Source organism: Siniperca chuatsi, linkage group LG13 (genome assembly GCF_020085105.1).
Source record: "Siniperca chuatsi isolate FFG_IHB_CAS linkage group LG13, ASM2008510v1, whole genome shotgun sequence".
Classification (NCBI taxonomy): Eukaryota; Metazoa; Chordata; class Actinopteri; order Centrarchiformes; family Sinipercidae; genus Siniperca; species Siniperca chuatsi.
In genome coordinates, this window is record NC_058054.1 from 12,072,892 (window position 1) to 13,226,324 (window position 1,153,433).

Consider the following 1,153,433-nt stretch of genomic DNA (forward strand, 5'->3'; position numbering starts at 1 on the left):
TTGGCACCTTTAAAGCTCATTAATTAACACGTCATATCTTGTTTGTTTAATCCATACAAAAACCGAAGTGTAAAAACAACAGGTTGTGATTTTACGTGGGGTTATGTGTCGGACTATTTCTTGGCTAGTTGTATTGACTTCTTGGAGTCTTGTCATCACATTAAGGTTGCCAGGCAACCAGCAAGACTCCAGGAAGTCCCGCTGTAAAGTGTAATTTTTACACTTCAGTTTTTGTATCATATCGTTTTGTAACAAGATATATCTTGTTAATAAGATAGCTTTAAAGAAGCTAATAGGTAGATTTTGCTACCTTCAGACAGAGCCAGGCTAGCTTTTCCCCCCTGCTTCCAGTCTTTATGCTAAGCTAAGCTTCATATTTACCTTACAAACATCAGAGTGGTATTGATCTGGTATTGATCTAACTCTCAGCAAGAAAGCAAATAAGTGTATTTCCCAAAATATTGAACTATTTGTTTAACATTAAGATTGTTCGCGTAATATGTAATCATGGCACATTTGGGATAACGGTTGGATTATAGTGTCTTGATCTGGACTCCCCATTAGTAAAACAGGCATGAACATAAAACTTCTTGCTGGCTATCCAGTTTCCTCCTCGTTGTCCACCAACTGCGACATGATGTTGATAGGATTTTTAATGGTCTTCCTGTGTCTCATAGTCTGCCTCCATGAATCATGCCCACTTCAGTAGGCTCTCCGGACAGTGAGGTGTCATTTCATAATAAATAACATGCGCACTGGTGGGGGGGCGGATGATAAGTGGACAGAGAGAATCATCATTTACTCTGCTGGGGAAAACAAATACATGTGGTAGTTAGATAAACTTCAAACAGGGGGACAGACATCCTGAGACCAGAGGGCTGCTTTGCGTGTCTCTTCGGACCGGAGAGGAAAGAGAGATTTGGCTGTGTTTAGAAAGCAGAAGTCCCTCCTGATAAGATATATTTAAGATGTCTAAACAGAGATAAAGGTATTTATTGTGTTTTGCTGCTTTGAATGATGCAGTTTTGTTTAGTGTCTTTTCAAAATCACTGTAGCAGTTCAAATATTTATCATGCTAAATTTACAATAATTTTCATTTTTAAATATTTGTGTTTCCCCCCATTTAGAGGGTTTGGTTATGATATCTGTCACATAAAACAGGAAAGATGTTCTTTGAGATTTTTGATTTGGTATAGTGTGGCAATGTAAATACCATGTTGTTGCTGATGTCATTTCTGTTGTTGCTAGAAAGCAGTCATATTTTTTTGACTAAATACACTCAGTTGCCAGTTTATTAGGTATACCTAGCTAAAACTATTGCAGTATAATATATCAGTCCTGCAATACATCCTTACATGCTGCTGAACTGTATTACATTATACAGGTGTTTCTGTTATTTAGCCTACCCTCATCAATATGGGGGAAGACAAAATAATAGAAACACCTGTCAGTATAATGTGATACAGTTCAACAGGAACACAAACTACAGTACAGTCTCCAAAATGAAATGTCAAATCAACACCTCTCTAAAACAGATTCAACAAAAACTGAATATTATAACCTTCATGAAGGTAGGATTTATTGCAGGAGTGTTGTATTAGCCTGCATTAGTTTTAGCTAGGTGCAATAAACTGGCAACTGTGTGTATATCCACTGATTTACACAGTCTTCGAATGCACTTAGATACACATGCATGAACAGTTGACAGGAAGTAATTTTAGATAAACTGTAAAGTTGAAAATATTAAATGAAATTAAATACTTTAATTTGAGTTTGACTTCTCACTGTCACTTTCATCAGTATACCACTGTATGAATATGATGCGTTTTCTATCCACACAGTTTACTATGGAATCCTAAATTTGTTTTCAGGATGTATTAAAAAATATATTTAAAAAAAATTCAGACAGTAAAGTAATTACATGACATAAAATACGAAAGAGAGGTTTATGAAAACGTGGGTAAACCAGTAAGTCTGTTAATGATGTGTGCTGCATTTAAATGTTCAACATCATCAAAATTTTGAAAAAGTAAAAAAAAAAAAAAAAGCTAGAATATAGTGGTCTCCTAACTTTATTAGACCAAAGAGACAGTGTTTCTTTGGTATGGTCTTCATCTGACCTGATGCTCTCAGCTTGTTCCTTTACTGAATCCGTTATCTTGCACCTGGCCTAAACATAATATTTGATGTGTCACAACTATCAAAATAAAACTAAATGCATAAGATGTTAATGATGATTTTTAATGAGGGCATGAAGAGTACAGCATTCAGTTTGAGTAAAATCAGCATTCTGATACATCTTCATTGACAACGAATAGGAAACGATTAAGATGGTGACTGTGACTTTTTCTTCTCATTTAGATGTAGATTTGAGCTCATTTGCTGGTCAAATTGGAAACAAATGATGAGTCCAGAAATGTGTTCACCTGTTCAGTGCCAATGAAGCAGCTGCAAGTTGTAAATCTTGCTTTATATACGATTTAATGATTGGTGTTGAGGTCTTAAGCAAGTTATTGACTATCCCAGGCCAGAGCATTATATGTAATTCATTGTAAGTGGTATTCCCTACATAATGAGGGGAAAATTTGAAAATGTTTCCCTTGTATTTGACCTCATCAGCCAGACGGCATTCAGAGAACTAAACAAACAATTAATTGGCAAAACAAACACACAAACATGTTGATGGACAGGCCTTACACAGTCCCTCTTCAGCTGCCTGTTCTGTGTTTTCACTTTAGGTCACCTTTTACCTCCTGCTGCACCACCTTTCCCTGTGTATCTGGCTCAAGGTCTCTCGTGGCCCTCCTCCACCCTCACAGGGCCCACAGCCTACATGTGTGGCACCCGTCAAGCTAACACCAACAGATAGCATCATTGCAATCCTGACAGAACGACAGACTGTGAGTGATGGTTTCCCTTGTGTAAAAATTGGCCCACGGAGAATGAGAGAGCTTGAGCAGAGACACACAGAAAGGGGAGTTTCCCAGGGTTTTCTCCAAGGGACTGCATGTTTGTCTGGTACCTGCACGGTTAAAACAAAACATAAATACATCTCTTAGTTATATTTAGGCTTTTCAATGACCTCCACACATGGAAATGGAGCCACCATAGTAACATGATAAACATCATGCCTGCCATTAGATGGAATAAAGCAAATAAAGTGAGTCACTGATTCTCATTTTTCATTCCTCTATCCATCCTGCATCAGCAACATATACGCTAAAGAAAACAAGTGGGCAAGAAAGCAATGGGTGGGTTTGTGCTTCAGTTTCAACCTTGGCTTTGCTCTCATAAAAAATTGGTGGGGGAAAATGTGAGCTGTGGACGGTCACGCCCAGTCAGCGTCAGGTGAGTCATTTTATGTGGCAGTTCAGGTTGCACTCAGTCCAAACCGCCCGCGTTTTCTTGTGGCCAGCACAGGTCAAATGCTGGTTGCGGGAGAGAAGGGAAAAAACGAGGTAGACTTAATTCATCCTCGCCTCTGACAGGTGTTTTTATGTCTTTGTTTTTTCTAGTTTACCTAAATAATTCTTTGCTGGACAGGAGGTGAGTCCCTGGTGGCACTCCCAGATGACTGCATCTGTCACTGTGAGGCTTTCAAGGCCTCTTCACCTTATTATTTAGACAACCTGCTGAAATGTTATTTTGAGAGAAAATGAGGTAGATCGAAATCATGTCCCATTATTCCTCTCATACCAGTGCAGTTAGAGACAGTACATAATCGGTTTTGACTGTTCACCTTCATTGCAACTTTCATAGACGTGACTCTGCAGATTTGACTGTTTTTCTAGTAGATTAAGGGGCAAAATCATTTTCTATTTTGTAACTAGATAAGCTAGGGTGAAGCAAACAATCAGTATAAATTAAAAGAATTTCAGCCATTACAAAACTTTTTTTCCGCTGATCTAAAAGAAAATCATCATGTGGGCCTTATGTTAAAAAGATTAGGAGTCCACAGCCATGCTAGCAGCTCTGTGAGGCTGTAAGCAGAGTAATGGAGTTAATTGCTAACATGAGCATGCTAACATGCTCACAATAACAATGTTAACACGGCGACGTTTATGAGATATAATGTTTACCATGTTCACTATCTCAGTTTATTGTGTTAGCATGCTAACATTTGATAATTAGCACTGAATATAAAGTGCAGCTGAGGCTCATGGGAATGTAATTACTTTTGCATACATAGTACAAACATTAATATCTGTCAAATTTCATGGCAAGCCATCCAATGCTTGTTTTCACTCAAAACCACAAATGTCAACCTTTGGCGGAAAAGTTTTATGCTAATCCATCCAGTAGATGTCAGAAGATATTTCACTGGGCACGTGAAAACTTTGACCTGCTGGTGGCGGTAGAGGGTTAGTGGACTTCATTACCTGGGGAGCAAAACATTTTTAGCAATCCAAAGTGGTGGCCAACATTTCTATGCTGCTGGCTAAAAAAATTGATTATAACAAATAGTATCCCTGTAAGTAACCTTTGACTGACCAATTAGCTTCCAGCAGTGTGAAAACCTCAGTGTTTAAATTTCCCACAACTTTTAAAGGGGGAAATACGTAATGTCTCACAATAAGTAGTGGAACCAATTTTCATGCAGTGAAAATGCATGCAAATGGTTTTGCTGCTGCTTAAAACCAGGTGACGACCATCAGAGAAGAAACGGCTAGGAGAAGGGTTGTGTTTTTTATTTGAAAGCGACATTTATAAAAGTCTTTGTTTTAGAATCTAGGGGTTGACCTGTGATGTGCCTCCCCCCTTCTTACCCTCTCCAGTCACATTTAAGCCTTTAATCAAACGGACATCTGGATTGCATTGTGTGTTGCAGGGAGAGGGGCCTAATTGCTGTTAAGCAGACCACGCGATGATGTCACTTTTCATTAATAATGATGCTGCCCATAGCAGTCGCATTTATCTTCCTGTCTAACGATACAGAGACCACAGGCTGAGGACATGACAGTGACCGTGGATGCTTGACTGGCCAGCTGAGAAAACAAGCAGACGCTGCGTGACAGCTCCTCAGTCCGATTGACTCTAGAAACACAACAATGAAACCAGGAGAGGGCTACTTAAAGAAGACAATACCTAAATGACCACTAACTGCACATGTAATGAGAAGATATACTCAATGGTCATTAAGTCACATGACATTTAACTAACAACCGTATCACCAGGACTGATGGTCTGCAAAATGGGGAAGAAAATTTAACTGTAGCCTGACGGGCAATTTCAATTAACTGATTTAACTGTCATAACTTATTTCTCACATATTCTCATATTCTCAGTCCCATAATTTCAATTTATTTTCATCCTTCATCCTTCCTCCTGTCATGCTCTTGCCGGAGTGGTCAACAGCAGTGTTTCGACCAAAAAAGCCCCTCCACTGATGTCAACTGGCATGTTGTGGTGAATTCTTTAATGATTTTCTTTGAAACCAATTATTGCACAATTCGTTGACAGCAGAAATAAAGTGTAAATCAGTGAGATGCTTGTTTTTCTTGAATTTGAAGACACATTTGGCGATTTCTTTGGTATTTTGTTACATTTTAGAGTTCACATTACAATAGTGTTGCCAGTGCTTTGATGTGACTACAAGCAATCAAATACAGAGCTGATTTATGGTGGCATTTCCGTACCAAGACAAGCAAAAGGGAAAATCGCGCACACAGGTATAAAATACAATAGCAGCTCTTCCTCATAATGAGTGATGTTACAAATGTGGAATAAAAGTTCACGTCTTCATGTGAACACGAACTGGACGACCCAGCAAAAGTTCATTCCTGACACACAACTACTCTGTGAACTCTCCGAGCCTTTTCTCTGCACTCAAGTTTCGTTTAGTTTTGACAGTCAGGGGTGGGCTCAGTTTTAGCCCATTGTGTCCATAAATTTAATCTGTTACTGTTAAGTCTACGCCCTTTTCCAAAACTGTGTTATGACTGGTTTATATGCTGTGCAACAGCGTCAATGCAGATTAAAAGCAAAATGAAGAAGAGGGGGGTAGAAGGAGGCCTTTTTCTCTACTATAAAAAGTTCTGCTATGGTAGAGGAGTGCCTCTTCAGATCCTGTCAACACACTTAACTGCACAGTCTTCCTTTTTTTCAGTCTCTCAGCAAATTCTTACTTTAAATTGATTTTATTTGTATGGAAAGACAACACATTTTTACTTTAACAATCTCAACTTCATATCATAACTATCATTAGTGTGCACTCTCTCTAATAAAATAAAATCAACTCATTTGTAGTGATGTGTGGCAGCACCTGTTGCTCTGCCAGCCTCACTTCAAAAAGCAGAATAATAATGAACATTTTCTGTTAACCACTTATTTCTGTCAGGAGATACAGACTGAAAGTCAGTGAAAAAATGTCACACACACAAAGTCTGCAATCCATCTGATATGCATTTCTGTATGATGTGGGAGAAAACTGGAGCACCAAGAGAAAACTCATGCTCACAAGGGATGTCTTTCTTGCCAGCAGAAAATTATAATCATGATATACTAATCATACATTGGAACATGGCTAATTATTTTTTACCATTTTTTCAGCCTGATCAGAAACACTACAGACACCAATCACTTTACTAACAATACTGCCTTACAAAATGACTGACCGTGATGACTTGGCGAACAATAATAAATCACTAACACGTTATAGATTTTTGTGAGAACGCTACATTTGGAAGATGTCGAGCACATTTACTGATGTTTTCACTACAACCAGAACACATTAGTGCATATGGATAAAAGAAAGTAGTCTGGAGATGCAATGAGGAGCAAATGTACAAAATTGTGTGCTGAAAATCTTTTACATGACCTTCAAATTAGTCATCTGAGAAATTACACTGAAGAAAATGTGTTTGCTTTATGTCCAGCTGAAAGTTGGTTTGATTAATTAATTGATGTGTGTCAGATATGCATGGAAGCCTTGTAAACAAGTAAAAATCATCATCATTTCTCAATTAGATATTAGTAAAGTTCCAACAAGAATAGTCTCCCATTCATATAATAAGCAATGGAGGGCAAAAGTAGAGTAGGGAGATTTGACTTTCACTGTTTCTTTGGGTCTCTTTAAAAACACTTCATAGTTAACTAAACTAACTAAAGTTGTTATTAGAGATGAAAGGGACCTTATAGCCCCTCTCTATCGTGAGAAAAATATTCAGGTCTTGTGTTTGAGTTCATTGTTTGAGTCTTGTGAACCAGCTCAACGTTCAAAACAAAAGGAAAGAGATCACACATGTAGCTTTGATGACTAAAAAATATTTTCATCAAAATTAACAAAAAAAGCAATTTTACATAAATACAATGGGATAGTGTAGAAGTTGTGTCTAGTGTTGTATGTTCATATTACCAGGTGATTTACCTAAATTTATATTTCCCTTAAGGTTTTCTCTGTGTCTTGGTACAACAATGTGTGCTGAACTACTCCAAAAAGAGCTAACTATACCGATTGTAACACACATTCAAATAACTATTTGGAAATACAGTGTTTAGCCTTTTTGGAGATGGTAAAATGTTAAATTACCCACATTTTTTGATAATTTTCCCTTTTAGTTTGCAGTCCATTGTTTTCCAAACTGAAATCAGTTCTACAGTTATTGGGTTATTGTTTTTTTTAAGTGTTTACAACTGGAGAAATAATTTCTTCTTGAGAAATAAGTATATGAGTATAGCACATATTTAAGTATAACCATATGTTGTATTGTATTTCAGTTTGTCTGGATAACTGTAGAGTGTAATTGAAAACAGCAGGGGACCTCATGTTGGGTGCTTTTAATTTAATATCAGCTGATGGTTGGTAACAATGGAAAAACTTAATCTTAACTAAATTAAATATGTCAAATGTTTTTAGTGTTAAAACAGTTCCTGGAATAAAGTGATAGTGTAATGCATTATTTCTGAAGTTAAATAAAGAAGCTATTTTTAGCACATTCACATTGTTGAATGACCACATTTAAACATAAAACACATGTAAAATGCTTTTATTTTTAAGCGATGCCTTAAATCTTAGCTATTTAAAATGTCTTAAAACACAGGAAGGTAAGATTATTGATTATTGATTCATGAATTTTGCATTGTACATTTCACATCAATGAGAAGAAGAACACAAGTCTCTATATTTGGACATCTTTTCAGCATTTTAAGACATTCCTCTGCCATCTGCTTTTGATAGTCATTAAATTCTGTTTCCACTCTAAATTATGTCTTGCTGTTTTGAACTGTCTTTTGTGAGACTTGAAAGCTATGCAAATGAAAGCTCAAAAGGATCGTTTTATTTAAAAAATGTGAATCTGCAGCTGGGACGTTCCTTTGTAATCCTGACATGAAACACTGGGTAGATACAAAGCCAGATTTTATATTTTTTTTAATCTATTTTTAATTTTCACTTTTTCACAAAATTCCTGTTTTTTTCTTATTTATGTCAAAGCCAAAATAACTGGAGAGAGTGACATCTTTCTAAACCAATTTGCTTGTGAACAATGAAGCTTCAACTCTTCAAGGGTTCAACAGAGCATGGACTATATCCAAAATGACTTGGGGTACAAACAAGAATTCCCTGCTTCAAAGTTTGCGCTAACATTAATGAGGGAATAGTGTTTTGCTGATTATGCTGCTTATCCAAATGAGGAGTGGGACCTTTCAAAAGAGGAAGCCGTTTATATGTGCAGGGACAGCAGAGCTGGTCTGGAGAGCCTCACTGGGCTTCTCTTATCATGAAAAACTTGAGGAGATTCAGTGCACAATGGCACTCATTTGATCTCGATGGGGCAGTGGACTGTCTACTGTCAACTACTGACCCTATCAGTTTTATATATCCAGAGTATTTCACCATTCCAATGTGATAAATTGGACAATTATTATTTTGCAATTGCACACTTGGGCCTAACTATGAAAATGACAGGCAGATTCAAGCTGGAGGAATCACTTGGCTTGCTGTGGAGAAGTTGTCAATAATAGCATGAAAGGTTTTCACCCCATGACTAGCAGAGAATATTTCCATGAAATATTCTCCAGATTCAGAATAAAAAACCACATGCCTGTTCTGTCCCCAAGCAACAGCATGCTATGATCATACGCAGGCTTTCTGTCAGTGTAGAAATCATCATTACTGCAACTGCAACTTCTAAAAAAAGATGAAAGACATCTGGACCGGCGAGGTGGCCTTTAGCAGGTCTGTTGCGCCATTGCGTGCTATCTACTCCATCTTCTAAAACCTCAAGGTGAAGAGGATGAACAAAAACACATGTGACCTGGGAGTGATTTCACACTGCAGAGCCGGGTCAGGTCATTCTCCATCGTCCTTTGTTTCAGGATGGGTCTTTGAACCCAGGGGCCAGAAGCCTGCTAACTCCATCATAAACACAACATGAATCTTTCAAGCCATTCTGGTATGTGGCCAAACTATTTCAATAGCTAATACACTCCGATTTGTAATGTTAGAAGATGTTACTATAACCCACAATGCTGTAAATCAACTCACCTGTAACCCAAAAATGTTAGTGGATTTTAGTGTAATTCAGAAAACTAAAATCGAAAAAAAATAAATGCATAAAAAACGGTAGATGCGCATGCTTTAGCCCATTTACTACAAATAACATACTTTGTGTCACAGCCAACCATTTTACAAACCCTGCTGCCATGTTTTAGATTTTTGAATGTCTTTTTCCCCACCTTTCAGGCAGCCAATAGTTTCTTTTCATTTTTTCCTCTCAATCTTTACTGTGATAGTTTACACAACTGCTGACACAATTTAATGGAAAGTACTGCGGGAAACCTTCCAACATGGCCTACCTTCCATCTAACATGCCCGCAACCTGAATGCCTAACCCTGCATGTTGCAAGTCTGACATGAGGATGTTTCTGTCTATCTTTCATGAGTGTATTCTGTTCCCCCTGGTAGGGGGAACAGGTTTGACTCACCCACAGTCATGGGACTGGAGGGCTTTGTCACTTAATCGTAAACATGTCATTTTGGGGCACTTGCTGAAACAACTGATTCTGAGTCGTTCTTCTTGGGACGACAGTCTCCATTTGGTTGCAGACATCATTTTTCACTTGGATGCTTTCCACTGAGGTATAGAGATTAATTCAGTTTTGTACGTCCCAATCTCATCCTACTACTAAACATCTCCAGCGTTGCGCTCTTGTTGTTTCTCAGCTGTGTTTCATCAGTAGCTAATTACCAGTCAGTCCCATCCCCCAATGTGTGACATCAGTTCTGACCCTCAAATCTCTTTATAGAGATATAAAACTTGCAAAACCAGTGGTATGGTTCTTTAAAGACCCTGCACACCTACAGAAGTGTTTTCAATTATTCTGGTTGATTAGACCTCGGCTCAGGTTGAAGTTGGGCAGAGCTATATGCTGGGAATTGACTTTCTACCCTAACAGGTGCAACTAACGGGAGAATCGGGGAGATGTCATTCAAACAGTCTGTACAAACCAACCCAGTCCTGAAATGTCCAATCCACCAAAAGTGAAAACACCTGTGCGGTAGGACCATATTTATATTATCCCCATATATTTATGATTTTACAAAAACAAAATGCCTTTTTACCTTTTATAAAAGAGATTTTGAAACATTTTCTAGCATTAACTGCTATAGTAGCAGTGTTCATTCTGAGAGTTTTGAGTTTATTTTCAATTAATCTACTAATTGCTTAGACTATAAAATATCTAAACATATGGAAAAATGCCTACTGCATGTTTACAAACCCCTAAGGTTTCATCTTTCATTTTCTTATTTGTGTCAATGACAGTTAAAAAAAAAAAGCCAAAGGGGTTCGGTTTGTAATGATATGGAAAAGAGAGAAGCTCCAAATCTTCACAAAGGACAAGCAGAAACCTACAAATGTTTGTCATTTTCATTTAAAAAATAACTTAAGCACCTACAAGAAACCCTAATGTGTTTAGGAAAAGGGTGATTTGAGACTTCATATCTCTATTGCTGTCCTCCAGCATCACTGATATTGCTTGCTTTCGTCCACTGTGTGTCATTGTGTTATCTCTGTTGAGCCCTTCCCTTCCAGCTGGTTGGCAGTAGCGAGTTGGTAATTTTTTGATGAAAGACATCCAATTAAGAGGAAACATGTAGGTCCTGATGTTAACGTTGGGGGCCTAACAACGCTGGTGGTCATGGAGGCCTGCTATATGGCAGATTGTCATGGTGTGGGAAGTCGACATAACCCTTTCACACATGGCCGTGGCTCAATATTAATTCCATTAATGGCCTTTGCACAAAGTCTTTCGTATGTTGTTTTAATAGGGGAGCAGTGCTGACGTAAGGAGGGAGCAGTGTTCTGACTGCTCAGAAGGGAGGGGAGACCAAAAGGTTTCCATTGTCTCAAATGAAGTTGGCAGTGAGAGTGGTTTACTTGGATTCTCCCTGCATGGTGTAATTTGTGAGTATTATATTGATAACCTGCATTCGGCTTCACTTGTGTGTTTGTCTGTACTCTGCTGTAATAAGAAATGATGCCATATGTAACTGAGGCCAAAGGGAATAAGATTTCAGCCAGACGGTTAAGTGAATCACCAACTGTGTTGCATGTGAAGTGTACATTTGCGTGACTTGTTGTTTATTGCCCACATTCAGCTTCGTGACTGTCTTCCATATTTGTGCCAAGTCTGAGGCCACATTCTTAAATCTCTCCAGTTTGTTGGTAGAGAAAGTGGCTCGTTTTCTCCAATGGATAATTCTGGTCCATTTCACATCCATTATATGTTCTGGGACATATATGTTATTTAAATACATTACTTTCCCAGTGTGTGGCATAAAGGATTAGAAATCTTGCCCAGTAGATTTGATTTCTGCCAGGTTTTGGATTCTTTGGTAACAATGTCCTTTTTCTTTCATTTATATTCTCATTTTTATGAAAATTACCTAATTGGTTATGTCTGACATTTTTTAGATGTGAAGCCCCTATCTCTGCTTAAAACTCAATGGAAAACGCACAGATACAGTAAGTTTTCTCTTTGCTGACTTTTTGGAAATTTGCTTTAAATCTGCTCAACATTTGGGAATACACCTTCTAAACCAGGATCAACAATCTTAAATAACAGTCAATCTAACTTTGATGTGAAGGCAACATGAGAAGAGAGGTGAAGCTATAATCAGCACTCACATGATTGGTTGAGCACTGATCATATGATTGTGTGATTGCACCTGAGGAAGGTGTGTAGGGATGCATGCAAGACTTGTTGCTCTGACAACAGCTGCAGATAATGTTTTAGCCTTGAAAAATCAAAACTTGTGTAAAATCATCAACAATCAAATTAAACTAACTTAGCTTAGACATTGGCCCTGTTCTCTGTACATGGATAAATGTGTTGATTATTATGAAACATGCTTGATATTTTCATTATAACTTTACTAAATTGATGAACTTAAACATATGCATCTTTTGCTAATAAAAGTATAGCTTACTAGTAAATTAAAGATACATGTAGCTTTTATCAAAATATCCTAATATTACTGTACCTTTTCAGGTCGATCAGATGCACAGCAGAAACTAGTTATGAAATGTCTGTAAAGTCTGATAACTGTGTGCCTGCAGCCGAACTTCACATGTTGAAGCTGAGAAGCAGCTGTGAACCCACATGTACCACTGAAAGCCTTGTTCAGATCTGTCAGATGTAACATTCACTTCACTAGAGAGCAAGGCACGAGTGAAAGAAAATGAAGGAGATGTAATAAATCAAAGAGCAGCTTTAACTGAATGAAAAGGGATCTGTCATTACAGTTATTACCCTTCACTTCAGTGATTCAGAAATATAATTGCTGAGTGAGTGGTTGGCTGAAAAACATTTAGAAGTACCAAAAAGTATACTAGTACCACAGGACTGACTGGAGGTAAACCCTTTTTAATCGACTCTATTCTCACTGTTTTTTACGTTTTCTTTTATAGGTACTCCAGAAGAAAAGGTGTGCATTTCTACTGCATCATACAGATTATATATTTTATATTTCAGTCATATTTTTTCCTAATCTTTTAAAATGAAACTGAAGAATTTCCTTGGGGTTCTCAGGGGGATGTGCAGGCCTCACTTGCACTCTTGTGGATCCATGTGTTGTATTTGGCACGCTGGCTGAGCACGTAAATGTGTTTGGCAGATCCATAGTGTAGTTTTGTGACTCATTCACAAGTGTTACATGTTAGGTCTGAAGAGGCAAACTCAGCTGGTTTACAATTTGTCAAAGGTGCCCCTGCCAATAGGTCCTTTTTAATTTTATGGCAGTGCCAATCAAATTTATGGGAGGGACCTCTGAACACTTCTGTGAACTTATAAGGGTCAGGCCTTAAAAATGTAGTGTCTTAAAATTTGATGACATGTATATCTTTCCTAAGAGGATTGTACTATTTGCTTCACTCACCGCTCTCAAGGGAGGAAGTGGGGCCACATGCCAAAACTAATATCTTAATTATCAATATTGCCTGTTTATGTTTTTTTTCCATTTTTCCTGTTTTTGCAGTGATGCACAGTATCTGCAAACTATTGGACACTAAATAAAATTTAAAACAATGGAGTTAAAAGTAGAGGTGCACAAATACTATCTGTAGCTGCACTGGTATCAGTGGTGATACAGCTGCTAAGGCTACTCGTACTTCACATCAGGAAATACACTTTCCTTTTTAGCCAAGGTGGCAGCATGGTTCGGTCGGACTGAAATATCTCAACTATTGGATGGATTGCCGTGAAATTTTGTTCAGACATTCATGATCCCAAGATGATGAATCCTTATAATGAACCCCTGACTTTTCCACCACCATGAGGTTCACAGTTTTGGTTTTGAGTGAAATGTCTCTACAACTATTTCGGATTGCCATGAAATTTTGGTACACACATTCATGTCCCCCTCAGGATGAACTGTAATAACTTTGGTGATCTCCTAAATTTTCCTCTAGCTCCACCGCCAGGTCAAATTTATTACTTTTCCAACAATCGGTTTATGAACAAATACCTGCAAAACTAATGACTTTCCATCTGTACTTTGCTACACAAAGATGGTGACCACAGTAAACATTATACCTTCTAAACATTACCATGTTAAGATTGTCATTGTGACCATGTTAGTATGCTGATGTAAGCATTTTGCTCAAAGCACTGCTGTGTCTAAGTACAGCCTAACAGAGTCGCTAGCATGTCTGTACACTCTTACGGCTTTTTCAGGTCGGTAGGATGTCGTTCCCACCACAAACAAACCACTGCGGAATGTTATATCTCTCAATTTTAATAGTTTTTTACCAGTAAACCTCACAGGCTGCTTCAAAGTTTTGTGTCTTTTATCAAAAGATAATAACTTTACATATTTTTTTTAACTCAAGTCAAAACTAACAAAAGTTACTCGTTGAGAGACACATCTCCTTGCAGGCTGAGAAATGAGCATGTTTTTGGCTCTGCCAAGGAACTTACTGTGACACATCAGGTTTGACCTATTCCAAAGCCAAGCAGCTTTCTAACATTTGGAGCTGAGGGACTGCAGCGTGCATCAGCACACGATTGTTAACAGCATCAGCATGTTTCAGACGACAGTGTCTCTAGGACTGGGAGGAGGTGTTCAGACAGCAACAATTAGAGTCCCATCTTGAAGAGTGATCATCATTTCAGTGCCACTTTTATATACTTTCCCACAGCCTGTCCCTTGCCCACTGGGACTGCCGATGCTATCTACTGCCAAGTGTTTACCTAAAATGTTAAAAGGAAAAACATTAAGTAAAAATTTTAATCATGTTCACCACATGAAATAAAAATATATGTGACTGCATTAAATTGAAGCTGTCATGTGTCATCTGTAAAATATTAGGTTGACTGTTTGGGTTGTGCAGATTTATAGGAGAACGTTAGATGCCACACAAGTCCATATTATCTACAAACTGATACAAGTGGAGCTAATCCAAACACTGACCCACCCTGTGATTGAATATAATTACAGATGGCCTTCCCGACATCTCATTTACTAAAGCGGAGTTTGCGTCAGATTTTAACTAAGTAGTAATAAAAAAGAGAAGTTAGAAAAGTTGTTTATCATTTATCCATTTGATTGGAGCTACTGAATGACCTAACTCTTTTTTTGTTTTTGTTTTGTTTTTTTAGGGATCACTATTTTTTGTCAAACCCAGACTGACCACGATTTCGAGGTAAGGTTGGGTTCAGCTCAGATCAAGAGGTCACATCCTTCAGTATTTGTCAAGTTGATATACTGCTGGCAGCATAATTGAAAGGCAGGAGGCTGTCGGGCTGGCGGCACAAGCACTTTACAGAGTATTGTTTTCTTTGGGCGCATGGTGAATCTTGAACTGCATATTTTTCTTTTTCCTGTATGGATTTCACATTTGCATGGAAAAATCTTTCTTGTGTGTTTGGATTTCCATTGTGTGGACAACATAAAGGGCTCTGAGATGGGATGTGGGAAAAGGGAGTGTGCAGTTTGCCTAAGTGCATGTTGTTATGTCTATTTGACAGCCTTGGTCAGTGGCTGATGTCAGTACATACACAAAGTTAACGGCCATCCTCTTTCCTACTCTTAAATTCACTGAGGGAAACCAGTGAAAGGCTGCTACTGCAGATATCCCACAATATAAAAATGTGGAACACATCCAGTGCATACAATGTTCAATCATTATGCTAAGCCTGGAGCACTTTAAACAACCGAAAAATTAAACACTTGTGGTTGCAATGATATAAAATAAATTTGAAAGCTTCAAATTGATCAAGAATCTCTGTAATGTGGATTGTAAACGTGTTTGCCCTTTAATTTAAAAATAAGGGCTGATTTTCGTATTTCAGTGGTTCCTTAAACACTATTTTGAAAGGAAGTATCTCAGTCATATGATTTGTCCTGACAAATTGTGGTCATGGACCAATTGGGCAAATAATCACTGTATAACTTTCACAGAAGTATTTTTTTTAAAATTGGAAATGGATGTCTGCTCAAAATGTATCCGATTTTATCCTCAGTGCTAATTATTTGTATAAACCTCAGCTTTTCCCATGACTACTCTTTTCTCTAGTGCAGCAGACACTGAATCGAATGTGGATATTGGCATTAATTTAAAATAAAAATATATATACTTTTTTTTAACATGCACATGTCTTCCTCAGTCATCTCTGTCTTGGCTCTGCCCTGCTATGGCTGACCCTCATGGAAGAAAGAGAGCCTTGCTGCTTCAGCTGAGCACAAAAAGTACCTGAGCATTTTGTCACCTCATCAAATCTGCATCATGACCTTAGGTAAAGCATTTGACAAATGCAGGGTGTTGTCTCCAGATTAAACTTCCTAAGAAACTGGCACACTTACTTTCCCCATTCTTCTCTGGGTTCCCCTCTTTATTGCTTTTTCCGGCTTCTTTCCTTGTTGTACAAATGTCCTGAGTATGAGGTGTTTAATAAGTGTGCACATTTCCTGTGTAAGAGGAAATAATAAATCCCAACTCACTATTTCAATAAACAAAATGTACTACTATCCCTCAACAGCTAATGAGAGAAAAGTGTGTTTGGCACATGCATGTAACAATGATATGCCAGGTGCTGCTATTCTGTTATTGAGGCTGTCTGGCAAAGACGGTTTCTTGGCATAAACCAAGGCAGTCATAATTTTGCTTGACACTTAGCAACTGAGCGTGAGAGTTGGTTTTTTTTCTGGGTTATAATAGGAACTGACCTTGTGGTCATAAGTATGGAGTCATTGACTAAATATTGGAGCATGAGGTAAAGAAATGTCGAGCTTGAAGCAAATGACATCAGTCCGATTGTTCCTGCTCATCTCTGTACACCGTAACTCATATATGTCAAGCTACCTGCAGCCAGCTTTGCAGGCCTGGATCAAGGTAAAAGTCAACCCTGACGACATCAAAAGTATGAGGCTGTTGGCATGAAGGATTGAAATACCTTTCACATCCCTGTGACTGATGTCACCTCCAGAGGGCTAAATAAAGCCATCCTGGGTCTTGTTACACATGCAAGTTATCTGAGTGATTAAACTTTCTACAGCTCACAAAAGTGAGATGGACTTCACTAGACAGGTTTCAATATGGATATTGCGACAGACTAACTTATCATTACTTTGTTGTGCGTACTGAAAATGCAGTGGTCGGCAAAGTACTTCGACTCTTTACTTGCAATACCACACTGTTAAAAGACTCTATTACTGTGGTCCTGCATTCAAAATTATCCTTAAGGTACAAAAATATTAGCAACAAAATGTTATTAAATTATTAATTATTAAGTAAAAGTACTTATAATGCAAAATGACCCCTTTCAGAGTGTTCTATTATTGTATTATATATTATTGGATTATAATAATAATATTATACTGTACAGTAACTTTCTACCAATGAAGGTTATTAAGCCATTCAGTCATCAGGTGTGAGTCACAAGAAATTGACAAATTCAAAACTCCCCCAGTTTTCTTTGTTCTTGCCCTTCTGCATAGGGAGGTCAATGTGCAGAGTCAGCAACAGGGGATTAAGTGTCATCCTCAAGGACTCTGCAGCAGGGTGGATGTTTGCCAAAACCAGGGCTTGAACCTGGCTTCTCCAGTTAAAGGGCAGCTGTCTCCCTCCTAACCGCAGTAACTCTGGCAGCAGCGGTGTCACCGCCAACATGGGATGGAAAGAGAGCTGAAGAGCTGACCCAAGTGCAAAAGACAATAGAAAATATGACATGGGAACGTCTCAACTCTCTGGTTCTCCAACACTGAACACCACGAGTCAGACCAGTGAGGGAATCCCCAGTTCCAACTTAGGGGCCTTCGTTTTGTTGAGGGAACTGCCCCTCATCCTGTCTTTCCTTCCTGTCCTCCGGGTGACCATGGCCAGGGATCCCCACACTTCTTGAAAGTGGAAAATGTTGGTCCTGTGTCATTTGTCTAGACAATGACTGACAGTCTCTCCGCATACTCTAAAGCTGTGAGGGAAAAGGAATTCCATGAGGGAAAGCAGACACGGGGAGCTCTGTTACAAGTTGGAACCAAATTGGGGAGACGTGGTCACTTTAGCTCACTTTTGAGGCACTGATTCCTTCAAACATCTTAGTCGAAAATCTGAATTAATTGATGATTAGTATGCTTGAAATTAACTAGCTTGTATGACACTTGTTCGGCCACATCTAAAGGAAAAAGTGTTTATTATACCAGTTCCAAATGGCCACACTTGAAACCAGGCTGAAAAGCCTGGCATCATAGCCTCCTCCTGCGTTTCACTGCCTTCCTGATCTCTCTCCAAGAGCCCTGTCTCTTTTACATGTCTTTGTAATCTTGATGAGATGAATCATACAAATGGCGATAACAGCGCACACTTTCGGACAGTCTCTCCTCAAATGCATTTATAGTGTTGCACTTGGTTTTATGTACAAAAAATGACGGAAGTAGTCATGCGAAGAATGAAAAAACAGAGAAAGAAGTTCAAACCCTGCCTTACTCTCACACCTGTGCACACCTGGCCAATCGCTGCGGGAAGTGGGCGAGATTGTCGGATTGTCTGTTCCGGAAAGTAGGCAACCCCTCTTGATTCCGACGTCAGAAAGGGGTTTTTAGATGCTAGTAGACGATCCAGCACACTCTTTTGTCATCTCCTTAGTGAATCTTGTTGATAGAAAATACAGTCTTCTGACCCAATGGTGTGTTCTTTGTGTTTTCTTCTCGCCTATCTGACTAAACTCCTTTTTAGCCCTGTACTCAGGATTTTACTTTATCTGGAAAGTTATTCCTCCAATCTCCTTATCATCTATTTGCATTGGACTCCACTGCTGTCTGTAGATATTGGCCTAATAAAAACAGCTTTCATCATACCAGGGGGTCAGTTGAATGGTCAGGTCATAGGGGTGGACACAAACATCCCACCCCTAAAACCTAATTCTCCTGCTGCTTCTCTTCCAAGACCCGTACAAATCCCACACCCAGCAGCCTCCCACAGTCCTAAAATGCGTGCTGCAGGAGCACAAAAAAGGAACAAGAGCTGCCTGACCAGTGGGGCTCTTTCTTTTGTTTAATCGAGATTGGCATTCTTTCTCCCAGCCTGGGCCTGCTCTGTACTACAAGGGTGCAGCTCCAGTGGCTTAGGCCACTGGTGGCACCTGTCTCCTCTTCAGCGCCAGGCCGGGGAGACTGCCCTGCCTTGATCCCCACGCTAATTATTTTCAAAGCAGCCGGGATTTATATCACACTCATGCAGGCGCCAGTGGCGCTACAGCTCCCCCAGGAAGCAGCTTTTCTGGCTTTTCTCTCTTGCTTGGTGGGCAGAGATTGTTACCATGGACATGAGCGGCACCACAAAAGCATCTGGCCAGCTGGTTGGATTTGGATGTTTTCCAGATTCAGATTGCTTCAGTACATGTACAAATGGTCTCAACATTCGTTCCTCAGCAACTCAACAAGGTTATTCAGTAACAGAAATAATGTCTCCTTCTCAGAGAAATGGACATGTGTGTTCACCAGGTATGCACTTACCATGGGAGGAGCTACACTGGAATATTTGTGGAACATATTGCAGTACAAACTACAACAGAGACTGACCTCATTCATCCTTAATGTTACCAAGAGCAAGTCAGTGGGATCATGAAAAAAGTTTCATACAAGCTTACTGATCAGGCACTTTTTAGCAGTCACAATATCAGATTTTCACTACATGATTAATGTGCCCAAAAAAATACATGACAACGATATTATCACAGTATCTATAGACAATTAGGGGGAAGAAATGAATGCTATCAATCAAATTCATCTTCTTTTTTCCGTTTTATGGCAGGTGGCAACCAGCATTAAGGTACAGTACTATGACAAAGCAAGAACGGAAAGAAACGGAAATGATTTAAGAGGCGTTGGATTATCATATACTGTATGTATTGTTAACATGATATCAATATTTCATTTTTAAATATCATGGTTGTAAATATTGGTATATCGTGACACCCCTAGCACTTCTAAAAACTGGCTCTATTATACAGATTGGTAGAATCTGCTTGACAGCTCTGCTTATATTAGATTGAGCGAAAAAGTTTTTCTTCTTGACCATGGAAACAGTAGTAGAAAATCTTAACTTAAGGTCCACTTACTTTTTCCAGAGCTTTGAACTGCATCTCACAGATTTCCTCAGCGGATGGAGCAAACAACATATAGTTTTTGGAAAAAGCTTCTCTGTCTCTCTTCCAAGCAGACATTGTGGCAGATGTACAGCTAATCAACACTTACAGAAACATTATGGCTCTATATAAAACAAAGCAAGCTAAGTGTCTTGAAGTAATAAAGACATTTTAACCAAATCACGACATTTTTATGATTTTTAGAGGTTTACCACATGAACTCGTAAAGAGCAGCACCTAGCTGTTAAAGAGTGTCCTCTAATGGCACTATAAGTTCTAATTAACATCTGTCTCCACAAAAAAGGTGTTAAAAGAAAAGGTTTAGAAGCAGACAAAATAAAGTGTGATTATAGTAAAGGGATGAGCAACATGTCCTTGTATGAAATCAAAGCAGTTTCCATTTTCTTGGCAGGTGCCCAGATTTTTCCCAAGTTGACGCCACATTCAGGATGTAAAGCCTGCCCATTTTTAAATAGGTGAAACATTATGGTTCAGCAGATTGTAAAACACACAGGAACTTGAACTGTGACCTATTTCGTACAGTAGCCTATTCTCTCCTCTCTTTGTTTTGTGCAGAAGTCAATCTGGATCATTAATTTTACAGGCTCCCTGGGGCTTGCTGCATTCTTTGATGTTTTCTGATACACAGCACTTAACATTCCACTTTTCGTACTTCTCGTCACTCTCAGGCATGGCCTGACTGAAAACTAAGTTATATCCCATGTAACACACACTTATCTAAATGCAGAGGAAAGTAAGGTAAAGGCATGCGTTCTTGGCTCTTTGCCATTCTTCAGTACACCGCTGAGATAAGGTCTCCATTTGATGAAGTTGCTCGAGGTACGAGGCCAACTTCGTGGGATCAGTGAATTCTTGACTTGGGCAGCACACATGCAGCCACACCTACAGAATATAATGGACCAATTGATACCGGTTCAGTTTAATGGGACAAGGAATCCCCTCTTTGTTCTGTGACAAATGTGGAAGATATATCCTTGTTCATTTGTCCCAACGTTGGTTATGTACCGTTATGTCCCTTCACAGCACCCAACATTTGGGAGGACCGATTGTGCGGTTAAGTTTGTATTCCACTCAAAAGGGGAAAGGCTAAGCTAGGCTAACTAGCCTCTAATCGGAAAGTTAAAGCTATTTGGCCTAGCTTGCTAACATTAGCACTGATTCCCACTGGACGTAACTTTTTTTGTTCATGTTACTAAGGCATTGGCAGCTCCTGTATACTCAGTGCTGTGTTTGTCACACATTATACCAAAGATAGGAATCTAGCTGCATTAGCTGTCTCTCTTTCATAGGACCAGTTGCGGTGATAGCAAATGACCTGTCAAAACTCACAGCAACAAGAAGTCCTGTTACAATTTTGATCAAATAACTACAAGTAATAAACACCAAAAATATAAAGGCTACTGATTTCTCAGCAAAAATGGTTTGGTTTTCATTTCAGTTTAGACTTTAAAGCAAAACTGTACCAGTTTGCTATTGGAACATGACTGTGAAAAGTATGGCGATAAAGATCCAGCTATTTCTGCTTAATCTTGTTTCTCTCTCCTTAGCCATTGTTATGAAATGTTTACACTTCACAATCTGGCAGGTCCATAAAGAAATGTTTGCCTCTAATTGACCAACTGGCAGGGGTGCTGTTGCTCCTTATTGCCTACAGGTAAAAGCCTTAAGGTTATTCACTCTACATCCCAAAGGAATCCTAGAAACAACAAACCACCATGTTTGACCTTTGCAGAGACTCTTGTAGCAACAGGCTCCTCTTACAACTCATATCAGCTTCCATTGAAGTACAAACAAAGGCTCAGTAATAGTAACCAAATAGACAAGCTGAGCAGAGGTCTGGCACAGGTGGGGGAACATTATGAACGTGAGGCAGATCTAGACTACATTTATACACTTATAAACAAAAACAATAAATAACAGTTTTTAAGTGGGTTTCTATGCTCAGTATTTGTGGACAAGCGGTCTGGTAGCAGCACCAGTTTGATCATTTTCATCAAAAAAAAAAACATTTTTCTTTAAATTTTGTGGGTAAAAACTGATCAACAGAAGTTCACATTTGACATCAAAAGTCATAATTTTCCAGCTTACATCCACAGTGACACTGGACAGGATGGTACTGCCAGGGGAGTAGCCCATTACAAGTGATTTTATAAATATTTAGGCTTAGCCACATTAAGCTGATTTGGGTACTTTACTCTGCTGGTCTGCCGTGAACACTTGAGTCTAAATCTGCTTAATTTGTACTGTGCCACTCCGCACGAGTTTTGCATTCTCTTGAGATAATATAAATGCCTGATTTTGCAGTTAGGTCACCATGCATTTCTTTATATTTAATATGCAATTCATGGATGCAGTGAGTCTTTTTACTTAGTCGCTGATGGCTGTTTCTTAGAATTTGATCTGGTGTTTTTTGGAGGCTCTGAGTACAAAGAAGGCTCCCAACATCAGCTGGGAAAGTCTGAGCAGATCTGCGATAATTGATTCGGGAAGCCAAAGAAATCCTGGCAGTTGTGAGTTATGGGTAAGTAAGTATCCAATACCAGGTTATTGTGGCGAGACAGTGGGGATGTTGTGGTCAAGGGCTAGGCTAAACTCTGGGTGATGGGTAGTGATACCTGTGGTGGACTGAAAGAAACAATTACTGGAAGATTAAAAAGGGTTTCAAGAAAAAACATGAGGATTATAAAGGGATGAAATAGAGATGTTTGTTTTTCCACTAAATGATTCACTGTATTTTAGATGTTAGACATTTTTGTGGAGCTCAATCGAAAAAGGGGATGCAGACAAAAAGACTGTGGTTCGTATATTCCCCGGTCTCAAGGTGCTGGCTCTGACCACACTGCAAAGAAAGGGAATTTGATGCTGTTATAAGATTAACCCCAATGGGTGTGTTTCATACCAAGTACAGGAAAATTTGTAAGAAAAAAAAATCTAATAATCTATTTCAACAAGACTAGTCTACAGCCATGCTAGAGCCTCTTTGAGGCTGTACTTAGGTGCAGCACTGCTTTGAGCTTGTTAAGCAGGTATAATGTTTACCATCTTCACCATCTTAGTTTAGCATGTTAGCATGCTAACATTTGCTAATTAGCACCAAACACAAACTACAGCTGAGGCTGATGGGGAATGTTTTTGTTTTGCAGGTATTTGATCATAAACCAAAGTATGATGATCATAGCACTATATAGAAAACTTGTTACAATTCATCCTGATGGGGCAAATTTCAAAATCCATCCAATTGCTGTTGATATTTCAGTCCGAACCGAAGTGGTGGACCGCCCGGCTGACCGACCAACATTGCCATTGCTATACTAGAGCCACGCCACTGGTATAGCTAAAACATTACTTTGGAATTAAATATTGCGTGTTTATATTTCTGCGAAAAAGGCACCCAAAATATTTACAGTGATAACCATCGAAAGCCCCTCCTTTTCTGTGCATCAGCGCCGCAATTCGATCTGTGGAGAGCCTGTTACCCTCACTAGCCTCTCCCTCACTGAATCTACTATCTTGGGCAAAATTCTTAACACAGCCACCGAAGAGCCAATGACAAGCTGGTCACACAAGTATTATGTTTTATGTTTTCCCCATTGCTGTCTAATGTTTCACATTGAGGTTGGGACCATCAAGCAAACTACAGCTTACAAAAGAATGGGCCCATTGATTCCCAGAGGAATAATTTTAGTGGAGGGAGTATTTAGCACAGGCCCAGCTAGAAAGAGCTATTAGCTGCTTCTCCAGCTCTGTGATCCATGACTGGAGAGGCTCAGTGTGAGGAGAGAAAGAGGACCCTCGCCTGGCACCACATCCACACTCATTTCACCCCGCACAGGCAGTGTGCTGAAGTCATGTTTCATGGTCTCATCTCAGCCATAAAAACACGCCAATATGATTTCCTTTTCACACTTTTTATCTGAAGCCTAAAACAAACAATGCATCTAATTTCCAACAACATCATTTTACAGCAATTTTATCTCTTGATAGAACAAAAGAAAAAAAACCCCACTGGAAATGGTCTGTTGCATCTGAACAGCAAACTGACAGATATAATATAAACAATGTCACTGTGCAGGAAAACCATTGCATTTGTTTCTGTGTAACGTCTTAGTCCAGTCAGGACTCTCTAAGATTGGGCCTGAATTCCTATTTCTCAGGAGTAACCAAAGTGGGCCATCATTACCTCCTCCAAACTCCCCCTTTTCCCATTTCAGCACCACACTGAGCTAAGATATCAGCTAACACATTATCCTCTTAGCCCTGGAGACTGATAGCCAGTGAGGGCCTTGAGCCAGGAGCAGCCATACAGGTCAGGGAATAAAGGCGTCACATTTATAGCAACAGTAAATTTAACACAGATCAGATCAGGTATTGCTCAGTTATTGATCTATTGACCAGTTCTAATGCACACAAATTGCACATTTAATTTTATCTTTTTGCAATAACTTTTGTAAAAAATCAGATGTGAGAAATGTGTTTTTCCTGCAGTCATACATAAATGCCTCTTACACTGAGCATAAAATCTTATCAACTTTTGTATTCAATAATTCTTGATATAGGTATATAAAAAGCAGCAAATATTAGCAGTGGGACTATAAAATCAAAGCAGATATATAATTTGTCATTGCAAGTTGTTGCTTTTTCAGCAGTCAACTCTTGACAAAAAGAACAAATTACCCCACCCTGCCCATTGTAAGGCTACACTAACACTACAGTTACCATTAGTATGAGACAGTAATTTCAAACCATTATCTCCATATCACAGAACATCAGGTGACATTATCCTGTCTGTGTTGCCCACCATGACTGACTTTTTCAAGAACATTTGATTGTATTTCTTGGCTCATACTGCTCTATGTCAACACAGGAAGCCAAACCCACCAGGTTTTTATGATTAAGTGGACCAAGTCAGAAGGTTTTTATTCCAGACTTCTTGCCAAGCCATTTTATATCACTTCAACAAGCCAAAAACCAAACTTATGAAATTACATTAATAGCTGTCAATGTAAGAGAAACAAAAGTCCATAATAGCTGAGAGATTTTTTACAAGCAAATCTGGCATTCCTTAGGCACCATGTTTTTCATCAGAGCTCGGAGGCATTTTATGTAATAGCTCAAGCCCTAAAAGTGAGATGTCATGCAGCTAAAAACATTACAGCAGCCCCACATGCTGGCAGTGGCCCAAGATGCACCTGCACTTTCAATTACTCAGCGAGTGTACTTCTCTCTGCTAGTCTAGACACCAAACACCTGCTGCACATTAATCTGTAATGGTCTCTGCTGCCGGATATTCCCGGTTAACAAGACAACATCTGATTGCCACACCTTTCCATCCTGCCCAGCAGGGCCACGCTCCTCGGTCTGTTCTGCAGAGACCAGCATGCTCAGCTTCACTTATAACCAACTGATACCTGTCACCGAGTGTGTGGTTTGGGGCTCGACGGGGAAAGCCAGGAAGGTGGCAGACTCGCTTCACATTTTTGGCAGGGGCATCGTCAACTTGGATGAAATTGAACACCTCCATACTGCTTCACTGGAAGGTTACCCTCTTCACCAGCCGCACAGTGACATCATTATTCCCTGTAGTCACAACTCAGAGCTCCCTACAAGTTAAAAGTAATCACAGTTTGAACTGCATGCTCACATTTTAATGACCTCCAATTTTTAAATACCACTAAACTCAGCATGCATTCTTCTTTTGCAGATATACCACATATTAGCCACCCAAATGTTCTGGTAAGTCAACTGGAACTGAATACTCAGTCTTAAAAGGTGTTTTAATATGAAAAAAGGTCTTTTAAAAACAGTACCGTAACATGCTTTTCAATAAAATACTAGTTTCAGTTTCTTTTTGTTTCAGCTTTATTTTAAAGCCCTGAAAGTTCTGCAGGAACACAAAGTAAGAACTACTTCACTGCTTTTAAGAACAACAAACTACTCAAGAAAGGAAAGCTTTCAGTAGACAGCTGTGCACGCTTACAGAGTCAACACATTACTAATACCAGTGTACTGGTGGCAGGTTTGTACGTTAAACGCAAATGTCAGAGGTCATTTTACAGAAAACACACCTGTTTTATAATTAATTGTATTTTTTGGCTGGACCAACAGGTGGTGCAGTACAGTAATAGCTTGCAGCATCAGCACAATGTTTAATACGTTTTCAAAATTGGCAGACAGTATATTATTTTGTTAAATGTGAACACGTTTCACTCCCCAGAATCTCACCTGTTATGTCTGAGAGATTGCACTGACATCTGGATAAACCAAAGAATAATGAAGCACCCCTTTGGCCAGTAACTATTGTGATTTTGAAAATGCAAAAATGTATTGCCAAGATGCAATCATCATTGATTAATCAACATTTGCTAAATTCTACTTTTTAAAATGTGAATATTTGCTGCTTTTCTTTGTTTTTTTATCATTGTAAATAGAATATCTTTGGGTTTTGGGCTTTGGGTCCGGCAAAACAAGCTGCATCTGAAGATATCTTATCAGAGACACTGATCAGGGTCCAAAATTATGAACAAAAAGAGAAATCCACTGAGAGAGGCTGATCCATACACTCCAGCTGCAGGTTCATTATGGTGGACCAGCAGAGCAGAATGCTTGTTGAACTGAGGCCTCAATCAATTCAGAAACATGTGAATTTGTGAACCCTATCACCAGACAAGTACATCAATAATGGACAGTTCTGCAAAAGCCTGACTCTAGTCTCCTGCACTAAAGTCTGATGCACTACACGCCCATCCACACCCTTAACTCTCCACTTCATTAGAGAAAGAGTACACTACTTTCTGCATTGAATGTTGGCAGTGGACGTAAATCGGTAGGTGCAAAATCGTCCAAGGATTACTGGGCTGAAATTTGCTGTTGCCGGGTGAGTTTCTCGACCTGAGGTCACTGTGATCTGAGCCTGCAAGGTGCACTCATCTACCCTGGCAAGGAATGGAGTACACACTGACAGCTGCAGCGCCGTGTTGAGTAAAGTGAACGTAAGGAAACACAGAGAGAAGGAGACAGTTGCTCAACCTGTCGACAGCCTCTCCATAATTCAATAAGTCAAGGTGGAGGACCATTCCTGCGAGGCTACAGCAGCTCCGTAAATAGCTGTCTAGCATGATGAGTGTTTTTTTTCCATGGTAATCTTGCTTGTCTCTCTCAACAAGCCTGCTAACATAATTGAAAACAAGGACGTGAAAAAAGTTTCACTGACACAAGGAATGTTTCTTTGTCTGGACGGTTACGCTTTCACTGTCCTGTTTTAACATGTTCCAAGAATCTCTGAACCTGTGTACAGGTCATCATGTTCAACAATGCACCCCTTGTTCCATTATTTTTTATATAAAATTATCCATCACTGTTTTCATGCACAATGACAATGTTTCTTATGTTTACATTTCCAGGGAAATACTGTTCTGTCAGTGTGCTACAAAGGAAAACGTTTATTTAAGGTTTTTGGTCTTGATTGTGGTGTTTGTGAAATTTGTCTTATCAATAAGTCAGCTTAAAATGCTTATATACTGCCAATGTATGCCAAAAATTTGTCTGTATTAAAAAAATTAAAAATTTGCAAAAACATATCACAAAGAGTAGTGTAGACAGTAGTTAAAGGCTTTTTGACAAATCTACTGCAGTCTGTTGCTTCAATTTCCTCTTCAAATTCCCCTTTTTCTCAAAGAAAAGCGGTATTTCAACTTTCCCACCATCTCCTCTCAATATATCTGCCCCACTCCAATTGTGACTTAAGTCTCTGTTGGACCGTGGCCAGCGTGTTAACTCCACCTAAATCAATGGATTAACAATTTAGCCCAACCCCACCACACACACACACACACACACACACCACCACCACCAACACTAATCTCAGGGAGCTGACCTCAGCCAACAAATGACCAAATTCACACAAAATGGAGACCCGCCCCCACCATCAATGTGGTCTTTCCTTTCTTCTGTCCTTATGAGAGGCTCCTATTGAAGCAGCCAGCCACACTTGTTGAGATCGTGGTGACAGATCCTCAAGTACCTCTCTGTTAAACGAAACCCCACTATCCTTTGGGATTTGATTAAGTTGGCAAATGCTTGTCACAAAACCAGTAAGGGTGGGAATCCAGCTAAAGCAAACTATCTTGCATTTATAGACAGGATTAATATCTCCTTAGTTCATATTCCCACACCAAATCACCAAATCAAGTCGTTGGTGTTGTAACGGTAGAAGTGGTGAGTGAATGAATGAGTTGCCTTTCCGTATTCCTTGCGACTTTAGCCTATTTGTGTTACACTCTCTTAATTTATGGGCAATAGCAATGGTTTCACTGCCTCCAGTTAGCAGGCAGCGCTGGTTGTGACCCATGAGGTCAGCGTTACTGTTGAACCTCTGCCATAGCGTCTGCTACAGTCAAGTGGGCAATGTGCAGCTGTGCAGGGCCGGGGGCTGGAGGACCACTCACACACACCATGTTGTCACACTGTTTGTCATTCCACATGTCAGTCATTCCGAGTTCTCCCAAGCCAACATGAACACATTTTAGTGAGAGGATGCAGGAGGAAAAGTACTGCCTCTTCCTGTGTTAGCCTCAATGTTTCCCATATTTTAAAGCTTTCCCATGCTGTCCAGTGAGAATATGTTAGAGGTACCATTCATGACAGTTAGTACATGTATGAGCCTTTATTTAGGTTAGGTATTTTTTATGAGCGTAGATAATGCCACACCAAGATTGCATGTTTTAATACATTTCCAAGGCAATGGGATTCCAAGAATGTGACGTGTGACTCAAACAGATTTTCTAATTGTTCATTTAGGAGTTACAGAGTACCAAGGCAACATGTATAGGCTCATCGTAGCTAACATGCAACTTCTCAAAAATCTCGATGATACGTCGGAGAAACCACTTGGAGACCACGATAACTGATTTGAGATTTCTTGTGTTTTCTGGGTAACGCTTAAATCCACGCATCTGTAATTCCCTAAACATTTCCTAGGTAGTTTCCTTGAAATAACTGTAATTTGGTAATAATTACAGGGGAAAGATTTGACTGAACTGCTTCATATAAACCCAACTAAATAGACATTCATTACTGGAAACATTTTTGCATGTTCAGCTGCCCTAATGTGCTCTGAGTTAAAGACTCTAGATTACCTTTGCAATTCATTGTAATAAATTTATTTTACAAAAGTTTATAAACTGAACACAGTCTCTATTTACTCTGTAATTTTCCAGTCCCAAATTACGTAGTTCTTTCATAGTTTCAAACTTCCTTGAAAATTATTAGATAAATTACAGACCTGTAAAATAAAGTGTTACTGCTTTCTGCCTGCATGTTTCTGATGGTAGAGATTGTTAATGGAGAATAAAACAAGTATTCAACAAGTATGTTGAAAAAAGGCTCAGAAATGTTCTCCTTTTCATTAACACAAAATATATTTTGTGATCCAGAAAAATGGATCACAAAACTATCATTTTTTTTCATTAGAAATGATAGTTGCTGTCTACCACAAAGAGAATGAAACACGATTACTTTGGCTATTAATGAATGCAAGGCAATAGTCTCCAGTTTAGTAGCATTAGCAAGGCAAACTTGTGCATTGTATAACACAAAGTGGCTGAAAGAATGAAAACACAGTACCTTCGGGGTATATAAGCATGATAATGTATAACAATATATAAATATAATTCATCTTGTGTTGCAGCAGTGCTATCAATGGGCAAAATTTGACGCTGAACTAGAGGCATCGACAGTGGGGCAATCATACATTGACACAAAGGTATAGATCCAGCATTAGGAATAAATATTGGTAACATATCCTGTAACAAATCCTGTTTTTGAGAACAAATCTTCCCTTATGTCACAACATTCTACTGCCTTTGATACCTAAGCAACAGGCTTATTGTCCCTCTTATGGACTACACAACCCCAGGTCTTATGTTGGGTGCTCAGTGTTTGTGCCTTCTGCAGCATCACTCATCCATCCTTTTTCCTCCCATCTCATCTCATTCTACATTCTCCGGGTCAGAGGCGCCTAGTCTAGCCGCGGTGCCATGTATCCTAATCACATAAGCACACGGGCTAATCCGTAGGACAGCTGGGGAATCTTTACTGCACAATTGAAGCATGAGCTGGACAGCAGCTTCATGGCCCATCTTTGTTAACCTCCTCACTTTCATCAGCCTGCCATTGTAACCCCCCTCCCACCAACACACACACACACAGTCACCACAGCTACAACTAATTTCCCCACCATCACCCCACACACAGGCACAAATGAATGGTCGTAGGTGAGCGCAGCTGCTGATAGAAACTTCCAGGTCCTCCTCGATTCACAGTTGTACAACTTTCCCTTATGTGCTTATATAACATCAACATTTTGGGAGAAAACAAAACCCAAAATTTGTCCCAGTAGTTAATATTTCATACATGCCTGATGCACAAAACAGGTGGTGACCTGGTTGAAGCAAATTTCTCCTTCACAATTGTAAATGGCTGTTCTACTCTGACATTTAATGCTGAGTAGTTATGGTATTGAATATCCATTCAGTGATCTCCAAAGTACTTACTGTCCAGGTAAATTGATGGACTGAGGAATATATGTCCATCGCATACATCCTACTGGTGATACATCAGAACACTCTCTTGTCTGGGACATCTACCATGATGAACTGTTTTCCTCCAAACAGTCTCTGCTAGAGCAGTTAGAGCATCCATCTCCTCAGAGATTCTGATGAATAATGGAGTAATAGGAGGAATTTCCTCAAGAATAAAATGTCTCTAACCCTGCACCTCTCCTGGCAAGCGCTCCAATTCTCCTGGTGCAATTGCAAGTGCAGTAGGCTTGCCAAAAACCCAGGCATCCACACAGATCTATGTTTATCCCATCCCCCTAGAAACCCAGCTATGGGGTCTCTGGGGCTTTCCCCACTCTCCAAGTATGTTTGCCAATGAAAGAAACACATGCTCCATTATTATTTATAGAATAAGTTGTTTGTTTATTATTCTATTTTTCCAGAAGGAGAATGTCAACTCAGGTCCACTCAGATTTTGTACAATTTATGGGCTGTATTGAATTCTTCATTTGGACTTGGGTAGGAGTGCAGTGTATTATAACAGAAGGAGGGGTATTTGAAAAATGAGCTTTGTCATGTGAAGCTGACATTTTTATGATTGTGAGCAAGTGTTGAAAACCTCCTGAGCCAGTTATCATCATTATCCATCGCATCTTGTGAGGAGGCCTCGGCCATGGTCAATGGGCCGTCTCCCTAGTCGAGGAAAAAAAAAGTGCAGAGACCTCCAGTACGAAGCAGCTCACTTCCAGTAAAAAAAACTAATAGTTTTTACAGTGCATGTATCACAAGACATATTCAAGATGTATTACACTTGAATGCTCTTCCTGGTGTTTAATCATTTGAGCAGCCTGTCCTGTAATCTTAACTAAAGTGATTATTGAGTTAATATTGTTGTTGCCGAAGTAGTATATAAATGAAATGTGTCTCTGTGTCACTAACAGCACTATAAACCTTTTTCACTCAACTTGACTGACAGTCTGCATGCTGATTCAGACAAAGTTTTCCTTGTCTGAACAGCAGATTCTCACCAGCAGATATATACAATACACTAAGTATTTTTCCTAGATGCACTGCATTTTTTTAATTTGCTCCTGTTTAGAGAGATGCTGAGCTCACTGTTTTTCCAGGCATGAGGGACCAGCGGGAGCTTTGACAGGTACTTAACAACAATCAAAAACAGTTATAAACAGGGTAAGCTATTGGGCAGGGCGCAGGAAGGAGGCGAGGAAGGCACATACCCTTCAGACCCCTATCACACTTTCCAGAGAGGAACTCGCTTTTTCCCAACACGCTGAAAAAAATCATAAATCTGTGAGTTCCACAGACCTGCGGGCATGAGCTAAGCTGTTTTCATAGTGCTCAGCACATATGTTTCACCCAATGAGTCTGTCTTTGAGCAGCTAATGCTTGGCTTCTCATTAATTACCTTAAGTCTTACGTTTTTGTTGAAACCTTTGTCAAATTCCATTGTTTTGACATCACTGAATTAAAGTGACACTATGTAACTTTTGAAGGAAAAAAATACACATTCTTCTTCATGAAAATGAAAAGTTTGAACTCACAACCAATACAACGCACCCTTGCTCAGGTCAGCAGGGGTTTTGCTGCTACAGCCTTTCTTGGTCTGGTGTGACCAGTACCTTACGGTGAGATGATCAATATTAGCTTATATTAGCAAACTTTACATCTTTACATATTGCTGTGCAACTGACATTACTGAGTCACTTTGTTAGCTTCTTTTCTTGTGCTGCTTCTGAAAACCATCAGGGCCTTTAAATCTATTGCTTACTATAAACAATGGGCTCTTACATGAACACAAAATTTTCACATGAGAGATTTCTGTAATTTGTGTTTTTCTTTGTGCTCTTGTCACTGGTTTGTAGTGGGAGGGGCACAGTCAGAAAATGGTGATGTCATGTATTTCTGTGCACCAATCAGAGTTGAGGAACATTTAGTAAGGGTAGGTAGTGTCGGACTATTTCTTGGCCGGGCACAGTGACTTCCTGGAGTCTTGTCATCACTGTGAGGTTGCCAGGCTAGCTGTTTCCAGTCTTTGTGCTAAGCTAAGCTAACCGCCTGTTGTTGGTCTCTTCATATTTATCAGACAGACATGAGAGTGGTATCGATCTTCTCTTTGTACTCTGAGCGAGAAAGCAAATAAGCGTATTTCCCAAAATGTTCAACAATTCTTTTAAAAGCCATTTCAATTGTCTTTTTTTGCCACTAGTTTCTGTATTACTGTCTCTTGGCTATAGATTTAATGCCATGAAGTCTGCATCTACTTACTAGACCACAATCATCACTCCTCAGTAAATCCTCCACAATGCAGCACACATACATCCTGTGCAGTGGGGTGATGCTGGAATAACAAATCCTCTGCCACTTTCAGCAGTTCAACAATTATCTCACTATCCACTCTTTCTGCTTGACAGCCATATGCATGTCCAAGCAGACCAGAAGGATGAGAGTGGGAATGGACGGTAGTCAGGAGGAGGTGAGGGGCAAAGCTTGCTTGATTTTTTTTTTCTACCTTTTTTTCAGTATGTGCTTTAGTTGCACCCACTTCCTTCATGGTAACAGCTGTCAAAACATTGTCGGATTACAGCACACCACAAAGTTACAGCTCATATTAGAGCCTGGTACAGGGCAGGAAGTTAGGAGGAGTCCAGCAAGCGGGGTACATTAAAGCCTCTCAGTTTCTCAGAGCAAAGCAGCTAGGACCCAGGGGAGGAATAGCTAACACCAAGAGGGTGCTGCTCCTGCACTGCTAATTTAGGTACACGTGTCACGGATATCATGGGCTTTTCCACTGATGTTTTAGGTATTAGAAAAGATACACTCCATAACTGTGTATTGTTTTCACAACCGGACGTGAAGTTCCTATTCCCAGCATGGGATCACAAAGCCCCTTTTCTCTTGGATTAGTCGAGCTTCAGCGCTTGTATGATGAGGCCACAAGATATTGCAAGATTGTTGAGAGAGAAAACTCCCTGAAATCTCCACTCATCTGCTGAGGGAATAGAGCTTGTCGAAATAACATCAATTCAACAGGGTAATTCTCCAGCACATATGTATGTACGAACACTGTAAACCCAAAACAGAAATGTTTATATCTTGCACTAATGAGTTTCATAGCAAATTTGTTTGACATTGAAGTAAAAACATCATTGCCATGGTACTGCGCAGTGTAATATGACGGAGGCCTTGATAATCAGTTTACACTAAATCAATATAAAATGTCATAGCAAAGTGAGGGTGAACCTGCATGAAACTGTGAAAATCCAACGTCTGTATCAGATTCCCATAAACACTTAACCTCAACAATGATTTACTGATTACATAGAAGGAAGGCTTACTTGCTCCAGTCTCTATTCTTCTATTAAAAAGGTGGACCTCAGGTATTTTCCCAGCCAGTCCAGGGATTTGAACAGGAGACTTTCTGGTCAATTCCCATCCCATTTGCTGCTGTAGCAAAGGGGAAAACCCCTAAAAGACTGTTTTTTGGATTTTTTTTTTTAGTTGGAGGCCAAAATTGTCATAGATCAGCCACATCATTCCCCTTATCCTCGTGTGCTGTTGTGTTTCCCCCCCTCCCTGTGTTCCTTGTCAGTCCCCTGTCTGTCTCTCTGCATGTGTGTGTGTGTGTATGTAATGGCTTGGGCGGGGCACTCTGGTCTCCCTCCTGCTGCTGATCACTGGCACACCTGATGCTCATCATCCAATCAAGCCTCCCAGTTTATCCACCCGACTCTTCGATTCATTCATCGCCAGATCGTCTCAGTACAACACTGTAGTACTTCGCTATGGCCAAATACTGACCTCGTTCAAGATTCAAGTTTGCTCATTTTTTTTCCAGTTTGACTCTGCCTGTCTTTGCTCCAACTCCAGTGCCTGCCGGTGATCTCAGGCAGTGTTTAACTACCAGAATCTCTTCAATCTTCAGTCAAGCTGCCTTCACCTCCCTGCCCGCCGCACTACTCGAGCCACATCCAACACACTCAGCTTACCGCCTTCGTCATCTGAGTCCTGCCAGTGAGCCACGAGCCTCAGCGGAAGTCCGGCCACCGGCTCCAGCGTCGTCCACCTGCCTCACCCACTCTGGAGCTTTCACCTACCCGAGATCCACTATCTCTGTGTACAATAAAATTGTCTGAACTAACTCCACTGCTCTCTCTGTCCTGCTTTTGGCTCCTTTTTAGATCGTAATTACAATACAAATATATGAATGATATCCAGTCCACAAAGGTTTATGTTCTGTACAATCCATTTTAAGTGTTTGACAAAACAATCTCAACTCAAGGTCTGCTTACTTGTTTGTTCTGGAGCTTTCGACTACATCACTTTTAAGTCAACATGAATGAGAGGTCCCAGAGGTACTCATGGAAATAATATGTATGTTTCCATGGCAACTGGGCAAACTAAATCTCCTAGTGAGGACCGTGTGGTACTCAGTAAGAGGACCTTGAGTTGAGTTGGTGTTTCCATTGCCTGTCAAGAATGAACTGTCAAGAAGTTTGATTTGCTACCACTAGCAGGAAATGATGAGAAAGTTATGAAAAATGCTCATCACATTTCCTAGAGCCAAATGAAACATTTGTATTTGTATTGTTTAATTTGTCTGATTAACAGCCCAAACCCTAATAGTATAAAATTTATAAAGATATAAAACAGACAAAAGTAGCAAACCCTTACATTTGAGAAGCGGGATGCAGTTTGATAAATTATTTAAACAATTATTAAATTCTAAAAATTGTTGTCCATTAATTTTTGTCAATCAACTAACCGATTAATCAACTGGGTTCACCACCTGTCAGTGTGCTATTCCAAGTAATTTTAAAAATCCTGTTATATATAAAATACTATTATTTCAGGATTATCATATCATAATGAATTACTTTAGGGCAATTAAACTAAATGTCACTAAAGAATGAAACCACACATGAAATAATTTAAAAATTCATTTATTATTTCAGATTTTTTTCGCCTTTGTTAAACAAAGATGTTAAATAACTTAAATACATTCTTACCAGTCATTTGTGATCTGTTTATACCTACAAGCTATACACATGAGGTAGAGGAAAATAATTTAGGGTTCCCATAAGACATGAATAAGTGACCATGGACAAAGCTTTGTTGGTGTAGTATCATCACAAAGGGCAATACATGGTTAGTGTGTTTTATATTTGTTTTACAAGCACAGCACAAATCCTAACAAAAAGTACATGTACATGTAAAGTGATCCAAAGGTGAGTATAAACCCGTCCATACTGATGCAATCATGAGTTTATACTGCATCATATGGTGATAACCAGCATTACAAAGTCTTTTCACAAAATAGTTGATTATACAAACAGATCAAATCCTATAAAAAAATATTGTTGATGACTGTGATTTTGTTTTAATACTCTCAAAAACGTGCCATGATGGTGCGCATGAATAAAAGACAGCTAAACGTGAGTTGATTCTAAATTTGTTAGGATTTGTTAGTGCTTAGATAACAGCAAATGATGAGATATGAAATGAAATATGTTTAAAGTATACACTGCTTCTCGAAGCCTCCACCCCAATAAGGAACAAACACCCAAAAGAAAAACAGAGTAAAAAATACAGGATATAAAATCAATTTAGACTTTGACGTTATTTACACTAAAAACATGCTCATAATATATTTAAAAATAATTTATCTTTTATTTTTTTCTACAAAACAGAATTTTGTACATGATCCACTGACAACTAAACAGTGCAGAGTTTTGGATTTGAGAATGTGGACGACTGTGACGTCTAAAAACCGACTGGTTGCTGCATCATGCTTCTCTTTCTCGGGAGAAATTTTTAGGCCTATGTACAATCTATAAACAAACAAACATGCACTCGGTGTGCATTTGGTATTCCTGTCATGCCTATTGTGAATCCGTTCAATAGTAGAGAACCTCAGTGTGTTTGGACCGAGGAGTGTGTGTGGAGAACGCACACACCAAAAGCTGTGGGAAGCAGGCATTTATGCTTCGAGTCTCAGCATAGCTATTATGGTTTCCATGTAGCGTGCAAAGTTCTATGTATATGTTTTGACCAGTCTTTATTTGGCATGGCTTCTCATATCAAAATGCTTGGAATTCATCTCCTCAGGACAAATAACCCATGCAAGGCTCTCTTCCTAAAGCATGATATTGTTGTCCAGAACGGTGGTTTAATTTCGAATATTGTGATAATCGTCTTTAAAGACTAAACCGTCTGTTAAAGGTAAAAGCCATTTTTAAGGATGTTTGGCATGGTGCTGTATCGCTGATTATAATCTATAACCGTCTTGTTACAGCAGCTGTGCGCTGCTTCCACAAATGTCTCACCCTAACGTTTCTTATTGCTACCAATTTCTGTTTCAGTTGCTTGTGAGAGTTAAACATGTGCCTCACTTTTGTCTCTATACCACAGGAGAAGAAACCTTTGCTATTTACAATTTAAAAAAAAAGGTTCTGCACTGCACTGTATCCATAAATACAGATCTTAGAATACTTTAAAAGGACTTTTGGGCTTCAGTGCGTGAATGTCACTATAATACAAAGCTGGGTCCCTCACTCAGTAGTTAATTCACACCCATCTAAAACAAGGCATATTATATAGTATATAACAAGGTTCTCAGAAGCTAAGTGCTGAGAATACAATGAAATATTATTGTCTGCATTCTTTGTGTGTACAAAGGCATTTCTTATAAAATTAAACCTTTGATTTCATGGTTATATCTTAAAGCAATAGTTTGACATTTTTGGAAATATGTTTATTCACTGTTTTGCCGAGCGTTAGATGAGAACATGGATACCATTCTAATATCTGTCTGGTAAATATGAAACTACAGCCGGCAGCAGGTTAGCTTAGCTTAGTATAAAGACTGGAAACGGGGGGGAACAGCTACCTGGCTTCATTCGAAGGTAAGAGAATCCGCCTAGCAGCACCTCACTGATTAACATGTTATATCTTGTTTGTTCAATCCGTACAAAAACTGAAGTGTAAAAACGAGACAAGATATAACATGCTTGTTAGTGAGCTTTAGAGGTGCTGATAGGCTGATTTTGATAACCTCTGATAGAGCCAGGTTTGCCCCCGGTTTCCAGCATTTATGCTAAACTATGCTAACTGGCTGCTAGCTGTAGCCTTATATTTACCAGACAGACATTGGAGTGGTATCAATCATCTAACTCTCTGCAAGAAAGTAAATAAGAGTATTTCCCCAAAACATTAAACTATTCCTTTAAACTGTCACTGTAGTTGCATGACAGGGTTCAGTATGTTGCATTGTGTTAATTGTGTCACTTTGTGCCAAGAAACAATATGAAAAAGCAAATTAACTCATGTATTATAACAACTTCACTGACTTCTGAATGAAGACAGCAGATTTGCAAAACCCCAATGTTTGCATTTAGACATCAATTTGCAGAACATTACACAAATATTAGTCTTACAAAATATATTTATATTAGCTATGAAACTTATGCATTCATCTTCACTTGAGCAACTCTGCAGACACGTCAAGTTAGATTACCGTCTCAGTTGGCCCATACTGTTTGGACTGACTGACACAGGTCCCACTATACGTGCTGCATGTCTACATGTGTTGAATATGGCTCAATCAAATTGTGGCAGCTGAAGAGGAAAGAAGGCTGTGAAATGGTAGGGGTCTACATTCCTCCATTTCTCCACAGTTTTCTTTACAACTTCAAAGCATTAAAGGAAAAAAAAGGAAAAAAAACCTAATAAGTAGATTTAAGCTCTGCAGAGCTCCACAATTTCTGATCTGAGTCACATATGGATCGTTTGCAGGTCAAGTGATCACCTGTTGCAATGATGATGGCTGTAATAACAAGGCCACTGTCATCTCCAACTTGGACAATTTCACTCCTATTTCATCCAAATAGTTATAGTGGTTTAAGTTATTCCCTGAACACTGGTTCGCTCAAGGCCGAGAATAGCCTAAACTGACTGGTTTAGTTATTTTCTGTTAATGCATTTACTAACAGCTTCATATTATATTATTACAAAAAAGAAAAAAAATAGATCTTTTTTACTCCCTGTGTAGGAGTAGTCCCAAAGGATCTATAAATTATCCACAGCAAGACGACTGACACAAGTGTGCTGCTTTCCAAAGGGCCTTGTCGACATGAATCAAGAAGAAAAATGAGTGAGAGCACACAAACAACAAAACATTTGTGTGGTTAGTGGTTTGTTTTAACATAGTTAGATAAGTGGCTTGTATAATATCATTACAATATAACTGAATTTATTTACATACATATGCAAACACACAATGTGTGTGAGTGTAAATATGTGCGTGTAGAGTAAATCTTACACCCTGTCTTTGTTTTCTTTTTAGCAGTCTCTGAATATGGTTTTCATTGCCATAAAAGTCGTCACGAACCCCCTCCCCCCTCACTATCTATCACGTAGCTCACAGACAAACACACACATGTAAAGATTGACAAACACATACACACACGCGCCATTCTTCTTTGGGCAAGGCCCCAGAAACCAGTCTGTTGGTGTTACTGTCCTTGTCTTGGATCCTCATTAACCAGATGCTAATTTCTGTTTTCTTGTGAAAAGATGCAATTGATTTTTTTTTTTTTTTTTTTTTTTTTTTTTTTTTTTTTAAATGGGAAAATAAAAGCTTCTCTCTTCAAGGCAAAACCGTGATAAAAAAGCTTGAGATGTTGACCCAGTTGTCTGAGAAGGTTTTTTTCATCTGCAAACCCCAGACATGGGGGGCCACAGGAGCTCTGAAACCCAACCCACAGAAATCCCTCAAAGTGCTTATTGCTTCTCCATCGGCTCGCTCCTCTTTCATTTGCAGAACACTGTTCCGACAGTGGAAGCAAAACTTTATTTGAGAACAAAACAACCATTCCTCTTCAACACAACCATCTTTCACTTGCTCCACTGATCGTAGGGGCTGACAGGTGACTGGTTTACCCTTTGCAGGTATAGACCTCTTCTCTCTGTGTGCACTGCTTGCATTCGACATAGCAGCACCAGCGCACCTGGCACTGGCAGGGCCGGGTCACCTCCCTACTTTGAGTGTTATGGCCTCGCCCGCAGCAGATAGCGTCGCAGTTCTTGTCCTTGTAGCACTTGCGGGCTGCTGTGCCCGACGAGTACTTGCTGGGTCTACAGAAACTGGGTGAGTCCTCGATGTGGAGCAAGTCCATAGTGCGAGGGATCTGATCGTTCAGGCCAGGCAGGGGCTGCTGCTGCTGGCTCCGGCCTGTGGAGATCTCTCCCTCCCCAGTGGCCTCATTGGTGGAGCTGCCGACCTTGATGGAGGTCTCATAGCGCTGCTTCAGCTGCTTGCCGATCTCGTGGAAGGGCAGGAGCTGCCTCCAGCAGGTTTGGACGGTGCAGGAGCCGGAGACGCCGTGGCATTTGCAAGTGGTCTCTACTCCGGCCTTGATTACCTGGTTCAGAGACAATGAAATACTGTTAACTGCTATGAAACATTAAAAGGAATGTAATGAAAGCTATGTAATTTAATGAGTCTTTGTTTAGTAAGCAGTATTTCAAAGACCCAAATTACCCAAATATGCTCACAATTAGACAATTAGGGTGGAGTGCAGTGGTTTGGGAGGAATGTAAAGTCACAGTGGAAAATTATTACATCCACTGCTCTTTCTGATATCATAATAAAATGGGGGGGGGCTTCACTTATTGCATGTGAACTATGATAAACATAATTCTGAAGAAGAACACTAAAACACTGTCTAAGCCTTCGTATAAAAGAGCAAAAGAACATTAGTTGGTGGGAGGATGGATTTATGTTCTGATAAACACGGATGACATTTTGATTAAACTCAATAACTGTTATTATGAGAAGTGAGGGTTTTACTGTAAATGTGTTTTCTGAGCAATTGATCAACCCAATCTTCTAGTGTGGTAATAATAATAACAATAATAATAAGGTAATAAGTCATGCAAACAGTTGGAAAGAGAAAGAATAGTAAATCAAGTCTTTCTTATATAAAATCATACATAATTGCAAGTGAAACATAGAGATCGTCAGCAAAAATGACCACAACACGTTATTTTAACACTACCTGACTTCTTGGCGGTCAGCCAAAGTTCACTTCAGCATCAACCACAATGTCAAAAGCAGTGTGTTTGCGAAAATCAATGACAATAACACATTGTCTTAGATGGGGTTTGGATAGCATCTACAATTCTTTTCTCAGACTGTGAAAGAGATTGGGGAACAGGAAGTGCATATTCATCACACCAGGAGGTCAAGAAAATTTGATAGGTCAGCTTTTAAAATGTCGGGGGGATGCAGAGGCTAGCACATTCCAGTTTGGTCCTCCGTGTGGGAATTCATCCTGGACGAATGTGGTGTACCTCACTACATGTGCAAATCACAAAAAAGAGCAAAAACAATGTTGTAAATCTTTTATCACAAATAAAATCTCCTGAGAGATTGGATTTTGGAGAGCAAAGCTGAAAAGGAAGAGCCTGCATTGATCTTTTGGGAGAGTTTTGTGTCTGCTAACATTTGGGAAGTGTGCCTCTGCTATAATTCATTTTGAAACCAAAATGAAAATGGCTACAATGTGAGAAAAGCCGAGTAAAACCAACAGATTCCAGACCTTTAGTTTGCTTTGGCTTGACAGATTAAGACCATTCCCTCTTTTTTATTTTACTATTAAAAACACTTCCAAGATGAAAAACCCATATTTGCTCACCACAAACAATTGCTGTATTGTGCCAGAGCGTAATGAGAGTCGTTGCCTATCTAATCTGGGAGAGAAAACCAAATATTGACTAATGAGCACTTTCAGATTTCACTAAATTTACAGTGGCAATTACTTTAATCAGTTTAGGTTTTTTATTTTCCAGGTTTCTTGGAGATGCTTGAAACTCTACGCTATTTTTTCAGTGATTTCACTCTCCCAGGATGCCCCATGTATAACTCTATTAACGTCATTCTCTTGTGGTCATATTAAATTCTTCTTTGGTCATTTTAACCATTTATTTGGACAGTGTGTTTTGTCTTGGACAGCATTCATTTACCAGCACTGTAGTGTTTAAACTCCAGCATTACAAAAGCAAAACCAAAGATATGGTAGTACAGAATATCCAGGATAAGGCACACAATGAATTGGCACTTCATGTTGCTGTTTGTCTATGTAATTGCACAGAACTCAGACTGTATTATACTATCACAGTTTTCCCACCATTTAACTTATTCAAAGAGCAATTAGCCAACATTTCTGTTTAAATACTGTCTGTGACTCCAAATGAACTATGACCCCATTCAAACTGTTTTCTTGATGAGTGTGTCCTGGTCGGTCTCATGTGTGCATTATAACTCAAACTCAGTTTGTTTTTTGCTTTCAAATTGTTGAAATTATTACTTTAATAAAAGGCAAATTAATATGACAGTTTGAAATATACTGCTATGAAAATATTGTGTAGATAACTTTTTTCTTTCCTTTGAATGTAACTCCCTAAAATGTTTCTAACATCACCGAGTCACTAAGTCATGGTTAAAAGTTTTAGAACTAATAAAATACTGCTGCTGTCAAAGTCACCAACAAGCTATGATAATCAATTACGGAGTGAATGGAAAATTAAATGAGACCTTGAAGGTGCTTTCCAGCAATTAAGTATTGTACGTCCATGAAGTTTTGTTACTCACAAGAGACAGAACGGTCAAAATCAATGCAGCAGAGGCCGAGATATTCTGACTTTTCGTCCTTAGTACAGGTCAAGCTCCAAAACACTGAATCCTACACTTCCCGATAGCACCTTGTGCTTTCTGCCTGGTAAACATTCCACATTATTCAAACTTACCCAAACCAGTTTGTAACGCAGGCGTTCTATTAAAAGTTTCTAATCTCCAAGCTGAAATTACTTGAACAAGCATTAATTGATTTGCTTAGATGCTTATGTATACATCCAGCAGACTTGTAGCAATATTAGCATTTATTTTGAGTTGTGTATCTGATGAATGTAAGTCCAATATTCACTCTTCTTTTAGCTCTGTTTTTGTCTCCAATAACTACTGAGGTAAATACTTGGCTCTTTGTTGCTAACTTTGTATCTCTGCCATTTGCTGCTGAGCAGATAGCATGCAGTGGGTTTTTAGTGCTTTTTCACTGAAAACAGCTGCCTGTTGTGGCTGGAAAAACACTGATGACAGCAGTGTCAGTTCTGGCCAGGCAAACCACAGCAATGAGCTAAAAGATGCTAAAACGCTCCGTAGAGCTGAGGGGAACTGCAGTGTTTGCTGATAATTCTCTGTGGTTTTGTGATTACAAAACCATCATCATCTTTTGATCCTGGACACTTACCTTCATGCCCACATTTGTGTTGTGCATGTCCACGCGTGCGCGTAAGTCTTTGTTGGAACGTTTGCCCAGGAAGTCCTTGACAAACTTGTTGGCGTATTTGAGGTTGTCTCCGCAGCCTCCCCACTGCCACGCCTTGCGGTTTTCCAGGTCCGGGGCCTCGTCACACGTGCAGCGCTCCATGCGTCCTGCGCTGCAAGCTTTGGCCATTGCATGGGTCAGGCCCGCCGAGGAGATGGCATACAAGAAGGATGTCTCTTTAAATCCTGGAAAAGCACATTGGAAAGTGACAAATTAGAGGCAGTAAAATAGAGCAAGTTCAAAAGAAATTTGTGCTTGCTATCCAGTGCTCTTTAAATTCTATTTTTCACTTTCTATTCTAAGCACAGGGGAGTAAAATGCACAGATGTTTCAGTTGCCTTCCTCAGTCTGCAATATTGGAGACATGCCAGGTTTGTTTTTAGACTTCAAAAAGAAAAAGGAAAGCCCATACCTCTCTTTAGTATGTTGGCTCGGTGGCGCCCCTCTAAGGTGCAGTTCCACCTCTCAAAGCGGAATTGATACTGGCATTCTAGGGCGCTCATGGTGATGGCCTCTCTCAGGGTCTCCGCCACGCCCGGGTCTCGTCTGCACATCCTGCGCTGCTTCTTTTCCAGTTTGAGCCGGTCGCACAGCTTGTAGTGGGCCCTGCCCACGTTCTCCTCTGGTAGAGAGTTCAGTGGCAGGATAGACAATGGTTCATTACCTGTCAACCTAGAGGGAAAGATCACAGACACACTCAGGTCAGTTAAAAATGTGCACAGAGTGTGAGTGGATACATCTTGATAAAGGTTCCAATAAAGCACAGGATGCTGACCTTCCTGGATAAACAATACGAAGTGCAAAGATATACTACATAAACAGCACAGGAAGCACAGCTGGGGCATATAATGCTCAAAAGTTTGGTTAATGTTCAAATGAATTCAGCTGTTCAGTGGTTAATGTTCAGGGGAATTCAACATTTGCTGGAGATTGAGATCAACCTCCAGCACAGGCGTGTCTGTGTATAGAGCAAATTCTCTGCAGAGGTGGAAGAGTTCTTTCTTTTCATAAGACGTTCCTGACACTGTTTTGTCCCTGTTTTAGACCTCACACACTAATCAAGTCACAGCACCAGCAGCTCACCATCCTACAGTTTTGAGAATTTCAGATTGAGATTATATTATGTATAAATTATAAAGCATTCAGCTAGTATGGGGGCATATTTTAAACTATGGCCTGCAGTGACAGTCACACCACATGCATGTGAAATTGTAGCCAGCGGATACTTGGTTTAATATTTATATCATATCCTGAGGGGGGGGTGTCACTCACAGCAGCGTTGTATAGATTTAAACATGATCACACAGCAGGATTTACACTCATTATAGAATCCCCATAACAAAAGTCCAGTATTCAGGATCTTAAGGCTGCAACCCATTTGAAATATAACAAGCAGAAGTATCAGTTCTAAACATGGTATGGAGAACATGTGGTAGACTTGCACTCCTTTCGTCAGTTTATTTAAGGGAAGCGTATATAAAAATGCACAAAGAAGGGACTGCCACATAGCTGGCAAAACCGATGACCAGCGTTCTGAGGTTTTGATGGGGAAAGCAGAGCATTACTTTCATAAACACACACAGGGGACATGACTGTCAGCCTGTGACCATTTTGGTCACAAAAACTGACAGGACTGGCACTGTAGTTGTTCATTATGTGGAATTTCTGGCCTCCTTTACACCCTTAAAGTGAAACTGAAGAATAAATGGATTTACAGAACTCACAAAAGCACAAGTCTGCAGACCAACGTGCCTTTGCAGATGGACTTGGGACATTTAAAAGGACACTTTTGTCCATGGATTGACACTCACCTAATGCTGAGTTGATAAAATGCGGGAATCCTACTTCTTGCTTTCACTGTAGAATTAAGTGTTCATTTTTCATCTTTGTAAAAAGTGAGCAAAAACAAGGATTAAAGCACCCAGTTTTGCAAATGAATGTCTCGACAGATACAGACAGAACATCTGACAAACAGACGTGGGATTACTGTGGGATTATTGTAGTTTAAAAAGGAGGGCTGGGTCATGTACTTGAAATCTATATCACCAATAATTATTACATTTATTTTTGACATTGACATATACAGTATATCTTATGGATGTTTGTTACATTGAACTTAATGGTAAACATCATTTCAAATCTTTTTATGTCAATGTTTACAACCATTCTGCCTTTTATCATCAATTTAGACAAACAAAATATGCATTAAGATATCACAGCATTATTAAATCAACAATCATGAATTGTTGTCCATCCCTTCTTGCGTGAAAAAGTGCACATACAGCCAAATAAAAGAAGTCCAACTAGAAGACTGTGAAGAGTAACCACAGCAAATGGGAAAACTGCCACGTAGTTGGATTTAGCCAAGCAGTGTAATAGAAATGATTCCACAATATTTTTGTAAAAGGTGCAGAGCACCTGCTGGATGTCCACACCAGTTTAGTTAATGTACCCAAAGTGCTGATCGGTGATCTCCATTACTTACATTTTTGACTTCATGACTGTTTTTCAGAGAAGATTCTGTCACCACTCATATTCACTTCAGGCTCTAGCAGAAGGTCACAGTAGTTCTTCAACAAGAGATTTGTTTTATTAAGTCCAATAACTGACTGAAATGTTTCCCCTTGAGTCCTCAGTTTCATACCAATGGACTTAATAGTTCACATATGCCATACAATATTGTCTTTACAGTGCATTCACAGCCTGGTTAAAAATCAGAGCAGTCAATTCAAAGAGGCATCAGGATTTGCTTTCAGATTGGGTCATATGGTTTCCTTTTTACAAAGCATGTTTGCCTTTCCTTAACTTGTCTGACAGCTATGAATTTTCAAATGGAAACCTGGCAAGCTGGGTCTTGACAGAGATTACTCTCCCAACACACTTAGAGAGTAAAAAAATGTATGGTTTGAGGCGTAAAGAGCGAGGCATACGCAACGCATGAGGACTGTATCTCTCTGTGAATAACTGACATTTTCCTCTTATTTGTTTCATGCTTGGTTAAAATACACCGTGCTAACAATGCCATGGAAACATATTCAAAGTGCCAAAACAAACAATTCCAGCCGACCCAGTATGTCACATGTGACTGACAACCGTTCCACAACATTTCTATGGCAAGCAAGCAGTCAGGGATTTAATGATGGCGCCACGTGGAGTACCTGCCTAAGTCTATTTGGAACACCAGTGGGGAATTAAAAATCATGTAAATTCAAGATATATCTTAAATTCACTCTCCACCAGGAAGCAGTTTACTACTGCATATGTCTGCAATGTAAAAAGCAAGAATATATTGATTGAAATTTTACTATATATAGCTTAGCAACAAATGGTCTTAATTTACTCAATACCACCAACATGACGTGCACATTCCTCAGTAAGACATGCATAGTAACACGTATCAGCGTCATATCTCAGCCTACATGCCTGCCAAAACAAGAGACCATTAGAGCGACAGGCCTCAACTGTCTGTGTGACGTCCGCCTGTCTGAGACAAAAAGACGGTCTGAGCAGAGATGGAAGGAGGCCAAAGATGACATGACACTGATCTCAGCGCTACTGTCTCTGCGGCTTTTTTACACAAAGGCATATTTCTAGCTAGTTACAAAGACAGCCCAGGGGCAAAGTGTGGAGGGGAGAGATTTGAGAGCGGAGAAACACTTCACATCTCCAGAGAAGAAACTTCTGGCCAGGGCTCGCTCTTGTGCATGTTTCCACTCTGTGGCAGACCAGAAAATAGTCAAAGAGTATCACAGATGTACATGGATTCCATTTATTCTGACTTTGTAAAATACCTACTATCTATAAGTGGATCCACTTTTTTATATTTAAAAGATTAAAAGCAGAGTTGATATCAATGAATCCTCTTTATTAATTTTGCTGGAAATTAAAGACAATATTTTCACTGGATCCAGGACCGTGACCCCTGCTGTCACACAAAAAGGGTCACACATTCCAATATGGTGATCTGCAAAAAAAAAAAAATATCACTCTGCTGTTTTGCTGAAGAATGAACTCATTCAACTCACTTAGAGAAAAGGAGAATTGGAAAAGAGTGCAGTGGTTGAATCACAAAAATCATTACAAATCTGAACTTGAAATCTTCGGTCAAACGGAAATCATTGTGTTTTCCCATAACGATGACCACTTTTATGAGGGAAATGGAAAAACACATCCACACGTCACCCCCTGTAAACTCAATGAACCTCAGTTATTCTATAAAATATGCGGTTCCACTTTCTAATAAGGGACACTTTATAAAGAGTTTATTAAAAAAAATGTAACTAATGGCTTTATTAATGGTTAATAAATCATTTACTGAAGCTTTTATAGATTAATAAGAACAACTTTTTCAATTGCCAAACTGTGAAAAATCCCTTCAACTCATTGAACCCTATCACCACTTTCCTTTCCCAAAAGGGTTGCATTGGATGTGGACCAAAATCCATTTATTAACAACTTATTAGGCATTAATAAATGGATTGCCAACATTTTAGGGCTGGATCAAATGATTATATTTTCATTCATCGATTAATCTGCAGATAATTATATATTAATCGATTGTTTGTTATGAAATGTCAGGAAACAAACAAAAATGCCCATAGTTTATGGTGACGTCTTGAATTATGTTTTGTTCAAAGAATCCAAAGATAGTCGATTTATTGATGTATAAGACAAAGAAAAACTGTACATTTTCGCATTTTAAAGATGTAAAAGCAGATTTTGTGCATTCTAGCTTGAAAAAGGGTTTAAACGATTAATCTTTATTTTTTTTATTGTTGCCCATTCATTTTCTGTCGGCCGATTATTTGATTAAACAACTAATCTTTTCAGCTGTACAGCACCATTAGTACCAACTACAAAGGATCATCTTTCACAACCTGACAACCCAAATCTAATCTAATAACTGATCTAGAAAGCATTAATGAATAATAACCATTAATAAAGCCATTAGTTACAACATTTAAGCCCTTTATAAAGGGTGCCTTATTAGCAGGTAGTGCAAATGTAGGCTACAGTTGCTTATCTTAAAAAGGTAAACATAGTTAAAGAGTAAGTGAAGTTCATTTACACAGTATGTCCGCCACACTGAATTAGAAAGTACGAACATGTAACTCTGCGTTTTCACATCATGGACCATTTTCTGTAGGTGTTTTTCTTTGAGGTGTTGTTTGAGGTGTTGGCACAGCAACACCAATTACACGTGGAATATAACACCAACATATAAAACTCATTATTATCCTACGTGAGGTGGGATTCTTGATGATGTTTGCTCAGCTTTGCGTTTTCCGTTCACACTTGCCTCTACACACTGCACTCGCAGACATCACTGACCCAGTCTCAAGCTGTGCCTCCTCCACTGTCTTTCACTTAGTAACACTGGAGTTTATTTAGTCCTTTCTCTCTACCTGTCCGCACTTCCTATTGCCCATGACATTTGCTTTATATACATTTTCCAATATACCAGGTTCAGTGAAAATGGTTCATTTCACACCACGGAGACTCAGAGTTGATCCCTCGAGGAAATCATTGACTAGCACTAAACTTCACCATCATCACTCTCTCTCTTGCTTTACATTACAGTCCTGGAAGGGACCCTCAGCTCGTAATTCTGCTTGTTCTTCACTGGTTTGGTATGTAAACAGTTAAGGAAGTGTAATAATACCTAAATTCTTAGACAGTGTAAAACATATTATTGCTCTTACTTTAACCTTCTTGGCCTAATTAAAGTACCTCCTCCGTGTATACGGTACAAACATACAGCTTTGTAACTGCTGGTGTTATTCATATACTTACACAACCATATATAAACAAAAGCAGCTCAGTTCATGTGGTATAGATTAATCTCAGGAGTCTAAAAGGAGTCCAGACAGCAAACTTTACAAATATTAGATCTAGTGCTGAAACAATTCGTGGAACAATCGATTAATCACTAGTTCCAGCTTTTAAAATGTAAGGATTTGCAGCTATTCTCTGTTTTATATTATTTATAAAGCAAGTATTGGGGCTTTGGACTCTTGGTTGGACAAAAAAGCAATGTGAAGATGTCACCTTGGCCTCTGGGAATTTGTGAGGGTATTTTTTATCTATTTTCTGACATTTTATAAACATCCCCTAACCTAAAAAATAATCAACAGATTAATTGGTAAGAAAAATAATCATTAGTCACAGATGGAGCATCAAACAGGATGATATATCATCCTGTTGTAGCTTATCACAGATATATTAGTGCAAGAAGCAGACAAGAAACTGAAGTACAGAAGTGCCAAAGATATGTCTGAGGTAATTTAGTTCATAATTTCTTTTAAAAAAACAAGTTCATGGAATCCTTTTTAAAAATGTTTCTTAATGTTATGCCTTAAAAAATGATTATTGGCTGATAAATGTTTGTTTGTTTTTTACTTTCAACTCTCCAGTATCGGTTGGGCTTAGTTGCTGCCCTTTTTATTTGTTTTTTTACCTATCACATAGATTTTTGCAACTTCTGCAGGGGACATTCACGTTTTAGCAACACGTAATATTACCAATACCTACAACAATGTCACAATCAATACTTCATTGTTTCCAAAGGAAAGGCTCTCTTTGGTGTTTCAACTGTTGAACAAAATCTTTGTAAACTTTTGAAAATGCTACAACAAGTTACCAAAGCCAATATATTTCTGGCACAGTGGGGTTTTTTTTTACATTTGGAGATAAGAATGAAATCAGCAAAGCAGCAAAGTGTGTTTTGGCGATTTTCAGCAACTGTCTGTTTATCATCTCCACTCCACAAGACTAACAGGTGCTGGCTAAGTTTGTACATATAGTTACCATGTGCGTGTGTGTGTGCATGTGTGCGTGTGTGTGTGCACGCGTGCATGTGCACATAGATATGGGCTCTTACTACCTTAAATCAACACCTACAGGAGTCAGTCGTGGCTGAACGCGCCCAGGCAGAAAAAGCACAAAAGCCACAGTTTCTCCATCAGCCTGAACTTGCAGGTTGTGTGGTCTGGTGTCTCCTAGATCACAACTAACCCCCCTCCTCCTTCTTTTTCCCTCTTTTCCAAACTTCCCCTATTCCCACTGGTCAATTACTCTATATGAATGCCAATCATTCCACCCAGCTGTTGGCTCAAAACAAAGCCCCCTCTAGACAAAACCACCGCTGTCTACGAACATAACCTACACTAGACAATGACAGACATGAACATTTGTCCTGGAACAGTTCAAGTGTCATGAAGACAAACTACCGTGCTCACCTAGGATTCATCTGTATATATTTTTAAAAATTAAACGTTGAGTTTTTGTAGGAAATTAAACTCGCCAGTGCTGATCTCCTTTTCTCTCTTTCACTTTTTCCTCCTGCTTTCGCAGTGTTTAAAATGCTCCCTTTGGGGGGGGGAAAAAGTGTGTGCTTTTCTCAGAAATGTTGGATGAACTTCAGACCACCCTGCCCAAGTCCCATCTGGTGTATCACAGCCCGGGCCATGCCAGAGGTTGTAGGAATGTGAGTGTGTGGTGTTTTCCCTCTGGCCCACTCTAACTACGGCTGACAATGTGCTCCACAGCTTAAACTTGAATAATTGAAGAAACCATGAATCAGTGTCGAATGACTCTCTGGTACAGGGATTCTCCAGACTATTGTCCACTTCCAAGAAGTTTATAAGAGAAGAAATCCTGCACTGAACTCAGACATTTTCTCCCCGACAGCCATACTGATACCGTTCATTCCCTGAGTCATTAAAACCAGAAATAGGGGAAAGAGTAAACGATTATGTATGAGGGGGTAAAGTTACTGTTCAACCTAATTTTTTAATCCACAGCCGTGAATGTGAGCGCTGGTAGCTGAGCAGCAGGACTACAGGACCTGGGTTGGGGAATGGGAGTGTGGGGCATGGTAAGAGGTTTAACTGCTATGTGAGAACTCAAGGCTTCTAAGGTCAGCAGCTCAGTTATAGTCACTGTGTGACTGGCACAGATTGGGCGCGTAGCAGTGTCCGCATGACTCCCCTGTTCTAGCCTACACCATGGCACAGAGCAGCCCTGTACCAGCGCACCGACGCACCAAACACGTTCAGGCACACATACTGTACTCGGCTCTCACCGATTCGCACATGCTGACACAAGACCCAGACTGTGGTGGTTTGGTGAGAGAGCAAAACAGTTTGACAATAAACTTGGTACAATTCTATAAAGCAGATATTTAAAATTGTGCAGAGACTGGAAATGTCAGGTTTGTTCAGTCCTGTTACGCTAGGCAAAAGCACTTCTGTGAATAAACCGAGCATGCAAAGTCAAACCGCAAAATCCAAAACAAAACAGTAGCTGTTTTGAATCACTCATGCCTCAGTAACTGCAAGTGGCTGAGTTCATTAACGGTTATTTACCCTTACTGCTGAAAGATTAGTTTTTTTCCTGAAAGGCCTACAGAACACAAATGCAAAAACTGAAAATGCGGCATGTTATTGTTTTTAATCTGCTGTGAAATATTAAAGCTCAATCACTTGTTGTGACAGTAATTTCAAAGACGGAAAGTGTTGTTAATTTGCTTCACTTGACAAATATTCCTCAGTAGCATGACTTTCTGTGCACGTACACACATCATTTATCGCCTACAGTGAAAAAGGTGGACTTATGATTAAAGCAGCAGTAACCAGTTAAAAAGTCATACAAAAGAGCCATTTTCAACTTGAAACAAAAACTCCTTCAGGGTTAATTGCAGCGGAGAACGTCTGCCATGCCAAGGCCCATTCATGTCAGTATACATCTGACTGTGTCCATTCTCAAACTATTGCGCAGGCTTTATGGATAAATATGCATTTTGGGGCAAACCTTAGTCTATGTAAAAACACCCATTTGGCAAACACACACATTTGAGTGGAGCACCGGAGTGCATGTCAGGTCAGGCTTCTATAAGATTGTGTTTTGCAAGATGATCGTCCTGATTAAGTGCAGTTAAAGTCTAACTCTACAGTTTTGCAGGTAGGTCAACTTTCTTTCATCCTTTATGAAATTATAAATCTTTGCAAACAGGTGCATGGGATTAAAAAACAAGATTTTATGTTGGCTGGAGCAAAAAGACAAGTTTTAAATAGTGAAAATTGACCCAAAAAATGTTAGACATGAGAAATGCATGGTTATTCTCAAGAAGACCAAAGCCTTAAGTGAGGGTTTGTCAATCTACTAATCTTGGCACACGTGAAGTGCCATGTCTCTTCTATCCCCACAAACCAGGCAGAGAAAATGCTTGTGGTCAAGGATGGAAAACACAGGACATAGTGGTCGCACTAACTAGCATCATCTCATCAATGCCTGACCACTAAAAGTATCTTGAGTCTATATTAGTTTTCCTGTTTTGCAAATTGCCCATGTCTCCAGCTCCATCTGCAAAGATCATCATACGTGCACAGTTTTACCAACAAGAGTTTCCTTCAACGGGAGTTTCCTTCCCATATCTTCTGACTATGCACCAATGAAGTGCACAGCTGACTGGCGGGACAGTCCTTTTAAAAATCAAATATATCTTAGCTGCGGTCTCTCCAGCATGCTGATGACACCAGCACTGTGTCCTTAGGATGTGAGCAGGCCAAACACATTTTAAAAGCCTTACCAAACCATGTAATCTTCAGAAATATTCAGAAAAAACATGTTATTGTACAGTGTGAGCCCCATAACAACCCACTACAGACACCACTGAAACCTTCATAACAAAAGGTCTGCAGTCGCTGCAATTTTTGATGACTCAACCTGTAAAATAAACAGTAACACTGTGCATTACTTAGTTTAGAGAAGACATGATATTCTGTGCAGAGAGGTGAATTTTTGCTCTGTAGTTGAAGTTGAAAGACACTTTGTACATTTCATGCAGGTTGACCACAGCTAAGCATATGTAGAACTATTTTCCTTTCCTAAATTATTTTTACACAGACTTGGCTGCCTTTACATTTGATGTTTTCACATTTCATTTCTCACTCTCCTACAATTACACAAAAAGGTTACAAAGTGCTGTTTGAGGACCATCCTGCACTCTCAGAAGGCGCTGCACCACCCTGTGGCATCCATGGGCATAGCAGGCCTTTCCACAGGGATGTTATAGAGCAGAGCACTCAAAGCAGAGCACGGCTCAGCTCAAATCCAGATGTATCAAACAGAAATATAAAGAAAACAAAGCTCTCTCTTTTCAGATGCCATGCGGTCTGTTATCTAAACCTCCAGGTTTGCATGATCTCACGATGCTACAGAGTCAAAGCACCAGTGCTGAGAGAATCCTATCTGCTTGGCTCACAGTAAAGTGATACCCTTTGAGGTGTGGCTATAGCCACAGGATATCCTATGAAGTTGGGAAATCCCTCTATCAACGGTGCTCCCCGCCCTGCTGCACGTCAGGGGCTAATCAGTCCTTAAGGCCTGGTAATGAGATGCCCGCCACCACTGTCTGCCAGGCAACGCCAGCCTGAGCCCACACTAACTCTGCTGCTCCTAATGAGTGGTAATCACCCAGCAACTCCCCACAAACCACTGCAAGGATGCCGGCACGCACAAGAGGCAAGCAAACCAGCAGACGGGAGGGGAGAAAGAGCAGGGAACCAAAGGAAATGTTTACATGGAGCAGTTTAAAAAATAACTTGTAACATTTCTCTGCTGTGCTAAATAAATGAGGGTCCTTTAAACTTTAAAATGCGCTGCTGTTTGATACACACCAGGAACTAATTCAGAACAGTGATAAAAACCTTTTACAGCTGCAAACTGAAAAAAAACAACAACAACAAAAAAAAACACTCCTCCTCAGTAAATTTACACACATCCCATTTGTTATCCTGTTGTTTTTGGCATACTGCCTCACTTAATGGAGCGCTGAAAACAATGATACCATCTGAAAGGGCATCAGCTCTGCTTCAGGAACAAACTGATGATAGAGTGTTTAAGGATATTGCAGTCATTAAATAGCAAGCAATAGCAACCACTATATTTGCTTCTTCCGGATGCTGTGGTGCCTCTGTGATTGGTAAATCCCGGTTGCATGACTGTGGGCAGCCTTCCTGTATATGTCGCACATGAACTAAATAAAAAACAAACTCTTGACTCAGTGTTAGGACTCGCATTCAGCATAGTTTATAAGACCACAGAATGATATGCCTTTTACCAAAACTCACATTTAAACCAACAGAGTCGTCTCAGAGAGCACTATGAGCACTGACAGGGTCAACTGAGCAAACAAATCACTTCCTTCTCTGACAGTTTATACAATATCTCATCAAGGTGCTGTAACCTATTAAGTAACGAAAGTTCAGCGACCATCTCCGATTCAAACTTTAATGATAACGGATTTAGCAGAACCAGCACCTGCCACAACAGGCTGAGGGAAAGAAAATGAGTGCTCACATTCTTGTGGCAAAGGATGACAATTTAAGCGGGTGCTTGACTACGCCAGGAATCCCACCCCACCCTCGGCTGCGCAGACTACGGGCAGGAGAGATTGTGTTTATGTTACACTTACGCTCCACCGCACTCTGGAAATTGGGTATGCAACATTGACCCTCTATTTTGAGTAAATCAGTACTCAAGAGGCCCTAGGATGCCTCATGCTCATGGAATATTTATTTGAACAGGTTTGTGTTAGTATGTTCCACAGTCAAAGCCGAGCAGGACTGTGCTGGAGTGTCACCGGTGTCGAGTTTCTGGGAAGTTGGCCACGGGGCAGTCACATTTTGTATCTGTGTCACCTGTGCAGGCTCTTTCAGTATGTTTCATGTTCCTCAGCTGCAGGGCTAAATCATTCATTGACGCTCATTCATATTCCCTCCTCACCGAGCCGTGGAATAATAAATCTGGAGTATCGTAATACCACATGTCTCTCTGCACTACACAGGCCACAGATAGAGAACAGACTGACAGAGGGAACTGAAAACAAGTGTTAACTTTATAAGTAAATATGCATTACCATTAGGACCATTAAGGCTGATGTGAGTGCCAATTTGGCATGTCAACCTTAATACATACTGCCTGCCAGGGGCGACACTGCTACAGGGAGGGAGACAGAAACAGAGAGCGGGATTACATTTGTCCTTCTAATGCAACATTAGAGCTGAAACCAAAGACAGAGACAGAGAAAGTACTTGATGCGTGCATGAGCATTACAGATGATGACGTTTTCCTGAGAAAGCCTGAGATATTTCCATCATACAGAGTTACTGCAGGTGCCATACAGCATGTTGGCATCACTCAGATGAGTGCCAACACTTTGGTGCAACACCCAAGAGAACAACATTTCACAGAGACGTGAAAAAATGTGTAAATAACAACAATCAGGTTTATTCAGACAGTTTGACATCTAGAAAATTATTCAGTACTCCCAGAATTGCTGTTCCTTTTATACTTTTCCCGCTGTTTTTTAACTTTTCATGAGATTTTTATGCCAATATACCCTATTAAGGATAGCCTAGGAGAAGGTTAAACCCACTTCAACAGGTCGACAGGTCTAGCAGACCAGCCTAACGGGCCCTTAGGGGACACTTCCTGTGCTCGCTTGCATGTTCACAACAGTTCCCAGATCACCTAACACTCCTGGATCCTGCACAACACCCGTACCTACCATAAATGTGACAGTTTCATCACTCCACAGTCTACAGCCATTTGTCATGTGTGCATCTGCAATGTTTTCAGCACTAACAACACATCAACACAGATATTTGCAGATACTACGGAAAAAGCACCTGCTTCTGTTTAATATGAGATGCCACCTTGACAGTTTTTAAGAAAGGTACATTTTGTTCTGTCAATCTCCAAAGATCATGTGTCACATTTAATGATTTTTTGGGATAAAAACTCTTCAGTTCCAGGTGAAACATGGCTGCTCTCCCACCTGACATGCTGACCTCATTTAAATGACCTTGGCTTCCCTGCAGGGTAAATTCTGTCACTAAGACAGAAAAGAAAACTAAGAGTGCAGTTCATGTGAGCAGACAAACCAGAGTTTGGTGCATTAGTAGCCACTCTGAAGTGGAGGTCATAGTGGGCTACACCTAAAATCCAAGGCGTTCCCTGGGTATGACTTACTTTGAAATATACACCCTTTTTCTTTTTCTAAATTAAACATTATTGTGTATATGACATGATTTATGAAACGCAAAATTTTTAAGATTGATTTCCTAACACGTGTTCCAAGTGTTTTTAAAGTTGATGAAGGCAGCAGAAGAAAAAAAAACCCTGCCAGAGTAGTGTGATGTTTATGCTGGATGGGGGAATTTTCTGTGCAAGCTGAGCAGACGTTTCGGCCACCAGTTCAGTCAGTCAGATTGCTTTATTGTTACCAGCTGTTGAGTCTGAGGCATATACACTCACCTTTCGCTCCGCTCGCTGTTTTCAGAGTCGACTAAGGATATGATTTTACAAGTGTTTCAGCAAAATAATCACTCGACCACTACCTGCCATTCAAACGTGCCAGGGGTTACTTTACAGTGGGCGCTGGCTCAATTGTCAGGGAAAGAATGGGGTGAACTCTCCCCGGCCAACATTACTGCGAGGCTGCGTGCATCTACCTATAATAGATGCTGTGTTTATGGGCCCGTTGCCTGCTAAGATACTCATTGAGCCTTCTTGTCACAAAAAATGTAATTGTCAGCAGCTTCAGTGAGGCCAAATCATTTGCAGGCAACCTGTGGCAGCCACCAGCTGTGAGGCCGCTGTGCGCTGCGCAACCGCCTCCAAATGACACCTCACTGACCCGCAGATATTAATGCAATCAAAACACAATCAAAATGAATGATTGATTTTGTTGCAGACTCGCTGAATACACTTGTGTTAAATTAAGTTTTAAGTGAGTTAAAAGAGGAAACAAAAGTTGTTAGGATACCTGCTTTGTATTTCAGGAGCCAATCAAATCAATGAAAGCAGCAGCATGGACACACTGTATGTCTGTCAGTCCTTACCCGAAATATGCTGTGGTTGGTCCAGGCAAGTTGAGAAGATACATTATAACTGTGAACGATAACCATCCCAGGAGTAGGTGTCCATCCAGCATTTTGCTGCGGCTCCAGGGCAGATCATTTCGTTTCTCCTGAGTAGCTGTGTAAAATCCCTTGTTGAACGTTCAACACTTCTTATACAGAGAGGAGCTGCGCTGCGCTCCTCCCATCAGCAGAGAGAGAGAGAGGAGAGAGCGAGAGCGAGAGAGGAATATGGCATTACATACAGAGGGCTGAACTGATTCACAATTCACTCTCAGGTTTCATGCAGATAAATCTTCTCAGTTGTCTTAATTCATGATTGGCATGACAGTTTCTCCTCTGTGGGCGTTTTAAGCACCATGCCGCCAATGTTTGTGCAGACTGAGGTCAGTCTGAGCTGGCCTGTATATGATAAAATACTTGTTTACCTTCCTTCAGTGACAGTTTATTTCCAGAATGGAAAACCCTAAATTTGTATAATCCAGCACAAGCAGGATAATACAGTAATACTAGTCCATATACTGCCCTGTCTGGAAGAGTATCAGGTCCATATTGGCTAAATAAAGATGTTGTAGCTACACTTTGCGTTTTAAAATAGTTCATGGTGGAAAGTAGCTGAGTATGTTTATTCCACCATTGTTCTCAAGTACTCAAGGATTGCACTTTAGTACAGTTTTGACATACATGACAAAACAATCTCAACACAAGGGAAACTCCATCTACTGAGGAAGATTGTGTGATACAATTGAAAGCTCCAGAACAGATACTGGAGCAAACACAAGTGAACTTATGTTGAGATTGTTTTGTCAACTACTGTTTCCAAGGTCAAGAACAAACTTTCAATCTCAAGTTTTGACACATTTAGTTGGTTATTGAGTAGGCTATTATGCTTTATACTTCTACTTCACAAACTTTCAGAGGCAAATATTGTACTTTTTACTCTACTACATTTATCTGACAGCTGGAGTTACTAGCTACTTTGCAGATAAAGAGGAAATATATGATGGGCTTGTAAAACATGATGCATTTACTCAGGGCTATTTTGCTGAAAACAAGTACTTTTACTTTTGATACTTCAAGTGCATTCTGCTGAAATAGCTATGCTGGTTTTTTACTCAAGTAAGTCAGATTTAAATGCAGAATTTGTACTTGTAATGGAGTATTTTTATATTGTAGCATTGCTATTTTTACCTAAGTAAATGATCTTAATACCTTTTCCACCACCACTGAATTGTATGGAAAGGTTTACTCACTGGCTCAAAATGTTTTCCTAGACTTTGCAGTATAAACTAGTTCACTCACATGCCCTATATATCGTCATGTATGGGTTGATTGATCATATACTGCTGAAAAGGCTCCCTGTTTAGTAGGTTTTTGGTTAAAGATTGTCTGTTGAAGTTAAATATCAGTCTGGTCTTGCCTCATGCGAGACACAGTGATCAGTTCTCCTAAACCACATGCGCTGAGGTGAGTTCATCCGCAGTTCACAATTAAGAAAGCAAATTTGTCCACAACTATAACTGTAGGCGATTTCACAAGAGCTGAAGTAGAAACCTTTAATCACTTTAGAAAATATCATATTGAGCACCATAAATCAATTGGCAAACTATCAATCATTCAGACAAGTAATCTGAACCCTTTGGCAGGCCTGCTCTTGAAAAATATTTACTCTTCCTACGCATTTGATTGCATAAGATTTGGAGATTACCAAAACGTTTAGTTATTGTCACAGAAAACCTTCTCTAACATGCAAACACCATTGATTCACTTGTATTTGAAAGTTACAAATTTGTAAAATACATACATGAACATTTATTTGATTCAACAATGGATTTGTTCACAAATAAAGTTAATTAATGGACTAAGGTTAATATTATTTGTTTTTCCATTTGATATGTATTATTTCAAAACAGACTTAATAGATGGTTAAATGACAGTAATTCCCAGGAACATTTCACTGGCATGACAGCAATATTTACAGGTTTAATCTCATGCATGACAGCCATAATGAGTAAGAAGCAGTATTATAGATTTGTTGACTAAATTAACCTCTTGATTTGTAAATAATATCCACAGAGTGTTTGCCAGCTGAGAAGGTCTTTAGTCAGGGACAACCCTACTTAACTCCTGTGTAAACACCTTTCAGTGGCTCAGCTACCACCTGACATCTTTTGTGTCCACACACACCTTGATTTCTGGCACGTAAAGAGAGAGAGGTTTCTGAACTTGGGAAGGGTCCAGGTTTTTTCAGCTACACCTGGGGAGCTCTCCTGCCAGGATTCGGATGAAGTCTTTTCATTCCCAATCTCAAACAATATCCGGCCCGTTCACCGCAGATCACAAACAGTCACAGATGGGCCAAGTGGCTTCACAGAGCCAAGTTTCCACTTACTGTGTGTAAACAAAATAGCACCTCAAATTAGAGATTAAAGTGAGCAAGCTTGATAATACCATGTTTCACATGATATTGGATCTCTCATGATCACCAGTTATTCAGCTTTTGCATGGTGTGTTATTTAAGTATGAGTGAACGTGACAGGTTGACTTGCTGCATTGTGGGAGGCTGTTATAAAGCAAAAGTTTGACATTTAGGCAAATATGCTAATTCACTTTCTGGCAGACAGTAAAAAGAGAAGATTGATACCACAGTGTCGTCTGGCCGTTGAATATAAGGCTACAGCCAACAGCTAGTTAGCTTAGCATAACAAACAGCTAGTCTGGCTCTGTCAAATGGTAACAAAATCCACCAGCTCTAAAGCTCACTAATTAACACATTATATATAATTTGTTTAATCGGTACAAAAAGTGTAAAAACTTCATCTTGAGGTTTTTGACGGGAAGTTATGTGTGGGACAATTTTTTGGCCAGGCACAGTGACTGCCTGAAGTCTTGTCGCCACAGTGAGGTTGCTTGTACAGATTAAACAAATGACATATAACATGTTAATTAGTGAGCTTTAGAGGTGCTGGTAGGCGGATTTTGTTATCTTCAAACAGAGCCAGGCTAGCTGTTTACCCCTGTTTCGCAGTCTTTGTGCTAATCTAAGCTAACCGGCTACTGGCTGTAGCTTCATTTTAACAGATTTGAGAGTGGTATCTATCTTCTCATCTAACTCTTCACTCTCACGCGAATAAGCATATTACCCAAAAAGTCAAACTATTCCTTTATAATTTCAAATTTAAACAAAATTCTAGTGAACTGTTTTAACACACGATAATAGATACATACTAAGCAGTCACAGCTAAGGTTGTAAATCTTGTGAATTTGCTGTGTGCATGATTTCACTTTCAACTCATGCTCAATATAATTTGAGAATTCACACAGGTGAGCACAGGAAAGCACAGGAATGCACATTTTTTTTATATTATAAGCTTGTCAGTCATTCCTAAAGGGCAGTTATTCAAAAGCCAATAGGCCCCCAGTAAGGGCTTGCTTCTTAATAACACCTGGTTTTAAGGAGATCAGCGGGAGGGTTTGTCAGTACATGACAAGAATGGACACTAATCCCAAGCAATACCCACTGGTCCTGCATGTCTCTTGAGTGGGATAATTGATTCCCACACCCTTCTTAAAACACACTCGCCCCCTCTTCTCAGACCCGGCAACCAAGAAAACTGAGCTTGTTTCATTCTGGTGTCGAGGGAACATGGCCATGAGGACAAAAGCGTGTGGGTTTTTTTACCAGGGCTCCTATGAGGGTTGAACTGAGGGCTGTCATAAGTGTTGTAGGTGGTAGCAGAAATTTGTTTGGTAATGGACACTAATCTCTTTGGGCTGTCAGGAAAATTTTCCCTCTCTGCTTTTGGAGATACTACCTTACCCTGCTCTACCATTTTCTGCCTTTCTGATTCTCCTTCGGAAGCTAACATGCATATATAAATGAACAAAATGCATTTTAGATGGGAATATTATAGATCCGTCTGAAAATACTCATATCAGATATCCATGAGAAAGTCACCCTTAAGTAACAGTGTAGAAAAGTCAACTTTTTATTCAGCTCCAAGTGTGACTAGAATACTCAATTCAGATTAGAGTGTTAGCCTGCAGTGTTACATTTCTTTGCAATTACAATGAGGTTCCTCTGGGCATTGTGGTTAGTCTGTGCACTGACTATTCAAATGAGATGGAATGTGCTATGAGATGTTGATGGAGTTTGAGGTGTTTCTTTGAAAGTAACAATCTCCTAAAATGCATTCAAAACATTTCAATGTACAGTATATATTTTTGACAAACACTGTATGCAAGGCATCTGCTGCATGTTCATGTAAATTAGACAAACAAAGAGATCTAGAAAGATGTAGATAGTTAATATAATGGACAGAATGTCACATAATGACAGATTGTATCTCGTAGAATGTTATGCAACATGCAGAGTTAACATAAAATATGGTATTGTATTCTACATAAAAAAGTAATTTTGAGTAAAGAATAGATTCGTCCACCCTCTCCTCAGAGTCTTATGTATTAGCCTTGGTCTGACCTTGTCTTGATATCACATCCCTGGAGAGGAATGTAAATCGTATCCGTCCAATCCCAACCCAGTTACCACCAAACTCCTCTTTCTCACCACCCCTACTCCGCTGCAGGGCCACATGATCTTTTCCATGTACCAGACATAATTTGTGGCTTAGGTTTGGAGGCTGACGGTGCGTCTGCGCCGCTCTGCTGTTTCAGGCGTCGGGTGCACCATGTGCAGCAGTTCTCAGGATTCAGGAAAAGTCGGTCCTCAGGGGCTGGAGAGGTAGCTGTTGTTTTTGAAACCTCATTTAAAGCACTGTCAACCTCCTGTGCTGGTTTGATTGCATCCCAGAGAGAAAACAAATCAGATATTGCTAATGAAGACATTTTAAAGGACGTATAAGGGAGAGCAAGGAGCAAAAAAGTTTTCACAATTCCCAACAAAATAAAGTAAATTAATTAAGAAAAGATACCACTAAAAAGGTGTCTCAAAGCTTAAAAGATTTCGAAATTCTTGCTTAATACTGTCTTCCAGATTTACCTTGTGTGCAGAAACCAAAACAGTAGCTGCAGTTTAAGGAAGGAACACCTTACTATCAAAAAACACCATAGTGGAACTTAATCCCGGTGCTTCATTTGTGGCATGTAACCTATGGTCCATGCACATTTTCTAGTGAAGTGTTATGACACACTTGAGCCAAATTGTATGTGTGCATGTGGCAGCTTGTCCATTCTTGAAAGTGTTTAAGTAGGCACATCAAAGCTGCTGCTGCTGTGTAACTGTGGGAGGAAGCATGGAATACATTTAATGCAAGGTAAAATGGTTATTTGTAGTAAAAATGAGCTTCCAAAAGCAAACACTTAACTTTAGTTTGGTGTGACGTTAGAGAAATTATCTTTCCAAAGGCATCTTTTAATTTATTTTATTAACATTTTTATCTCATTGTCGGCCGACAGCTTTGTTCATTCGAGCATTAATTACATTTCCTGTCTTGCAAACAATGACATTAATATCTGCCATTAATATCAAACCACAGTCTACTAGGTTTTTTTATTGCCAAAGCCGCATGATACGATCCACTCTTTGGTTTCCCAGCAACCTGTGAAACACCCTGTTTGAATGGTGTTTACAGAATCGCAATTTTCTATTTGCCCTTGAACAAGCACGGCCATTCATCCAGGTTCACTTCGTCTCACTGGAGAAAGCATCTACAATGACAACACAGTCTCAACAGTAAAAGTAGTGACATGTGAAGAGTTCAAGCCAGGAAAGTACAGGTTGCTGTATGAAGACAGACGATATGGTAGATGTATAGTGAATGGGTCGTGCTCTTGACCAGCAGGTGGTGTTGATGGAATGGTATGATCTGCTTTACTTAGCGTTAATGAAACAAGACAGAGTCCAGCTGAGCAGCTGCAGTCGGTGCAGCCTCCCTCTCAGCTGATTGCGACCTGGGATGACCCGAGAAAAAGTGTCATTGTGTGGAAAAGACCAGAGAAGAGACTGAAGAAACGTGGAGAAATGGATCCTTGCACGCTCTCTCTCTCAGAAGTTGATATAAAACACTGCACCCTGATATGACACATAGGGCTGTTCATGTAATTAAAGCTGTGTTGTCTCTTCTTGTTTTCTGGCTTCATCCCGCTTGCTTAATGTGTGACCTCAGCATTAACACACTATCTCTCTGAGGAAAATCCTTGTGACCAAAGGCTCCCACAACAGACTGTTTAAGACTTCAATTACAGACAAAATGAGACTTAACAGGCTACACATGCAGACAGACAGAGGGATTTTAGGCCTTCAGGTGCATCTATTTGCTTCTCATGGCCGACTCCTTTTAAATTAAAGTATTAAAACCAAACAAGACATCTGTTTTATTGCTTTTAGATATTACTGCAGCGTTTGATACAGTTGACCACTTGTCACTGGGTAGGTAATCTGTACAGTTTTAGATGTGTTTTATTTTTCTGAAAGTACAGTTGTGTGTGGCTAGAGGGAACTGTAAATCCTCCAATACCCATTTCACTCATGGAGTGCCGCAAGGATCAGTCCTCGGCCCTTTACTATTCTCCACCTACATGCTACCTTTTGGTCAAATATTTCAAAAGCATAATTTCTATATTCATGCAGATAATTCTCAGATCTACTTATCTTTTGATTTGAATTATCTCATAACTTCTTTCACTAAAACTCTGATAAATAAGGAGTTATAAAAGGAGGAGGAGAAAAGTCCAGGCCTGGCACTCAATCAAGATCCTCACGTTTCGGGTTCTTGTCTTTAAACATTAAGCCTCATTGCAGAAGTCACATTGATACCACGCTTAATTTTTCTCTCTTAATCTTTTTTATCTGCAAGGCACTTGGAAATGGAAATTTATGCTTTTGTTGCATCCGGATAACATTACTGCAACTCTCGATATCAATCAGTAGAATCTATCCAAGCTTCAACTGGTGTTTTTATGGTGGTGCTAGAGTGCTATCTAACACACCAGTCTAAAATCTCAAATGGGTTGAGATCTGGTGACTGTGAAGGCAATAGCATATGATTCACACATTTTAATAATTCATTAAACCTCAATGACTCCCCATGCGCTGTATGGAAGCATCTGCATTTGTTATGTTTCTCCACTTGTTTATTCCGATTTTTCATTAAATTTGGTATCTATCCTCATGCTCAGCTAACATACAGAACAATAAATGACATGTGTAGGTGTGTTCCGATCTCAAAAGCAACAAATTTGACCTCAGAGACTACGAAAACAGTTTACATTAAGATTTGGAAGTTGACTTCTCTTATCTGAAGCCTTTTTACACCCTGAATCGCCAAGAGGCGAGCAGGCGAGATAGGGACGTCAACGCCTGTGGTAATGCCCATCCTGAAGATAAAGTCAAAGCAGAGGCAGACCCTTTGCTTTGTTTCCCATGTCTGGAGACCAACAGAGAAGAACAAGGGAAAGTGATGAGTTGTTTCCAGGTGTGAGCTCGTGGGGTGTGTCACATCTTATTGAGGCACAAATCTCCTCCCTTTCCCTTGAAAGGGTTGTAACTCAAACAGAATTACACGAAAAAGAGTCGTTTACAAGTCCTGTTGGTCTGCTTTTAGTCATTTTCTCTCTGTCTATTACTGAACATCTGAGTTTGTTTTTGATGATTATCTACAGGGAAAAGGAGCCTTTAGGAACACAACAGAACAGATTCAATTGGACAGTGAATTCTGAGAGATGTCAACTTAGGTTGTCACAATGCTTAGCCTATATTTGTTTTAGTTTTCTTTCATGTTTGCTTGAACTAAACAACATCATAAACTGATCAAACTTTAAAATTTTCTTCACCAGGTCACTTTATAGATAATTATAATGTCTATGAGACATACTAAGACTGCCACTCAAAACCTCCTAAATATAAAAGTAATTTTACAATATTGGACTGCTATATGTGTATTTCTGGTCTATTACTGTTTGTATCTGTATTACATTTGTTTCTTGTATGTATATTCATTCATTGTGTTTCTATTGTATTTTATCTTATTTATTAAATGTTACTCTATTTTAATTTATTTCATTTTCATTGTTTTTAAATGTTGTTCTAATGCATTATCTTGTTTGAATTGCCTCTGTGTTTGAAAGGTGCTATACGAATAACCTTGCTTTGCCTTACAAGTTGTAAAAAATATACATTATGAATAATGGACCATATGTGCTTCCAGTTGAGATTTCTTTCTATTTTAAAGCTCAGCAGTGACAATAGATATTGTAATTCCATTACAATGCTGACATCTAGTGGTGCTGTCACATTTGTACACAACAAAGATCTTAAATTGGGATGTGCAGAAGCCGTGGTTTAATCAAATCTGTGTATGTTGCGTCTTATTAAAATACTTGAATGCACAAATGAGCATTAACAGCTTCATGGCACATCAGGAAAATATTCATGGAAAACTCAGTGAAGTAATGAGAGTAATGTGATTGGTTCAATATTTTCGCATTGCATGATGTTAGTGTAGCTGTGTTATGTCAAACAGAGGGAGTCTGACTGAGGCCCATGATGCAGAGCAATGACAAGACTCACTTGTCGGACATGACTCGCGGTTAACGGCACTTTGCAAAATGACATCATCATCACAGTGAGGTCACCATGGGCACACAGAGGTGCCATGATGTCCTTCTGTTTGCTCGGGGGGGGGGAGCTGAATGGATGGACTGCAGAGACAGAGCTGTTGTGGGAAACATGTTGATGGAGATGAAATTAACATAAAGCAGTTTACAGTTTGCTGATTAGATCATTTTGGAAAACTGTATTCACTGTGTAACCACTTTATATAAAATAACTTGATTGATTTTTATGGTATGTAGAAGTTAAACACGTTTTACACCCATTTTAGCACTTATTAAATCTCTTTAGCTATATGATCTACATTCAGTTGCCATAAGCTGAACAGGCATCACATTTTTCTCATGCATTTAACACCCTCGCTGACTTGGCTTCTGTGCCGGTGCTGACAGCTACTGGGGAGAAAAAAAGGTCCAGTTCATAGCTGCTCTAACTTCCAGATTTCCCCCTCTGCAGCTGCCCAAACCCTCCGGCTCCTCCTCCTCCAGCTATTAACTGTATGTATGGAAGTTTGGTCATTTAGAGACAATGTCTGAATATGTCAATATTACAGAACAAATATTTACTTGATGATGATAAGGATTATTATTATGGCTAAACTTTGAATCTTTAATCGCACAGACTAATAATTACCTTAAGTTTTATTAATTCTGGTGTAATTTTTTTAAGTACTGTATATAAAGAAAGAAACATAACAGAATGAAAATGTTCCCACCCTTTTTTTATGAAAATGTGCTCTTTCACTTATGTTTTACTTATGTGGTACTTTATTTATACTTTGTGCCCCCCTCTTTGTTTTTGTGTTCTTATTTTATTGGTGTGGCTTATTTTACTTTGGTTAACTACTATATGTACCCAGATTTGTTTTATGTTCTGTTTGCTTTGTTACCTGTTCTTCATTGATTTACTCTAACATGTTGTCTTGTGTTGCATTTGTTTATATATTGGAAAATATAATAAAAAACTTGAATTACAAAAAGATTATGATTATTATTAGTAGTCATGGTGAAATTGTTAATAGTAGTAGTAGTAGAAGTAGCAGCAGCAGTCGTCAGTGTAGTAACAGAAGTCATTGTCAACTTCTTGAATTTTTTATGATTGCAATTATGTATATATATACTACTACTATTATGGACTTGTACTTGTAATATTATCAAAAGCCATTCATGATGACATCCTTGTGGATGTGACCAGTGGTGAAAGAAATGTTCAGGTCTTACACTTCAGTAAAAATAGCAATACCACAATGTAAAAATACTCCATTATTGGATTTAAAATTTCACTAAAGTAAAAGCATGCAAGTGTTATCACCAAAATGTACTTAAAGTATCAAAAGTAAAAGTACTCATTATGAAGCAAAATTGCACCTGCCAGAGTTATATTATTAGATATTTTCATATATTGGATCATTATTATTGATGCATAAACCTGTAAGCAGCATTTTAATGTTGTAGCTGATCTAATTTTAACTACTTTATATAATGGTGGGCAATTGAATCTGCAACAATGCATCATATCTTATAACATGATCAGAGGTTTTCTATGTAAAAGTTGCAAAGTATAGCTGTTAAATAAATGTAGTCGAGCAAAAAGTCAAATATTTCCTTGTGAAATGTGGTGAAATTGAAGTGTAAAGTAGCAGAATGTGGAAATACGTATAAGTAATAAGTAAATTACTTAAAGTACTTCAAAATTGTACCTAAGTACAGTACTTGAGTAAATGTACTTAGTTACTTTCCACCACTGGATGTGAAAAGTAGTGATTTTATGTGGCATGCTTCAGTCTGGTTTATCACTGTAATATGAGCAGACTTTGACTTTGCCACGGTTGCAGTGCGCAACACTCTCCACTAGATGGCGCTAACATCTTGCCTTCCCTCTGCCTCCAGAGACCTTAAGACGTGTACCATGTTTCCCTCCTCCAGGCGAGTCATTAAAGTTTATAGCATATGAACACTTTTTGGAAGTTGCAGAACAATGACCTGTTTGACTGGATAAATGTTGTATGACTGAACGACGAGTCAATGGAAAGAATCAGGGATAATTATGTATCCGCACATCAAACACCGCAGAGAGAGTTGATACATTTCCCTGCAGTTTGGAGATTGTAAAATAGGCACTGTAAAAGGTAAATAAACATCTTTGTATTCCCTTAGTCTATTTTGTGATTATACATCTAGATGAAGATGTCCAAATTAGCTCCGGTCAAGAGGTCAAGAAAACCTAAACTCAAAAGCTCACGGAAAAGTTCAATAAAACAAAGTATTTGAATAAAAAAATTGTATCTAATTCGATTCTGGTTTTAATATTAGCTACAGAAATTGGTTACAGCTGTCAAACAAATAGGCCTACACAGTCCACCATTTGGCTAATTGCGAGAGCTGTTTGTTATTAACTATTAAACGAATCCATGTCTTGCTGCTAAATGCTTCTGCTGACTGTCTTAAACAGCAATATGAGAAAAAACTGTCAATCCCCCGACTGTTTTTGCTGCCTTTGGTTATTTCATAGCCCACAAAACAACACTTGTTGACTACAAATTGTGAAAATAACAGTGAAAATGTGTTTCCAAAAAAGGGCGACAGTTCAACTGAATCAACTGACTAATTCCTTGCGTTAAATTTAGAAACGGTCTTTTTGTTCCCTCTACACAACCCTGTTAGTCACTGATGTTGCACAACCAGGACTTTTTTTTTAAATCATCAGGTAAGCATCAGTGCCTCTAAATGGAGAGACCGATCAGCTATCAACAGCCACTTGACATTGAGAAAGGGAAACAGACAGTCTGCCATTTAAACTCAGTGGTGCGGCCAATTTTATCGAATATTTTCGTTGGAATAAGCAGTCTGGCAGCTTATCATGCGGGCAGCTTTAAAGTTAGGCTCTCAAAGCTGTGAACACAGCACAGTTAGCCTATAACAGTGCATGAAGTAATAGCATTTGAGAAAACAACTTTTCCTTCCTTAATTAATGCTCAAAATACACCTAAATACACCTGATCACAAGAACATTAACATCACTGTTTTTTAGCCATTTTACAAACCCAGAGCATAATTTAAAAGAACATACAGTGTAGTGACTGTATTTTAGGTTTTATTTCACATAGCCTATTAAAGAATAAATAAATGCAATAGTTGGCCAAATCATTTGGGATTTCTTTGGAAAACTCTAATGGCAATTTAGTTTTATTCAGTTCATTGTGAATCCATCAGTCCATAGGAAAAACCTCTCAACTTTTAATTTTACATTCATGGCAAACAGGCACAAATAAAGGACTGGATACCTTAATAATGGTCTCAAGCAATTCACACATATTTATTTCTGCATTTTAGAAGCTTCAAGCCAGGGAGTGAAATCCGGACAGGTTGTTATAGCTACGCAATCCACAGGGGTTCCGATGTCTATTTAAAACCCCTCAGACCCTCCCTCTCTCCTTTAAACAACATTATATATCACACACACTGCATGCTAATGCGACCAATTCTCAATGAGCACTATAACACATCTTAAAATTAGCTCATTCTGGTGTCTGAGTTCAAACTGCCTGACAAGGCAACAGAGGGAACATATCATCAGAATTCCCCCTTTGGCAATACCTGCTGATTGGGTCCTAAAAAAAGCAAGCAGCTTTTAACTTTTAATATTTGGCTCCCGAGGTCTGCCACGAGTAGTCGCGAAAGATAGATTCTCCTTCAGTTTTTGTTTTTGGAGGATAGAAATAAAAATCGATCAGTGCAGAATCTCTTGGGGGGGTTTTGTTTGTTTGTTTTTTGCTCTTCACTTAAAATCTCAGTGCGCGTATGAGCGCGCATATAGACTTTCTACTGGATAAGTTTTGCGAAACTTTAAGGATGATATACCAAGGATGTTTCCTGTTGCTCTGTGGGGTTGCGCATGTCATGGCAAGTTATCCCATCTGGTGGTAAGTTTTATTTTCATTACATCCCGAACAAATGGCGACATATGTTTTTAAACTGTTGAGAAGTGGGCCTATCCGCAGATCCGCTTCTGTGTCAGTTTGAGTGGTTGTAGTTCTAATTTCGTTTCTGACAGCAGCGGAACATTTAGGTGCACTGATGGTAAAGTTGTTTCAGCTTGATTTTAAGACGTTTGACATTAGTGTTAACTACCTGAGGTGCAAAGGATGACGAGTGTAATTCAAGAAAAAAAAACGATGACGCTTTTAATTGGAAAACTATAGCAGAGAACAGACCTGTAGAAACCAAAACTAACTGCCGAGAAAACTTTTCTACATGAATTTGATGTTTATTTTTAATGCTGTGGACCCCGACATTTGCAGCATGAACGATGCAATTTGGCTGAGAGCAATTTTCATATTCAGACTGTAGCAGGTGCAAAGTTTGTGTGCTTGCAAGTGTGTGTGTGTGTTTATATGTGCGCGCGTCCACTCGTGTGCGTGCGTATGGGGGGTCAAAGTGGCACAGAACAAGTCTGAAATCTTGTCCAGGGTCTAGCCTTAATGCTTTGGATGCTTAAACAAACTGATAATCTGATAATACACACTGTATATGCATAGTCTATTCTTTATGAAATTTATATTATCTATGTTAATGTTATGAGAATAATCAGTTCAAGCCTGAAATAGAATCGTTTAGTTTTTCTTATCAGACTAGGGCTTCTTTCACATTTAACTAAATATAACAGAAGGCTTAATAACCAAATTCAGCACAGTTTGATGTGTGGTAGCAGCAATGATCCTGCAATGATATCATAGATATCCCAGTCCACCACTGATTGCTTTCCATCTGTTTCTTCACTTTCCAAATGTCCTCAAAAATCAAAAACATCACAAATCCCTTTGAGGACTGCAGCATTTAACATTCACTACACTGACAATAACTGATGTCTTTCTTCTATTTTCTTTCTCTCTTTAATCACACAAGACTGCAGAGCATGCACTAATGAGATTGTAAATTAATGGTGCAGTAGCCTAATTATAGCCTACCTCATATTTAAGAAACCTAGGAGTGTTGTTTATTAGCACTATTTTTTCACATTATATTTTTTGGATAAATGGGGCTGTCTCATCTTCTGGAGAATCTCTTGTCTGGTTTCAAAATGTTCATGCTTGATCCACCAGCTACACATATTAATCACAAATGTCTTTTTAGCACTAAACAAACAATTTATGTCTATTTTATAATAAATAATTTCATATTTGGGGTTGCTTAGATATTGGGTGGGTACCCTAATCTACTTCCCTTAATGGGTCCCCTGGTGGTAATACCGATGAGAAACTAATTACACGCACAGCTGGAAGGAAATCCTGATATAACAGTGGACCCTCTGGACCGAGAGGTAGAAAAAAAACAGACCCAAATCAGTGCACTGGTTCTAAAAGTTAGTGCATGCAGTCAAAATGGATGCTTTACCAACTTATTTGATGTTAAGTGTATACCTTTTATAAACAGCATGTGTTTTATCATCTAATATGAGCATGTTTTGAACTTTTTTGTTAGTGCCATGTTTTAGCTCTGCTGATTGACACACTCATGCACAATGGCGAGGAAAGGCCTTGAATTTCAATCACCATAAGAGCTTTTCATTTCTTTTTTGTGGAGCCAGTTATGAATGACACAATGAAAGGCAGGTTTCCATTCTGTCCTAACCACTGCAGCAAGTCAAGAACTAACTTCTGTGTTTATTATTTGATTTCGGAGGGTGGGTTGGGTCTTTGATTGAAGAGTGTAACTACAGAAGCAAAAGAGTGGCAAGTAAACATAACGGGAGCAAGTTTTCTGCATCACTCCTACCAATACAAATATCTTTGACTGCAGAAGTAGCACATGAAGTCACCTTGAGTTGAACATTCTTGACATAATACTGTTTTTTTTTCTTGCAAGACTGCTGATGTATTTTTTGTTTCATGGCAACTCATCCCAAGTCAAATAACGTGGTTCCTTTTGGATGGCGCTCAATACGCCTGCATTGTCTCTCCGTTTTCAAACGGCATGTCAGTTATCTAAGAGCTATCGCTTCTGTGAAAAGCAACCTGTGATGTTTTGCTGACAGACTGAACTTGGCTTCAGATGGCCATCGGAGCTGCACCACACTCCTCTGTGCCACAGTAGTCTCTGGAGATAGGGATATGCACTAAGACAGGTTCATGTCTGTCTCTTCTCGACCTGCCATGACATAGCCTGGCTGCACCCGCCACTCCACCACCCCCTTCCCTAGTCCACCCCACCTTAGAAGATAAATACCTGGAGGTGAAAGCTTGCCGCACATTCCTTTTCCCAAACATATTCTCTTGATGTCAAAGTCGGCTCCAAGGCCCCAGGGCCCACGAGTAAAGTGGTAATTCTAAGGTACCCTGCTTGGGCTTGCTGAAATATGCATTAAACCTGTGCTGGATACACTTAGATGAGAGGGGAAAGTCTGTACTGAGGCAAAAATTTAATGTGATATATGTTTTGCTTAAGTATTTATTTGTAACAGTTTTCACTTAAGTGTTTTTTTGACAACATAAACCTTAACAGCATTACTAAACCTCTGTTTCTTTATCAATTATACTGAACATCAGTGTGTTTGGAGGGCAGCTAGTGTGAGGAGGATACATGAAAGCAAGAGCACTCACTAGATGCTTTAAATCCACCACACCAGCATATACAGTATGTTTAAATATTTATTAGAGTTGGTATCCAACAACACTGTTTTTTATGCAATAGCTCCTTAAAAATCATAAATCATCCCTGGTGGAACATGCCCTGCCTCCTCTCTTAGGCCATTTCCTAACACAGGAAGAGGTGGCATGGATTACTCAGTCCCACTGAGACAGACACAGAGACGCGCATGAGTGGAGCAACCTAAGCACATGGACTCATGATGGTTTTGTGTGACACGGTTCAGGAAGATGACCTGGCAGAAATGCATGCAAAAGGACCCTCACAGGTGTAGTCCTGATGAGTACCAAGAGAAAACTCCTGTGTTTCTGGAATAACAAATAAAATGATAAATCCAGAGGTTTTCAGCTGTTATTCCTGCCTTGATAAGAGCTAATCTGACCTTTATTCTGCACTGTTTCCTGCTGTTGAGATACATTTGGTGCTCATTCACTAATGTAAAAATCTTTTTCAATGATGTTTGATGAAAATTCAATGGAAACCTCAGAGACACCACATTTTTTCTCTGCAAAGGAAAAGAAAGCAGAGGAGGTCCAAGACCGGACTGACAGGAGACTACTACTTATAAAAAAAATGTAGGCCTGCAGCACTTGAATGATGAATTGTTGTACATGGTTTTCTTTGCGTTTCAGCTCTGTTTGTTGTGCGTGTTAGAGGCAAACCAAAAGTCTGAACCAGTTTGGGATGTGGACTCAGGTTTCTGCTGGGAATGATGTGCTTCAGGGTATTCGGACTGACAAGGGCCAAAGAGAGGTCAGCTTGTAATAGGAGTGCCCTTGTTTACTGATGGATGTTTGTGCAGACAAACTGCAGACAAATGTGATTTCCTCTGGGGGTCATTTTCAACTTGCCATTGCTCGCTTACTGGATGTCTCATTTATGATTAACTCGAGCGGTCTAGTCTGTAGAAATTAGGCGAGAAATTCTGTTAAAACCAGTGTGACACATGACGCTGACATTTGCTTGCGGGGAATAACAGTGGTTCACTCACCAGGTCATCTGATGACTTACACACACCTTGACACCTGACAGACAACATTAAAGTGTAATATCGAAAATGAAATCAGCCTTTAAATTTCAAAATGCCACTGAGGTATTCAAGGTCAACATGTTTGTTGCAATCAGAAGTCGTCAGCCAGCGGTCATTCGGCTGAGGAGATCTTTTCTTTTGCTGTGAGAAAGCAGCCTGAGGCCAGTGTTGGGAGTTTTGGTAATCTTGTTGTGATCAGCGATTAGTTGGTGAACAACAGTGAACAGGTCAACAGATAGTGAGCTAACTAAGCAGCAAAATACTGCACACCTGCTCTGGCTCTGCCTTTGTGCAAAAGCCACAATAACTGTTATCAAGCCCATATCACTCAAGGGAGGATCAGCCGATTACTGCTGCCAGTGTTCGGTCTTTAATAGACAGTTGACATGAAATGAAGACCTGTCTGGCTTGCCAACAAGCTACTTTGTAGCGACTCTGTAGAGCATTTGCCAAAGATAAGATAAGAGACTCTGCTATTAAATAATCATGTAGTCAAAATATTGATTTAGGTGACATTTCAATAAAAACAGAACAGCTCAGGTCAGCAGGTCATGTAGTTGTAGAAAAAAATTACAATAATGCTCACACAACATTTATATATGTCCTTTAATAAAGAGCTTAACATGCAAATCAAACACTTTATCCAAACACAGTACAGCAAAATGTTTCTTAAAATTGGCTAAATTACATGCTACACAATGATACAATGGATATCCCATTTCTATGATTACTAGTTACTAAAAGTTCTAATTGAGAGGACACAGAAAATAAAGACAGAAAGACAGAGAGAAAGCAGTAAAGGGAGCGAGACAGAGAGATGTAATCAGTGAACCAAGTTTGCACTTGTTGTATCCCAGAATACCTTCCTCAAAGGAAAAGGGGGGGTTGGGTTCTGTGTTACACTTAATACACTCTCTGAAGTTTCAATGTAGGGTTTGCACTCTTATTACCCTAAGCTGAAGGCCTGTTAAGTGTGCGGACAGTTAATAACAAGGTGTAGTTTTCCAAGTTGTCAGCTTAAGGTCTATGAAGACCTCTAGATGCATTGTGGACTTTCATCCACAGAAACATTGCCTGATTCTGTGGTAGCAGGGCTGCAATTTCAATAGACACAAAGGCCAGGTGTCTGCCGAGAGGGTAGTTGAAGGGATAAAGGATGGACGCCTAATGGTAGCATCTGGTACAACAAATAAACACACACAATCAAACACACTCAGACATAAAATTAGTCTCCCACTTGAGTGATCTTAAATCAGTAGATAAAGTCAAAGGCAGATAAGATACAATCATGAAAATGCACTGACAATGTGACTTCCTCTCTCCTTGTAGGTCACTAGCAGTGGGCCACCAGTACTCATCACTGGGAACTCAACCTATCCTCTGTGGCAGCATCCCGGGTCTGGTGCCCAAGCAGCTGCGTTTCTGCCGGAACTACGTGGAAATCATGCCCAGTGTGGCTGAGGGGGTGAAGATTGGCATCCAGGAGTGCCAGCACCAGTTCAGAGGCAGACGCTGGAACTGCACCACAGTCAATGACAATCTGGCCATTTTTGGGCCAGTGTTAGATAAAGGTAATGTTACACAGCAAACAAATTCATGTAGATTTTAATAAGATGTGCAGTGTGCTCTCTTGAAAATCATCATAGTGCACATATGCTACTATTTCTTCATGCAAAGAACCTGCCAGTGTACATCAAGCACAGGTCGACAATATTTGCGTTTCAATTCCCCCTGGTGTTTTAATTTGGCACCATCCCTGTTTACTTGGCTCATTTGTGATTTACAGAAGACAAAGCTATCACCCGAATTCACCTTTTCCAAACCTTTCACCAGCTTTTGAAAGATCAGACAAAACCAGTGACTTGGTAGCATTTGCAGTAGTGCTACTTGTCCATGAACAGTCCAGAGTTCAACTATCAAAGTAAAGGTCTGTCAAAAATCTATATTACCAGAAAAAATATGACAAACATGACAGCAACACATATATTCTACAGAAAAAAACTAATTAATAGACCTAGTTTCATCATAAAGATTAGCATTGGAAGGAAAGTATAATGCTTTTAGTGACTGTATGTAACATTGCACCTACATTACTTTGACTTTGGTGATGCTAGCTGACCCGACTGCCACCAAATTATGCTTCTATGTTTCTGGACGTAATACCCTCTCCTAAGTTCTTAGAAGTTCTTAGTTCTTCAAACCACCTGCAAAAAGACTAGAATTGAAAAAAATGAAAGTGACTTATTGTATCTCTATGCTGATTAACTCTTCCATTTTCAGTTCTACATTTGCTCCGTCTTATATTTGCATTAGAAAAGCCGCAGACCCTGTGTGCATCATTCATTATGCTCATTCAAATCCTTGTTTAAATAGACTTTAGACTGAACAAGCTCTGAGCAGCCTATATGCATGAAAAAATGTACACAATTAAGACGAGTGAGTTCTGTCTTGTTGGAGTTTTCTTTAGGAGGGAATCCCCTGGGATTGTTCTGCTGTATAGTCCTCTGAAGTGCCTTACACAATGCTGTAAACTGAGTCCTGGCGTTTTCCAAAATACATTTAACCCATTAGATTCTGTGATGATGTATTATGACTTTCAGGCGTATGTCAATTCTGGTCTAATCATGGGCTCAGACTGCAGAAATCCCCTCTGTACAATACACAATTTAAAAAAAAACAAACACAAAAAACACAAAACCAAGAAAGAAAATCATTTATAAATCCATATTTCACTGTATTCAGGAGTTGTTTACTTTGTTTAAGGTGGAGATAATCTGAGTAGCTGGTTATCTTAGCACATACCCCCATAAAACCACAAACTTTTATACTTCGGAAGCTGCTGGCTGTAGCTTCATGTTTAATTCATAGAAATGAGAGTGGTATCGATAAACTCATCTAACTCCTGGCAAGAAAGCAAATGTTGCATTGCTTTAATGCTTTCAGATGCTTTTTATAATATGGTGTTCCAGGATGCTTTTTGTGTGTTATTCTTGCGAACGCCAAAATTAGTTACAGGCTGAGAATGAGTGCAAAACATAGGGGTTGAGGGTCGGGGACCTAGTTTACAGAACATTGATGCAAACACAGGGGGTTGGAGGTTAGTCAGGGCAATTGCTTTTAATAAACTCCTGAGCCAGTTGATAGAAGAGGCTTGAGCTCAAGAAGGTGGCTAACGATAGGGGTTCTCCATCTGAGCCCTATTGTGGTGCAAAATGCCACCACATCTCTCCCATTGCCTCCCTTCCCAGGCCTAAATTGCAGGGGTACTGAGTGGAAAGAGGAGGCAGCTACTGGGCTTTAGTGAATCATTTTGATTGGATTAAGGTCACTGAGGCCCTTAATAATGTGAGAGGTCAAAGTGGCTGGATTAAGTGCCTTTGTCAGAGGCCAAGAGAGTGACTCAGGGGCTCACAGGCCTTTGATAGGGCTTAGTAGGAGAGGGCTTCCATTTCATTGGATTTGATTGATGCTGGTGTTTGTCTGTGCAACAGGGACATTGTCCTCACTGGTGTCTGTTTGTCTGCGATTCAGACTGTTGTGTGTCGGTTTCCTCCTGCCTTTTTAGGGGCCGAAGTTGAAAGGAAGAGTGGGCGCCTTTATATGCTTCAGAGGCTTAGTTCCTATCAGTTAGCCCATTACTGCCCATGTACTCCTCACCTTCACCGAGGACATTAGAAGTTTGTTTTACAGAGGCGGATTAAGCAGAGAACTAGAATAATGAAAGACATGGATCATTAAGGAGAAAAGGCAATTCTGTGAATTGAGTTGAGACCACAGCTAAAAGAATAGAAGACTGAATGGAAAGCATTTTACAGTTTCTGCTTGTGGAAAAATGCTTACACAACCTCCTTTCAAATTAATATGCATAAACATGCCAAATGTGATCATACATTGGCATGACCACACACAAACATTCATCCATCTAAATGCACCCTGTCACGCATACTCATACCCAACCTCATGTGCCAAAACATAAAAGAGTTAAGCTACTCCTGCCTTTAAAATGGACAATGGACTATGTGCATGATCTCTCTCCCTTACACATGGCTTGATCCTCTCTCTGTTTCTCTCTCACTCCACACCCCAAATCACGAGCCCTACCTCTAGGCTATGTCTGCGTCAGCACTCATTAATTTACATTAACTAAAGTGTCAAAACATGCACTGCAGGAATCTGCCTGTGATGAAAGGTAATAGAAAGCTGCGCAGGTGTTCTTAGTCAGCAGAGCTGATCCCAGAGCTGTTTCGGCATTCTTGGTATTTACAGAACACCTACCTACTATATGGGTATAATCATGCTCCAGTTTATGAGTCATATGATAGAATTAGTGAGGGCAACTTTGCTACAGAAAGTGGGCACTCACAATTTTGCAGGTTTTACCACCCACACAGGTATAGACATGCACCGTCACTATTCTACTTGAAACTATTAAATTCAAATGTGGTTTGTAGGAAACTATTACGTAATATGACACTATTACGTAATATGTAATGTGCATGTGGAAGGGACTGCAAGGTTTCATACTGTTGTAGTTCTGACCTATCCAACCTTCATTCCCTGTAGTTACCTCTGCTTTGCCCAAACTCTGTATACCAGGAAATCCAGCTAATAAATTAACCAAAGTCATTAAGTCCCATCTAAACTAACTGGGAAAAGGTCAGGGGATGTGGGTTACGACCTATGACCTGAGAATGAGAAAGTGTAACTATTTAGGATGAGCTAAGAGGTCTCTGCTTTTCATGAGACGTATGTCTCTCCATGCTGGGGGAGGGAAGCTAGCGCACCAGTATATCATTAACTCTGGGCAAGAAAGAAAGAAGGGGTGTGGTAAATGGAGTTGATGGGGGGACCTTAGCCCCACTCCCTGCTGAGCACTGCTCAGAGCACAATATCTTCGCAACCATGAGATTAAGCAGGAGAAAAAGTGCTTTTCCCCATTCACACGCCCTTAGATTGTTTTATTAAACCATTTGAATAGGGATTTCCCCGTCTGCCGACAAGCGGGGTCCAGCCAATGCATAGTTCTCTGTTGCTATGACTTAACTTGGTCCCCACTAATCACTGGCCAGGGCAAATTTCATATAAAATATCTGGGGCCATTGTAGGACTAACACAGCGTGACAGTGGCAGCACAATAGGGGATTCAACCCCCCAGCAGGTTGTAGGGACCACTTGGCCTGCCAGGGTCTGGCAAAGTTTGGTGGAGGAGCATTGTCGGAGTAAAAGCGTCCTGAAGTACCATAAATTGGTTGTAAAACCAAGAAAAGCTGAGCAACTAATGTAAGAGCTGGTGTTTCCAGGTGGAGTAAATGCTGTTACAGGTGTATACAGCCCCAGAATCTTATATGAAACACCAAGCATGATACATAAGTAATAGTTTGATTATACAGAGACTCCCCTCATAAACCACCTGTGTTCTGTATTTGCACGTTAAACATTTTTAGTGAGTGGTTAGAATAAAAACAACAGATTTCATCAATTAAAAAGTATAGGTTTGCAGCTTAATGTCAATAAGAGTTTAAAAGCTTTATGGACAGTAGCATAAATCCTTGATATAGATATTTATATGCTTGAATGCAGTTAACCTGTTTTATGTATGTATCAACACCAGTCTTTGTATTATCTATAAAATGATCATGTAATGTATATAACTACATATTGTTATGGGCAGTTCATATTCCCTGTATTTTTGGAAATCAAGGCACTTTATTAAAGAGTGTGGGGATGTCACAAGAAGTCTGCGACCTTAGAGACCTACTTTCTTTTTCTAGGTTAGCCCGTCCACTCACACAAAGAGACACAAGGACTTATTTCATATGCTCTGATCCTTATCCTTTGCTCATTTTATCCCAAGATAATCCCCTTTTCCTCTCCCATTTTAACACCCCCTTATGCTCTGCAGCGTCATTGCCAGTCATTCATAAGGTTACATTTCCAAAGGAGTTCCCCAGGGTTCCTTTTTAGGTCCACATTTCTTCACACGTTTCATAAATAAAGATCAACATTGATGCTCTAAATAAAATTATCTTTCTATGCTTTTGATACAGTCTTGTATAGCAGAGAAGTATCTAACTAGATTGACACCCAAATCTTGGTTCAAATGGTTCAAATTAGTTTTATATGCAGGGAGAAGCTTTCAGCCAATATGACATTTTGTTACAGAATCCCTTATCAGCACCTTAAATGGAATCCATTTTATATATACCTTGACATTTTACATTGATGTAGGAATGTAGGGCTAACACCTCGGACATACACTTCAACTCATTCGCAACTCAAAATAAAAAACATGAAACTCATATGTTGTCGGTTTTAGATGATGCATGGTGATATGTAATTAATCACTGATCCTCATGCTGTGATTTACATTTTATAGTCTTCAGCTAGCTGGACTGCAAAAAATAATACAATATTCAAGTGAAATGATCTGAGGTGGATGCAGTAAGCGGGACTCGAGGAAGGAGAGCAGAGGTTCAGATGTATTGTGAACATTAGTAACCTTGTGTGCATACAATAGTAGGATGAAGTGGGTGGTGGAGGATGCCAGTAGACCTTTTCTCTTGCATCATTGTTTCTAATGCCCTTTAGTCCTCAAACTTGTTGGAACCTGCTATAAGAGAGGAGCACCTACTCCCTTTAGCTTTATACTCCTCCCTAATTTCTTTTCTTTCTTTCCCTCTTTCATTCTTTTTCTTTAGACATAAGCATGCACTGCCTCTTCTATCTCATCCACACACACATGCACACACACACAATCCCAAATTTCACTATTGATCTTTAACTCTCTCTGTCCATTTCTTTACTCTCTGTTTGTTCATTTCATATTTACACCTGGTGTTTCCACTTTCTTTATCTTGTTCAGTCTCTGTCTCTTTTCTTGTGATTGCGCAAGACCATACAAGTACGTATATTCAAGGCAAACTCCCTGTCATAATGAATTCTATTAAAGCAGCGAATGCTGAAGCAAACAATGTCTCCCCTTCTGTGACGGTGAAGTGTTGTTTGGGATTGCATATCTGGACACTACAGTCCCATCTCCATGTTGTGTCTATGATTTGTCCCCGCAGTGTGAGGCCATTTCCTAACCTTTCAAAAGCTTAATTGAGTCTCTTAATTATAGGCCTGTCAGGCCCGTCTCTTCCTCTCATCTCTTTGGAAGATCCTGATCCCTCTGAGTCATCCGTTAGTTATGTCAGACAGAGACATAGAGGCCTTACTGGCCTTATTCAGAGACAGGACGATTGATGTCTTGTCTGAATGAACCCACACAGTGGTACACCTTGGTAGAGTCCACCTAAACACATGTAGCCAACAATAGTAATAGACTAGTATGTATAGTTTGTTTGATGTTGTCTTGTTGACTTGGGTTGAGAAATATTTGCTTATGCAATGATACAAGACCAAACACAAGCAGATATCCATATTACCGGTGGTGACCTACATTCTCTAGCAATTATAGCTACAACTTTTCTATAAATTGAATCCTGAAAATAATCATTAGCATCGGGAATTCATTACTCATGTGACAATCCATAAATATTAAATTCTGCAGAGGTGTTTCTCTGCAGGATATTGCCTCCGAGTATTTTTCCAATGCTCTATGTCTTACAGATATCTGAACTTCTCGTTCCAGCCACTCGAGAGTCAGCATTTGTTCATGCTATTGCCTCGGCGGGAGTGGCATTTGCAGTGACCCGTGCCTGCGCTGAGGGTTCAGCCACCATCTGCGGATGTGACACACGCCACAAGGGCCCCCCTGGTGAGGGATGGAAGTGGGGTGGCTGCAGCGAGGATGTGGAGTTTGGGAGCATGGTGTCCCGGGAGTTTGCTGACGCGAGGGAGAATCGCCCTGATGCACGCTCAGCCATGAACCGCCATAACAATGAGGCAGGAAGAATGGTGAGTTTTTTAAAAGCTCTTCTTGCTGATTGTGTTGTAGCAGTTTTTCTACTTTCAGATGTTTGATTAACACATTGATTTTTTTATCCTTAGTCCCTCAACGACAACATGTTCCTGAAGTGTAAGTGCCATGGGCTCTCAGGCAGCTGCGAGGTCAAGACGTGCTGGTGGTCTCAGCCTGACTTCCGGGTTATTGGTGACTACATGAAGGATAAGTATGACAGCGCATCGGAGATGGTGGTGGAGAAACATAAGGAGTCCCGCGGATGGGTGGAGACCCTGAGACCCAAGTACAACTACTTCAAACCCCCCACAGAGCGCGACCTGGTTTATTATGAAAGCTCACCCAATTTCTGTGACCCCAATCCCGAAACCGGCTCCTTTGGCACCCGTGATCGCATCTGCAACCTGACGTCCCATGGCATAGATGGGTGCGACCTCCTCTGCTGTGGCAGAGGTCATAACACCAGGACTGAGAAGAGAAAGGAGAAGTGTCACTGTATTTTCCACTGGTGCTGCTATGTCAGCTGTCAGGAGTGTGTTAGAGTTTATGATGTGCACACCTGCAAATAAAGAAGTCTGGATCTTGTCTTTTCTCACCAAAATTTAAAGACTTCAGTAGGCAGAAGAAACACAGCAACTTATCTACAAGACACGAGAGTCTGTGAAGCTGCATGACCTGTCCCTAGACTCCAGCAGCAGACACAACAGCCATGTCTTTTAAGCTGTGATGCTAAAAAGAGCCAGTCTCTGCCTTAATCAACTGAAACGGTTGAGTAGATGTTGGCATCACAAACTATCATCCGTATGAACCGTGATTATGGTGATGATGACAACAATGTTGATATCTCTAGTGATGACGAAAGAGTTTTCATGTACTGACGTAGGAAAGGAGAACTGTTAATTGACAAACACCATATTGGTGATTTTTTTTTTCTGTGTTTCCAAGTAGTTACTTTTTTTGAGAATAGTACAGCACTGCCAATGCTTTCAAGTCTATGGGGCAAACAATGAAAATGTCACATTTACTTCCATGTTTAATCATCACTTGTTTTTGCAACAAAAAGTGACAACATTTATGAGCAATTTACAAGATCAGACACTCAACAGCATGCATTCTCCTCCTCAACATTATAAGTATGTATGTGTATATCTGAAAACTAACATTATCGTTGCGTGAATGAGTTTTTTATATAGTGTTAATATGTTACTGATGTTTGGGTAAGAATGCACTTGCACCTGAGTGAATGTAGTTATTATGCTGCATAATTTATTATGCTATGTGTTTACATATTCTCAAATTCTTAAGCTAACAAGTTAATATCTGCTTTAAATGATTAATTTTATCTTGAGAGTAGACACGAGCCACATCAACTTAACATCAGGCAAAACAAGAATATACACGGTCTGCACATTTCCTGAAACACCTGAAAACACTGGAAGCTTTTTCTTAAGAGTAACAATGCTTTGAACAACATTGAGAGTTATGACCAAAGACAAGAAAAGAAACCTCCCTGTAAGTCTGCGGTGGTAAGCAAGCTGTAAATGAATCTAAAAGGTCAGCACTTGTGTCTCGTTGAGAAATATGAAGCATGTTCTCCTTGTTTTTATCAGTATTAGTAATGTCTCATGTGACTGGGTATGGGGAAAACTGTTATTTATAAAAGGGATAGTCCCACTATATTTTTGTTTCATTTACACACATGTAATATTCTTTTATTTTGATATTTGATTACATAGAGGCAAATTCTGTACTCCCTGGTAAAATAAAACACAACTGGCAAACAAACCACAAACTAAGCTGTATCATATAAGCTCTGTATAATGCAGTATAATTTGCAGTTGTTGTAAAATGATGACCAAAACCTGTGCATGTGATGATTTTCAGCTGTGGCTTCTTGTTCCCCAAACTAAACAAGCAGCATCACTGAAACTATCAATACTTCCCTTATTTTAATGCTGCTAAGTAAAGATAATATTTGTGTGTGTCTGTGTATGTGTGCGTGTGTTTAGGTCCTTACATACAGTACGTCTTTATCTATTTGTTTGTATATGTATATTCTTGCATGTATTGATTCTTTCTGTGAAAGAAATCTATTATATGTAGTTTGGAAAAAAATGTGAAGTTTTGACTAATTCTTGCATACAGTAATTCCCATTTTAACCAAATAGACCAAAATAGAGTTTATGTTATTATAGTTGCCTATGGTTTTGTAGTCATGCTAAACATCAGGGCAAACATGATTCACGTTGCTCTCCCTTAATTTGAGAAGACATTTTTAAAAGTATTTATTTATTTGGAAAGTGAAAAACTACTGAAAGCTGAGACATGATGTCTAAACAAGTAACACAATGTTTATGAAAAAATGTGCATGCCATTTCACTGATAGCCTCAACTATGGAGATGTGTAAAGTCACTGATGAATTATTGTTTACAGCCTATGTAATGCTATGTCTCAGGCATGTATAGTTCTCAGATTTTAATCAAAATTGCCCACCCATGATTACTTTTCATCCTGACTGAAATTATTAATGAACAGCCATAACAAGTTTCGCATTTTAAGTCATCTTAATTAACTACACAGCAACCATTATCCATACAAGATCTGTTATCTTGCATTTATTACTGTACACTTTATATGTGATTGATTGCTTGTGTGGACAATTTGCTTATGTTCTAATTTTTCTTTAAATCCAAAGTTTTGTACAAACTAGGTTTTTTTTTGCGTTTTTATGAATTTCTAAAATTGTATGTTTTTTTATAATTATTTATTTCATTCTATGTACATATTAGTAAGTAAAAGTATATATTTGCAGAAATACATTTTTTTAAAACAGTGTTGTGACTTGTAAACACTGTAGCCTTTTTACCTCATCTCTGTTTTTCACTGACTGCACACAGGTATCGTTCGTCCTACTGCCTGTAGTAGATTTCTAAAGTTAACTCTGTAACACCAAAATAAAGCAACATAAACAACCAAACTGTTGTTCTACATTCTTACATGTAATAAATTATTTTGTTGATTTTTGTTAATCATGAGTGCCAAGAAATAAGTACATCGTACTTAATATGTACAAAGATGAATCGATGGCCAGTGCCCATTGACCCCTGACCTCTGGGGGCTGACCTGATGGAAGGCTCCTGGACACAGGCACTAATATCAGACATAAAATACGTGTGTATAAATGTAGCACTTGAATCTGAAGATGATAGGACAATGTAAAATAACCAGACATTTCACAATAACCACCAGATGCCTTGGCCAATGAATAGTTTGTATTAATGGATAAAAGAAAAAGACACATACAAGACAGTTAGAACAGCCATGATTGGAAAGTCACACCAATCACCAATCACTGGTGGAAGAAGTATTCAGATCTTTTACTTTAGTAAAAGTAGCAATACCATACAGTTAAAATACTACACTACAAGAAAAGGTAATGCATTCAAAACCATACTTAAGTAAAAGTATGTAAGTATTATTAGTAAAATTTACTTAAAGTATCAAAAGTTAAAGTACTCATTCTGCAGAAAAATGGTCCCTGTCAGTGTTTTACTATCATGTATGATGTTTTTGGATTAATATTATTGCTCTATTAATGTATATGTTGCATCTTACTGCTGTAGATGTTTAAGGTTATGCTGCTTTACATATTGTTGGGTACTTTAATCTACAGCAATACTTCATATTCTATAAGATAATCAAATCAGCTTTGGAAGGGTGTAAAGTAATGGTAACAGGTTGTGTTGATGGAGATCCCAAAGACAATTTGTCCAGGAGCACCCTAATTGGTATAGTAATTGTAGCAATAAGTAATAATAGTAGTAGTGTTGGGGTATGAATGTTTTGATGTTCACAAGTCATGCAATGTCCTGTAAACATGTGTGCAAACGTTTTCATCATTTGTTGCAGAGCTCAGGCATGAGAGATATATAATTTGCTTTTATTGCATCTTTAATGTAGACAACATAATTTCACATCACAATAATGCAACTTCAAAAATGTATATTTTGATTACCACAATCTCTTTCCACATCCAGTAAGAAAGTAAGAAATATGTAATTTTGTGTTACATTTTACTGATTTAAATGATGTTGAATTAAGGGGCATGTAATGGTGTATTTACATTCAGCTGATGGAAACAGGAGGCCAACCTCAAAATATACCTCATCAAAATAAAATATCTGTGTCACAATATTACTGTTTGTAAACAGAAGCATTAAGACTGCTCTACTAACAGGTCATCAAACCCTTTTCAGTGACAATCATGCTTGTAAGCTTGTAGTTGGCACAGAGGATACAACCATGCAGTTACCATGTTAAATAACTAAGGGCCACTGAATTAGCTGCAAGACTGCCTGATCTGCAGGTGGTACCTCATTATAAGGACACTATTGCAACCTACCATAGATAACACTGATGCCATCCATTGATTTCTTAAACACAATATGAAAACTCTTATCACAGTCACACACTTATAATATGGACAAGCTGTCAGTCATGAAGACTAATAGATTTAGTTCAAATTGCCCAAACATGGGCTATGGATTTGTCATAGGACGAAAGAAGAAGAAAATAAAGCTGGACTAATAATTTGATTCTTTTGATAGACTGCAGAAGCCAGCTGTGCTTTTTGGAGAAACAATAATAACAGGAAAAAAATCTCAGTGATGAGAGTTTAGAAATAGATGGAGCTTTGTTGAAGAGAAAGACCTGATCTCATGATAGATTAGGGGTTGGATGTGAATAGAGCCCACCGGTGCACCGGCTCAGCCGCTGGACCCCTGATAGTCTTTGAGTCCTGCAACAATGTCACCACCAGAGGCCAGGTCTCACTGCTATCTAACCCCATTATCTCACAGAAAGATTGATACACACCCCCTCCTGAGTGGATGCACCACAAAAAGTGATACCCTTCCGTTCTCATTCATGTGGATTCATTAGTCTGCCCACCCCCACATCAAACTATACTTTAAGCCGTCTTTCACAGTTTGTCCTACGACTAAAACTCATTACTTGGGTGTACTTATTTTCCCAGACATTCATAAAAATGCTATGGCATTTAAACCCTGCCTCATGATGGGAAATGACTAAAGACTTGTTGAAGACTCTGTTGTGTATGAACTCCTGGGAGCCAGCCAGGTTCAGGTTTGGTTTAGTGACTGGGAGACTGTCGGTGGCTCATTCCACACCTCAACCTTTGACACGTTTCACACCATTTGAATGGGAAAAAACAAGTACAAAACATGAAACAGATCACAGGATGGACAGAAACTCCAGCCCTGCAGCAACACTGTCTTTTGGCTGAAGGAAATGGCCCTTCCCTTCACCCAGACCCACCTAGCAGCTTTGTCACCCAAGTGAGATGAACATTGTTAGCAGATAGTTGCCAGAAGAGGCTATGGCGGCCCCAGTGAGAGAGATGGCATCCTGACTGTGAGAACTTCGACGCGACCAGACTGCAAGAGGCACCACCCAATAACCATATAAATGGGAGACAATGGGCCCTAATTGCAATCAGTGTCCTCTTTTTATTTTGTGTCCTGAGTTTCACCCTGACATTCACAAGAGACCACTGCATGCATTTCAATAAAGCCATGTTGTTGTGGGGCAGATCGGAGCGACATATATACAGTGGAGTGGTGCAAAGCCCACACTCCAATGACATGATGCAAATACTCCCACAGGAGTCACACTTTGGTTACAGCCAGCTTCTGTTTCGCTCTTCCTGAGGCCTTTTGATGTTCAGTCAAACATAAAAATCACTGATGACAAACGCGCAGGCTAGGATGATTTTTAATACCTAATATCTTTAATTTGATGTTTTATCTGCTTGCAAAAGTTTGAAAAGCTTTTTGAGTTGTAATGACAAAATATGATGTATCAGAGAGACTCAGCTGCTCTAATGCTCAACACTTCAACATGAGATGTGTTTGAGCACAGAAGTGTAGCTTTAAAGAATGTGATTCTCAAAGCTCTTCTTGTTTATAGGTCAAGCACACCAAAGGTGATGGGCCAAAACTGAGCTACAGAGGGGAGTGCAGTGTGTGGGCATTTCATTATGTAACTGACTTTGAAGCCAGTCTTTTGATGTCTGTGTGTTCTTCTGTCTGAAATTAGATCACTCCCTTGGATTCAGTACATGTCTTTAACACATTTAACACATCAGAACCTTCCAGATTGGAAGATTATTAAAAGTAAAATGATTTTTGTCGCATGAATATTGCATGAAAAAAATACTCGGTATACTGCCACAGTCTAATTTGAGAAACATGTGATTACTGTTTTTGACTCCCAAATTAAAATATTACTAATCCCCCTCAGAATGACATTATTTTGAAAGTTTTTATATGGCCTGTAAGTGATAATATTTCTCACTTCTATTTTCTAAATAAATAGATCCTGACAGCACCCACACCTTCATCCAACACTTCAGCCACTAAATTCTAACTTAAGATTCACCAATGTGTTGTTTATCACACAATATTAATCACGTTTTTACCACTTTCGGATAAACATTAGACACAGTAGACAGACAAAATAATCTTCTACAAATAACTCTATGCACTGATACAAAAGAACCCTTTCTCTAATGGCTGTGTTGAAACATCTTAACATCTGTAGCAATCATGGCATTATGTTTTCTCTTTTACAGCCAGGGAGGGGAACGTGTGAAGTATGTCACCTGCCTTGAATGAGGATGATGGGTTATCTGCAAGATTTCTAAAGAGGACAGCCATCATCAGAAGAGATGTGACACCTGTAAAGCAGCCTTATCCCCTTTTGAAGTGCCTGTTTGTATTGTTGAAGCCAACAAAGGAATTTTGCCACCTCTGTACTTACAAGAGAATATTAGTCAAACTGGGGCGATAACAAGGAGGGAAGGGGGTTTGATATGGGAAACATATTAATGCACTACACAGTCTACAGGTGTGTGTTTGCACATACATGTGTGCGCATTTGAGTACCACACTGACTGCTCTGACTGCTTCAGTTTAAGGAAGAAATGTGAGTTTTTCAGGGGAGCCCTCTGTGTACAGGTATGCTGCTGTAAGATGTGGTCTGGTAGTGGTGGTGGTGGGGTGCCGGGCCTGGAGGTTGACAAGGGGTCATCCTAAAGATCAATGTGGGCTGGGGTCGTAGTGGGGAGAAGGAGGCAGACATGATCACTCATTAGTCACCTTTTCACCTCTCTGTAGCTCAAAGCTGTTCAGCAGGTAGGATGAGCATGTATGCATTTCCAGAAGCAGTTTCAGTCAATTTCACTAATATTCATTTGCTCTTTCTCTCATCTCTCTGGATTATAGATAGGGATACAGATATCATATTTATAGTACGCCCAGAATATTCATGAGAAGACTATTTATTCGCTTGTGGAAAAAGTGAATCCTAATATTGTTTGTTGTTATTGGGAATTATATAGCTTTACAATTATTACGTGTGTCTCGTTTTACACAATTATACGTTTACAAGTAAGTTTCAGTTGCCTATGGACAGGGCCTGCCAGAGACTTTTTAGGGCCCTGGGGCTACATCCACACTACTGTATTTTTGTTTTAAAATGCATGAGTTTTGCTACATTTACACCTAGCGTCCAAACTACTTTCGAGCCCCGAAAACAGATAAGTTTGGAAATGGTACAAGCCCCGGTTTTGTTGGGTTTGGGTTGCGTTCATGCAAAAACTGAGACTTTTTAAAACGATGACCCAGACACCCATGTTCGCTTCTTGATTGGGTCTTGTGAGTCACCACGTGTCCTTCCCTGATTCGTCACACCCCTTTCACGTGTCACTTTTCTGGAAGAAAACAAACAAAGACATCAACCAGTTGCTCATTCAACACGGATAATGAATTGCAGGCGCTGCTGACCTTGTTGTCTATGCTTTGTCGTCGGTCCAAGCAAAGAAATCTCTGGTCTTACTTTTCACCATTGCTGTTCTTCGTTCGCAGTATTTACTATAACTGAACATCCACCAGCAGAATAGACAGTCTGCTTCCTGTTTAAACTGGCCTGTGCATGCCCAGTGCACGTGAATATATGCTTTTTCAGGCATGTTAGTATGGACAGAGATTATTTCTGAAATGGGGCTTAAACCCTCGTCTGGACGGAGATTGTAAGATAGTAAGAATGTAGTAATGTGGATGTAGCTTAGGTGAGATTTCGCTATGTGGGCCCCTCCACATCTTAACTAGATTTGAAGTGCAGCCATAACTGTATGACATCTGCTCAAACTGAAAGTTTTTGGCGTTGAGCCTGTGCAGCTTGCAACTACATATAGTTCTACAGTGAAGTAATCAATGAAAATGCAGGCTGAAAATCATTACTAAGCATGTACATTCCAACCCAAAAGTAGAGCTTTCCAGAGTGGACAAAATTTAAAAAGCAGGTTTTGTGTTGCAGTGTGAATAAAGAAAACTGAAATTTCCAAAAAATGCTTTTGTATGATTGTCAACTCATCAACCATGTAAGCTATTCTGTCATCTTGTTAACCCTTTACAAACATGGCAAAAGTATTTCTGTTTAGCAGCAATGGAAATTTCTCTGAGAAAATAAAATTTTATGTGTAAGCCACAATATACTGTAGGTATTGTAATTTTGACTCTATTTAGGTATGTATGCATACTTGTATTTGTATATGTGTATTTATCCTGTAAGTGAAGCACTTTGTAACTGTGTGTTTTAAAAAATGCTATATAAATAAAAATTATTATTATTATGAAGTATAAAATAGTGATATGACCGATGGTTTCAATGCAGTCAGGAAACAGTCAACCTCAGTTAATAGGTAGCATTTATGAATGTCAGTGAAACAAGTATAATTCACTGTGTACAAGTATACAATGAATTTTATACTTGTACAGTCATCTGCCATCAAAAGAGAATATAAAAGTGGTAAAACACGTCTGACCATTTTTTGATTGCCAGGTCATTTCAGTGTAAATGTCAAACATTTTCAAATTAGTCAAAAAATGGTAAATGTCATTTTAAGTCAGCCAATCAGTTACATGTACTAATAATTCATAATAACCCATTTAAAACGTATTATTGCAATTATCATGTAAGCAATTAATACCAATAAAAAACAACAAATACCCACACCCTCAATTTTCCTATTCTATTTCTATTTCCTATTTCATTTATTACATAATGGAATTATTTGACTTTTGTTAACATAATTGCTGTCGACATCTTTCGATTCAGTTTCTGAATTTGTTTGTTTGAGAAAAGACCACCATGGCTAGCAGAGGTGGAAAACACAAAACTTGTGAAACAGCTTTCTTGTTACAACTAACACTGCAAGTAACACAACCTGTGTGTAAATTGATTAACACAAAAAACAATAAATATCCACAAACACCCTCAATTTTCCTGTTCTATTCCTATTTCCTATTTGGTCTCCATGCATCTCTCCATATAGTAGCTCAACTAGCAAACAACTCATGTAAATTTGGGAGCCTGGAGAGAGAATTTGGTTTAATGCAAACCATACTGGGAAATGCTTTAATCAAATATTACCTTAATCTATGTATTCACAGACTTGTATTTATTGTCAAATGTATCCACCTTTTTTTTTAAAGTTCTATTCTCGGTGATCGAAAACATCAGCTTGGTGAGGATGGAAGGCCAAAATGAAGGGAGAAAAAAAAAGATGCATGTCCAAATTCATCCGCATTATTGTGGACATGTCCTAAGTGAGTGAGATTGGGTATATCAATTACAAGGTGGCTAGCAGGGGAGAGGAGTGGGGTTATCATTAGCAGGGACTGGCGCTGGCCTCTGGTAGTTCCAGTAATTACCTCACAAAGGGTGGTGCTTGCCTTCCCACTGCTTTTCCCACACTGCACTCCAGGCTCAGAATTCCAATCGGCCCCAGACCCGCAATCTCCTTGGTTTTAGACAGCAAATTACTGACAAGTCCCATTCTTCAGAGCACTGTAATTGCTTTTTAGTGCTGTTTTTATTGAGGCAACCCCAACCCCCTTGCCCTTCCCTCAATAAAGCTAAGTCAGGGAAGGGGCGAAGGGTTAATATAGATAACATTAGTTCCTAATTGGAAGGTCTCGAACCTCAGGAAAGTTTCATACAAGTCCTGTCATTTTTTTTTAAATATTTGTATTTTCTTTTGAAATTTCTAGTTAATTAGTTCCACATTCATTATAAAGGTACGTGCAAACTCTGCAATAATGCTTCTGAGTGTGTGTGTCTGCACCAGAGAAATTATATCATTAAGGCTCTTCACATCCCATACAAAGAGAGGCACTGAGCATCTTGGCTACTCTACGACTTAAATCACTTCATGTTGTCTTTCCCACCCCTGCGCATTACTCTCTCAATCTATTACTTTGTGGAAATCATTAGTCTCCATGTCAATACAAGCTCAGAGCAGAGAAAACATCTCATTATGGGATCCGTAGCATTCTTGGCTCTGTCAAGCTGTTCTTCCTTTCTTCAATATAGTTACTTTCCTTTCACTGAGAGGACAAATTCTCAACGTTCCAATGCCGGACAACCAAACAGTTGCCATTTGAAATGAGAAAAAGAGAAAGAATGGAAAATGGCTGAGGGATTAGAGGATCTAAACAGGATAAAGGGATGGGAGATTCTTGGTGTGATCTAGTTTAGTTTGAAAGATGTAGGGTATTAACAAGGATTTGAGACTTCATTGTGCCATTATTTCCATCCTGTGCAGTTTCAGCTAAATTGTTTGCAGTTTTGTGGCCCTTACAAGTACATAGTTCTTTACATCTTTACATGCAAGTGTAAAAACTATATTTAAAAGACATACTATGCTAATTATCCCTTTATTCAGATTTATAACCATTTCCGGAATGTATGTTTCCATGTAACATCACATGCAACTGGCATTATCCATTCACCTTGCAGCCTTTTCAGGTATGGATCCCCAAAAAAATGTATAATAGCTCTAAAGCAAATACAAAGACATCATGAAAATATAAGTATCATAAAGAGGAAAAATACAGAATGCAAAGATTAGTTAAATATGGTTTAAATGCTGAAAAGTGATCTACATTTCTCCTGTTTTCTGTCTATGCATGGAACGTGACTACATCCGGACTTTATTGGCGGAGCAGCCCTAGGGCTACAACCTGCAATTGACTCGGATAGCAACCTGTCAATCTGAGCATGTTGACACCTCTGACCCTGTCAGGGGTGTCAAATAGCTTGTCAGAGGCCTTCAATAAAGTACAATGACAAGCCCTCTAATGCATTACCACACGAGTTCCAGCCAGAAATGAGAGGCTGTAGCCTTTCCAGCCTCAAGGCAGACAGGTGCGCCGTCGAGCAGCGCACACACCAAACACACACACACACAAAGAAGGCCTCCCTATCAAAACAATGACCAATAAAACTGTAGGATGGACATTTTTGGAATGAACCAAACATCACGATATTAAAGAGGAACAATTATCTATTATCAAAATGATCATTGTGTTTTTTGGCCTGTGGTGCACACACTTGAATGCAATGATCAAAATGCTTCCAAATTCATTATTCAATCACTTAAGGATTATCTCTGAGGGGCTTACATAACCAAGAAAGATCAGTTGTCAGTAGCAATAAAAAACACCCTACCTGGACCACCTTGGAAGCATGTTAGGCCTGTCACCATGAAGCCTCTCTAAAGGGCCCACAGGGCCACTTACAATCAACTTGTCAATGTCACGGATGCCTGAATGTTGGAGAAATAAGATGAGACCGAGTTACAAATCATTTGGCATCAACGTGACAAGTGAAAAATCCCAAATGCCAAATCTGGACACCTACCTGGTTTTGATGCCATAGGTTTTGGTTGGTGCTGGTTGTCCTCAAGGCCCTGCTTCGACATGCTGTGCATTCCAACCAATTATCTACCCCAAGGTGCAACAGGTTCACACTTTAATCTTTGATGCCTCCTCCAATAGGATATAGCTGGATTTAAAACAACCCTTAAAAACCTGTATACATAGCAAACATGAATCAACTTCAAACCAACCCACTGAGGGAAACAAAAAGGTCTTTCAAAGAAATACCTTTATCCCTTACTATTGTTTCATCTTGCAATAGCACGTCATAGCCCATGTGGATGCTTGAAGCAAGTTTCAAAGAGAGAGCAGCAGACGTAGCCTCAAATATTACACAAGTCAAAACGTCCTTTGAGTAAATAGAAGGTGGTGAAATGTCCTGTTAAATGTAGGTCATTTAAAGGGTGCTGAGAATTTGAAGAAATGGACCATGGTAACCTCACGTCCGACCAAGTCATCCTTTACCAGGAAATCCAGTTTCCTGGCATGGACGTCGTGTTCCATGTGTTCACCTTGCCAGTATACCCACATCCTGCAAGCCAGCAATTCCCATTCTTAATACACTCCAGCTCTCTCAAGCCAGAGGCCCCCATATTCTTTCTGAGGAAGTGCGTCCTTGAAGAGCTTGTCTCAACCATCTGTCACGGATGTCCCAGGAGATCTCACATCGACACAAATGGCTCCCACATAGAGCAGTTGTCATTAGAGGAGTGGAAGGGTCCCATCGGAAATGAAAACCAATATTTGAATTACATCATATGAACAGAAGCTCACTTCAGAGCACTTGTGTTGCAGTTAAAGATCATTTGTAGCATTTCGGATGAAGAAATTTGTATTGCACAAGTAGGTTTGGGGAAAAATCTGATCAATGTAAAAAAAAGGCATGCAGCATCTTTAATTTTCTTGTTGCCCAAACTTGTGGTTTGATATGCATTTCATACGCTTCATTGCCATTCAACTAAAATCACCTCATTATCTCTGTTTCCATAAACTGTGTTGTCAAAATACATTAGAACAATTTTCATGCGGTAATGACTCAATATGGAATCGAACATTTCCACATGTACCCGGGGTGGAGTGCAAAATGTTATGTAAATCCCCTTAACGACCTTTTCAGGCTGCCGACAATCACCATACTAAGGTGATTGGCAGCCGACACTGGTGCACATTTATCCTTTGCCCCAGCCTGTCTCTCTGTCTGTAGCGCCCCCTACTGTGAGAGGCGTGGGGTAGGGTGCCCAGTGGCACTTGTTGCCAATAGATAAAGCCAGCATGGATCCTCTCATGGCAACGATGCTGGTCGTTGTAATAATGTTCGGTTTGTTTCCTGCTTCACACCTCCTTTGGGACTTTGCCCGACCTATAATCCAGTACATGAGACGCAGAGGGAGGCATCCCATGCCTGTCCATCCGAGCTCCAGCCCTTCTTAGCCCAAACCAGCTCCTTTGTACGATTCACACAGCAGTCTATTGGTTGCCCGTGGGCCATTTCATGATGTGCGTCTATTATCAGGATTATTATGATGATTGAAGTTTTCTAACATGATGTGAAGGCTCACAAAACTGTAGATAACACTTCTCTCTTATGCATACACACTTGTGCGTACAACACACATTCTCTCCCTCTGTATCTGTCACACACACACACACACACACACACACACACACACACACACACACACACACACCAGATCAGCGTTCCCAAGCCCCTTATTTTTTTATCCTTGCTAGGCCTCATCTCAGAGGGGAGTAAGGCCCCTACTGAGATCCTTACCCACTTCCTACTGCAAAGCCTGTTTGGCTCCTTGGCAGCCCTCCTCCATTCACAAACTGCAGACGAGCATCACTCTCTGCCTCATCAGCCATAAATTTGATTTGGGCATGACTGACTCAGCAACTTGGATAACGCCTCTCAGGTGATGATGTAGTCCATATACATTGCCCAAAAATATACCCAAAGCATATTTTTCTTGTAGAACTTACTTCTTTAAAAATCTCCGGAGACCTACTGTGGCTGTCCTTTCTGGGGCCGTGGCCCCCAGGTGGGGATAGGTGTTCATGGACACATTTGACACAAATAAAGAAGGGATTAAAACAGAGTGCACATGTGTGTCTGTGTGTGCGCATGTTTGTGCATGTGTGGGAGAAAGTTGGTAGCGTGTACACAAGTGGGGCCATCAGAATTTGTGTGTTTGTGTGTGTGTGCTTTTGAGGGGGTGTGCGTGCGATATATACACCCCCTACTGTCCTATTTCTAGTCCTCTGTCCACACATCACAGCTGTCAGTATCTAGTGAGATATGAAGCCGAAAAGGAGAAGGGAGGAAGGAGGAGAGCCCTTAAAATGGATATTACCGCTGTGTTTGCCTGTGGAGCATGGAAAGGTGGATTTAGCACTACCTCTAGGATCTTTACTGTACCGTCGGCTCACCACATGGTACGTTGTAAATGCATATTATGATCATGTTAATACAATAAAAAGTCTGCTTTTTTAAGTTTTAGTAAAAATCCTCAATCCACAATAAAAAAGAGATATGTTGGAGATATTCTTGAATTTTGAGTTTGATTATCCAGTTGTTCACTGAGCATTATTTCTGTCTCATATATCTCATTTAGAATTCAAAATGTACATCTCAGAAGGCAACAATGACAATTCATCTACAGAGGTTTTCAGCCTGCAGGTATAATATTCCAGCAAAGGGATTATCTCAGCGTCCAGATATGTGAATTGGCTACAGCAGAAGATACATCAGTTATAAATTATGATTTTGAAAGGTTTCATTACTCGTGTTTACCCTGATCTCTGTTATCACACCTCAACACCTGCACCTGCTCTGACTGTGTGCAAAGAGGAGAATGGGGGGGGTTGACTTTTGTTTTTTCCCAGCTGCATGGAGGATCACCAAATCAAACAACAGCTTATAATTACAGTTTATTTCTTGTCTTATTAAACTGTCTCTTTTTAAGCCCATTTTTGTGGTCTGAGTTGTAGTATTTTGCACTGTGGAATTACAGAACAGTTCAAGCCCTTGTTCTTTGCTATTTATGCTTTTTCTGTTGCAATTTAAGTAGTGTGGTGGTTCATATTGGTCCAGCTGATATTGTTAGAACCTAAAAGGAAAGTTACTCAAATAAAAGTAAAGATACTGAACAGTTCCAATGTTGAGCGACAGGTGAAACGACGAGTTTTGCTCTCATAACCTTGTTTTTTTTCTTGGCATGGCATTAGATATAACTATTTTAGAAAATGTATTTGCTTTAGATAATCAGAATTATAGTACATTGGGGAGGGTGAAATTATTTGTTATGCAAATGTGACTTTCCAAACTTGTCAGTACTGCACAAAGTTTGGCAAACATCTAATTTACTAAATACTAACCACAAGTAGAGACAGTCTGTACGTGCTGGTCTTCATTCTTTAAAAGAAAGAGACATCCACAATGCAAGTTCAGATGTTGTAAAGTGCGGATGTACACCTCCTATACACATAGATATCACTGTGTTCTCTAAAATGCGACATTTTCTATAACTGAGAAACTGTCTTGTCTTCAGAATTACTGTCACGTGATTTTTATTATTTTGAACTGGTTTTGAAAAGGTTAGACAACCCACAGGTTTGCAGAGCTTCCTTATGTCAAAGAAAAGCATGTCATTTGTTGAAGTCAAACCATGACACTCACCAAAACTGGCACGTGTCATAGATTTGTGTTTTTGCCTGAAAACATCTGACCTTTAATGACACTTTTGGTTCATTTAGAGATTGAATTGTTTTTAGAGATTGTCACATAGCTGCATGTTTTCTAAAAGTGAAACAATACGTATTAGTATAAGTTTTGGCAATGTGCTCTATAAAACCTACTTCCCTAATTGTTTGAACAATGTTCTTTGGGTTCAAACAATATCTGCAAAAGAAATAGAAGATAAAGCTGAGGGTTTTGTTACAGTAAATCGGGATTTGAAACATTTCTATTTTTGATTGTAACACTGATTGAACATCATTCATATTGAAAACTGACTGAATTAAGTGTGTGAATCTACAAGAATCTAAACAATTGCTACTCAGTAAACACCTTCCACACACATAAAAAAGACAGCAGTGTCTGTTTAAATATGCTGAAAGCGATCTCTCAGGCATTTGGCAGGGAAAAACCACAAATTATGGTTGCAGAGTGAGACAGCATTATGAGCCTTCACTGTGTGGTCCATCACCAACTATAGACCCCTCTCCCCTCCTGCTGTTCTCTCCTGCCCTTCTCCCCTCCTGCTGCCCCCTCTGCTGGGGGTAGCAGGCATAGTTGACCCTGGTAAAAATTCAACTGGCCCAACAATAAGGTGGTTAGACCTTACCTTAATGGCCTGGTCGTGGATGAAAAGGAAGTGGAAGTTGCAGAGTTTGAAAACAAACACTAGATTTATATCACAGTCTGTCTACTTTAAGTTCATCACATGCAGTCAAACTAGAACTATTTCCAACTGGCATGCTCAAGTATTTCAGAAATCACGTTGGGTAACTTATATTGCTTATGTTGATAATTTAAATGACACTATTGTGTACTCATAAGATGCAGCTGAAAGCTCTGGGATAAATCCAGTAATTTGCCAGAATTTGCCAAACTACCGATCCCAAGGTCAAGAATTTACCTTTAAACTCAACATGCCTTCATGAGTTCAGAACACATTTATAAACTGTGAATGATTTGTACATGTGTATAAACAATAAATCCTTTATAACACACCGTAAGGATTTGATTATGTGTGTAATATATATCATTGAATATGATTACAGCTAAGTTATACTGTGTTATTAATCATTCATTAACTGTGTATACACCAGTTACAGATGCAAAGATAAGTTATAATTGTTGAAAAATACATTAATAAACACCAAAAACGTCCTTCTGTGTACAAATACATTCTGTGTGTGTGTTTAAAATTATAATTTATTTATAAATGCAAAATAGGGAGGTTAAAGTAAGTCAATTAACCGATATGTAATAGACTATCAGTTGTGCATGTAATTCTCCCCTCAGCCACATGGGGCGACATCTCCCAGCCTGATGAACACGGAAGTGTTGCTGTAACGGAACCTCTGACGTGTCAAATTGTCGCCATTTTCCTGAGGAAGGAAACGCCTCGAAGAAGGAAGGAAACATATCAACTGTTAACGTAAGTGTGTAAGGGCGACTTTAACGAAGCCAATTTATTGTTGTTGCTATTGCTGAATGTAGTCGTAACAAATACCATGCGTTTGCAAGCAAAGTCGTCTTTGTGACAGCGGTTACGATAGCCTGGACGCCGAGAGAAAAACAGTGACTTGCTTTGTCAGAGCTAACTTTACGATTAACTAGGTAATTTATCTGAATTGACTAATTTGACTTTCTCCTGGTATTTCCTTATTTTCTAACACGTGTCCACATATTCTGTATTAAATTGGGTTGTAAAAAATGCAGTAACAATCTTAGCATAGTGGAAAGTAGTTGTCAATAAATTGTCGGACGATTATTAGCTTTACACTTTGCCAAGCTAATGTTAACGTTGTTGTTTACGTAAAGCTAAGTTAGGTTAGTCGGGCAACTTGGCATTGCAAACTGAATGTCAAAATACACCAGTGAGCTACCTTGGGTCTTAAATTGCGAAAATGCTGGGATCTAGTCTAACTTGCAAAGAACAATATATTTACTAGTACACGGTGCCTGGTAACGTTAGTTATTATAAAAGCTAGCCCCATTTTTGACCTCATCACTACGCACGTTACAGCCTGATTTGGTCACAATCAAATCAAATTCAAATGTATTTTCATGATCTTTCTCAAACGCGTTACTTTGTATGAAAATAAAAAAAACTATTGGAAAGAAATACCAATATTTACCAGTTTGAGCAAGGAGATGTTATATTTCCGGCTACAATCTTTGTTTGGATTAGGAAAAGAGAATTTGAGAAACGGGTTAAGAAGTTATTGTTTTTTGATCCAGATGGTTAGAAGAGTCTTTGAGAATACTTGTTTTTTAACAGATGCTTAGCTCTGTTACTGGAATGTAATGTTAATACATTAGAGGCACAAGTGACAAAAAAAATGTTTAAATCCATTATTTCCACAGACTTGACATAAGTTCTAGCAAAGAAGGAGAGCAAAGCGACAAAGGCTGTGGAAATATTGGATTTAAACTGGTTTCACCCTGGGCAAACACTCTATCACAGATGCAGAACTGTGACATAAAACCTTTAATACCTTTTGTAGACCCAGCCCACCGCTAGATAACAGGTAGAAAACAGTTTTCAAATCTTCCCCTGAGCTTTGCGTAGGGAGCTTTATGTGACCTAACCAAGGAGTAATGCTGATGTCACAGATGGGGCAAACTAAAGGTAGGCTGCACTGATGGGTGGCATTAGGTGGTAGACAGTTGACATTTTTATTGGATGGAGAAATAAAATTTTGCTAACGCCTTAGAGACAATTCACTCAGCTGGCATGTAAATTAGTCATTTGTGGTAATATGTCAGCTTACAGAAACACCAAGTGGGGTTTCTCGGGGATTGCAACTAATGATTATATTAATTTCGATCCATCTGCCGATCATGGATTTAATAATTTGGTCTACAAAGTGTCTGAAAATTGTCAAGCCAAGATAATGTCTTCAGATAGCTTGTTTTGTGTGACCACCTGGCAAAAACCCAGAGAGATATCAGTTTTTAAGACAAACATAAGCAGTGAATCCTCCCATTTGAGAAGCTGGAAATCTAAATTGTTGCAGATTAATTTTCTGTCCATTGACTAATTGACTAATCGACTAATTGTTTCAGCTCTACTCCAAATCTTTGATTATTTGCCACATGCTTATTCAATGCCACCCTGATTTCAACAATTGTTCTGTTGTTTCTCCTCAAGTTTTTTTTTTTGGTAAAGTAGGTTCCCATCACCAGCCTCGATGGGGAATATGTTCGCACAGCTCTTTAAAATGTTCGGGAAGAAAGAGATGAGGATTCTCATGGTGGGTCTGGATGCTGCTGGAAAGACGACTATTTTGTACAAGCTCAAACTTGGAGAGATTGTGACTACCATTCCCACAATAGGTAAGTCAAACATTGTAAAATCATGGTGTTTTATGTGTCACACATAATACTTGTCTAAGAAGCCTGTTTACATGTGTTGTGTACCTGTGTTACTGTTAAATTAGAACTTTTAAGTTTGGTTTTAATGTGATTGATTGTTTTTTTCCCTTCAGGTTTTAATGTAGAGACAGTAGAGTACAAGAGCATCAGTTTCACGGTATGGGATGTCGGTGGACAAGACAAAATTCGACCGCTATGGCGACATTACTTCCAGAACACACAAGGTACGGTCAGTTATGTGACTGACTTTTGTTGGCTTTCAATTAGTGACTTTGTAATGGGCTTTTTTATTATTTTTTTTAGTCACAACATTTCCACTGCTTTGTCTTTACATATCGCACACACACACACACACACACTCATTTGTTCCCCTCTTGCTCTTGTTCCAGGTCTCATCTTTGTTGTTGACAGCAACGACAGAGAGCGAATTACGGAGGCTCGTGAAGAGCTCTTGAGAATGTTGGCAGAGGAGGAGCTGCGTGATGCCGTACTATTAGTGTTTGCCAACAAACAAGTAAGTAATGCTTATAAAAACTGACGTAAGCAGGTGTATATCATGAACAGTTTCTCGTTGTATTCACGGGGTTGACTTCTAATGTTTAGTCACTGTTTATTGTTTGTAGGACCTTCCAAACGCTATGAATGCAGCAGAACTCACAGACAAGATGGATCTTCACTCCCTTCGCAACAGACACTGGTACATCCAGGCAACCTGTGCCACCACCGGGGATGGCCTTTATGAAGGACTGGATTGGTTGTCTAGTCAGCTCAAGAACCATTAATAATCACCTACTATCTACAACTAATCAGCTCCACCCAATCTCTGACCTTGCTCTCTACTATTAAGGTGTTGCAAAAGTTACCTTGTCCAAATAGAAAAGGACTGGAAGCAGCCCTCACTTTAGCTGTTATTATCACAAACGTACAGGCCAGTGGTGGGGGCGATCTATTCTTGTAAAGCTGTTGGTTTCGTATTTTATTTTATGTAACTGTAAATATATTTGGTAATGGGGCAGCTTATTGCACTCTCACAAATCCTACCGTGGTTATTTCTCTTTCTGGCTGTTGGGCAGCCATTTGTGCATTGAATAAGAAAAGGGAGGTGAGGAATAAAAAATTTACCAGCACATGTTGGCCCCAGGACCTCAGTGCAGTCTGATGACTTGTTATTAGCTGGTCACAGTGATCCATGAGGGGCTTTTAATTTTCAAAAAACTGAATTAAACACTGATGCACTACTTGCAGCTACTATGGTAACTTTAACCAGTGACTACATGTGCCAGCCCCCCAAATTACCATTTAGTAAACACTGGCACTGACTATTTGTACTCTGTACTGACATTATTACTTTGTCCAAGTTGAGACCCCCTGTCTGTGAGCACTTACCAGCCTTTGTTATACACTATGTTGGCTTGAATTGATACATGCTGCAATAATCTCACATCTACCTGCTTCATGAAAATCTATTGAGTCAGCACTGGATTTTTGTATTTCTGAGTCTCAGGTTTATCATGTGCTGCCTTTGCAATATACTTGTTAGCAAAACTAACTGCATGATGTGGTCTGTTGGTCTTTAAAGATGTGCATATTTACTGAGTGTTAACATCATTAGGCTGCACAGGAACTATTACCCCACTGAGTACTTATTTTAACAGCCCTATACTGTAACTTGTTGTGTGTACTGTTAGGTAATTGTAACTAAAGGAGTGGCACACTACAATGGCCCCACTGTCTTCACTAAAGGCTCTAGCAGTCATACCTTTTTTTATTCAGTTATTAAAATACAGAAAATGGGTTGTGATGGCAATACAAAATCAGTTTCGGCTACATGTTTAACGTGGTGCCAGTATTTCTTCCTTTGCAGCACATTGTCCTTGGGGTAAACAGGAAGCCAAACATAATGCCTTCTTATCCAGAACACATGTTGCCTTTTATTTTCAATCTTCTTTTCTAAAAGGTGTGGGTGTTACTTTACTGCTTTGAAGATGTCTCTGGGGGGTTCATTAAAAATATTTTTTTGATTTATAACTGAAACTAAATATTTGAAAACTATGTTAATCTCTTGAGTTTGTTTTTTTTATGTAAAGCTTTTGTTTTGTGAGGAAAAAGCACTATAATTAAAGTGACTGGATGAAAAAATGTTTCTGCAACTGATTTTGATCCTCTCTCACTCTGCAATAAACTTGCTGAATTTTAAGGTGTGGAATTTAGCTTTTCTCCCTACTTGGTAATATTTTGTCATTTTCCTTTGAAAATTTGCATCTTTGCTACTAAAACATATACACACTTAATCTTACTATCTTTGAATATACCATAGTGCTGAGATGATTAGTCAGTCAGTGGGTTGACAGAAAATTAATCAACAACTTTGATGTTTCACTCATTTATGAAGCAATAATGGCAAACATTCTGTTTCTAGCTTGTCAGTTGTGCTACTTTGCTGTTGTGTACAACAAGAAAAAAAAACAGCAATTGGAAGATGTCACTTTGGACTTTGGGAACTTGTGATAGGCAGTTTTCACAATTATCTGACATTTTATTGACAGAACAATTAATCAAAAATAGGTTAATTGATAATTAAACATAACCCCCCCCCACCCCCACACTAAAATTTAACAACAAACCCCAAGACTGGTGTCATAGCAACCTGTCACCCTTTGACCCATGGAGAAATGTGATGCCCCAAGGTGGTGTAAACCACCCAATGTTTGGGTTAAAGCAGTAATGTGGAGAGCACACCCTGTTTCACATTGTGTAGGGTGGCAATCTAGGACAGCATTCTTGCAGGTTGATTAGGCTGCTATGGTTAATGCAGCCAAGCCTATAAAACATGGCAGGAGAGTATGGTGGCGGTGGAAGGGGAGGGAGTTCGAGTCTCAGGTCCCTCATAGGGCTGCTTTGTGTGGCCTCCTCTCCTGCTGCTCCATCAGCTTCGTTTGTGTGTGGCGGTCTAACGGTACTCGGTCATATAAAAAGGACCAGCCTGGTTTTTTGCACTCTTCTTTATGAATGCCTTGCTCTTTTTTAGTGCACCCCCCCAGGTGCCAGCCAGCAGAATACCCTTTCAGACCAATTCAAGGCAAATGCAAACACTACACTCTATTACGACCAGTGGAGAGCATTCCAATGGTATCGCCTGAACCTAGAACGGTGCAGGATTAAGGAGCGCTGGCGTGATTGAGAAAAGAAAAGGACCAGAGCTGCTGAGTAGAGCAAGAGGCACAGTGGGATGCAGATGTGCAAGGGCGAAAAATGCATCAAGGAGCATCTTGGAAGATTTTCTAGAAAAACATTAAAAGAAACTCGCTTGATTCTTCTCACGTGTATGCTTACTTTAGAGATAGCTGCAAAGTCCTATGTTTAAATAAATATGTTCTCTTTAATGATAGAAACATTAATGTTGCCCAAATAATAAGGGCCAGACACAGAATAAAAGATCATTGTTTGATTTGCAAAATATTTTATCCAGCATAGTATTTTAACTAATGAGATAAAAACAAATGACAGTACAGAAAATGTGATATTTGGTGGTTTAATCACATAAAATGTGTTAAAAAACTAACTTCTTGTCAACCAAAACCCAAAATAACACAAATGACACCAGTGTCTTATGACCAACTGACCAACTTATTGGGTGAGAAGTTAAAACACAAGGCCAAAGCCTGTTAGTCAGACACAACGACCCGTCTCCGTCCACAGTCCGTTTGGCTGTTCAGGGTAAATGAGGTCTTCTGCTGTAGAGCGTTCTGTCAGCGCTATGTGTCTTTGAATGGGGCGCATTAGTCGTCCGAGTCTGTGTCGTGGCGCCGCCTGTGGCTTTGTGTGGCACCAGCAGGGGCCGTCTTGTGGCTGACAGGGTTACGGGGGACAGGAGACCCCCCATCAGAGGAGTCTGTGTCATGCCGCTGCTGTCGATGATGGGGGTAGGAGGGCTGTCGCTCGGCCTTTGCTCCCCCCCTTGAATGGCTGTCATGGGGTCTGGCTCCACTCTGACTATGGTATGATGGATTATGATGATGGTGGTCCTTTCTCTGCCTAAAGAGTGATAGGAAATAAACAATCCGTGATTGGTTTGTGGCGGATCAGGTAAGATGTTGTGAAGCTGGGGAAAAAGAAGCTGCCAGATGAGCGTTATAGTGACATCTACAAAAAACACCCCATGGCAGCTTTAAGTCAGTATAACTGGCTATAGTGCAGACAAATTTCTGTATAATTAGCAACTTATAGCATGAAATCTGTACACTGCCATCCATATGTTGGTTTACAGTACGATTCCTCTCTCACCAGCACAAACTGTTAAAGCACATAAATTACATTATTCAATCTGGTGTGTGTCCCCCGTCATACACACCTGATTTACAGGATATAGGAGGTCTTGTGATACATGCACCCCAAATTTATAAAGGTAATGCTTCAAGATGCTGTGTGTAGGACAGTGCCGCCCTCTAGTGCTGACAGAGGAAAGCTTTTGTTTCATAGCAAGTCTGTAAGTTTGCTAATTTGGCCAGAATACAGGAGGTGGACACAGTAACATGAACAAATGCGCAATATACTTAAATAAAATACAAAAACAACATCACTTATTAATGCAACCTTTGTGAAGCCTGTAATAATTAAATTTGGTTTGGAGATAGAGGTGTTCTTCCAAATACATAACAACATGGGGTTTTTAAAGCCATACTTTATAGTGTTCCTGTTATTTTGTCCACACTCAGGCGACACAGCTAATGACCATAAGATCTCTATAGAGAAATGAACCAACCTTTTTCTGTTGTCATCTGACCCCGAGGAGGATGAGTCTCTTCTTTGCCTTTTCTTCTTTTTTTCCTTCTTCTTTTTCTCCTTTTTGTTCTTTTTTTCTTTCTTTTTCTTTTTGCTCTCGTGCCTACAGAGTTAAAAATACAAAAGTAGCAAAGATAATTATTACTGAAATAAACATGGGAAACTGGATATGGGGCAACATTTTGTCCAGCAGAACTAAGTGTTTTATGTTCATACAGGTGCTCACAAAGTTATTTTATGTGGTAACAAATACAATGCATACTCACTGTTCCACATCCCCTTTTTCCACACTCTTTGTTGTTGAGGTTTCTGGACAACCCTCTGTTTTGTGGTGCTGTAAAGAAAGCATTTCTTTAATAACTGTATCAAGTTGTAGATCCAATGAAATAAACTCTCACTCAAACTCTCAAGTCTCTTCACTACCTGCAAAAGATATTCAAAAATGCTTGTTTTTCAGTCCATCAAACTGCTTTGCGCTTACATTATAAACATCTGCATCTTCAAACATTCAGTGACATTTATCAGTGAGGGAAAAACAAACAAACAAAAAACTTACTGTAAAAACTGGCAAGCCTATTTTAGCTGCCTCCTTTTCCTTTTGGGAGAGCACCATTTTCCTTGACCCTGCACTGTAGATGGAAACACTCAACAAACACTTTACAATCACAGTGCATTAAAATAAAACGCTCTCTTGCCACCACCTAATTGTCAAGAGGAACATTTGAATGAGTTTTAACATAACAAAAATATAACATCGTGAAAGGCAGAGACAAATAGACATTTTTCCAACCCATATGTTGTTTGCTTTAAAACAAACAATAATATTTTCAAGATAATCTTACAAACATTAAAAAGTAGGACCTTAATGAACTGAAACCCCCAAAAGTGGTGGACATTTAAATTTATGAAATGCTGTATTTACATATAAAGAGGATATTCAAAATATGAAGACAAATGCCCAGAAATACTTGACATTATGTCGGTGAATACTTCTGAACACTTGTTAATGTTAGCATGTTGCGATTTGTGATTGGGACTTTCCATGTAGATTTCTGCATATTCTCACGTGTAAATTATGCGTACAATCAGTACAGTACACATACTGTCCTTTTAAATTTGCTAATTCATTCATTTTATTTAGTTTCTTTGTATATTAGGCTGTTTTATCCCAAAGTTGACAAAGTTCTCAAGAAAAAAAATCACCTGGAGCTTCCCAAGCCTGAGACACGGTCCACATTTCTCTCTTCACCATCAACCTCTTCCCTCCTGCAAACATCTGCAAGGTCCTGGTATTAAAATTGGGACAATTCAAAATCATTCAACCTTTTTAATGAAGGAAAGTTCTTTAAAAATGTTTACAAGCTTTTGAGTGAAAGCAAGACCAAACAAAGTGACTTACCTCTTTGGTCAGGCCAGTTGGTTGCCTCTTCATATTCTTGTGCCCTCTAGATGGAGAATGGAAAAGATAAATTGGCTGATATTTGTTGGCCCACACTTGCGTTTGTCTACCATTTATTTTACAGGAAGTTATACGTACAGGGCAGCCATCAGTGCCTCATGCTCTGCAGCCTTGACAGCAGCAAGTTCGTCCTCTTTGGACAAAGCTGAGCTGCCTTTTTTGTCTCTTGCATACCATGTTAGATCTTTGCCTTTCTGCCATCGTCCTACTGGTGCCATCAAAGAGTTCCCTGCAAACAAGACATAAGAATTTAGATCAGTTGAGAAAGATGCGTTATTACCTGCTACTTCTACTGTACAGCTCAGTTTTACAGACACTGCTGTAACGGTAATGTAATCCTGAGACAACCCCTGGAGGTGATCTATAGACAGTGAATAAAGGTACAAATTGTAAAGTGTTATAATAGCACCCATGGGGATTTTTATAAGACTTAAGGTGTGTAGATTTTAATAGCACATTGGGATGGACACTTTCTGATTCAGATATATGCCCTACATTCAGTAAAACTCGTGGATGCTGTACCCCAAACAAAATTTATTTGAGCTCACAATCAGTCCAATTACAGTGTCAATGGAGCAACTCCAAAGGAGATCACCCAACTGCTTAAATCACTTAAAATCTTGAAGCTTAAGATGATGTAAGTTAGGGCTGCAATAAACAATCATTTTCATTATCAATTAATCTGCCAATTCTTTTCTGGATTCAGTGATTACATTCATTCAGTCATTTTGGCTATAAGAAATCAAAAAACAGTGAAAAATGCCCATAACAATTTCCTCTGCCCAAGGTGGTGTCTGTCATCCAATGTCTTGTTTTGTCCAAAATACAGTCCACAACCCCAAAATAGTCAACAAATTCTCACATCTGACCATACCAGATATTTGACATTTTGGCTTGAAAAATGATTGACTAATCATTGCTGCTCTATAATGATGTTGGTCCATCCAAACTCACTGGAACAGCACAAATTAAATTCTGTTGTGATGTAGACTTTTCCATTTGATGTAACACATGAATGAATTAGAAAATTTGCAAAGATATTTCACTTTGGAAGCACATACACATTTTGGGTCGCATCCCCTCCCAGTCACGTGTTAACCATACTTTTTTTTTTTTTAACTCTGCTACTGACAGACAGTATCAAATATGTTGACAGTAAGCCTTTTGATGTACCCATATCATGTGTTTGCGCGAGTTCATTTCCCAAATATAAAGACATGTGCTTAACAAGTTGGGTACTCTTATCTTGTCCTTTTATGCTACAGTTGTGGTGGGTGCTACGTAGTTATTGTTTGGCATGTTGACAGCGGTGTGGGCTCAGATAACGGAGTTTCTGCTCAGAGAGAGGGAGCAAAAAAAAAACTGGGACCTGCTGTTTGTAGAGTGGAAACAAAACTAACACCGAGCGACTACACCAGCCCAGACACTGTAACAAGGGACTCTACAACAAGAGGTATGAAAAAGCAGCAGGTGTAGTACTGACGCCATGGTGTGTAGTTTAACTTTGATTTGTTGGTAGGAAGTTAGCAGACAGCTATTAGCAATGTCTCTGGTTAGCGCTGATAGCGAACTGGGCTGGCGATTTTTTTGGACTTACCGAGATAATTTTCTCTGTGTTTATCGCCTTTCACGTCATCCCAGTTGAACTGGTCCTGGCCTCCTCGGACTCCTCCAGATCTCGAGGAACCAAACATTTTTGTCACTTACTTTGAAGACCTGGAGCGTGTTTACAATTACCTCAATCAACCGACTTTAGCCACATTAGCACACGAGCAGCGCGATTGATCAGGCCTTCAGCATTCACTCATCCGGGGAGTTTTGCGTTAAGTTTAACTTCCCTGTCTTGATCGAAACAACGTGATTCCAGGTGGTAGTGTTTACGTTGACCACTGAAACTAATCCGGTAACTAATTTTGCCAGTTATTTCCAGAAAGAACTGCAGAGCGCAAGATGAATAAGTTAGGTAAAACAGCATTCAAATCAAGCTAGGCTATGCTATGTTTTATACAGTCTATGTATATAGCTAACGTTACTCTGCGGCCTAAAAACAAAGCTACAGTAGTAAGAGTGCCTGTCCGTGCGCATATGTGTCCCCCGTCAAGGAAGCAACTGCAGCTACCAGTAAGTTACATACACATATTTAAATGGCTGCCTTTGTATCGTCTATTATCTTGTGCTAATGTTAAAAAAACTTTCTGTGTTTTGTCCCGCGCATTTTCGACGCTCGCGAACGTAACGTGTTAATGTTTTGGCCCGCAGTGATGACGTAGGCAGCACACTTTTCTATAATTTCTCTCACCACAAAAAAAAAGAAAAAGGAGCAGAAGAGGGAGGAAAGCGTCCGGAGACGGACCCACAATCTTGAACTAACGTAACTCCCGATGTACATGAGACATTTTTCCAGGCTATTTTCAGGTAGGAAGCAGGATATTTGTCTCCCTCGTATTATATTTGAATTGTCTGCCATATCACTGTAGCTAATACTGCCATTCATTCCCTTTAGTGTGATAGGAGTCAGATTGTTTCTGCTGCTTTGTTGCAGGGGAAGATGGTTATATGTTCGCTGAGCAGGATTAAGTTTAGCTGATGCAACGTTACCTGAAGTTTAATCGTTAGTGTGATTGCTGTCTTGTATACTTCTCCTGACTTCTGTGCAATAGTTTTAATTCTACCAAGAATTATTGATAAGCCAAATCGGGAGCGATCGGTGTTAACTGTTATACTTTGAGTTATTAAGTTTTAAAAACAATCCCATAAACATCCGTTGTATTTATATATCAGCCATTGTATATAAAGTACAAACTCGATTGATATTTCAAAATGCTCAGTGTTGCCCACTGATCAAATGTACATATGCTCATTATGTTGAGTTATATATACCTTAGCCTAATGCTGAGGTGTTTTTAAAGCCCTCATTCACTCCTGCATCTTTAACTCAGGTACTACTTATTTTTAAGGTCAATTAGTTTACGCATTCATCGATTATAAAGTTACCCAAAAATCCTACAGATCATCTTGAGGAAATACTTCTCCAGTTTGTATTGAGCATCCTAAAAACATTTATTCAGCGTTTCCATGCATATAACAACATTTTATTGCTCTAACAATGAGTCAAAGTGCACTTTGCAATGCCTGAGTTAGTTGTTTTTAATCTGTTAGATAATTCTGGCACAAGATTGTAAACACATGTGACACTCAATCTGTAATAATAAACCATGGAAAGTGCTACTCTGCAGTTTCTGTATGCTGTATTTGAATTGACAAACTATAAAATGGGTTGGAATGAAGAGATCACAGCATTAGATTGAATAAGGATGAGAACAGGTTAAACATGTGCCCACATAATCACCAAATCACATCTTCTTCAGGGTAAACTGACCTAACCACACTGCTGTTTTGACATTACATACTGTATGTTGTTCTTTGTAGGGCTGCAACAAGTGATTATTTTCATTACTGATTTTTCTATGAAGCAATAAGTCATTTTGTTTTTAAAATTGCTTATTTTGTCCAACCAACAGTTCAAAACCCAAAGATATTCAATATACTATCATATTAGACAAAGACAGGCATTACATTTCTCACATTTGAGAAGCACTAATTGGTTAATCAAATTGTTTCAGCTCTCATACTGAACATATTAGCAGTCTGCATCCGACTACTGAGACCTGATAAATTTCACACGATCACGTGAATTTTGCCTCAGGCAAATATCAATCACATGGGGTTTAGTGCACATGGTTAAGCTTCCAATCAGTGTCAGCCTGTGCTGATTGTAAACTCACGTCTCTCATTTCCAGTCACGCACCTCTACAGTGCATCCGGAAAGTATTCACAGCGCTTCACTTTTCCCACATTTTATGTTACAGCCTTATTCCAAAATGGATTAAAGTCATTATTTTCCTAAAAATTCTACAAAAATACCCCATAATGACAATGTGAAAGAAGTTAGTTTGAAATCTTTGCAAATGTATTAAAAATAAAAACCTAAAAAAATCACATGTACATAAGTATTCACAGCCTTTGCCATGACACTCAAAACTGAGCTCAGGTGCATCCTGTTTCCACTGATCGTACTTGAGATGTTTCTATAACTTGATCGGAGTCGACCTGTGGTAAATTCAGTTGATTGGACATGATTTGGAAAGGCACACACCTGTCTATATAAGGTCCCACAGTTAACAGTGCATGTCACAGCACAAACCAAGCCATGAAGTCCAAGGAATTGTCTGCAGACCTCCGAGACAGGATTGTATCGAGGCACAGGCCTGGGGAAGTGTACAGAAAAATTTCTGCAGCATTGAAGGTCCCAATGAGTACAGTGGCCTCCATCATCCGTAAATGGAAGGAGTTTGGAATCACCAGGACTCTTCCTAGAACTGGCTGCCTGGCTGAACTGAGCGATCGGGAGAGAAGGGCCTTAGTCTGGGAGGTGACAGGACAGGACAACAACCCAAAGCCAAGATAACAAAGGAGTGGCTACAGGACAACTCTGTGAATGTCCTTGAGTGGCCCAGCCAGAGCCCAGACTTGAACCCGATTGAACATCTCTGGAGCGATCTGAAAATGGCTGTGCACCAACGCTCCCCATCCAACCTGATGGAGCTTGAGAGGTCCTGCAAAGAAGAATTGGAGAAAATGCCCAAAAATAGGTGTGCCAAGCTTGTAGCATCATATTCAAAAAGACTTGAGGCTGTAATTAGTGCTTCAACAAAGTATTGAGCAAAGGCTGTGAATACTTATGTACATGTGAATTTTTTTCCCCTGTTTTTTATATTTTAATTACATTTGCAAAGATTTTAAACAAGTTTTTCACGTTGTCATTATGGGTTATTGTTTGTAGAATATTGTGGAAAGTAATGACTTTAATCCATTTTGGAATAAGGCTGCAACGTAACAAAATGTGGAAAAAGCGCTGTGAATACTTTCCGGATGTACTGTATGTCAGTTTCTCACTGGGGCTGCAACTAACAACTCTTTTCATTATAAGTTTATCCATTTATTTGTAATAATTTGTTGTCTGTAAAATGTCAGAAATTATGATAAATAGCCATCGATTGGTCAAAGTGATTCATTAAAATAGCATTTTTAGTCTGACTGGCAGCAGCAGAACCATAGTACTGATAAAATTATAGAAAACATTAGGAAATGGGAAAACAAAACTCTTTACATTTGCAAAGTTGTAACTTTATGAATGACAATACTAAAAATCTGAATCGATTTGATTTAGTTAATGAATCAGTTGTTGCAGTACTGATTATCATTGTGTAGGAGGCCATCTTTAAATATTGGCAATAAATCTATCAACAAGCAAACTTTTATAAGGCTTTTTGTTATGTTTTGTTTACTAATGATTAAAGTAGGTTTAGTAAAGAATTAGCCCTCCATATGACAATCACAGGCATTCAAAAATGTTGTTTCTAGAGCTGAAACAAGTCATCGATCGTCAGGAAATTAATCAGCAACAATTTTGATAATCAGTTAATTGTTGAGGTCATTTATCAAGCAAAAATGCTGACGATTAGCTACTTTTGTGTTCTATATCACTGTAAACTGTAAATTCTTTGGGTTTGGGCCTGGTTTTGGCCAGATGGAAAAAAGCAACATGAAGAGGCCCTCTTGGACTCTGGGAAAGTGTGGACATTTGTCTATTATTGTCTTATTATTTTCTGATGTTTTATAGGCTAAACAATAATCAATAATGAAAATAATTTGTTGCACCCCTAATTGTTTCCATATGGCTGATGCAAATTGTCCAAATAGAATCATGGATAACTTTTGAAAATCCTGTGGTGGAGGGTTGGAATTTTGGGGATTATACCCAAATGAATACCGAAAAATGTTGAGGCTTCTTCACACTTCTGAAAAAGGGACTCATGCACCTTTAATGAGCCATGTTGCTGTTTACTGGAAACATTCAAGAGGCGATGGAGAATGCCTCTTGTCATTTGCACCTGCAAAGACACCCTCGCTGCATCTGGTTTGCCTGGAGACAAGCAGGCTCATAATGCTCTGATTTTATTCTTGGCTATAAAAAGATCTCAGAGGCTTGCCAAAGTCCAGCACAATTTACTTTTGTTTTTAAAGATGGATTAGGCTAATATATATATGTATATATATTTTTTATTTGTAATTTGGTGGATGTCATCATGTCATATGGAATACCTCATTTTTGGACTAATTGCCAACCTGTCTGATACCCGACATCGATGTAAGTAATAGGCCTATAACCAATAATCATGATGATTGATATTGGCTTTACATTGTAGTTCTTTTAGCAGCTCTGTATCACAGCTACAGCTGGTTTCCTATTGCTAATATCTGTTTGGAAGATTCTCACAGTTGTTACTGAACTTCGACCAGCACACAATCACGCCCTCCGTGTTCAGTTGAATTTCATTTCTGATCGAGCTCTGTGCGTATTAAGGAACACCACAGGCATTACTTTATTCTTTACTTACCTAAAAAATGCTAATGAAAGAAACACTGTGTTGAATATATCACAGTACAGAGTAGGTAAGATGTTGAAGTAGCTAGTTTACAAAGATGTATACTACAAGTACTATGGATCGGATTGCTGCATAACTTTTTTTCGTTGTCGTTTACTTGATTATTAGCCCATCTTGTATTTCTTAGCTGCTCTGTTCTTTTCCTGTCATCACAAGTCGAGTAGGGCTCTCCAATTAGTGAGTAAGACAGACCGCACCATGGTTACCTCACGGCTTGCCAACCAGTTGATTGGCTCTGCTCTTGTGGGTGATGTTTTGGTCCCATCATTTGGTTCACCTTTGAGTACCGCCAGCTTATCATTTTATTGTGTTTATCCCGCCAGAGTGAGGCATGTCTATTTTAACCCGCTGTAACGTTGAGAAATCTCTTCTTTTTAAAGCCATATGTTTAGTGCACAGACAGATTTGGTCATAATGACTCATGCCACGCGAATCCAGTGGATATGTGTCATCCCTCCAGTCTCACCCACTTGTTTCCAATACTGAACGCTCCTTTCCACCTCTCCTTTAGCTATGGCTGGACCCAGGCCTGTGGTTCTTAGCGGCCCGTCCGGGGCAGGGAAGAGCACTCTGCTGAAGAAGCTCATGAAAGAATATGACAGCGTCTTTGGCTTCAGCGTCTCCCGTAAGCATGCCACTCTATGCCAAAACATTTCACATTTAGTTTTGGTGGATGGATATATACATGTGTACTTAATGTCACTCATACAAGCAAATGCAGTTTTTTCAATTCAAATAGGGCTGCAACTTATGATTATTTAGTTATTTAAGTTATTCAAGGTACAATGACATAAAACAGAGAAAAGCAGCAAATTTACTGTAAATGATTAGTCAATTAATTGATTAGTTGATCGACAGAAAATTAATCGGCAACTATTTTAATAATTGTTTCATGCAAAAAATACCAAACTTTCTCTGGTTCCAGCTTCTTATATGTGAGGATTTGCTGCTTTTCTTTGTCTTATGTAATAGTAAACTGAATGTTTTTACATTTTGGACTGCTAGTTGCAAAACAAAAAACAAGCGTTTCAAAGACAAAACTTTAGACTTTAGGAAATTGTGATCGTAAAAAAAAAAAAGATTGTTTTTTATCACTATTTTTAAAATGTTATAGTTCAAACGATTAATCAATTAATCAAAAATAAATAAATAAGAGGGAGATTAATCAACAAAGAAAATAATCATTAGTTCCAGCCCCAAATAGATTATGAAAATTCTTGCAGACCGATTGCTCTAGTTTCAAATAAAGTACAGACTATGACATAAATGTCTTAACATCCCTCAGATACAACAAGAAATCCTCGACCTGGAGAAGAGAACGGCAAAGGTACGGCATGTTCCTCCTCTTTCATGACCACTGTAAGAGTCAATTACATTTTTTGAGTCAGCAAAATGATCTGTATTCTGTATGTCTCCTTTTTCTGGTTTCAGATTACCATTATGTCACACGGGAGGTGATGCAGATGGGGATTGACAAAGGCGATTTCATTGAGAACGCAGAGTTTTCTGGGAACATGTACGGGACGAGTAAAGCTGCTGTGCAAGACGTCCAGGCCAAGAACCTCATCTGTATACTTGACATTGACATGCAGGGTGTGAGGAACATCAAAAAAACTGACCTGAGGCCCATCTACATCTCTATCCAGCCGCCATCCATGGCAGTCCTGGTAAGCACAGAAGGAAATGCACTTAATTTAATTATACACTGCACACTGCCAGAGAGGAGTTCCTGGGTGTTTGACTCTGAGGTAATTTGTCATACAGGTTTTGGATGATCTGAATATCTCTGAATACCTTCTCTACATTTTAAGCCCTTTGTTGATTTTGTATTGTTTCAGGAAAAACGTTTAAGAGACAGAAAAACCGAGTCAGAGGAGAGCCTCCAGAAGCGTTTACGTGCAGCCGAGATTGAAATGGAGTTTAGTAAGTATTTGTTTGTTCGGAAAAATGTAACTACATAAACTTTAAAAACACGACTCGGAACAAAATTATATCTCCTTCTAGGTAAAGAACCTGGTGTATTTGATGCCGTAATCGTCAATGATAATTTGGAGGATGCTTATGGGCAGTTAAAACATGCTCTTCTGGAGGTGAGTTACTAGTGCAGAACACAGTCATTAGATAATCAACACACATTAAAACACTGTTTTAATGCTTTGAATTCAGATTCAGTTAAAGCGAGACTGTGACTTTTTAAAGAATAATAACAATCTTCCTCTTACAAATGGAAAGTTGAATTGACCGTTTGCTAAACCCCTCCCCCAAACAACAATTGTCCAATCATAGCTTAGCAACCGTAACTAGGCACAGCAGGCCTGACAAGCTTTGGATATGGGTGTGCATGGGACTCTGCTTAGAGCTACATGTCATTTAAAGAGTTTGGAGGGTCAAGAATTTTTTTTATTTAGCCTTTCCAAAGCCAAAAACAAAAGTGTAAGGAATGGACTAAACATTGTGTTTTTCTGCGTTAATGTAAGCTGCAAATGTTAGCATGGCTGGCTAACTTGCTTACTAGCTACCTACTGTAGTAACCCAGCGTTAATTCCAAGTGGTTAAAAGTTAGCATATCATTAGCTTACTACATTATTTTGTGGGGTTACAGGTTTATACGTTAGATGAAGCCCCACTCACAACTAGCACATGGATGATACTATATCAGAGTTTACATTAGCAGCTCTGTCCTGTTCTTTATTGGATTTGGGGGAGTTTACACTCCAGCCAGACTTGCTATCAGAGTTACTAGCCAAGCATTAACATTACGTTTGCCAAACACACTGGTGAGTCCTCATCCCAAAAGCCTTTTCTCTTGGAACGTCTACAACTGAAACTGAAAGTAATTTCTGTCTTGATTGTCCAAGAATGTAAATATTCAAACTGGGATAAGTTAGAATGAAATAGCTAATAGTCAGATCTTATATTTTCCTTATTATACTTATAATACTAGAGCTAACTAGCTCTATGTGGCAATACAAGAACAATGCTGTTTCCTTATTTCCATTAGTGATGTAACGTTCGCGAACGATCCGATCCTTTTTCAACGGCTCTTTAGTACAAACAAAGGGAACTGAGTTGTATTTGGTGAGAGCCGTTCTTTTACGTGAACTGTGTACCAGTAACATTACCACTCTAGTTACAAACTGCCTTCGACTCACAGCACGATAGTGGGTCCACTTGATTACTATCCTGGCATATGCTGGTGTTGCATCAGCTGAGCGGGGCTAATATTAAGTGTTCAAGGCAAGGCAACTTTATTTACATAACACATTTCATACAGATGGTAAACTCTAGGGTAAAAAGTAGTTAATTCACTGAGAAAGCAGAGGGACATGGCGTCACCTTGTCTAATGTTTACAGTGCAGATCATTGACATTAGGTCTGGCAATACTAATTTAGTAATTTAGTGCTGATAAACCTAGTCCACACATGCAAAAAGAAATTATATTGGTGGGATGTCTGTCTCAATCTGATCCAAATCCTACCCTATCATTATTCAAGTGATTATTTCACAGATAAACCTAGTAACCCCCACTCCCTTAAAGGGGGGGAAAAAGAAAAAGAACGATGAGTCAAAAACGGCTCTAGGAAAGGAACAGAGCCGTAACATCCAGCTCCCTTCAAAAAGCCGTAATTCCCATCACTAATTTCCATGTCTTCTATGTTTATCGTAAACTGGTGAGGATAGTGTTGCTTTAGCACTAGTTGTATATGAAGGATTCTTGTTTTGGCCAGAGTATTGAGCTTTTCAAACAACTCATGGAATTAGTGTTAGCTTAAATAGCTAGTTAGCTACAGCTGGTAAAATTGACGCCAGTAAAAGTGAGAGGCCTGCTTTTGTCCACTTTTGTCTGAAATCAAGTACCAATTTTTTTCAAAATTGACTATGATTCTGAGTGGTAACCAGTAGCTTATGGTGGCTAATAAGCTAACTTGAGAGGGTTGTCATTGGTTACTAATGTTAGTCAGTTTGTATGAATCCTCTACGTGCTCCTGCTACACTTCATTTTAGCATGTCACAGATAAACACGATGTCTTCAAAGCAACAGACTGAAGAGGAAATGAAGGCAAATTCCCACCTTGTGGTCACTGTTCAGGAAAAGATACATAGTCTGGCTTTAAATTTCTTAATTCGTTGTTGTATATTTGTCTGTATTTCCTGGCCAGCATTACCTACCTGTATTGGAGCATTTTAAAATATTTATTTTCCTTTTTCTAGGAAATTAATATGGTCAAGAAAATCAACATGTCTTCGTAGGAGACCGCAGCGTACTGACAGCTTTTTAGTCCCATCCAGCCACTCCTCACAAAACCACAGACCTTCATTGCAGTTGTGAACATTCCCTCAGATGGTGGTCTGTGAAGCTCAAACATCCCTTAGTCTATACACAAATGCATACAGTAGGTTTTACATGGTGTTTAGAAGTAGTTCTTACCAAATGATATATTACATACTGTAAAGTGGAACTTTTTTTACTGACAGGAAGCGCTTTCCATATTTTTATTTTTATTTGTATGAAGACAAAATACTCCGATGATGCTTACTTGATATGTGACTGGCATGGTATGCAGGATGCTCTGTTGGACAGGGTTTACTGAACACAGATATACAGCTTGCAGCTTTGTCCTCTTCACCAACCAATGTGGCTTTGAATATAGCTTTTGTTTGGGGTTATAACAGAACAATTGTACTGTTTTATTTGTATATCATTTTGCAGCTTTACATGTACCATAAAATGACATTCAGTGGACTGTTTTGATTCCTAACTAAAGGTTTTTAACTTTGCAGGACAATTAAATGGCATGTTTATCTTTTTATATTATATTGCTTAGAGTTAAGCACACAAATCTCCTTTTTACTTGAAAACAGAGAATATTTATGACCCATCTGTAATTTGGTATGTTTATTTTTTCACATAACAATCAAAAATTTTCAGTTTTAAAGATTCCACTGAAATACAGTAATTATATGTTACATCATACTCATCATACATATTGAGATGCATGCAGTCCTTTGGTTTGCCATTTAACACTTAACCAGCTCTTATAATAATGTGCTTGTTGTGGAAAAATGTATTCCTTAAGTCTATTAAACGTCCAGCAGTAAAACTATGTTGTGTTACACTAAAACACTGGAAGAAGAATGTATGTGTGCTATAAATAAGAATTGTGAAAGAAACTGGCCATAGTTATTTGCAGTACATTTATTTAATTCAGACGTAACGCTGACTACTCAAACATCTTTCCAAAAACTAAACATGTACAGTACAAGCAATTACAATCTGGTAGTGCTTTAATATTAATACATAACATGATCCTTGTAACTGACTGAAATACCTTTTTTAAAAACAACACAAACACCACAAATCTTTAAGGGGGCAGATACTGTATTCTAGTGACTTTTTTAAATAGCATTGAGAAAGTAGTAAATTCTGTGAGCTCACGTCCTTTGCATAAACATCTGCTTGCAATCAAATACGACATTACAGATCTGGTTACTCTGGATGAACACATCTGCTTTGGAAAAGCAAATACATGCAGTCACTCATCTAAATATCTAACACTTGCATATCAATATCCCTGTGATATCCTGTGTATTCACAAAAATGTCTAAAAAGCTGAGTATAACATTCAGTTCACAATTAATGGTAGAAACATGTTTCACAATAATAAATGATGTAAATGCAGTCAAATATAGAGATCTGATGTGAAACAGGTTCACCAACAAAATTATTTGCTTGTAGAAATGTCATATTTTTTATAAGCTGCTCACCAATAAATCGTTCACAAACAACCAACGTAGTAGAGAACTTCTGCCAAACTGGCTATAATTTGACCACACATCTTTGATTAAACTTGAACAGCCCTTGGAGCATAATGGTCACCAAAGTTCTGTTGTTAATTTTACATAATCGGTCTTGCATATTTAAATGAACTGATAGTAATACTGAAGTAGAAACATGTGGACATGACCTCATTAATAGTCATTAACTCCAACATTTGCTGCTTCAGGAATCCAAGGCACTGCAAAAGTGCAAAAGGCAACATTTCTTGAAAATACAAAAGTAAAACCGAAAATACAATATACCTATATACTGTATAACTATTTGTTTATGTATATAGCAAGAGTCAACACTAATGATAATGCCTGGAACAGTTAATATTAGTAGCTTCCTGTTCTCTTAAAGGTATGTATAAGTGAAACGTGATGTTTTGTTTTTGGGGTTTTTTTGTTTGTTTTTTTTTTTTTACAAAATTCAGCTCAACAGTCGATGAAATTGTTCATCAGTAAAATGTCAAACCTTAATTTCTTGTTTTCTGTCCACTGTGTATATTGTACAACACATACTGAATATGTCATAAAGCAGTTGTAACCAAGCAGTTCTGACTTACAGTGACATAGTTATACCTACATTTTCCAACTCGCCTCGTCTAAAGAGACCATCTGACTAACCACTTGTCAAGAAAAAGACTTAGAGCCTATTTTCTGATGGGCAGCTTCAAAATGGAATGGTTTGTCAAATGCAGTAAATATACTTCAGGTTAGGATATGTCTTATTCATCATGTAAGTAGAAATGTCCCCATTTAAGACTAAGAGGGTTTGTGGTACCAAATTGCTACTACTGGTTCTGATACAGGTTATCACTGATTTGAAGAGTGACTGGGTTGCCCACTGATGTGTAGCCGTAGGTCTGAGTTGACACTTTGGTTTTAAAGCTCTGCTGCCCACCCTCAACCCTCTGCACCTCTGAGCAGTATGAAGGCTTCACTTCCAGCTTTGCGTGGCTCACTTGTATGGGGACGTGCCTTTCCGTCCTGGACCGGGCTCCACTGGCTTGAGGGACAGCAGATGAGAAAAGGCTGCTGGAGAGATGCTCCCTGAAGCGACCGAAGAAGCTGCTCCTCTGCCTCGGGACCACGACAGGCCGCCCCACGTTGAGGAGCACTGGCTGTCCCACTGTGGACCCACCGATCTCCCTCTGGAGCACTGAGATCTCACAGGGCTTTTCTGCAGCAGGGTTGTGGGTGTTGGAGGAGCCGTAGGTCTCTCCTTCTTCTGGGATGTAGTCCTCCAAGTCTTCGAGGGTCAGGACATGGCCTCCTTGTGTCAGAATCTGATGCTCCTGCTTTCCAAACGAGTTATGATCATTATCTTCATCATCGGGTTCAAAGATGACAGTTTGTTGATCATCCAGGTCCTCGCTGTCCTCTCCAGCTGGAGTGAGGACAGATGAGAGCTCATGTGGCTCTCCGGTGATTCCAGAGACAGAATCAGAGGTAACATTACCCTCCTCTTCTTCCCAGGAGAGTGGCTGGCTGCTGACGTCTCCCTGCAGCTGGGCCTGGGCCTGCTCCACCAGCTTGTTGTTGGAATTGTTAGAATTTGGGTTTTCCAGTGGAGACCTTTTGGGTCTGGAGGGAGTGGCTGCACGATCAGACCCTGCTGGTGAGATGCCTCTCCTCCTGGGCAGCCTGGGGGATTTATTGACCTTATACTCGATGACCTCCTCTACCTCAACCCACCTGGGCTTGCTCTCCATGGCCCTGGCTTCAGCCCGCTCAGGTTCAGTAACATAGAGGGTTGGGATGGTGGTCTTTCTTGGAGCGGGCATCCTCCTCGGCCTCGCTGTAGGGGGCTCTGGGGTGGAGGTCTCCGAGCGGGGGGCTCCTGCAACAGTCAAACCAGGGGACCTGTGTCTCCTCATACGTGGATTCTTCACCACAGTGGTTATAGTCTCCTCACTGGCATGAAGAGAAAGAGACAACACAGACATTATTAGACAAAATACTAGACTGCATGCAGTTTTCACACTGATGACTGAAGCTGGTGGGCTTACACCCTCACTCATGAGCCAGTACAAGTGACACTGAGCTTTGTAACTAAATAGGAAAAGCTGACTCCCCGAAAACTAGAAAGGAAAGTCTGATGTCAAGTCAGCACTTGCTGCCATAAGCTTCTCTGCACTGTTGTGTGTTGCTACAGTAACAAGTATTGGATTCAAATATAAATGCTGTGTGAACAGCTGCAATAATAAAATTGCCGGTTAAAGAAGACAGCACCATGGTGAAGACAGCCCATCCTTTCTTCATCCTTGTGACAGAATCCTTGGCACTCAGGCTTTAAATAATACACAACAAAGCATACATGGGGCCACAGAGAGAGACACACACACATACAAAAGTGCTCCAAATTGCCTTTAAGTCCATTTCATCTTCTACACAGCAAGGCCAAACATTCAGTGTATCTGAAACTGTCTCACAGTTAGATAGGAAGCTTTTTCTTATAGTCTAAGTAACATGTCTTACCAAAATAATAAGGACATGTAATGCACAGAGGAACTGTTTAGAAGATGATCAATCAGGCAACATGCTTCAGGCACAAGGATAACTTTAGCCTGTTCACACTTACATGATGATGGTTTTCTTTGGTATTCTAGTCTCCTGCTCAGTAACTACGGGGGAAGCAGAATGAAGGACATTTAATAGACAAAATACGAGAATTAGTCTTAAAGCTAGAGTTGAAAAAATATCCCATCTAGAGTATAAGACCTGCATTAAAAGCATTATTATTCAGAACCCCCAAAAATTCTAGTTTTTAGAGAGAGGACAAAGTCAGTGTTCCTACCTTCAATAGTGATGGCCTGCTCACCAGTGCGAGCCACAGCAGAGGGTGGAACTAAATCAGCAGCACACTTGGCACTGCCCAGACGGTTGGACAACTGGCGGAGGCAGGGAATATATTTTTAGAGTCTTAAAGATGACTTATTGTTGCTAATTGATATCAACTGAGTTAAGAGTCAGCTCCTAGGTACAAACACAATTATAAGGCCATTGAGAGAGATTGATTGGTTGGTTATTCTGCACAGAACATTTTCCCTCCTCTACATATTAGTTTAAATAACACTATAATAAAGTTTGTTATTAAAGTATGATATTTATTTTATTGTCGACCAACCTCACACTCATAGTGTCCCAGGTCTCTCTCTGTCAGGTTTTTTATTACCAAGACCAGAACCCCACTACGGAGCTCGCTGTAGGTCTGATACTTTTCCTGGTCAGTCAGCAGTCTGCCATCCTTGAACCACCTTGACCATAAACAGGGACACACGGCCAGAGAAGAGAAGAGGAGGTTAACGCACAGGGCAACGGAAGTTTCAAAGGACCTCCTGAATTGAATTAGAATGTTCTGCAAATTTCATTGATGTGTGCATACCTGATCTTGGGGCTGGGGGCGCTCTGTATGATGCAGGTGAACTGAGCGTCCTCACCGGCAACAAATGTAGCATTCTTTATTTTATTCACAAAACGAGGAGGCACTACAAGAAATATGTCAAAATATAATACATGTTTAAACACTAGAGAGGTTAGTCATGAGAATACTGTGCTGGAGTGTTCTCTGAAACAGCTGAATAAAACACTCCCATGTCTAATTGTTAACAGAATAAACTGGCTTCACAAAAATCTATTACTTAATTCCAAAACATCTTCAGGTAGGCTATCAGGTATTTTAGGACACTATCACACTGTATGCCACTTACCCTGAACAGTGATCTTGCCAAGAGTGCTGGCATTTCCAGCTGGGCTTGTGGCAAAGCACATGTACTGGCCAGAATCACCCGCTGTCATGTTATCCAAGATCAGTGTGCAGGAACCATCAGGGTCCTCAATGATGATGTGATGAGGATCTGCCTCCACAGTACGTCCATCTACATCCAACAAATAAACCAATGCATTGATGAAACATTGGGCCTCAGAAACTGTATAAAGAAGTTAGCCTGTCACTCAGTGGTTAAGGGCATGCGCCATTACTCCCCATTATTCTATATACTGTCTATCTATAAAACATGGTGCAAATGGCGTACCCTTGTACCAAGTGACTGCAGGTTTGGGTACTCCAGTGGCTTTGCAGGCAAGCTTAACAGTCTGTCCCAGCTCTGCTGTGCAGTTTGCCAGAATTTCATCAAAATCAGGAGGACCTGTACAAGGAGATTAATCATGAAAGGTTATGTTTGAAAGTAGGAGAATATTAAAATACACTGAGTGATAACAGAGAGAATAAGATAAAGAAAAAAGTTAGACTGTGTCTGTGTGTGTGTGTGTTCCACTCACTCCATGCAGGCATGCTGTATCGTTGCTGCAGTTCTCTGAGGTCTCTCAGCCACGAGTTCTTGATGGTAACAGTTCGGGCCTGCAAGGTGTATTTCCTCACAGAGTCCTCGCGTTCATGCCAGATCTCAAAGGCACGGTCATCACCTTCCACTGTCTCATTCACATCAATGTTATTCAGCTGCAACAGGATGAAGAATGCAGAAAACACAGTTTAGGCTGCTAATCAGGACAGATAGACAGTAAAGAAGAAAGAAAAAAAGTGATTATATTACCTTCATCATGTTCTTAAAGACATATGCTTGTGTATCAGTGTTGCTGTCTCTCTTGGGTTTGCAGATTATACAGTAGTTCTTAAACAGGAAGACGTGGCGGTGATGACCTCTAGAGGACGTCCGAATTCCTGGAGCCCCTTCCCACACTTGGAAGGGTCCCTGGTTTTAAAAAAAATCCACATACATAAACAATCAAACACAGTCACGCATCTAATAACTGTACAAATCAGGAGTGCCACAATAACGCCATCTACCTGTCTAATTGGCTCTCCTAATACTTCCAGTGTGGCAGGATAGTTCTCGATCATGGAGACATGATGGGTATTCTCAGAGCGCTGAGGGAGAGCAGACACCATGGCATACGCTTCTTCCAGTAGGCAGCAGTTCTGGCCATTTCTTGCCTTGTTTCGAATGAGCTCCTGAAAATGTTGGGGAAGAGATTTCAATAAATCTGCGGTGATAGTGATACAGATCTTAAACCGAATGCAAGTGCAAGTGATGTATTCTTGACCCTCACAAGAGTTTATGCATATTGTGTATCAAAGCTGTCACCTTGAGGATGGCCTTGTACTTCTGAATCCTCTCCAGTGGTTGTTGGAGGCAGGCGTTGATGCTGCGTACAGGGGGATCTGCAGGGTCTGCGCTGGCTTGCTCTTTCTCAGTGTACTCCTACGATGTAATGAAAGAAAGATTTTTAAATTCTAATGATTATACTGATGCAGGGTCCCTTCACAGTCAAGCCTAAAAAAATATTTACAAGGTAGCAAATACAAGTATATAGAGAAGTAAGTTACCAAAGAAATGACAGCTTTAACTAGGCTGGCAAAACAAGTTACTTGCACACTATATAACCCACAGTACAGCAATAACAGCTCTGTTGTTACCTTGAAGAAGCGGTGGATGGTCTTGTCACTGACAGCAGATTCTGCCTGACCCTGACCAACAAGATACTGGAGGTACTTCTCAAAGCCCTCCTTGTTTTTCAGGAAACACATGGCTACATCATCGTCTGTGTCACAGTCGTTCAGCTTTGGGAGGAAAGCCCTAAAAACAATGATTGTGGGGAAATTAATGCATTGAAAATCTTACTGTAAATCCTACTGTACTTTATTACATTTTTCAAAAAAAGGAGAATGTTCTCCAGGTATGGAATACAGATGTTTTTTACTTTCTTTTTTCAAATGACAAGTCATCAAGCGGTGAGCTCACTTGCTATGGAAGGACTTGATATCATCAATGTTCCTGAATATGGCGTCCTTCTGGCTGCTGACATCAGGTGGTGCATCAGGGCTGTCTGCATGCTTCAGGTGATGGGAGGTAAAGAAGTCTACCTCTTTTACAAACTCCGATTCACTATTTATCAGGTCTTGGATCAGTTGGCTAGGGACATGAAATAATAGTTGTTTATGATACGTCCTTTAGTTCCAGTATTTGCTTAGTGGGTGTAGATACTTTACTTACAATAATTTCCTCTTGTATTCACCCTCAGACACCTCCTCTACACTTGTCTCTGGGAGGTCACCCGTATCAGCAGAGAGCTAAAAGAATACATATTTTACTATTACTTATACAATATGCAAAGGCCTCAAGAGAATTAATTTAAAGTGTAGATGTTATGTTGGTAGATCAGTGGCTATAGTTTTAAGACGTACTTTGAGTTTCTTGTCCAGGTAGGCAGGTGAGACCCAGCCTTGGCGGGATGGTGTAGTTTTGGTGGGTTTGGTCCGGACTAACCATTTGAGTGGATGAGCTGAGTCCAAAACCTCAACATACTGTCCAACCTTTAGAGGGATGGATTCTTTGCTTGCCATGGTGGGGTTGTAGTCAGCCGTTGCCACATAGATGTCAAACATCTGTAATAAAAACAAAAAAACAAAAAAAACAACACATATATATATAAATATATATATATATATACTTTGACTTTTAAAAGCTTACACTTTTTCCTTAATTTTCCAAATTCTAAGTTGCATACAAATACTAGCATTAGATCTCCAGCCCAAAGACCAGACAGGATAGGTATGAGCTTGTTGTGTGCAGTTAACTAATGTCAGGTTATTGCAGGTCAAATTTTAAAACTGTTATGTATCACTTTCATTTGGAGTTTTTTATACCTTTATTTATCCAGAGTAGAGAACAAATGTTTTATTTCAGGAATTGATCTGTTATAGAGTCAATTTTATGTTACTTTTTGAGGCTGTAGTTTGTAGTGTTTTGGGTGGCATTATATTGTAACTTGTTTCTAATTGCTTCCATTTATGTTAATTAGATACAGCCTTAAAGGATAGGTTCACATTTTTTCATTTCCATATGAACATTGAAACAGGTTTTGCTTGGTGTAATCATTGATTGATGGGACGCTTCCTAATGCATTTCCAATGTAAGATGGGGAGCAAAATCTACAGTCCTCGTTCTGTGCAAAAATGTATTCTAATACAATATTAATACGAGGCTTCAGCAGTCCGAGTTAACCAGATTAAAGATGTCTTCCAATTTTACACTCTTTTTAGTACCAAATTCCCCTCTTTGTGTTAGTATCCTTCCACCACAGTTCAGCACAGAAAAACTGTCTGGGGAAACACAAAGAGGGAATTTCATAATTAAAGTACTGAAACTTTGAACTAGCTTCATATAAACACTCGTATAATATATTTTTACACAGAACGAGGACTGTGCATTTTGTCCCCCATCACTTACATCGGAGGTCCATTAGGGAGGGATCTCTTAATGGCCAGTGTGAACAAGATGATTGATTACACCAAGCAAAAACTGTTTCATTGAACATATATGGGAATGTGAATATTGTTTTAAGACAGACTTGAAAAAATGTGACTCTATCCTTAAAGTGTACCATAAAACTGAGTCAACATACAAAAAACTAAAGAGGTTGTCTCAACAAAAACGTAACACTGCAGGGATATTGTATTATATTGCATTATAATGTGCAGGTGGTATATCTCACCTCTCCCCTGGCATCGCCCTCATCAGACTCAGAGGAGGAGTCAGCAATGAGGGAGGGAGGACGAGAGCGACCATGATGAGGTGATGGAGAAGGAGTCTTGGTCTCATCATCACTGTCAACACCTGGTACGCGTAATGAAGCTGGGGCATCAAGGACAGAGGGAAGCAATCAAAGGAAGACAGGTCAGTTGTGCAAAGAACAAGAGCATGTACCATTAATATAATCTATCTATCTTTTAAACTTAGTTTGTCACTGTTATGTACCATAAAAACTTGATGTTATGGCAAAGGAAGGGATTATCATACTGTACTTTGCTTGAGATGAAAAGAAACTGTTTTTTTGGCTTGAATTTGGTAGTAATTATTAGTACCCACTCCACTCAGTTTGTCAGAGCTTGGCTGTCACATTTCAAGCCATAACTGACTCTCTGCTGGCATCTACTGGTGCATATTTAGTTGGTAATGTTCCTCAAAACATGTAAATCATTACCCCTTTATATCATTTTAGATTTGACTTCAAAATAATTACATATTTTTTGAAATAAAGAAAGAATCCACAACAAGCATTTCATTCTAAATGCTTTGCTATGACTGTGTTAGTATTTTGACAACATGCAAAAAAAAGCTACAGTACAGATAACACTTTTTATCTGTGAGCATGTATTGCAGCTATAAGTTGGTGAGACTTCATTGTCATTTCAAAATCATTTGAAATCCATTTTGAAAACACAGGATTGATGATGCATAAGGAGGTATAAAGGGGCACAGACAGCATGAAACGGGAAAGTTTTAACAATTATCTACCTGCTCTCCTACCTGTATGTAAAAGGAAATGTAAGTCAAAATTGTTTCCACAAGTCATCTGCTGAGCCATATAATGCTACAAAAATATCTCAATGGAAAAATGTATATTAATTGTGAAGCTGATGCACTTGGGATACATACTGGTAGTTTTGGGCCAAGATTTCATCCACTGGAGCACGTCATGATTCTGTAAACTGTCTGAATAACAAATTCATGATTGGATGAGCATGTAATTGCTGGGTTGCTAAACTGATGGTTGTAAAGGTGGTAAAGAAATGATGTCTGTATGAAGCAATGAGAGGTGTTAAGTCATATACTCATGGATAAAGCCAAATATGCTGAAAAACAAGATGAGAAGAGCAGGAAAAGAACACTCCTTTGTCAAGTTTGGTATCAACCTCAAATCTATTTGAAAGTGAATTTTCATTCAAGAATTGAAGAGCTAAAGCATTCAGATCAAACAACACGTTCACAATTCTTGAATAATCAGAATGAAGTCACTGAATTCAACCAAACCTGACAGGCATGTAACAAAACACTTAACAGAAGCACTTTATCCAGCATGTGTGGATTATTTGTATACATTTAGCCTTTAGCATTAGCAAATAGCAAAACCATTCATGGCAGCTTGCACATTTCAAAATGCAGTATCAGAAAATTACTACTCAGTCTATTTAAGTAAAGGGATAGGCAACCTTCAAATTTTTATTCCGACCACAGATAACACTGGGTGTTTTAAGAGATAGGGTCTCCCTCTGGGTGAAGGTGTCCACAACATTTAAATCACCTACAATATCGTAGAAAAGGTTTCAGTCGTAGTCATCTGGACACTGTTTTCAGAATCAAGACGTTTCGGCTCCCATCCGGAAGTCATTCTCAATTGTGAAAGAATTGGACGGGAACTGGAAATTTAAGATAATCTGAGTTACATAAACCCTGCCCTCAGGAGGGAATCTGCCTGAGTATCTGTTAATAGCTAGTTTCACCTGAAACTGACCTGATAGTTTCAAGATGGCCCAGTGATCAGTAATCAGGCCTATTGTTCTCTGGCTGCATCTGCTTCATCACTGTTAAGTGCCTGATTAGCATGTGATAGGCGTGACCAAGGTGATAATACACTCTGATAGACTTTGGGCAGATTAAATCTCAGACCACCATTTCTGTTCAAAGAGGGGTTCTCTTTCTTCACAAAAATGGCTTCCTTGACGCCCCGTTCAAACCAACTCTTCTCTCTACTAAGAATCTTCACCTCGCTGTCTTCAAATGTGTGGTTTGTAGCTTTTAAATGCAAATGCACGGCGCTCTGTAATCCCGAGTTAGCGTGTCGTCTGTGCTGATAAAGTCTTTTGTGAAGTGGCTGTTTGGTTTCGCCTATGTACCGTTCTTTGCAGTTTTCCTCACTGCACTGAATGGAGTAGACAACATTGCTCTGTTTTTGTGTGGGTAACTTGTCCTTAGGGTGAACGAGTTTCTGTCTTAAAGTGTTGCCTGGTTTAAAGAAGACAGGAACATTGTGCTGTCTAAAGATCCTTTGTAGTTTTTCAGACAGTCCAGATACATAAGGAATGGAGACACCGTTCCTTCTCGGTTCAGTTACACTTTTGTCCTGTTTTTGGCTCTTTTAACTTTGTTGATAGCCCAAGTAGGATAACCACAGGCTGAGAGTGCATTCTGGACATGCCTTTCCTCTTTCTTCTTACCCTCTGAGCCTGTGGGCACTTCTTTGGCTCTGTGTTGTAATGTCCGGATTACACCCAGCTTGTGCTGTAGTGGATGGTGTGAGTCAAAGAGCAGGTATTGATCCGTATGTGTTGGTTTCCTGTACACTTCTATCTGGAGCTTTCCGTCCTCTCCTCTGAGAGTAGAACAATCAAGAAAGGCCAAGCGGTTCTCTTTTGCATCCTCACGCGTGAACTTGATGTTGGGGTCCACCGTATTGATATGCTCTGAGAACGCTTCCAAGTCTTGTTTCTTGACAGTGTCCAGATGACTACGACTGAAACCTTTTCTACGATAGAACACTCCTGGATGAATGAGGGACTACACCACCTACAATATGTTATCTGGTCACAGATAGCTTGCTGTATGTATCATGGCGACATAATTAAGCATTTCACACTGAATAAAACAATCTGTGGTTCACTGTCATCCCATCTTAACACCAGGGGTACCCAGTGCTGGATATTAGTTGTACATGCAGGTTGAGTGTTTGCCGGTTACAGACAGCCAAGTCCCACAGCTAGCTAGCTTCCTAGCTAGCCTCTGGAGATGAAACATCTTCCTGTGTTTTTTTGTCTATATTCTAAGCTAAATGGGACGTCTACTAAAGTACTGGATACTAAATTTGAACACCTAATCAATGTAACCAAGCTAAAATTATTTATTCAACAACATATGCCATTAGTTCAAGCCATTGGCTCGCTGTCAAAGCTTCATGGGGACTGCAGTCAGATTCTCACAAAATCCTTGCTTTATCTTGGTTTAAACCAGACTAGAAACACTTAAAATTGAATCAACTGTTTAGGTTACCTCAAGTCAGGCTTTTCACTGTAAATCCCGCTTCTTTTTTTTTAGCTTCCTTTCTAACATTGCTCAGTATTTCAGGTAGAAAGTTCATAACATACACTTACCTTGCGTAATCTTTGCTGATACCATTTCAGTGATCTGGGAGGTGAGTTTCATGAGGAATTCCTCTGTACCTACTTCACCTAGGTAGGGTATTTTACCCTCTTTAGGTACACATAAAGAGGAAATAACACCATAAATATTGTAATATTTACGACTACAAATAACTTATGTTACTATAAATAACAGATAATATTACTATAAATAATATATACCAGGGTATAAGGTGATATGTCTCACCTTTTCCTCTGCTAGCCTCCTCCTCTGGAGGACTAACTGTAATCCCAAGAACCCTGAGGAGAATTAAATGTTAATTTTATTTTTTTTATGTGCAATGTCATTCTGAATCCCAAACTTCAAAGAAAAACTTACTCTGAGGCTTTGGTCTCTTTCTTTGGTTGTGGTGCTAGGGAAAAGGGGGAGAAACACATATATACAATTGCAGTCAAACATGGGAGACAAACTAAGGTGGTAAGAGGTTTGCACTCCACTGTCTTCTAGTTTATGAATATACTCAATATAAAGGTCAATATAATTTTTATATAGTTCCTAGATGAATTTGCTTTCCTTACTGTCATCAACCTCAAGGTGGGCAGTGCAGATGGACTGTCCTGCCCTATTTGTTGCAATACAGGTGTAGGCGCCAGTGTATTCTGTGCCCACATCCATCAAAATGAGGCTGTGTTGGCGCCCTGAGCTTGCTATTTTGTATCCCTTGGTATCGGGCTTGATCCACAGCACATCTTCCATTGATTCCTCCTTTAGCCAGGAGACCATAGGAGTGGGAGACCCTGAAAAAGTAAAGGGTAGTATTGAGAATTCTTAACACAAGATGAAAGAAACTTTTTGGATTTCTCCAGATTACTAGTAGGTGTTTAAGGATGTTAAAACAATCACACAGTAAAGTAAACAAACCTTCTACTTTGACAGATAGAGTGATGCTGGCCCCTTGTTTCACCTTCCTGTTGCTGAACCTTTCAAGGAAGCGGGGTGGCACCAGGGGCTCTTTGGGGTCTGTGAAAATATAGTGTAAAACAAAAGCACAGTCACTTATAATATATTATTATACTGTATCTACTAAAGTAATTTTTTTAGGATAAATGTCAAATTACCTCTTTTATCTTGTGGCATAATCTCACCTGGATCTGTTGCAAAATAGAGTTGTTACTTTATCTGTAAACATCTTAACTGCAATTTTTAAGATCAAAGTAATTTAAAATATAGTATCTCATGCTCCTTTTGCGTAGGCAATTATTCAGGCATTTGCATACATACTCAGAACTATCAGTCGGGCGGAGGAGTAAGCAGAACCAGCTACATTGCTGATGTAAGCAGAGTACTCCCCCATATCTTCTCTCTTCACCCCCAGGATCTCCAAGCCATGAACATCTCTCTCTACGAGCAACAGAGTCCTTTCTGAAGGTCGCAGAGGGTGGCCATCTTTGAACCAGTATACTCTGGGTTTGGGGAAGCCTGGAAGACAATAGGTTTTTCAGAATTAACATTCTTTAGTCATAGGTAATTGTCTGTGAGTTGACTTTATTTGGCTGCCTCAGATTAACTATTAATATTGGTTAATAAACTTACCCTTTACTTTGAGCTGCATTTTAGCAATAGGTGAACCTGGACTGACATGGACATCATGAAGCTCCTCCACAATTTGTGGTAGTTGATCATCTTCAGCTACAGACTCAAATGTCTCGGTTTCCCTGCACGAGGAGAGTATTAACAGTACACCTCAAGAATTCAGTATTTATTAATATTATAAAATATATTTCTCAATATATTTTTAAACACCATAAAACACTTCACAGTAAGTTCACCTGGACATGTAGCCCTTGGCACTGACATAAGAGGATGTCTCAGTGGCATCAGCAGCAGTGTCATAATCTGAGCTGCAAGACACTGTTGGAAAAGATTGATGTACAGCATTTTAGAGTGATCAGTTAAATCAGGGACAATGTGTGTGTCAACGTGTACATGTGATTGTGTCATTTTGCTAGCCTTGTGAGAACCAGTTTGAGTTTTAGACTATGTCTACTCTAAGCCATCTAATTTTTACACCAGCGTTTCCAGGTCGCTTTTGTAACGAGCTCCCAATTTTTGGACATTTTGCCAAAGTCATTTTGACCACTAAACATGCTAGATCAGGAATAAGACTTTTGTTTCAGATTAAGAAGTTGGCTGGGATAAAGTTTAAGATGGTTAAATAGTTAAAGTAAAATGCAGATGTTGGATACTCTTAAACTGTTATACAACATCAGGTGTGTTCAATCCACTCAATTAGTTATTTTGTTGGAAAGGTAATATTTTTGTAGTTCTACTTTCTGTAAAATCATTGCTTCAGCTTCAGTTATTAATTTCATACATTTCCCAAAATGTTTTTGAACAACTCGAAAAGAATGTGCCTCAGCTTAATTTACTGCATAAGGATGTTGGTTTCATGTGTAGCGGTAGAGAGCGAAAGATGTGACAATGGTAAAAGCAAGAGAGTGAGATTTGCCATAAAAACAAGAGATGCACCCCTTAATCAAAACACATAATCTACATATTGTGTGTTGAACTATTGAGAATACTGCTGCAGTTTATGGAAAAATTGCTTTATTTTAATATGGATTTTTCTTGTATTATTGCTAAATATAGATAAAAAAATGGTGAATCTAAATGACTAACAACACAACCCTAATATTTCTACTGTATATGCTATAGCTCTGGAAATATCTCAAGATGTCAAACTCATATGATCATAAGATGTCATATTGTGTACATTTGGCCAGTTTTCCACAAACAAAAGAAAACTGCACCACCGAACAAAAATACTGACAAATAAATACACACAGATACATATAGAGACATTGCCAACAGCTGTTTTTAACAATCTTTTGGGGCTTGCCTTCACTCAGAAGAAATGTAGTTGAGTAATTACTCAAGCCAAGGTACACACAAGTATTTGTAAAACAAGCGTGTGTGTGTGTGTGTGTGTGCATGTAATGTATTAACTCACTGTCAACCCTGAGTTCAGCCTTAGTGGCTGTGATGCCGCTGCTGTTTTCAGCTGTGCAACGATAGACACCCATGTCAGTGGGCAGTACAGTGGTAATGATGAGTTGGTGGCAACCCTCCTGGTCTTCATTGATCATGTAATGGTCATTCTCCTCCAGCAATTTGCCATCCTTATACCAACGAACGGTGGGAGGGGGCTTGCCAATCACAACACAGTCAAAGCTGACTGGATAACCGTCTGGAACATCCTGACTTTGTAGCTCTGTCAAGAAGACTGGGGCAGCTGGGTAATAAGAGCAAATATCAGAAAGTTAAGAATGACCACATAAAATATCTGAATCAGAGAGATATATACATATATTATATATTTGAGTTTAGTAACAAGAACAATAGTAAGCACACAACAGGACAGAAAACTGAATATGGAAAACCTGGGACTTACACATCACATTTGGTATATTACCTTTATTTTGCAGATAAGCATTCTTCAACAACTAAAGGATGTGCATATGTGTTTAAGTAGTAAACTAGCAAATTAGCAAAAATAGCAAATTAATGTAAGTAGAACAACATGTTAATTGTTCAGATGTTGTTGTCCTCCTTTGTAAAATAAAGAAGACTTTTGCAAAAGAATACATGATATTGTCACAATATTGATGATTTTAAAAGTCTATTTATGATTTAGAAACTGTTTAAACATTTGTATAATGATCCTAACAGCCATTCTCATATCTTTCTTACCCGGGGCTCCAGCCATCAATGCAGGAGGCTTTCTATCTTGTGTGGGGGTCTGTGTACCATCTTGCGTGTAGCCCATCTTTCTAATTCGCAGCTCCACTTTGAGAGGCCCTGCCTCCAGGATGGTGGTCTCCACAGGAACCCCATGGATTGTAAACATCTCCTGGAACCTCTTTGAGGCAACCTCAGCCTCTACCCATGAGTCAAAGCGAATGTAGATGTAACTGTCATCCTCCCGGTAAGAGTGGGGATCTGGGGGACACAGGTCGCCTTCATCTGCGCTGACAAATGGTTCTTCCTCAACATCTGGTGGGAGACGTGTGCGTAACAGGCGCCGGAGACGTCTGCTTGCCTGCCTAAGTGAGTCATCCATCTCACTACCTGAGGAGCTCTCAGCCTCGCTGTCGGCACTGTAGCCCACGGTCAGTGGCCGTCGCCCAGATGATTCTCTCACCGTTCCTACTGTGACCTTACCACTGTGAGAAGAGACTCCAAACTTGTTGGTGACCTCACAAGTGTAAACCCCAGTATCCTTTGTGGTGATGGCAGTGATAACCAGTGAGCAAGTACCATCATTGTAGATATCAATATGGTGGTGCTTGCCATCCACCAGTGGTTCTCCATCCTTCAGCCACTGCACCTTATCAGGTTTACCTTCTGCCACACATTCTAGATGTATGGTGCCAGAAGGTTCTTTGGTCTGGTCTTTGAAGGTCTCTTTAAAGACAGGGCGCATGTCTTTGCGGGCTTTGTAGCCCTTGAAGGCAGCTTGAATCTTAATGGCAGCCTCTCTGAGCTCAGGCTCATCCTCTTTACTGATCTCCACGATGTTAGTCTCCTCTGTAGACACCTGTTTTTCATCTGTCTGCTGAATTGTGATTGTTTTCACTTCGGTCTGCTGCACTGTTCTCTGTTCTGCCATCTGGAAATGTGCAAAGAACCTGTCAGTGGTCAGGGTCTCTGCCTCATTGCTGGCTGTGACAGTAGATTTGCTGCTCTTCTTCAGGTAGGACACAAGCGTTGAACCCCCAGAAACAGACTCATCCTCAGAGCTGGTGTACAAGTTAGACTCTGTCTGCTTCTTAGACACAATGGCCTGCTCCGTCTCTCCTGATTTTATTTGCACTTTCTCTGACGCCTTCAGCTCCTTCTGTCCTGATTTATTTTGACCACCTTTACCGTCCTCCTCAGGCTGTTCAGAGATAGAGTCCAGGGTGGGTTCTCGACTCATGCGCCGTTTCTTGGCCAATTCTTCCCACAGCTCATGGACATCACCTTCTTCAGCAGCTTCTGGAGGCAGACTGGGCTGCCCCAGTATCTGAGTCTCTACCTGTTTTGCCTCTATCCCTATAACCACAATGGAGTTTTCAATGTTACTATGTTGTTTAGTTACTTTCACACAGCACAAAACCTTTTTAACTGATGCTATTAAAACTGTATTGCAACTTAGCATGATGGACATTCCTAAATGGTTCAAATATAGTTTGAGACAGATACGTGTGCAGAGAGAGGTGTATAACCAAAGAAGAATTGACAGGATGAATACGAAACACCTACACACCAAACAAAGTCTTACCTGGACAAATTAGTGGCTGCATGGGTGCCTCTGTGTAACAATGAGAAAACAAACCCACAAATCATATAGCAGTTTAAAAAACTTCTAAATGTTTTTACGCTGCTATTATCATATAATTTGGTAGAACACTGCAAATTTGTAAAGCTGGTATATATGACAACTAAATAAATGTTTTATTTTAGTTCAATAATAGCACAACAATATATTATAAGGCCAAACAGTACCAAGTACTTTCTAAAGGGTTTTGATCTCATATCTCCATCTCGTGTAAAAAACAGTTGTTTACTGAGCAATAATAAGCAAAATGCCCCGGCATGAACTAAACCACATATCCACTCACCGAGCTGCACAGTCTGAGGCAACTCAACAGGCTCTCCAGTCCCAGCTCTGTTGATGGCTGCCACTCTAAACCTGTAGCCACTCCCTGGGATGAGATTTTCAACTACAAACTCTGTGTTGCACACAGGTTCAGAATGACATGGAAGCCAGAGGGCACTGTCTACTAGCCGCATCTCCACTCTGTAGCCCAGAATGGGACTCCCTCCATCGTGTAGTGGAGTGAACCAAGAGAGGGTGACAGACTGTTCAGTCTTACTGAGGACCTCCGGATCCTCTGAAGGATCAGGTACAGCTGTTGGGATGGAAAGAAGCAGGAGTATGCTTTTATGAACAATAATGAATAACTACACAGATTACAATATTGTTGTATCTGTCATACTCTGTTTTCTATAGTATCAATACTATCTCTTCATCCTTACATGTAGAGTTGCAGGTGGAGAGGTAGAGAACCATGGTTAAATGTGTATCCTTCTGATTTTCTCTAAGTAGAACTTTTAACATTTGAAATATAAAAACCAAATTCTTAAAAATAAAGATACAAAAAAGTGAAAGATTAGAAACACTTTTTTATCAAACACTTACTAATGATGGTGAGCTTGGCCAAAGAGAGAGCATCTCTAGCAGCAAACGTAATTTCCTGCTGTGGCAAAAGAGGTGCCTGTCTCAGGACAAGGTGATAAGAACAGCCATCAGCCCTCATTGCCCAGAGGTCACTGGACTTGATCTCAACTCCATTAGCATACCAGGCTACTTCTGCCACAGGGACAGGCTCAGTGAGCTCAACACAAAACTCAACCTTCTCTCCCACTGCAGCCACCTTGTCCTCAAGACCCTTCACAATGTCCAGCTGCCAGCCTTATAAGAGAAAATCCACAGAATGAAATGTAAAACTTTGTCATTTAAAGTTTATTATATAAGAATGCATAATTAAGGCAAGATAATGCTATGACTACAACTTCAAAGTCGTGTGGTGTTCATTTAGATGACTCACCTTTGACAGAGAGTTTGGCAGATGTGGATGCTGTGCCAGCTCTGAAGCTCACTGTGCAACTATCTTTGATACGCAACTCTTTCAGCAGGAGCAGATGACGACGACCATTCTCAAATGACACAATCTCAGCATTAGGGGATTCCTTCACTGGTTTCCCATCAAGAAGCCAGCAGCAATCTTTGCTCTCAGGACGAGAGAGGGCACACTCAAACAGTGCTTCACCTCCATCAAAGGTTTCTACATTCTCCAGGCCCTGGACAATGTCAATGGATTTGACTGTAGACAACAAATGGAAAATGAAGAAAGAAAGAAAGCACAATCAAAAATGATTTTAAGAAGACTGCAATGTTCAAGAAGTCAAATAATTTTGGGATTTGTCAACAAAGGGCATCAACTTTGTGATGATCAGAAACTGATCAGTTTAATTGGCCACATAACTGTGAGATATGAGGGAGCAGAGGAGACTCCCTAAAGGTTGGTGCTCTTTCCATGTGGAGGGAAGCTCACCTTCCACATGAAGTGAAGCAACCACGCAGGTCCCCTCTGCCTCACAGGAGTATGTGCCCCTGTCCTCAGCGGACACATGGCTAATGTACAAGCGAGCCACATTCCAGTCCTGCTCCACTACCACCCTTCGGCCATCAGGCTGCAATGGCTGCCCGTCTTTCTTCCACTGAGCCTTGACCGGCCTTGAGTACTGGCAGATGAACTCAGCTGGTTGGTTTTCGACCACCCGAAGGTCCTCCATCTCGCTCACCACTTCAACTGTGGGATCTGAGGTTGGGGTCAGGGGTCATAGGGTCAGGGCTTGGCCCTTAGATATAAGAATAAGTGCAGGACATGCCGAATGACATATGGGCTTTATAACCCCCAAAATCATGTTAAAGTGATGTTCATATGTGAGTGATATTATTATGCTTTTATGGATTGTCCAGTACAAATTGTATGTGCCATGGTACAATATCTTAAAGTTTATGTCCACTTCAACCACTGTATTCCTATGTGAGCTCTCAAAATGAATAGGGGGTCAAAAAGCCCAACCGTCAGGGTTCAGGGTAATGGTCACAAACAAGGGCCAAGAAGTGCTGGCAGCTGATCAGAGAGGAGGGGGTGATAAGTGGATAGAAATGAAAAACTCATAAGGTAGGTGTAGGGGGGTTGGAGGTTTTAGTGCTTGAAGGTTAGGGGTAGGGCTTGGTGGGATGGGACAGTGGAGGTCAATGGAACGTAAGTATTCAACAGCAGCCGGCCTGCATGGATGGGTGGAGCAGCACTTTCCTAACACAGCATTCCTGTTGTCACCATTCAGTGGTTCACTAACTCTGTACAATAAAACTTGGATGAAACCTTAACATCACCAAAACCAAGCCTACTACTGTATGTTATCCACCGAATCCAATCATCAAATTTGTATTATTCATCATTTACATTACCAAGGGACACAAACACTTAGGGCTGCACATTTAACCACATAATAATCACGATCATGCTTTTGGCTCCTACCATTAAACTTGGTACAGGTACCAATTGACAATTCAAGAGTGCATGGTCTGAACCAACAACTCAAAGGGATCCCAAATCACAGATGTATGTTTCCAGCATGTTGTGATTAACTAATCTCTTCTTCCCAAACACAGTGGTGGCTGCAGGCAAGGACACTTTCACTGCATAGTCAAAGGGGATTCACTCAAAATGTTTTATTATCTCTTTTTAACAGATGTTTCCAATAGCAATCATAACATTTATCAGTATTCAGTGCATCTTTGAAATGCAGCTGACAACATGCAAATGCTGATGATATGCCAGTGATGTAACTGTCACAATCATTCACTGGCACAGTCATTCACAATCCATAACTGCACCTCCAATCGGCAACACTTTTAAGAAAAAACTTGGCCAAATGGAGCCACTGATGGTAACAAATGGTATCAAGTCAGTTTTGGTGCAGTGTGTCTCCCCATTTATTTTTGGCAGATTCTGTTTTGGATGGAAAGGCAGAGGGAACTCTGAATGGGTTGCGACATGGGATCTGTTTACAGAGACAAATACTATATAGAGAAAACAACAAATGCCCTCAGACACAAGACAACAGTTGAAGATTGAGTGAGTGTTTATGTAACAAAGTTTTATAGCCAGCAATGTAATAGTATGTAAGATTTGCCACCAGCAGTAGCAGATACTTGCCAGTTACAAAAGTGCAGCCATGGTTGGTGAGTGGTTGATGTGTATTTTAAGGGTACATTTGTAAAAACACCTACAATGCTTGCTAATAGTCACTGATTGTAGCTGGGCAATGTTACGGCACGTGGTGAGTAGACATCCATTCACGCTAGAGTCGCCAATTAACCTAACCTGCATGTCTGCGTGGACCCACAGGCCCAGGGTGAACACACAAAGTCCACACAGAAAGGTTTGAACCCAGAACCTTCTTGCTGTGCTTACCACTGCACCACCGAGCCACCCGTGAGTAGACATATTAAAATCAATCTTCTTCTTCTTTTTATGTCCAACTATATTTAGATTTTAAAGAAGGCATCCTGATTGCATGTCACATCTTATTTTGATGATAAGATTTGTACAATTAGAGCAAGCTTTACAATGCAACAGTAGAGGCAGCTTTAAAAAGTTCAAGAGCTATAAAACTAGTTTGTTTACAAAGATGAATAGTAAATAAATAATCGTGATCTCAAAAATGAGATACATAATCGTGATTATCATTGATTTATCATTTCAGCAGCCCAACATACGGCACATAGGAAGGATTCAGAGAAAATACAAAAGAGGAGCAGAAATAAAATGAGCCTAGTTACTAAAATTAATTGCTGATAAAAAAATTCAGATGTTTAGATGTTTATCTACCCAACTCTAATAAAACTTTGCTGTGGTGCTGCACCCAGTTGTATGTTTTGGTTGTATCAAAGCATACAGCATGGAACGCTCTATTGCCATTATTATTATTATTGATGAAATGAGAAAAAATGCTGCTCATGCATGATGAAGCACTGAAATGTAAAAGTATCCACTGTTAATCTATTCATGAACGTCAACCTTTTTATGGAACCCTGCAGACATCATAATTCATGGTGTATTTACTCATATTCTTCAAGACGAATTGCACCAAATTTAATTTGGTTAATGGCAATCATTAAGTAGAAAACAGGAAATTTGGTACATTTTAGTCTCCTGAGCCTACTATTTAATTCAAACTCATGATAAATATTGCCATTAGTTAAATTATACATTGTAGTGACAATAACATTGGATTTAAAATAAGCCACAAGTATTGTGTTTGTAAGATCTGAAATGTAGAATTTAAATTCTGCAGGGTCTAAAAGACTGAGATACTGCTTATCTCTCTACTGATTATCTTTATAACGTGATACCTTTGACTAAGAGCTTGGCTGTTGATGTTAAACTGCCAGCTTTGAACGTGACAGTGCCAGAGTCATCTGTGGCCAGGTTCTTTAAGGTGAGGGTGTGGATGTGGCCCTGGCTCAGCCCTATCTTGCTAAAGGGGCTGTTCTCCAGCAAGGTGCCATCCAGCCACCACTGCACCTTGCCAGGTGCCCTACCAGACAGCTGGCAAGAGAAGGCTGCCCATTCCCCAACAAAGACGTCGGTGGTCTTAAGACCACACACAATGAAGACTTCTTTCACTGTTGAGTGAAAAATACACATATGCATATACTGAGCCTCTAACATACTCATTATCAGCATTATATCAACTCGACAGAGCAACATATCATACAAGACAGACGGAAAATGACACCATGCAACATCACAGTTTACAAAGACGTAGGCCAGTCCTAAAAAGAAACCTACTATTCTATTTGTAAGAATAAATTGTCGAATACAGTCAGAATTAAACTAATCAGCCTTAAGTAAACTCGAGGAGAGACGCAACAGTTTTAAGATAGGCTAAAGTATTAAGATAGGCTACCTTGCACTGCCAAAGAAGCTGTAGTGAGCTGGTCTCCTGCGTCACAGGTGTAGTAGCCACTGTCTTCAGGCTCCAGGTTCCGTATACAGAGCTCTTGAATGCACCCTTCCTGCCTCATCTCATACTTCTTACCAGGCTGTAGGATCATGCCTCCTTTCCTCCACTCAACACGAAGACCTGGCTTGGACAGTTCACAGTGCAAGGTAATATCATCACCCTCTATGGCGTCCTGGTTCTTGAGCTCTTTGTGGAAGACCACTGGGGCACCTGGTGAGAATTTAAAATGGGAAAGTTTGGCATCAGATGTTGAGATGGAAAGCTTGGCATCATATAGTTGAGATGACAAGACAAACATCTCTGAGGGACTTTAGACAAAAGTTTTGCTGAAACACATTGATGGATGTCAGACTGGGTGTGTAGTTGAAGGATGTGGAAGTTCAAGAATATGTCAGCTGTTCATTTCAATCCTATCTTGGTCCACATTCTTGAATCTGATCAACAGGAAAGAGACTTTTGGGATTTTTTTAGAGGTGGCATCATTCTTTACCTTTCACATTCAAGGTGACGTCACACTGTGCATCTCCAGTGTCACAGGTGTACGTTCCTGAGTCGTCAGGCCCCAGGTTGTGGATATGAAGCTGGTGGGATGCTCCATTGTTCCTCAGGTCATACTTGAGACCTGCTTGGATGGCCACATCGTTTCTGATCCAGGTGACAGTGGCCTTGGGGTCAGAGATGGTGCAGGCCAGAGTGACAGTTTCACCCTCTAATGCCACAGTGTTGTGTGGCTTCTCTAGTATTAGCACTGTAAATATGGGAAACCCGAAACTAGATTTAATGATGGTAGCATTTATATGCAGTCTTTTCCTTTTCTTTACGGCCTTGGCATAAATCATTTCAAAGCTATAAACATAAACACATGCATGCATGCAATGACTATTATATGCTATCACAAATTTTACAGCATAGTGAATAAAGATCTGACAATTTCATCAGAAATATAACTAGTGTTTATATAAATTACAAAGAAACTAAGCTATAAACTGTAACATTTGATAAATTAAGTATTGAAAACAATCCATCGTCGAGAAACATTTACCATTGAAAGTGTTAAGTAGTTACAAAATGTGTGTTAACATTTTGATAGCATTTCTTTTTAGAGCAAACACTAAATGCAAAGAATGGAAAACACATAAAAGGATGGTGAAGATGACGATGCCAGCAGATTTCCATTTGCCAAGACAAAGCTGTTTGGTTGTCGATGGAGATGGATGTGAGGAGTAAAAATATCTAGTGACCATGTCATCTCCTTTACCTTTGGGTTTCTCCTCCACCAGTAGACAGGCCACACTCTTCTCTTCTCCCACTACGAAGACAACATCCCCTGATTCATCTGTGGTTACCATCTTCAGGACCAAACGGTGCACTCTGCCCTGGCTGCTCATTTGATTCAGATCATTATTTTGGAGGAGGTTGTCTCCAAGCCACCATTCCCCGTTTGTCACACCTGAGTGTGACAACTCGACCTCAAAGACGGCATCCTGCCCAGTGGTCACAGTAATATCGCAGAGTTCTCGGATGATGCGCACATGCTCTGAGGGTGAATGGGATGGTGGGAGGTCAGTGATCAGATCTTAGGAAAGCTTCCAGAAGGCATCAGTAAGAGGGTGTATCCATGACCAAGAATCTAATTGTAATACTCAATACTCAAGTTACATAGTTAAGTTTACTACTTCATGCCTCAAGTTTGATCTAAGGATCATGGATGAAGTCCATTCTGGCATGCACCATTCTAATGACAACTAATAGGCAATCATCAGTAGTACTAGATTTTACAGAAAATACTAAACTAAACTATACCATACTACAAAATGAACAAACCTTCATTAAAACCCATTCACTAAATCTGTAATTTGATGACTCACAATACATATCAAGGAAAAAATAGTAGAATAAAAAAGTGTAGCCAACATCAGATAATTTAGTAAAACTCAAACTACATGCCGACTAAGACATCACACTTCTAACTCAAGGACTGTGAAATCCGAAAGAGATAGATGCTGAGAAGATATGATCCAGTACTTGTTAATGGGATGGAGGAATGTAAAAATGAACTTCAGGAAGGATGAAGACAAGAGGACACTAGATACATAGATGAGATGAAGCTGTGCTCTGTTACCTTTCACAGTTAGGGAAGCAGTACTTCTCTTGTCCCCTGTATCACAGGTATATTCTCCACTATCCTTCACATTCAGCTTGTGTATGACCAGGATGTGAGTGGTAGCTCTCTGCTCCATACTGTACTTCTCCCCATGGGTGAGCACAGTTGAGCCCTTCAGCCAGGTCACCTTGCAGTCAGGGCTGGATGTCTCGCAGGACAGGGTGGCCTTGTCTCCTTCTGTGGCCTCTTGACTTTCCAGCTCCTTGTTGAATAATACAGGTGCAGCTGCCAGAAAGACCATTAATTAGGATGAATGATTTAAAAATGTTCTTGGGTAAACACGGCCACCACAAAACACACTGTACTCATAAGCAACATTATTTATACTCACAATTTTACCAATTCCATACCATCAAGATGCTTAAAACAGGGCATGAAAAGAACTGTTAAGTCACAGGTTTATCTACAGTTTCACTTATTTCAAAGTTTGAGATAAAACACGGATGGACTGAATCAGAAAAAAACAGCAATCAAATGAATCAAGTCATATGTTTGTGGACAAATGATTTGGCTGTTTAAAAATACTATGGAATATGGTCAATCGTTAAATAGCTGTGCTGTATATAATGTTTTGTGTTGAATGTCTTGAACATCGAAAGAATAAAAATACTTTTGTTTATTTTTTGTGGCGGGTTTTTTTCCCCCTTTTTAGAGAGAGGAAAATATAAAGGTGACAGGAAATGAGGGGAGAGAGATGAGGGATGACATGCAGCAAAGGTTCTCAAGGTTCTCAGGACTCAACTTTCGGATGTTGAGACTATCTGTCAGCGTATTAAACCACTAGGCCAATGGGACACCACAAAAAAACAGAATTTCAGTTACCGACTAACACTCAGTGATTAAATCAATCACTGAGTGAATTTTTGATGTTGTGCGTCAAGTTTTTCAAATAACATAAAGTGTACAGTAAAAAAACAAGAAAATGTACAGTGCAGAAAACTTGCTGTAAATAAGAATTACAAGGAAATATATTGATCAACGTGACCAATATGTATACGTTGAATACTAAATTGAAAAGTAAAAGGGAAATGTTGTTAGTTCAAGTTCAATAGAAAGAGGAGTGAACATGCATATACTGTAGAAATATGACGGAATATGCAGTTAAGTGCAGATTTTATAAAAATTAATGGATAGCAAGTCAGCATAAAGTGGAAAGAAAGTTAAATTAAAAGGGAGCCTCAGGAATCACAAGCATCCATGTTTTGGGATGCTTTCAAAGAACTTTTTGAAAAGATATATGGAAGGTGTCCCACAAGGAAGACGATATAGACAAATTAACAGAAGTATTCATTCTCGTCTCAGGAAATAAAATGCATAATATTTCCCTTACCTCTGACTGTCAGAGAAGCAGTGGAAGTGTGGTTACCCACTGTGAAAGTGACAGTTCCTGAGTCAGCTCTTGTGACGCCTCTGAGTGTGAGGCTGTGTACCCGGCCCTCGGTCTTGAACAGGTTCATTTCATTATTCTGTAGTGGGACGTCCTGGAGTTTCCACTGGACCAGAGGTGCCTCCTCATGAGAAACCAGACATTCAAAGTGGACATCTTCACCCTCGTATACAACGCAGCTCTCCAAGAATTTCAGTATGTTAACCTCGACCTCTGTTTGACAAATACATTTCAGCAGAATAGTCACATATTTGTTGTCTGAAGTGAGCGTGTGCTTGACAAAGATATAGTTCAAGTCGTGCAGATTGTGATCAGTGTGATTAAATATATAAAGATTTCTGCTGAGTTGTTATTGTGAGTACCAAGTGAAGAAAAATAGTATAGGGTGTGTTAATATTTGTGAAGAGAAACCAGAGACAGGCTCAAAGGATGAGATGAGATCAGTGATCAAGCTCAACAGAAAAGTGTTTGTGTGAATAACTACAAGTGCTTTGACAACAGTGAACTGCAAAGGAAGAACACACGGGGGATGAGAAATAATACTTGAACATTTAAATGCAGTCAAGAAGACAGCAAACAGGTTCTCCAGGTGAAAGGTTGATGCACTTCATGCTCAAGTGTTGGAGTGATGTAGGACACGCAGAAAGACGTGACTCCGGATGGGTGCATGAAAAGGACAGTCTTAAATAGACAGCTCCTACCCTGCACAGTGAGGACAGCAGAAGTCCTCTGACTGCCTGTATCACAGGAGTATTCTCCTGAGTCAGCTCCCTGCAGTTTACAGATGACAATCTCGACTATGGTTCCTTCCTGTTTCAGGTGATACTTGCTGCTTGATGCCAGCACCCTGTCACCACGCCTCCAGACCACACTGGCTCCCGGTTTTGTAATCTCACAGCGAAGACTAGCGCTCTCCCCTGCCTGTCTTTCAAGGTTCTGCAGCTGGGTTTTGAAAAGGACAGGCTGGGCTGCAGGGGAGGAAATGAGGAGAAAAAATTAAAAACAACTGAGAGAAAGCTGGCACAATTTATAGCCCACCACACACAAAAACTGCTGTCTTAAGTCAAAAAGTAAGTAGCAGGGGTGGAAGTGAGTCATACATATCAAAGTCTCTTAATCTCACATCTTAATCCATCAATCCTGGCAAATCCCAAATTTAATTGTTCTTCACTGATCACAGTCAATGGTAGTTTAAGCATATCTAAAATGCCAGAAAAGAGAAGACTCTCCTGTGTTTATGGTTTTTATCACACACTAATGTTACACAATAATGTATAAAAACTAAAATTAAATAAAAGCTTTTTTCATACTATTACTACAGAAATAACTTTTATTCAATGTGCAATATTTGCAGAATTTATTTTATTTATTTACAGTAAAAAAAAAAAAAAGTATTTTAGACAAGCAAGTCTTCAGTCTCAATTCATTTGCAACTCAAGTATCTCCACTACTAACAACAGGTTTTAGCAAGCGTACCCTTCACAGCTAGTTGTGCAGTGCTTTGACGGTCACCAGTGTCACATGTGTACCTCCCAGAATCCTCTGGGTCTACATCATGGATTACTAGCATAGCCAGGTGTCCTGTTTGTCTAATTTCATACTTGGCACAAGGACAAAGACCAAGTTCTCCTTTCCTCCACTCCAAAGGAGCACCAGGTTTAGAAAGCTCACAGTGCAGCGTTACACTGTCCCCCTCATCAGCTGTTTGGCTTTCCAGCTCTTTTGTGAAAATAACTGGGGCAGCTGGTGAATGAAAAGAAATAACCAGATTTTCATCTACAGTACAAGGTCAAGAATGGCAATGAAGAAATACAGTGTGATATAAGAGTGGATTAAAAGATGAAATGAAAGACTTGATGGCAGATGGACTCCATCCTACCATTTACTATAAGAGAGGCTGAGCTTATTGTGTCCTCTGAACAGCATGAGTAGCTTCCTGTGTCCCCAGGTCTCAAATCGAAGATCTGTAGCTCATAACTGAATCCTGTTTGTTTCATTTGGTACTTTTCTCCACAAGCCAGGACTTGAGTTTCCTTCTTCCACTCGACAGGGAGTCCAGGTTTAGAAAGCTCACAGTGCAGAGTGACACTACTTCCCTCCTCAGCCTCCTGGCTCTCCAGGTCTCGAATGAATATGACTGGAAGAACTGCGGATTGAATCAATTAGATAAGGTGTTGATTTGTATTGTTGTAACTGGATTTCAAATTAGATACCAGATAAAGACTACAGTATGCTGTGTAAAAAAGATGTTATTTTTTAACTTACCAGACTGAGCATAAGATTTTTTATAAAAGTAAAAACAAAAATAGAAAATAAAACAAAAAAATGGCTACTTTAATACACACACACACACACACACACACACACACACACAACGACACTGATGCACAACCAATGATCCCCACTCCCATTCAAAACAGGGGGCCAGCTACACATTTATCAAGTCTGACAAACATAGCTCTTAATTAATCTGGAGACAACAACAATCCAGAATAAAACAAGTCTGGTATTCACAAGTGAATACGAAGTGAGCAACAACAAGCCAGACTGATTACATGGCATACAAAACATAACAAAACTGAGGGGAATAAACAATATGCAGGTGCCACAAAACTTCTACCTGGTCCTTTCACTTTGGTATCCAGCTTTGTAGGCTCTGCTGCCTTTTGAATCTCTGCTGGTTTAATTAATTTAATCAGACCTTAGATATCTGATATAATAAGCGCAGAACAGCACAGATGCAAGAATAATAATGGCATTTAAGATGAATAAAGCAACAAAGGATGTTGCTGAACTGATAAATTACACAAAAAACACCAACAATAATGAAATCAACAGTGAGGATTGACTGACTCCAACTAAATGCAACTGCCAACATGCAATTTCCAACTCATCAGTAAACAAGAACAAATGAGACTATTGACAAAACCCTCAAGACACAAGGATGTTACGTCACAGCATAACAGTCTGGATGTGTAGCAAATGCTACAAAAACAACTGAATACAAGCAGAATCCCATTTACATTTGTGTTGTTAGAGTTTCTTTACAACACTACCACATACCTTCAACTCTCTTCTTGGATTCCTGCTTCTCAGGTTCAACTTTGGAGGTCACTGCTGAAGCTGGTGACTTCTCTGCTGTAATTGAAGTTATTTGTAGACATATAATGAAGGTTTTATTTCAACTTACATAAACTGGAAATCTTCACCAACCGAATGAGCAAAACAACAAATCAACAGCAATGTGCCACACAAGTTTTAGAGCCACAATGTCCAAGACAACACACTACCGTCTACACTTGATTTCCATTTGTGTGAAACTGACAGTGGCAAAAACTCTTCACTTAATTTTTCAGATGATACATATTTTCATGCAATGTGCAGCGAAAAAAGCTGTATCTTAAAAAACGTACAGACAGTGGCATGACCAAGAGCTTGTCCAACAAAGACAATAGTAGCACAGTAGCAAATGGCAACCAACACCACTACATGGATGAGTACATTTCTGATAAAAAATAGTGTTGTATATAGCTAGGTAATGTAGAACCTAATGTAAAGTAGGTAAGTTCATACCTTCTACCACTTTTTTTGAATCCTCAGAGTGTACTGTCACATCTGCTAGAGCATTTGGTGGCCTCACTGCTGTGATAAAACATTTAAGCCTGATTGCACCTGAAACATGGCATCTACAGAGTCAGCAGCCACAAATCTCATTTTTACAGTCTATTAATCCACTGAGCATTTGCTGAATACACATGCTATATTTTAGCAATGTATTACATAATTATACAATTCACTTTCATCTCTCACATTGTTGAAGTTAAAATGGATAATGTCATCAATAACTCCAATCACTGACCTATGAATGGAGCTTTTAAAAGAAGTAAACATTTATGAACCACACAGCACACCAAATACAGACTGAAGCCTAAGCACAGGGTCACAAGCCACAATATACAGTACGTCTCACAAACCAACATGTCTTGAGTAACATGACCACTGTTGACAATTATCTAATGTATAATGATAATAGCTGCTTGCAAATCTCTTATTTGCTACAGTCTTTCAATCATGTCACTTTCACCAAAAACCACAAGAAGCAGAAACATTTAACAAAAGGAAACACAAGGAATTGCTGTGCGCTAACAACATCACATAACAGCTATTGCCAGACATAAATACAACATCCAGTATAATTCAATATTCTATACATCTCTCCCTATATTCATATTGTAACATTGTGTTAACCCAACCTTAAAAACTCATTTAACATTAAATGATGTTTTGTCTATTGCCCACCCCTTACAGTAGCACAAACAAGCTACAGCCTAACACATAACATGCTTGAGAAACATCAGTAGAGATAAAACACCTGCAATTGGCAATGCATGGGATGTGGCAGGAGACAATAAAGAAGCACAAGGCCAATAAAGAGCTAAAATCTTTGCATACCTTCTATTGGCTCTTTGGTCACCTGCCTCTGTGCATCTTGTTTTGCAGCTATTCCAGCAGCAGTCTTTTCAACTGGGATACAACACAACATTAACCTCATACTCAGTAAAGCACACATACATACAGTACATCCAGTCCACTGTTGCCTGTTTACAACTTGAAATACTGACAAATGTCCATATGTTAGATTCAATATGTTGATGTCCATACATTAAGTGTCAAAACGTGGGTAAGCAATATCTGTGACAAAGGAAAGCAATCAAAATCAATAAAGCTACAAGCAAAAACAATTAAAGCCGCTATCTCCTCTCACAAATCATTATCAATAATCTAACACACAGCAAAAATCCAACAAAGTACTGCCATAAAGTGCCATAAACATATACCATGAAAATGTTCGACATTCCATGCAAAACTAGAGTAACCAAAGCATTCAAACAACTGGGCAAAATACAGTATTTGCCACAAAATGGACTTGACAGAACAGCAACACACATGAGGGCTAACAAGAAAACAGAAGCCACTATCTTTATATATTTTACACATTCAACAGGCAACATAACCTACTGCACAGTAAATCCACACCGAGCTGTCGACTCCCTCCATATTTTCCAGTTCTTCTTAAAACAAATGACAACCATGCTTACAGTATTGAAAGATGTCACAGCATCCGACAAATGCCATGCAAACATGGGTCTCATTACCTTCACCTCCCACTTTGAGCTCTCGTGAATCTCTCTGAATCTCCTGTTTGAGGAGCTGCTGTTTAGGAGTCTGTCCAGTAGTTAGCAGTGTCACAGCTATGAAATGGAACACAACATTGGACCCGCAATTTGAAATTGCCTTAGGATAGCACAAGCTACATGTAATAACAGCTGATGGGAACAAAGACAGGTCTCCATACCAATAAGTCAGCCTCCATGCAACAAAGTTGAAAAGGTGATTTTTTTCTAAAATAGCACAAACCCCAAAATGACACAGATCATGACATTTGACAGGTGAATTAAAAAGCCACATTTACCAGCAGGCAGATGAAATAGCGCAAAAATATAAAGGTGGGGTAAAACCATATTTAGCCTTAAAGCAATTCCTTCTTGAAGCAACAAGACACAATTTAAGCCAATTCACGACCCAACAAGTTTCTGTCTGATAACACCAGTCAGCAGCCAAGACATGGAGTGAAGTACTGAGTAGCTTAATGTGTGTTTCTCACTTTTGGCTTCCATTTAACAAAGTGATGCATTGCCCACACTGACTAATTACAAATGCGCATGGGCTAAATAACCGAGCAAAGCTAAGAATTTTCAGAGAATTACCGTCTACTCTCTCATTTATCTCTTGCCTCTTGTGCTTGTCTTTAGCAGCTATGAACGGAGCTTCAGGCATCTTGGCTGAAATGGAAATATGATATGGAGATAAAAATATGTATAAAGTACAATGGCAGCAACCACTGACATTGTACTTTATCCACTGTACTTTATGCAGTATAAAAATGCCATAAATTCAAAGACCTTCAGTCTTGTCCAGCTGACAACAGGTACCATTCTCAAACCATCAACATGCTACCAGCACAACTGGCACTAATACAAGGGTTCTTATTTCTTTCTATTTTTTGAATGAGCTGGTTATGCTACATATACTGCAATACAACACTGAGGGAAAAGACCCACATAAAAACTGCAAAACACAATCCTGCTATAAGACAAAAGCAACATTTGACACAGCAGAGGCACACAAAACTGCAACCTAATGTGGTAAACTAGAAAGAAATAACGCCGCAAGAATTCATTTATCATACCATATATAGGCCAAAAGGTACAGGCCCAATTTAAGGGCAGGCTGCACATGGCAACACAAAGGCCATTATCAAGATGGACAGAGGACATAAAGCTGAAAGTCAAGCCACCACATTGCCATCTTCCTTCCATACCTTCCATTGTTTCTTTGGTCTCCTGCCTCTTAGATTCCAGTTTAGTAGTTGAAGGAGGAGCTGACAGCTTCACAGCTGAGAGGAAACAATCTGAATTCAGAATGTTGTAACATACTTGATCATCTACAGTACTTCACCATAATAACTGAAAGCTAAATATCACTGGAAAAAATGGCTTGTAAACTTGTAAATTAAAACAATTTCAGGAATCAGCAAGCATAAGCAACAGTTGATAACTACAATACGACATGAACAAAGATCAGTTCGCTTGTCTGGTCAAATAGACAACAACAGCTTATGGACCAGCATACCAATGGTCAACACTACCACCACAAAAGAGCAGCAACAAGCAAGATCTGCTAAAATGACAAACTGTGTGGTGCTTTTTTATGTTTTGTAATCTCAAATGCACAGTTAAAAAAAAAGAAAAAGTGAAAGAAGTGATGAAAAATCCTCTAAAGATAAGATCAAAATTCAAACCCTATATCACAGCACAGAGCACACTGCAGAAAAGCAATCCAGGCAGAGACATCCAACCTATTGATCCACCACATTAACTGTGAAGGAAGAATCCGATTAATCTGATGTTAAACACCCACAAAGAATGCTGACATTTTATGAGCCAGCAAACAGAAACAAGACAACAAAAAACAGAGACAGGGACAGAAATTTCATAGCAAAAGTAAATGCTTCAATACAAAGACAAAATCAAAGTGTAATACAAATATTCCTCCTCCTATCAATTCAATATACATTTATAAAGTAGTCTATGATTAAATGTGAACAATAAATCTCCTGCAGTGACAAAGATAAAAAAATGTAAACCACCATAAAATGTATTTTTCTAAATTACAAAGATATGTCTTAATACACTTTAGAGGTATAAATCACAAATCCTCCTCCTACCCTGGATCTTGAGGCTGGCTGTGGTCTTCTGGTCTCCACACACACAGCTGTAGTCTCCGCTGTCTTCTGGCAACACTTTGTTGATCAGGAGTTCACTCACAGAGGCCTTCTGCTTCATCTGGTACTTTTCTCCAGACTTCAGGACCTGTGTTCCCTTCCTCCACTCCACTGGGACTCCAGGTTTAGAGAGCTCACAGTGCAGAGTAACGTTGGCTCCCTCCTCAGCCTCCTGGCTCTCCAGCTTCTGTTTGAAGGTCACTGGTTGGGCTGAGCATTTATTAGTCGGTTAGTAACCAGTGGCATGCCATAAAAAGAACACTGTGAAGTTGCAATCCACAATGACATGCAGATTCTAAAACAAAAATGTCAAAATATGTACATAAAAAGTTGCTCTAAACAATTTTTTAAAAACCTTACACCAACCGACTATTTGAAAATCCTCCTCCTACCCTTAATGTTGAGGCTGGCTGTGGTCTTCTGGTCTCCACACACACAGCTGTAGTCTCCGCTGTCTTCTGGCAACACTTTGTTGATCAGGAGTTCACTCACAGAGGCCTTCTGCTTCATCTGGTACTTTTCTCCAGACTTCAGGACCTGTGTTCCCTTCTTCCACTCCACTGGGACTCCAGGTTTAGAGAGCTCACAGTGCAGAGTAACGTTGGCTCCCTCCTCAGCCTCCTGGCTCTCCAGCTTCTGTTTGAAGGTCACTGGTTGGGCTGAGCATTTATTAGTTGGTTAGTAACCAGTGGCATGCCATGATATAAAATATATAAATACATATAAAACAAACAAAAGACAAACACAGAACACAAAACACAAAGACTGACAATTTGCAATCCATGATGACGTGCAGAATCCAAAACAAACATGTCTAAATATGTACATATAAAAGCTTTTCTATAAATCTTTTTTAATGTCACTTAGACTGATTCTTTGAAAATCCTCCTCCTACCCTGGATCTTGAGGCTGGCTGTGGTCTTCTGGTCTCCACACACACAGCTGTAGTCTCCGCTGTCTTCTGGCAACACTTTGTTGATCAGGAGTTCATTCACAGAGGCCTTCTGCTTCATCTGGTACTTTTCTCCAGACTTCAGGACCTGTGTTCCCTTCCTCCACTCCACTGGGACTCCAGGTTTAGAGAGCTCACAGTGCAGAGTAACGTTGGCTCCCTCCTCAGCCTCCTGGCTCTCCAGCTTCTGTTTGAAGGTTGGTGGCAATGCTGTACAACCAAGTTTTCATTATTTGTCAAAATCAGGTGAAATAAATAGTTTAACAAAAGGTTTTAACAAAACACTACGAAGGCAACATAAGTGGATCTCCTTTGGGAAATGCATAAACATAAACACATAAAACGTTCCCAAAACTTCGCCGAAAAAGACTTCATGAATCCATACCCTTGACTTTCACAGTTGCAGATGTCTTCTGGTCTCCACACACACAAGAATACTCTCCACTATCTTCAACCTTCAAATTCTTAATCTGAAGCTCACAAGAGGTCTCCTCCAGCTTCATCTCATACTTCTCTCCAGCTCTGAGAATTTCAGAGCCTTTCTTCCACTGAACATCGGCTACAGATTTTGATAACTTGCAGCAAAGTGTCACAGTCTCATCTTGCTGTATCTCCTGGTTGGTGAGCTTCTCTTTAAAACTGGCGGGCAGGGCTAAAATAAAATGAACAATGACTTGATTATTTAAAACAGGGTGTTGCATTTTGTTGGCTTGTGATGGAGGATGGAAGATGATGTGTGAGTTGTTGTACGCCAGTCATCCAGTGTTAGCCTTTGGAACCCAAAAATGATTCCAACAGTTGGGCTGGTGTTCCTTTTGATGAAGGTTTCGCTACAACAACTTTATCTAAAAACAAAAACTAACTCTCTCATTACGATAGTACAGAATTAAATCCTTTTTGAAATGAACAAAGGATTACCAACAAAGGAAACATTTGTTTATGCAGTGCACAGTCCTTGCATAACAAGACAATGCATTTGGGAGGAGGTCAACTTTGAAACATTTGCACATGCTGATGAATTTCATTCACAATTTGTGGATGTGCAAACAGTCTTTCAATCACACAAACCCCAAGACAAAGAGCCAAACAAAAGAGAAAAGCAGATCCTCACAATGCAAAATACTGAAAATTTCTTTTAGGAAAATACAGAAGATTTAGTAACAATTCTTTCCTTTAATCCTTTAAAGCAAAACCAAACCAGTCAACACGGCATTCATCTCACTGACTTCAAAAACCTTTCAAAATACATTAACAGTGAATTGTCTCAGGTTAATCCTCCAAAATATTCAGTTTCAGATGTCAGATAGTGAGGACCCATTCTACTAATGTAGGAATGTTAACACATTTTCTTTAAACAGGATAAAAATAGCTTTCAGCAGCTAAGTAATAATTATTTACCAGTAATTATCATCGTCCACACTACACCCTTATTTGTGTCTTCCAAAGGTAAGACATACAGGACATTTAAGATTAAAATAACTCTTCAAACAGAATCCATAAAGATAATCAGCTAAAGACAAAAACGTAGCCCAAACTTGTATACATACATACTTAAGATCTTACCATTGACTGTCACCTTTGCCATGCTCTTGGCAGTGCCCACGTCACAAGTGTAGATATCAGTGTCTTTCTCCTCCAGGTGTTTGATGGTGAGAGTTAAGACCCCCTCCTTCTGGGACATCTCATATCGACCTCCAGCCTTGAGCTCTGTGTGACCTTTAAGCCATATTACAGTGGATGGAGTTTGTGCAGTCTCACATTGCAAGGTCACGGAGCTCTTCTCCTCTGTTTGGCTGTCCCTCAGCGCTTTAGTGAATTTATGGATTGGCTCTGTAAAAAGAAAATAACCTTGTTACAATTTTGGCACAGTATGAAAATTGTAGGATTAATCTATGGTTTCAGAAAATAAGATCTTCAACTGGTTCTGTTTTTAAGAAAGCTATTGATTAGCTTTTTACCACAAATAGGTCTCTTAAATGCTCTTACGCTGTCAAAGATGCAGTAAGATGGAAGTAGATAAATATGTAATCTTCAGTCTTACCCTTGATTTCCAGCTTGGCTTTGGTGGTTGCACCTCCAACAACTTCACAGCTGTACTCTCCAGAGTCTTGAGCAGAGACATTATGAATGGTCAGCTTCATGACCTTATCCTCTTGGCTAATGTCAAACTTCTGGCTCTTTTTGATGACTTTGCCTTCCTTGGCCCACTTTACAGTGGATCTAGCCTGTGTTACCTCACAGGTAAATACAGCATCTTCCCCTTGAACAGCACTGACAGTCTGTAGTCCTCTCGACACAGAGGATGCTTTGCCTGCAACAAGGGATGATAACATGTTTATTTTAATACCTTAATATTTATTACTTAGTCTAGGCCTCGTAAAAATAGATATATAGCTTACCTTCAACTGTTAATGTTGTTTTGGAGCTCAGGTCTTTAATGTTGAAGACCACCTCTCCGGCATCAGCAGGAGCAACATCCTTGATGGTTAGCATGTACTTGCGTCCTTTACTGGTGACTTTGAAGCGGCCTCCATTTGTAATAGTTTGACCATTAAGAGTCCAGGAACACTCGTCTGTGCTCTCACGAGATAAGATGCACTCAAAGCTACATGTCTCGCCCTCATTCACCTCAGCTGACTTCAGCCATTTGGTAATTCCAATGCCAATCTCTAAATTTGGAACAGAGAGCATAAGTTGGTGACGATGCTAAACAATACCATATGTATGAAGGCTAACACTGTAAAACAGCATTTCTCAAACAACAGTACCAACCTCTTACAGTGATCTTTGCTTTAGAAACCTCAGTGCCAAGATCACAAGTATACTGTCCAGCATCTTCTTTGGTGACATCCTTGATGATCAGTCCCAAAGACTTGCCTGTGTGAAGGAGCTCATACTTTGGTCCAGCCTTCAAGACTTTACCTTCTTTTCTCCATGTGGGAGAAACCCTGGGCTTGGATGCCTCACACGCCAGAGTTATCATGCCTTTCTCCTCTCCAATGACATCATCTAGAGACTTGAGGAACACAGCACGCTTCTCTGGAGGGGAATTAAGAAAATAAAGAATGACAGAAGGTATATATTATGTTCTCATTTGTTCTCTTTATAGTGGACTGGGGTAAGCCACATAAGCCAGATTTCCATCCAAATGTAGTACACTACTGATATACGGATATTAGGAGTTGGTTCACCGAGATAAGCAGTATGTGGCGCTAGTGCTCCAGTCAGGTGCCATTATACCATTGTAGAAGAAGAGGGCGCAAAGAGATGACGTAGTTAAATGAGCGCCAGTCAAACCCCAATGGCATTTATGTTTGTTTCATGTATTAATTTGAGGAACACAGATTGAAAATGTGCATAAAAACAGTTGGATGGAAATCCACCTCATGACAGCATTTATAAAGAACTGATTTTCAGAGCAAATGCCAATACAATTTCAAAGTATGGTAGGGGAGAAATGTGACTCGTGACCAAATGCTTCAATCAGAGTATGTAGCCGCAACGTCTGATTTCCATAACCTTAACCTGATATTCAGATCAGATTGATATACAGTAATTATTTTTGTGTGCTTGTAAACAGTGCGTGACAGTTCTTACCTTTGACCTTAAGTGTCACAGACTCTTTCACCTTGCGGACTTGTAAGGTGATAGTCCCCCCATCCTGAGGTGCCAAGTTCTTCAGTGTGAGCTTGTGAACCTTCCCTTCATGAGTGATGGTGTTGACTTCATTAGTGAAGAGCACCTTGTCATTCAGAAGCCATTGTACCTCTTCATCTGCATAGTTAATCTCACATGTGAACACTGCATCGTTGTCTTCATCAACCTCTGTGTCAGCCATGTGCTTGGTGATCTTGATTTCACGCACTGGACAGAAGAAACAACAGTTTTAGTTTGAAGACCACTTTAGTCCTAAACCATTATAAAACAGCTGCTTTATGGGATGGTTTTAATAAGAAAATGCACACTTGCTGTATTTTATGTGGTATTCAAAGGTTCATACTGTACCTTCAACAGTAAGTGAGCCTTTGGTCTCAGCAGGTCCAGACTGACAGCAGTACTCTCCACTGTCTTCCTCAGTCAACCTTTGAATGGTAAGTTGAGCCCTTGTAGCATCTTGCTTAATGTTATACTTGTCTGATGCTGCCAGAGGTACCTGACCTTTGAACCAATTAACTTCTTTGGGTGAGGCAGAGAATTTGCAGGTGAGAATGGCTGAGCTTTTCTCTTTCGCCTTCACATTTTTGATGGGCTCTGTAATCTCAAGAGGACGCTCTAAATGTGAGGAACAGTATGTGATTAGACTCAAATGAATGATGCTTGATATATTTACCTACAACAGTTTCAAAGTACATAAAATATTGTGGCCAACTGCTGCATAAACATGTTCAACACCTTTACCTTTGACTGTGAGCTGGGCTAAAGATTTGCTCTTCCCAGCTGTGAACTGCACAGGTCCTGTCATCGATGCTTTGGTCTTTTTGAAAGTGAGACGGTGCATAGTGCCCTCTTTCTCCATTTCAGCATCAGCGCTCTCCTGCACAGCAACTCCATTCAGAGTCCATATAGGAGGTTTCACCAGTTCCATACTGATTTCAACTTCAAAAACAGCTGCAAAGGGTTCTGTCACTTCAACTGAACTAAGCTCCCGCACTATGCTGATGGACTGCTCTGGAGGGGTCATGAAGAGAATGATTTAGTTAGAAGTCAATGATGTGATTCCATACAAGTAAGTGGTTTACAGTAAAGGTCCATACCAATGGTTTAGCCTTTTATAAAACCAAAATCAAATTGCAAATATACTTTACATTTTTACCAAATGCTGCACTAGTTCAGAAATCAAAAAATGGCATCCAATATTTTGCTTGCGCTATAATTCATCATGAGACAGAGACAGTAAATCATCTTGTACTAACTTAAACCTTAAGTAATGCACGTGTGAGCACCTTTGTTTTTTGTCATTACAGAGGATAGGAAACAAATTTTAAAAAGTCGTAGTATCTATGGTAAAATGTTCAGTAGTAAGCATACAGTATAGCATGACCAACACCGGACTTTTGAGGCCGATACCGATATTTTGGAATCTGGTAAAACTATAACAGCAGATAGTAATTTTTTAAAACATAAACACATAATGTAAACAAATAATCTTAATACGGATCCCTTAGATTTGTTCTTTTTTTTTGTTGAAAAATAAATTGTCAGCACTGACAATGTTGGACAAACTATGTAATGGAAACACTGTTTCTAAATTGCTTCAAACCTAGTTTGGCATTGTTACTTGTCAGCCAACATATACACCGATTTATAGCTCTACTATACAGACTGTGCGGTTAACTGTGTTTTAGGTATTAGGTATTCTTTTGGGAGCTACAGCTAAATCAAACAGTTTATCTTAATATTATCTGCAACTAATATGATAATTTACTATTTGTAATATGTGGTCGAAATGATACAATTGACTTGAAATAAGCAAAAACAACACATCATATAAATTAAATAGACAAGTATATCACAATTACTGTACATGCCATGCAAATTAATGGCCAATGTAAATCCTATGCACGGATTTTTTTTTGTCTTATCTTAAAGCCTCTATACACTTGTGGTACACTCAAACAGGTGTTTTCACCTATTTTGGCTGATTGGACATTTCACTCTGTGTCCCCCCTGCGTGTTTTGTTGCACTTGCTAGCGCAGGAATACAGTACACAGTTTGACTTGGTAGGAAAAGCACAGGTGTTACTAATAAAATTAATGATAGCTCCCGATATATTCAAGTGTCCCTGTAAGCAATGACAATGTGGCAGTGAGCCAGCGTGCACAATGCCGGGACCCCTGAAACCAAATCAGCTAAATGGAATTCAGCCATCATTAAATGTATTATTTACATGTATACTTTTTCTACTGTGACATGTCCAAATGTTTTCTGTGAAAAAGGCCTTTTCTTTGTCCATACTACTGTAATGACCTCACGTATTTCACACCAAACCACCATTTCACCCTGAGCAGAGGTCTACTCGATCAGAATGACTGAAAACACCTGCGTGTGTTACTTCACCTGCAGTGGTAATACAGTTTGGTTAATTTCTTTCTTGCACAATTAATTTGAAATACCAATTAGTATGTTAATTCATTTAGGTCAGGCTTGTTCCAAAATGAAATAAATCAACACAATGTTCCTATATTTCCCATTAGTACAATACTTAATCATTTTAGACAGTGAAATAGATAGATTGATACATGTAGATAGATAAATAGATAGACAGACATAGTTATATAGACATATACCTCATTGACTACGAGTCTGATGGCTTGTTTGTGAAAATACTTTGAGTATGTACATGTATTTATACAGTCATATACATAAATATCCTACAATTGATAAACCTGACACTAAGCTTACAGTCAACCTTTGTCATCTTCCATCATGTTACCTTCCACAAGTAGTTTACAGGAAGTCTTGTCATCAGTGGCATCACAGGTATATGTGTCTTCGTCCCCGGACTCCACATCGTTAATGGTGAGTTTTCGGTACACATCTTCACTTTTGATCTCGTACTTCTTGCCAGGTTTGATTTCCGTCTTGTTCTTGTACCACTTCACCTTTGCACTGGCACGTGACACTTGGCATTCAAGATGGCCACGATGCTTATACATCGCTATCTTATCCCTGAGTCTCTTCACAAACTTGACAGGCAGCTCTACAGTAACAATAACACTGAATCAATGAAAAGTATCATGTATGGCACAAAGGAAGATTAAAGGCTATTAATGCCAAGGCCTTGCCAAAGCCCTTGCCTAAGCGCACTAAAAGACAGGCAATGTTCATAATTAAAGTATGTTATAGCCAAAGCAAATGGGGCTAATATGTAATGGAACATTAATGCTTTTTATGTCAGTTCCAACATTTTTTGCAAAACCTAAAGCAGATAGAAAGAATCTTGTAATGACACTAAATTAAATAGGAATTACTGTGTGCCAGTCATTTTTGTTTATATATCAGTTGCTGTTTGATTGCAAACAGCAAGATACTAACATAATATCATAACAAGAAAATATATGCATGTTAATGCAACTTAGAGCAACTTATGGTCAACTGATAGCAAAGTATGCTATCTAATCTGTCACAGAATCCGTCACTACTCATCCGTCATACTCCTGGAGATTTCCAATCATCAAAGGCCCCCGAAATGTCCAAAATTGCTGGACCAATGACGCCTTCTCTAAAGACCATTGCAGAGACCTACATTCTATCAAGAAAGAAAGCTATGACAAAACCCCTTGAAAGTAATCCTAAACCTCAGCTAGTTGCGTTTCCTATGCCATCAGGTCTCAATGAGGCATAACAATACATACATGCAAGTTGCAATTGGATTTTCTATCTCACCAATATTGTCAGAATGATGCACTGTTTTACTCTTTTAGCAAGACAACATTTCATCTAACTTTAGTGTGACCTTTTACATTTGGCTCACTAAACCAGTTGAAATGTTGAGGTCATCTTATAAAATGATCCAGGAATTTTTAGTTTGAATGCAAACATAAAGATTGTTTATCATTGAGAAGAAAATAAGGTTTAAAATGTGCAGAGGTATTTAATTATTTGCAACTTTCTAACAGTTTTTGTCACAATGAATAGAAATAATCAATTTGAAACCACATCTGAACATTGTTACATAATGGTTAGCTAATCCATGCAACAATATACAGTATATGATGTTATGTGATTTCAGCACATGACACAGACTTGTTTACCTTTCACTTTAAGTTTTGCAGTTGAAGAGGCCTTCTCAGCTGTGAATTTAATCTCACCCATTTCTTCTGGGGTAACAGACTTAAACAGCAGTACATAGGTTCTGCCTGGAATAAGAAATAGACAGCTTGTAGTAATAAAATCTCATCATTAGTGATAATCATTATTCAGGTAAATCCTGCATCAATATACAGGTAGTTGAATCACATTGGTTTACTAATTTCTTGAGACCTTACCCTCTTGTCTCATCTTGATGTTGTCACCAACTTTGAGTTTGATACTTCCTTTGTACCACTGGTAGTCCACTTCATCGTGTGAGATTTCACAGACGAATGCAGCACTCTCCTTCTCCATCACCTCTACATCCTCCAGCTTCTTAACAATCTTAACATCTCTGGCTGCAGGGAAAATATTTTTAAGATGTTTCCATATGCTGGAAATTCTACTGTACCCTAAATAATAATAATAACCTGACTGATTTGTGTGCTTCATGACATGACTCATAATTACCATGAACAGTAAGCTTGGCAGAGGTGTTATCATCTGTAGTGCGACAGATGTAAGTGCCTGCATCTTCAGGGGTGCACTTGTTGATGACCAAAGTGCGCTTTCGACCCAAGGAATGGATGCCAAAGTTCTTCCCTGGTTTCAGTTCCACATCATTCTGCAGATTAATCAGTTTTTCAGAATGTTACATATGTACTTTACATTTTTTAAATCTTATTATTTCACTCTGCAGACAGTAATTCCAATTATATAATAGAAATAATTTCTCACCTTGAACCATTTAACATCTGCATTTGTTCTGGACACTTCACATTCAAAAGTAGCCTTCTCCTTCTCAGGAACACTGATATCCATAATGGGCTTGGAGATCATAGCAGGAGGTTCTGTAGAATCAACACATGTTGGTCAAATATGTGACTAGACTATGATGCATGTGGCAGAATGGGTGCTGTACAACAATAGAGGTTTGGTCGGCCAAGACCTTAGCGACCGGAAGCAGCCCTTACCTGTGACAATCAGTTTGCCAGAGATATGTACTCCCTCTGCTTGGAAGGCAATAGTTCCTGCATCTTCCCTCTTGAGATTGGACAACGTTAAGGCATGCTTCTTTCCCAGAGCTGTGATACGGCAGTTCGCCCCTGGCTTTAACTTGGCCCCATCCCTGGTCCAGGAGCCTTCAACATCAGCCTGGCTGAGTTCTACCTCAAGAGTTACTGTCTCTGTCTCATGCGCCTTGGTTTCTGTTAGGCCCTTTATTACCTGGATCTTCTTCACTAAAGGGAGGAAGTGTTAACATGTTATCAAGGTTTCTTTGCTTGTAACTCAAAATTTATATCCAAACACACATTACTGGAGAATGACATTCTCTTTTTAGGGTTCAGACATGTACTTAAATACTGTGTATTGTGACTGTGGCTAAGTCTTACTCTCCACATTGAGTTTGGCCTGGGTTTTGTCATCCAGAGTTTCACAGGAGTAGATGCCCCGGTCAGCATAAGTCACACTCTTGAAGACCAGAGCCTGCTTAGCGCCGTCTACCCGAATCTCCAGGTTTCCTGCAGGCTGCAGCACTACGCTGTTCTTCATCCACCTCACTTCATCTGATGGCTTACTGAGCTCCACCTCCAGCTTCACTTCACTCTGCTCCTCCACTGTCAGGTTTTCTAGCTTTTTCTTAAAAGTCACAGGCTCATCTATTTGGAGCACAAAGAAATGTCAAAGTTAATGAGGAAATTACATTACTTAACATAATTAAAACAGATATTTGAATGAGAAATGCATATTCTTACGTTGCACTTGCAGGGTAGCTTTGCAGCTTTTGCCTTCTGCGTCGACACTAATCTCTCCGGCATCTTTTTGGGTGACAGAGGTAATGGTGAGTGAGTGACTGCTGCCACCATGCTCAATCTTATACTTCAGCCCAGCAGTGATGGGTATACTGTTGTGGAACCATTTAACGTTGACGTCCACTGGGCTGACAGCACACTTGAAAATGGCATCTTTACCCTCCATTGCAGCCACATTGTTCAGTTTGGTGGTCAGCCTCACTAGTCTGGGTGCTGAAAGGAATGAGTCACATCAAATGATTGATATGAAGGAAAAAGTGTTTACCCTGAAACTGATTCTTTTAGTTTAATTAAATGATTAATTACCCTTTGAGGAGACTTTAGCAGAGGTCTTGACATTTCTACATTCACAGCTGTATTCTCCTTCATCTTCTTTAGTCATGCCAGTCACAGTGAGAACTCGCTTAGCACCATCTGTCTTGACACAGTACCTTCCTCCAGGTTTAATCTCACGACTATCATGCTGCCAGACAACATCCCCTGAGGCTTGATTTAGTTCACACACCAGGCTAAGTGTACCTCCCAACTCCACTGTAGCAGGTTTCAAAGGGACAACAAACTTTAAAGCTGAATCTGAAATGAAAGAGTTGGACATCAAAACAAAATCTGGCATCTGAAGAGGTTTATACAGCAATTATCAAAATAATTCTATGACCTGCCTTTAACTTGAACTTTGAACTCCAGTTTGTCATCAGCAGTTTGACAGGAGTATGATCCACTGTCTTTGGATTCAGTGGATTTTACTATCATGGTATGAGAAAGGCCATCTTTTTTCATTTCATACTTGCTGCCCTCCTTGAGTTCCACACCATCTCTAAACCACTTCACACTACCACTCTCTGTGGTAAGCTCAGTGGTCAAAACAATGTTTTCACTTGCTTGAACAATACATGTATCCTTGACAGCCTTCTTCTGAAACTTGACAGCTGCATCTAAAGAGAAGTAAGAGTTTCTTTTCAGGGCTTTGTGCAGAGAATTATCAATCTTGTGGCAAAATAAATTTTATTTGAAATATATTTCACCTATCAGCTGCAGCTTAAATACCAGCTTCTCAGTCCCAGCCTCACATGTGTACTCTCCAGCATCTCTCTTCTCCATTTTTTCTATCACCAGCTCACGACTCTTGCCCTTTGTCTCCATGTGGACTGCTTTGCTGGAAGTCAGCAGCTTGCCATCCTTGTACCATTTCACCTCTGTCTTGGAATCAGACACCTCACAGCTCAGGGTGGCTTTCTGTGAGAGAGTAGCTTTCACCTCCTTCTGTACAGACTCCTTGTTAGAGAAGCCAGCTGGGGCTTCTGCAGACCAAATGAAAAATTTGATGTAAACAAATTACATCATACCAGTCAACCCAAAATGTATGGACACAGCCAAAACCTTTCAGCCACAATGAACAGACTCAATGACTGAATGCAAACAAGAGGAACATAATAAAAAAAAAATCAACACACAATGCTACAAAACAACAAGACAAATTCAATTCACATTTGCATAGATCTCAGAAATACTAGCGACATCTTATTCCTCCTACCTGCCACCTGTATCTTAAAAGCCAACTTCTCAGTCCCAGCCTCACAGATGTACTCTCCAGCATCCCTCTTCTCCACGCTGTCGATCACCAGCTGGCGACTCTTGCCTTTCGACTCTGCATGGATTGTCTTGCTGGAAGTCAGCAGCTTGCCATCCTTGTACCATTTCACCTCTGTCTTGGTATCAGCTACCTCACAGCTCAGAGTGGCTTTCTGGGAGAGAGTGGCTTTCACCTCCTTCTGGACTGACTCCTTGTTGGAGAAGGCTGACTTGAGTTGGATCTCTACAAAAGTAATAATGAAGAATGTCATGGCAACACACCCCCTTGATTTTAATACAACTCATTAAAACATTGTGAAACTACTGTTTCAGTACAATACAAGCCAAAATATGACCAAGAAAATTGCTTATAACATCGACACATCAACGAGGATGAAATAAAGTGGACAAATGTGCAGCCAAGAGCAGCAAACCGTATTGTGTAGCTACATAAATAAAACAAAACAAAAAAATCAACGAACAACGCAAATATTTGTGATATCAACATACTACAACATTCAACATTCAACCCGGAACAGCAGTTAAGAAAAGCAAAAACTTCAAATCCTCCACAGCAGACAGACATTTAATCTTAAACAAAAAACACACAAATCACATACTGTATACTATTCCCTTTGATTCCTCATACCTGTCACCTGGACTTTAAATGCCAATTTTTCAGGTCCGACTTCACAGATATACTCTCCAGCATCTTTCTTCTCTACGCTGTCGATCACCAGTTGACGAATTTTGCCCTTTGATTCCATGTGGACTGCTCTGCTGGTGGTCAGCAGCTTGCCATCCTTGTACCATTTCACCTCTGTCTTGTTATCAACTACCTCACAGCTCAGAGTGGCTTTCTGGGAGAGAGTGGCTTTCACTTCCCTCTGTACAGACTCTTTGTTGAGGAAAGCGGATTTAGCCTGGACTTCTGTAGAAGCAACTGTAAAGGAGTGTGGTGGCAGTAAAATTACCCATACAAAAAAGGACTTGACTCTACAACACAGACGCCGCTTTAGATTTACTGGACAAACACAAACCTCACAGATGCAGTGCACAGAGCAATAAGCTCTATTAAAGCACATCAAATTGAGGAAGACACAACCTTGTACTTTGCAAAGTGAAAGCAAATTGGGCATCTGCAATTCCGCAGAGAGGTACAGTGAAATTAATACATCAAAAACAGTTCATTCAGAATGAAAAAGACCAGATCTATGACCAGAAACTGACAAACAACAGAGCCACAAGACACCAGAGCTGCCTTAGTAAACAAATGCTACAAGAAATCAAAGCATGAAGCTCAGTAGTGCATACAACAGACCTAAATATTTGCATAATTTCAATTGTCATCTGATAACATGAGACTCCAAATCAATATTGGACTATAGATGTTTAAGGAAAGCATGCCAAATATCTCACAACTGAAGCAACCAACAATACAGCCAAAATTCATTGTGACATTTACAATCACAAATCAGAGGAGACCATAGACACAAATAGTAAACACAAAATATCCACCAGTTTCACACAGTAAATGTCTTTTTTTATCTTTTTATATTAAAAAGCTAGCTAAGATATAGTATATACTTAGTATATTAACTTGAGAGTAAAATATTGTTGTTTTTCAAATTTTTTAATTCTCTGTGTTTATTAATCAAACAGTTGTTTCTAAGCATTATGTAATCAGAATTAGCAACAAGCTTTCATGTTTATTACAATGCAATTACCATTGTATGAGACAGTCATTAAAACTAGGTTTTGACTAAAATTCATCTACAGTAGGCTTTATGATTTACATGCTATGTCCTCAAAATAGTTTTTTACAGGGTATACCAACAAGTAACATCAACAGGTAAGATTTAATAATCTCAATTTGGTATTTATTAAGCATACTGCATTTTCCTTACCTTCCACGTGTATTTTAAAGACCAACTTCTCAGTCCCAGCCTCACAGATGTACTCTCCAGCATCCCTCTTCTCCACACTGTCAATCACCAGTTGGCGACTCTTGCCTTTCGACTCTGCATGGATTGTCTTGCTGGAAGTCAGCAGCTTGCCATCTTTGTACCATTTCACCTCTGTCTTGGTATCAGCTACCTCACAGCTCAGAGTGGCTTTCTGGGAGAGAGTGGCTTTCACCTCCTTCTGGACTGACTCCTTGTTAGTGAATGCAGGCTGGACCTGTGCGTCTGTGGAGGAGACCATAATGTGGATGACAAAACCTTTTCCCTGTCCATTGTATGTTACATGTTAACACCTGCATCAGTCAACAGAAATACTATAAGACTGTTCAGTCCTTGTCCCTACCTGCCACCTGGAGTTTGAAGGCCAACTTCTCAGTCCCAGCCTCACAGATGTACTCTCCAGTATCTCTCTTCTCCACACTATCGATCACCAGCTGGCGACTTTTACCCTTTGACTCTGCATGTATTGTCTTGCTGGTGGTCAGCAGCTTGCCATCCTTGTACCATTTCACCTCTGTCTTGGAATCAGAAACCTCCCAGCTCAGAGTGGCTTTCTGGGAGAGAGTAGCTTTCACCTCCTTCTGGACTGACTCCTTCTTGAAGGCTGACTGGGCCTCTGAAGGAGGAGGCATGGCAGGGAAAATATCAAATGCTAGTCATTCAGAGCTTACTAATAAGCACCCAATAAGTAATATTATTATTTTGAAAATCCACCCTCCCTTACCTGCCACCTGTATCTTAAAAGCCAACTTCTCAGTCCCAGCCTCACAGATGTACTCTCCAGCATCCCTCTTCTCCACGCTGTCGATCACCAGCTGGCGACTCTTGCCTTTCGACTCTGCATGGATTGTCTTGCTGGAAGTCAGCAGCTTGCCATCCTTGTACCATTTCACCTCTGTCTTGGTATCAGCTACCTCACAGCTCAGAGTGGCTTTCTGGGAGAGCGTGGCTTTCACCTCCTTCTGGACTGACTCCTTGTTAGTGAATGCAGGCTGGACCTGTGCGTCTGTGGAGGAGACCATGAATGTAGATGGCAGAAACTTTTTCTCTGTCCATTGTATGTTACATGTTAACACCTGTATCGGTCAACAGAAATACTGTAATCCTGTTCAGTCCTTGTCCCTACCTGCCACATGGAGTTTGAAGGCCAACTTCTCAGTCCCAGCCTCACAGATGTACTCTCCAGCATCCCTCTTCTCCACGCTGTCGATCACCAGCTGGCGACTCTTGCCTTTCGACTCTGCATGGATTGTCTTGCTGGAAGTCAGCAGCTTGCCATCCTTGTACCATTTCACCTCTGTCTTGGTATCAGCTACCTCACAGCTCAGAGTGGCTTTCTGGGAGAGAGTAGCTTTCACCTCCTTCTGGACTGACTCCTTATTGAAGAATGCTGACTGGGCCTCTGAGGCTAACGTCAATGAGAAATACAGTGTTGTTATGAGCACTATGTAAGGTCACCAATGACTAAAACATATTAGAGACATCTAATTGACACATTCTTCAGGGGACCTGTATCACAAATTAATAATTTACTCTTCCGGGCAAACCTCATCAAGTCCTGTTTGGGACATTTAAAATCACAAAATTGGTACTACAGTACAGCCTATAAATGTAATGTACAAAGATGGTTAAATGTGTAGCAACTAACCTTCTCCAAACCCTTAACTCAAATTATATTCATACAGTAGCTCACAGACACATAGACAGAATTTATATTAATTGTACAAACTGAAAATATTTGTTAAATTCTATATATCAATACATTTATTGAGCAGTCCTACCTGACACAAATATTTGGAAGACCAGCTTATCCCCTCCTGCTTCACATGTATACTCTCCAGCATCGCTCTTCTCCACCTTTTCAATCACCAGCTGACGAGTACTGCCTTTTGCCTCTGAGTATATCGTCCTACTGGGTACCAACAACTTGCCGTCTTTATACCATTTCACCTCTGTCTTGCTATCCGAAACACTGCAGCTAAGAGTGGCTTTCTGGGAGAGAGTAGCTTTCACCTCCTTCTGGACCGACTCCTTGTTGGTGAAGGCAGCAACGGCTTGAGTTTCTGAGAAAGAAATAAGGTTAAAAAAATGTACATCTGTGATGTGTAGTCAAGACGTTGAATAGTACTACAAAAGCATCATACAGTCCTACCTTTTATCTTGACCTGGAATGTGATTTTGTCTGCTGCTGTCTCACAGGAGTAATGTCCTTCGTCACTTTTCTTGGCATTCTTGATGATGAGCTTCCTTTGAGTCCCTTTGGAGATGATGGTAACTCTTTGGTCCTCAGTGATCTCCACTTGATCTTTTCTCCACACAACAGCCGCGCTGGCAGGAGATACCTCACAGCTCAGCTCAAGATCTCCTTTAAGGGACGATGACAAGCCCATTGGACCTCTGGCTTTATTCAGAAACTTGGCAGGTTCATCTTAGAGAAAAAGAGATGAAAATTGAGTTATGAGTTTTTAATTGATTATGTCTATTATTTTGTTTTCATACAAATAAATATCTGAGTTACCGAATTAGAGAGTAATACACGTAAAATCATTAATTGAAATCCCTTTGAAATGTATATCTTTATGTTTGTTATGAGTATGAAGAGCATGAGTTGGGGTAGCAGAGTAACGCTGGAGCTGACTACATGATGACAAATAGCTCTTTCCTCTTTTTGATGGCTCATAAGCATATGCTAGCAGCCATCAGACCAGGTCACATTTCAGTATATCACATGATCTGAGACAAACTGTCTACATTATGTTGTCTTGAGGCAGTCCTTGTTGCACACACTGAGCCCAGTTCCCATTACGAAATCATTGTTGCACCGAGCAGAGTATATTCGTGATACTTAAAAAGAAACAGTCCATGCTAGACAGATTGTTGACTTTGCTCTGTGATTAGGTTAAACTGTAAAACTGTAGTTAATAGCAATGATTTTGATGAGCGTACCTTTAAGGGTGAGTTGCAGGGACATTCTGTCATCAGCTAAAAGACACTCGTAGATGCCCACATCTTCCTCTGTAACATTGTGTACCATCAGGATCCTCTTGCGGTCGATGATTACATATTCATACTTCTTTCCCATTTTCACCTCCCGCCCATTCCTCATCCAAACCACCTGAAGAAACAAACACAGAACAGATTGCCAAAATAGACACTATAAAGTAAAAGCTAGGGTTAAAAGAGTACTTGTATGTTCTACTTAAGTAGAACTACTTTTACTCTAGTAGTATTATTAGTATTAGAATCAGAATCAGTATCAGAAATACTTTATTGATCCCCGAGGGGAAATTCTTTTGCTACAGCAGCTCACTATCACATCAGTGCACACAGGAATAGAAGTACTAAGCAAAAAAATATATAATACACTATAATACAGGTCAGAAAATAAATTAAGTACCAAGTGGGTATAAGTATAAAATAAAATAAGTGTGAAGTGCAAAGTGGGTTTACCGGTTGATGATAATAATATGGTATAAAGTAATAGTGCATGAAGTGCATATTACCAAGTAGGAGTACTTGTGTTGACTACTGAGTACTCAAATACAAAAGTGTCTCCTTTGAAGACTATTTTGGGTAACAAGAAATAGAAACTGTATTAATTTCCATATGAATATTCCCCATCAACTTCAACTATATCAACTCAATCCAAAGTAGTGACCATCTCTCCTTTCTCAAAGATTGTCTTACAATGGAAAAGAGGGTCATAGCTAACTTAAATGGAATATCCTTCTGATATCATTTTGCATTTCTAAAGGTAGTTGAGTACAACACGTCATCAAAAAGCAACATTTTTGATTTTAGAGTAGACTCAAAATAGCACAGGAAAAAAATTTCAGAAATTATAGCACTTGTACATTTTCCATCCCTTCACACTTGTAAAGTTAAAGGCACATTAAAAGAATCTGTGAAAACTAACAGTAAAGCTAGAAATTATATATGATCCCATCACAAACCTGTGCATCATAATCCGACACCTCAGCAGTCAGCTGAGCAGTGGCTTGGGCGCTACAGGTCATCACCTCCTGCAGATCTGACTTGTTAGTAAACCTAACAGGAGGAACTAAAAATACAGTTTTCAGGTAAGAAGGCATTATTGACTTGCTTCTAACGAAAAATTATAGTAAATATCAATGGCCTTCAATTAAAAACAAGGCTAAGAAAGAATCTACAAAGTTTTAATACAGAAAAGCAAATGTACTACAATATATTAATATGATATAGAGCATTTTCTTTTAAATGGTTATGAGTGCATACCCTTCACAGATAGGATGCAAGTGCTTTGCGAGCCTCCACCCACAAACTTGACTTCAGCTCCGTTCATTTCCATAGTCACGACGCGGATGAGCAGAGTGTGTGTGTTCTTGGACCTGGTGATGAGGTAGTCAGCTCCACTGCGCAGGAGGCGGCCATTTAGAGACCAGAAGCCAGAACAAACAGCAGACAGCTCGACAGAGATAGAGAACTCCTCACCAGTGATTGCAGTGCTGTTCATCAGGCCTTTCCTGATTTCAGCAATTGGTTCTGGAGACAACAGGCAAACCAGACATGAGAAAATAACACTTGAATGCATACAACATTCAACAGCACATAGCCATGACTGACAAATGTCATAGAGACGTCAGTCTTACCTAGGTAGAAGCTTCCAGGCACCTCCAGGTAGGGACTCTGGCCAAAGTCATTCATAGCAGAGATACGGAATTGGTAGCTGGCTTCTTCTGTGAAATTGCAGATAGCAATCTCTGTTGAAACAATGTTTTCTCCAGCATTGCACCTCTGCCATGTCTGAGTGCCAACCTTCCTCCTCTCCACAATGTAGCCCTTGATGGGCACAGGGCGATCGCTATCAGGAGGAGACCACTGAATGGTGATGGATGAGTCAGTCTTGTTCTGCACCACAGCATTGACTGGGGGATCGGGAGGATGCTTCCTTGCAGCTAGAGCAGAAAGAGTGATGATTGTGCTGTTTATATGATAAGATGAGTATTGAGTGATTGTATTGAGTGGTTTTACTTTCATAGTTGGCGATCATTCTTGTCAGTTATGATAATATTTTGTTTACCAGCTTAATTACTGTGATGCTGTATTTAGTCGTGAGGACTCTGCTTAATGTATCTGTACAATGAAGTATGCTGGGCATCATAGAAGTACACAATCAGATCAGGTTTTAAACAAGTCCACTTTAACCCATTTTTGTAAATTGAAGGGAGACAAACCCAAGGAACCCCAAAGCCATACAGCATAAGTTAAAAAGCCTGTGTTAGAACATGCCTAGAGGCCTATCCATTTTAAAACACAAGAATAAGCTGTACCTATCCTGAAGAGCACCTATGTTTTATGACACTGTTTCATCACTTATATGGAGTATTATTCACACCTAAAATGTCCATTGTAATTGTCCATGTTGTTTTGAAAACTCATATATCAAAATGCTGATTTTCATTCCACTATTAGATTTAATAAATGTTGCTGTTTGGCAACCAAAGTAAAACAACCAATCTTTGTAGTAGTGTTTGTAATCGCAAGGTTATTTCAGAGTTAAGTCATCCTCACCAGTGACAGAGAATCGAGTGGACGTCTTGCAGTCTCCAGCCACAAAGGCCACTTCTCCTGAGTCTTCTGCCTGGCAATCTCTAATTGTGAGTGTGTACTGTCTGAGCATGCAGGCAATAGAAATACGGGAATCTTCCTTTAGCTTCTCGCCATTGCGGGTCCAGTAGGCATCCGGGCAGGGATGCTCCAGCTCCACACAGAAGATGACAGTGTCACTGACAGGAACTATTGTCCTCCGTGGAAGCTTCTTAGTAATGTTGCCTGGGATTCGAGAGGAAGTAGACGTTACATAAAGAAACACATTCAGTAGCATAGTAGACACGCTGAAAAAGATTCCAAGGACCAGGTATGCAGTGGATTCAGTCTTTAGCAGCATTTTAAGAAGGTCACATTAATTAATCTTGATAATAGCATTGCAATGCTTGCACATAATATTTAACAAGAAATAAAGACAGAAAAATAGTCTCAACCATACCCAGGACGGTGAGCTCAGCTACAGTGCGACTGCCCTCTTTCATCTCACAGATATAAACACCATCATCGTTGGTGGTAACATTGTGTATGGTAAGACAACGCAGGGTGCCTTCCTGCTCCATGCAATATTTGATACTTTGCTCCAGCCGCGTTTCCTCCATGAACCAGTTGGCCTGGGTGGCACTAAGAGGCACCTCACACATCAGTCTGGCTGACGTTTTCTCCTGTACCTCCACGTCCTGCAGCTTCCTCCTGAATGGCACCTTCGGCTCTGACACAATGGAAAATAACAGAATCTTCAGGTTACACAACCTTATTGATGGTTTTGCATATGTCAGTCTATCCACTACAAATCGCAGCATATACTTTAGTATACTGTCAACCATTTCAGTGACTTAGTTGTAATTCAGGCTAGTGCAATATTAAAATCAAGTTAGAGAAACTTGCTTGAGAGATAATCCATTACATTGAACAGTGTCATTTTTTGTGTGGTGTGTTTAAGGAAACCCAAGATTTGAGACTTGGCTATTCAAGAACATTTTCAATAGTCAAAAGCTCTAAACTGACATTATTCTTTTCATTACGTGTTTGCATATCCTTTAGATTGCATTTCTGAAAATATAATATATATAATAATATAGCAAATAAATAAAAAGTCAACTGTGAAACCTTGGTTGTTGAAGCCAAGGTGGGAAATCAATCAAGAACTTTCAGCATGCTCTAGGGAATACTTGTAACTTAAGTATGATAATTTCTAAAGTTAATGAGCTAAAATACGCAAAATACTGTGTGCTCAATACCTGTTAAAATAATGTCAAATGTGAAAATCGTTTATATTTAAATGACTTGGTTTAATGTGAACTAAAGGTTTAAATATGTTTACTACATGCTCTATTTCAATGGAGTTTGCGGAGTACATCTTGTACGTTTCCCCTACTTCTCGGTTTACATACTGCGCCCTGCTCAAATCAGGGTTACAGTTTCAAACTGTATCCATATCCATACTTTGGAGTTGAGCCAACAGTTTTAACTTTAGGAATCAAGTGTTGAAACATGTTGAACTCCACTTTGAGTTATGGGTGAAGTCCACTGGGTTCAGTAAATCACTCAAAGTATCTACGTACAATAAATGTAATATTTACATTACAATATTTAAATGTCATGTACCTTCTAATGGACAAGTGAGCTGTTTTAGCTTGACAGTTGAATATTTTTAACAGTTATTTATTTTGTTTGCTTTGATAGGTTATCTTACCAGGAATGTGACCGACTTCCCTTTCTGCCAGGACCCCTCATTTCATTTCTAAATGATGTATAATAATCCAACATAATGTTGTTAAATTAAAGGTTAAACAAAATACAGTGTTTTTGTCTATTTTGTTGAAAATTAATAGTCAACTTTTTCTCCTATGTCCATTGTTATTGTACCGGTATCAGAAGTGACAGACAATTCAGTGCCTGTAATTGTGTGCTGTATTTGTTGTTTCCATTACTATTTCTTTTCTATTTATTGTATTTTGTCTTTTTATGCAGTGCTGTATTTTGTGTAGCTATTGGAAAATTGATAAATTATATATTTTCCATTGCAAACTTTCCCTTTAAATCCAGCAAATTAACAAACTGCAAGGTAAACATCAGAAGTATCCATTTTCCTGGTACAGGATTAAACAGATTAAACAGGTACATCAGTCAGTGGCACAGCCCTCATTATCGTACTGAACGGAGATTAACAACCGACATAAATCTACAACTGTACAATTTCATCCCTTGGGACAATTTCTTCCTAAGGGAAGTCACACTTGCAGTGGTGCCAATGTGCTCCTGTAAGTGAGTGCCCATCTTAGCAACTGTGAACTACCCATCACCAGCAGAAAATAGATGCAACACAACACCCTCCTTCAGAGGATGAGCCAGAATTCAACCTTGTTGTGAAAAGCCACACACATATTGAGAGGTTTAAATGAGGCTTTGGTATAGTGATATGAACAACACTTACAGTTGTGCAGTTGCCAAAAATGAGTTTATCCTACATAGCTTATTGCTCTGTGCCATATTCCTCCATTTTTATTGCTATTAAAACACATAAATGAGCCACTCTGCTACACTGGGTGACTTGTTCCTTCATTGCGATGAACATAGGCACTGTAGTTTATTTTGAGTAAATTACACATACACCATCCTGGTGTTAAAAATACTCCCTACAGCACCAAATGTGTATTAATTTGCAGCTCAAAATAGTCCCCACCAATAGACTATTTACTCCTGTTTGAGTAATGTTTGCTAAAAACTACAGTGCCCAGCTGTTAAATTACTTGCCTGTACAGTTTATATTTGTGAGCCATTTTTGTACTAGGTGTGGTTTGAGATGGTGGGTGAGCACTTATGTGTATATCCTTGTTGATGTTAATATATTGATTGTTTTGTGTTGTTGTATTGTTTCATTTATTTTCATGTTTTGTGGCTGAGGAAAAACGAGATGGTGCATCTCAAGGGGTTTATCCTCAATTTTGAAATAAATACACTTTTTAAGATGTCTTCAGTGGGAACCAATTGGCTTGGGATCTTGGGGCTGCATGCCACAGACATGGTAGACAGGTTGGAAAGTATTAAGAGAAAGACTTATATATTGTTGTTTATCATGGTATTTGTTAATATTAAAAAATGCTGTAAATGTCGGTCTAGAGTGAAAGTCTCTATGATGTTATATGTGCTGACAGATGATGCATATAATTCATGAACATGTCTCTAATGACAGCTTATTGTAGAGAATTCTCTTAAATGTGTAAATAAAATGTATCACTATTCTGTATGTAGCATTTTATTAAGACATGACCATCTTACCTTTGACTGTTACCAACACAGCACTGTAGGTCTGCCCAGCCATATTGGTTGCATTGCAGGTGTAAAGACCATTATCACTCTGCTTGCAGTACAGGATCTTGAGGATGAAGTTCTCAGCTTGGTCCTCATAAATGACATGCCTGCGGCCCTCGCTGATGTTTGTTCCATCCTTCCTCCAGATAATGTGGGGTTTAGGGTGACCCGTCACAAAGCAGCTGAGTTTGGCATGTTTGCCTTCAGTTACTGTACAGGTACGGGTGAACACACCTTTGGGCAGCTTTGCCAGCACGGATGCCCTCAGCTCATGTTCCAGACTCAGGGAACTCAAACCATCTCTGATGTGGGCTGTGGAGGAGGAAGAAACAGAGGAGCTACTTTCTTCACTGTGATAGATAGAGATGTCCTTCTTCATTTCCTCTTTGCGTTTTTGTAGGTGAGAAAGGAGGGAGGTGTTCTTGTCTGTAGCCAGGTGGCGGGAATCTTGGGCATCGACAACAAGAGCTGCTGCAGCGTGTGCACGGCCAACAGTGTTCTGGGACCTGCAGGTGTAGGTGCCGCTGTCCAGGTTACGCACACTTTGGATCTTTAAAGTGCTGCTGTCACTGTCGGAAACAATCTTGATACGGTTAGTCTCCCCCAAGTAGCGGCCATCTTTCTCCCAATCAAAGTTGGCTTCAGGGTAAGCTGCGACCCGGCAGTGGAAAACAACATCGGCTCCCAAACCTACACGTGTAGAGGTAGGCTTAACCATGAAAACAGGGGCCCTCTGAGCCATCTCTGTTGGCAGGGCTACTTTGAGGGTTACGGCAGCATAAGCTTCCCCAACACTGTTTTTGGCTCGGCACATGTACTGGCCACTGTCCTCCAGTGTTATGTCATAGATGGTCAGGCGGTACACATCTTCATCCTCCACGGTCTTGAAGCGTCCCCCAGATGTCAGCTTCAGCTTGTCCTTTTCCCAGGTGATCAGTGGGGTTGGGCTGCCCACGATAGTGCAGCTCAGTGTGGCATCCTTGCCTACACACACCGAGAATGCCTTTGGGCGGGTGAGAAACCTGGGGACTCCTCCAAACAAGTTTTGATCCATTGTTTGTTCCTGTAATCAAAGAAAAGGTGAATATTACAATACAGAACCAGGCAGGGGCTCGCAAGAAATTATATGCAACACTGAACAGGATATGTCACATTTGTTTAAGTTCTTCTAATTATTTTCATAGCTGGCAAAACAGCAGGAAGTAGTTTGACATAGTTTGCTATTAGCTACCAAACACCAGAATCATTGTTCAGTTACTAATTTTGGTACAATTATGAATAATGGATAAAATTGCAGTTTTATAATTCAATTTAATAAATGTTTAGGAAAAACAAATACAATTTCTTCTAAACTGTAACAAATTATATTACACATTTTGTATTTTCATACAAAGGTTGTGTCACTTCTTTAAATAAATGAATAAAGTCATTTTTATTTTACTTTCTGACCACAAATTAAATGACAAAAAACCCCTGTCAAATGCACCCAAACCATTGTAAGATGTGGCAGTTTAAGTGTACTCTATAAATATATTATGCTATGAAAATAGCCATAAATCCACAGTTCAGATTGGCATATTTATGGCTGGCAGTTACGGTAAGTGTCAGTCAACATACACCCTGTCCTGGCCCTGCAGACATTCATCAACACAAAGACTTTACTTCATGCCATGCAGCCTATTCAATAAGAAGGTAGTTTAATGACACAACAACAAATGAATTCCCCTGTAACAAGGTCAAATACAGCAGATATGTGCCTTTCAAAGAGTGACATTTGCCAGCTTTGTCACCTCTGTCGCTTGAACTGCCTGTCCCAAAAATAACCTCAGCTGTCAGACCCCGTCTCTGTCCATTGCCATTTGTAGAAGCGAAAGGGACATCAGCTGTTTGATAAAGCTCCCACTTCAGAAACATACTTCATATCTCTCAGTGTCCGTTTTCTATATGCTAACTAAAACGTCTTAAAAAATATGTTGGACTTCAATTACTAATAACTGCGAAAACTGGAGCACAAAAGTTTCTAATTAGTTAAATGACATAACGTTAGCCTAACCGAAACTGGAAGTTGTAGTTAGCTCGGTTAGCTAACGTTAACTCAAAGCAGCAATTGTAACTGTTGTGTGAAAGTTTAGTATTTAGTTACTCACACACATTTAAATTGAAATTCACTGGAAAAACTGCTATAACTTCGGTCAAGTTCTCGGTATAATTATTAACGTAACATTTGGTATTAATGCTATTATCGTTTATTAGCCTAACATTAGTTTTTCACCTTGGGTCTTCAGCCACTCAGGTAAAACGGGCGCTGAATCATGTGGGCTAAAACGTCAGTTGGCCGTCAAGATTTCCGGATGATAGCCTACTCCAATATCAGTGTTTAGAAATCCCACCCAAAAAAGTCTTCTTTGTGCTCAAATATCCCTGAAATGGTTGTAAATCCAGGATGGTGGAACATCCCCCAGTCTCCTGCGGTGGGCGGTTGACTAGACGTATTTTTTCTTTCTTCTCCGGTACCTCATGATGCCAGATAGCTGACGTGCCTATTTTGGCGCAGCCTCCTTTCCAAAATAGACTTGTCATTTACTGTGGAGATAGGAGAAAGCCTGTTGGTGAGGTCGGGAAGGAGCCTCTGTCGGGCTGCACACTACAACTGCTGCAGTCAAAACGTATACAACTCATAACACTGACTTTTACTACCAAAGTGGCTTACACCTGCAGAGTGGTAGCTTTCAGTAGCGACACTTTTATGTGTAACAGGTCATAAATAAGTCCAATTTAATTAGCATACTAAATCCTATAATCATGCGCCAGTTAACCAGCTTTTCTTAATTCCATTGTGGTTGCTTTTCTTCTGCTTTAGCCTAAGTAATATTTTGAGAATGTTCCCCAGATCCCATAAAGAAAGTCTGTAAAATGTAAATCTATAAAATATAACAGTCTAAATACTGTTCCATGGTCTTCTCCACACAATAAAACACAGGGGAGATATTGAATTCTTTATTTTTTACATTAGGCCTACATTCATTTGGCAAAGTGCATTCCAGCTATGTAGGAGCAAGAGCTAGATATCATCCAAAACTGGGAGTGTATCCCTTTTTAAACAAATTGCTTAGAGATGGGGGACTGGCAAGGGCTGGTGAGATGTAGCCTGAAAAGGTGAGTTTATTTATTTATTTATTGGCCTAAAAGTAGTCAAATTTAAATATAAATATTAAACAAATGTAAAAATACTGAATTTAGCCTGCAAAATACCCACCATGTCTTTGTTTCAATTGAAATATGCCATCTTCCCCGAGGTACCTAAAAAACTTCTAAATTCCAAGGAAAAAACACAGTTTTTGGACATGACCCTAAATGTAAGCTACAGCCCTGCTTTTGGCTTATTAGACATCTTATTCAGGTCAGCCTAAAATATAGGATTTTAGAGTTTCAATTCTATACATGTCACAATGTATTAATTGATTTATATTTTGTATTAATAATCCGAATCTGTAAAGTAACTAGCAACTAATGTTGTCAAATAAAAGTAGTGGAGTGAAAAGTACAATATTGGCTTCCAAAATATAGTGGAGTAGAAGTATAAAGTAGCATAAAATTGAAATACTCAAGTAAAGTACAAGTACCTCAAAATTGCACTTAAGTACAGTACTTGAGTAACATGTACTTAATTACAGTCCACCACTGCAAACAAGCATATTTCCCAAAAATGTCAGTGTGTTCCTTTAAACCTTATTTATTGTCTTTTGCTGTTGTTTCACTAGGACCTTACCAGTACGCAGTGTTAGACAATCTGCCATAATTTCACTCTTTTTCTAAACAACAATGCATCATTTGCAAGTCTATGGTCAGGCCTGTTGACTCTTTTGACTGTTTGATCACTGCTCAGTATGCTTCTTCAGTGTCATTCTGTCCATTTTCTGAGTAACTTTACCTCTCTTGTGGACAGTATCTTCTGAGTAATACTAGAAAACTCCTGTTATCCATGTGTATGTGTACAGTAGGTGCCTATATTTCGATTGAATGTAAATGTGATTGAGGTAAGCTGAGAGATTGTATTCCACAACCATCACATTGACAGCTGCTTTACCCAGCTGGTCGGGTCTATTGTTAAATTATGACTTCATATTGTACAAAAGCCTCAAATATAGTAATGCCTTAAATGTATCACCCATGACATCTTCACAGTGATGAAAACTCTTAGCAATCATTCAGCATGACATAGCAATCCTTAGATACCACGGTATTTGTGTGCCACTTTCTATTATGCTCTACTTTATCGCAGATTTAGAGACATAATTATATTTCTTAAATCAAATGCTTATAGTGTCTAGAAACACAGGGTAGCAAGTCATACCTCTTTCTTCCCTATTCTTTGGCTCCCATGGTATTTTCTTGGTCTTCCAGTGTGGGCTTTCCCCCAGTGCCAATGACTGACAGCAGCAGGTCGCCTGGACCCTGATTTAAACTCCCCGAAACTCTAGCAGACGGTAATCCACTGTTGCTGCTTGACTCTGCCTCATCCTGTTCTTGCTAGGCTTTGGTCTGTCTCTGCCCCACATTCATCCAAACCCTATTAGATCACTAATGTGTAATATGTGGGAAAAATAAAAGAATGTTTTATATAAACCTAAAAAAACTTACCTCCAATTGTTTTCCTCCTCCTCCTTTGCTCTTTCTGTAGTCTACATTTCTTGTTGCCCAATCAGTGCATCAAATCACATCATGGATGGTATTTCCACAACCTTTGGTAATCGTCCAAAAGTCACTGTGCTCACAATATAGCAGAGGGCAGTAGACAGGCACTTAGTACCTGGCTATCTATCTATCTATCTATCTATATATATGTCTATATATTTATGAGCATCTATAGAGTGGGATGAATTCCCAAGTAAAACATTTCTTTGTGATGAGACAACTTTTTCAAAATTGTTGCAATGTATACTCTAATATCTGACCTACATGGCCTTCTACCTGACCTCTTAGCCATTTCAAGAATAAGGTCATGGTTGTATCATGTTCACAGCCAAAACACATGGGTGTTACCTCAAAAGAACATTTACATAGCAGATGACAAGTGAGACAAATGTCAGTTGCAAGGACCGATAGCCAAGAATGAACAGCAGATAGCATTTATGTCCCTAAAATGTTCAATGGGGACTTGAACAATGATAACAAACAACTAGATTTAAAAAAAAAAGAGAGACAAAATGGTGCGTCACAAAATAGAAGCATATGGTGTTTATTTACGGTGTGGATAGTATTTACAGAGTACCAAATAGGACAACAGATGTAACACAGGTCAATGAGGTGCCACTGCAAAAAAACATGAAACAAAAGTCACCCTAACTATTCTAACCCACAAAATGAAACCAAACAAAAATATCTAACTAACCTACAAAAATGACTTTTTTATATTATATTAATATTATGGGGGGGGGGGTTAGGATACCTCAAGATTTACAGTTCCCTTGCACCAGCAATTAACTCTTATTAAAAGCAGTCTAAGCAAAGTACAAAGCAAATGTCCTTATGTGTGGTGTTCATACCAATGATTAGACAACAGGGTTTCAATTGAGCCAATGAGTGTTTATTGTGGTATGCACAGTGGAGGTGGCTCTAAACTGTCAGAGGAATCAGATGTATATAGTATCTGATTATGTGTCCTGAATAGATCTGCATCAAGCCTGTGTGCAACATTGAATAAAGTCGTCCTTTTTGAAGATTTGTGCCAGTGAGCTCTTATTTAACCTCAAGGAAGGTGAAGTGGAATAATAGTTCAAAAGCCCAAAACCTGCTGATTATGATTATATTAGACACATATAAATCAGATGAACATATAAAATATTTGTTATATCTGTTAGATGTTCGTCATTAGTTACATAGTTATTTTGTTGGGTTTTTTTTTCCAGCAGTGGTTGATTGTCTTGTCTATATTGTCACGTTGTCCGCGTTACACCTTCATTGCACCTTGCATTGCTGTCTACCATAGTGGAGTTTTTTTTATACTACCACTAGGAGTCGCCAAAATCCGACATTTTCATTTCCCACACAAAGTATCCTTGGATTTATTTAGTCACTGTACAGAGTTGGATGTCCTCTGTACAGGGACCATTTTAGGACATCTCTGACTCAGCTTGTCAAGCTCTACTTCATCAGATGCACTTAGGCTCATTAGATTTTTGGCTTAAAGTATGCCAACACTGGTTAGATATATAGTTGGCATGTTAACATAGTAACAGCATCTGACATGTTAACAAATACTGGATGTTAGATGGAAAGCCAAGAGTTGACCAATCCCATTATTCATGAATGAAAAACCATGAATGTCTGTAGAAAATGTCATGGCAATCATTCCAACAGTTATCAAGACACTTCACTCTGGAACAAAATGTTGGCATTTGAGCCATGCTAAATAAACACCATGCTGTAATATAAAAGGCTACCTCTTCAGTTCAGAAAGACAAAAGCAGCAGTGCCCCGACATCAGTGTCAGACATGTCCAAGACTTGTAGAGAAAATGTTTCACATTGTAATCTCACAAGTTGACACAACAAACTAGCAACAGCAATATAAAACAGAGAGAAAAATTAAAATATATTTTTATTTCAAATAAACATCACAACCACACATGAAATGATTAAATACACTCAAAATAAGATTTATTTGCCTCTCTACTCACTCACAGAAAACAACACATGTATTGTAAAGCTATGCCGAAAACAACTTCTTTTGGCATGTTTCATTTTTCAGCTAGAGTTTCTTAATTTACAGAACAAAACAAAACAGACAAACCTATGTAACAAAAAATATCTTAAAACATATTCAACATTCCAGGATGAAAACTTAGCACCTTGTTCCAGTCACTGTGATTCTTAGACTGGTGTATAGTGGATAAGAAACCATAGTACGGTGAGGTTGGCCATGATGACAGTGCCACTTACAAGGCAAGCTCCTGCTTCTTTAGGATATTGAGGACAGTGCAAATTTAGACACCATGATAAGAAGTGTGCTGTCAGATGCAACAGACTGACGCAAGATCAGTTTGCAACTCATCTTACAAGCCACATCCACATCTTCACTACATACTTGATGCTATACACAATGACTTGCCAAAAGAAATACTGTATATAGTATGTGCTGCTAAATCTGTGAAAGTAAATCCAATGTTTTACATGAAATTGATTCAATAAAGAGCAAATAGTAATCCTTAATACTAAGGCACTGTTTAAAATAAAATGACAGACATAACAGTGAGGTGTAAATGTGGAGACTGTCAAAAGAAATCAACTCTGTGCACAAAGCTGAGCTCCAGTGTCTCTACAATAATAAACTTGCTGCACAAATGGACAGTGACCACAATACCCATGTAAGCATATTTAACAGTGTGACAGAAACACACATCATCCCCTACAGGGCAAACCTTTACTGACCAGAGGTAAGACCGACCTCATGTGATTGGCCACAGTGTTTCCGGGTGGTCTGCTGTGGACAATGACGATACAATACGTGCTGATGCTTTGCTTATATACAAACAATGAGAAGAGGTCATTCAAGATGGAGACTGACTCAGTGTCCCTTCTGAGTACTGTCCTGTCTAAAACGTAACTGTTGCAAGTACTGTATATATGCACACATAAAAAAAAGGTTTATTTTCTGTCAGTGCAAAATTCGGCGTTCATGTTAACATAATGACACAGGTGTCAAAACGCATTCCTTCCACAGACACACTGTGTAATAGTTTCAAAACATACGAGAGGGTAAAGACACATTTGTACCCTCTGAAGTCTTGCAGTCGAGGAGGATGAGATCTATATTACTGTGATCTGTGATGCAATATAAAATGGGTAGAAAGATATTTTGCCCGCTGCATCAACACGCAGATTTAGTCTCAGTTTACTTAAAGTGTAAATCACATTCAACGTCATGCAGCTGGCAATGTTATCTTTGCATTAATAAAACCTTTTCATTAGATTTTCAAAATCAAAAATTGTTTTTTTAAAACTATTTTTAGTAGTGTGTGTGTGGCACATGCCATTTCATTTATTAACAAGATTATAAGCTTTTGTGAAAGTAAATTATTTGACAAAATCTAAAAAATGTTTTCAAATAAATAATACACATATATCAATTAAATATCTGGGAGACAGGTAATAAATAAACCTAAAGCTAACAAATGATGCTGAATGTGGAAAGGCTTTTTTTCTTTACTTTAAAAGTATAAAGCCAATACTGAGAGGAACTGCTGTCCTAAAATCTTCAAACCTAAAGCTACAGAAGCAACAGCGCACACTCTGAAATCAGCCCTTATGATGACGTTCCATCCATTATGTTAATGTACACAACAAAGATTTGTAAAAGCAATACCACCCTGTTTTGTTCTATAAAACAATTTTTTAAAAAATGAATCCCCACCATTTCTGGGACATTGATGCTTGACTCAAAACATCTGCTGGGCAAGTAATAAGAACAGATAATGAAACAGATTCCATTTACACCTGCCATTAAAATCTAAATGCAGTTAAAAGATGCACCTGTACACTGTAAATAAACCTTTATGTACTGTATATATTTTTACAAGAGTAAATACACTGCAGAGGTATTGATTGGAATATTAGTTTTTCTTCACCACCACTGAGGTAATATGGAAAACTAGGATTTAAATACATATGCTTTTATATGGGTGTTAAGGCATAAAGCTGATTTTATGTCCAGCTTAAATATACTTAAAAGACATCTTATATCTGCATCAGATTTTGACGCCAAGTGTATTTGGGGCCCATGATTTCAGCTCTGTTTTTGAGGAAAAGTAATGTCTTAATACATAATCTGTGGAAATATTAATACTGAATAAAATCTGTATTTAGGACCACTAAACACAGACAGCAGCATCAAAGCATGTGTATGTCTGGATTAAAGACATGTTTTGTCAAACCCAAATAGGGCTTTTGCCAGGTACACATGGTGTTTTAGTGGTACAGCTACTGTACAGTCAGCTCTGTATCATCAATACTTGGTATCTTTCAAGGATTAGATTTGGTAGTAAAAATGTGGACTTTAAAAGGATCAGTAAGACGAAAAAGTGTATTTACAAATCACCAGGGTCAAACAACTTGAAATATTGTATTAATTTTTTCAGGTGATCAAAATTGTTCAGGCAGCTATGATACTGTTTGCAGCCTTTGTAGCACAGATCAAGACACCACTCTGTGAGAAACTTCTTAGACTCACGTTGTAAAACTTTGTGATGCACAAATACATGAACTGTGCACACACAGGCTCAGCAGAAGTCACGACGAGCCTTTTGCTTCCACAATAAAATTGGCCACACTCACCATCACACAGTGATCCTATGAATACACTACTTATATTGTCTCTCTCTCACTTTACACGCAGTTTGTCTGTACAAGTTTGTGACAAAATCAGGTTAAAACGGACGGAAGACATATGGTTTCCCTGATGCCATAGTCTGCCTGATGTGACAGGATGAGGCGTGGAGGTGCGGAGAAAGTGGTTATTCAATGAGCCCCTCCTACAACAAACGCTGAATGGTGTCTGAAAGGTCCATGCTAAATTCTCCATGAAGATCATCTAAGGCCACAATGTTCATAGAAGAAAGTAAAATGTAAACACTATAAAAAAAATTAAAGAAAGAGAGAGAGAGGAGAAATTATCATGGCGATGTATCCCTTGTAGGATAAAAGGCCATTTGTTGTTAGGTTCAACAAACAAGTATGTCACAGGATACAGAACCACAAAGCATAGATCGTAGATCATAGTGTCATTTTACAGAGTTTAAAAGAGAGCATATACCTTATGACATAAGGCACTTCAACAACTACTCCCAGTGCCCTGTTTTGGAGTAGATCCACTGTTAATCTCCTGATCATCTTCATCCTCCTCTTCCTCCTCCTCTTGCCAGCCACCAAGGTGGACAGGGGTGGGCATTGAAATACTGGTACCAAGGCCACTATGTGCCTGGAAACCTGATAAGAGTGTTGATACAAGGTCAGTCTTTCTAAGGCATAGTCCATTTCAATCTTATCCCACCTCTGATTTTAAACACTGCAGATCTAATGGTCAGTGTTTTACACCTTTCACTGAGATTACTTTTTGTAATATGTTTACAAAGGCAGGTCATCTGGCAAATTTACATACTGGTCCATGCTTAGTATACAGTATAAACCCTTAAAATATTATGTTATGCATTATTTAGTGAACAAAACGGAATATACTTGAAGGAGCATACCAGTGTTTTGGCATGTTATAACCCATTTACTAGAAATCATGTACATATACTTTACATTTTTCGAAGCATGCTGTAACGTTTTAAACTTTCATATTGTGTTTTTTCACCTTTTTGCCAGCCACTGGTCTCCATTCATTCGACTATAATTGAAAATTAACTTGGGGAGACTTGAAACTTGTAACAAGTCGCAATGAGCTTCATATTTGCAGTTACGTTATGCCAAGTTGTCAGTGCAGGTTTGGTTTCTGTACTGCATTACCATGTAGTATAATGTAAGTTTTTACAAATATTATAGACATAATTGTTTCTAAAATCTATTCTAATTGAAACTAAAGTCCTTTCAGGCTCTGCTCCTGTAGTTGTTGATCTGACGGGAGTGTGTAATTACGTGCTACATATTCAGGTCATAACCATGATTTCAGCACTACAAGCAATCTTTTTCACATTTCACATTACACAGAGTAATTTGATATCAAAAATATTTATAAATGCTGAGGCTGCAAGGTTCTTCAAAATCAATACGTTCATTTACCAGCATTTGTGTGCAGATCTCTCATTGGGACTGTGTTCTGCCACTGCCCCGAAGTTCTCTGTGGGTGGGAGCTCTGCTGGTGGAGCTGAAGAGACAAGCAGTCGTCAATGTACAGCAGAACAGAGCACTAGACTAGTGGTTGACAAGAGATACTGAAAATGTAGACTTGAAAGAGGATGTTTTGATACGTCTGGTCACCATTGGAATCCTTTGTAACCGACTGAATTCAAGCTGACAGCAGCCACTGTGCTCCATGAGGGACCAAACTACAAACATTTTAAGCACTTTTAAGACATTTTCAACACTCAAAAGATCACTTAAAATCACTTTAAACTCAAAGCACACAACAGAGAAAAGGAGGATAGATAAATTAATGGCAACTGTAGTGCATGGTCAGGAAATTACCTCATGCAGGTAGATGGCATGGAGACTCATCTCTGCTGATGCAAACTCTGTGTGCAGTGTATTGCTCTGGATGCGAGAGTCGCTGTTAGACATACTGAAAAAGAAACATGTTAACCAAACCTGATAATGAGCATTTGGATTTATTTATCAATTTCTAATAGCTACAGTATGTAAATAATGCAGTAGAAAATGTTATGTGTAATAACTACCTGTCAATGATGGTGCGATCGCTGCGGTACATGGTGCTCTCGGGGTGGACGGATGAGTGTAGGAGGCCATGTGAGCGGCCGCGGCTGGGATGTGCGAGCTGGGAGGTGGACAAAGAGGCCAGGACACTGGCAGCAGCAGAAGCAGCGGTGCTTGGTGGGATGAAGCGATGGTCTCGCCCTTGTAGTCCCGACGCAGTTAGAATGGGGTGGGCCAGGACACTGGCCAACAGATTATCAGGCTGGAAACAACAACATACATCAATACAGCACCACTAAGTAAGTAACATTACATTGGAATAGAAAATAAAATAAAAGTGACACTATAATTTTTTGGGGGTAAATACCTGGTATTTAAATATCCTGTGGTAATTAATATTTATTAACATTTCCGCTGTTGTTAAAAATGTATTACTGTTTCTTACTTCAGCCAACTGTCTAAATACATCTTCCAATATACAGCATTTGTGTGGTACATGGCATTTGTGTTGTCTTACCCCAGTGCCAGACTCGTTGGACTGCAGTGAGGTGCACAGAGGAGCCTCAGAGAGCAGCAGCTGGGTGGAGGGGCCGCCCTGTGCATCGTGTTGCACCTTTTCCTTTAGATGGCTGATAAAGATGGAGCTCTCCTGAGGCGGCTGCCAGCGTGGGTTCTTAATGGTGAAATGCATAAGAGACAACTCTGTCTTGCCATTTTCAGCCTGTTGGTATATGGAGGCCTCCGTCTGGCCCTCTGACATCCACTGTAAAAACATTTAAAGATATATATCAATTCAAGCAACATCACAACATTAAATTACATATTCACTAAGACCTTTGCTCATTGCGAGTCATACTCCAGTTTTGATAAAAGCTAATGAACTGACAGTCTTGAATCCTATGTAACAGAAGGAGCTAATCGTACTGTTGGGTTTCCATGCCGTCTGATGTCCATCTGTGCAAAGGAACAGATGTCTCCGACTCCGACCACCTCCACAGTGAAGTTCCTGAAGAAGTCAATGATCTCTAGAGACTTATTCCTCAGGAGGAAGATGAGAATGAAGGGTGTGACAATAGGACTGAGCAACTCCTCCAAGATGAACACCTGATTTGGACAGTGACAACAGTGATTACACGTTCTCAATTTCTAAATATACTCATATTCTACACATAGTCAAATGTAGATCAACGTTCCCAAAAATGCCTCAATATATCCAGTGATTGTACTATTAGACTGCATCCAGTCTGACAAAGTCTGATCATTGACCAGGTGCTACATTAAAAACTTCATCAATCACAACAAAAACTCATCCATAACTTTAGTTTGACTTTGACAAATGTGTTCCTGTCCACTGAGTTTCTCCATTCCTCACCGCTTTGTACTGGAACAACTGCGCCACCTCGTCACGGGTCTCGCTCTTGTTAGCATTGCCCCTCCAGTGGTCTGGCATGTAGTGAATGTGTGCCAGCATGCACTGGAGCAGCTGTTCTGGACACCACACCATATGCTCATCTGGGATGAAGGACCTGGTGTAGGACAGGTACAAAATACGTACATTTTTCAGCAATACTACTATAGCTGCACATAAGAGATAAATAAGGAAAACAGGATAGTTTTGCACAGTATCATTTGATTTTTGACTGAAAGCATGTGATTAGGGGACAAGATGGCCTTAAAAATTTCCCATATTCATAAGTAAGTGGACATGTTTCCTTTACAATTCACTTCCCCCCACAACTTGAAATAAGCTTCTGCACACCAATAAAATGCAACTAAAATGAATTACTCAAATTGAATAAACAAAATAAAAACAATTGCAAATCATAATCTATTATAGCATACAATTGTCTGTAGAACATGCTATAAACAGCAATTAAGTAACAATTAAAAAGTACAGACAACTTCCTTAAGTTTAACACCTACTGATAGCGATCCTGGAGTGGCCCCAGGAAAAAGCCTGGCTCTGAAAACTCACCTGGTGATAGTAATAACCAGGCCCAGCACAGTGATAGCGGTCAGAATGTGCTGCACTGTCAGAACATCCTCATCATAGACTGTCAGTGCAATGAGCACAGCCAACACTGAGCCTGAGAAGAAGGCAATGTTCTTAGCCAGCACAGTCAGCAGTGGTGACGTAAAAGAGTTCATGTATTTGGAAGTGGGTTTATAGCCACGGCCTAAACGCCCATGCAGCTCATGGTCCAGCTCATTGAAGTGTCGCAGGTATAAACGACCATATAGGGACCAGCGTCGTGCACCCAGGCTTCCAGGTTCTCTGCGGATCACTTCGGTGTAGCTGAAGAAAGCGTAGAGCACCTGCCACACCAGGATGAAGGGACACAGCAGCAAGTTGGCCAAACCCATCAGCAGGATGACTCTACTAAGCTGCTGTGCAAGCTCTAGGCGGTTTCCACTCCGCTTGTACTTTGGGTGCAGGTTCCACTTATTCTGAAACAGAGAGCCAGGACCCCAGAAGAGGATAAGCTCAAAGTTGTACTTGAGGCCCTGGGTGAGGAACACCACATTGCCCAGCAGAGGGAGCTGCAGCTGCACTGGCAGCAGTGATTTGTTTATCATGGCCACCATGTAGTTCTTGAATCGCAGGATGCGGTGATAGATGTCAAGTTCTGTCAACTCTTTCTTGTGTATGCACATTTGCTGCTCTCGTTGCAGGCTGATGAGCCGGTCCTGGACTTCCTGCCATGTGAAGTTGCATAGTTCATCCTGGGACAAGGAGGAAAGGAGCACAGAGTAAACTGACTAATACTACAGAGCCAAAGCATGACAACACGACTCATCATTTTGAGTATGGTTATCTTCATGTTACCTTTTTATAATCATAAGCACAAGACATTTGTCACAAGATTGATTTGGATGACTTTTTGCTGTAGCATGTAATGATAAGGTCTCCAGGTATAGCACTTACCATTCTGATCTTCAGTGCTTTAATGTAGAACTGCCTGATCTCCCAGTAGCTAAGAACATTGCAAAAGACTTTAACAAGTCGATAGATCCAGAAGATGGCTGCCATGATGAGAAGGAATATAATCCAGCTATTCTCTTGAATGCTGAATAGAAACAGAAGTCAATTTTCAGACATGGCTGGCTTTATGTATCTGTTAAAGTAATGGCTTTTTGTCATTCAGACATGGGTGACTATGTAAATGTTAGTTACAGCTGTATTCAAACATGTAAGGACATTTACAGAAAGAGCCACAATGCTCATGCGATATTTGGAAGGGGATGGAAAGATAGCAAACAAAAAAAGGGGGAGGCTAATTTTAAATCTGGGATTCAGAATTTCTGTTAAATGACAAACACCCATAGTGGGTATTGAGGCACACATGACACCCCCTCTCCTTTTATGACATTGTAAATTGACCCTTTATTCAGTATTTAACATGATAAACAGATGAGCGAATGAGCAACAGTTGCTCTCAGTGTATGTTGTTTTAACCCATTAAACTGACACTAAACTCCTGTTTACAGGTCGTGGGTGAGGCAGCCGTTCTAAAAGGAATCTTCCGAGTATTACGTGTCAAAACACAGAACATGTTGGACATTAATTACCCATACTTATAAACATACATTAGCCAATATTAGTGCAATCAGATATAATAAACAAATATTTGAATGTTTTCAGGACAAGCATCTGGCTTTAAAAGGGAAATCAGAGAGGGGCTATGAGGAGGACAGAGGAGGACAAACTGTGGGACAAACTGTTCCCAAATTAGAATTCCAAGTGGTTGTACGTCATGGACTTTGATATAAATGACTTTTGAGCCACTGTCAGAATCAGGAACAAATTGATGACAGGCCTTTTAGACTAGCTGGAGAAAACAAGCAGAGGCTAGGCTACAACTTAGGAAAAAAATATGACAACATTGGGGGGGTGTCCTGTCCCTTGCAGCCAGCAAGTAAGGTGTCATGTGGTTTTCAGCTTGCTGGCCCAGCCGAGTTGTCAGTATTTCGGCTGGTCAGTTTTACCACGCCATAGCTATCAATTACATTGCCCTGTTCCCTAAAGCCAGACTGAACACAGTACACAAATATCTTCCTCCAAGTAACCATCAGTTGGAGGAATGTTGCAACTCGAAGCGACCAATCTCAAGTTGAAATAAACAACGAAACTGAGAAAGAAATACATTTCATAGAACGAGAGGTCCCTTGTACTACAAATCAAACATAAAAATAACATACCAATCTGATTAAACCTTGTGCTTTTTGACAGAACAGTTTTTTTTTAACAAATCAGACCTTGAATGCTACCTTATAATCTGCTATTACCACTGGCATTAAGACTTTCCCCCCCACAAAAATAACTTTAATTTGGCAGATGTCTTCAAAAGGATAGTGCACAATAGAAAATATAAAATTTGTGTCATATTGTCATATTTTGGATGTGTGTTAAAGTTGCATCTTTTGGGATAACAGTTTAAGAATAAAAAAAGCAGCGGATACTCAGGTCAGCTAATAACTGAGTGTTTCTGGTCTCATATGATGGATTAATGTGTGATAAAACATAAAAAGACTGCTTCTGCTTAAATCACTGCTTGCTGACAGTTAATAAAAGAGCTTGAAGAGTCATTGCCTACCATTACAAATACAAGAGAGTTCTCATGATTTTCTGGGGTAAATAAAGAAACCCACAGGGTACAGCTAAATAGGCTACTGTTCCATACTCCTTCCCTGTGAATGTGACTGTATCTTGGTCAGAAAGTCTGATTACAATTGTATTAAGCCAGACAAATTAAATCCCTCTGAAGGCCTGTCTCTAAAAGCACTCGAATAATATTGTAGACCAGTCTGCTTGAGAACAAAGCATCTAATCAAACTTGCTGGAATGAGAGGACAGGCACATCACTTTATGTGACTGTATAGCCGCTTCGATTAATTCCCCTTGACTTTTACACTCATTTTGCCATAGGAAAAACACACTAAAGCTCTCCATAATACTGTATTAAACATGATTACCTCTGAGTACACTGCTGGCTAGGTAGGATGGCATCTAGAAGTGTGACCTTGTTCCTGTCCAAGGGGTTCTGGCCTGGCCCGGTGTGGTTGACCGCTCGATTGGCAAACAGGACATCGTACTCCACACAGTTGACAAGGAACGTCGTGAATGTGACAACAAACAATAACTGACTGTTAGGATGAGATGAAAAAAAGAGATTAGGCATCATACTTAATGACAGTAAACACAAGAACATAAATAACAATGACAAAAGAGATTAATACTGGTATATAGTATTGAGATAAGTGACTATATTTAATTTCTAACCATGAAGCCAGACTGTGCACTCAGCATATACTGAGGAGTGATTAATGTAGAATAATGTGGTTAAGACAGATCAATTGCAGTTCCCTTATTAAATAGGACATGTTTGTTTTAGGCTGCTGTTATGTGGACTGATTTTGTCCAGCTTATGAATAAGCCAACTGTGGCCAGATTCAGACAAACACCAGACCAAGACCCAATAATAGAGACGGCCTGCTGGTACGGTAGCGGCAGGACTGGAAAATAAACAATATGTTGCACTGACACATTGGCCTGGTGATTGAGGCTAACATAATAGGTTATACCAGGAGAAATGTTGAAATACTAAATAAGTGACAATAATGATAATAATAATAATAATAATAATAATAATAATAATAAAGTAAATAGTAAATAAAGCAGTAATCAAAATTTCTGTGTTTAGTGAGGGGAAGTTATTTCACATGAGATTCAAGTACAACTGCTGTTGAAATCATCTGGCTGAACTTGTTCATGCTGAAGCCTGAGGCACAGTAAACTGTTAAAACAACAAAAAGTGACAGTGACATAAATGAGGCCCAGGTCTTACTGAAAACAAGCACCCTGTTGGAACTCCAAACTCAACCTAATGCTTTTAATTACAAACACATTACTATATCTCATGATGTTTTCTAGGCATCTGAAATCAGTATTTTGTACTTACACAAGTTCAAAGAACTCTGACAACATCATACAAGCAAAGCCATTCCTTTGATGAAAATGATAGATGTGGACAGGCTGGTTAAAGAAAATCTGAAATAACATTAACTGGAAAAATTAAACAAGACCTTATACTTGGCAAGTCAGTTAGAGTACCTTGATTAAGCACAAACAATCTTCAGGACTACACATGATATCACAAATATATTAATCACCAAATTAAAAGCTCCCTTGAAAATGTACTTTCCCATTGATCACTGCAGTAACACTGTAAAAGTATATGGCAGTCAATAAGTAAACATTGTGCAATTCAACAAATTCTAAATATGACTACTGACAAACATCTTAATGAGTCTGTGTCAGCATGGCATGATGTCACTGACATATGCAATGACAGTGCACTTTGGGAGAACTACACTGTAATTTAAAAGGATATTCTTGTGAAGAAGTTATCCAGGTTCTTGATATGGTGCCATGAGTCTGTAACATAAATGAAAGCATTAGATAGCTAGAAACCCTAAAGAACTTTGACCTAGTGTGCATAATTTATTTCAGTCTATTTATTATTAGGTACAAGACTTTCCATGTACAGTCAGTCAGTTATATTAAAGACTATTTATACTTTAGTCGTAATAATATGTTTACCTTTCAGGCCTTCAGGCACATGCACCAGTAAATCCTCCTCCCCTGGTGGTGAGTCCTCCTCAAAATCCTCAATTCTCTGATACTCCTGGTAAGCTTCAAAGTTGGCCATTGTGCTTCACATTCTTAAGGTCACTGCCAACGGACGAGCTACTTGTAGTAAACACCGTTCGAAACGAATGCAGTCTCGCAACCTCAGTACATTTTGTAGCTAGTTAGCTTCTCAGCAGCTCAAGCAGTGTAACTAAGGGTAACGTTAGCTACAGCTAACACTAGCTTGCTAACTTGCTAGTCTGGCGGAAAACGCGTTTGTAACCCTACACTACCATGGTAACATGTATAATAAACTGGGTAGCAATTAAGAATTAAGTACACGAATCTTCGGCAGATTAACTAATGAGTGTTAGCTACCTTCATATAAGATTACAACCTAACTCAACTGTCTGGTGGCTGGTTAGCCTGTGAATGATTCAGCCTCTCCTGTAGTCCGGGTGACACGGTTTGTTTTGTTCCCGACTTGGTCCGTCCATCTGCTGATCTAGATCGTCTTTGCTTAAGAGTCCAATCTTAACCTGAGCTTGTTTAACACAGACAGCTATGTATTAATCACGACACGGTGGTCTTCAGTCTGTCCCGAGGTCCGTTAGTTTGGTTTCCAAAAACATACCAGCCTGTGCGTGTCCACTGTTTTTGTCTTTCACAAACAAATGTCAACAAAACGTCATTGACGTCACTTCAGGTTTAACCCGACGTCATTTCCGGGATCATCTGTAGTTTTCCCGAGTTTTCCCAAAGAAAGTTCGTTTTTTGTCGTGTTTTTGTTTACAAATGTTGCACAAAAAATGCTTAAAATTCGTCAGTCTGTTGCGTGCTGTGAAATAAACCAGCACTCTAATGTCACAAACCAATATTCACAGTAAAGATGTTGTCCTCTATAACCACAGAAATGCACTCTGGGTCAGAGTCAACATGGCAGCCTGCAGGTTGCTTGTGGATTACTGTAGAGCTTAACGATTATATTCTTGTTATCACTGAAAATAAGCATAAAACATGTTTCAGTTATTCTGTTGTAGATCAAGCATTACTGCTTCAGTGCGGTCATTGTCGTTATACCCGCGATGCCATAAAACGGCAGACATAGGGAAACTTTCACGGTAGGGTAATGTGACCGGTACTTACTTTAGCTAATGACAGCCGACCTGTAGTTACTATATAAGCCATCTGTTAGTTAATCAGCCCTGACAAGCGTGACCTACTTTTATTTTGTAGATAGTACATCTTGACTTAGCTGTTTCCTCTAGTGTTCAGTTATGGATAGATAGGTACAGTGGAATGTATATGTGTTAGTAATCAGAAACAGATGATTAATCAAGTAGTCGATCGACAGAAAATGAACAACAATTTTCATGCTTAAGTTGATTAGTCTTTTCAACTGTAAAAAACCCCAAAACATTTAAAATAAAATAATGTTTCTTCAGGTCCAGAGTGTAAAACTGACAAAACATCAGACATTTAGTGAATTTTGATAATTAATCGTTTAAGTCGTTTCCAGCCTCTCATATGTGAGGATTTACTTTCTAATATTTTCTTTCACATCCAGGTGGTATACATCTCCAGGATCTAATGCATACGGCTCCTCACAGCAGCCTGGAAATGCTGTCAGTCGTATTTGGAGCCTCGCTCAGGGAGCTGTCCGCCAATCCACCACCCGAACATCCACACCCCCAGGAGTGGCTCTGAAGTTCATCCTGGGACCAGCACTACTCACTGTCTCTGCGCGACTGTTTTGCCATGTAGCTTACTGTGAGGCAGATGGGAATAACAACATCCCGGTGGAAGTTGTAGCCAAAAACCCTGTGCCTGAGTTCAAATGGCACATCCTGTGGGAATTTGTCAAACCTCAACTGTTTGCTCTCATCGGTGCTGTTGTGGTAAGCTTGCAATCTTTTCACTTGAATGTAAAGTCAGTGTTTCGACAATAAACTATGATGCGACATATGCGTAAGATAGTGACATTGTCACTTATGCTGATAAACTAAATTGCATATTTTTCTTTTCAGCTTGCTTTTGGTGCAGCTATCTTGAATATCCAAATCCCCTTATTGCTCGGGGATCTGGTGAATGTTGTGGCACGTTACTTGAGAGATCAGACTAGGAATTATGTCCAAGAGATAAGAGGTCCTGCACTGAAATTACTTGGACTGTATGGTATCCAAGTAAGTACACAAGTCATGAACATGAAGTGAACATGTGCAGTATTACTGTACATTCATTTCTGCCATTGTTTTTCTGCTGTCAAATGGAGATATACTTCTGATATAACTATGATTACCCGGTCAGGTGTTTCATTCGCACAAGGAGTCTTGGGCTAATCATACCATTTAAAATATAAAATTGTAATATAGGGGATAATAACTGGACATTTATTTCTCTGTTAATTAACTGAGAAGAAATGCAGGGGGTGGATGCAATAAAAGCAACACCTGGACAATATAATGTTTTCCAATTCAACAGCTCAGAAATAACTACCACCTTTTATGAAGCTTGTTATACTATATTTTTATTGAAACTATGTCAGAGAAGTGTTGTTCAACTTTACGATACCATCACTTTTGAGGCTGTAGTTAGTTTGTTGTTGAATTGGATTACATTATAAAGTGTTACTGCGGTTAACAATAATTCTGCCCGTGGAGTTGTGGCTTGCAGATCTCGTTGTTTGAGAAAGTTCATTTTTCTGTGATGCTTATTACCATAACATGTCTGCATGTTGTGGACCACTCACTTTCATTCTGAAAAAAATGTGCGTGAGAACTAAACGCAGCTGTTTTCTGGAAAATGGTCTGTTGCACTGGTCATTAATCACCTCCTTTGTGCAGGGCCTGCTGACGAGTGGCTACATCATCCTGCTTTCAAGGGTGGGGGAGAGAGTGGCAGCAGACATGAGGAAGACCCTTTTCGCATCCTTACTGAGGTACATATTCCCCAATGTTAGAGCAAAATAATTCAGGGATACACTACAAGCAATGGTCACCAGACAGGGTGCTGATTTTATGCTAATAGCCCACTCGTGGTTGGACTACATCTGTAGTCAAACAAGCATTTTTTTTGTCTCAGGCAAGATGTGGCATTCTTTGATGCTAATAAAACTGGGCAGCTGGTGAATCGTTTGACTGCTGATATTCAGGAGTTCAAGTCATCCTTTAAATTGGTCATCTCTCAGGTATGAAGTGCTTGATTTGTGTTAATAATAAAAAAAGTAACATGCTAATTAATATGTTATATAGTTTTAGTCTTTTAATTCCTATTTTTTGCATATTTGCAGGGTCTGAGGAGTATTACACAGACGGTTGGATGCTTCGTCTCTCTCTATGTCATCTCCCCCAAACTCACAGGTTTGACGGTAGTTGTCCTCCCCTGTCTAGTGGGAGCAGGGGCTCTCTTTGGCTCAGTCCTCCGCAAACTATCCCGTTTGGCTCAAGAACAGGTGATACTGAATTAAGTATTATCATTTTGCTCAGAATCTTTGTTAGGACTGCACAATGTCTTGTTTCATTGCCATGTCACACGAGGCTGCAATATCAGAACAGCCAAAATTCAAAAAGCCGTAGATATGAGCAAGAAAACACACCTTTTATACGACTGGCAGACATACTGTACCTCCTCCTCTCTTAACACAAAATAGATCTGTTCTCACTGCTGCCCACAAATGTTAAGATGCCAAGTTTCTTTGCAACTTCTTCTTGACTCCTACTCTGTGTCATGACTTAACTTTGTTTGTGTTTAATTTAAGGTGGCAAAAGCAACAGGAGTGGCAGATGAGGCACTTGGCAATGTGCGGACAGTGAAAGCTTTTGCGATGGAGGAGCGGGAGCTCCAGTAAGTGAGAGTATATTTTGTTGTAGCCATAGTACTTGTAGAGATGCGGTATACCGTAGCAGAGATAATGTGTTTAAATTTCCAGAATATTTTTTTTCTGCAGGTTATATGCATATGAAGTTGACAAATCAAGTGAAATGAATGAAAATCTTGGTGCTGGAATAGCAGTTTTCCAAGGACTGTCAAACATTGCCCTGAACTGTAAGTGTATTTTACAGTTAACTGATAAACACAGTGTTGAGCAGATTTGTACTGTGTCTCACGATATATCCAGTATAGTAATGTTTTTGTGTTGTGTGCTGTAAATACAGGCATTGTCCTTGGAACTATATTTGCTGGAGGGACTTTAATTTCTACCAATGAAATGTCCCCTGGAGACCTCATGTCTTTCCTGGTTGCTTCCCAGACTGTTCAGAGGTAAAAGACACAACTTGCTCCAAAATGATTGCTCTTTATTACCATTTACAATTAAATGTATCAGTTTAAATGTAGCTGATGTATCTCCTGTATTCTCTTTATGCTCAGGTCATTGGCCAGTATCTCTATCCTTTTTGGACAGGTGAGTAAAAATGATATATGTGAGTAGAGCATGTGTTATTTGAGTGACACACAGATTTAAAATGCAGCATTATATTATGTGCACATGTGTATGAATCTGAAATATTATTTAGGCAGAAAACAAGCCAATCTCTAACATTCGCGACAGATGGTGAGAGGAATAAGCTCTGGGGCCCGGGTTTTTGAATACTTATCTTTGAAGCCGACCATTCCAATGTCTGGAGGAGGACGCATCCCGTACCATTCTCTGACAGGAAGAGTGGATTTTATGAACATTTCATTCAGGTTGGAACCTCACCTTAAATCAAAACAAAAGTAGATTTCAAGACAATTCTAGACGTTAACTGAACATAAATATCAGAGGATACTATATTGATTTCTTTTTTGTATATTTATAGCTATCCAACAAGACCTGGCCATCAGATCTTGAAGAAGTTCAACTTAACGCTGCCACCTTGTAAAACTGTTGCCATTGTTGGAGAATCTGGAGGAGGTAATTTCTTAGTTAATGATTCTGATTGTAAATGTGTGACATGTAAACAATGTGATAGCGAGCCTATAAATGATTAATCCAATACATTTTAGGAAAGTCCACTGTGGCGTCCTTGCTGGAGCGTTTCTATGACCCGACCGGCGGTGTAATCATGCTGGATGGGCTCGACATTCGAACACTTGATCTGTCCTGGCTCAGGGGGCAAGTCATTGGATTTATCAATCAGGTAAAGATTGTTCATTAATGCATCCCAATTTTTTAAAGTACAGATATGAAGAATTAGTCAGTTTAATAAAACTATTAGTTCTAAACATTTGTGACTGTCCAGTTTTCACTGTATCCTCCACCCTGTATCTTCGCAGGAGCCAGTTTTGTTCGGATCATCTATCATGGAGAACATCCGCTTTGGGATGCCTGAGGCCACAGATGCGGAGGTCATTAATGCAGCCAAGCAAGCCAATGCTCACCGCTTCATTACAGGTTTCCCAGACGGCTATAACACTGTGGTTGGTATGTGCTCTCGTTTAGGCATTTACTAACGTTCAAATTTGTGTGCCATTTAAATACTAAGCTCTCCATTTCTAAACCCAGGTGAGCGTGGTGTGACGTTATCAGGTGGCCAGAAACAGCGCATTGCTATCGCCCGCGCCTTGATCAAGAACCCCAGCATCCTGGTGCTGGATGAAGCCACCAGCGCCTTGGATGCAGAATCCGAGCGAGTGGTGCAGGAGGCTCTGGACAGGGCCACAAGGGGTCGCACTGTGCTTATCATTGCCCACCGGCTGAGCACCATTCAAGGGGCTGACCTCATCTGTGTCATGAGCAATGGCCGCATTGTGGAGGTGAGGCAGTAGAGTATTCAGAGAAATGGAGGTGCTTTTATCTCTGGTTAAAGGTCTTGGCTAATTTACTAGACTACCTTGTAAGTTCAAAGAAGCACTGAAAAGAATTTAGTTCATACAGGTATATTGCTTGCTTTCATCTCAGTGTACGTACTGTGTAATATAACTTTTAATTATATCTAACAGCTTCCTCTTTTCTTTTAAGGCTGGGACTCACTTGGAACTGCTGGGCAAAGGAGGACTTTACTCTGATCTGATCCGCAGGCAAAGAGCTGAGGGGCAGAAATGAACGTACCAAACTGTAGATCTACAGTGAGTCTACAATGAGTAATGGAATTTCACTTTAATGAAATTCATTCAATTCATTCAAGTTTTACCTGAACAGATAAATTATGTGAAACATGTAGTGTAAATCTACCAGCTCTCTGTCTAGTTTTATGACAAACTCTCACATTTATGTATGTAAATGTATAAGTGGACCAATTGGATCAACCTGTGATGAACAAACTACACTACTGTAAATTATCTAACTAAATGGGACTTTCATAACACTGTTTTCTCTTATCCTGTATAGAATGATAAATCATAATGTAGAAAAATAATTAAACTTTGTTTTAATGAGAGTATACTGTATTTTTCCTTTTTTTATGGATCATAACACACTGAACTTCCATGTTTTGTCACAAATACAAGGTTGAAGAAACTAAACACTGAACCTAAATATGAGCATCACATGCTTTGTGGATAGTGTCATTTCTTGTAGTGGTTCTACAGGTACAATCTTCTAGCTCGCTGGGGGATGAAGAAAGCAGAAATGGAATTTCCACTCTGTGCTTCAGTTGCTCCACACAATCATTCATTCTCTTTAGATACCTGGGGAGGAGCTGCCATTTTGGCAGCAATATTACCCTCCTTATACAGGTAATATCTGTTAACCGTCATTTATAGCTGGTGTCTACCTCTGTATATATGATAAATACACTATCATACAGCCTGACAGCTGTCTAGTAGAATCCAATCACAGTTTGAGATTAGATTACAAACGATCAATTTAAGTAAGGGAAGCACATTTTAGCCTACAGAGTGTACATCCTGCACAGCTGCTGACTACTTTGACTACAGTATGTGGGTCAAGTTGAAGAGTCTGAGAATATGGTACTTGGATATGAATAGTGTGAACTAGTTTACCCTCTGTATACAGTTCTTTTTCAACCAAAGTCATAAAATGTCTTTAAAGAACAGACAATTGCATATGCTGCTCAGATGTTGCTGCATCCAGCAATGTTTTGGGATCTTTGGTCTGGGATTCAAGTGTGTTGCAATTCATCTTTTGGCCTCTAGATGACCAACAAGACAAGCTTTGGTGCAGTGCAGAACGACCAGGAGCAGGAAGTGCAGATAGCTTTAAGCTAACGCTAGCTATCATAACATTATTAACCCCAATTTGGGGTTTTAATCAGTCATTGATTTGCTAGCTTGATCAAGGCTGGTTTCACTGGCCAAACATGCAGAAATATGAAAAGCTGGAAAAAATCGGAGAGGGTAAGTTTCATGCGCTTATGAAGTTAATATTAGCTAGCCTGGTTTGCTAAACTAGCATTCATGTAACGTTAGTTGCAGTGCTAGCTAACGTTAGCTAGTTACATTGTGAGCTTCGTGCCGGCGTTAACTAATTCTCTAATTAACTGTATACAAAGCGGTGTGTACAATTTTTACTTACACTAGTACATGTTAGTGACAAGATCTGTCAGAAGATTTCTGCCTGCCAGCTTTTACGATACTAACGATAGCTAGGTAGCTAGCTAATGTTATGACCTCTTAACGTTGCTATGCCATTCATCAATACGATACCTGTGATTTAACGTATTGTTATCCATCCGAAGGTACGTATGGGACAGTTTTCAAGGCTAAAAACAGAGAAACCCACGAAATTGTGGCTTTGAAAAGGGTCAGGTTGGACGACGACGACGAGGTATGTTTTCAGAAAAACATAATTTTCACTATTTGCTAGCCAGCTGTTAGCAGGCTAGTGCTAATCAAGCTGGGTGTCATTTCTTTCAGGGGGTGCCAAGTTCTGCTCTGAGAGAAATCTGCCTTCTGAAGGAACTAAAGCATAAAAACATTGTCAGGTCAGTCTGCTGCTGGTTCACTGTCTGAGTTAAAATACCAAGCAGTTTGCATTTCACCCTGATGTCAACAAACATAAACGTAAAGCTGTTCTCTCTTCTCCAGACTACATGATGTATTGCACAGTGACAAGAAGTTAACCTTGGTTTTTGAATATTGTGATCAGGTGAGATAGTCATCCCAAACCTACAATAAGTTTTAAGGTGCACCTTCTAAGGCTAACGTGTGCCTCTTATCATCTGCAGGATTTGAAGAAGTATTTTGACAGCTGCAATGGGGATCTAGATCCTGAAACTGTGAAGGTAAGAGATAAACATCCTGGATAACCCACAGTTTAACCAAGGGCAGCATGACTGCTTGAAGACATACTGTATAGATAGCTTGGTTTTGTATGTTGGAATTAACTGCTTAAAGATTGTTTTGTCTCTAAATGCAGTCTTTCTCTCTGTCTGATGCAGTCATTCATGTACCAGCTGCTGAAAGGCCTTGCTTTCTGTCACAGTCGAAACGTTCTTCATAGAGATCTGAAGCCACAGAATCTCCTCATAAACCGAGTGAGTACTTAGGTGCATTTGGACTTTGACTTGCAGGCTGGTAAATATTCATTACTGTATGATGTAAATCATTTGGCTCAGTATATTATTTCTATAACGTTGAAACCAAGAGGAAGGCAAACTAAAACAAACTATGCAAACTTGAAATCGGTAACAGTATGTGTGAAATGTATAGCTAAATCTGATGCACTGTAGAGTTTAGTAGTCTGATTTAATATCACCTGGTAAGATTTGGTAACTTGTGTCTCTGTCTGCAGAATGGGGAGTTGAAGCTGGCTGACTTTGGGTTGGCTCGAGCCTTTGGTATTCCCGTGAGGTGTTACTCAGCAGAGGTAGGCTGTATTTCATTAACACAGCAGGTGCTATTAACTGACTTTTCCATCTGAAAATGTATAACCTGCGTGAAATTGCATTGATTTTTGGCACGTTCGATATCTATAGAGAAACCAAGTCAGAGACTGATTTCTGAACACAGGGATTTTAAATCAGGTGCTAAGTATAAATATGAAGAGATTTGTGCTCTTTAATCCAGGCTTTTATAGAAGTTGTATTACGTCTGTGTAGCCAAGGTCCCAAATCTCGTGGTAAAAAATATATTCCTAGTGTTAAAACAACAATAATCTCATCAATAAATTAAAAGTTTTCAAGCTATGTTTTAGGGCTGGATGACATGGCCTAAAAATCCATATCTCAGTATAGAAAGTAATATCAAAATATGGCACAGAAGTAACATCTAACTAGCAACAACAATGGCAGATGTGTGGCCTCCACAATGTTCAACAATTGTTTTAGGCTATTCAAATGCACTTATTTGTGCTCTTCTTATTTGTGTGAACAGCTGATGGCTTCAGGTCCTGAAGTTAAGCCGTTAAAGTAATGATGGGAGAGAGAGGAACACACAGCAGCAAGTGGTTTTAAGTGATGTTTGATTTTTTTTGTTGTTGCTGATGCTATCAAAGAAATGACAGGCAAGTCTCAGATAGGCTTAGTGGTTTTGGCTGGCTGACCTAAGGGCCCGGCGAGCCTGATCTCATGAGGGCGCACTTGACCCAGGGTGACGCTACTGATCTTAAAATGTAATAAACAGAAAACCTAGGGAGGAACAGAGTCTGAAGCATTGAGAATTTGAAGTAAGGTCATTTTATTTCAGAAAATGTATTACCCTGAGACTCTTAGCACTGTTTCAGCAAGAAGGAATGAATGATTCTACAGTTATTTCACACTACATGGATATACTATATACCGTATGTAGTACATACAGCATAAATTAAATACAGTGACATTCTTATGACAGTATGGGGATTGTGTTTAATTTATCAACATTATTGCCAGCCAAGTCAAATCCCTAAAAATCAGTGGTTCAGAGTGGTTCCCCACACTTATTTTAAAATTCTACTCCATACAACCATTCACCCAGATTAATGAAAAATCTCCCACAACCCACAGGTGGGTGGCAGCTTTGAAACACAGTGCAAGGCATTAGAACACGCTCAATTTATGTCATCTTTGTACATCACTTTTTTGAACATTGAAAATAAAAAATTATTTCTGCAAATGGTCGTGACTCTATGTGACGTTTTCAAATTACTTAGCAGCTTAAAGCACATCTATGTCATTCCGGTTAGAGGATCCGCAAATTTGACATTTTTTTCTGTAAAAATTACTTATGAAAAGTTAATAGAGATTCTGTAGCAGGTGGTCACATCATTTACATCTGTACTGAATTTAAAATTTAAACTTTTCAAGCGGAAACATAAGCACTTCTAACTGCTTTCAGTCAGCCCACACATTCTCTCTGGGAAATGTAGCTTTTCTATAGTTTCATTTTATTCTTTTTACTCAGTGCACTTCACCAAACACATTTTAATATAACCTGGAAAATGTATATAAAACACTTGACACTTGACAAAGCAGCAGTTTGTTAAAATGTCAAGAAGGTGTAATGGAAACCAGATGGCTGATGTAAGGTGACTGTTTAGCATTAGTGACAGCGCTGCCAAATCCATTTCTTTGTGAAATCAGTGTCAGTACAAAATAACACCCAGGCCAGAGAACAGTCATTACGCTGAATGCCTGAAACTGTTGTGTTATCACCAGTTTGGCTGTGATAATTGGTCTAATTCTTACATTTTACTCCGTGATTTGTACATAGGTGGTGACATTGTGGTACCGGCCTCCAGATGTGCTATTTGGTGCTAAACTTTATTCTACCTCAATCGACATGTGGTCTGCTGGATGCATATTTGCAGGTTTGTTTGTGATGACATAAATGAGGGTATAAGTTACTCTATTCTTGTCTTTCTAACATTGTTCTGATACCTAGTGTGACATCGGATACTGTTAAAACTAATAATAAAAATCATACCTCATCCATTTAAGTATAGGGCACTTTAAATCACTACAATGGTTAAACATTGCTAACAGGGTTCAGTATCTTGCAAGCCATCTGTATAAATGCCTTAATATCCAGGCACCAGGCTATTTACAGGTGTTTGAGTGTAGTAGAGAACAGCATAGGTATAAAACTAGATATAGTCATAATTCAGAGATAAGGTACTTTTGGAGCTAAATCATTTCCATATGTGGAGGTAGAATGTGGAACAGTTTACCAGGTGATGTGAGATATTTGAAATGCATTGTATTTTTTAAAAGCAGGTGTAAAACCTGCTTATTCTTAATGAAATGGAAAGAGGAGAGATGAGTGAATGTATATAATAGTTTATTAAAAATGTACAACTTGTGTTATGGGGCAGACCGTGACCACTTTGGAAATAAGTTATTTTAGCTTTTAGTGTTTTTATCCTGTCATGCATAACACTTTGTTTTATATTATGTTTATAGATTGTTTTGTGTTTCTGCGTGTCTGTTTTATGTTGGATTGAATCTGTGGGTTTTTGTTTGTTTATTTTTTGGTGAATATGTGGAAAAGTGTGTTCTATGTAGGCTGTTTTATGACAGAATAAAACTAAACCATACATAAAATGTTAATCGTGTTTCATTTTGATTCCATGTCTCATTCAGAGCTGGCTAATGCTGGAAGGCCTTTATTCCCCGGGAACGATGTGGACGACCAGTTGAAAAGAATCTTCAGATATCTTTTTTGACGTCATTCGTAGGCATAGACAACACGGGTCTTCTGCTTATACAGTTAGGTATGTGGGACTCTGAGACCACAGAGGTTTGTTGAAGCAGAACTATTGATCTACTATGTGATCAATGATTTACAAACAGTAAGTCTTGGTTGGACACACCTCTCTGGTGCACAAAGTTTTTCTTTAACCACTTGGTACATTGTTGGGAACGCCAACTGAAGAACAGTGGCAGACAATGACGAAACTTCCCGATTACAAGGTAAATTACTGATGTCATTTATTGTGTTAGACCCACAGTGGATGGAGTATGCACCATGTGTTACAGATTTTCTCCTATTTACTGCTTCTCTTTCTCCCTGCAGCCATATCCCATGTATCCAGCCACCACCTCACTGGTGAATGTGGTCCCCAAACTAAGTAGCACAGGACGGGATCTACTCCAGGTACTTTCACGTTCAACTTGCCTTTTAATCTTTCAGAAATATCGGTCTTCGGTAATGTTTGGCTTTCTAGATACGCATGCACCCACTCATGTATTCAATTATCAAAACAAAGTTTTACATCTGTGGTCAATAAAAATGTTTCGTTTTTATAATTGTTTGTGCACACAGTTCAGTAACTTCGGCTAAAATGACCTACTGAACGAGTTGTTGCTGATATACAGTTTTGCTTGCATGAAATTTGATCTTGCTGTTCACTTATTAAAATGTTTCCTTTGATCTCACCCAGAACCTGTTGAAATGTAATCCTGTCCAGAGGATCTCTGCAGAAGAGGCCTTGCAGCACCCTTACTTTGCCGATTTCTGCCCACCCTAAACGCTAAATTGCCCCTCGCTGACGCACAGCCGCCAGAATCAATCGTATGTCACCCTGTTGGGTCATTAGGACCAGTCCCAACAAGGCAAATCTGTCACCGGTTATCAAACACTCCCCTGCTTTAATTCTGCTGTGCCTCTGTGTGGAACAAAGTCCTAGTAGCTCTGCAAGGTTTTAGGTTCTTTTAAGTTGCAAGCCTGTTTAATTTGGTACATATTTGCCTCCCAGTTAATTAGCACTAACGTGGGAGGGTGCATTATGTGTTGCATTGAATATATTTTAAACCTGTGGAAATGGTTGTTAACGAGAAGCCCCTCTGCTCCAAAAGTTTGAAATTAACATGTGCTGTTTATTTTTGACTTTTAAATAGCTGATTATGAATGAAAAAAGGCCCTTTTGAATCTGTGGTGATCTCATTTGGTGAATTCAGTAGGAATACCTAAAATTCAAAGTGCTAGCGCACACTGCATCAGTTACGCAAATAGCCTTTCACATTATGGTTTCTGTTCCTATTGTAATGTGTTTTGCAAAGCAGTTTTGCCAATTTGCTTCCATTAATAAAAGTCTTAACTTTGGTGCAGACTGTAGCCCGACCGATACAGGAGTTTTGATGCTAATACCAATGTTGATAATTGAGAGTTTAGAAACTGTGATAATGATATATGGGCCGATGATATATTTTTTTTCCATAAACAGAAAGCAAAAACAAACATTTTTGATGAGGATCACTTCAATTTGATTATTAAAGAATTGTGATTGAGATGTGTGGACAGACTATGTTCATAGTGACACTATTTCTAAATGATCTCAAACATATCTTTATTTCTGTACTGCAGGTGGTTGTTATTTATTAGCCGCAATATATGCCGGTACTGATACATCTGTGATAAGTTAATATATGCCAACATATTGACTCTAGTGGAGACCACAGATTCCTGGGGCAGCTAATGCTACAAAGTTGCCATTTCAAAGCTAAATTAAATTGATTGATTTGTCAGTTTTAGAATCACAAGCGAGTGATTTATTTAAACATTGTAAAGGCTTGAGTCATTGTTTCTTTCTTTTTTTGTAGGATTGTATGTTATTTTTTTACACTTTATTTTAAAAGTCTATAATTTCCAAATAATGTCCTAGGAATATAGATCTACTGTATGTAATTTGGTACTAATTATTGGTACTAATTTCTTTCTTTCTTTGAAAGAACTGCTCTTGAGTAAATATTCATACATTATTCACTTATTAATGTAAACTTCATTCTCCATATATATCAAATTGTCTAATTTTGTCTGTACACAAATTTGAAAATTTAACATGTTCACCTGAGTAAAAGACTCAAGGTGACACTAGCTATTAATTAGAAATGATTAGTCTGAAATGTACCAATTGAACACTGTCTCTATTTTCACTGTCATTAGTACCAAATTACATACTTCTTTCCTAGAAACAATTACAGACCCGTAAAATACACTTATTTGTTTTTGTTTACATTTAGACCAGAACAAACTACAGACTTGGTATATCAGATTTATCACAAACCAACAGTATGACTCTTTGTCCCACTTAACTATTACAAGATTGTATAATAGCATGGGAAGCTAATTTATAATTTTCTTTTTCTCAGGCTTTTTATTTCCCCTTTTCTTTTGTGCACTTTGTAACAGACAGTTTTATTATATATATATATATATATATATAGTGTGTGTGTGTTAATGACTAGTGGACCATTAGTGACACATAACGTTTCTTTGACATCTTTATTGTACTAATGTCTTTAGCTTTTCTGAAATGCTTTTGTAATAGTTAAATTAGAGATGAAAACAAATCCAGATAATCCACTGATAATCAGTATTTTCATATGACTGTTTTGCACCATTAGCTGTTTCAATTTTGGTTACTTATTTTATTAACATGGTCAACAGCTTACAGTGTTATTTTACTCCAGATTGTTACAGTGCTACTTATCCCATAAAAGCCTACATAATGAGTTGTGTTTGAAGTAGCTGTGTTAGTAGGGAAGGGATTTATTTTCATTTTGCTGATGTGAGACGAGATAATGGATGCATGTATTTATTAATGATGGAATGTCTGCTCATGTTTTTGCATTTGGTTAAATGTAGAACATCTTAATTTGGTACAGAAACTCTCCTTTTAGAATCATTTAGTGATACTTAGATCTATTGCATTTAGCAGGCTCTTTTTAGGATTTAAAATGTTTGAAGGTTGTGTGTGTGTGTGTGGATTAAGTTATAATGAGAAAACAAAAGCATTTGCTCTCAGTATTCACTATCCTGTGATGGCAGGACATTTCAGACAAACTGCTGTAGAGTTTCTTTATGCATCTTAAAATGTAATTTTGAATAAGAGTGGATTTTGCACTTTGCTAGTATCTTTGCTTTTGTTTGTTGAACTTGGGACAGATGTTGTCAGTGATTCTTTTTGTGTATATTTCAGCCAATATGACTCAGTATTCAGTAAAGTGGACATAGACACATGTTTGCTTTTGACATTGAGAGTGCATTCTTGACCTTGGGAACAAAACTGTCTCACCACAAGGTCCATTTAGTAGCTGTTCTGGACCTTTTGATCAGATCACATGATCTTCCTCATCAGATGGATATTTTGCCTAGCTGTCATGGTTGTTTTTCAGTTTTGTAGCACTGGCTTAAAAATTAAGATTGAAAAGGAATTCTTGACTTTGGAAACGGTAGTTGACAAAATAATATCACCACTGGGTAAACTAAATCTGCTGAGAAAGATTGTATGATAAGATTGAAAGCTCCAGAACAGCTACTAAATAGAGTTTGTGGTGAGATTTTATTTGTCAACGTTTGCTTTTCTTTTCAAAATTATTTACACAGCTTGCTCATTCATAAGTCACCTTGACTATTTTAGCATTTTGGCAACATCTTAATTCGATCTATATTGTTGTGTGACAACAGTGTTTTAAATAGTAAAAAAAAAAATAATACAGTAGACTGGATCTCACCCTCTTTTTGACTTAATTCAGCTTCAGTGTACACCAGGCTAGGCTGCTGGGTTTGATTAAACTAGGTGTCAAGTTTGTCAATCCCTTGAAAACTTGGTTTCAAATATGACATTTTTCTCAATAACATAACAATTTATAAATAAGCAACAGTCAGTTAAAGTTTTGGAATAAACATTAGGTATTATGAGGTTTAACAGTCAGAATCTCAGGACTGAAGTAAACAACTAAATTAGATTCTTATTCAAATGTTGCAAAATTCTGATTGGTGCTGTGGAATTCTCTGACATCACCTTTTTCCAGCTGAGCCCCGCCCACCTCTAACCAATGAGAAGAGCTCACTCAAACACAAATACAGAAATCTCTCATGTCTCTCATGTCTCGGCAGATTATTTAGTGTTCATGTCCATCGCTCATAGTGAGAAGGCGATGAAAAGAATATGTTTTCAGGGCCTTTAAACTGGCAAGCAGTTTGGTTTGTCAGTGAAGTGATATGAAACGCTCATGACAGTTTGACTTAAGACTGACTACGTTACACATAGTGAAGTGTGTATTAACTATTTAATGTACAGTTCAGAGTTAAAATCACATATCTACAATAAAATGCACATAACGCACGTAGAGCCAGATGAAGCAAGTTCAGTTCCCCAGATGTTTGTGCGCATGAAATCTTGATGTTACTTGTAAGAACCAGTCTTGAAGGCACGTTTTAGTTTCGCTTCAAGCCACATTATGTTTATTTAATCCATAAAAATTGACAGAAAGATATTGCAGTTTTTCCACATCTGCATAATATCTTTCTTTTTGAGTATTGCATGATCCCAAGCCTGGTTTGACAAGGATTTTTTATGTTATAAAGATTCAAGACATTGTATCACATGATGTGGAGAACACTATTTTGATTCATCTGGCTCCAGAAATACATTTTGGACCTTACAAAGTGAACAGCATGGCTCTCTTAGATTACATTAAGAGACCAGAGATAATAGGAATACACAATGGTCATGCAAAGAAGAAAATGGGTGATGTGACATAAATTATTAACTGTTAGAATAAAATAGTTAAAATTTAGGTGTTGGGTGACAGAAATATATAGAATACTGATTTCTACTTGGCCATAACTATGCAGTAAATATCAATTGAGGACTTTAATGAGCACAAACAGTTAAGTAATAGTTTCTGCCAGTTCACATACACTCTGCTGTTCTTTGACTGGTAGTAAGGCAGGGGTGGGGAGAGAGAGGTAAAGACCCAGGACATTTTTACAAATCCTTCATCCACAGTTTGCGGTAAATGCTGGGTCATTTTTATGCTTTTTAACCCGACAACATGACACACACACTCAAAATTATCATGGCAATGCAGCATCATCAGAATAGCATCATTGTGTAACATGAATTGGCATTTGTGTCCCTTTATTTGGCTAATGATGGATAATATACAATCATCATATCATACATCTGTGTTGCAGCTGGCAGCTGTTCAGTCTACATCCATTCCAGCTGTTGAATACGTCATGAATTGAAAATGGGGATCCCAAATCAAATATATTTTTTTTATGTCAATTTGATAACGGTGGTATGATTCAGTGCACTTATTGCTCATGACACAATGCCACTGATTCATCCTTTTTTGTTTCCTGAAAGGTAAAATTTCCATTTGGATAAAGTCTCTTCACAAGGTGATTTCTCTTATTCCTGTAAATGTTGGAGCAGTGAACACACCACGTGTGTAACAGTGTGTGTAGTTAAAACTAGAGTCATAAAAGGTAGTCGCAACCATAGACGGCCAGTCATTGGCTTTCAAGTGATGGCTGATCTCCAAGGGTTTGTGCTTCACATCAACAGTCATCTAATACACAGACAACAGAGTAATAAAGCTACAGTGTTATGAACACCACTTACTTGATTGGCATTATACTTGTAAGTTTCACATTTAAAAAACAAAACTGTCCTCTTAATTCTCAGTAAAGTATTTATAGTGAGGATATGTATCTACAAGTCCATAACTGTAGTGTCAAGGAGTGAACATTACCAATAGAGGAAGTAGACTCACACGAAGATAAGAAGAAAAGTTGTGTACGTGAGTAAGATGGGTAAATATAGAGTTTATTATACTTGATCATTTATACATCACAAACTGTTATTTGTGACTTATTACATGTTTCTGGAATAATAATAATAATAATAATAATAATGATAATGATAATAATAAAAGGGCACAATGGTAAAATTGTACAATGCATTTCTGTTATAAATCAACTGAACTGAATGGGTCTGAGGTGCACGGTGGTTTTGATGTTTTGAGGCAATTCTCTTGTATCTAATAAAGTCTATTTAGTTGTCAGTCATGTTATAATCACCAGAAACTCAAAGACACTTACGGTCCACCCAGATAGAAAGTCCAAATTCCTTCTGCTGTAAGAACAGATGAAGAAACACTTTTTATCTATATATATCTATATAGATATATGTACATATACAGATATATATTTGACCAATTTCTCACATGAGTGGGACAGAATTTCTTCATGGCATTTGATTGTGAGTATTTACAAATTTCCGTCAAGTTTAGGAATGTCACCATCAAGCCTTTCAAACTCTACTTAGGTTCCATAGAGAATAGATTACTATCACAGGGAATTGTGCTGATGGACACCTTTAAGACACAGTAATAAAAAATACATTGTGGAGAATTACTAAAAAGGGCAAAAAGGAAAGCCTGATTGTTTCTCTTCTAATGAATTCAATGTAAATAAGGACTAACTTTTACAGCAAGCTGCATGCTAGCATTTATTTTTGTGACAGTCAGCACAGCAACACTAATGGGAAAACAATGAAAATTGAAATGTCAGCTATATAAAGATATAAAGAAACAATAAACATGGTCTCCTGGCTCTCTTTTTGCACCCTTACTGTATGTAAAAAGTGACTAAAGTTAACAAAAACATCCAATTCTGTAGTTTCTGTCGTCCTAGTATCCACATGGAACAAAACTAGATACTTGTATGTATACAAATAATCAAGTTCCTTTACTGTTTTTAAATTGAATAAGCACAGTCGTCTAATTAATGAGACAATTCAAAGCCTCATAGTAGCAAAAGGCAACATTAAGCACTTGTCTTGTGTTTTGATTCAGGTTTTAACCAATAATCAGCTCATTAAAGTCGAGCAGATTTCTAAAAAGGCTCTCCTGTTCAAACCGGTGACAAGTATAAGGTCACTCGATACAGCATTGGTTAGATGCTGGAGGCGTAACACTGATAAGAAACTGCAATGCTACACATACCAATCCACAGGAATCTTTTTTTTTTGGATTGATGTACAGCAAAACTAGCACAACAGTACTATGTAATTCATCTCAACACAGGTCAAAACCCTTTTTTGGGACACATTTATCATCACTGGTTGTATACTCTAAAGTGACTGCATAAGAAAAACAAATCCACAAAATGAAACATGAATAAATTAACACTGATGCCTTGACATGGCAGTTAAACCTGAGTTCTGTTTGGAAGTGGTCTCTTTTTCTTCTGATGATAGTATTCTATTTCTATTCAGGCATTGATAAACTCTACTATACGTTTTTGAGTTATACACTCAACCATTTTCTGTTAAATACATACATTATTTCACAGTTTGCTGTCAAGTCCCCAGATGTGCCACCCCACCCCCAACCCCTACTTTATGTTGTCAACAAGCAAACTCCTCAAAGTTGCCTAGAGTCGGGTGACGAGGTAACATGTTCGGCGTGAATCCGAGACTGTCCGAGTGACTCCGGAGGGTGTCACAGGTGCTCTGCAAAACAGAGGGAAGGGAAGGAGGGAAGACGAGTTCAACCGGGTTAAGGGAGGGGCGATGAAGGGAGTGATGATGACGATGTAGGAAAGAAATGAGCCACAGGTAAAATGAGAGCGACCGGGACGATGGAGGGACGCGGAGGAAATAAAAAAAATCATATGTGGCGAGGAGAAATTGGGCAAAAAACAGAAAAAAAGATTAGGTTGATGATTATTAATGCATCAGACACAAGGATAGGATATATAATCGAGAACAGTGAATGACAGAAACATATGTGGACAATGATGAGGTGATGAATACAACAGATTTAGAAGTACCAAGATCAGCCACATCGCATATGTTTCACAGGTAGTGAAAAGAGAGTTTAAAGAAAATCAGGGGAAAGTGGGGAAAAGATGAATGAAAGGAGGGAGAAGAGAAAGAAAACAGCACATTTTTAGTCCTGCTTTTACACTAGAATGTTAAATTGTTATAGTTACGGAAGTTGAAACATCCACATATGTCTGCATTTGCCTGTATGTGCAAAAGGTGCTCGCTGAGTAGGTGACTGCTGATATGTGGATAACAACCATTGGTAGTCCTACTGGCAAAAACTGCTATTCCAGCAGACAAAGAACCATTTATATTTTGTGCAAACTCACTGCATGCAGACCTGTGATAACATCACAAAGTAATGCATCTAGTGATGTTATCTGGCATGAGCCTCGAATGCATTGCCTCTAAATGGACCTCTGTGCTGCAGGGAAACAAATAGATCTCATGTGGTTCAGCTTTTTGTACAACAATTCAATAAATACATAATCTGTTTTCACAGGAGTACTGCGCTTTATCCTATGGGAAAGAAAGCATCATTATTCAGTGGAAGGAGCAAGTTTTGCAAAGTGCAGAGTGTCAGATCTTCCTGCACTTGGAGAATCCAACCAACTCGTGTTTTCTGTTGAGCTGATAAATGCAGAAACACACCAAACTAACCTGTCCTGGCACGACGGTAGATATTAAAATGCTCACTGCAGTTGGATAATCACCCCTCTTTTTGTTGACTGTCTAGTAAAGCCAGCCAAATCATTTGTAGCCACTGAGAAAATGATGTATGAGATGGTCTTAAGTATGTATGAGAGAGAGGGACAGCATGGGAGGGAGCATCTATTATCAATGGGGTGTGCTACCTGGGGGCATGATTAGGCGTGACACCAGGGCTGGTTGGGTTCTCTGGAAACTCCTGGAATAGACATGATGAAAAGAAAGATGGGTGAGGGTGACTGAAATGAAAATAAAACACAATGCAAATGCTAATAGTTCAACTTGCGAGGGAATACTGCAAGAGAGCGTTCTCTCCTCAGTGATATCATTAAAGTACTGACGGAGTCGGCTGTTCACAATAAGATCTGAGTTTATTTTTTTAAATAAGCAGGGAAAACAAAAGACAATAACTGTCATCCAGAAGCGTTGAGGATCATTGAAGAGAATGAAAGTCAAATTAAAATAGAGTCTAATAAATCACTAAATGCATTACTTTATTGTCGGGCTGTTTGAGTGGAGATGTGACAATGGACTAGTTGGAAAACGGTTACTGGAAATGAGAGGAGCAGAAAAGGATGGTTTATTGTAAGCACGTGAAGATATGACATGAATGGAGCAGAATACAGTATATATCACACTATGTAAGACAGTAAAAGCATGACATACTGTAAATATCAGCCCACTAGATAAATCCTTCTTCTACTGCCATTTTTACTTTATAAAAATGATCCTCAAAAACAGACTGACTAAATTAACCTCCTTCATAACTATGTTGGCTTAAATTAACATATCTCCACTTCTACAAAAGAGAATAAACAACTTATTTCTGTCTTTTCTTACACATCAGCCAGCAAACCAAATCCTGAACCTGAGGCAACTGACCATGCAAGAACACAATCCACATGCAGAGACAAACCCATGGCTTTTTCACCAATTTAAAAAAAAATAAGGGGCAGTGTTTTTCGCATGATGCCAAATTGCTGGTTATGAAAAAGTCTTGGGCTTGTGTGACACATCACAAAGAATTAGAGCTTGCATTTCCAAGATTCTGCCAATTAAGGCTGGATGCAAACTGGTAGATACAGTATACTCTGGGACAAAAGGAACGGTCTGCGCTTAACAAAAATCTGCTAAATGCTTTTGATTAAAACAGCACCACAAAAGAGGAAATGTTTTAGCCTTTGTTAGTGCTTCATCCCTACAGTGAAAAAGTGGCCCCAAGCAACTTCCTTGTGGGACTCCTCAGGAGTTATTTATTTATTTGCTATCAGAGAAGATATTCACTTTGTTCTGATTCTGGCATTAACAATTATATGATCAATAACATCAATTTCAAATTTGACTGAAAATAATAATCTCAAGTATTTTTCTCAGCACAGTGAGTATACCAGTGGTCCCACAGCTGCAGCCAGTAAAAACCCTCTTTTCCATCTTTTGGAAAAGGTTTGATTCAGCAGTATGTGCTGCACATTTGCTGATTACTGCTATTAAGAAGGTACATTTGAGTTATAAATAATTTTGTTAACTGCTCTGTATAAAACTTATATAACAGTCTGCAGGGGAAGTGAAGGTGCCTCTGGACACAGTGTTAAACCACTGGGCTCGACAAAATGTTGTAAATTTAGGGCAGGACACAAATGCCTCACATTACTCTCATTTTCATTTTGAAGTTAAAATGAGTTTCATTGCCTTGAAGGCTTTGAAAACGAGTTGATCATTAAATGTTAATAAAATCTCCAGAGCTCTTAATCTTGTTCTGCTTTCTGCTCATTCTTCTATTCACACATTCTCACATGAATCTGTTCTGAATTTCCTCTGATCATACTGCCAGACATAAAGCGGTAAAACCAGAGTACAATAACAGCTTTTCCTGCTCTAAGTGAGCTGTAATTACATGATTGAGGGTGACATCGAGAAGCTATTGTATATTGTGTAAATACTGAAAAGTCGGGTGCTGTGTTGCATCTACTAAGGTAAGGGCTATAACCTCTGAATGTACAGTAAGAGCAGTTTATGAGTCATGTTAAAAAGTTAATTGAGAGCAGGTCAGACAATTCACTTCTACTTGTCCATGCACTGTAATTTACGGGAACTCAAGTAGCAAGACACTTAACAAACCACAAAAAAGCTTGGAAAAAGAGGCTTACAAAGTCACTTTGCTCCTTGTAAATACTCCTCTGCATTCCTTCTGTTAAAACTATTGTAGATTATTGTCATCATTTGGAATAATTCATTTTGCTTCTCTATAATATTCACCATGTAAATAAAGAGTACTGTATGTTTGTAATATTAGATACACTGATTATGCATTCATACTGTGCAATACAAACACTGTTTATGTATTATTAATGATTATGTTTTCTAGCACAATACATATTTTCTGCCTGGGAAATTGAAATTAATGATGACAGTGTGGCTTTGCTTTCTCTCTGGTGCTGTTTATTAAAAGCACTTCCAGTGTTAGCAGACATTGTTTGTTGTTATTGTTGTTGTTCCTGCGCTCATCTAATACATCACATTCACTTCACTCAATCAAAGGCATTCTGAGAGACTAAAATTACCAGATTGTCGCTCTGACAACGCTGTGGTCGCTTCTTGCGTATGAAGTAACCCAAAACCTTATCCTTAAACACCTAAATGCAAAAACATCAGATACACATTATTCAGAGATGGAATATATCATGGTCAGTGACATTACGACTAAACATTAGCACTACAAATATATTAAATTTACATTTTGGGAAATAAGCTTTTTTAGAACCACATTTTTACACTTTGGCTTTTGTATGCATGAAACAAACAAGATATAAAGAGTTAATTAGTGAGCTTTACAGGTGCTGGTACGCAGATTTTGTTACCTTTGGACAGAGCCAGGCTAGCCATTTCCTCTGTTTCCAGTCTTTATGCTAAGCAACGCTAACTGGCTGCTGGTTGTGACTTCATATTTACTGTACTGACATGAGAGTCTGAATAAGCTTATTTCCCAAAACATCTGAACTATTCCTTTAAGATTAAAAACTAGCAGTACAAATATATTCAAAGGTTATGTTTGACTTATTTTACATGGTGTAAAAACTAAAATCAATTAGCTGTAAAGTGTTAAACTTAACATTTTGCCTTTATATACACTAAGACAAGAATACATTTAATTGGTGTTTTGCATTTTAGTTGGTGAAAACCATCACTTTACCTCATATAGGTAGTCAAATATTTCCAGTATTGTTAAAACACTGGCTCCGATAAACAGTCCCATCTGACCTCCAATGTCACCTAGAACAAGAGAGATTAACAGATATGGGCAGGTACAGTAATTGAACAATGGTGCGTGAAACCATTCCCCGTGCTGTCACTTCTAATTCAGTATCTCTCAGAGTGATCTGAGCACAATTGTCAAAAGTGTCCATCCAGCCCCAACTTCTCATCAGACCCAACCCGGCTGCCCTTGCAAGCGCATCAGATTATGAAAATGTGTTCAGCTTGTTTCACAAGTTCAAAGAGGAAACTTCAAAGCACCAGGCGTGAACACACGATGTGAAATGTGCGGTGGGGGCCCGCTGAGAGTGCTGATACTGAGGTCAACCACATTTTTTTTGTCACAGTGAACCTGAAACTGCGAGAATTGCCAAAATGTCAAACTATTATAACAAATAATAATTTTTTTGTCACAGTGAACCTGAAACTGCGAGAATCTTACCGAGAAGCCCTGCAATTTCATAGGCCTTCTTTTGCTCGATCTTTTCATAATTCAGTGCTTCAAAGAAGATGTCCAAAACCAATATATTTTCTCTGGAGAGAGGACAGACAAGAGCACATCCAATTGAGTTTATTTCTGGTGATATTACATTACACCAAATGATATCTCACATTTCCTGTGTAACTATCTTTCATTATTGTTACATTGAAGGTGAACGATGGAGACCCAGGTCATGCTATGCAGTACATCCATCCATCAACAGAAAAAAGAACAGAGGCTGAGATCTGATTAACTGACTGCTACCAAATAATACTTACCCAATATATTGCTCAGTTTTGTTGAATTTCTTAGCCAGATATTTAGCAGATGCCTTACTGGGGATCTTAACCATGGAGAGCTCCTTGCCATAGCGAGTCATGTTGCAGGGGGTCTGACAGACACAGAAATCGTTGTCTTTCTCTACCAAAAAGTCTGTGGATGATCAAAGTCATTTAAAAATATTGTGATCACTGCGAAGAATCAAACAAACCTGCATAAAGAGGCTCTCAGTTTCTGCTAAAAATATTTCTGCACACGACAGAAAAACTACTTTCGCTGCCATCGTTCACTTTCCATGAAAGCAAATAATGACTGAAGCTATAACACAGAGGAGGGAGAAAAAAGCTCTATGGGATTTATTTTATATCAGCGAAGCATAGACACATCACAAATCTTCCTAATGGAATTTTTAAACAATAATTTTACTTTATTATTGCTTCAGCACTGTCTGAGATTAAAGTAATTTCAAGTTAAAGCTACAGAGGTATTATCTAAAGGCTGGAATAGTCTCATGGCACTGGTGCTGAACACTTGGTTGAATTTAGACATTACTGCAAAACTATCACACTAATATTTCATACTTATGCAGTAAAGTGTGTGGGCTCACCTAAAGCTGGGTCAGCACAGTCTTTGTACTGCTCAGGTGTGCAAACTGTTGAGGTCCCTGTTTGAAATAACATAAAAGTGAAAATAATTACACATAAAAAACTTCATGAGGACGTATTCGCCACATTTTTTAATTGGCCAAGTCTTTCTGAAATCATACCAGGCATGTGGACCATCCTGCAGTTGCAGTTCTCCAGCAGATACCGGGTTTCACAGTCAATGCGGCAGGCGGTGATGCTGTATGTGGAGAAGTATTCAGAGTCTATAGGAGTAGACTTGCAATCTCCCCAAGGCGGAGGGAGGTACTGAAGCTGAAAGAGCAAACAGCACATGTTTTCCCTCAGTATATCAGCACACAGGATTATAAGGAATAACATAATGCAAGCCCAGTACAACAGAAGTACAAAAGAGGACAGCAAGCTGACAAAACTCAACACAAATGTCTCAAACATAAAAATAAGTTTTAAAAAAAAGAAGCATTTAAATGAAAATGCGTACTGAGACAATACTGGCACAAAATGTCTATTCAGACCAACATTATTGCTCATGTATAGCAGCAAGCAGACATCATGCAGAACATTACTAATGCAGGTCTAGTCCCCGGTAGGAAGCAGAATACCATAGGAATAGAAAATTTGTAAAATATGTAGTTTCAGACAGGACACCACAATCAATGGACAAATTTTACATCCCTGAGAACAGAACAATAAACAGTTTACAGTTTTCAAATGAACAAATACATGAATTGTACTGAATTTAACAGACATTATACAGAGTATTACACCCTATTTCATAGTAAATATTTTATAAATAAGTCCTAATAAACAACTCTTCAGAAACTTATAAAAGTGGATTTATTGTTGATTAACTATTTAGATTTTCTAATCTGAGCCCATGAGACTTTATTACAAAACTACCCAGACTGCATAGCACTCTGAATTTAACAATGAAGTGAAGATGAAGTGTAGCAGTTTGCAGTCTCATTAGAGGTAAAACTCTAATTAAAAGGTGAAGAGCAGGTCATTATATTTATGAGTAACTCAGGGAATTCTAAATGAATCCACTAATGAGGAATATTTAATGCCTGAATTTTAAGGTTTTGGTTCACACTAAACATTAGACCCATGGTGCTCGTCTTATAACTGCAGCAATGTGCCCTGTGTGTGTGTACAATCTGTTCAGAGCTCTCTTTAACACTTTAAAGGAACTCCTTTTTTGGTGCACCGAAAACACTGACATTTAACCACCAACAAGACTTTCAGTACGATTTCAAAGTCTTATTTACAGCAATTTATGGTAATGAATGCCTACTACTCATTTTCATGACAAAAACGAACCAATTATTTGTGAAGGCCACCGATGTTTGCTTGGGCATTTGAGCATATAGCTACTAATTGCAGTGGGAGCTAGCCAACAATCAATGCCAAAGGCTTCTTCCTGAATAACATCACAGGGAAATGATGCTGCTATTGTCACATTACAGCTCACTGTAATTCCCAATAATCTCCACCGGCTCTAATCAGGCTAACTCTGACAATCTAATGGTCATTTAGTCAATAGAAAGTGACAGAGATAGAGTGAAATTCACTGAAGGAGTGGACTTAAATTGGCAAACATGATTAAGACTTTACTGAACTCCATTTCTAGCCCACATACTCTCATAACTGGAGTCACACTAGAGATAAAACCCTAGTGCAATAAACGCTAGACTTCAAACTGATGCCAGAGTCCTCATGGGTAATAAAACCTAATGAATCACATTGTCTGGTCCCTCCAGATGACATTAAGAAGCGGTCCAGTGGATCGCCCCGAGAACACATAAAAGCAAAACGAACAAAAATAATGTTAACAGAACTGTACATGGCAGTGAAAGGGTAAAGCCAAACAACAACTTTGATGAAGATACAGACTCGGATGAATGGTTTAAAGCTGGAATGAAACACATTAGCTGCTCTTTACTGATATCTATTAAACAGAGAAGACAATGAGGACAGACTGCAGATGTTGTTGCATGTCGTTGCTTCAGCCACACAAAGGGGGGACAGATGGATCCATTCCTCAGGGGGGGAAACCAGCAGATGAAAGTGTGGAACTTGATGATGGGCGTGTAGCTATTTAACAATACAGTATTTGTGGCATGCAGCAAGCCCAGACAGTCATACGCTACCCTCTGCTCTTGGGTGCAAACAAACGTTTGGAAGCCGGGGGCGACCCCGAAGCCCAGCTCATGGAGGAAAGGAGGCTCTGACTGAGTGTGAAGCTGTACCTTTATGCCGGCCTCATAGGACGTCTCATCTAGGGCGAGGGGTGAGGGAACACAGCCCACATCATTATCAAAATAATAAGAGGAGCAACAGCAAGGCAAGGGACAGACAGTGGTCAACCCCTCCAGACAGAAAGACAGCCTGTTGTTGGTACAACAACAACACAGCCACCACTCCCAGTGGTGCGTGAAAACTTTGCAGCATTGGTGCACTGGTGGGTTGTCATTCAGCCATTCTCTTCTTACATCCACTCAAGCTTGAGGGAAGATACAGTTCAGTTTCAACCATTACATAATACTAGTCCAAAATTTGGTGGTGTGGTCTTCAAGTCATATTAAAAATTAAATTCCTCTGACAGAAGCTTTACAAATGAAAAGTCTTGAAATCATAAGTGCTTCATCCAGCTGTCTAATATTATACTGAGAGCAGTGTCACTGTACTCATTGGCTGACTGACTGAAATTAATGCTGGCCAGACTTTAATGACAGTCTAATTAATTCAGCACATCTTTTAGGTCATAAACACGTCTTTTAGCTGTCACTAGTGTGTCATGATTATAAATGGCAATCCGTGCACTTTTGCTTTCAGGAGGAAACTTTGTGATGGTGATTAATAGATTGGATTCACTTCGGAGATGGCTGAATGATGGCACACTTGGAGCATTTTTCAACACTCGTACAGAGAAAGACAAAGAGAGTGAGACAGAGATATTACATGTTTCAAAACTGCTTCCCAAAAATAAAATTTGGCATCTTTGTGGTGTCCAAGTGTCTGTTTTAGGAGACAAAACTCTGCCTCAGTCATCCCATGTTATTCTGCTAAAACAAGGGTTTTATTTGATCATTTATCTCATGCTCATGAACTGACCAAGACCATTAACTTTAGGAGCAAAATCATTTAAATTAGGCTCGATTAACTGCTCAAGTAATGAATTTGATTAACTGCTGGAGTATCCATTACTTCAAGACTTTACAAGGACTGATTATGTGGTAGAAATTTTAATGAGCCTATAGCACAATACAAAAAAACACTTCATCTCAAAGGTAATCATTGCAAAAACCTAAAATCGTTTGTGGCACAGGCGCCATTCTCTTGTGACTTACAATGAGGGTTTTTCTGTTTGTCAGAGGATATTTCCCTATTCTGTCATGGTTTCCGTTTGGAAATCAAAAGACTGGTGTTTGTGTGCTCTTCTAGTGTAAACAAAAGAGACACAATTTGAATTTGTTGTCTTGGCAACATCACATTACTGCTGTACAGTTTCATTAAATTTGAATAGGAAATCCATGTGAGCTCAGTGTTATGACCTTGCACACAGGCTTTCCGATCAATTCGGCTTAACTATAGTTGCTACTTTTCATCCGTCACTGACGACAGTAAAGGGATAGTTGAGGACTAGGAACTCATTTTCTACAGTCAACAAACCTGCCACAGGCCTTTCTGCTTCCCTTGATATTGTGTGCTAAAAAACTCATTTTACTGTGTCCCTAAATCATAGTACATTTTAAAACATGTCCTCAAAATAGCTGTGGGTCATCTTTCTCATCTCATGACGTGTACTTTAAGTGTTAGAGGAATTGGGAAATAACCCGATATGATGACAGATGTGCTAGGTTTCTTTTAATAGTTCAATTTAACATAAAAAACATGATGATAATTTTAATATCCTTCCCTCAAGATAGTCTTGAGAGGGAGTCTTCAGAGGTCAGTTATTTATAGTGAGTCTTTAAAGCAGTCGGATTTTGGATAAATGCTGCTGCCAACAGACCTTTTTAGCAGTAATTTCAGTGAGAAAAATCACTCATAATTTCTTTAAAGGGTGTAGATTATAAGAAATTGTTTGTTCTCTGATCAAATACTTTAAATTCGATTTTTTTTATTAATCAGAGTTAATGTTTTGATCATTAAAGCCTTCTGACCATGGCTGTGTGAATTCTGTGAGTCTTCCTCACAGTTTTTCTCTGCCTTATCTTTGAATGCACCACTAGAGACAACTTTCACAGCATTCAAATAAGCTGTAGTCATATTTTTTTCCCATGCTAAACGTAGTGAATACTCAATATGAAAAGTAAAACAAACACTCTGAGCTGCCAGATATTTCTGCATGCTGTGTAGTCTGAGGTTCTTTTGGCTAAGATAAGCACAGTACGCTTGTATGCTTGCATCCAATCATTACTTGGCCCTGCTCTATCAATATTCCTTGGCTGCTATAATTCCTCTGTTTCATGTATCCAGAATCACTGGGTGTTTATATAACACCTTAACTGCACCTTCCCCTTACAAGGTAAATCAAAGATCTGATTTTGCTCCAGGGTCTGTGACACAGAGGAGATTTGTGGACAAACACAGAATGAAGCGGAGCAAAAAAGGTTGAGGTTGGAGGGGAGGAGCATTTGAACATTAGGTACCAGTTGCTGCTGACATGACACAAAAGTTTGAAAACCAGGGGCCACACCAAATCCCAGTTGGTCAATGAAGGGCGGCTCGTCCTGGCTGTGGATCTGAACCTTGATGCCTGCTTCATAGGAGGTCTCATCTGTGGATACAGCACGCGAGAAAATGTAACAACAAGTACGGTCGCCTATAGAAACCCGCTTTTTGGCTCTGGCACTGATACTAAGTGCTCCTAAACCCCATGCTGAAAGCTAATATCAGAGAGGTACTCATGTGTTAGTGTGGTGGACCGGTATTAAACAGATTTACAACCAAAGATTTATCACATGCTGTATACTTTACGAATATATGGTACAGTGTGTTGTTGTCTGCCATAAATTTAACACAATATGTCAATGAATGCAATTTATTAGACCTGATGTCAGTTGTAGACCTGGAGAAACATATCAAGATAATGTGCTATTAAACAAACAAACTAGTACATCACTTCTGTGTAGTGCAAATTATTTTTTTTACCAGTAAAGTGAATGAGAAGGCCTGGGGAAATCTTGGGATTTTTTTATCTAAATGAAGTGATACACCCACATGTTACAGAAATGGCAAAAAACTAGAACAGTAGTTGGGATTTCCAGGGTAACCCAACAAGATGGAACGATTTTCACAAAAGGGTTATACAAGTTAAAATGTTACCGTAAATGTCAGAAAGCTGCACTGACCTGTCTCTCCCCAAACAGGCAGGTATTCATCCTGCTGAATATCCAACATGATCTCCAAGCCGTTCCCGGTGCCACCTTTTAACGTTGTCAACAAAGGGTTGCCGTCTAATCCCGAGTTGAATGTGTAGCATTTTCCGTAGCGTGTGTAAATCTGTAAAAAACAACAACAAGGAGCACAGAAAAAACAGGAGCGTAAATGAAAAGTCAAACCCTTTCCATTGTGCTGTGGTAAATTGTGCACCTGTACGAGATGTATTACATGTCAGCCTGTAATTGTGCAGGACAGCTAATCATTGCAGGGGTTTTGTGATTATCAGAGAAAGCAGTACAGGCTTTAAACAGGCACCTGGCTCTGATTTGAGGAATTAATGAGCGTTCCTTAGCAGCAGCAGTGGCTATCAATCTTTACCCAATTTCACTCTAAATTTCCCCTGAGTAACTTAGAGTGAATGTACTATTTTGCCGTCATTAAATAAGAAACATCTGAGGTGGAAGCTCTCTGGACACTCAAACAAACTCTAAATTGGGTTTGTAAAAGACATTTGTGTGTCTTGACTTACAAACTTCTTAAGAGACCGAACCTGTGCCAGTAAAGCTCAGTGGTACTTAACGTTTGATATGCAATCGCTACAGTAGGTTTGCTCACACCTCAATATCTTTCTGATTTAATTAATCCAGTTGGCTTGAGTTTTTTATTTTCAGCTTTTGCTTCAGCAGTTTTTTTTTCAAGTTTATGGATTATCCCTGTGATTGGAAAATTCTCCATCCTCTGCCAAACAAGTACAAATAAATATGTATCATGATTAGAAATGTTGACATTTTAAATAAGAACAATTTAAATTATGAATACAGCTTGAAGGGTTGAGTAAATTCAAGATGATAGAAGTCTATCAATTTGAGATAAGACCATGAGACTGTAGAATTGATTGGTTATGCAACACTCTGAGGAACTAGAATATCTATTCTTCATGCATTTCAACACATTATAATTACAATTACATATGCAACAATATCTGCTTGTTTGTGTTCCCAGCAAACAACTACATATTTAAATAGTGTGAATGACTATACTGGAAAATCATAAATCATCATAAAACTGTGGAAGCAAAGAAAGGCCAAAAGGACTTGAATTTTATAAGCAACTGAATATCTAATTGGGAAATATAGTTACTACTGAATATTTAATGTTGTAAATCACTACCACTGAATTTACAGCACTGAAATATTTTACTTTGAAAAACATCTATCTGAATTTATATGGTTCGCTTTCCCCTCTTTGAAATTTCCAGTTCATAATTTCAAATTGTGCAATTTTAAAAACATGATTTTCAATCATTTTCTAGGCTTCACAAAAAAATTTCAAGTGTCTAATTTAAAAAACAAACAAAAGCAAACTATACTGAAGTTGCTTAAAGTCAATTGGTAATTTTTAGATAAAAAAATTAAGACAAAAACCAGGTTGCTCAAATTGGATTGGTGAAATTCAGACACCAAATTTTCAGAATTGGCTATTCAGTTGCTCATGAAATTGAAATACTTACAACCGTTTTTGCTTCCATATAAGACCCCTACTGTAAAAGTAGAGTAATTTGCTACATTGAGTAATACTTCTTATGTTAATGATCATGGTTGTCCAAATATCCTTACTTGGCAAACAGAAATAGGTCATACAGCACAGAAATTGTTGCTGCTGAGATTATGTTTTTCTGTCTTTACTACATTTCTTAACAACAAGTAATGCCTGAAAGGAAAGAGATGTCATCTAATGGTTAATTTTCACTACACAGTGTGGTGAGTTCGCAGTAATAAGGCTGCTGGCAAAAACCCAACCAGCATGGCAAAGCTGATCTCAAGAGATCAGAGTCAGTGGTCCATGTCCAGACTCACATGCAGCTCAGACAGATAAGATGCTTTGGTTCTTTTATTCCTGCTGGCTATATAATGAGGTTGAAGTTTAAATAAAATGGGAGCTTCATTCAGTCACACCACAACCACACCATCCATTGCTTAAGATGCAAGCGAACAACACAGTTTAAATCCCAATTATGACCCCAGTCTGGCCATGAAGACTGATTTTAAAGATTGTGGAGGCTCTGCACTGGTTTGTGCAAAACATGTAAGCCACCATGGACAGCTGACATCTTACAGTGTGCAGGACTTTGCATTTTAACTGTCTCAAGACCAGTTGAAATCGCACAGTTGCATGGTTGATTTTTATGACTGTAATATAGATGCTCAGATTTACAAAGGCAAGTGGTTAAATGTGATGCCAGTGACAGGTTAGTGTTTTAAATCTATGAGTGTGCTCCTAGATTTAAATTATTCTCAGTGCTGTAGAAATAAATTAGTCACTCTGCATGCATACTTCTCACTGCAGAAGTTTCTCCATTGAGCCTTTTAAATATTTCCTGATGACGTTATAAGCTGCCAGTTTGTGTTGAAAGTATTTGATAGAAATATTACCATTCGGAATAGTGCAACTATGGTTTGTCATCCAAAGTCATCCACTTCCACCATGCAGCATTCAGTACTCACTCTGGGTGTAATTGACTTACGTCTGGTGTTTTAAATGGGAAACTCAGCTGCATTTCTGAAACAAGACCATATCCTCCACATGCCCTCCAGATGTTTAATTAGAGAAGCTAAAATTTGAATTTGAACTGATTTACGATGTCTGAATTATTAATGCTCTACTTTTTCTCTCTTAATATTGTTGTCACAGGTTATAAAGCACAAAGGCATTAAAGCAACTGGCAACTCACAAACTCGCCATGATGAATATAACCAAATGAGCAACTCCAAAAACTGTAGACACTAAAGTCAGTGATGATGACATGACATTGATTTTCCACCACAACATGAAGGTAACATTGTATTTGTTTCGTTGAGTGACTTTTTGAAGACATCATCTTTAATAAGGAAAAAACTGTCATGTCTGAGAGGTAAAAACAGAATAGGCTTGTTTGCAGCTTTGAAACATCAACACCTTAAAACACCCTGAGAGAATGCCTGCAGGAGGGTGCGTCGTCAAATGCTTACATGAATTATTAATACACCTTGTAAACAACATTCATATCCACACCTGACAAACACAATCTTTCTTTCTGTACATACAGTGCTGAAGTTTTTGTAGGTGCAGGTTTCCCCACGGAACCTGCACTCCAGCAGCATGTCCTCCAGCTGGTGGCTGAGACGCCCCATCATCTCGGTGGTGTTGATGCGATAATCAGGGGGTGGGGTGTAGTTGTTGAAGTCCAGCAGGCTCAGGAGACCCTGCTTGGGGCTGTCTTTAAGGATGGACAGGCTCCTCTCCATCACTGTGTGATTAGGATACATGAGGTCCATCCAGTAGCCGCTGTGATACAGGTCATCCTTGGTCAGAGTGGATACACGGAACACATTTTTATTGCAGAAAGTAACAGCTGGGAAGGACATGTTGTGAGCCCACACCATGTAGATCTTTGTGATAGCAGGGTAGGACATCAGGTAGAGGATTCGATTCCCGGACCAAGTGATGAGCAGACCGACGCAAACAAGGAAGGCCATGATCCAGATGACTCGCTGCGGTTTCGACTTGTCCGGAGAGAAGACAAACTTCAAACCATGGATCTTGGTCCTCATTATGAAATCCACCGTGATCTCTTTCCACGTTGGTTTAAGTGAGCTGGACTCTGAGTTTTGGAGAGGGGTCTCTTGGGCATCATTTTGTTTGTGTGGCCCCAGGGCAACTGATTCGGATGTGGGTGCTTCAACCATAATTGCTTGTGTCAAGGCAGGCGCTTCTTTACCAAATGCTGTTTCTTAGTAACCCACCCTAGACATCCCCAATTTACACACAGTGGCTTTCTCCACAACCATCTCCAGGTTTATGTTTCACAAATTCCAGGTAGAAGCGACTGGAGTCCTAATGTGCAGCTGTCCCACTGTTCAGGCTTGAAAATTCTTTGTCGTGAAGATATAAAGAAAGGAACTGAGCTCCTTGGGGGAGGTAAAATTGATTTACATAATGATTCCTTTATGAGAAAAACAGCTGAATCACTCCATTAACAAAAACCATCAAGCGTAACCATCACCAGTAATTCATCAATAGATAAATGGACGTGATAATTGCAGATGTAAGCGACGACTTCACTCCCAGAGACAATCACTTTGAAAATCCGGAGAGGCTTACCCCTGTTGCTCAGATCTTTCACTCCTCCATCTCCCCTCTCCAGTGCCAGACAATACTTGCAGATTTCGGTGGTTTCTCTCTTTGTGCAGTAGCTGCCCAGAACCCAACTCCTCCCTTTTTCCACAGATTGAAGAGATGCTTTTTAGTCTGTTGACTTGCAGCTTGCAGAAAGGAATATAAAGCTTGTTGCCCCCCTACACACTCTCTCTACAGTCGAATGGAGAATGAGGTGGAGCCAGTGGATGAAATTGTTTTCCTCCGGTGATGAAGTAGACCTCCAATGGTATAGAGAGGCGGGGGAAGGTATCAATCAAAGTAGAAATAATCAAGATAAAGAATTTCTGCAACTGAAAAAACAATGAAGTCTAAAATTCTTTAATATTGAAGAATCTGCAGCTTGCTCGTGGATCAATATATCTATATAATTGATAACTGAGGGCAGCCAGCTAGCTGAAGAAAAACACAGCAAAATCCTCTTCAAAATGTGTTTGAAATGTCCATTATAGCACATTTTCTAGTTCATCTTTTCTGCAAGTTTCAAATGTAATTTCACAAATGCAGTGTAATGAGCGCTGACATCTTGCGGCATGCAGATGTGGCTCTGGCTGATATTAAAGGTGCTTTGCTACGTTTATGTGAGACTATCAGAGGATTCTGCTTGGCAGAAGGCTCAGCTTCCTACTGAGACTATTTTTTTCATTATGTTAGCTGGAATCTTTTCAGTCTGTAATTTGAGTGTTGGCTGAGTAACCTGATCACAGCTGTGGTGATACATGGTCGTAAAAAATTATTCTGAGAAGTGAAAAAGAGCGAAAATGTTGGATTACTGTGTATTTTAGATGGTTGATAGTTTAGATGGAATGAATATGACTAAAAGAATTGGCTTCGACCTAGTTTAAATATAACAGAAAGGGTGGAAATGACTCATGGGCATCACGGGGTCCCTTTCTCACTGACTGGAGTGATACAGAAATGTCAAGAGATGCCATAACTGATCTGCAAATTCTGAATCCATCAATTGATTATGTTTTAATGTTCCCATTTCATCTTAAAACATACAGTTATGAAAATTAAACAAACAAAGTTTCACTTTACATAAATAGTTTGACATTTTGAGGAATAAACTTCTTCTTGCTGAAAGTGAGACGAGATGATTGACATCACTCTCATATGTGTACGCTAAATATGAAGCTAGAGCTAGCAGGCTGTTAGCTTAGCATAGACCGGAATAAGGGGGAAACAGCTAGCCTTGCTCCAGGAAGGTACTGCGCCCGCCGAGAAATATTTCCAGCTCATGACCCCCTGTAAAACCACAACTTGTTTTTTTACACTTGTTTCTTTAAGTGAAAGTGGATGGAAAGTGGATACTTAATGTTTGCAAGTTATGAATTTATAAATTCCTTGAACCATTATTTATGTCATCAGTTGCAAATCATTTTTGCTCTACACAGCAAAGCCTGCCATGTCACGCAACATAAGACGCTTTCCCCCCTCTTTTTTCCACCTCAGACCTCTGCTGTCCAATAGCCATCAAGCCTGCTTTAAGTGTCAAAAATCACCTTTTTCATGCCTTTTTTATTTACATATGTTGTTTTATTAGATTAGATTACTGTGCTGTAGTGAAAATGCCCAGTTTTTCTCACACTGACACTGGCATAATATGTGATAGGTGATCTAAGTGAAATAAATAGAAGTGAAAGTGTGAATAGAAGAATAGAAGCTTATGATTACTGTGCAAAATGTAATTGTATGTCATTATTACTGTGAGAAGGATTTAGTAATCACATGTTAACTTTGTCAAGACCACACTGTCATTCAGTACGGAGGATAAATATTTTAAAAATGTAACAGATTTATCTGCATTCAATAGAAATATCAAAAGCTCAAACTGTAGACTTTGGGTAATTCTGCACTGGGAGTCTCTCTCTGTTCCAACCAGCACATGTTCTTTAACTAAGATGCAAAACTTAATTTAATAAAGATTATTTCAAAACATTTAACTTTATCTCCAGCCTATTTAATTATACCCAAAATTATTAATTCATAAAAAAAGAGAGAGAGGGGGAGACTATGAAGAAGAGTTTTCTCTGTGTTCAAAAGTTGTGGTAATAACAGCCTGATAATATTAATGAATGTCTGAATACTGAAAAATGAAGAGAAGCCAAACTAACAGCTTCAGTACTGTAGTAATAGTTATTTTCCCTCTCAGTGCTTTCGGGCAGCAAAACAACTAAATTAATTGCCTGGACTCAGCTCCCCCAACAGCTACTGTATGTCATATCTGCACCACGCCTAATTTTTCAGAGACAGATGCCTGGCATTGCTTTCTTTTTAGCCTTATGCTCAGACCTTTTTATTCTTAGAAACAACCGGATAAGCTTTTTTAAATTGTGGCATTAGGGATTCTCTTTTTGTAAAGGAAAGATCCAATCAAAGTAAACAATAGCCTCTATTTTGGCATCAACAGGGATAACTACCTCCATTTCTGACCCACTAACAAAGCAAAACAAAGAGGAGAAAAATACTAATGCTGCATGAGTGGCAGGCAAGTAAATAACTCCAACAATACCACCTTATCAGAGTTATAGCTGACTAATTGACCAGCTCCATTTAGTTCCTTTTTTCTTGGTTTCTTTGGAAACATGTCAATAGATATGAGGCACATTTAACTGGTAAGTTAATTGCTTGAGCTCATTTGTCCTATACAAGCCCAATGGAGGCGTGAGGCGGACGGCTCTGCTGGTCTCTGAATCGTCCCTCGTCAGCAGTTTGATCCAAAGATCAATTTCATTATTCCCAGCTCCAGTGGTAACACACAAGCAATGCATGACATCATCATTATTCTTTTTATCATGTGCTTTCTGTCTTTGACAGTGGCTCTCCACCAATGGATTTTTATTTCAACCTTTTACTGTGTGGTACATTTAAGCACAAGTATGTTTTCAAGCACCTAATATGCAAAGTTTGATTAGACCCATCACTTAATTTCTTTAATTTTACATTTAACTTTGGACGATGATTGTTTCTGTTACTGTTTGTGCATGTGCTTTTGTGTGACTGGCTATGTTTCTGTATCTGTGTTATGTCTTCTCTCTGTATATTTATCTTATGCTGCACTCAAGTCTTTGTTGCAAAAAAGATCTTCATCTCACTGAGATTACCTGATTACATAAAGGTTACTATTAAAGCTGAAACCATCAGTAATTAATTAGTTGATTGACGGAAAATTTCAGTTTTTATAATCAATTAACCCTTTTGGTACGTCAATATAGAGAACACAGTGACCATTCGGAGTGACTGATGTGAAGTGGGAATATCATGAATTTAGACCTTAAACTTGCATTAATTGATTTGTTTGGCAACAAGTTTTAAACACAACACTGACATATTATTAGTTTATAAAGTTGATGTAGAGAATACGGGGCAGCAGAAACAAGCTAACAAGTTGTGTGTAAACACAACTGACATATCATCACCTTTTAGGTTGATATGGCAAACTTGTTAGCAAACACTTGCTAATTACACATCCAGCAGATATGGAGCTATATTAGCACTCATACGGAGTCATGTTTGTGTCCAGCTGATGAATGTAAGTCTAATATTTACTCTCCTTTGAGCTATTTTTGGTTTTTATGAGCGCCTAAGAGAAATATGTCACTTTAGCTGCTAAATGCTCATCACTAACCTTAGTGCTACAAACAGCTGCTGCTGGAAACAACACAGATGAAAGCGGTGAGAGTGAACCAAAACAGTTAAGTTGGAAGCCTGAAAATCTAAACAAAAAGCTGAAATACACTAAAACACTTCATTGAGATGAGGGAAACTGTCAGGTGATAATTGTCTGTGGGTTCATCACTACAAGCGACTCTTATCAAATCACACACACTTTTTCCACTGTTAATATAAAAATATTGATTAGTGCAGCTTAAATATAAATATCGGACTACTTGAATGAAGTCTTACAAGTGTATGTTTTTCTTTTCAGCAGAATCAATGATGTGCTGGGGTAATGAAAGAACAAGGCAGTGAACTGTGTATCTTTGTATATACAGAAATTCTGTACTCAACCATCACCTGTGTTATTGAATACGCACTGCAGTGTTTTAGAACTTTTCTAATATGGCTCACACGTTAGTGTGACTCTTAACTTTTAAAAACTGTTTATTTGTGAAATCATTTCACAAAATCATTAATTTAATTAAAATATCCCTTCCAAGAGCACACTGCAGTCACTCAAGAATATAAAGCGCTCCAGGCAAAAGTTAATCATTTTTTCTTCTCTATAAAATTGCTATCGTCCTTATTGAAAACACATTTCTGCTGCTCAGCCATTTCCATTGTTATCTTCCAGGGGATGCAAACACATTTCATCTTTGTCTCAGTATTCAAGCATGTAATTAGAGGATGGACATGGTATAATAAAATGTACCAAATTGAAATGAGCAGCTGATTGCTGTTTGATGGAAAAGAAAAGTAGAACTATTTGAAAAATGTATTTTTCAGATTTGCCCAGCTATAAGGCCAGCTCAGTGATCCCTGAGGCTGTCAGGGAATGACACTAACTATCCTCTTTTATGTCAAAGCCAAGTTGAACCCCAGAGGTCTCATTAGAGGAGGAGCAGAGTTTTGACTGAGGAAAGGGAAGAGCTCCTTCAATGGCCAGTAAGAATGTTCAACATCAAATGAAATACTGGCAGCAATTAGATGCACATCAGAAACACACTCGGCTCAGGCAGAGACAAAGATGAAAAAGAATAAAAGCCATATCCAACAATAATGTCCAGTTACTGTAGAGCTAAACTGATGATAGATTGACACAAATCAACAAGATTTTTGATAACTCATTAAGTAATTTTGTAAGTAAAAATCAATTGGTTCTAGCTTCTCAATTGTGAATATTTGATGTGTTTCTTGATGATAGTAAAGACAATATTTTAGGGTTTTGGACTGTTGGACAGAGAAAACAAGCAATTTCATTATGTTACCAAGGAAATGGTGATTTTCAAATCAGTTCAAAACCCAAAGATATTCAGTTTAATATCATGTGTGATAAAGAAAAGCAGCTAATTATTATTTCCTTTCAATCAACAAATCAATTAACTGACTAATCATTTCAGCTTCACATAGAAACCTGGCTTTGTACTTTGACTGCAATACATTCGACTGATCTATTTAATTAATTGAATTACCTAAAATCAGGGCTAGAAAAAGGCAGAAGTGACTTGAGACAAACAAATGCCAATCTGGAGACAGACGGTCAGAGCCAAAACATTTGCAATCAGGGATGTCAGTCTGGTGGACGAGCAGCTTCTTTAGCAGAGGGAGACATCTTGTGGCCTGCCTCTAAATGAAACTAACCTCTTACTGCTTTGAAAAGCAACACAGCCACTCTGTATGCTGCACGAGTAATGCAAGGGAAGCAAGAATGGCTTTTTAGCTAAGAGGGACTTATACTTTGAAATACCTCATATAAAATTCATCAAAAGGGAGACATACTGGCATGTAGTTTGTGAGAAAAATTAAATAAATATACCCCAAAGCTGTTTTGGAGTAGAGTACATTCACTGTACATTTTACTGGTCATAAAAAATATTTCTTAAAATTAAAATCTTTTTTTTTCTAAAAATGTTGTATTCTTAAATTGCTGCAGCATGTTTTTCAGGTTCAGTAAAGGAAAATGTAGGATTTAGTGTTGCTTATTTGACGTCTACAGTAATTGTAAACATCTCTGACACAGCACATGTACAGTATATCCCACCCTGGCAGACCAGATGGAGGGCAGCTGCAGTCTATATCAATAAAAAACAGATGCTGCTGGCTACACCTGCCGTCTTGTTCCCTTGTTCCATTCCAGGCAGAATCCAACTAAAAAAACATAAGTGCACTGTCACTCAAGCTTTAAGTCTGCAGCCTGCAGTCACACTTTGATAAACTCACTCCTCATATTTCCTAACCGGGACTTTCATTTGCATGGATAATCTCTTTTTTGGGGGGAGGTTTTTTGCATGTTCTCATCTTGTTTGCTCAGCTGCAGGCTTTTGGTATCCATTCCTGAATCCATTTTGCCCGCTTGCCCAGAAATTAAGCAAAGTAAGCACTTGCCAGCTGCCTAAAAGTGCCATAGAGTAAGAGCATTGCATCAAGAGTTTCTCCTGTGTCAGGTGAACATATTATGAATTCAAATCATACCCCTAAACATCCGCAAGGCTACACAGACTCTCTCTTTCTCCAACATTCAAAGAAATGGCATTACATAATCTAAATGTAAAGGATTTTTGTAACACAAAAAAGTGTATTACATTCCAAAAAATAACTTGCCGTTTCCAACAATGTGTCATACCTGGCTTCCCCTGTATAGTGACTCGTGGTGTCGAGGGGAATCTCAGTTTACTTGAAAGAAGATAGCGCTACTTTAGAAGGTGCAAAGTATCGCTTTTATTGGCTAAGAGAGCAGGATAAAGATCCTACATGCCATTAGTTGACACAAAAGCTAAATATGGAAGGTAAGATTAAAAAGACATGTGATATGAAACCATAAGTCATGTTTTGCCCCATCATTATCAAGTAAAATATGAAAATCTGGATATTAACAGGCCTAACACATGCTTTTGTTTGGATATCACACAGTGCCAGAAGGCTGGTAATCTACAACACAACATAATAGCACTATTGGTTTTGGACAGAGCGATTCATGTGTCTGGTGTCTCCACCTAACAAGCTAATTATCTTAAGAGGTTCTGTCAACTGGCACCCCCAATGTCTGTCTCTGGTAGTATCTGCTCCCCGATGTGCAAGTCAGCAAAAAGCTTTCCCGTGCAGCGCCCCTGCTATGAATTCATTCACTATTCCTCTTCAGTGCCATTGATCGGACTGCCAATACTGCACTTACAGTAACAGTGGCTCCCACACTGGCCTTTACTGACACTGAGTAATGGAACAAACACGTTAGGTATTTGCTATCTGGCCTGTCATTTAAACTCACTGCCTCAGATTTGTTTATTTCATTGTTTGCACTGTGGAGCTTTATTTTATCTCTCCCCTCCCTTTTCATGCTCCAGGCAGCACTGTAATTTTGTGCTCCTTCACACACCTCTTCCCTTCATCTCTCCTAATGCTTCCAGTTGTGCATCGTGGCGCTGGCTCGGCTCCAAAGCAGGCTGAATAACAATGATGGTGTCAGTCTTCACTCCCAGTCCCACTTCAATCTAAGCACAGCCTCCTTTTCCTCTGTCTCCCCTCCTTTCTCTTTAGTTTCCACTTTGTCTTAGCTCTCTCCTTCAACTCTATTCTTGCTTTTCTCCATCTCTCTTGTATCAGCTACTACTCTTCTGTCGTTTTCCTATCTCCCACACTGCCTATTTTCTGCAACTTCAGCCTCCAGACTATAATGCAGTGGATGAAGTAAAACATGACATCCTGGTTCTGGTTTGGCAGACCCTGAGCAAATCCCCAAACAACACAGATAGATAATGTAATATTAAAACGGCTCCAGCTTTGGTTTCAACACAAGAAACCTCAACAGGAAGTTTAATCACAACACACGAGATCAACGGAAAAAGGATAAATGTGTTAGAGTCAAGTCTCCGTGTTGGCGCAAGCCAGCTAAGGTGCTGAGCTGGTGATCGATTGAAATGATATTACGCCAACTTCAGCATGCATCCTGCATATACACACTGACAGATGATTTATTTGGTCAGAGGCAATCATGCAGGTTTAATCCAGAGCAGTGACTTAGGCTGTGTTGGGGTGCTTACGCTTTTGAGTATTAATAAGGCAATCAATCACACATCAGTTCATAGACAGTGTGTAAGGCAACAAGATGGAGGCATGAGATTAATTTTGATAATGAAATAAAGCCTCCACTAAGAAAGTTATTTGTATCAGTTGCGTTGTAATCTGAAAATGTTTTCTTTAATATAATGTTGAGTGATATGACACTGTCTGACATACAAAAACGGATACGTTTCATACAAATTAAGTCTTCCTGAAGCACAAAAATCTCTCAGTGTAATCTGAACAAAGCTTGTTACCACAGTTCACTCACAGATTGATACAGGGACATTCAAGGCTACGTTCCTGTATATATTTATAGCACTGGGTAGCTTATTTCCAGCATCTGCCAGCCATTTAATATCTGAGACTCGTTCTCCTCCAGTGAATTACAGCATCCTACCCCCAAAAGATATTTCATTACTTTATGCAGAGGGAATAATTGCACTTGGGGGCCCTGATATTTCCTCTCCAAGATTTCTCAATACCACTGCACCCATATCCAGCTCATTAGTTGAAACATCTGGTCTTTCCTGTCACTGTAGGCGTGCTGAGTTTCTTCAGCCACTGTTTCTTTATCTGACTTTTACACAAAAATGCACATTCACGCATTGCACACATGCATTGCACACACACACACACACACACACACACACAAAACACACGTGTGTACTCAAACACATACAAAAGAAAAACTAAAGACACTACAAAGACTGAAGTATTGCACAGGTAATATGTTAAATTCAAAAATAATAATACTCTAAGGGTTTTAAATAGGAAAAGATAATAGTCTATTTATTCTAATGTTCTGCCGTTTTAGTGCCATATCAAAATGCATAACACTCAAAATTAAAATATCAGTGGATGCATTTGAAAGATTTTATTCATACATTTTCTCCGATTTCTCCACATGCAGAGAGCTAATTGTCAGTTGTTGTCTAGACCTTGCGTGAGTCATCTCGCAGTTATGTTGCTGAAGTGTATAATGGGTAATCTCAATTCCAACACATCTCATCCTCTGTGAGAGGACCTGCCTCTGAGCCTCCCACAGTAAGATCAGCAGGCCGAGGAGGGGGAATTCAGGCAGCTCCATGAATCTTTAATTAGTCCCCTCTATACTTAGGCCCTCAGAGCATCTCCAGTTTCTAACATTTAGCTGAAATTTGCCCTTGTACGTGGGGATGTGAAAGAGCCAAGGTCACCTGACTGATATCAAAATCTGCCTTTATTAGCTGTTTATGGAGCTACGATACAAATCTGGTACGCCATATTCATGTACAAGTCTAAAGCCCCTCTTGTAGTAGATGTTAGGTTTGGTGTGGGTTGAAAAGTCAAACCTCATCTTTCGATTTAAACCATTGTCTCTCACACAAAATAATACTATTGCCACTGTAGAACTACTAAGTAATTAGTATAAATCATTTGCCTCTTTTTCACTGCTGCTGGTTCTCAAAGAAATTGTGCAGCATGACAAGCCCATCTTGGTGCTAGGCTTTCATCACTCAAATCAATGGCCCATTTCATCGAAATACAATCCTTCCCCTGTCTCTGCAGCAGGACGATTAAGTTCCATTCAAATTCTGCTGACATGATTTTATCTCGTTGGTAGAGGCCTGAAAATTGCAGGGGGATTTAACAAAAATGAAAGCACAGGAGTTATAAAAAATTACCTTTTCATTGCAAAAGTGACACTGTTTTGTTTTGGTGACATTATGTGTATTTGATTTTGCCCAATGAGACAAAACACTAGACCATTTGGTGTCATTGCTACTATGATCATTCTTCTGAGGTATTTACAAAGAAAAACAATTACATATTAAAAACTCTACTGGTCTTGAAAACAGCATATGTTTGCTTCATAATGCATGATGCATGATGTCAGCAGAGATTTGTTGAACCATATGGCACCTCAGTAGTTTACATCTTTCTGAGGACACTTTTAAGGAAGTAACTCTCTCTTTTCCTTCAAGAAAAATGACTATTAGTAGTTGTCACAAAATGAAGAATTGGACATCACCATAAAAGGCCAGAAAATATCTTTCTGCTTTTGATGCCAGCTCTTGTAAACAGAGATAAAGCATTGCTTTATTAGTATTCCTCAGAAATTTTTCTCGTCTTACATCCCCATACCTGTTCTTCCCCCTAGACCTACTTAATCTTTCCACAAACATGGAATTAATTATTTATTTTATTTAAATGGAGGATTATGGGACCATTAGTGAAAAAACAATTAAGAAATGACAACATAATTTGAATGAAAATGACGTCTTTTTCTCTAATGATATCTGATGTGGATGTGTATGTCTCATCATGACAATGCTCATTTTATAAAAATAACCACTTTCTTACAGCAGATCTCTGCTGTAATGTCTCCCGGCGTTCATAAACATAAACTGACTCATATTTCATTTCACAGTGGGCAGAATGAAGCATTCAAATTGTAGCATTATAATGACTACTAAATAGCTCACAGTTGTTGGTACTGTTGCCAAAGGCCTCTGCATATGTTCAAATCTTGCTTTTAAGCTTTTCTATTAAATATGTACAGTTTTTCCTTTAATTTAATACATAATTTTAGATTCTGATAAATATTTAGTCTAAATATTTAATAAATCTGCATTTATCCTACTGAGAAAATCTGAAATATTTAACATAGTACATAGTACTTCACTCTCACAGCTCACCAAAGGATCAGTGTTTTTCATATAATGATTCTGACGCAGTTTACACTGATTTCAAGGCTAAGAGCCACAGAAGGAGCCATACTTACTGTAGTAAAGTTCTCTGGACCACAGTCTTTGCCCCTATATTTGCAGTCAAGCAACATTTCATCTATGTTGTGGCTAGTCCTCTGCACAAACTCCAGCATGTTGAAGGTCTTACTGGGGAAAAACTTGCTGTTGTCTGTGGGCTGCCCCAAAGCAGCCATGAAGTCATCAAAGTCCCCTTGCTCCACACCCAGAAGCCCAGCCATCCAGAAGATGTCATTCCTACGGATCTGGGACTTTCGAAAGCTGTTGTAGTTGCAGAGGGTTATGGCTGGAAAGTACATGAAGGGGCTGTCCATTTCATCCAGAATGGTGACATGGGGGTATTGGTAGTACTCAATCACACGGTCGGCCACTTGGAAGAGGAAGAAGGAAAGGGAGGAGCTGAATGCAGCGGCCCAAAGCAGCCGCCGGATAGTCACTCCACCAGGCAGGAAGATGTGGCTAAGGCCGTGGAGGGTACAGTTGGCTCCGAACACTGTAATGTCTGACGCCGGACGTGGCGCTTCCTCCTCTGGGGCTCCCATTGTCACCAAAGAGTTTCCAAGTTAAGCTCTGGGATTGCTGGATGTTGTCTTGCTGCAGTGGTGACTGCTAAATACTGGTACTAACAAGGAGGTTCGCCTAAACTAAATGTACAAGGGAGGCTGGATGAGACAGGATCTAGTTTCCTCTTTGCACTCTAGGGAGTGAAGGGAAGGGAAGGGACGAGAAGGGAAGGGGTTGGATATCTGGAGCTGGGAAGTAGCGAAGGACTGTTATATCAACCAATCCTCATTGAGATCTTAGAGGGCATTGAATTCAAGAGATCCAGTTTCATTTGGGAAGTAAGACCTGATCCCACAGCAGTGTGGCGGATGGATCAGACAGGGATACACCAGAGAGGCAAAGATGAAAACTGAAGCATATTCAATTTAGTGACCTCTAACGCACCCAAATTTCTTTTTTGGTAATATTCATTTATCTAGGGAAGGTTTCTGGACACCCATCAATATAATTGTGTGAATGCTACCTTTTAACTCCAACTTGAAGGACTATTGTTTTAACTTCAGAAGAATTAAATGCTATTTTATGGGTGAAAAAACAGTGTGACCTGATCAAACCCATTGGAGACATCACAAATGTCTGGTCACAGAGTTAAAAACAAGGCTGTTCTTCTTTGTTCCTGAAAAGGTGACATTTTGCAGATACAAAATGTCAGCAATTCCCAATTAGCATCACATTTAGTTACAGCAGCACACACAAAGCTTGAGCTGCCATATACAACCACAATAACCTATTGTTAGCCACTGAGAAGCTACACTGGGGGAATGGTTGGTGCTTTCCTTAATGAAACCTTAACGGATGTTGTTGTGAAAAGCCAGAGTATTACTCATTCATGGTTCCCATTAAGCTTATTGCAGCTGGTGCCAGGATTCAAACCTGGCACCCTTTTTACTCTTCTCACATTTATAATCTTTAGGATACCATCATCCCTCCTGAATTTTTAGATTTCTTGTAACGACTACATATAATGCAATGACATAAGTCACTCCAGAGAGTCAAAGTGGGCATTCATCTACTGTACATATTCTCAATAACCTCTTTGAAACCATTAAAAGGATCAAAAAACACATTAAGTTCTGGTCAATACAGCCATGGCTCATCCCTTAAGTTTGCAGCAAGCATCATCTTCTATCTTGCTGCAGCCTCCCTATCATGTGTTTTGTAACAGCATCAATTATTAATGTGCAATCCTGCATACATTTCAACTCATGGACAGAGGTGTATATTTGCAGAATATAGGCCTGAGGTAATTTTCAGTCCATCCTGATAAGCATCGGTCTCAACTAAAATTGACTTGCTCAAAGCAGCATTTAAAATGAAGTTAATTTTAAGTTAAGTTTCTTTACCCACCCAACAATCTCTCTTCATCATCCACACCTCTTCCATCTCACATACATCCCCTTATCTAACCTTCTACACATCTATTCCTCCTCTCATCCACCTCCATCCTTCCCCTCCTTAAATCAGTTTTGTGCATACCTCTCTCAGCTTTATATCATTCAGTTACTGTCTGGGGCTTCCAAATATGTGGCACATATATTTTATTGATTACTGATTTGTGACATTTGATCCTTAAAGCGTCTATAAGTGATATTTTTATAATGTATCAAATGACAATGTGAAAACATTGTGACAATGTGAAAGAGGTCGCTCATAGTGATGAACCCACAGAGAATTATCACCAGAATCTGCAGCTTCCCTCAACTTTACGGATCTTTATAGCAAGTCCAGCCCGCAACTTTACTGTTTTGGTTCACTCTCACTGCTCTCATAACGTTGTTTTCGGCCACAGCAGGTAGCGGTGAATTTGCTGGTGAACATAGTGGAGCATATAGCAGCTAAAAAGTCAGATATTTCCCTAAGGACTTGTTGTACACCAAAAACAGAGCTAAAAGAGAGCGACTCCAAATGAATGATAATGTTGCCCTGTAATTGATCGACTGTTTGCTAACATGTTAGCCATATAAACTTAAAAGGTGATAACATGTCAATGTTGAGTTCACAATTTGTTTCTGCTGCTCCCAAGTGGCTAAAAACGAAATTTATTGTGGGTTTAAGCTATGTTAAGTCTCAATAAAGAACAGCGAACTTTAAGAGTTATTGATGTGCACTGCATTGCAGTGATATCAGACATGTATGTAAACCTTAAATCTGCATTAGGTAATGTTTAGGCCACTTGGGGGCAGCACAACAACATGTAAACACAACATTGATCTATTGACACCTGACCCATAAATGATATGGGGAATGTGTTAGCAAACAGTTGCATATTAATACATATGGCAACATTAGCATGCATTTGGAGTCGTAATTCTGTCCACCGGATGAATATACATCCAATATTGACTCTCCTTTTAGCTCTGTTTTGGTCTCCACCAACTCCTGAGGGGAAAATCTGGCTTTTAAACTGCTAAATGCTTCTGTTCTGACTGCAAATACCCCCTTTCACATTACATGTTGTCTTTTCATCCATTGTTAATGTAAGAATATTGATTGGAGCAGCTTTAACAGCTCTAACATTATCAATGGGGTTGTCATTGCGTGTCTGCACTAAACAGCGCTAATGCCACCACTTAATTCTTCCCTGCCAGAAAAGCATTGTATATGAGGAGTAGGTCATACCTTATGATTACTACATACTTAATAATACAAACATACTGTAGATACTTTCACACTTGCCACTTGTATTGTTGTTTAACAGGCTTTAAATGGTTTTTTTAAATAAAAAAACAATCTGCACTGCACTGCCAAGGCAGTACAATGTTCTGACTTTGTATACATAGTGAAAATCGAGGAATACATACAACATATTTTTCATTATAAGTATGGCTAGTGCTTTAATGAGGAAATAATCAAAATGTTCAAAAATGCAATATCCCACAATGTTAATAAATCTTTTCCTGGATCTGCAACAAAAACTAATCACTTGTTCTTTGGCTGATAGCCAACTATAACCCCACCAAATGTCTTTAAAATCTGTTTACTATTTGAGATAACCTAATAAACTAACAAGACAAGCCACAGAGAAACATGCACTCCTTGGCAGTGGTAGTAACCTCCTTGGCAGTGGTAGTAACCTCAAGAAGTTCAGAAAACATAAACCTTATGCCAAAAGCTGCAGTATACTTCAGATGAGCATTTAGGTGCTGCTAGGCATATAATACAAAGGCAGCCAAATCTAAAAGCTGTTGTCTGAGTTGCCTTTAAAGATAATGTTTAAAAGAAATTCAAACCACAGTGACCTCTCCCTCAGCGAATATGTCAAATGACGGAGAAAATTCATTTAGACAATGTCAGATTTAGCAAAGACACATCGAAACTACAGAAGTTCAGATACAGAGCAACTTAAAGAACATGCAGCTTCAATCTTTAGCTTCTTTCATGCAGTTTGCAGAGGCACTGAGTAGTCCTCTTTGTTTAAGTGTAAGTAAATTAATTCAAAAGCTCTTCACTATGCTCACAGTTAACTGAGCACTGATGCCCTGTGAGTACCATCTTTGCTGCTATCTGTCACCTATGGGTAAAACTGAGTACCCTTTCTTCAACTACAGCAAATAGGGAAGTGTTCAAAGTACATTTATGTAATTATTAGGTGCACTCTGAGCGAAGTGCAAGCCGCTACTCAATCAATACACTGTGGAATTTTTCCAGATGCTTTAAGTTAGGTGTACTGGTTAATGCACTGCCGTAAGAAATCAGCAGTTTAGTACATCATGGTTTCTCTGTGGCATGAAAACACTTTCTTTCACTCTACAGTGAGAAGAAGCCGAGGCTGCATTCACACGTGTCAAGATTACTGATATCTTCAGACTAAGTGCTCTTTCTCATCAGCCACTTTGTATCCGGGCTGTGTGGAGAATGTCAGAGATAGTCTGCTGGATCTGACGGAGGACATGTTACGGGTGGCCAAAAGAATGTCATTTTCATAATGGTGAAAGGTCATTTAAATACTGTGTGGAGGAAAAACGGTTTCAACCTGTCCCTCTGCTCCTCAAATTCTAATGACCTCCCCTCTTGTTTGGTCGACCAGAGTGCATCTGAGCAACCACCCAGCCATCCAAATGTTGAGTTTAAATGGAGGTTAAAGAGTTCTTGACTATTTTCTGGTTGTTTTTTGTGATTGGCCTCCTCCACAGGAAAGTCAGAGGTCAAGAACAGACCAGTGTCCCTGCAGCTGGGAGGGATAAAGTGTCCTGTGCAAGGACACTTCAAGTTACACAAACTTTCCAACTGTCTCCCAACTCAGTCTTTCCTAATTTCTTTCACCACATGTAGAGAGGGCCTTTCATGTATTTCCAAAATCAAAACAGAGAGAGGGAGCCAAGTTTGAAAGTGCTGAGCTGACATGTTAATGTAACAACACATTTCACATCAATAAGCCTTAGTGAGATAATGATGAACAACGACGCAAATGAACTCATTAAAATGCAGGGAAAGAGCAGGATGCTGGGATTCACTTCAAAATGTTTTTAAAAACTAGACCCCAAACTCCTCAGTGTTAAGCTTCAAGGTCCATCCAAATATTAATAAATTTAAAAAAAGTTCACTTACTAGCTTTTTCCAGAGCTTTTAACCACTTTCAATTGCATCAAACTGAGTCCATAAAATGTCATTAAACAATACAAAATGTCCATTACAATTACCTACGGGCCAAGGCACGGTCAAATTGTTTATTTTGTCAGACCAACAGTCCAAAATTAAAAGATATTTAATTTGAATACCGCTCAGCTCACCCTCCCGTTCCAAGCGTGTAGGAGAAACTACGGTGGCCGTGAAACTCACGAAAAATGCAAAAGGCCCTATCTACAGCCAGTGTTCAGTTTGTCTGTTCTGGGCTACTGTAGAAACATGGCGGTGCAACACGGCGGCCTCCGTGGAAGGGGACCCGCTCCCTCTGTAGATAAAAACGCCTCATCCTAAGGTAACAAAAACACAACGATTCTTATTTTCAGGTGATTATACACTAATGAAAACATACTTATAAATATTATATTCCATTTCTGCCAATAGCTCCTCCTAAATGTTACACACTGGACCTTTAAGAGGCAAGGAATTTTGGCTTTTTTTGTGCTTAAAAACAGACTTCAAGGATCAATTGACTGAAACCAATTAATTAATTGACTCAGTGTTTTAGTTCTAGTTGAAAGCTCCAGAAAAGCTAGTACATTGACCTTTAATTAAGACTTTTTTTTTGTCAAAGACAGCAATGGGTTTGATTGCCTGTGACTTGCACCTTCATGTTTGTGCCAAAATGTAACTGTAAACGCAAATTACTTCCAAAAACAAAATCCCCCCACAAAAAGACCATTAAATACATGATAACTAAGAAAACATCTCTTTCTACCAGCAATCCAGCTTTCAATGTTTCATACAAGTTCTTCTTGGTATCAAAAATGTGTAACTTGCATGACTCATATTATAGTTAGACAAATTTAGATTTACATCTGTTCATTTGCTACTTGTGCAAAATAAAAAAAGAAGCAACAAAGACAACATTCATTCAAAATCACTGATCAATCTGCCAACTGAGCCACCAGGACAACCTTAACACATTTTAATACCAGCTAAGTATCTGCTGCTATCCATCCACTACTCCACTTTCACTTCATAAATGCAGATTTTTGAATGGAAATAATCAGAATCTGGGACTTCAGTGAATGCAGACTGCAGCTGGTTTCTCTTATAGCAAGAAGGAAATGGGCAACGAATAATGAGGAAATTCAATATTTCAGTATTGACCCTAACACATAAAATCCTAAAATCTTTGATAAAATGGGTTTCATAACAGCAAAGGGAAGATGCTATAGCTGTTGTTTGCACAGCAGCGGTGTATATTCTGTGGATTTGCTTTACAAGGAGTACGGTCTATAACTTTTTATGTCAGAATTCCTCCCCAGTTTGATTTAATGCCTAATTCCATGCTGACAGTTATTCATCAGGCACAAGCAAAGGACTTCATACAGCTGCCAAAGTAATCACACAGAGTATAAAAGGCAGAAAAGCTTCACTCTGGGTACTTCAAAGAACCTTTCAAAAATTAATTTCTGTCCATCTAAGACAGCAATTAGCTGTGAGTACAGTTAAGGGGAATAAAAGGTGACTTTTCCCCCATCCATTTAAGAGAGCGATGTGGAAACAACACTCGAGAAGAAAACCTTATCTAGAATGACGTTCATATTTTGTCCATGTCCTCGCAGACTGGAGAGACCTTGAATCTTCAAAGACAGAACTTCTGAGAAATATATAAGACAAGTATATTTTACAGGTTTGTCTTGGTGTCAGGGAACATTGCAGAAGCACCTTGTCCACAGAGGAACCAATATTATATGATTTTGAACAACTCGGACCAGATTTGTCAATGTCAAATATTAGCTGTGCCAAAAATAGAGACAAGTTGGCTAAGGCTCTAATCTGTGATGTCATTAGGAGACAAACCTTTAAGTCTGAGGAATCACTGACTACTCCACCTTGAAGACGGCGTAAGAATAACTCTGTTAATTTTCTAGGGAAGCACTTTAATGCTCTGATCACAGATGGAACTTAACAGAAATGTCCACCTTAAAATTTAATTAATGGTTACTCTTACCAGTACCTTGAATGATCTTTGACGTGTTATAACGAACACTTTTCAGCTGGGCTGTCCAGATAATAAATGAAATGAAAAGAAATTTCTAACTTAGTGGAATTTGTGTTATATAGTCTTTTTGGAGCTTTTATTCCCAAATCAATGCTGTTTCCATTTAGTATTGGTTGCGCTGAACCAAAGAACATGTCCGCAGGAAATTACAATGTCAGTGACCAGTATCACAGTACAGCCACAGTGTCTCCTACTCACTTAACAGAAGAATTTCAGGAAATCCCACTTGATAAAATCACAGATAAGAGTCTCTGTGTTGTCTCTAGGTTTGATAGAAATGTGTATATATACACATGACAGTAATCTTGGCCAAGTTATCCAAGGTCACAGAAACAACATATGTGAACACTGGTTCACAGCCAATTTAAGGACAGTCCTGGATTCCCAGTGGCCGGGCTGTAATACAACATCGAGTCCAAGTGTTGTATTTCTTGCCTTGTAATGATAAAGGATAATGTTCACTGAAAATCAACATTCTAGCAGACTCAAGGCCCCTGTGCTTCATTCAGCCTGTCAGGGCTCATTTTACAATAATGACCAGCTCTCCAAGTATATGATTACAGGTATCAAGATGGCATCACGCTGCAAAATGGCCCACTGCAGGTTAACCCACTGCTTACAATATATTGCTTACAATAATGACAAGCCTCATACATCAAAGTTATGTTAGGAAGCATCACAATTTGGAAACGGCATTTTTCAAAAATTTTAACTCCCAGAATTCAACTGACATCATGCCTGTAAACTTTATTTCTGACTTTGAGAATACAAACACATTGAGGTGCAGACCAGTGTAAGCTTCATTACTCACACTGCTTTCACACTTGATGGGTTAAGATGAAATACTGTATTTGGTAAAGTGTACTTTGAAAAGTTTGTTGTAATACTGTATGTTTTGTAATTATAGTCAGTTATATTTCTTTTGTACATTTCTGTATCCAAATATAATGTATTTTGTAAAAACAATTTTAAAAACAATGTTTATATACTTACAATAGTATCTATGGTGACCTTTATGTCATATGACTGATCGATGGACTTTATATAAAGGACACTAAAACGACCTCAGACGCCACCCTGATGAAATAAAGATGTTTCAATTTTGATGGACTTGCAGCGATCACTTTATACCAAGTGAAGCAAAGGTACAGCCAAGTTAAAAGACCTACCTTTAATGACTCCAGCTTTCTCTGGATAGTGTGCTGCTATTTATGAGACTGCTAAAATAAAATTTTAATCTTTCACCTCTTGTGGCTTAAGAAGTCTCCATACCAATCAACACCAGAATCTTACAGAAAATAGCAGAAATGTAAGTTATTAGTGCGACTGGAATTGAAGTCACACATAAGACAGGAGGATGAGTGTGAAAGTACATTCTTATCTTGACCTTGAAAATAGTAGTTTGACAAAATAATCTTGACTCAAGGTCCACTTATTAGCTTTTTATGGCAACAGCAACAGCAACTTTCAACAGCATATCAGGGTCATCAGCAGATATAGTTTGCTCAGCTGTTTGGAACGAAACCCCATCTCCATGACAACTGACCAGAATCTGCTCAGAATCTGCTGATGAAGACAGTGAGATGCTGTTGAAAGCTGCAGAAAAAGCTAGAAAGTGAGCCTTGATTCAAAAGCAAGGAGTATTTTACATAAAACTCTTCTATTCTCCATCTGTAAAAAGCTCTTCCTGCTTATAATCAAACTCCAAATCCATGAAGTCTTTGTTGTGATCTTGATTGATGGGATCCATTAGATCTGTTATCACTAATCATCACAGCTAAGTAGTCTGATCCCAGTCAACAGTCAATATGAGATGTTTTAGAGGAATGCTGATATTATAATTTCCTCCTTGCTTGCCCTAACTTTGAACTGCTGTACAAAGTCAGCTAACTGGATTAGCAATGACGATCTAAAAGGAGGCACTGGACAGTTGTTGTTGATAAAGGCTTAACTCCCTCTCCCTTCATTTATGCCTGGGTGTAAGGTTTGCATTGAGAACACAAGCTTGCTTCCGAATCACTCCCACAGCCATTAATTATAGCGGCTATAAATTGCTTCGGACCAATTAATACACTACTGGAGGGAGCTTGATTGTTTTGATAGCTGTCTGAAAGACGTCTGGAAAATGAAACAGAGGAGGAAGGCAGAATAACTGCGAGGGGTGTGACAGCCCTGTAGTGCTGCCTGGTCCTGTCGGCTGTCTTCTCCCTCAGGGAGATTGGCAGAAAGTCCATCAGAGAGATGGCTGACACCTGTGCTGGCTGGATCCTCAGCTTTATAAGCTGGTGGAGGCAGTCAGTCACTCTCTCCCTCCCCAGGTATTTGTTGATATTTGTTGTTTTGGGTGGGTTTAGACTTTTCTTTGCTTCTTTTGTACATTGCAAAACATTTCCCACTGTGTCAGTGCTTACAGAAAGTAAACAACTGGACGTGACCACATTTCCTTCAGTTAAAAAAGACAAGACAAAGACGTTTCTTTTTGGCAACGAGCAGGAGCAACTTAAAGTTAATGCTCACCTTGATTCGAGGCTATAAAGACTAAAGGCCATGTTAGAAACCTTGATGTTTTAATGGATCTCAGCTTCCAAGCCACACTGACGCAATCAGTAAATCATTCTTTTAATATCTAAAATATATAGTGAGAATTAGAGATTTCATGTCCATACAAGATTTGTGAAACAGTGATGCCCTCCAGAAGGATGGACTAATTCAACGGACTCTTGTCTGGTCTTTCTAAAATTACAATTGAACTGCAATACAATCAGAATGCTGCTGTTAGAGTTATAGTAAGAACTGACCCTGTGTCCCAATAATTACATTTATATACTGTATACAAAATGGTTTTGCCTAATATGTTTTCAAAGAAATGTAAACAAAAGTGCATCCTGCGTGTGGTCAAGGTTTAGGCTCCTAAAATTCTTTGGTTCAGGTGAAGGAAAGTCTTATCTTGGGTCACAATAGACTTCAATATTTACCAAGACCACAATCTATCCCCAACCTTAACCAAGTGCTTTGAATTGCCTAAACATAACCACAAAAATGCAAACCATTAGCCATTAATTAATCATTAATGCAAACCTTCACTTTAGCTACCACATGCGGATACAGTATTACAGGGAAAACAAATGAAATATATTAACAGTGAATGTTTTGCAGATACGCTCAGTATGAATGTTTCATTTGTATGTTGAAAAAAAAGTTTCTCTCAAAATGTATTTACTGCTGTAAATTAGTACAGTAGTATAAACTTAATTTTTAGCTCTTCTAGTGAGTTACAGAATGACTGCTATTTTATAAATCACCTAATGGCCTAAAAATAATATTAACACATTTCTGATATGCCTGAAAATAAACCCAGTAGGCCCTGTAGGTCTTCAGGAAGCAGTCAGCTAGTAAGGTCAATACTCAGAGCCAGACAATAAAAGTGCATTAAGCTAGTCCTCTATGCTTCACGCATCACGCCCCAACTTTAGCCACTTTTAAATCTAAATGAGAAACTCTTGTCTTTTTTACCTTTAATTTTTATTTCCTGTATTAAATTTGTGGCTATTTATTACTGCAGTAACTGCACTGAAACTCTAGTATAACTTTTATTCTTTTTCATTATTTCCTGTGTATTTTTATTTTATATAATCTCATTTCATTATATTCCCATATACTGTATTTCCCTTTTCATTGTCTTTTCAAAATGTTCTTTTCTTCTATATTTTGAAAAGTGCTACACAAACAAACCTGCCTTGCTGACTCTTCCATGCACTGCACACACACTCCTGATGTTTCTTATTTACATATTTGAGATTATTTTTACGTCTTGGTTTAATAAACATTTGAAAACTCATGTGTGGTCTCCTCCTCTGAGCTGTGCTGTGACAGGGACGTGGTGTGTGAGCAACACACTGAAACCAATTACCTTCTTTCTGTACATCTGACAGGCAACTTTAAGCTGAGACAAAATAAATGGGCACATAAGTCGGCTCAGGAATCAATGGCATTAAAGTCTGTATTTTCACTGATGGCAAGAATCTTTCCCTATTACATCTGATCGTTTGGTGTGGCAGAGAACTGTCATCAGGCTGCAGGCTTGAGTTAAAATTCAGGCTATCTTCGGCCTGTAATGGCTGTGTATGGAGCATGAGGAGTTCAATTAAATTGGGCAAATAAACATTCACTCAGCTACAACCTGTGACATTAATCCATGGGAACACCCTGCTGAGCCCTACTTCCCTTATTCCCCTGAGATTAACTAAATCAGTGTTTCAGATGGTTAACCGAGCAGGACAGAAGCAAGGACACCAAGGCTTTTACATATGAAACATGTCATACACTACTGCAATTTTGTAAAATGAATCAATAGTTTCTGAAACATGCTTTGGAGAGGTTACAAATTACACACCACAGAGACAATTGGCCATTGATGTGGAGAAGTAAGCAGTACCTGACCTCTGCTGCTGTACTGTTGCACGGTTATTACCTCCACTGTTTTACAGCTTTTTCTGGCTTTCAACTCTCTGGGCAATGTGTACGGAACCTGTCTATAAAGCTATATAAACTGCAAACTGTGAAGGCTAACTTTTCATTTCAGTGGTGCAGAGGTGTTGCTTCCCTGTCTTCAGGAAAAAAACATTTTGGCAGTTGCTACAGGGCCATATGATTTTCTTTTTGGAAGGGGAGGCTTACATACAGTAGCAGGGCCCATTGTGTTGGGTGCATGTCTATTCTCAGAGCAGATGTTTGTTTTGTTTTTTGTCTGGGCCCTTTAGCAGACAGTGAAGTGAGAAGCTTCCATTATCCTTTTCAGCTGCTTCCTTAACAAGCTCTCCTGTGTGCCTCAGAGCTATCTGCTACGCATCTCCACTGTTCATCCACCAAGCGCTCGCTACCGACACAGTCCCCACAAACTGTCTTCACCCTGCAGGCAGTATAGTCTTCAAGACCTCATCCCTGCTTCTCCAACAGAGAGCGACTTTTAAAATTGCATTGCCTGTGTATGTCTGTGAAAAACATACTGATAGATCCTTGAGCTATGATACTAAATGCTTGTTGATATATCTGAAGACATGCATTAAAAGGATTTGTGCTCCCAAGGTTCTACGTTTGACATTTCTCCCAGTCAATTAAGTGATCTATTTGGATATGACAGCAAAACGTAATGTCAGTGCACTGACACCAATCTTTTTGTGCCCTGATTGAATTAATAGAGGCTGGCAGCAGGTGGCAATGTTTATTTAGCCAGAGAGACAGTATTGTGGAAAATTGTTATTGTGTCTGAAACAGTGATTTGCTTTATGTTTATAATATGTTACAATAATTACAATTGTTCTTAAATCTACTTTCCTGTAAATTATTGCTATTGACATGGTCAGAGAGGTATTCATTTAGCTATATGTTTATTACTGAGGTTGTAGTTTGCAGTGGTGTTGAACTGGACTGCATTATATTGAGAGTGTTTCAAATTTTTATTTTACAAACATGAGGGGTAAAGAATATTTGAAACACATTTCAACATAATGCAGTCCAGTAAAACACCATCACTAACTACAACCTCAGTAATTAACATATAGTTGAATTAACACCCCGCTGAAAGTTTTAACAAAAACTGTCCAGTACAAAATTCGTAAAGGTCGAATATGTGGCAGAGCTGTTGTACTCGAATGCATTAGATTGTTTAGGTGTACCTAATAAAGTGGCATGGGAGTGTGCTTAAAAACAGCATTTCAGTGCGACGTAGCATGGATAAGAACTTTTTATTACACAACGGAATAAACCCTCCATGGATACAGCTGGCAGATCAACTTACAGTATTGAAAACAGCATAATACACACCTAATCCAGTTGTATTACATACTAACAGCTTACGAGTTAGTTTATGAGTCTGCTTAGACCTGGCAAACAAGAGACTAATGAAGTGATGAATATTGTGCTGGTAAATCCTAATAACGTTTTGTGAACACAGAGGCACACACACACACACACTGTATTCCATCATAGAGCAACTACTGAGCCACAAATCATTGTGTTAGTGTAGACAAACAAGCTATTTATCTATCCTAGTCCAGATCTGCTCCTGTCAGCAGAGGCGAGCTTCCAGATTAGGTCTCGACGGAGACTTGTGAAGTCTGTGTTCTGTGAAATTCGATTTTTTCCATTCTCATGGATGTCACATTCAGTCGCTTTCATTTCAGAATGACTCAAGCCACCAAATTCAAACAAAATATAATCATATGATTGCATAGCTTATCATTAATAAATGATGGCCATCATTCATCTTGTTCTGAGGCGTCTAAGTAAGCTGATTTGTCTAATGTGAAGCAAACTTTATCCCAGTGTAAAATAAAATATTTCTAACACAATAAGTGCCTATAAGTAGTTAGACTAGTGGTTGCAGAAGGGTGCTCATACATTTCTGACACCTGAGAATTTCAATTTAATTTAAGTTCACTCATGTGAGAGATTACAGTGGCTCTGGGTGCCTGTGAGAGGCTGGTACATGGCAGTGGAAGAGGACTTGGCTTTCAACCTATTACTCTTAAGCCTCCATGACCAATAGTATACAGGAAGGCAAACAAGCCTGTCCATCCATGATAAATGGTCTTAGGGCAAATCTGTGGGTGACAGAAAAGCAGGTGCCATGTGCTGCCATTTGTCCTTATGAACATAGTCTATAATTAAGAACAATAACTTCCCCTAACACTGTGATCAAATCTAGTGAGCTGTGAGAGAAGGAAAAGAGAGGAACGAGGTCTTGATGAGGTATGTTAGCAACATCACTTCAAATCTACATCAATTTACCGGTGTAATCAGGGCAGTTAAGAGACAAGTATGCACATAATCATTGGTATCTATACAGTATATTGATTGCTTTGTACATAAAACAGATGCTCAATAAGTCAGAATGTATACAAAGGCTGTTCATTTTAGTTCAATTGGTCTTTAGATCTCTTTGTCCCCTTACACTGATTATGCAGTTTGTGTGAAGCCGTGTGTCATCAGGGTGAGAAGAGAAACACAGGATTAGGTCTATTTCAATATCAACTGGTCCAATGATGGGCACATTTTGATGGATGGGAGGGGATGACTTTGGTTTCAGGGCTGCAGATTTTTAATTTGTGAAGGATCATTAGCTGGAGAAGGCTCCTGTTTGTAGCTCTGGGGGGTAGGGAATCAAATAGATGCAGCACAAAGAGGTACCTCTTCATCCATCTAGTTGCTGTTGTAGCTATCACAGCTGGTGAGAAGAGGATATTATTCATGCACTACAATGCAACGTGAAACATCACTGTAGACGGTAAGCTGCACGTGGTGGGTCTTGGCGTGAAAACTACCTTTCTGTGTGAATTATGTGGCTTTAGAAATACATAGGAATACCAAGTGAGCTTGAGTCGAGCACTATATATCCTGGACTTGTCATCCAATCCCCCTCCTACACACACAGCTATGTGTGTGGGCATGGAGTGTCAGGCTGGGGTCTCACTTACTGCCGCAGTCACTATGTAAAGTAAATTCATATATGCAAATAGTGTACACAACTGATTCAGATTTGCCCACAGGGTAAAAATAGATGTTCGCAACTTGTCCACTTTCCACCACTAGCACGACGACAGTACAGATTTTGGCTCCATCATCAGGTTTATTTCTGACTGAAATATAGTTTCGCAATGAGAATTTACCTGAGATGTAGTACTCACAAAGTTCAGACATGATAACATGGGAGCTAATGATAATGTGCAGTTTGTTTTCTGTGATTCTGCGGTCCACTGCTCTGCCTGCCTCAGAGAAAAACCCTCACTTAGGCACAAACACTATCATTTTCATACAGTTCTCACACCCGAAGGTGTTGTTTTCTATGGCTAAGTAGGGGTTAAATAAGCGTTTTCCTTATTCCTCCTGCGTTTTAAAGAATAAATGCTCTGCAGCAGTGGATGTGTTTTTTCCTCTAGCCCACTCATATGGTGCCTTTTGCTTTCCCCCCAAATCAAGTGAAAGGAAACAATACAATGAAGTGCCTGAGGCAAACCACTCATTCTACTGAACACATGTCTACATTGTGATTGCTCCAGGAGATTGAGTATAATCATAACATAACCAACATTTTCCTGTTTTTTTTAAACACAGTGAAAGATAAATAAAAGAAAAAGGATTAAACTCCTTCAAGTTTTGAATTTAAAAATGTAAATCAATCTCAGTAAAATCAAAACATACCTGATATTCATAATGTAGCATTAAAATATACAAAAGATATACAATTTTTCTTCATTTATCTTTACTCGTCACTTATGTAACACCTTCAGTAGTATGATCAATTTTTACTTGTGGATGTACTTGTCAGATTTTTAAAGTGATAAAACTGTATGTCGCATAAAAACAACACCAATATAGTAATGACGAATGCAATGGCTACAATATCACTTAATGCAGAGAAAAAGAGAGGTTAAGGAATATGTGTGCACGACTGAACTCATTTACTGTATGCCTCCCTTCCAAAGGAAAAGGCGATGAGGCGGTTAGCTAATTAGCATGAGACATTTCTTGTTATTAATTGTAGGGAGGTATGTGCCCGTGTCATGTAGTTTTGCCATCCTGCCATCAGTGTAAAGGCTCGGTTATAAAACCCAGCGGGCTATTTATAGCTTTAAATCACAGGTCTGTGATTTAAAGCAGCATAGTGCAGGGACCTAAATTGAAAATATGATGGCGAGGAATAAAGGTACTTAAGTGAAAAGATGTATGGATGAGTGCTAATCTTTAATTGTTTTGGCCCCATGACCACTTTTTGCAGTACGCAGAGGCCACATATGATGAGAGATAATTAAGCTTTAAAGAGAACGTACCTAAGCAGTTGTGGCATGGAGACTGAGATAGAATTAACCCCCTGAGTACATCATATTGTTTTACTCTGCACTAACCGATCGAAGGTTATTAATAAATGCGCAACTTATGACACATCTGTTGCTGGTGGCACAGTCAACCTCAGAGGGTTGAGGATCTGTCTCATGATATTTTAAATATGTTCACACTTTCAACACTGCAACAAACAGAAAAGCTTTGTAGATATAAACAATTTAATATCCTTTCAGGAATTTTTCGGTCCATGACCTGTTAATTCTTGCAACAAGGTAAATTAGATATATTCATGACGAGGAATGTTCCCCCTTGTCAATAACACTACCATCACAAAGTGATTATGCAAAATTCATGATTCATTAAATTGACAGCACAATTTTCCTTGCTCTTTGTCTTTGCCATAAACTGCCAATTCTCGCCTTTTCATCTCCTGAACTTATCAAGTTTATATTGTTATCTTTCATTTCTCCAGGCATCCGTATAATGAGCATCTAATCTTGTCATAATTAGCTTAATTACGGTTAACAGTATGATCATGCCCACCTGGAAATGGATGGATTGTATCACGTTGGTAGATAACTTGTCACAATTGTGTAATTGCATGACAAACAGTACAAAGTCTCACAAGACCAACAATTAACTTTTGGTTGTTGATTAAATATCCAACACAACGTATCCATCTCATTGTACTTCTGTTCAGTGAGCCCCATGACTCCCACTTCCCCAACATGTTTTTTCATAAGGATAATATTTACTGGATGGTGGCTGGTGCAGATTATTTGCATAGTTACAGAGAAATAGTGTTGCCCTGGCAAACAGACAGTAGACCAACACTGAGGATCACTGCACAGTTAACCATCCTTTTGGTTAACTGCAAAAAGGGGCATTCAAAATGCATTCAATTGCTGTTGCATACAGATCACGCCTCATTCGCCTGGCTGAACTTTGACTTGTGACATGTATGACTCACTAATGCTCAACCAGTACCAGACAGTCGGCACAACTGATCTCTCACTCTCACCAAACTTAAAATGGAGAAACCGCTGACTTGTTTGACGTGCCACAAAACACTGCCAGAGTGTGACTGGCAGAAAAAGAAAACAATGGATGAAATATAAAAGGAAATTAAAGCTGGTAGTCATGATTTTTAAATTAATACATCATTAACGAGCAACCTAGCACCCTGTTGGAGCGTGAATACATCCTCTTCACATGAAAGAAAAAGCTAATTCAGATCGCTCCCAACCCCAACTGCAACCAACTACTGTCAACTGCACGCTCTTGATCTCTTTTCAAATTACAACCCCCAACAAAAGTTACATATTTTACTACGTTTCTATGAATTCTGGATGACGGCCACAGACAATGTGTAGTAGCTGGATTTCCACCATTTGTAGCAGTCAGGAAGAATGACACAGAACTCTCCACACCAGTTTTTATATGTATTGATGGGGGATGTTGCAGAGATCGGAATGAACATGTACTTCGGAGTCGTGGAATACAAGGCAACATCACAGATTTTCTTTGGTTGAGATATAGAATTACTTGATTTTGTCTGGAAAAAGGCAAAGAACTGCCGTTGCAATTAACTACTAACTACAGACTGGGACAAGAATCAATTGATGGTATAATAAAGGGACTGTAATTTACTGTAATATATCTGTCTATGTGGTGGAGTATCAGAAAACACAAATCAGCAGAGTGTATTATTCTCCATAACAGGACAGAACCAAAGTACTTGTTTGGACTACTAAAATATATTATCAGCTAATAGGGCTGTAAGGTTGCGCCTGTCCTGGTTGATAATTCCAAAAAAAGTCTGTTAATACATCAAAATCATAATACCAGCAATATCACACATCACTAGCTGCAGAATTTGTCAAGTTTTGCAGTTGGGTGAATCAAAAGAACAGCAGGCTCAGACCACAGATTGGGGCAAAAAAACAGGACATTTCTTATATTAAGTGTAATAGGTTGGGTGCAATATACTGCAGGCTATTTATAAATAGTACTAATGCATTTTTGCTTTCTTCACTTAGCCGTTTCTCGCTCTTTTGTTTTGTTATTTGCCTCTGTCTAGTTACACATACAGTAATAGCTGCAATATCTTAAAAAGCTGTTGTAGATACTGTATTAATGCTGGCAGTAGTGGTTAATCCATTCCACTACAAATCATTACTAAAAGTTTGAGCATCCTGACATTTTATTATCCCATCACATATTATCTATGTTTTAAAAACAGTGAGCAATCTCTAGCATATGTTTTTTCCCCCACAAAATTAATATAGGGTTACATGGATACCCTGCATTAAGAAAGCCTGCTGTTTGAATAGTTGTCCAGTTAAGCCTAGATATTCCATCGATTGTGGTCTGTGCAGCACCGTATGCCAATTTATGTCTGTGTACCTGGATAATGGCTGCCTCTCTGAAAGGCTTCATCAGAGAACTCTGTCTCACACTGGCACCTGATGCAGGGACATTTGGCTGCTTTCTCTCCCCCTTCTCTGATCGTTATATCTCTTCATGCTCTTTTATGGGGATGATGTTTATGTGTTTTAGAAGGTTTGTGATATTGCCACAATATCATACAGTCTTTTGAAACATATCATATTTTGCTTCACAACGGTTTAGTAAAGTATCTCCAAATGATGCTTCACTTTCTTTCTACCATTTCTTCTGTCTGGCTTTATCTGTCTGTGTGTTTCTCAGAAGGACTGTGATAATTCTCATTACAGTCAGTGCTGTCAAGAGCAAAAAGGTAATTACAAAAGCCAACAATAAAGGATTAGTTTCAGAAAGACTCAGAAATGCTGGCTCAATGTAAAGTTCTGATGCAAATCCACTTGATATAGATTACATTTTACGTAAATCAACAAGAATCAGTTGTTAATCTGTAATAAATCCTCTGTAGATGCCAATTGTAATCTTGCTTTACTTTCATTACAAAGCTATAAAATAAACTCTCACAAACAAACAAAACGAGGGAGAAGAATTATTTAAATCAGGCATCATTGGGGCTGAAAAAAAATGTGTATTTTCTGTCATCAGTGAAACCATCCTTGAGCTTTCACTTAATAACGAGCCCCAGAGCAGCTTCTGTATCCTGAGGTTTCATCTCAGTAGAACTGCAATAATTTGGCCTTTACATACCTACCTACCTACCTACCTATATATATATATATATATATATATATATATATATATATATTCAGGAAATACTGTGGAAGGCATTGCTGTTATTTGAACCTCATTACAGTCATTATTTCAGTAGCACCAGTGAAATTGTTTTTTGAGCCCTTCCTAATTATGAAGCTGGTCCCGTCGTGTCTTGCCGACTCTCAGCATTCATGATTGAAGGTTCGGCAGAGAATGGAAGCACATTTTCTGATACAACCTAATATGGTGCATCCATTTGTTCCTTTGTATTGGGGGAGAACAGTGGTTTAATTTGGTCTGGTGTAATTAAATGTTGAAATTTAACATTTAAAGTCATGCAAAAAAAAAGAGGAGAATTTCATTTGTTTTTCTTTTGGCTAGAACAGAACAAGACGAGGTTTGAGGTGTGTCTACAGAAAAGCAGAGGTCCTGCTTCAGTGGAGCAAAAATCTTAAGCCAGAAAGTTCTTTTGCCTTCCAATCTTTGCTGCAGACATACATTTCTGGAATTTTCCACTGCGCCACACTCTCTGATTTAAATGCAAAGCTCCAAACAAGTCAATTCATGTAAAATGACAACTCAGTACTAATACAGGGGCATTAGAAACAAGTGATCAGTACTGACATGTCCATACCTGCGAATGTCTGTGGAGCTTAAAAGTCATGCTATATAATCATCAAGCTTCATGCTATATAGTCATCCATCAAACTTGTGTTTTGGCTTTTATTTGCAGCACAAAGAACTGGTTCCAGTGATCAGAAAAATTTAAATATAATGGGTAGCTATGTTGGAATTTTGAAAATGTTGATAAAAACTACACTGGTGCAGAACTAACAGCCAAGACGTGCTGAAATAATGAATCCATAAAATGATTTAATTGACTGAAAATTAATCAACAACAATTTTGAAGTTAATTGTTAAAGCCACAAAAATATTGTTTGGCCACTTGGAGACAGCAGAACAAGCTGTAAACAGAACATTGACATATTACAACCATATGAAGTAGTTAGTTGTTAGTAGTTGTGTTAGCAAATAACTGCCTATTCACACATCTTGTGGACACGGAGCAACATTAGCATTCAGGGTTCCAATATTCACTTTTAGCTCTGTTTTGGTCTCCATCATTTCCTAGGGGAAATTTCCTAGCTGTAAACAGCTGCCTGCTGTGGTTTGAAACAAGGGTAATAAGAGCGGTGAAAGTAAACCAAAACAATGAGCTAAAATATGCTAAAATTCTCCGTAGAGCTGAGGAGAACTGCAGAGTCACAGAGCATAACAGTCATTTGATCCATTGTTAATTTAAAAAACATATTACCGCAATCTTAAAGTAAGTAAGTAAAGCAAAAGTGCCACACTTTGGGCGGTTACAGCTTCTCAAATGTGAGAATTTGCTGCTTTTGTTTTTATATAATTTTCAAATGAATTTGGGCTAACAAAACAAGCAATTTTAAGACCTTGGGCTTGGAGAAACTAATAGGAATTTTTCAATATTTTTGACATTTCAAAGACCAAATGTCGATTATTTTCCAAATACTTGATGAATCACATTAATTAATAATAAAAATAATTGTTAGTTGCAGCCATGGAGCCAGGTGAGACTAAAACAGCTAGCTAGTTAGCAGGCTGTAACCAAATGCAAAGCTACTGTAGCTAAAATGTGAAATCAACACTGAAGAGAGAATAAAGAGTGAAGCAACCATTCATAATGAATTCTTAATTTCCAGCTGTTCTGAGCTGTCAGTGGTCAGGTGTTGCAGGGCTTATGAGGATTGCACTATACCTAAGAACACAAAGGGTGAAACAATTCACAATCACTGAAGATAGCAATCACATAATGGAGCCTTGGTTATGTGATACACATGGGCTGCAATCAACAGTAGAATGAAGATTTACAGGTGGCTACAAGAGAGAAATCACTTGTCAAACCATAACAACATGTAACTAACCAGCTCTTTTATGAGGCAGTCCACAGAGAGCAGATTCACAGTCAATCTACTTATTTTCTGGGCTGATGAGTGCTGAATCATATGCAGTGTATAGGGTAGTCTCTGAAGCTGTTGAACAGGTGTTTGAGTTAAATTATGCTGAGGGAAAAAATATCAGTGAGGAGGAGGATGACTCAACGCACCTTCCAGGGTAATGGAGCTGATGCGCAAATACTGGTCTTGACATGCAAATGAAGATGATCATGGAAATTCTGTATGATTATAAATTGGTATTTTTCACTGTGCCGTCATGGATTCTCCACCTTTTTTAGAAGCAAACAAAATATCCTTCCCACTCTACTGTCACACATCCTGGGCCTCAAGCTTCATCTTCATTCCTGCACTGCACTGTCATATGTAATCAAATTAAATTGACAGGATTTGATTAAACATTGTCCTTACGATATATTCAGTTAGCTTGATGCTTGATGTTTCAGTTTAGGTTGAGTGGAACAAGTTTCATAGAGTCAATATCTACAGGGCTACCAACTAACTTTTTCCATTAGCAGCACCTGTGCCCCTTACTAAAGCCTGACTGGATTTTTGAGGCTAATACCAATATTGATACCTGAGACCTGAAAAAGATAAAATAATGATACAGACCCCGATATTCTTTTCTTTTTACATAAACACATAACAACAAATCGGCTAATTGGCCGACACATGCCCATATATCTACTCCTCACCCCAAAGTTTAAGCGCACCAATTCAAACTGACCTGTTGACACTCAGCAGTATTGTATCAGTATTGATACTTATTTCATCTATGTAGTAGTCCTACTGATCTATTCTTTACTAATAGACATTTTAAAGAAATATAAAAGTAGCTATTTCTGTCTTCTTGAAACTTGATATGAATCAGTTAGTGGGACAGGGCATGGTTAGGGCTGGGCATCATTCAAAACGTTTTGATACAGAAACTGTCACAATGTCTACCTCTACTGTGTAGATTCTTGCTCATTCTGCCTCTGTCCCTCTCTTCAGATACATTTCCACTTTCCCAGGCCCCTTCAGTGTTATTCTTTACCTGTCCACCAAATGCCTTCAGACTTTCCTTTTTTTCCAGATCCTGCCACTCCCATTTGTCCTGCAATCATCTCAGTCCCCTCACCTGAACTCCCCACCTGCACCTCATTTTCTCATGTTCCTCTTTGTTTCCATGTTGTTTTGCACCTGTGCCCGCCCGCCTGCAGGCAACCAGTCATTAAATCATTGAACTGTCCCTATCTGCCTCGACTATCTGCATTTGGGTCCTTCTAATGCTGCCTCACACTCACCTGACAAATTTTTTTATCCCTTTATTTAAAAAAATTAATTAATTTAAAAAATACTCAAAACAAAATACAAAATACAAAACAAAATATTGATTACCAAGTATCTAAATACTGGATATACAGTAAATAGGTGCAAACAGTTTAGTGAAAAACATAATATTGCTTGTGTTTTATGCCCACTGAACTCAGCAGTTCCCTTCTATCTGATTTTGGCAGTTTTTTTGTTTTGTTTTTTGTCTCAGATCGTTCCACAATTAAAACAGTGTCAGAAATCCCAGCTCAAAGAGCACATTTGAATCTCAGAGGAATGTGGGTTTTTTAAGTTGTTTTAACAATGCAAACATGTGGAGTGGGAAGCACTGTTGAGTGTGATTTTTAACACATAGAACTGTCCCTAAAATGGTTGTGAACTCAATATTAACAGTCCAGAGCCCTTATTGTCCATCTTAAACAGGAAGAACTGAGCTGTAATACTGTGTTCTTTACCCTGAGGATGGAGGAGTTTGTATTAGTTACACTAACATTCACTGCTGAATGCCATGGCAAGCAACAAGAAGATTTTGCAATGTCACACCGATGTGCAGCTCCATATAAAAATTAAGGTGTAAAAATACAGAGAAGGTGGCCTAACAGCACCTGGGATGATTTTCTAGTGTTCTGGGTACATTTTCTGGTTAGAACTGATAGTCCTGCCATGTCATACTGTACATAAAGATGTAAATGTAAAGCTCATTTGGATGCAAATTCAAACAAACATTGGCCAAGTCAGCCTCATGTAACGCCAAAGGAGCAGTTCCGCATTGCATAAAAGATTAGAGTCTTGTTTTTCCAGGATGTTCATGGTCACAATAGTGACTGAACTGTCACAGTGAGGTTCAACTGAAACTTATTTTAAGTCAGTGAGCTCCTGAGTTTCAAGAATTAAATGATCACTAAACAAAACCATTCATTCTGAAAAAACCTTTCCCTACTGTGAATTTCAAGTTGGAATCTGATTTCCAGTATTACTGGTAGAAAAATGTTTTATGAGCATATGCTACTAAAAGGTAGAAATGCTACTGTACAACCACACTTTAATCTTATTGCGTATGCGTTAAAGCTTTCCTGTAAGAGATGACCTTCCAGTAAAGGGCCCACTGTACATGCATTGATATAGAGACTCAGGTTATGGTGAGGTAGCAGTTACCGACCGTTTCTGCTTAAAATGAGTAGATGTATCTAGTGTAGACAGACGTCCGTAAGGCATGAAATGAGCCATACCTACGGAGGCGTCTCTACAGCAGGTACCTATTTCTCACTGCACAACACAAGCCCGCTTATAGTGGCTCCATAGAGACTGTGCATCTGGTCTGCACTAACCTAGACATATCAACAAAGCTGGTCTGATGTTCATTATTGTCAAACAACAATAATCACATTCCTAGAGTTGGTGTTGGATAGTATTTTATCAACTCTGAATCCATTATCGATATCCATTATTCCACTTATGGAATCACTTTTAAAATCAAATTTGGTTTAGCTTTCAACACTTGCAACAAAAACTCAAAGATTTGTAATCACCTTTTGTTAGCTTAGAAGGCAGAAACACTGCAATTTTTAGTGGTAGCCTAATTAATGTTAACAACCGGTAGGTACTGAAAATTAGATGAACGGCATTAGATATGATATACTGATGAAATATCTGTATCTGTATCGTATCTGACACATTGGAATAGCAGGTGTTGCCTACCTACTTTTAAACCTTATTTTTATATACTTGCTCCAAATACTGGAGATCCCTATGCAGAACTATTCAGGTGAAAAGCTTAAAGTATTGATATGACATGAATGAGCGTTTAAAAGTAAGATTCTCCTGAAATGAACGTGACTTTCCTGAGAAGTGTTGCCACTCTGTTGACCTTGTTGAACTACAAAAACATACAGTTCACTTGTGGTCATATATCAGAATTAGAATCAGAATCAGAAATATAGTGGTGTTACAGAGTAATGTTTGTTTTCTTTCCAAAGCAATCCTTGGCTGAGGACAGACACTGGCTTGCAGAGAGCTCTTTAATCAGACGAAATCCAAAAGTTTCATTTTAGCTGTTATGGAATTAACGTTAATGAGCTAAAGCTGATATAATCCACCTTCTATGATGTTTGTCATTTTAACCAGCAAAAGCAACGGTCAGTGCTGGCTAAAAAGCCTGCTGCCTAAAAGTTTTCGACATTGCTCTTTTCTATTAAAAAGAGCGAAGAGAGACAAGAGTTTCAATAGGAGATTGGTTAGTGTCAGAGTTGAGCAAATCTGGCTATTTTGTTGAACGCAAACTGGATCCAAAATGGAATCTGCTATCTGAACCCAAACCTACACACGGCAATTTTGCATCCATCAACATGTCAAATCTAGGTGTGAGGTAATGACAATGACAATGAGAGGACTGACATTCTTTGCACTCTCTCGCTTTAAGTTTCTTAAAAGTGAATGGAAAACGACTCAGTAAATCCTGCCATTTCCCTAAAGCCAAGCCACCAAAACAACCCCCTCAAGTCATAATGAGGAGGAAAAATGTGATGGGAAACAACTGCGAAGCCACTGTGTGAGCGGGGAACACGGGCCAGCTGCTCACTAGATCAGCTTCAGCAGGGGTATCTCAATCCATCACCACCGCATCAGTGAACACATCACATAGATGGAGAGAGGCTGCATCAGTCAAATACCACGCCACAGGGAACTCAAGCTTTCAGCCCATGGGGAAAACTTTGGAGAGAGTGTCGAAACGCAACAAAATATCAACAAATGAGCCTTGGGTTAGAGCGCATTTTGAGTGTAGAAATAAATTTAAAAAACCTACAGACTCCCTGCTGATACAGATGGGTGCACTTTCTTCCCATGCTTTATCCATGTTTATCCATAAACAACTAGGTACACTCTAAAGGAGAAAAACAAAATATCCAGGGAGGGTGGGGATAAAAAGGAAGAGAGAACGGAAGAAAGTGTACAACAAACAAGTCCTGGTTTATTTCCAACAGGCTTCAGTGCACCGAATCAAGATTATTTGTTTGGATCTATCGCAGCAACAAATGGCTAAAGATGAAGAAATTCTGATAACAGATACAGCTGCCTGGTCTTTCAGCACTAGGAATACCAAGGTGGGATCAGCTGATGACACAGGAAGCGAAAATCTTACATCAATATGGGGACACAAAATATGATTGTGTAGGCTACTTGGATCTAGCTGTGAAGGAACTTGATGCACTGCACACTACTCTTGTAATACAAAATCTGACTGTTTTTCTCCATACTGTGAAACGCAGCTTGAGAAGGAAGCAGCACACACAGCGACTGTGTGTGCACTGATTTGTGGAAAAAAGACACAATAAAGAAGAGTAGAGGGCTACATGCCAAATGTGGAGGATAGAATGGTTAAGGAGACGTGAGCTGCATGTATTGTTTGTTCTGCAGAGAGCTGGAGGTAAATTATAAAGCCAAAATAATTAAGTCCAATCAAACCAGCAGGCTACATTGTGCCTTTTCTGATGTTCGTACTGCTGCAGAGCAAGTTTTCACTCCCAATTGTTGCCCACCGTTCGCCTTTTAAGTGTTGTCTTACAGTGCAAGAGCATTGTATGTTTTGTGCTGACAAAATCAAACATGTTTAAAAATCTCAAAATGTCTGTCTGAGGGGGCTCAGTTCCATCGCAGGTTCAGATTTTATTTTGATATAGTTTTTTTTTGGCCTGCCTTTAGTATCAAAGTTTAACTGATATTTGAATTTGTTTTTGTGGAAGGAAATATAAAGTATAATGATACTACAGCATATTTTTGTATTTTTCAAAAGAGGATAAAACATCTAAGCCTTGGGCCTCTGAGGCGTTTCCCTTGGCAGTTGATGACTGACAACTGCGAGCAGGAGTTGCTAGAACACGCGTTGTCAATTTCCGTGCTGACCTACTGATTGCAACATGTCAATGTATAGACTACGTTACAAGCTGCCTGCCTAGGTTTGTTTCCCACTCAGAAAGTAGAAGTTAGTTAGCCCAGCATATTAACGGTAGCGCTGATTTCTTGCACACTCAGTGCTGTGTTCTTCCCACATTATACAAAGGAAGGGCGTCTAGCAAGCATTAGGTTTCTTTCATGGGTCCAGCTGTGGTGGTGGCAAATGACCAATCCACTAACCTCGGCACTTCCTACATTAATCCATGACAGATGGGGCAAGTCAATGGATAAGCCCTAAACTGGCTAACTACAATTTTTAGTACCCACACAGATATTGCACCAATCAAATTGTAGTGCAAACATCATTAGTCTGTACCTTCTTTTTAGTGATTATAATTTTGACCAAATTAGTACATACAAACAAACTGTATGTTAGTAAAAAAATATATATATTTCAGTTTGACTTAAATTATTGTGTAATATACCTTAAATCTGACAATCTAGTTAAATATATTTCTTATTTTTGCCATACCTCTTGGGTTTGTTGTTGTTTCCAAACTGCAAATAAAACATCTTGTTCGCAGTTGTGAATATCTTTACTGACTAAATTCAAATATTCTGATAAGGGAGAAAATCTTGATCTCTGTGGTTCATCGGGACCCACCTTCTGTCACTACATAGGAGAAGCGGTAAAATGATAAATGGGGCCCAATCAGAATAAGATGCCAGTTGCTTCATATTCAGTGCAAAGGTAGTCAGCTGGGACCTATTACTGCATGAGTACCATTTACCAAATCAAGACATATTGTGTTTTTGTCAGTTATGTATCTTAATAAGCTACATAAAAGCATTAAATATAGTGCAATGTCATTCAAACAGATTGTGGGAATACATAGGAGTATGATGTCCCTGAGCATAGAAAGTTAGTCAAAGCCAGTTGAATAATAACAGCAAGATACTCTGTTATTATGCTACTGTTCCAAAAGAAAATCCTTATCTTTCTCAGAAGATACAGACAAAATTCCCCCTAAGCAGGTCTGAGTTCATACTATTGAACTGGGCTCAAATTTAACCTTTAAACATCAAAGGAGTCATGGCATACATCCCTTACCAACCGTCATTCATGCACACACATGCGCACGCACACACATGAACACCAACACGGCCTCATAAAATAATTAAAGGAGATAATGATAGTACAGGCCTGAATTCTCAATTACTTCCCTCTTTTATTTTTGCAAAGACCAGCTGAGCTAACTCCCTGAGAGAAAAAAGCAAAGGTTCATAATGTTCTGATGCAGACTTAAAAGACAGGTTGGATTTTAAATGCTCAGGACGTGACGTGTTTCATGGTATGTGTGTGTTTGTGTGTGTGTGTGATATAATTTCTATGCTGCGTGCATATGTGTGTGGGAGGCTGCGTTGTGTATTTGTGTGTGTCTCTGTGTGTACAAATGGGTGGGTGGATAAGTGCATGCATGGGAATGTGTTTTTGTGTGTCAGTGTGAGTCTGTGTGTATACATAAACATTTATTTGCTCTTCCTGGTCTTGTCTTGAATGTACACCAGCTGAATTTGACCTTTCAACATCGTCCAAAGCTCCAAACAGGCAAAAGATCATGAAAACTGTGACAGAGATCAATTCTCTAATTTCCCCTCTTATGCTCCCCTGGGTTTTCTACTTGGTCCTTTTCTCTCCGACCTAAAACAGAATTAATTGACCTTCTGCACTATGAAACCTCTCTGCTGAAAACTTTACCCTGTCATCAAAAGTATAATGAAGTGACTGATAATTAATTAATGCAGCCCTTCGTGTGTTAATACTAAAGGCCTCAGATGAGTAGATAATACTCATATCTGTATCTGTATTAGGGAGCCTCGCTTCAGTGCTTGTGATTGTGTCCAGAGAAAACAGTAGGTGACTGTCTGGCAGAAACACAGCACGCCTGATGTAAATAAAACACAAGAAGAGTGCTGCAACCCTCCTCCCCTCTACATTCTTGTACTCCTACACCAGAATGGCATCTACAGTAATATGTATGTAGTCATCAGGTTAGAATGTAAAGAGTAAAGTACTAAATAGAACTAATAGAAATCTCTAAAGAGATTTATCATGTTCTTTATTTCCAAAGAACTTTATTGTCATTGTTTCTGACAACAAAATTGCACATATTCTGTTTCTCGGTTTAGCTGGTTGGCAGCTGTTTTTTAGAGCATTTGTGAACTGCGTTTTTTCACTGTGTTCTTACATGAATGCAAATTGGTATCGGTTTTGATTTATTCAGTAATTGCTTGCTGATATATCGTTGTGATTGTTTAGGGGTTTATGTGGAGAGGTTTTTAAGTCTTTATGTATGTGAGTGATGCTTAGCTCTAGCTTGGTTTCAGACCTCCGAATTGCTGCTCATTGCTAATCTTGTGCTCTCTGATGGCTGCTTCCCCCATTGGACAAACAACTGAGCCAATCAGAGCTTTGTAGGCGTGATGAAGAATGGGGATGTCTCATGTTCCTGTGCCATGGCAAGAGAAATAGCAACAGAAAAATTACAAAAAGCGTGAATGAGATTGACTTAGCTGTACAAGTTCTTTAAAGTCGACTACAAAAATTACTTTTAAATCAGCATATTCTTTGACCAACATGACAAACGTAAAGTTAAATGCTCATATCAACTGCTACTGCAGCTTTTGTGTTGACTTAAAAAATTATTGGTTAGGGCAAACATAACATGACCGCACTGTAAAACTCAATAATGAGGTGAAAATGAAATGGCAATTCAGTGTAAAGCTGAAATAGTCTTCTATGATACTATACAGAATATCTTTGGGGTTTGGACTTTTGGTTGAACAAAAAAGCTATTTGAAGACATCACTTTGGGCTGTGGGAAAATGTGACAGGAATATTTTATTATTTTAAGGACCACAAGATTGATTAATCAAGAAAATAATTGCCAGATTAATTGATAATGAAAATAATCCTTAGTTGCCTTATTTAGTCTTGATTATCAGACTAGCTTGGCTCACAAAAGCTTTGTGATTGCTACTTCCCCACTGTTTATGTCTTATATTGACAGTTACTTAAACTTAATCATGAGGCTGATGATCATTAGGCTGATAGAGAAACAGACTAGAGCATTACAGATATTATTGCACAGCACTTGGACAATACTAGTGTCCAGAAAAAGCATATTAACTGTTACAAGTACTCGTAAAATAAGAGTATCCAGCACACCCTGTTAATATTTTGCATTTGGCTTCAAACCAAGATAACAAACAAATCGTAAATGCTAATAAGTAAAATGTGCTGAAATATCCCTATCAAAATATCACTGCTAAAACAGAAAAATATAATCTACGGTGTACTAAATTTTTCCTTGGCACCTCACATCAGCACTACTGTGTGTGGGGACTGGCCATGGTTGTTAATAATACCCCTGTGAAACCTGTATGCATTAGTAATGAGCTCAATCCACCCTTCCTCCTCCCAATCAACTGTTCATTTAGTTAGAGAGGATAAACAAACCTCAGTCAGACTACACACATGACCTTTTAAACTTCAACTTGGTGTCAGCTGAGCAACTGTCACTCTGTCTTATCGAACACAGTATGATATTTTCAGGCACCAGGAAACCTTTAGCCAAGGGAAACATTAAAAGATTCAACACAAGTGTTTTAATACCTATGTTGTTTGCAGAGGCTCAGTCAATATTCCACTTGGCTTTATCTAAACTTGCTGAATGCCTCGGGCTGATTGATAGTCCTATTTTATCTACTGAAAGCAATTCAAGCTACCCCAAGTTGCACAAAATTTGGACTCAAGGACGGTCAGGCAGCCCTGGAAACGAAATTACAACTGATTTTCTGAGAGTTACCTCTCTAAATTCTGTGCAGAAGTAACAGCTGTCAGTAGGTGAAATAATCCCTCACACACTTATTAAACCCAGCCTAATAGATCCCCATGCACATTCTGACAAATCTCTCTCAGCTGTCAATCTGGTGCTACAAGGAGAAAAGTAATAAAAACACAAAATGAAATGTGTTACGTATTAAGCTTTTTTAAATTTCCTTACAGCAGGAAAACAAAATAACACAAAACTTCTGTATTTCCAAGGTCTGCAAGACTGTAGCTGATAACTTTACAGTAACATCTCAGCAGTCTCAGTAGGAGACAGCCCTGTCCTGAAGAGAGAGGAATAGTGGGATGGTAAAAAGTGGCAACGAAATTGGCTGCCACAAGAGACGCCAATTTCCTGATGCGTTTCAAACCACCGGCAGAGAATAAATACAGTAATATCATGGAGACATCTGAGAGAATGATCTAAAGAAAGGCTTCTTCTAAAGACTGGTGTACTTGCTGGCATGCCTGCCCGTTGTACTCCTTTCATCTTTTTAAAAAACATGTTTTTGTTTTTGAGTCACATGGTTGCACAGGTATGGATCTCACTCCCATTCAGCTTAGAAGTATAATCTATTTTGGTTATATTAAAAAATGTCACTGAATAAAAGGCAGACAAAGCTTTTAAGTTAGAGACATTTGTAGTGGCAAGAAAGCTCCCTTTAATTCAGGGAATTTAACAGATGTAGACGAGATATAAACAGCACGGGCGAGAACGAGAAAATTAGAATTTTATTTGGTATTGTGCGAAACTCATATATTGCCTGGCTGTTCTTGTATGCATCTTTCAACTGTAATATTATTTAAACTAATTACATATTTCTCATAATTTTACACTTTGTTTACTAGTCCAAGTACTGTAACCTACAGTAGAGCCAGAAATGAACTGTGCCATTTGAAAAGACAGAAGAAAAATTTCCTCACATAATGGAAAAAAAAAGATGTGTGAAAGCTTGTCTTTTCAATCTACCTTGGCAAAACTTTACTTTAACCCACCTATTTAGCATTTATACACAGTATAACATTTAATAAATGGTTTATAACACACTATAATGAAGTTGTAAGCAGATATAAGGACACTTGTTACTGTTTATAAATGTAACTTCTCCTATGAAGGCATATTTTATATTATTACAACTGTGTTTTACAATATTGTCATTCATTATCTATTAAAGGTCCAGTGCGTAGGATTTAGTGGCATCTAGCGGTGAAATTGCAGTTCGCAACCATTTGAATACCGCTCGCCTCACCCTCCCATTCCAAGCGTGTAGGAGAAACTACGGTGGCTGCGAAACTCGCGAATAACGCGAAAGGCCCTATCTAGAGCCAATGATTGGTTTGTCCGTTCTGGGCTACAGTAGAAACTTGGCGGTGCAACATGGCAGCCTCCGTGGAAGGGGACCCGCTCCCTTTGTAGATAAAAACGGCTTATTCTAAGGTAATGAAAACATAGCAATTCTTATTTTCAGGCAGTTATACACTAATGCAAACATACTTACAATACTACATTCCATTTCTGCTAATAGCTCCTCCTAAATGTTACACACTGGACTGTTATAGTGTTATAGTGACAAATACAATAATAAAACACTTACATTTATTATTATATTGTGTTATCACCCATTTATTCAAGGAGGTTAAAGTAAAGTGTTATCTCTACCTTCAGCACCATTCATAATCATTTCAACACCAATGCTGTCACTTGGTGTCACAACTGTTCACTTTACAGAAACACATGACCTTGAACACTCCCTCACCCCATGCCCCATGTTTCCTCCACCCATACAGCCTTGGATCTGTAAAAAAAAATCTTGCTTCTGCAGGAGCTTTGTATCCTCTCCCATCATTTTATTAACAAACTGCCCCCTGATACAATCAACTGTTTTTGGTTAAAAACTCCCCTGCTATTATCATCTATAGTGCCAATTTGTCTGTGTGTGTGTGTATAAATTATCATGTTTCTTATTCATTTTCCCATGTACAGGCAGTGAGCTAACTTCCATTTGCAGGACAGACAGTATATGTACATTTGTCTGTCTCTGCCTGTCTGTTTGTCTCTCTCTGTTTACCGTATCTTTCTTCCTCCATCCATCTACATCAAAGCTTTGACAGCAGTAGTGAGCTATCCTACTACTGTGTGATCATGCATTACAACTTCATCTTGTATATCAGCAAAAGTGTAACAACTTTGAGCTTGTACAGTATTTTCTTTCGCAGCAATTAGCTGAGCGCCCTGCAGAGCTAACTGCTTTACAAGTGTAAACTCCACACTTAAAGACTGCTGACAAAATATTTTGCCAGTGAAAAACAATGGCTGTGGTGTGCAATATGTCTGCTTTACAGCTACAAAACTCTCAATGGGGAAAAAGTATTTTTACTATAGTTACAAAAATATAAATCCTTTTAAACATGTGTAGCTGTAGCTCTGAAGTACAAAATTCATTCATCCTCGGTCTGCACACAAAGTATTTTAGCAAGCATAAAGCAAACAGCTCATCATCAACCTACAAAAGGTGAAGCGGTCAGTCCAGTTTCCTGCCAAAAAGCCAGCAGGGAAGGAAGCCCAAAAAAGCTGCATTGTAGCTTAGTAATATACTCAGAAAAACAACTGGCTGAATGTCCAATAAATTCAACTGCTATGTGATATTATGATATGATTGTACACCTGAGTGGTTTGAAAGTATTTTTACGTCCTTGAAGGCGTCACATCCACAGTCTCCACCTGAGGGCTACAACAACAATCAACAACAGGCGGACATGGTATTAGAAACAGCCTTACACTCTATCACAGACTCTCACATACTGGGGGGGAAAAGTGAAAAGCTTTAAGCAGAATAAATCTTGTAGGTTGACTGTATGTAGCTATTATATCATATATACTATATTAAAAATGCCTCAAGTGTAAGAGCAAAAATTTACTGACTGATTTACTGGATCCACAGGAGAAGTCAACTCCTCAACTCCTATATACTAGATTCAGTATTTGACTGTGAAAAAGCAATTCAGGGAGTTAATATGCAATAGACTTGACTCTTTAACCCAGTGTAAATATGTGACTGATACCGTGGAAATATTTGGTTACGTAGATACAAGTTATACTGATAAAAAGGCTTATGGGGAGCTAAATCCCTTTGCTCATCCATCAACAACTGAGGCAGCCACACTCTGCCCTTTTGGATCCCATGCAACTCTCACCTTGGGGAATGTGATGCTTGAATTGACAACATTCATATGATTGCTGTATGCAGGGAAATAGAGCAGATTGAAGGTTTGTTATAAAAAACACTTAACTGTACACTGACAAGAATTCAGTTTTTACACAGTGCCATTGTGTACACTGTGGACAATGCCATATTTACATATTATTCAAGCCATCTGTCCACAGTTGTACATTCACCAAAGGTTCATCTAGTCCGGTAGCCAGCAAATTCCCATGAAACATTACCACTTGACCATGAAAGTTCCTCACTCATAAAACACAGTTTGAACTGTGAAGGACCGGAGGAACCTTCACAAAACAAAAAGCCTCCTGACACAGTCGGGTCACTAACTCGGAGTATGTCTCGGTGCTCTGTAAACAGAGCGAACCCTGAGGTCAGGCTGACAGAACAGATGCAACCATTACTGCGACTGGGTGTATCACAACCTCACATAAATAATCTCAACTGCACCACAGCCATACGGGAGTGTGTACAGAACGCAGTAACATTCAGATTTGACTGTCTTTGATTTCTCCTAACTCATGCGACTACTTATGCACAACACACACAGAAACATAGAGTGGTGCTGCAATTGCTACTGTTCCCAAAGTAATCACTAAAGCTTGGTTTTCTCTCTGCTCTTGTATTCCCTTTTTCCATCCACACTATTTTAATTCTGTTCCTAATCCCTCCTACAGAGGCCCAGGTAATTACATATGTTTAACACCAGTCCACACTGCAACATAGCAAGAGACTTGAAGGAAAAAAAAGCTCCAGCAGCTCTTTGCTGTCTGTTTGTGCTTCACCACGGAACAAAGGGACAATGCAGCTGCCTCGTCATTTGCTCACTCATGTTGCTTTCTGTCTGACAATGTTCGTGGACAATGAGGGTACGCAGATCCAATGTGGTACCCTGGGATTCTCACACCCATATGGGACTGCACGTTCTATGGCTCTTCTTTGATTTCTGAATACATGGCACATAGGGCACAGCGGATTTAGCTGGATATTGATTTCTGTGACAATGCCGTTGTGTTTGCAATTTAAGTACATTGGGAGTAAAAATAGAACTATTATCAATAGATTAGTAGGCTTGATAAAGGCATAGGATGGGATAAAGGCACCCTGTGTTAAAACAGTGATTGTTTCATGAGATAAAGCCAGGAACAAAAGAAATTAAAATGAAAATTACAAAAAATAAATCAATTTACATCCCTAAAGATTTTGATTTAGTGCGATTTGTTTGAAATGTGAGGCATCCAGCTACTCCATTAATCAAGGAAGTGTGCTTTCGGTGCTTAGATCCAGCTGAGGCTGGCTGGATAGCTGATCGTCGTGGCTCTGTGATGGATTGTGTGTATACTGTGTTCCCCAAGCAAAAAGCGGCGCTCCCTGGGCCGGGCCAGCCCCAGTGGCACACAGCCATGAGAAATTAGATGAGTGTGGCCAACATTTTTCTGCCTTGACATGAATCTGAAGATCCACTCTGGTCAACATAACACACAGTCTGGGCTGGGAGGACAAGCGTGTGGTATGACTCATCATTCCTTCTTGTAAGGATGCTTGGCATAATTAAACTATGGAGTAGCATGTATGTCCTCTTCCAGCTGCTTCTCAATATCTGCCTGAGAGAAAATATACAGTGCAACCTACAACTAATCTGTTTACAGATAAGAAAAAAGGAAAGTCACTCTTTAAAGGATTGGGTTGGACCTGGAAATGTCACAGACCTTTGGCTCCCTGTTGTGCCTTTTGTCCTGTAAGAATTTAAAATCAACTAGGAGTCTCTGTAACAACAATCCAACATTACTACTACTTTAAAGGCGTGGTTTATTATACAAAAACTTGAGGTGAGGTCTAATTTAACCTCCCTACTGATTCCAATTCAAGGTAACCCTGGTTTCCTGCCAGGTATGATAGACAAGTGGGTATAGGACTTGGACATCCCAGGGAATAAAGAAAATGTGTGATTTATTTGAGGGTGCATCCCTTTGTCATCTGAGCTTTTATTATTATATCTTGGCTTTTTTTATTTTTTTTATTTAAAATTTCTAACTGTCACTACTATTCATGCTGATTGTGTAGACCAATATTGAGCACTTTGTTGCTGTGTTTTTACAGAAAAAAGAACAAAACTCAATAAACTTGAGGGGGGGAAAATCACTTCAAGTGAAACTATAATTGATATTTTTATAATAACAATGTATCAAATGACAATGTGACAATGTGAAAGGGTTTGCTCATAGTGATGAACCTACAGAGTTTTACAGTGAGTTTCAGCTCATTGTTCAGCTGTCCAGCGCACTTCACTGTTTTGGTTCACTCACAACACTCTTGTGTAAAGTTAAAATGTTTTCAGAGAAAAAGCTCTAAAAACCCACTGTACACTTCCTGCTCAGCACCAAACAGCAGACAGACACAATTAGCGACTAGCTGGCGAACATAGTGGAGCATTTAGCAAATGAAGAGCCAAGTTTTTCCCTCAGGAGTTGGTAGAGACCAAAAACAGAGCTAAAAGAGAGTGCAAATGAATGTTAAACGTTACATACTGGACCTTTAAAAACTACCTTTTACCTTGAGCTTTGCAAGATCTTTGCAAGATCAAGGCTGTTTTGTTAAAACATTATACACACCATCACTAGAGACGAACGTTAGCAAAGTAGAACCCCAATAAGCTAACTCTGATCGGGCGAAGAAAATAACTTGGTCCATAGCCTGTTTCACTGCAGAAGACCTGCACCAGCATTGTAGCAATGGGCTTTCTGTGGTAGAAGCGTTGCAACAGAGAGGATGTGCTCCAGTGTTGGAGACAAGTCAGTGGACTAAAAGCATGAGTGAATGGTTTGGCACAGTGCACTGGAGTAAGGGTCTGAAACTCGTGTCCTATTTTCTGCTTATTGAATTAATCGGTGTTTACTATGACATGACTTAATGACTGTGGATGGGCAACTTCATTACAATAATTAATAACAACTGCGATTAATAAATTATTAGACATTTGCTAACTTCAGTCAGGAGGTCAACAGGTTCAATTGCTAATTTAGATTTAAATTAGATTCTCTGTGAATAAATTGATAATTGTGAATCATCAGCAACAGTTGGCAGGACAGGAGTTTGTGCTGGAGCCCCTGACAGCAGCCTTGCCCCCTCTAAGCATACGGCTAATGTGCTGTATTCTCACCAAAAGACAGCAGGGCAAATTAGAAACACTAATCAAGAGCACGCTTTTAACATGCTGCCAATGAAGGCAACCAGCTTTGGGCAATGACTGTTTGATTTAGGCAAATGTTATGGCTGTTTAAATATCACATACAATTTGTATTCACCATTCGCACAACCCTAAAAAGAGGCATAAATGGTAGGCGGAGGGGAGGAGAGCAGGGAATTTGCTTGCAACACCTTGGTGCTGGACGTTTGCTGAATCAATGAGATAAACATAAGGGCTCTGAATGTCAGAGTTTACATCTACAAGATTGAAGACTTAAATTTGGTCACTGCAACTGCTCTTAGGGAATATTCAATTTAAAAAGGTCAGCCTCAACCCTCCTCATACTGAATAACTAAATGTCTGGGTCCCTGTGTGGCTCTGGCGTCCTGTATCAAAAGCATGCAATTGACTTAAATGCGTTTGCCTTTGTTCCCATTTCTGGAAATAACAGAAGGTTGTTATATGAACAAAAATGTCCCTTCTTATACTGTAAAGCTGCGTTTCAACCGCAAGAACTTTCCCCAGGGACTAGGAACCTTTGGAGGACCAGGGTCTAAATTAAGTACCGGGAACATTTTTTACCCCCCAAAAGGTTCCTGTTCACAGGGTCACAGGCCAACCTTCTCTGCACAGCGGCTCAGCTACTGCGCTGTTGAAGCCGTGGTGGAAGACACGGAAACAGATCACCAGTCGGTTGAAGGGAAATCACATACGGCCCACATGCTGCTTGTTAAATGCTATAACCGCTAACTGTTGTCATGCTATTGCTACCCTAACCAAAAGCTAAAGTTAGCTACATGCTAACACCAACCGCTAACGTTAATGGTATAGAATTGTGGCGTTTCTTAAGACAAGGATTGGCTAAATCGATCTTACAAAATTATATCTTGTTAATGTCGTTGCAGTGAGACACAATGTTGATTATTTTTCACCGTGTTTTTCCAGATGAAACGGCCAGGCACACTGAACTGCAAGCCTCATACCAGTATGTTTACTCCTGCGACCACCAGCAGCCCTCGTCCCATGTCTCCTGCTGAAGCACACAAATGCTGTATTTTGCACATTTATATTTATGCAGATTAATAAATAGTTGTGGAACTAAATGTGTGTAAAGACACGTAACGCTTATGCTTGTGTTACCATATTTTAATATTATAACAAGTAGTGGACCTTTTGATTTAAAAAGTTGTCTCATTGATAAGTACAATGCTCTCCATCAATGACTACCTTAATTGGCCAACACATTTGTGGGGATGGTATTAAAAGTCAACAATTAATTTTTTGCTCATTCAATCCTGTAATTCAATCACACCTAAACAAAGAAGATTAGCTAAACACTTAACACTGAGGCTTGCTTATTCATACAAGCCGTTGCCAGGGTCCTTGCTGAGGTCTGATGGTGGGACTACAGCTTCATAAAGAAACCTGGCTGCCTTATGGATGGGTCTCTGGCTGGGATTAGACTTACAACAGAAGACCAGGTGGCAGTGCAGTAGGAGGCTCTTGGCAGGAGGCAGTTTTGTGAGACTGGAAGGGAGGAGAATGTTATCCTGCTGGCTGAGGGAGCTGTTTCTCACCCCCTGGTACAAGCCGAGCAGCCTTCTGCCAGAACATGCCTGTGGCGTGTGGGACTTTCACCAAGTCTGGAAGGGAGAAACTGAACTTCAGAATTATGAAGTTGCAGTGCTGTGATTTCAGAGTTCCAGCAAGACTTTGATTGTATTTTCTATTTTAGATGGCCATGATTTCATTGATATTTCTCAAAATCATTTTTCATGAAAATATATACCCCTACATAAATAATGTCCCTGTATAAGAGTTTGTCAATCTCCACACAGGTCTTCTGAACAGGTAGGTGTTCCAGGGACAAATCCTCTGCTGCACAACATGTGACAGATGTTACACTACTAGCAGCAATTGTTTGGAGTACATATTAAGAAATACTCAGCATTTAGCATGAACAGCAATAACCACCATGTCTAAACAGAAAAGAAAAAAACATGAAAAACACATCATGTTATTGATGATACTAAATGACAAGGAAATGCAATGCAGAAACACCACAGCAGTGAAAGCAGAGCATCAAAGAGGTGACCACAATAAAGCATCTTACAGACTACACTTACATACAGTACTGATATGTACAGTATATTTTTAGAATGAAGCTAGAATTGATATTCTTGTACTATCATCACTTGCAGTGTTCACAGTGATGTTTTGGTGTCAGGCCAGGTGCTGCCTTCATGTGCCAAACATGTCATGGAATGGGCCCTCACATTCACAAGAGACAAGAACATGGCATCTTTCACATTGGCTCCGGTTTGCAGATGAGAGAGGAAATTGGTCTGGTAAATGAGATTGGGTGTGGGCTGTGGGTGAAGGAGGTAGAAGGCATGAGTTTGAGTGAAATCCTCTGTAAAAAGGACTAGAGGAAAAATAGTCTTTGACAAGCCTGAATGAGGACGGACCTAACCTGGCAAATTAGGAGGAATAGCAGTCTAAGTGAGCATTGCCCCTGCTCAGACACTGACTCAAGCAGAAATGCCTCTGATAATAGGTTAAAAAAAACAACGTAGGTCTCAAATGAGATGCATATCAGGGAGTAATACTGCATAACAATCTGCGTCCAAGCACTATCTGCCTGCAACTCTTTTTGATATCTCCTTTTCCCTTCTAGAGACAACCACAGAAACTTATTTCTCTGTTATTTCAAAGCTAGTAGAGATTTTTTTTATTTCCTTTGAGAATTTATTCAGCAGTCAGAAGTCTGTCCAAACCAATGTGAAGCACTCTTAACCCTTCCATGTGTGGTATGTCCTGAAAATCCTCTGTTTGAATCACAATTGGCACAATTGTTGTTCCCAAACTCCATGTGGGCAAATTCCTATGGCTCTAGTTAATCTTGTCACATGTTCCATTTCTCTGGTTTAACTAAATTGATCATTTTTTTTACTGTTTTAATAATTCATGTGTAAGAGAAGGGAAGATGATCCAACGGATGAAATCAACCCTTGTGAAAGTGTAATCACAGCAGCATCTACAATGACAACATGGCAATTAGATTGCTTGGAAATAAGAATTACTGTGCCAATAACTATGCCTGTGTAGTTACAGAATGCTACAGTGTTTCTTGTATTAACACATACTGAAATATAGAAAATAAACTTGTTGTGAAATATCACTTGCCAACAGCTTCCAATCAGTTGTGCCAACTGAGGACAATTATCAGACCCATAATGAGTTCATTAGGATAATGAAAGAGCCAAGGCTGATTTTCTATTCTGCATCTTAAACCCTTGTATTAGGTCCTCCACTAGCAATTTAGATTAGCAAACCCAAACACAGACTCAAAAAATGCATTGAGCAGATAAGACACTGCTGTTGCAGAACACACAGAGGTTACAAAACACTTGCATCCAAAATAACTGCTGTTGAAAAGTTAGAGAAATGTACAAGAATGATCTAGATGAACACAGCAAAGTGTATTTGGAAAGTGACACATTTTATTGTGCTGGCTCTGTACTCCAGGGGCTGGTCTCACAAAGATATTTTAGACTATAGCCAGACTGATACTGGATTTTTTAGGTCGATACTGATTTGAGAGTTTTAAAAATCTGATAACTATGTATCAGCCAATAGTAATTTCTTTAAACATAAACTCATAACCTTGATACAGATCCCTTGGATTTTTTTTTTTTTTAAAGAATTGTGACCAAGATCCATTCTAAGCAGGATTTTACACGTGGGAGAAGTTTTCTGCCTCTCTTTTTTCTTAAACCTAACCAACTAGAAAGGCTTTCTGGCAGAAAACCCAGAGGGCAAACTTCTCTCATGTCCAGATTTTACGTTTGCCAAGTAAACTATCCTGAGCCTGACTGATGAGTTACTGAGCCCTATGCCACATTAAGAAGTCACAGCATCTCAGCTCTGCTAAGGTCTGCGCTGCGTAGGGATTTAATGCTACTGAAAGTTTTTTGTTACACTCTTCGCTGAATTTTCCCAGTAAAATGTCTGGGAAAATTCCTTGTAACTGCTGCAACTGTTACAAATACCTTATAACTGTTGTAACTGTTACAAATGCCTGGTAATTGTTGAATTCTTCCAGAAGGCAAACATTTTCTGCTGGAGTGAATTGAGCTGAGCAGTTTGAAGCAGTTGCTCGGTAAGCCATGTTTTTTAGTTTGAAGAAGTCTTAATTTACCCAGATTTTATGTCAAATTAGTCCTACTTATGACAGTCAAAAGCTTTGTGCAATGGACGAATTTAGACCTCTATCTGAAGTCTGACTATTAGTTAGATCTCAGCCATAGTCAAAGTCTCTCTCTCTCTTTGTGAAACTGACCTTTTGAATTTGAAATCAAACAAGGACTGTGATGTTTAAGCATTGACTTTCAGCTTTAAATGACCTACACACCCACACAGGTGTTTTCAATTACTCTGGCTGATTAGACCTCTGCTCAGGTCAAAGCTGGGTGGAGCCATGCCTGGAATTACGTGATGTCACAAAACTCTATGGACCAATAAAAATTATAACAGGGTAAGTTGTCTCGTCCTAACAGGTGCAGCAAAACTAACAGGATATAGTGAATGAGATGTAAATAAAGCCTAGTTTGTACCCACACAGTCCTGACAAGAGGTCTAATCAGGCAACATAAGTGACACCACCAGTGTGAATGGGTGTTTGGGGTCTTTAATTTGAGGCTGTTTGTACCCACATCAGATGAAAATTGTAAGAACTCTAGCCCTTTTGTTACACGGATCCCGGGGGACCAAAAATAACAGGACAGACAAAAACTTAAATGAAGTCATTATATTTAACACTTGCAAATCCTTTTCTGTCAGTGACAGACTTTAGTCTCTATAGGTATCACTATGCACTTAAGATCTTCACTTGTTATGCTGTACAGCAGCCATATTCACTTCTTAATAATTTTGGGGGATTTCCCTTCAGTCTGGTCTTCAACCAAAGAAACCCATGGTCTTGGATAAAGGTCATGTGATTGACCTGACCTATCAAGAATTTTGAAAATCCCTCTGATTGTTTTTGCTGCATGTTTGGGGTCACGGCATTGTCTTAAAATTGAGGGACTATGTGTAAAGTCTATGGCGTCTATTCCTACACTTTTCACCCGATATGGATGTGAACCCTTACATACCTTTAAAACTGAAAGTCAGCCCTTTAACCTCATAGTTTTTGCTTTATTTCAAATCCAATATGCTGGAGTAGAGAAAAACAACTGAAAATGTGTCACCATCCAAATACATATGGGCCACATTGTACACAGGATGCTGGTGTGTAAGTGCCAATAACAATGTGACTAAGCCAGTGATCATGTCCTGGCTGGAGCAAACACCAAAAAAATTACCTGGTTGAAAAACAGAGCCTTTGGTAAGATCCATGAGTTGGTGTGAGTCACATTTTGTTCAATCTTTTCAAAATGTGGCACACACAGTGCCTTATGTACCGATTGTAAACAAAGGTTGCTTTGGAACTGTAATAAAAGCATGGCAAAAACAGAACGGCAATGAATCACTGATCATTCATTTGCAGCGCTTCCCATAAATTCATGACGGTGGTCGTTACTCATCCTCAGTTTGAAGCATGCGAATGAGGTCAACGCTCCCGTCATTAGCCTCTGTGAAATAAGCACCACCTCTCAGTGAGAAGTTTGAAACAGCACTCAGCAGCACAGCAGATAATAAAGCATGGACAAGGCTATCTGCTTTAATTTATATGCAGGCAGAGAGTGATCTGCCTCGGGCGTGTTAGGCCTGACTAAGCAGAGTGAGTGAGACATTGACTTGTCTGCAGAGAGCCTTCCTACGACCCACTGAAGAGAAACGCATCTCCGTCGGCTCTGGGCAGCGGCACTACACTGACGTATGGAGACTAATGTCTATGCAAGAACGTCTTAACATGATCTTGACTGGACCTCACGGTTACCATATGGCATCAGCTTGTAGAGTAAACAGCGAAACAGGGATTTCAAAAGAATCTCGACTAACGCAGCATAATCAAGAGACTACATCGGGGAACATGTAGCCTAAAACCAGCCATTAGGGAGAGCTAGTTCAGCTACCAAAGCAGCAGTTTCTTAATAACAATTACTGTTTTAAGTGTTCAGTGTGAAGTGTGTTCAAAAACGAATGTTCCCCCCTGGCTGTCATACATAAAGACCCCTAATAGACTTTATCGGCAGATACGAGAGAGAGGAAGAGACAGAGGAAGATGGAGATGAAACAAAGAGGGGATGAGGAAGACATGAGGAGAGAGTAAGAGAAAAAGAGAGATTCCCTTGGCTTTCTGGAATAAATTAATTATCTAACTGCTGCATTTGTTAAATGCAAAGAGGATATTGTAAGTGCAGTGCTACATTATTTTAGTAGTTACTGTATTCTGAAGCACCCAATAATCACTAAAATAACTGTTCTTTTATGTGAGAAATTTTAAAAACAAAGCTATTCAAAGCATCAGCATTTACAGCCAAAGGAGCTGAGAGGGATCTATTTGAGCTAATACTGATACAACAGATAAAAACAAACACAGAACATCCCCAGATTTTTTACGGTAGATAATACAATACAGATATTATATACACTTGTGTCAAATAACATGCTGTTGTTCTGTTTAACTGACATCATACCAAGAAATTAATATTTTCTGATCAAAATAGTCTGAGCTGTAGATGGTGTTGTATTGGGCAAAATGTGAATCAGCAGTAGCAAAGGTTTACTAATCCGCAGATACAGAGGCAGAGACGGGAGACAGGAAGGTACGAACTGTGCTGCAGAATAGAGACACTTTGAGATAAGCACAGTTACAGAAAATGCAAACTAGATGAGTCACCACTCCTCCTCGCAAGTATCAGAACAACACATTTCAGGTAAGGTCATTACAATTACAGATAACAATACAGTGCCAGAATTCAGTGCTGTGCTAACTGTGTGATTGTGTTTCACTATCTCTTGCAGGTTTGCAGTTCTGTCAACGTCCTCCCCATAACCCCTCCAGCTCACTTAGTGGGAGCTTTGGTCCGCATTTATTGTGCTATTGTTGAAACCACTGCGAATCCAAAGATTGGCATGGTGGTGATATAGACACTGTCTGATTCATGGCGCTTTCTCAATATTAGCAGGAGTGCAAGCTGAGAGAGCACATTCACAACACCTACAGTGCATTTCTGGCTATGCTCTGCAATAACACAATGCCCACTTTCGATTGCCCTCCATTAAAATCCACAGGTGGCATGTAGGCTTCCAATCAAACCCATTAATAAATGAGAGCCATTGTAATTTTGAATTACACCAAACTCTGAACTCAGCCCGAGTCACATTTGGATATCCATGACAACAGTCAATTTGGCACCTTTGAAGGATGTGAACATAAATACACACTTGGCATTTCAGTGTCCACACTGCAACAGCCCAGCACCTTAACAAAACAAAACAAGCAAACACAAACAGGGGTGGAAGCTTTACATTCCAAAAATGTATTTCTGGTGAGAATCATGTCCCCAGCGAAACCATTATTTTATATCCTCCAGTTCCATAGCCATAATGAGTCTCAGTGGAGTGCATAGTAATAACAAGCATCTCCCTCAAAACACAAAGGAAGGCTAATAAATTAGAACTTGTTATGGTTGTCAAATTGTGGATCAATGCCCAAACAAGTGTACACAGGAAACGCAACCCGAAAAGCCTAACGCCCGTTTCACACAAGACGCGCAAGAGCAAATTAATTGAATAAATGAAGAGGAGCACAGAATTCTACAAAGCAGCTTACTGGATGCTACAAACTACATGGAAATGTAAATAATCACAATATTAATTTTTCTAATTTTTGTCCTCTCTGATATTTTTTGCCATGCTTTAGATTCTGAACAGTAGTTAACATCTATCAGACACAATTAAATGGAGAGGCACAGTGGCGTACTGTTCACATTAAATCAAAGACTGACAAGCTGGCCTAGTATATATAACTTGTCCCATGAACTGCATCTCCCGGATTAGAGAGCTGGACCGGGTGCCTCTCAGGATGTTCGAGATGGAAGTGGGATGGGCAGCACCTCGGCACCGGGGACTAATCTCACTCAGGGGCCCCCATATCCTACTCGGTATACATACAAAACACTAAAAGGGTTCGTCAAACGTTTAACTTCAATTACTAGTGTGGCAAAAGAGGATGTGCAGAATCAATTTTTTTTATCATCTTCGAGTAAGATGTATGTTCTTTCACAAACAGAAGTGCTAATTGTGGTCTCTTTCTCCACAAAGTTAAATGAGTGAATGAAATACTAACATATCTAGATGAATTACAAAATTAATAACTGTGATACTTGAAGATTGAGTAAACATTACTGAAACACATTATTTGAGTGGAATTACCATTTAAGATGACCTTCAGATTTTATAATGAAGTTTTTTCTCTTAAAATATTCCAGGAAAAAACAATCTCATCGTGCCCATGCTCACATATTGATTTTCTTGAGTGAAGAGTGCCTCCTTCAGTATGTTGTTATGTTCACTGATCCAATATATTGATCAGCAGGGTAATGAGATGTCATTTTGCAGTCAACATGCTCAAATGTTGGTGATCCACTGTGCTGCACACAGAGATACTTTGGAACAAATACACAGAGAAAAGAAAATATGGGATATAGGGCTGAAGTTTGCATTGCACCCCATGTTAACCGCAGGAAGAGCTGGTTAGATGAGTTGGGTAATTGTGCTGAACGTAGAGTAATGCAATTCGTGATAACAGCATAGGAGCATGCCTCATAGACGACTGCCATGGCAACAGACTGGCCCAAGGTAGCAAGGGCCTAGATTTTATTTCAGTTCACACTGAAATGAGAAAACAGATTTATCATGAACTAATGTATCAAGCTTTGATCTATTTAAGCAGCTAATGATCAAAGACGTAAGGTTTAACAAAGGCAGGTTATCATCTGTGTTTAGACATACACTAGATAGCGACAGAGATAGAAAAACAGGCATTAAATATTTATTTTTCATCCATGAATGAATTGGTACAGGATTGCTAATGGCACTTTAGTTATTGCAGAGCATGGAAATATGGATTTAATTGTTTTTGTTCTTTATTAATTTGTAGCTAACATATCTTATGAAAATCCTGAAATAATCAGTCACAACAATTAGCTGTCTGTTCATCAGCAGTCCCATGTAATTCTATTTAACTATTTAAATTCCAGACATTAAAAAGTTTCATGCATTGCAGCAGATATGATGGTCTATTTGATGGTCTGGAAAATCAGTTGTTTCACTGATGTGTAAGACCTTAGCTGGACCCAGTAAAGGGAGACAAAAATAATTATGATCCAATGAGTTTTCAAAGGGCAGACACTGTGCTCCCTTGTCAATGCAATGACTGCCTTTGGCTACATCCTTTGAAATCTTAGTTACCAGAATGGAGAGAGATAAAATTAATAAATAAATAAATAAATAGGTAGGATGGGTTGTTGAATCACGAGGTAATATGAGATATTTCATAAAGACACTGCTGAAATCTGGAATAATAATTCACAGTTCATGCTTTCTTGTTTATTCAAGATCTTTTATAGAGCTGAACCAATAAGTCGATTTATCAATTAGGTGACAGAAAATTAATCAGCTACAATTTTGATAATCAATTCACCTTTTAAGTCATTTTTTAAGAAAGGATACCAAAAATTCTCCAGCTTCCAGATTCTCAAATGTGAATATTTGATGGTTTCCTAAATCTTCTTTGACATTAAAATGAATACCTTTGGATTTTGAGTTGCTGATGGGACAAAAAAAGTAATATGGGTATGTCAACTTGAGCTTTGGGAAATTGTGATGAGCATTTTTCACTGATTTCCTACATTTTATATAAAACAATTATTCAATTAATTAATGAAGTAAGTGGCAGATCAGTTAATAATGAAAATAATCTTTAGTTTCAGCTCTAGATCTGTTCAGGTTTTAGAGAAGAGTGACAACACCAAGCATGAAGCAACTAGTGGAATCCAGCAATGAAATGTCAGATATCACACACATATACTGTGGTTGCACATGTTGTTAAAATATATAAATACAGTCAACCATTCACCTAAAATCACTCCTCGCATCAACATACAAAACAAAAATTCAAATGTCAGCTCAGATGGTTACACACAGAGAAGGCTGGGGAATGCTGGAGTGGTCTGTTACTCTCATAGCAGAGGTGTGACCTTCTGTCTGGCCACTGACTGTGGGCTATCACATCATCTAACAGCTTTCTATCTGTAACTGCAGCATGTTCTGCAAAGACTATAACCGTGTATAGAAATAAACTTTTTGCAAAGCCTGTTGGTGATAGTGTCTATTTCTGGTCACGGCACTGTAAGATTGGATTTTCGCAAGTGTTTGAGGGTCACTGACCTACTATGTATTACTCAACATATTTCAGCTGACATTGTGAAAGGCAGCGCCGATGACGCTATACAATATGTAACACACTACATATTCTAGATTTAGCATTAAGCACAAATTTAAGTATTTTGACACATAATTGTATTGGCCATGGTTGATAAAGGACAAATGAAAGAGACAAATCATGACAGAGCACAATATGAACCATGAGCAAACTAAGTGGGTTTAATGAAGAAAAAGAGGAGCCAGTGTTAAGCTCAGAGGAATACACCAATCTCTATAAGATTAATTTCATTAAGAACAGTAATTCAAGACTACAAGCTATCTCATATCAAAGCAAAAGCACAGGAGACAAACAACATGGAACTTTCTTTTAGCATTTAGGGTAAAATATTCTCAAAATGTTTTTGGGAAGTTAAGAAATTCTGTTATTCCTACATATTTATTATTCCTACAACCCTTGTGTGAGTCGAAACATTTTGTTTCCCATAAACAAACTGGAGTTACACTCTTTCATAAACTGAGCTTGTGCAATACAGAGGGCCATATTGACAATTTGGCCTTCATATAAAAGAATCCAGTCTTGGTGAAGATAAACGAACCACCACAGCCCATGAATGTAAATGAGTTAAGCACTGCAACCCTATTTATGATGGTGCGACACAGGTCACAATCAAGGTAATGACAGGTGAAATGATTTCTAGCACAATTCTGTCTGTGTGATTAGTGGTCTGATGAAGTAAAATGTAAGGAACTAAAGGAGTCGCCTGTTTTCAAGCTGTGGGCAAAATTTGGTGGGAATTAATAAACATTCTGAACATGTAGGAGGCAGAATCGATTTACTCAGAGACATATTCATTTGTGCTTCCCCATTGTGTTGCTGTATTTTAATGGAAAAAGCACTCTTGCAAATAGAAGGTGCACAATTCTCATCGTGCCCAGGCAACACCAAAAAATATAGAAGTGCTTGTTTTGCAAAGGCAACATCACCTTCAGTTTATCTGTTGTTCTATACTGGCAAGCCATGAACGTAAATTAAACTAGATTAACCTTTGCTTACAGTATAAATGACTGTGCTTTCCACAATAACAATGCATAGTTCTACAAATAATTTCATCAGAACTGAGTGAGCCATGTGCTCTTTTCCATTTGTAAATATTAGGGAGGAAATGGACCAACGCATTTCTTCTTGTTTCAAACTGCAGTTCTGACAATGCAATCTTCCTCGTGTGGAGCCCTGATACTTAAGAAACAAATTTTACTTTTTCATTTTTGGAGCATTACATTTTAAATTCTCTCTTGATGTTTGAAAGACCCTCATTACACTCAGTTTCACGTATCCTGGTTACTGGATCCTGGTTACTTTTATCATGTAAAGTAGGGCTATATGGTTGAAATCATACAGAGATATTAATAAAAATATATTTCCTGGTGTTTATGAACTGTTTCCACTGTTACACTGTCAGAGACAGAGATTGAAGCAAATTTTCGGACAATTTGTGCAGTCCATGTTTATTTATTTATTTATGTTTGTTTCCCAAACGGCCAATGTATCGACTGTACAGACGTTAGCTGTAAGCTAGCTAGCAACAGACCATATGTGTGGGAGTGTCTGTGTGTTTTGTTCAGCTCAGCCTCTGACTGAACTCACCAGGAGCTCCAGTTCTTTCTGTTATTTCCCTTTCATAAAGTTCCACGATAAGCATGAATTTTTCACTCAAGTTGAAACATTTTTAACTCTTAAAATCAATTTCCCCAATTATGGGGAAATTTGCGTCTAATCACATATTTCCATTGAATTAATATGCAATCATGCCACCTCTAATATTCACTTTTTGTGAACACACAGGCAGAGCAAAAAGAGAAGTTATATTAAAAGCCTTTATTTAGTCAGCATTATTGGTTTAAAATGCTGAAACCTTGTCAACACATCAAGTAAATTATTTATTTATATAACAAATTCACCTCAAATGGCTTTACAATCTATACAACACCCTCTATCTTAGACCTGTGTTTTGAAAAATCCCCCCCAAAAAACTGTAATAGGAAAAACAATTCATTTAATTTAAAAAGTATTGATTATTTTGTTACACATACTGTTCTCAAAGTAAAGAATGAACTTCCATGCTATTTTTTGTGTTTTTAACTTCTGTTATATGTTTACTGTGCTGTTTCCAGTGTAATGGAGCTAAATGCAGCCTTTTTGACATCTGGTGGTCCAGTAGAGAAAGAAGAAAGAATGGTGAACATCAAACAAAAAGATTCTGAGTTTCATCCGCCAGTTGTAGCCAAAGACAAATAAATGGGAAAAAAATGTAATGATTGACCAAATACAAATTGGCTCTGGACTACCAATGCCCTTTATATCTGTATATATGACATATCAATTATCTCTGCATGCATTTGTTTGACTTTGACTTTTTATGAATATTTTGAGTATCTTAGTAAATATCTTCTCAAATCGATAGTGAGACTGCTGCTATTGCATTAATTACCACTGCTGTGATAATTAGTGCAATATTAACTTTGCCTATACCACCCAGTCTATTTCTGAAGCAAGCCAGGAAAAGTAACACCTGTCACAGCAACAACAGAGTACAGAGGAACGCAGAGGCCATGGCTGTAATTATTTGTATTATTTTGTACTGATGATGAAAGAATAATAAGCTTGTTTTCTTGTGATCACAATAATCTCTACATAACCAAAACTGTCTTTTCACGATCACTGGATAAAAATACACAAGACTGCCATGTAGTAATCGTCACCAGACATACGACAATTCCTGTCAGGGATAGCTTTCTGTGTAATCTAAAGTCACTAGAAAACTAACTTGTGATTACTACAGGACAGCATGAGTCCCTATAGGAATATTTTAGGGATATTACAGCAGAATTGTCGTTTGGTTGCAGCAGCAGTAGGCTGTAATAACTAATGTTATCTGCCGATGTCAAATGTGAGCTGTGACATAAAGCAATCTCAGGCAGAGATTAGGCTCATTTGACACACCCTGACTGGAATGCAGACGAGAGTAGCCAGCTTAGGTTTGTGAAAATGACAAAAACTGCAGTCAAGTTTGACAGTTTCAGCCTTTCCTGAGATGACAGTGAAAGTCAGTCAAATATTTGTCACATTGCAAAAATGTTACTGCTGATGTTGGGTAGGTTAGAAGATAAAACTTCTTGCTCATATGAATTTAAATATCAGTCTCCTGTAACTGTTGTTTAAATAATGTAGATTTGCTATTTCATATCTCCATTAAATAAACTATTTCTAACCAGCAAGCTTGTGTTAGGTCAAGATCACAAGATAATCATTCAGTCATTACTATTAAACAAACCATAAAAATAATTACACATGGCCTCTAATTTCTTCCGTACTCTGTTGTTGCAGCAGTGATGTGTTACTTTCCAGGCTTGCTTCAGTCACTGGTCAGAAGTCCTTCGGATTAATTCACCTGTAGTCGGGTGCTGCAGTGGTGTCTTTGTAGGTGGGTATATATATATATATATATATATATATATATATATATATATATATATATATACACACAATTTTGTAATTGTGCATGTGCACAATTAGCCTGCTAAAAGTGTTAACCTTTACATATACTTTTTATAAAAATAAATTCTATGTGGTCTTTGCATTGTGCCTCCCTAATCCTATCCCCTTCCCCCAAACCCCTCCTCTCTCTCTCTCTCTTTCTCAAAACCTAACACGGCAGCGGTGGATGGCCACCCACCATTGAGTCAGGTTCTGTCCGAGATTTCTGCCTGTTAAAAGGAAGTTTTTCCTTGCCACTGTCGCCAAATGCTTGCTCATGGTGGGATTTGTTGGGTCTCTGTAATTAATATTATACAGAGTAGGGTCTAGACCTGCTCTATAGGAAAGGCGCAAAGAGATAACTTCTGTTATGAATTGGCGCTATATAAATAAAATTGAATTTAATTGAATTTTACCCTTACATGAAGCTTGCGGGTTAGGGAATGACAGCAACTTTTGTTTGGACTTTTGTTCTTTAAGTTTATCCTAAAGACAGCGCAACTCCCCGGGGCAGTACACTGCCTGAATGGAGGCACTGCCTTACATGCTAAAGCCAGGGAACAAAAGCCTCCCATGAGCAGTTAACGCCATAGATTGCATGAAAGATTGTAACATGATTGGTTGCAGCCTTGCTCAGTGAGACTGGCTATTTTCAGGTAGGTAATCAGTAAAGCCCTCTACCCGGAGGTGGGTATACACCGTATATTTGAGTATAGTGGATTTCAGGAGGTACTTCATTTAAACTACGCTAGCTGAACATTACTGAACACCAAAGTAACTGCCTTGAATGTAATGATGTTTTTTTCCCATTTACAGCCGCCTTTTTCCATGGCATCATACATTTATTTTTAGATCTGGTTTGATACTTGTGAACGAAACAATGGCAGAGAAAAATAGGCTCATACTTTTTCTGTAACCACTCTTCTCCCTCTAAGACATACTGTTGTTTACCACACACACAGATATTCTCTCTCTTGGGGTCTCTGTCATGTCCTACTCTAAGTAATGGAGACCCTAGTGTTACAGGTAAGGTTGTAAACATTAGCAGGGGACTGGTGATCCACAATAAGTAATTTAAAGGACTTGTAATTTAAAAGACTGTTTAGTGATTTCCACTCTAAAACATGTCCTACAGTAAATGTGACAAAGGATCCACTATTTGTAACAAGGACACATACTGTTCACTCTGAGACCACAGCCGAACGGCCCTGTCTATATTTTCACCAATGAAGTTGAGCATGTACACACTTTTGCTTATAAATGCTGTTAATTTAGATTATATTACCATTAATGTTGACAGTTTAATGCTGACAGGATTACTTACAAGGCTTGTTGGACAAAATATGTCTATTTGCCCAAAGATATTTCTTTAATGACTAATTTTTACAGTGCATGTTTAATGAAGTACTTAGTGCTGACATTTGCCCGTAAAAGAAACAACTCTTAACACATCTGCATGTGTGCGTCCACATCACGAACCTGCACCACTGAGTGAGCTAAATATCTCTTTAACCCAGTAAATGGTTTAAATCCCATAAACCACTGTCAGAACACGTGCAAGGAGATATTTTGTCTGCTATGAAAAATATAGAAAATGGTAATAGATTTTTCATTTAAAAAATGCATCACACCTAACTCTATTCATAGTATATATTTACAAGTTATCTTATTCCCATGCTCTCCTCTTTTCCCATCTCCCTCTGTTCTCGAGTTTATACAGAGTACAGCTGCTACACTCTTCTACTCATCACTTCTTGAGAAACTCATGAAACATTATTCAGTGGAGCGTCTTGTTTTCTTTCTTCCTGACACTCTCCAATGTTGCTTCCCTTCACCATGTTCACATATCAATTGCTGTTGCCGAGCAGGTGGTAGTGCGCGGATACATTAATTAATTTTTTTACTAAAACTGATCAACTTAATGATGCAGATTTAAAGACTACTTGTTCCCACCAGCTGAATTCTGAAGTTAGGTTTGATCCATAAAGTCAGCCCACATACCCACTTAACAAAACCAAATGGTGCAGTTTGTGGATTTGGTGTTTTACAGCTGCAAATTCTATTTCATGGGAAGTAGCTTTGTGAAGTTTTATTACATGCTCTCACTGTGTATCCCTGTATGTGTACAAAAGGCTCCATGTGGCAGTATCAGTTGCCATGTTCTTGACTGCAGGCATGCCACTGTGTATTGTGTCTGCCTATGACTATGTACACATGGTAAGAAGATATGTAAACAGGTTTGAGCATGTGCATAGATTATACCCTGACTGATGCTGGATTTTGGCAGCCAATGCCAATATTTGGGAGTACAAATGCCCCAACAACAATACACAGACCTACAGACATAGCAGGGAAAGCTTATGTGTAACAAAAAAACTTTAAAGCTGCACTAATCAATATTTTTGTAATGGATCAAACTACCATGTGTAATAATAAAGGGGCCACACATATGATGAGTCTGCAGAGAATTATCACTTGACTTTGAGGCAGCTGTTGTTGGCAAAAAAGCTCTGATAAACAGACTGTGCACTACCTGCCCAGCATTTAACGGCAGACAAAGTTAGGGACTAGCTGCTGAACACTGTGGAGTATGTAGCAGCTTAAGAGCCTGATATTTTTCTCACTTGATAAAAAGACTTTGTGGAGACCAAAACAGAGCTAACAGGATAGGGAATATCGGACTTACATGCATCAGATGGCTCCAAATGATTGCTGATGTTGCTCCGTGTCTGCTGGATGTGAAAATATAGAACTGTTTGCGAACACATTTGCCATAACTAATTTATCAGGTGATAGTCAGCATTGGGTTTATAGTTTGATCCCCTGCCCCCAAGTACAACAAAATCAGTTAATGCTGCTTTAATGATGGCTCCATTCTATGTAGGTTCCAGAGTCCTAGCACTGCTACACTCAAACAAAATGCAGCTGCAAGTTATTAGTTACACCGCCAATATGTCCTCTGTGAAAAAGCCCTACTGTCTGATATTCATAAACTAAATGTTATTTTCAAGGAACTCTAAACATGGTTATCAAAAAGTTGGGACAAAGATATTGTAGAGGCTAAGCCAACACCTTAAGCCACTGAGGTGCTGCACCACGGATGACCTAACTGACACGCTGATTACCGTGTCTGATGAATCATAGCCCGAGACAAACTTTCCAGTTGAACACTCAGTCCATTTACAGTATTTCTCCTGTTAAACTTCTTAGTGTCCATTAAATGTGAACATATTTCCAATAATAAACAAACGAACAGTAACCTATAGAACCACAAGTAACTACTGCAGCAACAAGCTGCCTCAGCGGTCAAAAAAGACAAAGATCGGTTCCTATTTATAGAACAGAACGCTGATCAACCCAATGAGACCTGATGCACCATCCCTAAACCCAATTATTCAGTCAGTTATATTATGGCTCCTACAGATATATTTTAGAGTTTCTTACTGCAAATCATTATAGTTATTATTAACAGAATCTGCATCACCATCTGCTGAACTGTGATATTTTACTCTGCCAACTCAACTGCCGCAGTGTTGTCAACTAAAGAACCTGCACTGCAAACAATGAAATTACAGAATGACTGTTTTTAAATTACTTAAAGTCTGTTTTACTGCACTATGTATCCTATTTTTGCACACAGTATCTGTGATAAGACAACAATATTAGGGCTATGGAAATTTAACGTCTTGCTCTAGCTCTAAAAACTTAAATATCCAATGTGTAGATTCACAAGTCACATTGTGTCAGTCAGCCTCGTCTCAACAGTTGCCATGTTTCATCCCCTTGGCACCTGCTGTCATCTGGATGATAAGATGAAAGACAACTCACATCTTAAGGACTGAGCTTCAGCAAAATGTGATGATGAATACTGATTTTATACACTGTAAGAAATGGACAGAAATGTAGCCCAGAGTGACCTCTTGTTCACTAGCTTAGTCTATCATCGACTGAGGTGCCATTTACATACAGTGTTAAGCTACTCATGCGGCCCTTCAGAGACACAGCAAGTCATTAAATACATATTGATAAAGGTCATTTTGTTGACAGGAACACAGCCATTTAAGCTCAACTACCACCTAAAAAATATAAATCTGCTGTAAGATGTATGTATAATCCACAGTACATTAAATTAAACTATTTAGGTGGATTACTGTTGATATGGTGACAAAATCTGGTTAATCCTACTATGATCTTTAAACATAAAAAGCCTTAGTCGAGGTTTCAGGATTACTATTATAGCAGGGATGGAAAGCAGCTTTTGTAAGATTTCAGGAGAAGATTTGAACTCTGGTTCACTTCTAACTGGAAGGTAGATTTTTACACATCTCCAAAGAGAATGTGTTAAATGTGTTTCATCATTTTGAAGAGTGAGCTCACTGTGGAAGAAATTCAAGCATAAGAATCTGGAGGTTACAGAATATACTACTTATGTAAAGACCACGGTATTCTAAAAGATACTGCCCTGGAATTGATGAGAGAGAGAGAGAGCTAACTTCTTTGATACTGTTTCATGTTTTGACAAGCTCAAGTGGCTATTTTAAATTTCAACTGGTGGTCCAAAATGTTCTTAAAATCGGGCCATGGTCCACACGAAAAATCTAAATTTTTCATGACATTGGTAACATATGCCCTATAAAATCATTAAGAGGGATTGGTATTGGAAATACAAATTGCCATTCTCCCCTTGCCTTGCTTTGTTTCCCAACTGCATCATATCCCAGACTTAATGGAATTATTCCTTCATTTGGTCAAGGTCAAAGTTCATCACTCCCACAGTCCTTTGCATTGTAAATCTTCCTCTCAACATGTCTGTGGGGTAATTGAAAATGTCCTGTAGTAGTTGTCTAAATATCAGTATACTGCCAGTGAATAGTGATTCTGTGTTTGGAAAAGAAAACAACATGAACACATATTAGTAGATAAAGTCAACAAAATACAACCTGGTATATTAGAAACATGTCTTGATTTTATGTTTTCTGCTCAAGATTTCTAAGAGACAGTAGCCGAGATGATTATGATTATGATGATTATGAACTCAGTTTCTCTATTAGTGAGCAAGCCTCAGTCTTCGCAGTTAGTTGTGTGACATTATTATCAGATACAGCACCAAACACTCAGCTAGATGGGTATGGTACACTGGCATTTATCCAAGTCCTGACAAACTGAGAGCATAATGCTAGACTGTTCAAATCTAATGCCAATAATTCATGGCCAGGTGAAAGTTCACAGTTTGCTGGACCACAAAATGTGCCCAACAAAAACAAGTACACATGCAGCAAAACCAAATTCATTAACTGTCTACCAGCTCATTTGACACTGCAAGAACTTTCAATCAAGCAATACAACAGCAATTAGCTTCCCATGAATGATTTGTTTCTCAAGACACTCTTGAGTGCTGCTTGGAAACAAACATGTAAATGGAGACATTCCTAAATCACAATATTCGTGACACATATTGAAAAGAAATAATATTGAACAGCAATATTAAATTAGTGTTTTATCTCCTACAGCAGAGGAGAGTTTTGATCAACTCTGAAGATGATAGAGTCAGTCACTTAAAAACTGGCCATCTGCAGGGATTTCTTTCAGGGTTGATTAAAGATACGACGTAGATAAGAAATCGTATTTTTGAGAGTGGACAGACTCAATTGAGAGATAAGTAAGTTAGGTGTTACTCCACCAAACATGCACTTTAAGAGATGGGATATAGGACACAGACACAGTGAGAAGAATAAAATGTCTCAAACTAAGAGTGGGAAGTGAAACAGAAACAAGTGATATTGCAGTGCTGTCTATCCCTAAACTGCATCTTTATTGTTATATTCTTTTTGACCAATGTATAGTACTCATTTAAATAAAATAATGGAAAATCCAGGGTAAGCCAAGGAAGGCTAAGCATACTGCTTTTTGGGTCTCTATTTCACTCAAATAAAATGGGCTAATAGTAATGGAACAGCCCAATTAAACTTATTACTGCAAACAAGGCTGCAGGGCCAGATGGAGTTAGCCCTGGGGTGCTAAAAGCCTGTGCCCCCCAGCTATGTAGAGTCCTTCAACATGCCTTCAACCTGAGCCCGAGTCTTCAAAGGGTCCCTATTCTGTGGAAGACATCTTGCCTTGTTCCTGTGCCGAAGATACCGCGTCCCAGTGGCTCCAATTACAGAGCGGTGGCACTGACCTCCCACATGATCAAGACCCTGAAGAGACTGGTCCTGGAACAGCTGCGGCCCATGGTCGGACCCCTCCTGGACCCCATTTAGTTCGCCTACCAGCCCTGGCTGGGAGTTGAGGACGCCATCATCTTCCTGCTGAACCGCATCCACATCCACCTGGACAAGCCGGCAAGCATGGTGAGGATCATGTTTTTTGACTTCTCCAGTGCTTTCAACACCATCCGGCCAGCCCTGCTGGGTGAGAAGCTGGCAGCGATGCAGGTGGATGCCCCCCTCCTGTCCTGGATTGTTGACTACCTGACTGGCAGACCACAGCATGTGCGTCTGCAGCACTGTGTGTCGGACAGCGTGGTCAGCAACACTGGGGCCCCTCAGGGGACTGTCCTCTTTCCCTTCCTCTTCACCATCTACACCACAGACTTCAGCTACCACACAGAGTCCTGCCACCTTCAGAAGTTTTCTGATGACTCCACTGTGGTGGGATGTATCAGCGGTAGTGATGAGTCTGAGTACAGGGCTGTGGTGGGGAACTTTGTCTCATGGTGTGAGCAGAACCATCTGCAGATCAATGCGACAAAGTCTAAAGAGCTGGTTGTAGACCTACGAAGGGCCAAGGCACCAGTGACCCTGGTTTCCATCCAGGGGGTCAGTGTGGACATGGTAGAGGATTACAAGTACCTGGGAGTACACATGGACAATAAACTGGACTGGGCTAAGAACACTCAAGCACTCAAGGCCAGTGACATTGTGGGGGGGAGCTAGACTCTCTGGCGGTGGTGTCAGAGAGGAGGATGCTGGCCAAACTACATGCCATCGTGGACAATGTCTCCCACCCACTCCATGATGTGCTGGTCAAACAAAGCAGTACCTTCAGTGGAAGACTCATCCCCCCAAAAAGCACCACAGAGCGCCACAGGAAGTCATTCCTGCCTGTGGCCTCCCTCTAAGTGTTAGTCTATATGACCCTAAGTCATTAAACTGGACATTGATCATTAACATCTCTGCAATACTTGACATAATTGTGCAATATTCTGTGTTAATACTCCTGTGCAATATACTCTTTTCAGTTTAAAATTCCCTATTTATTGATATTTATTCATACTTCTGTTACTACTGTGCAATATCCACCGTGTCATTATAATCTTAATAGGCTACACTTAACTTGACAGTTCATGCACTATTACTTACTACTTGTATTATTACATTGTATTATTATCATCAATCGGTAAACCCACTTTGTACTTCACACACATTTTAATTTTAAACGTATACCCACTTGGTACATGGTAATTTATCTGACCTGTATTATAGTGTATTGTATTTTTTGCTTAGTACTTCTATTCCTGTGTGCAGTAACGTGATAGTGAGCTGCTGTAACAAAAGAGTTTCCCGTCGGGGATCAATAAAGTATTTCTGATTCTGATTCTGATTCTGGATAGCAGTAAGAGTGGAGAACACAGGTTGCATGACAGGAAAAACATTTTGAGCAATATCATATACACATGAATTTCAGATCACCTAAAGTGAAATAACAGCACTTTCGTATTTTCTTGATATTTTTATCATGCTGATTTAATTGTAGCACTGATTTAACCATTTAAAGTATGGCTCAGGAACTACATCATTTTACTCTTTTGGGATATTTTTCTTTTCAGTAAAAATACAAAAATAACAACTATATGGCCAAACTTTACATTAAGGCCAACCTATACTTCCTGTGTAAGTGTCACTTTTTAAAAATATACAGCCACATCTCACAGTGTATATTATAATGCAGGTGCAGTACTTGAGTGTGTTAAGATCTTTACAAGGATATATTGTCTGATGTCACCTAGATCCAGGTCTCTTGTATAACTAATATATCCATTACTTCTAATTAACACATGAAACTACTGTGGGGCCAGATTCATGTTACTGTGTCTATTTCAAACTACTTTTCAACTTAATACCCCGTTAAATTGGCATGTATTATCAGCTATGTGCAATGTCTTTCAATGAATGAGGATTCATTGTTAAAACAACAAACTATTTACAGTTTAGTGAACTTCATTCATACTGTGTGGTGAATGAAGCGTTATGCTTGATTGGATATAAAGGCAAATGGAGTGAAGAATGAGTCAAAGTACAGTATGACTGCTTGGTGATACCTCAGCACCATAGCACCTTTTCTGAATGATCTCTAAAATAATCTTTGTAGAAGTATCAGTTTTGTTAAGACATTTGAAATGCATAACAAGCATTACATTGTTTCCACTGACTACTGAGAAATAACTTGTCTGACACAGATCATTTAGAGCAGCACTGATTGATATTTGAATGATCAGAATAAACAAGGTAGGCAAATAATGACAACAGCACAGTGACCCCAACCTCATAACAACGCAATAATCAGTTACGAGCTTTGATTTGAACAGTGTTATTAAAGCATCATATTTGCGAAAACAAATGCTTGTATGCATGCTTAAACCATCTAATTGACCTTAGTACAACACCTCATGGGAAAAAAGTGTTTCCTCAAGATATAGGGATACACAACATCTAACAAAAATGATTTCCATCTTCTTGGAAGCCAAGCTGTTTTCAGAGATCATTAAACGAGTCAGTAATGGCAAAAAAAAGGGAAAGCATTTCACCTTAAGACCTTCCCCCTTGCAAGTTTTATGCACTATTTGCTATTATATACTATTTGCACAGCACAAGCATCAACTACAGTACACAATGCAACACCTACAACAACAGCTTTGTAAATACTGAAAACACTTTAGAGATAACAACCACACCATTAACACTGGAATATATTAGAGTACCAAATGCATTTAAGCCAGGCATCTGTTTCAAATAAATTGCTAAAGCAACATTAAAACTCAGTCTAAGCTCATCTGAACAAAAAAGAAAGGGACAGACTGTCCGGTCTGGCAGAAAATAGAACAGTAAACATACTGTGCAAGATTACAGCATGCTAAGATAACAGAGCATGTACGCATGAATAACTTACTGTGGTGAAGTTCACCGGGTAGCAATCCTCTCCTCGAAAGGTGCACTGCAGTAGCATGTCATTGATGTCATGACCTGTACGGTTATAGAAATCAGTCATGTTGAACAGTTTGGGCTTGAAGTTCTGGAAGTTTGCCTTATCCTTCAGGGCAGCCAGAACTTCAGGCTCAGCCAAGTGTGGGTTAGCTATTTGATAGTTATTATTCAGGAGGGCCAGGAGCTCTCCCACATGATAGAGGTCATTTCTGGTGATTCTGGAGAAGCGGAACTCATTGAGGTTACAGAAAGTAACAGCTGGGAAGGTGAGGTTAGTCGCCGCCACCTCGTCCAGCTTGGTGACGTGAGGATACTCCAGGTAATATGACACTCGATCCATGCAGACCAGCATCAATAACCCTAGTGAGCCAAGGAAGGAAAGAGTCCATAGAAACCGACGGAATGTCATGTGCCCATAGGCGAATATGTGACTCATGCCATGTAGGGTGGATATGTTAGCAAAAGCTTGCAGGTTGGAGGGCCTGATGCTTTCAATGCTTTCCTCTGAGCTTCCTTTCATGGCTGTAGAGTGATGCTCAATACTCCCCAAGAACTTCAGGTTAAAGATTTTGCTTAGCAACAGCAATAGCAGAACCCAACCGGCAGTGTTGGTTTGGCACACTGCTTCTTTATTGCCTCAAGAAGTGGTAATGGTCTCAATAAATAGCTACCTTAAAATGGTTGTCAGTCTCTGTAACAGTTTTCTTTTCATCACAATTCACCTTCCAGTGGTTGTCAGCTGTTCCTGTAGTCCCAGGTCCCCCCCCTTTTCTTTCAGGCTGCTATTTTATTATCTCCAAAGCTGTCTCTCTCACTCCCTGCTCAGCTGTCCTTTGTAGCGGCACCAAACACAATGACAGCTCCAGAAACACCCACTTCTACCAAAACGCAATGCCTCCTGATTCCTGAGTGGTGTGAAAAGGGAAAAGAATACAAGGGACAAGAAAAGAGAGAAGAACAGTGAAAATAGCAGACGTAAGGATAGAGGCGAGAGATGGGGGGGGGGGCTGCAATGAAAAGGGCTGGCGTTTGGAGAGAGGTGCTAAGCCTCAGCAGTCAATGGGACCCTTCCTCCTCTAATCAGAGAGAATGCCTCTACATCGCTATGATAATGGGATGCAATGGTTTTGTGAATGGAGGTAATAAAGAGAGAAATGGCTCACTGGTCCCTCGCTGCCACCTTCCTTTTTCCTCTCGTTTCTCTTTTGCTCTTCTCTTTTCTTCCAGAAAGGAAAATGAGGGGGTCAGAGACCTCCGACCAGCCCACCACTGTGCTTGACAACCGGCGTTCACAGCATCCACGGGTTCCACTTCCTTATTTGCACAGATCCTCAGTCAATAGGGAAGACCACCTCTTGATGCTTTATGGCCACCCCCACCACCATAACCACTAAAGCCGTTTCGAGACCTCCAGCTTTAGTCCTGTTAACATACAGATTTATATTCTGCCGTGTGGAGCCTTTCACTCTCCTTTTCGCTTCCTATCTCTCTCTCTCTCTCTCTCTCTCTCTCCCACCACTCCCCCATTTCTTGCTCTCTCGCTCTCTTTTTCAGTCTCCCTCTCTCTCCCTCTTCCTCTTTAGTAGTCAGGATCCATCCCACTGCTGAATGGCTGCTTTGCCTGTGTGTCTGTGCTCACAGGGGAAGTCTCTCAATCTGGACACCACCTTCACAGCCTCTGTCACCAACATGTTTGCTTGCATACAACAATGCCACAGGTTGCATGTTTATTGCATTGGCATACGTCAATGCAAACAAGTAAAGCAAGCAAATATGTGACCCAAACCATCTGGTTAAATATGTTCTTCATTATTACATATAATTCATTGTACAAAAAATTGAAAATATTTAACCCATGCTGTCACAAGAGAAGTCGATACATAAAGATTTTAAATTAGATCAGAATCAGTATTTCTGATATTTCTGATGTTTCTGACTACACGAGAGTTGGGTTTTTTTCAGGCTTGACCAGTAATGGAGTTGCTTATTATATTGGGGTTGGGGTGGTCACCACACCATTCTGAGAAACCTTTTCATTTCTCCCAGGACCAAAACAAGATTATTACTCATTGGCTACCCAGGGATGTCTTATTATCATAACAATAGGTGAACTGCCAAGGATATGACCACAGCCCTTGAGGATTAAATCAGTATTCTGCCCTAGTAACCAGGCACAGAGACCATAGCAACCATTACCCACAACACTATAGAGGTATGCAATTCAGATTAAACTACGTGAACCATTTCATCCATAAACTTCTGAGAAACGCAATGTCAACCATACATTGTCACAGTCGAGATGCAATTTAAAAAATGCTCACAGAAGGAAATGCAACATGATGCCTGAAGTGATAGACTATTGTGGTTATGAATCCGCCTATCACAGTCTTTTTACCTGACAGGGAATGCTAAGACTCAGAATAGGTCTACTAGAACAATGTCTGAGGTATTGCAATTTCAAAACTACAAGACAGCAGCCTTTTTTGCTTCTTCCACCCAAAAGCAGTATAAGCTAAAATCAAAACAGGATTGAGCCACTTTTAATAACTCATAACATCATGACACCTTAAATATATCTGGTACTATTCCTTGTCAAAATGTCATTGACTTGATTAAGATGTTTGAATTTACAAATGGTTGATGCCTGATTCAAGGCTAGCTAATCCCCTCCTATACTTTAAAATGTATAAAATTCAGCTGCACTCCTTTGTATTCAGTCATGAATGATAATGCTTAATGTGCTAAAAAAAAACTTTACAGTGATGGGTGATGCTGTGCCCATTTAACATCTGAGACCTTCACTGAGTTTTAATATGTCTTCATTCACAAACATTGCCAGGTAAGTCAATGTTGCTGACACACACTGACAAACTAAAAACCCTTCACTATGGAATTACCTTTGAGTTACTGCCTCAAACAGAAATCAAGTATGGATTTTGCTGAATGGTTATGGTACTTTATAGATACTACTCTACAATGAGAATAAAGTAAACACACAAATAAATATGCATGTAGGGAGTACTAGAAAATGGATACTGTAGTGGTGTTTGCTGAAAAGACATTAATGGTCTCTTAGACAATAAAGGCAGGTCTAAGGGACGATCTCAGTACTGGACCAGTTTGTGGAGCATGGTGGATGTGCAGAGGGTTGACTATAACCTGACCTAATGCGTCCATATTAAGTGTCCCGTCAGATTTAACCTCACCCTTTATATGAGAAAAACAGGAAACACCGAGGTGAAATCCTGTGACTACAGTGATGATACTACATGTGTGGTTTCACAGTAACTGAACAACGATTTAAAACCTCAATAAAAAGTAGATTGTGATAAATAATTGTCTTCAGTGAAACTAACATTTATTCCCATCTCGGTAAATATTCAATATTAAGAGCACAGTGATTGTTGTCATCATTGTTGCATAAATCTGAATTTAACATTCAATTTCCATATTCAGTATTAGAATGCAAATACTCTTCACGCTCTGCATTCTCTTTACATTTGGGTAACGTTGTCTTGTGTAAAGATTAGCAAACTTAAATTCCAAATTCATACTGGCAGGCATGTCTGTTGTTGCAGATTGCAGGATGAAAATGCTGGACTTTTCAACAGTAATTGGCTTTCAAGTGGATGGTAGAATGCACAGCATAATGCAGTGAATATTAATAAGGAGGGGTAATATTTGAGGCACTGCACTCCTTTTTTTTGGGGGGGGGGGGGTTGAATTTGACTTTTAATCATCAACTAATGTTCTGAAAAATTCCAGGCCTAAAACACCTGTGGCTTATAGGCTAGTGGCTAGTCTGTTTCTTCATAACTGACACAATGTCATAACTGTTAACTAGTTCAGATATGTTTGTAAAAGCAACTTAACATTGTAAAAATGCAATAACACATATAGGCTAGTTGACCCTAATGCATCCTAGACAAGTGTGAGGAGCTTTTACTTTTTAAAATCATAATTCACAGTAGTTTTATATGTGTGCCTACCTAATACAGCACTAAAGACAATTCAGCTCTTACTCATAATTTGTGCTCTTCCTTTGTCCTATATATTTGATCATACTTTGTATAAATGTTAGACCTTTTAGTTTACAGTTCCATGTTTAGCATAGGTCAGATTTGCACATCCAAGAAATGTGTTGTCTATTAATCCACAAAAGCTTTACCCGGGATAATGCACATTAAAATGATCAAATGTGATCAAAAGCTACTGTATGGAACGCTAACTGAAACCAGGATTTCTAATAATTGAAAGAAAAGGGAAATGTTTTTTTCTTTTAAATCAGTTTTAATCTGACTTATTTCTTCACAAGATTGATACAGTTTAAGTTGGTTCATAATGCATAGTCACAAACAATATGATTCACACTGCTGGTCTGCTGCGCTGTGTGTCTGTTGCCAACAAAGATGTGCTGCAAAAGCTTTGGAAAAATATTCTAAACAAAAGTTTAACCTGATTTGACAAGTAAACATCTTAATTTAGTGAAAACAGTACTGTTGCCACTCTCACTATGTGGATCTAAATGATGTTGGATATAAAGTAATGTGCTATAATTACTATAGTTCAGTGAAAATTCTTATGACAAGCAAACCACCCTGATATGATGTACAGCTAAAAGGAGCAATTACAGTAAGTCATTCTTTGTGCTACCCAAGTTATGTAGATTTGGCAAGCACCTCAGAGGACAGATTGCCCTGTTAGGAACTGAACCCTGCAGTGAAGAAGTTGACATTTAAGAGCACATACATCATGAAGTTAAAGAAGGAACAGCAGAGATGCAACAATGCACTGAGGGAGCAAAAACACAACCTGAACTACAGATTAGACTGCAAGTGTGACCCTTTAGAACTATCCCAGCGTCTGAGCACTTTGTTTTACTATATACGTTCACAAGTACAGTGCAACTAAAAAAAAGTCAATGATGGGAACTGTTTGAGTTTAAATGTAAAAAAAAATCTTTCTAAACCTGATGTCTACAGTAGTTTAGATGTGTGTAGCCCATATTAGAAATAAAAAACAACTATTTTGTTCGCAATGGTACTTTGGTCAGCAAATAATGTTCCTGACCCTTTTTCATCTGTACCGTATCACAAACATTTCTTTTATTGCTAAGGTAAACAAATTTTATCCTTAAGGTTTTGAATTGCTCATTCAATAAGGGGCAAAATTATAAACCTCTAACATTTGCTTGAGTGTAGATATGTTCACAGAAACACAAACTGGTATATTTGAATACAAGACTGTGAAACAACTTGTGCATTTGGCAACTACAGAGTAATCACTGCAGGTATCAAGCTAAGCTTTGTTCTATTAAGTGACAAACCCTGCAAAAAAATAAAATAAAACACACCTTGTAGCCTTTAGCAATATGTTGATATGAGAGGCTGTGATAAACAGAACAGCCAACATTTTTCTTTTTCTGTGACTGTCAGACAGACATAGCGAGGTAGCAGATGTGTGCACACACACTCACCTTTTTTCCCATCTTCTTTTCACAGAGAAACAAGCAAACAGCAGAAATCTGCCAGACAACAGAGAAAAAGATGGCCTTTACAATACAGTCAACCAATGGCTGCTATTCAATGTATGTGGCAGTTGCTGCATATGACCTTGCATAAAAGCTGTCTGAGATAAGAGCCTATTCATATGTGATCTACTGCTCAATATCTGCTGTGCACTTGTGGAGTCCAAGACCCTGGACACAGGAATGGCAATGTACTAAAGGATTTGGCAATAATTAAATATTCAAATTGTAACACTAATGTGTCATTCATCAACACAAATGTACCCATTGCTTATAGAAAAATAAATAAAAGCAGATATTTTAGTAAATCTAAGAGAATATCAGAAGGTCAGTGAAGTTTTACAGCAAAAGCATTTAATGTAAAACCTGAAAACAAATAATATGGATGGATTTCTTCTCTGCTGCTCACTGAAATATGCCATATTTCTTAGGCTGAATATATATTAATGCTTAAACCACAGCAGATGTTTGTATTTTTGTGGGCAGAGGTGTTTTGTGTCTATTACATGACATCTTGTTTTGTGAAAATATAAATAAATAACTGCAACTTGCTAAAAGTTTTAATTAATGAGTCCAAAGCTATTTAAAACCCAAAACGTGTCCATGATGAAGCTGCTATTGCAAAGCTCCACTGCTTAGAGCTCTCAGGTGTTTGCCTTAACACTACTGTCAATTTACTTCACACTCTACAACGTAAATAGTCTGCTTGATAGACGGTGATGTTGCAGTAACTTTCTCACATTCACTGTACACCTATTATAAGATTATTTATGATATGTGGAACCTCAGTAGTATGTTTAAAGCCAATACAATTGTGCCAAGCTTTGATATGATAGTAATAAATGAGTATGATAAGTGCTTTACCATTTAGAGAGAGGTGTTTGTACGATAAAAGGTATATATATTTGTGTTCAGTTCCTTCAAGTGCCTTGGATGTCATCAATCACACAGAAAAATGTCTGATACAGGAACATACACAGTACACACACACACACACACATGAACACACACATCAGACAAGATAGATACAACTTTGAATTGTGTTATTGGCTTATGTTTTTTACTGGTATGTCAGTGATATATATGAGATAATGTCCAACTGAATTTAGAAAATTACAATAAAGTGAGATATGGGGAATAAAAAGCTTTAAGATAAAAAAGTATGTGTGGTCAAAGTCAGTAGAAGCTGACATGTTTTATAACCAAAATCTGAATGTAGTTGGTCCTGAAATATGCTATTATACTAAACGACTAGAACAATCACACACAGAGCAATTTAGATGTTAAACTTTTCATCCCAAATAAAACAAAGAGAATAAAGAAAATACTGGCCTGGAGCAGAAACATTTGTATCCCAATTATCTGCATGAAAATCTTACATTTGTCGAGATGTTCTACACATAAATGTGTCCAGGATCAAATGCAAGCTTAGAGATGTAAACACACCATTACTAAACAAACAAATAGCCCCATTACTACAATCGGACACCACGGTAACAGCAACTAAAACTGAAATAAATTTTGTGTACAGTGTCAAGAGGACAGACAAACCCGCTAGGGGGCCTTATAGCAAGACCTACAGCGGTGGGCTCACCTCCATTACCAGTTACCACCACTGTGCACTTATTGATGCAAAGTTATTGTAAATTGTATATATAGCATCTGAATTTTTTTGGTATCTGAATGTGATGAGACGATATGTTAAGAATATGCCTAAATTATAAGTTGCCAAGGAAACCAAAAACCAATCATTAGCACAAAACTGAAATACTACTAGGCCTCTGTAATTATTGCCAATTAGGAGTTTGTTTAGCCACAAAATAATTTATGCATCAAGTAAATACAGTCTGAATTAAACTGATCGAGACTTAACACAGCACTACACTATATTAGAAATCTTCAAGACAAGACATTAAAAGTGCAAACATTTCTGCATTTTGTCTGACTGCCACACACTAAATCAGACAAAATGACCCTGGGGCTTTTGGGGACCGGAGTTCTGGAGCAAGTGCCTGTTTTAATCCAGCCCTGCTCATAATACCATACATTTTTAATAAGCATAGCCTTAGTGTACTTTAAACTATCTAGAAAAAAAAGTGCAGGCCTACATGTAGACAAAGAGTGAGCTTACTAAAACTCACTCTAAACTAAAGCTCAAAAGTGTTTTCTTGTAAATGTTATGGTATCTAAATACAGGCCTAGGTCTAAAATATTTTGTAAACTACAAGCTACATGGAAGATTACCATGGATTACAGTGGAACGGTATACAACTCCACTTGTAAGATTTCATGCAGCCTAAAAAAAAAATGTTGCAAGTGTGCCATCCAGTGGACACCATTATTATGTGCAATGGTATAACGTCTTTAGTGCATCCTCCATGCATCACATTACTTCCGTGCAAGACTGCAATACAAACTAAAAACAACAAAAACACTACCTACATGAATAAAAACTAACGTTTGGGAAGCCTCTTGGCTACAGTTTTATTCCCTCTCGTAATTTTATTTCAATGTGGAGCGCAAGTCCATCCTCCAAAAACGAAGCAGGTGAGCTAAATCAGTCACTAATTAACGCACGCTACATAAACAGCTGCCCATGAGCCCAAAAAATTGGGACACTTATTCCTAAACTACTTGATACGGCATTTGACGTACTTAATATTGTCAAAGTTCATTCATTTGACACAGTTTCAAAAATGAGTAATGATATATCTAAAAAGAAGGGGAGGAGTTCAGGTGAGAAAAAGGCGAAAAGAAAGGCGAAAAGAAGAGAGACTTACGCGATGTACATCTATAAAGTTTTGAAACAGGTGGGTGGAAAAAGCGCAGCGAGCTTTAACTGCGGTTTTCCTGTCTTAAAATTAACTAACAACCCCTTCCCCTCTGCTTTTAAAGGTTCATCCGGACACGGGGATTTCAAGCAGAGCCATGAGCATCATGAACTCCTTCGTGAATGACCTGTTTGAGAGGATTGCCACAGAGGCGTCCCGGCTGGCTCAGTACAATAAACGCTCCACCATCACCAGCAGAGAGGTGCAGACTGCAGTGAGGCTGCTGCTGCCCGGGGAGCTGGCTAAACACGCAGTGTCTGAGGGCACCAAAGCTGTCACCAAGTACACCAGCTCCAAATGAAGACTTCAACACATTGCAAGGGGTTCAAACCTGTGCATCAGCTGCTTTGTAAACTGGTTGATTTCAATAAATGCATAAAAAGCTGATTTTTTTTCTTTTTCTTTTTTTTCTTTTGATCCCCCTCGACACGTTAGTATTAACCACTAGATGGGGTAATTGTACATCTGTCATATTACAGGCATATTGACTAAACAGACCTATAAACCTGAGCCCTAAATTGATGTCGACGAAATCAGTAGCTTGTTTTATACACTACAGCTATAAATGTTCCTATTTGCAAACAGAGACACAATAAAACTTATTTGGTGAAATAAACTGCAATGTTACAATAACCCACATGCATGAGGTCAGTATGACGCTGCATTTATCTTTAATACCTGCATTTATTTGCTCATTACTAGTATTAGATCATATCTAATTATCATATCTGATTATGCTTTTTGACAGTCTGAACACTTGAACGGCGTTTTTGGAAGACTCATACAATTAAAATATATTTCTAATCAAGTCCCAAAATCAGTCAATTCCCTATCTTAATATTCTTGACAAAGTTTTAATTATTCTTTTAACTCAGCTGGTTCTATATATAGCCAGTGTGGTAGAGCATCAGAGCAGCTGTAATTCAATAGATGGTGCATATTTTACAGCCTACTGATCACAATATACCATTGATGAAAATAATACAGCTGTCAAAAGCATACTTTTGTGTCAATTGTGGCATTCAGTTGAGTGACATCGGTCAAACTTATTTCTGATAACAGAAAAATAGTTTGTTAATTTTGAATCATCATACATCAGTCCAAAAGCAAAGGCACCTGTGTTTCTTAACGAGACACAAATAAACGGGGGAGCACTGAGAGCACAGGAGCCCCGACAGGTGTGAAATTAAACGGTTAACTGTAGATAACAAACCGGAGCTTGATTAAGCTTAGCAACTATCTCTTCTTGATTTCAGCATGTTATTAAGTGAGTGTACTCCTCTGCAGTGATTCAGAGACCTCTTAAATGTGATGGGGAAGAAGCTTTGAGTCAACTTACTGTTAGGGTTACTTTAAAAAGTCTTGTCTAGCTATAGCTAGCTAGTTAGTATGTCAGCAAAAGCTGACCTTGCCGAACCGGTATTATGGCTAACGCTTGCTACATTATGTAACGTTAGCAATGACGATGACATTGGTAAGGCTAACGTTACCTTTTATGTAGTAACAAGCCAAACTTTGAACTTTAAAAAAAACACAGACTGTATGAAAAAACATGAAAAGTGTAGTTTGATGACACTTACCGATGTTTTGAAGACATTTCTGGATTTCTCAAAGTCTATATCCTGCTGCAACAAAACAAATATCCCCGCCTGTGACAAGTTAAAAAAAATCCCCAAAATTTTATTAACTTGTTTGAGATGCGACTGTCCGAACAAAGATGGCAACCGGAACCATTTTTTCTTTTTTTGGGGGGGGGGGTGCTTGGTTGCTAGGCCACAAGAAAAATATCAACTGGATAGGCTATATGTTATGATGTTATATAGAAAAACAAGTGAATTATTTAGCTATATTTACTGATATGATATAGATTTGCTGATAACTTTAATTTTGGTGATGTGTTCTACAAGATGAGAAAGAAGAGTATCTATACTTGGCTGAATAAAACAGCCGCAACATAAAAAACTGGTCAAAAATCACGTCCTCAGAATATTTTGGTGCCAGGTGGATAGACAAGACCTTTGAGGGAACTAGAGATGTCTTCAAAACAGGGGTAAGTTTGGTAAAACAACCTGCAGTTTTTATGTTTGAGAAAAACAAGTGTGTAGCTCTGACTCAACTGAAATAAACATTTATCTCACATGTAAAGACAATGAGAGGTAAAAACTGTTTAACTTATATTTATTATTATATTTCAAAATACCGCAATGGTCTGTTTTAAAAGTAATCTTTTTCACCTCTGATGCATTCATCCAAACCCTGACAGGATCCATTATGCAGTTAGCTTTAAAAAGGGACATATTTATAAACTGACAGAGGAAATAATGCAACATTGTATCCTTGTTATGTATTCTAATCAGCTTTTTAAAAGACGACACTGTCAACTGAATAGTACTTGATTGCGGGATAATGACACTAGCGTTTGCACCAGTTCAATCTGCATAAAATGGAGGGACTGATAAAGGTCTCTCTAATTAGGACGGTGTTTACATCAGGCTTTACATACACCTATTAGGCAACCCTTGTCAACATCCTACAAAGCTGGGCTTACTGTGATAATGCACTTGGATGTGACTCCCACCACTGACTGTTATTGTTGAGATACCCATTTTAGATGTTTCCCAGTATTCTTGATAATGATATGAAATCTACAGATGTTATTATGAGGGTGATATAGTCTTTGATGGCAGTGACTTTGTTCATGATTATCATGGCCATTTAGGTTTTGTATCTTGCACCCTTCCCCATATCCCCTCTCATGCCCATGCCTTGTGGTAGTCATTGCTGTCTCCTTTAGGCAGACTGCTATGAACACATTATGGATGGGTGCATTAGTGAGTGATGCAGAGCACGGGCTGGCTTGCCTTGTTTTCGTGTGAGAGTGCATCATTAGAAAATGTTCCACTTGGCAGGGAAGCGCGTATTAACTGCAACCGCAATGAAATGAGGTTGTGATAGATGGTTAAAGTTATACAGGACTATTAGGTTGAAATATGAACCTCTCAATTGTCAAGATGAAACAGAGGGCTATTTGCGTGGTGATCAGTGCATTGAGAGACAATTGGAATCTGCAAAGACCGATACAATACATTATAGGTAGTGGGCTCAGAGCTGAAAGAGTACAGAAAAAGTAATCATGCTTCCACAGAATATTTTGGAGCTACTGTTCAATTCAAGGCTCTATAAATTCATTTAGGGTCTCCACCAACATCTCAATCATCGTGATGACACCTGGGGGAGATTTGCAAACAGGGCACCTTGTCTAAGCCCTTTTGTGGACTCTGATGAGCCATATATATATATATATAGAAGTAAACCAGTGTTGATTGGCTTTCAAAGGCGCTTTAATGGCATTCGAAGACTTAAAGCAGACTGTGTGTCTACCTTAATGTGTCCGTATTGAGTGTCAGAGTAAATATATTAAGAAAATTAGAATAAGCCAAGATGTAAATCAGAGCCAGTAGAAAAATGCATAAATTGCAGCAACTAGCTTCCCTTTAGATAATGTCGCTAGCCAATTAAACATGCTCCATGGTTTCCATGGTGACCTCCCAGTTATTTTACCACCAGAATACAAACTTCAGACCCTATTTCTCTTTAACTCCCTAGATGTGAACTGAAATGTGTGAATTGCATATTAATTGCCTATATGCCAGATATGATCTCGCTTCCTCTAATAGGAATAACAATAAGTAACACATAAATCATTAAAATAAAAAACACCTGATGGATAATTGAGTGCTCTGATGTCATGGTGACGTGTTCTCTAAACTTAGACTTTCTTTGGGTGCACTGACTCTGTCTTAAACTAACAACAGATCCAATTGCAAACCCATTAGCATTTAATATTACTGTAATTACTGTGTACATTTCATTATGTTCTCAGTATATTAAATGGCTGCTCAGTGTGGAGGGAAGGCTAAAGTTTAATCTCTTTCTGTATTACTGTGTGCCACAGTACTCAAAACAGCATTAAGAGGCACATAATCAGAGGGAACTAATTGCCTATGATTGCATAAATGTAGTGCCTCACTCTCATCAGAGCTGTTGCTTATGTCCAGCCTCTTACCGCCTTGGGAGAGGAAGACGGTTGACCACAATGCAGAAAACCTTAGAGAGACAGCTACTGGTGGGTAATGTGAGGAAACCAAAGATTTAATATGTCCACAGGGGGCTGTGAGGGCAGAGGGTGTTACTACTACTGATGTTTCTTGTTGTCATCAGAGTTGCCTCTGCTTCACAGAGGGAAAAAAAAAGAAACATGAATGCCCACCATTTGAGAAATGAATTTATCGAAGTCGCTGTCTTTTTCCCCATTAGTAAGTGTTTAGTTCAGCGTTTTAAATAATTGCGTTACCAGGAATGATATTTAAAATACATTTGGGAGTCAATGAGGCGGGAAAGTGCCTACATGCCATTTGGAAGACATCAAAGTAGAGAGGAGGTAGCCCAGATGCATATTATAAACTCATTATGTATATCATTTAAAAGGATGTACTCCAGCCACAAAAACAATATTCCTAGTCTCTCTCTGGTAATGTGTGTTTTCAAAGTTGAAACTCTTACTCGCCTTCAGTTTAATGTGGCATCTATTACCAAACTGTAACATAAAATAAATGACCTTGATTTCCATACCAGAACAGTCGTTAAGGTATAGATGAGATGCAGCGATGCTTCTGTGATTTCAAATGGGAAAGAAGGTAAAACCTCTCCACAAATATCATGTATTTCTCCACCTGTGGTGCAGACCTTGTTTTCCACAGAGCTTACCGGCATCTTGATGGACTGGTGGATAAACAGATATTAAAATATGTTTTAATACATTGTATATCCAGTACAGCTAATTTTATTAGATGGTGATATCGGAGGAAGTTATGCAGTCTCCAAAAACTCAAAGGTAATTCTGAGTCATCCTTGCCAGCCATGAAAACCTATCCTTAGTGTCTAGAGAGTTAAAAGATGGGATCAGTTTTGCTACAGGGTAGAAATTCTACCAACACTGGAAAATATTGGCCTATCAGTCAAAAGAGATGTTTGTCAGATGCCTAGCGAGTAGGCTTAAGAGGCTTAATTATGCATCGTCCCTCCGCCATCAGAACACTACACGTGAGGCAGAGTGACACAGCGGTTGCCAGTCATTCAGCCTAATGTTCTAATGCAGGGAGCCATGTGGATACATAAAATCCATTAAAGCTCTTGAAAAAAAAAATACTGAGCAGAAAAAGACATTTTGCAAACACACACTCACAGGGGCTTACAAATAGGGCATTCTTATTTGCTCCTCTAAGGAAAATGTCAAGACAAAATTTTACCTTAAAAGTTGCCCGAATGGTTAAGTCAGTTATTACTTTTTAAATGTTTTGAGTTTAACAGTGAAAGCACTGCTGGGAATGGTAAAGGTTTATAATCCAATGACTTGTCCCTTTATATGGACTATTCTTGCTCAGCACATTAAGAGTAGGAGAGGTGGAAACACACTAAATATATCTGGAATAAGCAGTATTTTGATGGGCTGAACTTTGTATGTACATGTAATGTTACCTGTATTTTTTTAAGGAACCAAACCTCCCATTTGCTGCTCATTAAAGGTTTGTCTAATAAGATACTGTGTAATATTTAAAAAAAAATCATGTCCCGTCACCCCAAGACCAGCATGTAGTGTAGTTACAAAACATGAGTTTATTCAACTCATTTGATACTTGCAGCCTGACAGACACACTTGCTGTAACTTTGCTGGAGGCAAACAGGAGAGGCTCGAGTGGCTGCATGTGAGACATAAAAATAGCATTACTTGTCACACTGCAGGAAGGGTCTCATACCGAATATCAAAACAACTCTGCGACCCAACCCTGTGAACAGCCGGCAGGCACATAGTGGACATTAGCCAGAGAGAGGGAAACACAACAGAAACAGAGAGACAGGCATTTTTAGACGGTCTCCCTCACTTAATCATACACATCTTACACAACTACTTTTCTCCGCGAGAGGCAAGCCATTCAGCATGTCGCGAGGCAGCTTTGTCTTCACACCCATGGCCTTACGCTCTCTTGAACTTGATGAGGACATGCTGGAGAGATACAAGTATAAGAAGCAGCTGGCCTCCAATCACCTCAACAGCTATATGCTGAAGAAGGAGGCCAGGGCACCGCTGAGGTCCAGCACTGCCCTACCACCAGCTGTCTGCCAAGATGTGGTCATCCAGAATGCTCTGTATACAGGAGACCTGGAGGCTATGCAGCACCTCTTTCCAAGAGGATCCACAGCAAATCTCATCATTGAGCCACAGGGAGGGGACATGCGTTGGGTGGCCACAGGGGAAGGTAGGAGACAACATCTGGCTTCATTAGGAATTCATATGATTTGCCACAGCTAAGTAGCTTTATTGTATTTCCTGGAGATAAGCATCCAAAATTTGGAATTTTAAAAGTACTTCTTATTTTAATGGAAGTGACAGACATTACCTGTGTTGTTGTGGAAAAGAGAGAAAGTAAATCACTGCTTTAAAATTATTTGAATGTGCAACTGGTGCATCTCACCCTGAGGCGGTATTTAAAGACACAGTGATGCAATATTTATAGAAACAGAACACAAGGCAATATTTATAGAAACAGTCATATGTCCACCACATAATCAGACTGGATTCAATTGTGGCCTTTCACTCAAGATAAAATAAGCAGTTTGCTTTTTTATTTTGTGGAAGACTAACATTTTGAGTCAGTTTTGGCTTGTTGAGTCCCTGGAAATTAATGTTCCAGACTAAACATTTTTGATGAATACATAACACTAATAATGGGCATGTGCAATACTGGATGTTACCAAAAATCATTCTACATACGATGTGTTTCTCCTAAATGTCTTGAATGCAACAGATTATTGTCCATTGAATCAGTGGGCAGGTGACATGTAACACACCAGTCATTGGTTCCAATACCACTGCACTGGCAAGGTTCACCGGGTCAACCAAAATATCACATAACACCACCCTGAAATAGCCCTGTCTGCACAAACAACCTGCATAAGTGCTTGTTTCCTTCGGGAGAAACCAACCAACTAAAACAATCTAGTTAGCCCCAGTATGGCTTATGCACCGAAGATTAAGTGGCACAAATCAAAGACTTACCGCAACGATGTGATTGCCACAGCCAATGCCACAGGTTGTGTCCTGCAGTTCTGGAACTCTCTGCTTGTGGGTGATGAGCTGACGATTCTCAGCATTGTGGACGACGACGAGTATGACTACCTTATTGATGCCATTTATGACACCAGCAACATAGAGCAATGGAAGAACTTCAGATTTAACTACAGAGGCCTGCGTAGGTTTATCAGAGCTTTGAATTTATATCAAACTGGCTACAGTTGCAGTACAAAAGTTATGGTCTTACTTTTCTTCAGGGTACCAGGGTATTTTATTGAGTGTTAGTGAGTATTTTATTGAGTACTGGGAAGTGTCATGCAATCAGTAATACTTTGAAAATGTTCTAATTGACAGCAAGACCACTCTTGGATTACTTATATTTGACATGTCTGCTTATTTACAGTGATCCTAAGAGTTGAGCTCAAAGTTAACTTTATGCAAATTGTACTCCCTACTGGCAGGACTATGGTCTCTGACTTATGAGCAGGAGCTGACCACACCACTTAACATCACAGCTAGCCGAGGCTTCACAGACTGCCTGAGACTTCTGCTGCAGCGTGGGGCCAATGTAGACCTGGCACCTGGGGGCACCACTGCCCTGCATGAATCCTGTGAAAACTGCCAGCCAGAGTGTACCAAACTGCTGCTGATCCATGGCGCCAACGCCAATGCTGTCTCTGAAGACGGCGTTATGCCTTTGCATGTTTGCACAAGCCCTGAATCCTTTGAGTGAGTAAAGTAGAATAAAACTAGAGTGTTGGTCAGTGCTTCATCTAATTCAGTGATTCTCAACCAAGGCTACCTGTACCCCAGGGGGTACTTCCACAGTTGCCAGGGGGTGTGTAGAAAGATTGTGGAATAGCTCAGCTAATTTGAAAAAGTCAGTGAATTGACTCAATGTCAGTTAAACCACAATTTTTAAGTTTTCTAACATTAGCTGTTATAAGCTACTGGTCATACCAGACCAAGTGAGACTAGCTGCAAAACCCATGAATGTTTTGAATTAAGCAAGGGTGCATTTATTGCTAATTCAACTTTTGTAAGAGGAAGACTGTGTTATTTAAAATCAGTGAACCGCAATATCCACCCACCACCGGCTCCTGTTGAGAGTACATGAAAACTAGCTAGCAGGCGGGCAGAGAAGGTGAAATGCATATAGCTAAAAGGGCTGGATAAATGGATTAAATGTGGAGTTGCTGGCACTCAAAGTAGTTATAATTCAAACTTGATCAAACCTACTGGTAAAAAAAACCTCCCCATGCAGACAAATTCAGGATCACTGTCTTGTAAGAAAATTATTGTAATAAGATCCACTTTTATATAAGTAATGGTGTTAAATTACAAAAACAAGGTTCTGTAATTCTGTCTGCAGATGTGCCAAGTATCTCCTTCAGTATGGTGCAGCAATCAATGGCCGCACTGTAGATGAAAATGACACTCCCTTACATGTGGCAGCCAGGAATGGCCTCCCGGACCACACTGAGCTTTACCTGCGCTATGGAGCTGCTGTGGACAAAAAGAATGATGAGGGTCTCACACCCCTGAACGCTGCTTGTTCACAACCCCAGGAGGTGCAGGACCTTGAACGTTACTTCAAGGTGTGCCAGATACTGCTGGGGAAAGGGGCCAACGTCCACGCTATGGACCAGGACACACGCACTCCTTTGCACATGGCCTGTAAGAATGTAAATCCAGACATAGTGGATCTGCTGCTGGCCAATGGTGCCAACGTTAACAACATGGACTACGGTGGTGAAGCTCCCATGCACAACATCCTGAAGGTGGTGTGCTACAAGGTTTCCCATCACCCTGAGAGGATTGTCCGTGCTCTGCTCAACCATGGTTCTATTAGGGTGTGGCCTGGAGCTCTGCCCATGGTAGGAAATCAAAATGTTAGCTAAAAGTATGAATGGATCAAATGTGTGCACATGCATTTCATATGGGCTAAAGTATTCCAGATTGGTTTGTAGTAGTATATTGTATTTGCAGTATGAACCAATTATTCATCAAGGTGGCTCGTTTTGCATAATTAGCGACTTCTGCACATGTAACACCTTGAGAAAGAGTCTTGAAACACTAAACTGTTCCTTGCAAAATTCCAGACTTCACAACTTCACATTCAAATCATTCCCATTTCATGACACAACATGAAGTGTTGCACTCTCTGTGGGGAACAGACTACAACTATCAGTGAACCCACGTGCACTAGACAAAATGCCTGGTTCCTAATTAGGCAAGTGTTAATAGGAGATTAATTAGCACTAATTGCATAATTTCCAGTTAAACCCCTGGAGGGAAGACCAATCTGTTCATTTCACAAGTGTTTAATTACTTTATTTCTTCAGTTCTATGGAGTCACAAGCTCGCTCATGAACTTAAATGATGATTATATGAATTATATTGCTTTGCTCTGTGTTGTGGCGTTCCTTTTAGGTTTTGAGGCACTGCTCTGGATCTCCACGCACCATCGAGGTTCTTCTGAACGCTTACAGTCAGCTCAAAGTCACAGACACCTGGGTTGAGTCTGTGTCATCGGAGGTGTTTAAGGCAAGCTTGTTAAATAATTAATTCATGAGTAGGGTCTAACTAGTGTGGGTGTTTTAAGACAAATGTTTTTAGATTTTATGTTTTTTACATTGTACCAATATTGTATTTCTTTAAATGGTGTTCTTTGTTCTCTTCTTTAATTTCCTTATGGTATATTCATGCCCAAGAGTTGCATGTTTTGAGCACAGTATCTGGACAGCACTAAGACCATGAAAGCTCCACTACAATCAGTGCTGATTAAATTAGTTTTGATAGTTTAACAGCTCTTAAACTTGAGGTGACCCACCACATATATTCCGTGGTAGAAACTCTGAGATATGTTAGGCCTTTAAATACAGAATTCATTTACAAAGACATGATGATAATTACATGGATAAATCAAAATGTCTTTTGCAGGTTGTGCAGGATGCTTATAGCTGTAGTGGGTGTGCCAGTGGACCACACAAATTGAGTGATATTTGATATTCACAAAGGGCCAATATTTATAGTAGTTGCTTACTGAATGTTTATTTATTTATTACTGCTTATTCATTTCAAAATATTACCATGATTTACTGTTAAGTGAGACAAATAATATCAGTTCTTCACCAAATGATCTCATGCTCATCTGTGTTTTCATCCAACCAGGAACACAAAGAGTTCTATGAGTCAATCTTCTCTTTGGCACTGACTCCTCGCTCCCTGCAGCACTTGGCACGCTGCCGACTCAGGAGCTTCCTGGAGGGCCGGGTACACAAGGTGGTGCCTAAACTTGATCTGCCCACCTTCATCAAGAACTACCTGCTCCTGGAGTACAGAGGCTATGTCCACTGAAAGCACTTTGTGTAGTCTTGTTAGTGTTAGTCCTGATGAAGATTGAGTGCTGCTACATGTGAGAAAGGAGCAGCTGTTCACAATATAATTACATGTCAAGATCATAATTAAAATTGTGACATCAGCTGTAGCACTGTACACCAGTACACTAAATATTTTTAAGTACATGTTGTAAGCTTTTCAGGATGAAGAAGCAGCTGCTTGTTCTCTGTCACTTTTATTCCAGATCAATCTTTAAGCACAGTTACATGTTTGATTTTGCACCACAAGAGGGAGCTATAGACTAGAGTTGACGAAGTATACAGCAGATATGCAATTATATGTTTTATATTTTTTTTTATTTTATGGTCACTTTTTTTTTAAACTTCTGCACTTGATAGAAAAGAGGCTCAGATGCTTGTATTTTTATACATAATAACTATCATGGTAGTTTGATGTTAATGCGCATAGTGATGATGTGTTGTACATTGAGGATTGCTATAAAACATTTGCATAAATAAGTATTGATGTGATTGTAATTAGGTGTTTTATATCAAAAATAGGCTTGATATAAAATTAAATATTCCACTATGGCCATGTAATCTAGTCATTGTTCTTTTATTATTTCCTGCTGTCTTACATTCTCTCTCTTTCTTCTCTCATGCTTCTGCTTCTACTCTGCTGCTCAGTGAGGTTTTGTTTCTGGAAAGAAAAATATTGAAAGTGATGAATACCGATTGTATTTGGTGCTTTTATCAAGAGAGTCCGAGAAGGTTATTCGTCTTTAACTTGGCCATATGATTCAGAAAGCTTTGACGCAATGGCGAAACGAGAGAAAGACAAGAGTTCAGTAAGCTGCACCTGTCACGTTCTCCCATCAGTCAATTACGTGGGGGGAAAGTTAACTTGGAGGGATCATTATGGTCACATTTAGCAAAATGACAATTATCTGCAGACTTATTTATATTAGTTTACCTTATTTTGAAAAAACAACAGTGACAACATTTTCATCACCTCTTGTGACAATTAAAATATGTAAACTATTTTGTTAGAACAGGTTGTAGGAGGCCATTTATATTAGGCCTACTTCTGTCATCCTGTATGAGACTTTTATATTAAAAAAGCCAGAAAAATGGTGAAAATGATGAAAACTCTATATGAATGTTGATTTGTACGTGGCTAAAAAAATCGTTTTTAAAAAGTGTAGAGAGGAGCTGCATCAGAGTTCCTCTCAAAAAGAAAGGGGGAGCGGAGCTCGGCAAATGGTTTCAATAGATCAAAGAGAGGTGCTGCTGAAGTCACTTGCAATTATAAGAATTAGCCTGGCCTGGCCCTCCACTGCTAATCAGAGTCGGTGGTGATATGTTTATGTCCTCATGCAATCAGACGACCAGTTGGAGAGCCCGGGCACCCAGGACTCAATAGGGCTAATCATCATCAGTTCCCATTGCCGTTTAAAAGGTGAATGATCTGCGATTAAACCGGTGCATAAAGAAAAGAGAAAAGTGATTTTTTTTTTCTTTCTCCACATGCATTTTTGATCAGGGATGAATTACAACTCCCAAAGCGCCAAGTATAATGTGTGCGTTATTTAATTAAAAAAACAAAACAAGAAAAACATTAGGGATAATTTAGTTGACAGATGATCGGTAAGAGACGTTTATAAGTAAAGTTTATAATTCACATCTTTTTAAATGAATTCCCCCGAGTTCAAACAAATCTGACTTCTGGCCACTATGTGTCCGTGTCCACACTGCAGTTGACCTCGCATAAACGTCTTTTATCTGAATCTAATTTCGCACAGAGTATCTCTCTCCAGGGAACAATTGTAGCAGCACTTCTTTTTTCTGAAGCCAAACGCATTGTTTTTAGCCGCGGAGAATAGGACAGAGAGCGGAGAAACATCTGCCTCTCCTCCCTCCTGACTCTGATGCCCATCGGCCCCAATATTTCAACAAAAGCCACCGTTGTTTTACGCTGTCCCTTAAATCCAGAGTAATTACTTATCATCAATCAAAATTAATAATAGCTGATTGGGTTGGTGTGGTCAACGATTATAGAAGGGGAAGGGCAGGAACAGTCTCTCACACCGTTTTGCAGTCAATGGTGAACCTGGCAAAAAGGGAGGAGGGCTGGGGGGGCAGGGGGTGCGACCCGTCTATTTGGTCTCCACTGGGAAACTACCGCCTCTCAAGACGGCCAAAAAGTCAGAGGCTGAATAAGGAAATGAAGCGTAATTTGAGGAAGATGGATGAGCCCCCAGGGAAACACCCCCTTTTCATTCCTCTTGTATTGCAGATGATAACCAATGCGCTCTCGCCCTCTCTCTCTCTCTCTCTCTCTCTCTCTCTCTCTCTCTCTCTCTACGCACACACACACACACACGCGGTGCATCGGAGAGGGGCGGAGGGAGGAGTTGCAGAGAGGGGAGGTGTAGCTAGAGAGAGAGCGAGCGTGTGTTTACGTCTCAGTGTGTGACAAATAAGAGGGAAAAGGTAGCGTTGGGGCACACACCAAAGCGCCATACTGACTGACGCATATAGAGTGCAGAGATCCGGAGAAGCAGTCCACTCACAGGGATGACAATACGGCAGAGGATCTACTTTCAATTCACTCTGTCTTTGCTCTGAAAGTTTTGCGCGTCGTCGAGGAAAGGACACCTGCTTTCAAGTTTCCACTAAATAAAAGTGCAAAATGCAGAGACCAGGCGGTCAAGGGACGGCGTTTTCAATCGATTCCCTGATAGGGACCCCGCAGCCCAGACCGGGACACCTGCTCTACACGGGCTATCCTATGTTCATGCCGTACAGACCTTTGGTAATTCCTCAAGCTTTATCCCACTCGCCTTTATCGTCTGGTATACCTCCACTCGCGCCTTTGGCTTCTTTTGCGGGACGGCTCACCAACACGTTCTGTGCCAGTTTGGGACAGGGGGTGCCATCCATGGTTGCGCTCACCACGACGATGCCGAGTTTCTCGGATCCTCCGGACAGTTTCTACCCACCACAAGAACTTCCAGGTCCCCGTTTAAGCGCCGCCGATCCCGGATCAAGAAGACAGGAAAGTCCGCACTCTGAGGAGCTGCACAGCCGGGACAAGGGCTCTGAGCTGCTGAACTTCTCGGAAACTTTTCAAACAATATCAGGTAAGCTCGGCCTCATTACTTATTTATTGTATTTTATCAAACCCAAACCTCAAGGCTGTTGCGTAAAAAGTGACCACTGTGCGTAAAATGCGTTAAAGCAGAGCTTTGGTCTCAGAGATGCACTCAAATTAAAAGTAAAACTCATCTTACATGAGTTTTGTCACCGTTGCAGGGTAACAGCAATATTAACGATACAACATTTATTACAGCCCAAATTCCTGGGGATGAAACTTGATGACAGCTACGTTATAAAATGTGCAATGAGATTCATTTTAAAGAACAGGCTGTATTTAAAATTATTTCTGAGTTGTTCTTCATATTATTATAATGATAACGAATTGGAGAGCATGTTTTACCACTCCAGTAGAATTATTTTGTAGGGAGATGAAATTAAACTTGTTCTAAGTTGCCAAAAACGAACTCAGAACAAGTCCGTGTTTACACACAGGACAGCTGTAGCGGCCCAGTATGTTTTTCAGCAATTTTGTTCTTGGCTATTATCTCTACCAGCTTACTAAGACGCAACGATTGCTGTCTAACGTTGTGAGGCATTGCGTAATGGTCGCTTTTGGCTTGCAGGCTCATGAACAAGTGACTCAACGTGAATGTGTTTGTTGTTCTTTTTTTCCCCCTTCACATTTTAGGTGAGACCAAACTGTACAGCTCAGACGACGAGAAGCTGGACCTAAAATCAGCAGACACCGTCTGCAGTGACCGAGAGGACAGCTCCGCAGACAGCGAGAATGAAAGTTTCTCGGACGGGAACAACTGTGGCTCCCTGTCCCAAAAGAGTAAACTAAAAACCGGCTCGCAAGACGCGCTACCGACCGGCAGCTCCGCGGGGAAGAGCCGGAGGAGACGAACAGCTTTTACCAGCGAGCAGCTGCTCGAACTTGAAAAGGAGTTTCACTGTAAAAAGTACCTTTCTCTGACTGAACGCTCTCAGATTGCACATGCACTGAAACTGAGCGAGGTGCAGGTGAAGATCTGGTTTCAGAACCGCAGGGCCAAATGGAAACGGATCAAAGCCGGCAACGTTAACAACCGGTCAGGAGAACCTGTGAGAAATCCCAAAATTGTGGTCCCCATCCCTGTGCACGTCAACAGGTTTGCTGTGAGGAGTCAGCATCAACAAATAGAACAAGGGACCAGGCCCTGAACTCAGATGAAAAATCAAAAAGATTAATAATAAAAAACACTTACATTGAGACTCTATGTTCCACTCATTTGTTGAACGCATGAAGCACAAAAAGGAGGATTCGATTATTTTGTCTGAGAGATGAGACTGAGCAGAGAAGAAGATCTGCTCGCAGATAGATCAATTATTTGGCAATATGCTGTCATTTTTATTTATTGTTCTGTGAATATGTAAATATAAATGGGTAAAGATTGGTACAAATGGGCACTATGAGATAAACTGTAAAGATTTTTTAAGTATTTATATGTAGGGCCAAAATGTTCTGTTGGTTATGTGCATGTCCTCATTTGGTGAAGCTGAAGTTTTGTTTTGTGTTTCGTACAATTTGTTGACCACATTTGCATGTAAAGACGTTTTTACATTTTGTTTTGACAACTGTAGGAACCACCTTTGACAGCTATTTGTGAAAAAAAGAAAAGATGTGAAGGAAATAATGACCAAACAAGGGACAACTGTAAAGTATATTGACCTAATAAATCGCTTTATACGAAAGTTGGAATCCAGATTGAATCATTATTGTTCAGAGTGTAGAGTAACAATGTTTTTATGGTTGCGAAAAATATCGAGGAATTATTTTATCCTGCTAAAAATGAAAAAATGTGGCCAACACTTTTTAAACATAGCGATTCATTATTTTATTTAATTATTTTTGAATAACAAGAGTACAGTACAAACTGCAGTCAGGCGGATTGATATTATTTAACACATTTTAAATAATGATCACGTTTTTGTATCCTGAAGACATTTTTTTCGGTTTTATAATGAGAATATTTTTAAAGAATTTCTAAATTTATGAAGGCTTTTACTGAAAAATTGTGGGCTAATTTTATCTGTAATATTTAAAGAGCTTCAGCGTTGCATCTCAAACGTTCACTAACAACTGAATGTTTGCAGTGATGCAACGTCGTAGCTTCGTTTACACATTTGTGCGTTTCAATCCCTTGATGTTACAAATGATTTATTTATTTTCAGGAACACCAGGACCTGAAAGTTAAAGATGGGTCGGGTTTTTTTTAAATAGCAGCAGTGACTGATTTCTCTTTAGGAGGCCATGTTGTCTCAAGTAGACTGATCCTCATTTGACTGGGCACATTCAACACACTGTAATGAATTTATCTATCAGTCTCTGTAGAGAGAGAACAAAACCGACAGCAGCCCTTACTAATCTGATAGCTGGAAAATGTATTTTGGTAAAATAATAAAAATGGACTCTGCGAAAATATAAATCCTGCTACTAGAAGTCATTTAATAACACGTGTACAGAGGCTTAAAATCAAATTATAAAACCTGCTAAAAAAGATAATGTTGTGGTTTCTGTTGCACATCACATATATCACACAATGGATACAAGACTTTTCTTAAATAATTTTCTTTATAGAACTCATTTCTAGAGAGATTTGATATTTACTGAGAAATACTGACACCTGTAGAGAACTCTTAAAAAATAAAACTGTATTAGAACAAGGTCTGAATGCCCCAATGGGAGAATATTTCATCAATTTTGAAGATTTTCTTCAATTATAGAAGAGGCAACATATGACTTCTAAAAAAATGATTTTGTATTGATATAAAAGCCTGTAGTTAATAAATACAATTCATTCCTATAGGTACATAACTATTTACACTAACAGACCTCATCTGCAAGAGTGACATAAGCAAATAAATGTGCCAGCTTGCTCACTCAGACCAAATATGGCATAGAAAAATTATAGAGCAGCACTATTAAAATAATCTGTAACTAAAATAATGTCTGGCCACATAGCTATCCAATTACAGGAAGGGGAAAACAGGGCTTGATGTTTTATGCAAACTTTCACACTCATGGTTCTGGGTTTATATGGTTTCTCTGAACTGGTTCCAGAAAAGGCTCATGTTGGAATAATTTCGCTTCACCTCAGATGAAGAGAAAGTGATTGGTTTTCCTGTTTCCAAAATAGACTCAGGCCTCAAGCCATGTTTAACCTACTGCAGCAGCACCTGTTGAAGTATGATAATAGGGCGAGATTCTTCAAATACATTATTAGTATTCATATTTTATTAAATTAACCAGCCCTCTTTTTAATTAGTATTTAGCCAAAATATGGTGGGTTTGGGTGACAAGGTTTTAAGAAATCTTCTTGAATACAGCAGGAAACACATTATTATTATCTTTCATTTCATTTTGCTCAAGTCACTCATGGATGCACACACTGAAAGTGATTTTCTCTCAGTTTGACCTCAGAGCGCAAACACACATTTCATGACCTGGGCACCCATGAGTAGTAAAGTTTATTTCACTGTACACCTCATACATCAAGACTGTGACACTTGGATGGGGATTCAAGGAGTGATGATCGTGTGAAGGAGCAGTGGAAGTTTTATTATGGTCCAAGAGCTGACTAATATAGACGGTCAATTCCACGACATTGTGCCAGAGTGCAACAGTTATTTCAGTCCCCATGAGCTGCATGGTGGAGGTGACGACGACGAGCCATGACACAGCTCAGACGCTATAGTTCATGTTGGTTGTTATTATCAGGATCCTGTGAGTGGGACTATTTCATTTCCAGTTTTATTCCAAAGTGAGTTTCTCTGAATTAATCATCAGTGAAATTATTAACTGAAAAGGTGACATCTTATAGGGTTTGCTTATTCAAAACACAATTAATATCATGTCACTTTATTTGGCTGTAGCAGATTTTGTATATTTTCTGAATGACTTACTTGTGAATTTGTGAGTTTTAAAAATCTGTCTTCCATTACAGCTACACCTTAAGTGAACACCTCAGTCTCAAGACAGTGTCTGTATCATTATGCCATTCTGCTGCTCGAATCACAAATTGAAATATCAGAAGTTCTCTCCAGCAAAGACATTAAACAATTTCCACATTCCCACCTGGAGAGAGAGAGAGAGAGAGAGAGAGAGAGAGAGAGAGAGAGAGAGAGAGAGAGAGAGAGAGAGAGAGAGAGAGAGAGAGAGAGAGAGAGAGAGAGAGAGAGGGAGAGGAAAGCGAGGGACCTCATTACTTGCTGGTTGTGTGAGTGCAGGCTGCTCAGTGCCGACTGGAGGCCTGACTTCTTGGGAGGGTCTGGATGGTCGTGGCTACAGTGATGTATGGGCAGATGCATCAAATCGCACAAGATAAACAAGCGATGAGTTTCATCAGGGCCATCATAGCTTTAATTTGGCTGCCTAATGAGTCAGATCTAGTGGCGGAGATAAGAGTTGTCAGAGGCCCAGCTCTAATGAATTTCTTGCCACTTGTAATCAAGGTTGCCTGTCTGAGGGGGGATGATTAATGGAACCCTGGAGGATTCCCTCGGCCCTCAGCCTTCATTACAGCTAATGCATTCTCAGGCAAATTAACAGAGAAATGCAGGCAAAAGCCAACGGGGAAGGGGAGAGAAAGAGAGAGGGAAGAAGAGAGGGGGAGAATGGGAGAGAGCGATGGGAACAGAGCGTTTATGTAAGACAAAGGAGAGAGAGGAGGGTGAAGAGGAAGATAGCATGGTGGGTATGAAACAGCCAGGTTAGCAGCAGGAGAGAGAAAGCGAGGCAGGGATGTACTGAAATCCGCTGATTAGCAAGAGGTTCAAGGATATGGAAATGAGAATGGAGACATGAGTTTGGGGCAGTCAGAAAGGGCAGGATGCAACATGGATGTACTGGTCAGACAAGATAGAGCTGAAATTGATAAATGGATATTCAGGTCTGGGGGGATTTAGGAGAGGAGAAATGGTCAGTTGGAAGGAGCAGAGTGGTTTTAATTACTGGTCAAAGAGGTTAAAAGGGTGCAGGGAGAAACCAAAACAGGGAGTAACAGTAACCTTTCCAAGCCAAGACAGGCTGACACAAACATGTAAGACAAACCACCTTAAAGCAACATTTATGTTACAACTGGGCACATCACTGACTGCTCGCTAAACAGGCAGTTAAAGTGGCCTGTGGCCAAGCAGCTCCTACATGTTATGGAAATATGGATTTAATGTTTGCAAATATGGTCTCGTCAGGTCTTTGTGTACCCATCCATCAGCCTCAGACCCACCTCTGCAATCTTGGAGGCAATTTGTCTGAGAAGAGGTGGGCGGCAGAGAGCCCTCCTCACTGTTTAGCAGGCCCTGATGAAATATCAAAACACACAGCAGTGCAAGCAAGCGCTCCAGTCTCCACACAACAAACACAAGTGGCCAGGGTCTGCCAAGGCGTGAGGCGGGGTAATAAATTAAAGGACACATTCTTTCGGTGATATTTCTCAAGAGATGTGGATGAGTTTCGGTTAATTTATGCCTTAAAATTTTGACATTTAAAGCCCCTAAAGATTTGGCTTCAAAACTTTAACTGCTATGATCAATATTTTTAATATCAACAATGGATCATATTAATAGGTTTATATGAAAAGGGTTGCTTGTAGTGACAAACAGAATTATCACCTGACTCTGCAGCTCCACCCCTCAGACCTGAAAGTTTTGTAGCTTCTTTTTGCTCATTGTTTTGGTTTGGCACTTTACTGTTTTGGTTCACTCTCAGCGTTCTCATCAGAGTCGTTTCCAGCAGAAGAGAAAATTCTAAAAATTGACTGAACAATACCTGTCCAGCACCAAATGGCAAACAGACACAGTTAGCGACTATCTGGTGAACATAGTGGAGCATATAGCAGCTTAAGAGCCAGATATTTCCCTCAGGAGACCAAAAACAGAGTCAAAAGGAGAGTGAATATTGGACATTTGTCTGAGGGACACAAGCACAACTTCAAATCAATAATAATGTTGCTCCATAACTGCTGGAAGTGTAAATAGGCAACTGTTTGCAAACAAATTTGCTATATCAACTTAAAAGGTGATGTGTCAGTGTTGTGTTTACAGCTTGTTTCTGCAGCTCCAAAGTGGCCTAAGTATCAATTAATGGAGGTTTAAGTTTTTCTCTATAATACTGAATATTCATGACCAAATAAGCAACAATCAAAGTGAAATAGTTTAACAGTCAAAAGCTCATCTAATCTGCTTCAATAGGTCTGTTTGTGGGTGTGGTTTGATCACATTTGATTGACACTAACCAAACAACCTACCAACTCCCATCAGATTCTGACTCAAATATTGCTAAATCCTGATTTGTGCATGTATACGTGATATCACGTTTTTCTCAACGAGCCTCATCCACTTCAAACCAGTGAGAAGAGCACAGAGAAATAAAAGAAATACAGAAATCTTTCAAGTGAAACAACCAAAACTGTCTTAACTTCAGCAGAAAACTGTGTGCACATGTAGGACCCCCCTTAAAACTAGTAAGGAAACTGATTGATAAAATAGGTTTTCAGGGCCTTTAAGCGTGACTGTGCATTGTGGCTCCATGTCAAGCCAGCGCCAAGGGAGGAAGAGGAAACACTAAAGAGAAACCGGTGATAAAGCTCAAACAATGCTGGCCAACAGAGAGAGGAAAGGGATGAAGATATGCTGAGACAAGATTAGCAGGAAATAAGAAGTGGATTAGTGAGAGCTTGACTCCTCTGAACACTGAGACCTTTCACTTTTCCCTACGGTGTTGTGCTGCCTGACACTAAGCCTGGCTCTTTATCTTAATCCTCTTTCAGCAACTGTTGGGGGGTCCCACAAGCAGGAAGTGGAGAGGTTGCTTTACTTACCTCAAGACAGGCTTGGTTGTCTTGGACACATTAACAGGACTGAGTGTGTTCCAGTGATGTTGAATTTCTCCATGCAGTTTGATGACAGAACATGCAAAAGGGAAGAACATGAAATGGCTCACCTCGTCAGTTAGGCGTCAGCAGGTCATGTACAGAAGCGACAGGAGCGTGATGGAGGATGAATGAACAACACATACACTACACAAATGTGTCGATTTCCCTAAATGCAGGGAAGGCTACATCATTTTATTTGAATGTTTATTAATAGGTCAACAGTCAGCCAAGCATCCAAGCATACAACATGTTACTCTTTAGCTTTTGCTTTGTTTCACGTTCTGAACGTAAAAGGAATTACAATAGGAAAATTCACTTGAACAAAAACAAAACAAAAAAAAAAGATATTTACATACTGCATTATAAATATGTCAAATGTACATCATTATACACAAGTACCAAAGATGGTCTGTTCATGTAGAGACCGAACAGAAGTACCTTAAAAATATGCCTAAAGACAAACAAAAACAACATATCAAAATATGGTTCATGGGTCAAGGGAACTGTTGACCTAAAACCAGTTTAGTTTGTTTCTCTAGGAGGAGCTTGTCTTCAGATAAAAGCATTAAGCTAATATGTACACTTCATGTTGTGTTTTGGGGAAAAAACAGGCAGGTTTCTAGTGTTTTTTTTCAGCATCTACCGTATGTAAATAAGGGTTCATGTAATCACTATACACATTAAACTCCCCTCAGTAATTCCCTCGGACACTGAAATGTACTTATTAAAAGAAGTTGGTCAAGTAGAAATCAGAAATAAGGCCAGTACCATGGTACAGTACAAGTAAATTCGAAGGTATCTGGTTGAATTTGTGGCCGGTTTTGGGATGTCTTAAAGAAATTGTTTGACATTTTGGGAAATATGCTTATTTCCTTTCTTGCTGAGAGTTAGATGAGAAGATCAAAGCCACTCTCATGTCTGTGCGTTAAGTATGGAGCTTGAGCCAGGAGGCGGTTAGCTTAGCTAGCATTCAGCGGGGGGTCACAGTTAGCCTGGCTCTCTCCACAGTCCGCCTTCCAGCACCTCTAGAGCTTACACATTAACATAATATATCTTGTTTGTTCAATTTGTACAAAAACAGAAATGTAAAAATGACTATTTGCATTTATAGAGGGAGTTACGTGGAGTAACTTTTTGCTAAGCCAGGCTAACACTTTGCTAGTCTAAACACCTCCTGGCTCCAGCTCTGTACAAAATGCACAGACACAAAAGTGGTATTGATCTTCTGATCAAACTTCTGATCAAGAAAGCAAATAAGCATTTACAAACATCCTCTTTTGACCACATATTCATTAACTGAGGGCTCTGAAAACAGGAATACTGTAAAGCAACAACAGAAGAGTGAAGAGAAGGTACCAAGTTAATAACTCGCTCTGTAAACATAAATCCTGCCTTTGTAAACCCAGAAAATCAAGGCAGTTTAAAACCTTAGAAATGGAAGTTGAATAAAAGGGATAATACACTGTAGACATTGTGTCCTATTTACTATAAATGAATTGGCTTATCATGTCTGTGAAATACTTTACATTTGTATTAATGCAAACTAATTATGTTTCCCTCTATGAACCTCCTTGCTCATTTTAATCCCTAAATATCGTCTCTCACTTCAGTCACTTGAATGCATTTTGTTAACTCTCTGCTTTTAGACTGACAGGTTCTCAGGACGGGGGAGGGCACATAGGTTTAAGGAAAAGGAAAGGGTTGGGTTTTTTTCTTCTTCTAAAAGTCAGGGTTAGTTCAAACTGTTCTTATAAGGAATAAGGTGAAGGAACAAGAACTACTTTTTACAGAGGTCTGTACATCAAAACACAGTTATGTCCCCAAATCTTCACTGTAGGTGTCTTCTCTCCAGTGTCCTCTCTTCAATGTTTATGAACAGAAATGCCCAGTCGCTCTCTGCTGCACACGGTTACAGACAAAGACGTAAGCACACATGTATCGTACAGTTATGTACGGACGCACACACACACAGCACCATATATGTATTTCACAGCAACAAATGCTCTCCGGAGTACCACTTTAACAGCCTTTGGCCACAGGAGGTGAATGGATATTCCAGTATGCTTATGGTTTGAAATTGTGCGAATCTACTGTATGTCAAACAATTATTAACACAATCTAGTCAATCGGAAAATTACTCCAACAAAGACATCATAATTTCACTGTTTCAATCAAACCTTTGAATTTGAATGAATTCTGATTGAAGAGACACACTTACAGAGCCATGTGGCTCAGTGGTCATAAAACAGTTAGCCCCTTAATTCCTTTATAGTCATGGACACTTTTACTGGAGGATCACGATAAGGGTGGCGAAGGAAATGACTCACTTTCACCCGATGGAATTCTGCAATCAACTCCTTTATGATGATCCAAACCCATTTTCCTGTGAATTAAGTATCTAAATCATTTGGACTCTTCAACTATAATTGCTTTGCCTTTGTATATGAATAGTATGTCAAGAGTTTGATAGCTGTGTTGAAGACATGCATCATTACTAAAGCTGCAACAGCCACTGATATCATGGAAGATTTAGTTTCTTTCCCACATCATTGTTTTGTCACTTGTAAAACTATTCCTCACAGTTTTATGTTATTATGCTTAGGCTTGAAAATTTGAAGGAAGTTTCTCGTTCAGGCTCATTATAAAATCAGTTCACGTCGCAGAAGGGGAAGACATAAAAGGAAATGTTCAAGCATTAAGGAAATGCTTTTCGTAGGGTAGATATGAATGCCAAAGTAAGTCATTTGTTTGGTTGACGCTTAAAAAACACAAAGCTTAAAGCTGATCATGATCATTTCAGACCAAGATTGAATGAATTTAACAAACAAAAACAAATAAAAAATAATAATATAAAAAACAAACAATGTACAATGTCCGAACCCCAAACACCCACTTCTTTCGGAGTAGTGGAATATCAACAATGAGTCCATCACTCCTGATATCTCTCCATTGATACTTATTCTGGGTTACACCGTGTGAAACAGAGGAGGAAGTACTGGGAAGAGACAGGGGTGGGTTTCTGGGGTTTTGTGTGTTTGTCTGCGGCTTCTCTCCAGCTCCTACATGATGCTGATACTGCGGTTGAGCTCACACTGGGCGTTGTTGTTGTTGATGTTGGGATTGGGGTTGCGGCGGCTCATGTTGGGTGTGGGCACGGACGTCAGGCTGCTTGTATCGTTGGGGCAACCGTGCTGAAGTAAGATGTCCGCACACTCCTGGCTGCCAGCTCGTCGAGCGTAGGACAGCGTGGTCTGGCCGCGAGCATCCCGACTCTTCACGTCCACACCGTACTGTGGGAGAAAATGAAATTTATGAATTTGAATGGATTTTAAAAATATCATATGCAATGCAAGCACTCTGTAGTTAAACAGTTTTTTCGAGGTCTTTGTTTACTGTAAACTACAATGATCAATGTCTTCTTGAAACAGGCAATGCAACAACTTTTGGATGACTGGGTGTTAAGTTAAATTAAACTGATCTTTTTTGAAAACTGGGTATTTTTCATTGGAAATCTGTAAAAGCTAAACATTTGAACAATGAGCGTTATGCATATTTTAACTTCTCGAACCCTGATTTTTTCCCCTTTACATTTTCTTGAAGAAGGTTTGAAGTTGTATGACATTGTATGACAATATCAGATATATAGTATATTCTGTATCTGCTTGTTGCAAACTTCATTAAAACAGCAGTATTAGGTATTCCTTGTATCTAGCTCCTACATTTTTGTTTTAATCTGTTATATTTTTTCGGCTTTATTGCTGAAACATCATTGAATGATTTCTGATTGGATTTGTTTTAAAGAGCTAGGCCAAAATTATTCAAAGTGGGGTTTGGATTAAAGAGCAGTGGACCTTGAGATGTTCCACCCAGCCAAATCTGCCGTCATTGCCCCAGGAGGAGAGGAAAGAGAGCCAGGATAGGAGCCATGCTGGCCCAGCTTGGACTTAAGGCTGCTCCTGGCTAATGTCCGGTCTGGACGAAATGGGACTCTGTCTGGCCAAGCAACGGGAATCTGACACGGTTGTGCCCACATCTTTACAGAGACCTGCTCCATCAACATCCCGGATCAAGCACTCAACGGACAGACCGTGTTCCGAGCTGAAGGAGCGCAAAACTCCGGCAAGATATGTGGACTCGAGTGGACACTGTTTCCCAAATGTCAAGCTTTTTATGTGAAGATTGAAAACCATATTATCATCACTATCTCTATCTGCAGAATGCACTGCAGAATTATTTTGAGCAATACTTGCCACACAACACGTTGTTTAACAACGTGGATAGGGCTTTAAAATAACATTTAAACTGTCATGTTGGGAAATAAATGGTAACACTTTATTTTATGAGTCTGTAGATTCTGAGTACTTTCCTAGGATGTTCCTTGGAAAGAAGTGTGTAATCTAATACTAATTATAGCTGAGGCAGTTATTTTAGTTCGAGTTTAGTTAGTTGTTTTTTTTTTCTAGGCAGTTACTGATTTCCAGAGGAATTTCCTTGCATACATACATTTCCATAAAACTTGCAGAAAATATAATTAAACAGCTAATAAAAATCCAAACAAATTTTTTTAGACACTTGGTGTCTGGGAGGGGACTTGTAATGAGAAACTGGCACAACTGGCAAGTCTAAAGAGGTTAAAGAACTGGTTGTTTGGAAATCTTTCCTTTCACACTTAAACTCCTAATTCACTTGCCCAAACACTAAATGCCTACAATAACAACATCAGCCACCTCTGACCGTTCCTCTCAAAGCCGGAGGAGCCAACTCACCCAGATGAGCAGCTGTGTGATGACCACATTGGCCATTGCGCAGGAGAGGTGCAGAGCAGTGCGTCCATCTCCGTCCCCGTAGGTCTCGTTAACCTCCTCCTTGGTGCCGTGGGCCAGCAGCACCACCACCAACCTCAGGTCATCCTCCACCACCGCCCGAAGCAGCTGCTGTCCCAGGGGCATGTCCGACTGGGGCAGTCCCACCAGGAACAGCTTCTGCTCATACTTGGCTCGGATCCAGCGCTCCTTCTCCTCCCTGGAGAGAAGGAAATGACAGGGATGCTACAGGGTCAGGCAGGGTGAAACATGGTGAACATGCTATGAGCAATTTAGCACCTAAGTTAAAGAACTTTCAGTGCATATCTCATAATTCAGAGGCAGTGATTTTAAGACAAAGCCATGTGCAAAAGGTAGAGTGTAGACACACAAGGGAAGTATTACAGTAATTGGCCTAAAAGACTCACTGGTGTAAAGTGACATTTCTAAATTATTAGAGCACAGGAAAGCCACTAGCCTCCACTATCACAGTGGGAAATATCACAGAGATTGGCTGCAGAGATGAGAGAATGCCAAAGGGTGTGACGCTTTGGGCAATATTCCACATTCTAGTGATTACGGTCGACAGCAAGACGGTTAGAGCCTGGCCAGCTTTCTAAAGGTTACACATCTTGAACAGCTTGTCTGCTGCGGACAATACAGGAAGGAGGGGGACGTATTTTTATCAGTGCTGTCGGCTGTCAGTCTGAACTGGTGGATCCCCTCCACAAAAGAGGCAGTGCGTCTCCGAGCCCCAGTCTCCCTTGGGGTGGCTGGGCCCTGAGTCAGATCGATGGGGCTGAATGGCAGCCAGAGAGGGACAGTGGGATGTGGGGCTCCTTCACTCCAGCCTGCAGCAGAGAATAGAGACTGAGGGAAGGCTCCATCCTCTATCGCCAGGCAGAATTCTATCTATTGCTCTCTATCTTGACCCCCCATTTCATTCTCTGCCCACATACAAACTGTCCAAATAAGAAAGAAAAAAAAAATCAATATCAATATGTGAATGACTGAGCATGCCCAATGTGGCACTAACCCTGTGACCCTGTCAGCCTGTGTGATAAGGGGAGCAGAAAGAGGCCGTTGTTTGGATTTGTGGGTGAGTGACAGAAAGGAGAAGGTTTGTACGGATAAGTTGAAGCGGCGACGCTGGCTAGAGTGACAAGGCTCTCATGGGACTCTCTATCAACGGGCAACGGCTTTAGCAGCAAGTAGAAACTGACAATCTAATTCACTTCAATTCTATTTCATCATAATCACAGTGACAACAAACTCAAAAAGTACAACTTAATTACCAGCAATGGAACATCACATCAACGCATTCAATTATATATCTATCAACATATATTAAAGGGTTGGTTCGCCCAAATTACAAAAGTAGTATTTAACCACACATTGTTACCACACATTTGGTTTTATTTGATTCTATCCATTCTTGAGATTTCTGTTTCCTCCTCGATACAATGGAGATGAATGGAATTTCGTTGATGGTGCTCATAGGTTTGTAAAATGACATTTAAAGGATAAAGCTGATGTTATTCTTTACTCTTTTTGTTGTAAACAAATCCCACTAAAAGACCAAAACCAACAATGTGTTAGTCCTTCTTTTAATACTTTCCATCTTCCCTACTCTGTCTGAGGCTCTCAGCCCTAAACTCATTTCGACTGAAAACTTAAATCCTCAAAAACAGCCCACAAATATATAGTTAAATAAAAAAAGGCTAGGTAATTTCCCCAAATAGCTGGGCACTGTAGTTTTTACCAAACGTTACTCAAACAGGAGTAAATGGTGCATTTATTGGGGACTATTTTCAGCTGAGGATGGATATACATCTTGGCCTACACAGACAAATACTTGTTAGTAAGGTGAACTAATTGTTGGTTTTGGTCTTCTAATGGGATTTGTTAAGAAAAAATATAGAATAGTGCCATATAACCTTCAAAAGCAACATCTCATTCCTGAAACAATGTTACTCTAGATAACCCACAGATATCTAGATATCTCAAAAACTGCAAGCACAGCAAATAAATAGAGATAAAAGAGTAGATATAAGAGAAAATATGCTCTTTTGTAATTTGTGTGAACTGACCCTATAGGGGTATGCTTATAAGCATATCCCCAAATAGCTAATTTCCAGTTACTGCAGCGGTTTTAACAATAGTAACCAGTTCAACATTAGTCATTCTTCTTTATTACGACCTTAGCAGCTAGGTGTCAAGGCTGCCAACTTACCACAGACAGCAACCATTTTCAGACTCATATGTCAGCTGCCAGGCTCACTTCACAGAGCAGTCTGTCTTGCACAGAAGAGCCTGGCACCAGCCCAAACTACAGGAGTTAAGGGTGTGATGGAAGAGGTACAGGTCTTTATCAGCGCCCAAGCACAGATTGATTAACTGCAAAACACCACTGGAAGCCCTTAAAGCAAATCAACGCACATCTTAAAATAGTCTTAAAGCTATTGCGTCTATAAGCATATGGGTACATTTTTGTTAAGACCTTGAAGTATATGTAGAGGAGAAAGTCCTTTACCCCGCTAAACCATAAGAACATCTTTTCTTTAGGATGAGGGTATTATGTGAGCAACAATACAGCCCTAATGGCAGGCAATTGCAGTGGCTCAGAGTTTTATGGTGTAAGACCTCCATCAATCCCTACTCAGTCATTATGTGTGGACAAGCCTGTTAGCAAATCAACTGGCCTTAGAACTAGCGGACTGCTCTGAACAGGAAGGGGCCGTCCTGCCCTCCCCTCTTATTTCCGGCGGACTCTTTGAAAACAAGTGTCTTTTTTTTTCTTTTTTTTTTTTAACTGCCAGAGAGTATGTCTGAAAACTCTGTACCCAACTGTAATCCTCAAGGCAAAAATCTACAACCTTGAACAAAAATCTGAGCGTGATTAAAAACAATCACTGAGAGCTGTTGTCCAAAGTTAGTTTCAGAAAGCTAGACCATGAATGAGATGCTGAATCTGTAGAGCCCAGTGAATTGATATGAGCTAAATGAGGCAGAAAGTTAGCACCACGATGTGAAACAAAAAGGCTGAGGAGAGCCATTAAGAAGACGTCAACATCTCAGAAAGGAGCCCTGAGGACACTTTGTTATCCTCCGCTACAAAATCAGCCCCGAAGACCTACAGGAAAAGGCCTCACTCACTGCTGATGCTGAGCTCTAAATCCAACCACAGTTTTTTTTACACCGCCTAAAAAAAAATTAAAAAAAGAAAAAGCAGCAAGGCAGTGGTTTTTAAAAATTCCTAAACTGCTGCCACTTGAAAGACAGAGTGTGAAAGGAAGTGAAATGGTAATCCCGCCTCTGTCTTTTGTTTGAAATAGAAAAACAATCCAAACAGAGGTAGGGTTTAGACAGTCAGGGGGGAAAACTGAGACCCTTGAAAAGGACACTTCCTCACCACAGGAGGAAGAAAAATAAAATCAGCAGATTTAGCATGTCAAAGTGCCAGGACAGAGTAGTATGGGAGGTGGAGAGGGAAAGCGGAGTGAATTTTCACAGCATGGGGGGATATTTAGGAAATTGAACTGATGGTTTCTCTTACACACACACACACACACACACACACACACACACACACACACACACACATCTAGGCATGGACACCAATTTCTCCACCCTGGCTTGAGCACATACTTGTTCTAAATTTCTCTGTTGCTTAGGGGACAGAGGGGAGCTTAAGGTTCCCAATAAAAATGCCTGTGTCTCTTTCAACTAAAAACAAGCCGTGTTTGCTTCGCCACAAACTTCCTCCGTCATTCAGATCTATCTCACAGCTGATAAACATTGTTTAACTTTCTATCATTGAATTTTATTTGAAAGAAATCTTGGTCAAGCATTAACACATTTACTGAGTTTAAAGTGAAAATGGGCTCCTGTCCAGAGCTGGTGTCCCCTTTCATTTGCCTACGCAGAGCCCACCTAGATAAAGGCAGCCTTAACAGTAGAGAAAGGCCTCTTTTATAATTCTATTAGAGCTCTGTCCTTTCAGCTCTCCGTTGAGCAATGGATCCTGACCCTGACTTAATTAAGTGGCAAATGGCGGAATGATTCTCCTAAACCCAGCCCATGGAGTCAAGAACACATGACTGAATTCAAATAAAGAGGGACAAACAAGGATAATTAGTCAAGCCTGAAAGACAAAGGCAAACGGGAATTTATAAGCAGGAAAGGGAAACTGAGACGGCGGGGGTGGAGCCAGCTGTGGAGTAGCCACAGAATGATCAATATGACTGCCTTCAATAAAGGTGGATTGGTCCATAGGAAGAGAAGGATGTCCGTCCCACCACTCGCCTATCTTTCAAACACATACTGAGTCCTCCTAAACAATCAAAGCTTCTAGGGCTCCTCCTACTCTTCCCCGAGGATCCAAATTCACTGTGGACACATCAAATAGATGCAGTGAAGGGGAGAAATGGTGGTGGTGATGGTGTTGGGGGGGCTTGGGGTTTGACCCGCCTGAACAGAACTCACAGTGGGGGTGGGCAACTTGTATGGGACTGATTCCCATGCAGCCAGCAGCTTCACTTCCACAAATCGAAGGGAGGGAAGAGACAGAGAGTGAGGAAGAGGGACAGCAGCAGAAAGACAGAGAGGGGGCTCAGAGGGAAACGACAGAGATGAAAAAAAGTGCACACAACAGGGAAAGAAAGCTGGGCCCCAAAGCATCAAAGGTTGCTAAGGGCGAGAAATGAAGGAGCAACACAGTAAACGCTGCAGCAAAAGGGCTAAATAAGGCCCCCTATGGTCCAGCGGGTACAGTGTAGACATGGTATGCTTCGCTCCGAGAATAACGGCTGCAAAAGAATTAAGACAAATATTTTTACAAGTGGAATAGATGCCACTTTTCTTGCTTCCAGAGTGCGGTCTGAACAGATGACCAGAATTCAAAAGGTTGTTGTGTTGAACTCTATAGAGAGGCCAAGACAAGAGCATCTGGGTGCCGTAGGCAGGCAGAGGGATGAGTTGAATATATTGTGACATTAATGAGGTTGTCAGACTCCTTGTGATGGAGTGGCTGTGTTTTTGTGCCAGCAAGACTAACACCCTTAAATGCTCATGCTGTTAACCCCTGCTGAACCCTCGCCTCACATACAAAGCTGAGGGGACGATAACACATGCCCTGCTTATGTATGCAGCTTGCTTTCACATACGTACACATTTCAAAATCTCGGTCACATAAAGGGACTGTCTTGGATCCTTTTACTTTCACGTCATCAGACAAGAACTTTTTGTTATGATTTTGTAATGCTAACAATGTTAAAACTAAATTGCACGGTTAAGTAGACTTCGCCATAATGAATCAGTCCTTCCTTTACATCTACCTGGCTCTGAAACCCGGTGGCATGTGGGCAATTAGTGACAGTGGTACCACTTCCCACACAGGGCTAATTACTGACCTGTGGGTTTCATTTAGAGAGAGAGAAAGAGAGAGAGAGAGGGAGGACATGGGAAGACCCAGTCATTCATTTGTCTTAATTAATTACTCTTCCTCCACCAGGGCTCCTGGCAAGGCCGGCTATTCTAAAAGCTCTTTTGAGAGTTGGCGTTCCAGCCCTCCTAACCTGTGAGTAGCCTGGAAGCTTTGCTCTGTGTTTTGGGGAATAACGTGGAGGACAGTGGTCGCTGTGGACAAATCCTAGAACAGGAATCTAATGGCCACTGCACCGATGTTGTAAACGCGACAAACAGCTTGGGAGGACCAACCAAGATGCCACTGCTGGAGCAGAAGGGGTTAAAAGAGACAGCGGGGCCAGGTTTGGAGAGGTTAGCGGTGTGATTCATTTTTATTACCACGCAGCCCCTGCAGGCGGCAAGACTGGCAAATTATTTCTGAAACAAAGTGGAGGGCTCTCATCAGAGCTATTACCTGCCTGTGGCCGAGGGCGGCGCGGAGCCTACAGAGGGTGACAGTGAGAGGCCTGCGTCAGTGAGGGATAGCCGTCCACATCCGTCCACGCTCCAGGACATCTCCCCCAAATGAGAACTGGTGTCTGTGTATGTGTGTGTGTTTCATTGTGAGTGTGTGCGGGCCAGTAGAAGATAAGGGGTAAAGTTAGCTGTTGGACATCCCCCACAGTGTCCGTCAAAACAGTCTGTGGTGTTTTCTATCACGAGCATGCCAAGCAATTAGAGGTGACGTGCAAAACACAACGACTCCCAGGTGCTAATTAAAAGAACAACTCCCCTCCAACAATATGCTGACTGCAGAGATCAGCCACGATGCAGGGCTCAGACAAATTCATTATCACAGATTGAACTGTAGCCTAGCCAGGTCTGACTGTGCCGCTTTTTAATTAGGCATCCTTTATAAATGGGTTATAAATTGTAACTAATGGCTTTATTAATGGTTAATAAATCATGAATTCTTTATAGATCAGTTATAAGCCATGAATAACAACAACTTTTGGGTTGCCAGGTAGTGAAAAATCACTTTGGCTGTTTGAAACATTTGACTTCTTACCGTCTGTAAATGGGCTGCAGACGATCTGGACCCAAATCAATCAATTTTTTATTAAAATATTAACACTTACAACTGCAGACTTAATGATTAAAATCCTTTATTAATCTTATCTTAACCTTTAGAACTGCAAGCGTGATGGCTTATTGGAAAGTGAGAAACACATAAGCATTTATTAATGAATTAAAAACATTTATAACTGCATTATTACCAAATAGAAAGGATCGACACAAGCCGAAAGGGATTTTTTTACAATCTGGCAATCCAAAATGTGTTCCTATTAATTACTTATAACTGATCTAAAAAGCATTAGCAAATGATTTATTAATTGTTAATAAAGCCATTAGTTACAACTTTTTTTTTATAAAAGGGTGTCTTATTAGAAAGTGGTACCATGCATTCTTCTACAAGGTCTAAAAACAGGTGATCAGGTGACATACGTGTATGCACATATGCATAGATATGAATATGCTTCCCATTAAGATGCCTCTACATGTCCACCAGTACTTTTTAGTGTTGCTGTGTGGCTCTGTGTACGACAAATGTATATATTCTGTTCTTTCGATCCAGAACATCATAAGCTAAACCAATCTTGTGGATGAATGCTTTTAAGTTAAATCTCAAAAATGTAAAGGGATAAAACTAGTCTTGCAGGAGACATTCAATCCGACACTGAGTTGATATTCAGGTAGTTACTGAATCGTTTAAATTAGGTGTCACTAATGTTTAGTGAGACTTGGGAGCCATACACTGCCTGCCTGGGTGCCATCACAAAGCTGCTACATGTCATCGATGTGACACAATTAAAATCCTCTCATATGTGCTCTGCTAAGTTAAGAGGAGCATTCACAGAAAGAGAGTCAGGTCAGGATTTATGGTGTTAAAAGAAAGAAATAAAAAAAATGACATCCCATTAAGTTGGTTATAATTCATCATTCATGATAAAGCAAAATAATCTGATACCAACATTTACCCCACAAGGGTACATTGTTCTATCAGCAACAAAATCATCAGCATCTCAATAACCAGTGGCCACATATGATATTTACAACTGCTATTTTTTGTCTGAAGATTAGTTATGCTGCAAATGAGATTTATTGTTTGACAGTGAAAACTAATGGAGATGCTGCTGCGGGATAAGATCGGATTTTTTTAGACAATGAAGAACCTTCCTGCTCCAGGCGACGTGGGACTGACAGTGGTAGGGAGAGGAATCAACATCAATAATCTTTCATCAGGTGCAGAGTGGAGCACTTTAGCTCAGAAACCATTCAATAAATAACTGTAGGCCATCATTCAGTTCTGAACTGGCCGGAGAGCGCAGGATGGATTCAAGAGTAAAAGGCCTGAGACTACCAGTGGAATGAAAAAACAATGAAAAACTGTTCATTAGCAAACTGACACAGCATTTTTAGTGAACTGTTTTTTAATATATAAAGGTACTCACTTACACAGGCTTGAACTTTTTTTCAGTTAAGTGAGCCTTATGGAGTGCAGGGCTACAAGTTCAAAACCATTTAATGTACTCAGCTCCTCAGAAAAGCAATACTGTCAAAACAAGAGCCATGCGTTAGTGTGACGATCACAGATTTGGGAAAAGGCCAAACTCCTCCCTCATGTTTCTGGTTATGGGTGATGTGAGTAAGTAGTAGTCAATGTAAATCATTTCTTCACTTTTCATAAAACACTGACTTTAGTAATCTATCCCTGCCATCAAATAGTTAAGGTGGGTAAGTGGTAGAGGCCCTCAAGACTAAATGTAGTCTGAAAATATAAGCAGCTTCAGTGAAAAAAATCTATTGGCCTTGAAAAACCTACAATAAATCAATCAAGCCATAGTATAATTTCAAAGCTGAAATTAGGCCTGGAACTGATGATTGTTTTCATTATTAATTAATATATTTCTTATTATTAATATTTTTTTTAACTGATTAACCATTTACACTGTAAAATGTTAGGAAATAAATTACCACCTCAAGTTCCCAGAGTCCAAAGTGACTTCTTTCTATTACCAGATTTTTGCGACCAACAGTTTAAAATCACAAGGTATTTCACTTACAATACCATAAATCAGAGAAAAGCATCAAATCCTCACATTTTACAAGCTATAACAAGCGTCCACTTCGCATTTTAGTTTGACAAATGATGTAAACGGTTAATCAGTTATCAAAATTGTTGTTAATTAATTGTACTAATTGTTTTTTTTGTGCTTGCTCCCACTTGGATCAACTTATATATGTATCATAGTAATACATATAAGTTATCTTAACATACTGTACAGTTTACATGTTTCCACTATAGTGAACAATAAAGGTGTACTGTATTAATCCACTAAATGTTTCAGCACTAGCTTAAATTTACGATATAACAACAAGAAAGCACTCAGAGAATGCATACTTCCACCAAGGATGCACAGTCCACCAAATTAAAATTTAAAAGTAGTCACTTGTTCTGCGGCCAATGGCCCAACTTTCAGTGAAATTTGGTGTAAAGGTTTTTGAGGTATCCTGCTAACAAATAAACATGACAGGACACAAACAGACCTGCTGCTTATACTGCTAAAATGCATGTGATATTGTCCGTGTCTGCTAATATATTAAATACACCTGTTATCAAAATACATCAACTTAAAACTATGTGGTGTCAATAATATCTCAACTAATTAGCTGGCAAAACAACATGGTACTTTGTACAGCCTTAAGACTGTATTTATATTATATTTATATTATTTTCAGCCATAACAGCTGCAGCAGAAGCAGCAGTAGTAAAAAAAGAAACCAGCTATGTTTCTCTGTTGGTATGTCACTTTTAGTAACAAAGTTACAAAGCTGTGATGTTAAAACAGTCTAATGCCACCAGGGAGACCCTACAGACAGTCTTTGCTGTGACAGACAGAGTGATGACTCGGCCCCGTGTGATGGATATGTGACACGGCAGCTTGGGGCCCGAGGGCCTTGCTCTTGGGGTGGGGTTTAGCCATAATGGTGTGCTTAATTACCTGCACAGCCACACAGCAGGTCATTAGTCAGACTGGGACGCTAGGTCTCACCTGTCACCAAGAGATAAACAATCCTCCTACCAGATAGATCTGGGGACCTCAGAGGAAAGGGAACAGATAGTCATTGGGGTAAGTTAGGGCAGGGCAGTACAGGGTGAGTGGCAAAGTATAATTTAAATGGAAAGCTACTTGTTAGGTTCCAGAAGTAAACAAAGGAAAACTCTGGTTACATAAGTTGTATAAGTTCTGAAAAATTCCACTTTCCTACTTACTATTAAACTCATCTGTGTACACTGATATCGAGCAGGAACAAATGGCTTGGGCTGGTTTCAGATGTGGTTTAGATTAAAAGACCTTTTTTTGATTAGCGCTTACATGTCAAGTGACAAACCTGATGGTTTTGGAGCTAGTCAGGGCATTTATCAGATAAGTGCAAAATGATGTCACACACGACATTCCTTTCATGAATTATGGTTTTCAAGTCAAGTCAGTAGAGGGACAGACGCACAAGACACCAGATACTCTGGTGGAAATATTAGATATTATATCCTAAAATGAAGAGACAGAGCGATATAGATGCCAACAATGTACTGACTCAAATAAAACAGAGGCATTGTGATTAATGTGTACAGGACAAACTGATGCTCAAACATAAACTACTGTGTTCTTGGCTCAGCAGACTGACATTTATGGACCCCTGATGCTTCTTATGGAGCATTTTGTGGTGTGAACTGCCTTTGCTGAAATGTGGGTGGCTAATAAACGGCAGCTAATGGAGAGAAAACAGTGCTGCCTTCTCGTTCTATAATCTCTGTATGCTTCATTAAGCAGCACCTTTATTTGCAGAAGGATGCTAACCTGGTGCTGTCGCTCCCTGGCTTGGTGTAGCCCTCCAAAGCGCCCTCCCACACACTGTTGGCCATCGTGTTACCGATGGCCGTCATCACCATGCTGAGCTCCACCGGCCAGTCATCCAGGTCCAGGGAGCGGACACGAGACAGGTGGGTGCCCAAGTTTCTGTGGATCCCGGAGCACTCGATGCACATCAAGGCGCCCAGGTTAAGACTGGCCCAGTCTGGGTCTGCACAATAGAAAGATTTAGAGTTAGAGAAGTGACAAGAGAAGCTTTATAAATTAGACTAAACAGGAGATTTATGATGAGCTCTGTTTAAACTCTTTTCATCCCTGTAACCTCTCTTGGAGAAAAGGTTTTGTAAGGATTACACTGCACTCTAACCTTCCAAAAAATAACTTCTAGTTAAGGAATCTTAACTTTATACAAATTTTATTTTAAGGATTTTAGCCTTAAACATCTTACATTATTCAACATTCATGATTTTGTTTTTGGGTATACCATGGGCAAGGATAGAACAAGCAGTATCCATCATGCCTTTGTCTTGACGCCAACAAGGAAATGCCTTAACATGCAGGTCCTGTAAGGGTTGCTAGATACTGGTCCTGACACGTCTAGCTTGAGGTAAACTGGTGCAAATGGCTGATAAAGTCTCAGCGCACTGTTTTCCCTGAGGCAATTAAGAAATATCCCATCAGCGAAGAGACTGTATACGATAAGTTTTATACTGTCGCTGTGGGTGTGGTATTCCTGATGTAAAATGCAATTTTACAAAACACGTAACAAAAAAGAAAATGAATAGGCATTCATGTAATAAAGTCACCAGGTAAAAAAATCAACACTGAGAGAAACATTAGTTAATATAGGAACATTTTTATTTAAACAATACAAACAAATAATCTAAGATATGTTAGTTACTTTTCACGTAAATATAACATTATTTTAAAAGTCTAAGTACTTTTTTCAGAAGTTAGGGTTTCCATATCACTTCTTCAAGTAGGTATGTTGGTGGCGATTAAAAACATATTTTTTCTTCCAATAAGAAAATAGTAGGGAATAATAAAATAACAGGAGTATGTTTGGGGCCATGTTTCCCATGAATGAAAGGTGTGACAGCCTATCAGACACAGCCATAGCGGCTGCTGCTTAGTGCCAACCAATTGCCCAAATCTTCTGTCTCTAGTAACTGGGAACAACAGCAGTGAGCGAGCAAGTGGTAAACCCAAATTTAAAGCCAATCCATTTTTTATAATATTTTGCAATTAAATGTACTGTAAACAATCGACTTAATGTCTTAAACATAACAAAACCAGCTGTTCTAATTGATGTTAAACCCTCTAACCCTCCAGCCTGACTGGAAGGAGTTCCTTAGTGAGAGCAAGCAAGAGATACTGTAGTCTATAACTGTCTTAGTAAAGCAATAACTTTATAAAACCACTCAAAATCAAATGTTTTCATATGCAAGTCTTTGATAAAGGCCTTGTATGGTAGAAAACAATGAGAAATCAGCTGTTGTGGTGACGAATTATACTCACTGGGTGCATCACAGTCCACACAGAAGCTGTTCCCCCTCACGTTTCGTATGGACTGAATGGCCATTGCATCACTTTGGCTGCCTAACCGAGACTGTAAGAAATAAGGGAGAGAATAAGTCAGCAGGAACTAATTATTGCAAGAGTAAGAGTAGGCAAACAATTATAGCTGGACTCAAATCATAGACAACCAGCGAAGGGAGGGAGGGAAGAGGTTTTTCAAAGTCTTAGGAAAAGACTGAGGCAGAGAAAATATGAATATGAAAATGAGGCCGTGTCTCCCCAGTATGCTGACACAAGCCGTGTTCTATCTCTGATGTCTGTCAGTTCTAATAAGAGAACCCCCACACTGCGGTGCACCTGTCTGACAACCTCCCACATGTGACAGCTTGAAGTGGGTGAGGAGGGATGAGGGAGGGTGAGGGCGCAATACAGGTTGGAAAGAAGGGGAAAAAGAGGAATGTAAATGAAGCAGCAGAATTATGGGATGATGACGATGCTGTGATTAGATGATAATCTCCAATCCTGCTCAGTCTCATCTTTCATGACCTACTGTACCTTGTTCTTTATGCTCTCACAAGACTGCAGGCTGGCAAAGATCTGGCTCTCAATTGCTTGGACCCACAGTTCCCTCTCCTCATACGTAGATGCTTCGAAGTTCCACGTCTGACCCGTCAACGACACAATGATGAACTCGAAGGAATCCTCTTGCTCTGGAAAACACAAATAAACAATAAATTTGTACTGAAGCAACACGCATGTCAGTTGTGAAATCTGACTGGTAAAAGTTGTGAACAAAAAACGCCATTTACCCAGAATCTAAATTTATGAAGATGCAGATTGTATTATCTATTTTCTCAACACTTATTATTGATGCACACAACAGAAATTTAAGCTCTGTGATTGGATGTTTCTTGTTGAAATGCACCATGGGAGTCGTAGTTAACTTCTACCTCAAAGTTTACAAGCTTGTACTTTTGACTTATAAAAGAACCAGATATTTTCTAACACAGTTGTTCATCTTTTGTACTGATGAATTAACCGGGAGAGTTTCCAAGCCGTAGGAGTTCTTAAAAACTGAGTCACGTAAAAACTCTATTCTCGTCATTAGTTACATAATCTGTGTTTACTTTCTTGGTGTGTCAACTTCACCTCAGCCTGTCTCAGTGTGGCTAGATGCATCCATCTAATATTACCATAATTTATGTGTTGACATCAGCCGGCGTGATCATACCTGAAAACAATCAGGTTGTACCGGCTTTGATCCTAAAATTGTAGTCTAGGTTTTGTGATTTCCCTGAATGACTTTTGATGACACCCCACAGATTATAAGTGACCAAAGCCAAATTGACTGTGTTTTTAAATACAAATATAAATATTTTTTACCACTGGTTATACTTTAAAAAATATTCTGATATTTTGTCTTTCAGCATACTGGACAATGCTAGGGGTTTGGTATTTGTTTCAATCCTCTTTGTCGAAACAGTTTTACTAAGACTAATCACGACTGATGACTTTTTTTCTGAATAAGGGTAGCCTTGTTTTCATTACTATGCAGTGTCTGAAAAAAGAAGATAATAATGAGTCCAATAATGTTCTGTAATAGTATTGATATATAGCTTAGCCAACATGTCCACACTCAACCAGGTTTATATATACTTTGCCAACAAGTCAAAAACAACCCAGTATGTGTGATTTTTTTGGCATTTGTTGTTTTTTGATATAATGAAAACTAATTTTGCTTCAAACTGGCTTTGAAAATTGTGAAGCAGCAGGGTTTTTTTTTATCCCACTCTATGTGTTTAACTAAGATTTATGAAAATGTCACCTGTCGTTTTCAAACAAGAGGTCTGACACAACATATGTTCCAACACATGCTATAATGCCTCTGCTGTTCAGAAGCAATTCATTACCTCCGTACTGTACAATGTGACTCGTGTAACATCTTTGGTCTGTGCACATGCTTGAGCTCATAGCCAAATGATTTATAATTACCTAATTATGTCTATGCAAATAGTCATCTCATTTGCATAAAACATGTTTGGAGGACTAGAGGCAAGTAGAAACAAGGGGAATGCTTGTCCTGTGTAGCTTTTTTATTAACCATTCATAGAAGTTACATTAAAATTACTCTGAGTTATAAAATTATGTCAATCTGATGATGAGGAGATTGTCAGACAAATCTAATCAAAGAAATTACTACACTTTATATTTATAATCATCAACCCCCCCGGTGCGAGACACAACCCCGCGCTGTTAAATGACAGATGTCTAACGGACGCCACTAATGTAGCAATCCCTGTGTTGCGGTGGAGGGCCATCTCTTCAGGGGGAAAGCAATAATCCAATTAGCTCGACACCAACTTCAATTATCTGATTTAGTTTGTGGAATCGACTACAGGTCACAGAGAATCAATAAAGGCTTGGAAGCCTCTTTATTTAGACTTACTGTGAAAAAGTCTTCATGTGGGTGTGACATTCTAAAGCAAGGGTGGGGATTAAGATATATAAATACACTGCATATACAGTACCAATGTGATGGAATCAAAATGGTCAATTTAAAAAGGAACCTAAAAGTGAGAATAAAAGCAAAAGATATGGAAAGAAAATTCAAATAGAAAAAATAAAAAAAGCCTGATTTATTGGAATACATACAGTAGAAATCCCTTTTTTCTTGTCCAAAATAATTTCAGGTACAATAACTAATGTATTTGATTATAATTTGTGGTTCCCAGGCTCAAATGTTGTTATACTTGTGTTTTCATTTTTTTTTTTTTTTAAACCTGAACAAAGCTAATTATTCTGTTGGCTGCCCAGGCAATAAATTGGAGGCATTAAAACACTTTCATTATGGAGATTAAAAAAGCAATGGATGGCTGGTTTCTTAAACTGATGAGTATACAAGGGAAAACAAATCTAATTCTCCATGCATAGTAATGCACATGCGAGACATACTGTAGCCACTAAAGAGACAGAGGACCATGTGCAGCAGGAATCTTTATGTGTGACACAGGTATTGTCATTACATGCAGCTCCAGCACACTGATATTACTTTTTAATGCCATCCACAGTGTGGCAATTCAGCTCCAAAAGCCAAAGTAATTCTGCTCCATGTAAGCATGATACTGAGGTCAAAGTGGTCCTCTCAGAGACAGTAAATCTGAGCATGAACAATGTGTCAAAGGTATCACTGCTATCTTACAGGCACCTGCCATGATGAGCTTGTAAAAGGGCCATTAGCGCATCCGTTATTACTCAATGGTTGCAGTTAGCACATGGCTAGCAGAGGAACGATCACCTTGTCACATTAACTTGAGCATTAACCTCCTGACCAAATCTATCTGCGAGCCTACAATCAACAAGTTCTTGCTAATTAGAAATAATTTAACACAGCCTTGCCAGTGGGCGGACAACGAAGAATAAAATTTAAAGCCAACGGAAGAGCCAACTGTGAAGAATGAGCGAAATATGATTTGCCTTAATTAACATGGCATAATAAAAAGGAAATTAGAGTGTAATGGCTATAGAGCTACAAAGAGGAAGGAACAGATAAGGATACACACCTTCGTCCACCATTTACATGGATCATAAAACTGTTTGGGAACCGTTCAGTTACAGATGTTATTCATCCGATACTTGGTGGCTTTTAGCAGCAACACTTTAATAAGTAGAAAACAGTGTCCAGATGACTATGACTGAAACCTTTTCTACGATAGAACACTCCTGGACGAATGAGGGACTACACCGTCTTTAATAAGAAGAATGTTTCACCAATAATAAATGATTGCTTCAAGATAAAAAAAAAGATGGTAAATGGATTTCTAGTATTTACTGGATACAGTGAAAGTATATTTACTCAAGTACTGTAGTTAAGTACAGTTTTAAAGTACTTGTACTTTACTTGAGTATTTCCATTTCATGCTACTTTATACTTCTCCTCCACTATATTTCAGAGGGAAATTATTATTGTACTTTTTACACCACTACATTTATCGATCTTTACTATAGTTACTACTGTAGTTACTTTTCAGATAAGACTTTACATTAAAAAAACATATGATAAGATTATAAAATACAATTCATTGTAAAGGATTAAACCAATTCCCAGTTCCCAATTCCACCGGATTAAAACACCAAACTGTATATAAAGTATTAGCTCCACCTCAACAAGCTACAACAGTAAAAAGTATTCATCAATACTAACAATCTCAATAATTTCATATATAATTACTTTGATACTTTAAGTTCATTTAGCTGATAATACTTCTATACATTTACTTAAGTAGGATTTTGAATGCAGGTCTGCTACTTGTGATAGAGTATTTTTACATTGTTGTACTGGTACTCGAGTAAAGGATCTGAGTACTTCTTCCACCACTGACTGGCTGCCATTAAATTAAATTCTTCCCCTTTTAAAACTTGTTTAGGTGCTGTACATCACATTTTAATACCTCTAAAAGGCTTGACCTGAAAATCAAAGTGGAATCTGAAAGAAAAGAGGATGACCTGAGGACGGTGATCCTCTATTGCTGTGCATGTGCAGCAGATGCACCGCCGAGGACCTGTGGACCAGATTAGCACCTCAGGGTTTTGTGCTGAGCCCACCTGTGCTGTCTATATAGCAGGCAGCAACGCAGCATCTATTCTGTCTAAGCCTCTCAAAGACCTCTGGAGAACGGTGTGACAAACCCTTAGAAAGGACTTAGCAAACAGTTCTTAGCCTTGAGGACTCTTTTTTTTTTTATCCGTCTGTGTGAACACTTGGCTGAAATGATGACAAGGTGCAGAGGTGCACAAGGTGAACTATTGTTTTGGTGTGTAGGATGTGTTGTGTCGTATGCTTGCATCAGGCAGTCACTTAAAGAAGTGCTTGCCGTTCCCGTGAATTAATGAGCAGTTGGGAAGAACAGGCCAAGGCGGTGCCATCTGTAAATGTCACAGGCACTGCTTGCTCATTTTACACATCATTAAAGCCAATATTCCTAACCTGTATCAGAGCAATCAGGAGCAGGCCATTACTGCGACAGGGGCCCCAGGGGAACCACGACCAAACTCAGAAAGAAGAGAACAGGGAGGGAGAGCGAGATAGAGCACACTCTTTATCTATCTGACACACACACGCTCGCTCGTGTACACACACACACACACACACACACACACACACACACACACACACACACTTCTGCACACTTTTACATGCACACGCACATGCTCAAACAAACAGGGAGCACAACACACCTTCCAACAATAAACAAACACATGAAATCAGCACCAATACCACTACGCTAATAGCTAGTGCATTTAACAACAGAGCAGAATGAAAACAGGGCCAATTATACATGTATCTGTGGGCAGTGGGTATGGAGCCCAAATGAGAATCTTGTTATTCCTTTCCCTCCATACTGTGGCGCTCAGAAAGCTAAGCCATTACAAGAGTGGAGGCTCCAGGGACAGCTTTCGGAAATGAGAGCGAGTCGGGGAGTGACAAAACAAAGTATTGAGATAAACACCCACCATTAACACAGGCAGTTAAACCTCCATTTCCTAATCCTCAGCTGGACTCCAGAGGATATTAACCCTTAGTTTACTAAGGTGCAGGACAAAATGATACTGGATTAAGCTGGACAGACAATACATAACTTAACATCCATTTTTGATCAACAGTCAATGCAGGTTAACTTGTAGTATGAGCACAGAAAGACCACAACTCCTTGTTTTCAGTCTAACTGTAGATGAGTCAGGAACCATGAGACTCTGACAAACATTGTTTTCTTCTGATCTAAACCTGCAGAACATATGTTCTGTAAGACAGTCAAAGGTCATGAAAGAAATACGACAGCAGACGTAGTTTAATAAAAGTTGAAATAAAATTGTTGAAAAATTAAAGAAGAGAAAAATCTGAGAACTGGTTAAATTACCAACATTGTCTCGTTAGTTAAGATGATGTATACTGTGTACATTACAATTCAACATCACTGAAAACCGGTTTTGATTTTGGTAAGGAAGTCTTAATATTACTTTTAATAATATAGCATGGCCTATTCTGATTATAGCAGATAATTCATCCTAATACTTCATTGTCCAATTACTAGTAACTACACCATTTATCCCAGTGGACCCACATTATTTTGTGTATGATGCTTCCCAGCCTTATTTAATAGTAAATTATCTTTTCCAACAGCTTCCATCTTCTGTAACTCTGATGAAGACTGTGAGCTCAAACACTACAGCCAAACTACTATTCAACTTTTGCTCATTTACACATTTCTGTTATTCTTTATATTCATTTGTTCATTTAAAAACATTAGTAGATCAGTACATTTGCAGCAGTTGATTCTATTGTGTCTTTTTGAGCAGAATGACATGACATTTATTTAAAAAATGGCTGAAGCTGTATATGCACGTGTTAAAACATGTGTATATATGTATTTTTAGTCAAATATCTGTCATTGAAGTTTTATGGTCACATTCCACCAGTGTTCCTCCTACTACAAGTATGCATTAATGTCAACTTTTTGTTCCTGTTGAGCAAATTAGTTTTCCATTTTTAAAATCCACTGATTTCATAAGGGCAGATCACATCTACTATGTGACAAAGAGCTAACCATAGCAGACTCCTTTTAGAATTCTGTTTAGGAGCTCACTTTCTCTACATGTAAAAATAATTTCCCTATCCTCCTCTAATTGCTGATACAATCCAGTAGAGAGTCCTTTCAACCATTTTAAATTCAATCAATTTAAAATAAAACTACTTGATGAAAATCCATTTCTGAATCTTTCATTAAATAAGATGCTTATAAGCCAATTTAAGATAGATTTGATTAAAAAATGTAATTCATCAAAATAAAGTGAATTGACCCCACTCCATGTGTTCCAAACACAATGCAGCACATTTGAGTTCATTAAAGCTCAGAGACTGAATGCCTTTAGTCTGCTTTAGTCTGGTGTATTTTAGAACTGTAGGATTGTTGCAGTTGTGCTCAAAATGTGCAAACATGTAAGTAAAGTTTGAAGCAATTTGGTTTGATTTGATGTCTGTCAATAGAATTGCTTCAAATTGAAACTTTTGATAGAGATGTAAATATAGACCTTAACACCTTCTTGACATTAAAAGCATTCAGGCAAACACTTAGCTCTTGTCTTCTCCCTGATTTCTGTGACCTTAGCACGAGTAAATATCTTCATCCATAAAACTGGAAGAATCAGGAAGGAGCCTCACATCACTTTCCCTCCATTCCTGCACCTCCCTTTCTACTCACATTGAACAAGCTAAGAACCCCAAAACAATGAGCATTTGATACACTTTCTTTAAAAGAGAAATACATTAATGATGCTCCCTGACAGTCTGCATTAATCACAGGGGGCTCCCCCTGAACACAACTCTTTATCGGCCATCGATTTTCCAGTGGGTTTATGGCGAGCGACACACCGAGAAAGCTCGTCGCCGGGCGGCTGCTGGGAAACACATTACGGGGCTGTCAGTTGTCTCGCCATGCATCCTGCATCATTCTTTAAGCACATGAGAAGTTCATTACACCACACAGCTCTGACAGTGCATAGGATATTAGGGACTGTGTCCATTGTGCATATTCTTGGTGGATGTGTAGCACCGTAGACATAACAGAGAATTTGTACATTATCCAAATATGGCTTTACATTGATTTGAAATTAATGCATAAAGCCAATACAATACTCTTAGCTTGACTAAAGCTTATTTGAAAGTTTGCAAAAAAATATTATAGCTGTGCAATTAATGTCTGTCATTTAGCCTTTCATAATCATAGTAATGAACTTGAGGTTCCCACTGCAGCAGCCATGTAGAAGATTCTCCCTAAGTACTGTAGTACTGTATTTGGAAATGATGGTGCAGCAACAGTTTCCTACATCATACACGTCCCATGTTGACCAAAATGATTTCTCACCTTAAGACGTGCATGCTGTTTTGATTTATGATGCTTCACAACTACTAAAATTCAATTTCAGCCTGCATTGCACGCTTCTGATTGCCCCGTAAATGAGATGAACTGATAGCAATTTATTCAAGGATCCCACCTCTCCTTCCCTTTTCTTCTCCTCTCTCTCTCTCTTCTGTTCTTTCAACAGGAGACACAACTCACATCCCAGACTTGGGTGAATCCAATATTTAAGCGATACATCTGTATTCCAGAGCATTCAGCAGAACAGACAAGGTAATGCTAATAGAAAACCTCGCAGAGAACCATGAGAGAGATAGAAAACAATGTGTGTGTTTGATGACATGAGAAACATTCAGCATCTGCCCTCTCCAGCCTGATTACTCCTAGATTTCCTCCTCAGGAAGTCCAGGAGTAATCTGACTTCAATTATTCCTGTGTAGAGCATTTATTGATGAGATTTGATGATGCTTGAAAATGCCAGCCATCGCTCATTCAAGGCTTTAATGCGACTGCATAACTCTGCCAGGAGAGTACCATTAAGAGCTCAGTAATGTCAAATAAAACAGAAGTAATGGACATCTTGAATAGACTACACTTGAAAACTATGCTGGGAGCTGCTAACTGCTTCTGTACATGCATAGCAACTGTAAGTGACCATGCCAAAACTACAAAGTGATCAGATCTGAGATTAACTTTCACCAGTATTCCGATGTGACCACATACTACTCTAACAACAAAAACAGCACCACTTATCTCCGAGGTGCCGATGATGTTCATTCAAAACAACAATGTGGTCAACAGACCCATTCAGACTTTAAAGAGAAGCTGTCAGAGACCATGATAAAAAAGTATAATGATTATAAATGCTTAGCCCCATTTAGGAGGCGTCAATGCCATTGTTGTTGTTATCCAGCGTATCAGTCTTGTTGATTGATCATCCCGCTCTGGTGACATCAGTTTTATGGCCTCTGAAATGCGTCCCAGTGTTTTCACAATGCCATCCAATTAGGGTACTCCATTCATCATTGGGATGGAGAATCATTATTAATTGGGTGGAGAGCCGACTGCCACTCCCCTGCTGAGGAAGGCCATGGCTTCTGGAGATCAGGCCATTCAGACGATGGTAAAAAGGAATGGGGGCTGCGAGGGTGCACTGTGCAGGGGGCCACGTAGAGATACAAAACTACACACCTCTATTCTATCTAAGATAGAAGATGCTCTTTTTTCATAATGACTGGAGAAATTTGATCAGTGTGAAGTTGAATTCGAAGTGGATCACTGAGTCAGTGTGTGGCTGCTTTATGACTGACTTATCTTTAATTCAATAACAAATGAGTAAATGCATAGAAAATAACATGACAAGCTTCTGTTAAGTTCCATATAAACATTTTTCCCAGTATCCCCCCCCCCCTAATTTTGTATGGGCAGTTCCCTTGTACTGCAGTCTATTACATTAACTCCTCCTTTTGCCACCACTCCACATCCGCCTGCTGAAGACAGCTACATGACTCCTCTGATATACAGAGTGTTATCTACCACTTCCTTTCAGCTGCCAGTTAGAAGCTTCACTGGGAGACTGTAATGCTCAGGTATGCGTTATCCCCCAAATCCCACCCACATCTGTGCAGGCATACAGACCAACCAATAGGAGTCGCTTGAGCACCTCCAAATACGCGATCCCTCACTGGCTTCCCAACAGCAAAAAGTGCTAATTGTGTTGGTTGGAAAGCACAACCAATTTTGCACACTGAAGAAGTAGCTGAAACATCAACAGGATTACTCCCCATTGCTGAACATAGAAACTTACAAATAAATTAGTTCAGATAGATTTGGGTGTGCAAAATCATCTTTTTTGTACTTGCACTACCAGGAAATGAACCTGAGTCTCTATATTAGCCACGTTTCTATCCAAATGTAGTGCAAATTTTAACAAATTAATGCACGTTTCCAACCACTACCCTTATGCGAGTATTAGGAGCTGGTTAATTTAGATAAACAGTTGGTGGCACTAATTCATAAGGTGCCATAAAACCATTGTAGAAGAAGAGGGCGCAACAACATGACGTAATTAAAAGAGTGCCGGTCAAACCTCCAATGGTGGAAAACAATGTAGAAATAAGAAATATTATTTCATGTATTATTTTGAGTTACAGTCTCCTCATTAATCCACACAGATCTGATGTTTTCGGCTGCTGCTATTTTTAATCTCTTCAGTGGAAGTCGATAATTGTGCGTAAAAACAGGTGGATGGAAACGCACCTATAGGTAGATAAATGTTTTGCCAGTTAGGCACGTGTATCCCATGGAGGATCTCTTTTTTGTTTCAGAAGTTTTGGTCATTTCAAAACTATAGAAATGTGATTGTGTTGTACCTTCATTGCCTGCAGATAAGCCATCTGGCTTTGTGATGCCCGTGCTCTTTTTCCGTCTGTGCTTCTTGCGGTTGGCGTGTGGCGAAGGAGGTGGCTCAAGTTTAGGACTCGTGGCACTGCCAACACTGGAACTCGCAGGATCACTCATTCCATTGGCTGAAAAAACACAGACAGGGAAAACAATTATACATTTTTATGTTAAATAAATAGGATTAGTTTGGATATTTTAAGTTTATCTCGTTTTATATTCACTAGTTTAAGTTTCACAGTCACAGATTCAGCTTGGTATCTACAGTTCAATACTAATTGGATACAACTCCACAATCTTCGCTCAGTGAAATAAAAACACACTGAAGCAATTATGATGCTACAAGAGTTATGTAAACCTTTTTAAATGCATCTGTCCCATTTGTGGGTCATCATTACATTACTAAGCTTTCTTTAGACCCACCAAATTCTAGTCCAGATATTTTCCAAGTTTCCAAACACAGAATTTTTTAGGCTGATTTACCAGGGAAGCATGTAGAAAATTGTGCTCAAAAATGTAAAATTTCATCAAATGGATGTAATGTGCAGTCACAAAAATTACATCTTGGATTTCACTATTTAACTAACTTCAAAGAGTTTTTGAAACAAGCAAGTAAAGAATATACATGGTATGGTCATGGTATGTGGCATGTATATGTTAAAATGGAGACAGATTTGAAAAATGTGAAACTATTCCTTTAAAAATAAACTACACTAGCAGCTTCAATTTAACTTGGTAGATATTCAGCTTAAAAAAGGTACGTACCATTATGCATCAAATGTATGAATGCGGGAATCATTGTGAAATAACACTGCACAATGAATAATGAATAACATTATCAGCTTTATTGAAAGCTTCATGCAAAGTAGTGGCAAACTTGTCTCATCCCAAAAATGTCTCTACAGCAGTAAGAGTTGGAAATGGCTTTGAGTGCTCCAAAAGTAACTGTGCGGCTCCGGCTTTAGATAGAGTGAAGGACAGGTGGGGCTATCAGTGAACAAATGGTTACCTAAGTTAGCCCACGGCAAAGCTCTCTATGACTGTCTGAGAGTGACAGGGGGCTAAGAGCCGGCTTTGTTTCTTGTAAGTGATTTTATAAATGTGATATTAACCTGTGCTACCGTTGGGCAAAGGGATAGAAGGGATGGGACGATAGGAGGGGGTTGTCAGCTTGCCATCTTTCTGATTTCCTGACATTTGACATCACTTTTCCTTCTTTCCCCCTCCGGATGCCATTATGAATCTGGGAGCGGGGGCCAGGGGCCTGGGGGAAGCAGGAAGGGAGGGCCGGTAGATGGGCCCCATATTGCTCTCCTCTTACCACCCTGTGTGGTGCTGGCAGCCTCCTCCATTGTCTCCCATCAAAAGCTCATTGTAGTGTGGCAAACTCCATTCATTTCCCTGTGCACTGTCCCAGCCCCAGGGGTGGAGTGCAGGAGGACAAGGGGCTCAGGGATTATTGCTGTTGTCGTTGCCAGTTGCACATGCTATAATGTGCGGCACTGTGCCATTAGCCAGTGTACAACATTAGGCCTAATTCGGTCATTACCTTTAGGGAGATGGGGCTGTCTTGGAGGAGTAAGATGGGCTCAGCAGGGGATTGAAGATGCTAACGTGGGGGGAGAGTGGCGCTCAGAGGGCCCGGGGATGCATTGTTTGAGCGTGGGCAAAATATAGGAGACAACACCTGAGACACACATTGTTATGTCTGTACTCAACTTAGAGATTTATCTTGATGAGAGTTGATGTGTACAAACAAGAATGTAATAACTGGAAAACATAGTAACAAATTAGTTAAAACTGCTGGTATCTTTAATTTGTTAGAAGATAAGGGACCACCCTTAGAAAGTAGTATTAATATTTAAGCATAAATATTGAAGTTCTACTTGGAAAATAACAATAGTGATTATATGCCATCACATTAATAAACATAACATTGGTGCTTGTGCTGGACTACATACATTAAGCTCTCTGGCGTTTTGAATGGCAGCACGCAACCACACATGTAGCAGCTCCTAGTCGAGGCGTCTGTTTCAATTTCCCTGCTCTCTTACAACAGCCCCCCTGAGACGAGTCATTAGCTGGCTCAGACAGCTGGGGGCACAGGGGTCCTCCATGTGCCCCCCCGCATCCTCCTCCCTCTCCATCCCAGCGTCTGTCCCGCCAGCACAGCTCCGTATGGCGGGTGGAAGACTTGAACTCCAACCTGCCTCTGACGTGACAGCCAGCATTTGTTTAATGTCGCTTGAGGTTAAAGGGGAGGGCTGCCCCTCAGGGGCCCCAACCGTGTTATAAACACCTCTAATTATCAATTTCTGCCCCTAATGTTGTGGAAAATGACCCTGGCCCTGCTCATCCTGCATCTACAACATATACGTGGGGGTGATACACCTCCCTTTGTTTGCACCAATCAGGCTTTAAGAAGTCTGTAACGTGAAGGTAAAACTACAGCCCACGTCACTGAGCAATAATACCAAAGCACCTGAAACCTAATGGTTTTATATAATGCTGCCTTTAAGTGGTTCTCAGCTCCAAACTATGCATGACTGGTAGATTATATTTCTTAAGTTGAGAATTATGAAGTTAGAATTGGAAAGATTCGGCGAGCAGAATATGCACTGTGGCATTATTAGCTAGCTATTAGTGTGTACAAGGGCCATCAGGTCCAAGCTGGGTAATGAAGCACACTGGGGATCAGGAGTCTCTTTCCCACTCAGCCATGATCACCTGGGCAGCAGAATAGGTATCAGCCTAACCTGTGATTACAGTGTATTACACTCCCACCACAGAGATGACAGTTTAAACATGCTTCAAAATGAAGACTATGGGTGAGACAAAGAGGGGGGCTACTAACAGCTTCCTGCCTTTACCAATGCAACACTGCGAATGAATGAGAATGAAAAAAGTGTAAGAGAGAGGGAGAGGTGGGTTGGTGGGTGGGGGAGTCATTTCATTGTTATTCAAGAGGCTCTGGGTGAGGAGCACTATGATTCTGCCAGGCCCCTTGACATGGCAGCCCTGCCTGTCCTCAATCAAAGCCAACGGCTGCAATTAATGGCAAAAATTAGAAACAATCACCGCCTCCCCCTTATTATCCTCAATTAGAGCGTACTAATCAAGGCCTGATCGCGCTCTGCTGCTCTCTCCAAACTAAATGTCAAACTTCATTACGGCCTGGCGTAGAAATCAAACGCCCCACATGCTATCACCCTCGCATCGGGAGGCCAAGGTATAAAACACAGTGCCACAGGAAAAGGCTATCTGTGCATTAACTACCTGTGTCCTGATATGCAAACTTAGAGGAGAAACTCATATTTTTTTATATATATATATATATATATATATAAATAAATAAATAAATAAATAAATAATGTAATAACATAGCAGAAGAGAGTTGCAACATAAATGTCTTGGAGGATGGAAAGATAAAAGCCAGCGATGCAAACTTTTCATGGAGGGCTATGGGTGGGCAATTTGGACAAAAATAATATTGTGATAATTAGCGCAGAATAATCAATAGGTAGTGATATTTTGTATTAAAACTCACATGGTAAAAATTTCACTTCCCAGTAGGGCTGCAACTAACAACTGTTTTCAATATGGATTAATCTCCCGATCATTTTCTCAATTAATGTTTTTTCCCCATAAAATGTGGGAAAGCAGTAAAAAATGCTCATTATGATTTCCCAGAGCCTAAAATGATGTTTTCCAAATGCTTGTTTTGTCAGGCCAACAGTCCCACAAGATATTCAATTTACCATCATATATGACAAAGAAAAGCAACAAATCCTCACATTTGAGAAACTGGAACCAGTGGATGTTTGTTAAACTACTGAAACGATTCATCGATTATCAAAATTGCTGTCAATTAATTATCTGTTGATCAACTTAACTTTTAATTGACTACTTATTCCAGGTCTATTTCCCACTAAATCAATGTTTATGTTTTAATAGATCAAAATTGTATGATTTTTATAAACAACAGTACATTCTTTAGTTGAGACAATTTTTAGCACTTTTTTTTGGCCATGACAACTGTGAACCAAGATATCTCAGTCTTCTAACGATAGGATAATATTTAACTAATTATTAAATCATTACCCACGGAGAGCACTGATCTACAGTAATCTCTTACCTTCGGAAATGTGACATTACTCACACTTTGACCATGACTTAAGTTATTGTCATCAGCGAGCCAATCACAGCACAGACGACAGTTTGAGCCTCTTGCTTTTAATTCAGGTTCAAAGATTGAGGTGTACCAACAAGAGCAGGATCTAAACAAGCATCCAGTGCATTAAGAATGGGTGTCTTTATGAATGCAAGCAATAGAAAAATTGGGCTGGGATTTAATCAAAAATCTGCGCTCAATATTCAAGAGACGTTACTACCTCTGCTTCTGCCTTTGCTCAATAGGTTTACAAATGAGGACATTCTTTAAATAATATGGAAATGGTTACCTGGCTAAGATGCATTCATTCTCCAGTGAATCATCAATCTGCTGTTTTTGCATCTCAGAATCACATTTTATGTTAACCTGCAACCTTCACCAAGGATAATGGAGTGATTGGGCTCGGTTCAAGTCAATTCAAATGACAAAACATGAGCACCCTTCACTGTGGAACACCCTCTATTGATTATTGAAGGCACATTAGGATGAAAGAGGGTCGCATTTCAATCAAGTTTATGTTTTCTGATAGTCCAGCCACACTTTACATTACAGACATATTCTGCTGCTTTAATTCAGATTCTTAAATTGTAAGGAGGCACAAAAACAAGATATGCAGAGAAAGTTTTTGAGCAACAAAATGTTGGCTCTAGTGTACATTACAAGCCTTAAACTATCTGCACTGGCTATGCACTGATTACAGAGACACTCCTTCCCAAGGACGAACAACATATCTATCATTTGACACAACGTTTCTACTATTATTTTCAGCTCATTTGCCTCATTCAAGCTCATTTGTGGTTACCTTAAGAGTAGCATGAAAATAATTGAAGAAAATAGAATAATGGAGCAAATTGAGGATCTGATTTAGTTGAAGACTAGATGCTGGTTAATGAGCTAAGTTAATATTGAGGGCTTTTCATTTTACCAAACATGAAAATGGGAAATTCTAGACCTCCTTATTTTCACAGCACAATGTTTGGGAATTCCTATTTGTCCTCTTCAGACTGGCCACCAAACGCATGTTCGCAAACATCCAGTATAAAGCCTTTTTTCTCTCCCATACACACATTGTGATACAGATGCAAACATGCTCTGTGGAAAAAAACTGACAAACAAACAGCTACACAAAAAAAAAAATCAGTGAGAACACACACACGCACACACATACAGACGCACACTCGCGCTCATTTATTTGAGGACCCCACGAATCTAAGTAATTCTGCTTTGGGCATGCTGCTGATGGGAGACAGGGGTAGGGGGTGATGGAAGTGCCTGCGTCCAGGCAGAATTGATCGTTTGGCAGCTCCAAATGAGAGACAGGCTTGTCTGCGGAACCACGAGGGCCGTGCAGTTGGACTCCAGCAGCGCTCGTAAAGTGCGCTCTTTAAACTGCCGGGGCCCCTGGGAGCCCATGGGGAGGGGGGGAGCCGCCGCCGTGCTAATGAGAACTACCAGAGTGCAAACATGCATGGAAATGACTGTTATTCTGTTGATGTGCATTTAAGTGCTTTTTTACTGCCAACCACAAAGAGAGGGAAATAACTGGTGATGAATGGTACCCCCAAAAAGCATTCATTTTCCTCTTCGGAAGAAAAGAGAGGAAAACAGACGGGGCGGGGGGGTTGGGTGCAAGAGTAAGATGGAAGGTAAAGACAGGATGGGGGGGGTAGACATGCATGGTGAATATATTATCTTACTTCACTCAAGTACAGTGACAAGGTGCAATGTGACACAGAGGCAGTAAGTGGAGATGCATCAATGGCAGAAAGTTAACCTTCACTGTTCCTCTCCTCTGAACACGGAGCGTCTATCTGAGAGCGGCAGCCAAAAAGGTCACAGTGATCACATCCCTGATCACCTAATTATGAAAATGAGGCTTGTTCCACCTGTCTAACAAACTCGGGAAATGGCATCTCCATTTCACCACACCTCTAGATAAGATCCCTTCATTTTGTTTTAATTCACACACAATTTCGAATGCACTGTGCACGGTGAAGACTCTGGAAGAGATTTAGTGGATGAGAATGTAGAAGGTGAGGGGTGGAGGTCTTACGGGCTCCGCTGCTTGTACTGGTGTTGATGGCTTCATTCCACTGGTCGGCGCTGGACACAGAGAAGGAGCGCTGATGCATGCCATCTTTACTGCCGCCAAACACAGACCCACCCGTCTGGAGGGATGTGCTACTGTTGGAATGAGGAGCGCCTGGAAAATAAGTGACAGACACAAGAAAATGAATCCTGATTTCTCATGTTCTCAACAGCTGTTTGAATTCTAAACTTAGTCTGGTAGGATTGTTTTCTTTAAACAAAAAAAGTCTGCAAAGAAGTGATAATGGTGTAATTGAGTTAACAGTTTTTGGTAATTTTTACAGCAATGCAGTGCTGCTGCCACCTTATTTGTGCACATCCCTCTGTCAACCAACCCCCTTCACTCAGACACACACACACACAAAACCCCTCTCCCTCCGCCTCTGCCTCTAATTAGCCCTTAATTAACAAGATACACTCTGAACGCTAATTATCTCGCCTCATCCCTCTGACTGCCACATCGATCTCCACTGGCGTCAGCAGGCGTTCTCTCCCTAACTTCCAATCAGGCGAGCCACGGATGCCTGGCTCTCTTTACTAATTCATGGGCTAGGCTGCGCCATGTGGGGTCCTTCCCTCCTGTTCGTGAGCAGTCGCTACAACACATCCTAACTACTCATCGATACACTTCCAGTCATGTGAGGGGAATCAGATGAACTGGTTAAGCTTTAAAATGCATCAAACTGAATATAACTGTGTCATTTAATACAATAATTTGTTCGAAAATTGTGTGATTTTATTCTGAAAAATAAACTTTGCTGAATTTCAGGTAATGTTACACAAGAACATATTTTGTATGAAATACAAGAATTTTAAAAAAAAGTTAATTTTCAGTAATAACTCCTTCACAGGCTGCACAACTACATTCTAAAAACAATACAATTTAATGAGGTAAATAGACACTGATTTGACACTGAAAAGTTCAAATTTCAGAGGTTTTGTTTTGGAAAACAAGCCATATTTCTGATTTTCTCAACAATGCTTTCTCATCTTACAGGTATCACACATCAAGGCCTTTTATTCAATAATTACGAGACAATATCAGTTTCTGATTGAGGTGACAATAACAGAAAATATAGTGTGTGGGTCGTGTGTAAAGTAAACTAAGCGGCACGGGTGCTTGTTAGGATAATATGTCCTACTCATTATCTAGAGTAATAAGTGTATCAAATTCACATAATCATGTCTAATTAGTATCAGTAATTATCTTGTTGGGCCCAGGAATATTAATCTTCAGGTCCCAGAGGGGAGGGAGCAGAATCGCAGCAAGAATGGGAGAGAGAGCGAGGGAATCACGCTGAGGAGCACTGACTAAATTAGCATGCTGAAATCAGAGCGGAGGAGGAGGAGGAGGAAGCGGAGGAGGAGGAGGAGGAGGATGGGGAGACAGAGCCGAGGAGAAGGGGTACTGAAAACAAAATATGAAACTTTGTTGTTTTTTTGTTTTTTTAAAGTGACTGAGTGAATGAGTGACTCATGACTTATATAAAAAATGCTTTTACAAATGTGATGTTTTTTTAAACACAACAGTAGCATGTCATTTCGTTTCTAGCAAAGATCCCATATTACACAGATAAATGTTTAATCAACTCATTGTTTAGAGGTAATTCTTCATTATCTTTTACACTACAAAGATCAACATTTTCAAAGTGTGTAGTTTGACTCTTTGACGCCTTAAAAAAAAGAACAAAAAAAAAACTGTTAGATAACTACAAAGCAACTTCGATTGATATTTAAAATTCAACAATCACGTCTAATTGTCAAATTGGATGCTAATGATTAATGAATTATACATGGCTGTATCCATTAGTCCCCAGAGACCACTCCTGCATAAAGGGGAGGATAATGTAATTACAGTGGAGAAATAATCAGCTTGTGGCATTAAAAGAGCACTGTACTCGCAGCTTTAGCCAGGCCTGACTCCAGTACGTTTTACAGATTTAGCAGTGGCACTGTGGTGGACTGACAATGATGAACCTGAAAACTGCAAATTGAGGTCCAAAGGTTTTTGATTTACCACTGAACACTGCAGACTTTAGTGATCGTTTAGGTGATTTGAGCGTCAAATACATCATGCATTATTACATTTTAATGCAATTAATGTTGCATCAAACTATGATGCAACAAAAAAAGGCTGTAAACATTATAGTGCAAAAACATTAAGTACTGTTTCATAAAAAGGCCCTCTGCCTAAAAAACAGAAACATAATTTTGACGATGTCTTTTGACGAATACACCAAACCTTAATTTTGTCTAGTCTTTATTGATGAATGTATCATCATTATTATTTTTGCAGTCAACATTCAACAGCGAGTGAGCCATTTTTACTGTGAAATTGCATGACATGTAGACAGTAGTAGAAAGTAAATAAGTACATTTACTCAATTACTGTACAAGTACTGTATAATTATAAGGGTACTTTTCTTGAGTATTTCCATTTTCTGCAACTTTATACTTCTACTCGACTATATTTCAGAAGGTAATATTGTACTTTTTATGCCACTACATTTATTTGACAGCTTTTACATACAAGAAATATAATTTATAAAAATTGATGATATTAAAAAAAAAAAAAACTAAACTACCCAAAAGCATAAAGTCATAAAAAGTAATGCCACCTCGGCGACCTAGAACATTAAAATGATTCTTACACCTTTATGCATCAGTAATAATAATCTAATATTTAATAATATAACACTGACAGAAGCCACTTATACTTAGGTAAAATTTTGATGAAGGTCTTTTACTTTTAAGAGTATTTTTACATTGTATTATTGTTATTTTTAATTAAATAAAAAATCTGAATACTTCTTCTACCACTGCATCTAGATAGTGTAATTAAAAACACCATTAGTAAAGAGGAAAGTCCTGTTGAACTAAATTCAAAGTGATACTTGTCTTATCAAGGAGGTTGCTACACACAGATACTTCTAAAACAAAACATTTCATAGTAAACTCCTGTGCATTTCTTATTAAAATTAATGAAACCTTAAAAGTACAAAGCACCATTTTGAATATTTCTTGCTGACTTTCTCGTCATGTGTATAAAGAGATAACAAAAGCCATATAGTGTGTTCTGCAGGCTATCCAGGGCCGGGGTGTTAAGTAGAGGCGATGGATTAGCGGGGAGCAGCGCTGCCTTGCTTCTCATTTCTCTTTAGGCCGGGCCGTCAGTGGGTTGATGAGCCGTGACGAGGCCTGACCCCTCCGTGGAGTTGTTGCCATTATGTACAAGTAGTGGGATAATGAAGCATTCATGGTAATGTGGGCCGGGCAGCACATCATCTGCGGCTGTGTGTAATCCACCGCCATCATCCTGACCAACGCCCAGACGTCCCCCTCCACCCCTGATACTGCTGCTGCCAGTCCCCACACAAGTCACTCAGATGTTTATATTCATACCTGTGCATGATATGTTGTACTTATACAAACTGTATGCAATAAAACAACTTTAAAATTATTACTTTAAATCTTGTGTAAGGCAATACCACCCTACTTTCTTTACTTGTTTACATATCTTGCTTTGTGGACAAATTTAAAATGGGATTTTTTTCCTTATAATGTGGTTTCATATTGTTAGAGGATGCTTGCAGGCATTTCCAGCTCATAACTGCTGTTATGTTACACGGTTACTATGAATTTGATGAAATTTTGATGTCATTTCCTCGGAGATGAAGCAAGGTAATTAAAAAAAATAAAATAATAATTGAAGAAAGAACAAATATTTCTACAGACAAAACCGATCTTGATACAAACTATTACCCTATAGCAGCGATTCCCAACCACGAATACGTGTACCCCAGGGGGTACTTCTATAGTTGTCAGGGGGGCACATGGAAAGATTGAGGAGTAGCTCAGCTAATTTGACAAAAATAGAAATTATGAAATTGGACAGCTAAAAGTGCTGGATAAATGGTTAAAACGTCCAGCTTCTGTTGCCATAAGTGGTAGTGGTACAAATTCAAACATCACAAAACCTACTATAAAAAAAACAAAACAGAACAAGCTTAAACACGGACAATTCCACGATAACAACGACTTATTGTGATATTATGACAATATCCACTTTTATATAATTAATAGTGTTAAAAAAATGTTTTAAATCACTTCAAAATGGACACATTTGTTACATGACAAGTAGTGTCGATGAGTACTTGATTATATGGCTGAGGGACATCAGACAATAAAGGAACCACTACTCTATCGTGCCTACAAGAGGCCAGATTGCACCAATTGAATAAAATTGAAACAAAAAAAATAGTGTTGGAAAAAGAAGTCTCATGTTGGTACTGGCAGGGCCTGCTGGTCAGTGAGTACGTGGCTACTGTTTTCTACAGTGCTATAGATTAGAGCTGGAGACAAATTGTGGTACAGAGGAGAGAATGAGCTAAACACTTTTCTGAAATATCCACCTCTTCCACATGCATTTCTCTCCCCCACATGATTGATTCAAAGTGACTGGGCCCATTAATACTTTGATACAATGTATCTGTCGCTGGTGACACGGCAGGATGCGTGTTAACAGGGAGGATCATATTTAAAATGGTTCCGCTCAGCACCCAGCAAAGGAATTAAACCTGGCCGCCTGGCAAACTCGTGGCGCATGCGTTCTCTCATTTACTCTGTCTTCTCAGGCTCTCCTCTTCATCTTCCCATCTCCCCCATCCACTCCGCCCCTCCTTCTCTCCGTCGCTATCCCTCTTCTCCCAGTGATTATAAAGGTCTTTAGATATAAGGAATGAATGAATTACCAAAGGCACAGACAAGGCTTGTGATTTGGACGCCGTGAATGAAAAATTACCCCTTTGTTCCCTTCATCAATTGCACGTCTAATGAAATCAAAATCCCGATCACATAATCAGAAGAGGGTCCTCCACCCAAAGAGGGACCTGATGTGATTTGTAACCTTTCTTTTCCTAAGTGGAGATTAAGGCAAATCTCCCTCACATTGTTCCCTGATGCACAAATGGATGGCAACTGAAAATCTTGGGAATTTGTTATCGAGGAGTCCAAGAAACAGGAGAAAACAACATTGTTGGGTTCGAAAAAAAAAAAAAGAACTAAGCGATAAAACAAACCATTTGGTGCTGTTTTCCCAAAATCTGGTCTGGCCTGTTTTTCAAGGCCCTTTGTCTGCCCGAATGACTCCCCTCAACCCAGCGTTCAAGGTTAACAGTTTGTGGGATGCAACAACCCCGATCCAATGTCCTCTGCTCTGTAAACTCCTACATCTTTCTGCTTTTGACTGATTAACCCCTTCAGCAGTGGCAGCACCGTGGCCAGGTTTAAGAGTAACCTGCCTGGACAGTGCTAATGGTCCCTGCCGACCCGTCTTTGGCACTGTACCCACTCTCAGCCAGTTAGCTTTAGCCTGAGTGATGAAAACACTGTGCCCATTTCACAGCCGATGAAGGAACCCGCCTCCCTCCGGGGATCACTTTGCTAATTAGTATTAATTACTCTTAATCCTAACCCCTAAATCCAATCACTGGCTTCCCCTCTATAAGCCTGCCAGACTCTCTGCAGCCTCCGGTGGCACAGCTCGCTGGGAGAAGAGCTCTATTTTTAAACTTGAAAGGTGGAGAAACCCTGGCACGATGCTCAGGGCCAAACTGGTTTTTGTTGCTGTGACCCCGACTTCCACAGAGGATGAAAAATAACTAGGTCAGTGTCATAGTGGCATAATAGTACAAGATAAACAAACCTTAATTTTTTTGTGATATTTCCTTAGACGTGGGCATGATGTTTAAACACCATTTTTAATTCCCTATTTAGTAATTTAGAGAATTAATAGATTTCTCATAGATGCTCATTAAGTCATCATTGTGTATACTATGAGGCAGCTAATTTGCATGAATGAACCATACAAAGAGTAGATAATTAACCTGTTGGGACCCATTTTTATGATTAATTATAAACTGAGGACATAGAAAATAAGTAACCATTATATATACACTGTATATAATACCAATGATTTGTTCACTCTTTTGGGTAGTACATGAAATATAAGTCTATCCTTTCATATTTACCAATATAAGTGAATATTATTGATATGTGGTATTTATTTCAATACCACAACTACAAGTGAAAAAGAGATAAAAAGCGTTGCAACTGCAAGATGAACATGTAGTCAAAAAAGGTGATCCACAAGTGTTGGTGATTGTGAAAACTGTAAAAATATACAATCAGGATATTTTATTAACACTGATAAGAGCAACACATTTTACTCAGCCTTTAATCAGGCTTACAAAAGGGTATTTTTATATTTTGTATATTGTTTTTTATGACACTTGCACTGATTACAACAAATGATCTTTATTTCTATTTAGTACACAAACTGTTTTCACATATTCAAGCTTTTGGCCCATTGTATGTTTTCATGAGCCTGACACATTGCTCTTGTTAAAAGATCCTTGATCATTTTTAAGTGTGTGGTCACTTTCACAAACACTTGTGGTTTATGTTTTCTGACCACAACTACAAGACTTAACTTGAAGTTAAAACAGTAAATGTACCAATCATATTCCAGTAGAATCACTCAAAGTTGTGTTTGCAGTAAAGTGCCTTATATACTTATATAAAATTAATATCTTAAATTGTACATGTATCTGTATTTTAAATATGAAAATTGAAAAAAAGCACAGTTACTTTTATTACTCTGGCCTTTAGCCTTATAATAAGGCCTGGGAATCATACCTGTGTTTCCTATGCCCAGCTGCAAGGTGCTGCGGTCCTTGGTCAGCCCGTTGGTTTTGGGACTAGCAGTGGGGGCCACAGTGGCCACCGCTCTGGGGGGTCGCTTCCCAGGAATCTTGACTGTTGTCCTCAGCAAGTCTATCTCTTTCCCATGCACATTCTGCATGTAGTCCTATAGAAAGTGAAAAAAAACGAAAATGGCAATAGTTATGAATGGTCCAAATATTTCCAAATATTTCCCTCAATTCAGGGAACTGATTATACACAGCAGACCAACAAGAATCCAGGAATTATGGAAGAAAAACAAATTAAAAGACTATTCAATTTCCATCCCCATTAGTCACAACCCATCTCAGATCTTCCACTAAGGGTGTGTGATAGTGGAAAAATGATTGTAAAGCCATTATACATCACCTGTGCCCACGCCGTCTCTCCAAATAGCTGGATGTTAGGCTTAATGAATGCAAACAGTCTCATTCTCTTTCAATTTGGGCATTTGATTTGGTTTAAAGCGACTACTGCCCAAATGTGGGAAGCCAAGGTGAAAATCATTGGGCTCAGCAGAAAAAGACCCAGAAAGAGGCGAGCTCGGCCTTTGCCGTCCCCCCACCGGCTCCTCTGCTTTATTGCCGTGTCATAAAGCACTCATTTCTTTCCCAAGCCTCCTCGCTAATTACCCAGTGAGCGCTCTCATTTCATTTTATTGCTGGAATTAACAGCCAGATCGAAGCGTGCAAAGCTATTAAGATGTGTGATTAAGCCACATTCAATTAGTTTCTACAAACAATTTAATTGATGTAGCAGATAGAATTAACAGAAGGTGATTGTGTGGATGGCTTGGCTGACTGCGAAATTAAAGGTTCCCCTCTTCCACTCTCAGTCTGCCTCCCTCCCTCTCTCCTTTCCTCAATCTCTCTTCCCCTTTCCCTTTCTTACTCCTTCTCTGCTCCACTGCTCAAAATGAGCTCGAGCTGTTACCGCGCTAATGTAACTGTCTCCCTTATTTCACCTCCCTCCGTAAGTCAACAGATTCATAGATTCATAGATTGCCCTGATGACCTGTAATAGCTGTAATGATCAAGAGATAGCCTGTTCAGTCAATTACATACATCACTGTAGCACAGCACTGCTCTACTAATAACCGCTTGTAAATTAAACCACTAACACACCGTCAGTGCAACAAGGCCACACACAAGGTTCATGTCTAACTGTTGGGCTTGTGCTCAAAGTTTGAGCTGTCTCCTTAGACACAAGACATTGCTAGTATGTTTTCATCTTATTTCACCTTTGCCAAATTACCTAAACATCTCAAACACAGGACTGGAGGAATCAGAGAGTGGTGGGAGGAACTGAAGGGGTTTTGGGGAAAGACGGGCATTTCTGAGTGTGGCACCGGGCTCTTGAGCTGTCTGCTGCCAGCCAGCCGAGTGTTTAAGAGATATTAGCGGCCCAGCGGGATTCTGACAAAGATGGATATGGGAGGCTGGTCAGGCTCTGCTGCCATGCGGTGAGAACCATTATAAATACAAGCCAGCGTGGATTCTAGGCGCGGTGGGCACGCAGAAGTACGGCCATGTCTCCATTACCCGGCACCGGGGATGGGCACCACAGGGGGGGGCAAAGATGACCACTGGGACACCCTGTTTCTTAATACTAAGCTTAAAGTCACACGGTTAGCCAGTATAGCTATTATATAAAGCGATAAGTCTCTGTAGAAATCATTAGTCTATGTGGTTGTAATCCAGTTCACTACAGCAGTGGTGGTAAATGTAATCGCATCTAGAGAATCGTGCTCAGCGGTTGAAAAAGTCCTACATTAAAACCTCCAGCAGCCCCCTTGAGTACAAACAGTAGTGTAACAAACACATGATTGGAAAAGAAATGGGAAGGGAAGAAGAGGGGGTGGGGGAATTGAGACTCACATGTAAACTGGGGTGGTAAGTAAGGACGCCATTATCACACAGTGTGACATATTTCTTTTTCCACTCCTTGTTGAGGGATTTGCCACTTCGCTTCAGAAGGATTCCCTGTAAGAGACAAGGCATCACGGTGAGCATATGCTCTTCTCAAAGCAGCATGGTAGATGATATGAGCCATTATGGATGTTAAATACCATAAAACAGCATTATTATTATTGTTATTACAGATTCTTTATGGCAGTTACATTGAGCATTTTCTTTGTGGTAAGTCATAAAGCAAACAAACACCATTTTAATTGACAATTATGAAACAGTAAGGGAGTGATTAAATATAAAAATATGAAAACAACAGTAATATGTAATTAAACACCCTTAAACGTTCATTCTTTACTATAATTTGTTTGCTGACAGGTTTAATGATATGTTAGTTTTTCTATTGTGACCATTTGAACCTCCAGAGCTGGCCAAGTTCCTCTGGCACAGAGACCATTCAGAGAGAGAGACAATCCAATTTGCCAGACCTCCTCCCTGCATTCATACACATAACATGCTGAACTCTGGAAGACCTCTCAATCCTGGGATTAGGGAGTGTGATCTCCCCTCTTCAAAGCCCATTCGGCTCTTATTCTATTCTACTTTATCTTCTGGGGCCTTTTAGGGCCTCAGATGGTTTCCTTATCTGCTGAGTAAATCCACTGGTAAACAATGCAGTTCCTCTCTGGGGTTAAATAGTGAGGAGGGGCCCGCTTAATTAGGGGATTAAGCCGGGGCAATGTTTGTGCTTTTACAACCAGGGCCTGTGTGCATGTGATCTGAAAAGGGGGGGTTCAAGGGGTAGTATTTTGCTAGCCAGGCCCATCCTGCAGGCTTTAATCCTGATTAATACATCAGGAAGAGCTGACCCTCGGTGACCTGGGCACCAGGCTGTTTGCCGACAATCATCCTAATCCGAACCCTGATTCATCGGGGGGGGGACCTGACTGTTGGCTGCATGCTGGGACTCCAGAGTTTGGAGTTCTTCATATCTTATCAATATACCTGCCTGTTTATAGCTTCTCACTGGAGCAGGATTTCAAAACTTAAAATATGGCTCAAACATTATCTTTAAATCTACTCAACTAAATCTAAATCTACTAAAATCATTCAGTTACAGAGTATAGAATAATGTTTTCTGATGTTATCTTAAAATGGAAAAAAGTCATTTTTAGATGCCACTCAGAAAACAGACCAGCATCACTGCTGTCTGTTTTGCTGAAGCTTAATAAACTGAACAATTAGTAGTACAACTTGTTGGGCACTTCAATGAAACAAAAAGGGGCGAAAAAAGAAATATATTTGTTTCATATGTTGTATATATTCTGTTTAATTAATGTTTAATAAAAATACCTTGATAAAAAGTAATAGCCATGCAATTAAATTAAATATAAATATTATTTTTCATAGCAGAAAGCCTATTGATACTCTTGATTTTTCAGGAAGAAACATTGTGTTCTTCGATCGATAAGTTGCTGACTGCCCAGACTTCTCAATTTAGTCAATAAAAGAACTGTAAACACTTTTTAAATGGCTCTCTAATCATACAAAGTAAATGATCCAGTCACAGGGCCTCTGGCGACTTTATAATACATGTTTTACAAGCAAATATGTTGCTCATCTCGTGGCCTTACTGAAGCATAAATAAATCTATACATGCAATCAGTGCGGAGCTTCATATATTTACCAGAACTGTGAAGCAGATCAATAAAGATATTGAGACAATGTGAAAATCTTTACATGTGCAGACTAATTTTTCTTTTATTTCATTTGAACAGTTGCCCATTATGGCTTTGATATATCTTTCATAAAGCATGTCACTTTCATGATTGTTCAGTCGTTTGCCACATTGGATTGAGCAGTGTGCTCTCTATGTGATCGTTTGACATCAAATGGCAATATGTGTGGAGCCCTGTGCTTCCCTACAAAACTGGCACATACACACAGACACACAAAAGAGATGAGTGTGTTCAGCCTGTGCGACATAAGGAAACAGGCCGATCGTCAGACGCGTTCTCCGTGTCCACACAATTGTCATATCTACACAGAGGAGATAGTGTCTTTCCCTTCTTTTGTGAGACAACCAGGAGAAAAGCTGCATCCTGCCACTGTGGCTGACTGATAGGCCGGCCCTTTGTGACATGGGGTGGTGTTGTGTGTTGGGTTGCGGGGTGGGGGCAAGAATGCACTCACTGCTGAGGAGCCAGCAACAGCTCCTGAGTGCATTGTTATCCTCACTCACTATTTTTATAGATGGGAGGGCGGTAGGAGCGGGGGTGGGGGGTAGGGGGGCATGTGGTGTGTAATCTGGCCCGATGGGGTGAGGGGGGAGTGGTAATTAAGATCACATTGACACTTTGATCCCCTTGATTGTGCATTTGACTGGCCTGGAGATCAGCAAGTCACACCACTAACCCCCTCCATCCCTCTCTCCACATCTGTATAGCCAAACCCCCCCGCCTACCAAAAAAAATCCTTTGTAGATAAAGAGGGGGGTGGCTTATCTTGTCAAAAGTTAGCATGATACTCAGGGAACTCTGAGCTCTCCATAATGTATTGGATAAGAATGGGAGAGTTTACAGTACAGATTGCTCAGAGGGGATTCTTTTCTAATCTGTAAAAGCCAACCTCCTGCTCACCTGTACTCATCAGATTTGGCATCTTCCGCTGGGAATTACACTAATCTACATAAAAACCAAGAGCTTTACGGAGATCAAATAGAAATGACATGTTTGTAGAATGGCCACCATGAAGTTTTAAATTTCTATGTTGTTTTTTTGACAGTATTTTTTAAACCATTTTCCAGGGTGTTGCTGAAGTTTAAATAAAGCCATAATTTAAACTTCTGTTGTGTAAATAAGAATGAATTTGATGTAAAAGAAATTCATTCATTTATTTTAATTTTATATCATGAAATGTTTGCATCTGTTACATCTACCATCAGTGACAGACAGATGGGCCGGTTTCCACAAAGTGTTATTTTCTGATTGAATGAGGGGGCCTGGAAGCGTCACCCTGCCATTATTTCAGCTGGACCAAAGCCTTGGCAATTTTCTTACAAAGGGAACGAGAAGGTCTGGCTCAACATTTCAAAAAAGACATTATCTTCTATCACTGGCAGGTAAAGAGGATAATATAAGGATGGTGACCCATTTTCAAAAGCCCTCACATAATCACGAGTGATTACTAATCAATGTGTCAATTACCTCTGCTTCGGTTACAGTCGGACCTTTAGAAATGATCCTTACTCAGATGTGTAATTCAGTGTTCAGTACTACCCAACTGGTCCTTAAAAGCAATGCATGAATACATACAAAAGAAAAACAATAAAGAAAATCATGGTAAAAATAAAAACTAAAAATACCAGCAAAAAATTATTTAAGATGGGGGTAACATATGTATATGTATACACACACACACACACTATGTTAAAATACAAATCACTACGATGTTAGTGAGTGTGTAGTATTTAATGTAGCACTATGTAACAAATTATGAAATTACCTCAAAAACAAATAGTCAAGCTAAAGAAAATTATATCTATTGAGACATCTAAAGAAAGTTAGAAAGTTTCAGCTGATCAAACTTGAGTTTAATATAAACTGACTTTATTATATGGATATACATGAATGAATTTATATGTAAAAATACTACTTACACACACATACTTATGAGAAATAATAATAACATTTCCACGTTTTTATATTAAAATGGTGCAATCCATTATCCAAATGTAAATTATTGTTAAAATTGATCACACGATTGGAAACATCTCTCCCAAATTGATTGACATGACTTTAAATACACAGACTAATGCTACACAATAACGCTAAAAAGTCCACTAAATGTTTTACTGTTTTCTGAAGCTGTGATAAGTTTGTTTACATTGGTAGTGTTTGTAAACTCACAATTACAATAGGCCTATATTTTCAGTTATGGTCATTTCAGAAACACACAAAATGTGTATTTTCATTATCCATAAGATAGCTCTTCAATTACACATTTATTCTGCAATTTATGAGGTCAGAAATGAACTCGTTGTGCCTTTCAAAATATCAAAACCTATATATTTTTTAATTTGATAGGTGTATGATATACACAAACCGGGACATTTCTTTGCTAATAACCTTTCTGATGTTATGTCTAAACCCACAGCCTTCTACTTTCTTGTACTGGCATTGAAGTAATTTGTTATGTTGTATTATGTCGCCATCTAGTGGTTACAGTAACACATTACATTGCCCAAATGACTAACTACAGTATATAGCCTATCCACTGATTAAATCATTAACACACAGCATATCAACATTAAACAGAGAAGAACATGTAATATAAGGGATCATACTTACCCGAGGTAACTATGAGAAATGTAGGGTGAAAATTAGGAAAACTGCTTACCTGTTTGATAGGTATGGCCCTTCCACTGCCTATGCTGTCTGTTTTACTGTCAACGCTCTTTGCTTGTTCACTGGCTTTCCGTGACTGCAAGAAAACAAGAAAGTCAGTCAGCAACAGAAGCGAAACACTGATGGCGAAGCAGAGTGGGAGTTGAGGGGTGTGAGGTGAGTTTTTGGGTGTAGTTGTGTATGTTGGAGTGTGTGTGTGTGAGTGAGAGAGGGAAAGAGAAAGAGACTGGGGGTCAGTGGGGGAGGTGAGGGTTTGTGTTTGGAGCATTTGCAGTATTTGTGGAAAAATTCGACGTTGCAAAATAAAAGTCTCAAAAGAAGCTCGAAATTAACAGACAAGCAGACCAGCGGAACAAACAGCAGTAACACCGACGTGCAAGTTCAAAAAAATAATTTAAAAAAAGAAACCAAACCAAGACCACACTAGACACATTTCAACACAGAGGAGACCAAGGACGATCACACATTGAGTCATGACTCAGCCCTGAAACCCTTTGGGGGATCCTTCCCTCTGTTTGAGAGCCAGAGCAGGCCCTTAGTGGACCAGCAGACCAACTGCTGCTACACCAGTGTAGCTTCAGCTGTGCCTTTAGCATAGCTGCACTGATAAGGGCTTTCACAGCACGATAAATTAGTTAAAGTTCACAACGGGTTAAAGGGAGAGAAGGGAAAATGGTTATTTTAAAAAGACTTCAGTACAAGTAGCTTCCTCCGACCTTTGACCTGCAAAACCTGGTGGGACATAAAATTATTTTGCAAATAAACAATTTAAGAGTCAAAAAAAGAAAAAAAACACATGAACATTGCAAGTTTCTGGTTGTGCCTGTGCAGGGAAAAATGGTTAGACAGTAAATATAACCCTTACATGGAAATAAATCATTTTTTAAAAAAAAAATCACCTTCCCACCCCAAAACAAATAAAGAGATGAGATACAGGCAGGGACAGACATGAGTGTGTATGGTCTCAGTCAGAACATGAGAAATGTCCAGTCACCAATGGAGAAGAGGTAGAGTCTGAGTTCAAGTAAACCAACTCTGGTGTTTATATTTTTTCCAACATTTTATTTTTTTTAATGATGACTTGTTTAGCTTCTATACAGACACCATACAAAGCAAGTCACAAATTCACTTCAAAATATTCAACAGATTGAGCCAAACATTGCAGTTCCCACAAAATATAGGATGGACAATAAAGGCATTATTTCATATACTCCTTATATGTATGTACTTTGTATAGAGTACCATTGTAAATAAAATACAATACAAGATATACAGCAGTCTATATTTTTGTCAATCCGTTCATGATAGAAAAGTGATTATGCAAGAGTTCATAAACTCTGTACCAACCCTAAATTGAGAAAAATGAAAATAAACAAATGAATAAAAAACAATTGAATGTGCAAAAATAAATAACTTAAATAAAAATAAATAAAAGGAAAACAAATGTTAAGTTTAACTACATTCATACAAGTCGGTGCAACTCAGTTTCATTTGTTGGCAACTTTCAGTATAATATATATCTGTAATACCTCAACACCCTGACACTCTACCCTGATTTTTATGAAGGCCTTCATAAAATTACCCAAAGTTACTCTGATCTAAAATACTTCTATGATAATACATTTATACCACATTTTCAATTCCATTCAAAACTTCAATACTCCCTGGAAAATAAGAAGGAATCAAATAAAAACGGACCAAATGAATGTAGGAAGAACAAAAAACAACTTGGCACCTCTAGTCCTTGAGTCCTCATTTATGGCAAAAGGCAGTGTGATGTCATGTAAGGAAAGGTCGTGTCCTTTGGGCGGCTGGATAACAGTTCCAAGAGTGACTTGACTGTACAGCGTGTTTTTGTATGGGATGTCTGAGTGAGAGTTGGGGGGTGGAGTGGGGGTTGGGGTTTGGGTGGACGGGCATTTCCAGAAGAGTCCCTACAGTCTGTCTCACTATTTGACAGTCTACTTTGAGTGCGCTCAAAAACTCAAATGGACTCAACTTTAGGCAGCGTTAGACGCAAAATCCTATAGTTTCCGTATAGTGCAAGTTCTATGCATTACCCTAAATGCGATAAAGCACAGAGGGTAAAGCAGCGACAAGCTGTAAGTCCTCAATAAATAACCTCCTCTCTATCAGGATTGGCAAAGCAGGGGGACTCTTTTTTTTAAAACCATCATGCTCTTCTAATTCGGAAGGAGTTGGAAAGCCCTTTTTGTTGAAGAAAGGTTGGAAACAGAAGCACAAATCTGCAAATATTGAAAAACAGTGTCAAATGGTTATTTTTTGTTTGTTTGTTTGTTTTGGTTATGTTTTGTTTCATACGTGGAGATCCAGCAACAAGTCAAGGGACTAAAAACATGAAATGGGAAACACCAAATGGCAGACATTAACACATGGATTAAATGAATATGAATGAATGAGAGGGATGGAATTAAGTATAAAAAATGCCGTAGTAGTCATCTAAATTCCTAAACAATGTGCTTTTCAACACAAAAAGGGACAGACAGCCTGAAGACGTCAGGAATCCACAGACAGATTACAAAACATATCGTTTAGTTATTGACCATGGAAGCACTAGGAAAGAATAATGTGTATTGTGCTGACACCTAGTGGCCAAGGACAGTTATGGTAAAAACTGGCTTGAAATGATTGCGGTTGGTGAAATTGATTTGTGAGGGCGGTGAAAAGACGGAGTGATATGATCTTCTGTAGTAAAGCTTTGAGTTTTCTGTACTTTTTTTTTTTTTTTTAAACGGCCAAACCAATGTATTATTAAAAAACATTCACCTATTTCAAGGGGCTTTTCTAATAAACTACATCTGATGTTTTTGTAGTTGGATAAAATTTGGGCCAGAAAATCTGTACCCAAAAGTTAAAATTTTTACTCTCCAACATTGTTAACTCAAACAAAAGAATTTTTCTTAATTTCAAGAGTCCCAATGCCAGTGCCACAAATGTGACAAACATTACTTTTATATCCGATTACAACTGGACTAGATTAATTTCTTGCAGAATTGTTCTCCTCTATAATATTAGAACAAAATACCTTGTGTGTGACTGAAGTGAGTCTGATATTGGTCTGTCAAAGCTTGTCTACTGATGACATTAAGGCATATTTTCTTTCATTGAGTTTTTCTCTTGAAACTCCCAAAATCAACATAAAATGAACTACTTACAAGAGTGTGGCTAGAAAACAAGACAGGCTTTTTGAATGGCAGCCTGCTGTCTATCAGTGAGTAGCAGGACTTGAACTTGTACTGTGTAACACAGATGTCAATTTATTTTTAAAAACAGACAAAGCTAGGAATGCGACATCCTCGATATTGTTGTGTTGATGGAATATTTTCTCTGTTGTTTTGTTGTTGTAAAATGGCAAAAAGGTTGGCACTGCAAGTCTTCCTCTCCTTAGCCCATCGCACTCTTCAAGTGTCACTGAAGAAATGTCGACATCGCCCCGTTAACTCTCCGTCCCCTCCTCCTCTTTCTCCTTCTCTGCTTCCTCCTCCTCCTCCTTCTTTCCTCCCTCACCCTCCCTCCTCCCACCCTCGGCTCGCTGCTCCTCAGAAGGTCATGAGCTGAAACTCCCGCTCGGCTTGCCACTCCGGCACCCACACTGGGTAGGTGGCGTGCTTCGGCATCTCCATGACGCGGACGGGGAGAGGCTCATTTCTCTGGTGGACATGGTTAGTCACTACCTAGCAGGGGGAAGGGAGACAACAAGGGGAGCTAGCACACAGCCTGTACTGCTCGGAGGCCACAGAGCCTGCGGCTTCCACAGCAGCTGGGGTAACGGGATGAAGGAAGTAGGAGAAATGGGGGGGGGTAGATAGGAAGGTTAGAGAAGGACTTTGCTAGAAAGAGATGGGGGAGAGAAGAAGGCAGGAGGTAGGAGACAGGGGTCAGAGGGCAAAAGAAGGAAGAGATGAGGGGGAGGAAGACAGGTGGAGGAGAGGGGACATTTTAGAGGTGGGGAAGGGTAGATGTACCAGGTAGGAGTCAGGAAAGAAGTAATCTCACATAGCCTGATCTCTGTCTCACAAAGTTCTGGAGAAAAAAAAAAACTAGAAAACTTGAGATAACTAAACCTTTGGAACCTAACCTTTCAGTTAGGTGTGAGTTTGAAAACACACAATAGCTTTTTTGGACAAACACAAAATTATTTCATTGGTTTGAAGACACCATTTTGGGTAGAATTTCTACAGACCTCCCTGAGCTTGAAAAGGCAGAGGTCTGGCTACGTGAGATTAGGACAGGCTTAGCAGCGAAGAAGAAGGCTGGTGTAGGAGGTTAGAAAGAGGAGGAAAGGGGAGAGCAGGCTGGGTAGAAGAAGAGGGCAGAGGCTACAAGTAAAAGACAAGCTTAGGACAGCTAAGGAAATTAGAGTGGTTAGTGCACACATATGCTATTGGTTAGAGCCGACAGGACATGGGGTTAAGAGCAGGCAGACAGGGGTCGGGATACTGGAGTGGTAGTGAATCTTGGTGGTCGAGATCGGATTTGGGCCACAGTATAAGTAAGTGGGGTGAGGATTGGGGAGTTATCTAGACTCTGCGAGATGGTTAGTGGCTGGGTGAGTATATCTTGGGAGGTGGGGTGTCGGAGGGTGCAGGCATGTGTTATTAGCAGCGTGTAAACAGGGCATTGGCTTGCTCTGACTTTTAGTTTAGCTTGGTCGAGCAGGAGAAGAGGCATTGGCGGTTTGTTGCTGCCGTCTCCCCCAAAAAAGGAAAGTCACTGCAAAGAAAGGATCTAGTAAAAATAAGAGGGGTGGGGGGAGGGAGGTCAAAGATTTAGACAGTGCAGGGGGCCTAGTTTGTCATGGGTGAGATGAGAAACTTAATCCATGCGCACTTACTACATCCAATTAGAAAAGAAAAGGGACATGAAAAGAGATGACGTTTTTTCCACAGTGCTTATCTTTGATATTTGCTTTGAAAGAAGGGTTCGTTTTTTGGAGCATTTCGGGGGTTCTAATATAATTTCTCTTTAGTCTTTTTCTCCTTTGCCCATTGTGCTTTGTGAACAAGTCGCTTTCTTTGCCTGCATCGGAGGCAGGAGAGGTGGCTTTAATGCATTTCGAGCTACCTGTCTCCCTCTGGTGGACAAAGTGTGCTTGGCAACATGCCTTCTAGTAGTGTGAGTGGGTGTTGCTTTGCATCAGCTGTCGCATACTTACTGTGAAAATGTTGGAGCGGCGCTTTGACTGCTTGCGAATGGGCGTGGGTGTGTTGGAGGCAGCAATGGTCTCAATGCGCATCTCTCGCTGACTTATGCTGGGGGTGGAGGGAACAGAGGAGGAGTAGTCGCTGAATGCAACCCCACCATTGGCCGCCTGCGGAGCAAGAGAGATTAAGAGGAACCGGCAGAATCAGAAGAGAGGAGGGAGGAACAGAGAGAAAGTGAGAAAGTCAGAGAGTCAGAGAAGGAGAGGGAATAAAAACAATTAACAACAATTTATGATACAGAAGATTTGATTTGGATAGATATATAATTCATTCATTTTCCCACACTGATAAAAGAAGTTATGATTATGAGAAGAATCACAACTGAGTGTGTTGGAGACTTCTTTACATAACAGCATAAAGCACTAATATTAAAGTAACTGCATGATCAGTAAGTAAAACAGTGTGCTGTCTTTGATGATTTGGATCTTACCTGGTTAATGTGAACAGAGGGGATGGATGCAGCGGGGACTGATGAGTGGCTGGGAGAGTTAGGCAGAGATTTGCATGGACCAATAGAGAGTTGCTGCTTTTTCCTCATGGCCACAACCTTCTGGGCAACTGGAGAAGAGAGTGGCAAAGACACAGTAACAGACTGTTCATTAATCCTGTCAAATTGTTCCTGATATAAATAAATTCCAGTAAATGGAATTCAGAGAGTTTTGGGGGACTGTTCTCATTAAGCAATGAGAACATAGAAACCAGAATTATATATGTGCCTCTGCAGATTGTTAGTTATGTAAATGGTCAGTTCACCCAAATAAGACATTTTCTTACTTAACTAGTAACTAGCCATGCAGATAGATTGTTAAAGTAAGTTTTATGTTAATTTGCAAACATTAGAATGATGAGTTACAGGTAAAAAATTCAACAACAGCACATCCTTCCAGAAACTATTTGGGTGAACTGACCCTTTAATACTTTGTTTGGTAAGTGTTAGCATGGAGAACTGGTGTAAACCATCTACCAGGAACACAAAGATGAATAAAGTATTTCTTATGTTCTTATGGGACAATTCAGTAAATTCCGAATGTGACGTTTAGCCTGCATATTCAAAATTAAGTGGGAGGATTTTCATTCATAGCATTATAACAAAACAAAATTTTGCCTAATTTCCTGCATTTTCCTGTAAGCACACGAGATATTATAAACATGACTGCTGCTACCTTAATTTAGGACTGCAGTAGATGTGAGCACACAACTAAAGGCAACTATGGCATTATTATGTCTGCAGGTTTACAGGTATACATAGTGTTAGGACATGTCAATAAAATCTTCAGAAATACCTAAAAACAAAGAGAGAACACATTTTTTCTCTTGTTTCTTTATAAACAGAACACTAACACCGTACTAATTAAATGAAGCTCAACAAAGTAAGCAAAGCTAATTCTAGACAGACAAAGAGGCATATTAGCACATTATCACAACCACCACGAGCCATTTGTTTTCCAGTCAGGTAATAAGCAACATACTGCAAGGTGGATTGTACATATCTCCTGGGAAAAACGGTACCTCTATTTCCAAGAAAAGTAATTATACAAAATGATACTTGCAATTTTTTATGTTATTCACTGAGCTCTACAGAGTGATGTTAGCCAAATGAGACTATTGTCACCATCAGAACAACCTGATTTGCCATGCAATTGCTGCAACCCGTCATTTAATTCACAGCACACTCGAGTGAGGGACAGGGTGGCGAAAGAGGGAGGGAGGGAGGGAGGGAGGGAGGTGATGTTCACGGCTGCGTGACGTGAATTAGCACTGAGGGAAAGAGAGATGATTTGAAGTTGCCCTGACAGCTGGGACCATAACGCCCGGCTGCCTGCTGCAGCATGGCAAACAGAGAGAGAAGGCAAGAGTGATACAGAGCAACTTCTCCAGACAGCCAACACTCCTTCATCTCTTTTAATTATTTCAAAATGGGCTTCAGGAAGCAATTAAGGCAGGGAGGGAAGACAACGTGCCTGTGCATCAAGTCAATGAAATGCAAAGTGAACATTGTGTTACATATTCAGATGTTTTGTGAAGGGATGTCAGGCTTTCAAAGGAGCTGCAGCCTTAAGGGATAATGTGCCAGGGTGGAAGCAGCAGAGTTTCCAAATGACAGTTTCATGACTTCAGTTATGGATTCAGGGAAAAACTCAGAGTTTCCAGATACTTTTAAGAGACATTAAGAGGATATTTCACTATTTATAGACAACTGAATATGAACTGGTCTCTAGCTTAGAGCGCCACATTTCTATGAAATCCTACATCATGATTTTAGACGGTGTAGTCCCTTTCAATCTGCCCAAAGTCTATCAGAGTGTATTATCACCTTGGTCACGCCAATCACATGCTAATCAGGTACTTAACAGTGATGAAGCAGATGCAGCCAGAAAACAATAGGCCTGATTACTGATTTCTGGGCCATCTTGGAAACTATTAGGTCAGTTTCAGGTGAAACTAGCTATTAACAGATACTCAGGCAGATTCCTTCCTGAGGGCAGAGCTTATGTAACACAGAGTAGCTTAAATTTCTAATTCCCGTCCCATTTCTTCACAATTGAGAATGACTTCCGGATGGAAGCCGAAACGTCTTGATTCTGAAAACAGTGTCCAGATGACTACGACTGAAACCTTTTCTATGATCATGATTTTAGCTTCCGTGATTAATAATTGTAGTGTTTGACTATTCAATTCCATTTAAAATGCCTGTTGTATCATTAATTTAAAGTCAGTCTGTTAATGTTCCTGCCAATCATAGCTGCTGAGCCCACAGCATAAAGTATATTAATATGTATGCACACCCCTCCACGTGAGTCAAGCATGCACAGGCATTTATTCTTGTTGCTAGTAATAACTCATGAACAGCATAAAGTACTAACAATTAGCTTGGCGTGAAAAGAAAAAAACCCGTCATAATTAGTGAATTTTAACACAAATTCTACTCGTGTTTACCAGAGTGACACACAGAAGTTGCAAAGAGAAATGTTGATCAAAGATTATCGAGTTGATCTAATGTTTTGTCAGAGGCGATAACTGATGAACTACCTCATTACTTGGAAATACCTAAATTGACCAATTTTCTTGAAATGGGAAGATGAAAAGACCCTGTGTATCCAAGTTGTTTTCACATTATTCACACAAAATGCTTCTCATTTGTTTATTCAAGAAATTGTAAAAAAAATCCTGTAGTCTTTTAATAAAACTTGTCAGATTGGAAATTATTAATTTGAAATGTGGCTAGTTTAGTTGTTGGAACGGTGGTCTAGAATAATTTTTTTCTCAATTAATAAATACAGCCTTTGGATTTGCCTTGCACGAGGCATGAGGATGAGGCAGTAAGTCGAAAACTAGGGCTGCACCCAACAAAATATTCATTATAGATTAATCTGCAGATTATTCTTTCGATAAATTGGTAATCGGTTCGTCTATAAATGTCAGAGAATAGTCAAATATGTCCATCACAATGTCCCAAAGCCCAAGTTGATGTCTTCAAATTAACAACTTATCAAATACGTCTCATCTGCCAGTATGGGGTAAAATGGTGAAGTGTGCTGCACCCTAAACCATCATCATGTTCAAGCTGCACCTTGTACTTCCTTTCTAACCCATTTGCGCTTTTTGACACCCCTCTCACCGTCCTGGAAGACTCTCTCTACATTCAGGCCATAGGTAGAGCAGGTCTCATAATATGTGCAGCGCTTCAGGTCGTTTGACAACTTTCTGGCCCGCGAGTCATCAATCACTCTGGGGTTGGCAGCACTGATTGCATCTAAGAGAACAGGGTAAGAAAACATATTACTGACACATTTAATTTAAATAATAAAAAACAACAAGTCACAAATATATATTTAGCCTGTGTTCAAAATGAAAGTAATTACCTAAAACTGCTGGGGCACTGTAGTTTTTAACAAATGTTACTAAAACAGGAGTAAATAGTATATTTGTTGGGGACTATCTTCAGCTGCGGATTAATACATAATTGATGTGATAGTAAGTATTTCCTGCAGCAGGACGGTGTATGTGGGATTAACTCAAAATAAACTACAGTGCCCATGTTCATCGTAATGAAGGAACATCTCACCCAGTGCGACAGTGTGGCTCATTAATGTGTTTTTTTAATAGTTTTTGGACAACAATGGAGTTCTATTGCACACAGAAATAAGCTACTGTATATCAATATAGAATATGCCAATCTTATCCCTTAAATAAAATTTTTCTAAGTGTAAGAACATAGAGTACTTCCTGTGTAAAGTTACAGAGTTACAATATCTTCAAAACATACAGTATATATCAGACGTAGGGCAAGCACCTTGTGTTCCAACGAGGACCATGGGGACCTCAGCTGTGTTCCTGTAGCTGGATAGGCGTAAGAAGTAATTGTAGACTGTCTGGAAGCTGATCTCATCCTCTAGGCTAAAGACGAAAACCACCGCATCCACCCAGGCAGCAAACTGAGGACAGAGCAGAGGTGGTATGTTGAAGCACTGTGAAACACAAGCTGCCTCGTTATTGCACAAGAACATTCACACAACAGATTTTTTTTTTTTGCCTCAGAACCAAACTTAAAGGGACAGTTCACCCCAAAATCAAAATGACATATTTTTCCTTTTACCTGTAGTGCTATTTATCCATCTAGATTGTTTTGGTGTAAGCTGCCGAGCTTTGGAGATAACGTCTTTAGAGCTGTCTGCCTTTTTTGAATATAATGGGACTGTATGGCACTCGGCTTGTGGTGCTCAAAGCACCAAAAAAATGCATTTGAAAAACTCAACAGCAATGTCTCTTTCCATGGATCATGACCCGGCTACTCAAGATAATCCACAGACCTTGTTGTAAGCAGTTTCATGTAGGAACTATCGGTAGAAAGAAAATATAAATTAAAAAAAATAAAAACATGAAACTGCTCACAATAAAGCCAATAAATACCACGACAGGTCAGAGGAAAAATATGTATTTTGGGGTGAACGGTTCCTTTAAGTCTGGTTCTGTGGCAAAAAAAAAAAAAAATCTTGTTTGGCTTATTGTTACTTTACTTGGATGTTTGAGCTTCACTGTGCAGAATGATGTGAGGGGAAATAGGCTATGTTATTACTTACATGCAGACATTATTACTGTTAGGTTGTTGCAGGACTTTTTTTGAGGTTAATATATACAGACAGAAGGGGGCAGTGTAGCAACAGCCATAGTACACTGAGTGTCTTGTTTTCAGGCAAAGCACCAGTACTAGCTGGAATGACACAATGAATGACAAACAATACTACTGCATCCTTAACGGCTATATTCCCACTGCTATCATAATCTAGGAATCTTTGCATTTGCTGCATCATACATGCATACATTCACACTCTCTGCGTAGTTTATGATCAAACGGGGGAGAGACATTTCCCTTGAGCGGAGGAAATCAAATCCTAATCACCATCCATAGGAAAGAGGCTAAGCAGAACCCAGTGACAATTGAGTGATACCTATTCCCCTGTATTGCCCTCTTCTTCATTCAGCTTTCACATCTCGCCCAGACCCCCATAGGGAATGAATGGCAAAATCAAGCCTCTCAGCCACAACTCTGCTCAGCTTCCTACGAGTGTGAATATAATGGAGGCCTTTAATTATGCCACTAATTATACAGGCAGCTGACAACTGAGACAAACTCATTTCTATTCCCTAATCTCACTGAGCGTAATGCAAGCGTAAATCGGAGCTTTGCCAAGCCAGGTATCAGCAGCTGCTAATAGAAATGCATGGTAAGTTCACACTGAGCTTACGTGTGACTGGAAACATTGAATCTTGTGAATGAAGCCAAAAGCAAGTCGGTTTGTATTCTCAAGTGATCCTTGTTCGCATTTTACAGAATCTGCTTATTAAATCTGAATTCTTTTGAATGCCTTCTTGAATCTATTTGGGTTTAATTTACTTTAAAACAACAGAAGTTACACTTCTTATTTAAGAGTATCAGTATCAGAATATCAATCGCATGTTCTCTTATAAAGACTTGGTAAAGTCCCCCTTTGGATGAAGCAGTAGCTCCATTACTCTACATATTTCACATACTAATAGGGCAATTAGGTGCTGCATTGTCCCTTTGACCACAAAAATGATTTTGGATGGGTTTACTCATTGATCTGTTGCTTCCCCTTAAGTGCTTTTGGTAGAACAACAACCGAGTGCTGTCACACTGCTCAAAACAGTCCTTCGAAGAAGTAATGGTCTGTCTCTAAACTACTCCTGTCTGCATGACACATCTCGCAGCTTTAGAGTAAAGAGTTATTTTTTCGGGATCAACACTTTTACCTGCAGTTCTGGGGGTCCTCCTTCATCTCTGATCAGAAGTAGGTAGCTCTGTCCATCCACCACTATTTCTTTCTTGAACCGTCCACCTGAGGAAGAGACATTTATTTTGAGAGTTTGCTCCAAGGTCATTCTTATAACATGTTAAGTCTGGTCTAGTGCTGGTACAAGATGGTATTGGAAAATTGTCTCTCTTGGGTTATAATAACTGAGCACCAAGGGTTTTGCAAGGAGAAAAAGCCTGCAGACAAATTTCATACTCATATTCATATTAATCATAAAAACAACAAGGATGTACCAGATAAACCAAATTTAGCATCAAAATACAGCTTGGCATGGCTCATAGAAGTTTGGTGAGATGTGTTTAAGTCCAGTTCTCAATTTAGACCTCCTGAATGTGTTGCTGTTAAGATCATATGCCAACAGGAAACCAGGTCTCTCTGGAGCCAATTATGTGGGCGAGAAATTGCCATTTAGCGTGTCTAATACACAGCTGCTGAGGGAACAAGTTCAGTGCTAATGTCACTGCACTGCCACAAGTCCTAGAAATGCCCAAATTTCACTTCACAAACATTATCAGACTGCATGTTCAGTCTCCATCACTTCAACGCATGAGCTACAGTGGGTTCGAAAATTGGTTTTCGCAGCATTAACAACATAAACTTATTACGCTTTGTGGTGAAATGATAAGACAAGGAGAATCATTTTAGCACAGAGACTAATAGTGGAAAGGAAGTGATGGGAGATAAAATCAGAAGCAGAAAAAAACTTGTCTTCATTCCGAACTGGTGCGCCTCAGGTCACACCACGTCCACAGGATGGTAGTGAGGAGCTAACACTTAACCCCCATGCAGCCTTAAGTTTTTTTTCCATTTTCTTAATTTCTTTTCTAATAGAAATGCATATTCCTTGCCGCTAGCAAAGCTGGCTGCAGATAAAGAAAAGACCAATGGGAGAACTATGCAGTAAATTAGATTTTGCATATCATTTGAATGGTTTGCGATCCCGTGGAGATTAAAAACATTCAAATGAGAAAGTTGTGAGGCTAGAGATGTCCCTGGGAGTGAAAACGGTGCCTTATGAATACGAAAATATGCTGAAAGTCATTTGACTAAATTGAATAATTCACAAATTTGAAAAGGTAGAGGAATGATCATGAAATGTATCAAAAAACTTATGCTGAGGACAGCAGATAGGCATGCAGAATAAAAGTACACCTGTACTTATCAGATTTTCTGGGAGTTTTGTAAGCAGATGTTAGCTAAGAACTTCATATGATTAGATAATAGATCACGCTGTTCAACAAGCATATTAAGAACTACAGATCTCACATCACAGAAGAGCTGTAAGGGCCATATAGTGGCCGGACCCTGTCATTTTTAATAGACGGACAGTATTCCTGTCTCAGCAAGCAATACATATCCACTTGAGCCACACTTCCACCCTGTTAAGTCCACTTTAGCCTGCTTGGCAAATAGGGGATTCTCCCAGCCTTTTGCACAGGCTCTCAAGCCCTGCTGGATGCTGGTTGTGTAACAGAGAGAGAGATTCACGTACCACCAGCCAGCTATTTTTTTTTTTTTAAACTAAAGTCAGAGAGCTTTGGAGATTCAGACAAAGGACTGAGAAACTATGTGTCTGGATGTCTCTGAATCCTGTTTAAAGAGGGAAAAAAGATGAGGAGGATCTCATTACACAGTGAGAAAGACTGGATCAGAACGACACAGAAAACCAAAGATTTATCAGAATACAGAGTTTGTATGGAGCTTGGCAGCATGTACATATGCCAGAACAGATTATGGAAAGTCTCTCAGAGATCAGTATCTGTAATGAAAGCATATGGCTCTGGCAAAAACATGGATGGAATCTGAAGTAAACATTTCAGTTACATAATCATCCAGGATGCTGTTGTCTTTATTTAGAGCTGAGCCAATACAGTGCATCCAGAGAAAAAAGCCAGGCAGACTACCATACTCTTCAGCATCAAACACTATCCATCATCATGGTGAAAAGTAATTATTTTATGAATGTTCTGCTCAACCTTACATAAAAAGGAGGCGACTAATAACCTTGCAGACAGCCTACAGAGAGACGGTAAGTTGGTAGGCATGGTTAACACGCAGTGAGCACACTGCTTACACGGAGGCTTAGACCTTGACACAGAGCCACAATCCAACGGAGCTCCATCCGGTGTTGCCATGGCAACACACCCCAGTACCTTTTTTCAGATATCATAGCAAAAGCCCAGGAACAAATCGCTGAGGAAACAGTCATTGCTGAACCTTCCTCTGCTGGGCAACTCTTCCACAATGTAAATACACGATCTGGACTAAAGCTAGTGTTATAGCACATAAAAAACAAAGAGAGCCTGAGCAGCTGCTAATCGTGAGATAGGTATGTTGTATCACAGAAACTCGCAGCAATGTAAAGGGACACAAGCACATATCTGAGTTGACATATTTCCTTGATTAAAGCAACAATGCTTGTTCTGTTTTTTCACCATTGATTTCTCAAGGGCTAATTAAGCTATGAGGATTTTTCTCCCTTGGTGCAGCAAAATGCCAGAAACTAATTATGCGCTTCATGTCTCATCCTCACTATAATTACACTAAAATGAAACACTGCAAACCCCTCAAAGATCATCAGTTAACTCTGGGTATGCCAACATCATTGTGGATTTCTGAGAGGAGGACTTACCTTTCAGGCCAGAAGGAGGCATTCTCATTATGATTTTGCTGATAAATTGAAGAATATCTGATTTTCAAATCTCAGAGTGTGAATTAAAATGACGAGGGGTCCCTTTCCGGATATAGACCCTCCTAAACATGGTACTCTGGCTCATTCTCCATCAGGACAGGAAGTAAACTGTGATAAAAACTTTAATTTATGGTCCCAGAGAAATGATGGGGTTTCATTTTACCTTCATGTTTTAACAATGAGTAATCTTCATAGCCTTAATTTACTGGAAATGTTATACTTTTTCCATTATCTTGCCAGTTTTAGTGGAGGAGTAAGAAGGACATTTTTAAAAATGAACCCAGCCAACTATCAGTTTTGGCATCCAGAAGCTTGATATAATCCATCACACAACATTTTTTTTTATACAAACTAATTATAAAAATACTCTCCCAAGGCAAACCAGCACCATGCTTCATATAAATATCCTAACACACCCATCCTAATATGATTATCCTTCTGTACATTGTAGCAATTGGTGCCAACATGCTTGACTTTCTTCTTGTGAAAAACTAAAGAAAACTAATTTACCAGCCAGCAGGTTTTTGTATAATTTCACTTATCAAATGCTTTTGAAACACATCAGATTGACATCAAGCTAATCACAAGGCTTCTCTTTATTTGTATGAGGCTGACACTATTTTCACTTGTCAGCGGCCAAGTTGTGAGGTAAATAAGCAGCGTAACATTAAGGCCATAAGAGCAGTAAACATGCTGCATTAATCTGAATATTTGTGATTTTCTTTGAGTATCTTACATATTTATAATCACCTCGTGACCCACACCTCTAACAGCAGACTCTTACCTTCAGGAGACTCCTCCTGCACATATGTGCCTGTCAAGTACCGGTGGACCAAGGCAGACTTCCCACTGGACAGATTTCCCACAATGCCCTGCAAGGTCAAGAGCAAAAGACTGTGATTATTACTGACAGGCATAACATGACAGGTACAAACCACAAGCATATGTAGTTTTAAAGGACTGTAATGGTGACCAGACAAAAAATTCTCAGCCCAAGTTCCTCTTACGATATATTTCTGTAGCTTTCAAACTTGCTTAGCAACTCCATCCGCTGAGTAAGGCCACAAAATGTGGTTGAAAGCTTCAGAAATACGAGGTTAGTGGACTTTGAAATTTTGTAGTTTCTTTCATTCAAAAGGCTGCAGTTTGGCTGGCAAGTATCACATCTTAGTTGTACGAGTTTCCTTGAATGCAATACCCAGGAAAAGTTTTCAAAACAGTTCCTGATCACAGCAGCATTGCAATTAGAGCCCAACTGATAAATCAAAGGCTGACATATTGGCGTATACGAAAGAGTCTAAGTAACAGGATATTGCTATACAAAGACTAAATGTTTAGGGTATTATGGAAAGACTGTCTTTAATCTTTACTGGTTTGTCCACCAGTAAGCACTGACAAGTGTATTTATGAACTGCAAAATGTCCCGCTACATATCTTGGTCACAACTCTTTAATAACCAAATTTAAGGGATTCTTATCAAAAATTCTACGTGTATAATGATGTAAAATGATTATTGGCCCCATTCTTATAAACTATATTATATTAGTATCTGCCTCAAAAAAATGCAGTATTGGTTGGGCTGTAATTATCATGCAAAGTTGCAACTTTCACACAAAATGGGAAGGTGATTAAATTTTCACTGCGATTGCTTCTCTATAAGTAGATTTGAATTCCAAACTGGCATAAACTGAAACAAACTGCTGCCTGGAAGCTAGGAAAATCAAACAAAAACGTATGGTATGCTTAGAAAATGGTGGGCAGTAATGGATAGTTCATATAGTTTGTTAAAACCACAACTTGGTCCTTTACGCAGGCTGCATCAGGTTGACACATTATGACGAAAAGTCCTTATAACATACATTGTTTTGGTTGCAATCTTTCCCCCGCTTCCTCTCCCTGGTGTCTAGACCGGACCTAACTACATCGCCTTCAGGGTGATGCATGGCGGAGGGTGGGCTGATGATGCCAGCATGTCTGGGAAGAACAAAGGCTGCAACATGCCTCATCTCCTCCCTCTCTGCCTCCTCCTCTACCCACCATCACCCTCTTCTTCTTTAGATCATTAGTGGGTGTTAAAGTCAGGTATGGTTCTAATTATAGGGACGTTTGAGGCGAGAGAAAAGATATGTTTAAGGCCTTTCCCAGCCTACCCTCTCTATAATTGAAGTATATATATATATATATATATATATATAAAAAAAAGCTTATTTATAAGCTTTAAGTTAGCAAAAGTTGTAGGCTGTGTGCGGTGAAAGCTACGAGTCGACAAAAATCGACTTTGAATGAACCACTGAACCAGTGTTCCTGCTGTTTTAACTGTTCGGCTTTGTGACCTGCTGGTATACAGCCTTCATGAAATCAAAAGGCTGTATCAGCACTATTCCAGTACAAAGTACTTCTACTCCACTTTGTAGATGTTAAGATTTGATCTGGGAATATTAAAGAGTGTGGATTTGATGATCAAAAGATGGCAATAAAATAAGGTTTGACCACAGTTTAGTTGCCATCATGAAACTACAATACCAGGGTACAGCTCACTGTTGTAGCAGCGCCATCCTCATTTCAACTAATCTGCAGGAAACATTTTGACCCCAGTTCCTGTCATTATAACTGTAGCATGAGAAAGAAGAAACAGATTTTGCCATCATATTAAAAAGCTTCTTAGACATATAACCAACTTCTTTTCAGAATGACCTTGTCGCTGAACAGCAATTCTTTGAAAATGTTGAAAGGCATGATAGCTATTTTGAGACATTTAATTCAGTTTTTCCAGGTCCATTTAACAAACTCCTGTGTGGAAGCTGCCAATTAACAGCTTAGAAAAATAAAAAGGAAACAGACGTATTTAAAGTGTTTGAAGGTTTTGTTTTTGAGCTCCCTGTGAATTCTCTCCTTTTCATTCCACTGAAGTTTTCTCTTCTGCAACAGTGCCACAAGAACGAATTCACCTTACACGGAAATGTTGTATCAACTGTCAGAATGGTGGAGTGTAGTTTTTCAAGGCTGCTAGTCTTTATGGGTGGAAGGCATTAAATCATGTGAGGATGTTAGTTGTGCATTTGGCAGTGGCTGTGTGTGTGCTTCACTGGCAGGTGGGATCAGACCCAGGATGTGTCACTAGTCTAGCCCAGAACTGTCACTCATCTTGTGTCCTGCTGCAAGCCACCCTAGATCTCCATGCCAACGCATCTCATTAAAAATCACCCACTACATGCCAGGGAAAGTCCAGCCAATTTCTCAACTGTTCCCTCTCATGTAAAATGCATAACCAGTATTACATGGACAGAACATGCTTTCGCAATGTCATTTAAATCTATCAGTAAGATGAAACCGACTGTAAAAAGTTACTCACCACTTTCAGCTCTGGCACTGAACGACTCAATGTCCATTCCTGGCTGTTGACGAAAGAGTCTATAAAGAAAAAGAGAAAAAACTAATTAAGTCCAGCAGCACTGAAAGGTAATCCATCTGTTTGTGTCCCATTTGACCCCAGCTACAGATAATATGGCATTAACAGTATTTCCCAATGGAGGATGGCAAAGTGACTTTACAGCTACAGTTTATAGACTATCTGTACTGTGTGCAACAAGTTTTATGATGGATTGTTCAGCTGTCGTATAGATATCACAATGCTCATATCTAAAATCTGGTCTGGTCAGGTATTTAGTACAGTTTGACCTACTGGGGGATTGATTTTTATGATCATTTTTTAAAAGAATGTTTGTTGTTTGTTTTCCATCATCTTTTATTTCCTTCAAACAAAAACTCCAGAGTTAACCAGCAGGACTGTGTCAAACTTTTATGGAGTTTAGTGTAGATTTGCAGAGCCATGCTGTATCAAGCTTACTAAAGTTAAAAGGGTCAAATGGTCAGAAAGATATAGCCTTTTAAACTGGCAAACTTTGACTTTTATGTATGCCAAGAAGGAATTGTGAAACACCTATGGTAAGTACAATCTATTCAGGCTATTTCAATATAAGGTTTCAACACAGTGAAATCTCTGAACAGGTTTTAGCTAATCCATTGTTAAAAGACAGCCATTATCAGGCTTGATACAACTTGTTTGGTTTTCCAGTGACATTTGGAGACTTTGACTAGATAATTGTGCTTTGAAATAGGGCAGTGGGAAAGAGCACTATGAGGAACAATACAAACTCTCAGAACTAAAAACACAAATAACAACTCCACAAGCTGTGCCGGTTTCCCACAGAGATGGGGTACACAACTATGTGTCATAACAGCTATTAGAACAAAGACCACCTTCCTGTTTTGGATCATGGCTTTCTCACCATCTGAACCCCCCAAGAAGCAGATACCATCTCTAATATGGGAGTGTAGACTCTCTGTCTCCAGGCAACAAGGTGTGTAATACCAGGTGAACCCCCTACAGTCCCTCCCCATGTCTAAACCATAACAATTAAAGTGTTCACATGCAAAACAGGGAGCCATCATTACAATAAGCCTGTTTGTTGCAGCAATAATGGTTTCCCTTTGTGCCAAAGGAGATTCTAATATGAAAAGAATGACAGCATAAACAGCAAGGTATCCACTGTCGCTGTAAGACACGTTTCTATTTTCTCTCCAAAATGTATGCTAAAAGTACACATGACTCATAGCTGAGCAGACATGAGCCAAAAATTCCTTTATCTACAACAAGTAAAAAGAAACCTCAGCTAAAATGTTTACTTATATCTGACCTCCATTTACAAAGAGCCTTGTGCTGCTCTGGATGTCTCACTTGTTGTGGGAGAGGAGAAAAGTGCATCCCAACAAAAGGGCCTTTCATCAAGCATTGTGTGGAGCAGAGTAGTCTTTAAACAGCATGATTCATGTTAAGCCCTCTCAGTGTGTGTTAGACATGTCAGAACATGAGCGAAGACACCCATCTGATTCAGTTTTTCAGTGCAGGAAACTGAATGCAAGTCACAGCTCTCTGAGACAATATCAGCTAAGGTTTCTGCCTCATGGATTTCCTGTCATTGTGTACAGACCTATTATTTCCAGATGCAATCTCTGTACTTGATATGATGGTTTTTATTATGTTATTTTTCACATAATTGGAGGGTTGATAAAAGATAACAGTCACAACTACCAATTAGACAAACACATTGAAAGGTTTGTGTCTTTACCACTAGCTGCAGTAACCCAACATTAACAAAGAATCAGTGAATAGAGAATTTAACAGACTCAACAGAGTAAAATCCAAAATATAAAACAGAAACAAGCAGCCACATGCACAGATGTTTTTCTGACATTTGTCCACATAATCAAACGTTCCAAGAGGGACATATTCACACAAAGGCCAATCGATAGATAACCATGCAGGAAAATTAAGTGTCATCAAAGGCCAACATAGAGATGGAGTTGTTAGCTGCTGACAAGCACTGCATTTCTGGAACATTACACTCTCTTATTATTGATCATAACACCACTTATGCTTCCAAGGACATAAAAACACTGAAAAGAAGAAAGTTAGAGGAAATGAGGAGCTTTTACACAAAATTGGACAGGACCTAACACCTGTGCATTTTTCACAACAATCAAGCAAAAATCATCTGATATATTTCCTCTCATGAACACACCCACAACAAATTGTAACATTGGGAAGGTGCCCAACTTGTGCCATCCCTGGAGCAGATACAGTACAACCATTTTGGTATCCTGCTAAAAAAAAAAAATCCCTAATTGAATCCATGTGCTCTGTGTTACGTCATCCTTTAAAAATGAGCATCCCCACATTACTGTGTCCCAGAATGCCTATGGAAACAGAAAACCCCGGCATTTGTGATGCTAGAGAGGACACCAGTGTCTTTGTCTCTGCAAGGGGAAAACTGCGTTGCCAGCTTGTTTGTTAGGGTTTACACTTCACTGCTCATGTCTACTCAGATAAAAAAGACCATTCAGTCCGAGGGTAGCGAAGCACAATCGCCCCCCACTTATTCCATTTCATGAGAAAATAAAATGCAATGTGAGCAAAAACACTGTGCATATGGTTGTTTGAGTGTGTTTGTGCATGTACGTGGAGTGAATCTGAAGTGGTTTTTGGAATGAGAGAGGACAACCTTGAGGTCTAAATTTCCACTCTAGCTCTGACTGACTTTCCAACCATGCTTTCCGACTTTCATAAATTACAGTGAGAATTTAGCTAGCAATTAGTATTTCTACTTCCCTTATTTGCCAACCTCATGACCAACCAACATTCCCTGTCTGACTACTTTTATTATGCCTGTCTTGACAAAATTATCCTATATCTTCCTTTTGTGTGCTGCTTTCCAGAGCCATTTATACAGTGAACAACCCAGTCAGAGCTACTTCGAGCTCCCAAACACCAACTTGTTATTTCTATCTAAGGAGGTAAGTGACAAACACAATCAGCAGAGAACAAGGTAAAAATCTTTATGCCATGCCAGTCTAATGCGGTCTGGATGGCCTGCCCTACTTAAAGCTCTTAAATCCTTGTGTTGTCTGCAGACAGGCATTGATCACTTCCCCCGAAATGAAATTGGACATCCTGGTTCAAACAGGATTCTCATTTAACATGAGATTTGGGTTTTGAGACGTCTTGCAGTACAATGCCCAGGTTGATTTACTCAATTTGTAGAGTTAAGAGAAGAACGTGTTAGATTTAGCTTATCTTTTCTGCTACCCAAAACAGTGCAAGTGAACAAACTGATGGAAACAATCAACCATGAATTAAAAAGAAATACTGCATACAAAGTGATGGAAAATCTACAAATTGCAGACCCTAACTCAAACTTCGAACAAACAGCTTGTGGACTTGTTAGTGAAAAGCTGACTGTTTCTTGAACGGCAGGATGCTGCTCACCTCCTGAACCACAATCCTGAAGAACAAAATGCACCCTAGCTGAGATTTGCAGTGGCAGATGCTCAAAATAGTTATATTCAGTTATGAACAGATTTCCCTCTGCTCATGCTAAGACCGTAGCATGATTATTCAATATCTTGCTGTCTCCCCATTTCTCCTGCAGTAGTTGAGAGGGCATTATCACAGTGTTACTGTTTGTCCCAGTTTTCTTGAAAGTGTATTTGACCTAAACATAATTACCTGCTGGGAGTTTGGCTCACCCACCCCTTCTGGTATGAATGGAATAAGCAAATGCATTTTTTAAATACATTTTCAATTTGCAGATTTTGAAGCAGGCAGACTAAATCCAACTGCAAGGTAAAGTTGATACAGGAAATATTGTTGGCAGGAATTCACAGGAAGTGGTATCAAATGAGACATAGCAGGGAAAAGAAGCAAAAGGGAATTCCATCCTCATGAATATATTTTATGTCAGATTTAAGATAAAGGAGGATAGATCACACACAGGGGATTTTCTTCAAATTGTCAATAGGTAATGGCAAGTAAAGGCAAGTCAGAATAAATACGCATCAGTGAGCACTTTTCCGTCTGCAGGTTCCCGCCGACACCTTATACCGAGGCTTATTACAGAGTTCTATCTACAGTCCCATTCCCAATATTTCAACCTTCACTAGATAAGTGCACTGCTGGCCACCTAAGCCGCATGACCAGCTACCCCTCCTCCAACCCAAATACCCCCAGTGAGCCCCCATCTCAGCACATGGTTCACTGATCACTCATGCCTCCACTGGCACGACAGAGTGGCTTTGTTCATCCACAGGTGGGGGTGGGGACACAGTCTGCACACCTCAAACCCCTCACCCTGCATCTCCCTTCCCCCAAACATCACTCAAGTTTTAGAAGTCATAATCGAGAAAGACTTGAACTGAGTGTGTGTGCGCATGTGTCTGTGTGTTTAGTTTAGGGCGGGGCTTTAATTTAGGAGCAAACACTTAGGCAGGTAGCAACAGGCGCAGAGTCCCACCCAGGGCATTGAACACCTAACTTTACTCAGGCCGATCGGCACACCTACATTCCTAATGCCTGACTGACTGACTCCGCAGTGGAATAAATGGACAAATACCACTTGACACTCCACCACAGGAATAGGTATCCTTGGTAACATCTCATGTGAGAATACAAATAGACCAAGGTTGACCTAAGGACCCATTACGAGCGTTATGCTAGCATGAGAATGAAAAATCTGCTTTGCTGGTTCAAAGCTTGGCTTAATAAAAATGAATACAGGATATGTGTGACCTGACATTAGTAGAAGTCATTAAGTTGTCATGGACGACTAATTAGGTCTTTGTGAAGGTGTGAAATTGGAGCTTGACACACAAAACATAGCAAATCACAGCTATTAATTCAGATAGTTACAAATATTTGCCCCTTTCTGCCTACTCTTCCAGGCAACTGGACAAACACACTCCACTGTCAGAGTTAACCTTTAAACACAGCGCTTAAGTCGTCTTCTCTTCTCCTCATCATTATAGCATGTAAGCCCTCTTAATTTAGCCCTGCTAGGCTGCCAAATGCATCCCCATTACAGCCACTAACTGCTTTAATGCTACTGCTTTAAGCTGTATCTCTGTGAGGCCAACAGACAGCATTATCAAGACTCATATCCTGTATCTGGGTAACACAGAGACAGTACTGGGACTGTTATACCACAGTTACACCGCTGTAAAACAAGCCATTATAATGTGTTCTTTTCAGTCACTGGTGATTTGAGTTTACTGTACTTACCTACTCATTTACTGAACTTCAAAAATCTTATGTAAGGCAAATTGATTGCTGTGTAAGTGCATACACACAGGCGGTTCACACATGAAAAACACTGGAGAAATAAAAGTACCCAAAATAGAAATTCCAAAAGGACTCTCTGGAACCAGACGTTTTTGAATGCCATCCAAACTCACAATTCCCCATGTGTTTTTCATTTGCCCGTCCTTCTAAAAAAAAGTGCACTTCCCTGTTTCTCTTGAGCTCTAACTTTCTGTGCAGTGAAGGAGGGGCTATAAATGGAGAACTGGGCTGAGAAATAAAATGAGCAATCTTGCAGGTCTTACCTTGACCTTTGTGGGAGTCAATGCCTGCCAGAGTCTCTATGGCAACTGGCTGTGACTTATTATTCCTGGCCAGGGGATACTGGCCACTGTCTTTGCTCTGGGACTGCTGGGATTCACATTTACCACTGTATGGCTGCTCTTTCCTCCTGAAACGATTGGCTATCAGTTGCCATATGCTTGGTTCTTCCTGCACTGGTTTGGAAGACAGTTTTGTTGGACAGAGGGGTACCTCCATTACCGTGACCTTCCCCCTGCTGTGGTACTGAATGTACTGCATGCCTCCATCCTCCATCTGCTCACTGGAAGTTGGAAGTGTTCTTCCTGTGAGGTACGAGAAAGGCCGTGGAGACACTGTTGTCTCCTCAGCCGTACTTTTAGTCCGAGAGCACTCCTTTGACTCCGTTTCAGACCATAAAGTAACTTTGTCCCGGGGCCGGGTCCTCCTGATTCGCAGACTGAGGCTCCGTCTTAAGGAGCTCAGTGTACCTTTTGGAGCATCAGATTTGCTGGATTTGGGAGAAGATTTCACATCTTTGTCACTTTCCTTCTCCTTGCTCTTATCATGAGGTGCTTTGCCAAAAAGCCTCCAACGGAAGCCCCCTTTGACAAAGCCTAATCCATCCCTGCCTGTGCGGCTGCAGCTCCTCTGGTTGTCTAGTTCATCATCAGAGCCCCTCTTTCTTAGCTCCAGTACTGTCATACTGACAGGTCTGGGCTTCCAGCTCCACTGGCGGACCCTGGGGGTCACCTCTGCAGGGACCAAAGGCCGCTGAGCCACAACAGGATTGAGGCCATCCACAGCCCTGAACTCAGCCTTCCTGCTCCTGTACTGCTGGCTGTTTTCTAAAATGCCTGCCCTCTTAACAGGGTGCTCAGTCTGGGGCTCCGACAGGACTGGGCCTGGGCCTGCCAGCATGCACACACTCCTGGGCCTCTGCACCCGTCTTTCTTGTTCAGGTTGAGAATCTCTTTGCTGCTTGACTGAGTCGCCATACATGCTCACTGTTTTCCTACCCAGTGGGGCTTCATCCTGACGTTGCCTTTGCAACACGGCCCGTGGCAGAGAGCTATGTCCTGCAACAGTGCCATGTTCCCCAAAGACAAGCCCTTTAGCATGGGCGGTGACAGAGGGTAATGTTGAGCTCCAAATGTGTTGCTCCTGGGTGTCTGTCTGAGCAGCTAACTCTGCCACGTCTCTGTCTTCCTGTGAGGAGTTACCTGAGTTCTTGGAGGGCTGTTTCAAAAACCTGTCTGTCTTCATTTTTCCCTCCACCTCCTCAACTACCTCCTCTCTTTGCCTCCCAGCTCGACCTGTGCAGCTCAGGGAAGGCCACCTGTTGAGCTCCTGTCGTGCCCTGCCCAGCTCGGGGCTGTTCTCCATTGGCACTACACTAATTATCTCTCCTCTTGGCTGGCAATTCTCCACCAGGGTGTGGGTGACCCGGCACATTCCCAGCTCTGACACCGGTGCATCTCCCTGCGTTTCTTTCAGGATTACAGAGATGTGGTAAACGGTTTTCCCTTGCTGTTGGCCAATAGCTGTACTCCTTGGGGTCGCATCCAAAGTCCCACTGCTAAGGAATAGCATGGCACTTCAATAAAACTGATTCACACATACATCCTCATTCAGACACCACTACAAGCATGTAGCACAAGCCAATGTTCACATTCTGCCCTGGAGTTGTTGAGATTCAGCTCATAAAGTCCTCCATTTGAAGACTAAATTCCTATGCCAGGCATAATCCTTCACCTTTGACATGGGAAAAAACTTCAAACAAGTTAGAGCAAAGCCTTGCTGCCACCTGCATCCTCTGGCTCCTTTACTCAGCAGACTCACACAGGCATTTAGATGGTAGCTGCTTTCTCCCCACACTTTGTTCTACACCTGTCCTGAACAGGCATATTAACAAAAGAAAAACAGGTTGTCCACTGCTTGTTTTGCAACAAAGTCATATCTGTAATAGCTGTAAAAGCTGCAACTTAAAAAACACTGAATCATCCTTCCTCTTACGAACTGTGAGCAATCCTTGTTGTTGGCGGTGCAGACAAACCCCTTAATCTCTGAGCTCTTGCCATGCAGAGCATGAGGGAGTGAGTCTCTGTTTGAACTTTCAGCTGCCTTCCAACCCCCGGGACACATGGAAAACAAGGAGTGGATCCCACAGGCATTAAACACGCCCTTCTGATTTCTCCAGAGCTGCTAGTAGCCCCCAGAGACATAAACAGACAAAAATGAACATGAGATTGAGAGAAGACTTGATTACACACTGCTGTAATCAACAAAGACTACCAGCCTTAAATGGACACTTTGTCTTCTTCTCACCAATGGCAAAACACAAAAATGGGGATACTTTCCCATGTTTAATGGAAGAAGGGAGAATAGAGTCTGACAATTACCAAGTACTTTGTTTATTAATCCACATTTTATTGACCACCGACTTGTATTATACTGAAGAGTCTTGCATAGCTTCACTGCTTAGGTTGTACACAGTTTGGTCAGATATCTTTGATAGGGAGAAACTTACACAATATTAACACAAATGCAAAGGTAACCTGTGGAGTATACACACAACTACACAGCACGCTTCCAGTGGCTCCCACTACACAGCCTACGCACAGTGGGAGAGCTTAAGCTTAATGGACCAAACAGCCTTTACATTTTCCTGTTCCTCATTTTCAGAGGTGTGGTGCTCTGTGATGCACTAGTGAACTGAAAGAGCCATCAAATATAGGGCCATGTACTATAAAGAGCATCATCTGAATCAAGCCAGATTTTACCTGCTCAACTCTGCAGCACTAGTTACAGTGCGATTAGGGCTGGAACACTGCCCCTGTGTGGTCAAAAACAGAAAAATGCTGGTAGGAAACAGAAAACTGGAGAAAATTTCCCCTGAGATTACATTAATATCAATTTGGTAAATATTAATATTGGCATAATTTGCCTGAACAATGTTTTTATGACAGAAGATCAGAACAGCCCTCTCTATATTTGGATATTATATTGAAACCTCTCATTAAGACATTTCCTATATTACATACAAACCCCGAAACAGGTGCATAATTAGAATTTCGCATTACTGCTTATGAGGGTTTTTGGCAGAGAAAACTTGAGAACAAAATGGCAACACTGACTGCCCATTCTCAGAGTGTGTCAGAGTGGGAAATCCAGTATAACCATGACTGTGTCACTTTGGGAAATCCAGTATAACCATGAAGCTGGAACCAACCAGCTGGAAGTTGCAGTCCAAGCGTCACAGCAGCTTTGTGCCAAAAGCTGATTCTCACCAGCAGTTGATTTAAAAACCTCTCTTTTCATAAAAGACCCTCTAATAACTGAAACACTGATTTCTTGAAGGAAAAAGATGCTCCAAAATGACATTAGTTTAAGCTCGTCTGAATCAAGGCCTTTGCCATTTCATACCATTTACAGTACGTGTGAGCACTGATATTGGGGTGTTTCTTGGTGCATTTTTTCCTTTTGTGTTCTTATCAGCAGACTGAGTGTGAATGAAAACAATTGAAAACATTTAAAGGTATTGTTCCAGGAAACCCAGTGCTTTACTTTTTAGCACGCACACACATATGCAGGGAAATCTTGATGTTTCTTATGAGAGAGAGTATTCAGTATTACCAGTAAATTAGGTCTCATGTTAAGCCATCAAAGTTCACTGTGCTGATCTTTACCTGTGTCTAGGAAGCAGGGGTTTGGAATGATCTGAGGTTCATCATCAAGCAAACAGTCCTTTTCACTCCATTGGATCTGATGGTGTCGAGCTCGTCTACGACTCCCAAAGCACAGCAACATAGTCTACCTATAGCCTCAAAGGGACTTTGACCCCATGACTCACAATATAGAAAACACCCAGGTGCCTGAAATACCACGTGTCAGTGTAAATTGTTGATCATCTTTTCATTTTCCTCTCCACCTGGGTTTCGTCTACTTTTGGTTCTGTCAGGCATTGTTGTGAAAATCTCCCTGCAGTTCAATCCTCAGCACCAGCATGTTAGTCCTCGGCCACTTTTGTCCAGCAAAATCTCTCTTTTGTCAGTTGCATCATGCTGTGGCCATGATGTGCCTTTCATGCAGACCTGATGTTACCAGCAGAAACCTGACCGGTTACTGGACAGTCCGAGGAAGTGGCCCAGAGAGGCCATGTGTTATGGTTCACTTGAAGTCGTTTCCTCCTGGTAATTCTTAATGCAGTTGTTGGTTAACAGGGTCCTGCATAAGAAATACTGATAGGATTAAAGCTAAGCCACTGTCCTGTTGTCTTTGTTGCAGTTCGGTCTAGAGGAAACCTGCTCTGTTGTAAATCCTGAGATTTCAAAGTGCTGACTAGGTAACAGAGCTTCTCTTGTGTGCCCCTCTCTCCTCCTCTGTCCCACAGCTTAATGTTCTTCCCTCTTGTAACTGTATCTTGATGGCAGCTGGGAGGGTTTTTCAGAAAAACTGGATTAGCATGTTTTGAGGTTCTTGAAAATACCATCTGCTTCTGTATCTCTCTCTCTCTGTGTGTGTGTGTGTGTGTGTGTGTGTGTGTGTGTTTGTGTATGTGTGTACACATCTGCCTGATTGTGAGCTGATGGCACACTGTGTGTGTGTTGGCCATTTATCTATTTATCTGTGTGCGTCACTGTTACAAACATGAGTATACTATTGTTGTTTTGCCAACATTGCTCTGACCTGACTTTGTCCTTACCAACACAAAGATTTTCTTGGTACCTTATAACAAATCTTTCATCATATTTGTTATCAGTGTCACCTCTATCAGCAATCTTTCTTTGTCAGTAAATGTCAAACAAAAAGAAACTAAAATGGATTTTGTTGAATATCCCAAAAGCCTTTTCTACTTTTCCAGCATTTCAGATTTACAACATTACATTGTAAATGCACCGCACATACATACTGTATACCTAAAGCAGGCCTATTCAATTGGCGGCCCGCGGGCCACATCCGGCCCAGAAGCAACCTCAGAGTGGCCCAGCATACATAAATCTGATATATGACAAAATAAGTAAACTACATATATAGTGTCTGGAAGTAGCTAACGAGTGAGCCATCTCGCTTCCTTCTCATCTGTTGAGAGTTCCACATGCGCAGTGCCGATCGGGCAGGATGTTTACGGATGTAGCGACACCGCCAATCATATCTTTCACAAATCAACATGTTCTCATCTGAGTTATGACCATGCTTAGTAGCTTTTCAAAGCATCTGGCTATTGACGGTCACAAGTAGGGAAGTACTGAAAATATGTCAACCCCGAAACGTAAATTTGACAATGAAAACCGTCAGTTTAACCCTGCCTGGACTGGCAAGTATTTGTTTAATTTTAACCGCCATCTCCAAACGGCTGCTATTTTTAATTACATTCATTTGCATTTGTTTAAAATTTGTCATTACCAAAAAAGAAAAAAAGAAAAAAAGAAATCGGCCTATTTAAAACCTTTTAAATAGGCTGCTGAAAATGTCTGGCCCATCTACATTTCCTGGTTTAAAATCTGGCCCAATTGAATTTGTAATTGAATAGCAATGACCAAATGTAAATTAGAATACAAGAGGGGAGATTTTTTTTTGTTGGGAAATAACACCCAAATTTAAGTCAGAACAGGTATCATTATGCAGTTTTATTGAAAAAACTCATTACAGTCCCTAATTAGACTGTCTGGGTTTTTTTTTTTTGCCTCATCTTCTTAGTTGAATTCAATTAAGGCTTATGTTAAACAACAGTTTTGGCACTTTCAGTTGAGATAATTTGACACAATATACTTGTTGCGTCCAGAGGGAGGCAGTCACATCACTAAGGAACTGCATACTCATTTGAAGATTGCATTTTCAAAAGCAAAAACACTCCTATAAAGAAATTTCTTGTCAAAGTTTGAGCTAACTTTTAAAATTGAACAACCTCACTCAGATGTCTCCACGCTGCTGTCACCTACAGTGAGCCTGGCGATAGTGAGGGGCTGAATTGGGAATGGTTTTCACAGCATCATCAATTACCTTCAGCAATTTTAGGGGTTGTGATAACTTCTGAATGCTTATTAGCAGGAACCACAGGACAGATACATTTTAACAGCAGACATGACAGACGGGCAGCACTGGTGTATTTAACACAGACACAATGCACGACAAATGCTGGTGTTGTCTAGCAGATAGCATGATGCATCCAAACCATATGAGTAAAGCTTACTAACCCCTCGTCAGCATGAGTCAGTGTGAGGAAGACAGCCATGCACACATACATTTCATGAAGACAGTTTGCTTCCTCTGTCAAACAGGGTAACAGGAACAACTGATGAAGGCGGCTCCCTGACTTAGGATAATCAGCATTAGGCTGGCAGGTGGTTGTAGTCGAACACTGCCTAATTTTTTTGTCAGTAAGGTGTTGCTGACCTCATTCACACATACACGACAGCAGCACAACTCACACCTGACGAGCATCCAGCTTTCTCCAGTATTGCGAAGAAAGACAAAACCTCTGGTGTTATCTGCTTTGTGAAAGCACAAACATACCCGTGTTATCTGCATTAATCACAAGTGTTTGGTGAGAGCTTTGCATGACAAATCAATGTCTGCGACAGTGACTCACAAGGTGTAATGAGAACAAAAATGTTCATGACTTTTTCTAGGTATTACTGTCATGCTTTTAAATATAGCCTCATGTGAACATGTGAAAGTAAATTAACATATTGCAGGAAATTATTCACAGCTACCAGAAAAAGTCCTTGATTTAAGAGATGTCTGACCTCACTGGACAGAGTGAGAAACAGTGATTGGCATCAGCACACACCAGACACATGAGCTCCAAATTCTTAATTGACCCTGTACAAGATTCTGCCAGAGGCTTCAACCATACCAAATGACTCCTGATGCCATATTTTGGATTTGTTATTTTAGCTGGTAGCTTGCAAAAAATGCAAGTAGCTGTGCTCTTTTTTTGCAAAAGATGGGAAAATGTTGAGACTTCGTTCAAGTAAATTCAGGGAAGAAGAAACACAAATTCTCACAGAGCATTTAGATCTGGGCTATATGACCCAAAATCAAGTTAATTTTACATCTCAAAGGCTAAAAAAGTTTTAACTACAACCAGAGCTCCCTGATAAGATCATGTTTGAAATATGCTGAATTCAAGCATAGGCATTTAAAGACATAATATGTAACTTTTCTACATTAAAATGTCTAAAAACGACTAGACCTATGTTAAACCTCCTGAATGATTAATACTGAAGGAATCCTAACCGGGACAATGGTGGTGAAGACAACTCTCATGATCCCATGCTACTTTACGACGTCATCAAACTACATCTTTTGTTATTGTTTTGATGTGAGAGAACCCTAGAAAGAAAATACATACTGTGCGTTTAAGCTTGTTATGCTGCAAGTTGATTTGTTTTGAATGAAGATGAAGAAGACCGGATGTTGGGTACCGCCCATTAAAGCATTTGGAGAGAGCTTTAACCAAACATACCAAGATGAAAAAGATTAGGTTGGTCCATGACTACATTAATGTCCGTATAGTTTAACACAGAACATTTTGTTCTGGTTTAATAGTATTTGAATTATTTTGTTTGTAGTTTAAGATGCTAACCTCCAAAATAATTTAACTGCTTTCAGATATTCAGATAGAGTGAAACAGCAATGTTAAGTTACATGGCTTATTAGTGACTGTCAGCTAGTAGCTGGCTGTTATTAACTGTTATCAATACAGTGGCTTATAGCTTATTATATACAGTACATACAAAACATGTACAGTAAACACTATATAGTGTACTACAGTGTGTCGAGTGTCAGAATTCTGAGTGTATAAATTTATCCACTATATAGTGCACTAAAAAAGTACACAATGGAACAAAGTAGTATCCATGGCATGTACACTATTTTCTGCTAACAATCCCACAATCCAACGTTGTACGTCTCTACAGCTGTCAGTGATGACGCAAAATGATGATGATTAGTAAGTGTCCGAAATATGAATTTACTTTCTCACTACTGAGTTAACGATTGAGTGTCTATTATATAGGGAGTAATTTTGGACCCAGCCACTGATTGTATCGAAATATTTTTTTCACAATCTCTAAACAGACAATATCTAAAAAGCAGCAGCACATGAAATACTATAGATTAAAAAAAAAACAAAAAACACAAGTATGTTTTCGGTCATGTCTAGCTGAAAACACCCATTAAGTATTAGGGCAATTTTTTTTAAATCAAAAATGCCAAATATTTTTCAAATATAATTGTTAATTGCAGCCATTATTGATTAATTTGCATACTGTAGGGGTATTTCTGAAGCTGTCTGAAAAACCATTTCTAATTATGGTGCAAGTGTTCTTAGGTGAATAGTTATAGTTCTGTGTTTATTTAATTTACCACATTGTGATGACATTTCGTAACATCCAGGTATTCCCTGACTGATCATGCCACTGTGGCACCCATAGTAGGAAAAAAATAACTAAAATTAAAAATCTGTCACTATATCTTCAAGAAAAAAAGGGGGGGAATAAATTATCACTGTTAATTATAAGTATAGGCAGTCACAAGGGAGTTCCTCTGAACACTGATGTTTTCCTGGGTGTGACTATTCAGCTCTCTGTGGCACAATTAAAACTTGATGTGACACTCCCTTAAAACTTACAAACAGGTCTGTCAAACAGTGAATTCCCTTGAAAGATCTGAATTATAATTTGATATAATATATAATTTGAAGAAACACACACAGGAATGGTTGATATAGCTGAAATCTGAAATGAGGTGTATCTCCTCCAAATTAATGTACAACAGTATTTATTCCCAAATGCCACAATGAGAATAGCTTGCAGACATAATGTAAACAAACTGCAGTTTGGGTGCGATGTAAGCTAATCTGTGCATCTGTCCATGCAGGAGCACACACAGTGAAAATATGCAAACATGTGCTTTTGATTCCCCCACACCCAGTTGATTACACAGCAGCTGTGATTACACAATGACCTACCAATTTTTAAAAAGACATAAATTTACTAGACCCCTTTGACCCTCCCCTTTCTGCATCGACACAGAATTACTGTCTGCAACTGAATAAGTCAGGAGAATCATACACAGAGACAGAAGGGCTACAGACGGCAAGGAAAGTTTATGATAATTTTGCTTGCAGAAGTGGTATTCAGCGTGGGTGTGGAGCTTTTTAAAATTCAGCTGCACTAGCGACGAGCATACGTCACCATTGCTCCACTGCAGAGAAAATGATAGGTTCGAGGACGTCTGTGGGAGGTTGTGAAAAAATTCCAGACGCTTCTCTCTCTAAAATTCAGGTTTTGAGAGAGAGCTTGTGTATTTGTATAGCGTGTGTGAGAGAAAGACGGAGACGGAGAATGCATGAGATTGAATGGGAGAGAGACAGTGACAGATTGTGTACTAATTGCATAACCTAAGCTGTATAAGCAGCATGAAGCCCCCTTATTAAAATGTTTGACATCCAAGACGCTCACTGCTAATTTTCCTGTTTTCTCTGACAGGAAATAATACTAAAAATAAAGTGCCACAGATCAGTGTTTGTGTGCTGTGTGTTTTTGTACATGCATGGGTGGACGAATAGGTGGGAGTCTTGACTCTTTGACTACTGATTCTTGCAACCATTACAACCACCCTGCCAGCAAATATATTTAAGGTGCAGAAAACTGTAGGTCAAGTTTGCAGACTTTAGTCTCTCTAGTAGAGAGAATGGAACAACTGAACACAGAAAAGGTCAGTGTGAATTTCAATAACTGGGAATGGGCAGGGAAACACGGAGGCATATACTGGTTTGTAGAAGATGACAAAATGACCAGTGAGAGAACGTAGGAGGAAGCTTTTTTACAGGCAGCTTTGTGTGGGCTGGTGGCTCCCAGTCCTCCTCCTCCTCTACACATTAGTTTGCAAACCCCCGCTTACTTCTGGTGTCATCTTTTAAAACTTGCCTTCAAATTCACTTTTATGCAATAGCTTTATTGTGGTATTGCATTCTGTAATCTTTATTATAATGTAGGAGTAGTAGGAATAGTATTTTTGGTATTATTACATATGAGCACAGAGAAACATCCTGAAAGATCAACATCAGGGAGGACAGATGAGATATGCTTGATTTTAATGAATTCACTGAAAATAATGATCAATGATAATGATGTGTTGACATCTCTGTGAAGCACCAGACTACTGTTAGCAATTTAAACTGAGAGAAGTCCCTTTAATCAGGCTTCTGTATCAACCAGGCTTCTGTATCATTTAGGAGAAGAGCTTTGAGTATTGAAAGAACTAGTTTCAGCTTCGCATACGTCACTATCTTGGCTCACCAATACCCATTCCCTTCAAGTGATTGTGCTACGTGGATCGTCTTCTTCCTCCAATTTCCTTCTTCTGATAGCAACATGTAACCTGTCATGCACCATCTGGTGTTCAACTGCATTCTTGTATCTCACCGCCATCCTGTTGTAACAATCCTGCAGTTAAAGTAAATGGAACTGCCAATCACAACATCAGTCAACCTCAAACAGACGTCATCTTGCTACGACACGGTAAATTTACTCCAACTATTAAGCTAACTTTACTTTGGTTGTGATTTTTATATACCCATGCTACTCTTCATTAGGTAGTAATGATGATTTTGAGATGCAAGTCATAACATAAGCCATTATCATTGGCCCTTTATGTGGTTTACGTGCAAAACCATAAATCTGCTGTATTTCTTTCGGCTGTATTTCTATAGAAGAAGCAATAAATCTAAAGTATATTGTCTAATTCTGTTCAGTCTCCTTTCAAGGTTTTTCTTTCCGTGCTGTTCCAAAAAGAGGGACAAGAATAGCGACACATTTGGGCACAAGCTCCCATGTAATTTCCCACGCCTTTTGTCTCCGTTCCTGTGCCGCCCATGCATGCTGAGACAATAAGCTGGGAGCTTCGTTATGAAGCTGACAACACCATTTTACAAAGAAGTCAGGAGGAATACCATCATTCCTACCAATGCCCCCCACCAGTGCTAATAACATGTAAACCTATGGAGCAGCTGCTGACTGATCTAACACAGGAGTATTTAATTGTTTCAGTTCATGAACCTCAGAGTTTTTATTTTATAAACCTGTGTGAAAAGATTCAGTGTTCCTCCCTTGATACACTGCCATTTGCGTACTGCAAACAGTTATGCAATCAGTTTTCAACAGATAATGGCTCCAGGATAGGATAGTGATGCATCATCGATTCTGTATTCAATGTGGGATTAATTGTTGTTATGTTCATTTAACTAGCATATCTGTGACTGATGAAAATCTCAAATCCTCAGCCTGTGAAATAGCTCTGGGAGATTTAGTTCCACAGGTGACTGACAATTAAGCCACGCTCCACCAGTTCAAGTTAAATGGCGCTTAGTAGGACGGGCACCGTGGTAACTTGGTTACTAACAATTAGTATGGTGCATAGAGAGTGAAGGGCACAAAACGGAAGACAGTGAGGTAAACATATACAAATCTTTGCAAAAATTAATCTATTTACTTTCATCTATATCTCAACATCAAAAACACCAAATTGACAGATATAGAATCCTTCCCTGTAGCTTGTACAGGCCTGAAATCTCCCAGAGATTGTGGGGCTTTAGCGTGATACTGAATAACTTTAAATTAATTAATAGTAAACATTGTGAACCTCTATCAGAAATGACATGCCATCAGTATTCTGGATGAGAACATGTCCTCAGTCAGACAGCAGAGACTTAGTTCCAGCTCAGTTGCCGTCTATAGTGGCTTAATGAAGGAGATGTCAAGGCTGGAGAGGCCAGCGCAAACATCTGTATCCTAATTGGTGAAGTTTCATGACAGCTCTATTTGTCAAAGTAAATATGGAGCAGTTACACTACATGCTCCTCATGACATTTTTAGGTGCCCTTAACATAATGACATATCATCCTGTCCCTGCCAGGTACATCTGAGGAGGAAACATTTCATCATGCTCATCGCTTCAGTCCAGTACTATGTGGGCATGAGCGTAGCAGGTCGAGGTGAGCCAGAAAACCTGAATGTGATTAAACCGGACGTGGAGACACTGAGTGATGGTGCCCAACCAGTATTTCCTGCAATTTGGCTTTCGAGAAATGAGGCCTGCTGGAGGGCTTTTGTTATAATGTCAACCAAGTCTGAAAATGGCAGCTCTGAAATGGACTAGATGGGATATTAAGAAACAAAACACAACAGCTTAACATACTCACAAACATAACTCGGCATGGTAATTTTTCCTTTTTGGCATCTTTAACGTTAAATGTGAGAATATCAAAACTGCTGATCAGAAGATCTGATTCTCTGCAGGGCACCACAGTGTGCTGAATACACAGTTTCTGTGACTCCATCTGATATTTTATCACAGAGTCTTTGTCAGGTTTTGACACTGACAACTGAAAGATGTAAAAACAAACTATTGGCTATCAAATCCTCCCTCAAAAAACTGCACCTTTATAATCACACAAAAATCAAAAGTAGACAAAAACTGTATAGACCCATTTTTGTTGGTTTGAGAAAACATGAGGGGCAAAAAGCCTGTGTGAGATATCATGTGAAGAGATAAGTGCTATGTTTTCAACCTGAAGGGGAAAAAGGGAAAAAATTAAATGTTCTTGGAATTTATATTAACTGATATCCATCTAAACTCTCTCTCCCTTTCTTGAGAATTCAAGAGATCAACTCAACTTGTTCAGACTTACATCCAGCCTGGAGATTGAATTCTTCCAAATGCTGACAAGCCATCTTTATTAGGCAAGGGGGAGTTCTCCCTTCGGGAAGTGTCAGAATCTAGTCAATTTAACGGAGGCACATATCTGCTATACCAAAGAGATTTATTTAATAACTACTGCAGCTCTGTGGAGAGTGTCCAAGCAGGCAGCTGCCACACAAGTACAGTTAAGACCTTGAAGCAAACATCCATGGGAATGATGCAGTCATCATCTCTGCACTTTTTATGATGAAATGTCATATTTCTGTGCATCACAGAGGCAGAAAAATGCTGATGTCAGGCTTAGGCTGCACTAATGTCAGTAACTGAGCCATATGCCTAACATTTCAGCACCTTTCCACCTGAAACAAATCATTGGCAGCAAAGAAAATTACATCTAAATTGCAATAAATGGGCATTTAATGAGCAAGAGCAAAATTTGCTGCCCCGGTTTATATATTTAATTTACCAGAAGCCTCTTGAATGCACTTTATAGCAAGTATCTTGTATGCAGAGCATGTACAATGTACATTATTATTCAGCATTACTGCCTCATTGAGATCTGAAGTGTCATAACCTCCTACACCTCCAATCCGTGCTAACTTTTCAGCAATTGATTTTTTCCCCTGCCACTGAGGTTGATTGTGTTTCATTGTGATGCACAAAAACGTGCACACACACACACACACACAAACTATCTTCCCTTGTGTAATCCAAAGTCGTGAAATAAGCTGCCTAATGAGCTGAGAATTTCAGTTTGGGCTACTGGAAAACAATCCTTGGCAGCAGAAATTACACAAGAACGTGATCTTCTCCAGGTTCTCCTACTCCTCCTTCTCCTCCTCCTCCTCCTCCTCCCCCCTCCTGCGTCTCTTCATCTTTAACTCGATCCTATCCGCCCACAACCCTCCACCCTCCCCGTGCTTGTTGAACACTGCATCAGCAGCATCCCCATGAGAAGGGAGACCTGTTCTTTAACTATGCACCGGCTTCATCTGCACCCACACCTTCTGGGAAGATGCAATTCTATAATTTGATTCTCCGTTACATAATCCTGCATGATAAATAACTGCAGACACTCCAAGATTAATGAAATTCAGGGAACCCCCCCCCCCATTGCCTGATCTACAGTACTGGGAGAAGATGACGGTTCTGCTATTTTTACTCAGGCATCTCCATAGGTACTATAGTATCTGAGGTCACATGCTAGCCCACCCCGATCAGAGAAGCACACTACTGCAGTGGACTATTTCTGGGCTGGAAGAGACAGGTGTGAGCGCTTGTGGAGGGAGAAACCTGCTGAAAGGTGTTATAGCACTCCGCTACTTCAGTGCTGAAGGTGGAAAGATACCGCATGGTGTAAAAAATAACTAGGATCTCAACCCTCCCCCTGTTTTACCTCGAGTGTGACGGAGGCAGCTTAAATAGTTGAGTCAAGGTCAGTGTTTGGGGATCAAAAGGTAAAGGCTCGGGTAGCTTGCTGTTATTTTTGACCAATAGGCCCTTTGTCTGTATTGAGTCTGAACCGGCTGCATGGCTGCTGCTGCTGCATGCCAATGAGATCAGAACAGCAGCAGTGTCAGTTTTGCATAGTGACAGCGGCAGGATGGCCGATATTATGACGACATCAGTCTCCCTCCTCATAACACAAGCCTCGTCTATCTAGTGAAACACAGGACTGGTAAATTCAGAGGGCTGAAAAAGAACTTTAACAATGACCAGATATTAGTCAGTATCCGAGTAGACTTTTTACGATAATGGATATCAAAAATGGCATCTTTTAATGTATTTTGCTGAGCAAGAAATGTACCCAATACCTCAGCTATTCATTGCCTGAATGCCAACTAAGTCCTGAACACAAGAAGTGTGTAGCTTGTCAAGCAGAAAACGTTTTTATAAACATTTTAGGGCAGTGGTTCCCAACCTTTTTGGCTAATGAACCCTTAAAAAGAAGCAGTGTCTACTTTGTTGTGGCCAGTTAAACTAAAGAATGCTTTCTTAACTTTTAGAGGTCTGGGGAGTTACAATGATCCAGTAATTCCAACACAAAAAAAGCAAAGAGTAGAAGAAAGTCTGAGTTTTTTTCTATTCCTTCCTATCTTTTTGATCATCTCCAGACCCCTCAGATGTATCCTGACGTTCCCAGGTTGGGAACCACTGTTTTAATGGCATGAAGCTGACTCTCTGCTGTGACCAAATAAGGATCAAGTGTAAATTGCAATGATATATAAAAAAAGACTTGGTAAATCCCTGTCCAAGGCATGGTCAAAATAAAAAGTATGCAGTCTTGGGTGTTGGGACATTTTGGGAAATGATGCAACAGGAAACACACATAATGAAAACTGAATGGACTCCATTCCATCCAATTATTATAAGCAATGGCAAAACTGGTTTTCCCCAGGACTGTGTAACAAACAAGTCCATGTCCTTTGATGTTATTCCTTTGTGTTGGTATGCAGTCAGGAACGCTGTAGACTACCTAATGCACTGGGTATCATTGAACATGATCAAACAGATAATTTAAGTCCCTGAAAGCTATTAAAAGTGCTGAAGTTGGAATTGAAAACAAGCTGAAACAGGTATTGTCTAAACAATTACTGCTAAGTAAAAATGAGAAGAATGATACCATCTGTCTATTGGATGATTTCATTCTGACAGCAGCATATTTCATTATCAGCTAACCACCACCTGAACATCGACACGCACGTATCCAAATGATTTCACTGCTTTAATCTTGTACTGACGTCAAGTGATAATCTCTCACCTAATGTGTGCTGGAAGACAAAGCCTGTCAAAGTTACTGTCAAAATGAGTGATTATTTTAAGGCTCATGTTCACCTGATATATTACAGCAGAGAGGTGATCAGATAAAAGCAAAATTGATTTTATTCTAATGCATAAATTAAAGGAGTGATGAGCTTGTGGGCTCAAAGTTCTCAAACTGGCGGATATGAATTCACTCCTGATTGAAGATGCTGAAGACAGTGAGTCTGTCAGTAACGGAAATGCTCTTTTACAGTCCAAGTTATTCGATTCAAGATTTTGAGAAAGGTATAAAACTATATTGTGAGGATTTATCATAAATTAAAACCCAGCAGGACAATCGTGCGAGACAGGCAACAACATAGAAAATATTTAGGAGAAACAAGTGATTGTATTTCGATGGCAATTTCCTGCTACTCAAATGGCAAATTAACTTCCAGTGTAAACTGTGTAAGGAGGTAAATACATGTTTGCTTGGGAAATACTTGACAGATAAGCAGCTGCTCTCGGGATTCAGTCTGATTTGCGCTGGCTTTCACTTTCTCAGTGCTAAGTAGACTTTGCTTTGAAAGCACACACTGAAAGTCATGACACATGCACAACTGGTATGAACACCGAGGCCATAGTTGCTAAGATCCTGTGGGGCACTGATCATGAATAAACTCTCTTGACTCTTCTAATGTCTGTTCTAATAATAAAAATATGTGGGAGAAGGATTGCTAATTATCCTCTTCACATGTAAATAGCTGCTCAGTCTGCTGTAATTCTGTTGTTGTCTCCATATCTCCTAATGGTCCAGCAATGACTCATGCTGCAATAGATCTAAGGCCTAGAGAAACATGTATCCATCTATCAAGGTATTCATAAGGCAAAGCTTACCCACACACAAGTAATGCCACAAGGCGCCTTGATAAAGTCAGAAATTCCTGTTTATATTATGGCTTATTAACAGAGGAATCCGCCACATATTACAAAGCTGATATGGCTAACGTAAAGACCATCAGAGGTGCAACTTGAATGTTTAGATTTGGTTGCATCTACTGTTGCTTTAATTGATATGGGTCCTCTGTTATTGTGCTTTCCCACTTCTCAATGTGCATCTGTGTCATCAAACACACCATAGCTTGAGGCAGTCAAACATCTTTTAAAGACTTCTCTAGTGATCATGAATTTATCTTCCCAGAAAATGTGACTGAAATAACACCACCGCAGAGAAAAACTCAGGACCTTCAATGTAAGAAAAGGACATTTAAATAAAACATTTAAAACACAATTATACAGGTCACTTGGAGAAAGTGCCTTAACTGTCCCAGTCCACTCAACCAAAGACACAAAATAAATGAGAAATAAAGTCACACAAGTGATAAGGACAGAGTACAAATAGCTAATCCAACTTTAGCCAACAACGGAGCACTGCCTTGACACAATAAACGGAAGAGATCCATCTAAATCCCAACATAAGCTCTGCCCACGTAATGCGTAGAGATGGGCATAACACAACAGACACCCTCTATTTCTGCCGGTGCTCATGGGTAATAACATTTGTTGCAGTGACTCTGTTGTAGTCTCACGTCAATGTGATGCGGTGTACCCTACTTTGTTCCTCTGTCAGCTGAAATGCATAAACAAGAGTTTCACATCAGAGGTCAAAAAGAAAACTCTCCTGGTGAGTATGTGGTGGCAGAGCGTAACCACAGGGAGTCACTGTTGCTGTATGAAAATGCTAAATACATTTAGGCAGACAATCCTAAAAATATTTGCAGCTATAGGCCTCTTTTGCTGCTTGCACTGAAAGGAAATGTAGAAAATCTCAAAGATTAACAGATAATACAGGATTTTTTTACATGCATATTTCCAGGGTAACCATCTAAAGACATTGCTTGCTCACTTTTTCTAAAATCCTGTTAAACGACATAGAAGATATTTAAGATTTTCCAAATTCAGTTTAAGCTTTATGTGCAGATATTTCAACTTCCAGTATACAAAAGCATCTTAAATGTTATAGCCATAGCCACACAAGAGTAATAGTAAAATCTGCCAGCTTGTGCTCACTGTGGACAATCCACCACCAGCGTGCACTGAGAGGTTGGAAGACGGATATTACATAAGAAGCTCATCAGTGGGGTAGTGGCCCACGCACTCCGCATCCTCAGAGGAATCTCTCACTGTTGGTCGGCCTCTCACTCAAAGTAAGAACAAAATGGCTGAGGTGGCTGGCTGAGGGGGAAAAAATGCAGCAGAGAGGCTGCAAATTTATGTGAATAATTAGCCAATAAAGAAAAGCTACTCAATGCAAATGAACTGGGTGGCTATATGATTCGGGAGAAATGGCAGCCGATGTCCCCATACACTGAACATATTTTAAAGCAAGATTAAAATTCTACAGGGAGGGAATGCTAATTAGGCTCTTACAGCAAAACAAACATTATTTATGCATTGCATTAATACATGTACCTATGGAAATTGCTGTTTCTATATTTACCCACTACCTTTTATAGGCTTCTATAGTTAAGAGTGTCATTTCGCTACACAAACTGTAAACAGACAGCAGAGTATGTTCTGTGGGGTCTTCACTGTGGTTAGAGTGAGTACGAATGTAAAAACCACATGATCCTTAACCTTTAAAACAAGACCACATTTTTTTTTTATATACAGCAGTTATCATAGGACCTATTGGCGAGTGTCAGTGAGAGAAAGGGGACTGTTATAAGCCTAGACATTATTTTGCAGATCATTTCAAGAGCAATATACATAAGCAAGGCTGCAACAAATTATTATTTTCAATATTAATTAATCTGCCAATTACTTTCTCAAACGATCGATTAATCATTTGGTCTATAAAATGTCAGAAAATAGTCAAAAATGTCAATTTCCTATAGCCCAAGTTAATGTCTTCAATTTAATTGTTTGGTCCGACTGGAAGCCCAAAATCCAAAAGATATTTCAGTTTAGAGCTACTGCAACTATTTTGATGATCGATTTGTTGTTTGTCAATTTTCAAGCAAAGATCCCAAACATTCACTGTTTACAGTTTCTGTGCTGTTTTGATGCTTTTCTTTGTCATATCTGAATATTTTGGGATGCTGGTTGAATAAAACAATGCAATTTTAATACTTCACCTTGGGCTACTGGAACTTATAAAGGGATTTTTTCATTTTATAGACGAAACAATTAAATGAGAAAATAATGGTTAGTTGCAGCCCTACAGTAAACTACATATCTTTGGGGTTTGGACAGTTGGTCAGACAAAAAAGCAAGTTAAAGAGGTCACTTTGGGCTCTAGGAGATGTTTCACCATTTTTTTATGTTTTATTGGCCCATTGATAATAGGCAGATTAATCGATAATAAAAGTACTCATTAGTTGCTAACAGAGACAAAGAAAAGCACCAAATCCTTACATTTCAGAAGCTGGAACTAGAAAATTGTTATAAAAATAGCTGCAGATTCATTTTTTGTGGATCGACTAATTTATTTATCAATCAACTGCCTCAGCACTAACTGTAAGGCAGTTACAACTCTCAGCTCAAGACAAACAAGCCTGATGTGAAAAGCCTGATGCAGCATATGACCTTCTACACATTACATCCACAAAAGACAGTAATCTAAAAATCAATAGCAGCTGAAGAAAGGACAAATCCTCTTCCACCAGGTGTTCCCCGATTGTGATGTTTTCACAAACCGCTGCCGGCTTCCAGCTGCGGCACGGCACAAAGGCAGGGGTGTGTGTACTCCCAACATGTCACGTTGTCGTGACCCTCCCCATTTCCCACCAGATGGACGAGGGTCAACAACGCTGTCAGATCATCAGCATTAAGCCCCCGTGCGGTGTGTGCTGCGTGCCAATCGCCTGCCTCCGCTCTCACCGGCCCACAAACCCCTGTTGACTCCACGCCCACTTGCCTATCCATTTCACAGGCAACCAGTTGCCTAGGCAACCTCAAAGCCCTCGTGTCTGTTTAAGTGTCAAGATAAATTGTATTTTACATTTCACTTGCACAACAGTTAATTTTTCATTCATCCATTCATTCATGAATGTATTTCCCCATCTACCTGTCTCTTTCTGTGAGCAAACCTGATGCTAAAATTTCAACTCTACGGTTTCCAAACAAAATTGTAACCCGACATTGAAAATTAGGGAAATGGACTCAGACACTGTTTTCTATCAGTCTTACAGATGACAAGAACTAATAAAACTGCCACAGTCTTCTATCTTCACAAAGTAGGCCATGAGCAGTGAAAAAACAGATAGAGATCATCTTCAAATAGCTCCGATAGATGAGTATTTTGAATTCCAATTACTGTGTGCTATTTCCACCAAAGCGATTTATATATGTGTAGAAATGAAGCTTAAACAGCCAAAGTCATGATCAAAATCAATTATCAAACAAAAACAACTAGTAAACATGAGATCAGAAAATGACATAATTTCAGTTACATAATAGTAGCAGGAGTTTAGGAGGCTGTCCTGTTGTGCAACTTACCTGTTAAGTAACAAATACACTGAAATAAAGTGCCCATGGTAGATTTGAACACTTTTGCATAAACCCACACATTTTGATAAGTGAGGCTATGTGGCTAGCGTTATCCAAAGTGACAAAGTTGCTAGTATTTGATAAGAAATGACCTTCAAACACATCAATTCTAAAAATGAAATTAAGATAATGCTCTAACAGCTCATTTTAGAAGTACTTCATGGAACCATTCACACATTAATCCAGTCTACAGTGATATTTTTTTTGCAGTCACCCATCACCCAGCAAGCCATGGCAGCCTCGACTCCACGCCCAGTTTGACTGCTGCGCAGCCATCCGACTAACCAACACCATTTCCTCCTCTCAGAAAATAACATGGGTCAGGAAATTGGAAAAATGTCTATCTGCTGTTTGGTTTTGTGTCAGAGAGAGAAGAAAAAAACAAAAACAAAAGAGAGAGACAGTAACATTCAGTTCAGCCCAGCTGCTGTTGCATTCATCAATGCCAACGCTCTGTCAAGGGGGGCGTGACACACACAGGCAAACTCACTATGAAGCACATGCACACACAGCCACAAACACACACACACACACACACACACACACACACACACACACACACACACGGCTGGAGGCTGATGCTGTGCTCATCAGTGTCACTGTTGCCGAGCCCTTCGCTGCACAAATCACAGCAGGAGTGCAGACGATGAAGGAAAAGGATGCTTACATAAAGGCAAACACCCCCTGGCATGAACACAGACGAAATATAGAGCATGATAGAAAAGAAATCATTAGTAGCTATACAAAATCAGCGTCAATGGAAGACTTTCATTTCCAATTAAAGAAGTCTCGCAATCATCCTTTTCTGAAAGTAGGAGTCTTACACACAAACACCACAAAATGGTGGTGAAACAAAACTATAAGCTCAACAACTGCACATCCACAACCTTAAAGACAAACAAGCACCTTTATCAACACAGGCTTGGTGTTTCCATGGGTGTTGTATTTCTTTATTCCTCATTTCTAGTCTACATTCAACAGAGCAATGCTGTCATGCTCTGTACAGCCGCCCACGTTCACCCTCGCAGAGTGAGAGAGAGAGAGAGAGAGAGAGAGAGAGAGAGAGAGAGAGAGAGAGAGAGAGAGAGAGAGAGAGAGAGTGAGTGTGTGTGTGTGGGAGGGAGGTAGAAGAGAAAACCTTGCTTTCACAGTGAGAGACCAACGATACATTATGGGAGGACAAACCATATTGCTCCATGCTGTTTTTCTTACAAACCACTACATGACCAAACAATACACACACATATTGAACAAATCCAAGGCAGCATGCCAGGCCTTGATTACTGTAGCCCTGGTTGCACGGCTGAAAAGAGCCGAAAGGAAATATGTACTATCTAAATCCATACACCAATAGGTTATGTTTATGTTCTTTATATAAAATGGGAACATGTTTACCCTTCCTAAACTTCAGCAATTTCCTGGTAAATTAATTTAAAATTCAGGTACTGTTTATACCTCAGGTCAGAGCAGAGAAAACAGATTTTATAGGGGAAAATAACTCCTGCTTCTATGTTTTTCTAACACGTGAAAAAATAAAATACTGGATACTTTTCTGAAAAGATTCAAATCCTGAACACTTCAGCATAATTACAAAAACTGTGTCTCTGAAACATGGCTTTCATGATTAAGGAGCAGGAAAAAAGGAAACAAAGTGATGTCATGTTATGTAAGACCAACAATTTCAATGTCAGTATTTCTAAAATCCTTGCTACAGAACCTAACTTTAGACGATGCTTACAACAAAATTCTACCAGTCTTAATGACATGGGAATCATGTTGGACTTGACTGATCTGTGTTAACATCTGAAGATCCCTCATGACCGTGACCCATATTACTGCAGGTGGAGGGAATCCATCAGAGGCAGTTCATCAGTGAGGATGAGCTCCTCTCCTGGGATGAGACTCATGGCTCATATTCAAGGCCGCTCGTTTGTGAGTGCACACAAACATTGGCACCCCCCATTCTCCAAACGGTCGATTAAAACTTCCTGTCCTCGTCTCTTCTCCGTGCAGACCACTGAGCTGACAGGATATGAAAGGTGAAAGCGAAGCAGTGGCCACCAATTTATTACAACTAGTTTGACTGGTAGTTTTGAAGGAAAAGAGGTGCGGAAAAGGAGATAATCAGATGTTTTGGCACCAGCAGCCCACTGAGTGAACTAAAATGATTTCTCCATGCAGCCTGAATTCCATCTGGCTTACCAACCACACTGTCAGAGACAAAATGTTCTTTACTGTGGCTTGCTATAAGTATTAAACCTGGGTAATCATGGAGAGGGGATTACTTTACTCTCCATCTCTGCTCACTTCACAAATTAGCCAACCTGTACTGAATCAAATGACAAGAGGGTCAAAGCTGACAGTATTTGATGCACTCTCCATTATCCGCAGCAAGAATAGCGTTATTAATAAAAGTGTGTAGCACATGGCAGCCAAAATAAAAGTACACCACACAGTATGAACACATGCTCAGTGCATCTTGGGGCTCCTTATTTTTGCAGCCAGGTATTAGGTAGCTAGCACTCTCATTACTTGGAGAAATATATCTCTCCGCAGTTCAGTGCTCTCCGGGGGAATAAAGCTTACAAAAAGACTACGCACCTCTGCCTCAAACTTGACCTTAACTGCTTTATTTAGGTGGTTACTGCAAAGACGGGAGGAGGACAGAAAAGCCCTTTTATATTATTAAATTAAACCCACACACAGAAAATAATATAAAAAGACAAAGATTACAGAAAAAGCACATTGATCTAGGGTGTAGCTTGATTTAAATACACCCTAAAGTGATGCTTCTCTGCGGCCTGTGGCTAATCCAAATCAGGGGATTTGTTCTTATGGGCATGTTTTGGATGCCAGATGAGCTAGATGTTGTCTTGTTGAGAGGCAGGGCAGCCTACGTCAGCGCTGCAGGCTGCTGGCCAACACCACAGAGCGAGGACGCAGGACAGACAAGCATGAACTGCAAAAAGGCCTTTTCCCTCCAGGATTTTCCTCCCGAGCCTGGCAGCGCTCTGAGCCCGTGAGTCTAATTCTGCCACCAGGCCAGTCCCTGGCATCCTCTCCAGATGGTAGTGAACAGGAGGGTGAACAGGGAGATTAGGAAGAGAGTGATGACTGGTTCCTGACTACACATCCGGTGGCTGAGACCCATTCTCCTCCCCCTCCTCCCGTCATATGCCAGGCATGGCCACAGGGACCGGATGCTCCCCTGTCTGTGTGCTTCAGCAAGGTGTTAAGCTGTTTATTAGTAACATGACATGATGCTGTGGTAGTGCTGTAAAGTCAATGCACTACAAACACAAAGAGAGGCCACATAAAGCCATTAAATGACAGAACAAAATAGAGAAAGTGTAGTACTGCAAAATAATGGTTTACTTCTGCACAGGCATTGTTTTGTTTTATTCAATAAATGACAAATATTCAAGTGTAAAACCAGACCAAAAACTTAACGACTGTAATTAAAATAAAATTCTATTAGAGCAACAGATTAACTGCTCTGGCTAATAGCATGCAAATAATGTCTTCACAAAAACATCCCCCATTTTGCAACATAAAAGCTGAAAACAGATTTGACTTAAGCTTCATTGTAGATAATTATTGTGAAGCAGAAGTGAAAAAACTGTGTGAGAAGTGAGTAAATATGTGTGTGTGAGAACAAGAGAAAGACCGAGAGGATGAGAAACAGTGATGCTGAGTGTGTTGCAGAATGAATGAGAGACGCCAAAAAGAGATAGAGAGCAAAAGACAATAAGAGAGAGTGAGCACGTCACAGCAAATTTCACACTCCAAGACTGGTAAAGCGAATCATCTGGCTCAAAATGCTAAATTCAACTAGCGTGGAAAGAGTTGCGTCAGCTTCTATTTTCTCAAACTTTTGGAAGACTTTCAAGAGATGCTCCCGCCAAAATCCTGCTATGTGATGCTGAAAGAATGCTAGAAAACAGTAGGAAACAGAGAATCAGGGGCTTCCCCCTTTGTTCGGAAAAGTTGATGAGACAAGGAAAAATGGCAACTCTTAAGAAAAAGATTGTGTGTCTACAAATTATGGGCTCAAAGTGCACTGCAGTGAAGAACTGTGAAGAGAAGTGGTGACGTGACAAAGGAAAAGAAGATTTTTTTTGTCATTTTCATCCAAATTGCTATCATTACCAACATACACAATGCATACTCTGAGAGCCCAGAAGACAGAACAGTTATGAATCATCAAAGCTGGTAGAATTACAAAAATGCTACCATCATCTCTCTCATTGTCATTTCAATCTTCTCTAAATGCACTGTGTGCATTGACGTGATAGTGAGCAGCTGTAACGAAAGAGTTTCCCCTTGGGGATCAATAAAGTATTTCTGATTCTGAAATTACAAGGAAAGAGTAAGAGAGAGAGAATTGGAGGACAAAGAGGAAGAGGAGATGAGGAGCATTCAGAACAACTCAGGCAAAAGTTGCTGTTGTTGTGACTGTGCGGGTTAATTTATGACTCTCCTGTTTAAGTATGAGGCTGCAGATCTTACGTAACTCCATTCAACTGTAGAAGCCATGAGCCGCTCCACAGGGTGGCAATGAAAGATTTCTGCACTGCATGTGCCTGTGTTCCTTTGTCACATCCCTTGATTTTACAGTCATTACAGAAACAGGACTGGAAAAGCAAAGAAAGACTGGATCACAAAAGCCTCCCATCACCAGATGCTGTTGTCGACCCTCAGGTCTTCAAGCCAATTACAACACATACAGCATCTGATGTTACCGAAGAGATCCAGAAATCACTTAAAAGCACACTTAGTCATTTTCTCCTTTGATCTGACACAACACAGTATTGTGATGTGTATTTAAGTAAATTTGGTAATTTTCACAAACAGTGCTTGAAGAGCTACAACAGAATTATAAATGGCATGTGATTATAGGCAGCGTGGAGGTGTGACCATAAACAAGTTTCACCCAAAGCTGGAATCAAAAGAGCAAAAATTTGCTTGGTTACGTCACATGGGAAGACTATACAACTGTGAATGAGGAATCAGATGTATGGACATAATGATGGTGATTTGTTATTGGTAAATCATTATTTCTGGGGTGACCATAATTACATATTGTCATGGGCTTTAACATATTGACAGTTTAAAACTTCGAAGTGTGCATTCCTGGAGGTATGATAAGTTTAGGTCATACCAGTCATTACTGGAGAAGAAATTATGCTCTGCTACAAACAAATCAATCACTGGTGTTTAATTTTGCCAATCACAAATCGTCACTCAGCTTCTGAGGTAGTATAGTTTATCTGTAGCCTCATATATCCAATGTGGGACTCTACACAAGTCAGTCAAGCAGTAACATTATGTAGCTTCTGAGGGCATGTAAATGCATGCTACAAGCTAAAAAAGCTAAGAGAAAAGGTTTAGCGGCAGGGCTCTATGGATGTAATGTTGGTCAGTCAGTTGGTCTTTGGTCCAGATTGAAATATTGGGTGGATTTCCTTGACATTTTGTACAGACATTCATGTTACACTGAGGATTCATTTGAATAACTTTGGTAATCCCGTGGCTATAGTGCTATCATCAGGTCAAAATCTGACTTTTTCTGATACCTACGAAGCTAACGACATTCCCACCATCCACAGCTGTTTTTGTGTTTAGTGCTAATTAGCAAATATTAGCATGCTAACAAGCTAAACTAAGATGGTGAACATGATAAACATTATACCTACTTAACATTAGCATGTTAGCATAATGACGATAGCATTTAGCTCAAAGCCCCGCTGTGCCTAAGTACAGCCTCACAGGGCCTAGGCTAGCATGGCTGTCGACTCTAGTCTTGTTTTTAAACATATTTATAAAGATAGTTTTGTTTGTCTACGCACGCAAATATATTTTGGCCTACTGTAATTTACCGCACACTTACTATGGTATGTCAGCCACTCTCAACAACCTTAGTAGGTTGCCAAAAAAATTTGATAAATCAAGTCTTTGCTAACGCTACCTTCTCAGCACCAAACAGCAGACAAACTTAACGTTAGCGTTTGTACGTGACTAATGTTAGATAATCAAGAACCTAGCAAGCTAAAAACACAGGTATTTTTCTCAGGGGTTGGTGAAGCCCAAAACAGAGCTAAAATGAAAGTGAATATTGGACTTATTTTCATCCAGTGGACATAAACACAACTCTAAATTAATGTTAATGCTGTTGCTTGTCTGCTAGCTATGTATACTAAGTAGGCAATATTTGCTAATACGTACATTAAGCCCGAATGTGGTGGATGTGTATCTGTCAGCTTGTTTTGATATTCTTTCTGCCCCCTAGTGGCCACATTTGATTAATGCAGCCATAAGAATAGAAACTAATTATTATTATTTCAGACTGCATTATAATTGATTGAAATCAGACTCAAAACCCTGTTTGGGGCATCCCACATTCCAACAAATTGCCACACCTCTAAAAATGTATCGATCCCTTCAAGGGCAAACATAATGTCAGTGAATACTAAACCGCAGAGCTAAATAACTGAAAGACAAAAAAAATGGGTTGCACTGATAATTTTGGTTTCCAGTCTTACTATTGGGGACATCCTGCTTTGTCCTTCACAATTACAAATGCTGAACAGAAACATTTTGGAAAGAACACTGGCTGAATGAGTTATGGGTGGTGGAATTCACAAAAACTAAATTATAAAATCCGATGTTAAGTATAACTGGGTTGTAAAATGTCCACTTTAAAATTGTGTTTATTGTTTTGATAAAGACCTAATCTGATAAAGATCTGATTAAAACACACTTGATTCAATAAAAGCAGGACCACTATTTGTTTCATGAAGGTTTGTTTCATGAACATGCTAGTCACTCTTCACAAATCTGTTTCTATGATATAGTGTTTATCACGTAACATGTGCACTGGCCAATTTGTCATGCATCATGTTGTTTGATTTTTATTACACACACCATTTTAGATATTGTCTGTGTGGCCACCTATTGTCAAGTCCACACTGTCCATGTCAATATGATGACAGCAAGTAAATAAGAGATGTTAACAAAGTCCAAATCATTCTGCAGGTGCCAAGAGGAGCTTCAAACAGCTCCAAGCCACAGGCTCTCACCCCCGACTACAGCACGACCATAGGGATCTCTATCAGTCCTAAAGCTAAAGGGGCGTAGGTGTTGTATTTCAACTGACACACGATATGAGTCAGTGCACATTCTAAATGATAAATACTGAGACCAGTGCAAAAAATGAATGATAAATAGCACAGTGTTGACCCTGTAACACTGTAAAACTGTACATAACAACCCTGTTAGTATAAATCAATGCCATAAATTGAAAATAAATTTCATTCTGAGCTCTTAAGATTATTGTTATTAATTAAACCAAAAGGGCCAAGAAATATGAATTGACTTTGTACTGGTGCGTTTACAGTTATCAGGTATGACAGAGGACTGAATCACTCACAACCTGGGTCAAATTTTGAGCTTGCGGTATGTTCCTGATACACGGTGGGTTCCCTTTCAAGTGTGAAGTGACTACTACTGACTACTGCCCCTTTTTCACTGTCTCAGTACAGCACGCCAAGCCGCCTGTGATCATATGCATTTTGACTGCATACCCGAGATACCCTAGCTGACCTGAAATATTGTGGCCCTACTTGTGACAGTCTCTGCTTGCTATCAACCGAGCTGTGTTATTGAGCTAAATTGATTTGTTTTTTGTTGTCATGCAGTAGACTAAAGAGAAATCTTCATCTTTAAGTCTCACTTTACTCAGCTTTTAGTACTTTTGTTGCGCCTGTGTAAAGTAGACTCTGTGGAGTCTGTAGACTCTGAGTTTTTTTCCACTCCTATGTTCAAGTTCTTGATTTTATTTAACAGATAGCAGCGTCACTGTTAGCAACACATTTCACCATGCCATTCCTGTCACTCATGCCGTGCCAGGCTCTTACCACAGTGGCTCATGGAACAGCATGGTTGTCTCAACTGTATGGAAATTCTGCATAAGAAGCGTGTCTTCCACTGCAGCAAGGCCAAAATGCACACAATAATTATATGGCTGGCTTAGAAAGAGAAGAGGCTCAGGCAGATTGGACAAATTGCTACGTGTTATGAGTGGGAAGGAAGTAGGCCAGCTGAAAGGGTTGGCATCCCCATCTGGGATCCTCTCTGGAGGTTATCACTATGAGCAATCCCCATGCTCCAGAAGAAGATCCAGAAACCTTTGTGTTCCTAAGACCTATTAATACATCATCAGTACTGCCCTGCTTAGAACCTGCCCTGGGCTATATGCTCCTGTTTCTTTCACAGAGCATGCGTCAGAAATAATAACGCTGGAAATCTATTCAGTACAGAAACCAAAGGGTAATGTGTACCCCTTTTTTGCACTCGCTTCTTCAACAAATTAGAAAGCCAAATCAGTCAACATATTAGGAGGATTATGGGTAGATTGGCTGCCTGCACATTGAGAAAAAGGGTCTTATATGAACTCCGAAAGTAAAACTCTGGGCATTTGAGCTCATGAAAAGCAAATATTTTGGCACTTCTTATTCAGTCCTTATGGAGTCCCTGACCCTCAGTTCCCCTGCTGTCATACATAAAGTCCAGATGGCCATGGCCACAAAGCACAGCACAGGTACTGTAAACACCCAATTTAAACAGCTGGCTTTTAAAACTACCGAGGGTGAGAGGGCAAGGAGTCAGGGCTTTGTCTGCTTGAGGATCCACAGAGCAGACGGTGAAACTCAGAGTCATCCCAGTACTGGCAGACTAGCTAACATAAATTATGTATGCATCAATCCAGGTGTGTCATCAAACTGTACATCCTGATATCTAACAATATGGTCACTGCTTGTGGCCTGTATGTGCAAGGCTTACCTGCAGAGTTGCATGATGTTGGTAATTCATCAAGGTGGGCCAAAGGCAGCGAGGGCATGAGGGAGAGGAAACAAAGAAAATCAATGAGAAGTTCAATAGATGTTAAGTTGAAAATAAATCAGTCTGTCAGACCTCAGTGGGTTACTCAATAATGCAGTGTCTTCCATTATGAATCAATTTCCTATATGTATACCCTAATCTAGTAGTACATGACCCCTGAGCCTACTTACAAACCTATTATACATCCAAGGATATGTGACCAAATAAATTTCAGTATAATAATAAATGCACATTCCATGATAAAATACTGATATTCTGCAAAGTTTGGAGTGAATTCTTAAGGGTAAGCTGTCAACAAATATCAGTTTTCTTTCTTGTCATTCTTTATTCTCGCCCATTTTTATTCAAGCCAATATGATCCCAAGTTTGACACCTTTCAGAATAAATTCTCAACCAACCACCTGATAAGTTTTGTTTCATTAGTGCAACAATCAGTGTGTTCAGTTGACGGTTTAGCGTGTTGACAGTTTCTTGATACTTGCTTATGACACTGCAATCTGTCTAAGGTAACTCAATAAAGGAGTCCAATAATGTAGCAATGTAAAAATATTAAATGAATAATTCATGAAATCATCACAAAGAAACACAAGTTGTCAGGATAGGCTTTATCCAGTACGAGTCCCCATATGCTTGACATTTTCACATTTCTGTAAGGCGTTAAAAATAAGTCAAAGATGTCAGAAGTCAAAGCTTAGTGACGGATTGAACCTTTTCATTGCAGACAGCATGGGTTTTGTGTGGTTGTGTGTCAAATTTGAATAGTAGCATTAAATTAAAATCCAACAGTAATATGTGATTTTTTGACTAAACCCGAGATCAGATGACATTCCTGTTCAGTGACATCACATCAAAGTAATCACAGACATCAGAGATGTTCCTTACTGAGTTTAGATAATCTTGAGGGTGTGCTGTTCGATCTCCAGTCAACAAAATCTGCTGACGACCACATGCTTAATTGAGTTATTTGACTCTCCATCTACCTCTCCCCTCTGCTTCTATCTGACCTGATAGAAACAGGCCTGACATAAAAAGAAATCTCAGAGAAATGCCACTGAACAGACATTATGTCCAAAAACACTTTTTTCGTCAATGCCCTGCATTTACAGTAATTTCCTGTCCATCCAGAGTCATCCAGGTCTGACAGACTAACCCATTACAAGTTCAATGCAACCTTTATCTAAACAATCGCACCAGGAGCTCAGCTTCCCTAAAAAAGTCAACTTTGCTTCTCTACTGCATGAATTTGCAGAATATGCTATGATATTAGATGACATATAAAAAAAGGTTTTTAACATTTCATAACATTCCAAACATAGAACATTTGAAATCTCCTCCACAGAGGTCTTCATAAGCAAGGGATCCAACAAAAATGTTGGTCAGAGTGGGTGTTATTCTCTCCAGATGGACACAAGAGGACAAATTATCCAGCATGTTCAAGTAAAGTGCCGTAGAAACAACCAAACAAACCTATCTGCTTACATGTTGAGGACAAATTACTGTGTTTAGTGCTTCTTCTTGGTTGGACCCTATGTCCAATAACTCCTAGTCATCAAAAACCACTCCATGTTTGGCTTTGCAATAGCTATCCCCCGGCCTTGAGTCAGTGCAGACTGAGGTGCTCAACACGGGTCATATGCAACCAGAAGAATTTTCAATGAGTCATCAGCATACCAGTTAATTCACACAGTGCATCATATAATAGCTTGCTCAGTTCTTCCTGCAGTTAAGTAACTAGATGTGTTTTGAGACATTGTGACAAACAAGACACATGTACCGGAAAATTAAAGCAACAAGGCGTGGAAGAAAAGTAAAACAAATACATAAGGTGGTGGAAGGTGCTGGATGTGGCCCGCAAACACTTGATCTAGGGCTGCAACTAACGATTAATCTGCCGACTACTTTCTCAATTAATTGTTGTCTATAAAATGTCAGAAAAGAGTGAAAAATGGCATTTACAATTCCAGTCCGAAAGATCCAAAGATATTCAGTTTACTATCATATATGACAAAGAAAAGCAGCAAATACTCACATTTGAGAAGCTTAGAGATTGCTTAGCATTTTTACATTTTCTGTTGACTGACTAATTAATTAATCAACGTATCATATAAGCTCTAACCTGTTCCCAAGTCCGAGAACATGCAGATCAGACTGAGTAGAAATTACCTCTAGTCAGTGAGTGTGTTTGCTGACAGTATGTGGTTGTCCAATGACAGACAGGCTACTTTTCTACGCATTTCCCTGCCTTTCACCCTGTGCATGCTGGGATGTGTTCCAACCCTCTGTGACCTTAAACTGAACTAAATGGATTTAGAAAGTGAATGAATTCATGTTTAAGGGTGACTGAAGGTTAAACTTTCTCTCATATGTGATTGCACAAAGTGCACTGCTGCAACCAAACCTGTGTAGATGTTTTAGAGAATAAACACTGTGCTGAATTATCCCATCTATCCAAATATACCAGACCAGTATCTCAGGCTCAGACAACCTCAGGTCAACCCGCCCTCTGGGGACTCTATGAGATCTGATCCCTTCTTTGTCAGAAATAAGGATGTCTAGTACTGGACCAGCTGCAAACAAAGGGGTCTGAGCCAGCAGTCAGTGCGATACCAAGGCAATTACCTGCACAGAGGCTACAGAGATATTTAGAGGCCGGAGTAAAAAAAAAAAAAAAAAAAAAAAAAAAAAGGTGGTTATAATCCTAGAAAGCCAGACAAGTAGTATTACGAGGCTTCCTAGATGGCAGACTCACCCTCACTACCCCAATTCCTGACCCTCCATCACAACATGACACTGCTCCAATAGCTTGTGTGTCGCCCCCACCACCACCACAAACCAAAACTTCCATTACATCCATCTCCTCAGGGTATTGCACTCAACTGATACCCATCCAGGTCAGGGGCAGAGGCCTGTGTGTGGGGAAAATCACGCATCCAGAGAGTGCCACATTCACACCACAAAAAACAAACACACACACAGAGTTACTCCAGCCACCTACTTGTGTTACATAACACATGCCACTGCCTACCTATCCACCAGCAGATCTGCTCTACACTCAGCCGCCAACGAAGATGCATCACCAGAGCTCTTACACTGCAAAAGTATAACAATGCACTTCACCATTTCTCTGCCTGGAAGACTAATTTCTGACACGCGGACAGGTCCTCTGGGTTGCTGATGCTAAATGACCTATGTCTGACAGTGTATACTGAGATTTCAGTCAGATGGACTTTTCCCCAAACGTGACATCTGACAATCTATGAGGGTGAGTGTGGCCAAAGATTTGTTTTGAAAGTGGACCACTAATCATGCCCGAGCTCTCACTCGCCAGCCCACTAAACGTAGGGTCCTATTTACTAAAAGCCCTTTTGGCATGAGGAGACCACAGGAAGATTTGTTTTATTGTGTAAACAGACAAAATGTAGCTTTGAATTAGCTTGGGCCTAGATTAGCCGCCAATGTTCTTTAAGCCACAGCCAGATTTCATGCCAGATTCTGACACAACAAAAGATACCTTTTTTTTTTTTAAGCGGAAGGTCTCTTCAAGCCAAATATGTGAAAAGCCACAATTTAGTAGTGTGAATATTTTCAGAGAGGCCCTTCACAAACAGTAGTAATGTGAGTTATCCCTCACTTTAAACATATTTTTTGTGCAAGTACTTGTAACTGGATATATAACACAGGGCCCTGCAAGTCAACAGCAAAGTGCTGCTAAGAAACCAGTTTGCTGAAGAAAATAAATGCCCTGTAAATGTCTTGCAAAATGGATACAAATGGCTCACTATGCTTTAACACAGCAGCAGGGTGCATCTCTAGACACCAGTTGGTCCAATTTCACAACAGAATGGGCCCAAGAGCACAGCGGGGCCTGAGATGTACTGTGTGGCAACACAAGTGTCATAATTCCTCCTTTTTAACTGTACAGTGATTTATTTGAGGCCAGCAGTTCGTTCCAGTGCGCGAACACAAAATCGAGGGAGAGCTCATCTTCTGAGAACAGTGTTAGGCTGCTGAACAGTGCACTTTTCACGCCAGACTCCTCAATGAGGAAAATCTCATCATCCAAACCAGAGCTGTTGAGAAGCTGCACTGACACAGCCCTGAGCAAGACTCTGAACGGATTATATCAAATGGGCACTGCAGAGTGTGCGTTCACACAGAGGACGATACAGTCGCTCAGTTTACAGCACTGTCTCATATCAGAAACACTGCATTTAAAAAAAAAAAGGGGGGGGGGACCAAATGGTGCTCGCCAAACACTGTTGCATTCTGGTAACATTTATCTTCCAAATCTCCATAGTAACATCGCTCCTAACTGGCAAGTTATTAAGAATATGACTCTTATGAATGGCTCCTTCAGATTTTATTCACTTTTGCCTTCTGATATTTGCTGTGGCCTCTTGCATCCTGGCATTTTGTGACCTGCTATAATTTTGGATGAACCTGAAGATAAATGTGCTATCTTGTTGCCAGAATCTCCACTTTCTGTTTTTTAATATAGGGCAACCCTTCTAACATTCTTTTTCATGATTTATACATATGTATACAAATACTGCAGAAATGAAGTCATTAAGCTCTCTACACACAGAGATATTTACCATTTTGCCTCTAGAAAAGTTAGAAAGTGAAGGCTTAGTGTGCAATGATAAACTTGGACCCCTAAAACCAAATGGGTATAGTGCATTAGGGTTATGATTTGTGCTCCCCACAAGTCATTATGTGCTTGCAAAATGGAAAAAATAATGTTTTTAGACTTTAACATGTTAAAGTATTATCTCATTAATAATGCAGTTCTCAGTTATGGGCAGCATCTGGTCTATGTGCCACTGACAGTAGGGTCCATTCAAACCTAAACATTAAAGCTATGGTTGGAAAATCACATAAGGGAAATAAATACAAATTCAGACATGACAAGCGTGGACAACATTCAGCCAAAGAGTGCCACAGTAAATGAAGTAAATCTTTACAGCTTGGAGCCGATGTCCTGTGCTAATGGAGGTTATTCTGAAAACCCCCTCAGATGTCGGGTCCAAAATGGGAACTGCGATTGTGATCCTAGAGGGGTTGTTGTACATGCAGTTCACATACCCCACCACATGACATGAGTCCTGGGTCATGGCCAGGGGGATTCAGCAGTGGAACAACTTTAGGTTATTCCAGTCGGGGGAAAGCAGGAAACGGGGGTATAAACAGTAAATGGGGGTCACATTACACTTCCTCTCCAGTGATTCCCACAGAATAAAACAACCCTTCACAACAAACCCTCCTCCAAGCTTAGTTCTGATTCACAAAATAAGTGACCAAAATATCACTGCTGATCCAAACTTAAGCTGAGTAACAGATGCTTCAGCACAGATTCAGACTTTTTGTTTGAATACTTTATTAAAACCAACCATCCACTGCAGCATTTTTTCTAATTGTTACAACTATGGCATGTATTTTCCCACGATCAGCAACAAAATAAACTGGAAAACAAGCACCTGGCATGTTGCCTGAGTGAGTCCTTTGAAGACAGCGAGCACAAGACCAGACAACATGTCAAAACACCATCAAAACAATGACATCTACAAAAGGAATGTAGGACCTGGGTGATAACACTCAGTGGGTGCATGTTAAACAAGCTGTACTGACAAGAGGGCTAACCTTCACAAAAAAAACGGTTTATAGGTCTTTTTTTTTTTTTTTTTTTAAGATCAGACTTTTATGTGGGGACTTGCACTCGGTCAGGCTGAAGTGGTAGTAATACTACCAGATAAGAAATGACACAGCCCTTCAACTTTTTGCACTCGACAGGATTAATTCACACAACAGAACAGTAACTTTCATGAATAACTCCACCAACCTCAACAAACAAAACTAACAAACTCGAAACATGTCCTTGAAGATTGACTGACGCAGAAAAACTGTGACATGTCCCTGAGCTATTAAGGGAATTACATTGAATTTCCACAGCCCTGAAACCTTTAAATAGTCTGTGTGTTCTCAATTACAGGAGTAAATGACTTCTAACACCAAAGCTATAACTAGCATAGTGTATTCTGTCATACTCTGCAGCATTACGGCCTCACATACTGTAGGCCACACTTCCTTTACCCGGCATTTTCCTCTTCAGTGAAGAAAATGTACTCCCTAAGGGCCAGAAAAGTCCCTGTATGAGATTTCTCTTCAAAGAGAAAAGGAAACGGAGATTCTTTTCCTCAATACCTGAATAACTCAAACAAGATCACCGCTTGCTTTTCTAAATGGTGTTTTACAAAAATGCTCCTGCGGTCCAGGTTGATTCTTTGCCACGAATCTCCAATCATCTCCAATTAAAAAGGAGATCTGAACCTTCCCACAGCTGAATTTCCAGAGACCAACTGGTATCAGATAACCATTTTCTATTCTAAAGGACCCTTCATTCTTCACCATGATCCTCTATCTATCCCCAACCTGGATGAGGCCAGAATCTTCCCACAGTTAGTCACGGGACTGCTGGCAGGCTGAGGGGACTTGGAGGCATATGCGACTTTCCATCTGTTGCTCACTCACTGCTTTCCAAACCCCTTCCTCTGTCAGAAGCCATCTGCTTCCAGCCCTACCCCACTGGCAGGAAACATGAGCACTTCCACCATAGGATATGGATGATGCACAAATTGAAAAAAAAAAAAAAAAAAAAAAAAAAAAAAAAAAAAAAGACTAGGGCAAATTTTATTGGCCTCTGTCTCTGCCTTAAAACAAAACAAGATAATGTTGATAGGGGGAATTATAAATATCACAAGATAATGCAATAATGCAACTTAGATGTAGGGCTGCAACTAAATGGATAATTTGTATTATCCATTTATCTGCTACTTATTTTCCGGATTCATATATTAATTGAGCAACAATTAGTCAATAAATCAGAAAATTAATCTGCAACTATTTTGATAATGGGCTGTGGGAAATTTAATTTTCTGACATTTTATAGACAAATTGATTAATCTGGCCCATAACTAGCAGATCGATAATGAAAATAAATGTCAGAAAATAGTGAAAAATGCCCATTACAATTTCCTAAAGCCAATAAGGTGACATCTTCAAATTGTTTGTTTTGTCCTACCAACACTTATCAAAAATGCTTGCAAATTATTTGTCTGCCAATCAACTAACTGGTTCAGCTCTACTTACACAGCATGAAAAGACTATAGTGATGGTGTGCACACACTATGGAGTACTGTATATTGTACATTATGGCAGCATGCTGTCTCATCACCATATCACTTGCTTCCTCTCAATTGGTCATACTAGTTGTAACAAACTTCATAATGTCCTTGCAGCAGAAAGAAAATATCAACCATATTAAATCACCATATATTATCAGAAACTCTCCCGATTTTTTTTCTTCTTTCTTTCATCTAAATCTAATGAAGCTGCTTAAAGCTGAACACCCACAGATTCATGTATGGTTGGGACAAACACTTATCTCTTATTCTGTAGTGAAAACCCTGTGATTCAAAATGAACCCAGCTCAGAAATTCAATGGCTCTTCCCTTCAATAAAACATTAGATCAGAACTACTCCACACTACCCATTAACAATGTCCGAATATGGCAGAGTGAAAAAACAACCCTCTACTTTGTGCTCATAAGAGATTAGGATGAGTGTACTCTAAATTTTGCTTTAAAAAAAAAAAAAAAAAACCCTGACCAGCTCATCCCCGCCCCTCCACATTCAGAACACAAGAAAAAAAAATTTGCTGTCCATCAATGGGAGAAAGAGAGCCTTTGTTCAATAGCACAATGCAGGACATTCTGCTGTAGAGGATAGCGTCTCATTCAATAAGCCAATGCTGAGGTGCAGCAGCAGAGAGAGAGGACAGCAGGGCTGATGCAGAAATGGCACTCTGACCCCTGCAGACCTCCCAGGCCTTCAGACCGAGGCTCTGTGCGCAGCTCACCAGTTCAGCTCATCTCTGCTGACCTGCGGTCAAGAGTCGGGTGCAGTGTTAAAATGCATTTCAGTGGGGATGTAATGAGCGTTCTGAAACTGCAGATAAGAGAAACTGTATAGGCTAATCACAAAACAGGGAGTCTTTTGAGTGAGGCATGTGCAAACCCTGTTATCTGGTGTGCATCTGTCAGGGGTAAAGTCTGTTACAACTACACTCCCGAGAATAAACCTGTGACGTAAACTTGATGTGAAGTGTTTTTTCAACACTACACTCAAGGATTAAACATGGCTGAAACCTGATACTTGCTGTGCTCAACACAGAGGTGGTTCAGTTGCTATGGAGGATCTGACAATGTCTTCAAGTGAAAGGGAAATCAAAAGAAGCTTATACTTTTATCGATGCCCGCTTGGGCGACTTGACATGGGAGCTGCATGCACATTTCAGGTGTTCCGATTAATCCGTGTTACATCACATCAAAAGGCTCCACTGAGAACTTGAAAGTGGTGTTGTAGACCTCCGAGACATGAGATACAGCCAAGGAGCTCTTTCCTCCTACAGAGACAGGATGGTTCTCTTCTCCAACACAAATACAACTGAAGTGAAATGTTTCAATATTTTCTTGGTAATCTGTGTTTCTTTTAATTTTCAGAAATACATTGGCAGCAAAATAAAGCACATCCTAGAAGTCCATCGGTCTAAGACGCATGCCATTTCACTGACATCCCTGATTCAATTCCAGTATTGTACTTAATGCTCGTTTCTAACTCTCCTGAAAAGGCAAAAATTACAGTACATTTTTACAATTGATTTAAAGGAACAGTTAAACATTTTTGGAAATACAGTTAGTCATCTTGCCAAGAATTATAGGAGAAGATTGACACCACTCTCATGTCTGCGCATTAAGTATAGAGCTAGAGCCAGGAGGCTTTATGCTATCTCAGCTTAGCATAAAGATTGGAGGCAGGGGAAACAGCAAGCCTGGTTTTGTCCTAAGTTCAAAATTATGCCTACTAACACCTCTAAATCTCACTAATTAACCCGTATACAAAACAGGTATGTAAAAATGACAATCTGATATTTTTTGGCAAACAACAACAAACAGCTGTTGGGAGCAGTGACTTCCTGGAGTCTTGTCGTCACCACAGATTGCCGTTTTTACCTTTTCTGTTTGTGTACAGATTAAACAAATGATATACAACGTGTTGATTAAGCTTTAGATTAGTTTTTGAACTTTGGAGAGAGCCAGGCTAGCAGTTTCCCCCTGCATCCAGTCTTCATGCTAAGCTAGACTAATCATCTCCTGGCTCCAGCTCCATACTTAAACAGACAGATATGAGAGTGGTATCAATCTTCTCAACTAACTCTCACTAAGAAAGTGAATAGGTGTATTTTCCAAAATGTCTAACTATTCCTTAAGAAATAATAACAAGAAGCCTAGTTAAATAGTGGAATGCTGACCAGCCAGTCGACTAGTTTGCTATTCCGACAATTCCCTAAAATCAAGTGACACAGTGCTATTTGTGCTGCAATGACAGAATGTAGTAAATATTCCTGTTGCGTTCTGTGAGTGATATTTTAAAAAGTTGATTGGCTAAAAGTTATTGTACATGCATGACAGCTTTTTTACAAGCAAGTTTAATGTCAAATCCTGTTGATCATTTACAAACAGTATACAGTATGTACAGCAGGTCTTGTGTGGCATAAAGGAGTTGCTATTTTAACTCAATGCTGCTCAAAGAATCCTAGAAATTTGAGGTGTTATAGATAAATGCCTCAGAATAATGGGGAAATAATTAACATCTACAAATTTCTAGAGATATCAATGTCCAACTGAGAAGTGTTTAATTCGGGCTTTCTGCGTGACGCAGTATGTAGAAAAATGAAAAAAAATAGAGAGAGAAAAAACAGGCCATGGTTGGGCCTATTCCATGCTTCACAGATGTATTTATGTGAGACTTTATTTAGGCACAAGATCTACAACTAGTAAATACTTACTTGAGCTACTCTATAAACACCAGCATTCCACATTAACAGCAATTTACATTGACATACCGTGTAAGAGACACAGCTGGTGGTATTGACTGACATTTCTAACTCTATAACAGTTTCTAATCCATATTCACAGATACGCTTTGAAATGTAATGAGCACATTGTGAAGATTTCACTTGCCAAAAGTAGCAGCAGCATTTTCCTGACACAGATGGCTCACAGTGACAACTGTAAGCCCAGCTCCTCAAATCAAATTCAAACCCCCACTACCACACATCTCAACCTTTAAACTGTTACAACTCTTTGGAAAACCTCTGTAAACTTAGCCTGCATTTTCAATTTTAATGAATGATTATTAATCAGGACTACATTTATCATCATGATTCTTTATTTAAAACCACAAAAGCTGTATTCTACAGAACTCCTGCTACAGCATGACAGCATGGGGTCAATGAAAACAGTGTTAATTAAGATATTTCCGTGATTTACATTTATTGTCATGAGGAAATAAATCCTGCTTCAGCAGCAGTGGAAAGATGCATTATCATCATTCTCTGTGTGTGATTAGCAGATGAGCACCCTGCTCACCAGGGAGCTGCTTAGGTGCCATACAATGCCAACAGAGAGCTCTGAGGCTTCAGTCTGTGTGCTTTTTGTATCTCTCTGTGTCGTCCCTATTGGTATCTGAGCACACAATGTCCCATTGTGCAAGCTTATTAGTCCTTTCTTGAAATCCCAAGCACCCCTCTTGAGTAGCAGTGGATTTAGGTGGCTGTCCTTGCTCTGACATTGGACTGTCAGTTGGAAATATGAATGTCAGCGTGAGCTTTTGCAGTTTTATGAAACAGTTATTACTCAAGATACAAGATAACATTACGACAATGTAACATCATAACACTCAACTCAAGGAAGTCCCATCAAAATACACACAGTTCAGTATCCTGAAATCATAACCTGCTGTTGAGAAAGTGCAATGCCACCTTGAGGCTCAAAAAGCAGGAGGGAGTATTTACATCACCCTGTCCAACACTGACCTGTGCTATTCTTGCCCTTTGCTATATGTCAGTCATGTGCTTTTATACCTCATATACCTGCATACAGTATATCCACATATCTTTCCAGCTACCTCCAGAACGTCCTTAGAAAACTAAAGAACATTACACAAGTTTGATAAGACAAAAATTAGGGTAGCAATCAGAACTCCCATTGCAAATAGAAGCAAAGAAAACTATTCCCAGGGCATAGTCTTGTTAATGGAAAACTCCTCCCCATTGAAATGAATAGCTAAAAATATAACTGAAATCACACTACAGATACCATCTCTGCAGCTGTCTCCATAACTCAGTGATCCAGATTTTATTCTACTTACAAAGCCTCACATATTTATTCCCCCCAATCAAATCCCTGACCAAATCCAGGCTCCAACTGCAGTTCAAGTTGTAAACAGCACTCCCCACTAGTTATGGGTCAGTAAAAACCACATTTACAAATAATATTAGTTTATTCCTCTGAATTAACAAACCTATCTGCTATTTCAAACAATTAATTATGCCAAATGACTGTTGGGTATTCATTAGCTTGGCTATGAACTAACACTGTGTACTAAGAAGGCTGCTTAGCACAAGCTTTAAGATTGAAGTAAGTACAACTTGACGATATTATTTATTTCCTTTTTTCTCTCTCTGAGAATGTGTGACTCAACAGATTACTGGATGGAGTTTAACCAGCTATCAGTTGATCACTGCTGTGGTGCAATCCTCAGTTGAATTTGCCTTTCTTGGCTGACAGCTAAAAACTTCTGCAACAAACTTCAACTTTCTGCTACATCATCAATGTTACTTCATGCTGAGGCTTAAAGACAGTCCTGTTAATCATCACAGCAATTTCAAATTGATTGTGATGATTAACAGGACAATAAAGATAATTAACATATTTGGCTGTCAATGAAAAAGAAAGAGCTACCACTCATTAGACATGTCTCCATGTAGACCCAACAAATTTGTTTATCTGATTGCATATAATCACACAAAATTATTTTTCCCATGTATATATTAATTTTTCTCTTATTTCATACAATGAATCAATTATTCCAAGTGTGCTCAGTTCTGTCCTGAATTGCACTATAGTCACTATGTGCAAATCTTGGCTCTTTATTCTTTTTAGCAGCATCCTGCAGTTAGTACATAGTAAGTCAATCATGGGACACAGTTACAAAGAGTGCCTATGAGCTGGTTGCTCACATGGAGATGAAGCCTAAGCCCAGACTTAAGACAAAGACAGAGCCACTGAAAATATCTTATAGATTAGGCCAAATTGTTGTCCAGGAAATTGCACCTTTCAGTTTAGCCTGATTGATAAAGCACTGGTTTATCAATCAGGTTCTCAGTCAGTCATTCAGGTCAAACACATTTTTTAAGTTAGCCACAAGGCTGGATTGCCAACCAGGCATAGTAGGCAACTGGCATTGCCCCCCCTCCAAAAAAAGCCCCAGGTTCACCATGTGTCCTTTTTGGTAATTTGATTACTTGGAAATTTGTTTGTGTTTCATCAAATTACCACAAACTGACATACAGAAAACCTGGAGCCAGGTAATATTTCGGTATAAGAGTATTCCTTGGTATCTGGGCCTCTGCAAAATATGATGAAGCTTCCATCTGTAGTACTGTACTGTCCTTGAGGGAAAACTGAATGCAACAGGGACCCAACGTCAAATCTTTGCCCCAGGACCCCTAAACAGATTACCCGGCCACGCTTATCCAAGCCTCTTGGATTAGTAGTGAAACATCTTCAAGACTTTACAGTGACTCCACTTGCCAACCACATTTCTCTATATTTTGACAATGCCATTTTGCTTGCACATTTCCTGGCCTGGTCATTCTCAAAACTTATCATGAATTACATGCTTGTCTAATTTACATCAGCTTCCGTTGTCCTGTATTCAAAAACCTTGTTTTAAAAAAGACAAGAGAAAAAAAGGTTATTTGGAATTGCAATATGAATTGGCTCACAGACACCAAGGAGCACCCTGAATATCAATCACTGTGTGATGTGAGGCAGGCAAAAACAACACACATACACAAAAACCAGCATGGAGTGTCATCATATAAAGGTCTTATTAAATCAACAACAGGGAAACCTTAGTAACGATGGGAATTCATTTTGTAAGGGCTGTAATTTCTATTCACTCTTTCTTCAGTATTTTCAGCTAAATGCATGAGCCACCGGTTCCTTAGCAACAGACTCTGCAATGATGCAAGATTGAAGAGCAACAGCTCTGCAGTTCCACAGTACAGGTGAAGACAAGTCAGCCAATGTCTCCTGTTGCAGCTCTTCAAAGCCTCTTGAAGTTACAGTTATTAAGGCAACTGCATCTCATTTAACAGCATGAAAAAGCACCAGAACATACATCAAAGCTAATGCAATGTTGTGGGGAGGACACCAAAATCTGTTAGGCCTTTTGACATATGGTGTATGCTTAGAAATATCAATTCAACACCATTCTTCATGCACAGAATGTCAAAGCTTACCTCAAACATGTTAACAATGTGCTAAACAGATTCATAAATAAAGTTACAAGGAGTCTACTTTGCGTTTCTGCACCTTTTTTGGTTTAGCAGTGGATTTTTGCTTTGGGGTTATATATTTCCCACTTTAACATTTTGTATAAGCCTGCAGGTGTGGACACAATGCTACAACCATCATAGCTTTGTTTTTATTCCCAAGGATACCTGGCCAAATACAGAAAATGTGACATCCTACTGTGAGATTTTTAGTCTCAAACATCCACAATAAGCATCAGGTTTAGCATGCAGCACTTCAGAATCAGAAAGCAAGGACTTGTTTCTAATCTTTTTGCTAATGTTCAACAATCACACAGGGAGACCCATTTGTCCACCAACAGAAGCTGCAGTAGACAGTAATGCAGTCAATATGTCATGTTTTGAGAACAATAAAAAAAAGGTACAGTGGCCTTCAGACATGACCCAATATTCATGAACTTGTTGGCCAACTAGCAGTAGGCCTGTATATCTAAATGCTAACAAACTATCTCAAATTTAAAGCATCAACTTTGCACTCCTTTTTTCTGAGGGCTGTTAAAGAGCATTCTGGGAAAAGAAAATTATGTAAGTGAAGTAGACACAACAGCTTGAAGGAAAATTAATCCACAATTAAAGTGAAGTTCAACAATGCAAAATTACTTTTTAAATTTATGACACTGAACACTGGAAGCTGATGGTGGAGTTTTCCTTCAGGTTAAGTGTTTGCTCATCCTTTAGGAAGAAGAAATAACATTTGTATCAAAACAGATTTGTGAATGAAGCGAGCAATAACCTTTCTGTTTTTAAGAGGTACATCTAAGAGATAACTCATAAAAGCCTCCAGTGTTGTCCTATCCAGATAAAGAATAAAGACATTCCTTCATTGACAAAACTATGCAACAATCCTAAGGCAGCAGAAAAATGGAAAATCATCTTCATCAAAAGGTTGAACTGAGACACCACATGCCGACCAGTTGATTGTTTATTTTCACATGAAGATGACTTTCATTTTCATTCTTATCTAAACTTAATAAATCTTAATAATCTTAATGTAAATCTTAATAAACTTAGTAAATATCAAAACTCAAAAATACTGCTCAACAATCAGCAAAAGCAAAACAAAAAGTACACAATCCGTCCCTGCCTGCTGTGTCATGGACAAGTAACAGAAAATCCTGAAGCATGTTCAATGTTGACTGCATATTTTTCAAAAGGTAAATATTGTCAAGATAATCTCTGACAATCCTGAGGTCTGACCTTGAAATATTTGGTATATTACCAATCTACATTAAAGCCAACATGTCAATATCTTCCTCTTACTTTATGTTTTTAGCATTCAACAATGTTTCCCATGAATCTTTGCCATTGGCATGCTGTCAATGCCTCACAGGAAGTGTAGTTGTTAAATTCTAACAAAATAACCATTGCTATAATTGTTAAAATGACAAAATGCTCAAATTGTACTGCCCAGTACAGTCAAATACTAACCAATAACACTGCTGAAGACATTATCTCACATTTACTATCTCAGTCTTTCACTGTCACCTCATAATTCCTGCCAAAAACAAGACTAGCCATGCTGGTTTCACTGATAATCCATATTCTTTCTCAAATTCTACAAACGTAATAAAAGAACTGCACATGTTGGTGTATTTTAATGATTACTGCGAGTGTTGCTTTCAAAATAAACTGCAACTTGATTCCCTTTATCTGACCTTACGAAATTTATCTAAATCAAGATAATGCTACCAAAGATAGTACTGGAACCACTGGTGCAAACGTATACACTTAAGACAGTTGCTATAATACTCCTTGAGACCCATGACAGCTGACTTTGATGGACAGTAGACTGACTGCTATGTCACACAGCCATTGATTGGATACATGGGCGGGTGAGTAGCAGGGAGAAACACATAAGAAACCGCTGCCATCATTTAAGACGTTCACAAACCCAGTTATGTCCATAATGCCATCTCTAGTGGTACAAAACTATTTCACCTGCTCCCTGAGTAACAACTCTGTGTGTGTGTGTGTGTGTGTGTGTGTGTGTGTGTGTGTGTGCGCGCGCCTCTGCTCTGTTCAGGGCAATCATTAGATCCATTTAACATGTGACTTCACATTGGTAGCCTCTGCTCCACAGGACATGGGTTCAAAGTTTAAAAATTCAAAAAACTCTGACACTAACTGGAGGTCAGACTTTAGTGCATGAGATGTGACTGCTTTAGCAAATGCCATTAAGCAGCTGAAACTAATTTTTAGGGGCTAATTACAATCGCACAGGCAGCCTCTTGTGAGTGCAATTGAACATTTTACTGCTAACACTGCAGTGCATGGGGGCAATTCATTCCCTGAGCAGGACTATGAGATGCTACGCCCCAGCTGCAAAGTGTGGTTGATGACATTTGACAATGCTAAAAGGAAGGCACTGCAAACAGACCCCAACCATCAATGAATGAGAAGCCCCAAACAACAGAGAAAATCAAGTATGATCGCCCCCTACTCACCTTCGATGGAGATTACATGCTCCCGGATCTGGTTCTGCAGGGCCAGGTCATCAATGCGCTCGATCAGGTCGTAGATTGCGTATATGTTCGGGTGGACAGACTCGAACCGATGGATCTCTGCCCTGATGGCCGCTGAGTTGGACAAAACAAACTGCGAGCCCGCTGTGCCGGGTTGGGCAGCCTGGCCCGAAACAGTCCCCGAACCGAACTGGCCAGCCCCTGAGCTTGCAGACGATCCGGATCCGAACTGGGACGGGATGGACTGGGGCACTGGGACGGGAACTGCCACCGGGACCGTGCCTGGAGTGGGCATGGCTGGCTGAGACTGCTGCGAGATACCGGACACTGGGACGCTCGACTGGAAATTCATCTTGGTTTTTTTTTTGTTTGGTTATTATTTTTTTTTTTTTTTGGAGCGACTAACTCTTTGTTTGTTTGTTTTTTTTACAACGGCAACACAAATATGCAGACTACAATTTGGGATTCAAGCGATGCGAACAAAAGAAGTCCGCGCGAATTGATGGTCTGGAAAACGATCGGCGCAGAAGCATCAATAGTTGGTCGCCAATTGCAACAAAACGCGTCTCTTGTTCATATTATTAAAACTTGACTGTGATTCATTTTCCGTTATTGGCCAGATCTATCCAGGGCCCTTTTTTCTGTGGCTTACAAACCCGCAATGCCTACCACTTGGACACTCCTTTATGGGCTACACCGCTGTTTTGGTCAAACCAGCTTTCCTTAGTTGCTCTGTTTGAAGGAGACAATGGGCTCGGCTTCAGCAAGGCGCCCTGGTCCGCTGCCTTGAATGCGTTGTTTCTGCGCTGAAATGAAATAGCGTTTAGTCCTCTTTGGTCCAAGTGGTCCCTGCCCAGCGCCCTCCTCCGCATGCTGAAACGTCACCCATCACGTAATTGTAGCTACTTGAGATGGGGGAGGGTGTGATTGGATTTGGTGGAGGGGGAGAAAATCGCAACGTGCACATAATTATAATAACCTACCTGACAGTTATGCAACCACAAAAAATGGGCTACTGCAAGATACAAAAGTAGATGCTGCAATTATATTAGGAATGTAATTATTGTTAGCTGTTGTCTCGACTAAACCCCCAGCTATTGTATTCCATGGAGGCCTACACATTCACACTTTCACACGTAATTGCACGCGCACGTGGACGCGCAGGTACGCGCACAGACTGCAATATAGGCTTTCAAGGGACCACATGTTTACCCTCTTGTAACTCCAAAATACTCCATGTTTATGTACAACTTAATATCTTAGAAGATTTTGGATCATAGGGGGATGTCTGGCACAACAATGGCCACATTTTGTGCTAGAGGTTCTGTGGTCCCATCTCTTTGACATACACATATGTATCAGGCAATGAAAAAATAAATAATAGTCATGATAAATACGATTTTACATTGGATAAACCATACAAAGGCAGTGATATAGCGTTTTGTCAGTCTTATTATTTTAAAGACATGATTGGATGTCATTAGGCCAACCTTCTCCACAGCATTCATAACCAAATATCGATGCATGTTTAAAAGGATCTTACATTGTGGAATCTCAAGAAGTGGTGCGATATGGATCATAGTGGATCTTCCTTCACTGAAAAGGAAGAGACAGAGCCACCTGCTGGTTTGAATGCACATTACAATAACAGCTGTTCAAGGCCAGATGCCTGTCACAATCAGTCAAGGTTGTGGTGTTGGTGCAGCAGTGTGGTGTTTCAGATAATGGCTGATCAAACACAGCTAGAGACAAAAAGTGCTATTTGTATTTCTGTAATATGTCATACTTTCAGGTCAAGTGTCTTGACTTTTTCATGCAGGAAAGTGGAAAAAAACTGCCAACATGGAAAAGTTTTACATATTAAAAAAAAGAAAGGTCATTCAAATATAATGCAGGAAAAGTTAAAGCATTACAGTTCCTGAACTCTCAGGCAGCCCGCAGCTCTGAAACTCCTTTCTCACACATTAATAATATGGAGTGCAATAACCATTTTTTATTGTTCTCCCCAGTATTACAGTTGGAAACACAGCTTCAGTCTAGAGATTGAAATTGATTTTACCACAAAGTGATTTCCAAGGGACATAAATGTAGATCATTCAGAAAATAGCCATCTTACATCTTAGCATTTTTGTTCAGTATTTTTAAAAGGCATGATAAAGAGCCAATAGTTTCTAATGGGTGCCATGGTATTTACTCAATATAATGCTTTTACTTTCGTATATTTATGTAATTATGTTTATCTAATTCATTATGTAACCAAACCTGTTGTGACCGCAGAGATGATGCACATCTCTGAACAGCTGCAATATGACATATAACTTTTTATTCTTTGGTACAGCAGCGTCATGTCTGAGGAATTATACATTCAGTAGCAAGAATAACCTGCTGTTTGGAAGATTATGATCATTACTGTTGACCGATGCTGTTCCAAGTAAACAACTTGCAGCACGACTGTCTTCATTTTGCGCTTCTGCTTATGATGAGGGAGAGCTACCTCCATCTTAAGAAGCCACTATTATATAGCTGTCGCTCAGCAATGCTTTTTATGGTTATTTTCTGGTAATTTACAGTTTACAATACATTGTCAGAATCTGAAGACAGCAGACATATATACTTCTCTTTATGTAACAATGAACCACTTCTGCAACATACTACACATTCTGCATGTGTTATCATCAGCCCTCTGCCACCATCTGTTGACCAAATTTGGAACTTCCCCTCCCGAACACATTACTATGCTCATTCTGTTGCACTCCATTTTGGTGTAAACAGCATTTATAAGCAGCGGTGATTGTTTAATCTGGCTATAAAGATTTTGTCACTCTCCAGTTCATTTCATAGCAATGTTCCACACCTATTTGCATAATAATCTTCCAGTAAATAAAAAGCAGCAGGGAGCCACAAGTTAAATTTGGTGGAAAGCAAAATAATCTGATCCAGATATAAAATTTACTTTCTAGCCTTTGCAATAACTTCACGTTTCTGATTACCTGCAGCTTGTACTCAGAGTTTCATGCTCTGCTCTGTGCATTTATATGAATTATGCAGTTCATTCTCTGGCTCATTTAGTATGTATTGACACATGATGATGTTGGCACTGCGATAACGGACCATCTTTTCATCCAGGCACCTTGTGTACTACGGGATCTGACACAAGAGTTGCCTGCAGGGCTTTGACCGAACATATAACAGTAGTATACAACATGACACATGGACTCAGTGTTATGCAATCTAAGCCATTTCTCACAGCATTATGTTTCAGAAAATATAGGATATTCCAAATTTATTGAAAGAGAATTTAATCATCTTGATTAGGTTCTTAGACATTGTATGTAAATACACAATGTCCGGTGTCATTTATGAGTAAAAGCGCAAATGTACACATATACACTAACACAAAGAAAAAGTGAGTGACGATCTGCGAGGGCCTCTAAGAACTGCCTGCCCCAGGACACTGGAGGTCACCATGAATACTAGAGCAGTCAAGTTTCATTTAGACCCAGAGAGAAAAACGACGGGAGAGCAATTTCATGAAACCTGTCTGAATTATAGATATTAATTTTAACTTGCAGAGATGAGGACTAAATACAAATCTTCTAGCTGATATTTTCCCATTTTAATAAGTCCTTGTGGCCTAAACCTTCATGTGAATCTCTACAAAGGCCTCATTATAAAACCATTTCCTACACTTGAACTCTGATCACATTGCTTTACTGAAGTCCAGATGAAGCTAGTCTCAAATTATTGCATCTTTATCCATCAACCATAGATGACCCCCAAAAAATATCTTCTGGCAATGCTTCATACATACTGAATGAAATGAAGATGCATTGTTATTGATCAGATAATATAACCATAGTTGCATATAATGCACACAGGCAGCTGAGCGATGGAGTCAAAGGAAGAGCTATAATTTCACTCAAGAAACGCAGGGAAGACTTCACATACTTCCAACTTAAGTGTGAAGGCCCAGTCACATGTATTTTAAGTAAATAGATTGAGTTGTGCCTCCCTACCCCTCATTTGACCTCTATTTTGTCATTAAGTGATGTCATCACTAACAGTAGTCACATATAAGACAAACAATGACACGGTATTTCTTATATCATACTGACTTTTTCATCATTCATTTTATGAACTCGTGTTCATGTGGTCGCTCAAAACTTCATTCATAACTAAATGTATGTGATTCAAAATGAGTGAATGTTCTGTTCTGTTTTACAAAACACAGAGAAGATTGAAGGTTGAATTTACTTTTGTACTGTATAATGTAATACCAGCATTCATAACCGTAGCTTAATTTCTTTTTGAACCTCATCTTTACAGAGGGCAAGAAAGAAATATATTTTTTTATCTTAAATTCTTCTGTTGAATGTGGTCACACTGAAGCGGTTTGTCTCCCATGGACATTATAGTCTGGGTAAACAAAACCCTGAATATGCTCTGGGTCTCTTGTGCTTGACTTGTCTCTCACGCAGGGTTTATTGATGATGTTTGAGTGGGCTCTAAGAGAGAGTTTAAAATAAAAAAAGACAATTACATAAATGCATTACAAACATAATAAACCTTTCAATCTTTTATTTAATTAATTCAATGTGGAATGCCATCCTTATAACAATAAAAGTCCAAGCAGGTGATGTAGGCTATTTTGACTAATCTTCTTGCATTTGTCAAATTCATGTTAGAAATAGCTGTCTTGTGCTAGCCTGACAGCTGTGTTAGCTAATAGCCAGTTAGCGCAGTCAGTGGGTTATTACTGACTAGCTAGCTTGCTAGCAGCTGCTGCTATCCTTTCTTTGGCACTATAACCATGACTAACTGGAGGCCTCAAGGTTAATAGCAACTGTTAAGTGTCAGTGTTCTTAGTCCTAAAAACAGCAAACATAAACAGAAAAGAGGGAATTCGCAGCTTAAAAAAGGACAAAAATACATTCATTTCTCAGGGCGAAATCTGACTCACAGTACTTCATAATGTCATCATTTCATGAGCAACTGTATGAACTAGTTGCAGATGGAAGAGATGAGTCTCTATTTATTCTCTTTTATGTTGAGACACTCTAGCGTGCCATCCACACACATCAGCTTAAACTACCATCTAAGGATGTAACCAGTGCAGTACAGAGAGCCACTGGCCTTCACAAGTATAGGCCTCTCAGAGATTTCAGATAGCTATGCCTGGATCAGGCCAGTGACCTCGCTGGCTGTTTTGGCGGAGCCCCTTACTCTTTTTCGATTGCTCAGGTTCAAGTTATTAAACCATTTCAAATGAAACAAGGTGATCCTTTTACAATACCCTTTAATAGAGTTAATTTTCAGCAAGAAAAGCAAGTAATTTCATAACTTGTAACTTGTTGCATCCGTGTTTGTCTAAAGGAATTTTTCACTTCCAAGATATATAGGCTATTGCCAGTGTTTGATTCCAGCAGAACAAGTAACTAATCGTTATTGCTGTGTGGCTAAGTGTTAGAATTGACACAACAATGTCATGTTTAGCTCATAAGATGCACTGCTTTTGTATAGCGCCTACCAGCACCCCCAAGTCTCTGACTTTTCTCCCAGCTCACACTGATGTTTCAAAGTTCAGCACAGTTCACAGCTGATTCTAAAACATGAACAATGAGCTGGGAGGAAATTCTGGGACTACTGGACACTATAAAAAAGCAGGGAGTATATCTTTATCCAAAACAGCACAAAAAAAGAACACATTTAGTAGCAACAAATTTACAAAAGCACTTTCCGTAGTACCACAGTCTCCCATACAGATTACAGAATATTCCTTTCTGCTTGTTTCAATGCTTCGTAAAAGCTGTCCCCTTTGGAAATTTTGAGATCTTGACAAGAATTTCAAAGTAAGTTCTGTAGGTTTGAACGATGCTTGGCCACACAAGACATGTTTGATTAATGGACATGTAGGTAGAAAACAATAAAGTCATTGTAACAGTGTTCTGTCCAGAGTGCTGGAGATCCCGTGTCCTCGCTCAAAAAACATACCTAACATTGTTTATTACCTTGATATGTCATGACTTATCTAATTTATGAGAATTGCTTATAAAGATGATTTTGAGCTTGTTTCAGACACCCATCACATAAAATGATGAATTACTTCTGTTTGGGGTTTGGATTTCTGTTGTTGGACCTTTTATAAGAGGTCAGTCAGACCTCACTGGGGTCTAACTGACATCAGTAACATCACAATGTAGGGTAACATACTGTACATTTCTTTGTCTGGGAATGACTTTTTGGCAACCAAAGGAATATATATTTATTCTTGCATAGCCCATTTAACATGTAATATATATGAAATATTTCCTTACTTGGTGTAATAACAATGCCTTATAGTCATTTTGGTATTTTGTCACCTTCATCAAATGTCAGCCCTCAGTTTGTGAGGGTTAAATGATTCCCATATGGAAACTATTTCTTCATTTGCACCACTCTGTAGGAGTGTTAGAGAACAGCACAACGGCAGAGATTTGAACCCTGATCCTCTGGTTAAAGAACTGCTTCCTATTTACACTGTTGCACTGCTGCTCAACATTACAACATGAGAGTGGACATTTTCTAGGGGCTACAGTGACCTCTTGCACAGTGACTTTGTGTACTGTATAAGAGGTCACTATTGGTAGGTAGCAAATTTGAACACTTATATATGATTATTATTATACATATGATGATGTGAAAGGTAATTAGAAGAGAAAGAAAAAGGAAACACTTTGCATTTGATGTATCTGGGTGAAATAAATGATTGTGATGCAGTGACCTCTAGGGGGAGTTTGGCTTATAAAACATTACAAGCGTTAAATGGTCAGTTCACCTAAATGGCAATTAATAAACAAACAAAATAGTAACAGAAATGATCATGTAGTATGATTGCCCCATGGCTATGCCAATTACTTTTTTTGTTTACTATTTGTCAAACACAAACCCTACCCTCTCAATAAAAGGTTATTCATTGTGTACATCACTGGCAGTTATGGTGTAACTAGGCATAATTTTAATAAGCCAACTCATTTGGGATAGATTTGTTTATTTTAATACATGATGTACGTAATGTACCGAGATTAAATTTGGGATAAGACTCTGACCTCATCATTCCCCACTAGCATACATTCAATTTAGCACAGTAGACGTTGGGGAGTAACATTAATGATTGTGCTATAATTTATGACTTAGAGACATTCGGACACCTGGGCATTTATTTATTTATCTATCTGGCAGCAACTGATATTTAGTCTTTCTAAAAAGCATTCAGGTTGGGGTGCAAAAATGGGATGAATGACAGCAGCCCATACTCATTGAGTGTGGTCTGCAATGATAAAGGCACACTAAAAATAAACACTTAAGGATAAAACTGTATTGATTGTTTGTTTGGCTAGTTGTCTTAGATTTCGGTTGTATTAATATCCCTTCCTCTGTTACGTTTCAGCTCACCCACTTAAGCAAAGCAAATCAAAATCAGTTGCTGCAACTTTGCACGGGTGTTTTTATTTATTTATTTTTTTAGAGCATATTCACTTTCATGTCTTAAACCACTAAAACGATGCCCAACAAAGAATATATAAGACGATGAAAAGTTTCAGTTTAATAGAATTCCACTAGAGCTGGCGATGACCCGCAAACTACCTCCTCTCTGCAGCAAAATAGGATCATCCACACACTGCAGCCTTACATTAACCACACCCCTTCTCATGTTGCAGCAAAACACTCGAAGGCGTTTTTTCTGTTATTTTCCCAGAATACACCTGCAGAAGTACAGTGACGAACGCATAGACTGATGGGAAATTTGACACTGATGTTAGAGCCGAATCTTTTGAACCTATTTAGTAGGATTCACATCTTTATTTGTTAATTTACGTTATTTGATGCCAGTGGTTGTATAGTTCGCGAGCAACACAAAAAATTATTAAAGAATAAAATTGTATAAATAAAAACATGGATCAAAAATGTTATAGTATAGATTATATCTGATACTATCTCTGAATTTCTTGATATCGAAAGACTGATGAAAATGACTTGATTCCATACTAAAAGTAGTATTATGGCCAAGCCAAAATAATAATTGAATAAATAACAGAATATTTTTAAAAATAAATATCAACAGACTAATGTTTAAATATAGCCTTAATGAACACAGTGAATGAAGCAGAAAAGTAAAAACAACAATTCCTTTATGACAGCTAGCTAGCAACATTCAAATGTAAAAATTATCAAATTAGACGCGTGTAGCTAACGTTAGTCCTGCAAAACCATTTGGCTAAATTACTATGGTTTGTATTTAGTTGTAGTCTACTGAAATTATGCATTTTATTTAAATATGCATACGCATATAAATTCAGCATAAAAGTTACAGCACTTAACTTTCAAAAATATATGAAAGTAGTGAGTTAACCTAACTTGCAAAACAACTGTGTTATACTAGCGTTCAGTTGGATCGCTGCTGATCGGATCGTCTACGGACCGCACATCAGCAGATGACAACAACAAAACAGACAGAGCTACTGAGAAGGTGTTAGCGTAGTTAGCTACCTGAGATAAACAACTGGTGGTTTTGTCCGTATGTTTCACCATCTCGGCCGGGGTTTGCCAAATGAGATTTTTACAGCAGTATGGTTAATCTGTGTAACTAACCATGGTTGTCAGTTATTGTAGCCTAGTTTAGTTTAGCTAACGTTAGCTAAGTGGCTTGCTAAGCTAGCTTTATGTATAACAAGCTAAAACAGGTTAGCTAGCAAGCTTAGGTGCTAGCTTGTTAGCTAGCCAGCGAGGTGGAGACCAAGAACAGGGAGATGCGAGCAAAGTGAGGTAAGACCAACGAAATAATTTACGTACTTAATTCAGTGTGGAATGGCATCCTTATAACAATATAAGTCCAAGCAGGTGATGTAGGCTATTTTGACTAATCCTATTACATTTGTCAAATTCATCGACGTTAGAAATAGCTATTTTGCGCTAGCCTGACAGCTGTGTTAGCTAATAGCCAGTTAGCGCAGTCAGTGGGTTATTATTGACTAGCTAGCTTGCTAGCATCTGCTGCTGGCCCCTTCTTTAACCATGACTAACTGGAGGCCTCGAGGTTAATAGCAACTGTTAAGTGTCAGTATTCTCAGTACTAAAAACAGCAAACATAAACATTTGTACTCGGGTAACCCTGAATGATAGGAGGCCCGCAGACGTGCAAACAGTTATTAACGGCAATTAGCTAACCAACGTTCACATAGTCTGTGAAATCAACTTAGCTGGTAATGTGTTTTATATTGTCACGCTAACAACAGTTATTGGTAAGTTAGCGTTAACTCTATTTTGTAGTATCTTTCATCAGTGCAGCCTTCTGGCCCGCCACTCTCCAGAAAAACGTCAACAAATGTGAACTATCTACTTCAGGCAGTTTTTGAAAGTTTGACTTTGTCTTACATTAGACCAACATATTAGGTGACATCTTACATATTAAACACTTGACAGTAGCCAGTAACCAGTGACTCAGCTATGGTTGTTATTCAGTAGACAAGAAATTGCAAGAGCCTTACAAGTTTAGGTGAAAGGGATGACGAGATGAGATGTTGGCCTTTTGTTAAAGCTCATGATATAAATAGACCATGGTAATAATATCAATACATGTAATTATACTCTATGGTATATTAAGAAAACACCTATAGTTGCAGCATTAATAAAGTAGCTTTATGACATTGTTGTTTAAGTGGCAGCATCACCTCTCACCAGCTCATTAAATGATGATAAGGAAAACTTGAATGTAAAAACTGAGATTATCACTTATGTCATGTACATGTTTGTGTTTTTCACAGCGTGGCCTTGAATGACTAAATGAGCAAGATAGGCAAGTGCGAAGAACTCTGGGAGATTCAACATGAAGTTGTATGTGTTCCAGGTCAACAATGGCAGCACATTGACATTTGACACTGATCTTGCTGTCCAAACGTAAGAAACTGGCATTTTAACAATATTAGTCAGTACATCTTGACTATTGTGACCTAAACTTATTCTTCCTTTGTCTCAGTGTACTGGAGCTTAAACATGCCATCCAAGCCAAATATAAGATTGCAGTTCAACATCAGGTCCTTGTTGTCAATGGAGGGGAATGTATGGCTGCAGAGAGACGTGTCTGCAGCTACAGTGCTGGCACTGTAAGTTTATACAATTTGCTTTGTGCTTCTTCTTTTTTTGCCTTGAAGGTATACAGGTTGCATGTGTGATGTTCTGATTACTGATGTCTTACTGCTGATCTTTAGGAAACCAACCCCATATTCCTGTTCAACAAAGAGATGATCTTGTGTGATCGGGATCCAACGATCTCCAAAACCACCTTCTCGATTGAGAGTGAGATTCAGGTTAAGGTGGAGGAGTCTCTACTGATGCCAGCTGTCTTTCACACTGTTGCCTCGCGAACACAACTTGCTCTGGTAGTTATTGTTTTATTTATTATTTTTTTTAAAGCTGCCTTTTATTGGGGCATTTCTGGTTTACACTACCTTTTATGAGATTAACACATTTTTTTAAATGACGTATATCTCTTCAAGTATAATATAAAATCACTGTTACTAATCCATTAACTATGGAATGCTTTTAACTTGCCCTGACATTGATATTTTTTTGCCTCTCCAGGAAATGTTTGAAGTTGCCAATAAACTTAGCTCTTTCTGTGAACGTTTGGTTCATGATGAACACCTTCAACACCAAGGCTGGGCTGCTATTATGGCTAATCTGGACGACTGCACTCTCTCTTATCAGAAGTTGCTCATGAAATTTGACACTGCATACATAAATTATCAGCGTGACTTGGAAGAAATTAAGGTGAAACTTACAAAGTAAGTGTTGGCACAGAGAACATGATATTTCATGCTTTGCTAATCTTTGCTGACATAGTAACTAAACTACTTAAAAATTATTTAATCACAATCTTAGCTCAATTAAACAACTGAAATAACCATAAATAAATGCAAGTAGCAATATATTTTTGCTAAAAGGAAATGAGCTTGATAAACTTGATGTATTAATGTACATTTTGTTATAATTGCAGGTTAGGGACATCAGTTTCTGTAATGGCCAGGATACCTCTGCTGGAATGTTTGACCAGACACAGTTACAGAGAGAGCATGGAGAAGTCCAGCTCAACCCCAGGAAAGGATTCAGATGAGACGGAAGAAGAAAAATCCACTGACTCTGTTCTCCGCCCTACTGATGCACAGAGGCCCTCTAAGTTATCAGCATCCTTCTCTGCTTCGGGGGCAGCCACGTGTGAGCCAACTGGAGACCAAGAAACAAATGAAATGACTGACAGTGGTGGGCTGAGAGCTGCGCTACTAGATGATGACACTCCAGAGTTTGCCAACCCGTCCTCCTTCAATGTCACACTATTAGACTGGATCAACGTGCAAGACAGACCCAATGATGTGGAATCAGTTGTGAGGAAATGCTTTGACTCCATCAATCGGGTGAGTCACAAATGACTAGACATGTCAAAATAATGTTCTAAATATGTTGTCATAATGTGTGGTGGAAAAAATGGTGAAAGTATTTACTGAAATGTTGTTTCTTTCAGCTTGACCCACGGATCATTCAGCCCTTCCTGGCAGATTGTCATGACACAGTTGCCAAGCTAGATAATCAAAACATGAAAGCCATTAAGGGGCTTGAGGACAGGTTGTATGCTCTAGACCAAATGATTGCAAGCTGTAAGAAGTTGGTGAATGAGCAGAAAGAACTTGCTCAGGTACGTAAAGTAAGAGATAAACACTATTAAATTACTTTCGCTATCTTCTATTTTTTATTAATTGTGCTTACATGTTGTCTCTTGCAGGGATTTTTGGCCAATCAGAAGAGGGCTGAAAACCTAAAGGACACATCTGTTCTGCCTGACTTGTGTCTGAGTCACACCAACCAGCTGATGATCATGCTGAACAACCACAGGAAGCTGCTGGACATCAAAAAGAAGTGCACCACTGCCAAACAAGAACTTGCAAACAACCTTCAAGTCCGACTCAAGTAAAACTGAAAACCACTTCTTCCCCAATAATTATTGCCTGTTCTGCATGTTTTATAACTCACTACTTTCTGTATATAGTGCTTTTGGCTTGTTCTATTGAATTTCAGCTTACTGGTTTTAAAAATGCCTAAGTCAAGAAAATCATGTTTGCAACTTTAACAGTGCTAATGATTTTGCATTAGATGGTGCTGCTACGTGATGCTTCATGCAGACCAGGATGGCGAGAAACTTCAGGCTCTACTCAGACTTCTGACAGAGCTAATGGAAAGAGTGAGGGTGGTGGAGGCCCTCAGTACGGTGCCCCAGATGTACTGCTTGGCAGTGGTTGAAGTCGTCAGGAGAAAAATGTTTATGCGCCACTACAGAGAGGTCAGTGCTAAATGACAGTATTGGACACTAATCGCACGTTCAGGGGATACAAAGCGGTGAGCTCTTTTGCCTCACTGAATCTGTAGCTTTCAGGTGTGTTTAGCGCTGAGCACAAAATTTACATATTCAGCTCAAATTGGGAAATTGTTCTCTGACTTTGCCACTATGATGAAGAGAGAACAGGCCTATTATGATGTTTACTGGTGCTTGACAAATAAGTTCATTTTAAGCTTTTTGTTTGTCTTTTATTGTTTGTTTTTATGTTTTGGAGGGAATACTTGCTTTTCATTTGCATTGCGGTCCTGTATCTTTGCTGGAATTGTAACTGGTCTTGATGCCCTTTCATGTGGGACATCCTATTTAGCAGGCTCATGAAGGACTAGGAGTGTACCACTGTGTGATTTAGGAGTTGAGCTATTGGTGGCCGCTCCCATTTCATTAGCTTATGGATAAAACTTTATTAGCTCTTTGAATCTTTGCCTGTGTATAGGCTATATTACTGCTTTATTATTGCTATCTTTCTTCTTTGTATTGCTATGTCTAAATGCACAGTAAGAGGGGAAATAGTTGGAAGCTAATAATTTAATTAAATTGAGTTTGCTCATATTTGTCCTCTTATTGAGCTGATTTTTGTTTTTTCACTGTAGTTGATTCAAAAGGAAGTCACTCCTGTTGCATTTTTTGCTTTTTAATTTAAACAGTTTCCTCCTAAGAGCCCAACCTCTTTCTTTTGAATTATAGGGATAAAGACATTGATTGTACAGTTTTGAACACGAATGAAACTAAATAATCTGACATTTAAAGCCAAATAGAAAATTGCCTTATAGCGGCAACATTAAAATCCATGTTAAGGAAAGCCATCAAGTCCTGAAAGTTGACATTCAGAAACAGTTATTACTTCGCTGTTGTAAGATCTTTACTATTAATCTTTTCAGTGGGCATATGCACTTGTGAAGGACGGGAAACTACTGTACGAGGCAGAGAAGTTCAAAAGGGAATCCTTTGGGAAACTCTTTAGTAAGTGTCTTTTGAAAACTCTCAGCTGATGACATTTTATTTGTTACTGTTGAGCACAATGTGCTTTTGAAATAACACACACATTTCAACCAAGATCAGAATTCTGATCTATGTACTTATTTCCTTTTCAGGGAAGTCTTTCCTCAGAAACCGTTTGTTTAGAGGACTTGATTCATGGCCTCCAACATCATTTTGTGTAAGTTAGAATTTACGACCATTTTGAAGAAGTTGGTATTATCATGCATATTATTTCAAACTGTATTTTAAGGGGTCTCTTCTTTTGCTCTGTTTATTATTGTTTATAGACACGAAAGCCCAGAAGGTTTGACGATGAACTTCCAGACATCTCCGTTGAGGACCTGCAGTACTTGAAATCTTGTTGTCCTGTAGAGGTGCAGCCATTCCTTATGTAAGTCACTGAAATGGTTTTAGGTATAACCTTGTCAACCAGAATTGTGCTAATACATGTCCAATAAAAACACACATTTGGAAGTTTGGAACATTTATGCAAATTGATGTGTTTTCTGTAGAATAATCAAATATGCTTTAACAATTAACAGAACAGACAACAACTTTACATTGTGTTAACAGATGTCTCACAAGTAAGACATTTTTGTGAAAGAGAAGACAATCCTGATCGAGGCTTTGAAGGGTGCAAGGTTTAACACAAGACAGTTATCCAGCTAACTTTAAAATCTTTTATTAGACATTTCTAATTTCTGAGTCTAGTACTAGTACTAACTAGTAGATAATCAGTGAAGCCATTGTGCAAAGCAAAGTAGATGAACACTGCAATTTAGTGAGATCCTAGTTTGTAAAATCATACTGGGTGTGTTGGGTGAGGAAGGGCTGGGGTGCACAGTGGTGCTGGAAACGGTACCTAAGATACATGTGATATACAGGTTGTTTTTAAGTTGATGTTAAAACTCTAAATGAAGTTATTTATTTATAAAGTTTTATTAATTGTTTTGGAGCCTGATCCTGTAGCATCATTGTAGCACAAACTTGCAGACCTCTTCCCTAGACTGTTAGTACTAAAAGAAAACCTCAGAGTTATAGAACATTCTGTCCTTGATGTTATGTTAGAAATATTTTTTTCTCCAGGGTTCCCACAATGTGTGACTTCGAGCCCTTAAATCGGCATGTAGAGACGCTTCACCAGCTGGTCCAAGCTGCACAGAGTGTGGATGAGATGTCTAAGACTATTACTGACCTGCTAAGTGAGCAAAGGGTAATGACAATGACAACTTCATTAGCAACCTTTATTTGTGTTATTGAGTAAGTGGAAATTTTGAAAAAATGGTTCTTATTCATAGTTCTTATATGCAGTATGAAATGTTTTTTTTTTTATACACAGTATAATTTTGCTCTGGCTTTTCTCAATTATTTATGTATTTCCCTTCTCTCCTTCCCTTCATCTGTTTTTCTTTGCAGGCATCCTATAGTCAGAGATCAACCGTGTTCTCCCCACAGTCTGAAAGCACACCTGGGACCACAACACCGATGTCCTCCAAAACCCCTTCCTCTCTTAGCCTTCAGGGACCCAGCTGCCAGCCCCTACACGTTCCCGTCCCAGCTCCTCTAGAGGACTTATCCCCAGACAGCATAGATGCACAAACATTTGACTTCGAAACCATTGGCCATCCGAACATGGATCCAGTCCTGCAGCAGGGCTCCCTTGACTTGGATTCTCTAGCAGAAAGCCCTGAATCTGACTTCATGTCTGCTGTCAACGAGTTTGTGATTGAAGAGAACTTGACCTCTCCGAACCCCATCAGTGACCCTATTAGCCCAGAAATGATGGTGGAGTCGCTGTACTCTTCAGTCATCAATGCTATTGACAGCAAGCGTATGCAGGATACCACAACACTAGAGAGGGAGAATTCAAGGATCACTGTCCTCAAACAAGTTATTGACAAGTACCGATCAGCTGCAGAGGAGTCCCATTCCAACTTAAGATGTGTAAAGGATGACCTCTGTCACTTAAGAGGCCTAGTATTAAAAGAACAACATGACTTTGGCTTTGTCTTGAGGAGTGTGACCACAGAGGTGCGCAACATTGTGGACAACATCTGCCAGACCCATGAACTGGAATTGAAGGAGCAGCATCAAAATGAGCTTCTTTCCCTTCGGCAAGAGCTAGAGAAGCAGGTTCAGACACTAACGGAGGAAAACCAAGTAAACCAGAATATTGTCAGAGATGTCCAGCGCGCAATGTTGGAGCTGGAGGGGCTTATGGAGCGCAAAGAGAAAGAACTTACTCAGCTCGAGAATGAGAAAGAACGATGGATTGAAACAGAAAGTAACCACACAGATAGGATCAAAAACCTGGAGCAAATGATCAGTGATCAAGCTGAAGAGATCAAGACGCTCTCAGCTTCAAGAGACTCTCTGACCAGCCAGCTTAAGAATCTGCACTTTGAGATTGAACGTAGCCAGCAGAAGATCCGGCAGGAGTTGGAAGTTGTTGAGCAGTCCCACTTAAAGGAGCTGGAGGACAGAATGAAGCAGGAACACAAGGCAGAACTGGAGACCGTTACCAAGGGTAACCAGGAGGCCCTGGAACATCTGGCTGCTGAAAATTGTGCAAAGTTAATGGAGGCAGCTGATCACCATGCCACTGCGCTTAGAGAGAAGGACAACCAAGTTAAGGACCTGGAGGCTCGTATTACTGAGCTGGCAGAACTCCGCTGCAAACTAGAGGTGGAGCTAGCTCTCAAAGAGACAGAGACAGAAGAGGTGAGACTCTTATTTGAGGAGGCCAAGATGCAGCAGGCTGAGACTGTGAAGTCCCAAGTTGAGGCTACGACCAAAGTCCTTAGCGAAGAGCTGGCAAATTTCAAAAAACAGCTTCAGGTAAAAAATGAGGAGTATGAAGTGGACCTAGCAGAGCTGAGGACTCTCATGAGGATTGAGAAGGACCACTGCATCTCAGAGCTGGTGGACAGACACGAGGAGGAGACTATTTTGTTGCGCAACGAGCTCTCTTCCCTGCAGCAGAAAGCCCAGAATGCTGAGAGGAACCATGCTGAGCAGCAACAGAAACTTAAGCAGGAATTAAACCAGCATGTGGCTGCTCTAAGTGAAGAAAAAGAAAAGCAGTTGAGGAGTTTCCAAGAACTAGAGCAAGAGTTGAGGACTGTTATCAGCAATTTGCAGACAGATAATGACCTGCTCTCCAAAAAACTAGAGCAGGACAGACAAGCAATCGAGAAAGATTTAGAAAAAGAAGAGGCCTCTAAGGGGGCATCACCACATGCTTTTAAAGAGTTAGAGCAGCAAAAGGAGGAGATGGAGAAGAGACTGTCAGCCAAAATTAGACAACTTGAGAATGAGCTTCTTGAGAGAGAATCCTCAAAAAGGTAAATGTTTGATCACAATGGTAGACCATATATAGAAATTGAGCTTTGGTTTTTGTGTTTTTAAAGTTACAAAACCTGACTGTAGTGAACGATTTGTGTAAATTTAATCTTCTTACATTTAAAATGACACACTGAAAGAAAATCTAGGGTTAGATAAATAATCTATCGTACTGTTAATTGAGAATGAACGGTTAACTACTCTTTGTCTTTGTGTGTCCAGATTACGTACTTGGCTTTGCCAGAATTAAAGTTTATTTGTGCCTTTCAGTGATGAAGGGTTGCCACTGCATGCTGAGGGGTGTGCAGATGCCGGAGCACCTCTGTCTCTAGACTCAGCACTACAAGAGCGGCTGCAGCAGGAGAGGGCCTCCCTGCAGTCCCAGATGGAGCTCCTGGAGAAGAAGAAGAATGAGGAGATACAGAACCTCAAGACATCACTAATCGCAGAGCAGCAGGTTTGTATTTGGCTGTAAATAGGCATAGACCTTTTATCTAATTTCCTTGCAAGACAATTGACAATATATCATTGCCATAATTGATGATATATTGCACACATCAGGTACAGCTATTGGCTTTTTTCACAATTTGAGTTTTGATAGTACCCCAAAATGTATCAAGATCCACTCTGCAACATTTAGAGGTAGACAGTGATATTAATATTTTGTCCATCCCATTTATATTAATGAGAATAAATATTTGAACACACTGTATATACTATAATATAATACAATTCAACAGTACCATAAACTACAGCCTCCAAAATGAAAAAAAGTTCAATCAACACCTCTCTAACCTTCATAAAAGTAGTGTGTATCAAAGGGCTGTTGTATTAGACTGCATTAGTTTTAGCTAGGTGTACCTAATAAACTTTTTATTTAACAATAGTGAGTATTTAGCATAGTGTGAATGCTTTCCTAACTACATTTAAACACTGCCTAGCCAACTTTAAACAGTGATGATTTACGTTGTAATACAATCCAATATAGCAGTGAATACTTACTTTGTGAAACCTTTAATTTTGAATAGTTAATTGACAATTTCACTCTCAGCCAGTTGCATTCAATTTCAAGTTAAGCCTTACGCATCAACAGGTCAGTCTTTAATTCATTATTTTTTCTATGCTGGCATTAATCTTGGTCTGTACCCAAGCGGTAGCAGAAAGATTTCTTTACTCCTCACAAACTGCTTAATTGCTACTATTCAACCATAAGTTTTGTATTTTGTCATTTATTGATTACAAAGATTTCTCTGAATCTCTGTTATGGAGATATTGGACCTCGCTCTGTTGCCCCACCCTTCATAGTTTAAGCTGATAAGTCTTCTTTTTTGCACAAAATATTACATAATTGAGCTGTACTTACTGTTATTTGAAGTAACAGTTGATCCCACATAATTACATTTCATTTTTGTTTTTTGTTACTGGGTATAATAAATGATGAAAAGATCACATATGGAACTATACAACAAATCAAACAGATTAGTAAAAATCAACAAAACAACTGTAACTCCCATGGCTGATCTACATTGTTAGAACTTAGCAATTAAAAGACATCCTCTCAAATCATTTGCGCTCTGGTATACATTCTCTGTTCTTCTCTGACCAAAATGGAAGTTAAGCTTGTTAAAACTCTAAATTGTTATTTTTTTTGTTTTTCCAGACTAATTTCAATACTGTTCTAACCCGAGAGAAGCTGAAGAAGGAGCAGATCATCAATGAGCTCACAGAGAAGTTACGGAAAGTTACCCAACAGCAGGACAAGGACAAAGGTGAGTGCTGTACATACTGAGCGCTTTGAGAGGAGGGTAATAATTTATTTTTTTATGTATTAAACATGCTGCTCATGTTTAAAATAAATAAATAAATAAAAATACAAAAAATTGAATTAAAAAAATACAGTTTTTGGTAAGTAAAATGTGTTGATGTAACACAAGATGGTAATGTATCTTGTTAATATTATACCTACATTGTCACAATCACTTATCTTTTTCTCTACTACTTACTGCCATATTTCATACTTTGAAGTTTCATGTTGTAGATTGGCATGTTGTACCTGTCAGTGTTTCTTATTTATCTTAACTTATTGCAGGTCTGATAGAGACACTCTCCGAGGACCGAGCTAGTGTCATGCAGGAGAAGAAACACTTGGAAGAAGAGCTTAACCGCCTGCGCAGCACTGCACTGGTCTCCTCTGCCTTCTTCACTCCTAACCCATCAGCTCAGGAGGTCACAGAAGCTGGAGCAGGAGCTGCAGCAGCAGCTAGAGCTCTGTCTGTTGCTGGGGCTTTTTCCTCTGAGTCCATGGCTGAAAGTGATAGACTGGCCTCTGTGGCAGCCATTCGAGATGATGAACATGTTGATTCAGCAGTGGAAGCCAGCATGGTGACAGTCCAGTAAGCGTCTTGTCTCCAATAAACATTGTTTTGTTGATAGTTTGAGATATATTGTAGTGATTGTGATCTCACTTGATATATTTTACAGTTCCATGTTGACATGAACACAAGAAACCAGGCGACTGGGAAGAAATCAGGTTAAGGCAACACATTTACATGCATTGCGTTAACCTGATTAAGGCCTGTGTTGACATACATAGCCAGTCAGTGTATTTGTCCCTACTCCTCACCATATTTTCTTTTCAGATTGACACATAAGTGTACTAAATAATTTATATAAATTAAATAAGAAACCTGTTTAGTAATATGTGATGCTGAAGCCAAAAGGATTTTTTTTTTATGTCAGAGGTATTTTAACAGTTCACTGAGAGGACAATCTGTGTAGAGAAGTACACAATTTTTCCTTACTTTGTACATGTATCTGAATTTGACAAATAACCTACTGTTCAACTGTGGAGACTGAGTTATTTAGATTTAAGTTTCAGTTTAAGTTGGACTTTGGATTTAAATATTTTGATTCAAATACATACCGTTTCGATCTCTTTTAATCTCTGTGCGCTGCTCTTACTGCGTTACTTCCCCAGTTACTTTTGTTTGTCATGTACATGCACACACCTTCAGAAATCTGTTACATACATACTGGATACATAGTCAAGAAATCCGGTTTCTTCAGCAGCAATGTAGCGCTGGTGAACCAGGTTTTCTTTTTCTCTTGACCTGACAGAGAAAACTGTTTCTTGTTTACATGATGTTAAAGAGATCAGGTTATTGCAGAAAGCTGACAATAACCAGGTGACTGTAGTGAATGTCACTGAATCACAGCAGTCAGTCTTCATCCTCAGTGAAGACAGCAAAAACTAATTTGGAAAGATTACTATAGACATGTTCATTCAGGGGTTAAGAATATATTTTCTGTATCATAACACTATTGCTTTTACAAGAACAGAGTTTATTTAACGGCAAAGATCAAACGGAAACTAATACATTTCATTGTTACACATTTACATGTCACAGATATTACCTTTTATTATTTCCTAATCTAATTGGATATGAGTTTATTTAGATTGCTGTACTTTTTAAGGTCAGTTTTATTTATTTTTTCCTTTATCAGTCACAATATTATGTTAATTAATTAATATTATTTGTACATTTGTTATATAAAGTATACCCAGAGCAAACTTATAGCAGACCTGAAGGTGGCTGCATTTATACACAGTACAAAGTCTTTAGTTATGATGACATGAAATTGGTTGCCAGTCACTGACAGAAAGAGGTCTTTACGTTATTGAAGAAGGATTTTAAAAGACCATTGTGTAAAATAGCCAAAAATGGTTGGCAGAAAGGACATTTGACAGTGGAAGGAAGGCAGGCTAGGATCAGACAGTGTAAGTTTTTCATTTATTGCTATTAAGATTAAGAACTATTAAGTTGTTACAAGACTTAAATGAGAACCAATTCACATTTTGATCAATTTTCATTTTGTACATAATAAATACAGTTTTGCTGACATTTTTCAGTGGACATGTATCGATAATCTGATGTTTTCTTTCTTGTAGTGATAACATCCTGATGTCAGAGGAGAAACAGCGGATACTCTTACTTGAGAGGGTAAATAGACACACTGTATCTATCACATTGCATTTGAGAACACAAGACGCTATGTTTCTGGATGTCTCTATCTGTTTAATCAATCTAATATATGTTTCAGACTTTACACATGAAGGAAGAAGAAAACAAGCGCCTCAGTCAAAGACTGGTCAGTTATTGATGATCTCCATGGGTTATGTAACACCTGCTCCACTAGGTGGCAGTAGCATCAAATAGTAAAATCCTGACCCAGGAGGCCAAAGAGCTCAGTGAAGAATAATGAATTTTGTCATTAGAATGTGTAGACGAGGAACTTTAGTGTAATAGCATGCTTGCATCAAAAACATATATATATATATATATACTAATATAAGTGTTAAAATATACTTTTGTGGTTTGAGAAATTGATCTGACATTGCATTATTCACAGAGGATAAACCTGAAATTGGATAAGAGTATAATGCTGTAAATAGGGCAAAAGTGCTAATACTAATTACTAAGCTTATTTCTAGCAAATGCCCAATAACACAAATGTTAGAAGTCGTCTATAGCCAATATAGCCAGTATTATTAACCCTTCAGTGTAACATGTGTAACATTGCCCTAATCCTTTTCTTTGTAGATGTCTCAAAGCATGTCGTCTGTGTCGTCACGGCATTCAGACAAAATCGCCATCAGAGAGTAAGTGAATAAAAAATAACACATGAACTTAACATGCACTTGCTGATGTGTTTTTGTTATTTTCTTTATATTTTTTTTTAGCATTTTTAGTTTTTAGCTAAAACTCTGACCACCATTACATGCAGTGTAATTATACACATTATTGTATAATTACCATTAATGTGTAATCATCCCTTTATCCCTTTGTCCATCTTTTTATGCTTCAGTTTCCAGGTAGGCGATTTGGTTCTAATCATCCTGGATGAAAGGCATGACAACTACGTGCTGTTCACAGTTGGTCCCACCCTCTACTTCCTCCACTCAGAGTCTCTCACTGCACTGGACCTCAAACCAGGTCAGCTTCGCCCAGACTTTTTGTGACCATGATGAGAACTGAAGTGTTGACATTTGTCTTTTAAATTACCTATAATATAAATATGCATCAGTGATAGTTGTTTATTAAATTTCATATGTCAGGCATGAATGTAACAATGATACTGTATGTACATATGTTCTCAAAAAATGGGGGTTTACGCTTTATTTTTGCTATCATTTGCTTTATAAGCTTTATTTTACACACACACAATCCTTTATTTGTGGTTTACTGAATGTTCAATGAGTATTTGTTTAATAAGTCGATTTGTTTTGTATATAGCATCAGGGACCTCAAGACGGCCGTGGGTACTTGGAAAGGTGATGGAGAAGGAATATTGCCAGGCAAAAAAGGTACTGAATTCACCAAAAGTTCTGAAGTGTTTTTTAATGAATATTTAAGAACCAGTATATTGACATTCATGAAGTGTGGTTCTGGAAATCTTGTTTTATGTTTTAGTGACAGTTTCCACGCTGGGAATGTTTTTTTGATGTGTTGACTTGATCCATGTCAGTAATGGTGTTATGGTCATGTATGCACGGTTTGAACCTTCTTTCTGTCTTACAAAGCTTTCTTTCCTTGTCTCTTTTCCTTTACTAGGCCCAGAACAGGTTCAAGGTTCCTTTAGGAACCAAGTTCTACAGAGTGAAAGCTGTTCCATGGAACAGAAAAGTATAATAGCCAAGTAATGAGCTAAAATGTATATTTATTTTGCTTAATTTTTGAACAGAAACTTCACATCATAATTCATGACTTGAAAATCGAAAGACCTTAAAAATGGAAAGATTTAATTATTCTATTTTCAGTTTCAGTTCAAAATCCCACCTGCTACCACATTTTTGTTTTCTTTTAAACCCAGATTTGTTATTGTGGACCAAATGCTAATAACATTATTAGGGCATTGCCCTATACACTGGCATTATGCCATTTGACCTGTGTGTAAAATCGAACAAAATTTGGATGTTAAATATTAGTTCTCATTATCAGCATTTGTCCTTTGTGGAAAATACTGTGTCATCATCAACATAATGAAATAAAAATATACATTTATTATAAATGTTTATGGAGGAATGTTCATGGCATGCATATTGATATATTTTCTTTGATTTATTTATCCAGATAAATGTTGTAGTTGGAAATGTAGTTAATGCTGTTTGTTACTCACAAAGCAGTGTGGCCCTCTGTCAATACTGAAATGTACATTATGGCTGACTGATGGAAACAGTCGTCTTTGCAATCCTTGAAATGCACTTTCAAAAACAATGCTTTTTGTTGATTTGAAAAGGGAAGTTAATTGAGCTGTCAGAACTAAGTAAATATATCAGCACAAACTTCTCACTATCATAGAATATGGATATGTAGAAAGGAATACTTTGTGACTGTGTTTCATTATCAGAAGACATTGTACATTACCCATCAAATCACACATGTAACAATAAATGACTGTATTGTAAAAGATAGAGTTTTGAAACAATAAAGGATTGATCCCAAACATATTGTGCTGTTTTTATGATGGCCAGTTATTGTTGTTACATATTTGGGAATTATATGGGATGCTAAGAAAAGTACATGATGCTATTGGGACCCTTATAATGTTTATTAGGGGGCTAAAAGGTTTCCCGGTTCATGGAAAAAAAACAATTGCAGATTTTCACCGAGACTCACTCGCCTGCTGAGATTTCTGTATTAACTAATGAGAAACCATTTTATTTTAGCTTGTTATTATGAAATAAAATACACATTAGTGACTTTTAGGACATATATAGTAAACAGCTTTTTAATGATGCTTTTAAAATGTTCTGGAGAATTCAGGAGTCAATGTGGAATAGCACAGTGTAGTGTATTCATTTGATTAATCACTTTCGCTTTTGTGGAAACATTAATGTTGGCACGCTGCTGCAGGAAACAGACTTCAAAAAGGCTTCAAATCGGGGCCCAAGAACGATGCGGCCCTCATGGAGAAGGAAGCCCACCAACATCACTTTCCCAGTTCACAGCGGGGAGCATAGCAGCTCTCCGCCGAGCACTCTCTACCATGTGGGTCTAGGGGTGTTTTAACAATGTTTAGCTCTATTTTCTCCATTTAGCATAAGCCTGTTGTCACATTTGGATGGCTCCTTCATAAATTGATGGTGTGATTCCTACAATTTCGGGACAGGCCTGAATGACAAAATATGCAACACAACATTCGATACCGAGGTGGCTGGCAAGCACCAACCATGTGCACTGGACAGGCTCTTAGTGTAAATGTTTACAACCCCCCACTGAGCTCAGTGCTGCTGGGAGTCACTCATCAGGCTGAATGGGATTTAACATTGCCATGTGTAGTCTCTAGCTAGTTCCACCATTAAAACTGCCTTTCACTAGCTGTCAAACTTCTTTCTATAACACTTGATTACATCTTGCAGTACTGTATCATAAAAGTGGCTGTTCTTAAGCTGTATGCATAGCAACGTACAATGTGGTCTGCGTCTCTGTTTTTTGTTTTGTAATATATATTTCAACAGGAATTTATGATTTAATTCAACAGGAAAAGTAACAACTGTTTTTAACACAGCATGTTACAAACCTCTGTTGAGAGCGTTTCAGAATAAATAATAATCAAGTTTTTCAAAGCTAGAGATTTCAAAGTGCTTTACAAGGAAATAAGAAAAAAATACACATACAAACTGAAAATAGTGGGTCATAAAAATTCAGATGGTCATAAACACAAACATACATGTTACATATCTATTACATACATTCACCAACCTACATAGACACATATGGAAACATTACCCAAATAAAATTTTAAAAAGCGATAAAAGTATATTTTCGATAAAAGTAAGTTTAAAATTTAAAAGGATTTTGATTTTGAAAGTCTGAGTTGAGGTGAGACACCCTAACAGCACAGTTTTACCATACGAACCTGTTCTAATGGACAAGACGACAACAAACATTTCCCCATGCAATTCTCATACAGAGTTAATAGTACTGAGGACTGCAAGAAAGAGTTTCTTTTGGACAAATGTTTTTTACTTAATACTGAAGTGATGTTACTGCCTGTTGAATCCTTGGAATAAACTAATTCATGAGGAATTAGCATGCAAAAAGTTCAAAAAGTAACCTGAACTTTTTTATGTACAAAAGCATAAATTCATCACAAATGTACTCCAGTAATTGTATGAGGACAGGTATATTAATGCAGCTTTCAAATGCCATCAGCTGAAATTCAAAGACACATTGTAATGGCTTTTCTTTGCATGTCAACATGTGCTGGAGGCACTAAATTAAGGTTTAGATGAGTAAATCGAAAATATCAAAATGATGTCAGAGACAACTCAAAGAATGTCATACAGTCTTAGATCTCGCCCTTTGTTGTTGATATCCTGTGTATCTGAAGATAATACACAAGTTGTATTTGATTTTCCAATATCTCTGACACTATACTAGATAGACGGAGCTGCAAATAAACAAGCATTATTTGTAGAGTAAATATATGCATGAACTTCAAATGATGGATAAATGAAAATAAATAGGGAAGCCTTAACATAACATTTATATTTTCGAAATCTAAATGGAACGAGTGTGTTGAAGAAGAGCCAAGAGGCATTAAGGCTGAAACTGCAAACCAAGGAGTAAATCGACTTAATGCCATCACATTTCCACCCTATTCATGCCTAAGAAAAGGGTTAGGGAAAGAGATTATGTTATATATCTGCTGTCAGGGACTGAAGAGACCAAGAAGAGAACTTCACCTAAACAGAATGATGATCAAACAGACATGCTTTAACAGACATGCTTCATAATCTCATCCGTTATTGTCCCCTCTCTGCCTTGACTACAGGTTCAGTAGAAAATCTTAGACAGGGGCAGATTAAATGTGTGATGAAATGTCTGAGAAATATGTGAGAATGCGCAATATAAGGATGGCTGATTTTCTACCCACATGACGAACATAATCACTATTAGTAACACATATCCACATAAATATGATAATTCAAAATTTAAACACATTTATTGGGTTCATATTGGAAATCATCACCATCTGATGGCATAGTTTTATGGATAATTACCACCATAGAGATAATGCAGCATATGAAAGGAAAGCTTTGAGGCTTCTCCACTCACTGGGAGGAGAGTGCGTAGGTTTAGTTGTGCATCTGAGCTGTACCCAAAAGGCAAATATGTGGAAAGTTTGGTGACAAACATCCAGGCGTGTGGCTAACAAGATTGCATCTGGTGAGCAGAAAGTGAAGGATATAACTTAACTACGTATTTAAAGGGCAAATTATTTTCACATTAAGTTCAGTGCCATCAGTAATCCTTCCAAATATAGATAGAACTATTTCATTTTCAGTGGAAAATAATTATTCAAATACCCTATAGTGCAAATCCCATTAATTTAGTGCATGACACAGTTTTTTTTCTACCACAAAACAAAACGGAAAAGAATCCAGTAAACATTAAAATCTGTTGTTTTATTTTGGTAATCTGGCTGCTTACTGACAAGTAAATAATCAATACAAATAGTTCTGAAGTGTCTGAAAATAGACAGGCGATTTAAACTGTAACTAACAGCCATGCATTTTCCAGCTGCAGTGCAGTATTGAGGAAATGACACCAGCTTTGATGGGTTGTATAGCTTTTGAGATGAGCCTCTTTATGCCGCTTGCAGTTCCATTATGGCTTTGTTCGAAAGCTTGTTTACCTGCTGATAACATACACTGGTGGATTCAGGAGCACCGATCCAAAATCTGCTGCCAAAGTCACTCAAGTCTCATTGTACTGCAGGAGGAGAAGAATGAAATGTTTATGCGGAGGGGAATGCAAATGCTAAATGTGAAATCAAACTATGGGACCAATAAGGGATCAGAATAACTTTGCCAGGTTTTATTTTTAGCCCAGTTGCAATGCTAGCTTTGTGGAACACTCTTCACTTTAGCCTCTGTGCATCTGTGTGCTTAGGTTTTACTCAGTGGAGAAATGTTGTTCCAATTTTACAAAAATGTAAAAACTGTAGATTGTTATGTTTTCATATAGGTCGAAGAGAACATAATCTGATTCAATCATGCTGCATATTACTTTAATAACCTAACTGGTTGGAGAAAATACCTGAATATTGTACCGTTTGTCTCTGATAATATTCAGTATCAAATAACTAGCAGATCAAAAACTGCTCATCAAATCTCATCGTTGTACATCTCTTGAATATTTTTGGATTTCACTGTTAGAAAAGCTATGGTCTCAGGTCAAAGGAATAGCCCCTTGGTTTGCATATTAAAGAGGATTTGCTAGACCTCTGTTAGCCATGCATCCCCATGCAGGCAGGTCTCCAGGGGGCCAGCAGGGCCCCACAGACGGGCAACTAGGGGGCCAGGTGACCCTGTCTCTGAGGTTAGCAGGAAACACTAAAGAGGGATGGGCAGGGAGCTGAGGAGCCACTGAGTGCGAGTGTGCAAGGCTGGTGATGGCAGCTGTCAATGGTTTGGAAGGAGAAGCAGACAGATTGTGCGTTCTGTTGGTGCAGCCAGTTCGCCACCTGGCAGGCTTTTCCTTGTTAGAACTTCTTGCTGTTTCTGTTCTCATCAGAGAAATGTTTTTCCTCTTATCCTCTGTGTTCAGGGGAAGTTAAATTTGTCAAAATGTTTAGTGAAATGCAATTGTTTAAAGTGTGCTCTGTGCATTCTACAGAATTGCTGCTGCTCTTGTTTGTGATCAAAGACAGTAGAAGCGTTGTATTTATGAATATACACCTTGCTTTGCATGATGAACTACATAATTAAAATAAAAAATGTAGCACATACAGAATTTGTGAATGTAGAGGGTACGCTTTGTGAGTGTTGACCTTGTGCTACATTATTTAACTGTGTTTTTAAGAAAGGGGGTATGTTTTAGGGGTAGGATTTACTTATAAAAAATAATCTGTAACTTTCAAATCCCATCATAGCCGTAAATACTGCTCCATGTTGTTCAGTTGTTAAGAAAAAATGCAAACGTAAACCATGAACAGCTTAAAAGTACATTTAAAAATCAAATTTGGCAGTCAGTCCTTGTTCCAACAGGATTAAAAAAAAGTCTTTCATTTGATATAAATATATGCAAAGAGAGTGGTGTGGTGATCTGGGTGCCAGAGGTGGCGCTTTACTCTGGATATTCTGGCTTGGGCCTGTAAGGGACATAAATTAACATGAATTAACACATGCATGCAATAAGAAAATAATTAATTCAAGTTATCAGTCACCTCTTCCATTCCAGGAATCTGATTGACAAGATAAAGTAATGTGCAAACTGCTTTTCAAAGCTAACAGCCTGGAGCACCCCTCCTATTAGTTAGTCATTCCCTCAGTATCACACCCGGAATCTGTCATTTCACAATTTTCTCCTATAATGCATATGTGCCGCTCTCACCACTCCACTACAGCAACTGCCATCTAACAAGTTGACACAGAGAATGATACAATTCACGTCCAGTATTCAGTTCCATATACAGCAAGCATCTGAGGCAGACGGGTCAAGAATATGGTACATTCTGTTCTCTCTCAAAATTGCTTTTTCAGGACTCTGGAGAAGCTAGATAAAGCTCCCATGATATCCTTCAAACATCTATAGATGAGCTTTTAGGATTTAAAACACTTGCCAGGAGTAAAAATAGTTTGTATTAATTAAATTATGCAATATCTCTCTCTAATTTATGAAGATTCACACCTGTCTACTTTTCCTAAATCTTACTGTGATTCTTGATAGTCATACAAGTTTTCATTTTACCTTTATTAAACCAGCAAGTCTCTTAAGATGCCTTATCTTTTTTACAAGAAAGACTACAAAGTCATATAATACATAAAACACACAATAAACACAACAAATACGTAGCATTCACAGTAAGATAGGACATCAGAGGCATGAACGAGACTATTTAAAACAGTTACCTGCCTCATGAAACATGTTTTAAATGTGGCATTATATGCATATGGAGGTGGTTCCAAATAAATATTTATCTCTAAAATTCAGTTTTGCCAATTCACAATGCTACAACAAATGGGTGGGCTACGCTATTGGGAAACCCTGGGGTTGTGTGTTTTTGAATCAACATGATAGCATTCTCAAAAACAAATTTTTTTTTAAAAAATTGTGTAATTTGAACAGCCATTACAGACCACATGAAGTTCAGTCTGTACTTGAACAACTTTTGATAAATAGGTCAGTTAAAGCATTTTCATCTTTAATGTGTTGCCTGCTATGTTAGCTAGTATAGCCTGTTCGCAATGACATGGCAAATAAAGGAGAGCCCCGGCATGTGTATTTTTTAATGAACATAATGACATTCTCAAACAAAATTTATATAAAAAAAAAATCTTGAACAGCCATGAGTAACAACTCAAGTCAAGTTTATACTTGAGAACTTTTGATAAAGAGGTCATTTAGCAAAGCATCTCAGTGTCTACTATGTTAGCTAGCTGAAAGTTGGTTTAGTTCAAGTGGCCTTTTTCCTGTCTGTAAGGCTTTATTTAACCAATTTGTTATGGTTTGATTACAGCACTTCTTGAGCTAACTAAGTTTAGTTCAACTTAAATTAAGCTAGTTAGCAAGCCAGTATGTTAAGCTAGATGGAAAGTAGGTTGGCTTAGTAAGCCTGTTTAAGCTAGCTAGCATTCACATTTCTGTTAGTGAGCACAGTATCATATTAAAATAAGCTTTTTTGGCATTACATTTTTTACCAAAGCTAAATTTGTATCTTTAATTGTTCTTAATTTGTATTATCTGGGTCTTCTTCTTCTTCTTCTTCTTATCTGGAATAACAAGTTGAATATTGCGTCAGATTCTTTACAATGAAAGTGAATAATTGAATGATGAATGGTTTTGTTTGCTATGTGCTGTTTTATCATGATGACAGGATACTACTGTTTAAAGAGTATTATATTGCTATTAAATTAGTTTGGAGAAAGTATTAGTTTGTTAAATTTTCCAACATGTTCATGAAGTATGACCAAATGGGCTGAGGTAAAACAAGCTGCAAACCAAAAAGCACACTTGTCCAATATGGGTATACAGAAAAAAAGGTCCAGAGGAGGAAAGTGTGCACAAAAGTTGTTCTGTTGCCCGTGAGTGTGGTATCAGCCGGTCCCAGTCCCTGCGGCCCTCACCGTGCACTGTGCAAGCCTGATGGGAAACTGACTGCAGCTCAGGACATGGCCTCGTTTGTTCACGGTCCCCCCTCTCTGAAAAGAGTTATGCTGTCTGTTTTGAATGGACAGCGTTTTTCTTTGTGCGCTCGATCAAAACAGAGGGCAAAGTTAGTCAGCAAGTTGCATAGCTTCTGCATTCTGATTCTTCAAGCCTCTTTTGTATGAAGTTGTAGCACAATGTTTTACACTGTGTTTGACCTGAATGGCATGCTGAAGGTAGGAACATTTTTCCCAGCTACAAAGTAGAAAGGGGTAGAATGTCATTTTGCTATCAAATATTACTCATTCGTGTTTTACTGTAGAACTAAACTAGTGAAACGATGATATGGGGTTAAAAACTCTGTAATACAAAAAAAGCAGTAATACATAAAATGAGAGTGCAGTGTTGCTGAAATATTTATATGCTTTTATCTGATCTATTTCCTAACCACAAGGTATTTGCCTGTGAATCCCTGGCACTTTTGATATTACCTGAAGGCAAAATGGTATATAGATTTATACAAGTTATTTACAACAACAGCCAAGCTATTCCTCTGGAAACTAGGCTGCAGATCAAAGGATTGTTTTGATCTCTACTTAGCATATTTGTTTAACCTAGCCAGTGATTCTGAAAAGTGCACAAGCTTTTCGGTGATATGCAGAGCACCCTTTATCCGTCTTTTTCTTCTGTTAGCTCTGGATTTAAGTACTTTCTGTATTTAGGAGACAACTGGATTTGCCAGCTTTTGAAATTTAGTTGCCCACTGCTAGCAGTCTTGGCACTCAGAAATAGATAACTAGGTATGTTCCACTGCTAATCCTGATCGGCCTTGTAATAGTATTTGCGGACTGTACAGCACTCAATTAGGGCATAATGTGCTATTTTTATTTCCTTTAAGTTGGATTAAATGTGAAAACATGTTTGTTTTTTTTCAGTTCCCATCTACCGTTTACTGTGTGGGTACTTTGCAAAGTATTGTTTTATACTGTTTCAATCAGTAGCACTCTCTCCACACAGGATTGCAAAATGTCAGGAGAAAAACAATGTCCAAGCGCTCTCTAAAAAAGATGCCAGGGCAATCAGGAAATTTTCTGGAATGCTTAAGAGAATGCATATGCACACAATGCCCTAATTCTCCCTTACTTTGGGTTTGGGAAAGATGAGCCCAGGTTTATTGAGAGCCAAAAAAGGGGGCAGATGGCTCACAAGAGGGATAAACCTGGGAAGTCATGCTGTAAATGTGTTTTACAGAAAACAATGAAAGGAGCGGACAAAGCGATTGTGGCAAAGTCCTTTGGAAAATGGAAAAGCAGCTCTCTAAGGTCCAGGACCATGGAGAAGGCGGATGAGCCGTCCGAGGAGGGTAAGGAGGAGAGCCTTTCCAACTGCACCTGTGAAGCCCCCCAACTCGGCAAGAAACCAGTTGGTAAAAGTATCTTATTTTCTTATTTCAAGTCCATTCATACTGCTGTGTCTCTCAGCTTATTTTTCTTGTGGCAATGTTAATTATTACTGTGGTGACTTGTTTTTTTTTGCATTTGACTCTCTGGCCTGCCATATCCGGTGAACAAACAAACCACATTGTTGGGCAGGAGAATTCCTTTTGAGGGAAAGTGTGTCTCCGATGATACAGTGTTGCCAGAAAAAGACAAAGCAAAAAATAGCAAACACAAAAACAGTCACAGGTGCATGGGAAAAAGAGAGAACCGAGTGAATGGTCACTGCGGTCCCCAGGAGGTCTTTCAGTGTTAGCCAGTGCGGTGGGTGGACTTCTGACAAGGACGTTGGTTAGCAGCCAGGTGGAGTGTGTAACTGAGAATGCCTCTGTTTATTCTTTTCACATGCTAATGTGGCTCCTATGTGACTTTAATGCGGCAAAACTTTTTCTTGGAGTTAACATTTTTGTTGTTTCAATACCTGCTCTTGTATCACAGTAGTGGGCTGATTCAAAGGCTCCACACTCTTTTATATAGGTTTGGGTCTGTGCCAGTGATAGAGATATATTAACTATGCTGTATGTAAAGAAAGATTTTGCACTGGTGGAATATTTTCAGTGCAAACAGGTACAAATTTGGCTTTTAAAATCATGAATGAATTATACATATGAGACAAGCTTGTTTTTGTTTGTTTTTTACTTTTAAAGCATGTACATTGACATCACTATGGATTCCTGGAGGAGGCAGTTCTGGTGGTTCAGCATTTATGTGGAGATGTTCTAACAAAAGGGACATATGGCTTTCAATGTACTCTTTTTCATAATTTAAATTCATGTAGCATTTGTCTCTTATCTTATTTGCAGCCTTTTATGTTCCATAAAAGTGGACTACAGTATCTATGAAAGACTACATGAGGGCCCAAGTTCTGAGCAAATGCACCCCTATGTGGACAAAGTAAGAACAGTGGGGTATTTGGATGAAACAAACAGGCCATGCAGTCCGTATCGGGCCCTTGTCTCTCTTTCCTGTTATGCTATCTAACTTGTTACTATAATGGGCTATCAATATTGCAGTAAACATACTCTTAAATATATCTTAAGCTTTCATTAGTGGTTTATGAGCCAGCCTAATGTCTAATCCAGGAGCACAGAAGAGCAATATGGCCTCACACTATGGGTCTTTCCATACCTTGTAATGTACAATCTGTAAATAGCTTAAAAGGCATTGCATCTGCCATCTGCACTTCTAGGAACTCTTCTGCATACCCATTAAAACAAGCTGTCTCAGAGGACATCATTCGTATTTCAGCCTCAACCCTGAATTACTGTGTGTTCATTATAATTATAAGGGAGGAGTGTTGCCAGGCTAGCCTGCAGAATGCCAGGTGCACACTTCCATAATCTACCATTTTAAACAACTCAGAGCATTAACAACAGTATCTACATGCTATTCAGCCATTAGTTCACTTTGGCTTTCATGCTAAAACTCGCATCGGTCTTCCGAGCATTTTGAATGCCGCAACAGACATACAGGAAGAAAGTGCAATACTTTGTAGTGTTCCATTTTCCTAAGCCTGCTTAGGTTATGTGACTGAGCCATGCCGCTGTGTGAAATTTTATCCCGATACTGGCACTGTATCCTTGTGAGGGAGTCTTGTAAAATAGGTTTACTTAGCGCCTTTGCTGGCATTTTCCGAAGATAGCAAATGCACAAACACTGGTCCATGATCGGATTAACTGTTCAACAAAATGATGTAACTCTTTGTCTTTCTTGTGTGGCATAGGTTTCTCTGCTTAAGTTTAGTGGTCATCCAGAAGAGAATAGAAACATTTGAAATCCAGTCACATCATTATAATCCATATGTAATAGATGAAAGCCTTGGTTAGTCAACCTTTGTCACATAAATGTGACATGTGAATGCCCAGAGTGCATCACTAGATTTTCCAGATACTGTCTCAAACTGCACAACAACAGCCCTTAATTAACACAAGTCCTAATTTGTAAGGCATTTAATTTTGAACTTAGTCTGATGTTCCTCTCCAGTGTTGAGGCACAGGATTTAAATTGCATGTGATAAGTGTGAAAGATTTTTTTAAGCATCCATATACAGTATAAAGTACGCTATGCCAAGTACACAGAGAACATGAATTTGCACCTGAGGACATATAGCTATACATCCAGAGTCACAAGGTGTGTCAAGACAAAATGTTAATTACACAATTTATGACAGAAATCAGTTGAATTATCTCCATGGATCTCACTTATTTACATTTTAATTACTACTATTACTTATTCTTATTTTTTGGATGTGACCATAGCAAGTCCAATTCCTCCCCTACACTAGAAAGAAGCAAAATGACTGTTTTCCACTGGAGGTTTAGATGCTTGTTTATCACTTTTAAATACCATCATCTTTGCTGAAATCCCCTCTCAAAAGAACCTTTCACTTGCTGGAATAAATTCAAATTAAAATTTAAATCCCTCTTTGCATTTCTTCAGCCTTTTTTAAAATAGCTGCCTCCTTTTAGAAAGCTGTTTATGTAGTGATCTGTTCATAATCCAGTTTGTTTCTCAACAGCGAAAAACACAGAAATCGTATTATCACTATCTTGGAGAGATGATGCGAGAAATCAGGAAGTATAAATGTCTGGATCTGTGGAAGTTTTCAAAGTTGTAAAGCTGAAGAATATGGCAAAAGCCTTTCAATAAAGTAGTCTGTAACACTGCAGTGTGACTTGCAAATATACAGAAATATAAAGTACATTGTGCTGTGATAACTGAAAAACATTTCACCAACCTTTAGCAGGGCTAATGTAGAGATACAATATGTGCTCATTTAATAAATACACAATATTTCGGCGTGTTTCAGACAGTGTTTCTCATATACTGTAGATAGATGGCTCATCAGAAATGTTGATGTGTGTGACATACAGCTATTGAAGTGAGAATTGGAAGATTAACCCTTGGAACTGTGGCTGAAAAGTCATGCAGATCTCTGTAAACAGCTCTTTCTAATCTTTATAATAGGGGGTGCTCACCTTCCAATATACTGAGAAAAACAATATCTAATCAGAAATGTAACAAATATAAACAGAAAAAGCAGACATTTACATGCAATGCCTTTTGATAACAATCCATTTCAGATGTAAAATGACGCAGAAGAGGCCATAGGGAAATTTAATTTGCTCAAGCTAGATTGGATTTATTGTTTGGAAACAAATTATAATTGTGTCTCCAGAAAGTTAACCAAGATCTAAACAAAAGGAAATCAATGACCCACCCCCATTAATCACTCAAAGCCAGCTACTTGTGCTGAAGAAACTTCATAATCAATTTCTTTGTTTTGCTCAAAGGGCATTTGCATTTTAGTTCATGTCAGCAAGCTTCCTGTATCTGGCGCAATCAAAAATGGCAAGCCATCCGCATTTATGGAGTTTTTTTCTATTTATTCAAGTGCATATCTCTGAATACTCAAGATGATTTTAGCTTATTATGCAAACTACCCTACAAATATTTTAAAGACAGAAAAAAAAATCCTGGTGAGGAGCAGACCCTTCTGATGCTTCTCATTCTTCCAGTGTCACAGTAAAAAAAAAATCTCTATGTTACATCATCTAACACGTTGTTCTTTTACCAACCAATATCTGCTCCTTAGGATCTTGCAATTGAGCACCCACAGGACTTCTGAGACCAGACAGAAATGCCTCCTGTTAGTTGTGTCTAGACATACTATTACGGACACCAAGGTCATTATCAAAGCACGTATTATACACACCTGTTACCATTGTTTAGATGCTCGTTTTTGGCTGAACATCCAAGCTTCTATCTGGCCATTTATAGGCGTGTCTGCTTCATTGTCTGCTCGCCTGAGTAGAAAAGATGGGCAGGGACCCCCAGAGACGCCCAGATCTGGACCTAACCTCTCAATGACACAACACAATGAGTCCACAGCCTATGGACCACAAAAGCCACACATTAACTGACCAGTCATGCATTGATTTCTTAGATGTAAGCGATCAGATGCTCTCATTTGAGGGCAGTACATGTAAGGAACCAGTAGTGACCACTAATTACTGATGCTTTTAGTTGTTACTGATGAGGTGGATAATTTAAACATGCAGTTAAATAGATAATTACGAAATTTAACCATGTTAATCAATTTTTCTGGATCCAAGTGGTTTTAGGAATTACCAGTGAACTTTTATTTCCATGCATGCAATGTACAGCCTTAATTGTGGTTTTTACACCACAAAAGTTGAAGTTTGGTCACCTGTCCCACCTTGCAAAACTGGATCTTTGGCCAGTTAGTCGCATTTTTAATCAATAATTTTTCTGGAACCACGTGGATTTAGGAATTGCAAGTAGACTTTTATTTCCATTCCTTAATTGTGATTTTTACACCACAAAAGTCCATGTTTGGTCACCTGTCACATCTAGTAAAACTGTATTTTTGGCTACTTAGTCATTTTATTAGTTTTTGAGGACTACCTGAGTATGTTATACCTCATGAGAGGAAGATTTAGTGAATTTGGACAACAAACTCAAATATAACAGAGCCCTAGTTCCAAAGACATCAGTTCAAGGCAGAGATAGAAAACATCCTATATTTGTCCATAAAACATTTGAAATGTTATTGAAGTGTCTTCAAAGGACATTGAATAAACATATTGTAAGGTTGCCCACGGTCACACACACAAATTGCCCCAAAGGGGATTGCTGGGAAGTAATCTAATCATTTCTTTTAACTGAGACACAGTGACATGCAGTGTAGATAATGATCCCCATGAAAAATGTACTGTATTTTCAAAAGAATATTCCATGTCTGCTGACATTAACATAAAGATAGTTCTACATCCTGGAGCCATATCAACAACATGTACTTATGTTTGGTTCCTTGTATTTGCATATGCAAATACATTTTTAAAATTTTAATTCAGTCCTTTTATGTGACTTTCTGTGATGAACAAGCGGCATCAAGTGGTTGCACAATGAGGGTTCAGTACCACCAAGAAGAAGCATTTGTGTCATTTTAGACCAGGCTTAAAGCGTTATAGCTGAAATTAACCACAGTTTAATATAGATTTTTGCACATCTATCATATTCAGTGGCACAGTGTGAATATGTATTGTTGTTTGGATATATGGGCTGCCATGCGAAATTAGTCGCGTTGCTTTGTTGAAATTACGGGGCGGGGTGTTGAGTGAGAGGGTTTGCTGAAGTTATACTGCTGACATTTTGATCTGCAGTGCATTAGAAGAATTCAGTTAAACATATTTGTGTAGGTTTCACAGTAGGAAGGTATAGTGTTCAAAACAACAGGGTGCTGTGACCCTTCACTTTGCTTACATAATTTGCAGCAGAATGCAAAAAGCTTTTAGACACAGATGTGACCCATTGTAATACCCTTCTAAATGCAATCAAACACTTTCTACAAATATGAGCAGGACTTTTTAAATGTGAACCCTTGTTTGACATGTAATTTTGTCCAACCCACTCCTCTTTCATTTCTCCATCAGCTCTCTCTAGTTATGCCCACATTTTCAGTTGATGAAATAGCTTGACAAAACAGTAGTTTATGTTCTATGCCTGCTCTGAATGAGGTCTCTTTTTTTTTTAGATTTGAACAGATGTTAGGGCCAAAAGAAAATGTTACATTTTGTAATGGTGGTGCAGTGTAGTCGTCAATATGTTGCTCTCTCACAATTTGCCAAGATTGCTTTACATGAGTTGATTCTTTTTGTGTTTTCTCCCAGCAATACTGATGTCTAGCTCAGGACATGAAATAATCATCCCTAAAACAAGCTTGTTGTGTCCTCACAGCGAGACTGTCTGCATCAGCAAACAAAGAACATGTTATTTGATAAGATGATTTGATACCGTAGATGATTCTTTACTTTCATATGTTTGTATGAATATCCGGCACAAATGGTGAAAAGAGGGGAAAACAGAGCAGGTCTACTCTCTTTGTATGTCTCTTTCACAGTGTACCATGAATTGGCTCTTGAAGACAGTTAGAAATTAGACTTTCAAATGAGGCATTAAACAAGGTGATGATCAACTGCCAAACCTTAAGTAATGATATTCTCCATCCTCAAGTCCCCAGCCTTGCATAACCAAATGCACAAATCACAGAAAAAAGAACTGAAAATACATTATTATTACATATTGTGTTCACACGTCAGTCCCCGGGGACAGAGGGGGGGCATCACCGACAGAAAAGCATGTTTGGGTGGCCCTTACCATCAGCTGGGGAAGGGCTACGCTTGGATCTTGAGGGGGGGGCCCTTATGGGTATCACTTATTTTAAATCCTGAGCCACACCATCCCACCCCCCTCTTTTGCCCCTCTCGCCCCAGGCTCCACCCAGAAGTGTGGTTGCCTTTGTCATTGTAATCTGGCCCTGTTTGCTAAACGCTTCCACTGTTTACTCTCTGCTATGGGGGCTTGTATGAACAGGAGTCAGCAGGACGCAGGGTGACATCACTTTGGCTGGGGGGGGGGCTGCATTTGTGATTTCTCAGGGCCCCTTTTTTCTTTTATTCTTCCCTGTCTCTATCCAGGCCTGTCGAATGCATGAACTAACTCAGGAGGCTAACATGGCCTACAGGGAGGAATTACACCTAATTACTTGAATAACTGCTAGGCAGCAGCCTTCCGTAGTCACCAAAAATCATTTCCAGGTCTCTGCCTTTTACTGATAGGCAGACTTCTGGTGACAGAAAACCTCGGACAAAGCTTTTACATTCAAATGGTCCAGGAGAAATTAAACAGACTGACAGGTACAAACATTAAAAAGGGGGAAAATCAAATTAACAGACAAGGATTTCATATCATCTATTTTTGTTGTTGCCGTAGCGATAAAGTCGCAGACATCGAAACTGGTCTGTTGAGCCATTGTTATCATCCCTGGCCATCTGCTGCTGAGGAGTGACATTCCCTCTCATTTGCATGATGAGTGATGTATGAGGAGCTTGGGAGGGCATATGCCCCGGTCTTATGACAAAGCAAGTGAAAGTAGTTTTTTTTAACACATAGAATAAGGATCGATATATGAATAAGGCTTGTTGAAGGAGTTAAAAAAAGGATTAAATCACCTGTGAGTGTGTATGTGTGTAAATGTGTGTGTTTGCCTGCATGTATGTTGCATCTTCACTAAGCGCACACAAATCTGTGGTGTCTGTGCATGTGTCTGTATGCGAGTGTACGCGCGCATGAGTAGAGGCTAGTGCGCGCATCTGCCTTCTTGTGTGCCTGTTTGTGTGTTTTGCGGATGTGGGAGTAGAGCGAGGAGGGGGGTTGGTGGCTGTTGATGTGCAAATGTGCATCATGTTGAAGGGCTGTGAATGGGGAGGTGTGACGTAAAAAGGGACCCGAACGCAGGTGCTTATCTCGAGGCTGTCAAAGGCACAGTATGTCATATTCCTGGGGACTACCTTTCAAAGCCACAGCACCAGCTCAGCTATCAAGAGACTGGGAGAAAATCAAACTTTTTGGATCACAGCACTAGGTTGGTGTCAAAGTTCTTTTTATTTAATATACTGTCAGTTCGGTCAGCATTTATCATCACTGATACTCTGTATTGCATTTGTGATAGACAAGCCTTTTAGCTCAAGCTGTTAGATGCTGTCATTTGAAATACAAAACAGGAGCTGAAATGTGCAAGTGTTAGAAACTTACTTAGATTTACACTGAGATTTACTCAGCAGCTAAACTTGTGTTTTGTGGATTTTACGAGATTATGTGAAATAGAATTATGTTGGCAATTGTTTTGAACTGTGTCAGGGAGCATTTAGGAAATATTGCACTGGTGATGCACATTGTTTGCTTGATACAAATCAGTGTTCTTAAAATCTTTGCTGGAAAGCGAGTGCAGCTTCTGTCCAGGTTTCAGACAGTTTGAGAGGAGATTAAATGGCTCAAACTGTTTTTTGAGAGGCATGACCTATTTTTGATCATCCAGATAGCATGAGATACTGTCTACCTAGATTAAATTCGCAGCATTTGTGTGGAGTATAAGCTTGTCTTAGAAGAACACATGTTCATATTGTGTGCAGAGACAAAGCATTGTCAGGTTGCCTGTGGCTTTGACAGTGACAGCTGTACATACAAAACCACTGAGCCTAATGCACTTAAACATTGACTCTGTGTTCCAATAACATATTTGAACAGTCAGTGAAGTATTTTATTGCATCCTGTTGCAGCTTTCTGTACTTTCCATTGTAAGTCTTTGTTTGATAAATATATGCTAATGTCAAATGTAGTGTGACAGTAAAATTGTCTACAAATCAGCTTTTGTGTTATACTTTGTGGGCAAGTCTTAGATTTTGCAGGTCCAAAGCATTATATTCTGTTCTGAATTTCTGTAATTATTTGCATTGTAACTGTGGCAAAGTTTAAAATCTATATGCTAATGCTGAATATAGTGTGATAGTAACAGTCTACAAGTTTTGTGTTATAAGCGAGTCTTAGCTTTGAACAAGTTCAGAGGGGCCAAAGCACTCGACAGTCTCCAGAGCAACTATTGATTTAGGAGGATGGATGCTGGTTAGAAAAGTTCATCATTTACTAGTAACTTGCAGCACACTAATGGCTCAGAATCTGCTTGATGACCCAACTTTAGGTTGATCTCTGTTAAACAATGGTCTACCTTAGTGGATGAATTTACAGTCCTAATATTATTTTAACTTCAATGTCTTTTTAGATTTTATTCTTTATTCTTTTGAAAATAAACAATATAGCCTAGAGCCAAATATATTTATGTAAACTAACAACATCTGCTATATCTGCCAGTCATATCTATTCCCATGCCTTTCAGAGACATTATAGTCTGTGTTTGAGGTGTTAAATCATTTTTAGGTTTGGAGAAATTCAGTGGAAAATTTAGAAAATTTTCAGTGATGAAATTAATTGTAATGCCGGTTGTCATTCTGCCTGTTAGCATCCATTTAATCATAACTCCATATGCTTATTTCAGTAAGCTCGCATCTCTCAACAAACAAGAAAAGAGCAACAAAAGACATTAGATAACACAGCATTGTGTAACAGAGTCACATCTTGATAATCCTTTGAAAAGTTTGGCAAGTTATTTAAAGACGATAACATATGAAGACAGGACCTGCAAGCAAGGTAATAAAGTTACACCTCTTCTCTTTGTTTTAATTACAAAAGCAGCACAGGCTATATTCCAGGAATGTGTGGTAAAGCAGTGATAAGTAAGAGGCATTATACCTCTTTGCTCCCCACCCTCCACTTCAAAGCAGGATGTTAGTTGCTACACAACACATAAATGTAACCTCTGTTTGCCTCCAGGAACTGTCCATGGTACTTGCTGCCCAACAAAACTGGATTCACAAAGTTATTCACATAGTTGCAATACACACTAAACTTCTATGATGGAAAAAAATTGTTTTTGTCTATTTCCATCAATTTTGCAAAGAAATAGAAATATACAGTTATTCAGGCTTTGGGATCTGTTGATTTCTAATACCTTGTTTTAATTGTAAGTCAATTGCCGTCGGGTGCACACAATGTAAACGACAAAATCGCACGAAAAAGCTCAGTCATCAGTCTGATACATATTGTGTTACCTGTTTTTTACCCTAGTCAAACTTCAGTTAGTTAATCCAGGAAAATGAATTATGTGGATTTAATTCAACAAGGTCTCAGAAATGATCCATCTGCTGTTGAGCAGCTGGTGAAAGGATAAATGTAATTAATTACTTAACTTTTGAACAGTATTACAGAAAAACAGTGCTGTTTGTGTGTCCTACTAGAAAAAATGTAAAGCAACAGTGAGATATATACCTTTCAAATTCATTTTTCTCTTTAGTTTCCAGTAACATGTTATATTTTAAATAGTCTTTCCATGTAACCTCTAATATTATTTAAAATTGGTCTTGTGTAAATGAATAATCCATATATTTTCAGGAATGTGTCACAATGGCAATATATATAACTTTAAAATTTTATTAGTAATATTGCATAAATTATAGTTCAGCCTATAGTAAATTAAATATTATAATATATAATGTGGTCTGTAGAATTCTAGATAACAGTAATCCTGATTATATAAATTATATAAGCTTACACTGTAATTTTAATATTTTTTTCCTGGTTGTTCCTTTAGAAGTGGGCTGATCCTAACCAGACACTCTAAAACTAAGCATTTAATGATCATTATAACATTTTGAAAATCTTAATAAAATGTTAGTTGTGTATAATAGCAATTAGATTTTCTTGCTTGGTCCTACATTACAGCAAAATGATCTAAAAATGTTAACAAGAATGAATGAGGTGGGGTTTTCCTAAAAAGATAATACAACAAAACAGAAAAACCCTTTTAGTGAATACCTATATTTGTTTGACAGGGCAAGACTATGAAATGTTCCCAATTAATATTACATGGGATTTTTTTCCGCCTTTCTGTTTTTAAAAATATATTTCAGAATTTACCTTGATTGTAATGTACCTCATTGGCTGTGGTTTTGTTTGTTGGCCTAACTATAAAGGATCTGCTTATACCCTTGTGGGTTGGGAAGAATTAGGATTTATGAATTTATTTCCTCTGTTGTATTGTTTAAACAGCTTTGGTTTAGTTTTGATCCCTTCCTCTTGCCTTTGAGGCTGTTCCACGGTGTCAGCTGTTGACTGATAGTAAGAGAACTGCCTCACAGTGTGAATGAAAGAAAACTAGCGGTTGGTAAACACTGATAAGGGATAAATAGAAAGCGGTCAGGCAGAGATAGTTCTGTGGGAGCCCAGATTGTGTGCGGTCTGTTAAAATGAGATTCTGAGCCTGTCCTTTTTATTCTTCCTCCCCTCCCCTCCCCTGTGCGGCGTTTGTCTGGAAAATCTCCAGTGACCCGGCTCGGCAGTCCCAGGCTGCAGTATTCTCTTTTTGTATTTGTTTTGTTTCCTGACAAGGGTCAAGTTGGCCAATAGACATGTCCCTGATGCTTATAGACAGCTGTCATGACTTCAAGTACTTACAATAGTTACATTTTACATGGATTCATGGTTCTGCACCAACAAACACTGCAGCAAGAGATTTGCTAAAAAACTAAACATGTACATGATTTTGAAACAACCTGTGTGTTTATTACCTATCGTTATATAATTTACCTCCAAAATCATATAAGCAGCACTTCTGAACATCCATCCATCCATCTTTTCTCATATTACCCATTACATATGTTATATACACATACATACATAAGTATACATTTACACTCTCTGCACTATAGACCCTGAGGAATATAAATCTAATTTCTCAATTGAAATCACTTTAAATGACTGTCTTATTCAATTCTTTTTGGGAGCAAGCAGCCTGTATTTCCAGTAGTCATTGATTTTTTTTTTCTGGGGTGAATCTATCTTTTATGTGATTAAAAAGACCTTCAGAGGTCTTACCTTGAGGATCACCATGTGGTTTATTTACACAGAAAATAATTCAGCCCATTGTAGCTCAGCAGCTAATGAGATTGGTTGTTAAGTGAATGACACAAAGGCTACAAAAAAAAGAAAAAAAGCTTAGCGTTTCGGGTGAATATCACAGTGTCCCTGCACACACACACACACACACACACATACACCAACCAAACACACTCTCTCAGCAGCGAGACTCTGGACTACCCTGTACCCCACCTCGGTATCCTTCTGCTCCGTCTCCTCCCCAACGTCACTATGAGATGCAAAACAAAGGCTAAAAGGGGCATGGTAAGTCGAGCTCGTGATTCTGCCCTGTCGGACATGTTAACATGAGTGCATTTAGATGTAGGAGACAAGTGATTCTGTTTGTCTGTGTAAGGATGTGCTATGCTGTGTAAGCCTCAGGCTCAGATAAGTAGCTTCATGGAAGGGTCAATAACAGTGATGCTGTTTTATGTGATTCAGGATAAGATCACTACATCTTACTTGACCATTCTTAACTTCTGAATCGCTGCTAAAACTTTTCTCTCCATTTCTTTCTGTAAGCCACTTTCTTGCCTTGTACTTGAACTTTATTTCAGTTTGTATTGGAGCTATAACTTAGTTTTTATCCACAAAAGTATAAAGGTTTATTTTTTGTGTCTGTGCCTGTATTTGTTAATGGTGCAGGTTACTCAGAGGTGTGTTTATTGTTGTTGATCCTTGAGTAAAGCTTGACTCAGTGTTGTCCAAGGATTTATATAAAAAGCACTGAAATACATAATAGAGAAAGGCATGACAGCACAGGGTCTTGTTAAGCACCCAGACTCAGTTTGTATCGATTGCTGAACTGTTTAGATACTCACTCAAAAGTGAATATTGATGTTGTTTCGACACATGCACATTTTGAACACTGTGCAGATATCTTCCCTCTGACTCATCTTTTGATCTCTGAATAGTAGCACTGGAGCATCATTAATGATTGCTGTAATACAAAAAATCTAAGTGCATTAGCTTATCATGCTCCACTGTCAGGCTGGAAAGTGGGTTAAAGTCCATCGCGTATATTAAGCCCTGGACTTAAGTCAAATTTACATTTTGTTAAAGATTACTCCTTTTATTGATGCATATAATCATATTCATGGCCCATCTGCTGATTTGGCAAGCATGGATCAAACTCACAAAACAGCCCTGCTAACCTTTTAAGTACAAAATAGTCTGGCTTAACTCTGCTAGCCCAGAAGTGTGTGCGTATGTGTGAGTGAGAGATATTGTATGGATATTGGATAATACTTAATTTAGATCCTCCAGGCTGCTCACGTCGTATTTTATTTTATCATGATCGCTTTGGTAGCAGACCAGGGCTTGTGTTTGAACAACTGAGCAAATAATGTTTGTCTGACAATAAGCAAAGCAAAATCTTGGTCTAAGGAATCTGATTAAACTCTTGACCACAGCATACAGCTCTGAGTTTATATCTGTCACCATGGTTACATGGATTTCACAGTGCAGCACTGCACACTTCCACCTGGTTGTGAACGGCTATACGGGCCTCACCTCTTGAGTGTAATAAAACACTGCTTAAGGCTTTTCTAGTTATTCTGATAACTGATTTAGCCCTGAACTATCTACCAGTGTGTGTTTCACAGAAATAGGAATTCACCATTGGGCATCCTTACTGCATGAAATACTTATGTTCGACTCATTCCAAACAAAGCTTACGCAGATTGAGAATTCATATGCCAGAGGTAAATCCGAGTTAACACGGATTTATACTGGCATGAGTTAAAGGACTAGAGTTTGTAATCCAGGTGGCCAAGGGATTTTACCATACAGTGGCAAAAATCACTTAAAACTCCCCCAACATCCTAAGCCACTGAGCTCAGTAAGCAGACAGATTGTTCAGAATTGATGACAGCACAACTATATCAGAGCTGGACTCTGTTTGTGTACATGCGCATGTATGTGTATCCGCGGGTTTGTGCGTATGTATGTATGCCTGTGTTTGTGTGTGCACATATGTGAACATGTCTGCTTCCTATATATTCTCAATTAGTACTAAAGGGGCTGTTTAGAATAAGACCTTGACAGATTGGTATTATTTTGCTTCAACAGGGTAGGGGAGGTGTATTGGGAATACTGCCTTCTATCTGCATAAATATCAGTAGCATAAATACAAAGGACAGCAACCTATATTTCAATGGCCTCTGAGTGATTAGTAAAGTAATCAAAGTTGCTATAATATTCAAATAATTAATGTTTTAATAGTCTTTGGTTTATCACCATACCCAGTACAATTCTGGAAGATAAACAAAGGTGCGTCTCTATATTGGTTAGTGTGTGTGTGTGTGTGTGTGTGTGTGTGTGTGTGTGTGTGTGTGTGTGTGTGTGTGTGTGTGTGTCAACGTGCGCACCCGTGTGCACATGTGTGTGGAGGACAGAGGAGCAGAGATAGAGTGGAGTTGTTTAATGACAGGAACAGCTGACTCATTTAGAGAGAGCAGTGAAAGGTAATTAACCCTGGGAAAACTACAGCTGCCATGCGAGCTGTTCACTTCAGCGCAATCTGATTAGGAATCACTGCTCGAGTCCCTGACTCCTTTCAGACACTGTGTGTTCGAGGTAAACTTTTCCCTTTGCCCCGGAGAGCCCCGTAGCACTGGAGACCTGCCTTTTGTGATAGGGGATTAGCTGGAACGGTTACTACGTTTCTCCAAATTGCAGACCACCTGGTAGCATTCATGCAACCTCCTCCATGAAAGGGCCTCCTTGGGCAGGAACAATGAGCAGGATTACTCTGCTCATTGTTACACCAGGGCTGGAACTTCTTTTTCCCTAAACACCTGTCCCCAAATTAGACAGGTTTGAAAAACCATGTTCATGACAGAATTCAAAGATTCAAACTAACATGAGAGTGGTTTGGCAGACTGGAGACTTGCCAATGGATGAATTGTCTGCCACTCCATTTATTATGCTATTGATTCATAATGTAGTGCAAGAAGATACAAATTTTATTTGTCTCAATATTTTGGTGTTCTTAATTGGATTGAAATTCACAAATAAAATAGCATATCATCTAGGCCCCTTTCATACGATAAGGGAACTAAAAGCACCAGAAATTTGGTCAAAAACAGAAATTGGCTCTTTGATGTCAGAAGAAACAATCTGGACTTGGTGCCTCTGTGTGGTCCGGCTCCAGATGAACTCAATTTAGAGGGAAGGCTTTGGGATGACTTTGGAAAGCGATTACAAGATTCATAAATCACCTCGGCAAAGGTGTCACCATCTGACTCTTTTATGGGACGCTTGCTAACTCCATCCAATAACAAGTTTCCCCTGTAGTTATGCCATCATAACAAATCATTGAAGCGATAGCGGCTAGCCAGCCTCCTAATTGTCTGTTAAGAATTCTGTGAGCTGTGTTCTTTTATTGAAGCATCTCTGTCTTGGAGAAGTGATAAGATGCCAATACGCTCCTCTATAAAAGTACTCTTTGGCAAAAGGCACAAACACTTTGCTTGGCCGTCAGGGTAGCTGTGAGGCTGTTATATCTGAAATCGCAGTTGACTTCAAGATTTTTGACTGTGTCTGCATGAATCCAGAAACCTCTATCAGGCGGAGGAATGCTCATAAAGTGCCGGCAGAATAATTCTCTTTCAGATACAGTATTTTTTCCCTGTTATTTGAAGGGGCATATACAGACATAGCACATGTAAAAACCTGATATTTTTCTTTCGCTGAAATTTTGATTATACTAAATAAACTCATCTTAATATTTAAAGCATTCAAGGGAGTACATTTATAAAAGACTGTTCAGTATCTCATGTCCCTAAATATTTTATTTTCTTTTAAACACAGCAAATTTTCCAGTGCAGTTAAATGTTGATTACCTGTCAGTTTTACTATGTAGGTAACCAATAATTAAACAGCTTGAAATAAAAACAAAAGATTTTAGGCCACGTTTTAGACATAAATTAGACATCCTAGACCTCTTTTGTCCCCTCCCCCCTCCTAAAATATATCAGCTATTATTCTAATGTCCAGCTGGTATTTAGGCACAGGGCTTCTGATGGCTCCCTGGCCACCTCTCAAAAAAGACAAAAAAGAAAAGTTGTTTATCTAAATACTCTATGAACAGAAGTTGATTTTAATCTGAGCAGAGTTTAATTTACTCACCACGAATCAATTTGCATCTCAATGAAAAATGGCAAAAAGCAATTGCCTGCTTTCTGTATACAATTTTACCTGCTTTCTACAGAATAGGTGTGAGCACTTTCCAAGCAGGTATATTCCTGCCAGCTCACCTTTTGCTTCAACTAGACTGGCTTTATGTTTAGCTGATTCTCTGCACACCTCAAACCTCCTATAGGGTAAACATAAATTGTGATCAGTTCGCTATATCCTCAGACATTCATTACAAGGAAATATGAAAGTAAAAGGTGCTATCTCCTGCCGTTTGCTCTTTATTATACATAAACAGAAAACACTTAGCATGTAAAATTAATGTGAAAATTATTCCCGGGGTAAACTATAAACACAGAAGTTACCTCGCACATTTACCCTTTTTTTCTCCTTCCCCTAGATCAGAGTGTAATTGCCAGTAATCAGGTCTGTTTGCTGCTGATAAAACCACTCTGAATGCGAGGAACCCTCTTTGTGTGATGACTCAATTATGCCAGAAGTGGCTCATCAAACCTGGCCCATCAGCTGCTTTAATAAATAAGGAGGAAAACTTGCTGCAGGCGCATTATAATTCCATTCATTCCATAATTAAATCCATTCCAGTTTTAACCCTTCACTCAGTGTGCTTCTGGAAGAGGAAACAAAAACAAGGGGGGGGGTGTACACACCAGACAGTGACCTTGCACAGAGCACCCATCCGTTCCCTATAATTCAAAATGATACTGTTGAAGAAAGGTTAAGAGAAAAAGGCTTGTGGAGGAAAGGATGGGAATCAGTTAAGACGCGGCTCCTGTTTTTTTTTTATGTATGCATTGTTTCCACACACAGCCTTAGACAGTAATTATATTAAAAGAGTAATCTAATCATAACAGTTGGTTGGTTGAGTGTGCAGCACTGACATTTTGAAATCTTATTTTGTGTAATCTCATTTGCCTCTATCATCTCGCCTGTACCCCCTATCTAAAGGAAATGTAAATAATGTAATTAATTTTATGGTCTCCAGAATCTTACTTTGCTACTCTGGCCTGCTTTATTGGTTTCAAGATGAGGTATCAGCACAGTACCACTGAGTTTTTTTTTACTCCATCACAATAATGTCTGTGTTAATTACATGAGAGCATCCCAAGTGCATGGATAAGCTGGGAACAAGGGGACACAAAGACTCAAGGTCAGTGATGAATATCCACAGCAGCTGCACGGTATTAATAAGGCATTATATGAAAATAATCATAATAGCATCACTTACAACAAAATGCGAGAGTGTGGTTAGAGTAATGTCAGGAGCGTCGGGGTGTTTTACAGATATTTCCTCTCCACCATCTCAGCTTGGATCCAGCCTTTTCTGATAATGGTGCGAGGCAATGGTTATTCATGATTGCTGGACTGGGAAGGTCTCTCTCTTTTTCTACCCCCAGTCGCAGCCCATTCTCTCCTCTGTGGTGGGAATGCTAGCAGATGGGGTTAGGGGGGAATGGGCTGGGCTCAAGGACAGCTAGCAGCCAGATTAACACATAGAAAATCTCATAGACCCTAAGCATCAGGCTGCCTCCTTCCCCCCTGAGAAATCTGCCCTAGACGCAGGGAAACAGTCCTCTGAGAAGCATTATTTGTGTTGGACTTGGGGTGTGTGTATGTCTGTGCATGAGGGGTGGGGTGGGGGGATTGGGGGTGCATAAATATGATTCAGCAGATGACGAACCAGCTCAAATAGTAGTGAGTCTTTTTTTCATATGCTAATGAAACTGAGTGAATAACCCCCCCCCCAGTTTTGTTTTTCTGGGGAAGCGCTCTATGAGCTATAATTAAGAAGATGTTGGTTTTTTTGTTTTTTTTCAAAGCTAACAGAAATAAATAATTCCATAATAAGATCTGTGAAGTGAAGAGGCTTAATGTACTCATTGTGTTCATCCTTGTTTTCCCTCTTGGATGTTTTGTATTAATTAGAAGCAAGCAATTTGATCTTTGTCAAGCAATCAATTTGCATCATGTTCCTTATTCCATGTGAGGTATTAATATGCTCTTTTTTCTGACTACATGTTCACATCCATGTCTCTAGATTATGAAAATGCAATAATGAAAACGTTCTGAAAGATGGTTTAGAGACATATAATTGATTTCCGACACGGTAAAAAAGTATATAAGTTACAGATTTTTATATACGTGTCTGGTGTTTTTTCTGTTCTAGATAATGAATTACATGATCACCTCCTGAGAGATAACAAGTGTGAAAGCATCAATCAGGGTGGACAGTGCGGATCTGGCATCTTATCCTACAGAGCGCTCGGAAAACTACAATCAAAGGTAAATAATCTGGCACAGATGGGGCACAGATAGGGCTTAAATACTACATACAAAGTGAAAATAACTTTTGTTAGGGACAAAAAGTCTCCGGGGATAAATGATTGTGTAACAGTGTTGTGGATAAGTAGCATGCTAAGTGGTGGAGTGTCACTGCTCCTTTGACCACAGTGATCACAAACTGAGATTGTTTTTTACTTATGCAGAGCTGTGGGTGGCTGGCAGATAATATACTCTTTAAAAGGTGTTGCTGAGTCTGCTTTTTCTAAAGTGATGGTTGCCTTTAGTTGTCAGGTTGTCTCAGCTGGATTTGTACCTGATAAAACTTCCTTTGAAACCATAATAGAAAGTTTAGAGAGATCTGTTACAAAGTCTTTAGGTCTAAAGGACCATACATGTGTTTGATAAACATTAAAGCAGCATAATGTTCACTGTGATCAGTTACTCTTCTCAACTAAGTTTCAAGTGTGAATTTCTATATATAAACTATAAAGAAATGAATGGAAAATGCCGGCCTAGAGGGCTGGAAACTACATTAACATACAGTAAGATATAAGAACCTATGCTCTGGAAAATGCTTAGCAGTGATGTAGAGTGAACATGTTTTGTAGTAAAACATGCTAAAACACTGCTATCAACCTTAAACATTGTGCTTAGCGGCCACTGACTTTTGGAAAAATGATCTTACAACAATCCCAATTGTTTCTTTACAAAACATTTTGTATTTAGTTGGCAGCTACACAAAATGTTAAGCCAGAGAACAGGCACAGATAGCTGAGGAAACAAAATTTAGATGGACACACTCATTGTTTTAGCACTTACTGAGATACAACATGATATTATTTTAAGGTAAGAAACTGAAAAACTGAACAAAATCACTGAAAAACACTGAAAGTACATTACTCTAGTATTGTTCTGTATTTACACTGTTCTTCAGTAAGTTATCATATGGGTTATTACACTGGAATAAGACCACTTTTAAGTAAATGTAATTTTTTTCAATTCCAATGGTAACACTTTAGCATTTCTAAGCAGTATATACATATTTTATTAATGATTTAAAACACAATATAATCTGGTTGCATGCAGATATAAGGACATTTAAGTGTTTATTAATGTACAGTGTTTGTCAACAATTATAATTTCTCTAAAGACCTCTAAAGATTTTATATTATTCCAACTTGTTTTTACCATATTGTCATTCATTATATGTTTATACATGAGCTTCCACTTTTGGGTGCCCACAAGAGGAGTTATAGTTTTTGAAAAATACATTAATAAACACTGATATCTGCTTACAACTACATTATAATGTGTTGTAAACCATTTATTAAATGCATAATATACTGCTTATAAAGGCTAAATATGGGGGATTAAAGTAGTGTTACCATTCCACTTTGATATATCCATGACCAAATTCTTCTTCAAATTAATCTACACCATACAGCACACTATATAAAAAATTAATGACTCATTGAGCAAAAGAATTGCCATACAATGATAATGAAATGAATGAAAATGAATTTATATAAAGTTCTCAGCCAGATTGTGTAGGGAATGTCAAATAAAAGCTCCCATTTGATTCTGAATGAATCTATTTGTTCTGCTTTTGTAAACAATCAGTGTCACATGTTTGTCCATGTTGTTGCCATGCCAGGACTACCTGTTAGTACACCAGAGCATCTACGGAGGCCTTCCTGGTTGTCTTGTTACTTGTCACTTCTTGTTATGTGAATTAGATATGCAGTAACCTCTGCTTTGTCAAAATCAGTTTTGTCAGAAATGTGTCAGAAATGCAAGTGACGCACTTTAAAAGCAGTGCTAACAAAAGAAAGGTTTCAATTTGCTTGTCAGACTCAAACTTATATAATATGTGAAACTGGACATGCAGCTCACAGTATGTTGAGCTATAGTCAGACATACAGTATAGCGTAATTGTGTTTCATTGGTTGGCCAGGCATAAGACTGACTATAAATTGAGGTTTTGGACCCATTACTCATTATTAGATGATTCCTATAGCATTAAGGTTTGTTTTTTATTGAATTATAACATGCTGTTATCATTACAAACATATTATTCTTAATTCATCCAGAGAAATAAAAAAATACAAATAAGTAAAACTTATTTTTTTTAACATAACAAGTTTAATGATAAAATACTGTTTTTAAAACATTTAAATGAGAAGGGCACTTCTAAAATGTCAAATAAAGAAAAAACAACACCCTAGTAATAAACGCATGTGAGTCATTGGTGATATTTTGGTAGAGTGATAACATCATTTGAACTTTGATTCATGTCCATGTTACAATCTCAGGTTGCAGGATGTAAAAGAAACATTTTGCCTTCAGAACAACACATTTATACAAAATGTTGAAGTCTGTGTCTGTGAGGAAAAGTGTTACAAACTAATGAGGTACATTCGTTTTTACAGAATGTAATCTATAGTGTTTGGGAGTTGTTTGTCTCAATAGGCTGTAGTAATCAAAAGTAATGAACCTATTATGAGCAGGACCTCTGAGGGCCCGGCGTGGCATTAAGAGTGTGGCACATAAAAGGTTTATTAAAGGAAATTAAGGTCCATCACTGCCACACCTGCTCCCCTATTATAAATGTATGACAGGTCAGTGCCTTCAATCACAACAGCAAACGAGAGAGAGGAGTCATGTTTCCCATTACCAGGGAAAAGTAACAGCATATCCTATGACTCACAGATTTCACTGGCCTGTGACCACTATACGCCACCATCAGCCTGGAATAATTATGTTTAATAGGTTTTATTTGGGACACACAAGCAACAGCCAGCGAGAGTGGATGGATTTGAGCAACTATTTTTGTCTAAACACACGCAGTGAGGTGCTGTCCGTACTTTAATGTTATTATTTAGTGTCATTACATTTTTACTCACCTTTGAAACTTTTTTCCCTAACATTATACTTCATGTGTTTGCATATTACTGATGTTTTAGGAGCTCTTTGTGATGTTGTCGTGCACACAAATTGATTTTAAGGCTCACTGGCTCTGGTTGACTGACAAAAATCACCAATAATCTAAAAATGTTTAAGATTTTTTTCCATATCAAATTAATAGAAATGATAAATTAAATACATTCAACTCTGACCATTTAGTGGCTCATCTGTACATTGAATGTTTTATTTACAGATGGATTCTGATGGTGAGGAGCAAACCCTGAAAACATGTAACAGTAGCACAGGTGAGTACAGCTTTCAGTTTTAGTTCGCTTTTAACTAAAACGCACATGCATGCACACACAAATATTCCACTTACCGCCATGGGTTAGGGGTATCAGTTCAACAATCCAACTTTATAACTGTCAATTTTATGTATTATCTTACCGGTCTGAAGAGCACTGCACTGCCATTTCATTATTCAGAGGGGAATAACTTCATTAAATTGGAACACTGGCTCAAATTAGTTAAGGAGTGTGTATATATTGTGTGATTGAAAACCTCTAGACTGGATATGTCATTATGCAAGTGTTCAGGGCCTCTGAGGCCTGCCTGCTCACGCTGGAGCTATTACTATATCTGGGGAAATTCATGAAAAGTGTTATTATTGGTTGTGCTTCATGGGAGTAGGGGCAGAACTTGTGAATGAGATTTACGCAGGCCTCTGGGAAAATTGATTTACCCTTTTAGATCATGTTGTCAAAGCTGTCAAAAGATGAGCTACTGTTGGTCTCCCAGAGAATGAGCAGACTGAATGAAAAGCTTTTCAGATCAATGAAGAGACCACTTCTCCATCCTTATGCTGATTACACCTGATGGCATTGTAAAAGAGAATAAAATCTATGGTAAAAGGCTGCATAAAGCAGTACTAGCCCAGGTGGTGTCATCCCTAAAACATTATCTACAAAACAAATATTTACAGAACACTGTAAAAAATTTCATTAGCAACAGCCCAAAAGTAGTGAGTCGCCATGAACCTTTGATGAAGAATATGTCGACAGATGCTGTGTTACTGTAGTGGAAATGTAAACATGACTTTTTATCTGTTCTTTTTTGGCCTTTATTTCACAGGGCTGGGCGACTGCATCACTGAGACTCACAGGTGAAATTTTATGATGTGAACATTTTGAATTTCCTCATCTTTTTCATCTAAATGCCAAAAAGGAAATGTTTTCTTCCCAGATCATAGATGTGGTTCATCAAGAGGGCTTTAACTTCATAAAAAAAGTCTTAAAATTGAATAGTTGGACCTTTTAAATGAGCCAACTGAGGCCTTTGTTGACCCTGCTGTGCTTTTTGTCCGTTCCCCTCTTCCCTCCAGCCCATATGGGTCCATGGCGAGGAAGAGGAGTGCTCAGGAAGGGGTGCAGGGCGCCCCCGTCAACAAGAGAAAGTCCCTGCTGATGAAGCCCCGCCACTACAGTCCCAGCGAGGCATGTGAAGAGGAGAGTGAGGACCTGGCACCGCCACAGGACAAAGAAGAGCTGAGGAACATTGACACTCCAGCAGGTAAACAGATGTCCTGTTGTTTTGTCTGTTTTGATGAACAATTGACGCTGAATTTTAAAATCCCATCTGTTGCATTCATATTTCCCTCCCTCTGCCATCAGCCAGCAGCCGCAGTCATTGTGCAGTGGAAGTGAAAGACTACACTGCTGGGTCCACATTAGTTGTGTCTCACGTCCACAAATTGAAGTTTTGACAGCTGATCTGCCATGATATTTCTGGCGTGGCTTTACCCTCTTTTGATGAGGCCAGCTTTCAGACCCCTCATCTGTCCTTTTTCAATAGCCAGTCCAAACCCATTGAATCCATAGAATGAAAAACTGAATGGGGGAGTGCACCAGTTCACTTTGATTTAAATTAAACTTCTTCCATTCTTCTAAACTGAATTTTTATTGAAGTTGCCTATTGTGAAAAACAATTGAGGCATCAACATTGCTTGGCTGATGTTCTAATGTTTTACTGGTTTATTTTTACAAAGACTTTACTAAACCACAGGAACATTTCATCAACAACAGTTAAAAAATGTTTATCTTCACTTATGCCACTGTCCTTTTCAGGAGCGATAATGTTTTCTTTTTTCCTAATGAATTGAATTTTGTGCATTTTGGCAACAATGCTCGTGGTGTACATGTGCATTTTCGCCCACTATAATCTGCACTGATTTGGTATATTTTTAACGATGTAACTAAGCAACAAACGTAATTGTCCCTTTCAAAAGCTTTTGTTAGGCCCTCTAACACAGTCTAATACATAATTAGGCATAATGTCTACAGCTCATTATAGTACACATGTGTGTAGTTAAATGGACCAGGAGAGTAGCTCACTGAATTGTGTGGATTCATTGGAAATGGAATTTATTTGTTTCCTGGGTTCATATTACATTACAATTATCTAAGTAATTCACTGTGCATCATCAGTTTTTCCTTTTGTTGTTGTGTATTCTAGATACTTTTTCTCATTATGATTCAACATTGATTGACTACTGTATATGTTCCTTATTTAAACCTGATATTCAGTGGACTAGTTTTAAAACAAAACAAAATACTGCCAGAATTAAAAAAAAGTCTGAAGAGTGTCAAATTAACACAGATTTTGATAAACAATTTCAGAACATATTTAGCTGTTATTGTCAGATATGGGGGCTATATTCTGTGAAAAAAAAACAAAAATTGGAAAAGTGGACTAGAGGCAGTAAGAATTTTTGCAATAGGAAGCTGGTCATATCTGCATTTTAACAAAAAGGGAGAAAAATAAGCCTCTCGTTTGGTCGAGCCACACTGTGTTCAACTCCAGCCAACTGCAGCCCTGCTGCAGAGTGCTGGTAATGGCTATTCTGGAGTACAAACTGTTCACCTGTTCCAACACACAAACCACCGGAGGGATCCAAGTTTTTTTCCTCCATCTCTTTCCTTTTTTCACTGCACTTCTGTGTTTCTGTGTTTGTGTGTGTGTGTGTGTGTGTGTGTGTGTGTGTGTGTGTGTGTGTGTGTGTGTGTACGTCTGTGTGCTTGTCTGACTGTATGCGGCTGTGTCAGGCCGGGGAGTCCATCTGGATGAAAAACAAAACTCTTGTTGCTCGCCTCATAAATGTAAATACGTGTAACTGGCTTTAATTTGTCATTCAACAGGGTTTGTCTTTAGACACCTCTTTTCAAATATTTCTCACAGCAGGGAACTGATACTAACAGTTTGTAATGTTGCCTGAGCAAAATGCGTATGAAACCAGACATGTCAAATTCCACTGCACTTAATAATGTCCAAAATCATATATTTACAATAACAATTTGTGTTTTTATTAGTGCCACATAATTTATGTCAAAGCTATTTTGGTGAGGATTAAGTTTTTGTGCTGCTCCCATTAATAAGTCGTAGCTGTCTGTCTGATAATGCCTGTATCTGTATCATCCTCAACAGTGTGTGAGCTGATTCTATCTATCTTCTCAACCTATCGAATCCCACTTTTGGTTTGGTCTCTGGTGTCTAGCCACTTAAGAGGATATAGGCCCACAGTCCAGCCTACTGAAAGTTAAAACCCTCACAGTCCAAAGAGCCTTAATCGAGCATAAGTTTGACTGGTTTTGGAGGATCAAGAGAGATTTTGTTGAATCAATCCAGATGATAGCTTTCCATTGTTAATCACTGACCATGACTTAATATAATCAGTGGTGTTAATAAAGTGTTGTTTCAGATGCATTTTGAGGGATTACCCTAACCCTCTTTGTCTGTTCCACTGATCAGACTTTCAGTGCGTAAGGCTTCGCACAGTCTTGTGGCTTTCTGTGCGACAAGGATTTCTGGATTTATACTAAAATATAGACGGCAAAAGGTTGATGCAAATTAAATTATTGAGAGCACTCAGCAAAATAAACTGGAGAAAAGAGATTATACAAAATTAGTGTAAAATTTAAGAAAAAATGCATATACAGTTTATTAATCTGCAATAATGGTACTACATTTATCATATATGGTGTCTCATCACATGCGCAAGGATTTTAAAACTCAAACGCCAGGAATTTAGTGAGACAAATGTGTTAGACTTTATTAGAAAATATCATTTAACTCTAATTTGATTTTAAAAAATTTAATCAAATGATCTACCAATCTTTTCCTGCAGCATTTTGCATTTTAATGGTCTATTATGAGTTGTTAATATTTCTACACAAAAATAATATGGTTATCCAGGACATGTCAAAAACTTTAACTGAGGAAGACCCACATTACTTACTTTTTAAAAACACAGCGTTTATAGTAGAAATAAAAACATTTGAACTAATTTTTCTTCTTTTAAACATTAAAAAGCATCCTGTTTTTATGCACACTGATAGACAAATTACTCTTTTAATCAAATTTACTACCACTTACTTAATACCATTTCTGATTTTGATTTCATCTTTAAGATGTCTTTCAGCCACTGTTTTTTCTTAAGATTCTGAGGAAGATTAAAAATACAAATTCTTATCAAAATTAATCTAATTACTTGTATTTTTATTTTATTTTTTTAGCAATTCTGGGTCATGTTCACTAAGCAAGCCACTCATTTCTGGGTAGCTGTTAGCTGTTGTGCTTTTATCACTTTTTTTGGTAACAAAAATTATTGTCAGATTTTTGACTGAGGTGTATGGCTGGCTTCTCCTAAACCAAGTTCTGCCACACAGACAGCAGCAGCTCACAGAGATTTCTCTCTTTTATCTTCATGTTTGTGGTTTCCTCCATCTGTGTTTTCAGGAATCCTCTTCACTTTCCTTGTTCTCATCCATAGAAACAACAATTATTTGTTTTTAAATCAGTTTTTGCGAAGATGACAACATGTTGCTGCTTAGCTTGCACTTAAAAATACACATAACTAATTAAAAACTGATGTTCACTGTCCACCACAGAGTAAATCCCTCCATAATCTTGTCCTAAATCTATATTGGGGTTGTTGCTCCAATTGGAGACACAGAGGAAGAAAAAACAATTGTGTTTCTCATCTCCAGGTTTCATGTTCAACTAGCAGACAGAAGGGTCATATATGTTATCTAAAATATACTTGAATTGCTTGGAAATCTTGTAACCTTATGATTATTATTTCTATTGCAACATGTGTTCTTATTAATCCTCTAGAAGGTTATAAAAAACATGTTTTTCTCAAGACATTATTTGTAGAAAAGTAACACAAAATCTAAAACCTTTAAAGGATTTGGAGAAGATTATTGAGGACATACAATTCTTATCCTGTATGTGACTGAGGGGTCATAAAAGAACATGTTTGGTCTGTCAAGTCTTGAAAACACATAAAATAATAATAGTTTTCTTGTTGTTTTAGATGGAAACTTAAGTGCAATCAATAAAGTTGCCAACAAAAATGGCTGCCATGATGCGGCAGCAAAGTCCAGTGATTCTCTCGGATGGTCAGAAGTTATATCTAATGGGTCTCCACGGTGTGAGCCGGACACATCTGAACATCTGATGGATGAAGATGATGAGGAGCTCCTTAATAATGAAGAAGTAGACCAAAGTCAAGACAGGATGAGCAGTACATCATCACCACAGAATCCGTACGAAGACATGAGGGAGGCTGAATGGGAGCCTCTGCCTTTGTCTGCCAAGGTGAACGGCTCAGACGGCTGCAGTCCCTCCAGAGCCTCTGAAGACCTTTCAGACAGGAACGGCCAAATGAGAGAAGAGCCACACTCAGAATTAGGTGGTTTAATGGGCAGAGCGAGTATTTTTCAGGCTGAGGCTCTAAGATACAGGCCGCACCCCACAGAGGAGGACAGTGAAGGAGAGGCGGAGGCGGAGAGGCCACCTCGGCTGGACGGCTGGGCTCTGGGCCTCCACGAGAGAGGCCTGGAAATGAACCGAGGGAGGGTGAACCTCAGCCTGCTGGAGCAGGCCATAGCTCTGCAGACGGAGCAAAGACAGGTCCTACACCATGCCTACAGGGAGATGGACCGGTTCCTCATGGAGCAGATGACCAATGAGAGAAGGCACCATAGGATGATGGACATGGACAGCAGACTCGCCTATCATGGAGGAAAAGGTAACAATATGGAGGGAAAGACCTGTGATGTAAAATGAAGCTGATCTAAAGATAGACACAGTCTTAAGAATCAAAAGTGATCAGTATGGGAACAAACAGTTTTCACAAATCAGATAGACCACTTGTGATTTGGATGATTGGGCGCTCAAAAAAACATTAAAAGGAATAAAAGAAGCATACCCGGGTGGGGGGGATCAGAGGGAGGAAATCCTCTTAAGTACTAAAAACATTTTGGCAACAAGTGAAGTAATAAATAAACAGACTAAAATAAAGAAGAACAAAATTTTCTGATGGAATTGCTACTACTCAGAATATTGGATTTTGATAGGAATCAACTGGATATTTAACCATGACCATAAGTCTTAAATCCTCCTAAAGTACCTCTCATGTGTTTCCTCTGATTCTTCAAATGACTGCAGCTAAATGTGTAATCCTAGATGTAATCTTTCGATGGATGGGCATTAAGAAGTGAATGCTCTGTGTTGAACTGCAGCCTTAACTAAGATGACAGATTAATAGTTGCATTTTGTGGAAAAAGTGTCTAGCTTTGCATGATATTTCAATCTGTTGACCTATGTACAATATGTACACAGGAAAGTACATGTCCATTATATTTATATTTCATTTATTTCTACATTTCTTGATCGAACACATAAAGACAGAAGGGCTTTGGTAGGCAGCGGTACAGTGGTTGTATTATATTTATTTATTGTGAAATCTTGTTTTACTATACCCGCAGATTCTCCACGTACAGATAAAAAGGATATAAAGTGTCCAACTCCTGGTTGCGATGGCACTGGTCATGTGACCGGCCTGTACCCACATCACAGGAGTTTATCTGGGTGTCCTCATAAAGTCCGAGTTCCTCCAGAGAGTAAGTCACACAAGCAGTTCTGTGTATACATGCTGTATAATGGATGATTTATACGTATAAAAACTGCCAGTTTTAGGATTTACAATCAGTCACATTAATTGAAATCCTCTTAGCACAGAACCAAAGACAAGAAAGACCTGCTTATACATTTAGTTCAATTCAAAGATGTGCATAAAACTTTTCAAATAAATTTAAAGGATGTCTTTCTCTCTCTCTTTCTTATAATGCGTTGTAATGTGTGAATGTTGAATTCTTTTTGTTTTTCCCTCACACTGGCGATTGTTAAGTCATTTCAATATAACTCAACAAACATTCAACATTAAACAGTAATGTTACAAAAGGAACAGAAAAAGTAATTAACTTTTTCAAAAAAGCGCATGCTCTTAGACTGGAGGCAGTATTTGCAAATCAAAGGGCTAGCTAACGCAGCATTCAAAAATAAATAGACAACTCCAACAAACTAATTGGAGAATATGTACAGCAAAGAAGTTTCTAAGGATACAGAGCGGACCTTTAACGACGCATTTGTTTTGAAGAATATAATCAGCTGTCTTGTTACGCTCCTCTTTGCACTAAGCTATTTACATTTCAGCCACATTACAGCATTGCTCACGATGAGAAAGCCTTTTGCTTTTTTCTCCTGTTTCTGTCTCTGTAGGATCTTTGCTCTATAGGCACTAATGTACCAACCAGTTACATAAATCATCATTTAATGTATGAAAATGTATGTTTTATTTCCAAATGCTCATATACGTATTTACCATCTTATAATCTTTAAATATGATTATATTTTACATGTTGGACGTTTTTCTTTCTGAGCTTATGTCCTCTCTTTGTCCTCATCCCCTCAGTCCTGGCCATGCATGAGAACGTCCTCAAGTGCCCTACACCCGGGTGTACAGGAAGAGGCCATGTCAACAGCAACCGTAGCACCCACCGGAGGTATATCCACAGGAGAAAGCCATTAGAAATCTACACCCTGTTCATAGATGAGTTACAGTATTAGGCTAATGTGTTTGATTTCCTCCCCCACCAGTCTCTCAGGCTGCCCCATCGCTGCTGCAGTGAAAGTCTCCAAACCTCAGGACGAGAGCCTGAAATGCAGACAAACACCTGACCGCTCACCAAGGTACACTGCCAGATAACGTTGAGGATTTTCACCGCTATGAGTGTGGTCACATGTGCAGGAAAATAATTACAACAAGCATCCAGAAATCATATTCAGCTTTGTAGTGGACTGAAGTTGTAAAAGTGTAACTGAGGTTATGCAAAAAGGTGATAAACACTATTATTGTTGAGGAGAGTGTGGGATATTTTTATTCACTGATCCCAGCAGAACGCACAGTCTATTTCAAGCTTTCCAAGCAGACATAAGCAACCGTTGCTGGTCCTGTGAGTTCCTCTCTATTAGAGATGATAAAAGAGCAGAACTCTTTGTTCCCTGTGGATATATCATGGGCAGGATGCCCACTCCTACTATATTAATTAGTCTGGCAACCTGGCTGTGGATCTACAACACACATCAGATCCCAGACTCTATGTGTGCAAAAGCACTGGCATCCCTGAATGGTTTAAAACAATGTCTATACTTAAGTGCTTAATATGAGCTTGTTGGGCACTTGTTATTTCACAAGTTGTGCATCGTAAAATAAAGTCTTTTAATTCAGTTTGTCTCCTTGTAGAGCTATCGGCTTGATAAAGAAGTTCGAGATGAACCAGTTGAACTACAGGCTCTCTCATCCAGTAGCAGCCTTGCAAACGAGCCTCACAAAAGACATGGACAAGTACAGCAGAATCCGCTTTGATTACGCCAGCTTTGATGCACAGGTCTTCGGCAAACAGCCTTTGATGGGGACCAACCAGGACCAGGAAATGTCACATTTCCCTGATTGTAAGTTTCATATGTTTCATTTGACGAGGTTATTGGTAAGTTAATGTGGTACTGAAGGTGAATATTCTTTTTGTCAAATGTTTTAAGTATGGAGATTTTGGCCACAAAATTAATATCAGTCCACAACAATCAGAGATCTACTTGAAAATATCCTGTTTATAACATTTTAAGGATTGCATCCATCTTTTGTATCAGTGGTTGTTACTAAAACCAACAAATATCTCTTTCAACTTGTTTTCTATATACAGTACTATTAAGTTTGGGTAGAATACATGGTATTTCATTCACTAAATTATTCGCTAATTATTTGTCTTTTAGCACCACAGCAGTATCCTGGCTTCCTTGGTGCTCCAGGTGGCCGCTTGCCCACCTCTGGTCAGCACAGCCCGCCGAGTCAATTCAAAAAAGAAGACGGCCTTCAAGCCGCAGCAGCGACCGCCGCCATCCTTAACCTCTCTACTCGTTACCGGAAGAACATGGAGGCTGTCGCCGGCCGGCCCTTGGCAACCGCCACAAAGGTAATCAAATTAGACCACTTGGAAAGGTATTTAATGTGGTCATTTTAAAGGAACTGTGATTTGTGTATAAAAAGGGAAGACATCAAAAGACAGAATTTGGCGGGAGCTTGGCGCTCTGGTGGCAGAAAAACAAGGAGGTTTCCACTCCATAAAGCTTTAATGTACACAAATAAAAAATTTGTGTAATCACATCAAAGAAGAAGAAATACAATCAGCCTTCTTTCCCAATTACAACTACTCACATATTTTTTTATAAACATGTGGTAGTGTATTTTGTTTCGACATCAGCTGGCATGTAAAAACACTGAACTGTTGTCTGAAACTGCATCTTGCCCGCTGCAGATGGCAGAGGATATTTTGCTTAGTTATATGATCCAGCATAGGCTGTGTGTCTACACCAGATAGTCTTTAAAAGCATTTTAATGGATTAAGCCAATCAGCTAGGAGTTAACTGCTGAAAAGTTTAATTCACACAAAATCCAAACTCTTCTTGGAAATGTGTGCAGATCCAAAATCTCTTCTGCTGTCATTATCTCCAACGCGGCATTGTGTTCAGCTTTTTCCAAACTCACTTCATGATTAATATTGATCACATTCTGTGGGTTACATACATGCACACTGTACTGTAGATGATTCAAGGTTTCCACACCTACACAGCACAGATCCTTGTCTCCCAGCTTGTTGAGCTGAGAATGTGGCCTTGTACCAGGTACCAGCCCACTGAATGAATAAAACAGTGTTAGCAAGTTAATCATCTGTTCTCATTTACAGCTTAGTTGTCTCGGAGAGACGTACAGAATAAAGAACAGCTTTCAGGTCTGAAAAAAGGGGCCATATTTAGAGTGTTATATGACGTTGGATGCTTAACTTATCTGCATATGTATATTACACATTGAAATATCGCACACAAAAAGCACCAAATAGCTGGCCTTTAAAGCATGAATACAAGCTGATTTTACTTAGCATATTTAACAATGTGAGACGCTTAAATGACATCAATAATAGAAAAAAAAAGAACTAAATCCTGAGTTTTAGTTTTTAGTTGCAGCTAAAAGCAACATTAAAATCTAAATAAATCACACAAAGTCTTGCACATCCTTTAGTTTTACACTGGTGTTATTTTGATTAGATACACACATCATGAAATGGCTGGATAATTAAAGTGGACAGCCACATCCAATGTTCATGTAAATTATCCTCTTTAATTAATTTGAAAAGCCCCCCTTTGTTACAAAAATAATGATGTATAGGGTTTAATGAAACATATGCGTTGAATAATTGGTTTCATTTATGGAAAAGGATTTCAGCATTTAATGAGGTAAAACTTTTAATACCATAAAACAGCCATAAGTCATCATGCTATTGCGTTTCAGCGCAGAAACGGCAAACACATCTGTCAGCGGGGAAACTTATGCCACATTAAGCTTTTTAATTTTTGCTATAATAATGATGACCTAAAACCAGCACCCCCCCCCCCCCCCTCCTGCTGCCATCTTGGTTGTGTGTCCTAGAAAACAGATGACACAGCTGTCACTGAAAAACTACACATGATTATTTTTTTGCATTCAACAGAATTAACGCTGGCTTAGTTTGGTACTTTGTCTGGTGTGAGATAACCACTGTATGTATTATTTAAATACATTGTTTGTTTGCTCTGCACTTCATTTTTCATGTTTCCAGAGAAATGTTGTTGGGTTCAAGTTTACCATATTGCTGCTGTCATATTATGAGACATCATACTGTTTCATTTACATTCCTTTTAGTGTAATTAGAAAATAAGCTCTATTTTTATCCCCTGATTCATTTGTTTTCAGATGTTAGCATGCACTGTAATGATATGTGAGGCATACTTTATTTATGGTACCCTTCTACAACATGTTGTAACATATCAATTGATTAAATGTTGAAGATTAAACTTCTTTGCCTTTAGGACATGCTCATAGAGGTGGATGAAAATGGCACCCTGGACTTGAGTATGAAGAAGAGCAAGGAAAATGTAAAAACCCAGACAAAAACACCTTTGGACGACCCGCTGTCCCCTTCTGAGTCCACTATGGCCAAAGGCGGGAGCATGCTCATCAGCCCCGCCTTCTACCAGCCGCTGTGTGAGAGAGACAGCTGGGAAAGCCCCATCCCTGTCAACTTCAGCACAGCACACGTTTTACAGGACGCAGAGGTAAAAAACAACAACAACTGACACTTTGGATGTAATCTAAAAATGTAGAGCCAGGAGTTTAGAAATACTGAGTTAAACCCCAACACCCCCCTTTTCTAAATTTTTCTAAAATATTTTAATCAGTTGGATTTTTCATATTATATTTATTCAGTCTAGCTGTGCAAATATATTTTAGTTTTCTTTGAAAAAAACGCAACATAACTAACTAAACTATCTTAGAGCTCTCTCTCTATTATCCTTATAATTGTTACCAGATTACATGCTTTCCATACATGCGTGCTTTCCAGAAAACTTACATTTTTAAGAATTAACTGACCTGCAATAAAGTGTTACCATTTAATTTCCAAATATAAAGGTCTAAATGCTGTTTAATAACCCTCTCCTCGCTGACAGGAATTAAAAGTTGTCAAATTTAGTCAAAAAACTGTGAAATTAGTCAAATTTCATCTAAAAATTGTCAAATTAGTCACATTTAGTCTAAAAGTAGTTAAAGTAGTCAAATGTAGTCTTGAAATAGTTAAAGTAGTCAAATTTAGTCTAAAAATAGTCAAAGCAGTCAAATTTTATCTAAAAATAGTTAAAGTAGTCAAATTTAATCTAAAAATAGTCAAAGCAGTCAAATTTTGTCTAAAAAAACTTGAATCAGCCTAAAAAGTTGTATAACTGTTGAATATAAAATCACCCCAGGTTACTAAAATCCCCAAATTATCACATTTGACCTGCTTTTAAATCATACACAACATCTGATGACTGCACAATCCTGCCTGTGGAAAAAAAAAATGAAATCCATACGTCATGGCTATACATCAGAAATACTGTGTGGATTAAATACGACTTTGAATGGATGTATGGTTTACTACAGTATAAGTATCTTTAAGCATAATCTCTTTGACTTGCACTCTAACCCCCAGGGCTTGTGTTCTATGAGTATTATACAGGGCTGTTCATTAATTATTCACTTTTAGGTCATTGCAGATCATGGTCAGGTTTGATATTTTGCACAGTTAAGGTCATGTTTTTACTTATCCTTTCTGCGCAGGAGGATTACGATCATGTCTCCTTGGAGGACCAACACTATCAAGGAGACGGCAGCATGATGAGTCCCAAAGCCAAGCTGCTATTACGAGATTCAAAGAAAGAGCTTTTGAGGTATGTTACGTGAAAGAATGAAACATCTCGAGGCATCTTTATTCAGTCAACTGTGAGTGATGTCAGCTTCCCTTTTAATTGGCAGATGGTCAGTATAAATGACACATAGTGTAACTCCAAACCATACCTTTGTTTAAATAGGACAGTGTGATATAAGTGAGTCAAAACACTCTGAAACTCACTGTTACCTGTCATTGTAACTGGTATGTCTGCAGGTTCATGTGGAGCAGAAATGTATCTATTTGAAAGTGAGTTTTCTCCCTGTACGTCCTGTACAAGCTTACAACTCTTGACTCTTGTAGTTAGAGTGCATGCTCTGCTGGGTCTCCTCTTGAGAATCACACCACGAGAAAAGTAGGATCCTCTAGTTTCCGCAGCACAGCACCCCCTCAGTGACATTCAGAGACATTATTAAACTGAATGTTAAGCAATATAATAATAATTTCTCTACTAAACTTCCCGCTGTACTAACTCTTTATTTTTTCTATTTAATGCCCATGAAAAGGTTGTCAGTGTAAAAGAAAGACTCAGTTCAAGCTTGGCAAACTCTGTGGGAAGTAGAGTAATCTGTGCATTAAATACTTTGTGTTCTCCTGCAGCTGTCCGACCCCAGGCTGTGACGGCAGCGGCCATGTGACGGGGAATTATGCATCACATCGGAGGTACTGTAATTAATTACACTCTCATTAGCACCAGCTAGCAGATATAGAGACAAGGAAAACAGTGCTGATTGTTTAATTATGTTGATTATTACAGTTGAAAACTAGGATTTTATATCATATGTCATTTTTTTAAAACATGGTGACATGAAAAAGCTGTCTCATGAAGAGGAAGTGGAATGGTGTTTTCAAATAATTTTGTATAAATATGCATTGAGACATTGTATTAAGATTATTCAATTCAGCTGTGATCAAAGAGTGCATTAAAATGACTGTTAGCTCTTTATCCTCTCTAGTGTGTCTGGATGTCCCTTGGCTGACAAAACACTCAAATCACTGATGGCAGCCAACTCTCAGGAACTAAAGTATGTGTTTTGAAAACTGTTATTGTTGCTAAAGGATTTTTCACATTCATATTGAACTAGGCAGCTTGTTTTTGCGTCAGCTTGGGTCAATGCTTTCCTTTTCCTTTCCTTTCCTTTCCTTTCCTTTCTACTGCACATAATGCATTATTTCTGTATACTCGAAATTAAGTTGTTTGGTATTTGTACTACCTTTCTGCATATTAGCATGAATGCACCGCTCTGCTCGCAGTCTTTTGCTGTAAAAAGCACCTGGTCTCTGTGTCTCTCAACCTGCAGGTGCCCAACACCTGGTTGTGATGGATCTGGACATGTGACTGGGAACTATGCTTCACACAGAAGGTAGCAGAGAAAAATCATCGCAACTGAGCATGAAATACATTTGTCAGATGCATGACATTCAAACAGATGGTGAAAGTCTCACTTTATGCTGCAAACATGCTGCACTTTTTTAATTCTTGTTTTTATTGATTTATCTGGCTGCCTTTTCATCTATCTGTCTATCTCTCTATCTATCTATCTATCTATCTATGCAATTATTACTCGTTTTAAAATCCTAATTTAATCACATTTCAAGCTGTTTTAGTTCAACTTTACAACAAAAGAACAGGTTGCTATGTGCTAATGCAGAGTACAACTTCTTCAATTAAACATTTATTTATTTAGATTAATAGATTTAGATTTAAACATGTGCAACTGAAACTCCATAAACCTCATAGCTGCCTGTAACAATTTAGCTTTTATTTTTACTCTTAAATAGATTTCCTTCACGTTAACCCATACGGTCTGCAATCATTTGTAGCTTGTCAGGATGTCCACGTGCCAGAAAGGGAGGTTTGAAGCTCACACCAAACAAGGATGACAAAGATGAGCAAGAGCTTAAGTAAGAGATTTTTTTTTTCCTCATCCCATGCTGTCATGTTTTTTGTTTCAAAAATAAAATAAGAAAACATTTTGAAAAATGTGTCATGCTTTTGTGCCTGGGGAATTATACCTGGAGGCCATTAAGTTAAACAAAGAAAATAATACTTCTCTTGTTGTAACATTAGTGAATTATTTTCTAAGGATTAGCTGCGTGTTTTTGTGGGATTTTTTTCAGGGTTTTGTATTTTTCCTATTTTCTGAATGGAATATCTGGCTTATTACTCGTCACTGAGTGCTTTCTTTATAATTATGGTTTATTAAGAAAATGTTGAATTGCCTGCTCCGATGGCATTGCATAGCTTAATCATTGTCTATGAAAGTGTTATTGGGAAAAAAATAATGTAATTGATTTGCAGTTTAAATCCAAAGTCAGATATATGAGCCCTTGTTTACTTATACATCTGGACACTGATTTTTTCTTTTTAATTACTAATGCAAGGGCATGAGGTTAGGAATTAGACTGAAATAGATCTCATACACATTAAGAGAGATAGGGAGAGAAAGGGGGATGGTAGCAAATGTCCCTAGATTATTGTAAATAGTGGGCCATATGGCATGCCTCCATTGTCCTGATGCCTTGCATCAAGCTACCTACCTGTGGTAGTTGTAAGTAATGGGACTGGTGTTGTTTTGTCCTCTAAGTGCTGCTGTGCTGTTGAGTAACAAAATGCTGAAACAGGCTTTTTGCAGCAGCACTCTACAGCATGTGTGCCATTTGTATCATCTCAGGTGACCTTTCACCTTTATCAATAAGGGAAAGGGTTGGTGACCTCCAAATTACATTCTTTCGCATGAGGGGATACATGACAATTATCTGTAATTCATGTCACTCCATTACTGACCTGCAGAAAACAGGCCTGAAAATGCAACTGACAAACTCTTAATGATATTCAGCGTGAGTTGTGCTTATGTTTTCAAGCATAAATATCAGCAACCTCCAAATGTATGCACTGAACAGAGCGTTCGTTCTACCTCAAGTTTTAGTGGATTAGTAACTTATAGTTAATGCGATTATTTCTAGTTTTGGCGACTTTATTTTTAATCAGCATTTGGCTGGATTAATCAACTTAATGGTTAACAAATCTTCCGGTCTAGTTATTGAAAGGGAGATTTTTTTTTAATGATGTGGTTGTTATTTTTTGAGCAGTTAAATGTCTTTGTTTTGTCTGTAGCATAGAAACGTAAGGTAAATGCAAGTTAGTCACAGTTTCCCTGTGTGAATCAGCAGTGTTTGCAGGTTTACAACATGTATGACGCTTTGTCTGTTTCTCTGGTAGGTGTCCAGTAATGGGATGTGACGGACAGGGCCATATATCGGGAAAATACACATCCCATCGCAGTGCAGGCAGTTGTCCACTTGCTGCCAAAAGACAGAAGGAGTCGTCCATCAACGGACTGCCCTTTGCCTGGAAGGCCAATAAACAGGAACTGCCCCATTGTCCCTTGCCTGGCTGCAATGGCCTTGGACATGCCAATAATGTGTTTGCCACTCACAGAAGGTGAGGTCGCCCATCCTCCATTTTATCTCTAAACAATACTGCCGGTCGACATGTTGCATTCTTACAATGGCACCTTTACTCTCATTCGCAATCTCTACTGATGCTAAAGTTTGTCAGTTTTGTGATATTCTGCCACCTAAAAATTGTCATTTGTGACCTGCTGAACTAGCTTGTCGGGTTGCCCACTGAACGCGCAGAGTATCAAGAAAAAGCACTCAGAAGAAGAGATGATGACTATAAAACTGAAAGCGAGCAGTGGTAAGCTACTCTAACGTGCTATGTGGTATAAAAATACTGAAGTATTTTGCAGTTACATGTATCTTGGCATAGAAAATATCAATATTTGAATATTTGAATGTGATAAGTTAGATAATATGCTTCAACTCAGGTGTTGAAAACAAAGAAGATATTCAACATTTGGATCATGAAATTAAGGAACTGAATGAATCCAACATGAAAATAGAAGCAGATATGATGCAACTTCAAACCCAGGTAAATATCCACTCTGACAAGTGTATTTTAAAGGACAAAGGTTTGAGATCTTTGCTCGCTCAATTTGACAAGTTTCTTTTTTTGTTGTTTTTTTTTTTGTACCCGAAAGCAGATATCGTCTATGGAATGTAACCTGAAGACAATTGAAGAGGAGAACAAGATGATCGAACAGCACAACGACAGCCTTCTGAAGGAGCTCGCTCGCCTTAGCCAAGCTCTCATTAACAGTCTAACAGACATTCAGCTGCCTCAAATGGTACAGTAAGCCTCGACCACAGACTCCACTACAACTCATTATATCTAACCTGTCCTGGAAGAAATCTCATTTTCTATAAATTGTCATTTCTGCTGTGCTGTTTTCACTAATAGTCAAACATGTTTTTGTTGCAGGGACCCATCAGTGAGCATAATTTTGAAGCCTATGTGAACACATTAACTGATATGTACAACAACTCGGAGCATGAATACTCTCCAGAGTGCAAGGCCCTCTTGGATAATATCAAACAGGCTATTAAGGGCATCCATGTTTAAGCTGTAGAGCTACCAAGAGGTTTCTTTGACTTGGGATAATGGCACTAGACAGCTCTATTTTACTGGAGTGCTGGCTTGGCTGCATGTATAAGACAAGGCTTTTGGAAATGTGTTTCCGGTAAATACACTGCACTGAGAAAATTACCAGCCAGATTTGTAATGCTTTTACTGTTTCTGCATTCACTTGATATGTTTATCCTGGTGAGATTTTTACCCCTCTTGCACTTAATTATTTTGTATGGTTTGCTTGATTTTAATCTATATGTGTTCATGTCATTCTTATATTATCGCTATTTATTATTATATTTGTTCCTCAGTGTATTTATTTCCTCGATTTTTATTTATTTCTAGAATTGTAAATGCTTAATATTTGAGAAATCTGTTTGACTTTCTGCACATTGTAAATTACATAGAAGCACATTCCAATTTCATGGCATACTTTCGCCATCTAGTGTTGAAAAACGTATATTATTATTATTATTATTATTATTATTAGACCATAAGTTGGAGCTCCCTTCAAAGTAAAATCCTACCAAAAGACTAAGCATCAATATTTTTAAGCATTGCTTTTGCTTTGTTTATTGGAAACTGAATGTATGGTGAGACAAAGTGAACACTGAGATCAAAAAAATGCAATGCAACTGTACTGTACCTTTTTCTTCTTAACCAATAACAGCTGAATGCAACCCGGAAGTGACACTGAGCAAAAATGCAACATCATTCAGTGAACTGAATGTCAGATTCTGCTTTGCATAGCGTGCCACAAGAAGAGTGCAACAAAAATCAAAAATCCACTTTGTCAAGATGTCTTTTTTTTTAAATATAGATATTAAACTGCCTTCTGTGCACACACTTTGGAGTGTGCATATAGTATGTGCCTAAATGTATATGAATCCATAAAAATATACGAGTACTATGTTTTGTGGTAGGACAGTATTATGTGGATGGTGTCTAATTTATTATACAGTATACAATTATTTTCATAGGAGGAAACGTTCCTGATGACTGTTTAAATACCGTTGTCTCAGTAGCTGTAATCTCAGAGTCAGGTTTTGAAATATCACGACTGAGATTGAAAAGTCTGGTGTTTATTTTAACTTTTGCTAGCATGGAGAGGGGAAAAAAGAAAGGAGTGAATTTAAAAAAAACAAAATCTACTCCTGTTTTATCTTAAACTGCTTACAAGCCTTAACATTTCAACCAGTCTTACAGTTTGAATATTCTTGTAACGCTTGGGGCAGATTTGAATAGTAGCTATTTCAAAACCGAGCTGACTACCACTACAACTCGCATTTCCGTTTCAATCATTAAATGCAAAAAAAAAGAAGAAAAAAAAGAAATGAAAACATAGACAAATGATAGTTGTTGGCTAATCAGTTGTTTGTTTGCATCAATTGCACTTTTGTATTTTCAATTATTTAGTATTTTTTAGTTCACCACACTGCCCTTGACTTCAACAAAAAGAGGGAAATGGGACACTGTACTATACATGTCTCAATTTTACATGAAGTTAATCCCAAGAGAAAAATGACACAATAATTCATTTGAGCAATACATATTTAATTTCTGCAAAAAGAAGTCATGTAGCCTAGGACATTTCGAAGAAAAAAATGTTACAGCAAAAGAGCCAAATTACAGAAAAATAGGACCATATTTTATCCAAATACTCAATATGTTTTAAAGAATTTTAATCCTTTAAATAATTGAATCACATTCTTTAAACTTAACAATCCTTTATTTATCATTTCTTATATTTAATTCCTATACCACACATTGTTTGCTCAGGAAGTTTTGTGAATAATATTTATTTTTTCCCTGTTAGTATTTGATGTTTTGTAATGTGAAATGCTTTTTTGTGGAACGATATTAGTATGATATGAAATTGTATTGTATTTTCTTTTACATTAAAATGTAATGCTTTTTTTTCAGTTGAAGTAGTTTGTAAATTGAAACTTCCTATTACTTTTACTATTTCATAATAAACAGATATGCGCTGTGTTGTACAGTTTGTGTATGGTAGAAATAAACTTTTCAAATGGTTGTGTGGTTTTTCAAAGCTTCAGGCAGTCAAATATGAACCCAGTCACCCCAGAAGCATCAAGTAAGGTATCAAGTTTCCTTATGCATTAGCATCACCTTGTGGTAACTTCAGGGTATTACATCTAGAGTAACGGAGTGGTAAATGGAGTCAAGATACTGTAAATAAAGCTGCACACCAAGAGCTGCTGGGGTTAGAAATTAAAATAAAGGGGTGCATAGGTGGTTTAAGGGGCTGCCCATGTAATTGCAGCGTCCCGGGTTTGACTCCTGGGGACCTTTGTTGCCTTCATTTTATCTCTCTACACTAATAAAAGCAAACAATTACCGAAAAAATACTTGAAATAAATCAAAATATAGCACACACACTACAATCTTCAATGTATTCAGTTTAGGGCTGCACTAATGATTATTTTCATTATTAATTAATCTGCCAATTATTTTCTCAATTAATTGTTTGGTCTATAAAATGTCAGAATGGTGAAAAATGTAGATCAGAGTTTCCTAAAGCCCAATGTGACATTTTCCCATAGCTTGTTTTGTTGGACCAACAGTCCAAACCCCAAAGATATTTAGTTTACTATCACATAAGACAAAGAAAGGCAGCAAATCCTCACAATTCAGAACTAATATTAGGTCAGTTTTACTTATAGTAAATAGCATGAACGTTCAATCAATTATCAAAATAGTTGCTGATAAAATTTCTGTCGATTGACTAATCGTTCCATTTCTAACTTTAGATAACAAGTAAGACGGGTCACAGTGACTACATATATAAAAAACATACTGCTACAACAGTAGTAACACTAACACACAAACTAATTCAAAGAGGATATTAGTGTAGCTCAGGTGCCTGCAGTAGTATTTATCTCAATCAATCAATTAATAAATAAAAGGCCAGCCCAATTTGGTACACCCTGGAAATGGGACCAATAAAAGACAATAAATATAAAATGAAACCTTATGAAACATCATAAAAGCACACAATACTTACAAGTAATGTCACAAAACACTACCCATATCTCACAAAACAAGCAAGTATCACAGCTGTGGGCACAAAAGATCTTCTTGGCATCCTAAAACGGTCACTCAACGCACTTTCAAGTCTAATAAAACCACCTGTTTCTTTTTCCTCCAAAACTTTTTCTAACGAATCAAGAGTCAAACCAGTTATAGAAGCACCCTTTTTAATAAACTTCTTAATCCTGTTTCTGTCATCACATCACTGTTATGATAATGGTCAAAGTTACACAAAAAATGTCTTCCAAAACATATCTAAATCTCTGTATCTTTGATGTATTCGGGGGACCTTCACTCAAGTAAGAAATAAGAGTCAGCATATGCAAGGTGCCACTGAAACAAAGGCGGCTTATTCCCCAGATACTAAACCAAAAGTTTAATTTGTGGTGTAGAAACAACGCAGCATTCAAAATCTGAGGCTGCTGGCTCACAGTCAACGCTACCACAAATATAGTTTCCGTCATACCACACAGGGCCCTGACTTCCTGTGATATATATGCTGGGTGTGCAGACTGTGAGAGTGTTGGTGGTGCAGATATATAAAGTAGCTTGACAGCCACATACACATTCTTGGGGTCTGACCTCAGCTAACCCTGCTGTAGTAAACCATGTCTGTTTACATTTATCTAATAAAACACGGGGCTACAAAATATTTGGAGTGTGGCCAAATCCAAGATGTTTTTTTTTGTGTGATGCATTAGAGTATTTTTTTTTTTTTTTTAAATCTATATATATTTTCGTGAAGCTAATATTGAGGACACAGTACTATAATGACCCAAGGAGTTTACATTCTACATATACTCAAGTTGCACATGATATGTTTTCAAAGCTTACTGTGATATAGTCACTATCTTTACATTTGACTATTTTTAGACATAAAGAATTACATTTAATAATTAAAATAAAAGAGCTTAGTGTTTCTCCATTAGCATTGTATCCCTGGCAGTGTGGATAAGGTGCATGAATAAAATGTGAAAATAGTTTAAAATCAGAACATTTTTTGGTGGTTAACTTTCTTAGTGCGGGTGGGACTCCTGATTTAAGTATTTCTAAAATCCTGGCTATGTCCCTGGTTTCATGTATCACATACTAATTATGACACTAAAAACAGGCCATACTTGGAGTGAAGATGCTGTATGATTCATTAGTCAGGCCTGTTATGGCCGTGAGTGACACGACTAATGATCCCGGATGAGAAGGTACAGTCTGCAACCTTGTGTATTTTGTGGTCATGTAAGTAGGGCGCAATGAAACCACCAACTGAGTAAGTAAACTAATTCTTCACCTTAGAAGACGACCTGCAGGAGAACAACAGCTCACTCTGAGAAAAGTGGTCACGTATTTTGCCACAAAAGCACTTATGACAAAAGAAAGTTAAAAAGCACTATGAATGCTGATGGATTTGGTGAGCTCTCCTACTCTGCCAGCCACTAATCAACCAGAGTGTTTTGTGCTTTGTGGAGAAACCAGATAATTGAGTCTTAATCTTCTGTATAAAATACTACTTTGCTATTCTTGCTATGAATGTAGAAAAATAAAGGTAGACTTTCAGTCTTCAGCAGCCTTTAACTGCATCTCTAAAACACCTCTACAGCCTGAGCAAAGACACTGAAAACAGGATAAATGCAGCTTGGTTAGACAGTTTTCTTGAACTGACTATTTTTGCACACAAAACCTCCCTCCTAAAAATACGTAATCTATCAAAAGATGAGGTGAAGCGAGGTCCCTGAAACCTTGCCTGCTGATCAGACCTGCGTGCGCCTGCTGACCACGACTGTTTCCTTATTAAACCTGGTGATCATCCATTCCCACACTTCCAGAACAGACCAGAAAACCAGCTGCAGGCTAAATTTAGGTCTTTCCTTTAGGGAACTGTGTGAGGTTACAAGGTGGGTGAAGCTTTCCACGATCTTTCCAATTTGGTACTCTCTTGTTAAAGGAAATGATAATGAACATGCTCGTCACAGTGGACCAGCCATACTATTCATGAACTATTTCTTATTCTGTATGTTTTTAGTTGACCTTTATATGTAGATAGATATATAGGTATGGTCTGCATAAATTACACTGCACTGCAAGTTGGATTAAATCTTTTCTTTCTTTTCTTTTGTTGCCTAATTTCTAATCTGACAACAATTTGGTCTCTGCAATGGATGTAATTTTCTCTGTAGTGCAGTGCACCACTTGAAAAACGTACTTGATTACACCTTAATCTAAACAGTACTTGTACACAAAAAGCTACAGGTAAAAAGAGCCTTTGATATTGTAAAAACCTAGGTAGAATAATTGTAAAATAATAAATGCTTTCATGGACAGCAGATTTATAGATTTAGTCAAAGTAATGGCTGCAGTGGCTGGCTTGCAATAGTTTTTGTCCTGCGTATTGCACCACATGTTTGTACCTTGTTTTGTACTCTTGCACCTTATGTGTAGTCTGAATGTTTGCTTCACTCCTACTGAATGTTTCATCATTCATTAATTTTGCTTGGCAGGAGAAACACAGTTTCATTCCCCATATGTACTGCACTGCACTGTGCACAGACGGATGACATAAAAGTCTCTCTTATCTCTGTAGTGAAGTACATCACTTCAGTAAAAACTATTTCACTAATTAACTCTAAAACATACTCCAAAAAGTGCATGAACACAAAAAGCTACTGTCAGACAGATAGATAGATGTGTGCAGTGTGAGCAACAGTGCTTCCCTCTATCGACAACATTTTTACACCACGTGACCTGTGTTTACATCCTCTTCTCGGCTGTTTCTTTCTTCTTCCACTTCGACACAGCGGCTCACCGTCACTGCTTTACCGTTTCACCCAACTAGCTAGTTGGCTCCGTTAACTAGCACTTAGCCTCTAAACGAGGCTGGTAACGTCTGAAAGTCACTGTCACTGACCGTCGCATTGCACATCCACTTACAAGGAGTGCGTTAATGCGACACGGCATTGTGAGTATTTTTAAATTAATTTTAAGATAACTAACAACCGTTTGTCTGTGAGTTAGCCTGTTTGTATTGTTGGCACACCTCTCCAGGTAATAATTTGTCAGCTTTATTAACTGTGACACACTGGGCTAGCTGTGTAACGGCAGGATAAAGAGGCGAGCTTACCTAACCTGCTTTGTCTCTGTTTTGATGATGGCGCACTCAGGCCCATGAAAGCTAACATTAGCTAGGTCCATTGGCAACTCAGATGGCGCTGTGTCCGACATGTTAACTTGTGCACTCAGCTGTAAATTTGAACCCATCATGTCACCTGTCAGTGTGACCAACGTTTGCAAAAAAAAAACCCTTTCTTTCGTTTTGGATGTGTGTGTACAGGCAGAACAAGCGGGCTTGAGGAGACTTTTCTGTCACAATCGTGTGCTTCATCAGGCGGAAGAGGCGCCGAGAAATAAATGTTATCTTTTGTTTTGTTTTGTTTTTATGCGATTTCCCCCCCCCCCCGCAGCAGTTTGTAAAGCATGCAGGTTTGATATTTCAGCCTCTTCTTAACAAACCGGTGTTATCGCTGCTAAAGATTGAGGTTAATCGCACTGCAGAGAGCTGGCCAGCAACTGCGTTTTGGTGGACAAGTGGGGACAAAAGCTGGATGGATGCACAAACACACACAGTCTCTGTTAGTTTTTGTCAGCTGGTGTAATGGATGCTTGTCTCGCCATGTATTTTTCACAGGCGTGGACGGGGCAGGATTAAGAAACAGGCATGATCAATAACGCTTGACAACAGTTCATGAAAACCCTGTTGTTGTTTTGCTCCATCGTCACACGCAGTGCGAAGAAAGTGTTTCAGGCAGCTGATTGGCTGACAGGCTGCCGTCTGTGTGGCAACTGCAGCACGTGACCAGGTAGAGCGCTGATTGGCTTCATCAGGTGTCAGTTGTAGGAGTTTAGGAACATCTGTGAACACCCCTGCATGTTCACCGGCAGAGTGACCAGAAAAATAGAAACACCAACACACAGTCTATGGTATGAAGCAACATCCCTGCTATACAGTAAGTACAACGTTAGTTTAGGTTAGTTGCAGTTGTTTTACTTAACATCAGTCCAAAATCCAAATATATTCAGCTTAGTATCATATATAACAAAGAAAAGCAGCAAATATTTACATTTCAGAAGCTGGAGCCAATGCATTTTTGGCATATTTATTTTAAAAAAAAGAAGAAATCCACAAATCGATTATTCCACTATTAGCTTCAGCTTTAGTTGAATGCACACCTCTGTGACACAGTGTTCACCGCAAATAACAATACTGTGTCGGCAAAGTGTATGGCCTTTGCTGGCAGCCCTGTGATGCTGTCATTCTCATAACACAGCAGAAAACAAACAATGGATGGATAAAGTGTTATTTAAAGCTGTTTTAAAGATGTGTTCAGACTGAAAGCAAAGTGAACTGGCGGCAGTGCGATTACATACAAAGTCAATGGCAAGACGCAAACGGTTGCAGGTTCATGTAGGCGCCACAAATTGAGGGAAAGGCACATCTGCTTGAGTTGAGAATATTTCAATTTGAGCCACAAATTCACGCTTATCCTAAAACTACATGACCTCTTTTCATGAATATGCAGAGACAATAGGAGCAAAAGTGAGAGGGTCCAGAGGAGAATAAGAGAAACAACTGGGGTTCTGGTCAATTTTGAAATCCTGAGTTGTTTCACACAAACAGGTGGTCAAATTTGCATAAATAAAGAGAGATGTGAATCCACTTTTAGTTCAGTCCGAACGCACCATATGATGATGGAGTCAAAGGAAAAGCCATATTGCTACCTAAATTAAAAGGTTTTATCCACATAAATATTGTAAAATATTCAGAGGGCAGTCTTTCTTATATTCCAGTCTGAGGATGGTGCCAAAGGAAGGGTCATTATGGTGAGCAACTCATTAGACTCTGGGATATCTTGTGTAGTTGTGGAAATGAAAGAATTCAATTCAATTGGTCTTTATTGGCATATGAAACAGATGTAAACATTGCCGTAGCATGTGTAAAATAAAAACATAAACAGAAGAATTGTGATATTAAATTAATATTAATAATAATAAAGAAGAATATGTCTTAATATGATACTACCACTAACATTGCACAAAACTGTATAACTGGAGAGGAGACACACCACTGCAATAGTTACAATATTTTGTATTAATTCCTCTTCAGGATTGGCCAGACAATTGAATTGTACGAGTGTGTTAGTACATAGATTTGACCTTTTTAACACACAACAACATGCAGGCTACATCACATAAAAAATAATAAACTAGTACACTGTATATGGAGGATATGCCGCTCCCTTATATGTATTCATATCAATATTGTATCATGATATTGGTACATTTGTATTACTACTTTATTAGAAGATGATATATTGATCTATTGATTTTTAATTTTTTTTGTCCCACCCCCAAACTCCCCAGACTTTCAATAGGAGTAGAAAAATGGCTTTAATAAAAAAAATGTAATGGCTTCTTAATGTTGGGAGCATAGAGTTGCTCCAGTGACTATCTGCCCTTTAGAATATGTAATGAGAGATTATGTGTAAAAGTTTGCCTTCGGGTTGACACTAGAGGAGGGGTCAGTAGGTCATCAAAATCCAAAGGATGTATCCTCCGAGGACCATCAATGTATTCAGCAAATATTCCACTTTTCAGATTTCAAGGTATATTATGTAAAATTGGACATTTCAATGTAACAGTGGTGCTAGAAATAAAAGGTCATTGGGTGACCAAAATCATTATGATTCATCTTCTGCGTGCCCTGGATATCCATAGCAGATTTAATGGGAATTAGGTCATTATTTTTTGAGGTATCTTGACATGAAATAAAGTATTGGACAAGTGGAACATTTGACCTGCTGGTGGCAATCATCAAAATAATTTGGACCAACAGACAAATTGACAGCCAACATTGCTGTCCCTAGAGCCATGGCATTAGCACAAAGGTAATATTTATTACAGGAATGTCGTATTGAATTACAATACAATGAACAGGTGCTTTTCTATTTTCCATCTCACTCAGTGTGGAGAGAAACAGCACAATTCCTTTTTAGTTGCTTCATTGCACAGAGGAATACTCTGATGTACATGACTTCAGTAACATATTCCTTTCAGGTACCTTTTTGTAGCAAAACACACGAGCACTTTGATGAAATTTGCATTTGTAGAACATATTTGTATTAAATAATACATTTGACATCACAGAGAAAATTGTCGCTGAATTAATTTCCCACACAGCCAGATCTCATTAATCACACCATCTCAAGTCTTTTTTTATCTAGTATCTTATTCTTCAATGTTAACCTAACATCCTCACATTTTTGCTGCAGTGAATATGGGACAAAACATTAATGCGCCGGCCTCAAGAAATGTAAATTCACAGGCAGGATTTGTATATTCACAAGTGGATGGAAATTTAATCGAAAATGTATTTTTCATGGCTGTTGTAGCTTGAAGCACAAGTCATTACAAATTACAAATGCTGTAATTTGTCATTACAACAATACAAATTAATTCTGTGCACTTTTTATAACAAACGTGAGACTTGTGACAGTAGATATATTTTTAGGTTTATTGATACACGTGGGATTATTTCCTACTAATACAAATTATATTGCTCTGGTATTTTGCCACAGAGGTATGGCTATACTTTTATTTGCTGACAGAGCTGCAAATTAGCAGATAAAAACGTCTGAATTCACACTGTAAATGCTGGTAACTATGAGGATTATCAGTTTACCTCACACTGTCCGTTGATCAGCAGTGTGTAGGTCTTGGTGTGCTGCGTAGACAGGCCTTTGGTATTTAGTTACAGCACTAGACTGGATCTCACGTTGCCAGATGATCTGTTACATGTTTCGTCATCCTGCGTGGTTCAGTGAGTAGTTGTCCCTAACCGGGTCATAGCAGCCCTGCGATGGCGTTGATGCACTTTCCATACACACCAGGGGTCAACCCAGGACATCCTGTGTGCGTTTACCAGTGGATGTTTGCAAAGAGGCATCTTTTTCCTGTGCAGGACTAGCTTCACTATAGCAACAAATGTTATTAACCAGCTGGTCCTTTTTGATTTGTCTTAAAGGAGTGGGTGAATAATGACCCATTTCAGGACTTATCATTGGTACGACTGTACAGCAGTGCCCAAAAGCAATTTGCTTGTACAATACCTTGCATGACCCATTTTCCTAGATTTTCTTTCAACTGCAAGCAACTCAAATGACTATGCATTACAGAGAGGGTAGAGGGGGAAAAACTAGGATAGAAAAATACACTGCTATACAATCAGTGACGGTGAGCGAATCAATGATTCTTTTTGCCTGTGAGAAAAAGCCAATGGAAAATTACCTTACCAGGCCTCACTACAAAGTCATCTCTGAATTTAATCTTTATCAGCTGAGTCAGATGTGGAGATGCTGAGGAGGCAGAGAGGGAATTCAAGACTTGTCTCCCTCGGCTGCATCTCCAGCTATACCCATTCATTCTGTGCCAGTGTGGGGTATTTTAGTTATCAAAGCGACTATAAAATGTTTAAAGACCAGTACGAGTTAGGAATTTCCTCTTTATTGCTACAATGTGGTAAAAGTACAGTAGTAAAGCCAGTAGCTCAGTACTGACAGTGTAAGTGACTTTCAGATCACCCATTTTAATTGACCCCTTCCACAAACATTGCCCTTTAGCAGTGGTTCCCAAACTTTTTGCCATAAAATGAAGGGAAATGTCTGCATGGACCCCACATCACAGCTTATGGCCTTGGTGTGGACATTAGGTGTGAGAACAGTTTAACAGAGGAGTGATTTTTGTACCTTGTCAGACTATTTGATTCTAAGAATTCGAGCTGCAACAGTTAGTCGATTTGAAAGAAAAGAAACTGCAACTATTAATCATTTGAGTCATTTTTTTCAAGCAAAAACTGCAAATATTTGATGTTTCCAGGTTCTCAAACTTGAGAATTTGCTGTTTTTCTTGATCTTACATTCTTTATTAGCTTTTGGCATATTAGTTGTGTTGTGGGTAATGTTGTAAATCAACGAGCAGGATAAGTTTATGGTAATATTGCATTTTTATGATTTTTGCATCAATTAACCATTGGTTAGCCAAAAAACATTTGTGTCTGTTTTTTTTGTTTGTTTGTTTTTTCTGGTTAATTATCCATCAACAGTTTCTCAGTAAATTTTCCAGAAACATAATAAGATGACAATAAATATCAATATTGTAATATAAAATTACATGTGCCATGATAGAGGGTTTTATCCATATTGCTGTCACTGTTAATGTCAGCTGTCTATTACATAACCCTACACCTACCCTCTGGACATAGCAGGCTCCACAGACGTAAGTACTATGACACTTGGCACACAGTGTCGGCCTTAGATGCCTTACACCAAGTTTTGGTTGTGACAGTATCTGAAAAAGTAAGTGATATATATCAAATACTTCATACTTCATTTTGTACAACTTCTTTTAACAAATATAGCTTTTTCACAGCAGATATTTTCTAATGTTTTGCTAGCAAAATCACAGATATAACAAATTACATTAATGATTGCTCTGTTCAAATAAGCATCCCAGGAATCCATGCTTATGAGCCAGCATGTATTATACCCTGGCCCTTGAACCTAAATTGAATGGAGCCATCATTAAGATTATTAATTACACCTGTGCTGTTCCTGTTTCGACATGTCAGAATGTCTGTTGTGTAAAAAGCCCATATACATTGAATAAGTGTAAACAACTGGTATAAGGGAAGTGTGTGTTTGGGGGTTAATGTGCAGTGGAGGTAATGTGACATGTAAAATAGTAGTCTTAAGGCTGCCTAAATTAGGCCATAAATGATATCATATTAATTAATAAATGTTGTATTATTGGATTGTTTTCAAACATGATATTGTCAAATAAATACTGCTATAGTATGTCATTGTCTTCTTCAAAGGCGTTACAAAACATAAATTGTTGAAGTTTTCATACTGACGGGAATTTGGAAAAACACTGCACTGTAGCATAATATATCACACAATCCCAGTTGTGAGAGAAGATTAATAAATCTCAACTATTATCAGCATCTTAAATCTGCAATATACTTGTAGATTTAACCAGCCTCTGTATTCCCTAGCAGGCGTATTGCCATAACGTGCTTATGTAATTTTTCTCAGGTCACTTGCTGCCTGGACATGACCGTTGGTTGAACTGACGCTTGAGGAGTCACAGCGGCAGCATCCTTCAGCCAGCCGTTCATCTCCATGCCACTCTGAGGAGGAATCACTCATCCTGAGTACGAGTTCGGCCCTTGTGTTTCTCTTCTCTTTTCACCATGGGGGGAGCCGTGAGCGCTGGAGAGGACAATGACGACCTCATTGATAATCTGAAGGAGGCCCAGTATATTCGCACAGAAAAAGTTGAACAGGCTTTTCGGGCCATAGACCGCGGTGACTACTATCTGGACGGCTACCGGGACAGTGCCTACAAAGACTTGGCGTGGAAGCATGGCAACATACACCTGTCTGCTCCGTGTATATACTCCGAGGTGATGGAGGCCCTCAAACTGCAGCCAGGACTTGCTTTCCTCAATCTGGGCAGTGGTACTGGCTACCTGAGCACAATGGTTGGCCTTATCATAGGTAAGCATAGTGTACCCTTTTTTCACAGGTGTGTTTTTTCATGTGTGGGAAGCGCGCAGATGTTCCATAAAATCTAGGTGAGCAAATTTACTTTAAAAGTACAGAGCGTGCCTACAAATCAGTATCAACCATGAAAGGGCTGCAATGATTATTTTCATTTTCGATTATTTTTTTTATTTATTTTTTCCCCCCTGATTTATTGAATAATTGTTTGGTCTTTAAAATGTCCAAAAAATAGTAAAAGAAATTGCTTGTTTTGTCTTCTAGTCCAAAACCCAACAATATTCAGTTTACAATCACATGAAACAAAGAAAAGTAACAAATCCTTGAATTTGGTATTTTTGCTTAAACAATTATCACAACGATTATCAAAATAGGTGCAGATTAATATTTCAGTCAGTCTATAGAACAGTTAATTGTTTCAGCTCTACGTGATATCATAATAGGTATTAAGTAATGCCATAAAAATATTGCTCCTGTTGTGGTTTTTTTCGAAGGTCCATTTGGTGTAAACCATGGAGTTGAGCTCCATAAGGACGTGGTTGAATATGCCAGAGAGAAACTGGATGATTTCATAAAGAATAGTGACAGCTTTGATAAGTAAGTACATGCTTTAAAGGAATAATTCATTTTGGCAAATATGCTGATTTGCTTTTTTGCCAATAGTTAGATGAGAAGATCAATGCTACTTGTAAATCTGTCCATTAAATATAAAGCTACAGCCAGCAGCTGGTTAGCTTAGCTTAGCTTAGCTTATCTTAGCTTAGCATAAAGACTGGAAACAGGGGGAAGCAGCTAGCCTGGCTCTGTCCAAAGGTAACAAAATCTGTCTACCAGCACCTCTAAAGCTCACTAATGTTATATGTTATATCTCATTCATCCCCTTACCCCTGTTTCCAGTCTTTATGCTAAGCTAACCAGCTGATGGTTGCAGGCTTATATTTAACGGACAGATAAAAAAGTGATATCAATCTTCTCATCTAACTTTCGGCAAGAAAGCGAATACGTGTATTTCCCAAAATGTCAAACTGTTTTAACAAAAACTGGATGTATTCAAACCACAGTTTTGCACTTGTGGATCTAAAGACTTTGTCTTGCAAATGAAATACATTTAATTCTACTCATCTAATTTACATATTTCTGTCGCAGCTCACAAATGCGATGATGAGCCTGAAAGAAAGAAAAAACATGTTTTCCATCGTTGTTTGATATATTTTATCCACTGTACTTGTTATTGTTTTTTCACAGGTTTGAGTTCTGTGAACCCGTCTTTGTAGTGGGGAACTGCCTTGAAATCTCAACAGACAGTCACCAATACGATCGCATTTATTGTGGCGCAGGAGTGCAGAAAGACCATGAAAATTACATGAAAGTACTGCTCAAAATTGGAGGCATTCTGGTGATGCCTATAGAGGATCAGGTAAGCGCTACAAGCCATCAGAATGATACTGAATCAACACATCATGATTGCTATTCAAAGTGGAAAACAGGGTAAAATAGCTTTGACCTACAAGACTGGTTATGCAACTTTCACATGCATTATTGAGCCACAACTGCCCCTGGATTTGAGCAGCCGCTTAAGGAGCACACACAAATGGCTGTATAAATAAATGTTTTATTTAAAATGGTGGATGTGTGAGTGTGGGCAGACTATGGGGCATGTAAGAGGGCATTAAGAATATTTTGGGAAGTCGGTGGTTAAAATGATGGCAGGAACTTTTTTCCAGTAAGGAGCGTAAAGATCTTGACAGATTCATCATGGTCAAGGATTTTGGGCAATTCATGGCATTTAAAGGGGAAAAAAGCTGAAGTGAAGCAAAGCTTGACTAAGATTAGATATTGTAACCCAAGATTTGGATGCTTTATGTTGTCAGTTATTTAACCAAGGACTGAGTGTACTCTGTTCAGAGAGTCCAATATATGTAAAAGAAATCAATCGGATATTATGATGTGTTTTTTTTAAAGAAGCTAGAACGCATTAGTAAGAACGAAAACAAGCCCGCACATATATGAATCATGGTGGAGAAAATAATTAAACATAATTCTGATCAGAGATCTTTAAGATCTAAACAGCATGAAAGCGCTACAACCCATATCCACTCAGGCCATGTCCACACTAATGCGAATAATTTTCAAAACACATCTTTTTTTCCTCTTTCTTGTGGCCTTTCATCACCACCTCCAAAAAAAAAAAAGAGAAGCTTTTTAAAATTACTCTCCAGAGTGGACAAATATGAAATATCACGATGTAGTATGGGTAGAAAAGAGCCTTTTGAAAATGCTGAAAAACTGAATGACTGAGTATCTTCAAAGACATGGCTGGGTACTAATGTGAAGAAGCAACATTAAGAAACAAGCTTTGTCATCTGTAACTTATAACTCATTTTGTATGTTAATATAACATATAGATATATATGTCATCATTAACATACTCTATGTTTATGCTGGTAGACACCCTTTAAAAGAATCTCCATGCATCCGCTCAGGAATTACTGTTAGCCTTGGACAGCCTTTAGTATTTATGATCAAAATACTATTCTAAATGTGCCCCATTTAAACAGGAAAAATGTAAACACCTATATTGTGGCCATATTGAAATAAGTAAGCACATAGACATCGCACTACAGTGTGTATCATCGTGTTGAATGAAGTACATTAAAGATCAGTACAGTATCTGCTGGTATTAATGGACCTGTTGTGTGCCACTTGAATGCCCCCCAAACCATTACACGTCCACCTACCAAGATATGCACTCACTTTATCACCATGCATGATGAGTCCACAGCCTCATGTGGTTTGATTGTGTTTTGATAACTGTCATACTGAGGGCTGGTAATTACTTGTTATGGCCTGAGCCACCAGATATCTGTCATCTACTGGGGGCCAACTTCTCACACCAGCAGACATTTTGATGATGTGTCTGGCAGGGGTGGGCGATATGACGATGTACCACATACTATAATGGCAACGATTAGTCAAATAATGAATTAGTCAGTCGACAAAATTCATTGGTTACTCTTTTGATAATTGAATAATCGTTTAAGTAATTTTTCAATCAAAAAGTAAAACTAAATATCTTTGAGACATTTGAAGACGTCACCCTGGACTTTGAGAAAATGTGAAGGCCATTTTTCAAAATTTTGTTTTATGGACCAAACAATTAATTGATTAATCAAGAAAATAAATAGTAAATGAATCAATTATGTAAATAATCATTAGTTGCAGCAGTTTTTCTAACATTCAGAGATTTCTCTATACTGTTTATGCCATGGTAGCTATTCCTTTAATATATCTGGTAGTATTAAGCCATTGTGGGCAGTGTTGTAAAGGAGATCTTGATCTCAATGAGACTCAATGACTTTGCATCTATGTGATAAAGTACTTTTATTTGTCAGGTATTTAAAAATACCTGTGTTTTATCCAGAAACAATTTCTCAGTTGATTTTCCGGAGGAAAAAAAGCCAATATCAATATTGTGATATAAATTTACATGTGCTTCGATTAAGGATTTCATCTATATCGCCCACCTGTAGTGTCTGGTCCATTAATTTGTACACCCCTGACATCGTTGCCTTTGAAAAGGCCAGCAACTTCACTGTCTTATTGATGCTCACACTCGTCTCAAAGTCTGTTAGACTGTTCTTTAAGCCCATTGGCAATATTTGTTCACATTCAAAGCAAGTGTGGAAATGGAGTTAATGTTTCATGCACCTATTTGACATATCAGAATATATGCAAATGTTAAGGAGGGCTTATTTCCTACTCCAGGGGCATGACTTATATTTCTCTGGTTACACAGTGTATGCACATCTGCCAACCATAATTAACACCTGGAATGTGGAGTAAGATCGTTAGATGTGTGAATGTTATTTAATAGGCAAATACTGTATATATACAGAGATAATTGCAACAGTGTATTGGATGTTATCTGTAGAGAATCAAACATCCCCAGAAGAATCATCTCTAATCAGGTGGCAAATTCACAAAAATACACAATAAGCAAAATCAGAGGGATAAAAATCCACACAACCAAGATGTAAGTTCATCAGCATGTTTGAAAACAAAGACATGATAGAAAAAATAAATATTTTTTGAAGAAACGGTGCTTGTTTAAGCCATTAGTCCTTGCTTTCTAATGTTACACAGTACTTATTTTGAAGTGTTCAGTGTTGAGTTCAGGTTTTGTCTCTTTATGCAGCTGACCCAGATAACCAGGACTGGCCAGTGCACATGGGAGAGCAAAAACATCTTGGCGGTGTCCTTTGCCCCTTTGGTCCAGCAGAGCAGAGCTGATGGAGAGAAGCCTGACACTGTCCAGCTGCGTAAGTTCTCCAGCCTCTGTCTTCAAGAAAACAAAACAAAAAAACCCTCAGATTCTGTGTTTTATTATGCCTAACTGGTCTTGAAGTGTAAAGCAGGCAATAGTTTAAATTCAAACAGTACATCCAAAGTGATGTGATGAGACGTTTCATTCAGCAGTATTTGCTTTGACATATGAAGCTTGCCTTGCAGCTGCTCCATAGAGCCAGTTATTTCCTTTCCTCGATATACTGAGACACAGTTTTCTCTTTGATGGCCTCACTTGTTTATGCTGACCTAGTTGAAGGAGTGGCACAACTGTATGGATTATTCTTATTTTTGTGGCACATTGCCCTGAAGGACTGTGTCATCTCTCTGTCCTCAGCCCCAGTGACTGTCCGCAGCCTTCAGGATCTGTCTCGGATCTACATACGCCGCACTCTCAGAAACCTGGCCAACGAGGACAGCCAGGGGAAGGGGATGGTGCAAAGAGTTCCCCAGAAGCGCAAACGCAGGCGCTGCCGACGGCGACGCATCAACACCTACGTTTTTGTAGGCAATCAGCTGATCCCCCAAATGGTGGAGAGTGAGGAGGAAGAGCACCCTGAGGAAGAACACAAGGAGGTGGAGGAGGAGGAAGAGGAAAGAGACATTGGCGACATTGAAATCCTCAAGCAAGTGAACGTGTTGAGAGACCAAATAATGGCTTTACCGCTGCCTGAGTCGCTGAAAACATACTTGCTGTATTACAGAGAGAAATGACTGATTCACTCGATATCCACTCGTAATGGGTGCAGCACTCGCTGAAATGCTTTTCTTCACCCTTTTCAGTACAAATGTAGCATTATTTCCATTAAATCTTGATGGCAAAACTGTAACGGAAAGAGACGTCATAGATAATATTGGATAATAATGTTATGATTGTCATGAGTTGTTATTTTTTGTTGACATTTTCTTTTGATTTGTATATCAAAAAAAAAAAGAAACAATGTAAAAAGTATACTAAATGGACATAGTTTCAGAAACCCATTTTGAGATTCAGATTTTATCACAATGTCAGGATTTCTGCAGAAGTGTGCAGATCAAAATTGTACAAAAAACAAAGTTCTTACTATATTTGTTAAAATATGATCATGCTAAGATGAAGACTTTTATTGTGTTTTTTTTAGAAGCTTTAACTTACTATCAGTGTATGGTGATTTAATGATGCTGAAAGGAGCAAAAAACACTGAACGGCAAATAAAGCCGCATCCTCTCATTTTGAGTTCAAGAGTAAGACATTCTTGCATAATCATAAATGGGACAATTATGTCATTACTCTTCTTGATATTTCGTTTTCGGTCAACACATTTTATACCTTCCTATTACAAGAGATCATTGAGAAACTAGATTGGTTCATAATTTTTTCTACAGGGCACCTTTTAAGGTAACTTTTTCTACAGGGTGCTTACATACTTGTGTTTTCTCACTTTGCATATGAGTAGCTGACATCCTACTTGATATGAAAAGGTGTTGTAGGCCCTCTCCTCTCCATGGTTTGCTTTCCATTGTTGATGCAAATAGTATATTAGTTTAATCAATCATATCAGAGGTTTAAAATAATGATAAAACTGATGACGGGTGTTCAGTGGTGGTTTACATTTTCAGCTTTTTTTTTTTAGAGGGAACTGGTAAAGGGTCAATAATAAGCACATGCATGGATATACTGTATGTGTTGGGTGTTCCTGACTTTGCTTCACATCTTATGATTGGTCACTGGAGGTGATGTTCCAAGTGATCAAGTCCGGAAATGTTTTTGACAAAAGGAAAAAAAAAAATGAATTCAAAGAATATTAATCAATTAGATGGCCTTGAGACAAATCTCAAATTCTGTATAGTAGTGCGTTTTTTTATATCGATAATGCAACTCAGAATCGCTGAGGATTTTGAAGCCTTTTGTATCCTGGACTGTAGAAGCGTCCAACAAAGCACGTAATTCTGCAGTCCTCAAGTGAAAAAAAAAAAGAGGTGCCATTTTTTGGCTTAATTTGAATTGTGGACTGGACTTCTTGTAACGTAACTACTGTTTAATCAAAGTACAATTTGCTTGCAGAACTTCCCTGATAGTGATGGCTTTTAAGTGCCAACGTACCCCATCACATTAGGACTTCTGTGAGTTTTCTGACACAGTAAATTTACCCAAACAGTGATGTATTTCTACAAAAAAACATTCCACAGTGAAAAAAGAAAACCACGCATCACTGATAGATGTCACACTTTTTTCTTTATGCTTTACAGTCGCAGACTTGGAAATTTCCTTCATCTTACTTTGAATGCATAATTTAGTATTCCAAAAGTTGAGTTGAATGTTGTTGATATTAATTCTATTCAATATAAAAGTGATATATATGTATTGTTATCATATGATTCTGCATAAAGTTTAATTTGCATTTTGGTTTGTTGTAGCGCCCTCTTGCTGTACTGTATCTTGACACTGGGAACTCTGTAGGTCAAAACTTCACTGCTGTCTGTTAAATAGATACGATATTAGTGGTATAGGTCTTCATTTTGTTCTGGTGTAATGAAAAATATTTTGTTTGAAAACAGGGGTTCTATTAGTGGTTTTTGTGTGAAGAGGTAACATTTATTTTCTGTAAGTTTTTTAAATTTTATTTTATTTTTTTTTACATTCATCCGGAAGCTTTGCAAGTAAGCAATAATGGAATAATTTCTCAGTTTATAATTACCAATAACAACATAGTCCCATTTGATTTGCGTAGTATCCATTAAAATCCACATGACCAATTACAGGCATGCAACAGTTTACATACCATTATCTAAAATGTAATTGCTAATTAGAGAGCACATTAAGTATTGAAAGCAGGGGACCTACAACCTCGACTCTCAGGTCACGCCTTGCACCAAAGTTAATGGGACTGCTGTGATTACATTTAATGTGGACGAGAGTCAACTATACAAAAATGGCACCCGGTAAAGACCAAGTCATAACCAATTCTGTGCTTTTATATTAAGTTAATTTGTCAAGAGCCAAAATAGTTCTGTTGCTGTTTATTAGGCCTAGATTGATTTCTCATAGTGTGTGCAGTTCATTTTGAAAATGTGTTGTTTCTCCGTAAATGTTTGGCACAAAAATAAAGGTCACAATCACATTATGCCTCCTCTAATCATTGTAACTGCTCTTTTTAGTGTCTTATTTGGTTCCCCAAGTATATCTAATGTGTCAAGGTGTCAGATGAGTCATCATTTTAAAGCTTGTGCTGATCAATGAAATGATTTAGTGACAGGCAGGCAGTGGACGAATACAGATCAATTACATCTTTTGTAGTTAACTTACTTATCCAATAACCAGACACGAGTAAACAGGCACTTATCTGCACATAAAACTCAAAACTGTAAGCATTACAAATGTTTTAGTATAATATACTTGATGTCTGACAAAACCTTTGCCTGAAATACAGAGGTAACATGGGTGCAAAATGCATGTTTTGAAGGAAATTAAGCTGCTGTGTAAAATCAGTTTTTGAATTTTGAACCACTTTTGAGTACAATCAGAATACATTTTACACATACTTTGAATATTTTAGTAAAATCTGAACATGTGATTTGAGCTTCATGTGTAAAATCGGTGGAATACCCACACGTGAAAAAAAAACCCAACCACAGGTGAGCCATATAAAAGGTCTTATTTATTAATTTATTACACAGCATATTTGTTAATAAAACATCTGCAAAAAATAAAATAAACCTCACTCTCTAGATCCTGTGTTATAAGGGTATCCAACCAAGATCATTTTAAAGCACAAAAGCATCACTCAGACTTTCTTTGCATAGACTGCACCACCATTTGTTTCCCTCAGACACTCATGTCAGCTTAACAAACCCGCACAGTACCAAGCACTTTACTGACCCCATTTAATTTGCTATCCTCTAGAGTTTACTTACCCATGGGCCTCTTCTGTTTGGATTCTACTTTGTAAATGGAAGGTAAGAGCATGATTAATTGCGTTAATTGACCTGAACTCTTTTTGAATATGATAGTTTAGTTGTCCCTCTGCTGCATTTATAAACAGTTTAATATAGAGTGAAGTTTACAGGGGAATCCTTAAAACCTTTAGAGGCCATGACGCTACATATTTCTATTTTCCCCATGGTGTGTTTTCTCATTGTCAGTGAAAAGTTATCATATTTACAAGCTGAAAAGTCAAAAAAGATAAAATATTCCAAAAACACACCATAGCTGATTTTATTCTTCTTAAATTGGTCCATAGAGTAAATAATGAAGAGAGCACGAGGTTATGAGCCTAGTCCTCTCTGGTGCACATCAAATTAACAAATGCCATAATCCCTACAAGTAATCCCTCAAGTAATCACCATCATTCATAATTCTATGAGTTCATTTGAATGTCAGTGTTTATTTACAGAATCAAGTTTGGGAGAGAAAAAAATGCTATAAACATGATGGAAGGTGTTTCTAATCATGTTTAGAGTGGTATTGTCAGATTATGGTAGCGTGGATGGTGAACCTGATTATTAAGTGTCATTCTTCATCCATACAATAAAAACTACACTTTCATACAGCCTGTCTATCCATTAATCCAGGAAATAGTTATATTCTGACGTCAACCTGTGAGGATGACGTCATATACAGAGAAAAATAAATGAGGTTACTCAGAATATTCATACACAAACCCATCTAAAGCATTCATTTCATCCAGCAATACTGCCAGCAAACGTCTGTGTAATTAAGTTGAGCCAAAATTCATATTCAGTATCAGACTGATGTTGCCATTTAGCTTTTAGTCGGATTTTAATTACACTCCAGTGCAAATGTAGGTAAACGTTTTCACCTCAAGAACACAAAAAAATGGAAATATAGAAAGCGTAATTATCCTACGTCATCATATCAAGTGTCCAGACAAATCCTTGCAGAAGTTCAAGTGATGTACCGTCTGATGTGGAACAAAAAGGCTAAAATCTGTTTCGTTTTAACTCTTCAAATCTTGAATAAAATTACATAGAAAAGCAGACTACCTTGGGAAAAGAACTGCATTTTTCTTTGTGATGTGTTGATTATAAGGATGACTGAGGATCAAGAGAAGGACAAATTCACTTAAAAACATTCTTTGAATCACACATTTTGTGTCCTTAGTCTTTTTGGGAAGTTTCTCAAAGTAGAGGTTCTTGTTTAGGTCCACAATTATTCCAGAAATCCCAGAAATCTGAAACTACTTCCAAGGTATCAAGTATATCACTCCCAAGGAGGTCTTTTTTTTCCACCACTGTATACAGCTGTCCTCCATAATGTCAGAATTTGAACATTTTCCAGTTATCCTGTCCACCATTTTAGGCCATGGCCACAATTAAGTGCAGCGTACTTTTAGAAGGAGTCTGGGGAGAGCAGCACCTGTCAAGTGGCGTATTTGAGTTTAGGTGTCTGTGAATTACATGAGATACTGGAAAGAGAGGGAAACCCAGTGGTAGTCGCGGTGCCTTGGCTCTCCACAAACATCGGGTCCAGGCAAGCAACTTTGGCAGCAAAAAAAGCGTGGATACAATGAAGCACGGCGAAGAGGTTTGAGAACTCCAGCTCCTGAAAGAGAAAAAAATCAATACTCAAGCCATTTTCTATAATCTTATTGCTTTGAAATTCTTGTTGAATAACCTTTTTCCTTGACATGCAGCATTAAATATCTCTCAAAGTGAATTACCTTTGCTTCAATAGATTTGGAGTCTTGATTTTGGAACAAAAACTTGATCTTGCTTTTTCCATCATCAGATGATCCTTTTAGTTGGGAGAACTTGTATCTCCACAGTACTGCCTGAAATTTAGAAATGACAAAGATTTTATGAATCTAACTTTAAACTTTAAACAACTAAAATACAACTATAAATCTTTATTTACTGCAATCTAATTTGTGAATTCCTTCTTGTGTCACTATTTCATGAATAATTCATGTTAAAATCCACATGGATCCAGTGAGAAATGGGGCACGTCAGCAGATCTACCAGATACCAGTCGTTGTGAGATATAAACTTGTTATTTTTGCCATTGGGAAATTTAACAAGCCACAGCAATTTCACCTGAAATAGCAGAGCTTCAGTGATTCAATTAGTGTTGAACTGAATAAACAAAAGCTGCACGGTGAGCCAGACGACAGTCAGTTTCCAGACAGACTCCTCAGGTAGACAGCTGGCCATGCTTCTTACATGAATATGTATCTGCTCAGTACATACTGCAATACTGTGCTAACTGTTCCTGCCACTGTAATAATTACTGTAACACCAATCGGATTAATTATGGCATACGAAATTATTTAACATTAGTTTAACATACCATACACAAGAAATATCACTGTGACATTTCTTGAACTTGGCAAAACATCTTTTTAAATCAGAGCAGATATTCATGAGTGTAACAGTCACCTCTCCAACTTTCCAACTTTCCTCTAAAAGCCAATCTGACTCTGCTCACCGTGACAGAGGCGATGATATCACCATCTCCCTCATGTCAATCACAAGCACATATCTGTGTTGTGACCTACATGGAAAAAAATTCTCTTAATTCTGTTTCCCCATTGGGTAACTCAGCGTCTGCAATGCTCAGTTTTATTTTTGTCAAAGTTATATTACTGTTGTTGTGCTATAATGCATTGGTGGTATGTAACTAACATTAGGTGCTATGCTATCTTATATCTTATACTTCTACTTTACTACATTTTAGAAGGAAATATTGTCCTCTATATTTTACTCCACTACATTTATGTGACCGCATCGGATATATGTTACTTTACAGATTTTGATTTCACATAAAAAAGCAATGATAATGACTAAATAATAAAACATATTGACACATTGCTCTAGATTAAATTACCCAACAGTATAAATTAATTAAATTAGCTCCACTTTGACCAGCTACAACATTAAACTAAGGTTTAAACATTAATGCATCAGTAAAAATCCAATATTACAATATATAACAATATAACACTGACATCGACCTGTATCATGAATAAGACCTCTTTATTATTTGTTTTGAGTATTTGGTTTGTTCTAGATATTTGCTTTATTCATATCAGGTTTAGATATCGTATTTTCTTCTGCTAGTTATTTGTTTAGTTTACTTAGTTTTGTTTTGTAAGAATTCAGATATAAGACCAGTATGCACCTGGGAGGTTTTTTTTACCAGAGCAACAGAGGCAGCACTCGCTATGATTTGTTTGTTCTGTGTTTGCTAAATAAACCACAAGAAAATGCCAAAATATCTGAATGGACAATGGATTTTTCTTGCTTGTGTTCACTACATTACTATGGTACATGAGCGGCCTTTTGATTTCAAATTTGATTCAAGTTTGTACTTTTCTAGTGTGGTGTTGCCACTTTTACTTGAGTAGAGGATCAGAATACTTCTTCCACCATTGCAATAGTGCAGTTAACAGCACGGGATGATTCGTAATTTCTGCCAATCATTCATGTGCTATCATGTAGAATAAAAAAGGACTTTCCTACACACCAATTCAATAGCTCGCTCTAAAGTCTCAGGTGTCAGAGCTTCTTACCAGATGATGAACCCTCTGAGTGGCTAACTTGCTCTGTGTAAAACCATCATTTGATATATAAACATGTTGTGCTTCAATGAACAGACTATACTACAGTAAGTGCATTATCTATTTACCCATTATATCTTTACCCACTTATACTGAGCAGGAGCCTATCCTTACACCCTGGACAGGTAGGCAATCTACACCTACAGCAATTAAGAGTCACCAGTTGACCATGTCTTTGGACTGTCGGAGGAAACCATAGGCATGGCAAGAACATGCACACTCCACAGAGAAAGGCCCCAGTCAGCTGGCAGGTTCAAACTCAGAGTGTGTAAGACAATACAGTAAATGTCTTGGTACTGTCATCCTTGTTCTTTATGTTCCAATTAAGATTTATTTTTAAATGTTGTGCTTTAACTGGAACATTGCTGCTTTTGATAAAAACTAGAGCCATGGTGGAACATCTCACTGGATCCTGAGCCAGCAGATTACAGCTCAACTTGTCGAACAGAGTTATATTTGTGCTGTTTCCGATTGAAACTAATTCTGACATGGTTTTTGAAATTTGCCAATAACAGCTTTTAATTACAGAGTAATCCCACCCAGTGTATTGTCTGCAATTCCACTGTACATATGGATTGTGTTTTGTGCATTTCTCTCTGTAAACAATACGCTGGCAACATTTTTAGCATCCTTGGGGGACATTGTTGCTTCACATTGCAGGAATTAGGGCCAAAATCTTAGAGAACAATATGGCGGTGCTTGTGTCCTGCTCATCCACATAATGAGCACCAGTGGAGTAGTCTGCATGGCTCTTAGACTTGGGGAAAGGCCAAAATGAACTGCGGGCAGGAGTGAGAGGTTTGTGCTGGGGGGAACCAGCCGTCAAAACAAATGTGCTCATACTCCCAAAATGCACACAGTGCAGAATAAGTTAGTAGCACCAAAAAAGAAAAAAAGAAAAAGGGAGGCTGAGGCATCATAATTAGCTTCATCTCACTGTGTACAATACAGTTGTCTGAAATCACCCACTGAAAGGATCTCTTTTCCATATTTTTATTGATGATAACAGCCTGCCCCACACTCACCTTTGAAGCTGCATCAAAGCACACAAAGCCCATGCTGAAGTCAACTGTAAGTCCCATAAGGTGGCTCTCCATGATACAGGCATACGTTTTACACTACAGAATAGGAGAACAAGATGTTACACGCAAGAGCTACACAAGGACAAGGACACAAAAGCAGCTTTTGCTCTGCTGAAAATGTCATATGAGCATTATCAATCTTTGTACTAAAACGGCTGAGCTGGAACCGTGTGCTAGATTAAAATCATCGCAATTCCTTGCACGTTGCCTACTGTTCAGGTGCGGACCTGTATCCTCTCCACCTCCAAGAAAGTGGCCATCTGAAAAGCCTTTTCCCAGATCAGCAGCTCACACTCCAGTTCCACGCTGAAGAACATGTCCTCCCCGCTCTCCGTCTGGACGCTGAAGCAGTGCTTCCTCTTGTCCAGAAGGTCATTATCCTAAGATAAGACAGTACGGCTGCCATGCTGATCAGGTACAGATGGGCAGTGATGTGGAGATAAGACAAAGCAACAGCAATGCAGTTTTCTGAAGCTAAAGGGAGGTTTATTTACTCTGACGACAGAGTAAAGACTGCAGACTGCAGCTTTATAAGCACTTTTCTCTATATCCTCAACACCTACATGAAGGTAATGCATATATATGCAAGCTGAACCACACAATGTTTTACACTAATGTGTCTTTTTATTGCTTTATGTAACCCAAGTGACACAGTGTAATAGGTATAGCAGTGCAGGTCAACTTATGTTTGATTTAATATGTGAATCTATATGAATTCGATTTGCCATAATGACTTTTGAGATGATGAATTGCAGATCAGTTCTCACAATCACATTCAAAGTGACCTCGCACCTGCAGAGAATGAACAATACAATCTGAACCTTGAGTGTCTCTGAGGGATTGAAGCAGAACACATCCAAATAAATCAGTGAGTTATATGAGTGCATTCCTCAATTGTCTATTTTTTGTCAATGTGTCCAGTGTGATAGTTGCATCTATAAATGTTCAGAAATGAAATAGAAAAGGCAGCCTTACCTTTAAAATCTTGCACATTATCTCATACACAGTAAAGCTTTTCTCTGCTCTTGTCCAGTCCCATGTTGTTACCTGAAAAATGTACACATTTAATGTCTGATTTGAAGAATGGCTCTGTTAAAGGGGAAGAAAGCAGAAGAACTGTCCCTAAAAGTAAAACTGATGCATGTTTGTACAGTTGACTCATTTGGAAATACTTTTAACTAAAATTACAATTGACCGTTTGCTAAACCCCAACCTCCTTAGTTACTATTGCTATGCCTGTCAAGCTCTCAGTTTACAGTGATATACCACCTGAAATTTAATTGTCATTTTTTTTGCAACTATGGTTGTTCAATTTCACACAGAAGTAAACAAAATCAGACCGTGAATTTAGTCGGCTGAAATGACAACTAGCAGCTTTTACCAGCTATAGCTAGCTAGCGTAAGCTAATGCTAACACTAAAACTCTGTGAGCTAGTTAATGATCCATGTAGAAGACATGGAGATTTAGGAAGAGCATTGATCGTGTATTGCAGGGTAAAGCTACAGTCCTAATATCATAATACAGTATTATAAATAAAAATGTAATTAAACCCTGCATAACCCTTAGATGGTTTGGATGCTTAGAAAAACAACTTGGACGAGCAAGACGGTGGCTAGATTTATACTTTAATGGTTGTATTTTGAAACAGTATGATTTACTTTTACAAGAGAAAAAGATTTGACGATGAGGAATAACCGATGAGTTTGGCAAATGAAACGCTAACCCAATCTAACCCAAGTTTGGCCAGAGTTGCTGGAGTGTAAACTGTAAAATACTCTAAACTATGATATACTGGCACCTTGGCTCCCACACAGTGGACAGGTATTTTTCTAAGGTAGCTAACCTGTAACCCATGGATGTACAATAAGACCTGGATACCAGACCCAAAGATGGCGCCTATTCAGTCCAATAATAATTTCTCGCCCAGTGCATACACCTTAAAAGTTTCTAGCTTCCGGGCTTACTTTCGGGGTATGCAGCCCACTGAATATGCACAGTAGTGTTTCTCCAGCTGGCCCCGCCCGCGAGTTCCCGCTCGGCAAATAGACTTTACATTGTGATGATGTCATGGATTTTTAAATTGCTTTTCTCGGCTCGAGGAAAGTTTTACAAATATAAAACCTCCATGGATCAAAAAATCATAATAGAGAGAGTCATAATTGACCTTGTTTGCAGTTTGAGGTATCCTGTCAACAGAACAGACGTCTCTTTTATAATGGTGACCTATGGGGAAAATCTTTGGGCCACATGGGAAAATTTCGCTGCAACACTGTGAGTGGCCGCTGGGCAAAATCCAGTTCTTATTATACATCCATTCTGTATCCCCATAATAAGTTAGCTAATGACATGCCCCTTTCCTTTGGAAGTACATCACTACTGTAGGCAGGAAGCTAGTTAGCTAGTTATTGTGCATGTACATTGGTGTTGAAACCACGTAATTGTCATTTTAATATGAATTGTCAAATAAAAAAATAAAAAACAACAAAAAAAGCCAGACATGCTAACATTTACAGCTTACGTTAGAGCAGAAAAACACATTGTTTAATGCATTCCTTACAATTTGGCTCTTGTGTTTTTGGTTTTGGAAAGGTAATAAAAAGACACCACCCTCCAAACACATAAATATTAAAGATAGCAGTATTGCTCTTGCTACAGTCCCATGCACACCGCTTAAGCATATGGAAAAATGTTGACAGGCCTGCCATTTGGTTGCTACGCTATGACTGGACAATCACTGTTCGGGGTTTAGCGAACGGTCAATTATTGATGAATGGTGAATTCAAAACTGTCATATTGTCACTTGAGGGGAAGGTAACTAGTCTTCAGTAATGAAGAAGCTTGTCACATCGTCTGAACAAGCAGGCTCGTATATTCCACCATCCACTCACATTAGCATTTCCCATTTATATCAGCATATTCAAGTTGAGCAGGCAATTCCAGTTATCTATCAATCTTTTCCCATCTCCAGTACCATCGACGGCTTATCATAATCACTTAAGTGGCTGGCAGAATGTAAACAGATTTAATGATCATCATCAATCAAGAGGAAGATCAATGCAGCACAAATGATTATGAGCGAGCTACTTCCTTTTTTTTCAAACAGGAAAGCATTTTCTCCCTCAACAATATATTAACGTCAAATGAAAAATCTCCTGTGGAGTCAGTCGACATCAGTTCAAACACAAAAGTTTGATGGTTTAAAGAAGTTGGTATAAAACAAAAAAAAAGTGAAAACTTACAGGAGGTGCTGAAAACTTGAAGAGTGAGGAACCCCTCAAAGCGAGAAACTTTGGTGAATACATTCGGTCCTGAACGGAGTCCTGCTCCTTCTCATCAACCCAGCCCATGTAGATAATCTATCAAACAGTCAAAAGACATGAGACATGCGTATATGGGCATGAGGGATGTGGCATGTAATAATAAGGATCATAGGAAAAAGTAGGGGTGGACGGTATGGAAAAAACAGAAATGTAACTTTATATCACAATGTCATAATATTTCTCTAAAAATCAACTGAGAAATTGTTTAAAGGCCTTGAAAACCTATTTCCTAAATCAGTTTCTTACTATGAACAACAGGGTCCTGCATGAACACACCATTTTCTGCCAAAGTTACAACAGTTTTCATTAGGGGTGACTAGATCTATACCTAAAGACCACGCACTTTTTTGGTATTGACTACTTGTATTGATACTCAAAATAAGAGTATCAGTACAAGTGTCAATACCAAAAAAAGTGCATGATCTCATGTTAGATGAAGTTTTGGGCACATGAAGACTCTTCTTCGTGCATGCTGAAGAGCAGCTGTTTTGTGCACAGTAAACATTTATTTACTAAAATATATTTTCTTTTAGCATGAATGCGATAAACTAATTAACTGAGAATAGAAAAAAAACTAAAAATGTTTTGTAATTCATTTACTGGTAATAAAAATGTCTTGGCAAAACAGACAACAGACCCCCCCCCCCCAGTTTTTGTATTGTTGCTTATTTAGTCATGAATATTTAATTTTACTGAGAAATACTTGAGATGTGAAACCAAGTTCTCAGGGGCTTTAAAGATTAACCATGCAAGTACGTCTGCTTTTGGTTTATCCAGCAGATGAAATACCTGACAAATCAAGGTACTTCATCACAATAATGCAAAATTCATATAAAAATCCAATATTATCATTCAGCACTCTTGCGCACTGATTTATAACATTGCCCACAATGGTCTAATACACACAGAGGTACTTAAGATGTAGCTAAAATGGTATAAACAGTATGGAAAAACTGTCACAGTATGTATTATCATATTGCCCACCCCTACATGAAGGCAAAAGGTATAAAATTAAGTATTCAGGAGTAAAAACGAGGTCAGACCAACAGGGAGATGAAGAGAAAGAAAGCAAAGCGTCTTCTGCCAATGTTCTGAGACATGATTTTAGACATCAGTTGTATCTCACCATCAGTACTCATTAAAGTCAGAGTGATTGCAACACAAGTAAAATGTTTGTTTGCTTTTCCGTTTGGAGTTTTTTGAGGGATGGCAAAACAAGCCAGTGAAAGATTCGGGACAAGCAGTCGCGTCTCATGCCATTGAATTTCTTGAATGAATTATCAAGTGAGTTTGCCCGTTTTTGTGAGGCAGGAACCAGAATAAATAAGTAACAAAAAAGAAACCCGCCTGTTGCATTTACTCCCCATGTTTAGACTGAAAGATGACACTGCGGGTTAACTGACTGAAGGCACTTAAGTTGTTTTCTGATCATTTCTCAGTGGATGGACTTTAATGATGCAAACACTCTCCTTGCGTTGCAATAGTTGGCAAGATGAGGCTGCGTCCTTTCTCTGACTGACTGACCTGGTTAGTTACTTCTTGATTTTTGAGATAAGGATAAAATGCACAAATTAAAGTCAGTCAAAGCAAGAAGAAAATCTTAACAGCAGGAGCTCAGCTGCTGCCTGGAGAAACATCTTACCTGTTGGTTAACTGGAAAATTTCGGTTAATCTTCTTCACCTGTTAAATTGAACAAGAACATCAATAACTCATTAAAATATCTCCTGCTAACAATCAGACACTAATTACTGGGAGAATTCAAAATAGTTGTGGGACCCCTGTAGGGACTCACAATCCGTCTAAGAACAAATAAAGTATGAATCACAGTATCCACGCTAACATGTTAACCACAGCACTGAAGCAATACTGTTAGAGCTACTTCATTTATTCAATGCATGCAAATTACAAAATGAGATAGATAGAGTCATTTCCACAAGGACCCGAGGCTGTTCCTAAAAAAAATCCATTTTAAAAAATCCATTCTCTCTGTGATAATAAAAGCGGGGGAAACTACTGAGTGAGCAGTCAGGCTTTAAATTAAAACATTCTGCTCACATCACAGGTATCACTCGCTCCTAATCCACACTATGCTATCAATATAACTCTTTCTTAGCAGCAGAACACCAAATTAAGCCATCCAGACTTGATCCCGTCCTCCTATAGAGGCGAGAACAAGTCACAGCTGCTTATTTTGAAATGTTACTGAAGTTTCTGCCGAGGGAGGAAACAAGATGTTTTTTTCTAGTGGAGGGTCTGAAAGGAAACAAGCCAGATAATTGTCAAGATGTGAGCTGGGTTTGGATATATAGGAGCAGTGACAGCGGGTTTGTTCAGATTCAGCTGTGAGTTGGTGTGACCAATCACAGTGACTGTAGGTCTAACGCACCTCTGACACAAATCAGGAAAAAGCCTGTGGGGGTCCAGTTCTTTAAGTTATAAAACAAATCATGAATCTCTTACTCCATCTGAAAATACATACAGGAAAACTTTCAAAAAGTACCTAAAGTATCTAGGAACACTTACTTTATAAGCGTTGTACTTGAGTAGAATTGTAGCTGGTGGTACTTGACTTCGGTATTTCTGTTTTGAGTGATTTTATATTTCTAATTCACAGCATTTCATAGAAATATTGTGTTTTATTCCACTACATTAATGTGCCAGCTGCAGTTACTGTACTCTGTTTATTGCTTTTTTCATTGCTTATACAATAATATATAACATCATACTCCACGGCAGTTAGCTCCTATACTGTTTTATCATATCTGCTTTTTGTAGTGTGATGCACCTGTTACTACAACCTTTGTTTACCAACCTATCATCCCATTAAGATCTAATTTTCAAGGCAAACCTGAGGACATGTAAAATAGTGCAAGATACTGAAGAACAATAATATACAGGTCAGAATTTTAAAAAAGATGCAAAACATAACGTGAAATAAAGTAATAAATAAATAATAAAAAAAGTAAAAAAATCATTCAGTTAAAACAAGTAAGTTTAAAAACACTGAGGTTTAAAAGTCCGAACAGTATCATACTGTGGAAGTGCATTGTAAATTTGATACAGTTCATACATTTTTTTCTACATATACATTTCAACGATAGTAATTTGTAACATTGTAACACATTGTATATATATATCATTTTTCACTAGTTACTAGTTAAATTGCAGATTAACATTTTACATTTGTGGAGCACAGAGAGCAGAGTGGATTCCCTCCTCCATCTTCGCTCAGAGCACTGGAGGTTTTTTTATGACGAATGGTGCAATATCTGATTACAAACACCTCAGTTCAAGTCTGTGACAGTTTTCCAGGAAGGACTGAAGCTGCTCTGCAAGCAAAGGATGACACTACTCTTTATTAGGTCCTTGATATTCATATATTTTTAGGTGTTATTTTTTGTCTGTTCAATTAGTGTTCATTAATTTTAATTTAAAAAAAAACAGATGGAAATTTGATAACACAAGCTCCTCAAATACATTCTCTAGTTTGGGGGGCTGATCCTCAGAATGATAAATCAATCAATAAATCACTTTATTTGTCCCTAAAGTGAAATTGGTTGTGCAGCACTGAAATGAAAACAGAAAGCACATAAATACAAAGTATTACAAAAAATAAGTGCAAACATAGAGTGTGTAAGTTAAAAGAATTTAAAAATAAGTTCAGTTATGAGTAAAAAATATGAAATTGTAAAATATGTTATAATTTATACCCTGATTGGGCAGATGTGTTGAAAGAGAACGAATAAAAGAGTTAATTTATATTGGTTTTTAGCCACCCTAACTGCGTGGCTCTAGGTCTGTCAGTTGGCCTTTGGTCCTGACTGAAATATCTCAACAACTACTGGATTGCAATGAATTTTGGTTCAGACACTCATGTTCCCCTCGGGATGAATTGTTACAATTGGTGATCCCTTCACTTTTCATCTACCGCCACCATCAGGTCAACATTTCTGTTTTTCCAATACTTTGGTTTATGACCAAATACCTGCAAATCTAATGATATTCTTATCAGCCTCAGTTGTACTTTGTGTTTATTGCTAATTAGCAAATGTTAGCTAAACTATGATGGTGAACATAGTAAACATTACACCTGCTAAACATCAGCATGTTAGCATTGTCATTGTGAGCATGTTGGCATTTAGCTCAAAGCAACACAGTGCCAAAGTACAGCCTCAAAGAGCTGCAAGCATGGCTGTTCACTCTTTGTCTTGTTGCTAAAGCGACAGCATTTTCTTTTTATGTTTCAATTCACTTTCTATAATTGGAAGCATATTCTGAACTGTCAAAAGGACCCTGTATGTTATAAACTGAGGTGAACAGTGTGGATGCATGACAACATAAAATTCAGGTGACAATAACAGATGTACTTCTTTAAAAAGAATCCAGGTAATTGTCTGAAAAATATTAAAGCTTATTATTAAACAACATCGCTGATGGTTCAGCCATATCAAAATCATATGTATTATTAAATTATTCCTAATTATTATCCTACATCCATCTAGGTTACTAGCTCACTCACACACCTCAGTAAATGCCAAGGCCAGAGCAAGAAATATACTCTCGATTGTTGAGGCCATTCTGGTAGTCAGTGATCAGTGTTATGTTTAGCACATCCATCACTTAGTCCACTCCAATTAACCAGAACTCCATTATTCCCCTGAGACTCTCTCTCTCACACACACACACACACACACACACACACACACACATACAGCCTCGCCAATGAACACATAATAATTACAAATCGTTATTTTTCACTGCTGCTTGCTCCATGTTGTATTCATGTCATGTGGCGAGCCAACACTACTGCCTGCCTATGGCTTACCAGGCTCTCTGGAAATGTAATTTATAGTTTACTGCATGGAAATACACCTAAATATGTTGATAAATGTGTCAAAACAAGACACTTTTTGTCAGGTTTTGCATGAGTCACCACACATGATAGACATTGTTAGCGGTATTTGTATTTGACCCCCTTGCTGAGCATCATCACCCATCTGGAAACACAGAAACATACTTTGGGGTTTTTTTAGAGCTGGAAAAAGATGCTCACAATAAAAGAAAGAATACAGCATTGTTATTTCTTGGTTTCTTGCTGCCTCTTGCTATCATTATTGTATAATGTTTTATGGTGAATTATAGATAATAGGTGCATGGGTTTAGCTGGGGGGAGTTAGTGTAGTACACTGCAATCGCTGTTACTGTGACCTCAGGCTCTTAGAAATAAGTGTGTACTTTACTCAAAGTGCGAAAAGACATTAGTATGTGTCTACTTAATGTCATGACATTTGCAAAGGGACACAAATTGAAAGTCTGCTGCATTAACACCCAACCCAGTATCTAACAGGTGTTATTGTTTCATACTCACATTGTGCTTGGTGAGACTGGAAATGTTGTTCGCTATTGCCTGAAGCCACTCCAAGCAGTCTTCAGCTGTGGGAAACTGCACAACTCCGCTGCAAACTCCGTCCACAGCTATGACCTGGAAAGCATTTTTCCTGAAAGAAGTAAGAGAAAAACAAAATATCATGGGATCATGTAATAACTCTTTTGATTGATTTACAATGCTTAAGGAAGGTTTTGGTTTGCATTTATATCAGTAGGGGATGAGAAGCAACTTACAAAGACTGGAAACTTACTTGCAATATGTAATTTCCTCAACTTTACGCCATTATTCCATTTCATTTCATCCTAGCATGTAAAACTCTGGGCAGACTCTTTGAAAACTCTTCCTTTCTTCCCACTTAACACTTCTCATCTAACATGTCTGTAAAAAAGCCATGTCCTTTAAACATACAATAATTGATTTTTTTTCGACATATCATCACCTTTTAAGTTTTCAAAACAGAGCCTACTAAATAAATACAGTTTTTACTCTGGCCTGTTTTGAGTCTGAAGTGATAAAGATGTGAAGTTTATCTTCATTCACTCATAAAATAAACTGAACCTATTGCCCACTGCATGGCTAATCAATCTAAAAAGTTATGAGATCATTATGCAATTTTCAGTTAATGGGCTAAAACATGCCAAACCACAAGTGTGGTCCATTAATCCACAAGATTACTGTTTCTATCATCCACAGTGTAGCAAAAGGTAAATGTATTTATTGACAGCTTAATTGTTGTTATGTCAAGCATCCACTATTCAGTAGGTCTGTCCTTAAACAGAACTGTTTTGCTTATTTAACTGCGTTTAAAGGGATATACTAAATAGCAGAAAAAAAGAAAACTTTTACAGATGAAGGATGGCAGTCTGCTCCATTTGAAAACCCGCAAGCATTTAAGAAGTAAGAGATCATAGCACTACCGTCCTGTAGAGCCTTATGGGGAGATACCAGCTCTGTGAGAATAAACACCTCTGACCCTTCAAGATGAAGTCCCGCAGCTCACCTGCAGATGTCAGAGCCCGGGATGTACTGCGACAGGCGTGAGTGGAGCAGTGGAATAAGGCGCAGGTCCACCCATCTTTTCTCCCAGCGAAGCCCCGGGGATGTGGGCCAGGATGAGCAGGACAGCGTGTCCTGCAGAAGTGTGGAACGCAATTTAGAAGAGCTTGTCATTTCCCACCTCGCACATTTCAGACAGTTGACATGTGAAGAGCTCGAGCTCTGCTGCTGCGGCTGTTGTTGCTGCAGGTACACAGGCAGGCTGAGCGAGCACGAGCTGCACAAGAAAGCTGATTCACCTTCCTCAAAAGATAAAGATAGAGCATCCTGGGTTATCAGCGAGCTGTGACAGTTGCATGGAAACAACTTTCTGGCACTGAGAACGCTGCTGCATGTTTGCAGAGGGACAGTTATAGAATCAGTCAGTCAAACAAGAGACTAATGAAAAAGTACCGTGTTGTTAGGATGGTAGTTCAAGTGCAGGCCGCTATCACACAGAGGAGAGGAGGTCCCACTACTCTGGTCGCTGGGGATGCCTGAAAGTACAGCAGGGACACACAAAAAAAGCCAACAAACCCTCCAAACTCAGAGCAACGCCTCCATCTATTTCAAGGCAGTGAATCACGACTATCAACAAAAGTGTGTTACTTTGTTCTCCTCCACTGTAGGCTCCTGCTCTGTGCCAATTTGTATTCAGTTGACTGGTTGGATGGCCAGTCAACCTGGCCTATATACGCGTATGAAAGGATTTTATAAAAGCTTTCATGTCTGATGACGGGCTGAAGCTTTCCCATGCAAAAGCAATCAATTGCACCACAATGAGCAATGTCAATTCTCTCAGTTTAGTCTTTAGCATCTTTTGTGAACCTTGATATGTGTCCTTTTCTCTCTTTCGTCCCTCTCTTTAGCAAGAAGGCTTCTTACTTTAGTGCTTGTCAAGATGAGCAAGTCCAAAAAGTGAAGCAACTGAATTATATTTCTTTATTTTTCTCAAAGTGTCTCTTCAGGCTCCAGTTTATTGTCACCAGGACAACCAATCCTTGACAGAAAATAACACCAGCTATAAATAGTCTTGGTTAATTATTTTGCACTGCAGTAATGGTGATTATATACTTTAGTTAAAGAGTGTGTGAAGAGGTTTCTTACATGTGCAGTCCTCACACAGGGGCAGTTTCAGAAAGGCTGGAGTCTTCTTTAGGAAAGAGACTGTAAGAGTCACTTCTTCACCAGCATTTCTCAAAACCTGGACCTGGAAGGTAAAAACGCGAGAGCATTTTTATTGCAGGAGCTGTAAACTGTGAGATTTTCTGCAGGTTGCTTGCTGTGATGAAACATGGTGTGCTAATGTTTAACTAAGAACGGAAAGCCAAGATAAGAGATTTACACAGACGCAGAAGTTATGCTCTTTACACACATATTTCTTGCAGTTACATTAAAAGGATGAAACAGAAACAACTGGCTTTACATGTCAAAAAGATACAAATCATAAAGTGAGACAAGATAAGCTGCTGAAAGAGCTGTTGCAGTGTAAGAAAATATGAGATATGAGTTGACAGCTTACCACTTCCTCATGGCGATAACTTCTAACGTTTATTCCATTTATCTAGAAACAACAGTAACAGGGTTACCCTAAATAATACTGCTGGCATCATATCACTGGTTCTCTATCTGGAAAATGATTAATGAGGCAAGCACAATAACTGTTTTGGCATCTGTGCTGAAAACTGTAAACAAGAGAGTTACATCCACAGTTGCCATGAATACAGAACATCTTTGGCCGGCTTGTAAATGTTTCCTCTGCATCATATGAGCTGCGAGAGATGAGATGTGGGAGAATTTTTTTTTTTTTTTGCTGAAATACATGTAACAAATGAAAGATTTGGGATGTGACATTTACCTATAGGGATGCATAATTATTCCACACAGTTTTGTGGGCATGTGGCACATGAATTATTAAAGATACAATATGTGTTATTTTACAGCAGGATGAGATGTGTAAACAGGCATTAATGTGAGTTCTGGTATTTTACCTGAAGGATGCCGTCTCCGATGAAAAGCAGCCCAGAGAGTTCAGCTGGAAACAAAAAAATCACTTCAGTAAAAGCAAACTAGAGGAGTAAAAAGGGAAGGAGTTGTAAAACCTTAACTACAATATACCTTTTTGTTCTTTTGATATTTTTGATATCACAACAGGGATTTTATGCTCAGCTCCACCCTGAGGAGACAAATTGACAAATTAAATACAAAGGTTCAGACATAGAATGAGACAAAGACACTTGAAAGCAACCACATTTTCTGTAAATGCCTAGCTAATGCTGTTTTAACAGTTTGACAAGAAAACAATCAATAACACTTGTTCAGAAGTTGGGAGGAGCAGCCTAATCAGTTGGGATCTAAATTACCTTGATGCTCAGGCCAAACCCTCCAATTGTCTGCCGCCTGATTGTTACAGTCCTCTCCTGGAAGAGATGCAGTTAGAGCCAAGAAATGAGTTCAGATTGATGCTGAACCTGTGGGAGCTCTTACAACACAACAAGTGGGAAGGGTTGCTTTTGTCAGAACTAACATTTAATCATATTAAAACAATAATAGTGTTGATAAAATGATGCAAGATAAAACCTCAAAAGTTATACATCCTTATTTGTTTCAGTAAGGTGCATTTAAAAGTATCAATGTAGCTTATTTTTCCAATAATAGTTATACATAGGAAGCAGTGATAATTCAATATTATCATTTTTAGACTTTCAGTCGAATCATATCGTGATGATATGATCTTATCATGTTCTCATTCTGCAAATGTTGTTTGTACAAATGAATGATTACGAGCAACATTTACATACATTAATTATTAAAGGAACACTTATTCACTTTCTTGGTGCAAGTTACATGAGAAGATACCACTGTCCTGTCTAAGCATTAAATATGAAGCTGGAGCCAGAAGGCGATTAGCTTAGCTTTTTGATTTGCTTAGTACTTCTATTCCTGTGTGCACTGATGTGATAGTGAGCAGCTGTAACGAAAGAGTTTCCCCTCGGGAATCAATAAAGTATTTCTTATTCTGATTCTGATTCTTAGCATAAAGACTGGAAACAGGGGGAAACAGCTAGCCTGGCTCTGTCCACAAGTAAAAATATACGTCTACCAGCACTAATTAACATGTCAAAAATAAACATGCTGTAACTATTTATTGACGAACAACAGTTTATCACTCTCCACTGGTTGCCATCACTGTGACAACAAAACTCCAGAAACTGCGCCTGGCTGTTGTTCACGCACGTAACTTCCCTGTAAACATTTTTACATTTCTGTTTGTGTACTGATTAAATAAAAAAGATATACTGTGTTAATGAGCTTTAGAGGTGCTGGTAAGTGTATTTTTTAACCTTGGACAGAGCCAGGCTAGCTGTTTCCCCCTGCCTCTAGTGTTTATGCTAAGATAAGCTAATCACCTCTTGGCTCCAACTCAGCGCATGGACATGATGTTATTAACCTCACCTCAACTACTGGAGAATAAGAGTACTTTCCAAAATATCTTAAAGTTTTTGTTTCACACATGTAACACAAGTGGAACACAGTTAATTGCTTTTAACATACGTTTGATACATTTTTATGTGATTTTGCATACATTTGCAATATCATGATATAAACTGGAAAATATCCTTATTTATCACCCAGCCCCAGCTGTACAGTACATTAATATTATCAGTCACTCAATTGACGAAAAACAGTGCATTACCACTGACATTATTTATATCCATCCAAAACTATGTGAGACAATATTTTGAAACATTTTTAACAAGCTAGTGGTAGATATATGTAAAATGACAAATTAAGTGTTAACTTTTTGTATTGGTTGTTGCAGCCTGTGGCTCTAATATAAAGATGTTGTTGTTTCATATTGATTTATATTGGGAATTTGATACTGCATTTCCAATATAGGTCATGGTCACCGAGACTAAAAAGTCTGCACTAGGGCTTCCTGACATGCTAAGGTTGTACTAGCATTTTCCGCCCTTTCCGTTAATTAGTAATCATGTTTCAGAAGACACAAGCGCTTCCTCCATTCTGCCTTTTTTGAGAAAGGTCATGGACTCGGGTCTCAGTGGAGTTTTTTATGAGAAACTGAATGTATTAATATGAAGAAAACAATGACAGACGTAATGACAAGTGTGGCCTAAAGATTACACTCTATACACCGTGATCCAGTAGGAGAATCACTACTTGATAGCGACATTTGATTTATAAGGAATAGATTAATTGATCTAGATCTGTCATATACGCAGACCTGTATCTTTGTGCTGTAACCTTCATTTATTGTGCAGTACATGTTACTGATTTCATTGTATGAGCATGTGAAGCGTGGCATGTCAGCATTCAGTTATTGTGAGACAGACTGGGTTACTTACACTTGAATAAAAAGGCTCTCCTGACACACAGATGACATCTTGTTCTTGAATGGTCAGAATATCTTTGGCCAGGTGTAGTCGAATATTAAACGGCTCCTCATTACCTTCTTGCATCAAATAAATCCCAGTCTTTGTCTGTGAACAGTCACAAAGATAAAATCATTCATCATCCCTCCATGACTAAATTAACTGGCCATGAAATGAAATGTCATTGAGAATACTCGATGCAGGATGAACATGGAAATTAGGATACAGAGTTTTGGCAATGTCTTGTTATTTATTTATTTATTTTTACTACTTTCCTTTTTAATGCTAATGTTGGAACAAATAACCATATTCAGCGTTCTGAGTAATAAACACACATTTAGACCAAAAAAAACCCACAAGACAACTGTTGATTTATGGTTTCAAATAATGAGCAGACTCTCTAAGAAGCAGCTTTTTATGAGTTGTCTAACATTTTGTGCCCTCTGTTTGCTTTGTATACATCCAGAGCTGAGAGAGAAAAAAACTCTAAAAAATTATATCATCATTTACTCTAAGTGTAAGGCTGATGATGATGACAAATTAAGAACCTGTGAAATTAAGTGGCTGGAACCAAGCTCACCCTCTACATTTGAATTTCCCTGTTTGAGGACTGTGTCTGTTTCCAATGATCCATTTAAAACATGCTAATCCGCATAAATTTGCATTCTGCGTATCCTTCCCCCTCCCTGGCTAATTGCAATGCCTGCCCTGTCCTTGACTTAAAAAGGTCTAAATAAAAGAAGCACCTTCACCTGACGAGACTGCTAATAGAAAAAAGCCACCAGTGTCAGCATCCTTGTCACCTGGGATACACCGCTCATCTGTTAACAAGACAGTTGGTTGCTTGGATGCTATTCTTAGAGAGAGTATCTCGACTACAGGTCAAACTTGAATCAAAGTCAGTTTATGGAGCATATTATCTTTCACCCATAATGAGAAATGTGAAGAAATGAGCCTCAGCCTGCAGCTGCAACATGAGAAATGAAATGAGGGACGCATTAATTCACATTATGTGATGTAATGTGTGTGCGAGAGTCATTAGCCGAGCAAAATGAGGGTAGTAGTGCCGTAACTGTATGTAGCTGGATCAGACAGCCTCTCACATGGTTGAGCGTTGACCTGTTGTAGTGCTCACATTGTACATAATTAGTCTTATCTCTGACCCTGTTTTATGTTTCTCTATTACTCTCCCCTCCAAACACCCCTCCATTATTTTCTATGTCATCTCTGATCTGACTATTAACACTGTAGACAACACCGGCTCTGCAACGACTCTGTCTAACCCAGGTTTGAAGTAGTGAGGGGAGTAGTGGAACTAAGTACCAAGGACCCAAACATGGAGAGGGCCCTCAAAAAGTCTGGTATCAAAAGTTTGCTTTTATCTGCAATTTTGAAATTTTTCGTTATTAGCGTGATAAGTAAAATATTACTGTTGGCTGACTAAAACGTTTGACAGATTATTTCTTGTATCTAAAACAATATTAGACCTCCCCTCCTAAGAAAGGTGCACATGGCTTAGTCCACTCCTGGGGTGGGTTGGACAAAAGTTTGTCTGTCTGAGGACTTTGAAGCAATCATGTGATTTAAAAAAAATTAAAGTAAAATCAGGCAACTGAAAGAAAAAAAAGAAAGTCAGGAGCAAGAAAGAAAACAATCAGAGGGAAAGCAGAAGTTTCAGAATGGTTTAATATCAGTATGTAACATGGCTAGAGAATATTAGAACAGTTAGCTTGCTGATAAATGAAGCAGCATTGGCCTCAATTTGAGAAACAGCCACAAAGGCTGCAGGTCCATCATCACCATCGTCTCATGTTACTGAGGATGTCAGACAAGGTGAGTTCATAAAGTGGCTACTAAGAGTCATTTCAAGCAGTCATTTACTGCAGTTTACACTGAAAGGAGCAACACTAACTTCAAAAAGTCTGTTTTACTGTATGTGTTTACTTGTTGATTCAGTTATTTGTACAGGTGTAACAATGGATGTATTAAAAGGGGAGAAGGAGTCACTGAGGCTGCATATGTACGGGGCCCAGATCTATGTGCTATGCATGCCAATGTTCTAGCCACATGCTTTCAGGCACATGAAAATGCCAAGGCTGTTTCTATAATCTTAGTCGATCCACTGTCAAAATGTTGCATTGATTGAATCCTACCAACCTCTTCATTTGAAGTCTTGAAATCCATGTGCTACTATGCAGTGAGGGATACTGCAATGGAGAAAAACAAGATTGAGTTAGACTGTGGAGGCAAATGCATAATGACATGACCGACTCGCTGCAGCAAAACAGTACAGCCGATTTAAACTAGCATTGTTAGCAGGATGCCTACTATCATTATAGTTCTGCCCTTCTCATAAAGAACTTAGACAATGGAGAAAAATAGATTTTTCATTGAAAACTCAACAAAAAAAATCCTCATTGAACAATGTCGGGAGAAAACCGGAGACCATTAAGCGGAAGTGAATAATTGATTAGCAAAGGTGAGCACCCAGGTATCCTAATAAATGTTTCAATATCGAATCCAGTGTTCCTGATGGCTTGTCAGAGAAAGCATAAAACTGAGCCACAGTAAGAGAAAATCCCACAATACAGATAACACAACCTGAGTGGTATTGTGACACTGCCAATAAACACCACATACTTTTAAAATCAGGTGACATACAAGTCATCTTGAGGAATGTTATGCGAGAGCCTCATTTACATAAACCAGTTCCACTCAGTTTTAATCAGACACGACTGCCACTTGACTCGACAAAATGAGTACAGAACAGAAACGGCTCACACTTGAATTATAGAACCTGTGCCGCAGGGGGAGTCGGAGACTTACCTCAATAGAAAGGCCCCCAGCTCTTTGTGTGATGAGATCTAGCCATCGAGCAGCGAGTTGATCCCTGATCTATTCCGTAGCAGAGGGCCTTCCCGAATCATGGCTGTCAGACTTGGGTGGTGGGAGAGCAATGCTGTCACCTCTCCTGGCTGGCTGTAGGTGTTGCAGGATTATTCCCAGTGGAGCTGATGCTGAAAAGCAGAATGAGGCTATCGTGTGGTGAGGTATCACTCCCAGCGGGTCCCTGATCGGTGGCTGTGCTGCAGTAATAGGAAGAGGATGTGGTTAAGGTATTATTCAAATAATAAACCCATTCGCAGGTGAGGAGCTGCTGTTGCACACAAGAGCTGAAACAAACAAAAAACCGAAATTTAAATCTTCAAATTCAAAAACAGAGCTGAATATTGTTGATTAAATGCTTCTGACTACAAGTGAAAAGATGTGAGCTACAGTTGCCAGCAACACAGACAAGTGTGATCTCAATACAACCACTGCATGTATGTGGAATGTTAAATCAGAAGCAATTCACAGTTTTATTTCCCAAAATAAGCACCTAGTACAAAAAAAGGAGATTCAAAAGCAAACTCAAAAATATGAATCCCATTCCTCAACCTATGATGAAGGACCCTCTCAAATACCTCACTTGTAAAAACCTGTGGATTCATGTGCACAAATGCCAAAATGCATTTAACTCATATTCTTCCATTTTCTTGGCTCTTTGTATGTCAAGCACAAATGACTCTTTCAAAGTGTTAAATTCCAATAGCACACCTTTGAGAAATCCTCCTCGTTAGTATCTATTGTTGGCTCGATGTCACCTTTTTGTTGAGCTGCAGTGTTTGCCACTATGATCATTGCTCTACAGGATTAACTAAATGTACAGTATATGCATTTCAAGCTACATTTAATGCATTAATCATTGACTCCTGATTATACAGTAAGAGTAGCCTTAATGAAACTTGCAAATGTATTTGTTAAAGCATTGAGAGGGAAGAGAGTCAATGCAAAAACTCAAGAAATCTTCTAGAAGATCAGATCATAGAACGTTGCTTTTTATAAAAGAAAAATCATCCATTTAAAAAAAAAAGTACATTTCCTGAGGCAATTTTACACTTTTGGCCCTTTGACTTTTTTATTTACATACTTTTTTTACTTTAGCTTGGTTGTCTTTGTAATTATGTGTGGTATTTTGTGCATTTTAATATGTTTAGGTTATTCAACTCTTGAATTGTATCCTTCGGCACTTTAAAGTATATTACAGGTTTTATTTATTTGATTATTAGTGCTGAAGGCTGTCTTGAGTGTTGTCCTGTCTGTCGAGCACTATAAGGTCAACAGTACAAAATTTGTTGTGATGGCAATAAAGTTAACTCAAGTTGAGTCAACTCATTTATGGCGATCTAATATGTTGACATACTGTACACTCAGCAGTCTGCTTATTATTATTAATGTATAAGGTATTAGTTTGAACTAGTTCAGTCTAATACAACAGCTCAGCAATGAACCTTCATGAAAGTTATAATGTTCAGCTTGTGTTTTATAGAGATGTTGATTCAACTTTATGATCATTTTGGAGGTTGTAGTTTGCAGTGCTGTTGAATTGTATTGTGTTTTACTGAGCATACATTTAATATTTTTGTAGTGTATTGAGGAATATATCATATTACAGTATACAGAAAAGTATAGTATTACTGCTAATTTGATATAGGGCTGTAACAATTAGTCGATTAGTCATTGATTTATTGTTTTAAGTCATTTTGTGGCAGAAAAATGCCAAAAATCTGTCATTTCCAGCTAAAGATTTTCTGCTTCTCTTCTTATTTGATGGTAAATTGAATATCATTGGGTTCAGAACTGTAGTTCGGACAAAACAAGCAATTTAAAGATGTCGCCTTGAGCTCTAGAAAAATTTTATTTTTTTCACAATTATTTGACATTTTATAGATTACAGATTTTGAACAATTGATCGATCAATCGACTAATCAGCAAAGAATTCGGCAGATAATAATCCATAATTAAAACAATGATTAGTTGGGGCCCCAGTTTAATATACTGTAAAATGTATTGAAATTTCTATTAAATTGTATATTATTCATATGTACATTTATATGAACAAGAAAAAATAGGTGATATATTTTGCAATATTACCGAATAAACTATTATTTATATTTTATATTTGTCTTCAGCCTTTCTCTACCTGCCCCGACACTCTACACACAGAGCTGTCTGCGTCAGAGAGGAGCCACCTCTGTAATGGATGTAACAGAAATCCTGACATCATTTGTCGACCTGCTTTAAAAATGAATGTCTTCACATGGTCAGCTGAAAAATGTGTCTGCGGCTCTGAGACGAGCACTTTGCCTTAGCAGGTGCCCTGCTGTACATCCTGTCAGACGCCAGCACTTCCCTTTTATTTCTGTGAGAAACCAAAGACTAAACAGGCCCGAACCTTTTGTGCTTTTTAAGCCGAGTCAGCGCAACTCCTTTTACAACCACGCCATCAGATATTTTCAGACCTACCAATTTGCCAAGCAATGTTTTTCAAATAACGCTCTTGTCTTTGACACAATGGCAGGAAACAGAGCGAGAGGAGCTGAGTTAGATTGCCTGGATGATGTGGAGAATGTAATGTGACATCTCCATCTCACCTGAGGACAGCTGCGGCCCATACAGGATGATAAATGGCCGTTTGTGCGCGCAGGTGGAGCTGCTGCCTGCAGAGTGCTCCAGCAAATGGAGTTTTACTACACGAAAAATTGAGATGGGTTTCACTTACTGTATGTTCACTTGTTCTGCGACCTGGAACATATGGTGCCTGGGAGTGCAGCTTTTTAATTTGGCGAGTGATGATAGCGGATATTATGTTACTCAAATATTATGGCATCCCAAAAGAGTGCTGCTCAACATCAACAGCGTTATACTGACAAAATTTCACAGGATCTGCACAGTACATGTTAAAAAAACATAATGACATTTCTGTTGGAAGCTGCCAGGCTCCTCTGTTGTTAAAAATGTACACCTTCCTGTATTCTGTATCTTTTAAACACAATCTTCCATCTTTCTGTAGAAAGAACAAAGAACACTAATTATGATTGCTTATTTATTTTTTTTACTAACGCTTGTTATATTGAAAGGAAAACACTCCAATATTTAAATAATGTCTTGATCAATTATCAATTAAGTTTTACCTTTAAAGAAATTAACTCTAGAGAGGCAAAATTTGGAGTATATTTTTGAAGATTTTTGGCCCCTTTTCTTTCGTATTTGTACAATTTTCAAAAAAAATGTCCATCAAAAGTTCCAACAGCCCAGGACAGCATCTTCAAATGTCATGTTTTGTCATATCCGAGAAGCTGGAACCAGAGAATGTTTTTTTAAACCTTTATTTATTCAGGGACGTTTCCCTAAGAGGAAGCCTCACTTCCTCTCAGTGAGGAACAGTTACACACACTCACACCTGGAAGCTGCCAAGTTCAACAACAGTCAGATCTGCTGGCCAGTGAGCAGCTCCACTGGAGTGGTTGGGGTTAAGGGCACCTCAGTGGTGGTAATGAGGCATTTTCACTTTCCCCACCCAGACTTATCCTGCTGGATATTGAACCGACGACCTCCGGGTCACAAGCTTTCTTCTCTAACCTTTAGGCCTCTAACCTTCACTGCCCCTGTGTCAGCTCTACGTGGTTTTAATCTAAAGAATAGTCTTTAAACTTGTGTGGTGTGCTTCATCTGACAATGGTGACTTGGCTTTATTAAACCCAATCCTCAGTCAGCCTTGTGTAAGAGGCAGCTGTTTGAACAGTTCTGTATTTACAAACCACATACTGTATTCAACAGGACCTGTTTTGTGTGCCGCTAGAGGTGCTACTTCTCCTTCTTTTCTTTCAGATTATGTTCAAGACAGATCATTCAGGCAAGATAGAAAGAGTATCTCATCGTGTTTTCAATTCTTTTAGAGCATTTGTCAAAAAATACGTCTTTCATTACCTCGTAAGTCAATAACTGAGCCCCAGTAACAGCCAGCGGCACTCGCCATGCCAGATGCTCATGAATGATAGGCAGAGGAGTAAATTAGTGATGGACACATTTATAGACTGAGCTCTTGACCTTCCTGACTATGATGTATGTTTTTTGGCAACAGGGAGCCACCAGATATCAGGTAGTTGCCAACTTAAATCAGCGAGAATCATTTCACAAACTGGTTCCCTGTTATATCACTGGATATCAGGGAGCAGAAATAGACATACACAGGATAATAAACTATAGCTAGAAGAAACTGATCCTGCAGCATGTTTGCTACTGACAGGTTCCTTAATGGGATTGTAATTTTTTTTTTTTATACTTTAACATATGATATTATGGTGCAACGCCTGCGGATAAATGGATTGGGCAAGTCAAGCATGTTATCTTACATGAGGCTCTTAATTAGGCTCAACTAATGAACACAGAGCCTTTATACTACATATAATAACATAATTAACTCTCCTAATTATACTATATATATATATATATATATATATATATATATATATATATATATATATATATATATATATGCATATAGTCATTTTTGTATTGTAACCAACAAGGCCTGAGCAGCACTGCAGGGGAAGACTTGGGAGCCTGGAAATGGCACCATGCTGTGTGTAGAATACATGAAAGGATTAAAAAGATCAGCATATTGCTGAAGGTTAGGCTACATTAAAATTAAGTTACACAGTCAAGGGACACATCTGCTTACTTACTAAATATAAAGTAGGGTATATAAATTATCTCTCGATTGCTCGGGCAAATTATTTACAAATTCAAACTGCTTGACATGAAACAAATTAATATCTCAGGGACATAAAGTAAGTTATGTAAATCATCGTATGTGTACTTTCTTTCCTGGAGGATTTGCAGCTTCCTTTAGGGTCATTTCTAGCTGCAAAAGGTGACCTATTCACCTGAAAACTGCCTACAAAATATGACAACATTTCATTATCAATTATTTTGTTGATTACTTTTTTGATTAATAGTTAAACCATTTAGTCTATAAAATATAAGAAAAGAGTGAAAAACGCCTATCAAAATTTCCCAGAGCCCAAAGTGACATCTTCAAAAAGAGACCAAAATGCAAATATATATTCAACTTACTGTGATATAAAACAGAAAAAAAGCTTGAATTGAATGCTTGAATTAAATAACTGAAATTATTAATCGATTATCATAATAATTAGCGCTACCTAAATGCTTAACAAATGCTTGTGGCGCAGACAATTTCACAACTGTTAAAGTAAACAGAACTATGATGGCCGTACAGTCTGCCATCAGAAGCAGAAATTGTGAAGTGGGTTAATTGCTGCTCGGGGCTATTTTACTACTCACAGGTTGAATGAATCGCAAATGTTCCAAGGAAACACAATAATGCAATTTACAGTACACAAGACTGCCTTCCATCAAGGTTGAGCTGCTACTGTAGTGTGCCGTCAAGGCAGCGGTGCTTAACGAATAAACAGACTCTCCACATTAATCAAATGTGACCTAAAATTGTCCAGCCTGCATTACTTACATGTTGCACAGCTTAAAGGAAATGCTGCTTTTCTCAACAGAAATCCAGCATTGGAGGTATAGATGTTATCTCTGAGAGTTGTGTCACTTGTATGTTAAGCAGCGTGCTAATATCGTAAATCATTCTAATCTAACCCCTTATTGCTTCTCTTAAGGCAGTTATCACCAACGTGTAGCTTTCAGTGCATTAGTTTGTGTTGCAGTCCTGAACCTCTAAATCAGATGGGCTGGTATATGAGGCGCATATAAATGAGAGTTGTGTCTTCTGTCTTCCCCGCCACGAGAGTTTGGTGTGCATTCGCTTCATTAGCCATCAGTCTCTCACTAAGCCAGACTAATGGTTTTCTTGTTGCATGACAGTGACTTTGTGGCACAGACCACCAATATTTTTTCCTGCACTCTGAGAGAGATATCTACACTTTCTTTTATTTGTGCTGCTCGTACATCACACGACAATAAAAGCATGTGGCCCTCTCCTCTGTGAATTCAACATCTGGAGCTGTTTGTATGGATGGTCGATCAAACAGTTGCTATAAAAGCCCCAAAGAAACATCAGACGTGATACATTTTTCTCTCTGCTGCCGGGCTCTGGGGCTGGATTGTAATGAAGATGTCCAGCCTCACAGTGACATACTGTAGGCTCTCCCGGCTGCCCTTTAGATAGAACAATCGCTGGAGGAAAATGTTAAAGGGTCGCTCTGTTTGGAGGTACCAAACGGTTTTCTTTAAATACACAAAAATCTGCAAAACCCTGTTTTAGTTTTTATCTTTTACTTTCCCTAAACTCACTGCTATTTTTTCATCATTCTCTGGGAGCTTGTCAAGTTTTTTGTCCATCATTTTCAGCACAGCACTCTCTTTTATGGTCAAAATAGGTCACTGAATAAAGCCACATGGCATTAAAAATGAACTTATGCTTCACTCTGAGTACTGAAAGTGTAACCCTTGAATATCCAGACCAACTACATATCAAGTTACTGGGTGATGTTGGGGGAACACTTTGAATGTGTTAACATACATCATTGATGTCAATGTGTACATTAACTGCAAAGCCTTAGGTCAACCTATCCCACTTGTACATTTCAAGTTTAACTAGTCCGGATTTCTAAATGACCCACTGGGATTCAGGTGCATAGAAACAGCAGATAATTGATTACTTAAGTAGAGTAGATAAAGTGTGGAGGGACTCTTTGATGTGCGATGTAGACATTGTTTCCAGATCATGATTGATGCCAGTATGCTGTTTAGATCATGGCTATGTTGGGTAAAACTTTGTGACAGTTTAATTTTTCCAGTTATCAGCTGATCCAGATTACAACACAGTATGGAGGATTTAAACAAGTTGTCCCTGGCTCTCTCCCTCTCTCTCCCCGCCTGACATATTGACCAGTGACTGACACCATTTCACTCAGGCCTGATTTTCTGCCAGTGTGCCGCTGTCACTTGGCCAAACTGCTCTTTGATTTAAGACATAAGCAGAAATAGGGGGAGGGGATGACTGTGCTAGGGCATAAAATCGTCAATGACATGTCACCGTCTTTCCTCCTGTAGGAAGTGAGACCTCCAGTACATCAAACAGATTGCTCTCCTTGACCTATGACCAGCGAATGGACCAGCTCACCTCAGTTCAATATGCTTGCATGAGCACAGAAAAACCAGAAATCACTGATGTGAAGTCTGATTTCTACATCTCAGTGGGCTTCTTAGATACAAACTGCACTGACTGTCTGTCACCTTGCAGCCCATAATGAGAAAAAACAAGCCACACCAGTTTACAGTTAAAGAAGCAACATACATTTTGTGAAACACTGGAGGATTCGGGAGCTTTCAGCGAGGCTAATAAAACACACTGGACCAGCAGCAGCAGGCTGTGCTGAAATACTCCTCAGGTTTATCACAGATGGACGTTGTCTTGATGCTTTTTCCAAGAAGAAGCTGCAGAGGATCGAGAAACGAGGCGGCGGTACTGATGAGCGATTTATGAATACTTCAGTTACGTTTGACATAGAAAATGGCCTTTTTTTATTTGAAAAAGTAGGTAGTCGATTATAGCATCCAGTGCAAAGAGAGTAGTACTAACAGCACTGTGGATGAAAAGAGGTCTGCTGCCACTGCACTGGCTGAAGGAACTGCGGTGCTGCTCTTGTGTACCTGCACTGAGGCAATGTAAAGGTTACTGCAAGCCCACATATTCCCTGCAAATCACACAATAATGAAACGGTGTTTCATCATGAGGCCCATCATAAGTGAACTGTTCAGCTCAGTGCATCCCACAAATGTGACTGTTAAGAGGATGTGATGCTTTATCATCCATCGGATCATAAAGGTGATTGGTACGTAAATCTTGGTGCGCAGCATTAAGGCAAATTACATCTCGAAAAAGTACATTGCAGACGGATTAATGTTTCGTTTCGTGGATGTTTGGCGTAATAATTAACTACCTACGTTCGTCATACACTGTATTATGAGGCACTGTCAACGTGAAAGCTGAAAAAAAAAGGTCTGTGAGGCTTACCTGATTTTCTAGTAACAGGTGGTGATGTCTTATTAGATCCCTTTGGACTCCCAATCTCTCGTGTGACGGGTTTTCTTATTTTAATTTATGCAACGGTTGCTAAAACATCTCTGCGAAATCACAATGTATCCCTTGTGGCAGCATCGCCCACACGGCATCCTGGTCCACTCTCTGTAGCGATGTGCAAAAACCGTCAGAAAAACAGCCCACAAAACAAGATTGGTCCATATTTCCTGGGCAGCGGCGGTTTCAGGGATTCCTCTCCGTCGACATCTCTGGCAGAGGGTCCAGTTTCACAGCTCCGTGTCCGTCTCTCTCTCGCATCGTGCTGCCAAAATGACTGAAGCTGGAAATCACATGCGGCTGGTTTAACGCGCGCGTCAATCCACTTCGTTTACCCAAGGCACCCGCACAACTCTGGATGCATAAATATTACATGATTCCACTTTTTTGTTTGTAGGGACGTCTGCTGCTCTGTACAACATTACACTCGTGTTAAAGAAGCACAAACATCTCATAAAGCGTGTTGCTTCTTTTCCTGCCAATTACATTTGCTTGCACTGCTGCGGTCCTCTGTGTGTGTGTGTGTGTGTGTGTGTGAGTGAATTCACTTGGGATTCATACCAAGGTTTGCCCGCTTACAAATGAGATCTGCGGCAAAATACTAAAGAAAAAAGAACATCTGATTTGTTGCCCATACTTCAAAGTTATTTTTAAATTAAAGGCCAGCACGTGTCTGCATGTGGGTTACAACTTTCCTGAGCTAAATGGCATTTAAAAGAAAAAGAAATAAAGCATGGGTGGATTTTCTCAGTCTTGCACAGTCGACTCTCATGACTCAGTTTGTATTGTCAATGAACACACACACTGTACATATATGGAAAGCCAAGTTGACCATAAACATCTCAAAAATGTAGTGTACCATCCAACAGGCATGTTACAAAAACGCCTGCCAGGTTACAATGAACCCCTGGTAGGCTACAATTGTTGCCTGCTCAAGGGGTTCATTGTGGCCTCACTGAGGCTAAAAAAACAGTTGCCCAATGTGGGTGAACGCTGGTTTACAGCACCAAACATAGTAGCTCTTTCACTAAGCTATCTGTGTTGTTGAACTATCAGGGAAGATATCTGTGGAGAGAGTGAGTGTTTATTTCAGAGAGCAATATGCTAAAAAAAAAAAAAGACTTTAAATCTGTACTTTCTCCTGTGGGATTCCTTTATTCTTGAAGATACACACAATCATAAATCTTTCAGCCAATGAGAACCAAGGGGGCACTGAAGGCCCACCAACCAATGAAAACAAAACATTGAGTGATAAATTTCAGTAAGAACTCACCAAGAAATTGAGCTGAATTTGTACTTTTTGTTGTGTTTCTGGCCACACGGTTCAAAGGTACCTTGGGCTTTGATTACAGGTTTCACTCTCTCTATTGATATCTCCCCTCACAGACCAATAACATGGATAGCTCAGTCTCAGTACACTGACCTTTGGTCCTGGAGACTGAGGGTCAAGTCCTACATTGGGCAGTTATTTCTTTGCGCTTCAGTGATGCTACAATGGACCCCTTGGTGAGGCTGCAATTTTACCTCTGCAGGCTACAAATGCCACCTCGTGTGAGAATCTCCACAAGGCTGACCAGGTGCACCTCTTTTTCCATGCTGTCATCATGCCAGCTGAAGACTCCTGCTGTTTTCCCCCACATGATGCAAGTTGACTCTTCTGACGTTACATGTTGCTTACCAACCTAAGCAGCACGTCATAGACAGCTCTTATTCATAAACTGAGGAGCACGTGGGCATTTCAGTCTGGAACCCAACACAAATCTAGTCTCTTATTCTGAAAGTTTTTCTGATTATAGGTCAAAACCTACAGCTCTGGGCCAGTGTGCTGAGTCCTGTTGGTCCTGCAGTTCCCAGGGTTATGTGCCGGTGTGATTAAATGGAAGTGCTTCACTGCAGCAACCTCTACAAGTGTCTTCCACTGTGAGGCTTTCTGTCCCTGTCCCCCCTAATGGCTTATCTGTGAGCCATTAGCAAACCAAAGCTAATTCACGTGCAGATTATGGGTCTTGTATAGTCATACTCAGGTCTCACCAGAGGCCTTGTAAAAGTGTTCTACATTGGACCTTATTGTACCTTAAACCAATCTGACCTTCCTCTACCTGTCTCAGCGATGTCCCGATCTGATACTGATATGCTGGATCTGGAGCAGCACTGATTCTGAGCCAATCAAGTGGATCAAGTATCAGCCATGACGTTGCGATCCACAATAGAGAAAATAGAGAGTACTGGTATCGGATCGGTACTCGTTATCAGCTCACACCATAAATTGAGGTATTAAAATTTGCATCAGAAAAGAAAAGGTTGGATTGGTGCATCCCTAAATATATTTTCTCAGTCCGCTTCTTACTATGGGGTCCATATTATCAAAAAGAATAGGCTGCCAAAGTTGGATCACTTTTGGTTGTTTCACTGAGATATTTCTGTTGAGCTTTTATCTCTGTTTTCAAGTGGGCGGAGCTCAGTTGGAAAAAAGGTGATGTCACATACTTCCATGCCCCAATCAAAAATGACCAACATTTGAATCAAGATGTGTTAATAGTTGCCAGCACTGTCGGCAAGCCTAAGCTAAACTTTAATTTTGATTGTTGTTTATTCAGTTGTGAATATTTAATGTCACTGATAAAAATGTCAAATTTGAAACCAAGTTTCCAATCTGACCTCCTGTAGGCTACATACTGTACACTTATTATACACTATTTTATTTGTTTGCACATTAATACAGCTATTATAAAAGATGATATGTACACAAAGTCATTCACATACATATACACAGACACACTTACACCTACATATATTCAGATATACATGGATTAAAAGTAAACAAAAGCCTGTGCAGGAGAGGTAGGAGGCTAAAAGCTTATACAAAGACCGCTCCTAAAAACTCAAGGCAAGATAAGCGGGATTACATTAAATGAAAATAATGAGGAATGGAAAGGCAATATGCAAGTTTGAATTCAACAAAACACTGTCTAGAATTTAACCACATTGCTGGAACATAAAAGAATATTAAGATGCCTAGACTGTCTAGTAGACACATGCCTGGATGTTGTATTGAGAAGCTGCTGCTGCTGTTTCTGAAAAGCAAAGCAAATGGTATCCTTTTACCTGTGGTTGACCAGAAATCAAAAGCATGTTTATGTTTTAATTGAGCGCATTTTTGCTGGTGTTACACTATCCTGAAACAGGGTTCTCCATGCATCTCTAAGCAATACACAGCTGAATCAGGTGTTTGCCAGTTTGAGGACAGCTAAGTTCCAAAGGAAAAACAGAGACTGGAGCACAATGATTGATTTGCATCCTTTAATTGAGCAAATAGACAAACGTTTCAACACTACTGTGTCTTCACCAGAGTCAAAATGGACAAAGACATGAGGCAAACAACGTACATAGTCAATCGAGAACAGGTGTACAATTGTCATTGGTCATGTGGTTGAACAGGATTTCAAATCTATTGGATAATGAATCCCAGAGTGGGCGTTGCCATATGTCTAAGTGCCACACCCCATGCATTAACACAACATCAGAGACAAAAGACAGACACATCTTGAAGTTCCAGAGATAGAAACACTGTCCTGCTATGACACAATGCAGGGCCAAGGATACACGGCTGCCTCTCTGTTAATTGATTTCGAGTTCATACACTACAGCACCTGCTTTTCAGAATCAGTGATATGATTTGAGTCGGCACACCATGCTTTCACTCCCTCTTTCATTGCTGTCAGTAGAACAGCATCCACATGCGCTGAATGCAGAGAACAGTACTGAAGCATGAAAACTGCAAGAAGGCATTTTTCACCTGGCCATGCATGGTCTGCTTCTCTTGGATATGGTTTGGTTGGTGGGTAATATTGATTTCAAAGCATTATCTTTTACGGTGCACAACGTTTTCTGCTGGATCACCACCAAACGCCACCATTCCTCACCCATCCTACTTGCCATACTGAGCGCTGAATGTGTGATAGTAGCCAGGAGTTATTATGCACAGATAACCTTCCCTTCCCTTTATAATCCAAGCAGGCACAAAGGGAAACTATTCATGATCTGCAATTATGTTTCCTAGATAAGATAAGCAGTTCACAATTAACTTAAGGCTTGCCCCAGACATAAGGAGCTTTTCATATCTGCTGACCTAGCCAATCAAACTGCTCCAGGAGCTGCTTTTCAATATCACCATAGCTAAGCCTTTGCCTTTGTGTTTCTTTTTTTATGCCTTGTTACCTCAAGATGTTCAACTCATGCCTCTCTCAGAAGAACTGAGTTGAACACAAGGGGGCGTAGACTGCTAAGTTTGCTTCTCCTTGTCCAGTTCAGCAGCAGCAGGGCTAAATTTGATTATGGTATCAAGTCTGACCTTGAGAGGGAACTACACTTAAATTTACATTTCAAGGAGGAATGCCTTATTGCATTATAGACAAGGAAATGTGTGCCTTTCTCCACACACAAATGCATTAGGCTAGGCCATCCATTGGCGATGCCACAGAATGAAGATGTGGATGGCAGCATGCAGGCTGGTGCAGTTGTTTGAGCATGAAGTCATAAATGTATCTGTTCAATAGATTTGGTGAGAAAATGTGTCGACATATAGACAATAATCCTTCCCTTCTCCTTCAGTCTAGTCATTATCATCATCATTAGGAGTGCTGGTGTTGGTATTCTCCAATTCAAATATGCCACCCATACAGGATTATCAAGTCCCCAGAGTGTTTGTAACACAACAATCATCAGTAGCACCATGCACACTCTGTGCAGTGATTGCATTAGCAATGGCATTTTAAATAACCCTGTCTATCTCACCCTGTAGCTCTTTTCTTTTCCTGGCACTTCACTCTTTCATGATCTCTCTGTAGTTACAGCAGGTATATATATTTTTTAAATGCTCTGTACTTTTTGGTTGCTTTTATTTCGGTAATTTTCTGCTGCTGCTGCTGCTGCTCTTATTGTCACCCTGGGTAACATCCATTGCCAACAGCATGATGCCATGTAACCTACACTTGCATCCTTGAAACACACTCAAGTCTAGCACAAAGCACCTGTCTAACTAGAGTACTAACCCAGCCCCTCGGGGTGTTATGCGCTCTTATAGGCTAAAAGCACATTTTTAAAGCTGCATGGTAAAAACGAGATTTAATTGGTTTGAGCTCCCAGTATATGTAGATGGCAGTGGATGGCTCCTCCCATGCACCTGATGGGGAGTATTTACAGCTCTTTACAGCTTCCCGCTGCACTGTTTCCAAGAGCGCAGCGCAGCACAATGACACTCCACTGGACTTGAGCAATAAGGATTTCCGTCTTCACACAGTAAACTGACGCTCACCGCTATATTTTCCAAGAAAAAAAGTTTGCCAAAAGTTGTCCACTTGTTTTTCAAGATGCCACGCTCTTTTCTGGTCAAGAAACACATAAACTCCGCAAAGAAGCCAAATTATAGTGAGCTGGAGAGCCCAACAGGTAAAGTTTTCAAAGTAAATGACCTGTCTGACTTTACAAAGTTTTACAAAGTTATGTTTCTTACGTACAGTCGCGTTTTTACTTTGTAAAAGTTATTGTTTTTAAACTCAGTGACCAACTTTTGAAATCTGTGCTCCTCGCTCAAGCGATGACAGGCAACACGTGATCATTCCTCAAATTTTACTTTCTTAATTTTCAGTGTTCTTCACGCCGCACATCTACAGGGGCCTTGCCCTGCCCGTCATCCCCCAGCCGGAGATCCTGAGCCCGGCAGCGTACAGCCCCATCACAGTGTGGACTACCAGCAACTTGCCGCTGTCTCCGCTGCCCAGTGACCTCTCCCCCATCTCCGGATACCCCTCATCGCTCTCCGACACCTCCTCTAAGGACCACAGCGGCTCTGAAAGCCCGAGGAGTGATGAAGACGAGCAGATGCTGCCCAAGCTGACAGACCCTCACGGAGTGGAAGCAGAGAAATTCCAATGTAGTTTGTGTAGCAAGTCCTACTCCACGTACTCTGGACTGCTCAAGCATAAACAGCTGCACTGCGACGCCCAAACGAGGAAATCCTTCAGTTGTAAATACTGCGAGAAGGAGTATGTAAGCCTGGGAGCTCTCAAAATGCACATCAGGACTCACACTTTGCCTTGTGTATGCAAAATATGCGGGAAAGCTTTCTCTAGACCGTGGCTGCTCCAAGGACACATCAGGACGCACACCGGTGAGTGAATGTGGAATAACAGAGGGGCCTACTGACTGAAGAGGCAGAATAGTTGTTGAGGGCTTTTGCAGGCACAGACGTATTGTGTTCAAGCAGGTACACGATTTAATAGCCTTTACAGGGACAGTAGACCCTGTTACACAGCTTACAACCGTTTTTTTATACCGAGGCTGATATTGTTGTAAAAAATATTATGTTCAACTCTCAGAATGTTATTACTTCCTGTAGGTTTCCATTTGGTGGTTTATTGAAGAGAAAAATATTGCTTTTTTTTGGACAAATGTCATGTTACAGTAAATCAGCAACAGAATCTACTCAGCAGAATGCTTTTCTTTAAGATACTGTGTTGCAACCTGCCAAAAATAGCAGGCCAAGATACATCTGTAACATCATTTTCATTCAAATATGTCTGTGTGCTATCCTTGACAATGTCTTCTCTCTCGTTTCTCCGTTGACAGGAGAGAAGCCGTTCTCCTGCCCTCACTGCAATAGGGCTTTTGCGGACAGGTCCAATCTCAGGGCTCACCTACAGACCCATTCGGATGTGAAAAAATACCAATGCAAGAACTGCTCCAAAACCTTCTCCAGGATGTCTCTTCTGCACAAGCATGAGGAATCTGGTTGTTGTGTAGCACACTGAATTGGGATACTTTTTCACCACCAGAAAAAAAACAAAAACCCTCTGTTGCTTCTATATTTTTCCAAGCCCAGGAGAACTTTCAGGGAATCACATGGAGGGGGGTTTGTTCCAAAGACTTTTTTTTTCTACGAGCAGTCGATTTCATTTCAGAGTGAGAAATAACTCTGCGCTCACGTGCTTCTCGTTTCAAGCAGTGTTTCTGTGATTGCAATCAGTGCCAAGCTTTGTCATACCATGTACTCACCTACCTGTGCTATTCATGCACTTTTCTGCATGTCTAGAATGTTTTATATGCCTTCACAATGTTATCTGCAGTGTTTGTACCAGTGTCTCTCAATGGCTGTTACGCAGTCCTCCACTTTTTTATAGGAACCACACAAACAATACCAAAAGGCGCATTATGAATGACAGTATAAATATATATAACTAGAGGGATACTGAAGCCATTGTTACTTAGGGAAGTGCAAACTTAGTTTTTAGGGTGAAATTATTATAACTTTTGCACAGTCATTAGAAACAGTTTGCCAGCACTCAAATAGCAAAACAAATTTTCTCAAGTGCCTCAGTTTTACTTGGCAATAATATGTATGTTTCCTTTTTTATTTTTATATATTGAATGTAAGCGTGACTGAGATGATTGTATATTAACAGTGAAAACTGTGATGCTGAATGATTTTTGATATTTTCATATTCTCATGACACTTTTAAAAATAAAGTTTCATGACATTTTGTAAAAATGTTTGGCATCTTTCAAGTTGCTTTTCATCTGCTTGCTTTGGTGTGTGTGAGCAGCTCCTTCAGCAGGACTCAGCAGGACTCATTGATTGTCACACGCTTCAAACGGAATAACTTGCACAAAAGTAAACGATATTTAATCCGGCTTGCACCATCTCATGTTATGGAGATGTAAAAATGAGGAGAGAGGTGACTCAGCTCTGAATCAGGCCTGAACCTGTTCCCTGTGAACCTGTCCAGACATCAAACAATCTTGAAATTTAACACATACTAGCTATATTGATCTGCACTCACTTGTTATACCCTTTGAGGGCCCATTTCTTTACAAGTGTGTGTAAAGTTTAAATGCAGGGGCGTAGTTCTTTTTAGCAAGTAATCCTAATTTTGAAACTCATGTCATCAAATTAGATGTATCTAACTTGAGAAAAATGTGTTTTTTTTCTTAATCTTACTGCTCAATCACTGCAGGGGCACAGGGCACTCGGATATCTAGATTTTAATATGTTTTCACAAAAAGCTCACATTTGCATTTGCTTTGACAACCTTGAATTTCTGGGATGCTTGCCATCGAGGATTAAATACACTTCCTCGGGCTACATTTTGTTGTCTTTAACCATATGCTGTCTACTTGCAGCAGATAGAGATTAGAGCACAAAAAGTGCAATGCCTTAAGGGATACAGTCAAAGTTGAACTCTTTCTAACAAATCACAGAGTGTGTTCCCGTTTGCCCTAATTCCCAAAAGCTGCTGACCTGAAAGATGTGATCTGACAAATAGACACTTGTTTTTCTCGCTGCGAGGGGCTGAACTCCCCTGTAGGTAGATTCTCCTCGCCGTGAGTCACCATGAAGCTATTCCAGGTGCTCACTGCCGCACTTTGGATTGGGCCAGGTGGCTCCGGGGCTCTTCAACAACCTCACTGAAGAGCAGGTGCAACCAGGAAGATGCAAACCACAGCCACAGGTCCATTGATACTGTAGAAACCTCAGCTATGACCTAATGTGGAAACGTTACAAGCAGCAGGTCCTATTATTCAGATGATTTGCCTCATAAAAGCAAAGTGCCATCGAGAGGGCACTCTAATACTGCTGAGATAGTGGAGATGTTTGTCCTCACTATTCTTTTGAGAATCTAATATCTTTCATTCCATAGGCAACACTTTATCATACCGGTGTCAGACAAGGAAAGAATGAATGCATAATGCCAATTAGCTTCATAATCTTGCAAGATTTTCGCTTTTTACAACAACAATTAACTGCATGACTGATTTCTCAGATAACAACGTGTTAAATGCTTTCCCCTCCAACATGAATATTTGATTTAGGCATTGTGATGATAGTGGGAGGAGAAGGAGCAGGAACTCATTTGTTTTAAAGCATATGGCTATTAGACGATGTGTTAAAGAATGTGAGATCAAATATTTGTTAGGTGTGGAGACTGTTAATAGTCACACTGTTGTGTTTAAGTTGCAAATCCTGTAGACGCCAAATGCAGGTAGATACCCTGTGGGTGTTTTTGTAATTAGATTAAAAAAGAAGAATCTCTGTGCTGAAATATAGTGAAGATAAGGTTAAATTTGATTTGTTTATTCCCAAGAGTCAACTAGGATGAACATATCTGAGGCCTGAATTAAGTCGCTTATCATTTTCACTGCAAATAAAATATGATTTTGCCAGTGCCTACTTTACTTTAGCTGTCTATTCATTTCATTTAGCAGTGAAATATAGTGAAGATAAGTTTGAGTTGTTCTTTCCCAAAAGTCAACGAAAATTAACATATTTGACATATTTTAACATATATAATTTATCATACTCAGTGCAAATTAGGGCTGCAACTAACAATTGATTTCATTATTGTTTAATCTGCTGATTATTTACTCAATTAACTGATTAATTTTGTCTATAAAATGTTAGAAAATGGTGATATTTTCCCTGAGCCCCAAGGTGATCTATTCAAATTGCTTGTTTTATTCAACCATCAGTCCAAAACCCAACGACATTTAGTTTACTTTCACATATGACAAAGAAAAGCATCAAATCCTCACATTTGAGAAGCTGGAAGAAGATACTTTTTGGCCTTTTTGCTTGAAAAATAGTTTTACTGCAGTAGTTGATTAATCGACTAATTGATTTTGCCACCATCTTCCTTACTTTAGCTGTCTATACATTTCATTTGGCAGCCCATTATTTTGATTTGTCACTATTATTAAAGCCTGAATTCATAATACTCTTTATTTTATCACATAAATTATATCACATGTAAAATAAATGTCCTCACTCTACACGCATAAGTGCTTATGGTGACATAAAAATCCAGAGCAGCCTCAGAGAACAGTGTGTTAGATGTGAAGCAGGGCACAAGTCTCAGAAACCTGCTGACTTTATGGTGAATCAGGGAGCATGATTCCTTTATGACCATCAAGTGGAACAAATAAAGTTAAGGGTGTCCTCTGAGGGCTGATTGTCCTAGCCGGGAAGTGATCCCCAGCCCTCCTCTCTAACCTCGCCACATAAGAAAGGAGATGATTGTGTATTCCCCTTTACTCCGACCGCCTGGAGGAATGTTTGCCTGTTTATTGAGCTCCCGCATCTTGTTAAAAACCATTCTCTTTCATTTTTGTTGTCTCCTCAAGTGACTGGGTAGCTACTTAGAATGGCGCTGCTTTTCAGCTGGAGGTGCATATTCTCCAGATAATACTGTTTGCCTCTAATTGTGTAGCGTCCTTTGCATCGGCGCTCTATTTGTTAATAAATTGGATTCATGCAGACTGAGCGAGCATAATTTAATCACCAGGGAAGATGAACTCTTTTGAAGTTTTTCTTTTTCTTATAGTGTTATGTGTTTATCTCATTAAAGTAAAAGGGTTAATGTAAAGGGGCAAAAACTGTTGTTGAAAGACTTTAAAAGAAATTGCATTTTAGTTAGAAAAAATAAGGAGCTGACGATTGATGTGCGGCAGGCGGCAGGCGGCAGGCTGCAGGCGCGTGACCTTCCATGTAGGTCAGAAATGATTTTTGTTCTGTGTGTCATTATGAGCACTGAAGTGAAGAGTCCAGCGGAGACAGACGAGGCTGTGTTGTCTTAATCAATAGCTCTGCGGTCTCTTTTTGTTGCCTTCTTGTTGAGCAGAGGTCAGCTGTCAAAGGATCCTGTGATCATATTTGCTTGATTGTATTCCCTCCTTAATGTTCAACCCACTAAACCCCATGACCACAGCTGTAAAAGATCATCTCTGTAAACAACCTTTGTGGCCACAGGTGATTTGACGGATTGAAAGTTGTCCTTTTTATTTTATGCACCCTATTTAGCATTTATAAGCAGTATATAAACAATCAATAAACGGTTTACAGCACACATAACACACAGCTGTAAATACATTTTTAAGTGCTCATTAATGCATTCAACTGCACTGCAAGAGAGCATTAACAACAGAAGCAGTGAAGTTGACTATTTAAAGTCTGTAGTTCATAGGGATTACATGTAGGCCTATCTCTGTTTTGCTATTAATATTAATGTAAATGTCAATGTAATAAATTAATCTACAATTTAACACATTTAAATATGTGATTTAAAAAGAGTTTAACCACACCAAATCACATGAATCCCACTAGAGTCAAAAGCTGAGATGGCAGTTACTGCTACTCTGCTTAGCTAGTTAGCTTTAGCAGGAGTTTAGCATTGGTTTTTATTTTCTCCATCATGATTGGACTTGAGCTAGCTACTGCCTCATTAAGTTACTTGAAAAATCAAACTGGATTACCAAGATCATCAAAGTGGATATTTGTCATGTACAGATAACAGCTAGGGAAAAATCAGTGAGTAAATTTAATTTTAGCTAAGGTTAGCCGTGGTTATCTCAGCAGCTAGCTTTTCCGTGATATAGCTCTCTTTAACTGTCTAGTTTCCCATGGATAGTTTCACAAAAACTTTATTGCTTAATATTTTTATATGGTAAAATAGATTTCAGAAAGTAAATACTTAATGAATCTTTGACAATATAACTTACTTATCATATAGGCTAAAACATATCTTTATATTCACGAGTATGAAATATTAAGTATTTATGTATTATATTTATTAACTACATTTTATATTTACTACTATTTATTATTCATCTTTATTCTATTAATACAGGATTTCTTTATGCTGTAAATGTTCAATGCGTTCTCATTCCCAGGGCGTCAAATCCAGACGTTTTGTCACGCCCCTTGGCATCGTATAAACACGCACAAGGTACTCTTTGGTGTTAGTAGGAGACGCCTTCTGAAACGATGTAACGTCACAAGTGTGGTAAGGTTTAGGAAAAAAAACACTTGGTTAGGCAGTAGGAAGTCACATGACATGTAATATAACTTAAAACTTAAAACTTTAAAGTCAACATTAACTTTTGGTTTCACACGGGACACGAACCCAGGTCAAAGTCCTGGGTTTGTTTGACCCATCCAACCGCCCCAACTCCTCCTTAAGTGGACTTTGTTGCTCTTTGTCACTCTTTACATTACGTCACCTGATTTCATAAAGGCTTTCTGGCAGCCCTGTGCATCTAATACAGAGGCTAAAGTGATACCTTGTGCGTGTTTATCTGACACAGAGGGGCGTGACGAAACGTCGGTTGGAAAAAGAACGGGCTGAAATGCTTCTTCACACTCATGATAACAGCAAACTCCTGCCGCCAATGAAGGCCATGAGATGTGGTTGAAAGCCCTGGAAGAAATCTGGTAGGTGGACCTTGAGTTGAGAAATTATTTTAGTCAAACTAGGCTACTATTTCCAGAGAAGCCAAGAATGAACCTTGAACATGCTTTCAAGTGTTTTGAACACATTATAAACTGTTTTAAACCCACCTGTGATGTCCATTAAAACTTAATAAATGTTTTATAATACACTGCAAGGATTTGTTGATGTGTATAAATGTATAAATCATTAAATATGATAACAGCAGTGTTATATTGTGTTATTAATCATTCTTTAACTGTTTATACTCCAGTTACAGAGGAGTTAACGTTGTTGACAAAAACTAAAATAAGAGTTTTATCTTTATCATGTGTTGTGAGGCACTTAACTTGGATAGTTTGAGTCTCACAGTTTGGTCATGTCTTTCCAATTTGAATTTAACAAACCCCTCGAACTTTCAGAGAATTTATTCATAATTAAGTATTCTCAAAATATGCTAGATGAGCTGTGTCATGCATATATAGAGATGACTAGCTGCCAGTGACACAAGATGGCAATTCATTTGGATTGTGTCTCCTTCAACATGCAGCTCTCCACAGTCGAGTCCCTTTCCTCCACGGGAATAGAGACCATCCAGGCGAATAATGTTTTCAGTCCTCTCCACTGCATTTTCAGGACAAGGTGATAGACATCAGAGTTATCAAATAATATTTTGACAGGGACCTCTGAATGGTTGTCAGTTTCACAAAGTGGTGCAGGAGACTCATAGTTTGATGTGAAGCCACTGTCATACTAAGTGGGGAGAACCTGCTTTTTATTTGAATAATGATGATGTCATGCTTTGAAAAGCGGATGCAGCAAATTGCTCATTTTTTAATCCTTTTAGACCTCAGAGCTGCCTTTGACACCGTTGATCATCCAATTTAAAATTTGAACGCCGTAAGCACTGGGTGGTATTACGCTTGACTGATTCATCTCCCTCCACTCAAACAGAAACTTTTATTTCACCAGTGAAAACTCATCTTTCATTTGAGCAAACATCATATCTGGAGTTCCTCAGGGACACATTTTTGGGCCAAGACAATGTTTACATTTTGTTGCTATGGCGATGATATGTAATTACACTTTCTGTTAAATCCTAATTATCCGGACAGCCTTGTTACACTAAACAACTGCCCTGAATTCTTTAGTGTCAGACGTTTTTAGCCTTACTGGCTCAATGGATGTCAATGTCAGTTGTACTTTGTGTTTGGTGCTAATTAGCAAATGTTAGCATGCTAAGACGCTAGTTAACATGGTAAACATTGCTGCTATACATCAGCATGTTAGTAGTTGGTCAAGAGTTTTCAATTGCATCACACAGAATCAGAATCAGCTTTATTTCCAAGTAGGTTTATACATACAAGGAATTTGCTTTGGTTGTCATGGAATTGTTTTTCTGAGCACTTTAAGGACTTCTCATTCATGTTGGTTTAAAAGTTGAAATTGAAAGTGCATTGTTGACCTTGCAAACTGTAGTTGACAAAACAATCTCACCACAAGGTTAATTTAGTAGCTGTTCTATAGCTTTTAATTGTATCATAATCTTCAGCAGATAGAGCTTAATTTTAATTTAAAATAATTACAATAGATCCACTCGTCTGCTGATGCAAAATTCATGATAAACCAAGGTCATATCCACACTCGAACAGATTAAAAGACTAGAACGGATTCTGTCCTCTATGTCGGCATTTACAACCACAGATGTGTATGAAATGTATCTCTCCAAAAAGCTCTCCAAAGTGGATAAACTTGAAAAGACTGGGTTTGTATTGTAGTGTCAAGTGGGAAAAGTCAAAACTTCTGAAGTTTTCTTTGCATGTTATCTGGTGTTTGGCATGAAACTTTTATATAAAATATTCAAGGTTATCTCTTTTGCTTAAACAAACTTGAATGAAAAATTGTTTTTACTGAAGAACCAAATCATTATATCACCATTATTTGTGTACCACCTGTTCTACTTTATCACTATAAATAGATCATGTGGAGGTATTTCATTTCATTTTGTATTCACGACAAGAAAGATGTGTTGATCATTATTTTCAGCAGCAGTATTTTCAAAAACATGCAATATTAATATTTTCCTAATTTAGTAAGACAACACAAAAGTTGGTATGCCTCTTTCAGACAATGTTTTGACAGCCATCAGAAGTTACAAGTAAATTGATCCCACTGGAGTTTCACATATACTGTCTGTGTTCAAACGGGATGGTAGCTTGTCAGTAACTGGTTATCATAATGAATTTTAGGCACCAATAGTTCCTTTGTCATTTAAATTAGAAAAAAGCTCACAGTATCAGTTAATGACGGAGATGTAAGATGATAAAAGACAGATCTGGAGAACAATAATGAGGATTTTCAGAACCTCTAAATAAGCAATGTTGGTAAATGTTTACTTTAATTAAAGCACATATGATTGTTTGTCCTCCAGGATCTTTAAGGTAACTCCATCCAGCTTGTGAGTGCTACAGGCTGGGCAGAAGCACTACATACTCAAACTGGATCTCCACTTTTAGAGGTGATTATACTAGTTCACAATCAATTCTGCCCTAAGCAACAAATTAACGGTGGGCTAGGGCTATGCCAGCTGCATATTTACCAACTGTTTGGGTCCAATCGCACCCGTGGCTGCGTTCATTCACATCCTGATAAGGTGGAGAAATTACAAAACAGAACGCACCAGACTTTTAAAGACAAATAATCAACATGGAAATGGGATTTACTTTCTAATTGTACAGCTGTGTCCCGAGTCATTTATTCAAATTAATATCCTCACTGTGTTTACCTGTTGTGGGAAGCGCTGTGCATCTAAATGTACTTTTTTCAAACCCATTACATATTCTGAATATAGAAAATGTTACTGGGCACTTTTCATGACGTCCACTGGTGATGTGACGCAAGGTGAAAGCTATTATCCTTAATTGATTTCACTCTCTGAATCTATACCAATCAAACATGAGGAGACAGATAAAGAGCAGCAGACAAGACACAAGACAATAAATAGACATGGATTGTGCTAAAAGAAGGTTGCAGGTATATACGAGGAAGATTACTGCACATTTATGGTCTATTATTTTGTTCGCTGATTATCTCTGAGCGGCGTTGGCGGTGCACACTGGTGTATGTGAGAGTGTGAGATGATCCCTGAGAGGCCAGCAGACCGAGCCAGTGACCTAATTATGATGAATCAGGGCTGGGAAAAACTGTCTGGCCACCAGCCTTTTCTAAGTGGTTTTACACTCCACAGCAAACATGCATGGACAGCCTCAACAAAGCAGCAAAACAGAACAGATATGCCCTGAGCACTAGGTACGTTTCTTAACACATATTCTTGTTGTATGAGTTGAAAATGGAGCAAGGGGACTGCTGGATGTTTAAAATACAAAGAACAAGATAGGATGGGATATTGACATGGCTTTTTTAAAGGACTACTTCAAGATTTTGGGAACTATGTGTTTTCTTCTTTCTTGCAGAGAGTTAGATGAAATGGCTAGCGCTCTCGTGTTTGTACAGTAAATATAAGGCTACAGCCAGCAGCCATTTAGCTTAGCTTAGCATAAAGACTGGAAAAAGGGGGAAACAGCTAGCCTGGCTCTGTCCCAAGGTCACAAATTTCCCCACCAGCACATCTAAAGTTCAGTAAATACATTATATCTTGGGAATTATGTCTGCGACTATTTCTTGGCTGGGCACAGTGACTTCCTGTAGTCTCCGCTGGTCACTGCTCCTGGCCTAAACACAGTCTAGGAAATTACCCCTCGTAAAACCACAACTTGTCATTTTTATACTTTGGTTTCTGTACAGATTAAAGAAACGAGATATAATATATGATGTTAATTAGTGAGCTTTATAGGTGCTGGTAAGCAGATTTTTGACTTTGGACAGAGCCAAGCTATCAGTTTTCCCCTGTTTCCAGTCTAAATGCTAAGCTTATATTTAACAGTCAGACATGAGAGTGGTATCAATCTTCTCATCTAACTTAACATCTAATGTCAAACTATTCCATTCAGGCACAAAACTAACTGGATCTAAATTGTCATAGAAATATGCGTATCCCTGTAGAGTCCCAGGTACCAACATCAAAGGGCAGCTGTTTTGGGGACACACACATTACTGCATGACCTCTCTTAACTTATGGGTAAATAGTGAAACAGAATACTCTGGGGGCTTGAGAAATGCTGGCCCTGTAGTTTGGCATGACATTGGGCCTCCGAGTGGTATTAGGCGCCATCCACAACACATTTAAGACTTGAATATGTTGCTTTGAGGAATTTTTTGGATTTCTTAGATGGATGTGTTAGCCCCAAACCATGAAGGGGTATGAAATCAGTCTACAATATCCACTGAGACACATTCTGCAAAGAGCCAGTGGTGGCTAGGGCATCTCTAGAGATAGTTTGGATTTTTTTTCCCTTCTGTCTAGTGGTTATCTGATCATCAGTCAAGGGAAAAGGTGAGTATGGAGACGAACAAAAGGTGTTTGAATAAACTAGCTCCCGGCCACATTATTCAGACTCTGGGTATTGTACTCAGCTGACAAGCCTCAACAGGATGTGAACATCCAGAGAAGCTTCTCTGGGGATGGGTAGGACTCCTTTGCTCGAAGGATCTCAGTGGATTAAAAAAAAAAAAGTTATGTAGATTATCTGTATCTTTACTGCTGCATGATGCATATCTAAGTAGCAAATCACAAATGTTGTACAATATAAAATGTCACAACAATAAAAATAGAAACACCTGTAAGATTTTATGCAATACAGCAGCCCTGCAGGAAATATTGCTTCACATAACATGTTCTTTTTTTTTTTTCAGACTACATTAGTTGTTTCTGTGTTGACTTAGGTCTTTGGTACATTTATAGAGGCTGTATGTTGTTTTGGATTGCATTATATATAAAGTTCTTCCCAATATTTTGTGCATTTCATTGTAAGACCAAAAACTTTGGAAACACCTTACAACACAATGCAATCAATACAACAACCATGCAAACTCCATGTAAACAGCAATTAAATTAATTCATTAAATTTTCACAAATGTAATGGACAGACTGACATGAAATTTATGGAGCATATTCATGCTTCCCAAAGGATGAACCCATCCATTTTGGACCTTTTGTGAGGACCTCTGGCTAAAATGTCAACTTTGTACATGAGATATCTGATAGCTGGAGTCCCATGAGATTTCTTGTGATATTTATGGTTACTAAAGGATGAACCCCTGATTGTAGTGATCTCTTGACCTGTCCTCCTGTCCTGTCCTGTCCAAAATTTCCACATGTACATGTACCACTAAACTTAATAGGCATGTCACCATGGGATTAACTAAACACTTTCAGTTTCCAGTTGAGTCACTCATTCAGTCTGTGTGCTTTATGTCCCCTGTTTGATGAGACAAGAAGCCAGTCCTTTGAACAGTCTGCACCAGGGCCAAAGTTACAAAAAGTTTATCACACAAAAAATTATTCTGTTGATGGATATCCTTTATAATTGTTTTTATTTAAAGAACACAGTGTGTTAATTGCCTGAGAAAGATTTTATGAGCTACTGTTTTACTTAAACAGATTTTAAACGTTAAAAATAATGAATCCATGAAATACCATCTGCATTCATAACCAAAATGGCAGAACATCATCAGACAGTTTAAAAAAGAATTTCAGTATAAATGATTTCGTGGCTCGAATCGAATTTCTCTGTGATCACTGGAACAGAATAGATGCAACAATGTTTACAACAGTAGCCAACAAAACTGTCCACAGCGAAGTGAAAACTCCTCTGCTATTTTCCTGTTTTGCTGAGTCGGAAATATTTCGGCTCTCTAACATTTCAAACGTAACCCACCAGGCAGCTGAATACTTGCATGGAGTGATGTTTTGCAATTATGAGTCTTATAAACACTGCATCAATATTACAATCCCCCTCCGAGAAACAGATTGTTTGTCTTTCCAAGCTAGTAGTCACAGTCTTCCCTGCCACAAATATCTTCTGTCATTGGTGCATTCCTCTGCCTTCACCACAGCCTTTGAGTTTTTCGGAGAGTGCCTGGTCTGCACCGATGCTTTCATTCCAGTGGACTGATCACAGGAGACCTGATCCAGCTGTGTCATGAGTCGCAAAGAAAACCAAGGCTGATAAGAGACTGGGAAGACACTGAGTGATGTGGGATAAGTTGTAACTTTAAAGGCAACAAGCAGCATTTGGATTGTATTAGGAGATAATGCTAACGACAACCAGATTAACACTAATTTAGGCCTCTGTGACTGAAGTAGCACTAAATAGAGATCACTGATGATAGCATCAATATGAGACATGCCACTAAGCATAGGAATGGATATGAATCCAGAGCCTGTATGGGGCAGACACGTCATCATCCCACAACAGCAGTGTTAGTTGCCACAGACAGCTGGAATGTTCCACTGGGATGACAGAAGGTGTGTCCGATCACACAACAACATCCCCCCACCTCTCTCAACACCACCCCTCCCCATCAACATGCCTCCTAGTTGAACCCCCTGCCAGCTCTAATCCCCCAGTCCAAGCTAACCGGTCAGTCGAGACAAATGGCGAGGAGCTGCCTGGTAGTGAAGACGCAGCAGGTGCTGTGCTGCCAAAAGCCACTTCACACCTCCTCTCTCTCTCTCTCTCACACCACCGCCACTATCGGCCCCCCGTGAGCCCCGGCCACCCTCTCCGCGGGAGGGGAGGGGGGGACTCTCCAGAGTCTGCTTTGTTATCAGCATGCTCCAGCTTTGAAGTGAGCAAGGCCAGAATCTGGACTGTTTACTTGAAGGCATCTCCCTTGTTGTGTGTGTCAGCCTGAGGTAATTACGGCTCAGCGAGTAGCCCTGACCGTGATGACACGGTGGGGTAGGTGTGGAGAAGTAGGCAAGGCCCGGAGTACATCAGCGTCTGGAGCTGCTCTTACTCACTAGGATGTGGTGTAGACAAGGGAGCTCCCAAAGGGGGTCTGCTTGCATGGGCATGATTTGTCAAAATAAGCAACGACCATGGCCAATAATGTCCTGTAATTGTATTGTTATCATGGAGTGCAGGCCTGTTGTGTTTTTTCTTAGTGGGGTTTCACATCAAAGACTTGTAAAGCAAAACAGTACATTTAGAAATACAATTTGTGTTGTATAATTCAATGTGACAGTATGTTTAAGTTGTTATTTTGCCATATTAATGTATGGTAGTGCATTTTCTATTCATTTTGGTTCAGGAGTTTGATGAAGAACCATTTACTTAAAACATTAAATTAGTATTTATGTCAGTGTTTGAGTTTGAGGTGAAGTTTGCAAATGGCATTACTTCTTTAAGACGTGAGTTAAAGAAATAGTTCAATATATTTGGGAAATGTGCCTTTTTGCTTTCTTGCCAAGAGTTCAATGAGAAGATTGATATCATTCTCATGTTTGTATGGTAAAAATGAAGCTAGCTTAGCTTAGCATAAAGACTGGAAACAGAGGGCGCTAGCTAGTCTGGCTCTGTCCAAAAGTAGCACAATCCACCTACCGGCATCTTAAAAGCTTCCTAATTAATATGTTATATCTTGTTTGTTTAATAAATCAAAATGTAAAAATTACATGTTGTGGTTTTACAGGGGATTATGTGCCTTGTGTATTTCTTGGCTGGAAGTTAAATCTTCTCATCTAACTCTCTGCAAGAAAGCAAATAAGTGCATTTCCCAAAACTATTCTTTTAAAGGATAAGGCTGGCAATATTCAATAACAATATGTATTTTTGTTACTGTCAACAAATTCCATGAAAAGACAAAAAACAACAATGCATTTGTCCATCTCTCGATACTTTCAGACTTTCCATTCAGCCCCAAGCCAGGAAGATGCAGAAAATGTAAATCTTTTTGGCTTGAAAACAAGTCATAAATATATACTTTCATTTTTTAAAAAGGCTAAGTGATTTCCTAAAACAGCTTGGCACTGTAGTTTTTAACAAACGTTACTAAAACAGGAGTAAATAGTGTAGTTGTTGGGTACTATTTTCAGCTGCGGATTAATACATATTTGGCGCTCTAGTGCATATTTACGGCAGCAGAACAATGTATTAGGGATTGAAAATAAACCACAGTGCCCAGGTTCATGGTAATGAAGGAAAATGTCTCATTTATGTGTTTTTGTTTTTGGACAGCAATGGAAGTCCATAGCACAGATGAATAATCTACAGTATCAAGCTTTGACTGCAAGGCAATACTTATTAGTAGGATCAGTTCATTGTTGGCTTTGGTCTTTTCATGGGATTTGTTGACAATAAAAAAAATATCACCAGACATATACTTTAATCATTTATACAGAACAGTTTCATAACATTTCTATCATATTTGGGCATAGTCATGTGACACTGAGTTCCAGCTGTCTATCAGAAAAGTCCTCAATATGGAAACTAATAGAAAATTAGTTGCTGGTTTTGCATTGCCAATTACATTTCAGCAACTGTACTTTTAATAGAGGACTCAATAACAAGCCAAATCTATCAGCGTCATTCCAAAAACACTGGTCACACATTGCACAAGCTCACTGGTGAGAGTTTGATAATGAGATTTCCCCTCCATTCAGCTTGCTCAATAGCCAAAACATGTTTTTTTTTTTGCAGAATACCAATTAACTGCAGAAGCCTTCGGACTATATGAAAAGCAATATATGTATAGTCAGGTCTAAATGTCAAAACACATGACGCTGGTATTGTCATAGATCATGCTGTACATCTTGTTTTCTCCGGCTGACGTGTTAGCATGAGGTCAAAGGTCAGATTCCACATGGTGTTGCAGAAGCCTTGTAGAGAGCCAGCCTCGCAGATACTGGTGCATGGACTCTGTAATCTGGAACTAAAATGACACTGGAGATTGGTGCATTGCAAAAGGCCAGAGATCCCCCCTGCAGGCCTGGTGCAGTTGTCAGAGAGGATGTGTAAGCTCTCTGTCAGAGTAATACCACGGAAAATAAGTCTTGCATCAGCTGTAATATTCATGGATTTTTTATAATGGTGTGTATCATTTGAATGTATTACTGAGTGAAATGTTATGAAATCCTGTGCACTTTGCGCTGACTGCAGATTCTGCAGATTTTGTTATTTTACAGAAGCACATCACAACAATTAGGATATTTATCTTGTCAGCCTCTCTTTTACCTTGCTACAATTAATTTAGACTGTTATCCAGATTTAATAGATGTTCTCACTTGTGAAGGAATAATTGCCTGTCTGCTGCACTGCACTGGAGGAATTTTTTTTAAAAATGTAAATCAATTCTCTGTAATGAGTAAAAGATTTCATTTTAAAAAACAAAAATACAACAGCATGAATTCCCACACAGACCAAGGTGACGAATCACATATGGCAGAGAGTTAATGTGACAGTGAAAGCTTTTTCAAAGCAAGTACACACACAGATTAGGGAGGATCTACAAAGTCTATCGCAATCTGATAAGGTTTATGGTGTTTTCATTGGTGAGTGTCTCTGCTTTTATCTTCTATAACTGCTGAGCTTCTCTTATCATGTGCTGCACAGTCTGGAATTCCAGCCTCTGATAATTGTCTCGTAATCTTTGGTTACCCAAGCAAAGAGTTAAACTTATGTGGACTGTAAAATATTTCACAAACTGGCTCACAACCTTACCTGTAAGTCACTAAGATGGCCATGATGGACCTTCCTCGAAGAACACCTTTTAAATCTTTGTTTTTACCAAACTTCTCAGTTAGAGGAGCAATATATTCTATTTATGATCAACTGGGAAATGGATGAAAATGGAGTTGGCTATAACAGAAGAGCAATGGGAAGAGACTATGGAGGGAGTGCATACAGTTTCAATTTTTTACTAGGCACAGCTTGATGCAGTTCACAGTGCTTCATCGATGGCATTTCTCTAAAGTTAAAGGAATGGTTCAACATTTTCATGGGAAATGTGCTCATTCGCTTTCTTGCAGACTTAGATGAGAAGATTGATACCACTCTCATTTCTGCACGGCCAATGCAGCAGCCGGTTCACTTATCTTAGCTTAAAAACTGAAAAACAGGGGGAAACAGCTAGTCTGGGTTTGTCTGGAGGTAACATAAGGTTATCTTAGCTTAACACAAAGACTGGAAACAGCTAATCTGCCTCTGTCCATAGGGGAAAAAAATCTGCCTACCAGCACCTCTAAAGCTCACTACTTAACATGTTAATTCTAATTGGTCAATGCGTATAAAAACCATAGTATGAAAACAACATGTTGTGGTTTTATGTGAGGTTATGTGCTGGACTATTTCTTTATCGGGAGCAAGTTTTGTAAGGGCTAAAGAAACAAGATATAACAAACGAGACATAACATGTTAATTAGTGAGCTTTAGAGTTGCTGGTAGGCAGATTTTATTAGATGTGGACAGCTAGCTGTTTCCCATTGTTTCTAGTCTTTATGCTAAGCTAAGCTAACTGGCTGTTGGCGGTAGATTCATATTTACCATGCAGACATGGGGGTGGCATCGATCGTCTCATCTAACTCTCGGCAAGGGAGAGAATAAGTGTATTAAATGAGAAGCTCAGGTGTGCTTTGTTGTTCCCCTGAAAAATTTGAGAATGGCAGGACTAACTGACCTGAATTATGGCTCTGCCTAAACTCTGTCAGTTGAAATAGACACTGTGATAAACAGCTTCATCATTATCTGCAAATACATTACATTGTAACACCTATGTTGATCTTTGAAGCAGCTGCCCCTCCCCCACCCCACCTGTTTTATTTCTGTTGCACTGTTATCTTCCCTTGTCTGTGTATTGTTATGTTTATGTTTGATAAGAAAACCAATTAACAGAGTTTTAATTTCCATAATAAATGCTGTTTGGACTGATTTTGATGAAGCGCTACTGTAAAAATATGTTTTAAACGTTTTTTAGATTCTATTTTTCATCACTCACAAAATAAATCCACCGACATGAAGCCTGGAGGAATACAACTTGAGGGTGAGGTAAAGCTCTTCTGCCGTGATGCCAAGAGAAAGCAGAGGCAATGGTTGACCTTGTCCTTCTCTGCTGTTGGTCTGTGGGTTTGGGCCAGGGACAGGAACTCCCTGTACAGACACTGTGTCTGCGATTGCTGAAACTACTCCACAGTAGAACGCTTTGTTCACTGCCACCAAGGAAAATCTAGACAACAAAAACACACACATTCTGGAAAAATGAACACTTGAGAGGGGTCGTTTTCTCCTCAAAACGTCTTGCTTGGGTTTCAGCGGTAAATAATATTCCCTTCACACGGGAGAAAATCATGGAGCTTTACAAAAAATGCCTCGAGATAATACATATAAGACCTGTTGTTATCAAACCATTAATCTAAATGTACAAGTAGTGAAGGGTTATGATGTCTTGTGTAGAAAAAAAAGAGTCCATAACCACATTGTGACCCAAGACTTAAGTTGTTTAACTGTGTGGGTGGGGGGTGGAGGGGGTGTGACTGGAGTGGAAGCCCATAACTCTCTGGAAATGAAACAGTTTAGAGGTTATGTGGTTATTTGTGTTACTTAGAAAAATCTTAACACAAGCCAGCCAATAAAAATAACAATGTAGCAATGTTATTTTTAGTTGGAAATGAGATAGATAAGTAGATTTTGAGCAGTTTATACATAAATATCATCCAATGCTGGCATCTAAAGCTCAACGACTCTTGTGACAGTATATTTAAACAAAAGATGTGTCTCAACCGCACGCTAATAAAAGATTAATGCTACAGCAACAGTTGGTCCTTCGCAGCCGAGGAGCTACTTGGCGTTAGGCATTTTTCATTCACTTCCAATCCAGCTGACCAAATATCACTGGCAAATAGTGTCACTTCAATCACTGTGCCCCCAAAACTGATTAGGTTATCCAATTATGTGCGTTGATGCATTTCCTGTGAAGCTGGAACATTGCTCATGACCTTTTCTTGATAGAAATGAAATTTTCTCCCCCTCAGGCTAAACAAAATCGCACAGCACTCCACCCTTTGAGTGAGTCATGCTGGGATAGTCAAACAAGCCTGCACGATGATGAATCTACAGACAATACTCCTGGAGAAGAGCTGTTTAGAAATCAGCCACCGTGCTTGCCGCTGTGGCTCTGTCTGTACTGACACATCTCTGTGTTTTAGAGAGGTGTCGACCAGGGGTGGAAAGTCCGCTCTTTGCTTGGTGTCTCAGAGCAGGTTATCTCTGCCTGCAGCGAGCTGCCACGCGCCTATTGCACCTGATTGTCTCATCGGCACATTCCAGGTGAGAGGGCCCGACAAGCCAGGACAGAGCACCCAGACAGTGATACACTTGTTCAGCAGCCGCAGGTGTAGCTGCCCTCTTTTTCTGCGCTCTCCCAGAAGTACTAGGCGTCGTGGAAGAGTAAGAGTAATCTGAAGGCGAGGCAGAGAAAAATCAATGACAAATGACTTGGCTTTTTTCACGAAGCACAGTGAGAAAAGAACTGCCATTTTTATGTCTGGTCATCTTATTGACCTACATTCTGGTCCGTCATTAAAAGTAGACTCAGGAGTAAAAAATACAATAATGTAATAGACTGAGTGGTGAAAACACCCTGCACAAGTCATTATAAGGAGGACTTTTTCAATATATACATTGATTCAGCCTCAGTCCCTCAACTGGGCCAAACATTGTGATTGTATTCAATCTGGAAATTGGCTGCAGTGGTTTGACAGTGGACTGTATGGACAGGCATATGCAGCGAGAGGACAAAATAACAGGAATAATTTAGTAAAATCTATTTCAGTGCCACAAACTTTAGCCTTTATACTACTTGGAAGTTGTTTGATGTCTTCTTTGATCTATATTCTTCTTATATGTTTGCGCTTTGAATGAATGAATGAATGAATTTTTTATTACTGTGTCATGGCTTACAAGACACCACAAATGTATAAATTTTCAAACAACACTAGAAAGAATAATTACATTTATAATACTGGAGAAACTTGCTTTTCCAGGCTTATGAGACAAAGTTAGTAAACTTAAAACACATCAAAATTAAACAACTGTTCCAGTCATAGATAGATAGATAGATAGAGAGATAGATAGATAGATAGATAGATAGATAGATAGATAGATAGATAGATAGATAGATAGATAGATAGATAGATAGATAGATAGATAGATAGATAGATAGATAGATAGATAGATAGATAGATAGATAGATAGATAGATAGATAGATAGATAGAGCAAAATCACAGATAAGAATCACAAAATAACATAGAACAACGACAAAGAGGTAGATAAGAAATAAGTAATACAAAAAACATAAATAACTAAATTCTTAACTAGAAACTGAATTACAACTACAAACTAGGACCAACTAACTCTATATATATATACAATGACTAATATTGTCTTGTATTTATATGGCATAATCTGAATACCAGAACATTTCATGGTTTTGTCAAGTCATTAGCATTGTTATTTCTTTGTACACTGTATATTTGAAATATATTGCATGTCTCTCCATCCTAGAAGTAGGAACCCTCTTCTGTTACTCTTCCTGAGGTTTCTCCCTCTTTTGTTATGGGTATTATTTGTGGATTTTTTCTGAATTAAGGGATAACAAATGTTGTACAGACTGAAGTCCTTGCTGTTCCTGATTATGAATTTAATTCCACCCTCTGGAGCAGAATAATGCTCTTTTGCTCTAATATGTACTGTATCCCAGACATTAATAACTCCCCTTCATCCATTCAGACATACACTACTATGTGCACCTTCTAAATTTATGCCTTGGTGGGTCTGTTCAACTGCCACTGAGGGGTGATCAGCCATTCGGGGGTGGGAGGAAACAGGAACTGGAGCATTTTGATGATGTAATTGGCAGCAGATGCAGAGGAAGATGGAGATAAAGGAGAAGGAATCCAAAATAATATCTGTTTGGGCATGCGTCAGGGGGTTATCATGAGCACATAGGGATCATGTTTTGACTTTTGTCTCACTGATTCACTGTTGCTCAAGTGCTTTCATTTTACAGTGGTCTGAGCTATGGAAATCTGACATTTCAGTGCAACAGCGATGGTGATATTGTGGAGGAATAGTGTAGCATCTCTGAAAGCCTTCAATAAAACCTAGCTATCCCCACCCGATCAGAGTGCACACCGGTCCAGTACAGAAGACAAATTGGATATGCTAATATACAAGACACATTGTGAGCTGCTTGTAAACAGTATTATCAGCGCCACTCATTTTGCGAGCCATAACATCAGCTGGGAGGAGGATTTCAAATTCTCCAGCAAAGCTTCCTAATGCTGGAAACAATCCAACAGTTCTTCCAGGGTAAAAGCTATTCTCTCACGTGAAAGTCATGGCAAAGAAAGCGACCAGAGAAGGTCAAGTAGCCACTTTTTCCTGCCTTCCTTGTGGTCTGACAACAAGGCAGAGAGAACAACAAGGCAGGGCTGAGTAAGAGGATGCAGGGGGGGAGGATGCAGGCTGGGACCTGCTTCAGCATTAAGTTATGCCTTTGTAAGGGAAAAGCACTTGCCTGTGGCAGGTGCAGGTAGCAGACGTGACGCTGCCGAGGTGTTTCTATTGAGAAGTACCCTACCTGCCGAGTTGTTGGGACAAGTTGGAGGACTCAGTCACCACCCTGCTCTGAAAAGCTAACCAGAGCCGCATACTATGACTTGCACTTCTAAAGACTTGATGGAGGAACTGGAAAATCCCAGGGCTCGAACATAAAATTATAGGATTGTTGTGATGCTTGTCATGGAGGCTAATGTGGAAGATAATACATCATAACAGCAATTACAATCTCAGGGATTGTCTCCTTTATGTTCCACCCTAAAAAAAAGCGCTAAAAGCATTTATAGACTTTAAAATAAAGTTATATATCATTCACAGAGTGCTTAGCAGTTATATTTAAAATTCAAAATGTTTTTATGGGAATGGACTAATCCTAAAGCTAGAATTTAAAAGGGTACATAATAACTGGGTCCCTTACGAAGCTTTACATCAGAGGATTCTCATTTTCCACTGAGGAGTTCCTCAGAAATGTGGCTGTATTTCTTTTTGTTCATTAAGCCCTCACTGTATTTGGCCTTCTGCCCCAGTGTGTAAGGATGAAGTGGTTAAAACGCTGCCTCTCCTGTGTTTATGCCACAGAGGCACCTGTAGCTGCCGATAGTACAGCGAATCGCCAACAAATGTAAGCTTGCAAGTCTGGTCATGTCATGGGATTCCTGTCATCACAGTGCAACAGTAATAATCTGCACAGAAGGGTCTGAATGAGGAAAAAAAGCGAATGAAAAGGTTTAGTGTGAAAAATGCGAAGAAGACTCCTATAAAGGAGACGTGACTCACCATGTGCTACACTCGCTCAAAACATTTTCTTGTTGTAGGAGTGGCAATGGATGGCCCAAGGCAATCATTTTTCAAAGATGATCCATGCAAACTTATTTCTGACATACTGCAGAGAGAGAGCTTCCTCGCTATGGTTGTGTTTAGCCAGAATTTATCAATCCAGAGCCTGTTTCAGCCTGTTTTGAAAAAAAAAAAAAAAAAAAACTTGGGTGAGATAGTAAGACAGATTTTTAGCCCTGATGCTGGTTTGAAAAATCAAAGACCACATCAATGCCCACCAACATGGAGTCACAAGAATTTAAATATACCTCTTTAAGCCTCCTAGCCTGCAGCGTTTTATCAGCAGGTAATTTCAGTGTGGACTTATACTACATGCTGCTGTTACAATTTTTATGTCATTCTCAGCAGCGAGTGGAGAAAATGTAATGATATGGATCTAAAATCACACTGTTTAGCTGCAATTATCACCGTAAACACCTGAAGGAGTGGAGGTCTTTAAAAATGAGGGCAGAGTAAGCAAAATGATCTGTCTTCCCTCCTCTGTTTGCTTTGCCTGAATGAATAGCAGATCCACCAGCATGGCAGTGTCAGAATAGATTAGCACCACGGTCCATCTCCCTAGCTTCACAAAATAAAATCCTCTTAAAGGCAGGGGATGTCACTCAATCTCCTGAGACATGTACTTGCATGGTGGACTTAGGGAGCTCTCACTACTGGGAAATATACCTGCACAAATAGAGGAAATTTAAACTGAAAATGAGCTGCCAAGAAAGTATTTGCCAAGGTATATAAAATCTCCCACACTACTGAACAATTTTCCCTCAGTTAGTAATTTTTAATGCAGTCAAAGAATTACACATTATAGAACTTATCTTAAACATATGACGTCCACTTAGTCTTTTATTAAGACGTTTAGTCTTGAAGAGGACAGGTTCAAGTAGCTCTTATCTTAAAAGTATCTTCATATTGCCTTCAGCTATCTGTTATTTTATAATCACAGCCCAGGGCTGAGAGTAAAAGAAGGATTTTCCAAACCCATTCAGAGTTTTCAATCTGTGTAACTAAGAAAACAACAGGAAGTTCCTCTGTGAAGAGCCCAAAGGCAGAGGTTAAGAGTTCATCGCTCACAAAATCATTCCACTGCTCTCCTTACAAAACCAAAGTATTTATCTATTCAAACTGAGAGACATATTGTGTAATGAATGACTGTTTGTGGGCACACAGCTGTAACACAATTTGATTTATCAAACAAATAATGTATTTAAATATAGTATATATATATATATATATATATATATATATATATATATATATATATATATATATATATATATATATATATATAGAATATATATATATATATAAGAATATGCGGAAGGATCCCACATATATTTAGAAATAAATGTTTGTCTATTTGTCTAAATCTATTATCTTAATCTATTAAGTTTTATTGTAAATCTCTTGTATCATTGCTTGTGTTTTCTATCCCATCTATGGGATGGGCATTGCAAACTATAGGTAAATGCTATAGGTATGTGGCACTGGTCCATGCTGTATACTTGTCTCTATGGTGCTAAATTTAATCACTAAATAATGCAAATCACTTGCAGCAGTGACTTTCTCCTGTACTTGACTTTTCCACACAAAATAGTCCAGTCAATGCTCTTCTTCTATGGTCTGTTTCCTGACGCATAAGAAACCAATCAGCCCACATACCTTGAAACTGGGTTGGTCATTTGACCCAGTATTATATAGGGGGCATGAACAGCAGAAATTGTGTATTGTATTTTGAAAAAAAAAGAAAAGAAAAAGTTATATAATGAAACATGTATTCATTTTAGCATTATATACTATTCTTATGCATACTATATACTTATAAAATATATTTTTATTTGCAAGATAGAAAAAACTGCATTCAAAGTAAGTAAGTAAGTTTATTTATATAGCACCATTCATGAACAGATGTCACAAAGTGATTCACAATAATAGACAAAAAGTAAATAAAAGAGCAACATACATGAAATGCAGACAGAAAGAAATATGCTAAAGATATAGTGTAAAAAAGATACTAAAAACTAAACAAAAGCAAGTCTAAACAACTAGATCTTGAGCTGCTTTTTAAAGGTGTCCACAGATCTTAAGTCCAATGGGAGAGAGTTCCAAAGTTTAGCAGCCACAACCTCAAAAACACAGTCCTCTTTTTGTCTTGTGCCAGTAATCACCTTGTACATGTTTCACCCTCCTGTGTCTTCTTCAAGACTGTGAATAAATGTGAGGTCATCCAATCGGCTGGTTCTCTCACCTCATGATGATAATACACAGAGAACGGAAACATTACAGATTGCCCCCTGAGATATGGACGGTGACCTGTAAGGTGAGTTACCTGTCTGGGAAGGAGACACACTGTTGGCCTGTCAGCTTTAATGCCTACAGCAACTGCAAAGTCTGTCAGAACAATCATGTCAGTGCAAACGCATGCTCACACATTATGCGGATTCCACCGCGGAAGTACATATCAGGATTGTATGCATACATTCACACACTCACAATGTAAACATTTCTCTGTCACTTTTTGTCTGAGGATAAAGGTCTTGGTCAAGGGTTTGAAGTTTCCACAGGAGCTGTCGATGTCGATGTTTTTTTCCCCAGAGCTTCTAAGAAAGATCAGCTGTCATTCGAGGCAAGGATGTAATAGTCTACATTTTCAGCAAAGCAGCGTGTATCTCTCCTCAAATTGATTGGAATCGCTTTCCGTACCGCAACTAGAATCCTCTCCCCTCTCCTTTTCATCTCATAGTCTCATTGATCATTGGAGCTTCTGAGATACAGAGAACAGGTGTGATCATCATCCTAATGCATCTTCTGTGTGTGTGTGTGTGTGTGTGTGTGTGTGTGTGTGTGTGTGTGTGTGTGTGTGTGTGTGTGTGGAGGAGTGTTTTTGTGTGCGTATGTGTGGAGCTAACATTTCGATGAATACACTCTGGTGTGGTCTGAAAGTACAATGAATCAATGTTGGCACAACATCCGTAGTCATCCATAATTTATTTCAGCTCAAAACACTTTCCAAAGCTTTTTGAATGTTGATTTTCATCATTCCATAATATCATGTTGTGAAGATTTTTAGTGCTCAAACTGGACTAAATCTTGCAGGCCAAAGTGTCCAATGCAATACCTTTTCAGCATTTGTGTACACATGTTTATGTGTGCATGTATGTGCATGCATGTATGTGTATGTTTGTGTCAACTCTGGCATAATGATAGACTGACAGTGGGAGCGACAGCACCACCCCAAGCAAGTAGAAAAGCCCTACATTCCTGGGCTGCGAGCTGTGAATCTGAGTACAGATTACAAGTTAAAACACGCAGCCAGGAGCCACCACTGTTTTAGTAAATACTTTCAGAGCTAGTGTTTAGAGATCATAGCTTTAGGACAAGGGTGGGATTGATTTCCCAAATAGGGATTGTGTGTCGTGGCTGTCCGGTTTTATTGAAGGGTAAAAATGGAAAATCGGCTTCACCTGCTGTGGAGGAGTGTGGATATTCTTCAAGGTTTATTGATGCTTTAAAGCAACAGTTCAACATTTTGAGAAATATGCTTATTTGCTTTCTTGCTTAGATGGCACCATCCTCATATCTATGCTAAATATGAAGCCACAGTCAGTTAGCTTAGCTTAGCACAAACATTGAAAACAAGAGGTAGCCTGTCTGTCCAAAGGTAACAAAAATCCAGCACCTCTAAAGCTCACTAATTGACTTTATATCTTGTTTGTTTAATTTGTACAAAAAACTAAGTGTAAAAATGTGCAGCCATGAAATTACACATTGTTGTTTTTACACTTCGGGTTTTTGTAATTGCCAGCAGCTGGGTTAGCTAAGCCTAGCACAAAGACTGGAAACAGGTGGAAACAGCTGAGGTTTTTGTAATATAACATGTTAATTAGGGAGCTTTAGAGGTGCTGGTAAATGGTATTTTGTACCTTTGGACAGAGCCAGGCTACCTAAGCTAACAGGCTGCTCGTTGTAGCTTAATATTTAGCACACAAATATGAGAGTGGTATCAGACTTCTCATCTAACTGTCAGCAACAAAGCGAATAAGCGTATTTCCCAAAATGTTGAAGTATTTTTATAATCTGTACAAAACCTTTAAGTGTCAACAGACTCAGTCATTAAATAGTCCTGAACATAACCACCACCGTTTTTTCACTTCAGTTTTTGTATGGATTTAACAAATGAGATTTGATAATTAATGAGGCGAATACGTTAGCAGATTTTGTTACCTTTGGACAGAGCCAGGCTAGCTGTTTCCCCCATTTCCCTTTATGCTAAGCTAAGCTATCTGTCTCCTGGCTCTAGTTTCGTATTTACTCTACAGACATGAGAGTGGTATCAACTAACTCTAAGCCAATAAGCATAATTCCAAAAAATTTCAAACTATTACTTCAGCCTAAAATTAAGTGCATTTTTATGTGTATTTGACTCATATTTGTAATATAAATGTGTATAGCTTCTATTCAGAAGTGCTAGAAAAACAAAACAGGTCTCTTTGGATTCTAGCATGCTGTAATAACAAATTATGGATTTATCCGGTTGTTCACTCTGGCTGCATAGATCTGCATAGATCACCACCTGCCACTCAAATCTGAAACACCTGCTTCCTCCACAGTATCCACCGCCAGCTGGCTCACTGCAGAAAACCCTGAAATAGCCATAAAAAAAATCCTAACTCAGCCCAGAACCAAAACGGTATCTTTCCCATATCTGAGTTTAAACATTTAATCCCATAAATGTTTATAAATATATTTCATAGCTCCTGTATATACCCCACTTTTCTAATATTTATTCCCCTCTCTTTTTACCATGCTCGTTTTTTTACACTCTCATTCCAGCTGACCAGGGGTTGCTTGAGCTATGAAAGGAACTTTCCTGAACTCCCATTCAACATAATCAAACAGAAAAAGTTCCTAAGAATAATACCCACTCCCTGCATCTACTCAGTAATCTTTTCCCTCTTTTCTATCTTTAATTGAAACATTAATCAAACAGACTTGCTAGTGTGACCGTGTAGCGCTCAATATTCCCAGGCAATAAAGAGGAGGACTGGTGCTTATAGGCGGACAGACCAGTGTGATTTAGATGGTGGACTGATGATCATGCTTGCAGGGAACATACAGGAAGGAGGATCCACTCCACCTACAGGATTCCACGGGACATAACAGAGTGCATCTCCACTAGGCTCTATCAGCTCTGCCCAGCATACTCTGCTGAATCCTTTCAACTTGACTTGATAACAAGTGTATTTGGCTGCTGTGGTCCTTCTCGCTCATGCCTGTCTCAGTCTGCCTCGCTGCTTTTCTCACTGTAATTCCCTTGCAACATTTTTGACCTGCTTTGCTGCATACAGTCCTGTCTGATGCCTGTGGTTCATTTGTCCACATCTTAACATCACATGCATAGAGTGTGATTCGTATGCTCAGTTTGTCTTGTTCCAGACATTAGCTTTTAGTTTGCTTATTTTGTTTCATATGTGGTGGAAGAATTATTGATATCTTTTACTTAAGTAAAATTAGCAATTACCTCAATGTAAAAGTCTTACATCCATAATTTTACTTAAGTAGACATACAGAAGTATTAAGAGCTAAATATACTATATTGGAATGTAAATGAAAGTCATTTACTCTAGTCCTGTATTTAAGTACAAATTTGAGATACTTGTACTTGAAGTATTTTTCATTTGGTCCACTTTATACATCCCTCCACAACATGTCTGAGGGAAATATTGTACTTTTTACTCCAATACATTTATTTGATAGCAAGAGTTACTAGTTACTTGAAAATGTGAAGGGCATTTCTCATTATTTTCTAACATCTTACAGACTAAACAATTCATCGATTAATCAGCAAATAATAAATCGGTTGCAGCCTTAAAATAGTTCAAATGAGCTTCACCTCAACTTCAACAACAGTAAAATGCTGAATAAGAATAATTTTATGATATGAACGATCACAGTACTTTTACTTGTGGTACTTTACGTACATTTAGCAAATAAAATGTTATTTTGCTTAACTTTGCTTACTTTAGGGATCTGAATACTTCTTCCACCACTGATTATTGGATTATTATTTTTATTGATGCATCAACATGTAAGCAGCATTTTAATGTCGAAGCAGGTTGATATAAAACAAATTTTATCTACTTTATTTACTGTTGGATAGTTTAATTGATAACACGGCATTATATCTGTACAAGGTGATCATATATTTTGTATGTAAAATGTTCATCTTCAAAGTAACTTCTAACTACAGCTATTAGATAAATGTGTTGTAAAAAGTACATTATTTTTCTGTAAAATAAAGTGGGTTACAAGTTCCTGGAAATTTACTTGTGGATTACTTGAGTAGTTGTCACTGTGTTTCATAGACACAGTATAAGAATCAATATGATGCTCTGTATGCCGTGTTGCAAATAAATGTACATTTAGTTAAACTGGTATTTAATGAATTGGACGAATAAATCCTTTCAGCCTGAACAGTGAAAATCCTGGATGCTGCATGTCAAACAAAGCTGCTGCAGCTTGTCCAATTCGAATGACGCAAACCCACCGAGTGGAGGATTTCCAGGAGAACGTCAGACCTGCTTAAAACTTGAACTGACTGGACGACTTTCAGCAATTGTTTACAGACGGGTGTCAATTAAGTCTAAGCCTGATGGTGATGCATTGACTGCCTAAAATTGCCTGTGAAAAAATGACAGTTTGTTTAAAAAAGGCAGTACGTTTAACAACTAAACCAAAATAATAATGTAACAATGCCAGCATTAACCATCTTTGATCAGACAATAAATGCAGAATTGCTGTAATGAGGCTCTTTTAACTCCCTAAACGGTGGTTAAATAAATGAATTGAACTGATTACAGTAACTTTATTCTGTGCCTCCAGTATTTTCAGAGCTAAATGAGAAACAGTTTGAGGCTAATAAAATGCCTAATGCTTATGCACAAAGAGACATTTAACATTTTAACCTCTAATGGTAGACTTTTGGGGCATAGATGTTCATCATATTGCCTGTAGCCAACTGAATCGCCTCCTATTATGACTCAGACAGACCTGCATGGTGAAGGGGTTTAAGGTGGTCGTTGCACCTGATGAAATAAGGGCCTGTTGCCACCAGCTGGAGCAAAGCTGCAGTGCATCATCACCTGCAGGGAACACCTGGACCCAAACAGACAGGTGTGTTCATTCACTCTAATGTGATGTTTATACATTCACACACACACATACACACACATAGGTATTTGGTTGGTCAGAGTGGCATGTTAATGAGAAAAGGAGAAATTAATGTGGGACGTGTGTTAGAATTCTGCAGAGGTCGCTTATTATAGACAAAAACAAGCTTTTTAATTAAGAGCAATCACCCCACAACCGCGGCGGTGATGTGTTTAGTGACTCTGTGTGATACTGATGAGCATGGCAGCTTACTGATAACATCTCACATGAAACCTGACAGGCTTTTCCACACATTACTGCATGTGGCTGGAAAATGGTTGAAAACGTAGGGTGTGAGGCACGCTGAGAGCCTCGAGCAATGATTCACATGGTTGTTAGTGATGATGATTACCCAAAGAGGAGTCAGGAAAAAGTATCCAGATTGTTTGTTTAAGTGAAAGTAGAAATACCACAATGTAAAAATATACAATCACAAGTAAAAGTCTGTCATTCAAAACATTACTTAGTATGCAAGTATTATCAGTATCAAAAGTGAAAGTACTTATTATGCTGTGTGGACCATGTTAGTCTTATATTATTATATATTAATGATTTGTTATACAAGCAGTGTTTTAATCTTGTAGCTGGTCTAGGTAGAGTAAATATTAACTACTTATATTATACTGTGTGGTAGTTTAATAAAAAATAATGCATTATATTTATCAAAGTCCCTGCACACCCTAAAGGTATGATCACATTATGTTTCTGTTCAACAAAATTGCCCCACACGCAGCCCCAAAAATGGATGTGATGCGGGTAATAAATAAATATTGATCAGAGCAATCCCAAACTATAAACAGTGTATGAGAGCGACACTACAATTTGTAGTCTAGTAGTGTTATAATGTACTAAATATGGTGATGAAACACACTAAAATAATAACTTCTCCATTTCCAAACACAGGGCACCAGTGTTTCTATTGGCCGGCCCACTCGGTCGGCCAGCGAAACAAGCAACGCATGCTTGAATTTGTCAGTCATTCAGGCTTCAATAGAAATGAATGGAAGACGGAGCGAATATTCATAGAACAGAAGTGTAATGTGACTGTACCTGAAGTCCACCTACACAGGTGTTTTCACCTATGTGGCCTTATTAGACCTCTTCTCAGGAAAGTGTGAGCATGTACAAACTGCTCTTGACTGACATCTCCCTCACCCTATGACACTGTGCCTACATTGCCAACAATGCAACTTGAGTTCAGTCCCAGATTCGGATGTGTTAGGCTAGTAGCGGCAAATGTAGCCTCTAGCCACTAGCCTCAAGCAGTGATGAGGAGCGGGCCACAGAGGTCTGGTAAGATCAATACTTTCTAACTCCACACCTCCAGATTTTTTTCATTTTCAAGTGACATCACTTGAGGCAATTTATCAGACTTCACGCAGCTCCCTCTGACACAAAAGGCTTTATCCAACTTTTTTCACATTTGCAGTAGTACTTCCTCAGGGTTCCCCTTTAAGGTGGACAAAACTTTCCCTGTTATCAACCTTATTAGTACATAGTACTTGGTGACATCATGCTATTCCCAGCATAGCTCCACCCAACTTTCACCTGACTAGAGGTCTAATCAGCCAGAGTAATTGAAAACACCTGTGTGGGTGTGTAGCGCCTTTAATGTGCAAAGTAACAAGTAACTATAGCTGTTAAATAAATGTAGTGGAGTAAAAAGTACAATATCTTCCTCTGAAATGTAGTGGAGTAGAAGTTTAACTATACTCAAGTAAAGTACAAGTACCTCAAAATTGTACTTAAGTAAAGTGGGCCAGGAGGGCCTTGTTATCAGCGGAAGCAAATCTCCAAAGATCAAAGGTCAGTGAAACAATGGCATTGGGAGTGAATGTAACAAGTGGCTCTGAATCAAATTCCAGTTTGTACAGGAAGCTGTAGAAAACCAGGAAGGACACTGCCCTCGCTCTTCCTCTGCTACGTCAAAAATACACCAGCTCCAGGCACCAGACGCTGCCCGATCAGGATCCTATTTTCACTCTTTTTTTCTGTTCCACATTTGCAGTTTCCAAAAAGGAGAAGGGTCTCATGATGCGTAAGACAACATGAGCTCTTTGTTGCACATGTGACCAAACATGGCTGCTATAATTTCCTAAGCAGTAGCATGATGTCTAATTTTAGAGGAAGAATATGACCAAGTGGGGAATAATTGATAGTTAATCACACTATAGACCCTGTAGATATTCAGGAGTTTGAAAGGTTTGTTGTATGAGGAAGTGATTACTGCAGCACTGCAATGATTCTCTGAGCTATTACTAACGTCTGAATCCATGTCACAATATCAAAGTGACAGTGATTCATAAATCACTTGACATTATTAAAACTCAAGCTTTTCTGTCTCTGATCTTTAACTTGAGATATGTCATATGTGGTTATTGTAAGGACTGTAGTACTGTAGCTGCTGTGTAGTGCTGGAAGTGCATTTACTCTGTACATAAGTACCATTTTGAGGTACTTATTTTCCTAAGTATGAACATTTTATGTTACTGTATAGTTCCACTCCACCACATTTCAGAGGGAAATATTGTACTTTTCACTTGACTACAATTATTTGACAGCTATACTTTTTCTACGGAAGCGCATTGCAATCACCAAATTAAAAAAACTGGAGGCGTAATTACAGTATGACTTACTATCTCCATAATAAAAATCTCACCATTTCAAGAAAACTATCTTGTAACTATGAGATTTTTTATCTCGTAGTTACGTTATTCAGATCTCATAATTAGATGGTTATCAATCATTGCTATTGAAGAAAACAGATGCATGATGGTGCTACCTGATTTAATTCACTCTTATTTCCTCCTTGGTTTGAGACACTGGGAGATATTAATGTCACTGAATAATGTGGATGGTATTATTAGTAGTATGCCAACATAATACTGCCAAGTTTGGTAACAGCTATCAAAATAAAGCATGCAATAAAGTATGATTAAAAAAAAATGTTTGCAGTGGCAATATAACTGAAATTTCTTATCAGGTCACAGAATCTGATGGGTCACAAAATACGTAATTATGAGATAGTGAGTCATAATTATGAGATACGGAAGTCATAATCACAAGAGAAGACCTCAGATTTTCTTCAGTACTTTTCAGATTAAGACTTTACATAAAAAAACATATAATAAGCTTAAAATACAACACACTGTTAAAGATTAAACCAGTGTTTCCCAAACTTTTTGGCTTGTGACCCATTACAAAAAATCTGAGTGTAGTCACAGTCCTCTTGTCACATTTCAGATGTCTATGAGTTGTTAGCAGTTCCACCAAAGAGAGATTTCCCCTTTAAACGTATCAGATGGTTTCATTCAAATAAATGTTCATGGCCCAAAGAAGTAACATTATCCAGAATTTCACAAAAAAGCAAAGATTAGAAAACAGTCTGAAAAATTTCTACAAATGTGTGTAGCAGAACTTCATTGTTGTTTTTTTCTTTGGTTCTGTCCTATTGATCATCTCACGACCCCTCAGATTTATTCTGTGACCCTTTGCGGGGGCCGAATCCCTACGTTGGGAACCACTGAATTAAACTACCTAAGTGTACTTCTAATATGAAGTACTAGCTCCACCTCAACTAGCTACAACTGTAAAAAGATGCTTATGCATTGATCCATCAGTATTAATAATACTACTACGACAGTAATGTAATATAAAATCAGTTACAGGAGGCATTTTACTGCAGCACTTTGATATTTAAGTACATTTTATGGATAGTACTTCTATACTTTTACTTGTAATGGAGTATTCTGACATTAATGTATTGGTACTTTCACTTAAATAAATAATCTGAGTACTTCTTCTACCACTGGGAGCAAAGGAGCAGCTTGGCCAACAACATAAGTAATGAAACAGAAATGGGAAAGTACCATGTAATGTAGTATCTGCATTCAATCTCCATCTCCCTCCTTGTTAAACTATAGCTGCTGAGCTGCACTGCTGCTAAGCACAGAGGCTGGACTTCCAGCTGGAAATGTTCTATTGGGCTTTGGGCCCATTTCCTATAATCTTTGCTAATTAAAAGCAGCCCCTCCTGCTTTATTCACATGCTCTGTGCAACAGAATACCATAAATCCTTATAAAAGGCTGAATGTGTGAGAGAGAGAAAAGGATGGAGATCGAGAGGGAGAAATGGCCAGAGCAATTATTCACAATCATTATTATTCTAAGATGATATTTATTTTGTAGATCATTATTCCCATGTTTATTCAGATCATTTATTAATTTATTTATTTATATATATATAAAAACTGTTCCTTAAATTTTGAAAGGGAACTGCATTACATGGTGCATGTAATGTTAGTGAAGACTGGCGGCGTGATATAAGAGAGTGAAGGGATGTATCACGTTTGTTTTCAGTTGTCCTACAGTTGAGGCAGAAGATGTCCCCGTGCTCTTGCTTTACCCACATCCCGAAAATCGTTTTAATTCAGCAACTATCAACTTTTTGCAAGTTTATAATTAACGTTAAGAGTAACCAGCGCACATTATCATCTTGGTTCATTATCCTCCTAATTATTGGCTCCTCCAAAGCAAGAGAGGGGACAGTACTTTAGACTCAATACTCCACATATGCGATTTTTCATTTCAGAGTTTTTTCTTAATGGCAAAATGTGTGTTTTAATTAATAATTTGGAAACTGCTGGTAATCAGTGAGATAGAAACTGCTGGACAAACACCATCAACAAAATGTGAATCATGTAAGTTAACATTACTTGATGTATGGCTTTGATATTTGCCAGTTATGAATGCGTGCTGGGTATTTATAATCAGATCCGTGCACAATCAAACTTTTCGAGCTTTTCTGTTGGTCCGAATACTATGTGAGAAATGAATAAGACCTTTCTAACAGGAAAAACATGCGCTGTTAATTAATCTTTTAGGGTATTTTATTAATATTGACCCTGGATCACTGCACAGACATCCATTTACAACATCACAGCGAGGAAATACTTTTTTTTTTAATTAGTGTCAGACTTTTTGTTTGCTTTAATGTGCATAAATTACATTGCAAATGAATACTAATAAATTGAATCCATTTAATTAGAATTTCATGTTTGTTTAAACTCAAGCACTTTTTTGTCAATTATGAGTCGCATGTCAGAACCATCTTTTCCACTGATTTAGTGAAGGCTGAAAGGATCCAAGCGATGCAGACACCCAATCAATAACGCCATGATCTAAAGTGACCTAAACGTCACTCCCTGCTCTGTTGCAAGGGAAACCCCTTTTCTGAGCTGTCACCAAATTGAGTTGAATCCCAGGCTCTGAAGCATTTTGATATTACACAGACATGGTTAGGATATGTGTATGTGAATTTGAGATTTATAAAGGTTATTTATGGCAACAAAATTTAAAAAAAGGTTAAACATGATGTAAAAAAATCCATCTAAAATCAAGATTTTTTTTCTTTTCCTTTTATTGTTTTTTAAGGCAGTTTCTAAATATAGTTTTTTACGTTGGCAGTTATCATGAGCATGAGTCAACATGTGGACAGAGGTTATGGGAGCCAGTTTCCGAGGTACAAGTCATTCCATGAACAATGCTATCAATAAATAGTGTTTGTTTGTGCATGTGGGTGGTTGTGTGTGTCCATCCGTCTGTGAGAAAAAAAAAGGGTCATAGATACAAAAATAGAGACTCTACATGAAAAAGGCTACATAATCCTGAAAGTGTAAGTGTCTGTGTGATAATAGTGCAAGGGTTTTTGTGTAGTACTGAGTTTGCATTTTCTCTAACAAGGGTCTGGCGTCCCTGCAGCCGTCAGTGGGATCCACGCTGGGCCCTTTCGCAGTAATCAGCCAGACTGTCTTGCTCTAATTGTTTCCAGATTTGTGTGGGAGGTCAGAGCCCCGGAGTGCTGATCCTTGCCAAGTTTATAAACAGAGCAGTGTTTCCAGATGGCCACTGGCTCCAGACTGGCTAGCAGGTTGATTGGGACCAGAATAATAACAGGTGGAGAACAGACAATGAATTCCTTGACACTTTTTACCTCGCACACACTCACAGACGCACCGACACTCTCTCAAACACACAGAAACACACTTTCAATGTGGTGAACAGGAGAGACTCCTGACGCCGTCTCTGTGGTTTGAGCTCAGCAACAACCAGATCTAAGAGTAATACCGGCAGGATGTAAAGCACATTTGGAGAACTGAATAGAGCCTGTTTTAAGGTTTTACACATGAGAATATAATGTAACAACAATCTAGTAAATGTGGGTTGTGAATTTGGAGATTTAACCAATTTTAACCTCATGTGACACAAGTACAATTATTGTCCTGGAAAAATCTTAAAAAAGAAGACAGTGGCAGACTTGACTTCTCTTTTGTCTTGTGTGATATTGTGACATTTTACAGTGTCTTTTTCCTCACTTGGCCTGGTCCCAGCTTTATGAAACCTTTCCTTCTTGTGGGGAACAATGTCAGCTGTGAATTGCAAAAGACCAGATTACAAAATATGAGGTTCCTACAGGAAGCCAACTGCTTTCTTATGTTGTTTTTGGATGGCACATCAGTTTTTGAAATATTTTTGAAACTCCATGGCATCTAATTATTTATGTTTTCACATTCTGTAATTTTCTATATATGTATTTTTAGTCATGTCTAAAAGCCAAATAAAATGAATTCCTAGGAAATGTTAAGAAAATAAATGTGTCATATACAATTTATGTATAATTCAAATCTCTCCTTTTATTTTTTTTCCTCTTTAAAGTTGTCAGTTTTGGAAGCATTCCTGTTGCAAACTTTGTCAAAGCTGAAGGTTCACTGTTTTTCCAAGAATTGACTGTGTTCGCTGCGACAAACACACATACACACACAGTCACACTTTCAAAGTGGTGATTTCAGCAGCTCCGGTGAAGACATTCCCACCACAATCACATCATTAGCTCCACCATGTCTCTTAATGCCTCTCTCAAGTTTTTGTTTACAGAATCCAGACCTTCCAAGGTCTTTGTAATAGCTTGAGAGATCTGGGCTCTGGAGGGGTGTATGTGTGTGTGTGTGTGTGTGTGTGTGCCGGTGTGGAGGGAGGGCTGCCTTTCATCGGTTTTGCTCTGCTACACTTGTTTGGGCCAAGGTTGGCCCCTGTTTTTCAGTAAGCGTACTCCACTCCAGATGTGCGGCGGCTCCAGAGTGGCTGCCATGTACAGTAAATCGGCATCTGAGGGCTCGTCAATCTGTGGGGTAGAGCGCTGCGGTGTCGTCAGCCCCAGCCACTGGTATAAACGGAAATTTGTACTGCTGAGCTCCCATGAGGCCTTGGGGGAGGTGGAGGGGGTGGTGTTGCAGGAGAGAGAAAAAAGGGGGCAGGGGAGGATATTTGGAAGTGAGAAGTCAAAACTGAAACTGATGAGTAGCAAGGGACAGAGACTGATAAAAGGTGCAGCAAATGTCTGAATACTCTCGTCCAAAGGGATAATGAGCTCAGTTGTCTCAGTGGCGGGACGGTAAATGAGCAGAAGAGAATGACGTCGACACAAGAATAAATGATGACTTTAGCAGAGAAATCTATCAGCTGCTGAAAATGGAGACATGAGTGTGGAAGCAGGTCACAGTCGGGGTATTTCAACATGCTTTAAATCAAATCAACCAGCTCCCAAGTAGACAAAATGATACACAAGTTCATAAAATGAGAGACAAGACGATTCAACGAACCTTGAAATAAAACAGGCCAACACAAAAAGATTTTACAGAGCTGCTACTGGTTACATGTAGTTAGTACTGGTGACCAGGCCACACAGAAGTGCCAAAACCAAAACATGAATACAGAAAATGAGATACAACATGACTCAGTTAATGTAAATACATGAGGTCTGAGTCATAATAAAGACAACGCTCTTTTCGAAGAGGACACAGAGCAGACTCTGGAGTGCCATCAGGGCAGACAGTGTTTCCCCCGCACATTCCTCCCTTTACATTTTCCCATGCTCAGAGCTCAGGCTCTGACTCAGCTCCATTATCACTGGGACCAAGTCATAGGAAAGCTGCTGATGACTTACAGAGTGAAGCCCTCATGTCCAGACTAATGTTTTAGCTCCGTCCTCAATGTGGTTTCCTCCCATCTGATGTCATTAAAGGTCAGCCATGTTTCTGTTACCCTGAATAGTCTGAGGCATGAGAAAGCTATAGATAACGAAGGAATTAATTGGGTGACTGATCATTTTTTTGTTTTAACTGTCACCTGGTTAAACGCTTTAGAACACTAAGCAGTGTGTTTACATGCACTTAAATGACTGGATTAAGGCCTTTTTACACTGTGCAGTTTTGGCTGTCCTTGACGAAAGTTGACAATGGTGAGAGAAACGTGATAAAATCTCTGGTCATCAATTAAAAACAATGGTTTCAACAACAGCTGATTTAGCGTCAAAGTTGTGACAGTGTGTGAAATTTAGGACCAAGATCTGACAATGTGACTGCTGCCATGACCAGTCAGAATATGATATGAAATGATACAATACACTGCCAGTGTTACCAGATTTGTCAAGTAGCCCAATTACAATATTCATTAAACATAAAAAGTCTTCACAACACATGTAATATACTATATAATATAATAAATCAAACAATAATTTGAAAAGGAAAAGAAGTTTAATCCTAGTTGTATTGAATTGAAATAATTTATGAGATTTTGAAGTCATTTATTTTTTCATCGTCATTGCATGTCGAACAGAGCCCACTAAACTCTGTGTCCTGTCAATTTCAGTCATACATTACGGAGGGGAGAAGGAGCCGATTCATTGGAATAAAGTCTAACTTTCATTGGGGAAACCGCCTAAATGGTACAAGAAGTAGCCCAGTTTTTTTGCCCGCTCAATTAAACATTAAGTAACGGAAACCACCCAATCTGGCAACACTGTACACTGACGAGCTAGCGTAATATTCAAACTAAAGTCCAACTAAAACTGAAACTAACACCATACTGGATGTATTTCGTAGTGGTGTCTGTGTTGTTATCCTTCTGTAGGCATGCCCATATCATGACCTTTTCCTCTTCGAAAGACAGACCCATGGCCCGACCCCCTGTCCCTAGTTTCCTTTGGGATCCCCCACACTCAACTTTGGGGTTTCCCCCCCATGCCCAGTAACGAGGCAAGGCGTCAGAGGCCTGATTATTTGCACTGACCCAGGTCTGTCTCCTCAGGGCGGCTGCCTCGGCACAGTCGCACTGGATCCCATTGACACAGTGAGAGGGAGAAGAAGGGGGGAAGAAAACAGACCCTGGCTCCAGTCAGTCGGCCCTCCTCGGCAGGTTGATGAATGTCCAGGACTTCACGATCTTTGCCACCCAAGCCAGTGGAGTCAGGCTACAATGAGTTACAGTCTCTTGGTTAGAAAACCCTCCTGCCTGCCACCACCGCTGCCCCCCACCCCAGCCAGCCCACGAGCCCCACAGTCCCCCCAGAACCCGAGCTGGCCGGCCTCCCTCCCTTCACAAACACTGGAGGTCTATCCTTGACTGCTCCGCGCCGCACTCCAGCCACCACCTCCCTCGCCCTTTCAACTCTCGTCCCTGACTGCACTGATTCTACCCGGCAACACACAACTCACAGGTCCAACCACAAGCTGGCACAGGTCACCTCAACATGCCATTTCATTACACCCCTAGCTGCTTATGTCAGGTTGCTGCAGCATCGATGCATTCATGAACCTGACACCTGACTGAAAATATACGTTCATTATATAGTTTTCCCAGCAATGCAAACTACAAATCAAATATTTTGTCCTCCTGAATGTGATGAACGCTGCCACCAGCTGAACTATACTAAATAATAAATGTGATATTTTATTGTCTTTGTCTTTCTTTACTTCTTACATCACGTCTCCGCCGACTATGTACCTTGTAAATGCAAAACAGAGGTGAAAATGTGTGCTTAGGATGGCTATAAAACTCAACCGCAATGGTAGGAGGAAAACAACAGCATTGTTAAGATCAGCCCCCTGCTGCTGCAGCTAATTGTGCTCCAGTCACAGGCTATTCACTGTCACAGTTAGCTGGAGGCAAGTATCAACTGACTGAGAAACTCTTGCTCAAGTGTTTCTCTCATCATTTGTGCTTGGATAAAGGAGAATGGGCTGATGATAGTAGTTCTGCAGAAGGATGAATGTAATCACAGGCTCATACAACCACTGTAGTGTCTTGTGACACTTACAGTAGTGTGTCATGTGAATACAGCCTTCTAACATTATTGTCTCAGCAGGCTGAAAGGTTACTGATAGGACAGAAACAACTGAAAGAAAGAAAAAACAGCAGGAGGTATGATGAAACTATATAGAGCTAAAGACAAATATGCCGTGCTATTAGAATTGCAATTATTCGTTATTACGGCAAAGCACACTCATTATGTTACCCTACAATTGAGACTGGCAACACTCGTGGTAATTTGATGACGCACAAGTCGTGGTGCTTTTGGCTGCAGAGAGCGAGTCTGACTGTTTCACGCCTTTTTTCAGAAATCCCGACTAACCTCTTTAATCACCTCTGAATTTTCCTTCTTCTGACTCCTGTGGCCTTATGAACATTTGTTTAATTAATGTAAAAACCTTACAACAATTCCACCAAGTAGTAATGAGGTGTTGTCATAATGTTTCTATGAGCATGATATTAATTTCACAACTGAAACATTATTAGACATAATAACATAAAACCTAATCTAATCACTCACACACCGAAGGCACAGCCCTCTGGAGCAATTTGGGGTTCAGTGTCTTGCCCAAGGACACTTCAACAAACCAGCAACTTTCCGATTGGTGGACGACCCGCTCTACGACTAAGTCACAGCCGCCCCATAAAGTCATGGGAGATAAAAAGTAAGCTAGCCAGTGGGTATATGTAAGCACATCTGAACACAGATGTTTTTATCTCTAATGTTGTCAATTTCAATAAATTTCATATAAAAACACACTTATTTCATAAAACCATGGCTGTGAGGTGCATGAAATCGCACAGACATAAACTGTATTCTTCTGGTTCAGCTAGCCATCAGCCTTCAAGTCTGAGGAGCTGCGGGTTTTTTGAGTTCCAATGCTTTAAACAGAATAAATGGGTATAACTTGCATTATTTTTAAGTATTTGCCATTTGATAACTTCAGCACTGTGTTGTGTAGCAGTATTGTAATGTTAGACTGAAATGATGAAAAAATGGCGTTAGCTAGCTGACATTAGCTCAACTTGCTAGTTAGCTAAGAGCTGTCAGTGACATTCCGTTCAATTGACGTTAGTTTAATGATGTTTAAAAAATCAAACAGATATTTTCCACTGATACAAGACCAGTGGTGGAATAAGCATTCAGTTTGTTTACTTAAATAAAAGTAGTAACACCACAGTGTTAAAATACAAGTAAAAGTCCTTCATTCAGAATTTTACTTTACAGAATCAGCAGAATATACTTAATATATCAAAATGAAAAGTACTCATTATGTTCAATGGCTCTTTTTAGAATGTTATATATTATTATAGATATTATATTATTGGATTATTATTACTGATGCATTATCATGTCAGCAGCGTTTTAATGTTATAGCTGATTTTAGAGGTAGATCATGTTTTGTATGTAAAATCTCAAGAAGTGTTTCAGCACATTAGACACCAGAGAAAAGAGTCAAAGGACTTGTAATCAGCTGACACAGTCGCTGTCAAAGGATTCTTTGAATGGCTTTTCAAAGGAAACACTGTCCGCACACGGTTCATCCGTCTGTTCCCTTTAAACCTCATCTAACTTCCGCTCAACCCTCCCCCCAGTGGTGCAGGAGACATTCCTCACAAGATGGTTGAATGGCAGCCCTGTTGCAGGTCAGCCTAGGCGGCAGCAACGGGCAATTTACAGGGTCCCTGCTGTGTGGAGTTGTGACCTGGCCTCAGAGCAGCGCTCCCAGGTGACAAATAAAACACTAGCCCTCACAGGAGCGCGACTTCAGGCTCCACAATGCTAATTCAATACAATGCGTCTAATTGTAGCCTATTTCAGAGAGGCTACCAAGATCCTCTGCCAGCCATTCAGAGGATTACTGCTAATTGGGAAATAAACGTGTGGTAAAAGAGTCTGGGATGAGGTAGTTAATGTGGAACCCTCTTAATAGACACTTAGAGCTTATTAGCTTCATTCTCACAAAGCATTGTTTGATCAGAAAGGCTCCTTTATTTTCTCTTTATGGTGTTCCATTAGATTTGGTGTTTTTCTTAAAATACACTGATTGTTTTGTTTGGCGCCACCAAAAGTCAGCATCAAAGACGTTATGCAATGTTGCTGCTAAATATCAGTTCAGTTATCTCGGCAATTTCATGTCATGCATTATAGCATAATTCATACAAAAGAATATTTTAGTAATAATCATGGGCAGCTTTAGATATGGACCACTCACTACCAAATCCAGAAACCAGACGTTCACAGTGCTTATCAGTGATGGCTTCGTTTGATATTTTGTGAAGCTGCTCCACTGAGAGCAGACAAACTCAAAGACTGTTTGTTAGAGCTTGTATACCAAAATAAACTTGGATTTAAAGTGCTACCAAGACTTTGAACCTGAATATATTCCAGTATTCCTGGATAAAGCAGTCTACACATTGCACGTTTGTGTTGTTGTTGTTGTGTAAATCCCTGTTGGCACTTGTACCATTTGCTTTTCAGTCAGTAATTTACATTACATAATCAAGTATGTTTTGTCTGCAGTACTGCCCTTAGCTACTTGTACTGTATGTTTTAAATTCACTCATTTTGTATCTGCTTTAAAACACTGCATCAGGAACTGGCCAGCTATAAATTGTATCTGCATCAATCCTGTTTGCACAAGTTGTGGTAGCATTACAGTTGAAATCCATAAGGTGTGTTTTTAAATTCATACATCATTATCTAATCCATCCGTATGGTAAATTTTGGTGAAAATGGAGCTTGTGGTTGAAGACAACAACAAATCATGTATGATGTTGACTGTCCAGTTAGCAACGCCATTGCCGTCCAACTTCATCATGAATTAATTATAATTAAATAGCAGCAGTAAGGAGACATAAGGCACAGATTTGTCACTTCAGTTAACAAGATTAACATCTTTCACAATATTCAGTTAAATGATTGCCTTTATCAATAACTGAAACATAGATATTCACCATGCATTAAATCATTTTGAGTTCAAATGATTTATAGCTTTGGGTTCATGTATTTTTAAAATAAAATGTTTCTAGTCTGACCCAGAAGGGATCTTGACCTAGAAATAGCTGTCCCATATGTAAAAAAAAATCTATTGCCATCATTTTGGAGGCAATATGTCTTGTTGAAATAACACCTATCTGTTGTGCCCTCGATTTCAGTTTGTGACATCAAATTGAGGGCTTAGATATTTTGGGCCATCAATAAGACAGATGGTCCATAAGCGAGACTCCCTCCGAAGCACCGCTGCATCACTGCTGGTTTCAGCTTGGCACAACATGGTTTTCTATCTCAATTAAGGGGGGCAAAAATTATCCCGAAAGCAAATTGAAATCAAGTGTTAACTGTTTGGGGACGAGGCTAAACCAGGGCCAGTTCTGGTAAGAAGGATACCAGAACTGGCCCTTGACCAAATATGTTGTTGTTTCAGTAGCTGATAAGATGGATTCCCATTTACTTACATTCATTCATCAACAGAAAGTTATGCCATGTTGTTGCAGTTAGAAATTAATTCAATTTTTTAAAAAGGGTTTTTGGCTGCCAAAATGACGAATGTCCTGTGTTACAAATCAGTTGTTGCATCAGTGGCTCAAATTATTCTGGAGTCTGAATACACTGATTAGATTATGGTGATTATCCATGTCATAGGAAAATCTGATACAAAGATGAATACAATAAGCTTCTATTAGTAGGAACATGAGTTTCATAGTATTATATTTTTTAAGGTTTTACTTGTTTGTTACAAAATGTTTAACATGCCACATACTGAACTCTGTATTCTGCTCCTTTTTGCAGTGCAGGAGATAATTCATATGTAACTTTTACTGACCTTTTACATTCTTAACAAGCTACTGCTTAGTTTTACTCAAAAGGTCACACTGATGGTTTTGCATAATTTTGCCAATTCACTACAAGTCACATATATTTTACATTCTGCTGACCATTTTCCATAGCAAACCAAAGCTCCTAGATTTTTGAGTATATTAATGCTATTGTTTTTTTAAATCAACTTGGAGAGATCTGAAACTTTTTTGAGAGACATAATCTACCAAAGTGAACATTTAGTTTGCTTCCCTATTTTTGTTATATGTTATTGTTGCACGGTTATACAATTGCAAGCATGGGCTGATTTGTGTGCCAGTATGGTGCGTTCATGCACTGTTGGGAAGCTGTGACATCCAAGACTTATGAATCAGCTGCTAAACAACAGACTTTGCAATGAAAGTAGCTTCCAAATATTATCCTTTTCACAACATTCACATTTGCCTTTTGTTTGTTTAAACAGTTCCGACAAATGAAGCTTATTTTGATTTGAGAAGTCTGCACTGCATTACTACACAACAATAAAATAACCCTGACAAATAAATGTTGTTCACTGCCATCCATTATCTAAGCTGAATTTCATATTGAGCTGAAATACACTATTGGAAACCAATGGCTGCCTGGAAGGTCAGCAGTAGTGAATGGTATACATGATATGTAGTAAATTGCCTCAAATATGCAAAAGCATTAGTATTAAAGGGTTATCGACCAGCAGTCAATGGATGGCCGGAGAAAGATCAAATAGGCCATTTTCATCCAACACCAAAGACTATCTTTGAACAGAGTCCATGGTTACAATTTCTCCCTATGTATGACCACTTGTTATCATGTGACCAAAGTTCTGTATTTAGGTCATATGATGACAACTGAGCCACATCCCTGACAAAAGAGCAAATTCCATCTGCTTATGAAGACCGTGAGATGCAGCTGAAAGCTAGCAAGTGGACCTTAAGTAAAGATTTTAGTACCAGTTTCCAATAAGACACTTTTTTTATAAAGGATTTATGAGGAAAAATCCCTTTTGTGGGTATTTACCTTTTACCACTTAACTTAACAACATTCACAACTGCAGACAGGATGGATTTTTGTACAAAATGTTTATTAATGACCTATTAGTATTTACAACTATAGACCAGAGGGTATTATTGAAAGTGAGAAACCCATGAGCATTTATTAATGTATTATCAACATTTATTACTGCATTATTACCAAATTGAAAAAAGGGATTAGTTGTGCTTATTAATGGCTTGTAAGTGATGTATAAAGCATTAAAAAGTAATTTATTAATCATTAATAAAGCCATTAGTTACTACTTATAAACCTTTTATAAAAGGTGCCTTATTAGAAAGTGGCATAGAAAGATTTTTATTATTACTATTTCCAAAATCAACAATAATATATAATAAAGTAACACAACTTTCAGGATTGTAAATGTATCAGGACATTTTGATGCTCTTTTCCACCCCCAATAATCACACTATGCCCACAATGGGAGTCCCCACCAGTTCATCCACGACTGAGAAGTCCCAGAATGTTTTTCACGAGTACAACACAGAGCAGAGTTTGTCCTGCCTTGTGTAAAACACAGAAAGTGACTTGTGTCATGTTTATAAATCCTCTCTCGTCTGTCCAAGATTATACAAGAAGTGTTGCGTGTGTCCCATAACTGCTAGATGACATTACCTACCACACTTAACTATAATCATGCCTCTGGTACTAAACCAGATCATTAAATACGTATTTTATGTATCAATTCTTGAAAATCTAGTTCATGTAAGTGTTGCTGTGTGCCCATACTTTCTATTTTAGGCTGGATATTGCCATGGATTCATGGAAATTGGGAACAAAACATGAACATGGTTATTTACAGGATTATAAATTAACTTTTCTTTGATAATCTACTGGATGACACTGGTTGTAAAACAGTCCCGAGCAAGCTGTCTCCTGGATCAAATGGGCAGGTTCTCAGCATGCTATCAGCACTGTTAACTCTGGCTGTAAACCAAACCTCCCAGGAGGTCAGAGGTCAAAATGTTTGGGCTTCAGAGAGATGCCATAGGCTGAGCATGGACAGGATTTAATATGAAGTCTGACACAAAGTTACTGCCTGTGAATTAGTGACCTTAACATCCAACCTCATATACTGTATGTGAAAATACAGAGGAAGTCCAGATGTAGATCATCCAGGCATTAGACACAGGTTATTATGAGGGTAAACTCACATTTCATATTGTGAATAATACTGTATTTAGTTTTATAGTTGTATATATAATTGTTTTTTCCTTCTGGTTTTGCCTGTAAGTTTTGCTAATGTGTTGCATTACTATTTCATTGTTTTTAGCCATGCTAGTGGCATAGCTCTATGAATGTCGGTCTGTCCTTCCACCACTTTGGTCAAGACTGAAATATCTTAACAAATATCAGATGGATCGTTATGAAATTTTGTACAGACATTCATGATCCCCAGAGGATGAATCCTACTGACTTTGATGAGCCCCTGACCTTTTCTCTAGCGCCACCATAAGGTTGACATTTTTGGCTTTTGTTTTGACACGTATTGGATGGATTAATCTAATCTAATCTAAACTGGTGACCATGGTAAACATTAATCCTGCAAAACAGCAGCATGTTAAGTGTTGTCATTGTGAACATGTTAGCAAGCTGACGTTAGCATTTAGCTCAAAGCACCGCTCACAGAGCTGCTAGCTAGACTCTTTATTTATTGTATTTAATGTATATTTATTGTTCTGTTTGGCTATAAATATAATAAAGACTGCTGCTACTACTACAGAAAATAATATGATGTAGTACATATTATACAAAAATATACAAAATTTTGTAAGTAAATACACAGATAATATAAATATGGAATGACTACCTTAGCAAATAAACTCATACTCTTGAAATTACAATCAAGTGAATGCACATCTCTTCCTTTTAACACATACTTGACCAGTTAATTTTGTAGCCTACCTCGTAAAACCCAATGATACATTTGTTCTGATGAGTAAGAAGCCAGTCAGAGAGGTGACGCTGGATGAATGAACATTATATCACATCAGTAATGTGGAAATGTGTCTCATCTGTGAGGTGTGTGTTTGGATTAACCCCATTCAAACAGACTGGAGCAAGTGTGTCATGTTGATCTGTGAAGCTGCATAGCGAGCTGTGCTGTGTTGCTTTCAAGCAAAATAAGTTGAAAAGCTACTTCTTTGTGATCTAACAGAGATTTAAAAGAGGTCAATTGGATTTTGCTGATATTATATATAAGCTTTAGACAGAATAGTTTCTGGTTACAACTAGAAGGTTCATTGTAGTTGGCTCCATAGATAGACAGAATACAGAAACAGCGGTGTAAAAATAATAACGAAGCAGACATCAACAATATGCCTGAGTTGTTTTATGAATATCAAGAAAGCAATTTGGACAGTGAAAACAATAGATAACAAGCTTATAATTCATTTTCATAAATTTAAAGGCTCCATTAAGTTAAACATGTACTCCACTAGACAGATATAGTCTGTTGAGAGGACAATGTTAATTTAAAGCACAATAGTTTTATTTCTCTGTCTGATATACTTATATGATAAGGTAGATAGTGAAAGTGCTTTAACACTCCGGTCAAAAGACTACACTTTTCTGTGCACAGCCTAATTGAAGGTTACTTCAAATGAATTATTTCTTTAAAAAAAAATTCAATAACACCCAGATAAGAGACTTAGCGCACCCTTGCCTGCTTCCCCTTCTTGCTCTTCATTTGGCATGCATTTTGGCAGGCACCTCAAAGCATTGCACTCCAGGGTGGTACAGATGATAAAGGGAGAGAGAGGCAGAGAGGGAGAAGGGTAGACTCGTGGTGGGGAGGAGGGAGGGAGGGGGGCAAAGTGGTCCGTTATCAGGAGCTGGGAGCAGCAGCCTTTACCTGAGACGTGCACCTGCTGGTTCAGTGTGTTCTCACGGAGGACAAACCCCCCACAATGGTACATCTGGATACACTTGGAACATGGAGGCTAATTACCGGAGTATTAAAGTGTTCTTGTCTGGTATCACAGAGATTTGTCCGCACAGCACTCTGCAGTGGCACAAAGCCTAATTTTCACACATTTGGAGGTCAACCAAACTAAGCATAAGACATCCAGCTACATGTGCAACGAGACACTAACTATGGAGAGATAAATTTCAGACATGGATTCATGAGAATAACTGAGTATAAATGATTACAACCATTTGGGATACGTGGATATATGCATATTCCCTTTCTTGCAGAGAGTTAGATGTACGCAAAATATGTAGTGTATGAGTCAGGAGCTGTTTATGTTTATGCTGCATTTTAGCATAACGACTAGAAAAAGGGGGAAACAGCTAGCCTGATTTTGTCTGAAGGTAACAAAATCACCTACCAGTACCTCTAAAGCTCACTAAGTAATGTTATATCTTACATACAAAAACCGAAGTGGAAAAATGTAATTTGTAATTGTTTTACAGAGGGTTATGTGCCAGACTGTTTCTTGGCCAAGAGCAGTAACTCCGCTGGTTACCTGGCAATCCCCCATAAAACATTGAATTGTCGTTTTTACACTTTTGGTTTTTGAACTGATTAAACAAAGGAAACATAAACAGTTCAACATTTTGGGAAATATATTTATTCGCTTTCTTTCTGAGAGTTAGATGACAATGAAGTCTCATATCTGTATGGTAAATATGAAGCTACCGCTAGGTACCCATTAGCTTAGCATAGCATAAAGACTGGAAACAGGGGGAAACAGCTATCCTGGCTCTGTCCAAAGGTAAAACAATCCTTATACCAACACCTCTAAAGCTCAGTAAATAAAACGTTATTTCTCGTTCGTTTAATCGTTTTCCCAATTCAGTTTTTGTACAGATTAAACAAACAAGATATAACACCGTGTTCTAACTCAATGCGAGCGTCCGACTATTGCATCACATCGCGTAACATCGGACGCTCTCTGTCCACACTGAATCCGTTAAATATGCATGTCTGTTGTCATGTAAACAAACCATGTACCTATCCACTGTATGCTGGAGATCGGACTGGAGAGGTTAACCACTCAAGTAAAAGATGGGTGAGTACTTGGTTACTAGTTACGTTTGTTGGCCTACTTTTAAAACAGAAAACACAAGTTTTATATTGTGATAATTTGATGTTTCTTTACTGCAAGCTCTACTGAGCAACCTGACAGAAAACACACAAAAATAAATCTTCTTACTAGAAACTTCAGGCTTCCTGGTGATCTCCCTTCAGCCAGCTGTAACTTTATTTAGGTTAACTCCTCATTTAAACTCCATGACTCAGCCGTTCCTCGTCCATGTTGCTGTGCTTTTAACGCGAGCGACAGGAATAAATAGAAACATCCGACAAAAGTTCAGCTCAAAATGGCGCGGCGCATCGTGCTGCACAGTGCTGCGTTGCTCGTGGCCAGTTAGGACATTCCAATAGAAAACAATGCAATTTAACTGATTTTGTCGCCGACGCTCGCTCACGTCACATTCAGTTAGGACACAGTGTAATATGTAAATTAGTGAGCTTTAGAGATGCTGGTGTGCGGATCGTGTTACCTTAGGACAGAGCCAGGCTTGCTGCTTCCCTGTTTCTAATCTTTATGCTAAGCTATGCTAACAGGCTCTGGCACCAGCTAAATAATTAACATACAGACATCAGAGTGGTATTGAGCGTCTTATCTAACTCTCAGCAAGAAAGCGAATGCATTTTTCCCAAAATGTCAAACTATTTATTCAAGTCATTTTATTTTATAGTCAACTTTACTACAAAAGGTAGCTAATAATTTCTTCATATGTCTTAGTATCAAATAATATTTCTGTAGGGACTGATTGTCCTCTTGTTCCTCCTGTGCGACTGAGCCCAAGATGAGAGCTATTGTAGGGAGCGTTAATACAAACCAGATGTTAAACTTGTGTCCTCAAAATGAATGGGTCTATTGGGAAACCAAGGCGAGTCTCAGGGGACATTCCACTGGAGGCTAAGCTGATTGGTTCATATTGAAACAACATGGCCAAGATAAACTGGGATTTCAAGAAAGGGGGTCTCTGGACGCTGGAGTCTAAAATAAATCGTTAGGGCTAAAGGAGGAGCTTAGCTCATCCTCTAAGGAAAACAGTGAGTTTTGCAAGTGACTGACACACATGATGACTGTGGCGCCAGGCAACCTCGGTCTACAGCCCAGTTGTGGGCTGCATGGGAAGTGGAGAGCATCAGGGGCCATGCTTCTTTTGTGCTGATGTCACAAAGCTGTAGGGTATTACTTTTTCCAAATTGTTGTATTTATTTTCCCCTCACGACTTGACTGTTTTTGGCAGGGGGAAACTAAAGCTGAAATGGTCTCGTAAAGACAAAGATTACTCTTATGATCACAAATTTAAATGCAGCTCATTTGTTTAATCTTGCATAAAGGCATCAAAGGTATCATGTGTGACTTGAGCTCTGCAAATACAGATACATCTTGATCTATTTACTTTTTAACACAATTCTGTGTAATTTGGTTCATAGGGCAATATGGAGATAATGTACTGCACAAAAAATCTGTTTAAATCAATTTTGTTCATTTGATTTTTACCCAGTTGATTATCATTTAATACAGTTTTATCTCAAAGCCCTTGCTTTCATATTTTCAAGATTCAAAGATTTATTTAACACATACACAATCGTACACAGTACAGAGTGCAGTGAATCGCTTAATGACTGTGCACAGGGAAAGTAAAATTAAATGGAGAATAAATACAAAGACATTACAAAGTTGGAACATTTTAAAAGAGCAAATGTAGGCAAAATAAAATGAGAAAGTAGAGAAGCAAAAGAATGGACAATGTAGAAAACAATAGTCCTCATCTTGTATGACAACAACCAGACTGTTACAGTTTGTTCTAACTTGTTCCAGCAGGAGTAAGAGGATATTTTATTTCACTTTTATAAATCAATAGGGATGTTGATTCTCATAAAAGCCCATCAGTATCAGCTGTGAGGAGATAACTCAGAGAGCAGCTCTGTGGCCACATGGTTTTGTCTGTGCTATCACAACAAGGCTTGCTCTTGTAGAGTGGAAGTCCAGTTGTTTGGACCTCCTGTGTGGGATAAAAAACAAAACTCCCAAGGTCACAATAGTGGCATTTTAATCACCATCAGCCAGTCATGGAGGTAATTGCTGGTGCCATGTCCTTGTCAGGCTTTACAAAGAAAGATCTAAAAAGAGAAGCACGCTTCCACACAATAGCTGGAAAGCAGGAGTGCGCCGGTGCTTTCCTCTGTCAGTGGGCTGGTCGGTCTGTTTTGTAAGCACTTCCATCCTGTGAAAGCCCCTGGTAGACCTCCACCTGCTAGCTAACTACTAGTCTGCTGAAATTTCTCAGAGAGAAGCAAGCCAGCCTCTCCCCCTCATTTCACTGGCGCCAGCGCTCAATGGGCCCTGCACTTTGATTATTTGTGTTAACAGTTAATTTAGCACCACAGACACATGTGCCAAAGCTGGCTTCACTTCCTCATGCATCACCAACAAATGTGACTTTTATGAGTTCCTTTTCACAGGGCCACCCCCCTCTCGGTCAAGTTCTCGCCTCTCAACTCACTCTCCGAACCCTCTATGGACTACCCACACACATACACACTCACCCCTGTAGACACCATCTCCTCACCTCCTCTTACCTCTCCTCTTTCCCTCCTCCCCCATCTCATTTTCCAACCTCCCGCCTCCACTCGCTTATTTCGTTGGTTAAGCCTTAATCTCTTCCACATCTTGCCTGCTAGAGTTATTTCTGGCTCCTCTGTTTCCAGTGTTTGCATTATCAGGAATACATTTCATGTCAATTTATTCGTTGGTTAAATACCACAAGAGAGTCACTCTTTAGGAGATTTGAACTGCAGTTGAAAAGAATGCTTATACCCCAACAGAGGGTCCTCTCAACATTTTCTGATGATTTTTTCCATTTGGATCTGAGCTTACAAAAATAACTACTAAGGGGGAATCAAAGAAATAACTGTTTTATACAGTAAGCCCACTTAAAAAGATATTACAGACCACAAAGAACGCATACCTTATTGCAAGTGATGATACATTGTGCCAAAATTAAGGATGAGGATGACCACGGTACAGAGTAAAGTGTTCCAGATATTAAGTCAAACCTGAAAGCATGACCTGCACATTTTCAGTGTTAGGTGACACAAAGATATAATCTGCCTTTATGAAAACCTCTACCCTCAATACCAAGTGGAGCCACAGTCTAGTGGGTAGTGGGAAAGGGAGCTCAGAGGACTTTGTCAATGCCTAGTTAGCTTCGACATTGATACTTACAGACTGGGAAAGAACAGTGCTGAGGGAGCACAAACTAGCCGCACACCGATGAGCTCATGCCAGGACTATGCAAGCAGAAGGCCACAGGAGCCATGGAAATATTTGGACATCTATTTTGCTCCCCCGCTTGTCTGTAGTGCAATACAGTGCATCATCTTTTGTGGTTGAGAGACACGTTTTCAAGTGGCCAGAGGCAGAACCTTAAAAGGTCGGTCTTGCATTTTTGTTTTATTGTGTGACTGCATTTCAGCCACTCAGCAGGAGCAAATTGCGACCGCATCCCAACACCGCAGATTCTTCTTCATTAATTCTCCATCCGTGCCATGTAGTCCATCACTGCTTGAGCATTGATTCATGCGCAGTGCTCCATAATAGCACGGCCGCTGTGGCGGCCTGTTTTCAGTCAGACAGAAATGGTCACTGCTAGTATCCTGAAACAGTGTAATATGTGGTGAAACTGCCTGTGGAAACATGGGAAAATCTTATGCAATTGCTTTTTCTTTAACATGAGCACGCACGGTCTGGGTCTCTACAGTCAGCTCACTGAGCTCACAGAGGTGTCATAAAATCTTATATTTGGATTATATTTCATCTCTTAAGAGGTTCAAAAGTCTTGGCTTTAAACTAACAGCAGATTAATTAACCCCCTATTTAGCATGTATAAACTATAAGGAGCCATGCTGCAGTGTGGCTCTATTGGTCAGTCCACCACTTCGGTCCAGACTGAAATATCTCAACAACTATTGGATAGATTGCTATTTTGTACAGATATTCATGGTGCCCAGAGGATGAATACTGACTTTGGTGATCCACTGATTTATTTAATATTGTCTTATTGTTAGCATGCTGGTGTTAGCATTTAACTCAGAGCACCGCTGTGCATTAGCACCCTCACAGAGCCGCTATTGTGGTTGTGGATTCTTAGCCTTGTTAAGTGTTTATTATTGTATTTGTGAACAATCATAACTGTTGACAGTTATAAAGCATCTGTAACTAGTGTGTAAACAGTAATTAACAATTGACAATGTAGTATAACACAGTTATCATAAATTATGTCTTCATATTTTATATTAATACTAAGCATTTGTTTATTATGTTTACTGATTGTATTTATTAGCTTGGTATTTATTTATTCATACTTCTTCATTCTCCATGACAACTGAGCTACTTGCATTACTAAGTAGTTTAGTAGCTTAAGGTAGGTTAGTAGCTAAGTAGCATAACTTAGAATCAGAATCAGAAATACTTTATTGATCCCCGAGGGGAAACTCTTTTGTTACAGCTGCTCACAATCACGTCAGTGCACACAGGAATAGAAGTACTAAGCAAATGAAAATATAATACACTATAATACAGCTAAGATAAATTAAGTACAAAGTGGAAATAAGTATAAAATTAAAATAAGTGTATATTACAAAGTGGATTTACCGGTTGATGTTAAGTATGTACGGTATAATAATACAATGTAATAATATAAGTAATAAGTAATAGTGCATGTACTGTCAAGTTAAGTGTAGCTTATTAAGAGGATTAAAGAGAGCTAGACTGAAATAGTTTGATAATTTGAAAATGAAAATGAGAAATGACAGAAAATTTGCTGTTGTAATGTAATTACTCTGCTTTATTGCCGGCTAACATTTGCTTGCTAGCTAACAGTACTGTAGCTTAGTTAGCTTAGCAGCTAAGTAGCATAGTTTTGACTAATATTTGCAAGTTTTATAATTTGATGATGAAAATGACAAACACTACAAAGTTTAAATAATGCAGGTGTGGCATTCCGATAATTATTTTGAGCTAAATTATGAAGATAGCATTTATTTATTTATTATATTATATTATATGGTTTCATGCCTAGAAAGAGTACAACAGATGCAGTATTTACTTTGAGGATGCTGATGGAGAAGTACAGAGAAGGTCATAGGGAGTTGCATTGTGTCTTCGTAGATTTAGAGAAAGTGTATGACGGTGCCGAGAGAGGAGCTGTGGTATTGTATGAGGAAGTGTGGAGTGGCAGAGAAGTATGTTAGAGTGGTGCAGGACATGTATGAGAGCTGTAAGACCTTGGTGAGGTGTGCTGTAGGTGTGACAGAGGAGTTCAAGGTGGAGGTGGGTTTGCATCAAGGATCGGCTCTGAGCCCCTTCTTGTTGGAAGGTTGGACAGGCTGACAGATCCATGGACTATGATGTTTGCGGATGACATTGTGATTTGTAGTGAGAGCAGGGAGCAGGTGGAGGAAAAACTAGAGAGATGGAGGTCTGCTCTGGAAAACAGAGGAATGAAGCTTAGCCGCAGTAAGACAGAATACATGTGTGTCAATGAGAGGGACCCAGGTGGAACGGTGAGGTTACAGGGAGCAGAGGTGAAGAAGGTGCAGGACTTTAAGTACTTAGGGTCAACGGTTCAGAGCAATGGAGACTGTGGAAAAGAGGTGAAGAGGCGAGTGCAAGCAGGTTGGAACGGGTGGAGAAAAGCGTCAGGTGTGTTGTGTGATAAAAGCGTATCAGCAAGAATGAAAGGAAAGGTGTTCAAGACGGTGGTGAGACCAGCGATGTTGTACAGCTTAGAGACAGCGGCACTGAAGAAAAGACAAGAGGCAGAGCTGGAGGTAGCAGAGCTTAAGATGTTGAGGTTCTCTTTGGGAGTGACGAGGATGGACAGGATCAGGAATGAGTACATCAGAGGGACAGCTCAGGTTAGATGTTTCGGAGATAAAGCCAGAGAGGCCAGATTGAGGTGGTTTGGACATGTTCAGAGGAGAGACTGTGAATATATTGGTAGAAGGATGCTGAGGTTGGAGCTGCCAGGCAGGAGGTCTAGAGGAAGATCAAAGAGGAGATTTATGGATGTAGTGAGAGAGGACATGAAGTCAATTGGTGTGAGTGAAGAGGATGCAGAGGACAGGGTTAGATGGAGGCACATGATTCGCTGTGGCGACCCCTGAAAGGGAACAGCCGAAAGGAAAAGAAGAAGAAGCATTTATTTATTATACACAATGTTATAAATCATTTATTAAGGGTTTATATAGGCCTACTGCTTATAAATGCTAAACACAGATGTTATAACAAAGTGCTACAGTGAATTCTACTAAAGGAAACCAAATGAAGATATTCTTAAATGAAGAATAATAAAAAAAAAACCTGTGAGGAAGCTAGATAAAAAGCAATCTTCATTCTCATTCCCTTCACATACAAAGGTGAGGGGATGACAAAGTCACAAAGTATATCCTCGGGGGAAGAGAGGGGTGGGGGGCTCACAGGGGAATGCTCTCAGAGACACTTGGCTGACTGGGCTTCTGCTCACAGCTCCGGGATTCCCTCCTCTTCCTTCCCAGTATTGTCTCACATCCTGCAAGGCCGGCTCTCCTCTGTGGCCATCGCTGCCACAATAGCATCAGCAGGCAGCGGGCACCGAGGGGTGACCAGAGGGACACCAGCAGTCAGTCTGACAGGATGTGACACACTTCTCTCAACAATTAATGAGTACAAAAGAAGTGGCTGACACGACATGACAGCTTAGCGTGGCACTTCAGGCCTTAATGGCTCACTGAGTGGCATCTTCACACCCGGTCATCACACTTGGAAACAAAAATGGCCAATGATGGCAACACGGAAGAGACTCGCTAGAATGTTTTATTCAATAGGTCGTGCTCTTGGAAAAAATTACACTGCAGTAGGATGAGAAAATGATGGAAAAATTCATGCTCAGTGGTGGAAAGTAGCTAAGTACTGTACATTTACTCTAGTACTGTACTTCAGTACAATTAAGGTACTTTACTTGAATATTTCCATTTTATGGTATTGCATACTTCAACTCTACTACAGTTGTAAATGTTGTACTTTTTACTCCACTATATTTATTTGAGAGCTATAGTTACTAGTTACATTGCAGATTAAGATTTTACATACATAATATACGACAAACTACACAACAGTATATAAAGTAGTTATTAGCTTAACCACGACCAGCTACAACAAAGAATACTGCATACACAGTAATGATACATTTTGCTGCTAATACTTTGAACATTACTTCTGCTTAAGTAAAATCTGAATACCTCTCTCCTCAAAGTTCATGGCTAGCTGTAGGAGAATTACTGCAACATCTTTGATATAACGGCAAAGTCTTCCCAAATATCATAAAATAGCAAAGAAAAACAGCCTTGCCATTACTAATTTCAAAGCAAAGATAGTTAATTGCTGTCGTTTTTGTCAGGAAGAAGTCTAAAAAACCACAGAGATAAAACATTCAACAAACTAGTACTGATATCCTCTTTCCCCAGTGACTTTTCTGGCCTCAGTAAATGAGCAAAAGAGCTGAATTTCTGCCTTCTCTGGCGTTTGCTGACTGTGAACAGCAGCTTTCTCAATATTAATAATAATATTACCGATGGCACCACTGAAAGAGAGGGATTAGTGCTCATACTGCTGAATGAGAAGTCACCGCTTGGCTGGTATACATGTGGGATTTGACTTGACTTTTCTTTAAACACAGCAAATGGGAAGCCAAAAATCTTTTTCATTTAAGAGCAATTAAGTGGATCCCAGAATCACTGGCTCCAGCACGCCGCCGAGCCTTTTTTTTTCTCCTGGTTTTATTACCCATTTCCTCTCCCTTGCGCCAGCAGAAGGAATGCTCACTTTTCTCTCACAAAGCCACATTTCCAACGCCAGAATCACACAGGGACCACCATGATTAAGTGCAAGCCAGTGCTTCCCTAAACATGTGAGACATTATAGACCCCCAAACACTGGAGAAGTGTTGTGTTCCAACATTTATGTGAAGTAATTAAAAACATCCACCAGTAATTTAATAGTTCTCACCAAGTAGAGACATGAAGTCTACACAGTTTTTTCACTCTGTATAAATAACCTGGAATGCAGTGAGTACACAGACAGATGATTTGGTCTTTCCCCCCCCTGCTTTTTGCAACATTTTGTAAGAAGCCCTGTTCTGTCACTTTGACCCGAGATGAGGTTGTGCAGTTACAAGCGACACGCTGACTTTTAAATTCATGTTCCAGATAGCGTGATCCATAGATCATACGCTGACAGCAGATTCAAACCAAAGCTTTCCTATAACTTGAGACTGTCATTCTGCGAGTCTTATGGTCTAACATCAGTGAGCATAAAAATGACCTCAAGCACTCGCTGCAGCAGCGTATCCGAATGTGGATGGCTCTGCGAAGTGCATGTCAATAGCCCAGAGAGCCGGCAGTGCAACAGACATGTGTTTCCAATCTGTCTCTTTTCTCACAGCGAGAGAGGAGGCCATTAATTTATCTCACTGTAAATACAACACTTAAACACTCAACAGACACTGCTTTCCAAGCCCCCCCAAAACTGTCCATGTGGGTAATTATCTTAAGCAAACAGTGTTATTGTTACTGATTTTTTTAATAAATAATGCATTTTGATGAAATCATCCCCCATTTTAAGTTACTGTTTAAACCTGTGCAATATCTGGATCAAAACCTAAGCTGAACAAGCTTAATTCAACCAGTACTGTCCTACATGGTGAGATTTGTTTCTACCAAATCAGTTAGTTACCCAGGATGTTTGTTAGAAAGTAAGCTGGGCAAAGAGAGCATGGCATTAAAGACCATGGAGAGGGTGAAAACATAACTAATTTTTTGGGCTAAGAAAATCTTATTTAATTGATAAAGGAAGTTTAAGACAGGTGGCCAATTTTCTTGTTTTGAATTGCTTTGACTACTCAACCTGTTCATGGTTTGAGGGTCACGGGGAAAACATTTAAAGCTGCACTCATCAACATTTTTATATTAGCATTGGATCAAACAACTACATGTAATGTGAACGGGGTCACTTACCCACAGAGAAGCAGCTCCTGACTTCACTGTTCCCCATAGCTCTACAGAGCATTTTAGCATCTTTCAGCTCATTGTTTTGGTTTTATGACCCCAACTTTGTTTTGGTTCAGCTCTAACACAGCTGGCAACTAGCTGGTGAACATAGCAGAGCATTTAGCAGCTAAAGAGCCAGATATGTCCCTCAGGAGTTGGTGGATACCAAAACAGAGCTAAAAGAGTGAATATTGTACTTATTCACCAGGTTGCCAGAAACTCGACTCTAAATGAATGATAATGTTGCTCCATGTCTATTGGATGTGTAAATAGACAACTGTTTGCTAACATGTTCGCCAGATGAACTTTATAAAGTAATAATATGTTGTTGTTTACAGCTTGTTGCACAGCCACCAAGTGGCCTAAACAATCTTTTAATGCAGGTTTAAAGGCAAACAACAGATCACTCAGAACAACTTAGTCAGGGATGTGTTGGGTTTGAACCCAAGAGCACATGCTGGCAAACAGCAATACCAGAAGTTACCATTGAAGGATAAAGCTGTAAAATTACAACTCAGTGCAGTACATAATATTTATAACAAAAGAGCCCCTGAGTATGTCAAAGACCAGTATCCTGTAGGGTTGGGGGAACAATATGGGTACTTGTTCCTTTAGGTTCTGTAGTGCCAGGAATTGGATTAAGTTACATTAAAAAATAAGAAACCACCAAAATTTAAAAAGAACGTCAAATTCGTGTTTATGGGAGATTTAGAAGTGTAAATTATCATCCTAGTTAAGTAATTTTTATATCATTATACCTCTTCTCTGTCAAGCTCCAAAAGTAAGTTCTGACAAGGTCTTAAAGAATGGCGACAAATGGGGTTTCTCAGGAAGACACATTCTCCCTTCGGTGGCCATAAAGAAGACAAAGCTTTTTACAGTATCAACAGACGCAAGACGTGACCTTTTGGCCCCTTAGGGCAAAAGGTGAGAGCTCTGGGAGCAGAGGCCTGGTTCCAGCAGTCTGCCAGCAGACGAGAAGTAGGTCCTCCACACCACATTCCTTCCCATCTTAGATCACTGAACAGCTCCCTCCGGCTTTCTGCCTTCAGTCCCTTCCAACCCAAAGCAATATAACTCTTTATTTTTGCCCGGATGGCACCTTATAAAGAAACCAAAATAAACCGGGTAGTACAAGTGTAATAAGCTCAGTGAGCCTCCAGTGCGGCTTCAGCTGGTGCTTTTGTGCAGGTGCCTGAGTTTGAAATTCAGATTAGTCTGATGGGGCTGGAGGTTATATAGTCAAGTACGGATTTCCTACTTCCATTCAAATACGATTCTCCAAAAAGTGTAGTCATCATGAGCAAAGGTTCAGTGAAGTCTACTCTGGAAATACATGTGGTGAATAAAGGAATAAGCCTGTGCAACCTGGGGCTGTGTCTTTTATATTTGGGGATGACTGTGCTGCTGAGTGAACTGGCTGCAACACAAGCCGCTTCTGATTTCATATTCATGACTTCCGAGAGGAGTGTGGGGGGGAAATAAACAAAACAAGCAAGGAGAGTATAGCTGAAGCTAGGCCCATACACTAACTGTCACATCTAGAAAGTCAAATCTCATCTTGCTCAGACTGAGGAAGAGCAAGGTCATCCTCTGCAGCACACATTGACTCATCTCACACCCACAAATGGAAAGAAGAAATCTTGCTTGCATTCAGATATCTAATGGCTTCATAGTACAAACGCTGCCTTAGTTATCTATCAATGTGCACAACCTCAATAGCCCCATAAGGGGACACCGGGACACAAGCAAAGAGCCTTTGTGACAGTAGCCTACAAACAGCCAAGGCTGTGGTTCCCTACAGCAAACTGCAAAACACATCACTTCTCTAAAGAATAATGACAGCATGCACATATGGAGCCTGGAAGCATCACAGTGGCGCTGCCTTTTCAGACAAGTCATGTCCTCTAAACAGAAGCCCCTTCACAGAGCCCTGCCAAGGACATACATGAGTGTAGAGCGCCCTCTAGGGGACAGAGCTCTGAGTTGATTGGACATGAGAAGCAGTCAAGCGGTAATAGTGCAAACAAATACATATCAAAAGCTCACCCTATGCAAATGTAGCTTGAAAATAGAAAGTAAAAAATTGCTACTTTTGATATGCAAATGCTGCACAAATGGTTTATTAATTGCTACAACTCACAATCCAAGTATTCTTTCTGTATATATGTTACTTTATCACTTGTGCTCATGCAAATATATAATTTATATTCAGATAAAGTAAAATATACGGAAACAAGATGCCTTTGTGGTTCTATTTATCTTTATGCAAGTCAGCTGTCTTGAGATTACATGCACAGATACAGAATGCGACCCCAGTAAAATCTTGTTTTTTTCAGGAGGCATTTTTGAATCAACACCAACGCCAAGCTCTTGCCATGCTGCAGTGACAGTGTTGCGGCCCCAGCCCCGAGACAAGACAAGCTGCCCGGAGTCAGGCTCTGCTGCAGCGAGGGTGATATATGGCCAGGAGGTCAAACAGGTCGAATGTGGAAGCCACCACAGTTCATTTTTAGATGTCTCACACAGACAAACTGTCTTGAAGCCTTGAATGCTTTTGGGGACTCAGATTCCTCAAGAGTTGTACTTGCTTACAAAGAGGGCCCTGCAGCTTAGGTATTCCTAATATTGGGTCAATGTCACAAGCTCTGGATAGAAGAAAAAATTAGATGGTACATCTATTTTTTGCGGCTGGACCATCAAATATTAATCCATCCAAAATAAGCTGAGTCTGGTGCCAGTGGATAATGTTATGTACATTTCCATTAATTCCCCAAAATGTAATATTAACCCTCCCTCACAGACCAGTTACTGTCCCAGGCCATCACTGGAACCAAGAATGTGGTCTTGCTCAATTTTCCTGGTATATAGGGTTTAAAAATTGAAATTCAAAGATGCTTCAGCAACTTAATGTTTAGCAATACACAATTATTTTAGACAGATAAACAAACGGAGTGTACTAAAGATAGAAGATTACGCCATCTGCACAGGATTCCCTTTAAATGCCCATTTGGTTAATTAAACTTTATGAATAATCAAATTGAAGGTTCAAGAGCAACAGAAGGTCACATTCTCAGAGGAACAGTAGCCTTGCTTCCCACTGCTGCACTGGATATCTACTACCAAATACTGTGCAGTGTTCACAGAAAAACAAAAATTAGTGGACAACATAAGGTTTGGATAGACTGTCAATTATTAAAGAAACAGGCTTGTTCACCTAATAAATATGCCACTAAATGAGAACTGTAGGGTATAATAAATGGCATTTTGATTATATTATTCTAATGAGCACAAGTCACATATCAAATATCTGCAGTGTGGTGTCACCCAGCAGTTTCATTAACCTGGTTTCCATTACATGGCCTGCCAGGGAGAGCGAGAGCTTTCTCACAACATAATGCATGACTCGTGCTTCCAGGTGCCAACAGAAGTCAACTTGTCAGCTAAGGCCCTCTTGTGGGAAAACTGAGTCAAATAAACTTCAACTTTGGGCTTTTTTTTTATTATTTTTTTCGCAGACAGTGATTTTAATTTCAGAAAATCACAAGTTCATACACCTGCCATTTTCACTGGAAGTTAAATGCAAGGGTTTCAGAACAGAACAGGCTTCAACGTCTGTTACATGTCAAAGAGCTGCAGAACAGAAACATATTGGTATTGTCAAATACAGATATATATATCTATATATCTATATAGATCTATCTAATACATATAGATAGATCTATCAATATATATATATATATATATATATATATATATATAGATATATATCTATATATATATAGATAGATATATATATATATATATATATATATATATATATATATATATATATAATTTTTTTTTTTTTTTTAAAACCTTTCTTACCTTGTGACACTACTTTTAGACTACAGCCACAGTTCAATATTCAGCAATCTGCATGATATTTCAATGAACCTGCTAAATTTGACTAACAACTCAAAAACGTGGCCTCTCTTTGACTAGGTATTAGTTACAGAACATGCCTTCATACACACATCTTGCCGTTTATTTCAGTGATCAGTCATTTAAACATAAAACTATTGGGAGTCTGGTACAGCCTCTGCATGGCCTCATGCTTCCCTCTTCAAGCCCACTCAAGCTGGAACACGTCGAACATCAAAGTCATTGTCAAAGTAACTTTATTAAAGGCGGATAGCTGTGGTCTTGTAGTCTTTTACCTATCTATTCAGTGCTTAACTGCAGGGACATTTTTTTTTGAATGAGCTATGTAATAAGAAAGTCCAATCTTGCTCTTGCAGACGATATTGTTGATGTGCGAAGTGAGCCTCTTGATGATTTTATACAATATTTCTAGTAAGGTAAGGTTTAAGACAGAGGGTTGAAACAATCCATTACGATTAAGTGCTGTAGGTTTGTCCTTCTGGTGGTTGTGGAAGCTTCATATTTTCTTTGGACATCATTAGACGCCTTAACTCTTGAAGAACAATTTTAATGCTATAAGAATTCTGCCATTTTGCTAATATTGGTATGCTACGTGAATCCACCTGTGAGACAAAAAACAAACAAACAAAAAACACCCAATCAGTCACTGTGACAGGAGCGCTGCCAGTGAGTTATTGCACGGATCACATCTGAGCATCACAAAACCGCAACGCTAAACATTTTCGGAGTTCAACAAATGATACAACACAGAGCAACACTCATACATAACCTTGTCAGATTTGTGATGACACTTACCGTCCCGTTGGAATTATTAATCCCATTCATGTTAATTTTTGTTACAAATCTAACAGTCGGGGCTGCCTCTGGGTATCTGGATCCACATTCCACTTTCAGACTGTATATCCTGTTCTCGTAATTGGTCTGAAAAACAAAGAAGTAGAGAAAAACACATTTACATTGGTTACAGTATCTATATTAGCTGACAATATTTTCCGTCCGTACTGGAATGACGATCCACATGCTGAGTTTGCTCTGCTTACTCTTGCTGGTCCAATGATCATGCCTGTCCACCGTGTGAGAGTCATGTCTTCATCATCCTCGAGGCCCCAGCTGACTGTGCCATCACCTTCGCCTTTCTGCCCCTCTTCAAGCTCCTCCAACAAGCGAAAATTGCGTGGAACTTTAACTCCTGAAATAACAGAAACAGAACATGAATTACACAGATTTAAAGGATCTGTCTGATATTCTATATTTTTGTTGACAAATTCCATAAAAAGAGTCTGTGTAGTCAAAGCCTGATATAGCTTATTCCTCTGTTCTGTAGACCTCAATTGTTGTCCAAAAACTATAAAAACATCAGCGAGCCACACTGTTGCACTGTAGTTTGAGTCGATCCTACATCCATCGTCCTGCTGCTGTAAATACTCACTAGAGTACCAAAAGTATATTATCTGTTGATAGCTCCCAGCAAATGCACCATTTCCTCCTCTTTGAATAAGTTTTGCTAAAATCTACAGTGCCCAGCTGTTTTATGAAATCAATGAGCCTTTAATAAAAAGGAAGACGAAAAACTAACATGTTGGTTTTTGGTAACAATAAAAAAAGTATACAATTTACATAAAGAGAATGTCATAATGGACACACTTCTTTAAAACTAACTGGTGTGGAGGAGAAATTATTGTTGATTACTCGAACAACAGAATATTGATCTGCAATCATTTTGATAATCGCAACAAGAATTTCAAATTTGTTATACGGTTCAAATGTAAGAATTTGCTGCTTTTGCTTGTCTTAAAATTGTAGTAAACTGAATATCTTTGGGTTTTGGACTGTTGCTTGGACAAAACAACAAATATGAAAATGTCACTTTGGAAAACTGTGATGGGCACTTTTTTCTGACATTCTATAGACCAAAAGGTAAATTGATTATTCATCAAAATAATTGACAGATTAATCAATATAGTAAATAGAGCTGAAAAGACTAGTTGATTGTCAGAAAAATAATCCACGACTACTTTGATAATCGATTGTTTCATTCACTTATCTGGTTCCCGCTTCTCAGATGTAACGATTTTCTGCTTTTTTTCGTTGTTATATATCTCTTTGTAAATTAAATACCTTTGCGATTTAGACTGTTGGTCATTTTTGAGTTTTTGCAATTCACTGTCGTTTTTAAGACAAAATGATTAATCGATAAATAGAAAAACAATTGATCGATTTATCGATGAGGAAAATAACCATTAGTTCAGGCCCTAATTGTAAATAATTGTTACTTGCAGCCCTAAAACAGTTTTAAATTGACAGTTTTCCTCTGAAATGAGAGTGTTTTGTCACTGTCGGTGCTCCAACTGTGCATCCTTTCATGAAAACGGATGCAGACACACATTCATCTTTCTAATCATAGAAAAGTAATGCATCCAAATGTGCAAGAGAGGTCTGGTTGATACAAGAAATGACTCAATAGATTGATGCGCTACACGCACGTGGCCACAGCACATCCTGATCTACCTACTGTGGAACTGCATCTAATTTGATACCTTGTTCGCAAGACATTTACTAAAGATATCTGATGCTGCTGAGCTTTGAAGCTTAATAAAAATCTGCACTCTTGACAGCCATTTGGAAACAGTCATGAGATTTGGAGCCCATGGGCTTATACTGCTGATTTTTAACAAATGATTCAGGGCAAAATCCACTCGTCTTATGACCGATGTTGTAACTGACTTGATAATAACATCATTCAAGACTAGTCAATCAAAGTGTTGGGCTACTGGGGAAATGTTCTCAGAAGACGGTTCAGACGTTGGCATCACACACAGCCTGACAGGCACTCACAGAGATGTAAATGATGAACCACTTACAGCTCATGACTGGAGGAGTGGCGGAGGTTGAGGGGACAGCACTTAAGTAAAACTACTGCTATTCATAATTATGGCCCTGAAGACAAATTCACAGAAGGGGAAGTGAAAAGAGCATTTTAAAAAGGCCCGTGACTTAGGCAGAAGGCACTGTGAAAACATTCAAATTTTCCCCTGTCATCGAATTGTTCATTTCACCTCCCCCAACCTCAGACAACATTCATCACAGCCTTCAGAAATCACTTTTTGAAATCAATATTTCACATCTCGTGTGCAGTGGCCACAATGAAGGACTGACTCTTAAGTGGCACATGAGCTCTCCCATTTTCTTAAAAGGCATTTGCTCACAAGAAGTTGTTCAAGATTTCAGTTCTTTATCAACATTTTAAAGAGACCAACATTGTCAGCCAATTTTAGCTCAACACAGTGTTACTGATATCAGAGTATGTGTCCGCTGCTAGGTAAAAAGAAACTGCAGTACAGAAATGCTAAAGATACTAGGGCTGCAACAAAGAATTGAAGTAAACGATAAAATTCGATTATAAAAATAGTTGGCAATGAACTTCATTATCGATTCGTTGGGTCTATGTTGTTGCACGGTGTGTCGCGGAGCTGGCTATGTCACTTCAAGATGGGGGGTGGTAAAATACTTGTTTTTTGTGCATTATATTTAAAAAAAAAAAGAGCATATATCTTTTGCACGTTGTACAGCATAAATTTAGGTTATTTGTGATAATATTGTCCATTTGGAATAACATTTTGTTTTTTGAATAAAATTACAGAAATAAAATGGGTTTTTTTTAAATCCGATTAATCGAAAGAAATAATTGACAGATTCATCGATTATCAAAATAGTTGTTAGTTGCAGCTAGCTAATAACATCATCATCAGACAAAGAAAAAGCAGCAAATCCTCACACTTGAGAAGCTGGAGCCATCAAATGTTCTGCACTTTTGCTTGAAAAGTTACTTCAGCGACTGTTTGACATCAAAATAAATGCCAATGAATTTTCTGTAAATTGACTAAACATTCATTGAGTTTCAACTGTAAAAAGATAACAATAATTAAATGTCCAGTTAAGTTTACTCTTTAAGTTTACTTTTATCTGTGGTGAAGATGGTCTTGGTCACAACTCTTTAAAAAAACTAATTTAAGGGATTCCATATGAAACGTGTTAAAAGACAAATACTGGCCCATTTATGCTTATCAGACTTTTTAAAAGAGCAAATATCGGTACTGGCCTCAAAAATCTATCAAGTGAGTTTAATAAAGAAAAAGTACAATGGCCAAGTAGCTGCACATTTTGAGGAAATGAATACCTTATAGAAATGAGCTGCTGATCTAGTGTGTATCAATTAATGTTGATGCAAATGTACTTAGTAGAGGCCACTACAATCCTACATGATGACAGACAGAATAAATCAGTATGGTAAGGATCAGCCTCAGTTTGTGCCTCCCATGTATTTATTACTGTATAGTTTTATTTCCAGCTATTCTTTGTGGTTGTCCTAGCCTTGTCTGTTCTCTTTGGGTCCTTAATATTCTTACTGTCAGTGAATGCAATGCTGTTGCTCCTACCAAAATTTGAAACATATATAAAATTAAGTTCCTCAGGGACAAAGCATTATTATTACATTCTTGTCAGGAATACTTTACTCATAGACTAAAGGCATGAAGTGTAGGTCAAATTAGTGATTCACTTTTACTTAAGAAAAAAAACCCTCACCGTGGCGTTATTTCGAGAGATATAACTGTTTCAGCGTCCCCAGGCCAGTCGCTTTCAACTCATGTTATCTATGGCACTGGTAACTTGAACCTTGCGAAGTTAAAAATGAATCCGCAGGTCGCGCCTTTTGGTCCTGGGTAGCATTAGTTTCGATTATGAAGTTACTTCCCCGTTTCTCCACTTTGTAATAATATCCCCGTGTCCTATTGTTAAACTTACGCAGAAGAAAACATCTTAATTACCTTGTGTGGATTTTAATCTTATCAATATTATTTTGTTTGTATGTTATTTAAAGAGTTCATTTTGCAAGTTTGAAAACCACGCTTCCTGCTGAGCGCTAAAGCAGGCATGGGGCTCCGACTATTTGCTGAATCAAAGCTTGCCAACTACAGTATGCTTTATCAATCTGGTGCGTTTCTACACTCCCCCCGCCCTACAATGGCAAACATCTACCTTATGTAGAGATAATGGGTTATTTCCTGCATTTGTTCCTATAGTTAAAGAGTTTAAACCCTCTTTTAAAAAATGACAACGTTATCAAGTGGAGTGCTTATGAAAGCAGCAGGGGGACTGGTCCCTGCATTAAAACATTACCGTTTTGTTTTTGCATTGTGCGGTGTTTCACAGAGAAGCTATCAAAATCCCCAGATTGTATTTGTCACTGTTAAATTAGTGCAGCTTACTGGCTATTAAGGTACACAAAAGGCTTGTGCCTGGACAATCAATACAAAGAGTACGTTTATTCCGATCAAGTGACTAGCTAGCCGGACACAACGGAATCGAGACACCAGCTGCCGCGCGGTGTTGGAATATTCAAGTTGCTAAGCTAGCTAAGCTAGATAGCACTGTCTGCGGTTGTTTACAATCCTCATATTAAGGAGTACGTATAACCTCATTTAACTATTACATTGCCTTATATTAGCCATGGATTTTTCTTTATGACACATAAAGGCAATACTGACGCTTATTTCTGATACCCTGAGCTATTTTAGCTAACTCACGGGGCAAGCTATTCGCTCGCTTAAGCTAGGTTAGCCAACACAGTAGCTCCATGAGATAGATGGCTCCCATGAAGATCATTGCTTTACGGAGAGCATATATTTACGAATACATTACAGTTCCGAGCAATTTTGTAAACATTTTAAGTGAGCAAACGGCCACGTTTGCTGACTGAGAAGACAGCACGGCCCCGGCTTCGCCCACACTTTGTGTCGCTGTAGATGTTAGTTTTAAGGCACACAAACCTGAGGAGGCCGCCATCTTCTTCTGCCGAGTCCAGAAGCACACAGAACTGTGACATCACATCGGCTAAAAGCATTGACTGTATAAAACCCACAGCAACATCACACCGGCAGATCGCTGCACTGCAAGGTGCCCTGTTCCCACTCAACTCTGGTTTCCACACAGTTTACTGTTCACTGTCAGTGTAGTCTGAGAGACTGCAATTATACCACTGGCAACTTGAACCGACTTTTAGCCTCTTGAACGTGATGTTTCCCTTAAATTTCCATTTCAGCAGCTTTAAAGTCAACAAAGCAGGCTGTATTTTTATGACATATCCAATCCACTATCTGCTTTTTACATCACTTCATCAAAGAAATATGACTCTTATCTGTCTTTTAATGGCTGCACCGTTCCATCACATGGAAACTTTAAGGTTTATACTCTTCTGTAGTTAGGCGGGTGCACAACTTTGTGGTGAACACACTTCCTTTGGAGTATAACTGGAAGCAATTGTGAAACTGAAATCAGTATTGGACAACAAATTCAATGATAGTGATGAAAAATCAGAAAAAGATGAGATATCATAAACAGAAGTTAGACCAAAGGTGTCGTAAAAATTAATTAGCAGTAAGAGAGAAACTGGATTCACAACAAACTAGCTGTCAAGATACATAACAGGAAGAAACGCTTGGCTTGAGGCCAACCAGCCAAAAGGTGTTGGTCTGACAACGTTTTTTATACTAAAAGCTATAATTAAAAGAGTACTTACAGACTGTTCAAGGCTCATTTGGGAAGTAAATAAAAGCTGCTTGATCACAACTTAGACAAAACGGTATATGTAACGATGTCAGTTAAACTGCCACGTGGAACGTTGCCAGTTGTAGTTGCTATAGCAACAGAATGGAATTTGAGATAAAGTTTTGTGACGGTCAGAACAAACATAATCCTCTTATTCCCATCTTTAACCTCTTCGACCTCACTGACCCCAACCGGTTTCAGTACAAACTCCTGTGTACTCATGCTGCAACCCTCAAACATAACTGAAGTTCTTGTGGCAAACCCACAGTTTCCAAATATACTAAATCTGCTGGCCAATTATGAGAATGTGTATACAATGATGGACAAGACATGTAGATTATTTCCATTTGATAAAATAGTGCAGCCATAAAAACATTAAGTCTTGGGTTTGAATATTTCACTCAATGTCAACATAATAGCTTCAATGAAGAGCTGGAACAACCTGGTGCAGAACATAATATATGATACTGCCAAGAGTGCAGATTAATTTTACTTCAACAACCTTTAAGATACTCGGGGGAAAATATGATGAGAAAACTGTTATTTAATTCAACTAAAACTTAGAACCACTGGAAAAAAGAAACTTTCCAAGCATTTTCAGTGAGCAACATTTTATTTTCCCTCTATTAACAAGTAGTCAATGCAAGCTACAAGGACAATTCAACTTTGTGGAAATAATACGTACTCAATTGTCCACAGTATTTAGAAACGTGATACAAAAAGTAACATACTCAACCTAAACATCCCAAAAAAAAACAAACAAAAGAGAAACAAACTCAAGTCATTACAATGTACAATTACAAAGTTGGAAGAAAGAGCTTTTTACCATAACACAGCACAAAAATAGCATTACTTGAAAACAGGTAAACAAATGAAATGCAAGCACTTTTAAATATTAGCCAGTATATGTGTTTTTTTTTTTTTTTTTTTTTTTTTTTTTTTTTTTTTTTTTTAAATCAGAACAGGACACCAAAAGTTGAATGACTCGTGGTTATTCTGAATCATGTCTCTAAATCCAAGTATATTCAAACATCTAATACGCCCAGAAAACATATGGTGGTTCAATTATACAAAGCTTTTTTACAACAAGATAGGATTTAAAATTAAGGACTGTACATAATTGCAGGGTGTGCCTTAGGCGAGGAGACGAACAGTCTTTCCAGTGACCGTCAAGTAATCCTCGTCAGCCAGCGCTCGGAGCGCCTCGTCGAACAGCTCCTTAGTGATTGCCTGAAAACAAAGTGACAAAGGAGGAAGTCATTACAGGAAGTGGTTGTGTTTGTTAAAAATGGATAATTTATAATATTTTAAAATATTACTTTGGCTGAATTTAATTTTATTACCAACACTGTATTTATGGTAAATTGCAACCATAAAATATATATATATTTTTTTATAAATCAAACTTTAAGCCATTTTTTCATTTCCATCACATAGATCCACAATGGTTTTTACAAATGTCAAGACATTAAAAAGATTTATTTCCCGTGCACTTTAACTGCTGAGAACTGGCTGGCTGTATCTAATGAAGCATGACTGTACATTACATCAACGTTGTGGCCTAGAAATTAAAGATCTCTGCTCTTGTTCAGGAGCACACTGTTCTCAAGGGCACTGAAATTCTCAGGAGCTGAAAATTAAATTTGGTAAAATCTTAATGATTTTTTTTTGAAAAGGTAGTAGAATGAAAGTCAAAATAAAATATTTACAGTTTCAGACTGTCCTCTGAAGTCATCGAGCAGCTGCTGGTATTTCATGGCTGGTGTCTTTCCCTTGGCCTGGATCAGTTTCTTCAGGGCTTGGGCTGCCTCCTCCCTGCGCTTGCGGCCGGTGGCACTCATACCTGGAATCACAAATTAATACAATCAAATACACTGTCCGGCTGCAAGTTATGATTATTTTCGTTTTGATTTATCTGCAGTTTATTTCTGACTAAGCAACTGTTAGTAAAAAAGAAAATGCCCGTCACAATAACCCCGAAACCCAAGGTGACGTCAAACAGTCCAAAACACAAAGGTAATCAGTTTTCCATCACATAAGACGAAGAAAAGCAACAAATTTGTGCATTTGAGAAGCTGGAACCGATGAATGTTTGTCATATTGTGTGAAGAAAAAAAAAAGACTGAAACTTTTAATTATCCAGCAGCTCTAATATACTGCTTCCATTTGTTGCTTTCCCAGTCAGACGCTTTTTTTGGTCACATAAAACTACCAAGGAGGTTTTTGGTATTTGATAATAAGCAAGATTTTGGATGGAGTGCCCCTTTTAATATTCATTCTCACCCATTCTCATATCTCACATTTCCTCCATAAATAGTTGCTGCTGCTGCTGCTGATATTATTATTATTATTATATTATTAAATGCATCCAAATCAAGCAGTTAATATTCATGAGGCGCTGTGTTGCATACCTGTTGTGAGAATAGAGATGTCAACAAATCCTGTTCTGGGGTCAGTGGCCGACTGTTTGAGGGCCTCTCGATGCAGCCGCTTGGCCTCCTCCACGTCAATGGTCTCCACCTTCTCAGAGAAGCGCACCTTGGCGTGGGCCTCTGCTAAGCGGATCAGGGACTCCAGCTGTCTGGGGTAGGCGGACACCATCCCCCGACCACTGCCTATCTTCCTCATGTCCACATAGGCCTGAGGACCAACATGCACGAGGTCAATTGACGGCTGACATTAAATTAATATTGCTTTACTGTTAACACTTAAAAGACTTCTTAGAGAAAACAAACCTCAATGAGGGCCTGGCTGGCTTCCTCATTCAGCCTTGGATTAATGTACGTTCGTGCATATGCAATGTAGTCCCTCAACACAGACATGTCAAGGAACTCTTCCTCCATCTGCTCCTCGCTCTGGTAGTACAGCGACACCAGGTGGTGGGCCAGCCTGCGGTCGTAAGCCTCATCTTGGGGATCCAGCATCAGGAAGATGAGGTCGAATCTGACGGATGACATAATGCAGTGTTAAAAACCTGCAACGTGACCAGCAGGATGACATTAGGTTGGATGCCAATTAGTAGCATTTTTTTGGGGGGAGGGGGGGTGAGTCCTGTATACTGTAGTGCCTGTTAGTCTTTATCAATGTTGGTTACCTGGCAGTTTGCTTCAATTAAAAAGACACGAATGATTCCACTGTAGCTCAGTTTAACAATTATTAAGTCAATGGATGTTAAGATCAGTGAAAAACAGGAACAGTAATAATAATAAACGGAGGCAACAAAGATTAGATAATCCCACACTGTCACCATAACCTGCCCAAATTTCCTATTTATCACTATTTTGTCTCCTCTTTTCAAGCTGCAAGGGACTAAAAATAAGGGGTTGCCAAATTCTATCAAATTGAGCTTGTTTTGTTTTGTTTTTTTAAAAAAGAATTTCAATCTTTCTTTAAATGTAAGGCATTACGTCAACCTGCCATATTTTTAGCAGCTGGGATAGTAGTTTTTTCCCCAATACATGAGTATTGTTTTTTTGCGGTAATGAGGGAAAAGGACGGAAGGTGTTTGAGCTGAAGTGAGGTTCGTCTTTGATTAAAATGAGCATAGGATGATTAGTAAAGGACCAGGCTCTAGATTAGATGTAATGACTAGAGACAATGGGGAAAATGCAGAAGGGTTTTGAATCTGTTCCTCACTTTACTGTATTAATCCATTACTGATTCACCTGCACTTTAGGCACAGATGATGCTGCATCTGAGGATCTCATGTTGCTTTGAAAACTCACACAGTGCCAAAGTGCTGATTTCCAGACCTCTTTTATAGCTGATTAATGCTGCCAATTTGCTCAAGTACCAACCTTTTTAGCAACATTTTAACTGTGATCAAGATCGTGAAAATAATTTTCTATCAGGTGTTTCAGTGTGATTGTGCTGACTGCTGGTATTCACCTGGACAGCAGTGTGTGAGGCAGCTGGATGTTCTCAATCGTGGTCTTTTTGGGGTTCCACTGAGATTCAACAGGGTTAGCAGCGGCCAACACGGCGGTGCGGGCGTTTAGCTGGCAAATAATTCCAGCCTGCAGACATAGAAGGGGAAAAAAAGAGAGTGAGAATCATCAACTAATTTCCATTTGTAACTAAATAAAACATGTTTGAGTTTTCCTAATCTGCCTATACATGTTTAAAATTTGTCAAACATACCTTGGCAATGGAGAGGGTCTGCTGCTCCATGACCTCATGCAGCACAGAGCGAGTGTTGTCGCTCATCTTGTCGAACTCGTCGATGCAGCAGATGCCGTTGTCGCTCAGCACCAGAGCTCCGGTCTGCAGTACCAGCTGCCTGGTCTCTGGGTCCTTCATCACGTAGGCGGTGAGACCCACAGCGCTGGAGCCCTTCCCCGACGTGTACTGTCCGCGGGGCACCAGGTTGTAGACGTACTGCAGAAGCTGGGACTTACTGGTTCCGGGGTCTCCGCAGAGCAGGATGTTAACCTCTGCCCGGAAGTTGCCGCGGCCGGTCGAACTGAAGTCCTTACGAGTGCCGCCAAACAGCTGCAGCAAAATGCCCTGGAACCAACACAGAGGGAAATAAATACTCAAACTACTAACAACAATTCTATATCAAGTTACTATTTAGAAGCATAATTCAATCTAGAGTTGGGATACATAGGTATAATATCAATACTGTGATTAGAATAGACCTGGGATTTTGGTTGGATCATAATATAAGAACATAATGTAAGGCTTCATTGTTGTCTTTTTCTGTTTTAAAAAGGCTGCAGAACATTTTACCAAACTTATTTGATCATTCCAACCAAGTAAAGTGAACAAAAGACCCTTTTCAGACATTTTGACTCGTCAAAGTAGGAAAATTCCAGCTGGAACTAATAACATTAATGACTCAGACATTTCTCCCTCTCCTTTATTTTCATTGTTTTATCTCATTAAATTTTTTTATTTTGTTTAAATTATTATTTCCTCTTTTTGTCTTATGGAGATTCTCACAGGTGCAACTGTTTTCTTGTTGACTGCATGATGTGTCCTTTAAAAAAGAAAAAAAAGAGAGCACACTGCTGTTGTACATGCTCTGATGAACATGCCAGCAGCTTTGTTAGGCCATTACTAAAATTCACCAAAATAATCACCACAAGGTCATTCTTATGCTTTAAAAAGAAAAAAAAGAAAAAAGCGCAGGATGCTGCCTTTTCCAGACTTTGTTTTGGGGAAATAAATGATGTGAAATGAACGGGAAATTAATGATATTTTTAATGTTAACAATGACACATGTGCTTTTCCTGCTATGACGAGCCTAAGCGTCCGCTGTGAAAAGGTCTATTAGCCCAGTAAGCCAGTATGCACAATACCAGAGCCCTGAAACTAGCACACATACATGAGTCATTAATTGCAACAACATTGCTGTTGGCTTTTCTTAAAATGCATGTTGGGCATTAAATGCAATAACCAGAATGTTATTGGCAAATCGTGCGATTCAGTGTGACTGCGAGTTTGTGTTGTTAACTTGTGATTACGTGATTATTCGTTACTGGGTGCTTGTACAGTTAAACACACATATTTTGGCTAGCAGCCATTCTCACACACACACCTTTTTGATGTCCTCATGCTCATAGATACTTGGTGCGAGGGCAGAGGAGAGGCGTTCGTAGACGTCTGGCTTGGCTGCCAGTTCCTTCAGGGTCTGCACTCGGTCTTCAGTGAAGAGCTTCTGTTCGGCTTCCTCGCTCAAACCGTGCAGGCGCTTCTCGTCCGTCTTACGGAAGTGGATGGCGTCGATGTGCGTCTTGTACACCGACTTCACATTGCTCTGAAACGGGTTGACGCGCATGGGGACTGCTCTGTAGATCCCTGCAGGGACATTTGAGCAGCTGTTAGGATGTGTATTGAGTGAAAACATGGACTGATTTACTGTCCTTGTACGAACTCTAGAGAGCAGATCAGTGTTGAAACAATAAGATGATTGACAAGACAAACACTTGCTGGCTCTTGCTTCTCAAATGTGAGGAATTTCTGCTTTTCTGTGTTTTATATCATTGTAAAATGAATAGATTTACGTTTCATAATATTTGTTAGACAAAACAAGAAATATGAAGCTGTCAGCTTAGGATTGTGACTGGCATTTTTCACAATTTTATCACATTTTACAAACTATTAGAGCTGAAACGTGTAGTCTATTGCCAGAAAATGAATATGCAACTATTCTAATACTCAATTGTTTTAAGTCCTTTTTCAAGCAAAAAATTTGAAATATTATCTAGTTCCAGCTTCTCATATGTAAAGATTTGTTTCTTTTTATCTGTTTTAAAAATCGCTGAATATTGAATATTTTGAGGTTTTGGGAAGTTGGTTGAACAAAAAAAAAAGCAATCAGAAGACGTCGCATTTGGCTCTGGAAAACTGTGATGATCAATTTTCATTATTTTGTGACATTTCATTATTTATCGTTTGGTCTATAAAACCACTCATTAGTTGCAGCCCTAGCAGTAGAGATTTAGGAAATCTTACCGGTGATGTTTATGCGGTCTCCTGGCTGCACTTTATCCACCAGGTCGTTGTGAGCATAGACAATAGTTGTGTGAGGCGTCTGACCAGCCGGCATGTCTTCAGGAGACTCTTGAATTTTGATCTGTTGTAAAACAAGATCAATAAACGAACAGATGTCATGACCTCAACAGCAACGCATCACTAATTACCACTTAACATATCTGAGATTAGGCGTCGTTGACTGTAAGCAATCTGCCACATTACCAACCCCATCGAACTCTCACCATCTGTTTGTCTGAAAAGGCGGAGCGATTGTGAACGAGGGCCAGGCTGTGGGTGGTGTTGCAGTGGCGACACACAGCCGGTTCAGCAATGCGCCCACGATCCACCTCCACACGGGTGCTGTAGGCGCACACCTGGCACTGGAAGAAAGCCTCCTGCATCTCGGGGATGAGCTGCGAGGTGCGGATCACCATGCCGCTGATAGTGATCAGCTGATCGATGTCTGTGGAAACAACACACAAGGCACACAAGGAATCAAAGCAAGGAACAATATTCACAGAAATCCCACACTAAATATGGGATAGAATATCTTGGTACGGTAGTCCTAAAAAGTGTGATTTCACTTTGTACGCATCCGGTGACATGGGCTGGAGTAATGAATCCACACACCTTCTGGGTTCAGGCTCCTCATGTTTCTGGTTTTCAGGGCGTTGTAGGGGCGGACTTGGATCTGGTACTCCAGGATGGAGTCTGGGAAACGCTCAAAGAAAAGCTCGTTGACTGCCATGTCGAAGGTTGGGATCACTTCCTGCAAAGGGAACAAATTACTCACTTATTAGCATCAATATGCTGTCAAACAGCCACTGGAGAAATTAAGTATAATTTTAACTTTAAAAGCAGGACAAAGATGCTTAAAACATCCTGTAGATCAAGTGTGAGAACAATAATCCCAATAGTCAATTACCACTGCATTCAGGACTGTGTAGCTTCTTTATGAATTCTCATATTTTTGTATTGTGAGAAGGTTAGGCATAATAAGCTGCAGCCTAGATCTTTTCTGCCAATCTCTTTTTAACATTGATTTATTATTGTGTGGCTGTTGGGTACATTTCTGTTCTGTTTTTATAATTTTTAATTCACTTTATTTAAGAATGTAGCAAAAAGGTATGCAACCACGGTGCAGGTAAATATTTTGGATCAAAGTTGTCCAAATTGACTTTGTAATGCACATGAGGTTATGGAAATATATTATTACAAAATATCTACCTGTGGGTAGCAGATGAGCTGCCTGTAAAGATCTGCATCAAAGGACTGCACATGCAGACAATTCACATTCAGCACTGGATCACCGACAACACTGATCTGTGAGGGGGGAAAAAAAAGAAGACATATTTAAGATTAAATCTGAGATTTCCTGTGATTAGCCTTAAATCACCCCTCCCCTCATTTCCTGTATATTAAAAGGAAATAAATGGCTGGAAAATGCATAGGAATAAAATACATTTACAAACATCATATAGTGTGAGTTTGATTTAAACTTAAGTACAGATCGGCCTAAACAGAAGCATGTAACACTCAGAGAAACAGACCACAATGAAATGAACAGATAAATAAGTACACTACCTCTTCCAGCTTCTGCATGTATAAAGGCTCGTTCAGGTCCAGACCAGCGTTCTCATCTTCGGTGGAGGTTGGGTCAATGAACCTCTGCAGGAACCTCTGAAAGCAAAGTGACGCAAAGCATGCAAACAGTTAACTCATCTGTACTAAGGATAGCAAATCTTTTATAATAGCTGAATTGTAGGATTTCATACCTGAAACTTCTCCTTGCAGGTCCCTACATTGACATCAGTCCCCCAGATCACGAGTCTCTGGCCTACGTTTGGCTCACTGGCTACAGCACCATCGGCACTTGGCTGCAAAACAACATGTAAAGTGTTAACTACTGTGGTTTTGAGTTTGTCGTCCGTATTAAATTTATCTCATCCTGGCTCATGCAATCAACACAATCTAAATAACTTTTTGAATATTCCTGACTCCTCCACTGACCGGCTCAGAGTGTAGATCGACTTGTGGAGCCTTCCTGACTGACCCCAGATCAGGACGCTGTCTGGCTGGGGTGCCACGCACACTACTGCGTGGGGTTCCTTCAACCCTGGAGCTGGGGGTCCCATACATCAGAGGGGAGCTCATGTCCACTTCATTGGGTAGGACTGTTAAAGAAAGACACTTGTTTTACCACTCAGGAGTTAACTCAGATGTGTCACAACAAAAGAACATTAAAACTTTCCTGCATTTCAATTGGTTAAGGCTAAAACAAACCAAAATAAGATTGTGTGTTAGTACCTGAGGGACGTGGGCTGGAGAGCAGAGAAGTGTCCTGAGGTGCAGCTGGACTGAGCATGTCGGTGGCCGGAGAGGTGGGCATCGGCATCAGGTCCCCGGTGGAGGAGTCCTGGCCTCTGCGCCGCTGAGAGGGAGGCGAGGTGGGGTCCTCACTGCTGGCTGAGGACACACAATCCACAAAGACAAGTTAATAAGTATATACACAGGTAGGTATGTACACACACACACACAGTATACAATCATCTCAGTGGCACAGCACGTACGTGTGGGTGGGTTGGTGTTCCTTCCTCGTTTGCGGCCACCAGGAGTCGATGTTGGGGAAGACATTGTTGTTGGGATATCTAAAGATCAAATGGATCAAAGTGAATACATTTTTAGCCAAAAGAAACTGACTTCTGCAGCGGAAATAAAACAAGTAGCATTTTTAGTATAACACTGTGTTGATAGATTTCAACCAACTGCCAACTGATTTAAGAAAGTCGGGTAGGTGTGTTTGATTGTGCTTGTTTTCTGTTGGAGACCAGGGAGGATGACAACTTCACTTTTGAATGAGCTGGAGTTTGTGCTTTAGTGCAGCCACAACATTTTACAAGGCGATTGCCAAAGAGTCTTAGAACTGTTTCCCTGCCCTTCATGTTGTTTTGTTTCATACTAGGTTTTGTTTAGATTAGTCCACTCAGCCTTGCAGGGCCTGTAGACAAAAAGAGCTATATGTATACTTCATATCCCCAATACCTGCTAAATATAATCCTCTTAGTGACACCAAGATCAGACATGTTTGATACTTTCTAATTTATTCACCTGACAAATCTGAGGGCTCTGATGTTTAGCTAAATTGTGAAAGTGTGGATAAGTCCTTTATAGTCCCCAATATTGTGTTATTTTATTGTAATTAAATTTGCTTTATTTTGTGAACCTGTTATTTTCATTTATTTGTTGCTGATAAGGGGTTGTAGGCTTTGTTGTTACAAAAATTAGTTTACTAATACTGCAGTTGAATTTTGTCATACTTAAGTCCACTACCTACTTTTCTCAATACATTTATCTGGCTCCTCTGGTTACTCTGCAGACACTCTACATGCAAAGCAAACAATGAACTCGAAATATCATTTACAGCTACAGGTTAAACTACATAAAAGTATAATGAAACTGTTTTCTAGCATCACTTAGCCAACCGTCATTACCTTTACATGTTTAAGCATTAATAAGTTAACTCCCAATACTTCAGAATAATAGTTTAAGTTTTTAGTTGAAAACACTATGCTGGTACTTCTTTACGTGTAACGTTATTGTTGAATTATTATATATGCACTATTTTACAATGTGTTTTTGCTACTTTTGTGGACTGGGTCAGTTAACTATAACGTTTCAACCGTCTGACATGTGGCTGCAGAGGAAACAATAAGCTGAAACCTACGCGCACTGTTTGACCTGATTTAACACTTAGAAGTAAGCGTGCAAATAAAATAACTGCACAATCAAACAAACATGTGTAAGTAATAACAGAAACTTTGATTCAATCAAGATAATCAATAAGAAATAAGTGAATTAAATGAAGTCTATGCTTACCTCTTCTTGTGTGTACGCCCGAGTGCTGCAGATCTGGCGCGAAACAACGGGTGACGTTATTTCCCCGGGAAACTTTGGACCAATAGCAGGCCACGATCATCCTTGTCTTTCCGGCCGATTCCTTCACTGCAGAGGGGTGCTCATCTTGAGTTTCACTCACTACGACTTTGATTAAACATAATAAAATGTCTTAATAAATTAAATAAACAGTTTAGAATATAACTAACTACACATCTTTATCTACATTATATCCAAAATACGATACACGTTTCCTGGGCTTGGCATTATGCTCACAGCTACCCTGAGCTGATTTGGTTTGGTCCAACATTAAGTTATCTTTTTCTTTTAACTGCCTATTCTTTATTGAAACAGTTCAAAATACAAATAAATAAATAAACACTAGCAAAACATAAAAGCGCGACTACCTACATTTTCAAAACATAAAATGAGAACTGAGTCTAGGCAATTCATAATTGCATATAAAATATAACAAATAAGCCAATAAAAAGTAAACAAAATGATTTGAGTTTCATACTGCAAAAAATAATATAAACAAACAAATAATATGTATACTTGTATATGTCATCGTAGTGTATATAATTTTATCCAAAATATGAGGATTTTTGAAATGCTTTTCTACTAGGAAACATTTCTTTAAAGAAATGTCTACCAAATACAGGCTGCAACTTGGCTTGAAATTCATTATTTATTATTATTAAGAGTTTGAAACTTTAGGAACATTTTAAAAAGTAAGTGGACTCTTTGTTGCAAAATGAGCAGTATTTGGTGATAAAAATGCATGAGGGTAGTAACACGAAGTATTTTTACTTGTTAAAATATGCGACTTTACCTTGCAGGTACGCTCATTGACCACCGTGTGGCGCGGTTTCCATTTTAAAAAGGGCTTTGACAGAGGAAAAGTATAGCACACTTCTTCTGAGGAGGTGTCAGTACACGTGTCTTTCATTTAAGGGGGATTTTTAAAGATAAGATTTGTAAAATAAGATAATCAGCAACATTTTGATCCATCACCTTGAAGTTATCAACCACCTTCAGTTCAGCATGTCTCCTAATGTTGCACTTTATTAGTACCACATTATTATTGCAGTGCAATAAAATGGTACATGCAGAATATTTAAAATCAACAGATGCCACATAGAGAGTGCATTTACTGTGTTTTATAGTTTTATACAGAATTAATACATGTTTTGTGCAATTTCCCTTTGGGTTTTATATCGTACTCTATCTATCATCAAATATTATTGTAATATAAAGTGTAATGATGTTAATAACTTGTGACGACAGGGTAAATAAGGGTTTTCGTAATGTAAACATCAATGAATATAGCCTGCGATATACAGACACTTGATTGTCTAGTCTAGTAAGCAGACTGTCTATACTGTTTACTCTCAGCATATGCACATAAACCATCTCTGTAAAGAGAGTAACTTAATATCCATTCAGTGTTTATTCCTGCATTCTTGCAACTATCTGTGCCATAACTTCCCATGTTTAGTACATAGTCACAATTGGATCAGCTCTTGCCTGCATATAATAGCTATACTGTATGTTTAAGTTTGCCTATTTGCTAAGCTTGTAATCTTTGTTTCGGTGTGTCCAATTTTGTATCCTTCTGTAAATTTGTTCTGTGTGTAAGTAGATTGAGAGCTACTACAGTAAGAACATTTGTCAAATTCCCTGCATGTGTTTACTAGGGTTGTAAAGTAATGACTCTTTTTGTCATTTCAAAGATCCCAAAGATGTTCAATTTACCATCTTAAATGACAAAGAAAAGCAGCAAATCCTCACACTGGAGAAGCTGGCACCAACAAACAATTGAACGCCTTTCAAAACAGTTTTATTTCCTGTCAGTCAACTAATGACTTAATCGTTTCAGCTCCAGTTTCAACACACTTGACCAATAAAGCTGATTCTAAAAATCTGTTATATATCTTTAAATGCTTTCAAATCAATGTATTTCCTCTTAACTGAAGGGTCAGACGTCCTCATAAAGTACACCAGCATTATAGTACTTGCCATTTTAAGTTATGAATGAAAAAAGGGGGTATGTTGTCTTTGTTTTTGGTGGTCTTCCCTCCACAGCAACACTTTTACCACATGCTATTTTCTACATTGGACCACTTTTGGGACAGACGTTTATAGGTCTGGTGATGGACGACAAATTAAACTTAATCCTAAATCATACGTAAACAACATAAGGACCTCAAAAAGGTAAATACGAAATAAAGTAATAACATTGCTTGCTAAAATAACTAAAACTGAACTAAAACTAAAGACCATTCTCTTAACTCTTCATGCAGGTAATGATGGTAATATGCTGTACATTGTTAGTACAAGTCTAGTAGATACTGTATATTGTCTTGTGTTGGTATGGCATACACACAATATATACAGTCATGTTTATATTCTGTAGTTAGTACATTTCTGCTTCATGAACTGTCACTTATCTTTATGACGTACATCAGCATCATACTACTAGCCATTAGAAAGTATGAATGCATGTCTGAAGGAGTAATGAAAAAAGAGGGTATCTTGCTTTTGACTTGGTGGTTTTCCCCCCGCGGTAACACTTTTATTACATACTATTTTGTATATATGACCACTTTTGAGACCAGCGGTTGAACATGACTAAGTACAAATGTGAGGTACTTATACTTTACTTGAGTATTTCCATTTTCTGCTACTTTATACTTCACTACATTTATCTTACAGCTATAGTTACTTTTCAGATTAAGCTTTTACAAACAAAACATGTGATCAGTTTATAAGATTTGATGTACTGTTTCAGATTAAACTACCCAACAGTATATAAACTAGTTAGGCTACAATGAGCTTCACCTCGACCAACTACAACATTAAAGTACCGCTTACATGTTTAATGCATCAGTAATAATGATACAATAATATAATAATGTACTGTAACACACAGGGAACATCTTGCATAATGACTACTTTTACTTTTTATACTTTAACTACACTTACACTAATAATTTTACTATGAAGAAATTTTGAATACAGGACTTGTAATGGAGTATTTTTACAGTGAAATATTGCTACTCTTACTTAAGTAAACGATGTGAATATTCCTCCACCACTGTTTGAGAGAGACATTCAGGGCTGGTGACCAATTAAACCACTTAAACTTAATCCCAAACACCCAGAGCCTACATTATGTAAACAACTCTGAATCATTCATACAACCGTAGTAAAAAGTGGGTGGCAAGAGCAACACGCCCCTCTCTCCTCAAATGGGAAGTTAACGGACACCACGTGACCTCCATTTTGGCTTGACTGGCTCGTGAGAGGGCGGTGCGTGTGACGTCAGCGCGGGGAAACGATACAAAACACTCCGCGAAAGTACAGACGCCTCAGAGAAGTGACAAGAAGTGTTTCAGTGCTGTCAGTGACAGGCTCCTGACAGTCAACACCCAGGGATCAAAAGCCAAATCAGATTTTATTATTTTTTAGGAAAAAGGCAGAAAGGCGTCTGCTGAGAAAGCGAAGCCGCTGCAGCGTTATTGTGCGCAGATAGCTGTCACACCCGTGAGTTACATTTTAACAACTTTATTTCCTTCCTAAACCACGTGGACAAGTCACCAGGGTTCATGTGTGACAAATACAGCCTGGACTTCCACTGCGTATCTCCACAATGCAACATGAGTTGGGCGATGGAGCCTGCTAACTTCTACGAGAGCGGCAAGCTGGGCGGCCCGCAGCAGGGGGTCTGCAAGCCGGGCAGCAGGAGCGACGGCGCGGGCGAGGACGGCACCATGGTCGAGCTGAGCACCGCCCCTGCCATGTACGACGACGAGAGCGCCATCGACTTCAGCCAGTACATCGAGTCCATGACAGCCGTGCCAAACCTGGAGCTGTGCAACGACGAGCTCTTCCTCGACCTGTTTAACACTGTGAAGCAGGAGAAGGCGGATTTCTACAACTTGCAGAGCTCCATACAGCTCGGCAGCATGCAGCAGCTGTCAGCCACATACGCAGCAGAGAGGAAGGCGGACAGCGGGCTGGATAAGGGGGCGTTTAGTGCGCCTATCAAGCAGGAGTCCGACTGGAGTGACAGCGACATGTCCTCATCCCTGCCTTCCCAGATCGAGTCCTGCGCCCAGACCTCTGTCAGCCTCCCTACGGGGCAGCCAACTCCCCCCACCACCCCGGAGCCTGTCTCCAATGCCAGCTCGGCCAAATCCTCCCCGCGGAAGATCGGGAGGGAAAAGGGGAAGAAGTCGGTAGACAGGTACAGCATGGAGTACCGACAGAGGCGAGAGAGGAATAACATTGCAGTGAGGAAAAGCAGGGACAAAGCCAAGATGCGCAACTTGGAGATGCAGCAGAAGCTGATTGAACTGGGCTCTGAAAACGACAGACTTCATAAAACAATCGAGCAGCTAACCAGAGAGCTCACCGGGCTCAGAGATTTCTTCAAGCAGATGCCCAACTCCTCCTTTGCGGGCTCCTCGAGTGCAGAGAGCCGGTGACAAATTCATTATCCAATGAACTGAGCTTTTAGGAGACATACCTCAACAGACATTTCGTTTTTTTACCATCTGTACCAGATGTATTTTAAGCTTACCATAATGGCACTGGAAAATATATGATGTTGCTGCCATATTTTTGTGGGATTTTCTCTGTATTAAATTATTTTACCACTGCATTTACATGATGTTATACCTGACATGGTACATGTTTTATAATTCCAAACTTTGTATAAGAGCATGATCTTTTATATAGTTTGTATGAAACCTTGAAAACATTTTGTTTATGGAATCTATAATAAAATTGCTGAAAAGGTGCAGAAAAATCCTGGTCTGTGAGTAGTCTTTTGCATATAATGGTTAATGTATGTTGAGGGAACAGCTTAAGTGTGTTCTCACAAGAAGTGCAACAGGAAATAGAAAGTCAAGTCAGCAAAAATACAACTTTTATTGGCAGTGTCAGTGAGCTTAAATACAGAGGTAGATGAGTTGGGGGAAAAGTTTTTTTTTTAATTTTCTTTTAGACCACTTAAAAAAAAGTGTTTACAGTCAAATGTCCTGTTTGAAAAGTCCCATCCCAGTTGATGAACCACGTGGGCTGCTTTGACAGACAGCATGCCACTGGTCTGCCCTTGGGCTGTCAATTCCTGGTCCACAGGATCACATATCATTAACACAAACAAGACCTTGTCTTCTTGCAGACCGTTCACTTTGGCACAGCCTCAAGCTGTCAGGGAGGCCTTCGGGGGGGGAGGTAAACTGGCTCAGACCAAGGCCTGGTGTGCAGATCCTTGGAGCCAGCTGAAGCCTGAGGATTGATATCATTAGCTACTTGCCCTGACAGCCTCAGAGGCAGATTTCTTCCAGGCCAATCCAGAGGGTGGGTTTCCTGGTGACGACTCGGACGTAAACGGCGAGGGGCCCCACCTCTTTTCCCAGGACATTCTCCACATCGTAACCTGGGAACTGAAACATCAAAACACTCACACCTGGAACACTGAAACATACAACTTTATTTACTACTTGTTTAGACAAGTGTAGGCTGACAACTCATCTTTTTTCTAAAACATTTTCCTCCACTATGTGCACATGAAAAAAAAATATTTATAGGTTTTAAATCTGATGAATATCTGAGTGCACTTAGGCCCTGACCTTTGCACATTAGTCAGCACGTTTTCTGTTGATCTAACAACGTATTCTGCACTCATGAGCTCCCCTGGTGAACAGCATGAATGCCTACAATGCAGATAGCACTGTACTTGCAAGGTTATGAACAGCTCCACCACCTGTAGGTTATATCCAAAATGAACTATAAATATTCTCAGTGTAAAAACTGCATGCAAACTTAAAAAAGAAATCACTTAGTACAAGAGGTGGTGGAAGATTACGTCAGTATTTTGGCAGCAAATTCCTTCGACTGTATCAATGACCAGCATGACTCAGAGATTTATTTAGTTTGGTACAGAACAGATTTCATCACCCTGACATGAACGGATGACTGCGCTTTCAGGACATATTGACAAAAGATCAATGCACCGTGTGGTTTAGCCCAGAGTTATGTAACAGGTTGTAAATGCAAACCTACCTCATTACACTCTAGGGCTGCAGTGTTTAGGATGGACATGATTGTTTTTTGCTGCAGCTGTTGGAGAGATGAAAAGGTGTGGAGCCATTAATGTCTTTTTAATCATCACACTAAAGTTGTAAATGAAAAACAAATGTCACACTTACATACTGTGCTCTCTGTAACAGACTGATAGAAGGAGTTATCAGTTGGCTGATAAGACACTGATAATTTTATAAGTCTGATCAAAGTCACAGTAGGTTTTCCATAATAAAAATGCCATAAAAATGCACATACAGTGAAGGATTTTATTTCTTCAACCATTTATTATGCAGCATATGAATTTTATCTTTGAGTCTCACTATAGAAGTCTTGCTCAAAGACACTTCAACAGGACAGAGGCTTGTTTGTCAAAAGGTTTGGACCCCGCCCACCCACTTGGAGGACAAGCTCTCTGTTCACTGTGTTCACTGGTTCAGCTTGTTCAGTTTCTTGCCAAGAATTAGATGAGAAGATCAATACCACTCTTATGTTTGTAGGTTAAATATGTAGCTACAACCAGCAGCCAGTCAGCTTAGCAGAAAGACTGGAGACAGAGGGGAACAGCTAGCCTGGCTCTGTCCAAAGGTAACAAAATCCACCTACCAACACCTTTAAAGTGAGAGAAGTTGCTAGGAGTTTAGACTACCGGAAGTTATTGGTCCCAACCAAGAAACTTCACCTGTGCCAGACACATCACGTCTCGTCAAATGGCAAATCATCGCTTTTACACTCTGGCTTTTGTACAGATTGAACAAATGAAAAATAACATGTTAATTAATACACTTTAGATGTGCTGGTAGGCAGGGTTTTTTACCTTTGGACAGAGCCAGGCTAGGTGCTTCCCCTGTTTCTAGTCTTTGTGCTAAGCTAAGCCAATAGCTGCTGGCTGTAGTTATTTACTGTTCAGACATGAAGAATATCAAGTATCAATCTTTTCATCTAACTCTGCAAGAAAGCGAAAAAACGTATTTCCCAAAATGTTGAACCATACCTTTAAAAACATGCGAGTTACACAGTGTAAAAGAATACTTGATCAACCCGAAGACATTTTGATTTTTGAAGCTTGATTCACCATACAGCAGACATCAAAATATTGGTATTGAAATGCAAACCCAATAACATTGTTCTCACCTTAACCTTCAAAGTGCAATTACTTAATGAAGAACTTAATAACACTTCCAGTTGAATTTTTGTGTCTGGCTTGTCCACCACTGACTTACAAGAAACACAGCGGAAGTTTTGACTGTGAAAAGAAAACAAAATACAGTTACGATTTGCCCTGGTGTTTAACATTAAGCTATTTTGAAAAGACTTGAGAACTTACGGTCTTTCAGCTAACATCTCTAAGTTGTCACTTCCACAGTGGTTGCAGGCAGGCCAAGAATAAGCAGTGTTCTCATCCACACCAACTATCACCCCTGCAGGCAGAAATTAAACTGTTAAAAGTTTAATATCAACACACAGAATCATCTTTTGGAAACATCCATGTACACTGTACCTCTCTAGTTTACTCTATAGTTACAACAAGCTTATTTTTATTATTCATTTTATTTACATTTCAAGTTATTTTCAACTGGTGGATGCTAAAGTAAAACACACTGACACCTAACTAGAAGAAGCACTTATAAATGATCTACCCATAGGTTTCAAAGTGTGTGTGTGTTTGTGACAGAGTGTAAGAGATAAACACGTCCCTTTCATTCTTATCTGAGATTGCAGTGATAAATGCAGTGCAGCAGAGTACTCCCTACCTCAACATCATCTCACTTAACAACCAGAGCTGCTGCCCCACAAACACAGGACCTTAAATAAGATACTGAATTTAACACTGATAAATTGTTCTCATACATTCCGGTCTGAGCGTTTTTCCACTGGTAATTTCCAGAAGATAGTATTCGCATACAAGTGCAAAAGATAGTTTGTTTTATTTTTTTCAGCCACCTGACCAAACATGTATGGCCAGAGGGGCCTGAAACAAGAGGGTTCACAGTTTGATCTATGCCCTCTGCATCTGTTACACAAAGTTGACAGATGCAAATTGTTATCTGATTTAGGCTGTTCCTTTCTGCACCACATTTACATAATAGAAAAGAATCGAAGAAAGCAAAGCAATACTTCACAACAAGGACTTTTAACTTCTACTTTAAGCAATGAGGTTGATAAAAGCAGAAAAGCAGTTCTAAGTTTCTTCAACATTTACGTAGCTGTGGCAATTGGTGGCAATCATATTTGATGTTAGCAAATAGTAAAAAGCTTAAAAAAGTAATGAAACGTGCATCACTGACTGTATGCAATAGAGATTTGAGGGAAACAATGCTAAGTTCCTTGAAACTGTAACTTATTTTCACAACAGTATTGCACCCTCATCTGTAATTTAAAGCCTTATGGGGAGTAGGCATGTTAAGTTCACTCAAAACTGACATGGGAATTGACAAGAATCCAACAATATTTCATGTGTTTTTATTTCATAAAGTCCCAAACAATGACAGCCTGAGGACACTGAATAACTAACAGCAGAAAGCGGTGCCTTGAAGCCACATCAAGGCCTCTTACTGAGCTGTAAACATATATATGAAAAAACAAGTGGTTTTCTTCCCCTGAGAAAACAACACATTGGGCATGTTCTGCAGGAATCACTTCAGATGAAGCGAGTTACAGGGAAACCACAGGACTCCGTGAAAGAGAGAAACTGACCTGTGACACAGCAGAGGGAGTTGGGCGTGATCTCAGGACTCAGGGGATCCAGTCTCACAGGTTGGGGCAGGGTCTTGGCCTGGGGCTCGGACAGCGACTGTGAAACCAGTGTACTGGATGCGGATTGAAGGTTGCCCTCAGGATCCACAGGGCACATCTCAACAACTGACTGCTCCACACACAGGAGAACACCTGGAGAACATTTGGAGAACAAGTTTTGAAATTGAAATGTTATTACAAAGGAAACATGCATAAACAATCTAGAGTACTGATTGAGCTCATCCCCAAATCAGCAGACTAGTTAGGGTACAGAAGTATTATCAACAAAATGTACTTAAAGTATCAAAAGTAAAAGTAGTCATAGCACAGAAAAATGCCCCCGTGACTGATATATTATGTATGACTTTAGATTGTTAATACTGATGCATTAGTGCGAAAGTAGCATTTAGGTCGAGGTGGAGCTAGTTTTAACTACTTTATATACTTGGGGAGTTCACTCCAGGGGTTCCCGACATAGGGGTCGGTCATGAGATGATTAATGGGGTTGAAAAGAAGAAATAGCAAAGTTCTGCTACACAAATTTGTATTTACTTTTTTGGACTTTTCTCTAATCTTTGCTTTTTTATGAAATACTGGATAATTTGACCTCTTTGGGCCTCAGTTATTTAAAAGGTGAAATTTCTCTTTGGTGGAACTGCTAACAACTCAAACATCTGAAACGTGACAAGGAGCCCCAACTTCACACCAGACACCAAGGGGTCACAAGCCAAAAAGGTTGGGAAACACTGGTTAAATCTTGTATTCTAAAAACTTATATTTTTTGTATGCAAAATTTTAAACTGCTAAGTAACCAGTGGTGGAAAGTAACTAGGTGCATTTCCTGAAGAAATGTCCATACAATACAGAAGAACAAGTTTCAGATGTCTATGAGTTGTTAGCAGTTCCACCAAAGAGATATTTCTCCTCTAAACTTCTCACATAGTTTCATTTACTGCTCAAATTATCGAATAAATCAAAGTTTAGAGAAAAGTAAAAAAAATAAGAAACTGAATACGAATTTGTGTAGCAGAACTTTGTTTTTCCTTCTTTCCTCTCCCAAAAAATGTAGGCAATGTTTGATGACATCATGTCGTGAGCAGACTGTCTGCGTGCTACAACCGAGTTTGGGCTGTTTTTGGTAGTTACAAATCGCTACAATAGCCTGCAGGTGCTAGGAAGGGTTCTTTTCAACATGTAAATATCCACACTCATGTTCTTAGGTGTACCTTTTTTTGTTTTGATAGCGAAGTCTACAAATGAAACAACATGATATTTATTGCACAATCAGGTCGGTGAGAAAGGCTCCGGCTGAAATCTACCTGCAGACATTGACTCAGCTAATTCTCACTAGAAATGAAAACACGTGGTACAGCATGTGGAAAGCAAACAGAACAGCATACTAACCTAACAACCAGGCACAGCCATCACATGGAGATGAAAAAAGAAGTTGCTAATTGTAATGTCTCATTTATAATAAAGAAACTTGGGTTTATCAAATTTGTTGGTAACTCACAAACTCGTTGGACACATGTTACAGCAAGCACAGTGTTTTTCTTCTTCTGCTGCTGCTAATGTGGCCAATAAAACAGTCAGTGTAGGCTAAGGTAGAAAATGATTAAAAAAAAAGTAATCTGGTCAAGTTTGGAGTTTTTCGAACGCCAATGGAATTTATTAGGCTACCGCAATTTTACCACTGCGTTTTTTCCTGTTTTGTTACGGAGTCCAATATTCACTCTCTTTTAGCTCTGTTTTTGGTCTCTACCAACTCCTGAGGGAAATATCTGGTTCTTTAAGTGTGAAATGCTCCACCAGCTAGTCTCTAACTGTGTCTGTCTGCTGTTTGATGCTGAGCAAAACAGTAACATTGCGGGCTGGACAGCTAAACAATGAGCTGAAACTCACTATAAAGCTCTGTAAAGCAGAGGGGAGATCCAGATTCAGGTGATAATTCTCGGTAGGTTCATCACTACGAAAAAACACATTGTCATTTGATACATTATTCTAAAAAATATGAATTATAGCTGCTTTAACAATCTAATAATGTGACGTAGAATAACACATCAGCCATAGGGGACATTTCACTGCAAAACCACTATTTTTATTTTATATAAGTATGCTGATAATACTTCTTCACTTACTAAAAGACAGACTTGTAATGGAGTCTTTTTACATTGTTGTATTGGCACTTTTATTTAGGTAAAATATCTGAGTACTTCTACCACTACTGCAGGTAACTAGTAACTATAGCTGTCAGATAAATGTAGTGGGGAAAAAGTACAATACTTTCCTCTTAAATGTACTTAATATAAAGTAACAGGAAATGGAAATACTCAAGTACAAGTACCTCAGAATCGTACTTGAGTAAATGTTCTTATTTACTTTCCACCCCTGTTAGGGTGACTTGTGCCCACAGTCGTACTGTATAAGATAAAAGAGATAGTGGTTGAATGGGATGTCAAGTCACAATAAAGCTCTACCATGATCTTTGATGACATCTCTGAATGACATGCGACAGGCAGCGGGGGAATTTAGTGCTTCGAGGACAGAGGAAGTGAGCACACAGGAAGTGTTCACACACAGGGCCACTGTTCGCCTGCACGGCCTCTCAGGCTGCTCCTCCTGAAGACTGGGGTCTGTCAGCACCAACCAAACCTCACCCTGGCCTACATCACTGCTCTGGTATAGAAACAGAAAGGCAGACATAGACAGAAAATAACAGAATTTCTGAGACAAAGGCACACAGAATGACCTAGAAAGAAACAGCTTAAAGGAAATTTTACATAACAAAAGCTTACAAAGCACAAATTAGATGCAAACTGTCATTTCTGTTTAAGAATGACCTGAAAACAGCTTTGACGAGATCATTCATTCAGCAGGCTGGTTACTAGTACTACAACATTAAAAAGTATATCTCTGTTTCAGTGGAAGCGTGTGGCAAAGTCCACCACTTTGTTCTGAGCTGCTATCTCATCTTGGCCAAAGTTTAAAGGTCACACCAATCAATGGTAAAGAACGCCTGGGCCGCACACAGACTGTCATACTCACAGCGATATGAATGCCGCTCTCTACGTCAGAGATCAATCTTATCAGTTTGTTGGTTCAAATGATCTCAAAAGGATGACTGAGGAGCTCCACGAGAATGTTCTCCTGACTAAAGCCAAATGAAATCAGTATTTGTCAGGAATAAGAAAAAAAGACAGAAGTACCTGCATTATTCTCTTGTATATAACAGTGGCAGCAAAACTGCAGCGGCAAGTTTTAAGCTCATTCTGAAAAAGAAAAAAACAGGTTTGAGAATGACCTACTGAAGATAAGTTATCACAATCTGCAGCAATTTTTAAAAATTTTCCCTGTGTGCGTGAGAAACTGTTCACCTGCAGTAGGTCTCGTAAGGTTTGTTTTCTGCAGGGAAGGTAAAGTGGGGAAACAGTCTGACCCTCAGTGGGTTCAACTGAGCTCTCCTGACCAGAGAGCAGGTAGCAGAAACTCGGAGCTGGACCTGCAGGTCTACCTTCCTATAAAAACAAGACGCGCGTGAAGAGCATCTTCATTTTTAAGAAAATATATTTAATCAATAAAAGGAAAATAGTCAGCAGATTAATTGATGATAAAAATAATCATTAGTTGCAGCCCCTTTTATAAAAATGAAGAAGATACATGATTCTTGCTATGGTAAGAACTTACACTGGACATACTGGGTGTGTTTCCATGATCTTTAAGAGGCATCACTGGGGGCCACAGACTGTCTATCAAACTGAAAAGCCTGGTGCGCCTGAGAGTGAGAAAAAAAAAAAAAAAAAAGGGTGGGGGTGGGGGTGGGCGGTGGGTGGTGGTGAATAAGAGACTTTAATAGCATGATAGAGAGCTTTCACAGCCAGTTTCACTTCCAGTGAAACACAAATCTGTTAAGACAGAGCTCGTTTCAACGTCACCCAGAATTAACAGAGAGCATGCTTGGGCTGGCAGAGCAGATACACACAAAAACAGTTTTTACAAGCAGGTTTTGAGATACTGAAGGGTGGGAAAACAGTTCACACCCTATGTAAATCACAATATCATTGTGTTGCAAAAATAACAAGGTTTAGAAAACCAATTACAGGGTGGTTTTAACAGTCACATTTCTAATGTATTTTATGTTTTATGTAAAGCACTTTGAATTGCCTTGTTGTTGAAATGTGCTATACAAACTAACTTTCCTTACCTAATGTTTGATTAGTGACATTTGCCTTCTTTCACCATATTCTTAATCTCAGTAATGACAGAAATGAGATCGTACTTGATGTGCTTTTATGATGTTTCATTTACGTCAAACTGATACTAAAAGTAGGGATTAAATAATTAAAAGGGGAAAAAACATCAAGTAGCAACTCCAACAGGGCACGTCAATCGCTTGAATCATTGTCTTTTTTCTAAGAAATACTTGCTGAGTTCAGTGTGGCCGGTCACTATTACTTATTCTTCCGTGTGTGCTGTCATATCAGCCAGTGCTTAACAACCTGTTAGTCAGCCTGTAATCACAGGGTTTCTTTGTGTGGAACTGGTTCTGCAGCCCATTCAAGTGCAGTGAGGCCTGCTCAAGGATGAGTAACGACAAAACTAACAGGACTCATTTAACTCATTGTGATTTTGATACAGAGCTTATATACTTGTTTAACAAACGTTAATCCACCTTTTTTAATGCTTTAAAAAAAAAAGGTACAGCTGTAGTTTGTATTTAGTTATCTTCAAATTTCTCTCTCCATTGTTGTTAAAAGCGGAGGTGTTGATCAGTACAAAGTATGACTTTTCATTTCTTTTTGTTGGCATACATCCAAAAATAGGCTGCTTTCCTGGGAAAATAGCTCCTTACCATAAGGACAATATTGACAGGACACACTATTCACACGGGTGCCAGAGTGGCCTCTGATTATTTGTTTAGAAATCCCACACCCCTCAAAGACTAATTTTGTTAAAGAAATATTATTATTCTTCTTGTTGCTGATAGTTAGACGAGAGGATCGATACCACTCTTATGTCTGCCCATTAAATATGAGGCTACAGTCAAGAGACAGCTTAGCTTAGCATAAAGACTGGCAGCAGGGGGAAAACAGCTAGCCTGGCTCTGTCCAAAGGTGACAAAATCCGCCTACCAGTAACTCTAAAGGTCACTTATTAACACGTTATATCTCATTTGTTTAATCTGTACTAAAAAAACAAAGTGGAATAACAACAAATTGTGGTTACAAGGGGATTAATGTCCGGGACTATTTCTCGGCCGAGCACAGTGACTTCCTGGAGTCTTGTCATCACAGTGAGGTTATTTAGTGAGCTTTAGAGGTGCTGGAATGTATTTTTTTAACCTTTGGACAGAGCCAGGCTAGCTGTTGCCCTGCTTCCAGTCATTATGTTAAGCTAAGCTAACAGTCTCCTGGCTGTAGCTTCATATTTACCATACAAATAAGAGAGTGGTATCAATCTTCTCATTTAACTCTCAGCAAAAAAGCAAATTCACTAAAATGTTAAACTATTCCTTTAAGGTATAGCTTAATATGATATTCTTAGAAGTCTACTAAATTTACTGGTTCTAATGAATGAATGCCTAATTTATCCCAACCAGGCCCACATGTTTTTCTACTTGAGCTAATAAGATGGCCCATGTGTGAGCACTGAAATTAGCCCATCCATCAGAGTCTGACCACAGACAACCTCCAGAGACATTATAGGCTGCGGTGCCGTTGAAAATACCAAGGATGTAAACATACCCCCAGCCGGTCTCTAAATGTTCCCATGTCAGTTCTTCTAACTGTTTCTAATCTGGGATCCTGACTATGGAAACTCACAAGGGACACAGAGCGTACACCTCAGTATCACTTTACATGTAAACACAGTGGCACTTCAGGCAGGACAGCATAATCAGGTTAACATGAGCTGCAAACATTAAATTCTCATTGTATTGTAAATGTGGGTGTTGATGTTTGAGAGTGACATTAATGGATAAAAATAGGGAATTTGCTGTGGTTTAGAATATTGGAGATTCACACATAAGGTACTAAAACCAAGATCCACATGTGTGATGGTTTAGCTTGAGGCTCAGTGTCTTTATAAGCACAAGGATCTGAGGCTACTTTACTAGCATTTCTTTTCAGGACCAGGCTATCACAGGCATTTACCCAGGGCTGTAGTCCCAGATGGCTAAGGAGCAAGATAAGATAACCTCTCATATAGCAGAAATCCATATCACAGAATGGTATTGGTCACAGGTTGAAGTTTACCCATGGATGTGAAATGAAATTCAGGTGAAAAGCTACCCAGGGTTGGAGGGACGGGTACAGAACAGAGTGTGGGTCTCACCTTTCTCGGGTGACCCGCTGCACCACTTTAATGCCTCTCAGCACACAGGCCCTCCCCTGCCACATGTGGCAGTAGTGGTGGAGGTCGTCCTTGAAGGGTAGGAGGTGGAGCTGGACCTCACTGAACATCCCGTAGCTGTCCTGGACAAGCATGCAGAGCCTGGGAAAAACAACAACAACAAAACACCAAAATGGAGAGACAAAATTAGACTTGTTTGGGACACTGATCTTAATCTTAACATTTTAATCAAGACTAAAAGAAGTGAAATTAAACAAAAAAAGTTATATATATATCTTGTTATATGAAAAAATTGTGTCATAAAAATCATTCTTTTCATTTTCTTCACTTTTCTCATCCTGTAAAATGTTAAAATATTTTTGATGACTCATCCTGAACTCGGGACCAGTTACATAAATGTATCCAATCAATTGTGATCTGGGGGGACTAGCTAACCTCGCCCATCATGTAAACATGCACTTGACCGTTAGCATGTGAGTCGTAGTAGCCAGAGTGAAAGAGAGAGGCAGTGGTAATAGCTAGCAAAGCAATATCATAGTAGAAGGTGTGTGTTTGGATATCAAAAAAGAGGTCTAATTTATGAATTTCTCCACATCCTCGTCATACTGATCTAACAACACAGGTAAGTAGGGTGCTCTACAGCTCCGTATCGAGCTGTATTCGCTAATCCGCACCCACTTTGAGCAATTTAAATCCCTCTCATAACTAAACCCCTTCCAGATATTCTGTTCACATTACTGCAGCAAAATACGCTCCAACTTGGGTTTCACTGTGACTTAAAATTTATATAATTAAAGCTTATTGTTTTCGCTTTTTTACCAAGTTACCAAGCAGATAAAAGTTGTGATTATTTTCATTATGCAAAGAAAAAAAAAAGAGAGGCACTCAGAGTATTGAAAGCTCCTTAAACAACCTGGATGAAGGTCCTAAAGTTCTCATAATAATGGCAAGTTTAAGCATCTCCAGTTTCATGGCAACGAGCAAACTCAGTTGGAAGAAACAAGTAAGTGGTCCTTGAGTTGAGATTGTTTTGACAGTCAATTCATAAATCTTTTGGGAACTTCCAATACTTGCTGTGCAGCATACATCTCTTCTTCCTTTGTGTGCTGCTTTCTGGCTGCACCTGCACCCTACTGGGGCTGGACGTGCACACTATCCAATTTTTTAGATTTCTAATAGGCACCCTCATGAGTAACTCTAAATTAATCAATCCATCAATAAATAATCACCAAATAAATAAATCAACTACAGGTATTTGCGTTGAAAATACTATTGTAATAATCAGATTTTCGCCCAAATTGTTGTATTTTAGTTTTTTTTCCCAAATCAGATAATCTTAGTAAGTATTATCTTAAAAAGATAATACTTTTTTGTCATACGAAAATAATGAGCCATTTATACAATTAAGCATTTATAGGAATGAAACACCACTGCTGCCAGCGACACACCAACATCACAGTTAAGCTTAGCGCTGACATTTTGACAGTGTTAATGCTGGTGGCTGGTTTGACAGGCTGCTGCTGACAGAAAAGACCTTTGGCCTACAAAGTTGTGAGGCAGCAAACTGCTGCATATTCCTGCACTCTGCTACTCCCAGTGAGTGTGGAGCTGGAACTGCTATAGGCTCCAGTATCTCAGCCAGTCAAGCCCAGACACAGCCCTGTACCAGCCCTGAGAGTAAACAGTGGAGTTCATATCCCCTGGTTAGACAAGCAACTGCCAGGGAAGAAGAGGAGGAGGTGGAAGAAAAAAAAACAGGAAAGAGGGAGGAGGACTGTCAGCATGTGCATGCATGTGCACATCCCAGACATTGGGAAAGTTTTGAGACTGTTTTCAACCACCTGATTGAGCCTATAAATATCTTCTGTTGGTAAACATGGGGTCTGTCTGTGTTTGTTTTGAGAGACCTGGAAATAGATATCTAAATAACATTCCTGACATGACTTTTGGTTATGTTTTAACCAAGATTATTCTCAGCTGTTTGCTGTATTCACAATCCAAAATCAGACCTATACTACCTCGTTAAAACAACAGGGAATGTTGAAAATACAAAAGAGAGACAAATGTCTTCTAATTTTAACAAATAGGCTACAACTAACAATTATTTTCATTATTGATTGATCTGTAAATTTGCTCTTTTGATTTATTGTTTAGTCTATAAAACGTCAAAAAAGGTGAAAAATGCTTATCTGTGTCGACATTTTCAAATTGCTTGACCAACCAACAGTCCAAAATCCAAAGACATTAGACACAAATTTAGAGTGAAGTAAAACAGAGAAATCTTCACAGCAAATCTTCACAGAGTGGCTGGAACCAGTAAATGTTCTGCATTTTTGCTTCATAAATGACTTGAATAAATAATTGATTGTCAAAATTGTTGCAGATTGACTAAACAATTTATCGACTAATCGTTTCAGCACTAGCCAATTAGGAGCTGTTTACTAACAACCAACGTTTTTGGAATCTACACTATATCAACATTATCAATGCAAATGTTCACACTTCATATAGCCAAAGGAAGCAAGTAAGGCTGGCAATGTTTTTCTTTTGTCAACAATTCCCATGAAAAAAACAAACAAACTCAATAACGTGTTATGCCGTCTTTCAATAATTTACAACTTCACCAAACCCACTGTTTCCTACTGAAGACGTTAATCTTTAAAAGTGTGTCACAAATGTACAGATTGATTTTTAAAAAAAGCTTAATAGTTCCTTAAAACATCTGGGCACAATGGCTTTTAGAAAACGTTACTCAAACCTGAGGAAATAGTGCATTTGTTGGGTACTATTTTCAGTGTCGGATTAATACACATTTGGGGCTCTAGCGGGTATTTACAGCAGCAGGACGGTGTTTGTGGGATTGACTCAAAATGATCTACAGTGTGCATGTTCAGCGTAATGAAGAAACATGTGACCTAGTTCAATAGTGTGGCTCATTGATCTGTTTCAACAATGGACGAATGTTTAGGATGATTAGGGTACAGAGCAATAAGATGTATCAGCTTTTGGCTACACAGGAAACACTTGTTAGCAGGATCAATTCATTGTTGGTTTGTTTTTTTCATGGGATTTGTTGACAAAAAAAAATAGAATAACACCTGACTATCCTTAAACTATTACAACAGGCACATAAGATAATGTATATAAATAAAAATTTTAATTAAAAAAGAAATTCAAAATGCTGTTACATACTGTATTCTGCACTTAATACAACAACTATCGTTTTATGAAACTATATTAGGCTAAATCAATATTTGACCTTGCCTACAATATGAATACAGCTGCTAGAGGCACATTTGGTGAGGATATACTGTATATACACTTTGACTTTTAGTGGAGCTTGTCTGAACTTGTAAAAACTTGGTATGAAATCCGATTTGACACTTGACAGAAAAGTCTGACGAGACTCTTGGTGGTGCCAGCTTGACATAAACAACCACCTCCCCATTCAGTCCCTCTTTTTAGCCATTCACAGCCCCATTTCCTCAAACAGCGACCCCTCACTCCCAAAAATCTCCTGGCATTGGTCGGCTTCAGTCACAGTCCGTTTTCAGGAATTTGTTATTGTGAGCGATCACAGAATTCTCAGCAACTCAGGTTTTCTTCCAGGAACTACGATCCACTGAGCCTGTGGAAACACACACACACACACACACATCTTCCTTCACACTCACACACAGTCACACTGTGTGCGCATGCAAGCCCACGCACATGCACACTACTTGCCAACACACTAAGTAAGTGACCCACACATTAAGAATACAGATGAGAGGCCTCATTGGTGGGGGCGGACAGGCAGGATTCCTTCCTATGTGTTATCCACCAATCAGTGCAGGCAGGGTGATAAACATGGTTGTAACAGGATCCTTGTAGCACATTGTGTTCCTTCTCCACCAAGAAAAAAACCCAACTAGCCTCACTGCTCACTTCCTGCAAACAGTTAATCTTCTTGTTTATTCTATTCTGAATTTACGGGAACCTAACATCTTCTTCAGGCATAAATATCATACTGGCCTCTCTCCCCTGTGTGTGTTAACACAGAGGCTAAACAACAAACGGATGAAATAAGCATGCTAACCAGGGGAGTGAGTCATAGAGGCTGGGGACACAACATGAGAGGTACAAACTGTCCTTGTCTTTATACAGAATGGGGCCAGTGGGCTGCGAAATAAACTACCCTCCTCTCCACAGAGCAGGCATACATCCCGGAAAAGTACTATAAGCAACACAATGTACCAAAAGTTGATATTTCTGTGCAGGAATTCAAACCAAAACCTCTCATTAAAGGTATAAAGGTGATAGAAGTGTTAGGCACTTAGTTACTTTAGCACCTTGTTATATTTTAGATGGTAAACAATGAAAATAAAATGTAGAAAAGGGCGGACAAATAATGCAAATGTAGGACTTTGATTTGGAAATGATTTGTCTGGAAATATTTTTGATCGGTCACAATGAGCAGGCAGTGTCACCCAGATATTTTCAACTCAAGCCCTCGTGATCCTCTATCCTTTCACTACCAACCAAGCCTGTTGAATCTGGTTGAGGTAGAGAGAAAAGGAGGGAAGGGCAGGAGTGTTTCCGGTCAGAGGGCGGCGTTTGTTTACCAGCCGCAGAAGCAGCATGGCAGGAGTAAGTGTCGTATTACAACTGATAGTTAGTCAGTTAGCTTGTCAGCTGACCAGGGCTCTCCTCCCTTCACCACAGAGTGCCCCCCGGCCACTCCACTTAGAGGAACCAATACTTTTCTTTTATTACTCAGCAAAGGACAAAAACAACAAGCCTGGAGAGGGCCAGGCAATTAAAGGTCATGCTTGCTGAATTCGCTTGAGAAAAAAAAAAAAAAACATTCACTGATTCATTAACTATAACAAGACCACTCGAGTTAACCTCTAAGTCATTTCAATGACACAGGAACCTTTGAAAAGCTCGCACTTTACTGCTGTTGCATTTTTGTAGAAAGGTGATCAGGCTCCTCGTCACTGGATAAAAACATGCACTCGTTTAATAGTTATTTTTTATTAAAATAAAACTGATAATTGGGCATTTTTAAAGCTGCACTAATAAATATTTTTACATCAACAATGCAAACAACAATGATGTGAAAAATGGTCACTCCTAGTAACAAACCCACAGAGAATAATCACTCGACACTTTTAAGCCCCCACTACGGTTGGGTTCACTCTCACCAGCATTGTTTTCAGCCACAACAGGCATTTGTTTTCAGCAAACAGTTCAGCGAAAAAGGTCTGATAAACCCACTGTACACTAGAGCCAAGCACTAAACGGCAGACAGATACAGTTAGCGACTAGCTGGTGAACATAGTGGAGCATTTAGCTGCTAATGCCAATTATTTCCCTCAGGAGTTGGCGGAGACCAAAACAGAGCTAAAAAGGAGAGTGAATATAGGACTTACACTTGCCAGGTGGTCAAAAAATTATTTCAAATTAATGCTAATGTTGCTCTGTGTCAGCTGGATGTGTAAATATGCAACTGTTGATAATATGTCAGTGTTGTATTTACAGCTTGTTGCGCTGCCCCCAAGTGGACAAAAAAATCTATGAATGCAGGTTTAAAATAAAAGTAGATTTTCTAAGGCTGCAACTAATCATTATTTTCATTATTGATTAATCTGCAGATTATTTTCTTGATTAATTGTTCTGTCTATAAAATGTCAGACAAATAGTGAAAAACACCTGCTACTTCCCACAGCCCAAGGTGACGTCTTCAAATGTCTTGTTTTGTCGACCAACAAAATCCCAAAGATATTCAGTTTACTATGATGAATGACACAGAAAAGCCTAAAATCCTCACATTTGAGAAGCTGGAACCAGCAATTGTTGGCATTGGCATTTCTTCTTTAAAAAATGACTTAAATTATTTGATTATCAAAATAGGTAGCAACTAATTATCTGAAGATTGACTAATCACTTAATTGACTGATCATTTCAGCTCCATATATATATATATATATATATATTTCTTTTTCGCTAAATATTAATACAATGTAAAGGCTCCACCTTCAGATAAAGTAACCAAAGCTAAAAGAAAATCTGACCCCATTCCACACAACTGTACATTTTTTGTAATGCTGAGAGGCATGACATCTTTACACCCATATAAAATATACTTGTGGTTTTCTTTAGAGCATTAAGGTAATAAAGGCTGTTGCAAACCTGTTCCACCCAGTGGACTATGAGTGGGCACCAATTCAACTCTGGCTTGCTGGTGCTTGAGATTCTGAAAACATCATGTTGTCTTTCCCGAGAATTGGCCAGAATTGCTCAGAGGGGCTGGATTCAATTATAAATGTTTGTGTCCTTTGTCAAACAATGCCATATGGATGGAGACAGTGTGAGCACTTTGTGGGGCCTGCTGCTCTGTGAACAATAGCTCGACCACTGAGACACATTGTGCCACCAAGGAAAAGCATGCAAGGCCTGAGACCAAGGAAACCAGCATGCATTCTTTACAAAAAGAGTAATTTATATTGTGGGAGAGAAGCATACACAGCAGATAAAAAAGAGATTCATTTTTCCCCAGTCTCTTTTGGCAGCAAGTGACAAATCAAAGGCCCGACTGGGTCACCAATTATCAGCTAGTCCAACAGTACCTGGTTTTGCCTTTTTCTGCAGGAGGAGGAGCTGAGGAAGACCTGAAGGGAACTCTGGGCTTGAGGATGGAAACAGGAGAGTAGTCAGGCACAGGGATGGAGTACACTCTCTGGACCACCACCTCCACGTCCTGCCCCACAGAGCCAGCCTGGCCCAGCCCCTCAATAGCTTCCAGGAGAGAAAGGCAGTGTCTTGTCAAAACTCCTGAGCCTCCAAAACTGCACAGAGCATTGGAAGTAGCAATCTGAAGGGGAGAGAGGAAAATGAGACGTAATGTAAATGATGTATTACACCTTAGAGCTGAAGATATTGATCAGAATCAGAAATACTTTATTGATCCCCGAGGGGAAACTCTTTTGTTACAGCAGCTCGCCTTTACGTCAGTGCACACAGGAATAGAAGTACTAGCAAAAAATATAATACACTATAATACAGGTCAGAAAATAAATTAAGTACCAAGTGGTTATAAGTATAAAATACGTGTGAAGTACCAAGTGGGTTTACCGGTTGATGATAATAATATGGTATAAGGTAATAGTGCATGAACTGTCAAGTTAAGTATAGCTTATTTAAGGTTATAATGAGATGGAGGATATTGCACAGCAGTAATAGAGGGATAAGTAATATCAATATCAATAAATAGGGAATTTTAAACTAAAATATTGCACAGGCGTATTACACAGAATACTGCACAATTATGTCAAGTATTGCAGAGATGTAATGATCAATGTCCAGTTTAATGACTTAGGGTCATATAGACTAACACTTAGAGGGAGGAGTTAAAGGGTTTGATGGCCACAGGCAGGAATGACTTCCTGTGGCGCTCTGTGGTGCTTTTTGAGGGGATGAGTCTTCCACTGAAGGTTTATCTGCAAGTATTTTGATGAGCGATTAATAATTTTAAGTCTTTTTTTTAAGATAATTTTTTGGGCTTTTTGTCTTTATTTGATAAGAACAGCCAAAGAGAGACAGGAAATATGGGACAGAGAAATGGGGGATGACATGCAGCAAAGGGCCGCAGGTCGGGCTCGAACGCTGGTTACTGCAGCAAGGACCCAATCCCGTACATGGGGCTTGCGCTCCACCAGGTGAGCCACCGGGGCGCCCCTAAGTCATTATTTTAAGCAAAAGCTGTTTTCAGTTTCTCAAATATATAATATTTTCTGAGATGACATTGACCAAACGATGAATCTATTTATAGAGAAAATAATCAACGTTGTTAATGCAAATAATCATTAGCTGCAGCCTGATGCTCCACTGAAACCACAGGCAAACAGTCTGTTCACTTAGACTCATTTCTACTTAAATAGCTTAGTTTTGTTTTTAATAGTATTTTTTACCATCATAATAGAGCTGCAATTAATGATTTGTTTATCATGTAATCTACTGATTATTTTCTTGAATCATCTATAAGTCTATAAAAATTGTAAAATAACAGCCACCACAGTTTCCCGGAGCCAAAGGCGACATCTCCAAATTGTTTTGTCCGACAACAGTCCTAAAACCAAAGAGAAAGAAAGACAGAAGAGAAAAACTGCAAATCCTCACAACTGACAAGCTGGAACCAGGCAATGTTCACCAATCTTGGTACCATTAATAGATTATCAAAATAGTTGCCTATTCATTTTATGTTGATCAGTTATTCAATTAGTCGATTAATTGTTTCCGCTCTACATCATAACGTAAGCTCATACTCTATGTGACATACACAACCACAGTGCTAATTTCACTTAGTTTATGCCGTCACACAGTAATTTGCACATACTTTGCTGTCAAAAACAATCATGGCTGTGAGCAGTATTCACCCTAATGATCACGTTTTCTTAACGCTGCATTAGAAATCTGCTTTAAAAGGAGGGCGTGGCCAATGGTGCCATGTTTTTACACGTTACTCAATCACTGCCAGCAGTGCTTGTTTAATTTATTTGTATTTTCTCAATCAGAGATTCAGATTTAGGAAATCAAACATACATTTAAAGAAACCACTTATGATATCCCTCAAGTAGAGAATGAATGCACCTGTTACTGACTGATGTGGGTTGAATGCTGACACTATTTTTCTTTGTGTAATAATATCGTGAAGTGAAACCCTGTGTCAAAACGTGTTGTTGCACCTGTGATTTAATATGAATTTATGAAGAAGAAACTATGAAGAAATTCATATTACATCTATGAAGAATATTAACACAAGCCTTCTAATGTGTGATAATTAAATTTAGTTTAGTTAAAGAGTAGAACCTGTAGCCAGTAGCCAAATTACCCTGCACACAACATACTGTAGCTGCCACCACCAGCTGTGTTTCTATGCTGATTTAATGGACTGATGACATTTTCCTGTCTTAGTAACTGATTGTGCACTGAAAGTGAGTGACAGTGTTTAGTTCTATGTGACCTACATTTTGAATTGGGAATTAAATGTATGGCACCTGATTCTAATAATATCGAAGCATACAAACCTGTGTGGCATTGTTCTCCTCTGTGGTTCTGAATACCTCCAGCAGTCCAAATATTTTACACAGAGAATACGGATTGCACCTTTCTGCTGAGAGCAGGCCTCTAGGAATGGACATGTCGGCTGGTTTGGAAGCAGAGTAGACTTTCTGGCTGAAGTGTGTGTTCAGAATAATATCACAGCTGAAACCCTCTATGGACAGACTTTGCCTGCAAAGAGATAAAGTTCATAAGTTTTAGATACGGGGTATAGCGGCTGTTTCAGTGCTATTGTTGCATTCTACGCCTTGACTCTGCACTTTCTTATTGCTTGGTGCAAAGGAATTGAGTTTACCATGAAATTAAACATATTTAAAGGTGTTGGGCAATGATAAACAGTTTGTGTTGTGATTGCGTTGATAACAGATGAAAAAGCTCAGATTTTACAGTACATTAAATGGAATAGATTATTGCACAAATGTAGGGGGGCGAGAGCTCGAGAATGTTTGAATGTCAAACTCAGATAAGGTACCAACCACCTTCACAGGTCTGTTCACTAGGTACCACTCAGCACAGAGTACAAGTTCAAATACGTTAACCTCCTCCAAGGCAAGTGAAAATACACAGCGGATGCATTTGTCCTCTTTTACTGAGGTAAAAGATAAATTTTCCATGTAACTGAGGTTCTTAAAAGGCTACACCTCGCAGCGCTGCTTCATTAAAACACTTTCCAAATATGACATCATCTGTGGAAAAATACTTCCAACACCCCTCAGAATGAAAGTGATGAAAAACACCAAATCAAATGCAAAGGCTGTGTATGTGTGACCTGAAGTGCTTGTGTTAATGTTGAATTTTAACGTTACCAGCTCAGATTTCACTCATCTGTGTGTGCTAAGAAGGAGATGTTGAACTTCTCCATGAAATCTAAGGAAAACATTTCTGGTCACGTGTTTTAGCTCAAACCTGAGTGGTACCTGAGAATAAAAGAACTAGAAGAACAGCCAGATAATTATTTGGCACACTGTGATAAGTTTGAGTTACGACTTAATTTTTTCCACATGTGACATGTATTATGATGTGATGATGGCTTATCACTGACTAAGAGCCAACTGCACTTTGTGACTGGAACAGCCGTACATGTCACAGCTCGTCTCAGACCTGTGGTGATAGTTAAACCAGAGAAATCAAACACACAGATAAAGTGGAAAAAACAATTTGTGTGGATGTGTAATAGAAACAGGAAGAAGAAAAGATTATTATATACACTCAGCTGCCAGTTTTAGGTACAGCTAGCTAAAGTGAAATGCAGTCTAATGCAACCTTTGTGAAGGTTATAAATTCTAAAAGTTTTAGAGAGGTGTTTATCTGAAATTATGGTCATTTTGGAAGCTGTAGTTTGTTATTCTATTGAATTGTATTGAATTACACTGGGAGGTGTTTCTAATATTTAGTCTAACTTCATTGATATAAATGGGTAAGTGTAAATACTGTGTCCTTTTACAAATCAAAGGGGGGCATTATTAATAATAATTAGCTATAGAAATGATCATCTATTCACTAGATTGATATTTAGACAGATATTCGAAATTAACAGCACACACAGTCTAAAGAGGGTGGACACAATCACACAAACATCTGTACATACTACAGTTAAATAAACACCTGAGACTGTCTAAAAATAGATAGAAAATTACTATGTAATCATTACAAAAAGGTAGTATTCATTGCATTCATTGTTATTGTCCTTGATTACATTTAATTGTAGATGCAGTTCCTGGCACTGTATGTATGCTTTACCATGCTGGGGCAGACACTTGGATGACTCATCCATTAGTCAGTTAACTCAGAATTAATCAACTGGTATTCTAGTCAATAATCTCAGTCTTTTATCAAGTAGACATACCTAACATTTGCTGGTCACACTTTGAAAAGTCTTGTCCTTCTGTAAATCATATTATAAAATAAATACTGGCTGCTAGTAAGACTAAGTATGCATCATTATTTTCAACATTTTATAGACTAGCTATCTAGTTGAAAATGGTAATAAATCATGAAAATTATCATTATCTGCAGTGCTAGCTATAGATATCCATGAAACCTTTTTAAAACTCAGTGGTGGAAAGTAACATTACTTTACATTAGATACATTTAATCAAGTACTGCACTTTTGAGGTACTTAATTTGAGTATTTCTATTTTCTGCCACTTAATCCTAATACTGCACTACATTTCTGAGGATAGAAATATTGTACTTTTAACTCCACTACATTTATTTGACAGTATAGTTGACAGTGACAGTATAGCTATGGTTATTAGCTACATTTCAGATTAAGATCTAACTTTAAAAAATATGATCAGTTTGTAATACATGATGCAATGTTATACATTAAATTACCTAGCAGGATGTAAATCAGTTACAATAAGCTCCACTTCAACCAACTATAACAGTAAAGTACTGTTTGCAAGTTGATGCATCAATACTAATAAATAATATTATTATATTATTATTTAATAACATAAGGTTATCTCTTCCTCAACTAACTTATCTTATTTTTCTATTTTTATTACCATCTTATTTCTTCATTTGCATGAAATGGGGTATTTTCATAGTATGGTATTGCTGCTTTTACTTAAGCATGTGACATGAATACTTCTTCGACCACCACTGACATTTGCCAAACATAATATTGACTTCTCTCGCCTATGAAAAACAACCACTCATCTTACGATGAAGCCTGATAGTGCCGTTTATCAGTCCAACATCTGAACAGAGATCAGTAATCAGTGTAACTGTAATACTATAATGTAGGTAGAGCGGAACGTACTATTCACGAGAACAGGTACAGCAGCCGTACAGGAAGTGTGACCCCATTGTGAACAGGTGAGTGGGCAGCTGTCATCAGACAGGTAGCCGGTTTGAGGAGCGGCCCCAGCTGCTGGCGTCACAGCTCGTAAGTGAACAATAATCCCTGCAGGTATTTCCGTTCAGGCCTCGGCCCACTCACAACGAGGTGTGGGTGGTGGGAGGAGCCATTCTACTCACTGCAAGAATTATCGGGGCTGTTAACCCATCGAGTGTCACACAGGAAACTTCCCAGACGCACTGATGCTCTAAATTCTGGGTTTTTCCCACTTTGGCCTGTCCTGTAGCTGTAGAAGTTGGATAAATGAGTATCTCATGAGAGAATATTAATCTTGTCACCACCTTTTCTTGGTTATGAGTGTTTTGTTATGATTTAGGGACTTTTTATTCAGTTAGAATACTGACTGATTTAAAATGCAGACCAAATGCTGTAACTTAAGGATTTAAGGACGCCTGTTACGGTGAAATATATTTCTTTGAAAGAGTATATGGGTGAGTTTGGTGGGGGCTCTACTCTATCTTTCAGGAATAGAACAGGGAAGGCGAGGTGCTAAAGACAGAGATGCTCTCAAAACCACCATGTGTTTTCAATCTCAGTCCTTTGGCTCCCTCCACTCTCTGCTCCCAAATGCTCCAGAAAATAATCCTACTGTGTTTTTTTTCCCGTGGATTGCTGGAAATGACCTAACTACTGCCAGGAAGAGGAATGCGAAGCATTCCCTGGAGCTGTTTGTGACGTCAGAGCGCTGAGGAGGCCCCTGCACTTCCGCCAGCTTGGATATTCCAGAACACACTCAACCCAAACTCCCAACAGCTGGAGTCAACTGCTGCCTTGCTCCAACTCCAAAACAATCCCAAAAACACACACGCCCCCACCTCCCACCTCCTAGCCTCTCTGCCCTGTATGTGAGGGACTGTTCTTCACATCTGGGTCTTTGCTGCTTACTTTTGTGAACTGAGAACAGTACATTTTTATATTTAAAACCCAAAATAAATGTATTTAATCATGAGTTTTTCAATGTTTAATGTACGTATTTATTCACGTGTATTCTGTCTTTCAGAATGCCTCCTCAGCAATATTTTGTGAGCCCCTGTTACTCTTTGTTCTGCATGTAGTGAGTCAGTCCTGTATTGTGTAACTGCTTGTAACAGTGTCTTTTCTGTGTAGTTTTTGATCCCCTGCCAAGAGGTGACTTAGTTAAAAATTAAAAACAGGGAAATGCAACTGATCATTATAATATTCATTTTACATTTTTCACAGAAATGTGTCACCCACCAGATATAGGTAACGTGCTGTAACGTAAAACTTATTTATTCTTATTATCACTCACTTTTTCAATCATTGATTGCAGCTTTTCAATTGTGAGGATTTTCTGTCTTTCATCTCATTGTAAACTGAACACTTTGGGTTTTTGAATGTTGGTTGGACAAAAAAAGTTTGAAGACATCATCTTGGGCTTTAGGAAACTGTGATGTGCATTTTTCACTACTTTCAAACATTTTATAGACATAATAATTAATCATGAATATAATCAGCAGCAATTTCACGTTTCCACATCACACTTGTGTAAGTTGCACACTGGACCATGATTGGTTTCCAAACTAGTTGGGATGTCAGTGGGGATCAAAACATCCAGGTGAGGTAACAATAAGCAGAACACATTTTTGAGTGGAGGGGGGGCTTTAAAGGGTGACATGTATTGCATCCTCTCACCATGGTGGGTATATGTGGAGGATATCTCCGGGTGCAGGAATCAGCTGGGCTGCGGTCTCTCTGTTGAATAACACCAGGATACGAGCTCTCTCCTCAGAAACAGGGTTACTGTGTTGGTGGCCCTCTCCAGGGGGCTGGTGGTGCTCACAGTGCACCAGTTGCAAGCTGCACTCCTCCTGAACCTCAAGCACCTCCAGCACCAGTACGCCAGGCCTGTCCACTGGAGAGCCAAGCAACAACACAGATGTTGAGTGTGTGTCCATTTCAGTGTACGTGCCTTTGTGTGTTTGTGGACAGAGTGTACTTGTGCTCTCATGGACTCTCGCTCTCTGTGGGACTCATTACTTGTTACGAGAGTAATTCACTTTTAGCATCAGAACAATTCGCACTGCATAACTGTAAAGCTGTTACTGACTCTGACTCTCCGCTGAGTTGGATATGAAACGCAGTGAATCCCCACTGGGTGAGTGTGCAAATGTTTGGAATTTTACCACAGCGCTGAGTGTGCCTTTGGCCTGAACAATAAAGTCAACAGATATAATTAAGGAGAGCAAATCAAGACAATGCCCTGAAGCTATAAATCAAACTGAGATAAGAGAGCGACTTGACTGCATGCAAATTTTATGTGTTTTAAGTTGATTGCATTGAATTGTGCAAATTGCAGCATGAGAGCACACAGTCAATGCAATTCAGTGTCTGCGTACGTTACCGATCACTGAAAGTGGCCAGAGGGGGAAATTTTAATATGACAAGAGTAAATCATATCAAAAGGATCGCTAGAGAGCTATTAAGTTTTAACATGCATTTGTCCAAACATGAATGTTAAGTGCTTAATTTGTGCTAAGTGCATTTAGGTCCCACATTACAAAATAATCAGAATAACCACAAGCAGGTAGCAGCAGGCCAAAACTATGGTAGCAGTAGAGTCCTCCTCTATACCTATAATGATCTGATAAGTCATAGGCAGAGCATTATGTCAGGAAACAAGGCCTACTACATGTGTGAGTGCACTTACATCACACACCAAAATTACTACAACAAAGATAAACAGGTGTCCTATAACAGCATGATCTAGTTGGGTAACAGTGTTGTTACTGTTAAGAATTTGCCAGGCAGTGGGACAAATAAAAATGAATCAACTTCTTCAGAAAAAGTCTAATTATGAAGTAAATTACATTTTAAAGTTTAGAAAATCCTGATGAGAGCCATCTGACTTTAATGGTTTTAAAGCTCTACATAAACAGAAGCAGGAGTCTTCAATGCAAAAAGACTAAATAATGATTTGACTTTAAAACTGAAGTCAAGTCAATATAAATCTCCACGTTTTAACCCTCCGTTTAACTCTTTACACATCACGCTAACCAAACAATCGACTGACCGCAAAATCTAAGTTGGATCAGGTGGGTGTTTTCTTTTTCCACAATCAACTGTCACCTTTAAGCAACTGCTTGTGTCCTATTATAAGGAGATACTTAACAACGAGTGAACATAAGTGGTTTTGTACCACGGAAAAAAAAAAAAAAAAAAAAAAAAGACCTAGGCGAGCAGTTTCCTGTCACCTACATATTGAGTTCACAGTTCAGAGCCACAGTGATCAACCTACAGCCAGCACTTCCTCAGCGTGGCCTCTCCATACGATCACATACAAAAAAGATTGACGCCTGTTTAGAGACGGGCTTCATCCCACTCACAAATCAAAGTTCATTGTTAAACATGAATACAGTAGGTTTGTGTGGCTCACCTGTTGTTGTTGTTGAGGTGTCAGAGATGGACTGGTGCCTCCAGAAGCTAATAGCTGACCTCTGTCTGCACTGGAGTCGATTCAGCCTCTCAGCAAGACCACCACTGTGCAACAAACAAACACAGAGGTACAATAGATGATGTTACTTGATAAACTCACACTCGCTTGAACAAAAGCACATGCAAAATAGTTTATTTCAGAGAAAAAGATTTTCTGATGCAAAAAAAAAAGAAAGAAAAAAAAGCTGTCGAAGTCTACAGATAGCCATCTGTCAGATTTGGGGGGGCTTGGAGATGGCAATGACATTTAGCACCCACATCATGACACCAGGTGTCCCTTTCATCATCATTTCTGCCGTGGAAACATTGCTGCCAAAGTGACTGTCACCTGGCAGCAAGCAATATGTCTTTTTACTTTGTTTACTCTTATTCTGAGGCAATACACTGTAACACTTGATATACAGTATATAATAAATGTGAGGCAAATACTGACCTTAATAAGTGGATCAAGTATCAGCTACACATCCACATTAAATATAGTTTCTTCATTAATGTCATTATGAAATTCTGGGTTAATGCTATCAGTTACATTCAGTCATAGTGGGCTGCTGACTCAGTTTTTAGCACCACGCCAATTTACAAGTTACATTAGATTAAAACGATCCTAATGAGTTCCACACACTTTAGTATACAGATTTTAAATTGGGGAAAAAAGGAAACACTAGTATTGGATCGGGAATCGGCATCAGCAGACACGCTGAGTTCAGATATGAGAATCGGTATCATGAGAGAAAAAGCTGATGCATCTCTAGTGTTACTGTAACAAAATTCAAACCATTGAAATTTCCTTTTCTTCTTGGCAGAGTCTTCGGGAGTCTTGGACTGTCTGTCGAACGGTTTCTGAGGCGTCTGCAGCATCGCCTGAGCAGATCTGACCCAGTCACTGACTGACCTTTTGCTGCCTTCACCGGTTTGGAGAGAAAAGCTCTCGAAGTCCAGTCTGTTCAAGGCCACTGTGCCGCCAACATTTTCACCGTCAGACACGTAGCCTGATATCTCTAGCTCTGTCATCTATGGATAAAGAAATAATTATTAATTAATTCATTTAAATAATAATAATAATTTGACCCAACTGTTTTGAAATATGTCATGTTTGAATGAAATTTTGAAGTGTTAAATCACATGTAAAATTCCACTATATATCAGGGGGATATTAGATATTTAAAATGGCCTCAGCCTTCAGTAAATTAATAATGAGTCATTAACAATTATAATACAGTGGGTAGACATGGTACACTGATACACTGTCAGACTGATTAATTCACAAGATATGTTAACAAAACAATCTTTTTTGCTGTATCACTGCTCACTATACCTGAGGGACTCAGTTCTCATGGAAAAATCCACGAGAAACCTGAGTTCCTGTCATGTGCAGACATGACCAGCATACCAGGCTCTGTCAGCCAACGTGCTCTCTTATTTGAATCAACTTGACCCTGCTAGGCGGGGTGCCAGCAGACGTCACACTCTAACCAGCTACAGAGAATAAGGAACACTATGTTCCTGGCCCAGGCTCAAAAATGTTTTCACCCGGCACTGAAAGCATTGTAAGTACACAGCTCTGCGCAGCCTCATCCACTCGCATGTTTTCCTGAACAAACAGTAGTAAAAAGATGTTTATAGTCCTGCTCTGTTGACACAGCCCTGATCTAGCATAGCCCTGATGTGGTGGAGGTTGTTGACCCTTTGAGCGGCTGATGTTAGTGAACTCGGGAGCGAGCAACACGCTTCATCTGGGAAGTGGCCATCCTCTTCGGCCTTGAAATGCAAAGTAGCCCTAATAGCTCCGCCTGTCCACTTTCAGCGCTAGTACAATAACACAGAAATCTGGCAGACATACATCAAGTGAGTCAGCCGTACATTTATCTAGAATAATAACTTGAACTTGGACTGGGATCTTCTCCTCTGTATCCTGTTAGATCCGGTTTGATTTACAATTGGCAGTGTGTAAGCAAGCTTTCCTGGCAGGAAAAAACTCAAACTTGGTTGTTATATTTTGCTATTCTAAGTAAATCAAAATCTACTATATGTATACAGAAATATAATACTGAAATGTCATAATAAATGCTAGATACCCAAATGCTATTCCCATTACTCAATATGAACTTGAATGATGAGCAATCAAACTGTCAAAAAATACCACATTCCTACATTTCAGTACAACCATATTTGAAACACTAGGTCCCTTAAGAGCCTGTCTTTCTAGTGGGCCTCTGACCACAAGCCTCCTGTTATGTGATCTTACATCTCATTTGACCCCAGAAAGCTGATAGCAGCAAATTAAATTGTGACAAAAGGAAGTAGCTGGGTCTGCGGGAGTGATGTTAATCTGTCTACAGGCTTCCTCTCGACATACAGCCTGCTAACTCAGAACTTCAACATGAGATATTGGTTACTTAAATTCATCTTGTGTTTTACAATATGAATAACTGTGTTTAAGTAGCGATACTGTGTTGATTCAGATGATTACTGGCTTCCAACAGTGCCATCCTCTTCAAGGACATTTTCATAAACCGCTATAATTGGTCACATCTAGCTGATCGATTACATGTTGTCATAAGTGCTGCAACGACTAACTGCTGTGTGTGGTCTTGAACCTGAGCACAACACCTTCACCACTCCTTGTACATTCTCTCCATGCCAGCCCTGCCTTTAACAAACACTGCTCCTGAATGACTTCTGAGAAGGAACAGTCAATCCAAGTCTCCACAGCACACAGGAGGGCCCACAAAAGATTGACTCCAATGATAATGAAATAGCAAGAGAAATGTGTTTAGTGAACCACAGTGCGAGCAGCATATTGCATAGGGTTATTTTCCCGATTAATTGTTTGGTCTCAAAAATTTCAGAGAACAGAGAAAAATGCACATAACAATTTCTCAAGCTCACATCATTGAATGACTTGCTTTGTCTTGAAAATAGTCCAAACCCCTATAATATTCAATTTACTGTAATGTGACACAAGAAAGGCAGGAAATACTCACATTTAAGAAGCTGGAAGCATCAATTTGTTTGGCTTTTTTGCTTGAAAAATGACAATAACATCTAATTCATTTTCTGTTCATTTACATAAATAACACTATAGAAAACTATTTAATTCTTTACACATGGGAATTTCAGAGGAGCTATTGTCTTCATTAAAAGTAGAAAAGTTTCATCTTCATACATTGTCAACTGTTGATTTTTATATCACTGAATAGGTGGCAGTTTTCTCCTCCACACTCAGTCAGTGCTTTACTGCTACCTCAGCTTGTGAACTTTGACAGTTTGGAACATAACCTGAATCTGGAAAGTGCGACACACTGGTTTGAGGCCTTTCAGGACATGAGAACATGACTGCAATACTCCACCTGGTGGCATAATGGCTAAACATACAATCAAAACAAATTAAATCAAAATAACTAAAACAACACTGATATGAAGACTTAAAAAAAAAAAACCCACAATACCACAATTATTATTTTACTTTGTACTGAAACGTATGCATTCATGCGATGTACTGTAAACCAAAACTGATGCTAAAGCTCGTCACTTTTAACACACAAAGTGAACAGAACAGTATCTGGTGTCTCACTGGACTCTAGAAAAAGTACTGACATTTAAGGCACTACTTCTAGGGAAACTGCATGCATTGACAGTCAACTAAACAAGTTTCATTAGAAACATACACTAGACTCAATTACCAATGTAGACTTTAAGAGGTTGTATGGCCCCATCTAGTGCTCATTAAAACACATAACACCCACGTAATACTGTCTACAGACTACTCTGCATCATTGTACTGGGTTAAGGCGCAAGTTTCTTGCACTAATGCAGTTCATAATATTGATCTGCTACCGGCTGTAAAAATGGTTTCCTGGAAACAACAAAAGTCTCAGAGTATAGTTCACGCACCTTTGAAGGTTTAAGGGGTAAATCTTCTGGTTTTCCATCAAAGGACTCAGACTCACAGTCAGAGATTTGTTGCCCACTGTCCTTTTCAACATCTTCCTCAGATTCATCCAGATCACTGTCTGTGTCAATAACAGGAAGGTTATCTAAAGAAAGAAATTAAATAATAAATGAAAACAACGGTTAATAGAAACATGGTTACTCGTCGCTGTTGTGCAATCTGAAGAGGGGTGTGTTTCAACAGCCTGCAGTCGGTTAGCTTAGCGTAGCACAAAGACTGGAAACATGGGGAAACAGCTAGCCTGGCTCTGTCCAAAGGTCACAACATTTGCCTACTAGCACATTCCAAAACTCACTACTAATTAACATATTATATCTTATTAGTTTAATGTGTACAAAAGACAAAGTGTAAAAACAGCATGTTGTGGTTTTACAGGGGATTATGTGTGGGACGATTTCTTGGTCTGGTGCTGTAGTCTGCCAGACAAAGTCACAGTGACAACAAGACTACCTGGAGTTACTGTGCCCAGCAAAGAAATACAAATAATACAAATAGCAAATAAATATATTTGTATTCATATTTAATGTACACACATAAGAGTGGTATCAAGCTTCTCTTATAACTCTCTGCAAGAAAGTGAATAAGTGCTATTTCCCAAAATGCTGAAGTATTCCTTAACAATTATTTTGTCAAACATCTGTTCCCAAGGTCAGGAATGACTTTTCACACTCAAATGGGTATAAGTCTTATAGACCAAGTGTAAACAAAGGTCAGTTCTTGAAAAGCTGAACTGCACATTTAGAACAACCTAATATGTCCAATCCCTGACTCAGCAAGTCACAACAGACTTAATTTACCTTTATCAGTGCTGAGCATGCGCAGCGCTCTCGTGTAAGACTGAATGGGAGCTGTGGGTCTCCCTGGTCTCTGAGGACGTTGTTGCTGCTGAGCCACAACTCTGGACAGATGTTGTTCCTGGGCCTCATCATCAGACTGTTCACTGTCACTGGAGCTCCACGCAATGTGCACTGAGTCCTCATTACAGCGAACGGCACTGGTCTGCACTGGGCAAACATAAGAATACATAAGTGGATAATATTGTACTGTGATCAAGAAAAGATGAGGTTCTAGTTCAGTTTAAACAGTTAAAACCTTAGAAACACGTCCAGAGTTGAGTGGCTACACTCCCCACCTGTAGAGACACAATGTGCACCTATGCCAACCAGAGCACTCAGACTATTTAAATTCCTGTGTCCCCCACTCTGTCTAAATTAAGAATAGAAGAAATCAGAGCTGAGTATTGGTTGAAATGAAAAACAACCCCTTACTTACAAGCATGTTTTTCTACAAAGCTCTTTTTCCCCTTTAAACAAAAGGAAGACTTCTTGAATATTAAATGTTGTAATAAAAAAAAAAACAACAACACACAAGCAGATGTACAAGAACGTTTTCTTCATAAAATAGTATAAAACTGAAATTTGGGATTTAAATCAGGAATTATCTGATCAAAGAATATGTAAACAATAAGTAAACATTTTCGATAATCCACATTTTGGTTGACACAAAAAAATATTGAGGTTTGATACTCAACTGTTCAGTAGAACATATTACATGAATGTTGTTTCTATTAAGAGTGTGGACATTATAATTATAACGCTTGGTTAATTCACATAACACAATTGTGGATCGGGAATGACTATACTAAGAAACCCCACAATATGTTTACAGTGATGATAGCCCTTAATGTATTAGGCAATTTAATTAGATTAAACAACAAATTACCTGAAAAAGAGGACTGTGCCAACTTTCTAATGGCAGACAGTTTCCTTCCTGACGACTTGAGGTTCTGCAACAAAAACGAATATCAACACCATCAACAATATTATGAGCAACAGGGGAATAATGCATAAGAGTTGGGAGGTAAAGTGAATATTATATAGTTATCAATCATGTCATCATGCACCTCATAATACTTTATCAACCTTTATCACTGGAGAGTCCAGAAAGCTGTCTCCACACTTCTCCCAGCTCTTGGCGGAAGACACAGATGAAAGTGATGTTGGCTCCCTCCGAACTTTTTGTAAACCATTTTGGACATCATCCGGAAAGAAAACACACTTTATATCCTTGTAGTGTCTTTTACGCTACAAATTGAACAAAGGGGCAAGAGGGGTCAGGTTAAAACTCGTTTTACATCACTAAATGACAAAACTGGTTTGACTGCTCTTACTTAACTAGCCCTGCATCTCATTGTGATGGTTTAACCGGGGTTCACTGTAACAGCTAGTTTAAATTACAAACAGTTGTGTATCTGTTGTGATAAAAAAAGAAAATCTAAGTTAATACATGACTGACAGGTAAACGCCACTGAGCTGTGGGCGGGCAGAGGCGGATAACTTGGGTTGCCAAAGCTAACTAGCCTGTAGCTTAAAGTTAGCGTAAACTGGCTAGCAAGTTAGCTCGCTAGCTAGGTAGGTAGCAGGTTTCTTACCTTTCTAGAAGACATGACGTCAAAATAAAGCAAGTTTAGGCAACTGTTATAGCTTATGTGTGTGTTCACAAAACCTTATCAAATCGTTTTTATTAGCTAGCCCATCGTTGTGCAGTTGCAGTTTGCCGGTGATTGCTAGCTCACTATTTTGCTAACTGACTAGAAGCACATACTTGTAGCTGTTGCTCAATCTGAAGAGGTGCGTTTCATTATGCAACAGCGTGGACCGGAGGCGGTGTGTGTGTGAGAGAGAGAGAGAGAGCTTCTCATTCAAAATGATGGAAAGTAAATAGGTACATTTTAATCAAGTACAGGTAGAAATTTACTTGTTTTTTTTCCAATGTTCCGCTTCTTTATACTTCTACTTCACATTTCAGCTGCAGGTGGAAGAATTACTCGTGATTTATGGAATAAAGTTCATCCGTTACAAGCAAATCCTTCATTGGAAAGTTTACTCAAGTAAATCAAGTGTTATATTATGTACATTACATTATTGATGTATTAATATTTAGGCAGCATTTTGCAGTTGTAGCTACTCAAAGTTGAGCTGATTTAAACTATAAATAACAATTATGTTGATTTATAACAAAATCATAATTTGGTGGATGATCATGTGTTTTGCATGTAAAATCTAATCAGCAAAGAAATATAGCTGTAAACCAAATGTAGTGGAGTGTATATTTCCCTCTCAAATGTAGTGAAGTAGAAGTAATGTAGCAGAAAATGAAAGTACTCAAGTAGTACCTCAAACTTGGACTTAAGTGTAGTACTTGAGTAAATGTACTAGTAGTAATAGTTATGTTACTTTTCAGATTAAAATTTTACATATACAGCATATGATCAAATGATAAAATATTACACAGTTACAAATTTAACTACCCAACAGTAATATAAAGTAGTTAATATTAGCTGCATCTCCACCTACATTAAAATGCTGCGCACGTTACTGTATCCAATAAAGAGTACATAGAGTTAGAAGTACATTTTGCTGATAATATTTCTGTACTTTTGAGTAAAAACAGCATTTTCACACTGTGGTACCTTTACCTAAGTAAAATATATTAGTACCTCTTCCAACACTGCCTGCTTGTATGAAATCGGATGTTAAATTATCATCTAATAAAATACTAAAACAACCCATGTACATGTAATTAGCTGCATCGCTGTGTGAGAAACTTTCTGCCTCTACTCTGAATAGAGAAAAACACCATCAAACCTCAGCAGAAGGCATTTATTACTGATAGTTACAGCAGAACTTAATTTAGTTCTTATAACTATGACAAAGTCTAGCAGCTGCTGTTGGAGTGACATGACAACACTCCCATGGACTCAAAACGTAATTTTATTACAGCAAATCCATCCGAATCTCAACATCTTTCAAATAGCAGGTAAACATACAAAAAGCTCACTTAACATACTTGTTTTTTATTAAATATGTAAAAAGCAGGTCAAGTTATTCACAAATAAAATGCAAACATGCAACACATTTTTGGGGGAATGCATAATGAGTGGGACATGAAAAAAACCATTTACCATTCATTAATTATTGACAGTACATGTTTACATTCCTTTTCATTTACACAATAGTATATGACTAAAGCATTATGGTGCACTGCCCTGTTCAATATTAGTAAATGCAATATTAAGAAAGGGTATACAATGTACTTACTGGAATATATCATGGCAAATTACTCAGTGAACAGACTCATCTCTCTAAGACCTGTGGTTTAAAAAAACAAACAAAAAAAAAAACAAACAAACAAACAAAAAAAACTCTGAACAGACCACAGGTTCCAGCTGAGGTTTAAAACTTAAAATGCTGCTTCATAATAAGACTAGTCCACAATAATGTTTCTTCCTTCCCTATGTTTATGGCATACCAAGTACACTATATCACCCAACCACCTTGTATGGTGTGAATAACACATTGTTGAGCACACTGATTATCAGAATTCTTGTCGTTTAGCTGTCAATCAGTCGTAAGATGGCATTATACTACATTTTACTCACAATTCATTGACTGTATTGTCCTCCTTCATGAGGATGCAATGCAAAATCTTGCACTATTTCTAAGGCTTAATAATAATAATAATAATAATAATAATAATAATAATAATAATTATAATAATAATAAATATGGTGAGGGTCTATGGACAGATTGTCCAATACAGAATCAAATGTCAGTGCAACATATGGAAGGAGTTTGAATAAGAGCTACTACGAGCCCTTTCAGGGCTTTGCTTATTGCATTTTTGTGATTAATATTGTTGATATGCAAAATAAAAACTAAATAAAATGAAAAGGGACAGAAGCTGGGAAGTTAACACTTGCACTGACAGATAACAGTTACCTGTCTAAACTTCAGCATTTCATCACATCTACTGTAAGGTTTGAATTGACTTTCCACCCGCACAGTCCTCGGAAACTTCTGTGATGGTCTGAGCTTGTCTGCTGGTGGAGGTCATCTCCACAAACCTGCCACAGCAGTTCACCAAAAGTCACAAAAAACATCAAACAGTGAGCAGAGGGATACAAAAAAATAAAAACTGTGATGGTGCTTCTATTCAGGAGGTTGCTTCATGTGCTCAGTCTTGGAGAAAACAAAAAATAGACCATGAGGAAAAATTAAAATCCTTTAACAGTTCTCACATATTAAAAAGAGGTGTGTAACTGCGGTGAGGGACGATGGCAGTCAGTATTCATCCTGTTCCTCCTGCTGATCATCTGGTGCCTCCTCATGGGCTTGCTGGTCCACTTCCTGTCCGTCACCCTCAGCCAGCTCCGCCCCTTCCTATAAATAAATAAATAAGGGGGGGCATAAACCGCTTAATACTAGTGCTACTGAAGTATGCTCCAAGGCAAACACATGGGATTACACACAAAGACTGAGTTCTCACATGATTTTACCACCAGGAAAAATGACTTTTACTGGAGTAAACTGCTGCAAAATCTTAAGCTGCTTATCTAAATCAGGGAAGAAAAAAAACAAAACAAAAAAAACAGTCTCCAACTGTCCTGAATCCTGTTCAGATCAATCTAGGGTCACAGACTGACCTGTTCATCTGAAGCGTAAAGGACCTCCATTAGCCGTTCGACAAACGGGGCATTTTCTTCACCCTGTTCCTGGCACAGCAGCTCCACCTCTCGCAGCTTGCTGAAGTAGTAGTCCCTCTCTTTCTCCACTCCTTCCAGTGCCAACTTTAATGTGTTCACCTACAAAAATAAAAATCACGAAATTATTTTTAGCATCAATATCTAAAAACACAAAACAATGTGGATTTTGTTTACAGACAACTGATTCACTGATACAAGTTGTCTAAAGTTCACAAAATCACATGTTACTAGAGTAGTCCAGAGTAAGCTGCTAAGTGATTATTCTATGGATTGGAATGCAATCTTTATGTAATCACTGTTTAGATAATCTATTGATCCGTTAAGTCATTTGTCAAGTAAAACTACCATACATTTGCTTCACAAATGTTAGGACTTTTTGATCCCATTATAAATTCAATACTTTGGGGGGTTTGCTGGCTACTGGCTTGGATCTGAAGTGTATGCAACCAAATGAATGCAGGCAGAATGACTACATGTCTACATTTGCAGAAAACAAATGGATTGCACAATGGAACAACTACATGATATACACATGGCTCCTATTTTACTGAACTATCCATGTGCAGCTCTACATTTTAAACATACTCAGCCATGTACAGTGTCCATAAAAAGAATTTGCCTGCACTTCCTTATTTATATATTTTTTACCATATGGAATCACAGCGGATGTAAATAAGATTTTGACACTGATCAGCAGAAAAAGTCAAGTAAAAAAGTCGTAGTAAAAGCAAACCTACATGCATTGCAAATCCCCCCCAGAAGTACCTTGGGCTTTCTTTTCCACCATTCATTTTTGCAAAACTGCTCAAGCTCTGTCAACTTGCAAAGAAGCCATGAGTGACTGAGTTTCAAATCTTGCCACAAATGTTGATGAAGCCATCAACATGACAAAGATAGTGCCAATGCAGCATGTTATGTATAAGAAGAGCACATCACAGAAAACACCAAATAGTTAAACAATTAGTTAATAGTTGTTAGTTGTTGTCTTGCTCTGCACCAGCTGTGTTGCTGATGATCTGGTGTAGTGCTTTAAAACCACCAAGCTCCAGCACAAACAGCAAATGTGGAAAAGCTCCATGTGTAATAAAGCTTCTAATGTGGATATATACTATACTGAATTAGATCAACATCAGACAACACATCAATCCCGTCAACAAAGCCAAATTGTAATATATTTTTTAGACCAGCTACTGTTGTACGTTGACTAAAACAATTATTTTTTAAATTAATATAATTGGCAGATTAATCAATAATTAAAATAATCATTAGTTGCAGCCCTACTGCAAGTGAACACAGTCAGTGTCAGAAGTAGGAATGTGAGTAATGTGACGAAAACAGTTTGGTGGTCGGTTTCAGAATGACTAAAATAAAATTTAATGTCCAAATGCCAGAATTGAGCTTTTCGTCAACATACCTCCTCGGTAAGATGTGTGACCTGTGCTTCCAGTTCTTTCTCTCCTTTGGCCGGAGTTGATGGTACAGGGATCTTTTTGGCTGACGAGGGTCTGGATGTTGGTGTTGAGGACTTGGGGGTTGTAGAGCTCGACCTTGATGCTCCTACGGCAGATGAAAGGTTTATTACTCAGGGAGAGTAATCACTCTGTTCTGAGCTTGAAAGTTACAAGAACTTAGGAACATTTATTTTCACTTCAACTCCTGTGATTATTGTGTCTAAGTCTCACCAGATACCAAAGGCCAGGTACATAAATATGAAAACATGCCCTAGTGTCTGCAAACATTTCACATGTACTTGGATAGCATAAGAAATGTTTGCAACTTTCCTTTCTGCAGCAGATTAGGCATACCTGCAGTAGGGGAGCTGGCTGCATGGTGGGACTTCTTTGGCAGGTTGAAGATCTGCTCACCGGGGTCAGGTGGGGGAATGGCATCCTGACCCTGTCTGGCTGCAACTGGGTCATACTCTTTACCATCGTAATTGGCATCAAAGAACTTCTTAAACCACTGGATGAAATCAAGATTGTCCTGAAATCGGCCTTTGACCAATTTCTCCACGGGAATAATCTGAATCAAGGAGGAGGAAAAGAGAACCAAAATATAACTTCATGCAGTTTCCTCAAAGCACATACAGTGTTGAGCAACAATTACAAAAATTAAACTGCAGATACCCTGAACAAGATTTAAGCAAACTCACCTTGTCCACATTCATCCTTTTGAACGATGCCTGCAACAGTTTGAAATTGTGAATGTACTCATGCTCCAATTTAGCTTGAAACTTGACCTTCTTAAGACTGATGCAACCAGGGAAGAGCAGATCCATGAACTGGCAATAGGCAGCTCCTAAAGACGTAATAAAATGTTAGTTGAGTACATGAGCCCTTGCTCGAAAATTAGAAGACTAAAATAAAAATACAGAAAACTAAGTGCAGATATAGGCTAGGATTTATCATGCCTGCCTTTGCAAAGCCTAGGAGCCTTTTCTATGTCCAGATCATTGACCTTGTTTCCTTAAAAAGAAAACTATTAATGCACATTCTTGGTAACGTGGCTAATATTAACTGAAGCCTAGTTAGACCTTTATCCATTTGAAAAAGAGGGCACCAGCTCAACCTGGCAGTGGGTCAGCTAGCAGATAAAACCCACATAAACCCAACTAGAGAGCACATAAGTAGTAATCTACATCAAACAAGTAGCCTACATTTTAAGGGGGGGGGTGTTTCTGTAGGCAGAGAGTGATTGAAATTGGATTACTTGGTCACAGCCGGAGAACACGGCAGGCTACAAGTTTATTTATAGACAACTCTCTGCCAGGGAGAGGTGAGCATGTTTTCACAGGTTGCTTTAACTGCCATCTTACACAGAAAATTATTTGAACCCTGTGCTTTACAGGCGAAGATGTAATCTCTAAAACATGCTTCCCATCTCAAACAGCTCCTTTGACACATGCAGTACAAGCAGAGGAAAGAGGATGAGATGAATAAAGAGAAGTTTTTCATTCTGTTCTCACCTGAGGAGAGCTGCTCCACTTTCGTATAGTTTAGGCAGAGAATATCATTAACCCAGGCAGTGATATCATGCCTGCTCATAGTCTCCTGGGTTATTGAGGTAGAATATACGTTGACCGCCATCCCCCAACTGCAACAGAAAAACAACACTTAAAAACAAAAGCAATGCATCTAGAATAAAAGGTGCTGTTCCCTCATGCCTCAGGTTAGTTTCTTGACCAAAAGAAACTTACATACTTTTCAACTGAATTCAAAAGATGGTAAACAAATATAGCAGCCAGTTGCTGTGCATCTTAAACCTAGCACATGACATAAACCACAATACAAGACATAGAGGAGTTGAAAAAATAAATACAACAATAACGATTAGAACAGTTTGAATAGAAGAATCGTACTTTACTGATGTTTATTCAAAACAACCAACAAATCAGGTCTTATTACATTCAGTAATCACACATCAGATTTCTCTGGAAGCCCCACAAGACTGCATCAAGGTTTACATCCTGATAGGATTTTTAGCATTTATCCACATGGCCAGACTGACTCGGAAAGAAGCACAAAAATGTACTAAGGGCCCCTAACACGTGACCCCTGGCCGCTGCATGTCACCAGTAGGGTTGTATGTGGTATGAAAATTGATGGTTATCATACCATGTACATTTGCTTATTTATAGTATTGAATTCTTCCGTATTGTTATGCCTGTCATGTCTGTCAGGACATAATATTTTGTGATATTATAATAAACCATTTGTTCAACCAAAAAAAAAAAAACTTTCGGTTCTCATTCCTTTAAAAAGGTCACTGTAACTGATAATAATGATAATAATAATAAAATACCGTATACCTGGTGTCCACTCTCTACGGTGTGTATGTATGTACCCCATCTTTTTCGAGTGTGCCCACTGAGTACAGTAAACACAAAGTAGACAAGGCTCCAATAATAACACAATATATTTTTAAAAAGACACAGACTTGTTGGACTTGTAGACTGAATTACGCATGTACAAATGTGAACATTTTATAGTGCCCAAAAATCTCTCAGTATACAATATGATCTTGATAATTACTTCATGAGTTTAAAATCTGTAGGGGTGCAATATCTTATGAATTAATCTGCCGATTATTTTCTCGATTATTATTGTTTGGTCTATAAAATGTCGGAAAACGGCCATCATGATTTCCCAGAGCCCTGGAGACATCTTCAAATGTCTTGTTTTGTCTGGCCAACTATCCAAAACCCAAAGATATTCACTTAATAAAGCAAACAAGAGAATTTGGACATTTTTCCCCCTTGAAAATATATCAAAAATACCAAAATTGTTGCAGATTAATTTATTTGTTGAACAGCTATTCAACTAATTATTGCTGCTCTATAAATCTGTACATAGTGTTAAAACATAGTTTACTGATACATTAATAAACTAAACAACTAACCCTATAGTACATGATGGTGAAAAATGTGTCAGTAAATTTGTTGTGCTGCTACAGCTCTTTAAAAACATTTTCAGTACATTCAAATTGTTTTCTGTATCTTTTGCAAAACAGATTGAACTAAAGTATCGCTACACTTCAGACCACAAGTCTCATTTGTTTAGGGGATACAGGACACGCAGAGTGTGGTGGTAACACCATTTTAGCAATACATCTTTGTTATATTAATAACTTGGTTGTAGGAGGCCTTGTAGACCCTCTTTGAATTGTCTTGGCTTAGAAAGATTTTGCAATTTTACCTTCTTGTAAAATTGTGGCTTTTGTAGGCCCAGGGCAGCTGCCCCACTTGCACTAAGGATTTTCAGACCTACATACCGAAAGTATACCATGTGCAAAAAAATGTATCAGGGAACTCAAACTTTGATCCTTAAGCTACAGATTAACTGGTTACAAAGCATGGCCACAACACAATGAATACATGCTTACAATTTAATTTATGAACTCAGTGACCCAGTGTTTCTCACATATTGTGTATACATGAACAGCCAGGACAAGTATATTAAAGCTCAACCAAGTATATCTGGACACATTTTTAACAAATATTAGCAATTTAATTGATTAATATTGAACTATTTATCAGTTCTACAAAACACAAAAACTTGTTTGCAGTTTGCTTGTCAACATGTTTTTCCCTCTAACCCCAACTGCAATGCAAAAAACAGGGTACTCTCGTGGAAGTCAGTCCTTTAAAATCAATCAGTAACTGATTTGACTATATACACACACACTACAGGGGCATGTATATTAGCACATATAATAAAGTGGTACTCTTTAATTCCTCTACAGAAATGAAGGCTGCAGCATAACCATTTCAGCTTAATTCACTGATAGGGAACAGCAGGACAGCTGCATTAAAAACACCCCTCTTATTGGCTTATGGCAGCGACTGATTTGCTATTAAATCATGCTAAATCATCATCATCATCACTATTCACTAGCCGACACCAGGGTATGCAGGGTAATAATAACCCTTCAGCATTATGGCTGGGCTATCGCAGCACTGCAGGAGCAGAGCCTCGGTTGACTGATTCTCTGGGAAGGAAGGAAGGAAACTGGGCCAGCCGATCTCATGTCAACAAAGCGGATGTATGCGCTGCTAGCATGCTTTGTTAGCCGGGCAGGGATAGCCAGCCGACACCAGGGCTGTGCTGATGCCCGAATTCAAACAAGGGGAAAACCAGCTTGTGCAGCAGCTCTTGAGGAGTTTCACACATTAAAAAACGTCACCCCAAACACACTCAACGCCATATACGAGACTATCTGGTAGCTGCGAAGTGTCATGTCACGATGGGAATATTTTAGCAGCAGGGGCGGCTGTCTTGTGTATTCCTGTCATTTAACAAGCTGGACCTTTTCGACCCACTCCTCCAAAATATGCTCGTGCCACTGCGCACCAAAACACTTGACAACATTATCCTGATGCCAGCAATACATTTTTTTTTGGGGGGGATACAACAGTAGATGGGTTTTAAGCTAACTTGGGAGCGGTGTACGCCATAGTCTCGGACACATACAGGGAAGCTAACATGACAGGAGACAGAGAGACAACAGGGGGAAAATAGCGGATGGGTGCAAAGCAAAAGCAACACACGACGAGGAGGAGCACCAGGCCAGAATGCAGGTTTCTGTCTGCAGCAGGGTCTTTTTTTTATGATTTCTTTCTTACATCAAATCAAATCAAATACGACGTTACACTGATTTACCTGTAGGCGCGCTCTCCCCGCACTGTATTTTTCCTGTAAGGAATGATGTTGGATCCGTTGTCCGGGACGATGTCGTTGTTATTCTCTCCATTTGGGGAAAGGGCTTGGGTGGGACCGGGCATTTGGGTCTCTAAAATGTTGAACAGATACTCTGTTCTCTCTCTGGCCGGGAAAAAAAACAACAGGAACGATGCAAATGCTAAGAAAGTGCCGCACCTCCGGGGATCTTTCCTTCTGTCTGCTTATTCTTCACAAATCTCTGCCCTAATGACGTTGCTGCACCCTGTACCACGTGACTGATGGGGTTGGCTGCCTGTTCCTTATGGTGGGCTATTTCAGTACACCAAATTGATCACTCGTATGCTAAAAAAGCATCATCACCGGTCAGATCAATGCGTCTTCGCTTTTGAGATGCAGATCAACTTTGTGACAGCGAGGCCACTTCATCAAATGATGCTCAGAGACAATACCCAATCAACTGGAAAGTATGAATTTGATTAAAGGAAAACGCAGCCCACCCAGTTTCACCTTCACACCTTTAGATGATTATTAATTACGTTTCTTGGCACTACAACACCCAACAGATGTGGGTAAAAAGAAAAAGCAGCAAGATCCTAATAGATGAAAGCGGTGCAGATGAAAATGATGGCAACACATGGTATGAGGAAGTGTAGTAAAATATTTTGATTACTAACCATATGACTCAATAAATTAAATTATCACCATAAAAAACAGATCAATTCAACTGCTTCAACTGTACGGTCACGTTTTAGGGCTGCAACTAGAGCCTCAACATTAGTTGATTAATTGATTAGTCGATAGACAGAAACTTCATCAGCAACAATTCTGATAATCTTTTCATTTTGTTGTTATTTTCAAGCACAAATTCACTGGTTTGAGCTTTTCAAATGTGAATATTTTCTGGTTTTGGACTGTTAGTCGCACAAAACAAAACATCTGAAGCCATCCCCTTGGGATCTGGGAACCTTTTCTATAGACAAAACCATTAATCGATGAATCAAGTAAATAACCAGTAGATTAAAGTATAATGAAAATAATCCTTATTTTCATTTTTGATTGATCTGCCGATTATTTTTTTGGATTATAAAATGTCATGAAATATTGAAAAATGTCACATCACCATTTCCCAAAGCCCAAGGTGACGTCTTTAGATGTCTTGTTTTGTCTGACCAACAGTCCAAACCCAAATATATTCAATTTACTATCATAGAAGATAAAGAAAACCATATTCATATTTGAGAAGCTGGAACCAGAACATTTTTTCTTGAGAAATGACTTAAATAATGACTCGATTATCAAAATGATGGCCGATTCATTTTCTGTCAACCAATGAATCAATTAATCGACAAATTGTTTAGCTCTAAAATGTGTATGAATTTACAAATATCCAGTAGGGGTGTAACAATAAACTTTATCGGTTCATACAAGGATCTCAAATTCAATACACGGGTTGTGTTTGAAATCTGAACAATGCAGGCCCGTGGTTGCTAAGCCATCTCCTGTTTGTGTTTCCACATCTGTTGTTTTTATATTGTAAAACACTGCCTTTTGTGTGTTGTATATTCTGCTGAGCAACCACCCTGAATGGGTCAGAGAAAACTACACTGTTTCATTCAAGCCTTGTACTACATTTAAAAAGGTGAGTTCTCAACTACAACTTATTTTTGCTGTATTGAAATTCAAGTTTTTCAAATTGGGGGATTAACGATGTATCCAAATGTCCCATGAATCATTACACCCCTAATATCAAAATATCTGTGAGTCAGCAAGCACAGCCAACCTTATATGAACATGGTTAGTAATCAATGATAAGAAGCTACTGTATGTGGACCAGCAGGTAACAGCATTTAACAGGCATGATGGAAAACAGCTCTATAACATCACTGGACTGCACCATGAGCCAGTACAACACAGCTATGATGTTTTCTGCAGGGATTTTATGTGAGAAGTATGCCCAGCCAATCAAACAGCCTCTAACTCTTTTAGGGTACTTAGGGTATTTCTATGATTCTGTAAAGTTGTTTTACTGCCTTGATTTTTTTCCAGCTGTTTTTCTTATATTGCCAAAATTTTACTCATTCATGTCACTGTTCTGTTGCTTTATTTAAAAAGGCCAACTTCTTTCTTTGACAGAGTCCTGTGGCAGTCCTTTAAGTTTTTATGTACATTTAAAAACACAGACAGACAGTCAAAGAAATGCAGGTACAGATTTTGAGATCAATACAACAATCCATCTAGCGCCACCATCAGTCCAAAAATCAACTCACATTATGCTTTAACTTTTTTATGTCTAAACAGTTTGTCTTGTGAGTTTCTTGGGTCAAGATAAGTCCAACAAGTAGTGTTGCTAATGTCAGCCAGGTCACTAGGCAAAATGTTTTGTTCCACCTTTTTTTGCTTCTGCTGGTACAAGATCAACAAACCCCTAACATAGTGGAGAGGAATCTTTTAACAGGGCTTATCAACATAAATGTAATTCTCCAGTGTACACTTCCACCTCCAGTTGCAGTGCCAGCAGTTATTTTTTCTGTCAGAATGGCGAATAATATTTCGAAGTGTCCATCAATGCTTTTAAAATTGGGTAAGGAATGTCAAATATTCACACAGCTCTTGGTCACCATCTGTGTGCTCACTTAAAACAGTTCCTCTAGTGCCACCATCAGGCCAAAGTTGAGGTCACCTCTTGCATACAACTAATGAACTTTTACACAGAGCCTGTAGACAGACTGATGTAAATCTGATAAAGATAAATGTCCAGAAATGAAGTCAGATTCATTTAACCCAATAATATTGACCTCCATTTAGAGTTTTGTCTTGTTGTACCAGTTAGTCCAATTTTCACTACACTTATCCTATTATGGTTATTCAACTGGATTTTCAGCCTCCATGTACAGCCACGGCTTGACAAAGTCACCTTCTGTTAATTGATACAGGATTTCCAGTAAAGCTTTGCTTTGAAGACGTTACAACACATATTCCAAAAATTGTGTTTGCTGTGAAATTGTGGCCATAATTTGCATCACTCTCTTTCATTCAGCTTAAACTAATCACACTTTTAAAAGTCACATGTCAGCAAAGCTGATGTGTGTGCCACAAATTCCACATTTGACTGTGACTGCAATAATTCACTCTTATGCGTTTAAGCTACTTTTTAAAGTGTTTTACAAACACATATTAGAAATAAATCAAGGCAGTGGCATAAATGCAGGAAATTCATCTCTTGTGTGTGTGGTTATTCTGGAAGGACAAATATTCAGGATCCCCTGCCTCTACTGGGTCAAAAGTACTCTTTAGTCTTAACACAAATTCATGCAGAGCCAAGCATAAGGTATAACCTAGTGCTAATTTAATTAAATAACCAAACTGTGGACACTAGAAATGTCTCCACTAAGAACCAAAAGCATGCAGTGCTACTTTTCAGCTACAGTAATGCTAAAGGCGCCCTCTCAGACTGGAAAGTGACAACTGCAGCATATTGGTCTCATCACAATCACAACAAGCACAGAGGTCCACTTTGTATCCAGCGGCAAGCAGTAAAAGTATGACATGTTCAAACTTCAGGGGCAGCAGGAAAACGGGAGACTCTGTGCTTGTTAAGGCTGCACGGTTAAATCGAAATATTATCGAAATCACAATATGGCTAAGTGCAATATACAAATAAAAAAGGTTAAATGTGTGCCTTATAATGAAGTACTGTAGTGCTGCAGAGATGCCCTGACCTACAAATCTTGTTCTCCAGATGTAAGAAAACATGTATGTTTGGTACAGACCCCAACAAATGTCACATCATCAAGATTTTAATAGTTTTTTCAGGGAAAATGAAAATTGTGATGCAAAAATGATTATTCCCACTAATCGTGAATCATATCGCAATCATAGTATCTGTCTAAATAATCGCAATATGTTTCGGTTTTTTACCATATCGTGCAGCCCTAGTGCTTGTTCACATGAGAAGCAACCGCATCCCCCATACTGTGCCGCTGCCAAGTTGGGTGGCAAAGCTATCGCCAGGCTGTCACTGAAATGAACTTGCCAGTCTGACAGGCCTTAAAGTGTCACCACAGACGCGCAGCATGCATGGTTTTGTTTAAATAAATGTTTCAGACTGTGAAGCTTAAGAATTAAATAAGTAAATATTAGGCCATAACAAGAGAGATACATGGGGGTCTGTTTTTGCTTTCTCCTTCACCGGTAGAGGGATTGTCCTCCTTGGCACTTTTAATAAAAGGCTAGCATTTATGTCTAAAAATTAAAAATACATATCTGCAGTTCTATTGCAACAAAGGCAGTTCTGAGGCGGTTGTCTGTCAGTGTATTGCTGGGCTTTCAGAACAAAAACAACACAGCATTGTTGATTCAGGTACTGGTGAGATGATTAAATACAAGTCAAGTCCAGTTTGGTTAACAGAGCCATGAATATGAAGGCGTATTAGATGCCAAAACACAACATAATGTCTTATAATACTATGAGGAAGGATTTGTGTGCTTTAATTGGCCAACCCAGATAACGCTGCACTGTGTTACAGCAAAAATTCATTCAGGTTCACCTTTTTTGCCTGACAATCATAAACAAATGAGGGGGCTGCATTTTTTCATCTGTCTGAACATGGCCTCAACGTGTTCCACGACTGTTGAGCTATAGAAAATATGCAGTAGGTCTACTTGCAGAATGCGAAAAATGAAATGTCAGCCAAATTCTGTGTCAAGTCCAGTGCTGTAATTTCGGGAAACAGTGACCTCAATGTGTATACACACCACGAATGTTGTTTTGCATTTTAGTGGGATGTATTTGTTGGAATTGAGTGGGTTTAAGTAGCTATGGTACAATCAGGTGGGTAACAGTCCAGAAATACAGGATCCGAGCAAGGTAATCTAGCTATAGCAGCTGCTTTCTTTAGCTTTTATGTTCATGTTGCTTGCTTTCGATTTTGTGAAGGCGGGGTAACGGGTTGGTAATGCACAGCTGGATGATGATGCTTTATGGTCTCTGTTAATGCTGTATGTTTGGCTACAATGAATCACTGGGCAGTAGTGCATAGGCTCCTTCCATTAGAGGAAAGGTCTGAGCTGTGCTTGCTCTCTCCATTCATATCTCACCAAGCTTTCTCTTGCACTGGGTAATCAAGTGGGTGGGTGAGGGGTGGCAGCTCCACCCAACAGATCCAGCCCTCAACATTCAAAAAATAGCAAGGAGGTCACCGTTACCCTAAACTGCAGGTTAAACAGGTTAAAGTGTTTGCTAGGTATTTAAGATTACTAATCAAGGTGCAAAATACTCTTGACAAAGAGAAGGGTTTACAGACTCAGGGGTGTGCACAAACACTTTCAGGGGAACCTCAAACCAAACCAAAATGAGGACCAGGAACAGAGAGGAGGGAGCACTGATTTCTCACATCTTACATTGGTATCTTTTAAGCCATTCCGTTAGATACAACATATGTGGAAAGAAAAGTTTTCATATGCCATTTGAAAAGGGAAATTTTGCACCCAAGACAAAAGACCATGAAGGTCCGCGGTCACCCCCTCTTCTGCTCGTCTGTCCCCGGTGCACGCCGCTGCTCAGAGATAGCTTTAACTGTCGTTGCTGATGGAGGGAAAACACGAGACAGTTTTGCTAATTTCTGAGATTTTTTTTTTTTTTTTAAAGCAACTCCGTAACGAAGCAGCTAGCTGCAGTAAACCTCGTTAATGAAGCTAACTCGGCTTCGTGTTAGAAATGACAGATAAATGACAAACAATGATTGGTAAGCAAGCTATCACACAGTCAAACAATGCCAGAGCAAAAAAAAAAGAAAAAAAGAAGAGTGTTTTACGAAGCCAGACGTTACTTACAGTGACGGTAGTACACGTTGTTCAGGCTCAGCTAAGTTAACCGCCAAGTTACAGTAAGCTAATTTTGTTCCTGCCAACACTGTCAGAATAGTGACAGCCGACATATGCCCTGACCCTGGGTAACATCACCGTACGAATCTCCGACACACACGTAAATACGCTCCGATTTTTTGTATTTACAAACCATGTTGCCAATCTCAAATCAAATTACAGACTGCAATTGATCAGCAAAGCAAATGAGACTCACCAGTGAACTCCGATCCGCAGGTTACAAGGTGTTAAAATTTGCTGTTTTCCGGCTGAGTCACCCCACCCTCAAACGCCCATTCTCTCTAGACGAGGAGCTGGGAGCGGGCAGCTGATTGGACAATGCTCCACCGGTGTTGCAGCTGATTGGCCCGCTAGTGACATCTGTTGTGACTTTGACCAATCACGTCTTGATGCGTTGATCATTCGGAACATACAGCTTTCCATCTTGTCACTCTGTCACATAATTTTTCCGACAGAGAAACGCAAAATCTTTTCCAAAACTAATAAATATTTATTCAGCGCAATATTGACTCAATCCAAGTAAATTAATAAAGTATCACAATGTATAACAATAATTATCCAAAAAATAGAGGAATACTAGACATATCTAAAAATTATTAGTACAAGATATTAGAGAACACTGTTGTGAGCTGCAATGTTGCTGTGCTTCTGTGATGAAACAGGTAAAACAACATGTTGATTAATCGATCAACAGAACTACTGTAACTAATTGGCAACTATTTTGATAGTCGATTCATTGTAACAGTGGTTTAATCAAGCAAAAATGGCAAACAAACAAATGAATAACCTCTGGTTCCAGCTTCTCAAATGTGAGGATTTGCTGCTTGTCTGTTTTATATTATTTTAAATTGAATATCTGAGGATTTTGGACTGTTGGTCGGACAAGACATTTAAACAGGTCTCCTTGGGTTCTTATGAATTTGTGATGGCCATTTTCCACTATTACTTTTTTTTTATTCATGTGGGGAAAATATCCTTATGAATTCCAAGGGCCTTGCTGAGCCAGCAACTTAAAGATTTATTGTTAAAAAACGCTTTTTATTTAAATCACCAAATAGAATTCTAGGCAAAGAGCAACACTGTTTTTCACAGAGGGAAATACAATGCACAAAGTTTGCATCTTTGATTAAATAAACCCAATGTTTGGCCTCTGACACAACTGCATTCCTCCTGTTTTAACACCAGGGTGTAGTCATGCACTTGATATGAGACAAAGGATAGCTTGAAGAAGCTTTGTATAAAAATCACTATTATAGCTGCTTTGCTAACCACGCTGATAGAGTAGACACAGCTTAGACCAGATAAAGAAAGGACATATTGTGGGAAGACTGTGGTAATTATACAAAGACCTGGTGGTAGATGCTGTAGGTCTATCTTATAAATACTATCTTTAAATGTTAAAAGGATATGTTTGTGTTGATGTCTTTAATTGATAATAATAATAATAAGGCTAATATTAGTGAATTCATATGCGGATAATATTGCCTGAGAGCAAAATTCTCCCTCCTAATATTCACATGACTGAGATTCACTGCTGGATGGCTGCTTTTATGTTACCTCAGATGGTGGTTCTATGTGTTGAATTATAGACAATAGGTTGAGGGCATCCAACAGTGCATTTATGACAGATAATAAATGTGCACTGCCAAACAAGCCAATTGAAGTGTGCCGTTCTGGAATGGAAAAAGAAAGAGAAAAAGGAGTTCATAGGCAAAAATTGTGATATTGTGTCAACACTTTATTATGCATCACCACCATGCAAAATCACTGCTATGAACTTGCTCAAAAATCAAACTAGATATATTTCACACATTTATGATTTTAGATCGGCTTGCCTCTTTCCCCAAAGTGACTGAGTAAAGTTTCATGCACACACAAAATACATCAAGAGTGTGTATGTTGGTGTGCAAGTCATACAGAGATTTGTGTGTGAGAGCATTGACGCATTGAACACATGAAACAATGGCAAATGATCTGTGGTCGAACCTTAATTAATAAACCATTGATAGTAAACACAATTTGTTCAATGCCCTTACCAGTGTAAACCTTTGAATTTTAGTGATTTGGAAGTCTCTGTGTTACATATTTTCACTGTATTTTAAAACACATTCAGATATTAGAACCAATCCATCTATATCTTATATTTAATTAACAATTTATATGTAGACAGTGTACATATTTGCAGACCAAACCCCTCTGTAGACGAAATCACTTCCCAGCATTAGATGTAATGAGTTTAGCCTCATTTGTCCAGCAAAGACAACTAGCATTGCTGCTGAACTGGTGTGTTTTGTTGTTAGCTACATGCTGCACTGACAATTTGAATGAGTTCCTTTGAGAGGTCATCCAATCAGCTAAGGCAGTGTGCATTATTATTACTAATGTATCAAATAAAACAAACTTATCTGATCAGCCTGCTCCAAAAAAAAACAAAAAAAACAAGTCAAAAACAATACAAAAGCCACTCGACAGCAACAGTAAGAAATCTATGGAATAGTGGTAAAATCTGTCAGAGTTATACATTTACAAAATATTGCAAGTTTTATTGTCTATAACTTCAACTCCAACGTAGTCTCAGGTTTATATCTTAAATCAGATGACAAACAAACACTTAAACCTGGTTCACTGTTTTCAGAAACATGAGAATTTGAAAGAATCAGGTTTGCCACCCTGTACTAACAATGTACATTACCTTGACAACTCATTTAAAAAGGCTAAAAATTAAGAAATAATTCCCCAAAGTCATGTGGTTTTTATGGCACCTGTGGTATAACAGACAGCTCACTAATTAATCTCTTTACATCAGCTCACAGTATTACCTTAAATATGTGGTTGGTTAAAAAATATATCTTTACATAAATGTATTCTATGGTTGGAACTTAAATTCTTCATATCTTCAGTGTTATGTACCGTCGACCCAGTGTTGTCTCGTCCAGTGTCTTCTACTATTGTTGCTTTTCATATTGCTCACCTGGTAAGAATACAGAACATGTTACTAACAGCTCGGTGTAATGGAGGTGCTCAACATATAAAGCAAAGGAAGGCAAGATAAGTGTATTTACAAAGACATATCCCAGCTCTGATTGTGTTTTTGGAGTATCCCAGTTATTGGTTTGCACATGTAAACATTATATCACTGTTTCAGAAACCTGGATAAGCCTTTATCCTTGTTTTGAGAAACCCAAATATGCTACTTGGAGTACTCATATAGAAATCTCAATACTGTGGCATGTAATCTAAGTTTGTGCTTACTGTCTGCACGAGGGCTAACATTTGCTAATTAGCACTACACACAAATTACAGCTGAGGCTGATGGGAAAGTCATTAGTTATGCAGGTATTTAGTCATAAACCAAAGTATTGGACAAATACAATTTTTTGATCACTGATGGCGCTAGATGAAAAGTCAGAGGATCAAAGTTTTTACAATTCATCCTTTGGGGATCATGAATGTCTGTACCAAATTACACGACAGTCCATCCAATAGTTGTTGAGATATTTCAATAAAACCCAAAAATGTCAACCTCATATTGGCGCTGGAGGAAAAGTCAGTAGGTTTCATCCTCTGGGGAACATGAATTAATTTCATGGCAATCCATCCAATAGATGTTGAGATATTTCAGTCTGGACCAAAGAGGTGGAATGTCAGACCGACATACTGGCATTGCCATGCCACAAGCTAAAAACAGTGGGAACATGCACCACTACAATTTACCGGTAATAATACAAACTTAAAAAAGTGAGCCCCGACTTATCAGAAACCTGGGTAATGCTAGAATCATGTTACACGTGCAAAATCACAAATATGATCAAAACTTCGATATGACTCAAAACCAGGATACTAATATGCACATACTTAGTAAAGGGCAAAAAGCCAAAAGCTGGTTTATTATTCACTGTTTGTGACTGCTGGTTGCATGTATGTACTGATCAGTTGATTGTATAAACACAACTAGTCCTATTACATTTTGATGCTAGGTTTAGCGCTCGACCTTCCTTTCAGATGTTGTTTTTAATTTTCAACATTTTGGTGAATGTTAAAATTTGTAAGCTTTCATGGTAAAGGATCTGCGCTGTAAGTGTTGATGAGTCTTCCAAACTGACAGACTGAAAGTTTCAGATACTCACCAGTCACCTGGACTAACACTGTCACTGCTGCAGTGTCACCTGTACCAAAGTATGAACACCACCAAAACACACACAGCAGGTTAGAATAAGTATTGACAAGGAGTAATTTAATAATTCAAAATGCACAATATGCCACCTTCTCCTTCCATTACAGTCTTGGAAAACTAGAGCTCACCATGCACGCTTTGTCTGGTTCCTGCCTGTGCTTCGTTAACTCCTCCAACGTGAGCTGGTCCTCCAGCTGCTGTTCCAGATCATTCTCAAAGCTCTCCGCCTCTGCAGCATTGGCACTCCTATAACAGATTAACAGGCAGTTTATTAAAACAAGACACAAGACCGGAGGTGTACCTGAAAACTGGAGGGATTGTGACCAAAGACAAAAACAATAGGAATGAACTATAATTTCCAAGTAACACAATTTCATTTAAAGCTTTGAAGCTGAAGTCCCACCAACTCTTTTATTTAAATCAGTGGTTTATAGAGATGTAGGAGATGACCTAATGTATGTAATGTAATGTAAGTATTTGGCACAGATATCTGAATGACACAAAGCGACACTACTGGGAAAGCTGGCAACAGGGCAAATAAACTGTCAGGAGGAAGCAGCAAGGTGTGCCAAAGCAGTTTCTCAGGTCAAGCAGCGACAATGGATGAGCTGGGAAAGTGTAGAAGAAGACGCTAATTAGAAAGAGTTTTGAATGTGGAGGAGTGACTTTGCCAAATAATTGGTGATGAGCCATTTGAAGGTGTTTCAGGTCAAATCCTACTGCATATCAGATACGTACCTTGGTTTATACGTGAAGAAGGGATCTGAAGAGGTTGTGGCTAAAAGGTCACCACGTCCAAAGTCTGAATCCACAGTGCTCTCAGTCTCACTTCCACCCTCTGTGGGAAAAAGGCGTTTTAAAACAGCTGTTGTATAAAAACTCAGAAATCAACCCCCCCCCCATTCATTTTAACCTGAATTGAGTTCCTTAACCAGTGATGACATTGTGTTGGTGATGGAGTCAGCAGCAATGAGTAGGTCATTTCTCAAATTTCTCCTTGGACCTTTGAAACACACACACACACACACACACACACACACACATAAAAATAGTTCTGAAATGTGATGTGAATACACGTAGCTTCCAACCATACTTTGGACACCATATCCATAAGCAAACGGATGCTTCTGTGTGTGACTGTTACCCTGAGCGAAAGCCTCCTGAACGTCCCCTCCTACGCCCATGAGTGAGTCCTGAGGTGTGTGAGTCGGGGTCGTGCTGGCAGAGTCCGAGTGGATTGGTGTAGGGATCGGCCGGCTGATGGTGTGGCTGGGGGAAGAGCGTGGAGAGCCGGGACCCTGAGTCTGCAACACATACAGACCATTGTAGTGTTAACTAGTGCCACTGTGTTGGCTTGTTAACAGAGAAACCCATGCTGTAATGGAACGACTGTAAGAAGAATATGATATAATCTGGATCAAAATATTTCTTATCAAAGCAAACCTTCCACGAGCAATGCAACAAATAATTCTTTTCATTTTTGGGCGCTCAAATCACAGCAAAGAATCTTACTTCAAAACACCAAAAAACAGCTACAAACAATTCAGTTCAATAGTCAACTAAGCTCCTTTGTCCTACACACACATGCTAGAAATGTACGCTATGTGGAGTCATTAAGCTGCATTTTGTATTATGTCTGTATTTTTCAAATACTCAACATGCTGTTAAAACACATATTTCTCTCTAAAAGCTATTCCAACTATTCCCACAGCCCAAACCACAGGTTGGTGTTGTCTGGTGATCACCATGTATCTCCATATTTCATTACAGTACGTTCACCTCTTTAGTCTTTATAAAAAGCTCAAATTGTGTAGATACAAAGTTTTTACCCGACAACAGCAAAGTCTTTATTTCAATCATTCATGCAATAGTTTTGAATCCAAGTGTAGTTTCAGTCTCTTTTTGCTTCACAGTTTTCACACTTACAGCTTGTTTCCGTTCCTCCTCCAGCTGAAAAACAATATTTTATGGCTCATGAAACAACAACCACATTACATTGAGTATTTCTAAAAAAAAAAAAAAAAAAAAAAAAAAAAAAAAAATCCAATCAGTATTTCCTCCAGGACGTGACAAGCATGTGGCTTCCTCATGCAAGTTGACATTGATCCTTTTAGGCTAATTAGATTGATATCCTCCCCACTTAAGCCAGTATTGTAAGCAGTTTATGTCGGCTTTGAGGAACTCCTGTCTTGTTGACTGCAGAAGATATTCTCGCACCAAAGGTTATCCTCCTTAGAGAGTGGTAGACATGGTGTCTTGTAAGGTGTGATGGAGCATAATCCCAAACTCAATATGTTCTGTTCTTAACTCGTCTGTCTGGACTCTTGTTTGGCAGCATGAGATACCTTAACATAACATGGCTAATTAGGTGGCATTAGTGACATTTAATCACTTTTGATTATCCAAATGTAAGCATAACAATAGCGTTTGTAACAAAGACCACAGCACTGGGGCTTGCTGTCACTCACAAATCGACTGACAGGTCTTTGAACGGGACTAACTAGACACCAACTAGATAATACATTTTGATGCTGTTAAAGGTTTGTTTACATTAATGATATTTACAAACATTGGAGTAAAACAGGTGAGTATAGTTACATTTTGATCAGGTGAGAAACACAGCAGATATTTCATCTATAGCTATAAATCTTAAAATATACATGTGAATGTCCTGTACTTTTTATTTTTACAGTCAAAAAAATTACATATTAGGCCTCAACAGAGTTTGACTATTAAAGATGTACGCCCTCTAAAGGACATATTGGGTAATTGCTCACATGTTTTCTCTTCTGCAAAGTGCAGTGTTTGCTTTACATTAGCTGGAGTGATCACCCACAGCTGGGAGAAATTGTACTACAAGGGAAATTCATCATCTGGCCATATTGCTTACCACCTGCCTCAAAATAAGAAACAAAAAAATACAAGCTAGAGTACACATGTCCATGTAGTCTTATATAAACATGCAAACGTCAACTGCAGCAGAAGTGATTCTGGCCAAGAAGCAAACTTGAGACAAAATTACCACAACCTTATTGTTCCCCATAGGAAACAGACTGTGTGTTCGTTCAGTAATCATGAAGGCACCTTAACTGTATTCTGTATTTGAGTGCTGTGAACTCAAAGAGATGAAAGGCACATCTGTAGTACCTTGAGAAGCATCATTAGTTGCTCCAGCTGCACCATGAGTTCCCTGCGACTCTCCTGCAGAGTAGACATTCTTTGTTCAAGCTCATCTTTGCGTTGCCTAACAGAGGAAACAAGTTGTGCAACGTGATGATACCATAATGTCACGTCAATAGTAAAATGGGGAAAAAAATGTGTACAAGCATCTGTGGACTCTAACATATGCTGTTCATTTGTCTAGGAAAAAGCAATTAAAATATTAGTTAATTAGTTTTATTGCAGCCTATGCAAAAATGTCTGTTATAAACGCACTGCACTGAACAGGATTAAAGCAGGCAGTTACCTGAGAAGTCGTAGCTCAGCCAGCAGAGTGGGGTTCTGCTGACCCTTGTCAGGTGGTGGCTGGGAGGCCTCCTCATGCTGAAGGCGCAGCCTCTGGATTTCCTGCAGGATTTCTCTGTGTCAAGCACAAACATACAATTAAAAGTCCAGGGTATATTTCAGACATGTCTGTATGACCCTAGAAAATACAGAGAAGCTGCTTTTTTCTACTATGCTATACTAATCGAAACATAAACCTGCAATAACTGATTTTTTTGCCCACTTAGGGGCAGCGGAAACAAGCTGTGAACACAACATTTTATCACCTTGGTTATTTACACATCCAGCAGATACAGAGCTAAATTAGTTTGTGTCTACCTGATGAATGTAAGTCCAATATTCACTCTCTTTGAGCTGTTTTTGGTCTCTACCAACTCCTTAGGGAAATATCTGGCTCTTTAGCTGCTAAATATTCCAGTATGTTCACCAGCTAGTCATTTACTTTGTCTGCCGTTTGGTGCTGGACAGGTTAGTAGGTTTCTAAAAAAACAGCTGTCTGCTGCGGCCAAAAACGAGGCTATGATAGAGGTGGACCAAAACAGTAAAGTTGCAGACTGGAAACAGAAACAATGACGTGAAATATGCTACAGACCTTTTTCACAACAGATATTTTGACTTGTCATAGTAGCAAAAGCACAAGTGTTACTAATATAAGCAATGGCTCAAGTGTCCCTGTAAGGCATGACAGTGTGACAGTGAGCCTATAAAGCTCTGTAGAGCTGAGGGTAACTGCACAGTCGGGTGATAATTCTCTGTGGGTTCCTCACCACAAGTGATCCCTGTCATATACAAGCAGTCATGTGCTGCATTCTTTATATAAAAGTATTAATTATAGCTGCATTAAAACCTACACACTTGTTCACTGTTGCCTTTAATTGAACTTTTGTCTCCACTTTGGTTTCATTATTCACTATTATTTATTGATCTAATTTTAATGTTAAATTTGCTGTTACTTTTACTGCTACTATTTGCTGCTTTTCTTTTTTGGCTTACCCTATTTGACTTATTTTAAGCAATTCGTAAGGCACTTTGAATTTACGACTGTGTATGAAATATGCTATTGATAGGCCTATATTTTATACAGTATACATACAGTTAGTGACCTCCATAAAAATGTTAATATTTATTAAGGAAATATCATAGCGTGGCTAATAATGAAAGTTTATAATAATAATAATAATGGTAGTTTTCAGTAATGATTGTGCTTTGAGGTCTGTTTATTCCATCAGACCAGAATCCCTTTTTTTTGGTAAATTCTTTGTTGTGGAATTAAAAAAAGAAGAGAAGAGAAACAGAAAAGAACTGAACAGTATCACCAAAGCAGTCATCCCTAACCTGTTTTTGCTCTCGAGCTCTGCAATGAGCTGCCTCTGCTGTTTGTTGGCATCCAGAGAGCAGGGGAAGTCTGTGGGGACCCTCTGCTGTTGAGCCTGTCGGTGAAACCAAGCAAGAGACATGGCTTTACCTCTGGATGATGTCATCTACTACCTTATCTCATATCTCACAGGGGGAACAAAACAGTCAAGTCACTAGCCATCCATCAAGTCCTGATCAGAACATAAACAGGCAAACAGGTCTGGTTAGAACCACCTTCATCACCTTAGCAATAACAAGGACTGAAACCCCCGAAGGTAGGGTAGCAGCGAAAGTTAAACCTTCTCATCAAGGACAGATTTTTGGCAGTGGACACAGATGAAACATGCCATGATATTGTGTGCAATATATTATATATATATATGGTTGTGGTAGGGATCGCTCTCAATGCTGCATTAACATCTTCTAGGAGACTTTCTGATGGTACTTCACTTAGCCGTTGTAGTTGGCGTCGGGGTTGCCTTGTATTCATCCTCGCCACGATCTTATCTTTCAGGTCAGTCGCTGCCTCGTTCAGTGTGACTTCTCTTGGGGCTTCGTACCCAATCTCTGGTTGGGGAGCTGCTGGATGCTCCCCTCTGACCTGTAGTCCTGGCTCCCCCTTGCCGTAGCATTTGTGTTGTACCTCGTCAATCTCAAGTTGTGATAGCAGTTGCCGCTTGTGGATGTTGGAACACTGAGCTACTAGTTGCTTTGCCCTAAAGCCTCGATTGTGGGTTTCAAGTAACCATTCATCCCACATCCTGTGCATGTAACCCCTCTGACTAGGGTTACTGGAGTAGTAGCATTCCAACAGAGCCTTGTTATCGCATCTCGCCCATTTCCTATGAAACCAATGAGCTGATATACGCCTCAGCAGCAGTGATCCTAGAGATGCTTGGCTACAAGAGCAACCATGGGAGCCATGAGAGACAATACCCACCATGGAAACGAAGGTTGGAGGCAAAAATTAAGGAGGCCCGGAGAGAAGTGAGCCAACTGACAGAGGCTGAGAGAGGTGCAATGAGAAAGCAAGTACCCAAGAAGTACAACCAGATGCCCATACCTGAAGCACTCGAAACTGCCAAACAAAGGCTCCAAGCCTTGGCCAGCCGCCTAAAGAGATACACGAGAGATAATGAAGCCAGAAGAATAAACCGGCTGTTTGCAACTCAACCTGCGAAAGTGTACGCTCAATGGCAGGGTAATAACAGGAGAGCAGACCCACCAAGGCTGGAAACGGAGCAGTACTGGAAAAGTATATGGGAAAGGGAGGCATCACACAACAGCGATGCACAGTGGCTGGCAGCCCTGAGAAAGGACCACAGCAACCTCCTGAACAGAATCCAGTCACCATCACAGCGGCAGACATCCAAGAAAGAGTCTCAGGTATGAAGAACTGGACAGCACCGGCCCTGACAGGATCCACACCTACTGGCTAAAGAAGCTCACTGCACTCCACGAGCGCCTAGCAGCACAAATGAACCAGCTGCTAAGAGATGGGACGCACCCTGAATGGCTTACCGAAGGGCGCACAATCCTGATCCTGAAGGATCCCGCAAAGGGTACAGTCCCATCCAACTATCGGCCAATAACCTGTCTCTCCACAACATGGAAGCTCATGTCAGGCATCATTGCGGCTAAGATAAGTGGACACGTGGATCAATACATGAGCAAAGCACAGAAGGGCATTGGCAGAGGAACCAGAGGAGCCAAACACCAACTCCTGGTTGACAGAACAGTCACCCAAGACTGCAGAGCCCGACACACCAACCTGTGCACTGCCTGGATTGATTACAAGAAAGCATATGACTCAATGCACGCACACATGGATCACTGAATGCTTAGAGATGTACAACATCAACAGGACTCTAAGGGACTTCATTGCGAACTCGATGAGGCTGTGGAAAACCACCCTTGAGGCCAATGGTAAGCCACTTGCACAAGTATCCATCAAATGTGGCATATACCAAGGAGATGCTCTGTCCCCACTGCTGTTCTGCATAGGTCTGAACCCCCTCAGCCAAATAATCAACAAGACTGGCTATGGATACCGACTCTGGAACGGGGCCACCATCAGTCACCTCCTCTACATGAATGACATCAAGCTATACGCTAAGAGCGAGCGGGACATCGACTCACTGATCCACACCACCAGGATCTACAGCTCTGACATTGGGATGTCATTCGGGCTTGAGAAGTGCAGTCGAATGGTGACAAAGAGAGGGAAGGTAGTCCACACAGAAGGGGTCTCACTCCCAGAAGGAACAATAGCAGACATTGAGGATGGTTACAAGTACCTTGGAATACCACAGGCAAATGGCAACCTCGAAGAGGCAACAAGGAAGACGGCAACGGCCAAATACCTTCAACGAGTAAGGCAAGTCCTAAGAAGTCAGCTCAATGGCAAGAACAAAGCCCAGGCAATAAACAGCTACGCCCTGCCAGTGATCAGATACCCTGCAGGAATAATAAGATGGCCAAAGGAGGAGATACAGACCACCTCCATAAGAGGAGTGGCTACAGCAGATCCCTGGAAGAACACCAGACATCTCAGTCCAGAAGAGCGCAGTACTGGGAACCGCAAAGATACTGCGCAGAACCCTCAAGCTCCCAGGCCTCTGGTAGAGGACCCGAGCTCGAAGGATGAGACCACCCGCGGAGGGTGAAGGACAAAGTTTTTTTTATATATATATATATATATATATATATATATATATATATATATATATATATATATATATATATATATATATATATCTATATATATATCTATATCTATATATCTATATATATATATATATATATATATATATATATATATCTATATCTATATATATATATATATATATATATATATATATATATATATATATATATATATATATATATATATATATATATATATATATATATATATATATATGTATATATCTCTCACGCAGCATCAGCAGCCAGTCTAGCAGCATAGCGGGCGATGAGACTGTGCTCTTCATCTTGATGGTTACTGCTCTCCAGTAAACTGATCAAGAGGAAAATAGAGATGGGAGTCACAACATGAAACAGTTACTACACAGCTACGCAGATATGAACTATGCAGGGAAAAAAATGCAAACATCGAAGAAAGTTTGAAGAAAGTTTGTTCAGGAGTCAGATTAGTTCTTTGGCAGGAAAGCTTCATAAGTTTTACAGCCGAGGCCCCACGTAATCATGCTAAGCTACTTATGTAAAACCACAAAAGCAGGAATGAAGTTGGGTTATTATATAAAAGTGGAGGTGAAGTAATCATTCGCTTTGTGCTTAAAGGATTGCTTATACAGTCTAATCTCTGATACTGTAAAAAAAAAAAAAGGTTATGTATTTGCAAGCACACATACATTAAAAGCACTTGGGAAGATGGGGGGTGGGGGTTCGACAGAGCTGCTAATAAAATTAAATTCTAATGTCACATCATGAATGACATTGCAACCAGCATAAAAACACACACACACACACACACACACACACACACAAGCATATTAGTGCACACACACTTTTTCATTTAGAGAATATGCCATATTCCCTGTTATAGAATAAAAATCAGTCAGTGTACACATCAGTTTTGTACACAAGATTTTCTGGACCAAACATACCAAACTAATTTTAGAGATTACCTAATAATGGAGGCAGTCAAGTCTGAGGAAAGTGTTCAAAGTATTTGGTACTAACTAACTAATCTGCCCTGAGCATTTGGAGTTATACAATTTTAATGTGACAAACATTACTACAGATAAACTATTTGCCCCCTTTTTCATTTACAAATTTCAGTCAAAGACGACAATATCTACATTTTATGATTGAGATAAGTGTTGAACTTAATATTATGTAGTCATGTGTATACTTACAAGGTCTTTTAAGGACTCAAATATGAAAAATGTAGTTTCACATGGGAATCAAATCAAATCTATACCATTCTCTTGGTAGAAATAAACTCTGATACCATTTTGGATACAAATCGATCAGAAACAACTATTGCTGCTGAATAACAATAATGCCTTGACAGAAGTGTCAAAGGTTGAGGTGACTAGTCTGTAAAACTGACAGCATGCAGCGTTAAGGCTGTAACACACTCAGAATAAGGTTGGGTTAGGGGAAGCATTGCGAGGTGGCAGTTCAGCAGAGCACATAGTTTCCACTGGTGTTTGGCAAACACAGCACCACACCAACTAACCATGTTTTGGGGTTGTTTTGGAGTAGATTCACATAGAGGGCAATCAGAGCATGTTCGTCAGCAAGTCTATCGGCAACATCGAGGTTGTAGTTCAACCTGGAACAGTGCAGGGTTTCACAAAACATAAAATATTACATTACACAGGTGACAATAGAGGGACAGGGGATGAGAGGGGAGAGGAAGCAGAGAGAGAACAGGAGAGAACGCAACAAAGGAGAAGAGTGGCTGAAAAGCAGCCATTCATGGGTGGCTAGAGAGAAACAAGGCCATATTATGTTTGGTAGGGGAACACCACTGATGAAGGCTAGGAGTACGATTAAGGACATGCCTAGCAAAAAAAATCTACAAGCTACATGCACTGCTTACATTCTACAAGCATCAATCACTCAGTGCTCTATTATTACTACTGAAAGTCATTATTTTTGAGTCAAACAATCTACACCCACCAAGATATGTCAAGCATGCATGTCTTTTTGATGTATTTGATTTATAGAGGCTTTTCACCTGCATCACAAACTCCTATAGAAACCATTCCTTCCACCATTATGGAGGGTCGATGCTGTCTCAACAGCAACAACAAGAAACGCATAGTCAATCCAATCCAAAAAAATAACAATAAAATTAAAATAAGTGCATATTGTCTTGTTAATCTTGTTTCCAACTTTAAGTGAAACTGTTTTGGTTATTTGCTTCTTTAATCTTAGCTCTAAAACATTTCAAGTTGTAGTCAGTTAACCTGACGAATTGTCATTTTGGTTTGTTAACCAACAAGCTAACAAACCATTAAGCTAATTTAGCAAAGCAGCTAATTAAATGAAAAAACATTCAAATACCAGCTACAGCATTTTGACCTCATAATGATGTCTAGTATGCACTCTAGCAACAAGCTAATGTTTAGCAGAGCTGAAATGATCTAAACACACAAATGGATCTGATAAACATCATTAGCTTGTTGGAACGTAGTAGCCAACCTAATGAGGTCAGTATGCAGTTTTGGTTGGTAGTTGAATGCTCACAATAACTATTTATTTAGTGAAAATGATCACAAATTTTCAGTCAAAAACTTAAGGGTCACTCCACCTTTTGTACACTCCAATTTACTAGTTAGTGGGAGTGCTACTCAGCTTGTGAAACAGTAATGTCTTCTGGGGTTCTGGAAAGAAAAGCTGGGCTTTGTGACTAAACATTTTTAAAGCAGATTTATTTTTATTGGGTGTAGCTGAACAAGCTGACACAACATTGACATGAATCTCCTTCTAAAGTTGTTATGGCTAACTTGTTAGCAAACAATTGCTTATTTACACATCCAACAGACATGGAGCAACATTAGCATTAATATGGAGTTGTGTTTCTGTCCACACGATTGCAATGCGAATGCAAGTCCAGTACTCACTCTTTTTTTTTTAGCTCTGTTTTGCTTCTCCACCAACTCCTGAGGGAAATATCTGACTCTTTAGCAGATAAATGTTCTACTCTGTTCACTGACTAGTCACTAACTTTGTCTGTTGGCTGCAGGTATTTGGTGCTGGGCAGATAGTAGTTTATCAGAACTTTTATGGCACAAGTAAATAAAAAACAATAAAAAAAAACCAATAATGATGTGGGCCATAAAAACATGCTAATATGCTCCAAGTTTAGGGAACCTGCTGATAATAATCTGTGGGTTTGCCACTATGTGCAACCCCTTTCACATTACACATAGTAATTTAATCCATAGTCAATATAAAAATATTCATTAGTGAAGCTTTAACAGAAAGCCTGCATTAGAAACTGAGGGCATGTGGTCATTTACCTGTTAGCAAGCTTATTGTGTTGCATTATGGGAAGTGTAGGGTCCAGCTTGACCAACATTAGAGACTAAAAGTCAGGATATGTCGGCATCACACTGTTTTGATTTTGACCAATCTTTTTTAAATTAGTCTCTCACAAGTCCTCCAACTTTATGGAAGTGCCCCTTTAACTGCATATTCCAGCTGTTTAAAGTCAAAACTCTTGTCATAAGTTTAGGAATGTAGTCATTGTTGTGCAAAAGCTAGCCAGTCAACCTCCAGAGGGCACATCACCTGAAAGCCCTGTATTATATGATATGGTCTCAGCCTGTGCAAACATTAACCACAATGTCAGATGCTCTGACATGCACATCAAGAATAACCTAAAGAATGCCACTCACTCATCACATCTGTATGTTTTTCTTTAAGCCAGAGTTATGAAAGGGAGTACTGTTCCCTAAAGAAACACTTTCCTCATCAAGTGCAGGTGCAGAGGAGCTCAACAGCCTGCTACTAGAGAAATCAGAATCAACAATACTTTTATCTTCGCAAAATACAACATAAATAGCAACTGAAAAAAACAGTTAATCCCATTTCATATAAAACAGGTATACTTATTCACATACATCATAAACAATGAGCCTGGGAATTTAGACTATTTAACTGCTATAGCTTCAACATAGAGGAGATTGAGGGTAACATTCAAAATGGTTCATATTAGAAACAGTTACCCATTTCTATGTGAATGAAAAGATTGTAATAGACACTTGAAAATAATTGCCAATGATCTTTAAAATGCATGCTTCATCTAGCGTCTTTGAAATAGCCCCTCGAGTACAAAAATGTAAACCCCTCTATAAGAAAATGATTCCTTAGGACGATGAGCACCCTAGTTTATGATTATTAACTATTTTAGTTCTCATGCATTTTGAGCTACAAAGGCATTCTCATATGCACACCTGTGTCACTTACCCTCTCCCTTTCAACAGATGTGGAGCAGCCCCAGTCAAGGGCTTTCTTTGCTCAACATCATTATTCTTGCTGTAAGGCAAGCTATTTACATTCAGCACAAGAAAACACAAAGAAAGAAAAAAAAAGCACGGTGATACACAAATGTTCACACACTCACACACACAAACAGACACACACACACACACACACACACACAGACTGTGGAAAATAAAGGCAAGAAAAATAAAGGCAGTGTGGGTCACAGAGTCTACAGGGCATGGGGCCTTTAGGGAGCGTGGCAAACTGAAAAGATCTGCTGTAAAATCCAGGACATCCATTTTTACGGCTGTTGTACTCACTTTTTGGTGGAGTAAGGGTTCCCTGATGTAGGCATGGAGTGGGAGAGTGAGTAGTCATTGGTGAAGTTCACTGGTCTTGGTGGCCTGGACAGGAAACAAATGCTGTTTTTTAATCCAAAACTGACAAGGCTGTTTTTTTTATGTAAAAGAGACAGCAAATGCCCCTGCCTTTTTCTTTTGTCTTTCATTCTTTCAATCTTGTGGATTTCCTCCAACCTTATAATCTTTGAATTTCCATTTTGGTAGATGATCTGCTGTACATATATCCGGATGTGGCAACAAAGTCAGATATGATTAGTTATGTAGGGTGTGGTAAACAATGAAAACATGCAATGGGAGGAGGAATGAATCCGTGAATCAACAAACACAGTAAGTGTTTAGAAAGAAATTAACAAGAGTGACTGTCAGAATGCTAGGGTGGATGGGACTTGACAATACTGTATATTATTAGGACAATACAAAGGACTCAAATCTACAGTGTGTATGTATGTAAAGACACATTTTGTGATGTGTTAAATAATCAAAGTAAACTCACCACGTATCTCTGAGGAAAGTACAGAACAAGAAAAGGAATGACAATAATTTATTACAATCAGCCCAGCATGTAGAATGTAGAATTTCACTCATTTTAAACAAAACTCCCAAACAATCAAGACTTTTCAATACATTTACCAAAAAGGAAAATGATAAATGTGCAGGACAATATTTTTGGCTGATATTAGCTTATAACAGATATATCGGTATCTGCATATATTTCAGCCAATAAGTAACAAGACATTGCAGTACAGAATATCTTATCTTGAATATCTATATATTGGACACAGTTCTTTAATCTCCAAATTTAAAATTGAATTCCTTATCAAAAAATATTTGTTTTTTATGTGAAAAAACTATATTAACCGATAAGTCTCAAATACTGATATCAGTATTGGCTTAAAAAATCCAGTATGGTCGCAGGCTCTAAAACAGACATTAAGTTCTACAAAATTGGCTGCAATAATCTGAATCCTTTTCGCTGTTTAAGGGTTATAAAATGCTACATCTATTAAGGGAAGGTAAAAGATAAAAATAAGGGGGTGATTTTTGCACCAGAAGTAGTATAATGTCCCTAAACCTGATTTAGCCTTTAATAGACAGCACCAGAGTGCTACAAAGTCTGTGCTTGTGTAGGATTTTGTTTCATTATTTATAAAACATAAAACATTAGTCAAGGAAAAGGTAGCAGCAGCGTTGCAGATTACAATCATTCCCAAGGCTATAATTAAGCCTCATTGATCAGCTGACCCAAGAGATTCACTGGAATCACTTTAGACTTTGAGGCAGCAACAAGCTAATTATCAGCTGAGGGATGAAATCAAACATTTCAAAAATCTGAAATAGAAGTCAGAGGCTCTGAAAACAACACAACTCACTGACTGCGGGACTACAGAACTGGATTCCACTGTTTCAGTATTAGAAAGAAAAAAGCAAGATGAACTTACACAATATGAGCTAGGTTGAGAGGTTTCTCTGGCATTTCGGGAAACATGGGGTGAAGAGGCTCTCTGCTGGATGCACAACTCAGTGACTTACTGAGGGCATGGGATAACTTCTTAGCAGGGGATTTCTAGGAGAAACACAGAAGTGAGGTGCCAATTGTGAGCACATGTGAGCAACTCCAATTTCTTTTCAAAACACACGGCATCATCACAGTAATGCTGTCACCTGCATCGAACATTTAGCATCCTTACATTGTGGTGAAGCAGAACGAAAATAGCCACAATGACTGGTCCAGTGCAGACACACCTCCCTTAGCCCGTCCCTCTCCTTCGCTTACCCATGACGTATACTCCTTCATTTGGTGCTGGTTGCTATGGGAACCACTGGCATGCCCCCTCCAGAAGCAGTCCTGACAGAGCTGGTAATTATGACATTGCTGGCAGCGGTAGCGGAAGCCCATCATACTCTCAGTATGGCAGTAGGAGCACTCGACCGGGTGAAAGACTGCAGGGAGGAGAGGAGGGGTCAGACGCACACACACACACACACACACACACACACACACACACACACACACATGCAGATGGACAAACACATGCACTCAAACAGCTATGATTGTAAACCTAGATATTTTGCACATTGCAAAGAGTAGAGGATTAATTTAAATTAATTTAAGGACAGATGTGCTATTGAGTCTGTTCTGATGACATCATTCATTTCATGTTAACCGAATACGCACAGAGCAGTACGATGCCAGCATGCTGAATATGTGTAAGCATGTGACAGTGTTTCTTCTGCTCACATGGAGGTGACTTGTAATGATGAGTGCATCACAAATACGCACACACTCACACACAGAGTGTAAGGTCCCTATGGGTCATTTTCACTGGAGGTGTGTGTGTGTGTGTGTGTGTGTGTGTGTGTGTGTGTGTGTGTGTGTGTTTCTTGTATATGTCTGCTTGACTGATTGTGTGTGTGTGTGTGTGTGTGTGTGTGTGTGGTGACTCAAGATTATGATGCAAAGCTGAACTTTACATCCTCCCAGCTCTAGCTAGCTTTCCCGTTTATAAATATTCTGTGTGGTATCTTACCGTTCTCCACGTTGGCGAGCCGATGCATGAGCGGTAACCACACCAGACACTGAGGAGGTGGATCTGACATCAACGTATCAAGGAATGTATTGAGGGAGACCTTTTTCTGTTGACAATTGGTGCAGAGGAGAGGTGAGATTCAACAGGGGAAAAAATCCTCCACAACGTCAGTGCTAAAACAATCACACATTCACTCATATTACACTCTGTGGTTAATGAACCCTCACCTGCTGCGCAAAGCACGTTCTTGCAGCTTGTTCAGTGTAACCAAAAGAAGGTCCCTCAAAAACCGCCATAGGTAATTTGAGAACCTCCCTCAGAAATTGGTCAAACTGCGAGTGCACTATTATTCCTGCGGAATCTGATATCTGTGAAAAAATATCTGGGAACAATGCAGGGAGACATTATACAAATGAATCAAACTAATTGTCAGTTGCCACCACAGTCAGCTAATTACAGCATTACACAATACAATTATGCCACTTATTTGTGAAAACAAATCAAAGTAAAGCAGCTATTCAAATCAATTGTTATAATACACCAGCAACACAGCCCTCCTTTTTTTCCCCCTTCACGAGCCATTGCGACTGCTCCCACGGATTTTGTAGATTATGTAATAAACCCTATCCTTCAGATAATGAATAATGACTTCTCCCAGCCATGAAGAGCTGGGCCAGTACTGCTTCTTCTTTTAGGAACAATAGGCTAAGCAGACAGAGATATAGATAATACAGACACTAATAAGTTTGTATTATAAATTCCAAAGCAGTACATTACATACACTAGAACTTTACAAAAACAATTAGCTGATTTATTACAAGTAAAATGGGTGATTTTAATTTCATTTTTCACAATTAAAAGTAAAATAAGGATTTGTTGTGTTGCTTACATCTTAATTTATCCAGAATTTTTCCTCCACAGATGGTTGCTAGGGCCATCTTCACAACAAAGACAGATATCTTGCCATGGCCCTCCCTAAAAGAAGCAAATACATTTTATATTATGGTCATAAACTATTTTAAACAGAGCTGTCAAGGCCAAGAATCCTACGAATTTAAGTGTTTTTCTAAAAGGCAAAACCTTTAAAGGCAAACTTGAATTACATCTTCTTAAAAAATGTTTAGCTTGGCTTTTAGCATCTCTAAAAATATACACTCTACACGAGCATGTTGTGACATTATGAAGGTAAATAGTTTGTATTTTCACTCCACTTTAGCAGACACTTCAGAGTCACATTTCACACTACATTAGCTTGCGTCAAAACCTCAGACGTGAAAATACACAACCAACTGTCATGTGACGTGTCACTCACGGGTCATAGGCTGCCAGCAGGAAGTTGAGCAGCAGGCTGATGGACTGCTCCACGTTGATCTGGTGGGTGGTGGGCATGCGCTTGTTCAGCTGGTAAAAAATGGTGGACAGTACCACTTCTAGACGAGCCACAGAGAGGTCAGCATTGAGGTCCACGGTGTTGATGCCGTTCTCTCGGAAAGCCTCGATGACATTCCAAATGTCAACCAAATGCACTGGAAAACAAACAGGAAAACTGAGTATCATCATCGTGATGGGGAGGATTATGAGCATAGTGATGCTACACTGCATCATACTCACAATTGCATTTCTTCTGCAAAAATCTGAGTTTGCAGGCTGTTCTGTATGTTGATAATCGTATGGAATCCAAATCTTGAGCCCCTGAGGAAGAATTACTCGTTATTAAGTAACATCAGAAAAGTTAATGTTAGTTCACAGATAATGTGGAACCCTGGAGGGAGAGTGTATGGAGGCTCAAAGTGTTCAATATTAGATCAATTAATGACACTATGAAATAAGTTATATAAATAAATATAGACAAAATATATATTATAAACATTATTTTGTGAAATAACCAAATAAATATTTAATACTCAGCTATATATTATGAAATGTTTTTTTCATCCTGCTTCTTTTCACAATAAAAGAGTTTATTGTAGGTCATTTTTATTTTACTCCAGCATATTGTCCTTTTTCAAAAGTCTGTTTTTATTTCATAATGATACTTTTTACACTATGTGCAATGCCTTTTGATGTGTCTATCAACAGCACACTCAAAAAATAAAGCATATTTTATTATGAGTACTGATTTTGATGCTTATTTTTGCCTGTGTGAACACAAAGCATACTCACAACCTGCTTCAAATTAGTATGTAGTATGGAATACAGTTTAAGACTTTTCATTATGAAATAAAATAATCATTGGCAAACATGGCAATGTGACATAAAAAACATTTTGAAATACTGGAATATAATAAAAATTAGCTACAATGAACAAGAATTATGATGAAAATACTCTTCATAATAATGAGCCAAATCTTAATTTATTATTTTATTATATGTATTATTTATTATGTTACAATTTCATGGTTATATATTATATATATTGCTTGCATTTATTAATATGATTTTTCACTTCATAATGTCTTATTTATTTATCTAATATTGAAAACTTTTCTTCTCCATAGAAGTGTGCCTCCATACTGTGTAAATAGTGAGAGTGCATGAGGTCATACTGGTGTCTGTCAGTGTTTAAAATCAGTCTGGTTGACTCTAATAGGGACACTTGATCTTCATGATATTTGCTTTACATGAAAGTTGTGCAGTGAAGAATTTGCCATTTTTATGATCAGTGAGTGTAAAACAGTCCAGCATAGATCACGCTGAGATGTGGCCCTGAGCACTTACTCATCTCGACAAACAGTTGCCGTCTATCTGCCATGTTGTCAACGCTCCCCCCGAAGTCTTCAATCATTCTGATCAAGAAGAGAGAAAGTAATGTTAGAGCCTGTGTACCCCTGCTTTTAACAGATTCACTCACCACTTGGTTATCATAGTAGACATATTGTAATAATAGTATGTCCATTTGACATGATACAACTCACATTTGCATTGTGACATTTCACTTTAAATAATACATTATTACTGTTTACATATTTAAACTCTGCCCTAGGAATACTTACAAACAGCTGTCATCAAGTAATGACTGTTACATAATGTTTTAGTAGCAATAACCTTGGCTAGATTACCAACCAGGCAAAGCGGGCAGCTGCCGGGGGCCCTAGATCTGCTCAGCACATATGCAGTTTACAATGATAACAATGAGAGATTTAACCCTTGAAATTCGTAGTAATTTTTGAAACTGGTCTGTGATTTCAGACAGAGGCCAACAAAAGTAGTCTCTCATTTCTATTTGATTTTATCAGTTGTAGCTACCTAGATAATTAAGCTAATGTTAGCTCCATGAAACTTATTAAAGTTTCCACCTGACGCATCTGAAAACAAGAACCCTATAAAAAGGGGTCTTAAACATGATACTTGATGACTACATGCATGATATCGTGCTAAAAGACTGAGGCTAAAGCTGCATGTCCCAGGTAAAAAGTTAGCATTCTCACCAGGTGATGACCCATATAGCAGACAAATAACAGCATTGTTTTTGCATTGCAGTGGTGAGCTAGTTAGCCCTAGCATTATGTGTATAACAGCTAAACATAACACTATCTCAGGTAACATTGGCTGCAGTTGCTGGAGTGTAAACTTCCCTAAATACAATAAAGAGCAGGAGACGTTAACCTAACGTTAGCCTAAACTCTAACAGCATCCAGGACCAGCTGACCATGCAATGTGTAGGAGAAATGTTAAACAGTGGATGTACTAGTTGTGTACTGTCCTTTTTAAAAATGTAACCTATAACCAAACAAATTAATGAAGCTAACTAATGATATGCTCCTTGGCTTTGGAAGTAAGACTGATTACAACTTAAGTCAGAGTAGTTAAACACACTGTTTAATGCGTTTCTAACACCTCTGTGCTTGTGTTTTTTAGTTTTGAAAATGCCAAAAAAAGGACAGCACCCTTCAAACTCTTTAAATGAAGGAAGAAGAAACACTCTTACTACAGCGCCATGCACACTGCTCCAACCTGTGGAGAAATCCAAAGCTTGACAGGCCCACTGTGCCTAGTTACTGTTGCTAAGCTATGATTGGACAATCACTGTTTGGGGAAGGGGTTTAGCTAACAGTTAATTAGTATGTGATATTTGATAAATTTGTTTGGTAATACTGTATGCACCTCTAAAGCACAATATGTTCTGAAATGATAGGGGCCTTAGGGCAACACCTGAATTATTACCTAATCCTGAGGTCCTGTCTCAAGTTCAAGTTCTAATTGTCACATAGAGTCATAAAGGGTATAATCATAGTGAAATGTATGTCCGCAAGCTCTTACAACTGTGAAATAAAAAATAAGTGTAAAATAGAATAAGAAAAAAGAATAGAAATAAGTAATAAATAACAATGGTAAGTAACTTTGAGTATTATGTATGAATGAACGTGTGCTTAATTTAATTACCAATAACAAACTATTAAATACTAATGGGGGGACAATAGGGGCCCACAGCTCAATTTATCCAAGGGCCCCATAGCAGGTTAATCTGGCCCTGGTAATTACACACTGACCTCACTTTTACAGGTTTTTTAAAGTACATTTGCAAATTGAATGTAGCACACTACAGTGCTTATCAGAAATATGTGTGTATGTGTGGTGGGTGGGGTGGGGGTGGGGGTGGGGGGACTTAAGTAAGACAAAGACAAGACTTTCAAAGCGGCAGAGCAGCAGAGAGAGTGCTCACACCATGCCTCACTGCACACTGTCCGAGGCAATCTAATACACCTAGTCATGTGGTTTGTTGCCATAGCAGCAAAGATCCCAGCCGCTCCGTTCGTAAAAACATAGTGTTAGTCCCCCCCCCACACACACGCACTACACCTCCCACTGCAGACAAGCAAAGTTTGTAGAGAAAAGTTTTTTCACTAGTAAAATCTTTTATGATAAAATAACGCTCGGTGGGATGATAGTCGAGAGCACAGTGGCACTTCTTGGGCGAGCGGCTCGAAAACACTTTTTCTGCAAGACAATCATTCAGGCATGGTATTTCAAATTACTTTGACAGTAATTGGTAGACCCAAATATTATGCTGCAGAGACCCATGGTGTGGAAATTAGAATTCACCTAGTGTCAAATCTTGCTATCCTTCCTCTGACTTCAGTCAGTACAGGCAGTCATTTATGGAGCTCTAGGAATCTTTGAAATCCAGTTTAAGAGGGAAAAGATTAAGCTAATAAGTTAACCTAGAATTACAGAATCAAGTGCAGTATTACCTCACAGCACAACAGTATGAGCTGCAAAAAAAAAATGGTAATAACTAATTATTAATGGCATATCATCATGACAGAACAGAACATCCACATAATCTGCATTTCAGGGTTTATATTAAAAGCGATGTTGCAAATGACAACCCTGTAAAACACAAATAAAAAATGAGTGTTTCATCACTTTTAATGTAATGATGAATGCACTTAGAACAGTAAATAGCAGTTTTAGACATATATAGCAATGTCAGGCCACTACCGGTAGCCAGTAGTCCAATGTCATCTTGAAAGTAATGGATATGCAAGCCAATTCATCACTTACACAGTGAGCGAATGTAAAAATGTACAAATCTACACTATTTTATAGATTAACATTGATATCCTTTCCATATCACAAGTAAACACATCCTGAGTGCCAGCTATGTGACCTTCTGCGATCTGTTTTCAGTCTCGGAAATAACTGAGATTGATACAGTCTACTGCAAGAGCAGATATTAAAACCAGCACAGCCAATACAAACTGTACGATGGTGAAGGGGAACAAGATGATCAACATACCTTTCATAAAGCACCATGGTCGTATTCCTTTCCCTTTCCCTTGCCTGAGCTGAATTATTACAAGCCAAGTCGTGTACACACCACAAACTCCGTTCTAACGAGGAAAGATTAAAACAAAAGCAGCCCAAATGGACGGCGCTGACTGAAGATATGTGAAATTAGAAACTGTCAGCTAGAATACGGCCTGTGCTGCCTCTATCTTTAACTACAAATGAGAAGGCTCCACATTCTTGTACAGCTTTACTGGCTCTCTAGTTGCAGACCCCAAACCTCATTCCTGGCATGTGCCCAGCAAACATTACTCTTTCTCTGTGGCACTGTCACACTGGCAGCATTAGAAAATAACTGCCCTTAAAAGAGCAAATCATCGTATACCATTAACATTGCAGAGAGGCTGGTGGGGTTAAGCACTGCCAAAAGCAAACCAAGGGTCTCACAGTAATGACCCACTCTATCTTTTAATGTTGCACAGACTTCTGTTGGCCGAATATTCAACTGCATGTCAGGCCAGCAACAACAAAAAGAGCCTTATTAGTCAGTTATTTACATTATGAGACTATTTTTGTGGCAGCTCAATAAAACATAGTGGACAGTGCTGTTAATGTACGTCCTCCTTCATGTACTTGGAACAGACTGTCATGTAACATTTCCAAACACAAGCACTTAGTTGAGTTACAGAGCAGTCTGTGTTTGGCCGGCTCGGTACAGTACATCGCAGCTGTTACCACTGATTGGCCAGAGTTATTTTTACATCACAAGACTATAAACTACATTGGCATCCGAATCCCATCTCCTGACGGACATAAAAAAAGCTGCCCCTTTGATTTAAGGTTAATCAGTAAGCAAAGCCAGAGATGTTGTGCCTCAGTGTTGTAAATGCTGTGCAGGTAGTGAAACTGTTTTCTCTTCCTGTCTGGTACCAGCCAGTGATATCTGCTGGACGGCCCTCTGCTCACTGTCCCCTGCTGATGATCACCATGGTTTCAGCTGAAAAAAGGCCAAAACTTTGGGACCCTGATGTTAAAAGAGAGTGCAGCTACAAATGTAAGGTTGCTGGTGCTGTGGTTTTGTTTACAACACTGTTTTGGAGTTCTTTGCACAAACTAAGGTAAATTTGTTGAAGTATCAAAAATAGTAGAAACACTGAAACAAATTGCAATACAGTATGTTTGCTTGTGCAAATGTGTGATGTGATAGCCAACCCAGAATTACATTTGCATTTCAATCACAAGCTTGAATAGGGCATATTTGTCACGTTGCCCTCTGGACATTAAGAAACCCATCAAAATTCCACCACAGCAATACTGGCCAAAGGTATAAGGTCATGGAGAAAGGCAACAGGCACGAGGCACCTTATGGTACATACTCAGCTCAGGCATCACCTGTCACGCCAGTCACCTGTGTGTACGAGAGACAAAAGGTCTCATTGTTACAGAAATATCTGCCTGCATATACGACTCCCTTCCTTATGTTTTATCCTCGCACATCCTCGTTTTTATCGCTCCAACTTGATCGGGGAAACTCATTTCACCCAGAGTGCCAAAGTAGGTTAAGGTCTCTTCTCTGCTGCTTGCCAGCCTTCAGCAGCTGCAGCAGCGGACTTGCACAATACTTACCAGAATGTATTTCGAGGCATGTCATGCAACATCACTGTTTTCCATCCAGGAATACGACAGCCGGTCGTGTCCTGCGGTGCGATCAGGGTTTCTTTGGTGTAGGTTGCTGCATCACTGCACGAAGCTGCCGTTCTTGTGCCGCTCTCCTGCAAAGCTTGTGTAGTGGAAATTTTCGGGTAGCGTACTGGCTGAGCAGCATTTGCCTCCAGTATGTGGCCTTCGCGATGACGTAATGCGGAATCTCTTCGCTTGCGTCAGTGTGCTTCGGCTGCAAAATGTTTGTTTGATGCAAAAAAGGGACGAAAATAGAAAACAATAAGCAGATTTACTTATATATTCTCGTAGAGGTGGTCGTGCAAAGATGCATTCATTCGCTGGTTTAAATATATTTGTACCTTTAGGAAGATGACGTCATCGAGATTCAGTGCGTCTTTGTGATTGAAAACAATATTCATCAAAATAATTAGGCTACATTTACAAAATCGTATTTCAAGATATTTCTTGAACATAGATATATAGATAGACAGATAGATATACGTGTTTTTCTTGGTCAAACTTCAGTTAGGTTGTTTCTTTTAGTTGAGCTTCCAGTGAACAAATAAAAAATATACAACCTTTAAAAGCTTAAGTTGTAATCCCTATAGTAGATACTTTATGTATTGTTTTGAGTTGCGACCCCAACATATAACTAATAGTAAATAGAATAATCATTAGGTTGCAGAGGTTTTGCAACCACAAATTAATAAAGGAAAATTCATCCTGCAAAGGCTGTATGGTTTTTATATGATTTTGCACATGAGCTGGTCTGTATTAGAGCTTATTAGCTGCCCAAATGTTGTGTAAAAATTATGTTAATTAATTTGTAGTAGTAGAGCAATTGCATCACATGGTGCATGGCTGCCTTGGCCTAGTTCTAGTAAGACCTGTAAAACAAAATTGTCCAAGAAAATCATAATAACGCATGCTTTTTGGATTTTAAGTTTGAATTTTTAGCCTATGATAATCAACATAAATATATCATACATTACTGTATAGGATAGCATGTTGTCATTATGATTGTGGCCTATTAGTATGCATGTGTTTACAGTTCCATACACAAGGCCTAACTATCATTGCCTTAAAATGATCTAAATAAAAAAAGTCAACTCCCCCCTCTTATTATTTTATTCTGTTCCTTAAAATGTGCCTACTTCTTATAAAACGAGTAGGAAACACCCCTCAGTGCTGCTAAACAAAAGCACAAAGCTTCACTGCTGCTCTTGAACGTAACTCACCCTCTCCAAGCGCAGCCCCTTGTTGCTAAGCAACCTCCGCTGAAGATTGACAGCAACTTCAGGTGCTTCACTTGGAGAAAACTAAAAACTAATAAAAGGCAACTTTTTTTTACCGGACAGCTGCAGCGTTGTCACACAGAAGAACAATAACAAACTTAAAGATGGCCAACAGATAGCCGGCAACAAAAGGTGTGTTAATACAAGTAAGTCGATAGCCAGCCATTTTTCGCTTTCACTTTCTGCCATGACAACGCCCCCCGCTCATTAATTTCTCATTAGCTAAGTTAATTAACCGTTAACTTAACGTTAGCTAAGAGAGCGAAACAAAGGTATCAGTTGCAGTTTTAGCTAACGTTAGCTAATGTTAATATTGTCTGAAAGATTAACGGCAGATATTAAACCTATAATATCTAATGTGTAAATAAAGTAGCTAATTAACGGTTGCACTTTTTCTCCCGACATGTGCAGGTTAATGTTGAACGCTAACGCCTCTACGTTTCCACAGGATTGTGGAGGTTGAGCTGGTGGTATTTTCCTAATCCTAGCGGACAAGTTTCAGCAATGCCAGACGTTGAACCACTCAGATTCCCATCAAGGGAAGGACGACCTAGTCAGCAAGGTGAGAAGAGTTAACGGTGTTAATCTTAATTCAGCTGATTTACACTTGTTTAGTAATACATTAATACGAACTATTTTGTAGGCGTAAACAGACGTTAAATCTGATGGAGATACTCTGTTACAACAGACGGACACTGTCAATAGAACATCGTTTAACTATTCACAAATATGGACGAAAGAAAATGACCAGTGTGGTCAGTGGTCACAGTCTACATTATTAATTTTGACTGTCGTTTTTAGGTTAACACACCTGCTAATGTAGTATTTACTGAATTTAATATGATGACAAAATATCACAAGTTCATCTGGAGACCACTGCTGTCCCCAGGTACAGTAAGAAAGCTGGCCACACACACTCGCAAAGGCCAGCCTGTAGACTGTAATCTGTTGTCCAGTCCGTGCTTGAGCTGGACTGCACTTCATATAATATATGAAGGTGGTGAAAAAATTTGAATACATTTACATGATAATTACAATTAAATATCTAATATCATTAGTGAAATGGCAGGTGAAGGCCCCCAGAGTCACGTGATCCTACTCTGTGGCTATTATACACCCTGCCAGTATGATTTAGAGCTTATTCAGCCCGCTGATGACATATTGCCTTACCACCTTCCTACCCCACTTGGTTCTTTCACTGTGTATTATTCATCTAAACTGCTCAGCAACAGATGGCTTCATTTTGGGTCTCCCCACAGTTTTTCCTCGACTGTTCTTGTATTGGTCTGAGTCAGCTCACTCACTAGCCATTCTCCTAATTAATGGAGCATTGTGGCAAGATAACTGTTATCTCAGGTGGGAAGGGTTCAATAGTTTCACATACAGTTTGTGACCTACCTATTTCTTACTGATTAGAGTACTCGTTCGTATACAGGTCCTTGACAGTTTTGGTTGTGTCTCAACTAGGTGGTCATTTATCTGTCTAGCTGCGCAACAGTGGACAGAAAACTGTAATGAAGGGGGCCTATCAACTACCTCAAACATGTGATGCTGTCCTTAAAAAGGTGCCAGGCAACACCAGATGTTACCATGATGGCACTTCTGGGAAGACAGGTGTATGATCACCTGGTGGTGCATGTCACACCACCACTTGTGACAATTGAAGATACTCTTGTGAGTGTGCATACGGGTCTGGGTCTTCCTTTCAGTGGTGTACATTCAGGTTCATCTGAATCTGTGGGTGGACCCTTTATCCAGGGCTGGTCCTCACCTTGCAATATTTAGCGATAGAAGCAGTTTGGGCCTGGATTGTTTGGGCACAGAGAAACACAATCCACCCATGGGTCTCCATCTGTATTCCATAAATCTAAACAATGACAGCAAAAAGTTGGCCCTCAAAGTAAAATAATGGAAAATTGAAAACATTTTAATAAAATTAATTAAAATGCATTGCTAACAGCTCTTTCCCCCTCTCTCTTGTGGGCCTTGCAGTGAAAAAACATTACCTCCATCTTATCTGCTATCTTACAGTGTAATACACTAACGTACAGTTTTGTCAGTATTACAAAACTTATGCGAGTTATACTGAATGTTGTATGCTGTATACACATGTTTCTAAATAGTCTGCTTTTTGGTAATATTGGTGGTTCTTTCCTACCTTTTTATCTACTTACTGTATGACAAATTAAATTTTATGTAATTTCTGTGAGAAATTCTTGTGAGAGATCATCTCAGAGGCACAACGTAGGGCACAAGAACCAAAATTTCAGTTCCATATATGCAGAAACAAATTTGTAACTGTGATAGGCAATTTTGTTCCAAACCTTCCACATGACTGTACATATTATTTGTATTCTGATACCAACTGTTATACTAAGTCGAGGCTTATTAAATTAATCACTCAAAGACTGAATTAAATGTAGTGTTTGTAGTAGCATTCAAACACTGTATATTGAAATAAAATACAGCACAGGGAACTTTTTTGACATCAATTTGGTCTTCAATAATCTTTAGTCTTGAATTTGCCTAAAGGTTATTTTTACTTGTGAATGAGCATGAGATGTCTCTGTGCTATAATATAGACAAAAGACTCCAAAAGTCAGTATTTCTCAGACTTTCATGTGTAGGGTTGCAATCTGCACCACTGGTGTTTTTTTACCCTTTTTGTCAGCCAGATGGCGTCCTTTCACCACTAAGAATTGTGCCCTTGGGTTTGTCTTGAGATGTTCAAATTAGTTGTCTCTGCTCTCTCACTGATGCTTCCAATATATTGCAGAGTCTATGCAAGCAGAATCAAAGAGAAAGTAAAGAATCACAAAACATCTTTCACAGCCAAATACATTTTTGTAATTACTTTTCAAAATACAGTTAATGAAGTAGGATGAGTGTTTGTTCCAACAAAAGTCTGTTGTTTTCTGAGTTTTTTTCATTGAGGGATGGTTCATCAGTGTGTTATGTATAAAATATGTCAGGGGCTTTATGTGAAGGAAAAGCTTTAATTAGGGTTGGATTTTCATTGCTTTTCTGAAAGCAATTGTTTGTTTGTGATAAACTAAAATTTAAAGTTGGTTTTACAGATCTCAATATTTTGTGTTTCTCAAGATCAAGCAGATCTTCAAGCTGTCTGTTCTGGTAGACGTCGCACTTGTGCTTTGCTCAACAGTCCCTCACCATGTGTCAACAATGCTATTTACCATATCCAAGAGCTGAAGATGACAGTAGAAAATTGGTGTCAACAGGTAAACTGATGTTAAATGTGATCAAACCTGTGAGAGATTGTAGGACAAATAACAGATAGGAGTAAAAATCAATTTAAAAGTATTTTTTACCTTTTGCTTTGCACCAGTCTGGAAAATATCAGCCACAGATCGATCAGGACAATCACGAATACAGGAAAACTTTAAGGTGAAGTCCTCTCTTGTTTTTATTTCCTGTTTCTTTTTGTTATATTCAGTAGGACTTAAAAATATGACATGAGTTTAACTTCCGTTTCAGATTTCAGTCCAGAGACTCAGATACTGAATCGGTGACATCTACAGAGTTGTTTGTCGAAGGCATCGCAATTAGTGCAAGAGGTGAACACATTTATTTTTAAATTCCATTCCAAGTCATTTCTATTAAGTATTTTGTCTTGATGATTGTTGTGCCATAGAAAAGCAGACACTGTCACTAATGCACATGCAGATATAAGAGCAACACATCAACACGTCTAGAGTGTACTTCCTTGGATAACCTCTAGGTTTAGATGTTGTTTCATTGCTAGTGGCTAGTCAGTATGACCATCATTGAGTTCCAGTTGCTGGTTCACATATTTTCTCTACTTAATAACTGATTAGATAGTATCCAGTATTCACTTCTGCTACCCTGGATCAAGTTTATGTTTATCTGCACTTTGTAGTTGGTCAGATTATGTTAACATAGCTTTGCAAAAATTAGTTTACTTGTTTATGCTTTTGTTTGTTGAGTTGAAAGTGATGATACAGTACAATACAGTGTGCCAATCTTGTAAAGTTTTTCATCCTCTAGAAAGTTGTCCATTATCGCCACTATTGAAGAAAATAAATGATGTCCTCGGAGAGGTTGTGTATCTGATTGAGCGGCTGGAGGCTGATCGGCAGTATGCAGAGGAAGCTCTCCACAAAGAGAAGAGAAGAAAAAGATTTTTGGAGAACAAAGTTGACAGTATTTCACTGTGGAAGCAACAAGAGCACTCTTTTGTAGTCCAGAAAGGTCAGTAACTGAGAGGTGTGTTATCATCTCCTCACAGACATATGTGTGTCTTGTGAAGTATTGCAATGCTGTTCTTTAAAACAATGAATACTTTTTCTAATTCATTTTTGGCTATTGCTTTTTTTCTAGAGCACGAGGCTTGCATTAGAGACATCACTGAACTGAAGTGGCAGCTAAAACTGGAAAGAGAGAAACTTGACCAAGCCCAGGAGAAACTGTCACAGACTGAGGTGTTGAACCAGCGCTTACATGAGGACATTAGCTTTGCCAAGAAACAAGTTCCCATTGTGAAAGAAAACCTGAACCTCCAGAGAGGCATCATAAATCAAATCAGCACTGCACAAGCTGAGGTAACCTCTAATTTCATATATTCATGTTTTAAAAACAATTTCTATGTATATATTTACAAACCGAGAAAGGCTGGACACATGTGTGCCAGCGATATGGTTAATAGCTCTGTCTTTGGGGGTAGCTGAAGAATTATTTTGGCATTTTTGCAAGAATTAACCAAACAACTGACTGGATTGCCATGTCATTCATAGTCCCCAGAGGATGAATCCTAATAACTTTGTTCCCTGACTTTTCATTTAGTTTTTCCACTTGTTAGTTCCTTTAGTTAAAGTCAGGATGCATTAAAACCAAATGTCCAAATTCAGCCTCAGCTGTACTTTGACTTTAATGCCTACATGTAAATATGCCATGAAAGTGTACCAGAAGAGTGATAGTAAAAGACAGACAGACAACATGCAACAGATCAACTTTGACTAGAAATCACTGCAGCTTTTTGGACTGACTCAGTGTTAGAACAAATGAAATGTTTGTTTTTTAATTACATCTTAACAAGTCATTAGCTGTGAGTGTTCTGAAGATGTTAACCCTGGGCTCTTAAGTGTGAATCTTTAAAACCAGGCTTACTCAAAGCCAAGGGCTAATAGCTAGCTTTAGGCTTTCTGGATTTGCCAAAACTAAGAAAAAAACCTGTTTAGTGCGTAGCCTCGCTGTTGGCTTGTGGCAGTGGGTTACTGTAGGTAGGGGATTCAAAATATTTAGTTTTGACAGGGTATGATTTGATAAGAGGATAATGTATTGCCTATAATATCAGTACCCTTATTGAAATTGTTTACAAAAAAATCTGAGAAAAATAATAACCTCATGATTCCCCTCCCCCTTCTTTTTTTAGGCTAATGAAGTATACTCAAAAACACAAAGTAATTTCATACTGCTTCAGAGGGAGTTAAAAAATATGGAGCTGGACGCTAAACATGAAAAGATATCACTGAGTCATGTACTGTTGACGATGAAGAATCTGCTGGCTAACAAATTGTGAGTATCCATCCTAACTGCAGTGAAAACAAACAGGTTCATCAGTTAAGTAGTACACCTGAGACAGGAGACATCTTTAAAGTTTGAATAGCTTTCATCAGTTTCTAGTACAGTGACTAGTTAAACCAGTCGTTAATGTCACCAAGTGCAGTACTGAGACTATACACAATATATACTCAGTATCTTTGGTGACTTACTTTAAAGTGGTGGTGCAGTTGTGGCTTCTGTCCTTGTGTTATGTGGCTTCTTCAAATGTATTTATCCATTTTGCATCATTTGTGCTAAATAACCACATAATCATTAAACATATCATATGTAATTCTATTTAATCCATTTTCATATCCATGGAAAACACTTGTTTCTGTCTGGCTGGCAGGTATCTGTTAAAATCATATAACATGACACTTCAAACAAAAATAAACAGTTTAACCACTGCTTTAAATCAGTGGGCAAGTTATATTAAACTGCACGTAACCATAGCAACAATACTTCTGCTTGATGTTGCATTACCAGATAAGTCTCACTGTAACGGACCTAATCATTTAACTTGACTACAAACAAACTTTGAAAAATTATTTGAATACAGGTGTCCTAATATACGAAAATAACAGACTTGGCATGATTTTAATGTTAACATTTAAATTTGTTCTTTGATGCTGACAAAGCTAAGACCAGGCCATGTTTTATATTAACTGAATGAAAAACCTCTTAATAATGCAGTAAAAACAAAAATCAATATAGGCTTGATTCCTGCTTTGTAAAAAATAACTGTTTATCTATGGTATATTTTCCTATCCAGTTACACAGTTATCATGCTGTGTTGTAGATGATTTTCTTGCAATAATAGTAGTATTATGAGTCGCTTGGGTTGTGATACCATCGCTTCCATGTGCAACATATTATGACAGCATTGTGTTATGAGTTATCCTATGATTCCCAACCCTAAGTGAGCACTGGATTTCAAAAACTGCTTTTAATCCACCAAATTAATAAGAAAAGACAAAACTGTTTTTCCCACCAGGGAAGATTTAAACCAGTTGAAGATGCTGGAGAAAGGTGTATGTGCTGAAATAAAGGATGCTGAAAAGACAGTTGCTCTTACAGAAGAAAAGTCTGCAGCCATAACACAACGTATCCCTGAAATGCTGGCGCTCGAGAAAACTGAAAAAGACTGGGTAACGGATATCGTCCATATTTTTTAAAGTTAAAAAAGTTGATTTCAACAATTTACAAAAGTAGTCAAATTCATGTTTTTTTCTCTCTTTTGTAACAGATTTTGCAATTGAAATTTCAAATTGAGGATGAAATACAAAAGAATAAGAAATTAAAAGAGAAACTAATTGCACTGCAAGAAGACATTGAGAAAACTGTAAGTATTGCCACAATACTGTTAAAATGTCTTTATAATGTTGGTGCTGCTTTGGCTACTTATGTGTGTCTTGATAGTTCATTTGGTAGAGCATGGCACATAACTGCCAGACTATGATTGGACTCTCACTGGAGCTATGCATGCAAATAATGTTTGAAATCATGGCACTGTAAGGTGTTTTGGATGCGTGCATCCACTGAGTGGCACACTGTATGTTATGTTATCCACAGAGACTTAACGGGGAAGCAGAGGTTTCCTGCATAGAAGAGCACCTCCATTCAAAACGAAATGCTTTTGCAGCTCTTCGTAAAGAAAACATGGAGTATGAACAGAATGTAGAAGACTACAACATAAAACTTTCTGAGAGGTACAGTGTCAAAGCCAAAATTGTGGTTGAACATACAACATCCCATATTTGGTATTACTATATACAGTAGTAGACCACCTATGTGTCTTCACCATTACTTTTCTGTGTGATTTCTGTTAGCAAGAAAGCAGTGAAGCAGATGCATGAGGAGAGGAAGCAGATGCTCCAGAAAATCATTGACAATGACGAGCAGTGGGAAAAGGCCAAGGAAGAAGTGACCCAAGTTGTAGCCCAGCACAGTGTCACCATGACTAAACTGGAGGAGCAGGAGCAGCTCACCTTCATGGAAGAACAGAGGGCCAGGGTCAGTGACAACATATGTACATGTTCTATGTATACTGCATGGGTCACAGTTCGTGAGGAAAATGTGAGATACTAAATGCTTTCTCCAGTGTTATTCAGTGCTCTTTCTATGCTCTACAGAAAGAGATTGAAAATCTGAGGAAAGATCTGACAGATCAGATGATGACCCTGGAACTACTGAAGGTATAATTCATGAAGCGCTTCAGAGTCTTCACTCTAAACGACTACATTTTACTCAGTCAGAGTGGAAGAAAAATGTAATCACAGAACTGATGCAAGCAAAGTAGATTTAAATTGAAATCTTCAAAATATGTCACTGTATTTTTGCAAACTTTTTCAGTTTCTGTGGATCACTTTGATTGTATAAGCGTATAGCTATGTTGAGAGAGGCATGAAGAGGGGAAGCTTCACAAAGCACAGTCTCAATAAAAAGTTAGCATTATACTATTTTAAATTTCTGCCTGCATTCAGTTGCATAATTTTGTACATTCCCACTCCTGTTACATTTCCTGTTACTGTTTTTACTGTTTTTACCCCCTGTTTTAAGTCTTTAGCATAATGAGATTCTGCCTTGTATTTTCTTTTGCATCAGGGTCAGTGTGCAAATATAAACAAAGAATTGTATCAACAGCAAAGGAGCTCAGAGCTAACTAATCAAAAACTTCAGAAAGAATTTATAGATGCATCCTCAGCAACAAAAGCTCTGGAGACAAAAATTGAGGTACTGATCAAGCTTAATAATGATTAATCTTAGTCTGAAGATAATTTTACATCAAAAAAGCAACAATGTAATAAAAGTTTAAGTCAACTGCATTTGTGACTAATCTTTGGTTTTTATAGAGACTGAAGAAAATGACAGAAAATTTTGAAAAGATTCAGTGTGAACACAGGAACACATTAGTCAACCTTGAGAAGGAGAAAAAACTCAAATGTGACCACCTGAAAGCTGCTCAGGTAAGAAAAGAAAAGTTAAGGGTTGCATAAAGCAATTCTTTTTGAGTCAAACAACAGTTGCTAAGTCAGGTTTATTCTGTGAAGCTCATTGAGCACAAAGCTATTCACAGCTATTTATCATGTCATTCTTTTGTTGAACAAAATGATCTCTTGCTCTAAGCAAGAACAAAAGAAGATTTTTTTGCAACATTAATGCTACTATTTGTTTACAGGATTTACACACTGCCACTATAAAGAGATATGACAACACCCTGGGCAGGATCAGTGACCTTACGAAGAAGAGCGAAGAATACCGAGATGCTTCAGATAAAATGGAAGTGATAGCTGAAAGCATGCCAGAAGTCATAGCAGAACTTCAGTAAGTTGTACACAGGAAACAATCAATATAATAGTAAATAATAAGGAATGATATATTATTGTTGGAGAAAACCTTTTCTTCAGTGTCAGACTTTTTGAAAGAAAATAATAATATAATTAATAATCAAAAATACTCAACCTTTTACTTAAAAATGTTTAGTATTTCTTTGATTATATATTTAATAATATTCAACTTAATTCAACTTGAATATTTCTTGAATAAATGCTTTGCTTTGAGCTCTCCCATTGTATTTATGAGATTCAAAAATTCAAAAGATTTTAGAAAAATAATTAGCATTTATGTGTTTGATTTCTCCTTCCAGAAGTGTTTTTGATGTGGTGGAATTCAAAAACAAATCAGCTGCTCTCATAATGAGCACCTTGCAGTCTGATATTAATAACTGCCAACAACGAACACAGCGATCCATGCAGACACACACTGCTCATTTTACAGAAAGAATAAAAGACATGGAAGAGACAAAGGTAACAAAATGTTGTTCAGTATAACTTTAAATACATGACTTTTTTGTGTCAGATATTGTGCAATCAGAGACAAGCTGTAAAAAACATCTCATTGTTTATTTGTTTGTGGATTAGTGTCAGCACATTGCTTGTCACAATACATCCCTTAAGATGCAGAGAAAAGAGCTGTGTGCAATTAAAATTACAAGCCATGGTCAATCTTGTTTAAGTGCTTTTCCCACAAATGACAACTCACTGTTGTTATAGTCTTTTGTCTGGACGAATTTAATGATGCGTGTCATGGTGAGATGCGGTGCCTATTTTGTTACCTGTAGGCCAACATTTTCAATAGCTATTTCAATGTAAGCATACAGTTCACAGTATCAAATAAGCATATAATCTGGACTTTTTTATATGAATGTCAGAAATAGGCTCTTGTAAAAACATGAGTATGCTGTGCACAAAATGGCATGTATTTGAACACTCCTTTGTAAGAGAAACTCCTATTTATTGTAAGGTTTTCATCTGCAGGATTATCAGCCCCAGCCAGAGCCTCTTTGCTGATGGGGGTTTCACATGGCTTATCTAATGTGAAATCGCCATGTGGTATATAGTTTCATTAAACGGTGATCAAGAATGCATTAGTTCAAAACAAGAAAAGGCAATGGAGCTTAAGCCGCCATGCATCCAAGTGCAGCAACTTTAAAGAAGTTGTTGGCGTGAGACAATTTAAGAATTAGAAGTCTTCCTCATAGACACAACTCCCATTAGCCAGATAAAAGTTAGCCATGCAAAAACGGGTTTAGTCTTTTCACTTGACGAAATAAGATGATATAACAACAATACTCCTCACCAAATAAAAAGATCAGAGCGTCTGAAGTTCTAAGGAAATTGGTCACTTTAATCATTGAGACCAATATAAAGCACACATAATGTCTGCATTAGCATAACATAATAAGCAGAGTGTGCATTCAGAAATCACAGTGCATGAAGCAGAATGGTTAGACACTTTCCAATATTCTTATAGAAGACATTTCTTCTAAAAATGCTGACCCCATACTATACTCTTATAAGCTCCTGTAGGTTGCAGCTCCTCTTTGCTATAGAAGCTGACAGAGGTCAGTATAACTAATAGCCTGATGGGAATTTGTATGTGGCTATATTAAATACAACCTGCAGATGGTTAATTTTAAAGATACAAATACAGGGTATATCAAGGTGAAATAGGTGGACTTGTTAGTCCTATGGAATCCATGGTCATCTCTATTCAACCCATACATATGTGAAGGTGGTTTGTCTTTCATACATGCACCTATCTTTTGATTTGATCAGGGCTTGTCGTTTGGCCAGCACAAAGTAAACAATGCAAACTGCCGACGCTATCAGTTTCTTATGGGCGATGAAGTGTAATTTGTTCCATTTACACTTCACAACAGCATCAGATGGGCTTTGTCAGTGCTGCATGGAGTAATTAAACCTGAAATCAATAGCAGGCATTTGTCATGTTTACAGCCCCTCTTTCTGCTGGGTTAAACTCATCACTTTAGTGCTGTTCTGTTTTACTGCAGAGACACACTTCATTATGTCTGCAGGTAGACTTGAGATATTCACCAGCCACATATCCAGTACCTGGGAAACATTGTTCAAAAGAAAAGAGGGCATGCAGACAGTCATGTACTCACTGTGATTTATTTGCTTGATTTCCCAGAAAAGTGTCCATTGTTGTATGCCTGCTATTTATATGGCCTTAATTAACAGCACAAATATAGAAATCATGTATTGTGTGCTATGCACACATAGCAGGTCAGTGGTACAACTAAAGCATCTTCTAAATGGTCAGTGTAGTGTTAATATACAGTATGTACAGCACTGTATATTGACTCTCCACTTCCCTTCACCATCTTTTCTTGGGTATCTGTACATAGCAGATTGCGAGTCAAGAAAACGTTGATCTATGTGATCATTCCTTATGTATTTTACATCTGTACTGTACTTAATGCTGCCTCAGCAGTTGCTCTTCTGCCAGTGTAACTGTGGTCTAATATAAACATATTGATAAAATGATCATCATACAAACACAAATCCATTTGTGAATGCTGATCGCTCTAATTGTAAAATTCACATTTAAATGTGAGAGGTTCCTTGTTCCAATTTTTGTAACTTTATTGGTGTATTGGTGACAGTTAAATATACACCAATCAGATACACCAGATGGGTATCAGGGCCGATACTGACCTTATTAATCGGATCGGGTATCGGCCATGACGGGACTGATCGGTTCTGCTCAAGTTTTTAGCACCACAGCAATCCTTGGCCTCATGTTACCTAACATAAAAAAACTGGTATCGGATTGGTACCCTGTATTATCTTAAATGATGTATCAGAATCAGGACTGCGAGACAGAAAGTCTGATCAGTGCATCACCAGTGACAATGCAGTGTAGGTCATAAGTACAATAGTTACAATATTGGTGAGCAGCCGACCTTGCACCTGCTTGTGTCTTGGTGATTATTTAATACCTACTGTAAATATATTATTTACCTTTACCGTTTTAACCTTTTGTTTTCATGTATGTGTAGGAAGCACTAAAAATTGCACTGAAAGAGAACAAACAGCTGGCAGGCGAGTACGAAGGTCTTAAGAAGATCCTCATGGAGGCCAAACAGGAGGCAGTGTCTGCATTGAGCGAGAAAAACCATGCACATAAATCTTTTCATTATTACATACAGGTACGGTTTATATAACCTTTTGTTATATTTACTATCTCTCACCCCCTCTCTTTTTAATTGTGCTTTATGACTTTCTGGTTTTGTTTAGTTATCTTTGTTCTGTCCCCTCATGTTCTGTTCCATGCTATTCTTCATGGTGCACTAGATAGCTCTTCTTTACATGGGCAGTCATTTTAAGAAGGTTTTAGTTTGGCAACCAGTGAGGAGGTTACTGCACCAATCTAATAATGATGAGATAACTTGAGTGGAGGAGGGATGATGGATGTGACATAATGTAATGATAGCTATGTAGTTTTGCCACCAAGGGGAGTAAAGAGAGAGGTTGATGGTACATGTAAATACTATCCCTTCTACATTTTCTTGATTATAGTTTTTGTAAGGTGGTCAGAGGTGAAACGTTTTATTATCAGGGTGTTTGCCTCTGCTCACCACAGCTCATACAAACAGGTTAGGATCAGACAATGAACGTGCCTTCAGTGCTAAAATAGCATAGGTCTTGACTAGTTGAGGGAGACAACTCAGCAGCATTTTACTCTTTAATCTTTATAGTTTTTGACACTATTTAACTGGAATAGAATTACACATGACAACCATAACACCAGGAAGAAGCCACTCTGCTCCTGCAATGAAAAACACATATTATTTGTTCCAAAAATGACTAATAGCTTTACTTGAGCAATTCCTCATCTAACTGCATGAATGTTATCAAGTGAAAAATGCATGCAAAAATAAAATCCTGTGGACAGGATTTTCCACGCTCATGATCAAAGCCTGATTTTCTTTTACTCCGGATTCAGCCTTCACCATTTTTGTTTGTTTCAACGCCACACTTCTACAACAGCAGCCTCTCGGCTAGTGTTTTATGCCTGTATTTAGTTTTTTTAACAAGCTTATAATCAGCAATGTTTCTGAAATGTAGATGCAGGCCTATCACATTTAATCTGATTTAAACAGGAACATTGAAGCACCCTTCTTTCCTATTTCAAATGTACAATTATCCTTATAATACTTGCATTTTTTGTCCCAGTTAGTGCATATATTACACAATGTGATTGCCCGCAATTGATTTATTTATAATTGGGGGCAACAAGGTAAATGCATTTAACATTGTCAGGATCATTTGAGAGATCATAACATTAGTGCATGTGTGTGAGATGCCTCACACCAGTCATTTGTGTTTTTGGAGAGCCCATAAACTCTTTTATTATATTCAACTGAGGGACACAATGAAAACCATCTCTTAAGTATCCTTATATAGAAATATAATCCTGACAGCAGGCATCCCTGACATACTGTATAGCTCAAGTGACATGTTTAAAACTACCCATACCCCCCTTTCAAGACAACTATAATATAGCACATAATACTTTAAATATAAACTGGAATGAAGTGCAGTACAATTTCTATTATAAATACATTTCCTTGTGTTTTTGTCCAAAACCATACAAAAAGCATCTAAAACATGGAAACCTGGAACATCTATAACAAATAATTGGGAGTGGGCTCATAATTGTGATTTTTTTTTTTCAAGCCATCGCAACACAACCCATAGTTAAAACGCAGGTTATAGTTCTACCTTTAAAGCTGTAATCATTAACTCTCCACAAGTTGTCACGTTAAAATACAGCTAAGTAGGTGGAGCATCTAGTGTCAATCTTGTTACTTTGTCTCGAGTGAAGTGATACCAACCACATACCTTTAATGTTGGTGGTGGAATGTAACTAAGTACATGTACTAGCACTGTACCTAGCACTGTATTTGAGGTAGTTGTACCGTACTTGAGTATTTCCATTTTATGCTACTTTATACTTATACCCCAGGAAAGTATTGTACTTTTTACTCCACTACATTTACTTGACAGCTTTAGTTACTAGTTACTTTACAGATAAAGATTTTACACACAAAACACATGATGAGTTTATAAAATATGATGCGCTGTTATAGATTAAACTATCCCACAGTTTATAAAATTGTTCAAATTAGCTCCACCTTTACCACCTGCTACAGTAAAATGGCAATTACATATTAATGCATCAGTAATAATAATCCAATAATATAGTATAACACTCACAGGGCCATTTTATGCAGAATTAGTACTTTCACTTTTGACACTTTAAGCACTTTTTGCTAATAATGCTTATGTACTTTTACTTAAGTGTTATTTTCAGTGCAGGACTTTTACTTGTAACTGATTATTTCCTGTATTGCAGTATTACTACTTTTACTTAAGTAAAGGATCTCAACACTTTTTAACCACTGATATTAGTGTATTATTTATTCTATATTTATTACCATTGTCATCCAGGACAGGTTTGACCTTCTTAATAGCGAAGTCTGGAGATCTTTAGGCACATAAATGTGCTAGTTTTTGTGTTTTGCCATACTCAGATGGGATATAAGAACATAGATTGCAGCTTTAATATACTTGTATTTCAAATACAGATAATTATACTCAACTAAACAGTTCCATTCAGCCACACAACTTAAAGTGTTGCATATTTTGTGGTATACAAAGGCTTTGCATGTTTGTAGCGGAAGAAGTTTGTCCTATTTAATAATTGTCCAATCAAGACACACAGAGAGTAGTTTTTCTTTGACATGATGTAGTAATGTTAAATGTATTTACATTAGGATATTACATCATCAAAATTCATCAAGTATAAATACATTAAAATAATCAAAATTCTCATTTGTAAATGAAACAAATGCACGACTAATTAGCATCTGATAGCACTTGCCAGTATGTGGCTCTTATAAAAATCCTCTTGATTCTACTGTACATGTAAGCATTGCTTTGTTTATGTGGAGGCTTTCAGCACTTGGGTTTTAACAGGGTACACCATAAAGAGCATTCTTGTTATTGTCTTTCCTTCAGGAGCTGATGACTGAGCTAATTCGCTTTAGTTTTCAATGCACTGGGGAACACATTGCCAAGCAATGATAAGCTTTGTAGGAAGAGTAGAGAGATGGAGGGGGGAGAAAAGCAATGGCATCTATCAGAATTTAAACCTCTTTGCTTGAAACTGTGTTCAAATAATAAAGCAAGCAGCATGTCTTTCCAAGAGACTAGGAATAATTTCTGGTTTCAGTGGGGGGTTCATGACTCTGTGTGTATGTGTAAAATATGTCTTGAGGGGATTGGTATAAAGTTAAACTGGGTGAAGTAGAAATATTTTACTCATCAGCTTTGCAGTCACAGAGTTTGCCTCGGCTAGAACAAAACTGCTGAAGCATTTAGAGAAAATTAACCCCCCATCCTGGCAGCCAGATGTGACTGGATTCTGATGAGTGCACACGAGTGGGCAGAGAAACCAAGAGACTGTGAAATTCCTGTCAGGCCCGTGTACTGCAGAATGGGCTATTGACTGCTTTCTCTATTCCCCTCCATCATTCTTCTTGAACACTGCCATTAATTTCCTCTCCTGCCTTACCAATTCCTTTTCTCTGCCTTCTCTCCCCCTAGCTCTCTTTGTTGCAGAAGAGGATGCACAAAGCTTTGGTGAAATACTTCAAACAACGCAGCCTCTACAGCCAGGCTGAACTGGACCGGTGCCAGGTTCTTTCTCAAGAGACCGACCAGAAAATAAAAACAGCCCAGGTATTTGTACATATACATGTAAAACAGGCTGGAAAACTTCACAAACTGTCACCATTTATTTAAATGGTAAATCCCTTTATTCAACTTTTATCCCAGTCTAGGTATTCTACCAGATGGAAGCGTATTCTTTTGCATACTACAGTAACTCCATGTTATGCTTGGCATTGTTTGAGCCTCATCCAGCTAGTCAGTTGCCTTGTGTCTTTTTTGCCAAGCAAGGGCAGCCAGGCAAACATCCACCAAGGCTTTGTGCCTCACTGCTATGGTGGAGTTAAAGACGCCACTCTTACATTACAGTCTATACATTCACTCATCAGATCACAGACTGGTGTGATGGATGATGTGTCTGCTAGAGTGCCTATGCAGTGACTCAGTGTCTGAGGCTAGCTCTGCCTCTCCAGATAACTCTTTATACACAACACATTGTGTTTGGTCACATTGCATTAACATTTGAGCCTGTTTTCTGTTTAGCGGGGGCATTTGTGACTTTTACGGCTAATTCAGAGTGAATTCATTACACCACATGGAAGATATCTCTGTTACAGCTTCTCCTATGTGAATAGAATAACCTTCTCTCTGTCTTGCAGAAGAGCAGCAGCATATTCTGCAAGGTTGAGAAGTAAGGATCTTCATTTAGAGGATAATCGGTGTCTAATCTGTGCTGTGATGTGAGATGAGGTCAAAGCGGACGGAGAGACAGTGATGAATCTTTATGAAATGTCCTGTCCAGCATTACCGCAGAGCCAGGTGGCATGCAACCATACTATGAACTACTTCCACCCTTTTTACTTTACCCTTTACTTTTTTACCTTAACAGTAGGGCATCCCAAACCCCTTGTTTGTCAGTTGCAATCTGTTGTTTTTGTGTAAAATCCTTATTTTGTTTTTGTTGGTTAATTTGTTGTTCACCAAAATTCAAATTCAAACTTCATCAGACATGCTGGAGGCAAAATATGCTTAGATTTGATTAGAGGTTTTCTAGGGGAGTACCTAGTGAAAATACTATTAAGTGGTTTCCTTCTCAGTTCTTCCTCCTCTGACTGCTGACATGTTTTTTTGATGGGCCTGGTCCAGACATTACAGGGAGCAGCCAGGTCTCACTGGCCCAGCCTCAAAAGGCCCCAGCAGATCACAGCTCAAGGCAGGGAGGAGTAGGGCACAGGGGGAGGAGCTATCAGAGAGCTGCAGAGTGTGAAGGACAAAAGAGCTGGTGTATTCAAGCGCACCACACCGTCACCCGTCACAGCTCAGCACAGGGTCCATCAGAGCAGGCAACACTCACTTTAAACAGGCTCCTCATGAACAGTCCAGCTCAGGGTCTATCCTCCAAAAAGTACACATGTAGAAAAACCTTTATGAGAGAAGAAAATAAAACATTTATTAGTTTATGAGCAGGCATAAACACACAATCTGCATGATTAAAAATTAAGACCTTTAATGTGATCTTATGATCCACAAAGAAATGCTCTGAGAGTATGCAGATAGTGATCATGCACGTGGTTTTTCAGTAGGTCCATACTAAACACAGAGATTCACAATTACATGATACACAAATTATCAATATTGTTGCCACTTTGCAACAAAGAATTGAAGAAATCAAAACTGATACCAGTTGTAACCAGAGTTAAACCAGGCTGAATCCTGACGAGGCCTATACTAATCCATCATGTCCACTTAACCCCACAAGCAGAACATAAGAGAGGTCAGGTTAGCGCTTTCACGGATAAGGCGTGCTTAATTCAGAAGCCAAATGGCAGTTTGCTCAAAAGTAGCTTGAGGGGAGGAAGGCCGGGGGAACCCTAGGGTGGGAGTGGGTGGGGGTGGGAGTGGGAGTGGGGGGCGGCGGGCTGTCATCCTGTTACACTCCTGCCAGAACTGGCAGTTCAGCTTTGTGTTCTGCAAGTTTACACTAGGGATGGCATAATTGACAATGGCTAACAGCAGAGAGCAGTGCAGAGCCTTGTTGAATGGCCAGTAATGATTGGAGCAGACGCCCACTGCCCCAGTCCCAGGGGACAGTAATCCAAGATCCTGTTGCTGATATAATTGTTAGTCAGAGAATTTCTGCATGGCTAGGTCGGTTCAGATTCCCAAGCTGGTTGACAGTGCCAGGCAGTTTAATAGAAAAACTGGATGCTGAGGTTTTTAAAACAGAAGAGCACTGAACCTGGACGTGGTTCACCAGGAGCCTCTTGTTCTCCTTCCTCACAAAAATAAGAACAAGATAGTAACTTTACTCTCACAATTGTAGATCCACCATCAGCTGTGTGTGGGATGCACACAGAGCGAGGAGTTTGTGTTATTGCCTTTCTACAAAAACTGCATTTTCTTAATTAGCTTGTTTCCATTTATTCTATTTGTCCCTTATTCAAACAGGAGGGGTTGTCAGAAGAAATTCAGCTCATCTCTGCGTTCCTGCAATCCTTGACAGATGACTCTACTACCACTGATGATGCCGGGGTGAGCAAACAAGCCAGTCCAGATGCCGCTGGATCGAATGAGTAGATGCCTTCAGTTCAAACAGCAGTGTAATTGGACATTCACCTGTACCAGACAACTTACTTACCCTAGCACGCTTCACTATTCCCCCCTCTTTACTTGCAGCAGATCCATAACAATGAAACAGGTGACTTTCATGCTGCTGTCAGGACTGATCTAATTTTAGCTGGGTGAATGATTGCAATTGGCTTTGCCTCATCAGATAATTAATCTATGTCACCATTAATTGGAAAAGAGAATAATTACAGGCAGTGTTGACAGAAATTCTACGCTTCTCCAGATTCCAAGATCTAATTACAACTAGTGAAACCCTGTGACCTTAACTAGCACTTAGCACTTGGCCACCTTGACCATGCCCATGTGAAGACCACTGTCTCTTGAAAGACCCTGTGTTTGTTATCGCACTCCAGCACTCCTTCACTCGCCTCACTCTCTGAAAGCTGTCTCCCTCAATCACTTTTCAATATTCAATCTTAATTTTGTGGAAGTTTAGCATTTTCAATGAGCTGGAGATGAATGATTAATGAATAAATTTAAATGCTTCATTTTGTCCATGGATCATTAGTTAAGTCCTTTGTGGGAAGGACCTGAGAAAGGAGTGAAAATTATTGAGACATTAGCCTGAAGCAATCCAGGGGTAAATAGTGTGCACAAAAGGATGTTGTGTGCGCACTATCCACTGGCTTTCTAAAGAACCCTGGGGAAACACTGTTTTCAATTTGGAATCTTAACTGAATCACATTTAGTACTTGTAGAAAATTGATTTTTGTTTCATCATGTTTCAAGAGTGTCATACTAATGATATACAACACTAATGCGTGTTCCATATAGACTTGAAAAGTTAAGTAAAAATGTTCCTGGATAAATAATACGTGTCTAAATCTTATCAGACTTATTATATATTTTTAATTTAGTAAATAATAATGGTCATATAATTCTTGAAACAGTACACATGTTGATTTTCTTTGCAATTTTAGTGGTCGCAAGATCAATACTTTTTGACTCCTCCTTCGAAATATGTGTTGCCCTCTCCTTCTGTCTGTGTCTGGTTGATAGAGATGCTGTTGTTATGTTGATATGCCGGATGTCTCTCCTACTCATGGGGACAGAAGGGGGCAGTGTGAACACAACAACCTCAGGAAGAAACAATTGACTGCAACACGGTCCAGTCTAGTATTTTAAAATGGCCATAGCATTTCATCTCAAATTAAGGATTATTATTGTTCAGTCAATTGGAATATTAGAGATAATTTTGGTAAGAAAAATGTATTCACACTTTTGTACATATAGTCTTTTTTATCTGCGAAAAAGTGAATTTTTAGAGCTTTAATAAAGTTTTCTTCTGTAGCTTTGAACTTGAATATACTATATAATATTGTACAGCCACAAACATGCAAGCATAATGGCACAAATGTTGTGCCTCATATCGACTACTTGCAAAGCCATGATGCCGCTAGACCTCCAAAAGCACCTTGAAGAGAAAAATGTTCAGTCCATCTCATATTCCTTACTGACTTTATGGCAATATCTCAAATGAAAGTGCCTCCCCAACACATTTATCTACTCTCTTTGCATCTAATCAATCCCCTAAATAAATGAAAGTGAGCCATAACTAGATGTCATCACATTTATCTGCTGGTGTGTCTCAAAGTGCAAACGCCTAAATGCTGCTACTCTAAAGAGGGTAGACTGTGGAAATATTGATGGGGCTACTTGACAGCTGAGATGTATTTTCTTCTGTTAGATGTTTGTTTCAGTATGATGAGGATGGGATATGCAGCACAAGCCTCACTGTGTTGTTGTATTCTGTGATACATCAAAGCTGGTTTAAAAGATTTTTTGTAGTTTTGTATAAAGGCATATTTTGCAAGAGACATGTTGGGAAAATCTGATTTACAGGCAGCATGATTCTCAATTTCAGCCTGGCGCCACCATGCAGACGATGGGCCCGTTTCGTTTGGATTCACTCCAGTGATCACTTCTGATCGTTGATGTGAAGCCAAGTGAATCAGAGCAACGTTCTGTCTTCTCGAGCTAACCAAAATTCTGTTTTGAGATCTTTTTAAAACCAGGAAAATGAAGGTGTCCACTCAAACCGTCCTGTCTTTGTTCATAAGCAAGTGGAGAGTTGAGCCATGGAGCTGATGGAGTCAAGGAAAGAATGTGAGTTGAGAGAGGTGCTACTGTGTCTAAAATATCAATGAGGGAGATGCTGCCAAGTTTTGGAGCACACAAGAGGGAATAGGTCTTCTGTTAACATAGAGTAGACCAGGCAGATCTGCACTGCTTCATATGGTAACGTTAATATCTTTTCTAGAGAAGATTTTATTTTATTTAATTTTAACTAAATATTTTTAAACATTGTCCACTGTTCATTCTCTTAAGTATTTATACACTGCAGTAGGTTATTAGGAAGTGTGTTCCTTTAAAGTTTAGGTAACTAAAGCATCTGTCATTCAGTCATTCTGTACAGCTTAACAATACACTGGAACTGTGTGTTTGCCCAGGTGAGTCTTTTCATGTGGAACTCCGCAGAAAACATGCCAAACAAATTCATCAGTATAACAATACATGTTCCTTGCATTTCCACACTCATTTGATTTCAAAGATATTTATCTTAACAGGATAATAATTTGTGAAAGTCTCTGACATTTGTGGCTAGCTAGCATGATAATAAATCCATGGCTTGGAACATTTTTTAGTTAATTAGAGTCAATCAATCCAAACTTTGCTCACTTACCGGTGTGAAACCGGAGTATAATGAGCAGAAATCAGCATGGTGATTGGAAAACACAAATTACAGCTGTTAAAGAGAAACTCATCCACTTTTCTTCTGTTGATGCCAATGCCTGCTGCGAGGATTTAAAATTAGCATGGCATTCCTTTAATGGATGTTGGGGGAATGTGCTCCTCTATAATTAAAAAACTTGTTAATATCCTCGTAGGTTAAAATAAGAGGGGTTAGTATGATTATATGACAACTCTTTAAAAGGACATCTTGGTCAGTTGACTGTTAAACCAAAAAATGCATTTATTTAATTTTGTTTTATCATGAGACTAGTGTTTCAATGGAAAAATATACACCTAAACTGCTTAAATAGAGTATATGCTATTTATATGATATATTAGTAATTTAGTTTTCCTGTTTATGTGTATTATGAGCAAATGAAGTAACACTACATAATGGTGTGTGACCATATCAATGAGGTGGTCAGCACTGCTACTTCAGTAAGATCATGTGGCATATTAATGAACTTCCCTGATATATATGGGACAGTCTTTGCTGTTAAAGGCTGCGTATATCTCTATGGTCAGGCCTACATTCATATTATTCTCGACATATTCCATGCACCTTACATTCATGGTGTAATGATGTGAGTAATAACCTGGTGATGTTAACAGCACCCTACAATAGGACCCTTATCTATAGTATGATGTGACACGGCTGCTAGTGGCCACAATGTATATGACCTCACCGCTGGATGTAATTTCCTCTCAAGAGCTCTTGGAAAGGGAGAGCTTATGTTGTTGAGCTCATGTCGTCGGGGCTGGTAACAGCAGCTTGCCATTGTATTAATTATTGTCAGGGAATCCAAGGGGTGTAGATAATACAGAATGCACTGGTTGGTCCCATTTGTTTCACTTGTCAGTGGAGTGAATAATTGGGAGTGCTGACCATATTAGACACAGAGAATTTTTAAAACGTACGACACAACAGTTGCATCACAAAAGTATGGCTTGGAAATTAAAAAGCTTAATGTCTGAGAATTTCAAATCAGTATGGAATAATTTGCTGGTTTCCCATTGCCAAAGGAATTTACTGAAGTTAAACTCTGACAACAGTAATTCTGATTCACAGTGAAACATACAGTGTAGAATATTATGCTGAACTAGAAAAATCTTGTTTGTTATTGTATTTTACATTTTATTTTTCGAAGAGGGACTATACATGGTACTTAACATTATATTTCATAAAACTTTAAAGCATGCTGCATTTGCTTCTCAGATAAGTGTCAGATATTTTGCACCCCAACTTCATTCTTCAAAGGCTTGAGAACATTGATACAGTTTTAGTAGAAGGTGGTTGCTAATACAATGGGGCTCATCTTGCAATTCTCCCAAGGAATAACTATCAGTCCTGCTACAGCAGCTTCAGCGTCCCTAGGTGACCGCGCCACTGAGCCCGTGCTCGCTCTATCGCACCCCACTCCACGCCTGCTGCCACCCTGAAGGTAGATGCATCACGCTGGGGAGACTGTGCAACAGCAGCCCCCTCTCCCACCAGCCCCCAAACCTCCTCCACAGCACAGTGGCCTCCTGCGGCCCCTACACATCTCCGGGTCTCCACTACAACCCTGGTCCCAGCAGCCCAGACTCTCCCTCAGGTGAGTCTCCATACCACCTCCATGTCTCCTCCCACCTGAACTACACAACTGGTATCCTTTTGTCATTTGAGAAATGCCACACACACACACACATACTGTACACACACACACGCTCCTGTGCTCACTCTGAAGGGGACACCGCCTGTTCCTTTCTGCTCACCTCCCGGCTGCCGGCTGGCTCTCTGAGCCGTGTCTGTGGTGGCTACGCCATGTGTGGGGATCTAGGGGTTTAAAACAGCAGGCCTCCCATACTCCCTGAATGGCAAATATATGTGCTTCCACTTTATTACACAGTGGACGTTTTATGAATCATCTCTGACTAACTTTGATCTGAGATGAAAAGCATGCACTTATCAGTCCCACTTATCAAAATATGTGTCAAAAATATTTTATCAGGTAAACACGTGACTGCATCTGTTTAAATTTCCAAAGTCATCATAAACTAAAGCTGCCGTCAGAAATGTTGCACTTGACCCCTTTCACTTTCTCCTCACCTTTATATTAAACTAATGCTCATTTGTTCCTTTCATGTCCAAGCTACTCTCGGGAGATGACAAACTAACACAACCATTGCCACAAACAGGTAAAGTTACAGTTTGCTGGGACTCTGAAACATGAACTCTCAAAACCCCTTAAAATACTGTACAGAGACTGTTTCCATATCCAAAGCAGTTATATCACATTATAATATCACATCACACATAACTGTGAACTCTTCTAAGATCATATGAAATACAGGAAGACAGATGTTTAGTCAAAGGAACCCTGCTTGTGTTTAGACATATAGTTAACTGGAATTGGGGGGGGGGGGGTCTTTAATTTAAATGCAACTGCTGAACTAATTTAGTATTTACTGTAACCTGCAGTTTGCATTAATTTTGTCTTTCTAAAGAGGCTGTCCCCTTTTAATATTTTTTATCAGACAAAAACCTTTAAACTATAACAGTTTCACTAACACATAAATTACAACTTGCACTTTATAGGTTGCCATACCACACCACACTTAGTTAACAAAATATTTTACAAACAAGATGATATCACCCTCTCCATGATATTAATATGATATGTTCTCTGATCTGTAAACAGCTGGTTATCTTGCTTTTCCATGATAAGAGAAAGTGCTGAGGATTTACGCTTGGTGAGCACATTTGGGCTGAATCTTTCACACGTCACAAATTGCAGATGGGAAGCAGTGATCTTGAACAGCCGATCACATTTCCGTGACCATCTGACACCTTCCATTTAGGAAAATAATACTTTCTATCTTAGCATACCCCTCTGCAGCAGCCAGCAAAAGGAATTATGCCTGGTAGACTTTGCTATTCACAACTTTGGAGCTTCTCCTTTTGTTTTGTTCCATTGCACTGATTAGATTAAATGTTCACTCTTTAATCAGCTATCCAAGGCCACAGTTTGTGTTATTTAGTGTTATTTTTATGTTATAAACAACGAGAAATCATGCTATAATGTAGGCATTACACAGGACGTTGTGTAGTAGCTGAGGGTAAACTAAGGAGCTTATTATACCATTCACTGTATGAAGTAGATGGTCAGTGGCTTGGATCTTTGTGTCCCTTTTTTTAGCAGCTGCCTCTTTGAAAATTCATAAGTGAAATACAGTATTTAAATCTCATGAATTGTTATTTACTTCTATGAATGAATATATCTTCTATAATGTTGAGGACAAAACGATGTAAAGACTTTTTACCCATAGAGGTAGATATGGTATCTGAGTAATATGACAGATAAATATGAGTTGGGTTAACTGGTACAGAGAGTTGTAAATCACTGTGGTGTGATTCTTTGTCTCAAAGGGTTTAATTAGTCTAGAAATTCTTCTCTTATCTGATGACCCCCCCCCTCTGCACACTGCAACAACTTACAACCATAAACGCCCTGCAATCTGAAGACCAGTGGCCTCAGGAGACTGAGTTGCTACAAAGAGCTGAAAGAGTTGGAAATGGTCATTTTATTGCGTTAGAATAGCTCGCTCGAGACTTTGGTAATGTAGTGCTAACTGAGTGCTAGTACAGATAACAGTATGTGGCTCTGAAGTGAAATACAGTGAACTACTGTAATGCTCTGCAGTGTCAAGTGCTTTGAAAATGAGGCAGCACAATAATAGTAGTAAACAACAATAATACAAACTGCTTTCTTAGCAGTTTCAAACCACCAATTAATACTACAGTATAGTTTTCCTTCAGTGATGATTATTATTTTAGATGCAGTGCACAATCTAATCAGTCATCTCACAGAGTTCGTGTAGAAAGAATTTGCTCAATATAACTACAAGTGGGGGATGTGCAGGCTGTGCGCTTGTCAAATACTCAAATACCAAACTATGTTCTGGTTCCATCTAATATAAATTCTACCTATATGTGGCCTGTTATTGCTTGACGGTAGCATGGTGTTGCTCTATTTCATAGTACATGAGCAAACTCATTTATCCCTATCTGTCATTTCATAACTTGTGAGGTATCTGTCACTTCTGGTCCCATGGGAGTCCTGTATGTAAGTTTTTTTTACTCTAATTGAGCTCTTTATTTAATTGACAGTCTATTCTGTCCTAATAAGTCATTTCTAGCAGTTTTTGATTGGCTGGAAGTTATTTCACTTGTTTTGAACATGCAACCATCCGGTGTCAACCTGCTAATGATTAGGATTACATTACCTGATTATTCATGAACAGGGTCATAGGAAGGATATGGACTTAATTTAGATAATAAGATTAGATGACTTTGTTTCCAAGTTTTTAAATGTCAGTGTAAGACATCCAGACCTCAAGCCTCAGGCAGGAGCTGGACAGAGCTTAAGGAAGTTTGTCTTCTGTGGTTGAAGTAAATGAAGGTACCATATATATATATGTAGTTATTATGACAGTAACTAGATGTATAATACAGGACTGAAAAGTACCATGTGGCTTTAAGATTGTTGGTTGTTTGTGATAGAGTGCTGTGGATTACACCATAAGGTCAAGTGGACATTCAAGACAACATGGAGTCTTATTTTCATTGTGTGATTCATCAATCAACTTCTTTTAATGGCCAGTCTTGTCAGCTTTGTGGGTTTGTGGAGGTGAAACTGTGTAGAGATTTAGAATCTGAATATCAAACCAGGACTTTCACATACAACACACTACTGTGCACTGATGGATGTTGTATTAGGTTTCAACCGTTTGTGTTTTCAGGCCTGCAGCTAGACCTCAGGTTGTGAAAGACTGAACTGATCAGACAAGATAATAGTACATGAAAACACTGCATGTTATTATTATTATTAGACTTTATTTTTCTGCTTGTTGTTTTATAACTTTACATCACTTTGAGCATGTGTTTGTGTGTCATGGTGTATGTGGCCTGATACTTTTGTCACATATAAATGAAAAAATTGGATTTTAAATTATTTAATTCAACATTATAAACAATGTATGGACATTATAGTGCATATGGTATTTATGATACAGATGCAAAACTTGTTTGTGTAGAGCACCTTCTTTTGAAGGACTAGCAGGAGCAGAATGAGATGAGGGGTTATTTTGGCGATGGAGATTAAGGCAGGGGCTTTTTGTCATTTGTGCGAGACAAGCCATTCATCCATCCAGTTCACAGCCAAAAAAAGGCTGGTCCCAGAAATTAGCAGTTTCAGCTCAGCAGCAAAGTCGTCGGGCTGTGAAGGCAGAGAGAAATTGACTAATTAGCAATGCGCACTAAAACTTGACGGTTCTCTCTATAACAGCGAGGGAAAGACTCGGTTTTTCTCCCCCTTTCTCTTTTCTTTCTTCCATAGATGTTTGAAATCGCAGTCATTTACGCTCGACAGTTTTTACAATAGCCTTGAGCCATAATTTTGCGAGTCTCTCCAGCATCCATACCCCTGCATGGTCTCTCTCCACCGGCCATGCACGACCGTTTCTCTCCCCAACCGTGGATTTCCTATTACTCTCGTTACGACTCACTGAGCCCCAGGCCCAAGGATAATGATGTGTTGTTTCTTGGTAGCATAATTTGTCACACGTATATTTCTTCTTCTTCTTCTCTTGCAGAAAGCACAGCTCCCTCTCACACTCACACACTTCTTGTTAATTCAGAAGAACAAATGATCAACGTCAACAAATAACCTGAAATAGTGACTTTATGAGTTGGAATCAATGGTTATTTTGAGGCACCACCGACCATAGACTTTAAAGGAAAGGACATTTCTTAAAAGGAGAACAAAGGAAAATTCAAGTGAGATTATTGGGAACCTGAAGCTTACTACTTTCTCTTTTTGTCAAGAGCTGAAGTCAGGTAAGTTTGGCTCCTTCTCAGGCAAGCTGCTCACATCATTTAGTTGTGACAGGCGCTTTTAGTGGATCTGGCGACAACGTTACAGCACGCTTGTGTCAAGTTTACACACACTACGCACATAGAAATAGCTTTTGTAGTGCCTAAGAAACAATAGATATGCATATTGCATTTAACTTTACCGAAAGCTGCATTTCAGTGAATATTTTTCGATACTCACGTCCGCTTAACTCAGATGGCTAAAAGCGAAACGCACCCGCACTGCTGCTGATGGCTCGGAGACAAACTAATTGCTTTTGTATGACTCCGTAAATCTGTGCGATGTGTAATGTCCTCATTGTGGGGGTGTGCAGCAAGATAGGACAAGGGATAAGTGTTAGCTGAATGCTGCATGTTATCCATCCACCGTAGCGGTTGTCTCTTTTTCCTTATCCGACAACTTCAGCCGCGTTACCGAGGGGGAAGCGCTGCAGCATCTCCGTATCCTCGTTTTGTTTTGACAGCGCCCTTCAAACCCCAGCCTCCATTTAAATCATCTTGCTCTTGAGTTAAGAATGAATAAGAGTGCCACGCTGTGGGAACTACTGCGTTTTTGTTTGTTGCTTTACGACCAGAGCTCAAAGTTGAAAGCGACTGAAACCGTATTGGATGTAGATTCTCGCCGGCAGGCATGGCATGATGGTTATTCTCCTCTGGATGGACGGGAGATCTGCTCAGTAACTTATTCGAGAAATCGTTTTCTATTGTAATAGTTAACTGATAGCATCTATAGGGTACGTGTGTTGTGCAAAATAAATGACCTGAGGTAAATGGCTTGCATGGTTTATTTGTTGCCTAGGTGGCGTTCACAGTCAGGAAGTCATGTCCAGATCGGGTGATAGAACATCCACCTTTGACCCAACACACAGTGACACCTTGCTGCACGGGCTCAATCTCTTATGGAGAAAACAGCTTTTCTGTGATGTGACTCTCACTGCCCAGGGACAGCAGTTCCACTGCCACAAAGCTGTGCTGGCATCCTGCTCCCAGTATTTCAGATCTCTCTTCTCTTCCCATAATGTAATCAACAATGAGGGGAGCAAAGGGGACCAGGGCAGCAGTGGGACCCCCTCATCCTCTCCCGATGACAAGCTGGTGACCCCCAGCGCCAGGCCCATCAATAACCTGGTACTCCAGGGCTGCTCCTCCATTGGACTACGATTAGTGCTGGAGTACCTGTACACTGCCAACGTGACTCTTTCCCTGGACACAGTGGAAGAGGTGCTGTCAGTCAGCAAGATCCTCAACATCCCCCAGATTACCAAGCTCAGCGTGCAGTTCCTCAACGACCAGATCTCTGTGCAGAACTACAAGCAGATCTGCAAGATTGCCGCACTCCATGGACTGGATGAGACCAAGAAGCTGGCCAACAAGTACCTGGTGGAGGATGTGCTGCTGCTGAACTTTGAGGAGATGTGTGCCATGCTAGATGCTCTGCCACCTCCGGTGGAGTCAGAGCTGGCTCTATTTCAGATGTCAGTCCTCTGGCTGGAGCATGACCGTGAGACTCGCATGCACTATGCGCCGGACCTTATGAAGAGGCTGCGCTTCGCCCTCATACCTGCTCCAGAGCTGGTGGAGAGGGTGCAGTCTGTTGACTTCATGAGGAGTGACCCTGTGTGCCAGAAACTACTCCTGGATGCCATGAACTACCACCTGATGCCCTTCAGGCAGCACTGCAGGCAGTCCGTGGCCAGCAGGTGAGGATGAGACAGACAAACATGTCCAGATACAAAAAGAAAAGAACACAGACATGAGTTCTCACACACACACACACACACACACACACACACACACACACACACACACAGAGTAATGAGCTGTTTGAGAGTGGACGGAAGGCGATTAAATGCCTCCCACTTATTAAATTTGAACAAATTGCCAACTCAAGTATTGCCCACTCGCTCAAGTACTGATCCCACCGCCAGTGTAGTCTAGAGCATGTAGGTGGTCAGTCAGAGATGTGAGGTTTGAGGCCCAGTTAATGAGGATTGTGGGGGTTTTCCTGTAAATGAATGCCATCTGTCAGAGGGCTTGATCTACTCTATGCTACACTGTATCCATAATTACAAAGTTACCTTATGTTTTAGTGAAGAAAAAACAACTCTTTATTTCCTCACACATCTGTGTAATTGCTCTCTAATCAGTGTAGACAAGATGCAGCAAACTAGATAAAGGTTATGCGTTTGATGTGTAGCAAGTCTCATGAATACAGTTTGAAATGCTGTAATTCAATTGTTACCAGAATTACATGGTAATTACATAACAATTCAGGGAAGTACAAGATACTTCAGCTATTGAGGTTACAATAAACACAAATAAAATACGGTCAGAGGGAATTCCATATATTTGGGTTTGTATTATATTTGAGAAAATGCAACATTTATCAAATAAGGGACAATTTGACAATGCTCCCTATATTCAGGTTAGATACGCTGTCTCACTCTCACACAAATATGCCAAGCTGCATGTCTTACTTCCATGTTTGTCCTGATCAGCACTTTAAGGAGCTGGTAAGTAGACAGCCTTGTCAGTAAGTTGATTGATTGACGGTACTGTTGTCAAGTTGTTTTTTTTTTTTACAGAGCTGACTGTACAGTCAAGGCTGAAAATCTTTTGAGTAGTGATGGCATCAGTATTCAAATTTAGAATTCATTGCATATATATTGAAAGAGCAGAAAATTAGAGCTGTGGCACTGAGAATCTCTAAACTTGAAAATCAAATTGTGCACAAAGAACCTCTAAGTTAAATATTTTTTACATGTATCTATTCCTACCTTATCCCAATAACATATCTATTCCCACATATGGACCTAAATGAGCAAAGAATCAGGAATAATTAGTTTCACATGCCACTGTTTCTCTCTTCTCTCAATTAATCACCATTATCTATGTCCAGGGGCCCATTTGCATATGAATAACCCCAAAACACTTCAGAGTGGGCCAGTAGCAGTGAGAATGTACCGAGACGACGAAGCATAAAAAAGTAAAATATGAAAAAGGAAAAAAGGTGAATGTGACTGAATATAAAGGCCAGCTACTCTTAATCTTTTTACTGCATATTGTGATTAATTGGTAGATTTGTGTTGAAATCCATTAGGTGCCAGATAATAGTCATTAATGTACAGTAAAGTGTGCAGCTTTTGGGTTATATATCATATACAAACAGCAGGAAATATCTCACAACTGGCTCAGAGATGTCACATGAATCATTACAGCCAATGAAATGGAGACATTGTATAGGCAGGTTTATGTACTCAATTGTGCTTTTAGCCTCCAGCATGGCACCCTGCACGACCATCTTCGCTTCACAGCTAATTGAAAAGATATCTTTAGAGTACAATAACCATTCAGTAACACATCAAATGATGAGTATGGTGTTGAGCAATTTTTTGGTAATTGTGCCACATATTGCCTGATTAGTAGTCTCAAGTTCAGTAGTTGTTCACGGACAAGGAGCAGTTATTAATTTAACCATGAATTTGTTCTTTATTTCATTCACTGATATATTCATTCATACATTGAGCATTTTGAAAAGTGAAAAATAAAAATAGGCTGGGCAAGTGCTGTTCATACTATCAAAGTAATTATGTAAATAAAGGAATCCAGGTTCAGGTTGTGATTATTTTGGCCTTTGGATGTTTTATTTCAAGCCTTAATACCTGTTTTGTTCTCTGTTTCCCAACACTTGTCCATACACCCACACTTTTGACATTACAGAATCCGTTCCAATAAGAGAATGCTGTTACTGGTGGGTGGTTTGCCTCCTGGACCTGATCGTCTCCCCAGCAATTTGGTCCAGTACTATGACGATGAGAAAAAGACATGGAAGATCCTCACAAGTGAGTAGCAAAGGCTCTGCTGCTATATTTTTTTAATTTTTAATTTTTTTTTTACCTGAGGCATCTTGTATTAGTGGCTTTTATGATGAGAGAAAGTTGTTCCTATGGATGACTTTAACACAGGTTAATTTCCACAGAAAATGAGGGGAAGGAGTTCCCTAAATCCTTTAGGTAATAATGTATCACTATCACTTTTAATATAAGTTTTTAATCAGAGCGTGACTTCACAGCACTGTGGAGCTTCATGCCCGGTTTCCCTTGTTTTTGCTGAAATATGCTGGCAGGATGCATGATGAGATTTACTTGCATCTAATGATCTATTGTGGCAGAGATAGAACAATAATGAAAGGCATTTTCCTCAATAGCCTTTAAATGCATCTTGATTATTCACTCACATTTATCGATACATGAGATTGAATTAATATATTAATTCCCATATTAAAACGCAGCATGGAATTAGCCTGTTGACCTATGAGTTAAATACCAAAGAGATGGATGGGGCTAATGCAACACAGCAGCTGTAATGTTGATGCAAACATTTAAAAATATATAATGATTTTAATTGATTAAATATCAAAAGTAAAATATATAAAGATGTATCCTATAACCTGTAGGAATTTTACTAGGGTACAGTTTATGATATTGATTTCATGATGTCACATTAAAAGCACGTTGTCATAATTTCCCCAAAAATCTATTCCATTGAAAGAAATATAGTGTCTATTGAGAACATATTTGAAACCTTTGTGAATTTACAAACACATTCCTATAGGACTCACCTCTGTAAAGTGTACTATGCTCTTTGTTCTCTCTGTCTTCCCTGACCTTTTAAGGCTCACCACTATATTGGTGCCATATTGCAAAGGTCAAACAGGAGCTAATGGGAAACCATATTTGCTCTTTGCATCATCATTGCCGGACATATTGAGTTTTTGTCCTTTTGTTTTGGTTAGAGCCATATCTCAGCAGTGTCTTTTCATTCGTACATATTAGCCATAGTTCTGTTTTCTGTCAGCTTGGTACTGTGCAGTTTGTATTCTCACTTTATAGCACAAGTCTATTATGAATCTGGTATGGTATTTCTCTTGTTGCGTCTAATAGTGTCTTAAATTCAGAAAAAAGTTTTTAACATTGTTTCTTCCTCTGCTCAAATCATAACATTTCTTGGCAGTCGTTTGTTATTTTAGCTCCTTATTTGGCTCAGATCTATCAGGGTGCATTTTTACTAAAGGAGCCATGCATACACAACAGCCTGAAACTCACTGGTGTTTATATAGTCATTTTCTCATTTAACTCACACTCCTGGGTATAAACTGCAACGAGCAAAAGGTCAGTAGGGATTTCCATCACTCAAAACTAAAAAAGTTAACACTCAAATGGTCCGTGGCCAAGTGGAAGGACAAAACTGCAAAATCATCCCCTTAACACATCAGTGACCATCTGATGTAGCCTCCACACAATGGATGTGGAATAGAAGATTATTAACATTCAATCATAACTTTTCAATGAGGCGAAACCTGAGAGGGACAGCCTTTGATTAAGACATTCATCAACACAATTTGGGAAGAATCTGATCCCTCTCGTTGTGTCAGATATAGCTACTGCTGGGTGATTCCAGTGTAAAGTTTGCCATCTAGTGTACCCATAGCAGCGTGGATGAACACAAGACAAAGGCAGGCACAGGCTCAGCCACAATGCTGAACTATTCTCTTCTTCTTCTTCTTTAAACCAACCTGATATTAAAATCTCCCACTTGGAAATGGACCTCATCTACGCAGCATGGCCTAGAACAAAGGAATTCAGCACGGTGGGATGCAATTGTAATGGTGTTAAAGGCACGTCATAGCTCGAGCAGCAGTGGTGCATTAGCTGTGGAGTCATTCAACCAACCCCGACTGTGCCTCTATGCAGAGGTTTCTGACTCCCTCTAGTGAGCCCCAGAGCTCACTGTAGACCGGAGTGATGGCGTCCATCTCGTAGAGGACGTGCTCATCCTGCCCTCCCATGGCTGTTCACCCCTGGGGTTATTGGAAGATTTAGGGGAGAGGGGATATATAGGTAGATTCATTTCACACTCTTTCTCAGGTGATATTTCTCAGTAAAGTCTTACACACTGTAGAAGGAAAAATAATTGATATGTTTTATTATTTTCACTGCACAAGACTATTACAGTAGTCTCAATTATTATAGCCTGCCACTTATCCCACTGTTCACCGCTGTATCTGAGCCACCTGTAGAGGTAGGGCAAATGTCCTAAATCCTCCCACTGCACTCCTCTCACTGTAGCCTGTGACATACTGTAAAGCAATAATCTTCTTTTCACATGGGTACGAGATGATTTTTAGTATGAGTACAAGTCGCTAGACATCAAATAAAAAGCCGCCCGTCCGTGTCCTATATACTGCTGACTGAATGATAATGTAAATAGCATGTAAGGGAATTTGGCAGTCATATGGCACTCTTTGAGGTGCACTGGAGGCAGGCAACCTAATCCCCTCGTTCAAGATAAAGCTGTGTTTAGTGTATGTAGTATTAGTTCCTATCTGAGACTCTCCTCCCATAGAGGACCGGCACATGTCAGCCAGCCAGAGTGAGATTGCAGGGAGAGGCCAATTGGAAAGAAATGAGATTCAAGGCTGTCTAATTTTGCAGCAACTGTGATCCATCAGGCGTTGGGGAGGTGACAGTGGAAATGACTGATGGAGACAGACAGGTGGGCTTTAACATTTCACTGATTTGTGCTCAAAAAGCACCGGGCCTGAGATTTATTGAGTGAGCACGATCATGTTCATTATGACTGTCACCTAAGACCATTTCTCTACATCTCAATGGGGTCACTTCAGCAAAAGAAGATGGAGGAGAGGAGGGGAGCACAAAAACATACACAATGGGAAATCCTCCACAAGGGGGTCCTGCTGCAGCTGTGGGCTTGTAGCCGTTTATGTTAACTTTGACTAACACATGATGAGGAGTATGATACACTTAAGATTATATTTACTGTGTACTCAATATATTACTAAACGAACAGCTGCTGTTGCAGCTGCATATTTTAATACTAGATGTAGAGAAAAGGAAAACTATTGCACTGAGATTCAGTCCTTAGAGTACTTACTAGCAGGTGAGTTAGGTCCCCAAAATAGACACTTATTTACGTTATCAGATAGATAGATAGATAGATAGATAGATAGATAGATAGATAGATAGATAGATAGATAGATAGATAGATAGATAGATAGATAGATAGATAGATAGATAGATAGATAGATAGATATTATTGTCATAACAAACAGTAGACCGTTTACTCTGCCTCAGACTTTAATTTGTTCCAGTTTAAGAGTCAACAGGCTTGACTCCCCACAAGAAATCACTTCCTGTAGATGGATGAATGGAAGGTTACAAAACAAAAGCAATGAGCAGCAGAAATAAATCCTATAACATTGGCTCACACTGAGGATTTTGAAATAGATGTTTGCCTGTGTCACCGTAACAAGCACGTTGGCCAGTTGTGATGAGTACATTGCAAATTAAATCAATCTTGACATTAACATGTACTATGAGCACTTGTTGTCAAACAATAGGGACACTCAGCATGACAAAATAAAAATAGTCACTGAATGAGAAACACTGCCAGTACAAATACTGCTTATTAAAAAGTTAAGATAACATTTTGTTGGTGTTTTATAAATAAGAACCTAATTTCATTGTGACTAAAATGTATTGTCCAGACCAGTAGACCTGTATCAGGGGTCTGCAATTAGGTTCAACCAGGGCCATTTTTTAAAGCTTTGTTCCATGACAGGTCAATGTAGTTTTTCAGGGTGCAGTTGGGACGCAAGCTTACATGTTTTCAATATGTTTTGTTTGTTTGAGTATTATTAGAATTCATTTAAGAATAAAATTGATTTATAAATATGTTTATAGGATTATATCTCAGGGCAGATGTAATTTTTTTCAGTATGTTAAGTGCTAACAGAGTTACAGCAGTTTATGTTAATAGTCACTTGGCAAAAAAACAACAACTCATGTACAAGATTGTATGTTCTGTGTTGCACTACGAGACTGGGGATGTAATTGATTATTGGTTGGTTATCCACACACAAATATTGTTTATTAATTTATGGATGAAAGTACTGTTTTTGTTTTTGCCCTAGAAAAGAAATGTTATCAGTACGCTATTTCTTTCAAACCACCACTTATTGAGTTTGTTGAGAGGCAAATCTGTCAGGGTCAAATAAGCTAAAGCCATGGAATATCATTCACATGTTTTAGTGATTGACGCCTTTGATTTTTGTGTCTCGTCTAGTAATGCCTTACAACAGCGCCCATCACTGCGTGGTGGAGGTGGAGAACTTCCTGCTGCTGCTGGGCGGAGAGGACCAGTGGAACCCCAATGGTACAGTAACACCACAGACTGAACGTCTTGGTTTCCAGTGATTTCACACAGCAATTTCAGTGTTTACTTAATTTAGAGAGCGCTCTGAGCCAGAGTTGATGCAAGTTCAAACCCATCAGAGTTAATGTTAACGCTTCCCGATAGTTTCAAACACTCATCCTCGAGCTAGAACAGCTCTGAGTGGACAAACAACACTCTGATCAACACTTATCAATAATTGGCACAGAAAAATAACTGTTATTAACAACACTGAAATATTTGTGGTGTAGAAGTGTTAAGAGTGCTTTTTGTGAAATGGTGGTAACACACCGCCATAGTAAGAAACAAAAACTGTAAATGATCAAAAACTCTGATACTGTCCTTTTGTTCTTATTCCACCAAATATCATAACACAGTGCTGCACGTAGTGATTATCGTTGATTTAGAGTAAAAATCAACACAAAACCAATACACTCCATTAGAGATCATTTAGGATGTTTTCAACAGCTTATCCTCCACACAAAACAAGACTTCAGTCAACACTTGTTAACACTAATGGCATTGAAAAGCTGCACATATTAATACTGGAAATCATTGTGTGGGTGGTGATTTTCAGATAATATGTTTATATTTAAATGAAGACCTGCTGAGTCACAGTTGTGCATTTCATTGGTACGGTATGTAACAAAGACTTGTAAACTGTGTCTTACCATAAAGACTCTACTCACTCAAAGTCATTTGAGTAATCATTATATCTGTTTTGCAGGAAAGCACAGCACTAATTTTGTCAGCCGCTATGATCCCAGATTCAACAGTTGGATACAGCTGCCTCCTATGCAGGAGAGGTAAGTTTATTTGTGGCTGAATACAGAATTGTTTATTTATGGTTGCCAAAAGGGAATATAGGTACAATACATTTGATGATGCACCAGGAATATTCAGGGGTTTTGGAAGAACTACACAAACATTATTGACTTTTATTAAGTCAAGAAAACAAACAACGCTGTAAAAAAATGAATGCACCGGCACTCGTGAACATGCGCAATCCTTCATGCCACTGTCCTATTTCCAGCATTGCCGCCCTTGAAATAAATGCTTTTTTTCCAGAGAAAAAACTGTTTTGTACTTCAGTACAATGTTGGCCCAACTACAGACGTTAGTTTATTGCTTGCTTTTCACTGCAGTTTTAACTATGTGTGTGTGGATCATTAACTATATATAATATATACATATACAATGTATGGTGTAGATCAATGGATGAGCAGAGACAGTTGTTGACACGCTGCAGCGCGGCGCTTCCTATTGGCGCTAGGGGGTGGCACTTGACACGCATTATATCCCGCGCCTTGGTGCTGCAGCGGCAGTGTGTTTTCCACTTAATGCTTTCTATTACTCAGAATGTATTGTCTTAAGAATTCTCTTTATTTTTATGAAATTATAATATTAAATAAAAAATGTCTTAAGTAAGTTAAGTATACCCATTACACTGGCATAAAAACAGGTGCTCACAGCTGGTAAGCATGTAACTAGCCCTAAGCAGTTAACTTATTTCAAATCTATCCTTTCCACTTTACACACAAACTGTGGAAAATCCTACAGTGAATCTTGTCATTGCTGGTTTAATGATGTTGTCTGGGTGACACTTTCTTCCTTCCTCAGGAGAGCCAGTTTCTTTGCCTGCCGCCTGGAAAAGCACCTGTATGTGATTGGTGGTAGGAACGAGAGCGGCTACCTTTCCAGCGTGGAGTCCTACAACCTGGAGACGAATGAGTGGAACTACGTGTCGTCTCTGCCGCAGCCTCTGGCTGCCCATGCAGGAGCAGTGCACAACGGCAAGATCTACATATCAGGTCAGGAGAGAACGTGTCACTCAGTCACACTTATGTCTTCATTTGTCATGAAAAACCCATTTAGTTTACTTAAAATAATTTGTTATCATTCATACTTAAAATATACAAAATAAAAAAAAATGTGACTCATGTTCAATATAGCCTCTAAAACATTATTAAATGATAAGTATTTGGCATTAACAATATCAATCATTCACCTTTATTATCACAGCGGGTTAAATTTGTTGTACAGTCATTTTAAAACAATGGTGATCATAGACAACAACTATAAACACATATGCAGTACAGAATAATGCAGTAGTGGAATGTGACCAAGTACAGTTACTTAGTAGTTTTACTTTTTAGTATTTAGAGTATTTCCATTTCTTCCACTACAGTTTAGAGGGAAATATTGTACTTTTTGACAACTATAGTTACTAGTTACTTTGCAGATTAAGATTTTATACATAGAACATGTGATCAGTTTATAAAATACAATGCATTGTTATAGATTAAATTACCCAACAGTATATTAAGTAATGACCCTTTACAACATTAAAGTGCTGCTTACATAGTAATCCATCAGCTTTTATAACTAACTAAATATATAATAATATAACACTAACAGGAGTCTTTCTGCTCCATAATGAGCACTTACTTTTAAATGGGCACTTACTTTTAAATGTTGATGATAATATTTTAGTACTTTTACTTGAGAAAGTTTTCGAATGCAGGGCTTGTATTGGATTATTTTTATATTATGGTATTTCTACGTTTACTAAAGTAAAGAGTCCGAATACAACACAAATTACACAAATCCAAAACACATCAAATATAATAAAAAGAAAAACTGTAAAAATAGACATCATACCACAAAGATAAAAGTGCAAAACCCAAGAATAAGTGACATCTTATCTTAAATGTTAACATAGCCAAAATATCAGCTGCGTTAAAACAAAGTGCAAAAGCATAAAAGGTAATACAGTAATAATGTGTTAAAAGAGAACTGATTTAGCATTGCACTTCTATAACAGTTTAGAAAAAAATAATCAAAATTGATGCAGCAGAACCAGATTGCAGCAGATGTTTGTATTTATTCTACACATTCTTCTTCCTTGTCAAAACCTGGCACCTGCATTACCCACAATGCAACTCGATCGCTGACAGTTTGGTCGGAGATTCAAGTGTGTTATGCTAGCCTCAATGTAGCCTCAAGCCGCTAGCCTCAAGCTGAGATGAGGAGCAGGCTACAGAGGTCTGGTAATCGCACTTCTCTTTAACTCCGCACCTCCAGATTTTGTTCATTTTCAAACTTGTAGTCTTCAGACCGACGCTTTGTGCAGCTCCCTCTGGAACCACAAAAGGCTATATACAACTTTTTCACATATTTAGTAACAGTCCCCAAGACCTGTCAACAGACTTTAATGTGTGAAATCAGTGGAGTTCCCCTTTAATCAGGAACAAATGAGCCCTTCATCTTTTCATCCTCTGACCAGACACCCTCAAGTGAAAAACTGAGGTCCAAATCTCCTTTCAAAAGATAGACAGAATAATTCAGAATGCCATTTTCCTTCCTAAAGACATGATTAAATACTTGGTTTACACTTTTGATTTGATTGTCTCCAGGCGGGGACTACATAATTTCAATATAAAGTCTATACAATACTTCTACTGTCTGGAATCTATAATGATATCTTTTGTTTTAGTGACATTTAAATCAGTAAAAGTCTCATCACACCAATGCAGAAAGACAAACCAAAATCCTCCTCTTCCAAAAGCTGACTATCACTGAATCATCAGTGAACTTTGTGACGTGACTATTGTACTGTATTATGCACCACTAAAAGAAGGGAGCAAAGGCACCAGCCTTGAGTGGAAACTGTGTTTGAATAGAGCTGGTTGGAGAAGGCGCCATTAACTCTGATGCACTGCGATCTATCAGTTAAAAAAAACTATTTAAGTTTAAAAAAGAGCCAACGCGTTTCTCTGTAAGCACATGTGGCTGTATTAATAGTAAAGAAAGAAATCAATAATCTATAATTATTAATCATATGTTGAGATAATTTAACAATATATTTCAACATGGGAACCCTGGTAATTATTAGGTCCCGCAATAAATCAATACATTTTTTATCGGGACTATCATTGATCAGCATACACGTGTCAGTTTGCCCGACAGAGTATATCACACGAGCAGCCAGTGTGTCTGCCTACAGAATGAATTTCGACACGGTATTAAAGGCATAGGTCTGTGTTTACCTGTTGCAGGAGGAGTGCACAATGGAGAGTATGTGTCCTGGCTCTACTGTTATGACCCTATAATGGACGTGTGGGCTCGGAAACAGGACATGAACACAAAGCGTGCCATTCACGCCCTAGCTGGAATGAATGACCGCCTATATGCTATTGGTGGAAACCATTTGAAAGGTAAGTATTCGAGCGTTTCAGGAACAGAAAACAGGTCAAGATTGATGCTTTTTTAAAAAAAAGCTGTGTGAAAGAGATGCTGCCATTATGAGCTGGCAACCATGACCTTTATTACACTATTAGACCTATAGTCCCTCTTCTCTTTCACACTTCATCATTCAAGGTACAAAATGAAAAACTGAACAAACAACTGAATTACTGTTATGTGTTGTGCGTTCATATTTCATCAGCAAAACTGAATGCTGGCATTTGAATGGAAATTATGAAAAGCTGATTGTATGTTTCTTTGAAATACAGTCCTTCATTACTAATTTAAAGACTGTTAAATGTACATTTACTGTACGTTGTACAACTTGCAAACTCTAATTGGCCTTTTACTGCCACAGTTTCAAATTTAGCTCATAAGTGCACTGAGATCTGTCACAACTGTATCCACATTCAAAGGCAGATTTTTTTCTCAGGCTTATGATTAGTTACTGGATGTCTTTGTCCGTTGTTTCTTTTTGTGGGTAGATGTGGGTTCTTTACTGTCTTTACTGGTTGGGTGGGTGTTTGTACATCCATTTTAATGTAAAGCACATTGAGTTTACTTGTTATGAAATGTGCTTTATTAATAAAAGGCCTTGCCTTCAGATTTTGGCAATGTTCAGATACTTGTGAAAAGCAGACGCTTGTATATATAATCCAACAGGCTTCAGGGGCTCTGAGAGGGATGAGGAAAGAAAAACAAAGATTCTTTAAACTGATCCAGATGTCAATGTTTCATCTGTTATTTTTCTCCTGTGTTTACCCATATATAGCGGTTATCTTGTTGCTATCAGTATATTGACTGAGCAAGTTAAACAGACCTACAGTACAATGGGCCTGTTAGCTGCATATGATACACTACGTTTTTGATTTCAAATCTTAAGTATTTCTCTACATTAAAGATGCATGAATACATATGCAACAATTAAGCAAGGCAACAAGTCAAAGTTAGAAGAAAAAAAACACATTTATTAAGTCTAACACTTAAAATCTTAGCTAATCTGCTTCATCAGGACTGAATGGGTGTGGTTTGATCAGATTTGATTTACAATGGCCTGGCTAACAACCCCACAACTGTCTATAGATTTTGAAACCTGATTGGTGCACAGTGACATAACCTTTTTCCAAAGGAGTCCCGCTCACTTAAAAAACAGCAGGAAGAATTACAGGGCATATTAACTGCATATGATACACTGACGTACTGTCATTATTTGAAGATACTTTTCCTTCTCTCTCACAAAGGTTTCTCCCATCTAGACGTAATGTTGGTGGAGTGTTACGACCCGAAAGCTGACCAGTGGAACATCCTGCAGACGCCCATCCTGGAGGGTCGCAGCGGCCCAGGCTGTGCTGTTTTGGATGACAGCATCTTCCTCGTGGGAGGCTACAGCTGGAGCATGGTATGGTCTTGCACATCAGATTAGATTATTTTAGATTAAAGGATAAGGCTGGCACAATTCTATATTTTTGTTATTATCAACAAATCCCTCGAAAAGACGAAAACCAACAATGCGTTTGTCTATATTCTTTCAGACTTCTCTACCCCGTCTGTGGCACAGGTCAGGAATATATACTCTCATTTCTTATAAAGGCTAAGTAACTTTCTTAAACATCTGGGCACTGTAGTTTTTAGCAAATTTTACTCAAACAGGAATAAATAGTGGATTTGTTGGGGACTATTTGCAGCTGCGGATCAACACACATTTGGCGCGCTAGCATGTCTTTCAGGCAGCAGGGCGGTGTATGTGGGACTGACTCAAAATACACTACAGTGTGTGTTCATGGTACTAAAGGAACATGTCACCAAGTGCAACAGTGTGGCTCACTGATGTGTTTTTAATAGTTTTTGGACAACAATGGAGGTCTGTTGTACAGAGCAATAAGCTATATCTGGCTACACAGGCAATACTTGTTAGTAGGATCAGTTTATTGTTGATTTTGGTCTTTTCTGGAATTTGTTGACAAAAGAAAAATATGGAAACAGACTTAATCTTTAAAGTTGTCCCTGCTGTTATGCATTTATAAAACTGAGTTTTTCTGTTCCACAAGGGAATTACTTGATTTTCTTTTTTTCTCAGGGGGCTTACAAGTCTTCTACCATCTGCTACAGCCCAGAGAAAGGAACATGGACAGAGTTGGAGGGAGAGGTGGCAGAGCCCTTAGCGGGCCCAGCCTGTTCCACCGTCATACTGCCTGCCTGCCTTCCCTTTAACAAATGACAACTACTCCAACGGATGGGCAGAAAGGGCGAGGAGCAGCAGAGTGAATGGGGGGAGGACCATCAATAAGCAAAACAGTTGTCAACAATTTTGTGACAAACCCACCGGTCAGACGACGGGGGTGTGTATAAATTATTTTTTTACAGGTTTGACCAGAGCACTTTCGTTATTCCCTACTGAAGGTTTGAAAAAAAAAAGAATAATTGTGTAACTCATGTATTTAAGCTCATCTGTGTGCTGAGAAATGGTCAGTTTCATACTTGATTTAATTTAAACTGATAGTAAGTGTTTTTGGCTTCTCTTCTATAGCACGCATAGTGTTGAACTGAATTATAGCTTTCAAATCCATTGTATCTTGTATTCAGTAGAGGCATAATTCCAGCAAAATGCAGTGTTGTTTAATGGACTGAGGCTGGGAGAAAAGGTGATCAGTCCCAAGTTGTCATGGGGTTAAGTTAAACTAGGGCTGGGTGAGTTAGATTAACCGTGATGATCAAAGTGTATAAATATTCTTCATTGTTCATGTTATAACTCATTTTTCATGTGCACCTATCCCGCTGTATCACCTGGCCGGATCATTATGCAACTGTTTTGTTGTCTTTCTCTGAAAATGAACATATTTACGTGTCTGAAACTTTTCCTAACTGCAGCTGTCATTACTTAACTGACGTGGTATGAAAAGTACATTGTAACTCGACCTGCAAGCAGGTATACTGGGTTCCAAACACTGTAAACTCTGTAAAAAAGACACAATTACACAATGATCTTTATGAGGATGTGTCCATATCACCCAGCCCTAATTTTTAACAAATTATCTTAATAATTTACACCCTGACTGAAGTCGTGTTTCTGTATAACTTGTCAAACACAGAGTTCCTTACAGGTTATCTGCTTGACAGAAAAAATCTTGCCAAATATTTGTGGCAACTATTCTTCATGCTGCAAGCAAAACAATGAAAGGTTTACAATTGATTCTTAAATATTGATATGACGCACTATGTTCACGTTACTTATACAATGATGGTACAATCAAGTTGTAATTGCTAGCCAATGTATTTATGGGTAGCATGTTTGGGTAAATAGATGGAGAGGACATTAGTTTGGTTTTTCTCCTTCACAAGTTACCGCCAACAGGCCTGTTTATGAGGTAAAAGCATTACCTTGATGGGATTTTAATCTTTAATGTATGAAAAACAAGCATACAGCAGTCCTTTATGCACTAATAGTGAACTTTTAATTCAGCAAACAAAGTTCACTAAAATGTAAATTAATCAATGTGCTGTGTTTAAAAAATGTCTTCAGTACAAATGAATCTCAGTCTAGTCTACGTTATTAGGTTCAAAAAGTTGACTCTAAATATTGATGCAGTACCTGTTGAATTCTGTAAAGATTTGTTGATTTCATTCTTGTACATAATCGCTTGCAGTGAAACATTTTTGTGCACTCAACCTTGGATTTATTCTCAAATCCTGTTATGTCCTTTGCATTTTAGAATATGAAAATAAATTGACTCTTGATGATTAAAATACCTTTTTCCAGTTCTTTGACATTTTAGACAGAAAATTTGCTTCATTAGAATTTATTGTGAACCCCAGTATCAAAACAAAATATATTTTTTTTAAACAATTCAGCATCTTTTACTTTTAAGACAAACTTGTCCCTTATCGTACATATACTGTACTAAAACTTACTTAGATTATGAGATGAGCAAATGACAAAGGGAAACATATTTCTACCATCATATATTTCAAATCATTCTCAAATTTTTCTATTTTTTATAGTTTTCCACCTCAAAATTTAATCACATAAGAGGCAAAATCATTCACTTAAGTAGGAATTGCTTGAGTCATGAACCAAAAGTTTGAGAGCCACTGAACACAAAGGAACATCAAAATTTATGTAATAACTCATCTAAATTATTAAAACACAACTTCACACTTTGACAGAACAAAGCTCAGAAACACAATATATGCCAAGTCTTCACAACTCATAAGAGCATCAAAAATACTTTTTAAATGTTTTGATACATGAGCAGGAACATTTTCCCTTGCTGGTACTTGTGCGCGTCAAACTAGAGCTAGCTTTCTATACTTCTCTGAAGTCTCCACTATAGTTGCCTTGGATGGACTGCTGATGAAATAATGTCATTATGAGTTAAAGAGAGATTCATTTAACTTGACTTTTGTAGATAATACCAATAAAGACATGACTCCATACTCTGACCCTACACAAGATAGGATTATTAATGAATCTGACCTTGAAACACCTCAAGATTAAAAAACAAAACACAGCGTTACGCCAAGCAGGAGTCTGTAAAATATGAACCAGCAAGCAAATAAAGCCAACCTGATGTTTACCCTCGGGGCAGCCTCTCATGCCAAACCAGATTTGATTTGCCAACCATTTTACTACCAACTGTCTCATGCACCAAACAGCATGCTGGTCCCCCTACACATACAGTACACCTGATGGTTTGTTTCTAATGTCTTTATTTTATTTTTTTCTGTCAATGGCAGAAGTTTCTCTGCTTGGCGTCTCCGCTTCATGCATCTACTTGGCCATGTGCCCAGAGGATAAGAACGGCAATTATTTCCTCACCAAGATGATTCTGCTAGATTACATAAATCCATATCTAATTCACACAATATGGCAGCGGGACGTTGGAAAATGCTCAGTTCTTCGTGTCACAAAATCCTCAGAGACATGTCTGACAACAACTCCTGAGATACTGCAGAGATGTTTGAATGCTTCCTCTGGTCAGTGGTAGACGTCAAACACACACAGCTGAGGGGCGATGTAAGAATAACATATTCTTGATTAAGACAAAGACTTGGAAAGCCATCCCAGGACAAAAATTAAGAGTTTTAGACGCAGAAATACTGAGTGTGTAGTATGTGTGGATTTGAAGTCTTCATTTACCCTTCAGTGTTGGTGCCAGCAGATGGTTTCTGCACTGCTCTCAGTCCCACTGCTAACACCTCTTCCTCAGCTTTGGGAATAACAGGATTGGTTAAAAGGAACATGGCTGACCTTTTAATTAAGTACCTGGATCATCATGGCTCTGTTTTAATCAAAGAAAAAGAATTCTCTGTCCCTGGCTCTAGTTTCATAATAGTACAGACACGGGACCTGGAAAGGGTTTAAAAATCCTTATCTTATTATGCAATATATGTTTTTTAACAAAGGTAAGAAGTCATATACATATACTAAAGATTTTGGAGGAAGACTTTACTTTTCTTCAGCCTTTTTTCTCTTTTACAATGCATACATATCAAGCTGAGAATATTAGATTGTTGCTGGCATAAAAGTTTCTACCAATAGTTTGAGGCTTTTCCCCACACAATTTATCTCTTTCATTCATAAACAGTGAGGGCAAGTGAGCCACTGATAATGTTAAAAAGCACACAGCATGAAACTGTCCTTTACCTGCTCCAGCATCTTATTTTCATCGTTTTTTCCTCCTCAGAATCCCTCTGATTTGCATCTCCGCCTACTCTTTGTCAGTCTGTTTTTCTTCGCAAGAAAACAATTAAGTTCTCTGAGACAAGCTTAAGAGACACAAAGACTGTTAAACTACTGTAGTTACATGTAGATATACATTGTATAGTGGAACTGCTTAGATGATTATTGATACTTTTGTGGGAAAACGGTCACCCTTACAACTTTTTTCATCATGCCTTGCACCCAAATAGTTGTTTTTTCATTAGTCATACATTTCCCTGTTCAAATATGACAACATAGTTTGACCCAAAAAAAAATCTTAACTAAAGTTCCACTTACTGTCCTAGCTTTTTAAAGAACGTTTTATCCGCACCCCACGATCTTCCTCAGGGGATGGAGTTTGCTCACTCAACTGAGCAACATAACAATAAATCTTAATCTTTAAGCACAGTACAGAAATGTAATTTTTGTTCAACAAAACAGCTTCTTCTGCTTAAACTGGAATACTACAGCATCGACTGTAAATTCATACAGTTTCATGCATCGTTATCATTTACATACAGTAGTTAAATTACAAAAAAAAAAAACAATGAAATGCAACACATATGCCACTTTTTGAGGGACACTCTTCTGACAAATGACTAAATTCGGTTTCCCATCAATTAAAAACATGACATCTTTGCTCATTTACATATTTATTCAAGTAAATCATCTTTTAATGGTCATATTTTATTTACTTTCTTTAAAGAGGAAATTACTGAACATTTGTGAAGTCCAGCAGGTTAATTTATTTCATTGGTTTTAATTGTAGTTCATTGTGATAACACTTTGTTTTATTTTCTGGGTATATAGAGCAGTATTCATTTCCTAGGAAGTTTCCTGGAAAGAACAATGTCATTTGGCAGTAATTATAGGTAAAGCAGAGTTCAGTTGTTACACTTCCAATTGATTTATTCCAAATAAATGCTAGACATAGAGTAACCTGGAGTTCTTTAGTGATTGCATTGCAGGTCAGCTGAACATGCATAAATGTGCAGTTTGTCTACAGATAAGCATTCAATTCAACATATATGAATAATACTGTTTACAATAATATACTTACTTGGGTTTAAAAGGAGCATTTCTTTCAAGGAAATTCCTCTGGAGATCAATAACTGTTTTTAAACTCGACGAACCTAATCAAAATAACAATCTCAGAACTTGAATATGTTATTTTTTTGGTTCACCTTTCCTAATACCATTCATGTTACAGTATATCCAGTCCTCTGTGTCTCTTATGATTATATTAAAGAGCTAATATTTGGCAGTAAGTTATAGTATTTATTTATGTATTGATTTTTTAACAGTCCTGGAATGTAACAAAGTACATTTACTCAAGTATTGTACTTCTGAATAAATTTGAGGTATTTGTACTGTACTTGAGTATTTACTTTATACTTGCTCTCCACTATAATTCAAATATTGTACTTTTTATTCTACTACATTTATTTGACAGTTTCTTACAGATTAACATTTTACACACAAGCCGTTTCATCATCTTTTTAAATATGATATATCATTATCGTTATATAGAGTGCACGACCCAACAGTGTGTACAGTACACTTTACATATTAATGAATTAGTAATAATAATCTATACAACGTAACACTGACAGGAGCCATTCTGCTAGTAAACTATTGTACATTTACTTTAGATATTTTAATTACATTTTGTTTATAATACTTCCAAGTAGCCTAATAATTTGAAATGATGCCTTTTACTACTAATGGAGCAATGGATCACTCAGTGGTATTACTTCTTTTAATTAAGTAAATGATCTTAATGCTTCTTTCACCACTGCTTATTTACTTATTTGGGGGGTAAGGGGGATCAAAGAAATACTTTGGTCCCCCAAAAAGGCTTGGGCCGGCCCTGCTTTTACACAAACATACCTGCAAAAAAAGAGTAATATTAAGATGAAAGTAAAACCTATACTGTATACCTTTGATATCAATGCAATTCCTTATTCATCAAACCTGCTGTGTGTCAGGTAGTATGTGGCTTTAGTCCACCATCTAGTGGTAAATATATCTGAGTATGTCTTTGTGCTCACAGCAGACCCCCGTTACAAATGAACAGCTTGCTGCGGACCTGTTGCATTCATCTCTCTCACTAAAAACTCCTCTGATCTCTGGACAGGTAAACAACTTTTCAGCCGCTGAAGAATTGGTTGGATTCAATCAACTCTTTAAAATGAAGTTTGAAGGCACGGCCGTCCACCCTGACCCACATAAAGTGACTCACATCACCGCAGCCAGCTTGTGAGGATGATTGGGATTATTTCCATGCCTCGCTCCTGTCCCCATGCCTGTTTACGTTCATCAGAGCTACACTCCCCTGGCTCCCAGCCACCCCGCGGTATTTATAGCCAAACAGCGGTAATCATCACTCAAGGAATCCACGCGAAATCCTCCTCACACCCCTAAACTTGGACTGAGTGAGAGGGGCTGAATTTGGGCTCCACCTGATCGGGGCTGTCTGACGATGAAGGAGCGCGCGTCACCTCAAGGTAAAGGCTGTTAAATTCATTAATCATTTCATTAGTTAATTGATATTTTTTTTGCTTCCTGTCGCGTGCGCTGCATTGATCATCGTCCTCCCGTGAACATTTTTAGCATCTTATTCATCTTTTTCCACTTGTTATGACTGCTGCTGTTGCTGCGTGTTTTTTCTTTTCTTTCCTCACTTGGTTGTGCGTCAAACACTTAACTCCACGAGAAGAAAGAAACAGCATCCTAATTAGCAATACCTGTTAACAGGCTAGTTAATATATGCCTAACTCGATTACAGACCTGCGCAAATTAGTCAGGGGGTGGGAGGCTGTTGTTCCAGTAGGCTATACAGTGGTTGCACTAATTAAAGGTAAGAAGATCACAGCCAGGAGCTGAAATATGAATTTAAGACACAAGAGCTTCTTTACACAAGTGTTTTAACTTGAATTATGGTGATGAGGTGGACACCTCTTGCAGCAGTAATTATTGTCTGTAGGCACACTGCAGTAGGCTTATTGATGCTCTTATCTATAAAGCAACATTATCAATGCTGCTATTCATGATTCATTTCATCTTTGTTTGATATGTCATTGATTCACCCTGCATATCATCCCACTTTGTTGCCTCTGCTGCTTTCTGAAGGTGTGCCTGCGGATGCAAGTGCCTTGACATTTAATTTCTCCACAGCTCTGGCTGCACAAACTGCCTGATAATACAAGGTATCACATATCTTTTGAACTTGCATGGCCGTGCTAAAATCAAACGCATCCCACCCATCAGCAGCATAAAGCTGCGACCAAGCCATCCGTGTAAATGTGTGCGCTGACCTTGTAGCCTCTCCCGGCTTTCAGACGAGCGCTGTGCTGTGTTTGAGGGCAGAGCTCAACTCAGACTGTGTCCAGTTCACGTCTGAGGAGCCCTGCTGCTGATGAGTGAGTCACTCTGCCTTTGCTTCAGATCTCCCACACTCAGTCATCTTCCTTTCAGCTCCGGCTCAGTGAAAACAGCCTTGTTTCGTCTGTCTCTGACTGGCTCACCTCAAACTTGCTGTTTTCTAGCCTTGCCACCTCATCTCCCTCATATTTCTCTCTCTCTCTCTCTCTCTCTCTCTCTCTCTCTCTCTCTCTCTCTCACACACACACACACACACACACACACACACATACATGCACACGCACAAGCATATAACTTGGTCAATGGCAGCAACAACAGGTTAATGGTTTAACAGGTCTGTTATGTTGTGTTCAGTATTCTGGAAACAAAACATGAGACTAGATTAAAGAAAGTCCTGATGATGGTCAATGCTTTTTAGATATAGAAAAGCTCAGCTCTCTGAATGTGTCCTCATTGCTTTTACTAGAGCCTCTTTCTGCACAAAGTCTTATTCCACTCACCAGATTACTGGTACTATTTCTGGTAGGTTCAAAGCTTTTGTTCATCCAGCTGAATGCACTGCGAACATCAAAGATCCCACTGGCTGAGAAGAAGAGAAAAAGCACAATTAGATGGTGGCATTCATTCTCAATTTAAGCTCCACTGTTTAATGGGAAAATGCAGTTTTTGTTCCAGGAACTGTCTACTACATATTTCTCATATTCAATAGCCACCCGTAAATAAATGAAATAAAATTGATTTTAACAGTTATTAACAAAAATTCTGAAAGGTCAACCCTAATCTAGCTATATGAGAATGCCTGGTACTTGGCTCAGCATTTAAATTGCTCAGTTTTTAAATATCAATATATACAATTTATTGAGAAACCAAGACCAGCAATGCTAAAGGTTCTGTGTGGCTGTACCGAGGCACAGCAGTCGTTTGAGCTAAATGCTAACATCAAAATGCTAACATGCTGATGTTTAGCAGGTAAAATGTTTACCATGTTCACCGCCTTAGTTAAGCTCATTGGCATGCTAACATTTGCTAAACACAAACTACAGCTGAGGCTGATGGGAATGTCATTAGTTTGCAGGTATTTGGTCATTAACCAAATTAAAATTAAAATTTTGACCTGATGATGGCGCTGAATGAAAAGTGAAGTCAACAAGGTATTAAAATTAATTTTGAAGGGGAACATGAATGTCTGAACCAAATTTTATGCCAATCCATCCAGTAGATGTTGAGATATTTCACTAGATGTGTGAAAACTTTAAACTAGGATTCCTCCCCTGGGGACCATGAATATCTATACAAAGTTCATGGCAATCCATCTAATAGTTGTTGAGATATTTCAGTCTGGATCTGGTTGTAGACTGACCAACTGACCAACATTGCGGTCCCTAGAGCCATGCTGCCATACGTGACTAAAAATTGACGAACAGAGAGGGGACAGGTAGGTCGTGAAATGTTTTCCGATCACTGTTTCATGAATGTGTTCAACCAACTTTCACTCAAAATGTTGCTGCCTCTCTACCCTTTGTTTTTTTAGCATTATGGTGAAACCACCAGCTACCATCCTCTGTAGAGATGCTCACCAGTTCAGACCAATCCCTCTCCCGCTCCCTCACACCCAACCTCCACTCTCCATCCAGCTGTGGTCCAGGTGGAGAGATGCACATCCAGTCCTCCCTGTCCCTCCCCGAACCTGAGGCCTGGAGGAAGCCCAGCCCCGCTGCCCGTCATGGCCTGGCACAAGGGGCCCGCTCCTGCTCCCTGCAGGTCCCTCATGCCGTCCCTGAGTACCTGGGGCTGCCCCCTCGAGCTGCCAGCTTTGATGTGCCTTATGGTCAGGAAGAGGGCTCTTCCGATCAGGGTTCAGGGTCTCTGAGCCCGCACTGCATGCTGCGGCGGCGCGGGGGACTTGTGGAGCAGAAGGACATCATCATGGCTCACCAGGCTCACAAAATCCAGAGCACGCCGCAGGCCCGCAGGAAGGAGTGGGAGTAAGTATAAAAGGGATTCAGAGGCAAATGATTCCTCTTAAATTGTATGTGTAAAGATGATAAAGCTTCATGGAGGAGGATGAAAGTGCCAGTGTAAAAGAAAGGTTGTGAAGTATAACTTCTCGACCTTTGGTGGGTCCGTCTTTGCAAACAGATACTGTGAAGCCACAGAACTTAATTTTAACTGTTAAACAAGGTCATAAGGCTTATAAAGATATAAAATATGTTATGCTGAAGAACATGATAAAAAATGACGCAGAATTTTCCATTTGAAGTAGTGACGGCGTCTTACAATAAAAAATGAGATCTTCGATTTCAATATTTCAGCCAATAAACCTTTTTCATGGCAGACACTTTGACTTGTCGGGGTAATTAATAACATTAATGATGGCTCCATTCTGTCTAGCCTTCGTTAATGTTATTAATTACACCTGTTCTTTTCCTGCCATGATGCTTCAAACCGTCTGTCATGAGGATGACCTGTAGAAGTGTGACATACTGTAGCTACAACAATCTAACAAGCAGATACAGAATACAAACATTACTGCTCAACTTGATGCTGCACTAAACAATATTTTTTAAAGATCCAGTGTGTAACATTAAGGTGGAGTTATTGGCAGAAATCAAATTTAATATTTATGAGTATGTTTTCATTAGTGTATAACTGCCTGAAAATAAGAATCGTTGTGTTTTGGTTACCTTAGAAGAAGCCGTTTTTATCTACGGAGGGAGCGGTTCCCCTTCCACGGAGGCTGCCATGTTGCACCGCCATGTTTCTACAGTAGCCCAGAATGGACAAACCAATCACTGGCTCTAGATAGGGCCCTTTGCATTTTTCGCAAATTTCACGGCCACTGTATTCTCTCATGCACGCTTGGAATGGGAGGGTGAGGCGAGCGGTATTCAAATGGTTGCAAACTGCAATGTCACCGATAGATGCCACTAAATCCTACATACTGAACCTTTAAATGAACAACAGGTGAAATTACTATGTGTATGGTGAAAGGTGTCACTTGTAGAACTGAACTCGCAGAGAATTATCATCCGGCTCTGCAGTTCCCTTCAGCTCTATGGAGCGTTTTAGCATCTTTCAGCTTCTTTTTTTTGGTTTTATGGCCCACAACTGTACTCTTTCGATTTACTCTTATAGGTTTCATTAACCTTGTTTACAGCCGCAGCAGGCATCTGTTTTTTCAGCGAAAAAGTTTAGATAAACTAAAATAAAACAAAAGAGCCAAATATTTCCCTCAGGAATTGGTGGATGCCAAATCAGAGCTCAAGAGAAAGTGAATATTGGACTTACATTCTTTAAGTGGCCAGAAAGCGACGCCAAATGACTGACCTGACCTGAGCTACTACCCATCATGAAATGGATAAAATCTGAAGTAACCTAGTGGCTAGTGAAGAAGGTTGAGTGTCTAGTAACGTGATATCTTTCTCAGGACCTCGACTTAACTAGAGTTAAAAGCTGAGAGAAGTTTAAGACTAACATTACTCAGGTCCACCGGGATGGTCATGTTGCTTTGTGTCTACTGGATGTGTAAGTCTAGCTGTAACAAATAATAATAATAATAAACCGATAATAACAATAGTCAGGCTTGGAGTGTTTTATCCCCTTAGTGGTCAAAACGTCTTTAGGGGAAAAATGTAAAGGTAACCTGTGGAGTTTTGTCCGTTGGGCCTAATAAACATGTTGAATGCATTTTCTTCCTCATAAAACATCTGCAGTGCTGAACTTTGGAAGAACTTGAAACCTGCATTGTTTACATCCACGTTTGCTTGCTAGCAGTCTTCTTCGTCCTTGCGTTTGTTGATGAATTGCTACATTTCATAGCGTGTTATTGCCACCAACTATCACATCCTGCATTTGCATCCTTGTGCGCGTAATGCTAACAAAACGGGCACCCACTCTTAAAAACATTGTTCCATAGTGCTACTCGTGGTCATGAACTCCACAATATTAAAAACACAGGAGTTCAAAGGTTCAAATGATTAAGCATTACTGTTAAAAGTGTTATTGTTGTTTGGTTGCTTAGCTACAAACTGCTTATTTCAAAGGGTGCTCCATAGTAGCAATACATATGCAGATGGCTTTGTTTCCAGCATTGTTATAGTTCCACCGGTGAATCACCAAATCAGTTCCCACTGCTTTGATTTGATGTTTTTTTTTGTTTAATGCCTGTGTAACATTGTTGGCTTTATTGAAATCAGATACTGGATAGTGCTGTTAATGGCGGAGCTGAGGGTGCTTGCTTGTGAACTTTTGAATTCTGGAGCCACATCGCTCTGATTATCTGCTTCCCACCACTTGAATGTGGCGTGGTACTCCATCAGCATAACCCTCAACCCACCAACAAACCCCCTCCCTCCTCTTCCTCCTCCTTCTTCCTCCATCCTCTGATTTCTCTTTGTTCTACTGTACCTCCACCACTCACTCTACATCCATTTTACAGGTGTATTGTCATATCATCTCTGGCTTTCCATCTTTTTCTCTCATGTACAGACACACAAACATAGGACTTAAGTCAGTTTTTCTTGATATTTTCTTCTTTTCAAATTGTAAGTGTTGACTGCATGAGCAACTATAACACATAAAATTTAAAACACATACAAAATATTTAATGAGGGACAAAAAAGAACAGCTGAACATTAATTTCAGGGCACTTCTGTACATGTATTGTGGTTATTTGTCCATTAGGGGATGCTAGGGAATCAAAGTAGAAGAGCAGCAGGGAAGCAACATATGATGTTTTTAGAGCTAAGCAGTAGAGTTTGGACATTGTTGACTTTTCCTGCACAACTACACAACTGAAATATGAAGGATATTTTGTAAAACTGTCAGATGAAATTTGAGAAAAGATCAAAATCAATGAGTGATATTGAATTTCTGAATAATATGACTTTTGAGAGTGAGAAAAGCTTTTTTTTCTCTAAACAGAAACGTTTTCAAGGTTTGACATTTGCAGCATGTTGAGCATGTTTTGGTTTTTTTGGTGTTCAGCTGCAGGGTTGTAAGATCGCTCTGAAACCACACCCACGATGTGAATATGTTTCAAGGTAAACTGGCACGGTGTCACACCAATCTGCGATGATATAAGCGGCAGTTATTGGTCGAATCAAACTGACATAACTCAGTACTCGAGGATGTCTGTTGCTAGGGAACAGAGAGAAAAATAAAATGCTAAAACCACTCCAGTCAATGTTGGATGAAAGCCTGTCTGCAATTATATAAATGCTCTTCAGAGTTCTGGCACAAAGTACGCCCATTAACGTTTTAACTCAGTGCATGTCACCTGCAGCCTCGCTTCATCTGTCTTTCTCTATACCGTATTAATAGAGATTCTTTTGCTGGACTAAGGACATAAAAATGCATTGAAAGCGACTGTGGCTTTTTTCTGTTTTTCATTAAATACTTTTCTTGTCCTGTAAGGTGCTACTGTACCCCTAAATCAGCTAAGAATTACCCTTTCTTCTAAACTCATCTTATTCAAAGTTTGGTTAACCCCATGCAAATTGAAATGAGCTTTTCTGCTTTTTCCGCTAACAGTTTACACAGCTATTTTTAGAGGCCTTTGAGTAGGCTGTGAACAAGAGCAGAACAAAAGCCCAACACTCTTAAAGCAGACTACATCTGGTCATCTATGCAGTACAACGGAGCATCAGTGTAGTGAAGGAGCTGTGCAGGGGTGTGTCAGCTTCATGAAGATGTCTAATGACCTTGATGGAGGGGAGGCGTGTGTGTGTGTATGTGTGTGTGTGTGTGTGTGTGTGTTTGTGTGTTGGGAGAAACAGATTTCTGTAGGAAGAGGTTGCTTCATTGTGCAACATGGCTTTTGTTGGCAGAAATGAAAAGAACGGAGCAGGAATTCAAGAGAGCTATGTCGCTATGGAAACAACAGCAAAGAGAGCGCCAGAGACGCAGAGATAGAGAGAGATATGTACTGTTTGCAGAGATGGACAAATATTTTTGTTGGGCAACATACAAGTAGATGATGGTGGTTTTTTTGTAATGAGTGCTTATGTAACACATTCTTTAGTAGAAAGTGGAGATGAATGTGAGATATGTTATAATACTGTGCAGATACTTGCTTTAACAATCAGCAAACTGTACATATAGATTATCATCCTGCTATTTTTTACATCCTGCACTCAATAGGTCAGTGTCACCTTTTGTTGCTCTCCTGTTTTGCATGAAGTGACACACCTGCCTGCTTCATGCAGATCAGGAAGAAGAGGAGGTAACAGAGTTATGGCTGAGTTTTTGGAGCTCAGTTAGGGACTTATTCATAGATCCTGTTAAATCGATTTTTTTTTCCTTCTCCCCCAGATCTCGACTTGTTTGCCAAGCATAAATTTGTCACTCTCTCTTGGCTTGCTTTCACAGCCCCCCCCACCCCCCCAGCCCTCACTCGCTTGCCCGTCTGCACACTGTGATACCTGCATTGTGCCGCTGCACAGTTGAGTCTGTCAGTTAGTAGTGATATTTTGTGTCAGGATCTCAAGTGTGTTGATTTTAATTGCATTTATTTAAACAGCAGCTTCGGGAACGAAACAAGCCACGACTGAATAATATCATGTCTGTGGGGGCTGAAGTGGTCATCTTCGGGAAACAGTGGGGAAGGGAGGAGAGCAGCAGATGGAGCGAAAGAGCCCAGTTGTCTAATGAGGTCTCACTTGTGGCACTGAGTGTGAAAAAGACCCTGCTTTCGTCTCTTCTCCCTCAAAAAGGGAGCAGCCCTAAGATCTATTTCATGCTCTATTTTTACTCCTGACTTTTACTCCAATATTAGCACAATGGCCTAGTTTTTAAATGTTTTAATAGTACAAGTCTGTCTCCATTAATGAAAATATGACAACGCTGTCTGACTATCAAATGGTGAAAGCATTTAAATGGGGGGAAATGAGTCAAGCTTCTATAAATCACCTTTAGGTCATTTCTTCTGCGAGCTCTTGTATTTGCTTGCCCTATCCACACACTCGTTGCCTTTTTCTGTGCATTGTCTCTGCTTCTACTATTAGTGTTAAATGTATTTTCACACCTCTTTCTCTTGCCACTGCACCCACTAACATCTTTACATAATTGTTTTTGAACCACATACCCACACAGCCTACTGTATATAGTCTTCTTTATTTTTTTTTTGGGAAAATGTTTTTGTTCATCCTCAGCAAACTCTAATTGCTATGGTAACAAAATATATGTCCCTCCTCTCCACCAGCTTTCATTCAGATGAATTTTGAAATCGCCATCATGAAATATTGTGGGAGGGGGCTGCCGGTGCTTATGCGCTCCTGGCTGCGCGATAATTTTCCAGCAGGTGATAAGACTAAAAGACACGTCTGATCTAGCGATTCAAGCAGCTCTCCTGCTACAATTACGACTGATTAGAGAACAACTTCACGTGCTGTTTTTCTAAATAATCTGATTTAGACGCGTTACACGGGCTTCCTTTCACATGAGATCTTCATTTTGTCAAGTTTACCGGGTCGAGAAGATGCGTAAAGTTTGCGAAGACTTCCCTCGGATCTCTCCATCTAATGAGCACAGAGTAGTTTTTGATCACGCAGCCGCCGGTGTGTCAGATCAAAACGAGCTTGGATGTTGATAGAAAAGGTATAAACTCGGTGGATCATTTCTCTGCTGCTTGAGTTTAGCGACGCGCACACATTAAAAGTTGTTCAGAGCTGATTGTAAGGCGCTGTTAAGCAGATGGGATAACAGAGATGCTGAGGTTTTGCAGCTCGTGCACCTGAATCGTCATTAAATAAATGGATGATTTTTCCCCTAAAATATAAGACAGCTGAATGATATAATCCTTGTCCCCCCCCCTCCCCCGTGGATATGGAGTGATAGGAATCTGCAACTTTTGGGGATTCTTGGCGCTCGATAAGCAGTCAGTGGATTGAAGGTGGATCCTTTTTTTCGTTTATCTCCACTTCACATTTTTCTTTACTAGAAGTCGTCCCGTAGTAAAACACGCTAAGCCGGCGGTCTCCTCATCTCTTTGTAGAATGGCTCGGTTCGGAGACGAGTGCGCTCCCAGCACGGTGGACTCCGGGGATGGGGACTTGGAGCGCGGCGGGGACGGACAGGACGCGGCGGCGGCGGGACTGACAGCTTCCATGAAACAAGCCAAGGCGCAGCGGGCCCGGACCATGGCTCTGTACAATCCCGTCCCTCACCGGCAGAACTGCCTCACCGTCAACAGGTCGCTCTTCATATTCGCAGAGGACAACATCATCAGGAAATACGCAAGGCGCTTCATTGAATGGCCATATCCTTCCATAAAAACATTAGTTATGTTTAAAGTTGTCTTTGGTTTTCTTACAGTTTGTTAAAGAGAGAGTGCATGGTAGGTTGTTGTCAGTTCAGCACCATGAACAGCTGCAGCATAAAAATACAACTCCCATTCACTCCTGAATGTTACATCATGTCTAAAAAGCGCCAAAAGTTCAAGAAAGTGCATTCTCATTGCTGTCGATGTGTTTTGCATGACTTCTCATCATTTTCATGCTCCTTCACATGTAGGGAGCTGCCTTGCATCCTCTTTGTTTAGTGCTTGCTTATCTGCATAACCTAGGATACTCCATGATTTTCCCAGCTGTTAGTTAAATCACCAGATTGAAAATCAGCTCTTTAATGAATTCCTCTGCACAGCTGAATTTAACCGCCTCATAACTGTGCGAAGTAACTTGCCCTGATTTTATTCATCTGTGGGCTCCATGTGCTCCAGGCTGGCAGCAGACGAAAGTTAGCATGTGGTGATCATTAGAGGCTGCTCTGCTCACTGTGGGGGTGGCATGTAGGCACATCGCTGCTGCCTTAGAGCTCATTGGAATATGAACCTGGCCACGAGTAGGTGTCAGTTCAAATCCACCAGGCAGCGTTTCTCTGCTTCCTGCTGTAGCATCAGCCAACAGTTTTTCTCCTGAACTTCTACAGATCTAACAAAGATTATCAGGGCAAGTTATACTTTTCCAGCAACTGCAGTAAAGTCATGTAAAGGGAATGCAGAGTGCAGGCAATATGTATGAACAATCACATTCACTAATTACAGGCCAAACATGAGACTCTATACTTGTCAGGTGCACTTAAATGTATTTGTTTTTATTTACCTTAATTATGTTTGAAGTGATTTTCCGGATAAATTGTGTACACATTTAGACATTTTGATAGCATAATCAGTTCAATTACATCACTCAGTTGCCATATCTACCCACTGCTCCTCCTGTCTTACACCCCCTTCAGTGCAGCGTGCCAGTCTCCCACTGTTACCTAACCGCAGGCTCTGTGTGGTGTGTGGGAGTAGGGCTAGTGGTCAAGACTAGCTGGCCACTGGCAGTACGGTAGTGTGACTGTCGGTATCACAGAGGCAGAGGTATGTGGGAGAGAGCTGGACAGTAGTACTGTGGTAGATCGTGGGCTGTAAAAGCAGCACATGTCCGAGTATTGCCTGGGTGAGACCCAGATTTTTGCACCTAGCGTCCAAGTTCTGAGCTCAGAAGTGAAAAACAGATTCATATGTATTGATAGCAATGGTATATCTTTGATTGTATGTTCCTGCACAAACACATTGGAGTGTTACAGCATAACATTTCTCACAAGCTTAGTAGTTGCTGGGACCTCTATTGCACCATAGAGTTAAGTTCAAGGATTAGTGTTATATGCAAGTTATATTAAGTGTGCGTACTCGAGCTGCAACAATTAGTCGACAGAAATTTAATTAGCAAATATTTTGATAATCGATTAATTGCTTTGAGTAATTTTTTTAGAAAAAAAGCCAAAACTATCTGGTTACAGCCTCTCCAATGTGCTTTTCATTGTTTTTTATCATTGTAAAATAAATATCTTTGGGTTTTGCACTGTTGGTCAGACAAAACTAGACATCTGAAGATGTCACCTTGGGAAACTAGAGTGAATATTTTTGCTATTTTGTGACATTTTATAGATGAAATGATAGATAGATTAATTAATCTAGAATGTAAGCGACAGATGAATAGATTATTAAAATTATCGTTAGTTGTAGCCATAGTGTATACTTTACATCACTGCTGACCATTTTTAAATTTAAGATGTACAGTTTCAGATATTGTAAGTATTTTTTCCACCTTCCAGACAGCCATTGGTTTCCATTCATTTGCATACAACGTGAAGACCTCCTAAAGCTTTATTTAGTTATGTAATCCATCACACTCCATTAATTACTGTCAAAGTTACATTCTTAATGTGACTTTGACAAAATAAATGTAGACTTGATAATGACTGTGGTGGATTGCACATCTCAGGAGAGTTTCAAAAGTCAGTTTCAAATACATTTTCATTGAGCAGCTCACTTCACATACAGATGCGATTAGAATTGATCAGTCGACAGAAAATTAATCTGCAATCATTTTGAGAATCAGTACATCGTTTAAATCATTTTTCAAACCAAAATGCCAAACATCCCCTAATTCCAGCTGCTCAATTGTGATGATTTGCTGCTTTTCTTTGTCTTTCGTGATTGTAAACTCTTTGGCTCTTGGACTGTTGGTCTGACAAAACAAGCATTTTGAAGATGACACCTTACGCCTTAGGAACTTGTGTTTGAGCTATTTTGCACTTTTTTCAACACATTTTGTAGACCAGACAATTAATGTATTAATCGAGAAGGTAATTGGCAGATTAATCAGTAATAATCGTCAGTTGCAGCCCTACTTTGATTCAGTTGTTGCTCAGTTTTACATCATGTCAAAGGATGGGTTATAAATGTATCCCCTGGCATTCGATCAGTGAGTGAAAAACATAGAAACGATGATAACAAATTGAGAAGAAAAGGCAAAGTAGAGCCCAGATATACCCACCCTGTCACCCTAATCCATGTTTCGAGAGCGAGACAATTGATTTTCATACTGTCCTAAAACAAATGTAAGTCAATGGCTGCTTGGAAGGTCAGAATAATATGTTAAAATATCTACAAAACAACAGCATGCTATGCAAAATGGTTAACCATATGTGTAAATGTATAATCTCTAGTATGCATGGTAACAGGTAGTAACAGAGTGGGCGAGATGTATTAAGTATTTTCCATTTTAGCTATTTTCAACTGCTTTCAATGGCAACAATGTGGACTTGTCAATGTGAGTCAGTGTGGGTCCCAGAGGCCCCCATCTCAGCACTCCTCTGTGAGTCAGTGACCCCATTTCTCTCAAGGCAGGAAAATTAATAACAAGAAGCAGCTGCCTCGTGGGAACTCCAAGGGACTGAAAGTCACAAGCACATTCAAGTGTTGGGGCACATATAGTCAGACGCATGCTGATTCACACAAATGCACATACTGTACCCGGAGGGGCCATGCATGTACACACTCATACAGATGTTTCATTTGCGAGAAAATCTACCAAGGTAGATCTTAGAGATGATGCAAGGGCATCTAGAAATAATTTGAACTTTAAAGCTCAGGTTTTCCTCTACAGAAAACATTCCTACACTTATGTTCTGAATTTGGAGTCACATCAAGAAATACAGTGTTGTAAAAAAGTTGCAGCTGAACGAATCGATCATGCAAGAAATGTGGCAAGAGTCATGTTCATATTTAACATTTGTGCAGGAATACACTTTGGAGTGGCAGATTTGAGACATAAGGCTGCAACTAATGATTATTTCCATTGTTGATCAATCTGCCAATTATTTTTTTCAATGAAATGATCAATCATTTGGTCTGAAAAAAGTGAAAAATCCCCATCACAATTTCGCAAAAGTCCAAGGTGACGTCATCAAATTGCAGACTAACACTCCAAAACCCAAAGATATTCAGTTTATTGTCACACGAGACAAAGAAAAGCAGCAAATCATCATCAACTGAGAAGCTGGAACTTAGTAATGTTTGGAATTTTTGCTTTAAAATGACTTGGAAGATTAATTAGTTACCGAAATAGTTGGTGACTATTTTTCTGTTGATCTGCTAATCGATTAATCGACTTATCATTTCAGCTCTAAAATCTTTTATTGCAAGATTGCAGCTTTCATTGCATTAATTATTATAATCATTTTATTATGAAACATCAAATTCCGAACACACCTGAGAATGTTTCAAATTCAACTTTAAAATGTCCTTTATTTCCACAGGCTCTTGCATTGTTTCTACAAGTTTTTTGCATCTTATTAGAGCTGCAACTAGTGATTATTTTTTACGATTGGTCGAGTAATCGCTTATTCTATAAAGTGTAAAATGCCCATCACAGTTTCCCAGAGCCCAACACGGACATCTTCAAAGATTATCATATAGATTATCAAAGTTGTTTATGATACACTTTCTTCTGATCAATTGTTTCAGCATTGCATCATTTATGCAGTCATAAAAACGCTTGTAACTCTAGCATTGTTTATTTGTTGCTCCTGTTTAAATATAGAGATTTTCACAACTGTCTGGTTTATGAAACAATGCAGCAACACTTCAAACTAAAGCCATAGCTGCTTTTCTTCAGTAGCAAAGAGATAATACTTTGAAGATGTGAGTTTGTCATACAAGAACAATAAAACTGATGCACTGTAGTCTACTGGCATCAGCTGTATGCAGTGAAAGCAGTTAAAAGAACTGTTTGCTGTAGTTTGTGTAGTTAAACCAATCAGGCCAAGGTGACTTCACCGCACTCCCGCTCCCTCCCTAACCTGCTCTTTTTCTCTTCATGAAAAGCACTTTTAAAAGCAGGTTGCCATGGATACTGCAATCTCTCTAACAGATTGCTTCCAATACCAGAGAATATGAACCATGCCATAATTCACCTGTCATTTCATTATCCATCCATCTATGTTTTTTTTCCTTTCCGCTGAACTGCGCACATGTGTACTTATGTAAATATTTGTGGAATAAAAAAAAAACTGTATATATGGATAAAGAATAACACTAATAGTTACTGCTGTTAGTGTATTGAACATTTTAAGCTTGTTTGACTCAGAATGTGGTTTAGTATAGTAAAATAAGACCTGTTTGTGTAATGATGTACAGTATATTGTCATGTGCCTGTTATGTGCTGATCTGCAAAGAATGATTTAACATGAGCTACAATGTTGTCCGAATTCACATAGTCATCATCATGACTACGAGGATCTTTCTCAAGCTTTTTCCATGTTCGCTAAGCATTGTTTGTCTGTTTTTATGTGTTAGTTTTGTCCTTGTGTTGGGATAAAAGTACTTTCCTTAACTTTGTGGCCTTTACACCATTTGAGTACATGATCCTGGCCACCATCACCGCCAACTGTGTTGTCCTGGCCTTGGAGCAGCACCTCCCTGGAGAGGATAAGACCCCCATGGCAAAGAGACTGGTGAGGACAAAATCTGTTTTCACATCCTCAACACATAAACAGGGTTGTGAGCGAGGTTATTGTGAGACGCAAACAAACCACAATGAATGAGAGTTTATGAAATGATCAAGTTGTTTTTGTGCCTTAAATGGCACTAATCTCAAAAGTAAGTTCCAAATCCCCAAAAGGAAACCTCCCTTTCTGTTAAGGGTGCATACTTTGCTATTAGCATGTAGTGATCTGCTCAGAGCCCTGGAGTTTAGGAAGGCAGTGGATAGTTTTGCACAGAAATGGATGAGGAAGAAACAAGCTGTTTTAAAATAAGATAGCTTATACTGTTACTACGTTTTGGAGGCATGAGTTATGCCTCATGCAAATTTACTTTCAGTGGTGAAAAGTAACTAAATATATTTACTCCAGTACTGTACTTTTGAGTATTTTCATTTTATGATACTTACTACATACTTCTACTCCACTATATTTTAATGGGAAATATTGTACGTTTTTACAGATTTTATGTATAAAACACATGATCAGTTTATAAAATTTGTTATAGATTAAAATACACAACGGTATAAATTGCTACAATTAGCTCCACCTTCACAACGTTTTAATGCTGCTTATATGTGCACATTAATGAATCAGTAATAATATTTCAATAGTATAATTCATAATAAGTACTTTTGATACTTTATGTACATTTTGCTGCTAATACTAAGTAAGTAGTTATGTAAGATGAATGCAGGACTTTTACTTGTTTACTTGCTACCTCTCCCACCACTGTGGGAGAGGTACTCTAAAATAGCGAAAATGTCCATGTATTAGCTATCATTATGGCAGTGTGTTTTCTACCACCCTGCTGCACCCTGATTATTTGTAAATGGGATATAGTCTGTACAGTAGACTGTATGTAATTACAGGATTTTATGTGTGAAGCCTTTGTATACGCATCAAACCCAACAGGTTATAGTTTTGACATTGTTCATGACTGTAGTATATATTAGTTTATTCATCAGCTCAACTCAGCTTTCCTACAGACTCTTCTGACCTCTTTCATGTACATTATTTCCACAGGAGAAGACAGAGCCATACTTCATTGGGATCTTCTGCTTCGAGGCGGGGATCAAGCTGGTGGCCCTCGGTTTTGTTTTCCATAAAGGCTCCTACCTGAGGAACGGCTGGAACGTCATGGACTTCATAGTCGTACTCAGTGGGTGAGTGACATCAGCTGGTCTCCCTGACAACCTGAATGTTTTAACAAAGTGAGAAAATGTTTGTTTTGAACATTGTGTGAACAGATTCCTAAGTTGCTACTTCTTGAGGAGGAACAAAATATCTGTTCTCTGTAACTGAACATCGCCATATTCTCTGACCGTGATCCAATCAAATCAGAGCAAAGCAATTGCACTTAGACTTTGGATTGGTAGTAGTCATGTCAAGTCAATTTTATTGAGCCAGTATGCACAAAACCAGGACCCTAGAGCTGGCTCACCTAAATGAAATACAGCCATTGTTATTATTATTAATTACACCTATACTTTTCTTATTTTAGCATGTGTGAATGTCTGCTGTGAAAAAGGGTCTATTAGACTGCTGAGACTGCTGTTAAATGAGGGTTAAAGTGTTATTTTGCTGTTTATATTGAGGATGAAAAGACCAAAACCTACATTGTGTAGTCCGTCTCTGAATAGCATCCGACTTCCACAGTCTGTTGTGGCATTCAACCCCAAGCCCATTTGTTCCTACTGAAGACATAAATCTGATGTAAACGGATCAGAGATATACTTTTTTTTTTTAAAGGCTCACTAATTTCCTAGGCACAGCTGGGCACTGTAGTTTTTAACAAGCTTTAGTCAAACAGGAGTAAATAGTGCATTTGTTGGGGACTATTTTAAGTAGCGGATTAATACACATTTAGTGCTCTAGTGAGTATTTCCAGCAGCAGGATGTTGTATGTGGGATCGACTCAAAATAAACTACAGTGGCCAGGTTCATGTAATGAAGGAATATGTCACCCAGTGCAACAGTGTGGCTCACTGATGGGATTTTGGACAACAATGGATCTCTATGGCATAGAGGAATAAGCTATATCATGCTTTGGCTACACAGGTAATACTTGTTAGTAGGATCAATTCATTGTTGATTTTGATCTTTTGGGAATATTGCCAGCCTTATCCGAACTATCTCACACTGCCCACATATCACATATATGATTCTAGTTGAAGGTCAGCAAAGTAGCCTTTTTAATATTAAAATGCCAAATGTAACTCTAGAAGAGTGGATTTCTGTACGTGCATGTGTGTGTGTCTTTGGAGATATGCCTCCAACTGCTCTCTTTTAATTTTGAATTTGGTTGAACTCCATGATGAATTACAAACTTCACTGATTGTATGAGAGAGTGAAAGAAAGTTTTTAAATTAATGCTCAGCAACTGATTATGCAATTAATTTTGACAGAATTCATTTTTACTTTACCAGGCTGTAGCTGGTGAACCAAAAGATTAATTTCAAGACCCTGATTGTCAAGTTATGTTAGTGCATTCATGCATGTGACGCTGCTTGTATCAATGTTTATCAATGTTTATCATTGTTGCCACGCATGCTTGTGCTGCATTTTAAAGGCTTCTAATCCCTACATGCTGCGCCTCATGTCTGACACATGGTTAGCAATGGTTGACCCTATTGGCAGGTCTTTATTGTTGATGTGATTTTTCTCCAGAAGCATACATTTACACACCACATACATCCACAGGAAAACACAACACATAAATGCAGGAAAATGTATGTTTCCATGGCACAGTCATGCTCTGCAGTCAGCAATAGGTGGGTGGATAAGTGGATTGGCAGTTGTGTCTAAAACCTGCGTCGGTTCGCCCCCAGGACCTCTGTGAATTAAATGTGAATGCAGTGCTGGAGATGTTATGCAAAAGCATAGAAAGAATGGATGGATGGTAGAGAGAAAGGAGAGAGAAAACAAGGGGGAGGAAGGAAGATGGAGAGACAGACCCAAGAAAAAACATAATGAGAGACTTTATTTGTTCCCTTTAAGACTGAGGTTTAGTGAATTAATTGCGCAGGAGTTAAGCGTTGTTACCACTGGTATGCTGTTTATTTTTTTAAGTATACAGTATTCAACATTCAGGGAAGATTGCTGTTGGCGTGATGACATCTCATTTCAACCTGACACCCACATCTTTCTTTTTCCTCAGTATCTCTGATTTTTTATGTCTGTCTCTCTCTCTCTGCCTCTTACATAAAAGGCACATCAACATCACGTTTACAGACCAGTTATGCCAGCCTAAATGCTGTGTTGTTGACAGATTTCCAAAAAATCCACAAGGTTAAAGTGTTCAGTCGGTTTTAATAATCCATTCTGTACAGTTGTTACCTTAACAGTACTGGTTGCTTTAGTGGGATACTTTCTCTCATTAGGTTCTCATTAGTCAAAGTTTGCAACAAAACATTTTGCATTCCGTTTCACAATAAATGGCTCGTTAGCCAAAAGAAACAAAGCACTGTTTGGTACAAAGTAAATATTCGCTATTCGCAAGCCTTTGTGGATTTAAAGCTGATTTTTTATTTGGCATTTCTGCTTTATTCTAATTTTTTGATAGGAAAATACAACATTGCTGGCCATGCATGGCTGGAGTAACATGTCAGTAACAATATAAATTGTCAACCAGGTTTTTCTTTTTCACAGAAAAGGCAGCAGTGGTGAGCTTAAATCAATCTAAATTACAATGGATTTCAGGTTTTCATGATGTAAAAACTATAAAACATCTACAGAAACTTACAGAAACGAACCACGCCTGCATCATAATCTACTTCTCTGTGGTCTGCCCATATGCTCAGTATGTTCCAGTTATTGTTTCAACAAAGTATGGCTAAATAAATATGCTGCTTGTGTGTTTTAATACTCTAATTCTGCTGTGAAAACTTGTCACCACTGAAATCAGTTGTAACCAACCAGATGACCCCAGCTGCAATTTTTTCAAAGACGGAAACTGTTGTCTTTTACCAGCCTCCCATCAAGCCTACAAAAAGTGAGTGTTACTAAAAATAGAGATTTGGCGTAGGATGTCACTTGAAGGCCAGTGGTGCAAGTTGTGTAACAGTTTGATGGAGTTCAGCTGTGGTGTGGACCCACTTACAGTCCTCTAAAACACATTGGTGGGAACTTGAAAATGTGTGCCTCACATACACATAGGGCTACAACTAACAATTATTTTCATTATTGATTAATTTTGTACGATTCTTTTCTCAATAAACTGACTAAAGCCAATGGGCACATATTTTTGTAATTCGGTGTTTATTGATTTTGTTGGGCAATGAATCAGTCATTCATCAAAACAAGAAATACCCATTGCCCAGGAACACCCTTCATGAATTAGAGCATACAAAACACAAAGACACCACTGTATGTTTTGACTCACACTTGTCAGTTTTGATGTTCTGGGTTGTGTTTAAGTCCAATAATGTTTATACAATTAATTTACACAAGGAATCTTCATACAAGATTGGACAGTTTTTGTTAAGGTGACAATGTGAGAGCAGTCGCTCGTAGTGATGAACCTACAGAGAATAATCACCTGAATCTGCAGCTCCCCTCGGCTTCACAGAGCTTTATACCGGATTTCAGCTTATTGTTTAGCTGTCCTGCCCTCAACTTCACTGCTTTGGTTCACTCTCACCCATCTCATAGCAACTGATTACAGCAATAAGCTCTAAAAACTCGATGCACACTACCTGCTCAACACCAAACAGCAGACAGACACAGTTAGCAACTAGCTGGTGAACATAATGGAGCATTTGGCAGCTAAAGAGCCGGATATTTCCCTCAGGAGTTAGAGACCAAAATCAGAGCTAAAAAATGAGTACTGGACTTAAATTCACTGGACATTAAATTAACACGACTCCAAATTAATGATAATACTGCTCTGTAACTGCTGTATGTGTAAATAAGCAACTGTTTGCTAACAAATTCCCCATATTAGCTTAAAAAGTGATGTTATGTCAGTGATGTGTTCACAACTTGTTTCCGCTGCCCCCAAGTGGCTAAAAAAAATCAGACCAGGCGGAAAGGTAGTGTTTCAATTCCCTCTCTAGTTTCAAGCCCTGACCACACCAAGCATCACTGATGTGTATGGTGGAGTGTGGTCAGGGTTAGGTGTGCTTTGTTGAACCTGTAACCACACCATGAAGTTGAACATGGAATTTCACTGGTTTCTATACACTCAACTGTTGGAGTTAAGCTCATTTAATACAGTATAAAATGCACAAAGTCGTCATTGTACTTTCTGTAGCCCACAGATCATTATGCCCAATTCCAGCCACAGCTGGTTGGTAACTGACGACCTGGTTTCCTGCCACCTATCTGACACATTTTCTGGTAGCACATATGCCGCTCTCCTCTCTCTCTCCCTGTCACACACACACACACACACACACACACACACACACTGTGACTCTCTCTCACTCTGGTGGCACAGTACAAGTAAGTCAGACTTAAAAGAAAACACACATGTGTCATAGAGGCCGTTTGGGAATAAAATCGAGGCCACTGGGCCAGCGCTGGCGGCATTCATTCCATTTCATATTAATGAATTGCTAGAAGCGAATCTGCTGGGACACTGAGCTCAATTAAAATCCTTAATCTGAGTGAAGAGTGTGTAGCAAAAAGGACCACAGCTAGAACAACTTACCCACAAACCAATTTAATTCACTGGGATTCCTAAAATGGTCAATTATATCCTGCGGCAAACAGATTGGCACAGGTGGACTTGATGCTTTGATTAGCAATAAAATGTCTCCCAAATTACTTGTGGATGTGTTAGTGTGTGTGCTTGTTACTCCATTTATAAGGCTGAAGGTACAGATTGCCAGTGAACCTGTTGCCCTCATGTTGTTAAATTAGCTCTAACTCCCTCATCAGACCTTAATGATAGTGATCCCCAGCTGTGCCTGCACATGTGCCCTTGTGTGTGTGTGTGTTTATCACTGTCAGCATCCAATCATGTTGTATGAAGGACATCAGCTTTCCCTTGTTGCCCCAGTCTGCACATCCCTCTTACAGAGTGTGACACTTTGCTAAAATTGTTGCTCTTTAGACAGGATGAATAATACAACTGGGTGGGAGTTGGAAGTGATTCATTAGCCATCTGGCACAAAGACAGACACACAGGAGGGAGAAAAGTCTCATTCTTGTGTGTCTGTCATTACACGCCAAAGCAGTTTTCATCTGTAGCATTTAATGTGTATGTACATAAATGGCCTGCATTAATCTATTAGGGGGCCCAGAGCACAGAGAAGTACAAGGCAACTTTCAGAAACCCAAAAACCAACCAGTGCTCCCACATTTGAATACTACTGCCCGGCCCAACTGTTTCTGTCTCTGTGAGGGACTGAGTTGGCAGGCATGAGGAGTCCTCCCTTTCTGCTCTCTGCATGTTACTGTTTCGCAAGGGCACCGTCGCTGCATCCAGGGCTTAGCGCTGCCCAAGACGGTTGTCAGAATCAGAATCAGAAATACTTTATTGATCCCCGAGGGGAAACTCTTTTGTTACAGCTGCTCACTATCACGTCAGTGCACACAGGAATAGAAGTACTAAGCAAAAAAATATATATAATACACTATAATACAGGCAAGATAAATTAAGTACAAAGTGGATATAAGTATAAAATTAAAATAAGTGTAAATTACAAAGTGGATTTACCGGTTGATGATAAGTATGTACGGTATAACATGTATATATATATAAGTAATAAGTAGTAGTGCATGTACTGTCAAGTTAAGTGTAGCTTATTAAGATGATTACGAGACAGTGGATATTGCACAGCAGTAATAGAAGTATGAATAAATATCAATAAATAGGTAATTTTAAACTGAAAAGAGGGATTGGGTTAAAGAAATACAAACAAGCCAGAGCATTTTTTCCCCCTATACCAGAATGATAATAGGTTCAGCCAGACCTTTCTCCATCACTGGCACCGCGCTAAAACAAAGTTATGTGCATAAAGGTCTAAAGGTCAAACTAAAAGAGTAAATTAACTATTAAGTGTAAAATATAAAGAAAACTATGATGAGTGCAGGAGGGTCACCAACATTCAAATCCGAGGTGTGGCAGCATCCATCACAGTCTCTCTGTTCGTTTGTGCTAATTTAATTACTGTAAATGCAACTTTATGTGGAAATATGTAAATGTGAGCAAAATATAAACAAAAATGATTAATGTCTTAAACCTAGATGTTGACACAAAGCCGACACATGTGCCATCAATCTAAAATCAAATAACAATGCTAAGTCCAAACTTAGTTGTAAGTGTTTACAAATCACTAAATTGAAACGGGTTGCACCACACAAACTAGTTCTTTCACAGAAATTAGTTTAGTTACTAAATATTTACAGTTACCATTAACTGCCAGGTGTAACTGTTGCATAGCTAATGGGATGTAGTCGACACATCTGACCTGACACTTGATCAAAACGCTGTTTAATAATAAATCGGGAAGTTTTTAAATTATATTTCACAAAAATAACACAATATACTGACTTTCAGTTAGATTAGCCTATTTCCCACTTATTCAATTGTATGAATACTACTGAAACATGCATTTCCCCCCTATGTATGCTTATATAAATAAAATAAAGTCATTTCCACGTTACGTTAAATACATTGTTTGACCCCATATAATTGTTATTTTTGGAAGTTATGTTACAGCTTATACAACATAGCGGCCAAAATGCCAAACTAGAGGCTTAAAATCAGCAGTGCACAAACCAATGGGTGTCGTCCACTTATTTTATATGCAGGTGCAACCCAGTTCTGGAGGTCTGGGGTCTAGGGCTCCAGGGCAGATTGCCTTATGTCCTTGTGTCCATACATGTTGGTAAATTAGTCTGATCTACCTGTATGTGGCACATGATTGGGATTGCATTTACACCCACCAGTAACCAGCCCCACTGCACATCTGCAACCTCAAATTGAGTGAAATTGCAAATGGAAATTGCACCCAAAAGTGTTTCCAACCATGTCAGTGACTCACAAAAGTAATTCAGGAATTAAGAGTAAAACTTCAAGATCTCGTCAAAATCATGTGTATTATTCCAGGATGGCTGCAGTGGTCTCAGCTCTAATTTTGCTCTTATAATTGAACTGAACAAACAATAGCTTACAGTCCCAGGTGGGTTTTCTTTGGGAAAATATACACGCAGCCATTTATTCTATGACTAATAGTGAATAAATGTCTTTTTTTATGTAATCCCAATTCAACAGAGCACCATTAATGTTTCCATTACACGCATGGTTTATGTTTTTTCCAGATTTAATTCAAAGTCATTAATTTGTTGATGCATTATGTTGATGTTGAGTCAACTGCACATTACCATATGCGGAGCTGTGTTGAAATGGTGAGCAACGTGATGCTGCTGATTACTGTAGTTTTTGGTGGTGTTCTTAGTGTAGGTGGAGGTGTGTGGGAGAGGCTGCATTCTGTGCATGTAATGAATTCAGCCTCTCCAGAGCCAGTTTGGTACAATACTGTGCAACAGTTCTTCACTTAAAGAGCCAACGAGGAAGAGATTAGCCTTTCAGTATGCACATTAACTCGCTGCTGGATTGTTACAGAGTTGAATCTGCAGAGGGGTGTGTGTGTGTAGCTGTGTATCAGTGTCTCTTTACTGTACTGAAAGCCCTGATAAAGTGATGCTATGAGTGTTTGTACTGTGAGATTTGACATTTTTCTGTCTGCATTCATTTCATTACAAATTCTTTATTCCCTTTAAGGGAATTTTCACTCCTGCAAAAGATTTCTTCTGAGGGTGCTGGCAAAATGCAGGATAAGCAAGGCAAGGCAAATTTAGTTATATAGAACAATAAAACAGGAGATTGTTACACAAACATTTGAACATTTAAAGAGTTATACTTCTCCTAAGATACAGGTAAACACCGCTATCTAATAAAGATAATAATAATAATAATAATAATAATAATAATAGGGTTTTAAAGGCGGTCAGACCTGGGGCACACCATAGATCTGTGTGGTGCGTTGTAACTGAAAGAGGATTCATCCATCTTTGTTCTCACTGAACAGCAAGCAACCTTTTGTAGAGGAAGATGGTCAGCAATATATTTTGGGGCTATGCCATTAACTGATTTATATATAATATGTTCTACTCTCTTTCTCTTTGTCAGGATTCTGGCAGCACCATTCTGAATAAGATACAGTTTTTTAGGACTTTTGGGGTTAACCCGGATACAGGGGGTCACAGTAATCTAATTTACCAGTGATGAATGAATGTGTCAGCTGTAGACATGAGAGCTCTTATTCTTTTTTATATTTTTTAGATAATAAACCGATCTTGTCACAGAATTGATGTGGTTGCCAAAGTTAGGTCAGAGTTTATTACACTGAGATTCCTGATTTGTTTTGCGGTTTTAATTGACACGGAGGTACAATGAGCACTAATCTTTTGCCCACGTTGTAGAGCACCGACAACAATGCAATGAATCGTCAGAAAGTCGTCAGAAGACAGTGATAAGTAATGTTGACCGTCATCTACATAATGATGAAATATTGTTATTGTGAATAATGTGAACTTATGGAAGCATGTAGAGATGAAATAAAACAGGACCAAGAATTGAACCCTGTGGAACCCTATATGAAGTAATTTAAACCAGTTTAGGACTGCTCCCGAAATTTAGAATTTATCCAATAATATTTTGTGTTCCCAAAGAGGTTAGATGCATATTGGTCCATACAGCATCTCAAGTAAACTTCATAAATATATGTATGATATTGGAAGCTGAAAGGCTACAAAAATGTTGGTTTGCATGATTACTGATTGTGTCAGTGAATTTTGTTTCTGTGGGAAAACAATTTCTAAACTAAACAAAAGAAATGGCCTCTGTGTGTGTGTAGGGATGATTCATGAGCTACCACAAGCAGACAGAATATTTGCTTTAATTTTGAGGGAGCCTCCACTGAATTGTTGTGCTCAAAGTGCAGCCTTAAAGGAGCTGTGCTGCTGCCTGCCTTTGTTCAGCGTGTTTGGTTTGAAGGCTATTTCCACAGACTTCCACTCCTCTGCTTTCGCCCTTGTCTCAGTGTCTCTCGCTGTGTCATCTCTGTCTGACTCACTCGCTTGCTCGCTCACTCACTCACTCACTCAATACATTTACATGCACACTAAAACCCAATTACTGCTAATAACCACACTAAAGTAATACTGATTGTTTGGTATCATCATAAGTGCCACAAAATAAGAGAAAGGCAAATAGAAAGACTTCATTTGTGTTTAGTGTTTGTCGTGTTGATTTATTTAAATTCATTTGATTTGAGATTCCACCACTGCTAGCTGTGTCGTTATTTGTGTGTAGAAGCAGCACTTCTGACACATGCACATACTTGAAACATAGAAATAAAGTCAGACTAAGGTGTACAGATACCACATTGATTTGAATAATCAATTTCAACCTTAATCTGATTAATAATAAAAATCTGGATAAATGTTTGCTGAATTCTGACTATTGCTTTAATCTTACTGAAATTAAATTGTTAGTGTGCCGGTTAACACTCAATCATTTTGTGCTGGAGCAAAGAGCGGCAGTGCTTATGCAGTAATGCCATTTTCATTTATTTTATTATGCTTTTGCCCATTTAGTACATCACAGGAGAGTACAGGAATTTCTTTTTAGAAGCATATTTGAGGTTTTTTGTATCAACGTCCACATTAAACTCCACAGACTTTACACATCAAGTTCAGATTTCTTTTTCCTTGAGGAGCACACTCAGCCTGCTATAATGTTGTATAATGTCCTCTGTGGATCTGGAGGAGCTTTGTCAAGTCTAAGACAAGACTAAGAGTCTACAGCCATGCTAGCAACTGTGGGAGGCTATACTGAGCTAAATGCTAATGTCGGCATGCTAACATGCTCACAATGACAATGCTAAGATGCTGATGTTATGCAGGTATAATGTTTACCATCTTAGTTTACCATGTTAGCATGCTAATATTTGCTAATTAGCACAAAACACAAAGTATAGCTGGGGCTGATGGGAATGTCATTGGTTTTGCAGGTATTTGGTTATAAACGGAAATATCAAATTAATTTTTTGACCTGTTGATGGTGCTAAAGGAAAAGTTAAGGGATCGTTAAAGTAATTAGGGGGAGGTGAATGTGTATACCAAATTTAATGGCAATCCATACTATAGTAGAAATTTCAGTCAAAACCGCAAACTGGTGGCACTAGAGGACAAGTCGGGATCACCATGAATGTCAATACAAAGTGGTGGACCGACCAATCGACCAACCAACAAACTTAACATTGCTATCCCTAGAGCCATGCCACTAGCATGTCTAAAAATAACCTGGATCATGTCACATTATCTTGACCTGTGCCTAGAGGCTGCCTACTCTAAGCCAGTTTAGTACAGCACAGGACAACACAGGAATTTCTCCTGAAATGTACTGAAAATTCAACTGAAAAACTTACATCATCTGCCGTTATAACCATATTCCGGGTTATTTTTTAATTGGCTTGTTTTGATTTTACACATGAAGTTCAGTTCACTTGTAATGGGGAGTACTAGTCAGCAACTAAAAACATTGTGAAAACCATCTCCAATATTTTTCGCTAGCTCGCATTTTAATGTGGAAAGAAAATATACTCATTTAAATCATGACAATATTTTGATGTGATCCATTTCTTTAGTTTATCTGTAACCCCAGCAAACAGTTGCTTGCTCAGCCATCCTACACATATTGTACCATTCAATACTGACAGTAAACTTTTAGAAAAGGCCCTGAACTCTTCCTGGTTTGGACAGTGAGATTCTGCCACTTTGAACAGCGTCTTCAGGTTTATCCGCAGTAGTGTGAACGTGGCCTCACTCATTCACTCGCTCATTCGGCCTCTCTCCCTCCCACTGCTTTCAGGAGAGATTCTGCGTGGGCTTACACTTGGTTTTCTGCCATGTACTTTCTACCCCCCTGCTCACACACACACACACACACACACACACACACACACACACACACACACACACATACCCTCCCCCACACTTCTTAACATTGCCCAAAGATTTTATGAGTTTGTATATTTGTATCTGTGTGCGTGTAACACACAGAGAGAGAAATCTGGAAAATAATTATGACTTCTAAGATAATTTTCACATTTTCATCAGTGAAAGCATTAATGGTTACGGGTCATCAAATTGGCTTGGTTGATACTGACTTAAGATGCAAAATGATGCTAAATTAAATTTTTGCTGCACTTTTGTATTGTTTATTATAACATTATTGTTTCCTTATTAAAAAAGAACACAAAACCTGCTTTTGCCATCACTACAATAAACATTCATCTGTGATTTCTGGTATACGTTGGTAAGATATTGCCTGTCAGTTGCTCCTGATGCTGTTTTTCAGTGTTTGTGTGTAGGTGGAGAGACATCAATGTGTGCGTGGGCAGATGTGAGTAGAGATGCCTGCCAGGTGTATGTGGCTGTGCATTCTTTGCAAGTCTGGTACACTAAATGGATATACTGTACCGCTGCATGACATCAAATCAGTTTTTTGCCTTTTTCCTTTAAAATGACTCATCACCAAAACTGTCCTTGAATTACAATCCATTTGTTGCCTTTTACCTATTTTTGTCACTAAATTGGTCAAACACCACAGACAGAAAACATTAATCTCAAGAAAGGTAAGAGAGGCTTTGTAGCAGATTTAGCTGCTAATGGATGTTTTTACATGTCCCTCTTGCATTTTCTCTATTTTAACCCGAATGTCTTTTTGCTTTTTCAGGACATCACAAGTAATGGCTATTAACTGAACTGTCTTAACAAAATAATAAAAGATAACAATGTACAGTCTGCCTAACAGTCCTACAATCAAAAATATCTCTGAATCAAGTACACTGTATCCATAATGCCTGTGTGTGTTGTCCATCAGGATCCTGGCCACTGCCGGTGCCCACATGAACATCCCAGTCGACCTTCGGACCCTGAGGGCCGTGCGAGTGCTGAGACCTCTCAAACTCGTCTCCGGGATCCCCAGTGAGTCAGTTACTGACCTCTTATCCTGCACCGTAAGGTCAAACAAACTGGTATAATACTGCATGCATATAACAAGTGATTATTCTTTGTGGGTGATTTTTAGGAATTTTTCAGCTCACAAATCTAGTTGTTTGAGAACGTGTATGTCAGAAATATTTATAAAATCCCCCATACTCTAAAACAGCTCCGTTGTTTTGTAGGTGTCTAAAGAGTTTTTCACAGCTTAGACACGTAGAAACATGTTGAACGACATGTTGAAAAGCATGTGTTTTGCAGTCTTTGCCATTCTTGACAGCTAATTACTGGGTTTATATTAACAAGACTTCATTCTGTTTTGTTCATCTTGAAGCACTGAAGTGTAAAAGCAAAATTATGGCAGAGTTGGAGGCTCCTGAATATTTTTTCTTTAATCTCTTAAATTGAGTTTTGGTAGAATGGGACAACCTTTTATAGAAACTGCTATCACTGTGATGGTACAAACTCAGGGAAAATACAATTCACATGCAATTTATAATAAGCTGATTTAATTTTAACATTTACTGCAGGTGAGCCAACATACAATAGATAGTACTGACAAATACATTGGTGGAGTTGGCCTTTCATTTACATACTGTGGTGTTATTTGTGAACCAGATGTCTTTTTCTTTGTAAATACTTTAAGGCCTACAGATTGTGCTGAAGTCCATCATGAAGGCCATGATCCCGCTGCTCCAGATTGGCCTCCTCTTGTTCTTCGCCATCCTAATGTTTGCCATCATCGGTCTGGAGTTCTACAGTGGGAAGCTTCACCACACCTGCCTGCCATCTGCCGACATCCACGGTATACGGTCCACACACCCGGCTAACAGTCTCTTTATGTTGGAAAGCAAAGAGGGCAGTCCACTCACCACATGTATTTTGTTTTATATTAATTTCTTTTTTAAACAGAAAGTAAATAGTTGGACACACGAGAAAAAGCTTTGGATTCGGTCCTGAGTTAGTGCAAGTGTTTTACCAACAGCACACGTCTTAAAACACCTCCTGAAATACTTTTTAACTGTGTTTGTGATGTCCCTGTTTAATAATAATAATAAGAATAATATGTAGATAAGATGAAATCAAAAGATATTCCCACTCAAGTTTGAAGGGAGACAAATGTTGTGACGCCATTTTAAACATCAATGTAAACAGCATCTTTTGGTATCAGTCTCTCAGAGTTCAAATAGAAAGGTGTCTTCACACTTCATTTGGTGAAAGTAGATCAAATTACAGGTAAATTACAACAGTTTACACCCTCTCGTTTTTATTTAAGGAAGGCATTATGATGAAATCCAACAGTTTGAGTGTATAAAGGTAGATTTTCTTGACCACTACGCCATCTGTGGACACGTCCTGTCCTGAGGTGCGCCTGCTTTTATCACAATAGCAGTGCCTTTAGAAGATTGTTGTCATGCTTTGTTTTTGAATTATTTATGATTGACTTTGACTGGTTTAGCAGCAGGTATACCAAATGTATGGTTTACTCATTGTTCTCAAACAGTGGGTGTGAACATGTTTGTCTGAGAGCCTGAGACTTTCATAGATTACAGTAGCAGCAAGCTCTGAGGTATTATTAGAGTTGTTGCTGGCTGATTTAGCTACTGTTTAATTAGTCAACAACTACTCTGTAATCACCATGCCACACCACAGTATTTACTGTCATCGCCCAACACAACTCAATGATGGACTGAGATATAAAACCTGAATAAGTTCATAGTATTTAGATCAGGAAAAATTTGATGACATACTGTATAAAACTATATATAGAATAATAATTTGTGTCTGATATGGTTTTTCCACAAAAAAGTTACATACATACTCCTTCTCACTCATTGAAAAATATGCAAATATTATTCATTTCAAAACTACTGGATGCAAGACGGTTTCAAGTTTCCACACTTGTCAGAGTTGGACCAATGACCATACTGTGATGTCACAAAATCCTGCTCGTACGTACATGTGTTAAACTCAGATTTAAGGTGAGCACAAAGGAACTTTCCACCTTAAGCAGATTAAAGGGAAAACACCCTTATAGTGTGCATTCTGCACAGTGAAGCTCAAACATCCAAGTGAAGTAACAATAAGCTAAACACATTTTTGAGTGGAAGGGTAGTGATATATTTGCCATCTACATAGAACGCATAATGTGTAATTTAGTGCTTATTTAGTTGTTATGCAACAAGCACGAGCAAAACAATCAAGAGATTAAAATGTGGTGAAAAGTAAAACATCATGTGAAAATGGCCATACAGTGTGCAGAAACTAAGTATTTCCTTAAAGCAATTGTTCAACATTTTTGGAAAGAAGCATATTCGCACAATATACTGTATCTGACATCACCATCGGGCAGTTTGATATTTTTGGAAAATATTTTGGGAAATATGCTTATTCGCTTTCTTGCCAAGAGTTAGATGAGAAGATCAATGCCACTGTTATGTCTCGCTGTTCAATATGAAGTTACAGCCAGCAACCAATTAGCTTAGCTTAGCATTGACTGGAAACAGCTAGCACTGCTGTCCGAATGTAACAAAATCGTCCTACCAGCACCTCTAAAGCTCATTAATTAATGTGATATATCTCGTTTGTTTAATCTGTACAAAAACTGAAGTGTAGAAAGGGAGAAGTTCTGGTTTTAAACAACGAAATATTCAATTAATCAATAGTAGCCACAGGGAAGTCAGAGGTTGAGGTCAGCAGCAGTGCAGTACGCCCTGCTGCCCAGAATAATACATGAGTGTTTACTAGTGTAGACATTACATACATACATACATACATATATATGTGTGTGTGTGTGTGCATCAACAAAAGATCATAACAGTTACTATATGCTTCTTTTTTTTGGTAGAAAATGAGACTGTTGACTCATCAGAGTTGGCGTTCGCCTGCGGAGTGAGGAAGTGTCCAGAGAGTTATGACTGCAACGACACCTGGATTGGGCCTAATGACGGCATCACGCAGTTCGACAACATCCTGTTTGCTGTACTCACCGTCTTCCAGTGTATTACCATGGAGGGATGGACGGCCGTTCTCTATAACGTGAGCTCAAGAAGTTCAGTTCTGCTGAAACAAATGAACCAGAAAACATCAGGCAGGTGTTGTGTATGTGTAATAATGAATGGACGTTATGGATTTCAGACCAACGATGCCTTGGGTCCCACGTGGAACTGGATATACTTCATTCCTCTCATCATTATTGGCTCGTTCTTTGTGCTGAACCTAGTGCTGGGTGTCCTGTCGGGGTGAGTGTGACTCTTCCTATGTGTATTACATGGGTGTTTTTGTATGCATTATGCATTATGACAGCAGTTTTTAATGCTTCCCTCTTCAGAGAATTTGCCAAAGAGAGGGAGAGGGTGGAGAACAGGCGGGCCTTCATGAAGCTACGCCGCCAGCAACAGGTGGAACGAGAACTGAACGGTTACCGAGCCTGGATAGACAGGGCAGGTACTGGGCAGCAGAACAACTTTACAAGTGCAGACACACACTTGGTATACAGAGATACAGAGGTTTACAGTGATTGAGTGAGCAGGCAAGCTTCACCAACTTGTTCAGGGATATTTTGACACGACATAATTACTGGACTGAGAGTTGCTCACAGTTCAACACCTGAACTACTTCATATTCACCTCATGAGCAGTGCTGTTGGTCCCACTTTATGCATTTTGGTTTCAGATGTTTTTCTGCTATCATCATTGAAGGGTTTGTTAACAACAGACAACACCTGACGTGTGAAAGCCATCTGACAAGCAAAAAAAGTTATTCCAAAATGTTTAAAAGGTGTAGTAATGATCTAAAAGTATATTTTTGATAAGAAAGTAGGAGCTGTGGATGAGTTTGAACCTCTCTTATGTGATTTGTTTCAGATTTTTTCTTTCACTTTTTCCCACCTTTCTAGTTTATACTGTGTATGTATATAAATGCATGACAAGTTTAGAAGTTAAGCACAATAGAAAGTACAATGCAACGATAACCCTTTTAAAACTGTACAAAGCAGTCAAAAGCATTTAAAGGAAAACTTCTTTACTCTGGGAAACATGTTTATTCGCTTTCTTGCTGAGAGTGATACCACTCGTATGTGTCCGTTAAAGCTAGAGTGCGGGACTTTTACATATAAATGAACGTCCGTTACATTCAAGCCCTTGCCAAACGAGTTCACACAATGCTGATTAAACCTATCACCGCCAGGTAAATCTCTCTGTATTTCGCAGTATATGGAGTTTTTAAATCTGGTGTCTGTGGCAACATTCCCGTGCTGGCGCACCGGTAATGATGCGTTTTACGCCAACCAGCAATGATTGGTTTGCCAGAGCAGAAGCGGGGAGCAACCCAGAGCCATGTAGAACTCTGCGATCCGAAAAAAAAGGTCCATTGGAGAGAATTTTCATTATTGAGCAATGTTTATTGTTTATTTTGTTTATTGTGATTGTATAGTTTGTGTTAATATGCTTTGGCAATGTTGTAGTAGTGTATGTAGTCACGCCAATGAAGCCACTTGATGTACCACTATGTAGCCATTACATTTACTCTACCTAAATTGTCTTGGGACTGTGATAACTACTTGGGACAAGCTCACTGTAGGCATACATCATAAGCGCGCGTCAACAGTGTTTGTGTAATTACTCTCACTGCCAGAAGGGGGAGACAAAAGTTCCTCACCTGACTCCAGCTTTTAATATGAAGCTGGAGCCAGGTGGTAGTCACTGCTCCGGTCAACAAATAGTCCAGCACATAAACCCCCCGTAAAGCCACAACTTGTTGTTGTTACACTTTGGTTTTTGCACAGATGTAACAAACAAGATAAAACGTGTTAATTAGTGAGTTTTAGAGGTGCTGGTAGGAGGATTTGGTTACCTTCGGACAGAGCTAGCTGTTTCCACCTGTTTCCATGCTAAGCTAAGCTAACTGGCTGCTTTCTGCTAAGCTATGCAAACTGGCTCATCTAACCCTCAAAAGGCAAGACAGCATATTTCCCAAAATGTCAAACTATTCCTTTGATTTCAGCACAATTTAATTTCATTATTATTTTGTGAGTCAGAATTAAGATGTACCAATACTGTATGATTACAATAATTTAACAGTGGAATCGTCAGTCTTTTTTCAGCTCTGCTACAGACACTTTCAGAGTTTTTGGACCTACAGTAGAGTAGCTCTGCTGAGTTGCACACATACACACACACACAGTGCTGTAATGGAAATCTGCATTGCTAGTCTCCCACACAAGTAGAGGGTGAGAAAAAGGTGATACTGACTCACTGACTTAAATTTGTGTGCATGCATGTGTGTGTGTGTGTGTGTGTGTGTGTGTTTACATGCATGTGAATGTGAGAGAGCTGTGGTGCATATTTATGTGTGCATGGATGTGGGTGAGTGTAGGAAGAGAGAGAGAGAAAAAGGGAGAGAGAGATAGAGAGAGATATTGGGAGACTGTAAGAGAGAATAAGAGCTCTTTTTCTAAAGAAGGTCATATTGGGCTCTCAACGCAGCGTTTACTGGTTTGGCCTCAGTTGCTGTAAATGTTTGCAGACATCCTAAAGAATACAATCCTGCAATGTATATTTCCAGGTCTGATGATTTAAATTTGTGCTATCATAAAAACAAATCTGTCTGTGTATAACCTCCTGTTTTATTTTATTATACAGAGGAGGTAATGCTTGCAGAGGAGAATAAAAATTCAGGGAGATCGCCGTTAGATGGTGAGTTTACACACTTCAGACTAATCACACCTACATCAAATTACACATGCATCTATGATTATTACATGTGATCGGTCTGATCGGATTAACTGGTGTCTGTTTTAACTGTATGTTGAAACATGTCAAACCTTGTTCCGGTCAACAGTTTAACTACCTCTGTACTGTAAGTCATTGTGCAAGCTGCAGGTAACCATAGCAACAATACTAATGCTTGATTTAACATTACAAGTTAAGTCTCACAGGTGAAACTAAAGCCCCCTTCAGACATGCACCTTGTTACAAAAACATGTTGGCAATTGAACATGCAGTCTTATGAATCACTTACACGTAAAAATTCACAACAGCAATCTGACTAGGATGGATGCACGTTGTGTTATTAAGAACGTTGTAATACATTTGTCACTTAATTATCAGCTCTTATGCACAAAGAAAATAAAAATCAGTTTAATAATCCAGGAAACATTGTGAATGAGTCAATTTTAAGTTTATGAGGAGAGTCTTCTCATGCCAGAAAAGTGTGTAAAAATATAGAAAAAGAGATTGAGAGCGAGAGAAAACATGTATAATGACATGAATCATCATACCAGCAGTCTTCCTCCTTATATTTTCAGTCCTGCAAATTGCTTTACATACAGCATGAGAACAAATAGGAATTAAACAAGGGTCCCACCTGTCATGGCTCTGCACTGTCAGATATTATAAAATAGGCAGTAGACTGAAATTAAAGGTAAAAATGAAACAAATAAATGATGAAATTGATGAGTGAGAAGCGGAGGCTAGCGTCCCTCAAGCTTTATTTCTTAATTGATTATTCATTCATTTAGGCATGGGCGGCAAAATAAGTTTTAAAATCCTTCACTCTTCTTCCTTCACATCATTAAACTTTTCAACTCACCTCTGTTCTCCAGCAGTGCCACCGCTCCTTCTCGTGAAGGAGGTGCCAAATATCTTGTGAGCATTGTAGTTTTTTCTGTAAGGGTCCTGTGATCTCTTAATGAAGCCATAACAAACATTTACGCAATGATAAAAAGTTATCACTGTAACCGATAGATGACGCCAGCAACGTTACGTACTTAACCAACCTGTTAAACTGACCACAATCATAGCCTCTCTGTGCTCTTTGGGTAAGTGGCCGAGGTCTTAGAGTGCTAAATCCTTGCATTGTGAATCATAATGTGAATATATTCAATTCAATATGTATGCACTGTTGTATCCACAGAGTCAGTTTTCTTTGATAACTGTAGATAACACAGAAAAGTGCAATAACTCTACTAACCTACTACTAACTGGAGAAGTCATCACTTCCTTTGTTGTTTTCATTTTCATTTCAAATATATTGAAATTCAGTAATTCAAAATTTTAATAACCCTTAAGTTTTTGTGGAACATTTTTAGTATTAAAGAGAGCAAGTAAGAAGACTGGTGCACGGAGAGGAGCACCAGGGGACGAAAAGTTTGCAGACACGTCTGCTGCCAGTGCCAGTGAGTGAAGGACTTAACCATTTCAGTGTGATCAGTTATATATACTCATACTGTATATTTCGCCTGCATGTAACCATTTCCTCACCCTCCTGCCTTCTTATGTTTGAACTTCTCTATTCTCTTCCATGATTCTCTCTCAGGCATGTCGCGATCGAGGATGAATTTCCGCAGCGGCCGACGTGGCCCCGCTGCCTACCTGCGGCGTAAAGAGCGCATGTTACGCATCTCCATCCGCCGCATGGTGAAGACAGACACTTTCTACTTGATGGTGCTCAGTCTTGTGGCTCTCAACACCATCTGCGTTGCCATCGTCCACCACAACCAGCCCAACTGGCTGACCATTTTTCTCTGTGGGTTTCAGTTTTGAATGGTTTTGCTGTTTTTTTGTTTTGTTTTGTACATTATTCTATGATTTACTTTTACTATATTACTTTAAAAAATAATTCAGGTCATGTCTGATGAATGCACTGTTTTTGGCAGATAGCTGCCTCCTTCTCCTTTGATATAATTGCTTTTTTTGTTTTCTCATCTCTAGATTATGCAGAGTTTGTTTTCCTGGGGCTGTTTTTGGCTGAGATGTTTTTGAAAATGTATGGTCTGGGTTTCCGGCTCTACTTCCATTCATCTTTCAACTGCTTCGACTGTGGGGTGAGATCTTTCATTCTGACTCCGTATTACACTAGAAAAGAAAAAAAATTGACTCAAAGCAACTCTGTTTTATATCACAAAGGAAAAAGTTGAATTTCTCATGCAAAATGGGGAATTTGGATTATCCTAATTAAGTGATAAAGCAGTGAAGATTTCTGGTTTGTCTTGCAATGATTTCTTGTAAGACATGATTTTTATCATTCAAATACTTTCATTCAATTTTCAGAATATAATAAACCAGTAAACCATTGTCACAAATGTACTAATCACATACAAACATTAACACCAGCCTGTAGTCACCACATAAATAAACACCCTATAATATCAAGGGAAAATTAAAGGACAGGGGAGCACATTGTACACATTAATGGGAACTTGTCCAATTTTTAAAAATAGGACAGAAAACATTTCCAGATCATATAAAACCCTCTGGTTGAGCCTTGAGTAGTATGTTTAACTGTTTGAGTTTGAGGTGTGCTAATAAATCCTCCAAACAGCATTTATGGACCGGTGATATGGTCTTTTTCAGTCGTCAACAGCAGCTTTGGTCAGCATCTTTAAGTCCTCCAGGACCCCGAACATGGCGGGCAAAGGGTTAAGATCAATAACTGTGCCATGCAGATTTGAGAGGGTATTAAAAACACCCGTCCAAAATGCCCACATCTACTTTCATTTACTCTAGGAGGTTTTGCCAATGTGCTGCTGGTCAGATGGAGCCTATTGGACATGATTTTTTGTTCTTTGGGTTTGACATGTTTTGCAGGTCATTGTCGGCAGCATCTTTGAGGTGGTTTGGGGCTTCTTCAGGCCTGGCATGTCATTTGGGATCAGTGTACTGAGGGCGCTGAGACTTCTGAGAATTTTCAAGATCACCAAGTAAGTGAGACAACATGCAAAAGCAATGCATTTCTGCTAAATTAGGCATGGGTTGTAGCATATATGTGTATGTATTTTTACAGTGCTCTGTTCAAAAAGACAAAAAGTCTGTGATTTCTTTTTGTCAGATACTGGGCCTCTCTCAGGAACCTGGTTGTGTCCCTCATGAGCTCCATGAAGTCCATTATCAGCCTGCTTTTTCTTCTCTTTCTCTTCATTGTGGTGTTTGCTCTGCTGGGGATGCAGCTTTTTGGAGGAAGGTGAGTAAAGCCTTCAGGACGTCAAAACTGACATCCTCACTTCTCAGTTTCTTTTGATTTGTGGTACTGATTTTCATAGAACAATTTTAACCTACATATCTGATCCTGCCACAGTTTTGAGCTACACCCTGTAAACTGAACAGCAGTTTCTTCAATGGCATCTATGATGAAGGGGAGAGGGAATTACATATCCGGATGAAAATAGCTCTGCATCCTCCTCTTCTTCTTCCTCCTCCTATTCTTCCTTGGTCATATCTGACCCTGCTTTCTATCTGCCTTCCCTCTAGGTTCATCTTTGAAGATTACACTCCCACCAACTTTGACACATTTCCAGCTGCCATCATGACAGTGTTTCAGGTTTGGCTCCCACAGATCCCCTCGTTCTGCCTGCTCTCCATGACACATTGCACCCTGGGATATTTCTCACCCCAGGCGCAGATTAAACAACTCTGCTCACTCGCTCTCCACCCCTGCCTCCGCTATCATCCCACACATCCATGCACACATATGCGCACATGAATATCAGACAAGTGAAACGTGAACGAATCCACATCAGATCTGCTACAAAACCAACTGCTCTGTGAAAGAGTGTTTTGATCAGCACATCTAGCTGCTATTTTTAATACCATATCTTCAACTGGTTTGCAGGGAATATGTCTCCTGTTTTATGTACTTTCAGGCCAATGTTCTCTTGAATCAAATATGAGCAATGTAATTATATATTTATTCTAAATATTCTGTGCATTTGCCTACAGATTTTGACTGGTGAGGACTGGAACGAGGTGATGTATAATGGGATCCGCTCGCAGGGTGGAGTGCAGTATGGCATGTGGTCATCGATCTACTTCATAGTGCTCACGCTGTTTGGAAATTGTATCCTTATTGACCCTTTGATAAATGGCCAGAGAGCTCTGATATGGCACCGTGGAAGAAGTATTCAGATACTTTACTTGAGTAAAAGTAGCAATACCACAGTGTAAGGATACTCCATCACAAGTAAAAGTCCTTTTGCTTCAGTAAAAGAATAGTCATTACCAGCAAAATGTACTGTCAAACCTCTTCCACTCCACCCTGTGTAACCTCTTCCACTCCACCTCTCCCTACCATAGACCCATTTTTGTCTTTTTTAGGGGGGGTCAGGGGATCTTGAGGGGGAGATAGCAGGGTAACAGTATATGCCCCCATAGAGGTGGTATACATCATCTGAAAGCTGGGATCCTGAAGATTAATTTGAGATGCAGCTCAGCACTGTGTCAAGTTTTTCTAATCATATATCTGTAATAAACATTTTGTTTTGGTTAGGTGCCTATTCAAATTTTGAAAGTTTAGAGTGTATAAGGGCTTAGAACATTATGATGGAAATATATGATGGCCATTCCCATGCTCAAATATGTCTCATAAGTTGTTGTAGCAATTTTTGGGTTGATACCATTTGTTACACAGATTTGGTGCAAAATGTAACCATTTCTGACCACTCGAAATTGATAAAAATGTTCAAAACTCCCTCCACAATACCACATTAAGACACCAAGACCTTGAGGAACGCCATAGAAAAATTCTTGCTGTGATTTGGTATCAAAAACTTTTGACATTTGGAGATTGGATGGCGAGTACCTCTGTTCTAGAAATTGCTCAGAAACCCTCTTATTGTCAATATACCTACTATACATCCTCTGAATGCCCTAGGTCTCTGGTTTGTGGTTGTAAAGTTTCATTAGGCTGTTATTGTCCTAGAGGTCACAGTAGGTCATTTTATACAGTGAGGTTAAGTTTCAAAAAATTATCTCACTATGATGAAATAGCTACTATGGGATCTAACATCATCACACATTAATACTATTGGGCTCATTGAATCCACAAGAGTCTCAGCTTCCCAGTCATACACAATTTATGCAATTCCAATACTGTTTATGGACCCCAGTATGCAGAAATATTCAAATACACTATTTTTAGAATAGTAGGTGATAGGTGGATTTTCTTACCTTTGGACAGAGCCAGGCTAGCTGTTTCCCCCTGTTTCCAGTCTTTGTGCTAAGCTAAGCTAACCAGCTATGGGTTCCAGTATAGGAATGGGCAGTATACAGTGAAACATCAAGGACCATGGACAAGAGACACTGAAACAAACAACATCAGCTGTGGACACCAGACCAAATCCACATCACAGTATAGACTGTGAAGGAGTCAAAAGTCATCGACCAGGAGTCGAGAGTGAACCGCTGGAGTAAGCTCTGAAAGGACATTCACATCCAACGCCAAATATCATCTTTGAACAAAAACACCTTGAACCCTCCTCCCATTTACGACCATGTCATGTCATCATGTGACTGACGTTCCATACTAAGGTCACATGATGACACCTGAGCCACCTCTATTCTGCTGATGAAGACTGTGAGCTGCGATTGAAAGCCAGAAAAAAGCAAGTAAATGGAGCTTGAATTGAGATTTTTTCATACAAACCCAAAATCTGTTTCGGTCTTACCAATATGCATTTATGAAGGGGAGAGGGGAGTTAAAACCATAATAGGTCCCCAGAGTTTGGTGTGTTTGTTCTTAACTGCCTTCATGACAGACACACTGCTGAACGTCTTTTTGGCCATCGCTGTGGATAATCTGGCCAATGCTCAGGAACTGACAAAGGTTTGTACCGTTTTTCCGTTTTTGCCTTTAAGAATAAAATATTTTTATTTATGTAGCGCACACCATCAATGACGTTTATTAGAATGCAGCTCTGGTGTTACAGTAAGTGTTCATTAAATGTGTATATTCATTTTGTCTTTATCAGGATGAAGAGGAGGAAGAAGAGTTCTTCAACCAGAGATATGCCAGAGGCAGAGATGGCCTGATATCTGAGTAAGTTATTGTTTAACAGCTAACAAAATTACCGTTCAAGGACGAGATACCCAGAGCATTCACAGCTGTTAAGTAGCTCTTAGTGGTCAGTGTGTGACTGTTTCTCAGATCTCCTCTTGAGCAAATGGAAAATTCTGATTGGGCTGAAAAATTGTCACGATTCTTCAAATTGTTTTGTTGTCTTTTTGCAGCAGACGCATGAAGTGGAATCAAACTAAGACTTACTTAAGATTCAGTATGGATGCTGTGGGTGAACTGTTGGTGGTCCTGAATTTGATCATCATGCTATTTCTGTTGGAGAGAAGAGTTTAAAAATCAGTAAGGTCTAGCCAATAAGATCAGTATTTCCACAATGTCATCTATTGTGGACTCACTGAGAACCAGTTCCTTCAGTCGCATGGTGAATGCAAAGTTAGTAAGGCATGTTTAAGGCACTGATGACATAATTCTGAATGTTTATTGAATGTGCCTGATTTAAAAGCATGACCCCTTACAGACTGATTTTGCAGCATTACTGAAACTCTATAACTGTCTTGGCCTGTGATCGGTGATGGGCAGCCTCTTTTGTTAATGAGAGAAGTAATTCGTCACTGATTTCCTGCTCCTTCCGATGACCTGGTGGCTTTCCCACAGGTCTAATGAGCCGGTAAGTCGGGAGGAGGAGGGCAGAAGCCATTTTTCAAAGATTGTTGGGAACGGTGGGAAGTCTCAATGTGTCACTCTACTGGGAGCAGGCACACTTTGGAGTGTGTCAGATTTTGACCAAGATTCCCTACTTAGTATGACTCCATCTGATCAGCGTTGCCACTGTGACAATGGAGTTATTGTAGGGAGGATAAAACTACTACAGTACATGACACATCGGGGGCATCACTGACCTGGAGTGACCGATTCTTTAAACAGCTATTGCTAAAGAATACTTGAGTAAGTGTCTCATTCAGAGCGCTGGCCTGGCTTGATCAGGACTGTACTCGTTATTTTGCATGTTTTACACCATTAACTACAAACTCTGGGTATTTCCAATACTAGCTAGATTGATGAATGTGTTTTTCCTGCTTATCAGGTAGACCTTACAACATGAAAATCAATCTTACTTGACATAAGCAATTCATCTCAGTGATTTTTTTGGCTGGCTTATGTTTTTCTCGTCAGCATATTAGAATATCATTGTGTGGTAATGAACCTGAGTACAACAGTTGTTTAGAACAAAGCTTCACCTTGTTGATGCAATCAAAGGCTAAATTGTTGGAACATCTAATTCGGACAAATTATAGCTATTGCGAAAAGGTCAATGTGGAATTTGTTGGTTCTTGAATTAAAGAGGTTTTGCTTTTCTGTATCAGATTATCAGGTCTTGAATGTTGGAAGTTCCCCAAAAACACCTGCTATAACACCAACAAGAAAGTGTTTTAAAAACTATTTATGCTCGCAACTACACTGCCGAAAATAACTTCTGCAAAAGAAATACATGAACGACTAAATGTTCACTGTGAAGAATTACTTATTCCAGGTGTTTTACAGTAAGTCTCTGCAAGCTGATTTTTATACCATATCTAAATGGACTACACCATTGTCTACTTGAAGGCAGCAAATCAAACATTTTTATTACTGCAGGCAATAATATATATGTTTACGTGATTGGTAGTTAAACATGCAAAATCCCTGGGGAAATTATGGTGGGTCCTTCAAACTCCCTAAAATCATGTAATAATAATAACAATAAACTTTTATTTTTGTATGCCAGGTTGCTTAACAAAGTTACAAAGTGCATTAGAGAAAAGACAAAAGCAAATAATGTATATACAGTTTAACTCCACAAAGTGAGACAAAAGGCAAATAATCTACATACAATGACAGGTAACTGCACAGACTCAGACTCTGTAGCTGTGACTCTGAATGTATCATTTGTCTGTTACATATTTGAATGTTAGTCTTGTATGTGTTGCAGCTATCAAGATGCTGATTTTGATGTGTATTACCGTGTTTTGCTGGTTCCATCACGTTGTCTTGTTTTTATGCCTGTTATGTGGCACTGACCAAAATGTTGCGCACATTCTGTCAGCTTTGGAAGAAATTTGCACCTTTAACCTTCAATAAAGAATAATATTTGATGTTAGTGGCCATAAAATTGAGTGCTCCCTTGAATGAAATCTTTACATTATTAATCTTAAAGTACTGTTTTCAGTCCCTTCTAAACCTGCGTAAACTGGATAACCTCCACCCACAGTTTGCGTCCGCTTTACATATTTTGTTCTGTGCCACAACAAATGTTCTGTGTATGTTGTAAAACACTAATGTGTTGTTTTCAAATAATCACTCATTGATTACATGGACAACAAAAGAATCTGAATACCAGTAAGTATAATTGTATGCATCTCTGTCTCACAGAATTTCTCCCTTGAGTTTTTCTACTCAATTACTGAGATTATTTTCACTGTTACACTGTTTGTACTTAAATCCTGCACCTTACCTTTTTTGTTCTTGTGGTTTTTGTTTTTCTCTTTTTCTTTTGATCAGTCCTCTCAGGTATCTTCATTTTTTCATTTTTTGGATGTACAGTATTTGTATTTTTTAGCTTGAAGTATCTTGCACATTTTTCATGGGAATTATTTTGTGTTACTAATCAACTAATTATAAATTCACAGAAAAGGTCTGTCCTTTTCTTACAACTTTTATTTAATTTGTTTGAATATTCTTTTATGTAACTGGTATGCTTAATAGACACTAGTCTTGATGTTTCTTGTCACCAATTCCTTCACTTTGGGCCTGTTGCTGGACCATATTGATATGCAATATCTTGTGGTCCTTAGTGGGAGGAGAAGACCCTACCTATACAGGAAACGAGCCATCCACCGAGGCCGACCAAACTTCCCAGAGGAGCCCGAGAGTGCAACAGGGGCCGCAGATGAACAGCCCCTCAATAGCTCCAACGCCTTCTCCAACCGCCGCGAGAGGAGGCGAAAGGTTAACATGTCAGTGTGGGAGCAAAGAGCCAACCAGCTACGCAAACGTCGCCAGATGGCAAGTAGAGAGGAGCTGTTTAGCAGCCCTACGGAGGACACAGCCGAAACTCCCACCATTGCCCACCATGGCCCCACGCTCTCCCCAGAGGCCAGCCCGGCTCACCTGCCTGAGTCTCCCATGTCTGTGGGGATGCCCCTCCCCGAGCCCCCGATGTCCGTCTCCATCCCCATCCCTGAGCCTCCAGTGGCTGAGCCTCTCGTAAACCTAAATGAGGAGAAAACAGGATTAGCTAACCACCGGAACACATGCGGGGGCAGGCACAGGATGGCCCGCAAGTTCAGACCAAGTCAGGGGCCGGACGAAGGGGCACGACACAGACGGCACCGTCACCGCGAGGCTCGCACTGAAGCCAAGAGTCTGGACTGTACCCAGACGCCACATGAGGTGCTGCAAGTCAGGCGGTCACTCAGCCAGGAGAGGAAGATACTGGATGAGAGGGAAGAGAAGGAAGAAAGAGAGGAGAGAGAAAAATCAGAGGGAGAAGGAGGGTCAGTCCAAGATGATTGTGGAACATCCATCATTAACCCATATGCAGAAGTTGGAGAAGATTGTAGAAGGTAAGGCTGTATTCCTTGATGAGACATTTCCAAAAAGAGATTATAAGGTTCAACACTCTCTCATGAAGTCAAAGCATATTTTTACCCTTATTTTTAATCCTTTTTCTCATTGTTTGTAATTATCTGGTAAAGGTCATTTTAACTGAAATGTCACTGGATATTTTCCCCCGAGAGACGGTAAATTGACTGCATTTATATAGTTTCTACCTTAATAGGTAGAAGCGCTTTAAAATGTTGCCTCCCATATGTTCATTGAAAAAGTTATTAGCTACTGTAACCATTCTGCCTGTACATCCTGGCTGAGACAAGTTCCCTTCAATGGAGGAGATGGGGGACAAAATCCATCTTTCATGCCAAAATGCATTACTACTGTAATTCAGTTGAATTACATGAGGCTTCAGAAGTCTGGGTTAGACAAATCAAGTGTGTATTTTCCAAAGTTTCTGTCGTTTTATGACAAAATCCCCCTTTTTGCTTCCTTGGACAGTGTTTCTTTGCTGAGCTGTGGTGAAGGGATAGTAATGCAACGACTTCAAAGATATCAAAGATATCCACTTGTTTCATCTAACTGCCGAGGCCTCATATCGCTTCACATGAACTTTAGAAGCCATTGTTGCTCAGAGCGAGGACTGTGGGTTTTGTCCCACGTCTCTTCTTTTAGAATCAGGAGAGAGAGGCTCACGACATGCAACAAAGGTCAGCTGCTGAAGTCTAACCAGTGACGTGCCATTTGGCTACCAAGGCACTCCAGACAGATTGAAAGTTTGACCTGATGATGGTGCTAGATGGAAAATCAGGGGGTTGCCGAAGTTATCACAAATCATCCTGAGGGGGTACCAAATGTCTGTACCAAATTTCTTGACAATCCATCCAATAGTTGTTGGACAAGTGGACTAAAGTGGTTGAGCGACTGACTTTGCCATCAATAGAGCCATGGCGTAGCATAGCAAATAGTATAGCGTAGCAAAAACAGCTAGGATCCTCTCTCGAGGGGTAAAATCCAGTCACATTTCAGATTAAATGAATCTTTATCAGATAATTATACAACAAGAAAAGGATGGTACAAATATATAAGAGTTCATTATTACCAGAGCTTTTGCACAGTTCTTTCTACAGGAAAGATTTCCACATCATAACATAGCTATGTTGTGTTGTACTGATTTAAGCTCAGTGATCTTTTCTTCCCCATTTCAGAGCTGCTCTGCCCGGTGCCGACATTCCTGACCCTCCTCAGTGTGAGCAGCTGATGGACTGTACCTGGTCAGAGCAGGGTGAAAGCGGGCACACAGACCAGTATGAGTCCCTGTGCCAGAACATCCCAGTGGAGCCCGCTTTAGAGGCCACAGAGTTCACTGTGAGGGCCATCGAGTCTGAGAACCACCCGGTCTCCATCAAACGTAACAAGTCCAACCTGGAGGGAAGCGTGGCCATTGAAATGTCTTCACAACCGCTGCTGGAGCTCACGCCCATGACAGGTAGCACTGTGATCACTTCTCGCTGCAGTCACACTCCTTTACTGTACATCATAAAGTGGGATTTAGTATCACTCTGGATCACCGTAGGTGTTTCTGACATCTGATGAGAGTGCCAGACTTGGAGTCTTTTTTTGATGAATCCATTGTGCCGGTGAGTCACATTGTTCTTTCTTCGTCATAAAACATTTTTTTCTCTCCTCTTGCACATCTGTCTGGGTTTTAGTGAACAGTAAAGAGTTGGAGGCATACGAGACTGACCAGAAAGAGGATGAGACAGAGGAGGAGGAACCTCCAATTCCTCCCAAACGTGTAGCTCCAGACAGCATGTTCATCTTCAAGGCCTCCAACCCGTAAGATACTACAAAATCCACTAAATCACTGATATCAAATTAAATTCAGTAGTGCTAATTTTTATTTAAAACATCTTTGCCTCGACAAGGCTTTCCTTTTTTTGGGTTCTTTGTGTATTCTCTTCCATCAACCAACAATTAATATCTTTCCCTTCGTTGATCCGCAGGATCAGGAGGATCTGTCACTATGTGGTCACTCTACGCTACTTTGAGATGACTATCCTCCTCGTGATCGTGGCGAGCAGCATTGCACTGGCTGCTGAGGACCCCGTGTGTACCAATTCAGACAGAAACAAGGTGAGATCAAAATACATCTCTCATAAAGTGAGATCATGAATAAATGGTTTTATTCATAATCTAAATTTGAATGAATGAAGTTGATGAGACTGATGATGAGTTTGATGTCACTTTAACAAGAACCCTTTACCAGTGCTAAAATGTTATACAGCAGTGCAATGTAGGTGAGTTGTGCTTTTCAATGTATGTGAAAAGCACTTCATATGAAGTGCACTGACACTTTAAAGAAGCAGTGGTCTGAAGTGTCATCTGATTTATTCAGCAGTCTTAAATTATTCTAAGTGATACAACGGCTTACAATCATTGACATCCCACTGATGCAATCTGATGGTGTTACACTGACCACTGGCCAATGTAACTCATGTAAGTTTCAGTGTTCAGTGTTCCAGTTAGCAGTAACCTGCTAGTTTAGGTCCATATTTTACAGACATTTATCCTCAAAGAAGCAATTATTTCCATAAGACTAAAAGAATGAATTGAAAATATAAACTCACTTGTTCTAAAATACTACTGATGAAATTTTAGCTTTCAGGTTTACTGTTTGATCTCAAGTTGACATAACACTGTGTCAGCAACAATGTGTCGTGACACATTTGGTTTCACGCACATACAAGGTGAGAATCAGCAGCTTTGCCTGGGAAATAGCTGTGCAGTTTGTTTTTCACAGCTTTTCACAACTCAGCATCATGGAAAGTGTCAAGAGTAACCAAATAAGCACAAACTAGTAAAATCAACACTGTATTTGGCTTTAGTGTGAGAGAGACAGAGTTAAGATCCACACTAAGGACACACAAAGTCACATTTTAAATGTGTTTGAAATAAATTATCCTAATCCAAAAATGTCTTTTGGTCACTGTACTGCTGTTGAAGGAGAACACAAGAATGTAAAGAGTAACTTAACACCCCCTGAAAATCAGTGGTTTAACTTCTCGCCATGCCGCAGTGATGTGCAGGTGGACTTCAGGACCCTGTGACGTCACTGCTGGGTGTGGTTACAGGGACCAGGCAGGACTGATGAGCACATTTCTGAACCACACTCAACCACACCTATCAGTGATGCTGGGTGTGGTCAGAGAGTAAACACACTGGAAACTTTCAACCAGTTAGTTCTACTCCACAAGTAAAAAATAGTTGTATCATGTAGTCTGAGGGGAGGAGATTTTAAAGTCTGAGAGAAAAACCCTGATCGTGTCATTTTGTCTTGGGCTGGCAGACATGACAGAAGGCCTGCATTACAAACTAAGTTGTGGAGTTTGAAAGACATGGGAGTTTACTGGGCATGGAGGGTCTAACAAAAGATGCTGTTAAGTTGCATTATGGGAAATGTAGTATCCAGTGATTTTGGAGCTTGACCCATACGAGCGACTTAAAGTCAGGATATCTCCCCCTCTGCTGTACCGATTTTTGCCATTCTTTTTAAAATCTGTCTTCTGTCTTGAGTCCTGCAACTTAATGAGAATGTAATATAAAATCCCTGTTTTTTCTGGGCACTCAGAACTTACAGCACCAAACAGCACATAATTCGCCAAATGATTCAAGGGATCCAGAGGAAGTCAGAGGAATCAGAATATCTTGTAGCATCCTTGCTTATTTCTATTTATCCATTTCTGTAATAATGTTGGTTACCTAGAGCTACAGTTAGACACTGCTTATAAACACACTGATTCATCCTATAAATTTAACCCAATAAACCCAATTTAGATCCCTCAACTCTGGATAACTACAGACCTGTTTCAAAACTCTCATTTTTATCTAAGATCCTAGAAAAGGCTGTATTCAAACAATTAGTACCACATTTGAAAGATAATAATTTATTCGAATTGTTCCAGTCTGGTTTTCAATCCCTTCACAGAAATGTCATGGCTTAAGGGTCTATGTTCTGTTATTTCCTGTTTTATTTTGGTAAGCATTCTTCCCTTATGTGTTGTGTAGTTTTTTCTTCTTCTCTGTTTACCTTTCCCGCCATTTTTGATTATCTGATCAGTTTCACCTGTATCTTGTTGTTACCCCTACTCGAGTGTATTTAAGTCTATCTGTTTCCTTTGTTCAGCGTCAGATCGTCATTGTACCATATGCCCTGTGTTTGTTCCCCAACCCGGTGGTTTGCCAGTGTTTCTTCCTGTGTTCTGCGTTACCAGGCTCCTTGGATTCTTGGTGGATTATTCTTTGTTTGGACTTCTTTTGTTGGAATCATTTCTTGGTTGGATTTTTACCTGGACTTCTCAGCCGCCCTTAGTTATTTTGTTTTGCCTTCTCTTTCGGATTTGTTTGCCACTCACGGACTACCTTTATTCCCTGCCTACCTCATCACTGTAAATTTTCAGTTTGACTCATCAAATATTATTGAACTGCACCTGCTCTGCCTAGTTTGTCTGTGTTTGAGTCTTTTCCCTGTTGTCTGGCTTACTAGCCGTAATAGTACAATCTGACCATAATGGACCCAGCAGACACGATATCAGATGAGCTTTTTAAATTAATTTGTGACCTGAAGTGCCATGGGGATATGTGGAGGAAGGCGGTTGAGGACTATCAGAGAGGCAATCTACACCCTGGCCCACGGGAGATTGTTCTCTCAGCCTTGGCTGAGGGACTCTATTCCCAAGTTCCTCATGGACTTTCTCTGTACTCCCCAAGCCTCAGCACCAGGCCCTCAGTCCTCCACCAGCTCGGTCTCCAGCCTGCTAGCCAGCCTGCACCTCAGCCTGTTCCTGTTTAACATTGTGCGTCACCGCTGCGCAGCTGCTTGTCGTTACTGCTGCTCGTCCTCATTGCCGCCCAGCGGAGCCCTCATCAGTCCTGCGTGGTCCCCAGTCTGTGGTCCGGCCAGCTCCTGAGCTCCAGTTGGCAGCCTGGAGGTTACCAGTTCCTGCGTCACAGCCATGTCCCAATTGGGCCGCCGCAACCCGCTAAACCTGAGCTGCAGCAAACTCCTGTCCCTGAGGTGATGTAGCTGAATTCGGCCCCTGTGCTGCTTCAATCACCACTTCTTGAGCAGCAATTCCCTGTTTCTGCTGAGCTGCTACTGCTTCCCGTTCCAATTCTTGTGCTGCAGCAATCTGCTGAGGCTAACCTGCAGCAGTCTCTGGATCCTGCTGAGCCTCTGCAGTCTCCTGTTGTCGTCTGTTCTGGAGCTGTAGCTGTCTCCCGAACACCCTGAGCAACCTGCTGACCCTTGTTCCTGCAGAGCTGCAACTGTGTCCACTTTCTGCACTGCTTGCTGTTCCTGGCATAACTGGCTCCGCCGTCTCTTCTGCCTGTCTCCGGCCTCCAGTCCTGCTCTCCAGCCATGTTGCTAGCCTCCCAAGGGGCTTTCTTTGCCGCTGGCCACCAGAGGCCTTCTGTCTTCGCTGCCGGCATCCTGTTCGACCTCAAGGGTTTTTGCCTTCTTCATTGCCAACCACTTGAGTTGCATTACACATCTGGTCATCCTCCAGGCCTGCGCTGCTCTTCTGTCCAGCCCTGTGTTTTTCCAGTGTTTCTTCACGTGTTCTGCGTTACCAGGCTCCTTTGGATTCTTGGTGGAATATTCTTTGTTTGGACTTTAGTTGGAATCATTTCTCAGTTGGCTTTTTACCTGGACTTCTCAGCCGCCCTTAGTTTTGTTTTGCCTTCTCTTTCGGATTTGTTGGCCACTCGTACACTACCTTTTTGTTCCCTGCCGGCATCATAACTAAGTTTTCAGTTTGACTATTAAATGTTATTGAACTGCACCTGCTGTCTAGTTTGTCTGTTTGGGTCTTTCCCCGTTGTCTGGCTTACCAGCTGTAACAGACAGCTCTTGAAGTCTGTAATGACCTTCTGTTGGCTGAAGATGCTAGTGAGGGCTCTCTATTCTAGTTCTCAGTGCTGCTTTCAACACAGTTTATCATAACATGCTCATTGACTAGAAAGGTGGGGAGGAATCGCTGGCCTTAAACTGGTTCAGGTCTTACCCATCTAGTAGCTGTTTCTGACTAGGGCTGGCTGCATTTCATCCCCCACAAATATGCTCTATAGTGTTCCCGGGGTTCAATTCTCAGTCCCATTCTATTAATCTATATGCTCCCTCTTGGTGACATCATCTGCAAATGTCCAGTTTCACTGTTGTGCCAGTGACACACAGCTCTATATTCCAGTCATTCCCGGCAACCAGTCTAACAAAGCAACCCTTTACAAGTACCTTGCTGAGATAAAACACTGGATATCAAACTGCTGCTTGCCAGCCATTTCAAGGTCTAGACTGAAAACCACAGTTACCTGAATTGAAAAGTGTTATACAAATAAAGCTATTATAAAAGGTTTATTTAAAGGCAGCGGCATCCTTTTAAGGTTTAAGAGGCATGCCAACCAAACGATTACAGGCTCACTGCCTCTGACTGGATGGGACCAAGGAGTTTTATGTACTTCAGAGCTGTACTACTCGCAGTGTGTCCCAAATCCATATTAATTCTAAACAAGTTTGAGTGTCTTGTCTTTACACTGGAAAAGTGACAAAATAAAGTATGCAATGCACAAATGAAATGGAGCAGCTTCTCACAGCTGCAAATATTTATATAAATTGTGGTTGGTGGTGAAACAGCTCCAGAAAGATCTTGGAAAACAAAGTATCAAATCCTAGAAGACATTGTGTTCTTTGTAAAGTTTAGTTGGCAAAGACATTCAAAGGCTTCAATTTTATTGATGTCTGACATACATTGTAAATACTGAATAATTTCCTGTTAGCATAAAATGGTTATTATGATTTTGTAACTTTTTTTATTACAATTCAATGGTATACCTATGTGTGTAGTATGGATTTGGGTGTGTGCCAGAATGATGCAAAATGAGTATGCGGCATCAGAAAAGTCTTCTTTTTTTTTTTAAAAATAACTTTTAATTTGTATTTTTTATCCAGGTCCTCCGTTATTTTGATTATGTCTTCACTGGAGTGTTCACCTTTGAAATGATCATCAAGGTGGGTAGCTGAAACATCTTTTCTCCACTTTGACATCAATCACACTTTTAAAGAATTTAACTCTAAACTAGATTTGCTCAGGTGTTTTTTGTCCCTGTGTATTTAATCTGTTCACTTTATGTGGATGTGTGTTTGTCCTCCAGATGATAGACCAGGGTCTCATTCTGCATGATGGCTCTTATTTCCGAGACATGTGGAACATCCTGGACTTCATTGTGGTGGTGGGAGCTCTGATTGCCTTTGCTCTAACGTGAGTCACTATATATTGCTGCCTGCTGATGACTAATGACTGACTCACTGCAGCAAATCATTTTCTGAGCATACTGTATTGTTATAAACGACCTTCCCTCAAAGACACTTTTTGCAGCTTCAAAATAACTGCAGGGCATCTCAAACCGCAAACATTGAGACATGCATGGTCCTGTACACTGTGTAATTTAGATTTAACTGTCACTATGGTCCTACGACAACAGGAAAAAATGGATTTCTGGTAATTTTGGGGTTTACACATGGGTGGAGTGTGTCATGACTGATGTTAAAAAGCTTCTACACTATTTCTTTGTTGCCGTTCCCAGCATGAGCATGACCGATAACTTACTGAAGCTTTTGTGCCTTTTGTTGTACTGTAGAGGACCATATTGTATGTTAATTTCATTGTTGTGAATATAGCTGTGATCCTCTGAGCTTTGCTCACGGTGTATCTCTCTTTATGCCTCAATTTTTCTATGTTGTTCCTGTGGATTTTGTCACTGTTGGGGCTACCAGGAATGTGATGGGGTAAAAATTTCAGTCACACTAAATGTAAACTTCTCCCATAAACTCGTCATATCTTTTATTTTCATGTATCATTTTTCCTTTTTGTATTCAGTATGTTTTTTGTTTTCTAAAGCTCACCAAACTGCAGAGCCCGACAGATATCAGGGGTAAAATGTTTGATCATTTGGGCACACTAATAAGTCACTTCTGTCCTCTAATTAAAGATTTATACCGTCATATTACCTGATTTGTTTCCTCAAATGTTTAAAATGGAACAATGACAGATAAGACATCGTTGTGTGTGTGTGTGTGTGTATATCCAGGTATCTCAGTTCAAAACCAAAATGAAACTTTACTACACACACAGCTCATACTTGGGTTTAATACATGGACAAGGACAAACTGAATGAATGCTATAATTTAAAGGCGGGGTATCCGATTCTGGAGAAATCCAATACCATGATATAGAGCAAACAACGGCACAGCAAGTGATATAACTAACGTTAGCTAGGTTATGGGTTAGCAGGGGAGGACGAGATAGTTTCCCAGAGTGGATTATAATAGCATACCCCACCTTTAACACTGATCTTGAGAGAATAAATTCAGTTCAGAGAGCAGTGCTACACTGAAAAACTTCTAACCTATAATAACTTTATACTATTAGCCTAACGTGATGGGATAAAATTCTTTTTAAAGCGTAATTTCATGCTTTGAGGCCACAAATTATAAATGCAAGCGAATGTATTACTAGTTTTGTTCACAAATAATTAACTCAAGGGTACAAATCGCACCAATTATCAACATTTTTACCTGTGACAGCTGCTGGACTCCGTACAAACACACTCAAGGTGAAGTTCTGTGTTTCATTGTGTTTTTTGATATGCACTTGTGTTGACATTTTTCTTTTTCTGTGTTTTTTCTTTTTCACTGTTTTAAATATGTCTATGCCATGTGTCCTTGTGTGTTAGTCTGAGTGTACAACTATTTTCCTAAGTACTGTTTTTCAATGTCAACAGAAACAACAAAGGCAGAGACATCAAGACAATAAAGTCTCTCAGAGTTTTGAGAGTTCTGCGGCCTCTTAAAACCATCAAGAGGCTTCCTAAACTCAAGGTACGATGTAAACATTTTCAAACTCTCTCCAGTAGTTTGGTTTTTGGTGTTATTTCACATATTTGACAGATTGCGCTTTCTTTGCCATCCCTCTTGTCTTTCTTCTCTGCAGGCTGTTTTTGACTGTGTGGTCACATCTCTGAAGAACGTCTTCAACATCCTTATTGTGTACCAGCTCTTCATGTTCATTTTTGCTGTCATTGCGGTGCAACTCTTCAAGGGGAAGTTCTTCTATTGCACTGACAGCTCCATGAATTCAGAGAAGGAATGCCAGTAAGTAGATATATCTAAACCAGCGGGGGGAAAAGTACTCAAATCTTTTACTTAAGTAAAAGTAGCAATACCACAGTGTAGAAATACTCTGTTACAAGTTAAAGCCCCACATTCAAATTTTGACTTGAATTAGTACAAAAGTATTTGCATTAAAATATCCTTAACGTACCAAAAGTAAAATTACTCTGAAGTGTAGTGGAGTAGAAGTATAAAGTAGCAGAAAATGGAAATACTCCACTAAAGTACAGTATATGAGTTAATGGAATAAATATATACCTGAAAATCCTCCATGGATCCAATCCACAGTATACTGCCACACTACATGACAGTTACGTCGTTACTACTATTTTTATTGTCAAATATGGACGCTTGAACACATAGTTTTAGGAAATACGCTTTTTTCGCTTTCTTTCTGAGAGTTAGATGAGAAGATTGATACCTCTCTCGTGTCTGTACTGTAAATATGAAGCTACAGCCAGCAGCTTAGCTTAGCATAAAGACTGGAAACAGGGGGGAAACAGTTAGGCTGGTTCTGTCCAAAGGTAACAAAATTTGCCTACCAGCCCCTCAGCTCAGTAATTAACATGTTAAATCTCAATATGTGCCGGACTATTTCTTGGCCTTCAAAGTGAACTTCAGGGAAAACCCTGGCCAAAATAACAAACCAACCAGCCTCGGCTAAAAATAGTACCAAAACACCTAAATTAAATGAACTGCACAAAAAATAAAGTTACAGTACTAAACCTAACTACATGATGACTTCTCCCCTCTACAGAACTTTCTGGCAAAGCTTTAACATATACAACAACAACTCAGTATCAATAGATTTAATAAATATTACCATAACATTTCTGACCTTTATGACATACATAAGAGAGCAATGGGCAAATTCTGATACAAAAGTCCTGATACAAATAGCTCACGATACAGATGGCCTGCGATTGGCTGCAGATCAGATTCACCAGTTAATAGTACAAGGGGAGGGTAATATTTTCACATAACAAAAGCTTTAATATCTTTCTCTTCATTAAAACTGCTGGTTTAATCAGTGAATTAAGTGAGTCAATGACCTCCGGGCTGCTCTGTTCCCCACAGAGGCTACTACATTGACTACAGCAGAGACAAAAAGGAGGTGAAGAGGAGAGAGTGGAGGAGACACGAGTTTCACTACGACAACGTCTGCTGGGCCCTCCTCACACTTTTCACTGTCTCAACTGGAGAGGGATGGCCTCAGTAAGTGGATTTTCACTCAGACGAACAGTTCATATAGTTCATAGGCTGTTAGTGCAATGAAAAAAAAAAAAAGTTTAAGGGGAGACACCCCAGGTGACTAGAGTAAAAAAAATTAAGTAATAGATATTTTAAATGTAACTATGCAAATGAGGGACTATCATTAAATATGTGCTAATCTGCATACATTTCCAGAACAGAAATCTGAACATTGGATAAAGCCAGATTCAAAATTCTTGTTTCATTTTGTTGAGTCAAAAGTTTTTACAGAGGGAATTTTGGATAAATCTTATCACGTATAATACTGTCAACAGCGATTTTAAAAAAAAAAAAGTCTATTTTTTGCCATGTTGTTAGAAATAAAATTCTATATAAATCAGGCTATGAATGATATATGAACAAACCCCTCTGTAAAAACCTTCAGAATATAGATAGGAATAAAACTGGAACATTTGGTGAATTTAGAGAGATTTCTGACTCAGAATATGAGAAAAAATTCATTTTGTGAAAATGGCCTTTAAAGATATGTATTGTAAAATTCCAAGACACTACAGGTGAATAGGGTGAACAGCTTTAACTAATAGATGTCACCATGAAACTTCCCCTGTTCATTACTTATATTAAGACACTTATTTTTTTGTATTATAAGTTTTGAAATGTTTAAATATGCAAATGATGCACCATCCAATTAAATATGCTGTTTTTGCATACATTTCCAGAACAGAAATCTGAACTAAAATAAACACCTAAATGTGTATTTTGGACATATTTTTTCCCACTAGTCTGAAAGAAGACATGTTATGGAAGCAAAATATCCCAAAATCTCAAAATTGACCAGTGCATGAAATAATTGTTTTCACCTGGGGGTCTCCCCTTAAGGGATAAAAATGTAAGTAAACTGAAATGTTGCAACATTATGGCCTTAATTGCCTAAAAAAGATAAATGACCTCTCTTTTCTCCCATCTTTTTTTCCTGCTAGAGTCCTGCAGCACTCTACCGATGTTACAGAGGAGAACATGGGGCCGAGCAGAGGGAACCGGATGGAGATGTCCATTTTCTACGTGGTCTACTTTGTGGTCTTCCCGTTCTTCTTTGTCAACATCTTTGTGGCTTTGATCATCATCACCTTCCAGGAGCAAGGCGACAAGATGATTCAGGAGTGCAGTCTGGAGAAAAATGAGGTGTGGAGCGGTGAAACATATGATGATAAACAACACGCAGACACACACACACAAATACATTCACACGTATTCATGTAATGTCTCTGTATGTATGTTTTGTTAAATTTCTGTCCATCAGAGGGCTTGCATCGACTTTACCATCAGCGCCAAGCCAATGACCCGCTACATGCCCCAGAACAGACAAACCTTCCAGTACAGACTCTGGCACTTTGTGGCATCGCCCTCTTTTGAGTACACAGTGCTCGTCATGATCGCTCTCAACACGGTGGTCCTCATGATGAAGGTAAAGAACTCTGTACAGCAGGGCTCAGTAGTGGAAAAATTTGTACTTGTGTTTGTCATGTTATGCTTCAAATTGTGAGTTACGGCGGACAATGAAACTTGCTGAGACTTAAAACGTGCTTGAGACAAGTTATTCAGGACAATAAACATTTAGAACATCTTTTTTATTTTCTTCAGCATGTGGCCATGTGCGGTAATTAAAGGAAACTACAGTTTAGTACAAACACCCTCATTGTTTTTTCTATGCATTTAGGGATTATGAGCAACATTTTGGGTGCACTCACTTTAGGTTTTACCTCCAAATAAAGAGGTTTAGGTAATCTGGCTAAACTCGGCTTGTTTACAGCATGTCTGGTCTTGTTTATTGCCCTGTTGGACTTATTTTTAGCGATGCGTTCCCAGATCTTATCTTATTTTGGTCAATACAATTTTATCATAACCGATGGAACAAAAATACTAAAATAAAACTAAAATAAAGTTTTAATAAACTGTAGCTTTCCTTCCTAAGAACAGGTACTCTTTTAAAAAAAAATCAGTTTTATTGCTGAGTTTAAAGAAACAGTCACATTTGAGACTTGAGACATAAATGCCAAAACATTTCAATGAAAAACCCACAAAGCTCACACAATTCTTTCCACAGTGCTCATGTTTGTTTGTTTGTTTGTCGTCAAGATTTGATTGACACCAGACTTCATACCAAAGACCATGCTTTTCCTCACAAATCTTAAGATATCAGAAATTCATTCATTCAATATTCATTAGACAATTGTGTTCAGTATTGTGAAGTAGGCAAAATTTGTGGACTGAATCATGCAAATCCATCATTATGAACTTTGAAAGTGGGTGTGGAGGTAGTTGTCATGTCAACCAAAATGTATACAGTAAATTCAAAGGGATCAATAACAATGGTGTTATTTTACATTTTCCTTCAGTACCACTCGGCCCCAACAGCCTACGACACAGTCCTAAAACACCTTAACACAGCCTTCACTGTCCTCTTCTCCTTGGAGTGTATACTCAAGATCATGGCCTTTGGACTTGTGGTAAGTATTACAAGAAGACATAAGTCAAAGACAGAAGCGATTTTAAATCACATCTAGCTCCAATGTTAAAGAATTTGTCTATGTTTAGTCGTATGACTTAAAACATTTTCTTTTGCCGCAGAACTACTTTCGAGATACTTGGAATATTTTTGATTTCATCACCGTTCTTGGCAGCATCTCTGAGATAATTGTGGATTTACAGGTAAGTTACTGCCAAGACACCATTCATTTTCACAATGTTGTGACCCTAGAAAAAAAAGACAAATAGTCAGCTTCAAGAGCAGCATTCTCTTTCCAAGTTTCCCTTGTGTGTTATGATCCCTGCCTCCAGACACAACTTAAGTCATGTTGTGATAAATTTCGCCATCTGTGTTTTACATCCTGTCTCTCCCTTCTGTCTGCCACTCTCCCCCTCCCTCCCTCTCTTGTGTCGCCCTCTCTCCAACCATTTGCACGTGTGTCCCAGTCGGTGAACACCATCAACATGAGTTTTTTGAAGCTTTTCCGAGCAGCCAGGTTAATCAAGCTGCTGAGACAGGGTTACACCATCCGTATTCTGCTGTGGACCTTTGTGCAATCTTTCAAGGTCAGACATTTTACAATCAGCTTCTTCTTCCTTGTCATTTTGATTCCTCACACAAGGATGATGATAATATTTTTCAGGCAATGTAAAAAGTTCAAACGCTTGCCTTTTATGGTGAATTTTAATCAACTGTCTTTGCTGTTTCTTCCTCAACAGGCTCTTCCTTATGTCTGTCTTCTCATTGCTATGCTGTTCTTCATATACGCCATAATTGGAATGCAGGTATCCTTTCACTAATATATCACAAATTACATAACAGACAGCCATAGCTCTCAGTTGAAGTCTGCTGGGTTTCATTAAGAAAGCTTTTAGTTATTCCTTGAGCCAAGACTTTTAAAACATAGTTATGTACAGGGCTTCTGTGGAATGGAGTGCTTACTCTTAAGAAACATATGCAGACTGTGACTGAATAGACATGTTTTATATCTGATGTTGACTTAGTTTTCATGAATTTTAAAGATGTTTGTGTGCTTAAATGTAGGTGTATTGTAATTTGTATGAGCTTGTTTGGTGCATTCTTTGCCTTTATTTTGTTCATATTATATGAGGTCATTCGAACCATTTATTTCTTTTTATTGATAGTTGTGTGTGGTATTGATTTGATTCTGTTATATTACGATCAGCTGCTTTGTTTTACCTATTTTTATGTTTAATGTTTTATTTGGACATTTTTCTAATGTATGGACCCCAGGAATATTACAAATGCTATGGTAGAAGCTAATGGGGATCCAATGAAATAAACAAAAGTAATTATTTTACTGAAGCTACCTGTTTTCTGCAGGTGTTTGGAAACATCAAGCTGAATGATGAGAGTCACATCAATCAACACAACAATTTTAAGACCTTTTTCAGTGCGCTGATGCTGCTCTTCAGGTGGGCCTCTTAAAAAATATCTTCCAAGAAGATACAATTAAATTAAATTCTTTCATTTCTAGATTTTTGGAAAAATGGATCTTAATTTGATGTCAACTAGGCGTTTGTTCGTGTTTAAACCACCAGGAGTGCGACGGGGGAGTCCTGGCAGGAGATTATGCTTTCATGTCTGTCGGGACAGGAGTGTGAACCAGACCCCTCCATCGCCCCCCTCACCATGTCTCCAGACCATGAGGGAGGCTGTGGGACTGACTTTGCTTACTGCTACTTCGTCTCATTCATCTTCTTCAGCTCCTTCCTGGTCAGGACTCGACCAAAATAACATTCTGCTTATATATTTCTCAGTTTTTTCTGCTGTCTTGCACACTGCTTTTCTTCTCAAATCTTTTTTATGTCCTTTTTTAGATGCTAAATCTGTTCGTGGCTGTGATCATGGACAACTTTGAGTACCTGACACGAGACTCATCAATCCTGGGTCCCCATCACCTGGACGAGTTTGTTCGCATCTGGGGGGAGTATGATCGTTTGGCATGGTGAGACTTGATCTTATTACTGCTGCATTTTTACATTTTTATTTTGTTTCAAGCAGACCTGATCAACGTTCATGTTCTATCTTCATCCAGCAGAGGGCCATCAAAGCATGTGAAATGTTATTACATTTTTCAGTGCAATGAGCTGTCAGGTTTAACACAAGTTTAAAAAAAAGCGTATCTAAAGTTCACTGTGCTAAAGTCAACTTGTTTTGCCAGAAAAAGAAAACATTGTTCTAAAAGTTTCATGCCGCATAACAAGTAGAAGACCTTGAAAAGGGAACTTGCTGTTTGTCTTCATCTATATTAGAGTTTTATGCCATGTTTCATTAACCTCTCCACCTTCTGCTTCTCTGTGCCTCCCTTCACTTATCACACCTATTTTGCCCCTGAAGTGGTCGTATCCACTACACTGCCATGTATGAGATGTTAACACACATGTCACCACCCCTGGGCTTGGGAAAAAAATGTCCTGCTAAGATCGCCTATAAGGTACTGAAAACATTATCACTTTTTTTTCTAAACACAGGCTAGGGCTAGATGAAATGAAAGCTCAAGTAAAATCCTATTTTATATAAATCCAGTATATATGCTACGAAAAAGAGCAATACAAATTATAAATAAGGTTGACAGGCTGTTTATCAGGTCAAGGTTAATAAAACTGAAGGACTTAGTTGAATTCAAGACTTTGTTAGTTATGTTTAAAGCCAAAAACAGATTATTACCTGAAATTTTACAGAAGTTGTTTGTGTTAAGATCAGATGATAATCATCACAGAAGGAAATTTCATTTTAAAACTCAGTTTGCTCAAACTACATTAAAGCAGATGTGTATTTCAGTGTGCGGAGTCAAACTGTGGAAATCTCTGGTGAATAATTTCAAATGTTCAACTATTGTTCTGTTTAAGAAAACGTATAGAGACCTAATAATTAGAAAATATGAACCTAATTAGTGTACATTATGACGTGTGTACATGTGCCTTTTAAAGGTTGTTGAAAGTATTGGCAGACCATCTGTGATAGACCATTTATGATAATGAATGACTGGATCTCCTTCTGTCTTCTGTCCCTTGTTGTCTCTCAGAGGTTGGTGTTGATGAACATGCCTGTAGATGAGGACATGACCGTCCACTTCACCTCCACCCTGATGTCGCTCATCCGCACAGCTTTGGATATCAAAATAGCTAGAGGTCAGGGTCACCAATAATCATGTCATGATTGTGATATGGCATCTAGGGCTGCAACTAACGATTATTGTCATTATAGTTTGCTAATCTGCTGATTTGATTTTTTTTGATAATCGATTAGTCGTTTGGTCTATAAAATGTCAAAAAGTGAGGTGAGTTCTTCAAATTGCTCTTCAAAAGGTATGTTTGGGTTCTATGCTTGAAAAATGACTTAATCGATTATCAAAATACTTGTTTAATATTAATTAACAGATTGATTAATCGACTAATCGTTTCAGCTTTAGTGGAATTAATATAACATATTGTATTTGCCAAAGTGGCTGAATGTGTGTGTTTGTCACAGGTGGTGAGGACCGTATCGCTCTGGATAGTGAACTCCAAAGAGAGATCAGTATCATTTGGCCTTATCTGCCCCAGAAGAACTTGGACCTGCTGGTACCTATCAACAAAGGTCTGGCTCTAGCTATGGAGGAACTACTCAATATACTGCTGAGAGACAAGCAGTAACAGTTAATGTAGTGTGTCTGCCCTCACAGATACAGACATGACAGTGGGGAAGATCTACGCTTCCATGATGATAATGGACTACTTCAAACTGAACAAAGCCAAGAAGCTCAGGCAGCAACTTGAAGCTCAGGTCAGCTCTGCATGCTGTTATGAACTTTCTTGCACCTCAATACATTTTCTCACCCTGTTTTACAAGTATATATTTAAAGAAAAGAGATACATAGATAAAATTTTACATTCCATCGTTACAAGATAGCCATGTCTATCCTCACGTGGGATCTGCTATAATTTCCTCCTACAGTACTTTGGCACACATTTAAGGCGCAATTAGATCAATTACATGTACAAAAAACAAAACTCTAAATTCTTAGCTATGATAGCTGTAATGTTATCACCTTACCTTTTAAAGGCAGAATGAGTAGGATTTGTCGGTTGTGGTTTGTAAACACAACATTCAAAGTTGGCCCCTCCCCGGCTCAACAACACCAGAAGTGCACGCCCAGTGTTGTATATGACAACGTTGCTGTGTCAGTTCTGGGGTGTAGAATACTCAATCCACTTTAACCAGATATTTGTCCTTCCTGCACCTTTCATATTCTTAAATGTGGCCTGAACAATGGGAAATTAAATTGGAATAATGCCCTCGTACCTGTATTTGATCTGTTGTGTTTTTGTTTCTCTCATTTCAGAAGAGTAACTTAATGTTCAAGCGTCTGGATGCCTCCACCCTCCCCGAGGACATTCTGTCCAATACCCAGACGCTGCCGATGATGGCCCACAGTGCTGGCTCAGCCCTGTGAGTCTGTGCACACCTGCAGATTTGTTATATTTCTACCCGTGTCTCTCTTTATGTGTTTGTTTTACTGTTTCTCTCTGTTCTCAATACAGGACCCGAGGAGGCTTTGTGGCTTTGAGCCCCATCTCACCCCAGGAACTATTTTTGCAGCCCATAAGCTCTGACGTTGATGCTAGTCAACAGCAGAATCTGGTAAGAAAGAGGATCAACATGAGCATGCAGCCATGAATACCACAAGCATGTCTTAAAGCGGTGGTTCTTAATCTTTTTAACTTGTGACCCCTTAAAGCAAAGCTTTGTTGACTTGTCACAGGTTGTGACCAGTTAAATGAAACAGCAATTTTTCTTTCTCAGATTGTTTTTGAATAATTTTTAGAGGTCACATTCAAAAGAGTATAAATATGTTGGTTTTTTTTGCCACTTTCTTATCCTGTTATTCATTTCACAACCCCTTAAGTGCAACACACATCTGTGGCATCACAGAATGTCACGTCAATTGACAGCCATAACACACAATCCCTATACTACACCAGACAAAAGAAATTGTCATGGTATAATATAGGGCTAAGCCAGGTACTCAGATTTTACAAGCAGTTGTTACGGATAATGTAACAGTACTAGCCGAATACTGAGGACCAATTTCTGCAATTGGAATAACACAGAAAAACAGCCTGAGCAAGCAGATGACAGTCTGAAGCCACGTTTTAATATCAAAAAGATCTCTCTCTCTCTTTCTCAGTGCCACACAGACACACACTACATAAATGCTGTGATAGGCAACCATCAGTATAAAAAGGCATTCAGTGCAACAAAAACATGATTCTGCTCCTATATCAGCCGATCCATCATGGTTAAGTACCCAGCCCTGATCGAGGATAATAGTAGCCTACTGTGGATGAGGGCTCAGTAATAAGTAAATCCACTTCAAACATAAAGTGCAGCTTGCACCAGGCATTAGTTACCCAACATCACACACTCACAGACAAAATCTCTGAACTTCTGCCCTCTGATGAAACACACCAAAGAACAAACATTCTCCCTTGATTATGAAATAATCATCCAAAACAGAGCCGTGACCAGCGGGTGTTTTTGCACCTGTCTGGGCGTGGGTGCGGGGGGGGGGTTCCAGTAGTAGCTAGTTCAGTAGCAGGGATTTGTCGATAGAAAAACAAGGAAATGGAAAACAATGGATGCGTTTGTTTTGATGCACGTCATACACCGCTGATGTGTGTTGCCCTTTAGAGTCATCTTGTGATACCTAACAGGGGTCCCGACCCCCAAGTTCGGAACCACTGTCTTAGAGCACAGATTTTCACTCTGAACATTCACAAAGCACAACTTTCATCTAAGTGCTTAACGCCACAAAGATGGTATAAACATGTTGTAATGGATGACGTTGCTGTGACTTTTCTCAGTGCCTTGCAGAGCACTGCATCGCTGCTCTCTGTGCTCCTGTCTTTTAGTCCTGTGGAGGTTGGAATAGCAAAGGCAGATTGTTGATGTTTTGCTGTGTCTATACTGTCTGGTTTTACTGGTCTACATTGCTTGCAAGATGAATGATATGACATTATTCTGAAATACCCACATATTTTGTTTGTTTGTTCTTGCAGAGGAATGTGTTCGGCCCCTTGACAGATTTGTGTGGCTCTGTTTGTGTAGCTATTAAGACCTGAACATGCATGATTGAATGTACCCCCAAGCTCAAATATGGATTCCATCTTTCCCTGTGAACTGTTTTGTTTCTTGTCTTTTCTCGCTCTTCTTCTCCACTCTTTGCTCCTCTAATACAACCTGACACTGTTTCTTTTCCTCCTTGGAGTCAGTTTTCTTGTTGCTAGTTATTAATCTGTCCGTTTTTTGGCTGGAATGGCTTCTGATTGGATGGTGATGGCTATGATAGATGACCCTCAGTAATGAAATGGCTTGTCTGCCCTCCTCTCACCTGAACTGGATCTCGTATATTAAATAGAGGCAGTCCTGGCGAGGACGAGCCTGATTGGTGCTCTGTCTCTTCTTGCCCTCCTCTCTTGTTTCTGTACTCCACCTAGGTGGGCGAGTGCAGTAGGGGGATTGAAGCCCCACTGGAGCTTCCTCTAGGGAGGGGCCTGTGTGTGCGGGCCTCTTCCATGCCCCGTCTGGCTGTAGAGTCGCAGGTACAAACATCTTCCACGACATGGCCTCTGTGCTGGATCTTGAGGACGTCAGTGGCTGCATGGGCTCTAATGCCAAAGTGCCTTGTTCCTTATGTGCACGAGATGCCGAGAAGTTTAAATCCGTAGAGTTTTGGCTTGTCTTTTTGCTACTTTGGGATTTTGATTAATGCTCAAAGAATTGTTAAAATGGGTTGTGATCTGTGAATGCTGATGCGTCGCCTTCTTACCTTGATCTCTTTCATCTCTAGAATAGAGGAAACTGAACCTAACAAGTCTATTAGGATGCACTGTTTAAAAAAGCATGACATTTTATTTTTAAAAACCTTTCTGCAATGGTCCACTTTTTTCTGAATTAAATCTGAATGTAATTACAGTATTTTTAATGTTTGCCTGCTTTGTCTGTTTTGTGTTTTCACATACAAGCAGACGGAGGTTGCAAGTGGCTCCATGAAACGTTCAGCCTCCACGGTCGCGGATCAGCGGGTGAACGGTCTTTGGCAGGAGGAGAAAAGCCCTGAGCGAGTTTATCGACCTCGTCACAAAAGCTACAAGGCTGCTGGTTAGTTTGTGTGCATACAGTATGAAGCGTTTTTTTTTTTTTTAAGAATATGTTATTACGATACTTTACTGTATGCTAAATACTAAAACGGGTACATTTGTGTGGTTAGAGGTCAAGCCGCACCTATTCTGGTTGACAATGCAAATAAGAGGAAAATATGTTGATATTAAGTTTCTTGGATTGTCGATGACACTTCACTCTACTAGATAGCTGGATAACAACAGCATTATCTTTACCATTATATTTTGAGGAACAAAACAATGTTGTCTCCCACTTTAGCTATTTCTTTTTTTTTATCTGTCATTTTATGTTATCTCCGCTCCTGAATGTGTTCCCTCTAGTTTCTCGGTCTGAGCACCGGCAGCAGAGCGACAAGGAGCGTGGCCGGTCTAAGGAGCGCTGTCACCTCCTCTCTCCAGACGCGTCTCGTTGTAACTCAGAGGAAAGAAGCTTGCAGCCCTCACGATCGTCTAGTGTAGAGAGAGCACACCCCCAAGATAAACAGGTAGGTCAGAAAAACTCTGTCCAGCTAACTGATTCAGCGACTTAGACAGCAAAAAAGCAGGGTCACAAATTAACAAGTGCTTTGGCCAAAAACACACTTCAAAGTCTGTAAAATTAAAAATATCTTTCTGATATATATATATATATATATATATATATATATATATATATATATATATATATATATATATATATATATATATATATACATAAATGACATAAATGTATGTAAAATCACACAACACAGTTGAACACAGTTCAACCGAAAAAATGGCTGCATCTTGGCTTGCGAAAGCCTGTGTTACAAACTGAGGACAGGAGAAGTAGACATCTACCAGGCAGTTTGACCATTCTTTTTTAATGTGTCCCTCACAAGCCTCACAACTTTGTGTATGTGTGGTGCTAAATTGCTGGAATGCCCCTTTGCATTTTGACAGATTTAAGTTTTCCAGATGCCCTGGAAAAGACTATTCATAAAGCCATTGTTTGTTCTCGTCTCCAGGGCAACAGCTCAGACAGTCCGGTGCCCTCCACCTCAGAGTCCAGCACCCCCAGCGGCCGACGACCTTTATCACAGACCCCGACCCGCTCTCGCCCTCACATCTCCTACTCCCCGCTCGAGTGTCGCACGCACCCCTCTGTCGGCGAGGACGAGGATGAACAAGGCAGCCCAGAGACCATGAGCCGGGGCAAGCCCACCTGGGAGACCCAAGAGGGGGTCGCAGGCGAGAGGCGGAGCGAGGCAGGCCGACACCCATCCCCACCTCGACGCTACCCCTCTGAGCCGTTCCTGGCCTCCCAAGAGGACGACCACAGCCCAGACCCCTCTGGTCCCATGGAGACGTTGACCTTCGAGGCGGCTGTGGCCTGCAGCCTGGGACGCTCAAACACCATCAGCTCAGCCCGCCCACGCTTGCGGACTGGCTGGCAGGTTCCCAACGGACATTTTCGGAAGCGCCTGGCGCAGACAGCCTCTGTTGCGGGCTGCGATCCTCTCAGCGACACAGAGGAGGACGACAGGTGCTAGGGACAGGAGGCACAGCATGAGGGAGGAGAGGGAATCCCAGAGAGGCGTTAGAGGACTCTGCACGACAATGTACAGAGTCAAGGTTAATGTGGCTCTTTTTGCATCAGTGCTTCGAGGCCGTGAGCCCTCTGGATGTTTGGTAAAATGTAAACCTAAAACGAACGAACAATACTTCCTGAAACTGTAGTTGCCAATTCACACAGAACACTGACAATAAATAAGGTCTATTTCCTGACTTGTACTTGATGATAGAGAGTAATGATACATCTCAAATAGTTGCAGGATGCAGAAAATAAATGAATGGATCAAATTATGTTATTTGTGTCAATAGGTATTTTCATTTCTGAAGATGTTTCTAAATGATTCAGTGTTGCTCTTAACAGTATTTATCTGTGGGGTGTGTGAATATGTAACTACATTTTCTTATAAATTAATTGTTTTGTAAATACATTGTGATCATCACACCATTGCCATTTATTAGACCAGATCAATACTACAAGCCATCATGAAGAGGCGATCTGATACTTTACCAGACAATGTGGGTACCAATAAGTAACACTCAATAATGCTGGATTTTTTTACAGTATGAATGAATGTGCAGGGGAAAAACTGCTTGATTTTCCCCATCATTTTTCTTTTTGGTATTGAACATAAGTTGTGAGATATGAATACAGTTATAGAATAACATAGAAAAGATGCTTATTTGTTATTTCACCCTGCCTCCAACGAACCTCATTTATCCTTCAAAACAGTCTGTTACTTTAATTTTTTTCCAGTCTACACCCTTTAAATGAGAATTTTCCAACATTTATATTTAACATTTGATTTTGAGAATTGTTGGGCGTGCAATTTTACCATGAACTGATATGAAAACAAAATGATCTCTCATGTATTTTCACCTTTTTCTTCCTTGTGAATATTGTATGAACCACTGCAGGCAATGACTGTAGAAACACTGTAGACACACCATGACACATTTGCTTTACAAATTAACATTACTCTCTATTACTTACTAATAATGTACAGAGAAATTATGCTGTTTGTAACATTAAGAGAAAAAAAATAAAATATCAGCTGAGCTTTAAAGGTAAAGGAATCTTTGGAAATGTTCATTTTAAGGTTTGTGTTTTTGTTTTATTTGCCTGATGAAGGCCAATTCTGTGTGAAACTCACTTAACCAAAAACATGGAGATTTGTATCATAAGTTCCTGGAATGCAAATAATTTGTGGGTTTTTATGTGTATAATAGCTGTATATACAAATAAAGGTGTCCTCAAGTTGCCATTGTTATTGGATGTCTTTATTTTTATTTTTATAGCCTGGGAAAACATCAAAAACCATTTTATAAGTGAGACCTTGAAGCCTTGAGCATTGCAATAACAACTCCCACAGAAACCACTTTTGGTATTTGGAAACTGACAGTTTGTGCTTTTACTTAAATGTTCTTGATTTATTATACTTTAGTTGTTATCACACCTTTGTTTTTATGGTGGCATATAGTGTTATACAAGTCTCCGCGTGATAATGGATTTTCTTGTAGATGGTCTCTACATATCTTTCTGATTACCTGACACATGTTTTCTGTATATATCATACGATAAAATAATACTACTGTACTGGTGCAAACAGAGGGTAGTGAAACAGGCTATCTTGAAAAGGGGTTTTCCTTTTACAGCTTATATTAAAATTAAAAATTAAAAGAGCAAGCAAGAAACAGAGTTTGAAAACATCCAATTATTAAATGTAATTGCATATACACTTTTTTAAAAAGGCTCTACACACCCATGGTTCACCCAAACAGGTGTTTTCACTGTGTGGGAGTGTACAGACTGTGCTTGTTAGTGCTTTTTCACAGCAGACATTTTCACTTGTCATAGCAGGAAAGCACAAGGTGTTACTAATAACATTAACAATGGCTCTATTCTATTGAGAGCCAGCATGCACAATACCAGGACCCTGAAACTGAAGAAGCAAAATGGAATTCAGCCATATCAAAATGTCTGCTGTGAAAGAGTTGTATTAACATCCCGCTGAACCCTCCTATTAGTTTTGTTGCATCTGTTAGGATGAAAATGTTCATGTAGTTTGGTGGCATCGCATAGGCTAATTCCTGTGTAGCTCGACAAACTTCAACCTGAGCTGAGCCTTTAATGTAATTTAAAAGAATTTAGCAAAAACTGTCTCAACAGTCAATAGTGAACATACTTATGTATTCTTTTGTGAATAAAACATTTACCAGTCAGGATCATAACATTTACAGTAAGATCATTGATGATCTTACTGTGATCTAGTGATTTAATTTTCACTTTCATTGTTGAAAACTACATATAAAATCTGACCAAAGTTTTGCAATAACTTTACAATTGAAGAAAACACAAGTGAGACATTTTGGTTCATTTTGACAAAAAGTATAACTGCTACCAATATTAGTAAAGTGTGAAATAAAAACATTAGTAGGGTATAAGTTATATAGGATTACATATAATATATTATTGATTCAGATGGGAGTGAAGTTAATATATTACAGCAGCACAAAACTAGTTAAATTAAATAAAATTAAATATATTGTATAATATATATGATATATAACATAATATATAAATACTATAATGTGATAAAAATCCAATACAAGGTGCAGTTGTATTTTTTTTCTTGTTTCATTGTACCCCATTGTGTACTGGGTAGTCATTAGACATTACATTCAAAACACATTGCATCTTTAACAAACAGATTCAAATTGATCTTATAGTGTTTAAAATGACATTATAAATCTGACCAAAATTTGGAAATGAAAGTACAACAAAAGAAAAGTGAGAGATTCTGGCTTATTTTAAAGCATGGCATTAAAAATCAGTAGGGTAAATGAATGATATGCAGGATTTTTTAAATGATCTCTTGAACCTTCTTGGACACACAGAATTCCCATGGTAATAACCAACTTTTATTCCAATTTATATCTTTAAATCTTGGATTTTGACTGAGTATTTGTTTATTATAATGATTAATTTAGCAATAAATCAATCATGAATTCTTAACAAATTATCGTTGTTCTTTATCTGTTTTTCTAGTATTTTTATTTTTATAATTGAAAGGGGTGGGGCTCTTGGAATACGTAAAAGAAATCATCCAATCACCGCACAGAATCACACCAACGTCATATCAAACGGACCGATAACATGTCCTCTGGTTGAAGAAAGAGCTAGCAAGGAAGCAAACTATTTATTGTCACTTACGAAGTTAAAAGGCGGAAATGTCGCTACAGACCAACTCCCAGACCACTCAGTGTTACAGCCATAGTTGCTGCTGAAATAGATATTTTGTAGAAATTGTGTTTCTTACAAAGGAATGAGCGATATTTAACAAGGAAGTCGCCCAGCTAGCTAGCGAAAAGTAGCTAGCTAGGCTGCTAGCTGTCGTTAGCAAGAGAGTTCTTTGTTTTGCTTTCAGGTGGACGTCCGTGTAAACATGAAGAGAAACTAGTGTGGACATTTACTTTAACATTTAACGTTTATGTAGGAGTTTTATAATCATGTACATTGTATCTTTGGTAACAGGTAGTTGAACTGGTTTCTGGGTTATTAGACTAAACTAATATTAGCCACCGAGAGCAACTTTAGCAAAAAAGATCATATTTTTAACGTCAGCCAGGACTGGAGACACGAAGATATGGGCAACTGTCTCAAGTCTCCGACATCTGACGACATTTCTCTCCTTCATGAATCCCAGTCAGACAGGGCGAGTTTCGGTGACGGAACAGATCCAGACCTGGAGCCACCTCCGCCGTACCAGGTGAGAAACAGCTAACACTCAACTTCCAGGGGATTAATTCAAGAAAAAAAAGTTTCTAGCACATGTAGGACAAGTGGTCATAAGAATAGTCTTAGTTAAAAGCCTAAACGTTAATATACAGTAGGTAATGTTGAAAATATGCCTGTATCCAGTTTTTCATGTCTGTGGCCTATTTATAAGTCTGCCTAGGGTCCATTATAGACGGTAGTAGTTATACCTGAGTAAACAAACGGATTTTAGAGTCATTCCCACTAACTGGCCTGTCAAGAATGACCAGATAGCAGCTTTGTTTTTCAGTTTATCCCCGCACAGACCCTGACCAGTCAGATCACTTTGTATAGACAAAGTGAGCTGATATGGGAGGATAATTGTTTATGTGTTAATTTTGGTGTTTATTTGTCTGTTACCAGGAGCAGGCTCACATGCCCATGTACCATCCCACGCCAAGTCAGGCCCGTCTGGCCACCCAGCTGACAGAGGAGGAGCAGATCCGCATAGCTCAGCGCATCGGCCTTATCCAGCACCTTCCTAAGGGTGTTTATGATGGAGGGCAAGACGGCTCAGAGAAAAAGATCAGAGAGTGAGCATTTTGCATTTTTGAACATGATGTTTACATAGAGGGATGTCGCAGGTCATTAGAGCTGAGCAATATTAACAATTTTTTGTACTCCTGAGTATCCATATTGTGACACTTATAAATGTGACAAATATTTAATCTCAAATAAGGATGCATAATATATGGTTTATGGGAAACACATCATTAAATTAAGCATCTTATCTTAATTGTCAAAGTCTGAATTCAGTGTCTTATATTGTACATTTAAAGACATCTAGAGGAAATTTCAGATCTTTTTTATTTTGTTGGTACTGCTGCAATTAATATATTCCTTATCAATATCTATCAATTATTTTTCAATTAATCACTTTATACTATACTATAAAATAGAAAATCAGCAGATTCTCACATTTGAGAAGCTGGAACCAGATAATATTTGTAATTTTAGTTAAATGATTAATTGATAATCAAAATTTTTGCCAAATTTTCTTTTGTCACTCAACTACATTAACTGACAAATCATTTCAGGTCCACATACCTGTAATGCATCCTGTATTTAAGGTCTTTATTTAATCCGTTTTCAGATGCGTGATCTGTATGCTGGACTTTGTATACGGGGACCCCATCCGGTTCCTGCCATGTATGCACATCTACCACATGGACTGTATAGACGACTGGCTGATGAGATCCTTCACCTGCCCGTCCTGCATGGAGCCCGTGGATGCTGCTCTTCTCTCCACCTACGAGACCAACTGATTTTTCACCCCTCTTCCCCTAAACTTAGATCAAACACGGCCCCACACACAAACACAACAACTGCCCTCTTATAGAATGGGAGGAGCTAAAAAGGGAGCTAAATGTGTTTGCTGTTTTCTTGCACTTTGAAAAATTCAAATTTACTCACTTAATGTTGGCCTTCCGTGCCCTCCAGGTCTAAATAAGCTGGTCTTAAACATCAGTTATTGAAATCAGTAAGAAACTGTTTCCAGATGACCCTGCATGATTGTGTTTGTGTGTTTTTGTCATGTTGAAGCAGCATCCAGTTTTGCCGCTGACAGTGAGCACATGGGGTGTGTGTGTGTGTGTGTGTGTGTGTTTTCGTTTCGTGTGTGAGTGAGAGAGAGAGCTGTTTGGGCTGTTTGATGACTGTGCATATCCACTTGAGCCGGTCTCAATGGTGTTTCTCCCTAGCTGATCCCAGCTCAACGTTCCCAGTTAGTCGTCGTTAAAATGGATAATTAGGTTAACAGATTATTGACCAAAATGCTGCGAGGTGAAGTAAAGACTTCCTCAACATATTGATCTCCTAAACATGCTCTCACATTAAAATGGCCCTACACTTTGTCGATATGGGAATACACAGCTGAAGTTTACTGTTGGTGTTAGATAATAAAGAAGGAATTTCTCTCCAGTTAGTTAGGATTACAAAAAAATGATGCACACCCTTAACAGAAATCACCCAGAGTTTCTAAGTACACAATGTACACCTAAAGTAGACCAAGGCTACATGATATTTGGCCACTCCAAATGACCAGACTTCAAAGAAAATGCTTTGAGTTGAAGGGAGAATTTTGTTGGGTAACATGAATGTTTCACCAGGCGGTGTGTAAAGTAGCTGGCAGCCAATGTAAAGGGCTCATTTGTGCATGGGCAGTTGGATCAGTCAGTCAAAAATTTGAAATGCTTGCACACACTTTTCATCTGATCCAGAGATTTGCACTTTACTTATAGGACTGTATCTAAACAATATATTAATATATGTACCTTATAACCTTGCACTATCAATACTTCATTCCTTTATTTCCTGAGATGCAAAAGTTACATAGCTGATAAAGATATTTTCAAAGCTGTTGGTAGTCACTTATCACGTTGACATAAGCCTGAAGATGTATTTCATGAAATCTGTGATTTAGTAGTGTGAGTCTCCGCTTTGTTCTGCTTGATATTTGATTCTAGTGTGTTTTTGTGTATAAGTGAAGGGACAGAGGCTTGCTCCAGTTTAAAGACATTTTAGGAAATATGCTTCTCTGCTTTCCTGTCAAGAGTTAAATGAGAAGATTGATATCAATCTGATTCTGTGCGTTAAGTATGGAGCTGCAGCCAGATTATCTTAGCTTAGTTTAGCATAAAGACTGTAACCAGGGAGAAAGCTAGCATGGCTCCAAAGCTCAAAAATGCGCCTACTAGCACCTCTGAGTAATTTGTGTTTTTACAGGGCGCTAAGTGCTGTTCGACAACAAAACCAGCATGTAACTCCCTGTAAAACCATTTATGTACCGATTTAAACAAATGAGATATAACGTGTTAGTTAATACACTGTAGAGAATACTGGCAGACCAATTTTTGAACTTGGTACAGCGCCAGGCTAACTGTTTCCTCCTGCTTCCAGCAGTCTTTATGCTAAACTAAGCTAATTGCCTTCCTCTTCTAGCTTCATACTCAGCGTACAGACATGATAACGGTATCAATTTTCTCATCTCGTGGCAAGAAAACGAAAAAGCATATTTCCCAAAATGTCAAACTGTTCCTTTAAAGGTCCAGTATGTAACATTTATGAGTGGCTATTGGCAGAAATGAAATATATTTATAAGTATGTTTTCATTAGTGTATAATCACCTGAAAATAAGAATAGTTGCGTTTTCATTACCTTTTAGAATAAGCCGTTTTTATCTACATAGGGAGTGGATCCCTTTCCACGGAGGTCACAATATTGCATTTGGGCTACTGCAGTTTCTACAGTAGCCCAGAATGGACAAACCAACTGGCTCTAGATAGGGCTGTTTACGTTTTTCGTGAGTTTCGCGGCCAACGTAGTTTCTAGGGGAGGGTGATGTGAATGGTATTCAAATGGTTGCAAACTGCAATTTCACTGCTAGATGCCACTAAATCTTATATACTGGACCTTTAAGAAAGAAGAGGTGAACTTGAAAATGTTTAATTTTGAATCCACATTAGTACAAAGTCGCTTTCTTTATTATACGTCACATTTAGTTTTATTACACTATAATTCATGTTTTGTAATGCTTTATTTCCATTCACTGTAGCAGTAGTTACAGTCTTTGATTTCTTTTTGATTTGTGGCATTGTTTGGTGATAGTGTGGCTGTCTTTTATTCTGTTACCTGTGTTTTATCTTCTACCTTCATTTTTTGTTACATTTGTGTAAAATCCACTGTGTATTTAGGACAGTAAATATTTAACTTTTACACTGGTTTAAGCTTCACGGTGCAAACCTCTGTCCCAAATGAATTTCAGGGTGTGAGAGACTTCTTTTATGGTGTGATAGTTACAACTGAGATATCAAGATTTCCTTTGAGCTTTTCCTTTGCTGTGTTTTTCAGGTTAAGTTTATTCTGAAAATTAATATTTCCTGTAATCTTGTTTTAATTTCTTTCTTTTTGGAAGGCTAAAAAGCCATCATGTAAAAAAATAAACTGAAAAAAATATTTTTTTATTGTTTTAATTAAGAACAGCATTCACTTCACGCCATCTAAAAAAAATCTGTTGGCATCAGTCAGACGAAGTGGACCAAATATGCGCGAAAGGGCAGATTTGTGACCCTATGATTACCAAAATGAGACATTACAGAATACATGAAAACATTCCTTTCAGCCTTTAATGAAAGCAATCCTAAAATCTGGCAGTGGAGTGGAAAACGTGAGTACATAATCAGGGTTCTCTGTTCAACTGATGTAGCAAGCGAGTCTGAGCCATATTGGTAATGTTTGGTGCTTTGTTTCCTCTGCTTGCATCAGCTGGTGGGCAACATGTGAGTCAAATTGACTGTTAAGTGTTTTATATGTGATGCACACAGTGGATTTGTAATTATAAAAACAGAAGGTCTGAACCTGTCCACACAAGATCCATTCAAACCAAGCGGATGCCTTGTTTATGTACATGAATCTTACATACTACGAAATGTGGTTCATATGGTCATGACATTGTATACAAGGGCCACACATCCCTCTTTATGCACTTAAAGAGAACAATTGATTGCAACATGCCCTTTCTTTCCTCAGATTAAGCAGTGACACAGTTAATCAGCTTTGCAGTGCTGCAAAATCTGAGATCAGATTCAGACGACTTTGAGCAACACAATAAGGACAGAGATGGAAAGGTCACTTGTTCAACCATAATACGATTTTGTGTGGCAACATATTAAATCTCTACAAGTATCTCAAAAATTTAGGCTGAAGGATTATTTGTACTAATTGTTTTTGCTGAATTGAACTACGATATATCAAGAGAAATGCCTGCTTGTTTTAAAGAAACACCAAGCATCATAAATGTACATCAGGCTATTTTAACCCCCATAAACTGGAGCACAGGGTCAGCAGCTCAGGAGCTGGCAGGAATTCAGTGTCATGTTCGAAAGAATTTAAGCCAGTAAATATCCAGTTTCACAGAGGATTGAACCCTAGTTGAAGGACAGTTTGCCACTGCACTATCTAGTAAATAGTTAATGAACATACCACACAACAGAAGAAGACAAAACAACCATATGTTTTGATTTTGCCAAATGAATTTTTCCAATCATAAAATATTCATGTGACAGCATGTGAACAAATCCATATTTTTTATTTTTTTATTAAACCAAAGCTGACTATTCAAGTTGGGACATAGCAACTAGACTCAAAAAGGCACGTAAATTCACATATTAATATTTTCACTTGTTTAACAACCCACATTGACTGCAAATGATAACACAAGCATTTTGGCTGATAAAGCTTTATTTTTCTTGACACAATGACACATTTAGTCATTATTTATCCTGTTTTTAATACCGAGTGGCAGTTGGTAACACTGTAATGGCTGACTACTGTTGACACCCTGAGAAAAGCATCATTAGGGTTTGTACATCCCATGAAAGGTGACAGGAATGCTGCACTCCACCTCTGCCCTGGCGATCTCAGACAGATCCTTGGCGTTGAGGATTAGGAGGTATCCTGGTCTCTGGGAGCCAGGAGCCACCACAATGGTCAGCAGCACTCCTGAGGGCACAGCACCACGTTATCATAAAACCATTTCTATCTCAGTAGGCAAAATATATTGGGTTTATATTACTGTTGACATACCGTCATCTTCATCTACCCCATCAGGAGTCTGAACAAACAGGGGCTCTGAAGGGTAGGAGTCTGGTTCTTGCCATACCCAGGTCTCCTTGGTCTTCACATTCAACTTGCAGATCTACACACAAGTTAAAAACAAAATCAGGTCATGAAAAAGCTTGTTTTACACACTTACAATTGAAAGTATTTTGTTAACTTACCCTGTCTGGTATGAAATGGTTGAGACCCAGGCCGTAGGCATATGTGTAATTCTTCCCTGCATACCTCTTGTAGTTGATCTGAGGGAACTCAAAGGCTACAAAAACAACATGAAGATGTTTCCAGTATATATTAAGAAGTAATGTGTCCACCATGACTGAGTAAATGAAATGTGTTTGCACCTTGGCGAGGCCCGGAGAACAGCACCTCCGGCTCCAGCCAGATCGTCCCATCAGCGTGCATCACCGCTGTGGCTGTGGTGTACGGCAGGCTGATGAGGTTCTTCCCCTGCTCCTCCTACATCAGGTCAGCAAAGAGGTGAGAACAAATAACACGAGACTTTACATCTGTAGGTGGCAATTTGTGTCCTCCTTATGAGTAAAACAGGTGACTCACCTTGTGGACGTCCAGGGGAATAACATATCTGCGGACCTCCGGCTGAGGCGCCATCATGGCCGCCTTTTTCACCTCTTCCCAGTTGGCTCTCATGTTAGCCAACCAGAGGTAGTTGTAAACAAATTCAAAACTGCACAAATGAACGGATAATAAATGACAATATCTCTGTATCAAATCTGCAAAAGATGTACAGGAAGGTTTAACTAAAAGTCTTAACATTTAGCTCTTCAGTTACCCTTTCCATCCGCAGAGGTCAACAACAATGAAGCCTTGGTCCTCATAGGTGTTGATGTGATGAAACATGCCAATGGGTGCCCCTTTGAACTTGAGATCAATGTACTCTCCCGGGTCTTTCTTGGCAATGTGAAACAAGGTCTGTAAAACATACATCAGAATAGATATCATGAGATTCAAGAGCAGAGCCAATGATAATATCAGAGGTATTAAATCACCAAAGATATCAATCTACTCCAAGTTCTTACTCCTTGGGTTTCATTGGACTCGAAACAGTCCATGTAGTTGGAGCCTCGGATGCTCCAAGCACTCAGGAATTTCAGCAGGTTGATTTTCACCGGGGTTTCCACAAAGACGAAGTAGTTGTCTGACATGCCGAAGCTGTGATTGTTAAGGAGAGAATGTCAAAACTTGGACTTTCCGTGACAACATCGATAACATACCAAATGTGGGCTAGAGTCTTTAACGCACACCTGTGCACATAGGAGGGCTTGAACCTCTCAGCACTGGGGAACTGCACCACCACCTTGGACTTCTCAATGGGATCAGACTTATCTAATAAAAAAAGGCAAAGGTTGTGATATGTGAAACAGGTGTCAAGTTATTTCATACTGTAATTTCTATATGACATTAATGCTAAATACACTGTGTGCTTATTCCCAGTGGTGGAATGTAACTAAGTACATTTACCCAAGTACAGTACTTAAGTACAAATTTGAGGTACTTGTACTTTACTTGAGTATTTCCATTTGATGCAACTTCTACTCCACTACATCTCAGAGGGAAATGTTGAACTTTTTACTCCACTACATTTGTCTGACATCTTTAGTTACTTTTCAGATTACAATTTTTCATACCCTTCCTGTCCAGTGAAAACCACGGATCTCCAGTTGTGGAGATTTTGAATGTTTGTGATAAACTGAAGTATTAAGGTCCTTTATGGGTTGAGAAAATTCTCCTACTTCTTAAGATAAATAAACTATTTAACCCCCCCGGATTAGCTAGAAACTGCATCGTCACAAAGCTGAAAACAGGTGACAGTTGACTTTTTAGAGATATGTGGTTCTCACAGGACAGCGATACTACTAACATATGATGATCTTACAGAAGATAATGCATAGCTGTAGATTAAACTACCCAACAGTATATAAAGTAGGTAAAATTAGCTCAAACTTAAACATCTACAGCAGTAAAATGGTAAAATGCAACACACACATTTGAATGTAGTACTAATACCGCAGTGTGGTATTAGTACTTTTACTTAAATAAAGGATCTGAATACTTCTTCCACCACTGCTTATTCCCAATAATGCCTTAAGAAGTTGTGATTTCAATATTTCTGAAAAAGACAAAGACTAGCGAGAGTTGAATCTAGAGAGAAAACATATTTTAATAAAACATTTTGCTTGTTTTTTGCGAGGGGGTCACAGTGATTCCTTTAACCCTGAATTAACCATTCAGCATCATATTTTGGTTAAAGGTGAGGTCCCTGCTGTTAAAGTGCCGGTGTGTGTTTGTTGTTACATAGTGATGCCAGCGCTGATCTGAACCTTTCTGTGTGGGTGGAATCTTGACAATGTTGTAGGCCAGTGTTGCTCCTTTCCCCATGCAGTTTCCAATGTTATACACAGTACCATCTCTCTCAATATGAGGGTGGGCTGTCACTCCGTTAATGTTGACATAGTTGCACATATCAACCTGCAGAGAAAACAAAGACACTTCACTGTGCATTAATATGAAGAAATGTACAGTTCTGAAGTTTAAAAGTGGTAAGATCAGTATTGACGTACCTTCTTCAGTGTCTCCAAGGTATCGACGTTTACTTTAGTGATGTAATTGGTTTCTGTTACGGCATAAAAATCCTCACCAACAGGGTAAACGTTCACCAGGCAGTTGTCTGTGACCTCAACACCCTTGAAGTAAGAGAAAAACCTGCAAACAAAAAAAGATAACATTTCACTTAAAGATGTTATAAAAGTGGTAATGGTGGTGATTTTAAGAAGCAGATGTAGCATATTCAGCAGTGTAATGAAGAAAGAAAGCCAAAGGAAAATACATACATTTATTTGCTGGACAACTTTAAAGTACTTGCAATTTAATTTAATTTTTACAATTAAAAGCATTCAGATGATATTGAGGATGAGCTGGAGAAAATCCTGTTTCCGTGCAACCCACCTGGAGAAAATATTTTTGCAGGGATCAGGGTACCCAAAGGTGCCAAACTCAGTGATCACCACACGCTTCTCTGTGATGGCTCTCACGTAGGCATCTGTTCTGATAAATCTGGTGTAACAAAGAAAGAATTTCATCCAAGAACATTATACATCCATTTTGAAAAATCAAAAGCATGTTATTGAAATTCATCGTTCAATATCTTGAAAACCTTCAGTCTGTCTACAAAAGGGCTACCTATGGAATAAAGGTGTTAAAATGACAAATAAACTTAAACCCCTAACTCATGACAAGCATGAGAAAATCAACTTGCAGAGAACTGTAACTTGATTAAGTCCTTTTAAAAAAGTTTTTTGCTAGTTATAATATAATTTTGTGGTGTTAATGCAGTTAAAGATACAGCTTGATTAGAAATGTCTGCACAGCATTTACCATGCAACGATAACATAAATGGAGACCTGATGTGCACACATGCTTGAGTTTGCAGGTTGATTTTGCTATATTACACAGTAATGTAAATTATGCAAAGAGACTGAAAAACGACCAAACACTAGTATGGTCCTCAAGGTCTTACTTTCGGAAGTAGGTGACCTGGCCGTTCTTGAAGTCGAATTTGTGCATGAGGGCCTGGCCATCAAAGAGGTGATAGAAAGGTTCATCTCCAACCTCAAAAAGCCCAGGTCCCAAACGAAGAAGACTTCCCTTCAGAAATGAAGGAATCCTACCTTTAAAACACACAACACAATAAACACAAATCAGTGATTGTTTTGAAATGTATAGGTTTGTAAAAATGCTTTCAGAGTCTGCTTTGGATGCCGGTTCTGTGTTTTCAGGAGGAAAAAGTGAATTTCCTGAGTGCAATCAGTATATGAATGTCAACAAATTATTTATTTAGTCTATTTCTGCCTGAATGATGCATACAAACCTGTGACTGTTGTTGGAAGAGGCTCAGACAACTCCTCACACGTCTCAAACATCTTCTTGTAGCCACCAGCTGGGTGTTCAAATCTGTTACCAAAAAGTGAAAACATCAACCAACATTGCAGCCAAGTAAATTAAACTTAATGAAATTTCCAGCTAGTTAAATGTGTGCATCTGTTATCTGTATTTCTGACACTTCATGCAGTTCATGGTCTAAGAGTTCATCATGAGCTTTTAAATCCTTCAGGAGCTTAATCAGCTGCAGACACACTGACCATTCACTGCGTAAAAGTCACAGGATCGAGATAAAGACATATCTATACAAGAGCTAAATAACATTAGAGAAATTGGCAAATTATGAAAAAGCACACTTTTGTAATTCATCAGAAACCCACCGGCTGGCCATGTTTCCTTCTCGTTGTGGTACCACACAAAGCTAACTCTTAAGAAAACCTCTGATCACTTCTGAACTGAAAGTCTCTGGTCTCCCAGTGGATGTGGGGTATTTATTCGTCAAGTCCCCCTCACAGTCACTGAAATCTGCGCTGTAAACCTTTCTCCTAGCCAATCATGTCACACTGTGAACAAGAATCCCATTGTGCCAATATCCTCTGCTTGATGACTCAATGGCCACCCCTCTGAAACTGGATTATTGCAGAGAATATTTATTGCAGAGAATTGGCAAATGTGTTGCAATTGTGCATGTGATTTGTATCAGTTGTTCAGATGTTGTGCTTTAATATATAGTTATGCTGAGTCATACAAACTATATTTCAGAGTACTGATGCAATGTTTAGGGATACAAAACAGCATGGAGCACGTCAACAGAAGTGAATGTGGATTTAAGTTCAGTAATGATGTGCGATCCACATTTATAGCCAGTACAAATTGACAGCCTTGGTTACATGTGTGTAAGTTGCACACTTTTAGATTTAGTTAAGAGAAAAACCAAACCTTCGGGAGAATAATACTACTTTATTTTAGATTAAATAATGGTTTTGTTGAAATAATACAGTAATAGAATGATGATCAGAATAATATCTGTTGTGAGACAACAATAACAGTGAACCTTCACTGCTATTAGTAGGTGCTCTTTTACAATCTGGCGGTCACACACAATGCTAATTGGATGAAATGTGGCCAGTTGTTCTTTGGTCTGAACTAAAAATGCCTCAACTTACTTGTCTCGGTGCAACTATAATCCAGGTGTAGGGATTATGCACGACGTAGCCTGAATACAAACGCTGCATTGTTTCTCCTGGGAGGAAAAACACCATTAGCAGAGAGAGAAGCAGTTTTGTCAGTGGCAGGGTTGTGATGTGGCTCCGCCGGGCAACACATGTGGACTGACTTTAATTAGCAATATACTACATTTTTATGATAATCTATTAATCAAGAATGAAAGGGTCAGTGATTGAATACTACCCAGTGAGAATGACAGTGTTCAGTCAGGATTTCTTTTTGCTGTCCGAGGGGATCTAACACAACCAGGACTCAAAATTGTGGAGGGAAGAAGATTTAGATTTTAAATCAGATGCCCAAATGTTTCTGCTAGTTGTAACCTATAGTGGAACAAACATGCATGTTACATTCCCACATACTGCAATTACTTTCAGTCACTCTGGAAAACTATGTTTATCCAGTCTGACAAAACAATCCCAACTCAAAGTCCACTTATTCTTCTGATTTTTTCTGAGGTTTTCAACCATATCAACCAAAGAGTTTCCCCTCGGGGATCAATAAAGTATTTCTGATTCTGATTCTGATCACATGGTCCTGACCAGTGGATAGAGGTTCCTCAGTTGTCATGGAGCTTATGACGACTTATGGAGATCATGACAACTGTAGATCAACAGATCCATCTCCATGACAACTTAACAAACACCATCCACTGACGAAAACTGTGAGATGTGGATCAAAGCTCCAGAAAGAGCTAGTGTATAAATATGAAGTGAATATTAAAAATATTCTTGGCTGAAAAGTTTGGGCATGTGATTTAAAATCCAAAATCAGATTTCACAATTTTAGGTTCTGTCTGTGTTTGATCCCCTGTGAGAGCAAAAATAACCGGATTGAAAGCTCTGGAAAAACTTCATACAGTAAATGGCCCTGGAGTTGGGTTGACTATTTCCATGGTTAAGAATAAACTTTGATTAATGTTTATACAGAAATATGTAAATAGATACAATAAAGAGAATGGATGATATTGTGTGTGGTAGATCATTCGCAACTGTTATATAGTTGCAGAGGTTATCATAAGAAAGGAATCCCGCACACAAATATGAAAGGAGATATAACACCAATCTAACACATTATCTAGATTAGAAATATATTCCAGCTAACAGATCAAGCCAAACCAAACTCAATCTGTGATGGGAGAAGAGAGGTCCACAGAGGACAAGCACCATGTAAGTCATCATGGTAATGCAAAGATGCAGATGGTTTACTTTCCCATCAATTCTTATTGTGCCTCTATTGCCACTTCCTTGTTTATATCATGTATAAATGGGGAGGGAGACCTCTGTTGGTCATTGATTGCAGGTCAAACCTTTTCCTACATAATATCAGTGTGGCGCACGCTGGTATGCAAGACTAATATTACATCGATCGATGACAGGGGTCTAAAATAATAAACCTACTAACCTGTGATGTTTTTATAAATGTATTTACGTTATTTTCACAGCAACAGAATTCAATTATACGCATGCGCACTTCGTTCGGGAATCACAATATGGCGGCGAAATGCAACAGTCTGTTGATGTAGTCGATAGCTAACACCTAGCTCGCTAATTACATACAAACAAGCTGATTTAATAACCCGTGGATAACCGTTAGTTTAATTTAAGTTTAGTTGTTAACAGTAGTGCTGTCGTTTAAACGGTTTTAGCCTGGAAAATGAATTACACCACGAAGGTGGTCCAGGTGACAAATGTGTCGCCAAGCACAACATCGGAGCAGATGAGAATACTGTTCGGATATTTGGGAACCATCGAAGAATTGAAGTTATTTCCACCAGAGTGAGTTAACTAGCTGGTGATTTATTAGCTAACTATGATAGTAATGCAATCACAGATTAGCTGTATGGTTACCTTTTGTAGAACGGAGACGTAACGTTAGGCCCAACGTGCTAACCAGAATTGTGGCTAACGGTAGCGTTAACTTAATAGACCTAGGTTAACCTGACTAACGCCAACTGTTAGTGTTACATTCACAATAATTTGACATGTCGATTAAGACTTAATCCAGTAGCTACACAAACGTTTCTTTAAATTGTTTTGTAAGTGTAGCTAGTAATGACGAGTCAATTCAATATTAGAGGCTTAAACGGGGCAGTGACTATATCCTTTAAGTTAATTTGGGTTTTTACAATAGTGAAATCATGCACGCCCTTCTTCCCAGCATAGCTTTTAGTATGGAAGTCCAGGGAAAGGATGAAAGTTAGGAATGACGAAAATAAAAATACAACAGTATGAGACAAGTCAAAATTTGGATCTATTATTTTCTACTATCTCGTAATTTTGTCTGAAAAGGACAAACATTTGACATGTCTTAATTTTGCCGTACAATGTCACAATGATGAATTACCATCGCATTATTTCCCTTACTCGTGATTTGAACTTGCATAATAAACTATTATTTTCATGATTGATTAATCTAGCTATATGTTTTGGATTCATCGAGAAATAGTTGAAAATGCCTGTCCGACTAAAAGTTTAAATTCCTGCCCTATAAGTTTTTATCGTAACTTTACTTTATCGAATAATTTTGACTTAATAACCAACTGTTTTACTTCATAGTTTTTAGTTGTCAAAAGACAGGACAAAAAAGATGCATTGTTTACATGATTGTTTTTGTGCTATTTAAAGTAATATTCGTTACTTTCCCAATAGTGATTCTCCGATGCCGGTGACATCGCGAGTGTGCTTTGTGAAGTTCCAGGAGCCAGAGTCTGTTGGAGTGTCTCAACATCTGACTAACACCGTGTTTGTGGACAGAGCATTGATTGTGGTCCCGTTTGCTGAAGGTTTGTCCCTTCATTATTATCCCTTGTATGAGTGGTCCTTGTTGATTGAATGGCATGACTCTTGAATAGTGAAAATGTAAAAGGTTAAAAAGGATTCCATCTATCCTATTTGTGAATTGCACAAGTCATCTCACCTTGGTCTGTTAATAATAATAATAATAATAATAATATAATTTGAATGATACTGGTAATGCCATTCCCTCCCATTGTCTATGAGAAGTGCTTAAAGCAGACCTCTATTGTCAGATTTGGTATACTGTGGTAGCACATCCCATATGTGTTTTACCACCACAATGGCATTCTCTTGATAAACTGGATTTTATTTCTTTGGGAAAATACATATCAAGCTGTTTGTGTCTGCTTAAAACAGTAATTTGTTCTGTATTTAGAAAGCACAGTATACCAAAATCTGCTTTACAGACTAGGACATTCCCAAGCTGCGGACGCCGCAGACACCTCAAAATTCAGAAGTGAAGTTGTTTAAACTCTTAACCATATGCATTTTATTTTCTCCCCCATATTGGACTATCCTCTGTTAAACTTCTCTCTGTTATTTGTGTGTGTGTATGTGTGTGTATGTGATTTTTGTAGTGAAGAAGGCAAAAGCAGCCCCCTCGTTGATGGCTGAAAGTGGTCCTCTGCCTGCCAACAGGGGATTATAGACATTTGCAAAGGCCAGCAAGCATTCAAGTCCCACCCCACTCTTTTTGTGTCCTCTCTTCTTTCTCTGCCTTCTCTTTTTCTTTCCTTCTGTCTAATTAATCTTTTCTAGGTGGTTTAGTTTAGTATAAAGGTCAGATATCGGGGACATGCCCTGAAACGGTGCTCATTTTGCATTGTTGCATTGCAACACTTTTGAATGCTGCTTAGCCATTCATTTTATGGCTAAAGCATTGTTCCTTAACGGATAATTTTTTTTATGTCAGCAAATCCCATGAAAAGACCAAAAGACCTAGCCTGGGAACCAGACGAATCTGCCGAGCTCATGTTTCATTTGCTCTGGCAGATACGTCTGGCTCCCCTTCCATTCAGACAGATGAAGAGGATCTGGTCGGGCCAATCACAACTGGTTATCTAATATTGGGAGGGTTTGATACGATGATTTGGGTTTGATACAGAGGAGCGTCACCGGTCCAGATTTGAAAAGTCACATGTTACATGTTTCGCTGCTCTGATTGGTTGTAGGTCTGGACCTGTGTCCAGTCTGTAGGTCTTTCCAGCGCAACACACCAGGCTCACGAAACTCAGATCAAACTAAGCAGTGCTGATCAAATATGAATCAAGATTCTGTTACTGCATTGCCTATATCCCACCTCAAATGTTTTCACAAACACATTTTAGTGTTCTGTTTAGCTGTTTGTGACCAGGCTGCCATTTTTTTCCTGCCTGAAAACGGACCGAGCACCGCCCAAACTTGTGTCGCTCAGCACTACGTCACAGGTTTCGTTGCTCTGATTTGTTGTAGATCTATCCAGTTGCTTACCGAGGCACTTTTGTCTGCGCCCCTTGGAAATAGAATATTAACTGAGAGGTTCCAGACTAATACGCATTTGCACATTCGTGAATTAGTCTGGCGATGCCAGGCTACAAAAGACCATTGTGGTCCAAAAACTATTAAAAGCACATCAATGAGCCGCACAGTTGCACTGGGTGACATGTTTATTATGATGAACGCAGGCCACAGGCACCGTCCTGCAGTCGTAAATGCTCGCTAGCACACCAAATGTGTATTAATCCGCCATTTACTTCCGTTACCCTTGGCTGAGAATTACAGTTGTTTTAGGAAATCACTTAGCCTTTTATAAAAATTAAATTATATATTTGTGACCTGTTTTTCTGAAGATTTCAGTGGTAAATGGGATTGTGGCTGAGAGCCACAGGGTATAGAAGTCAGAAAGTATCGAGAGACAGACTACCACTTTGTTTGTTTTGGTCTTTTCATGGGATTTATTGACAATAACCAAAAATTAGATATCACCAGTCTTATTCTATAAATATGTGTAAATTAACTCTTGAAATAAAAAAGCTTTGAAAGGCAATCTCTATATTTGGGTCTGGTGGCAAAAGGCACACTGCCCAGACAGTCATCACTGCACATACATATTTAACCATATGTGAGCAGCTAATTTTGGGACTTAACAAAGAGAGCACTAGTCAGTTGATTGGTTATCTTCTATAATAGTCATACTACATCTCATCATAAGTTGTCTAAGATGCCCACCCGACATGACGCAATGTTGGTAAAATATATTCTCTTTAACAGTGGTCTTCTTTTGTTGTTGTGTTTTACAGTTCTTTTTCCTGGCTCAGCCAGTCCTGTATACCAGGCCCTGCTGAAAATACCATCCAACAGTTTTGTCTCCTGCAGCAATTTCTCTCTTCAGTGTGCTGTTTTATTTCAATGTTGTCATTGTTGTGTGTCTGTATGAACGTCATGTCTTTTTGTATAAATGTCATGTTGTTTTGGGGTGGATTTACTGTGAGATGATTATAAGGTGTTTTATTTATTAATTTGCGCCATTTTAAAAATAAAATCAGTGGCATATTGCAAGTAAAGATGGTAAAATTATTTTGTAGTTGGACTGTGGTAGTGTAGATTAATCAAACCAGTTATCCTCTGCCTAGGTTTGGTTAGTTAATGCAGTGGCAGGTAAGGATACTAGAATAATTATGTACAGCAGGCACGCTACCCACTCTGAATTCTGCTATTGTCATTTAGTATATCTGACATTTGTGTTTTTGGTAAGTAGACACTGATAGCTTGTATAGTGTTCTTGCCAAATCCCTAAAATTCTCTCTGTTGTGTGTATCTCGATTTTTCTCTGTGTGCTTTTAGTAGCGAAGCCGCCAACGTGAGTCGCTTGTTTCAGTAAACGTCTAAATGAAAATTGAGGGCACACCCAACTGGAGAAGCAGCTGTGCTTGCTAACGTTTGGTTCATGACTTAAAAAACACGTTCAGGTGATATATTCTTGGCAGTGTTCATTGGAGTAGTGTGATATATTCCAGCAATAGTTATGTCACTGCAATGATTATGTTGAATTAAGGGAACTCTTCTCTGATCTATAAGGGAACCATTTTGTTGAACCTAATTTGAAGAAATGCAGTGTGAAGACTTTTTTTCTTGTCTTTTCCAAAATGTCTTCTCTGTAGTTGCGTGTGTGAAGATGTCGTTCTCTCCTAATGTCTGTTTTTATTTTGCTGTAGGATCTATTCCAGATGAGGCTAAAGCTTTGTCACTGTTGGCGCCAGCAAACGCTGTTGCAGGAATTCTGCCAGGAGGAGGACTTCTTCCGACGCCCAATCCCATCCCTAATCAACCTGTACGACTTCAAATTCACTGTTTGGTATAAATTCTATGGAAAAATATACTCATCATCTAGTGCATGACCTTACAAAAATGATTCAAATTTCAATTTGCTGTTGTCACATTGTATAAAATTTAAAAATGTGATTGCAACACAGTGGTGTGCCATGCATTTTACCAGAAAATCATGCTCCAGATGATTTTAACTAATCTTATTTTTTGTTCTGCTAACCAAGAGGACTTGCTGTTGACATGCACAAGCAGGGATGTCGTGCCACATCAAATCATGATCCATAGATAAACTGGTGTTATTTTATTTGACTAAACAATCTCACCTCAAAGTCCATTTAGTAGCAGTTCTGGAGAGTCACATCACATGATCTTCATCAGCAGATGGTGTTTGCTCAGTTGTCATGGAAAGTACAGATGTTCTAATTTGCATTTATGTCTGAGCACTAAGGACTGCTCGTCCATGTTGGCGTAAAAGTTTCAAAGTTCCTTCTTGACCTTGGAAAGTGCAGTTGACAAAACAGTCTCACCTCAAGGTTGTTTTGTGTAATTTGAGTTTTTTCTTCTTTTTTTTTAAAATGAGATGAATATTTCACTAAGTGGGTTAAACATGAAGGTCAGTAGTTAGAAACATGGTTTTCAGTTTTCACATTTGAATTGTCAGTCTTTATTTGTGGGTGATGTCTTTTGTGTGATGGTGATACATGGCCTCATCTGTCATAATGTGGAACTAATGATATTAACACCAGTATGAGTACATGAACACTTGTAAGATGTCAAGATGTCCACAATAGGCTAGCATGTTTGTTTTTATTCCAGCTTGGAGGGAACCCTTTTGGTGCTGCAAACATGGATGCAATGGCTGCATTTGGATTCCCAGGAGCCAATATGAATCCCCAGGTGAGAGGTTTTCTTGAATGACACAAACTAGTAAATCTTTTCCAAAACTTGTGCAGTTGGATATGCACTATATTTGATTAGACAGACCAGACACACCTTTACCCTTTTTTCTACTGTTTCTTACAGGCTGCTGATCAGCTGTTAAAGTTCATGACAGATCCAAAGTAAGTCAGTATAACAAGGCTCCTTTGTCCTCTGAATGTTTTGACTGAATGCAGTTTTAATCTACGGAGTAAAGAATTAGGTGTGTTTGTAGTAATGATAAGTCAACTAATTAATATTCCTTTGTTTAGACTGAATCCATTGGCTGCAGGATTAAACCTGAATGCAAGCCTGAAGGCTGATGCATCTAATAGAGAAATCGAAGAGGCCATGAAGAGAGTCAGAGAGGCCCAGTCGCTCATTTCTGCTGCTATTGAACCTGGACGTGAGTGCACAAAAGTTTGGAGGACTTTTCTTGCCAGGATGTTGACTATGCAGTATAAAATAATGTCTGTTTTGTGCGCATTGCAGTGTTAAGCAGTTATAATTCTTATATTCCTAGTTTTTGCCAGAAAAGGTCCTTTGTACATTGAACCTTGACAATACTAAGCAATTTCTGTTTTTTCTGTCCTGCAGATAAGGAGAGCAAGAAGAAGCACACTCAATCCCGGACTAGGTCCAGGTCCAGAAGGAGGCGGTCCAGATCACGTTCAAGACACAGGTGATAACTACTGTTAATTATCTGAAGAGTTGAGATGGAGAAGCTTTTTATTTTTATTTTGAGAATAAAGTTAAATTGTCTAAATGTCTGGTTGCAGGCGAACCAGGAGCAGATCACGACGACCATCGAACTCCAGAAGCAGGAGGCGCTCCAAAAGCCCACGCAGAAAACGCACCCACTCCAGAGACCGAAACAGGCGTTCTCAAAGCAGATCCAGGTGTGTTAACTGTGTAAATGCTTGACCTTAAAGGGACAGTTTACCCCAAAATCAAAAATACATATTTTTCCTCGTGACCCGTTTCATGTAGGAACTATCAGTAGAAAGAAAATAGTTCCTACATTAAACTGCTCACAACAAGTTCTGTGGATTATCTTGTGATTTCTAGAAAGAGACATTGCTGTTGAGTTTTTCAAATGCACTTTTTTGGTGCTTTGAGCACCACAAGCCGAGTGCCATATAGTCCCATTATATTCAAAAAAGGCAGACAGTTCTAAAGATGATATCTCCAAAGCTCAGCAACTCACACCAAAACAATCTAGATGGATACATAGCACTACAGGTAAAAGGAAAAACATGTATTTTTGATTTTGGGATGAAATGTCCCTTTAAGCCTGCTTCATGACAATAATAGTTAAAGATGTAATTGAGCCTGTCTGAGATCTTACATCAAATGTATCACAGAGATAGAAAGAAAGATGATTCAGGGAGAAGAAAATCCAAAACACCACCTAAAAGCTACAGCACAGCCAGGAGGTCACGCAGCGGGAGCCGGTGAGTACAGCAAAGGTGTTTCGTATGCTCAGGCAGAAGGCAATTTAAAATCTATACAAACTTTTATATCGCAGCCACCCAATCTTCTCAGTTTAAGTTGTAGTATTAAAGTTCTCAGCTCTTTGTTCTGTTCTGCTACACAGGAGACGCAGGAAAAGTCAAAGCGGCAGCCGATCACCTAAAAAGTCTCCTAAAAGGAGAAACTCCAGGTCTCCATCTCCTCGAAGGTTGGTGTATTGATGTGAAATATTTGGGGATAATAACAGGTCATCACTGGTCATCACTGCACGCCTATTTTAGGATTCTGATGAAATACACTTTTTTCACACCTATCCTGTTCAGTTCGGTTAAAACGAACTCTGGTGTGTTTACTTGTTTGGTTCGGTTCTTTAAGCTGGTGTGTAAGCCGTCATTTGAACTCTGGTGCAATGTGTGGTGTGAAAACAAAGTGGACCAACTACAGGATTTTGTCATAATAAATATTATCCAGTTAATAATTTACAGGTTCAGTCAGTCCCAGTACATACCACTTCTTGCTTACAGCTTTTTGTTCATTTGTACAAATTGTACCAGAACTAAAAGGCAACAATGTCATTTTTTTCTTTGGTCCAGACCAAATAAGCTAAATGTCCTTTGTGTGTGTAAATTTTATGACACACCTGAGTTTTCCTCTCCTCCCTCTACAGGCACAAGAAGGAAAAGAAAAGGGACAAGGAAAGGGACAGGGACCGTAAGAGTGACAAAGAGCGCGGTCGTGAGGAACGTGAACGCTCCACCAGTAAGAAAAAGAAAAGTAGAGACAAAGAACGAGAGCGGGAGAGGAAATCAGAAGGAGAGAAAGGAGATGTCAAGGTCGGTGTAGTATGTTTGACACAGTCTTCATTCTTACACACCGTGAGCATTGCTGTTCTGATGTAGACCAGACAGTGGGTGTTTAGGCTTTAAAATGTCACATCCATTGGTTTCCTTTCACAGATCACCAGGGATTATGATGAAGAAGAACAAGGCTACGACAGCGAGAAAGAGCGGGAGGACAGGAAGGATTCTGATGACTCTGCTTTGTCTCCTCACTCTGTAGAAGGTAACGGCACAGCGCGGCCTGTGAAGCAGGCCAGAGTTAACGGAGCTGACGATCACCATGAAGAGGACATGGATGTCAGCGATTAAGCGGTCCGTCCTGCTTTGTGCCACATGATCCCTCCATTTTGGTTACAACCCCCACTGGGGTAAATCTAAAATGTGAAGTGAGCGTGAAATGTGTAGAGTTTTCGCACAGAGGAGTTGTCTACTCTTTTTGCAAATGTACAATGCAGAATTGTCATTTTTGCCTAGAGTTTGTCCAAAGACACTGTCACATTGCTTTAAAGTACCCTTATGCTTTTTGCCTCTACAAACGTAATCAGTTAAAACTGGAAGTGGGCTTGCTTTGCTTTTCTTGAGCTTGTGTTGTCAAGTTTTGTCACTTCATATATTTTATCTTTACATTTTTGTTTAGTGTTGTGGTGTGTTGCTCAGGCCTCTTCCCCCACCTTCTCAAAACAGTTAATGCGTTTGCTTCTTGTTATTTGAAAGTGTTGATTGTTTTATCAAGGATTTCTTTTATAATAAAGCCTATAACCAAGACTTTAAATTTATAGTTCTGCGTGGGTGGATGTCTTTTACCTCAGGTTGGGGTGGGCGGTATGGATAAAATCCTCCATCACAGTATATATAATTTCATATTGTGATTATCAGTGTCTTTGGAAAATATAGTGAGTAACTGTTTACGGACAAAATAACAGCAATGTCTTGCTTTCGGCTAATCCAGCGAATTTAATGCCTGACAAGTAAAGCTACTTACTTCATGGCACTGATGCAAGAATCATATAAATATCCAATTCTGCAATAAAGCCTCCTGCTCATTTGCAACATTGCCTGCAATGGCCTAATAACACAAAGATGCTGAAAGGATAGATAGCAAAGTATAAAGTATGGCAAATTTAGTATATTGCCCAACCCTGACCATAGGCATTTGCTCCTTCCAGTCACAGTATATTAATTTTAAATCACAATAATACATTTTCAAGAAAAAACAATTGAGAAATAGTTAATGGGTACAATAACCAGACGAGCTGAAAGGATTGGTTGATTAATTGATTAGTCAATTAACAGAAAATGAATCTGCAACAATTTTATTATAATGAATCGTTTAAGGTAATTTTTAAGCAGGAAATTTAAACATTTGATGGCCCCTGCTTCTCAAATGTAAAAAGAAAATGCTACTTTTTCTGTCTTAAATGAGAGTAAAGTGAATATCTTTGGGTTCTGGACAGATGTGGAAGAAGTATTCCGATCCTTTACTGAAGTAAAAGTACTAATACCACAGTGTAGAAATACTGCATTCAAAACCTTAAGTAAAAGTACTAGCATGAAAACCTACTTAAAGTACCAAAAGTAAAACGACTCATGTAGAATGGCCCATTTCAGAATAATGTATATTATTGGATTATAATAATTGATGCATTAAAGTGTTCATCACTTTAATGCTGCAGCTGGTAAAGGTGGAGCTCTTTAATTACTTTATATACTAATTTAATTTAATTTAATTTCCCCCCGAGGATCACTAAAGTTTTATCTTTATAATACATCGTCATTTATTTGTTGACTATATTTTGTATTAATAATCTGAATCTGAAAAGTAATTTAAGTTATTAAATAAATGTAGTGGAATAAAAAGTACAATATTTCCCTCTGAGATATAGTGGAGTAGAAGTAGAAAGTAGCAGAAAATTTAAATACTCTTTTGGTCGGAGAAAATAAGACATTGGAAGACCGTGACTAGGGCTGTGGAAAACTGATGGGCATTGTTCACTATTTTGACATGTTATAGACAAAGAAAATAATTGGCAGATTAATCGGAAATGAAAATAATCCTTAGTTGCAGACCTTAAACCAGACACAAATGTCTGTTTTTGGCTAACCTAGCAAATATACCTGAAAAATCCTATATTGCCCACAAATATATTAAAGTGATAGATAACCCGGAATAGCAAAATATGTAACAGCTGACAAATTAATATCGCCCACCCCTATTTGGAAGCCTCATATATTATACTATAGACTTGTACAAAGTCAGTTGAAACATGATGCTGGTGCTTTATTTAAAGGGATGTGAAGTAGGTATGGTTGCAGTACATATTAGCTGAAGCCCAAGACAATTTAATGGATCAGATTATTTCCCATCTGGACAGTTTTGGGATATCCAGCAATATCACCTTCACAGCTTAGTTCACTCTCCTTGGATGTGGAAGAAAAAAAAAATGAATAAAAAAGGTAAACTGTGCAGAATACAATCAAGGAGACATTTTATAAGCACTAAAAGGTGTTTCAAAGTGTTAGTGTTCCAATTTTCAGTTTTTCCTTAATCTAAATAACAATAAATCTGCAAGTAATGTAACAAATGCTCAGAATATATCTTAAAGATGCATGTGATCCAGTAGGCCAACACAGCCATAGCATGCCTTAAATATACTTAATATCAGTGCAGTATTAAACTAAGAACAGTTTACCTGATATCCCATCTGGGTTCTCCCACACACAAACGTACATACAACAACTCTTGATACAGTACAATTATTCACTCACACCGAGCACAGAATCCATACTATCACGACAAACATGGAGACAGCCAAGAGGTAACATGAGCGGACCTGAAAACACAGGAGATTGCATCCTGCACAGGGGAAAAGGCTTGGATGTCAAACTGTGTTTTTATGCTAAACCTTCTCCCAGCTGGTTAAAAACATTCTTAAGTACTGGAAATGTATTGCTACACAGTGTTCCTCCTTTGAGAATATTTATATGTATATATAGTACATCATTTATAAATTAATATTAAGCTCAGTTTGAGGATATAGCTATATTTGTGAATCTTGTTGTTATGAATTACAGATGAGATGTGAATTATTTACAGATGACGGTGTCAGTGCAGTTTCAAGAATGAGAATTCAATTATCAGTCCTTGGAGAGGAGGAGATAGAGAAGATATTAAAACAGTGACGATTAAGTGTCCAGGTTGTGTCTTCTGACAGCTTTCACAGGAGAGAACAGCAGCACAGAGCAGTGGATTTACCTGCTCAGGTGGTGAACAGCGAGTACAATGAAAGCTATCACTCATTTCACAAAAACGACTGCCGATATGCATCTATGTGAGATGGCCCTCTGTAACACCTGTTTGCATTGATTTGCTTTGGATCCATCAGCAAAATGAGCAATAACCGATCAATAAGACCAGTTCCCTTTTTTCAAAACAGCTATTATTTATAGGAATAAAACAATACAGGATTCCTCATTTTTGTTTCCCACCTCTCAAACATATTAGCTCGCTGGTCACTTCCTGTTTGTGTCACGTGTTTACAGGTCAAAGGTCTGGGAAGCGACTGGGATCTTCTTTGTATTCAGTAGGGATGCAGAAAATAGACTCTTCAAATTCGTCGTAGCGGAATTCCTGAAAGGTGACAGTTGCTGTGATCGTGGGGAAGACGGGGATGTCTGCGAGGGAGAAAACAACATAAGAAAACGTGTTATTTTGTGATCGTTCCCCTCAAGCTCACCCACTCACAGGAACACAGTGGTAGGTTGACACACATACCTAGTTTGACTGGAAACCCAGGCGGAAGTTTCATCTGAACAAACTCCCGGAGTTTGTTGAAGTGCTTGAATGGGGCTATGACCTCCAACACGTTGAGTAACCTGCAGGCAGAGGAAAATGAGTCAGTAGTTTTCTTTCACAGTCTTTTCTTCGCCAACATTTCCCATTAGGTACAGACAACCTCCAGAAATCTGAGCAAGAACAAAAAGGAGATTAAGTCAAACTGCAATTTGAGATCTTGAGTGAATAAAGAATCTTGGTACAGGTTTCAACCTGTTTCACCATTTTAACAGGACAATAAACATGTATGAAAAAAGCATGGAATAAAATAGTGGTTTCCAACCTTTTTGGCTTGTGACCCATTAGGGAGAAACCATGTCTACTTCCAATCCCTTGTCCCAGTTTGTGTATGTCTAAGAGTTACAAGTAGTTCAACCAAAGAGTTATGTCCCCTTCTTAGATTATTTCATTTGAATGGATTTTAGTGTTTTACAATAAAAAAGAAATTAGTAGAGAAAAGTCAGAACAGGGGGTGCACGGTGGCAGAGCGGCTACAGCTCCTGCCTCCCAATAAGGAGATCGTGGGTTCGTGGGTTCGATTCCCGGACCGGACCAACATCACACAATCTCTCTGGGTGGAGTCTGCATGTCCTCCCCGTGTTACCGTGGGTTCTCTCCGGGTTCTCCGGCTTCCTCCCACCGTCCAAAGACATGCATGTGTAGGTTAATTGATAACTCTAAATTGCCCGTATTGAATGAATGTGTGAGTGAATGGTTGTCTGTCCTTGTCTGTGTCTGTGTTCGCCCTGCGACGAGTTGGCCACTGTCCAGGGTGTGCCCTGCCTAAGGCCCGAAGTCACTGGGATAGGCTCCAGTCACCCGCGACCCCCTAACGGGGACCAAGCGGTAGAAAATGGATGGATGGATGGATGGAAGTCAGAACAGTCTTGAGCCATGCTAGCAGCTCTGTGTGTCTGTACTTAGGCACAGTGGTGTTTTGAGCTAAATGCTAATGTCAACATGCTAAGATGCGCACAACATTTGCTAATTTGCTAGTTTGCTGACATATGTCAGTTTTTCCAGGTATTTGGTCATAAACCAAAGTACTGGACAACTTACAATGACCTGATGGTGGTGCTAGAAGAAAAGGATCAGCAAAGTGATTATGATTCATCCTGAGGGGGACATGAATGTCTGTACCAAATCATTAATGTTTGTTGAGATATTTCACTCAAAACCACAAATGTGAATTTTGTGCCAAATCATCTGGTAGATATTTCACAGGATAAGTGAAAACTTTGACCTGCTGGTTGTGCTACATGAAAAGTCAGGGGATCACCAAAGTCATTAGGATACATCCTCTGGGGACCATGATTGCCACTGGAATAAATGTATCATTTGTATCCTGATATATCAGCTTTGACAGATGTTTTCAATCCTAGTCCTGGGGGTCTAGACAAACACTGAATTTCTTTCACACCAAGTAGTAAATTACAGTCTCTCTACATGCCAGTTGTAAAAGATTCTCTAAATAAATGGTTAGAATGAAAACTAGTGGGCTACAGTAAGATTTGAGATAATATGATCCGCTGCAAAACAAAATAATTTCTCTACATTCATTGGTCTCTTGTTGGTGATGAATGACTTTAAATTGGACATTTTAAGAGTAGTAAGTATAACATATTTTTAACATTACAAAGCACAGAATGTGAAGGGGGAAAATAATCACATTAAAAAACCATTAGCTATTATAAAAAGGGTGGGGGTTTACTGCTGGCTCCATTAAGGTTTGTTCAGTAGAGGAGATAAAGCAATTTACTACATTATGTCCCAGTAATATTTTACAGCACTGACTGTAACCCATCACAGGCTAAAACCAAACCACATCCTGTTTGAATCCTACCTCCTCATCCACTCAGGGTAACATGCCTTTATCCTGTAAAATTCCTCTTTAATTCTTTTCTCAGATATTATTTGTTCTCTATGAAATCTCCCTTACATGATCATGAGTTCTTAAGACAAATTCACACCATTCTTGGCTGCATAAAATAAAAAAATGCAGTAAATTTTAATGTTTCTTGCATTACCAAAACAGTAAAATGTACAGCAATCACACTCTTTCTTCTTAAGGCAATCAATGGTCATTAAAGCTTAAAGTAGTGTCGTGATTTCCACTTCATCCATTCGTATTTTGACAATTCTACTTCCATCAGCAGACAAAGAGAAAGCTTTTGCAAATGGAAACCAGCAGCGGGCAAAGATACAGTTTATCTTCTTCAGCGAGACCGATAAATTGATCAGGTAGATATATTGGCCAATATTAGCTTATAGCAGATATATCAGTATCAAAAGAAATTGCAGTAAAAAAGTGTCAAAGAAGAAGAAAACAATATCAGGCAATTATTTTTTTTCAAACTTTAAAATATCATTTAGCTACATCAGCCTTAAGAACCCTGTATAGGTCAGGCTCTAACATCTATATTTACAAATTTAACCTGAAACAAATGCCACAAGCTTTCAGGTGCATGAAGTAAGGCATATGTGAAGTCATTTTTTTCTTTCAAACAGCCAAAGCACAGCTAACACTGCGACCTAGAAAAAATAATGCAGAACACTGACATTTTGTTGTCACATGGTGGAGCAGTTGATTTGCAATCTTCTCATCAGTGGCACACAATCAGTCCCAAGCCCTTACCTAGCCCAGTTATCTGATCTGAATTATTTCATCTCTATTCCACCCTTTTCTCAAATCCCAAGTGTATCCAAGTGTATTCACCCAGGATCAATCTGTGCAGAAAGCTTTGTAAATAGATCTAAGGAGGAATGGATGTACTTACGACTCGATGCCTAGAGGGAAATCCTGGCTCATGGCTACAGTAGCTTTGAAGTTCTTCTTGCTTTCCTTACACACAAGCTCTCTCCCAAGATGAGGTGGCCTTAAGGTGGGAAGAGACACAGACATACACAAAGACATTGCTTTTTATATTCATGTGAAACATCATGGATTTCAAACTCAGCATTTATACAGATTTTCTTGTAACTGCCCTGATTAAATCTCTACTTATGACAAAGACTGATGAAATCGTAGAAAATACGAGATGCTTACTTTCCATGCTCTGCAGTGATGTACTCTTCCCAAGAAATTGTGTTGGGCGCTGGAGCTGTGAGAGACAGCCTTCTCACAGGCTGGGGACAAGTAAATATCAGTCAGTGGCATACTCACAGTCCTCAGGGTACCATTACTATCAGTAATCTTTCTCTCTCACCTCAAAATTTTGTTCACTGATGCTGCCTCCTTTACTCAAGCTCTCCATTATGGCTTTGTTCCTCAAGATGTCCTCCTCACTTAGGTGTTCTCGCCGTTTACGTGACTCAAGCATTAGACCGTTCACAGCATAGAAGTCAGCCAGGAAGTTTCCAACCCTCTCCTGTGCAGAAAACCAGCAGATGTTGGTGTTTCATCATAGGTTGAGATTTCCAATAGTACTACTGATTTCTTAAAATGTGACAAGGTGCAGCCTGAGAGTAGGACTCACTTTTCAGGAAACAAAAATGTAACTTTCCTTACGCTCTCATTTCCTTAGAAATACAATCTCTGTTTAGTTTATAAAACCACTGAACAGAGCAATCAGGTAGACACAGGTCTTTCAGATTCATGGTGCAACAAAAACATTTCAAACATCAAAAACACTCAGACTGTGCTGCGAAGGCAGTATTGAGAAATATGATGGATAATTTATTTGCATTAGGGAACTCGAAACCAGTGGTCCCCACCCAGGGAGAGAGAGAACTGAGGGGTTATGAGATGATTTACAGGACAGGAAAGACAAAACATACACAAAAGTATTTTTTTCCTATCCTTTCTCTAATCTTTGATTGTTTCTTGTAAAAAACTGGACGTTTGTAAAAATTATTCAAAGAAACAATCTGAAAGGGAAAAATCACACTGGCACTACTTACTCTCACACTGCTCATACCTCAGTGTCATATGCTACGTGTGATGAGGGTTCGCAAGTAAACAATTATCCATTTTAAGGGCTCATGGCTAAAATAGTTGAGAACCACTGATATAAACAACCATTTTTGTTTGGGACACATGGATTTGCAGAGGTTAACATGCTGTGAGTGTGGCTGTATTAACTTAACTTAACGGACTATGACTGATTAAACAATCAAATGCCTGTGAACTTAAGACTTGCTGACTTAAAAAATGTAATGTTTTGATATTTAACCCCTTTTCAATGTTTCCCAATGTTTGCCTTCATTATAAATTTTTACTATGCCTCAGTTTATATTTTCATACATCACACACACACACACACACACACACACACACACACACACACACACATAAAAGAGCTAATGTAAATATTTAAAACTTTTTTTAATGTTGACATTCTCTTTTTATGGTGTTGAATGTGTAAAGCAATGTGCAAACAGTAAGTTCTGCAACGTTTTAGTAATGGTTTGTCCCATAAAGCTTACTGTTTTATCCTCTCGGAACAGCCAGCCAATCTGACTACGAGAGAAAGAGATTGACTTGGTGGACAGAGTTGCAGAGTAGACGTCACTGCTCATCAGAATATCCACCTCTTCTTCAGTCTCCATCTCTGACTCCTTGGGGCAAGACAATGATAGTTAGGCATTGCTATTCATATCAAAACAGCTGATGACACAATGTGAAACAGAGGTCTGGTCATACCACTCACTCACCTCGTGGTGTATTCTTTGGTACACTTTTGCTTCATTGTCCAGAACCACAAAGGACTGGGAGGGTGTAGCCTCGCCATTGAAAATGAAGCTAAGATCGCCGCGCTGACACTTCATATCAGTGAAGTCTATGAGAGTGGTGTCAAGTCTAAATCAAGAGAGAGAAGAGGGAGTGTGTGAAGATTGTTACGTCCTACTTTTTAGATCTAAAAGAAGTGCTCGACCTGGATATCGACCATTTGCTGCTTTAAACACTCAGTGAATTAGATTCTTGCTTCGATACGGCAACAGCCTTAATCTAGTATTTGACGTTTTACCTGATATTAATTCCCTGCTTGTAGATTTTACAAGCATCAGATGGCAGCATCCGAGACAGCAAAGGCACTAAAATACAGAAAAGAGCGTAAATAAATTCAACTGTGGCTGATGAACAAGTATTTCATACACTAGGTTTTTTTTCCATTGACAACAGAAGAAAAACACTGATTTATCTTTAATAAAATCATTAAGTAAAGCAACAATCAAACCATCCAGCAACCTTAAAGAACTCAGAGCAAAGTGATTTCAAATTAAAGCTGGTCTTGTTAATAATCATGTTGTAATGCTTGAGAATACAACATATAAACTACTTTGTGTGAAATATGAAAACTCACCCCAGCTCTGAAAGTCCCAATGCAGCTCCAGATAAAAGTCACCAAGCTACAGAAAAGATAAAAACATGTCTAACTAAAGGATTCAACTGATATATTATAACTTCATGGTCAGAAGAAAAGTACAGTGAAGACTTCACATTATGCATTTCAGCAATGAATATGCATCCTCAAGGACAAGCCATAGTCACTTATGCAAATCAAAGCCTGCAGAGATTTTGAAAATACAATGGAGTCAAAGTTCAGTGATGCAGAACGACGGCAATTGCAAACTCGAGTTTGGTGTGGCAGCAACATCTGTGGAAGTCAAGCCAGTGTAATCCTCACCTCCCTGAGAGCTTTAAGTAATTTTGGCCTCTTATCCTCCACACTCTCCCTGGATTGCTGCTTTAACTTCCGCAGTATTGCTGTGACTGAGGAAACAAGGATGAGAAAGAAAAAACTTAGTTACAAGTTACACAAATGTGCACCTGGACGATGCCTAGTACATCCAAAGTCTTACAGTATGAGGTCTAATTTCTTACATCACCTTTGAGTACAGCCACTCTAAAAACGGAACACAACTTATTAACTTATATATTGTATCCACGTAACTGTCGGCAGATAAGTAACAAAAACTGGAATACATAAATGCCAAAGATTAGTTTGAGCTCATTTATAAAGTGTCTCCATTACATAGTTTGTCCACCAGAGAGAAGTTTATTAGTCAACTTTCAATTGACCCGCTCACATCTTGATCATAAGGATTCTAAAATACCAAAGAGGTCTGTTTATGTGATGTATTTATGTGTAGAAATGCATATTGGATATATTGAATATACATTTTCATCATATTTTGAACTCTGAAATACTGGTAACAGCCTTGAAAATCCCCAATCCATATTCTCAGTACATTAATGATGGAGAAATGTGTTATTCATATAGCTCCCAGCCAGGTTTTTTTTCTGCCCATCCACGGCATTGAACCACAGACCTTCCAGTTACAATCTACCCGTCTAACCGTCTGCTGCACTAGTGTTTGTGAGATATACAGTTATGTGTAGGGCTGCAACCAACAATTATTTTCATTATCTATGTCCATAAAATGTCAGAAAATATTGAAAAATCCTAGGTGACATCATCAAATATCTTGTTTTGTCCGACCAACAGTCCAAAAACCCCCAAAATATTCAGTTACCAATGATATAAAACAAAGAAAAGCAGCAAATCCTCACATTGGAGAAGCTGGTACCAGAGAATGTAATGTAAATGTAAAAAAAAAAACCCAAACTAATTAATCGGTTATCAAAATAGTTGCAAATTATTTTTTTGCCGATCAACTAATCGATTAATCGACTAAATGTTGCAGGTCTAGTAAAGTGCTCAGATTTTAATATGGTGCTACTGTTACACATAAACACACGGAAGCATCACTACTCAGCCACAACTAATTCCTGTACTGAAGTATCATTTATCATATGCATCAGTAGCAGTGATTGGATCAGCTGATACAACTCACTGTCTTGTAAAATGCAGCTCTCTCATTCTCTGACCAGCAACCACTTAATAATACCAGACAGACCACAACAAATCAAGATATCTCAGATGTATCCTGGTTATCTTGACCTGGGGGGAACAATGGACTAAGAATGGACGTGACTGAGGAGAGAAGCGCTGACGAGGCTCTTGCTGCACTAGGGCAGCTCGTCATTGCACACACAGACAACCAGTGAGCGAGCTGCTGACGCAATGTGCACACGTGTAAAAGCGAAAGGTGATGACTGATGACAAGACTGCAGTGTTTCATAAAAAGCTGTAACCCACGCATTTGATACTAAGCACCCATTATTATCTATTTGTCCATCTCACTAAGTGATAGCCAGCTGTGTGTTGCTGCGTGTTATTAAACCTGAGATCTAAACCTAAATACCCCATGCCATGGCTTTCTTTGCATGCCCTTGCTGTTGGTGTGAATGTACCCAGCCCCCTCTCTGCCTCCCCTTCACCCTTGAGAATGATGTGACCTTCTCAAAGCGAAACTCTTGGTCCCAGTCCCAAGCCACAGCAGGCACGGAGAGTCGAGATGCATACTAACAAGGTTGAGGGTCCTTTCTCAAACTAGTGGGCCTCACAACCTCTGTATAAGAAGAGAATGCTGATAATTTAGCTTGGATACAGCCAAATAGCAATAAGAGAATTTTGTGAGCTCAGGTTTATCACAAAAACAGAGATAAACTATTTAGTATACAGTCCCTTTAATAGACACTCAGCCTGGCCTTTATCTTTTCTTTTATCTTTAGAAATGAACACCACACATAAAAAAAGGGACAGTGAATTCATCCCAAAGGCATTAGCTGGTGCCTTTCACATGTCATTTGACTCTTTTTCACTGGATGTCAGATCTAAAAGCAGTAGCATTATTAAGCAGGGGAGTGACCCGGCTGTAAGCTCAGCTAACACTAAGCCATCGTTCAGGCTGTGTTCCAGCCATCCTGGATGACGAGTGCTCAGTAAAAATCCCCACCTTTAGCTTTTTAGCTGGACCGACCGGATAGCAGTTGCCGTCTTTAAACAATTAAATGACTCATAAAAAGGTACTTCAAACACTCACACGTGTGCCATGACCTGCAACAGTATCTAGCCCCCTTTATCTTTTACCACAATTTGTAAAAAACAAAGTTGATGAAATTACAATTTGTTAATGATGTACACATTGTTAACCATAATATGGAAGCAGTACAGTTGAGGGTTTTACTAAAATTCTTTCTTCTGCCATCTTGAGATGTTCTTTGCAACTTGACTGGATTTCAACTGTGGGCAATACAACTGATTATGACAGCAGAAACTCTGTGAAGAATGTGAAAAATTCAGAGATGCTGAGCGTGTACAGACTAGAGGTGTCAGAAAAGACTGTACACAAAACTGTACACACTGCCAGGAAATGTTTCTGCAAAGCACGGACTAGACTGAATTTACATTGAGATTTTGTATTGTATTTTATTAACTATGAGAAAAATTTAAATTTTCATTTCCTTTTCATTCTGAAAATATATTATATCATTCAGTTGGCAACACAAAAAAGCAGAGCAATGCAACCAAATACGATACTTCCTGAACACACTACAACTATCGAGCTGACATTTACTAATACTGCTACAATATCAGCATTCATACAGAAAGCTATTCCAGATGTCAGAACGACTGACTAAAGCTAACATCATGAAGCCATTATAACATTTAACGTGAGCGCTGCCTGTCTGATGGGTCTGTAGATTTATAACAATTAGTGTATGATTGCAGATACGCCATTGAGATTACCATAAAAACATCCAAATATGAAAACTCCAGGACAGCAGACATCATTTCAGAGCAGTGTTGATAACTTACTCATTTGCCTGTCGCCGTAGCTGATGGCTTCTGCTAGAGGGCTCCATCCCTGCGCATTCTTTATCTTTACAGGAGCGTTATGGGCCAGCAGTAGGAGGGCACATTCTGAAAGAAAAACACAAAAAATGATCAGAGACAAATGTGATTATGTCTACATTGTTGTCAATTCTGTGTATTGTCACCACATTTCATTCTGTTGTTGTTCATGTTGTTTTGAGCTGCCATGCCAAATACAAAAGGTAAATGTTAAGATTTTAATATTAACTTTGTAACAGAGCCTAGATAAAAGATGTCCATGTTTAAACAGACTACTGATCTTTATGTAATGACAAACTTAACACTCATTATGCATATTTTTCAGTACATTCAGATCATTCATTGAGGTCAGCATCAACAATAGTACCAGCAACTACTACTTCTGTACTGGAAGAGGGATCCCTGCTCTGTTGTATTTCTATTTCTCACCTCTTTTCCCTGCTAGTTTTTGCTTTATGGTGTTGTTCGGTGTTGGAATTAAGTGTCTAAGGATAGAGGGTGTCGGATGTTGTACAGATTAGAAGCCCCATGAGGCAAATTTGTGATTTTGGGCAATATAAATATAACTGACTTGACTATTCTGCACTGCAAAACCAAGTATCGCTGTCCTTATAAATTAGCTGCACTGCATGCAATCAGTAATCTACGTGAATTTCTCTAAGCGTAACTACTGTGTTATACCGACAGTATGTTATCACAACACTGCAGAGGTCAGATAAGACATGCTGAGTGCAGCAGGAGTTTGGAGGCTACTCCAAAAAAGGAAGGAGAACTGACGTGCTTTAAAAAGGGCCTTTAATGAGGACGCCAAATACTCTTTCAGTAAAGACTCATTATGACAGATGCAAGGCCATGGGAGAACAGCAGATTTTGTGTATTTTCCTGGGCTCAAACTGAGAATGGTAGATTACCTTCTGAGAAGCTTTTTGTTCATTTTGGTTAATCCTGTATGACAATAGGCTGTTATGATTAAAAACCAGTTCAAAACATTTTATTACTCTATCAGCTTTACCTTTGTGGCCCAGCATCACAGCCAGGTGAAGAGGTGTGTTCCCTGAAAGAGAGGCATGTTAGATGATCCCCTGAGTACATATAAATATTCATATTTGAATGAATAATTCCACATGTGATCAGAGGTACCTGCTACGTAATGCATTTTAACAAATTACTTAAAAATCAAACTGCAATAGAAGAAAGCTTACCATGTACATCTTTCTGGGAGATGCTATGGGTCCTGATGAGAGAGGAGAGCCGACGCACATCTGCCTTGAACACGCACTCGTGAACAGGGAACTCCAAGTCCTCACTTGTCAGGATTATTGAATTCTTGTTGTTGTCATTGACAATGGTGCCAATTGAGGATGAATTGCCGTTAATGTTGTTGGCATTGAGCTGCTGTTGCTGCTGCAGTACTGAGGTTTTGGCTGATTTCTGAAAAGCCTTGTTGGATTTGAAATGGTTACTGGTACCGTTAGGGATAGTCCCGTTTGAGGTCTCATCGTAGGTTTCCATTATTTCGTCATTTTTGTTTGATTTGTTGTGGTCCTTTCGCATGGTGCGTATCTTCTCACCTGTCATGATGACTAACGTTAGCGTACGTTAACGTTACCAGGCTAACTAATTAACTTGCTGGGCTACAGGCTGGTAAAGATGTAGTACAAATCAGAGAGCAAGTCAGCATAAGCAATATCCGTAAATATGATTTCAAATGAGCTTCCTAGCAATTTAAGACAACAGCGACGCTTTCTCGTAGCTGGCTGCTATCTGTTATTTAAATAACGCTAACGTTACACCTGCTGTCCAGATTCAGAGCCAACATTAGCGTTACCTCCCAGTAAATGTTAGCTAGCTAGCCCACAATAATAATGAATATGGTGGGTGCGGCGATGAAAACAGAAAATAATTCTAAACATAACAGAACACACACGCACTAAATCAACATACACTTAAGAAAATGAACGATTATCAAACGACTACATCATTGTCTCGTCCACCGCTCCTTGGATATACGTTTTACAATGGTATCGATTCAGTTTGCTTTGCGGCAAAATTCAGTCAGACGGGAAGGTACGAAAAGCCATCTGAGCTAACATCTCTGTTAGCTTGCTGCCTGCGACAAATCTCGCGAGATTATTCTACAATCCACAGTTTGAGCGCGAGTTCCTGCAGATGCGTCATCTTCATGAGACGGACTTTTAGTTCATCGCAAGTGGCTCGCTAGTTAACAAGCTGCGTTGTTTTGAAGAATGGCAACCTCGAAGAAGGGGAAGAAAGTTGTCAATCAGGAGGAACTCCGGCGCTTGATGAGGGAAAAACAAAGGCAAACAACAGACAAGAAACGCATCGAGTCTCCTTTTGCTAAATACAACAGTCTCGGGCACCTCAGTTGTGTCCTGTGCAATGTGCAGGTGAAGTCCGAACTACTATGGCCAGCTCATGTTCTTGGAAAACAGCACAAAGAGAAAGTTGCCGAGCTGAAGGGAGGAAAGAGTCAACCAGTGACACCACAAAGTCAACCAGTGAAGAGAAGAGCACCGGACAACGAGGACGTTAACTGGAAACGGGCGAAACCTTCGTCGGGCGCAGGTCAGTCTGCCTCAGGGCTGCCAGGAGATTTCTTTGAGAAACCCAGCGAAAATGAAGCTGTTTCTACTCAAAGGTCTGCAGGTCTGAGTCTGTTGGCTGGAGTTTATGATGAGGACGATGGTGAAGAAGGTGCTGAAGAAGCAGGTCAGGCAGGAACCTCAAACCCCCCTCCTGAAAAGGCTGAAGCTGCCGGACTACCAGCTGATTTCTTTGACAGCTCCATCCCATCCACGCCCGCCATCTCCCATTCAGGATCCATCCTCAAAGCAGATGTGCAGGAGAAAAGCGCAGAAAAGAAAGATAACACAGCCGAGGCCCTGCCGGAGGGCTTCTTCGACGATCCTGTAAGAGATGCCAAAGTGCGCAACGTCGACGCACCTAAAGATCAAATGGACAAGGAGTGGGAAGAGTTTCAAAAGGAGATACGACAGGTGAACACAAAATCAGAGGCCATCGTGGCGGAAGACGACGAGGAGGGCCGCCTTGAACGTCAGATTGACGAAATTGATGAACAAATTGAGTGTTACAAGAGGGTTGAAGTCCTGAGAGACAAGCGGGATGTGGTGAAGAGCAAGCCTCTGCCCAGAAAGGATGAACGTATGGAGACAGATGCTAGCAATGAGGAGGAAGAGGAGGACGAAGAAGAGCTGCTGGGACTTTTGTCCCGGGACTGGAGGGCTAAAGGGGCATTAGCCTAAGTTGCTCTAGAGCTCATGTTACTGTGATGTGTGACAGACCTCAGTTTTGTCCAGAATGCTGGTAAAACGGGTCTTAGAGGAGGGAGAAGTCTGTCAGCAATCCAACAATTGTAAATATGTTCATTAAAAGATCTTTTTGTGTTTCAGACTGGATTAAATACGATGCAGTGACGTGCAACATTCTTGTAAAACATTGTTTAGTGCCACTGGAAGACAAGGGTTCCCTGTTCATGACTTAAAACACAAGAGATGGACCACAAACCAAACCTTTAACTATGTTTTTATTCATTGGTGCTCACACAAAAACACATTCATAAAATCTCTCATGTACAGTAGCAGCATGGATCCAAGATCTATGTCATGATGGCCAAAGCTGTTACAATTTGAGTTCAACTAACCATTGTCCTGCAAAAACAAGAAGTCTGCTATGTTAAGTTTATAAATAATTTGTTCATTATAAGAAACATGCAAAGCACAATAGTTATTTAAAAACTGTACAATGTTGAGATTAAGACTGTAAAGCAAATTTTACCAACCCAACCTCCATCACAACATAATTTGTTGAGAATACATTTAAACCATTTTTACAGAGTACAGCAATGAATATGACAAATTAGTTTTGTAAATATACCATTATTAGGCCCATAAAAATGGAATAAAATGAATCAAGTAAAGAGTGATGGTCAGTGCTTCTTATACTACCTGTTACACATTGTGAGCTAGGAGTGCCTTCTGTCTACTGCAACTCTGAACAAGCAATATCTGTCATTTTGTTATTGCTACATATGCCTCACAAGTTACCACTTCAAAATTCTTTCTGAATGATTCAAAGTGTTCATAGCCCTTCAAAACTTGTAGAATTGAAAACTACAAAAAACAAGCTAAAATACAGAAATGTACAGATGGATTACACACACGATCACAATCAAAATGTAGCAACTAACTGAAGATAAATGAGAAAAAAAAACACACTGAACAGAAAGAAATCTGAAACTTTGTTTACCTTAGCTGAAATTGTGTTTCAGTTAAGTTAGGAATCTGTCTAAAAACAAAACAAAAGACACAAACATTCTGTTTCTAGTAGTCGTTTGTAAACATTCATAAAATTGTATCTCAGGTTCTATAAATATGGTTCAGGTGAGTTGTATCAGGTGTTTGTGTTGATGGGTGGGGACATCTACAATAGACTGACAATTACAGCCTCCAGAGAAGCTAAATACACAAATGTTACATCAAGATGAGAGATTGGTTGAAAAAAAAAAAAAACCCAGGTGCAGGAAAACAGCAAGTCTGACAACTGAGGGTGGAAAATGGGATCCAAAATAATTCACAACACTTATTTCCACGTTTTATTTCATATAAACCATGGGATTTGCTAAAATAAACGGAATATTCTGCATACAGGAACGTATATGGATTAACTTTAAAATTTAAGCATATTTTTTGTGGACGAGGTTGTGTTGAAATGGACTGGGGAGGGGGAGTGAGTAGGGGGGCATGCCAGCGCCACTGTTCCACAATCAGTATGATAAATAGAGTTCACAAAAGTGCAGCAATTACAGAAAAGGGTCGGGATCTCCGAACCCCCAGACCCCGCTGGGTAGTCAATACTGTTCACTGCTGTCAGTGATAATGTGCTCACAAACCTACAGCAGCTCTCAGCTCCATCAGGGAGTACCTCTGGTCCCCGTCATTGTCAAAACACTCCATGGTACGAGCACTAGGAGTTGATGTTCCAAATACTTTGCTCAGGGCATGGTAGGTCAGTCCAAGTGAATTACGTCCAATGCCTGCCTGCTGGAAGATGTCCTCCAAGTCTGTGAAAAGAATAATTTTATTCAGAAACATGCAACACCAGGTTTGCCTATGAGGGCACTTCGCAAAATTGAAAATATCCATACTATTCACAATAAAATTTGTAGCCTTTAAAGCAATAGTTCAACATCTTGGGAAATACGCCTTTGCATTTGCTTTCTTGCCAAGAGATTGATACCACTTTACATCTGTCTGTTAAATATGAAGTTACAGTTTAGCTGCTGGGTTAGCAAAGACTGGAAATGGGGGAAACAGCTAGCCTGGCTCTGTGCAAAGGTTAAAAAAAAATCCTCTGCCAGCAGCTCTAAAGCTCACTACTGAAAACACGCGATTTGTTTGAACATACAAAAAAAAAAAAGGAAGACGACAAGTTAAGGTTTTTACAGGGGTTTTGTGTGCCGAGCATTTCTTGGCTTGGAGCAGTAACTTCCTGAAGTCTGGTCTTCACTGTGAGGTTGCCAGGCAACCAGTGGAGACTTCATATATCATAGCCTTATATTTAATGGACAGACACACGAGTGGTTTAGATCTCCCAAAATGTCAAACTATTCCTTTAATGAATGCTGTGATATGGAACATTGGAGTGGTGGTGTGCACCTTTCAGAGAACTGACACCAGGCAGGACCACCCTCTTTGGGCATGCTGTCTCAGCATTTCTCTTAGAGCGGTTTGGAGTTAAGAAGCGTGGACGTCTGCTTGTTTGAGGCTCTGTCAGTAGTGTGGAAAATAAAACGAGAAAAAAATATAAAAAATGTAACATAAGGAAAAGAAAACCACTGTAATAAACTGCTTTATCCTACACTGTACCTTGCACACCCCCAGGTGTTGCTTTGGTTGTAATAGCTTCGTTCACCAACTCATTTGCTGGACTTTCACTGGTGATTGCCAGTTGAGCTGCTGCGTCATTGTCCTTTGACTGTAAACCAGATGGAAGATAAAATGTAAAATGCATTAAGTTGCTGTATACTCTCTAGGTCAGTGATTCCCAACCAGGGGTACGTCTGCAGTTGCTTGGGGGTTGAAATAGTTAGCTAAAAGTAATGGATGAATGGTTAAAATAGATGGTTAAAAGTAGCCTGACCACAATGCAGAAATTAAGTGTGAAGCTTCATATTACTCACGCTTTGCTTTGACCCGTTCTCTAACGAAGACACTCTCTGGTGAAGATCAGCAACCGTGGAGAGGAGGATGTGGATCTGCTCATCAGCCCGTGTATGGTACAGCTCCTCCGTCTTGTTAGTCTCACTCACTGCTTTTCTCAGGTCTGTTATGTCCTATGACAAAAAAAAAGAAAGAAAGAAAAAAAAAGGATATCCATGTAAAGCAACCTGCTGTTTACTGTTAGATCAGTCGTGAATGAAGAGAATAGAAGTTCATGTGTGATCAGGTTAAGTGTCCTGGGGGGTTAGGCAGGTCGACTCAGACTAAGAGTGTACCTCAAAAAGTTACAAGACTATGGAGATCTCAGTCAGCTAGCAATTCATCACTGACCACATAATATCGAGGTCACTGTATAAAATACACGTCAAAGTGTTTGATTGCTTCCTGATCCTCTTTTCCCATCCTATTTTGCTTTAAAAAATAAAGTGGAGAAAATATTCTGCAGTTGTCTCAGATATTTGACCTAGTTTTACTAAGCAAACTAAAGCATCTAAGCTCCCAAAATAGATTGGCACTCGTTTCATGCATTATGAATGAAAACCCAACGCATGGATCCAAAAAATGACACGACCTTCTTAACCCCACGACTCTTTCAACATGAGCCTGACAAGAACTGCGAAAACATCCATGCATGCGTGTGTAAACAAAAACAAATTAATCTGGCAGTGGCCAAGTTCGCCGCGGCTACGGGTTTGGATTCATGCCACAGTTAAGCAGATCAACCAACATTTCATCAACAGACTCATCTTGGCCATATGCAAGTAGATCTGCCTCAATTCTGAGTGAGACAAATATGCAAAAGCACCACTACAGAAGTAGTACATTAGACACTGGTATGGCAAGTTATTCAACTAATTTACTTAAGCACAATGCACTGTCGCCTTATGTAAACACTGCTCTCCATACATTTATATATAAATAATAAATGAGAAAAGCAGCCTCCAGTAATATTTCAGTATGTAAATAGAGTATGTAGATATGTAAATAAAAAAAGACAAGCTGTCACACAAAATAAGTGAAATCCAACTTTGGAAAAGAAACAACAACTTTGACACGACTACAGACTGTACAGAACTCTGCTGCTAGGCTGTTAACCAGGACCAAGAAGTATGACCACATCACACCTGTTTTAGCCTCTTTACATTGGCTCCCTGTTTGTTTTAGGATTGATTTTAAGATCTTGTTGTTGCTTTTAAGGCTCTTCATGGCCTGGCTCTAGACTATATTTTAGACCTTGTAATCCCTTATGAACCTTCATGTAGTTTGAGATCTTCGGGCAGGGGTCTTCGGTCTCTTCCTGAGTCCATGATGAAAACTAATGGGGACGGAGCTTTTGCCATCAGGGCCCCGAGGCTCTGGAACAACTTGCCTGAAGATATTAGATTGAGTCAGTGTCTTCTTTTAAGTCTCTTCTCAAAACACATTTTTATCGGAAAGCATATCCTGATTTTACCTGAACTGGTTGTTTATTTTATTATTTTTGTGTATTTTATTTCTTTATATTTCATCATTCACTGTGGTATCTTATTCCTCTTGTTGTGAAGCACTTTGTACATTGTTTTGATAAGTGCTCGATAAATTATTATTATTATTTGATGACATGAAAAATCCATCGGGTTTGCTCATGTGAAATACTAGAGCTTGCAGCTCTATACTATTTACAAAGGAACACAGCTTCAGATTCTTCTGTGATGTTTGTCAGCTGCCCGAAACACTGTATTGACATTTCAGTAGTTTAAAATACAGTTTGAAAAATCGTTCTGAAAGGTGAGGCTATTCTGATTGACTATTCTGCCTCTCATTGCAAACATTTATCATCGCTGTGAACACAACTGTTGATTCATTCAGATATATAAATGGATGATTGAATGTACACAAAGTTGATGTAGAAAATGTTCAGTATGCGACAGTTACTCTGCAAAGCAAAAATAAAAGATTAAAATTTAGCCATGAGATGAAAATACATATAAAAAACAAAAGATTTAAACAAAAGAAGGAAAGATGAAAGCCTACACAATACTCTCAAAGTAAGCATGCAGATGCGTATTTGGAGCTGTGGAAGAGATGTTTTGGTTTCCAAGCCCTGATGTTATTATACCAACTGTCAGTGTCAGTATCAAAATAAGAAACTATTAGAAATGTCACTGGCTTGAATTTACCATTGTCTTCTTCAAGTCCTCATCTTTCTTCTGATTTTCAAGAGCAGCCTGCATAGTCTTCACATCATGCTGTACACTTGTTAGTGTGCTGCCAATTGTAGCAACACTCTGGAAAAGAAAAATACTCTGCAAGGTCAGTTATGAAAATCAGTACAAAAATTAGAATATTAATAGATAGATTTTCAACCACATTTCTCTTTTTATTCCATCTTGCTTTGCCTTTACCTTTTGAAGCTCTTCAACCGTAGTGGGAAAGCTGATTAAATCAGCAGCTGATTTCAAGTTGGCCTTTAAATGGTTTACTGCAGAGTCCAGCAAACTGATCTGCAGGAGTAAAATGACACAAGACCTTCAGTTACACCTTTAAGACAGAATTACCAATCTTATTAAGTTGTCACACACAGTCAGTCATTGTATTACCAGCTCTAACTCTCATTTCAGAATAAAAATAATGTTGCCAGTCTACATTGAGTAACAGTGAATAAAATTACATGCTCAAATTGTAAACTCCAGTACTTAAGTAACCTGGTTTTGTAGTGACACAGGGAAAATTGTACACTTGCTCAGCTAGTACTCTAGTTGCGGGAACGTAAGCAGACTTCTTTTACTACATTTATATTAAACTGTTATTGCAGCATGTGAAAAATTTACTGCTTACACTTTCACTTTTGATCCTTAGTCTGCACAAACCAAAGAAAAGTAAAACGACCACAGCATTATGTTTGCGAGTGCAAGTTAATGTCAAGGGGAAAAAAAGTCTGTGTTTACTATTATTGTTGGAAACTTTTCTATTCTTTGTATAACTACTGTTTAACAGGGATTCTCAACTGCCAAGTATCAAAAGTGCATGAAAGTCTAGATATTCTCCAACACTTTGTCATGAGCTCTGGTTATTGTGTGACAGTGTGAATGTTAAAACAGCTTCAAGACCTCTGAGAAGATGAAACCAACTAACCTTTCTGTTAATTTCTGTTAGGTTAGACCAGAGCTTGCTCAACCCCTTGTCCCCGTTTTCAATGTTGTCAAGCTTTCTGTCCTTGTTTTTAAGGTCCTCACTTAGTTTTGGTATTTCACTTGATGAAACCTTCTGGCTGGATTCCACTGTTACAAAGACATTACAATATGTTTAAAGCAGTGTTAAACACAAATTAATGGATGACTGTGTAATTGGGATATAACAGGTTTAAGTTTCCAAAGGGCAGTGAGCTTTTTATGACCATCACAAGGTCTTACTGCTATGCAGCTTTTCTTTCAGGGCATCTAGATCTTCTTTCAAAGCAATCTGCATCCATATAAGTCCAGCACAGGCCATAACACAGGCAGCTAGTATGATGAACAGAAACAAGGGGTAGCACATGTTGCAGCACTGCGTGTAGCTTCTTCTGTAAAGAGAAGAAACACAATAATGTTAGACACTATAACTGCACAGCCTCTTTCATTATTAATGAAGGAGATATTTTCAGTAGGCTGTATGTTGTGTCATGGGAATTATGAGGATTACTGATAAATATTGGTGCTTCAACATATGGGCAGCTACATACTATATCATCATATCTACTCATGCTGAATGTAGTGCTGCTTATTTCTAATTTGGCTGACATCAAGCTTCAGAAAAACGCCTGACCATCATATTATTGTGCATGATCTGCTTTAATATGAAAACAGAAGAAGAGCAAGTGGATTGATCTGGCAATATTTATATTTTTCTTTGAACCTCATGACACACCTTTACAATATAGTTGGTGTGTTCCAGGGCAGAGGAAAATGGGGCAAGATTTAAGATTTGTCATTGTTATTCTTCAGCACATTTGAGTGAAGAAGAATGCAATAGTATTTACTTTGACATATTTTGATTTATGTACTATGATCTATAAAATAAAATAGTAATAATCTGAAAAGAAAAAAAAACCCAATGAAACAATTACATGTTTAAAAAGCACACATACATTAGAAAATACTGAATTCACACAGTTGATGTGAAGTTCTTAAAACCAATGTTACTGAAACCAATTGTTTCAACCATCTGATTTAACTAGTTTACTTAAGGCACTTTTACTTTACATTTTCTTTGGAAATGTAATGACTATTGTGCACCAAATTACTGACGTTATTGACTGAAAAAACCTACAACCATACTATACCTTACACCACAACACAACGTTATTAAACTGATCACTCACTTCCCAAAGTTAGCTCCGCTGCTCAGGTTGTTGAACTCGTCGTCGTCCGAGCTCGAGTCGGACTCTGAGTCCGGTGGCTCGGTACGGAGAAGTCGGTGACCGGACCCCTTTTTGGTCTTCTTTCTCTTGCTGTCTCCGAGCCCGATTAAGGCATTCAGCTCCTTCCTCTTCTTCATCTTCTTCTGAGGGGTCAGCGAACCCGCTGAGCCCGATTTAAACCCGACTAAATCCAAAGTTTTGTCCAGTTTGGTAGATGTTGTCGTTTGTAGCAGCTAAGCTAATGTAATGTTCTCTTGCTAGCTTGAATCACAACCACGCAACGGTGCTAACGAATATAAACACATCGGACGTTGCCGGTTGGTTGCCTTGTTGACTTACACCTAATTTATAAAAATGTTCAACAGCCGATCGGTATTATGTAACTCTCCCAAAAAATCTTCTCTAAAACAACTTTTTCTACCAGCTGCCGGGTTATCGCATACGTTAGCTAACGCGTCTAGCACCTTGCTAACGGTAGCTAACAAGGGCTGGCTATCGTTACTGTACTATCACATCGTCTCCGCGAGGTTTAAAAATACGTGCCCCGACGTCACTCATTCTGGAAACATTGCAAAAATCGTCAAATAGATAAACAGAACACAACCTATCTAGCATAAAATCCAAATATGCGGCACTGTACTTTCAGTGATCTGCTCAGCTGCCTGTATTGTTTGGGCAGGGCGTCCAAGTAACCTCACAGCTGATTGGTGCAAAAGCAGCTACAACTTTCTCTGTTCTGTTCTGTCAGGAAGCGACATAGAACACAACACCACCCGCCACCGACAGCCAGTTCACATCGCTGCAGTAGATAACAATATAAGTAAGTTGAATTAGCAAAAGCAGAACATGGGATGGAGATATCAGTGAAAAACATGTTAGACTGAACTAGCTAAAGACAACGAGAAGTGCTCCCGGCGTGCAGCTGTGCAAAACAATTAGCATTTGAAACAATGCGACAATCATGCTAGAAATATATTTGTACCAAGCTAAACTTGACTGTCCTTGAGAAGAAACAGTCTTGACTGTTGCCCAATAGCTAGTTCCATTCCCTCTGTCAATTAATTTTTTTCCCCTTTCAAAGGACATTTCATTTAGACCTGCATTTTGGGTTTACACACCTCATCTGAGTGTATTGAGTATTTTGCACTAAGCTTTTTTTCTGCTTATTAGAATAGAAGGTATTTTGTTATTTTTTTGGTTTTAATCATGAGAAAAGCAGGTCATCTTTATTGTTATTGTTATGTCTTTGAACTTTTTTCTATTTACAGTGTTTGTTTTTCCAGGTGTGCAATAAAGTTCGACTGTTAGCTGAACAATATTGTGATCATATGACCTTATTATTGTTGCCGTTTTACAAATTCGTGTTGTTTACATTATATGGGATTTAGCATTTGCCTTATTGTGATATAGCCACATTAATATAATCATAATTAGTCCAATCACATTGCCAGCCCTAATCAGAGCCATTTGTAGAGGGCTGAAACTAATTATTATTTTCATTATCGATCAACCTGTGGATTATTTGTCAGTTGATAGTGAAAAATGAGGGCTATCAGAAGTTTTGCCATGACCCAATGCGATGTCTTCATACTGCGTGTTTTGTCCAAAACCAAAACATGTTCAGTTTACTATGATATAAATCAGAGAAAAGCAGCAAATCCTAACATTTGAGAAGCTGTAACCAGCAAATGTTTGGCCTTTTCCAACCCTAAAGATGAATTCATTATCAAAATTCATGTTAATTCATTTTCTTTACATACATTGTTGCAGCTCTAATTTTTCACATTAGTAGATTGTACAGGTTTTCCCTCAGCCTTTGTCATCTTTGTGTCAGTGTGTTTTGGTGTTTACATAATACTGCAGAAAGAATGCACCAGATTCTATGAAACAGGATTTAATTTTTTGTTTCAATTTGCTCTTCCAGCAGGGGTCCGCTAGAAATCCAGCTGACCTGGAGCGCTATTGGGCTGACCCAGCAAGACACCTGGGCTGAGTAGAAGCAGGGTTGCTGCAGACTGGCCTTTAGCTCTTTTTCATTGAAAATGGACTCCCACTGGCCTCCTTTTGGCTTTGAAAATATGTTCCTTTATGTGCCTGGACCCCCATACTACCACAGTACAATACTAATAATAATGACACTGAATGAAAATCTCCACACTGGACCAATTTACAAACACACAAAGGAACTGAGATGCTCCTCACCATCTCAGTATGAGTTTTGTTATTGAGTTACAATGATGAGGCCTACTGCTGATGCTTTATTATCCTCAGAAAAGAATTTCTCAAGGCGATGCTTGTCAGTTCACAATAATAGAATGATGCCACCCACACAAATACAAAGCTAATGTTATTATAGCGTAGTTAGACTGATGTGCCTGCCCTGTTATTTAAGTGCATTAAACTGGGGCAGCTACTGTATTGTTTTGAATGCATTTACTATGAATCCAGCAGTGTCGTGAAGGTAGCAGAGCAAAATTCAATCAGTGGCTCGTCTCCACTAAGAACACCTGGTGAGGGGACAAGCATCACGCTGAGGGCCTGCGCAGACCCCTGCTGGAATGAGGCTGCAAATCAAAGCATCAGAGGTGTTTCATCTCTTCACTGGAGTCTCAGTTTTTGATATGGGGTTAAGATTGAAAGGATGACACTTCAACTTATGGCTCCTCACATCTACAGCCACGAGGTAGGGAGCATCAGGCATTAGAAGCCCACGACTCTGATTACAACAAAACACTTGTTTTCGCACTTTGTTAACAGCAGGTTTCTCATATGCTCACCAGGAGTGATTCCTGCAACTGTCAGGCAGGGAGCTGCCTTGGGTGCTTACAGAGAATGTAAATAGTGGTGGCATGATAGAAAATACTGAATAGAATTGACTGCTAATTGAAGGCTTTCATCTGACATGGCAAACTGTGTGAATACAGATTATCATCAGTTGGAAGCAGGGCTGCTGTTAGAATACCAATTTCTCTCGCCAGGCGTTTTTACTGTTTATTTAGAATTTTTCGACCATTATATTGGATGACTCAACTAGTAGACATGAAAATGTCATCATGAAAATGCTGGCTGACTGATGAAATGGGATACACATGGTATGTAGAACTTTGACACATGCTTGAACTTATGAACTTTATCTCTGACAGCAGCCATCTGATGCTTTATCAGGAAACAAACACATATTTTAGAGTAACCAGCTCTGTTGTCTATTTGCTCAGCTGTCATTGTTTGTTCTTGATCCCTTTTTCATTTAATTAAAGGCTCTTAAACATTTTCTTAATTACCTTCTTACTACTAAGGAATGGGGACTGACACAAACACACAATTTTACCCCAAAGTTAGAATCGTTTTGGTTTTATTTATTTCACATGAGAGGTTTCTATATGTGCTGTTTTGTCTCTAGCCTGGTTCCAGACCTCTGAATTGGCTCTCATCTCTGATTTGTTCAGCGATTCAAATAGGTCTGGTATAGATGCCGAAGTCATGACATGGCAGCGCGGGTACTTATGTCACTGTAACTCAGCTTTGTCCATATCCTTAAATTCACCAAAGCTCACTTCTAAAGTCATTTTTCAACTTTCTGCTGTCTAAAAACTTCTACAGCGTTGTCTGACCTAGCCGCGACCCGTCCAATCACCCATGGACTCGCCCATAGACTGTATATAAACGACGCCAAAATATCGCGCATACGGGCGCTGCCATCTTGCGCTCGTGACGTCATTTGGAGCCAGAGTCTGCGCAGTAGTGATCGGGGAAGGCGCTGCGGTATCGAAGTCCCGCCCATACACCTGGATGACTCGATCGCGAGCAGGACTCAGCTGTCAATCATGACGTGAAACCCCCTTTTATAGCATCAAATAACAAATATAAACCAGACTTATCAGAAAAATGAACACCTGAACATACATCAGCATGATAAGAATTACCTAAAATGACAGAAACCATCTTTGGGAAAAATGTAATTTGATGTGTACTTTGAGTTTTTAGTTTGGCCCATCTCCCATCTACTAAAATGGAGGGGGCGGGGTTTATGACCTTAGCTACAGCTAGTCACCAGGGTGCGATTGACATGCTTTGGCTTGGTCATGTTGTCTATCTTTATATACAGTCTATGAACTCGCCTCTTCTGTCAAGCCATGATGTTTAGCCCACGAATATCTAAGGTTTATGGGAAATGGTGTTCGTTAAAGGCAGCTAAAAAACATAAATATTGATAAAACAACAATAATAGATAGTTTTTCAAAAAACTACCGTCCTTATCTAAACAGGATTTGTTCCAAGGCAGGATTTTTAGTTATTAGCATTGTAACAAATGTCAGTGGGATTTTGAATTAGATTTTCTTACTTCAGGAACAGAACCCAGAACTTCCGGTTTCACTTCGGCTCTTTATTAGTTTGAGAAATATTCGACCAATAAGAGCTTTGTAGGCGGGATTAAGAATGGAGACGTCATTTTCCTAAATAGCTAGCTAGCTACCCAGCTACATCTATGAATAGCAACAAAAAAATGGTGACACAGCTACAATTGTTGCAAGTCTACAGAAATAACACGTCCTTAATCGACATATTGTTTTGATCACTGAAAAAATGTCAGGTTAATTGGACCTAGAAACTGCTACTGCAGCTTCTGTTTCAACTAAAAATTATGTTGGCAGGATGCATACATCACTCACTTCTGATTGGTTAGGGTAAAATTATTTTCATCATTAATTAATCTGCAGTTTATATTTGTGATTAATCGATTAATGGTTTGGTCTATAAAATGTCTGAAAAATGTGAACAATGTCCATCACAATTTCCTGAAGCCCAAGGTGATGTCAAGCTTTAAGCTTGTTTTGTCCAAAAACAATCCAATACCCAAAGACATTCAGGTAACTATCACGTAAGACAAGCCTGAAGTAGGTAATGTTTGGAATTTTTGTTTGAAAAATTACTTAAATGATTAATCGATTATCAAAATAGTTTCTGATTAATTTTCTTTCGCTCGACAAAGCAATCAATCGACTAATTGTTTCAGCTCTAAAACAAAACAAAATACTGCCACCACTCACAAACGGATAACGGCTAACAATAACACACTGTCCAGCTGAAAGAATGAAGTGAAATTAAATGTTAATCAGGCTATTTTTTCTGTGCTCTTCTCACTGGCTTCAAGCTAACGGGGCTCAGGACAAAGGTGATGTCACGTACATCCGTGCACCAATCAGGATTTAGCTACATTTGAATCAAAAATGTGTTGACAGTTGGGGGTCTGATCAAACCACACCCACACTGTCCTAATGGAGCAGATCAGATTGAGTTTTAAACTCAAAATTAATTAATTTCTGCAAGCTTTAACTTTGTTGCTTATTTAGTCCTGAATATTTAATTTTATAGAGAAATATTTAAGATTTGAAGCTTTCAGGGGTTTTCAGGGGCTGTAATGCTGCAGTGAGAATAAGGATGCACTGAATCAGTTAGTATATATTTTAATGTAATGAATATTTATTCAGAACATGAGTGAATTACTTAGACTACTCAAACTTTATTCTGTATTATTTCTACAACCACTTTGATGGCCAGTCATATATCAACAGCAAATGCTGAACATGGTACATTTGCTGCTGCAGATGAAACTCACATAGAAATGACACCGGAGTTGTGACATGAGAGTAGAGTGAACCAAAAAGAAAACTGTCAAAGCTAAGAGTTCTGTAGTATTTCAGTGACCCCTTCCCAAATGTCTTGTGTCAGTCGGCCTGGCTTGTAGAGGCCTCTGATAGTGTACAAAAGGGAATCAGCAGGGGGCAATGTTCTCACATCAAACAATCCTAGAGCATAAAGGCAACACTTGAGTCAAGGACAGATGAGCTCAGAATCACTGGCTTGGCTCAGTCTAATGGCAGCAGTGCAAATATTTTTCATATCCAGCACAGTGGTCATCATTAATCATTTCTGTGCTGTAACATCGACTGCAGTATCCTGTGTAGAGGTCTTATAATTGTAAAGGGCTTGTACACCTTTTACACACTGCCAGACTCAACATCAGCCATATACATACACAGCCGGCTATGTTTAGGAAGCAAAATGCACTTGAGATCATGTAATCAATAATTAACACGATTGAAACATTCACCATTGGGGGTAGCCTGGAAATATTTTCAGCGTAAAAGCAAAGATGGAGAGGGAGATGACAGTTTGACGACTATTTGCAGTTTTCATTGTAACTTCCTCAGTATAGAAGTGTCAGTTAAATGTCTTAAAAGTCAAAGAACATGTATCGGACAGGAACATCATGATTTAGCGATTAATTCTCTGTCTTCTGACAGAAATCACACTGTGGCGACACTTAACTGTAGAGGCCGCCACTGCAGTGATACAGCAAAGGACTGATATAATCTGAAATGGATAAAAGAGAATAGATTAATATATTAAGCAAATGAAAGGGGTGACAGAGGTAAAAAAAAAAAATCAGACAGGGAGAGCGTTCTTTGATTGAATTTTGTGGAAAGTTCAAACTCTATGCGCAGTAAATTCAAGAGCCGTCAGAGTTTATTGTTTATCGTAAATCTTTTGCTCCTCAAATCACTCGTAAACGTGTTTATGTAAATCAACATGGAAGCTTATACGACCCAGCTCTATGCTGTTAATAAAGCAGTTGTACTGATAGGTCTCCTATATTGTGTAGTACAGCTGAGTATAAGGCAGAAATATCAGACATTTTAAATTCAATGAGATTTAAGAATTGGTTTCTTAGACAGACAGCCAAAGTTCTCTTTTTCACTGTATTAGACCAGGATTAGTTTAATCCATGTCTGTGAAATAGGCCCCTTCATTTTCCTAGTAATGTCTTCAGTGCACTAGGTGTCTTCTTGTTCGGTTCTTCTGTTATTTGCTGAGGAGAAGAGAAAAAAAAGAGACAATTGAAATCCACATAATCACATTTCTTTCATTTTTGGAAATGGTTTCAAGCATGGTTACTGATTTACAGCACAGTCAAGAGAGGGCAGAAGAAGAGTAAAAGACAACAGAAGAAGAATAAAAGAGGTAAACAGGAAGAAGAAGTGAAATACTTGACATGTAAAGGAAATCAGAAGATGGCGAGTGGGGGTGTAGAGCATCTGAAGGGGGAAAATTCATTGAAGTTTTGCAGATTTGATTAAAAACTGTATGTGAGTGATTAAAGCATAACAGAGAGGGACTAGATTGTATTGATGGCAGCATATCAGCAGATGGATGCTCAGAGAAGTGAGGAACAATGCTAATTTTCCACAACTGTTTTCATGAGGTGGAACAGGATTTTGCAGATATTGTACCTGTTTTTCCAAGAAACCCCTCAGAGTGCATGGTGGGGGTAAATTGTGGTAAACAGAAATACTGCTCTGGCCTAGATTTCTCTCACACAGCGGCTATTTTATTAAGTACATCCAGCTTGCAGCAGACCAGACTCGCTTTACTGCAGCTCATCTGTGACATGGGCTAATGGGTTTTGTGCTGTGAAATGCGGCTATGCATTTGCTGTCGCTGCTGTTATCAGAGATGGAAATTCTGAGTTTGTACGTCCTGTAGTTTTGTTATATTGCTAGACTTGTGATGGTTGTATCACTTTTCATATTTCTGCCCATATCGCCTTGCTTATTTAAGTCCTCTCTCTAAAGTTTTCCTCAAAATCTACTATTAACGGCTTACATCTGTCTGTTTCACACTGAGTGGTTTACGAAAAACATCTCCAAGGCAAATACAGAGAGAGTTATTTTCTTCCTCAAAGACAGGGAGGGAAATGTGACATCCTATCCTACACACTGTAATTTGTAAGTTGTATTGGCAGTTGCATAAACTGGATTTTGTGTGTGTGTGTATGTATGTGTGTGTGTGTGTGTGTGGCTGCAGTCTTCTTGAGTGTAGTTGTTTAAGAGAGTTACATTTACAGTAAATGTGACTGTTAAGTGGTGGCAGAGGTACTGAGATCTTTTACTTAGTAAAGGTAACAAGTAAGTAAAATTAACAATACAACAGTGTAGAAATACTCTGTTACAGTCCTGCATTCAAAATTGTACTTAAGTTAAAGTGCAGATGTCTTAGCATCAAAATATACTTAAAGTACCAAAAATAAAAGTACTCATTATGCAGAATGACCCCTTTCAGAATAATATATTATATAATTGTGTTACAATTACTGATGCATTAATGTGTAAGCATCACTTTAATGTTGCAGGTGGTAAAGTCATCATAATTTATCTGTTACTTATATTTTGTATTAATCATCTGAATCTGCAAAGAAACTAGTAACTAAAGCTGTCAAATAAATGTAGTGGAGTACAAAGTACAATATTTCCCTCTGGATACTAGTCGAGTAGAAGTATAAAGTTGCTGACAATAATATTCAAGTAAAGTACAAGTACCTCAAAATTGTACTTAAGTACAATACTTGAGTAAATGTTTCCACCACTTTCCACCGCTGTTCTGTTTAACATTAACTTCAAAGAATGAGTAAAATATCTGTTGTGCACATATTGCTCATAGTCACTCCAGATTACTTTTATTTTTTATGCAATTTAGCAGAACTGTGTCTCCATGTGAGTGCGTAACTTGCAAATTAAAATATGTGTGAAAATCTGCGTATGTGTATATATTAACTGCCTTGTAATGTCAGTATCACCTAATTGCATAATTTCCCCCTCTAAAGTCTAATTATTCTAATTTAACTTTAATAATTCTACTAATTCTAACACAAAATGTGTAGTGTGTCAATTTAAAATATTACACTCATTATTCATAATATCTGAGTTCTGACTGTTAGATTGCCCGTTTCATTCACAAACACTTTACACTTGTGGGGTTTGAACTAACAGGAACATCTGCTCAGTGTTAATGTAGCCTGCACCTGATTGGAGTGTTACAACTACACCGAGCTAATGGTCTAATCACATCCATACACATGGTCATGGAATCATTTCAGTTTTATTACACTATTTACTTATCATTTGCTGTAGTTTAGCCTGGAATTATTCAACATCTAAATACCAAGTGCAAACCCAATTATTTTATACTTTTTGTTAGATTTTAGTATTTTCAAAAGGCAATAATAATATTTAAGCTTCAATTGTAGACATTTTGGATGAGAGAGAAAGCAGGTCAGTCCGTGTTTCTTTCCGTGTAAACAAAAATGAATTGGCAGAAATAGATTTTTTTTTTTGTCTTCTGAACGTCATACTCGGCACAGAAACTGACACAGCTGTGTTTGGGGAAGAAAAAAATTCACACAGACATTTTAAGCTTGTCACCAACATCATGCGGTTCCACTATCTGAATGCCTTACTGTGCTGTTATTTGCTTGTTTGTGGTCAATCCTTTCACTCTCTCAATTCCTGCTTGCCTCCCTGAATCTCAGCCATTAATGAGCTGTTTTTTTGCCCTCAGAACTATTGCTGACTGGAGGGTTGCGGGTTGTCCAATGCATGAAAAGCGCAGGAGGGGTGTCTGTTTATAAGATACTGGAACCATCGTTCCTGGCAAGGACAATCACAGCAGCACCCTCAGTGTTGCTTAATTCTGCAAAGCCTTGTCTGCCTGCTTTGTACTGCACACCCTGGCCATGTGCCTCTAATTCAATGTCTGTAGAAGCGATTCACTTTCATGAATGGTGTAGTGTAGCTAATAATATTCTCATCGTGACAATAATGTGCCCCAGTTATGAAACAGCAAAGTATTATTGTTTTCTAGAGATGTCAAGAAAACAAAATGGAAATTTGAAAAATAGTTATTTACAAGCATTATTTCTCCTCTGCACGTTTGATGCTAAATTAAATGTGCTTCTTACTTATGTCGAGGTGCAGCCAAGGCTGCTTAGGCTCTTTGTGCTTGGCTGTATTCATCTACTGTCAAGCTGAAGTTGATCTGCAATTCTCTTTGTACCAGATCCTCTCCCAGCATCTACGATCCAGACGCACGAGGGAGAAACCTTGACGAGGCGCATGAGAAGAAAACCAGCACATTTGGGTATGACTAAAACCTTCAAAGCGTTCTCCTTCAGCCAGATCTTTTTTGTGATTCAGCCTATAGTGCAGACGAGCAGCACATGGAAAAAGATATTCTATATTTTCGGCAGCATATGTTATTTGTGTTTCTCTGGACCTTGAGGTTCATGGAGCCCCCGCAAAATGAAGTGAGAGCTTGCAGCAGCTGCCAGACGGCATGTAGTATAGAAATACTACCTCCTCTGATGAGGTCGAGAGGAAAGACAAATTTTTAAAGGAGAAAGGAAATAAGAGGATTAGGGCTGATAATGTGTGTGCAGCCTCCCACTAAGACAAGTGTGCCTTGTTGCAGAATACCTGTGGCTCATGTAAGGACCTGTTTACAATGGATTCATAGACATTCACAAGACAAAGGAGGAGCATTTTTATTGGTTGGTGGAGGTTGTTTTAGTGGCAGGTGTGATTAGATCTTAATTAAATAAAATACATGCGGAAAGAGCTGAAGGTCATCAACAGTTTGTAGATGCTTACAGCACATTACTGACGAGGACTAATGTAATGTAATATTTTCCTGAAGCACATATTTTTAGTGGTAAAATGCGGAATGTGAAAATATATTAAAAAGTGAATTTAAGGACCTTAATGAATAGCCTGTGAGTATGAAAAATTATCTGAGAAATGTTGTCATCAAAGAAGACTTTGTGCAGTTGTAAATCACTGGCCCATGTTTCTCACCATGTGCAAAGGATTTACTTGCAATCTAGTGTTTGGAATACTTTCCTGCAAAAAAAATGTGTGTTTTGCTTAAGGTTAACTCAGTCCAAAATTTGGAATTGAAGTAATTAGTAAACTGAGTGGAACACATGTCTATTTGCTTAAAAAGACCAGGCAGAGTAGCCAAATGTGATGGAAAAATGCCAAAAAAAACAAAACTATTCCCACATTTGCCCTATTATCAAATCCAGGTAATAAAAGGTTTGATTGATGAAGATGTTGGCAGAGCGTCGAAAATCGCTCTCTTGCCATATTTACATACGGTAAATCACTGCCTGCAGAGTGAGTGATTTGGCATTTGTGCCATCTGCAAACATTAATAAGACAAAAATAAATAAAATGAGGGAAAGGTGATTATGCATGTCTGTGGGGATTTTGTAGCAGGATGGCTCTGGCAAAAGGGTTCCAACATTTTGTACGAGCTCCTTCGCCAAGCCTCTATCAGCTTCATAAGTCATATCAGATGTTTGGGTTTTATTGGGACTTGAAATAGTTATTAGCCTGAGCACCCAGCCTGCTGGATTTATCTCCTGCTAAATAAAGACCCACACAATAATGAGCTCTGCTTAGTGTGATATCTTCCTTTTATTCACTACTTTTCTTCCATTAAATAAAAAACTACCCCTTTTAGAATTATGACAGGCAGGTGATATTGTCGTTAATACAAGAGGTAATATATCTCTTGACAAGACTAGTATCCTTGGAATTCACTTGAGATGAAAAAAAGGTTTACAGAGCTAGCCTTATTACAGCTGAATTGCTAAAATGTCTTCTTCGGTCGATTAAAGGAAAACTTCCATTAAACAATGAACAAAACAGCCACAGTGGCTCTGATAGAAACCTCATTGCTGTGTATGAGTGCAGACGGTTTGCTCAGTCTGCACTGCAAACCTTCAGCAGGAGGGATTACAAGAGAAGGTAGAACATTTATGCCGTCCACTGCACGTTTCCTAAATTACACTATGCGGGTCATTTCCATAGGGGGTAAAAGTAGGCCTGCGGTGTATCTAATTTGTGTATAATACCAGCAGAAATAGAGAATCTCCTGCCAAGCAGCATCTCAACTTCTGCCTTTGTCTGACATCCTGTTGCCGGAATTGCAAAACTCTGCCAATCTTCTGCCGATATTCCATGAAATCAGATGTAAAACCAAAACAAGACATGCACTGGAAAGATTGTTTTATGACTACACGATATCTGTTAATTCACAAATCCTAAAGTGTTTAATTAAGAATTTTGTTATGATTGAAAATGTAGGTCTAAAACACATTAAACATAAATCATTTTACAATTTTTGTGCTACTTCTATGATTGGCAATAAATAAGCTATTCAGCATATACACAAAATGGGTAAAAATTTAGTTTTTTTTAATTGACTGGACTAGTCAGTGTTATAATTCATAAAGGTATTCTAAACCTGATTAATGAAAACAGTGAAATAATGAACAACAGGCAGCAGTACAGTGTAGATGACTGGTTGTACAGGCTTGAATGTGTGTAACTGTATGAAAGTGAAGTGGGGACTTGCAGGAGAGATCATATAGCATTTAACATATTATTTACTATGTTTTCTATATAAAAATATACATATATAGTTTATGAAATGCAGTAGTGAAAGAGATTTCTTAGTAAAATGTATAGTGTAAGTATAAGTGTCAGCCTTCTTTGATAAAGGTGGATAATACTATATATAAATGATTTGAATTAAATTTGTTATGATCTCCCTTTGCAGCAGCAGTAGTGCACGTATGTTTCAATAATAAGGCTTTACTGGTGAAAACACTGTCACTCTTTCGTGACATGAACTAAAGGCTTCGACATGTATGCATTTCTTTCATTTTTCACCTCCTGTGTTGCTGCATTAAGACACAATGCCAAAGAATCAATTACAAGAAACCATGGACTCCATGGAAATCCCATTCATTGACAACAATACAGAGAAACCTAGCATAAAAAGAAAGCGCTTATTCTTCTCAGGAGGGGAAATAAAAAGAAATCATTCATTCCTCTGCATGGTCAGAAATGTACAGTCATGCTGATTCATTTTAACACTGCTACAGGAGTGTAAAAATATTACTCCATAAGTAGCAGGTGCAGTATTAAGCATTAATTTGTGTGTTTTAGAAATGCGAGCACTGCTGCTACTGATGCTGTCACTGTTTCTACACTGTTGTCATGTGGGTGCAAAGTGACAAAAAAAGTTGGCAAAGCAAAGTGAAATCTTTTTCTAAGCCTGTCTCAAATTGCAGTACAGGCAAACTACGCCAAGAAGCGTTTACCATTCAGGTGTCGGTCAGAGGGTTGGATGTGCTTGACTATTTCAAATTGATTACAGGGTGAAGGATGGCTGCTAGACCTAAATTTAGGAACGCTTTCACAAGTGAGATCTGAGATTTTATACTTCCTTCATATAGGCTACAGTGAGACTGCTGCCTGTCGCTCAGGGTTACAAGCTGCTTCTTTACTTGTGTTCAAAGTTAGGCACAGAGCACAGATCACACCTAATGCAAACTGACAGGGAAGCCGAAAAAATGTCAGACTTTTTTTTCTCAATGTCGAATTTTTAAGTTTTGTAATTTTCTAGCTCCGTTATAAATCTAATTGTCTCTTCTTTAATAATCAGTGATGTTGCATATTTCTGCTGTAACCTCCTTTTGGCCACAGATGAAGGTTAACCTTTGCTTGATGAGAAAGAAAAAAAGAAAAAAAAAGATGAGAAGATAATTAATTTTTTTTCTTCTGTGCCTGCTCCTTTGTGTCCTAGTTAATATTTATATTATAAATAAAACCTTCCAAAAATAGACAACATAACCTTTTGTTCTCTCACAGGTAAAACAGTTAAACACTTCAAGCCCTTATGACAGACTTTTTCAGTCTAAAGCCACTGAATATTGTCGAGTTCAACATCTACTGTAGCTTTTACTGCGTTACACAGTCCATAAAAATATAGTTGTGGTATTAATAGCAGTTGTACTTAAATTTAATAAAAATGAAGATGGCCATCTGCAAATGTGTCAATCAGAGCAGTGACATACTGTATATCTAGACTACACAGAAATTAACTGACTTTTTAATAAAAAATGCGAAATAATAATGTTACTCATTTAACTGCAGTTTCTAAGACAAATGCTAAACTTTGTCACACTGCACTTTATAATTCTGTAAATATACACTATGTTTATTAGTTACACCTAGCTAATGCAGTCTAATACAACAGCCCTTTAATAAAACATACCACCATGAAGGTTATAATGTTCAGTTTTTGTTGAAACTGTTTTAGATCGGTGTTTATTTAACTTTATGGTGCTGTTGAATTGTATTGTGTTATACTGAGAGGACAAATATGACTGATATTATGATATGAGAGTTTGGATATAATTGTCTTTCCTTGATCTTAAAGGCTACATTGTAAGTGATAACATTTTGAAAATGTATTTTTTCTTAATTGGGTAAAATCAACAAGTGGCTTATAACCCACATCTGCTTTAAATTTACATTTACAATTAACATTATGTTTATTACAAGTATCCATACCCAAAAGTATTGATGTCAAGGTGTCAAGTCAAAAATATTGCAGTATTCGATTTTGTCAGTATTGTTGTTAATTTGTTCAAAGTCCTGACTCCAACGCTAGCGTCTTACCCTCAAAAATATTACATTTTCCTCAAAAGTAAAGGATTATGTCAATCATTTTTTCATGACTGACATAATCATAAGCTGGAGAGTTAATAACAACTTGGAGTTTTTAACAGTGGTAACAAAAACACAATAATTGTGATTGAAATATCTTTTGACACTCATGTTTCAGGCGACCCAGGACTCAGCACCATAATCCCTGCTCTGCTTACGTTCTTAAATGTTGCTGCTGTATAATTCACACCGCACCGTGCCACTGCTGTGTTACATGTCATGCTGATAATGACACAATGCATTTGTCAGTTCATACCCTCTAGTTTGTCCCTCCAATCATCCTGTGTTTGGATAAACATTTGGGCTCTACAACTGTCAACGCTGTAAACTGTGTTGGGATGCTCAACAGCAATGCGCACAACGCCACTTAACATCGTTTAGCTAGTCAAGGAGTACACTTCGGCCACAAGGAGCTGGAACACGATCAGTAAAACACAGCACTGTCCAATTGACTGATATTAGTGTCAGGTCTCTTGTTAACACAACTGTGGTGGTCTGTTTAACTGCTGTGAGTGCAGACCCTATGTAAAAATCCATATCGCTGCATGTTGTCACCATGTCTTTTTCACAGTAACATAATTCCTATAATAGGTGTCTGGTAACACTTGGCGTCTACTGTATAATCAGTGCAGAAAAAGCCCTAGGTGCTCAGTTTATTGTATAAAATTAAATTCATGTTGATAGGTCAGTCTCGAAAAGTAAAACTGGGCAGTGCTGTTGTATAACTGTGGAGCTGTGCTGTTGCTGTTCTTACTTACTTTCTGCAGATCACTTACTTTGGATTTCTACAGCTGAAGAGTGAATTTTGTCACACTGTATGGTGCTCAAAAACAAGAGGTTAGGAAAACATAACCTGCCTGTCTGGGGCAATATGGTGTGGAAGGACCTGCTGTTTCTGCTAATTCCCAGTGCAAGAAAATCCAAACAAGTAGAAAATATCAGTTTGTGCCAGCAAGAGAAAATAACACATTTTGGTGGGTCTGATTCTATAGTGCACTCAATAGACAAGAAAACATAATGCATAATCAGATAATTGGGTCCAGAAATTGCCAGAATGAATTACCCGTCTGTTTGTGTCACAGCCGGTGATAACCATGCAATTTTAATTTTAAAAACATCATAATATTTTGATGAGGGTCTGCAAGACTCTAACAGATGGGGGCAAGCTAGCCATCCAGAATGCACATTACTTAACATAATAGATAAGACAGGGAGAAGTCGTTCTGGACAAGTGACCACTCTCTGCTATTATTAAGTAATACATATATTTGGATTTAATTTGACAAAATCCAAGAGCTTTCTGTAGAGCCCCAAAACTGACAAAATGTAATAAAAGTTAAAAATATTACTGAATACAGCAATAGATAATATTGTTAGGTAAATACTTAAAATGGAGTGCAAAAATAAATATAAAACTTTATACTCTTCTTTTAACCCACAATCAAATGGTCAACTAAGCAAAATGTTTTTTATTTTTTTCCTTTACCACCAAAATAAATTTTTATTTATCTTTCACATTTTGTTTTTCAACTCCTTCATAGCACATATTTAATAATGTATTTATTCCCTATTTTCCCCATACAACATTTTCCCATTTTCCTCACCACATTCCCAGTTTTCCTAAAGCATATATGTATGTATGCCCAAAGCAGTGATTGGTCCAGGGTTTGTCTGTGTGTGTGTGTGTGTGTAACATCAGTGGAGCAATCAAGAGTACTGTGGCTAGCTAGCTTAACAGAAAACACTGGTGGCTAACTTTAGTCATAGAACTACACAAGTTAGTTCATGTAGTTTATAGTCCATATACTGTACTGCATACAGCTGTAGCATCACTGTTTCCACTCTTACAGTGGCTGAAGCATTTTAGCTGGCAAGGAAATGCTAACATGCTAACAAAGTTAGCTAGCTAATGCTACTTAGATGTTTTTGTTTAGTTTTTTATGACATTATGAGAAAAGAAACATTAAATCATTCCATTGTGATCCTTGATGAACACAAGAGACATACACTTGAAGATGATGATAATGTTATGAAGACAGAAGCATTGTGTCTGTGAACTTAAGTAATGTTATTCCATGGGGTATTTTTGACTTGTCGGATAAGCTTTTAATGCATTTTGTCATTTGTTCGGGGCTTCATAGCTTCCAGGACTGAAAGCTATGTATGAAATTATGTTTAACAGAACATACTTTTTAATTAAGCTTTTACTCCTTCACTTTTCCACTTGCAGTTGTACTCATATATATTCTTTTATCTTAACGTGAAATGACATTTTAGTTAAATTTAAAAAAAAACTGCTCACATAATTTCCAAAAACTTCAAAGCCCCCAAATTCTGAAAAATATAACAAAAGGTTGTGTCCTCTTGCTGTTTTGTTAGTATTGTCTGCAATAGTTAATAACTAATGTTTTATGCTCTGTGGAAATCTAATTTTGGAATGAAACTCACTTCACTTGATACAGATTCATCCAATTATTATTTTGCTGTTTATAAATGAATGAAGTTCTAAGTAATATTGAATAGAGAATATGTAAAAGAGGGCTTCATCTGCCCATGTCATTAGATCTGGCAGTGGGGATTGCTTGCAGACTGAAAAGTTGCATCTCTGTAGAAACCTCTGAGCATTACCATGGGGAGAGATTAACCCTGTCCTCTGCTGTTTGATGTGGTCGTCTAATGTAAAGTCAGCTGCGTAAAGATACACGAACCAGTCTCCATGCTAATTCTTAGAGTTGTGTGTGAGGCATGCGAAGATGGTATATGAAGCATGCACTCTGCTAGCCCTCTTCCTAACAGCTTCCAGCCAAGGATGATGTCACTTCTTGCCCTGCAGAGGAGTAATCAGTCTTCTGCATGCCTGAAGGGCCCCTTAGGAGTTATCAGTCTTTGATAGTTGTCTCTATTGCAGCTGATTCAATCTGTAACATCACTTTAGGCCCTGTGTGAGCATATAACAAACATACTTAATCATTTCTGTCGTTAGAAGTGGAGAAAATCCTCGGCAATCCTTCCTAGTTATGTTTCAGTTGCAGAGTATTAATATCAGAGCAGACAAAGTGCTACGCCTTGCAAGAGGTATGATTACATACGTGCACATGACAGAGGGAGACGGAGAGCGACAGAGAGCACAGATTCACATGCACACACCCGCAGGCTGAGACACACACACAGCTCAGTGTGCCACTTCCTCATCTCCTGCTGCTCTGTCCTTAAACCTCTTCACCCTCCATGCTGGGAGTAGACACTGTGCTCTTTTCTCTTTGTCATGGTAATAACACTAAGCCTAACTGTCCCCCATTTTGCCTGTCAACTTGCATTTATTTTGTTTTCCTTTTTTCTTTTCTTTCTCCGGCATGTACTGTCAGGTTTCTTGGGGTACGTTTAAGTCCCTCCCTGCATCATTCACCGCTCCTGGAACCAATTATATTATCCAGCCAGCCTTTTCAGTTCCTACAGAGGGAAGGACAGAAAGAAATCTGGATCTATTCTCTATTCCAGCAGCATCACACCTTTACTAACCTATTCTTAAGATCCCACTCAAGAGATTTTCATTCCTCGCTCTGCTTTCTGTTCCCCTCTCATACTCTTTCCTCTGTAGTTTCGCATTCTTTCCATGAAGTTTCCCCTGACAGTGTGAATAAGGGTGTTGTTGTTGCAACACCCAACATACTGCTGTGTGACACATTATCTGGTGTAGTCTGCCATTGCAGCAGGATGCTTGCCTCAGAGCCTAACTGTATTGTCTGAGCTTTCACCTCACCCCTGGCTATCTGCTGTGCTCTGGCTTAAGGCTTATCCTCAGGCCTCTGCAGAGCTGCCGGGCCAATGAACACCAACAACTTTCCCTTTGTATGCTGTGTGAACCTCTCTACACCAGCACTGGCACATTTACTACTACTGCCTACATCTACTACTGTTATTATTCTGTCTGTCTATTAGTGGCGCAATAGTAGTTTTTATTATATTGGATTGTTCAGCACAAGGCTCTCAATTCAATGCATGTGGAGTTCTAAAGAATTCACCACCCATTTTTTTCAAAATCTCTTCAACAGTGCAGAAGTGGTTGTTTAGATGAGATCACATCTCTTGCTTTTGACACCATATCTGGTGTTTTTATTACACTGTGAAGCACTGCTTTGTTTTTCATAATACATGATGCTGAGAAACCAGTCGTAATGGGTCATAAATTATGTTTTTTATAAATATGAATGTTATCTATCTATCTAGATACACTACCTAGCCAAAAGTATGCGGACATCCAAAAATTTCACCCATATGTGCTGTAATTGTTGAGTATCTTATTCCAAAACCATGGGCATCGATCTGTTGCTATATCAGCCTCCACACTTCTGGGAAGGCTTTCCACAAGATTTTGGATGCTGGCTGCAGGGATTTGCTTTCATTCAGCCACGAGAGCATTAGTGAGGTCGGCCACTGATGTTGGATAATAAGACCTGGCTCACAGTCGGTGTTTCAATTCACCCCAAAGGTGTTGAATGGGCTTGTCAGGTCTCTGTGCAGGCCAGTCAAGTTCTTCCACACCAAACTCAGAAAATAATTTTTTATGGACCTGGCTTTGTGCACGGGTGAATTGGCATGTTGAAACAATAGCTGTTGCCACAAAGACAGAAGCACATTAATGCCCAAACCATAAAGAAACAGCCCCAGACCAAAAGTATGTGCACAGATGTCCACATAAATTATCTATCCTTCCATCCATCCCCCAGCAGAACCAGTCCTTTTAGTTTGTCTAGTTATCTAAGTATCTATCTGCCTACCTATCTTACTCTCCCATATTGAAGTCATGGCTGATGTTTTGTAGCCCATTGGGAGTTAACATAAGATTTGTTGCCACGTGAGTGATGCCACATCGTCCATTTGACTCCTGGATGCCTCTTTCACATTTTTTGACACCACTTAAAGGTGAAAGCAATCTACCCCCTATAGCACATGTGGTGCTGTTTCAAAGTCATGGAGGTAGACATCACATATTGAACTATTCTTTCATCTTCTCACTAGCTGCTATTGCAATCAGACAAGGCTTTGCCCGTATAATCATTGGCTTTGATATGGATGCAGTTCCATTGAGATTTGTGTATCATCAATTCTTTTTATGTTGTATCTCTCAGCTGCCTGACATTGGTTTACTCTGACTGCAAAGTGATACTTAACTTCAGATAAATTTCATATGAAAGTGATCCCCCCCCTCAAAAAAAAGTTTCTGACTCTCCTATGGTTTTACAGAGAGGTGGTATCCCGTGTATGAGCCTGATTGAAATTCCAGTGCTACATTCAAAGTTGTCCTCAGTTTCAGTTGAAAAGCGGCCCTATGTAATTATCCTAATCACAGTTTTAAAAGCTGTGGGGCTGTCAAACACTCCCGTGCAGGATAATACACATATTGGCTTGAAATGAGCTGTTCGGACAAGCACAACAATGTGTCAGGAATGTCACTAGCTGAACAAAATGCCCTCTATTGTTGTTCTGTGACACCTGTGGCTACCTTTTTACAGACAAGCTCTAATTAAATACTCAAAGAAAGATGTAGATGGGAAATATGAATGCTAATGTATCTACTTTGGTATTTTTAATTAATTTATTATGGCTTATTATTTATAATTATTGTTGTTTTTTTGTGTTGCTGGTTGTCTGCATTATATGCTTGTTTCCCTGAAATGGCTTATTGTCATTGTTAGAAACCTTATACAAATACAAAAAAATGAATACATAAATGCATACAGCAGAGAAAAACAACCAACCAAAATGTGGAATAAAACCAGTCAAACGTTCTCAGGTAACTTAAAGAAATCTCAACCACTCAACTTGCTTGACACAAAGGGCCGCACAACGTGTAGTTGAGATTTGGGAGGTGTGCCTGTACCCATAACACCCTTCCCCTGTGTATGTTTGCAGATACGTTTACGTATATCTTCAGAGACACATAATTCCAGCTTGACAAGAAAACAATGTAAAACTGAACTTCCAGGGAAAGAGCTATTGTTTGAGATTGTTTGGGAAATTTATACAATGGCAGAATTGACCTGCCTGCTGAGTTAAAGGAAATATTTTTGACAGGAATTGGGAGAAATTGATTATTTATACGAAATATGTTGCCAAACAAGTAACTAAACTGTTTAAATATGGAATATCTGGAAAAGAGAATGTGTACATATGTCTGAGCAGCCCATGACAACTAGTTTTATGTTATATTGTCTGTGTGTGTGTGTGTGTGTGTGTGTGTGTGTGTGTGTGCTCAAGTTGTTAATCCCAGATCTGAAAAAACCCAAATAGAAAAAATATGAATACATATATATATTTCTGAATCTCTTGTAGTAATGATATAGATGGTTAATTTGTGATTTAAATGAATGATGAGAGATGCAGTGGATTGGTGGTCGTGCAGTATATGTTGACTGAAGCTTGTTTGCTCATGCAGGGTGGTGCTCATATCTGCGCAGCATCCAATAGTGTATTGATCTGGAAGTGAAAAGCTTGTGATTGCAGGTGTTGGCATGACAAGTTCAGAAGCAGCTGTCCTGACAGCATGGGGTAAAACAGGCTCCTGGTGAGGCTTACAAGCCCTCTGTACATACATGTACCGAGCAGATTCAGGAGGAGCTGCTCGCTGCTCAGGTCACTGACAGTTCAGGCTCCCAGATTTCTGGTCCTGCAGTGAGGAGAGTCTGCTGCCGCTGAGAGAGGAGGTGCAGATAGACAACAGAGCTCTGCAGGCACAATCTTATTTATATTCAGTGTATGGATTTACCCTGACTCATCATGGTGCAGGAAGAAGAATTAAGAGTGCTGCTGCATATCACTGGAAGAAAAAAATCTGCTTATACTTTTTGTCAGTAATATCAACAAACAAAGAGCAAATCAATCATTTACATATGACAGTTGTGAAACAGACACCCTTGCATACTGACTTACACACATACACACATTGCTTACATTTTCATTAATCCCATTTTCTTCCAAAAGCACCCATGCAAAATGCCAATCAGATGTCAGCAAGGCCTCATATTTATACAATATATTTCTTTAATAACTATACAAAACAAATGCGAGATCACAAGCTTTCATCAAAGCCACCTCAGAATAATTTGATCGTTCGATTGAGTTTGCATACCGTGCTGTCTGTCTGCTGCCTTGTTCTCAGTGAGATGAAACAATGTTGCCATACCATACTGTAGAGGGATGTTTCATCTTATCAGAATAACAACTGTTATTCCTGATGCCACAAGCCACAGTATAGAAAACCCACAGCTGCCTGTGTTTAAGGGTCTATTAATTCTAGCCATGACTGCTGAAAGATGAAACAGCTGGCCATAAACTATCTTGACAAACTTGTGCGTTATGTGAAAAAAAAAGAAAGAACAGCCGTACTTAAACAGTCTTTGTGTCTGTGAATTTTATTTCATCTATCATCGCTTGCATTTCCCTAACTCTGCCAGAACCATCACATCTTAAGAGGAAGGACAGAGAGCATATTTAATTTCCTAACAGTTCACTTAAGACTGTTTCTTAGGATTCCTCAAGGACTGTACAGTCCTGTACTGTAGGGACTTTTTTTCAGGGGTTTAGTGCTTGCTCTGTACTTCCACTGACCTGAAAAATTAAAGGAATGGATCCTGCATGAAACAGTTAGGACTTACAGTATGTTGAGCTTCTTGTCTAGATCTTCTTGTTTGTCCAAGAGCAGTAAATCATAATGTTAAACTGCTGCAGTCTGCTTTTGATAACTCAAAACCTAAACTCAGGCCTCATCAGCTTAAGTGGAGTTTCTGTAACACACAAGCTATTAGTGATATATTTGAAGATTAGCCTTGAAGATTCTTCCCCTTCCTGCCAATGAAGCCAGCACCTCTGGGGGGCAGTAGAGGCATCAAAACTTCCTTTCATCTCATCTTGGCTGCAGGAAAGGGGCAAGGTCAGAGGGGATTTGAGCTTGGCTCACCACCACATGTTTCTTTGCTTTCTCAGTCTTGCTTTAGGCATAGATTATCACCATATACCGGCTACTGTTACAGTCTACCTTTGTGGCTTGTGTGCCTTAGATGTGCGACAGATCATGATAGGCGTGTCAGGAGACTCTCCTTCCTTACCTTTCCTTCCATATTTATGCAACTAAAGCCCTTTCTTCACTTCACTGATAAAAATATACACAACATCAAGAAATTGAAACATCAAGGATTTCCATACAAAATATACATCAACAAAGGAGAGCTGGAAGCCATTTATAGAGCTTTAGCTGGAAATACTTCACCTGTGTGGACTGAATGTTTAGCCCTTCGCTTTATTTCTTATTTGTGTACTACTTCAGCAATTAAAAAATAAACACTGTACTTTTCTTTGTTGATATCATAGACTATGGCTGATATAATGTTGGGAACCATTTTCTCACTGTTTATTATTATGATTTCCAGCCAGGCGTTCAGCCGGACACCCATTTAAGGACACTGTGTGTGATAAAAGATTAATAAAGCTTTGGGTATGCTTGCAGCCTCCCTCAACGGCACATCCTTTACATGACCTACATTTGTTTTGATTGAATAGTTGCATCATAAACACAATGAGGGCTTTCTGGGTTTGCAGTAGTTTGTAAACTGGTAACGTGTGGCTTGATTGTGCTGATGATTTGGCAGAGAATATAAGCATCAGGCAGAGCGTGACTGAAAGCGAAATCTTCCAGTGGGTGGAAAAAATTAGAAATTCATTATGTTTCTGGGGAGTGAGGACTGTGAATAGAAGATATGTGGTGTGGAAATTAATAACTTTTTTGATTATCATCACTTAAAATGTCAACAATCCTGCCATTTGAGGAACATAGTAAAACTGACAAGTCTATGTCTTTGAATTAAAAGGAAACTAAGAATACTCAAACTGTCAAAAATTTACAAAATTAGTTTTACCTCCTGCACAGCTGATGTTGTTTCCTTTACTTTCCTCTGTTAAAACCAAGACACCTGAACTTGACTGATCACAAATCACACATTTCTCCCCAAATAGACTCAAAACAAAAATGCATCAAACTGTTGTTGTTTTATATATTGCTCTAAGTCTCTAGAGGCTTCAGGAGGACTTTGCTCAGAGTCCCAGTATGGCGAGGTCGAAGTCATCCAGCAGTGGCCTCCGTCTGGCATTTTACCCAGAGCTCATCCTGTGGGAGCAGGAGCTTTGGAGCCGGCTGCGCGACCACATCAAACAATGGCTTTTTGTTGTAAACAAAGCCAGGGCAGCTTGCCGGGGGCCCTCTCTCTCTCTCTCGCTCTCTCTCTGTCCTCCCGCTCACAGCCCGGATCCAGTCTGACTACCATAATTCTGGACTGTCAGACAAATGTGCGCCAATGCACCACTATTCCATTTGCATTTGTACACAAAAACCATGAACCTGGCAGTGCAACAGACAAATTCAAATTCGTTGAAAATAGTAAAGCAAGATTAAAAGCAAACTAAAGGTTTGCCTCAAGATGATAGTTAAAACACAATCACCTGAACAGTTGCTTGACTGCACGGCATGAAACATAATGTCCTTATGTTTGTTTATTGGTCACTGTAACCACTGCTGCAGATGCTTTGTCCAGGGGATAGACTACCAGTTGTGCATAAAAGATTTTATGTGTATTTGTTTTCCTGAAATATACACTTGCTTTTGTTTATTCGTAAGATGCATCTCTATCATTGAAGAATATACGGTATAGGCTTGGGCGGTATCTATTTTTTCATACCTTCCTGACATTTCACCGGGGTATATGGTATATGACGGAATTTGTGTAAAAGGAAAAAAAAGCGTAAAAGCTGAGCTGCTGGTGATAGAAGTCATTGTAGCATGTATGACACTGTCTAGCCTACAATGCTGTGTCTAATATGCAGTTAACCTTCTTAGACAAGTCTTGCAGGGTTTAAATACTTATGGCCCATAGAATAACCAATAGATAGGAAATAAGCCATAGACTGTTTCTGGAGGACCCATTGACATAATCTTGGAGAATCATCGCCCTGCAGAGCCAGAGCGTTTCTATTTTAACCGGTGCAGATTTTCTAGCCTTTACAGCACTGGTTTAGCAGCCCAGAAAACTCACAGACCAGTTGCATGCATTGTAAATCTTCTCGCTACTGCCTCATTTGGTTATGTGGAATAACAAACTGAATAACCAAGATGTCAGTTCATTAAAATTTATATTTTCAATTACAGATAACAGCCTGGGAAAATGAATGAGTAAATTTAGGCTAGCCGTGGCTATCTCACCAGCTAGCTTTGGTTTTTAGCTCTGTTTTGTAGTTACTGCAAATATAAAAAGCTGTTTTCACATATATTATACATTTCTATGGTGTAATAGGTTTTTTATATTGTAAATCAAATATTAAAATGTCAGATTCAGGTCTTAACTCAATTTTGACCAAATATGTTGTGTTATATATTATATTGTGTTATATATTGTTATATTATGTGTTTTGCCTTTGTAGGGCAGAATAGATTTCCAGCATGTTAGCTCAGTTGGCACACTGACCACTATAACTAACAAGCAGCACTCACCATGAAATTACACTTAATAGGTACCAAAAGGTGCTGCACCACAATGTCACGTTACATTGAAAAACCTATTACACTATCAGGAATGATTCAAAACACTCCCTAATGCTGCAACATGCTGCAACCCCTGCTGTTTCATGTTAGTGACATTACCTGGCCTGTAATTGATCAAAGGTGACAATACAGAATGTTTTCACAGTAGGCTAGGGCTCGTGCTTGTCTCAGTAATTAGCACCATGTTATCGTCAGTAGTGTTCACTGCACTCGGTTGGTATAGACCAGTGATCACACTTTAGCTATGGTAATGAAAGAATTTAAACACCCAGCTAATTGAAATGCTGGTGCAAGGTAGCAGCTGGGATGTGTGCTTAGCTATTATCACTACTAATAGTTTTTATCTGAAAGGGAAACAGGAAACAGGTAAGGGAAAGGGAGGCCCATATCTGTGCCCCAGGAGCCCCAGAGACCCTCAGAGGGTATCACAGTCTGTGTTTTTCTATTATGGCATCTATGTATATTTTATCCAAACTGATATTCTCTCAACAACTCATGCAGAGTAGAATTTGGAGAGCTGGTTAATTGCAAGGTTTGCCGATAATTGTTTCATTAATTCTAGCTGGCTCCTATTGTTCCTGGCCAGGCACATGGGTCCAAGCCTATGCAGAGCTTGGCAGTAGTTTTTAAACGAAGGGGAAATGGAACAACCTGCTTCACTGCCCCTGCTGATCCCTCGGGTTTCGGCTGGTTTTTCTCTTTTTCTTTCATACCTGGTGTGTCAAGGGCATTCCCTGTCTCCGGGCTTCTGGAAACCTGCAGAGGACAATCATTCTAAAAGCTGGTGGAGACGCACAGCAGGGCACCACTTTTACGCACTCTCTCCATTTTTCCTTCGACAGAATGGCCGGGACGTTTGTTCTTAATAAATACCACAGCTTTTACAGTCCTGTAAAATATAAATATATTTATAATATAAATGTACACTGTAAGGTTCAGACATCATTTGTTTTGTTTTTGACAAAAGAAGGATTGGCAGGATTGTTAACATTTATATTCTCATTCTGTTTCATATGAAGTGGAAATGATAATGAATTGAATTCTAACCAAGTATGTGCATGCTAATCACACCGCTTTGCTATTTGAGATCCACATGCTGACTGCTGAAGGGGAAAGAGGCGCCTATTGATTCTATTTGAATCCATTGGTGAGCACATGTTCCAATCTCAACACTGAGAACTGGGGTTATAAAGTGTGGCGATGGGAAGTACACCAGAGGGCAGAGGCCAGTGGCTTTATTGCTATTTGAAGCACTGCTGTGTGTCTTTGAGGTTTGAAAAGTTTGTATTAGATTTGCTTCAGCACATCTCCAGCTGGGAACTATGTAAATTGACAGTAAGGAACCTTATCTGTGCAAGAAAAGTTAAAGCCTCTACCATCAGCTCTACAGCCACAGGCAACAGCATTTTATGTCTTCTGCACTGAATGACTTGTCTATAAATTGTCATGTACCAGTGATTGAATAGCTTCCTCTTCTTATCAGGTGGCCATCGAGAGCAAGAATGTAACCACATGAGCGTATCCTGCTGATAAAATCTATTTCTGGTCTTGTTTTTTAGGACTGAACTTTTTTCATTTGAGGGAATTAACCCAGCATGAAAATATTTTTCAGTATCTTTTTGTTCTTAAAGAATAACAGGATGCCTGGGCTTTTCAATTCATGTGCAGTTTCTCAAAATAAAGGAAGAATCCAGTCCCTTCACTGTGAGGCTTAGAAGAATACATTTCAGTTTTGAATCAGTGTAAATTCATTGTGCTGCGGGCTGGTGTGGCCTGTAGACCCTGGGCAGGGCTTTACAGTGAGAGACAACAATCCTCCGTCATGGCTGGTGGCCGTTTTTCCTTGAACTGCAAAAACATATGAGGAGCCGAAGCGCCTCTGTGTAGCAAGAGAAAAAAAAGACTATCATTTATTATTCAAATGAAATGAGGTCCGGCAGATGGTGGAAGAGGGGCCGTGGGCTTGCGGCAGAAAACCTCCTGCTCTACCTCTGTGATTTCAGTCAACCCGTGACGAAATAAAAAGTTCAAAGGGAATCAGCGATCGTGACGGATCTCATTAGCATATGGGGAATGGGGGAGTTGGGGGTGTATCCCATGCAGGAACTAATCAATGTATGCTGTGTATACTGCAAGCTTCACTTACATCATTTACTATATACTTAGTATACTAGAAGATTATAACTTTGTCCTGTGTCAGATATATCTTGGTTTCAAACAAATACTGGTGGTGTTGCATAAATGTAAATATTCTCTTCAGTTTTCATTTTAGTTCTTTTCACAACATACACAGACAGTGGAATAATATAAATCTACAAACACCTGAAAAACACAACATATACTGTACAGTAGATGTTGCAAAAAAAAGCTTATGAATGTCCAGCAATGGACAATGGCTCTATTCACTCTCTGGACACTGTAGCATTACGGAGTGCAGTGCCAGATTGCATGCCATTTGTCCGAGCACTGTAAAACACTGTCATGTGTAGGGTGAACAAACCAAGGCTGGGCTTGTAAAAAAGCAGAAAACTCTTAAGCTGCCCTTCAGACACATACGACTTCAGCACCTGTCAAGGGGTTACTTAAGTGTCAGCCTGTAACCATGTGCACCCAGCAACATGCAGTCAGCCTATTGTACATGGGGCTTCGTGTTATTTAGTACTTTATTCTATGGCAGGCCATTCTCCCTTCCTTTCAGAACAGAGTACCACTCCATCTCTGATTTGAAATATTGGGCTGGGAGATGCTCTTGCCCCCTGGGCACGACTGTATTTCAAAAACTGAAATTTGAGTGAGTTTTTCTGAAGTTCCCTGTGGTGCTGTTGTTTTGGACCACAACAGGCCACAAATCTGGCAGCAGCAGCTTTTTCTCAGTGAAAATACAGCGGAACATCTACCCATTAAAGCACAAGAGGAATTTGGTTAGAGCTGGAATGCAATAAAATGTATAAAAAAGCCAAATTTGACTTTACACAAAGGATCTAAGAATGTCGCAGAACCAAATGAGGGATATAAAGGAACAAATAGATCACAATCTTTTTATTTATGGGGTATAAAGAAATGGGCGGTCACATCCTGCATTGGGGTTTTGGTTATCACATAACATAGGAATGTTCTGTCTGCAGAGTAGAAAGAATACTGCAGCACATACAATCATACAATTTGTTAATCCTAATTTGGAACTGATTGTTGAAACAGTAATATGTTGGCAGTTTTACTACTTGTTATTTGCATATAAATTAATAGGGTATAATTAGAACATAATACCCTCCTTTTTGAAAATGTGTTACATTACCAACTGAGAGAATCATAATGGAAGTCTTCAAACAGAAACATTTGGACATTTGGCATGGCATCACTTTGGTCCTTTGTTCAGCACAGATGAAAAATTACTTAAATACAGTGCAGATTAATATAACAAAAATCCTGTTGCTGGGAAAACACCCAAATCTAGCTTTATTGGCAACAATCGTAGTTATGAATGTCTGTTTAGAAGATTAATGACTAAATGTTTTAAAACAGAGACAAAGACAGAACAATAGTGTGGTAAATTGTAAGTCTTAAATTTAGGGGGGAGCTCAGTGTTAGAAGCTCTGACTTTCCTGTAGCCACTTCTTCCTGCCAGATGAACAGAGCCCTCACTGAGGTTTTTTGCAGCTCACACATGACACTCTTGCAAAATCAGTTTGTGAATCCCACTCCTCTTTGTAGTGTCACCTTGTAAATTCCTCCCTCCTGCTTTAAATGCATTTTACTGCTTTGAAAATCAAGAGACCACCATGTGCTTGGAACATACCTTCGCTCGCAACAGGTTCTTCTTTTTTCTGATTCACACTCACCCACTTACTCCTCTCCACTTGGCGACCAGAATAGAAGCAGCAAAGAGACATTGACGAGCCCACTGGGCCTGCAGGCTGACGTTAGCCCACCCTGAGATGAGGCTGGTGGAGGACCACCCCAGCAGGCTGCTAAACCCAGGGTGCCTCGGCCAATTTATGACACCTACAAGGGGAGATTGCACTGTAGACACTTTAGAAAGCAAGTGGCTGAGTCATAGACCTGCTCCATTGCTTCCTGCTTCCATTCAAAGGTTTATTTTTGATTGTTTATTATGCCAACAGATAGTTTTGTTACCATTGTTATTATAATAACAAGTATGCAAGCAACCACACTCATGTTGTCTTGCATACTTATTATAATTCTTCCATGCCTGTTTTGGTCACTTCTAGCTCGAAAACCATTTATGCTACAAATACCATTCATATATCAATGCATGTGTACTTTTACTCAGTTTTCTGTGTTTTCATAAAATGTGCATAAAAATACCTCTTTGACTTGTATCTCCTCCACCAAGATGATTTTCTTATTGATAACTGTGACATTTTATGAATCACAATCCCATATAGACATACATTGTATTTATATCTTAGCCACTGTATACAGTACAAAATCTACTGATACTTCAGAATGCTCAATATCGCACACACTGATCAAGTGTACATAAGCTCATTATGATAACGTACAGTTTGTGAGTTATTATGCGTTATATATTGTATTAAGTCTATAGAGGTCCATTTACTCCCATTGAATTTATAACTCAGTACTTTACCTCCATTAAAACTTTAAAATGCTCAGTATTGGACACTGATCAACTGTTAGCTCATTATGATGATGTGTACAGTTTTTTGTGTTACATAATGCATTATTGTCTTTGGAGCCTAGTTGACTTTCATTGTATTTATTTCTCTGTCACAGTAATCAATACAAACTCCATTCAAACATATACAAAGTAATTATGAGTTATATAATACATTAGAGTCTATTTAGTCCCATTGTATTTATAAATCAGCACGTGTATAGTAGAAATGCCACTGAAATCTCAAAATGCTAAGTATTACACACTAATTAAATGTGAATAAGTTTGTTATGACGACATGTACAGTTTATGAGTAACATTTTTGCAGGAGTATTTCATAATCTCCTTTCACTCCCATTGCTTCTATATCTCAGCTAAGTTACTTTAAGGTCAATGAGGATTCATATTATCATAAAGTCATCCAAAAATCATGCCAATCAGTGTCAATGCACACAGCAATCAAATACATTTTTTTATTATTATTATTCATTTTATTATTATTGACTCCTGAAATTGATCAAATTGCAGTGAGCCTTCAAAAGTATAGTCAGTAATCAGACGCACCCCTTCGGTCTGACTGCACAAAAAGAGTGAAATTAAGACCAGACCAGACTGTGGACGAGGCTTAATCCACAGCAGATTCTCCCCTCAGCTTGAATAAAGCTTTGCAGCGTGGCTCTCCACTATGTCTGCTTGCTCTGGTAACAAGCCTGTTCTGTGACTCAGGAGAAAAAAATCATAAGCAAGGCAAAGGTAGGGATAACCTCCCTCCTCTCCTCTTTAAATAGAGGCATGCTGAGCTTCACTAGAGAAGGTGGCGGTAGGGGGGGACACTGGGGAGCATTCAAGACTCTCTCCCCCTCACTCCTCAGTTTTTAACCAGGGTTTTCCACGACCCAGTGTGCACGCAAGGCAAGCCAAAATAGATAATGAGGAATGTCAGCCTAGAAACAGAAAATCACCTCTACCAAGACCAAGCTGTTCCAAAGCACTGGATTGCATTCCACAGCAACTCTGAGTGATTTATTACTACAAAAAAAACCCATGTCTCCCAAAAAGACATCTAGCTACGCAGCTGGTTAATGCCAACTGGTTGTGACTTGTGATGAGTAATGACATCCCTTTGAGTCAGTAGCTTTGTTCTGCCATGTCTGGATGATGGATCATTCTTTTAAATCCGTTTTCAAGATGTGCAGATTATCCGTTTCGTAATTATTATTTTTTTAAACGGAGCCAAGAACCATGAGAAGTCATTTTCCCCTCCGCCAGGTCAGTTGTGTTATCACGTTCCTGCGGAGCACGAGTAGAAGCTGAAGATGTCCACTCTTCACTGTGCTCATCAACAGTAGATCCAGGGTCCATACAAACCCAATTAAGAATCAATTTAAGCCAGTGTCAGACAGTCTGGCGCCTAGAGAGGGGTAAATGCTTTTAATATGAAAATTTTAGCGTTGTCTCACAGTCTTCCATCGTCTAACAGTCTGGCATGTGTAAAGTATCTGTCATGAAGCCTTATGCCTGAATACTACCACAGTAGTGCGTCCACAGACCTCCACACATGGCGTGCACATGAAAGGAAAGGTAGACAAACTGATATGTGAAACAATCCCACTTGAAAGGCATAAATCATAAAATGCTCAAGAACAATGAGATTTTGACAGTAGCCGTGATTGGCATATTTATTCTTCCTGCTGTTCAGTCTCAATTTAGTCCCAAGACAAATGTCATGGCATGAAATGCCCTCTTGAATCACTTCAAACATGTTTGACATGGTCCCACATTGATGTGGTTGCCATGAATGCTTTGAAAAACTGACACCTTTTCTACTCTTGTCTTGCAAATAGCCTGAGTAACTCCCTCCTACGGCACATCTATCACAGCTCAACCGTCAGTAACACTAATGGAGTTGAGTATATATATGGATCTGCATATCTTAGCTTTTGTTTATTATTTCCATAGCTCCTTGGAAGACTTTTATTGCAAGTGTAATAACACCAATTTCAAGGGGAAAAAAAACACTTTTTATGCCAGTATTACTAACTAAGAAAAATATGTAAATGTGCTACATCAGTCTAAACAACCATGTTCATTGATCTTTGTGTTTTCACTGCAGACATATGCCATTTATATTGGAGCTATCAAATCAATATCATACTATACCTCTACCTCTACTCCCACCAGGCAACACACTGTATCTGTATTTTTCATCAATTTGTAGCATTTCATATAACAAGAACCTGCACTTAGAGCACACGCTGCTTGAAAACTGTGCTACAACAGCCTCTTTCGGCGGCTCTCTCCACGCTGACATACCTGTGGCTGTGAAATGCCGTGATTATCATTTGAGGCAACTCTGTGCAGAAAGGCGCTGTGAAGAGATGATGGCTTCTAACGGCTGAGTGGCAGTCAAGAAATGAGTCATGTTTTCTGAACCTATTCACCTGAGCATGAAGGTAATTTTTACACAAAGGCTCTCAAAGTCATAGATGGCAGTGATTTTTTTCATTCTGCACAATTAAGTTCACTTATTGATTGGATGCATGTTTCCAAGCAACACTTGGAGAGTTTTTTTGACAGTTGTGACAACGTAAAAAAATAAATAAAAATTTGTTTCATTGTTGCTGCTGTAGTGCTTATTGATATTTTGAATCAAAATGTTGGCCATGTGTCTGTGCCTTGATGACCTACTGACAACACACTCTGGAGAACCAACTTCCAGGCTAGCTCGTGTACCACAAGCGTTTGCTCAATAGGACTTTTATTGTTCTTTCTGGAGAGCTAAAACACAATACTGTGGTTTTCCGTCCATATTCTAAACTTTATCGGTATGTGCTACTTTAGTGCATAGAAAATTATAAAATAAATAAAAACTCCTTTTAACAAAATACAGTTTGTTGTGTTAGCATTCAACAACTAAAGCTCCCATGAGGCTTTGAGAGTGCTTCTGTGTCTAATGCTGCATTTGGTGTTCAGGCATTAATCCAAGATGGTAACACCCACTTAATTTTAACTAATTTGATCATATTACATATTAGTAATAATTGTTAACAAGTGAAATCAGATACAAACAAACAATGTATAGCTTAGTCAGCTATATTGACTGAATTAGATTTAATGTTGGATTTTATTTTACTGTAACTGCTAGCAATGGCCGCTATCGGAAATTCCCAACATCAGTTAGAATTACAACTAGGAGGTGATTTTTCCCACTCAGCTGCTCATAACTCGGTCTGAACGATACGTTGGATGGAAGGTAGCGATGGGATAGATCAGCGATCACATTATTGGGCGACTAAAGATAGTTAGGCTATATTCATTTCATTTGGTTTTAATTACCTTGAACAGCAGTCTTTGGCTGACCTGAAGCATCCATATTTGTTTGCTTTTTCAGGCATTCAACATATTATTAAGAGCCAAGTCGAACATCTGAGTTTTTATGAAATCGGTTTTCCAATCGTAATCATGCACAAAATTCAGTCCAATTACAACTTGGATGTTTATGTGAACAAAGGATATTGACAGAAACTCCCTAATTACAGCATATGACTCATAATAAATGTTGTTATTTAAAGGCCTTGCCAAACACAACCACACCCATACAGATGTTGGTGTGGTTGATGGGACCTCTGTTCATATTGAACTTGGGTGGAGCAATGCTGGGAATTAGGTGATTTTACTGAACTACCAAATAAAGATGGTAAAGGTGTAATTTGTCCCGTCCCAACAGGTGCAAGACAACAAACTTTAGAGTGAGGGAGAGGTCAGTTGAACACTGTTTGTCCACACCCACACATCCCTGAGAAAATGTCTTATCAGGCGTTACTGAAAACACCTGCGTATCTTGGTTAAACATTTTTTACTATCCAGTACAATAGCAGATACCAATTTGCAAGTTATCTTAGAAAATGGACATCAACACCCAGAGTGCTTCGTGTTTCAGCCTTTCAGAAAGACCAATTAAAAAAACCCTTTACGAGAGTGGAACAGAAGCTAGCTTGGAAATAGGGAAGGACTGCATTCAACCCTTTTAAAGAGTGCTTGTGTTCCACTAGCATCTATTCCTCCATGTATTTTGGCATGAAGGGTTTATTTCACCCTTTTTTTTTTACTTGTGAGCTGCTTTGCAAATTAATGACTTCCAACCAATCCTTGAGAGGATAATATCTTTCTGTTTGGTGGATTTATTATTTATTGCGTCTGTGTTTGTGTCAGGGTTAGACTGTATGGTATGTGTCTGAGCTCCAGGTACTAAAAATAGAGGCACTCCCAGAGCTCCTACTTGAGTGACAGGATTCCTTTCACTGGCACGCAAAGATGACCCATTTCCTCTTTTCCTAAAAAGTTAACCACCACCTACTGTATGATGTTATTTAAATAAATTTACTGCTTTATTCAACTACAGTGTTTTCTGCCAGACCAGTTGTATTTAGTGTTATGTATATTATATAATTCTGCTGTCTGTTTTTTTTAAAGAAAGGTTTGACTTGCAAGTGAAAAGCTCGAGTCTGAATAAAACTTAACTATCAGCTACTGTTGAATGGAATCATTAGATGCTGTAAATCTTTTTTTTCTTCCTGTCCTTTTTTCTCTGCCGTTTCACACTGGAACAATGAGCATCTGTTTCCATTTTTCAATGTTTCAGCCTTTACATGGAAGAGGGTAGACTTGCTGCACAACAACAGAGCAACAATACTTATGACTACACCCTAAGATAAACATTCACCATTGGAAACTAAATTAAAACAAATGCTCCCAAGTGCTTTACAAAGTGCTTTAAAATGCTCGAGTATAGATTGAGATGCTTTTTTCAGATAAGCTTGTTTTTGGGCTGAGACACATTGATATTTTTGGAGCAAATCACACAGTTGGAAAGCAGTGAGTCCGGTACATTACATTTATTTGTTCGGTGCTTTTCCTCATATTAGAGCATTTTTACTTCATCCCAAGGACAGAGGAAAGGCAAGTTCTGTGAGCCACAAAGATCTAGTGTGGAGACAAGTCTGGATCCATGTTGCTTGTCAGATTTTATCTATTGTAGAGAGTTGAATTCGCTTTCTATGCTTGATCTAACTTCTGTCAGCGGAGTCTGCAGTCGACACAAGTCTCAAGGGAGGACTACATAACTTCCAGAAGTAAGAATATACTGTATCGTTCTGAAATTCAAAGCCACCTCCCAAGCAACTTTAAAGGCCCAAATTATTAACCGAGTACGCTATTTATACTATGACTAACAGTATAGCTTCTAAATTAGCTGGCCTTTAGCTATTTGTATTGTTTGTAAGCATTTTTGCAAGAAAAAGATTTGAGGGAGTGATATAGTACCTATTTTTTTATCCACAAGAAATTTAAGAAATAATAATTTTTGATGATGGACGTCTGCTACAATAGGCTCAGAATTGTGTCTTTTAGTTAGAGCTATAGTCGGTTTCACCAGTTCTTCCTAAGTTCAAACTTGCCTAGTTGCAATGTAAGTGTTTACTTGAGATTTACAAATCACTAAATTAAAAGTGGTTGCACAAAAATCTAGTTCTTACATAGATATTAGTTTCTACTAAATATTTACACTGACTGAACTGCCAGGTGTACTTGGATATTTTCCACTCATTCTAAAATGCATTACAATTACACATTACTAAAGTCACTAATAATTAACATATTCCTTAACTTTTAATTGTGCAACCTGATTTAGTAAATAAGTGTGAAACTAGCTAGTACTTACTAAGATCTTAGGAAAGACTACACACAATCTATGGAATGAATTTATGAATAGCTGGTGCAAACCAATCCTCCTGGTCCTCATTGAATTAAGTCATTGTCTTATCATGAATGTGGTAGAGTTCACTCGTGGTTGAGCCTTATAATCGAGCCCATTCCATCATGGGAACTGCCGTTACATGACCATCAAGCTCATGATAATTCCCACCCTTTTTCATGCAGCCCTGTGATTACAAAACTATAGAAAGCTACACACAGCTAAAACGCTACACAATAAACTGGGAAATGGATGCCACAAAGAATTAGCTTCCTCTAAATGCAGAAAGAACAGAGAGTGTTTCTGTCTGCATGGAACAAGAGCATTTATCAAATCCCAAAGAAAATCCTCAAAAAACTCAGTTTAGATCCTTTGATTTTTCTTTTTTCAATAAATGGCTTTTCCCTTTAAGGTTTGAGATCGCCTTTGAATTTGCGGCTTTTGATCTTAATGAGTAAAACCACCTAATAATGACTCGAGACATATTTACCGCAGCATTCTCAGCTAGCCTCTTATTTACCGCTTGAATGTTTGTTGAAACACCCCACATTATTACATGAGGTTTTTGCCCATAATGTGAACGGCACATTTGGAGGAGGAACACACACAATGCATGAGAGGACAAAATCAAAGACAACATGTAGAGGTGAAGGGACTTGAATTCTGAAACTGTGTCTCTCTGTGGGGTCTCTGCGGCTGCAAAAACACCACAAAAACTCTACCACCAAAAAAATTAAATTCTCACTCCCATAATCCCGTGTAACATCTGAAGCTTGGATTCACAAGAAGTGGATTTGACTTTGTATTTTAAGGCATGTGTGGGCTGCTGTGCTCTTGGAACTAATTTTCAAGTAAAAGAATCAGCAACACGAGTACAATTTGAAAGCATTGATGCCATTGTGTAGACATTATAATAAATCAACAACTAAACGACTAATAAAACTAATAAAATTGTGTATTCACACAACAACACACAACACACACAACACATCATATATTTATATTATTTATAAAAAATTTGTATGTGTTGCTGGACAAGGTATGCCAGTAGGATGTTTTTCTCTGTCTTACATTAAACTATAATGCAGAGGGGAGCAGTAGCAATCACGAGCAACCATAGGTGATGTAATGTGCATGTATGGATGGTATTTATTCTCCCCAATGTTAATTAACACAAATTGGGTAAGCAAAAGCTATGGTCAAATGTGGAAGTTAAGCTATGGCTAAAAGTGGCGGAAGCACACAGGAAAGAGGGAGCATGTTGTTTGTGCGCTGCTATAATTTCCTCATGACTTAAGCTGGAGATTCATAAAGACCTTCTTATGATGAAGTCTGATCTTTCGCAATGAAACTTATTTACACTCTTTAGATGAGTCAGCAGCAAAACAGACTCACTTTTAGTTCTTTTGTGCTATTATTTGGGGGTTTCATTGCACACTAAAAGCAGGCAAGAATTGACAGGCTGCAGCAAAAAAAAAAATGCAAAGCCAAGCATTTTCTGACAACTTCATCAGTCCTCAAAAAAAAAAGAGAAACAAAGAATAAGACAAAACAGAGACAAGGACTGGCTGTGTGTATTTACATATATACTGTATTGACCACAATGAATAAAACACCAGCAAGCCAGGCTCTCCTGGTTCAGTTCAAATTAAATAGTTTACGCTTTCAGTAGTAGGCCATACGTAAACATTGATTCTCTAAATAAGAATATGTGCCAGTGGATCAGCATCATTACATCTGCTTTCTTTTACTCCACAATTCTTTATTATGTAAAACTACGCCTCAGAAAACATGCAAGCTCTGCACTAATCCTCTCACTTTCCACCTGGTGAATTTGACCCAAATTTACATTTCCCCTGTGCGGCCAGGGGACTGTTTTTTTATTGAAGCCATGTGTAACGGAGTCCACTGACCTGGGTATGTACTTTGGCTCACGAGAGGAAGAGAAGAGAAGTGATATTTAGGACATTAATAGTTCCAAACTTGGCGATCGAGTGTTTGTTCTTAGACAGACGTTTCTCAGGAAAATATGTCCTCCGCCTGAATTTGCACCACTGAGGTAGCCCTTTTATTACAATGCTGAAAAGTAAGGATCTAAAAATAGGAGTAGTGTTGGGGAAGAATGAAAGCTCCTACTAACAGTATAATATCATGTTCAAAAGAAAGCTGCATGGGGCTGAACTTTAGAAACTGAGGAAAATGTTACCATAAACCTGCTTCCAGCTGGGCAGATCATTCTCCTTCCAGTACATTGATTGTTGAGAAATGACAACTGAAACTTCACATGATATTAAAATAAAAAATGACAGCTTAGACAGCATATTAGAAATTGTATATTGCCTCTGCAGAAAGGTGGCTGTGCAGAGACACCTCTGCTCACAATGAGGACACAGCTGGTAGTACAGCACAGGTACACATTACACATCTCATGAACCATTAGTGTGCTGCGTTGCTTTGGCTTATCATGGCTGTAATGGTTTCTAATGATAGCCTTAATGTGGTGACTGAATAAATCAGAACATTTTGAAATACATTTATTTATTCTTTTTTTCTCCTTTTCCTGTTTTTGCAAGTCAGACAAACATGTAGCCTGCAGCTGTCATATCCAAAACAATCAACAAATGAGGACTAAATAATTGGGGATCTGTCGTGCACAAACATGCGGTTGTCCAGTTTGTCATTAAAATTATATCATATTTGTTCGCAAATGGCAATTTAATGCTAATGTTTTGCAGCTTACAGTAAAATCCTAATGGGTTTTCTGCTTTGAAGTGTAGTTTCATCAACAAAGCTGAATCATTTCCAGTCAACTCAGTTATAGTTTCATGTTTTTGGGGTGCCAAGTCAGTTACAATTCTGGTCTCCATTCACGACCATGAAATCAGGATTCAATTTGCCCCCTCTCCATTGTAACCAACAGAGGAGGCATGGTGTGCTTTAAAAATGAAGGCAGGGCTAATGCTACAAAATTCCTATTTGCATCATAGATCATTTCTTCAGATAAAGGCAAGCATCTGTGGAAACTGTGGCAATACATTGCACATAAACATATGCATAATGGTATTCTTCCATTCAATAAACAAACACAATGACCAAAGATACAGAACCGCAGTCTGAAAAATTCACACAATATTCCGATGAGGACATGTGCTGTGCCTGGAGGACAAAATTTCGGCCCTGTAGCACTCTGTGGTATGTTTTTAAAATCTCCTATTATGATAATATTCTTATAAATCTATGAGGACATTATGAACTTTATAGAAATGTTTTTTCCTAATCATCAAGCCTTTGTTTAAAGAATAAATATCAGCCACTCAACAGCCCTCCAGATCCAGTTCAATCGATGTAATGCAGGCTGTTTACGTACATTCATTCATTATCTTACACATGTTAAAAACAACCTGAATTCAGAGCATACATGCTTTTTTCGACGCATTTGGACATAGATATTGCATGTCAAATTTCACATTTAGCTGAAAATTACATTTACTGTGCAGTCAGTTGCGTCTTTTTTGTGAAATTAAGGGACCATACAAATGGTGTATATCTTTACATCAACCAAACCAGTTTGCAAACCATGCTACTGTATTTTAGATATTTGAATGTATTCATTCAACCATTCCTGACAGCCATTGATTTATCTTAATTTCCATACGGTATCAGTTAACAAACTTCTGAAGCTTTTTTGAGTTGACTGCAAAAAAATGTTTTTACATTGAATTTTTGTTGAGTTGTAATTCATTTGAATGGCAGATTGATTTGAAAGTCTGCACTGCTTCACCTCACAAAAATAACATAAAATTGGCAAAAATGAATACAAAATTGTTGTTGACTGTGATGGATTACAGCTCAAGCATCCTCAAGAGTTTGCTGATTGATTTTCATACCGTACCTAAATGAATGGAAACCAATGGCTGACGTTAGGAAAAATATAAACATGCAAATATTCAGCAAAACTTTAAAGTATACATGATATGTACTTTAGAAAATAAAACTTTAATGAACTTGAAATGAAAAATTGCTTTCACATATGAAGTGAAAAATACACCTTTAATTTGACCCCCCCCCCAATAATTTCTTCATATTTAAAAAGCTGCATGTGTCCAAAAATCTCACATCCTTTTAATTCACAAGAGGGATTTTTCGTGACACTCTTGTAAGGGATTTTAAATTAAATTAAATGTATTTAAACATTTCCATGAGATTTCAGTGGAGCATTGTAGCGTCTTGTGGTCTAAATCCTGTTTCAGGTGCTTTTCCATGTCAACAAGGATAAAATTCAAAGCGAGGCGGTGAACACTGCAGTTTCTTGCCATGAGCATATGGATGGATAACGAATGTTTGCACACAACCTGCATCAGCATCTGCTCGTAGGACCTGATCACTGTGTACTGGTAGTTTAGGTACATGTTTGTATGAATATGACTAATGTATTTAATTTGTGCAAGGTTAAGGTTGAGGTTGTCATTTTCTTTCAGTGAGTATTTTCATGGTTTGAGGCATTTCTATATATACAGCAATACTGTACATATTACATACCTGCTTGCTGGTTTGTCTAGCTGGTTATATTGCACATAACCTAGCTAGACTCACTCTACTGTACACACTATTTATTTGTTCTTTCCATATTATACATATCACACTTACAATCATGACATGCCATAGCTGCATTCATTTGTTCTGCACATTATTATTCATTTTGTAGCCTGCATATCACAGTTACCCTTCTTCCTATCTCTCATTGGCTGATTGTTCATTTTGCACATTATAGGGCTGCAATTAATGATTATTTTCATTAGAAATTAATCTAACATTTTTTTTGACTAATCAAGTAATCATTTGATCTAAAGAATGTCAGAAAATAATGAAAAAGGTCCATTCAAATTTCCTAAACCCCAAAGTGACGTCATCAAACAGCTTGCTTTGTATGACCAACGGTCCAAAACCCAGAGACATTACATTTATCATCCCATTAAGACATTAATACCATATTTATCATTTTTACTTGATAAATGACCTAAAGGATTCATCAAAATCCAAATAGTTGCAGATTAATTTTCTATTAATCAACTTCTAACAATTATCCTTTCAACTACTGTACAGTCACTCATCTTTATATGTGTAAGTAGGCTATATCTATATGCTCTTTGCTCCTATCTGATTAGATGGGAAACTGGTACTGACTGTGTGCAAAGACAGTAAAGTTGAATCTATATTAATCTTATAGAAGAGTTTCAAGTGCAGAAATGAGGATTTTTTCCTCTCTGTGGTAGCATGGCCCCATTATATGGAGCGCTTCTTGTTAAACAAAGTCAAATGAAAAAAGGTGAATTTCTTATCATCTTGGTGCATTCTGCACTTTTTTAAGTCTTTGGACCCAATTAAAAGTCTTATTTCAGCCTCATTATTTTGTGTTTTTATTCTAAAATGCTAATTATCCAGGTGCAAACTACTACCCACAACACTGAAAAATGTGTATGTTATTTATATGAGCTGTTTTCAGCAACGTGTTTATTGGTAATGAATGGCCTTGCTCTTTTTTGCACTCTTCTCCTGATTAAACAGCGGGGAATCCTGATAAAAAAGTACTGTGCTTCGTGGATTTGTTGGGGGAAAAAAAGCAGCAGAAACTTGTTTTTGCTTCAACACATGCGTGAAATCTGAGCACACATAAGATAAGCGTTTAATATTAGACTTAATGAGGGCCGTCATAATTAGCATTAGGATCCAGTCCGTGCCCTGCCAGCAATCCGCTCCGGGTTTTGTGTGCTGCCTTCCACAGCCAGCTGCTGCAGAGCAGGGGACCGGTGCGCCGTTTCTCCTCGCCTTGTTTGCCTCCAGTCCGGCTGTAGCTCCGACTGTCTGCACGGCGTGTGGATGAGGCGCAGAGGGAGCAACCGGCTGCGCATCGAAAGCCAGACTAAAGAAGTCATATCATCCCTCTCCGGGCTGTATCTGTGAACCAGGCCGCTGGAGACTTTCAGACAGACTTGACAGTGTGGAAGACGTGCTCTGAGTTTCATTTTGTAGCGAGACTGGGGCGCATCTCGTCTCCTTGAAGTGATCCTTTTTGTGCAGTCTAACCGTAGCGCTCCCGTCGGAAGGAGTCTGGGCGCACGCACTTAGAGGAGGGGGGTGGGTTGAAGTAACGATCATTACTTTTTAACAGACCTCTCGCCATGGAGCTATTCGTCCGGTCCCGGACGTATTGGCTTGAAGAACAGATACCTGCCATAGGAAACCCCACCATCTGTCCACTGTGAGGAAAGTGGGGCATGCAGCCGAGCCCCAGCCGTCTTTGTGCGACCCGCTGCCTAGTTTCTGGGGGCCTCTTCTGAAAAAGGAAAGGAGAGGAGGGGGGCTCCTGGCGTTGATCTGAAATTCACACTCCATGCCGGGATCCATATTTTGGCACGGCGCACCACTGTAAGTAGCCGTTAAAAGCGGATGTTTTGAGTCTTTCAGGAGAGATGCTGGGTTATGCCTCGCTGAATCAATACCGTTTATTTACACTCCCTGGATATGATAAGGCAAATGTCAGAAAACGGGCCCACCGGCTCCTCCAGCAGTTTAAACTGTTGTGATGAGATCAATACATAGCCCATAGTGGCCTATATTATGTTATTTTGTAGTGACTGGAGCCTCCAGACTTTTAATTAATATATTAATATAAAGTTGCTTATGTGGATTTTCAGAATATATATAATTTAAATGAAAAGTCTTCTTTAGTGCATGACACGGTGCAGAAACAACATGCTCCCTTTTTTCTTGTGCATGTAAAAATGCTTATATTCAGATATATTATAAGCCTATTCATTTCAGATGTTACAAATGGGATTATTTTTTATATAAGATGAACACCATGACAAAGAAAGTCCTGGATATGAATGAAAATCCTTTAAAACCAAAAGGGAGATGATTTATAAGATATTCAGCAATGATAATGACTGTGATAACATGGTGAAAAAACAGAGCTCACACAAACATCTCCACCCAGTGCAGGACACCAGGAGCTAAGTAGTTGGATGTCAGTTGCTGTCTCCATTTACTTCTCCATTTTGCGGCTATAAAATAAGATCATTTCACAGAGCATGTATAATTCACAGACCTGAGCCAGCCATGTGTGATAATGGGATGCACAGACACACATTTATACACACACACACACACACACACACACACACACACACACACACACACACACTCATAGACATGGAGTTTTTACAGGCTTAGGGAACCATATCTCATTGTCACGGGAAGCTTTTAGAGATAGGGCCGCATAGACTTCAGCAAGAAACCTCAGGAGAGCATGACTGTGGTGGACTGAAATATCAGGGTTAAATAACATTTACACATAATCCATACTGTCAATGCCAAATCAGGATAGTGGTGCAACATTATATAAGCCATACTGACAAGTTAGGGAACTGAGAGCTTCCCCAGCATATACTTACTTATATAACAGCTTTCATTTGGAAATAAAAGCAAACCAAAGCATTAGACTTTTCGGTTTTGAACTAAGAAAACTGCAACATTATATAAGCCATATGCACAGTGTGAGAAATTGACTTGCCACCACACAAATCCGAGCATATTTTGACCGTGGCGGAGAAGTTTTTCTGTCATGCCAGCCATTTTGGAGGACTGGACAAAAAAAAGTCTCCTTGGCTGGGACGATATTGAATGTGGCTGCTTGATGCTGACATGCCCATCAGTGATTCTTGAAGATGAAAAGGTCATTTTATTCCCCTGCCAATAGGCCATAATGGGATGTTTTACTGGTGAATGTAGACGTTGCACTCTGAAAATCCTGCGTTTCAGCTCAGGCTAAGTCTATTTCTTGAAACAAATGCTGGGACAGTGGATTGTAGGAAATCAAAGAGAGCGGGGAACAAATGTTCTGTTGCCTCTTTCTCCCCCCACCTTCACTCCATGTCTCCTGCCCCAGACGTGCTGGTTTGGTCCATTTGTCTGTGTTGTCTTTGGAGGAAGTGCCATCTCATCTCACATTGCGCAAATGGTTTCAATGCATGCTAGTGTGAATTCTAGCAGGTTTTTGTAACTGCCAATTTCCATATCAAAGTGTCTGCATTTCAATAGGGAGAACTTGAGCTACCAGCCCCCTTCCTCTGAGCAGTTTTGTTCTGATAGAGTGTTGCTGCTGCTGCTGCTGGTGGAGGCTACTGACAGGATTGCTGGACACTGCAGTTGGGTGTGTGTGTGTGTGAGAGAGAGAAGCAAGTGTTAGTGTTGGAAACAGATTTAGTGTGGATTGGGAGAATTTGTTGGCCATAATCTCACACCAAAAGCCATGTATTTAGTGGAAATTTTGGACGCCACTCGAAGACGTGGTCATGTTAAAAAGATTTCGTCTGTTAAAATATTTCTTCACGCGAGCATAAAACATCAACAAAGCTCTGTATTTTATTTTCAAGGAGAAAGAGAACCCACCGTGTCCACTGCTAGAAAAAAAAGAAGAAGCATAAATAACTTGAACAAAATCTGTTTGTATATTTTGACTGGTATTTTGGCCGTATCAGTCTACATCTAAAATGGCCCGAAATGAATTTGCTTTAAAGTGCTTTCTTGCTAAATAAATGGTTTAATTCTGCATTCAGTGAGTGTAGATGTAAAGACGCAGAGCATTCAAGCTTTGTGAGAGACTGAGTAGCTAGCGGTGTCTGATTGTTTTTCTGTTGCAGAGATAATATTTATTCCCATTCTGTGCAGCTGTTGTTTGTCTGTGAAAGAATGCGGCAAGACACTGTTTATTTTGAAGGATTTCTTCTTTTTTTCCCCCCTCCTTTGTCTTGCGATACATAGCCAAATGTTCTCTGCAATTTTAGGTAAGTTTAGACAGGGAATGTAAATGCCATTGGGAGCGCACTAGGGGTCGGTGGCCCCTTCATGGTCATCCCGCTCCTGGGTAATAACATGAGCCAACTGCTCCCCAACCTGCCGGAGAAGAGAGCTTGCTCCTTCCTCTCCTTCCTATGTTCGGACAAAATAGCATGACAAAACCTAATGAAGAGTGGGAGTTTTGAACCCAGAGAGCAGCAAAGAGAAGAAAAAAAAAGAGGACTTCACCTGCCATCTTCACTCATGGCGGGCGGGTTTGACAGCTGTCTTGTTCAATTCCTCTGACACGCTCGCTGTGAAAAGTTGGACAAACAAATGGACAGAAAGAGGGGAAAGAGGGAGTGGTGAATAATGGTGGATGAGACAGTTTTGATTGCACTGGTCTTAGAGGAGAAATACTCTTTACATCGGTTACATGTAATCACTTTGTGAGTACATTTTCTGCAGAATGGTGTGATTCTTTTTTCCCTGTTGTACTGACTTTACACCACTGACTTTACATCCTGTTAGTGATTTCCTTTGTTTCCTACACTGACGTCTGACAAAGCCCAGAGAACAGTGCTCTCTGCGTTGTATATGTGTAGGAGGATAGGGCAGGCACCATAGCAATAGCAAGTGTAGTAAGTTTGTCGAGGCAAGAAAAAATTAGATTGGGGTGGAAACCATGCTGTGGTGTGCTGAGCTGAACCTGGTTGTTCAAATTATTAAAAAGCTGCTGAAGAGGAGAAGAACATGTACTCTGCTCTGTTGAGGCTGCTATCGGTGGAGAAATTGGCATCAGTGCTCCTTCTAAGATGGATTTCTTCATGGCATGCAAAATGGTCTAGAGTCTAGAAAGTAGTCTCTGATTCTGAGGGGCTGACACCAAATCTGACATTTACTGGTGATGCTGTTAAGAGCACCCCCCCGAAAAAACTTTTTTTTTATCTGCACCCTTGTTGTTCACATTTGGCCTGTTAACCAGAGGAAGAAGAAAAATACACATCAGAGGAGTGGGTTTAAAAAAAATAAGCAAAGGGCATTTTGTTTATTTAACAAAGTGCTTCGGGGTGAGTTTCTCATTTAACTGCATAAGCCATCATAGCTATTTCGTGGCTTGCCTCAAAAATAAAGAGACAGATGACTGGAACGAATGATTATGCGTTAGGGTAGTTAACCCGATGGATGGATATATGGTCTCGCTCCTTTTCACTGAGAAAATACATCCGGGGGAGAAAAATGCTCTCCCATACTATCACCTCCTGTGTTTGAAATGACAGTTAACTTTCCCCCACTGGTTTAAAATGGATGTTTAATGATCAACAGAGGCTTGGAGTTTAGGTCTAGCAGTCACGCTGGCTCTGTGCACTCATTGCCGAACCTCTGCTAAGAAAGCTACCCCCTCGGTGTTGTTAAAGGACGCTCTGCTCAAAAGGAGGCTGGTTCTTGAGTGATGGATCATCAGAGGTCTCTTTGGGATGTGTGTTAACCCTTTAGTGTGTGCAGATCTCTCCCAGTTGGGGAGCTGTTGGCGGCGTGTGATGGATGTATCCTGGGTCTTTAGGCTCCATATATCAGAAGATTAGCACTGACCTGTGAGTTGTCTCGGCCGCCCTCGGAGCTTCTTCTCCAACACTGACTGGCATTAGCATATGAGGACACTGCTCTGTCTCAGGGGGATACGAAGATAGTGTGCTTTATTTGGTTCTGTCATAGTATAGGTCACAGGAAGTGTGCAGATTAAAGGCTGAAGGCTTTGTGTTGGTATTAGGTGTACCTGACAGGTCATCTGTCTTCAACTGAGGAAATGCTTCTCTCGTCCTCAAATTCCTAAATAGTATCATGTAATTATCCTAGAAATTGAGGTTCAGGCCATGCTTCACTGCCAAAAAATCTCTCCTTGTTCTCTTTCATGGTATTCATGAATCATATAAAAATGTAAATCACTCAGCTGATGTGATGTAACATTGTTATTTCTCGTTTTGCATTGAAAAGAAAGACATTTTAACAGGTATACACCCAAACCCATGCTTTATTTACCGCAAGAGTAAACTGCAGGGCCTCCGTATGTGAAAAACAGCATTAATTCTTCTATTAAACGCTTTCATATGAACAGCACAGCTACCTTTGCTTTCTCAGAAACCAGTTATTCTGTGTATTGAAAGGCTTAATTAAATATTTTGTAAGTTTTACAGCAGATTCTCTCAAATGCTCATAAAATCCTTCCACATTTAGTGCTCTCACGCAGTGCATTTTCTGTCCAACACTTACATGTCACCTCCCACTGTACTGCTGGCATTTGTTGTTGTGTCTTTATGTATAGAAAGAATACTTTTAATGCCAATTGCCAGAGAGCTGTTTCCATGTTGAAAAAGAAGCATGGGATCACCTTTTGTCTGCCACTTCTTTGTCTGGCCATGTCTAATGGCCGCTTGATGCCTACTTGGTGTCACTTGGTGTCTTGTGATGAAGCCAATGTGTTTTCAAGGTGAGCAGATATTGTCAAAGCCCTTGAACATTCCCTTGGGTTTGATTGGCAGGCGTTGTCACCGAAGATGAGAAGCGGTGGGAGTTATACAGCAAAGAGAATCTATTACCTAGGATGGCAAGGCGTGCTTTCACAATGTGTCAGTGCACTCAGCCATCTTGCTCTCTCTGTGTCGATGGAATAGTCCCTCCTCGGTGCAACAAGGAAAGAGCATTCAAGTTTAATTTTGGTTGCTGCCATAAGTACTGTTATTGATGTTTTATATTTGGGTTTCATATGATGATGAATTATCATGTAAAACCAAAAACATTTAAGCGCCCATCAGCTGCGGTGTCTAATCCGTTTTATGATTGCTGGCATTCAACATTATAAAAAAAAGCAAAGTATTGCAACGTAAATGGCATCCTGGCAAAAAAAAGTAATATAGAACTCAAAATTCAGCTGAGCCCTTTCTTGTGGAGTTGTGCTGATTTCCTCCATTTCAAAAGCCTCCTTAAAACAGAGAGAGAGAGAGACTGCAGGCTCTAAGAGATGCAGTGAGAGAAGGAGGCTTGTTGTTGATCAGCCAAGCAAATCAGATCTTGATATTTGAAGAGTGGAGTTGTGATTGCTAATCACTCCACTGCTGAGTTTTAATTAGGAAACTCATAAGCATTATGTCATTCCTCAGCAGAGCATAGTCAAGCATCAGATGTACTTAAGAGAACAAATAATTAGTTTTCTTAGTAGTTAGGGCTACAAAAACAAGCACAGGTTTTTTGGGACTATAGATGAATGAATATTTTATTTTATGTACTTGCATTGATATAATTGAATATTAAAAATATTGCATTGTGTTTCATGTGAGGTCATGTACTTTACACATTGTCTTAAAACATATCTTTATCTTATTAAGGAATAAAAAATAAACAACTTTTGAGCACAGCAGCCATGCATGGACACTTTCTGCATGTGCTTATCACCAAAGAAAGCCTCAATCTAATCTTAAACAATTTTCTTGGAGATGGTGTTATAGATTGGACCAAGCTTACTTTCAATGGGTAGGTTTCTGTGCTGTTCTCCTAAGACCTTTGTTAGGACTTTTTAATTACAGCAGAGCTGGATGTAATTGATCTAGGCTTAGAGGGATTTCACTGTCAATGAGAATGAGCCTGGGCGTTAATACAGCCGAGCAAATGCTTCCACCTCTGTGCTGCACTCACACACACAGGGCTGGTGGAGATGAGAGGAGATGTGTCTTCTCCTGGACTTTCCCTTAATTCAGCGAGGCGTCTGTCTTTTATGTGTAATGGTTAAATCAGCCTAACAGGGCTGGCTGACACAGCGGTGCAGACGAGTCTTCCTCTGCCTCCACTTTAACATACATTGTTTCCACCTGGAGTGTCCTCTTACGGCGGACTTTCTTCATGGTTCCGTGTTGTCACCCACAATCTTTAAATTTTTATAAGGCTGTTAGATAATGCTTCCCGATGAGGGTGAATTATTGATGGTTCGCATGAGTGGGACAGGGTAAGCTTTTAACTCTCTGAGCTGCTGGGTCTCTTATCCTGTAACTATGGGACACCGCACAAACACCCAAAGGAATGATGTACTAGAGGAGAGAAAAAAAAAACGGAGGCAGGGGTCTGAAAATAAAATAAAAGAAGCATGCATCCTTTACACTACTGTTGGGCTAAGCCACAGCACAAGGGAAACTTGGCAGCAGAGAAAAGCATTGCATCTACAGAAGCCTTTTTTCTGTTTTTGAAGCATTGAGGATCGTATGGTGGCTGTGTATTTGTTGCTTATATTTATTAGTTTATATGTAGAGCACACACACAGCACTCTGACTCTGTTTTTTTATTTTGTAGAGACAAATGTTTCAAGTTAGGTACTTTTGTTAACATAGGTGCTCAGATGTGATGTGATGTGAAGCTGTCAGGTGAAGAACAAAATAAGTTATTTTTTTGGCTTTGTATCCACTAGAGCTGAAATGATTAGTTAATTAATTGATTAGTCCATCAAAAGAAAATTAATCAGGAAGCATTTTGATAATTGATTAATTGTTTAGGTACATTTTTCTAGTAAAATCACCATCCATTCTCTGGCTTCTGGATGGATTTTCTGCTTTTCTCTGTTTTATATCACTGTAAACTGAATGTCTTTGGGGTTCAGACTGTTGGTCGGACAAATTAAGCACTAAGAAGATTTCACATTGTGCTCTGGGAACTTGTAGCAGGCGTTTTTCTCTATTTTCTGGCGTTTTATAGGAAAAAGGATCAACAGATTAATCAATAATGAAAATAATAGTTGCAGCCCTAGTAGCAACAGTTAACTGGGTAACGCAGATCATTCACAGTTCAAGTGGTTTTGTTTGACTGTTGACTGTATTCAAAATCAAATTCTTAACCTTGGTCCAAGGCAGCATGAAACATATTTCTGAACATTTCTTGGAGGAAGAAACCACACAGCCAAGAGTATAAAGGTTTGACCCTGAATGACATATATATTGCAAACACAAAACGATTGCCTGAACATACACACATAGCTGCATTTCAGAAAATCAGTCCTTAACAGCTAAATGTACACCTATACACCGTGACAGCTGTCCTGATTCTTATAGCACGCACTTTCATCATTGTTCCAATTCATTCTCTCTGCACTTGTATGGCCCTCCAGTTTGTATTACAATGGAGCGAGCAGAACAAGCTCGTGGAAATACTGGTAAAGCGTATAACTTGGCATGCTGAAATTCAGTGGTATTGTCTTTTAAGCTACATTTTAGGTTCCATTTTAACATTTATTTAGACATGTGGAAGTTTTTCTGTGAAAAATCGCTACATTTGGCCCTGTAAACAGTCTGTCTTTTGTCAAAATCTCACAGATTTGGTGCATTTAAGACATGAAGTCTGGCCAATGTTGCATTCCAAGTTTGGACCCAAATTTTTGGAAACTTATCTAGTTGTTTAGAGACTATGTTGTGTAATTATGTTGTATTTTTGTCCATTCTGACTTAGGTTGCATCTGTGAGGAGTCCGTAAGAAAAGTATGTTTGCAGTTTTTTTAAACAGCAGGGATGATGCTAACCACTATGAAGGAAGAGATATTTTAAGTCCCCTGGTAAACTTGCAGTGGTCCATCTTGTGAAATGAAAACTGAGTGATTTACAGCTGAATTAGTGGTAGTATTTCTTATATAATAACCCTGAGACTGTCACAGCAAAGACAGGTAGAAAACAAGAAAGTAATTATGTACAAAGAAACAAGAGAAACAAGTCGAACCGGTTCCCATTTCCCACTGGAAATGCTGCAGATTGATGCCTGTGTCTTAGTTCCCAAAGGAACAGACAGAGTGGGTGGACAAATTAATAGAAACCAATACTGAGAAAAAACGACTTTGAATTGAAAACAAGCACGAAACCCGTCCAGGCCTACAGCGTGTGTGTGCATATTAAGTCCATGGCTCATTTCCAACTCAATACAGCCAAATGGTAGAGCTGGGCAATATGGCTAAAAGATATTAGCTTGATATTTTAAGCCTTGGTGAAATACTGTATCTCTACAAAATGATTTTTCTAATTAGAGCAGTAATTCAGAATAATCTGCCAGTAATAAATGCTATTAGATTTGAACAGGCCAGTACAAACATGTTTTCATTCAAGATTATAAAGCATTTTTAATAATATTTTAACAAATTGAATTAAAATTTAAAAGTCAAAATAATCAGGTTCTGCGGGTTTTTTGTGATTATTACAGCCCAAAATACTTGAACCAGAACATGGAGCACATCTATGAACTTAATGTTATTTTCCTGCTTTCTCTCAAACATTCATAGAATATTTTTAATGTTCCCCAATTTCCAAATCAGAGTACACACGCTGACATGTCATCAAGCATGCCTTATTTTCTCGTTCACTCTTTTTTTAATTGAAATTTAACCAAATTTCAGTTGTTTCTGTGGTTACTGTTATCTAGTTGAATTATCAGTTATGTGTCCGCTTCAAAAGAGGCTAATCACCACTTTTTAAACTGAAATGATGCAACTACCACTTCAAACAGAGATTGCCTGAATTGCAGGTATATCAGCCACAAAAGCTCAAAATGATTTAAGGTGGCATTGGAAACAGTATACAGAAATTCTGACAACACAGTGCTGGGTATTGTTTAATTTTTTTGACACGAGTAACGAACAAAAACTAAATAAGTGAATTAGTCAAAACTTGGCAAAAATTATGATTGAAGCTGCACTTATCATAATTTTTACATTAACAATGCACCAAATGATGTAATTTGAAAGAGGTCTCTCGATGTGACATATAATTTTTGTGTCTTTCAGCTCGTTGTTTTGGTTTTACGGCTCACAGCTTTACTGTTTTGATTCACTCTCACCGTGTGTCTCCATGTGGTGATAGGTGAAAGGTGATAATATGTTAATGTTGTGTTTACGGCTACAGTATTAACTCTATTAATACTGCTTCAAATCACAGAACTTTTAAATGAAATAACTAAAGAAAAGTATGAATTCATTGCCAGATTTCAGTTTTTGTTACTCTGTGCTACAGACACATTTCGAGTGTGGATACACAGTGGCTAGCTGGCAAACAAAACTGTGACCTCAGAAATCATCACATATTTAACCAGCACCTCTGTAAAAAAATTCTCAGCTAAATATAATTGCCTTTTAAAAAGCAGGCATGGATGATGGGGTTGCCCTTTAGAAAACACTTTTGTCCAAGGCCAAGACACAACATGCAGTAAAAGTTGAGGAACTCAATAATAAGATAATAAGAAATAAGATGTTAAACATTTCTTGCACTTTTTCCTGAATTCTGATTCTGGTTTAGTGACAGAAAAAGCTAGAAGATGTCTGCTGTCAGACATGGTGGTGGGTCTATAATAGCATTGGCAGCCATCTCGTGGGACTCATTAGGACCAACGTTTACGCTGCACCGTTGTGTAATGGCCAAGGTACATGAGGCAATTTTACAGGACTACTGTAACCGCACCATGTTTCGCAGTGGTTTCATGAATTAAATCATATTCCTGGTATGGTTTCCCCCATCACCAGATCTAAACATCATTTAACATCTAGAGAAATCCTGCAGAGCAGAGTGTGGAGTTAATTTCCACCTCGATCCACTCTCACACTACCAGAGATTTTACTCCTCAAAGAAAATTAAACACTTCAGGACTTAGATAGATAGATACTGTAGTCAGACCTACCTCTTGTTAGGATCTTGATATTTATATATTAATAGGTTCCATTCCTTTAAAGGTGTTTGGCGTAATTAACCCTTTTTATTTACCATTTCATATGTGTTTGTCATGTATTGTGTGGAAAGTAGGTGTTGATAATAATTCATTATCATATATTGACCTTAGGGAATTCTATTGTGGCATATTGTGATACCTTTTTACAATATTGTCTTTTCTGAATTAACAATTCCAGTCAAGTTCTAATTAAAAACTAACACAATGACTAGTGGAAGGTTTTGTTTTACATGTGTAAAGAGTTTTGCCAGATATAATACATAATATTGTAACACAGTTAATTGACTTTAGCAGAAATGTGATCATTTTTAGGGCTGCAGCTAACGATTATTTTCATTATTCGTGAATTTGCTGATATTTTCTTGATTAATCGTTTAATCTTTTGGTCTAGAAAATGTTACACAATAGTCAAAAATGACAATCACAAAAACAGAATGCAAGGTGACATCTTTAGATTCATCTTTAGATCTTTAGATTTGTTTTGTCTGACAAACAGTCCAAAACCCAAAAATATTCAGTTTACAATTATATAAAACAGAGAATAACAAGAGATGTGTGGCATTTTGCTTTAAAAATTACTTAAACGATTAATTGATTATCAAAATAATTTCAATACAATAAATCCTAACTTCATAAAGTTATAATGTTAAATTTTTGTTGAAAAAGGAGTTAATTCAACTTTATGGTCATTTTATAGGCTGTTGTGTAATTGTTGAATTGACAATGTATTTTGATATCAGAAAAAATATTCTTTGTAATATTGTGATATTGATTTCAGCCCTAGTTTAAAAAGAGTTTTGTCTTTGTGACTATGACGTATGTTTTACAACATCACACAAATAACAACAAATTGATGGTTTCGTGTACAAGCGTAACACTCGAGCAAAGATTCAGTATTGTCGCTGTGCTTCTGTGTGCACATTACAGCCCTGAATTAAGGCAAATTAATGCATGTTAGTCACCAAAGACACTGAATGAATAGAGACCACACAAAACGTCTCACAGTTAGAATGCAGTCCATGTGCTGACCATGCATAGGTAATGCAAAGCAGACAACAATGTGCTTTAATTTGGACAAAACTTTTAACTTTACAATGAATCCAATACAGGAAGGTGATGAAACCAGGAGGATGGATGTGTGTGTGTGTGGGTGTGTGTGTGTGTGTGTGTGTGAACTAAGCGAGCCATGAAGTTGTCATTGTAGCAAAACAGTCACTGCATTAAATTGTTTCCAGCTGAAAGAAGCCATATAACTTTAAATAGCTTCTAAAATCAGTGAGAAAATGCATTGAGCATGAAGTGTAAATCAGGATGTTAGGAGAGACATATCAGCTTGTTTGAGTGATGTAAAATATCTGGTTAACAGAGCCCTGAAAACGTAGAAGTTTGGAAACGTTGGGGTTGCATTCTAGTCTGGACAGGCAAAAACGGAGGCTTTTGGAAATTATGACGCACCCGCCTTTGCTTCTTGATTGGGTCTCATCAGTAACGCCGTGTCCTTCCCTGATTCGTCATGCCCCTATCACGCAACCCATTTCCAGAAGAAAACAAACACAATGGCAGCATGGCTAATACAAAATGAATAACGAACCTTGTTGCTGACCTTGTTGTCAGTGCTAGCAGCTGTTGTGCAGTTAAGTTCAGCATTTTATAATGCTACTACTGCATACATGCACAGGAGGCAAGCCATGATTTGAGCGATTTGTGACAATTCCCAAGTTCAGTGGCGTTATCAGCCCTACATTGAGTGCTGGTTTTGGGTGAAGAACTAGTGCCTGGTGGGATAATTTTATTAATGAAGTTGTGGTTCCTGGAGAATGGTGAGAAAACATTCGAATGTCAAGATGTGGAGGGAGAAACAACAAAAACCAGCACGCGTGGCTGTATTACAAAGGTATCTTGCACGTTGTATTACCTGAGTGACGAGAGAAGACTCTGGAAAACCGATAATGCTAATGCGTTTGGACTATCCTGACAAGTTGTTTCAGTCATCATCATCAACAAGTCTGTAAGACCATCTCCATCGTCCTGGGTCCAGACTACATCAAAATACCAAGTACAGAGCCCGAAGTGAAGGATCTTGTCATCAACTTCTAGCAAACACACGGTAAAGTTATGCCACAATGCTAATCCACAGACTACATCAACAGAAACGGGGGAAAAAATCTACAGTATATTTTCATTTAGCCTTCAGGCAATATTCTCAAAATAGATGCTAGGATTGAACAACAGTCTTAGATGAGATCGAAGGACAGGCAGAAGGACTTAGTAAAGGTGCAAATATCTATGCTATCTGTCATATTAAAGTGGTGGGGCTGCACGTAACGATTGTTTAATTTTCGATTCATCTGCAGATTATTTTCTAGATTAGTCGATAATCACTTGTCCTATAAAACAAAAAAAAATCTCAATTTCCTTAAGTCCAAGGTGACGTCTTCAAACGGCTTTCTTTTTTTAACCAACAGTCCACAACCCAAAGATATTCAGTTTACTATAATGCAAGACAAGTAAAAAGCAGCAAATCCTCAATTGGAATCATTTTGGGGCATTTTTATGTGAAAAATTACTATTAATCAATCGATTAATTAATCATAATTAAACGATTATGAAAATAGTTGCCGATTAATTTTCTGTCGATCGACTAATCAATGAATTATTGTTTCAGCTCTAGTATGAGATCTCTATAAACGTGATTTTTAGTGGCATTACTTTATCAATAATGCTGCAATCTGTGTAGCATTTAAAATTTTTTCAAAGAATACCATTAATATGAAAAGTTCAATAACCACTTTCATAATAATGTGTTATTTGCTAGATTGATATAAATATATAAATACAGGAAATGGCACCTCTGACTTCATGTGTCCCTCCCCCTCCCACTTCTGAAACCAAATCTACACCTCACATTCAAAATTAGTTTTTCACCACCAACTACTTGCTCTCCTCAAGGATTAATGGTGTTTGCTCAATTTGCATATATTTCTTAGTAAAAACTAACTGCTCTTTGCTTTTGGCAACAAACGCGTCACTTTGTCATTGTACCACTTTGTCATAAGCCCCATTTGGATTGGATTAGTTCTCCGGGGGGGGGGAAATGTAATCGAAAATGGAGCTGTAAATTTTTAGCCCCATCTGAATCTTGCCATGTCAGTAACTTGTACGGATTTTAGCGGCCGGCCAAATCTGGGACCTCCTGCGCTGGCAGAAATAACCTCTGATAAAAACCCCAGCTAGTCCCATCCGAAATGACAAGCCCGAGATAGTTTGCAAATAATGTGTCATTTCCTTTGGGGAGAGGAGAACTCTACACGCTCCTCTGGCTTTTACCCCAAACTGAGATCACTCTGGTCCAGATGCAACATTTTTTCTCCTCTGCTGTTTTGTCACTGTTTAAACAAATTGCTGTCAGTTGCGGAAATGATGTTTGATTATTATGATACATTTTTGGTGCGATGACAGCACATGAATGGAGTTCTGCAATACTGGAGACTGATTACACAGATTTACTCCTCGCCTGCATGTTGTTCATTAACATCACAGATGTTATGTATTAGCAGTTACTTTACATACAGTTTGATGAAAACTAATCCAGCCTGAATGGGGCTATAGTGTGTAAAGATTTAACATTGTGTCAATGCATTTTTCCCCAGAAGGTGTGAGCATCAACACATCACCTCTTGGAAATGTGTTGAAGGAGTGAATGAATTTGTTGTGTGTGTGTGTGTGTGTGTGTGTGTGTGTGTGTTGCTTGTGTTGTGAGTTTACGTAGGGGTGATGTTGCCAAGCCAATCATGGTTTCCCCTTGTAAAAATGTGTTTTAACATTGGAGAGAGCTGGAGGTGAGCAGTGTGTGTGTGTGGGTGTGTTTGTGTGGATAAAGACAGCATGCAGGGGAGTGCTAGAATTCTGTGTGGAGGAGGCGAGAAGTGAGGCTGTCATTTATGAAGAGACTGATTGAAAGGAGAAACCTCTCTTTTCCATGTTAGTGTCTCTGCTCCTCTCCATTGACCCCACTGCTTAACCAACTGCTCTGAGGTCAGCCTGTCCATTTCAATGCCAAGCAGGAAGGAAGCAGGAGTTGAGCTCAGAGTAACCTGTCGCCAAATATTAGAGAATGAAACAGACAATTTAGTTACATTTAGAGACAGTTCCCCCACACATTTTCAGATGTGTAGTTCAGTTTTTGCTGAATACATATGGTCTCAATAAGCCCAAAAAGCCTTTACAAAACGTTCAGGTTGAGAATCTAAAAAATGAGCTTATCACCATAAAACATTTCTGCAGCAAGAAATTGATTTAAGTATGTCAAGATTACCAGTAACAAAGTGATATTTACAAAGTTTGTAATAATGTCAGTCACAGCTGAAACAATTGGCAATAAAAGTCAATTAATCGATTAGTTGAACAAAAACATTAAATAATCAAAAGAAAGAAAGAAAGAACTACAACTATTTTGATGATAGTTCAAGTAAATTTTAAAGCTAAAATAGCAAAAAATTAACTAGTTCCAGCTTCTCAAATGTGAATATTTTCTGGTTTTGTTAGTCTTCAATGACACTAAAGTGAATGTTTTTGGATTTTGGGCTATTGGTCGTACAAAACAAATGGAAACTGTTATGGACATTTTTCACTATTTTCTTAATTTTTTTAGACAAAATAATCAGTAGATTAATCGATAATGAAAATAATTTTTAGTTGCAAAGCATGCAACAAACTTTTCATAATTTCTCTAATCACGTCTTTTTGTATTCTTGCCATAATGAAAATAAAATAATTCAGCCCTAAAGTCAGTATTGCTGTTAATGGATGAAGTAGACAGAGATAATAATAGCAGGGAGTTTTTTAGACATGTTTCATTAGTTCGTTGACAGGTGATTTCAACCACAAACCTTGACAGAAACATCCACTTTTACCCCTTTTCCAAATGTCTGCTCCTCCTTTTTGAAGACTACACACCACCCTCTCTTCATTTTGCTTGACACTAACCTGGTTGTCCAGTCTGGGTCTTCTTTGTTCTCTTCACTTTACTAAGCTTCGCTCACCCCTCTCTATTTCACCACGTCCATCTGCCCGCTGGCACTCTATCTTATCTACTGCCTCAATCATTTGGCCAAGAGCCGCCCATCACACCAACTGTTGTGCGCTCTCAGTAAAATAGTGAAGCATCACACCTTTCAGTGGTTTTCTGTTTGGGCTTTTTGAACTGTGCTGAAGAACATTTCTACTTAAAAGCATGTTTTTCTTTCAGATGTCTCCCTTTAATGTAGAGCCACTTACCCCCCAAAACAAAACAAGACATAAAAGCTGCAGTTTCAGTGCCTTGAATTTGAGTTTTGCATATTTAAATGCAAAACAGGAAGTCATTCCGTCCCAGCCCTAAACAGAAGATGTAAGAAGTTCTGTGATCAATTAACCGTCATAAAAACACCTGTTGACATATAAATAATTTATAGGCACTGAACCAAGCTGTAATTATGATGGAGTAAGTAGCACACACTGGCTTATAGGCACTAATCCAAAGCTACATTTTCCTAAAAATCTGTGTGAGAGCACACGATCCTTAAAGCATTCAAGCAAACTTCCGAAATGATTAGTTAGTCGACAGTAAATGAATTGCCAAATATTTTGATAATCAATCGTTCCTGTAATTCTTTAAGCAAAAATGCCAAACATTCAGTGGCTGCAGCCTTCGCTCTTTTTCCAATTGTGAATATTTACTGTTTTTCTCAGTCTTTTTTAATAATGAACTGACAATTTTTGGGTTTTGGGCTGTTGGTTGGACAAAACTTTATTGACATTTTCACTATTTTCTTACATATTTTAGACCAAACACCAAATTGAGAAAATAATTGATAGATTAATCGATAATGACAAAAATCATTAATTGCAGCCCTAAATCAAACCATGCAACAAACTGTAGATCAAAATGGAGCAAACATAATTTTATATCACTCTCTAATCAAGTCTTTTTGTGTTGCTATAAAATCTTTTATCAAAAAAGCATAAAAAGTTTGTTTAGGATATCGTGTTGCTCTCTAAAAGTTAAAACTGCTCTTACACCTTGTCAAGACTTGTCTCAAATTAATCAGTTGGTCTATAAAATGTCCAAACATAATGTAAAATGTGCATCACATTTTCCCAAAGATCAAATTTGTATGTTCAAATTGTTTGTTTTGTCCAAGCAACAGTCCAAACCCCCAAAATATTCAGTTTACTATCATCAAAACACTGTGAAAACCAGCAAATATTCACATATGAGAAGCTGTAACCAGTGAATTTTTGACATTTAGTTTAAAAAATGATTACAATTTTTTGTCGATCGTCTGATGAATTAGTCAACAAATCATTTCAGGTCTAGTCAAGACATTTGAGAAATCTTTATTGTTTCAGTGTGAACAGCTGTAAACCACAGTTTACAACCTGTTAATTCTAATAGTATATCTTATCAGCTCTGTGTTGAGAAAACACTCCCTGCTGACTGTGCTCGGTGTCGGCCCATCTCTGTTTCTGGCAGTTGATGGCAAGTTCTCTGCAACGCTGGTGGAGCCAAGGAAATGACATCATGTCCCTGCAGGGGTTGAAAGCGCAGCCCTGACAGGACTGTCATGACAAAAGAGTTCCTTGGGAACATCAGGGTACACAGAGGACAGAAAAAAAGTGTCTGGAGGCTGTGTTTTCTTAGTTCCTGTAGTTCCCGTCTCCCACTTCTAACCCATCAACCATTTTCTGATGTTTGAAATTCCACTCTCACATGTGTGTCTTTTTTTTGGACCTGAATGTAGGGCACGGGGGCGGGGCAGAAAGTCCTCCAAATTAGTAGTTATTCAGAGAGTGGAAGACGAATCATTGTGTGGCAAGATCCAGCTCAACAGAGCCACATCTCTATTTCACTTGTAGGTTTTTAGCTTACACTTGGACTTGCGCATTAGTTTTGTTCCAGTCTTACTTGATATGTATGTATGCGCTCTTTATCTCTCTCTTCTCGGCGTTGACAATTGAAAATAAATTAACATTCCTGGGCTTTATTTTTGTCTTCTCTAAGCCTGTGGAGAAAACTTGGAGGCGAACCCAGGAGGTCAGGCCACACTCACAGGCTGTCAATCCTCCGCGGCGACCCTACCGCCCCCTTCTTTCTCCCCCTTCCATTCTTCTCCTCCTCTGCTCTCCCTCTCCCATCCATTTAGTCCCTCCTGGCTTAGAAACTCCCAAACTCCCCCCGTCTCTCACTCTCTTTCATTGGACGCCTCTCCAGCTTGAGTGAGGCAGACACAAGCTTTGTCAAAGGAGACTCACATTCATTCAGCCGGCTGTTGCACACAGCCTTGTATTTCATGTTAAGACATGTGGGCTGTCTCCTTCTATCCATTTATTTTAATTATGTTTTAATTGCTTGCCGTCCTCTTTTAAATGCTTGCTTATTATTTCTATCAGGCCGATGTGAAAAATTGGCTGTGGACTGTGATTTTCTCCATTATCTTACCTGATGATAGATTTCTCTCCTTGGGTTTCCACTGTGTATGTATAGGAGACAAAAGAAAAACAGATGTTGTGAATGTTTGCATATAATTTTTCATTTCATTGGTGGATTTTTTTTGTCTTGTTTCCAGAAAGATATACTGTTAATAGTGGGAGAAAACCTGTGGGAATATATATCCTTGGATTTTTTTAGGAAGAGGAACTTAAGGCGCAGATGAAAATGAATAACTTTTATTTAGTCAGTGGTCTCCTGGTGTATATTATATGTTTGAGCTCATTAGATTTAGTGTAGGTGGTGACAGTTAGTCATAAGTGTCTACCTTTTTTAACATATCTGCCTCACTGGCCAAGAAACAAGTAACCTCAATTCCCAGGCTTGGGGGTGGGTGGGTGAGTGGTGGTGGTGGTGGTGGTGGTGGGGTGTTGGGGTAGATAATTCTCTGAGGGGTTAACAGTGCCTCACTTACCTCTTAAAATCATTTTCTGCTTGAGAACATCTTAGCCCCCCACAACTTTCATCCCCCTCGTCCCCTGATGTGAAATTATGATACGTCTGTCAGTACTTGTGTAAAGCATCTTAATGTTAATCGCCTAATCCTTTTATCTCAAGTCCAGACTGATTCAGTGCAGAAATCCCACCAAAAAAAACAATGTTTTTAGGAAGATGAGCATGGCGGTGTCCTCCACCAGCTTAAGGGAGAAAGGAGACGTGTTACTCAGCGGGGCGACAGCTGATCAGGAGAAAGAACCCCGGGGTGGTGAGGGCAAGTCTGCATCCGTGAGGCCTGGCAGGCTCTCGCCCCCTGGTGTCTGCAGGGTCTGAGTGGCTCAGTGGGCCCAGCAGGCCAGAAGAGCAGGGGGACGTCCCCCCAACAGTTTCCAATCTCCTCCTGTCAACCACCATTATGGCTACCCTGTGGCCCCAGGCCTCATATTTACAGAAGATAAATGGCTGAGGAAGAAGTCACGTGTGTCTCTGGAGATTTGGTGCCAATATTGAACTGGTGGCAGTATTGTTAGTAGACTTGAGAGTATGAGCAGCCTCAGGAGACTTGTGGTGTGAGACTTCTTGTACAGGAGAGCTTGTACCCTTCATTTTGGTCTGATCTGATCTGGTTCAGCACCACTGGCAGATAAACAACTGGAAGACAAATAAAACCACAATTCCTATAAAAACCACCCACATTTAACTGATAAATTATAATTTAGCTCTATGTGCGTTTCTTTGGCTCAGACTGTGCTGTACAACTGGTCGGACAGGGTGACCTCAAATGAAAATAAACACTCTCAGGTTGCGTTAGGCTAGGTGCAGATCCACTGGGCTTTTATTTTTCAGCTATTATGGCGTGACCTGGCTTTGGTCATGTATAGAATGAATCCGATAGTGACTTAAATTATTACTCAGTATGCTAATGTGAAAGCTTCCCATGTTTTGTGGGTTTTTATGTTGCCAAAAATATCCAAGCGCATTAGCAAGGCCCGGAGAGCGATCAGAGTCGACTGCTCTGCTACACAAATTTAGGTTCATTATAAAATAATCAGGGTGGTTGACGGGTGGCTCTGGAGGAGCAGCATTCAGAAACGGGAAACATGCATGTCCTTGGCTATATGTTTGTGCAAGCATGCATATGTGAGTGTGTGTGCGTGTGTGTGTGTGTGTGTGTGTGTGGCATTTCACATATGACACAACACATCCCTCCTCGGTGTTTGACTTTGGTAAGCGGCTTATCTGTCTGGTGTGTTAGTCTGTCTCAGGCTCTAACCTTTTGCTGCTTTTGCAGACAAAGGACTGTTTTTGTCACCCCTTGATAAGGAAGGAGACAAATGTAGCTCACAAAGCAGCTGTGTCTCTAATGGCGTCCTGTGTGAACGTGTTGCCGGAGCGACAAGCTCTCTTCTGCGGGGATCTGCGAGTAAATGGGGAAGGTGGAACAGGGAAGAGTGGGAGAATGAGGCAGTGTAAACATTCAGTAGTAACATGCCGCAGAGTGCTGCATAGGTGCCGAGCATCAGGCATGCTATCTGCTTTGTTTTCATGTCGGTGCCCTCATAAACATTTGAGAACAAAGTTTTAATATTTTTGTGAAACTCAGGTTCTGAAAAATGCTTTTGTTTATTTTTGTTTTTAATGGTGTTGGGATTTGTGTTCGACTACATTTCATAAGAAACTTATACATGACTTATTTTATTGCAATGCACACGTGTAGAATCCAGATATAAAATGACCACAAATGGCACACCCAAGGCTGTGATGATGCCAATGATTGACCGTCCATTTCCTCCATGTTTATGCTCTTTCCTCTCTTTTTATTCCAGATGAGAAGATGACTGGTGATGCTTCTCCGAGAACTACTGATCGTTGACATTGCTGCAGCTTTCCACTCTCCCACTGCAATACACTGAACCACTATTATTAGCCATCAGGCTCCTGGATTGTTTGCATACAGCACACAATGGCCTCTGCACTGTGGAGGTGTCCAGTGTTTCGCTGCCTCTTGCTCCTTCTCTTTTGCTTTCACTGTTCACAAGGTGAGTTACCATGGAGTTACGTGGCTTTGAGTAGTGTTAATGTGATTCTTTTCAACTTTTCAAGAAGCCACTTATTATTCTGCTTATGAATGTGTGGTATTTATTAGCACACATTCTTCAGTGTGTACCAATAGTTCCTCTTCTGTGGTTTTACCCTTGGAGTTTGTTTTGAACACTTTTTACTGAATACACTGAATATTCCTGGCAACCCACGGACACTTTCACTGATAGACTTCTCCACTTCCAGAACAACACTCAAACGGTGTGTCAAAGACCTTCCCCTAAAGGTTCATAACTGCATCTTTTCCACACAGATTGTCCGAGTGTACTTTGAGGCACAGGAACTGCAGAGAATAGATGCATTTTTTATTTGTGCCTAAATCAGATTGTTCTTTTGCAGCCAGTACACCTGAAACCATCAAAAGCGGGGCACTTGATTCAGTGCCAGACTCAGGAACTGGGAAAAAATGTGACAGTGTTTTTAATTGTCTGCAATGACATCCCAAGGCTCTTTTTTGGTTCCTTCTCTCACTTTTGATGAGTACATTTGGCTGTAATTACAAGTACTGTCACAAAACACTCCCGTCTGTTACATGCCCATCAAAACCACTGATGTTGGTATGTCTGCTTAATGATGATCATTACATTTTTTTCCCCTTTCAGTCCCATTGTCCCAGGAAATAAAGTAACCCAAAATCACATGCTTGTGTGCCAAGCATTGATTCGGATAGATGTTGAAGCACATTATTTTGGGGGCTTCCTTTTCAATTTGGATTTTGCCTTTTCCCTCTCTCTTGCTGTTTTGTTTTGTGATAGATTTCTCTTCCAGTTTTATTTTAGGTCTAGCTGTGGTGTACAGTTTGTTAACAAAGACATATTGCTATGGAGCAGGCTATCCCAGCAGTCTTTCAAGCACAGATTTTTTTTGTAGATTAGCAGTTTTAGATAATATGGAAGAGTCTTACTGAATCATTTGAAGAATAGCCCTCTAATTTGGCCTGGCTTTGTAACTGAGTTGAATAGTCCCATTGAATTTCTTAAAGACGAATACTGCTTTGGTATGCAGAATGTCCAGGTTTTGGGTTTCAGTTGATGTGAGGGCTCTCAAGACTAAGAATGCATATTTGCCCATCCATCAATAAAGGAATGTGTGTGTGTGTGGCTCCCTCTGAAAACAATATCTGATTCTATCCACATGCCACTCACCTTCAGCCTGTCCAGCCCTGAGGGCCTGCATCCCAGTGCTTATGATCTGCGTTTCCATCTGAGTCCCTGCAACAAAAACTCTACTTGATAATTGCCTCCTGTCTCTCTCCAGGAGAGAGTATAATCAGGTTATCGTCTTCACCCAAAACATTCCTCACGCTTTGAAATGACATAGCTGAAAAGAAAGTGATTTTTCTCTGTCTTGGTATTGACTTCCATGGCCAGTGGGAAGAATGAACACCAGTCGGGCCTCTGTTATGACAAACCTTATCAATTTGTGCAAAATCAAATGGAATCAGCTGCTACCAGGGTAATTGTAGCAAATGCATGTAGTCGACGATGGATTATTTTAGCATTCTCTATAAAGTGGCATTCATTTAAAGTTATAATCCTTAAAGCGGCTATAATCATAGTGATGAACCTACAGAGAATTATCACCGGAATCTGCAGCTTCCCTCAACTTTATGGAGCTTCACAGTAACTTTCCGCTCATTGTTTAGCTGTCCGGCCCACAACTTAACTTTTTAGGTTCACTGTCACTGTTCTTATAGTGTCGTTTTAGGCTCACAGTCTCTGTGAAGCCTGTCGCTGTGGCTCATTGTGGCTGCTCCTTCTTGTTCCATTACTCTCTGCAAAACTTAAAAATTTTTAAGCTGACAAAACATGCAAAAAATTTAGCGGTAAGCGCTAACCTCTGTGACAAATACATTGCGTTTCCTGTAACTGCTTTACAATAAAAGTCACCCCGTGTTTCACCAGTTGAATCCTTTTAATGTGAAGTATTAAGGTAGGAAATGTTCAATTTGCATTAGCAGTAACTTACAGATCTTACAGATGCTATATCCACCGCCTTATAAGCTGGTTAAATCTGCTAAACTCAACTTGACAGTAAACAAGATTGCACTACTATTACTTATATTATTACATTGTACTGTACACTTACTTAGCTTTATACTTCATACCCACTTGTACTTGTACTTGTTTTGATTAGGTGTATTAGAGTAGATCATATTTCGATTGCTTGCAGACTTATTATTATGTCTATTTCTATTCTATTAGTACTTCTCCTCCTGTGTGATGTGATAGTGAGCAGCTGTAACAAAGAATTTCCCCTTGGGGATCAATAAAGTATTTCTGATTCTGATTCTGATCTGATACGGTGTGAAGAGAGTCAACAGTAAACGGTTATCAATGAGATAAAACTACAAAACAGTAACGCTGGATTACATTCATGTTTCGTTTTCCTGTGAATTTCTTGCGCGTGTGAAGACAATTTGAATCCAGTGGGGGAATGGCGGACCTCACTACTAACAATGAAAACTAATATAAAGAGAGATATTTACAGAATGTAAATATATTCAATGACTATTGCTAAAAAATGCAGACCATAAATACTATCAAAAATAGTGTGTGATTGCATGAAAATCTTGAGGATTATAACTTTAAATAATGTCAATGTTTTATATTTTTGATTAGGTGTAATGGTGCAGAAACATCACATTCTCTGTATATGCTATTTCTTGTGCTTATTATTTGTACTCCATTTCTTCCACATCCTTGTACCATTATATAACAGATCTATAAAATGACGCTCCTGCTAGAGAAAACTAGGTCATGCAGGTATCAGATTTGTTTTAGATGTTTCAGACCGCCCAGTCTACAGATATAAAAGAAGACAACCAGATTCAAAGGGAGCAGCCACAAAGGTGGGACAAGCACACAGGCACATTACCTGCTGTGAGTGAATGAGAGCCGTTATCTGAGTCTTTAAAGTAAAGAAAGCCAGATTTAGGGGGGATTATGTCGTGCAGTCGGTGTCAACACTTTTAGTTGGTTGTTGTGTTTAAATGCCAAACGGAGAGCAGGCACCTCAGCCTTGATATCTAAATACTGCACAAAAGGGAAATGTAAAAGATTAAGTGGTTTATGTTTGATAGCTGTGTCATATCTGCAGAGACAGGGATCAGAGTTTGTTTAGGTTGTATAGTGTTCCAGCATGGTTAGAGTAAGCAAATGAGAGACGTTATTATGCAGTTTTTCAATAATCAAGTCAGTAGACTCAAGAATCACGTATAAGGAAAATACAAAAAGGAGCAATAGATTCCTTAAAAAGGATTTTTGCTGTGTTTTTTCTGTTAGTTTGAGCTGCTCTGGATAACACACAGTACATTTCTGTCTAAAGGAGATTTTTTTTGATTGTGAAATATTCCTCGGTTGAACATACCAGCTTGCTTGTGTTTCTCCTCAAAAGGTTGTAAAGGTTAACAATACGTCTCAGCACAACATTTGTCTCAAGCAGTGCCATACATTGTGCTGATGGAAGACCCTCCCTCGTGCCACACTGGTATTTCCAGACCTGGGTTTGACTGAATGGGGAAGCTATTGTGCTCTAACTCCTCTCTGGCCCCGGGCCATACACATCCAGCCTGTCATCCATTGATATGCTTGGCTTGCCATTTTATAATTCATATTGAATGCTGCGGGTCCATGGCAGGGCGATCATGAATTATCAGCTAAACCATGGGAGATTCACAGATGACTGGTCAATCTGTGTGGTGAGAACAAGCACAGAGGAAAAAAAAAATCTGATATATCAGTCTTGCATGGAAATTCTGCCCAACTGGAAGTATTTCAAGGAATAAGGCAGGGGTTTGTCATCTGGATTGAATGGACTTTCTTGGGAGCCATATGGAGACCGATAAATCATCACATTTGTTGTATTTTTTTCTTTATTTCTAATACAGTTTTGTCAGCACTTTGCCACAACATGTGGCATTATGCAGCTTTTCAGTTTCTGCACAGAGCACCAGATATATTTTTGTATAGCACTGCGTAAAAATATGCTGTTTTAATAATAACTGAGGACCTGGAAAGTTTTGAATCATAAGAGAACATGAAATTGAAATGAGCCACAGTCACATGAATCTCCAGGATCAGTATTTCAGTCAGAGGAAATGAAATACAATATCACCCTTGATAGGGTCATCCTAGATTTATTGCAATAGCGATTTCCTGAGTGCGCTTTTAGTAAAGCAAAAGCAGCAAGAAATGTTTCCATCCAATATGCGAATGTGAGAGCAAACCTCTTTTCCCTTTAGGAGAGAAGCTTGTGCTTTATTGTGTGTTTAGACTTGATTAAAAAAGTTGCTGTTATATGGCCAGCTGATGAACAAACACTTAATTTAATGGGCTAGGAGCTACAGTTTTTTGACAGTTTGATTTCATTTGTTAAGCATGCTTTAAATCTCACTTGCTCACAGCATCTCAGAGCTGCTCAATTCACACCCCTTATGCTAACAAGTTGTATAAACATTGGACCAGATGCCTACCGCACTCTTTCCTTTTTTAAATGCTGTCCACACTTGTTTTTTTTTTTGTCTCCAGGCAGCCTAATTCAAATAAGAGCTGAGTCCGGCTTACAACCACAAAGTAGTTTGCCTCAGAATCTAAACTTTTGGATTTGCTCAGTGTAAGTCACTGCTTCACAGGAGGGTTCAGCTGTCATAACAAAGTAATGCATTTAATCTTGAGAGGAAGCAGAAGGGTTTCAAATAAAATCAAGTCTGCACTATAGAAAGCTTTACCTTTCTTTGCGTGTGGGGAGGTGTTTGCCAACAATATAAATCAGGTTTGGAACAGATTAAAGTGTTTACGGAGGCAACAAGAACCTGTCAGATTTTAGTGTGGTTCAATGTTCACCGACTACTTTTAAATAGCTTGGAGGCATGTCAGAACTAATTTAATTTGAACAAAAACACACAAGAGCACAAGAGCTAAACAAACATGCAAAAACAAAAGCACGCATATAACATTTAACACCAAAGGGACATTGTGCTAAAGCAATCAAAGCAGATTGTTGCTCTGACTAAATACCTGCGGCAGTGAATTTTCTTTTTTCAACACTCCACTCCAGCTGTTTTAGTCACATACATTTTAAGCATTCATTTGTTAAAGAGAGCTTGATTTTGGAGACACATCACATGTGTAAAAGAACACGAAAGCCATTTGAACAAAAAGCCCCTCGCTGTTAGAAAAAGGAAAAGAGAGCAAGGCTACAATTATATTTACTGGGTGTGAAAATTGTTTAAAAATGATGCATTTGTCTCTACCTGTCCTCCTCGCTCTGTATCAGAAATGTCATAACAGCTCAGATCTCACATTTTTTGTTACTGCTGGTTATGATTTACACAGTAAATGCTTGTGTTAAAGCTAATGTCGACAGTGGGGAAAGGATGGCAATCAATAAAAGAAATTATGATGGATTCTGTAATTGTGCTTTTGTGTGCTTTCTGTAAATCAAGTGTGTGTTTTAGCGTGCACATAGATTTTCTGATGTGTCTGTTCTTAAGACTGAGATGGAGAAAATAATGAGGGACTGATGTGTAAATATAAGATTAAACTGGTTCCACTTTGGTTCGCCTACCAATAGTTCATTTCACTCACTTTTGCATGGCTTATGGTCATATGTGAATCAGTGTGTGTAGAATATCCCTCTCTTTCTGTCTGTGTCTGCCGGCTAGCTCTCACTACAGGCCATGAATGCAGCTCTGTTGCATTCACTGTATTAGTAATCTCCTCAGGGTGAGAGGCTGTGCCATAGAGCATGACCACACATTTTTTTTGTCCAGGAATTAAATGTCACCTCAGGGTGGGTCACCTGCAAACAAAAGGCCACCAGCAGGTATAAACATTCTAAGATAAGGAAGCCCTCTCCTGCTGCGCAGGAAATTGAATAAGTACGCAGCAAGAAAAAAGTCAGAAACAGCGAAGCACAAAGAACGTTTTTGTTTGCCCTACGCTATCGGTATTGACCCCCTCTTGTAGCGTATATCCCCAGTGAGTGTGCAAGGCACAATGGCCTCATCGAAGATGAGGAGCAGGAAACTGTCTGTCATCAAGATCTCCCCATCTGTGAATCTCTTATCAGCGCTCCTGTTTTTTGCTCGCATTGACCGGAATGCTGGTGGAAGGGAATGGGGCAAGGTCGTCACGATCAAGTCAATCCAAGTGGTCAGTGTTCCAGAGATAGCAGGAGGTTATTGCCAAGGAATGTGCTTTACTGACTTTCCTGATAAATCTCAGAGAGACTCCAAATGGAGCTGTATAAAAACCCACAAAGGCTTCCCCTGTTGCACTGTATGTACATATGCATTTGTAGTATGCATACACAGTGTGCTAGCAATATCTCTGCATGCATGGGAGACTCTCGAGGGAATGCTACGATCTACAAAGCGAGGGTCATGTGCTCGATGAAACAGTGATGGAAGGCATACCAATAGTGCTTGAAAATTTTGTAAAAATCTGTGCAGCAAAAGGAAAAATGCAGCAGAATTCGTTAAACCACCTGCCACAAAACAGTCAATGTATGACGACTACAATAGAAACAAACATGACTTTTTTAGCAAGTGAAGCCTCTCCAAAACTAGTTATATCCATTCTGAATATTCATACAAACATAATGTCTAGTTAATCAGATTTAGAAAACCACATTAAACAATCCCTTCAAAACAAATTATTTTCCACTTTCAGCATTAGTTTTATTATTACATTTCCTAATTGTGTCTAAAGAAATAGCAGCTGACAAAGAGGTTACAGCTCAATGCCATTGTAGTAAATAGACAACAAACATCAGTTTCAATATCTGTTCCCACTAATGTGTCTATTGTAACCCTTTTTTTAAATAATTAAAACAAAATCATTAAACCCACAGCCAGTGTAGTCTATTACCTAACATTGTTACAGCTTGCACAGCCAACAGTAGTCAGCTGGCAGTAAACATGCTAGCAGATTAGCTTGCTAGTGGTAATGCTAGCGACTACCATTGTCATGGGACCCTCGCCTTGCAGATTGCAGCAGTCCATGAGTCTCCCCTGTAGGCATATATCGACTCTATTTTCCTGAAACATGGGGTGCCAGCGCAAATCTGTCTGACCAACACATTTTCTTTTAAATTTTGTTGACCAGAAGTCCAGTCCTGGTGCAGCCTACGCAACTGGAAAAGGGACTACAGCAGGATAAACATTGTTAGCAGGAGCTGAGGAAGTGTCCTGAGGACATTCCTGATAAGAATCATCCATTAATCTAAGCCAGCACAGACTCTGCCTTAATTGCATTAAAACTTGTATTTTAATGTGCAATGAAATGTGCACTAGATGAAAAACGTATGTCAAAATGAAAGAGGCAAAACAAAACATACATGAAAGGTTTTTTTATGCACCAACTAAAGCCACAAAAATTTCTTGTGTTAGGATGAAACAGAGAAACACAATTCTATGCCAAAACGAGTACCAAAATTGCACTGCATCACCTCATCTGCATAAGCACAACCTCAACTACACCACTCCATCCACCTAGGCACAAGTGGGTTTGTTTAGTGACACGAAAGTACCGAAATGGACTTGTGAAAGTGAACAGTGAAAGTGATGGCTACTGCAGTCTCTGCGTCTGCATGAAGATGACGCCTGTGTCTCTTATCAGAATTGTCTGTTCATTATTGTCTCAAAGCCCTGATCTCTCTCCCTAGTCATCCTTGTAGTATCTAGTTCATTATTCATGTAATCCATGTTCCAGTTGCAGATACTCCTGACACTTTGTCTATGTGACGTGCTAAGTAAGCCTCCTGGGTTCGGCTCTGTACAGGCACGGCTGGAGGGGGGTGGTGTGGGGGGTGGGGGTGGGGTGGGGCTGGGGATGATTGGGAGGGTGAAATGGGGAGACTCTGCCCCAGCAAACACGAACAGAGACAGAAGCATGTGATGGAGACAAACCCACATCCTCCTCCTCTTTCCCCTCTTCATCCTCCGTTTTTTCCCCTCTCCATCCCCACCCTGAGGGAGGCACCTGACTTATTCTGAGACGTTTTCTTGAGCGGAAAATCCAGCTGGGGTTTAAGTGCAGGGGTAAAATATGGGCTTTGAGGGGAGTTAAGCATCACTCAGGGTAGATCAAACCTGTGAAACTATACCTCTGCTGCACTTAGGAGAGTTTCTTTAACTTACCTCTTTCCGTGTGTTTCATCAACTCCCCTGCAAAAAGAGATGCAACAGTATGTTAGATAGTGAACAAGCAATGAACTAATTCTGTCAAAATGGCACTCTCCCGGGAACATATAGGTTTTTTCATCTTCCAAGTCGAACATTTTTTTCCCTTTCAAATGTTTAGCCTCTGTGACAGTTATTTGTATCTTAATGAAAGATTTGTTTTCTCAGTGGACTATACAAGGTGTCGAATTATACTTTGCTTTAATCTGAGTGATGTGTCCATGGACCAAACAAAAGAAGACATTACATCTGGTAATGTCTCTGCAACTGAATTATTCTTGTCAGTGTGACTTATATTAAGCACTGACCCTCTTTGCATTTAGAGGATTATATGTATTAGTAATGTAATGATGCGCCCCTCTTTCCTTGCTGGTTTTCTTTGATGTGCGCCCACAGGGTCAAGGATCATCCAATCAATCGACAGAGGAGAAAACCTTGATTCTTGCGGCCAAATTAAGACACAGTCATTATAGCCTCCACTTTCAGGCTTTTTTCTTTAGTGCTCACTCCCTTGGGGGAAATTCTTCATCTGCAGTCTTCTGCAGCTGAGCCGGCTGTTCTGTTGAACCAAAATAATCCACCGTGTCGACTGAGCCTCAGTTGTGGCAAAACTTAAACATTTTCTGTGTCTTGTGTAATTCCAGACTGGCATTTCTGCAACATCAAAATAGAACGGTCTGTGCATGTCAAATATTTTGCGTACCTTGTGGGGTTGTTAGATATTTTATAAAGGGGTTTGCATGTTTAAAGGAATATTCTGGTATTTTTCAACCTGGTTCTTATTCTGATAGTTGTGGCTATTTTGACTAATGGGTCATTGTAACTTCGAACTTGGCTTCTCCATTGTAGAGATTTGGAAAATGTGACTTTGGCAAAACAGCATATACTTGGGAGCAAGCAGCGCAAGCCTCCTAAAATAAATTTTTTTCCAAATAAATTTTAATTTTCTCTTTGTATTTCAGTTGATTTTGGGGGGGTGAAACAGTCTCCAGCACAGTCATGTAAATAAACTAGTGTGTGCAGATGAACAGGAAGCTGTTTGGTAAATGGACAACTTGCCCCAGAGGTAGATCCCTACGTAGTTAGCTACAATAGCTAATCCAGTGGGCTACTTACTGTGTTTATTTTAGGTCAGACTCAGAGACAAAATAAAAAAAAAAGTAAAACATTTTGGGAAATACGCTTGTTTGCATTCTTGCTAAGAGTTTGCTAGATGAGAGAGTTAGATATACGATGTAGCTGGAGCCAGCAGCTGGTTAGCTTAACATAAAGACGTTAAAACATTCGTTAAAACAACATGTTGTGGTTTAACGGGGGACAATGTGCTGGACTATTTCTTGGCCAGGTGCAGACATTTTGTGGATTCTGCGCTGGTTGCCCAACAACCTCATGGTGACAACAAGACTCCAGGCACACAGGTCTGGCACACACCCCCTCTGTAAAACCACAACGTGTCATTTTTACACTTCAGTTTATGTACGGATTAAACAGATATGTTGTTTTTAATTGATAAACTTTATAGTGCAGGTAGACATATTTTGTTACCTTTGGACAGGCTAGCCGTTTCCCCCTGTTTTCAGTCTTTGCACTAATTAAGCTAACTGGCTGCTGGTGCTAATCAAGCTAACTGGCTGCTATTTACCATACAAACATGAAAGTGTTATCAATCTTCTCATCTAACTCTCAGCAATAAAAAGCGAATAAGCATATTTCCCCAAAATTTGAAAGTATTCATTTAAATGTGGGGTATGCGATTCTGGAGAAATCTAATACCATGACAAATACCATGATATAGAGCAAACAATAACACAGCAAGTAATGTAACTAATGTTAGCTAGGTTGTGGGTTAGCAAACTGTCCCTACAGCTGCAACGAAGCTAACAGCCAGAGAGGATGAGACGCTTTCCCAGAGCCAGCACACCAGCTCCAGAGAGCGATACTCACAACTCTCCTGCTACTATAGCTAACATCACAACAACGGCACATCTTGGCAAACTAGAAAATAAGCTGAATGCCCATGGGCAAGTCATTTAACGTTACCTGACACACACATCATGGCTGGAATGGCTGGAATAGTGTTGTGTGGCCTAGTCCGAGCCACTTTGTTTATTTCCCATTCACAGAGCCAGGGCTGTGTACAAACTGACCGTGAGGAGATATTTGCTGAGTTTGACGTGTGTTTGATTAGAATCGCATACCCCACCTTTAAATGACTTATGTAAAATTGAAGTTTACTTGGAAAGCTTTAGGAGACTCGTGCAGCTAGCCCCGAACGAAGTTGTTTTGCCAGAGTTGTGTCTCCCAAATCTTCACAATGAAGGCTTGTGCAAAGTTAGAATAACTCAGTAGTCAGAAGGGCCACAATTTTGAGAATCAGACCCAGGTTGAAAATTGGATTTTCTCTTTAAATTCTTGCTGCTCACCTAAAAGAGAAAGCATTACACGCCTGCATCTAGCGTGATAGGATCTAGCTGTCTCTAAATGGACCCACCTGAGGAGTTAACAGGCAGCAGCAGGGTCTGTCACGCTTAGCCTCAGCAATTTGACAAATCCTCACCCTTAAACCCCTTCAACGAGACATGCGTCAACATGGAGCATGTGATTCTCGCCTCCCACCTACTGTGGGGTTTTTTTTAAGTCAAGAAACATTCAAGAGATGCATTAGAGAAAAGGCCATGGCCATGAATGCAAACAGTGTCTTTGGAATTTGAAGAAGACTGAATTCATGTATCACCAGAAAGAGAAAATGACTATGACTCAGAGCACTTTGTCTAACCACAAATGGACTCAGTCCTATATTGCCAGTTTCTATTTTGGAATACTTATATCGGAATCAAGAGTGTCTGATAGCAGTTGTCTGGGAAAGGTGGGTGTAGCCCCGGGGTTTGTGGTCTTGTCTGACACTGTCTTTAGAAACAATTCCCAGCAAGGTGGACGAGAACGGGGACTAAGTGTCATGGGAAATGGTGCCATATGTCCAACTAGATTTTCAGTGTTTCACTGCATTTCGACAGTTGAAATGAAATATGAGCCATTGTTGCATAGTGAAGAGTTCTCGGGGTGTTGTCTGTATCTGAAAAGCAGGTGTTATTTTGCGAATCCCAAATCTCCTTTCTCATCTCCCACCTTGCTCCTGTGTGTCTCTCACTTCTGATGGGCGGTCATGTACTGAATTTGTGAACTTGTGTTGCACATTTTAAGCGGCGACACTGGATGCCTTACAAATTTAGGGATGTGGAAAGGGAAATTTTGAATGCTGTCTTTGTACAGTGTAAGCTGAATTAGACCAAGTATTTAGTTTGGTGGTTTAAAGGCATGTGTATGGACAGTGAAGTGTATTTTTGTTTTATTTAATACATAAAAGGTTTACTGCAGTGGTCTCTTGAATTTTATTTTTTTTAAGCTAATTTTATTCCTTGGCCAGAAATCAAAACATTCCTCTGAACAGATTAGAAATACTACAGTAAAGAACAAAGGAGCTGGAAAAAAATGAGGCAAAACATTCATGATACTTTGTTCCCTAATATTAAGAATTCAAATATGTTTTTCATTTGCTTTGTCCTACTTTATGAATTTCCATTGAAAATCTTTACTCCACCAGAGCAAAACACGCTGTATGACCACTCTGTCACTCCGGATATTGGATTATGGAGGCGTCCCCCGCTGTTGGAGGAAAAGCTTGACTCTAAGATGTGCTCTTTCTTCCAAAGATGTTGGCTACCAGTAATATAGGGAATAAAACAACTTAAAAAGACAAACAATCTTGAAGTACTCCTGCTGTGACCACGGTTGGGGCACTCTTATTTGACTAAAGGCTACACCCTCCTTTATGCTGTAGAGAAAGCGCCCCTGTCAAACCCAAGCCCAGAACAATGGGGGCCAGCCTCAGGGAAACAGGGCCATTTGCATGCAGCTGTTCGCTGTTTCCAGGACCACAAAGGCCAATCAAAGGAACCTTAATGGAGGATGACAAGCGTCAACCCTCCTTTGCTCATGGTCTGTGCCAGCCCTAGCCACTCTGTATACCCTCCAAAAATGGCCCAGTTTTTTTTTTTTACTGATCAAACATTCCTCCAGTTCTTTCTCCCACCGTCTGATGTCCTGACGCAGTGGAGTTTGTAGGGTTAAAGGTTGGTCACGACTGTGCTCTTGAGAGATAAAACACAGAACAGCAAAGATGAACCTCAACATGTGTGTTATGGTCTGATGCTTGCAGTCGCCAAATGGCAATATCTCGACACCAAACCTCCATTATCTCTTCGTTTCATCTCCAGGGTTTTAAAAGCCACCGAGTGTAACTCTGCAGATGGTTTCAGATGCACCCATCTGAGCCACAGTGCCACTTCCAATTTCAAGGGTGTTGATAGAAAACAAAATATGTATTATGAGGTGGGGGATTGTCGTCAGTGAATTATAGGCTGTCAACTGGAGAAGAAGAAAAACTCCCAGAATGCAACATATTGAGAAGCGGTACCGGCCCATGCTTTGCTCTCTTGAGCTCAATAGACAGCTTAGCAGGCAGGTCAGGGGGAGGAATCTGAAAAGCTACTTTCCTCACAGTCACTCTCTGACCAGAATGCATGATAAGGCTTCATGTCAACAAGTCCAGGAATAGGGATCGCAGCCAATTATAGCTAAGTCAAAGTGGTTGCCATGGCAATTTCACTAAATGTTCTATATAAAGCATTATTCAATTCCCTCACTGATTGAGTAATTTAACCTTAATCTGAGGTACACATACAGAGAGAGCAGCCCACTCGCTTTCTTCTTTTAACACACATACACAGGGATCGTGTTATGGATTTTTCCCTGCAGTTTTCTTGACACCGTTTTCCCTGCAGCTGGTGCCCTTCTGTCGCAGTCTTCAACTTCTGCAAAGTTGTGCAGTCAAACAAAGCACAGAACGTGAGATAAAAAGCTTTTCATACCTCCCTAAGACATTGACATTTGTGCACACAAACAATCTTCCTCTCTTTCCAAAATCTCGTAAAACTTGTTTAAAACCGAGGAAATCAACACCTAAATCCAGAAACCTTTTGTTGTCACAAGGTTTTTCCTTCTTAGCTGTTCTTAAATCCTTAGATCTTAAGCAACATCAAGTTAAGTCGACCAAAAATATATCCCTTTGAATTCAGCTCTCCTCCTCCTCATACAGAGTGAAAAATCTCCTTTATATATATTTTAACTTTTTAGACAGATTTGTCATTACTTGCCCAATTACAAGTTGACAAGACAGTCATTAATGAGACAGAGACTATCCGCAGTTTGGAGAAGAAGCAATTTGTTCTTTAGGCCGCCGATACAGTCTCAATACTCCCCCTAATTGATGTAGTGTTAGCCTATGACCAGAGAGATCTATACTGGCGAGGGAGGAGGAGGCCGGCAGGGCACAAGCCTAATCAATCGCTTGGCCTCTGTTGACAGCAGCATGCCATCACGCCATAGTGGTCTGATAGATGGGCAGACTCACCAGTGGACAGCCAGAGAGAAGAGGTTCAAAGGCAGATGGCGTGTGCATGTGTGTGTCCGTGAGGGTGTTTTAGCCGAAAGATGGTCTCTCCGCTCAGAATTTTAAAACCCCATGAAATGCATTCTTTCTGTCTGCTCTCTGTAGCTGCCGTGATAAACCCGTCACTCCTTCCGTGAGGAATGGCAGGCGGGACGATCATTAGTCTTCGTAGTAAAGCTGGCGACTTCATTCTGTGTTTTATCATTCACCATTCTGGACAGGTTTTCTGAAAGGTTTGGGTAATGGTAGTGGTTATTGGAATAGATGGAGTGACCCCACAGCCCTCCACTTATGGTTCGGCTACACTGACGTCTCCTAATGAGGTGATAAACAGTCCAGCTAAGCAGAATCTACTGGCCATTAGATAGATCATGGTATTATAATGAAATGTCTTGTGACCGAATGCCAGAGAATTTATACCATTAGTTTCATATTTTGTTATAGTGCTACCACTACTAGTGTGAGCAGAAGTTTCTCCTAATATGCGATGACTTCAACATTATATTCAACAGTGGATATTTCACAGATGTCACAGATTTTTTTTTTCTTTTTCTGTTTGCTAGTGTGACATGTGCAGACTGACATAGAATATCATTATAACTGAGCCAGGCACAGCAGACTGAAATGACTAGCAGACATGTGGGTCGGGGGTTTCAGGGAAGGAATTTCAAGCCGGAATCACTTCAACTTTGAGCAGTTCAAACAATGCTAATTGCGTCAGGCCCTGACTGTCAAAAGTGTGAGGATAATTAGGGTGAGGGGGCAAAGTGAACCCGGGGTGGTAAGTGTTAGTACATGACAATGCTCGAGAGCCAATAGGAGCATGGAAAAGGTAACAGGCTGAAAGGAGGGCTAATTAGGAGAGAGCAGTGCAGAAAATACAAATGGTAGCTGCCCCCTCAGGGACAGCAAACAATGGCGATTATTGACAGTTCATGCAGCGCTCTGCTTGCACGTCTTAAATGGAACACATTTGCATGTTCTACTTAGATTTTACCTTATTGTTTTCTCAGAATTGCAGACAGTTGCATTTTCCTTTTTAACTTTGGATCATTTTAACCTCAGATAATGGATTTTTCTTTCTATAGTTTTTTTATTGCTTTTTTCTCTCTTTGCAAATCTCCAAATCTGTAGTTCCACCCTTTTCGTGACATGACATTTTATTACTTAGAAAAAGGAAATACAGAGGAATAACCTATTTCAGTGTAATTTGCTGAAAGGGGGTGGGGCAGATTTTAGTGAATTAGTTTATTTTACCCCAAAGTAGAGCTATTTGGTTGCGCACCCATCTGCTGTGTTTCATGTATAGATTTTTCCTCCTGTGTGGATTCCAGACTCTTCGATCGCCGACACTGTAAAATGGATTATATTACACTCCATTCTGCCGGGATTCTGCCTTTTTTTTTCTATCTTCCTTTACAGGGAAAGTAAAGCAAAAGAAACAAATGAGGGGGCTTGTACGACTGTAAAACAAACTATTCTCAGTCCAGATAAGTTTGGGTCTGCGGTGGATGTTCTCTAGATGGAGGCCTTCCTGTTGCTCTGTAGCCTTTGTGTTTGCTCAAGAATTTATGAAGTTACCCTTGGTCTCCAATGACTTAGATTTGATGTCTTAGCCAACATCCAAGACCACAGAGAGATGGAGAGATGAATTGTTTCGTCTTTCTTTCCTCCATTCCTGTATCGCGTGTAATGGCCCGTCTGTTTAAAACTGTGGTAAACATTGGACTGCTGTTGCCTATTTATTTTGTGCCAGTGGATTTTTACCGCATGATGTGTGGTCTTACTGTATTGAATCAGTGATCCTTTTCACTCATTAATTTTATTATTTGCCTAAAGTTTCTTCTTTGTCTTTGTGTCTCTCGCCCTCTGTCAGGGTTCAGCCGTGCGGCCTTGCCTTTCGGGCTGGTCAGGAGAGAGCTCTCGTGTGAGGGATATGCAATTGATCTCCGCTGCCCGGGGAGTGATGTCATTATGATCGAGACGGCCAACTACGGCCGGACTGACGACAAGATCTGTGACGCTGACCCATTCCAGATGGAGAACGTCAACTGCTACCTCCCCGATGCATACAAGATTATATCACAAAGGTAAAACTCTGGGGAGAGGAGGGATCTTATTTCATAAACATAACCAGGAGCTGGGGAGGCAAAATATGGATCTCTTTTTTTTCCCCCCTCTGCACTAACATTTCTGCATACAAAAGAAATGTATCACCCTGCTCGTACAGCCACCTACTTCCCGGACAATTTTCAACATCTCACACCTTTTAAATTTTTTTATTCCTTCATTTACCCAAATCATGTAGGTGGCATTTTGAAATTCAGAAAAGTGGGGCGCAGATTAATTCTTGACAGGCAGGAATTGACATCCGTGCGGCAGAGCTCTTCACACCAGCTGCGCGTTGTTGCTGCTGTTTGAGTCATAATCAGCGTAGCTCAGAGAGACTGTGAGTCACATGAACATCCTCTTAATTCCCTATCTGGAACATTGGGCTTGCTTTGTTCAAACACTTGTACTGCATTGAAGTGGCTTTGCCTCAGGTAGTGAGCAGTGCCCATCATCATGCCTTTTATCCTGGTTACCCTCTCACAGGATGCTGCTTTGCTGTCAAACGACAGCACAGCAACATTTCAGCTCGACTGCTGCTTACCCCTAGAGGTGTGCGTATTTTTAAAGGGCACTGGATGAACTATTCATAAATAGTAACCAGCACAGTTCATCTTCTTCTCCTAACCTGGCCTCCCTTAAGCTTCTGAACATCATCGCCCACCATCTTACACCTCTGGATTTTTCCCAGATTAATTTACTTTTGTATTTACTCCCATGAGATGCAGCACTACAGAATAGCTCAGGAATAGATCAAGTCCTCCTGTCTTACTCTGTCTTTCTAAATTTACAGCTGAGTCCCAGTACTCTCATACAGTAACACGCCGCTGACAGTGTCCATGCCCCTTGGTTTGACTGCAACCTGCTACATTGTGCACCACATCTGTTGACAAGTCAGACTCTCACTTGCTGGAGCTGCACTTCAAACTTATCTCCATCGAAGATTCCCTGGAGGCAGTGTGCGAGTGAAGGCTTTGAGAAGACTCTGCACCGCAAGCCCTTAACCAGAATTATTCTAATGATTCAGATCAGAGGAAATGGGCTCCTGACCGTAATTAAGGTTGATGCGATAACCAGGGATGTTAAAGCAGTCACAAAGCTTTGGGAGACTCTAATCAGTCCTCCTTCCGTCTGCAGCAAACTAAAACAAGGAGGATATTTAAACTACGCCACATTAAGACACAATGTGCTGCCAATATCGGGAAGATTAACAAAAGGCAATAGCACCACAGACAGATAAACAAACATATTAAACAAGATTGGGGAGATAGAAACAGTGGGAAGTCTGCAGCACAGAGTGGCAGTTTTTTTGGTTTGGAAATTGCAACCAAAAGTATTCATCAGCAGCTCGTTTATCACAACAAAAACAACTAGACAGGAATCAAATGGTTTGATTTTCAAAAAACATCTACATCAACGTTTTTGGCAAGAAAAAGGTTTGATTGTTGACAAAAAAGAAAAGTGGCTGGATGAAAAATGTATGAAGGAACTGATAGAATGGATACTTTTGATATTCAGGTGATCATTCCCTCAGAGATGTACTATAAATGGACAGTATGTCTGACCTCTCTCTCTCTGCCGGTCTTGTTGTCTCCACCTCTCTGTCTTCTACTAGTGTAGGTACAAAAACTATTCACACACAAGAAGGTACTCTAAATAAGGCTGCTTTGCTGACTTGCATTACCTTATTTCAATGGTCACCCATTCTCTGACCCAGTGTAACTAACAGAATAAATCTTTTACCCGGTCAGAGGTGCAGCTCTTCGATAGAAAGCAAGCAGAATTCAAACACTTTACTACCATGAGATTGTGCTCAGTGCAATAGAGATTAAATGCAGTGATTTCAATAGCAGTTTAAAACGGAGGAAGCATGTCAAAATGCTTAGCAACAACACCTCCCTTTTCTCCAAAGCAGGAGCATCTAAAAATTGCAGTACAATAAATGCCAGAGTGAATTCTTACTATCTGAAAGACATTAACAGTGGTGGAAGAAGTATTTAGAACTTTTGCTTAAAGCTGCACTAATCAATGAATCAAATGAACATGGTCATTTGAAATGTGAAAAGGGTCGCTTTCTGCAGTTCCCGTCAGCTTTAATGTCTTTCAGCTCATTGTTTTGGTTATTCGGCCTGCAACTTTAATGTTTTTGTTCAGTCTCACCGCACTCATTGAGCTCTTTTCCAGCCAAAGCAGGCCGCTGTTTTCAGCAAAAATGCTCTGATAAACTGACTGTACACCACCTGCTCAGCAACAGACACAGTTAGCAACTAGCTGGTGAACATAGTGGAGCATTTAGAAGCTAAAGAGACAGATATTTCTCTCAGGAGTTAGTGGAGACCAAAACTGAGCTAAAAGAGAGTGAATATTGGATTTACATATAGCAGGTGGCCAGAAACACGACTCCAAATGAATGCTAATGTTGCTCCGTGTCTTCTGTATTTGTAAATAGGCATTTTTTTTGCAAACACACAATATCAGCTTAAAAGGTGATACTATGTCAGAGTTGTGTTTATAGCTTGTTCGTGGCAAAAAAAAAAATCAGTTAATGCAGGTTTAACTAAAAGTAGCAAAGAAATTAAAAAATACATTACAAGTAAAAACCCTTTATTAAAAGTTTTACTTTAGTAAAAAATACTTAAGTATTAACAGCACAAAGTAAAAATAACTGATGCCGACGGCTCCTTTCAAAGTGTGTATTATATGTATTTTATATTTGGATTATTATCACAGATGCATCAACATTTAAGCAGCAGTGTAATATTGTAACTGGTGGAAGTGGAGCAAATATTATTATGTATAAATGTTATTATAATTACACATCTGCTAAGTAACTATAGCTGTCAGTTATATGTAGTGAGGTAGAGTACATTATTTTCCTGTAAAATGAAATGAAGTAGAAGCACAAAGTAGCATAAAATGAAATACATAAGTAAACAACAAGTATCTGAAAATTGTACATAAGTACAGTACTTGAGTAAATGTACTTTCTGCTATTCGGAGCTAGTGTCAGTCAGACCTATAAACTCTGAACACTGAATTAAATAGAGTATCAGGGTGTATTTAAAGTGTTTCTGCTGTCAGTCACATTTTGATATAGTGACCCTTCTCCCTCGCAGCAGCTCTCACTGCAGAGAAGCAATAAAAATACATCTCTTAAGTGCAGCTGGCACCATATTGTCAGTGATGTTTAAACCAGTGCTGATGATGCTATTTGTTATCTTCACAATGGACTTTGCGCCTTTTTAAGGGTTTTTGTTATGAAAATGGAGAGCTGGATTTAGAGTGTAGCTTCTCTTTCTGGTTAATGTACATACTTTTACCTTTTTATTCGTTACTTCTGCATAGTTAAAAGTGCACAGTCAAGGCTTTGTGTAGTTGTTGTGCAGCACAATCCCATTTTGCAGCCACAGAAAACCTCTTGAATTACTAATGATTTTTTGAAAGTCATGTCCAATGTTGAAATGTATGTCCAACTTGCATGACTGCTACTGACCTTCTGAAATATTTATGTCAAGCTTGCAAATTGTTGAATGTCCTATTTTGGTGCCAATTTTTCCTTGTTTGCCTCTGTTACTGCTGACATTATTCTCAATCCCTCGGCCTCAAGAGAGCTTGATTGAAGTGGAGCCAATTTCACCCTATAGAGTATTTACACAAATTCAGTCCTCTGCTGTTCTTCTTTTCCCTCTCCCTCTTGAACTTTTTTAGCACCCAGAAACATCTGCACACACACACACACACACACACACACACACACACACACACACACACACACACACTAACTTTGCAATTCACACATCAGACTGTAAATTCACTGAGGGACACTATTTCATACTGGAAGGCAAATACCTCTCATAGAAACGAAACAGTCACGTGGTGTTTGTTGCGTACATGCAGAGGATCCGCTCCGTTTCACCAGAGGCCACCATTCCAGTCCACTGCATGTCACCGCCACCTGTCGTGTGTGTTTTAATGAATGTCTTCCCTTTCAATAGCGGTATGAAGACGCTGTTAAAGGAAATGCCATCGCTAATTCCTAACATGCCTTTCGCTGCTCTCTCACTCTGTTATTCATTATCACATTCATTCACATTAATTTACTCTTCCTTAATGCTTTCATCCCTCTCTCTTTGTTTGCCAAGGTTTAAACTAGAATGAATATGTGACAGCCCTGGCTGGGATTTCGTCAATTTCTTTTTAGCCGTAACAATGAACTTTCCCCCCTCTGTGTTATTAATGTTGTCTTTGCCAAGTACTCTTGGTGTGGGTAGTCATGATGAAATCTCTGGTCAATCTTTTTTTTTTCTAGGTGCAACAACCGTACGCAGTGTGTGGTTGTCACTGGCTCTGATGTCTTTCCTGATCCATGCCCTGGCACCTACAAGTACTTAGAGGTCCAGTATGAGTGTGTTCCCTATAGTAAGTATCGCCATCCAAATCTCATACTGAACTCTTATTGTGTGCTTTTAAAATGTCTGTAGACTAGACATATGTGCTGTAACTACAGACTCTCTTCAGTTGCAAATATGTGTTTGTTTTACAGATGATACTTCAACTGGAAACTGGAAGTATTTGGAAGGAGACTAGCATTAATAATGATAAATTAAGTTGAAGTATTTAGTGTTGGAGTCATTTAAAGGGTCAGTTTCACCAAAATTACAAAAATAAACTATTTTCTCAATTACCTACTACTTTTGGTTTTATTTGTTCAGGTTTGGATATATCCATCTTAAGGGTTGGGTGCTGCTTCCATTTTGGATCTGGTTCCCGGTTGGCAAAATACCCAGATTCGTTAAGCTCAAAGGCCAGAGAATCTCTCATTGGACCTTATTGGACATGTTAATTAATGTTAATTCTGTAATGGCTTAAATTAGCTTCTGGCTGTTGTCTGGTTAATGTGCTCTCTGCAAGCCAGTGTCTGTACTCAGCCAAAGATTGTTTGTGAGGGAAAAGATGTTGAGAAAACTGTAACACCACCCTATGACTGTGAGTAGACTGGGTGTTTTTTTAGTTCAGCAAGACATAACATAACATTTCTTGTCTTCTTGTCTTTGTAGCTACAGGTTGCGAACATGAATTGGCTGCCGCGTTTTAGTGTATGTGATTACTGATATAAATTGAATCTTTGAGTTTTAGTTATTCATATGTTTAGTTATTTAGAAATGTTGAAAGCTAGATCTGATTAGATTAGATTCGAACGGGGATTCGAAAGGATTCAAATATGATAAGATTCGATACTAGATTTTGATTCAGTACAACGTTAACGAACCCTTTCACTGTCTGTGTGAGATTTTTGCTTCCACCCCAGTACAACAGCAGTAAATAACATTTGTGGTTTTTTAGTTTCTGGTGCTCATAACATTGAAAAATAAAATTTCAACAGCAAAATCTTCTTCAGAAACAGTGTCCCTGTTACTATGGATAATCCACAGAACTCTCTGTGAAAGGTTTTGATTGGAACAACTTCCTACTTAAGAAATAGTCCCTATAAAAATGTTTTGTTTTCACTGCTGTGAGCACCACACACAAAATTTCACTCACTTTTATTGTGTTTGGGAAGTGGAAGAAATCTCAGAGGCAGATATTTCCAAACCTGGGCAAATAAAACCAAATCTATCTGCATTGCTAGATACCACTTGGGGGTAACTGAGATTTTTTTTTCTTGTAATTTGAATGAACTGACCCTTTAAATGGCTTTTTATAACCGTGACTTTAGATTTGGTGTCTTTTGCTGAGATAATAAAGGAGAGATTATAAAGAAATGGGTACATTATAGGTCTTACATCAGTTCATTATGTTCACTAATGTTCTGTGGAAACATATTACAGATGATACTAGAGTAAAACAGTGATAAAAATCCTAAAAGTATGAGATGATTCTGCATCTTTTAACCAAATTCCTGTATTTGGTCATGGATCACATTGTTTTTCTGTGAAAATGGTTTAATTAAATGTACTGTGGAGTTGGTTAAATCCGGCACTATTTTAAACTCTGTCTATGGTATCTGATTTGAGTTAATCTACATTAAAAGGGTGTTTTAGAGTAGTTTACAGAGCAGCTTTAGGCTTCAACCCAGCCTGTGAAAGTACTTAGTATTTAAATTGATGAATTGTAAACATTTTCAGAAATATTCACCTCTTTTTTTTCTTCTTTCAAACAGACCTCCCTTTCACCTCCTGTCCTGACCCCCCCCCCAACTAACCTCTTGCTCTCATTTTTTTTAACTTCCAATCTTTCACATATTGTCTCAAGCCTCTCCCCCTCCACCCAGTGTATGCAGCTTCAACAGTCCACTAAAGAAACTCCATATTAGGCCGACTGTTCATCAGTCATTTCATGTGCCGTTGCTCTCTTTGGCTCATTTAAGAATTTGGTCTGTAACATTAGCACCGTGTCATGTTTTATGTGTGTGGGCGAGTTTGGAATCAAGTTTTGATTTGTGTTTATAAAGTTTGAACAAGATCCACCCTCAGTCAATACATGCCAAAAATAACTCTTGTGCTGTTTTTCTAAGAATGTTATCCATCTAAATATGACTAGGAGATTTTTTTTCTCCTGCCACTTAGGAGAACCATTTTTAGGGGGATTTATTCTGCTTTTACAGTGGCCAATGCATTATTTTGTTGGCAGTTAAAGACAGTAGGAATGAAAAGTTTAATGTGCTGGAAAGCATGGCACATAGCTTGTCTCCAGCCATAACTTGTCTGCTTTTATATCCTAGGATGAGAGGCCGTTTCACTAACAAACACCTTTTTTCCCCCTAGCTCTTCTTCCCAAAGCAGGCCTGCAGTCCATCTCATGGTCATATCCACCAACTAATTCTTCTCTTTGTACCTGGTAGTTGTCTCATGATAACATTTCTCTCCCTTTTGCATTCTTTTTTGCTTTCTTTTCCAATGCCTGAAATAGAAGTGGAGCAAAAAGGTAAATGAGTGGTCTAGTCCCCCCTCCCCCCCCTCTGGCTCCTTGTTCTGTGGTGTTGAGTACAGCTCCCCTCACGTCTCCTCCTCCCCCTCCTGATTGCCTCTCCTGTCAAATGCTAAACCCATAGGAGGATTGTTTGCACCCACGGAGTCCAAATGAATTTCTAAACAGAATTTCAAATGACATTCACGGTCATCGAATGTAGTTTTTTTTCTCTCAATGTGAAAGAAAACACCAACTGTTGGGTGTTGATTTGTTTCAGGGACTCTTGCCTAGCACTGTGTTAACCCTTGAAGAATAAGTAGTTGTGTATATATATTCTTATTTGGCACAGTCTTAGTTTGCTTGGCCCAACTTCTGCTGCACCCATAGCACGTGATGTGAAATAGCAGTGATGGCTGAGTGAGATTGGCACAGATAAGAAAAAAAATGTTTGAAAGGAAAACAAGAATTCACTGTGTCCCTTTTTATCCAGAACCAATTAATATAAAACCGTCTAAATGGGAACCTTGCCATGGCCTCGCTCACCCATCAGTGGTTACTCTTGTCTTTTGCCACAGAAGTAGTGAAAATCCTTACCACTGTTCGATCTACTCCTCAACCTCCACTTTCATTTTACCTCTGCTTTGCTGCCGCCACCACCATTGACAACCTGTTTTTCACTCTTATCACAAGATGTGAAGTATGTTCCCTTATCATTTTGGTTTATGACCTCAGTCATGTGAATATGCATGTGCAGTGTGTCCATGTACCCAGCTGTTCATGTGGCATTTGACGTCAGAGACAGGCTGGTATTTAAAAAAAAAAAATAGCGTGACCTCTACTTCTCCCATTTCCCTTGTCTTTCATTTGCAGGATTTTTACCTTTTTTGTTCACATTTTATTTTGTTTTGTCCCTGTTAGGATGTAGCGGCAAACCCTTGAGATGCAAGTTCTCTTAACCTCACATTTCTCATTCTGAATAATCACTATGACACATTCATTTATTTTCTTTTTTTCCCTATTCATTAGCAATAGTACAAAAGCACTAGTTAAGATTCCTCCAAATTCACAGTCCCTGATCTTTTTGTCCTTCACTTGATTTGTACAGCAACGAGAATGATGCGTGTCAAATGTGTTAAGTAGCCTATGCTTGAAATATTTTGCCTTATTGTATTTTGTTTCACTCTCTTCTCTGTCACTAGTTTTCATTTGTCCCGGGACTCTGAAGGGTGTAGGAGACGCCACCTTCCTGTTTGAGGCAGAGCAGCAAGCGGGGTCTTGGTGCAAAGACCCGCTGCAGGCCGGTGACAAAGTCTTCTTCATGCCCTGGACGCCCTACCGCACTGACACCCTCATCGAGTACGCCTCTCTGGAGGACTTCAAAAATGGTCGCCAGACGACAACCTATAAACTGCCGCACCGTGTTGACGGAACAGGCTTCGTGGCCTATGATGGTGCTATCTTCTTTAACAAGGAACGCACTCGTAATATTGTCAAGTTTGACCTGCGCACTCGCATCAAAAGTGGCGAGGCTATTGTTAATAATGCCAACTATCACGACACCTCACCTTATCGCTGGGGTGGCAAGACGGACATTGACCTAGCAGTAGATGAGAGGGGCTTATGGGTAATCTACGCCACAGAGCAGAACAATGGGCGCATTGTGGTGAGCCAGCTCAACCCATACACTCTCCGCTTTGAGGCCACATGGGAGACAGCGTACGACAAGCGCTCTGCTTCTAACGCCTTTATGGTGTGCGGCGTGCTACACGTGGTGCGCTCGACCTACGAAGAGAATGAGAGCGAGGCCAGCAGGAGCCAAATTGATTACATCTACAATACCAAGCTGAGCCAGGGCGAGTACACTGACATCCTCTTCCCCAACCAGTACCAGTACATCACAGCTGTGGATTACAACCCCAGGGACAACCAGCTATACGTGTGGAATAACTTCTACATCCTGCGCTACGACCTGGACTTTGGGCCACCAGATCCTGGTGAAGGTGAGAGCTGCTCCATTATTTGTTTAGTTCATTGTCTTTATGTTGTTCTTCTATTGTTTGTTTGCAGCATGGCGTGACACAGATAGCTGCCTTTTAATTTTGGATGCAATTCAGGTGTGATAAAGAAAAGAGGGTTGTGTTAGTCTTGGGGAAAGGGCTCATTTGCAGACAGAAATTACTGATTCACCTTGGAATGAGGGATAGCTCCCAGTGGGATCACACCGTTTCAAAAACCTGTGTCTTTATTACCATGAGGCAAGCTGAGGCACTAACTCCAGCTGAAGCTTGGACCCTATCAAATTCTTTAATCTCAGGCCTCATCCAAAACCATTATGAATATATATATATATATAATATTCTGGGAATACTACTTGAGAAGTATTGTGCACAGAATAGAGGTTATCCTCTACTCCTTACCTTGGGATTTCAAGTTGTGTTGCCATGGCTACCCTCATCAACTTCACAGAAGCCATTTTTTTTTTTGCAATAGATAAGGAGATAATCAACATCCTATTGTGGTATAATATTTCTTAAACCACCAGGCTGAAGTGTGTGTGAGTTATGTACCACATGGTGAATCAGGGTAGAGGAAAGGCTAGAAACAGAGATCAATTACAGTGAAGGATCTTGTCAGGCGGTTAGGGGGCTTAAATTAATCTGTGAAGTGCTGAGAGGCGACATATGTGTCATCAGACAGGGACCTTTCATTAAACCTATGATGGGCTTAATTACCTCACTGCAGCCACCTTACCCCACAGAGCCGGGCTAAGTCTCCTGTATAAAGTGGGGAAACAAGGAGCTTGACCCGACTTCATGTTATGTTAGAGACTCAGGTTGCCCCTGAGCGCTGGTCTGGATTATCTTATGATTTTTAACTTCTGGATATTTGGGAGGGGTTGCCAGGGGGAAATCTGATTCTTGACCTGAGCAGTTGAACGGGGGTTTGGCGTTATGTCTCAATGGTGTGCTCCTGAACTCTGGCCTCTTGTCAACACGTCTGTTTGTTTTCCTGCCGCTCCCTGGAATCTCCCTATCATGATAACTCAACACCCAAGGGGGGTTCCAAGTTTGTGTCTGTTTTGCTGAACAACCAAATCCTCAATTAAGAGTATGTTAGACCAGATATGAAAAATACTCAAACTTTAATGAGTTCTCCATGCATGCAAACTGTCTGCTCAACTGTTCACGTCCTGATGTATGTAAATGTAATTAACAACTGAATTATCATAATTACCCTCCTTGTCTCAAAAGAGGCTCAGGGAGAGGAGGAAAGTGGCCATCACAGAGCATTTTCAATGAAGGGTTTAATGCGCTCTCTCAGCTACTGTAATGCCTCGGTAAACATAAATGCCACATAGGCTTAGTGTTGCCACTTGCTGCAAGAACAGTGCATTTAATCAAGGAACACAATAGAACATAGTTGTTGATTTCCCTCATTATTCTAAGTACCCGTTTCCTACCACTGTTTTGTTATTGGGAGCCAATCAGAAATGCGTCCTTGCAGCAGAACTTGTCGCGGTGGATCATTCAGTGTGTTTTATGGGAACATTTTCAGATGTTGTGAGCTCAAGAAGGAGAAAGGAGGCATCTCGAGATGCCACGGCCAGCAGCAGCATGTTGGGCTTTGTGAATGGCACTTGAAAATAATTGGTTCTTGTTTATTAGGTTTTTTCAGATCTACACCTTTAACTTCTTTACTGTGTAGCTATTAGGATTTATTGCTGCCCATGATATGGCGTTGAATTAAACAACCTATTCTGCAGGGTAATCTAATGGTGCTGAAATAATGTCTCTCTCTCTGAAACTGAGGGGCACTTGAGGCGTAAAGGAAATTAATTGTGCCCATTAAGATTCATCGACCACAGAGTGAAGTTACTTCGAACACCAAACCCAGTGTATTTCTCTCCTTTGTAGAACTCATGTAACACAATGAGCGTCTGTGTCCTTTTCTGTCAGAAGCATCAACCTTGGCTGTAATGCTCATCCTAGAGAGGCGCTGAAGTGCCGGCAGGATTACAGGTTTATATTTATAAGGGAGTTTTAGCAAAGTGATCAAAGCAGAAAATAATTGACCTTAGCAACTTGTCGGTATTTCCTTTAACTTGTGTAGAGTGTTTGTAACACTACGGGTTTCTTAAATCTGGCCCTGGCTGAAGTGATTAGCAAAGATCATTCCCCACATTGATCTTTTTCTGCTTATTGTTCCTAACAGTTCACATGCATTTAAAGAAAATGTTTATGCTCTACTAATGCATTGTGAACACAAAGCAGCAGCGATCAATACTTTTCCTCAGAGGTCTCTCTAAAAGAGGTGCATGCCAATAAAAAGCACACCTAAGTGCCCTCTGTTACAAAACTTAGAGGGACACCGCCAATGTATTCTCTGTGATGTGCAGAGGCATTAACTGATTTCAGTCCAATGAATTCAAAAAACCAATCAGAAGAGCCAGTAATTGCCGAGAGCATTTCAAACTAACAAGGAGAGAAAGGAGAAAATTAATTTGTCTTTGAGGTAGCATTGATCTGAGGTCTTAAAGACGAGTGGCATGAAATTAATGGCTTTGTCCGAAAGGCTTTGCCACTCGGCGTAATCTGTTAGCAGTGAGCACAAGTGGGCTCTGCGCTGAATTGAAATGTCAAGAAAAAACACTATTTCATAACCTGTATGACACGTGATAGATATCTATCAATACAAAGCTGATGTTTTTTTTTTTTTTGCTCAGCCATTTTGTGGCTAAACCCAGCTGCGCACCTTGCTGCACTTTGGTTTGCTTTTATATCCCTGAACGACGCCTCCAGGTGAGCCTTCAAGACAGAGGACATTTATAGATGTATCATGCACTAAGCCTGTGTTCCACCCTCTGAAGCATGATGTTCGACAACAGAAATAGAGGCTGAAGTAAAGGAGTAAGGAGATTTGCAAGAGCTCTAATTGTTCTGCTTCTTGCCATGGATCAACCTTGGCAAGATTATGGAAGGAAATTGTTTAAACGGACATTACAGGCATAGACGACAGAGAGTTTTGAAGTGTTTTTTCTCAGAACTTTTTTTCTGTTAGCACATATATATCTTCCTGTCTGCATGTGTGTCTTTTTTGAAAGCTCCTCTGTCACCTTCCACTGACTCTGACTCTAGTCGTGACTGCACAAGTCTGCTCCTCCACAGTACTCAGTTTCAGGCCTCGTAAATTACCCAGCACAGGCACAGGATATGTCCGGCAGAGCTTTTTCTGTCTACTGCTCTTTAAAGAACAAGTAAGTGCCAATAAAGCACTGAGCCCCGCAACAATTTCTCGACAGCTTGAGTTTTTTCATTTAGCAGAAATAATGACATATTCCACAGTTTTGGGATAAGAAACTGCACATGATTTGTCTTGTGGGCCTTTACCTTCCATGCCAAGCCATGTGCTCCCATCTCGTAGGCTTGAATGAGGCAGAACAGCATGAGTGCATATAAACAGCCTAATGTAAAATTCATGTCTTGTGGGATTTGTTTCTCTGTCACTAATTACCAACACTGGCTCTAGGTAAAGAGGCAAGAAAAGGCCAACTGTAGCTCTTACACAGTTCGTATCCTCTGAGACAGTCTTGTTATTGAGTCTAAGCTAGAATGCACAATGAATAAAGACATATGGAGTCACACCACATCTTACTCATTGTTGCATATTGGGCATCATTAGCATTTTATTGGTTTGTTTAAAGTAAAAGTTTTACATTTTGTGAAATACATTTATTAATTTTCTGGGGGTTAGTTGAAAGGATTAATACCACCCTCATATCTGTATTGTAAATATGAAGCCACCACCAGCAGCCAGTTAGCTTAGCTTAGGACAAAGTCTGGAAACGGGGAAACAGCTAGCCTGGCTCTGTTCCAAGGTAACAAAATCCACCTAAAGCTCACTAATTAACAGTGTTGGGCAGTATTACATAACTTAGTTATGTGTTACAGTAATGTGCTTACTTTTTCAGTAACATGTACTGTAAGAGATTACAGTTTGCATATTGTGTGCTTTAGCTGGGTTCACTGTGTGCAGTCACTAGGGCTAACGTAACGCTAAAATGTAGGCTGACTGCTTGTGAAACCACAATGTCTTGTTTTCAAATTCTACAGGTGTTAAATGCAGGATATATGATGTGGAGGATTTGGTGTTGTATAAAGGCTCCTTTTGAAAGAGCTGAGCTGAGTGAACGAAAGTAATGTAATGAATAACTAATTACTTTTGCTGTTGAATAATTAGTATTAATTCCTTTTCCAATGAGTAATATGTAATGAGTAATTGTCCAGTAACTTTCCAACACTGTTAATTAACACGTTACATATTGTTTGTTTAAGAAGAAGAGCACAGAGGTTATGTGCCGGACGTTTTCTTGGCTCTGAGCGGTTGCCACGCATCCAGCTGAGACTCCAGGAAGTTACTGTGCCTAGCCAGGAAATATATCCCACCATAAAACAACGACTTGTTGTTTTTACACTTTTTTTGGTACATTAAACAAGACATAACTTGTTAATTAGTGAGCTTTAGAGGTTCTGATAGTTGGATTTTGTTATCTTTGGGCAGACCCAGGATAGTTGTTTCCCCCTGTTGTTTCCTTTATACTAAGCTAAGCTAACCGGCTTATATTTACCATGCTCTTGTTCTTTTTCTTGCATTTGTTTATGGTCATAGTGCAATGAAAAGAAGAAAAAAACACTGATACCACAGCTGTTACATGTTTTTTTTCTATAATAATAGGAAGTTTGCGCACCATTTCATATGGTTTAGAAATGAATCCCTGCTAATTGAAACAAGGTTCTCGGCTCATCTTCCAGCAGTACACAGCTGAATCGGGTGCTTCTCAGTTCGAGGACAGCAAACTTCCAAGAGAAAAAGGGGACTGGAGCACAGATTGATTTGAAACCTTTAATAGTACAAACAGACCCTGCTAATGTAGGGATGATTATTAACTGAGCTCTGCCTGTCTATTTGTCATTGTACTGGGAGGATGATTAGCCATGTAAATCATACGTCTTCAAAATATAAACCAATTATAACAGCTTGATTTGGCTGCAAGTTGTTGTTGCTCTTCCCTAATTGCAAGTATTAGGTGGCTTATTATCCATTTATCCTGGCGTTTGTATGGACAGGTAGATAGTTTTTAACGCTCTGACAGTATGTGTGTAATTTGAGATAAAAATATTCTTTTAGTGCAGTGGTGTAAGCTGCAAAAGCAAGGACAAACAAAATATCTAGGTCTCTGATTATCTGATTATGGTTTAATATTTTTTGTCATCTTCCTCACAGACACATAAATGACTCTGGGGGGCTATAAAGTGATAAAACTAATTCTGCTTCATCTCTGATGTCTTGATTGATGGTCGTGCATAATGGTTTTCCTTCCTTTTAGCTTGGTTTTAATTTACACACTCTGTTTAAACTCTGGTGACAGTCATTTTCAAGTGTTCAATCTCAAACTCTTCCATTATTTACACAAGGTATTATTCAGCATATGGCAACAGTATGCCTTTGGTGTCAGATTGCCCATAAAGAGTGACTTCACTGGCTCTTGAGAGAAATGGTAGCTAATTGGTTCAGCCCTCTCTTGGTTGAGTGCTGACGAGGACACATGGCTCTTACTGGATGGGAATTTGCTCTACTCAATCAAAAGAAAATTGTAGTACGCCTGGTGAAGAGACATCAAAATAAGCCCGCAAATGCATCGACATCTGACAAGCACAGAACTTGATGTAGTATTAAATAGATATGTTGTATATTTGATGTTCTTGATGTTCTTTACAATCACACTCTGATGAACCAAGACATGCTGACTTAAAACATCCACAAAGAGTGTATCTTGTCTTTGATTAAAAAAATCACTCCGTCCACATCGGGGTGCCCCTCCTAATTAAAATGATCTGATTTCATGATTTGGCCTGAAAGAGTGAACATAAGAGAGACAATGACCAAGTGTCTCATAGTATGAAATAACTCAAAGCAACTTTTATGCTTTTGTCATAAACTAGAATAGAACATGTCGTCTTAATGTTCCTAAGGTTTTATCTCCATTGGATTTTGTGAGTGATTAAGGGAATAAGGGCTGCAACTAATGATTATTTTTATTTTGGATTAATTAATACCCATCACAATATCCCAGAAACCCAAGGTGATGTCTTTAAATTGGTTATTTTGTCCAATCAACAGTCCAAAATCCAAAGATTACATTTATAATGAAACAAACAGAGAAAAGCAGAAAATTGATTATCAAAATAATATATTTACTCGACTAATCGTTTCAGCTCAAACGGGAACGGCAGTTCATTTTAAATGGTCAACAAATGATATTTCAGGATGGTCATTTGGGAATGCATGTGTGAACAAATATAAACATGATGGAAACACCAAGAATTACATCTACACTGTTGTTCAGGAAATTGTTTTGACATTGTTGTTTTTGGCCGTTAAACTCTTAATAAATAATATCTTGAGATGTTTTTTAACTTTCATGGTTGTGTATTTAGTCATGTATAGTTAGTGTTACAGAGAAATACCTACGATTTGAAGCCGAGTTAGCATAGGCTTTAACGTCACTTTTTAAACAAAAAAGGCACTGGCTCCAGCTTCCAGTCTGGTTCAAAATGTGAATATTTACTTAGCCTTCAGTGATAATAAAGTGAATATTTTCTGACAGTTTGAATTTGAAAACGTCACCTTGGGCTCTGGGAAACCATGTTGGACATAGCCTTAATGTAGACAGACATATTTTTCTTTACCTTGCACTTGGTATTTCCAGTTGTTTACAGCATCTCTAAATTGATCAAATAACTAATGATCATATATGCTATTATAAAGCATTTGCATATGTCACGATGACAAAGAAACATTAAAAAGAAAGGCCAAGACCGAACAAAATATTTCTCGATACTGTATGATAATTTGTGCTGAAATGTGGGTGGTATAGGGTTTTGAACTCTTGGAGTTGGAGCAATATGGTCTCAGGAGGAGGTTAATCATGTGATGCAAGCATGCTGTTACAGGCAGATGCATATTAGGGCTTATATCAGCCTGTGGAAAAGTAGAAGTTTGCTCAGGTATGGAGAGGTTTAATATTCTGAAACCCAATTACACTTGCCCTTGTATTGCATTATATGCGTATATTGAATCAACCGAGTCGGCCTGTGAATCACCTCACTTTTCCTGAGTCAATAAAAAATCTTCACTGGCAATATGTAATATACTTGAAACACTTTTTCTTTTTTAAATGTGGCAATGTTATACTGGTTATTTATCCATTTAGGAAAAAATAAAAGTTGTTATCAATTTTACCTGAGTGTACTTAATATATCTTCCAATAAGTAAAAAGGGGAAGACTATGGCGATCCTGTTTTCAACTAATAAATATAATATGACTTTTCTAATCATCTCAGGTCTTTTCTTGAACTGTCTCTGCAATGTTGGGTCCTTTTTTTAAAGCCAATTTTTGTTATTCTTACCTTGTTTCCTTGGAATAATTCTGAATGCCTTCATAGCTGTGGGTGGTAACTGAAGGCTTTATGATCACCTGCTCATGCTAGCTGCACATGTCAGTTGTTACTTTTGCAGCCATTGCAGCCATGCTGGCCTGGCCAACCGGTGAATGTCTGGGTGACAGACATACAATGACTGAATGAGTGTAAGGTAATTAGCCAGGGTTCCTGCCAGGGGAAAAGGTCACTGAGTAAAATGTCACAATTCAGCCTCACTGTAGGGTGGTTTGGGGTTTATTTTTCTATAGTGAGCATCACAGGAACACTGTTCCTGCCCTGCTGTGGCCTCCGGACCACATCGCTAGATTGCAGCTTTGTAATAAACTCAGATATTTCACTGGAATGAAAAAGCAAAGATCCCCCTGACTGGCTGATTAGTGTGAAACGTGAAATGTGGGCTTTGTCACCATTCTCTCTCAGGAAATGGAGATATGTTTCTGATGATGGAGTGTCAGATAGCATGATATTGCATTTTCCAAGAAGCACCCAGGGAACCTGAAGACAGCACTATAGTGCCTTTCACAACGACATACCTCATTGTAGGAAGCTGATTTTTATCTCCAAATACAATCAGGTGGTTGTGGGTAAAAATGTATGATCATTCTTACAGGAGACTAGTATATCCATGAAGCCACACACACACACACATTCACTATGTTTTCTTTTTTATTCATATTGGCTATTCATATACTATATAAAATTGATAGATTTCCTATTTCTGCTCTCATTTCCTAGTTATCTCCAGGCTCCCTGCAGCAGATATCCATCTGTGCACATGCAGTGGTCTTAAGCAGGAACACACCTGAGCAATGGAGCAAACACAACTGCACTTGCACACGTACATGTGCATATTCACACATAGATTTGCTTTGCTGGGTAGGCATGGATTGAATACAGTGGAATCGCATTATTGCTGATGTATGGTTTTTGCTTGAAGCAATGCAGTTCTCCTCGCGCACACCAGCTTTATCAAAGTGAGAGAGATGAACTAGGCAGAAAAAAAGTAAAATGCCGGCAGGCTTTGTCTTCATTGTTGACATTTAATCAGCCCAAGGTACTGATTCTGTTGAGAGGAAATCACTGCTATGTCAAAGGATGCTACCGCCACAGCTTGTCTTATTTATGGGCTTAAGTAAACTAAAAATAGCAAGAGATAGATAATGTAGTGTTGCGTTGGCAGGTTTGCCTTGATTTTGTTTAGTGAGGAGCAGAAAAGAGGTGGAGTTACGAGTGAAAGCTACACAAGGGTTTATCTTTCCAGGAAATATGGGCAGCAGTAACTCTAGCAATACCAACAAGCCACAGGACTCAAAACATTTGCAGTTCCCCCACTGCTAGAAACAACGGGAGTTCAAGGCAAGGACATTTATGACTCGAGCTCTAACAGCTTCACTCTTCTCTCGTTCTAGTGCCAACCATTGAAGATTTCCCCGTCTCGTCATCCATACCCAAGACCACCTCTGCTGTCACCACCACCGCTGTGTCCACTGTGAAGGGGCAGGGTGACACCACTGTAGCAGGAGCAGATCCAAGAGATGGGAGGGACCCGTATGAGGACAATCGTGGCTCAGGTACAGCAGAGCCCACTGTCCCTGAGCTACCACCAACACCCAGACGCTTCTGCGAGGCGACCAGGAGGAGAGCCATCGACTGGCCCCAGACCCACACTGGAAGCACTGTGGAGAGGCCCTGCCCCAAAGGGACCAGAGGTAAGCCCACCATCTGGTGTGATTTTGTAAGTGTTTGACACAAACTAATGACATGTTAAAACTTTATGTAAACCAAAATATTCTTTAAATTTGCGCTGTATTCTATAAATATTTTTATTTCCACCTGCAGGATGCTAGCGCTAGATAGAACATTCATGGACTGCTAATACTATGAAAAATTACATAGATTTAATCCATGTTCAAGAATTATTCAGCATTTTGGGAAATACGGTTATGTGCTTCCTTGTCAAAATTTTGATGAGCGGATCGATACCACTCTCTTGTCTGTGCGTTAAGTATAGAGCTAGAGCCAGGAGGTGATTAGCGTAGCCTAGCACAAAGACTGGAAACAGGGGGAAAGAGCTAGCTTACTAGCCATTTACTAGCACCTCTAAAGCTTGTTAATTAACACGTTGTACCTTGTTTGTTTAACCTGGACATGAACAGAAATGTAAAAGAGACAATTTGTGGTTTTACATTCATTTATGTTCTGTAACTATTTCTTACAATGTGTTAATTGGTGAACTTTAGAGGAGGTGAACTTGCCTGCTTCCTCTCTTTAAGCTAAGCTAACCATACCATCTCCTGGCTTTACCTTTTGTATTTAGCGTACAGAACTGAAAGTTGTTTTGATATCCTCATCTCTTTCGGCAAGCAAATACACATTTTTTCCTAAAATGTCCAACTATTCTTTTAAAGGCTAAATTACAGCAATGCTACAGCAACAACATTTTGGACTGTATATCTTTCTGCCCATGGTCTACAAGGAGTGGACAAAAGAACTCAATACAATAGTACCACTTAGTTTTATTGGATTGCATCATAATCTAACGTTATATCCTAAACTACTGTCTCAAAGCTTGCCATAGTTTTGATTTAACAATTCTCTGACAAACTCTCCACAAAGACTACACATTTCTGAGCTTCCCAAAAGTAGGATACTGTTTGTTGTTGCAAGGCCATTGATCTTATGCAGTCTGTCCCTTTTTTCGTTCGTTCCATTTCTGGTTTTGTTTCTTAACGTCCGGTTGCAGTTGCTGGCTATTGTGAATCAAGTACAAAGTCGCAGTCCTGATTGGTTCACACATCCCCTAATATACAATTATCAAAGTTGGGAACACACATCCGTATTTTTAAGGAGATCATATGGCCTGACAACACCACATCCACCTCAGATACTGGATTAAAAAAGATGATCTTTGGAGCAAAGTTATGCTCGGCATTAACTTGCTTACAACTAGCCTACTAGCTTACTGTGTGTTGCAGTAGCTGTTCCCATGGTTTAACAATTCATGAGCTCTTAACTTCTCAGTACGATGAGGCAGGTTATTAAAGTGGTCATATTATACTCATTTTCAGGTTCATTATTTTATTTTGGGGTTGTACCAGAATAGGTTTACATGGTTTAATTTTCAAAAAACACCATATTTTTTAGCTTCGTAGTTTTTTTAGCTACCAAATCGGGCATCTCACTTCTATTCGTATTCTATTTGTAACTAATTTATCTTTCATAGGTAACGTTTTAACTGTGCACTGTCTCTACATCACAGTAACTTTATGCACATTGACTGCCTGGAGGGTATCTAACATTATTTTAATTTCATATTTAGATATACTTGTGGAGACTGCTCAGTTCGTGCATTATGACTCATGTTACATAGTGATGTAGATACGTTAAATAAAGGCTGGACTACAATCGAGCTGTTTTCAGGCAATTCAGGAGCAATGTTTTCAGTGGGAAAGGGTAACTTTGGGGTGGACTTTGGGCTTAATATGACCACTTTAAGTTATTTTTATTTGCCTTCTTCCCAAACAATCACTAAACCAGATGATTTTTACTTTGTTGGTCAAAGTCAGAGCACTTTCTTGTTGCTGAAGCGAATAAGGCCAATAGAATTTGAATGTATTAGCATGTACATGTGTTTCTGCTAATTTGTTTTTCCTCTTGATTATTCACCACCAAACTCTGTAGGGGGTTAATAGGGATAGTGTTATTTTTCTTTTTCCATTAACAATCAAGTATTTCAAAGAGAGTCTCAGAGTCACACTTTCAGTATAGAAATGATCAAGAACAAAGCTTCAAAGATCCTGAAAAAATATGTTAAAATGGCCCTGTTACTTTATTTGTGCTTATTTAGTTGTTAATGTGCTATTTCCATTTTTGTTTCTGTGTACTAAGTCTGTGACATTTCAGCTAGGGGGCATGTCAAATTTGAAACCATAATCTAACATGAGTAGAGCTTTTCACTTTCCTGAAAATAGGTAACATGACTCTTTTATTAAAATATAATGGCATAATGTACATTATTTCTGTTTGTGTGTAATTTTGAAACCCCTTCTTGCAATGAGAGTGCATGGAGGAAAAAAATTATACTGTTGCCCATTTCCTTCCTACCAAAGCACAGAAACCAATGAAGATCATGGACAATATTTACAAAGTTATAAAATGGAAAGCTCTACCAGTCCAAGTCCAGCGTCTACTAATTACATTCAGACAGCATATTCACAGTTATTTCTCACATTTAAAATTGCTTCAAGAAGTGATGCAAGTCAGCAGTAAGGAAAACATTGGGCTGATGGTCGTTATACCAGTTCAGCTGACAATGATACTCACACAGGAATCTCTCACAAGTTACCGTAACACCCCATCACAGAGACTGACAGAACTGTCAAAACATAAAGCAGGGCTATTGGAGGATGAGAGCATAAAAGAGACAATGTTTTGACTGTTGGCGTGAAAAGGAAATGCGTCTTGGATTACATATGTTGTTGCTGTTGTCAGTGACGAGGTTTTAGGAGTAATCTTGTATTTTATTTAGACATGCATAGTATGGGAGCATATAAAATGTTTACAATTCTGAAATGTTTACAGACAATCACAAACCAGTTTTGTCCAAGCTATGTAGAAACCTGATAGTGTTTTAGTATCCCTTCTACAATTGTTTGTTTTGTTTGTGTAGACTGTACAAAGCTTGCAGGCTTTCAAATTGTTTGGAAATGGTTGTTCCTGCCGAACAGTTAGTTTCCTGCACCCAGAGAGTCTGTATGAATGAAGGATCAGCAGGAGAAACTGTATCTGAGCAAGGTTTTGGCTTCCCTCCAACTGTTGTGTTTATTCTGTGGTACTGCAGGCATCGCCTCCTTCCTCTGCACTGTGGCAGGGACCTGGTGCTCCAAAGGCCCAGACCTCAGCAACTGCACCTCCCACTGGGTGACTCAAGTGGCACAAAAGGTAAGACAGGAATTTGTCAGTTACAAAATATAGCAGCAAACAAACATGTTACATGGATAAAATCAAACATCTAATGGATATATCATGAAAATACAGTAGCTTTTTACAAGTGAAGCTAAAATACAGTGTGGTAGCAGGAAGAAATTAGCTATCTGAAACATCAGGAGTAAATGCCAAGTCAGTTACTGCGAATCAAAGAGCCAGAGCTTCTGTCCTCACTGACTCTACTGCTTTGATGTTCAACAGTCATGCAGGTAGAAATCTTATGTAGACACACAGATAACAGTTTCAGTAGCCTGAACAGACCATATTGCAATGCAAACACACAACATATTGCTTTCTAAGAAAGAGATGTTTTTTTCTCTTGACCTGAAAAGCACCTACCATGTGCAGCAGGTTCAGACAAGGTTTCTGAATGTTGGCAGTGGGCATTTTGGGTGACTATCTGAAGAACTGTGCCCCAATTCCATACAACACTATTTTACGCAGGTTTTGGAACAGGCAGTGTCCACAGTAAACTTTTTTTTAAACTATTTTCCCAAAATGCAATGCACAAATAACATATAGAAGCTACTCTCAGATCAAAAACATTAAATGATGGTAATGAGATAGTGACAGAATGATCTTGGAAAATCAAAAATAATCATTTTGGAATTTTTGGAAAAACATTTATGCTGCATCCACACCATGTTGGCACAATGGAAACAATGGAAAAATCTCACATTATCTCAATTTAGGAATGTTCAGGCATTATTCCAAGGTTGTTACACCCATTGCTCATTAACAAGTGAAACCAGATGCAAAAATACAATTATAATTGACTGAATTAATTATATTAGCATTGATATTGAATTTTATTTAGATATAATTGCCAACAATGGTGATTTTGCAGCCATTATACCACTGGTTTGTTGACACCTCTGTAGTTCTTTTTGCCAAGTGGGAGATATCGCAGGTTTCTGGTATCTCTTACACCTTGGAGGCTGAATGGTATGAATGTTTTTCCCAGTCGGCCACTCGTAATTGTGGTCTGTCTGATAAGACATGAACGCTGCATTAGCTTTCTCTGTGGACTTTAATTGGCAGTGGAATTCCAAAGTTGCTTTTTGATTGATGTTTGTGCATATATTGTTTCCTCTTAGTACAAAATGGAAAAGTATGTTGATTTCTACACTAACTGCAAAGGCATCATACGTACATAGTATATACTCTATAAAATTTGTATGTAAAATGAAATTGGGTTACAGCTCAGTCAGTTTATTCTTTTCTTTTCTTCAGCATGTGTGTTACAGTTATGCTATTATGTTCCCTGCTGAACATGCAATCCCCTGTGTTTACATTAATTATGCACACAATGACTTTCCTTCTGAACAAGCACTGTCGCAATGGATTATGACTCTGAGGTGTATTTAGGATACATTATTTCAGCTTCACATTGCAGAACCATCTCAGGCCGGCTTCATTGATGCTTCACTGACACCCCTCTGTTGTTGCTGTTTTTAGATTCGAAGTGGCGAAAATGCTGCTAATTTAGCCAATGAGCTGGCACGCCACACACAGGGCCCGGTGTTTGCCGGAGACGTCAGCTCCTCGGTGCGCCTGATGGAGCAGCTCGTGGATATCCTGGATGCTCAGCTGCAGGAGCTCAGGCCCAGCGAGAAGGACTCAGCTGGACGCAGCTTCAACAAGGTACTGTAAAAATTCCTGTCTGAACTTTGTCCCCCTCTTGGCCCAACTCTGTGTCAACATGACTCAGGATATTCATTAGCGGGACACCTACCAACACACAACAAACACAAACCTGCGAATGCACTCACTTACATGCACAAACATACATTAATGGAAACACACATTCTCAGGTGAGGGGGCTTGGGAGGCAGGTCAAGCCCTGAGGGGAAGCTCATTCCTCTACAGCTCCCTGGTAATTACCGGCTTTGGAAGCACAGACTCACCTGGCAGTTCAACCTTAAAGGAGCTAATGGCCACGAGGCCCCCACCAACACAAAGAATAACTCTTCATTGCTGACAAGTGTGGAACTGCTCTCCCCTGGAGCCTCTGCAAGCACTCGGCGAGAAAAGAGTAGGCCTAAGACGTAACTACATCTCTCAGCTGCTGGCAGTCCCATGGAGCGATGAGTGACAGTTTGAAAAATTACATTATTCAGACTTTCTAGACAGCTCTGTAAACAAGGTGATTTGCACCAAAATGACTCCCGTCGTTTGTGCCCTAATGTTCAGACAGCTACATTGCTATTATACATTTGAAGATAAGAGCTAAGTTGTACATCACAACACCATGCAATTGTTGATTACAAGCAACAATGACAAAAGTTAAAGGACCATACCTGTGGTTTTTGTTTGATTTTTTTTTTTTTTATGGTTGTTTTTTCTACTGTTCCAGGCAGCCATTGCTTTCCATTAATTTCATTTGAAAATCTATTACCAGACTTGCTTGCGTGAACATCAAGTCTACATTAATGTTTGTCAAAATTTCATTATTGCTGCTTGTTAGTGCAGTTTGACTTGAAAAGTCTGCACTACTTTACTCTGCAACAATAATGCAACTCTGACAAAAATTAATGTAGACTTGACATTGATGTGTACTTGCACACAAGAAACCAGGTTACTTTGAAAAATCAGGCTACGAGTTTAAATACATTGTAGTAACCTGGTTACTGTAAAATCCACATATACATGCTGCAGGTCAGTAATCAGATTTCTCCCCTACCCCCAACCTTATTTTGGAACCATGGCTTATTGTAACAGACAAGCAGAGCGCAGTTTTTCCTTGTAGCACAAATTTTTAGAAATCAACTGTTCAGTTACGGAAACTGACTGATACTTAAAGAGTAACTTAACACCCTCTGAAAATCTTGTTTTTACTGATCTCCAGTGGTTTAACCTCTCTGCAGTGATGTACAGGTGTACCCCAGGACCCTGTTACATCACTGTTGGGTGTGGTTACAGGTGCAACAGAGCACACTTCTGACCACACCCAACCAGAGCTGAAACAGACTTGAAACTTTCTACGAGCGAGGGCAGTAACACTGTTTTTCAGCCTGGTGTTACTCTTTTAAGAGGCTACTTTGCATTAGTTTTAATTAGTAGTTTAATTTTTTTTTTTTAAATGTAATTGTTAATTTATCAAAAAACAAGGACACGTTACCTATCTGCAGTTTTTGTAGTGCACATGCATACTTGTAAAAAGCTGATTAGAAACCCAGTTACCTGTACACATGGCCAAGAAATCAGCTTTTTTCAAATGAGGAAATCAGGTTTTTCACCTGCCCTCATTATGGAAACTATCTTTCTCGTTTACATGATGTTTAAGAAATCAGGTTACTGCAGAAAGCCGACTGCAACCTTATATGCATATAAGACACATCGAGCAAGTTTCAAGAGTCTGCCAAAGGATTTTCATGCCACACAGAAATAAATAAAAGCCAGCGGGTGCTTGCAATGAAAGGAAAAAATACATCTGAAAATCTAAAAGTACACAGCATGGATTAGAAAATGAATGGCAAAAATGTAAAGTACAGTATACATGATTTGTAGTGAAGAAGCTAAAATGTAAAAAAACACTGGTATGGTCCTTTAAGTTTCATGCATCCCTTTCCCACAAATCAACAAGTAAATGCGGGTGTCCATCTTCTGGTCTTGGTTGAAGAAACATTCTGGTTTCCTATGTGTGTTTGCTAGAGGTATTTATGATGTGGAGGTTTTAATTTGGATACAAAGAACATTTTATCTCTTTGTTTTCCAATTATTTGTGAGAGCTACAATATGTGATTTTCTCCGGTTTGACTCAATTAGGAGAGGGCAACTTATTTAATGCAAAGAGACCAACAAAGGGTTTTTTAAAAAGAGCTAGAACTATACTATTCTCTCCATGCCATGAAATACAAATGACCTCATCCTATATTGTTTATCTTCTCAAAGTATTTTAAAGTATCACTAATGGGGAGCATCAGAATCTAGTCTCAGCATTTTTTCCTCCACACTGCTGTGCATTTCTCATCTCTTCCCCCTCACTGTTTTGTGATCCATATTCATATTTAGAATTCAACCACCGTTCTCCCGAAAAAGCATTTAGAGCTGTCGCATCCTTTTAAGGTTGTATTTCATAGACCTGTTCATTTTCTTCTTTTCATTAACTCTGTAATTTATGGTAAGTGGCATGATTTAATGCTTCCTGTTTTTCTTACCACCTCTTTCTACGATCTGTCTTTTGTGCTTGATCCTCTTGTTGTGTGGAAAAGCTTCAAAAAAGAGAGAAGACATGCAGGGCGTATATGAAGGTATAACTACTACTATTGGCTTTCCATGTTGCTTTTTACCCCGATCCCTAACGCCTGACCAGTAGCATGCAGCACTGCCTGTCTCTATGTCCTTGATTGTCTTGTTACAGTATGTGCCTGATGAACTGCTTGTACAAGATATGGCTGCTTCCTTATCTGACTCAGTTGTCTGTTCTCCTGTCTTTCTGTCCATCTGAGGATGCCACCGTCAATATCACTCCAACTTTGTCCTGTTTTCCCTCCTCTGTGTGCTATCACTTGTACATCTTTCTTTCATTTTTCTCTCTCCTCCTTTTCTTCCTCCCCCACTATTTCTCTCTCTCCATCTCTTTGTCAGCTTTTCATACGTTGTGTGAATAATTGCCTTCCCACGGTTGTAATTGCACCTCCCTGTCAGCCAGAAGTGTGATCAAAGTGGCAGTGTGCTCAATTTTCACTTGCTTACATTGTACAATTTCTAGTTTCCCCTGTCCCCTTAGCAAAAAAAAAAACCTCTCCCATTGTAGCTGTGTTTTATCTGTGAGATTAATATGCCCCTTAATATGTTTGTGATCTATTCTGATTTTTCATCCCCCCTGACACACACACACATTTTGCTTTTCCTGTGCTGTGGCAGAGTTTATTTCCTTGAGTAGGTTGTGCTGAAAGACAAGGGTATGGTGTAAACACTCAGGAGGAGATGCCTTGAACGGCATAAAACAAATGATCTGATTTTGTATTTCTAAGTGGCTCATGGGGGCTCCCTATAATTCTGGGTTATTTTGACTTGAGGTCTCATTTTCCTGAGAAAAGGGCGATGCATTTCCCTCAACTGATTTAGAAATGTCTTTTTAGCCATGCTAGCAGCACAACCCTATGGATGGCGATGTTGGCTGGTCTGTCAGTTCACCACTTTGGTCCAGACTGAAATACTGTATCTCAACAACTGTTGGATGGATCAACATGATATTTTGTACAGACATTCATGGTACCCAGAGGATGCATCCTAGTAACTTTGGTGATTTCAACATATGCAGTAGTACTCTCCAAGACCTGTAAACAGACTGATGTGTAAATTTGGTGGAGTTCCCCTTTAAGTAAAATATCTTAACCATTGGAGGGATTGCCATTTGGTGCATTCATGTCCCCCTCAGGATAAATTTAACAACTTTGGTTATCCCTTAACTTTTCAACCAATGCCATCAATCATCAATATTTGAATTCGTCCAAACTGCAAAATTAGTTACTTTCCATCAGCCTCAGCTGTACTTTGTCTTTAGTGCTAATTAGCAAGTGTTAGCATGCTAACATGCTACACTAAGATGGTAAATATGGTAAACATTACACCTGCTAAACATCAGCATGTTAGCATTGTAACTGTGAGCATCTTAGCATGCTGACGTTAGCATTTAGCTCAAAGCACTGCTGTGCCTACACTAAGTACATCCTCACAGAGCTGCTAGCTTGTTTTTGTGGCATTGTTCATCATCTGCTGTAGCTCTTGAAGTCAGTGCTGTTTGAGTGTTTTCTGGCATGTTCGCTCCCCACATGATTCATTTTCTCTAGCTATAGCGAGCCATGGGGGCTCCCCTGGTAGCACCCCTGTGATTTGTAAAGTGACCCCCACCCAGGCGAGAATTAAAGAGGATTCAATCTGAACAAAGATTCTTTCTGTGCTACACAAATTAGAGACAGCTCAAGGTTTTTTTTAATTCCCCTTTTGGATTTCATGGGTCCTTTGAGGATGGCTCACCAGGGGGGGAAGACCATTTAGTGTCTGTCTGGTTGTAATGGCTCCGAACCTGTAATAGCCACTACTCTCTCCTGCACACACACACACACACACACACACACACACACACACACACACACACACACACACACACACACACTTAACTCTCATCATAGTCACAGCTCGGAAGCTTCTAGTTGCCTGCAAGGTCAGGGCCACAGAGATTGATTTCTGTGCTCGGTCCGTGATATAAAGACACGCTGAGAGCCCTGTGTCTGGATACAGTCATCATTGCTGTGGTTAATATGAGATCAGTGGTTAAATGTTGCGGTTAATCATATATTGGTGCAGACTGTGGCTGAACCTCTTTCTTGTTATTCCAGGCAAACGGATAATCCTGTCTGTGGTCAATTAGTGTTTTGGATAATCACAGCTGTGACTAATTGGTACAGTGAGCAAGGGCTTGTTGTGGTTAATTACCGTTATTGTGGTGGGCCTTGCTGTGGTTAATGGCACCTATGGTTAAATTGTCACTCTGATTTATCACACCAAGGGTTGCTCTAGATTCTGGATCTTTGTACAACTGTCAGTGTTTGGTGGGATTTTAGAAAGTTAGCGAGGTTGTGGTTGATTGTGTCAGGCAGGAGTCATGAACTCACCCTGTCAGGGTCAAAGGAAACTCTTGTTTTATCAACATATGATACTTGTGTGGGTTTTGTGGAATGTTTTACTTTCTTACTGCTTATCTGAAAGCAGGAAATGAAAGGATTGCCATTGAAAACAAGCAGAACTTTTCCCCCATCTTGACTCAGATGGCCACTCTGGACATGGATTTCATGATAATGCCCTTTCCTCCAGGAGAATGGTATACAAGGCCATTATGGGCAGATCCTGTTAGGGAAATAAGACTATTGTTCATGGTGATAATTGTTCTTTTGGAAAATAGCTGCTTTAAACAAGGAATTCAGAATGCAGCATTGTAGGCAACTTCATTCAGTGAAGGGGAAAAAAACATTTGGTTTGTATTTCTTTTTCCCCTCAAGCATTTTTACATTATTCAATAAAGACATTGGTCCAAAAGAGGCTTCCTCAGATTAGGCCTATTTTTCGTAAACAGAATTTTATAGAAAGCATACTGCATTTTTTATCATCATTATTATTTTAGTTACCCTTGACTTCCTTGAACCCTCAGTCTTCAGTCGGAGTGATCTTGATATTTCAGTTTCAGTTGTTGCTGCTGTCACTGTTGGCCATGCATGCCCTTTTTACCATTTGCTGACCAGTCCCCGCTCATTGTTATTAAACTGAAGTTATGATGTGAGGAAACAGCACGCTGACATTTCACTTGTCTCCATGGATACAGGCAATTGTGGACACTGTTGACAACCTCCTGAGGCCAGAAGCTCTGAAATCCTGGAAAGACATGAATTCCACAGAACAAAGTCACGCTGCCACAATGCTACTGGATACCCTGGAGGAAGGGGCATTTGTCCTTGCAGAAAACCTGATCGAGCCGGCGATCGTAAAAGTGCCTGCAGAAAATATCAGTAAGTTCCTCTCCAATAACTATAAAACAGATAAAACAACATGTACACATCTGTCACAATTTATGATGCCGATGGTTATATTTATTTTTGGCTGTGCACCACCTCTCAGTAAAATTGTTTCAAACTGATTGGTAAAATTATCTTCAGGGTGATTTTGTTTGGTACCTGGACAGCTATTCCTCAAGGAAAATATCATTTTAAAAATGGCTATATCTTGCTGATGTCACAGTAAAAGATTTCGCTAAAAAACAAACAAAAAAACAAGCAAATGTGTCCTCACGGGCAATTTATTAGCAACATGATCTCATTCATTTAAATCACCTTTGTGTAGTGAACTGTCATATTTCTACTCATAGCTCTTTGTTGCTATGGTTATGGTCTCAGACTCACCCTTTCTGTCTTATACCTCACTGATTTTTAATCTTTTTCTTGCATAGTAAAGTCACCTCATTGAGTGTGTGCTGCAGGATGAACTGTCCAGACGTCTGGGGAAAACAAAGAAACCAATTGAATGTCATTGTTCCATTCACACAGCACTCTATCTGTTCTCTCCAAGCCTTTCCCATTAAGTGGTAGTTAGCTAAGCTGATAAGGACTAGTTGCTCTGTCTCTACCAGAAGCACTCATTAATACATTGTGTAATATGCTGTATATTGGCTACTTAATAACTGCATTCGAGCAGTTTTTATGAGCTTGTCAAGCTCTCGCTTATCTGCACAATAGAGATAATATTCCAGCGGAGAAATATAAATACAACCATATGAAGAAACACACAACCTCAGAGAACAGCTTACCTGACCTCCCTTGAAGAGTTTGAAAAAAAATGTGAAAATGATTGTTGCTCCTAATCAGCAGTTTGTCGAAGCCCAAATGGCATCTCCAGGCGAGCATCAAGGGCAAGAAGAGGGAAAAGGGAGGGAGAGCAAAGAGAGAGAGCTAAAAACTAGACAGAAGAGGGAGAGTATCCAGAAAACAATTCCTCATCTCCGTCTGTCAGAAACCATCTATCTGAGGAAGTGAGGCCGTTTCTGATGGGAGGGAGTGTGCTGATACGTGTGTCCTCCTGACCCTTCAGTAATTTCATACATCAAAGGGAGCACCACCCGGCAGCTGGCATACCGGAGAGAGGGGCTGCAGGAATTTGGAGGATTTTCAGAGATTTGCTCGTCGAGTCCAGAGTTATCTGAACCCACAGGGGAAAGAAAAAGTAAAAGTAAAAGCTCAATGATATTTTTGATCCTATGAATATTTGACATTCATGCTGCAGTAGGCTGTGTGCTTGCATTTGCTCATCCTCTATCGTCGCCCTTGTTGTTATTTTTTCTTTTGCTCTTGCCTCGGAGGCTTTCACAATGCCAACCAACAGCTTAGTGACATGGTTTTTTAAGTAAATGACACTCTACGGGGTCTTGCCAATAAGATTGGATTCTGTTGCTGGTACAATGAACCTCGAGTCTTTACACATACCCTGCTGGGCCTTAACGGTAGAGCTGTATGAAACGCCATGTACTGCTTTTGAAATGTTGCCTATGAGTAATGCATCTCTCTCTTTCTATCTCTCTCTTTCCCCTCACCTCCTACCATCTCACAGTGTTGGATGTGTACGTGTTGAGCACCGATGGTCAGGTGCAAGACTTCAGGTTTCCTCAGACAAGTAAGGGTGGAGCGTCTCTTCAGCTTTCCTCCAACACGGTCAAAGTCAACAGCAAAAATGGTGAGAAAAAGAATATCGCTGCAGAAACACTGAATCACGGTTTGGTCAGGTTTGAGCTTTCTTTACATTTTTGGGTTGTTTCAGCAATTGACTGGTGACGTAAAATCTCCTCCTGGTGGACATGTTAGTTGTCTTTTATGCAATGAAGATGAGGGCAGTCAGATTAAATATTTTTAAGTTCGACATTATATCTGTATATCTGTACGTTAACTATATAGAGTATAGAGCTAAAGGCATGAAGATATTAGCTCAGCTTAGCATACATAGCCTGGCTCTGTCCAAAGTTTAAATATACACCTACCAACAGCTTTAATGCATCACTGAAATAAGACTAAAGTTTTAAAGCCAAGCTAGCAGAGATGTATCTTTTTATATTTTGTTTTGTTGCAGTTCCTCAACTGGCTACTGAGAAAAATGGCAGCTATAGGCAGATTTTGCCCACCATATCCAGCTCTCTTAATTCATTCATGGTGCAAATTTATAACGGGCTCAATGCTGCCCCCTATGTCCTTTTGTAGAAAAACACACATTACAGTTGTGGCCTATAGCAAATAACAGAGCAACTTATTTGTCATTTTATGGACACAGGTGGCAGCAATGAGCCCATTTAAGGAATAGTTTAACATTTTGGGAAATATGCTTATTCAAAAGATAAAAAAACATTCCTCTTCCTCTGGAATCCCCACTGGTTGTCTGTCAGCTGCACAAAAACAAGACTCCAGGACATCACTGTCGTGGTCCCCATAAAACCACAACTTTGTTTTTGTAGATCAGACAACTAAGATATAACCTGTCAAACAGTGAGCTTTAGAGGTGCTGGTAGGCAGAGCCAGACTAGCTGTCACCCCTGTCTTTATGCTAAACTAAGCTAATCGCCTGCTGGCTCTAGCTTTATATTTAATGTACATATTTTTAGTTTTTCCAAAAATATGGAACTATTCCTTTAAGGTTTAGTACATTCATACAATATCATTGAATTAATATATCTCTTTTCATTAAATAGATTATTTGTACTTTGTTTGTTTATGCTCCCTCTGTATGTCTGATGATTTTATTATTGCCGGTTGCAGGTGTGGCCAAGCTGGTATTTGTGCTCTACAAGCACCTGGGTCAGTTCCTCAGCACTGAGAACGCCACACTGAGGGGAATGGGGGACCTGAACAAACGCAACCTCTCCCTCACCGTCAACTCCCACATCCTGTCAGCTTCTATAACCAAGGAATCCAGCCGTGTGTTTGTGGCTGATCCTGTGATCTTCACACTGGAGCACCTGGATGTAAGCCTCCTCCTGAGACTCTCCCAGACCACACTATAGAGCTAGGCTGTTAAAATACTGAAACGTCTGCATAGGTTTTTGCAGTGAAGGACAGCGCTTTGTTGTAGATGTAGACTAGTGGAGTTAGAGAAGCAATTTGAACATTTTCTGTGTCATGTTTTGCCTTGTGCTTGGTAATTGCCATAGTAACCCTTCTCACATCTCAACAGGTTTATTTTTATTTCTTTATTTGGATCCCTTTTCTTCCAATAGTACCTTACATTTAAAAACTTTTGATTGCACAGATACTAATTGGTGAAACAAGCACACATAAACACAGTCTACACATCAGGTACATTGACATCCTGTTTCTTAGAGTTAGAGATATGAAATATACAAGGTGTGTCTGTGTACAATCATGCATATTGCAGCGCATGTTCATATATGTTTCATTATTTTTTCTCTCTGTGTTTGTGTTTTGTAGAAGGAGCACTACTACAATCCCAACTGTTCATTCTGGAATTACTCAGAGCGGAGCATGATGGGATACTGGTCCACTCAAGGCTGTAAACTGCTGGAAACCAACAAGAGCCACACCACTTGCTCCTGCAGTCACTTGACAAACTTCGCCATCCTCATGGCTCATCGGGGAAATGTGGTAAGTGGCCCTCTTCTTGTGGTTTGCACAAGCTATTTTTCTGTCTCAGTTAGTTGTTCTTCCGTCTCGCTGATAGATTTGTGCATACACGGCAAGAACAAGAATGGCATTTCAGTGGAGATAATTAGATTATTGCTGGAGGAGAAGGGGAGAGGTGGAGGAAAGGAAGCGGGCTGTCACTTTAAAAGAGTGAGATTGTGGATCAAGATAGGAAGTGCCATACTGTTATCAGAAGTAATTATATTTTACCTATGTTCCGTGTCTAATCGTCCTTGATGCGTATATCCCTGAGAATCACAGGAAATGGTATAATCTCAACTTTAACTTATGTTTCCACCCTTCTTGAAGTGGTGTAGGATCCATTTGGTCGCGAAATGCAATTACAATCCAATTACATGATAAATAGCATGTGTAGCAAGGACCTAGCCAGTAATAATTGTGGAGGATAAGTTTGTGGTTGGTTTAATAATACGTCCCAACTCATGAACTCTGCCCCTGTCATCTGTCTTAACCTCAACCTTAACCACAGCTTGAAACCATAGCCCAGAGGCTAGGCTTAGCCTCACACCAATTCCCTACACATCACCTCAAATGCAATTAGATTATTGCTGCCCTCAATAAAATTACAAATATCACAGCAGGAATTGCCTCACTGTCAGGCCACCATGTCCTTGAGTGATATTTTGTATGGTCAAGTCTGCTATTTTCACATTTGCCTGGTGCCCATCTTGAAACATGCTCAGTTTTAGATTTTCTGAAACACAGCGTGATTTGACCTCAAAAATAGAACCCACATGTGGATGTCACATCACTCAGTCGCGGTTCTTTGTGGCAGTTTTTCAACTGAAGTCGCTTTCTGCAACGTGGGCCCCATAATATGATCTAAGCATGTTCAGTTTGAGTGCCAGATGTCATCAGGTACGATCAGGTAAAGGATAGGTTCACAATTTTTCATGTCTGTCTTTAAACAATAGTCAGGTGCCCATATGAACATTGAAACAGGTTTTGCTTTGCTGTAATCATTCCTCCTGTTCATACCGGCCATTAAAAAAATCCCTCCCTAAAGCATTTTGTATGTAATGTAAGTAATGGAGGACAAAATCCACAGTCCTTGTTTTGTGCAAAAATACATTCCACAGTTTAACTGAATCTATGTATACTGTATATATGAGGCTTCAACAGTCTGAGTTAGACAAATCAAGTAGATATCTTCTAGTTGAAATTTTTTTAGAACAAAATTCCTTCTTTTTGTTGCCATCCTTCCACTGCAGCTCAGCTGAGAAACACTGTCTGTGGAAACACAAAGAGGACTGTAAAGACTGTAACTTTGGAAGATATTTACTTGATTTGTCTAACTCAGACTGCTGAAGCCTCATATTAGCTTCAAATAAACTTTGAAATACATTTTTACGCAGAACAAGGACTGTGGATTTTGTCCCCCATCTCTTCCATTGAAAAAGCATTAGGGAGGGTTCAATGTACATATAGGCACCTGGAATACAGGTTACATTGTATATACAGGTTATATATGAGGTTTTCATCAGGTCAGTATTTGCACTTCAACAAATATAGCTTCAACCATTATGTGCTTAAATGTCACCAATCATTATGAAAAGTGTGGAGTTGAAGGTCAGTCTGTCATGTCTGTTTCTCTGTAGGGGGAGGGGAGCGTCCATGAGCTTCTTCTTACCGTCATCACACGGATGGGTATTGCCGTGTCTCTTGTCTGCCTCGCCATCAGCCTTTTCACCTTCTGCTTCTTTAGAGGTCTGCAAAGTGACCGCAACACCATCCACAAAAATCTCTGCCTCAACCTCTTCATTGGCGAGCTCGTCTACCTCGTGGGCATCAACATGACCGAACCAAAGGTACCACGGAAATTATACTGCAGAGGCTTTCATATGACTGATAGGCTTGTCTGCTGTGAGTAACCTTTAAACACTTGAATTTCTCCTTCAATTTTCCTTTAAGTGGCTTTAAAGTTAGCAATAAATCCACATTATATTAAAATACCACATATCTATTCTGTATCTGCTTGTTCCAACACTTGAATATCTATGATGCTGATTCTGGGTGAAATATTCAAACTCAGGATGTTTTTTGCTTTTTTTAATGACTTCACCATTTTATTAAATAGAAATATTCTATGCATGATTTTATACACAGTTCTACATCATTTCTATATTTAAAAACTTTGGGATCTTCACTAAAACTTTAAATAAAGTGCTATGGCTTTGAACAAAGCTTAGTTGCACAATGTGCATTTTAACGATGGACCCACTGTTGGATTTTGGGTAAATTGTACATTTTTTACTACTCTTCTACTTACCCAGAATGAGAAAAACATATGGATGCCTTTGTATGTATAATACTGTATGTTGTTTGTTGGCTAATGATATTAGCTTAGCTCATTTATTGAATAGTTATGGGATCAGTACCTTTTAAGAGTAGGAAAATACACATTCTCAAATTCTCAAGTGTGTGTGCTCTTAGGTCTAACATTTACATTTTTACCAAATATGCATTTTCATAAGTACTGTAATCTCATTCCTGAGTTGTTGGGGAAATCAGTGATGGAATAAATAAGTTTACAAAAGTTTGACCAGACATCCATCTTTGACACGTGTATATTGTTAGCCTTAAACAAGCATAAATAAGATTCACCAGTGTAGTTTGTCTGTGTTCCTGGCAGGTGGTGAACAGTAGGTTTATCAAAGGGATTTTGCTGAAAACAGCTTCCTTTATTATTTTGGTTTCCAAAATATTGAGCTGAAAGATGCTAATTGACCCCTTTCAAATTACATGTTGATCCAATCAAAAATATTGATTAGAGCAGCTTTAAACAGAGCCACTACTTGATCCCATAGACTTTGTAATCTAGCTAAGCTGGGCTAATGTAACCGGTCATTGAACCTTTAAACTCTAAGCAAAAGCATTAAACAGTTTGGGTAAGTAGTAATAAAACATCATTCTGAGTAACTAGGAAACGTCAGATTCAACTAACCCTGCATGTGTCCTCCTGTCAGCTGGTGTGCTCCATCATCGCCGGCATTCTCCACTTCTGCTTCCTGGCTGCGTTCGCCTGGATGTGTCTGGAGGGCGTGCAGCTGTACCTCATGCTGGTTGAGGTGTTCGAGAGCGAGTTCTCGCGCAGGAAGTACTATTATGTCTCTGGGTACCTCATCCCGGCTGTGGTGGTGGGCATCTCAGCAGCCATCGACTATAGAAGCTACGGCACCCAGCGGGCGTAAGTGTGGCGTCTTTGCAGAGATTCTTCTTTTGTGGGATAAAAAAACAGGAGTTAGTCTTCCCTTCTCACCATCAATACAGACCCACAAAGCATGCATGCATGTGCTAATGATAGCAATATCACAAGAGTAGTCCACCTCTGCCCCCTGGCAAATTTGCACCCTGTCACTTCTAAAAGAAGAGGCTGTGAGCAAAGCCGCAACATTAATGAATGTGCTGGGTTGCTGCACTGGCTTGCTGGGTTTTTATTCTTTGCATGTGGATAATTGCTGCCCTTGTCAGTTAAAAGTTTATGCACTTCTCTTCTGGTCTTCATCCAAGCAGCAAGCTTCATGATTTGTAAGACTGCAATCCTCTAATTTATGGGATTTAAGTAAACTGCCTTTTTCAAACTTCATTTTATTGCTATAGACTTCATTTCTGTTTCCTGGTGATAAACACAGGCCAAGGTGCAATTCATTCTTGAACTGTCTACAATACTTTGTTTACTGTTCAGAGTCTTAGGTACACAGTACGACATCCCACATTTGTAGACATTTGCAGACTGTGAAGTCATGAGTCCATAACCACTGGCTTTTAGACTGCAGCTTCTCATGGCACAAGGCCAACACTTCCTCAAGGTCAGGTTTTCTTCTCTGTGGTCAGGAGTCTCTATTTTGTTGCTGTGGCCTATCATCCAGCCAGCTCTGCTGGGCTCTGATCGATGAGACACAACTTTGTTTTGGCAATGAGATGATTCAATGAACTGAATATCACCTTTTGCACCCTGTAGATGCTGGCTGAGGGTTGATAACCATTTCATCTGGAGCTTCATCGGGCCTGTAACTTTCATAATTGTGGTAAGTTATTAATTTTTCTGCCCGCGTGTGATAACTTTTTTTTTCTGTCAACAAAAAGCTTTGAAAACAGTTTATAGATTTTCTATCTCTCTGTGCTGGCAGCCTCTTAGCTCTGCTTTCTCCGATCAATTTGCATGAAAGGAAAGTGGTCCCATTATAGCTGACACGAGGACATCATTGTCCACTCAGCTATGAAATCCTCTGAAATCAGAATTGGTGAGCGGTAACAACTTAAAGCTGTTTGGTCCTTGCTGTACATCTAGAGAATACTCCCCTCCCGCAATCAGGAGGAGAAATCGTCTCAGGCATGAAGGTCATTTGCTCAGTGGGAAAACAAGGGTGATGGGGGGGGGGTGAACATGGAAGTAATGAGTGGGTGGGCCAGACAACCATTACCACAGCTCATAGCCCTGCTGAGGATCATGACATGTCCCCAGCCAGTCCCAGCACACAGACATCTCCATCGTCACCTTTTAATATTTCATGTGGTGTGCTGGGTGTTCACAATGCACATAGACACACACACACACACACACAACACGTGCACATGCATGCATGCAGGAACGCATGCACACCGCCCCGAACAAACACCGATGTAGGCGCATATGGTAACAGTTTACATGTAAATCTGTCCATAGGCTGTAAATACATGTAAAACCTGGAGAAGTGCTGCGTTGGCAGCGCTGGGTTTTTGTGCTGTATTTAGCAGAGAAGTGAGAGACCTGAATATTGTAGAGGACGGTCCCTTGGAGACCAGGCATGAGGGAGAGTCCATATGTAGTGTGCCTCAGCTTTCTGCAGAGTGCCTCCCCATCCGTCTGTCTGTCCGTCTCATCGGATCTGTGTCATCTCTTGCGGCTGCGTTAAATGCATCTTCAGCCACACGACTCATGCGGACGCAAATCGGCCCCAGTGGCTGGGAGACAAAACTTGGCATTACTCTAAGCTGTGATCTAAAAGCCTCTTTCTGTCTTCTTAGCCACTCCTTTTTCTTCCATCTTCCCATGTTGGTTTCGATCCGCTTTCCACTCACTCTCTCTCTTTGTTTCCATTTAAAGATCCCTTTTTCTGTTGCCTTGTAGTGTTTCAGAATGCATCCATATGGGATAATAACGAGGATCTTTCTGCTTATTTGTAAATGAAGAATTGAAAATGAAGTATTTGAGAGCACTACACGGAGATCATTATGCTTTGTTTTCTTGCCAGCTCATGCTTTCTATCGTTTATTTTCCTTCATGTACAGTAGATTGGTCATGCTTTCAAAATGCACGCTCGGGGCAGATTTGGGATAGAAATCCGGATATATACTTATTTTTCATTGAATATTTACAGAAGTGCATTTCAAAGGTTTAATAAGGTATCAGGCCAAATTGAAGCACATCTCCTCCGTTTCCCTTGGTGGCCGCAGGCCCTCCAGTGCTTACAGAGAGACATCCTGAGAGCATGGAAACCTTTCTGGATGTATGTCTTGAATCACTTAAATGTTTTTCCTGGCTTCAGTAAAAATTGTTTCTAAAACATGGCACTCAGCTCCGTTCTTTCCTCTCTGTATTTTTCTGGAGCTTTTGTCCGCAGTACATCAGATGTGTTTGGACTTCATCAGATATACATTCTCATATTCGGTGAGGATTTGCACTGTGGGACTGACTATAATGTCAAACAAGAGAGGGAAGAGAAACTTCTAGTGCAGCTTATGTTGAAGGCCAGAGCTGTGTGAAGTAGACCAAAGCGTTACCCTCTCACTGTTGTTTTTTCTTTGGAAGTCAGTGTATTTTATGATCTGCACTGAGGCATTACATTTTCTTATTCCTCTCGGTAAAGGTATGCTGGTGTTGATGCTTACCATAGAGCCAAAACCACCATAGATTTAGCAATACTCAAGTCAATGTGAAACACAACTACGGGGATTAGCAACCAGTGGTGGAATGTAACTAAGTACACTTACTCAAGTACAAATGTGAGGTACTTGTACTTTACTTGAGTGTTTTCTTTTCATGCCACTTTATACTTCTAAATCCAGTTTACAAATTAAGATTTTTGCATTCAAAACATATGAAGGACTTGTAAAAGATGATCCTTTGTTATTGATTAAACTACCCAACATGATATACAAGTAGAGCCAAAACAGCCATTAGTCGATTAATCGATTAGTTTACTGAAAGAAAATCAATTAACTATTTTGATAATAGTTTGTCATTTTTCATGCAAAAACATTTCATGGTTCCAGCTTTACAAATGTGAGGATTTGCTGCTTTTCCTTCCTTTCAATTATTTTTAAAAATTTATTTTTTTTTAGCTTTGAACTATTGGTTGGACAAAACAAGCTTTGTGAATGTGTCACTTTGAGCTTGGGTAATTGTGATTCTCACTATTTTCTGAATATTTTACAAACGAGAAATTAATCCGTAATGAAAGAAATCATCACTTGCAGTTCTGTAAAAATTAGCTCCACCTCAACCAACTACAACAGGAAAATATTGCTTACACATTATTGAATGAGTAATACTAATCTAATGATATGATTTAAGTACTTTTACTTTTAATGTAGTACATTTTCCTGATTATACTTTTACTACTTATTTTTGCAGGACTTTTACTTGTAATGGAGTATTTATTCAGTGTGGTATTAGTACTTTTACTTTAAGTAAAGGATCTGAATGCTTCCTCCACCACTGTTAGCAACAGGAATTGGATGCCTTTTTGAGTGCAGTCTGTTAACCCTGATACTCATCTGTTTTGACAGGTCAATGTCATCTTCCTGGTGGTGACGATGTTCAAGATGGTGAAGCACTCCACCTCCATGAAACCCGACTCGTCCAGGCTGGGGGGTATCAGGTGAGGGGTGTCGCTCTGGGAGATTAGGTGACGGCACTGTGGTTGCTTGCTCTGGGAGTGTGTGTGTGTGTGTGTGTGTGTGTGAGGGGGGGTGGGGCGTGGTTCCACATATGTGTGGGGAAAAAATGCACCTTTACTGCTTTTGCCTCTCTCCTGAAATTTCAAAAGCTGCATTTGACCAACACGTTTATTTGATTTTCTCTTCTCTTAAACCTGACCAGACCAATATTCTTTTCTTTCAGATTTTATTTTGGTCCTTATAGGTGGTGCCTTTTTAGTTCATTTTATGATTTCAGTATTTGCACTACGCAGGGTTATATTGCCTTTTTTATTTCTTCATAACTGCATTTCTGACCTGTGGTATCATTTTGCTCCTGTGCTGGCATAATTTACAGGCTTCCTTGGAAGACGGACTCAACCACATGCCTCATAGATTTAAAGATGGTAAAAACGGAAAAAAGGCCCCCCTCCATCTTTCTGCTTTCAGTGGGCTGCATTTGCTTGATATAAAGACAAGTCCCTGTACATTTCAGTGCCTTGATCCTTGTTTCAACAATATGTTTGAGGGCAGGCCAACACATGTTATGTGGGCGCTTGATTTTTCAGCAGCCACTCTGATTTTGGTCCAAACCATAAAAATAAAAAAAGAATTGTCTGTTTTTAGCACATAGAAAACCTGCATTTGTGGATGCTGGATTGCAAACATTATCTTAAGAAGTCAAAACTCATTAATTAGGGTCTACTACAAATCTGCTATGTGTTTTAGTTTCTGTGTCAAATGTGTGATTATTCAGACAAAGTAAATGGTGCTCTTGTATAAACAGCACCAAAAACTGGTCAGCAAGTCTAATCAGCACTGCCTCTGGTTTTTCTGTAGATCCTCTCTCAGTGACATGCTGTTGTCCCATTTCTTCTCTCCTCTCCATGCTCACCGTATCTCTCTCGGGGTGGCTCACTTCTCTCTTGTGTATCAATAACGACCAGCCATCATCATTGAAAGTGAAGTTATCTTATTTCCTCTAGGCTTTCCTGGAAGCCGCAAAGGAAAAACCTGCTGCGTTTGCAGTCTCTTTCGCCACCAAAGAAGACCAAGGAAATATTTTTATGACTCAGTGTCAAATACCAAATGCCCATTCATTCCAAAACTACGTATCAGCATTTATAAACTATGTCGCCGCAAGTGCAACTTGTCTAAAAGGAAAATAGCAAATGAGGGTATTGCTTTTTTTTTTTTTTAACAAGCTGCTGTCCAGGAGCAGAGATCAAACCAAGATGAAATCTACTGCAGTTTTGCTGTTTCACTAGTTAATATCACTCTTCTTTCTCTTTCGCAGGTCGTGGGTGTTGGGAGCGTTTGCCCTACTTTGTCTGTTGGGGCTCACATGGTCCTTTGGCTTGTTCTTCCTCAATGAATCCTCCATTGTGATGGCTTACCTCTTTACCATCTTCAACACTCTGCAAGGGATGTTCATCTTCATCTTCCACTGCCTCCTCCAGAAAAAGGTAAGATTTTATCCTCCGTCACTCTTCTGAAATTGTTGTTGATTAATTCTAATGAATTAAACAACAAATTTTTGTTTATGAAGTAAAAATGGCAAACATTTGGTTCTTGCAGCTTATTAAATGTGAGATTTGTTTTTATCTGTTTTACATACTGTAAAATGAGTATTCTTTGGTTTCTGGAAACTGTGGCATTTTTCACTAATTTCTCACATTTAATAGACTAAACAACTAATGAATTAATAAAAAATAATACACAGTATAATGGAGGTAAAACAGTAAGTTGATTAATCAATTAGTTAATCCACAGAAAATAATCGTTTAATCATTAAAGCCACTTTTCAAACAAGCAAAAATACCAAAAAGCTTTTCTTTGTCTTATAGTAAATTGGTATGGGGGGTTTTAGACTGTTGGTCTGAAAAAACAAGACATTTTGAAGACGTCACCTTTGGCTCAGGAAACTGATTGGCTTCTTATTCTCACATTTTATAGGCGAAACAATGAACTGATTAATTGAGAAAATAATCTGTAGATTAATTTATAATGAAAATGTTCATTAGTTGCAGCCTTACTTTCATACAATTCAAACATGTCACTGCCAAGAATTGCGTGTTTCTTTCCAAATCTGTCTAATCCAATGCAGGTGTGGATCTGTAAATATTTATATTGTGACATTTTGAGATTTTACACAAGGCATTTCATCATATTTTATACATTCTCACTTAGCAACACCCATAGGGCGTCTTAGTTCAACATGTTATCATAGTGTTTGTTATCCCTGTCCTCACAGATATGGCATTTAAACTGCTGTCAGCGAGATATTTGATAAAGATTTGGGATTTGCATCTCTCATGAGAGTGCAGTGGTTAGCGCTGTCGCCTCCTGTTCGAACATGTTGGCCGGCTGGGGCCTTTCTATTTGGAGTTTGCACGTTCTCTCGGTTTCCTCCTCCCACAATCCATAGACATGCAGGTTAGGTTAATTGGTGACTCTAAATTGCCCGTAGGTGTGAATGTGAATGGTGTTCTGTCTTGACGGTCAGTTTACGACCTGTCCAGGATAAGACCCTCAAGGATAAGCCGGCATAGCTAATGGATGGATGGATGGATCTCTCATGGGGTGGGGGGGGCTGTGTCGCTGTCTGTGTGCTCACTCTGTCCTGATGTTTTCTTCCTCTGCAGGTCCGCAAAGAGTACAGCAAATGTTTCCGTCAGTCCCAGTGCTGCGGCGCGCTGCCGCCTGAGGGCCCCCACAGTTCAGCCAAGACAGCCACGTCTCGATCCACGGCTCGCTACTCATCTGCAACACAGGTACGTGTATACCACCGGGAACAGATATGTCAGGGTTTAAGATTTAGAAAACCTTAAGGATAAGTCTGGTGATATTTTTTAGTTTTTAATTGTCAACAAATCCCAAGGAAAGACAAAAAACAGCAATGAATTGATCCTACTAACAAGTATTTGTCTGTAGCTTATTCCTATGTGCCATAGAGCTCCATTATTGTTCAAAAACTCTAAAAACACATCAGTGAGCCACACTGTTGGGCTGGGTGTCATGTTCATTTATTATGATGAACCTGGGCACTGTAGTTGATTTTGAATCGATCCCACATACTAGAACACCAAATGTGTATTAATTTGCAGCAGAAACTAGGCAACAAATTGACTATTTACTCCTGTTTGTGTAATGTTTGTTAAAAACTACAGTGACCAGCTGTTTTAGGAAATAACTGAGCCTTTTTTTTTAAAATGAAAGTATATATTTGTGACCTGTTTTTAAAGATTTATGTCCTATGGGACAAATGACCTTTTGGCTGAGAGGCTGGGGAAGTCAGAAAGTATTGAGAGATGGACTAACAAGTGTTGTCTTTTCATAGGATTTGTTGACTATAAGAAAAATATGTTATCGCCAGCCTTATTCTTTAGTAAAGACTCAAATTTCTCAGTTTATTTCCAACCTTTCACTAGAATTCTTATTAGTTTAACTAAATGCACAGTTTAAACATTGAAATAGAAATTTCAGTGCAGTACTTTATTTCCACTTTGTAATTTTAGGCTTTATTATCAAGCTGTTAGACTGCCAAGGTTATATATCAAGGGAATGGGAATTAGGAAATGTTACAGTATGGTGACTTTGTGAGATCTATCTTAAGAGTACTTCTGGGAATTTTGGGAGCATTTTATTATCTTACTATCCAGAGAAAAAAGCTGCTCAGGGCCGATGTCTCAAATTACAAGCTGTAAGATTCTTGGAGTATCCATTTTTGATATCGGTTGAATCATTAGCTCGTGCTTTGTTTCACTGTAGCACAACCGTGTCATCAAGCAGTGGGTTAGTCGAATCTTGTATACAAGTGTAGGTTTGAATCACGAACCCACTTCACCACTCAATCCTCGGGGCCAGAAGCTTTGAATACCAGCAGCACCATGTTGAGTCCTGATCAATGGCTGCTTTCTCTCTCCACCCAGAGCCGCATCAGGCGGATGTGGAATGACACTGTGAGGAAGCAGTCGGAGTCCTCCTTCATCTCAGGAGACATAAACAGCACCTCCACACTCAACCAGGGTAAGCAACCATTTCTTCCACCGCCACCAGACGAGACACATTTGCCATTCTGTTTGTGACAAAGCTCTGAATTCACAATAAACACTTCAATGGATGCAGCTTACATGGCTCTGTGGCAGCTCGGAAAAAAGAGGAAGATAAGAACCAATTTAATGTTGCATTTCTCTTACTGTTAAGCAATCAAAAAAACAGCGTTAAATGCTGCGTGTGAGTCCAAGTTCACAGCATTTTTACATTTTCCTGCTTCACTGGGATCATGTGAAAAGAAGAGGAATAGAGACAAAAAAGAGGAGTGATTTTTAGTGTGGCATAAAATGTTACAGATGAGGACTTGAGTTCACATCCTAACGACTGACTGTGCAGCATCCTCCTAACTCATCTTCACCCCAGAGTGATTGTCAGGATGAAGGTAGGGCTGAGGGAGATGAGCAAAGTCAGACTGAGGTCAGAGCAGATTTTGGGAGTGATCCCAGCATCGTGAAGCTCAGGCTCTAGACTGTGCCAGCGCAGATTTGGCTGTAGTTATGAATTATTTTGGGTTTTAAAAAAAAAAAAAAACACACAGTCAGTGCAGAGTTTCTCAGCGATCAGTCCAAATGACTGAGGATAGTTATTACATTCTTGAGGATTTACACAAGCATGCTGACGATGATAGGGATACTGTATTATTCATGGCAGGCCACTTAGACATGTTTTGTCTAGTGTCTCGACTGGATGAGTTTGTTTAGATGAATTTGTCTCACATAAACACTGGAGTTGATTGTGTTGCTATGCTTTGGTCAACACTTGTCGTGACAATATTGTTTGTCAGTTACATCAGCTGACTGTTTGGATAATGTCTTGCTTTGACCAACGTTTCTATGGCTGCTTTGTCCATAATAGAAGGCAGACGGATTGCAGGTCATAAATCTTTTGCGGTGACAGCGAATGTCAGTGTTTGTTTATGTCGACAGCTACACAGCGCACCACCACAGATCATGAAGTACAGAACCTCGAGCTCTTTTTCCTCAACTGCCTTTTTCCCTCCTGATTTTTCTGCCTCTCTCTCTTCCTGTTATTTCAGGGATGACTGGAAACTACCTCCTAACTAACCCTCTCCTCCGAACCCACGACACTAACCCTTATAACAACCTGCTGGCAGAAACTGTGGTGTGCAACACCCCCTCTCCACCGGCCTTTCACTCCCCAGGTGCACATCCACCTTCCACCTTTTATTCTTACGTAGATTTGTGTTTGTGTTAAAGAAGCAGTTCCATATTTTGGAAAATACACCAAAAATTTGTTTTCTGGGGGAGAGTAAGATGAGACGATCAGTGCCACTCTCATGTTTGTTCGTTAAATATAAGGCTACAGCTAGCAGCAAGTTAGCTAATTTCAGCATAACAACTGGAAACAGCCTGGCTCTGTCAAAAGGTAAAAAAAATCCACCTACCAGCACCTTTAAAGCTCACTTATTAACAGTTTATATGTTGTTTGTTTAAACTATACAAAAACAACAATTCGCCGTTTTAGGTGGGGGTTATGTACCGGACTATTTCTTGGCTCTGAGCAGTTGCTAGGCAACCAACAGAGACTCAAATAAATTATTGCTCACTCCCAAGAAATAGTCCAGCACATAATCGCCTGTAAAATGTCGGATTATCGTTTTTAAATGTCAGGAAAAAAACGCGTTTCTTAGTGAACTTAGGTGCTGGAAGCCAGATTTTGTTGCCATTTTACAAAGCCAGGCTAGCTGTTTCCCCCTGTTTCCAGTCTTTGTGCTAAACTAAGCTAACTGGCGGCTGACTGTAGCTTCATATTAAACGGACAGATATGAGATTTGTATCTTCTCATCTAACGCTCTCCTTTAAGTGTGTTGAATTTATTAAAAACATGAAAAATCTTGAGGTTGTGGCTCTGACACAGCATGCATTGAAAATGTTGAGAATAATTAGGTTTACCGTTTGTTCTTCTTCATTCACACCTTCTCTGTATTTCCAGTAGTTCTTATCTATGCGAGTTTGTCCTTTGTAAACACAGAAGGAGATAAACTCAGAGACGTCAATGCTATCTTATCTCGTCTACTGAGCAGTCATGTGGGAATTCCTCTTTGTTGAATATGAGCTGCACACGTTGGTCCAGATCATTTTTGCTGTTACAGTGTATTCATGGATGATACAGTATCTTTATGTTGAAATCTTTACTTTTTCTTTAGTTTACTTCAAATTAAACAAATTTAAATGATGTCAGTGTTTATGATGACCTAGTTCCTCACTGGCAGAGCAAAAGAAACCCAATCAAAGAAGAAGAAAAAAAACAGAAGCACATGACGCAATGCGGGCAGAGTCATAGCCCTCAGATATTCACAGCCATTTGATGATAAAAGAGAATAAAGAAAAACAGCAGTATGTCGAAAGTGTGTAAGGAGAGAATATGCAGTAACATATAGCTTAAACCCGCTGCAGTCATCACAGTCTTGTTTTGTGCTGTGAGCTTGCTTACAACACAATGCAAGCACTTCACACTCAGAGATAATGATGCAGGGTTGGGAACAAACAATGTCTGCTCAGAAAATCAAAGTGTGTGCGTGTGTGTGTGCGTGTGTGTGTGTGAGCGCAGCAGCAACCGAGCAGCTCAGACGCAGAAGTCAGTTAGGGTGCAGGCAGCTTGTGCTTTATCACCGCAAAATGTTTACCTGCTTAATCATTATAGGATGATTGCATTAACATTGGAGCACTGACGATGGATAAAAAGTGGTGATAATTAATTATCAGGCAATTTTGAATGTCGTAATTCGGGAATATCTCCTTTACCTGTAGAAACACTTCTTCTCCCCATGGGAGACGAACTGCTGTACTTAGCAGTGTTCAAACACAGGAGCAACAGGAGACCAGGAAGTAGTGACACAAATTCAAAGATTTAACATATGGAAACTAGTTTGAGGGTAGCAGGCAACAGTATGACACACAAATGTCAAAACCTGGTGTGAAGATCACCAACCACATATGAAATATGCACAGAGAGACTGTCAAGTTTAACATAACCTTTTTCAAAATTTCTGTCTGCTATAGTCATTACAGTTAGCTCCTGCAAAAGGATGAGCGTGTCTTCCATTATAAGTGTATTATTACTAAGTAATACACTGCAGATGTTCATCCGATGCAGTAAAATCAGTAAGGGAAACATCTTGGACGAATCTCTTTTGGAACGGTTCCCAGAGTGCAGCTGTCGTCGTGTCCAGTTGAATTCTGTTCACATCATTTCCCCTGTTCCCGGTAGACAATACCTGTCTGCAATAAAAATCACTGCCTGTGCATAAACAAATGCAAATTTGGAAGTAGGGTCTATTCAGAGAAGTGTGTAATAATCCCCCCCACCCCCCCCTTTTTTTTGGCCCTTTTGCCCTCTGTGCTCCTTTCACCCTTTTTAGAAATGTCTTTGATGTTGTTTTTAGTGCTTTATTTTTTTGTTGCTATCATCCATTTTCTGACGCGTTCGTTTGAAACCGAAGACTACAGTTCCCCCCTTTTTTGTGTGCAACGACTACCTGTGATGACTTCCCCCTCACCCTACAAAATGTCAGCTTTTCACTTACAGGCTCACAGTGTACCTAGTAAATAAAATCCTCATATCAAACTGGGCCCCTTCACTTTCATCCTGCTACTTGAGCTTAATCACCGGGCTGCACAAAATTAGGGTACTCCGCTATGTGTGTGTGTATTTTGTTCACATAAAAGTGATAGATGTACCCTTCTAAAAAGGGGAAAAAATAATGTGTCATTCAGAAAGAAATAATTTCACCAGGAAATGTTCCATCTTTTAATGTAGAATATACAAAAAAGACTGCGCTTGCTGCTGAACCCTTTCACCTGCTAAGTCCAGGATTCAGTTGTCCTTGGTTTGTCCTGTAGCTCTCTCAAACTGTTAAACACATAATTTCACTGTCATTCTCCATCCACCTACAACAATTGAGCAAAGCATCACATGGGCTAAATTATAGTTAATTGCAAGGACACAATCCGAGTTGGATCTACTGAATCCAGGCTGGATGTTAAAAGCTTCCACTTTTGTCTTATTTCAGTGATTTTGTTGTTTCTGCTGCAATTGAAAAAAAGCATCTGTTTTACTTTTTTTGCACATCAGCTGTTCTTAGGCCAGATAGCCTGAGCAGACACACTTGATGTGAGTGGTGGCAAAGTGAGTCATTGCACCGTGCCTGTCTGTCGTGGTGTGTGGGGGTTGTTGCTGTGCTTGTGGGGCCCTAGTGCAGAGAGGTGGCTGGCCATCTGTGTTCGACATTACTCTTTTGTCTTGCCTTCTTTTAACAGGTGGAATGTTTTATTCATTGTTAATGTCACAACACTTCTTCATCAGCTTGTATTTATTGATTTCTTTAACTCTCATCCTATCCTGTTGCTGTTTGTATGCTGCTGTGATGTTACCTCGTCATCAGCTACTTTATAGCGTGTTTCCATGCTTTATTTTTTAAGTTTTTAAGTCATCTTTTGTTCTCATTCCTCCCAATATTGTTCAGGATAATCTCTCAGATTGGCTATAATGATATTCAGCCATGATGAGGATGGACATGGTGGGGAGCTAATTGGATTCTCCTTTGAATTTTAAAACTTGTTGTATTTGCATAAAATTAAAATTAAACCAGAGATCAAAGAGCACAAGAATGAAGTGTCCTGAGCAGTATCAAGTTGTATGTGGATGGTGTAGTGGAGATTGTTTTGTTCTATCAAAAGGCAAAAAATTATACCTCACGCACTCTTTTTGCCTTTCCTTGCAGGACAGCACTCTCTGAGCAACAGCAGGGACATCAGTGCCATGGACACCCTCCCCCTCAATGGCAATTTCAACAACAGCTATTCCCTGCGAGACGACGACTATGAGGCCGTGGGCGTTAGAGCCCCAGGTGAACTGGGGGGCCTCAACCTGGACGATGCCACCTTTGAGAAGATGATCATATCTGAGATTGTCCACAACAACCTGAGGCCCCGTGGGGCCCCCAAAGGTCGCGACGCCCACAGGGAGCGGGACAGAGCTTTGCCTCCCCAGACCAGGGTGACAGTGGACCGAGGCGGGGGTGGGAGCGGCAGTGAGGATGACGCCATCGTGGCGGATCACGCCGAGGCCTCATCCCCCCAGAGAGGAAGTGGAAGAGGAGGCCACGCCACCCTGGAGCTGCTCCTGCACCCCCACCACAAGGAGGCGCTGGAGGCCCCCCTTCTGCCACAGAGGACTCACTCCCTGCTCTACAACACCCAGAAGGCCCCCAGATGCCTGGAGGGGCAGGGTGGCCATGGCTCTGAGACTGTTACTGCAGTGGAGGACATGGGCTCCCATTCACCCAGCAATAATAGAGACTCCCTTTACACCAGCATGCCAAACTTGAGAGACTCACCCTCGCCCTCAGCTTCGCCGTACCCCCTGGAGGAGGAGGAGGAGCTCTCCCCCTCACCTCGAAGCGAGAGCGAGGACGCTTATCATAAAAGCATGCCAGAGCTCGGTGATGCGCCGCAGCCCATGTCCTACTACCACATAAACCGAGGCACCAGCGACGGGTGCATCATCCCACCCAACAATGAAGGTTGCGCACAGGAAGGAGAGGCGCCCAGCGATGGACAAATGCAGCTCATTACCAGCCTTTGAGCCGGCCATCTTTGTTTGCACAGGTTTTAACAGATGGGTCCTTTCGGTTGATGTCAAGAGAGCCGGCAAATCTGGCTCCACACTCCACATGCCCTTCCTGTTAGGACAGGAAGTGAAATGTTGTTGGGTGGGAAAAGGAATGAACAAATGACTTTTGCACACAGATCTCATTAACACACAAAACACATCCATCCGAGGCCTGACAAATGTGGACTGTGAAAGCTCTGCTGTTGGACTAAAGAGGTGCAGAGAATAACACACAGGCCGCTGTGTCAGAGATAAGTCTGGCATTTCTGTTGTTCTGTACTGTCGAAGAATAAGGAATAAAAAAATACTCCAAGCAAAGAACTATGAAACTCCTGTCATATTCCTGGGGGACTTTGCAGAACCAGGGTCTTATTAGTCATGAAGTACAGAACTAGAACTAGTGTGGCTCCATTACACAGTAAGGACTGTAAAGTTAAGAAACCACTAATTCAGACTCAGGCCTTATATTTTCTCTATTGCACATTTAACTGTTGTCAAAGTAACAGCTAAAGAAAATATATTTTGCTGTATCACTAGTGTAAAAAGTCAAAAAAAGAAAGAAAAAAAAAAGAAACGGCAACCATTCAGTAGTTATGCCCTTTCAATGTTAATAAGATTCTTCAGACAAGGTTAATCAAAATGGTGGAAATGTGCTTTTTCCTCTCACACTTGACTTGTTGTAGTATGTTTGAATATGAAAAAAAAAACGTTTCGAGAGATATCAATCCATATGAAATCATGCTCACGTCTCTGCTTGTGAAGTGCTTTTGCTTTCATGAATGATGAGTTTTTGCCAGTAGTATATTTGTTAACACCGGGCCATGCACAGATTTGGAGTGAATTGGAAACTTGTGTAATTTATTTTACTTGAAAGAAATTGTCAGGTTTAAAGACTTATGTTCGTGTCAATGCGATAGTGCAGTTTTTGCAGACATGTTTCATCCTTTGACACTAATTAATTTATTAACTGAACTATTCAGAAAAAAGGGGGGGGGGGGAAAGAACATGGTTGGAAAGTGTGAAAAGTTGTTGCAGCACTGATTAGGTTCATTTTATTTCTTTTGTAAGAGCCCATCATCAGCTGATATTTAATTCAACTCCTGTTTGATATCAAATAAATGTGAAATTTTTTCTTGTTCGCAAATGTCTGACTGCTTATTCATGTTTTGCATAAAAAACATCTGTAATGATCCATGCATGTAGGAAAATAGATGAAAGATTATTGTCAACAAATCACATGAAAAGACCAAAACTAGCAATGTCTAGTCTGTCCTGACTTTCCAAGCCTGTCTGGGGCACTCAGCCCTAAATCCATCTGTTCCTAATGAAGACGTTTATCTTTAATAAGTGGTCACCAATATATACTTTCTTTTTTATTTAAAAAGCTTAATGATTTCCTTAAACAGCTAGGCACTGTAGTTGTTTTAGTTTTTATCAAACTTCACTCAAACAGGAATTAATTCTATTTATTTGGGGGGGGGGACTATTTTCACATTTGGTGAGGATTTATGGCAGCAGGATGGTGTATGTGGGATCATTCAAAATAAACTACAATGCCCATGTTCATTGTAATTAAGGAACATATCACCCAGTGCGACAATGTGATGTGTTTTATAGTTTTTCTCTATTGCTTAATTGTAAGAATACACCATGACAGTAATTATGAAAGTTTAACAAGATGTATCATTTTTGATCAGTGTCAGTGTCTAAATCATTCCATGTGCTGAATTGTGGCACATCATAGAGTTAGCAGATTTAGCATTTGATATGTCTTTCATCCGTGGCTTTCCAGGAGTATCCCGCTCCAACTGACCACACACTCAGCAGACAGTACATGCATTCGCTGTAGGATCTGGGTGGTGCACTTTATTAGTTGGAGCTTGGTGCCAGGTTGCTGTCAGGAGACTGACACGGAGGCCAAAGCAAAGCTCTGAGTCCACTATGGCTGTCTGCCTTGTTGTTTGAACATCAGCCTCTCGGTTTACACAGAGCCTTCCAAAAGCCAAGGCAGACACCGAACCGGTCTGTAAATTATACGGAAACTTGGCTCCTGTTCAGTTATACATTAAAATTAAATGCAATAGTTGCTGATCCGCTCACTCACATATCACCCGGGAATGAGCCCCGGCATTGTCTGCAGAAGCTTCTTTATCATAAACACTGAAGAATCAACATGACAGCTCACAGTCGGCTTCACGTGACACTAACCCTTCAGGCCGTGTGTGGTGTCACTTCGAGGAGACAAAATCGTGAAGAATGAATGTGCTGCTTTGCAGAGCATAAGGATCGGTTCTGCATGATGCATATATATTGGTTCATTATCACCAAGTCACCTGTGCTCTGTATTAGCTCTCACCCTATTATCTTAAAGAACATTGGATTCTGAAATTGAACAATATATAGATGATCACGTCCTTTCCCCAAAAAGACTGAGGGGTTCTTGATACAAAGATCAGCATATCCCGGGCTCTCCTTATCCTGCTGTGATGATTTCCAGCCATTCATCCTCTTCAAAGACACTCCCTCCACCTTTGACTTTTCATTGAGTCGCTGACATTACCATCTGTGATTATCTGATTATATTATGATGCAGCAGATTTGCCATGCAGTGTTTGCGTTGCAAATGAAAAAAAGTTGTCAAAGTTTGTTGGAGATGAAAGTGCGTCATTTATCGACTCATCTTTTATCTGCGTGCAGTCAAAGCCCAGCTTCCATGGGGCAGTGGCAAATGAAGGCGCAATAAGGTTCAGTCCGAGAAGACATTACCGTGTTTTCATTTGAATCTGTTTGATGTTCCAGCCTCTGGTGATTTGGACATTATTTCATGTCCATCATCAAAAAGACATCAAACAAGAAGCTGAATTCATATCAGACCACAGCGCCTGGGCCAAAACAAGCTGTGTGCGAATCTGTGTGTGTGCTGACTGCATGTAGCTTATAGCCTACTTCTAAGTGTGTATACATATTTTTTTCTTTCCACATGAACTATCCTAAACTTTTCTCCAAACTGTAATGAATATTATGTTTACAGAATCAGCTTTTGACCCCCCCCCCAATAATAACATTATTATTAAAATGAAAAGGCGTTCTTGCAGACAATGTTTATATTCTTGGATCGCAATCTTTTCTTTAGCTAGTGCAGGAGCTATGCATAATTACATTAGCACAACCACAATGCAGAAAGAGTATTATATTTCCTCAGGGCCTCTGTAAATGTACAGCTTACATTCCTCTACATTTCACTCTGCAGCAGGAAGATAAAGAACATCTGAATCGTTCCTGCTCTGCTGCCACCGTCCCACCGTACAACACTGCGCCGCCTCGCTTGACTCTGCTTCCCTGTGTGCATTTAAAGCTCAAGTGAATACCGAGAATTGCTGCCTGCAGAAACAGCAAAACAAACCGAAATCTGGTTCCCTCACATTTTTATAGCTGTGGCACATACTGGACATAGCACTTATAGATTGTGTTATAGGGTGGATGTAAATGTGTGAGCATGTGTGTTGAGGAAAAGCTTCAGAAACCAATATAGTAACCACAAAATGTTGCTGCACTGTTCAAATTAGCTTTTGTGTTTTTGTTGCATAATCTCCCGATGCAATTATTGCAATATAACTGTGCTGCAAATTTTTTTATTTCAGCCTTATGGCATTTCTAGTTTGTTGTTTTAATGCTTGTTAGGATTATCACCACAACTAGCTCCCTCCAACAGAGGGCTGTTTAAAAGAAAAATGGGCTTCCTCCTCGACTTCCACAAAGAAGCCTATTATGAGAGATTAAGACTTTAGGCTTAAAATATGCTCAAGAGTCCTCTTTGAGTCCGGCTGAGAAAGGCTTGATATAATTTCTTGCCTGTGTGTGTGTGTGTGTGTGTGTGTGTGTGTGTGTATGTGTGAGGAGATGAAAGAGAGAAAAAGAGAGTGTTTCAGATAGAGAGTCAGGGAGGCCGAAGAGGAGAAAGTGAGAGGAAGAGAAGGGGAGCGATTGTGAGACAGACGGAGAGCAGCAGCAGTCTAAGATGTCAGAAACAGTCTGAGTCTGAGCCCGGCAGTTGTAAAACTGTCATACCTCGTAGGAAACACCAGCGGTGACCTCAGAATTGGACTAAGGTAGCCTGTCACGCCCATTATACAGTAAACACTTTTTGTTGGGTTGTCCCTGTTAAAATAATAGCAATGCATTCCCCTGAGACACAAACATAACATATGACTGCTATTAGCCAAAAGCTCAAGAGAGGAATTTTCCCATATTTAAGCAATTGGTCCCACAGTTTTTGGCCCATTTGAGACTAAAAGTAATGATTGCAATTTTAAAGATGCAGGACTTGGAGAAAAAAATGTGAATAAATTCCAGTCAATCATATGACTTCAAACATGTGAAAAACCCAGTTGAACAATAAATATGATCATTTTTACTGTATGTCCCACTTCAAAATGCCTTTTGACATGCCAATTCTTGGAGACAGTATTGTCAAAAACAACTCTGACAGAAAAACCTTTGATGAATAAGAAAGACATTTATTTTTTCCTCATTGAAACTTGTACAGAGTAGAATATAAATGTTGCTTTATTCAGCAATGTTTTGGAGTGAAACAGATGTTTTCCATATTATCTCTGAAACTGTATAGTCATTATTTACATGAAAACCAAACACATCTGTACCTATTTTGCATTTCCAATTTATCAAAAAAAAAAGAACAGAAAAGACACGAAACATCGAAATGAGGTTGTGCTGATTTGATTCTTTTTCTAAAATACTGTTTCAAATTTAAAGTGCAAAACTGAAAACTGAATGTTACAATAGGTTTGTTGCAGAACAGAAGTAATACACAAGTCAATTTCTGACTGACACTGTGGATGTTTTTTTTGTGTTGCCGCCGACTTCACTGTTGGATGACTGAGAACATTTGTAACATTAAACTGCAGGGTGTCTTTGACTAATGCTTTATTTTTTTTCACAGCTAATTTACTTACAGTTGTTAGAAACACTCACCCAGGATGTACCGAGCCTCGTCTGAATGTAAAATACAGTGGTACAGTAGCATGTGGAGATAATTATGAAGCTAAGCTAATCAATGTCATGCTTGAAGTCGCATTCAAAAGATGCCCAAAGCAATGTTTTCTTGGGCCATTGGTTTGAAAATCAAAGTGACGGGTTTCAAATAAAAAAAGAGAGAGCTGAATAAAGGTTTGGCTTCAGCTTGTTGGGCTGTGATGAAACTGAGCTACTACACATGGTGACATGTTTTATTATTGCTTTCTTATAGTCACTAAATGACCTTTACTACAGACTACATCAACAAAGGTTCATATTTCATCCAAATATTTAGTTTAGGAGTTAAGGTAGACACATGCTCCAACCCACCCACAAACATACAAAAACAAAACAAAACTAGAACAAAATAACAAAAATGTTTCGTTGTGACATTTGGAAAGGTTTCTAAACAATATAAAAATAAAAAACTAAACGTTTTTATTAGAAATGGTCTTCTTCTGACTCATAACTACATAGAATAAGCTTTGCTTTGATGCTCTGGAAACATTCCTGACACTTTTGTAGAGGTGGAGATCAAATTTCAGAAAGAAGCATCTCAGCTGTTTCAACTTCCTGCTATCAGCGTGCCCTGAAGCAAGGCATCTTTCCAAGAGGGGTGCAACTGTGGACCTCACGTCTGGGGACCTCAGGTCTGTGAGCCAATGGGAAGAGAGTAGGGTCCCAAGAAGTGGGATGCAACATTTCCTCTTCTGCCAGAAAAGTATAAAAGCAAATAGGCTACTACGTTTACAGTTAATTTGACTCCTTTTCGCTCAGAGCCAGAGGGTAACAGAATCAGAATCAGAAATACTTTATTGATCCCTGAGGGGAAACTCTTTTGCTACAGCAGCTCACTATCACGTCAGTGCACACAGGAATAGAAGTACTAGGCAAAAAAAATAAAATAATACACTATAATACAGGTCAGAAAATAAATTAAGTACCAAGTGGGTATAAGTATAAAATAAAATAAGTGTGAAGTACAAAGTGGGTTTACCGGTTGATGATAATAATATGGTATAAAGTACTAGTGCATGAACAGCCAAGTTAAGTGTAGTTTATTTATAATGAGATGGAGGATATTGCACAGCAGTAATAGAGGTATGAATAAATATCAATATCAATAAATAGGGAATTTAAGTATATTGCCCAGGAGTATTAACACAGGATAATGCACAATTATGTGAAGTATTGCATAGATGTAATGATCAATGTCCAGTTTAATGACTTAGGGTCATACAGACTGACACACAAGGAGGAGTTAAAGAGTTTGATGGCCACAGGCAGGAATGACTTCCTGTGGCGCTCTGTGGTGCTTTTTGGGGGAATGAGTCAATGACAATGTCACTGGCCTTACGGAAGTTTGTTGAGTCTGTTGGCGTCCGCTACCCTCAACCTGCTGCCCCAGCATGCGACAGCATACAGGATAGCACTGGCCACCACAGATTCATAAAACATCCTCAGCATTGTCCGGCAGATGCGGAAGGACCTCAGCCTCCTCAGAAATTAGAGGCGGCTCTGGCCCTTCCTGTAAACAGCTTGAGTGTTCTTTAGTAACAGTAACAGTATTGTCTGTGTTTAAAATCCAAGAAAACCACACAAAGAGTGAAATGTTCAAGTATTATCATAGTTAACTTTATCTTCAGTTTCATAAAGATGTTTGTAACTAACATTAGCACTTTACCATTAGCAAGGTGTGAAACAATAGAGCAGGATCCAACTTCCAGTTTGATATTAAATGTTGTATATGATGATTTTGTGTTTGTTAATGAAGTAATCATACCATTAGCTTTTTATCTTGAGCAGGAAGGAATGTACTGGAGAAATGTTTTAATATTTCTATATTTCAAAGTATATGTTTAGAAGGCAGTATGAGTTCAGGCACACATAAGTCACTAAAATCAAACACTGTCACTAACAACAAGAGAGGTTTAATGCCTTTTTTTGTTTTGATAGAAAAGCCTACCAAGGAAACAACATGATAATTATTGCACAATCAGGTCGATGAGAAAGGCTCCGGCTGACATCTACCTGCAGACATTGACTCAGCTAATTCTCAACCAGAAATGAAAACACAGTATCGACATAGTACAGCATGTGGAAAGCAAACAGAACAGCATACTAACCTAACAACCAGGCACAGCCATCACATGGAGATGAAAAAATAAGTTGCTAACTGTAATGCTGTCTCATTTATAATAAAGAAAGAGCAAAATGCCAGTAGATTGGCGGAGGAGTGCTACTTCACAAATGCAGGTATCAAAAAACAGGTGCTTTTTGGATCCAAGGACATATCATAAGACCAGAAAAGAAAAGAGAGAGGTTAGACTTTGCTTTGCGATCGATAAGTCCTAACCAAAAAATACCAAGGCACACTGCTTTGTAATAAGGGAAGGGTGGGTGGGGGGTGAGTGTCTTTAGTTTATCTCCCCTCTATGGCCTCTATACTTGCCAACCCAGACTCACTCAAAGTAGTAGGTATAGAAATGGCCATAGAAATGTGAGGGAAGGCGATAAACTAAAGAAACTACAAAGAATGTATATATATATATTGCTAACCCTAAAGATATTGATGCCTTGTTAGAATCTACCTAATTACATTATGTACACACCCACTCTCTTGGATGCACCTGTGACAATTATCCAGTGCTACTCTTATGAGCTGCCATTTTTTTTGCATGCCCTAAAGAAGACTGTGAGCTGAAACACGTAGGCGATAAGCCCATTTATTAAAGGCTTTATGATTTTCGTAAAGCAGGGTGCCTTGGTATTTTTTGGTTATGACTTATTGATCACAAAGCAAGTACAAGTCTAACCTGTCTCTTTTCTTTTTTGGTTTCACTATAGTAAAGAAACTTGGGTTTATCAAATGATATTTATTGCTAACTCTTTTCTTCTGCCGCTAATGTAGCCAGTGGAACAATCAATATAGGCTTCTGACCTGGTCGCTACCGAATGTTCGTAAAGGAGGAATGCGCATAGAGACAAAATCTATGCAGCTCGTTGTATGTCTTGTAGCTGTGTTAGTAAAATTAATTGATTAAAAAGTCGTCTGGTCAAGTTTAGAGTTTTCCAATGGAATATATTAGGCTACGACAATTTTACCACCGCATTTTTTCCTGCTTTGCATTTCGATGCCCCACCATAGATGGCACCAGTACCTGCATGTTATGTTACAGCCAGCAATTTTTTAGGTCATTTAGCATGTTATTTTTTTCACACCTATCACATTATAAGAAATATTAGCTAGTTTTTTACCTGTTAACGCTACTTAAAGTCTTGAGCAGAGAAACGTGACCGTGTTCAAGTCTGGTAAAATAAAACAACAACAAAAGAAAAGACTGATGGGTGGCGCACCTCATCTTCTCTGGACCCTACTCTCTTTTGATTGGCTCACAGACCTGGGGTCCTCAGACGTGAGATTCCCAGTTTGATCCGTTTGATCTTTCCTCCAACTGCTCCATAGTTTTCTCGGGTGAGAATGATTGCATGAATGTGAATCAAAGTGCTGGTAAAAAGCAAAGACTTGCTAGATTTCCTGGATAGAAAAAATTTAAAAATGTTAGAATTGTAACGGGCAAATATCTCCCTCTGCATTGTTCAAAAGCAATCCCTTCTCTTCTTTCTTTCATTTGTGCAATGTTCGAAAGAGAAAGAAGTGAACAGCAGAAAAAACATAATATTTTATGTGAAGTCACTCTCAGCTGCAGCTCTGTGTACTCTCTTCTGTGAGAGATCAGACTAAAAAAAGCTTGAGGCGGCCCAAAAAATCTCCAGAAATTCACCCCACACCTCCATACGTCTTTCACATTTCAGTCTATGGAGAGCACAGTGCAACACTTGTTCCTGCCCCCCTGGTCACATCCAGGGGCGAAATCTTCAGTCAGACGTTGGGGGGGACCAACTGGGTTGGGGGCGTTTTCACCAACAACATACAATATCCTGGTCAGTTTAATGATCATCCCAGTTTTCAAAAGTGACAGCGGGAAACTCGGATTATCCTCCAGACTGAAAAACACCCGACCAGATGTGTTCATCAGCAACAGTAACACTGGTTTATATTTAACGTGTGCATCAGTGATGCCACAGTGTAAACAGACTGTGTTTTACCTGTGTAGTAGACCTATGAGTGATCAGCGCTGGCGAACGAAGGATACAGAACCGCCAAAAACTTTGGCATGAGCTAGCGAGCCGAGTGCACAGCTGTTGTGTTCACTGTTGCTGGTTGACAAACACTAACACTACATATTTAACACTAAATATTGTGGGGAGAAAATTTGCTTCCTTTTAGCTTTTGGAGGCATTTGATGACTGGTCATTCCAAATATTGGGGAGGAAGTGACCACCTGTCCCCCGCTGCAGTTACACACTTACTCACATCGCACTTTTCCCCCCATAAATAAACTTCTTGAGGAGGGGCATTTTAGGAACTCACGTCTTCAACTTCAGCAGAGCAAAAAAGGCAAAGGGTCTTTTCAGTAAATCCAAATCCCACAGCTCTCAGGGCTTGTGTTGTGTGCTCTCGGTTTCCTTTGCTTATCACTTTGCTTTTTCCGAATCGAGAAAGGTCTTGACTGCTGAGAATGTGAATGCTCTGTATTGTGACTTTAACTGAATGAAACGTTGTGGAAGAATTAAGAGTAACCAGCAATGGCAGTAGTACTAGTAAAAATTACATATGTGACCTTGAGTGTGTGCTGTTTTCTCAGCACACTCTTCTAACAATTCCAAATCAAAATGTGGCTGGTGTATAAACAGATAATAAACATAGTAAGACACAGTTGTAATAATATAAAATGTGTCTTCATACATTATTAAACACTCATAAAGGTATTATTGATGCATTTTTCCCCCAGCGGGTTCTTTCCTGATGACTGTGGAGGTTGAAATAATCTTTTCCCTATCTAAGATGGCCTTAAAAGTATATCTGTTTTTTCTCTTTGCACATCCAGGCAAGTCCCACAAAAAAAAAAGATTGACTAGTGCAAAAGGATTGTTCTTGACCCTCCCTTGATTTTCAAATGGCATTTCTTGTTTTCCCTGGTGACTTTTCGGGGAGAACTGTCGTTTAATGCACCATTAAAAGGCTGCAGCTGGAAAAGTGAACAGGAACATTTTTTAACAACCTCACAAAGCCCCTAAAGCCTAAACCCAGAGCTGCCTCTGACCACCTCACGCAAAAGAGGAAGCAGTCCCTCATACCGCAGACTCCAAATACTGTATGTCAATCTTCCACATTGGGCAGATGCGATGGTCATTTCACTTTCATTTTCCTGAAATCAAGGATTGATTTTGAAAGCATCTTGTAACCACGCTTGAATTGTAATAAACATAATTCAAATTTGGACATAGGGTGTGTGAGATATAGTGGAGACCTTGAAGGCATCCAGGAGAAATGGGGAGGATGGGGTTGTAGCTGTAGCTTATTTCCAGAGGGGGGAAAGAGGGATCTGTCCTGGATGTACTGGAAATATATTTCCTGGAGGAAAAGCAAATCTTGAAAAAGAAGTCATAGTCAAAAAAGATTCATTTCATCATCAAGATAATATACAGCCAGGCTTCGTCTGGAAGTTGTACCATTCGATAATGTATGTGTCTGCAAAAAATCAGTTCCCTTGGAAAAAAATTAATTATATTACTAGTCCTTGGGTATCATAGCACATATGATTTGTCTCTAGGGCATCAGTCCATAGTATTCAGGACACAGAGGAAAAACTGAGAGCGAGTAAATGAAACATGTGCACACATACATGCAACTTAATAAGAAAAACTGTGTTTGTATGTGAGTCATCAAAGCAGACAACTGGGTAAACGGCACAACAAGGGGTGCCAACGTTCATATTAGAGCCCAGGCCCTGGGGTATCATTGCATGTTACGAGTTTAGCATTAATTACTGCCTTTGGGAACGTTTGTTCTTGACGTAATTACTTGTCAGAGGGAACCCTGACTCTCTCATGAAGCATGAGCTGCATGCTTTGTGACAAATAATTCAAGTTTTTAACAAGACAGATCTGATTCCCAACACTATAAAGAGCAAATGTGTCCCTCTGATACTGGTGCTTGTACAGTAATTGCAGCTACAGCATAGAGCTAAGCCAAAAACAAAAAAAATCTTGTTAAATATCAATGTTGTTTTATAAATTTCTGCATTATAGAGGTGAAATAATTAGTGGATTAATTGATTACAAAAGCAAAATAATCAGCAACTATTTTGATAGAACACTCCTGGACGAATGAGGGACTACACCGTCATAACTATTTTGATAATCGATTAATTGTTTCAATGATGTTTTAAACAAAAATGCCAAACAATCTCTAGTTACTGCTTCTCATTTGTGAGAATTTGCTGCTTTTCTTTCTTTCATGTGATAGCAAATTGAAGATCTTTCAGTTTAAGACTGTTGGTGAGACAGAACAAGACATTTGAAGATGTCACTTTGGGATTTCGGTAATTTTTCACAATTTTCTGCCATTTTATGGGCCCAAACGAGTAATCGCTAAAAATAATGGTTGGATAGATAATGACAATAAATTGCAGCCCTACTGTATTTTTACATCACATGCTGTATATTTAATACACTGCTCTGTCTAAAACTGACCTACAATTGAACATGAGCAAGTTTCTGATCTCAGGTTTCAGTGTCACTTTTCACATTTATTGCTCTGCTTGACTGTTTGACACACATGCACACCCACATCGACACTCTGGAACAGGCACTCATGCACATGCCCCACACACACACACGCACTCAGGCACACATGCACACATGCCCTGTTGGACTTTGAAGCCTTGCGACCGTCATGTCCATCTTTTCAAACACTGTCCAGACAGGAGAGAAACCTTGGCCATCAGCTCTCCTCTCTGAACCTGTCTATCACTGTCACTCTGGATCAGTGGTGCAGAACTCATCCTTCCTCTCCCGCTGGTCCCCGCTAGACTGGACTTGCTCAGTCTAGCCCCTCATATCGCTGTCAGGAGTCCCAACTGACAGCCTGCTGCTGCAGCTGATTCCAGTTTGTTGGCCCTGCTATGGGCCGATGCCAGCAATCTGTGCTTTGGCAGTGGGTGGCCGTCTGGTAAGGAAAAGCTTTGATAGGTACAATGATCGAGTTATTCATATGGGCATCTTAACACCCCAAAAGCCCTATCATATGCATGAAATAGCAGCGTGTTGGAATGGCAATCCCTGACTTTGACGTGAGAATGCTCAAATCCTGCAGTTCACAGGGAGAGACGGCGATGTGGGTAAAACACGCACACACGTCTCAACAGCTCAACCAGACCGGATGTCCCACCAGTCCTGTGTCTGTGCATGAGGCACAGGCCTTTTCTTTCTCTCTCTGCACCACATGTGTGAATTCTATCGTAATGGCTGGGGTTTCCAGAGAACTCTGGATCTTTCAAACAAACCACAACAGGCGGTAAACCCAGCTTCTCAGCCTCCCACAGAGACAGGGACAGTCAGTGGAGAAGTGAGAGTAGGGATTGGAATTTAATTACAGCCTTAAAGCCCTCAGAGTCCAATATGAGAGAGAGGGATGAGACATAAATCTACAGGGGTGCCTTTGTTTGTACGGTGGCTACAACAAGAAAATCATTCAAAACCCACTGCGGTGACACTTAAGTCTGTAGAACAGCGGTTCAAAGTTTGTCAGATGAACAACTGGGCTTTCAAAGACTGACATTGTCACTCACTCATTCATCCCAGCTTTCTTTAATTAAAGTGTCCATTCTTTTTCTATTATGGAAAACTGTGCTTCAATAACAGACTGGCAGTAACAAAGACAAATATAGATTTGATTACACTCCCTGGCTGGTATGCCAATCAGTATATTTGACTGTGTATTAAAATTGTGATTGGATTTCAACAACTGACAGAAAAATGAGATTTTAACAGTTTTCCACCCAAAGGACGCTGGGGGAGTTCACTGATTAACTATTGAGAAGGTTTACTAAACTAACTGTGCCTACATCACTTTGGGAGCCGAGATTCATGACTAAAATCAATCTGTCTTTTCCCACATTGCTGACCATAAACGCAATTCCCCTGTGTCTAAGTGAAAGAACATGGATGTACTATTACAAGGGAACCTATGGCCTTATGATTGGATTCAAAGCTGCTTTGGCCGACACATCAAGGGGAATTTTCTGGGCTGCAGATTGGCCAGACTGGCGGCAGAGCATAGAATCTGCAGAGTGAGTTAAAAGTCACAGGCCTGCTCCCAATCCATTGTATTTCAGCCAGGGTGGGGCACTGAGGATGAAAACCAGATTGGGTGCTCCACATACTGTTCCACATACAGCGTAAAGAATAAGGCCCGAAGGACGCTTTCTGTCTCTTTCTCCTTTGCTTCACATTTGTAACAAAGACGCAATGAGGAAGTGTTGATTTAGGACTTAACTGGACTCTGCTCTGATAGGTGTGACAGGGAACATTGAAGGGTTACATTCACAACGGTGTGGCTTGCAGTGTAACTCAGAGAAAGAGAGAAAAATCAGGCTTGTGGCTCTGCAAGAGTCTGTCAGGGGGTGGGGCACCCTCTAGTGCAGAAATCCAGATGTAGGTCACTGCCAAAAAATTCCAAAATCCTGATGTTCTGGCCAACTGGGAGGTTACAAAACCTTCTCTATGTAAATAACGTCAGCAAATCACCCCCTACAATCCCTTCCATAAAGAATCTGGAGACATTTAAGCTGAGACAGCCATGAGAATACAAACCGCATGTCTTCTTCTGTTAGGCTTTCTTAAATCACCTCAGCTCTGTTAAAACAAAATATCAGGGTGCAATTTGACAGCGACACGTCAGGCAATGGATGTGGGGATATGACGTTTGTAGAGCTTATATAAGAAAGAAGTTGGGATATCCAACATGTCAGCCATGATTGTTTTTGGCATCAATATCATGCTAATATACCTTTTCAAACTGACAAGGTTTGCTCAAAAAATTGCTACAAAATATTGCTGTCATTTTGTTTGTCTGGACAAAAGACTTTAGGGAATCTATTTGAGGAACTGAATAGAGTTGTGTGCTGAACTTTCCACTGATATAACTGGCCTTATTCCAGGTCTAGACAGAAAGGTCTCAATCCTCAGTGTTTGAACTAAGAGGATGAGCCTGGTATGAGAAACCACGCCATGCATACACTGGGAAAGCTACATGGAGGCTCTGTGGCTAAGAAAGCATGTGTGAATTCTTTGTGCACAACCAAAAAAAGATGGAGTCTCCTCACAAAAATTTGGTTGAGAAACAGCCTGCAAAAAATTGACACCAGTAAAATTGAGTGTCTCTGGTGGGTGCATGCCGATTCCACGTGTTTTCTATTAATTTGTGTAATCGCAGCTATGAGAGTGTCATCATTCCATCATTTCAGTTCGAGGTTCATTCCACCAAACTTTGTCCATTTTTCTGACACGTGCTATCTTTTTTCCCCAGGGGCTGTGAGGTGTTACCCACCAGATGTTTCATTCTCAGTCCACTCATGGAGACGTTTCGATTTGGAGACATACTGTATCTTTTAAAGATCTTGTCGAAATGTCCAAAACCAGCAGTGTGATCTACACGAATGTCTATGTTGTATTGTGGACTAAATAGTTAATTTGAGCTGCCACCACCTAGCTTGACATTTTCTCTCCATAAAATCACAGCAGAGTGACATCTGGACTTCATGCAGAAAATCACTGATATACTTTAAACGTCAGGGTGGTTTTCACTACCTAACTGAACTAAAACTGCTCTCCAAAAGAGTAATGCAATAATGTATTCACTCACTCGCCATCCCAGAAATAAAGAACCTCATGTAAGACTTTTCATTAGCAATTCATTTACCAATTCTTTTCTCAATTAATTGATTAATTATTTTATATATAAAATACCAGAATAGTGAAAAATGTCCATCACAATTTCCCAGAACCCAAGTTGACACATTTAAATGTAATTTCTTGTCCGACCAGCAGTCCAAAACCCAAAAATATTCAGTTCCCTGTCATAGAAGAAAACCAGTGTATATTCACATTTAAGGAGCTGGAACCAGACAACAAATAATCGACTTGTTTCAGCCCAAATTTCAAGATAACAAGGTTATGAGATACATTCCAAACTGATGCGATGTAATTTGTGTTGTTAAATGTTTAGTTTATGGAAATAACCCATATAAAAATATATTTTCTCACTTACCTCTAGTGGTATCTAGACATGCAGATATTTTTTGGGTAAAAAGTAGTTAACAATTAAAACTTTTCACAGTGAGGTCTGTGAATTATCTAGAGTAAATGTTTCTGGAAAGAGATGTGTTGCTTTTTAATACTGTAAATGTAATTTTTGAATACAGTTAGCACCACAAACAAAAGTCTCAAAACCTGGGAAAGTAAAACCAAACCTAACTCCATGGCTAGATACCACTATAGGGAAGTGACAAAATATGTTGTTTTTTTTGTTATTTGGGTGAACTGGCCCTATAAGTACAAATGATATATATTTGTTATGATTATCAAAAATGAGCAAAAGACATAGGTTGTATCACTAGTCTACATAAATACCATTTTACAAGGTACCCGAGTTAATCATGGGCAGAGAGACTTCTGGTATGTTTGCATAACATTATGGCAATGCACCGTTTTCCCCTCCTTGATGAAAATACCCCATGAGCTCAGTTTTAAACAAAGTGTAAAGGCTGGCAGTACACACGTGACATGTATGTACTGTGACATGTCAACACGACTGGTTGTATTTATCCCGGCACAGGTTGCGACTGACCAGCCACGCATGACTGCTGTACCAGTCACTAAGGTTAATTAACTATCTGGAAACTATTTCGGCCCTGCCAAGTTTGTGTCACTTCAGGTATGTCTCAATTTAATGTCTTCCGCTCTAAGTATAGGTGGCTGGCACAGGCTCAGAGTGCTTTTCCGTTGTGTGGAATTATAATGACAGGAGGGTGCAATAATATGGGCACATGCTCAAAAAGGTTTTATTCACAGATTACCCAAAACAACTGTGCCTTTTGCCAAAAAATGTCAGGACAAACATTAAAATGATAAAGACCCTCATCTCTTTTGCATTAGTATTTTAATCCAACATATATCAATACTGCCCTACAAAGACAAAATGCAGTATCCACATTTTTGGTCAAAAGACCTGAATATGCCTTTTTTGACATTTACTATATTTAAAAAAAACATATTATACTATAGAAATGTGTAATTTCTGTGAAAACAGCTACAAAACAGAGCTAAAACCCAGTAAGAACAGGTAGGTACAGGTACCGCGCAATAGGCTCATCCATATGTTTCCATAGGTCCTAAATTCACAGGGTCCTATGTATAAGCTCTAGATGGTAAGGGCTATCTTTGCGGTTCAAATTGCAAAAGAATGAAGGGAGATGGACGTTTCATATGCATTTGAATGGTAAAAATCCATTCAGCCACTGTGGAGATATCAATGTCTAAAGTCAAGAAAACTGTCCTGCACGCAAATGTGAGGGCGTAGGTTTCAAGGAGTATAACATCAGTAGGCCATAAGCTGTAGGTGGGTGATACATTGGACATTTGACCTTGGGGAAAAAACATTGCTGAGAACATAAAACCCTTTGAAAGGTCTCCTTAATGTGTCATATTAAGAGGATATTGAGCTGGTGAACATAGGACCCTGGGAGCATGGAACAGTGATACATTTAATTTGTATAGGCTAAGCTGTAAATGATAAAAATAAAGTTTATTTTCTTAGACTAGTTAAAATGAACAAGAACGCTAAAGAGCACATTTTGTTTGTAGATTGTTTGTAGATGCATCATTTTTTTAGGTAATCAGTTTAAGAAGATGTAAAATGAAGCCATTACAACCTTTTTAATGTACCAGCTTGCTAGCCAGCCTAAAAATATGAAACCCTTTTTTCTATACTTTACTGCTTACACAGGTACTATAGTCTTTGCCTTTGTAGGGCAATAGTTCATACTACAGCTTGTACTATCCCATCAGTGGTTTCACAAGAAGTTGGGGTATTATTGGGTGAAAAGTCAGGATATTTGTTCTCTTTTGAAAAGTAGAAATCCCAAGAATAATTATTGTAGCTTCTAGATGGTCTCAAAGCAGAAGAACAGACATATTAAACTGCTCTTTGGTGTCTATATTCATGCCATGGCCTTATTTGTTTGGTGCATTAGCATAATCAAATATTGCATGGAACACAGTTGTCATATTGCTGCATTGCTTGTACCTGCGATGTGTTGATGTTATTTCTTCTGTTGAGACACAGTTATTGCAGCACAATTCATTGGGGGACATCAAAGCCTATGTTTTCTATGTAAAACAGTGAAAAGGCTCTCGGCAGCTTCATATCTGTAGCTGTAGTCAGTTGCCACTTCAGGATGGATCTGGGATTTCTGCCACAACAAAATGAATGAACATGTCATATTCTCAAATTTATCTGCAGATACATTGATGCTCTGCAAACATGAATTTATCATAACTACATTAAATGAAGAGAAATACATTAAAAATCTCTCTGTAAGAAAAGCTTCTGATATGTAACCTGTCATCTTATCTGTGGTAGTTTCTGAATGGTGACAAGGCAATTTGATATTGCATATAATATGAATGTAGGATTTCATTACCTTGCTATGAAATTATTAATTAACTGCATGTACTATTCATGCTTTTTACCTCTAACATTACACGAAACATTCAATGCAATAGGCAGTGTGTTCTCTGTGCATTCAACAGTATGGATAATAATAATAGTGACGGTTTTATTAAAGAAACAGCCTAACCCACTGTATTTATGCAGTGTGCAGTAAAAGTCCCTTTACTCAGTGTTTTTGACATTCACACTAATATCTAAAAATAACAGAGGCTATGGTGAGATTAAAATCAAGGGAACAGCACCTTGTTTTTGCTTTCTGTGAAATCAGTTAATGTTTAACATTCAAATGTGAGTGTGTGTGAGAGCAAAGGTAGGGGGGCAGATAAATTCTGGTACATGGGTGGAAGTGGATTATTGCCAACAAGTTCAAATTGAAGACTATTTTTGCATTGTTCACAGTGAGTGATTGCTGAGTGTGAGGCATTAGTTATGCTGACTGCAGAGCTATAAATAATATTTTACTGTGGTGCGTTTCTGTTAGCATGACATCTGGGTTTTAATTCTGGGAGGAAAATCCCATATCTGTATGATCCTACTAACACAAGCCATCTGAAGAGAATACAGATGAGAGATGTTCCCTCCATTCTCCCACATCCTCCTTCAACAACAGTGCATGGGAACACACAGTGACCTTGGCTGATTAAATATTCCTCTTTGGTTTGTATTCTGAAAAGCCATCATCATCATCACCTTGAATATGTGTCTATAGTGTGCATGTACTGACTGAGCACCTACAAAGGTGCTGGACTGTGAAAAGGAATTTGAAATTAAATATTTTAATGGTAGAGTGGTTCATACTGCTTCTGCAGGGGCTTGTTTGTGGATTGATATGTATGCATATGATGGTGGGGATATGCATGTGTGTGTGTTTGTAGATCAATATGATTTCAATCCACTCATTTTAATGAGGTAGCAAGTGATAGGACAACACAATCACTAAGAGTAATCCAGAGTAATTCCACTGGGAGAGTGCAAAGACCACCACCAGATGGTTCAGTTGGGAATGACTGGAATACCAAACAGGCTTTACATACAGAATCCTTTTGCTTGCAAGGTTAGCTAGCATAATTCCTGCCGTGTTTACAGAAATAGACTTGAAACAGCCTATTAGAGTATTTGAGGCAAGAGAAAGAAAGCAAAATGGATGATGTAGCACACTCCAGTCCACGCCACATACTCAGGAAACACATCATGATTTATATACAGTATGAGGGAACATAACTCTTTCACATGATTGCTACAGTGAACTAATATTTTCAAGAAAATTATGTTGTTTAGGGGTTTCTGTTGTGGGCATGCTAAATGTCTCCATCAAAACATTTCACATTGCAGTGCTGAAGATACACAGTATCATGTGGGCCAGACTGATCCTTGGTTTAATTTCATAGCAAATTGTTGGCTCTTTGAAGCCCTCAGTTACCACATGGTGACACTGGAAATGGTCTATTTGATACCTGTTATATTGTCACTAGACCCACCAGTCCTTCAGCTGCCTCAAGCCCTCTGTGAGATTGGAGATGAACAAAGGGAATATGAATTAAGTCTGTAACTGAGCTGGCCCCTGGCATACTGAATTCTAAATTCAGCAGTGCTTTATGAGCCTTTCATATGATTTGGGTCTGATAATTCTTGGTCTTAATTATAACGGTAGCAGGCAGACCTGGGCTACAAAAAGATGTTGAACATAGGAAGCAGAGCTATCAGGGGAGTTTAAAAAACTGAGATGAGCTGAGAATACCACTCCCACATTCTGGATTTCTAAAGGGAAAGTTGGAGTCAAGATGAATACTGAAAGATCAGAAAGTAGTCCTGGAATTGGCAATGTCTTGAGCAGTATGTTTGAGAAGCATGTGCAGACTTCTCAGCTCTGATTTTAAGCTATTTAACAACCCCATTCCCTGCTGAACAGTAGTACCTAAGGCCAAAACTGTCTCTCATGTCCAAGGCAAAATTTAGAGCCATTTGAAAACTGTAATAATGTGAATGGAGTTTAAATCCAGACATAGTCACATCTTATTAAAGCAGACACAGTGCATGAACTGCAGGTTCGCAATGGCTCAATATTTAGAGCAGAGGCAGCAGTCATTTTATTTGTTTGAAACACACAACCGCAGTCTGCTGTGCTGATGCCAAAAAGTCTCAGAAAACTAAGGAGTGGGACAACAGAACAATACAAAAGTTATAAACTGAACTGTCACAAACATGGAAACTCTACTGATAAGCCTAATAGTAAAAATAATAAAAGGCCATGCTGAAGATAAAAATAAGCAGCACCTGGCTCACAGGATAACTCATGCACTACTGAGAATAAATACAGAGTTAAGGTTAAGTCAACAACCTTCCCAAGATTAACCTGATAAGACTTCTATCATCTATGTAGTCATTTTCCATTTGACCTATCTCTGGAAACTTCTACACAAACCAGCCAACAAACCACTTAACCTGTAGCTCGGTTTAATTGAATTGTACATTTGGATACCATAGAATTTCTGGTAACATCATGAAGAGCTGTCAGCTAGCTTTTATCCAGGTTCAAGGACACTCAGGACAGCAAAATATTGCTATGAGTCACCAAGACTGAAAGCTTTTGCAAACCAAGCAAGAGTGCAGCCAAAAAGAAAAAAGGGACCAAAAAAACAAAAAAAAAACAACCTTCAAACAGATTGATGAAACATCATCTAAATGAGAGTTCCCCCTCAGCGTGCTCATCCCTGCTCTCACACACATTATAGGCACTCAAATAGCTGCTGTCTGTGGAATTGACAAGCAGTGCCAGGTTGGGTGTTTGATCTCGGTCGTTATCATTACGATACTCTTAACTGATACAGGTTTGTCCCCCACTGCTGCAGGTCCAGGTGAAACATTTGATCCATGCTCCCTGAAGTAAACCTGTCTCTGGGAGGTGCTTCTGTCTACCTGTCACCTCTGTCTCTGAGGTGAAATCAAACATCTAAGACAGCAGACTAAGAAGTAGAGTCTGGATATCGCCATAGGACAGTACCTGTGTTTTTGCACATAGCCCATTTGCTATAAATTGTGTATATTCTATGCTACTGCCAAATATTTCCCAAAGCATACCAAAGCTTTCTAGATTGATCAATGTGTTTTTCATGATTTCAAGGGAGCCACTGTTTACTGTTTAATGTCAGTTCAATTTGAAAATGAACTTGCAGAGGTTTGAAACTTGCTTCAGATGGTTAATCTATTACAGCACTTTTTTAGGCACTATTTATGAATTATTGAGTTAATAGAATTAATAACATGACATGATAATACAACCGAAACTATGAATTGCTTTAAAGCATATTCCAGGTGGTGCATTCAAAAGCTGGCAGGAATTTCTGATTCAAACCTGGAAGACAAACATTTTGCAAACATAAACACACTCCTGCCATTTCCCATGTACAAGTCCTCAATACTTGAGGCTTTTCTACTTGTTGGCTGCTACTAAATAGTAACTCAAATACAGAAGACAAATTGCCCTAAGGGGATTGATAAAGTGCAACTTCATATTAGCTTTTTTTGGTTTTACACTTTGAGAAAAATGTTTTGATATTACTAAGGCTCGACACGTCCTATCAACACGGCTCTTGTATCGCTCGAACGCTGACACCCTACCTCATTCATATACAGATATTTACCATGTGTCAAAAACCTGTGGACATTCAGGCAAACAACTCAAACAATTTTAAATTATACATAAATTATGCATAAAACTTATTTGGATAAAAAATGGCCAAAAACTCACATGCAAATTCAGGCAATTCTGAGGAGTCTAACTTATCCTGAAAGTAACAGTATATAGCAGACAAAATATACTAACTCTGTTAAAATGTAAATAAAGGGAATGAAAACTAAGGCAAAAAAGCCTTAGGTTTAAGGTGCTAAAGCTGCATGAAGTGATTTATGACCACCAGGGGGCAGAATACAAGTACAGCCCTGAGATAATAACTGCTTGTCATGTTGTTATACTAACATGTTAGCAAACAATTGCCTCCTTACAAATCAAGTAACAATCGAGCAACATGGGCACTCAGCTGGAGTTTCTGCAGACCTGATGAATGAGAGTTTGGCATTCAATCACCTTTAAGCTCTGCTTTTGTCCTCAAACTGCTGTGAAAAATATTTGTATTTTTAGCTTACTAGCTAGGTGCTTGAATTTCTTCTCCAGCACTTGTTTACAGCTCTCTGCCATTCAGTTCTGGCAATCACTGTACAGTAATTTTGTCTGAGCTCTTTGCTTTAAACAGCTGCTTATGAGTTTATACAGAGAGGTTGATGAGAGCAGTGAGACTCAGCCATACAGTACTGCTGTGGACTGGAAAACCAAAACAATTAACTGAAAACGTCTACAAACTACGAGCTGCAGTGTTGGATCTTATTCCTAAAAATTTTAATTTTTACTTCACTTGATGAAAATATAACAATCCAAGCCTTTGAAGTGCATTACCATGCAACCATTAACATAACCTTGACTAAGAACAATGATGACTAAATGTCCATTATGATCGATTACCCTTTTCAAACAAGTGTCTGAAATTAACTGAAACCAGCAGCTGTCTTGGAGTTAGAAAAAATGCATTCATCATTCTAAAAACATATGGGCACAAGTCAAGGGAGTCAAAGGTCAAAGGCTGAAAAGTCAAGGAGGCTTGACTTCTGAGATGTATGGTAAGGTGTCATTGGATTTCTACAGCTTGCGTTATAACTTAGAAAGTGGGTCAGAACTTCGACTCTGCTATGACCGCACAGCGTGCAAGCCCTGTGGTTACACCCTTTCATGTAAAACCATACATGAGTCATGACAAGTCGTTTGTCATGATGATCTTATATAGCCTAAACCCAGTGCCATAAATGATTATGACCAGTGTCATGTCTTATCTGTGCTGGCATTATATAGGCTTTACAGCACAACGGCTCAGGTTTAACATTATCATAGGTCATTTACTGCGCTGTTTGCATTGCTTTGAAGGATTTATGTCCGGCCTACTCACTGTCCAGTATTCATGCAAAAGGGGCTTATGTCGGTCCCAGAAGTGGAAAGATTGGGGATGGAAACAGTTGAGTTGAGGGTAACACTCTTGCTCAGTTGGGGCGGGGGAGGCAGCCATTTAAAAGAGCTTACTGCTGTAGCTTTCACTCTGGCTTTGATTGTCTTTGCTTTGATCCGGTTTGGGTCGACCATGTTGTGCAGTGTTATCCTCCCATAATCTCTGCCATCTCTGAAACGCTGCAGTGGAAAAGACACTGACTGGGTTTCTCTGTGTCTGCACTGCCTTGGCCAATATTTTCACCCTCACAGTAAGCATCAATCACCTTATCTATGAATAAAAACTGGAGAGAAATCTTCTGAGGGAACACTGAATACATTCAAATAAAGCCAAAACACATGGTTCAATCTGTCGAGGAAGAAAATACAATTCTTTGAAATAGAATATACAGGTATGACTCTGGCAAGGTGACCTGGACCACTTTCTTGTCATACTTTGCACTAAGACTTCCTCATGCATGCCCTGTTTTGTTAATAATCAACCCTCCACTTAATCAAATGCAACATTACCTTCCCTTCAGCAACTAAAACAGTGTACTACAGAAAAGCTGTTGTGTGCTGTTTTCTAGGGGGTGAATTTCTGAGCACTAGCACTAAAGCATGACTTCAAAGGGATATTGTGCATCTATCTAAAATTAGCTGCCTGTGCAATTGTCTGAGCACTTTGAGACCATCCTCTGTTGGTAAGAATACATTATCTTGTGGTTGTGAAATTATAGGCATTTATGTTGTAGTGCACCGCTGAGCCTGCCAAAGGACAAAAAACTTGGATATTCCCCGCATGAAGCCACAAAGGAGACCTGGTACAGTGAATAGAGACATGCCCTTATGGTTTTCAGATCAACATTCCCAGACGGACATACTGTACATATATATATATGATACCTCTTGATGCCCAGAGCTCACACACTAACTTACACAGGAAGAGGGCACCAAGCTGCTAATAAAAGCATCAATACTTGATGGCTACAAAACAAAAATGGGAAGTGAAAATAAGGCCTAAATCAGACTTTAGGCCTTTGCAACAGGTCATTTGAGCCTCTTGTCCGGGATCCAAAGCACATATTCAACAGAAATATATTCACTGGGAGAGCTGTCATGCGTGTTGACACACACTTGGAAGACCTTCTGCAGTTTGCACATGATTTGTATCACCTGCATATCATTAAACCATGAACATTTGCTAGCAGTGTGAGCTACAACAAAGACAAGACCTACATCACGCTGAAATTTCTGATTGGTCCGCAGCTGAGGACAATATAACACAGTCCTCAGTGCTGTTTTTTAAAATCTTAATTACATAAACAAATGCATGATTAAAAGTTGTACTGAAGCTCTACGCCAGCTGTTTGAGGCAGGCTGACACAGCTGTATACATGTGTCTTTGCACACTAAATCAAATGTCCCATTGTGCTCATCTGGAGAGAATTAGGCTGAGGGAGGGAGGGGGACCTAGAGGCTTTGATATACAGAGCAGGAAATGGGTAATGTCCTGGAACCACATGGAACATCCTAATAGGAGCTGGTGACTGATAAGAAGGAGATAACCAGATCATCTCTGTCTGTCTGCAACCTGTAACCTTTTCTTTCTTTCTTTTTCTTTAAATAGCTCACAACCTTGAATAGTGCTGATTTTAACACATTAAGACATCGTTCATTCACTTTTTTAAACCAGCAAAGCTGTAATATATCATGTTTAGCTGTAAAAGTCTTCATATAGGCAGTGCCAAACCCACCATGCATTCCACACCCACAAAAAAACTGAAAAAGACTGATTTTTAAGCAGAATAAGTCAAATAATTGTACTCCCCAGGTCTCAGTAATATTAAAATGATGAAAGTAAGCTAGCCATTGCAATGTTATTTTGCAAGAGGAAGGATATGTAGGGATCCAGTGACAACCAGAAGCTGGAGAGCTGCAAATATCACACACCCCACTCCCTATAAATTCAGTTGATGTGCTGTGGAGGAAGGCACTCAAGCCCCAACCACTGGAGTGGAGTTGGTCGGTAGCCAACAGAGGAAATCTGTGGTTGTACTAGGCAGCTCCTGTGTGAATGTGTAGCAGGGTGTGTCTGAAATACAGCCACTCTACCCAATATTTCAATTGCCTGGACTAATGAAGGTTTAAAATATTGTTAAAGTTATAATATGTTTTACTGACCATCTTTGTAAACAAGTGAACCTATATGCTTGGTTACAGCAAAGAAATCATCATAATAATGATCACTTGTGTTGTTAAAACTAGATGAATGTGTCAGGCTGAATGCAGTCTATAGTTACAGCTCTAAACAGACCAAATCTGAAAACAGGAAAGATATGGCTTTTCATTCATTCATTTAAAGGCATAAATCATTCCCTTTGAAGTGCAGCCGAGCCTGTTTGCAAGGAACATAAGAAAGCCAATATGGAGAGCAGCTGGTCAGCTGGGATGAACATGACATGCTGTTTGTGGGAAGAAAATAGACAAAAAATTAGAAATGTGGAGATAAAAGAGTGAAAACAGATGAGCGTCACATTCAATAACCAAAATATATCCTCACAGGCTAGCATGCATTTTCTGTGAAAAACAACATGAAGCACTATATTTTATTTGATGAGTGAAAAACTCTTGGACAACTATGGATACACAAAATATTAAGTTTTTTAACCATCAGACATACCACAGCTCTAACAGGAGACGCTGCACTAACATGTTTGTCACAAAAACTGCAACTTACTTACAAGAGAAAGCCCTGTTTGTAAATCTAAAATTCCCTCATTAGATAAACAACAGCAGACTTGCATCAGCCAAATGCAATACAATCAGGGATACTGAACCAAAAATGAGAAACTGACCACAATTAACTTAAATCAAGAAATTAAATCTAGTCCCTGTGACTGCAGTCAAGGCAGAAACATCAGTGCACACAGAACTGGCACTGGTTTTTGTTTATGTAACGGAGGTCTGCTGCCCTCTTGTGTAATAAAGTATAATTTCAACACAACTTGAGAGCACACAGTAATATTAGACTACAACATTTTATATCCAGAGGTGGAGGAAGTATTCAGATCCTTTACCTAAGTAAAAATACTACACTGTAAAAATACTCCATAACAAGTAAAAGTCCTGCATTGAAAATGTCACTTATTTAAAAGTGTGCAAGTATTATCAGCAAAATGTACTTAAAGTATCAAAAGTAAAAGTACTCAAATGCAGAAAATTGCCCCCTGTATTATAGTATTAGATATCATATCATTGGATAATTATTACATTATTGATGCATTAGTGTGTAAATAGTATTTTAATGTTGTAGCTGGTTGAGGTGGAACTAATTTTAATAATTGTATATAATATTAGTATAATCTGTAACAATATATTATAAGATCAGTATATGTTTTGTGTCTAAAATCTTAATATGAAATAGCTGTCAAATAAATGTAGTGGAGTCAAAAGTACAATAATTTCCTCTGAATTGTAATGGAGTGGTATAAAGTTGTATAAAATGGAAAGACTCGAAAAATACAAGTACCTCATATTTGTACTTAAGTACAGTACTTGATTAAATGTACTTAGTTACATTCCATCAGTGTTGCAAATCAAACAAAGAAGACTACATTTCTGTCTGCCTAAGTTATATTTAGCCTCTAGTAAAGTCAGGCAAACTCAAATGTCATTTCATATCTGTAAATGCAATCATGTAAATTAGCTTGAACTTTGCCTAAATGTTCTGAAGATGTTAATAGTACAAGTGTTGATGAAAAACTGAGAGGTAGTTGGAGAGTTTGGAATGAAAACTCTATATTTCATAGAGAAAGTGCAGATAAAGAACAAACATCACAGTTTGTTTTGTGGGGCACAATTTCCAAAGACTGGAAAGATTTCCAAACATATTAAAAACTATGGAGCTGAAACGCTTAGTCACTTAGTAGATTAGTTGATCGACAGAAAATGAATCTGCAACTATTCATAATATCATCATCACAATAATCATTAATCATTTATGTCATTTTTAAGTAAATGTATAAATTTGTCTCTGGTTTGAGTTTCTCAGATATAAGGATTTTATGCTTTTCTCTGTTTTATATCATTGTAAAATTAATACCTTCACCTTGGACTTTGGGCGCTTGTGATGGACTTTTTTTCACTACTGTCTGACATTTTAGAGACCAGAAATTAATCAATTAAGTAAGGCAATTTAATAATGCCAATTTAATAAGGCAATAATTGGCAGATTAGTCAATAATAAAAATAATTCTTAGTTGCAGCCATATAAAACTCTAAAGTGTATTTAACACTTGTGATGGCCCCTTGTAACAAGAACAGTGTAATGACAAACGCACAGAGGAGATCAGGCTATGCAGTAAGCCTACAATCAAACAGGAAACACCACCAACCATCAGACACCTTATCAAAATATGACAGCTGGCTGAGTGTGTCAGTGAAGGAGGGAACCTCCCATCCCACATGTTGATGAGACCCATAATATCTGCATAGGGCCGAGAAGTGAACTACCATCACAGCTACAGTAACCTACATCTATAACCCTGTGTCTGCTGAACGCTTGGTCAATAGACGTATTCTGATTCTTTACTTAGTAAAGTAAAAGTAAAAATACAGTACCACAATATAAAAATACTCAATTAAAAGTATATAATAAGCTAACTCTCTGAAAGGGACCATCCTTCCCAACAAGTACGTTTACTTTAATACTTCAAGTACATTTTGCTGCTAATAAGTTTGTACTTTTACTTATGTGAAATCTTGAATGTAAGACTTTTACGTGTAACAGAGTACTTTTACAGAGTGGTATTACTACTTTTAAAATATATGAGTACTTCCATTACTGCTAATATCTTCAACATTCTAAGTAACTGTTCATTAACTGTATTTTACTCGTTTTTACTTACTTTTGTGCACTGTATGTACTGTATGTTTACTAGATTGATTAGTGTGTTGCACTCCCAATGAGGACAGGCATGAGGGACAATGTAACGTTAACTAATTACAATTACGCTATACTTTTGTGAATCCAGTTTTCTTGTTACTGTACTAGCATTAATTAATTTTGACAATACCTTGGTCTAATTCTTGTTTATTGTATCTCATCTTTTCCTGATTTGTAATAACTATCATTCAATTAGTTGTGTTGTATCCAATAGTGTCATAATTGCTTTCAGTAAAGACATAGGCCAACTGCTGCCTTCAACCTTTATTGGAAATGTGTTTAACTTGCAGTATAGCTGTGATCCAACAGGCATAATAAGGGCAGAAGAAGTAGTATAAAATGGAAATATTCAACTTAAGTACCAGCACCTCAAAATTGCACCTCATTACTTGGGTAAACTGATGTAGATACTCTCCTCCTCTACACTGCTAATTGTGGTTGCTACAGTGATTCTGAATGCTACAGGCACCCAATTATTACATCATGTTGCAAATGTATGCAATTATTTAATTTTGACTGCATGCAGTTGAATGTGGTCACATTTTGAGTGCCTGTAAATAGACAGGAGTCCACCAAACATTTAGGCACAATTCATAATTCCCTCAACTGGATACATTTTGGTCATGTGTGCTAAGATTTCACCTTGAAAATGAAAACTTGAATTATGGCATTTGAAAAACGTATGGGTTTTATTTTATATATTATAAAAGCATTTCACATATAACAACTATGTGATATTAAAATGTTGCTTACACATGAATAGTAATAACAGTAATAACAATCAAATGATATATCATAACATAACACTGACAGAGGCCATTCATCTGCATAATAAGTACTTTTACTTTTGATACTAGTAGGCCTACATTTACTGTACTTTACTTAAGTATGTGACATTAATGTAGGACTTTTTATTTTAAATTGTGGTATTATTAATTTTATTTAAATAAAGGATATGAGAACTTCTTTTGAAGCTAATTGGTAATTTGTCATTTTGGGCTATAATAAAATGTATTTACTTTGTTCTCCACTGATTCTGGCCTAATTTTTTGTCTTTGGATTGTTTTAAATGTATTTTTTATGAAGTTCTATCTGAATATTGTCTCTTTCTCTGTCAAGTCCTTCATGTATATATAAATACATAAACTTGAAATGCTGTGATGCTCAGTAATTCAAAGTGATCATACTGTATATGCAGCTAATAAAAAGTGACTGTAAAGTCAAAGATGAAAAGTTTCTTGGGAAAGCTTAAAAACGAAATCTTTGCTAAATACTAAAATGTTAGGTCATAATGGCAATAGTCTTTTTAAACATGGTTAAAATTGCAGTTGTACCCATTAACAGCTGGATTATTTACTTATTTTAATTAAAGTTCTATTTAAATATTGTCTATATCTCTGTCAGATCTGTCTTGCTTGTCATATATAAACACATAAACTTGCAATTCTGTAATGCACAGAATTAAAGCATATGTGCAGCTAATAAAATAACTGTCATGAGATAAAAGCTTGTAGGAACACTTAAAAACGACATTCCTGCTAAATACTAAAATGTTAGATCATTATAGCAAGTCTTTTCTGCCACATAAACACTCCTGAAGGTGCAGTTGTTTCCATTAACAGCTGGATTAGTAACAAAGTACAAATCAAACAAAGAAGACTGCCTAAATGATATTTAGCCTCTAGTAAAGTCAGGCAAACGAGTTAACGTTACCTAAATGTCATCTCCTATCTGTGAAAGCTATCGTGATGCCCCAAAAACGCGGAAGCAAGTCAAGTTTGGTATCTTCACAGAGACATCTCTGGCCAATCCAAATCGTAACCATGCCGTGAATGCAGCTGGGTGTTGAGGGTTGGGTGTGGGGAAGAGAGCAGCCTAGTCCGAAACACAAGTGACCGCTAGCTTCATGTCAACCATACAGACATTACTGAACTAGCGAGAGCGGAAATCTTCCACAGACAAGACGGAGAGGGAGAGTGAGGGGGCCGCTGGAAGGGATACCGGACTTCCGTGCGTTTGAAGAGACTAAATGTTTATATCGATTTGGGTTTTGCTATTTTCAGGAGCTCGGGAATATCAGCTGTAGGAAGGTTAGCTAGCCACCGCCATCTCTTCTCAGTCGGAGCGACCGCCGTGTCTTCCACACCATGGGCAACGCTGCCACCGCCAAGAAGGGCAACGAGCTAGAGAGCGGTGAGTCCGGGCAGTTGTTTGGCCTCAACGGTGTTTTATGTTGTATTTATGCGTTTGACACTTATCAAGCCTCCTCAGCGTAGACAGCTAGCCTGTTATCACTCTTAAACTGTCCTAAACTGGCAGCTACAGCAAAGCAGGGGAGGGCCGTCCGTCATCCCCCGCACAGTTATCCCACCGGCGCTGCAAACACTCGCCCTTATAGTTGGCGATAAATGACCATGCAGGGAATTGTTTGTATGATTTTTGCACGTAAAATTAGTGAAAGGCCTAACTAAATTAGCTAGCAGCAAGAAGACCCCGTGGATGTTGTGGTTTTCTTGGCTGCAAGGGGGTGGGGAAGGGGCGCACTGACAGTGTTAACAGCCTTTTAAAGCCTGTTAACTTACAGAGCCGCGAAAGCAATGCCTATCGATAAATTCCCCCTTATTGATAATTTCACACGTTAAAAGGCTGTTTGCATGCTAACTGGAGCACAAGAAGGATGAAGCTTGATGACCAGCTAGGCTGCTAACTTTAGCTATGAGGGGGGGATTAGCCCTCAGAAGGCCCCTGTCATTTCATTGCCTCTTGATGGTAGTAGCTGTTCAGGCCTGTACACACAACACAGTTAGCCGTGGCGTGTAGTCTTTTCCCATCTAAAGCCTTAGATAATGGTTAAATCTTCAGGCTAGCATCACCTCATCATCTCTTCTGTGGTGTCATCCTTAATTTAGGCGAATAACAATCAGGATGCGGTTCTTACTGGATGTTTAGCTGCAGCCTCGGTCAGCACAGCTAGCAGTATTAGACAGAAACTTTGCATTGATGATCTTAAAAATGCAGCACTAAACCACAAACCCGTGAGTAATTAAATAGCCAATATATTTTACTTGAAGGCAGTGTGGGACTGTTTCTGCCTCAGGCTTCACTGTCACATTTTATTCTTGGCTACATAAACAAAGCTTTCCCTCTGTACAGCACCATGACCAAATATGGTGAAGAAATGACAAATGCCCTCTTTCCATTCATAAAACTGGGACCTACTACTGTCTTCCCAGCATATGCACAAACACACTTGAATTGTGTCCCTTGTGTTTAGTTAGAGCCCCTTTTCTAATCTTGCTGTTGTAATGGTCATCAAGGCTCACTTCTCACACTCAGCTCGTCATTGACTGGAGCAGCTTGTCATCAGACCTTCGTCAGAGGATAAGGGGTATTACAAGCTTTGACGTAACTAGGCCTAGGGCAGTGTTACTTTGCACTCGTATACTTTGACGTGTGCAGCTTGTCGTCATTGAGCATGCTGTATGATAAATCATACATGTTTCCCTATGCCTGGTTGTAAACATAAAAACCTCTAGGTGTTTATTGTTTTTTGCAGAATTAATTGCATTTGATGGCCTAAAATCAGTCACTTCTGCACTGAAATTGTCAACTGCTTTCATGCACTTTGTTTGTTTAAAGTAGTGTCACTTTTTAATGCAGTGAATACGTTCCTCTGAGATTTATTGACCTGTTGAGGGAGACCAGGCAGGTACAGTGAACACTGCCAACCAGAGACTCTCAGACAGACAGAGATGATCAGATCAGCAGTAGTTCCCCTACTGCCAAGCATTTCTTCTGAGTGTAACTATGATCCCTAGATCCTGCGCTGTGGCTATCTGTTAAACCTGTTTAAGCTGACACTGTGCCCTGAGCTGCAGCTTTGCCCGGGTTGTAGCTGCTTTGACAAGACAACGTGGTGCTGTATATACACTAAGTGTACCTGTGTTTACTGTATATAGCTGGGAACAGTTGGGACATTACCAACACAGTCACACTTGCACAGGGAGATTAAACAGCTGCCATCATGACACTTATTTTATTTCACTGTGCCCATGTATTGTGTTTCACGTAGTGTAACAGGACTGCTTGTCTGGATTTTGGTATTGCTACCAGGAATGGTTGGCCAACTGTGCTGGCTTCGGACCATTTGATTTGTCTCTCCAGGTACAAAATGTTGGAGAGACGTTTGTGCGTACACCTCATATTATTAAACTGTTTTAAAATGTCTGTGAGTGGAAGGGGGATATTTAGTCGTTGTGGATGTTCTGTTGCTCTAGAGCTGCAACTAACAATTATTTTTCATTCTGAATGAATCTGCAGGTTATATTCTTGATTGTTTGGTTTCTAAAATGCCAGGCTAGTGCTACTATGTTTTGTAATGTTTGTCGATTAATCAATGAGTCGGTCATCAGAAACTTAAACAATTAATCAGTTATACAATAGTTGTTGATTAAGTCATGTTTCAAGCAAAAATGCTAAACATTTTATGGTTCCAGCACCTCAAATGTGAATAGTTGCCGCTTTTGTCTGATTTTCTGAATATCTTTGGTTGGTCGGACATTATCATCTTGGGCTCTGGAAAATTGTAATGAATTGATCAAATAAATGTCAAGTTAATCAATAATGAAAATAACTGTTAGTTGCAGTCCTACATAAGACAAAGAAAAGTAGCAAATCTTCCTATTGAGAAGCTGAAACTAGGAAATGTTTGGCATTTTTGCTTGAAAAATAACTAACTTACAATTAATTGATGATCAAAATAGTCGCAGATTCTTTTTCTGTCGACTTCTTATTTCAGCTCTATTATTCTCAAAGCAGTCATCATGATTTCAAAGCTATTATAGGGAGAGAAGTTGCTAATAAGTTTTACAAAGATCTAAAACTTTGTAGCATACAGTAGGTTTTGAATGTTTTATTCTCTAGTATGGAGTGTTATCTTGTCAATCTTACCTAATATGCACTACTGAATTTCTGCTACATGGCATTTTGATACACCTGTTCTTCAAATACCACCGCAGACAGTCAGTCTCTGTTTAAATTCCTCAGGTGAATGTCAGCTGTTTTCATTCCTCTTGCTTTTATTCACTACATGTGCTTCATGTTTGTTGATGTGTTTATACTTGTTGTTATGTACATGAACTATTTCTCTCTGTCTTCTCTTTCGTATCATCACCATCCATGTCGGTGATTGTTCCTGCAAAACCTTGGTGATCACTAGAGACTTTTGGTATGCTCATTCCTCCAAAAGATGACCAGAATGGCAGAACGGCATTGGTCTCATTGTGACAACTTAATAGATGTGCTTGCTGTTATTGTGTGCGTTGATAATAAGTCAGTGTTTTTGTTATCCACATTCTCTCAATCTGGATTTCCCATACATTGGTTTGTCTTTGCTTACCATTTTTATACTGTATTTAATAGCCTTTCCCCAAAGTGTATTAAGTGATGCAGAAGATGCTCAGAGAAACCTTTCCTGTAATTTTGAGTGTTGTGTTCCCCCTCCCTTTTGAATAAGGCTACTAAATAACAGAAAAAAATATACTGAGTGTCTTGGCATGCATCACTAGTCTGCCTGTCTTGGATGTTGTTGTCTTGTGTTTTGTCTTATCTTTTGAACAAAGTATGTGATATTTCTAGTATACCATTTAATTTAAATCCAGATGAGAGTTGACTTTTCCCATATTCTTTTCCATTGATTTACAGTTTTATTTAAATTTCCCCACATTTGTTCCTTTCCCTTTCTAATATAATAGCATTTGGTCTTTTTGTCAGTTTCATCTAAAATCCCAAACTTTTTTTTTTTTTTTTTTTTTTAGTGAAAGAGTTTCTAGCCAAAGCCAAAGAAGATTTCTTACGGAAATGGGAATGCCCACCACAGGTAAGAATTATGAAAACTTGAACTCAATACTTTTGGTAGCTGAGTCTAATAGGCTAACACATTGTTATTTTCCCAGAGCACAACGTGCCTAGATGACTTTGAAAGATTAAAGACCCTGGGTACCGGCTCATTTGGAAGAGTCATGCTGGTGAAACACAAAGGAACAGAGCAATACTTTGCCATGAAAATACTGGACAAGCAGAAGGTCAGTGGAAGCATGTATCACGCCTCGTGGAACATTTTCAAATAAATAACCGCGTTGACGTGCAGTAAATGTGCATTAACACTTGATACAAATGCCTTCTTATCTCCCTAAAAATGGCATTAAAATCAGTTCTTGTAGCATTACATTACTAGGAGACACAAGTAAAATAAATAACTAAAAGCTGCCTTTCCTTTCAGTGTCTGTTATCTCTGTTGTTGGTGGAAGTCAGATTTGCACGACACGGTCATCTTATCTCTTTTTATCTGTCAGGTGGTGAAACTCAAGCAAATAGAACACACATTAAATGAGAAGAGGATATTACAGGCTGTGAGCTTCCCCTTTCTCGTCAAACTTGAGTATGCATTTAAGGTAAAGCTTTTTTTTGTTGCTTTAAAAAAAATGTAGTAACTGAAATTCCTTTATTCAGTTTTGAGCATGGTATAAGTGTCTTTTTACTTTTTTTTTTTTTTAGGACAACTCCAATTTGTACATGGTGATGGAGTATGTTCCAGGAGGAGAAATGTTCTCACACCTAAGACGAATTGGAAGGTTCAGGTGAGTATTATACTGAACCTGTCATCAACTCATTTCTGCTGTGTGTTATAACGTATATTGATTAGCTCTTGAGATTGCTTTCAAGTGTTTTTTGAGTGTCAACTGCAAACTCACTTCTTTCCTCCTCCTCTACAGTGAACCACATGCACGGTTTTACGCTGCCCAGATAGTGCTGACATTTGAGTACCTCCATTCACTAGATCTCATATACAGAGATCTGAAACCTGAGAACCTTCTCATTGACCACCACGGCTACATTCAGGTGAGCTAGAACACAACAAATGAATATGCAACACTGCTCTGTCTTACAAGTCCACACTTTGCCCATGTATGGTCTATATGCTCCTGACTTCTAGGTGACAGACTTTGGATTTGCCAAGCGGGTAAAAGGCAGGACCTGGACGTTGTGTGGGACACCGGAGTACCTGGCGCCAGAAATCATTCTCAGCAAAGTATGGAGTTTCTGTTTTTTTTTTTTTATATCTGAAATAGATGGATTGACAGATATTTTCAATGCACAAATGCCTTTAAACTCTTGTAACACGCTTTTCTTTTTGTTTTGAACTTGGCGCTTTTGAGAGTAGATTGTTGTTTGGTTTTGTAATTTTTGTTCTTCTATTAACTGGTTAAACACGGCTCATGTTGAGGTTTTCCGGCACAGCTACAAAGGAGTTTTAAAGCAGAATTTATGTCAAGCAAATTCAAGTGTCCTTAAGCCAGGCTTAAGGACGCTTGAAGTCAGGCTTCTGTGCCTGCTGTGCCTGCTGAACAATCAGGACAAAATGCACTCCAGAAGAGGGAGAGATACAATTTTTTTCACTGTCAGTTGCCTCAGCAGACCATAAATGTAATGCCAAAATAGACGAGTCAGGTTGAGGAAAAGTGTATTACAAAAAAGTTAATAAGAATAGACCAATGTATCATAAATGTATAATATCTCAGACTATGGAGGGGTCGATTTTTCATTTTTAGTACATGGGTCGTATGAAGACATTTAGGTAGAAATGCCACTCGCAAGTTTGTGTTTTTTCATACTGTACATCATAGTAAAATTACTGGTGATACACATTTTAATACAATGAGCGTGTTTGCTGAAACAAAGAATAGCTCCCTTGCTTAATGTTAGCATTTGGTCCAGTTGGTCCAGTTACACATCAGAAGCAAGAGGAAGTCTCAATTGTAAATATGCCGGTCAGTGTCAAGCATGACGTTTGAATTGTATGAGTAGTAGAAGTTTTGTTTTTTTGTCCTCTCAGTTATAGCGGTATCTCTCTTGACTCCTTTTAGGGCTATAACAAAGCTGTGGACTGGTGGGCCCTCGGAGTCCTCATCTATGAAATGGCAGCTGGCTACCCTCCATTCTTTGCAGATCAACCAATTCAGATCTATGAGAAGATCGTGTCTGGGAAGGTAAGCAGGTGTTTGTGTTTGAATATTTCTATATGAAGGAAATAATTTGAAATGTGCTTCCTACCTGTAGTTTGAGAACAAGTTAGGTATAGGCGTGCATGTCAAAACTCACATTTCAACTGGTAGAAAGAAATTCTACAAACTTGCTTCTTCTTTCTAGGTACGATTCCCCTCCCACTTCAGCTCCGACTTGAAGGATCTGTTGAGAAACCTGTTGCAGGTGGATCTGACCAAACGTTATGGCAACCTGAAGAACGGAGTCAACGACATCAAGGGCCACAAATGGTTTGCCACAACAGACTGGATCGCAATCTACGAGAGAAAGGCAAGACACCATGCACTTTTGTAGTGACACAAAACACTGTTACCCCTATAAACACCAAGTTAATTAGATATTGATTTGTTGATATTGATTTTTGTTAGTTGTAAAATTCCCAGTTATGGTGTTCCAACATTATTATTTTATACTATTTTGTTTCTAGAAGGTTTTCTGAAAACTATTCATCAATTCAGTTTTATGGTCCTGTGTGATGGTCATTATTTGCAGCTGTGTTTTTTGCTTGAATGTTAACAGTGATTTCACAACTGGCACATGTTTTTGTTTTTTTTCACTTGGAAATCATCCAGCACTGCTGGCTGTGAGCTATCCGGGTCACATGCCATTTTGCAGGATGACAATGATAATGGAGTTCTTCGATTAATCAAAGTAGATATTTAGCTCAGGCTTGAATCTCATTGATCTCTTGATTCTGTTTAACCTTATTATTGTACAATCATACTATGGTTTTATGAACTTTAGACTGGCTCTTTCTTGTCAAATGCATCTGTAAATCTGACCCTACCTGATTTGTTATAGGATGTAATTAATTTTATTCCTGCACCATTTTCATTTAGTATTTATGTTCTTCCCTGATAACAGTTACTGGTTGCAAAATAACTGCTTCCACATGACAAAATTTTAGTGGGATTCTGTGATGTAGAAACAGTATAAAAAAAAGCAGAGCTATTTAGCTAGATTTGACACATAAATCAGGAAGCCTGTTTTGTTTTTCTTGTCTATTTACAGCCTGTCCAGTGAAAAAAGTTTATTTTGCTCCTTGAATACTGGTGTATGACAATGTCAGACTGTAGTTTAATTTTCACTCTCATTTTCTTTTGTCTGAATATTGAAACAATATTTTTCATTATCAATAATTGTTTAGTCTTTAAGATGTTAGATTTTAGAGAAAAATGTGATGTCCTGTTTTGTCCGACCAACAGTTCAAAACCCAAAGAGATTGAATTTAATGTTATTTAAGATTTAGACTCTACATTTATTATATTAATGAAAGAAAGATAAGAAAAGATCAAACTTTCACATCTGTACTGATTAAGTGATCATATTAATCTAATTATATTTAGTCAACTGCATATTCAGCAAAAAAAAGACTTCAGGGTTAATGATGTCACACTTCGAATCCTGGCTTTGAAAATTTGATTGGCAGTGTAGACATAAATATAAATCCTGCCTGTAAAAATCATAGACTGTATGAAACATGGACCTAGCGTCCCTGACGTCACCCATAGGTTTCTGAGGAGCCCAAAGTGGGCAGCTCCTGGTGGTTCTGGCCGTCGCCATCTTGGCAGTCCCTGACTCTGGCCAATCCAAAAATGGACAGAAAGGTGGGGCTGAGGCAGGCCCAGTGAAGCCTGGTTGAACCACCCAGTGGCAAGCCACCTGAGAGGGCATCCACCTGCCACGTCCTTAATTATGCGTTACTTTAAGTTTTTATATAATTGAAACGGGTGAGTTACACACACTCACATTTGTCATGAAATTAGCTATAGAGAACAAAACAGTTTTTGTACGAAGCTGTAAACATGTTTATTTCTGCTGTGAAGTTAAGCATTTTAACATGGGGCTCTATGGGGATTGACTCGCTTTTGCTTCCACGTTGGCTTCATTTTTCATCCCCGGAGGTTTCCGCTTGGTTAAAATATGTATTGCTCTTGTTCTTGCAGGTGGAAGCCCCGTTCATACCAAAGTGCAGAGGCCCAGGGGATACCAGCAACTTCGACGACTACGAGGAAGAGGAAATCCGTGTTTCTTTAACGGAAAAATGCGCGAAGGAGTTTGCAGAGTTTTAGGATGCGAGAACATGGATATATCAGGGAAATAAGGGGATCTTTGCACTCTTCTAAAGACTTGGGATGGAGCAGAGACCATCGTTTTTCAGATCTACTACATAGTCCCTTCATTCCATAAGGCTGAATGAGGTCGCCATGATCCTTGGGTGCCGATAACCTCTCACTGTCACGTACACCTGCGTATTAAAGCAGACACACCACTTCTTTCTTTTTCTTTTCTTTTTTTTTGTACCTACCTACCCACTGTTTTTTTAAACTTTGAAGCAGTTAGTCTTGGATGTTGTTATCCCCTTTTAAAATGTGATATTTTTCAATTTATGAGGAGAAACTGAGACAATGGCCAATATTAGTCCACACATTGTAACTGACTTGTCTATGGCAGTTTGACACACACTTGTGTGGGTTGTAGACTATTCCCTCTAGTCGTCAGCAGTGTATATTAAATGGTCTGTTACAAGTCCACATCTGGCCAGCTTTCAGAGGTAGCATTCGTCCTATGTGCATATCTGTCAGTTTTGTAAGACATTTGAACACATGAGTGTTGAAAGCATGACCAAATATAAATTATTGGGTGACACAAGAAGAGAGGTCCTTTCCTTTCTTTGCTTTTTGCCTAGAGAGCCAAGTCCTCAGACCCACCACAAAAGCTTCCATTCACTGTCTTCTTGGTATTCTGACCCAGGCACAGCAAGCCATCGCAGAAAATGACAAACCTTGTTACATTAGTAAAATGCAAATCGCGTTGTTTGTCTGGTCCTTTTTGGATCTGTTTGTTACATGTAAAATTTGTCATTTGGTATCTTCCTATTTTTTGTCGCTGTGTCTAACATTATAGTCATATTGTCCCTAGATTTCAGGTCTGCTTATAAAGACCCTTTCTTATGAGTCTGTGGAACAATGTGACTTCAGTAAATGGAAAAGAATGAGGTGAAATCCTTTTTAGGATTTTTATTGAGTGTAATGTTAAGTTGAGAAGGTCAATTTGAATAGTGTTGTGGCTTTGTGCCTCAACATTGTTAGTGAAACCTTTTTAAAAAAAAAGTACAGCGTTTATAATGTATTAAATCAACAGATGTTATGAAATCTTAAGAAACAGGAACGCAAAACTGCATATTTACCATATTCTTCCTGTTACCACTCCAGAAATGATTTATTTGTTTCATTCTTATCAAAGAATGTAGATTTGCAACTTATAGGTATGCATATTTGAAAGCTTGATTTGAAGGTACAGTTTTCCTCACAATACACTGGCTAAAATAAAGACTGCTCCCTTGTATCACATGTAACCCTGTTATTGTTAAACTCATTACATCATACATATATACATTGTTTCATATATGTTTTTATTTATACACATTAGAGATGCTAATAAATTTTATTTTTAAAAGTGTTGACGTTGTGTAACTCTCCGTGCATTGTGAGACTGTTGTGAGCCATTCCGTTCACTAGCACACTTGCATAGAAATTGTATCGCCGGATCAGAATTTTACCAAATAGTAGTCCAGAGTAGGTGATAAATGTAATAAAGACACAGGGTTTGATTTCTTTGTTAGGGTAGTGGGACGTAATGTGTGGTCCAGGGAGCCTCAGGGGTCCTTGACAGATTTCCAGGGGGCACCAAGAAGAGCAACTTGGAGTTGAACTGGAATCCTTAGGAGTGAGCAAATAAGAGCAAATGCCAACTTTTCACCTTCATCACTGCAAATATAGGCACATCACAGTGCATAGTTCTGTAATTTGGTACCAACACATGAAGAGGAAAAATCAGTTGGATATATCCAGTGGTCCTTGAGTAGGTACTTAAGTGACATAGCCCACATGAAAAGCTTATGTAATAACTTTATTAACAATATTTTTTAAATTGTTTTGTTTTTAACAAAACAAATGTACAGCAATTACCAAAATGCAGGTAAATACAGTATTTTTCTAGTTGCCAATTTTATGAGGAACCCCCCCACCCATGAGTGACTGTAATAAGTAAACACTAAATTAAATGAATATAAAAAAGGATTAATTAACAGTGACAAAAGTAAAATAAGAGGTTCAGAATTATAAACCAGGGGACCAAATACAATTTTAATTATACATAAAGAGTTACAACAACTGTATACATTTGTTTTTTCTTAATTTTTATTTAAAATTATTAAATTATTTCAGTTAATGAGGAAGGCTTATCCATAAACTTGTTTCTCTAATTTTATGTAGAGAAACAAGTTATGCCATATATATTATACTGAATAAAAACTATTTGGCGCAACATTTATTGTTCTCTGACTTTGTCACATGCAGCAGCTTAATGTTTGTTGTAGGTTGCTACGATGCTAAAACTGCGTTCCCCTTTTTAACTAAAAATCCAAACTTACTATTTTTGGCCCTTTTGCATTGCCGTAGTCCTTCCAGTGAGTGGATGTGTGGGTAATGTAGTACAGGGGAAGACACGTGGGGCGTTGCGTCGCTGTTCAGTCGAAGTTTGCGGAAACATGGCGGGCCTGGAGCTGCTGTCTGACCAGGGATACCGTTTAGATGGAAGAAAAGCCACCGAGCTGCGGAAAGTTCAGGGCCGTATGGGTGTGTTCGCTCAGGCTGACGGCTCCGCGTATATAGAGCAGGGAAACACGAAAGCTCTGGCTGTGGTATACGGTCCACATGAAGTAAGTAGCGTTGGATGGAGGGGCTAAACTGGTGATAAAACAACGGCAAGCATTTGTAATAGCTGTAAATCAGTGTTGTAAGTAGGTAAATATACTGTGAATGTGTTTCACTCTGTGCATCGCTGTTCAGAGAAGCAGCACTCCAGAGGAAATGTCATTCAAAGTAATAGCAGATCGTGGCTGTTGTCTTGGACAGTCCAGTGTATGTTTTGAACATGAACAGCACTTCCCGTAATGCTGAATCAGAAAACAAATTTAACATGAAAGGTTGATCAAGATGAAAACATAATCCAGTATAAGTGTTTTGGTCAGTGATACTTAAATAGTGGATTAAGGTTTTGTCAAATAATGCCCATCATAAGTTACCATAGCCCTAATGCCTAAATTAGTCTGACTGCTTATTTGTGTAACCAACAGCCATATATTTAGTAATTTATTATAATTATATCCTGGACTGGGCGGTATGGTTAAAATCCATATCACAATATTAATAAAAATATATTTTGATAGCAATAACATAATTTTGAAAGCTTATAATGGCTAATTTTTCCGAGGGGTTTTCATTCAACTATAATGATAATATAGTGATTACTGAGGTCATAGTTAGTGGTGGTGTTGTTCTGCACTGTTGCTGATATTCTTCCCCTCTTTAGCAGTTGTATCGGATCGCATTAGGTTTTACAGGTGTACCTAATAAAGTGGCCACTGAGTGTATATCACAATATGCCAAATGTAGGTAAAATCACATTTTAAAATGCTCAAATTGATATTCAATGCAATGAGCTGTATTCCAGTTTGTAATTATAATTTGCTTGAAATCATTCATTTGTGCAACTGAGTTTTGAAAAAATTCGAACATGATATTCTACGATTCACATAAAGTTGTTAAATTATAATATTGGATAAACAGCCAGCCCAACTTGTATCTAAATGATGTTATTTAGGAACAGCAAATAAAATCTTAGCTGATTGAGATGACGTGTTTGTCACCCCTAGATGCGAGGTTCACGCAGCCGGACTCGTCACGATCGAGCTGTTATCAACTGTCAGTACAGCATGGCCACATTCAGCACAGCAGAGAGGAAGAGGAGACCTCATGGGGACCGCAAGTCTACTGAGATGAGCCTCCACCTGAAGCAGACATTTGAAGCTGCTGTGATGACCCAGCTCTACCCACGTTCTCAAATAGACATCTATGTCAAGGTTAATGTGGAACAGTGAGAGGTGGATTTGATGTGTTGGGTGTTTATAGTGCTGGGATCACCATTTTGGAAAAAACTAATATGAGGATTTGTTGTTGTTGTGCCGGAACGCATAAAAACTTTTATTTTTAAACAGATTCTGCAGTCAGATGGAGGGAACTACAGCGTGTGTGTGAATGCAGCCACTCTGGCGGTGATCGACGCCGGCATCCCCATGCGGGACTACGTTTGTGCCTGCACGGTTGGGTTTGTGGATGAGACACCCCTCGCTGACCTTTGCTATGCAGAGGAAAGTGGAGGTGTGAGCTCTCTGGCCTTAGCGCTGCTGCCCCGGGGCGGACAGATTGCTCTGCTGCAGATGGATGCCAGACTACATCAGGATCATTTAGAGGCTCTGATCGAAGCTGCCATGACGGCTTGTAAAGGTGTGAGCAAGGTGCTGGATGAGGTGGTGCGACAACATCTCCAAGAAGTATCTGTGCTCTCTGGAGAGTGATGCAGGGAGGAGGGGTGAACATCTAGACTGTGGTTTTGGTTGCAGGCTAGAAAGTGTTATTGGACTTCATGGAGAGGAATGATGGGAGAATTTTGGAGTGATGTGTTTTTTTTAAATTTTTTTATTTTAAGTATTGATGACAATTATACTTTTGTACAGTATACACATGGTGAAGCAATAAATATGTCAACCCTGCATCATTTGTGTGTTGCTTGTTCATTTGTGAGTGGTTGCATTAGTTATTCAAGTATTTAAAGGTACACTCCTTAATATTAATGCAAACAAAAGGGTTGCGCCGTTAAAAAAACTACAAAATACTACTACAACAAAAGATTATTCATGTTTTAGATGCTGTTAAATGTCAGTGTTGTTTGCTAACAGCAATACAACAGGGATATATACATGAAATAAATTTTAGAAACACAAAATGCTGACTTGACCTCTGTAACTGAAAATCTGAAATTGTGTATGTAAAACTACTTTAAATTATTTTACAAAAGCACGGATTTGGCCTTTAATACACACAAACCAAATGTTTTAATGCAAATCGTAACAGCAGAGAAAGGGCAATATAATAACCTTGAAATAAAAATGAATAATAAAGCAATTCATTTATATCTCTGAGAAAGTTTACTTATTTTTCATCCTTATTATGCTGTTATTTTTTTGTGGGATTAATTCTTTGTTTATTTTATTTAGATTTATATTATTCCCTATTGCTTGACCGGAAGTCGGTCCGCCGCATTAACGCTCCCGCAGGAACAAGGAAATTGAAAACATTTAGCAGCGGCTGCTGTGAACAAGCCCCACCTCTGCAGGTGGATGTGAGCCGCAGTACACTGGAAAGAGGTATGTCTTCATACATATTATGTGAAATATTGAAAAATTAACCACGTAACTGTTCATCATAATAATCACCTTTACAAAGGACAACGGTTTAAAACGCTTTACCATCTCGCGAAGCCAGCTAGCTAGCAGCAAGCTAACCACAGCTGTCAATAGATGCTATGACAATGGGTGGCAGAAAAACGATTTCTCAGCTCGAGCTGAATGGAGACCTATATAATGACTGGCATATGAATATTGGACTGTCATATATAGATACAATGCATGCTATCATGTTTGCTGTTGTCTCCCCCAGTAATAACTGATCTAACGTTATAATCACATATTTCATGTGTATAGATGACAGGTATAGTTCATAGACTGTAGTCTATGGTACACTTACAGTGCGTGTGTTGCCTTCAGGGTCCAGTGTATCCAGGCGTTATTACGATACAACGGGCAACAACATGGGACTGCTGTCTGACCCCAACAGAAGACGGGCTTTGATCAGCCTGCTAACCCGCCTCAATGCCCCAATCTGGTGAGTTTATAGTCACTGAAAGATTAATGTGGCTTAATGAATCAGTGACTTTTTAAAATCCAGTTTTACACTTTTCAACACCCAATGTGCACCTGTGCTTATAACTGTTATGATTTCTGTCGTTTTAAATCTATCCCTTCATGTTAGTGTTCTCTGCTACATGGCGGGTGTGGCCTGGTTCATGGGGTTAGCATTTGAGCCGTTCACTCTGCGGACATACATGTCAGAGAATGCCATGGGGTCTACAATGGTGGAGGAGCGCTTTCCAGCAGGGGAGAGGGCGCTGGCCACGGGCAGAGAGTTTTCAGCTCATAAGAAGAAAGCAGGGTAAGCAACACGACGCTACAAACAAATGAATGAAAAAGTCTATAAAGTTTATAATCGCTGATTTGATCACGATGACTGGTTTTCAAGAGCATGGAGGGTCTACACTGATCTGTGCCAAGTAGGATAGGATATTATGAACAGCCAGCACTTTACACACTATTGAGGTTTTTGAGCAGGTTAACAAAAGACATCTGAGCACAGTGCATTTAATTAGGACTATAACAAATATCATCTGTAAATGTGTGTAAATGAGTCTTTTCACAGTTTGCTAGGATTTTAAAGGTTTCCTAGTGTGTTTTTTGACTTAAGCCTCTATATAAGTCCAATAATATTTGCTCCTGTTCCACCAGTCTAATGTGACCAGTTGTTTCTCTGCAGTGGGATGCCAGTGGATTGGCTGGTGAAGACTATGCAGGCTCGAGGGCTGGAGGTGTTTACCCAGAGCTTCTCTCGCACGCTGCCCTTCCCTGATGAAAACAAAGAGAGATATGTAAGTTTGTGATTGAAGACTTATTCAGTTGCTTTATTAAGGATGCTTTTTTTGCTCACATTTCTGCTCTCAGCTGGTTTTTATTTTATTTCTATGCATATTCCACAGCTAATCTTCATCTTACATTATCCTTTCTCCTCTCAGATGGTAAAAGGCACAAATGTATACGGAATCCTTCGGGCCCCCAGAGCTCCACGGACTGAAGCCCTGGTGCTCAGTGCCCCCTGCACCCCAGGCGATAACAACAACCAGGCAGTGGGGCTGCTACTCGGCTTGGCACAGTACTTCAGGAGTGAGTACGGAACCCACGGCCCTCTCCACCGTTTGAATGACATTGCAGTTGCATTTCTTGTTTTAATGACTGCTGTGTTCCTCAATAGATCAGATTTACTGGGCCAAGGACATCATCTTCCTTGTGAATGAGCATGATCTGATTGGCATGCAGGCCTGGCTGGAGGGCTACCACCATACCAACACTACAGGTAATCACCAGCATTCACAAACATCAACAAATATCCCCGAAAGTATTAAATTCTCCCCATATGTTGGCAGTTAACACCATTCATGCAAAACCCTTAAAAAACAACAAGACATCCCCAGTTGACTGTTCTTCTGTAATGGTGCATCTAGGTATGGACTGGTCCCCACTTCAAGGCCGTGGTGGTTCAATCCAGGCAGCTCTGTCCCTGGAGCTCAGCAGTGACGTCATCACCAGTTTGGACCTGGTACTGGAAGGCCTCAACGGCCAGCTCCCCAACCTGGATTTAGCCAACCTCTTCTATGCCTTCTGTCAGAAGATAGGAGTCCTTTGCACCATCCAGGGCAAGGTGAAGACTTGTGATTCAATGTAGTAGAAACACATTTTCTCTTCCACCATGTGATTGGTGAGCAGAAGGATTGGATAACCTTGGTGTCGGATGGTTTTTATTTTGCTTTGCTTTTCGTTTTGTTTCTACAGCTGCAGAGGAATGACTGGGACAGTGTGTCAGGCTACAGCCATTCAGTCCAGACCATGATGCTGATGGTGATGAAGCAGGCCAGTGGGCGGCCTTGGGGGGATCATGGCCTTTTCCTGCGATATCACATTGAGGCTGCCACCATCAAGGGCATCAACAGTTTCCGTCAGTACAAGACCGACATTACTACCATTGGCAGGTCAGAGCAAGTGTATACTGACTTTTGTTAGTATTTAAGTTTAAAGTTTTTATGTGCCTATTTTTTGTAGGTCCCCCTTCATAAGCTGACACTTAGCTACTGGTTTTGTTGTTCCTTTTTTTTGTCGTAATGAATATCCTCTAGGCTCCTGGAAGGAATGTATCGTAAGCTGAATAACCTCCTAGAGCGCCTACACCAGTCCTACTTCTTCTACCTCATGCCGTCCCTCTCTCACTTTGTCTCCATTGGTTACTACATGCCAGCCTTCGGCCTCCTCGCAGTCATCCTGCTGCTTCGTGTATCCTTTCAGTTATTTCACTTTCAGTTTCATTTAACTACAATGGAGAAAAGCAAATTAATCACACACTGCAGCCCAGGTTATTGATTATATGTTAACAGTGTGATTTTAACACGGCTATTGATATGTGCGTGTTAGATTTGCCCTTGACTATGATACAGGCCTTAGACCTGTGGGTTCATCTTGCGAATCCACCACAAAGAACAGAAGATGGAATCGTTGACACTGAGCAGGTAAGATGCACACATTACGACAAACGGGTCAGAAATTAAATGATTTACTTATCTTGAGTCAATTAAATCACAACTTTAATCGAAACTGCTTCCTCTCAGCTGTCCAGTCCAGGAGTGCTGTCAGTGTTGACTCCTCTGGTGATCAGCCATCTGACTGGAGTAGCTCTGTACACCCTGCCAATACATTTTCAGGAGATGGCTGTGGAACACTTCCCAGTGTCTGAGACCGAGGCTGTGGTCCTGACAGTTATTGCGGTTTACACAGCAGGCCTGGCTTTGCCTCATAACACACACAGGTAGTTCCTTACACCTGCAACATTCTGATTCAGATTTTTGACATATATGTTTTTTCTTTTTACATACCTTTAATGCCGCATTTTCTTGGTCTTAAAGACCACATCACATGTTAAGTCATACAGTATTCTGAGCAGTATTCTGACTCTTATGTATGTAATGTACAAAACCCCTAATTTCTTTACCATGCTATCCATATTGCTAATTGCTTTTTGTCAGAGATCATATCACCCAAACTATTTACTTAGATATTAATGTACCAATTATATTAACACTGAAGTTACACAATGATTCTGAAAAAAATGCTTTTGTGAACATGCAAGAACAGATTAAAAGCAGAAAACTGTACTCAAAGTTCCCACACTGTGTGTGACAATGACGTACTCACACACACACACACACACACACGCACCTTTAAATATGATTTTTAGCCCTAAGACTGTGTGTGAACTCATTGTTGATATAATTTGTGCACACATTTTCTTCTCAAATGTTTATCACAACTACAAAGTTTTTGTCCACAGGTTTATAAAGGGCTTTAAAATTATTCTTGAACATAATGTCACAAGCTCAAAATCTTATTGACCCCTTACTTGAGTCCATAGATTCTGCTGTCAACTAACTGAAAATATCCATAACATGCACAGCAGTTAGTTAGAGCATTGTGATGCCGGAGAGTGAGCTGTTTGTCATGTCATGTTTGTTGAAGGCTCCTGTCGGGTGAGGGGACGGAGCAGGGCTGGAGAGTGCTGAAGCTGGTAGCTGTGCTGTACCTGGCTGTGCTGCTGGGTTGCACCGCCCTCATCAACTTCTCCCTGGGCTTCATCCTGGCTCTCACCCTGGTGCCTGTGGCTGCCTTCGTCACACCCCACGTACCAAAGTAATACACCTGCACAGGCACTTGGGCCATTGTAGTTCTGTACTGCCACATGTTAGTCAAACAGAAGTAAAACCATACTCTCTTCTTCTTCTCCCCTCTTTAGGGTTCTGTCAGCCTTTATCCTGGTCATCCTCAGCCCAGCCTGCACACTCCTCTTTTCTGTCTTTTTCTTCCAAGAGCTGCAGGAAATGCCTGTCAGCTTCCAGGACGGTTGGTTGCTCTACCTGTCAGTCATCTCCCAGGGCATCCTGGACCACTCCCTGTACGGCTCTTTGGTTTACCCACTCATAGCCCTGCTGGTCTATCCTTGCTGGCTGCTTTTCTGGAACATCCTCTTCTGGAAGTAAATGCCAGCCATACAGGACTAATGAAGGCTTTCATGGTGTTCTCAGGTTTGTCTTCACTGGGGGAAATGTGAGTGACAGTTAAATCCACTGGAGAGATTGGAGAAGAAGAGGAATATCTGTAGTTGACTTGGAAAGAATGCAGTGACTCCCTTTTTTTGTGGACATTTTGTTGCTATTTCATTCTTAAAACATTGGAGAAAAATCAGGTTTTCTTGATAAACTAAGCAGAAGACTGTTTTGTACTGTACATCTCACTTACAAATAATAAGCGGAAGAGGGGTCGATCTTTTCATAAATGTCATGGTTGGGTGGCTTTCTGTAAATGAGTTTGGTTTAAGGATTTCTTTGTGGTACATAAGAAAAATGACTGCACTGTTTTTTAGTTCTTTTGTTTTATCACGCAGGATGGTGATGGATGAAATGGTTGTTGAAATGGAAGAAACTACCTGTTAGTCTGCCTCCTTATCTGTATCTGTTGAACAAGCCATCACTACATCTAATATTTTTATACTTGTTTTGATAACTTTCTTTGAAACATGTTTATTTCATATTTATAAATGCCAAATTAAAAGACTGAAAAAGATTGTTTTTCATGTTTCATGCATAATGTAAACAAAAAATTATGTTGAGTCATGGATCTTAAAAAGATGGTTGTTGAAAGACAAAATATGGAATATAAGCAACATGACTACCTGCATTTACACAACTCAGACTTGAGTTATGAAACTGCAAAAATGGTGGAGTTCAGTGACTGACCATTCATAGCAATTAATGACGACTAGCAACAAGTTAGAGAGAGTCAATCTTTGCACGATTCCCTGCAATACACTAGTATCAACACCATAATGAAAGCACTGCACGAAGAAATTAAAGGGGCACTTTAACGATTTTTCATTAAAAGGTGCCCTGTGGAGTTTTCTTGTATATAAACAAAAGTTATGTTTACATTCAGTATTACTTACCAAAGCACACTGTGTGCATGCTTGAGGTCTAACAAACCTGATGAATGCATTTTCTTCCTCTTAAAACACTAGCAGAGCCGATTTTTCTTAAGTTTGAAACCAGCACCTGTGCACACAAGATAAACAAAACGAGGACCCACTAAAAAAAAACAAAACTGCTCCATAGTGCCGCAAGAGGTAAAAAAATAATAAGGACCTCCATAGGTTACCTTTAAGCAGACTCACAAGAGACACACTGAAAAAAGCATGGTATAAAATGTAAAAATCAGTGGCCAAGATATCCAGGCTCAAGCTCCAGCACTGGATCCTACATTTCCCACAATTCAACTTAATAGCGTCTTTGATAAACCCCCTATCTGGTTAATGCTGTGTTACTTAACATGGGATGGATGGTAGGGATGGGAAAGTCTCCCATGTTTATGACTTGTGAGCGTTCACGTCAAGACAGTTGTATGATTAAGAGTTGGTCATATGAGGATTACCATACTTGTCAATATAACGCTATAAACTTTGGGTTTAATTACAGTGAACAACGAATTTTGGTTGACGGAGTTGTCCATATTGGTTTGAGCTCTGAAGCACTTTCTATTATTAAGTGCCAAGTCAGATATATCAGAAAAATCAGTTTCCCAGTCATAATTATGACTTGGATGTTGACATGAATGCTATTTACAAGTCAGAAACTCATACTTACAATAACTCCAAGATAACACGAGCCCAATCCAAGATGCTGCTATTTTCTTTAACTTTAAGTTCCCTCCAGAGCCACAGACGAGATTATACAAGTGTATCTCAGGTTGAGTAGTACTCCTGAGGAGTAAACTGAACTTCATCTGTAAAACTGGTGGAGTACTCCTTTAAGCTGTGCACTTAAAACCTGATGTATAAATACAATTACTGTATCTCAGAAGAATAGACCAATAGACAAACAGGTTTTGTTTAGTTCCATTATGTTTATTCAGCTAATGCAAGTTTTTACAGTATTATGTATTGAAAACAGATCATTCCATTGCTGTCACAGCTCAGAGGGAATTGAGTAAAATTACATCACCTGCTAAAATGTACATCAATTACTCAATGCATTTTGTTAAAAATAATACACTTAATACAATGTTGTAAAAAAATAAAAGCACTTGACAAACCCTGTAAACGCAACACACAATCTCTTCCAACATTATTTATGGCACCAACAGATGACACACTAACAAACAGAACAGGGTATTGCACAAGGCTTCACCTTTCCTCTCACTTCACAGTTGGCAGAAACTGAAAGTCCCCTCATCTTCAGCTGCAATCAAATGCAAAGAACGCACATCACGTCTCTCTCCCCTAAAATAAATATTAGGCCATCTGTGTTGTTTACACACCCAGTAAAATAAATAACAAAGAGGTCAGGCCAAATTCAGATGTCATTGTTACGTCCAGATAACCGATCAAAGCTGATGCTCTCTGTTGCAGTTCGTCCGAGCCTCGACCAGTGCAGCTCTGTGTCATGCTACAGTGCTTCAAACGCTGCAGTCTTCAGCAGCCAGCCAGCTGTCAGAGGACTCTCAGTGCATTTGACAGTCTTGTGTGAGTATTTTGTCAACATGTGCGATTTAGCATCCTCACTCCGTTGTGTGTGTGTGTGTGTGTAAGTGAGTGCGACATAGCAACCAGACAACGATGATGGGCAGTCAGCTGCTGCTGCTTAAACCAGACTCTCCTCGATCCTCTCTCCTTCCTTTCTCCTTTGTGAGAGAATATAAAGACATAATAAAAGGTGACTGTCACCGAGGGAAGATGTTATGAAGAGCAGTATAAAAGGTATTGATTGCCAGATTATGCAGTACCTGCTGGATGTGTGTGTCAGGTCTGGCTGTAGCACAGATTTCGCAGCCCGGACGGGAAGGCTTGTTGATGAAAGTGCATGAGGGACAAGCCCACACACACTGCTGAGAGGATGTGAGTTGACACAGATTTAAAAAGGAATAATTTGCCTAATTACACAGTTTTAAACATTTACCCAAAGTCAGACAAAGCTCATAGATACATTTTCTTCATCTATGTCTATACGTATTAGCCTAGCTTAGTTCAAATATTGTATGTCTACAGGTTCAAGTAGCAGCTTCTCCAGTGTTGAGGTAGCAAAGTGTTAACAGACAGACATTCTTTAAAAGGGACAGTTCACCCCAAAATCAAAACTACATGTTTTTCCTCTTACCTGTAGTGCTATTTATCCATCTAGATTGTTTTGGTGTGAGTTGCCGAGTTTCAGAGATATCAGCCGTAGAGATGTCTGCCATCTCTCGAATATAATGGAACTGGATGGAACTTGGCTTGTGGTGCTCAAAGCGCCAAAAAAGACATTTGAAAACAGATTTGTTGTTAGCAGTTTCATGCAGGAACTATTTTCTTTCTACCGATAGTTCCTACATGAAACTGCTCACAGCAAGCTCTGTGGATTATCTTGAGTAACCGGGTCATGATTTCTGGAAAGAGACATTGCTGTTGAGTTTTTCAAATGTATTTTTTGGCGCTTTGAGCACTACAAGTAGAGTGCCATATAGTCCCATTATATTCAAAAAAGGCAGACAGCTCTACGACCGATAACTCGGCAACTCACACTAAAACAATCTAGATGGATAAATAGCACTATAGGTAAAAGGAAAAATGTATGTATTTTTGATTTTGGCGTGAACTGTCCCTTTAAGATTCACAAGTCCCTTTAAGATTCACAAGTATTTACGAAATAATTGTCTTACATTAATAATAATTACAGTTTCTAAAAATATGAATGTTTGTATTCAAGACTGACATTATAACATTTCTTTATTAGCTATTGGTAAAAATGCAACTCTTTAAATACATAGATTACAACACATAGTTAAGTTAGGCCAGACATTTTTATTAAGAGAAGTCTAAAGGTTTATTTCCCTGCCTTTGAGCTAAAGTACTACTTGATCCCACTAACACTAGTATTAAAAGTACCCTGTGGAGTTTTCTGTTGAATGTTTACATTTACCGTTTCTCAACGAAACACGTGTGTATCCTTGAGGCCTAATGAACATTCCCCCCTCCACACCATTAACCACCCATGATTTTTGGCAAAGTATGTCTACTGTTTTACTAACAGTATAGACTGCTAACATACCTGGGTTTTACTGGCTTTGTTGGTATGATCATTCAGCTGCAGATTCTCAATGTCGAGGACATCTTTGATGTCACCTGGTCTATCGCTTCCTCCACCTGTGCTCCCTGAAGATGACAAAAACAACAATAACCAAGTTTATAGAGCTATGCTTTCTCCAGTTTGAATGTAGTCTTTACAATGAGTCTGAAAATATTTGGACATATTTTCTCTGGTGTTTCTGCTGTACGTCAGCACATTGGATCTGAAATCAAACAATAACTACAAGTTTAAGTAACTGTTTACATCCACATCAGATGGACAATGTAGGAAGGAAGGAAGTTTTATAGATAGAATACTACAAAAATAAAGATTTGAATCATTTTTGCAGATTTTCAGACCTTCAACAACAAAATTCATGAATCACTGACAAAACAAGTACTGTAGTACGCTGTAGGGGTACAGTTCTTACACTGTAGGAATTGTAGCCTTTTGTAGATTAAAGAAGTTAAATAAACCTAAATTAAGCCATCTTATTACCTTTTGCAGTTAATGACTGACTGAAGTCACTAGTCCACAGACATTTGACACACACCGGATACCGAACACCCTTAAAGCTGAAAGGCAGCACTTTATTCTGATATTTATAGTTTTAAATCCAAAGTCCTGGTAAAGAATGAGAAACATATCACTGCTGTAATACTTTCTGCCTAAACTGAGACATTTGTTGAACTCACCCTGGTTGTTGTGGGGTAGCCTCGAGGGTAGGGTGCTGTAACCCCTCCAGCCTTGGGAGGTAGGGCCGTTGCCTGGTGGGAGAGGTGGGGCGAGGAGGGCGCTCTCCAGGTCCTGCTGGAACAGCTGCCGGGTAATGCGGGCTTGTCGTGCAGAGATCAGGTAGAGGTACGCTGTGTCGCCGTCCTTCTGCACCCCATAGGAGGCCAGTGACCTCGGCTCGGTGCACAAGCACTGACCAATCACCCAGCGCTGCACCCGAGGATGGAAGCCATACTCGAGAAACACCTGAAGAACAAGAGCGTTGGGAGTTAGTGAATGAAAACCAACAGCTACTTAATTATTGGATAATTGACAATTTCTAACCTGTTCCTTGAGTGCAGCCACAGTCATGTAAGGAAAGACTTTCACTGTGACACAACAGGACGACGAAACATCCTCCACTACCACAGATAAACTGCAACACAGATATGGCACAATAAGCTGCAAAAACACATAACCTGGAAGACACATCAGTCACAGTGACCTTGAATAAATCCTTAACATTTTTCATCTCTCACCCGATCTCTCCGTCTACGTAGTTCTTTTCAGACAGTTGAATCGTCAGCACTGCTTTTTGCCGAGCCAGAGCGGATGCATGCTGTGAAGCGGCTTCAGTGTCACCTGCTTCAATCGCCCTGGCAAGCTCCAAGCATAGCTCCTCTAAAAACAAATAGGTGGCAATCAAAGTGACATTTTTTAAGAGCATGTTCTGGGGCAAGGAAAGAGAAAACACATGAGGGTAAACAGAGACACCCACCAGCGAGCGGCAGCGAGGCTGAGCTCCACTGCTCCATAGCTGCTGCCGTGTGGTTGTGTCTGCCATCTGTCTCACATGTGTTAATATTTGCAACTGTCAGAGGAGAAACAAGAACTATGTTACAAAAGTGCTTAAAACACATGGTTGTCAACACACACCAATATCACCTGATATCAATATTTATTCTAGCTGCACTTGGCTGATAAAGGCCCCACGTACACATCAGCAAATTCCATTAACAACAGGGAAAAGGTTTAAACAGTTTTCATATTCAGGTCACAGACACACTCTAGCATTTTCTTATGTGCACTCAATTTACACACATTACACTTAAACTAATAATTCATTAATATATCCTAATGTCCCTGTGTACAGTTGAAACGAGAATCTACTTTAGGCCTAAGATTCTTGTAGCAATTGTGCCTGCCCAAAAGACTTTACATCCTCCTAGTAGTACACTTAATGCTGGTCTGTTTTTCTTTTAGCTCTTGGTTTTACCCACATAGAGGACAACAGTTTCATCCTTCCATTTTTTACTTTGCTTACAGGCAACAAGTGCTGTCTTTTTAAACTTTTTTTCTTTATTGAAGAAATTTTTCACCTGGGGCCACAGAGGGCATGCCATGTTGCTTTACTATATTTTTTTATTTGTTTGTTGTTTTTAGATTGTTTTTTGGCCTTTCCCCTGCATAGGATAGCAAATAGTATAGAGACAGGGATACGACAGAAAATAAAGGTCCCAGGGATGCTGCAGTGACATTGTGTGCATCTCAACCACCAGGCCGCTCCTGTTTTTATTTGTTTGATAGTTTATTAAACAGGCAGATAAACACTTACACTCATATAATGTAAACAGGGCATCTAGCTGAAGCAAATTTGCAGCACCTGTCATTTAAAATTACAAAACAAACAAATGGATTTGGCTTAATAGATTTGAAAATCTACGTATAAGTTAAGTCCGTTTTTCTCTGAAATGATTGAGTCAGCATCATAATCTGTGTTATGCTTGTTTATTAATAACAGATTATATTTATTTATAGAGTCTATCAAAGTTTTACCCTGTTTTTTGAAGAATTGTTACATTTATGTTTGACTGTGATATGAATTATTAGTTATTTTCATAATGTATTCAACTGTCAATATCTGTCCTATGCTTTTGAACAGAAAACACAGTTGGTCACAGACAAAGCAAAATAGTTGTCAAACTGACCTCTGTGTGCCTCTCTTAGTGATGACATCACCACTGTGGCCCACTCCTCGGCTTCACGGTCACAGCGGAAGTTGAAGCGGATGCAGTCGTGGGGCGGAGCAGCAAGACGCATCTCATGGCAGCGAGGTGATTTGACCTCATACTGCACCGAGCGCAGGTCAAACTCTGCAATGAACTGCAGGTAAAAAAAACAAAAACAAGCCAATCTCTAAATGCATATTGTCATTCTGTAAGGCCATTTTGAAGGAAAAGAACTGCATTTCTTCTATTTCTTTTTAAAAAAAATACAAGAAAAAGTCAATTCTAATTTTAAAATTCTTGCCAGTAGCCATTATAGGACTGCAAGTAACAATTATTTTCATTATTAATTCATCTGCCAATTATTTTCTCTATTAATTGATCGTTTTTTAATTTATTGTTTAGTCTACAAAATGTCATGTGAAAAATGCCCATAACAATGTCTCAGATGCCAAGGTGAAATCTTCAAATTAACTGTTTTGTCTGACCAACAGTCCAAAATCCAAAAGATATTCCATTTACTAGCAAATCTTCACGTTTGAAAAGCTGGAACTATCGAATATTTGGCATTTTTACTTATAAAATGGCTAAAACTATTTATCGATTATCAAAGTAATTGTTGATTAGCTTCCTGTTGATGAACTAATCGATTAATCAACTCACTGTTTAAGCTCTACAGCATTGTTTTTTTTGTGTTTGGAAAGAAGCTAAATTACATTATTAAGGCAGCCTTGGGCATATGCATATGCAAATATATGGTAGAACATTGCTGACAACCTTTTCTTAATTGTTTATATCCACCATTAAATTTGACATGAAAATAAAAAAGTACAAAATGTGGTTGCTAAATGCAATACACTACACTAGAAGAGTATGACAGTATGAAAAAAGGAAATAATCCCCTGAAATCTGTCAGAAAGCAAGTGAAATTCTCATTCTTACAGAGAAAGCCTCTTCATAAATGAGTGAGTTTGGCAGCACAGAGACACATAATCTGCCCTCTAACATTCACTGTGGCAGTGGAGGGAATCATTAGAGCACTGAAGTCTGTTGTGGGTAGACAAAAGCAGCAAAGAGGGATTTGCCTGCTGCCAGAGTGTGTATATACACTCTGATATAACTGTGTATGAAAAGTATGCCAGCTCAGATAGACAAGCTAAAAGAAGCTGGGATTTCAAAGGAAAACCATGCAAATCAAGAAGCATCTCAATTGTCAGGGGGAAATCTGTCTGACTTGAGATTCAAACAAGATGAAAAGCTGATTATGAGCCTGACAGATTTTAAGAAGACGGCACATAGTGAACTTGACAAACAAAGGACAGATTTGAGAGTAAAGTTAGGGTGAGGTGAGACAGGCAGAGTGCAAAGTAAGGTCAACTTCAGGCATGATCAAGCATGTGTGTCTACAGTCGGGACTGATGTAGCCATTGACAGTAATCACCCATCATACTGAAAGAGAAGACAGAACTTGTCCTTGTACTGAAATGTGTCCCAGTGTTGGAGCAGTGCAGCACTGGAGGTACCTTAATATATATAACCTGAATAATCTAATTAGCAAAAGTTTAGCAACTGAGAGGGGCTGCAACTTATTATTTTCTCTGCTGATTAATCATTTGTCTATGAAATGTCAGAAAATGACAGATGTCCACTATAATTTACCAAAGCCCAAGGTGATGTATTGATATTGCTTGCTTTATTCAACCAAGAGTCCAAAACCCCAAGAATATTAGCTTAAGTTCAGAAAAAGCAGCAAATCAGCACAATTGAGAAGCTTTAACCAGCAAATGTTTGGAATTTCTGCTTAAAAATGACTAAAACTAAAGCCAATTATCATAATAGTTGCAGATTAATTTTCTGCTCATAGTTTTAGCTGTACAACCGAGAGTACATCTGGCCTCTGAAAATGTTGTTCAACAAGCACAGTATGTGATCAAAAAGAGACTAATTGTAAAGAAACTGCAATACGGTTACAAAGGCCAAGAATGTGATACAATGAAGCCTGCTTGCAACAAAGAAAAGGGGACTGGTAGAGCAACAAATATCAAGCCGACAGCAAGGTGTGCTGAAGGATTAAAGGAAAAAATGCTTGCTGTATATAGAGAATTTAATGAAACATCCAGCAGTGGCCGAGTGAAGATCCCATGTGTCCTCTCTATCATGTCACAATCAGGAGGACAGCTTAACAACTTGAAATCAACACAGCAGCGCAGACACAATATCACACTAACTAAATGTTAGTTAATTTACAGAAAATTACTTTATTACAATTTTGATAAATTAATCATTTAGGTTATTTAAAGGGGCACACATTTTACAGATGATGATCAGTTTACTTGTCACAAGGAGTATTACTCAACCTTTGAAAACTATTGTTTTCAGTTGTAAAGTCAGAAAAAAATAACCCTGATGACATCATCAGGGGTTCCGGATTGGGTTTGAGACATTTTAACAGAAAGTCTGCTAATGAACTTGGGAGTATGGAGTTTGAAAGACGTGGGCACTAACCAGGCAGGGAGGGTCTAGTGATGGATACTATTTAGTTGCATTATGGGAATTGTAGGACCCTGTGTTTATGGAGCTTGCTTGAAGCTGACTAGGAGCTAAAAGTTAGGATCATTCTTTTTTCAAAATCTGTCTCTTGTGAGCCCCTGACATTTAAGTGCAATGCTAAATTGTTGGAGTGTCCCTTTAACAGGTAACACACTTGTGGCCCTGCAAGACTGTAATGCTCACACAACATACCACCAAACAAAGCTGTTCGATGAATGAAAAATGGAGATAAAACATTGCTACTCTCAGATCTTTACCACTAGATGGGCAAACATTTTTTTAAAAGTTTGGCCTAAAAGGGGCACCAGAGAATTGGTACATTGTTTCCTAAATCAAAAGCTAAATCTCCTCCATAGAGAGGACAATATTAGGACATCTCAAAATCAGCTTGTCAGGCTCAGCTCTACATTGGTTTCTCAACTTTCGTCAGTTTAGGTTTTGTCAGCCTCAGGTGTACTTGGGCTCAACTGATTGCTAATGTTAGCATTGCTAATCAAACTTAGTGTCTGTAGATACAAAATGAGTTGGATATTTCAGGCCAGAGTAAAGCAGTTTATCCCGCTCAGGTTGAAAAGCATTTTTTTTGAATGCAGAACATTTACCATGAGCTCTTGATTGCTTGTTGTTGCTTCAAACAAACTTTTAGCTTTGCGGGACATGAGTGTAAGCTGAGGTGGTGGTAAAGCATCTACAGCAGGTAAATGCACTTGTGATCTGTGTTGAAAGTGGGTGTGCGGAGTGCCAAAACTTCCTGTTAAGCTCACTACTGTTCCACATTGTTATTTATATCTGTTGCCTACATTCATTTACACTTGTCAACATGCTCCTTATCTCATAGAAAGGCTCTATACACCACAAATGTAATAAAGAAGCTACAGCTGAAAAGTAATTTAAAAATCCCCCATTTTCAAGGTCTAACCTCAGTTCTTCAGGTTTCATAGTCTCGCTATTATCCAGTAAAGAGAATTATTACAGTTTCTGAGACTTTCAACAAGACACACGGAGTGACATGTGTGATGGCACATGTATTATAAGCTTGTAATGCTACATATGACAAATAAAAGGCTGAAAACTGTTAGTTTGTTGGTGTGAAGCGTTGACCATTGAGAGGGAAAATTCCCACCGGTCTTGCCATAAACCTGAATGTGCAGTGAACATGGGAAGACTGAAAATGAAAGTGAAACTAAAATACCCTCTTAACTATAGTATTAGTAACTAAAAACAATTTAATATCATATAGGCTATAATGTCTTAGCACTAAACTGGAGTTATTGCCAGATGAGTACAGTTAAGAAGCAAATCAAGAAGGAAAGTTAAAATTTTGTAGAACTGCACTATGTTTGGTGGATATCTGTAAGTAGATCCTAACACATATCATAACACTTGGGTGGTGTTGCGGCTGCATGTCTTTATATTCACATGCATTCAATGAAATTTGGTGTGATTTTATTCCCAGATCTAAGTCTGTGGAGATTCATGTATTGGGGCTGAGAACTCCATAAAATGGCGTGTACAGGCCTATATTGGAATAAAATATGAATTTGATTCAGTATGGTGGTTTATCAAAAACATATCTAAGGGGGAACGACAGAACACCCTCTAAACATAGAGGTGTATGTGCAAAATCTCACCACACTGCGGTTTCCGCTCGTATCTCGCAGCGCCAGTCGGAACTCTCCGGCCCGGCTCGGGTCCATGCTGAGCTGTAGGCGCAGAGCCTCGCTGCCTGCTCCAGGGAGGCACAGGGGCCGGATCCCGGAATGGCACACCGAAACCCGTACTGACATTAAAACAGTGCTGCAGCAAGCCGTCAGCGCTGGCCCATCGCATGCAGCCTGTTGGGACGAGGCAGGAACCGGGGCTGGAGGAGCCCAGCCGCCCGAGCTGAGTGCCATGTCGCGGACACCAGAGGCGGAGTGAGGGTGTCGGAAGCCCCGCAGCAGGTATTACTGCTGCCTGCTGCTTCTGTTTGGTTTATAAGGTCCACCAGTGTTTGAAGAGACCGCGTTTCTTCAGGGGCAGGCAGTGGTTGTCTCCTCGCCTCGCAAATTCTTCCATATCGACCCGACCCGAGCAGAGACGGAGCGAGAGAAAAACAAAACAGGAAGTTCAAGAGCACGTTTCTTATTTATGTCCGTAGAGAAACTTGTCCACGGAACATCCGAGCTCACATTAATGCCAAAATAAAGCACTTCTCAAAAGGCACACGCGAGGAAAAATATTATATATATTTATTTCCATTTTATGTTGGTTTTTTTTAGAAAGCAGAGCAACGGGAAAAAACTGCTGTAGATTAAAATTGTTTGCTGCTGTCGTTTACAGTGAGCACAAAAAGCAATAAAATGACATAAAAACCAAGCAATCACTAAGCAACAAAACAAATAAATTACATATAACCTTCTGCAGATTTACGGGCAAAATAACATTACTTAAGTAGCAATACCTGATAAAAAATATTTTGTTATTAAAATAACACACGAATGCCCTACCATTAATCTATTACTATGAAGGCCACCCTGAAACAGATATTATGACTGTCATCTACAAACAGACTGTTTCCTTGTCTAGAGCATCACTCATCAACATAGGCACCTATACAATTAAAAATTGTATTTTCCATTTTTATTTTATTTTATTAGCAGGACAACCAGCACAGTAGGACTAATGAAAATCAGTACCAGCTGGTGGCCTGACTCGGTAGCAGGTTCACACTGAAGACAAAAAGCATTAAAACAGCACAAAGGCAAAACAATCAGTAAGGAATAAAATAAATAAATTAGACAAACACTTTCTACAGATGTAGGGGCAAAACAACATTGTTTAAGAAGTGATACTTAGTAAGAAATAGAAAACATTTAACAGAAAACAGCAAAATGATGTATACAGAGACAAGTCATTGGATTTCAAGAGCTGAGATGAGAGGTTAGTTGGTAACCCCCTCCCCTTATGTTTCACATGATTGTGATGGGGGAAAATAAAGTCCTTATACGTAACTGCATATGGCAAGCTGCATGGCACACAGAAAAGCAATTATTTAATGTAACATTTTACAGTAAATCTCACAAGAAAAGGCTGAAATAAAATGATGATGTAAGATGTAAGACCACACAGACCAAAAAAAAACCACCAACCTGTAGTTTTTGAAAAATATATAAGACTAAGTAGGAGCTTAGGAGGACTTTAGAACAGAAGTTATGTAAGCTTTTTGATTTGTGCCAGTTAAAACTTTGAGCTGTAATTGATTGACAGACATTTTGTTAACACCTGAGAGTAATGCATTGTAGTAGTTGGGTCTACTGTAAAAGCAGAAACTTCTTTGCAAGAGGATCCAGTTTTATCCAACTCAGAAATAACACCCAAATTTCTTGCCTGTTGTGTATGTAAGATATTATGTGATAGTGAGGTGTAAATACAGACAGTGGAGATATTTATCACCAGTTTAATGCTTCTTCTTTGTAACTTTAAGCTTTGGAACATGAATGAGATTTGCTTGATTTAGATTTTTGTCCCTTATGTGTACTAAATATCTCTTTAAATGAATTCAATCTATACAGTATGTAGATCAACCTAAACTGCTGACTAATTCAAATCTCTGTCACGATTTCCATGATTATAAACTATATCTAACAAAGGCATGCCGATACTTCAGTAGTTATAGTCTGAGAGTAGATACTTGTAATTTCAGCAGGTGTCATGCACGCTAAGGACTAAAAGTTAATATATAACAAAGAAGTAAATTTTTCTTCAGTTGGTGTTTAGTAAGTGAAGGAATAAAATAAAATGACATCCCTAAACTGTACCGTCTGTTAATAAGGCACCAGTTACCACGTATCTTCCATGAATATCTTTAACTAGAAATCCTATCTACACATACTCAGCTCAGCTCAACACAGCCGCTGGTCTGATAGAAGTGAAGAGGAATTGCAGAAACGTCTGTCCTGCAGGAGATGTTCAAATATGAAGAACATTAAGCAGTCAGAGTATGCAGTCCTGGCCAGACGAGCAAGCCAGATCAAGGAAGAACTCAGACAAGTAAAGAAAAAAAAGTTATTGACATATCTGCAATATGGATTCAAGTCAGTTTTTCCAACCTGTGTTGTAATGATATCTGGAACCTCTGCTTTAAATCCACCTCTCCATAGGGAGCGAGAAAGCCATACAATGAGGTGATAGATGTCTCCTGGGGCGACCCGCACAGGGCAGGCATGAAGCCTCTGTCATTTGTCCGACAGGTAATCTGTGACCTTCAAAGACTACTTATCATCTTTAAGCTGTATTAAAACGGCATGAGCAATTTAATGCATCTTCTTTTGACTAAAAATCTTACTCTGCGGCGTGTCTTCATATTTTGCAGGTTCTTGCAGCATGTCTTTACCCTCAGCTTGTGAACAGCGACAAACTGCCTGTGGACGTCAGACAGAGGGCTCAGAGGCTGCTTGGGGGATGTGCTGGAGGCAGTGTAGGTAAGAAAATGTTAAAGAGTCAGCCAACTAAATTACAAAAGGTTTTCTACTTTTCTACTGACTTCTACTAGTATCTCGCCAAAAAGATAGTTTTGATTTTATTTGCCCAGGTTTTGAGATATCTGTCTCCCAGATTTCTGCCACCATCCAAACACAATAAAGGCAAATTGAATTTTGTATAAAGTGCTCACAGCATAAACAAGACTCAGAGCCTACTGCCATGCTGGCGGCTCTGTGAGGCTTTAATGCTCAATGTAAAGAAAAACTAACTGTAAGATAGCTAAATAAAAGTATTGGACTGAGCGACATTGCCATCCCTAGAGCCATGCCACTAGTGTAGCTACAAATTACATTTAAAAACATCCCACAGCAGCATCTCTTTCCAGAAACTGTGCCCTTGTTACTCTGGATAATCTACAAACCAAGCTGTGATCAGTTTTAATTGGAACTACCTTCAATAAAAGTAATGGTTCCCATAAAAACTGTCAGTCTGGATAATCCAAATAAGGACAGCTACCAACTGAGACACTGTTTCTGGAAAAAGATGTTGCTTTTAAATTTTTTAAGTGTAAAATAAAAAAAAATTTGAGAACCACAAATAAAATTCAATTCACATCCATAGTAATAAGGTGGCAGCAGAAATCTTAGAGACAGATATCTGAAAGCCTGGGCAAATGAAGACAAAAATAAATGCATGGCCAGATACCACTAGAGGTATTTAAGTGAGATTTAGTTTTCGTGGGTGAATGGACCCTTTAAGTGATGAAATTTTTTTATTTTTGTTTTGTTTTACCTTTTGGGCCAGATATTTGATTGTTCCAGGTTCTCAAATGTGAATTTTTTTTTGTTTTTTTCTTTTTTTGGTTTTGCATTATTGTAAATTGAATATTTTGGGTTTAGATATATTAAGATATTTGAAGATGTCACATTTTGCTCATATTGATTTTCCTTTTTTTATTGTCTACTGATTTTTTATAGACCAAAAGATTAATCAAGAAAATAATCGACAGATTAATCAATTATGAAAATAATCGTTAGTTGCAGCCCGATGAGACATTTAAGAAATTAGACAGATTAAAAAAGTCTGTATACATTACAATACCTACGACTATATAAATTAATTGAGCAACTCTTTGTGTGAAAGATATCCAGAAATCCCATTGTGCAACTCAGTGATGTGCGTACTATACATAATATAAGTGTAGGTACTGTGAATAAGTATGAATAATTCATACAATATACAAAAAAAACATATGGAAGTATATTGTATGCATAGTAATACTGTATATGTGCAGTATACAATAATAATACAATACTATGAAATATAATTATTATTATAAAAGAAAAGAAAAAACAAATCAGTGTCATATCAGCTTTTCTTATCAGCCTGTTTGTTTTGTGAGAGTTGATCAGAATCTGTTATTTATTCAGGTTCTTATACTGCTACAGCTGGTATATCAGAAATAGTCCAGAGAGTCTCTGAATTCATAACGAGACGAGATGGAGGGGCTCCATCTTACCCTGAAAACATATACATCAGCCCAGGCTCGCAGTGGTCACTCACGGTAACAGTCAATATTACCGACACACTGTAAATGTTCTATACAGTCTCTTCCTCCTGTAGATTATCATCATCTTCATGTTAACACCATCTTTTACTGTGCTTATTAGAACATTTTCAACGTCTTGGTGAACAGCGAGGGTTCAGCCAGAACAGGTGTGCTGACTCCAGTGCCATGCTACTGCACTACCATTATGTCCATAGTGGGGCTGGGAGCAGTTGTTGTTCCCTACTACCTCAGTGAAGAGCAGGGCTGGGAGCTGCAACTAGAGGAGCTACATCGAGCGCTGGAATCTGCAAAGGGAGTCTGTAACCCTGTAGCTCTATATGTCATCAACCCTGGGAATCCCTCAGGTAGTAAAATCTCACCAGAATGGAGCATATAATAAGTATATCTTTGTATCAAAGAATATGTATGACAGGGATGTTTTCATGCCTTCATTGCCTCTAGGTCATGTTCAAAGCAGAAAGTCAATCCAAGAGGTGATCCGGTTTGTTTCAGAGAAGAAGCTCTTCCTTCTGGCCGATGAGGTAGACGTCTTAAAGCACTGTCACCTATCTAAGCACAATAAAAAATTCATAAACATTAACAAACGCTTCGATTTTCTGTATGTTCTCCTCCACAGGTTTATCAGGACTGTGTTTATGGGGAAAAGAGTGAGTTTGTCTCTTACAAAAGGGTCCTGTCTGAGATGGGCCCTCCTCTTTCAGACACAGTGGAGCTGGCATCCTTCCACTCAGCATCCAAAGGCTTCATGGGAGAGTAAGTTTTCAGGTCTGATGAGTATCTAAAATGCGTCAACTACTTTGTGCTTGGTGACTCTCACAAAAGCTGCAGAAATGCAACTTAAGACTTTGGCTTTGTAATTTAGACAAATCAGTAGTTGAGCAAGACAATCTCACCACAAGATTGACGAGACAAAAAGTCCTTAAGCTACTCCCAAAAATGGAAATTCAAACATTCACAATTACTATGACAACTGATCAAACTCCATCTGCTGATGAAGATTGTGCGATTTGACCGAAAGCTCTAGAACAGCTACTAATTGGACTCGTGTTTCGCTCTCCCACCAGGTGTGGTCTGCGTGGTGGATATGTGGAGCTGGTAAATCTGGACCCCGCTGTTCTGAAATACATCTACAAACTGTTCTCGAAAGACTCCTGTGCGCCTGTGTTGGGTCAGATTGCCCTGGATCTGATGACGAACCCTCCACAACCAGGAGATCCCTCCTACCCCCTTTATAATGTGGTGAGACCAGAGATATGCAATGTCTTATAGCCTGCTTTTCTCAAGACATTTTAAAATGGCATTATTCTAGGACCCAGTTACGATACTTTTTTTTTTTGTTCTTGTCTTTGACTCTCTCTTCTGCAGGAGACACAACACATCAGGACCACGCTGGTTCATAATGTGAAGAGAACCCTTCAGGTTGTCAACAGTCTGCCGGGTTTCTGCTGCCAACCAGTGGAAGGAGGAGCATTTGCCTTCCCCAGACTGTATCTTCCACCTAAAGCCATTCAGAAAGCCAAGGTTACAATACTCTTTCATAGAACCAATTATACACTGCAAAACCAGAGCAATATAATCATAAAACATTTTTTGTCACATATCTGGTGTTTCAGTCGTAAAATATTTTTGACTTGGTTATGTTTTTGCTTGTTTTAGGAAGTGGGAATGCAACCAGATACGTTCTACTGTATCAGACTTCTAGAGGAGGCTGGTGTGTTAGTCAGTCCTGGTTCTGAGTACAGACAAAAGGAGGGCACCCACCACATCAGGTATAATACCTATATCATATAAATAAATCATTTTCATACAGCTAAATACCAGGCTTTACTACACAAAAAGCACGTTTTCTAATAAACCATTGTCTAATGAGGATAATGAAATTAGTCCATTTCATGGAACATTAAAATGTAACTGTACACTGTAAATGGATGGATTTTACACCTGAGATCTTTAACCCTCCTTTCTTTCTGCAGATTTTGCATTATGACCACTGAGGAAACTATGGAAGAAATACTGAGACGCCTGACCTGCTTTCACACACAGTTTATGAAGGAATTTTCTTAAAAAAAAAAAAAAAAAAAGGTACATATTCTGCAGTTCAATAATTCATTTCAAACAATAAAAGGATTTGATAATTTTCCTCATGTTGCCATGTGAATATTTATTGCAATAAATATGGCATTATGTACTGCATGCAGTCTTTTTAATGACCTTTGGCCAATGATCCCTTGTCTTTACTCGTTAGAGTAAAATTCAACTTCTGCTTTTCAGAAAGCAAATAACCATAAATAAACCACAGTCCAAAATCCAAACCAATGGATTTCCTCACACCACATAGTTCATCATTTACCTCAAAGATAATAGCAGACAACAGTCCACTGTGGATTTCTGCTCTTCAAGAGTTCAGCACATTAAGTACTGACTCAAGCACTCAAAATGTATTTTAAAAACAACAAAATAAAAAAAAACCCAAACCATATAAATGAGCTCCTCTTTGGTTCCTCTGTACCAGCCAGCAGATCCAACTTGTAGAAAGTGCTTTATGTCATCAGTCCACCTCACTGTCACTGCTGTGGTTCTGAACAAAAGGGCTTGAATCTGTATTGTTGAGCAGCTCTACGAGTAAGGAGATGAGCTTTCCATCTTGAGAAGAGTTGGTGATTGTGTTAGTGGGATTGTTGAGGTTGCGGTATATCATGGTCTGAATGGAAGTGCGTAGCTCCCACAGCAGCTCCCAGGTCTCAACTGACAACTCACAGCGCACCAGAGAGCGTCCAGGAAGTGACACTTCTACTCTGTCTCCGTTCACTGGGACATAAGAGACAGGACAGAGAGTTACTTATGAAGAGAGGAGGATTCACTGCAAGTCTGGAGATCTAAGAGGGTTTTATTATTATAAACTGCTTTTTATGGAGAGCACATGTACATGTCCTACCTCTCTCTGTGATATCACAGTCTGTGAGCAGCAGCAGTGCGAGTGGATGGACTGCAGAAGAGTCTCTGATGAAAACATTCCCGTTGGACTTGACAGCGCTGAAAAAGGTTAACCAGCGACTAGGGAGCTCTTCTTTTCCTCTGCAACACAAAGGAAAACGATAAGTTTAAATATGCACTATGAAAGTAAATGCCTGCTGTAGTTGAATTTTGGAGCATGTTACAACCTGTTCACTGAGGAGCGGTGAAGCAGTACTGGTCCACTGAATGTGCGGAAAGTCACACTGTTGGGGCGAAAGCGCCCTCCTTTGGTCACAACACCTTTCTTCACCTGAGGAAACAAAAAGTAAGTATGATTTTTCCCCCCCCCCCCATCTATGTGGAACATCTAATGAGGGCTTTGACCCAGGCTGGTGCAAAAAGTTATATTTGTAACTTTAAAAAATAAGTAAAATAGACAATTAAAGACATACCTCCACTACTACAGTAAATATCACAAGAGCCCATATATAGATCTCACAATTCTGGCTTCAACCCAGCGGGAAATAGAATGTATAAAGTAGTTATAATAGACTTCTTGGTTGCATGTACCTGAATGAGGTTGGGATAGAGTCCAGCCAGCAGTACAGCTTTAAGCAGTTCATCCTGGTTGCTGTGCTCGTTGTATAGAGAAGTGTGACGCTGGCACTCACTGGCACGAGACACCAGCTCGGCTTCGTGCAGGTTCTCGCTGAACTGAGAGATGAGACCTGCAGCATGATGGCACAAGAACACAAATCGTTTTGTGAAAAGTTTAAAAAAAACAAAAAAAAAACAAAAGGTAAGAACAAGTGATTTAAAATCCACAATACAACATACTGAGACAATGTCTAAATGAGTGCGTGTGTGCGCGCTTCTAACTAACCATTGATGAATCGAAGGCCGGCCCTGGACAGTGTGTGTGTGTCCAGATATTCATCTCTGTCCTCTCTGTCCCCCTCCTGCTGAACCCTCCTCCAGCCCAACACAGCTCTGATGAACACCAAATAGTCACTGTAGCTGCAGCCGCTCAGAGCAGCTTTCACCTGGACAAACAGAACACAGATGGCTGAATGATAACTAATTAGTACACGGTTACACTTTGTGCTGTCTCGTTATTCTAAAACTACATGGATCAACAGGTGGGTGTTAAATCATCTCACCTTGTTGACTAGTGCTCTGTTCTGCAGGCTGTTGTGAAAAGGGTCTCTGGTCAGACAAGCAGCAACAGACAGCATGGGCAGAACACATCTGAACATGGTACTCAGGACCAGCACTTTGCCCAGACGAGGGTCACATGACATACAGGCAACACGTTCTCCTAAAGGAGTCAGGGTTTCCGTCTTGTCCAGAACTCCTACAGATGTAAATATTGACAGCTTAGACATTAACTTTACATGTTAGACACACACACAAGATGGCTAAAACGTCTCCACACAATCCAGAACATAAGCAGTTGTGAATCACTCACCAATGTCTTGTAGATTTTGGACAGCATCTTTCACAGCTTCTTGCTCCGGACTGTCCAACACTTGGGATAAGAAATCCACAGCCTACACACACACACAGTAATCATTCAATATGCATGAATTATGCAAAATGACAGGTTAAAAAATAAATAAATCCATAAAAGCCATTGTTCTCTTTCAGTACCTTGCAGTTAGGACTGTGGATTTTGGCTTGCACTACTAAACTCTCCAGCGGGGTGCGCAGGATCTCAGGGATGGGGAAGGGAGTCATGGATTCCAGCTGCTTTCGTGGGAACAGGTGGTAGGACTGTCCTGGCTGACATCGCCCTGCTCTTCCTTTTCTTTGAGTGACGTTAGAATGAGATATCCACACTGTGTCCAGACAGGAGACCTGAAAAACCAAAATGAAACTGATTATTTTACACAATTCCATCAGAAAATACAACAAATTGAAAGCTTAGTTTTTGCAGATCTGAAATGGTTCACAATGAAACAAATACTTTGACACTTACCTTAGTTAGCGGGTCGTAATTCTGTTCTTTGTGAGTTCCTGCATCCACCACATGGACGATGTCATCTATGGTGATTGAGGTCTCAGCAATGTTAGTGGTGAGGACAATCTTCCTCTGGCCCTCTTGGGGGCGCTGGAACACTGCCTGCTGGTCTGCTACTGATAAACTAGAGTGCACTAAAAGAAAAAAAAGGCAAGAAATCATTAATGCATCTTTGGCGAGAAATTCTATCTCTATACTTGGAAAACAAAAGACAAGTCTTTGTAAATCTGTCTGTACTCTCTTACATGGCAAGATTAGCTGTGAGCCTGAGGAAAAGTGGGGCCTCGCCTCCAGTTTCTCTTGAACAGCCCGGATGTCCTGCCATCCAGGGAGGAAACACAACACTGCACCTGAAGCATGAGGGGAAAGAATTTAACAAATATGATTCAGGGGGGCCATCATCTTAAACACTGCTATACAAGCATCATTAAAAAAAAGGTTAGAGGTAGTCTGTTAGTTACCTGGCTCGCCACATCTGTCAATGTGCTCGATTACATCAGCTACTAAATCTAAATCAGGTGTAACCTCGTGTCTTCTTCCCTTAAACAAGATAAAATACAAATTCATGAGACACAGGACAAGAGAAAAGAAACATATGCACAAAACATACAAAAGTGGGTTGAATCTGAAAGTAATACAACACATGCAAAACTGACAAATCTGGCAGACTCGAGTGTTACCTGCTTGTCCGTCTCCACTCTCTGTTGGACTGGCGGTGGGCGTCCCATTTCTCTCAGCACATCGTCCAGGTATCGGTCCCTCACTGGGTGCATGAACCCGGGCACTTTTACAACTGGGCAGCCTCCAAAGTACTGGGCCAGCCTCTGCTTGTCCCCAGTAGCGCTCATAAGCACCACTCGTAGGTCAGGGTTCTCCTTTAAGCTGGAGCGCAGCAGAGCCAGCAGCAGGTCCGTGTTAATGTCTCTCTCGTGAACCTCATCCACCACCACATGGCTGATTCCCTTCAGAGACGGGTTCGACTGCAGCTTCCTCAGCAGGACACCCACTGTGAGGAAGAGCAAGGCTCCTCCACTCTGCTCTGGTGGTCGACTCTCAAGTCTCACCTGTGCACAGAAAAGAATGACTTTTTGTACAAAAACTACATAAAACATAATATTCATAGATTTATCCACTAATGTGAATAACTATAACAACAATAGCATAAGAAAGGAACGAACAAGCGCATTTATATTACGTCTCTTGAAATCATTTAGGGTGCTACCAGCCAGTGGCAAAATCCACTAAATTCACATGTATGACGAGCAGTCACAATCTGTCTTCTTACACTTTATTATCAAATCATTTGGTTTAATAAGAAGAAAAATGTAAGAATAAAATTTTAGTGCTTGCCTTATCACAATACCAATGACAGAAAAAATCTGCCTATTACTGACACAATACATATAGATTTGAAACATTTCCAGTGTGATTACCGTGGTTGAAAGGATTGAAAACAATTTCATGTTGCTAATTACATTATTCTGAATTGAAAAAAAAAGTATTACAAAACATCTCAGTTAAAACATGCATTGGTAGTTAGAACAAAATAGCATACAGTACAGCTAATGACATTTTGGCCTGTTTAAAACAATTACTTTTAATTTTGGGAATTTTATATTTCACAGTTTAAGAAAACCAAGTTAATCAAAAATAGAAAAGCTACCATTAATTTTGTTATGAAAATGTTTTGATACTTCTGCCATCTACTTCTATGCCACTACTATGCAGATCAGTACAGAATAGAGGGTGCTCCCTCTAGATGCTGTGGCTGATTGTGATAAAAATAGTTATTGACAAAATACAAAATTACAGTAAATAACAAATACACTATACTATAAACCTGCATCTACCTGATATCCCACAAAGTGTTTTAGAGCTGGACCCATCTCATGAGCAACACGATGGGCCACGGACACAGCACTGATTCGACGAGGCTGGGTCACCAGGATGTTGCACTGAGCCCCCTCGCCACCGCTCACGCACTCCTCCAGCAGGAAGCGGGGAATCCGTGTCGTTTTTCCGCATCCCGTTTCACCAGCAATCACAACCACCCTGGAGGACTGCACTGCCGAGACCACACGCTGACGGTGGGCATCGACTGGGAGCTCCACACTCATCCCAGGGTTTGCCTTCTCCCATTCCTCCTGCAGGTGGGTGTTGAGCTGCCGGGTCTCCTGTTTAGACAGAGGCCTGTACGGCCTGCCTGTGATGGCATCTGTCACCAAGTCCTCCTCTTCCTCCTGGTTTACTGTCTGCTGTCCTCGCGCCTCTTCCTCCTCCCAGAGCTTCTGTAATTCTGTTGCCACTGGGTACTGTTATAAAGATGAGACATTGGTTTTGACATAACATTAATTCATCACTACATGGCCAAAAGTATGTAGACCCTCGAACATTACAACCAAATGTAAATGATGAACGTTTGACGCCACAACCATATTTGTTTGCCGCTATAACAACATCCACACTTCTGGGAAGGTTTTCTACAAGATTTTGATTTTGGAACCTGGCTGCAGGGATTCATTCAGCTACAAGAACATTAGGTTGAGGTACTGATGTTGGATGATAAGGCCACATTCAGACACACTTAAGCCCTTTGTAAAAAAAGCAGCACCTTCAGTTGAATGAGGCCAGTCTGTCGACAGTGGGGGTCATTGTATGCTGTAGCATTAAGATTGCTCTAAGGGTACCACGCAAAAAAAAAAACCCATGTAAAAACAGCCCTAGACCAAAAGTACACAGATTAAACTTTTGGTAAGAAAAACCTCTAAATTCCATCTATCTTTCTCACATGAGGTGAAGACTGACCTGTGCGAAGTACTCTCTCATGTGTTTCTGCAGGTACTCTGGGACTTCCAGAGTTAGGGGGCGTCTCTCTCGCTCTCCAGCCTCCCTCACCTTCTCTCGATGGTACTTGGCGTGAGTCAGGGGGTTGTTGTCTTTATCCAGTAGCTCCAGCTCCTGGACATGATACATATTTCTCAACATAGCTCTAACATGCAGTTAAAGGTATAGCGGTTTTCCCAAAGTTATCCCCACCTTCAGTTTCATGCAGGCAAGGGCTGCAGCTCTCTTCTCTGCTGTCACTCGGTTGCTCGCTGTGGCTGAGAACGTCATCTCCTCTGGCCAGTGCAGGGTCAGTTCACACTTCTTTAGCTTCCCTCCGGTTGTTCTGTACCACATTAGCTCCTGTAAAGATAGAGAGTGACACATTTAAAATACATGAGTTAAGAGTGCTTAACTTTCATTGGTGCAAGAATGAGAGCTACCAACTCTGACTCTGTTGGATGATGTGGCCACCTGGATGACCCTGGTGAGGAGAGATTTAGGTTGTGGAAACTGCAAAAGAGCTTCAGAAATGTTGGAGGTGACTTCTTTGGGGGACGGCCATTGTTTTTCTTCATCTGCTATTGTGCTAGACACATGGACATTTTCTGTCCACGAGTCGTCCTCTTTACCATAAAGAGCTGAATGAAGCCCCCCTCTCCCCCTGCCGGCTCTCCTCCTGGGGAGCTGATTATTTGGACCAATAACGCCCATTTCCTGTACACAAAGAAAGAGGGGAAGGGGAGAGATGAGGAGCAAATATCACTACAGATTTGTAAGACAAAATAGAAATGTGTGTCTGTTTTTTTACAGACTGAAGTCACCGTAGCTTACTTTGAGTTTGAGACAAGCAGCAGCTGCAGCAAATCGCTCTGCATCAATCTTCTTGGAGGCATGACCCTCCTCTTCAATCTTGCAGGGCCACAGTAGTGTCACAGTGGCTCTCTACAGAAACAAAGTTACAAACACAAAAACTTAATTCAGCTATGAGAGACGTTAGCTCTCAATGACATGGTGTGTCCAGAAATCCCCATCTCATTGTGACTTTTGTTCAGACCTTGACACCCGCATGTTCCGTGCAGCTGTACTGGATGAGCTGGGACAGGTCGCTGACTCCCAGTGACCGTGATATGGTGTTATTCAAGAGACCTTTAGGATCTGGAAACTCCTTCAAGAGGTTTGGGCTCACGTTACCTAAACAGTAAAAACAGAGGTCAGACACACAGCAAGGTTAGCAATTGTTTATTTCCACTCTAACCTTAGGCAAACTGTAAATAAAGACCCCAAAATACAAGCATGAATGGCATGTTTTTACACGATGGATGTCCTTGAGGTTTGGCACTGATGCGAGCTTTCACCTGTTAGCTAATTTGGCTAACAGCCGTTTCAACTCACCTCCTTTAGTCTGGAAAAATGATGCACCGTGTTCCTGAAAGCTTCGTGCTTTTGTCCGATACCACCGCATTTCTCTGCCCCAGTTGGACGCTGTTTTGCCTCCTGTATGAACACATTTAGCAATATTGCACAGCGCTCTGAGCCGCACGAGTAAAACACCGGGTAGCGCCATCTTTAAACTACAATTTCTTCTTCTTCTTCTTCTTTTTTGAGGTTTTACGGCAGCTGGCATCCACGTTGTTGTTGTTGCATTACTGCCACCTTCAGGTCAAACCCTTAAAATTATCTTAATTTCAAAAGCTCTTGATTAACAAGTTAAGTAGATTTTAAGGGGTATAGAACATTTCCCTTTATTCACACGTTACTTTAGAATATTTGTAAAATCTCTTGATCACAATAATTTCCTAATAAGAATATAAGGGATACATGACTTTCCTCTTTCCTTAATTGCCTTAACCAACATTCACAAAGTCCCCTTAAATTGCACATTTTTTTTTAATATTTGATATTCTCTCTTAATTAGTGCTGTTATAAGGGATTACATAGTTCCTCCTGTCTAAAAACCTGGAAACAAGTCTTACAATGTAGAATCATTTAGTTATATATTTGTGTGTAAGAATAAAACGCCTGTTTATTTTTCCTGTTTAGCAAAATAATAATAAATAATAATTTTGGTGAGGCCTCATCAACTATATAGTCCCTATAGGATTGCTACCGTCTTTCACCCAAGGTTGTTAAAGGAACATCTTAAGTGTGGATAAAATGTAAGATGTGAAAATGTGTGTGTTGCATTGCATTATTTGAATGTCTCAATCTATACATATTGTATACAGTCTGATTTTCAGCCATTATCTGACTTCTTTGTTGCCACCTGGAAAATGTTAGGAAATCTCCCAGGCTGTGTCGTCTGGACTGCTTCCCATAAATAGCTCTGCACGATGAGCCAGTTCCTCTGGATGAATAAGAGATGGAACTGGTACTTGTCTTGTTTGTGTACCCAGCTACCAGCCCAACACCAGCCGTGTGGTGAATGGGGAAGAAGCCCGTCCATACAGCTGGCCATGGCAGGTTTCTTTGCAGTCGTTCTTCCCCACTTGTGGAGGAACACTAATTGCTCCTAACTGGGTCTTGACTGCTGCACACTGCATCACATGAGGAAAAGTTTATTTGTGGCATTTACATCTCAGATAAACAGTTGTTTTAAAACTAAAATAAATGGCATGTGAGGTTCCTGAATTAATCTAAGATGGTTTTGAAACAAGACATTAAGCTTTTTATTTCCCATCCAGATTCTACACATACAGGGTGGTTCTTGCTGAGCATGACATGAACAAGAAGGAGGGACCTGAACAGCCCATTATGGTGGCAAAAATATTCATCCATCCCAAATGGAACGACAACTGTGCGTCTTGTGGGTATGTCATCATCCCTTCTCAATATAACCACTCCAGTGCTCCAGATCTACGGTGGATTATTAAGAAACACAGTAAATATATCCTTGAAGTTTTGCAAATGTAAATGAATACACCTTCATCTTTAGAAAAAAAACAGGCACTCTACAGTTAAGTAGACTCTGAGCAATTTAAAATGTGTAATTACTGACATGTTTAATTATTTGTGTTTCATCCTGTTATGTAGGAATGAAATTGCCCTGCTTAAGCTGGAGAAAAGTGCTGTTATCAATGACAAGGTTCAGCTGGCTTGCCTGCCACAACATGGTGCTACTCTCGCCCACAACCAGCCCTGCTATGTCACAGGCTGGGGTCGTCTCTACTGTAAGACCTGCCGCCAAGTCTACCAACACCCAGCTCATGTGGGGTGTAGTGCACCTTTGTGTAAATCAAAATATGTCATTGCTCTGAGACCTGCAGAGATGTATGAAATATTATTCAAATGCCAAATTGTTATGTCATTTTCTCTTTAGCTGGTGGTCCTCTGGCAACTACATTGCAGCAGGCCCTCCTTCCTGTGGTGGATCACAGTATCTGTAGTCAAAGTGACTAGTGGGGTAGCTCAGCAAAGACAACAATGGTCTGTGCAGGAGGAGAGTGCAAATCAGCATGCCATGTCAGGAACAATCACACAACTCCATGCCTTGTGTGAAACAAACAATACCATTTTCCATTACTTCAATATCTTACATTTTCTTCCAGGGAGACTCTGGAGGCCCTCTGAACTGTAAGGGCAGAGATGGTAAGTGGTATGTACAAGGAATGACAAGTTTTGTGGATGGATGGGGCTGTAATACCCCTCGGAAGCCCACAGTCTTTACCCGTGTGGCCACTTTCATCCCCTGGATCAGTGAGGTGAGGGAAGCCACGTAATTGGCAACAATCAATCACTTTTCATGGAGACAGTGATTATTTGTGAAATGTAAAAAGTTAATCTGGTATTATTTCCCTTCAGACCATGGCCCAAAACTGAAGAAGTTTCCACGACTGAAGAAGTGACTGAACAATAAACTGTATTAATGACATTTTCACATTATATTTGTCTTGTTTTTCATCAAACTATATACACATTACAACATAAAGAAACACACATTTTAATCAGGTTAAACAATGTTTGAAAATGTTACAAGGACAGGACAAAGATAAACTAACATATATGTATTCAAGGCATACTGTGTATATTTAATGTATGTTTTTGTTATGTATTTGAATGGATTAAGGACTTTATTATGAACATATCTAGAAGTAAATTAACTGTATATGATTTGTGTATCCTTTATAAAGTATTCAAAAACAGACTAAAGTAAAATTGTAGATAGATTTGAACGTAACATGATGGTTGACTGATGGACTCGTAACTGTATGTTTGAATTTGGATCAGCAGATACAGTACATAAAACTATATCCCAACAGCTGATCATTTGACATGACTGTTTTCATTCAGGCGCCTTACTGCAGCAAGTCACCATTACAACAGATCCTCATGGGTCTGAAGGTGTCCAGGTGAAGAAGTCCATTCCCTGCAGCTCCTCAGGTAAGTACTCCTGCTCGACAGGGCTGCTGAAGGCAGGGTTGTATTTGTAGCCTTTGGCGTAGCCCAGTTGTTTCATCAGCCTGGTGGGGGCGTTGCGAAGGTGTAGGGGGACAGGAGGCAGGGGGCCTTTGTGGTTCCTCAAACAGGCCTTCACGTTAGCATAGGCCTTGTAGATCTGCACAGACTTGGGTGCTCGTGCAAGATAGACTGCACACTGAGCCAGGATCACCTGTTGGGGCAGCGGATGAAAGAAAGGAGGGCAACAGAGTTAAAGACACTGCGATACAACTATTGTAAGACTGGCTGAAAATCAGGTTGATATGTCTTGGTAGGAGACTCAAAACTCATCACTGATTGGTCAGGTAAGCCTACCTCACATTCAGGCATCCCGATGAAGTGACAGGCTTGGAAGGCAGACACAGCCTGAGGAAGAGCGGAGGGATCTGCCATACCTGAGAGAGACATGAGACAAGAGATGGAGGCCATCCAGTCAGACTGCATCAAAAGATACCTTTTCTAGCTCAAAATCTCGTTCTCATTTCTCTGTAAGAATTATCTGTATAACTGCATTTCAGCTGAGTCAATATTTTCTTTCCTGTAATAAAATAGTACAAGCTGCCCATGGTCCCATATAGTGCTCCCACATAATGGTTAGGGACTTCAGTCTATTAAAGAAAGTGTTGTAAAGTAATCACTATTAAATATTAAATCATTTTTAACAACAACAATACTACTACTAGTAACTTTATTTTTTACTATATTTAACTTTTCAAAACAATGTTAAAAATGGCTTTTACTGTAAATTAGAAGCTGTTGTAACAAGTACAATAAAACATAATAAGACGGTGTAGTCCCTTATTCGTCCAGGAGTGTTCTATTGTAGAAAAGGTTTCAGTCGTAGTCATCTGGACACTGTTTTTCTACCTTTTCTACGATAAAACATAATAAGCATAATAAAGAAATAAAACTACATATATCTACGTACAACTTCTGTCTAACAGAATAAGATGAAATCTAAATTAATTGATAAAACAACAGAAAGAATGAAAGAGCTAAACATTAAAATAGTAAATTATTAAATGTAATTTAAGAGAGTCAATCAATCAATCACAAAAGACTTTGGCATAAAAATAAGTTTCAAAAGCCAGCAGTCACCTTTAGTTATGAGCTGGGATTTAGTAACAATCAAGAGGCAGCTGTCCGAAGAAGACATTTGAGCCAAGTCTTCATTCTGGCTCAAATGAAGCTACCATCTAAATGATGTCAGCAGCGGCACAGCCATGCAAAGCTACACTATCATCTAAACCTTACAGGGAACCAGAGTGGTGGCGCCAGTTGGCAGCTGCATATTGAATAATAATAATGATACAGTAAATGATCAAAAATAATGATGATATAATTAATCATTTTACTTACCCACATCTTCACTGGCAAAGCGGACCAGTCTGCGAGCCACATAGAGAGGGTCCTCACCGCCCTCCAGCATGCGGCCCAGCCAGTAGAGAGACGCATTCTCATTGGAGCCTCTCATAGACTTATGTAACGCTGAGATACAGTTGTAATGCTCTTCACCTTTGAGTAGCAAACACACACAAATGCATCAATACATGTGCCACGAGAAGAAGACACACCATTCTTCACATGGCATTACATCAACCATTTTCACAATGGTCTAAAGAAACACACAAACGGATCAGACCTTATAAAGCCATAATGAATCCATTAAGGTCAAGCTGAGGGACAGTTTCATCACCCTGTGAAGGGAACAGTAAATCTCAATCTTTTGGGACAGCTGATGTGTTATATAACAGGACATTGTGGAGGACTGATGAGGTCTTAGATAGGATGAAAGAGTGAGTGGGAGTTATCCATGGATACTCAGGGAGAGGGGTAGGGTGGGAAAGTGTAAATGATTGGAGTGGCTGAAACTACAGCATGTCGATGTTGTAACTAGGAGATTTAATACCAAATTATAGTACTTTCTGGTTGTAAGGATGTGCAGCACACTATACAGCAGTCATAGAGTCATAGATTTAGATCATTTTGTAAGGACACTGGGGCTCTACTTAAACGTGTGTTCTGCAATACCCCCAAGTGTTACACACACACACACAAAACAAACATGGGGCACTCCTAAGCAACTGTGAGCACGGCTATAAACACCCCCAGGTTATATGCATTGTTGAGTTTCTTTGTTACTCTTATCATTCAATGCATTTCATATCAAAGCCCCATGACAGGACAGTGATCACAGTTTCTGGGAAGTAATATGATAGGGCTGTTAAGTTCAAAACCTTGAGTTATTTAGATGTTATTTAAAGTGAAGACACTGATGGCAGGTGTTCTACTGAAACTGCTGAGAGGATTTAAAGATGTGGTTTTGTGAAATATGTAGCACTGTGTTAATCTGCAGAAATACTTTTGTGAACTGTCTGACACGGCCCCTTTAATAATCCTAAAATACGCTTCTTGCTACTCATGAATCCTAAAATATGCTTCTTGCTACTCATCTTTGTCCCAGGCCTAGGATTGCATGAATCCTTTTTAAATGGGCTGCCAGTGTTTCAGATTACAGATGACCATTCACTTAACACAGTCAGATGTATTCTGAACCAACCTGTGCTCCAATCTGCCACTAAAAGCACACATTTTTAAAATAATTTTAAAAAACCCTGTAAAAGTCACAATAAAAATGTATTTTGAGAACACCAGGCTTCCCTGATGTGATGTTTATCCTGTTGAGACTGCTGCTTGGGTGAAACACACTACAGAATGCAAACATTCAAATTCTAAACCAATAGGATATCCTTCAGGTGGAGAAAGGCAGTTTTATTTGATGGCAAGAGCAGAGGGGTGGACTGTTCAAAAATATGACATGGTATCATTAGTTGGAACTTTTCCGTACAATGAGGTAGTCACTATAAGATAAACTAGTTTCTAAATGTCAAGGAATTCCCTTAATTGTTTAAAAAACAAAAACTGTTTTTAAACTACTGCCGCGGCCCATTAATTGACACAAAATCCAAGGAAATTAGGTATTTGAGCAATAAATTTAGATATAAAGTCAGCACAATATATATTACAGTTTTATATTAAAAGTTTTAGCCATCATCGGTAACACTTAAATAATAACAGACAGGAACTGTTCAGAAGTGCTTTACTACAAATATTGGAAGTTACTGGGTGCTTTGGTAAATACAACATGCCCTGAAGTTGCACCTCTCAGATTATTGGGATTCACAGGGTTTACTTTGGTTAGTAACAACTGTAACATTGACAAAATGAGCACATCTGGGCTTACCAGCTTTATCATAGAGAATATGGGACCTCTGAAGACCTTCCTTGATATGCTCCTCCTTCACCAGTATTTCCTGAGAACCATCTTGTCCTAATGGGTTTGACCGTGCCAAGCTCACCTGAGCCTGAACAGCCAGCTGCAGACCATTGAGTCCTGCTCTTGCATCACCATCACACAGGTAAGCTATGGTGTCCAGAGCTTTCTGTTCAATGAAAATCTTTGTCCTAGGAAAACAATCATAGTGGATATAATGTATCAGTACTTTAAAATATAGTGCTTTTTTTGTAAGGAAGCAATACATGAAAAATCAAATTCCCTGAATGAATAATGACAACTTTTATTTCATCACAAATATTAATGTTAAGTATTCCTACTCATTTAGTGTCACTGTTTTTTAGCTCCTCAGAAGCCCAACCACCTTAAATCGTGACAGAATTCGACCCAGGTATGCACAGGAAGCATCATCAATATCTCTGGTGCCTGCCTTAATGCTAGCACTAGAACTTTTCTGTTCTGATAACTTCCCAATAATAACCTTTCTCCTAGTACACCAGAAAAACAACAACAAAAAACAAAAACAAAACAAACAAAAAAAACATTATTAATATTTATGAAAAGGTACATTAGACTTGAGACATATTAGGTGTTTTTCCACCACAGTTTAACAGTATAATAGAGTTATCAATTTCAAAAATATGTATAAATAATATACACTCTTTTGCCAGTTTATTAGGTACACCACTGATGCAGTCTAATACAACAGTCTGCAATAAATCCTACCATCATGAAGGTTATAATGTTCAGTTTTTGTTGAAACTGTTTTAGAGGGGTGTTGGAGGCTGTAGTTTGTGGTGCTGTTGAATTGTATTGCGTTATACAGAGAGGTGTTTCTGTTATTTAACCTACCCTAATTGATACAAACAGGGTCTAAGACCACAGCTACATACATCAAAAGGTTTGATGCTTTTGCACTTTTGTGATGATTCTACAAGTGCATGATAATGTGCATTTTAACACTTTTTTTTAAACAAACAAGATTTATTTTAGAAAAGGAATGATAATATTAATAATTAATATGATGATGCAGCACCATTGGTCTATTAAAAAAAAACATGTAATGTATATGCTGCTCTTCTCCAGAGTTTATATTTCCACATAAGTCTCTTACATCACTCTGATACAATAATGACGGAAAGCAAAGTGATTCTACTTATTACTTATAGGTTTATTGTAAATGCAGTTCTGGTCCAAGTCTGGATCCTGTAGGGATGACGTCTCATTGTCAGCTGACTGGTTAGAAGGAGAGTTGTTTACACGTTTTAATCCGTTCCTCTGAAATGAACCTGCGCCAGTAGGTTAGCTGTGTAGCACAGGTTACCATGGTGATAAAAGTGAGCCAGCTTCATTCCCAAGTTAGCTGGCTAACCCTTTAATCTCGCCATGTGTTTCAGGCCCAGATTTCAGTGCATCCCAAACAATACATCTGACACAAATATTTGATTATATCTCTGGTGTTCATCATCACATACCAGCAGTTAACAGCTGTCTCACTGTCTAATAATTCTTCTCTTTCAACGTATCAGGCCAGATCAGAGCTGAGGGGATTGCTGCGGCTCCAACAACTACCAGTACACTCCTCCCATATATTATCTAACTGAACCCACTAAGCCGGGAACAGAAGAAGAGAACAAGCCTCCCACTCAACCGAAGGATTTTGAGTTGTACGGTGACACTCGGTCATGATGTGTGACACTGATGGCTCGATCCCCAGGGGAGCACTTACTCGTGTCTGTCTGATTGGTCTTGATCTTTGGGATTTGCTGGACCTCGTCCCAGGACTCTGATCCCCAGCGTGGCCACAGCCCTGTCCAGGATCGAGCCCATCGCCTCCACAGAGAGCTTCTCCAGAACCAGCACCCTGCACCTGCTCAGCAGGGCGGCATTTACCTGGAAGGACGGATTTTCTGTGGTTGCCCCGATCAGAGTTACCGTCCCGCACTCCACATGAGGAAGGAAGGTGTCCTACAGATACACACACATATTGACAGAAGGAAAAAGGAGACAGAAAACAGTGACCATCTCTGAAATGACAAGATATCAAGAGTAAGTATTTGTTTGACTACTATTATAATGCTTCATTGGTTTATTTGCCTACCATGATCATAAGACATTATGACAGTATTACTATGTCTTTTCATGCTTATCAGCTTAATAAGCCGGACTTGCTAGCTGACTTGGAATTTACTGTCATGTAGCACAAGACTACACAGTCACAAGAATTGTTTTCTACAGTTTCCAAGGTTAAATTTACTTTAAATTTAAAGTTAGTTTCTATGACTTATTATTTATTCACTGATCTACTGTATATAATTTTTTTTGAGTAGCATAAAGGGAACTACAAAATAAAATCTCATTATACATCCCTGTATTGTCAAACTATCAATAAATCTATCTTGTATCTTGTATCTAAAGTATAGGAAGCAAGCAGAGCCCTGAATGAGCTACTGTATGTTGGCATTTTAACTGAACAAAGAGACTAAACCTCAAACCTCAATTTAAAATTTTGTGAATAAGTTAACTGAAAAACAATTAGTGCTACTCATGCTCTAAAATTAAATAAAAACAATTATCTGTACACACATATTCAGTTTTAGAAGCAAAATAGTCAGTAGAAGAAAAAATAGATCCTAACAAACAATAATATATGTTTTCCAAGAATCAAACAACTGGGGAGTATTGTTTGAGAGGGGATCAATGTAGTGTTTATTTTGAGCGTGCACATTCTCATGATAGGCTGTACACAGGCTAGGCTACAAACTATTAAATTTGGACTGGTTTGGCAAGGGGAATAACATCATAAAACATTTTTATCTTAACAGCTCAGCACATAAGCCCCCTTACAACGGCGGTTCGTTCCCCGGCTTCCCCCAGCACGCGTGTCGAAGTGTCCTTGTCCTTGGGCAAGATACTGAACCATAAATTGCTGTAGAAGGCTGCGCCATCAGTGTGTGAGTGTGTGTGAATGATTAGTTTCTTTCTGATGAGCAGTTGGCACCTTGCAAGGTAGCTTCTGCCATCAGTGTATGAGTGTGTGCGAATGCGGTGAATGTGACATGTAGTGTAAAGCGCTTTGAGTAGTCAGGAGACTAGAGAGGCGCTATACAAGTACAGTCCATTTACTATTTACAACTGGTCATTTTTACACTTCGGTTTTTGTACAGATTAAACTTTTTTATATTTTTACCTTTGCACAGAGCCAGGATAGCTGTTTCCCTCTGTTTCCAGTCTTTATGCTAAGCTAACCCTCTCTTGGTTGTAGTTTCATATTTAACTGACAGACATGAGAGTGGTATCAGTCTTATCTTATTCTCAGCAAGAACGCGAATAATCATATTTCCCAAAATTGCGTAAAACGCATCAGTACCGGTGCGCCAGTGCGGGAATGTTGCCACAGACACCAGATTTAAAAATTCGGTATACTGCGAAATACAGAGAGATTTACCTGGCGGTGATAGGTTTAATCAGCATTGTGTGAACTCGTTTGGCAAGGGCTTGAATGTAACAGATGTTCATTTATATGTAAAAGTCCCGCACTCTAGCTTTAAATACCAGTTTTGTCATTCTGCCTCAATAGTTATTTTAAATACTGGCTGGATTTTGGAGTTGTAGCTTACAATCCAAACACTGATTCCGATTCAATACTCCACCTGTTGGGATTTGTTGAAACGGTGAATTTCATCAATGAACAGGATGGTCTTCCTCTTGCACAGTCGGAGCTCGTTCTGCGCCTGCTTGATCACCTCTCGGACTTCATTGGTGGAAGTGCTGGTGGCAGACAGAGTGACAAAACGAGCTGTTCCCTCCTTTTTACTGGTGCTGGCAATTATGTGCGCTAGAGTGGTCTGCAAGACAACAAAACACAATACAAAGTCTTTTGATTAAACTATATGCAATGCCTTCTCTGGAATCTAAACTCCAAAACTAACATTACCCCACACCTACAAAAAAAAACGATGTGAAAACATTTTCTACTTAACAATGTGGGAGTATGTTAATAATTATTAGCACCTATATGGCATCTTTAATCTCCAGTTTTTGAGCCATTCATTTGATTTTTCAGGTGATATAATGTACCTTCCTTTGAAGGCCTCGCAAATCTAGTCTTCACTGTAAATTCTTATAACAAGCTCCAAAAATAACACTTCAATTGTGAAACCTGAACGCTGCAAGACAACTGACAGAGGGAGTTAAAGAGGTAAGTATTACTAAAGCATGTTGACAAAGTCTAAGTATGGCGAGCTGCTGTACGACAATCCAACCTAGTAGCCTGGCATACCAAAGAAGTCATTAACATGCTGTATTCAGATTGCAAGCACCAACCTGGCAGCCAGAGAAAGAATAACGTACTCAACATGCTGTAAAAGTTTCAACTCTCTCTTTATCAAGTGCAGTAGAGGGAAGAGCAATAAACATCAACGCTAAGAGTTTTAGTTGAGTAAGTTTTAGTTGAAGAATAAAACAAAAAATACAGGAAACAGTAAGGTATGTGAAAGAAATATTGTTTAAGGAAAGAGTGCTTCTCGGTACTCTTACAGTACTACTACTTATAGGAACTGCTTATTATAGCTACTTAGTGGTGAATTGATTAGTTAGATAATTGACTGCAAACACTGACAACAATTTGAATCATTAATTAATCATTGAAGTAATTTATCAAGAAAAAAGAAAACATTCACTGGTTCCTGCTTCTCTTTTATCAGTTTTACATCATTGTAAATTAAAGGTTCTGTATACGTGATTCTGAACATTAATATAGCCGCAAACAAGTATTTGCTATGTAAAGATAGGGTGGAGTAATGGCGTCCTGAGCAGAGAATGATGTCACACTCCCTCCATAAGTGTTGTCATCCGAGCTTCTCTGTTCTTTGTTTTGGTAGCTGCCTTGTTCGTCTGTGAGGAGAGCGATATAACGGCCGGTTCTTTTCTCATCTAACGCGGTAAATTAAGGGTTTATTTCGACCAAACCAGAGTTAGTGATTGTTGGAACAGTAGAAAGACAAAGGTTTGGTGAGTTTTATTTTGTTTCTGTCCAGTTTGAATGAAGTGTGTTTTACGGTGATCTGCGAGGTAAAATGACTGTTTTTCTCAATAGAGTTTGGTAGGCTGTAGCCCATTTGTTTTGGTGCTGCTGCTCAAGTGGGACATTTAGTGGCAGTGAATGTCGCATACAGCTCCTTTTGCTTTTGAACTGTTAGATGGACATTCATCATTTAAGATGTCATGATGGACATTTTCCTAACATTTTATAGATTAAACGATTAATCAAAAATTTAATCAAAAAAAAAAACTGACAGTGAAAATAATCTTTGCAAACAATTGACATTTTTCTCTATTTATGTCACTTTGTAGACCAAGTGATTAATCTATAAAATAATCAACAGATTAACCGATGATGATAAATAATTGATAGCGATGATAATCTTAGTTGCAGCCCTATAGTTAGTGTGCTAAATATCTTAACGTCTCCCTTCTCTCAAAAATTTTATTTCATTTTTATTTTTTACTCTAGTTGGATGTTTGAACTTAGCTGTGCACAATGAAGTACGTGCAGAGTTGGCCGTTTTCACTTTAATCTGCCCTGTGGGCACCCTAAATCTGAGTTTAACACCTGTACATAAAAGCATGATTTGTGACATCACAGTTTGGAAGCCAATCGTGGGCCAGTATGCAGCTGAGCTTACACAAGTGTGATGTAGAAACTTGAAGCCGCCAGTGCACATATACACTGAGAATTAACTTCTCAGTGAAGTAGGAAACATCTTGTAGTAAAGTAGTTAAACTTTTAATATGAAAAATATTTGCTCATTCATAGATTCTAGAGGGTTTTTTTTAATGGAGGGAGAAGGGATATATGTAATTTTAAGAATATTAAAGACATTTTAAAGCATTAGGCTGTTGTGGAAATCATGCATTACATGTAAAACAGAAGGGAAATGAACTGAGGGTAGGGGATGCTCCATCTCAGTCGTCACCACCCCACCTTTCCGCATCCCGGCGGTCCCCAGAGGATCATAGATGGTATTTCCTGGGAGTCCAGGAGTGACCGGAAGAGTGAGTGCTGGCCTACAACTTTACTTTGACCAAAGTATTCCTCCAGCGTGTTTGGTCTCAGTATCTCCGCCAAAGGCTTGTCTATCGTTAGCAGTGTCCGTGGCGATAAATCATTTGATGTCTTCAAAGCATGTCCGTTTGATCCGGAGGGTTGGCACTTCAGATTCTCTGTACCTGCTGGTCCAGGTTCTGCCTCGCTCAGCAAATTACGTTTAATTCCCTTGTTGACAGCAGTGGCAGCAGTTTGTTTACCTGAAAACAACCCACTCCGTTCACTCTGAACTGAAACTTTAGTCTTGTTGGTCTGAAACAGAGAAAATACCGCAGATGACGGCGTACCAGCCATGGATGAGGAGCTGGCCACCGTTTTGTTGACACGGGGGCTGGGTGGTTCAGCCTCCGCAGTAATGCGAGATTTCTTTAAAGGAGGCTCGCTGTCGTCTGTTGTGGACGGACTGCTGTCGGTAACGCTTTTCAGCAGACACGCGTCGAGGTGTCCGTTAATTGTGGCAGGCTTAAAGTCTTTAAAACAAACGGGACATTGCACCGAATCCGGTGCTGTAGTTGTCATCTCGTTCGCCATGTTGATTCCCGCGAAACTTTTGACCTTTAATCACGTGACTAAACACCGTTTCGAGATTAACCGTTGGAAAGTTGTTTTTGCATAAACGTTATTGCCCAGATGCGACTTTCACTTTTTACTAGTTGAATATGACGTTTATTATTATATTAAGATTATATTAAATTATTTTTTTAGTGGACTTCCTTTCATATCCTCGCTGTGCATTCACGTGCTGATGGGACGGTCCGACTTTAGGATATTTATGTTCTAATTTATGTTTTCGGGACAAACGCTAGGCTACGTAAAGATGGACACCGTAATTGCAGTTGGGTTGTTTTTGGTTTAACCGTTGGGATGCTAAGTGTGGCTAACTTTGCAAATAAAATGTGACTGTAGCAGTTATTTCAAAACTTGAATGGGCTCAAGGGAAACTTGTTTTTTCCTATAGGCTGTAGTACGTGAATGCAGCACGTGTCTCAGTTATTTTGGCCATGGAGTTTGGAGGACACTTCATTAATTTATATTAGTTTGACAAGGCTGAATTACCAACAAGGCCAGTGGTGGTCCTTTTCAGATCAGTAAAAGTACTAATATCACACTGTACAAATACTCTGTTACAAGTAAAAGTCCTGCATTAAAAATGTTACACAACTAAAAGTATGTAAGTATAATCAGGAAAATGTACTTAAAGTATTAAAAGTAAAAGTAGGCCTACTCAATGCAGAAAAATGTCCCCTGTGACATGTTATACTATTATATATTATGTTCGATAATTATTACTCATGCATTAAAGTAAAAGTAGGATTTTACTGTTGGTTAAGGTATAGCTAATTTTAACTATTTTGTAAAGGACTGCAACTAGTGATTATTTTCATTATGCTGAATCTGCTGATTTCCCCCCCGCCCCCCATTAATCAAGAAGAGAAATGTCATCACAATTACCCAGAGCTCAACGTGACACCTTCACAATGCTTGTTGCTTTATTTTAACACTGTGGCTAAATATCTGTTGGCTTCACTTAATGAGCTATTTAATTACCATGCAAGACCCTCAAGGTTCTCCATACTACAAAAGATAAAAGCATACAATATTATGGTACTTTATTATGGAGAAGAAGCAGAACAAACTGAACTGATTTAATGCTGCTATTTTCTTACAAAGTTAGTGGTACTTAACGGCAGCCCTTCACTGTCTTTCTCTCCTTCTCTGCTCAGATAAAAGACCAGGCCAAGAGAAACACACCAGAAAGGTCAACCAGGCCGGCAAGACGGAGAGAGAGCTCAGAAAGAAAGGGCTGGCAGCCAAGTGTCCCCCTCAGGGAGAATGGCCAAGCTGAAGTCAGTTCATCAGTGTGCCATCAGCCGAAACATGACCAAGCTGGCCTTATTCCCCTACTTGGAGAAGGTGAAAACCATGCGCTGCTTCTGGGAGATGAAGTTTGATCCAGAGGTATCCATGTAGCTCATGAACCCCATATAAAATATATGCAGGCTATGTCAGGGAGTATTCATGTACAGTGTTTTGTCTTTTTTGAATGAGTCTTTTGAGTCTGCAGGAGCACCAGCAGAGGATGGTAAAAGTCACATTTTTAAATAACAGGAATGCTGTAACAATGTACAGGTGCATTTACTTAATTTTCAGCAGAAACTTCACTGCTGCTGCTCTCTTTATAGTAAAAAGTACCAAATGATGTGATAACCAAAGAGTGCCAAAATACTGTAAAGCATGTAGTCTGGGATTCAATTAATCACATGTTGCAGATGTAACATAAGCTGTCTAACATAGAGAAAACTGAGACATTGTGAGTAATCTAAGACGGGTTTTGCTTTTTTTCCCCTACACGGCAGCCAAGAAATTCATTTGAGCAGTGAGAGCACAGCTCTCATCCAGAAGTGAGCTCATTATTGCATTTGGCAGAGCCAGTGGTGAAGCCAGAGGAGGCCGGCGAGATTTCCAGACATGCCGTACATAGCTGTGATTGGCTACTGTCAGCCAGATGATGCTTTCTTGGCATTGTTGCCAAATGGTTTTCACACCTAAAGTGTCATTGTTGCACAATACAGATTATGTGGTTCAGTTTAAAAATCCTCAGAGGTACCATCCCTCATTTATTAAATAATCTATGCCTTAATTGTTCATTTGGATTGGCATTTAATAATGTTTGTTATATTTGTATGCACACAACATGCTAAAATTTAGGATTAAACAATGTAAGATTGCTTCAGCTGAGACTGTGTAAGCCCCCAAATGAATGTCTGTGTGACATTTGGAGCAGTAATCCAATAGCACAGGCTATTTATTTACACCACATCCAAGTGTCTGTGTTGACAGAGAGACTAGACCCCCTATCACAATTCTCTCAGTTTCAATATCAGAACTGTGTTGAAGATTAATTTTGCTTTCGGTGGACTGTGTCATATAGTTTATTCAGAGAGGAGAATAAAAGTCCTGCTTTCTAGCGAAGCTGGAAGGATTAGATAAAGTGAGAGAGAGCGTGTCTCTCACACACCCTTTGCTGGCACCTGTCACTCTTTTGTCACGAGGACAAACTGCCCATCCTTTGGCTCCTAAGTGCTGATGTGAGTGGGGCACTGACTGAATTAACAGAAGCTGTGGAGGATGGTGTAGTATTAATGTTTGGGCGGTCCATACCCTGGGAAGGAAGTGTCATCTCCTCTAAGTCTCCACTTGAGACTCTTCTCCCAAAGCTCCAAGAGTTCCTTTGTAGCTAAAGATAGGAAGAGCAAGGCTATAGAAGAAGGATGAAGAGTAAAGTTAAAGCCATGGAAAACTTTGTCACAGGCTGGGAGATTTGGCTAGTCAACAGCATGTGTCTGGTCGCATCCTACCTCTGGCGCAGGCTGTGCGATCTACTCTGCTACAGGAGGAGGCACAGAGCATCCACTCCACCCGCCATTCAGGTATATACAAGGCTGTTTGACTTGTTGAATAATATTCAAACATTAGCAGAGGAACCAGCTGGATGGACCAATAATTCCCAAAACTTCATATTGTCAGTGTTGTGTTAATGTTTTAATGAACTGCCAGATGGTCAGATACAATTTTCTACCTTTGAGGACAGTAAAGTTGTATTCTATTGAAAATGCACTCAATTTTATTGTTACAAGTCCTACTGAGAGAATACAGGACAAAAGCTCAGTTTATGTCAGGACTTTTCTTGATTTGCTAACACCTGCATAAGATTTCTTTAGGATGCTAGGTCCATGGCCATGCTGCTCAAACGTTTTTGGAGGAAAACATGTTTGGGTCATGTTGGCATTAACATATGATTGTTTTATACCTGTATAGTAAGCATCAGACAAATGGGAATGTAATGTATGCTGCATAAAATCGCAATTTATTGTATTCAGAGCTCAGTTTGCTTTTTCTCTGGAACAATGATGGATAGTTGTGCGATTGCTTCGTGATGGCCTTTAAACAGAATGCCACGATCAGTTACTAATACTATCGATCCTGTTAACAATGTTGTACTGTCTTCAGAGGGTATGGCAGCAGCTGATGGAGCTCCAACATTTAATAATCTCCCTTACTTGATAATCTCACTGTCCTCATAGGAATGTCCCATTAGGCTGGTGAAATAGTCATTTCAAAAAGTCTTTACTGACACATTGTTTTGATTTTTTTTCTTTCTACTTCTATTGTACTGCACTTCATTTGGACGGTCTATACTCTGAGAAGCACCTATATTTGTAAAATCAGTGAGTTACAGTAGGTAAAAAACACCTGACATGTTTAGTAGTAGAGAAATATGTATGTTAAGTATGTTAAAGATGGTGAGAATGAAATCTTGAGGTTGTTGATTAAACATAAAGCCATGTTATTAAAATGGGCACAAGAGACAGCTAGTATCCTTGCTTCCACTTTATTTGTTCTGTTTAGTCTTATTGATGTTATTCTTAGTTTCCTTGGAAGAGGCTATGATGCACATTTGGCATCAAATACATGATTTATAACTGATGACAAGACTTTGAATTCTGTGGGCAAGATCCAGCCCACAAGTTCCATTTGACACAAGACATGAGTTGCCAGCAGGGAGCAGAGGCATGCTGCTGTTGTGTTGTATTGTAGCATCAAATTTCATGTAGAGCAGGCTCTCTGCCGCTTCTTATGAGAGGGCCAATTCTGATGATGGAAATGGGTTTCCTCTTTAATCATAGTGTTATAATTACTTTAACCTCAGACAACAAACAAGCTGTCTGTTTATTTTTTTAACAGCTATTAATAGTACATTTCTGTACTTAATTAGGTTTATTTGACAGGTACAATGCATTCATTTTGTATTATAATATATATTAACATATTATGATTAGATATTTTTATATAATGGATATGTTACTTTGTATGTAATTTATTCTTATTTTTTGTTTAATTATAACATCACTTTATACATTTCTGATTTGTCTAGACACTTTTAAGCACTTACTTTTAATAGCTGCATATTAAGCCATCTTGGCGTTGTCTTTACTTTTATTTGTGCATTATGGACAATTAAGTGCTTACTCTTGCACACACTTTTCCTATATTATCTTCCAGCTAAATGTCACATCTAATTAGTTAGCTCAACATATGGTGGGCAATCCTTTCAGCATGTGATGCTCAGTGAAAGGTGACACTGGTAAATATGATGCATATGTGTTTTGCTATGTTACGGATAGCAGCAGGAAGGATAAAACATGAGATAAAGGGTTGGTGGTGTTCATGAGTGCAGAGTTTAGAGAAGGTACAGTGACCTCTAGTGGTAGAGCCTGACAGGCACACCGCAGTGTTTCAAGGTGATGAAACACAGCTTGAAAATCCTGCTTCTGCTGCCATCTAGTGATTAAAAATGTCCACATTGCTTCTGTGACGTAGCATTACTATACAGTATGTGTAGTACAATGGTGACATCACTATTGCTTTGCCTTGTGGTAGGAAAAGCAACAGGCCTGAAACCTTTTCAGATATATTTACTGTAGGATATCTGTTCCAGTTATTTGTTTGCATCAAAACCATTAGATATGGCCCATTCTCACTTTCCCTGTTTCACTTTGTAGACTGGTTATTTGTACACAGAGAATTCTGCCTCAGTATGAACACACACTACACATCTTTATAAATACACACATACCGCAGTTATCCTTAATGCCATAATAGTACGCCTCAGAGACAAGCTGAAGCCCTCTCACGCTCTCGGGTTTCCATTCCTCCCTTGGCATTTAGAAGATCCACACTGACATTTACTGTAGTAGATCCACAAGTATGTGACTAAGCTTTCTTTGCATTCTGTCGCCAACCTTTAATACCCTTTATGACATCCTCAATGTAAAGCGCTTCTTAAATGTCCATACTGGTAATAATAGTGCATCTGGGAATATCTTCCTCAAGTAGAGGCACCGTACTTGACTGCAGTTATTTCTCAAGTACAAGTAAGATTACGTGTGCTGAATAGAAATAAAAATGTCAATAGCTCTTTTTAAAATTTCTGAGCAGCGGCGAGTTACATAAGATTTCATGTGTCATCCTCACTTAAACCATTTTAATATGAATACACATAATCCTTGTGAAAAGTCAGTGATGCACCATAGAGCTGAAACAATTAATTGATTAATCAATTAGGTGAAATATAGCAGGTGACAAAAATGCCCCAAATGCAGGTCCAGCTTCTCAAATGCAAATATTTGCTTTTCTTAGTCCTCTATGGTAGTAAACTGAGTACTTTTGGTACTTTTGGGTTTTCAACTGTTGGTCAGACAAAACAGGCAATTTAAACGCTTTAACATGGGCTCTAAGAAATTGTTACAGACAATTTATTTTACATTTATTTTTTTTTTTAACTGTTTTTGGACATTTTATCAACCAATAATAACCAAATAATCCTGAGTTGCAGCCCTAATGCAACAAAAATTAGTACCACTCCTGCTTCATAAACATCTTCTCTACGACACATATGTATGTTAATATGGCTAAAAACACTGCCGCTGTCCCAATGCTCAAACATGTCCTTTCTAGCTCGTGAGCATACACACATATTCGTTTGTGACTTGAGTGTCCGCCTCCTGCTCTTCCTCTGGTCAGGAAACCTTCGATTTCGCTGCAGGAGTGGTTTGAGAAGTTTATATAGATGTAACTTTTTTGTACATACTTTTTTTCAAACTTAAAAGATTTTGAGTATCACTTTACATCTGACTTTTGAGCTCCAGAGTCTCCCTGTTCATTCTTTATACAGATGAACAATGCCACCTGCTGTTCAAAATAAAAACCTAGTTAGAGGATAATTGGACCAGGCACATACAGTTTCACATAATTTAGTTCCTCTGTGCGTGTCCAATTCGAAAAGGCATCAGTGCAGATCTTATGCAGTCTCTTTAGCTTGGATGGGATAACATGAACATTTATTACATTTCACAAGGCAAACAGGCATGTATTTGTATGCATGTAGGCTATGTGGGGAGTCAGTGTATTGAATCAGCATAATGTAGTTTTTCTAGCCTCATATAAACAAACCCAAAAATTCTGTCAAAGTGCAGCAGCAAACTGTGCTTACATGCCAAGAGAAAACATGAAATGATGGGGAAAGAGACGTCTTAGACATTAGCACGAGGAGTTAAGTTTCATCGCTGCCACACACATTTAGGCCCACAAGTTTCCGAGAGAAAGTATAGCCAGAGTTGGCAGGCTGTGCGATGTGTGAGTGGAGACTGGAGAGATGACTGGACAGTAGCCACAGTACAGTCCTGGTGCTTCCCAGGACATTGTGTTCTCTGTTAGGGAGGTCGTGCTCCATTTTTAACAGTTCACCTTGTCCCAGTGCCAAACAAATAGCCTCATGCAGAAGGCCATGCAGATCACATTATTCAGTCATATAACTTCCCACAAGTTCTGATTGTTCAGAAAAAGTACAGAAAAATGTGCATTTTTGTCTTTTTGCTCTCATGTGTACTCACAGGAGGTTATAGACTTTATACTTATATAGACTTATATACTTTATTTGGTGTATAAAACCTATTATGCTGTAATTATTGTTTATGACTTCAAGCAGTTGTTTGCTATAAAAATGTCCCTGAGACCTTCATTTATTTGGATTTTTTGTTATTTGTGGTCAAATGGTCTCATAATTATATATGTTATAATGAGGTGCCCTATTGACCTATAATTAACAACAATTTATTAAAGCTGCAACAAGTAGTCGATTCTTTGATTAGTTGATTAAATTAGAGGAAATTAATCTGCTATTTTAATAATTGATTCATTGTTTTGGGGTTTTTTTAAGCAAAAATGCCAAATATTCTCTGGTCCCAGCTTCTTAAATGTTAGGATTTGCTTTCTCTGTCCATATCATTGTAGATTGATCTTTGGGTTTTGGGGTTGGACAGACAAAAATAAGATGTCAGACATGGGCTCTGGGAAACTGTGACAAGCATTTATTTGACATTACCTACACCAAGCAATTAATCGAGTAATTAAGCAAATAATTGGCAGATTAATCAAAAATGAAAATAATCATTGCCAGCCCTACTATTTACCTTGATATTGATAATAAATTTGATTTATGGGGTATGTTTCTATGTACTAAAGACACTTTACACCATAAAACAACAGCAAAAAATAAAAGATACTGGTTTCATAATTATTAGGGTTACAAAGGATGCATGGTGACCTTAAAAGTTTGAAGTTTTACTATTTAAAGGAGCTAAGCCCTCTGCTGTATATCACTTTACCTTTAAATCTTTTCCACTCTTGATATCCATAAGTAGTAGGTGTTCAAACTGCAAGGTCAGCCAGGGCACACGGACACACAAACATGGAAGTATTTGTTCATTATTTGCCTTCTGAACATACATGCAGTTTGACAAATGCCTCAAAACATGCTAATAATTTTGCTGTCACATTAACTAAACAACATTTTAATCATGCACCAATAGACGGGGCAGAGATTTCTCAGCTGCCACCTTGTGTGCTCAGGCTGTGTGTACACATACTTGTGCTTGGCAAAGACGGTGAGAGAGGACTTTGAGCACCGGTCATGATGCTGTTACTTTCTTTGGCGTTAGTTTCACTGTAAAGTGTAAGTGATATACACTTGATATTTGCTTTGTGTCATAGGCCTCAGACGCCAAAGGTCTGTTTATAACCCCTGCTGGGTTTGATATCCTTAAAGTCCCCTCTACCTTTAAGCAATGACAGATATAATGTGATGCCATCGTAGTCATGCGTGCTATCCATTAATCTGCAGCAAAATAACAGATTTAACAATGCTGTGTGGCAGAATCCATTTCTTTTTGTCTTTTTATTTACATTTGTAAAGAAATACTTTAAATTCTTCTTGCTGCTTGTGTGGAAAAAAATCCAGTCTGTTCCATGCACACGACTACATAAGAAAGTTGTCTGTCCATGCCGCTCAAATTGACACAACAATGCTGCAAATGACCTATGTTGTCTGTCATCTGCTGGCATCCAATGACAGGTGTGAGCGTCCCTGTCTCTCCTTGAATGATTGATGGTTGGTCTCACTCCCATCTGTTTCTGCTGTGACAGTCACTTGTTCTTTCCGCTGTAGCCATCCTGCGCAAGTGAAAGAGCGTAATATGCAAACTTGATGCGGTGACTTGTCATGAAACATGAGCTGACAGGTAAACTCTATCCCTTCCCTTCCCTCACCTTACCTGACTCAACTCCACTTTCTCTACCAAGTTCACACCCCTCTTCGGTTCCCTGCACCCCTGAGCCCAGATTTTGGTTTGAGCCACAGGAGTGAGAAGAGCTTGGCTGAGGTCACCGCAGTCTGTGCCTCTGTTGTATTTCATGGTGGCTTGAGCAAAGCTGGTGGCTTGAGCAAAACTGGATTCCTCCTAAGCTCTATCATCCATGAATTTATGGCGACAAAATGAGTTTTCAAAGTTTGTGAAGGCAAAGTTGTCAGGAAATAGCTTGAGTAACCCACCATATGTGCATTGCAGCATGTAGTTAATAATTTTGACTATAGTATTTATTCTCTGATGTAGTTCAGTGTTTGCTTAGGAATTTAATATCTGTTTATACTCTGTGAGTTGACATAAACACATGTCACTTGTTAGAATTAATCATACATATTTTGATTCATGGGCAACATGGATTCCGGTCATATTACAAGAGCTAAGTTAAAATTGATCCCTTACTCTCTTAAGGAAGGTTATCAGTGGATGTTTTTGTCAGTCAGTAGGGCATCGTATAAATAATCCCGTGTCTCTTCTTTCAGCAGAAGGGCTAAACATCTTACTGTAGGTCCCCTTAGCCAGGAGCCACAGGCTTCTTCTTTCCCTTGACACTTGGTGCAAGTTACAGGCATTCAAGAGATAAAGAGGGAATTTGCATTGCAATATGGTTCTCATTCACAATTGTACACAGACAGACCCATATACAGCAGTGACAAATGACCAGCAGCCTAGTCCTTTCAGACTTTTTAATCCCATGAATATTATTTGAATATTACTTTTTCATTGTCAACACAACTTGTACTGTGTTGAGAGGCGTGTCCATCTGTTCCAACCAGTTAATGTCATTGTCAGGAAAAAAACGGAAAAAATGAATGCGCATTGTCACGCTTGTCTTACACACTGCAGAAGTACTGTGTACAGTGACCATTTTGACACCTAGCAGGAGAGTGACGGTGGTAGGCTTAACACTTAAAGGCTCTCAAATGTCTCATAGCCCAACCAGTGCCAAGCCCCCACCCCAAACACTTGACCCCTGCTGACGTAGGCTGTCCATTTACATTTAGGGACACCAGCTCACTTCATTCTTAATACCATTTCTAGTGTGGAGAGAAGCAGGCGCCAGGGATAAAGTGTGAGAAAAACAGAGAAGTTTTTTTTAAAACTTAATACTAGTCAGAGCTGACTTTACCAGAGTTTGCAGTTGTAGAGGTTTCAAATCTTCATCTGCATTGCTGGTGATTAGTGATTTTTGATTTTGAATCCCTCCTGTTGCACTGTTTCACTTTTCTTAATTAGCTTGCACACCAACAGGGAGCACAGAAGGGAAGAGCTGGCTACGATTTTTGAAAAAGTCTTTTCGTCTGTTTCACGGACGTTATTGGTCCTATTTTTGTCTCAAGTTGGTGTCTTAACGTGATTTTTATATCACCGGAAGCCATGAGTTCCTTAGTAATGAACACAGTAGGAGATTGCAGCAGTGCAAGCTTTGACATCATCCAAAAACGGATAGAGTCACTGAGCAGCAAGATGGACAAGCTCATCAACATTCAAGAAAAGGTCCTCAACCGACTAGATGGGATGTCTCAGGACATTGATGGCATTGAAAAGGATATGGAGGAATTGAAGGTAGACAAGGAGGAGATCCATTTTCCACCCAGGATGGTGAACCAGACCCAGGTCATGGGGCGAGAGGTGAGGGAGATATGTCAGGAGATGAGCACGGTAATGTCGGTGGTGAACCAGCGGTCCGAGCAGCAGGCTCAGAAGCTCGAAGGGATGGAAAAACTGGTCCTTAGCATGCAGCAGATGATCAGCTTCATTGGGGAGACGGTGAAGAGTTCCAGGGTTATGGAGCTGATGTTCAAAGGCCCTGCAGCTCGGAAGGGCTCTAAGCTCAAAGACAATAAAGGCAAGCAAGCCATTAAGAGGAAATCATCTACAGACACAATAAACAAGAAGCCTGACAAGGTGAGACTAAGAAATAACATGCTGAAACTCAAAAATTGCTTCAAGTGTGTATCTGCTGTACGGCCAAATGTGCAAAGGCAGCATTATGTTGCTTTTGCATACAGTAGGTTTTGGAGAAATATAATCCAAATATTGTTGATATGGATTAAGGGTTTGATATTTTGTCAGTTTAGATTCTAAAGTGTACATTTGACATTTTTAAGTTTCTAAAGGTGTTGCCATGTATCACAGCCCATTCATCACTTAGGACATCTAGTCTCGTTCTTGCCGCTGTAGCAGAAGATGCTCCATATTTTCCATGCTGACTTTGATTTCTTAGATCTTAAAAAGATCTCGTTGTTGTGTTGGCAGAACATGTGAAAATGATCATAGCAGCAAAGTTGACCACCCCAACAGTTCTCTTGCCGATGAATGTGACTTGGCTTGCGTGTTAAATTACCCATATTATGGGCTAGGGTAATAGGTAGTGTCTGGGATTTGGCGTGTTTACACTTGCCAACTGCTGATTGATGGTAAAGTAATTAAGAACGCTAATCTTATAGTGTTATGTAAACTACTGCACAATAAATATGTCACTCATAGCTTATATAAAACCCCAATTGATCTCACATTTATACTTGTTGGCCCTCTACCCATGCTGAGTGCAACGTGGCCTCCTTGGCATGAGGCTCATACTGGGACTCCCCTGGCTGGGCACGAGAGGGCCGGTGTGAGGCCAGGGGTGAAATGTGAGTGTCCTGGTTTTGAAATGCTGTTTTTGAATCTGGGCTGCAGTGTTTGTGGTCTAAAAGGGCTTTAACCCCTTCAGCTCACCAAGAGTCAGGTGTCAACAAATTGTGATGAGTCAGTCTTTCTCCCCATCTCTCATTAGTAATTTGTTTCTTTCACTAACTCACGTAAACAAGTCACATATCTGCCGTGTATCTGCTTTGTGAACACTGTTAATCTTACTTGTGTCCAATTCAATTCTGTGCCAGTTCGGACATGGTGTGTTTTACATGTTACCCTCTATTGTAAAGCGGTAACAGTGGGTACTGCCTAAAGTCTATGCCATGTGATTCTTTGCAAATTATTTAACTTCAGCACAAAATAGCTCTTCATAAAATGTTATTGGGAGTCCTGCTGTTAATGCTGTCAAAGCACCTTTGATTTAGAGGTTCCAATAAATGTCTGTATTTAACACGGCATGCTGTGTTCCAGCAATTGCTGGTATATGTTCAGAGAAGTAAAAGAGTAAATATGTACTTATGTAAATATCAGTGAGGTTACTGTTGTTCCACTGTGCTTTGCACTTGTATGTCAGGATGTGGAACTTACATTTTTAACTTAATGTCTTAAGTTTCAACTTTGGCTTGGCTGAATTAAATGCTTTCTAATTCCTGTGACACTGAAGTCACCTCCAAATCAAACCTGAGGTTTTTGACTTCATTATACAATCATAAGTCAGACCATGGCCCTATATAAAGGTCACTAAGTGCTGCTTGGCATCGAAGGCATGAGCTGCACTTACAGACTCCCTAAAGCACGTTATCGCCATACTCCTATCATTTCCGTAACTGCTGAGGTTAGAGTCATATCTCTTCTCCACTATGACCTACAAGCAAAGAGCAAACTCACCTGAGTGGTTGTGACGTCACGTGACAAGGTTATCACATAAACTTGAAGGAATACTTGTTATAGTGCACAGTGTACAACAGTGCAGTCAGCTTTTTGCATTCATATTTGTGTTAAATTAAGATATGACTGAATTCAAGCCAACTATAATTTTGGATCATAATTTTATGGCTATATTATATCCTGATGATTAATGACCACATACCAACCCAATGACTTTCGTGTGACTCACATTTCAGGGAATTTCTGTGGTCGTCAGAGCACTTGTCAGGTGGTGGCTCCATCTTCCTCCACCTCTAGAGGTGTGAGATATCTTACAAGTAATTCCTGTTACTACGGCCTCTCCACGCTCTCCCCAATCTACCAATCGGAGTTCTGAACTCCAGAAAACACTGCTGTCACTGGGGAAACACTGCACTCTAAATATCCCCTCTACTGTTTATCTCATGACAGCATTCAGAGAACAAATGTGAGACACCATGGGTTCAAGACAGGTTATTCCATGCTAACCTGATCAGAGAGTGTTTAGTGAGTTTCCTCAGCTTAGAAATTTGAACAACAGCCTTCGGTCACTTGTAATATTTTCCGCTCAGGGTCGGCATTGCATTCCATCGCTGAGTACGACAAGTGATAAGCTATAAATTCACTGCCCTGCTGCTGTCTATCCATCTGTTATGAATAATCAAAGGCATGCCATGATACAAGTCAATCTGTGCATAGGAGATGTGCAATAAATGTGCTAATCTGTTAGCTGAAAAAGTGTTGATTATATTTAGCCTTTTTTAAAAATTATTTTATCTGTCATTTCATTGATTGATTAATTTGATTTGATTCATTTGTTGTGTTGTGTGTTTGACATGTGAACCTAACTTCATCAAATCAAACTGTCGCTGTCATTTCATTGAATTATTCATTTGATTTTTGATTCATTTGTCATGTGTGTGTTACATGTTATCCTAACATCGTCATCAACCTCTTGTCTCTCTTGTTGACATTCATTCTCATATGTGATATTTCTTCCATTCCATGTGCATTCAAATAACCCTACTAAGCATTCCCATCTTCTTTTTACTAGAATCCTTCCTCTAATAAAGCCAGTAAAGGGAATCAGGAGATAATTCCTGCATGTGAGCCCCGTTCTCCACAGCCTCACAAGATAAAGCTCCATGGACCAAAGCATTTCCTCACCTCTCGTAAATGTGGAAACTTTGTAGGTTTATTGTGCTTATAGTCTGTATGTATACAGGAATTTATCTTTTTATTTATAATATGCAAGTATACTGTATGCGCTTTTGCATTTCTGGCTTCAGACTGGCACCTTGTTCTTCATGTTTTAGCTTAAAGGGCTGCCTCCATACTGTGAATATTGTGCTGATTTTCTTGACAAGAAACGTCTAACATTGTGAGATTTTTGCATAGCTATAGTTACATTTGGCAAAGAGAAGAATCATTGTTACCTTCATTTTTGCTTTGGGACAGTAAATAGTACGAGTGTGATCTAGCTGAATTGTTTATTTTAGACAGGAATAATAAAGCAAAGTTCTGGTGGATAAAAAAAAATCTAAATATTCCTTTAATATAACATTTTAACTGAAATAATTGATTTGAGAATGTAAAAACTGAATGTTGATATATTGTCCAGATTTCACTGTTTTTTATTTGTATTTCACAGTTGAAGGACCACAAAGGTAAAGATGGTGCAGATAAGCCCTGTTTGAGCCCTAAGGGTCTGAAAGCTCAAAAGAAGATGAAGCCCCCAGACACAGCAGGTGCTGAGATCAACATATTGTCAGTTCTACAAAGTTCTGTCAGTGTTTAAACTCCGGTGTCCAGTTAAAATAATTAATGAGACACGGCAGCAGCAATATGTAAATAAAAACATGAATTTGCCCTCAAAGCTTCGATGAGAGAATTAGTTAGAATGATATTACATATTACATGTGGTCGACTAGCATTTATACTGTGACACAGAAACAAATTTCAGAAGGTCAAAATTGAAATATCGGGCAACCTCATGATTTACCCCATAACCTTTGACAAAACAAACAATTCAATGTTTATGCAGCTTCATTTGTTGGAAAGCTATGATGAATGTTTAACAGGTTGTGAGAGACTGAATCCAAATTCTATTTGGACTTTTTGCAGAAAATATCTCCCTGAAGAAGCAGGTGTTGCTTCTAGAAGAGGTGCAGAAACTCAACCAGGAGAATGCAGAGAAGTCAGGTCACCAGCTCACCCCTGGATATTTGGATCTGGAGGCTGGAGTGTCCCCTAAAGATCGACAGCCAGATGCCCCTGCTTGCTACTTGTACCTGCGTGAGGATTCCCAAGTGGCTGCGGCTGAGAAACTTGAGGCTGTTGAGGCAGTTAGTGAGGAGGAGGTTGGGGAAAAGGTGCATGAGGCAGAGGCAGCGGTTACAGAGGAGGATCCTAAGCCTGATGTGGAGGATCAGGTGAAAGAGAACGATGAAGAAAAGCTCTATGTCCCAGAGGAAAAGAAGGAAGAGGTTGCTTCTCCAGCTGAAGAAGTAGCCAAAACCTCAGAGTTCCCAGCTGCACATGACGCCGAAAAAGAACTGACTGCTCCAAGGTAGTCTTATGTTAACTGACTATGTTTAGTCCATAAATCGATGAATATTTTGATACTTGTCTAATCGTTTAAGTTATTTTTAACGCAAAAATACCAAACAGTTGATGTGAGAATTAGCTGGCTTTCCTTATGTTGCCTTATAAGTAAATTGTAAATTTTGGGATTTTGGGCTGTTGGTCGAACGAGAAAAACATTTGATGATCATGAATCGTGAAGGACATTTTTCTGATGTTTTATAGGCCAAACATTCAATCAAGAAAACAATTGACAGATTACACATTAGACTACAGAAATATTAAGCTTATTGCCTCACTATTTTTCATATATTTTTAACTCAGCAGTTCAGTGGAATAGAGCCTCATCTATCTGTTATGGATACAGTTATATTTCAGAGATCCTACAAAAAACTCTTAGCAAGATAGTTTGGACTATTCACAGCTAATGTAGGCAAGGTTGTCATTTGTCATTAGCCTTGGCTTATTATATATACTGTATATATTTCAATAATCAAGCCATTTCATGATATTATGACTTAATTCTTAATGGTGTTGGATTATATTTTTTTTTCAAAGATCAATTAAACTGTGCCTTTAGCCACATCTACAGTATGTATCAAAATTACACAAGCTGTAATGAAACAAAAGTAAACAATAAACAAGCAAACAAACAAAAAACAAATAAAAAACATCACAACTTTTTTCCAGCAGCGATGACAACAAAGATGCCTCCCCATCTCCAGAGGCCGAGCAGGACCAAATATCAGAGGTCAGCAGCACAAGTATCAAGTCCTTTGTGACTGAGGAACACTTTGTAGTGGAGGACCACACAAAGAGTCAGGTGGTGGTGGAGGAGCTGGAGGAGGAGGAGGAGGAGGAGGAGGAGAAGAAGAAGGAAGACAACAAGGGGGATGACCAGAGGCTGAAGTCTGAGGACTGGGCCGTCTTCAGGGCAGATGGAGTTGAATTCCAGTTAAACCTAAAACAAAGGGTGAAGAGAGCAAGAAAGGAAAACGATGCAGAAAATTATGCAGAAGAGGAGGATGATGAAGACGCAGAGCGGTACTTTATTGGTAAGTCAGGACTCCTCAACACTAATCATGGTAGGATGTTGAAATTTTGATTTTTATTTACCCAGTTTTAACCCAGTTTTTCAGTCCAGAAAAAGTCCACTGTTACAATTGTAAAATCTACATGTTGGAGACTGTTAAAGAAGTAAACATAAGTAAGAAGTAAAAGTACAAAAGTACTAGCATGAAAACATATTTAAAGTACCAAAGGTAAAAGTACTCATTATGCAGAATGACCCATTTTGGAATAATATATTATAACATACTATAATATATAATATAATATAATAATGTGATATTATTGGATTATAATAATAGATGCATCACTGTGTTCATCACTTTAATGCTGCAGCTGGTAAAGGTGGAGCTCTTTAATTACTTTATATACTGCTGGGTAGTTTATGAATTTCCCCCTGAGGATCACTAAAGTTTTATCTTTATAATACATCGTCATTTATTTGTTGACTAGATTTTGTATTAATAATCTGAATCTGCAAAGTAACTAAAGTTATTAAATAAATGTAGTGGTGTAAAAAGAACAATATTTACTCAAGTAAAGTACAAGTACCTCAAAATTGTACTTAAGTACAGTACTTGAGTAAATGTACTCACTTACTTTCCACCACTGCTCCTCAATAATATTTAGGCAACAACTGCGCCTGTAGTTTATCATGGCGTGTTAATACACAATGTGCTAACTTGAATATAGCAGCCATGCACCCTTTCAAAAGCCTCACTGTAGCTGATGCTCCTGTGTTCTCACATTCCTCATAACTTATTAAAACAGATTATATCTATTCTCTCTGGCCCCCCTTCCTACTTTAGACACCACTCCTCCTGCAGTGGCTCCTTTTAATCACCGCATCGTTTCTGCCAAGCCCAACCAGATCATCAACTTCTACACCATCAACTGGCAGGAGGTCCTGGGCGGGTGAGCACCGTACTTTTCAAGTATCTATGTAAAAAAAAAAAAAAGAAAGCTATTGATGACCAGTTGATCTATCACAGATCTAAGTCAGTGAGAGAGAGGTTCTCAATTCCCATAAAGCTTAATTGCGTAACCCTCTCTCCTCTCCTCTCCCCTGGTTCATAACTTCAGAGTCACGGCAGTTATTTTTACTTCAGGACTGAGTGGTATGTGAAACTGTATCCCTGATGCCAGCTGGTAGCTAATCACTAAGTGTTAATCCAAGTCTTCAAAGAGGAGACACAGCCCAGCTCCGATTTAATGAAATAACAGATTAAGCAAAACACTGTCCTAAAACTTCTCCGTTTTCAGTTTTTGATTTGTCATGGAAACATAAAACACTATCACTGTCCTGTTTCACAGCTGTTTCTAGGCGGCTAGGATGTACGATTTGAGATGATAGAGTTGGGAACTGTTACTCTGTAACTATGGAAATTAAATGTTTTTCTCTCTCTCTCTTCAAGGGGTCGTTTTGGCCAGGTACACAAATGTGTTGAAAACTCTTCCGGTCTCACTTTGGCAGCGAAGGTCATCAAAGCCAGGAGTCTGAAAGAAAAGGTACAGCACCTAACGTTCACTGTCATGATAATGAATTAGTCCTATTTTGATGCAACAGTGAGAGCCACGCCACATGATATAAAAAGCAGGGGCTCAGTTCCAATTTTTAGTAAATACTAGTATACTACAAGCCCCCTTGGAACAGAAGCAGAGGGAATACTTCTCACCTAGGTGAGAAATATTTGACCTAGAAGAGAAGATGCATTGTCTCATAGCAAAGAACAGCTGACACCTCTCATCGTGTGCGTGTGCTCGCTTGTCTGTGTTTGTGTGTCCGTGTGTGTCCGCATCTGTGTTTGCTTCTGCATCTGGCTGTCTGTCTGTCTGTCTGTCTGTCTGCACCTATGTTTTTGGTAGGAGGTGGTGAAGAATGAGATCCAGGTCATGAATAATCTGGACCATGCCAACCTGATCCAGCTCTATGCAGCTTATGAGTCAAGGAATGACATCATCCTTGTACTTGAATAGTATGCTCCTTCTTTTATATTTTCAGCACATTTTCAAAACAGCTTATTGAACCTTATACCAAGTAACTGTCTTTCATAGACTTTAAGCTAGAGTTACTTCAATAATGCCCATTAGAATTTTAGTTAATTATTTAATTCATGTCTTATTATTTGTTTGACAAATGTATTCTTCAAAGTGTGGATAATTAGGCTAAAATGAAACTTTAGATTTAAAATGCTTTAAGTGGTGTTTTTTTATGCATTTGTCTTTAACCTCAGTGTTGGTGGAGGGGAGCTGTTTGACAGGATCATTGATGAAAACTACACTTTAATGGAGCTGGACGCTGTGGTGTTCATCAGGCAGATCTGCGACGGCCTGCAGCACATGCACAAAATGTACATCCTACACCTGGACTTAAAGGTAACAAAGTCACTTATATTTGTTTTAATGTTTATTTTAAAAACAGACTTCACGCATTCTCGAAGTTTAATCAATCAATTACTTAAGTTAACTTGTTTTGTTATAAATTTCAGCCAGAAAACATTCTATGTGTGAGCAGAGTCACAAATAAGATCAAAATCATCGACTTTGGTCTTGCTAGGATGTAAGTACCAGTATTTGCTTCTGTTTTATTGACAGTTTTATTGACTGCTGTAGTCATATAAAATGTAAATGTCATTGATATGAATTTCAATTATATTCCCACACAGATATAAACCACGGGAGAAACTGCGAGTGAATTTTGGCACTCCAGAATTTCTTGCTCCTGAGGTCATCAACTATGACTTTGTGTCGTTCAACACAGACATGTGGAGTCTCGGCGTCATCACCTACATGCTGTAAGTAAACACACAAACACATTCACACACACGCACAAACTAATGTTAATGACTGTCTGTCTCTTCCCGTTAGTCTGAGTGGTCTCTGTCCCTTCCTTGGTGACGATGATAACGAGACTCTGAATAACATCTTGGCCTGTAAGTGGAACTTTGAGGAACAAGAGTTTGTAGATACGTCTGAAGAAGCCAAAGACTTCATCTCCAGACTCCTCATTGTGAATAAAAGGTATCCATCTTCTCACTCTGTTTTACTGTCTTTTTGTGTGCTGAGGTTAACATGTTTAGAACATATGAATAATATTTGTGTGCCATTGTGTTTGTCATCAGTTGGAGGATGGGGGCATCTGAGGCCTTAAGACATCCGTGGCTATCTGACCCAGTCCTTCATCATCGCCTTTATACAAAGGTAGAATACTCAGTCCTGGTCTGCATTTATCATAACTAAACTGAGATACTACACTGGACTGCTGATCTTAAACTAACTGAAGTCTCCAAAATAATATTGAATCAATAAAATTAAATCTTGGACAAATTCAACTTTCTTTGTAATTTCAGGGATCTAGTATATTAAAAAAAATAGGAAAGTTTGTTGCACACTTTCTGAAGCTCATATATTAACATTCCTAATATTTGAAAGGTTTTTCTTTATGTGGTAGAGAAGTAAAATATGCAATTTTTAAAACAAAATTACACATATAAAATCATGTTTACGGAATGAGGATACCTATATATGTGTTTATTATAGTTTTTTTTTTTTACATTTGCTCTAATGAACATTTTTTGGGGGCTTTATTTCACAGAAAACTATGTGCAGATCACGGCGATCATCATGTGTGCCCACGACTGATAGTTGAGGTTGGTCTGGTTTCTTTTCTTCTTGGCTAAAAAATTATTTTGTTATTCTGTTTGACCAATTACATTTTTTGTATTTGTAAAAAGAGATCAGAGTACCACCTCAAACATTTAACCCTCACAGGAATGCTTTCAAAATATCCACAAGGGGGAAGCATGTCACAAATTTTGTGCAGTGTAGCACAGCAGAAACAGGAGACTCGGTAACTGCCTGTTACAGATGTACAATATTTACACTGTTTTTGTTTTTAGGGCTACCATGATGTGATGGCTCCAGCTGTGGCCACTTGGACCAATCCTCTTGTCCATCTAAATTACCTAATTTTCAGTCCACACACCTGTGGCATGGGCTGAAATTCTGGCTACCCCACAAACCTTTTCTTGACATGTGATCCACTGTGTTGTGTTAATGTAAGCAATATATACAAAAAACAATATACAGACAAAAATAGTTTTGTTTAATTGGAATTTAATAGTAGATAGTCCCACCATGCATTAGACTGTACTTTCATGAAAATGTCTTTTCCTTGAATACAATTCATAACTGTAATGCAAGTGAAACAAAGGGTGAATAAAATAACAAGAACATCTCATAACATTAATCAATCCAGTAAATGTAATAAATGCTAAATGCTTTGTGAAGCTGACCATGTTCAGTAATTGTTGAGAGTCTAGATTGTTTGTAGTAGTGTATTGGATTGCATTACTTTGTAAGGCGTTTGTTATTTTTTCATCCCCTTGTATATATGGCATTTCAAAACGATGCTAATGTCATAATCTGACCTAGCTTCATTAGACATGGATTATCATATAAGAGCTTGATTGTGTGTGGCGCTTTTGCCTTGAAAGCATGTGCACATTGCACATCTAATCCACTTTGAAATATCCCCTCAAGTGAGCCACCCTCATTTATCTCTAACCAAATACACTGTGCTGTTATTGATTGCTGCTGTTTTCATTGTCTGTTGATAGATAACAACTTTACATGTTTAGAAACATACCTTGACTGCTTCTGTATGAAAGCATGATTTGTATTATGTGACTGTAATAATCTGTGTTGCATTTCTCTGTGCTCAGTTACAAATATTATCCAATATCCTTTTTTGGGCTGTAAATAAATGCCGAACTGTAGATTAAAATTCAGGCTTTCTTATATCTTAGGGAACAGACTCCATAAAATTGCTGGATGTGTTTTGTATGTATGGACAGAATGGAATTTGTGTGGTCTGTGTCATGAGCTGTATGTGCACTTTATAGTGTTAATTATTCAAACATAGATTATACGTGAAGCTACCATAGTTCCAGTTAAAAGGCTTGTGTGGCCAGATCTACCCATATTTCCTACATCTTTTTCATCCTGCTTTGTCCAGGTTTTTAGGTTTTTATAAAGAAAATACTTTTCTACTTTATAACAAACGGTTCACCGACACAGTTTATGTCTTATCAGCTAAGTGTATTATTTTAATTTTTTGTTGCATGCCTTTATGTGTTTTATCAGCCATTAAATGCTTAAACTTGATACACAGAAAAATCATTTTTTAAAACTTTTTTCTTTTTTTAATTGTACTGTATGCTTGAGCTGTCATACCACTCTAGTGCCACTTTAGCTGCATATTCATGCTACTGTAGATGCTTTTTCCACAAAACAGTGTTATCTTTGAAATGCCTTCTGTGAAGGTCCATTAACTGAAAGTAATACACAACCTACCTAATGTTGCCTAAGTAGATCAAATGTTGCTAGAACTACATTTATGTGGTTTTAATTTAACATCACAATGAATGTTACATTAATTGTTGTTGAACACAGAGTGCTAGTAAAAGAAGTTGTCCTCACCGAGTGTTAACAATTTCAAATTCAGCATGTATTTGTGAAGTGTGTACACATCCATTAAATTGAAGTTGTGTCTTAAATGAGAGTATGTTTCATTTTATTATTGTTGTTTGAAGTTCAGCTGTATCCAGAAACTGAAAAGAGCCTCAACATACATACTCATAAGTGGGCAAAATATAAAAAAGGAAATACAAACAGATTTTCAATAAATGCCAGTGGCTTGCAAATAAAGAGATAGGAAAACCATGTAAATAATTTAAATCCAGGTTTAATTATAGTATCATGTAGATGACTTTTGTCCTCCTGAACCTAAGTTAAGTTAGAAGATGGGGATATGACTACCTTTGCCCTTTTAATACCCAAACAGAGTAGCACAGAGGTTCTTAGTGAGGGCCTCTTTGCATTGCCACACTTTAGATGATATCTTGAAACATATCTATGAATAATTTCTTTTTATATATTAGACTGGAATTAAATGCTATGTTTTTGAAGAACAGTATAATGCTTGTCAATAGGTAGCATTTGCAAATTGTCCATTATCCATAGATACAAGTGAGGTGATGTTACACTCTTTCTATAACAAATGAGTTAATTTGTGATTCCTAATGTCTAAAATTAACCAATTTTTTCTAACACGATTCCTTGTTCTCTCTTGGGTATATTTAGTTTTTACAATAACATCTTTAAACTCTGACTGGGAGGACAACACTCCATGTGGGATTAGAAACAGTCTTCGTAATGCATTTTTTTTCTATCTCTGACAATGTAGTGAACTATTTTTGGTGAGAATTTTACAATCTCAACCCAGGTCTATTTAAACCTTAAACACAAACACATTCTTATTCAAGATTAAAATAGTCTACAGCTGATTCCAGCAGCCCAATAAAGAGCATCTGAGGGAGTCAGTGTGTGCAACATAATTTGTTCACCTGAGAAAATAAAGTGTGTGTGCGGGATGATGATGATGTTGGGGGAATGGGTCTTTGGCTCAGATATATTGGAGGTAAAAAAAGGTATTGAGGGTTTTTACAGAGGTCACAGGAAGGGCTGAGATACAGAAATAAATTAAGAATGACAGTGAGGAAACAGCAATGTGAGTTTGTGAGGAGCATGTGTACATTTCAAGCTACATTTCCACAAAGTATACCTTAACTTTCAGCCTTTAAAAGACAGTGAGGTCTTATTTTACAGAACCCACAGGGTTAGTCAGGGATAAGTGCAGACTTTATGGGGGAGTACCATGAGAAACATGTATTTAATTGTACAGAAATACCAGAAAAACAAACTGTACGACCAAAAAGCATGGAAACCCGGTAATTGACCACTTCAACATCCAATAGTTTAAGACTGTCATGGCCATAAAATTGTAAGGGCCGACAGAATAATTCACAGTTCTGGGTTATTTTCATTTTTATTCTATTTTGATTTATATAGCCTGCACTGAACAATGACAAGAGAGATGGATGAGGGAGACAAACTGTCTTCCATTCGTATGAAAACCTGAAATCGACTTGAGCTCTAGCTCCTTTTGTGGAATTTCTTCTTAGAAAGTGGACACGAAGAGAGATGTGCAGCTAAAAATGGAAAACGGCCTCAGGAATATTTACAGAACATTAGATATCAAAGCCAAATGAAAAAGAAAATATAATACAGAAGTATATAGAAGGGATAATACCAGACAAGTTGTGTGTTCCATGATTGTAATGGATGATGCAGAAATATAAGATAAGGTAACCAAAAACACAAAATAAAAAACAAAAAAAAGCTCAATTTGCCTTTTTTAAACTAAAAAAAACAACAAAAAACCCTTAAAACACTTTAAAACAAAGCAGCAAAGCCTTTAAAGTAAAAATAAGCAAAATGTTAAAGTCGTGTCCTGGCAAATGGAAAAGTTCAATTATTCACAAGTTACCTAAAACTATTGATTGTGGATGTAAATCAACGTTGATGTAAACATACTGTGTATTTCAAGTGCAGATTCAATGACAAGGACACACAAACATAAATCCGGGTAGATGGCTATAGCCAGCTAGCTAGCAAGCAGCTATTTAGACAGAGTTTCCTGTTGGCTATTGTATACGTGTAACAACATCATATGGATCTTCACTACAGAGGTTGGCTTTTTTGAAATGATTTGGAACATTTACACAACTTCAGATATCAGATACCATTTTGGATTAAACTACCTTTATTCACTTAAAAACAGAAATAACGTAAAGACTTTAAAGTGAAAAGTGAAAGTGAACAATTTGCTGAGATATTGATTGTAGACATAAATAAACAATAAACTATATTTATCAGGGAATATCTGACAAAGTGCGGATTCAGTGATGAGGTCACACCAACATGTATTCAAGTACATCCGGCTAGCTGGATGTAGCTAGCTGGCTAGCTAGCTAGCTAGATTATTTTTATATTGGCTACTGTACATGTATAACCATCAACACTATATGGACCTTTGCTACAGAGGTTAGTTTTTTTTGGAAAATATTTCTCCTGGTGTAGTGTACATGTATTAAAAATAAACATTTTTACAATACAATATAATACCCTAAACATGAATTTCACTGGACTGACAGCTTTGTTTAGTCTACTATTTGTTTATTTTCACACATCATTTAATCAGACACAAAAGGTTTCACGAATGGTTCAGAGAGAGTTCATACATTCCTCTATTACAAACACAGAGAGAGTCAGTTAATGGCCATTACTCCGAACATGCAAGACGTTTGGCAAAACAGGTGATACTGATTTCTTCCAAGTATTTTTCCCCCTCTTTCTTACATTTTTTTGCAGAGCTTTTCAGGAGCCTGAGGGTTGGAAGCCGAACGCAAGCTCTCGCTCTATCCCTGGTCCAAGGCCCAAGTTGGAATGGTGAGAAATTCAATTTAAGAGGAGAAAAAAGACTCCCAGAACTGCCCCTCCACCACCCCGCCTCACCCCTAAGTCCCCTCCATCCACATCTCCAGGGGCGATCTCGAGGAGCCAAACCAAAACCAGATGGACTTATTGGGCCTAAAGATAACAAATAGTGCCTGAGTTCCTGTCAGTTAGAGACCACCGGAGCAAAGTAGCTGAGGGTGAAAAAAAGCTTACTGACACGTCTAATTCTTTGTCCTGCTATATAAAATATTATTTATATTGACAAGTATTATAATACAGTATATGTGAATGTAACAGAGAAATTGGTGCTGGAGTTGGTTTGTTTGGTCTGGATTGGGGCTAGTAAGAGGTGGGGATGCTGGCTGTATAGTTTTGGTTGTGGTGTGTGTGTTAAGAGGGTGCTGCATTCACAGACCAGGTGCCATCTTGGCTTTGGAGAGGTAGGCTGTCAGCACTGCCCTGAATCTCTGGGTGGCATGCTCTCCAGTTTGTTAGTCGATATACCTACCGCCCACACACACTTAGTAAGAAAGGACAAAGAGAGAAAAAAGAGGAGGGTGACCCCAGAACTCCTCATAGCCTCCCTGCAGATTGACCAAGAAAGTGTCCTTTGTAACAGGAGTTTCCTGTACGTAATTAAAAAATATTGGGCTCTGTTCAGAAGGGAGGAGACAGGGCCCGGGGTTGTAGGAGGCTATGAGAAGGGTAAGATTCCCTGCTCCGCTCTTCGTTTCTTGTAAGAGCCCCGGAGCTGGCCCTGACGTTTGTCCAAATAAGAGGCGCTCTCTCTCTCCAAGGAGGTCCGGAGAGAGGACCAGCCAGTTCTCAGGGTCCGGGTGCAGGTGGTTCTGATTTGCAAGGGGGGGAACAGACCACGTTTATGTTCAGTTAATGGCAGTACACGTGTCGTCACGTCCAGTGGTGGGAACATGCTGGGTGAGTGATCTGTTTTTAACACCGCAGAGGTTTGCCACCAATAAGAACACAACGTCCAATTATCTGTTTATGGTTTTCCCCAAAAGTAGCCATCTTAAAACTGGATATCACTCATAATGTCCAGCCTTTACGAAGGATCTTTTTTTCTTTCTTTATGATGTTGTTAAATTAAACTTTTGAAAGAAAAGAAATTCATAAGCAATAGAATACACTTTTGCTCAATTCAATACACTCTGGTCTGGTATGAACAGTAGATTATGGTGGCTAATGTTAGCAGTATTTGCTGTATAACTGACATTACATCTTCTTTGCCTTGTGTCACTGTTATGCTATATTTTAGCATTTACCATTATCCTGTGATTGTCACTTGTGGCCACAGTTAACCTAAAGATAGTTAGTCTCGCCTTAAAGCAGCTACAATCAATATTTTTATAACAACAATGTGAAAGGGGTCACCAAATCTGCAGCTTCCCTTGGCTTTATGGAGCTTTTATTGTAGCGGATTTCAGTTTATTTAGCTGTCTGACCCACATCTTCACTGTTTCGGTTCACAACTAGCGACTAGCAGGTGAACATAGTGGAGCATTTAGCTTCTAAAAGGCCAGATATTTCCCTCAGGAGTTGGTAGAGACAGAGCTAACAGAGAGTGAATATTGAACTTACAGGAGGACACAAACACCAAATGAACGTTGCTACGTATCTGCTGGATATGTAAATAGGCAACGCTATGCTAACAAGCTCACCATATATCAACTTAAAGGTAATAATATGTTAGTGCTGTATTTACAGCTTGTTTACGCTGCCCCAAGGGGTAAAAATCAGTTATTACAGGTTTTAACTAGGTTTTAACCAGGATTTTACTCTACAGGGATTCTCTGTATTTCAAGATGTTCTATAACGTGAAAAATGTCTAATTAGTCTTAGGAGCTTGAAGTAGATCAATAACTATGTGATCAGTCTGTGTGTACTCCACACTTTTATTCTGTGACCCATTTTTTCAGTAACAGTACAACATGACTTTTGAAATGAAAACAGCCACCTCCCACCCACACGCAGATTGATTTCCAGACGAGGGGGAAACACAGCAGCTTGCTGTGTTCAGTGTTTTCAGTCGGTGGTTTCAGCACTGATCAAATGGCCACGCTGAAGCCTATAATGATCCTGGAGGTTCCCCGCTGTTGGATCATCTGCTTGGCTCCATATCACCTCCAAGTTGGGCTCTACTGCTGGTCAGGCGGTCCCACAATGGGGCCCTTTCCATCAGCTTTGTATTTACTCGTCCCTCTGGCTCACCCCTCGGCCTGCACGGGGTCTCTGTTCAGTCTGCCAGTCCTGCTGAGAGGGCTCTGTGGCCGAGAGAGCCATAATCCATCAGGCCTCCGTGTGTGTACGTGCTTTGCTCTTTCATGCTTTAGCTCTTGCTGAGGAGTCTTTGCTGAAGGAACTAAATGGAGCCAAGCGTCTTGTTCAAACAGACTGACGGAACATGTTCTCTGTATCTGACGTTAGTGTGTTAATACTAGCTTGTGTAAAGGCGTGGGTGTATTAACATGCTGCTCGTGTGCATATTTTATCACTTCAGACCTTTCCAGCCAGACAAATTAACTCCTCCTTGACCCTGTACCCAAGCAAACATCTACTTATCCTGCCCACAACATACCCCTGTCATATTTTATTGGATCCCCTTTATATACCCCACAAACTCACACTCGCCCACACACATATGCTTGCATTACTTTCACATGTTACAGCATAGCAAATAGACATACATAAGCTTCATACATATCCATATTGTATATCTCTTGGTTATGTTCTCCCATCCCACCCACAGCGTATGTCCTCCCTCCCAGTGCACAGTGATCGATGAGCTGAGCCCCGGTCTCTCTGCAGCAGGGACTGTACTGAGGGGAAAAGACCCTTAGCCCGTTCTCTGTCTGACTCCCAAAAACAGCTCCCACGGCCAACAAAAACACAGCACAAGGCACCTAAATGGCAACCCGTACGGCTGCTGCTATTGTAGTGTGAAATGTTTCCCACGATGTAAGACAGGAGAGGAGGATTCGATGGATGACACAACCCTGAAACTGAGAGACAAGGGTCAGACTGAGGTGATGCAGAACATGTCATGATTTAATATCTGTCAAGACAGTTTGTATCTTGTTGAGACAGAAAAGTACAGCATGGTGAAAAAACAACTTTTGCAACGCCACATATTTCAAGGAACATGATACAACTGCAGCAGTCAGATAACCTCATTTGTATTATTATTCAACAACATTAACATCTAGTGGGGTTTTGATGGGGGGGGGGGGGGTTATTAAACCTCCAGGGGAATCACTGATATCTGACCATATTTAAGCTAAAAATGCATTGCTGGTTTGTTCTTGGTTTGGCATTTTTTGGGCCTTCCTTCATTTCAGTCCAGTCTGCTTTTAGACAGGGGAAACAGGAAAAGAGTCACAGCGCTGCGGTTCATTCTTCAGGCCATATTCACTTGACCACACAAAGAGCCCATTTTGAGGGAGACATTTTATGTGTTTTGTGGCAGGCAGTGCAGGCGAAAAAGATTTACTGTGTCTGTGTCTATTCAGGGGCGTTTTGGATGATGTTCACGCTCTTACTGGTAGAGGCCGGGGATTTATTCCAGTTGGGGAATACAGGTAGATGTTTCTGACAACACTGCCACTGTTATATTTTAATAGTTAAATCCACAAATAAAAATTAATATACAATAATCTCTACAATTCTGGACAGTGGTCTGATTCCTTGATATTCTATCAAATAATAAAGCTACATTTTACACTGTTAAAACACAGGTTTAATATCTGTCTAATATATATTTACACAAAAGTTGTAATACCTGCATAAACACATGTAGACTTCTTTGGTGTGACGTCTGGTGAAGCTTGTAATTATAAAAGGGTTACATTTCATACAGTTCATCTATTCAATAGACTGATATCAAATATTACTCATACATTTTTCAAAACATGGCATTATCAATCAGTTCAATTTTTATTTCTTTCTGTTTATTTACTGGTAAGGATCTGACTTTCAAGCAATTTTTCAAAATATTTTGATATCATCATGAAGATGAGAGAATTGAGATCATTATGAAATGTCTACATTCTCTTCACTTCACTTACAATATTTTTCCAATTTAGTTTCAGTTAAATAGGCTTTTGAGTCATGCAATAAATGTAATGCAAAAAAAATGCAGCAAATACTGTAACGTCACAGAACAGCTAATTCTATCTCAAATTTCAAAGAAAAATGTTAATAAATAACATTTGAATATGGCAATAAAAATAAAGTTTCAGTCCTTTCAAAATAAATCATACACATAACAGAAGTATACATAGTCGTGATTGATGCGTGCATTTAGTTGTGTGTTTGTGTGTGTGTGTGTGTGTGTGTGTGTGTGTCTGTGTGTGTGTGAGCATGGAGGTTGATGGAAGACAAGGAAGTTGTACCACTGAGGTAGCACTCAGAGTGACTAACAATGGCCCACACATATCCTGTGGCTGTCAAAATCTTGAACACCCTACACAAACACTTTGGAGTCAGAGTCCACAATTCCCCCTTTTCCCTCAGTGTTCCTGGTTTTGTTTCAGTTTGGGCGCGCTTTTGTAGAGACTTAAAAGCTGTCTTTCTTTTCTGCTGAAAGGCGCATGGATTTTTTTTAGAAACTTGTTTTTTGTTTTGTGTTTCCCTGTCTTGTTATAGAAATCTGAACTAAAAGATTGTTATGTAGCCTCAGCTGAGAAGCTTCTTCTTTGGACGCAAGTGAGGATTGCTCATTGGGGAATACAGGAATCTTAGCAGAATATACTCCAGCAATCCATTTTAATGCAGACCCATTTAGAATGATCTAAGTTGGGTAGGAGTCTTGCTTACTGAAAGTACACAAAAACAGCTTTTTTTAATTTGCTCCATCATGGACCTTTCTGAACCTCGCCCCTTCCATTTACGCTGTCTCAGCAGACCTTTTCCCTCCTGTCTGAAAATGAGAGGCCATCACAACCTGCAGGCCCACAGAGCTCACATCAGCATGGGGAAAACACTCTGCTGATTGCCTCAGAGCAGGAACCCACTTTCCAAAAACTCAGCAGAAAATTAGTGCAGAGTGGCTCCATGTTGAGGCTAATGCACAAACACCTGTATCCCACCCTTCTCTTCCCCTCCCGGCCTCTCTTTGTCCAGCACTCTCTCTTTCTCCCCGTCTGGATGTCTGCCCCCACAAAGTAGCCCTTGAACACCTCATATACAATGCTTCCAAAACAGAAACCAATATCCCCTTTACTCCCTCGTCATTCCACAATGGCAGCCTTCTTGCAGAGAATACAATGTCCTGCCAGTGAGCGTTTTGAGAAAACCCTTCAATAGCTGCATGCACTGCTTGGCCAATGTTGTTTGCTCTGATGGGTCGCTGACAGACTGACCTAAGCAGAACTCCTTTTACTGCCCAAAATTGGACCAGAGTTTTCTTTTTACATTCACAAGAGCTTGCTGTCACTGAGTTCAACAATGTAAAGGGGACCACCCATGCAAAAATAGATGTCATGATGGCGTTTGCTGCGGTTCCTTTTGTGGTAGGCTGTAGTTCTGTGCAAACACACCACATTATTGCTGACTGGGATGAGAAGAACAGTGCAGGCTTCAACCAGCAGAGGGCGACCAACACTGGAAAGAATCTCAGACATGACATTATTAAGCCAACATGACCTCCCTCCCGATTTCTCAGTGTCAAAAATAACATCTCCTATTACATTCATGGCTATAGAGGAAATGTAAGTAGGATGGTATGAAAACCTCCTGCCAACCAGAGCTGAAACAAAATGTAACGGTAGAATCTGCAAGAAGAAACTGTTCATATTTAATGCCTGTGTAACTGAGAGGTGCAACATATTCATAAGTTTTCTCCATAGTCACAGTGAAATGCCATTTCTTTATAATGGCTTGGTTTTTCATGAAGGAGCCTTATAAGAGGTCACCTGGCCGCACAATGCAATAGCATCCCTATATATTTTGAATGTCAAGGCCTGGCCACATGTAATCATACCTTCACCCTCCTGCCTGGTCCACAGCATAAAAAAATCCCTACCACTAAGCCACTGTCAGCACCACTCCCCCACCCACTCCAGCACCTCTCTCCATTGTTCCCATGGTGAGGGCTGTCACCGGCCAATCTGAGGCGGCCGCCAGGACCTTGGTGGTCTGGAGTGTCTCCGAGGTGGCACGGCCGCAGAGCTGCAGAGAGTAAACAGGACACTGGGGGATGGAGGGATGGAGGAAGAGGGATAGAGGGATGAGAATGTGGAGTCAGCAGCCTCTCCGCCCTGCCTGGGGAAGAGGAAAGCCTGTAAAACCTGCAGATTCAGAGCTCACACAAACAGTGGACCGCCCTGAGACTCAGCTTAGTGGATAAGGTTTTGGCCAGACAGAGGGGGTAGTCAAATAACTGCTGAATTAATTTTCCTGAGAGCACAAACTTGACTTTTTCACCAGAAGCCACTTAATAAGATTTGATTATTTTATTAGAGATCTTGATCTGTTTAATCCGTGATATTTCAGCCACAGAATTAATTCATTATTTATTTGCTTCACCCACCAAACTTTATGTTTGGACAGTGGTGGAATGTTACTCATGTTACTTGAGGTACTTGTACTTTACTTGAGACTTTATACTTCTACTCCACTACATTTCAGAGGAAAATATATTTTTGACTCCACAACATTTATTTGACAGCTATGGTTACTAGCTACTTTGCAGATAAAGGTTATCCATACAAAACATATGATGATCTTACAAAATATAATACAGTGTTATATGCACTAAAAATCACTGAGTCAAAATGTGGGTCAATGTAGCACCAACACAATAATGGGTTAACGTTACCCAGTACGAATGGGTAGAAAACCACCAAGACAATTGGTTGTCTTGACACAATGTAAGTGTTATATTACCGTTGTGTTATGGTTGTGAACTGTTATAATGGACTCTAGCTCTTTTTAAACTTACATGCCACTGTTTGTTATTGATTGTTAATGTGTATCTTTTGCAGTTTTAAATGTCCTATCCACATCGTTTTGTACAACTATACATTTGTGACAGTGTGACAGTGGGCAAACTTGAGCTTGTTATGTCTAATACTGGGTCAAAATAACCGTATCGTATTTAATATAAAAATAACATTAACACCGGGTCAAAACAACCCTTTGGTGCTGGGTAAAGTTAATCCTTTACTGTGTCTGTGCTAAATTGATCCAAATTAGGTAATTTTTTAACAGTTTATAAAATTGTTAAAATTATCTCCAGCTCAACCAACTACAACAGTAAACTGTTGCTTACACATTAATGCATCAGTAATAATAATCCAAAAATGTGATATTTAATACTATAACACTCACAGGAGCCAATTTTCTGCATAGAGTACTTGATACTTTAAGTACACTTTTGATACTTTAAGTACATTTTGTTCATAATACTTCTGTACTTTTACTTAAGTAACATTTTCAATGCAGCTTTTACTTGTATTGGAGTATTATTAGTATCCTTTAAGTAAAGGATTTGAATACTTCCTCCAAAACAGACAATGGACAAAAAAGATGCTATAAGTTGCAATTTATAGTTATATACATAAAAAGGGTGAGCTAAAAAAAGACGAATGTCAAAATGTCTGCCAAATTGAGGTTTTAAAGATAATTCATGAAGAAGTGTGGAATTCACCGGTGCCCAAGTCTTAAGGGACCATGAAACGAATAGCTGATATCCACATGTTATACACACCGCCTGTTTCCAATAATATTACCCTTGCGGGTGATGACAGGTTGAAAAGTGATTTACCTGAGCGGGGTTTTATTACAAATCTTTCTTGCACCATTCCCTTTGCTACTTAAGGAATCAGACTCGCTTCATTGTGGAACTGAAACCCAGTGCTAAATACCATAGATGGCTTCCAACTGTTTTTGATTCTCATGATAAAGATAGATGAGGTGAAATTGCACAGAGGACTTGCAACTGGCACTGTCATGGAACAATGATTTACTTTGTTTGTAGGAAAGATGAAAGTTAAAGTTTAATTCTTGCAGACACACTCCTTTAATAAAAGTTCTCCAAACACAGTGCAACATGTATAAAACAAATAAAATCAACAGTAAAACTAAAAAAGACAAAAAAAAAACTACAGTTGGCATTGTTGTTAGCCATGACACCAAACTGTGTCTTCTCAATTGAATTGTCCTCTGAGAAACAATTTTTTCCACCAGTGGCTTTTTCATTATTTTCTTTTAGAATCCACATCCAAAGCAGTGTACTTAGTCCATGTTTTCATAGATTCAGAACCAGTCATCTGGGTTTTGTCTCTCTATTTAATGTGCCAAGGGGGAAGGTAGAGATGGCGGCTGTTCTACCAGGAAATATAGGTATCTAATAGATCTACTCCCCACTTATATTTTGACAGCAATGGCAAGTCTGGTGAACTAATGGCATACTTCTCTTTCTGCCAGGGGGGAGAAATACGCCGCCACAGGGGAAGCCGCAATCCTAATAGGCAGCTGGAAAAAGAGAGGCAGACATAAACTACTGCACTGGCCGCTCTCAGAAGAAGAAGACTCTTCATGTAACAAATAACCTATACTGAATTAGGACAGACTTTTATATGATTCATTTTATGTGAGAGGTTAAAAAGGGGCAAAATATCCACAGATAATCTGAATTCGATCGTATTTCACCGAGACATGTGCTTCCCCTTTCCTGGATTACTGAGGCATGTAATAAAACACACACTGTTTGACTTGCTTCCTCTGAACCCTAGAGCCCCTCAAAATGGTGTTTAAGGTTATGTGAATCCTTATGAATTTCATATTTAAGAAAGGAAGTGAAAAGCCAAAGCAGGCAGGTAAAAAGACTAAAAGACTTGAGGATTACAGAACTTTTCTCACTGTGACTGCCCCACTGATAAGAATTAATATTTGCATGAAAGCATCATTACATTATTTAAATACAGCTATGGTTTCAATAATAAAGGGTAAATTCTGTTGCAATTAAGATGAAAAAAGAGGGTTCTTAAACAATATCATGAGTCAATCAGGACGCCCGACAGAAGTTTCAGCAAGGAAGTAAAGGCTGCAAAACTGGAAAATCATTCTGCAATGCTCATAGACTGCAGTAGTTTTTCAAAAATAAAATAGTGGGTCATAGATCTTCAGGGATTCTTATCTTTAAATTAAATCCTTTCACTTTTTAGAATGACACGAAACACAATGGAAGCAAGCATCATTAAAAACAGGATTCAGACAATTAATTTGATGAAACAAAGCATTGTCATAGAGCCAGAAGAGTGAAAGTATTAGAGGGGTTACTGCTGGGTGACTCAAAAAATACTGAGATTTGAAATACACACAAATTATGTTTATTATTTTTTCAAAATACAAATATGTCACCTTTAAGATCTTGATCGTAATAATTGTTTAACATTTAATTGCTCTTATATGTGGAATTCAGGTGTTTTGCACACCAAGGTAGTTTTTGATAATTAATGGTCTCTGCAGTATTTGGGGAAGCAAGGGAGAGACAAAAAAAGGAAAGACAAAACAGCTGTGTTTCATAAGAGAAAGACCAGAATTTAAAGCATGCTTGATTTGAGAGCACATGAATTACTTTTCACTGGTGTGTTTGTGTGTGTGGCCTTCATGTTGGCCTCTCGTGTGCTGGAGCGCAGAGCATGAAATGGCACTAAATTGACTGTGTTTGCCCTCAGAGGAGCACTCTTTTGAGATCATATCCTAATCCCACAGAGAGGCAGTCCACAGGGTCGCTGCTTATTCAATTAGTTCGAAGCCATGGCTCTAAATGGTAGGGCAACAAAGAGTGTGAGAAAGTGTGGAGATAGAGGATGGTGGTCTGTGTGTGTGTATGTTGGAGGTGATGGTGTGGGGTTGCTGGTGGAGCTGCATCTGGATATATTAAATACTGACACACCAACTCTGTGTCTTTCATTATGCAGGACTGATTAAGGAGGAATCATCTGAGACAAGTACATGAAAGGCTGAAAGACTGAAAATATTTTGTGATATGAAGTTGTTGCTAAGTGTAGATGAGGTCTCCTGCCAGAGGGTGGCGCCTGTATGACATCTCATAAGTAAGTGTTAATATCTTTGGGAGTTTGATAAAAGGGACACCAGAGGCTGCGGCCCATTCCAGAGGGGTCATCACTAAGCCTGAAGCCCAAACCACACACCCTGAGCAAGCTGTTGAGTTACCTGAAGCCCCAGTCACCAACTTTGGACTTCAATTCCATGCAAATTCATTCATAAGGAACATTTGACAAAGGTAGCAGTAACATATGCAGCTAAATATTACATGTCTGTGGTAGAATTCATGCAATTGACAGATTTTTTAATGAATAATATATATAATATATAAAATCCCAAATACAAATCAATTTGTTTAAATGTATTATTAAAATTCTACTATCAACCTTTCTACAGTATCTGTAGGATAATCGAGCCTCCATATGCATAAAGAGATAAGAGTAATACCACCCAAGCTGAACTTTCAAGCACTGTTGTTTCTATAGCCTTTGGTTGCAGTGACGACTCTGTGTGTCCCTATCCACCATATTACATGTAATTTCATGTATAGACTAACAACATGGAGTGATAAGAACAACTATAGAAAAGTAAGACAATATTTTGTTACAGTTGTTACCATGTAATTGTGATGCCGTCCAAAAGATTCAAATACACAAAGTGTATAGAGCTACCTCTAACACTAACAGTGGCATCAAATGAGGAAATTATTCAGGGGACCCAGAGCTGGACAGGGGTCTGAAATATATCAGAGCGTTGCTGTTTCAGGGCCCTAGTGAGCTTTTGTCAGGGCACACATGGTTCAAAGTGAAATGAATGGACAGACTGCTGGCTGCAATGATGACCAAAAGAGCTTCTCTTTATGTACAATTTGAGTCATACTTTTGTATTTCTGAAAAAGGTAACTAAACATTTTATTTAACAGCATGGTGCATCACCCCATGAATTACCATACAAGGTGTAAAACAATAATATAAACCACTTCTTTGCAAGTGGATATGATGGTGAACATTAGTATTACCGACTCTATGAGTACTTAAACTTTTTCAATTCAATTTTATTCAATTCAGTTCAATTATATATATATATAGCCCCAATTCATAACAGAATTTATCTCATTGCATTTTTCCTATAGAGCAGGTCTAGACCGTACTCTTTATAATATTATTTACAGAGACCCAACAAATCCCATCATGAGCAATTGCAATAACTGACAATTACTAAATGTGTAACCAAAACTACTTTAAGCAATGAGTCCATTTCAGAGGGAAATCATGGATCAACTAAATATTAAATAACACTTCAAAAAAGAATGTCACTCAACTGACCATTCACTCTATTGTAAAGCTTTCATGTGACATTTCTGCATCTATGTATCTCTGTAGGTATGAAATAGTTTAAATGCAGATAGGAAGTTATAAAAAACAGTTCTTGTATACTGCCACTGTCAAACAACTGAAGCATGACTCCAAAACACAGAGAATATGATGAAGCAGGACTATATAAAGCCTATTTGCCAACTGAGGATGCACTGGATCCTGGATGGTGACCGTAAGGACAAAACCTCTTGACAACTCGGGAGGGATATTGGCCACAAGGACACAAGTATTGGCGTGGGTATGGAGATGAAAGTCCAATACTGGTTTATTTGCTTATTACTTTAACAAATGGGGCAAACTTAGAGGAAAGCATCTCATTTTGGCTAAAATCTGAAAAAAATCTCTACAATACATTAAATGTTCCTATAAACGTCTCTCTTACTTCTCGTTTCTGGATCTGATTTTCACAGCACTGCCTCCTCCTTTGTCCACAGGGAAAAAAGAGGAATATTTCTGTGTTACAGTGAGCTGATAGACAGTGACACTTAGACTAAACAAGGTGGAGGTGATGACAGGAGCTGTGGAATCCAAGCGTGGAGAGCTCACTCTGCCAACACTGCTTGTCACTCTGGAGGTTTACTGGCTGTGACATTAGGTGCCACGTGTACCGCTACATCCACCTCAAGCCCTTTCCTGACCACCATTGTGCTTGTAACTATCTGTATCAATTTGTACCGCTTCATGCAGACATTTTAGTGCAGCAGCACTACATTCAATTAGTGTTTTTGCACTTTAAAGCAGCTATGAGCAATATTTTTATATTAACAATGGATCACATAACTGCTTTAATGTGAAATGGGTCGCTCATAGTGACGAATCCACAGATGATTATCCCTTGATCCTGCAGTTCCCCTCAGCTCTACGGAGTGTTTCAATGCCTTTCAGCTCATTGATTTGGTTCTACAGCCCACAACTTTGCTTCTTTCGGTCACTCTCATTGCTCTCATAGTGTCATTTTTGGATGCAGCAGGCAACTTTTTTCAGCAAAAAGCTATAAAAACCCACTATACACTACCTACTCAGCACCAAACGGCAGATAGACAAACAGGCTGGTGAACATAGCATTTAACTGCAAAAGAGCCAGACATTTTTCTCATGGGTTAGTGGAGGCCAAAAATAGAGCTAAAAGGAGTTTTAAACAGTTTTCTTTGCCATGTCAACTTAAAAAGTAATAATATATCAATGCTGTGTTTACAACTTCTTTTTGTTGTCTCCAAGTGGCCAAAAAATCTGTTAATACAGGCTTAAAGTCTGACATTTTGAGTAAGCCAATATGCTTGTTTGCTTTTTTATCCACTGACAGATGAGAAAATCAAGATGAAATGGCGTTTTTAGCCTAGCATAGCACGTGGACAGGAAGTAGGGGGAAATAACTTGCTTAGCTCTGTCAAGAATGTTTGACCCTGTTTTCTTTACACATTGTATCTTGTATCTTGTGCATATATACAAATCTTAAAAATTGTGGGTTCAGGAGTGTTTATACCTTCTAGCGGTTTAGAGTCAAGGCAGTTACTTATTTCCACCAAGTTCTTCTTATCTTCACTAAATTTATAAAGATAAACTCAAAATTAGTCATGCTTGGTTTTGTTTTTTGGTAATAAAGCAATCAGGGCAGCCACTGTGTGAGCAAGGCAATTTACATTCATATACAACTAATTTGCAACAGCAATTACGTTTTGAACGAAACGTAATGCAGCCCAGAATGCGTTTGTGTTATCAACATAACGAGAAAACGTTGTCAGTGAATGACAATTTGTTTGTATTATTTTTTCTTCAACTAAAGCATGATAACTTTTTTTTATGGTGATGTTTCGGCACTTGATTAAGTTTAGGGAAAGATTCTTGGTTTAATACTGAAATAGGCACTGACTACGATTCCGGATGAGTTTACTTAAAATTTAACGAAAACCACAATCTTTGTCTCACTTTGTTGTTGCCTAATCCTAACCACACGCCGGACTCATGATGCGTATCTGGGTCTTTGGTGTCAAAGTTCTGCGCATTGTATGCCCACCATCCACCTTGAATTCCTTTGTACGTGCAAAAACGTAGCACTTCCTTGGCTGAAAAAATGTTGCTTGTGAATTTATTCAGGCAACAAAATTTACTATTTACTATTATAAGTAAATAATAATAATATAAATGTAATTTCTAGGAGTTAGAGTTCAGCCAAGACAGAGCAGTTCAGGGCTACGATTTGACTGTGGAAACACCGGACATGCTAACACGCTTAAACTAATTCCACAATGCAGTTTGGACGATATATGCAGAACACGTTGACAGTGGAAATGTAGATTATGTAGCAGGAGTGGTTTGACAAATTTCTATGGATGTTTTGATAGTTTTTTTCTGCCATGAAACATGTTACTATTGGAATCTAACATTTAACAGCCTTTCAACTCTACACACACCGACCCTTTCATTCTCAAAAGATACATTTTGGTGGAATATCACTTTAAAAAGTCAGTGTTCCTTTCCTCAATTATTTTATTTTTCTGACATACATAGCAAGTGTCTTTTTCCAAAAACGTTCTATTTTTATTCACTTATGTGTCTTGAAAAGCAAGCACAGGATAACTCAAATCTTTATGTTGCATTTACCTAACTTGAGGCTGGGGCTCAGTACTTTCTTTGGCAAAAGATTGCAGTGTTAGGCACATTTTTTTTACCCAGCTGAATAAAAGACAAAACCTCATTCAGATGAGGTACAAATGAGTGTGGTACAACATAGCCAACAGAGAGTTCTCCGTGCTGCGGTGGGGGCCGACCTGCAGCCAACCAGTCTTTCAGCAAGCCAGCCTCTGTCAGACCAGGCAGTCCAGAGTGCATAGCTTACCGGAAACCAGGGCAGTTTGATTGAGTTCCTGTTATTGACTGCTTTTTTTGTGGAAAGCCGGTTTCTGCCAGGTTAATTTTTTCCTCTGCCAGCTGTCAGAACACAGACTGTACAGAACCGCACACCCAAGCACTCAAGGCCACACCAACACTTTCAAGTCCAAATAGTAATTTGTCATCCAATGGCAAGCATGCAATATTTGATAAGCAATTAAAAGTCTGAGTGTTCCCTTTTCTCCAAAGATCGTACTATTGTGTTAAAGGATATTTGTCTGCATGCTGTGTCCTGCTGTGGCTTCTGTGTACTCTGGAGCAGGAAACCCATAGCATCCCTCAGACAGTAAATCAGCCTGGGGATTGGGATGCTCCTGTTCAGAGGAGGGCTAACTATATGGGATGGAAGCAGTAGAGGTTAGGCGGTGAGAGGTAATGCATTGTTTGGCTCTTCTCCCAGCCCATAGTGAGGCCGGTGCTGGCTGGAAAGCCTGAAAGATGTGTTTGTTGTACAATAAGTTGTAGCACCACTGCCATCTGGGTAAAGACCTTCGGTCAGTGCTGCACAGCCGTGTGTGTGGTTCTCCGTGCCAGAAATAATAATAATAAAACAAAGAGGCCCATTCATTCCTCCTCCCCCAAGATGAATTTACCACAGTAATGATATTAGAGGTTCAGAGAGGATTAACAAAGTAGCAGACTTTTTTCTTTTAATGTCACTGCTGAGGGCATCCAACATCCTTAAATCCATTTGAAAAGGGACCCAGTGGATAGAAATTAAACATATCTTTAACAGCTGCTCAAGCAGAGCTGCCTGTATAGAAAGCCAGTCTTCCTGTGGTGTGACATTTGTGTCACCCTTGAAAATGAAAACAGTGTCTTATCATCTTAACAAATCTGCTCATAAAAATGGAAAAGGAGTTAGTCTATACTAAGGTTAAGTGAGGTAGTCAGGTCCTTTTTAAAATCTTAGTAGTTAACTAAACAAGCCTCTCTGAACTTATATCCTGAAGTAATGTGATAGGGTGTCTTTTCTAACTGTCATCTAAAGGCGAGATCCACCATATTCCACAGATTTCTGGTGTTCATATTATATGTCTAGACAAACATCCCCCTTGCAGAGTGCACCTCTTCCACTCTCTCCCTCCACCCATATCCACATCCTCTTCCGGCTACCGTTCATAGTGAGTGAGTGAAGCATGATATGAAGGCTACTATAAACTGCTAAGATCTCGGGCGGGTAAGAGAAGGATTGTGAGGTGTTTTTCTCTGGGACTGTGTCCCAAATCACTCTGTATTTTCTATAATTTACTTTCCACCATTTTATTTGAATGTTCAAATAAGTGCAAAATATATGCAAAAATTCCAACAATGGAACAATGCAATGCTTGACCTTTACTCCTGAGCTTACAGACGTGTAAATTACAGTTATGCAACGCTTCATGATTAATAAATGCATGAAATATACAGAGCTGATGTCCTGCCATCAACTAGCTGCTGTTCCCAGCTTCTGTAACTCAATGTAATCTCTTATTTAGCATTTGTGAAATGTGTTCACAGGGTTTACTGTACATATTCTAAGATAAATGATCCACTACAACACTTACTATTAAAAGTTTAAACTTTTGTAATGAGCTACTTGCTGTAGCCACTCAACTCGCCTCTTGAGTTGTTGACATATAACCCGCGATGGGCATATGGTAAACGGTGCTGGTTAAATAAATAATGATATTGGAAATAGATTTTTTTAAATTTACGATACTTATTACTTAGACATATGGAGTGAGCATCTGGATGAAAATACATTTATTAACAATTAATTTTATTTTACCTTTATGATTTCAGCTAACACAATAACTTTTTCTGACGACTTATTAGAAAGTCAGAAACTCGTGACTTTGACTTGACATTTAAAAATGAATTCTTGATAGATTATTACAAAGTTCATACAAAATGAAGCGGTACTAACGGAAGTAACTTATAGAGTTTCTTATGTAGGGATAGTGAATGAAGGAAAAAAGTGATTTCGGACTCAGCGTGGAACAACAACTGTATTCTAAATTAACACTTAATTAAATGTAAAGTGCAGTTCCAGCTGTCATAATTTTTAACATCAGAGAAGGTTTTTTATGGCCAGAAGAACAATGTAACATCATCATTGTTGCATTACAACATGTCATAAAAGGGGCCTCTACTGATTCCATGGTGATTTGGAGGCACCACCAAGCCACCTGTTTGCAAACACAGCAATCCATTAAGAACTACCCAGTGGTGCTGATTGCTTTGCCCCTGACCCCAGTTGCTTGTTTACTCAGGGCATGGTTGCCATCGGGGGAGGTTGGGGGTGGAGAGGAATAATTTAAATTCCATAGAGTGGAGTTGTGGTGAGGTGTGCAGGTCCCTTTGCACCACCCTCTATCCCCTCCACCCATAATCACACAAACGCCCAGCCAGTCTCTGTGTGATAGGCTGAAGCCAGGCTCCTGACACACTGCCGGCCCACTGCCTGCCTGCCTGGGTAAAGCGGGGATGTGTTGATACAGCTGGGGTAGGCAGAGGTGCCGAGAAGTCAAGTGACTTGACCGGGGTCAAAGCACCTCTCTCAGCCACACACACACACACAGACACATATGATCACATCTGCACAGCCTCGCAATGCACACAGATACACTATGTCTTTATCATCTTCCTTTGCTGCCATAAGTTTCTCTCCAGACAATTTTAATTGTCTGCACTGCTTCAGCATTGCTCAGGAATGTGTTTATGAAACACCCTCAGACTGCTTGTTCTTCCTTCCTCTGTGGATTATACCAACCTTTCAACATGGGCACACTTTTAAGTCTACCTCTGGTCTCACCTTTCTTGTTTCTGTAGTTGACTTAATCTTTGAGCCAAGAACAGCCCAGGAAGGCGAATAGACCACAAACGAAGCCAATATCTTTCTCACTGCTGGTTCTTTTTAATGTTTCGCTTCAATCGTCGACCAGTAGGAGGTGCATTGTATAGAGTCACAACCTTATCGTCACTAAAGTGCATGTTTTCTTCCTTCTACCTCTAATCTTTTCCAACAGATTTATTATAGGTTTGAATGAAGAGGTTCATATGTTAAGCTGTCTTGCTCCTTCTTTTTCTTTCCAGTGGTGCACTGGAAGAAGGGATAATATTTCAGACAGCTCCCAGAGCACCGCATAGCCAGCCTGGTTCTGTACCCTGCCCAGGTCTACATCTCTATCTGTCTGAGGTTGTGTTAGGCTGACCGCTCTTTGCTGTTCTGACAGGGCAGGAGCGTGTTTCCACCTCACGAGTCAGGCCGCAGAGGCCCAGGTGTTTTTAATCCAAACTCCGAACAGTCCCTGAAGAAGATTGATGAACCTTGTTATATGTGTCCAGACAAATAGTAACTACACTCAGCCATGCCAGACGGCACATACATACTCTCTCTCTCTTAATAGGTGTGCTTTTAAGTGAATTATTGAGTGATTGACTGAGGGAGTGAGTGAAGGGTTGTATGTAAACATGTATCTGTGGGAGCGTGTGTGAGGGTGTGTGCCTTCTTGTGTAGGTGTCAGTGCGGGGTAAAAATAAGTTTTACTCAACTGGAACAAATCAGAGTCCTCTTCTCAGGTCAAATGACTTCATCAAAAATCCTAAAGAAAAAAAAACACAAGTCTAAGAGTCTACAGCCATGCTAGTGGCTCTGTGAGGCTATACTTATAGGCACTGCTGCTTCGAGCTAAATGATAAAGTCAGCATGCTAATATGTTCAAAATGACAACACTAACATGCTGATGTTAAAGCGGCTACATTGATACTTTTATAATAACAAAGTATCAATCTGCAGCTCCGGCTTTATGGAGCATTATAGCGAGTTTCAGCTTAATGTTTAGCTGTTCGGCCTGAAACTTTACTCTTTTGGTCACTGTCACCTCTCTTGTAGTGTCGTTTTCACACTTTAAAACTCTGAAAACCCACTGCACTCTACCTGTTTAGCACCAAACGGCAGACAGATATAGTTAGCAACTAGCTGACGATCTTAGTAGAGCATTTTTCAGCTAAATGCCAATATTTCCCTCAGGAGTTGGTGGAGACCAAAAACAGAGCTAAAAGAGAGTGAATATTGGGCTTAAATTTGCCAGGTGGCCAGAAACATGGCTCCAAATGAATGATAATGCTGCTCCATGTGTAAATAAGCAACTGTTTGCTAACAAGTTCCCCATATCAGCTTAAAAGGTGGTGATATGTCAGTGTTCACAACTTGTTTTTGCTGATCCCAAAGTGGCCCCAAAAAGCCGGTATAATGATTACCATGTTCACAATCATAGTTTAGCATGTTAGCATGCTAACATGTGTTAATTAGCATTAAACACAACTACAGATGAGGCTGATGGGAATGTGATCAGTTTTGCCGATATTTGGTAAAAATAAATATGAATAAATAATAAAGTATTGGACATATTGAAATTTTGACCTAGAGGAAAAGTCAGGGGAAAACCAAAGTCATCAGGATTCATTGTCTGGGAACCATGAACAAAATGTCATCGCTGTCCATCACATAGTTGAGATATTTCAGTATGGACCAAAGTGGTGTGGGCAAACTGACCAACAGACCCTCCCTAGAGCAATGTCACTAGCATGGCTAAAAGGAAATCCCTCATGGTGAGAAAGGAGCTACACACAGGGTTAAAAGGGCCTTACTACCATGCCATGGAACCCTATTGTCTAATAGTTTTTACTCTTTTTTTAGCTGGGCTGCTGTTTTTGATCACCTATCTCATCTGTGACACAGCACGACTGACTTTGTATGAGAGGGAAGTACTGGCACAAAGCGCTGGGCACTGCGGGGCCTCTGGTCTTATCAGCAACCAGGTCATAAGGCAGACTGGCGGGGCATATATGCAGGGACACGGTGGGACAGGAGGAGGTAGACAGTGTGGGAGAGGGGATTGTGGGACTACTCCATACCCGCCAGTGTGGGTTTGTTCTCCCGGGGGACCCCTGCTGTGCTGGACAGGCATGCAGAGGGCAGATAACCACGCCAGAGGATGAATAGATGTGAGACCAAAATGAATAACAACACACGGCAGTCATATCTACCCAGCATGGTGAAAAATAGTGGTTTGCTCATTGTTTTTTAGACTATACCGTGTTTTTGACGGCAACGCCTTGTTCAAAACAAGTCTATCAACTCTTGGTGGCACATTTCTTTCAAGACAAAAAAAGAAATGAAAAAAGGGAAGAAATCTATAAACATTTAGGACCTAAATTGCACAGGCACATTTGTTTCTTGCAGCAAAAATGCACTTGCAAGTTTGTGTGTAAATCTCTTACTCTTGGGTGTTTGTGGCGTACATATTTTACTGGCACAACCTGGTTCTCTTCTGGTCTCACTCTTTATTTTCCAGCCTTTTCTCAGAGTGCCTGCAATTCCTCAGGTTGCTGCTGCAGTGGAGGACAGGCCCACAGGGAGCCACCACTGTAATGCTAAACTGAGCCGTTTACCACTGTGTCTCTGGTGCCAGCAGGCCTGCCTTGCTTAAAAACACACTCTCCAAGATATCCTTTCCAGAGTTCAGCTTACTGCGCTGCTTAAATGCACCAGCCACCTTATTCAATTAGAGCTTCGCTAGAAGCCATTTGAGCAGCAATTAGCTTGATTGTCTCAATAGTGATTTATGCAGCTAGGAGTAGGCTTTTCCCTCTGGTTCCTCTCCTGCATGTCTGGTGGATATCTGCAGTTATTTGGTAAATGATTTACATTCAGAACCAAGACAAGCAGGTGTGGAAAATAAGTGACGTGGAGAAAGGAATGAGGGGAAGTTGATGGAAATGATGGAAAAAGAGAGATAGATTGTAGAAAAGAGACCATGGTGGGAGCAAAAAAAGCAAGTAAGAATGCAGGCAAGCTAGCGTGATATGGACAGCAAGATATCTAAACAGACAAAAAGGCAGACTGCACGTACATACTGATCTAAGGGTGAGTTCAACAGAAAAATGAATAAGAGAGAGAGTCAGAGAGGGAGGAAAAAGCGGAAAGGAAAGTGTTAATAAGAGTTGATCCTGGCTCACTTTGCTGGAGGAGCTCGTCTCTGAGGGATTGGAGCAGAGGGGCCAGAGCACCACACCTTCCTCCTCAGGATGTCAGTAAGGAAGGGCCACGCCATGTTTGTCTGGGCTGCTGCCTACTTCTTATCACAATCGCTCTCTCTTCCTTTTTTCCCTCTCCTTCAATATCATACTATATCTCTATGTTTTCTATCTGCCCAAAATCTTGAAATAATGTTATTTCTTTTCAGAGAGAGGCAGACAAGTTGCAACAGGTCAAAAAAAGGTTCCTTTTAATTTTATTACCAACCTGATAACAAAATCATTCATATAGTATACCCCCTGAAAACTAAAAAAAAAACTCTTTCTCCTGAGTCATGTATACATGAAGTATTAAGCAATACGTATAAAGCAGTTCAGCCACTAACAGAGCCAAGATTTATGATATGTAACTTTGAACATGGTATGATTGTAGTGGCTTGATTCAGCTGATCACAAACAGCAACAAATTGTTGGATTTTGCCACTGCTTTGTCCACAGACAGACAGGTCCATGACAGTAGCTTTCATGTATTTCAGAACACAATACCCCAAACCAACACATCACCTTTGGGATGAGTTGGAACAAAATGTTGGCAGCACAGATGTGTCTAATCTCTGCAGGAACTGGGTGATGCTAGTGAGTTGTCATCTACAAAGATTTCTGTGCAACATTATCAGCACCTTAATAAATCTACACATAAAAAACAACGGGGTCCTTAGGCAAAATGCAAATCTTCAAATACCATATCTTTTCATTTTTTTCAAATTGAATTGAATTCAATACGATACTGAATTGAATATACAACACTTTACTATATTAAAAAGAAATGAAATGAATTAGGATGTCTAGAAAACAGTGATGATGTTATTTTATTTTTAAAATAAACAATTAACAAGAATGGAACTACTTACAACATCTCAGTAATTTAGCTCCCATGTAGCTACTTTTGGAGTATGCTACTTTTAAAATTTAAATAAACATGAATCAAAAATATGCAAATAAAAAAAAAATGCAAACCTACACATAATTAAAAACAACTCTATCACTATACAATTAAAGTAGCCAAAACTATTAAAGGTCTCATTGTGTGTAATCAGGTCACTGTAATTCTGTCCCTCTCTGTGAGCAATATGCTGGTAATACATGACCTTGTGACACCTGTGTTAAACCGAGGTCTGTGGCTGGGAAACAATCCAGTCAAGTGCAGTCAAGTGGCATAGGTGTCACTTTGGTACCTAGTAATGAATCACCCTGTACAGATCCATGCAGTCACCAGGATATTGGCTCTAAACAGTTTGTTATTCCAGGTCCACTAAGGTCAGCAGAGAGCAGCACACATAGTGTCCACCTTTCATTTACAGGAACAAAACCCCCTGCAAATGAAAGTGAGGGGGTTGTGTACTCTCAGATAAAATAAACTTGAACTGACTTCCTTTAATTTCCCTTCTTCACAATATAGTGAATACTATGCATCATCAGATAAAAACACTACCGTCATGGCAAATAATACTCAGACCTCATATGCACCCAGACCGTGTCCGGCACACCTCCTCAATGCCTCCTCCTGGTCTCTTTATCAGTCGGCAAACAAGTGAAAACGAATGTCTGTCCCTCTTTCTATGGAATTCCAGCCATTACCCCCGTGTCCCATTTTCCTGCCTGCTAATGTAATCGGAGGGAAACAGAGTCAGCTTCCCAACGCCACAACCTCCAGATAAGACCCATTTATCACATGGCGTTCCTCTGCGGCTCGCTCCACTCCGGCCTGACCAGATTGAGGCCCAGACCCTGTCAAATCACAGAACCTGTCTCCTGAGAAATAGGGTGTATTGGTGTTTGGCTGAGGTCTGGCTTTTGGCTCAGATGAAATGGAAGGAATGATAACAACACACATCTCAGTAAGGAGCTGAGCTTTTTCTCTGAAAATGTAAAATTCAGTTGGCACATTGGATGTTTGAGGGTCATTTTTTATTTACTTCATTTAGTCATACACAGGAAATTAATGCAGAAAGAGTACTGAGGTGGCAAGGTTGGCATTTGGCTCATGTGAACTTGGGGGAAAGAGTGAGAAACATTTTAGTAACAGTTTTAGAAAATGTCAATTACATTACACATTAAACAGTAAAAATCTTTTTTTTGTAAGTACAGCAGAGTTGTTCAGTATTCACATATTAAGTAAGTGCTTCTCTGAAAGGGCCAGTATCTCACCTTTAATCTCATCAGAGGTGCATGTTGATTACCAATGATGGGATTTTCCTGTGAATTTGTCAAATTTGTCAGGGGAAAACATGATTCAAGATCAATCTGTCCTCTCCACTTGCTGATGGTGTGCCAAAGTGCCAGAAGTCCTTCACTCAGCACATATACACACGGCAGGGTCAGAAACAGGAGGTTTAGGTCAGAGTCGTCTGTGTCTGCTTTTTAACATGCTTGATTGAATCAAACAAGGTTCAGTGTCGTTAAATGTTGTGGCAAGCCCTAATCCTCTCACCTCTTTGGTTCCAAGACAGGAGAGCTTTAGTCTGCTCGCTGTCTGTAAAGGCGGATTACATTAGTGCCGGTATTGGCTGAAAAGACTGCTTGTATTTTGGGGGGTAGGTCTTTTTCCTCAATGCATGGAAATTCTTAAAACACTGGCATGACTTCAGGAAAACATTACCTGTGGCAGTGTTTGTGGTGAAGAGGGCACTGTGCGCCAGCCTTCAGTGGCCACTGGGCCTGCAGGGAAGCCTGACAGAGTTACCTACTTAGGCTTTCCATGTGCGCCCACACCAGGGGCACTACTTGGCCAGCAGGAGATCCAAATTGCCTGTGGCGGTTCTGCTGGAAATAGAACCTATAGTACTGCAGTCTTCAGAAATGCCTGTCATGTCTGCAAAGACCAGAACTCAACCCCTGGGTGGAATAATAACCACACATGTGACACTAAACATGTCAATCATCAGGATCTGTGACTTCAGCATGATTTTTGGCATTGTGTGTGCCAGACAGGATATAGCCTCAGCTACAGTCACAAAGTTCATGAGTGAGGCTGAATATGCTGCAAAAACTACAGTTTATTACAATTTAGGTCTTATTTTTGTATCTTGGGCCATCGGTTCTATCAGTTATGATAGAACTAAAGTAATTGCTGAAATCTTGGAATGCAGAGAAATCGCTAAAAATAGGTTAATTGGGCCAACAAACATAAACAGACAATAAGACTCGCAAACGACCCAACAGTTTAGCCAGATTATCTAAACCACTTTATTTCGAGGTAAAACCAAAGTGAGCACCTCTAAGATGTAATAATCCTTGAATGCACAGGAAAATGTGAATGTGTACAAGTACGGCAAGTATGGTAGGTCAAAGTTGAACCAAGAAGTAGATCTATAAAATTCCCTTCATTGCTCAAGATCGTCATTCTCATCTATCAAAAGGTTAGCTGCACTGTTTACCTGTTTATACCAGACTGTAATGGTTCACACACTTAGTGGCCATTTCACTCTGCTCTGCGGTAATACAACAGACTGACTCTCCTCAGTAAATCCAGTTATTGTTCCTACACTCACGTGACTACTCACTACACGTGAGAGCTGCTCACTCCCTGTTGTTCTCACCTGAGCTATTTTGCTGCCACTTCTTGGCAACTTTTCAGTGTGATTGTAGATGAATATAGTTCTTAGATCTGTTAAATTTTTCCCTCCAAATCCGGTCACATCTGCTAATATTACTGTCAGAGACATAATGTTACTGAAATTCTGCTTATTAGTGCCACAGTTAGTGGTAGTAGTTAAATTAACTTCTGAAGAGGAGATATGTTTGGGTGGCTAGGATGGTTTTACTAATCTTTGAGGATACAATGTGTGATTCCACAGATGCATGGCGATCATTGAATTGCATTAAAACAGTAATTTGTTCATTTGTCCATTTTTTCGTCTTTCACAATATTATGTATTTTTCATTTCTTGGCAAAAAGTATAAAACATTTTGTCATTGTTTGATGTTATACTGTAGCCACCACAAGTGACTGGTCATACCAGACAAAGAAAGGCTTTAGTGCAAAAACCCCAGAGTATATTGAATTCATTGAATAAGGGTGTGTTTTATTGCTTATGAATTCAACTTTTCATTTGTAAAATAAAGATTATCATGTCTTCTTTCAAACATGCAAAAAATACACAGATTCTGATTGCAACAAATACACTACAGCTATAATGCAGACCAACATACTCCTGTGATGTTAAAGGCCAAAGACCCACCTAGTTCTAATATAGTTGTCTGCGTCATCTTCAAGACAGTAGAAGGGTAGAGGTGACAGAGGACTACCTCTCTGATGACTTAAACAGTGATTTGGCTCTGCAGTCAAGGGAGTGTCCATACTCAATCACTATTGACCACCTTCCACTGTCTGACTGTCCGGCCCTGGCAGCAGAACGCAGGATATTCTCAGCAGGAGCTTCGCTGTTCTATTCACAGATTTGTGTTCCTCTATAATTACACTCCCTCCACACACATCACACACGGTATGGTTTAGGATGTACTGATGAAGGCTATCAGCAAAAAAAGATTTTGTTTTTAAATTCAGTCACCGTAGCATGTGGCGATACAAAAGAGAAAAAAAGAGAGTGTTAGTGTGACATGCAGCAGTAGCCCGATGAGGCTTGGCCTGTGGTATCCGGGTGGAGTACGGTGGCAAGTTGTAGATGGAAAGGCCTGTGTTTCATCTCCTAGACAGAGAGAATAAGATTGAGAGAGAGAGAGAGAGAGAGAGAAAGAGCGAGCTAGAGAGTGGCGGAGAAGAGGGAGTTAGAAATTAGAGCGAGAGAGGCCAGGGAGGTGAGGGAGCGCAGCTGACAGGAGCTTCCTCTGGGTCCGGTGCCTGTTTTCCAAAGGAAGTGCAGGAGGCCTAATCTGTGGCCCCCAGAGGAGGGGGATCTGGTGGCCCCTGCTTATTGTCCATTTTATCATCTCTTGCTTTTGATGGGCCTTTCTCCTTATGGACAGGGACTTATCATGAAAAAGAGCCACAGGAGACAGCCAGGGCTGCTTACAAGGAACCTTGCACGTGAAATGGATTTCTGTGAACATCTGAGGGTATTATTTTTTAAAACACACAATGAAAATATTCAGACATGACAGCAACCCAGGCTGCAAAAAGTGCGAATGAATTTTATATTTACTGTAGTTAACACAACAGATTTGTGTCAAAATTAGTGATGTAATCCTCCCCAGAAACTACGACTGTACACTCTTTTCCCATCTTATGTGGCGTCTAAGAGGAAAAGTCAATCTGGGAAAACATTGTGGCTTGTGGTGTCAGGAAGTTGATGCAACCACTAGAGCCACAGTTTGTCAGGCTGTCACTTCATAATGAACAGCTAAGGAAGTCCCATACAACCACATGCACGCACACACACATACATACACACAATTATCCAGCAGATTCACATTATCAAACGCACAGCAAGGTAAACAACAGTGAATCCTTCCACTCATTTCTACAGCCTCACCTTCTGTTCTTCTTTACTCTCTTGGCTTCCTGTATATGATGCATTTACTTTTATAAGGCAGATATTAACTTGGTGTGCTGTTTCTTTAGTCGACTTTGGCCATAACTAATACGTGCACTGCATTGCATCAGATTCCCTACATCCTTCCACTCCTCCTACTCCTCATGCTATTTTGGAGCTGTTTAACGCCCTCCCCCCTTTGTTCCCACTGATTAGGGGGTCTGCTGCAGGGAGGGGGCCCTGCAACAGGGATGTCCGATGACCGGGACCCTTCCTCTGAGGGTTGCCAAGACACTCAGGTGTTTGCATGGACACACACATATACACATAGGCCTATACACATTTCCTCCTCCTCGTATCCCCCACCTGCAACTATAGTCGTCGTCTGCTGCTGGAGCTATTATTGTCATCATCATCACCATCGTGACTATTATGACTAATGTTAACCTAACCACCATCTGCTGGGTGCTGTCACCACTACAGCACTGACTTGGCTGGAAGTCCACTCCGTTTGTTTTCAAGCTCTTCCCAAAGAAATGATGGGTGATTTTTAAGGAATGAAAAGACAACTGTTCCCTCTATTACTCAACTGCGGTTGAAAGCACTGGAAGCAGAAACTGTGTGGATGGATTTTAGTATACTGTCATACAACAGCGTGCTATATATTTGCTGTCACTGACTTACTTGACATGACTTAAACTCTTTCTCTCATTGTGAAGCACAGGTCATCTACAGTGCAATGCTTTTCCATTTCTGTGGGCATTGTAGATGTTACTGCACGCATCGTTATCAACTCAGCGGCGGTTCGGCCCACCCAGCTTCACCAGGTTTGTGAGTGGACCCAACCAGGGCTTCATGGCAACTGTAACAACCTGAGCAGTAATCATCCTGCCATACATCACCCTGTTTGGCTACCCACATGCTTGTTTCTACCTCCCACAGTGAGGGCGAGGGTTAGACTTCTGGGAAGACCTTTGCTGTCAATACCTGATTGTTAACCCTTAACAAATGAGGACTTTCTGTTGTAGTTAAGGATGAATTACTGCTGTGCATTTTGCAACTATAGTCTCCTTAACTGCTCCGTTATGCTGTCATATTCAAAACAAGAAGAAAAGAAGGCAAAAGTTTACAGTCAAGAAGCAACAGGGAAAAAATGCAAATGAAAAATTATTAATTTTAAGGATGTCGTAGTAGGGACAGTTGGTTAGAAGAAAATTGAAGACTAAATGTTTGATTGAATGTTGTGTGATATAATGAATGGAAAATGATAGCTGGGTAACAAGAGCTTTTTTAGAAATGGAGGTCATATGATGAAATCCCATCTTTCATTATGTTTTATTGTGGTCTGCATATTCTGCTGTAGATTTACTAGATGATACTACATTCATCTTTCTCTCCTCCTTTTACTATTGTTCATTTCATGGTGGACTAGAGTTGCACGTAGAACAGCATGTACTGCAATAGAAGGTCCTTTGGTCAAAAGGGGGGATGATCAGGTAGTACCAGACAGCACAGGGACGTTCCAATCATGGCTTAGCAACCGTAACTAGGCACGGTAGGCCTGTCTCAAGCTTTGGATTTATTCACCTTCCGAAACGTTGTTGTGCATGGCGCTCTAATAACAGAGATACACGGTATCTAAAAGAGTTTGGAGGGTGATGTCTTTTTTTAGTTTTTACAAAACCAAAAACACAGGAGCAAAAGTGTAATGAATGGATTCAACTCTGTGTTTATCTGCTGTCCAGCTAACAAGATTACTTAGTAGCAACCTAGGGTTATTTCCAAAGGCAAGGGGCATGTCATAGACTAACTATATTACTGGGATCACAGGTTACATTATAAAAATGCCTGTTCAGGACTGGAACATCCACCCAAGAGTTAACTAAAATGACTTAAAATAACACTTAATTATATTTTTATTCATGATAGCCTACTGTACTATAAAACTACAGCTAACAAGTTCTACCTTGCAATACACAAACAATGCTGCTCCTTTATCATCAGCTGGTGAGGATGCTAAGTTTTTGACTGGGACATGTAGCTAAAGTCTCAGTATTTTAGCATTAAAGTACATGTAGCCATCATGTGCATATTTAAGACTCTTCTTCAGACACAAAGCATCAAATTACGCTAACTAACTACATCTGATAAAATGACAAAACCCAAAACCAACAGCTGTTGGCTCAAAAAGAGAAGCCTGCTTTTGTTTACTTCTGTGTAAAATCTAAAACATATTGTGTCAAAAATTACTGATAATTTCGGTAAATCTGCTGTCTTTATCACTGTAAACTGCTTACATGCTGTGTGCTAATGAAAGCTTGACAGATGTAGGAACAGTAACTAAGGGGCGTGAGTTAACCTAGTTAACCTAACCTAAGAGAACCCTCAAGGCTCCAAACAGTCTCCTCCACAAGCACCATAACTGTCTCCCTCTTTCCCTCCCCCTCTCACATGCACACACATTCCTGCAATCAATGTTAGGCCTTTTCTCGCTCTCTGTGAAGCTATGCATCAGGCAGAATAGAGAGCTGACCTCAGCCCTTTTCAAAAGGAGCCTCTAATCCAGCCTTCTTAACTCAATTACAGAGTGTCAGAGGGATCAGAGAGACTCTCTCACCTGTCATCTATCACAACGACGAGACACAACTCTGAGCCGTGGATTTCTGCCAGAGAGATGGGAGAAAAAGACAGCAAATGAGAGAGCCACATTTAAGGGAGCGCTAAGTGATGTTTCATACCTTTCTATGTGAGTGAACAATTGAAGACAGTATAGTAGATAATGAGAAGTTACTTTTTTAAATCTCAATTTACTTGAGAACAGACTTCGAGATACTATGTGAAGCATTATGCAATAATTAGACCATAAATATCTGTGACTCTACATATTGACCAGTTTCCTAATGAGCTTATCCTTATCTCAGAATTAGAATTAATTACTTATTATATAGATATTTGTTACTGTGTTTGTGCCCCCTCAAGTAAAGTGGTTACATACTGATTAGTTACTGGAAATGCATCTTTACTAGATCAATTACTTCACTTACTTGTACACTCTGAGCAGCCAGACAGCACATATCGCAACTGTCAGTGTCATTAAAAATAGCTGAAACGTATTGATTTATGTTAGAAATAGGTGGAATAATCTCAACAACTGGTTGATTTTTTCTTCTTAGTTTAAGGAAATTAGATGGTAGTATATAGTTTGTTAAATTGCGTGTTAAGATGACTTTTCAAGTGTATTGTGCTTCTGCAGGGTGGGACTCCCCCATTGAGCCATTTCAGACATCATCTCGTGGTGCCTTAATGATTGCTTGTATTTCCTTGCGGACCTGTAAAAGAGAACAAGTGACCACCACTGGAGGCAGTAATGTTGATATTTCATTCCTGTTAACTCTCTCTCTCTCTCTCTCTCTCTCTCTCTCTTTCTCTCTCTCTCTCTCTGTCTCTTCCTTTCACTTGCTCTCTTCGCCTGGCATGTTGTGTGAAGGCAGGAAGGAGAAGGATTCACTGGTGGCTCATTAAAAGCCATTAGGGAGCAGCACATAGACAGGATGCGGGCAGTGAATAGAGGAAAGCAGGGCAGGGCTGAGGACACTGTTAGCCCCCCCCCCACACACACACACTCATACACTGTTATCTTCTCCACACAGCACTTCCTATGGCCCTACACATATTCCAACAAGCCTCTGCTCTTAGCTCTGCCAACTCATGTCTCACAGCCCTCTGACCTGAGTCTGTGACGAACTGGCCCAGCAATAACACGTTCTTCACTCCGCTGCTTTCACTATCTCTTTGTTGGACACCTTATCTCTCATTCGCTCCCTTTGTTTGTGCATCTCTTTGCCCTTTCTCACCTCAGGCTCTCTGTCTCTTTTCATAGTTGTAATCTTTTTGGCACAGTGCGTACAGTGATGGACCGGAAAAAGACTGTATAAAAGCAAAGCGAGCGCCAGTACGTGGCCCGGTGTACTGTCTGGGGCCCGTGAGTCATATAAAAAAAAAGAAAGAAGAGGTCTGCCAGGTTGGGCCCTGTAGCGTCAAACAGAAGCTCCACCTGACTGTGAGAGTTGAGAGACAGGCATTATCAGTAGTGAATGGGAGTGATGAATAAATCAGGAGAGTCATCCTCTGGAGAAGTGTGACGCTTCAGTGATTTTCCACGGAACTAGCCTTGTTAAGACAGCTCTAGCGTCTATGGAGCTGCAGATGTGCTTTAAAGAATTTTTTACTAGTTAAATGAACTTTTTTTGTGGAAAAAACAGAGCAGACACAAATTATTATTCAAGCAGCATTTTTACAGGTCATAAAACATGTTTGGAGGGGATATTTAACTTTGACTTGTCACTTATTTAATCACAAATACTTAATGATATACAGATATACTTAAGATTTGAAACCAAGAATGGGGGTGCTTTTACAGCACAAATATGATCATATTACTGGGGCAAGAGTGTGGGTTTGGTCAAACCTTTCCTCAAGTATTCACAATTTCCTCTTTGATTTCAAGGCGCACTTCTCAAATTGTGTCTCAAATGTTTTTGTTTTGGTTTGGTGAAAATAGGGCATCTCTCCTGCATTTGTATGCTCCTTTTGCTCCTCCTGCATGCATCAGTGCGTCAGGTTTTATTTCCTCTCTGCAACCACACACTTACTAACTACCTCATAGCCTTTGAGCTTTTCTTCAGCTAGATCCTCCTTACCCAGAAAAATTGTCAGTATATCAGACAAACCTAACAAATCAAACCAATGTTAATGTTAGTCAGTTTTAGAAAACATAAACAGTGGTCCCCGGCAGAAACATGATGTTCTGTAGGCGCTGTAGTGCAATCAACAAATGTGTCTTTAATGTGTTACTCTGGGAGAACGCATGGACTGATCACCATGTCACTTACATAATGAAACACCCTCTATTGTCTTCACTTTCCAGGTCTTTCTTTGTCAACCACATTATTGCATTGACTCATTGACATGCTGTAGAACGCCACCCCTACTTCTAGTAATTATAAACTCTGAGGACTCAAAGTCACTTGACACCATTGACCCTGTTAGTATTTGGAAACTCTTCTGTTACACCAGAGTCAGTTAAGAGTCACATTGGCACTGTTTAGACAAAAAAGCTGGCTGTTGTTAGTAGTGGAATGACTGACTTGTCCCTTGCCAAAGACAAATATAAATATAGCAGTGTCATTATCTGCGGCAGTTAACCAGGATCATTTTTCTCTCCTGCTTGCACGTGCTGCTTCCAGGTGTTGCCATAGCGAGTAATCCTGTTTTCTCAACTGCACTGCTCTTGCTGACAGAAGTTCCACATTGGCAGGTTTGCAGGGTTTAGGAAAATCAAATGGAGGGCAATCACTGTGTTTTGACAAGCCAAACTCTGCAAGCCTCAATGGTTGTTTGGTGCTGATTGCCCATATACACAATGTAAGAGCTAATCTTGTGTTCACACATACTTTAGGGCAAGTGTGTGAGGTGTAATATACAATTTTCTAAATAAAATATGGAATGTTTATAGTGGTAAAGTTAAAATAATTCTCATAAAATGCTACACAATATGTGAAATTTTAATCCAAATCGGCTCAGTAGTATCTGCATGTTGATGGAGATAAAAGATAAACACCTCAGTGATTCACAAAAGGAAATTCTTGCTCCATTGCCTGCTTCTAACAAGGTCAGAGTACAGGCTTGGCTAAACACCAGAGTCCCAACTACTGGTATAAGGATTCAGAGCTCAAGGATACTTCAAGAGTTCAGATTCTTGCTGCCGAAGACTGACCCTCTGTCTTTCAGTTGAAGGACTCTCTAATCACTCGGCTAACCTGCTAAATTCAAAACAACTGTGGTATAATGGAAACACAGACTCAACAAAACAATGGTCTCACACACAAGAAAATGTGGCAGAAAATCACAGTAACAAAAACAAAACGGGAAGATGTTATTCATTTCAGCTAGGTTATTACAAAATTCCTTGGTTAAAATACACTGAATAATATGATCCTGTACTGTAAACATGTGGACATGAGCTGCAGCAGTATACCAGATGCAATGAAAATCTTGTGAATGGGATGACCACATCAGGACTTCAGCATGGAGAGACAATAAAGACACCATCCAGAGAGCATTTCTCACCACGGTTACCACAATCGTCTCAATATGTGATAAGTTTGTCTCCTGTCATTGTCTCATTTCCTGTTCTTAAAATAAGACTCCATGTTTCCTTTTATCCACTACTTATATGGCAGCCGCTTACAAACGACTGGACGTGGATACTCATTCCAAAGCTATTTGTCAAATGACTAAATCAATGCAATATGTTGCCTTGTTGGTCTGTTTTCAATGTTTAGTGGTCTGGGAAATGTTGTCACATGCTCAGACAACATTCCTAGCTACTACTGTATCAGCCCTCACTGTCACAAAAGCTTAGAGTCGTGCATACTGTCCTTTACTGATGGGCAGTGAGGCCGGTTTTACTTAATATTTTGCCTCTTCATCTTCCGTGCCGATGATGGCCTGACTGCACAAAATCCCCCTCCAGGGGAATACTTCAATCTGTTTGTGGTTTGCAGCTGGATGCAGGTGATGGAGCTCTGCCTGTAGCCTGCAAGACAGCTGTGTGTGAGTGGGACTGGAGTACATATGAGGCCAACAGGCTGTCTTAAAAAGCCTGTAATGAAACCCTATAAGGAAACTTTTTTAAACCTAAAGAGTGGTAATGAACAAGATATAATCAGCTATTGTTTCTCATCTTCACAGAGTAGCGGAAGATGTTGCCATGAGATAAAATGTCAAATCAACATCAGTTCAACACGTGATAACTGCTAAAACTTGCATTATGAAAATTCTCATGAAGCAGAATAGCTGGATGATCAATCAAATGATTAAAACCTCTGCGATGTAAACACATTTTAAGTGAATAAAAATCCAGAAAGTTGATTCTACAAATTGCCACGAGGTCCTCAAAACAAACTGTAGATTGTCCGTAACGAGTTTCCTGAGATGCTTTGATACGGCCTGTTAATTTGGAAGGAAATCCATTTTCTAATTGATTGGTGCATATTTTGAAACAAAGCTGCTGATTGGTTTACTCATGGCCTGATTGCTATTTATGTTAGAGTTTCAACTGCTTCCTGTTGGGCTATAAAGTCATGTAAAACAGGGGTTCGCTCTCCAAACACTAGATTTGATCAGGATCAAGACAGTTTTACTGCTGCCCTCTAGAGAGCCAATCAAATTATTTATCTCAAGGAAATTCTAGTCACTCAACATTATAACTTTCATGCTGGTATTTTCCAGGAAAGATCAATATTTTACATCATGATTAGTCTCAAAGCTCTTACAGGGTGAAACATAGCCGTACTTTTAATGCAAGAAAGCTTTGTGTCAGTTTTACACAACAATATAATTTTTTTTAAAGGGTTTTAATTTAAATTAAGCTATTTTAACATGATTCCCGAGCATTACTCAGCACATTCTGCAGGTCCATCTTCAAAGCATGTCCTAATATGCTCCTCGACAGACAGACAGGTGGCAGCAGAGAGCCATGAGGCCGCAGCAGCTGATGCCCCAGGGTCCACTGCAATACAATTAAAATGTATGTGTCTTTTATACCATGCCAGCTCCATCTTAGTGTCACTTCTCAGGACGTCCAGATTTCAACGAGTAGCAAACCACTTCAACGACAACAGTAGTGACACAAAAGATATACCGAATAGAAAAGGATGAGGGGATGAGATGCAGGCCTTCGACAATACAGTAAGTCTTTAGAGCATGTTTTATATCATTTGTGCTATGCAAAAGTCTCTTGTACTTTATGTGAAAAGGGAATACAAGCAGGGTATGAATCGGTGTGATATTACACGTGAAACAATAACAAAAACTTGGTAATATTGGAGCTGAGAGAAGAATGATAAAGAAAGTCAGATGTTTTTGCAAATTTCTTGCTTGTTGAACAAAGTGCCTGTAAGTAATCCCCATCATGGTTTTTCTCTCTCCCTGTGTATTGCCCACACTGGGGACGCAGCGAATGCTTTGTCAAGATTCTTGCGTGGTGTCAGCATTTTGGCACAGGGGAGTGATTTAAGGGGGCATGGCGTGCTTGTCATGCCCCCACGCCTGACTGTTCCAGTCTGCCCTCAGAGTGTGTGCAAACAAATAAAGCGCCGGGGCCTTTTTTAATTAGCTCCAGGGCAGAGATTGACAGCTTGTAGTGGTAGAGATAGCACTGTAACCGGCTATTACTCTAAATATTTGGTACGTTGCACAGTTGAGACCATAATTGTGGGATCTCTGGAGGCAAATTAATGGGTGGAAAGTCACAATGTACTTGTTTTTAATGTGTATTGTAGGTTATTAGCAATTTAACAGAATCTATACTACAAATATTTTGTGTCATTCCTTTTAATATTGGGTATTTTTGTCTTTTTTCCTACATTTGGTAGAGGGTAAGACAAGAAAAGTTGGTGAGAGATGTTTCATCATAACTTTTCTTATTTCCAATTTAAAAATGTTTTCTTGTGTCACAGAGCATCGATACTGTTCGCCCACACAAGGACAACTTGAAACAATGTTGATGTTGACCTTAAGGTTATGCAGGTCAGCCTAAATCACTAAGCTATAACTGGAGAGGGACAACAGGGGCGTCTAATGTCTGTGTGACTGAGCTGTACATCAACATTTAGGATTGAATATATATATATATATATACATAAA

The 1,153,433-nt window shown here is 39.2% G+C and overlaps 43 protein-coding genes, 4 long non-coding RNA genes and 1 pseudogene across 171 annotated transcripts in view; 28 read left to right on the forward strand and 20 right to left on the reverse strand.

Moving 5' to 3' along the window:
* Nucleotides 1-35,604: 35,604 nt before the first annotated feature.
* Nucleotides 35,605-57,171, reverse strand: wnt9a (wingless-type MMTV integration site family, member 9A). Its single transcript, XM_044219961.1, has 4 exons — nucleotides 56,971-57,171; nucleotides 43,476-43,735; nucleotides 42,986-43,248; nucleotides 35,605-40,099 (listed from the first exon to the last, which is right to left on the reverse strand). Exons 1-4 carry the CDS (start codon nucleotides 57,060-57,062, stop codon nucleotides 39,614-39,616), a joined length of 1,101 nt encoding a protein of 366 aa, XP_044075896.1. The 5' UTR covers nucleotides 57,063-57,171; the 3' UTR covers nucleotides 35,605-39,613.
* An 11,836-nt stretch (nucleotides 57,172-69,007) lies between these two features.
* wnt3a (wingless-type MMTV integration site family, member 3A) lies at nucleotides 69,008-84,082 on the forward strand. Its single transcript, XM_044220116.1, has 4 exons — nucleotides 69,008-69,479; nucleotides 74,561-74,802; nucleotides 80,865-81,130; nucleotides 81,224-84,082. The coding sequence occupies exons 1-4, from the start codon at nucleotides 69,358-69,360 to the stop codon at nucleotides 81,701-81,703; spliced, it is 1,110 nt and encodes a 369-aa protein (XP_044076051.1). The 5' UTR covers nucleotides 69,008-69,357; the 3' UTR covers nucleotides 81,704-84,082.
* A 13,883-nt stretch (nucleotides 84,083-97,965) lies between these two features.
* On the forward strand, nucleotides 97,966-102,241 carry arf1 (ADP-ribosylation factor 1). Of its 4 annotated transcripts, none has more exons than XM_044221001.1 (5): nucleotides 97,966-98,101; nucleotides 99,842-100,005; nucleotides 100,158-100,268; nucleotides 100,434-100,558; nucleotides 100,668-102,241. In XM_044221001.1, the coding sequence occupies exons 2-5, from the start codon at nucleotides 99,861-99,863 to the stop codon at nucleotides 100,824-100,826; spliced, it is 540 nt and encodes a 179-aa protein (XP_044076936.1). In that variant the 5' UTR covers nucleotides 97,966-98,101; nucleotides 99,842-99,860; the 3' UTR covers nucleotides 100,827-102,241. The 4 variants fall into 4 exon arrangements, with proteins under 4 accessions (XP_044076936.1, XP_044076938.1, XP_044076937.1 ...); XM_044221003.1 differs by having other exon boundaries at nucleotides 97,969-98,101; nucleotides 99,822-100,005; XM_044221002.1 differs by having other exon boundaries at nucleotides 98,087-98,283; nucleotides 99,821-100,005.
* Nucleotides 102,242-103,560: 1,319 nt separating this feature from the next.
* lg13h1orf35 (linkage group 13 C1orf35 homolog) lies at nucleotides 103,561-108,023 on the reverse strand. Its single transcript, XM_044220996.1, has 8 exons — nucleotides 107,883-108,023; nucleotides 106,364-106,514; nucleotides 106,226-106,271; nucleotides 106,030-106,112; nucleotides 105,383-105,455; nucleotides 105,093-105,160; nucleotides 104,807-104,929; nucleotides 103,561-104,079 (listed from the first exon to the last, which is right to left on the reverse strand). Exons 1-8 carry the CDS (start codon nucleotides 107,977-107,979, stop codon nucleotides 103,824-103,826), a joined length of 897 nt encoding a protein of 298 aa, XP_044076931.1. The 5' UTR covers nucleotides 107,980-108,023; the 3' UTR covers nucleotides 103,561-103,823.
* guk1a (guanylate kinase 1a) lies at nucleotides 107,444-117,967 on the forward strand. 4 transcript variants are annotated; one of them, XM_044220997.1, is made up of 8 exons: nucleotides 108,265-108,406; nucleotides 108,545-108,700; nucleotides 113,306-113,419; nucleotides 114,080-114,121; nucleotides 114,226-114,461; nucleotides 114,633-114,717; nucleotides 114,799-114,884; nucleotides 117,008-117,967. In XM_044220997.1, the coding sequence occupies exons 2-8, from the start codon at nucleotides 108,667-108,669 to the stop codon at nucleotides 117,044-117,046; spliced, it is 636 nt and encodes a 211-aa protein (XP_044076932.1). In that variant the 5' UTR covers nucleotides 108,265-108,406; nucleotides 108,545-108,666; the 3' UTR covers nucleotides 117,047-117,967. The 4 variants fall into 4 exon arrangements, with proteins under 4 accessions (XP_044076933.1, XP_044076932.1, XP_044076935.1 ...); XM_044220998.1 differs by lacking the exons at nucleotides 108,265-108,406; nucleotides 108,545-108,700 and adding an exon at nucleotides 107,444-107,738; XM_044221000.1 differs by lacking the exon at nucleotides 114,799-114,884.
* A 7-nt stretch (nucleotides 117,968-117,974) lies between these two features.
* obscnb (obscurin, cytoskeletal calmodulin and titin-interacting RhoGEF b) lies at nucleotides 117,975-176,644 on the reverse strand. 24 transcript variants are annotated; one of them, XM_044220970.1, is made up of 85 exons: nucleotides 176,363-176,644; nucleotides 174,058-175,153; nucleotides 171,218-171,487; nucleotides 170,743-171,003; nucleotides 169,821-170,126; nucleotides 169,447-169,713; nucleotides 169,146-169,252; nucleotides 168,139-168,307; nucleotides 167,345-167,620; nucleotides 166,974-167,255; nucleotides 166,319-166,600; nucleotides 165,917-166,198; nucleotides 165,536-165,808; nucleotides 165,136-165,417; nucleotides 163,878-164,171; nucleotides 163,191-163,472; nucleotides 162,682-162,957; nucleotides 162,319-162,591; nucleotides 161,966-162,232; nucleotides 161,603-161,872; nucleotides 161,240-161,506; nucleotides 160,820-161,086; nucleotides 160,584-160,696; nucleotides 160,317-160,470; nucleotides 160,043-160,204; nucleotides 159,809-159,913; nucleotides 158,488-158,754; nucleotides 156,452-156,721; nucleotides 156,059-156,325; nucleotides 155,651-155,917; nucleotides 154,826-155,092; nucleotides 154,453-154,722; nucleotides 154,095-154,364; nucleotides 153,617-153,883; nucleotides 152,439-152,705; nucleotides 151,997-152,263; nucleotides 151,494-151,760; nucleotides 151,045-151,311; nucleotides 150,139-150,213; nucleotides 149,525-149,599; nucleotides 148,913-149,008; nucleotides 148,209-148,280; nucleotides 146,820-146,894; nucleotides 145,636-145,902; nucleotides 145,233-145,499; nucleotides 144,458-144,724; nucleotides 143,700-143,969; nucleotides 142,328-142,594; nucleotides 141,464-141,742; nucleotides 140,696-140,953; nucleotides 140,149-140,415; nucleotides 139,592-139,864; nucleotides 136,716-136,982; nucleotides 136,209-136,484; nucleotides 135,800-136,072; nucleotides 135,219-135,509; nucleotides 134,879-134,908; nucleotides 133,306-134,649; nucleotides 132,566-132,847; nucleotides 131,385-131,466; nucleotides 131,149-131,270; nucleotides 130,837-131,034; nucleotides 130,674-130,706; nucleotides 130,477-130,575; nucleotides 130,134-130,352; nucleotides 129,934-129,967; nucleotides 129,802-129,854; nucleotides 129,567-129,665; nucleotides 127,078-127,134; nucleotides 126,134-126,273; nucleotides 124,824-125,024; nucleotides 124,633-124,709; nucleotides 124,381-124,551; nucleotides 124,056-124,215; nucleotides 123,724-123,840; nucleotides 123,426-123,590; nucleotides 123,172-123,330; nucleotides 122,900-123,077; nucleotides 122,653-122,766; nucleotides 122,329-122,496; nucleotides 122,004-122,106; nucleotides 121,746-121,875; nucleotides 121,416-121,509; nucleotides 121,200-121,242; nucleotides 117,975-120,532 (listed from the first exon to the last, which is right to left on the reverse strand). In XM_044220970.1, the coding sequence occupies exons 2-85, from the start codon at nucleotides 175,142-175,144 to the stop codon at nucleotides 119,410-119,412; spliced, it is 19,797 nt and encodes a 6,598-aa protein (XP_044076905.1). In that variant the 5' UTR covers nucleotides 175,145-175,153; nucleotides 176,363-176,644; the 3' UTR covers nucleotides 117,975-119,409. The 24 variants fall into 24 exon arrangements, with proteins under 24 accessions (XP_044076905.1, XP_044076906.1, XP_044076913.1 ...); XM_044220971.1 differs by lacking the exon at nucleotides 176,363-176,644 and adding an exon at nucleotides 175,881-175,986; XM_044220978.1 differs by lacking the exon at nucleotides 163,878-164,171 and having other exon boundaries at nucleotides 176,363-176,643.
* A 4,028-nt stretch (nucleotides 176,645-180,672) lies between these two features.
* On the reverse strand, nucleotides 180,673-192,819 carry atg9b (autophagy related 9B). 3 transcript variants are annotated; one of them, XM_044218190.1, is made up of 14 exons: nucleotides 192,061-192,803; nucleotides 191,852-191,895; nucleotides 191,420-191,484; nucleotides 190,434-190,604; nucleotides 188,386-188,527; nucleotides 187,435-188,183; nucleotides 186,832-186,985; nucleotides 186,384-186,563; nucleotides 185,977-186,222; nucleotides 185,483-185,721; nucleotides 185,274-185,367; nucleotides 184,869-184,953; nucleotides 183,901-184,073; nucleotides 180,673-183,719 (listed from the first exon to the last, which is right to left on the reverse strand). In XM_044218190.1, the coding sequence occupies exons 1-13, from the start codon at nucleotides 192,167-192,169 to the stop codon at nucleotides 183,919-183,921; spliced, it is 2,433 nt and encodes an 810-aa protein (XP_044074125.1). In that variant the 5' UTR covers nucleotides 192,170-192,803; the 3' UTR covers nucleotides 180,673-183,719; nucleotides 183,901-183,918. The 3 variants fall into 3 exon arrangements, with proteins under 3 accessions (XP_044074125.1, XP_044074124.1, XP_044074126.1); XM_044218189.1 differs by having other exon boundaries at nucleotides 180,673-184,073; nucleotides 192,061-192,802; XM_044218191.1 differs by lacking the exons at nucleotides 180,673-183,719; nucleotides 183,901-184,073; nucleotides 184,869-184,953 and adding an exon at nucleotides 184,971-185,134 and having other exon boundaries at nucleotides 192,061-192,819.
* A 170-nt stretch (nucleotides 192,820-192,989) lies between these two features.
* On the forward strand, nucleotides 192,990-198,449 carry abcb8 (ATP-binding cassette, sub-family B (MDR/TAP), member 8). Its single transcript, XM_044218192.1, has 16 exons — nucleotides 192,990-193,211; nucleotides 193,658-193,988; nucleotides 194,118-194,273; nucleotides 194,934-195,028; nucleotides 195,172-195,277; nucleotides 195,380-195,541; nucleotides 195,848-195,933; nucleotides 196,037-196,134; nucleotides 196,245-196,350; nucleotides 196,459-196,492; nucleotides 196,640-196,776; nucleotides 196,890-196,984; nucleotides 197,077-197,210; nucleotides 197,347-197,494; nucleotides 197,576-197,826; nucleotides 198,032-198,449. Exons 1-16 carry the CDS (start codon nucleotides 193,108-193,110, stop codon nucleotides 198,113-198,115), a joined length of 2,127 nt encoding a protein of 708 aa, XP_044074127.1. The 5' UTR covers nucleotides 192,990-193,107; the 3' UTR covers nucleotides 198,116-198,449.
* A 688-nt stretch (nucleotides 198,450-199,137) lies between these two features.
* Nucleotides 199,138-206,906, forward strand: cdk5 (cyclin-dependent kinase 5). 2 transcript variants are annotated; one of them, XM_044218205.1, is made up of 12 exons: nucleotides 199,140-199,368; nucleotides 199,710-199,798; nucleotides 199,888-199,955; nucleotides 200,059-200,119; nucleotides 200,199-200,255; nucleotides 200,412-200,507; nucleotides 200,765-200,839; nucleotides 202,660-202,756; nucleotides 203,529-203,598; nucleotides 203,798-203,858; nucleotides 203,962-204,042; nucleotides 204,329-206,906. In XM_044218205.1, exons 1-12 carry the CDS (start codon nucleotides 199,332-199,334, stop codon nucleotides 204,413-204,415), a joined length of 879 nt encoding a protein of 292 aa, XP_044074140.1. In that variant the 5' UTR covers nucleotides 199,140-199,331; the 3' UTR covers nucleotides 204,416-206,906. The 2 variants fall into 2 exon arrangements, with proteins under 2 accessions (XP_044074141.1, XP_044074140.1); XM_044218206.1 differs by lacking the exon at nucleotides 199,710-199,798 and having other exon boundaries at nucleotides 199,138-199,368.
* Nucleotides 206,907-207,940: 1,034 nt separating this feature from the next.
* Nucleotides 207,941-298,319, reverse strand: asic1c (acid-sensing (proton-gated) ion channel 1c). Of its 9 annotated transcripts, none has more exons than XR_006380311.1 (12): nucleotides 225,325-226,369; nucleotides 222,211-222,361; nucleotides 221,509-221,636; nucleotides 216,997-217,147; nucleotides 216,838-216,894; nucleotides 216,230-216,383; nucleotides 215,913-216,004; nucleotides 215,409-215,488; nucleotides 214,780-214,851; nucleotides 212,365-212,417; nucleotides 209,782-211,195; nucleotides 207,941-209,249 (listed from the first exon to the last, which is right to left on the reverse strand). XR_006380311.1 is itself a non-coding variant. In XM_044218199.1 (12 exons), exons 2-12 carry the CDS (start codon nucleotides 297,234-297,236, stop codon nucleotides 211,117-211,119), a joined length of 1,572 nt encoding a protein of 523 aa, XP_044074134.1. In that variant the 5' UTR covers nucleotides 297,237-297,621; nucleotides 297,880-298,310; the 3' UTR covers nucleotides 207,941-211,116. The 9 variants fall into 9 exon arrangements, 8 of the variants coding, with proteins under 8 accessions (XP_044074134.1, XP_044074133.1, XP_044074132.1 ...); XM_044218199.1 differs by lacking the exon at nucleotides 225,325-226,369 and adding exons at nucleotides 296,682-297,621; nucleotides 297,880-298,310 and having other exon boundaries at nucleotides 207,941-211,195; XM_044218198.1 differs by lacking the exons at nucleotides 221,509-221,636; nucleotides 225,325-226,369 and adding exons at nucleotides 219,004-219,131; nucleotides 296,682-298,319 and having other exon boundaries at nucleotides 207,941-211,195.
* A 6,518-nt stretch (nucleotides 298,320-304,837) lies between these two features.
* Nucleotides 304,838-305,461, forward strand: zgc:92591 (uncharacterized protein LOC436997 homolog). The gene is made up of 2 exons (XM_044218207.1): nucleotides 304,838-305,053; nucleotides 305,139-305,461. The coding sequence occupies exons 1-2, from the start codon at nucleotides 304,940-304,942 to the stop codon at nucleotides 305,373-305,375; spliced, it is 351 nt and encodes a 116-aa protein (XP_044074142.1). The 5' UTR covers nucleotides 304,838-304,939; the 3' UTR covers nucleotides 305,376-305,461.
* Nucleotides 305,462-310,820: 5,359 nt separating this feature from the next.
* Nucleotides 310,821-316,664, forward strand: asb10 (ankyrin repeat and SOCS box containing 10). 3 transcript variants are annotated; one of them, XM_044218202.1, is made up of 5 exons: nucleotides 310,821-311,391; nucleotides 312,668-312,935; nucleotides 313,579-314,083; nucleotides 314,640-314,753; nucleotides 315,381-316,661. In XM_044218202.1, the coding sequence occupies exons 1-5, from the start codon at nucleotides 311,073-311,075 to the stop codon at nucleotides 315,564-315,566; spliced, it is 1,392 nt and encodes a 463-aa protein (XP_044074137.1). In that variant the 5' UTR covers nucleotides 310,821-311,072; the 3' UTR covers nucleotides 315,567-316,661. The 3 variants fall into 3 exon arrangements, with proteins under 3 accessions (XP_044074137.1, XP_044074139.1, XP_044074138.1); XM_044218204.1 differs by having other exon boundaries at nucleotides 311,124-311,391; nucleotides 312,664-312,935; nucleotides 315,381-316,663; XM_044218203.1 differs by lacking the exon at nucleotides 310,821-311,391 and adding an exon at nucleotides 311,410-312,384 and having other exon boundaries at nucleotides 315,381-316,664.
* Nucleotides 316,665-317,996: 1,332 nt separating this feature from the next.
* On the forward strand, nucleotides 317,997-320,380 carry gbx1 (gastrulation brain homeobox 1). The gene is made up of 2 exons (XM_044220204.1): nucleotides 317,997-318,690; nucleotides 319,335-320,380. The coding sequence occupies exons 1-2, from the start codon at nucleotides 318,240-318,242 to the stop codon at nucleotides 319,847-319,849; spliced, it is 966 nt and encodes a 321-aa protein (XP_044076139.1). The 5' UTR covers nucleotides 317,997-318,239; the 3' UTR covers nucleotides 319,850-320,380.
* Nucleotides 320,381-325,717: 5,337 nt separating this feature from the next.
* agap3 (ArfGAP with GTPase domain, ankyrin repeat and PH domain 3) lies at nucleotides 325,718-441,263 on the reverse strand. 3 transcript variants are annotated; one of them, XM_044220814.1, is made up of 18 exons: nucleotides 439,878-441,263; nucleotides 389,451-389,509; nucleotides 386,883-386,970; nucleotides 383,345-383,430; nucleotides 381,366-381,507; nucleotides 380,691-380,825; nucleotides 377,502-377,629; nucleotides 377,023-377,178; nucleotides 371,839-371,922; nucleotides 367,411-367,515; nucleotides 365,489-365,660; nucleotides 358,758-358,907; nucleotides 352,506-352,661; nucleotides 342,776-342,930; nucleotides 342,221-342,311; nucleotides 340,691-340,913; nucleotides 330,327-330,582; nucleotides 325,718-328,850 (listed from the first exon to the last, which is right to left on the reverse strand). In XM_044220814.1, exons 1-18 carry the CDS (start codon nucleotides 440,245-440,247, stop codon nucleotides 328,620-328,622), a joined length of 2,787 nt encoding a protein of 928 aa, XP_044076749.1. In that variant the 5' UTR covers nucleotides 440,248-441,263; the 3' UTR covers nucleotides 325,718-328,619. The 3 variants fall into 3 exon arrangements, with proteins under 3 accessions (XP_044076749.1, XP_044076750.1, XP_044076748.1); XM_044220815.1 differs by lacking the exon at nucleotides 439,878-441,263 and adding an exon at nucleotides 398,720-399,421; XM_044220813.1 differs by lacking the exon at nucleotides 439,878-441,263 and adding an exon at nucleotides 395,036-397,110.
* A 6,971-nt stretch (nucleotides 441,264-448,234) lies between these two features.
* rb1cc1 (RB1-inducible coiled-coil 1) lies at nucleotides 448,235-463,147 on the forward strand. 6 transcript variants are annotated; one of them, XM_044220809.1, is made up of 23 exons: nucleotides 448,243-448,697; nucleotides 449,696-449,828; nucleotides 449,908-450,034; nucleotides 450,140-450,310; nucleotides 450,513-450,715; nucleotides 450,928-451,342; nucleotides 451,450-451,620; nucleotides 451,708-451,892; nucleotides 452,076-452,262; nucleotides 453,198-453,279; nucleotides 453,411-453,475; nucleotides 453,585-453,688; nucleotides 454,366-454,510; nucleotides 454,714-456,641; nucleotides 456,910-457,096; nucleotides 458,300-458,408; nucleotides 458,729-459,032; nucleotides 460,589-460,640; nucleotides 460,741-460,788; nucleotides 461,241-461,299; nucleotides 461,506-461,633; nucleotides 461,934-462,004; nucleotides 462,252-463,147. In XM_044220809.1, the coding sequence occupies exons 2-23, from the start codon at nucleotides 449,758-449,760 to the stop codon at nucleotides 462,327-462,329; spliced, it is 4,890 nt and encodes a 1,629-aa protein (XP_044076744.1). In that variant the 5' UTR covers nucleotides 448,243-448,697; nucleotides 449,696-449,757; the 3' UTR covers nucleotides 462,330-463,147. The 6 variants fall into 6 exon arrangements, 4 of the variants coding, with proteins under 4 accessions (XP_044076747.1, XP_044076746.1, XP_044076744.1 ...); XM_044220810.1 differs by having other exon boundaries at nucleotides 448,246-448,697; nucleotides 454,384-454,510; XM_044220811.1 differs by lacking the exon at nucleotides 460,741-460,788 and having other exon boundaries at nucleotides 448,241-448,697.
* Nucleotides 463,148-469,114: 5,967 nt separating this feature from the next.
* Nucleotides 469,115-511,228, forward strand: st18 (ST18 C2H2C-type zinc finger transcription factor). 6 transcript variants are annotated; one of them, XM_044219981.1, is made up of 23 exons: nucleotides 469,115-469,126; nucleotides 471,048-471,222; nucleotides 489,006-489,121; nucleotides 492,279-492,330; nucleotides 493,157-493,187; nucleotides 493,407-493,594; nucleotides 497,397-498,113; nucleotides 498,853-498,987; nucleotides 499,839-499,929; nucleotides 500,024-500,116; nucleotides 500,670-500,878; nucleotides 501,197-501,396; nucleotides 503,327-503,572; nucleotides 504,612-504,721; nucleotides 505,321-505,383; nucleotides 505,677-505,745; nucleotides 506,022-506,084; nucleotides 506,545-506,625; nucleotides 507,944-508,165; nucleotides 508,335-508,423; nucleotides 508,554-508,657; nucleotides 508,767-508,913; nucleotides 509,048-511,228. In XM_044219981.1, the coding sequence occupies exons 2-23, from the start codon at nucleotides 471,054-471,056 to the stop codon at nucleotides 509,186-509,188; spliced, it is 3,336 nt and encodes a 1,111-aa protein (XP_044075916.1). In that variant the 5' UTR covers nucleotides 469,115-469,126; nucleotides 471,048-471,053; the 3' UTR covers nucleotides 509,189-511,228. The 6 variants fall into 6 exon arrangements, with proteins under 6 accessions (XP_044075916.1, XP_044075914.1, XP_044075915.1 ...); XM_044219979.1 differs by lacking the exon at nucleotides 469,115-469,126 and adding an exon at nucleotides 469,979-470,032; XM_044219980.1 differs by lacking the exon at nucleotides 469,115-469,126 and adding an exon at nucleotides 469,979-470,032 and having other exon boundaries at nucleotides 508,770-508,913.
* Nucleotides 511,229-514,973: 3,745 nt separating this feature from the next.
* pcmtd1 (protein-L-isoaspartate (D-aspartate) O-methyltransferase domain containing 1) lies at nucleotides 514,974-529,295 on the forward strand. Of its 2 annotated transcripts, none has more exons than XM_044218911.1 (6): nucleotides 514,974-515,195; nucleotides 521,383-521,847; nucleotides 522,345-522,447; nucleotides 523,096-523,267; nucleotides 526,046-526,169; nucleotides 526,532-529,295. In XM_044218911.1, the coding sequence occupies exons 2-6, from the start codon at nucleotides 521,541-521,543 to the stop codon at nucleotides 526,906-526,908; spliced, it is 1,083 nt and encodes a 360-aa protein (XP_044074846.1). In that variant the 5' UTR covers nucleotides 514,974-515,195; nucleotides 521,383-521,540; the 3' UTR covers nucleotides 526,909-529,295. The 2 variants fall into 2 exon arrangements, with proteins under 2 accessions (XP_044074846.1, XP_044074847.1); XM_044218912.1 differs by lacking the exon at nucleotides 514,974-515,195 and adding an exon at nucleotides 515,261-516,240.
* Nucleotides 529,296-529,814: 519 nt separating this feature from the next.
* Nucleotides 529,815-560,438, reverse strand: sntg1 (syntrophin, gamma 1). Of its 2 annotated transcripts, XM_044218909.1 has the most exons (20): nucleotides 559,861-560,438; nucleotides 551,903-552,058; nucleotides 551,799-551,812; nucleotides 551,130-551,179; nucleotides 548,946-549,080; nucleotides 546,942-546,998; nucleotides 546,697-546,754; nucleotides 546,570-546,613; nucleotides 546,101-546,142; nucleotides 545,686-545,788; nucleotides 544,993-545,075; nucleotides 544,544-544,674; nucleotides 543,523-543,652; nucleotides 539,796-539,834; nucleotides 538,073-538,189; nucleotides 535,808-535,879; nucleotides 535,060-535,212; nucleotides 534,776-534,868; nucleotides 531,855-531,965; nucleotides 529,815-531,736 (listed from the first exon to the last, which is right to left on the reverse strand). In XM_044218909.1, exons 4-20 carry the CDS (start codon nucleotides 551,154-551,156, stop codon nucleotides 531,554-531,556), a joined length of 1,578 nt encoding a protein of 525 aa, XP_044074844.1. In that variant the 5' UTR covers nucleotides 551,157-551,179; nucleotides 551,799-551,812; nucleotides 551,903-552,058; nucleotides 559,861-560,438; the 3' UTR covers nucleotides 529,815-531,553. The 2 variants fall into 2 exon arrangements, with proteins under 2 accessions (XP_044074844.1, XP_044074843.1); XM_044218908.1 differs by having other exon boundaries at nucleotides 551,799-552,058.
* A 2,844-nt stretch (nucleotides 560,439-563,282) lies between these two features.
* Nucleotides 563,283-567,469, forward strand: snai2 (snail family zinc finger 2). The gene is made up of 3 exons (XM_044220128.1): nucleotides 563,283-565,371; nucleotides 565,571-566,092; nucleotides 566,551-567,469. The coding sequence occupies exons 1-3, from the start codon at nucleotides 565,293-565,295 to the stop codon at nucleotides 566,730-566,732; spliced, it is 783 nt and encodes a 260-aa protein (XP_044076063.1). The 5' UTR covers nucleotides 563,283-565,292; the 3' UTR covers nucleotides 566,733-567,469.
* A 34,323-nt stretch (nucleotides 567,470-601,792) lies between these two features.
* On the reverse strand, nucleotides 601,793-611,149 carry LOC122887171. The gene is made up of 2 exons (XR_006380484.1): nucleotides 603,864-611,149; nucleotides 601,793-601,998 (listed from the first exon to the last, which is right to left on the reverse strand). It is a non-coding gene; the product is annotated as an uncharacterized LOC122887171 (long non-coding RNA).
* Nucleotides 611,150-626,894: 15,745 nt separating this feature from the next.
* On the reverse strand, nucleotides 626,895-633,519 carry ube2v2 (ubiquitin-conjugating enzyme E2 variant 2). 2 transcript variants are annotated; one of them, XM_044220494.1, is made up of 4 exons: nucleotides 633,387-633,519; nucleotides 627,850-627,998; nucleotides 627,605-627,730; nucleotides 626,895-627,411 (listed from the first exon to the last, which is right to left on the reverse strand). In XM_044220494.1, the coding sequence occupies exons 2-4, from the start codon at nucleotides 627,892-627,894 to the stop codon at nucleotides 627,265-627,267; spliced, it is 318 nt and encodes a 105-aa protein (XP_044076429.1). In that variant the 5' UTR covers nucleotides 627,895-627,998; nucleotides 633,387-633,519; the 3' UTR covers nucleotides 626,895-627,264. The 2 variants fall into 2 exon arrangements, with proteins under 2 accessions (XP_044076429.1, XP_044076428.1); XM_044220493.1 differs by lacking the exon at nucleotides 633,387-633,519 and adding an exon at nucleotides 632,638-633,020.
* Nucleotides 633,520-634,009: 490 nt separating this feature from the next.
* Nucleotides 634,010-643,882, reverse strand: mcm4 (minichromosome maintenance complex component 4). The gene is made up of 17 exons (XM_044220504.1): nucleotides 643,772-643,882; nucleotides 642,466-642,543; nucleotides 642,203-642,361; nucleotides 641,906-642,069; nucleotides 641,671-641,772; nucleotides 641,480-641,575; nucleotides 641,123-641,218; nucleotides 640,526-640,664; nucleotides 640,138-640,358; nucleotides 639,875-639,995; nucleotides 638,958-639,217; nucleotides 637,556-637,921; nucleotides 637,304-637,431; nucleotides 636,151-636,358; nucleotides 635,827-636,055; nucleotides 635,125-635,258; nucleotides 634,010-634,645 (listed from the first exon to the last, which is right to left on the reverse strand). The coding sequence occupies exons 1-17, from the start codon at nucleotides 643,869-643,871 to the stop codon at nucleotides 634,550-634,552; spliced, it is 2,697 nt and encodes an 898-aa protein (XP_044076439.1). The 5' UTR covers nucleotides 643,872-643,882; the 3' UTR covers nucleotides 634,010-634,549.
* A 3,267-nt stretch (nucleotides 643,883-647,149) lies between these two features.
* cebpd (CCAAT enhancer binding protein delta) lies at nucleotides 647,150-648,602 on the forward strand. The gene has a single exon (XM_044220505.1). It carries the CDS (start codon nucleotides 647,398-647,400, stop codon nucleotides 648,277-648,279), a length of 882 nt encoding a protein of 293 aa, XP_044076440.1. The 5' UTR covers nucleotides 647,150-647,397; the 3' UTR covers nucleotides 648,280-648,602.
* Nucleotides 648,603-648,705: 103 nt separating this feature from the next.
* Nucleotides 648,706-680,968, reverse strand: spidr (scaffold protein involved in DNA repair). Of its 9 annotated transcripts, none has more exons than XM_044220496.1 (20): nucleotides 680,768-680,968; nucleotides 680,259-680,420; nucleotides 680,059-680,122; nucleotides 679,134-679,340; nucleotides 678,279-678,397; nucleotides 675,160-675,395; nucleotides 674,326-674,429; nucleotides 672,585-672,804; nucleotides 668,032-668,236; nucleotides 665,575-665,819; nucleotides 658,946-659,104; nucleotides 656,300-656,387; nucleotides 655,990-656,130; nucleotides 655,822-655,884; nucleotides 655,093-655,291; nucleotides 652,577-652,768; nucleotides 651,207-651,300; nucleotides 651,014-651,125; nucleotides 649,862-649,918; nucleotides 648,706-649,242 (listed from the first exon to the last, which is right to left on the reverse strand). In XM_044220496.1, exons 1-20 carry the CDS (start codon nucleotides 680,780-680,782, stop codon nucleotides 649,123-649,125), a joined length of 2,802 nt encoding a protein of 933 aa, XP_044076431.1. In that variant the 5' UTR covers nucleotides 680,783-680,968; the 3' UTR covers nucleotides 648,706-649,122. The 9 variants fall into 9 exon arrangements, with proteins under 9 accessions (XP_044076431.1, XP_044076432.1, XP_044076430.1 ...); XM_044220497.1 differs by having other exon boundaries at nucleotides 675,277-675,395; nucleotides 678,279-678,421; nucleotides 680,768-680,967; XM_044220495.1 differs by having other exon boundaries at nucleotides 678,279-678,421; nucleotides 680,768-680,967.
* Nucleotides 680,969-682,091: 1,123 nt separating this feature from the next.
* On the reverse strand, nucleotides 682,092-696,275 carry mapre2 (microtubule-associated protein, RP/EB family, member 2). 3 transcript variants are annotated; one of them, XM_044220508.1, is made up of 7 exons: nucleotides 696,140-696,275; nucleotides 686,847-686,974; nucleotides 686,034-686,179; nucleotides 685,687-685,903; nucleotides 685,296-685,438; nucleotides 683,822-683,980; nucleotides 682,092-683,558 (listed from the first exon to the last, which is right to left on the reverse strand). In XM_044220508.1, exons 2-7 carry the CDS (start codon nucleotides 686,965-686,967, stop codon nucleotides 683,460-683,462), a joined length of 885 nt encoding a protein of 294 aa, XP_044076443.1. In that variant the 5' UTR covers nucleotides 686,968-686,974; nucleotides 696,140-696,275; the 3' UTR covers nucleotides 682,092-683,459. The 3 variants fall into 3 exon arrangements, with proteins under 3 accessions (XP_044076443.1, XP_044076442.1, XP_044076441.1); XM_044220507.1 differs by lacking the exon at nucleotides 696,140-696,275 and adding an exon at nucleotides 695,893-696,113; XM_044220506.1 differs by lacking the exon at nucleotides 696,140-696,275 and adding an exon at nucleotides 690,040-690,607.
* A 1,385-nt stretch (nucleotides 696,276-697,660) lies between these two features.
* dtna (dystrobrevin, alpha) lies at nucleotides 697,661-722,430 on the reverse strand. Of its 18 annotated transcripts, none has more exons than XM_044220511.1 (24): nucleotides 722,190-722,430; nucleotides 717,552-717,619; nucleotides 716,445-716,525; nucleotides 716,146-716,359; nucleotides 715,723-715,808; nucleotides 715,061-715,215; nucleotides 714,834-714,939; nucleotides 714,080-714,246; nucleotides 713,745-713,869; nucleotides 712,799-712,807; nucleotides 712,264-712,347; nucleotides 711,926-712,006; nucleotides 709,185-709,280; nucleotides 707,916-707,996; nucleotides 704,957-705,052; nucleotides 703,584-703,697; nucleotides 703,265-703,361; nucleotides 702,044-702,067; nucleotides 701,262-701,421; nucleotides 701,031-701,120; nucleotides 700,856-700,955; nucleotides 700,246-700,363; nucleotides 700,071-700,132; nucleotides 697,661-698,914 (listed from the first exon to the last, which is right to left on the reverse strand). In XM_044220511.1, exons 2-23 carry the CDS (start codon nucleotides 717,616-717,618, stop codon nucleotides 700,106-700,108), a joined length of 2,178 nt encoding a protein of 725 aa, XP_044076446.1. In that variant the 5' UTR covers nucleotide 717,619; nucleotides 722,190-722,430; the 3' UTR covers nucleotides 697,661-698,914; nucleotides 700,071-700,105. The 18 variants fall into 18 exon arrangements, 17 of the variants coding, with proteins under 17 accessions (XP_044076446.1, XP_044076444.1, XP_044076445.1 ...); XM_044220509.1 differs by lacking the exon at nucleotides 722,190-722,430 and adding an exon at nucleotides 720,574-720,762 and having other exon boundaries at nucleotides 700,071-700,109; XM_044220510.1 differs by lacking the exons at nucleotides 712,799-712,807; nucleotides 722,190-722,430 and adding an exon at nucleotides 720,574-720,764.
* A 1,058-nt stretch (nucleotides 722,431-723,488) lies between these two features.
* On the forward strand, nucleotides 723,489-742,256 carry LOC122887379 (coiled-coil domain-containing protein 178). 6 transcript variants are annotated; one of them, XM_044220533.1, is made up of 20 exons: nucleotides 723,489-723,666; nucleotides 723,969-724,082; nucleotides 726,623-726,759; nucleotides 726,867-726,925; nucleotides 727,016-727,095; nucleotides 727,547-727,750; nucleotides 727,880-728,100; nucleotides 728,931-729,073; nucleotides 730,095-730,248; nucleotides 730,347-730,442; nucleotides 730,673-730,809; nucleotides 730,930-731,113; nucleotides 731,233-731,295; nucleotides 731,705-731,833; nucleotides 731,953-732,066; nucleotides 732,279-732,424; nucleotides 732,747-732,906; nucleotides 735,465-735,614; nucleotides 739,078-739,212; nucleotides 739,800-740,981. In XM_044220533.1, the coding sequence occupies exons 2-20, from the start codon at nucleotides 724,025-724,027 to the stop codon at nucleotides 739,833-739,835; spliced, it is 2,406 nt and encodes an 801-aa protein (XP_044076468.1). In that variant the 5' UTR covers nucleotides 723,489-723,666; nucleotides 723,969-724,024; the 3' UTR covers nucleotides 739,836-740,981. The 6 variants fall into 6 exon arrangements, with proteins under 6 accessions (XP_044076468.1, XP_044076465.1, XP_044076463.1 ...); XM_044220530.1 differs by lacking the exon at nucleotides 739,800-740,981 and adding an exon at nucleotides 741,589-742,256 and having other exon boundaries at nucleotides 723,490-723,666; nucleotides 723,932-724,082; XM_044220528.1 differs by lacking the exon at nucleotides 739,800-740,981 and adding an exon at nucleotides 741,589-742,256 and having other exon boundaries at nucleotides 723,490-723,666.
* Nucleotides 742,257-743,903: 1,647 nt separating this feature from the next.
* Nucleotides 743,904-766,657, forward strand: klhl14 (kelch-like family member 14). Of its 5 annotated transcripts, XM_044220537.1 has the most exons (11): nucleotides 743,904-746,096; nucleotides 750,136-750,379; nucleotides 751,215-752,115; nucleotides 754,136-754,257; nucleotides 758,561-758,650; nucleotides 759,396-759,474; nucleotides 760,289-760,479; nucleotides 762,727-762,885; nucleotides 764,155-764,312; nucleotides 764,446-764,471; nucleotides 764,991-766,657. In XM_044220537.1, the coding sequence occupies exons 3-11, from the start codon at nucleotides 751,238-751,240 to the stop codon at nucleotides 765,073-765,075; spliced, it is 1,788 nt and encodes a 595-aa protein (XP_044076472.1). In that variant the 5' UTR covers nucleotides 743,904-746,096; nucleotides 750,136-750,379; nucleotides 751,215-751,237; the 3' UTR covers nucleotides 765,076-766,657. The 5 variants fall into 5 exon arrangements, with proteins under 5 accessions (XP_044076472.1, XP_044076469.1, XP_044076470.1 ...); XM_044220534.1 differs by lacking the exon at nucleotides 764,446-764,471 and having other exon boundaries at nucleotides 743,907-746,096; XM_044220538.1 differs by lacking the exons at nucleotides 750,136-750,379; nucleotides 764,446-764,471 and adding an exon at nucleotides 746,634-746,679 and having other exon boundaries at nucleotides 745,893-746,096.
* A 4,067-nt stretch (nucleotides 766,658-770,724) lies between these two features.
* On the forward strand, nucleotides 770,725-836,655 carry cacna1eb (calcium channel, voltage-dependent, R type, alpha 1E subunit b). Of its 7 annotated transcripts, none has more exons than XM_044220539.1 (50): nucleotides 770,725-771,121; nucleotides 773,530-773,983; nucleotides 779,992-780,255; nucleotides 785,177-785,282; nucleotides 786,336-786,475; nucleotides 798,211-798,314; nucleotides 798,976-799,134; nucleotides 801,178-801,368; nucleotides 801,468-801,571; nucleotides 801,661-801,776; nucleotides 803,972-804,025; nucleotides 805,420-805,506; nucleotides 805,647-805,856; nucleotides 806,042-806,154; nucleotides 806,918-807,030; nucleotides 807,159-807,290; nucleotides 807,578-807,647; nucleotides 808,046-808,163; nucleotides 809,860-809,927; nucleotides 810,073-810,140; nucleotides 812,658-812,666; nucleotides 812,951-813,721; nucleotides 814,916-815,196; nucleotides 815,420-815,546; nucleotides 815,714-815,843; nucleotides 820,717-820,776; nucleotides 820,920-821,026; nucleotides 821,542-821,553; nucleotides 822,549-822,645; nucleotides 822,758-822,918; nucleotides 824,014-824,151; nucleotides 825,129-825,330; nucleotides 825,449-825,613; nucleotides 826,545-826,655; nucleotides 826,777-826,857; nucleotides 827,122-827,241; nucleotides 827,395-827,460; nucleotides 828,020-828,111; nucleotides 828,238-828,412; nucleotides 828,517-828,644; nucleotides 829,037-829,133; nucleotides 829,725-829,830; nucleotides 830,171-830,278; nucleotides 830,364-830,464; nucleotides 831,024-831,130; nucleotides 831,223-831,322; nucleotides 833,179-833,283; nucleotides 833,707-833,842; nucleotides 834,184-834,347; nucleotides 834,849-836,655. In XM_044220539.1, the coding sequence occupies exons 2-50, from the start codon at nucleotides 773,568-773,570 to the stop codon at nucleotides 835,371-835,373; spliced, it is 7,215 nt and encodes a 2,404-aa protein (XP_044076474.1). In that variant the 5' UTR covers nucleotides 770,725-771,121; nucleotides 773,530-773,567; the 3' UTR covers nucleotides 835,374-836,655. The 7 variants fall into 7 exon arrangements, with proteins under 7 accessions (XP_044076474.1, XP_044076475.1, XP_044076477.1 ...); XM_044220540.1 differs by having other exon boundaries at nucleotides 833,710-833,842; XM_044220542.1 differs by lacking the exon at nucleotides 821,542-821,553.
* A 1,857-nt stretch (nucleotides 836,656-838,512) lies between these two features.
* Nucleotides 838,513-843,163, forward strand: LOC122887384 (RING finger protein 11-like). Its single transcript, XM_044220555.1, has 3 exons — nucleotides 838,513-839,162; nucleotides 839,573-839,742; nucleotides 840,303-843,163. Exons 1-3 carry the CDS (start codon nucleotides 839,040-839,042, stop codon nucleotides 840,472-840,474), a joined length of 465 nt encoding a protein of 154 aa, XP_044076490.1. The 5' UTR covers nucleotides 838,513-839,039; the 3' UTR covers nucleotides 840,475-843,163.
* Nucleotides 843,164-844,429: 1,266 nt separating this feature from the next.
* Nucleotides 844,430-851,870, reverse strand: rpe65a (retinoid isomerohydrolase RPE65 a). Of its 3 annotated transcripts, XM_044220548.1 has the most exons (15): nucleotides 851,797-851,870; nucleotides 849,889-849,965; nucleotides 848,712-848,794; nucleotides 848,361-848,511; nucleotides 847,790-847,897; nucleotides 847,405-847,546; nucleotides 847,165-847,312; nucleotides 846,088-846,169; nucleotides 845,863-845,995; nucleotides 845,616-845,755; nucleotides 845,381-845,510; nucleotides 845,167-845,281; nucleotides 844,987-845,081; nucleotides 844,793-844,904; nucleotides 844,430-844,708 (listed from the first exon to the last, which is right to left on the reverse strand). In XM_044220548.1, the coding sequence occupies exons 3-15, from the start codon at nucleotides 848,761-848,763 to the stop codon at nucleotides 844,563-844,565; spliced, it is 1,554 nt and encodes a 517-aa protein (XP_044076483.1). In that variant the 5' UTR covers nucleotides 848,764-848,794; nucleotides 849,889-849,965; nucleotides 851,797-851,870; the 3' UTR covers nucleotides 844,430-844,562. The 3 variants fall into 3 exon arrangements, with proteins under 3 accessions (XP_044076483.1, XP_044076484.1, XP_044076482.1); XM_044220549.1 differs by lacking the exon at nucleotides 849,889-849,965 and having other exon boundaries at nucleotides 851,797-851,853; XM_044220547.1 differs by lacking the exons at nucleotides 849,889-849,965; nucleotides 851,797-851,870 and adding an exon at nucleotides 849,103-849,250.
* Nucleotides 851,417-860,056, forward strand: LOC122887383 (serine/arginine-rich splicing factor 11-like). Of its 4 annotated transcripts, none has more exons than XM_044220551.1 (12): nucleotides 851,417-851,724; nucleotides 852,598-852,731; nucleotides 855,939-856,054; nucleotides 856,867-856,947; nucleotides 857,074-857,111; nucleotides 857,241-857,374; nucleotides 857,566-857,650; nucleotides 857,748-857,867; nucleotides 858,333-858,422; nucleotides 858,566-858,649; nucleotides 859,109-859,274; nucleotides 859,398-860,056. In XM_044220551.1, exons 1-12 carry the CDS (start codon nucleotides 851,603-851,605, stop codon nucleotides 859,587-859,589), a joined length of 1,362 nt encoding a protein of 453 aa, XP_044076486.1. In that variant the 5' UTR covers nucleotides 851,417-851,602; the 3' UTR covers nucleotides 859,590-860,056. The 4 variants fall into 4 exon arrangements, with proteins under 4 accessions (XP_044076486.1, XP_044076485.1, XP_044076489.1 ...); XM_044220550.1 differs by having other exon boundaries at nucleotides 851,423-851,724; nucleotides 855,939-856,078; XM_044220554.1 differs by lacking the exon at nucleotides 851,417-851,724 and adding an exon at nucleotides 855,568-855,692.
* Nucleotides 860,057-861,533: 1,477 nt separating this feature from the next.
* Nucleotides 861,534-873,483, reverse strand: LOC122887385 (ankyrin repeat domain-containing protein 13C-like). The gene is made up of 13 exons (XM_044220556.1): nucleotides 873,017-873,483; nucleotides 872,827-872,868; nucleotides 871,779-871,883; nucleotides 868,740-868,825; nucleotides 868,416-868,461; nucleotides 868,080-868,146; nucleotides 867,766-867,910; nucleotides 867,538-867,669; nucleotides 866,319-866,480; nucleotides 866,159-866,238; nucleotides 865,890-865,988; nucleotides 863,053-863,153; nucleotides 861,534-862,952 (listed from the first exon to the last, which is right to left on the reverse strand). Exons 1-13 carry the CDS (start codon nucleotides 873,390-873,392, stop codon nucleotides 862,822-862,824), a joined length of 1,572 nt encoding a protein of 523 aa, XP_044076491.1. The 5' UTR covers nucleotides 873,393-873,483; the 3' UTR covers nucleotides 861,534-862,821.
* A 566-nt stretch (nucleotides 873,484-874,049) lies between these two features.
* On the forward strand, nucleotides 874,050-875,276 carry znf830 (zinc finger protein 830). The gene has a single exon (XM_044220558.1). The coding sequence runs from the start codon at nucleotides 874,061-874,063 to the stop codon at nucleotides 875,096-875,098; it is 1,038 nt and encodes a 345-aa protein (XP_044076493.1). The 5' UTR covers nucleotides 874,050-874,060; the 3' UTR covers nucleotides 875,099-875,276.
* Nucleotides 875,277-875,362: 86 nt separating this feature from the next.
* On the reverse strand, nucleotides 875,363-883,145 carry efcab14 (EF-hand calcium binding domain 14). Its single transcript, XM_044220557.1, has 9 exons — nucleotides 882,414-883,145; nucleotides 881,467-881,615; nucleotides 881,189-881,334; nucleotides 880,459-880,557; nucleotides 880,234-880,341; nucleotides 878,035-878,187; nucleotides 877,721-877,829; nucleotides 877,511-877,621; nucleotides 875,363-876,915 (listed from the first exon to the last, which is right to left on the reverse strand). Exons 1-9 carry the CDS (start codon nucleotides 882,587-882,589, stop codon nucleotides 876,737-876,739), a joined length of 1,230 nt encoding a protein of 409 aa, XP_044076492.1. The 5' UTR covers nucleotides 882,590-883,145; the 3' UTR covers nucleotides 875,363-876,736.
* A 26-nt stretch (nucleotides 883,146-883,171) lies between these two features.
* LOC122887389 lies at nucleotides 883,172-894,358 on the forward strand. The gene is made up of 3 exons (XR_006380537.1): nucleotides 883,172-883,272; nucleotides 884,377-885,135; nucleotides 892,347-894,358. It is a non-coding gene; the product is annotated as an uncharacterized LOC122887389 (long non-coding RNA).
* Nucleotides 894,359-923,658: 29,300 nt separating this feature from the next.
* LOC122887390 (adhesion G protein-coupled receptor L2-like) lies at nucleotides 923,659-1,010,616 on the forward strand. Of its 13 annotated transcripts, none has more exons than XM_044220568.1 (24): nucleotides 923,659-924,271; nucleotides 944,213-944,425; nucleotides 960,057-960,270; nucleotides 964,599-964,708; nucleotides 967,199-967,213; nucleotides 968,398-969,198; nucleotides 978,108-978,407; nucleotides 981,539-981,639; nucleotides 983,143-983,328; nucleotides 985,899-985,937; nucleotides 989,012-989,195; nucleotides 990,787-990,909; nucleotides 991,980-992,185; nucleotides 992,649-992,822; nucleotides 994,481-994,690; nucleotides 995,849-996,069; nucleotides 996,844-996,910; nucleotides 999,654-999,745; nucleotides 1,001,080-1,001,248; nucleotides 1,002,428-1,002,556; nucleotides 1,003,715-1,003,811; nucleotides 1,004,875-1,005,000; nucleotides 1,007,934-1,007,987; nucleotides 1,008,583-1,008,719. In XM_044220568.1, exons 2-23 carry the CDS (start codon nucleotides 944,350-944,352, stop codon nucleotides 1,007,969-1,007,971), a joined length of 3,678 nt encoding a protein of 1,225 aa, XP_044076503.1. In that variant the 5' UTR covers nucleotides 923,659-924,271; nucleotides 944,213-944,349; the 3' UTR covers nucleotides 1,007,972-1,007,987; nucleotides 1,008,583-1,008,719. The 13 variants fall into 13 exon arrangements, with proteins under 13 accessions (XP_044076503.1, XP_044076504.1, XP_044076502.1 ...); XM_044220569.1 differs by having other exon boundaries at nucleotides 1,007,934-1,007,972; nucleotides 1,008,583-1,008,711; XM_044220567.1 differs by lacking the exon at nucleotides 1,007,934-1,007,987 and having other exon boundaries at nucleotides 1,008,588-1,008,818.
* A 28,351-nt stretch (nucleotides 1,010,617-1,038,967) lies between these two features.
* prkacbb (protein kinase, cAMP-dependent, catalytic, beta b) lies at nucleotides 1,038,968-1,048,688 on the forward strand. 2 transcript variants are annotated; one of them, XM_044220580.1, is made up of 11 exons: nucleotides 1,038,986-1,039,316; nucleotides 1,042,342-1,042,350; nucleotides 1,042,940-1,043,001; nucleotides 1,043,078-1,043,206; nucleotides 1,043,477-1,043,575; nucleotides 1,043,679-1,043,761; nucleotides 1,043,897-1,044,023; nucleotides 1,044,118-1,044,213; nucleotides 1,045,049-1,045,171; nucleotides 1,045,332-1,045,496; nucleotides 1,047,173-1,048,688. In XM_044220580.1, exons 1-11 carry the CDS (start codon nucleotides 1,039,271-1,039,273, stop codon nucleotides 1,047,296-1,047,298), a joined length of 1,065 nt encoding a protein of 354 aa, XP_044076515.1. In that variant the 5' UTR covers nucleotides 1,038,986-1,039,270; the 3' UTR covers nucleotides 1,047,299-1,048,688. The 2 variants fall into 2 exon arrangements, with proteins under 2 accessions (XP_044076516.1, XP_044076515.1); XM_044220581.1 differs by lacking the exon at nucleotides 1,042,342-1,042,350 and having other exon boundaries at nucleotides 1,038,968-1,039,316.
* Nucleotides 1,047,851-1,049,772, reverse strand: LOC122887399. The gene is made up of 2 exons (XR_006380539.1): nucleotides 1,049,662-1,049,772; nucleotides 1,047,851-1,048,948 (listed from the first exon to the last, which is right to left on the reverse strand). It is a non-coding gene; the product is annotated as an uncharacterized LOC122887399 (long non-coding RNA).
* exosc4 (exosome component 4) lies at nucleotides 1,049,703-1,051,842 on the forward strand. The gene is made up of 3 exons (XM_044220583.1): nucleotides 1,049,703-1,049,949; nucleotides 1,050,946-1,051,152; nucleotides 1,051,288-1,051,842. Exons 1-3 carry the CDS (start codon nucleotides 1,049,779-1,049,781, stop codon nucleotides 1,051,645-1,051,647), a joined length of 738 nt encoding a protein of 245 aa, XP_044076518.1. The 5' UTR covers nucleotides 1,049,703-1,049,778; the 3' UTR covers nucleotides 1,051,648-1,051,842.
* Nucleotides 1,051,843-1,052,362: 520 nt separating this feature from the next.
* gpaa1 (glycosylphosphatidylinositol anchor attachment 1) lies at nucleotides 1,052,363-1,057,620 on the forward strand. Its single transcript, XM_044220576.1, has 13 exons — nucleotides 1,052,363-1,052,496; nucleotides 1,052,896-1,053,013; nucleotides 1,053,161-1,053,340; nucleotides 1,053,719-1,053,830; nucleotides 1,053,975-1,054,122; nucleotides 1,054,211-1,054,312; nucleotides 1,054,461-1,054,657; nucleotides 1,054,789-1,054,985; nucleotides 1,055,130-1,055,283; nucleotides 1,055,445-1,055,516; nucleotides 1,055,616-1,055,812; nucleotides 1,056,520-1,056,690; nucleotides 1,056,794-1,057,620. Exons 2-13 carry the CDS (start codon nucleotides 1,052,940-1,052,942, stop codon nucleotides 1,057,035-1,057,037), a joined length of 1,848 nt encoding a protein of 615 aa, XP_044076511.1. The 5' UTR covers nucleotides 1,052,363-1,052,496; nucleotides 1,052,896-1,052,939; the 3' UTR covers nucleotides 1,057,038-1,057,620.
* A 1,312-nt stretch (nucleotides 1,057,621-1,058,932) lies between these two features.
* Nucleotides 1,058,933-1,068,595, reverse strand: sharpin (SHANK-associated RH domain interacting protein). 2 transcript variants are annotated; one of them, XM_044220579.1, is made up of 9 exons: nucleotides 1,068,052-1,068,595; nucleotides 1,063,853-1,064,027; nucleotides 1,062,643-1,062,735; nucleotides 1,062,404-1,062,545; nucleotides 1,062,210-1,062,300; nucleotides 1,061,846-1,062,131; nucleotides 1,061,133-1,061,236; nucleotides 1,059,832-1,059,930; nucleotides 1,058,933-1,059,729 (listed from the first exon to the last, which is right to left on the reverse strand). In XM_044220579.1, exons 1-9 carry the CDS (start codon nucleotides 1,068,313-1,068,315, stop codon nucleotides 1,059,676-1,059,678), a joined length of 1,308 nt encoding a protein of 435 aa, XP_044076514.1. In that variant the 5' UTR covers nucleotides 1,068,316-1,068,595; the 3' UTR covers nucleotides 1,058,933-1,059,675. The 2 variants fall into 2 exon arrangements, with proteins under 2 accessions (XP_044076514.1, XP_044076513.1); XM_044220578.1 differs by having other exon boundaries at nucleotides 1,059,832-1,059,933; nucleotides 1,068,052-1,068,588.
* LOC122887394 (alanine aminotransferase 2-like) lies at nucleotides 1,063,914-1,074,594 on the forward strand. The gene is made up of 12 exons (XM_044220577.1): nucleotides 1,063,914-1,064,033; nucleotides 1,070,276-1,070,452; nucleotides 1,070,563-1,070,652; nucleotides 1,070,775-1,070,883; nucleotides 1,072,315-1,072,448; nucleotides 1,072,555-1,072,798; nucleotides 1,072,896-1,072,975; nucleotides 1,073,071-1,073,207; nucleotides 1,073,519-1,073,693; nucleotides 1,073,820-1,073,975; nucleotides 1,074,111-1,074,223; nucleotides 1,074,428-1,074,594. The coding sequence occupies exons 2-12, from the start codon at nucleotides 1,070,378-1,070,380 to the stop codon at nucleotides 1,074,516-1,074,518; spliced, it is 1,404 nt and encodes a 467-aa protein (XP_044076512.1). The 5' UTR covers nucleotides 1,063,914-1,064,033; nucleotides 1,070,276-1,070,377; the 3' UTR covers nucleotides 1,074,519-1,074,594.
* Nucleotides 1,074,483-1,081,839, reverse strand: dhx30 (DEAH (Asp-Glu-Ala-His) box helicase 30). Of its 3 annotated transcripts, none has more exons than XM_044220575.1 (19): nucleotides 1,081,648-1,081,839; nucleotides 1,081,310-1,081,446; nucleotides 1,081,087-1,081,197; nucleotides 1,080,727-1,080,969; nucleotides 1,080,466-1,080,615; nucleotides 1,080,235-1,080,387; nucleotides 1,079,280-1,079,741; nucleotides 1,078,110-1,078,493; nucleotides 1,077,891-1,077,969; nucleotides 1,077,675-1,077,779; nucleotides 1,077,388-1,077,563; nucleotides 1,077,060-1,077,266; nucleotides 1,076,878-1,076,959; nucleotides 1,076,570-1,076,763; nucleotides 1,076,293-1,076,452; nucleotides 1,075,980-1,076,137; nucleotides 1,075,616-1,075,719; nucleotides 1,075,390-1,075,529; nucleotides 1,074,483-1,075,262 (listed from the first exon to the last, which is right to left on the reverse strand). In XM_044220575.1, exons 1-19 carry the CDS (start codon nucleotides 1,081,817-1,081,819, stop codon nucleotides 1,075,003-1,075,005), a joined length of 3,477 nt encoding a protein of 1,158 aa, XP_044076510.1. In that variant the 5' UTR covers nucleotides 1,081,820-1,081,839; the 3' UTR covers nucleotides 1,074,483-1,075,002. The 3 variants fall into 3 exon arrangements, with proteins under 3 accessions (XP_044076510.1, XP_044076509.1, XP_044076508.1); XM_044220574.1 differs by having other exon boundaries at nucleotides 1,080,706-1,080,969; XM_044220573.1 differs by having other exon boundaries at nucleotides 1,080,700-1,080,969.
* An 837-nt stretch (nucleotides 1,081,840-1,082,676) lies between these two features.
* On the forward strand, nucleotides 1,082,677-1,083,971 carry LOC122887402 (annotated as a pseudogene).
* A 123-nt stretch (nucleotides 1,083,972-1,084,094) lies between these two features.
* On the reverse strand, nucleotides 1,084,095-1,094,656 carry wrnip1 (WRN helicase interacting protein 1). Its single transcript, XM_044220589.1, has 7 exons — nucleotides 1,093,971-1,094,656; nucleotides 1,091,638-1,091,832; nucleotides 1,089,714-1,089,952; nucleotides 1,087,934-1,088,154; nucleotides 1,086,049-1,086,204; nucleotides 1,085,005-1,085,084; nucleotides 1,084,095-1,084,861 (listed from the first exon to the last, which is right to left on the reverse strand). The coding sequence occupies exons 1-7, from the start codon at nucleotides 1,094,622-1,094,624 to the stop codon at nucleotides 1,084,580-1,084,582; spliced, it is 1,827 nt and encodes a 608-aa protein (XP_044076524.1). The 5' UTR covers nucleotides 1,094,625-1,094,656; the 3' UTR covers nucleotides 1,084,095-1,084,579.
* A 1,163-nt stretch (nucleotides 1,094,657-1,095,819) lies between these two features.
* mylk4a (myosin light chain kinase family, member 4a) lies at nucleotides 1,095,820-1,116,108 on the forward strand. Of its 5 annotated transcripts, none has more exons than XM_044220587.1 (15): nucleotides 1,095,820-1,096,052; nucleotides 1,107,954-1,108,088; nucleotides 1,108,551-1,108,647; nucleotides 1,109,024-1,109,468; nucleotides 1,110,173-1,110,537; nucleotides 1,111,360-1,111,465; nucleotides 1,111,966-1,112,059; nucleotides 1,112,417-1,112,526; nucleotides 1,112,785-1,112,926; nucleotides 1,113,040-1,113,110; nucleotides 1,113,217-1,113,345; nucleotides 1,113,419-1,113,571; nucleotides 1,113,673-1,113,751; nucleotides 1,114,146-1,114,200; nucleotides 1,114,450-1,116,108. In XM_044220587.1, the coding sequence occupies exons 1-14, from the start codon at nucleotides 1,095,927-1,095,929 to the stop codon at nucleotides 1,114,197-1,114,199; spliced, it is 2,106 nt and encodes a 701-aa protein (XP_044076522.1). In that variant the 5' UTR covers nucleotides 1,095,820-1,095,926; the 3' UTR covers nucleotide 1,114,200; nucleotides 1,114,450-1,116,108. The 5 variants fall into 5 exon arrangements, with proteins under 5 accessions (XP_044076522.1, XP_044076523.1, XP_044076519.1 ...); XM_044220588.1 differs by having other exon boundaries at nucleotides 1,095,820-1,096,007; XM_044220584.1 differs by lacking the exon at nucleotides 1,095,820-1,096,052 and adding an exon at nucleotides 1,104,375-1,105,264.
* Nucleotides 1,116,109-1,152,346: 36,238 nt separating this feature from the next.
* LOC122887404 overlaps nucleotides 1,152,347-1,153,433 on the forward strand; it is an 8,970-nt gene continuing 7,883 nt past the window's right edge. Inside the window, exon 1 of the long non-coding RNA XR_006380540.1 lies at nucleotides 1,152,347-1,152,476. This is a non-coding gene — a long non-coding RNA (uncharacterized LOC122887404). The remainder of the gene's footprint in view (nucleotides 1,152,477-1,153,433) is intronic.

Coding starts and splice junctions, on each gene's coding strand:
- LOC122887384 (XM_044220555.1), top strand. CDS start 839,040: ATGGGCAACTGTCTCAAGTCTCCGACATCTGACGACATTTCTCTCCTT. Junction 839,163..839,572: donor AGCCACCTCCGCCGTACCAG/GTGAGAAACAGC, acceptor GTCTGTTACCAG/GAGCAGGCTCACATGCCCAT. Junction 839,743..840,302: donor TCAGAGAAAAAGATCAGAGA/GTGAGCATTTTG, acceptor ATCCGTTTTCAG/ATGCGTGATCTGTATGCTGG.
- sntg1 (XM_044218909.1), bottom strand. CDS start 551,156: ATGGATTTCAAGACTTCAAATGAAGAG. Junction 546,755..546,941: donor GGTTTGGCCTGAGCATCAAG/GTAATTTAGATC, acceptor TTGTCTCCTCAG/GGTGGAGCTGAGCATAAAAT. Junction 538,190..539,795: donor ATTTTCCAGTTAACCAACAG/GTAAGATGTTTC, acceptor ACTGTTTGATAG/ATTATCTACATGGGCTGGGT.
- st18 (XM_044219979.1), top strand. CDS start 469,994: ATGTTTTACACTGTGTTTGACCTGAATGGCATGCTGAAG. Junction 504,722..505,320: donor TCAAAGAAAGAGCTTTTGAG/GTATGTTACGTG, acceptor GTTCTCCTGCAG/CTGTCCGACCCCAGGCTGTG. Junction 508,658..508,766: donor TGATGCAACTTCAAACCCAG/GTAAATATCCAC, acceptor TGTACCCGAAAG/CAGATATCGTCTATGGAATG.
- pcmtd1 (XM_044218911.1), top strand. CDS start 521,541: ATGGGGGGAGCCGTGAGCGCTGGAGAGGACAATGACGACCTCATTGAT. Junction 521,848..522,344: donor AATGGTTGGCCTTATCATAG/GTAAGCATAGTG, acceptor TTTTTTTCGAAG/GTCCATTTGGTGTAAACCAT. Junction 526,170..526,531: donor GCCTGACACTGTCCAGCTGC/GTAAGTTCTCCA, acceptor CTCTGTCCTCAG/CCCCAGTGACTGTCCGCAGC.
- LOC122887385 (XM_044220556.1), bottom strand. CDS start 873,392: ATGACAGGTGAGAAGATACGCACCATGCGAAAGGACCACAACAAATCA. Junction 867,670..867,765: donor ACCAAAGAATACACCACGAG/GTGAGTGAGTGG, acceptor TCTTGCCCCAAG/GAGTCAGAGATGGAGACTGA. Junction 863,154..865,889: donor TTCCCTCTAGGCATCGAGTC/GTAAGTACATCC, acceptor CTCTGCCTGCAG/GTTACTCAACGTGTTGGAGG.
- obscnb (XM_044220970.1), bottom strand. CDS start 175,144: ATGGATCAAAACTTGTTTGGAGGAGTCCCCAGGTTTCTCACCCGCCCA. Junction 144,725..145,232: donor TGCACAACTAGCTGTGAAGG/GTACGCTTGCTA, acceptor CCTCCCCTGCAG/CCCAGCCTGTCCTTTTCAAA. Junction 124,710..124,823: donor ACCTGGACAAGAAACTCAAA/GTACGTCTTAAA, acceptor GTATTCTTTTAG/CTCTCTGCTGATACGGGTGA.
- sharpin (XM_044220578.1), bottom strand. CDS start 1,068,315: ATGGCACTCAGCTCGGGCGGCTGGGCTCCTCCAGCCCCGGTTCCTGCC. Junction 1,064,028..1,068,051: donor CGAGCGGAAACCGCAGTGTG/GTGAGATTTTGC, acceptor TTTTACCTGCAG/TTCATTGCAGAGTTTGACCT. Junction 1,062,546..1,062,642: donor AGCCTCGCTGCCGCTCGCTG/GTGGGTGTCTCT, acceptor ATTTGTTTTTAG/AGGAGCTATGCTTGGAGCTT.
- znf830 (XM_044220558.1), top strand. CDS start 874,061: ATGGCAACCTCGAAGAAGGGGAAGAAAGTTGTCAATCAGGAGGAACTC.
- asb10 (XM_044218202.1), top strand. CDS start 311,073: ATGTCGCGAGGCAGCTTTGTCTTCACACCCATGGCCTTACGCTCTCTT. Junction 312,936..313,578: donor ACAAGCCCTGAATCCTTTGA/GTGAGTAAAGTA, acceptor TTCTGTCTGCAG/ATGTGCCAAGTATCTCCTTC. Junction 314,084..314,639: donor GGCCTGGAGCTCTGCCCATG/GTAGGAAATCAA, acceptor CGTTCCTTTTAG/GTTTTGAGGCACTGCTCTGG.
- asic1c (XM_044218194.1), bottom strand. CDS start 225,966: ATGGTTGAAGCACCCACATCCGAATCAGTTGCCCTGGGGCCACACAAA. Junction 222,362..225,324: donor CCTACAAAAACTTCAGCACT/GTATGTACAGAA, acceptor TGTTTTTTACAG/ATTTACACACGCTACGGAAA. Junction 211,196..212,364: donor ACGCCTAATCATGCCCCCAG/GTAGCACACCCC, acceptor TCTGTTTTGCAG/AGCACCTGTGACACCCTCCG.
- cacna1eb (XM_044220539.1), top strand. CDS start 773,568: ATGCTCACCAGTTCAGACCAATCCCTCTCCCGCTCCCTCACACCCAAC. Junction 807,291..807,577: donor ATGCAGCTTTTTGGAGGAAG/GTGAGTAAAGCC, acceptor CCTTCCCTCTAG/GTTCATCTTTGAAGATTACA. Junction 829,831..830,170: donor GGATATCAAAATAGCTAGAG/GTCAGGGTCACC, acceptor TGTTTGTCACAG/GTGGTGAGGACCGTATCGCT.
- mapre2 (XM_044220506.1), bottom strand. CDS start 690,161: ATGCCCGGTCCCACCCAAGCCCTTTCCCCAAATGGAGAGAATAACAAC. Junction 686,180..686,846: donor AGTGGAGCAGCTCTCCTCAG/GTGAGAACAGAA, acceptor TTACGTCTTTAG/GAGCTGCCTATTGCCAGTTC. Junction 683,559..683,821: donor TTTACGCTTCAGATGAACAG/GTCAGTCTGTGA, acceptor ATTTATTTATAG/GAAGGGGCGGAGCTGGCTGA.
- spidr (XM_044220495.1), bottom strand. Junction 665,820..668,031: donor AGGAGAACAATGCCACACAG/GTTTGTATGCTT, acceptor TCTCCCCTTCAG/ATTGCTACTTCCAATGCTCT. Junction 649,919..651,013: donor ATTGCACTTTGAAGGTTAAG/GTGAGAACAATG, acceptor TCTCTCCAACAG/CTGCAGCAAAAAACAATCAT.
- wnt9a (XM_044219961.1), bottom strand. CDS start 57,062: ATGCTGGATGGACACCTACTCCTGGGATGGTTATCGTTCACAGTTATA. Junction 43,249..43,475: donor AGCCAACATACTAAAGAGAG/GTATGGGCTTTC, acceptor GTGCTTTTCCAG/GATTTAAAGAGACATCCTTC. Junction 40,100..42,985: donor ACACAAATGTGGGCATGAAG/GTAAGTGTCCAG, acceptor TCTCTGAACCAG/GTAATCAAGGCCGGAGTAGA.
- gbx1 (XM_044220204.1), top strand. CDS start 318,240: ATGCAGAGACCAGGCGGTCAAGGGACGGCGTTTTCAATCGATTCCCTG. Junction 318,691..319,334: donor AACTTTTCAAACAATATCAG/GTAAGCTCGGCC, acceptor TTCACATTTTAG/GTGAGACCAAACTGTACAGC.
- cdk5 (XM_044218205.1), top strand. CDS start 199,332: ATGCAGAAATATGAAAAGCTGGAAAAAATCGGAGAGG. Junction 199,956..200,058: donor AAGCATAAAAACATTGTCAG/GTCAGTCTGCTG, acceptor TCTCTTCTCCAG/ACTACATGATGTATTGCACA. Junction 204,043..204,328: donor CAGGACGGGATCTACTCCAG/GTACTTTCACGT, acceptor GATCTCACCCAG/AACCTGTTGAAATGTAATCC.
- rpe65a (XM_044220547.1), bottom strand. Junction 845,996..846,087: donor AAGCCCTCCTATGTGCACAG/GTGTGCGTTAAA, acceptor TAACAATCACAG/CTTCGGCATGTCAGACAACT. Junction 845,082..845,166: donor GTTCTCCGGGCCTCGCCAAG/GTGCAAACACAT, acceptor TTGTTTTTGTAG/CCTTTGAGTTCCCTCAGATC.
- LOC122887383 (XM_044220550.1), top strand. CDS start 851,603: ATGAATTACACCACGAAGGTGGTCCAGGTGACAAATGTGTCGCCAAGC. Junction 857,112..857,240: donor AAGTTCATGACAGATCCAAA/GTAAGTCAGTAT, acceptor TCCTTTGTTTAG/ACTGAATCCATTGGCTGCAG. Junction 857,868..858,332: donor CGTTCTCAAAGCAGATCCAG/GTGTGTTAACTG, acceptor AATGTATCACAG/AGATAGAAAGAAAGATGATT.
- rb1cc1 (XM_044220809.1), top strand. CDS start 449,758: ATGAAGTTGTATGTGTTCCAGGTCAACAATGGCAGCACATTGACATTT. Junction 450,035..450,139: donor GCAGCTACAGTGCTGGCACT/GTAAGTTTATAC, acceptor GCTGATCTTTAG/GAAACCAACCCCATATTCCT. Junction 451,621..451,707: donor AGCAGAAAGAACTTGCTCAG/GTACGTAAAGTA, acceptor TGTCTCTTGCAG/GGATTTTTGGCCAATCAGAA.
- klhl14 (XM_044220534.1), top strand. CDS start 751,238: ATGTCCAGATCGGGTGATAGAACATCCACCTTTGACCCAACACACAGT. Junction 754,258..758,560: donor GACATGGAAGATCCTCACAA/GTGAGTAGCAAA, acceptor TGTCTCGTCTAG/TAATGCCTTACAACAGCGCC. Junction 759,475..760,288: donor CTGCCTCCTATGCAGGAGAG/GTAAGTTTATTT, acceptor TTCCTTCCTCAG/GAGAGCCAGTTTCTTTGCCT.
- exosc4 (XM_044220583.1), top strand. CDS start 1,049,779: ATGGCGGGCCTGGAGCTGCTGTCTGACCAGGGATACCGTTTAGATGGA. Junction 1,049,950..1,050,945: donor TGGTATACGGTCCACATGAA/GTAAGTAGCGTT, acceptor TGTCACCCCTAG/ATGCGAGGTTCACGCAGCCG. Junction 1,051,153..1,051,287: donor AAATAGACATCTATGTCAAG/GTTAATGTGGAA, acceptor ATTTTTAAACAG/ATTCTGCAGTCAGATGGAGG.
- agap3 (XM_044220813.1), bottom strand. CDS start 396,623: ATGCTATTCCTTAGCAGTGGGACTTTGGATGCGACCCCAAGGAGTACA. Junction 386,971..389,450: donor CAGTGCCAGAGCTGAAAGTG/GTGAGTAACTTT, acceptor TTGACCTTGCAG/GGCATTGTGGGAAATCTGTC. Junction 371,923..377,022: donor GCCGCTCCAACATTTTCACA/GTAAGTATGCGA, acceptor GTTTTCTTGCAG/TCACGGAAAGCCAGTGAACA.
- atg9b (XM_044218190.1), bottom strand. CDS start 192,169: ATGGCCAACTTTGAAGCTTACCAGGAGTATCAGAGAATTGAGGATTTT. Junction 188,184..188,385: donor AAGCACTGAAGATCAGAATG/GTAAGTGCTATA, acceptor TCCTTGTCCCAG/GATGAACTATGCAACTTCAC. Junction 186,986..187,434: donor CTGGTTATTACTATCACCAG/GTGAGTTTTCAG, acceptor GTCCTACACCAG/GTCCTTCATCCCAGATGAGC.
- guk1a (XM_044220997.1), top strand. CDS start 108,667: ATGTACATGAGACATTTTTCCAGGCTATTTTCAG. Junction 108,701..113,305: donor TTTTTCCAGGCTATTTTCAG/GTAGGAAGCAGG, acceptor CCTCTCCTTTAG/CTATGGCTGGACCCAGGCCT. Junction 114,885..117,007: donor TAAAACATGCTCTTCTGGAG/GTGAGTTACTAG, acceptor TCCTTTTTCTAG/GAAATTAATATGGTCAAGAA.
- snai2 (XM_044220128.1), top strand. CDS start 565,293: ATGCCACGCTCTTTTCTGGTCAAGAAACACATAAACTCCGCAAAGAAG. Junction 565,372..565,570: donor TGAGCTGGAGAGCCCAACAG/GTAAAGTTTTCA, acceptor CTTAATTTTCAG/TGTTCTTCACGCCGCACATC. Junction 566,093..566,550: donor ACACATCAGGACGCACACCG/GTGAGTGAATGT, acceptor CTCCGTTGACAG/GAGAGAAGCCGTTCTCCTGC.
- gpaa1 (XM_044220576.1), top strand. CDS start 1,052,940: ATGGGACTGCTGTCTGACCCCAACAGAAGACGGGCTTTGATCAGCCTG. Junction 1,053,014..1,053,160: donor CGCCTCAATGCCCCAATCTG/GTGAGTTTATAG, acceptor CCTTCATGTTAG/TGTTCTCTGCTACATGGCGG. Junction 1,055,813..1,056,519: donor TTGCCTCATAACACACACAG/GTAGTTCCTTAC, acceptor TGTTTGTTGAAG/GCTCCTGTCGGGTGAGGGGA.
- mylk4a (XM_044220584.1), top strand. CDS start 1,104,734: ATGAGTTCCTTAGTAATGAACACAGTAGGAGATTGCAGCAGTGCAAGC. Junction 1,109,469..1,110,172: donor AAAGAACTGACTGCTCCAAG/GTAGTCTTATGT, acceptor ACTTTTTTCCAG/CAGCGATGACAACAAAGATG. Junction 1,112,060..1,112,416: donor CCAGGAGTCTGAAAGAAAAG/GTACAGCACCTA, acceptor TGTTTTTGGTAG/GAGGTGGTGAAGAATGAGAT.
- prkacbb (XM_044220580.1), top strand. CDS start 1,039,271: ATGGGCAACGCTGCCACCGCCAAGAAGGGCAACGAGCTAGAGAGCG. Junction 1,043,576..1,043,678: donor AACTTGAGTATGCATTTAAG/GTAAAGCTTTTT, acceptor TTTTTTTTTTAG/GACAACTCCAATTTGTACAT. Junction 1,043,762..1,043,896: donor AGACGAATTGGAAGGTTCAG/GTGAGTATTATA, acceptor CCTCCTCTACAG/TGAACCACATGCACGGTTTT.
- cebpd (XM_044220505.1), top strand. CDS start 647,398: ATGTGTGACAAATACAGCCTGGACTTCCACTGCGTATCTCCACAATGC.
- LOC122887394 (XM_044220577.1), top strand. CDS start 1,070,378: ATGAAGAACATTAAGCAGTCAGAGTATGCAGTCCTGGCCAGACGAGCA. Junction 1,072,799..1,072,895: donor CAACCCTGGGAATCCCTCAG/GTAGTAAAATCT, acceptor CATTGCCTCTAG/GTCATGTTCAAAGCAGAAAG. Junction 1,074,224..1,074,427: donor GAGGGCACCCACCACATCAG/GTATAATACCTA, acceptor TTCTTTCTGCAG/ATTTTGCATTATGACCACTG.
- LOC122887390 (XM_044220560.1), top strand. CDS start 944,350: ATGGCCTCTGCACTGTGGAGGTGTCCAGTGTTTCGCTGCCTCTTGCTC. Junction 978,408..981,538: donor CTGCCCCAAAGGGACCAGAG/GTAAGCCCACCA, acceptor GTGGTACTGCAG/GCATCGCCTCCTTCCTCTGC. Junction 992,823..994,480: donor TGGCTCATCGGGGAAATGTG/GTAAGTGGCCCT, acceptor GTTTCTCTGTAG/GGGGAGGGGAGCGTCCATGA.
- zgc:92591 (XM_044218207.1), top strand. CDS start 304,940: ATGAGTAATGATATATCTAAAAAGAAGGGGAGGAGTTCAGGTGAGAAA. Junction 305,054..305,138: donor TCTATAAAGTTTTGAAACAG/GTGGGTGGAAAA, acceptor CTGCTTTTAAAG/GTTCATCCGGACACGGGGAT.
- wrnip1 (XM_044220589.1), bottom strand. CDS start 1,094,624: ATGGCGAACGAGATGACAACTACAGCACCGGATTCGGTGCAATGTCCC. Junction 1,088,155..1,089,713: donor GACCAATCAGACAGACACGA/GTAAGTGCTCCC, acceptor TTGTTTTCCTAG/GACAAAGATTTTCATTGAAC. Junction 1,084,862..1,085,004: donor TCGGGATGCCTGAATGTGAG/GTAGGCTTACCT, acceptor CTGCCCCAACAG/GTGATCCTGGCTCAGTGTGC.
- LOC122887379 (XM_044220530.1), top strand. CDS start 724,025: ATGCCAGACGTTGAACCACTCAGATTCCCATCAAGGGAAGGACGACCT. Junction 731,296..731,704: donor TGACCCTGGAACTACTGAAG/GTATAATTCATG, acceptor CTTTTGCATCAG/GGTCAGTGTGCAAATATAAA. Junction 732,907..735,464: donor AAGACATGGAAGAGACAAAG/GTAACAAAATGT, acceptor ATGTATGTGTAG/GAAGCACTAAAAATTGCACT.
- wnt3a (XM_044220116.1), top strand. CDS start 69,358: ATGAGCGCGCATATAGACTTTCTACTGGATAAGTTTTGCGAAACTTTA. Junction 69,480..74,560: donor GCAAGTTATCCCATCTGGTG/GTAAGTTTTATT, acceptor CTCTCCTTGTAG/GTCACTAGCAGTGGGCCACC. Junction 74,803..80,864: donor TGGGCCAGTGTTAGATAAAG/GTAATGTTACAC, acceptor TTCTCGTTCCAG/CCACTCGAGAGTCAGCATTT.
- ube2v2 (XM_044220493.1), bottom strand. Junction 627,731..627,849: donor TGATCATTGGACCAGCAAGA/GTAAGCAGAGCA, acceptor TTTGTTTTTCAG/ACCAATTACGAGAACAGGAT. Junction 627,412..627,604: donor TTAATAATTCCAACGGGACG/GTAAGTGTCATC, acceptor TTTGTCTCACAG/GTGGATTCACGTAGCATACC.
- arf1 (XM_044221001.1), top strand. CDS start 99,861: ATGGGGAATATGTTCGCACAGCTCTTTAAAATGTTCGGGAAGAAAGAG. Junction 100,269..100,433: donor TTACTTCCAGAACACACAAG/GTACGGTCAGTT, acceptor CTCTTGTTCCAG/GTCTCATCTTTGTTGTTGAC. Junction 100,559..100,667: donor TAGTGTTTGCCAACAAACAA/GTAAGTAATGCT, acceptor TATTGTTTGTAG/GACCTTCCAAACGCTATGAA.
- mcm4 (XM_044220504.1), bottom strand. CDS start 643,871: ATGATCGTGGCCTGCTATTGGTCCAAAGTTTCCCGGGGAAATAACGTC. Junction 640,665..641,122: donor AGCTCATCTGCTACCCACAG/GTAGATATTTTG, acceptor TTCCCTTTGCAG/GAAGTGATCCCAACCTTCGA. Junction 637,432..637,555: donor AGACCCTCTCCATTGCCAAG/GTATGTTTGACA, acceptor CTATGTCTGCAG/GCTGGAATTATTTGCCAGCT.
- abcb8 (XM_044218192.1), top strand. CDS start 193,108: ATGTTTCAGTTATTCTGTTGTAGATCAAGCATTACTGCTTCAGTGCGG. Junction 195,934..196,036: donor ATGGAGGAGCGGGAGCTCCA/GTAAGTGAGAGT, acceptor TTTTTTCTGCAG/GTTATATGCATATGAAGTTG. Junction 196,351..196,458: donor GCTTCCCAGACTGTTCAGAG/GTAAAAGACACA, acceptor CTTTATGCTCAG/GTCATTGGCCAGTATCTCTA.
- dhx30 (XM_044220573.1), bottom strand. CDS start 1,081,819: ATGGCGCTACCCGGTGTTTTACTCGTGCGGCTCAGAGCGCTGTGCAAT. Junction 1,080,616..1,080,699: donor CATCATCCAACAGAGTCAGA/GTTGGTAGCTCT, acceptor CTATCTTTACAG/GAGCTAATGTGGTACAGAAC. Junction 1,077,564..1,077,674: donor CTCACAGCTAATCTTGCCAT/GTAAGAGAGTAC, acceptor TTTTTCTTTTAG/TGCACTCTAGTTTATCAGTA.
- lg13h1orf35 (XM_044220996.1), bottom strand. CDS start 107,979: ATGTTTGGTTCCTCGAGATCTGGAGGAGTCCGAGGAGGCCAGGACCAG. Junction 106,515..107,882: donor ACACAGAGAAAATTATCTCG/GTAAGTCCAAAA, acceptor TCTTGTTTGCAG/GGAACTCTTTGATGGCACCA. Junction 104,930..105,092: donor GAAAAAGGGGATGTGGAACA/GTGAGTATGCAT, acceptor TTAACTCTGTAG/GCACGAGAGCAAAAAGAAAA.
- dtna (XM_044220510.1), bottom strand. Junction 716,360..716,444: donor TTTGCAGAAGAAATGCAATT/GTGAGTATGATG, acceptor TTTGTTTTCCAG/TGCATTTGGTTGACATTTGG. Junction 700,956..701,030: donor GGTTAAGGAACTCAATTCAG/GTTAAAATGAAT, acceptor TTTTTCCCACAG/AGGGTGGAAGTGAGACTGAG.
- efcab14 (XM_044220557.1), bottom strand. CDS start 882,589: ATGAAGAAGAGGAAGGAGCTGAATGCCTTAATCGGGCTCGGAGACAGC. Junction 880,558..881,188: donor TAACAGAAATTAACAGAAAG/GTTAGTTGGTTT, acceptor TTACTCCTGCAG/ATCAGTTTGCTGGACTCTGC. Junction 878,188..880,233: donor AGGACTTGAAGAAGACAATG/GTAAATTCAAGC, acceptor TTTTTGTCATAG/GACATAACAGACCTGAGAAA.